The sequence below is a fragment of the Diabrotica virgifera genome, chromosome 3 (genome assembly GCF_917563875.1).
Source record: "Diabrotica virgifera virgifera chromosome 3, PGI_DIABVI_V3a".
In the NCBI taxonomy this organism is placed as follows: Eukaryota; Metazoa; Arthropoda; class Insecta; order Coleoptera; family Chrysomelidae; genus Diabrotica; species Diabrotica virgifera.
In genome coordinates, this window is record NC_065445.1 from 254,474,001 (window position 1) to 255,627,433 (window position 1,153,433).

The following is a 1,153,433-nucleotide window of genomic DNA, read 5'->3' on the forward strand; positions in this document are numbered from 1 at the left end:
CATTTGAGAAATATGGATACGTCTCTTTAAGTATTGTATATTATATTTTCTTAAAATTCTGTTTAAAAATCAATTCTATTAGTTATTTTTAACAAGATCTGCTTTTAAGGGAGTAGGCGCAAAATTTCACGCCAATGTGTTTTAAATGCATTCATTGTATTTCGAATCCTGAGAAAACTAATAAGTATTTCTGAAAAATTTAAACGCAGAATGAAAGCTTGCATTATTACCGAGGGTCGAAAGTTCCTTAGAATGACGAAAAAGTTTCTTTTGAATGAAATAATTTTCTTTTTTTTTCACCCCTGTAATTTATTAAAATAAACATTATTGAAGTTTTCAGGGACTTTCGGACCTTGGTAATAATGCAATATTTCATTCTGCGGTTAAATTTTTCAAAAATAATTATTAGTTTTCTCAGGATTCGAAAAAAATGAATACATTTAAAACGCATTGGCGCGAAATTTTGAGCCTACGTCCTTAAGACGAACATCTAATAAGAAATGATAAAGGAGAATTTGATATAGTAACATTTTGAAAAGCCACATACGAGTTCATTCGAGCCACATTCATTATACAAAGATAACTAACTATAACTAACATGTAGGGATTGTCACAAGCTCGAGCCTAGCTCGGCTTGGCTCGTTTGAACATTCCAGCTTCGAGTTAAAGCCGGTTTGTTTCTTGCAAGCCGCGCTTCGAGCCGAATCAAATTTTTTTCGAGCCGAGTCGAGCAAACTTCCAAACGAGCCGAGCTTTCCTTAACGAGCTTGTCAATATTTTAGCTAATACCCTAATACTTTTTTTAATTCATTTATATCTGCTATGACTGATACTTTTGTTTAAGAATAAGTAGTTCAGACTAAAAATACACACACCCAAACTTATACGGAATCATCTGATATTTCTTACTATTTCGTGAGAATTAAAAAAAAAAACAAACACACAAAGTCAAACAATATTTATTTTAAAGCAATTTAATAACAAATACATAACAATTAAATAAAACAATAAAGTATTTAACAACAAATTGAAAGTAGTTGTTTTAAAGTCAATAGCATACAAAATTTCAATGTAAAACAAATAATGTTTAAATTGTTTTTATTTATTTTTTTTGTATTTTGTGGTAGTCAGTGTTATCACATCTAATCCTTATGCAAGCTTGAGTTTGCGTGGGCACGCTTCTAATCAAATTATCAACATTTTGTTATGGTAGGTTGCTCCATCCTTTAAGATCAGCTTGTATTAGCCGTGCGGTGTTTTGTGGATTATCCCGGCGAGCTCTAATTTTTCTTTTTATTATACCCCACAAATACTCTATAGGATTAAGCTCGGGTGAGCAAGCAGGCCACTCCAAACAAGGGATACCTTCTGCTTCAATGATGACTGTAGTCACTCTAATGGTATGTAGAGGTCCATTATCATGCAATTAAATTCAATTTTCTCCTGTTGCACCTCTCCAGAGCCTGACTTCAGGTTATCAACATACCTGTGAGCAGTTAAAGTTAATTGGATGAACATTAAAGGAGTTTTTTTACGGATCACAATTCCTCTCCAGAACATTACACTTCCCCTTGTATATTTGTGAACAGATCTGACAGTTTTTGTTCTTGCTTGTCTTCCTCGACATCTAAGTATACGATTTCATGGGTCATCTGATTTTACACAAATCCTGACTTTTTTAAAAATGTGGGTCAAAACGGCAAAAAGGTGTATGTTTTCAGAAAACTTTTGATAGTGTGTAAAAAATATTTTATTATCAGCTAAGTACTTTCGACACATAACGTGTCATCATCAGAGCTTCCTAAAAGGACATATTTAAGATAAGATTTTTTTATATAAAAAATAAGTGAAAAAGTTACGTCCTCTTATAAAACCTTCATAGAAGAGCAATTGCTAAACGACACAATAAAAAACATGTATACTGGGCAAAAGCCACAGATATAGGGTATAATAACCCTTTAAAGTGAATAAAATCACATCTAAATTCTTTAATTAATTAATAAGACAACATGGCTGAGTCAAACCATTTTGAGCCCACGTGAACAGCAGATCAGCTGAGGAAGACTGTCATTTATTAAAATGATCAAGAAGGAATTACAATCTTATGCGACCTCTATGTTCATAAATATTAATTAAAAATTGAAAATGACTAAAAAGCCATGTATAGGTTAAATGAAATTAAAGTTAAGATACTAAATTTTAAAGTTAAATTTTCAAAAAATTTCTATTATTACTATTGAAGTGAAATGTTAAAGTGTATATTAAAAGTTATCAAAATTCTTCCAAAAAACAAAACTGTTATAGTTTGACCAAGTGTAGAAGAAGTTAGATGAAATCATACCTATAGTCCGTCCCACCTTGACTTTACAGTATAGGGAAGATAGGCAATGCAGTCCTAATGAGAGTTTTTAGAGCGGTGATGCCGATTTTATCAAAAAGGATTTGTAATCGAACATTAGAGAGATTAAATTAAAACTGTTTTAGAAAGGCAGTCTACAATTTTAGGATTCATATGAGTAATAACTATAGTATATCAAATAAACTTAAACGCATACGAAACCTAAAATTGTAGATTATCTTTCTAAAACAGTTTTAATTTAATCTTTCTAATGTTCGATTACAAATTCTTTTTGATAAAATCGGCATCACCGCGCTAAAAACTCTCATAAGGACTGCATTGCCTATGTTCCCTATACTGTAAAGTCAAGGTGGGACGGACTATAGGATAAATATCATTTGACAAGCGCAGAGTTCGAAAGCTGTTATTAAAAATTAAAAATCTTATTGATTAATTCAGACAAATAACCAATATTTACTTGTTTACAAATATGTAAACAATGAACGAAAACTCAAGAATACCTAAAAGTAATGTTCAAAAAATTTTCATAAATTGTTGGGTATACTGTATACTAAACCAAAATTACTAAAGAAATTTCTTAAAAATAGGATCAAATTTACAATTTAATTGAATCTGGGTGTTAACACAGTTTTGAGGGTTTCTTTTCATTTCTCTACTTATTTCTAGATCTCCTAGTAGATTCATTTTGATATAGTTATTATTAGGTATATTGTGTAAGATCCTACTATCTCTTTGTGGACTAAAGCTATGTTTCGATGCATGTAAATGATGACCAAAGCTAGATTTATCGATCTTTGACATATGCTCTTTGATACGAGTATCCAAAGGTCGCATCGTTCTACCCACGTAGGTCACAGGGCATTCACCACATGACAATTTGTAAATGCCACTTTTTGAAGTTTTTTAATTTTGTCTTTAGTATGAGAAAAATTGACTTGATGTTATCTTTGCATTTAAATGAAAGTTTTAAGTTAGGAAGGTTATTTAAGATTTTTGCTGTATTGTCTGAAGGATAACCTATGTATGATATAGATCATACATAACTGCTGAGTTTGAGTTGTCCGGGGTCGCAATATAAGCTAGAGATCTGTTTCTTTTATTCCTTAATTTGTTGAGAATATTATCAACCAAAGTAGGGGAGTAACCGTTACTATGTGCAAGTTGTAATTTCTTCTACACTTGGTGGAACTATAACAGTTTTGTTTTTGGGAGAATTTTGATAACTTATAATATACACGTTAACATTTCACTTCAATAGTAATAATAGTAATCTTTTGAAAATTTAACTTTAAAATTTAGTATCTTAACTTTAAATTCATTTAACCTATACATGGCTTTTTAGTCATTTTCAATTTTTAATTAATATTTATGAACATAGAGGTCGCATAAGATTGTAGTTCCTTCTTGATCATTTTAATAAATGACAGTCTTCCTCAGCTGATCTGCTGTTCACGTGGGCTCAAAATGGTTTGACTCAGCCATGTTGTCTTATTAATTAATTAAAGAATTTATATGTGATTTTATTCACTTTAAAGGGTTATTATACCCTATATCTGTGGCTTTTGCCCAGTATACATGTTTTTTATTGTGTCGTTTAGCAATTGCTCTTCTATGAAGGTTTTATAAGAGGACGTAAGTTTTTCACTTATTTTTTATATAAAAAAATCTTATCTTAAATATGTCCTTTTAGGAAGCTCTTACTTAGCTGATAATAAAATATTTTTTACACACTATCAAAAGTTTTTTGAAAACATACACCTGTTTGCCGTTTTGACCTATTTAGAAGTGTGTACAAGTCTTGCAGTCTTTTCCAAGTCTTTTCCAATTCTTTAAAAATAGCATAGTTTGTCAATTCTAAATGTTCCAGTTTTGGTGGTGGAGACACCAATTTAGGCATCAATCTTGTGCTGCCTGGATAACTCGGGAACCCGTAACTGTCTCCTGCTGTATACTTCTTGGTACGAACTCTTCTTCTTATCGTTTCAACTGAAACAGGTACACCTGTAGCTTCCAAAAGCTGCCTTTGGAGCTGCAGGTGAGAAATGGTTGGGTGTCTTCCAGCTGACTGGACAATTAAACTATCTTGGAGAGCCGTTATTACTTTTGGCGACTTTCCCTTGCTTTATTTTTAAGCTTTCCTAGTTCCTGTTACCTAGCACAGGTTTTGGACAGAACGCCCTGTATTACGCCTAGCTTTACAGCTATGTCCCTCTGAGAACATTACTATCTCCACAAGACCAATAATCTTTCCTCCTTGTAAGTTCTATAACCCCACATCAGGCATATTTTCGTTTTTGGACGCAAAATATAGTTTATTTATTTTCGTTCAATTTGCAACTCAATAAAATAACCTATACCGTACCGAGCTGTACTATCCGATTGTCTTATATATTTGTTTACTTATTTTCAATAAAAACCTTTATTCTTTGCAACAATAGCAAGTTTTTTCAAAAGAAATAAATATTACTTTGAAATAAATGGTGATTCCATATACGTTTGGGTGTGCTTATATATTTTTAATACACAGTCTGCCCGAATAATACATTTTACAATCAATATTATGTTTCCAAGCTCGGCTCAGTTCGGCTCGAACTATTCGAGCCGACCTGACATGAGCCACGAGCTCAACCTGTAGCTCGAAATTCAACCTCGCTTCTATCTCGAGCTCAGCTCGAAATTTCGAGCCGAGCTCAAGCTTGTGAAAAACTCGGCTCGAGTCTATCCCTAATAACACTCCCACTCAAATCGTGAAAAATTACAAATACCTGTGAGCTATGATAAACAAGAAAAGTGATTAAAATATTGGGTTGTAATAAATAATCACTGGATGTAGACTGTACACCTCAATCCATTAACTTCAGAAGGCTGTATTCAGACTAATATAATCGATTATTGTTGAAAGGGTGTAAGCGCCATTTTCTACTTTTCAAGTTACAGTAAAAAACCCTTCTCTCTTTCTTTATCCGCGTCATTTGGTGTTGAAAAGAGACAAGCACTGATTCACTGCATGGATATACACTCACCGGCACAAAATTCCGCCACCCAAAATTTTAGATTAAGTTTGACAATTTATAACTTTGTTATTTGTGCTCCGATTTTCAATATTCTTGCACTAGTTTGTAGGTACATGTATTGATATCGTTTGGTATTATTCCAGTAAAAAAATTTTGCTTGCATGGTATTATACAGGGTTGAATGGAAGCGTTGCATTTTCTCCTAACTTTAAAAAAATTCTGTGGAAGAATGGAAGAGCCATGGGCGTCCACAGGGAGGGGCAGAGGGGGGCAGCTGTCCCATCCTGCCCTTAGAGAGGACGAGGCGAGTGTAAAATTGGTGAACAAGCAATATAGAAAAATACAAAGTTGTAACTTAATCTTGATTTTGAATGCAAACACTCTGTTTCTACATTCTAGCTGGGACGAAAAAACCACATAAACATAACAAAACTTTAATGAAAATGTGAAATCTGCTATTCGAATCTTTTTTTCCACTGTGCGTCACACAGATTAAATTTAGTTGTGAACGATTTGAATAGTTTAAATGAAGTGCGAAATACTATTGCAACTATTAAAGATACAGCCAATTTCTTCCGTGAATCAGTATTAAGAAGGAATATAATAGCAAATATCCCTAGCCTCTGCGAAACACGGTGGTTCGAGAAATACAAGGTAATTAGGGTTTTTTTGACAAAATTTCATTGAAATTGTACAGGCCTTGCAAACCCTATCCGTTGAAGGAAATTTGGTCACTAGATAAACATCTTATCAGTTGCATTCTGTGGCATGCAAGTCAGGATTTATCGTCGCTGTCATTTTGCAAAAAATTCTGAATACCTAGAGCCTGTAGTCAACCGCGTACAATCTGCGCAGACTAATGTTTTAAAAGTAGCGGAAAATATTCGTTAAATCATGTATATTTAAAAAAAAAACACAGACAGAACGCAGAGAACGTAACAAACACTTTATTGCATGAAATCAATAAGAGAGCGCCGAAGAATGCGGTTTTGAATTATCTACCCCTAGAACTGTAGACAAGCAATCAACCAGCTGATACCCTTAGTAAATACTGGAGGCGATCCAAGATTCTTTCATATCTTCTCTAGAGACACGGTTTTCCGAAGAAAATACGCCAGCCTTCGCTCTGAGCCTCCTGCATCCCAAGCATTTTTCAAAAATTGATTTAAATAGCCTTAAATTAGAACAACTGAGACAATCCTTAAACCACTATGAAATAAATGGAATAGATGCAGAGCTAGAAGTATGGGTAGAACATTAAAATAAAAAACGCCTTATGAGTTAGACTGCTTCAACACTCTTGAAATTTTTGAACTGGTTCGAGCGTCCACTACTTTTTATCCGTTAACAAAAAAATTGCTGGAAATTCTCGTAACATTGCCTTGCACTACGTGTACAGTTGAGAGGTCGTTCAGCAGTCTTCAAAGAATAAACACATGGTTGCGGAGTACAATGGTCGAAGATCGCCTTAATGGGTTAGCTCTAATGAGCATTCATCGAAAACAAATATTATCAAAAAAGAAAGAGTTTGTAGAGAAAGTTTTACAAGAATTTACCATAATAATTAATCCGCGTAAATTGTTGTTTAAATAATAGTGTTTAGGAACAGACAATTTATCTTGCTTCACAAATCGAAGGCTTATCCAGGCGGAAATAAACTTGTTAAATTTGCATCACGTTTTTGTAAAAAGCATTCAAAAAGTTTTTAAATATTTAAATTATATTTAGTTTGCTTCATTTTTATATGAAGTCATTGAGTTATAATTTTGGCTTCAAAAACGTTATTTTCAAAACTTTTCTGAGAAAAACCCCTTCACCCTCTCCCCTCTCTGAAGACTCTCAATTTACGTCCATATTTATTATTGCTTATTTAAGCAATTTTTTAATTCTCAAATCTGCCCTCCCCTAGTTTTGATCCTGCGGACGGCCATGGGAAGAGCTGATTTTGTTTCATAGTCCTGTCATATTATCACGGATGCATAACTAAAATTTTGTTTTTTGAATTATCCGAATATCCCTTTTCTTGTAAAAGCTCTTCCATATTTTATAAGTAAAAACACTGATTGACTCATAAAATAGAGGTTGGATTGATAAGATTAGAACGGCCCGCATGCAGACCAGATGCTATTGAGCATTTATGAGATGAATAAAAAAGCTATTCGCCGTCATCCTATGCCTCCAGAAAATTTGGTACAGTTATGATGGCCCTGTTAGAGGAATATCGGGCTGTACCCCAAGCAAGGATAACACATCTTTATTCGATGCTAAACAGATTGCGAGCAGTCGTTGCTGCAAGAGATGGACATACCTGTTATTGAGTTGTTTTGTTTTGTTGTTAATTTTGTTTTGTTTCGATAATTTTAGTGAGCTTGATAATTTTAATTAAATAAACCTTCAAAGTAAGTTGTTATTTACAGCTTTTACAATAAAAGAGATATTCAGATAATTCAAGAAACAAAACCTTAGTGATACCTCCAGAATAACAGAAAAGGAGTATGAAACAAAATCAGATCTTCAATTTTTCCGCAGAATTTTTTAAAGTTAGTAGAAAATACAACGCTTCCATTCACCCCCGTATAATGCCATCTAAGCAAACATTTTTTATTACCGGAATAATAACAAACGACATCAATACATGTACCTACAAACTGATGCAATAATCTTGATTATTTCATTCATAGGAGATTCTGACCAATAGAAAGCTACAGAAATCTGAATTAAATCGATAATTTTTGATAATCTCCCGTCGTTAAGTATATTACGTCAGATGCCCTTCGTTGCTACGAAAAAATACATTCAGTGACATTAATGACAGTTAATGTTTTAAAAATTATAAAAGTGGTGACTTTCAATCGTCAAATATATATAAAAACTGTGTTTAATGGTACTTACATAAATAAATTACAATAAAATTTTAGTTTTGAACAGTTTTATTCATGAAATAATCGCAACAAATTGCACTCGACCTCTGAAATTAATATAGAATTTTTGCTCTCGTAACACTTTGACATAATTTCACTCGCCTTCGGCTTGTGAAATTAAAACTGTCAAAGTGTCACTCGGGAAAAATTCAATAATTTCAGAGCTCTTGTGCAATTACTACTGAAAATCTGAGTACAAATAATAAAGTTATAGATTGTCAAACTTAGAAAAACTTAGTTATAGAAAATCAAAAATTTTGGGTGGCGGAATTTTTTGCCGGTGAGTGTAGTTTATACTGCGAAACTGCATTTAACACCAAATGACGTGCACATAGAAAGAGAGAAAGGTTTTTTACTATAACTCGAAAAGTTGAAAATGATGCTTACCCCCTTTCAACGATAAACGATTCAATAAATTTTCAGACCTAGGTCCTATGAACTTTTTTAATCTACAACTTTCATTGACCCAACTTTCGTTAAATTAGAGCGGAGCTACTTTTTCATAAGGAGTGTTGCGTGGTCCTTTATTTGTGAGGGGGACATTTTGTAAACCAGTTTTCAACTATGTAAATTACATCAACCCTCTAGCGGGGGCGGACACAACCCTCAAAATCTTGTTTGTAAAACACTAAAGATATTAAGTGTCTAGTTCAGAATTTCATAATTTTTTGGAGTATCGAGTCCAAGATTTTCAAAAGGTACTGAAAAGAAATATAATGTATGTGGTATTTTTAAAAAGGCAGTTGAACGGCCTTTAAAATGAGGCATCACTCAACCCCCCTTTCCATTAAAGAGTTTGTGTGTTGTGTCCGACCCGCTAGAGGGTTGATGTAATTTAGTTGAAATCTGGTCTACAAAATGCCCCCCAGAAATAAATTTGACGCATTTTTGCATATTTTTAGATTTTCTATATTAACCAAATTATAAAGGGTGGTACCCTTTCAAATTGACACACTCTATAAGCGAAAAGTTTTAGATTTGAAATGGTAATTTGTACATAAACTTCTAAAATGCCTATAACTCCATCAATTTTACTCTGATCACTCTGAAATTTTAACTGGATACTCCTGAAGAGTTATACTATCCAATAAATAAATGCAAAACACCCTACCCTCTACCCTTAATGCGTTATATTCTAGCTTCTTATATACATACTATGAAATGTAACTGCTTAATAAATTTTAATTTTTGTGTAGGTAGTTACTTATTAATAAAAACGAGGAATAACTTATTCATCAAAAAATATTAAATCAAAATTTATTAAGAAACACAGGGAACGCTTTTGTAAGGTTCCTTGCTCGTTTTACCTGCTTCCCGAAGTCCTTGTTTAAAGACTAACCGCCGGTGCTTGCCTACACGTGCTAACTCAAACGCTTGTATTTTTTATATTAACACGATCCATGAATAAGTTGTAGGTACACTACAAAGTTGCAGAAATTCTTAAACTGGGATAATCAATGTAAGTTTTATACGGTGGGTCATAAAAATAATCCCAATACAATAGGCTAGATGCTCGATACTCGTGTTATACAATCTGAGATTTTATTGGGCGGATGGACCAGCATCCCAGCTGGAACCGGGGCCCGCTGATCTATCGGTACGCCACTGTGAACAGGGCCGGCGGTAACGGGCCTGCAAGGGATGAAATGCAGGCGAGGGCCCCTGTCTGGGGGCGCCAAAATGAGTTTTTTGTCTGCTAGTATTATACAAAATACTAATTAACAAATAACGAAGGGCGCATATCCTACTTTTACAGGCGGGCACCTTATCCCCTAGCACCGGGACTGATAGTGAATAGTGTGTTAGTAGTATTATTCGCATATCCCCTGTGTAAATGATTTTATATACATATAAGTAAATGCATCAATTGTTTATGGTTTAATGCAGGGGTCACCAATTAGTTTCTCTGAGGATCCGTTTCGAAAACCTATCACACTTCCGGGGTCCGGATTTATGCTGCGTGTGTCTGACTGCTCTTATTCGGTTTCTTTGTGGATTCTTGTTAAAAAATATCCCCTATAAACAAATCAGAAGGGTGCTGGGCGAAATTTTTGGGCAGAAAATGTTTAATATTTTTTTTAACAAATTCAAAACATCATTTTTTTTTCCCGCGAAAATATGTTTTTAGCATTTTTGGGTCGTCTTAAATAAAAAAGATCTGTCATTTTATTAAAATTTAAACGTTTTCAAGCATCTCAAATGCATATTTTCGCATTTTTCAGATTTTAAATCGCTTATAACTCGAAAACTATTAACTTTTCAGAAATATGACAAGAGACCTTTATTGTTTATAATTACCCAAGAAACCTAAAAATACTTTTTTCGAGGCAAAAAAATAATTCTGAATTTGCTTAAAAAATTGTTTCACCCGGCACCCTTCTGATTTGTTTAAAGGGGACATTTTTGAACAGGAATCCGCAAAGAAATCGAGTCAGAAACATTTTTCAAACGAAAATACTCTCACACATGGACTAATATGGAAAGGAAAACTAATAATATCTTATTGTTTTTTGGTTACTGTATACTTTTCTACAAGTTTTCCTGGTACAATAAATAAAATATAAATTCATTTTGTATTGTTTTGATGTTATTGTCATGTTATTATCATCAGTATATTTTGAAAACAGCAGTATTGTAAATTGTTACTGATAATATTTTAAAAATTAGGAATTTATATTTTGAATGCTAATGAAGTTTTTAGACATCTTCAATTTTGTAGAAAGGAAACTGAGGAATTTAAAATAATTAATCATAGTACAAAATGCTAATTAACATGTTATCTTTTCTACATTAGTGTCAATGCTAGGTGTTTGTTGCAAACTTATTAAATCTGAAAATTATTTTAATTAAATGCCCATCTGAAAAGTACTCCTACTTAAATAGTAGAGAAGATATTAATATAAAAAATGCGCATGACAATTTTATATTACAGCTTACTTAATTTCAAAATTAATGATTAGTAAGTATAACAATAAGGGGGAAAACTCTTTACAAAATTAAATTATCAGAGAGAAAAATGACATTTTTTTATGTACAACCTGTCTGAAGCTTGGAGTGAGTTTAGTGCAACTCAGTCTCATTAGGGAGTTGAGATATTCATCTGTTAAGTGAGATCTCTACCGATTTTTAATGAAGTTCATTCTTGATAAAGCGGCTTCGCACACATAAGTTGAGCCAAACATAGTACACAATTTCATGGCCAAACATTTTCAAAATTGCCAAACAGCAATATTCTGAATTTATTGACGGTCCGCATTGGTGACCCCTGGTTTAATGTATCAACTGGTTTGTAATTAGCAAATCAATCACATAATGTATCTAAATTCTCTTAACAAAGATCGATTTGTCGTCGTCGTGTCAAACTTTTTAGTACGTAAGACGATGTATTTTATGCTGTCATTCGGAATTCGCAGAAGTACCTATTTAAATGTCTGATTAAGCTGATTAAGCATCCTCGTGTCGTGTCTGACCAGAACTAGACGAATCACAATTAATAAAGTCTAGACGTGTGCTCCCGTTTCCCCCACCACTCTCCTTTTATCCCAATTCAATGATGCACTTAAATCTCACCTACTTACTCGAAATACCTCATTCGAAATTTGCATTAAAATTATCAATATCAATACTAAATCTCTTGTTATAAAAAAGACTTGTTTATAAGCGTTTCGTTTCGGTCAGCTGCAGTATTTTGATTTGGTTTTCGGTGAAGTGAAGATGTTGTGTAGTTCGTACGCGTTTGTGTTGGTTTCGCTACTTGCGGGTTATTGTTGTTATAACGTAAGTTTTTTTTGGAGTTTTTATTAATTAGGTAATGTGAAATGAAAACACGTGGTGTTACGTAAATGCGTAATTTTAGTGGATTACGTTAAAAAATTATGTGAAGGTTTAGGGGTCTACTTTGGGTTTATTTTTTATAATTTGTGTTCCAAAATCCAATCAAAACTTAAAATTTTAATTATTTAAAGTTAAAAGGGTAGTGTTGCATATTACTTTTTATTGCATGTTTATGTAAACTCGGATACTATTAACTGATGACTTAAAGTAAGTAAAAAAAATTCATACAAATAATTTACTAGTAAAAGTTTCATCCATGAGTTATAAAAAACATACTTTCAATAATTTTGGATATGCTTATACACATCAATTTATACTCGTATAGTCTTTTTCACGGTCTCCAATTTCTTGTTGCCATTCTTTTCTGTACTCATCGCCTTCTTTATATTTGTCATCCAACTTACGACGATCTTTCTCTCTTACTTTCTACTTATTCTACTTAAGATTCTTTTAACATAAATAAAAGACCCTTATTTTAATTTATTGTTTACCATAATAATTTTTAATTATTATGTTTATATGGATTGAAGCCACAATCGGTTGTACTGAAAATTAAATTTTATATTAGTTTTTGACCTTTCGATTTCCACTTAGGAAATCGTTTTTAAAAAAGTTTATATTGAAAAATATAAAAAAATACTTAAAAAGACACTCTGCCGAAACAGCTGTAGTCACATAGTTTAACAATAAATTTTGTGAAAGTAACGAAAACAAAAGTGTTTTATTGTTAGATAAAAAAATTATTAAGCGGGTTATGTTTTTCAAAACTGTAGACTTACTGTCTTACATTCTTTTAGTTTAAAAAATCTGCAACCTTCGGATGATCAAGCGGGGGAAATTGTGACCCCAGCGTATGTTTTTCTTTAATAAATTCAAAAGTATTTTCAATTTTTAACTCATTATTTTTTTATTTGATTTTAATATCATTTTAGATATCCTCATATTTTGAAATAAAAAAAAATTCCTATATTTTACAAATAAAAAATATATTCTGAAGTTTATGTTTAGTAAAATACCGTCTATTATGTGTAATTCCAAGTAGTTTTACGCTAATCACGTCGACTTTGCAAAGTAACAAGACACTTACTCAACATACACACTACACATGACACTAATACTCATGTTGTGACTGGCTGAATGACAAAAAGTCCATGCCGTAAAAAAAATTAAAAAAAAAACTTCATTTTTTTGTTAATTGTCATTTTTGGCATTTTTGACCTGGGGTCATTTTCCCCCCCTTGGTCATCCGTGTAACAAAAAAAGGTTGGTCATCGGAAGATTAAAAGAGAAAAATAAAAATGTGTCTCAGACTTTCTATTAATCTGCTAATGTTAGTACATATTATTATATTCTTTTTCTTGACTTCTTCTTTTCGTATTTTTAACCCGAGCCTGCTACATTCTGCTGATGTATATGTTACCGGCCAAACCCGATTTCAGGACAAACTAGTTTGGCCTAGGCCAAACTAGTTTGTCCTACGCGCGTTAGGATAAACTAGTATGGCCTAGGCCAAACTAGTTTATCCTGATATAAATACACACACTTCGGGACAAACTAGTTTGGCCTAGGACAAACTAGTTTATCCTGATATAATAAAGAGTCACACTTCAGGGTAAACTAGTACGTCCTAGTCTAAACCAATTTAGCCGAGTCGAAAATAATTTAGCGAACATGTAACGACTTTTACATGCAGGGAATTCCCAAATCACGTCCCAACAGCGATGGCAAAAAAAATTATACAATGATATATTATTGTATCATATTATGATACATCGAATGAATATATTGATACATGCTATAAATCAATATATTCTTGTATAATAAAATAGTATAAAAAATAATAAAAGGATTGAGGTTTTCTCCAAAATTTAAAAGAAAAGATACACTTACGAATAAAATCGAGTACCAAGTAATATTGTTTTTCTACGAGCGTGCAAAAATGTCTACTTTCGCGCACGCATTTTAGTTTAGAAAGTTTCACTTTTCCGCACGCGTGTTACTTTTCCGCACGCGTGTTACTTTTCCGCACGCGGTTTTTACTTTTCCGCACGCGTGTTAATTTAGATATGTTAATATGGCCTTAAAGTAATTATAATACATGCAATAAACTAATATTTAGATATTATTTACTAATTTATTTCAAATATATCTTATTGTGTTCCTGTTTTAATGAAATTAACGCGACAATTCGATGAAATAAAATTATTTTGACATAATATTCGAAAGTCAAGTCGGTAGACAATAACAGTCGTTTTGCTAACTAATTATATTGAAAGTTTGGTTTTGACAACCTTGTCAAAGAATTAATTTGTGTATGTATTTTCATATTAATTAAATTAATTGATTAAGATTTGGTAATTTTTTAAAGACTCTTAGAAAAAATATTGTTCTTAACTCTTGCAGAAAGTCTCTTTTCCGCACTCGACTGCTTGCCGAAGTCCCGCTTCGCGTAGTTCGGCAAACTGCAGTCGCGTGCGGAAAAGAATGACTTTCTGCACTTGTTAGGAAAATAACTATTTCACCAATTTTGAAAAAATGTGAAAACGTTGAAATGTCCACGTCCGTCTGTCGGTCCGTCTGTCCGTGAACTCAACTCCTCCGTCATTATACCAGGTAGAATGACAAATGAGGTGTCAAATGAAAGATTATAATCCAAGGATGGTACAAAGTTGAGAAATTTGACCTATACTGTCTGTCCATCCGACCGCCATTATAACTCAATATTAATGTTTGTTTGTTACAAATAATTATAATTTTAATAAAAATGATTATTTTTTCAAGAACAAAGTATTTTATTCAATTTATTATTTATATTAAACCGTACTAGTTCGCTGAATCACTTTCCTCTTCTTGACTTTTTCCCATTATGAGTTTGCCGTTTTCGTCTTCCATAGCACTCTATGACTCTCCCAGTCGCCATCTCTGAGGTCTCTATCTATCATAGTGAGTTTTCCATGTCACAGCAGGTTTTCCTCTCCGTCTTCCTCCCCGCGGGTCCCATTCCAGTAATCTTTTCGGCCACCTGTGCTCCGACATTCTTTGTACATGCCCGTACCATTTCAGGGCTCTACTTTTACTACCACAACTTTTTTGTAATTGAGCATTCTACTTCTATTCTGTTTCATATTTCCTCTGTTCTTATTCTATCCTACCTGGTGATTTTTAGACACCTTCTCATAAACTCCAATTCAACTGTTCGTATTTTATTTCGTATTATTGCTGTCACTGGCCATTCTTCCGCTCTTTTAGGGTAATATTCAGCACTATGCCCTGAAACATCCTTTTTTACTTTATCGTACTACATACGAAGTATGAGTATAATAGATAAAGTTATAGGATCGTGCAAAAAAATTTTTTTTCATATTTCACTTTTTTTCGACGTTTTGAGTCCCCCTGAGTCTAAAAAGCAAATAAAAAAAAACATGTCGGAAGTATGTACGTACGTACGTACGTATGTCGCCACCGCCCAGCAAAAACTACTGGACCGATTTCTATGAAATTCGGTATGAGTAAGTTTAAGAGAATTTTGTCGAGAAACTAAGCTTTTGAAAAAAATCTCTCAAAGGGGGGCCGAAATAGGGGGGTTATTTGGGGCCCATTTTTGCAAATTTTGACCGAAACGAATGAAATTTAACGTAAAGTTAGCTCATCGATAGATAAATAGAAATACGGAATTTGACATTTCCAAATCCAAAATGGCGGCCAGCATGGCTGACCGCCCACCCGACACATTTCCCTACCAATCTAAAAATTTGTTTAAGATAAATTTAATTTGAAAAAATATTTATATAGCCTAAAGATGGGGATACAACAAGAATATTATCGTTTCTCAGAAAAAGTTATGAGTTGCATATATTTAAGGAGTCAAAATTTGACATTACTTTGAACTAGATTTTCTCAAAAATGGCTCCAAGGAATTTGTTTATTTTTGATATCCTATCGATAAATTGAATAACATTAGTCAGATTTCTTAACTCCTCATAGGAGGGGAGTTATGAATTTTTTATAAAAAAATATTCGAGTGCCCGTAACTTCCTCTGTAATAGAAACTAAAATTTGAAATTTGGCAGACGTATATAGAACTTTATTATCTATTATAACAATAAATTTTACCTACAATATGGCTTCCGGTTGAATCGGAAATGAAAACAAATCTTAATATTTTAGATACGCCCTGTATATTTTTACACATTTTGAAAGAATGCAAAATTACCTTTCCAATGACATAAAACTCGTTGCTGTAACTCAAAAACTCGAAAAGTTACAGAAAATAGAAATTTTGCTAGAATCTTATGTGTGTCCTCTCTCACACGATCTCTCAATCACAGATATTATAGGGCAGTCAATGAGGGTATTTGGCTCCGAATTCCATCCTACTACATCGATGTACTTGATATTTTCACAGTAAGTAGGGAATAGCTCAAGAAACAAAATCTACCCTATATACTATGGAGCTTTTATCTTGGGGCAATTCCCACCCCTTCAAGGGGGTAGAAAATTTGTTGGTCAAAATAAGCATGGAAGTGGCTAGAGAACCTATTTTTAAGTAAAAATTGATCTATACTTTTTTTGAGAACTCAATACTTTTTGAGTTATGCGTAGTTGAAAATTGGCCATTTTCATTTAAAAATGACACGTTTTCGGACGGTTTTTTGTGAATACCTTAAAAACTATGCATCAAACTAAAAACACTATATAATTTTCTTTTTAGATTATAAATAACAAAGAGATTCGTTCCTTCGTAAATTTTCTATTTACTTATAATACAAAAAGAGATATGGTAGGTAAAAAGAGTTTGTTTTTTGGTGCATGCTCAAAGTGCTCATGCTTTTGTAGTGTTTGAAAAGGCCTTTAAAACAAGCACCGTTAAATGTCGGTTACATTCAAACTAAGCGAGATATGGTGCAAAAAATTATATGACTAATGTACTTTAAGGAAAAATGAGAAGTACATACATTTAACCCCTCATCAACCAGAATTTAAATGCATTGTTTTTCTTTTGCAATACCTCTTAATATAGTGTTATTTGTACTTTCAAAAATTTGGACGGGTTTAAAATGAAAGGTTTTTGAAAAAAATAACAAATTATAGAGCGCGTTTTTAAATTTTCTTAAAATTCTTCCTTTTGCTCCATGCAATTCGAAAATAAAATATCCACGAGAAGTGGTGGGAACCGCCCCCATGATAAAAGCGCCATAGTATATAGTATAGACTTTGAATTAGGAGATTGGGCTACTCCCAAAATTTCATTAAAATCCATGCAGTAAAATGCAAATATTGTAAACTATTAATTTCTCAGAAAAATGAACTAATTTGAAATGCAAATATGACTAATATTCTATTGATTTATGCAATAATCTATACATCTATAGTGTATCCCCGAAATATGGCATCGAACATTTTCTCAAATGCAGGAATTAATGATGCGTAGAACCATAAAATATTTTCAGGTATACAAGGTGTCTCTAAAATATCAAAATAACGAGTAACTTTGTTATTTTTATAGAATGCCAGTATCTAGCACGATAACGATAATAGATCGGTACGATAAAGTTCTCGGGCGGCCCTTCCGTCCAGCGTTATGTTTTCTTTAGTTAGAGTGTTCTTCCATATCATTCCATGGAGTGCTTTCGTGCCTTGTTTTCCCCGTACTATTTTCATTTCTATATCTTTCATACAAGTGCCATCTCGATTTATCATTTACCTTAAATAGTTAAAAGTCTTAGGTACAACTCTTAATAGTGTCTTCTAAACTTACGTTTACATCAGCAACTAATCTGTAATCAATTACTTTCGACTAGATAAAATTGGTTTAGACTAGGCTAAACTAGTTTATCCTGATATAAAAACATACACTTCAGGATAAACTAGTTTGGCCTGAAGTGTATGTATTTATATCGGGATAAACTAATTTGGCCTAGGACAAACTAGTTTGGCCTACGCGCGATAGTACAAACTAGTTTGGTCTAGGCCATACTAGTTTATCCTAACGCGCTTTGGCCTAGGCCAAACTAGTTTGTCCTGAAATCGGGTTTGGCCGGTAACATTATACAGTGATGAGCCCGCTAATAACCGGCAAAATAACGCAAAAGATGGAAAACATATTAAGTTGTGAGATAACAAGAATGTGTGTGTACTTTGTACGCACGTAAGAAGTTATACTTCTACTACATATTATGTGATTTTTAAGACTATACCAAAAATTTAAAAAAATAAAAGAATAAAACGCACACAAACACATTGAAAAATGCCACAAAGAAAAAATGATTTCTGGACGATAATAATTGTTGGCAAAAATTTTAAATACGCATTTGCTGAAAAAAAAAATTATATAACAAATATACTTACAATCATAATATGCATAAAAAAATAAAAAAATAAAACTTGCATCGGGAATTGAACCCTTGAATTTCGTGCCGCTTTGACTCGTAATCGAAGCGTAGACTCACTCGTCCAATTGCACATTATTTATCATGTGGAAAAATACGGTAACTGAACGTTTTACTGTTTGACAATTGTTTTGAAAATTATGTAGTTTAAATTTTGTGGAAGAAAATATAAAAATATAACAAAACAGTAAGAAAACAATATATTAGATGAAGATTGGTAGAACTTTTGTTGGTAATCAAATTAAGTATGTAAATCAAAGCATTACATACCTACTAGATAAATAAATCTACGCCAAAAAATCATAATTTAAAAATAAAAATCGAACCTAATTTGGGATTTCTCTCTAAAATCCGCATTCTTGAGAAAATAAATGTATGTATTTCAACCTAATCCAAATGTATAATTACAATATGATTATAATAAAAACTAGGTACTTACCAAATTAGAATGAGTTTTCCTTGTCCAAAATAGTCCAAAAATCCAAAAATATAGGTATATGAAAACTATTTAAAAAGGCAGTATAACTATTAACTAACTTTTGTTTGTTGTTTCTTTTCACACAAATTTTAAAACGCAACAACCATAAATAATCTAACTACAGCTGTGCCACAGCCACCATATTGAATAATTTTTGACATGTCATTTGAACATCCAATCAGAACAAAGTTATAATGCGCATGCGCCCGGTCGCTAGGTTTTCCCATATAAAAATTTACCCTCTATCGCCGGTAAAGAAGTATAACTTTAAAAAGGAATGAAACTTGTGGAGTTGGAAAATTTAGGGATAAAAACGTATAAATTTACAGAGGAGTATGTCAACTAAAACTGTCACTGTCACAGTAGCAGTTGCCAAACTCGTCCTATACGTCTAAAGGTGGGAAGCAATAAATATAATGTAAATTTATAGGTTTTTATCGCACCTCTACTAGTTTCATTCCTTTTTATCTCCCAGCTTAATATTTTTTCCTTTACATCACTGTACATTTCTATTATATAATTTAGATCAGCGCTTCTCAATCTTTTTGAGTCAGGTACCACCAAATACTTTTTATTATTTTTGGTACCACCTAACTAAAATACCTATCTAGCTAGGTGATCTAATTAACTATAATTGTGCCAATAGTTGTGCTGATTTTGGCTTTTTTGAGTTTTGTGTACCACCTCAAATAATGAAATGTACCACCAGTGGTACATGTACCACAGATTGAGAACCGCTGATTTAGATGAAACATTCAAAATAAACTTATCTTAAGTTGCAATGTCTAATTAAAAATATCACGTCCCTTTAAGCATTTAATGCAACACATAAAAATGACTTCTATACATCAAAAACACATGACCGTTGTTTATATCTAAAGTACATAATATATTAATTAATACTTGAAAAAATTTTAATCTTGCTTCAATCTATTAAATTAAAATTATAAGGTATGAGTTTATTAAAACTGATTTTTTAAACGTTAGTCCAGGAACCGAAGCTTTTCACCTCGCAATTTTTACAGGATAATCCAAGGATCTAAATCTATAAAAATTGGTATAAATCTTTTGTAAAAGGTATAAAATTTATTAAAATCCCTAAAGGGCTACATCAGAACAAAACGTTTTCGATTTTATTACAAAATCATCATCAGTGTAAGACCTAAAAGTAAGTATAACCTATTTTATTAATGTAAAATTGATATTTATATTCTGACTAAGGTTTAAAACAAGTGGTTATACTCACAGTCTGGATGCTAGCTGAGCCACCAAAGAAATATAGGGGTCATAACCCTTCAAATATAAAATGTATGCTTTACAGATGCATATTTACTTAAAATGCCTTGTGATGGGCAAAAGGCAACAGGAATAATGCCCTAAGGTAAGGTATTTAAATCCCCAACATGTGGGATGCAAAAAATTGAGTTTACATTTCGATGACTTTATGGAAACTGAATGAAAGTTGAGTGATGTTTCTGAAAGGTGTCAAAGATCAAACCGAACAATGTGACAATGTGACATAATAGTTACCATGTGTTACCTCAGCCAACTGATTGTGATATGATATTTTTTTAAAAAATTTTCCAACAGTAATAACTAACGTCAACAAAGATGTGGCTATAATAAAGTTTACCCCAATTTTGTAGGTTGTATTAAATGATTTTTATAATGTGGATGGAGCAGTAGCCAGATTGTATGCAACCAACTATACATAATAATAATGAAAATAAATTAATTAGCGGAAATGTATCCATTTATGTATAGGAACATCTGGGACCCAGTAATTAAGTGGGAAAATTTTTTTGCTAGGATGTTTTATTGATGTGTAAAGGTTGATGATTGTGGTTCGAATTTAAAATGGAAGCGAGTCCAACTGTGTTGATGAAAGTTGAGTTTACTATGAATGAAAAATGGTTTAAATGTACTAATTGTAAGAGTAAATTAGATAGTCTATTGTGTGTGGAGGTCTGATATCAAAGTAGTGTTGAAATTATGATAAGTAGTATAATTTACAGGAGGAGGCTGATATGATATAAAGATATGTAGGTTGGTTGGCTAAAGATAGGTGTGTGTATTAAATTGAAGTGAAAACAAGGTATCAATTGAACTCGTAACTTGGGTAGAAATGAGAGGTCCTTTTATGTAACATAAACATCTAGGACTAAAAATGTTCCAAGAATTAGGGTATATTTTTTAACAAGTTACTGAGTTAAATTGAAAAGGTTTAAAATTGGATGGATGTATGAGGGTGTTTTGGAATAAAGCTGGCATTGTTGGTAAATATCAGTTAATAACTAATGAAAAATATATGGTTTGATATCAAAATCTATATGATGCCGAAAGGCGCTTTTACCATGGGGGTGGTTGCCACCCCATCTCGGGGGTGGAAATATTTTATTATATTTTGACTGCAAAAGTTGATAAAAACAATAATTCTAAGCAAAAAATGTTCTATAAATTTTTTTGAAACAATTAATAATTTTCGATTTATTCGCTATCGAAAGTGTTAGTTTTATATCGAAAAAATCAATGTTTTTCGATATACTCATTTAAGATTCACTCAATTTTTGACGTAGAAAAAATTTTTCAAACCCAGTTCTTGGGAATTAAATATACTACAATTTCATATTTTAACCTTTTTTCATATCTCTGATGCTAATCTTTCTATTCTGAAGAAAATTTTTACCAAACGACAAAAATTCGTTATTCGCTTTTAACTCCTGTTTTTTAAAAACTAATCATTCTAAGCCGGTAAAACTTCTAGAACCTATTAATAATACATAAATAAAGAAGAATAAATAAGACCAATGACTAAAAAACACCGATAACTTACATTATTATGCTTCCAATTGGATTTTTCCTTTTTTTTTTCAAAAAATATATTGATTTTTTAACCGTAACTTTTTTATTTTTTATCTCAGAAAGTTTGGTAAAAAATAATTTTGTAGGTTTTTACGAGATCTATAAGCCTATTAATATTAAATCTTTTTAAAATCCTCAATCGCAAAAAGAGGTGACTTTGAAAGGGTTGGTAAAGGTGGTTTTTGCATGTTATTACAAGTTTTAATTGTCAATAACTCACTCAATTTTTGACGTAGAAAAAATGTTTGCAAACCAGTTCTTGGGAATTAAATGAGCTACAATTTCATATTGTAACATTTTTTCATATCTCTGATGCTAATCTCTCTATTCTGAAAAGGTCATTTTTTCGAAACTACAAAAATTCGTTATTCGCTTTTAACTCCAGTTTTTTAAAAACTAATCATTCTAAGCCGGTAAAACTTCTAGAACCTATTAATATTACATAATTAAAGAAGACCAAATAAGGTTAATGACTAATTTTAATTAGGGTGGTTATTAGGGGGTTGATCCCGATCACTTTTTCGCTGAAAAAAAAAATAGGAACTGACATTCTTTTCATTATAAGTCACTTAATTTTTGAGCTAGAGACTTTTTTTTATTTCTGGAGATAGATATTTTTAAATACTTTAAATTAATTTCAACAAGTTATCCTCGAAGAATGCATAGTTTTCTTGTTTTTTGACTTTGAAATTACAATATTTAGCATTTGACGAAGAAGAGCTAACATATAATAAAGTATAGCTCGATTACTATTGGTCTTAAAGAAAACCAAAGAGAACGGTTTTGTTTAATTTTTAAAAGGTAAATTTTTGTTAAGAAACGTTGTTTTGATAAAACAGAAGTTATTAGCAGGAAACTTATTAAAAACATTGATTTTCAACGAAAACTTTTCGTTTATAAATTCGCAAAAGTGTATGTGTTATTGCGTTGCCGCTCCTGAAATATCTAGAGGCCACCTAGTGATGGATTCCTATGTAGTTTTGTCTTCTGAATCCAAATCTGAAAACGGCATTTCGCTATCTCTAACCATCTTCGAGATATCCGACCTCAAAGTCGTCATTGTGACGTCACAAGCCTGCTTTAAATTGTCATTTTCTTCCGACATAGAAACGTCAACTCTACTTTGTTTTCGTTTGACGCAACTAAACGTCAACATAAAATTGAAATGTCAGATAAACAAATTTTATTTATTTATGTTAATGTAATGTTAAATTACAGTTCACTATTTTCAAGGAAAACTGTTTATTTTGTATTTATTTACTTTTATTAGATATCACATCTATATTATACGAGGTATGTCAAAAAATATGAAGTTCGATCAAGATTAAAGTATCTTTATTTTTCACAATATTGAAAAGTGTTATTATAAAAAGTTGTTTGGAGTTAAAAACTATGTTCTAATATGCAGTAAATTACTTGTACATCCTTCTAAAGATAAAAAAAATATTTGAAAATTTTTCTCAAATTACCGATACCAATATCATTTTCATTCATAACTCTTTTATTATTAATTTTACGAAGAAAAGTTATTCTTCATAAAAAGATCTGCATGGTCTAAAATCCAAGATGCAATCATCATATATCAAATTTTATCAATTTTATTCGAGGTATGTCAAAAAATATGAATTTCGTTCGAGAGTAGAGTACCTTTATAGTTCACAATATTTAAATTGGGATATAATTGCATATTAAAACATAGCATTTAATACTAAACAACTTTTCATAATAGAAATTTTCCATATTCTGAATTTAAATACGTAAATAAACAAAGTTTTCGTTATGATAATTCTCGCATTTTCAGCTTGTTTCGATATAAAACTAACACTTTCGATAGCGAATAAGTCGAATACTATTAATTTTATCAAAAAATTAATAGAACGTTTTTTGCTTAGAATGGACGTTTTTACAAAATTTTGTGGTCAAAATATAATAAAAAATTTCCACCCTCGAGATGGGGTGGCAACCACCCCCATGGTAAAAGCGCTTTTCGGCATCATATAGATTTTGATACTTGGACTAATCACTACTTATTCTCAAATTTTCAAGCAAATCGATCCATTCTGTAAAAATTGCGAGGTTTTGTCCCATTTTAAGCTTCATTACTTGAACTACGTGTATTAGTATAGTATAGGTAGTTGATCCAAAAGATGGCATAACCCAGACATCCAAAGTGAAAGTTATCCTTCAACACCAAATTGTTCTATATGGTCCACACAATGTCCATAAAAAAGTCACACCATTTTGAGCGAGGGGTTTGGGGGGGGAGAGGGAGGAGAAATCGGTAAATTCGTAGTTTTTTAAGTTTTTCGCCAATATTTCTAAAACTATGCGGTTTAGCATGAACAACCCTCTATACAAAATTGTTCTACATTAAATTTGAAATAAAAAAGGCCTTATGCATAATCTCTCTAAAATGCACGTTTCCAAAGTTACGGAGGTAGTATAGTATAAACTGGTCACAAAAAAGGCCTAACCCAAACATCCAATGTAAAAGTTTTCCTTCAACACCAAACTGTTCTGTATGGTCCACATATTGTTCAGTAAAAAGTTACATCATTTTGACCGTCCGGTTTGGGAGGCAGATGGGGGAGAAGTCGGTAAATTAGTAGTTTTTTTAGGTTTTTCGTCAATATTTCTAAAACTATGCTTTAGCGTAAACAATTTTATATACAAAAATGTTCTACATGAAATTTAAAACAAAAAATCTTGTATACATAATTGTTATAACATCCACGGTTCCAGAGTTACAGAGGGTGAAAAGTCGAGGTTTTCGATACTTTTTATATTTTTTGGGCAATGTATGGTATAGCTATACCAAAAACCCAGGCATCCAAAGTGAAAGTTATCCTCCAACACCAAATTGTTCTATACGGTCCACATAATGTTCAAAAAAAGTCACACCATTTTGAGCGTCGGGTTTGGGGAGAAGAGGGGGGAGAAATCGGTAAATATAAAAAGTATCGAAAACCTTAACTTTTCACCCTCCGTAACTCTGGAACCGTTGATTTTATAACAATTATGTATAGAACCTTTTTTGTTTTAAATTTTATGTAGAACATCTTTCTATAGAACATTTTTTATGCTAAAGCATATTTTCAGAAATATTGACGAAAAACGTAAAAAAACTACTAATTTACCGACTTCTCCCCCATCTCCCCCCCAAACCGGATGCTCAAAATGGTGTAACTTTTTACTAAACAATATGTGGACCATATAGAACAATTTGGTGTTGAAGGAAAACTTTTACTTTGGATGTCTGGGTTAGGCCTTTTTTGGACCAATTATACTACCTCCGTAACTTTGGAACCGTTCATTTTAGAAGGGTTATGCATAGGGCTTATTTTATTTCAAATTTAATGTAGAACAATTTTGTATAGAAGGTTGTTCATGCTAAACCGCATAGTTTTAGAAATATTGACGAAAAACGTAAAAAACTACGAATTTACAGATTTCTCCCACCTCTCCCCCCAAACCCGACGCTCAAAAGGTGTGACTTTTTTCTGAACATTATATGGACCATATAGAACAATTTGGTGTTGAAGGATAACTTTCACTTTGGATGTCTGGGTTTGGGTCTAACTATACCACACTATATTTAAGTAGTTTTTTCCTGTTAGTATTAATAATTAATAATGCAATGATTACTTCCAACTTCTAATGAACTTCCAACGTTTCTAATAATTATGTCCATTCTCAATTTTAGCTTTTACCAATTTACTCATCCATCTCAGTATTCTCATTTACTCCACCTTCAACTGGATGGGGGACTTCTCCAAGGCCCACTCTCTCTTGGTATAAAAGTAAGAATGCTGAGATTCTACTCTTCTCCATCCTTTTTCATGATGTCGAATCGTGGACCTTGAATCAAGATATGTGCAAAAAATTGGAAGCCTTTGAGATATGTTTATATTGGGAAATACTTAAAATCACGTGGACTGACCAAGTCACAAATGAGGAAGTCCTCAGAAAAATAAAGAAGAACTGAGAGGTACTAACCACCATCAAATATTGAAAGCTACAATACTTCGGACATATTATGCGAAATTACTCTAGATATGCCCTCCTACACGTCATCCTGCAAGGAAAAATATTTGGAAAGCAAGGCCCATAAAGAAAAAGAACATCCTGAACCTCAGAACCTGCTTCAACAAAGCATTTGTGTAACTTGTCCGATTTGCTACAGACAAGAGACAGATTGCCACGATGATCGCCAACATTCGTCACGGATAGTCATCAATAAGATAGTTTTCCATTTGTTTTCATTCATATCCATTATTAATGTATACAGGTTATTATTTAACGTATTTTCTATCTCTTTGTGTATTTCACCATTTTTAAGTAATAAGCTTTATTTGTTACTTAGTTTGCATTTTCTATTCTTCTTCTGCTTCTTTTTGTGTAGATGTTGTAGTCAAAGTCCGAATTTCAGGCACTCCTAGGTTTGACTAGGCAATCCTCAGGTCTGACTGACGGTCTTAGTCAAAACCCGAAATAAATTCCATTTTCGGCCTTTGACTAGTATAGTCAAACCTAGGAGAGACTAAGTTCAGGTCAGGCAAAGGTCGAAATTTAATTTTATTAAATTGGGGTTTGACTAGTCAAACCCCGATCAGCTATTAAAATGTCGTAATTTGTTAGATTAGATTTAAATATAACGTCATTTTTAAATGGTAATGTTTATTATTTTTATATTGTCGTAATTGAAATACCTGTAAAAAATTAGTGTTTATTCTCGCATGTTGAGGCATTATTGCATTTAGAGTTGCACAATACGTTAGACCTTTTACACTTACATGGTTTTGAAGAGCACTTCTTATTGAAGTGGTATTTTATAAATCGTTGTCCTCCACATTTAGAATCTTTTGTACTAATTTCTCTTAGAGACAGCTTAACGTCTGGAACATCTTCGAAATTAGGAACATTCTCTTTGCATTCTCTTATTTCATTTCTTGAAAAAAGTGTGTTTATTGTTCCGTATTTCGTACCAACTCTATATTATAAACCGTAAATTATTGTTTTATCTTGTATGATACCCAAAATATTTCGAGCATCGCCTTGGCACGCGTTCGAGCATGCGTTGTGCACAGACAGAAAAGATTAAAATAAATAAAGGAAATGCGATTGAAGGTCTTCATGCCCAGCCCAGGCTAATCCTATGAAACAATTAAGTAAAAAAAATTCCTCCAATTTCGATCGGAAAAACTGTAACAATACCTATCCCCAGCTTTGATAGAGCCAAATAGGATGCTCAAAATAATTTAAGTAGCAATTGACGGTTTATATAGAGTTGGTACGAAATACGGAACAATAAACACACTTTTTTCAAGAAATGAAATAAGAGAATGCAAAGAGAAATTTCCTAATTTCTAAGATGTTCCAGACGTTAAGCTGTCTCTGTCTCTAAGAGAAATTAGTACAAAAGATTCTAAATTTGGAGGACAAGGATTTATAAAATGCTACTGCAATAAGAAATGCTCTTTCAAATTACGTAAGTGTAAAAGGTCTAACGTATTGTGCAACTCTAAATGCCATAATGCCTCAACATGTGAGAATAAACACTAATTTTTTTATTTTAATTACGACAATATAAAAATAATAAACAATAAAATTAAAAACTGGTGTTTTGTTAAACCTAATCTAACAAATAACGACATTTTAATACCTGATCGGGGTTTGACTAGTCAAACTTAAAGACTTAAATTATAATGGAAAAAAGTATGAAAAAAAGTTCTGAAACACTCAATTAATATTAGTACTAATTAAGTTAATTATGAACAATTATGAAGTTACTTATGAAACAGTTATTTATTAACTATTTATGTTTTAATTATTATGATCTTTGTTGCAATTTTATTTTTTAAACTCCGACGTAATTTATCTGAAGTACTAGCTGACCCGACACATTTCGTACTGCCTCAATAGATAAAAACAAACTTTTGTATACAATAAACTTGAAATAAAGAAAAGGAATTCGTAATTAATAAACAATAAATGCTCGATGTGAATGAGGTTTTATTATTATTTTTAATTAATTACACATAATATGATGTTTGAAGTAATAAAGTTTAGTTAGAAGTAACAAAATAAAGTTTCTAGTGCAACAGTTACAATCTTAAATTTGTTTATCTTATAATGAATATAACATCTTTATTTTATCTACATTCAAAACAACCCTGTATTTATGATTGGGTTAAGGGTAGTTCCAACCGTATAGTGTTGATTAAATAAAATGAAATAAAATTAAAATTAAATAACATTAAATAAAATGAAATAAAGTTAAATTAATTAAATAAAATTTCATAAAATAAAATAAAACTAAACAAACTTAAATAAAAAACTAAATGAAGTAAGTTACAATTAAATGAAATTGAATAAAAGTAAATAAAAATAAATAAAACTGAATAAAATTAAATAAAATTAATGAAATTAGATAAAAATAAATAAAATTAAATACAAATAAATAAAATCATATTAATTTAAATACAATTAAATTAAGCTAAAAAAAATTAAATAAAAATATGTAATTAAATTAAAAAAATAATAATAAAATTAACTGAAAGTAAATAGAATCTAATAAAAATAAACAAAATTTAATAAAATGAAATAATTAATAAAATTAAATAATAAAATAAATTTTTTTTCATATAATAAAATATAATTTAATAAAATAAATAAAATAAAATAAAATAAAATAAAATAAAATAAAATAAAATAAAATAAAATAAATGAAAATAAATGAAATACGTAAATTACATAAAATTAAATAAAATTAAACAAAATTAACTAAAATTAAATAAAATTTTATAATTTGCTGCTTGTTCTTTTCGTGTGCTCAGAATTGTTCTCCTGCTTACGGTTCGTCAGAAAAGTTCCGTTTAGAGATATTTTGTGAAAATTTCGCAAAATTAAAAAATTCGTATTTTGCCCAATTTGAGTCCCAACCACTTCTCTTCTATAAAATTTGTCGCTCGTTTTTCTTCTGTCCTCAGAATATTTCTACGGCTTGAGATATTGTATTTCGGACCCCGATTGCGCTAGAGAAAAAAATTTAGTACGGTTCTGTTCAGAATTCAGCAAGGAGTCTACCTATTTAATTTCGTATTTTTCACGTCATTATTATGAGACTTATGGCGTCATCGGCAACCCCCCTTGTGACGTACGGGTATGAAAAATAGATAACAACCCATTCTCAGTCCTGCCGAATACACTTAAAAAATCTCATAAAAATGGGCCAAACCGTTTCGGAGGAATACGGCAACTAACACTGTGAAAAGAGAATTTTATACATACAGGGTGATTGATTAGTAGGGTAAAGCTCAATACCTCCGCTATAGTAATAGATAGCAATAGAAGTTAATAACAAAAATTTTAGCTACCTTTGAGCTTCACATTACAAAATTAGTTAGAATGTTACAGGGTGTTCGATAACACAGTGGTAGACCTAACTTATGTTTTTTTTTTAATGGAACACCCTATATTTTATTTTATATTCGAAATCCTGTTAACTTCTCCATCACAAAAATATAAAGGTTTGTAATGTTATACAAGGTATTTACAGAGTTATAACCAATTTTTTATGAAAATCGTAACAAGTTCAACTCCCTGTATAAAAAAAAAATAAGCACAACAGCAATGGTTTATTAATGCCATATTTTTTATTTATTGTCAACATTTTTAAGAATTATTGATATTGCTAATTTTCTTTATATCAAATACAGGGTGAGTCAAAACGCAAGTACATTATTTTCTCAGTAATGTTAAATGGAACACCCTGTATTTTATATCAATATTGAAAAGTAACATTAACGTACTTTAATTTTTATATAACATTCCCTATGCCCAAATTTATTAGTTTTCGAGATATTTTCATTTTTCAGAGCAAATTATTTTAGGTGTTTAAATTTATCTAAATTTTAAGTAAGCCATGACTGAATTGACAATTGAAGATTACCGATTATCAATCCGGTAATCAATGTAACACTGTAGCAAATAAAGAAATAAAAATAATTTATTAGTACATAATACATTTTACAAACAAAAACAACCACTACATGCAACATTTTTGAAACAATTAAAAACTATCTTTTTATGTAAATGCAACAAATAAACAAAGAAAATTAGTAATAAATTTTACAAAAAAACACACACACACACACAAAATACAGTATTTTGTGAAGACAATTAAACACTACTTTTGAATGTAAATGTAACAATGTAACAAATAAAGAACAAACCATAATTTATGAGTAATACATTTTGCAAAAAAACATGTTTGAAAAAATTAGAAGCTACTTTTAATAAAATATTTTTAATATTTAATTACATAAGGTGTTCAAAATTATCTCCTAACACATTTATGTACGCCTAAAAACGATCATTGAATGAGCTACTTACTCTACGGAGCATTTGTAAATTAACACATCGAAATACACTTTGTATTCTATTTTTCATCTCATCCCTTGTTGTTGGAGGTATTTTATAAACTTCATCATTAACGTAACCCCAAAAAAATCAGTCCAGTTTATTAAATTTTGGTGATTTGGGTGACCACGCTACTGGTCCATTGAAAAATGAAAATATCTCGAAAACTAATAAATTTAGACATAGGGAATGTTATCTAAAAATTAAAGTACGGTAATGGTACTTTTCAATAGTGATATAAAATACAGGGTGTTCCGTTTAAAATTACTGAGAAAATAATGGACTTGCGTTTTGACTCACCCTGTATTTGATATAAAGAAAATTAGCAATATCAATAATTCTTAAAAATTTTTACAATAAATAAAAATATATGGCATTAATAAACCATTGCTATTGTGCTTATTTTTATTTATACAGGAAGTTGAACTTGTTACGATTTTCATAAAAAATTGGTTATAACTTTGTAAATACCCTGTATAAAAATACAAACCTTTATATTTTTGTGATGGAGAAGTTAACAGGATCTCGAATTTAAAATAAAATATAGGGTGTTCTATTTAAAAAATCAAAAGTTTGGTCTGCCACTGTGTTATCGAACACCCTATGTTTTATATTTTGTAATGTTTTTTAATTTAATTTTTTAACCCTATTCTAACTAATTTTGTAATGTGAAGCTCAAAGGTGGCTAAAATTTTTGTTATTAACTTTTATTGCTATCTATTACTATAGCGGAGCTATTGAGCTTTACCCTACTAATCAATCACCCTGTATAGATGTAAATATTTTGGTGGCTACTAAAATGACTATGGCTCATTCCATTTCAAATCACTCAATTTTGGAGCAAAAAAAATTTTGGACCTCCGATTTGTCTGAAAATTGGTATATAGCTTCTGTGGGACGTAAAAATAAGATATTTAAGGTCAAAAAATCTTCTTCTTCTTTTTTTCTCAAAATGTTATTTTATGCGATTTTACAGTGATTTGGTGTTTATTTATACAAATTTGCATTTTCTATCGTAAAGTATCAATGGAAAACATAATATTTAATAGAAGGGACTCAAAAATGTCATTATATGGCATTATAACAAGTTACTTTGATTCAAAAGAAGCTTTTGATCAAATTTTATAGTGTAGAAAACGTTAAAATACTGTTTTTTACATTTTTCTCCATTCCCAAAATACATCATAATCGATTTGGCTGTAAATTTGCCCACAGATAGACAAAACATAGGACTTTAAGTGGTGAGAAGAATTTGAATTATATTAGAATACCAAAAAAGTTACATGCAATATTATAGTCAAAAATATAGGCGTCTACTGTAAGTACAATTAACTCGAAAATATCGACCTCACGACAAAAATTGTCAAAAGAAATTGTAATAAATGTAAATACTATTTATTTGGATCAATTTCAGTTCCTGCCATTTTTGTCGAAAAGTTAAAAATGACGGAGATATTAAGCAAAACAGGTTCTCCTTTAAAATCAAGATGGCGGCTAACGTAACGGAGGAATTCATTCGTGATTTTAAATTTAGGCTACTATTGACTCCCCTAAAGATCAGAAAAATAAAATTTTGGGCAGCTCGGCATTCAAGGTCAAATGCTATCCCGACTGGACTAATATATACTTTTGAGGCTGATATTACTGCATGTAACTTTTTTGGTATTGTAATATAATTCAAATCCTTCTAACCACTTAAAGTTTTATCTTTTGGCTATCTGTTATGTGGGCAAATTTTCAGCCAAATCGATGATGATGTATTTTGGGAATGGAGGAAAATGTAAAAACGGTATTTTAAAGTTTTTTACACTATAAAATTTGACCAAAAACTTGTTTTGATTCAAAATAACTTGTTATAATGCCATATAATGACATTTTTGAGTCCTTTCTATTAAAATATTATGTTTTTCATTGATACTTTACGACAGAAAATGCAAATTTGTTTAAATAAATACCAAATCACTGTAAAATCGCATAAAATAACATTTTGAGAAAAAATGAAGAAGAAGATTTTTTGACTTAAAATATCTTATTTTTACGTCCCGCAGAAGCTATATACCAATTTTCAGACAAATCGGAGATCCAAAATTTTTTGCCTGAGTGATTTGACATGGAATGTACCCTATATAAAACCGTATAAACCTTCTCTGAACTTTCACAAATAATTCAACATTAAAATTAGCCAAATCGGTCCAGCCATTCCTGAGTTTTAGCGAGACTAACGAACAGCAATTGATTTTTATATATAAGATTACCTTAACATTTACTAATGTCAATGTCAATGTCCACATAGACATCAGTAAATGTTAAGGTAATACTGCATATATAATGTACATCGGAATAACAAATTAAATAATAAAGCAGTTTATTATTTATTATAATAATTATTAATAAATAATTAATTTATTACAATAATAAATAATAAATACTGATTATTTCTATCCTATTCTAATAAGCCTTCTTCGGTCCATCTTTGGGCATATTTAAGGCCTCCCCAATCCTATTCCATTCTTCTCTGTCTGTCGCTACAGTCATCCACCTAGAGCCCACGTGCTTCTTGACATGATCTGCCCATCTTATTTGTGGCCTTCCTCTGCTTCGTTTATATTCCCACGGTCTCCAATTTATAAGAATTTTGTTCCATCGGTCTTATTGTTGTCTTATATTGCGTCCGGTAAATCTCCATTTCAATTCTGCACCTTCTTGTCTAAGAACCCTAACTTTTGTTTTCTCTCTTATCAACTCGTTTCTCTTTTTATCCATTAGTCTTATGTACAACATTTGTCTTTTCGTTGCTCTTTGCGTTTTTATGATTTTGTCCACGTTTGCTTTTGTAAACGTCCACGTTTGGGAACCCTAGGTGAGAACAGGGAGTACGCATTCCTTGTATACCTTGGTCTTACGATGGTGTGGATATTTCTTGTTTTTAAGGATGTAGCTTTTTTTTTTTTTTTTTGGACTGAGGTGGAACGCTCTTAGCTGACTAGGGAAGATGTCCCTAGTACTGTTGGACTCGGACAGGAGAGGAGAACACGCCAAGGCACAGAGACCAGAGTATGACCCATGTGTCCCGCGTGCCCCCCATAACCAGCCGCCTACCAACTAAAACCACCCCCTCTTCCGACCCGGAATATCCCTGAACGTGTTCAGTGGATGAACGAAACATGGGGATATTCCGCGCAGTCTAAAAAGGATGTCTGGAGATATCTTACGTGTTAAGAAATCCTATTATGCTTGCCTAGAAGCGGCAGGCACATAGCAGGAAGTCTGTATCTTAAGTTTGAATAACTGGACCCAAAGCACCTGCCTAAAAGCGGCAAACGCTTGTGGACTAGGTCCTGGCTCAAAAAGTTTCACCAGAGCAGCGGAGAAACTTAGCTAGAGGCATTATCGTATCTATGGTCCTGGATCAAGGATTCCTCTCAAGAGGAAAAGAAAATTGTCTTTAGTAAAGAGAATGTTTGAAATTTAGTTTGCCAAATACCGCCCATGCCAGATGCCAGTCTAACTCGTCTTTTGATTTCTGCTGTTTGGTTTTCCCTGTTCAGTGGCGTAACAAACTCCGTCGGCCCCCCCCCCCCCGCCGAATAGGAAATGGGGACCCCTTTAAAAAATTACTAAATGCGACTTGTGTAACAAAAACGTATCTGTGTTAGTGAATTTATGCACTGTTTATAAAAACTTATATTTTTGATCTTTATTGGTATAGAATAAAATAGAACAAAACCTGAGAGCGTAGGCGCAAAATTTCGTGCCAATGCTTTTTAAATTTTTTTCGTGCCAATGCATTTTTTTCGAATCATGAGAAAACTAGTAAGTAATTTTTGAAAAATTTAAACGCAGAATGAAAGATTACATATGAACCCTGAAAAATTCTATAATATTTAATTTAATAAGTTACAGGGGTGAAAAAAAGAGAATGTCTAGTATGATTTTTAATTTCAAATATCACATTCAAAAGAAACTTTTTGTTTATTCTAAGTAACTTTCAGCCCTCGGTAATAATGTAATCTTTCTTTCTGCGTTAAAACTTTTCAAAAATTTTATTAGTTTTCTCAGGATTAAAAAAAATGAATGCATTTAAAAAGCATTAGTCCGAAATTTTGCGCCTACACTCTTTAAATTATTACATTATTACATAGTATTATTCTATGAGATGAACAACTTTCTTTGTGCACTACTATCAGCGAATATATCTACAATTATTTTATTAAGGTGATACAGTAGCGATCAACAGGTAGCCAAAACGCGTTCCAAGAAACGCGTTCCAAGATTGCGGCTGTAATTTTGAATATTTTTTCGAGATATTTGGCACACGTATTCGTAATATAATTTGAAGCTCAATTTGAGCCCAATTTGAAAAATATATTAATATGTGGAAATTACTCTGTAATTAAATACAATATTAAGGAAACGAGCCTGTACCGCCATTAAGAAGAACAAAAAATACACTTTCTTCAAATAAACTTTTCTATCCGATGCCTAGATTTTGTGTCATTTTGGAACTACTAATGAAATAAAAAATTTTAGTAGTTCCAAAATGACACAAAATCTAGGCATCGTATAAAGAAATGTATTTGAAGAAAGTTTATTTTTTTGTTCTTCTTAATGGCGGTTTTTTTAATATTGTATTTATTTACAGAGTAATTTCCACATATTAATATATTTTTCAAATTGGGCTCTGTACCGCCATTCTTTATTATATTACGAATACGTGTGCCAAATATCTCGAAAAAATATTCAAAATTACAGCCGCAATCTTGGAACGCGTTTTCGCTACCTGTTGATCGCTACTGTTTCCTCTTAATACTATCTGATGGGCAACTTCGTTTTCAATACTTATAAGCGCTAGAGAATATAACCGTGCTTCTGACATTGTACTACGAAGGTACTGTTTTATTAATTTAAGATTAGAAATATATCTCTCTGAACTAGCGGTCATAACAAGTAAAGTTGAAAACAAGGTGTACGCATGACACACTTCTGATACGCAAGATTCAAGCACTAGTGCAATGAAAATCTATAAGAATAATTTTGGCTGCATCATAAATTGAGTTCGCTGATTCTAACTGTGTCCTTAATGATTTTCTAACAAATTGCAGTTGCTCCAAAAACTCTTACTTAAATCTGACGGGTACGCAGCAACTAATTTATTGGCTCCTGCAAAAACTTCTGAATCCGATTTGAAAAGATATCCACTTCTAAGATGTAAGACTTTAAAATCGTTGTTCACTGTGTACATACTTATATATCCAGCTTTTGTTCAATGACTACATCGAGATTTCCGAAAAACACGCCTACTCTATAATATTATAATATTATATTTCTTCAGGGTTTGAGATGCATTGATTATGTAATAATTCATCAAAATATTTCTTAACTCTACCAAACCTTTTGATTTTAAAAGTACAGGGAAAGTCACAATTAGTAGCAAAATCTTTGGATTCTTGCAAAATGACGTATCGTTTTGCCTAAAGATTTGACAAAAACTCTTTAGAGTTATGTAAAAGTGCTACTATTTTGTAAAATAGATGCGAAGACATATTCAAACTGTTAAATTTTACTTTTTTAATTATTAGTTGTCATTCTCTACTCACGATCTGTGTTAGTTAATATTATTTTAGACAGTGATTTTAAAATTTTCATGTAGTTCTGCTTTACACCAAGCAGAGTTTGAAATCTGGATGCCCACCTTATCACCGATAACGTTTTTAGAGTAAGCGATTTTGGTTGGGCATTTTTCTGCATTCTTTGGTAAATCGAATCGAGGGAAGTTTTTGAAGATTTCCAGGCACTGCACTGCTTAAAAACGTTGCGTATGCATGCGTAAAATAATATATCAATAACACATTTTTACATATATTAGACGACAAGATGGGGCCCCTGATTTATTGGGGCCCCCCGCAAGCTTCATGCTGCTGGAGCCTCTGTTACGCCCCTGTCCCTGTTAATTTTATAATTTGACCCAGATATAATTATACAGGGTGTCCAGAAACTCTACCGACAAACGAAGAAAGGAGATTCTTCAGATAATTTTAAGACAATTTAGCTCAATTCGCCTAGTCCGAAAATGCTTCCTAAAGGAGCTAGAGCTCTTTGAAGATGGCTTCTTGTAATTAGTTTCTCTTAAATACCTCCAGAACGCTTCAATTTAGAAAAACGAAAATCGGTACGTATATTTATCTTCCAGAGATAAATCGACTCCATCCATTGCCAATTTCTAGTACCGATCATAGGCGCCCGTTTTGGGTAGGGCAACAGTTATTTTATCACATAACTTTTTTGTCTTTAACTTCTAAGCATTTTTGACACTGGATTATTAAATTATGGGGTATTCTAGTACTAAAAGGTACTCTTGGTTTAAGTCCGTAGGACACACGGTTTTCTAGAAAAATCGAATTAAAAATTTTTCGTTTTTTGAATTTGAATAAAAATTGAAAAAAATTTCCAAAAAAAAACGGTGTGTTTTATCAACTTCAAGCAAGAGTAACTTTTAGTACTAGAATACCTCATAACTTAATAATCTAGAGTCAAAAATGCTTAAAAATGAAAGACAAAAATGTTATGCGATAAAATAACCGTTGACCTCCCCAAAACGGATGCATATGACCCGTACTAGAAATTCGCAGTTAATGAAATCGATTCATCTCTGAAATATAAAGAAACGTACCAGTTTTCAGATTTCTAAATAGTTTTTTTTTAAATTTTTTTTTTTGGAAATTCAAAAAAAGAAAAATTTTTAAATCGATTTTTCTAGAAAACGGTGTATCCTATCGACCTAAAACAAGAATACCTTTTAGTTGTAGAATATCTCACAATTTAATAATCCAGCCTCAAAAATGCTTAAAAATTAAAGATAAAAAAAGTTATGCGATAAAATAATTGTTGCCCTACCCAAAACGGACGCCTATGACCGGTACTAGAAATTCTCAATGCATGGAGTCGATTTATGTGTGGAAGATAAATATGTGTACCAATTTTAGTTTTTCTCAATAGAAGCGTTCTGGAGTTATTTAAGAAAAACTACTTACAAGACGCCATCTTCAAAGAGCTCTAGCTCCTTTAGGAAGCATTTTCGGACTAGGTGAATTGGGTTAAAATATCTTAAAATTATCTGAGGAATCTCCTGTCTTCGTTTGTCGGTAGAGTTTCTGGACACCCTGTATAATCGTGAACTTGTTCTATTTCATCTTGTCCGATCGTCATTGTGATGTCCTCATTTGTATTTGTTATGATTTTGGTCTTGCTGTAATTTATATTAAGGCCTATATTTCCAGCTTTTATGTCTAGTTTCTTCATCACTTCAAACAATTCTTCTTTTTTATCGGTTATCAATACGATGTCATGAGCGTACCTTAGATGGTTCAAGCGTTGTCCACAAATGTTTATATCTTTTTCTTTCCATTCTAATCTTTCATGCCACTGAATATTTACTTAATTTTAATTAAAAGTAATAAATAAATAATAAATACTGAATATTTACTTTTTGTTTTCCAGCCTCTTTGTGACCTGCTACTCGTTCAATTACCAGAAGGAAAAATAAGAGGTCACGTTTTAGAAAGCCAAGATGGCAAGGACTTTTTCGCGTTCCAAGAAATTCCGTACGCAGCGCCTCCCGTGGGCAAAAATAGATTTAAGGTAAGTTTATTTTGTATTATTATATTCATGAAATTTTACAGTAACGTACCTAATTGTTTGACAGCTATTTGAAACAATTATTATAACTTTCTTGTTTTTTTTGTGTGTGTTTTGTGTTTTATTTGGCACTGGTTTTCACAACCAACTGGCCAGTCAATTTCATAATGATCTTTTAGACTATAACTTATCACTAACTCAGGGGAGTAATGTGTAGTGTGTGTGTTGAGTAAGTGTCTTGCCACTTTGCAAAGTCAACGTCATTGTCTTTGCAAAGAGACGCTAATTGTATCCGAACGTCTGTTTTTTTATTAAATTTCATACATAGACACCTAGATTTTTAAAGACACCTCAAAAAACAATGAGTTTTGCGGTGGACATCAGAATTTATCATTGGATCAAGGTAGACAGATCACTAAAAAAGATTTTATTAACTTATGAGTTTCTCGAGGTAACGCTGTCAAGTTTCTTTTAGTTTTAATATTCTTTGACTTATTAGTATCATTCAGAAGTCAAAACAACGAAATTTTTTACAGAAAAAAGGGTGAAAATCAACATAATTATTGTAGTCTAGGCGCCAGAGGGGTCACCGTGTCCTTTTTAATTCTGATGGACAAACTCAACGGTTTCTTATAGATTTTTGGCTGCTGATTACGGATTTCGATCCGAGTGGTCAAAAAATTGTTATAAACAATTTAATTGTTTATAAATTGTTTATAAGGCTCTGGCTCATAAACTAAAAGAAATAAGAAAGAATGTTTCAAATAAAATTTGTTCGTTAATAAAAACGAAGAAAAAATTGTTTACTAAACTTAAATCTAACAGTTAGAACTCAAGATATTGTAAAATTAGTGCACAATGCCAATTGCAAATTGCAAAATAAGTATTTTTCGAAACTTTATCGATCGTAACTCAGCGTCTGCGCATGCAAATGAGCCTTAGAAGGTCTCATTTTAAAGCTTTATTAATAGGCTTCCAAACATAGTTTGTTAAATTATTTTATCTTCATTTGTTTTAAAGTTATACCCGTTTGAAGTTATAATTTTCTTAAAAAACTTGTACATTAATTTGTTTATAATTGTTTCAAGTAAATTTAAGCTGTAAACATTTATACTTTAATTACCAATAATGATAGAAAAATTCAAAAGGAACATTTTCAGCTTTTTAAAATGTTCGTAAGTTTATTTTTGGTCAAGATATCGATATTTTAATGGCGCGCCATGAGGCGCAAAATCGGCTCACAGTCAAGTATGTAAGTATTTTTCGACGCTTTATCGATCATAACTCGGCTTCTACGCATGCAAATGAGCAAATATGTGATATCCATATAAAAATGGATCGAGTTCTTTTACAGCATTATCATTGCATATAAAACGAGCATTTATGTTGTGGCGGCATACACACAATTGACGTGCCTTGATGATGTTGCAAAAGAACTAGATCCACTTTATGTAGTTAGTCCACATCATATAGATAATTAGACTGAAGCCCCAGAAAGTTTTACTTTTACTGCCTACAAGAACAGACTTAGTACCACCATGTAACTGTAAAAATTGCTTTAAGAACTTATGCAGATGTAAAAAAGCTGAGATTCTCTGTATATCTCGATGCAGATGCATGAAAGATAATGTTTGTAAAAATAGAAGGTGATAGAATAGAAGGTGAAAACCCAACTATAGCGTCAGGTTTTCTTAACATTCTGTTTTTTGATTCATTCGTTTATGTTAGATAATAAAAAAGTTAGGTACTTTAACAACTAGACATGTTTTTCATCACGGTGTTTCTAAAAAAAATGCGACAACCTTAAAGGGGTAATTCTGTATGAAAAAAAAAATGACAGTTAGCTTTATAAACGTATGTCCGCAAATGTTTCGTTTCTGAGATACGGGATGTTGAATTTTTTTTTTACAAACTGACGATTTATTTACTGCTTTAAAACCAGTTAAGATATTCAAATGAAATTTGGTAAGTTTTAAGGGATAGATATTGCCGATTTTTTTTTGACATAAAATTAAGAATTTAATATTCACCATTGGCGTACATACGGGTAATATGATCGGTCATATTACCTATATGCGCGCCAATGGTGAATATTAAATTCTTGATTTTATGTCAAAAAATCCGCAATAACTATCTCTTAAAACCTACCAAATTTCATTTTTATATCTCAACTGGTTTTAAAGCAATACATTAATTGTCAGTTGGTAAGAAAAAATTTAACATCCCTTATCTCGGAAACGAAACATTTGCGGACAAACGTCTATCAAGCCAACTGTCATTATTTTTTCATGCAGAATTACCCCTTAAAGTTTGTTGCACTTATTTAAAAACACGTCTAGTTGTTAAAGTACCTAACTTTTTATTATCCAACATAAGAGAATGAATAAAAAACAGAATGTTAAGCAAACCTGGGGCTATAGTTGGGTTTTAATTTCAGTATTTTATAAATCAGATAGACTTCATAACAATTAACAAACGATTCCGTAACGCAATAATATCAGCCAAAACATATCCTGGAGCTGATGTAAACTCTGATCATAATCCTCTTGTAGCCCAATTACGAGTCAGACTAAAAATCTTAATCTAGAAACAGAATAACAAAAGATTAGATATGGATCAACTTAGAAATCCCGAGATAAAAGTCAAGCTTACAAATAGCATTAATAGTAATGTTGCTTTAACAACCAATACTGATGATATTGAAAGAGACTGGATCAACTTAAGCGACGCTATATGCAACGGTGCGAAAGAAATAATTGGTGACTATGAGCGGAAGAAGAAGAACGAATGGATGACAGATGAAATATTACAGCTCATGGACAGAAGGAGGGAAAATAAGAATAATTCCGAACAATATAAAGAACTGGATAGAACTGTCAGCAGAAAGATAAAAGAATCCAAAGAGAAATGGTTACAAGAAAAATGTCAAGAGATAGAAGAGCTACAACGAAGATACGATAGTTTTAACATGCATAAAAAAATCAAGGAGTTTACTTATACTTACAAGAAAAAACAGTTTGGTAAGTTAATAGACGAGAACAACAAACTTATTGTAGATAAAGAAGAACAGTTACAGACTTGGGCAATTTACATAAAAGATTTGTTTACGGATTATCGTCATATTTCTACGAACACTCTTGATCTGAATGGACCAAAAATATTGAAAAGTGAGGTGATAAAAGCTATAGATCAAACGAAAGATGGGAAAGCAACAGGATGCGGCGATGAAATACCAGTCGAATTTTTAAAAGTTTTTAACGAGAACAACATGAATGTAGTATTGGAACTGTTTAATAAGATATACGATACTGGTCAAATTCCATCGGACTGGTTGAAATCTACATTTGTGCCCCTTCCCAAGAAATCCAATTCTAAGACGTGTAGCGAATATCGCCTTATAAGTTTAATAAGTCACACCCTTAAAGTATTATTGCCCATTATCCATTCCAGAATACGAACAAAGTTAGAACACAGCATAAGTAAAACACAGTTCGGTTTTACATGCGGTTTTGGAACTCGAGAGCCCCTATTTGCAATGCAAGCATTGATTTAAAAATGCCTGGATCAACAGAAATATATTTACGCCTGTTTCATCGACTATGAGAAAGCATTCGATACTATCAAACATGACAAACTCATAGAACTATTACATCTTTCAGGACTTGACACTAAGGACATCCAGATTATAAAAAAGAATGTGTATGTACTTTGTACGCACGTAAGGAATTATACTTCTATTATATGATTTCAATGAAATTAATATACTTTAAACAGTTTATTTAAATATTAAACTTATACTTACTATTTTTCAAACATTTTTATTAAAACAGTGCCAAAAATTAAAATAATAAAAGAATAAAACACACACAAACAAACACATTGAAAAATGCCACAAATGATTTCTGAACAATAATTGTCGGAAAAAATTTTAACTAAATACATATTCTCTGAAACAAAAATTATATAATAAATATAGTTACAATCATACAATGTATAAAAAAAAATAAAAAAAGTAAAAGTTTCTATTGGGGTTCGAACCCGCTTATCAGCGCAGTAAGTATTGAAATTCATTCACCTTAAACAATTACCCAGGGAGACCATGCGTCATCATGTCCGAAGATCTAACTAACTAAACGGATTAAACTTTTGACAGTTCTGAATTAAATCAAATTATTTTGATTTTTAATTGAAAAACATAGAATAAGAAAACAATATATTAGGTGAATATTGATAGAAATTTTGATGGTAACCAAATTTAATTATGTAAATCAAAGCATTACATACTATTTTGGTAGGTTCTACCAAATAGGTAGGTACGTAGGTACCTATGAAATTTTTTATTAGGATACTGAAACATTTACAATTATTACGTACCTGTCGCTTTTAAAAACTATTTAAAAAGTCACTACAATCATAAACTTTTTTCTCTGCCATCACAACAATAAAAAGTAATATGAATATACAAAACATTAATTTGTTTATCCAAAATCTCCATATTGAACAATTATTGACAGATGATTTTAACACCCAATCAGATCCCGTATAACGTTTATACCATACTGTCGGTGTGCGCATGTGCCCAGTAAAATCAAAATTTTCATCCTCGTGCCTAAAGAAGTGTAACTTCAAAAATCTATATTGGAATCAAACAGCCCACATAAAGAATGGACATATAGTGAGTGAAAACATAACCATTTCTAGAGGGGTTAGACAGGGCTGTATTCTTTCGCCACTGCTTTTCAACCTGTACACGGAACAACTATTTCTAGAGGCACTGGAAGAGTACAATGAGGGCATCAAGATTAATGGCGTACCAATAAGTAATTTTCGATATGCAGATGATACTGTTATACTGGCCGATAACATCGAAGATTTACAGATGATGCTAAATGGAGTAAATACAACTGGCAACCGATTTGGACCGAAGATCAATAGAAAGAAAACTAAATTTATGGTGATCAGTAAAAAGAACATTCAACATATCGACCTGAATATTGAAGCCGAACGTATTGAAAGAGTACACCGATTTAAATATCTGGGATATACAGTAAATGATAAGTAGGACCCAGACGCAGAGATTAGGATCCGAATTGAAATAGCAAGATCCAAATTCATAAAAATGAGAAAGCTCTTAAGCAACCGCAACCTAAGCGTTAACCTCCGATGGCGCGCCACGAAATGCTACGTACTCTCTACGCTACTTTACGGAGTAGAAGAGTGGATGTTAACAGCAGCAACTATAAAGAAGTTAGCGGCTGTAGAAATGTGGCTGTATCGACGCATACTGAGAATACCTTGGACAGACGAGAGTGGCCAACACAGAGGTATTGAAACGAATGGGTAAAGAGGTGGAATTGTTAACAACTGTTAAAAGGAGGAAAGCGTCATACCTGGGCCATGTGTTCCGTAATGATAAGTACAGTCTGCTACAGCTTATCGTTTACGGCAAGATTGAAGGTAGAAGAGGTTTGGGCAGAAAGAAGAAATCCTGGCTGAGAAACTTGAGAGAATGGTTTCAAATACCAGAAGCTGCGAACATAATACATGCGGCACAAAACAGAGAAACCTATCGTTTGATGGTCGTCAACCTTCGGTAGAAGACGGCACATAAAGAAGAAGATTTTATAAATACTAGAATATTCCACAGGGTGATGCGAACTTTGAGAAAAAACACAGTTTGATTGGTACACCCGGTATACAATGAAAATTTACTGTTTAACAACAATATTATCACAGTGGTATTGTTAAAGAATCAGGCTATAACATGTTCAAGAAATCTCTTAAATCGGCCAACAGGTTTAGGAAATACGAGTCATCAAAAATGACCAAATTTTTAAGTGGGCCGAATTCTATGCACGTAAGTTTAGGTATGTATTTTTGGTGGCTCAGCATGTAGAACCTGTAACAGCACTGATGATGCTCTTTTTAGAGATCAAAAACGTTCTGTGATAATTGTAGCTCTTTTAGGGGTTTTTAAATAAATATACGTTTTATAAAGGAATTTTTTCATTAAGTTTATTTATTTTTTTTTTATTTAGGATCCGTTACCACCAATTCCATGGACAGACATCCTGAACGCAACACAAAACAAGAGAGTATGCATGCAAAATAACGCATCAGCATTAACCGCAGTACCTGAGGATATGGAAATATCAGAAGATTGTCTTTACATCAATGTTTATACTCCAAGGGTAAATATAAATTTATTTTATTTTTAATAGACATAATAATTAGTGGAGTCACTGAAGGTTTTCACCTCCGATTTCGTTGAACCTCCATCGATTTTCATGAAAATTGGTGAGTAGTTAGAGGATACCTCAAGCAACAAAGGTGGCCTGATGCAAACTTGCGCTTTTACCTTGGGGGTGGAAGCCACCCTTTCTCGGGGGTGAAAATTATTTTACCAAAAATAATACCATAAATCGATATTGAAGCACGACAAATTAGATAAACATAATGATATACATAGACTTGACAAAATTCGTGCTACATAATTTATTAATGCTTCGGTAGCTCTAGTCTCAGAGAATTTAGGGAATGAGTTCTTACAATCATATTTAAGATAAAGAAAAGAAATTATTAATTTTTGGGCGCCATTAATAGATCAAAATCTATTACTATATATTTATATAAGATTTACAAAAAATTACTTAAAATGGTATCCCTTTGAATAACAAACGGTACTTACCCTTGGTGTCTGAGATAGCCTGCATGTCCTATTACAATAAGGATCAGAGATGGATTGCGCAAAGATAATAATAAGAAATAAGTTTAAAACATAATTATCATTATTTATTCAGGTAGAAAATTGTAAAAAAAACTGATCTGATTAGAAAAATAAAGAAATTAAGTCTTTCGCGTTTCGTTAAAAGTTCGAAAAAGAAAAACAGGAATTATAAAGTTTATCACAAATACCTGGTGAACAATCTGTTGTTGCTGTAGTGCTGGATCTGGTTACGATCTGTTGATGCTGTAGTGCTGGATCGGTTAGCTCTTTAGAGCTCTGGTTGTTGCGACGAACTCACTTTCACTTTACATTTTTAGATTTAAAGTACCATTACATAACTGTTATTTATATGAAAAATAAAAATTCCATAGTCTTGTTTTATGAAAAGAAAGTAACTGCGTATTTAATTATTAGTGATACATTACACTGACTCGATGATAAAACATACTTTGTTTAGACTATTGTCTTTAGTCAAAAGACCGGGAACCACGTTCCGGTAAGATTGAATTAAGTTAATTTGCAGAAGGCATGCTAAACGGGAGCTACGTCCGCGAAGGTTGAATTAAGTAGTTATTTTTGCAAGAGACATACTAATGGCCGTACTAGGAACACTATTCCATTATTGTACCGGACACAACACAAAGAATATACCGGTATAGTATTTACGACAACATATCGCACTTGTGACTTTTCACTACAGAATCCTCAAGATTCCATTCTGAGCCTAACTCGGCACAGCCAAAAAAAATGCACGTCTTTACTGCATGTCTTCTGAAACTTAATTGATTCTTCTTGTCCTAATTTCGGACAAGATTTCTTTCTCTCGCCTAAATTCACCTCCCTTTCTGACAGCCATCACCTACTTTGACCAATAGTCATCATCCCGAACATTTCCCTACCAATCGGGTAGCTGGAAAGTTCAATCAAAATTGCTGTCCTTTTAGTAACCATTTAAGGGTTTCCACGAAATTTACTGCGTTGCAATTTCTGTTGGGTTCCTAGATTTCTATAATTGAGACACTTAGCAATATTAAAACGGGATAATACCCGAAGGTTGGCTGTATACCATCTAGTTAAATAAAATTAACATGAAGTAAAACTCCCTAGTGTAGTTGGTATATTTAATAAAAATTCTAAAAATTTTTAAAAATCCAAACGGATTACGTTCAAAACGTTTTCGGACTTATCAGTCCATCATCAGTGAACCTAAAAGTAAGTAATCTCACTTAGTAAAATTGAAAAGGGTGAAATTTTGAATGTTTAAAATTGAAAAGTGTGGTTACGATTACTTACTCTCTGTCCTTGCTAAATAGCCACAATGCCAAACACTGGTCAAGATGTATGTTCTAACTACATGGTAAAATTTGTTAAACAATTTGGCTTACATTGGATGCCAACGGATTAGTACTAGGTACATGATGCTCTACTCCATTAATTAAGAGATTTTTTATTATGAATAGGTCTACATTGAACTACGTTTAGTCTGTCAATGATTTAGAAGGAAGTTGAAATACTTCAAATGTCAGTAAAATTGACATCCAGGAAATAAGTATTAACCAAGGTCAAGATCCAATGTGGTTACGAAAATTTAAGTTTAAGATTGTGTTGGAATTTTAATTTTTAATATTAGAATTTAAATTTACTATTTTTTAAAAAATATTACAACCATTACTACCCACATAACAATGATGTTCGCATCATGTTCTAAGCATATACTACCAACATTCGTCGGAGTATATTCTTTTTAGTATATGTGTAGTACAAGCATAGCATCTACCTTAAAAAACATTCTAAATTTCATGTTCTTTGCATATACTTCAGAGTATATTCTCGTACCGAATATACTAAGTATATTCGTGTACGTAGGATCTCGGAATATTCGTAAAAGTTTATTCTTAGAATATACCTTTATCGAATATTCTTAACACATACTTATAAGTACATTCTTAACACATACTTATAAGTAGATACTTTTAAAATATCTTAAAAATAATTTGTATGTATATGTATAGGAAGTATAATATTAGCCTTATAGATTATCAACTTCGTTATTTTTTAGAATACATAATTAATAAAATTTATGTATGTAGGTAGTATTGGACGAATTTCATTTCAAAATTGTTGTAGGGTAAAAAAGTTTAAACATTAATTGTATTAACGTTTACATAGATACTATTAAAAATTCGTTTTCATAATTGAAATGACTTTACCATTTCGAGTTTATCATGAATCATTAGTATTTTTACATCCTTGGAATTTGAATTTAGGTACATTCAATTCAATAGGCCATTTCGCAGAACCGAAACGTGCCAAACTGCACAACCAAAGCAACCAAAGGCTTTGGCGTTGCCAACCGTCGAGTAAGCTTTTTCCGTCAACTTACCTTAAAAATTCCCACTTTTATAAAAAAAAACTTCCCTCCTGTTTACAAAATCTGAGAAGATATGTTGAATTATTTTCAAATATTTTGATTTTTTCTTAATATTTTAAAATTTGGACTGGAACAATAATTCCCTTTTGAGTTAACTTTTTCCCTTTATCACCTTTTATGTTGAAAATTCCCGCAAAAAGGGAAATTTCTCTCCGTTTGGCAACACCGATTTTGTTATTCCACAATACATTCATAACCCCCCCCCTCCCCCATCATATTCTGACCATTTCTATTCTTACCTGAATGGATCAGGGATAGGAAAAAACCGTAAAATATGAAAAAGAAAACAGGCATTATTTCATTATTTGTATCATCTATGGATCTCGATCTATGCAGTGTTAAGGATGAAGGCGAATGATGTAGTAGTAGGACTAGGACTGAAGAACATACATAATCTGTTTATTTTGTTTGCGGTGCTTCAAAATACATATAATCTATTTTGATAACTCAATATTACTTAAATAGGTAAGTACATATAAGTATTATATAAATTTTAGTTACTTATTATGCATAGTTTAGTTTAGCTAAATATTATATAATGATTTATATAAATAACTAAAATTTATAAATATGTACTTACTTTTTAAGTAATATTGTAGAATGTAGGTACTAACTACATTCTCATTTGCAATTAAAATATGTAAATAGATATTTGGTAGAACCAGTAGAACCTAAGATGAGATTAGGTGATGCTGAAAACATACTTCTAAGCAATATAGCACTTGATAGCACTTTCTTAGAATATTCTTAAAAATATAATATTCTTCCCATACAAAGATGTGCGGTAGTACGTTCTTAGTATATAAATAGAAGGTTTATAGCACTTCCTTGGAATATTCTAAAAAGTACCTTCTTGGTATAAACTAAAAAGATGTGCGGTGGTATGTTCTAAGTATACACATAGAAGGTTTATAGCACGTCCTTGGAATGTTCTAAAAAGAACATTCTTGGTATATACTGAAAAGAAGTGCGGTAGTACATTCTAAGTATATACATAGAACGTTTAAGTACTGTAATGTAGTATATACTCAGTATCTGCTCTGCACATTCGCAATGGTAATTACGCACATTCTCAGTATATACTTTTTCTGAAAAGTATGTTCTATGAATCTACTAAGAACATGAAATTGTTATGTGGGTATAAACTTGACTATAAAATTAAATTTGATCGAAATTATTGTCATAATAAAATATGGTAATGAAAACAAAATGTAAGATTGAATTATTGGTTAATGAAAGTTAAAAATTTTTGTATATAGCCTTGGGGGTGAAAGTTAAAACGTTGAAGAGATACAGAAGTTGTTTAGTGTGTATAGAAATGTAAATTTGTTAACTGTAATGTTGGTTGTATAAGTCTAGTATGGTATTGATTCTGTATGAAATTAACTATTTAAAAAATTGGTGAGAATTGAGGTAACTGATATAAGATTGTTAGGTGAAAATATAAATAATTGACGGAATGTGAAAATGTGTTAGTTTAAAAATTAAAAGTTAAAAATTTTTGTATATAGCCTTGGGGGTGAAAGTTAAAACGTTGAAGAGATACAGAAGTTGTTTAGTGTGTATAGAAATGTAAATTTGTTAACTGTAATGTTGGTTGTATAAGTCTAGTATGGTATTGATTCTGTATGAAATTAACTATTTAAAAAATTGGTGAGAATTGAGGTAACTGATATAAGATTGTTAGGTGAAAATATAAATAATTGACGGAATGTGAAAATGTGTTAGTTATAGTCAAAAATATAGGAAATATTATAACATTATGCATAGAAAAGAAAATGGAATTATTTGAATTGTTAAATTAAATCGAAGTTGATAAATATGTAAATGAACAAAAGATTCAAAAGAAGTGTGTCAGCAGGATGCACAAGACACAAACTGTGTTTGGAAAAAATTAAAAGTTAAACATAGTAAAATGAGAATAAAGTTGTAAAGTTAAATATTAGAGTGGCTAGAAAGTTAAATGTAGCAGATTAAAATTTTGAATTTGTAAGAAAAAATAAAATGAAAATAAAAAGAAAAAGAAAAATAAAAAGGAAAGAGGACCTGTATGAATAAGAAGAATTAAATGAATAGCGAAGTAAAACATTTTGGAAAAGACCAACTTAGCAATATCTCCTATTCTTATTTTATGAGACACATCCTGTTGCAAAGTAAATAAGTCCTCAGAAACACGTCTCCGAAACCATAAAAGTTCTTTGTCACTCAACCTACAACAACAGCCATGTGGCCTATTTAGGCATTTAGAATTTCGAAGAATATTAATCTATCGCTTTGCGTGAGGTCTATGAGAAGCGTCCTGGGGTTCTACAATAACGTCTTATTTCTACCCATAACGACAGGGCCGGACTTAGCGAGATTTAGACTATGATTTTGAGCATGTTTCAATATAAGGACAAACTCTAAGCAAAATTTGTTATTTGTATATAGTTATTAATATAAATCAATGCTTTTTGAGTTATTGAGGATCAAAGATTTTATTTTTTAATTAACTATTTAGATGGGAAATAAGCCACAATTAAATTGAAAAAAATAAAAAATATATAAACATTTTCAATTTCTTTGCAACACGAAAATGCAGCAGCTGCATAATACTCTGGTTAAATCGGAGAGTGCATAAAGAGTCTATACCGGTTTCGGAGGTTTTTTCCTCCTCATCAGTAGTCCTATATCCTCTTCTCTCCGATTTCCCCAGGTACCCTGCTTTGGGCCTTTCCGAATTGCAAAGAACGAGATGCCGCGGATGAACTAGAGCCATCTACCGAAAAACAAAGTAAGTTATCAATCGAAGTAGCACAGAAAACGACAATAAATATCGTCTCCATACCACCAGATTGACAACAAGTGTAATACTTTCTTTGGTTACAACCTCACGATATTTAATAAAATTATAAATCATACAGGAAATTTACAAAAGCTTTTACAAAAAAGTTATTATTACCAAAATTGAAGATAATAAAAAATTGAATACACTGCTCACTTAAAGAACTAAACGAATGTCAAGTCAAAGTGAGTTATGGGTAATTGAATGTAAATTTTTTTCGACGAGTACTCACATCTAGGTATTCAAGCTCAAATAACGGAAAAACGATGCATTTTATAAAATATACCTGTTTTACACTTGTTAAAGCACTTCGGATTACTACCTATCTACTGAGCTTCAGAAGAAGTTAATAGTATTAAAAATAAGCAAACTATGATGAAAATAAGAGAACCCTTTCGAATTTTTTAGGAAAAAGTGAAAATAAAACATACGTTGTTTCCACAAAAATTAAAAGGTATAGTAATCCTAACAAGAATTTCTTTATATTAGCATAAGTAATAATTTCAAAAATTTTGACCAGTTTAGAATGCATATTTTTGAAAAAAAGATGTGATTTAAAAAAATCAGAATTTTTAAAATTATCGTAAATTTCATTTTCTTTTGATAATAGCTCCAAAAATACTTAATATACGTAAAAATGATATATAGATAACCAAGTTTTAGTTTTTTCTGTATCAAATATTTTACTTTTTTATTATTTCTGTAGGGTAAAAAATACCCGAGATAGAAACGTTTAAAGCTTAAATTTTGTTGCGAGAACCATGGAACCGGGGCCATTTAACCTTTTATTTTTTAAAAAGTAAGGGGTTTAAAAAATTAAGTTCAACGTCGTTTAATTGCCATTGGAATTAATTTTCAAATGGTTTTTAGGTGAACCTGATATCCTATAAATAAACGTAGTTATTTAAAAAAAAACAATAACATTTTTTTGAAAAAAATTTTAAAAGATAAATTTTGAAAAAATTTTGAAGCATAAATTTTAATGCTATCAACTTGTTCCAGGATTCATTTGATAGATATTTCTAAGTACTTTGACAAATGTTAATAAGTTTATGTTATAAAATGCATCATGTTCCCGTTATTTAAGCTTGAATACTTAGATTTGGGTACTCGCCGAAAAAATATATATTCAATTACCTATAACTCACTTTAGTTAGCATTAAAAGGTTTTTTTAGTAAGGGGTTAATTTCATTTTTTATTATCTTCAATTTTGGTAATAATAACTCTTTTGTAAAAACTTACAGTTTTTGAGTTATTTATGAAAAATCCAATTCTAGTTTTCGCCCCTGGAGATTTTGCTTAGTTACGTCATGATCTACTTACCCCCAAATTTTGGTTCACTATCTAGATCACGAAAGTCACAAAAAATCACTTATAATTTTTTTATTCACCTCTACCCGCACCCCTTTGTCGGCCACTCAGCGTTCCGCCCCTAGAGATTTTGCTTAGTTACGTCATGACCTACTTATTCTTAAATTATGGTGCACTATCTCGATCATGAGCGTCACAAAAAAAATAATAAAAACCGCGACTTTGACCCCTTATAACTACCATCGTCCCCCACTTTGGTTTCCGGCTCTGGGGATTTTACTTAGTTATGTCATGGTCTACTTATTCCCAAATTTTGGTGCACTATCCCGATCATGAGTGTCACAAAAAAAATAATAAAAACCGCGACTTTGGCCCCTTATAACTACTCTCGTCCCCCCACTATGGTTTACGACCGTTGGGGAAAGTCATGTACACAACTAATTCAACATATCCCCGTATAGTTTTTCCATATTACTTATCACGCAAAAAATCAGCTTCTATCTCTCCGAATATAAATTTTCTGGCGGTTATAATAATTTAATGCAGCATACGTTGTAAATCGTCTTCCTTTGAAAGATTAGTATTGTGTCGTCTGCATAACAGATTATTTTAAGTTGGTTTTCTTCCACTGAGTATCCTTTTTTTAACTTTTCTTATTATTTCATCCATAATTAGGTTGAACAATAGAGGATCAGGAAATCCCCATGTCTTATACCATTGCCAGCTTCAGTTGAGTCAGTTAGTTCTTTTATTTTTCCTTGTGTTGTTTTGATATTTTCAATCGTTTTGATTATTCGTGGAGCTATCCCCTCTTGTGTACAATAAGTAGATAACGTTTTTAATTTGACTTTGTTAAATGACTTCTTAAGGTTCACGAAACATAAATATGTAACCAGTTTGTTGTATTCTAATGATCTCTCTTGCACTTGCCTTATTATAAATATAGCGTTGGTGCATGACCTTCCCGACCTAAGCCCTTGTTGTTCGTTTGTTATTAGTTTTCATTCAGTTTATTTGTTATCACTAGAGAGCGGAATATATGCAACACAACATTACCAAAATATTCGCATATATATGCATTATTTTACTACAAATATGCAGGTATTTTTTCTAAATTTGTCTAAATATGCAAATGCATATTAAAAATACTCAAAAATAAAACAATATATTAAGTCGTAAGATCTTCAGAAAAGTTGCCTTCAAAAATACGTACAACTTTCCTCAAACAATCGAAGCCCTCATTTTTTTCTAAAACATTTTTTAATTTATTTCTAATTGTAATCCCTGTATTTCCGGGAATTTTTTGACAATGAGCAGAAAAAGTATTAACAAGATTAATCGAATCACTTAATTGTAAATTCCTTTGTTCTAATAACTTTATTAGATCTGGTAAAAAACTAAAATTAACTTTTATGAACAAAAGTTCTTAAGCAATTTGTATGTTACTTAAAGAACAAAGTACGTTACTTAAGCTGAAGAACAAAAGTGGAATTGTCTACAATTTGATGGATTTTTGTATTTTGATGCTTCTCTCTATGTCCCTCTTTATAGAAGTAAAAGCGAATTTGTCGAATAAAAACACTCTTTCCAGAAAAATTTCTTTTGTGGGACATGATGCTTTTGTTTGTCAGTTCCTCATTTAAAAAATGAAATGTGAAAATGAATGTAACTTACGATTTTGGAACAGGCCTTGCAAAATACTTTGTCTCCACTTAGCTTTAACTCGGGAAAACACTTTATCCAAGCACTTTTTTGAATGGTAGACATATTTAAATTTAATATATACCAATCACTTCAAAAACACTAAATACGATACAACGTTTACTTTAAACAAATGTTGGCCGGAAACTGACAAAATAATTATTAGACACTTAAAAGCAGGTAGGTACCTACGACTTGCTACGCTAATAAAATAATATTTTTCTGGGAACACCCATATTTGTTAAATTCAGGTAGTAATGGGAAAGTCCAGATGAGCGATAGATAGATAAATAACGAGCTCGTTCATATCGAAGTTATAAAATTCCAACTAAGAGAGGAAAATTTTAAACTTTTATATAATTTATTTTTAAAATATGCAAAATAAATCGTGTTTAGCTTAAATATGCAATGTTGTGTTTGTTGTCTGAAAATATGCAATATATGCATCTATTTGCATTTTGCATATATTCCGCTCTCTAGTTATCACTACTTCAAGAAAATTAAGAATTATAACTTACTCCTAAAATGAAATTATTTTATTTTTGTTTTCTTGTATTAGGTACCAGGAACGTCACAAGAGCTTCTGCCCGTATTATTCTGGGTCCATGCTGGTGGATACTTTTATGGATCTGGTGCGCTGCAATATTACGACCCTAAGTATTTCATGGATTATGATATTATAGTTGTAACAATGAATTATCGCTTGGGACCATTAGGTAAGTAATATAATAAAGTTTTACATACATTGCTTTTTTTGTCATCACTGCTTCATTAATTTCTTCGCAGCATTGCTCTATTTACTCGACTTCGAGATCTGATGTCGGGGCATAGGTCTGAATAATTTAATATGTATAATGTTGGTTGGTTAATTTGAATGCCTATTGATATTACTTTGTTCGATATAACCTTATAAACTTAACGTTAAATTAACGTTATCTGATCATCTTTTCCTTGGTTAGAATAAATACACTGCAAAAGCTTCTGAAAATATTCGATTCTTGATTATCCAATCAAATTTCTTTTACTGAACTCGCAGGATCATTCTTACGAACTTCTTTGTTGTTTTGTATTAAAGTAGTGTTATTGAAGAACGATCAGGGTGTTCCAGATCACCAATTTATTTAGTGTTTCACAGTGTTTAATAAATCTCTTGTTTAATAAAATTTCCAACTGAAAATTTCAAAAGATCTATTACTGTTCAAAATTATTGAACAACGAAGACGCATTGTTTGTTCTCATGGCACTCATAGTTAATAACTTTGAACTACGAGTAACAATTTTCCCAACTCATTCTGTCCTTTTATTTATTAACTAATTTTCCTATTCTCCTATTTTCTAATAACTTTAATAACTTTGAACTACGAGTAACAATTTTCCCAACTCATTCTGTCCTTTTATTTATTATCTAACTAATTTTCCTATTCTCCTATTTTCAGGTTTTTTAACAACAGAAGACAACGTTATCCCCGGCAATCTAGGACTGAAAGATACAGTCCAAGCTCTAAAATGGACATACGATAATATTAATACATTTGGAGGAGACAAACATAAAATTACAGTAATGGGCGAAAGTGCAGGCTCAACAACAGCAGGATTTATGCATCTTAGTAAAAGAACTCAAGGTACAGTCGGAAAAATGAAAGAATACCCATGAACGAACATATAAAACACGCTGTATTTTCCTGTCACAGTGTCACACAAAAAATTGGCCAGCGCAAGTATATGTAATAATTATTGTTACATGTACTTGCACTGGACAAGTTTCTTTGTGACACGGTGACAGGAAAATACAGCTTGTTTTATATGTTCTTTCATGGGTATTCTTTCATTTTTCCGACTGTACGTTATATTTTTAATTATTATTAAAGTCTAAAATATAGTACTATAGTCTATATAAATATAGTCTAAAATACGTTATTATAGTCTAAAAGTTTGGGAGGGGGGATAATTTAAGTACGCCTTTTTTGTTTCCTAGATATCTTGGTGCGTAGATAAGGTTTCTCCACGAAAAAACACAAAACAACAACTAAACAACACTATAACCCAAGAAAAAAAAAAGATCTTTTATAGAGTGGAAGTATGGCCAATGACAACATCAATAGGAAATAAATAAGAATAATTGAGCTGGACTAAAAGATGGACTATAAGATATCTGCAACTCACTAAAGAGGATAAAATATGAACAGAAGAAATATGGAACAACATGGAAGTAGAGTGCTCAATTACAAAAAGGATGGAAAAGAGAGCCCTGCAGTGGTAAGGGCATGTACAAGGAAGGCCAGAGCACAGGTGGGCGAAAAGAATATTGTACTGGTACCCGCGGGGAAGAAGATGGGGAGAAAGACCTGCGACCTGGAAAACGTACGGAAATGATATGATAAATAGACATCTCAGAGAAGGTGACTGGAATAATAGAGTGTTATGGAAGACCAAAACGGAGAACTCATTGGGAGAGAACCGAAAAATAAAAATAAGGAAATTCTTAATTAATCTTTATTGATCTTCATGATTATTTCAGGTATGGTAGCTGGATACATTTTGGAAAGTGGTACACCAATTTCCCCCTATGCTTACCAACCAAATGCCAGACAATACGCTTTTAAATTGGCAAAATTGCTCGACAATACCTTTACATCTGAAGATTCCAATCAACTTCTGGAGTCGCTTTTAAGCAAGACCGCGGAAGAAATTACAGATACAATGGTAATTATTTTTTTAAATATTAAAGTGTTTTTTATTAAGTAGTGTTTTTTAATTGTACCGCATATTGCGTATAGGTACAACTTCATTTTTTCTGCTTATTTAAAATATGTCTTTTCTACATTCTCATTGTAGCCAATTGACTTGTACATTTTCCTTAATTCACCTTGAGTCACCGCGTGTAACCTTGTCTGACTCCGCTTTGTATTGGTATGAACTGTGTTAGTTTCCCATTTATCTTTGACTGTATTTGATTATGGAAGTAGATGTTTTCAATGGTTTGTATAATATTGATTGGTATGTTTCTCCTATACAGAAGGTGTAAGACGTCTTCGACTTGGATGCGATCGAAAGCCTTTGTCAGGTCTATAAAACATAGATATGCTGGTTTATTGTACTCAATGGCATTTTCTGTGACTTGTCTTAGAACAAATACGGCGTCTACGCAGGATCTTCCGAATCTGAATCCCTGCTGTTCGTCTGCTGATAAAGTTGTTAGTTTATTGATTTTGTTGGTTAGGACTTTTGTGGTAAGCTTAAGTGCTCTGTGCCTACCTCTAAGTGCGGTGTTCAGTAGATTTATACCTCTATAATTGTTGGGGTCTTCTTTGTCTCCTGTCTTGAACATTGGTACCATTATGCTGTTTCTCCATGCGTCTGGTATCTTGCAGCTCAATATACCACCGGCTCTCAGCAGGTCCCAAACCCGGATAAAAGAGGAGGGTTAATGGGCCAGGTTAGCATCCTACCCATTGTAAAAGAAAATAAGGCTCAAAGAACCGCTATAAAGCCTCGGAACTATAAGATCCCTATATATAGGGTGAGGCAGATTAGACATTAGAGACAGACTAGACATGTGGCCTATTAGAAATATTTAGAGAACTAAAGGCAACAGAATCATGAAAATTGGAATGAAGGGGTTTTGAAGGGTGATCTATTTAATGAAAAAATTTTCATCAATTTGCCACTTCCGGTTATACCGGAAGTTGCTTAAACCTTCGTTTTTTTTAGATTTTTAGATTCTACTCGATGTCTTCTTTCTCAAAATATGCGGTTTTGTAATGTTATACAGGGTAGTTTAAAAGCTAATTACGTTTTTTTATTAATTTCGTACCAAATTTCACACCCTGTAGAATTGTAGTATTTGGATATCAAAAACTATATTTATGTTTAAATGATTTTTAATATAGTCTACTATTATTAAAAATTATTAGTATAGCTAAATGTTAATTTTAGTATACAGGGTTGGTCGAAACTCGGAATGAGGATTTTCTGAATTTTCTTAAATGGAACACCCTGTATTTTAGTATTGCAGTGAAAAGACATTTTATGGTACTTTTTTATTTCTTAAGCATTCCCTATACCTAAATGCTTTAATTTGTGCTTAATTGTTAATGGCGCCAAAAATGTTAACTACGTAGGTATTTTGATAGCTCAACCATTATTGGCAATTTTAAAGATCAGTCTAGATTAATATGTATTTATTTCCGAAAAATTATTTGTGATTGAATATTTTCACGGCCAACCTAATAAAATTTCACGTATTTTTTTTTAAATTAATGTTTCACCAATAACTCACAAATTAAAGCAGTTAGGTATAGGGAATACTTAAGAAATAAAAAAGTAGCATAAAATATCATTTCATTACAATAATAAAATATAGGGTGTTCCATTTAAGAAAACTCAGAAAATACTCTTTCCGAGTTTCGACCAACCCTGTATAGTACAATTCAACATTTAGCTATACTAACAATTTTTAACAATAGTAGACTATATTAAAAATCATTTGAACATAAATAGAGTTTTTGATGTTAAACTACTACAATTCTACAGGGTGTGAATGTTGCTAGGAAATTAAAAAAAAACGTAATTATCTTTTAAACTATTCTATATAACATTACAAAACCTCATATTTTAAGAAAGCAGACATCCAGGAGAATCTAAAAATGTAAAAATATACAGGATATTCCATTAAAAAAAAACGAAGTTATAAGCCACTTCCGGTATAGCCGGAAGTAGCAAATCGATGAAAATATTTTCATTAAAGAGATCACTCTTCAAAACACCTTCATTTCAATTTTAATGATTCTGTTTCCTTTAGTTCTCGAGATATTTCTAATAGGACTTTTATCTGCCTCACCCTGTATACTATCGGTTTAAAACGTTCTCCGTCTTCAGATAACCGTTCGCCATTCCTCTCTGTCCGCACATTGATCTACTTGCAGACCTCTTTCATCCATGGCTTTGTTTATTCCTTCCTGCCAACTTTTCCTCGGTCTACCTGTTCTTCTTCTACCTTGCAGTTTGCAGTTTTGTACTTGTTTTGGGATTCTGTCCTCATGCATTCTTTGTACGTGACCAAACCATCTTAGTTGTATTTAGTTGATTTCTTAATTTATTGTATGTGTGACCTTCATTATTTCTGGTATCCGTTCATTGGTAACATGTCCTTTTCTTGATCTTCTTGTAGCTCTTCTCCAGAAATTCATTTCGGTTACCTCTAGCATTTGTTTTGATTTTTCCTTCATAGGCCATACTTCGCAGCTGTATGTTATAATGATTTTCACTACGGCATTATAGATCTTTTTCTTATTTTGATTATTTATCTGCTAGTCCCAGAGTACTGAGTTTAGAAGTGCAATTGCTTTTCTGTCCTGAATATTTCGATCTTTAATGGCTCCGTCCAACGTTCCATCATTCGTGATTTTCATACCTAGGTATTTATATTCGTTACATTTGGTGATTGTTTCTCCTCCGTCTAGTATTAAGTCCTGCTGCGTTCCAGCGATTATCATATATTTGGTTTTTCCTATGTTGATCTCTAGTCCTCATTTCCTGTATTCCTCTATTAGCTTTCTTGTCGTGTAACAGATATCATCGGTCGTGTGTTATTAGTATTTGCTCGTCTGCGAAACAAAGAGTACCCAACCACAAGAACCCAATAGTTGTAAATAAATTAACAAAATTGAAAAAATTATAAAACTAACTTTAACTTTCGTTTTTAACCAAAGTTACCTGAAACCTGAAAAAGATAACTATGTAAAAGATTTTGTAACTCCATAAAACCAAAGATCTGTGTACCTTACTCATGTGATAAATGCTTGTATTGTAGGTCTCTAATGACGGATTTACTGCCAATCCAGTTGGAGCTTTGGTTATTTGGTTGCCAGTAGTTGAGAAGAAAGGAACACCAAACGCTATCATTACGGAGCCAATGTACGAAATTCTAAACAACGGCGACTATAATGCAGTGCCCTTTATGACAGGATTCACTTCGGAGGAGTCACTTTTCTTCCTAAGATGTAAGTACAGAGCGAAAAGTTTTATTATTATATTTTTAATATTGTCCAAGAAAATCCATAGCTTTCCATAATTTTGATATTATACCTTTTTTTCAAGAATTTTTCCTCACAAAATGATATGACTGATGTTTTTGGCGTCTTCCAGGAACTGTTTATTTATGGAATCGAATGACTCATTAGCTAGTAACATAATCGAGAGTGAAACATCACCGAAATTCACTAATATACCGTTCGATATTCCTGTAATATCCTTTATTTCCTCCATAAAATGTATAATGACCATATGCATGCATGGACTGACTACCTGAGACTATATTTCCACTTTCGTCTTTCTTCCTCTTTTTAGCTTACTATGGTCAATTTTTGGTCATAGGCCTTTTCCAACTCCTTCCATCCTAGCAACTTACTTTAAATTTCTTCTTCTTCTTCCTTTTTATAAGCAATTCTGCTTGTTCATTGGCGGATTGATACCTCTATGGAAGGCTGTCACTCCATATCTTTTGCGCAATCGGCCGATACTTCTTCTACCGATTGGTGATTTATCTCGTGCTATTTTGACCACACGTGTCTCCCCCATTCTGGTTATGTGGTTGTTCCATTCTTTTTTTCTATTTATTGTCCATTCGTTTATACACTGTGCGTTACATTGTCTTCTAATATCTTCGCTCCTCTTTCGATATCCCAGTGTATTTCCTGTAATTCTTTTCAGTACTCTCATCTCTGCCGTTTCCAGTAGTCTTTGTGTTGTGGCTGTATCGGGTCTTATTTCTGATGCATATGTCATTATTGGTCTTACACTGGCTTTATAAATTCTTGACTTCATCTCAGTGTTAATATGTCGGTTTCGCCTTATAGTGTTCAATACTGATACCATTAATTTCTATTTTGCATCTGATTGGTTCTTGACTGATTATTATTGTTTTGGTTTTCTGAGATGAAATTGTCATATTGAATTCTTTTGCTCTTATGTTAAATCTGTGGACTAATCTTTGCAGACTATTTTCATCTTGGGCTATCAATATTGCGTCGTCTGTGTAGCAGAGTATTTTTACTTCTTTGTTTCCCATTCTATATCCTCTTCCTTTGTTGACGTTTTTGATGATTTCATCCATGGTTAAATTGAAAAGCATAGGACTCAATGAGTCTCCCTGTCTTATTCCGCTGCCTATATCTATAGGTTCTGTAAGTTGTCCATCTATTCTGACTTCCATTTTGATGTTTTGGTAGATGTTCTCAATAGTTTTTATGATATCTAGAGGGACTTCTCTATTATATATAAAATACTTTCTTTAAGTCAATCAGACATAGAAATGCTGGTCTATTATACTCTAGTGATTTCTCAGTAATTTGCTTTATGACGAATATTGCATCTGTACACGATCTTCCAGTACGAAAACCCTGTTGTTCATCTGCTAAACTTATCCTCTGATTCATTACGTCTTGTAAGATTTTAGTTGTAAGTTTTAGGGTAGTATTTAATAAGTTGATACCTCTGTAGTTTTCTGGCTGCTTTTTATCTCCTTTTTTGAATAGTAGAATTAGTTCGCTCGTTCTCCATTCTTCCGGTATTTTACTGTGTTTGTTTTATGATTTTGTTAATTACTTGGTAATTTTGTTAATTACTTGTTACTTTAAATTTGTTCCGACTATTTTTTTGATATCATCGTCTTATCTCATCTGTAGTCCTCCTCTTGTTAGTCTATATAATATGTAAGGTGGTCGATGTTGTATTGTGACGTTCCAACATTGGTATTTTTGTCTAGCAGTGTGGCCTGGAAACTTCCAGTTGAGTTTGTCAATTTTGTTGTAATATCCTCGCCTTTTATTTTTGATCTTGTTAATATTTGCCTTGGTTAGGGTCCAGGTTTGGCATCCATATGTCATATTAGGAAGGTTGCACTGATTGAATGGTTGAACACTTTGCTCCTCAAGTTTTCAGATATTTTGAGGTTCTTAAGTATCGAACTGAGTTTTATAAGTTCTACCCATTATAGTCTTGTTCTTCTAGTGATTTCCGCACTTTGGTTCTCTTTGTCAAACTTCAGAATTTGACCTAGATACCTAGATATAATAGTCTGCAACTTGTTCTATTTCAATTATACACTGTGTCCGTAAAGTATGGAACATATTCTTTTTTAGCTAAACAGAGCATTTTAAGAAATAATCCTGAAACACGTCGATTTTTGATTTTAATTTACCGTATTTTAAAATAATATTCTAATATACAGGGTGAATTACTTTCGAGTAATGACGTCACCGTCATTTTTTTTTAAATGGAACACCCCCCATTTTGTCTCAATTTTCGGATTACTCTAGCTGAGCTGATTCCAAAAATGTATCACACGTTGATTCAAATTGGTACAGGGTGGACAAAAATACAATAGTTTTGTGTGTGCTCATAAAGTAACGCGTTACTTAAACTAACAATATTAAAAATACTTATTGTCTAGCGGACACAATATGAAAGAAATTATTTTTTATCAATTTAAAAGAAACATAGTAGGCTATGTTTTTGTTAAATGTCATTATTTGTTTAGTAATGATTTAATAATAAGAGGTCACCAGATTTCAATCCTTTGGATTATTTTATGTGGGGCCATCTGAAGAATGTTGTGTATCAAACGAAACCAGCAAATATTCAAGAATTAAAACAGAGACTTCGGACAGCAGTAAACAATATTTCTCAAGACACAATAAACAAGGTTCAACAAGAATTTGTACAACGTTTGGGTTATTGTCAAATACAGCAAGGGCTGCAGTTCAAACATTTATAAAGTCATGTATTTCATCATATTCTGTCCGCTAGTCAATAAGTATTTTTGATAATATTGTTAATTTAACTAACGCGTTACTTTATGAACACACACAAAACTATTGTATTTTTGTCCACCCTGTACCAATTTGAATCAATATGTGATACTTTTTGGAATCAGCTCAGCTAGAGTAATCCGAAAATTGAGACAAAATGGGGGTGTTCCATTTAAAAAAAATGACGGTGACGTCATTACTCGAAAGTAATTCACCCTGTATATTAGAATATTATTTTAAAATACGGTAAATTAAAATCAAAAATCAACGTGTTTCAGGATTATTTCTTAAAATGCTCTGTTAAGCTAAAAAAGAATTTGTTCCATACTTTACGGACACAGTGTATATAGTGGCAAAACACCCCTTTAAGGGTTACGCCGCTTAAGCTCTCTAGATCTATGTTTTGAGGTAGATCAGTCCTCATGTATCAGTCCACATCTCTCAAATATGCAGAGAGATAGAGGAACATGGCTGTCGAAATGAACCGAGGGATTTATTCCAGAAGATCAAACTCCTTACCAGAGAATTTAAACCTCAAACGTGGTCTGTAATAGATAAGGAAGGTAATCTAAAGACCGATACTGACGAAATATTGGAAACATGGCGAAACTACTGTGACGAGCTATATAAAAATAACAAGGTATCAGCAGAACATCAGTGGCCCTCTGACTACCCTAGAGAACCTACTGTCTTATTCGCTGAAGTCAAAGATGTAATTAAATACTAGTTACTAGGTGACAAAGGAATACATATCATCCATTCTATCTGTGTCGCTGTTTGGAATTCAGGAAAATGGCCATCTGATTGGTGCATCTCAATTTATATCCCGCTACACAAAAAAGGAACTACTACCAGATGTGAAAACTACCGCACACTCACTAATAACACATGCTAGTAAAATATTGTTGCATATCATCAAAAACAGATTAAAAACCTATCTACATTACCAAATACCTCAGGAATAAGCGGGATTTGTAAAGGGTAAAGGTACAAGGGAACAAATCCTGAACCTGAGACAACTTATTGAAAAGTCTAGAGAATTTCAAGTACCTATGATTATATGCTTCGTTGACTACCAAAAGGCATTTGATTGTGTAAGCTGGATAAATCTGTGGTCAATTTTAATAGAAATGGGCGCACCAATGCACCTGGTGACACTTATTAAAAATCTGTACCAGTCTAATATAGCGACAGTACGACTAGATCAGAAGTTCTCAAACCAATTCAAGACCGAGAGAGGTGTTAGACAAGGATGCGTGTTGTCACCTGACTTACTTAACATTTATGGTGAACATGTCATGAGGATGGTTTTAGAAGGATGGGCCGGTGGAGTGACAGTAGCCGGTAGGAAAATCTCCAATTTGAGATTTGCTGATGACACTACACTTATAGCAGCAAATGAGCCAGACATGTTTGATCTCCTGCGAAGAGTTGAGCACGAAAGCAATAAAGTTGGTCTGGAAATCAATAAAGCTAAGACAAAAATAATGGTGGTCGACAGATTCGACACTATTCAACTGACTAACATGTTACAGAAATACCAGATAGTAAACACCTTTGTCTATCTCGGGTCTAGTATAACTAACGATGGCAACTGTGAAGCAGAAGTTCGGAGACGTATTGGTATGGCAAAAAATGCGATGAGTCGCCTAACTAAAGTTTGGAAAGACAGATCTCTTTCTCAAAATATCAAGATGAGACTGGTGAATGCCCTTGTATTCTCAATATTTCTATACGGAGCAGAGACTTGGACTCTTCGCGCATGCGAGCGCCAAAAAATTGATGCCTTTGAGATGTGGTGCTGGAGAAGAATGCTGCGCATACCATGGACAGCTCATAGGATAAACGTTTCCATTCTAAACCAACTCAATATTAAAAAAAGGCTGTCCACAATATGTCTGCAACGAATTCTGCAATTCTTTGGTCACGTGGTTCTCAGAGGTGACTACAGTTTGGAGAGATTAATCGTTTTTGGAAACGTTCCGGGGAGAAGATCAAGAGGACGATCATCAACTAGATGGTCCGACCAAATAAAGAATTCAGCTGGAAACTCATTCTGCGAAGCTCTTAGAGCAGCTGAAGATAGAGACCAATGGAGAAACATTGTTAGGAATATTGGAAGAAGTCACGATCCTCAGTAATGGGGAAACGACAAGAGAGAGAGAGAGAGAGAGTCCTCATGTTATTTATTTAATTTTCTCGGTTATTTTTCTCCACTCTTTCCTATCTCTGGGTTTTTCTTTCCATTGTCGTATACCCGAATTGTACCATTGTAACCATTGTATTCTTTCAAGTCTTCGTTTGCCAGCTGGTGTCCATTCCAATATTGAGAATATAGTCGTAGTTGATCCTGATCTCCAAACGTGTGCTAGTCATTTTGCTCTTTGCTGTTTTATTTTACACACTATATCTTCCTTAATTTCTTCTAGTAGCTCAAAGGTCGTTCTTTGTCCAAATTCATTGTCATTTATTTTTATTGGTCCTAATATTACTCTTAGTATTTTTCTTTCTTGTATTCTAAGGTTTTCCTCATGTTTTTTTTGTCATGTTAAGGGTTTCGGCTGCATACATCATCGTCGGTCGAATTATTGTTTTGTATACCTTCATTTTCGATTTCTTGCTTAATGTCTTATTTTTTAGTAATTTTTTATTTGCATGAAAGCTCTTATTTGCTGTAATAATCCTTTCTTTGATTTCTGTTTCTCTTTCTTCATTGTTTGTTATTAATATTCCCAAATACTTAAATTTTTCGACTTTTTCAAAAATGTATTCTCCTACTCCAACCTTTTTGTTTTCAAAGGTTCTGTCAAATCTCATTATTTTTATTTTTTCGTGGTTTATTTTTAATCCAATTACCTTTCCTTCTGTTACCATTTCGTTTAACATTCGTTCCATTGCTTTTCTATTTTTTGTTATTAGCACAATATCGCCAGCGTATACTATTATTTGTCCTTATCTCATTCTGAGGGTGCCTTTGTTGATCTTCCTGACGATGTATTCCAGGACAAGATTAAACAGAGTTGCTGATAATGAATCTCCTTGTCTAACCCCTTTATTTATGATAAAATTTTCTGTCTCTCCTACTTGAGTTTCTATACTTACTACAGTTCTACTCATTGTCATTTTTATTAATCTTCTTAATTTGTTCTGTATTCCCATTTCTTTCAGAGCTACCATTGATTTATATCTTTTTATTGTATCAAATGTTTGCTGAAAATCTATAAAAAGCAGTTCAATATCTATCTTGTATCCATGAGCTTTTTCCACAATTTGTTTAACCGTATGTATGCATAGGCGCCCATAACCATGGGCAGGGGGGCCGTGCCCCCCCTAGCTTTTCGGGTGCTGTAAACTATATATTGTTATCCATAGTGTACAAAATGTAATTTGCAAAATCTTCAAGTCTGCCCCCCCCTGAAAATTTTTATATGGGCGCCCATGTATGTATGGCATCTGTTGTTGACTTTCCCTTAATAAATCTGCCTTGATACTGTCCTATTTTATTTGTCGTAGCTTCGGTCAGTCTTCGTTGTATTAAGATGGATATGATTTTATATGCTGTGTTTAATAGCGTCAGTCCTCTGTAGTTATTACACATGTTGGTCTCCTTTTTTATGAATCGTGATAATTTGTCCTTTGTACCATTCTTCCGGCATTTTTCTTCGTCCCATATAGCTTTTATAAAATTGTATAGTTTATCTTTTAATTCTTCACCACCATATTTTATAAGCTCCATATTGATACAGTCCGATCCTGAGGCTCTACCATTACGGCTACAACTTATAATTTCCTCAACTTCCTCATTTGTTGGTCGTTCTAGCTGGTTTCCTAACATCATTGTCTCTTCTTCTACGTTTTCATCTAGGTCTTAATCTTCTTCTGTTAATAATTCTTTAAAGTAGTTAGTCCAAATTTCTTTATACTCTTCATCGATTTCTAATACTTTTCTACTGTTATCTTTTATGCTTTTATTTTTCCTTTAAAGGTTTTGTTCTGCTCGCTAATTTTCTTATAGAATGCTTTTGTGTTTATTTTCTTACTTTCTTTTTCTGTTTATTTTATCTTATCATCCAACCAGGCACGCCTAATTTTTCTTATTTTTTACTTTATCATACTATATATTTGGTTCGAGACAAAACATTGTTGGAAAACGTCCAAAGAAAAGCAACTCGAATTCCATTGGGACTGAGAAGACCCTCCTATGCCGAGAGACTTAGTATGGCCAATCTAACTTCCTTCGAACTTCGTCGACAACGTGGAGACCTAATAACCACTTTTAAAATATTAAAATTCAGTTTCGGAAATCTCGACGAAATGTTTACTATAAACCAAGATGAACGCCTCAGAGGTCACCAGTTCAAACTTAAAAAAGAGAACTTTTCTACGAGATCAAGGCAGAACTTCCTACCAAATAGAGTGTTCGAGAGTTGGAATAACCTTAGTGATAACATTGTCACGGCCCCCTCTACTAACACGTTTAAAAACAGACTTGACCGTTTCTTATTATAGCTGAACTATTTTATTTTTTTTTATGTAAACAAAAATTATATCTTTTTTCTTTTGTTTTATATTGTATCTACTAGTAGGTTAGTTATGTAATTTCTTTGTTTTTGGGCATAATAGGGACTTGTCCCTCTGCCCTTGCTTATGTATAATAATAATAATAATAATAATAATACGTAGTATAGTATAATAGATAAAGTTATAGGATCGTGCAAAAAATTTTTTTTCAGATTTCACTTTTTTTCGACGTTTTGAGTCCCCCTGAGTCTAAAAAGCAAATAAAAAAAAACATGTCGGAAGTATGTACGTACGTACGTACGTATGTACGTACGTATGTACGTACGTATGTCGCCACCGCCCAGCAAAAACTACTGGACCGATTTTGATGAAATTCGGTATGAGTAAGTTTAAGAGAATTTTGTCGAGAAACTAAGCTTTTAAAAAAAATCTCTCAAAGGGGGGCCGAAATAGGGGGGTTATTTAGGGCCCATTTTTGCAAATTTTGACAGAAATAAATGAAATTCAACTCAAAGTAAGCTCATCGATAGATAAATAAAAGTACGGAATTTGACATTTCCAAATTCAAAATGGCGGCCAACATGGCCGACCGCCCCCCCGACACATTTCCCTATCTATCTAAAAAGTTTTTGAAGATAAGTTTAATTTGAAAAAGTCGTTATATAGCCTAAAGATGGGGCTATAAGAAAGATGTTATCGTTTTTCAGAAAAAGTTACGGGTTGTCTATATTTAAGGGGTCAAATTTTGACATAAATTTGAACTAGATTTTCTCAAAAATGGCTCCAAGGAATTTTTTTATTTTTTGATATATTTTTGATATCCTATCAGTAAATTGAATGACATTAGTCATATATATTAACTCCCCATAGGAGGGGAGTTATGAATTTTTTATAAAAAAATATTCGAGTGCCCGTAACTTCCTTCTTAATAGAAACTAAAATTTGAAATTTTGCAGACATATATGGTATTTTATTATCTATTATCACAATAAATTTTACCAAAAACATGGCTTCCGGTTGAACCGGAAATGAATAAAAAATCTTAATTTTTTTGATACGCCCTGCATATTTTAACACATTTTGAAAGAATGCAAAATTACCTTTCCAATGACATAAAATTTATTGCTGTAGCTCAAAAACTCGAAAAGTTACGGTAAATAGAAATTTTGCTATAATCTTATGTGTGTCCTCTCCCACGCGTTCATAGCAGAGCATTATTGTAGAGCAGTCAATGAGGGTATTTGGCTCCGAATTCCATCCTACTACATTGATGTACTTGATATTTTCACAGTAAGTAGGGAATAGCTCAAGAAACAAAATCTACCCTATATACTATGGCGCTTTTATCTTGGGGCGGTTCCCACTTCTTCAAGGGGGTGGAAAATTTGTTGGTCAAAATAAGCACGGAAGTGGCTGAAGAACCTATTTCTAAGCAAAAACTGGTCTATACTTTTTTTTGAGAACTCAATACTTTTTGAGTTATGCGTAGTTGAAAATTGGCCATTTTCATTGAAAAATGACACCTTTTCGGACGGATTTTTTGTGAATACCTTAAAAACTATGCATCGAACTAAAAACTCTATATAAAACATTTTTTAGATTATAAATAATAAAGAGATTCGTTCCTTCGTAAATGTTCTATTTATAATACAAAAAGAGATATGGTAGGTGAAAATAGTTTGTTTTTTGGTGCATGCTCAAATTGGTGTATTCAACTTGAAATAACAGAGGAACGGTAGGTTTTAGGTGTATAATGCTACCAACACCTTTTGTAGTGTTTGAAAAGGCCTTTAAAACGAGCACCGTTAAATGTCGGTTACTTACAAACTAAGCGAGATATGGTGCAAAAAATATAATGACTAATGTACTTTAAGGAAAAATGAAAAGTATATACATTTAACTCCCCATCCACCATAATTTAAATGCATTGTTTTTCTTCTCAATACCTTTTAATATAGTGTTATTTCTACTTTCAAAAAGTTAAACGGGTTTAAAATGAATGGTTTTTTTAAAAAATGTGATCAAATTATAGAATGAATTTTTAAATTTTCTTAAAAATCTTCCTTTTTCTCCATGTAATTCGAAAATAAAAATATTTCACCCCTGAGAAGTGGTGGGAACTTCCCCCATGATAAAAGCGCCATAGTATATAGGATAGACTTTGAATTAGGAGATTGGGCTACTCCCAAAATTTCATTAAAATCCATGCAGTAGGATAGAATTTGGAGATAATATCTTGTTCTTAATCTCGCGCATTGACTGGCGTAATCGAAATCGAATGAAATGCAAATATTGTAAACTATTAATTTCTCAGAAAAATGAACTAATTTGAAATGAAAGTATGACTATAATATTCTATTGATTTATGCAATAATCTACACATCTATAGTGTGTCCCCGAAATATGGCATCGAACATTTTCTCAAATGCAGGAATTAATGATGCGTAGAACCATATAATACTTTTAAGTACAGTAGGTGTTTCTAAAATATCAAAATAACGAGTAACTTTGTTATTTTTATAGAATGCCAATATCTAGTACCATAATGATAATAGATCGGCACGATAAAGTTCTCGGGCGGCCCTTCCGTCCAGCGTTTTTTGTGTTATATCCGATATTTGTTGTTTTATCAGTTTTTTGGCGCTTATTGGTACCTTAATTAATAGTTACTAAATGTTTGACATTTTTTTAGACTTATCGTCAGCGAATTTACAGTTTTTCAAGGAATTGCTAGACAATAATACACAACTAGTACTACATCCACATCTTAATATTGATCCGGCTGCATTACCAGAAGCGGCTAAAGAATATAAAGAAATTTTCACATCCAAAACATTCGCCGAGGATAATGGAGCATATGTCAGGGTAATAAATTATTATTATTATTATCCCGGTTATTTATAGCGTTCTTCGCATTCCGGTTCAAAGTTACCAGCTTCGTCGGTCGTTCCCTTCGCCAGGGTAAAGATTCCTTTCCTTTTCCAGCCCTATGCTGTAACTTCTAACAAATCGAATAGAAATGATCAAGTCGAATCGTAATTACCCAAAATCGGAATGTTTGATATCTATCGCGTCATTTTTGTGTTTGGATCGGTATTCTGTAACTCATATCGTAATCGAAATCTCTGACTTCTATTTCACGCGGTTCTGAGAAGGTGGCATTAACCAGCGAAATTAGTGTTCTGTGACCTATTTGTTACTTGAAATATGACACCGTTGCCATATCCTCAATGTTTTCATACTTTCTTCATACTATCCTCAAAGTTTTGAAAAGTAAATAGAATATTAGTGTAAATACTGGATGCAAAAAGCTCAAAAGAGGATAAATGGTTTTAAATTAGAGTTAATTAAAATTGATATAAAAAAGAAGATAAACTGATAAATAAAAAAGACAAGTGAAGATAAGAAGTATAAATGTTTTTAAATCAAAGATATTTAAATTGATGTTATTAATTCATTATTATTAATAACTTATTTAAAATTAATATTACTAATAATATGCAATCTTTAAGATTCGATTCCAGTTGAAATAACTGCTAAACAACTTTTCCCAAAAATGGCATCTTTTCTATAATTTGTTCAGACTATGAGCGTTGACTGATAAATATACAAGTATACTGGTATAATATATTTATCAATTAACGCATAAGAAGTCTATCGTATGCTATTCTTGTGCATTATACCATTGATTGAAATTGTACAAGAAATATTCGAACAAAATATGGCAACACTGTGAATGGGAAACATTCAGACGCCAAGTAGCAAATAAATAAGGTTAGGTCCAATTCATACTCCTACATGTCTAAATGAAATATATATAGTTCTCTAAACAAATAACACCACAGACTAAAAATTAAGCAGCTAAAAAAAAGGTACAAATACTATAAATAATTATAAATAAGTAGTAATTAATTATTTTTATATATAAAATATAAACGTCAAAACAAAACAAAATGCGCTTGCGTCAACCACAATTCCGATAATCGAAATCTCACCTCGACAGGGTAAATGCTGTCGAAGTGATTTCTATTCACACTATGATTGTAGAGATTCCGAAGTAGTTATGGAATACAAATTTGGACTATTTCTATTCGACTTGGCCACTTCTATTTGATTTTACTGACTTCTATCATCGAAATGAGTTACAGAATAGGCATTTGCCCGGTAATACTATATAGTCCTGTCGCCAGGGGGGTACAACGGCCTCCTGTATTCAGATGGACTTACCCAAGTTTTTTTATGTATTTTGACCTGTAGAACACGAATTTTTTGGGTAACAGTTGATCCGGATGTCGATAAGATTGTTATAAACCAAGAAGTTGAGGAATCACATAACAGCTATTTCTCGCAAAACAAAACATTTTTTTGTATTTTTTGGGCCATTCTAACCAAAAAATGTTCCTACAAATTTTTTCGTAAGATGCATAGTTTTCGAGATAAACGCGGTTGAACTTGCAAAAAATCGAAAAATTGCAATTTTTGAACCCGAATAACTTTTGATTAAAAAATAAAATAGCAATTCTTTATACCGCATTTGAAAGTTCAAGTCAAATTATACCGGTCTTAATTATTTGTATTGCTAAGAAATTATTATTTTATTGTCCAACAAAGCTATAAACACCTAGTGCTTGATTGATGTTTTCAATGATTTCTCATTTAAAATCGAACGAGTAGGTAGAGAAGGTAAAAGTGCAAGCGGGGCTATTTCTACGTAACATTCATTAAAACGCATGTATTAAGCACGGGAAACACTATGTGTTTATAGCTTTTTTTAACAATCAAAAAATAAATTTTTAGCAATGCAAATATTCAAAACAGATATAATTTGACTCAAACTTTTAAAGGCGGTAAGCAGAATTGCTATTTTATTTTTTATGCAAAGGTTATTTGGGTTCAAAAATTGCAATTTTTTGATTTTTTGAAAGTTCAACCGCGTTTATCTCGAAAACTATGCATCTTACGAAAAAATTTGTAGGAACATTTTTTGGTTAGAATGGCCCAAAAAATACAAAAAAATGTTTTGTTTTGCGAGAAATAGCTGTTATGTAATTCCTCAAGTTCTTTGTTTATAACAATCTTATCGACATCCGGATCAACTGTTACCCAAAAAATTATTCGTGTTCTACGGGCCAAAATACATAAAAAAACTTGGGTAAGTTCATCTGAATTAAGAAGGCCGTTGTACCCCCCCTGGCGACAGGACTAATATATTATTTATCTATACATTTGCCTTCTGAATGCCGTCTAGCCACCATATTCGGCCTTCCTTTATTCCTTCTTAACTTTGGCGTCCATTTTAAAATTTGTTTTGGCAGCCTGTCGTCGTCCATTCTTTCTACATGACCATACCAGATCAGTTGTCTCCTTTGAATTTCGTCTATTATGGTTGACTTGACTTCTATTATTTCTACAATATTTCTAATTTTTTCTAATTCCAATTGTTTTTCTATTCTATCCAATGCATTTCCATGTCCATTTCCAATGCAAGTAGCCGTCGTTCCAGGGATTTAGTAAGTTGCCACGTTTCGCATCCAATAAGAAATTAATTTTACTTAAATGCCTGATCGCTTCTTTCTTCTGTCATGTCTTATACTTCGCTCGCATTGCAGAAATCGGATTATTTATAGTCCAGGGCGCATCTGTTTAGAGATGGACGTTGAGAGGTGACTCATATTTTATTGCAGAAATTGCTTGGAATTAACTCATATAATAATAATTGAGTTATCCTCCCACTCAAAAAGGTCCGGAACATTGTTTAAATAATCAAAATGTCAAAAATGAAGGAAAAATTCGATTTTTTTCTTCGTTTTTTGATTATAACTTTAAAAGTATTCGCTTCTGAGAAAAGTTGTAGTGACGAAAAAGTTGCGCAATTAAATTTTCTACAATATAGGATTGGTAAAGTATTTTAAAAATTGTCACCGTTGTTACAAAATAGCAATAATTGCGAAAAAACCATAAAAAAACAAGTATTCGCATTTTACGTTTTTCAACCATTTGTCCTACACTTAGGACCTTCATATTTTATTCAGAAAAACTTTATGATACAATAAAACAATACTGTAAATTTTGTTAAGATCGGTTTAATAAATTTTGCAAAATAAATTTTGCAATCGAGCTTTGGCAAAAGAAATTCATTTTTTCAAAATGTTGCAGAACTGAAAATAAAGCAGGTAGCAAGTTGAATTTTTTATATACAGTGGAACCCCGATAAGTCGGCCCCCGATAACTCGGAAGTCCGGCTGACCCGGACCGATTTTCATCAGATAAACATTTTCATTTTACTTCTGTCAGAAAACAAAAAAAAAATGTTAATTTGAAAAATAGACATTGCTTTTCGCTTAAACTAAATGTTCAATCTGCTAAGATGCAGGTGGGTGGCAGCTTTAATATTGAATTTAAGCGAAAAACAATAATTATTTATCAAATAAACATTTTCTCCTGTTTTCAGACAACAGTAAAATGTATTTCGAATTAAATAAATTATAAACGTTCTTCTTTTTGTCTCAATTAATTTAATTCAAAATCATTTTTTGGGCACCCTGTATAAATAATTATATTAATGTTTACATTATTGAATATAGAATTGAATAAGCTTTCAAATGAGCTATCACACGACCCCTATTCTTATTAAAAAAATCATCGATTGTGTCATCACGCCCAGATGGATGACGTCACTAGTATGAAATATGTGCCAAAAAATTATAATATAAAAGTAAAAATCGACCTGATTCGTAATTTATCTCCAGAGTCGCCCATTCTCGAGAAAATGAATTTATTCCAACTCAAACGTCTTCACTGTACCTATAACTTCAGAGGCTTATACCATGATTTTTTGGAGCTATGCGCCCATTGAGTTTTTTGTTCTACACATCAAGGACTACCAGAACCCAAAGTTTCAGAGCATTTGACAGAGAGCCATTTCCCATAAGGTTTCTACGGGGTCCTTTGTGTCAAATACAACGTACAACATAAATTTTTATGTTGTTCTGAAGCTATTTCCTTGTGGCATTTTTATAATTAAATATTTTCTATGGGAAATAAGCCACAATTTTACTAAAAAATGAATTTATTAACGTTTCGAAGCCCAAATCGGGTTTCGTTGTTAAAATACAAAATACTATTAAAATAAACAAAAATGTTGTTGCTAAGTAAAAAAAATTCTTCTAATAATTTATTTAATCTGACTCATTTATATTGGCAATTCAGACGTATATTATACATTTTAAAGTAGAAGACTTTAAAATGATATCGCCAATATTTATGAGTTGCGTTCCTGGGACGACTTTACTAAAAGATAGTTCATTCGATTACATGAAATCAATCCCAACTCAAGAATGTCCGTCGCAAAAAAAATCATAGCATGTGATCTGTCTTTAAAAAGACAACCAAATGCAACGATGACAGTAAAATTCTCGCGTTAGAGATTCCATAGTAAATCACGAGGGAAAACCAGGAAAAAACCTCGTGATACTATCCCGACATCGTAAGTATTTGGTCTTACATTTAATTTACCTTCAAAAAACTAATACCAAATTCTGACTTTAATATGTTTAAATTATAAATAATATTAATAATACATAGATATACAATAAGTAATACTAAAATATAAAATTTGTACTAACTCGATTTCATAATAATCGAGTTAGTACAAATTTTATATTTTAGTATTACTTATTGTATATCTATGTATTATTAATATTATTTATAATTTAAACATATTAAAGTCAGAATTTGGTATTAGTTTTTTGAAGGTAAATTAAATGTAAGACCAAATACTTACGATGTCGGGATAGTATCACGAGGTTTTTTCCTGATTTTTCCCTCGTGATTTACTATGGAATCTCTAACGCGAGAATTTTGCTGTCATCGTTGCATTTGGTTGTCTTTTTAAAGACAGATTACATGCTATGATTTTTTTGCGACGGATATTCTTGAGTTGGGATTGATTTCATATAATCGAATGAACTATCTTTTAGTAAAGTCGTCCCAGGAACGCAACTCATAAATATTGGCGATATCATTTTAAAGTCTTCTACTTTAAAATGTATAATATACGTCTGAATTTCCAATATAAATGAGTCAGATTAAATAAATTATTAGAAGATTTTTTTTACTTAGCAACAACATTTTTGTTTATTTTAATAGTATTTTGTATTTTGACAACGAAACCCGATTTGGGCTTCGAAACGTTAATAAATTAATTTTTTAGTAAAATTGTGGCTTATTTCTCATAGAATATACTTACTTATAAATTTATATTGATATGGATCCGCCTTTACACACTATATTGTGTGACGAGAAATGCTTTCAAAAAGACATCATTATAATAGGTGGAATTTGTAGTAGAAATTATGTAGTCTCGAAAAACATACTTACGCAAACGAAAAGAAGCAGTTTTATAGCATCGATTGTATTGTGAAAATTTAAATTCAGCGTTTTTTAGACATTCAAAAGCCTCATATTCGTTTCAAAGGGGAAATTGAAGATTAGGCTCTAATACTGGAAATTCCATAGCGACTGATCAATGGAAGTAATAAATTTTATTTATCTCATGAGAATCCTATCGTAAAAATGGCAAAAATCGCGCAATGTTTATTTATTTAAAAACTTTATAGAAACTGAAAAGGATGGATTTTTATTTTTGTCTATATCTAGGACATTCTGATCATAAGATATCGATTTTTTACCGTTGAGTTGATACAAAATTTATTTACAAAATTGATTTCGCGCGCAGATAAACATTTTTGTTCACAATTATGACATTTCCTATTTAAACTAGTTTTTTCTACGTCGTATAGATTCTTGCTAAAGCAATGTTCCCCTCTCCGTAAAATTTCCTTACCATGGGGGTTTTAGAAAGTTTTTGCAGTAGTACAAAATGTGTTTAACTATATTTCAGGTTCTAATCCATAGGATCTGCGGTATAGATCTACATGAAATCGTCATCGTCTCCAATGGCGTTAGAACTTTTTTGGAGTCTTTGCCGTGTTTACTACTGCCTTCCATGTTTGTCGGTCCTGTGCCACTATTTCCCATTGTCTCACTCTCATTTTCTCCAAATGAGATACTGACTACATATTTCCAGCTTTTTCTAGGCCGTCCTACATACCTTTTCCCACCTGGCCTTTCCCAAAACACTAACATTATCGTTACTGCGTATCGCATGCCCCGCCCATCTGAGCCTATTAGCTTATATTATATATCTGACTAGATTTTCCTGTCCGAAGAGAGACTCATAACTCGTTATTGTATCTGCGCCTCCATTCGTTTCTTACTCTGCGAGGTGATAATATCATTCGAAGGATTTTACGTTTCCACAGTAGTAATGTATTTATCTCTTTTTGTTAGCGTCCATGTTTCGCATCCATACGCGAGTGCTGGTCGTATTATGGTCTTATATGTCTGGATTTTTGGACCTCGTTAGACAACTTTTTACTTAATAATTATAAATGTTACATTGCAAAGAAAGATCTCTGCTTCCTGACATTATTCGCGTTTTAACTCCTCCATCTATTTTGTGGTCATTAGTGATTGTTACTCCTAGATATTTAAATTCTTTAACCACTTCGAAGTTATGATCGTTTGTAGTAATATTTTGCCTTTTTCGCCGTCGTTCTTGTTTTGGGACGACCATCTATTTTGTTTTGTCTTCATTTATTTTTAGATTGATATTTAATGCAGCTTAAATGCAGCTTCATTATGTCATTATTATCTTTCACGAAGTTATCTACATGAAATAGCTCTATTAGTGCGGCAGATTCGTGCAAATATTATAAGAATTGCACATTTAATGATACAAGCATACACTGAACCAAAAAAGTACGTAAATATAATGAAAAAAAAACATTGATTCAAAAACGGGGAGCATTAATTTTCGTTCAAAGATCAGTATCATTGGTCCAATGTAAGTAGATACATTCACTAATGCCCAAAAACATTAATTTTTATGAATTAGTACGTTCATTCAATGTACTTTCTAGTTAAGAATCAATGTATCGGTACATTGAATCAATAGATCGGTACATTAATTCTTAACTAGAAAGTACATTGAACCAACGTACTAATTCATAAAAATTAATGTTTTTGAGCATTAGTTAATGTATCTACTTACATTGGACCAACGATACTGATCATTGGACGAAAATTAATGCTCCCCGTTTTTGAATCAATGTTTTTTTCATTATATTTACGTACTTTTTTGGTTCAGTGAATGGCATCTTCATGTATATTTGTATATAACATACAAATAGTTAATACGTAAAAAATGACGACTTAATATCTACATAAATATTCCAAATATAGGTTGAAGCAACGATTTTTTGCCGATTCTCAAACTAATGTTAAGTATTATTTATAAGTTTAAAGAAAAAAAACATATATTTTTAATTAACACAAACAACTTTTTATAATGTAATTTGGAAAAAACTGAATAACTAAATATAACAGAAATTGATTCTTCTTATAAAATATATAAAAATATATATATTATATATATTTATATTGTATAAAAAATGTATAGGTACCCGATATCGTGAAAATAAATACATCTACAATAACATCTCCATAAATACAACATATCTCTGGGATTAATTTCACCACCCATACAAGAAGCAAATGGTTGAATGGCATTTTTCTTTGATTTCAAAAATCTAATATGATCTACTGAAAATCTCTGATGGTATATTTTATTAGTTCGTACAAAATATCGATGTAGAACCCAAAGAATAACTGCATGTTAGCCATCTACAATTTATTATAATAATTATTATAAAAAAAATAAATCTAAATAGTGAACATAGTTGTATTTTTGGGTATCATTTTTTTTTATAGAAATATTTTAATTTATCCTAAAAAAAATTGCTAGATGTTGAGATGTTTATTTTTACTTTGATAGATACTACCGACTGCAAGAGTTAGTAATATTTTTCAATTATTTACGGTTTAATCACCTAAAGATTCAATTTACTAATCTTTTATGAGATTACACCATTTAGAAATATTTTCAAATGGTTCCTATTTTCTTTTACCTATGTGTCGAATTAGCTTTTGAAAAAATTTACAGAGAACAAAAATTAATTAATACTGGATATGCAGGATTGAATATTGAATAATGAAATAGGTACTTACATTCCGTAATATCTTTAAGGGTAATCTATTCAAATAAAAATTTATTTGTTTTATCCTTGATATGATTTTCACACTGAAGAAAGGAGATAATTCTTTCGAAATTGCTGTCCCATCCATCAATAAGTCCATTTCCATTTCCAAATGGCACTCCGAAGTCCATATCAATCTGCAAAAGTGGAAATAGAAGTACAACTTTTTTTTTATAGAAATCCAACAAAATAATTTATAAACATAGTTAAAAATATATGTAAATACATACCTTAGAAAAATCAACCAAATCACTAGTGCCAAACACCGCTCCTTAGAGTCTGCAAGGTGACTGTCTGCTAGGAGGCTGCAACTGTTGTCACGTGATATTTTTACACCAATAAAAACACTTATAGAGTTTTAAGAAATGTATCAGTTTATGTACAAGATCATTCCTACAATGAACTGATCATTGATTCAGGTATATTACATTAATACAATGATTGAGTTACATCAAAACAACCTATCGACTTATTAATCAAAGTCGAAAACATTGATTTAATGTTACGAAAACATTGATTCAATAAACGAGTTCGTAATTTAAAGAACACTGTACGTTAGTGCAACGTTTTATATTTATTAATTTAACCGCATAATCCTGATGTGTAATTTCATATATACAATGAACAAATTATTAGTATTATGAAAAAAGTCATTGGATAGATAAAAATATTCATTGGATTAATGATTCTAGTTATTATTTTTTAATTAATAGAATTGCATTGTAATAATGAATATGGTCATTACTTAATGACTACGTGTTTATAGTATTAACGAAATTTTCATTGAATCAATGTAAAAAAAGTCAATGATTGGCGTTCATTGGTACTATGTACAATATTTTTTTCAGTGTATAAATTGGGCCACATATACTGCACATATAAAGGTTCAAACTTAGAAATGAGGCCATCTCAGATTTTGCCTTTTACAAAAATGGCGGTCATTCAAAATGGGCGACTATACATATGTGACTAATAGCACGATATCTTTTGAGTGAAAAGTCCCATTTCAACCAAATTTGGTACATAGGTTCTTTTTGTGATTTATAAGATCTATGTTGTTAACTGGAAGAATCGGTTTACCAAAAGTTGTGTTTTTCCTGGTTTTTTATGTAAGACTATTTTATATTATGTAAATAATTTATTTTCAATTTTTTCACCCTGTAGATATTAATTTTTCAAAATGGTAATACCACCATTAAAAAGAGCGTAAGAATATGTTTTAGAAAATATTTTGAACTTTTTAGTTAAGTTAATTACCATTTAATAAATGCATAACGTATCTTCACATGTATCTATGTGTGGCATTTTCGTGCAAATATTATAAGAATTATTGTGAATTTAACGGTAGAAGCATATAATTTGGACCACATATACTACTACAGATACAAAAGTTCAAACTTAGATATGAGGCCATCTCAGATTTTGCCTTTTACAAAAATGGCGAGCATTCAAAATGGCGGCTATACATATGTGAGTAATAGCCACGATAGCTTTTGAACGAAAAGTCCGATTTCAGCCAAATTTGGCATCAAGGTTCTTTTTTTGATGAATAAGATCGAGGTCTTGAACCGGAAGAATCGGTTCACCAAAAGTTGTGTTTTTACTGTGTTTTGTGTAAAACTCTGTTGTTTTTTTTTTCAATTCTTTCACCCTGTATATAATAATTTTTCAAAAAGGTAATACCGCCATTAAAAAGAGTGTAAATATAATTTTTACGAAAGATTTTAAACTTTTTGTTTATGTCAATTACAATTTAATAAATGCATAACGTATCTTCACATGTACCTGTGTGCGTCAGATTCATTTTGAATGCCCGCCATTTTTGTAAAAGACAAAATCTGAGATGGCCTCATATCTAAATTTGAATCTTTGTATGTGTAGTGTGTGTGGTCCAAATTATATGCTTTTACCATTAAATGCACAATAATTCTTATATTATTTGCACGAATCTGCCGCACATAGGTTCATAGGTATATGTGAAGATACGTTATGCATTTAATAATTGGTAATTAACATAACTAAAGAGTTTAAAATATTGCCTAAAAATATTTTTACGCTCTTTTCAACGCCGGTATTAACTTTTTGAAAAATTAATATATACAGGGTGTTTTGGCCTCATTAAATTTATTTCATTCGAAGTACCTGGCCTATTTTCTTGCCCAGATATTGTACTAAATTTTTTGTTTTCTCTTTAATTACCTTTCGTTAGTACTAACTAGTCGTGGTTGTCAGTAAGTAAGAACAAATTGAATTGTTAAGTCGTTTCCTGTAGTTATCAAGTGTCGCCAAAAAACGCCGGTTTCAGTTATAGTAAAAAATAAATTAACCCTTTCTCCCTCCTTCCTTCACCTTACTAATAACTGAAGACTTCTCGACCTACCAGTTAAAATAAGGTAAGAATTTTTTTGTTATTATTTCCATACAGTCCGCTTTAAATTCGATTGCGTAATAGACCAGCATAGCCCAATCGCCACCCCATAAGTTTGGTCCTTCGAGCCGGATCGTCTTGAATCAATTTCGTTGTTGCTTTGCCGGTTCAAGATCTGATCTATCGTATTTTTCGCATTGGATAAATTTATTTAAAATTATAATTGTAATCGGTATAGTATATTTGTCGTGTTAAAATCTAATTAAATCGTAGTGTACCCTTTTTTTGTCGTGTATCGAAAAACCTTGTTCTTCGGTCGACTATAGTTGGAACATTGAATTCGTGTTTTTGCTTCTGAACCCATCGCTTAGTGAAATCGATTTTGATTAAGTAAATATATTTGATTTGGATATTTTGCAAACCTAAAAACAATTTGTTTGGATTTAGTTTAATAAAATTTTAGTAATTGTTGAAAAAATATATACACCTAACTACTATTCTTGACATATTTTGGGTTTTGTTCCATTTTATTTCTTCATCATTGATAATTTTTTGAAAGAATTTCAATATTTATTATTAAACATGCCTAAAAGTCAAAACGAACTAAAATTGGAGCGATTATGCTCTAAACGTGAAACTATCTTTCGTAGGGCTCAATTATGTTACGATGCCGGGTCGGCCTTAGAAAAAGATCCAGAAAATGCCTCAAAAATGCGTAACTTTGCAGTTAGATATAGTACTTTCGAAAAAACTCTATCAGAATATGAGGAAATTGTTCAAGATATCGTTATATTAAAACAAGAGATGGAGCCAGATGCTGGCGTTGCATACCATACGCATTTAGATGCATTTTATGATCTCTACTCCAATATTGAATATTTAGCTTCATTATTAATAAATAAACCTGCTGTTTTGAGTAATAATCCCAATAGTACTAATAATTCTACTATTAAAATGCCCAAATTTGAATTAGTTAAGTTTGATGGTGAAGATATATCTCTGTGGCCTGTTTTCTATGAAAATTTCAAACAATTTGTTCATAACAAAATAGAATATCCCAAGTCCGATAAGCTACAGTATTTGTTGAGTTGTATTTCCGGGAAAGCCTTGAAAAGCTGTAGCTCAATAGAACCCATTCCTAATAATTATGACATTATTTGGAATATGCTTGTTGAAAGATATAATGATAAAAAATATTTGTTTAATCTCTATATGGATCGAATTGTTAATTTTCACGGTTTGCAATCTAATAATCCATCATATTTGGAAATATTTTTGGAAAAGTTTGATACTAATGTTTCTGCACTAAAACGATTAAATCTCGATAATTTAGATGATCATATTTTAACTTATTTAGCTATGTTAAAATTACCACAAGATACCATAGATTCATTTGATTTAATAAGAAATAATAATGATTTACCCGCTTATGATGATTTATTGAAATTTTTACGCCAACGTAGTAAATCTCTTATTAAAAATGATAGATCAAGGAATTTCAAAAATAATTTTTCGTTTCAAAAACCGAACAAATCGTTTCATTTGCAAGAACAGAATACGTATTCCTCCATAGATTGTGTTGTTTGTAAAAAAGGCCCACATTTAATTAAAGACTGTAAGCACTTTTTAGGGCTACCATTTGAATCCAGATTTAAATTAGTGAAGGAAAATAATTTATGTTTAAATTGTTTTTCTTCAAAGCATCGAGTATCCAATTGTCCGTCAAAATTTTCTTGTGTTGTGTGCAAAGCTAGGCACCATTCCAAGTTGCATAAGCCAAATACTACTCGGCCTAATGAGAATGTTCCATTTCCCTCCACTAGTACTGAGCCTACCTCTGGTTCTTCTGATAATCCTTCTAGTTTACATGTCCGCCATTCTAAAAATATCCCAAATGAATCAGAATCGAGTTCTGTTAGTCTGTTTGGGACAATAATGGTTAAAGTTGTTGATAAATGGGGTAGTGCTCACAAGGTTAGATTTTTGTTAGATAGTGGTTCTTCTGCTAATTTTCTTACTTTTGATTGTTCCCGAAAATTAGGCCTAAGTTATTCGAAATTAAATTTGACAGTTTCTGGTATAGGAGGATCAACCACCCCGATAGTAGGTAAAACCAACATTGTTATCTTTTCCCATTTTGATAAAAAAATACAATATCCTATAGAAGTGTTGCTTATAGACACAATCTCTAATAAGTTGCCAGATCAACCAGTTGACAAAGACTGTATTAACAGTATAGAACACTTGAAATTAGCTGACCCGAATTTCTTTTTTCCTGGCAAGATAGATGGTATTTTAGGCTTATCTGTCTTTTCAAATATCATTGGTTGTAATAGAGTGTCATGCGAAGATTCTCTATCAGCTATTGAGACTAGTTTAGGTTATGTAGTCATGGGCTCAGCTGCACCAAATTTTGAAAAAATCCACACATATTTGTCTTTCGTCTGTAACCCTTTGTTGAATTTAGATTCCTTGGTCGAAAGAATGTATGAATTAGAGGATTTGCCCACTGTTACTAATAGTTCATCAGAAGATGAAATTTGTGAAAATTTATTTTTAGAAAATGTATGTAGAGATGCAGATGGTAGATACACAGTTTCATTGCCGTTCCAAAATGATCCTAATGTACTGGGTGATTCTTTTGTTCTTGCTAAAAATAGATTGTTGTCCTTAGAAAATCGCCTAGCACCAAACACAGAACTTAGAAAACTTTACTGTGATATCTTTCAAGACTATTTAGACCAAAAGCACATGAGTTTAGTTCCCATTCAAACCATTGATTCGTTGTCGTATTATATTCCCCATCATTGTGTTTTTAAATCAGATAGCCCTTCCACTCCTTGTAGAATAGTCTTTGATGCCTCTATGAAAACTAGTAAAGGACCGTCATTAAATGAAATTCTTTATAAAGGTCCAAAATTACAAAATAATCCTACCACAATATTGTTGAATTTTCGTCTTTTTCCAATCGCAATTGTCGCTGATTTGAAACAAATGTATAGGCAGGTTAAAGTGGTTGAATCTCATTGTTCGTTTCAAAGAGTTTTGTGGAGATTTGATACCAATGATCCTATTTCTATTTTCCAATTAAATACTTTAACTTTTGGAGTAAAAGCCTCACCATATCTTAGTCTCAGGGTAATAAAACAATTATGTAATGACGAATCTAAAAGTTTTCCTGATGCTATCATCCCAATTTTAAGAGATATGTATGTAGACGATTTTATTAGCAGTTTTCCAAATGTTTCTGAAGCTATAGTTACACACACTCAGTTAGTGAATTTGTTTCAAAAAGGTGGTTTTAAATTAACCAAATGGATGTCGAACTCGAACGATCTACTATCGACAATCCCCGAACCCCTTCAATTGGTCAAAACCAAACAATTTGATAAGTCAGTCTCCAAAGTGTTAGGATTGCAATGGGAAGAAAAATGTGACAATTTTAGTTTTGGGTTAGAAATACCCTCATCGACCCGTTGTACAAAAAGAAACATGCTCTCACTTGTTGCTCGTATGTTTGATCCCTTGGGATTCCTATCTCCTATAACCCTCTTGCTTAAAATTTGGATAAAGAAACTTTGGACTCTAAAGGTAGATTGGGATAGTACCGTACCAAAAGAAATCGAAATAGCATGGGAAAAGTTTCAAAATGAATTTCATGTCCTATACAAAATACAAATTCCACGCCATATAGCAGTTACACCTAATTCGTCGTTGTCTTTTGTAGGATTTTCAGACGCAAGTGCTGCTGGATACGCAGCCATTGTTTATTCCAGGGTTGTTAATTGTACAGGTCAAGTTAAAGTTACTTTACTGTACTCTCAATCTAAAGTATCTCCAATGTCTAAAATAACTCTTCCTCGATTAGAGCTTTGTGGAGCGCTTCTTCTCTCAAAGCTTCTTTCACATGCTATTGAAACTTATTCTCCTAGACATAATATTGATAAAATTTTTGCCTTAAGTGATTCCATGATTGTATTAAATTGGATAAAGTCCTCAGAGAAAAATCTCAAAATATTTGTTCAAAATAGAGTTGTTACAATTCATAAGATGGTTCCATCAGAGTATTGGTTTTTTGTTCCTGGAAAGGAAAATGTTGTTGATTGCGCCTCTCGAGGTTTGTTTCCTTCTTCGTTAGTCAACCATTCCACATGGTTTACTGGTCCAAATTGGTTACTGTTGGAGCCAGAATATTGGCCTATTCAGTCTGTCAACGGACAGGAAATTATGATTTGTGATTCTGAATATAGATCACAAACCTTCTTTGGTAATGTCACTCGTGTAATTTCTCCGCTGTATACTCTTATTGAATATTTTTCCAGTTGGTCGAAACTTTTAAATTCCACAGTATACGTATTGAGATTTCTTAGAAAATTGTCTTTAAATAAACGGATATCTCTATTTGATTTAAAAATTGCAGAAATTGAATTAATTCGAGCTGTCCAGCAAAAGCATTTTTCTGAAGAATATAAAGCCCTTTCTCAAAATCTCGTTGTAAAATCTTCCATACGTCGTTTGAATCCATTTATTGAAAATGGAATAATTAGAGTAGGTGGACGTTTGTCCAACTCCCAATGTAGTTTTGAACAAAAACATCCGATTTTGTTGCCCAAAGCCGATCCTTTAACCATTTTGTTAATAGATTATTTCCATAAATTGCATTTACATGCTGGAGCGTATTTGTTGCAAAATCTTCTGAGAACAAATTATTGGATACTATCTAGTCGTCAGGCCATCAGAAATAGAATTTGGAGATGTAATCGTTGTTTTCGTCTTAATCCTAAACCTACCTATCCTATGATGGCTGACTTACCCGCCGTAAGAGTCAATCAGGCAAAAGCCTTTTTACACACTGGTGTAGATTATACTGGTGCGTTTTCCATTACTATAGGAAAATATCGTGGCGTAAAAACTCAAAAGGCTTACGTATGTTTGTTTGTTTGTCTAAGTACGAAAGCCATACATCTTGAATTAGCCTCCTCGCTCTCTACAGATTGTTTCTTAGCCACTTTCAAAAGATTTTTATCTCGTCGTGGAAATTGTAAGGTTTTATATTCAGATAATGGCACAAATTTTGTGGGTGCCAAGAGAGTCCTCGATGAAATATATCAATTAACTACTTCAAAAACTTATAAAGATGCATTCCAACAGGAACTTAATAATACCAAAATTTCTTGGAAAATGAACGTACCTTATGGCAGTCACTTCGGTGGTATTTGGGAAAGCAATATAAAAAGTGTAAAACTTCATTTAAATAGAGTTGTGGGGAATCAAATCCTTACTTACGAAGAATTTTTAACTGTTCTGACACAAATCGAGTGTCTTTTGAATTCGCGTCCTCTTTGTGTTCAAAGTAACGACCCTGAAAATCCAGTCGCGCTGACTCCATCGCATTTTTTATGTACAGAACCTTTAGTGTCATTACCCTCGATGGATATTGATCTTGATAAAAATATGAGTACTTTGAAAAGATATAAATTATTAGATTGCATTGTTCAACATTATTGGAAAAGATGGCATTCAGAATATTTGTCTTCTATGCAGTCTCGTTTAAAATGGAACACTAACTAGAACCCTCCCAAAGAGGGAATGGTAGTTATAATAAAAAATGAAACTATCCCACCTTTACAGTGGCCTCTGGCAGTCATAGAGACTTTGTATCCTGGAAAAGATGGGATTGTTCGAATCGTAAAAGTGCGAACCAAGCACGGTAGTTACATGCGCCCAGTCGTTAAACTGTGTCCTCTACCCAGTCAATAAACTGGAGAGGATTTTTTTATTTTATTTGATAGTTAAAATTTTAGTTTAGGGTGATGGGTTCATGTGCAGACTTAGCATATTAAAATTAAATTAGTTTTCGTTGATTTTTCGTTTATTTTAAAAATAAACTCGGGGGGGCAGGATGTTTTGGCCTCATTAAATTTATTTCATTCGAAGTACCTGGCCTATTTTCTTGCCCAGATATTGTACTAAATTTTTTGTTTTCTCTTTAATTACCTTTCGTTAGTACTAACTAGTCGTGGTTGTCAGTAAGTAAGAACAAATTGAATTGTTAAGTCGTTTCCTGTAGTTATCAAGTGTCGCCAAAAAACGCCGGTTTCAGTTATAGTAAAAAATAAATTAACCCTTTCTCCCTCCTTCCTTCACCTTACTAATAACTGAAGACTTCTCGACCTACCAGTTAAAATAAGGTAAGAATTTTTTTGTTATTATTTCCATACAGTCCGCTTTAAATTCGATTGCGTAATAGACCAGCATAGCCCAATCGCCACCCCACAGGGTGAAAGAATTATTAAAAAACATGTTTTTACATAAAAATCAGGAAAAACACAACTTCTGGTAAATCGATTCTGCCGGTTCAAGATTTTGGTCTTACACATCAAAAGAAGAACCTATATACCAAATTTGGTTGAAATCGGACTTTTCGTTCAAAATTTATCGTGCTATTAGTCACATATGTATAGTCACCATTTTGATTGCACGCCATTTTTGTAAAAAGTAAAATCTGAGATGGTCTTATATCTAAATTTGAACCTTGATGTGTGTAGTATATGTGGTCCAAATTATATGCTTCTACGATTAAATGCATAATAATTCTTATAATATTTGCACGAATCTGCCACACATAGGTACACGTGAAGATAAGTTATGCATTTATTAAATGGTAATTAACATAACTAAAATGTTGAATATATTTTCTACAAAATATTTTTACGCTGTTTTCAATTGCGGTATTACCTTTTTGAAAAATGAATATATACAGAGGGAAAAAATTGAAAAAAAAACACATATTTTTACATAAACAACCAATAAAAACACAACTTATGGTAAACCGATTCTTCTGGTTCACCACATCCATCTTGTAATTTAAAAAAATAACCTATATAACAAATTTGGTTGAAATCGGACTTTTCGTTCAAAAGTTATGGTACTATTAAACACACATGTACAGTCGCCATTTTGAATGCCCGCCATTTTTGTAAAAGGCAAAATCTGAGATGGCCTCATATCTAAATTTGAACCTTTATATGTGTAGTATATGTGGTCCAAATTATATGCTTGTATCATTAAATGTGCAATTGTTTCACATATCGGCCGCACTATATATTATGTAAATATTTCTTGACAGGCGATTGTCCATTATAATTCAGAGCTGATTCCTACCTTTTTTATATAGTATGTAGGCATTCCTCCAAAATACTTTCAAATTTTTTTACATGTAAATTTCAAAAATATAAAGATAATTTGTTTATATATTTTTCTTTTTAGTACTTAACTGAAGATGTATTTAGCACACCTAATATTAAACATGCGGAACTTGCATCCCATAAGGCCGTAAGTTATGTGTACGAGTTCGCTTACAAAGGAAAAATGGGAGGATTCACGGATAATCTTAAATACACTGAAGGTATGTATTCTTGTTAATAGGTTGTAAGACTCTTAAGACGTAAAATATACTCATTCACTTTGTATTGGTGAAATAAAGAGGGATGGTATGTTTACCTATCGAGCTTTATTTTGTCCAATTTTTTCACTTACCTCTTCTACTTTTTTCTTTTATGTGCAAATATGGTCCATCTGGTTTCAGCATGTTTCTTTACACCGTGACTATATCCCATTTAAGTTTTTCCACTTGTTCATCATCATCATAATCATTCCTCAACCTATTGCATCCAGTCTTGTGTATAGGTCTCCTCCATATCCCAGCAAACAGACCGACGTGTTAATTACGTGAATTTTGGGTACATTTGTCACCAATATACGTAAATTGCTTACGTGAATTTCACGTGAAAATTTGGTTGGAATGTCACATTGAAAATACGTCTTTAAATTACGTGAATAACTCGTCTTCAATAGACGTGTTATTTACCTTAAATAGCAATAAAATGTTTCGGGAAATTCACGTTGCAAATACGTGTTGATTAACGTATCTTTTAGGGAATGTATATATTAGTATTCACGTGAAAGATACGTCCTCGGTTCACGTAAATAATTTGACCTTAATTAACTTATGAATCACGTAATTATTATCCTCATATGATATAAATAAAACAAGCATAATATAAAGTATTAACAATGTATTTATTTTGTAGAATTTAGAGACTTTAAAACATTTGTCTGGTATAATTATTATACAATATAATGAACCAAAAATGGTACCGACCTAAAGACACATTAAAAAATTTGCCAACACAAAACACAACAAAGGTCACTTTTTATTTCTAGGAGGACACTTCGGCACTTTCTTGTTTTTTTTTTAATTGCATCATCGGCACTTCAACCCTCGAGCAGTGAGGTAAACGTTAATACGAAAGACATTATTGTAAATAAACCCGCCTAAAATAAAACGAAGGAAATAAAGCTCTTCACGTTTCACTTTCACTTTTTGTTGTGTGAAATGTGTATGTGAGAAGCTGATATTAGAGGTTATGATCATCGATTTTAAAAATCGATTATTTTTAAATTACAGTTAAACTATTCTTTTTACTTTAAATTAGTATTACGTATTTTCTTTTTGTTTTTAAATTTCTTCTACTATTAACTAATTGGTCTTACAAAAAATCTATTTCAATACCAGCCTAATATAAAAAATAATCCTATCGAAATGTATCTATTATTCGATAAATCGATTAATTTAGTTTTCGAACCTACTATGTTAATCATGTACCGTGGTCACGCGATAGTATTTAAAGGAGGAGAAAGGCTTGGTAGTACGTCATCACCGCGTGCGATTTGAAAATTAGACTCAACATCATTTTAGCTCCTGTGATATTTTTAAAGAAAAAAATAGCGTCAAATCAAGGTTGGATTGAAATAGTTATGCTAAATGATTTTAAAAGCGAAATCATAAACTTTTTGTTTAAATATTGGTATTATTTACATTACTTTTACGTGAAATACATCTAATTTTTCGACTTCCATAAAATACAGTGAGTACAATTCAAGCGATACGTATTTAACCAACACCGTTGTAAAATTTTGTTTTCCAAAATATTTCTCAAAATTTAACCAAAGGAAGTTATTTCTGTTTCGTGATTATTACGTGAAATAAACGTACCTTTGCGATGTAACCGACATTCACACCTATTATAAAAAACATGTACTATATTCGTCATTATGAGTTTATATTATTCTAATGTCAAACATGTATAAAGGAAGCTCTAATATATAGGTGAATGATTTGGCACTGAAATACGTTTTTTTCCCGTCATAAATGACCGAGTTACGTATTCGTTGAAATTTGCCGTAAATTTAACGTAATCATCACCTAACTGGGCTCAAACCTGTTTGCTGGGATTCTTTCATTGTTCCTTGTGCCGTCTGTATCCAATTTTCCACTGTTTTTCTCAAGTCATCCATCCATTTTTTTGGTGGTCTACTTCGGTGTCTTTATCTTCTCTAGGTCTCCATTATATGAGTCTTTTGGTCCAAATATTATCATTTAAATGTGCTACATGTCCAGACCATCTCTGGTCTTGGTGATCTCTCTCACTATCCTATTTGGTACCATATCTCTTCTTGTTATTCCCAACATTGCTCTTTCCATTTTTCTTTGGGTTATTATAATCTCGGTCAGGCAGGAATGCTATAAATGCGACCAATGCAAATTACCTCACCACAAGGGAACCAACTTACTGGCCTACCGACAATGCAAAAATACCTGATCTACTCGACTTTTATATTGTTAAAGGAATTAATGTTAAATTGGCAAAAGTAGAATCTTGTTACGATCTACCCTCTGACCACTCTAGCGTAATCGCGACATGGTATGCACAAATAACAAACAGTACTAAACAACCATCACTATACAGTAACAAAACAGACTGGAGCATTTTCAAGACTAAACTAGATGAACTAATTGACATAAACATCCCATTGAAAACAGAAAGTGACATCTACGCAGCAGTAGAAAATCTTCAGAAATCTATACAAGAAGCTGCTTGGTATGCTACCCCTGACTGCTACCAAACAGAATTGAAAGAGAATTGCCCAACTGTAATAAAGGAAATGATTGCTAGAAAGAGAAAAATAAAGGAAGAGTGGCGAAGAACAAGAACACATGAGAACAAGGCGAAATTAAATAAAATCACCAAGGAAATTAAACTACAATTGCATAATATCAAAAATAACAAAATACAAGAATATCTTACAGGTTTATCAGCAAACGCAGATAGTTAATATACCCTTTGGAAGGCCACGAGAAAAATCAAACACCCGAAACAACAAATACCACCAATACGAAACCAAGAGGGAAACTGGTGTAGAAATAATAAGGAAAAAGCCGAAGCATTTGCAAATCACCTCACTAATGTATTCCAGCCACATCCCATGGAAGATGGTGACACAGAGGAAGAAATAAATGACTTCCTGGAATCGCCCTACCAGATGGATATACCTATACAAAAAATCACCACTAAAGAAGTTAGAAATATGATCCAGCATGACATCAGTCCAAAAAAAGCTCCAGGGTATGACCTGATCAACGGGAAAGTACTGCAGCAATTGACATGCAAAGGTCTGAAAATGATAACGCAAGTATTTAATGCAATATTTAGGCTAGGTTACTACCCAGAACAATGGAAAGTTGCTCAAATTATTCTCATACCTAAGCCAGGGAAAAATAAAACTCAGGTGACTTCATACAGACCAATAAGCCTGCTACCTGTTCTATCAAAAATTTTGGAAAAACTTCTCCTTAAACAATTATCCCCAGTTATAGAAGAAAGGAAACTAATTCCCCAACACCAATTTGGGTTCAGAACACAACACGGAACGATAGAACAGGTACATAGACTGGTAAAACACATCAGAAGTGATCTAGAAAATAAAAGGTATTGTTCTGCTGCATTCCTGGACATTGGTCAGGCCTTCGACAAGGTATGGCATGCTGGTATGCTCTTTAAACTAAAGAAAAACCTTCCTCATCCTTTTTATCAAATCCTAAAAAGCTATATTTCCAACCGACATTTCCTAGTCAAGCAGGATAATGAATACACAAGCCTAAGACCAATAAAAGCCGGAGTACCACAAGGAAGTGTCTTGGGACCGATATTGTACTTGCTCTACACTGCTGACCTACCCACAAGTAACAAAACAACGTGTGCAACTTTTGCTGATGACACTGCTCTACTAGCCTCTCACCATGATCCAAATACAGCATCCAGAACCCTTCAGAAAGACCTTAATAATATACAAATATGGCTTAAAAAATGGAAGATAAAGGCGAATGAGAGTAAATCCATCCATGTAACCTTCACCATGAGAAGACAAACATGTCCATCTGTAACACTAAATGAAACTCAACTCCCACAAACCGATACTGTCAAGTACCTAGGAATCCATCTTGATAGGAGATTAACTTGGCAAAAACACATTTTTACAAAAAGAAAACAACTAGGAATAAAATTTCGAGAAATGTACTGGATCATCGGTCGTAAATCTCAACTATCACTTGAAAACAAACTGCTGATATATAAAACTATATTAAAACCAGTGTGGACCTATGGTATCCAACTTTGGGGGACAGCCAGTCAAACTAACCTAGAAATATTGCAGAGATTCCAGAACAAAGTCCTTAGAACAATGCTGAATGCCCCTTGGTACGTGCCAAACTATGTGATAGAGCAAGACCTTAATGTGCCATCCATAAAAACAGTAATAACGGAATATTACAAAAAATATTCCAAGAGACTAGAATCTCATCCAAATGAGTTAGCCAGCAACCTTACTGATGACCACAATGATGTACGACGCCTGAAGAGATTCAAAGTAGTGGATCTAGCAAGAAGATTCGAATAATCTGTGATAACTAAACTTATTTTAATTTGTTTTAATTTAATTTATGTAAAGAGGGTGATCACTGGATCTCCCTCTACAGGTCAAAATTTTCAATTTTTGTCAAATAATTTACCTATTGTTCTCAGTTGTGGACAGATTGTAAATATTACAACATAAAAAAAAAAGTCAGGCAGGAAGTTACTAGCACTAATAATCTTCTTTCTTGTTCTTCTTTTCGTGTAGACATGACTCACTGTTTTTCAATGTGCCTCCTCTAAGCTGTCATTCCATCCTTTTCGTGGTCTTCCCACTGATCGTTTTACTGTTGGAGAACCGTCTGTAGCCGTCCTTACTACTGTTTATGCCCTCTTCTAGTTTATTTATGTCTTTTCTTATGACGTGGCAACGTGGTATTTTTATACCGATATATGCACATATTCTCATATGATAAAGCGGATAAAGGCAGTCGCCAAGAAAGAGTCGTCAGCACAATATCGCCGAGTTTAGTCAGAGCGTGAAACATTCGCTCACGCAATCATTTAAGTGCTTCTCGGTGTCACCGTTTATCAAACTTTAGACAGTTCAAAGTGTAACGGACTTATCCTATATTTTACTGTTTTATTTAGTGTTTTAGAGCCAATAAAGTCATATCTTTCACACGTTGCGTTGTATCACTTTCAGCCAGTATCTTATCGAAGGTTAATGTCGCGTCAAAATCAACTACTCTATTTGTTGTCATTCGGCTTATGTGGTCGTTCTATTCTACTCTTCTGTTTTTTACCCAGTTATTAATGTTGTCCACCTTGCATCTCCGTCCTAAATCTTCACTTCTAGCTCTCTCCCATAGTGTCTTACCATCGATTTTTCGAAGGGTTTCCATTTCTGCTGTTTCTAGCATTCTTTTGTCCTTTTTTATCAGGTCGTGTTTTTGCCGCGTACGTCATTATTGGTCTGATGATTATTTGGTAAATTCTGCCTTTTACTTCTTTCCCGATATTTTTATTTCTCCATATTTTTTCATGCAGGCAACCTGCGGCTCTGTTCCCTTGATCTTTCACTTGAACACTAATAACGATTGACATATTTTAAAGGATTACAAATAAACATTTACGCTGTTACTAATAAACCAAGTATAAAAGTTATACTGAGAATAAATCAGGAATAGAGTCCAAGTTTATACTGACCCACATCCTTGTTTAAGTCTGGTATAACCTATTTTATGAATGTCAATGTCATCAGAGGCAAAAATATATTATAATATTTTGATTTGTTTTGTGAGTAAAAAAATGTGTTTAAGAGGTGTTGCGGCTGTCAAAGAAGTTGATGATTTAATTAACATGATAGAAAATCCCCGAAAAGGAAACTTTTCAAAGATAGAATAAATCCCCTTTCACAATTCACCGATAAGGAATTCAGAATTAAGTAATATCAGTTTTTCTAAAGATGGTGTAATGTTTTTAGAAAATTTAATAGGTGATTCACTTATTTGAATTTGATATTGCATGAAAAGTTGAGTCAAACAGTCCATATAATGCACAAAAAATTTCAAAATGATTCGTCAGTTTAAGTTTTATTCAATTTTTTTTATCCCAAAGTGCTTTTTTGCAATGTTATTGTTCAGAAAATAATAATGATTACAGCAATTCTGTGGAAACCATATGCCATAAGAATACTGTTATTTTAAACATATTTAAAAAAATCAACAAAAACTTATTTTTATCATTCCAAAAACATTTTACAAAAGTAGAGTCAATTTTGGCTTTTAAACAATTTGAGTAAACAATTTGAGTTAATATTGACTGTGGACTAAATCTACTTTGGGATTTAAAAAGCTGGTATTTTTACACGAATTTTCAAAAAAAAACTTTGTGCCTAGGTTAATTTGGTTTGTCAGTTACAGAGAAAAATCAGAATTTACATATTTGACACAATATCTCATTGTTCTATGTATTTGTGCAGAAGATTGCGACGTTGCCAAACTATTATTTCGGAATAAAGTTGGAATACTTATATCTAACTTATACCGAGTTTATTAGTAACAAATTATTTTCGTACTATATCTACCTTATACGTAGAATAACTATTCTAGATATAAATACGGAATAACCTTAGAATACGAATGTTTTATTAGTAACAGTGTAAAGCCTTTTAATGTATTGCTTTTAAAAATTGTAAATAGGAATTTTTCTGAGGCACCATTATAGGGTCTAGTAGAGCACACTGCAATAATCTTAACGGTTTGGTTTTCTAGGAATTCGCTGTTCCTTACTCTTTTACGATATTCATTTCTGACTATCGCGTCTTCTTCATTTAAACCTTTCTCTATTCCTCTGCCACACGGTCCTTCCATGTTTTCCTTGGTTTTCCTCCATCTCTTTTTCCCTCAACTTTTAACAGCTCTATCCTTTGTCCCACTTAGTTTCCATTTCTGTATCTAGCGTGACCAAACCATTGCAGTATACCAACGAAGGCTCGATATATTTTATAAAAATATAAGCCCGCAGGCCTTACATTTTTCCTTTCAGCCCTTTCCCAATATTTCAACCACAGAGTACTAGCTCATTCATTTCCAGTTAAACCAACCAGCCTCTATCCTGTGGGCAATTCCTTGATCTGGTGTTCCATTTTCGTTATGTAGGATCCAAGGTATTTAAAGTCTCCTACTCTTTTTAGTCCCCCCCTGAAATTCAATGTATTCAACCATTCCTGAACTTTCAAGCACATATACTCCATTGTTGACCTGATAACCGTAAGTCGTCCTTGTTCAACAGTCTCTCTCCAACCCTCCAACATTTATTTGCTCTACTCCAGGAACACAATATCATCCTCAAAGAACATTGACCAAGGAGTCCCCTTCCTTGCCTTCTTTGTTATTACATCCATAAAAAGATTAAAGAGGTAGAGACTCAGTAAAGAACCTTGATGCAAACCAACTGTCACTAGAAAACTTTCGGTCAATTCGACACAGGTCCTTACTTCGTCCTTACGCACTTCTCAGGAACCCATTCCTCTCTAATGCATTTCCATAGCTTTTGTTTAGAAACTGAGTCATACGCCTTTTCAAGATCTATAAATACCTCATATAGCTCTATATTATTCTCGCCCTATTTCTCTATCAAGTATCTCCAAGCAAACACGGCATCTGTTGTTTCTTTCTGGCAAAAACCCAAACTATACTTATCCCATCGATGTCCCCTTCCTTAACATTTATTCTATAGTTATTCCCAAATAATCATTGTGTGATCTGCATCTCCTATAAGAATCACTAAAAAGGAAGGAAAGGATATCTGTACCACAGAAGAAATAACCACACAGAAGCGAAACTCCTGCCGAAAACGGTAACACAATTTTCATGCTCATATTATGTCAACGTAACTGGTGCAACCTCACTTTTGCGACTGACGTGACAGTTGTTTATAGTTAAATTTTATATTTATATATGTTTTATTTTATATTTTATTTATATTTTATAGTTAAATTTTATATATCATATTTAATTAATAACTACTTGTCAAAAATATTACCTAATTTGGAATGATCTATTCCTTAGAACATCAAGTTCTATTCTGTAACTGGTGCATAAGGTCAAATATTTCGGTCCCTACAAAATCAATGGAAACGACAGTCAGATTCGCTTCTGGTATCTGTACTTCACTCAAAAACAAAAAAGCACCTGGACCTGGCAATATATACCCTCAGAACTAATAAAATATGGAACTGAAAAACTACATGAGCACCTGACAATACTCTTTCAAAACTGCATAAACAAAGTAGAGGTTCCAGCCGAATTTAAAACCTCTACCATTTCAACTTTACATAAAAAAGGAAACAAACAAAATTGCGACAATTACCGTGGAATAGCATTTACTAGTATCATTAGTAAAATCTATGGGAAAATGATCAAAAATAGAATAGAAAGAGAATACACTGATATGGAGGCAGAAGAACAGGCGAGTTTTAGAGCTGGTAGATCGACCATAGACCACCTTTTTTGTATCACTCAACTTATGGAAAAAAAGGTTGCTGTAAATCAAGAAGTCCACTTTTTGTTTGTTGATCTAAAAAAGGCCTACGATAGCATCTCCCAAAATAAGTTATGGAACACTCTAAGACAAACGAACATCAACTCAAATCTCATAACAGCAGTGGAAAAACTATATGATAACGCCAACGCCAAAGTTAAAATAGGAACGAATGTTTCCAAAGGTTTCGTAGTAGACAAAGGACTGAAGCAGGGATGCTGCCTATCGCCGACACTTTTCAAAATATATCTGGAACAAGCATTGAAACTTTGGAAGCGGAAGTGCAGCAGCATGGGTATACAATTAAATAATAACAACCTGTACACTCTATGTTTTGCTGATGATCAAATTGTGATTGCTAACGAATATGACGATCTGGAATACATGACTCGAAAATTAATCGAAGAATACAAAAAATGGGGATTAGAAGTTAACATAGATAAAACAATGTACATGAACATCGGTGACAACGAGCAGAATCTAGTTTTAAACGACGGACAACACATTAAGTACAACAATAAATATTCTTATTTAGGAGTAGAAATCACGGACGACGGCAAATCAGATCAGGCTATAAAAAAACGAAACATTCAAGGTAGAAGGGCCATATCGCAACTAAATAGTATTATTTGGGATCAACATATATCAAAAAAAAAAAAAAAATAATAAACATCGAATATACAACACTATTATAAAGAGCATAGTAATGTATGTAAGTGACGTGTGGCAGTTAAAGACAACTACTGAAAGAACACTACAAGCCACGGAGATGGATTACTGGAGACGTGCCGCAGGAAAATCAAAACTCGAAAGAATCAATAACCAACGTATACGAGAGATTATGGGAGTCACACATACGATTGTCGAAGATATAAGAGTACAACAATTAAAGTGGTATGGACATGTGCAGAGAATGCCAGAACACCGTCTGCCCAAACAGATTCTAGATTGGTCACCACATGGAAAAAGAAAGAGGCCGACCCAGAAAGAGCTGGAGAGAAGGAATAGACAGAGAGATCCGAGAGAGAGGTTTAGACGTAGACCTTTGGGAAGATAGAGATGCATGGAGATTGGGCATCGGAAGACGTCGGAGGACGTTTTAAACCGATTATATGTATGTATCATTGTGTGCGATATCAACATTCCTCTATAGTTCTTAAATTTTTTAATTGACCGTTAATGGCTTGACCCTAGCTTTAGCTATGCTATACCAATCCTATTATACTAACATTATTTTAAGCTCTAATTTTTAAAACAAAATAACCTCTTTTTATCTATTTCTAGGAGCTAATGATGTTGCCCATACTGAAGAACTACATTACTTGTTTGGAGGACGAGAAGGAGTGAGAGATGACATTAAATCATACCCCAAAGAGGATCAATTGACAATGAAAAGAATGTTGACTTTATGGACAAACTTTATTAAATACCAGTAAGTAAAATACGTTAATAATATCAATAATCATTCAATCATACATTTGTAAGTAGGTTATTGAAAATTTAAATTATTATTTAAAAAATTTAAAAAATTATTTTGATTAATAAAAATTATTCATTGAAAAGTTTTTAAACATTTCACTTTGTAGACAAAGAAAAAATTCTCTATAGGTCGGAATGCAGAATCCTTGGTGACTATCTGTTGCTAGAGCTTTTTACAAACTTATAAAGCATACAGGCCGATAAATAGCGGACAATGGGCGTCTACAATACAACTGGGAATCTACAATATAATGCCATCCTAATGGCTTGATTACACGTAACGAGTACAGTGGCGAGACAGCAAACTGTTATGATTCAATAAAATTGTGTTTTGACTAGGAAAGTTGTGGGGTAGTTCTGATTTCTTTCGTTATATATAGATTTTGGGTTGCTGAATCCAAATAATGAGGTTTGTGGACAAAATTTCTTGCCGGAACATTGAAAAAATCGCGAAAAAAGCGAAAAATTTCAGCTTTTTCCGCTTTTTTGCTCAAATCTCGAAAACTATTAACTTTTAGTAAATGTTCTGTTTATAATAAACATGGCAATAATGAAAAGTCACATTCTAATGTTTTGACAGTTCTCTTACGTCAAAAATTTTGACCTACGTAATATCGCTTTTGTAGTAAAAATACTATAGATAAATATATAATTTGCTAACAAATTATCATTAATATCCTGTCACCATCGTATATATAATCGAATTAACAAAAACACCATTTCATAATATATTTGCATTAATACAAAACTTAAAAGATTTAAGAATTTTATTAATTTTAGACGAAATAAAAATTTCCTATGAAGTAATGACGATGACAGAATGCTTTTGCATGGTGGCCGACTTCGATGTTTAATCGATAGTTGTTTCAAGTAATCAATATTGCATAAGTACCTAATTACGAAATCTGTAAAGTTTCGATTTATGTTTTATGAATATAATTGTAAACTACTACATAATTTCAGTTTCTGACATAAATTTAATTAATAATAACGTAAATTTTGTAAAATATTTTTAATAATTAACGTAAATAAATTTTAAGTTCACTCAAATAAATAATCGATTACTGCCATCGACCGCTTACATTCAATCTCAGTTAATTTGATTATCGCGGCAAGTAAAGTAAAATTCTAAATGAATTAACATTATTTTATTACATGTTGCATATGCGGTAAACTTAACCACACAACTGAAATACAAATTACTTTGTAATAAGCTTCAGATTAAGGTTCTGCAAAAACTTGGTGGCAACTGTAATGGTATACATTTTGCTGACATATTTTTCGGTTTATCTTCATACTTTCAATTTATTTCAGGAATCCCACGCCCACCAAAGAAGAAATTTTAGATAACACGATTTGGCCTAGTCTAGCATGCAATGGTAATGGTAAAATCAAATACCTTAGTATTAATAAGACTTTAGAATCAAGGGTGGATCCGAAGTCTTACCAAAAAGCAAACAAATTATTGGAAAAATATCATAAACCACCCTATTATGTATATTGAGTATCTGTGATGTATATTTGTACTTAATAATTTTATTATTTCATATATAACAACAAATATTTTTTAATAAAATACGAAAAATATCTAGTGTTTTAATTTTACCTTAAGAGGCAACATCAGTGCGGAAAACGCATTCCAAGATTGCAGCTTTAATTTTGAATATTTTGTCGAGATATTTAGCACACATATTCGTAATATAGTAAAGAATGGCGGCACAGAATCCAATTTGAGAAATATGTTAGTATGTGGAAATTATACTATAATTAAACAAAATATTACAAAAACGAGTATGTACCACCATTAAGAAGAACAAAAAATACACTTTCTTCAAATAAACTTTTTTATCCCATGCCTAGATTTTGTGTCACATTGGAATTAATAAAAATCGATTATCTATAATAACAAGAAATCGAACTTGACTGACTTGGCACCGTTTAGCGCGCCTATGAGTATAATAATTATTATTGTTATTATAACTTTTTGCCTTCGTTTTTAATATTATAGTGTCACTGTCACTGTCGTACTGCCGATGTACTGTTGCCGCACTGTTGAAAGTTCGCAGAACTCTCGAAAAAAAAATATTGATGACGTGCTGATGTAGCCTCTTAAATTTAGTCTTAGACCCGGTCATACTAGAAGTCAGTGCAAGAGCAGAGCAAGGTATGATTATTTTAGTGAATCGATTCTTCTTCTTAAGGTTTCATCTTCTATCGAAGGGTAGATATCAACATGGCAAATGCCACAAAGAAATGATTTCTGAACAATAATTGTTGCCAAAAATTTTAACTAAATACGTATTTTCTGAAAAAATTATATAATATAGTTATTTTCCTAACAATAGCAAGAGTGCAGAAAGTCATACTTTTCTGCACGCGACTGCAGTTTGCCGAACGACGCGAAGCGGGAGTTCGACAAGCAGTCGAGTGCGGAAAAGAGACTTTCTGCAAGAGTTAGGAACAATATTTTTTCTACGAGTCTTTAAAAAATGACCAAATCTTAATCAATTAATTTAATTAATATGAAAATACATACACAAATTAATTCTTTGACAAGGTTGTCAAAACCAAACCATGCCCCGAGCACTCTAATAAAAAACATGTAATCGTATTTATTTTCCTTCCATTTTGTCAGATGCGCTGATGTCGGCATTGTGATTGGTGGAATATGACTTTTGACAAATCCTGCGCTATCTGTGAATCTGTGTTCAGTGTTCGTGTTCGTTCGTTCGTTGTCGTTCAGTTATTTTATATGGTCGGTTATGTGATGTGTTTGTGTCACCATAAAAAGCTAATATTCAGTCGTGTTTTTTGATATTTTTGATATTTTGTAATCGAGTACCTTTTTAAAGGTAAGTTTTTCTGATTGTAAGGTAGAGATTTGCTGATTGTAGGTACTGTTTATCCAACAGTTTTAAAATACACACTTTATTTCGCGTTTTGTTGTTAGGTCTAGTGCCTCCGTTCAGCTGTCGTGTGCAGACGGTGAAAAAATTCAACAAGTAAACATTTATTTAATCCAAATTAAATACTCATATTTCTATGTAAAATGTCACATTATTGTATAAATAAATAATTAAGAAACAAAAGTTGTTTGTGTTTTACCTTTATTGTCCACTTGAATAAAATAATATTAAATATTGGAAGTACCGTATGGAGGCTATGATGTACCTAGCATGGAGGCTAGATTACGCCACCCTTCCTATCCAATCAACAACAATAACGTTTAAAATTTCACACCTGTCATGTCGAAGCTACAGACCACTTATGTGGAGGCCAGATTTGTAATATCCTTCCAATTATCCAGGTGCTGAAATACGTGACATATTTTTGGAAGGGTAAGATCGCATTCTACCCAATCACACAACACTTTTTTCTATGAACCAAACTTTCAGTATAATTGACGACGATCTTGGTTTCCATGACGATGATTCAAAACGACTGTTATTGTCTACCGATTTGACTTTCGAATATTATGTCAAAATAATTTTACTTCATCGAATTGTCGCGTTAATTTCATTAAAACAGGAACACAATAAGATACATTTGAAATAAAATAGTAAATAATATCTAAATATTAGTTTATTGCATGTATTATAATCATTTTAAGGCCATATTAAAATATCTAAATGCTTGCGGAAACGTAAAACGCGTGCGGAAAAGTAAAACTTTCTAAACTAAAACGCGTGCGCGAAAGTAGACATTTTTGCACGCTCGTAGAAAAATACACTTACAATCATAAAATGTATAAAAAAAAATAAAAAAAAAAATAGTAACTTGCATTGGGATTCGAACCCGCTGTCCGTCGATCCTGCCGATTGAAATTCGAAGTGCTTTCCGATTGCGCCACCTTCGCGTATCTGTTATGTGGGAATATACACCAACTGAACGTTTACACCATAAACTTTTTGACAGTTGTTTATTACTTATATGAATTTAATCAAATAAGTTTGATTTTTGTGGAATTAAAGGAATATTTTGTGGAATAACAATATATTAGTTGAATATCGGTAGAAATTTTGATGGTAATCAAATTATGTAAATCAAAGCATTACAAACTATTTTGGTAGATTCATTTTAAATTTTCCGAATAGGTAGGTACCTATGTAATTTTTTATTAGGATACTGAAACATTTACAATTATTACGTACCTGTCGCTTTTAAAACCTATTTAAAAAGTCACTACAATTATAAACTTGCTTTTTTCTCTGCCATCACAACAATAAAAACTAATATACACAACATTTTTTTATCCATAATCTCCATATTGAACAATTATTGACAGATGATTTTAACACCCAATCAGATCCCGTATAACGTTTGAGCGACTAATACCATACTATCGGTGTGCACATGCGCCAGGGAATGTAAACATTCAGCCTGGTGCTTAAAGAAGTATAACTTCAAAAACTGAATTTACTCCAAAATACCTTAATTAAAAGCACTCTACAAGAATAACAAAGTAGCTATAAAAACGAGCAATAGAATATGCAGTCCATTTAAGACGACAAAGAGACTTCCACATGACTGCTCCAGGAATGCTCCACATCCCTTACCCTGTTTAAAATATTCCTGGAAAAAACCCTGAAATCATGGAAACGAAAGTGTAAAGGAATGGGCATACCAGAATGAAATGATTGCTTATATGTTTTTATATGATATGTAAGGTTTTGCTGTCGACCAAACAAAGGAAAAACATAGACTAGGAAAGATATAAAGGATATAATATGACAAACAACATACTGCATACGAAAATTGAACCCAGTACTGTGGGATAAGAACAGTATAAAAACAAGAAGAAAAATATGTAACACCATGACAAGAAGAATCTTGACTTATGGGTAAGACACTATGGGACAGAGCTAGACGCACGACGAAGATGCAAGGTGGAGAACTTCAATAACTGGGTAAGAAACAGAAGAGTAGAATGGAATGACCACATAAGCCGAATGACTACAAATAGAGTAGTAAGGACAGCGAGAGACGGTTCCCCAATAGAGAGACGATTAGTAGGAAGACCTCGAAAACGATGGAACGACAACTTACTGGAAGCACATTGAAAAAAACAGTCATGTCTATACAAAAAGAAGAAGAAGAAGTCTTTAATATCTGCTCACGCGTTCCTTTTAGTGGTAAGAATTCGCATTGTTCTTCGACTATCTCTGGAAATTATATTATGTAGCAGGATTTTTCTCCAATGAGGGCAATGGTTTTGTAATTTCTCATTATTACGTCTTACGTTTATTACATCTACTCACATATATATGTCAATTTTGTCCATTTCTTTTAGAGCGTCTGCTGGTATGCCATCTATGGATAAAATTAAAATAAAACTGAATGTATTCCTTTCCTTTGTGCCAGTGAATGTATAAATATAATCAATAAAGATAAACGTGAGAAAAATACTTCGCTAGTATTTATTAATCAGAGAGAGTCTGTAATTTGGAATAAATTCAATATCTCAAATACTAATTGTTTTTTTGAAAAATGCTCAGACCCGTCGATTAGTATTTCAAATTGTCCTTTTTGACATACAATAATAATGTATACAGGTTGTCCCATTTTTAAAGATATGACGTCATCATTGATTTTCTTAAATGGCAACACGATCATTTTGATAGCTATTTTGATAGGGTGTATAAAGTTATACACAACTGCAAAATATCAAATTTTTATTCTCTACCATTTACAAGATAATAGAAAATATCAAAGTTATGTCTGTAATTTGGTATAATTCAATAATTAAAATACTAATTGTTTTTTTGAAAAATGCTCAGATCCGTCGATTAGTATTTCAAGTTGTCATTTTTGACATACAATAATAATGTATACAGGTTGTCCCATTTTAAATATATGACGTCATCATTGATTTTCTTAAATGGCAACACTGTCATTTTGATAGCTATTTTGATAGGGTGTATAAAGTTATACATTTTTAAATTTTTATTCTCTACCATTTACAAGATAATAGAAAATATCAAAGTTATGTCTGTAATTTGGTATAATTCAATAATTAAAATACTAATTGTTTTTTTGAAAAATGCTCAGACCCGTAGATTAGTATTTCAAATTGTCATTTTTGACATACAATAATAATGTATACAGGGTGTCCCATTTTAAAGATATGACGTCATCATTGATTTTCTTAAATGGCAACATGTCATTTTGATAGCTATTTTGATAGGGTGTATAAAGTTATACACCACTGCAAAATTTCAAATTTTTATTCCCTACCATTTACAATATAATAAAAAATAACAAAGTTATGAAAAACAAGTAATCAAATAATAATTGAATTTAATTATTTCAATTAAGCAAAAACTCATAATATTGCCCTCAATTATTGTCAAATTGTCAATGGGCAACTTTATGAGCATTTTCTTATTTGAAATATTTAAATTCAATTATTATTTGATTACTTGTTTTTCATAACTTTGTTATTTTTTATTATCTTGTAAATGGTAGGGAATAAAAATTTGAAATTTTGCAGTTGTGTCTAACTTTACACACCCTATCAAAATAGCTGTCAAAATGACAGTGTTGCCATTTAAGAAAATCAAAGATGATGTCATATCTCTAAATTGGAACACCCTGTATACATTATTATTGTATGCCAAAAATGACAATTTGAAATACTAATCGACGGGTCTGAGCATTTTTCAAAAAAAAACAATTAGTATTTTAATTATTGAATTTATTCCAAATTAAAGATATAACTTTGTTATTTTCTATTATCTTGTAAATGGTAGAAAATAAAAATTTTATATTCTGCACTTGTGTATAACTTTACACACCCTATCAAAATGACAGTGTTGCCATTTAAGAAAATCAACGATGACGTCATATATCTCGAAATTGGGACACCCTGTATACATTATTATTGTATGTCAAAAAGGACAATTTGAAATACTAATCGACGGGTCTGAGAATTTTTCAAAAAAACAATCAGTATTTGAGATATTGAATTTATTCCAAATTACAGACTCTCTCTGTATAAAAATCAATTGCTGTTTGTTAGTTTCGCTAAAACTTTGATGTTAAAGTATTTGTGAAAATTCTGGGAAGGTTTATACGGTTTTTATTAAGGTATTATACAGTCATTTTAGTAGCCACCAAAATATTTACAGCTATATGTATAAAATGCTCTGGTCACAGTGTTAGTTGCCATATTCCCCCGAAACGGTTTGACCGATTTTTATGAAATTTTACACGTGTGTTCGGCAGGCCTAAGAATAGGTTAATGTCTATTTTTCATACCCGTACGTCATAAATGGGATTGACCCCTGATAATTTTTTTATTTCTTCGGACAAACTCTTTTTTTTTTAATTTTATATTATGTGAACGCAAAGATCCATACAACCCTATCTTTTCACTTTTCTATCGCCAACCATTATTTTTTAATAGCCATTTAAATAATTTACATCTCTATAAACAAAAGAAAGTCGTGTTAGTTACCAACACTTATAACTCGAGAACGAATGAATAGATTTTTATGAAATTTTACACGTAGGTACATATATTCGACCGGACTGAGAATAGGTTGTTATTTATTTTTTACGTACGGTTATGAGTACGTCATGACGGGGCCCTTATATATTTTTTTATTTTTTTTTTTTGGACAAACTGTTTTTTCTAAACTTTGTATGATGTGGAAGGCAAAGGTTAATACAACCCTAAATATTCACTTTTCTATTTCCAACCGTTATTTTTTAATAGCCATCTAAATTTTTACATCTTATACAGGGTGATCAACTTCTGTGACAAAGTCCAATATATCTGTTATTACACAGTATATGCAAAAAAGTTGTTAATAAAAGTTATAGACACCTTTAATGTAGGTACACATTTTAAAATTAGTGAGAAATATAGGTACAGGGTCTTCCATAACACGGTGCCAAACCAAAGTTATGTTTTTTTAAATGGAACACCCTGTATTTTATTCAAAATCTGGTTTCTATTCATTTTTCTGATTCAAAAGATATAAGGCTTGTATATAAATTAAGGCAACACAAATGTAATTACACCATGTCATAATTTATACGCTCTTAATTTTTCTACATGCCCGATATCAATATCATTAATTTTATTCATGTAGACGCTTTTACTGATCAAAAAACCTTCAAAATCCAAGCATACGTAAATACTAGTAGGTATATAAATATATTTTTAGATAAAGGGTACCCCCCATTAAGAAAGATAGGCAAAATTCCCTCACTCCCAGAGTTAATCTTTTTCATTTTTCTGCGTTCTATGTGACTAAAAAATAAGCCTGAGTTCAATTTTAACTCTCCAACCCCCCTTTCCCTTCCTCCAAAAATGTAATTTTTCCGTTTTTATTTTTTTTAGGTGGGATGCAATCAATTTAAAAATTTTAAAAAATTTAGACGCATAGTTGACGCTTTTACGAAACATATATATTTTTTATAGACCTGTAGGTTGACTATACATAATCTCAAAATGATTTTTGTTCTTAAAAAGCGGATAACTTTTGGCTGCAGACCTGATTTTTTTTTATTTTGAGTACTTTATCAAAAAAATATTTTATTGATTTTTTCCCAAAAAATTAAAAAAAAAATGATATGGAAAAATTTGAAAAAAAAACAGAAATATAGCTTTTGAAAAAATAAACAAAAAGAATAGAACTGTGGCCACCTCCAAAAAAAGGTTATACACATTTTCCGAAAAAAAGAGATGCATTTTATGTATGGTATAGTAAGTTTTGTGTAACAGAGAAACATCTTTTGTAAAATCTAGTCAGTGGCGTACTGAGTATGGTTCCGCGGGCCCCGCTGAGGCCCGCTCTAACCCGATTTTTGCTCTTTTTTTCAAATCTGATGGGGCCATTTTGAACTACACAAGTACATACTAGAAAATGTAACTGCTTAATAAATTTTTATTTTTGTGTAGTTACAATACTTATAAATAAAAACGAAGAATCAGGGCCTATTTTACCACTAGGCCCTTAAGGCCCCTTCCTCGGGCCCGCATTTTAATGTGGGCCCGAAAAGATCATCAAAAGAAAAATTTTATTACAAAAACAATATAAATTTTTTAAATTATTTCATTTTACGAACAGGAAATGATAATGATAATAGGAAATGATACATAAAATAAACAATAAGAACAATAATAAACCATAAAACGTTCTTATCATAAAACTGCAATAAGGGTAGGTAGATTGCCTTGTCGGCAATATCGGCATCAATATCAATAAACAAATTTGTTAGATACCACTCCGAAGGATTAAGAAGAGGTAAGATTAATAATAGGTGTTGTCTGGTTTTGTTATAATATTGATTCAAAATGAACTTTTAAATTTAATAGTTAGTTAGATTTTGATGCCGTTTTCTGCGAAGAGAAAGTATTGCTTGCTCGTGTTATTTTTCAGTCCTGTGACTTTTAAGTTAATCAAGTATATTCAAATGGGAAATAAGCCACAATTTTACCTAAAAATGATTTTATTAACGTTTCGACGCCCAAGTCGGGTGTCGTTGTCAAAATACAAAATAATACTAAATAAACAAAAATGTTGTTGCTTAGTAAAAAATTCTTCTATAATTTATTTAATCTGACTCATTTATATCGGCAATTCAGACATGTATTATACATTTTAAAGTAGACGACTTTAAAATGATATTGCCAATATTAATGAGTTGCGTTCCTGGGACGACTTTACTAAAAGATAGTTCATTCGATTACATGAAATCAATCCCAACTCAAGAATATCCGCCACAAAAAATCATAGCATGTGATCTGTCTTTAAAAAGACAACCAAATGCAACAACCATATTAAAGGAGGAAGTCAATAGAAAGAAAATACCAGATAGTAACATATCGAGTTAGTACATATTTAGTATTTTAGTATTATTTAAAATTTAAAATATCAAGTCAGAATTTGGTATTAGTTTTGAGAGTAAACTAAATGTAAACCCAAATACTTACGATGTCGGGATAGTATCACGAGGTTTTTCCTGGTTTTCCCTCGTGATTTACTATGGAATCTCTAACGCGAGAATTTCAGTGCCACCGTTGCATTTGGTTGTCTTTTTAAAGACAGATCACATGCTATGATTTTTTGTGGCGGATATTCTTGAGTTGGGATTGATTTCATGTAATCGAATGAACTATCTTTTAGTAAAGTCGTCCCAGGAACGCAACTCATCAATATTGGCAATATCATTTTAAAGTCGTCTACTTTAAAATGTATAATACATGTCTGAATTGCCGATATAAATGAGTCAGATTAAATAAATTATAGAAGAATTTTTTACTAAGCAACAACATTTTGTTTATTTAGTATTATTTTGTATTTTGACAACGACACCCGACTTGGGCGTCGAAACGTTAATAAAATCATTTTTAGGTAAAATTGTGGCTTATTTCCCATTTGAATATACTTGATTATAAAAATGCCACAAGAAAATAGCTTCAGAACAACTTTTAAGTTAGTTCAATAATTAATCTATCCATTAATCATTTAGTCATTTTATTAAATTTCTTAAAACACTTATGTTTCTTTACTAAGTAATCGTTTCGTTATTATCATGAGTTACAAACATTTAAGTGGCAGTGAAAAACGAAAAAAGCAAAAATTAAGAGAACAAGAACGGCATGCACAGAAAGATACAATATTATCATATTTTACATCCCACAACAGTGCTCAAAAAGGAAGTTCGTCCTCCCCTCCTGTTGCTGATCAATTTTTGGTGAATAGTGAAAGTGATATTGAAAATAAATTATGTGATGAAGGGCGAGTTGCAATCAAAGAAAATGATGACTCCACTGTTGATTTTCAAGCGACTTCACCTGGCACAAGTACATCTCCGTCATCTGCTATAGAAAAAAAAATGTAAGTAACTCTTTTCCTATCGATATAGGGCATTGGACAAAACATTTAAATCTTGAATTTCAATAATATTTTATAAATAATCAACCGAATTGCTTTGACTCACAAATGTGAACATGTGTGTCCCTTTCTTTTTTCGATATCCTGAAAATACTAGTTATTATTTTTGAAAAATTTTAACGCAGAATGAACGACTACATTATTACCGAGGGCCGAAAGTGCCTTAGAATAAATAAAAAATATCTTTTGAATGAGACATTTGAAATTAAAAATCACACTAAAATTTCTCTTTTTTTACCCCTGTAACTGTAAATAAACATTAAAGAAGTTCTTAGGGACTTATAATAACGGCAATAACCTAATCTTTCATTCTTCGTTTAAATCTTTTAAAAATACTTATTAGTTTTCTCAGGAGTTGAAAAAAAATTAATACATTTAAAATGCGTTGCAGCCGAAATTTGCGCCTATTCCGTTAAATGTTGGCGAACGTTGCTTTATTAATTTTTTTTAAGAAAGTCTCGTCGTTTGATTAAATATATCAACCCCACCGTTATCAGTGGTTTTATTTTTGCTATTTATTTCTATTAAGCTTTTTATCTCCCTAGGGGTTTGTATGTACCTTACCTAACATATTTATAAATGTATAATATATGCAATTTGAGAATCTATTTTGTTCATTTCTTAAAAGCTGTTTTAGTTTAGACTGGAAATTTAGATGTAGAAAATTTTTGAGTTTCATTATTTATAAAAACAGCTGGAGTAAAGTGATCAGTCATGTCAGTATGAGAAACGATAGGATTAATATTAATTTACTGTTTTAAATTAGTCTGAGTTTTATAAATATATGATGATTTATATTTAATGTTTACTAAAAATTTTTGACATACCTACAATGTGTGTTTTTATTGGGCGGGGGGCCCGCATCTCAACTGGAGCCAGGGCCCGCGGATCTATCGGTAAGCTACTGAGTATTGTGTTTACAGTTGAGTCCCTGAATCTTTACCCGTGCGTCATCATTTAAAGCATACGAAATAAGTCGACGATAAGTCGGAAATTGAAATTTACTAAACGCAACAGCAAGTCCCTTACTGTCACCTGCTGTTGCTTTTAGTAAATTTCAGTTTCCGACTCATCATCGACTTATTCCGTATGCTTTAAATGATGACGCACGGGTAAAGATTCAGGGACTCAACTGTATATGGGATTGTGCCACAGTTATTAGTGTAATAAAAATTACATTTCTTAATTAACTACTAGACGTTTCGATGTCCACTCCGGAAATCATTCTCAAAATTAAAAAGAAATTACATAAGTAGTTTTAACATTCGAGAAATTTCATAAGCTGATTCATTACACCAACAATTGTGGCTCGATCCCATATTAACACAATAATACTAAATTAAACATGCCACAAGAAAACAGTTGCAGAACCTTGCAGATTTTTTGGTAAAAATCTGAACTATGCTTGTGATTTTTTTGAAATTTTTTTGAATTTTTTTTGAACCTAAAAAATAAAAACGAAAAAATTACGTTTTTGGGGAGGGAGAAAGGGTGAAGGGATAAAATTGAGCTGTCCCATTTTTTAATCCCATAAAATACTTAAAAAAATCAAAAAATCTATTCAGGTTGAGTTAAGCTCAAAAACCTTATTAACTCCGCCAAAAATTCACAAAAACCCCTTAATACCCTTGAAAAAATGGACTTTGCGGAGTTTGAATACGTTCTGTTCATTTTTTGAATGTTTCAAATTATTCTCCATCTTTTTGCTATATAAATATGATCGATCTGATTTTGTGTCTTTCCGTCAGGGGATGTCCATGTTGTTTTGTGTATTCTCTTATGGGAGAAAAGGCTTCCGCCTATAACAAACCCGTTCTGGGCACAGAAATCTATTAATAATTCTCCATTTTCATTTCTTGTACCTATTCCATCTGTGCCCATTACTGTTTCTCTATCTTTATTTGCTTCACCAATTTTAGCGTTCCAGTCTCCCATAAATATGAAGATGTCTCTCTTATGTTTGTTCAGTAATTTGTCATATTGTGATTGTAGTTGTTCATAGAAAAGTTCTTTCATTGGTAGTTCTTTCTCATTGGTGGGGCATAAACATTTATTATAGTTGTGTTCTGAAATTTTGTATTGAATCTTGCATAGATTATTCTATCTGATATTCCTTCCCATTCTAGTAACGCGTCAGTAGCTTCTCTATCTAGCATAAATCCTACACCACTCTCATAGTTTGATTCGTTTCCTTCTTTGCCAGAGTACAAAATCGTTTCTCCAGAGTTTAATTTATATTTACCTTTTTCCTTTCATCTTATTTCACTTAGCCCTAGGATCTGGATTTTGTATCTCTTAACTTCACTTGCTATTTGCAATGCTCTTGTTATATCTGTCATCGTGCGGACATTCCAACATCCTATATATTTTATTTTCCACGTAGGTATCTATCCGGAACAGGTACAAAGGGTACACTTTGTACCCTTTGTGTAGTTCATTTTTAGACCTATCTCATTTGCTTCCTTGTCCAATTGTGTCATTATTTCGTTAAAATCTTTCATATTGTCTGATATCACCGCTATGTCATCCGCATATTTTAGGTTATTCAGAATTTGTCCAATTGTTGTCCAATGTTGTCCATTCAACCGTCAAAACTATAAAACTCGTAATTAAACAGAAACAAAATACTTAAAAATTATTCTCAATATAATAATGTAAGTAGATTATTTCCAGTATAATAATAACCTGAATGGACAGAATTAAACACGTGATGTTCCTTCCAAACAAAACACTAGGTGTTTTAAAATTGACTTGATATTAGGAAAGTTAAAGGAACATTATCATTATTAGTTCTTATAAATATACATAACATGATAAGTGTGGTTAGCAGAAACAAAATACTTAAAAATTATTCTCAGTATAATAATGTAGGTAAGTACAGAGGCGGCTCTAGCCCATGTAGCGCCTGTGTGCAGTCGATGTTCTGGCGCCCTTTGGTTGACGCGCAGGCGCAGTCAAAATGGAATAGTCGAATAGGTACCTATAATGCCTAGTACCTGTACTAATAGTACATAGAGTATTAGAGGGTATTAGGTACGCTTATAATGTAAACAAAAATCCAGATGCAAATATAGGTCTGGATCCCGTGTATGAAAAAAAAGTTGATTAATAGCAAGCTGAAAATTTGTTAATAGCTTAAAGGTGTCGGAGAAACTTTGATATATGGGAACACTGGAACAGGGGAAGTTTTAATTGTGGAACAGGTTAAAAATTTGGAACGGTCAAACCAAGAAAACGACACATGTATTTTGTCCGACAGAACAGACTTAAACTCTTCGAACAGAGATTAAACTCTCATGCAAAAATCAGACTGCTATTTATCACCAAATGGGCGTTTTAATGAGTGGAACATGTAGAATATGTCAAATGACAGGAATTATGACAGGTGATAAATAGCAGTCTGATTTTTGCATGAGAGTTTAATCTCTGTTCGGAGAGATTAAGTCTGTTCTGTCGGACAAAATAAATATGCCGTTTTCGTGGTGTGACCGTTCCAAATTTTTAACCTGTTCCACAATTAAAACTGCCCCTGTTCTAGTGTTCCCAGATATCAAAGTTTATCCGACTAGACACCCTTAAGCTATTAACAAATTTTCAACTTGCTATTAATCAACTTTTTTTTTCATACGCGGGATCCAGACCTAATAGTGCAATATTAAATTATGTCGGGAGCCAATAGGTATTCACGGCGTCAGAACAACCTACCCAAGTCTGTTAAACATTTTTAATTAAAAATGAATTTTTTATCTATGAGGTATAAAGGAAAATTGGTTGAGGAAATTTGACAGGTTTGAGTACACGAGTAAATAGTACTTTTATGAAGGAATTGGTTAGATGAATAAAAAAGATCAACTTTGTGATTATTTAAAAAATAATAATATATTAATTATTAAAGGACGCACATAGGCACTTACTACAACATATAATAATTATAATTATAAAAAAGATACTTTTCGTGCTTTTGAATTATTCTAGCAAAATCTTGAAATAATATCACTTACTTTAATTTTTATTTCATGTTCAATACTTACTAGTGATAAATATGTCAATCGACTTTGCGACAATGTTGAACTTAGATAATTTTGAATTATTTTTAAATTAGAAAAAAATGATCATTCAATGTGCTCAACTGTCACTGGCAATGTGACGTAAATTCTAAGAGCAGTGAACAAAGTTGGGAACACTGAATTGAATTTATTGGTATACAAGTAATTTAAAATGAAGCTGGACCTTGAATGCTGCATCAATGAAAAACTCACTGGCGAAGCGTCCATGTAACCATTGTTACCATTGGTAACAGTTAAAATTTGCAAATAAATATTTTATGACTACTATGAAATAATTCCATTTATATTTTTTAAAAATAGAAATATTTGTTAATAGTTTCTACCTAATTCAGTAAAATAGCCAACTAGAAGCACTAAAATATCAGCGAGTTTATGTAAAATCGGTTGCACGTTATTATTGGCTCCGTGCGTCTCCCCTCTACGTACAGTCACGTGATACGCTGTCAGATTTTGTAAGGACGTTTTAACATTGAGTCTTATGGGATTATTTTGTTAAACTTGAATATTTTATTTTGTAGTGATAATATCCGAATACAATTGTTAGAATTCATTAAGTTATTAATTTATACTGTAATTTATAGTGCAACAAAATATTTTCTTTTTCGTTAATAAATATTTATTGACATAAACTGCGATAGTGAGGTTATGCATACAAAATCAAACTGATAATCAATATTGGAAAGTGAAGAATTTATAGTGCGTTTTTATTTTCTGTTTATATTAATACATAATATCACTAGCGTGACACGACATTTTTTTAAATGTCTCATTTAAACATACACAAAGCGTCCTTATAAAATTTCAAAAAACCGCCACCATGAGCAGGTCGGTCGATTTTGCTTTGACACTTTGTTAACGCTCGGTGCGAATAATACGCCCTTACCACAGTATATAGAGGTTTATACTGTGCCCTTACTTACCGTGCGCCGCGCCGTTATTTACCACTTCTGTGAGTGGCAACGATGGTAGGATCTTTGTATCGGTCAGAGGACTGGATCGTCTGAAAATTTTGCGGGCACGATGGCTCTTAAGCCGCTGTGGATTAGTATTCGTGTTACCAAATTTTAATTTGGTGACACGGCTAGGTAAGGGCCGGTAGGTACTTTATGTCCCGGTTAGCTAATCGGGACAGAAAATACCGACCGTAAGAATATCAGACTTAATAAATGCAATTTTAGTTATTATTATAATTATAGGTAATAATTATAATTCCATTTATGAAGTCTGTTATTCTTAGGGCCGGTATTGTCTCGATTAAACTCCGGTTAGTTAACCGTACCGGCGGTTTGGATACGATTATTGCATAATATGCATTATTAATTATTAGTTTATAACTTGTAACTGTACTTGCTTACTATACAGATAACATATCTATACCTTTTTATCCTATATAAATCATATTAATCGATTTTAATTACTTGTCGAAATATATTAATTAACAACAACATTATTATATGACATATAATAATATTGATTATACAGTACATTGTAGTGTATAATCAATAAAATAAAAATTATTTAATATTTTAGGCTAAAAATGACAAATGAATTTACTGATTAGTATACCTACTAATTATACAATTTGGATTTTTTAATAAAGTATAAAGGTGATATAATACATATTTTACCTAAAAAAAACAAATACGTTTTTAGTTTGTAGATACTTAGTATCTACAATGTTAGAAGTTTCTTAAATTTTTAATTTTTTAATTTTATTTCTGTATTTCATCTATTTTTATAACAGACCTGGATCGCGCGTACCAAAAAAAAGTTGATTAATAGCAAGCTGAAAATTCACGGTGTCTAGTCGGACAAACTTTGATGTATGGGAACACTGTATATATAAAAATATTTATAAAATACTTCTGGTTTTGGTAACACTCTAGAAAAAGTCACGCATCGCCACTGGATAAACTAGAATCATTCGAGCTGTGAGTGTACAGAAGAATTCTGAAAATATCTTGGACAAAACACGTCACAAACAAAGAGGTTCTGAGAAAGATGAATAAAGAAATGGAAATCTTACATTCCATCAAAACAAGAAAATTGGAATATCTCGGACATATTACACTTGGAGAGAAATACAACTTGTTTCAATTGATTATGCAAGGAAAGATTCAAGGAAAAAGAAGCATAGGGAGACGCATAATATCGTGGCTGCGCAACCCGAGAGAATGGTGCGGATGTACATCAAATGAACTTTTCAGATCAGCCGTCTCTAAAATCCGAAAAGCTATGATGGTTGCCGACCTCCGTCGCGGAGATGGCACTTAAAGAAGAAGAATTTAAAATATCCAAAGGTGTAGTAGAATAATAGATAAAGTAGTATAGAATAGTAGATAAAGATTGGTAATAATTGTATTTCATTAAAGAGCTCAAACCTATCTACGTCTGAAAAGCCAACATGACAAAATTTATTTTCTAAATTAGAACAATATGCTCTTTTTGTATCTAAATCTAAATCCTTCCAGTGTTTTAATTTTTGAAGGAACGAAAAAGTGTCACTATTTTGCTTTAAAAGTTCGAAGCGTTCGTCAAACTTAGTAATTGCGGTATCTAATAGATAATAGTAAAAGTTTATTAATGTATTTTGGCGTCAGTTACTGATTCATCTTCCGCCTCATAATTAAAAAAATTAATATTTTAGTTGAAACAAAATAAAGGACCCAGGACCCGCTCTTTGGCGCTTGGCGCCCCCCCAACATCCCGGCGCCTGTGTGCACCGCACACCCTGCACAATAGGTAAAGCCGCCTCTGGGTAAGTAGATTATTCCCGGTATAATAATAATTTCAATGGACAGAAATAAACACGTGATGTTTCTTTAAAAAAAAACACGATGTTTTAAAATTGACTTGGTATTAAGAAAGTTAAAGGAACATTCAAATAGTATCAATAGTAATACCATTAGTGATTCAATTTTCGCGATAAGTCTGTCGATTTACTTCTAAACGAAACTGAGTTGCTTGAAAATACCACGAGTCCGTAGGACGATTGGTGTTTTCTTTAAGCAACTCAGTTGAGCTTAGAAATAAAAGACAGACTTATAAGATAAATTAAATCACCAGTGGTATTTTATTAGACTATTTCACGAACAAAGTGATATGTCAAAAATTCAGTAGAATGAGAGGAAGGAATTTAATAATAATACATTTGATCTAGGTAACCCAAATCTACCCATTTTTTGAATAATTCACAATTAGTCATAATCATGAAATATTTATTATAACTATAAATAATTTGTTATAATTATTTTTTAACTATAACAATAAATAGTTGAAGGCCCAGTCTTTTAGAATGAATGCTAGTCTTTCGTTGTTATTTTCTGCATCTAATTTGTAGTTGCGATCCACACAGAACATCATAAATTGTCTCCATATATAAGATTTAGATTTTCTTGTGTTACTCGGTATATTTTCTTCAATGTTTTGGTTTATAACTTCGTTTGAAGTACCACCGAAACGACTCATTTTGACGTATACAGCTACAATAATTTTTTTGGCAAACGTCAAACTTTGCTTTGCGATCGGTATCCATGGTTACGTCGTTGAAAACACGAAGCTGATAGACCAATCAGAATTGAAAGACAGTTGGTGTTTTCGCGATAACACAAGCTGTCTTTGGTTTGTGATTGGTCAGATTATGTGAAAATTTTAAGATGAGTGAAATAGTCATCATCATCATCAATGGTGCTACAGCCATATGAGAAAGCCTCGACATTCCCAAGTCTATTACGCCAGTCAGTCCTATCCATTGCCAACCGTTGCCAGTTTGCTGCGCCTATTTTTCTTCCATCCTCATCTACACCATCCTTCCATCTGAGTTTTGGCCTACCCCTATTTCTACTTCCTACAGGTTGTGACATAGGATTTTTCTATGAGGTTTGTTATGGGCAAACGATTCCAATACACCACTTCCGGCATTTATTCCTCATTCCAGGCCCTCAGTACTATTTTATACAGGGTGTCCCGAAAAGATTGGTCATACATTATACCACAGATTCTGGGGTCAAGAATAGGTTGATTGAACCTGACTTACCTATATACAATAGTGCACACAAAAAAAAGTTACAGCCCTTTGAAGTTGCAACATGAAAATCGTTTAATTTTCATATATCGAAAACTCTTAGAGATTTTTTATTAAAAATGGGCATGTGGCATTCTTATGGCAGCAACATCTTAAAAAAATTAAAGTGAAATTTGTGCACCCCATAAAAATTTTATGGGGGTTTTGTTCCCTTAAATCCCCCCAAACTTTTGTGTACGTTCCAATTAAGTTATTATTGTGGCACCATTAATTAAACACAATGTTTTTAAAACTTTTTTGCCTCTTAATACTTTTTCGATAAGCCAGTGTTTATCGAGATATTTTGAATATTTGTGGAATCCACCACATATATTTGTATATGGTTAAAGTACGATTATAGAAACCTGTTAATAATCTGGAAATTTATTTATAATTTATGTTTTTAGGTATATTTTGAAAAAGAAGCCACATCTCGATAAAAGATGACTTAACAAAAAAAGACTAAGAGGCAAAAAAGTTTTAAAAACACTGTGCTTAACTAATGGTACCGCAATAATAGTTTAATTGGAACGTACACAAACATTTGGGGGGTTTAAAGGAACACAACCCCCTTAAATTTTTATGTAAACATATTAAAAAAGAAGGTGCATTGTATCCCGAATAAAGTACGTGCCTCCTAGTGGCGGGATACGGACAACAATACATTGGCTTATAGGGCAGTCCTTACAGTAGGGATCCTGGCCTATACAGAAAAATGCAGGCGGGTGTGGGGTAATACTGCACTTTTGTTGCATTGGTGGTATATTGGCTAAACGTGCAGGGCAGGGTATGGTGCTGATAGAAAAGGCATTCAGGCATCAAATATCCAAAAATCTTTTCAGGCCATAATAATGAAAAGACCTTCTCCAAACGCAATAAAAACTTATACTGAAATGATGGCATCTCCTGAGGAAAATGTTCCGGAAGTAAAATGAGCCTCCGTTCGGATCTCCGGGTGAGGAGTATCTCAGGGGGAACACCATTGCAGGTTAGAAAAATCAGGATAGAGTCTTGGAATTTTGGTAGTCTTACAGGTAAGAGTCTGGAGTTAGTGGATGCGCTCAAACGAAGAAGAGTTCAAATTGCTTGTATTCAAGAAACTAGGTGGAAAGGACAAAGGGCGAAAGAACTAGGTGATGGATATAAACTGTGGTATGTAGGGAGTAGTAATACTAGAAATGGAGTTGGTATAATTGCTGATAGTGAAATGAAAGATAACGTAGTAGAAGTTGTAAGAACGAGTGATAGAATGATGTCAGTGAAATATGTAATTGATAAAGAGGTATTGAATGTTGTGTGTCTGTATGCTCCTCAAACAGGTCTGGGTGAGAATGAAAGAAGAGCTTTCTTTGACCAATTAGGAGACGTACTGAGTGATATTCCAGCAGAGGAGAAAGTTATAATAGGAGGGGATTTCAATGCACATGTGGGCCAAGCCAAGACAGGATATGAAACAATACATGGGGGATTAGGCTTTGGAACTAGAAATGAAGCTGGAGATGATATGCTAGAATTAGCAACAGCATTGGATATGGCTATTGTTAACACATTCTTTAAAAAGAGAGAAACTCAACGTATTACCTACAAAAGTGGACAACATCAATCCCAAATAGACTACTTCATGATAAGGAAAGAAGACATACGTGAATGCAAGGACTGCAAGGTAATAGTTAGTGAGACAGTAAGCCAACAACATAAGCTGCTTGTTCTGGACATCGAAGTAAATGCGAAACTAAACAAAAATATCGGAGAGGACCACAAAAAATCATGTGGTGGATGCTAAAAGATGAGAAGGAAGGTCTATTCAGGGAAAGAATAGAACAAATATGTTGGAACATGAAAAGAAGCCCTAACACAATTTGGAGAAAAATGGCCAATATTATTAGAGAGACGGCTATTGAAATACTTGGGAAAACGTCAGGAAAGAAGCTTGAGGATAAAGAGACTTGGTGGTGGTCAAATGAAGTACAAGGAAAAATAAAAGAGAAGAGAAAATTATATAAAAAGTGGCAAGAAACCAGATCGGACATAGATCTTCAAAATCATATGGTCGCCAAAAAGGAAGCGAAAGTAGAAGTAGCAAAAGCTAAAACGGAAGCGTATTCAAACCTATACGATCAACTTGATACCAGGGAAGGCGAAGCAAAAATATATAAAATAGCCAAACAGAGAGCAAAAAAAGCAAGAGATTTTAATCAGATTAGATGTATCCGAGATGAAAATAATAAAATACTAATTTACGAAAAGGATGTCAAAAAGAGATGGAGAAAGTATTTTGACAGTTTATTAAATGAAGAATTTGACAGACAGCCTGTAGAGTTAACGGAGACAGTAACAGCAATGGTTACCAGAATAACAAACGTGGAAGTGGCTCAAGCGCTTCAAAAAATAAAGAAAGAAAAAGCAGTCGGACCAGATGATATTCCTGGGGAAGTATGGAGAGCATTGGGAGAGACAGGAATAAGTTGACTAGCAGGTCTATTTAATAGAATTATGGGAGATGGACAAATGCCAGACGAATGGAGAAGCAGTATATTAGTACCTGTCTACAAAAACAAGGGAGACATATAACAATGCACAAACTACAGGGCTATAAAACTACTTATCCACACCATGAAAATATGGGAGAGAGTAATTGATAGACGGATACGTGAAGAAACCGATATATCCGATAATCAATTTGGCTTTATACAGGGCAGATCAACAACAGATGCAATTTTCATTGTAAGGCAACTGATGGAAAAATACAGTAATAAAAAGACCAACGCTCATATGGTCTTAATTGATCTTGAGAAAGCATATGATAAGAGTTCCTCGAGAGATTCTGTGGTGGGCACTCAATAAGAAAGGAGTCCCTGGCGAATATGTAAAGATTGTGAGAGATATGTATGAGGGAGTAACGACTAGTGTTAGAACAGGTGTGGGAGAGACTGATAAATTTCAGGTGAAAGTAGGATTGCACCAAGCCTCGGTGCTTAGTCCTTATTTATTCTCATTAGTTTTGGACCAGATAACAGCGAAACTACAGGGTAGCATTCCATGGTGCCTAATGTATGCTGATGATGTAGTGTTAATAGGAAATAGTGAAAGAGACTTAGAACAAAAACTGGAACAGTGAAGACAAGCTCTGGAGGAAAAAGGTTTAAAACCTAGTAGGACAAAAACAGAGTATTTGGAATGTTCATTTAAAGATGAAGTTACTACAAATAAAATGGTATCTTTGGATGGTGAAATGATTGTGAAAAGCAATAGTTTTAAGTACCTAGGATCGGTATTACAGAGTAATGGAGAAATAGATGGAGATGCATGCAGTAGAATTAGGGCTGGATGGATGAAGTGGAAAGAAGCGAGTAGTGTGTTGTGTGACAGAAAAATTCCAATGAAGCTGAAGGGAAAATTCTATAAAACAGCCATAAGACGGCTATGATGCACGGAACTGAATATTGGGAAGCGAAAGAGGAACAACGAATTCATGTGGCGAAAATGAGAATGCTTAGATGGATGAGTGGAGTGACAAAGAAGGATAAAATTAGAAATGAGTATATTAGGGGAAGTCTAGGTATGGCACCAATTGATGCCAAAATGAGAGAGCATAGGTTAAGATGGTTTGGTCATGTTCAACGTCAAGACGTTAATCACACAATACGAAGAATAGCTGAAGTGCAGATTCCTGGAAGAGAGGAAGACCAAAGAAGACCTGGGGGGAGACGATAAGGCAGGACATGTTGGTAAAGGGGATTAACATTGATATGACCCAAGATAGAATTGTGTGGAGAAATGCAATTAGGGAAGCCTACCCCGCATAGGGATAAGGCAAAGAGAATGATGATGATGATTAAAAAAGAAGGTGCATCTCGATAAAAACTGGCTTACCGAAAAAATACTAAGAGGCAAAAAAGTTTTAAAAACGTTGTGTTTAACTAATGGTACCACAATAATAAATTAATTGCAACGTACACAAAAGTTTGGGGGGGAGGGGGTTTAATGGAACAAAACCTCCATAAAATTTTTATAGGGTTGACAAATTTTACTATAATTTTGTTAGCAGATGTTCCTGCCATAAGAATGAGACACGTCCATTTTCAATAAAATATCTCTAATAGTTTTCGATAGATTGAAAAAAATCGATTTTCATTTTGTAATTTCAAAGGGCTGTAACTTTTTTTATGAGCACATTTGTACTAAGGTAAGTTAGGTTCAATCGAACTATTTTTGGCCCCAGAGTGTGTGGTATAATAAATATATGACCAATCTTTTCGGGATATTATCCCTGTATATTTGATAAGTCAGAGTAGCACTTCCATATTTAATAAATTCCGCGGATATACCATCACTTCCAGGAGATTTATTATTTTTTAGGTGTTTTACATTCACATTATTAGTTCTCATAAATATATATAACATGGTAAGTGTGGTTACCACAGTACACGAGATACTACGAGATGTAAATTCCAAATGAAATGTATTTCTCCAGAAACCCGTTACATGTGCATTAATGAGATAATCCCATCGTATTAGGTATAAAGGTAGACTTGTTAGGTTACAGTCACAGTCACAGATTCATTAAATTTATTTCATTTAAAACTCAGTCAATAAGATGACAAATGTAAAACCTTGTAGTTTAATGTTAAAAATGTGGCCAATTTTGGTATTTTTATCGGCGATATTGGTGTCAATTCACGGAATTTCTGTAAGTGCATATTTTAAAAAGCTGTATTTTTATATTTGTCTATTTTTTTTAATTGAATTTCACGAATATTTGCTCGAATAGAACACTAGTTCTATTATTTGAATGTCTCGGGTATAAAATGTGGCATTTTTTTTAAATGTTAAACGAGACACTCTTGAAAGTTTTATTTATACTATTATTTACGCAAATTCGATGTCACTTAACTGTCTTAACTGCCATTTGCAACTTATTTACAGTGCCATATTTTAAACTACTTAATTAGTAACTAAATAGGTATCAACAGATTTCTGTTTAGAACTGCATATATTATACCATTGTTTTCATACAAAAAGTTAATTTCGACAATTATGTCAGATACCATTATTTACACCCGAGCCCTTTATTTAAGAGTGCGTCATCAGTGCGTCATCAATATTTTCTTTTCGAAAATTCTGCGAACTTTCAACAGTGCGGCAACAGTGTGTCGGCAGTAAGACAGGGACAGTGACATTATACTATCAAAAACTAAGGCACAGTATTGTGATAACAATAATTATTATACTCATATGCGCCCTAAATGGTGCCAAGTCAGTCAAGTTCGATTTCTTGTTATATATTTATTTTTAGTACCAACGTGGAACGAAGTAAACATTTCTGTTGTATGTAGGCATATGGATTTATTAAAAATTCTTAAAATTTATCCACAAGAGAGTAGAAGTTCAAAACGTTTTCGGTCAAACTGACCATCATCAGTGTAAACGTCCAGTGTACAAGTAATTGTAACTAGCCACTTCAATAGGTGTAAAAACCTCTAAATTACATTATTGTTACATTCTATATTAAAAAGTAGTCGACATAAAGTCGATTCCTTAAGATTTTAAAGATCACATGTGAATGTATTTCACCCTTGCTCGAAAATTGCACAAGGTGCTTGTGTTCTAGTGAGAGGTTAACGACCAACAGTTGGTCGGAATTCCATCTCTGTTGCTCTTATTTTGTTTTTGGTTTTCTTATTTATTATAAAATTTTTACACTCATAAGTCAGGATACTTGTCATGGTGTGATATATTCTTCTTTTTGTTTTTATACTGATGTTCTTGTCCAACAATACCGTATTAATTTTCAAAATTTTCATATGCAATCTTTTGTTTGTCCTAGTCTATGTTTTATATTATCTTCTTCAGTTGTTCCTTTGTTTAATAATTATGAAACCTAAATACTTGTACTTGTCTGTTTCTTTGATTTGTTTACCTTCGTCTATTTCCAGCCTATTCTTTTGTTACTGGTATACCCATTCCTTCGCACTTTCTTCTCCATAGGGTTTTCTCCAGGAATATTTAATATAGGATAGGGGATATGGAACAGCCCTGTAGCAGTCCATTTTTCATCTTAAAGGGACTGCATATTCTATTGCCCGTTTTGATAGCTACTTTGTTCTCCTTGCATAGTGCTTATACTGCTTTTATTAATATTCGTGGAACTTCGAGGTATTGTTATTGTTTCCCATAACCTTAGTTCTAGGTATGAAGGCATAGGCCTACTCATTATATAATAAAACAATGAATGATTTTCAATTTAATTTAGATGATTGTAGAGGCCAAGGATATGACAACGGCTCTAACATGAAGGGAAAAAATACTCGTAAAGGTGTACAAGCTCGTGTTTGAAAAGAATATCCTCCTTATTTTTTATGCTATGTGGATCCCACTCCCTCAATTTAGTCATTGGGGATGCAGATTGTGCGCTTGCAGTGCGCACAATCAACATCTTTGTTTAGTATTGTAAAAGCACAACGTTATACATTTTTTCTGTTTTTTGGAAATGTGCATTTATCTTATCTTTTGTCTCGCGCCTTCGTTGCTTGAATTTCAATTACGCTCGTTATGCTACGCATCAGCTATAAATAATAGCTGACTATTAATTGTACTATTTTTTGATTAAATACATTGTTACATAGTTCTTTATAATGAAATTTTGATTTTTTGCCTTTTTTACTATTTTTTTATATTCCAGTATATATTTCGTATGAAAGGTCGCCAAATTTTGTTTTGCCCGGGGCGCACAAAAATCCTAGAACCGGCCCTGGGAACGAATGTATTATTTATCCAAAATAAGCAGACCTTATTTTGGTAAAACGAATCATATTCACCTAAAACATGTGTCTTAACCTCTTTTGTGTTGTGTGGGTGATCCTAGCATTATATGTATACAAGGATAAGGTTAGTGTAAGTATGTAAAAGAATCTAGTAAATACACTCCGGACACCTTAAAAATGAATCATTTTTGGTGTCTCGAATTTCCTAAACCTGTTTAAGTAATTTTTTTAATATATTATAGCCGTATTATTTAACAATATCGCTGTAATTATATTGTTGCTACACAGGTAAATTGTCATTGTATACCGGGTGTACCAATCAAACTGTGTTTTTGAAGTTATACTTCTTTAGGCGCGATTGAGACTAAAATTTCATAATACTGCGCGCATGCGCACACAGACAGTATGGCGTTTAGTTGCTAAATATTTCTAGTTATGTATAAATATATCAGTACAAGAAAAGGTGTGAAAAGAATATATTAGTGTTTTTAGTAAATATATTTATTATAATTTTTGTGTCTTTGGATTTGTCTTCCTCAGGAGTAAGATGAGTATTATTAAAACATTTTATTGTATATTTATTATACTTGTCTGTTTGTTACCGTGAATTGTCATTACGTACGTCCGAACCGATACAGACACAGTCCTCGTAGCGTATTTGGTATAGCATTCGGCCAGAGATCGAGAGGTCTTGAGTTCGAGTCCGGAGCAATCCTATACTTTTTTTTTATTTTTTTTAAAGCGGTAAGCACAAAATTAGTTTGGTGTTTAAAAAAAATTAAAACAAACTGTTTAAAGTATATTTATTTTTAAGAAATCATATAATAGAAGTATAACTTCTTACGTGAGTACAAAGTACACACACATTCTTTTTTTCTCAAAGTTCGCCACATCCTGTGGAATATTCTAACATTTATAAAATACTGAAATTAAAACACAACTATAGCCCCCGGTTTTTTAACATTCTGTTATTTTATTCATTCGCTTACGTTGGATAATAAAAAAGTTAGGTACTTTAACAACTAGCCATGTTTTTTCATCAATATAGGGTGTTTTTAAATAAGCATGACAAACTTAAACAGCTAATTCTGCATGAAAAAATAATTACAGTTTGATTTAAAACGTATGTTCGCAAATGCTTCGTTTCCGAGATACGGGGTGTTGAAATTTTTCTTACAAACTCACAATTTATGTATTGCTCTAAAACCGGTTGAGATATGCAAATGAAATATGATGGGTTTTAAGAGGTAGTTATTGCGCATTTTTTGACATACAGCTAAGAATCTTATATTCACCATTGGCGCTCACGCTCATACGGGTAGTATGACCCGTACGGGTAATATTCTGAATTTTTTATAGAAAAAATTAGTACGCCATTGAGGTATTTCAAATTAAAAATCATTCTTGAATTCCTCGTTCAATTTACAACAACTTCAATATACATTAACAAAAACTCTTTCTTGCCTTTTTTTCATATGAGGCGCCGTTTTCATGCAAAAAAATAAAACATATTAACGTTTATTTGACATATTATGTAAGTTTCTATGCATTACCAGAGAGCGGCAGTTCTCGCCAGATGCTCACACCTATACCCCCTACAAGTGACACTATACAGGGTGTAACAAAAATACAGGTCATAAATTTAATCACATATTCTGGGACCAAAAATAGTTCGATTGAACCTAACTTACCTTAGTACAAATGTGTACATAAAAAAAGTTACAGCCCTTTGAAGTTACAAAATGAAAATCGATTTTTTCCAATATGTCGAAAACTATTAGAGATCTTTTATTGAAAATAGACATGTGGCATTCTTATGGTAGTAGTATCTTAAGAAAAAGTTATAGTGAAATTTGGACGCCGCATAAAAATTTTATGGGGGTTTTGTTATTTTAAACCCCCCCAAACTTTTGTGTACGTTCCAATTTAATTATTGTTGTAGTACCATTAGTTAAACACAATATTTTAAAAACTTTTTTGCCTCTTAGTACTTTTTCGAAAAGTCAGTTTTTATCGAGATATTTTGAATACTTTTGTCAAATCCACCACATATTTGTATATGGCTAAGTACGATTATAATTTATTTATGATTTACATTTTTAGGTATATTTTGAACCATATTACAAAAGAAGTAATATCTCGATAAAAAGTGCCTTCTCAAAAAAATACGAAGAGGCAAAAAAGTTTTAAAAACACTGTGTTTAACTAATGGTGCCGCAGTAAAAGTTTAGTTAGAACATACACAAATATTTGGGGGGTTTAAAGGAACAAAATCCCCACAAAATTTTTATGTAAACATATTAAAAAAGAAGCCGTAACTCGATAAAAACTACCTTATCGAAAAAATACTAAGAGGCAAAAAAGTTTTATAAATATTGAATTTAACTAATGGTACCACAATAATAATTTAATTGGAACGTACACAAAAGTTTGGGGCGGTTTAAGGGAACAAAACCCCCATAAAATTTTTATGGGGTGCACAAATTTCACTATAATTCTTTTTTTAAGATGTTCCTCTCATAAGAATGCCACATGTCCATTTTCAATAAAAAATCTCTAATAGTTTACGATATGTTCGAAAAAATCAATTTTCATTTTGTAACTTCAAAGGGCTGTAACTTTTTTTATGTGAACATTAGTACTAAGGTAAATTAGGTCCATTCGAACTATTTTTAGTCTCAGAATATGTGATTTAATTTATGACCTGTATTGTATATACACGAAATTTTCGATTTTCTAAATCTGACTGAATTGAAAATTGGGCCAACTCCCATCTTAAAGCTCAGGAAAAAACTCACCCATTCATATGTCAACCATCCATTTTGGTCCAAGGGTGTGGATTTTACGGTCCTTCTTATTTAGGGTCTGTTTTTCGTTCTCGTCCCCAAAACTCCCAAAAACTTCGAAAATTTAACTCCGACCTTTACGGCTTCTAATAGAAGCGACCATTACTTTTCCAACGCATGTCTAATTTTGAAAATCGGTTATACCGTTCAAAAGTTACCGAGCTCAGAGGTACGAGTCAATTTTTATTTAAAAAAGGGAAAATGTTTGTGGATAATAATATGTATGTATGTATGTATGTAATAATAATATGTATGTATGTATTGTTGTGATCTGCTTCTTATTTATTTTATATTGATTATTATTTATTTAATTAATCATTTAATTCTCGCAAATCATATATCAAAATTGAATAAAAAATCTCAGGGTGCCTTTTAATATATAAAAAAAAACCAAATTATCTTACGTTATATTTTTCTTCTCTCGTGGGTTCAGTATCTCTGAATTGATCCTAATCGGGATAAAATAGGGAAAAGAAATAAAGCAAACTATTAAAATAAAAATACAGAATTGTCTTTTATTTATCAAATTAATACTCTGAAAACTATCGAATCTAAAAAACCTGTGGACACAGATGTCCGAATGAAATTTATACCACTTAAAATTATTATCTTTACAAAAAAACAATTTATCGGTTTGTTCCCGATGACTTTGGTAAAACAAATTAAACCAAACAAATTTATGTCTTCGCAAGGTTACCTATATTTACTATTTATATTTTGAAATATTGGAACTTTAATTCATATGCTTTTTACTCAAAAATTTATTTCCCGAACATAAAAATCTCTTTCACATAAATTGACTGACCTTTTGCTTCCCTCACTCGGATGTCTTCTCGTGACCCCAAACAGCTCTCCCTCGTTGATTATGTTAAAGGCTACTCATCAAAGCCTCTCTCCGTTGTCCAGCTTCAAAACTGTCAGCATACCAGCACTAATTCTCCAACAAACCGTGTTTCTTTGACACGTTCTCGACTCAAACAACTCCAAAAATTCTCTGCTCTCCTTCTCACAATACTACAGAATCAAAGAGGTATTTCGTCTCGATTTGATCTGTCGCTCGTTCCACTTTTCAACACTATTCTCCACTATCAACCAACCACTGATATATGCTAACTATCTGCTCCACTTAACACGTCGAAAACCGCTTCTTCTCGCTGCCAACAACATAATAATAATTTTTCAATCTCTCTCAATCATCCAATCCATCTTTTCCCCTTCCACATTCCAAGAATCAGAACATTGACTTTTCCATTTGACAAACAAACGTCACCCTCAAATTTGTTCCGACAATCCTAATTACTTTCGGAGAAAACTCTCCCACATATACTCGTATTGAAATGAAGATATTAAAATTCCAACTTTTTTTTCAATTATCAGTTTCGAGAAATTATACAGTAAACAATTTTTTTCCATTTTAATTCTAAATACATAGTTCTTTTCACTTTAATTATTCACAAAAGTCTTTAATGGTTCCTCGGACAGCTCGTTAAAAGAGAAATCTATTTACATTCACTAAATTCTAATAAATTTTAAAACAGCTCAATATACAGGGTGTATCAAATTTATGTGCCCGCGTTATTTACAAAAAAAAAATTTAATTTAATTTTCATTTTGCTTTTGATTGATAAATTTAAAACACAATAGTATGTGTGTGGAAAAGTTAAACCAATCTGAATTTTTTTTCTGTCTTTGAAGAGGGGCTCAGGGCCGATTCAGAACCGGTGTAGTTTGTGACTTTTGACTTCCCATATTTATTTATTTTTATTTATTTATTTATTTAACCTCCTTTAATACACAAAATAATTGTTATTACATTAAAAGAGTGCTTACTACTGCTAAAAACTCATTCCTATATTAAGTACTAAACCTAAATAGAACAGAACAAGTAAAAAAAACACTACAAATACATCTAGACAAATAATTACATCTAAATACAAATAAATACATCTAAATACAAATAAATACATCTAAATAAAATTTTACGACAACTTTTGTATACTAGAAATTTGTTTCAGAAGCAACTTTTATTTGTTTCACAGAAGAATTTAAAAAGTCTATATCACAGTTAATTATCATATGGTTACATTCTTCTAACATCTTATTTATGGGTGAACAATCAGTCTTATTAGTTGAGAACAGTCGTTTGTTATTAATTCTTAAATGTGTTTTTGGAACATGAAATTTAATACTATTTATAAAAAAGCAGTCTTTATATTTAATGTGATTTACAACATAGTATATAAAAAGGGCTGAATGAAAATGTCTTCTATTATCCAGTCGCTGAACTTTAAAACAAGTTAGCATAGCATTATAGGAAATCATGTAGGGATAGATACCAAACTTTCTGACCATATGCCAGCTATAGGACTTGGTAAGTACAAAACGGCATATTTCTTGGCGGTATATATCTTCGGTTCAAGAAGAGACAGGAGAGCAGTAAATACACCAAATCAATAGTGTTAAGTTAAGCTTTCAAATGGTGTCTAAGCTGTCAGGATCAGACATACATGGCTCAGTATAGCCAAAAAACTGAAAAATAAATTTTGAAAATTTTGGTTTTTCAACAATTACTCAAAATTTCAACCTACGAATTACACCAATAACTGAGCGTTTGTAGAAGGACTCTAGACGAATCTATCGGTGTATACTTTATATACTTTATAGGCTTCATAAGTATGATCAAATCTATATCTTATGGGAAAAACGGTTTTTCAAGCTCAATAATTCCTATAATAGCTTCAGTTATCATACTTGACCTTAGATGCATAAGATACTACTTGTCAATACGTTTCAAACTCATGTTTAGTGAACAAAATCGGTTAAGCCGTTTAGAAGTTACTAAGCTACAATACCTTTAGTCAAGAAGTACATGCATGTTTTATCGATTTTGAAAAAGCGTTTGACAGAGTACGCCACGATAGGCTAAGAGACATTCTTGAAAGAAAAGACATAGATAATAAAGATCTGCGAATAATTCTCAACTTATATTGGAATCAGAAAGCTAACATCAAAATAGAAAACGAGATATCAAAAGCAATAGAAATACGTAGAGGAGTAAGACAGGGATGCATTTTGTCACCACTGCTATTTAATGTATATAGTGAAAGCATCTGTCAGGAAGCCCTTTTGCAAGCAAATGAAGGAATCGTAATCAATGGAGAGGTTGTAAATAATATTCGATACGCAGACGACACTGTACTAGTTACAAGAACAGTAGAAGAATTACAACGATTACTTACAAACATAAATATTGCTTGCAACAATTATGGCATAAACATTAATATCAAAAAAACCAAGTATATGGTCTTCAGTAAAATCATGACACAACCAGCACATATTAGTATAAACGGCATTCAAATTGAAAAAGTATCAAGTTATAAATACTTGGGAACTTTAATAAACGAAACTGGAGACCAAAACAATGAAATAAAAAGACGTATCGAAATTGCCAGGGCCACCTTCATAAAGATGAGAAAATTCTTCTGCAACAGAGATATAAGCATCCCTCTACGATTAAGAATGCTAAGTGGCTACGTATTTAACACGCTATTATACGGTGTAGAGGCCTGGACTCTCAAACAGAACAACATAAAAAATATTGAAAGTTTCGAGATGTGGTGCTACCATCGAATGCTGAAGATAAGTTGGGTTGAAAGAATCACAAATCTTGAAGTAATACGAAGGATAGGAAGAGACCCAGAAATTTTATTAACGATAAAACGAAGAAAACTCGAGTATTTGGGTCACCTGATGAGAGGTCATAAATACGCATTACTTCAAAATATAATGCAAGGAAAAATAGAAGGAAAACGGAATCCAGGCCGTAGAAGAATGTCGTGGATGCGGAATTTGAGAGAGTGGTTTGGCTGCACCACTAATGAACTTTTTAGGTCAGCTGTAAACAAAGTCAGGGTAACCTTGATGATTTCCAATCTCCGATAGGAGTGGCACAAGAAGAAGAAGAAGCTACAAAAGTATAATCCAATTAACGATTATTCCCTAAATGGTTTATGTAGTTGTAGTGGTTACGACGCTAATTTGATCTGGCAACGGGCAATCCGAGTTCATTTACCGGCCCTCCCAATATTTTTTTCAATCTATTCCGAATAGAAAAAAAATCTAGTGTACATTCGATGGACACTAGATCATTTGGGAGATAATGCGACCAAGGCGACCATTTATAAAGCTTAACGTGTAATCGAGAAACATTGCATTTAACTTTATACATTTAATTTATAAATAACTTTGAAAAACTCCTGATACAAGAATAAAAAACCGCTAAACGCCGTAAAAATGAGTGGCGCATACAATATTCCAGCTACAAAAGATCTGATATTAATATTACGTGGCGAGAAAATGTATTTTCATTTTGATGCAAAACAAAATTCTAGTTTTATTTTAAAATATTTTTTCATATTTGCTAAATTTGAAGTAAACGCGCCACAAAAGAGTTTCAAAATTCAAACTGTATCAAACTTACTCTTTTGTGGCGCGTTTTACTTCAAATTGGGCAAATATTATGAAAAATCTTTTAAAATAAAACTAGAATTTTGTTTTGCATCAAAATGAAAATACATTTTCGCGCTACGTAATATTTATATCAGATCTTTTGTAGCTGGAATATTGTATGCGCCATTCATTTTTACGGCGTTTAGCGGTTTTTTATTCTTGTATTGAAACTACCTCGAATACTTTGTAAGCGTTAAGATGTTTTATTTCTTTTGCATAAAAACGTCGCCTCATATGAAAAAAAGGCAAGAAAGATTTTTCGTTGTAAATTGAACGAGGAATTCAAGAATGATTTTTAATTTTAAATATCTCAGTGGCGTACTAATTTTTTCTTTAAAAAAATTCAGACCATTACCGGTACCCGGTATATATTACCCGTATGCGAGCCAGTGGTGTATATAAAATTCTTAATTGTATGTCAAAAAATGCGCAATAACTACCTCTTAAAACCCACCAAACTTCATTTGCATATCTCAACCAGTTTTAGAGCAATACATAAATCGTCGGTTTGTAAGAAAAAATTTCACCCCGTATCTCGGAAACAAAGCATTTGCGAACATACGTTGATGAAGTAAATTGTCATTATTTTTCATGCAGAATTACCCCTTAAAGTTTGTCATACTTATTTAAAAAAAAACACCCTGTATTGATGAAAAACATGGCTAGTTGTTAAAGTACCTAACTTTTTTATTATCCAACATAAGCGAATGAATCAAAAAACAGAATGTTAAAAGAACCTGGGGCTACAGTTGGATTTAATTTCAGTATTTTATAATTGCTACAATATTCCACACGGTGTGGCGAACTTTGAGAAAAAACACAGTTTGATTGGTTCACCCGGTATAAAATGACAATTTACCTACCTAGCAACAATATTATTACAGCAATATTGTCAAAGAATAAGGCTATAATATGTTTAAAAAAATCACTTAAATTGGACAACAGGTTTAGGAAATTCGAGATGTCAAATATGACCCATTTTTAAGGTGTCCGGATTTTTTTGATCAGGGGTGTACCTATACCCCTAGTTTTCGGCTTTTTATGTATGGCCGCTTTTTAATTTTTTGATGCCGTCCTTGGAAAACGATCAATTTTTGTCTTCAAAATATGCTTTAGTTTCAGCGATTACGTCCTCGTCGGAGCGATATCTCTTGTCACGGAGCATCTTTTTAATATCGGAATAAAGGAGGGAATCGCTGGGAGCCAGATCTGGACTATACGGTGGATGTGGAAGCAATTCAAAACACAACTCGTGCATTTTTGCCATTGTTTTCATCAACTTGTGACACGATGTACTGTCTTGCTGAAATAACAATTTTTTCTTGAAAAAAATGAGGTATTTTGTGTGCGATTCTGCTTTTCAAATGCTCCAGTCGCTGTTTTTTGATTCTCCATGTTTTAAATAGTCAATGAAAACAATTCCTTGCGAGTCCCAAAATAGAGAGGCCATAACCTTGCCGGCGGTTTATTACGTCTTTGGTCTCTTTGGACGACTTTCTCCGGGTACTATCCACTCAGATAACTACCGATTTGATTCCGGAGTGAAGTGATGAAATATTTCATCCAATGTAATATACCGATGCAAAAACTCCGACTTGTTTCAATTAAACATGTCCAAACAGCATCGAGATTCATCATTCGTTTTCCTTTATTGTAATGTTCCATTTTCTTGCACACGTTGCTATATTGTTGAGACTGGTTTGTAGTATTGCCGCTACTATTTCGGGATTTCTGTTTACTGCTAAAAAGTCAAGCGTCCACAGACCCGCATCGTACGCATCGTACGCAACGGATTTTAGTTTGACAATAGATAATGCGATCCGTACGATGCGGATCAGTGGACGCGGTTACATAAGTTTCTGTACAAGGCAAACTAAAATCCGTTGCGTACGATGCGTCCGATGCGTACGATGCGGGTCTGTGGACGCTTGCCTTAATGTGTCATCCGCAAACGTGGAGGTGACTTTTCATCAGTATATGCAGGCGCGGATCCAAGGGAGGGTCAATGGGGTCAATTTCCCCCTCCTTGAGACTTCGCCTGGTGTCGCCTTTTTTTAAGAAAATGATAATTACGATTGAAAATAAATAGTGAGTTTGGTGTTCTATTCACAATTGAATAACGGAATGAAACATAAAACATAATTCCTTCTCCAAAGTACGTGTTCTCGGTCTTACTGTATGGTGTCGAGTCTTGGCCTGTGAATAAAATCGATCTACTTACCAAAATCGCCTTGAGGCTTTGGAAATGTGGTTCTATAAAAGAATTTAAAAGTATCTTGTAGGAAGAAGATTCGAAACTCCACAATACTAGAAAGTATCAGTAAGACTACTGAGATTATAGAAGGCATCAAGAAGAGAAAAGTGGAGTATTTTGGACATGTAATGAGAAGTTTCAAATATAGGTTGCTACAAAATATTATGCAAGTGAGAATAGAAGGCAAACACAGTCCAGGACGAAAAAACGCTTTGTGTTTGATTTAGGGTGGCAGTGAATAAAATTAAGATGGCTATGATAGTAACCAACGTTCTGAGAGGACATGGTACATGAAGAAAAATAAAGTAACAGCCCATGCCGAAAAAGAATCCTACGTACGCGAGTGACGAGAAAATTGTTATTTCATTGCCCCCTCCTTGCAAGGTTGCTGGATCTGCCGTTGAGTACATGGCAGATCAGCCGTGAAGAGTAGGTATAAGATTAGGCCTAAGAATCTCCCTTATGGGACTCCTGATTTGATGATGCGTAGATTAGTTACTTCATTTTTATATCTGACTCTGAAGTATCGTTCTTCTAAACAGGATTTTAGAATCAAATATATTGTTGTTATTAGCTGCTTTTTTAATTTGTAAAGGAGTGTCTCATGCCACAACTTGTCAAATGATTTGTTCACATCCAAGAAAGCTGATTCACAGTAACTTTTATCTTCTAATGCTTTATTAATTGTGTTAACAACACGATGCACCTGTTCTACTGTTGATTGTTGACGAAACCCAAATTGATAGTCTGTGATTAAGTTTTTTACTGCGACAGTTTCCATCAGTCTCTTCATCAGTAACTTTTCCATTATTTTTGACAAGGCTGGTGGTAAGCTGATTGGTCGATAGCAGCTAGGTTCATTTGGCTATTTTCGAATATCTTAATATTAATGAAACCATCCCCCGCCGTTTTAACTACTTTATTTGTTGTCATTCGGCTTCTAGTATTATTTTTACTCTCTTTGTATCGTGTAGCGTTTCTGCCGCGTATGCCATTATTGGTAACTTAAGGGTATTTAAAGTCAACTTGTCTATCTAAAGACAAGTCTTGAAATTGTTTATCCATTTTTATTTATTAGAATGCTAAGTCTTTACGGTTTGTTTTGGTACAACTTTTTAGGCCAGGAACCGAAGCTTTTCACCTCGCAATTTTTACGGAATGGATCGATTTACTTGAAAATTTGAGAATAGGTAGTGGCTAGTCCAAGGATCAAAATATATATGATTCCGAAAGGCGCTTTTACCATGGGGGTAGTTGCCACCCCATCTCGGGGGTGAAATTTTTTTATTATATTCCGCAAAAGTTGATGAAAACGTTCATTCTAGGCAAAAAATGTTCTATACATTCTTTCGATAAAATTAATAGTTTCCGATTTATTCGCTATCGAGAGTGTTAGTTTTGTATAGAAAAAATCAATGTATTTCGATATACTCATTTACGATTCACTTAATTTTTGGCGTAGAAAAATTTCTTTCAAACCAAGTTCTTGAGAATTAAATAACCTACAATTTTATAAGGAAACATTTTTTCTTATCCCTGATGCTAATCTTTCTACTCTGAAGAAAGTGGCATTTTTTACCAAACTACAAAAATTCCTTATTCGCTTTTAACTCCAGTTTCTTTTAAAACTAATCATTCTAAGCCAGTTAAACTTCTAGAATCTATCATTAATACATAAATAAATAAGAATAAATAAGCCCAATGACTAAAAATACCGCTAACTTACATTATTATGCTTCCAATTGGATTTCTCCTTTTTTTTCAAAAGGATATATTAATTTTTTGCAATATTTTACCGTCAGTGAATAGACTAAAACAAAAATAAATAACATAGAACCCAAATAACAATAATTTTCTAATTTACTAGAGGTATTTGATAAATAATACTGAGACTGGGACATGCACGAAGAGATTTAAATATACCAGTAATGTTGCAACTAAATTTCAGAAATGCGTGAGATATCATGATTTTGACTAATTTGCGTATTTAACCCATTAATTCCAAAGTTATGCTGTTTGCCAAATTTTGATATTATACTTAGGTATACATATTTATCAGTAATATTGTTCTTAATAAGGAATTATTATTCATGAAATTAATTTAAATCTTTGTATTTTTGAATTATGACCCAATCTATAAATAATACATTGGGCGTTACGGATATCATAATTAATTGCAAGTATGTATAAATGAGGTTAAAACAGTTATGATATGAGAATTCAAATTTTTCTTATACCTACTGTCATAGCCACCTTTACTTAACGTAAAGTTTACTTACGTAGGGTAAAGGTGGCTATGCTACTGTATAAAAAATACTGTATTTTTATATATGTGTTACGGTTGATGTGATAAATCCGGTCTGTATTAATAATTACCGGTAAATATTAATAGTAACCGTAGCAGCTGGTCAATGTGAATAATAATGCATTTATAATCAGATTTACCGGCTGTTATCTAACAATTCTGGTTAATGTAATAAAAAAGCATTTTGGGCTTCACTATTGCTTATTTATGAAATTTGATAATAAAGTTATACCTGGTTGCACCAACAGATCTTAAGCTTAAGCCGTGCCTTAAGCTCAGCTTACGAAACATACGCGTTGCACCATTGACTCTTAGATCAATTTTAAGCTTGCCACAATGATTGTCACGAGGATTGCATAGATAAGAATAGAAAATTATAGTGCAACGTAAGGCAGCGTTTAGACACAGCGATAAATCGCAGCAATTTATCGATATCAATCGAGTTGCTTTAATTTATCGTTGTGTGTAAACGGTACATCGCAGCGATTTATCGGAATTGGATTGGAGTTGGTATCTAATTGCATCAATTTATTGTAACGATCGAGTTGTTTCAGTTTAGAATCAATCGCAACAATTTATCTCAGTGTCTGCTCTAAAAGAATCAATAAATCGCCATTAAACATTTATCGTCACAATAAATTGCTGCGACTTATCGGGGCGTCATTTAAGTGAAACTTAAAGCGGCCATATCTATAAACTGAGCTGTGAATTCCTTTCGTAATTATTATTGTTTGCGGTGTGGAGTCAAATTCTGTAAAACTTTACAGCAGTCAGTCAAATCTTTTTTCGAATAATTTAAGTACTGACGTTTTGCCCCTTCTGTACATTGCTGACGTAGTGTCGCTGTCGGTTATCGCATGTAAAAATAAAATGTACTTTTGGCATTTGGGATAAGCCGATAAACTTTTCGAAGAATATATCTCTGTTCGCTGTTGAGCCCTTCCAGGTTTCAGAAAATAAATAACTTTATTTACTGGAGTCCTTGCAGTAAGCAGTACTAACAAATCAACATCTTCACCAACTACAATTGTTGTGTTTGTTGCCTTACATTTTTCAATTGCTGTCTCAATTATAAGGACATCTGCGTCATTTTTAGCTTGTTTCACTTCAATATTCGCAACTGTTAATTTGTCAGTTAACATGGAAATGAAACGAGATTTATTATTAATGTTAGCGAAAAATTTTTGTTGATTCGCTGGAGCTGTTAAATTTTCATCAAAGATAATCTCGGAACCCGATGATGTTTTTGTAGTTCGACGACGTTGTTCTGCAGCTTTAATAATATATTCTTTGTCGAGTCACTGTAGCCGTCAAATACCACTGTCACTGTAAGCTCGTATAGTTTAAGTAACCAATACAGTGAAACGGGTCAGATTTGTAAGTCCTGCTAATAGTTCCCCTTTAATATAGTTCGGAGGCTGGTTGTTTTTTCTGGTGATTAAATATGTAATTAAAAATATTTATTTTTACTTAGATATACCGTTAAAGCAGGACATATCGTAGGTGCTAAAATTAATTATTAATTAATTAATTAATCTTAAATTAAACAACATTTTACACTCCATTATCGAGCTTTAAATCACACACCTATACTCCAGTAAGACATACTACTGAACTAAAAGTTTTGTAAAACTTGTAAATGTCTGAGGGGACCGATTATGCGGGTGTGAAAAACAGATGTCATCAAACGAACCGCCTCTTAAAACATCTTTGACAAAGAATACCAAATTTTGCCGACCTTAAAGCTGTTTCACAATATAAATTTCTCGAACTATAATATGTCTGCTAAATGGTAGACGCTTGTAATAAGTAGGTACTTATATTTACTTAAACTGAACCTTTAGCACTAAAAGAAACAGATAATATATGAACAAGACCTACGGACAATACTGCAGCCATTGTTTACAATAGACAATCTGTTCTTTTTTAAACAATGGTATAGCCAAATGTTTTTCAAAGCCACGTGGATAGAGGAAATTCAGTTTGGGACTGATTATCTTTTGAAGAAATATTTTCAGAATAGTATAATATATTATATTATAAAAGAGACACAGATAGGAATTTATACTTGTCTTAAGTGCCACATTATGTATATACGTGGCTTATACAAAGTGCATATAATGTATAAAGTAACTTTTAAAATCGCGATATCTCAGGATTGGTAACTCTTAGGAAAAAAATTGTAAGGACAATGTTTGTAGAGAATGTTAAGATCTACAACTTTGGTTTGATGGTTTTTTTTTGATAAAACTTCCCGTTTTCGAGAAAAATCCAAAAAATCTAAAATTTTGACCTTTGACCCCGAATAACTTTTGTTGCACACATGGGATCGATGGGGACTTTCAAAACTTTATTTGTTATGGTAAACTCTAGCTCTCCATCAAAATTTGGCTCTCCGGCAATTTTTGTTATTTGCCAACTATTTTGATGCCTAAGTTGACCGGATTATTAGTGTTAGTTGTATATTCTTGAAATAAATTCTTATATTTTGGTTCACTTTTTAATTATACAGGGTGTCCCCGAAAATAGTGTGTTCCTTAAAAGTATAGGTAAAAGGCACAATGTAAAGCAAAAAAGTCTTATACCATTTTTTTTCTCAATTCAGCCGTTTGACCAAAAAACGAAAATACATTTTGATATACAGGGTTAGTCATGAGGAACTGTACATACTCCTACCTCGTATAGAGGCTCCTATGGAGATTAACAAATGACCATTAAAAAGTGTCTGCTCCCCTTGTTTAATAATATACAGGGCGAGTTTCGCATTTTGACAGAAATTTATATTTGTCATAATTTTTGAACGGTCAGATCGATGTGTCTCTTATTTTGGTAAATCGTTACACTATTACCACCTAATCAACTGATTTATTCAAACTAGAAAAAAATCAGGTCGGGCTTTAAAAAATTAGTTCGTTTGTGTCTTAGAAAAAAAATTCACCCTGTATACGTTTTTTGAAAACTCTAGTATGAATTTTACAAATTAGACAAATAGGCAATTAAAATGGCATATTTATTTTTTCACCACACGATTACTTAATTTTTTATAAAAAAAAATCAAATTTGACTATGAATTAAAAGTTTGGTAAAGTAAACCATAGATTTAAAAAAATTAACTGTTATTACAAAAATTAATTTTTTTTAACAAATATTTAATTTATGTTACCACCAAATCAACTGATTTATTCAAACTAGAAAAAAAGCAGGTCCGGCTTTACAAAATTAGTTCGTTTGGGTCTTAGAAAAAATTTCATCCTGTATACGCTTTTTGAAAACTCTAATATGAGTTTTCCAAATTAGACAAAGAGGCAATTAAAATTACATATTTATTTTTTCCCCACATGATTATTTAATTTTTTATAAAAAAATCAAATTTGACTATGAATAATAATTAAAAGTTTGGTAAAGTGAACCATAGATTTAAAAAAATTTACTTTTATTACAAAAATTAATTTTTTTGAAAAAATATTTAATTTATGTTACCACCCAATCAACTGATTTATTCAAACTATTAAAAATCAGGCCCGGATTTAAAAAATTATTTCGTTTTGGTCTTAGAAAAAATTTCACCCTGTATACGCTTTTTGAAAACTCTAATATAAATTTTACAAATTAGACAAATAGGCAATTAAAATGGCATATGTATTTTTCCCCACACGATTACTTAATTTTTTATTAAAAAATCAAATTTGTCAAAATCGGAATTTTAACCTAAAAATGAAAAAAAAAAAGATGAAATCACGGTTTAACTCGCTACAACGCCATTTAAAATTTTTTTTTCTGAAATTTTTACAGCACATATCTCTTACCATTGTGAAGACTATGACAATTGTTGTAGACTTTCAGTCTTCTTCTCGTAAAAGTTATGAGTTTTTAAAAATAAAAGGTGCAGATTCGTGAATTGCAAAGTTAAGTCGCAAAAATTAAGTGAAAAAATTTAAAATTTATCTATAGTCCGTCCGCTATAACTTTTCCCATGCGGTACGATTCATTTTCAATCAAATTAAGTCAAAACATAAATTGAAACGAACGTCGATGTGTATGTACATTTTGTATACTGTATACTATATACTACACACATCGGCGTACGTTTCACTTTCTGTTTTGACTTAATTTGATTGAAAATTAATCGTACCGCATGGGAAAAGTTATAGCGGACGGACTATATTTGATCACGTCTATGTTAAACTATAGAGTCCAAAGAGAAGTGTTATGGAGAGTTTTAGATCTAGACGTGTTATAGAAAAAAAAACTGGTGAAACTTTGAATTTTAAGGAAAACGTTGTTTAATTTTTTTTATGGTAAAATTGCGATTTTGACAAAATTGATTTTTTAATAAAAAAATAAGTAAACGTGCGGGGAAAAAAATAAATATGCCATTTTAATTGCCTATTTGTCTAATTTGTAAAATTCACATTAGAGCTTTCAAAAAGCGTATACAGGGTGAAATTTTTTCTAAGACCCAAACGAACTAATTTTTTAAAGCCGGACCTGATTTTTTTCTAGTTTGAATAAATCAGTTGATTGGGTGGTAACATATATCAAATATTTGTTTAAAAAAATTAATTTTTGTAATAAAAGTTAATTTTTTTTAATCTTTTTTTTTTAATCACTTTACCAAATTTTTAATTCATAGTGAAATTTGATTTTTTTTTATAAAAAAATAAGTAATCATGTGGGGAAAAAATAAATATGTCAAAATATGTCATTTTAATTGCCTATTTGTCTAATTTGTAAAATTAATATTAGAGTTTTCAAAAAAACTATACGGGGTGAAATTTTTTCTAAGACCCAAACGAACTAATTTTTTAAAGCCGGACTTAATTTTTTTCTAGTTTGAATAAATCAGTTGATAAGGTGGTAATAGTGTAACGATTGACCAAAATAATAGACACATCGATCTGACCGTTCAAAAATTATGACGAATATAAATTTCTGTCAAAATGTGAAACTCGCCCTGTATAGTATTAAACAATGGGAGCAGACACTTTTTAATGGTCATTTGTTATTCCCCATAGGGGCCTCTATACGAGGTAGGAGTATGTACAGTTCCTCATGACTCACCCTGTACAAATTGAAGACTGGCAACAACGTTTACAATTCAAAAATTTAAAAATAACAGGGATATTTAACAGGGGTAAAAACGTTTTGGGACCTCAGATTTTTATTTTTTAAACCGGGATATTCGTTTAACCGGTATTCTAATAAGCGGGTTCGACTCTAGTAGGTTTGTAGGTCAATTGTACCTGGTAGGTAAAGTAATGTAAATATCAACCAAACCTGTAGGGGTCTAGTGTTTACATCTTTTCACCCTATCGTGGTCGCCCCCTAACATCAAACAAACCAAGAATTTGGTTTGTTCGATGTCATTGACATTGGATATTTTGCATAATTCTTTATCTAGTTTTATTCTGTACCAAAAGAACGGGTATTTCTTATTTCTTAACAAGTAGGTATTTTGGGTATTAAACAAATATTATATCAGTTTTATCATTATCAAGGGTGCAATATTTTATGAATTACCCAGAATACTAAATGGAGAGGCCTATAAATTTCTTGTAATATTTTGCCGGTACTTCTTGAAGTGCCTTTGCAAACACGGCGTGAAATGTTGTTTTTCCCCACGGAGCCCCAGAGCTGTGATAAATCTTCTGGATATCACTTATCCTCATCGTTGAATTGATAGGAATTGATTCATTCTGTGGCCACCAACGAAGTCCCGAATTCAATGTACTGGATTTTTATTTTTGGGGACATCTGAAATCGTTAGTGTATGATAACCGACATGAAATGCAAACAGAAGCTGAATTACAGGAACGCATTTTTGATGCTGTAGAAACTATCCGACATAATTTAGTTAATTATGGCATTACTAACAACTAGATTCGTCGTATCAATGCATGTGTTCGCGCAGGTGGAGCTCACTTTGAACATTTATTATAAAAATTATTATCAGTTAAGTGCAAACAGCTAATTTAATTTTAGATCACAAGCAAACAAACTACTGATAGTCCAAACATAATGTAAAAAACTAAATTAGAAATATTAAACGTTGTCTGGTGTATTCAATTTCCACTGTAAACTATGTAATTTATCAGTAATATTGTTCTTAAGAGGATCGGTACGTATTTTCGGCTGCAATGCTATTCAAATGGGGATTCATTTTTTTCGAATCCTCAGAAAACTAATAAGTATTTTTCAAAAATTTAAACGCAGAATGAAAGATTACGTTATTATCGAGGGCCGAAAGTCCCTGAGAACTTCTATAATGTTTATTTTAATAAGTTACAGGGGTGAAAAACTAAGAGAAAATGTAGTATGATTTTTAATTTCAAATATCTCATTAGAAAGAAACTTCTTATATATTCTAAGGGACTTTCGGCCCTCGATAATAATTTAGTCTTTCATTTTGTGTTTAAATTTTTTTTTAAATATTTATTATTTTTTTCAGGATTCGAAAAAAATGGACACTATGTCCGTGGAAATCGAATATTCGCTATCTTTGTCATACAATGCATTCATTCGAATATAATGTTATGACAAGACTCAAGACAGTGACTCAAGACTCAAGTAGAGATGTGTCCGACCTATTTTTTTGATATTTTGATATAGCAGTTCATTCTGCTACTGCTTTTTAACGCTTTTACGATGATAATAAAATCAATTAAAGAGTTGTTTATTAAATAGTATTGATAGTGTATTTGAAAAATAATAATTGATTTAAGGCGTACAATTAATAAAAAGTTATTTATTGTTTATATATTATTTATAGAAAATCCAAGTATTTCAAGTCATTAAAGTTCAAATAAGAGTATTATTTTATAAGAGTTTGTTCCGATAACCGTAAATAGGTACGAGTTTAGCTATAAAGTAAAGTGCCCATGGTGGCATAAAATGTAGTAAATGCTAATGCTTCAAGTACGTACTACATTTTTGAAGATTTCACTACACTTAAAAAGTATTTGCTTTTCTCCGTAGTATTTGCTACTATTTACCAGCCTACATAGAAGAATGTACTACGCTTTTGAAGTATGTGCTTGTTTAGTAGTATTTTGCTTCCGTTTAAGTGAAGTTGGTGGGTGGACGTCTTCGGCGTAGGTATTGTTTTGTTACAATATGACAGCATTTAGGAATGTGTGTCATAGAAAAATTTACAAACTAAGAAGAAGATTCTTAATTTTTGGGTGATTCTTTTATTAAATAAAATTTAATAATTGTGAAGAAGATTAACAAATAACAATTGTTCATTTTTATCCTCGCGTAACTCTTTTGTCACTTGGGATCTGAGTCACTCATTTTTACTCGTGTACAATTCTAATAATTTGGTACGTAAAAATGTGAATTCACAAATCACAAGCACATGGAAAACTAATTCCATCACGATTGGTGTAATGCAGACACGGCTGGCGCTACGCTTTTTAGTAGATGCTTCTGGTCAGTAGTAGGTACTTCTGTTGTGTAGTAAGTTCTTCTCAACAAACGCACCTACTTTTATGTAAAAGAAAATACTACAAAGTAGTGACTATTTGCTGAAGCAATAGCATCGACTACGTTTTATGCATTCCGCCCATTTTCTTGAGTGAATTATTAAATGTTGGCTTCATATTTTAATTAAGATGATTTTAAGATTTTATAATTAAAGCCTTCGCTTTTTATGGAGAGTTTTAACGCTTTTTTTTCTCGAAGAAAATAATAAAATGATATTTTCGGCTCCTTTTCCTAAGTGACTTCTCTATTGAGGTTGGCGGTCAATTTGGCAAATTTCTCTCTATTCTGGGCTTGATGAATTAAGTAATTTCCTGTTGTGTGGGTCCAATCTCTGATGTTTCAGAGCCAAGATTTTTTCTTTCTTCTTTAACCCCTTTTACCTTCGACTTCGTGTCCTACATATGACGTCTATCTAATTTTGATAGTATTGACCAGATAAGGACGTGTGTTTATTATTTTCAATAATTTTTCATTCGTGGTTCTGCTGGCCCAGCTTATTCTTAACATTCGGCGGTTCATCCACATTTCGAATAAATTCAATTTGTTAACGTCATACTGTTTTAATGTTCAGGTCTCGCAACAATATAGTAATAGAGACCACACATTCACACATAACACTTTAGTGTTCTCAATCTTATTGTGACTGATAGCTTGGGGTTACAGAGCATTTTACGCATGTTCATGAAATCAGACCTTGCTATTTCAATGCGTCTTATGATTTCTTTTCAGTGGTCTAGTTGAGTATTTAGCTCTCTGCCCAGGTATATGAAGCTTTGGGAACTCTGAAGAATGACTTTAACAGCCTGTGACTTTCTTCTGATAATATGTTCCTCCATATCTTAAGTTGGTCTTCTGTTTCCGCTAATAAACTTTTTTTCTTTTTCGACTATTTGTATAGTATATAAATAATGGTAACCACTGAATACATAATTAGTGAAAAAATAATCCTATCATTTATACAAGTAAAGGTTATCCAAGAACATTCAAAAACTGAACGAAACTGAAATAGCCATCTCTACCTTTCTAATGACAATGTCACTGTCAACCTAATGTTTACATCTGCAGTTTCCATACCAGTGTGAATTTTACTACACGTAATTTGCCGTGTAAAGACAGAAAAAGTAGGGATAGCCGTAAAATATTTGTGAATTATGTACCCATAGCCTTAATAAGGAATTATTGTTCATGAAATTAATTTAAATTTTTGTGTTTTTGAATTATGACCCAATCTATAAATAGAACAGGATATTGTCTGGTGTTTTTAATTTCCACTGTATACTATGTAATTCAGTTAAAATCCCTTGTATTTAACACCTTGTATTCAATACCTTTAAAGCTTAATAAATACATAATACTAATTTAGTAAAAAGATAAAGTGTTTCTTATTGTAAATAATTGACATTTTATCAATTCGTTTAAAATTTTTCCATATTTCAATAGATTTCAGCAAAACATTAGTTGCAAATAATTTTTACTAGGGATTTAAAATTTAAGCCATGGTTACTTAAGGGGAACGGAGCAAAATCTAAAACTTTGACGGCTGTCAAAATTTTTAATGTGTTTTAAATGTATTCATTTTTTCGAATCCTGAGAAAACTAATAGTATTTTAGTAAGTATTTTTGAAAAATTTAAACGGAAAATGAAAGATTACTTTATTACTAAGGGCAGAAAGTCCCTTAGAATGAAGAAAAAATTTCTCCTGAATGAAATATTTGCAATTAAAAATGACACTAAATTTTCTCTTTTATTTTTACCCCTGTAACTTATTAAAATAAACATTATAGAAGTTTTCAGGGACCTTCGACCCTCGGTAATAATGTAATCTTTCTTTCTGCGTTTAAATTTTTCAAAAGTATTTATTAGTTTTCTCAGGATTCGAAAAAAATGGATACATTTAAAAAAAACACATTGAAAATTTCTACATGCGTCAAAATTTTGCATTTTGCTCCGTTCCCCCTAAGTAAAAGTTATAATTTATGTAAAATTTCGAGCCTTATAAAACCTTAATTAATTCAGAAAATAGTAAAAATGGCACATTTTTAAAGAAAGAAATAATTATTTTGCAAGTAGGTACCTACTGATGTCAACAACCTCAAAATCACACCTCAAATAGTAAATAAACAAGGCGTTGGATTAGGTTAAATTTCCAGTCACAACAAGTTCTCACAATTTCCCACAAGAGGGATAAATTTACTGAGCACTATACTGAAACTCACAACAAAAATACTTATGGAGAAAATAATGGCGTGCATAAATATATCGGATGAACAACAAGGATTTAGAAGTGGAAGATACTGTAACGATGCAGTTTTTGTCATAAGGCAAATAGCGGAGAGATCATTAGTATATAACAAACGAGCCATTTTCTGTTTCATAGACCTAGAGAAAGCGTTTGCTAGAATCCAATTAAAATATGTAATACACCTACTATATGACAAAAATTTACCAATGGATATCTTAATACTGATAGAAAACATATATGTAAGAAATAAAATAGAAATGAAAGTCAATGAAATAATAACAGAACCCATAGAAACAAACACAGGAATCAGGCAAGGAGATTCACTAAGCCCTCTACTGTTTAACATAATGTTGGTAATGTTGGATGCAATAATAAAACAAGTGAAGAAAAAAAGAGTGTACAAAATGGGCAATAGAGAGATAAAAATACTCTGTTACGTTGATGACACCGTGTTAGTAGCAGAGTGCGAAGACGACCTACAAAGATTATTGCACGAGTTCAACATTAACGCAAAAGAAATGAATATGAAAATATCAGCCCAAAAAACAAAGCTTAGTAATTGCCAAAGAACGAATAAAATGCAAATTGGAGTTAGACAATCAAATTATACAACAAGTAATGACTGTCAAATATATGGGAATTAATCTATCAGCCGACAAAAATATCGAAGAAGAGGTAAAAGACCAAATAATTAAAGCCAATAGAACGGCCGGATGCCTAAACGACACAATTTGGAAAAACAAACACCTAAGATTGGAAGCAAAGGCCCGAATATATAAGTCAGTTATTAGGCCAGTTATGACTTACACGGCCGAAACAAGACCAGATACAAGCAAAACACGAAGACATCTGGAAACCAATGAAATGAAGATCTTAAGAAGGATTGCTGGAAAAGGACTACAGGATAGGGTAAGAAGTGAGGAAATCAGACTCATATGTGGGGTAGACAATATAAATACCTGGGTAAAGAACAGAAAAGAAGATGGAATGAGCACATAAGCAAGACGTCTGAATAAAAGATAGTAAGAATAGCCAGGGACAAGTCACCGTTAGGCAGGACAAGTATAGGACGCCCAAGGCAAATTGGAATGACAAATTAGGGGCAGAATGAAAGGCATCGTTGAAGAAAAACAGGCAGTACTGCCTATATAAAAGAAGAAAAAGAGGAAGAACAATAACAAGTTCTTCTACAACAGGTTGCCATGTCATTTAAATTTATGAAAATAAAAATTCACTTATATGGAGAACAATGTAATTTTTTTCTTGGAAACGTTTAACTTTAGAAAAAAATGTTATAGGAATTTTTTGTTATAAATTGTGTATTACATCATACCTTAAAGGAACGCCCTATTTTCGGGGACACCCTGTATACATAACCTATTGCGCCTATTAAGTTATTCCGTCCCAACGGAAGGCGACGCAATCAGAAATACCAAAGGATTAAGGATCATCTGAGTTAGTCCGGCGCAATCGTAACCACAGCGGCCACAGCTGATCACACATCAGGTAAAATCGGCGCAATCTTCCCATACTGAGTCCAAATCGACTTATTTTCATCCCTAAAAATCATGGTATAATTTATAACCTTTTGTGGCAGTTGCACCCTGCAAAGTTGCTAAATCGTTAAAATATTTTTGTAGTTAATGACAATATTTATCATACTTATATTTACATAATGTCATTATTTATGCAGGAAAATATAGACTGTATCGTCCAACTACCACACGGAAAAATTCAAGGTCACATTCTTCGCAGTGAAAATGGTAAGAATTACTATGCTTTCCAGGAAATTCCCTATGCAGCCCCACCTATTGGGGAGAACAGATTTCAGGTAATAAGTTTATTATTATTACTGTTAATAAAGAAGAATTTTGCAGACAGAAAATTACTTTTGAATAAAATATGAAGGTTCGTAAATATACAGAAAGCTTCAAAATTACGGAATAAATTCATTTTTTCGAGAGTAGGCCACTTTGGTGACAAATCCCGAGACAGGTCAGGTCAATTTTTATTTTTAAATTATGATTTTTTGGCATTTACAGGGTGTCCCAGACTAATTTATCCAGGCTATATCTCTTAAACGAATATAGATTTTTGAACAGGACAAAAACTGGTATATTCCATTTGTAATACACTTTAATATGGCGTAGAAAAAATCCTTAGTTACAACCCCTAACTTTAATTTTTTTAATAGATTTTTAAAAATAAAATCGGTTTTTAAATAATCAAGAAAATATCAGTTTATTTTTTTATTTTTGTTATGTGTCCCAGACTAATTTATCCAGGCTATATTTCTTAAACGAATAGATATTTTCGAATGGAACAAAAACTGATATATTCCATTTGTAATACACTTTAATATGACGTAGAAAAAATTATCCCTTAAATATTCATCCCTTAGTTACAATCCATAACTTTAATTTTTATTAACTATACCATAATTAACAAAAAAAAAACTGATATTTTGTGGATTATTTACAAACCGATTTTATTTTAAAAAATCTGTTGAATAGACGATAGGAGACCACATTGAAAACGATAAAAAAATATATATGGTGCTATTAAAAAAATTAAAGTTAGTGGTTGTAACTAACGGATGAATATTTAGGAGATGATTTTTTTTTCTACGTCATATTAAAGTGTATTACAAATGGAATATATCAATTTTTATCCCATTGGAAAACCTCTATTCGTTTAAGAGATATAGCCTGGATAAATTAGTCTGGGACACCCTGAATATCATACTAGTGACGTGATCCATCTGGTCGTGATGACCTAATCAATGATTTTTGAAATGGGAATAGGGGTCGTGTGCTGACTCATTTGAAATATTATTCAATTCTCTATTCAGTGATATGAAAATTAACATAATTTTTAATAGAGGGTGTCCAAAAAAATATTTTTAAAATTAAAATATTTTTTTATTTAGCTTAATGCCTCAACAACTAATGGCCATTGGCATGGTACAGTGGATTTTGCCAATCAGATAGTTACCTAGTGTAACGTGTGTGTTTGTTAAGCAAATGTCTCGTTACTTAACAAAGTCGACATTTTTTTTGAAAAGAGACGCTAATTGAGGCCATGAAAGCCAGAGTGGTCTAACTGATTTTAACATTACATACTTTACATAATCAAAGAAAATGATCAGAAGCTATCAATGTCCGATTGTTTTAGTAATTGTATGTTGACCAATAATGATTCTTGGTCAACATAAAACTACTTAAACAATCGGGCATTGTAAGCTTCTGATCATTTTCTTTGAATATGTAAAGTATGTACTGTTAAAATCAGTTAGGCAACTCTGGCTCTCATGGCCTCAATTGTGTCCGAACATCTGCGGTTCCTCTGGTGAGTACCGATCCCATTAAAATAATTGACACGAAAAGAAGAATGTATTTAATTTATTTAATTCAAAATACATTTTACTATTGCCAGAAGACAAAAAAATGTTTATTTGATAAATAGACATTCCTTTTTTCTTGACTTAAATGTTTAAACTGCCAAGTGGCAAGGAGTGACAGCTTAAACATTGAATTTAAGCGAAAAACAAAGTTTATTTGTCAAATAAACATTTTTTCTGTTTCTGTTTTCTGACAGGGTTAAAATAAATTTTTGAAAATAAATAAATTATTTTTGTGTAAATTAGTTTAATCCAAAACAAATTATTTTGGATACCCTGTATAAATAATTAGATTAATGTTTATATTACTGAATAAAGAATTAAATAACCTATCAAATGAGCTAGCACACGACCTCTATTCTCATTAAAAAAAATCATCGATTATGTCATCAGGCCGAGATGGATGACGTCACTGGTATGATATATATTCAAAAAAAGTCATAATTAAAAAATAAAAATCGACCTGTCCCGGGATTTTTCTCCAAAAAGTTATATTGTCGAAAAAATTAATTTATTCCATAATTTTGAACCTCTATATATATTTACGAACTTATTTTACAATACACAAACTATTTTTTATTAGGAACCTAAAGAACCTGAGCCATGGGATGGTATTAGAAGTGCTACTAGAAATGAAGTAGTGTGTTTGCAAGAGATGCCCATACCGAGTTCTCTAAGAATGTCAGAGGATTGTTTATATTTAAACGTTTACTCTCCTGTATCGGTAAGACAGTTAGTATTAATAATTTCTGAATCCTAGTTCATACATCATCATCATCATCACCATCATCATCATCATCATCATCATCATCATCATCATCATCACGTAGCGCTACAACACTGGGTGGGTCTAGGCTTGGCTGACTGTACAACTTGTTTCCAATTTATTCGGTCTTCCATCAACCAAGGGTCAAATGGAATGTGCATTTTCCGGAGATCTGCTTGGATGTTATCTCTCCATCGCATTCTGGGACGTCCGAGTGATCTTTTGACTGTAGAAATATCCTCCCATACGAGTCTTACAAGTCTCTCGTTATGAAGTCTGTGCACGTAGCCTGCCCATCTTAGTCGCCGTGATTTAATTTCTTCTTCTTCTTCTTTTTGTATAGACATGACTCTGTCTGTTTTTTCAATGTGCCTCTAGTAAGCTGTCGTTCCATCGTTTTCGTGGTCTTCCCACTGATCGTCTTCCTATTGGGGAACCGTCTCTCGCTCTCCTGAGTACCCTATTTGTTGTCATTCGGCTTATGTGGTCATTCCATTCTATTCTTCTGTTTCTTACCCAGTTATTAATTTTATCCACCTTGCATCTTAATCTCTTGAACAATATCAGCGTCATTGCAGAGAGCTTTTAATTCGATATTGGTTCTGATCCCATACTGGTTTGTGGTGATGTCGTGGTGAGGTCCGAAGTATTTTTCATTCACAACGTCTGAGCTTTTCTTAGTTTGCTTTGGTCATGGTCCATGTTTGGCATCCATATATGTTAGAACAGGTCTGACGATGAATTTATAGATTTTGGTCTTTGAATTTTTGTAAGATTTTTTGATTTTATAAGCGTATCCAGTGCGAATAGAAAGCGATTTGCCGATTGGATTCTGTCTCTTATTTCTTCAGTAACATCGTTTTTACTGTCTCTTTCGAAATCCGGCCTAGGGCCGCAAGCAAAAGGGGGCCGCAGCGTTTCGTAAAAAAACTTTTTTGGTAAAAAAAATGTGTAAAAAAAGCCGTGTCCGAATATGGACACGGCTTTGCGCATTCTACTATGCATGATGACATCTAATGCATCTGGAGAAAGCGTGTTGAAAAGAATAAAAAATTGACGAAGATTCTAGATTGTCTAGTTTGGTTAGTTTTGTTTCAAATGCTAAGAGCTTTTTCAAGCCTTAACGATTTGATTAGATTTTGCAGCAAAAAAAAAAGGTAGAAAAGTGAGTGTTTATAGTTTAGATATGAGATTTATTATGAGTATGGAGTGGAGTGAGTGTCAATAGTTATAGGCGAGCGGCAGCAACCACTAAAATTACGTTATACCGACCACGAAAATCAACTTTAAAGTGAATGACCAATTTTGGTGATTCTTTATGTTTTCGTGGTCGCTGAATTGGAATATGAGGTTTATTTTTATCTAGAATTGGTGGAATATGTTCGAAAATCAAATTTTATACAATAATGCGAAAAATCAATTTTGATGATTTTTCAAATTTACTTCGCTGTATCTTTGGTCGCTGTAAACATTTCCTTTTGAAAATTTTACTGTGTTATCTTTGAAGTATTTAGATAACAACGAGCTTCACTCAAAATGTTTAAACAATATAAAAGAAGAGTTGTTAATTTTTGAACATTTTGTCGTCAGATTTCGTTAGTTTCATGTTTACTTAAAAAAGTTGAGTGACAAACTTTCTAGCTTATAATTTTAACCAACACGACATTAAAATATAATTCATGAAGAAGTTTTCTGGAAAATTTTAAGTCAAATTATGCAACAGGAAGAAAGTTATGTGACTTTATAAACGAGCGACACACCCCAAAAAAAGCTTATTCCTCGAGATACTGTGTGGTGTGATGACCACGGTGTGGTGAATGGCTAATTTTGGTCATACTGTATATTTTTGATGGTGCTGAATACGAAAATAGGTTTATTTTCAATTTTACGTGGGGGAGCATTGGCAAAATCGCAATTTTGCCCTAAAAATAAAAAAAAATGAAATCACGTTTTTCTACTTTTAACTCGCTAAAACTCTGTTCCATTTTAATATATTTTTCTGAAATTTTTACAGTATATATCTCTTACTTATCTGAAGATAATGGTATCTGTTTAAATCTTTGTGTTTTTGTTATAAAAGTAATGAACTGTTTAAAGTAAAAGGTGCAGATTCCTGAATTGCAAAGTTTAATTGCAGAAGTTGAGTGACAAAATTTGAAATTTAGCTTTTTAATTAAGTTTTGTTAAAATTTAAGGTACAAAGAATAAAATATTTTATAGAAAAAAAAATGGAGCAACTTTTAATTTTAAGAAAAACGTCATTTCATTCTTTTGTATTTTTAAGGTAAAATTGGGATTTTGACAATGTTCCCCCATCTAAAATTCAAAATAAACCTCATTTTCGTTTTCCGTACCATCAAAAACATAGTGTAAGACCAAAATTAGCTATTCACCACACCGTGGTCAGTATCGCGAGAAATAAGCGTTTTTTGTAAGCCTATAAAGTCACATAACTTTTTTTTATTGTATATTTTTACTTGAAATTTTGCGTGAAACATCTTCATGAATTATATTATATTGCTGTGTTGAATAAAATTATAAATTAAAAAGTTTGTCACTCAACTTTTTTAAGTAGGTAAACATGAAACTAACGAAATCTGACGACAAAATGTTTAAAAATTAACAACTCCTCGTTTAATTTGTTCCAACATTTTGGACCAAGCTCGTTGTTATCTAAATACTTCAAAGATGACACAGTAAAATTTTCAAAAGGAAATATTGATCGCGACCGCATTTTTGCATAAAATTTAATTTTTGAACATGTTCCACCAATTCTGGATAAAAATAAACTTCGTATTCGGATTCAGCGACCTCGAAAATATGAAGAATGACTAAAATTTGCCATTCACCTATCATGGTCGCTTTTTCTATTTCTAAGCCTCAAATTAGGGGTGTGCCGCTCGCCTATTAATCACTAATCCAACTTTATTAAAACTAAGAAACTAAGAACATGACATTGACGTTTTTCAGTATAAGAGAATTGTGTGATAATTTAACGATTTAAAAGTTTATTTGTGGTATTCTTAATATTTTCATTTTTCAGTACCGTAGCCTATTACTGTTATACAGTTCATATTATTTTGCTTGTTCTTTTACTTATAATGTCTTTTCAACTCGGCTTTTTTAGTCTTTTGCTGTCACATGTATCTACTTTTCCCAGGATGAAACAAATGCTATTTAATTTTAACAATTAAGGACAGAGGCGCAAAATGTCGCCTGTCAAAATGTTCAATGTGATTTACCAATGTACTTTTTGTAGTACCAAATGTTGTACCAATTTTAAAAAGTAAAATTAAAATAAACGTTTTGTATTAATATTATGTGCTTTATGCTTTAATTACATAATCGTGAAGTTATCGGGGGCCGCTCGGGGTAATTTGGCCTAGGGCTGCAAGTACCCTAAATCCGGCACTGCACCTTGTTGAAAATGTCTTTTATCGATAGGATGGAGTCTCCAACAGAATGTCAACAAATGCATATACAAGGACAGAGTCTCAGATACAAAGTTAACAACTCAGTGTAAATTTGTCAAAAATTAGGGATATTGTGAGACAATAAGCCGTTCCAACACAAGGTTAATAGATTGGGCGTCTTGGAAGAAGGAGAAGAAGGTTTAATCCCATACAAAATAATATGTATTAATACTATCTATAGGTACTTATATTTTTAGAACTTAAATTTCACAAACCCTTCTTTACCCGTTCTGATGTATATACACGGAGGTATTTATAAATTTGAGAGCGGAGCTTTTGAATATTACAATCCAAGATTCTTGATGGACCATGACATTATTATAGTCACAATCAACTACAGATTAGGACCGTTTGGTAGGTAAATCTAATGCCTTTATTTTAGTCATTTTTACTAATAGGTAACTATTTTTTACTTTAAAAGGATTTCTAGCGACATCAGATGGTGTGATTCCAGGCAACTTAGGCATAAAAGACATGCTTCTAGCTCTAAAATGGGTACATAAAAACATCAATCTTTTTGGAGGCGATAAAGACCAAGTTACCCTTATGGGACACAGTGCCGGAGCAATGTGTATTGGTAATCTTCAGATGAGTCCACTTACAAAAGGTTGGTACTGTTTTCTTATTTTTTTTTTCATTATACAGGGTGTTTCATTAAGAATTGTCCATATAGTAACTGGAGAAACATTAGCACAAAATACGAAGATTTAACCTAAAACACTTAAATAAAATATGCCTCCTTACAGAGCTGGCAATACCCGGGTACAAGTACCCGAATTTTGTACTCTAAGTGCATTTTGGGTACTCAGTACCCAGTACCCGTATAGCGTATGGGTAAAATACCCGGTACCCAAGAGTTTATTATACCAGTATTTTTCCGAGTACATTTTCCGAGTACTTTTTGCAAGTCTAAACTTGTCGCTGCATGTGGGACAGCAAATTATTAGCAACATGCAAAACGCCGTTTTCAGTATCAGTCCATTCGCAAAGCCAAGCAAACGCCTATTCTCTTATGCCATAATAATTAATAGCCCTCGAAGAAATGCTCTGAAGAACTGATGAAACTTTGAAAAATTAGTTATATTAAAAGCCAATTAAATTAATCAATGAGTGTGTGTGGTGTTATACTGATTACAGTAAAACCTGTGTTACCGGCCACCTGTACTTACGGCCGGTTTCAAAGTTCCCCAAACCAATTATATGTATTGTTGTGGAATTGTTTTTATAAGGAAATTCAAAAGAAAATTAAATTTATATCAACGACCATGAAATGATAGTTTTTTCATCACCCTGTATATGGCCAAATTTGTTTAGAATTTAATTTTACTAGTAAACAAGTGTTTCTGAAAAATTAAAACGATTAGTGATAATTATTCGACGAAATGAACGGTGGCATTAACAAAACATTTCGGTGATTAGAAAGTGTAGAGAGCGATGACGGGACAATAACGTTTTTCAGATCCTTCCAGGAAGGTATTTTAATGTGGTATACAAACTGTATTTTTAGTTGTAAAAGTAGAGAGTAGAAAATAACTAATTATGATTTTCCTTGAAATTTGACAAATTGGAAAAAGTTATGTGGAAGAATATTGGGTTTCTTAAGAAATAAATGGTTTGAGAGAGGTTGTTGTTGATTGGACGAAAAATATTGGGAGAAGGGATAATGGATGTGAGAGTATGGATTTGAGAGAAAAATAAGGTCACTGTGTAAATGAGATCGGAAGAAGGCAGTCGAGTTTTAAAAGTGTGTAATGAACATCGAGAGAAGGCAGCCGAGTTTTTTAAAAGTGTAGAATCAGTGTAGAGTTGGTGTGATCAGCCTTTGCGAGCAGAATCAAGTTGAAACCAAATCGTCGACCGGTTGAAGAGCTAATTTCCTGGTCCGAGGGAGATTCCTTTGTTTTGTTTGTGCACTAGATATTCGAGCAAGTCCTGTGTGTTTTTCTTGGAAGCAGTTTTGACGAGGGGGATTTTTTTGCAACAACCAGAGAGTACGTGTTGAGAGAATCAAGGACAGCGCAATCCAGAAAACGAGGGAGTGAAGAATAAAAGGTTAGTCAAATCATTTCTCTGAATGGAGAAAAGTTATTTATATCAAGACCATATTTATTTACTTGTTTATTGAACAATATTTTTGTAACACAGTTAGTCATTTCAAATTTGAGAAATCAATTCAAAAGAAGAAAAGTAAAATTCATTCAATTTAGTATGAGTAAATAAGTAACTAATTAAATAAATAATTTTGTCAAAACAAGGAGATATCAGAGTTAGAGTTTTAATTTACTAAGTTAGAGATTGTTGCAACAAAGTTAAATTTTAATATTTTTGAATCATATGTACACGGCATTTAATAAAAACAATAGATTACATTTATATGAATTTGAGTGTTGTCAATTTCCCTGTTTCTACCCTGGAAGAAGTAAGCAACTAGAAATACTAGAACCCACAGATTACAGGTATTGTATCAAATACAAAATTAGCCCTGATAATAAAATTGATTGGAAAATTTAATTGGAATTTAGTTATAGTGTAGGAAATAAAGGTTGAACCTTGCAAAATGGACACAAGTCCGGTTTTATTTTTTTTCTGGTATATCAAGGGGTGCTTATTATAAGACTAACTTTTTCTGAAAAAATTTCGCCCCGGAACCTCCCTTTTCACCCCTTTAAAGGGGGTAATTTGTGGTTTTTGCGGAACGTAGCCCTTCCTGTAACTTTTACAAAAAATTTCTTTTATAGAAATATGAAGAGGACTATATTTTCTACGATTTATTTCCAACACCATCTCTCTATCATCCACCGTTTAGCGGGGGTGGCGCCCTAAAGTTGACAAGTTTTTAAAAAAGATATTTTTAAAAAAAATACGTTTTTCCCTAACTGTAATGGAAATTAAGAAGAAATACTGTGGCAATTATTCACAAATAATTGACTGATTTTTTGGTATAGGTTTCACTTAAGGGTAATTGCCCTTTTTTTAATTACAGGGTGTTACATTTTAAAAAACCTCTTTTTATACCATCTGAACCGTTTATGCTAGAGTAAAAAGACTTTCAGCGATTACCCATGTGCTGGTGCTATTTACAAATTTGTATAATGCACCTCCATTTTTTCCCCGGAACCACTCAAAAAAAAAGAAGAATTAATAAATAAATTGATTTTCTTGGAATCCTTCACACACAATGCCCTTTATTAATATGCTTCATATATCATTTTGTGCACGTTATTATTACCCATGCATGGACACCAAAAGCAATTTCCTAGTGCAACCTTTGTAGCAAAAAAAAAATAAATAAAATGGGGGGTTGAAAATTTTTTTTTGTTTTTTGCTTTTTGATCCATATGGGCATATGCTTCATCAATAGTGCTTTTCAAAAATATATATGGTTATTGCAACATCTCTGCGAAAACCACCCCTATCCTTGAAAATATACTGCAGAAACTACCCCTATCCCTTGGCGAGCATGTTTTTACGATTTTCTCATTACCTATGTATTCTTTTTAAACAAAACTTATACAAGGTTAAAGACCACTATTTACTCTAAAAATTATGTCCTATTCATTTTTTCGTATAAGCAACCGTTACGGCACAGTGGCGCCGTAAACCTCATATATGCTTTGATGGGCTCCAGTTTTTGTTTTTTTTTTCGTCATCTGTTGGTTTTATTGATAAAGTACTTATGCAAAATAAAACAACACAGTGTAACCTACAAATTATGACTTATGCACATTTTACATTCTTTGCTCCCCAAAGCCACAGTGGTGGCCCAAAATAAATTTTTGCATATTTTCGCCACCTACATGCATTTTATTGCATTAATGCTACCTTAACAGCACAATATTTACCCTTAGGTGGTCGCTACGCAGTGGCGGATCCAGTGAGGGGTGATGGGGGTGATCACCTCCCCCCCCTCTCAAACCAAGTGATATTATATTCAAAGATTATAAAAATATTCATTTATTTTTATAGAGATTTAACCAATTGGCACTCCCCTCTTAACGATTCTGGATCCGCCACTGTCGCTAAAGCATAAAAAGTCATTCTTATAAAAATAATATTAATATAATATAAATATTTCTATAAAAATAAATGAATATTTTTATAATCTTCAAATATAATATCACTTGGTTTGAGAGGGGTGGGGGTGATCGCCCCCATCACCCCTCCCTGGATCCGCCCCTGCTTAGCGACCACTTAAGGGTGAATATTGTGCTATTAAGGTAGCATTAACGCAATAAAATGTGTGTAGGTGGCAAAATATGAAAAAATTTATTTTGGGTCACCACTGTAGCTTTGGGGAGCAAAGAATGTAAAATGTGCATAGGTCATGATTTGTAGGTTACACTGTGTTGTTTTATTTTACATAAGTACTTTATCAATAAAACAAACAGATGACGAAAAAATAAACAAAAACTGGAGCCCGTCAAAGCATATATGAGGTTTACGGCGCCACTGTGCCGTAACGGTTGCTTAAACGAAAAAAATGAATAGGACCTAATTTTTAGAGTAAATAGTGGTCTTTAACCTTGTGTAAGTTTTGTTTAAAAAAAATGAATAGGTAATGAGAAAATCGTAAAAACATGCTGGATAAGGTATAGGGGTAGTTTCTGCAGTATATTTTCAAGGATAGGGGTGGTTTGCGCAGGGATGTTGCAATAACCATATATATTTTTGAAAAGCACTATTGATGAAGCATATGCCCATATGGATCAAAAAGCAAAAAACAAAAAAAAAATTTCAACCCCCCATTTTATTTATTGTTTTTGGCTACAGGGGTTGTACTAGGAAATCGCTTTTAGTGTCCAGGCATGGGTAATAATAACTTGCACAAAATGATATATGAAGCATATTAATGAAGGGCATTGTGTGTGAAGGATTCCAAGAAAATCACTTTATTTATTAATTCTTCTTTTTTTTTTGGGTGGTTCTGGGAAAAAATGGGGGTGCATTATACAAATTTGTAAATAACACCAGTACATGGGTAATCACTGAAAGTCTTTTTACTCTAGCATAAACGGTTCAGATGGTATAAAAAGGGGTTTTTTAAAATGTAACACCCTGTAATTAAAAAAAGGGCAATTACCCTAAAGTGAAACCTATACCAAAAAATCAATCATCTATTTGTGAATAATTTCCGCAGCATTCCTTTTTAATTTCCGTTACAGTTAGGGAAAAATATATTTTTTTTAAAAACATATTTTTTAAAAACTTGTCAACTTTGGGGCGCCACCCTTGCTAAACGGTGGATGATAGAGAGATGCTGTTGGAAATAAATCGTAGAAAATATAGTCCTCTTCATATTTCTATAAAAGAAATTTTTTGTAAAATGTACAGGAAGGGCTACGTTCTGCAAAAACCATAAATTACCCCCTTTAAAGGGGTGAAAAGGGGGGTTCCGGGGCGAAATTTTTTCAGAAAAAGTTAGTCTTATAATAAGCACCCCTTGATATGCCAGAAAAAAAATAAAACCGGACTTGTGTCCATTTTGCAAGGTTCAACCTCTGTTTCCTACACTATTATGTCTTTACATGGGCAATAAATAAAATAATTGGATAATCAATCAACTTAAGAATTTGCTAATTAATCTAAATAAATAGAAAAGGTAGAGCATAACAGTATATTCCCTTATTTATGACCTGTTATTTACGGCCATATTTATAATACGGCAGCGGCCAAATAATCACATATTTTTAAAGCTCACATATTTTATAGAAATTAAATTATAAGGTTGGCCAAATTAATTTTGTCAAAATAATTTTGTCTATTTGTTGATGTACATTCCCCGTACTATTTATTAGGACCTATTGTATCTGCCTAAACAGGAGATTAAAATAACCTGCATCGGGTCGGCGGTCCCAAAGTTCTTAAAATCCTATAATAAAATGTCGTAAAAGCGTTGTAAAAGAGAAACGTTTGTCACTATTTATAAGTATGATTTAAATTCACAAAAAGCTGGCCGAAAAATATGGTGTAAAAACTCAAATTATCAAAGGATATTATAAAAAAATAAAAGTGAATAAAACATCAATCTGTTATTTCCGTAGTATAGTAAGTACCTACCTAGTTTTGTTTTGTATTAGGATATTAAAGTAGTTTCCGTATACAGGGTGTCCCGGAAAATAGTGCGTTCCTTTAAGGTATGGAGAGAATACACAATTTGGAACAAAAAAGTCCTATACCATTTTTTTCTAAAATTAACCGTTTCCAAAAAAAAGTTAACATTGTTTTCCATATACCTGTATTTTAATGTTTGGAAATTTTAATAAACTGGCAACATCGTACGCACTACGGAATAATAACAGATAATAAAAACTCGTTTGTGATTGTGATTAACAGTATTTAAAATAATCCAACTTAATAGTAGGTAATACTTATGTATTTACGATTTGGTTACTAAAAATATTTTCTTTTGAAATGTATTGAAATACCTATTGCATAATTTTAAACGAATTACACATCTTTTAACATAAAAACACATCTTTTAACTGAACTAGTATTATGTATTTAGTAAGGTTTAAATGGGTTGAATGCTGAGTATTGCTGAGGGCTTTAACTGAATTACATAGTTTTAATAGTTTACAGTGGAACTTAAATACACTAGATAATGTCTCAGTAATTTGTTTACTTGTGAACTGAAATAACTAAGTTGTACTTACTTGAAAATAATTATTATACCGAATAGATGTTTCAAGTAACCTTTCACAAACACCATTCATAGGTAATAACATAATAGGTATAGGTAATACACTCACTATTCGAAAACATTTTCGGCATTGACACTAAACAGGATTCTTTAAAACTATCTGTTTACTATCTATTTTCTATCTATTTACATGGGACTGTCTATGCTTAAATTTGCGTACCGCACATAGTTGTCAGATTTAAATTTACATACCAAAATACATTTTAATTTTTTGGTCAAACGGTTGCATTTAGAAAAAAATGTTATAAAAGTTTTTTGTTCTACATGGTGCCTTCTACCTATACCTTTAAGGAACGCACTATTTTCCGGGACACCCTGTATGTATAGAATTATATTTGCTTTTATGAACAAAATAAACAAATTTACAATTCTTCTTTATGTATTTGTGGACTACAAAAACTGGAAATACCGCCCACCTTTCTATATCGGCCAATAGTTCCTTCATTTGTAGTGGCCGGTACTGACAGGTTTTACTGTATTAATCAATGATCAATTTTGAAAATTCTTATTTTTTTATTTAAGTTGGAATTGTACGTTAATTTATGTTTTCATGACTCATAAATAAATATGTTTAGAGTGGCAGAGATAATTAATACTATAACCTTCTTACCTTCTTTCGGGTTCTATATTCAAATGTACTCGAAATAAGTACCTGAGAAATTCGGGTAATTGTATTTAGAGTATTGTACTCTGAGTACTTTTTTGAGCAGTGTACTCGGTACTCTGTACTCGTTCCTCAAATATGAAAAGTACCCGGTACTTTGTACCCGAGTACAATTAATCAGTACTCGGCCCAGCTCTGCCTGCTTATCAAGACTATATATATAGTGTTTTATTACAAATATTCTAAAAAGATTTTATCTCTTTGTTTTAACACCTTTCAATATTTTTTGTTCAAACTTGACAAACAGTTTACACATGTTAGGATACTTTTACTAGTGTTAAAAGATAGTTTTCCGGTGTTACCATAGGCGTGATTTAGTAAACTAAGGCTAAGCCTGAAGATGCTGTAGAATTTATAAACAGCGAAATCGGTCGCCCAACTCTTTTGAATTCAATTAAATAAAACCCAGTAAGGATTGTGAGGGCACAATGGGCACGATGAGCAAAGTCTAAACGGCGTAGGATTTCTGGTTTCTAAGAAATATGTTAGTAGAATAGAACAATATGTGGGAATCTCGGAAAGAATTGCAATGATTATGATGAATATACACGAAAAAATCACCCTAAAAATTATTCAAGTGTACGCCCCAACTTCAACACATCCCGATGAAGAGATAGATGAGTTCTACGAGAAAATAATAGAAACCAACACGTGCTATTACAGCACCTATACACTAATAATAGGAGATTTCAACGCTAAGATCGGACAACGACTAGAAGAAACTGAAAGCTATATTGGTGAATTCGGCTATGGTGTTAGAAATGATAGAGGAGAAACCCTTGTGAACTTCCTACATAGCAACACATATTTTGCAATGAACACATTTTATAAGAAAAAACCGCAAAGGAAGTGGACGTGGTTATCACCAAACGGAAAAACACGGAACGAAATTGATTACATCATGTGTAACAAGAAAGATATCGTAGAAGATGTAACAGTAATAAATTCGGTCTCTCTGGGAAGCGATCATAGAATGGTTAGAGCTAAACTAAGAATTGGGTATAGCAAACGTAGAACTAACTTTAAGAACACGACACAAATAGATACAGAAAAGCTAAAAGCCGATAAAGAAAAATATGCTAGTAAATTAAAAACCGCCCAAGCACTGAATCTAGAACAATTCAGCATAAATAAAATTAACTCAGTTATAACAAAAGAACTATTGAATACCAGCTCTGAAATAGCGACCCGTCATAAAAATAAAAAATCCAAAATAAGTGCAGAATCGCAGAATATGCTGAAACAACGAAGAGAGCTCTTGTCACGAAACAAAAGAAATACCACAGAATACAAGGAACTTAACCGAGCCATACGAAAACAGATAAAAGACGACATTAGAAAACAGCAAGAAGACCATATAGAAGAAGTCATAGAGAAAAATCGAAGTCTGAAATATACCAAACCGAAATTAGGCAAGAAAAATATTATAGCTATAAAAAATCAACAAGGCCAACTAGAAACAAGCAAAGCTCAGATATCGAAGATAATTGAAAACTTCTATACTGAATTATACCATTCAAAAAACGATCCCCCCGACTGTTCAAAGCAAAATCTGAAAAGGCAAATAACAAACGTAAACTCTGAATTAATGCCCGAAATAAGCGAAGCAGAAATAGAAAATGCACTTAAAGAAATGAAAAGAAATAAAGCACCGGGTAACGATGGAATTTTGGCAGAAATGCTGAAAGACGGCGGTGAAGAAGTTATCAGATACCTAAAAATACTTTTCAATAAATGCCTATTTGAAGGAAACATACCAAAGGAATGGAATACTGCTAACATAATCTTAATACACAAAAAAGGTGACAATACAGATCTGAAAAATTATCGTCCAATATCACTACTATCACAAATTTATAAAACATTCACAAAAATAATTACAAATAGATTGACAACAAAGTTCGATGTATATCAACCAGCAGAACAAGCCGGTTTTAGAAAAGGCTTCAGTACATGCGACCATCTTCACACACTAAAGATCCTAATGGAAAAATTTAACGAGTACAACTTACCAATCTGCTTAGCATTTATAGATTACGAAAAAGCTTTTGACAGCATAGAATTATGGGCTATTGAGGAAGCACTGGTCAATAGCAGAATCGATTCTAGATATAGGATATTAATACATAATATATACAAACATGCTGAAATGGTAGTCACGATGGATAACGACATGAAAACTAGGCCAATCAAAATCAACCGAGGAGTAAGACAGGGAGACACCATATCTCCAAAACTATTTACTGCCGCACTTGAAGACATCTTTAAATCATTAAATTGGGAAACAAAGGGACTCTCGATAAATGGAAAGTATTTAAACCACCTAAGATATGCAGATGACGTGGTACTAATAGCCAACAGCTGGAAAGAACTGAAGGTGATGATCGATGAGCTTCACAGAGAATCCTTAAAAAAAGGACTAAAAATGAACTTGAGCAAAACTAAGCTAATGTCGAACAAAGATGATCAACCAACGATAACCATCCAAGGAACAAAAGTGGAACATGTAAAAGAATATATATATCTAGGTCAGAATATCAAGGTAAACAAAGAAAATCAAACTACCGAAATAAGCAGACGAGTAAGAATGGGATGGGCTGCATTCGGAAAACTCTCATATATACTAAAAGACAAAAAGATACCACAATACCTTCGAACCAAAGTGTTCGATTCTTGTATCCTTCCCGTTCTCACTTACGGAGCTTAAACCTGGACATTCACAAAAATGAACATGGACAAGATTAGAAAAACTCAAAGAGCCATGGAACGACAGATGCTTGGTATCTCACTAATAGATCGGCAAACAAACGAAGCAACCCGAAACAAAACAAAAGTAAGGGATGCCGTGGAACAAGCGGCTAAATTAAAATGGAAATGGGCTGGACACAACGAACGTCTCGAAAATGGTAGATGGAGCAAGGAAGTTGGAAACTGGCGACCGTACGAAGCGAAGAGACCAAGAGGAAGACCTCAAATGCGCTGGAGCGATGACATCAGAAGAGTCGCAGGACCAATGTGGAAACGCCTCACACACAACAGAGATGAATGGCGAGAAATGGGAGAGGCCTTTATTCGACATTTCGAATAGAAAAAAAAGGCTATAAAAAAAAGAAAGGATTGTGAGTAGTGGACTTATTTCCCTAAAGGTACGTATCCATACGTTGGTGTTCCGTGCTCCATGTAGCTGCTCAAATGGATACGACATGCGCTCCCCTACATATAAACCGCAAACCGGTTGAATCGAAGAAGGTGGGCGTCGAGCGGCGAGCGGCGAGCACTAAAGTGTCTACTATGTGGAGCTGCTACACGGAGCACGGAGCACCAACGCTGGATACGTACCTTAACATACATGAATATGTGCTCACAAGTCACACCAGCAACTTTTTCATCATTAGATTTAACAATTATTTCAGGTTTAGTAAAAGGTTATATAATGGCAAGTGGGTCACCGCTGAATCCACCTGTTTACCAAGATGACCCTGATATTTACGCTTTTGATATGGGTAAAGCTGTAGATAAATATTTTAATTCAACAAATACACAAGAATTGTTATATTTACTTCAAGGGGCCCCAGCTGAAATTATACTTCAGAAGCCGGTAAGTAATGATTTTTAGTCGAATTAGAAATTTTTATATATGTAGGTATCGTAAAAAGACGATCTTTCAAAAAAACGTAACTTGACATTTACGCCAGTCAATGGGAGCAAGAATAGGATATTACCTCCGAATTCTATCCTACCGCATGGATTTTAATGAAATTACCTACCCTATCCCGATGTGTGCTTTTATCTTGGGGGTGGTTCCCACCCCTTCTCCTGGGTGGAAAATTTTTTGGTTAAAATAACCATGGAATTCGCTAGAGAACCAAATTCTAAGCAAAAACTGTTCTATAATTTTTTTTTAAAACTCAATACTTTTTGAGTTATTCGTGGTTGAAAATTGGCCATTTTCATTGAAACAATAGCTTTTCGAACACTTTTTTGCGAATACCGAATATAGTAAAAACTATAGATCTAACTAAAAAAATTATATTAAACATTTTTGTAGGTTATAAAAAAAACAAAGAGACACGTATCTTCATAAATCGTCTACTTATAATACAAAAACAGATATGGTAGGTGAAGATATGTAGTTTGTTTTTTGGTACATTCTCAAATTAGTGTATTCAACTTGAAATAACAGAGAAACAGTCGATTTTATGTGTATAATGCCACTAATACCTTTTGTAGTGCTTGAAAAGACCTTTGAAATGAGCTATATTAATGGTCCATTACATTAAAACTAAGCGCGATATGCTGCAAATAAAATTGATAACTAATGTATTTTAAGAAAAAATGAGAAGTAATTTTAACCCCCATCCACCAAAATGTAAATGCATCATTTTCCTTCCACAATACCTTATATTATAGTGTTATTTCTATGGTCAAAAAGTTGGACGGGTTTAAAATGAATGGTTTTTGAGAAAGAAAATATCAAATTATGCAGCGCAATTTTCAATTTTCTTAAAAATCTTCCTTTTTCTCCGTGTAACTTGAAAATGATAAGAGATACAGTAGTGAAAAATAGAAAGGAAATTTTTATCTGAAAAAGCCCTACATTTTTGTGTGGTATCTTTTTTCGTATCTCTTATATTTTTCGAGTTACATGGAGGAAAAGAAGATTTTTTAAAAAAATTTAAAAATACGATCTATATTTTGATCTTATTTTTTTCAAAAACCATTCATTTTAATCCAGTTCAACTTTTTGAACATAGAAATAACACTATAATAAAAAGTATTGTAAAAAGAAAACGATGTATTTAAATTTTGATGGATGACAGGTTAAACATATTATGTACTTCTCATTTCTTCTTAAAATACATTAGTCATCAATTTTTTTGCAGAATATCTCGCTTAGTTTGAATGTAATGGACATTTAGTATTGCTTATTTTAAAGGTCTTTTCAAGCACTACAAAAGTTATTAGTATAGTTATACACCTAAAATCGACAGAGTTTCTCTGTTATTTCAAGTTGAATACACCGATTTGAGCATGCAGCAAAAAAAAACAAACTCTTCTTACCTACCATATCATTTTTTGTGTTTTAACTAGAAGATTTATGAAGGAACGAATGTCTTTGTTTTTTTATAAGCTACAGAAATGTTTTATATAGTTTTCTTTTGTTAGATGCATAGTTTTTAAGGTATTCGCAAAAATCCGTCCGAAAAGGTGTAATTTTTCAATGAAAATGGCCAATTTTCAATCACGAATAACTCAAAAAGTATCGAGTTTTCAAAAAATAATTATAGAACAGTTTTTGCTTAAAATTAGGTTCTCTAGCCACTTCCGTGGTTATTTTAACCAAAAAATTGTCCACCCCCGAGAAGGGGTGGGAACCACCCCTAAGATAATAGCGCACATCGGCATAGGGTAGACTTTGTTTCTTGAGCTATTCACTACTTACTGTGAAAATATCAAGTAAATCGATGTAGTAGGATGGAATTCGGAGCCAAATATCCTCATTGAGTGCCCTAATATTATGATCCTATTTTAAATTAAATTACAACATGGCGCCTGTAAGACTTTTCAATAATTACGTCAATGAAACATCACAAAATTTATGAAAAGATGCCTTAGTTAAGTTCCCAAAAATGTATTAATATAACTTTTGTGGATCATTATATTATATCATGTATATTATTAAACCAACATGCAATGATGGCTATTACACATGATGATGAAGTTTGCTATACGAGGCGAAGGCGAGTGTCGTAATTCATGAGGTGAGTAATAGCCATTACCTACAAGTAGAATACTATACTTTTTCTACGATTTTTTCTTTTTTCTTTATTAGTAGAAAAAGTGTTGTACTTTAAAATGCATCGTCCGTTTATTGATAAATGTAACAAAACTAAATTAAAATAAGTTTTTATTACTGTTTTATTTACTAGCCGAACTATTAACATCACTTTACTTATCTATCATTTTGTTTATTACATGGTTTAAGTGACGTAAGTTACACCATACATTTTATAAGTAATCTAAATATCTTTATACTAAGAACATTGCCATTATATTTGAACAATTTGTGAAGTGAACTATAATTAATTAAATGAATAATTATTAACATTTAATATTATTGGTATAAAAATCAACAATAATTATCAATTATCCTTGATTAAAATTATTAAAATTTACAAAGACAGTTGTAGTTCACCAATAGTACGCGACTTAATAATTGGTTGCCTACTATTAAAAGGCGTATAATATTGTTACAATACTGAATTGTAAATGTCCCGACCGTTAGGATTAACTGTATCGCAGCCTTCTAAAGCCTCCGTAAGCTTTAGGACTTTAGGAGGCTGTGACCGTATAAATAAAACACTATTTTGGTGTATTTCTGTCATAGAGAATCAAATTTAAAGATTGCAACGTAATAGCACGCAAGCTCGTGTGATTTATGACAGTCTTCTTTTTCTTTAAGTTCCATCTTCTATCGAAGTTTGGAAATCATCATGGCAAAGCGGACCCTGTTGACTATCGCACTAAATAGCTCTGCACTACTGCATTCGAACCATTCTCGTAAGCCAGGATGTTCTTCGTTTTCCCACATTTCGCTTTCCTCTGATTTTGCCTTGCATAATAAATTGTAATAATGAGTATTTTTGCCCTCTCATCACATGTCCCAAGTACTCAAGTCTCCGTCTTTTGACAGTCAGTATTTTTTCAGGTTGATTTCCTATCCTTCTAGTTACTTCCACGTTCGACATTCTTTGAATCCATGATATTCGTAGGATTCTTCTGTAACACCAAAATTCAAAGGCGGCCAACTTATTCAAATGGACTTGTTTCAATGTCCACGCTTCCAAGCCATAAAGAAGAGTAGATAACACGTAACATCGAAGCATCCTTAGGCGTAGTTCTAACCTTATATCCCGACAACAAAGAAACTTTTTAAGTTTAATGAATGATGCACGTGCTACTCCAATATGTGTCTTAATTTCTTTGGTTTGGTCTACATTTGATGTTATCCATGTTCCTAAGTATTTGTAGTTATCCACACTCTCAATTACAGTATCTTCATTAGTTAATTGGATATTTGCGTGTGCTGATTTAGCTACGATCCTGCATTTAGTTTTCTTTACATTCATCTTCAGTCCGTACTCATAACAGCGTTCATTAAGGCGTTGCATTACGTTCTGTAAATAATTGTTGTTATCCGTTATTATTACTGTATCGTTAGCAAAACGAAGTTGTTCAAAACTTCTCCATTGATAGATATACCTTCTATTGAATCTGAGAGCGCTTCTTGAAATACCGCTTCACTGTAGACATTGAAAAGTAGTCAGCAGAAAAGTAGTAGAGACAGCACGCAACCCTGACGGACTTCTCTTTGTCTTTTTTTATTTTAATATCTTGAGTGTCCTGGTTGTCAACTCTTACCTTGGCAGTTTGATTCCAATATATATTGGATATAATTTTCATATCACGACTGTCAATATTTTTGCTTTTTAATATATCTACAAGCTGTTTATCTTGAACTTTATCAAATGCCTTTTCAAAGTCTACAAAACATAAGTACATATCCTGATTCGTGTCCATGCATCTCTGGGCCAGCACATTCAAGCCGAAAAAAGCATCTCGTGTGCTCATACCATTTCTAAAGTCAAATTATGTGTCACTGATTTCATATTCGAGAGTCTTAACAATTCTGCTGTGTATTATTTTCAAAAATGTTTTAAGTGTGTGACTCATTAAAGATATTGTTCTGTGATCCGAGCAGGTTGTTGCACTTGGCTTTTTGGGAATTGCTACAAAGGTCGATTGCAGCAATTGTCTGGGGATTGTGGCAGTCTCATATATTAGATTAAGGAGTTCAACCATTACATCAATACCATCTTCATCAATAAGTTTTAATAATTCGATGGGCACACCATCTGGTCCTGTAGCTTTTCCCTCTTTCGTATTTTCAATGGCATAGATGACTTCTTCTCTTAATATTGGTGGTCCGGTATCATCTGTGATTTCTAATGACAGTTCTCCTCTTTCATCCTTAAATAGTTGTTGGATGTAATTGGTCCAGTGACACAATCTCTCCTTCACGTCAGTAATAATATCCCCTTTATCATTTTTAAGGGTATTCGTTCTTGTGCTTTTTCTACAACCTGTCTATTTCGACCTTAATATCTGACACATATGTCACAGGCATTCATCACTTGTTTAGTTAAACCCGTGAGTAATGACCCGTGAGTAATGAACTATTACTCACGGGTAAAGTGATGGATGTTATTATCAATTTAAAAGTAGTGAATAATGAGCATGTTATCAAACAGTCGTAGAAAAAATTGTTTTTTTTTTATATTTTGCAGCTGTTCGAGCATAAATACAATCACAGTTTGGCAAAAAATCTTATTTGGACACCAAGTATTGAACCAGAACATAAAAATGCAGTAATAACAGGGTACATGTTGGAAAAATTATCAAGTGGGCATTTTGAAAAAACACCTATGTTGATAAGTACTGCACTAGAAGAAGCTGTTGGACTAGTACGTGGTAAGCAATTTAATTACACTAAAAAACAGCATAAAAAGTACAAGGTTAGGGGAGAACGGGGAATTCCGCGCGGCTAAGAACAAATTGTAGCGATGGTCTATCAACTGATTTTTTTTCCTGGAAGCCGTCCGTACATGCACCCCGGTGGCACTGCAGCCTTCCAGCTTATTGTGTGTGCTTTCTTCCATTTGTTCTCATGACACCCAATCCAATATATAAGTGCCTTTCACTAGCCTGTAAAGCTCCATTGGGTTAGTGCCATACACTGTCGGACTTGGTTTGCAGTCTCCATATATTGCTTGTCTCTTACGATCCAGCGCCTCGCAGTCGCACAATAAATGTCTGACTGTATCGGTCTCTCTATTGGATAGTCTGCAGCTGAGATCTCCGTTATACATATAGTCCTATCGTGTGTAGGTGTCCTTTTACTGGAAAGTTTCCAGTTAAGAAACCTGTAGTGATTTTGAGCTGATTCATGTTCATTTTGAACAGTTCTTCAGCCCTTTTTGCGGCATGTTTGAGGTATACAGTGCGTCCATAAAGTAACGCATAAATTCGTTATTTCGTAAACCGGCGACTTTAAGGAAAAATCCTTAAGGAGGTCGATTTTTATTTTTAAATTACGATTTTTTGGCATATATATCATACTAGTGACGTCATCCATCTGGGCGTGATGACGTAATCGATGATTTTTTAAATAGGAATAGGGGTCATGTGATAGCTCATTTGAAATGTTATTCAATTATCTATCGAAAAATATAAACATTAACATAATTATTTATACAGGGTGTTCAAAAAACATTGTTTAAATTAAAATAAGTGAGAGAAAAGGAAGAATATATTATGTAATTTATTTAATTCAAAATACATTTTACTACTGTCAGTAAACAGAAAAAAATTTTATTTGACAAATAAACATTGTATTTCGCTTAAACGAAATGTTCAAACTGCCAAGAGACAGGTGGGTGGCGGCTTTAACTTTGAATTTAAGCGAAAAACAATATTTATTTGTCAAATAAACATTTTTTTCCTGTTTTTTGACAACAGTAAAATGCATTTTGAATTAAAAAAAATTACATACATTCTTCTTTTTGTTTCAATTATTTTAATTAAAAAAATGTTTTTTTGAACACCTTGTATAAATAATTATGTTAATGTTTATATTATTGGATAGAGAATTGAATACCCTTTCAAATGAGCTATCACATGACCCCTATTCTTCTTTTAAAAAAATCATCGATTACGTCACCACGCCCAGATGGATTACGTCACTAGTATGATATATATGCCAAAAAATCGGAATTGAAAAATAAAAATCGACCTGTTTCGGGATTTTTCCCTAATGTCACCGGTTTACGAGATAATGAATTTATGCGTTACTTTATGGACGCACTATATATCCCTTCGCATGCTTTTGCGTGGGAATTTCTTCCCAGTATTCTTTGTGCTGTCTTCGTATCTAGCCTCTTAATCGGTCTCTGATTGTGCTTTTGGGCACTCCCAGTGACGGTTCTGGACCGAAGTATCTTGTTGCTTATCCTCATCTAGCAAGTTCGTCAGCTTTTTCATTACCAGCGATCCCTTGATGTGCAGGCACCCAAATGAGTTTTACCTCATTATGTTCCGCCAGGGTGTCAAATTCTTCGCGGCATTTCCATACAAGCCTTGAGGTTATCCTTGGGTTCTTTAAAGCCCTCAAGGTGGCTTGGCTGTCTGAACAGATATTGATTCTCTTATTAGTAGAAGTCCTCAATCTGTTTATCCGTGCACAGTGCAGGATCGCATATACCTCCGCCTGAAATACAGAGGTATATTCTTCTAGTGGGATGGAACCGTTATAGTTCCTATCCTCACTATATACTTCTGATCCCGAACCATCTTCTATCTTGGACCCATCTGTATACCAGGTGTGGCCCTCATACTTCAGATGTCTGCCAGGATCTTCCCATACCTCTCTGGAGTGTATTTCCACCTGGAAAGGTATTTCCATTTTAAATTTTCTGGATAGAAAGTTCTGTTATCATCTCCCATATCGGATCCCCGCATATATCTTTGATGCTGCAGTGTCCTTTGCCCACTGCAATTTTGCTTTGATTTCCCTGCAGTCTATGTAACCTCATCCTTGCCTCGCCCTTCACTGTGATGTGTAAGGGAGGAAGGTCTAGTAAGGCTTCCATTGCTGCAGTTGGTATGCCTTTCATTGCTCCTGTTATGCTGAGACAGACAAGCCTTTGTATCTTGCCTAACTTCTCTATAGCATTTCTCTGCTGCACCTTTGACCACCAGACCAATGCTGCATACGTTATTGTGGGCTTTACCATCATGTTGTATATCCAATACATCATGTCCGGTTTAAGTCCCCATGTTCTGCCATGTGTGCGTCTGGTCACCATTAAAGTGGCCATCGCTCTTTTGGTTAATCGTTCCAGGTAAGCCTTGAATCTATTATGACTCCGAGATATTTTACCTCCCTCTCCACCTTTAGGGAAATCCCCATGAGATTCACAGGTCCTATTCCCTCTAATTTTTTCCTTCTGGTGAAGGCTACTATTTTGGATTTGTGAGGGCTTACGGACAATCCTACCTCACTTGTCCATTTTGATACTACGTTCAGGGCCTGTTGCATGTTATCCCTGACAGATGTATTGAACTATCCCTGTGCCAGAATGACAAAATCATCTGCATAGCCCAGGACATTATATTTTTTCCTGTTGAGCGTTCCAATCAGTCCGTCCATAACCAGATTCCACACTAACGGAGATAATACACCTCCCTGTGGGCATCCTTTGGCAACCCGTGCTGACTATCAACTGATTAGATAGACCATCGCTGCACTAACATGATCAAATATATCCAAAAGGCAACGGCTAGCGTAAGACTATCTGAGCAACAATCAAATAAATTCTGTATACAGCGAGGAGTACGGCAAGGAGACACCATCTCACCATAGCTATTCACAACCCTTTTAGAACACACTTTTAAGAAGGTAGATCTAAACGAATATAATATGTATCAATATAAATGAAGAGAGGCTCAGTCATTTGAGATTCCCAGATGACATCGTCCTTATAGCCGATAGTATGGATGATGCAATAATAATGTTAAACAAATTATATCACGCTTCCTTATGCTGGAGCCACACTAACGTCTAATGCCGTTAATTATCGCATTATTTGACGTTAAAGAGAGGTGTAGCCACGACTTAGCGCGCTAATTTTTTATTGCCATTATTAATCACGTTAAACGTTAGGCGATAGCTCGAGTGGCGGTTTCTTTCGACACATAAAAGGAGTTACTCTGTCACTTATCGCGTTGTTTTGGCTACACTAGCGCTGTTTTAGTTATACGCAACAAATTCTAGCTTGCAGTGTAATTTGTTTTGTAAAACACATACTATTCTACGAAAATGGAGTGGTGTAATGAAAAAATAGGAATTTTTAACAGTGTTTGAAACAGAACCTTGTTTATGCGATCCCCGACAAAAATCACACAAAAATTATTGTGGTGTTCATGGTGATGCTTGGCATCGAATTGTGCAGTCATTTTCTCTTCCGCGACGGTAGAAGATTTAAAAAAGAAAAAAGACACTCTTAAAGGATACTATTATAAGACTCATTTAAATAAATACAAAAAATCGTTTTCTTTGCATTTTTATCATCCACCATCTTTTTCTGAGTCTTGGGGTTTTGCTTGATCTATTTATAAAATAATAAATTCATAAAATAATAATTGGCACTCATAAAATATAACAGCATAGCAGCTTCGACTTCCATATTGAAATTATTTTATTAAAAAACGTGTTTTCTACTGACTACGCGTTAAAATAAGTGTGGCCAGCCACTTTAATGCGCAGTTTAATCCATCACTTTTGGTGTATAAGTTAATACGATAATGGACGTTAAACGATAACGTTAGTGTGGCCCCACCATTAGAGGTCGGACTAAAGATTAACATAAACAAGATGCAAATAATGACTAATCTGGTGCTAAATCGTAATATTATTGTTGATGGAATGGATATTGAGCAGAGTAGACTGCATCTTAGAAGTACTTGGTACATGAAATTCGGTTGGAAAGAGATAACTAGACGTGCGAGCTCCCACGTCGCATAGGGTTAGCCTGGGCAGCGTTTGGTAAACTGAACTATGTATTTAAAACGGACTTACCTACATTCTTCAAAAGGAAAATCTTTGGCCAGTGTGTGTTGCCTGTAAACACTTATAGAGCCGAAACATTAACACTCACAAAAAAGGTAGTGAACAAGATTCGCGTAACTCAGAGGGCTATGGAGCACCAGATGTTGGTTGTCTCCCTAGGAGACCGAATCCCAAACGAAGAAATACGCAGTAGAACAAAAACAACATACGCTGTCGAAAAAATCGCGTCGCTAAAGTGGAATTGGACAGGACACGTCGCCCGATTGTCGGACAAAACGTATTATTGTCGGACTAAACGTATTATCGAGTGGAGGCCACGAGAAGAAGCACCAAGGAGCAGAGGACGCCCACTAACCAGATGAGCCGATGATCTGAAGCATGTTATCGGTAACTGGATGCAAGCCGCACAAAACAGAGACAGATGGAAAAAGCCGCGGGAGACCTATGTCCAGTAGTAGACGTGTACGGGTTGATGATGATGAAGAACAAATTAAAACAACCACAAGGAAGAATTTCCTGTAGCTGGCTGTATACCATCAATCACCAATAAATTTAATCAAAAATTCCTTTATAAAAAATATATTTATTTAAAAAAAAACCTAAAGGGCTACATTTATCACAGAACGTTTTCGCTCTAAGTAGAGCATCATCAGTGCTGTTACAAGGATGACATGCTGAGCCACCAAAAATATGGGTCTGCCCCAAAATCCCTTCAGCCAAAATCCCGACACGCCAAAATTTCGACAGGCCAGAATCCCGACAGGTTTGATAAGTTTGTTTTTAATATAATTACATTTATTTCTTGTTTTTTGTTTATGGCCATCTGTTTTTTATTTTTTGTTACCAAACAAAAGTATTTACCATGTAATATGAACTAATTTTCTAAATAAAATTTCTAACATGGGTATATGAATTAAATTATTTTTTTTGTCAATATATAGTCCAATAATTATAATCAAATCCTGAATTCAAGTTTACTTTAATATAATAGATATTATCATGTCACTTACAACCTTCCATTTCAGTAAGTGTAGCTTTTATAGTATAAAATGAAGTGTTTAAAATTTTTTCTTTTAAAATACATAATAATTAGTACCCGTACTTATTAGTAAGTAATTAATTTTTTAATTTCAATACTCTATAATATGATTTGATATTGCATTTGAAAAGGAAACAATAAATATTCAAATTGTAGTTGTCGGGATTTTTACTTATGCGAGAATTGTTGCATGTCGGTGTTTTGGCCGTCGGGATTTTGGCTGTCGGGATTTTGGCTGTCGGGATTTTGGCTGTCGGGATTTTGGGCGGCACCGCAAAAATATATAGGTAAAAACCCTTTAATTACTCACAAAATGTGTTGCTTTGACATAATTAATGCAAAATCCAATTAATGGATAGAATCCCTAAGGATATGGCCTTTGGCATTATACAGGGTGAGGCAGATAACTGGCCTATTAGAAATATCTCGAGAACTAAAGGCAACAGAATCATGAAAATTGGAATACAGAGGTTTTGAAGGATGATCTATTAAATGAAAATATTTTCATCTCTTTGCAACTTCCGGTTATAACTTCGTTTTTTTAAATGGGACACCCTGTATATTTTTACATTTTTGGATTCTCTTCGATGTCTTCTTTCTTAAAATATAAGGATTTGTAATGTTATACAGGGTATTTTAAAAGATAATTACGTTTTTTTATTAATTTCGTAGCAATATTCACACCCTGTAGAATTGTAGTAGTTTGACAACTAAAACTCTACTTACGTTCAAATGATTTTTAATATAGTCTACTATTGTTAAGAATCATTGGTATAGCTAAATTTTTAATTTTAGTATACAGGGTTGGTCGAAACTCGGAATGAGTATTTTCTGAGTTTTCTTAAATAGAACACCCTGTATTTTAGTATTGTAATGAAATGATATTTTATGGTACTTTTTTATTTCCTAAGCATTGTCTATACCTAACTGCTTTAATTTGTGCTTAATTGTTAGTCGCACCAACAATCTTATCTACGTAGGTATTTTGATAGCTAAACCATTATTGGTAATTTTAAGGATCAGTCTGGATTAATATGTATTTATTTCTGAAAAATTATTTGTGATTGAATATTTTCACGGCCAACCTAATAAAATTTTACGTATTTTTTGTTGCACTTAATGTTTAGCTTGAATCACCAATAACTCACAAATTAAAGCAGTTAGGTATAGGGAATACTTATAAAATAAAAAAGTACTATGAAATATCATTTCATTACAATACTAAAATACAGGGTGTTCTATTTCAGAAAACTCAGAAAATATTCATTCCGAGTTTCGACCAACCCTGTATACTAAAATTTCAAAATTAGCTATACTAATGATTCTTAACAATAATAGACTATATTAAAAATCACTTGAACGTAAACAGAGTTTTTAATGTCAAACTATTACAATTCTACAGGGTGTGAATGTTGCTACGAAATTAATAAAAAAACGTAAGTATCTTTTAAAATACCATGTATAATATTACAAAAACTCATATTTTAAAAAAGAAGATATTGAGGAAAATCCAAAAATGTAAAAATATACAGGGTGTCCCATTTAAAAAAACCAAGTTATAAGCAACTTCCGGTATAACCGGAAGTTGCAAAGAGATGAAAATATTTTCATTTAATAGATCATCCCTCAAAACCCCTGTATTCCAATGTTCATGATTCTGTTGCCTTTAGTTCTCGAGATATTTCTAATAGGCCAGTTATCTGCCTCACCCTATATATGATCCCCACAAAGTACGCGGGTTGTCTAATAGATAATACATGTCTTCACATTGAGAACGGTGACAGGCAACAGTTGTTGGGAAGTAAGAAGGAAGTGAATTGTTGTTTTCTTTTTCCATGATGAATGTGATTGATTCTTCTTTATTGTTGGTGTCAAACAGAAATTTATTCAATGCTTCTGGTCCGTTAGGCTCAATGGAAAACACATCATCTACATATCTCCACCATATTGCTTGCTTGTCTTGTTTATGTACACTGTTTTATTCTAAATATGCCATATTTCGCCGTATTCTGGAAATTAAATTGCGTAACATCAAGGAATGGCAGAACTATACCTCCAAACTTTAATAAGAGAAACCCAAAATAGAGATGAATTTCTAGAAGGCATTGCCAACTTCCATTAGATACTGCACCTTAAGAAGTTTTAGTTGAAGAAAAAGTGTTGGGTTTTTAAGAGAAAATAGTAAAAGAATACAGAAATTTTTAAAAACAAAGAAGAACGTTGCTTATTTTGTTGAAATTTTGTTTTTTTTTTCTTTAAGATATTAATGAGCAGATTCAGGATGCTCCCTACTATGATAGAGATGTTCGTAGGGTCATAAATCCAAGGTTAAATGTACCTCCCGAAAAATTAGCACAGGCTGGCAGAGAGTATAGAAGTGTTTATACTTCTTCCAATTTTTCGAATGATATACCAGCGTTTCTTAAGGTAAGTGTTCTTAAAAAATAATAATTGCTAACAAAATATTGTATGTCCTTCCACTTTGTTGTAAGTAGTATAGTTAGTTACAGCATAAGAAAACCATTGGTTGGTTTCTCATGCAATGGTATAGTGATCGTGAATATTTGGGTCGAGCCAGTCAGAAATTGCATAGTAGGTAGTAGTATGGAACCAGTCACCATAGTATAAAATTTAAATTCAATCTGTTAGAACAAGTTCAAGTCGGCCCCTGGCCTCCCCCAGAATCCGCCTCCAAGTATCTCTGTCCAAGGCTGCTCTCCTCCAGTTGTCCACTCTCAATATATCTTTAGCATCGGTTCTCACTTCGTCTTTTCCCCTCTTCTTTAGTCTTCCTACTGGCCGACGTCCCACCATAGTTCCGCTAAGCTTTCTACTAGGTGTTCTGCCATTGTCCATTCTTATGAGGTGACCTGCCCAGCGCAATCTTTGTATTTTTGCATAATTTGCTATAGAGGGTTCTTTGTAATATTGGTATAACTCATGGTTGAACCTTATTCTCCATATACCATTGTCACAAATGGGTCCTAATATCCTCCTTAATGTCTTTCTTTTATTTTTTTTATTTATTTTTGCTCAACAGGCCATGTAGGCCTTGGGCGTGAAAAACACAATTACATTTTTTCTTACTATACATATCTATATCTACAATACAGAATATTAATTTGTCTATTAAAAAATACATCATATAAATATATACATATATATATATATATATATATATATATATATATATATATATATATATATATATATATATATATATATATACATCTTTATATCATACCTGAACCATCTGGAAAACCGTACAATCCTGAACCTCAATTATCTAGAGTATTTATAGTTGCCCACGGCACGATTATATTCATTAATTCTAGCGGGGATTTCAAAAATGTATATATACAAAAGACATTTTTAATATTTTTAAAGATATATAAATAGGGATTTTACATATTATTGACATAATCCTGATCCCCTTGTTATTTCAGTCAATTCTGAACCCAAACATATGTGTATATATACAAACCTGAGCCTAATAGATGTTGCCAGTTTTAAGTGAAATGGGATTCTTAGGGAAATTTTCGTATGGCTTCAGTAAGTAGTCAAAATAAAAATTAACAAAAGAAATGCAAGAATTATCTTTTACATATGCATAAGTTTACACCTTTTTGGATAGTTACAATTTATCTAGTAAATTATTTGTATTGTTCATGAAGTGAACAAATAGACAAACCCCTCTGTTTATTTATTTTCCGGAGAATAATAAATTGAATAAAACTTAGTGTCTTATAATGGTGGTCCCTGGGATTGGGATCTCAGATTACAAGAACACTCGCCTGTGGAGTAATGACAGCAGTAATTTATTTAGTTATTTAGTTAGTTAGTTTATTTTTCAAAATAATAAACATACAGGCTTTAAAAAATTACAAATTATAAATATCTCAAAAAAACAAACTATTAAACTGATTGTAATAAAATATTATATATAAGAAATTAAAGCAACCTCTTTTATCAAACAAAATGATAAACTCGTTGGCGTAAGTTTTGATTGTATCTCAACAACAACAAATGTTTAAAAATGCAAAAAAATGAAATAAATAGTGGATTGCACAGTAACGTTATATAGTATTTAAAAATAATACCTAATATAAAACTCATTAGTTAAAAAACGGTTTTAAACAGTAACAAACTTGTCGGCGAAGGTATCACATTACTGCAAAAGATCCGTCCCACATAATGAATATCATAAAGAAGGCGAACCCATCATAATATTGCAAAACGATATTATGTCCCACCGAATTAACAGCAATGGCAGCATCATATTACTATAAACTATAGGTTCCAGGTTCCAGTTCTTATAAAGAAATGAATGTCAAAAATATGACGTACCTATGTTGACAGCAATTTATGCAGATTAACAAAAAAGGAATAAATCAGGAAAGTTTTCGGTACAATAATTTATTATCAAAAGTAGGTACATTTGTACATTACTTGATTTTATTATTGATTATAGCTTAAGTAATGGCAATTTCAATTGCCTGCAAGCGTAAGAATAATGTGATACAGATCAAAAATAAAACAATAATGTCTTTCAAAATAGTGAAAAAAAAATTAAACATCAACTAAAAAATATTTGAAAAATAGTGTTTAATATTTAATGTTTTCCTTTATACATATATTATAAACGACAGCTTTGATACTTGTGCATTTTCTTTCTTTAAATACCTCGAGACTCCAATAAGTTGATGTACTTCTACCTCAACGGGAGGCTTTCTGTTTTTAATATGGTCGGAAAAATATTCTGCGATAATGCTTTTTTGTTGCTTTCTCCATGGTTGTCTCCTATCAATAAAGATTTTCTTTTTTAAATGGCCCTTTTTTTTGGTGGTTCTTTATTATTATCTAAGTTAGCTGAAGTAGATGGAATCTGGTAATCGGCGTTTAGATTATCATCCAATATATATTTTCCATTTCTTCACCTTGCGCGTCAGAGAGAGGAGGTAAGTTAATGTCAATTTCGTCTAAAGTTTTACCTTTGTATTTTTCAGCTCCTTCCATCATTAAAAGTAAAAGTTTAGAAATTTTAGCAGTTTGATATACTTTTTCAGACAAACGATAATAATTGCAATGCGTTTGTAATGTGTGTCCCATGAATTTGCTTAATTGCTCCATATCATTATTGTAAAATTGGAGAAGTTGAGTAATGGTGGCCAAATGCTTTCAAAGTATTGTTGCTGTTATACTCGCACTGACATTTCTTGGCATATTTATGAATAATTTTAGTTCCATCAACAAATCCTCTTCCAGTGGTGTGAAATACAAAGTCACTTTCAATTACAAAGCTATTTCTACAGTGTAAAATATAATCGAAATGCATTTTCATTGATAGTGATAACAACATGGTTACTCCTCTTCCACGCTTACCTCCTATAACTAAACGACTGTAAGTTTTTAATAAACATTTTTCAGCTTGAGTTAAACATTTTTCGAATTCGGAGCATTTTCACCCCCTAAATTAATACATTTAAACGTTTGGATCTTTAGCTGAGCCATCTCTGCTGGTCTTCGTCTGTTAAGAAGAATGACTTGCGCATACAGTGTGTCTTTTAATGAATTATAGGTGTTAAAATCATACTCATCTGATTTCAATTTGTCAAATAATTCTTCTGCAGTTGTTTGCAAAAAAATGTTAAGTTTCTTGAGGTCGTTAGTAAGCGGCAGAAGTTCTTCCTTGTTTCATTTATTCTGATTGAAGTTGGTACATGCTTGTGCAGAAACTTCATTGCACCATTGGGATTCTATAAGATTTTTCAATATTTTAAGGTCTTTTCTCTCATCGCTTGTGTCCTCAATCTGAACAAGATTAATATATGCTAAGTCGCAAGATTTTTTTTATAAGTGTCCCAAAATTTATGGCCAACGTTGGTGACTCATAATTTTCTGTTTCTGGATTATATTTTGCCAGTTTATTAACTCCAAAAATTATTAGTTGAAAATGCTTTAGGCGAAGAATACCTATAAGTTTCTTAATCTCTGGATTTTGTAGTCTTGCAAAGTGTAAGAGTTTTTCAAGTCTTCGCATATTCTTTCTTACCAAATCCATATTGCCTTTACTTTGACGGCCTTTTATGTACAAATATGTATACTGACAAATTAAGGGATCTTTTTTGGCAATAATATTTATGTCATCTGCGTGCATCCTGAATTTTTTTTTTGATTTTAATAAATCGTCATGTTTAAGAAAATGGTGTAGAAACAAAGTAGTTTGTCCGTCGCTTTGGGACGTTTGTCTTCTATTATTATCCTTATCATAATTATTAGACGGACAAATTTTGGTATGCTTAAGTAAACATTTTTTATTATAGTATCCCAAACAATACTTGCACGGTAGATATATATCTGCACTTGACGACTTATCAGTAAGGTTTGTCCTTTAACAGGTCTTAATGCGGCGTCTGCCCGATTTCTGATAAAATTTCCCTTCTTAAGTTTGATAAAGCCAATCGTCTCTCTTTCAAATTAACTTTATGACATAATATTTTAACTACCTCAATTTCTTCTGAGTGCCATTTAGAAATATGTCTAGCAAAATGAGATTGTACATCCTTTTCGCAATAGAAGCAAAAATCCCTTGGATCTTTGTAATTCTTCCTCAACGTTTTTTCAACAAGTGGCTAAAAAAATGTACAATGAATCGAACACGTTAAAAGAAATAGGAAAGATTTAAGTAAAGTAACATTAAAAAAATAATCATAATTGATTTTAACTTATTAGACACAGAATCTTGTGACCAAGTTATTTCGTCATTTACGACTTGTCATATAGGCTTTTTATACATGCAGCTGAGTTTGGTTTGTTTTGTTGGACACAAAAAACCGTCTTACGAGCCGTAAACGACAAAACAATCTTACCAGGGTATGTCATGTCTAATGGATTAAAATCAATTCTGCTTCTTTCCTTACGTTATAGGCTTTCTCACAGATTATTAGTTTGACAATTATTGGAGTTTAGGAAAACGTAAAGTACCAAATTGTTTTGGATGCCATATTATACTGCTTATATCGTAATTTAAAGCCATGGAATGGAGCCTCAATGTTAGGCATTTCTCGTAGGAATCGAATTACGAACAGGGAGATAAGACGGAGAAGAGGAGTGACGGATGCCATACTAAAGTGGAACTGGGCTGGACACATAGCTAGAATGTCGGATAACAGATGGACACAGCAAATAATACACTGGAGACCAATACAAGAAGCATATCGAAGTAAAGGTCGTCCGCCAACCAACTGGTCTGAAGAAATAAAACGGATCGACAAAAATTTGATGCAAACAGCACAAAACAGAAATGCATGGAAAATACTGAGGGAGACCTATATCCAGCAGTGGATAGATCCGGGTTGAATGATGATGATGATCGTAATTTAATTGAGTTATTACCTTCTCTTCTAAAACAAGAGATGATATCCTTTTAGCTACAGAACTGCTGCTTGTCTGTTCACTTTTTTGTTTACTATCAAAATTTAAGAGTTTCTTTATTATTAGGGATTCGTCCTTCTCGCGCTTCTCTCTTTCAACCGGTTTTTCAAATGATATTGAAGAAACGTTATTCCCGTGATCCGCTCTATCAACCACTTCTTCAAATATTAACGAATCGTTCTCACGCTGCTTGCTGTCAACCAATTCTTCACATATATTATGTGGATGGCTCTTTCTTAGTAGAATATTTAAATTTGAGAACTGCAAGAATAGTCTGGGCAGATTATCGGAGAATAAGCAATTTTTGGGAAAAGTTATTTACCAGCAATTTTATTGCTGGAATAGAATCTTATGATCCTATATATTAATAATATAGGTAGGCAAAGTCCACAGACAGTGTGCTACTTTTCTATAAACAAAATGGCGCCCGAAAATCGTGTTTTTCAATCTTTGCACTACAATTCCAAAGATTTTAACTTTACACCAAAAACACCCAAATAAAAATTCACCGTAATGAAATTCTGCATAGAGACAGATTTTTCTCGATTTACTTCGACGAAATTTTTTTTCGGAAAATGCTGGTTTTTTTCAACAAAATTTTTAATTTCAACTAAAATTTTAGGTTAGTAATTATTTATCAATAAATAGATCTATCTACCAAAAGAGCTTTTACAGTTTAGCAACAATTAAATTGTTAATTAAAAATTTAGGGTCGCCATAATAACCACAGTAATTATGATGCATAAGAATAACTATGGTTTTTGTATAAAATGGCACTATACCTATCTAATGTACTTTACAGAATTGAAATTGGACTATTTGAGCGGCCTTAGGAATATTTTAAAATTATAAACAATTTTTTGCCTTATAAACAAATATAATATCTCGGAAAATATTAAATTAAATTAAATTATGAAAACGGTCTTGGGAAGAAAGCGGCAGGACGCTTCTTTTAAAAGAAAAACTATTTAATTGCGATGAGTGGTTCCTGAGATACAACCGTTCAAAGTTGACCGGCATGTACGGCGAAGATATACATAATAGGATGGTAATTTTCGAATCATCACCTTTCTATTTCGGTTCTCTTTCTCCGCACAAATTTTTATATCGTCAAAAGACTCATAACATATATTATAATAATAAAAACTATCGGTATTACGAGTGAAAAATACCAAAAATACCAAAATTTCAATAAAACATCAGGTTGGAGAAAATGGAATGTCAACGTTCAAAATCGGTATACGTTAAAAAAAATTGCATTTTCTCGGCTTCGCATGGAGCAATTTTCTTCAATTTTTTTGTTCCCAATTTTGTTCCTTTGACATTAATAAATGTCAAAGTTGTTTTTGTTTTGTTAAATAAGATTTAAATTTTCTGTTATGTTTTGTCTAGAAATAAATTTAATATACATTTAATCCTTAAACCATTATTCTCAAAGTGAGAATTTATTTTAATCCCTTCTGTATAACTAAACTTTACCTAACTTACAAACACATATCAACCATCAATTTACAACGTCCTTTATTATTCATATTCACTTTTACATCGAGCGCACACAGCGACGTTCCTGAACCAAAACAAACGAATCTTGCAAAGTTGCAAAACTAAAGTATATAATATATACCTATTAACAAATCTGTCTGGCTAAAAATAGAATTCGCCGAATCTTTACACAAAATAACGACAAAGCAATGTTGCCACATGGTATGGATCAGGATGGTATTAATTGTGATATATACATAAAGATCATGTATATTCGAGAAATTGTTTCCAGCGCCAAAGTGGCAAATGTCTGAACTAAAAGATACAATGCTGAACCATACTACAAACAGGTTTCTCTCGGATTCCAAGTGACATATTGAATTGAAAGTTAATCAGTTTTGTCCGCTGATGACACCACTAGTTTAAAAAAATTATTTATATTGTAAGTTCAAAAATATATGTCAGTTATAAAAGGAAAACAATCCTGAACCAATATACAGGTTCAGGATGGTTAACGTGGTTCAGGTTTGTGTTTAAGTTTTACTATCGAAGGCTCAGGATTGTACTATAAATGAATGTATATATATATATATATATATAAAATAGATGAAATAGAGAATGTGGAAAAATCCCCTTACGAAATAATATATATATATTTATATATATATATATATATATATATATATATATATATATATATATATATATATATATATATATAGCTCTCATTTTACAATTCATGGCACATTCTTCTGTTACAATTTCTCTTGCGCTCTTCTTACCACTCCTCTCCATTCTCTTCTGTCTAATACCTTGTTTCTCAAGTTATCTATTTTTAATTCTCGTAAATCTGCTTGGACGCTGTCAAACCATCTTTTACGGGGTCTTCCTTTCCTTTCTTTACCTACTGGTTTCCTGTTCAATATCATCCTGGTCATTCTATGGTTTTCCAATCTTTGCATATGTTCCAGCCATCTTATTCTATGCGACTTTATTATTGCAGTGATTTTTGGTTCCGTATACAGCTCTTCCAACTCTTTATTTGTCCTTCTTCTCCATCCCATTTGTGTATTTATGCCTCCGTAAATTGATCGGAGAATTTTCCTCTCCCATCTTTCTAATCTTTCTTCATCTGCCTTTCTTAAAACCCATAATTCAGCTCCATATACAACCGTAGCTCTAATCACTGTCTTGTAAATTCTTTCTTTTGTTTTTCTTGAAACAAACTTAGACTTCATTAAGGATCTCAGCATTCCGTATTTCTGGTTGCCTTTTGTAATTCTGGATTCTATTTCTTTATCTTCATGTCCATTTTCCTTTACTTTCACACCAAGGTAAGTAAACTCTTCCACTCTGTCAAAACTGTATATGTAATCTTTCTCCCCTTGTATTTTTATAAACTCTTCATTGTCTTGCTGTGTATCACCCATTATCATGTATTTAGTTTTCTTTTCATTTATCTTTAGACCAAACCTATTTGCTTCTTTTTCTATCTTTTTCACAATTCTTTTCAATTCTTTCTTTGATTTTGCTAATATTGTTAGATCATCCGCAAAAGCAATACATTGATGTTCATTTTTAAATATGGTTTCTTCCATTTTTATGCTACAATTCCTCATTATTACTTCAAGAACAAGATTGAACATTGAACAACGTGGTTGACATCGGGTCACCCTACCTGAGTCCTTGTTTGATTTCGAAGTCCCCTGAGATGTCTTTCCACACTACTTCGCTTTTCGTTTTTGCCAACGTCATTTCAATCAAGCTAATCAATTTTTTGGTGATTTGTAATTGTTTCAGAGCACGGTACATTTCTTTTCTATTTATACGATCATATGCCTGCTTGAAATCTACGAACAGCGCATACAGGGTCGTTTTGTACTCATAGCAATTTGCTTGTAATTCTTTTAGCGTGAAAATCTGGTCTGTTACCGAACGGTTGGATCGAAAGTCTGCCTGGTACTCTCCCACAGTATCCTCCATGTATTCGTTCAGTCTTCCACGTATGCATTGTGCTATTATCTTATACCCTGTCTCCCTGTTTCTTTTAAAAGTACTAATTATCACTATCCATTTTTCTATGCCATATGTTGTTATTGGTCGTAAGATGACGTAACTTTATGGTCAAAAACTGCATAACTACATAGTTTCAAAGCAGCCAAATCTGGCTTTAAAACAATGGACTGATGCCTACAAAGACAAAAACAAAAGATGCCTACAAAGACAAATCCCGTTTTAGAATTCCGAGTGGGGATGATGAAGATAAAGTATTTAGTTAATAGGAAGTGTCTTTGTCGAAGAAAAAAGATGACTGGCTGCAAGGTACTTGTAATTGTCTAATGCTCATGAAAGATGAAGGAATATGTGCAAACATGTTCTTAGAATGACTATTCGGCTTAAATACGATATATTACCTCTTTAAGCAAAAAACCTTCCTATAGGAATGAAAAGAAAGTGAGGACGAGAAACTCGAGAAAAAGCTTATAGTTCAATAATATAATTATGCTGGTGTTTTCTGTATTATTTTGTATCGATAGAGGTCAGAACAGATTTTTAATTTTACATTTGTTAGTTCTTGTTGGTTTATACCGTTTTATACGTATTATTTTGGAGGAAGGTTATACCTACTGGTGTTTTTAATTTAAGTGCTCGAATGTATAATTGTGTATGCCTGTGTAGTTGGTAAAAACTTTAAGCATTTGAGATGTGCCTTTATAGAAGAATGCTGAGAATATCCTGAACAGCAAGGATCACGAACAAGGAAGTCCTAGGAAGAATGAAGAAGAAACCGAAGATTGTGTTTACCATCAAACGCATAAAATTTTAGTATTTGGGACACGTTATGAGAAATCAGCACCGTTACTCCCTGCTGCAGTCCATATTGCAAGGTAAAGTCAAAGGTAAGTGAGGACCCGGTAGAAGGAGAATCTCATGGCTGCGGAATTTGAGAAAATGGTTTAAGAAAACCTCAACGGAACTGTTTCGAGCCGTAGCGAGCAAGGTTTTGATTGCCAATATGATTTCCATCATCCGAAACGGATAGGAACCAAAAGAAGAAAGAATGTATTTAAGATTAAATATAATATTATTTTGTTGCCGATTCTTGGTTATTTTGGTGTTCAAATATTTAGTGTTCAAGTAAAATTAGTGGTGCCAACAATAATAAGCTGATGCTAAAATAGATAAATAAACTTCACAACTCAATACTTTGGCGCTCAAAAATAAATAATTTGGTATTTCATTTTGGTCCTCAACTATGATATTTGGTGCCAAAAGACAAACGTTTGGAGATAATAATATTATCGATTTTACATTGCTGTTCGTGTTCGGCCAAATACAAACCTCTTGCAATATTTAGTTTATTATTTTCTATTCTAAAATTGTTTCATCTATTTTAGTATTTAGGCGAAGAACTATTTTCAACACCAGTTATTCACCACGCAGTAGTTGCATCTACGTATATTCCAGTTTATTTCTATCAGTTCTCTCATAAAGGACCTATGGGACATATACAACCTTTAGCCGTTCCAGGTATGATAAAAATAATATTCCGTAGTACTAAAATAGGCAAATGATAGAATAAGTATAACTATAAGATGAGATATCTCTCTCTAGCTCCATTCCTCCTTGTGTAGTATTGGGCGCTTATGAGTTTGTTGACCAAAAGTGTAAGATTACTGACTGGCCGAGTTAGTGCATCTTCTTTTTTATTTTTCTCTGGATAAACTGTGTACTAGTTTCTTCAATTGTGTTCTATTTATTGCAGTGTTTTTGACTTCACCCTATCTTGAGTAGTAGTAGGTAGTAGGTATGTTTAAAAAAATCTTAATAACAAATTAAATTTCGCAAAAACTACTCAACCGATCTGGCCCATCTTTTACAAACAATTAAAACACAATAAGACCCTCAAGTCCAGGAACATTTAAACAATTTAGTAAATAACAAAAAAATCAGGAATCAGTTCAAAGACAACTGAACGAAAATTTAATTTGGGAAAATATTGGTGAAAATGTCGACGAGGGCTTAAATAAAATCGTAACAACAGTAAAAGAAATATGTGTGAGAAATTTACAAGGCAGGTCAAAGCGAAAAAAGCAGGCTTGGATGACAGATGACATATTGGATTTGATGGAACAACGGCGACTAGCGAAAAACAACGAAACACTTTATAACAGCATACAAAAAGAAATTCGACGTAAAATACGAGAAGCAAAGAGTCAACATCTAGCCAAACAGTGTCATGATATTGAAGAACTTGGAAACATACGACACGTTTAACATGACAAAAAAGTGAAAGAAACGGCTGGTATCTTCAATAAGAAACAAACTGCATTGCTACAGAATGAACATGGTAAAGTAATATTTTAAGTAGAGGACAAACTTAAAGAATGAGAAAATTACGTTACGAACCTATTCGAAGATGATAGGAGTAGTTCACCTCCCGATATTACTAACTGCGACGGACCCCTAATAACACGCTCTGAGGTTATAAAAGCTATACAATCATCAAAAGATGGCAGAGCGACTGGTCCTGAGGAAATTCCAACTGAAATATACAAGCTTATAAATGATAGCAATGTTTTAGAGGTTATAACTTCGTTTTTCAATACCATTTATACCAGCGGACAACTACCTAATGTTTGGTCTAATTCACTGTTTATAGCTCTACCTAAGAAGACAACAGCAAAAGCCTGTGCTGATTATAGAACCATCAGTTTGTTAAACCACTTATTTGAAAATTTTTCAGAAGGTAATAAAAGGGCGTATCTACAATAAATGCGAGGAATACCTGGATGGCGCACAGTTTGGTTTCCGTAACGGGTTTGGAACGAGAGAGGCACTGTTTGGAATGAACGTACTTACTCAAAGATGTCGAGATATATCTGTAGACATATGCTGTTGTTTTATTGACTTCCAGAAGGCATTTGATCGTGTTAAGCACTCTATATTGATCGAAGCTCTAAAATACATTGGCTTGGACGGCAGAGATGTTCGAATAATTGTAAATTTATAAATTTATATTGGAATCAAACAACATCAGTTTTAGTAGATGGTGTGGAATCACAGGCTCTTAATATTAAAAGAGGAGTACGGCAGTGATGCCTCTTGTCACCCCTGCTTTTCAACGTTTACTCCGAAAGAATTTTTAGAAAAGCACTTTCTGAAAAACAAGAAGGAATACTTGTGAACGGTGAAGTTATCAATAATTTGCGATATGCGGACGATACAGTACTCCTAGCTTCTAGTCAAGAAGATCTGCAAACACTACTTGATACTGTCGGTGAGAGTTGTAGGGAGGCAGGTCTGGATCTGAACATACGGAAAACCAAAATACTCGTAATAAGTAAACAACAGCATATAAAACCGTCTATATATGTAAATAATATCAAACTTGAGCAAGTTGATAAAATCGTTTACCTTGGACAGCAATTAAATCGTAACGCAGAAAGTCACGGCAAAATTAGATCTAGGATAGAGCAAGCTAGAGCCACTTTTAGAAGGATTTCCAAGGTGTTATGTAACAGAGACCTAAAATTGGCATTGAGGATCCGCCTACTTCGCTGCTACGTGTTCTCGGTCTTACTTTATGGTGTCGAGTCCTGGACTGTGAATAAAATCGATCTAAATCGCCTTGAGGCTTCCGAAATGTGGTTCTATAGAAGAATTTTAAAAGTTCCCTGGTTGGAGAAGATTCGAAACTCCACAATACTAGAACGTCTCAGCAAGACTACTGAGATCATAAAAAGCATCAAGCAGAGAAAGCTGGAGTATTTCGGACATGTAATGAGAAGTCCCAAATATAGGTTACTACAAAATATAATGCAAGGAAAAATAGCAGGCAAACGCAGTCCAGGACGAAGAAGAACCTCATGGTTGAAGGACTTGCGAGATTGGTATGGTGTTGATACAAGCATGCTATTTAGGGTGGCAGTGAATAAGATTAAGATAGCTATGATGGTAACCAACGTTCTGAAAGGACATGGTACATGAAGAAAAAGAAATAACAAAAAAGTTGTTAACCATTTTCAAAAACAGCCATTTTGTAGTTTATTTTGCAATAACTTTTTTGTTCATTAACCGATTTTAATAGGTATAGCCTAGTGTCTCTTTTGTTCTGAAAAAGTTGTCTGTTTAGGTCAAATCTCTTAATATACAAGTTTTAAGTTATTAGCAAAATAATGAGTTTGACGTTTTGATTTAAAAATAGTTCCATTAAATAATTTATGAATCCTTAAATAAGACTTTTTATAATAGGTACACATACACATTTCAACTGTCAAACCCTTCTATACAATAGGGAACTTGCACTAAAAAATTTTTTTGCATAAAATTGTTAATTTATGTTTTAAAATGTTATATTCAAAATATTACGTCTTAACAATGAATACTGTACGTACAACATCTGATCAAAGTTCCGCGCCTAAAATTTCCGTTTCAAACAACTTCAAAAGCGAGAGCTGGGCTCTGACGTCACAGGCCACTCTTATCGTTTGCCCGTTCGGTGGGCTATTGCATTTAATGCAGTTTGCCCATAGATAAATAATATAGTTGAAATATCTTGTTTTACTCTGTGGCAAAAATGATTTTTTTTTGTGACAGGCAAAATATTAACATTTTATCTCTGTTGACATGTATCAAAAAGTTCTTTTTTATGAAATTACTTTTGTCGTTTCTTGTGTTGAAGATCAAAGAAGAAACAAGTAACTTAAAAATAAACAAAACTTTTAGTAATAAAAGTAAAAGTAACTAAAAAGTATTGGTGCTACTATAGTATGTGGTCTACAGTCGGGTTTCTACTATAGCTTGCGGTCTACCGAGGGATACGGTGTAAGTATAAGCTGAGATGATAAAGATATTAACTTGTAAAATTACAATAATGTTTCTTCTTATTTATGCATATTATTAACTTTGTAAAGAAGGATTTTGTTGGCTATGTACACGTTCTATCGGTACGTCTGCTAATCACCATAATCTTTCCTCAGAAGGCTTTGAACACAATAATGAAAGGCTCCAGCAGGTACTAATAAACATTACAATAAAATATAATCTTTATTATAATGCAAATTACACCGTAATCTTTTCCAGGATATACGAAATCCTTCGATTAGAGGTAGGTAGATCAAACCCACGGGGTAAACCGTATACTATAATATAATGGTACCAAACTATTGTTATAAACGGTTTAAACATGTTTATTAAAAACTCTTACTTATTTGCCTTGACACCTCGCATTTCTCCAATAGAATAGATTTCACTACTTTTTATAAAAGTTGCCACCATGAAGACATCAATGGTAGGTAAGTTAGTCAGATTGACCTTTTGAAAAACCCTCGCCCGTCATATTATGCGTTTTAAACTCTTTACAAAGTAGCACTCAACTTTATCAATTTCAGTTTAAAACTAAGCTGATTGGGGAACTACTTATTACAATATATAAGATGAACATAAATAATACCTAGGAATTTTCCATTAAAGACGATTAAAATGTAATATACCCGTGATACCTACCCTAATCGCGTTGTTTCCGACTGCTAGGCCCGGTTGACCGTGGCCCGTGACGTCGAACCAATAGAAGGACGTTCAAGAGCCTCCTAAGATATTTGAATTTTATAGCATTTCCAAAGCGTCGTAATTAGCGTACGGCTTAAAAATATTTGTTTTTTCGCATACAAGCGTTTTAAGATCATGTTACCTTATGTTTTTTAATATAATTTTAATATTTAAAATTGTATGCAAGTTCCCTATTGTGTCGAGTAAAAACCTAACTTGATTGGCCTACTCGCAATTATTTACTTTTATGAATTGGATTATTTTTACAGGCATAGGAAATGTTGGCCATGGTGAAGAATTAGCCTACATATTTGGTGGACAGAAAAAAATTATGGATGATCTCAATATTTACCCTGAACCTGACATACTAACAATGAAACGCATGCTCAAAATAATTACAAATTTTGTTAAGTATCAGTAAGTATTTAGTTTCATTTGGTACTAGAGAAATAATAGTAGTTTGAGTAGAGGAAACTGGGCAAAAATTAAAGACAGAGGGATTCACTATAGTCCAGGGCGGATCTGTTTTGAGATGGACGTTGAGAGGTGACTCTAATTTTTTTGCAGAAATTGCTTGGAATTAACACATACATATAATAATAATTGAATTATCCTCTCACTCAAAAAGGTCCGGAACATTTTTTAAATAATCAAAATGTCAAAAGATGAAAAAATTAGATCTTTTCTTTGTTTTTTTATTACAACTTTAAAAGTATTTACTTCCGAGAAAAGTTGCACTAAAATAAAAGTTGCGTAATTAAATTTTCTACAAAATAAAATTCGTTAAAAATTTTTAAAATTGTTACCCTTTTTGCAAAATAGCAATAATTGCGAAAAAAAACTTAAAAAAAAACAAGTATTCGCATTTTACGTTTTCTAACCATTTTTGCTAAACTTAGGACCTATATATTTCACATTTCACTCAGAAAAACTTTATGATGTGATAAAACAACACTGTAAATTTAGTTAAGATCGGTTCAATAGATTTCGCAAAATAAATTTTGAAATCCAGCTTTCGCAAAAAAAATTTATTTTTTCAAAATGTTGCAGGACTGAAAATAAAGCAGATAGCAAGTTAATTTTTTTAAATAGAAGAATACTTTACATTTCATTTGCAATTTGTATAATTAAAATCGGTTAACTACCACCGCGTCAGGAATTTTTTTAAATAAACATTAATTTTTGGTGCTACGCGCAGGACAGCGGTGTTCGATTCACACAAGTTGATTTCCACCAAAATTTCTTCCAATTTTTATCTAATATATTATTTTCTTACTCTATATTTTGTTGTATTTGTTGTATTTTGTTATTGTATATTTTAATTCCACAAAAATCAAACTAATTTGATTATTGTTTATGAAAAATTGTTTAAGCAATTGCATATGTTTAAAAATAATACACTTTAATTTTCTAAGTTAAAATATATGAACAAAGAAAGTTTTTTCTAAAAAAAGTGTTATTTCAAAGGGCAGAGTATGTGTTATTTTGCAATAAACACTTTTAGTTATTTATTTCGAAATGTACTAAAAATTAAAATATATCAATCATTATCAATTATATTTGTTGTATTTTGTTGTTGTATATTTAATTCCACAAAAATCAAACTAATTTGATTATTGTTTGTGAAAAATTGTTTAAACAATTGCATATGTTTAAAAATAATACACTTTTATTTTCTAAGTTAAAATATGTGAACAAAGAAAGTTTTTGCTAAAAAAGTGTTATTTCAAAGGACAGAGTATGTGTTATTTTGCAATAAACCATTTTAGTTATTTATTTCGAAATGTACTAAAAATTAAAATTTATCAATGATTATCAAAGGTCATTGGAATGCCCAATCAGAGCGAACGTATCCGTTGTCCTGCGCGTAGCAAAAAAAATTAATGTTTATTTAAAAAATTCCTGACGCCGTGGTAGTTAACCGATTTTAATTTTGCAAATTGCAAATGAAAGGTACATAATTCTTTTATATGTAAAAAAACTCAACTTGCTGTCTGCTTTATTTTCAGTGCTGCAACATTTTGAAAAAATTTGGGAAAACTGGATTGCAAAATTTATTTTTGCAAAATCTGTTAATCCGATCTTAATGGAATATACAGTATTGTTTTATCATATCATAAAGTTTTTCTGGGTGAAATATGAAGGCCCTAAGTGTAGCATAAATGGTTGAAAAACGTAAAATGCAAATACTTGTTTTTTATGGTTTTTTCAAAATTATTGCTATTTTGCAACAAGGGTGACAATTTTTAAAATTTTCAGTTAGCCTATATTGTAGAAAATTTAATTACACAACTTTTATGTCGTTACAACTTTTCTCGAAAATGAATACTTTTAAAGTTATAATCAAAAAACCAAGAAAAAAATCGAATTTTTCCTTCATTTTTTGACATTTTGATTATTTAAACAATGTTCCGGACCTTTTTGAGTGGGAGGATAACTCAAATATTATTATATGAATTATTTTTAAGCAATTTCCTCAAAAAAATATGATTCACCTCTCAACATCCAAATTTACTAATATTTTTACAGATGCGCCCTATCTACTAAGCCTTAAACTATTCAATTGAATCATGGATGAAGGCGTAAAGAGCGTCAATAAAGAAAGAGAACACTTAATGGGGAACAACGAAATTAAAATTTTCTGCTACGCAGACAATTCAATATTGATAGCCCAAAATAAAGCTAGCCTTCAAACATTAGTTGACAGATTTAATAGAAGAGCAAAATAATTTACCAAGTCAGTAAGACCAATACATATAGGGCTTACATTACCGGGATTCCGGGATCCCGAATACCGGAATCCCGGACGATTTTTGTCCGGTATTAAAAACCGGTATTAATGTAAAAATACCGGTATTTTGGTATTACATTAGTTGTTAAAAATTTAATTTATGCATAATATAAATCTAATTTAAAATACTATTAATTAATTACAAGAAATGTTTTTGAAGATAAACAAATAATTTCGTTGTATTAAAATCATCAGGCATATTTATTACAGATACCGAGCAGAGTTTGGAACTGTGATGGCACCATATGTGAGAAATTCGGAAAGTAGTGAAAAAATTTAAAAGTTCACCTTCTACAAATGATAAATATTTACAAAATTACGTGAGAGAACAACTAGGTAAAGAAACAGCGCTAAAATTAGATTGTCAAACAAGATTTATTGGATTTCATATACAGTGTGTTTCAACGAAAATATGACCCCACCCCCCCCCCCCCCCCCAGCAACTCATAAACTAATAGATTCTTCACAATTTAAAAGATATGTCGATTTGTATTGGAAGTGGGACGAATTTTCATGCAAAATTCATACCCTCAAATGTAACCCCCTACTGCCCTGCATCAACCCAGTTTTTTAACAGCAAATGTAGTCGAGTCGCACATCATTTGAAAGGTATTTTTTTTTACACGACCCTCTTACTTTTTTTTTAATTTGCGGAATAACTTTAAAGATAATTTTGGATTTAACTAGTTTATAATAAATTTGTTAAGTACAAAATTATCTTGAAACTTATTACGTAAATTAAAAAAAAATAGTCTCGCTTAGAGAAAAAAATTACCTTTCAAATGATGTGCCGCTCGACCATACTTGCTATTAAAAAAAAAGTGAGGGTTGATGCGGGGCAGTAGGGGATTACACTTGAGGGCATGAATTTTGCACGAAAATTCGTCCCCATCTAATATAAACTGACGTGTTTTCTTAAATTTTGAAGAAGCTCTTGGTTGCTGAGTTTCTGGGGGGTCAAATTTTCGTTTGAACAGACTGTATTATTTGTAAACAAGTCTATATAACAACTGAGGTATATAACTAGTAAAAATATAACTAGTAAATTTTTTATTAATAATACCGGTTTTAATACCGGTATCCCGATATTTCAAATTTCAAATATCAAATACCGGTATTCAGATTTTAGTTCGGTATTGTAATACCTAAATACATACGTACAAATCAGAAATAAGACCCGGCACAGGCAAAACACCGAGAGTACTGCTAGTACTGGAAACAGCAAATCAGCAAATAGAAGAATTACAGGAAACAGCGAGAGATAGAGTAAGGAGTGACGCAAGCAGAACAAAATGTAATGTAGGTACTGTACAGAATGTAAACGAGTTGACACTAAAGAGAAAACAGAGCGAAACAATCACGTTATTAGAATGGCAGGCACAATAGCCGTTAAAACAGTTAACAGACACAAGAGAAGAAGTGATAATCTTCCATTCAGGCAAGATTCCGCCAATGAACAAGACAAATTGCTTATCTAGCAAAGAGGAAGGAGAAGAATTCTTTTCCTGTTTTTATTTTCTTTTTCAGGTAATCTCAATGTACTTCGTAATGTACACTCCTGGCCAAAAAAATCGGGACACCTTACAAATGAGTCATTTTTGATCTCTCGAATCTCCTAAACCTGTTGTCCGATTTTAGTGATTTTTTTAATATGTTATAGCCTTATTCTGTAAGAATATCGATGTAGTAATAATGTTGCTGAACAGGTAAATGTCATTGTATACAATAATACTGTGTTTTTTCCTGAAAGTTCGTAACACCCTGTGGAATATTCTAGCATTTAAAAAATATTGAATTTAAAACTCAATTGTAGCCTTAGCCTTTCTTAACATTCCGCTTTTTGACTCATTCACTTATGTTGGATAATGAAAAAGTTAGGTACTTTGACAAACAGCCATGTTCTTCATCAATACAGGGTGCCTCTAAATAAGTGCGACAAACTTTAAGGGTTAATTCTGCATGATAAAATAATGGCAGTTTGCTTTATAAACATTATGTCCGCAAATGCTTCGTTTCCGAGATACGGGATGTTGAATTTTTTCTTACAAACTGACGCTTTATTTATTGCTCTAAAACCGGTTGAGATATGCAAATGAAATTTGGTAGGTTTTAAGAGGTAGTTATTTCACATTTTTTGACATACAACTAAAAATTTTATATTTACCATTAGCGTGCATACACGTAATATGACCGGGTAATATGACCCGTATGCACGCCAATGGTGAATATAAAATACATAGTTGTATGTCAAAAAATGCGCAATAACTGCCTCTTAAAACCCACCAAATTTGATTTCAATATCTCAACCGGTTTTATATATATATGTATATATATATATATATATATATATATATATATATATATATATATATATATATATATATATATATATATATATATACAGGGTGTCCCGAAAAGAATGGTCATAAATTATACCACAGATTATGGGGTCAAAAATAGGTTGATTGACCCTCACTTACCTATATACAATAGTGCACACAAAAAAAGTTACAGCCCTTTGAAGTTACAAAATGAAAATCGATTTTTTTTCATATATCAAAAACCCTTCGAGATTTTTCATTCAAAATGGACATGTGGAATTCTTATGGCAGCACCATCTTAAAAAAAATTAAAGTGAAATTTGTGCACCCCTTAAAATTTTTAAGGGGGTTTTGTTCCTTTAAACCCCCCCAAACTTTTGTGTACGTTCCAATTAAATTATTATTGTGACACCATTAGTTAAACAAAATATTTTTAAAACTTTTTTGTCTCTTAGTACTTTTTTGATAAGCCAGTGATTATCGAGCTATTTTGAATATTTGTCGAATCCACCATATATTTGTATATGGTTAATTACGATTATAGAGACCTGTTAATAATCTGAAAATGTATTTATAATTTACATTTTTAGGTATATTTTGAAAAAGAAGCAATATTTCGATAAAAGGTGATTTGTCAAAAAAAGACTAAGAAGCAAAAAAGTTTTAAAAACACTGTGTTTAACTAATGGTATCACAATAATAGTGTAACTGGAACGTACACAAACATTTGGGGGGTTTAAAGGAACAAAACCCCCATAAAATTTTTATGTAAATATATTTAAAAAGAAGCCGCATCTCGATAAAAACTTGCTTATTGAAAAAATACTAAGAGGCAAAAAAGTTTTAAAAACGTTGTGTTTAACTAACGATACCACAATAATGAATTAATTGGAACGTATACAAAAGTACGGGGGGGTTTAAGGGAACAAAACCCCCATAAAATTTTTATGGGGTGGACAAACTTCACTATAATTTTGTTTTAAGATGTTACTGCCATAAGAATGATACATGTCAATTTTCAATAAAAAATCTCTAATAGTTTTCGATATATTGAAAAAAATCGGTTTTCATTTTGTAACTTCAAAGGGCTGTAACTTTTTTTATGAGCACATTTGTACTAAGGTAAGTTAGGTTCAATCGAACTATTTTTGACCGTAGAATGTGTGGTATAATTTATGACCAATCTTTTTGGGACACCCTGTATATATATATATATGTCTAGGTCTCGAATGTTGTTTTTTTTTTTTTTTATTAGAATGTGTCTAAAGATATTCAACCTCTTGTCTTTACCGACGAGCCCAGAGAGGTTGAAGAGGGCGAAACACATTTCTAAGAACTGGTGTTTGGATCTTTGATTCTATTCGAAAAATTTTTCCCAGCCCGAATTGGTGGATGTGTGAATTGTTCGTAAGGGGATTTTTCCACATTCTCTATTTCATCTATTTGATTTCGTACGAGTGGTCGTTAAACCAATAACCTTGGATCTTTGGTTCACTGAGTGTGTTTCAAAGATCTACATCTTATGTTTTTAAACATATATTTTACTTACTTTAAGTAATTAGGGAATTAAAACTTGAGACTGTCATTGTCGGATTTGCCGTAGACTTACGCACCTTCTATGTCTAGGTCTCGAATGTTGTTTTTTTTTATTAGAATGTGTCTAAAGATATTCAACCTCTTGTCTTTACCGACGAGCCCAGAGAGGTTGAAGAGGGCGAAACACATTTCTAAGAACTGGTGTTTGGATCTTTGATTCTATTCGAAAAATTTTTCCCAGCCCGAAATGGTGGATGTGTGAATTGTTCGTAAGGGGATTTTTCCACATTCTCTATTTCATCTATTTGATTTCGTACGAGTGGTCGTTAAACCAATAACCTTGGATCTTTGGTTCACTGAGTGTGTTTCAAAGATCTACATCTTATGTTTTTAAACATATATTTTACTTACTTTAAGTAATTAGGGAATTAAAACTTGAGACTGTCATTGTCGGATTTGCCGTAGACTTACGCACCTTCTATGTCTAGGTCTCGAATGTTGTTTTTTTATTAGAATGTGTCTAAAGATATTCAACCTCTTGTCTTTACCGACGAGCCCAGAGAGGTTGAAGAGGGCGAAACACATTTCTAAGAACTGGTGTTTGGATCTTTGATTCTATTCGAAAAATTTTTCCCAGCCCGAAATGGTGGATGTGTGAATTGTTCGTAAGGGGATTTTTCCACATTCTCTATTTCATCTATTTGATATATATATATATATATATATATATATATATATATATATATATATATATATATAGTGACTGTACACCCCGATATGGGGCTAAGTCGCGAAAGCTTTCTAGATCCTATTTCTTAGGAGGATCAGTCCCTTTTGCTTATGTTATCGTAACGATTTCTCTCCATTTTTTCCTGTCTCTAGTTTCCCCCCGCCATTCTCTGACTCCTGCGTTTTTTAAGTCTTCTTCAACTTCTTGCAACCACTTTGATCTTGGTCTTCCTCTTTTCTTTCTTCCTCCTGGATTCCATTCTATCATATCATATGTCACTGCTTCATCTCCTGCCCGCCAGATGTGACCTAACCATCTAACTCTGCATTGCTTTATTTTGGTCACGATATCTTCTTTTATTACTTTTTTAATCTCTACATTTGTTCGGCTTCGATATTCATTTTGCTCTGTTCTGATTGGTCCCAGTATGATTCTCATGATCTTTCTCTCCACTATTCTTAAGTTTTCTTCATCTTTTTTAGTCATCGTCATTGTTTCTGCTGCGTATAATAATATTGGTCTAATTATGGTGTTATACATTCTCATCTTGGTTTTAATAGACAGTATTTTGCTTTTAAGTAGTGTTTTATTTGCAAAATAAGCTTTATTCGCTGCCACAACTGGTTTTAGAGAAATAAATAAATCGTCATTTTGTAATAAAAATTTCAACACCCCCTATCTCGGAAACGAAGCATTTGCGGACATATGTTTATAAATCAAACGGTCATATTTCTTCATGCACTTAAAGTTTGTCGCACTTATTTAGTAACACCCTGTATTGATGAAGAACATGGCTGTTTGTCAAAGTACCTAACTTTTTCATTATCCAACATAAGTGAATGAGTCAAAAAGCAGAATGTTAAGAAAGGCCATGGCTACAATTGAGTTTGAATTTCAATATTTTTTAAATGCTAGAATATTCCAGAGGGTGTTACGAAATTCCAGGAAAAACACAGTATTATTGTTACACCCGGTATACAATGACATTTATCTGTTCAGCAACACTATTACCACATCCATATTCTTACAAAATAATGCTATAATATATTAAAAAAATCACTAAAATCGGACAACAGGTTTAGGAGATTCGAGACATCAAAAATGACCCATTTTTAAGGTGTCCCAATTTTTTTTGGCCAGGAGTGTATTTAGTCTTAGGTACTCATATGTCAACGCCTCAATACCCATTTCACGTTAATGAGTAATAATTTTTTACTAATTTTTTCAGGAACCCTACTCCCGAACCTGATGATCTATTTGATGGTGTTATTTGGCCACAATTTTGCAAAGACACGCTGCTATATATGAATATAAACAACACTTTGGAAATAAAACAAAGTCCTAAGCATTACATTAAAGTGAGAAAAGTCCTCGATAAGTACCGACAGAGACCGTTTATTGTTTTTTAAGTATTATGTTACGTTGAAAATATATTTTGTATGTTTTATAATTTTTTTACGCTATTATAATTAAATTTTCCTGTGACGAAATAAAAATTTTGATAGGAATATTTTTTTATTAACTGATGCAATAACCAGCATAGACCTACATCAGGTACGCCCAGGCCCGGCCCCAGGGGTGGGCGAACTGGGCGGCTGCCCAGGGCGGCAAATTCAGGGGCGGCAAATTTTAGAGGACAGCCAATTTTTGAAACTGAAGAAATAATAACATGTTTTTAATATTATAAAAAATCAATATTATGAACAAGAGCGGCAAAATGCAACTGTAAAAACGAGAAATAAGTAAGTCAAACAATACCAATTGCAAGGTTCGGAATTGCAATTCGACGGAAAATCGACAACACCGCCTTCTTCTTCATCGCACAAGAATAGTAGGATCAGAACTAAACTAAATTCACTGAAATTCACTTAAAATTATCTTTACTGAAAGTGGATATAATAATTATTATAGAAACATATGGCTGAAGCTTTGTCCAGCCACGCTAAGTCTCCAGCTCATCTACAGTCACAGCGACAGTGGGTAGAACTAGAGCAATTAGACTAGAATCGGGCAAAATCATAGATGAAGAAACACAAAAAGTTCTAAATTCAGAAGCTGGTCATTGGAAAAATGTAATACAACGACATATATCAATAATACAGTTCTTAGCACATCAGTGTCATCCGATGAGGGGCGATTCTGATAAAAATTTTCATAAAAACAATGGTAATTTTTTTTAAGCTTGTTGAGCTCTTTAGAAATTTTGATTCTCTGTTACAAGAGCACATTAGGAGAATAACTAATGGGAGTAACAAGCAGCATCACTACTTGGGAAAACGTATTCAAAACGAAATTATTCAGCTCCTCCATGACCAAATCAGAAATAAAATTTTAAATTTTTGAAATCAGCAAAGTATTATAGCATAATTTTAGATTGTATATCTGATATTGCTGAGGTGGAACAGATGACTATTGTTGTACATTTTGTCGATTTAGGTCCTTGTTCACAAAGTGTTAAAATTGAAGAACATTTTCTTGGATTTGTGCCTAGTGCCTGTAGTGGAAACCACTGGCTTAAGAGTTACAGAGTCCCAGAATGAACTGGGAATACCTTTGGAAGATAAGATATGAGAGGACAAGGGTATGATAATGGGGCAAGCATGGAAGAGAAGAACTTGGGAGTTCAAAACAGAATTTTGAAAATGAATCCTAGAGAATTTTTTGTCCCATGTTCTAGACATTCACTTAGCTTAGTCGTGCACGATGCTGCTAAAGCCTCACAGTTTGCAGTTTCTTTCTTTTCCTTAGTGACAAAATTTACAACTTTTTCTCAGCATCTATTTTTCGTTGGATTATGCTGAAAAATCATATTTCTAGCCTAACGTTGAAACCTTTGTCCGAAACTATATGGGAAAGTAGAATAATTGATGCAATTACTCCCAATAGAGACCAAATTGAAGAAATTTACGATGCTTTTGTAGAAATCACTGTGAATAAAAACAACGATAAAATGGTTGCTCATGAGGCAAGCTGTTTGGCAAATCAAATCAGTATGATTTTACTTTTCTTTGCTCTGTGGTAATAAGGCATGACATTTTACTTTACATCAACGTAGTCGCATATGCAGAGTATTGATATGGGAGCGTATCAAGCTATCAGTTTGTTGGAAAAATCGGAAATCCATTTTAAGTATCTCGGAAGTGATTTAAAATTCCAGGGCTATTTGACAGACGCAAAAGGGCTCATCAAAGTTAGAAATTGAGAATCCGAAAAGGAGGCTGAAGATGAAAGTATGGACCTAGATCCAGAGACACGATATAAAGTTGACTTATATTTAAAAATTATAGACACAACCGTTAATGCATTGATAGATTTCAGAAAATTAAGAGCCATGGTGAAATTTTTGAGTTTTTGGGTATACCAAGGGGGAGGGGCGGCGGTCGCCTATCTTGCCCAGGGCGGCAAAATCCCTAGTGCCGGGCCTGGGTACGCCGATGATACCGTCCTAATAGTAAACAACGCAAAAGAACTACAAAATATAATAAATGCGGTAGTTCGTCATAGTGAAATGTTTAGTTTACACTTGAACGTTTCCAAAACTAAAATAATAGTATTCTCAAAGTCACCAATAAACATACATTTGTATACCAAGGGACAAAGACATACATATGTCTTAAAAAGACAACCACATGCAATGGTGACAGTAAAATTCTCGTGTTAGAGATTCCATAGTAAATCACGAGGGAAAACATTAGGTCTTACATTTAGTTTACTCTCAAAACTAATACCAAATTCTGACCTTAATATACATATGTTATTTTAAACTATAAATAATGTTAATAATAATACTAAAATATAAAATATGTAGGTACTAGCTCGATATTATTGACTTACTAATCGTGGTATTTTCTTTCTATTGACTTCTTCTTTTAGTATGGGTAACCAAATCCTACTGCATTCTACCGAGGAATTTGCGACACAATTGGTTTCGTTTAGCATAATTAGAGCCGCTTCTTTGATTTTTCTCTTTTTACTATATGTTTCTTTCAGGACTATACTTGAATCTCTCCACTGAACTCTATGTTCATTATCCCATGCGTGTTGGCATATTTGAGATCTAGCAAATTCTCTATTTTTAATATAAGATTGATTTTTTATGATGCAAACCATTTTATTTACGTAAAACATCAATACCATCAAACGTTAGAATAAGTGAACATCAGTCTTATACTAAAAATAGAGAATTTGCTAAATATCAAATATATCAACACGCATGGGATAATGAACATAAAGTTCAGTGGAGAGATTCAAGTATAGTCCTGAAAGAAACAGATAGTAAAAAGAAAAAAATCAAAGAAGCGGCTCTAATTATGCTAAATCAAACCAATTGTGTCACAAATTTCTCGGTAGAATGTAGTAGGATGTGGTTACCCATACTAAAAGGGAAAGTCAATAGAAAGAAAGTACCACGATTAGTAGGCCAATAACATATCGAGTTAGTACATATTTTATATTTTAGTATTATTATTATTTTTATGTATTATTAATACTACATATTTATAATTTAAAATAACATAATATGTATATTAAGGTCAGAATTTGGTATTAGTTTTGAGAGTAAGACCTAATACTTACGATTTCGGGAAAGTATCTCGAAGTTTTTTCCTGGTTTTCCCACGTGTTTTACTATGGAATCTCTAACACGAGAATTTTACTGTCACCATTGCATGTGGTTGTCTTTTTGAAGACAGATCAAATGCTATGATTTTTTTTGTGACGGACATTCTTAAGTTGGGGTTGATTTAATGTAATCGAATGAACTACCTTTCATAGCGCAAAGCTACCCAATTTATGCTATAGCGCAAAGCTACCAAAAATAAGACTGAAAGTACTCAGTGTTAAGCCTACTTCAATTTACTAGATTTTCAGAAGACAACACAGCTGTTTCAGTTAATAAATTGTTTAAAAAATATTACTCTCATTATTTATTATTTAACATGTAAATATTCAATAGCAGATAATTTTTTCAAGGCAAAACAGGATAACTTGTTAATATACTCACGGGCAAAAATATTGCATATGCACGTGGAATGAATTTTTTGTGCTGCTATCCTTAACCCCCCTGTATCATAGGAATAGGATTTCTTTTCCGAATGCGATGTTATAAAGGAGCATATAAATGCTATAATCGGATTTAAATCTGATCTGGGCTATATGCTGGCCAGTATAATTTTTAAATTGAATCTCATCAAGGTAAGTATTCACTATGGTAACGAGATGTGAAGACGTGCATTAGCACCAATATGCCATATCCAATATGACTTTCAAATGGCAAAACATGATCTTCTAAAATGTTTTCAATATACATATCAGTTGGCATTCGCCCAATCACCTCCACGTGTTCGGTATGTCCTTTCAAAGCAATACCGCTTTGTAGCACTATGCCGCCACCGCCAAAACTAACGCTCTGTATGAGGTTACAACTAACATACTGTTCGCCAACTCTTCTGTAGACGAAGCTTTGTAAATCTTGCTTTCATATGGTGAACAGTATGCGAGATACAGCCTCATACAGAGTATTAATTTTGGTGGTGGCGGTATAGTGCTATGGAGTGGTATTTCTTGGAAAGGAGAGACCGAATTTGTGGAGGTGATTGTGTGAATGACAGATGATAGGTACAATAAAATCATTTTAGAAGATCATGCTTTGCCATTTGTTAGTCATAATGGATAAGAAATTCGTGTTAATGCACCATGATGCAGGTCTTCATGTCGGTAGAATAGTGAATACTTACGTTGATGAGATTAAATTTAAAAATTATATTGGCCACCAAATAGCCCATATCAAATTTAAATCAGATTATACCCTTTATATCAGAGGTTCTCAATCTGTGGTACATGTACCACTGGTGGTACATATCATTATTGGCGGTGGTACACAAAACACAGAAAAAATTAAAATAGTAGTACTTAGTAAGTATTGATACTACAATTTAAAAATATAGGTGGTACCAAAAATAATAAAAATAACTGTAGGTGGTACATCACTCAAAAAGGTTGAGAACCGCTGCTTTATATAATACAATAAAACATCGCATTCGGAAAAGAAATCCTATTTCTATGACAATAGGACAGCACAAAAATTTTTATTTCACACGTTACTTTCAAAATATGCAATATTTTTGTCCGTGAATGTATAATAGCTAATATTATTTAACTGTAGTCAAAATGGTGGCGGCGTATCTACAGCGGAACGGATTTATCGTTTATTCAAAATAAGTAGACCTTATTTTGGAAAAAGAAATTCATATTGAGGTGAAACATGTGGCTTAAACTCTTTTGTGTTTTGTGGGTGATCGTAGGATTATACGTATATAAGGATAAGGTTAGTATAAGCATGTAAAAGAACCTACTAACTATAACCCTAGTTTTCGGCTTTTTATGTTACGACACTTTTTCTAATTTTTTAATGCCATCCTTGGAAAACGATGAATCTTTGTCTTCAAAATAGGCTTTAGTTTCGGCGATTACGTGCTCATCGGAGCGATATCTCTTGCCACGGAGCATCTTTTTAAGATTGAAAAGAAGCCGGTAATCGTTGGGAGCCAGATCTGGACTATACGGTGAATGTGGAAGCAATTCAAATCCCAATTCGTGCATTTTGGCATCGTTTTCATCGCCTCGTGACACAATACATTACCTTGCTGAAACAACAATTTCTTCTTCAACAAAAAAATGAGGTCATTTGTGTGCGATTTTTTGCTCTTAAAATGCTCCAATAAACCAATATAGTAGTCGCTGTGGAGGCAACATCTATAAACTACGTCGTAAAAATTTTGGAGTTTTTAATACCCTCCTCCCCACCTTCCGTCGTAAAGCGTCGTTTACAGTTGCCCCCTCATACCGACGTCGCAATTGCAACTCATGACCCCCTTTTTAGTGATTTTTTTTTAATTCTATGTTATTTCTAGATTTTGTAAAGTTAGCTCTTAAAAATGAATAACCATTTTCAATTTCGTTGCAACACGAGACTACAGCCGCATGATTATTCCAGTTCAATTATAGAGTGCAGAAAGCACCTCTACCGGTTTCGAAACTTATTAGTCTCTCATCAGGAGGCACATATGCTGCTCTCCCTGATCCAACCAAAACAAACCCCAGCGTGCAGTCCCGAATTGCAACGAACGAAATGGCAGGGATGCCCTAGCGGCAACTGCTAGCAAAAGACTAAGTTTTCAATCTAATAGCACATAAAACAACACCAAAAATTGTTACTCTACATCCTACCAGATAATCAGTATTACTATGTAGCTCATTAATATCCGCGTACTTTTTTCTCTCAATTCATTGTACAACTAATTAGCTTTATTGGGACAAAAGACAACACTTTTATCGGAGTTCCTATGATTTTTTAACTGCATCATATAAATCAGGGGTGTCCAACTTGCAATGCCTCAAGGGCCAAAACTAAAACCTTTGATATTGTCGCGGGCCATATAATAATTTTGTTACAAGTAATAACAAAATAAAGTGAGGTATAAAAATAATTAAAACAAAAAAGAGTATTATTTCTTTTATTGCTCAACAACTACATTTTTTTATAAACGGAAAATTTATTGATAACACTTTTCAATAATCAAGACAAACATTGCAAAAGCAACGAAAAAGATGTATCCAATTAGTGTGAGGACTGTGGTCGATCGGCTTCATCCACCAATGAAGAAATGTCCACCTCCAGTTCAGTTGTAGACAGTCTCATAAGATGACGTAAGGAAGAATCGGTAAGGTTGCTTCTGTTTTTGTTTTTTATGTATTTCATGGAGGAAAAGGCACTTTCTCATGTATATGTGCTTCCGAACATTGACGTCATTTTCAGTCCAAAATCTCGCAGGTTTGGGAATTTCTCCTTTGACAGTAATTTGAAAAATTCAGGTCCCTTTTCTTGTCTGGTTATTAGGAACATGTCTGCTTGAAGATCACATAACTCAAGCTGTAAGTTGGGTGGTTGATCATCAATGGTTGCTCCAAGAGGGTTATTATAAAGTAGTACACTGATTTTGAGACTTTCAATTTCTTCAAATCTTGTATTGAATTCATCAATAACTTGTTCAATTTGTGAAATGCAGGATGAAAACTTAATATTTTCCTCACCGTTGAATTCTTCTGCTATTTGCAGACAGCTAGGGAAGTGTGTCAGGTTGTTCTTTTCCAAAGCACGTTTAAACACGTTCAGCTTATTCCGGAATCCGTTTATCATTCCGATCAAATCTGCAACCGTCTGGTTTCTTCCTTGAAGACTCAAGTTTAACATGTTAAGATGTTTAGTCAGATCTGTTATAAAAGCTAACTGTCGTAAGAATTCTGGATCCTTAAACTTCTCTTCCAGTTCAGTTGTGTCAGATGAAACGTATTTGTTGAGGAATGCAGGGATTTCCTTTCTTATGGCAAAAAATCGTTCCATGCACTTTCCTGCACTCAGCCACCTTACATGGTTGTACATTAGCAAGTCTCCATACTCAGCCTCTGTTTCCACTAAAAACTGCTTAAGTTGTCAGTGTAAAAGAGATCGATTTCCACCTCTAATCATATTTATAATCTTAATCACGGTTTGGAAAACTTGATCTTCCTTGACTGATTTTCCACATAAAGCTCCCTGATGTATAATACAATGAATTATTGGGCAAGTGACACCATTCTCTCGAAGCAGACCCACTAATCCAATTTTTTTACCTGTCATTGATGGGGCCCCGTCTGTTGCTATGGCTGAACATTTATCAAAGCCTCCAATTCTGTCAACTGTTTTCTTCACAGCCTCATAGATGTCTTTTCCTTTTGTTGTTCCATAAAGAGGACAAATATCAAATAACTCCTCTTTACTGGTAAAATCAGTGCGCACAAATATTAACAGCTGATTAACATCGGTTTGATCAGTGCTTTCATCCAAACAAAGTGAGAAATATGAACTTTTCTTAACCAGGCTAAGCATAGATTTTTCTACTTGCTCACCCATAGCAACAATCCTTCTTTGTATGGTTTGATGTGAAAGTGGCACTGATTCAAATTTCTCCGTCATTTTAGAATCACCGAAAGCTTTGGCCATTTCAACAGCACATTTTTTTATCAAATTGCCATCAGTGAAAGGTTTTTTTGCCTTTGCCAGCTCAAGCGACACGGCATAAGATGCATGCAAAGAATGCGTTTGAGAGTGTAATATTTTACTGAACATACCAGTTTGCTGTTTAAGCTTTTTCTTCAAATCTGCAACTAGGGCACGCCGACTTTCATTTGTGTACGTAGCATACTTATTTTCATGCACTGTTGTGTAATGTCTTCTCACATTATATTCTTTAGGCACTGAAACGACATTCATGCACACTAAGCACTGCAACTTTCCATTATTGTTAGCAATCAAGTAATCACTCTCCCAACTTTCTTTGTAAATTCTGTTCTCACTATCAATTTTCCGTTTTACTGGTTTTACACTCATTATTGTATAAGAGGAATCAAGACAAAGAATTAATCAAGTTCACTGTTCACTACCAACGTAATAGATTAGCCGACTAGCCTACGTGTCAGTAGCACACTGGCACGATGGCGGCTGGCGACGGATGGTAAGCAGTGGGAGGTGTGGCCTGCGTGAACTGTGATGCGCAGTAATCAGTGCAGTTCTCATAGTGGTGGAGGACGATTGTGTTCGTTACACGCCCGCGAAGCGGCACGCGGTACAGTACTTGTGATGTAAAAACACTGCTAAACCATAAAATATAAATTAAAAAATCTTTTTTCACAGTGGCAGCATTTAAAGAAAATATATGCTTTTCGAAAATCTTACGTGGGCCACAACAAATAGCCTCGCGGGCCGGATGCGGCCCGCGGGTCGCCAGTTGGACAACCCTGATATAAATCTTGATATTTCTTTGATTTCAATGCCATTTCTTTAATTAAGTATAACTACAATGTACTAACTAAATAGAATAGAGTAAAATGCTGTATAAAAGGTATATTTAAAAAAAAACCTCAAAAGGGCCACATCAATCACATAACTAGTTTTCGACTGGTTTACCAGTCATCATCAGTGCTTACGTGCAATGTACATGCTAACCACCAAGATAGTATCATACAAAAATATGTGGGTCAAAGCCCAGTAAAAATAGTCAGTCAAGGAAACATTGGTGTAAAATGCTACCTTAAGCCTGGATGTTTAAAATATTTCCTAATTTGCCCTAGGTAACATCTGAGATGTAAATATGACTTGTTCACATGTTGGAAGTGAGACGGAAACTGAGTTGTGACTTGCCGTCTTTGAGTAACTAGGTCCATTTTCCGTTGGAATTTACCAGCTGAACAGACGGGGTCGTGAATTGTAAGTTTTTTGAATTCACTCTTGTGTTCTTCGCTTCAGCATCCATCTGGCTTGCAATATTTAGAAGCCATGGAGGTGTTACCAGGAAAATGGTCCAATAAGTTTTCAATTAAATATCTTTTAGGAATATTTTTAATATTTTTAAATATTTTTAATATTTCTATTAGGTTAAAAACTTTAAAACTTTGACTTAAATATGGTAAATTTAAAACGGTCAAAATGCTGCCCTTTGATAACTTTAGTGTGTCAGCTATCTCTTGCAACTTTCGTATATCTTCAGTGCCGGATTAACCAATAGGCAAAGTAGGCAGTTGTCTAGGGGCCTCGGCCCAAAGAGGGCACAGTACCAAAAACGAAAAAATAATAATTAGAATTAAATAAAATCTATAAATCATATTATTTCAAAAAATTGAAATATCGCACAATATTATAAACGTGATGGTAGACGAATAAAACTACATTCCAATGCATACTTTGGTTCACATAGAAAGTCTATCTTCTGAGAATAAGTTGCTAATGAGTGCCGTTTGGTAGAAGGAACAGTGTACTGCCTGTCAGGCTGCACGATTTCTTAGAAAAGTAGTAAGAGCAAGAGGAACTCTTTGGAAAATCAATTTAAATCAAGAACGAGACTACTAGATGCAACGGCGGATCCAGCAACATTGCAAGGAGGGGGCAATGAAATAAAAATTTTCTAGTCACTCATGTACACAGGATTCTTTTTCGGTATGGGCTGTTACTTTATTTTTATTCATGTCCTTTCAGAACGTTGGTTACTATCATAGCTATCTTAATTTTATTCACTGCCACTCTAAATCAACCACGAAGTGCTTTTCCGTCCTAGATTGAGTTTGCCTTCTAATTTCACTTGCATAATATGTTGTAGCAACCTATATTTGAAACTTCTCATTACATGTCCAAAATACTCCACTTTTCTCTTCTTGACGCCTTCTATAATCTCAGCAGTCTTGCTTAGACGTTCTAGTATTGTGGAGTTTCGAATCTTCTTTACCCAAGATACTTTTAAAATTCTTCTACAGAGCCACCTTTCGAAAGCCTCAAGGCGATTTAGGTAAGTAGTTCGATTTCATTCACAGTCCAAGACTCGACACCATATAGTAAGACCGAGAACACGTACTTTGGAGAAGGAATTCTGTTTTATGTTCCATTCCGTTATTCAGTTGTCAACAGGACACAAAACCCACTATTTATTTTCAATTGTAATTACCTCCTTCCTAAAAAAAGGCGACACCAGGCGAAGTCTCAAGGAGGGGACAATTGACCCCATTGACCACCCCTTGGATCCGCGCCTGACTAGATGCAAGTTTTGAAAAGAGTAGTCTCTGTGGTCAAGTTTCTATCTCTCTGTGGATTAGCCTTTAGAGGTGCTCTAGAGATCCTTAGTTCAAAAAATAATGGGAACTCCTTAGGCATTCATTTTAGAGCTACTTACAGAGTACGATCCTTTTTAAGCTCTCATTTAGCTAAGTATGGCAATAAGGGCACTGAAAAACCTTCTTACTTATCTTCAGAGATCTATGAAGAAGTAATAAAAGTAATAGGAAAACACGTTGTGAATACAATTGTTAAAGAAATTAAGGAAACCAAAAACTGCTCCTTAAGTGTTGATTAAACTTCAGATTTGTCTCATATTAACCAGTTGACTTAGTTGGCTATTATATTCTGTTCTGACTGAGATATTGTGATAGTTCATCGTTCATCTGATCTGATGGTAAAGTGTATGAGCGTTTTCTCACACTCATACCCATAAATAGCCATACTGGAGAAAATCTTTCTTCTGCTGTTTTAACCGTTTTAAACGACTGTGCAGCAAACATGTCAGGCAAATAAAATGGTCTCCAGACTCATTTATCTAAGATTTACAAACTTGCAGTTTACATTCCTTGTGCCGCACACTCACTTAATTTAGTTGAAGTAAGTGCTGCTTAAAGTTGCGTTGAAGCAATTTCGTATTTTGGATTTGTTCATTTCGTGTAAAACTTTTTTTCATTCTCTACTCTAAATGATTAAATGAAACTCCACTAAGCGATCTCATTCACCACAATCTAGTCCTTAACCCGGCACCTGCCACGTGGCTTTGCAAGGCGCCAACACCACGTGGGGTGCTCACAGCACCCCTTAAAAATTTTCTGTGATCTACTTGTTGAAAAAACAAAATAATGTATTGAGTAACACAAGAATATAAAAAAACATGTTTTATTAACTTATTAGCCACTAATATGTTATAAAAGTTAAAAAATAAAATGAAAAAGGTGTTATAAGCAAATTAGCAAGTACCAAGCCATAATAAATGAAGTCAAGTAAAATATCTAAAAAAAAATAGATTTAGTGAGTATAGAGTCTGTATTAATAATTTAAATCAGTTATTTCAATAAAAAATGTAAATTTGACCTGTTTATCAAAAATAAAAAAAAAATTAAAACTTAAAGTGCTAGATGATGGCACCCCAATGCGATTTTAGAGCTATAAGTTCAGAATGAACCCGTGTTGAGCTGGCCCCCCCCACTTGCAAAAATTAAAAAACAAATAGCCCTGATTTATGAGCTATTTATGAGCTCTCATATTCCGCAAACTAAAAATTTTGAGCTCGTTCCATTGAGCAGGAATTTAATACCCTAGTGGGGGGGGCTGAGTCAGCCCCCCCCACTACTTAAAAATAGGAATATTGAATCGGTTTTTGCGGCAGAATTACGAGCTATTTATGAGCTCTTGAAATTATATAGTTTCGATTTTTGAGCTCATCCCCTTCACCCCCAAACAACCCTTTAATTGATTTAACTTAAGAGAAAGATGCTGAGAAAACTTAAAATATATCGTATTGCGAATATAATTCCTATAGCTTATATACTCTAAGAATAAACTATTATATCAAGAGCATTTCGATTATTGAGCTACAACCCCTTCGCCAGAAAACCACCTTATCTTCCCGGCTTAAGAGAAAGTTGTACTTAAAATGCGTTAAACTAATTATTTGGCGACTACATATCATTTAATAATTTATAAGCTTCCAAATTACGCGCATTTAGATCAGTAAATTGCAATTTATTTTGTATAGTGCAGTCACTGAAGGTAAAAATAAACGATTACCTTCAATTCCGGTGAACCTTCATCGATTTTCACGAAAATTGGTCAGTGGTTAGAGGATACGTCAAGAAACAAAGGTGACATGGTACCACCTTGCGCCTTTACCCTGAGGGTGGATACCGCCCCTTCTCGGGGGTGAAAATTATTTTATAAAAAATAACTGCACAAATCAATAAAAGAACAAATTAAAAGCAAAATTTATTATATAAAGTTAATAAAATAAGTAAATACTTTTTAAGTTATTAAAGATCAAAGATTTTAATTATTTGTGAAAAAAATGCATGTTTTGAAGAGGTTTTTTGTAAATCACTAAAAAACTGTAAGTTTTTACAAAAAAGTTAATAGTAGTTTAATTCGTATAGCTTATATTCTAAAAATAAACTCTAAAATCACGCGCCTTTCGATTATTGAACTACAACCCCTTCGCAAGAAAATCATCCCATATTCCCGGCTTAAGAGAGGGTTGTACTTAAAATAATTTAAATTAATTATTTGTCGACTATATATTGTTTAATAATTTATGAGTTCGCAAAATATAGGCATCTCAATTATTGAATTGCCATTTTCTTTCTATAGTGCAGTCGCTGAAGGTAAAAATCAACTATGACCTTCGATTTCGGTAAATCTCCATTCATTTTCACGAAAATTGGTGAGCGGATTTTGATACTATCAACTTTTTCTGGATCTTATTTTTCATAGGTATTTCTTAGTACTTTGACAAGTATTTAGTACCTAAGTGTTATAAAATGCATCTCTTTCCCGTTATTTAAGCTTGAACCCTTAGATTTGAACAGTCGCGGAAAAAAATATACATTTAATTACCAATAACTTACTTTAAATTAACATTAAAGGGTTTTTCAAGTAAGCAATTTATTATATTTCTTATTAGCTTCAATTTTAGTGATGAAAACTTTTTTGTAAAAACTTACAGTTTTTGAGTCATTTATGAAAAATCGCTCTAAAGCATGCATTTTCTTTCCAAAAATCAAAATATTTGATCTTTAATAACTCAAAAAGTATTGATTTATTTTAATCACATTATATAACAAATTTTGCTTACAATTTGTCCCTCTCTCGATTTGTGGGGTTATTTTTAATAAAGTAATTTTCACTTCCGAGAAGGGGTGACATATACCCCAGGCTAAAACCCCAAGTTGTTATTGTCAATTCGTGAAAATAAATGGCGATTTGCCGAAATCGAAGGTAATAGTTGATTTTTACCTTCAGTGACTGCACTATAGAAAGAAAATGGCAATTCAATAATTGAGATGCGTATATTTTGCAAGCTCATAAATTATTAAACGATATGTAGTCGAAAAATAATTAATTTAAATTATTTTAAGAACAACTCTCTCTTAAGCCGGGAATATGGGGTCGTTTTCTTGCGAAGGGGTTGTAGCTCTATAATCGAAAGACGCGTGATTTAAGAGTTTATTCTTAGAATATAAGCTATACGAATTAAACTATTATTAACTTTTTTGTAAAAACTTAAAGTTTTTCAGTGATTTACAAAAAACCTCTCCAAAACATGCATTTTTTTCACAAATAATTAAAATCTTTGATCTTTAATAACTTAAAAAGTATTGACTTATTTTATTAACTTTATATAATGAATTTTGCTTTTAATTTGTTCTTTTATTGATTTGTGCATTTATTTTTTATAAAATAATTTTCCCCCCGAGAAGGGGCGGTATCCACCCTCAGGGTAAAGGCGCAAGGTGGTACCATGTCACCTTTGTTTCTTGACGTATCCTCTAACTACTGACCAATTTTCGTGAAAATCGATGAAGGTTCACCGAAATTGAAGGTAATCGTTGATTTTTACCTTCAGTGACTGCACTATACAAAATAAATTGCAATTTACTGTTCTAAATGCGCGTAATTTGGAAGGTTATAAATTATTAAATGATATGTAGTCGCCAAATAATTAGTTGAATGCATTTTAAGTACAACTTTCTCTTAAGCCGGGAAGATAGGGTGGTTTTCTTGCGAAGGGGTTGTAGCTCAATAATCGAAATGCTCTTGATTTAATAGTTTATTCTTAGAGTATATAAGCTATATGAATTATATCCGCAATACGATATATTTTAAGTTTTCTCAGCATCTTTCTCTTAAGTTAAATCAATTAAAGGGTTGTTTGGGGGTGAAGGGGATGAGCTCAAAAATCGAAAGTATATAATTTCAAGAGCTCATAAATAGCTCGTAATTCTGCCGCAAAAACCGATTCAATATTCCTATTTTACAGTAGTGGGGGGGGCTGACTCAGCCCCCCCCCACTAGGGTATTAAATTCCTGCTCAGTGGAACGAGCTCAAAATTTTTAGTTTGCGGAATATGAGAGCTCATAAATAGCTCATAAATCAGGGCTATTTGTTTTTTAATTTTTGCAAGTGGGGGGGGCCAGCTCAACACGGGTTCAGAATGACACTAAGTAACCACTTCAAACATTACCACATCTATGCTATACGCTCTGAGCTTCGCTGGTGTCGCTCCTGGCGGATTACTAATTCAACTTTCACTGGTAATTTTTAAATTTATTATTTAATTGTTATCGCTTAATATTTGCAACGCTGAAAAGTAATTAAATTATAACAGATTTTTTTAAGATTTTGTTAATCCTTTTGACGTTCTATTGATGAAATATTAATTTCTTAATTCGGATACTTTTACAATTATCGTGTAGATGGCGCTAGATTAATTTATAATTACATATTACGGAACATTAAAAAACGGAAATTCAGTATTTAAAACGTAAGTATATTTAAGGTAAAAATATATACCACAGCTTTGGCCAACTAATATTTTTTATAATTAATGTTTTTAATTTTAATTTTAAATTAATCACTTTGACATTTATGTCAAATTTCCAGTAAACGTTTGCAGATTTTGCCACTACTGGCGCTCGCGAATTTATAAATATCCCCTCTACGTACGAGCTCACAGCGTATATAATATTATTGAAAGCTACTATGACGCACAGCTCCGTTACCAAACTTGAAATACCAAATATTTGATAAAAATATGTTATGGGGTGCTGGTAGCACCCCACGTCGCAGGTGGCTGGTTAAAAGAACAATCAGGACTAGATGGATTACAAGGTCTGATACAACAAGAGCTTTGTCTAAGCGAAAGTCCACACTGGCGATTTTTTACGGCGCCGTAAGAACAGTAAACCTGACGAAGCATTGGTTGACTAAACAATTGTAGATAAAATAATGAAAGAGGAGTTGTTAGTCAACCAATGCCTCGTCAGGTTTACTGCTGTTACGGTGCCGTAAATTATTAACGATAGTTAATAATTTACGCGTTAATAATAGGCGCCGAGTTAAGGTTAAGGTTAACAAGGAGTTAATTTGGCTTGCTACAAGCAGAAGGCCTGCGATCTAGAATAGATACTCGTAATATTCCGATGAGAGTAAACGAAAGCGAGAAAAAAAAAATACATTTTGATGATGCTAATTTCAAAGAAGTTTTTCTAAAGGGTGGAGATAAGTTATAGGTTGAAAGGTATCTAATATTATGGGATAAGCCAATTACTGAACTGTCGTCGGTTGACAGAGTAAGAGTCAGTGAACTCAGTATTCGGTGTTTTGTGTGTTTTTCCAAAACTGAGTTTATTTGATTTATTATTAGATTAGTTTATTAGATTTTATTTGGTTTATTAGACTTTAAATTCGGTTGTGGTTGATTTAAAATATCTTGGAAGACCTTCTTGACTATTTCTTTGTTTTATTTTTTCAAGCAACACGTTTTACAAAATAAAACAAAAATTTAGGTTTAGGTCTATAAAATGTCCACTAATATATCTAATCTATACCGATCGGTGATGGATTGGTTATCCTAGGTTTTGGAGGTAGAATTCGGAGGTTTCTTAAGGGCCTTCATAGCTTGGGTTGCCTAGGGGTCTCAAGATTCTTAATCCGGGACTGTATATCTTCCTATTGGGAGACCGTCCTCTGCCATCTTAACTACTCTATTTGTTGTCATTCAAATTAGATGATCATTCTATTCTTCTCTTCTCTTTCTTACCCAACCTTTGATGTTCTTAACTTCGCATCTCTGTCGTATATCTGTACTTCTAGTTCCATCCTATAGTATCTTATCATTGATTTTTTTTACTGGTTTTCATCTCAGTTGTTTCTAGCATCCTTTTTGCTCTCTTTGTGTCGGGTGGTGTTTCTTCTGCGTATACCATTACTAGTCTGATGACTTTTTTGTGAATTTTGTTGATAACATAGCAGGCACGTAGCCAAAGGGGGTCCATGGGGTCCGGACCCGTCCCAAAACTGTCTCGGCTTTGGTACCAAGGCATCCAGTTTATCCTCAAGTTATTATTATTATTTTTGAAAAAGTGCATCAGCATTTCAAATTCCTTTACCTGGATTTGCCGTTACAGTGAAAGCAAAATTGCTAGAAAACTTGTCTGTCTATTACTCCCTCCACGCTTTCCTCGGTGTCGGAAAGTTGGTCGAGAACACTTCGTCGACGGAAAATTAGTCGACAACATTTGGTCGACAAACAGTTGGTCGAATGCACAATTCATCGAATGTACAATTCGTCGACTAGCTAGGAGCGATCTAAACAAATGACACAGAACAATTCTAACCTGGAGACCGTACCAACACAAAAGACCCAGAGGCAGACCTCCTATGAGATGGACAGATAATCTGAAACGAACTGCCGGGAAAAATTGGTTACAAGTAGCGTACAACAAAAAACAATGGAAAGGAAGACTTGAAGAGGCTTATCTTCAGATGTGGACGTGAATGGCTAGACGAAGAAGAAGAAGACAATTCGTCGACGATCATTTGATCGAATGGATTTTTCGTCGACAAAAACCCAAAGGGAATGGCGGAAACACGCCAATATATAAAGTTAGTTTCTTTGTACCATATCAAAAAAAAATATTTTATAGATTGCCAGTCCTAAGCCTTGGATATAGTGTGAAGAGAAGTTTATTTTCACGATTTCTTTACTTTTTTATTGATATATATATTGACTGGCTATTGCAGTCAAAAACATTGTACGGAAATGCCTCGATTCCCTAGCAATTTATTTACCTCAACATCTCGTATATTTCGTCTTGTCCGCAAGTGCCCTCAAATTTGACTTGTCCGGAAAAGCTCCGTTCGCAAGTGCGCCGACACCAAAATGAAGAACGGTACAACATCACTAATTAAAATATCGGTTTATATTTGCTGTTTACTCTCCCACCGCAGCCAATTTTTTCATTAAATTTAAAAATAATTAACATTTAGAAAAACAATTAACAAAACTCCAAAAAATATAAATTCAGGTATGTATAATACAATATTTCAGTTAACAAAATAAAAACCAATAATATGTCGTTTGTCACCATTAATCCCTTTATCCTAAAGATAAATAACAGTTTGTCGACGAAAAATCCATTCGAACAAATGTTCGTCGACGAATTATTGTACATTCGATGAATTGTGCATTCGACCAACTGTTTGTCGACCAAATGTTGTCGACTAATTTTCCGTCGACGAAGTGTTCTCGGCCAACTTTCCTAGATCCCGCTTTCCTTACAGCAATCAAAGCTGAATATAAATGTTAAAGTGTAACTGTAATACAATATCATCTTTGGAACCAAATACCGAAGTTCTCCGCATAATGGAACATTGTGTTCTTTCCAAATACTTACAAATGGATTACTCAGGTGGTTTAGCGGTTGCTGAACACGAATACGCCATCAGAACCGACCTCCGAAAACCCTCGAAATCCCAGAAGATTACGTGCTATCAGTCACCCTTGGCACTAGGCGCTCCGAGGATCCGTTTTGATGTCCTATTCGTGTTTGGCAACCCCAAAAACCCCCTGAGTAATCTGTTTGTATCAATTTAGTGCCGAAACCCTCGAAACTTCCAGATGACATACTTTAGCAGCAACTCTGGGACAATGTTCATCGGGGGGTCGGTTTTGATTGCGTATTCGTGTTCAGTGACCCCAAAAACCCACTGAATAACAAAATCTGGTCCTTAATACACTTATTTTGACATGTATATGCATTTTTGGATGCATTTTATGCACTTTAAAGTGCAATTATGCATTTCCACCATTTTTGTATAGTAGACTTTTTTCCTGGCGTCATCCTGCACACAATGCAAAAACTTGCAAGTCTCTAGGTGCTTTATTTAAAAATCGATTTATTATCCTCTTTGTAGTGCTAAATGCCCTGGTCTATTAGTAAAGTAGTAAACATTTTCTTATAAACTTTTAAAAATATGTTTTTACGTGGTTAAAATGTTTGATCCAATTTAAAAAATATTTTTTATTTACATAAGAAAATAACAACAAATTGCAATTTTTAAGATATTAAAATAGTTTTTTTTTAATTTTCACATTTGGATATAAAAATTTTTCTGAATATTTTTTCAATACCTTACCGTCTAATCTAACAAAATTTGAGTTGTGTTTGGACCCCCCTCAAGTATATTTCCTGGCTACGTACCTGTAACATAGGGGTATTTCTGTTCTGTTAAGTTTAGTATTGATTTTGAACTTTCTGACTTACTTGGCTTTTTTGTACCTTACCGGATCTTTATTTATTGTTAAAATATTCTGGTGTTCTTTAATTCTATTGTTTTATTATTAATATTTTATTTTATCTATAGCAATAGTATATAAGTTTTAACTTTGTCTGCCACTGTAAACACTATGTTGTTTCTGTTGGTTTATTTTTAATTGAAGGGTTTATTTCAAAACAACCAATGTCAATTTTATGAAATTTTTAACTATTGGCACTACTTGATAGCAAATTTACATTTACATTTGTCAGAAACTTATCGTGACAAAAACCGCCATAGTCCTAAAATTATAACGATTTGTAAACACACTGTTTTTGACTTAAACATTGACTTAAATACTATTATTTTATTCAGTTTTTATTATCTCGATTGCCATTTTGTCGATGTCTCTATATTATTTGTTTCATATTTTGGTTCATAATTAGCAACATTTGACCCAGCAGTTTTAAGTATAATTTCGACGGAAGACATTTAACATTTTATCCTATTACCAGAATTAGAAAAAAACGTTATTAATGAATTTAAAAATATATTATTGCTTAAATTGTGCCATTACATAATTGCAAAATAAAACACTAAAGAAATCAAAAATTAATTGACAAAGTCAAAGTTCACATACTAATGTTTTCAAATATTAAGAATTGTTTTGACATATTGTTTAAAAATGGGCTTTGTAAGCCGACATGAAACGGTACCATAAGATTACAATTATTATAATATATAAAATTAAACTGATAAATAGGAGAAAAATAACGAATGAAATTATTTTTATAGCATATATTTCTTAAATATAAACAATCAAAATATTCAATTTATGTGAACAAGTATGTTTTGTATTTGCCCTGTTCATATATACATAGTTGTTCCATTATATCTTTACATCATATCAAACAAGTTAAATCATGTGAAACGTACGTCGATACGTAATACTAGTGGTAGGTACTATATATACCTATGTACTGTCAATGTACGAATTAGTAAATGGCTATTATCGTTGGACGTATTTTATAAAATTATATTGTTCATTTTATATTTAACAATATTATAATATATTTAACATAATATAACTTTATAAAATAGACGCAATATAAGATATAAATTCAATAAACACAACAAATGCTCTAATGTCACAGGGACTGAAAATGATAATCGTCAAAATTCATAGTAAGCAGAATATCAAAGACATGCCGTATTATTTATCCTTGTTTAACTAATTGTGGATTCTATGGAACATCGGTTTAATTTGGCTATTCTAGTTTCTATGAGTTTAAAAGAGACCTCGTATAAAAAGCAATTCGTGAATAATTTCATGCATGTATAAAGATATAATGGAAGAACTATATTAATAATCTCTGCATCTTCTACATTTTCTTCTTTATTGACTTTACACAAATTGCATGTTTTATTTTCATACAACTCTTCCATGATACGTCATCTCTTTTCGAGATAGCTAGCGATTCCTTCAATTCCATTCCTTCTTCCATTCTATTAAGGTATTTTTTATTTATATTTCTTTTGAATAGCTAGTTAATTATATTTTCGACTTATGATTTTTCTTCCTAATCTGAGCGTATTTTCGTGTTTCTATGAAGTATCTCCATTTCTGTTTTTTCAGTAGTTAATTTAGATGTTTCTGGTCTAATTTTTGAAATATGTCTTACTAATTATTATACTATACTATAATTCTTATACTTATATATAATAATGATGCCTTTGAGATGTGTTGCTGGAGAAGAATGCTGCGCATACCTCGGACAGCTCATAGGACAAACGTTTCCATTCTAAACCAACTCGAGATTAAAAAGAGGCTGTCCACAATATGTCCACAGTGTGATTATCGTGTGATCATCGACAGAATCAGAAATAACCAAACAGAGATAAGAAACATGGCAGGTTACGCAGTGAGCAAACAATTTAAGTACTTAGTCTCCGTCATCACTAGGGAACGGATTTTATGCTAAATGCATATTGCATGCATATTTCGCATATTTGAGAACTTTACTAAATTTTGCATATTTTTAAAAAAACATGCATATTTTGTGCTTATTTAAAAAAATTTAAGTCCAAAAAAAAATTCGACACAAACACAAAATATTTCCCCGCACAGACTGTCCTATCTATTAATGGGAGAACTACCTGAAGGGAGACGGTTCATTCACTGCCTTTTCATTTTTTCTTAGAAAATACCCGATCTTTACACAAAGTACTTATAGTGCTTATAGTACACCGTTATAAAATGATTGTAGGATGTTAAAATGATGAAGGATGGTTTACCGGGAAATCCGAATTTTATATACTTTTATTATATTTAGTACAATTTGTATCCCAATTTAGTAGGTACCTATAATTCTGGTGATTCTTTTAAATCCCCTATTGGTAAGAGAATTTACACCTTTAACCATAGTTTTACGATTTTCTAACGGAAATTGAAATATTCATGCTTTAGATCAGATCCCGTCTTTAAACGGCTTTAAAACTTTGGAGGACGTATACGAAATTTTTAAATGGAAATTTTGAAATTGATTTCGGTGCAGAATTTTCGGCTTTAACAAGTTATTTTAAATACGCCCCAATTACTTCTCTTGATGTTGAAAGGAATTTTTCAAGTTATAAAAATATTTTATCTGATCAAAGAAAAGATTTCCTCGTAAAAAATTTGGAAAAACACATTGTAGTGAATTATAATCGAAGATATATATATAGTGATATTGTTGTTTTTATTTTAAATAGGTAACTATTGGTATCAGTTTTTGTAAAAAATGTTAATAAATTGCATATATAAAAAATAATGATTTTATTTGAAAGTTAATAAATAAGATTACCACCCCCCCCCCTATAAAAGAACCCACTAGAATAGAATAGAACAGAAAATTTGTGGTTTCTGGAAATGCGCATTTTTTGAATTTTTGTGCATATCTTGCGCATATTTCGTAATTTTTTACTGCATATATATGCGCATATTTCATCAAAATTGATCGCATATAAATCCGCTCCCTAGTCATCACCAACAGTGGAGGATGAAAGGACGAGATCCGTCGACGTATTACAATGGTCAAATCAGCAAAAGTGAAACAAAAATATGGAAGAATACCGAAAAAACACAAAATACGACTTGTTCGAGCATTAATATTTTTTCCTATCACCACCTACGCTTCAGAAACATGAGCCATCAAAAAAGTCAGTTCAAAATATAATGGTATTTGAAATGTGGGTCTACCGTAGAATGTTGCACATACCATGGACCGCACATCGCGCAAATATGTAATTCAATACTTAGAAGAACTTAACATAAAAAATAGACTCACCACAAAAATCAACCAAAACCTTCTGAGATATTTTGGACATATAACTAGAAGAAGAAAAGGCATGGAACGAATGATAGTTGAAGGCAACGTAGAGGGCAGAAGATCCAGAGGAAGATCTCCATTACGATGGTCGGACCAAATAAAGAACATGACTGGTTACTTATTTTCCGAAGCAAAACAACACGCACAGGAGGGAGATAATGGATAAAGCAGGAAGAGTGATTATCTTTATTTCTGTACTCTTCTATGGTTTGTTTTTTAACCAAGAGGAGTGATTCAAATTTACCGCGCTGTATTGCTTGTTTGTAATTGGCTCAACTGCAGGCAAGTTTACTCCACTGTTACAAAATTTTGACACTAATGACATTTATCAAATTTTGACACTAGTGACATTTCATAGGTTAATTAAGTTATATCGGCGATTTTTGTGTTTTCTGTGTTATTCCTTTAATTTTTAGATTATTTGTCTACTTTTATATAAAAAGCAGTTGTTTTTGGAACTCTTTAGCGACGTATTGATTTAAAATAATATTTATGGATTACCGTTGAGGGCCGACTAGATCAACCAAAAAAGAAGATGTACATATTTGGTTATTATTCTAGTGTCTTTCTTGGGTCTGAATCTGTCTTTTTAGTTTATTCCTCCTGGTTAAAAAATAAACTATAGTATTGTGTGGAATTATAGTACTGTGTATAAATTATAGTATGTGTGTGGAAAAGTTAAACCGATCTGAATTTTTTTTCTGCGTTTGAAGAGGGGGTCAGGGCCGATTCAGAATCGGTGTAGTTTGTGACTTTTGATCACCCATAAGCCAGCTATGGGACTTGGTAGGTACTAAACGGCACATTTTTTGGGGGTATATATCTTCGGTTCCAGAAGAGACAGGAGAACAGCAAATACACCAAATCAATATTGTTGAGTTAAGCTTTCAAATGGTGTTTAAGCTGTCAGGATCGGACAAACACACGGCTCAGTATAGCCGAAAAACTGAAAAACTAAACTTTAAAAATTTTGGTTTTTCGACAATTACTCAAAATTTCAACCTACGAATTACGCCAATAACTGAGCGTTTGTAGAAGGACTCTAGACGAATCTAACAGTGTATACCTCATATCCGGAAAAATTCGATTTTTTAAGTTATAGGCTTCATAAATATGATCAAATCTATTTGCTATGGGAAAAAACGGTTTTTTAAGCTCAATAATTCCTGTAATAGCTTCAGTTATCATACTTGACCTTAGATGCATCAGATACTACTTGTCAATATGTTTCAAATTCATGTTTAATGATCAAAATCGTTTCAGCCGTTTAGACGTTATTAAGCTACAAAAGTATAATCCAAATAACGATTATTCCCGAAATGGTTTATGTAGTTGTAGTGGTTACGACGCTAAATTTGATCTGGCAACGGGCAATTCGAGTTCATTTACAGACCATCCCAATATTTTTTTTGAATCTATTTTAAATAGAAAAAAAAATCTAGTGTACTTTCAATGGACACTAGATCATTTGGGAGATAATGCGACAAAGGCGACCATTTATAAAGCTTAACGTGTAATCGAGAAACATTGCATTCAAATTCATACATATATATATATATATATATATATATATATATATATATATATATATATATATATATATATATATATATATATATATATATATATCGGTTTTAAAACGTTCTCCTACGTCTTCCGATGCCTAGTCGCCATTCACTTCGGTCCATCCAAAGGTCTTCATCCAATTCTCTTTCTCTCATTTCTCGATTTATGCCTTCTCTCCAACTCAGGCGGGGTCTTCCTCTTTTTCGTCTACCATGAGGGGTCCACGTTAGGATTTGTTTCGGGAGTCGTTCTTCGGACATTCTTTGTACGTGTCCATACCATCTAAGCTGTTTGGTACTAATGTCATCTACTATTGTGTGTTTCACATTCATTATTTCCCTAATTCTGTTGTTGGTTACCCTTTCTAATCTTGATTTTCCTGCTGAGCGCCTCCAGAAATCCATTTCTGTTGCTTCAAGTTTTCTCTTGTATCTTTCTTTTATTTGCCATACTTCACTGCTGTAAGTGATTATACTCTTAACAATTGTATTGTATATTCTATGTTTGTTGTTGTTTGATATTGACTGGTCCCAGAGGATGCTATTGAGAAGGGTAATTGCTTTTCTTCCCTGGTTGTTTCTTTCTTCTATCGTCCGGTCTACGCTTCCTTCTTGTGTGATGGTCATACCAAGGTATTTATATGCGTCGCAATGTTTAATAATTTCGCCATTCCCCAGTGTAAGGTCCTGCTGTGTCCCACCGATACACATATATTCGGTCTTCTTTATGTTTATTTCCAAACCACCTTTTTTGTACTCCTCTATTAATTTCCTTGTCATATATTCTATATCATCGTAGTCTTGCGCTAGTACAAGTTGGTCGTCTGCAAATGACAAAGTGTATATTGTATTGTTGCTGATCGGTAATCCCATGTTTTTGCATTTGCGTTTCCAAAGTTTTAGAGTTTGTTCGAGGTAGATCTTAAATAATGTCGGTGAAAGGCAGCACCCTTGTTTTAGGCCTTTGCTAATTTGGAATCCTCTCGATAGCCTGCTTCCAACTTTCACCCTTGATGCAGTTTTGGTATACAATTGTTTCGTCGCTGTTATTAAATTTGCGCTTATATTGGTTTTCTCTAATGCTTCCCATAATTTGTTTTGTGGGATGCTATCATACGCTTTTCTTAAGTCCACATATAACAGATGCACCTCCTGGTTGACGGCCAGTTTCTTCTCAATAATCTGTGTAATACAAAACAGATGGTCAACCGTTGATCTCCCTGCCCTGAATCCTGCCTGTTCTTCAGCTTCTATATCTTTATATTCGTTTTCGATTTTATTTTTAATCAGTTTTCCGTATATTCGGCTGATCGAGTTCGTTACAGCGATGCCTCTGTAGTTGTCACATTGATCCCGTCTGCCTTTTTTATGTATGGTGGATATCCATGATGTCTTCCATTCTTCTGGGATTTCCGCTCCGTTGATGCATCTTTGAAAGAGTTTAGCCAGGTTTTCATATAATTTTGTTGTGCCATATTTTATTAGTTCAGCTGGTATGTTCCCTGGTCCTGGTGCTTTGTTATTTTTTAAAAACTTACATACTTCTTCTACTTCTTTTGTTGTTACCCGTAATGGTGAGGCTAAGATATTTACATTGCTGGTATCACTGTTATTTAAAAATTCCGCTCTGTCCTCATTTAGGAGTTTTTCAAAATATTCGTCCCATTGATCCGGTGTGATTGCTGATATTATATCTCTTTTCTTTTCCTGTCGTAGCGATTTTAATACTTTCCAACTTTCTGTACTTCTCCGTCCTCCTAAATGTGTGTTAATCATGTTACACTTTTGCTCCCAAGCCTCATTCTTCTTTTGGCATATCATTTTTCGCACTTTAGCTTGGACCCTCTTGTATTCTACCTTATCGGCGTCGGTCCTTGTGTTCAGAAATTTTTTATACTTCTCTCTTTTATTTTTAATCTCTTGTTCTATTTCTTCGTCCCACCAATACGGAGTTTTTCTGTGGTTTTTTATTTGGAGTCCGAGGGCCTCTGTTGCTGCTTCCTGAAGACATGTTTTTATATAATGATAATGCTCTTCATTGCTGGTAAATTGCATGGTTTCTAACTTTTTATCTAATCTACTCCTGTATAAATCCCTCACGCTTTCTTGTTCTAAGCTGTTTAGGTTGTATTTCTTTTCTGTTAATTTTTCTATTTCCGCTGCAGCTTCTTTTAAATCTCTTGCTCTATCTATTCCTATTGTGAGCTTTGTTTTTAATAGATGGTGGTCACTGCCGCAAGTGGCTCCTCTATATACCCGCACATCCTGTACAATCAATTTAGTCTTTTGTCTTATGATTGTATAGTCTATGATTGATTTCAGCCCTCGGGTATTTTGTGTCCATGTATATTTATGGATATCTCGGTGTTGGAAGAATCCGTTTGTGATTTTCATATCATTTTGTTCGCATAAGGCTATTAGCCTAGTACCATTGTCATTTATAGCTTCTTCACCATATTGGCCTATGACTTTATTGTGCTGTTTCTTGCCTGTTCTACTGTTTAGGTCCCCCAAGATTATAATTTCTCGTGATCTGCCGATATTTGCAATTTCTGAATGTAGCTTTTCAAAAAAGTCGTCCTTAATATTCACCAGTGCATCATCGTTTACTGCATATACTCCAATAATCGTAATCTTTTTTCCTTTGATAGTTAGATTCATTTTTATAATTCATACATTTAATTTATAAATAACTTTGAAAAACTTCTGATACAAGAATAAAAAAACCGCTAAACGCCGTAAAAATGAGTGGCGCATACAATATTCCAGCTGCAAAAGATCTGATATGAATATTACGTGACGCAAAAATGTATTTTCATTTTGATGCAAAACAAAATTCTAGTTTTATGTTAGAAGATTTTTCTATAATATTTGCTAAATTTGAAATAAACGCGCCACAAAAGGGTTTCAAAATTCAAACTGTATCAAAGTTACTCTTATGTGGCGCGTTTTACTTCAAATTAAGCAAATATTATAAAAAAATCTTTAAAAGAAAACTAGAATTTTGTTTTGCATCAAACTGAAAATACATTTTCGCGCCACGTAATATTCATATCAGATCTTTTGTAGCTGGAATATTGTATGCGCCACTCATTTTTACGGCGTTTAGCGGTTTTTTATTCTTGTTTTTATATACAGTTAAAAAAATTTTTACACAATGTTACAGTAAATTTTACACAATATATTTCTGGTGTGGTTTTAGAATTTTTTCCTTAAGATCATATCTGCCTTTCACGTTTTTCCATGAAGTGTCCCATCTCGGTCTTCCTAATTTATAACCAATCTTTTTGTGACAACCTCTATAAGTTGCTAAATCGTTAAAATATTTTGTAGTTAATGGAACAGGCGCAAAATGTTGCCTGTCAAAATTTTCAATGTGTTTGAAAAGGTATTCATTTTTCATATTTAATAGGTATTCATTTTTTTCGAATTCTAAGAAAACTAATAAGTACTTTTGAAAAATTTAAATGCAGAATGAACGATTACGTTATTACTGAAGGTCGAAAGTCCCTTAGAATAAACAAAAAGTTTCTATTGAATGAAATATTTGCAAATTAAAAATCACAATAACTTTTCTCTTTTATTTTCACCCCTGCAATTGATTAATATAAACATTATAGAAGTTTTCAGGAACTTTCGGCCCTCAGTAATAATGTAATCTTTCATTCTGCGTTTAAATTTTTCAAAAATACTTATTAGTTTTCTCAGGATTCGGAAAAAAAATCGAATACATTTAAAACACATTGAAAATTTTGACAGGCGACATTTTGCGCCTTTCCCCTTAAGGGTATAGGTTCAAAACGTCGCCTGTCAAGATGTTCAATTTGTTTTAAATGTATTAATTTTCTCGAATCCTGAGAAAACAAACTAATATTTTTGAAAAATTTAAACACAGAATGATAGCTTCCTTCCACTCCATCCATCCAGCCCTAATTCTACTAGATGGAGATGCATGCAGTAGAATTAGGGCTGGATAAATGAAGTGGAAGGAAGCGACTGGTGTGTTGTGTGACCGAAAAATTCCAATGAAGCTGAAGGGAAAATTCTATAAAACAGCCATAAGACCGGCTATGATGTACGGAACTGAATGTTGAGCAGTGAAAAAGAAAGAGGAACAACGAATGAATGTGGCGGAAATAAAAATGCTTAGATGGATGAGTGAAGTGACCAAAAAGGATAAAATTGAAAATGAGTATATTAGGGGAAGTCTAGGTGTGGCACCAATTGATGCCAAAATGAGAGAGCATAGGTTGTGATGGTTTGGTGATGTTCAACGTCGAGACGCTAATCACCCAATACGAAGAATTGCTGAAGTTCAGATTCCTGGAAGGAGTAGGAGAGGTAGACCAAAGAAGACGTGGGGAGAGACGGTTAGGCAGGACATGTTGGTAAAAGGGATTAATATTGATATGACCCAAGATAGAATTGTATGGAGAAATGCAATTAGGGAAGCCGACCCCGCACAGGGATAAGGCAAAGAGAATGATGATGAATGATAGATTACATTCTTACCGAGAGCCGAAAATCCCTTAGAATAAATAGAAAGTTTCTTTTGAATGAAATATTTGAAATTAAAAATCACACTAAATGTTCTCTTTTTATTCACCCCTGTAACTTATTAAACTAAACACTATAGAAGTTTTCAGGGACTTTCGGCCCTCGGTAACAACGTAGTCTTTTATTCTGCGTTTAAATTTTTCAAAAACACTAAATTTTTCAAAAACACTTAGTTTTCTCAAGATTCGAAAAAAATGAATACATTTAAAACACATTGAACGTTTTGACAGGCGACATTTTGCGCCCTTTTCCTTAATTACAGTATATCATATATTTACATAATATTGATATTAATGCAGGAAAATATTGACTTCATCGTTCAACTACCAGACGGGAAAATTCAAGGTCATATTCTTCGCAGTGAAAATGGCAGACATTACTATGCTTTCCAGGAAATTCCCTATGCAGCCCCACCTATTGGGGAGAACAGATTTCAGGTAATAAGTTTATTATTATTACTGTTAATAAAGAAGAATTTTACACAAACAATTATTTTTGAATAAGAGGTTCGTAAATATTATATTTACGAACTTTTTAAAAGACTTACAAACGGTTTTTTTATTAGGAACCTAAAGAACCTGAGCCATGGGATGGTATTAGAAGTGCTACCAGAAATGAAAAAGTATGTTTGCAACTAATGCCCATACCGAGTTCTCTAAGAATGTCAGAAGATTGTTTATATTTAAACGTTTACTCTCCTGTATCGGTAAGATAGTTAATTAGTATTTTTAATTTCTGAATTCTTATTCAAATACCCCGATAGAAAATTAACAATGCAGTCAAAAAATTGTGGTTGCAGTATTTTTTTCCTCAAGACTATGTGATATTTTATTTTTATCATTCGATGAACTTAAAAACCGAAAACCAAACTGATGGTTTGGTAGTAATGTAAGGAATTCATGATCTGCGTATATCCCTTGTAGCAGCAATATTTCAAAAACTTTGTTTACGATTGGTAGTGATTGATAAGGTGACAAGATGTTACTCAATTGAGCTCTTTTCTTGGCTTAAGAATCATAGTGATTTCAGGGAATTTTCATATATTTGGAAAGTATGATAAGCTTATCATTTGAGTAAATATAACTGTTAGCATCCTAATGGTCTTTATAATAGTCTTAATATGAAAATGCAACTATGATAGTACAAATAGATGAAAATACAAATCCAATCCCCATTAAGAGAGGCGTGGGACAAGGAGACGTATTATTGCCAAAGCTTTTCAACCTAGTCCTAGAAGACGTCTTCAAAACTGCAAATTGGTCAACCTATGGCATTAACGTTAATGGCAACAAGGTAAACCATCTCAGATTAGCTGACGACATTGTGCTTATAGCGAGCTTACTCGATAAACTGCAAATTATGATAAAGGAACTCGCAGGCAGCTCCCAATACAACAAGACAACAAGAAAACTGGAATATTTGGGTCACATATCCAGAGGAGAAACATGTGAGTTGCTGAGAATTATTATGGAAGGAAGGATCCAAGGAAGAAGAAATATAGGAAGAAGACGCATCTCCTGGCGGAGGAACCTTAGAGAATGGTTTAACTCTAGTTCATTACAACTATTCAGAGCAGCAGTCAGCAAAGTGACCATAGCCATTGTGATATCCAACCTCGGATAGGAGATGGAACTTTAAGAAGAAGAAGAAGGTTTAATCTCATACAAAACAATATGTATACTATCTATAGGTACTTATATTTTTAGAACTTAAATTTCACAAACCCTACTTTACCCGTTCTGATGTATATACATGGAGGTATTTATAAATTTGAGAGTGGAGCTTTTGAATATTACAATCCAAGATTCTTGATGGACCATGACATTATTATAGTCACAATCAACTACAGATTAGGACCGTTTGGTAGGTAAATCTAATGCCTTTATTTCTAGTCATTTTCACTAATATTTTACTATTTTTTACTTTAAAAGGATTTCTAGCGACATCGGATGGTGTGATTCCTGGCAACTTAGGCATAAAAGATACGCTTCTGGCTCTAAAATGGGTACATAAAAACATCAATCTTTTTGGAGGCGATAAAGATCAAATTACCCTTATGGGACACAGCGTCGGAGCAATGTGTCTTGGTAATCTTCAGATGAGTCCTCTTACAAAAGGTTGGTACTGTTTTCTCATTTATTTCTTTTCCTATTATACAGGGTGTCCCCGAAAATAGTGCGTTCCTTTAAAGTATAGGTAGAAGGTACCATGTAGAGCAAAAAAGTCGTGTAATATTTTTTTCTAAACTCAACCGTTTGGCCAAAAAACGAAAATACGTTTTGGTATTCAAATTGAAATCTGACAACTATGTATACAAAATCTAAAGATAGACACAGTCGCTATTCAAAAATAGTTGCCCCATGGGCATTTAGTAGGGGAAGGGAGGGCAAGACGGAAGGCTTAACTTTATAATGTGTAAAAAAATAAAACAACGTAATACAAAACTTTCATTTTAATCATTCTTGAAAGAGACCTTATACAGTTACAAAAGTCAGCCATTAAAAATTATTAATAATAAGTAGAATTTTTTTATGAGTAATTAAAAAATAGTGTTAAAAATTCCATCTTGCCCTTACCCTGAGGGCAGGATGGAAAGCTTGTTCGGGCAAGATGGAATGTAGAGGAAAGCACTACATTTTACAGTTTACACACATAAAACTGCCATCTTCTGTGTCGGCACACAATTCATGTGCCCAACCATTACATACAGGACATTGTACCCAGTCCTCTGTGGGCGGTTCCACATAACGTTCACCACATACACAGAACACATCATTTTGTGAAGACTGTTCTAAATGTTGTACAATATTTTTAACTTTTTCTGTTTTTGTCCCTTTTCCTTTACTTTTTCTTTAATTCTCGCAGGTTCCTCTTTCCTTGCTTTTATTTTTGCCTAAGTTCCTATCTTCCAACTTGCCCTAAGTTGGAATTTTTCATCTTGCCCATATGCGCTTTCCAATAAAAATATCAATATTTTAAAAATGCTTTATTATTTCTCTTATTTAAATATCAATTCAGATAACCTGTACCTAATAGATACTGTGTATAAATGCATAATAATAATATTATACACCTTATTTAAATAATCGTATCACAAAAATTCAATAATTGCGTAATATTTAACTGCGAAAATAAGAAGGAAGCGTGTACACTCATTAGCTGACCGGAACTGATTGAGCCGTCGTTTGTAAATGGAAGAGGTTCGCCTGCATCTGTGTGAGTGTGGATCCGGACGCTTCATTGCGCAGTTCGGGTTTTATAGGTAATTTCCATCTTGCCCTATCCTTCCATCTTAACCTCCTTTCCCCTATTTACATTAAATCCTGTCTTTCTCCTCAACAAACAAACAAATTCTTGTTTGTTTGATTTTCACACATAGGGTGGTATAACTATTTTGTAGGTGTCTACTGTCTGACCTACATTGCTGGTGTCAATAACCTAAGTCACAAACAGTTCTTGTACAGTGATGTCAGATTAGTTAATTTTATGAAAATAAAAGTTCGCTTATATGTAAAACAATGTAATTTTTTTTTTGAAAACGGTTAACTTTAGAAAAAAAAGTAATAGGACTTTTTTGTTCTACATTGTGTATTATATCCATACCTTAAAGGAACGCACTATTTTTGGGGACACCCTGTATAGGGTGTTTCATTAAGAATTGTCCATATAGCAAATGGAGAAACATTAGCACAAAATACGAAGATTTAACCTAAAACATCATCATTATCAATGGTGCTACAGCCCTATAAAAGAGCCTCGACCTTCACAAGTATATTACGCCAGTCAGTTCTATCCATTGCCAACTGTTGCCAGTTTGCTGCGCCTATTTTTCTTCCATCCTCATCTACACCATCCCTCCATCTGAGTTTTGGCCTACCCCTATTTCTACTTTCCACAGGTTGTGACATAAAGATTCTTCTAGGAGGGTTGTTCTCGTGGCAAGCAATATCGCTTGCCACGAGACGCATTGCGTGTATAACTCAAGCTCTTGTTAAAGAATGGACCAAATTTTAACCAATAGATATCTGAAGAAATGCCCTTTCGCAATACAAAAAATATAGGAAATATGGTCCATCAGTTCTAACCCCCTCACTATGTTGCATAGAGATGCATAAATGGGTATAGGCCACAGGCTTGAAGATCCAATTCGTTCTTACGCTGAGTCAAAAAAATCTGAAAGTCTTAAAGAATCGGAGTTTCATTTGCCTAACCAGTCGTATTTTAAATTTATTCCTATAACTGATGAAAAATATAAAGATGTAGTACTTTTATCTAAGTTCTTCGAGTCTCGAGATGCAAAAGAGATGTATGTTTCAATTCATCATGCAAAGAAGCCATGTAAACTAAAAATTAGTGAAAAAAATAAGGCCTTGAAGCGAAAGAGGGTAAATACTTTTTTATAAAATATGTTTTACGATATCAAAAAGATATTAATTTTCAGAAGAACAAAACGGGGACCAACCAACACTAGGCCAGTCAGTAGATACTTAAGTCTGTAAGAAGATATAACACAACTAAAGAAAGCAGAAAATCAAGTAAAAGCTGATTCTCACTTTTATTACTAAGACCAATTTTTTAACCAAAAAGGTTTTATACCCTATTCCACGAACATACGCCTGTTTTGGATTACTTCGACAACGAATATTTTACTGTGCAAAATAAGAAGAACGAAAGTAAATTGCAAATTACATTGTTGTTTATTGGAATAATTATTAGCGCCATTTACTTTCGTACTTCTTATATTGCACAGTAAAATATTCGTTGTCGAAGTAATCCAAAACAGGCGTATGTTCATGGAATGGCCCATATTCTTTATTAAATGAAAGCAGACAACAACAAAAATTTAAAACAAAGCAGAAATAATATTGGGACTAAATGGACTATAACTTTAAAATTGGTATTTCTCAAAATCAGTTCTTGATGACATCCATGATTTTCTCCCGACACCCTTAAAATATTCCTCCTTACCAAGACTACAGAGTGTTTTATTACAAATATTCTAAATTATTTTAGTCCATTGTTTTAACACCTTCCAATATTTTTGGTTCAAACTTGACAAAAACAGTTTACACATGTTAGGAAACTTTAACTAATGTTAAAAGATAGTTTGCCGCTGTTACCCTGTTACCAGAGGCGTGCTGTAGGAAACTAAGGCTAACGTTAGCCTTAGTTTCTTGTGAGCCTGAAGATGCTGCCGAATTTGTAAACAGCGAAACCGGTGGCCTAACTTTTTAAATTCAATTAAATAAAACCTGGTAAGGATTGTGAGTAGTGGACTTATTTCTCTAACATATATGAATATGTGCTCACAGCAGTAAGCTTTTCATCGTTTGATTTAACAATTATTTCAGGTTTAGTAAAAGGTTATATAATGGCAAGTGGGTCACCGCTGAATCCACTTGTTTACCAAGATGACCCTGATATTTACGCTTTTGATATGGGTAAAGCTGTAGATAAATATTTTAATTCAACAAATACACAAGAATTGTTACATTTACTTCAAGCGGCCCCAGCTGAAATTATACTTCAGAAGCCGGTAAGTAATGATTTTTTGTCGAATTAGAAATTTTTATATATGTAGGTATCGTAAAAAGACGAACTTTCAAAAAAAACGTAACTTGATATATTTTAAATTAAATTCAATATGGCGCCTGCAAGACTTTTTAATAATTACGTCAATGAAACATCACAAAATTTATGAAAAGAAGCCTTAGTAAAGTTCAAAAAAAGTATTAATTTAACTTTTGTGGATCAATAATAATAGTACCAATATTATTCAACGAGCATGTAATGAGGGCTATTACTCACGATGATGAAGTTTACTACACGAGCCGAAAACGAGTGTCCATAATTCATCAGAGTGAGTAATAGCCATTACCTACGAGTAGAATACTATACTTTTCCTACCTTTCTTTCTTCTTTCTCTATTAGTAGAAAAATTATTATACTTAAAAAGGCATCGTCCGTTTATTGATAAAGTTAAACAAATTAAATTGAAATAAGTTTTTATTGTTTTTTTATTTACTAGCCGAACTATTAATAAAAACATCACTTTACTTATCTATCATTTTGTTTATTACATGGTTTAAGTGACGTAAGTTACACCATACATTTTTTAAGTTATCTCAATATCTTAATACTTAGTTCATACACTGTTAGCATTTTCTTTATAAATATTTATTTGTTATATTTGAACCGTTTGTGAAATGAACAATAATTAAATAAATAAATAATTATCAATATTTAATATAATTATTATTATAAAAAATCAGCAAAAATCATCACCAAATCTATTATTCTCGATTAGAATTAATGAAATTTACAAAGACAAGTGCAGTTCACCAATAATAAGCGACTGAATAATTGGTTGCCTATTATTAAAAGGCGTATAATATTGTTACAATAATACTGAAGTGTCAACGTCCCAACCGTTAGGATTAATCGTAAAAAACACTATTTTGGTGTATTTCTGTTAGAAAATCAAATTTAAAGATTGTACCGCAATAGCACACAAGCTCGTGGGCGTTATGACAGTCTATTTCGACCTTAATATATGTCACATATGTCACTAGGTATGCATCACTTGTTTAGTTAAACCCGTGAGTAATGAACTATCACTCACGGACAGGGCCGCCGACAGGGAAGCTCCGCGGACCCCCCCCCCCCCCAGGTAATTACAGCTTAAGATAAAACAAGGTTATTGATAAATTTGGTCAAGATCGAAGGAGATTACAGTTCTTTTATGTATGATAATCTTTTTTTGTATTATGTATGATTATTAAAATTGTTTAAATTTTTCTTGTTCTTTCATTCATTTCTAGAATAAAAAAAACCACTTAAAGATTTTGACCCTCCCTATATATTTTTCTGGCGGCGGCCCTGCTCACGGATAAAGTAATGGGTGTTATTATCAATTTAAAAATAGTGAATAATGAACATGTTATCAAACAGCCGTAGAAAAATGGTTTTTTTTTTTCTACGACCGTTTAATAATACGCTCATTAATCGCTTATTAAATGGTTCATTACTCACGGGCTGAAGTTACTCACGGGTCATTACTCACGGGTTGAAGTTAGATTCAAGTGGTGCATGGCACTTTTAATATACCTATTAGCAAATAAAATTACTTAAACTTGTCTATTTAATAAAATAGTCGTAGTAATTTATATCAACAATTAAATTCGAAAAATGTTTAAAGGATTTTTATCTGTAACAATGGGTTAGTATATTTTTTACGTTTAAATTTGAACATTTGACATTTTAAGATTGACGTTATTCAAAGGTAAATATAATCAATCGCTATTAATTCCGTAAAAGGGCTTACGGATATGAAATTTATATCAATAAATTCTGTTTTACTTACTGTTGATTGTACAATAAATTTTTATTGAGAGCACACGTTCCTTTTCGTGTAATTGCCTTAAAATATGTCTTATTTTTAAAAGCCACCTCCATTCCATGACACTAATGTCAACTGTCTGTTTCATTGTTTCGTAAGCTCAAAGAGGACAATTCTAACAGTGTTGCCATAGTTATATAAAATGTGTTTTCTTATGAAAAATTAAATCTTTCGATTTTGAATAATGTTAGTAGTTGATAATTATATTTTCTACTCACCCAAATAAAAAAAGGTCGTAGAAAATGTATAGTATTCTACTTGCATGTAATGGCTACTTCATCATCGTGAGTAATAGCCATTATTACATGCTCGTTGAGTAATATACTATTTTTTTTTTATATTTTGCAGCTGTTCGAGCATAAATACAATCACAGTTTGACAAAAAACCTTATTTGGGCACCAAGTATCGAACCAGAACATGAAAATGCAGTAATAACAGGTTACATGTTGGAACAATTATCAAGTGGGGATTTTGAAAAAGCACCTATGTTGATAAGTACTGCACTAGAAGAAGCTGTTGGAACAGTAAGTGGTAAGCATTCTAATTACTCTAAAAAACATCATAAAAAACACAAGATTAGGGGAGAACGGAAGAATTCCGCGCGGCTAAGAACAAATTAAAACATCCACAAGGAAGAATTTCCTGTAGATGGCTGTATATCATTAATCGCAAATAAATTTAATGAAAAATTCCTTTATTAAAGGGATTTATTAAAAAACCCTAAAGGGCTACATTTATCACAGAACGTTTTCGCTCTAACTAGAGCGTCATCAGTGCTGTTGTAACGTTTAAGTTTTATTAGTGTAGATTTTAATTCAGTTTTCATCGCTTCACGGTTTTTGACTTAACTGCCTGTAATTAGAGTCTCTATCGGCGTGTTTTTCTCGGAAACACATGTGCCCTATCGATAGACGCGTTCTCACGCAAGATGTGAGGATTTAATAGCTTTTAGGTAAACTAAGTCGTTAATGCTTCACCCATGAGCCATAACTCATTTATAAATTAGGGTTTTAAGGTCCCTTTTTGCATATCTTTTACGGCGGTTGATCAAGCGGCTTGGGTAAGCTAGCGTCCCTATTTAAGCAGAAATCCGTGCGATTTTGTCATCTTGTGAGTTGAGTTTTGATAGAGTGCAGTAATGTAGTGAACTATAGTATTTTGTGATCTTAAGACCAGCCTGGTTTCGTCTGGTAAGTCTTTAAAAAACTATTTTCTTCATAGAACACTCTCTATGAATAATTAATTTTGTTCATAGGGCTGGTCCCTGTCCCAATTTATCACCTACCGCTAATATCTGGGTCCACGTTACGCTGTGGTACAAAGCTATTCTTTGTCGCTCCTTTTATTTCGACTTTGCCGCTGGGTATATTGGTGTATGACCTAGCCGACAGGAACGCTTGTGACAAGGGCTACCCTCTGACAGCTGTTTTAAGTAAGTTACTCATCCTTTACTACTGAAGAAGGTAGTAGATATTCCTTTGGCATGTCCAGGGCAAATACCTTTTTGTGTTATTCGTGGAATAAGTTCAATGACCTAAAGTTTTCGCTCATGTTGTGATAGTGACATTCTGAAAAGTAGGTCATACTTTTAGTATGGAGTTTATGTCATTATTGACTATTTTTTTTTATTTTTAAATGGGTGATCATTTAAACTATAGACATTTACGTAAATAGTTTTTGGGTATTTATTAGAGGATTATTGAGTATTATTAGATTTATATATGTATAAACAAAGAGCTCTTTCTTTTTTTATTGTTTGTAAGTGAACGTTAAGATTTTACGATTTTATTTAGAGTATCGACTTTTTATTTTTTTGATTCTTTGATTAATTATTCAGTTCTTTTTTTTTAGTTAATAAGAGTTATATTCGTTCACTTACATTTTGTATTTTTTTAGTTTTACTGTGTTGGTGAATACACCCAGCTATATACAGTAATAATTACATATGTATTCAAGGATTGTTTTTTCGCCAACATTTATTTTACAGATTACTTGTTTAATTTTTTTGTATGCTTAATTTTGTGGTTCTTAATGGCGATCTTACACTGCATATTATGTACGTATTGTGTAAATATTGAGATTTCGTTAAGAATTTTAATAAACGTTTTATTAAAGTGTACGATGTTGCATTTTATTTAATTATTATTTACAGCTCAAGACTAGAATATTGGTGTTTTGTCGTCGTAGTGTTGCTAATTTTTCTATTGTTGTGTTATGTTTCGTTAATTTTTCCTTTGAGAGTTTAGCGGTCAAAACTCCTGGTGCCTGACTTTTAGTTTGATGTATTCAGTATTTCCGTTTTCTTAGAGTCCAAGTGTCAAACTATCAGTTAGTGTTATCTATCCATCTTTTATCTATTGTCGTTTCATTAGCCCTAGACGCATGTCATTCTTTATTCATCTAACATCTCTTACTGCAACAGAAGTCCAACTCAAAGAACCACGCCCACATCTCTTCAGACTGAGCAACGTGGCCTTTGTTTCGTCAATGTAGGCGATTGGACCTTTCCATCTTCGGTCATTCCTTATTCCATCTAAGGATAATATTGTCCTGATCCTTCTGGTTCAGCTACCATGAGCTCTCGTCCTTCCGATCGTTATAGTGTTACAGGCATGACATGATAAGCCACCAAAAATACATAGATAAAACCCTTTAATTAATCACAAAATGTGTTGCTTTGACATCTCTTACTACAACAGAAGCCCAACCCAAAGAACCACGCCCACATCTCTTCCGACTGAGCAACGTGGCCTTTGTTTCGTCAATGTAGGCGATTGGACCTTTCCATCTTAGGTCATTCCTTATTCCATCTAAGGATAATATTGTCCTGATCCTTCTGGTTCAGCTCCCATGACCTCTCGTCCATCCGATCGTTATAGTGTTACAGGCATGACATGCTAAGCCACCAAAAATACATAGATAAAAACCCTTTAATTAATCACAAAATGTGTTGCTTTGACATAATTGATGAAAAATCCAATTAATGGATAGAATCCCTAAGGACTAATGACCCCACAGGGCACGTAGGTTGCTTAATAGATAATGTTATGTCTTCACATTGAGGACGGTGAGAGGCAACAGTTGTTGGGAAGGTAAAAGGAAGTGAATTGCTGTTTTCTTTTTCCATGATAAATGTGATTTACTCTACTTTATTGTTTGTGTCAAACAGAAATTTATTCAATGCTTCTGGTCCGTTAGGCTAAATGGAAAACACATAATATACATATCTCCACCATAGTGTGGCTTGCTTGTCTTGTTTATGTACACTGTTTTATTAAAAATATTCCATATTTCGCCGTATTCTGAAGACTAATGTTGGTTCTGAAGCTATTTCCTTGTGGCATTTTTTAATCAATTATTCTAAATGGGATATAAGCCACAATTTAACTAAAAAAATGATTTTATTAACGTTTCGACGCCCAAATAGGATATCGTTGTCAAAATACAAAATATTACTAAATTAAACAAAAATGTTGTTGCTTAGTAAAAAAATTCTTCTAATAATTTATTTAATCTGACTAACTCATTTATATCGGCAATTGAGACAAGTAGAAGAATATCTACTTTAAACAATTTTTAAATATTTGAAGACTAAATTTTGTAACATCAAGGAATGGCACAACTATACCTTCAAACTTTAATAAAAATAACCCAAAATAGAGATGAATTTGTAGAAGTCATTGCCAGCTTCCATTAGATACATTAAGAAGTTTTAGTTGTAAACAAAGTGTTGGGAGCTATTTTTAAGAGAATATAGTAAAAAAAATAGAAACTTTTAATAACAAAGTAGAACTTTGCTTATTCTGTTGAAATGTTGTTTTTTTTTTCTTTTAGATATAAATGAGCAGATTCAGGATGCTTCGTACTATGATAAAGATGTTCGTAGGGTCATAAATCCAAGGTTAAATGTACCTCCCGAAAATCTGGCACAGGCTGGCAGAGAGTATAGAAGGGTTTATACCTCTTCCAATTTTTCGAATGATCTACCAGCGTTTCTTAAAGTAAGTATTTTTAACAAATAATAATTGATAACGTAATATTGTATATTATTGATCATCATAGCTGGCCACAAATGGATGCAAACAACAGCAAACAGATATGAATGGACACACCTAAAGGAGACTTATATCTGACGATGGATGGAATAGCTGTTGATGATGATGCTAGATCATCATCAATCAGCCCTAGGCTTCCTCCCTATATTTCCATCTTCGGTTCTGCGCCTCTTCTATCCAATTTGTCTGCACTCAAGCAATTTTTTTGTGCATTCGTCGTCTTTCATTCTTGCAACAGGTCCCGTCCATCTCCATTTTTCCTTGTAATATGTTCCATCCTAAATGTAGGATCTGAAACACTATCAGAAATTACCAACGAGTAAGTTGTAAAGGCCTTGAAACAAATGAAAAATTGGAAATCTCCTGGAGACGATGAAATAACAAAAAAGATAATTACAGCTGGATGTCAAATTACTTTAGAGGCAGTTAAAATACTGATGAACAAGTGCCTTTTTGGAGGTACCTCTTGGCAAAATGCACAGGTACTTTTACTGCACAAGAAAGGAGACAAACACAAACTCGAAACTTACAGACCAATAAGTCTATTACCACATCCATACAAACTGCTTATCAAGATAGTTACCAACAGACTATCAAATAAATTCCATAGTTACCAACCTGTTGAACAAGCGGGATTCCGCAAAAGTTATTGTAGGTACCATAGAACACCTACAGACAATAAGGACACTTATCGAAAAGTGTAACGAATGCAATGAACCTCTTCATTTGGCGTTTGTGGATTACAATAAGGCATTCGATTCCATAGAACTCTGGGCTGTATTAGACGGAATGAATAACGCAAAGATTGATTTCAGATATAGAATACTCCTAAAATACATATGCGACAATACGACTACGCAAATAAATGTAGCAGAAGGCTTAACAACAAGCAAAATAAGAACGGAAACAGGTGTTAGACAGGGAGACACCATATCTCTAAAGTTATTTACTCTTGCATTAGAAGATGTGTTCAAGAAGTTAAATTGGGAACAACGTGGAATTAAAATCGATGGCAGATTTTTAAGTCACCTGAGATTTGCCGATGACATAGTACTCATAAGCAACAATACTAGGGATTGCAATCCAGCAGCATTTTCAATCCATCTGGATTTTTGCAAGATTGGCCTGAATCCAGCTGGATCCAGCGCGAATCCAGCAAAATATGGAATCAAAATATAAACACGATTTTAATGTTTTTTTTTTGTCTGTATGCTAAATTCCTAAACAACAGAAACACGAACTATTTAGTTTTATGAAAGTGATAACTTAAAAACATGGCCTTACCTACTTTGCACAGAACTGCACATATAGCCGGTTGCGGAGAAAGCCCTTCCGGCCTCTGTGCTGGTCGGTTTTAAGGTCATCAAATAGTCATAGACCATTGACAAACGATCGCCTTTCACTCCTTCGGGCTCAAAAACCGCCATAGTTTTTCCAAAATATTTTCGTAATCTTTGTGAGAATCAGTTTTTTGGCTAGAAATGTTTTCTCTTTCTCGTTTCAATTCAATCTCAAGTTCTTGTTCCAAAGTAAAATTCACGGGCTCCGGATTAGTTCTTATCTTCTTAGGGCCCATCTTCTTCCATTATCTCTTGCAGTGGTTCCACAGTTATTTGTTTATTTATATGAATCATAAAATTTTTCATCTTTTGTCGCATCGCATTCTTTTTCGGCATGGGGAAGTAACCAGGATTGTTTAGCCCTTCGTCATACTTTTTTTGATTTTGTAAATACACTAATGTACCTATAATCTCATAGAGACGCCGTTCCGTGATTCTGTTGCGTAGTGCTTCCGATAGATCAGCATTAAGGCTGAAGTCCTGGCTATTTAGTTTGTCTATGACAAATTTCATGGTTGTGTCGGCCGTTATCAAAGTGGACTCTGTTCTGTAAAGAGCTTCTACAGCCGGTTAAAAGTGGCGATTAACTCATTGATTATTGACCACTCGCCAGCAGAGAATTTTATCGCAGATTCAATGTATATCAACGCTTTATCGATGCAAACTTTTAAGCTATAGAAACTTTCCATTATACTGAGCTACTGCCAGCGCGATAGAATGGCAAGTTGTCGACTCACGGCTTTGAATAAAGAGGCTAATGAAGGCATTGAGTAATTTATTTCGAATTTGACACGTTTGCGGATCCGCCCTGCTGGATCCAGCATGTGAAAAAAGCGCTGGATCCAGCTGGATTGCTGGATGCTGGATCCAGCAATTGCAATCTCTAAACAATACAGAGGAACTGATCTGCATGCTGAAAGAACTTAAACGAGAATCTGAGAAAATCGGTTTAAAGATGAATTTAAATAAAACAAAAGTGATGACAAATCAAAATATCAGAATCGACTTAGATGGAAGTGAAATCGAAAGTGTCAAAGAGTATATATCAGTGGCGACGCGTGACTGTTTCTAAAGTGTTACCAAAACCAGATATTAAATATATATATATATATATATATATATATATATATATATATATATATATATATATATATATATATATATATATATATATATATAACAGGTATATAATATTTGCTGAACAGTTAGGAAACAAGGCTGAAATATTGGGGTAGCAGCAATCTCAAAGAAAACTCTTTATAATAGTTCCAAGCTTTCGAAAATGTTTATTTTCATCATCAGGGAAACTACAATCATAAATAGACAGTATTTAACAAATAGGCTAACTGAAATCAATAATAATTGCTATCTTTGTGTTACCAAAAATCCAGAACACCATAGTTTCCTCTCACTAAACCAGGTGTCGAGGATCCCCAAAAACACAAAAACAACAAAAAATTGTTTTGAGAAATGCAGAGTCAATACTTTCACTAAAAACACTGCACATCACAAAACAATCTTACTAAAGAGTTACTTATATGTTTGTACTTACATTATTTGAGGATGTTGAGCCTAGTTGTTAAACACTGACATATAAAACGAAATTTTGTCCTGGTACAAATCGTATATAAAAATTAAAATTAAAAACTATATATAAAAAATTGTTCTAAAAATCGAGTATAAATTGAAAAATGGTAAAATATTTTAAAAAATGATGTATGTCAAATGGCATTTTTGAAAATGTCTAACAAATGTTATATCGATTTTTATTAAATTTTGTTTGAATTCATACGGAAACGTCACTACCACTGAACCAATTATAATTATTTAATAAATGTTTTTTAAATTTTGAAATAGGAAAATTCCGAAATGAGAATAAAACAGTTTTAATCAATGCAAAGTTTTTTTTTATATTTTTTTTTTTAAAGTAGATGTCTTTTTTATTATGTGATTTATATTGAAAAAATCTATAAATTATATATTAAATGAAAGAAGAATTTGAATTATTAAATTTAAATTGGTTATTTTTATCTAAGGTGAGTAAATAAGAATAAATATAATTAAAATATGTAAGACTTCTCAGTGAAATTTATTCTTATTTACTCACCTTAGATAAAAATAACCAATTTAAATTTAATAATTCAAATTCTTCTTTTATTTAATATATAATTTATAGATTTTTTCAATATAAATCACATAATAAAAAAGACATCTACTTTAAAAAAAAAAAAATAAAAAAAAAACTTTGCATTGATTAAAACTGTTTTATTCTCATTTCGGAATTTTCCTATTTCAAAATTTAAAAAACATTTATTAAATAATTATAATTGGTTCAGTGGTAGTGACGTTTCCGTATGAATTCAAACAAAATTTAATAAAAATCGATATAACATTTGTTAGACATTTTCAAAAATGCCATTTGACATACATCATTTTTTAAAATATTTTACCATTTTTCAATTTATACTCGATTTTTAGAACAATTTTTTATATATAGTTTTTAATTTTAATTTTTATATACGATTTGTACCAGGACAAAATTTCGTTTTATATGTCAGTGTTTAACAACTAGGCTCAACATCCTCAAATAATGTAAGTACAAACATATAAGTAACTCTTTAGTAAGATTGTTTTGTGATGTGCAGTGTTTTTAGTGAAAGTATTGACTCTGCATTTCTCAAAACAATTTTTTGTTGTTTTTTTTGTGTTTTTGGGGATCCTCGACACCTGGTTTAGTGAGAGGAAACTATGGTGTTCTGGATTTTTGGTAACACAAAGATAGCAATTATTATTGATTTCAGTTAGCCTATTTGTTAAATACTGTCTATTTATGATTGTAGTTTCCCTGATGATGAAAATAAACATTTTCGAAAGCTTGGAACTATTATAAAGAGTTTTCTTTGAGATTGCTGCTACCCCAATATTTCAGCCTTGTTATATATATATATATATATATATATATATATATATATATATATATTGTTGTATATATATATATATATATATATATATATATATATATATATATATATATTTGATGGAATGTGTCTAAAGATATTCAACCTCTCATCTTTACCGATGAGCCCACGGAGGTTGAAGAGGGCGAAACACATTTCTAAGAACTGGTGTTTGGATCTTTGATTCTATTCGAAAAATTTTTCCCAGCCAGAAATGGTGGATGTGTGAGTTATTCGTAAGGGGATTTTTCCACATTCTCTATTTCATTTGTTATATATATATATATATATATATATATATATATATATATATATATATATATATATATATATAGATATATATATATAATGTATTTTATAAATATTTTTATATATACAGTGTTCCCATACATCAAAGTTTGTTCGACTAGACACCGTGAATTTTCAGCTTCCTATTAATTAATTTTTTTTGGTACGCGCGATCCAGGTCTATTATAAAAATAGATGAAATAAAATTAAAAAATTAAAAATTTAAGAAATTATATAAAGTATCTACAAACTAAAAACATATTTGTTGTTTTTAGGTAAAATATGTATTATATCACCTTTATACTTTATTAAAAAATCCAAATTGTATAATTAGTATACTAATCAGTACATTCATTTGTCATTTTTAGCCTAAAATATTAAATAATTTTTATTTTATTGATTATACACTACAATGTACTGTATAATCAATATTATTATATGTCATATTATAATAATGTTGTTGTTAATTAATATATTTCGACAAGTAATTAAAATCGATTAATATGATTTATATAGGATAAAAAGGTATAGATATATTATCTGTATAATAAGCAAGTACAGTTACAAGTTATAAACTAATAATTAATAATGCATATTATGCAATAATCGAATCCAAAGGGCTGGTACGTTTAACTAACGGAGTTTAATCGAGAAAATACCGGCCCTAAGAATAACAGACTTCATAAATGGAATTATAATTATTACCTATAATTATAATAATAATTAAAATTGCATTTATTAAGTCTGATATTCTTACGGTCGGTATTTTCTGTCCCGATAGACACCGGCCCTACCTAGCGTCACCAAATTAAAATTTGGTAACACCAATACGCGGTTTCAGAGCCATCGTCTCCGCAAAATTTTCAGAGACGATCCAGTCAAAGATCCTACTATCGTTGCCACTCACAGAAGTGGTAAACGGCGCGGCGCACGGTAAGGGCACAGTATAATAAATATGGAACCTCTTTATACTGTGGTAAGGGCGTATTATAATAACGTGCAACCGATTTTACATAAACTCGCTGATATTTTCGTGCGTCTAGTTGGTTATTTTACTGAATTAGGTAGATACTATTAACAAATATTTCTATTTTTAAAAAATATAAATGGAATTATTTCATAGTAGTCATAAAATATTTATTTACAAATTTTAACTGTTACCAATGGTAACAATGGTTACATGGACGCTTCTCCAGTGGTATATATGCCTAGGTCACACGATCAAACTAGAACTAGGCAAACAGAATCAAACGGCAGAGATAACTAGAAGAATCCGAATGACTTGGGCAGCAGTAGCAAGACTCAGTGATGTGTTAAAAACAAAAAGTTACCAATAAATCTAAAGAAAAGGGTATTTAACAGTTGTATTCTACCAGTTATATCTTATGGAATGGAGACCATGACACTTACAGAGGTATCAGCCAATAGACTGAGAACGACACAGAGGGCGATCGAACGAGCCATGTTGGGAATATATCTGAGGGAATATATACAAAATGATGATGTGCGAAGCAGGACGAAGGTGGAAGATGTAATTGGAAGAATTGCGCAAATAAAATAGAACTGGGTAGAACACGTGGCACGGCAAAGCAACGAGAGGGGACTGGACGAGAAACATTGTACATTGGAGACCACGCGAACACAGTCGTAGTAGAGGAAGACCACAAAAACGATGACTAGAAAACATCAAAGCAAAAATGGGGAGAAACTGGCACAAAATAGTACAAAACAGAGAAGAGTGGAGAGCTCATGGGAAGGCCTTTGTCCAGGAGTGGATGCAAACAGGCTAAAGAGAAAGAAGAATATGTTCCATAATATCATCCACTCTGGTTCGTCTACGAACTTCGTTTCTTACTCTATTTCTTTAGCTTATTCCAAGCATTCATTTCTCCATCTTTCGTTGTGTCATCAATTTTTCTGCTGATGATTTTATGAGAGTTAAGGTTTCTGCTCCATATGGGAGGACTGGTAGAAAGCACTGGTTAAAATAGTATGGTATAACTAGACCCAAACCCAGACATCCAAAGTGAAAGTTATCCTCCAACACCAAATTGTTCTATATGGTCCATATAATATTCAGAAAAAAGTCACACCATTTTGAGCGTCGGGTTTGGGTGGGAGAGGGGGGAGAAATCGGTAAATTCGTAGTTTTTTATGTTTTTCGTCAATATTTCTAAAACTATGCGGTTTAGCATGAACAACCTTCTATACGATAATGTTCTACATTAAATTTGAAATAAAAAAGGCCCGATGCATAATCTTTCTAAAATGAACGTTACCAAAGTTACGGAGGTAGTATAGTATAATTGATCCAAAAAAGGCCTAACCCAAACATCCAAAGTAAAAGTTTTCCTCCAACACCAACTTGTTCTATATGGTCCACATAATGTTAAAAAAAAAGTCACACCATTTTGAGCGTCGGGTTTGGGGGGAGAAGGGGGAGAAATCGGTAAATTAGTAGTTTTTTTACGTTTTTTTGTCAATATTTCTAAAACTATGCTTTAGCGTAAACAACGTTCCATACAGAAATGCTCTACATACAATTTAAAACAAAAAAGGTCCAATACATAATTATTATAAAATCAACGGTTCCAGGGTTACAAAGGTAAAAAGTGGACGTTTTCAATACTTTTTATATTCTTTTGGGCAATTTATAATATTATTACTGATGAAAGAAATTTCTTTAACAGGATTGTGTTTTGTAAATAAAATTTGCTATTTCAGTGGTCGATGGTATTTTAGTGATAAACCCTTGAAGAAACGTCAACCTCACCACCCAAAATCATCAATTGCCCAAAAAATATAAAAAGTATCGAAAACCTCCACTTTTCACTCACCGTAACTCTGGAACCGTTGATTTTATAACAATTATGTATAGGACTTTTTGTGTTTAAAATTTTATGTAAAACATTTTTATATAGAACATTGTTTATATTACGCTAAAGCATAGTTTTAGAAATATCGACGAAACGTAAAAAAACTACTAATTTACCAACTTCTCCCCCATCTCCCCCCAAACTGGACTCTCAAAATGGTGTAATTTTGTACTGAACAATAAGTGGACCATATAGAACAATTTGATGTTGGAGGAAAACTTTTACTTTAGATGTCTGGGTTAGGCTTTTTTTGGATCAATTATACTAGACTACCTCCGTAAATTTGGAACCGTTCATTTTAGAAGAATTATGCATAGAACCTTTTTTTATTTCAAATTTAATGTAGAATATTTTTGTATACAAGGTTGTTTATGCTCAACCGCATAGTTTTAGAAATCTTGACGAAAAACGTAAAAAACTACAAATTTACCGATTTCTCTCCCCTCTCCCCCCAAACCCGACGCTCAAAATGGTGTGACTTTTCTGAACATTATGCAGATCCTATAGAACAACTTGGTGTTGGAGGATAACTTTCACTTTGGATGTCTGGGTTATGCCATCTTTTGGATAAATTGTATCATACTAGGTAAATAAAAGCTTTCCTTTTTAAATGAATAAAAAAATATAGATATCGGCAAAGTTAAATGCCGTCGTTCTATGTAGACCAGGCGAAAACGGCGGGTTCTTTGGAGAAAATATTCCCATGAGATTTTTTAGTATAATCACATTCGTGAGACATTCCAGAATAAGATTCAAGAAATCGCCCACGCGAAAAGTGGTCCAAATTTTTTTTATTCAAATTGTAAAAATCCATATTTTTAGCCGAAACAATTTTTTTAGGTTTTTTGGACCATTCTGGATAAAAAAGGTCTCTTATAATTTTTCTCTAAAGTTAATCGTTTTCGAGCTAAAAGCATTTTAAAATTGAAAAAAACGAAAAATGGCGATTTTTAAGGCTTAATAACTCGGTTAAAAGTTATTACTATGAAAGTCAGAAAATAACTAAATCAAAGTTTAAAGACCCCCCCCCCCCCACCCCCGCTACAAGATCCTGAAGAAATTTTTGTCATTATTTGATTACTAAGCTGTTATTTTTAAGTAAAAGTAATGAGCGACATGCACGTATTAGGCGGCCGTCCATGATGAGTGCGAAAGAGATGCCTTTCAGGTAGTCCAATGGCGCATCTCACTCGCACTCACATTTACAGCCGCGTCAATACGATCTTACCATTCATTATTAATAATTAAAAATACCAGCTTAGTAATAAATGAATGACACAAATTTCTTCAGGATCATGAAGGGGGGCTTTAAATTTGATTTAGTCACTTTCTGCCTTTCATAATAATCATTTTTAACCGAGTTATTAAGTCTTAAAAATGGCCATTTTCGAGATTTTCAAATTTTAAATTGCTTATAACTCGAACACGATCAACTTTAGCGAACAATTATAAGAGACATTTTCTGTCCGGAATGGTCCGAAAAATTTTAAAAAAAATTCTCTGGGCCGAAAATATTGATTTCTGCAATTTGATTCAAAAAAGTTATTTAAAAAATTTGGACCACTTTTTGCGTGGGCGACTTCTTGAACCTTATTCTGGGGTGTCTCACGAATGTGATTATGCAAAAAAATCTCATGGGAATATTTTTTCCAACGAACCCGCCGTTTTTGCCTTGTCTAATGATAAAAAAACCTACTTTCCAATGCAGTAACTAAACAAGAATTTGTAGCAGGAACAAAATCGAAACTACGAGAATATTTACTGTAGTATACAAAAATATAATTTTTTTGTCTCTTGTTAAAGCTTTGTCAAATATTCGTTATCATTTTTACCATTTTGTTTTACTCACAAAAATCAATAGGATGTGCAACTGTACAAATTCAGTTGAAATTAAACGACCCCATGAATTTATTTTTATTAATTTTAATATGTTAGAAAATTATAGATTCATAGACTTTTCCGATGTGTCTAGCTAAATTGGAAGCATATTTAAGGCGGCTCAATTATGCTAGACTGTTGTCTGATGATCATCAACTTTATTGTACTTACATTGAAAAATGTGAAGATATGCAGACAAAAAGACTTTAAAACTGTTATTTTTTATACAAAATCTTCTAGAGGTAAAATTAACAATGTCATGTTCTTCTTTCTATTGGCTCATATTCAATTTTAGGGTTACTTCCATGAGCCTAAGATTGTATGTCATACTTTATTGTATTCAATACACTATAAAATATACTCACGGACAAAAATATTGCATATGCATGTGGAATGAAATTTTTTGTGCTCTTATTCTTAGCTCCCCTGTATCATAGGAATAGGATCTCTTTTCCGAATGCGATGTTTTAAATAAAGTATCATATAAATGCTATAATCGGATTTAGATCTGATCTGGGCTATATTCTGGCCAGTATAATTTTTAAATTGAATCTCATCAAGGTAAGTATTCACTATGCTAACGAGATGTGAAGACGTGCATTAGCACCAATATATCATATCCAATATGGCTTTCAAATGGCAAATCATGATCTTTTAAAATGTTTTCAATGTACTGTTGTGTTTCAATTTATCAATCAAAGATAGAATAAAAATTTTAATTTTTTTAATATAACGCGGGCACATAAATTTGATACACCCTGTATATTGATTTGTAAATATTTATTAGAAGTTAGCTTTCAACGCAAAGTGGTTTCTCCTTAATGAATTTTTCCATGAAGAATATTAAAAACATTTTTGTAAATAAAAGTGAAGTGAAAGTTATTTAGGATTAGTATTTTAAACCGATTGTTTATTACGGGAAATATAGAAGCCATAGGTAATTAGTTCTTAGAAAATTAAGGTAAAGAAAGTTTGGAATTTAATCTTTTTGTTTAACCCCGAGTAAATTTTGTAGAATTTCCCGAAAGTAATTAGTATGATGGTAGAAATATTTTTGAAAGTATGAGTGGGTGTTTCGAATGAAAAAGAATGGGGAAGAAGAAATCTCTCTGATTGGTTTAGGCAATTTGGAATGGGAAGGAGAGAAGTTTGAATTTTCAGATAGTTTTGGAAAGAGGGATTATTGTGTTACCGGCATCCAAAAGGGGCAGTCAAAAGTTTTCGTGAGTAGTTCAGCAGCAAGTACTAGTGTTTTGTTTTGATAGGGGGAGTAGCCGAAAAGTGGTACGAGAGACAAATCAAATCGAGAAGAAATATCTCTTTGATTATGTACAGTCCAAGAGTAAGTTACAAGAATTATCATTATAAAAATTATTTGTGACACCAAGTATAAAAGATACTTGGGTCTCAGGAGATTATTGTTGAGAGAAAGAAAGGAGAGAGTTTTGGAGTTTATTGAACGAGTCCTGGTCAAAGGAAGCCTGGCTTGTGTTTTGGAGAAATAGTTGCTGGTATCCTACTGGATTGTTTGCTGAGAACGGAGAGGGCTTTGATTGGTAGCCTAACATAATCAACAAGGAGGAGCTGTTTGGGTCAAGGGGAGACATCATTGTGTGTGAATCAAAAGGTCAGTCAATAACCTATGTGATAGATTTTATTATAAAAAGAAGTTAATTTTTTTACGTAAAAGCATATGAATTTAAGATTCCAACATTTCAAAAATTTAATAGGAAGTATAAGTAATGTTGCGAATACCAAATTTGTTTGTTTAGCTGGGTTTATTAATGGTATCAAGAACAAAGCGATAAATATTTGTTTGAATTAGATTAATTTATATGGTAAAAGTTTCTTTTGGACAGTTATGCCCACATAATTTAATTGATAAATTTACAGAACATTGCTTTTGATAATAAAGGTAATTGTATGTTTTTATTTATGATTTTTCTATTTATTTCCTTTTCCTATTTTATCCCGATAAGGATCAACTAAGAGATACTGAAACCACGAGAGAAAATAAGTATAACATAAGATAATTTAGACATTTTTTTATATTATAAAAAGGCACCCTGAGATTATTTCTTAATTTTTATGTATGATTTGCGTTAATTAAATAATTGATCAAGTAAATAATAATTAATATAAAAGTAATAAGAAGCAGATCATAACAGTACATATCAGTTGGCATTCGCCTAATCACCTTCACGTGTTCGGTATGTCCTTTCAAAGCAATACCGCTCCGTAGTGTCACAGTATATAGAGGTTCCACAATAAAACCACTCCTCTGTCGGCGCTTTGATCTCAACAAGTAATACCGGCAGTACGCAATTGGTAATTCACTAGTGGTGGATGCGGGTTTTCCCTGTTAAAATTCGTACGTTTCTATGCGACTGTCAATGCGAGAGTGGGGCAAAAGCGACTAAGAACATTGCGCTGGCCCCATGCGCGTCTACAGATTTTAGTTACAATTTTTCGGAGAGTGGTTTTACTGTCCCTATTTATACTGTGGTATTACTATGCCGCCACCACCAAAACTAACGCTCTGTATGAGATTACAGGTATACAAACTGCTCGCCTTCGCCAACTCTTCTTTAGACGAAGTTTTGTAAATCTTATCAATCTTTCATATTGGTGAACGGTATGCCAGATCCAGATGTAACTTCATACAGGTGTTAATGTTGGTGGTGGCGGCATAGTCCGTCGCCTTCCTCTAGCTTTTCGGGTGCTATATTGTTATCCAAAGTAGGTATACAAAATGTAATGTGCAACATCTTCACACGTCTGCCGCCCCCCCTCAAAATTTTTTTATATGGGCACCCGTGCGTGATGTACTTTATAAATATGTATATCATTTTTTTTTCAATTAACCCATTTAACTAAGAAGCAACACATTAACAAACATGCTCGAAAATTTACTTCATTATTTTCTATTCTAATCAATTGTTTCATCCATTTTAGTATTTAGGCGAAGAACTATTTTCAACACCAATTATTCACCATGCAGTAGTTGCATCAGCTTATGTTCCAGTTTACTTCTATCAGTTCTCTTATAAAGGACCTATGGGACATACAAAACCTTTAGACGTTCCAGGTATGATAGAAATAATATTCAGTAGTACTAAAATAGGCAAATAATAGAATAAGTATAATTGAGGGGTTCAGAGCCAAAGTGGATAAAGTCCAAAATTTACGAAAAGGCCGCTTGGTGCCAAGGTTAATAGATTAGGGCATAGGTTGTCTCGTAACTGTAGACCAATCAAATGCTCGCTTTTTAAAGGCGGGAATACGTCATCCGTAAGACAATTTTAAAATTGTCATAAGTTTCAATGCTAATAAAAATTTTTCAATGCTAATAAAATAATTTGTCTTTGGATTATGTCCCAAAAGAATGCAAGCAAGACTATTGAAAACCAGGAATTTAGACTTGGACGAAGCAGTGGAGATTGCCAGTAGTTTGGAAGCTTCTGAAAAGGACAGTAATCAATCAAGTTACTAATTCAATTCATTTTTAGAATCTAATAAATCTAGATCAAATTGTATCTAAATTTGTAAATAATCACAATAAATATTTTAAATTTTTAATTATTATAGGTACTACTATAATATACATATTAAATAATATGTATATATACGTACTAAAAACCCAACTTGATTGGCCTACTCGTAATTATGAATGGAGCTTATCAACGCTCCTTATTTGTTTCGAGCTTCTGTCATAATGTCGTATAATCCGTGTATAATATTAATATAAGATATATGACAGAAGCTCGAAACAAATGAGAAGCGTTGAAAAGTCCTATTGAATTATTTTTACAGGCATAGGAAATGTTGGCCATGGTGAAGAATTAGCCTACATATTTGGTGGACAGAAAAGAATTATGGATGATCTCAATAATTACCCTGAATCTGACATATTAACAATGCAACGCATGCTCAAAATAATTACAAATTTTGTTAAGTATCAGTGAGTATTTAGTTTCATTTATTAAATTAGAATAATGGTAGTAGTGAAATGGTAGTAAATGGAGTAGAGGAAAACTTGGCAAAAATTATAATACTCAGAAGAATTACAGGAAACACATTGAGAGACAGATAAAGGAGTTTTACGGAAAAGACAGATATCGAACACTGAGTTTTATTAAATCTCGCCCAAGTATACTTGAGGTCTTTCTTCAGCTAAATATAGTTTCTTTGAATATGCAGTTCACTCTGCAAAGATTGTACATAACATTAGTCAAAGTCTTATCAGTTGTCATATGTCAGTTATCACTTGAATACTTCCCTTAAATTCTTCATTGTACCTCCATCTTCAAGATGTAGTAGTACCCAAGCACCGGCACTCAAATTTTCTGTTTGTTCTTCGTCTAGTGTATCTTAAGTATTTGTTATATGTTAATTTAAGTTGCCACCATTCAGGCAAATGTTAATGACGTTCGAGGATACCTTACTTTTTTGACGAAGTAAGTCTAAAACGTTATTGAAATTTTTTATACACATCATCATCAAGTTTTTCTCGAAGTTTTCCAACTTTTTCTCGTTTTACAATGGCGTTTTTCCTTGACTTATTGTAAAGGAATGGATACTTACTACCGTCTTCCTTACTATGGGAATGTAGCTAGTTTAAAGTAACGGGAGTCTTATTTAAATATTTATTATAATTTTCAAATACGTACAAATTTTTCATTCGATTCGTGGTTCTGTTAGTTGGAAGATATGTATCGAATTAGTACACCAATATTTATATTCTTTTTTAGTCTTGAACAAGCGCTAAATTATATTTTTATCGAGAGAGTAAATTTTTGATGTTTTTAGTGAAATTAAATTTTAGAATTGTCAGACTGATTTTTAAAATAAAATAACATAGGGCGCGTTCACCAGATGCAAACGTTGGCAATCAGTTTGCGCTTTATGCTTCTGAACGACTTGCTAACGTCAAACATGTTTAGAAAGCGGTCGCCATTTTTGCAAGCATAAAATATTTATGTTGAACTTTGCAAACGTGTTGACAATTGAAAAAATATGGCGGGAATTTAAATTGTAAATATTAAAGAATATATTTATAATGGTTTTATATATATAAAATAACGGCTACTGAAGACATTCAGCTACGTTATTATCTATTAAATCCATTTTCTTCTTTCTCTTAATAAAAAGAATAATTTCAAAAACTTATTTATTGATAAAATTATTTTAGGTTACGTTCAAACCAAACAAGCAAAATGTCAAATTTTAACCTAAACAATAAACCGTTCAGCTCACTGTCAACAAGTTTAAGAATCAAAACGCAAACTGTTGTGAACGTGTTTGCATCTGGTGAACGCAGTCATTGTAACGTGCAAAGATGCGTGTTTTAAAAACGTTGCTATAATTAATAACCAGTAACGAATATTGTAACAGAAAAAGGAAATATGTGTTGGAGTATTCCAACACTTATTTCAGAGGCCCCTGAAGATGCCCTAGCAGCGAAAGTATACTTTCTAGGGCAAGCTTAATAAAACCCAGTATTATATCTGCCTTTTATTTCCTTAAAATTCATATATTCGCGCATTCAACCACTTCCTATTTTACAGAATAAGGAGTGACGACATCAGAACAAAATATAGAAAAAATAAAGAAAAGAAAAAGAACGCGACAATCACGTAATTAGAATGGCGGACTCAGGAGCCATTAAAATAGCAAAGGACAAAATCACCAAATAGTAGAAGAGGTAACGGCCGACTGCACAAGCACAAGAGATGAAGTGATAATCTTGCATAGAGGCAACAATCCTCCAATGAACAATTGCAATCTAGCAAAATCAAAAATCAAAAGCAAAAATCTAGAGGAAGAAGAATTATTTTCCAGTTTTTATTTTTTTCTCAACTAATGTCAATATCATTTGTAATGTATTTGAAAGTTTTGTCTTAGTCGTACGCCAACAACGCCTCAATAACTATTTCACGTTAAGCCCCGGCGCAAATTGATCCTAAGCGAGACACAACCTGCACCAGCGAACTGCGTGGACAGTTTTGTGAAGCACGCTTATAAGCGAGAGACCGCAAATTGAACCCATCCTACGATCAGTGCATGCGTTCGCAGGTCTCGCTGGGGAACGTTTGTCATCGGTATACAGTTTTCTTGGGTCGTGGGGCGCGTGACTCACTGCCAGTTGTTAATTTTTACTTGTTTTTGTTTGCGAGATGGACGTATTCCGGTGGTGATGTTGACGGAATTAATAAAAAAATAAGTATAACAACGAACAGTAATTATTTATTTGGGTAACAAACAGTGTTTTGCTTATACATCGCATAAGAGGGTTTGTTATTGTTAAAGGCCCAGCGAGCGGCCGATGTCTCTCGGGTGTTGTGACCGACTGACCGAGTGGCTGAAAAGAAACCACAGACGCTAATTTGTTTGTGTTTTACCATCTTACCAGATGGGCAATAAATCACTTAGGCCTAGCGTATACTTTTGCAGTTTTAAGAAAACAATTTCGAATGCATTAAGTGAGTTGTTGACATAATTGTCTGATATGGTAATTAATTTATGGGGGTGCAGTTTGTTAAACCGCACAAACGAAAAACAGATGGTGAAGGATACATTCAGTTTCGTAAAACCATGTCTCTCTTAACATCTGGTTTGTATTTACATGTGAATTTTGAATGACTAATGTTGTTTCGTTTTTAAGAAAAAAGAATTAAAATTTAAGAAAATAAAATTAGCAAAAATAGTAATTAAAGCGTACCGCTATACACCCCCGTTCGAGATGTATAAGACGATAGATAAAACATCATATACATATGATGAAAATTGAAAATAACAGGAAATAAAACCACGCAATGTTTTTTTATACGAGGAGAAAGAAAAATCACTGAATTCACTGTTAATCGACACTTTCTTGATAACTTCCGCTAAATCTTGCTTTTCACTTCGGTCTGCTGTTTGTTTCGCTGAATACTGTCATTTTTTCTGGTTCGTGATGGGTACTTTCGTGAAGCTCGTACGCTGGCTTCAATATGTCTATGAAAATTGTTGTTTCTTTTCCATTTACACGGACGACAGAAGTTTTGTCACCTAGTTTGACTACAGGAAAAGGACCGTGATATGGGTTTTCTAAGCTGCTTTTGATTGTATCACGTCGGGGTCACCAATATTCCGTTGGTGATGTTGACGGAATTAATAAAAAATAAGTATAACAACGAACAGTAAACTATTTATTTATTTGGGTAACAAACAGTGTTTTGCTTATACATCGCGTAAGAGGGTTTGTTATTGTTAAAGGCCCAGCGAGCGGCCGATGTCTCTCGGGTGTTGTGACCGACTGACCGAGTGGCTGAAAAGAAACCACAGACGCTAATCTGCTTGTGTTTTACCATCTGACCAGATGGTCAATAAATCACTTAGGTCTGGCGTATACTTTTGCAGTTTTGAGAAAACAATTTCGAATGCATTAAGTGAGTTGTTGACATAATTGTCTGATATGGTAATTAATTTATGGGGGTACAGGTTGTTAAACCGCACAAACGAAAAACAGATGGTGAAGGATACATTCAGTTTAGTAAAACCATGTCTCTCTTAACATCTGGTTTGTATTTACATGTGAATTTTGAATGACTAATGTTGTTTCGTTTTTGAGAAAAAATAATTAAAATTTAAGAAAATAAAATTAGCAAAAATAGTAATTAAAGCGTACTGCTGTAGACGTATCTGAAATGAATACGGATGGTACCTAAGTACAATTTATTATGATAAATAAAAATATTAGCATAGTAAAAACTCAGAGTGAAAACTGCTTTGACTTTGTCATTAAATTCTAATAACTTTTGTTAGACTAAATAAGCGACGATACGAAATTAATAATCAAAGTTATGCCTTTACAATAACACATTATTAGAAAAATAAGGTGAAAAATGATTCATGTGACTTAAAACCGTGATCGATAAATATATCGTATTACCCTCAAATTCAACTTGTCGGCATATTACATTTTTGTTTATGCTTAAAAATTAAAAAACGAAATATGTAGATAGTGTTATTTTTTATGACCAATCAGTAGCGGAGGGATTATTAAATAACTCTGAGATTATTTTAAATATGTCGGTATTATGTGCAGAAATAAAATACTCAGTGTAAGATATCTTTTTATGTACCCGCTTATGATCAAATTCGATGTTTTAGAAAGTCATACCGCTATTGCTACGACTACTAGGGACGTGTAAGATATTTTTAAAACGTTAAGAGTTATGAGTTAAAGTACGGAAATACCGATTTAAAGTTGCCTACTCAATTCAGTACAAGGATCAGATACATCAGTATTTTGTAATCAGTATTTGTACTCAATCCCACTGAGAACCGGTATCAAAAGTAACCGTTACACGTCCGCACTGATTCTGCCTGTCTCTATTCGCCACAGCGACAGCCAACGGTTGGGTCGGGTTGTGTTTAATATGCGGTGCGCTCAAAATATAACTGCACGGGTCACCCGTCCCGCCGGCGCAGGTTGTGTCTCGCTTAGGTTCAATTTGCGCCGGGCCTTAGGAGTAATAATTTTTTACTATTTTTTCAGAAATCCTACTCCCGCACCTGATGATTTATTGGATGGTGTTGTTTGGCCACAATTCCGCAAAGACACGCTGCTATATATTAACATAAACAACAGTTTGGAAATAAAACAAAGTCCAAAGCATTACATTAAAGTGAGAAGAGTCCTCGATAAGTACCGACAGAGACCGTTTATTGTTTTTTAAGTATTTATATTTTATATTGAAGATACATTTTGTATAGGCATTTTACAATTTGTTTACATTATTATGACTAAATTTTCGTGTAATGGAATAAAAATTTAAATAGAAATACTTTTTTCAACAACAAAAAAAATAGAGAGGTCAGTAAAGTGATTTAGAAGGATCTAACATTATGTGATTATTATTTTCCACTCCGATCGTAACCATATTATATGCCTCCTTGAACCTTTCCTTTCAGACCATTTTTGAGCTCGATTTCTCAGCATATTTCCTGTAATTCTTCTCAGTACTCTCATCTCTACCGTTTCCAGTAGTATTTGTGTTGTGGCTGTATCGGGTCTTGTTTCTGATGCATGTCATTATTGGTCGTACCCTGGCTATATAAATTCTTGACTTCATCTCAGTGCTAATATGTCGGTTTCGCCATATAGTATTAAGATACCCTGCCAGTCTATTTGTTTTGTACTTGATTTCTCACTTCTTTGTCCAGGTGTCCGTAGCTTGACAATGTGATTCCAAGGTATTTTATTTCCATTCACATCATCCAGCCTCAAAAGTCCACTGCTGAACATAGGCCTCCTCCCTTCGTTTCCAACCCCGTCTATCATGCGCCGCTCTCATTCAGTTTTTATTTAGCTTTCTTAAGTCGCCAGTCCATCTTGTAGGCGAGCGACCGACCGCTTCTCTTGTCTTCTCTTGGCCTCCATTCCAATAACCTCTTTGTCCATCGCCCATCTGCCATTCTGACTATATGTCCTGCCCATCTCCACTTCAACCTGGCTATCCTTTCGATGACGTCAATCACCTCTGTTCTTCTCCTGATTTCTTCGTTTTTTATTTTGTCTCAATCTTGAGTTATTCCTAACATTGACCGCTCCATTCTTCTCTGCGTGACTCTTAGTTTGGTCCGAGGCTTTAGTTAAGGTAATTGTTTCTGATCCGCACGTCAAGACTGGGAGGACGCACTGATCAAATACTTTTCTCTTTAGGCATGTGGGTTTAGGTTCTAAATTTATAGGAAAAACCAAAAAAACAAAAAAAATAAAAATCTAAAAAAACAAAACCAAAAATCTCCTATGAAATTGAAGCCTTTTAATTAGATGACATACCTATCTGAGGAGACAAAACCTTGCCGACCCTGTCCCTAAAGCCACGAGCAGCCACTGCGGTAGCCTGCATTCTTTAAGCGCCTGTAATATTTTGCTTAAGTTTAAGTTTTACTGTGTCAAAGGCTTTGTGAAAATCGATAAAAACCAGAACTAGAGGTTTATTGTGTTCCACTACTTTCTCTATTGGGGTTTTTATACTTTGTAGATGGTCATTTGTTCCGTAACTTTTTCGGAATCCTGTTTTCTTGGTTGATAAGTATCTAACTTTCTTTCCATTCTCTTAACTATTATTCGCGTAAATAACTTATATATATGGCTGAGGAGGCTAATTGGTCTGTAATTCTCTAAATTTGCTTTGTTTCTTTATTGTGTAATAGAATCATAGTAGCGTTGTTCCAGTCTGTTGGAATATTGGCGTTGTGAAGGCAGATATTGAAAAGTAGTTTATTTCCATTACTTGTTCAATACTGATACCATCAGTGTCTATTTTACGTCTGATTGGTTCTTTACTGATTACTATTGTTCCAGTCTTTTGAGATGAAATTTGTCATATTGAATTCTTTTGCTCTTATGTTAAATCTGTGGACTAATCTTTGCAGACTCGTCTGCGTAACAGAGTATTTTAAAAAATGAATAACCATTTTCAATTTCGTTGCAAAACGAAAATACAGCCGAACCATATTCTAGTCCAATCAGAGAGTGCAGCAAGCACCCCTACCGGTTTCGAAACTTGTTAGTCTCTCATCAGGAGGCACATATGCTGCTCTCCCTGATCCAACCAAAACAAACCCAGCGTGCAGTCCCGGATCGCAACGAACGAAATGGCATAGACTGCTAGCAAAAAGCCTAAGTTTTCACTATAATGGCATATAGAATAGCATTATGTTGTTTTATATGCCATTATAGTGAAAACTTAGTCTTTTTGCTAGCAGTTGCCGCTAGGGCATCTATGCCATTTCGTTCGTTGCGATTCGGGACTGCATGCTAGGGTTTGTTTTGGTTGGATCAGAGAGGGCAGCATATGTGCCTCCTGATGAGAGACTAATAAGTTTCGAAACCGGTAGAGGTGCTTGCTGCACTCTCTGATTGGACTAGAATATGGTTCGGCTGTATTTTCGTTTTGCAACGAAATTGAAAATAGTTATTCATTTTTGATTTACATTTACTCTGATTTGAGTATGAAGGGAACCATTCTCATTGGAACTTTACCGCGCTGAGCAGATGGGACGTGAATTGTAAATTGTAGAATTCCCTCATCTTCCTTAGTCTCAGCATCCGTATGGCTTGCAAATTGTAAAAGCCTCGGGAGGTGTAACCAGAGAAGGTTCCCATTGTTTTCATTCTGGTGGGATGTAGAATAGCATTATGTTGTTTTATATATTATAATGAAAACTTAGTCTTAGAGTATTTTTACTTCTTTGTTTCCAGTTCTACATCCTCTTCCTTTGTTGGCGCTTTTGATGGCATTGAAGAGCATAGTCTCCCTGGAAATGAGTCTCCCTGTCTTATTCCGCTGCCTATTAGGTCTGGATCCCGCGTATGAAAAAAAAGTTGATTAATAGCAAGCTGAAAATTTGTTAATAGCTTAAGGGTGTCTAGTCGGACAAACTTTGATATATGGGAACACTGTAACAGGGGAAGTTTTAATTGTGGAACAGGTTAAAAATTTGGAACGGTCAGACCACGAAAACGGCACATGTATTTTGTCCGACAGAACAGACTTAAACTCTTCCAACAGAGATTAAACTCTCATGCAAAGATCAGACTGCTATTTATCACCAAATGGGCGTTTTAATGAGTGGAACATGTAGAATATGTCAAATGACAGGAATTATGACAGGTGATAAATAGCATTTTGATTTTTGCATGAGAGTTTAATCTCTGTTCGGAGAGTTTAAGTCTGTCCTGTCGGACAAAATAAATGTGCCGTTTTCGTGGTCTGACCGTTCAAAATTTTTAACCTGTTCCACAATTAAAACTGCCCCTGTTCCAGTGTTCCCATATATCAAAGTTTATCCGACTAGACACCTTTAAACTATTAACAAATTTTCAGCTTGCTATTAATCAACTTTTTTTTCATACGCGGGATCCAGACCTATATGTCTATAGGTTCTGTCAGTCGCCGATATATTCTGTTGTTTCTTCCATTTTGTTGTTTTGGCAGATGTTTTTAATAGTTTTTATGATATCTAGGGGTAGATACTTTTCTATCATACATATGGATTACGTCTTCGAGTCTTACTCTATCAAATGCTTTCTTCAAGTCAATCAGACATAGAAATACTGGTCTATTATACTCTAATGGTTTCTCTAGTGAAGCTTGTGACATAGGTAACATAAAAAGAAACGAAATTGAGTAGAATCTATTTATTTTTAAATATTAATTGATTACATAGTATAGGTTGTGTGCTTGTCAGAATAAAGTATGATATTTACAATGTAATAGTGAAACGTAAATTGTACTTAAAAAAATTTTAAAGCTCGTATTAAGAGATAATCAAATATATTTTCGATATCTTTCAAATACTTTATAAAGATTAAGCGTTTGGACATCACCAAACGCCACATACAAAAAACATAAAAGTACTTAAAAACAATTTTAAACAATAAAATAAAAAATAAACAAATTTTCGTAAGTAATTCACATGTATTTATCTAAAATTCAATCTATACATTTCTTACAGATCGAACTGGTTCAAACAGTTGACTAACTCAAATGTCAGTTAGAGGCTCACAGATCAAATATATTTTTGCTTAAACTACTCTTAAAGGAGTACTATATTGTTATATTAAAATTGCATCATTCTGGCAACTTCTCAGAGCAACTCGAAAAAATCTTTACTTTAAACACAAGTTTTGCCAGAATACCCGTCAATGATGTGGTCAAAAGCAAACAAATATGGAAATATCATGGTGAGTAGCACAAAAGACAGGACATTGTCATTAAAATTAAATAAATTATTATCTATGTCTTAGATGCAGACAAGAAAAAACTCCACTAACGTGTCTTGAAAGTAACATACAGGGAAAAATTAAAGATTGGCTACAAAAAGTTTGAAACACGTGAATTTAGAAGCAAGTTGCTAAACAACAGTTAAACATGTAGGTTTTCGACATAAATACTTGTCAAATACATGTTCTAAGTTAGAGAGGTTCGAGATATTGAGATGTGGGTATTTCGTCGTATGCTGAAAATTCCATGGACCGACCGCGTTAGAAATGAAGAAGTTTTAAGGCGTATGAATAGAGAACGTGAACTCACACACATTGCCAAGAAACGTAAGGGTAAGAACAGAACAAGTGGGTCGAGGTGGAGGTGTAGGTCGCGGTGGATGCTACTAGTTAAGTCGCGGTCAATGTCGATAGCACATAGCAAGGAGGTCACCTGCGCTGTCAGTCGAGCTAGAACCACTATCAAGTGAAGTAGTTTAATGAAATTTTAATGGCAAAAAGACTGTGCTTTTTGCGATGTTGTGTCAGTCAAGTGATGATAGTGATCAAATGTCAGCTGTAAATAATCAGATCCTCTTTCATCTTTTAAAAATTTACTGAATTTAATTACTTTAGAAATTCAAAAATAAACTGAATATAAAAAAAGGGATTATATAAAAAGTATTAACTCAGATAGTGCAGGTAATGACAACTTGGCTTCGAACGGGGAAGCATCCTTGTAGGCCGCGCAGTAGACATCCATGTAAAACAAACTCATTTTATTTTCAAAAGCATCGATGTAAACCTCCTGGATGGCATCGCGCTAAACCTCCACCGCGACTTACCTGCTCTGTTCTCTTCCATTCACTACAATGTGTTTGTTTTACATGTATATCGACATCGACCGCGACCTCCACCTCCACCGCGACCCACTTGTTATGTTCTTAGCGTTAAACATCTTATCTTGGAGACATATTTAGACAGGACAGGTATAACTTCCTTCAACTTATTATAGAAGGAAAAATAGAAGGAAGACGCGGCCCGGGTTGACGACAAATGACCTGGCTGCGCAACATCGAAGAATGGACAGGATTAGACTTTCAAAGTCTAATAAGAAAAGTCCAATATAGAGAAGATCCTCTCGGTAGACAAGGATTCTGAAAAAGGATTGACCAGGCTGAACTGGAAATTTTCAGATTCAAAACCTGAGAAAATTGTACATGTCTAAAACCGGGCTATTTCGAATAGCTACAAGCAAAGCATAGTCATGTTAATAGCCAAGATAGGCACTGATTAAGATCAGAAACGTATAGGCACCGTAACAAGAAGAGCAAGCATTATTAGTAGCTCCATCGTGCTAGTTTTATGCAGTGGGAAGAAAAGAAATATACGCAGACTGGAGAAACTCATGAGCTTCATTGTGATTTTGTTCAAAGACCGAAAGGAATTTCATGCAAACGGAAGAAACATCACAGGCAATACGCCATATATCCAAAAGATCAAGGGACCAAATTTCACGGGATGGGAATACCAGAAACTAAAATTGAAACCTGAATCTAGGAGAAATCCCTAAATTCCTTATAACAAAGTTGATAACTTTTTTCTAGAGCATGGAACATCTTGGTGGGGTTTAGTGAAAGGGTAAGGTCTGGTACAATGGTATCAAAGGTCAAGTCCCAGAGACAATTAGTGTTTTTCCTAGAACAAGAGGAAGGTGGAATCAATAATCTCAGCGAAGCTTCTTTTTACGTAATTCTATTTCTTTCTTAAACGAATAACGTGTTTTAAAGGCATCTTTCAAGAACTTGGTCGACAATTTGGCAACATAATGTATAACCTTCTTTCGCCTTTATATATTTGATGCCTAGGTACAGTATCAAACAATATGGATTTGCGGACAATTAAGTGTCTAATAGAGAAAGAAATTTAATAGAGAGAATTTCAAAGTAAGGTTACTGCTATCTATATGATAGTGGCTATTAGGAGATATAGTCCGTCCGCTATTCCCATGCGGTATGATTCATTTTCAATCAAATTAAGTCAAAACATAAATTGAAACGAACGTCTATGTGTATATACATTTTGTATACTGTATACTACACACATCGGCGTACGTTTTACTTTGTTTTGACTTAATTTGATCGAAAATGAATCGTACCGCATGGGAAAAGTTATAGCGGACGGACTATATATTGATCTCTTGATACAGTTTTCGTGTTCATTGGACAATTTGAAGAGGTTCGTGTGAAAATATTGATTTTTGAATTTTTAACAATTTTGAAGGCCATGAACATCCCATATAGCACACAACGTCCGATGTACGTCCATATAACGTACATTTAAAGTCCAAACGTCCATGGACCAAAACTGAACGTACTATGTACGTACATTACGGTACGTCCATTGGACGTTTGATTTCAACGTACATTGGACATCCATTTGTGGTCCATGGATATTTTACACAAAACGCGACCGTTATATTAAGTCCCAATACAAACTAAATGAGAATCTCTTGGCAACGTTCTCGCTCTTCGCGCTATCGGTCGTGAAAAGTAGTTTATTAGGCAGGTACTTTTAGGGGATTATCGCTGTTAATTGTTGTGGAATACTGAAGGAGGGTTTATTTATGATAATTCACAGAATGGCAAACACGCTTGTAATATACAACAACCGTACTGACTCTAAAAATAGTTTGGAACAGAAACAGAACAGAGATTAACCTCTTTTAATGTGCATGCTTCCTAGGGCTTCATTATCTGAATCTCGTCTTTATGAAAATACATCCTGTAATATATTTGTGTTTTCTGTTTATCGTGCAAGTGCAGTCGTGCATTAATGAAGTTCCTAGTTCCTATAATAAAGTATATACTATAATGAAGTTATAGTAAAGAGAAATAAAAAAGGTCTTTGTGTAATATTTTTAAGTATAAGTTTAGTATTATAAGGAACTATTTCCTATAAAGGCTTTTTGCTATGTATTCAAAAAATTATGGATACTAGATTGCTTTCTGAAAAGTGCCCTACAAATGTTCATAAGACGTACATTGAATGTACATAAGGTGTACACTGAAAGCTCCAATACAACGTACAATGTACGTTTGTAGCGGACGTTCTATGGACGTCCAATTTTGTGAACTCTGGACATTCGTTGGACGTCCATCGGATGTCCATTGTACCTTAGCGGGACGTCCATTGGACGTTCCAATGTACACAGATGTACGTCCATTGGATGTCCATAAAACGTACTTGTGCTATCTGGGATGAGGGTCACTATGACTTCGATAGATTGGTTTATATCTGTATACAGTCCGTCTGCATTTTGTACAACTGTAAAGATCTTGATGTAACTCTTAACTGAAAGTTTAGTTCTTGAGTAGTAGAGTTAAGCTCCATTTAATACTGAGAAGAGTTTGCTGAGAAAAATGAATGTATTTTGAGTATTTTTATCATAAGCTTGTTTACAAGAATCCGCAAATTTAGTTATTTTGGACTACAAAGTCAAATATATTCATGTGGCCCCTTCACCAACAACTGAACCGAACAAAATAGTATAACAATAGTCTTACTGCTCAAAACAGTTCAAGCTCAACAACGCGCTCAACATATTCACAAATATACATCCTTCACCATGGTATTTAATACTAGGGATGTTCATGCAAAAAAGAAATTTGCCTATATCGATATATATAACAATAAAGTAACAACTGCTAAGTTTATATACATCGACAAAAAGCGTAAGTTTGATTGGTCAATGATATAAAAATAATCGTATGCTATAAACGACGAATGTCATTACAGATTCTGAACACAACAATATAGATCTTAAATAGGTATAAGTCTTACCAGTATTTTTAGAGTAATATATCCATGGGTGCCCCGTCTAGCTTTTCGGGTGCTTTAAACTGTGTGATATGGTTATCCAAAGTATACAAAATGTAATGTGCAACATCTTCACGTCTGCCCCCAAATTATTATATGGGCGCCCGTAAATATATTATCTATATTGCCCTAGGTTATTATTATGTATTGATCGTTTTTGTTCAATTTTTATTAAACCCTCAAACAATTTTAACGTCTCAAAAAACAGTCTCAGTTAGTTTAGTTTTACTAATTTATAATGTTATACCCAACCCAGCGTAACAAAAGTAACTAAAACTCAAAGATCGTTCCATGAAAGCAGCTAACACCCTTTTAAGCTATAAATACTATAAACAAATTTTTAAAAGCTTCATTTACACCAACGAAAAGTTAATAAAATGTCAACATATTTATTTCGCTAATCACTAGAGACCTCAATAGTTTTTGAGACCTTTAAGTTTTTAACGTAAGTGTTCTATTTTTAACAGATCTTTGCAGTGACATTTGACAACGTTGTAATCTCTGACTCAGTTGTCTGACTGAAAAAAGACAAACATAACCTAAAAAACTGTTTTAATTATTAGTAATTAAGTTGTAATATTAAAATTAGATAAAGTAATTAAGTTGTAATAAGACCAAGGAACAAGTTCCAAGCAAGAAAACAACGGAACTTGCAGAATTTGACAATAGGCGACGCTCACATACCTGGGTGTACAGATAACTGAAGACGGCAGCTAGGAGGAAGATAAAACGGAAACGGATAATGCTTGTTAACAAAACTTACTTCTCTGTATCGCAGGTGTTTGAATCCAAAAACATCCACAAGGAAGTTAAGTCCACAGAGAATAATATAAAACCAGCATACGACCAATAGCAACATATGACTTAGAAACATTGATTATGACAGAAAAGACAATAAACCTTTTCACTTTTGAAAGAAAGATATTGGAACCCATTTGCGATAATGGTACATGGAGAATAAGGTTCAACCACGAATTATAACAATATTACAAACAACCCTCTACAGTAAATTATGCAAAAATACAAAGATTGCGCTAGGCAGGTCACTTTATAAGAATGGATAATGACAGAACACCTAGTAACACACTTATCGGAACTATTATGAGACGTCGGCCAGTATGAAGGCCAAGGAAGAGGTGAATATACGTAGTGAGAACCTACTAAAGAGATATTGAGGGTGGACAACTAGCGAAGAGCAGCTAGGGACAGAGATACTTGGAAGTGGATACTGGGGGTGGCCAAGGTCCGATTTGGGTTGTAACACCATAGGAGGAGAGAAAAAAACTTGCTTTTGTACATACAGTGGTGTTAAAAAGTCCTGCATCACCTTACCAAATACGCGGTCTGTCGTCGATTTTTCCTTGTTCAGCATACTTCTTAATGACTCTAATTACTGTAGATTGATTACAGTTTACTGCGGATGCTATTTCGCAACTAGATTTGTCGTTTTTATGGTGAAAAATAATTTCAAAACGCTTTTCGTTCGTTAATTTAGTTTGTTTGGTCTGGGATGACATTTTGACCTTTTTATCAAAAATCAAAGAGCGAATAAATGTTTTAGGGTAACTACAGTGTTTATATAGTCCAAATATGTGGCAAATTTGTCATTAAGATTCAATTTAATAGTACTTTAACGACTTAATAATCACCTCATAATTTTCTCGGATTATGCGAAATCCCTTCAATCAGATTATTTTAATCTTTTCTGTAGAATTTCGAGCTAGTAATTAAAAAAACATTAGTAAGTATACCGATAATGCTAATTACAAGCACAAACTTAAAATGAATTAGCGAAAATATACAAAAAACTAGTGTTAAACCTCAAAAACTATAAGGCGCTTAGGTGATGCAGGACTTTTTAACACCACTGTATATCCAAAGTGAAAATACAAACCAAAATATAACAAAGAGAATACTTACTTGTAATTAAGATTTCATTATTTTGAAAATCTTAACATAGTTACTTTTATAATTTGCCCTTGCGGTAATAGTCTAGCTATACGGGGACCTCCGATTTAAGCAGAAATCGAAAATGTGTACTTTCTACTCAGTTTATAATGCATTTAAACAATCAGATTCTGTATTTTAATGAAAATTTTTTCTGTGATTCTCATTTAAAAATGTTTCCGTTTAGACACAATTTTCAAATATGTCCTCCATCTTGATTGTGATGTCACTTTTCAACCAAGGTTGCCATATTTTCAAAAAAATATTTTTTCCTGGAAAATTTGTAATTTACTGGTTGGGGAACATCCATAAACTACGTCGTTGAAAAGGGGGAGGGAAGACTTTGCTTATTACGACGGTATACGACAGGGTGGAGGGGGCCATAAGTGCACATCCGACGTCGTTTGAAGTTCACGAATATAAAAAATATATCCTATTTTAGAATTAAAAAAAAATTAGTATATTTATCGCATACTTTTCATTTTGTTTTTATCACTCATAGCCTTAATAATATTGCTAGCAGTTTTATACAGACTAACAAACAATAAAACATTGTTCCATGTCTTTACACAAACGCCTCCTTTCAGAACAACGTCTGGAAGCAATAAATATTAAACTGTTCACTTATTTACTGAATACTCTGTGTGAAAGAATTCTACAAGAATGAATAGAAATAAAATATTCTATTCTATTTAGTTAGTACATTGTATCTATTTATACTTAATAAAAGAAATGGCATTGGAATCAAAACAAAATAAATATTAAGATTTATATGATGCAGTTAAGAAAGCATAGGAACTCCGATAAAAGTGTTGTCTTTTGTCCCAATAAAGCTAATTATTAGTTATAGTATAAAGTCAATTGAGAGAAAAAAGTACGCGGATATTAATGAGCTACATAGTAATACTGATTTGGATACATTCGTAAATAAACTTGGAAAGCTAACTAAAGAAAACCAAGAAATAACATGTTGCAATTGCGACGTCAACTGTAAACGACGCTTTACGACGGTTTAGATTACATTGGGTTCGATTTGGTCAGGTTATGATTTAGTCGTTAAGGAATATTTACGCAATAACATTAGAGATTTGAGATGATTTTGTAAACAATTTTATATTTCTAAGAACTTTGTTGTAAATTCCGATCTGTTTCTTATTTTTTCCCACTTTTTAAAGGTTTTTTTGTACTTTCATCGTTTCCGAAACAAGAATATTAAAAAAGTCCTTTTTTCACTTTTTTAGACTGAGCTAAAGAATATAAATTACATTTTTGGCGATCCCTGGGTAGTTAAACTTTTACCAATCTGGCAATGTTCATAAATTTTGTAGATTAACGCATAAAGATTCTGTTTGTATCTCTTAAATAATAGTCTATTCTACCTACAAAGCGTCTTTATTAACGAAAAAATACATAATACAAAATTATAAATATGCACAATACGTTCCTAAATTTGAATATATCTTTTCAAATTTCGGTTGTGTTCAGATTCTATATAAAACAGAGTATTTTAAAAAGTCCGCACCATGTTTTATTATTTCCGTAATAAATCCCTAAAAATCCAGCACAAGAAACGTACAGTTTAAACTACTCTGTGGAGATAATATAAAAAAAAACATATGTAAAAATAACAAAATAGAATGAGTCAATCATACTAACAGTCACATTTTAACAAGAATACTAACATATTTTTGATAAAATGGTTTCTTGCGCAAATGGTACCTTGTCGGTTAAAAAAATCAGTCGATATCGTTCAGCTGAACACATTTTTTTATTAGTTTAAGTTATGTATATGCTGCAGAATATATCTTAATTCGTTTACATAAAAAAACTCGATAGTTGCATGGTATTTGCTTCAATTTTTTGTTTGTGTTATCCATATCTATAAATGGGCAAAGTATCAGAGACTAACAAACTTTGAAGAATGTTTGGAAGAGTTACTTAGTTTTTTTTACGGGATGCGTCACAGCCAACCTTACGCCATTCCTTCTTGACCTGAATTTCTCAGATGCCGTGAGTCGATGCCATGATATCTCCTGATACTTTTCATCATTTACTTTCTTTGCCCCGCTTAGCTTTCATATAGCTTGTTTAACAGTACGACTAACCTCTTCTTACCCTTCTGCAACTCTTCTGCTCATATTCGACCCATTTAATTCTACGACAATCATTCTCCATTCATTGTAAATGCTGTAACACTACTAGACTGCCTTAATGTGTCAAATATACATATATCTAATACACTGGCAGCGATAGATCTTTCAGAAAAGTAAGGTTGTTATCGTAATATCATTTGATATCTTGCGTGTTACTCTTTAGATACTTCTCTTTATAGGTATGAGTAAAGTCATCTATAGTGCAATTCAAAATACAGTGTTTCATTTGAAATCTGTTGTTTTATTTTTCCTGGTTTGTATTTTAAATCAATTTAACCGTCAAAGTACACATTTGCTCCTCATCCTGGATGACAGATCTGGATACTTTTTCTCGCAATAGAGACCTAAATATAAGAACTAAAGTATTTGTCTCAATATTATGTACTTTGGACATATCTAACTACAAATTTTATCAAGGAGTACATGCATTTACAGAGCATGAAATAACAATGTATTTTTTTATTAATAAGGCAGACAAAAACTTTTTCTTCGAGAACTAGTAAGCGTAGTAGCGGAGTAAATAGACGGTCCGTTTATGATTCGATATCCAAAAAATACCTACTCGTTAAGATTCTTTTATATGCTAGATTACTATCTCCTTGTTAACGAGGGCGTAGGTCTCGTAAGCCCATCCGTTATGTTTTTAATGAAAGTAGAAATATTTGAGTTGAATTTATTTTTTAGTTGCCCCACGTTGGGCGCCCAAAATGTTACCCCCACCCTTCCAGCAGCTGGCAAGATTTCTTTTTAAAATCATATACTTTTGCAAACTTTGGATTCAAAAATTGTTCATAAAAACAGCAACAAAACATATGTATGGAATATTGCGCTGTAAGAGTGGTTTTGACAAAAAGACGTTAATTCCTATTTAAATCCCTAAAAAGAAACTTTGACTGATAAGAGTATTTAAAAGAAAATGTCTTCGGTACTTTAACCTATTGTTAATTACCATAGAAGGCCAACACTGAACAAAGAACTGTTCCTTGATTCAGTTTGAAAAGTTTAAACTCCGTTCATCTTACCTGCCGTCATGACTTTCCAACACCATTGATGATCTGTTAACACTGAGTAAGTGTCATTTTTAGCTCTTTACATGCACTTGTAACAGTACTGTAGCGGCTCCAGATCTTTTTTTTTTCTACTTTCAAGAATTCGAAATATTTAAACTCCCTAGAAAACCCATATTTCTAAAGTACTAGTTAAAAATACTTGCAACTTATTTCTTAGGTTTTTTTTTAATTTCTAATAATAGTGAAAATTTTGATTTTCATTATCGGAATCATTTTTGTCTACCTTACGAGGAATATACAACGTATAATACTAGTATTACAATATTATTTAGTATTGTATACCTATTAAAATGAAATCGTATTGCGTCTATTGCTTCAATACAACCTCACATGCTAAATGATTATCATTTTATTTACAATTCTTATACTATCCTCTCACTATTACACATTATCGAAACCTGATTTCAACTTTCAATCCTGCCTAGCATAAAATATTGTAGATTCAGTTGGTATTGCTACTAATTTTTTAACTTTTTATAATTTTGCAACTGCCCCTAATCTAGAATTTATTTAACTGTGGAGAAATTCTGTGATTGGTTCTTGTTGGCCGACACCCAGTCTGTGAAAACATCCCTGAAAAAAAAAAGAAACACTTTTAGCAACGGTTAAGGCTATGGGTACATAATTCACAAATATTTTACGGCTATCCCTACTTTTTCTGTCTTTACACGGCAAATTACGTGTAGTAAAATTTTCACTGGTATGGAAACTGCAGATGTAAACATTAGGTTGACAGTGACATTGTCATTAGAAAGTTAGAGATGGCTATTTCGGTTTCGTTCAGTTTTTGAATGTTCTTGGATAACCTTTACTTGTATAAATGATAGGATTATTTTTTCACTAATTATGTATTCAGTGGTTACCATTATTTATATACTATACAAATAGTCGAAAAAGAAAAAAAGTTTATTAGCGGAAACAGAAGACCAACTTAAGATATGGAGGAACATATTATCAGAAGAAAGTCACAGGCTGTTAAAGTCATTCTTCAGAGTTCCCAAAGCTTCATATACCTGGGTAGAGAGCTAAATACTCAACTAGGCCAATGAAAAGAAATCATAAGGCGCATTGAAATAGCAAGGTCTGGTTTCATGAACATGCGTAAAATGCTCTGTAACCCCAAGCTATCAGCCACAATAAGATTGAGAACACTAAAGTGTTATGTGTGGTCTCTATTACTATATGGCTGTGAGACCTGGACATTAAAACAGTATGACGTTAACAAATTGAATTTATTCGAAATGTGGATGAACCGCCGAATGTCAAGAATAAGCTGGGTCAGTAGAACCACGAATGAAAAATTACTGAAAATAATAAACACACGTTCTCATCTGGTCAATACTATCAAAATTAGATAGACGTCACATCTAGGGACGCATAATGCGCCATAGGGAATTTGAGCAGCTCCAGGTAATATTAAATGGCAAGATCGAACGTAAAAGGGGTTAAAGAATAAAGAAAAAATCTTGGCTCCGAAACATCAGAGATTGGACCCACACAACAGGAAATGACTTAATTCATCAAGCCCAGAATAGAGAGAAATTTGCCATATTGACCGCCAACCTCAATAGAGAAGTCACTTAGGAAAAGGAGCCAAAAATATCATTTTATTATTTTTCTTTGAGAAAAAAAAAGCGTTAAAAATCTCCGTAAAAAGCGAAGCCTTTAATTATAAAATCTTAAAACCATCTTTATTAAAATATGAAGCCAACATTTAATAATTCACCCAAGAAAATGGGCGGAATGCATAAAACGTAGTAGCTGCTATTGCTTCAGCAAATAGTCACTACTTTGTAGCATTTTCTTTTACATAAAAGTAGGTGCGTTTGTTGAGAAGAAGTTACTACACAACAGAAGTACCTACTACTGACCAGAAGTATCTACTACAAAGCGTTACGCCAGCCGTGTCTGCATTACACCAATCGTGATGGAATTAGTTTTCCATGTGCTTGTGATTTGTGAATTCACATTTTTACGTACCAAATTATTAGAATTGTATTAGTGACTCAGATCCGAAGCGACAAAAGAGTTACGCGAGGATAAAAATGAACAATAATTGTTATTTGTTAATCTTCTTCAGAATTATTAAATTTTATTTGATAAAAGAATTACCCAAAAATTAAGAATCTTCTTCTTAGATTGTAAATTTTTCTATGACAGACATTCATAAATGCTGTCATATTGTAACAAAACAATACCTACGCCGAAGACGTCCACCCACCAACTTCACTTAAACTGAAGCAAAATACTACTAAACAAGCACATACTTCAAAAGCGTAGTACATTCTTCTATGTAGGCTGGTAAATAGTAGCAAATACTACGGAGAAAAGCAAATGCTTTTTAAGTGTAGTGAAATTTTCAAAAATTTAATATGTACTTGAAGCATTAGCATTTACTACATTTTATGCCACCATGGGCACTTTACTTTATAGCTAAACTCGTACCTCTTTACGGTTATCGGAAAAAACTCTTATAAAATATTACTTTTATTTGAACTTTAATGATTTGAAATACTTGGATTTTCCATAAACAATATATAAACAATAAATAACTTTTTATTAATTGTACGCCTTATATCAATTATTATTTTTCAAATACACTATCAATATTTAATAAACAACTCTTTGATTGATTTTATTATCATCGTAAAAGCGTTAAAAAGCAGTAGCAGAATGAACTGCTATATCAAAATAGCGGGTCGGATACATCTCTACTTGTCACTGTCTTGAGTCTTGTCATAACATTATATTCGAATGAGTGCGTTGTATGACAAAGATTGCGAATGTTCGATTTCCACGGACATGGTGTCCATTTTTTTTTCGAATCCTGAAAAAACTAATAAATATTTTAAAAAAATTTAAACACAAAATGAAGGACTAAATTATTGTCGAGGGCCGAAAGTCCCTTAGAATATATAAGAAGTCTCTTACGAATGAGATATTGGAAATTAAAAATCACACTACATTTTCTCTGAGTTTTTCACCCCTGTAACTTTTTAAAATAAAAATTATAGAAGTTCTCAGGGACTTTCGGCCCTCGCTAATAACGTAGTCTTTCATTCTGCGTTTAAATTTTTGAAAAATACTTATTAGTTTTCTCAGGATTCGAAAAAAATGAATCCCCATTTGAATAGCATTGCAGCCGAAAATACGTACCGATCCTCTTAAAAACAATATAACAGGTGGGATGAAAAGTTCGTAGGCTGACACATAGATGGCACTACTGGTATTAAATCCATCTGATTTATGGTTAGCCCCAACCTTCAAAAGATGCGTTTATAAATTTGACAGCTGTCGAACTATGAGTTTATGAGATATAGCATTTTGAGTGAAGCATTTCGTGTCATAACAAAGCATTGCTTTTTAGCAAAAAAAAATACTGTTGAAGCTAAAGTTTGACTTGATAAATATTATTTGGACTCTGCACCAGGAAAATCAACCGTTGAGAAATTGTTCGCAAGTTTAAACGAGTCGAAATGAGCACCGAGGACAATGCACGTAGTGGACGCTCCAAAGAGGCTGTTACCTCCAAAGAAAACATAAAAAAAGTCCACAAAATAATTTTGGATGACCGTAAAGTGAAGTTGTTCGAGATAGCTGAGACTTTAAATATATCAAAGGCAAATTGGATATATTGTGCATGAATATTTGGGTATGCGAAAGCCCTGTGCAAAGTGGGTGATGCGAGAGCTCACAATCGATCAAAAACAACAACGAATTGACGATTCTGAGAAGTGTTTGAAGTACTCAATCGTAATAAAACAGAATTTTTGGGTCGATATATTACAATGGATGAAATATGGCTCCATCATTTCACACCGGAGTCCAATCGACAGTCTGCCGAGTGGACTGCACGTGATGAACCGACTCCAAAGCGTGGAAAGACGCAACAGTCGGCTGGCAAGGTTATGGCATCAGCTTTTTGGGATGCGCATGGTATTCATCGACTATCTTGAAACGGGAAAAACCATTAACAGCGACTATTACGTTGCGGTATTTGAGCGTTTAAAGGAAGAAATCGCGAAAAAACAGCCCCATTTGAAGAAAAATAAAGTGCTATTTCATCAAGACAACACACCGTGTCACAAATCGATAAAAATGATGGCAAAATTTCATGAATTGGGCTTCAAATTTCTTCCGCAGTCACCGTATTCACCAGATATGCTCCCACCGACTACCATCTGTTCGCTAACCTCAAGAGAATACTAGCTGGAAAGAAATTTAGCATGAATGAAGAGGTAATCGCAGAAACTGAGGCTTATTTTGAGGCTAGAGACAAATTGTATTAAAAAAATGGCATTGAAAAGTTGTATGATCGCTATAATCGTTGTATCGTTCTCTATGTAACTATACTGAATAATAAAATCAAACTTTACCAAAATTTTTTTTCTATGTTAGCCTACGAACTTTTCTGCTCAACGATTATGAGTTCTGTTTACTAAATAGTTTAAGTTTTGAATTTTGTCGCTGCAAAGCTGCAGTCGCTGTCCTGTGCAAGCACACGTGGAAGAAGCTTCCAAGAGAACTGCAGAATAGCAGACATTATGTACGGCCTTCCCCAGAAACATCTACTAGTAGACTTCCAACATTGGAACAAACCAAATCAGATGGCAAACATTAAGCCATAACGGTTCTTCTCAGAACCAACACTGACAGTAGCGAGTATAAATATTAACGGCATCACTACAGCCAAAGTTGAAATTCTGCAAGAACACGAAACGTGAGGTATTGTGCATCCAGGAAACCCACAGACCTAACTGCAGCGAGACCAAAAACCTCAGGTATGAAACTGATTGCGGAAATAGCACACAACCTTGGGGTGCGGTATTTGTGAAAAGTCAAAACTCAGCCTCCTCTGTGGGAAAAACGAGCATAAACGATATAGAGATTGTAACCATTGAGACTGAAAAATGCACTATAACCTCGGTATCTAAACCACCAAACCAACCCTTTATATTTTGACCCATATAACTTCCAATCACAATCCAAACAGCTTATACTGGGCGACTTTAACAGTCACAGTTTACTTTGGAGGTACACAGATTAGTCTCACATTAATCCATGATCCTAAACTTCCAATATCCTTTCAGAGCAGAGTTTGGAAAAGAGGATGTAACTCGAACATCTGTTTTCAAGCACTAACCACGATGAACCAATATCGAATGATACCAATATGAACGAATATCGATGAACCAAAGTAGGATATGATCCCATACCAAAAACCCAGGATAAACCAATTGGTATAAACATCTTTCCAATTGTCAGACCACAGGCTATGCCATTCAGGAGGTTTAACTTCAAGTTCAAAAATAGATTCTGCTACGTCAGAACTTCAGACATAATAGATTCTGCCACGTCTTAAATAGTCCAGAAAGCCACTGCGCATCCGCTAGGAAAAATATTCTGATTCGGATTTTTTGCACAATCTTACTCAAAAAGGACTCCTTTTAACAAATTTCCATGTTGCCAGGACCAAAAGATGGTCAAACATTTTTTAAACGTTTTTTTTTGTTTTTTTTTCCAAAATGATTTTTTTTGCATGGAAAAAAGTTTTTTTAGGGTTTTTGGATCATTCCAAACAGAAAAGGTCTTTAGTGGCTTTTCTCTAAAAATGATAGTTTTTGACATATAAGCGATTAAAAATTGAAAAATTGCGAAATCAGCCATTTTGAACCCTCAAAAACTATGTGAAAAACTTAAAAGTTGAATGTTGCCAAGGTAGACAGATATTCTTTAAATATCGATTGATGAAATCCCGAAGAGTTTTTTGCAATACAATATTCAAAACTCCTTTGTTTTTTAATTGCTAATCAAGCGTGCGCGACACTATTTTCCACCGACAGTATGGTGCAAATGAAAGGAATAAATTCGTTATTTCGTAAACCGGCGACTTTAAGGAAAAATCACGAAACAGGTCAATTTTTATTTTTAAGTTATGATATTATGGCATATATGGTATACTAGTGACGTCATCCAACTGGACGTGATGACGTAATCGATGATTTTTTTAAATGAGAATAGGGGTCGTGTGCTAGCTCATTTGAAAGGTTCTTTAATTCTCTATTCATTAATATAAACATTTACATAATTATTTATACAGGGTGTCCTAAAATTTTTTATGAAATTAAATTATTTGACAAAAAAAGAAGTAGGAGTATAAATAATTATGTAAATGTTTACATTAGTGAATAGAGAATTGAAGAACCTTTCAAATGAGCTACCACACAACCCCGATTCTCATTTAAAGAAATCATCGATTACGTCATCACGCCCAGACGGATGACGTCACTAGTATACCATATATGCCACAATAAAAAATAAAAATCGACCTGTTTCGGGATTTTTCCTTAATGTCGCCGGTTTACGAAATAACGAATTTATTCCTTTCATTTGCACCATACTGTCGGTGGAAAATAGTGTCGCGCACGCTTGATTAGCAATTAAAAAACAAAGAAGTTTTGAATATTGTGTTGCAAAAAACTCTTCGGGATTTCATCAATCGATGTTTAAAGAATATCTGTCTACCTTGGCAACATTCAAATTTTCAGTTTTTCATATAGTTTCTGAGGGTTAAAAATGGCCGATTTCGCAATTTTTCAATTTTTAATCGCTTATAATATGTCAAAAACTGTCATTTTTAGAGAAAAGTCACTAAAGACCTTTTCTGTTTGGAATGATCCAAAAAACCTAAAAAAACTTTTTTCCATGCAAAAAAATAATTTTAGGAAAAAAACAAAAAAAAAGTTCAAAAAATTTTTGACCACCTTTTGGTCCTGGCAACATGCAAATTTGTTAAAAGGAGCCCTTTTTGAGTAAGATTGTGCAAAAAATCCGAATTAGAATATTTTTCCTAGCGGATGCGCAGTGGCTTTCTGGACTAAAACCAAATCCAGGAAATTACAAAAAAATTGTTAATAAAAATGTGTCCCAGTGTGTTTTCCAAAGGACTAATCATAGCATAAGAAACGATCTATGCAGCCGGCCATTTTAGCCAAGAAACGGTTGACTGTGGAACAGCCCTACTCCAACAGCTGAGTCAAGCTACTCAGTACCAAGTCGCTACTCAACTTCTTGTGAAGGGGAAAACTAAGAACTAAAACCGTTGATTGAATACACGAATACATTCGTGTATTCGTATTCAATCAACGCTAAAACTAAAGGAAGACAAACTACCTAGCACCTCCATTTACACTGAAAGAACTCCACGACGGTGTGAACAGGCTAAGACACAGGAAAGTGTGGATGATCAAACATTGCAGTGAACAAATAAAGCATCTAGCCCAAGTAGTAAAAAAATGGATCATGCCGCTCAACAGGTCCTGTAAATTCTTTCTTATAGGATCTCTAATTCAATTTCATCTTTACTTTTGGTTCAACTCTTGTATAAATCATGTAATTTTAACGTTGGTAGAATTGTTGAAAACTGTCAAAGCTTTCCTGTCAAAAATAACATAGAGATGCGAAGGAAAGGCTATGAATGGAAGAAGGGATGTACTGTAGCATTTGAATTTTACATCTGTCAGCTCCAACTACCTTTGAAATTGATGACGCATTGGAGAGATTTAGAACAATGGACCAATAAAGTTTTTACATTAAATCCGTAAATAAAATGAAAACCAATGTTTCCATGATCATCTGAGCTGAATCGAGGATCAAAAGTATTGTCTGCGTTTGCTGATGAGCTAGATGCAGTCGCTCATTCTACAAGAGAGATGTGAGACATGCTTTCACAACTCAAGGACGACAAGTAGTCTGGGTCTTCCAATAAATGAAGAGAAGAGGAAATACATGCTAGTAACCAAAAATCCAAGACCAAGAGTTAGGCAGAACATAACTAGTAATGGCCACAACTTCGAAAGTGGTAAAAGAGTTTCAATATCTGGGGACCGTAATCACAGATGGCAACCACATAGAAAAAGAACAACGACAGCTGCGGAATAGAGTATTATACTCCCTATCATCATTATTACGATCTAAGCTGCTAAAAAGACAATATAAATTAAGACTGCATGTCAATTATTCGCCCAGTTGTTACATATTATGGAAGTGAAACATGGACTCTACATCAGCGGCCAATAAATAAGCTGCTGGTACTTGAAAGAAAGGTTCTCAAAATTACATTTGGTTCTCAAAGAGATGAATTGACAGGAGAGTGGAGAATAAGCCGTAATGCTGAATTGGTGACTATATGGTACTGAAAACGTCGTCATAGATATACAAGCTAACTAGATAAGATGAGCAGGTCATGTGGTAATATAAGAGGAAGGCTGAGTATTAAATAATCGACAGATCAGACAGAAAAAGATCAATAAGCTACCCCAGAAAAAGATGGAATGATGATGTTGAAGTCGATTTATCTAGGATTGGGGTATACCAATGGGTAATGGAAGCACAATATTGTAAAAGCTGGGGCTATAGTGGATGTGGCGAAGACTCAACCCGAGTTGTAAAGCCAATCAAGTAGAATAGTAGATAATCAAGAAGAAGAGCATTTCCAAGCGTTCCTATTTAAGCAGATCTTGCTATGTGGATTAAGCAATATGGTGTATTGTAAATGCAAGGATAAAAGTAATGACTGATGAAAATTCATAAACGTGAGTGTAACTAATTATCTTTAAAGAATGATATAGTTACTTACCGGCAGTGGCTGACGACGCATTCATTACTACAGTATTCGTCTTCCCATTCAGGATTAGTTATGGCAGGGTTGGGGCATCCGTGACGTATACAAGCATTTTGTGGTCTCATTCCGGGACCTTGTCCAACATTAGGTTGGGATACTGATGTAGGGATGGAAGGGGCAGGGGCTGAAACGGGAGGGGAACTGGATACCATCGGTGGGGGACTCATGTGTTGTTGCATGTGGGGGGATTGCTGTTGCATATGACTATGGGGTGATACTGAAACGTGTGGTTGCTGTTGCTGTGGTGACATTGGTACGTGTTGCTGCTGAGGAACCTGGGTAGAAAAACGAATAAACTACATTAAATTAAAACCATCAAAGCTTTTGATAGCGAAATTTATATGGATATTTATGGGGATTTGTATCCGTGTACTTAATAGGTTAAAATTGGTAGATGAAATCATATTCTCTACTGTTCTACCTTGTGTTGACTGTGATGGTGGATATTTGTTACAAACTGTCCCATTGCGGTCAGTATATTGTACATCTTCTTATTCAAGATCTTGTATTTCATTTTCCGAATTTTCGTTTCGTCTTCATAATCATCAACCTCAGATACGTGATCTTCTCTTCAAAAAATTCTTCATCGACTAAAAGCTCTTCATGACGGTTACTAAATTGGTTGATTGATCTTCGTTTTCTGAGTCTTTTTATTGTGCTAAGTGCTTATTATTCTGTTTTTCAAAATTTTCACAAATTACTGTACACCACCTTGTCAACTCTAAACTTAAAGCGATCAAGACCAGAACATTAAAGACACATGACAAACGCTTCAGAATAATTAAAGGATCCATAAAATCCAATAAAAACAGCCTTCTCAGAAAAATAAACAAAAAAAAAACAGAAAAAATTTGAAAACATTTCTGGGTACCGATGGACCCATAAACAATGGATGTGTTTTCTCAATTCAAATAATAAAAAATGATATTTTAAAATGAAAATACGTTAAACTGGGTACAAACATTATTTTGATGATCTCATGAAACATCAGGTCGCAAATTTGCAATACAATAAAGATATAAAAATTTGAATTTTACTAGTGGGTCCAGGCATACCCTTAGACAATGGAAAGGTTAAACCGTGGGAAATTTATTTCCAGCGTTCTTATTGGATCCACTTATTATTGATACCTACCATTAGATTTGATTAAATACTCCCTTAGAAGCAATACTTACCAAATTCAAACTGTGGCAAAAAAAGTAACTGCATGGATCTCCTAACAAACTGGCATAACAGGGAGTCTTGTCTTGCCAAAGCGACGCGTGAGAGAAATTTTTGCGGAACCAGAGCTAAGCTCACTAAAGATACTGCAAAACGTGAGGTTCAAAAGTGACTAGAAAGGAGTCATACTAAAATAGATGACGAGCCACATTCGGGCACATATATTCGGGCAAATAAATGCAGAGCCTACTTGGATGCAGTTGAAAACTCTACCATAACACTGAATACAAAGTCCATTGAAAGAGTGAGCAAATTTAAATACCTGGGAACGTGGCTTTTTGAGGACTGGACATCGGACAGGGAAGTAAAATGTTGCATTGAGCAAGCTCGACAAGTTTTCGTGAAATTCTGGAAGGTACTGACCTGATCACAGTTCGATCTTCAACCGAGACTAAGGTTTACTAAGTGCTACGTATGGTTGGTGCTGCTATATAGCGTAGAGGGCTGGACACTCAAAACGAGTGATATAAACAGATTAGAAGCCTTCGAAATGTGGCTTTATTGCCGTATCCTAAAGATACCACGGACGCCGAAAATCACAAATGTAGATGCCCTTAAGAGAATCAACCAAGAACGCCAACTTTTCGAATCCACTAAGAAAAGGAAAACGGCATATCTGGGTCACATCATGCGAAACGAAAAATACCAGTTCCTTCAACTTATAATCGAGGGTAAAATTGAAGGCAAGAGAGGAATAGGACGCAAGAAAATGCCCTGGCTCCAAAACATAAGGCAATGGGCAGTGATTAACGACATAATACAATCTCTGATACACATTGCAAGAAACAGAGAGTTAATGGAAAATGTGATCGCTAACATCTATTAGTGGATTTGCATCTAAAGAAGAAGATTCGGGCACATAACTACCAAGAAACTAGTAAACAGTATCAACAGAAGACTCTTCAGTGCTCTGAAAAATCTCAATAATCCAAAAGTTAAAAACGGACTGACAAAGCATCTAACAACAAAGTTACGGTGAATTAATGTGACTTGCTTACTGATCAGGAGCAGAAATAAAACCACTAAAAATTTTACCGGAAAAGATCTTAAAACTCCGAGTAAAGAAGCTGCTGGCTTCGCTAAAAGCACACGACTGCATAAAAGAGTTAAATGGAAAGCCAGAGTGCAGTACAACAGTCCTACGATCAAGTGCCTAAGACTTTTGTGTCTTGCTTGAAAATAAAACATTTCTTTCAACAAACTTTCAACAGACATTAAACATCGTATGTATTATTGTATCTCCTCTCTACAGGTAACGCCAGAGTGATCCACGTTGGTGTGTAAAGATGGATACTTCAATCTCTTTGTCCAAATCTATCCAGAATATGGAGAGGGCATTAGAGGCTGATTTTGTTTATGCTTTTTTTCACTGAACTGCATTAAGGAATAAACAGGGAGAAACATGTCAAATTTATTACTTACCTGTTGCATATAACTATTGTGTTGCTGGGACTGTTGCATGTGTTGTTGCATATTCATGTGGTTTGGCACAGGCCCCATTCCTGGCTGCATCATTCCCTGATGTCCCTGTTGTGGCGACTGTGGCATGCCGCCCATCATGGGAGGTTTCTTTCCAATTGGCGATTGGGCGGGAGGGGTAGCAGACGGCGGGGCAGACATGGGCGGTGACGGTATGGTACCCTGTGGTTGGTATGACGAATATTGTTGTGGTGCGCCGCCTTGGTAGTTCGGATAATTACTGTACATTCCCTCGTTTTCTCCAGCACCTTTAGATACTAAGCTCGCTCTGTAAGCGGCCAGAGCTTTTAAGTATTCCTTCTTGGCAGCCTCGGTTTTCTTCTTGTATACCTACGATTAAATATTTATGTCAACAATAAGGAAAATTCTTTTCACGTTTAATTTTGATTCGAGAGAACATAAGATAAAGCGGACGTATATCAAGAAAAATTGGTAACTAAGCTTACGTAAGTCACCATGACAAATGTAGAAGAATAAATAAGATGTAAGTAGTGGGGAAGATCTGTATCTCTAAAAATGGTCACACTTTTTTGGCGGCTCAGAAGCTATACTAGCTGTGAACATCAAAGGTACCGTAAAATATTTTTACATACACACACAGTTAACTAATTGATAAATTTTGCTTATAAACTTAAAATATCCAATACAAACTTTTAGAAAAAAAAGTTATTTGAACTTTCACACAATTTTGAAAACATCAAAAAAATTTTAGAGAGATTATTTCAGATATATTGCACCCTGAGTGCAGGACTGCAGTAAGTCAAAATAAGTAAGTTTCGAGATAAAGACGATTTTGTTTATTTTCGTGCTAATATCGGTGAAATAAGACACAAGTTGTAAGAAAAATTAACATTTAATTATGATTTTGCATGCTTTTCAGCCTATATTACATTAACCAAAAATAGAAATTTAAATAAAATAATATTAATGCAAAAAAAATTACGAATTTAAAAGTTACAACACTTTTGCACGGAAAAAATTGTAAAAAGTGTAGACACATTTACTTTTACAGTAAAACCTGTGTTACCGGCCACCTGTACCAACGGCCAGTTTAAAAATTCCCCAAACCAATTATGTATATCTACAAAAACTGGCAATACCGGCCACCTTTCTATATCGGCCAATAGTTCTTTCATTTTTAGTGGCCGTTGCTGACAGGTTTTACCGTAGTTGTTGTCCTCTTCTCGTACATCATCTTGTGCCAAAATATTTTTATAAAAACTATGGTGGGCTTCTGGTATCATACCAGAATGGCATAAGTATACCAAATCTTTCTTTTTGACCATTTAAATTTTTGGCTGTTCTTTGGCAAGTTTTCTGAGAATAGATATTTTTGACCTCTCAGTATTGTCAATACACAAGTTTTAAGATAACTGTTTTTCCTTTCATGAGAAAAAATACTTTTTGGTCGTAAATAATTAGTCTTAATTGATGTAGTTTTAATCCAATCTAACAAATAAATGTGTAAGTATGTATAAGTAAGCAATGGTTGATAAAACTATAAGAAAACATGACTGGCCTTTTGGCTACGCCAGTGCCATTAACTTAGTTAAAAAAAAACAAATAAATGGTCAAACGACATCGGACACATCTTATGGAAAATAAATATAATATCACACAAAGGACATAAAATTTACATGAATATATTGGTCTCGAAAATCTTTGTTTATTGTCTCAGCCGTTAATGCATTACGTAGACGCGCTGTATATTAAAATTAAACACCACAGATATAGATATTAAAATAACAAATATCTTACTTTTTTCATTGCTTGTTATTGCTTGTTATCGAATCCGTTGCAATGTTCCGTGCAAAACTGTTGTAACTCTGTTACATTAGAGTTACAACAGTTTTGCACTTGCACGGAACTTATGTTCAAAAACGCAAAATAGTTAAACTGTTGTTGTTCTAATATTTAGCCCATTAAGCATTTGAAAGTTACTAAAGCTTTACAGGGGATAGATATGCATGTTTACAATCGAATTCCATGATTACTTCATTTTCATAAAATTTTGAGTTACTGCAGTCTTGCACTGAGGGTGCGATATCTACTAATACAAAATTTTTCTTGGGTATTGATACAAGCGAGTTTTTTTTTGGAAATAGAGTTCGTCCGCCATACGTTAGAGAATGGAATAACAACGGTGCAAACTGCGTAAAAATAATTGTTCTTTTATACTTTGTGTTTTCTTTCTCACAACTATACCGATAAGAAGGATAAAGGGGACAATGTTGTTTCGAAATACGTGATATGAGAGCACTTTAAACTGTTAAACCTGTGTATGAAGGTATAAACATTGTGTATCCTGTACAATATCAAGTTTTTTCTAAAAAAATAGTGTCCGTTAAGTTAGGTTCTCACAATAGGGCATTCCAACACTTTGACGTTTATAACACCGCTGAGAGTCAAACTGTCAAACATTGTATTTGTTTATATTTGTACCACTTGGTTTCTTAAGTTTTTTACCGTTAACAGTTTTTTAGTTGTATTTTCCGAACATTTTGTTGTAGATGTTGTGTAGTTTTTATTTGTAGAAGTACTTGAACGACTTGATTTAGTTTTAAGCAGTGAATAAATAAACACAAGTGAATATTTTCGAAAGCTTTTGGTACATTTACTAGTAGGTACAAGCTGCTCATGCTCAAGTTTGGCAAAATAAATAATATAGGTTCATTTTCCCTCAAAGTGTCTAAGTTAATCTACGTGTAGACAGTTTCCCAAGCGTAAGTAACATGGACACACATAGTTAGTTATTTAGCATTTTTATAGGACGTTTTATAGCATTAACCATTGTCTTTGTCTCTCAGATGATAACTTATTCAGTTGTTTTATGCTTAAAATGTAGCACTGATTGTAACTGATAAAACTGAACTTGTTCATGATTACTTGGCTTTCCACACTTCAAAACACAACAGAAATGAAGCATATAATCGTTTTAAATTAATCCTTGTACAAAACAAAATTACAAAGAAACGAAACTAAAATGATTTAAAACATATTAAGAACTGATAGAATAACATTTATGTTTGCCCCCCAGCCGCCATATTGATTTAAGTTTGACAGCATATTGGAATGCCCTATGGTATTGCATATGGTATTATTCTATTGTTTTCGTAAATCTTTTAGAGATGTTTTAAATTTTCTTCCGCCTATTTTAAGATATCCATTTTTCTTAGATTAATTTTGAACTTGTAATTAATTTAAAAATAGACCAAATCACGATCCCAACTACATCCGTTCTAAGACGTACTTAATGCAAAAGTGATTTCTTCGGAATAGTTCTTCTTCTCTCGAGGTCAATGCACAGAAAGTAATCAAATAAAACATAATTAAGTTTAATAAAAAGCATCCTTTTAAAATGTGTGTGTGGTCACTTAATTAATATGAACATCTGGAAACAATTAAAATATAAATAAACTCATTAAAAAAGTAATTTTAGTGCCGTTAATTGAAAGTCCTGGGATGAAAGAGCTCGAACTGGTACATCTTTGTTGGTCATACAGGATGATTTATGTAGATTTGGGCTATGTTTGTGATTTAAATTGGATTTGAAAATTAGTGAGATTACAAACGTAACCAACTTTTTAGATAATTCCAATATCGCTTTTTCCTTTTATACAGAGTTTACTGGAAAGCCATCCAAACTGGTAAAAAAATTTAAGTAAATCATTAATTCAAAAAACAGTAAAAGAGCTCTAATATTGTTGCCCAAGCATGAGGCTCTAGACTTTTTCTGTGGGATCACGAAAGATGTCATAAGTAATGAAAAGGTGCCTACAGGTACGTCACAACAACAAATAGAATGCTACAGGACAAAAATAATCCCGGACAAAAAATCCCCACAAATTATCCCTGGACAAAAAATCCCCACAAATAATCCCCTGACAAATAATTCCCGGACAAAAAAGCCCCGACAAATAATCCCCACAAATTGTTTTGAACAAAATATCCCCACAAAATATTCTGGACAAAAAATCCGTACGAAATATTTGCTGCCGAATAGTTCTTTAAAAATTTATTTTCTCTCTCTAACTTATGTACACTCCAATTTGATTTTAGATTTATTTATATCAATTTACTCCGTTATTATAAAAATTTCAGACTTGTCGCAATGATATGAAATGATCGTAATTTAGAGACGAATCTATTCATGTAAATTTTATTGCATTTGAGTGACATTCTATTTTCCATAAGATGTGTGTGGTGTCCTTTACAAAAAGAAACAGGTTTTTTTGCATTACAATCAAGATTATCGTTTTCAGGACCAGCAGTTATCATCACGAATAGGTAATGTTTTGAACACAGTTAGTCAAAGTAGAGTAAGTTAACGATTTAAGCGAATAATTACAATATGATTCCCACAGCCTTAGCTAGTTCCCCGTATCTTCCACGATTTTTGAAAAAACTCACTCTATTGTCATGTAAAATTTATAGCTTTCAGCATGGAATCGGAATTTGAAATTTGGTAATCGAAATTGGAATTCATGGTTAATCTTAATTGATAATCATTATTTTCGTGCCGAAAAGCGGATTCATGGCGATTGCTATAACTCTCATGCACTGAGGCTGAAAAACATTTGAGTCGATTGCATTCACGGGAAAACTTTTAGAGAACTATTCGGCAGTAAATATTTCTATTTTTTGTGGAGATATTTGGTGCAAATAGATTTGTGGGGATTATTTGTGGGGATTTCTTGTCCGGGGATTATTTGTAATAGCTTCAGGACAAATCAATAAAAACAAAATCATGAACAACAATAAAAAGAAGCTTTACGACATCGAATGTCCTTACATTTACATTAAACAGAAAAATATACTTACATTTTTGTGTTCGGAATCTAGAGCGTCCCACATGGAAGCCACAATTTTAGAAACTTCACCAAAGCTAGCGTTTGGATTCTGTCCTTTGATAGCTGCTTGAGTGTCACGAAAGAACAGCGCGTACGCTGAAACTGGTCTGCAAAAAATTAAAGATTACATTAGTCATGGAAAATATCAGCTATGAATAGTTAAAAAAAATGATATTTGTTTTAATAACTAGTTAATATACAGTGAGGACGTTTAAGTTGGAATAATTCATTTTCTCGAGAATAGGCGATTTTGGAGATAAATCTTGAGACAGGTGGATTTTTATTTTTAAATTCCGGTTCTTTGGCATATATATATATATATATATATATATATATATATATATATATATATATCATACTAGTGACGTCATCCATCTGAGCGTGATGACGTAGTCGATATTTTTTTTTAAATGGGAGTAGGGGTCGTGTGATAGCTCATTTGAGGTTGTTTAATTCTCTATTCAGTAACATAAACAATAACAGTTATTTATACAGGGTGTCTAAAACATTTTTTTTAATTAAAACAATTGATATAAAAAAAAGAATGTATGTAATTTATTAAATTCAAAATACATTTTACTGCTGTCAGAAAATAGAAAAAAATGTTTATTTCAGAAATAAATATTGTTTTTCGCTTAAACTCAAGTTACAACTGCTACCCACCTGCCTCTTGGCAGTTTGACATTTAATTTAAGCGAAAAGCAACGTTTATTTTTCAAATAAACATTTTTTTTCTGTTTTTTGACAGCAGTAAAATGTATTTTGAATTAAATAAATTAGATACATTCTTCTTTTTGTATCAATTAAATTAATTAAATTTTTTTTTTGAACCCCCTATCTAAAGAATTATGTTAATGTTTATATTACTAATTACAGAAGTGCATAACCTTTCAAATGAGCTATCACACGATCCCTATTCTCTCCCAATATATTATATTGGAGGATGGCTAAGTACGGAATGTTAAAAAAAAATGAGATCTATGCGTCAAGATGGTAAAAAAATATAATCTCACAAAAAACACAACAAAAATGGTAAATTTATTTTAATACAATACTTCCTGAGAAAAGACCAGAATTCCCAGAAACAGACACCAATTATTTTATCCAAAAATCTTTTTCGTCTATCGGAAAAGAAGTCTCAGAAATTAAAAATATACCCAAGACATTAAAAAACGTTAAAGCAGCAGGTCCAGGAAACATCCCAGCAGAATTGATTAAAAACGGAACAAATAACTTTACTAAAATCTATAAAAACTGTTCCAAAATTGTGTTAATGGGAACAAAATTTCGAAAAGAGTGGAAATTGTCACATCACATCAACCATTGCAGATGGAGTGCCCTTCAGTACTGGTCGAGGTAGTCTCAATAAGCTGCCTTTGCGGAGATTTCAGAACTCTTGGACTAGTGATGAAGGTATGAGATAGACTGGGTTCCACATAGCAGTCCATCCAAAAGTCTTACAGCTTACAGCCCATTGTAGGATCGTGGTTGAAACAATAAAAGACAGAAATATACCAGAATGATGTAAGTGATTCTGTGGGACAAAAATATTTCGAATATCTTCTAGCCACGGGAATGGACTTTTGGAGGACGTCAGGTGAAAGATCACGTCCAGAAAGAGTTACCAAATCCTCAGATTTAACGCTGAAAATACAATGATTGACCACATAAAACAGAAGCAACTGCAGTGGTAAATACGGTCACTTTGAGAATGGGAAAAGATTGATTACCAAAGATACTAGACTGGACAACACAGGAAAGGAAGCTAGGACAAACAATCCCCGGACAAATAATCCCAGACAATAATCCCCACAAATTAGCCCTGGACAAAAAATCCCCATACAAATAATCCCCGGACAAATAATTCCCGGACAAAAAATCCCCACAATCCCCTTATCTAATTTTTTGTGAGGATATTTTGTCCAAAAAATTTTGTGGGGATTATTTTGTCCGGGATTTTTTGTGGGGATATTTTGTCCGGGAAATATTTGTCCGGGGATTATTTGTAGAAATTTTTTGTCCGGGGATTATTTGTCCGAACCCCCAGGAAAGCCGTGGAAGAGGTAAACCACGAACAAGTTGGAGAAAGTGTATGAATGGTGAAATGTGGTCAAGTACCAAAACACAACGTAGTGGAGACTAGGAATCGGAAGTCGACGTAAAACGTTATATGTTACCGATACAATATCAATAAACATTATAAATATTGAAAGAGCTTTCAATTCACTATTACCTGGATGAACACACCTCAAAACATGAAATCAATAAAAGATCTATGCGTAAAAACAATTAAAGGGCTCATTTTAAAGACTTTACAGTTAAATTTATTTATAAATGATCCACAGACAGTACAAGCAAAATAAAAATTTCTAAAACATACTTTTGAAAATATGTTTGCGTAAGACAGGTTACAGCTGATCCCCTCCTCCGCTCTCTGCAAGTCTCATTTCTAACACGACGTCTATTGATTTTTCCGATGTGCTATTAAATCCTATTAAAATGTTGAAATGCCATTTTCCCCAACTGCACTTCGGCTTGGGGTGCGTCGACGCCACTTTGGAGAGGGGTGGAGACAGAGACGAACTCACATTAACAAATGTTTGTTCGATGTTAATTGATGTATTGTGTGTTTATGTATACAAATACAACTGTATTTACTCTAATATTAATATGATACATTGTTTAACATTCATTTTAAGGTTAATAAAAAGGGTTAAATAGGTAAAAAAAGTCTAAGGAACTAAATAAAAACAAAAGTGTAAATCTCAGGATTCAGGCCTGTATAGCCATATCTCGAAGGCTTCAAGTTTTTCTCCATCGCTTCAGTAAGTGTCCAGGATTCAACTCCGTAATATAATATTGAGAAGATATAACATCGTAGGAGTTTTATTTTTTTCTCCAGAGTAAAGTTGTGGTTTTTAAAGAGTTTGACCATGTTGTTGAATGCACTCCTATAGCCTTCTCTATTTTTACTTCATTGTTCGTTTACTATTGTTCCAAGATAGGTATATTGTTTTAATCGGTCCACTGGTGTATTCTTGATAAGCAGTTATGCTGAGGCCACAGTAACGTCTAATGCCGTTAATTAACGCATTATTTCCATTACAGCAGTGATATCCTAAGTGGTCCAGGTGGACCCCTAGGGGTCCACGAGGGACTTAACGGGGGTCTACGTTGGCGTGAAATAAAAATAGGGGTTCACAAGTTGTATCCACGAAAATTTTGTAGTGATTTGGTGTTTATTTAAACAAATTTGCATTTTTTTATCGTAAAATATCAATGGAAAAAATAATGTTTTATTCGTCGGGACTCAAAAATGTCATTATAACGCATTATAACAAGTTATTTTGATTAAAAACAAGTTTTTGATCAAATTTTAGTGTGGAAAACATTAAAATACCGTTTTTTACATTTTCCTCCATTACCAAAATACATGTATTTCCATTTGACTGAAAATTTGCGCAGAGATAGCCAAAATACAGGACTTTAAGTGGGTAAAAGAATTTGTATAGTTTTACAATACAGAAAGAAATACGTGGAATAATATCAGAGTTAAAAATATAGGCGTCTACTGTAAGTACAATTAACTCGGAAAATATCGACAGTAAGAAAAAAATGATTAAAACAAAATTGTAATAATTATTGTAAACACGATTTATTTAGAACAATTTCAGTTACCTACTCGACTATATAATTTTGACTCTGAAATTATTGCATGTAACTTTTCTTGTATTGTACAACTACATCTACAAATTCTTTTAACCATTTAAAGTCCTGTGTTTTGGCTATCTGTGGGCAAATTTTCAGCCAAATAGAAGAACATATGTATTTTGGGAATGGATCTTCACATTTGGGACGAGTTTTCAGAATATGGTAAAAATGTAGCAGCTAATGTAGCAGTAGTAGTCTACCGAAACCAGTAAATTTTTTAAAGTGGTCCTCGAGAAAAAATAGTTTGGGGACCTCTGCATTACAGAGAATGCAAATAATTAGATAATTAACGGCTTTAGACGTTACTTTGGCCCCAGCATTAAACGTCTCTAATTTTATTTTTGCTGACGACCATGAATTTAGTTTTTGATATGTTTACTTGTAGTCAAAATCTTTGACTTACTTTATTTATTAGTTTCTGTAAAGTTCAAACTGTCTGCAAAAATAACCGTGACGTCTGCATAGCGGATGTTGTTTAGGAGTTCTCCATTTATGAGTATTCCATGTTCGCAATTTTCCAAGGCTTCACTAAATATTTCCCCTGAATATAAGTTAAATAATATAGGTGAAAGTAAACATCCTTGTCTAACGCCTCGCAGAATCTGGATCGCTTCCGTCAGTTCATCTCCAAGATTTGTTCTTATTCTGGCTGATTGGTTTCAGTATAAATTTTTGTATTATACGCCGCGCGCCGATCTGTATCATCCATTTGGGCTTTTGTTAGAACATCCATCATTTTTTGGTGTTGAACTATATCAAATGCTTTTTGGTAGTCCACAAGCAGGTGTAAAAGTCAAATCCCTGCATCTTTGGAACAATACCAGTAAAATAAAAATTTATACCATTTTTATTCAGTTGCAATGCGAAGGCAAAACAATCCCACTTTTCAATTAGAATACGGAGTGCAGTCCAGTCCCTTGAATCGAGATTTTCGGCTCTTATTGGAGCCTTCATCGGAAAGAACGTAGGCACTGTTCTTCATATTTTAACTGATTCGTATCGAGAGGTTTTCCCACCCATTGCAACTGAAGTGATGATAGTAGGTGGCTAGCGCCATCTGGCATTGAAAGACGAAGTAGTTTTCAATCCTAATAGTAAATTATTAATATTGAAAATATTAAAAATATTACTAAAAGATTTTTAAATTGAAAACTTATTGGTACACTTTCTTGGTGACACCTCCAAGACTTCTAAAATTTGCAAGTCAAATGGATGCTGCAGTGAAGACGAGAGGGAAGGAATTCTACACTATGCAATTCACATCCCCCGTCTGCAGCTGGTAAAGTTCCAACGGAAAAATGCACGTAGTTACTCTACGGAGTAATAAGACTATAAAATAAAAATGTATACCATTTTTATTCAGTTGCAATGCGAAGGCAAAACAATCCCACTTTTCAATTAGAATACGGAGTCCAGTCAATCAGAATACCAGTAAACTAAACAGAGCATCTCTTGTACCTACGCCTTTCATGAATCCAAACTATGTGTCTTGTATTCTCTCTTCGCATAGCTTATATATTCTGCGATGTATGAGTTTAAGAAAAAGTTTTAATGTATGGTTCATTAGACTTATTAGCCTATATTCTCCGCACTTTTTCGCTCCCTTTTGCTTTGGTAGCGTAATAAATTCTGAAACTAGCCAATCTTTTGGAATATTGCCTGTGTGTCATAGATATTATTGAAGATTTTACATAAGTAGTATTCTTAAAGATTCATCAAGAAGTTTAAGAAATTCAGACTATACCCCGTCTGGTCCTGGAGCTCTCCCTTTTTTTAGTAATATTATGGCTGCTCTTATTTTTGCCACTAGTATAAGTGGTCCTGTTTCCGTAGGTATTGGGGACTGGTCCTCCCTCTCATCAAAAAATAAATTTCGTATATAATTTTTCCAGGTATTATCAAATTTTAATAAGTCCGACACGTAGAACATGCCAATTGACAGGAATTATGACAGATGATAAACAGCAGTCCGATTTTTTCATGAGAGTTTAATGAAAGGGTAACAAATCAATTGGAAGTTCTGTCCGACAAAATACATGGGAAGTTTTCGTAGTCTGATGTTGCAAATTTTTAACCTGTTCCACAATTAAAATTTCCCTTGTTCCAGTGTTCCCGTACATCAAACTTTGTCTGACTAGACACTTCTGTTTATGGCTTAGAGCAACTATCTAAATCCTTATGATATACAGAGTCGCATACAAGTTGCGTTCTGAACCAAATGTTTTTTTTGCAAACAAACCAAAGTTGGCTTATGAAATCTGCTTGAAATAGACCTGTATATAGATGCTCTCTTTGTTAAGGAATTGTGGCTGGTTGGATAGATAGACTTAAAATTTAATGCCACTTAAACTCTAAACTTACATTCACAAACTGATACTTTTAAAATTACCTCCAAAAAGAACCTCAAGATCATAATTAACCATTGGTAAGAGCCGTCTCTGTTGGAAAGAAAGTTTTTAGGGAGCGAAGGGAGAAAGGAGACGGGAGGAGGAGTGAGTAGCAGAACATTAGGTGGACCATAAAACAAACATTCCGACAGAGTAAGTTGAAACTTCAGATTTATTGTTGCAATTTCACGTACTATGTAATATGTTCCTTTCTTTTCGTTATTTCTTTTTCGGGAATGTATTCTTCTAGCAAGTATTTAAGTATTTATGATTTCAATATCGCGAGGATTTTTATTTTCGAATAAAAGAGGGATCGGGTGAATTTTAAACGAGTACTTTTAAAGGTGGATTGATTTATAGCGGTGGGATTCTGTTGCTAATAAATAATGAATAGAACATTTTGAGATCCTCTTAAGCGAGTGATACACACGCAAACTTTAAGTACGCGGGTTTAAAGATCGCGGTCGCCATCGGTTGCAAAAAATTTAGAAACTGTTCTCGTGGTTAAATTTTTTATTTTTTATGAAATCTTAATTTTGCTGAAATCTTATGTTTTTTAGTAGAGTTTGATTATTTTGATCAGGTTTTGTTAAATAGAAGAATAATTTGATTTTTTATAAGTGTGGTAAGCTGTCAAAATCATGATGTGAAGGATAGCACTTGTTTTTGATCTATTTTAATTTAATACAAGGTACGCATAAACAAACAAAATATCATAGATAAGATGGTAATATTTTCATCAGGAGGATAAAACAGGCTATAAATAATTAGGTTTACTCAAAAACAAATAATCAAAAATAATTTAGTATAGCTTAAAATAGTGTTTTACGGTTTTCTCCAAACTTATAAAATGTAACTTTTCTCCTTTCAACAATAAACGATTGAATTATTTCTAGGCAATTTGCTTAATTAGTGAAAATATAAGTGTAACTTTAAACGCAAAAACATGATGGCTCGAGGCTCGCGGCTCGTGGGAGTGATACACGTACGGGTTACGAGTAAGATTTCAAACTTGTTGGATCGACGGCGTACTTACTCGGCGGACTTAAAGTATGCGGTGACTTGCGGTGATACACGCGCGAAAAAGGTCGCGAGCCATAAGTTCGCGTACTTACTCGCGTGTGTATCACCCCTTTTTAGTTCTTAGCGTTTTAAAAGAAAACTTCTAAAACGGTCAGAACTGCTCATTGTTTTAAAAGAGAATTTGTAGAGTAAATTGCAATGATTTAACAGTTAATTTATTTAGTTTTTAATTTAATTTATTTAAACTTATCTTTAATTTATTTATACTAAACTATTTACACGGAAACATTTTGTGCAGTAAATTGTTGATACAAAAAACTGTTTGACAACTGACGTTTACGGTTAGTAAACATAGAGTGTTACGCGACAGAACAACGCGTTTTCAGTGTTAAACAAAATTTTAAAAATAATGAAAGTTATTATGAATACATATACCTAACCAAAAACAAAGGTTTAAACTTGGCCAATGAATTTATTTTTAGATATTTGTCGTCACCTTTTGTGTACTTTTCATAATGGCTGCAATAAATATTTTTTTGACCTTGACAAAAGCTAAAGAAATCGGAATATGTGACACATTTTTAAATATTAACTTTTATTAAAATAACCTTGCAAACTAATTATGCTCTGGTATGAATTGACATAGATTCCACTATATTTTAACAACATAATACACTCTATATCGTATATTCATGCATACGCATATGACCACAGCAAGAAATTTATGTGTTATGATTTATAACAATTTACGACGAAAGTTTTTCTTATTTGGTATTTCTTATTTGAATCATGCAAAAAAATTGTTATCATAGTCAGGTTCTCAGAGTCTCTGAGCGATGCAGTTCGGTCGTAAGGGCATTTGAACAGAGAATGGCACCAAATATAAATGCCCAATATACCAAATACACTCGGGTGCAAAAAATCGATCCACTTAAAAATTTGGTCACTTTTTATGATCGAATTTCCTAAACCTGTTGTCCGATTTAAGTGATTTTTTACCATGTTATAGCATTATTCATTATTAACAATAATATCTCTGTAGTAATATTACTGTTAGACGGGTAATCTGTCATTGTATACTGGGTGTACAAATCAAACTGTGTTTTTTTCTCAAAGTTCGCATCACCCTGTGGACTATTATAGTACAGTAGAGCGTCGATTATCCGAACTAATTGGGGGGACATGGGTGTTCGGAAAACCGATTTGTTCGGATAATCGAACTATATTGATATATTCATACATATTTATCCACAAGTGAATAAAAGCCATATTTATATACCTACATATTTATTTATATCTTGATAATGACAAATAGCAATTAAACAAAAAAATGCAGTCTTTGCAACAACATATTTTTGGATACAATATTGAAGAAAATTGAAGATATTTTAAGCGTTAATTACTAACGCTTGCTGGGTACTCGAGTGCGGGGCGCGGGAGTCGGGAGTTCGGATAACCGGTGGTTCGGTTGACCGACGTTCGGATAATCGACGCTCTACTGTATTTATAAAATACTGAAATTAAAACCCAACTATAGCCTTAGGTCTCCTTAACATTCTGTTTTTTTATTCATTCGCTTATGTTGGGTAATAAAAAAAGTTAGGTACTTTAACAACTGGCCATGTTCGTCATCAGTAGAGGGTGTTTCTAAATAAATGCGAGAAACTTTGAGGGGTAATTTTACATGAGAAAATAAGGACAGTTTTCTTTTATAATCATATGTCCGCAAACGCTTCGTTTCCGAGATAAGGGATGTTCAATTTTTTTTTTACAAACTGACGATTTATTTATTGCTTTAAAACCAGTTGAGATATGCAAATCAAATTTGGTGGGTTTTAAGACTTAGTTATTGCACATTTTTTGACATACAATTAAGAATTTTATATTCACCATTGGTGTGCATACGGTCATAATAGTATGTAAAGTATGTAAAGTTTCATTTATATCGACGTATTACAGTATTTTTTTACGATTTTAATGCAAAAAAATTAAGTATTGTACAGTGATTGAATTTTTATTTTTAAAAGTTTAAAAGCAAATGAAAATGAACGAATTTTGATAGGGTATAAGTGTTCAAACGTGGTCGTACAAGCTTTGAACACGATCCTACATTTAGTATCGACGTGTTACAGTATTTCTTACGATCTTTTTACGGTTACTACAGTTTTCTTATATTCTTTTGGGATGCGAAAGGAACTGTGCTTGTGGATTACTAGCAAACTGGTAAAAAAATAAATTTTGAATAATATTGAAACCTTTTGGACTTAGACCAACTGAAGAAAAAAATTCGTGAAGACCAGGTTTGCAGAAAAAAAATCATTTTTCATCAGGATAATGCACCGTATCATATGAGCCGGAATGATTCCGTATCATCTGCGCTGATACACAGATTAACTTGGAATTAAAGTTCGGATTATTGGAGCATCCACCGTATTCACCAGATTTGGCTCCTAGAGACTTCCATCTGTTTCAGTACAACCAGTAGACGTTTCTAAACGGTAGAGATCCCTCTACCATCTGGCACGGATCGTAATAGTATATGCAATGGAAATTAAAAAAAAATGTAAATAAAAACCGACATAAAATCTAATAAGTAAAAAACCAAAATAGTTATTTATGAAACAGTTCGTGAAGTATGCTTTTTGCGAACGCACGCGATGTTTAGAGCACGAGCGACAGCGAAGCGAGTGCTATACATCGCGTAAGTTCGCAAAAAGTACTTCACGCACAGTTTCATACAATATTTTATCTACGAAAAACAAATAAAAAAAACTGTAACTCTTTGTCCCTGGAATTAATTTCTATTCTACAATTTTTAGAATTTTGAACATTTAAAAATTCTAACTTCTTTCAAACTAGATAAATATATTTTGAATTTATTTCTTTCGTATAATTCATTTCCGTGGACCAAAGATCTCAGTATTTCTATAATTTTAACACTTTATTTATATAGTATTTTCCATTTTCTAAGGTGCCTAAACAGCTTGCTTAACACGTTACCTCATTAAGTCTTCGTAATTTAGACAAACCGTTTAACGAGCCCCTTTAACTGGGACGTTGTTTGGTTTTTTTACGAGGAAAGGCTTGTTTACATTAACGACTTTTCTTACCCCGTTAGTAATAGGGTGTGTTTGCACGAAGATTATAATTGCGTTTCCACTAATGACCTTTCCGCTTAGAAAAATACCTAAATGAATTGAGGGTAGTTTTGAAATTAAGATTTCGGAGGGTAAATAAGGAAGTGGAATTCTTAAAGAAATAAACTATGCATAATGTGTGGCAAGGATAAAACCTGCGGAATAAATTGACAAGGTTTAGTTTGTTATTAATGTTTTCTATAAATTCTATTTTCTATAAATAAATAAATAAAGATGTGAAGTAAAGTAAATAAAGATTTGAAAGTGGCAAGAAACCAAATCGGACATAAATCTTCAAAAATATGGTCGCCAGGAAGCAGTAGCAAAAGCTAAAGCAGAAGCGTATTCAAACCTATACGATCAACTTGATACCAGGGAAGGCGAAGCAAAGATATATAAAATAGCCAAAAAGAGAGCAAAGAAAGCAAGAGATTTTAATCAGATTAGATGTATCCGAGATGAAAATAATAAAATAATAATTCACGAAAAGGATGCCAAAAAGAGATGGAGAAAGTATTTTGACAGTTTATTAAATGAAGAATTTGACAGACAGCCTGTGGAGTTAACGGAGACAGTAACAGCAATGGTGACCAGAATAACAAACGAGGAAGTGGCTCAAGCGCTTCAAAAAATAAAGAAAGGAAAATCAGTCGGACCAGATGATATTCCTGGGGAAGTATGGAGAGCATTGGAAGAGACAGGAATAAGTTGGCTAGCAGGTCTATTTAATAGAATTATAGAAGTTGGACAAATGCCAAACGAATGGAGAAGCAGTATATTAGTACCTGTCTACAAAAACAAGGGAGACATACAACAATGTACAAACTACAGGGCTATAAAACTACCTAGCCACACCATAAAAATATGGGAGAGAGTAATTGATAGACGGATACGTGAAGAAACCAAAATATCCGATAATCAATTTGGCTTTATGCAAGACAGATCAACAACAGAGGCAGTTTTCATTGTAAAGCAACTGATCGAAAAATACAGGAATAAAGATACCAACGAGAGACCAGTTCCTCGAGAGATTCTGTGATGGGCACTCAATAAGAAAGGAGTCCCTGGTGAATATGTAAAGATTGTGAGAGATATGTATGAGGGAGTAACGACTAGTGTTAGGACAGGTGCGGGAGAGACTGATAAATTTCAGGTGAAAGTAGGATTGCACCAAGGCTCGGTGCTTAGTCCTTATTTATTATCGTTAGTTTTGGACCAGATAACAGCGAAACTACAGGGTAGCATTCCATGGAGCCTAATGTATGCTGATGATGTAGTGTTAATAGGAAATAGTGAAAGAGACTTAGAACAAAAACTGGAACAGTGGAGACAAGCTCTGAAGGAAAAAGGTTTAAAACTTAGTAGGACAAAAACAGAGTATTTGGAATGTTCATTTAAAGATTGAGTTAATACAAATAAAATGGTATCTTTGGATGGTGAAATGATTGTGAAAAGCAATAGTTTTAAGTACCTAGGATCGGTATTACAGAATAATGGAGAAATAGATGGAAATGCATGCAGTAGAATTAGGGCTGGATGGATGAAGTGGAAAGAAGCGAGTGGTGTGTTGTGTGACAGAAAAATTCCAATGAAGCTGAAGGAAAAATTCTATAAAACAGCCATAAGACCGGCTATGATGTACGGAACTGAATGTTGGGCAGTGAAAAAGAAAGAGGAACAACGAATGCATGTGGCGGAAATGAGAATGCTTAGATGGATGAGTGGAGTGACAAAGAAGGATAAAATTAGAAATGAGTATTTTAGGTGAAGTCTAGGTGTGGCACCAATTGATGCCAAAATGAGAGAGCATAGGTTAAGATGGTTTGGTCATGTTCAACGTCGAGACGTTAACCACCCAATACGAAGAATAGCTGAAGTGCAGATTCCTGGAAGGAGTAGGAGAGGAAGACCAAAGAAGACCTGGGGGGAGACGATAAGGCAGGACATGTTGGTAAAGGGGATTAACATTGATATGGCCCAAGATAGAATTGTGTGGAGAAATGCAATTAGGGAAGCCGACCCCACATAGGGATAAGGCAAAGAGAATGATGATGAAATAAATAAAGATGTGACGAGGTCACCGGTCAAGAACAATTTGGCTTCAAGCAACACGAGAAGCAATATTCTGTCTTCAAACTCTGCCACAAAGACGGTGCAAATACCAACAAGCAGACCTTTTTGTCTGTTTTATAGATTTTGAAAAAGCGTTCGACCGGGTGCCGCAGAGGACCTTGATAGAAAAATTTAACGTTATCGAAGTCGACAAAAGATTCTAAAATTATGGAAGTAATTTACTGGAATCAGACAGCAATCATAAAGACCAATGGTAACACGTCAATGCCAATTGAAATAGAACGAGGTGTCAGACAGGGTTGCGTGCTATCACCGATACTGTTTAACGTCTACTCTGAGGTAATATTTGCGAACGCTTTATCGCACTCTTCAGAAGGAATCAGGATAAACGGTCAAAGAGTAAATAGGATCCGCTATGCAGATCCTTTTAATAAAAAAGCAAGATATGCTGCAAAAAAAATTGATGATTAATGTATTTTAAGAAAAAATGAGAAGTATATTTAACCTCTCATCCACCAGAATTTTATTGCATCATTTTACTTCTACAATACCTTTTATTATAGTATTATGAACGGGATTAAAATGAATAGTTTAAAAAAAAATAAAATCAATTTATAGAGCGCATTTTTAGATTTCCTTAAAAATCTTCTTTTTCTGCTATGTAACTTGAAAATAATAAGAGATACAATAATGAAACACAAAACAAAATTTTTATTCAACAAAATCCTACATTCTTGTGTGGTACCTTTTTTCGTATCTCTTATCATTTTCGAGTTACATGGAGAAAAAGGAAGATTCTTAAGAAAAATTAAAAATGCGCTCTATAATTTGATCTTATTTTTTTTTTTCAAAAACTATTCATTTTAAACCCGTCCAACTTTTTGAACACATAAATAACACTATAATAAAAAGTATTGTAGCAGTACAACGATGCATTTAAATTCTGATGGATGAGGGCTTAAATCTGCGCTGTTATGGCAGAAGTTGATATGTCCAAAAATCGTGTTTTTGGTTTTCAATTGATATGTACTCTAAAAAGGATGTTTAACAACGTGGCATAAGAAGATATGTGCCTATGTGAAAAATGAAGGTGTTATATGCAGTGGCATAAGTTGATATGTCAAAATTAAGAAAAGTTTAAGTAGCCAGAACATGCTATGTTACATATCAAGTGATAGTAAAATGAATAATTTGTAAATATTGATACTAATTAGTGTTATCTTTTATACTATTTACTTCCTATGTACCAATACAATACATATTTGTTTTCTTAAGTTTGCAAATAATTTTGTAATTGTTATTAATCTCCTTATTTTGATATGTCCTACCAAGATTTAAAAAAAGATGGCAAAAGTTGATTCAAATGGGGATTCATTTTTTTCGAATCCTGAGAAAACTAATAAGTATTTTTGAAAATTTTAAACGCAGAATGAAAGATTACGTTATTGGCGAGGGCCGAAAGTCCCTGAGAACTTCTATAATGTTTATTTTAATAAGTTACAGGGGTGAAAAACTAAGAGAAAATTTAGTGTGATATTTAATTTAAAATATTTCATTCAAAATAAATTTTTTATTTATTCTAAGGGACTTTCGGCCCTCGGTAATAATATAGTCTTTCATTCTGCGTTTAAATTTTTCAAAAATATTTATTGGTTTTTTCAGGATTCGAAAAAATTGAACACAATGTCCGTAGTAATATTTCCAAATCTATCTTTGTCATACAACGTACTCAGTCGAATAGAATATTGTCAGCATACTGTCAGTCAGACAGTGACAATTTTAAATATTTGACATGGCATCGGGAATATTTTGAGTTTTTGATTAAATAATATTGATATATAGTGTATTTGATAAATAATTGATTTAAGACGTGAACTTAATAAAAAGTTATTTATTGTGTATTATTTGTGGAAGATCCAAGCAGAAAATACATCAGGATAATAAATTCTGTGATCCAAGTATTTTGTTGTTAACGGTGTTCAAAACTGTAAGCGTTCCGTAGTAACAATATATTATTAAAAAATCACTTTAACACTTTTCCTCTTTTCTCGATTGAGTATTAGTTTTTGTTGTACATATAAATTATTACAATCACTGAATACATAGTTAGTGAAAAAATTATCACATTTATTAACTGAATTAATAATAATTTGCAATTATAAAAATAACAGTTATCCAAGAACATTCAAAAGCCATATCTTTAAATTAATGATGACATTTTCAAGTAGAATGACATTCTAGTAATGTTTACATATCCATACCAGTGTGAATTTTACTCCACGTAATTTGCCGTGTAAAGACAGAAAAAGTAGGGATACCCGTAAAATATTTGCGAATTATGTACCGATGGCCTTAACAGGAAACTTGTTTTTTCAAATTAAAAAGAAAAGATGGCAAAAGTTGATATGTTTTTCCACCTCCGATTTTTCCCCTCCTATGTAATAATTTTTTTTGAAAGTATAAACTTTATATAATGCTGTCCATATATTTTTGTCTAATACCATTTGGTTCACATATTAACGGTGCAACGATTTAATATTAACAGAACAAGTTGTTTTTATCATTTGCCAACAAATAGCAATTTGGACATATCAACTTTTGCCATAACGCCACAGAAATGTACTTCACATTTTTTTTTTTAATTCCATTAGTCATCAATTTTTTTGCAGCATATCTCGCTTACTTTGAATGTAATCGACATTTAATGTTGCTCATTCTAAAGGCCTTTTCAATCACTATAAAAGATATTGGTAGCATTATACAACTAAAATCGACCGTTTCTCTTTTATTTCAAATTGAATACACCAATTTCAGCCTGCACCAAAAAACAAACTCTTCTCACCTACCATATCTCTTTTTGTATTATAACTAGAAGATATATGAAAAAACGAATCTCTTTGTTTTTTTATAAGCTACAAAAATGTTTGTATAGTTTGTTTCGTTAGATGCATAGATTTTAAGGTATTCGCAAAAAACCGCCCAAAAAGGTGTCATTTTTCAATGAAAACTGCCAATTTTCAACCACGAATAACTCAAAAATTATTGAGTTTTCAAAAAAATATATAACAGTTCTTGCTCAGAATTAGGTTCTTTTGCCACTTCCGTGGTTATTTTAACCAAAAAATTTTACACCCCCAAGAAGGGGTGGGAACCACCCCTAAGATAAAAGCGCATATCGACATAGGATAGTCGTTGTTTCTTGAGCTATTCTCTACTTATTGTGAAAATATCAAGTAAATCGATGTAGTAGGATGGAATTCGGAGCCAAATAACCTCATTGACTGCCCTACAGGGCCGAAAAATTTTTAGTAGAATTTATAAAAAAGTCATTTTTTAATTATTAATTAAATAATTATAATTTGGACAAAATTATATCGGGCACCCTTGTTTTTTATAACTATTAACGTACTAAATTACATATCAAATAATTTTTATACATTAAACATATCGATGAAGATCGTTCTTATATCGGATCCTCTACTATTTAAAAATCCAGTTGATCAAATTCAAGACATCTTACATTACGAATCTCCCCCTTTTATCTTCTCCAAACTCAAACATCCCCAATTAAAAATTAAATATAGAACAAACCGAAACACAATAAACAAAAAAGAGAGGAGACAGTTACTTACTTTTGTGGTTCATTAGGGTCCCTCTTCTTCTTCTTTTTTTGTACTTTCGGTTTCTTTTGTGCCTTCGTTAACGTCTGATCGGCCGGTTCTGGAGACGGCCTTTTCATCGCTGTTATCTGTAAATAAAAAAAAGACGCTTCAACAAAAAGTCTCGGTTTCGGCGAAAAGAATACACAGAAAATAGCTTTAAATTGGTTGTTGTTTCAAATGCTGGCTTTGGGATAGGATTTACATTATGCGGGTGGTTAAAAGGAGATACTTTCGTATTTTACATAGGAACATTCACAATGGTCATTGAAAATATCAATTTTAGATTTCAAATTGAATGAGGTATCTTATTTTTTAACGAGTATAATTTTCTATGGATTAAGCGAATTATAAGATAGTTCGGTGTTGTCAGATCTATTAAACTTACAAAAATTGGCAATTATGATCAAAATTTAGACGGTTCGCGTTATTTTTTTTGTTTTGTTTTTTCGCCTTGGTTTGGAATTCTTAGCCACGTAATTACATATAAATATTAGTACTGACTAAATAAAAGAGTAATGTGTAGTGTGTGTTGAGTAAATGTCTTGGGTCTTAGTAAAGTCGATTTCATTGTCTTTACAAAGAGATACTTATTGAATCCGAACGTCCGTGGTCCCTCAGATGAGTAGCGATCCCACAAGGATAGAAATTATTTTCATTTGGGTAAGATTACCTACATTTTTTAATAAAGAAAAATTTCCCAAAGAATCTCTGAAGAGTTGACTCTGGTTGGTTGGATTTTCTGCGATCAAAAACCAGCCAAAATATAGTTAAAATTCCCTAAGAATGAGCAATATGGATAGTATTGAATATACTTATTTATACCCAACACAATGTAAATATGAAACACATAAATGAATAATTACATTCTATGAATTTGGAAATGAAATAGAGGAAGCAAATATTAAATCGACAGAACAGGTGACAAAAGACAAGACAGAAATCATAGATTAAAAAAACAGGACAAAGAATATTATAATTAAAGCAATTAACGAAAAATGAGGGAAAAATGTTCTTTGTTGATGATATCGTGTTAGTAAAGGAAAGGAAACAAATAATGCTGAAGGAGAAGTTGGAGGTTTCGAAAAGGGCTTTTGAAGGGGATTAACCTTAAGGGGATGGGTACGTATTTTCGGCTGCAATGCTATTCAAATGGAGATTCATTTTTTTCGAATCCTGAGAAAACTAATAAGTATTTTTGAAAAATTTAAACACAGAATGAAAGATTACGTTATTAGCGAGAGCCGAAAGTCCCTGAGAACTTCTCTAATGTTTATTTTAATAAGTTACAGGGGTGAAAAACTAGGAGAGAATTTAGTGTGATTTTTAATTTCAAATATCTCATTCAAAATAAACTTTTTATTTATTCTAAGGGACTTTCGGCCCTCGGTAATAATTTAGTCTTTCATTCTGCGTTTAAATTATTCAAAAATATTTATTGGTTTTTTCGAGATTCGAAAAAAATGATCACAATATCCGTGGTAATATTTTCCAAATCTATCTTTGTCTTACAACGCACTCAGTCGAATAGAATATTGTCAGCATATTGTCAGTCAGTGACAATCAGTGACAATTTTAAATATTTGACATGGCATCAGTAATATTTTGAGTTGTTGATTAAATAATATTGATATATAGTGTATTTGATAAATAATTGATTTAAGACGTGAACTTAATAAAAAGTTATTTATTGTGTATTATTTGTGGAAGGTCCAAGCAGAGAATACATCAGGATAATATATTCTGTGGTCCAAGTATTTTGTTGTTAAAGATGTTCAAAATTGTAAGCGTTCCAAAGTAACAATATATTATTAAAAAATCACAACAATTTTCCTCTTTTCTCTATTGAGTATTAGTTTTTTTGTACATATAAATTATTACAATCACTGAATACATAGTGAAAAAATTATCACATTTATTAACTGAATTAATAATTTGCAATTATACAAATAACAGTTATCCAAGAACATTCAAAAGCCATCTCTTTAAGTAAATGATGCCATTTTCAAGTAGAACGACATTCTAGTAATGTTAACATATCCATACCAGTCTGAATTTTACTACACGTAATTTGCTGTGTAAAGACAGAAAAAGTAGGAATAGCGAATAGCCGTAAAATATTTGCGAATTATGTACCGATGGCCTTAAATCAAGTGATCCTAAGGTTAGCAGCTGTCGAAAGTCGCGGATACATGTTTGGGAGAAACAGGAATAGTTGGGGACATCGAATTGTTGGGAAAAAAACTAGTACAAGTAAGAGAATTTAGATACCTTGCCTGCTACATAATGAAAAATGGTACACTATATTGAGAAATTGCCTAGAGCTAGAGGATACAGGCTGATTGGTTTAACTGGAAGCAAATGAGTGCGGCAGTGATGTTGAAAAAATAACTATTCGTTACAAAGTACTCGTTACTTACAAATACCGAAAGTAACAATTACTATACAGAGAGGTAAATCATTACTTTGATTACTTCGTACCAATCGTATCAGAGCGAGTACCTATTTTGAGTATTGTATCTACAATCGGTTGATATCGGAGTCAGACCGGTATTCCACGAGTGTTCGGTATCAGTACAGTAACTAAAATTTTTTCTATGAAGGGCGAAGGCTATGAAGAGTTTTACAGGATTACAGGTCACTGAGAAGTAGCTGAAACAGAGGGAGGTATATCATTTAACAAAGCTTGCACCTAGAAACAGATGTCTATACGATTTGTCGAGGTAGATAATTCACAGAATTTTACAGATGTTAGTTCCGTTGAAAATGAAAATGCAACACATTAGATTTTAATAATAAATAGACACTAAACTTATCAGGCCTAGAAAAAAAAAATAGCTTAGATTGACCGGAAAATATGTAGAAATGATAATATTTCAAGACTATGATCAACTGTAATTTTCCATGAGGTATGGCATTGTTTTTATTAGACCAGGGCATTTAACACTAAAAACACACGAATAAGTATATTTTTAAATACAGTAAGTACATAGAGACTTGCAACTTTTTGCATTGTATTTAGGATTAGGAAAAGTCTACAATAGAAAAATAGGTGGAAATGCATTATTACATTTTAAAGAGTATAAAATGCATCGAAAAATGCATAAACATGTTAAAATCAGTATATTAAGGGCCAGATTTTCTTATTTCGGGGTATTTGGGGCCACTGAACACGAATATGCAGTCAGAACTGACCTCCTAAGCACCTGGCTGTCCAGGCTTACTGCTAAGGTACATAATCTAAAGTTTCGAGGGTTTGATTTTGGCATTTAATTGATGCTAACAAATTACTCGAGATTACTGATATTGTGGAGCAGCAATGACGAACAATGACATATCATTTAATTTCTATCCATTAAATAGACCGGTTATATACTTATACGAAATACTGAGAAATGCGATTCTCAATATGATTACCGGTCGTCAAATACAAAAGTAACAAAAGTAATCAAAGTAACGAATACTGTTTAAATGATTACTTTATAGAAAAGTAAAGATTTGTAACGAATACTCGAAAGTAGCTATAATCAACATCACTAGAATGGGGTATTCTGTGATCTAAAAATCGGTGAAGGGCTGAAGGGAAAGAGATACAAGAGTGTGGTATTGTTAAAGCAATCTATATAGTGTAATGGGTAAGATTATTGTAACTTTGGGTTGTTCTTCTTTAATATTAGGCTGGCAGCTGGTGTTTTCTGGTAATTAAATATGTAGTTAAAAATATTTATTTATACTTAGGTAAATACCGTTAAAGCAGGACATAATATTGTGTTAAAATTAATTTTATCAATTTTTTAATAACATTTAACCTCACAGGGACCTCCCTCTTACCGCATGCTTGCATTAATAACTGATGTAGAATAGCTTTTATAATTAATCTTGTTATTGTTAGAATTACTGATACTTAAAAGAACTTTATAAAAACACAGTTAGATCTAAAATTACTTTAGGTATACAGTTCAAAACTTTTAAAATTCAGCACAAAATGCAAGCATGTCCCCGCTCTTTTTTTATTAAAAATACAAAATCTAAAAATATTTTTTTAACCGAGTCTTTTCATTAGTACACTTATGCTTGGAAAATGAATTGCACAACACAACAATTAAAATACTGATACACTTAACTCATTTTCTCCTTCTTCCGTATTTTCTTCGTCACTATCATCGCCCAATTCAATAATAAATTTATTTCCACCATTAATGTGGAAGTGCCCAATCTTCTTATAATATTCTTGTACTTTGATCACTTTGGCGATTCTTTTCTGCCAGTCTACTTTGGTAATATTGGCTACTTCTTTTTTAATTATCTCAATTACCTTTTTGTCAAATTTAGGAAATGTATTTGAACGCCTTATACTTGGTTTTAATTGTCCCCAAATTAACTCAATAGGATTGAAAACACAAAAGTAGGGGGGAAGTCTCAATATAGTGTGTCCATGCTTTTCGGAAATACTCTCTAGAGCGTATAATTTTCTAAATTGATTCGTGTGTAGAACTTCAATAAGTTGTTTTTTTGTGTAAAAATCTTCGAAATACAAATAATTTTCCATTAAAAAATTTTGCAGGTCAGCTTTGAAGATGTATTTGGTATTTTAGTGAGCTGTCGGGAATGATAGGAACCGTTGTCAAGCACTATTAGTTTTTCTCCAAGTTTGGGATCAGCGAGTTTTCAAACCAATCTTCAAAAATGTCAGCTTCCATATTCTTGTGGTAGTCAACGTTACAATCTTCCATTTTCTTCCCACATAATTTTAAAGCATTCGGAACTCATCCCTCACTTCCTCTGCAATGTACAATAATTAGCTGCGAGCCTTTATTTGCAGGCATTTCTGGTATGCACATGCTTGAACCATCTGTCCATCCTTTCTTAACTGTATCGTGGGTATCATACCAAGTTTCATCTAAATAATAAATTCTCCTATTTTCTTGCCTATATTTAGTAATTTCTTCTAGGTACATATTACGTCTGTTGACTATTCTTTGGCTTTCCATAATTGCTTGACGTTTATTTATTTTTTTTTTAACTTAAAGCCCTTTTTTTTATTAAATTTTGAAGAGTTTTCTCACAGCAGTTCATATTTCGACCGTTTGTTTCCAATTTCTTTCTATTATTTCTATTGTAGGTATTTCATTGCTTTTGTAGCAGTCGTATATTGTGGTTTTGAATAGTTTTACGAGTGAAGGATATAAAGGTCTTGAAAATTTGTAGTCACATCGTTCCTTGCGATGATAGGGTTCATTTTTAACTATTTTATATACATTAGAAAGTGGAATTTCTGTTAAATCAGAGGTGGCTTGTGCCAATAGTGTTTCATCGAAGCCGAATTTCGTACGTAGATTTTTGTATACATTCAAACATACTTGCTGTGTTTCTGCATTTAAATGCATTCGAATCTTCTTTACGAGCTCTTTTTTTTTTAGTAATTACATTCACACTAGCACTGGCAATTTTTACAATATCAGCGTTATCGTATGCGATATTTACATTATCCCACGAACGCCACATCACTATTCACATTAATTAAATTACAATAATTAACACTTGACACTCTCCAAACGAAATACTAAACCAATATTCAAAATAATTACAGCAACAAAACACTCGTATCACTTAACACACATACACTCCAGTACTAACACACTGCTAGCTACCGAACTAAAACTAAGATTTTGCACGAAACTTGTGAATAGATATGCGGGAGGTCTGACCGTAAAAACACAGATGCTTCAAAGGGCCGCGCTTCTTAAACGTTTGACCTAATATCTATATTTGAAGAATATCATATTTCACCGGCTTAAAGCTATTCCACAGTATTTTTTACTTGGACAATATTAAGAGAGTATATAGGTGTTCGCGGGTACAGTTGACAAATTGTCGCCGACAATTTCTAACCTCACTTAATATAAATTATACCGTTAATAGATAAATATACAAGGTATATTTACTTTTAATTAATATTCATAACCAATTATTAAATTATACTAGGTAAATATACCTTGTATATTTATCTATTAACGATATTATTTATATCATTTTAAAGTGCGCATGCGTTTTGCTGCTAATTTGTCGCCGACTAGTCGCCGCCAGGCGCCCGCGAACACACTTTATACATAATCATATCCCTTCTACCATACAATGGTGTAGGGTCTACAATTAAGAGAGTATGGTCTTCATTCGTGTATGATAGTGAAGTGTGGCTGTGTAAAGAGGGATCAGGATAAAAAGTTGGAGATCATTGAAATGAAAATGTTACAGTAGATGTTGGATAAGACTAGACTTCTGGATGATAATTTATTGTCTGAAAATTATGAGAGATGGTAATATACTTGCAGATACAATTGGAGTGGAAGAAGATATAAAGTCATTGCTTAGCACTGCTTAGTCACTGGCATAGCCACCCATGCCAGTCTAATTCGTATTTTGATCTCTGCTGTTGGGTTTTCCTTGTTAAGTTTTATAATTGGACCCAGATATATATAATTATAAACTTGTTCTATTTCATCTTGTCCGATCCTCATTGTGATGTCCTCATCTGTATTTGTTATGATTTTGGTCTTGCTGTAATTCATATTAAGGCCTATCTTTCTGGCTTCTATGTCCAGTTCTTTATTCATTTCAAACAATTCTTCTTTTTTATCGGTACCTTAGGTGGTTCAAGCGTTGTCCACAAATTTTTATACCTTTTTCTTCCCATTCTAATCTTTTAAAGATATCTTCCAGAGCCTGATTGAAAAGTTTGGGTGATATTGTGTCACCCTGTTATCACAGCATTATGTTATCACTGTGAGATTGTGTCACACCACCATTAAGGGCCGGTTGTTCGAACGCTAATCAAAAATGATCATTATCAAATATTTAATTACTGTCACCAACTGTCAATGTCAACTTTGTTTGGGTTGCTGAAAACATAATTATGGATTACAGTTATGAAATTAGTTAATCAATTATGTTAATAATTGTTATGTTAATTGATTAACTAATCTCATAATTATAATCAATTATGTTTTCAGCAACCCAATCAAAGTTGACATTGACAGTTGGTGACATTAATTAAGTATTTGATAGTGATCATTGTTGATTAGCGTTCTAACAACCGGCCCTAAGTGTTATCATTACTTAATTGGTAAAATTCGCAGGGTTTAGTTATCGGCCAAATGCGAATGGTTATCAGGTATTTCTTGAAAAGTGAGGTCATCGACTATTGAACGCTGAAAAGGGATCGCTATATTGGGAGAATGAAGTATAGAGAAATAATTAATACACTGTCCTTATGACAAACCAAACAACGTTTAGTGTTTTCATCGTATAAAGTATAGAGGAATTCTACTATTCTCAAATAAAACAATGTACTTATGTGCAGCCAACTTAAAACCGAGAAATCGACTCTCAAAGTTTTTTCTCGGGACTGTATATTATATGCACATGCACATATGGCATATTCCAATTTGTTTTATTTTGGTAGTAAATAAAATGATACGGCTTTCAGACATTGCAGAAGCATAAATAAGGCCACAAGGAAACCACATATAGCAAAAACTCGATTTTTAATTTTTTTGCAGATACCGCGTTTTAATTGATGACGGCAGAATTATCGGTATAAAGAGAGACTACCTATCGAATCGACCTAAATCTCAAATTAAGTCTATCCATACATTATCTAATTTAGATCCTCATATTGCTCTCTCAATAATTATATGTATTGTTATTCAACCTTTAACTGTATAACTATTACTCAATATGTATTTCTACTCAAAATATTTGAAAAAATGTGAGATTACTTACATCATTTTCATCGCAACCACTTGTTGAGCCGTTGGATTCATCCCCATTCTCAAAATCGGGAAGTTCCAACTCTGAATTGTCAGACATGTTTACCGTATTCTATGAACTTAACCTCACTTTTCAAAACTATTCCTTTCCCGAAATAATTTACTCAGTAATTAAAAAACCGACAACATTCAAAATGTGAAATCCACGAAACTTTTAGCAAGAGTTATTCAACCGATTTAAGCACTTCCGTTGCCTTTGTAAATTTGTATTCTTTTTAGTTCTTTGTGTCTAGCAGCATCAGTATTTTCGATAAATTGCAGTTTACACACAGGCAACACAAACAGAAATTTCCTTTGTCTTTAGAAGCTTTAATTAAAATCTTGGGACAAAATCAGATGAAGAAGCAGAGAATTTCGATGAGAGAACACTATTTATTTTGTAATTGAATCAACGAAATTATTATGACTTGAGGAATTTCCCAAGAATGCACGCAGACGGTGATGGGTGACAGATAGTAGGCCACCTCTGTATTGGCTAAACAGTTTTAAAAATCGTGTAGACAAGATGGTTGTGCCGCTAGACGTTACATAAAACTAAAACCGGCGAATCGTGTGCTAAATTCTATGAAAGCTGTCTGGAACTCAGTCTGAGTCGTCGTATTACAATCGACCGGTTGCGTTTTGCGCTAAACTGTGGCCAAGGTTATTCAGAGTTTGCTTGAACCGCCGTAATGGAACTAGGAATCGGCGGCTGCGTACCAGACCGCGGGAGGCTCATAGGAGAATGAACCGACGCGACGCGATGTATTTTTAATGGAACTTTACCATGGGCGGTGCTAATGCGTGGGCCCATTATCAATTATTTATTTTATAATAGGTATTTTCAACGATTCTCATTTGTTTCGAGCTTCTGTCATATGTCGTGTATTAATTATAAACAGATTACACAACATATGACTGAAGCTCGAAACAAATGAGAATCGCTGAAAGCCCTATTCGGACTTCTGGGATTAATAGATATAGAGTTTTCATGAGAAATTAAGACAACTACCTACTGAATTTCATTATTATCTTCTTCTTCTTAGTCGTTAATCTGATCGTGATATATCACGTTCCTCCAGTTCTCTTTATCTTTGGCCATTCTAGCACATTATGCTAGTGGAGCGCCAATAGTAGCAATAATATGGTTCGTGGTTCGTGTATCATGAGGAGATCTACCTCAACTTCTTTTGTCTTCTACCTTTCCCTAGATACCTACTAAGCTTTTCAAAACCCTTTCTTCGAAGCGCGTACCAAAATAGCCTATTATTTGTTATGATATTTGTGTTCTAAGTCTTTTCTTTTATTCTTTTTGATTCATTTGTTCTTCCGGTCACCCCTGGTGTTCTCTTTTTCTAGACTTCTTGACTTTTCCACATTTTTGTTAATCTTGCCATAGAGTTTTTTGCAATTACTAACTGTTTATTTCTTCAGTAGCCTTGTTAGTTATTAAAGAGCACAGATACACAAAATCTACAACAGCGATATTGTTTTTCGCGTTAGATGATTTCTGTTAGCTCTGTCAAATATCATGATCATCGTTCTATCTCTGTTTATTAAGACCCGTCGTTAAGCTTAGTTCTTCAATCAACCTGTTGTAGCACGGGGAGTGCTACAACAGGATGATACTAGGATGGTCCTCTCATTGCATAGCTCAAATTGTAAATCTTTTTCACGCCGATATTGACGCCACAGTTCCAGTCCTCAGTAGCTTTCCACATTATCTATGCATCATTTTCTTGAGCCTTGCTTGTCAAGCCTTGTATGCAGCCTTGTTTTACGCCCTTAGTGACCCAGAAACTCACACTCTGACATAATTGTTATTATACAGGCATTTAATTAGTAGTTCAGATGATTCGGTACTCCTATTTCAGACAAAACCTTCCACATATTACTCCACCTGACTAGGTCAAAAGCTTTACTATAATCTATGAAGCATAGATATGTTGTGATGTTGAATTCTCTGGATTCTTCTATAATCTGTCGTACCTTTAAAACTTTTTCCCTAGTACCAAGTATGGGGACGAAATCTGCTTGTTTCTCCGCAATTTCAAGAAGTAAAAAGGACTTTATTCTTTTTAAAATTATGTGTAAAATTATCTTACTGTAGTGCACAATTAGATCAATTGTACAATAGTTGCTACATAAATCTTTCGCTCACATTTTATGTATGGAGATACTTACCTAGTGATTTTGTCCAACCTTCAGGCCATTTGCCTATCTCCTCATTCACCTCACTCAAACACATTTGATATATTATAGTCACTCTAAAGTCATCTAAGGTCCAAATCATTTGAATAAGTATGTTATCTCAACCAACAGTTTTATGATTTTTTTCATAATTGCTTCAAAATTTCTACTTCAAAATTTCTGCGTCTGTACTTTCCTCCATCATCAATCGTCCACAATATTCTTTTCACCTTTGTAAAATATCGTTTTGGGAGTGAATAGAGTTTCGGTATTATTTTTACTAGAAAAGTGGTTTGGTGTAAAGGAACGTTATCTGCTTTATGGTCTCATTTTTGGTTTTATGCCCTTCTATTTCCATGCAGATTTTGTTCAAGTGTGTGTTCTTATTCCTCTTGCATAGTCCATTGTTCAGTCCTGCGGCTTTTAACCACTTCCCATCCTGTGTTTTAGTCCTGCAGTTTATTATTCCTTGTTTCCTTCTTTCTTATCTATCACTCTTAATGTTTGAGGACTCTTATAATTTTAATGATTGTTTGAGGTCACGTAAGTTCTGCATTGCAACTTATTTGTATGGATCGTTGTATCTTAGATGTCGTTTAGTTGAGATATTTCTTGTTATTGGACTGTTTCTTAGCTTCATGCGGAATTAACTTAACAACACTCCTCCAACAGGTTTTTATCAGGATAAAATCTATCTGATTCATATATAACAGTAACAATAATTCCTCCTTGAAGATGATAAGTGTAGACTATGATATGAATAAAGAAAAATTATCTTTCGATACACATTAATACAACAATTTCTCGTAAGTTTATACATCAATGTAAATATGTCATGTATAATAATTGTATAATAGAAAACATAATAACTTACGATGGCAGGATGTGGAGTGCTATCATCGCTATCATCGCTGGTAGTCGGCTCCTGTCCTGGAGCTGGAGGACTGTTACCTCTTCCTTGAGGATGTTGCGGGGAAGCCCCGTACTGCCCCATAGCTGAGGGAGGCGGTTGTCCATGACTCATCATCATTTGCTGATGGTGTTGCTGCTGCTGTTGCTGATGATGTTGCTGCTGCTGCTGCTGCTGTTGAATCATCAGCAACTGATTGTTGTGTTGCTGTTGCTGCTGGGGCGATGGATAATTCGGCTGAGGACTGTGATACGAATTATTGACCATGCTGTGATCGGGCCCCGATAAATACAGGGGTTGTTGAAACCCTCCTGTCGGATCGTGCATGCCTAGAGCATCCTGCTGCTGGTTTATTTGTTGATTCATCTGTTGCATGCCCTGTAACAAAGAAAATCATTTATAAAATACGGAAAATATAAAATATATTCGAAAAATATTCAGGGACATAATATAGAGATCTTATTAACTCAAACACAAGCAAAAAAGTCTGAAAAAGTCATGAGATACTATTTATAAAGGAATTAAATCTGTATTGAAAACCAATGTTAAAATTGTTCTACGAATTAAATACATTCCAAAATTTTCCAAAAATTAATACTCCATCCAAATGCCTTTCTAATGATGTGCCGCACATGGTATATTCCCTTTTTAAAAATAAGGCTTTGGGGAAGTGGAAGGGAGGGGGTTGACAAATGACAGAGGTATGCATCGCAAAAATATGTCCCCTTAGAACAAAAATCGGCCTGTTTCGTCATTTCCTTAAAATCTAATAAATACTGCCAAATATCGAGGTGTACTGTTTTCTTTGGTGCACCCTATACATTAAAAGCTGTTATTAATTTAAAGATTTTTTTATTCTAATTTAATTCATTGCACGCGTTTAGCCCACGGGTTAAAAAGAATTTAAGAAGAAATAACAAGAAATCCTGAATATTTAAAACTGTGAAACTGCAATACCCGCCAAGAAAAAAATGGATTTGGAAGATCTTTTGGCATTTATATCGCCCATTAATCATGACTTTTTCAAAAATTTAATCGTAAATGGATTCAAAACAGCAGAAGGTTCACTGGAAGACATTTTGGTGGATGAAACTTTAGACGACGACGTTTTTATGAATAAGAATTTAATTTGTATACCATACACAGAAATGGACTGTCGTTTGTAATATTATATTTTTTTGCTGTACTCCAAAATATTGAACATATTGAAAACCAGAGTGGTCTACGTCAAAATATTAATAGAAAATATATAAATTTCGAGTGCTAGCTTAATGCTCCACTGGAATTGTTTGACCGGGGCGTCAATATAGATTTTGACTTAGGAAAAAATCAAAGAAGATATAACTTTTTGTAATTTGATTAAGAAATGTTCAATAAACAACATATATCAAAAAGTTCTAGTCCAGAAGTGGGTGCTTCATTTTTTATTAAACAAATGAACTGCGAAATTAGTTGTTTTTTTTTAAATAACTCCGAAAATATAAATCTTGGAAAAAAACTGACTTAACCATTGAAAAATTCAGAAAATTTTACAAAAAAAACCTTACATAAAGATTTTTCTAAAATTAAATCTAGAGCTTAGGATGTAATCTTTAAAATGCACTAAATTATTTTACTTTAGAAATGAAATAAACCATTTCTTTTTGAGAAAATTAAGGAAGATAAAAGAGTCATACAAAAACCAACAATTACCTGCTAAAAAAATGTTTATACAAGGTGATCAAAATTTTTTTCTGTAAAAGTTACCTAAAATACATTTAATAATAATCTTCAACAATAATAAATGTTCAACAAAAATATTTTTTGTGTGCTCTTATACAGTATGTCGGCGTAAATTGGAACCTATTGATAACTTTTTTATTATCACTTTTATGAAAAAAGTTATTCTTTATTAAAATACTCTGCATCATATATAATCTAAGATGCACCCATGAGATATCAAATTTTATTAATTTTGTACGAGGTATATCAAAAAATATGAACTTCACTCAAGAGTAAAGTACCTTTAAATTTCACAATATCGAAAATTGTTATTAAGAAAAGTTGTTTGGAATTAAAACTAAGTTTCAATGTTCAATTACATCCTTCTAATTGAAATATTGTGCACAATAAGGGCACTTAACTGTTAAGCGAAATTCATATTTTTTTACATACCTCGTATAAAATTAAAAAGTTTGATATCTGATGGTTGTATCTTAGGTTTTAGACCACATAGAGCATTTTATGAATAATAACTTTTTTTAGTAAAAATAAAATAGTTATAATAATTGTAATAAAAGGATGATGGGTATCTCGTAATTTGAGAAAAAATTGAAAACATTTTTTTGTAATTGTATATTAAAACATAGTTTTTAATTCCAAATAACTTTTCATAATAATAATTTTTAATATTCTGGAATATAAAGGTACTTTACTCTTTAATGAAATTCATATTTTTAATATCCCTCGTATAAAATTGATAAAATTTGATATCTGATGGTTGAGTTTTAGATTTTAGACCAAGTAGAGCATTTTATGGAGAATATCTTTTTTTCGTAAAATTGATAATAAAAAAGTTTCCCATATGGTTTCACATATTGGTCTTGCCACGCAGACATACTGTATAAGAGCTTCTGTACAAGAATTTTCAAATTGTAATGCCATAGCCGGATTCAGCATAATCAAAAACAAAATAAAAACATATTTGATCAAAGTAAAATGATGAATTCAACGATATTTTTAAAATTATTTATACAAAACAATTGTTATTGTTTAAACAATTAATAAACAATTAGCGGCAAAATCTGTGAGTAGAACTTTTTACTTTATCATGCATATAAACTAACACAAAAAGTTTTAGAAAAATATAAGATTGTTTGAATTATTCCGAAACAATGCATGTTTTCGTTCTATCTTGACTTCCCTATAAGTTTAAGATTTCTTAATTAAAAATCATTCTGACCACAGTCAGTCTCTATATTTCCATTTAACGCCAACATTGTTATCTTTAAGTGGTCATTTCTAGAATACCATTATTTCTGACTTAGACCACTCTGGTTTTCAACGGCTCATATATTAAAAAGAAGAGGCGAAATAACTGAACCCTGTGGGGTAATGGTTTGCACTTAAATATAGGACTTGTGCTAATAACTAGGAAACTAGGTATAAACTAATGAAAAGAGCTTGAAAGAGTCTGAAAGATTTACCTGCATAGGAGGCTGATAGTGTTGCTGATCGGAATGGCCCTGTTGCTGTTGCTGTTGTGGATTGATGGCCGGTATGTCGAATTCCTCATCACCGAAACTGGGAGTATGAAAAGTCTGCAACAATGATAAAAGGAAAAGAGAATTAAAAAGTTACTTTACTTTCAAACATGGTCTTAGAAAATGGAAAAGAAGTTTTAAAACTAAATAAAACTTTATAAAACAAAGTTAGCAGTAACTGTCGAAGAAATTAAATCTTTTCAAGCTGCCGGTATAAAATTTTCTTCGTTTCCAACTCGACACACATTACAACTAATAGAAGAAAGAAAGAAACTCAAACAAGAAATGTAACGAACGGAAGCAACCGAAGAAGGAAAAACCCAGAAAGAAAACACAAAGAAAAATATAGGACGTAAAAAGCAAGACAGAAAAGATAAAAGGAATTATGTAAATGATATGTTGAAAAGGTCATCAAAGTACACAAAACACCATCATCCGAAATTTAACAGGGAAAACACTAAAAAGTAATAAACAAATCAAAGATAAACAAGGAAATATATATGGCAAAGCGCCATAAGTGACAACTTACCAATAGATTTAATAAAAGCTAACGCAAACGAATCAGTAGAAATGTAACACAAACTCTTTAACAAGATATGGGCCGACGAGGAGCTCCCAAAGGAATGAAATGAGGGTGTAATCATTAAAATACAAATAAATATGTTTATTGACTTTGAAAAGGCCTTCGATATGGACTACCGATGAAATACATTAATAGTTCTGGATCCCGCGTACCAAAAAAAAGTTTATTATTAGCAAGCTGAAAATTTGTTAATAGCTTATAGGTGTTTAGTCGGACAAACTTTGATGTAGGGGAACACTGGAACAGGGGAAGTTTTAATAATTGTAGAACAGATTACAGGTATCGAATGTCAGACTACGGAAACGTCTTATGTATTTTGTCGGACAGAACTTCCAATTGATATGTTACCCTTTCATTAAACTCTCATGCAAAAATCAGACTGCTATTTACCACCAATATAATTCCTGTCATTTGACATGTTCTACCTGTCGGACAAACATTTTTTCATATATTATATAAAGTTTGCTATTGAATAAACTTAAAAACAACCTGCTAGTTTTCACAATCATAAACTTGTCAGGATGACACGTTCCACACCCCTGTTCCAGTGTTCCCATACATCAAAGTTTATCCGACCAGACACCGTTAAGCTATTAACAAATTTTCAGGCGTATAACCTGATCAGACTATTCTACAAGGAATATAAAGCCAGACTGGAACATTTTTTTTGCTGATTATAGGTTAATATTACTGATATTGATATCTTAGGATCCACCTCTTTTCTCTTAGCTCCACATGCCCATTACAGACACGAATAAGATTTAAACTCTATTGTTATTTTTCATAAATTTCTTTCCCCCGGTTCCTTACAGCTCCTAGGGAAGAACCGACAACTTCTATGACCAATCTAGGATGCGTAAGGCACTCCGAAGTTTCGTTCGCTAACTGAACACGTAATACGGGTGTGCCTTGACGAAGAAAGGTGGTTTTAGTTTGTAGGCAGGGTAACAGAGAGGCATCCGTCTGCAGGACCTCTCTACGCAGGGGGAAAATGGACTCGGATGTTTTTCTCTACTTCTGAATCCAACACAGGCCGAGTTGGACATGCGGGAGAAATGGTAGAAGATACAGCTATACAAAGCGGAGTTAAACAAGGATGTGTACACTGTCCCCAACATTATTCCTAATAATAACGGACTGGAAACAGGTATTAGGTGGAATTTGCATAGTTGGAGGACTTGGGAGTTTACAGACAACGTTTGTCTTCTAACCGAACATAGCAACCACATCCATAAGAAGATCGGCAAGCTTGCAAAATACTTTAACGTAATGGACCTAATAGTCCATTCTCTCACGGTTTTTGCTCGAAATTTTAAAGAACCGCTTGGATTGACATGAAATTTGGCATACCTATAGCTTACATTTCAAAGAAAAAAGTGATATTGTGCCGATGTGTGCATTTGCCCTGGGGATGACTTTCACCCCCTCTTGGGGGTGAAAAATATATGTTCAAAATAACTTCGGAAATGGGTAAACTGACTAATTTTAAGTAACTTTTGTTCTATAGAGCTTTTTCGCCAAGTCAACACTTTTCGAGTTATTTGCGAGTGAATATGTTTATTTTTCAACAAAATAACCACATTTTAGACGGTTTTTCGCAAATAACTCAAAAAGTAAGTATTTTGTCGAAAAAAACGTTTTTAGCGAAAATATAGCCTATAAAAAAGTAAAAAAAAATGGTGTACATGTTTGGTCTCTGGATCTCGTAGAACCAGAGTTATAGCCAATGAAAAATATTCATATTCACCAAATTTCAAATAGAATATTTCGACGTAAAATATCCAAAAAATTAAGCACTTTTTGGGAAAAACCCATTATAACTTTTTTAAATTGTTTAAAAAAGCTTTATTTCTGTTTTTACAAAAAGTTTCTAGCATTAAATTTAAGCAAGTTACGCTCAAAATAAAGTTGGTCCCTTTTGATTTTGCAAAAAAAAAATCGGGAAGACCACCCCCTAATTAGCAACTTAAAATGAAATTAATCGTTACCGCTCCACAAATTCTTTTACTTATGTTGTGTTTATATGATCTGTATGTTTCAGCGATTTAAAGTGCTTATTTTTGAAAAAATTTGGTTTCAAAGTAAAATTTTTAAAAATTAAAATTTTGAAAAATATGCTTTTTTTCAAAATAACTTAAACATTGTTAGAGATACCAAAAATCTCAAAAAACAAAAAAAGTCAGATTTGCTTTTCTGAATATCACGTATTATTTTGTTTTTCTGTTAGACAAAAATTGATTGAGATTTGGTGTTTCTAAATTTGCATACATTTGTGATCAGTGACTCGTTCAACCCCTTTTAACTACAGCCCTTTCAATAATAAGGACTTTGAACCGATGAAATTTACAGATCATATAAACAATATACACGAGTCAAGAAACATGTGAAATCGTAACGATTAAGTTCATTTAAGATACTAATTAGGGGGTGATTTTCTCGATTTTTTTATCAAAACCAAAAGGGACTAACTTTATTTTGAGCGTAACTTGTTTAATTTTGATGCTAGAATTTTTTTTATAAAACAAAAATAAAGCTTTTTTTATACACTTTAAATAAGTTGTAATGAGTTTCCCCGAAATGTGCTTCATCTTTGGTTATTTCACGTTAAAGTATTCCATTTGGAATTTGACGAATATGAACCTATTTTTCATTAGCTATAACTCTGCTTCTACTAGGTGTAGAGGCGTGACATATACACCATTTTTAAAAAATTTTACGGGCTATATTTTTGCTAAGAATGTTTTTTCGACAAAATACTTAGTATTTGAGTTATTTGCGAAAAACTGTCTAAAAGCGTGGTTATTTTGTTGAAAAAATGAACATATTCACTGCCAAATAACTCGAAAAGTATTGAATTAGTGAAAAAACTCTATAGAACAAAAGTTACTTAAAATTAGCCAGTTTATCCATTTCCTGACTTTCTTTGGACGAATATTTTTTCACCCACAAGAGGGGGTGAAAACAACCCCCGGGGCAAAAGCACATATAGGCACAATATCACTTTTTTTCTTTGACTTGTTAGCTATGTGTATGCCAAATTTCATGTCAATCCAAGCGGTTCTTTAAAATTTAGAGGTTTTGCAATATTTTACCGTTAAAGAACGGACTATAAAGATAAATACAGAAAAACCGAAACTCTTAAAAAACAACAACCAAGAAACTAAAATTGAAATAAATGGAAGACAATTAAAGGAGGTAAATAACTTTACATATCTGGGATCCATCATGGAAAGAGGCGGTATTAAATCAGATGTAGAAAAAATAATATTAAAGGTACAACATGCATACAACTCCTTAAAGATAATCTGGAACACACGCGATATATCAGAATTAAGAGTATATTACTGTACGGAGCATAATATTGGAGACAAGAAGAAACAACTACCAAAAAATTACAAACCTTTATAAATAAACGATTGAGGAAAATCCTATAAATATGCTGGCCGGATAAAATAACAAACGTAGAACTATAGAGAAGAACAAAACAAGAGAAACTAACAGTCACAATTAAAAGAAGGAAATGGAAATATATTGGACATACTCCCAGGAAAGGCCAAAATATTATAACCAGACAGGTACTTGAACACCAACCAGACGAAAGAAGAAGAGGAAGACCCGATAATAGCTGTATAACAACTGTAACAAGAGATCATGAAATAATTGGCCTGAGGTGGAGAACAATTACACAGACAGCGAGAAATAGAGAGGAATGCAAAATGCTTGTAGAGAGGAAATTTCGAAAGACTAAAACAGAAGCTGATGCTCTAATCCAGCCAATCAGCCATCTTTCACTTTTGGTTAAGAAACGCAAGAGCGCCCAATACTCCTTAAGGAGGGAAGGCGATAGAGAGAGATGTTGAATTCCTCATCACCGAAACTGGAAGTATGAAAAGTCTGCAACAATGATAAAAAGGAAAAGAGAATTAAAAAGTTACTTTACTTTCAAACATGGTCTTAGAAAATGGAAAAAAGTTTTAAAACTAAATAAAACTTTATAGAAACTAGTTTGTTTCCGCAATTCATTTCAGATTTAGAGAAACAAAGTTAGCAGTAACTGTCGAAGAAATTAAAACTTTTTAAGTTGCCGGTATAAAATTTTCTTTCGTTCTCCAACTCCCGGCGACGTTGATTCGTTTTCTGGGAGATGTTAGTTTTAACTAGAAACAAATATTTTGGTTTCAAATAAACAGTTCGAAAAGTTGGAACTTGGAACTAGGTTCTTCTCTACAAATTACGTTTTAAAAGTTGGAGTTTATGGCTGCGATGCTCGGGATGATTAAAGAACAGACTAAGTCTCGTACAACACAAGAATTATGAGTTTTAATGTCTTTTTAAATTTTTCTTTATTAATGTTTAATTCAACTTTGGGATAAAAGCAAAATTTAGAAAGACAAAAGTTTAATCAGAAAGAAAAATTAGTACACAAGTTTCCGTATCTAATATTGTTTCAGTAACTAATGTCGAATATGAACAAACAACCTGATCATCTTACATAGTTAAACCATGCACAATTAGAACTAGCAAAATTTTAAAACCATCCCCCTTTGATGGTCAAATGGGAAACTTATCGTTTTCAATTTGAAGCTGCAACTAGAGCAAATAGCTGGACTGAGAAATAAATGGCAGCTTCCTTGGTAATGTCGCTTCGAAAACTGACAGCAACTGTCTTGAAATCTCTTCCTCAGGATGTTATACCATTTTTATTCAAGCTTTAGAGACAAGATATGGCCAGCAGGATCTAAAGCAGGTTTTCCAAAGTCAGCTGAGTTCCCAAAGTTCTTTATCAAAAATATAACAAAAGCCATGAAGAATTTGAAGCCGATATTAAAATATTATTACATTTACTGTATCCCCAGTTATTTAGAGATCTGCTGAAACAAATTGGTGTACTGGCATTCATAGATGGACTACAGGATGTTGAAATGCAACAAGCTCTCTTATTGTCACAAAACGCTAAATGGGGCACTAATCTCAGCCCAGGTGTATGAAGCGACGAAAATTATTTGCAGATATCGCCCACAGTTAAAGGATACAAGATTTCGAGAAAAAATGAGAAAGTAACTACCGTAGATAACCAACAACCTATTGTATCCCAAATTTTAAGCATGCTGCAAAATTTTCAACAAAAATCTCAAAAGAAACCAAAAGATGTTCTAATTTTAGAAGAATGGGACATTTGCAAAACAACTGCAGAAGCCTATTGCAGACAAGGAAATAAGAATCAAAGAATAAGGTAAGAAGATCGCCTAGATCGACACCCAGAACCCTTCACATAGTCCTACTCGTTTCCTACTAGATAGACAACAGAAGCCGGGGAACATTCACAACAAGATTGGCCAACGACCTTAAAAGAACGGCGGCCAACTGGACAGTAGGGGCGCAGTACAAATAATTACCCTTTTATAAAAAGGAACTTTTTATAATACCAGGTTTTTATTATTTATAGGACACAATATAAAAAAAGTATTATAAAAACAATTATTTTTCAAATCAAAATAACAATTTTAAAAACAAAATGGATTTCCGACACCAGGAATCGAACCCGAGCCTCCTGGGTGAAAGCCAGGAATCCTAGCCACTAGTCCATATTGGAGGTTAGGTATGGGGATAAATATGTTGACATATAAGTTCTAGTGCAACAATATTAAAATAACCCATGATTTTTTGAAATAATAAAACTCAATGCATCCATGTAAAAGATGTTGAATATTGCATCTGGGAACCTGGGTTGATGACAAAAATGACCAGAGCAAAGAAATTAAAGTCCAAATTGAAACTGCAAGGCAAGCATTTATAAAAATGAAGACACTGCTTACAAACAAAGACCTTCAGTTGCCTCTCAGATTGAGGGCTCTAAGATGCTACATCTTTTCTATATTACTATACAGAATGGAAGCTTGGACATTGAAGAGACAACGCATAAGAAAAATAGAAGCGTTCGAAATGTGGTGTTATAGAAGAATATTGAAATTTCAGTGGGTTCAAAGGATTACCAATGTTGAAGTGCTACGACGTTTAAATAAGGAGTTAGAAATTATGAACAGTATAAAAACTAGAAAACTGTAATATTTGAGTCACATTACCAGAGGAGAAAAATATGAGTTGCTGAGAATTATTATACAAGAAAGGATCCAAGGAAGAAGAAGCATAGGAAGAAGACGCATCTCCTGGCTGAGGAACCTTAGAGAATGGTTTAACTGTAGTTCATTACAACTGTTCAGAGCAGCAGACAACAAAGTGACCATAGCCATTATGATATCCAACCTCCGATAGGAGAGGGAACTTTAAGAAGAAGATTGCATTGTCATCGAGATCTGAGCTATTCTGAAAATTTTAGTTTCCTAGCTAGTCGGGAAGTATGTTTAAAACCGATTACAAGATTTTTCGGACAAAGTGACAAAGAGACAGACAAAGAACAAGTGAAGTATATAAAAACGATTTAATAAAAGAAACTAAAAACAAATATTTTGATTTCAAATAAACAGTTCGAAAAGTTGGAACTTGGAACGACCTAGGTTCTTCTCTACAAATTATGTTTTAAAAGTTGGAGTTTATGGCTGCGATGCTCGGGATGATTAACGAACAGATCAAGTCTGGTAAATACAACACAAGAATTATGAGCGTTAATGCCTTTTTCAATTTTTCTTTATTAATATTTATTTTCCACATAAACCACGCCTCAGTGGCATTATGTAAACGTTTCGTAAGATGATAAACTTTGGGATAAAAAATTAATGCACAAATTATTTTTAATAACCGAAAAGAACAAACTAGAGGACAAAAGTATGGAGAATCTTCTTTTGTGACTGAAAATTATGCATTTTCACAAAATTCCAATATGCAACAACAATATACGTAATAGTAGGGGAGGAAAGTATGCTAAATTTGGAGTTACTCGAGCGTTATGGGGATCTATATGGATAGTGAAGATTAGGTCCTAAAACCAAAAAAAGTTAAGTAAAATTTTCCATTTTTAAATATCACATTTCGACTTCATTTTTGGTTTCTTCTTGTCTTTCTCCAACCATAAAAAAATTGCAACCTATTTGCATTTAACGTTCTTCAATGTAAAGTCTTGATGAAGATGAAAAAAAAAAGTATTAATTTCATTGTTGTTTCAAAATGAAATACGGCGAAATGAGAATATGATTCTTTAATACTTTGATAATCATAATAGTAGGGGAGGAAAATATGCTAAATTTGCAGTTACTCGAGTGTTATGGGGATCTATTGGGTTGTGAAGAGTAGGTCCTAAAACCAAAAAAGTGTAGTTAAATTTTTCATAAAGTGGGTGACATTTCATTTTTTAATTTAATTTTTCATTTCCAACAATCGTTTTTTCCGATTATAGCGCCATCTATCCATAACTAGAAAAATGTCTCGAATAAAAGTAGCTTATTTTTACGCAAGGAATTCAAATCTGCAATAAAAATGGGGACTTATATTTATGATTTTAAAGTAACCCCCACCTCACCTCCGTGGGGGGTCATGTCTGGTGTCATTCGATAGATTTTTCAAAAATATTGAATACGTAATACGTGTACTTTTCAGTCTTTCGATCTGATGTTCATTTCGCGAAATATCGCGAAGTGCGTATTTAAAATTATAATTTACCCCCCACCGAAAAGGGTATCATTCGATAGATTTTTGAAAAATATTAAACAAGTATTTTTTAGTTTTTCGATCATTTCATCAGTTTTAGTTCATTTCACGAAATATTCGCTTTTTTTGTGAAACTTTGTGACTCACCCATTTCCTTACGCTCAAATCGTCAGATTTTTGAAATATACACTGTTTTGCATGTACTTCACCTTATCTTAATATGACGATTTGGAGTTTTTCTAAGGATACATTTTTTTCGGACCCCCTTAACGAACTCCCTGTATTAAGAGCCAATATATGGTAGAGGCACATTTACAAGTACAAGGTTTCTCCCCATGTGATAATCTGACGCGCTCGAGTAACTGCAAAAATCCCCGCTTGTGCTCCCTTACCATAATGTAAAATAATGACACATTGAATATTGGTATAAAATGCTTTTTAGGTATCTGTGCTTTAAATGTAATGTTCATCTACTTGTATCTTGCTTCAAACAATTTTTTTAACTGTAGTTATTTATTTAAAATCATATATTTGCCAGTGGTGCATTTTCGGACCAGTAGAAAAATCAATAAAATTAAATAATATTGTAATATGTATTGTTATAAATTTTTCGACTTCCACAATATTTGTGACAGTAGTTAACAAAAATAACCCACTTAAGGCTCCATATAATTAATTAAAAAAGTTTTGAATTGAAAAGAAAAAAAAATAGTGGTAGTTATCAGTGGTGGATAAACGCACCAGTCGTTTTTCTATATGCAGAAATTAAAAAATTCCATTTTTTTATTGTTTTAATAACATTAATTTATTGCAAAAAAAATGTTTTTCACAATATTTTTCTCAATGTTAGAGTCACTGGTCAAATATGGGAGTGAAAATTTATGTAATGGCAAAGTATTCAAATAAATTTGTTTAGCAAATGAAACGTAATTAACGTAAAATAAAGTTTGCAAATGAGCACTAACATAGAAATTCCAATCGCGCATTTGGTCCATAATCGGTGTTTAATTGAACAGGCCTGCAATAATTACAGACTAAATAGTGTCGATAGCATTTTAATAGATATGTTTTTCTATTAAATTAATCACTTTATTTACCAATTATACCATTTTCAAATTAGGCATGGTTGTTATTATATGTACATGTGTTGTTATAATGAGTTATGCAAATGGCATTGAGATTATTAGGGTTTATCGTGAGATTCAGAAAAGAGTAAATTCGTGAAATCGCAAAAACCCACACATGTGATTTTAGGGATTTTATAGGCAGTTCATTGAAATGCCAAACAGAGAAGCCGCGATAGTTCTTTGCCCTCTTTCAATTAAATACAATATAATTTTTTACATATTTAAAGAGAAGAAGGAAAAACTACTTACAGATACCTGTGGCCCATGGTGTATTGGGTTGCTAATACAATACCGAACTTGTGCCAGGGCGAGATGCCCGAGAGGTCTCAAGTTTCTGGTGTAGCCAAGTTATATTTTTTCCAGAACAATTTTTATTTAACACTTTCAGCTCCTGGCCAATATCAGATATTTGTCTCATGTGCCACTTTTATACAGTCATTTGAAAATATATTAAATATGTAAACACGGTAGCACCTGATTGATAACAGTGTGAACACGGGAGCCGTGTCGGCGGACTTTGTTAAAAGAAAAATAATTAGACCACACGTTTTTAGATTTAGAAAAATGTATATCATCTCATATTTAAACAATAACTTTATTGTTACGTTTTCGAAATGTTTTTGTTAAAACAAATTCAACAAATACATATTGATTTTTCCTACAAAATACGTACTTTGGAAAATTGTTTCCATTTAAAAAGTTCCTTTACAAATTAAGCTCACATCCTCTAAACTTTTTGTAAATAGTGTACCAACTGGGCGTGGAGATATAGCGCATTATGCATCTCTTCCGAAAACATTCCAAATAAACATAGGAGTGACAGATGACGTTACAGAGTCACTTTGGCCGATAATTTTAAATGGGACCGTCTGGCAAGGGATATCTCGTTTGAAAGGTACCTACATATTGAAAATACCTATTTAATCATACTAATTTTGTTTGATTTGAAGTTGATTTTGATGAATAAATTAAATAAAAAAACTAAAATTGGACATGCGCATTTAATTAATAAAGATTCAAACGTCCGCCTATGGTTCTTTGTCAAAAAAGTTGACGTTGAGGTAAAAACAACTACAGATTGAAAAACGTAAACGTTGTTGCCAAATAACCATAGGCGGACGTTTGAATTTTTATTAATTAAACTACAATTTTATTTTTTTTACAATTTTAGTATTTATTTAATTTATTCATCAAAATGAACTTAAACCCAAACAAAATTGGTATGATGTTACTTGCCCTAAAGTCCCATTTAAAATTATCGGTCGAAGTGGCTCTGTAACATCTGCCACTATTACGTCACCTGTTATGACTATTTGAGAAGCCTACGTCTGTTTATTTCCTCCCTACAAATTTTATTATTAAAACTATAACCACGGTTTAATGCTAAATAATCAGTTAATTCACTCTCGATTTTGACGGCTCCAATTTTGCAATAAACTCCTGAGACAAAATTTTGAATGCGCGACTATAATAATGACCGATCACGGCAAACGTAGGATGCCGTTAAATGTTAAATGGCATTCATCTGCGCTAAGTAGTGATGTTGAAAAATAACTATTCGTTACAAAGTACTCGTTACTTACGAATACCGAAAGTAACGATTACTATACAGAGAGGTAAATCGTTACTTTGATTACTTTGATTACGCTGATTACTTCATTACTTCGTACCAATCGTATCAGAGCGAGTACCTATTTTGATTTTGAGTATTGTATCTAGTCGGTTGATATCGGTTGATAAAAGAAGTCGGACCAATATTCCACGGGTGTTCGGTATCAGTACAGTTAACTAAAATTTTATCTATAAAGGGCGAAGGCTATGAAGAGTTTTACTTTACAGGATTACAGGGCGCTGAGAAGTAGCTGAAATAGAGGGAGGTATATCATTTAACAAAGCATGCACCGAGAAACAGATGTCTATACGATTTGTCGAGGTAGATAATTCACAGAATTTCACAGATGTTAGTTCTTTTGAAAATAAAAATGTAACACATTAGATTTTAATAATAAATACACACTATTCTTATCAGGCCTAGAAAAAAATAGCTTAGATTGACCGGAAAATATGTAGAAATGATAAATTTCTAGACTATGATCATCAACTTAAATTTTACATGTAGGTATGGCATTGTTTTTATCAGACCAGGGCATTTAACACTAAAAACACAGGAATAAATCTATTTTTAAATACAGTAGGTACATAGAGACTTGCAACGTTTTGCATTGTATTTAGAATTTAGGATTAGGATGACGTCTGAAAAAAAGTCTACAAGACAAAAATAGGTGGAAATGCATTATTACATTTTAAAGTGTATAAAACGCATCGAAAAATGCATAAACATGTAAAAATCAGTATATTAAGGGCCAGATTTTTTTATTTCGGGGTATTTGGGGTCAGTGAACACGAATTTGCAATCAGACCCGACCTCCGAAGCACCTGGATACCCAGGGTTACTGCTAAGGTACGTCATCTAGAGTTTCGAGGGTTTGTTTATGGCACTTAATTGATGCAAATACAGTAAAACCTCCGGTAACCGAAATAATAGGGGGGGAGGCCGTTTCGGATAACAAGAATTTTGGTTAAAAATAACATTGTTTTTTTGTATTCTTCTTGTATCAAGTTACATGGTATTATTGGTCAAAGTTGGTATTAAAAATACTATGAGGTGTTTTCGTAATGATTTCTTTAATATGTAAATACAGAATAAAGCAATAAAATTGAGGAAAATGAACATGTTTAAAGTGTTTTTTGAAAGAAATCTATTTTCTGTTTTTTCCTTTGACAACAATATTTTGTCGCTATATCTCTCCATAGTTTCATTTGCAGAATGTCATGAGGTTTTGCCTCATTTGATTCGGTTCTTTAGCTGTATGAAAGCAATATTGACGATGTTGACAAATTAACATCGAATTGTTTCCGTTTTGCTATAAAAATTTACTTTTATTGAAACTCACCCGTTTCGGTTAAACGATGTTTCGGTTAAAAAGGTTTCGGTTAACGGAGGTTTTACTGTAGATTACTCGAGATTACTGATATTGTGGAGCAGCAATGACAGAACAGTTACATATCATTTAATTTCTATCCAATGAATAGATCGGTGAAGGTCGTTATATCGGATCTTATCCTTTACGAAATACCGAGAAATGCGATTCTCGATATGATTACCAGTACTCAAATACAAAAGTAACAAAAGTAATCAAAATAACGAATACTTTAAATGATTACTTTATACAAAAGTAACGATTTGTAACGAATACTCGAAAGTAACTATAATCAACATCACTAGCGCGAAGGACTAAAATTTTTGTTGAATTTGGTAATATTGCTACCAAAATTGAACATAGGGAACAAAACATCCTTTAAGGATGTTTCGAGGAGTGATTCTTCAATTCTTTAGCGTTATACTGTGGTACTTATAACCGTTCAAAAGATACGATCGACGGGGGCAAGGGACTTTTGGCTAGCACTGTACTATTTTACTAACTATTGTGTGTTATGAACATGAGCTTTAAGAAGTGGACTTTATAGCGTTGTTGAAAGTTTTCAATGATTCATACCTTGGAACAAAAAATAAACTTAAGTCAATTGTGTAAATATCTAGAAACGTGACTGTAATGAGATACCTACTACATAATAAAATTAAAGCCCATACGAAGTAGTAGGTAGGTACTCAGACAAAATATTGTTGTGTCTATGTAATTTAATACTTATATGCCGTCCTTTATATTCTGTAAAAAGAAGCAAAAAATCAACTTTTTAAGAGACGCGGATAAGGTCAAATCCATACTGATAAATCTTCGAAAGAAGAAACAAGACAAGAAGATATACGAGAGATAGCTAAGACACCAATTACTCTTAACGCTTTTAAAAACGATAGAAACTATTTAAAAAATTACATTAAAGTGTTATCTAACTAAAACGCGTTTAAAAAAACAATTTTTTACATGAGTCAATTTAAAATCACTGAATATTTTACGTACAAAACTAGTTCTTTTGCAGAATTCTCAAACCAAAACTACGATATTTCTTCAGTTGTAACTCGAACTTGATATTCATCATCATCATCATCATCATCATCATCATCATGGCATCTACACTCCTAGCGGAGTGATTGCCGCCCTCTTTGGGCTCTTCGATTCGTTTGTCGCGGTGAATCAATCCGAATTAACATTTTGGTTTTACAATTGGCATGTGACTTGGCATCTTCTACAATTTTTCTCCATTCGTTCCTGTTTTTACTTATGGTTAACCATTATCTAACTTCCATCTTCTTAAGGTCCTCACCTATCTGGTTCACCCATCTGGTTTTGGGTCTTTCTCGTGGTCTGCCTGATACAGGTCTCCATTTGGAAATTTTCTTGATAACGGGGCTTCTGGATTTCTGCTCTCTATATGTCCCATCCATCTGAGTCTCGGTGGCTTCATAAATTTGACAATGTCTTCTCCTTTTAAAAATTCTCTTACTTCGTAGTTCATCAGTTTTCTAAATGCATTATTACTTAAGTTTAGTGGGCCTGCTGTCCTCCGAATTATTTTTCTTTTTAGGATCCATAATTTTTCTTCATCTTTCTGTGTCAGACGCATTACTCTAGTACCATATGCGATTACTGGTGTAATTGTTGCTCTGTAAATGTGCAGTTTAGAATTCTGAGTCAGCTTATTGTCTTTGAGGAAGTTGGTGTATTTCCAGTAGGTTATGTTTCCTGCCTGGATTCTTTCACTGATTACTATGCTTCTATCATTAGTTAGTTTCATTAACTGAGACCCCAAAACCTTTTCAAACTCATATTCACCAATATTATTTAAACTTGTCACATTAACTCTATTTTTTCTTGAGCATTAGGTATTTTGTTTTTTGATTTATTGCTGAACCCCTTTTATATTCTTCCTTGCACAACTTTGCAAATTGTTCCTTTAACTTTAAACTGTTTAGGTTTCTGCTGATCAATATTATGTCGTCAGCATACGCCACAAGTTGCGACGTCGATGTTATAATTGAACAGGATATTTCTGTAGATCAATGTAGATCTTATTGTTCCTTATACATCGACATTAAAAATAGTGACGTTGATAGCGAGTCGTCATGTCTATTGCACCTACTCCAGTTGCCATATCTATATTTTTGGTGATTCCGTCATTTGTTATTATTGCTGCCGTCGATCCTTTCTGTAAATAGAAGCAAAAAAAAACAACTTTTTAGAGACGCCTTCTTCTTCTTCTTAAAGTTCCGCTCCTATCGGAGATTGGAAATCATTCTGGCAATTATAATTTTGTTGGTTACGCGCCGGAACAGTTCAATTGAGCTGCATCCAAACCATTCACGGAGATTGCGTAGCCACGAGATTTTACGTCTTCCTACGCTTCTTCTGCCTTTGATTTTGCCCTGCATTATATTCCTTAATAGTTCGTATTTTTCACCTCTCATGATGTGCCCTAAGTACTCCAACTTCCTGATTTTTATGGAATTTAAAACTTCGCATTGTTTTCCTAGTTGTTCGAGCACTTGTGCGTTTGTTTTACGATCTGTCCGTGATATTTTCAGAATACGTCTATAACACCACATTTCGAATCTTCCAGGTTTTTAATGTGGGATTGTTTTAGAGTCCATGCCTCAACCCCATACAAAAGGGTGGAGAAAATATAACAACGAAGCATTCTTATCCGGAGCGTTATATTGATATTGCGATTACAGAAAAGTTTCCTCATTCTGTTAAAAATGGATCGTGCAATTTCAATGCGGCATCTTATTTCTTTTGTCTGATCAGTATTTTCTGTGATCCATCCTCCAAGGTATTTGTACGAAAATATTTGCCCAATTTCTGTATTATCCAGTACTAGTCTAACTCTAGGGCTTACAATACCGGGATTCCGGGATCCCGATTACCGGAATCCCGGACGATTTTTGTCCAGCATTCGATACCGGTATTTAAAATAAAAATACCGGTATTTCGGTATTAGCTTAATTTATAAAAAGTGAATTGATGCACAATAAACTTTCTTCTAAAATATTTATTAAAAATAAAATTATTTTTGAAGATTAACAAACAATATCATTGTAAAAAATATTTATTAAACACGTTTATTACACATACAAGTCAAGTATAGCGCTTTCTAAAAGCGTTAATGTCGTTAATTTAAGGCGAAGGGATATATCAGTTTTACAACCAAATTATTAAATCTCGTCAACAAATGAGTTATATAAAAATTCTTAAATATTTAAAATTAGACTACTTTATTTATAAATAAGCTGTAAGATTTATTAATCAGAATTGTTTTTAACATTTTCAGATCTACTTTTCATTTATTTTTTGTGTATTGTGGTGTATAAATTAGGCTCATTTATTTTCTGAAGTATTTATAATAATTGAAAATATATAGCGGTCTAAATAGTAATCTATATTAAATATACACATACTGTATGTCACAGTAAGTTAATCTTTGTAATTAATATATTTTAAAGTTAAATTAATTTACAAATAGCAAATTTTATTAGTAAAAGTACTATCCTATTATATGCTAAATTCATCCTAGAATCAAATATATAGTTTTTCTATTTGCACATTTTTTTGTATCTATCTATTCCTATTCTCTATGTAACCTTATAAACAACATTTACTCATTTCAAAACAAAATTTAATAGGTTTCATAAATATTATTTATATTATGTATATTTTTTATTCATAATACCGGTTTTAATATCGGGATCCCGGTATTTGAAATTTTAAATACCAAATACCGGTATTGACATTTTGGCTCGGTATTGTAAGCCCTATCTAACTCTGATGTTTTGTGCTTTTGTATATGTGCGTTGCAATGTATATTTAGTTGTTGAGCAAGGTGTTGCAATTCTTCTAGTGTTCCCGCTAAAAGTACGGTATCGTCAGCATATCTTATATTATTAAGTGGCTCACCGTTTATTATTAGGCCCTCATTGACTTCGGCCAACGCTAATTCTGAGATGGCTTCACTATATAAATTAAATAACAATGGTGATAAAATACACCCTTGGCGCACCCCACGACGAATCTGGATATCCTCAGTCAGTTCATTTTCAACTTTCACTTTTGCTGTCTGATTCCAATAGAGGTTACATATTTATAATTCTAATAATGTCTCTACTGTCTATGTTTTTATTTAACAACATTTCTTTAAGACGATTATGCTGCACTTTGTCAAAAGCCTTCTCAAAATCAATGAAACAGGCATATAGTTTAGAGACGCCAGATAAGGTTAAATCAATTTTGAGAAATCTTTGAAAGAAGAAACAAGACAAGAAGAGATACGAGATAGCTAAGAAACCAATTACTCTTAACGCTTTTAAAAACCATAGAAACTATTTTAAAAATTACATAAAAGTGTCAGCGCGTTTCGAAAAAAAACAATTTTTTAAATGAGTCAATTTAAAATCACTTTATAAGGCACAAAGCTTTTGAACATCCAGTAGGCATTGAAGATGTCAGCCGATATTTTACGTACAAAACTAGTTCCTTTGCAGAATTCTCAAACCAAAACTACGATATTTCTTCAGTTGTAACTCGAACTTGGTATTAACTCTGCTTTATTTACGATACACCATTTATAAAATACATTTTCCACAAGAAATAATAATAAAGCACCTTCTGGAAGTGAAACATAACTTCAAGTCCAAGTCGTGTTCGGGACCAGACTTGGCATCAATGCATCAGGGTCGGCGTTCACTTTTTTTTATTTTTTATTAATCTGTAACTTTGTAAGGAATCTTACTGGAGGATAAATCCCTTTGTGATTTACTAGTAACCAAAATTTATAGGTTTTTAATAAACTTCGCTTGTTTATAAAATATTTTTCTTTTGCTGTCTTTATTAGTAGATAGTTGCAATAGTTGAAAAAGGATATTGAAGAGAATAAAAAATAGGTATATACGGTGAAAATTCATGAAGAAAATTAGATGTACCTATACAAGGAAAAACTAAAATTAGGAGTCTTAACCAAACTTCTTCTTGGTCTCTAACCTGATGCAGGTATCATGATATCATGAAACTTAAGCTGGTTTTTCTAATGCTCCAAGTTTTTACATATAATAGATAGCAACAATACGGTTCGTGTATCGATTTCTTTTGCCTCTTTTACCTTTCCCTTGATAGTAAATTTTTAAGATTATTTCATTCATAGGAGATTCTGACCAATAGAAAGCTACAGAAATCTAAATTAAATTGATAATTTTTGATAATTTCCCGTCGTCAAGTATATTACGTCATATACCCTTCGTTGCTATGAAAAAATACATTCAGTGACATTAATGACAATTAATGTTTTAAAAATTATAAAAGTGATGACTTTCAACCGTAAAATATTTATAACAACTGTGTGTTTAATTGTACTAATTTGAACTTACATAAATAAATTACAATAAAATTTTGGTTTTTAACAGATTCCTTGTGGGATCGGTATTCACCGGAGGGACCGCAGACGTTCGGATACAATTAGCGTCTCTTTGCAAAGACAACGACGTCGACTTTGCAAAGTAACAAGACGCTTACTCGACACACACACTACACATTACTCCCCTGAGTTAGTGATAAGTTATAGTCTAAAAAACAATTGTGAAATTGATAGGCTAGTTGATTGTGAAAACCAGTACCAATAAAACACAAAACACACACACACACATTCATGAAATAATCGCAACAAATTGCACTCGATCTCTAAAATTAACATGGAATTTTTGCCCTCGTGACACTTTGACATAATTTCACTCGCCTTTGGCTCGTGAAATGAAAGCTGTCAAAGTGTCACTCGGGAAAAATTCAATAATTTTAGAGCTCTTGTGCAATTACTACTGATTATTTCATTCATAGAAGATTCTGACCAATAGAAAGCTACAGAAATCTAAATTAAATCGATAATTTTTGATAATTTCCCGTCGTCATGTATATTACGTCAGATGCCCTTCGTTGCTACGAAAAAATACATTCAGTGACATTAATGACAATTAATGTTTTAAAAATTATAAAAGTAATGACTTTCAACTGTCAAATTAATATTTATAACAACTGTTTGTTTAATTGTACTAATTTGTACTTACATAAATAAATTACAATAAAATTTTGGTTTTGAACAGTTTTATTAATGAAATAATCGCAACAAATTGCACTCGATCTCTAAAATTAATATAGAATTTTAGAGCTCTTGTGCAATTACTACTGATAATTTCCTTGAAACACGTATCCAAAATAGCCTAATATTTTTGCTTATTTTTAAATTCTTAACCTTTTCTTTATGTTTAGTTATTTCAGTACAGATTCAAAGTTTTGTTTTTGTGTCGATATTTATTTCATGGCTTTTCCAAATATTCTTAATTTTGCCATAGAACTCTTTGCAGTTCCTGAACGACGCTTTACTTTTTAACCCCCATGGTAGTTATTAAAGAGCCCAGATACATAAATTTATCTACCTACAACAGCGATATTATTTATTAATATTAGCTAGAGCTTTTTATACATTATATCAATTTGTCAGCTACATATTCTTGTAAGCTTTTTTGTTGATATTTTGATCTAAAATACATTTTGTTGATGTATTTTAGATTAAACTCATGATTTGTATGAATTCATAAAGGAAAAGTTTTCATTACGTAAAGGATAAAGTAACCAAATTCCTTGTTTTCTTTTCCACTTTTGTGACCGATGACCCTTTCTTTAAAGCAGTTGCATTCTGCTGATGTTCATTGTACGACCGATTTTATTTGCTATTTTTATTACTATTTATGTTATTTACATCAAACTTATGCTATTTTTGTTAGCAATACATTACTTGCAAATTCTAAATCACTTTCCATCATAATGATTTTTTGTCGTCTTCTTCTTTTGGCATTATAACCCTGGATGGGTCTTTGCTTGTCTAGCTATGTCCCTCCATTCAGATCTCTCTAGTGCTCTTTTCCTCCATTGTTTCATATTCATGGTTTTTAGGTCGTCTTCAGTGCCGTTTTATCCATTGGGCGCCCAGGGGCCCGTAGCAACCCTTCCTTTTATCAATAACAAATTAAAGTCCGCTAAATAATCGAGAACCAATTTTTAAATAGAGAAAAAGACTACTAAATACCTGCGATTTCGATATGGTCTGATTTTAAGACTAATAAATAAGACCTGTGACAACTTTTAAACCAAAGAGCGATTCCTTAGAAAATTGTAAAAAAATGTATGAAACTGGAGACAAAGCTTATTATAGAAGATTAAATGAAAGCAACTCTTATAGAGTAAAACCCAATGGAGGCAAAGAGAAGTGTTAAAGCTGTTTATTGTAACCTGTGCAAATTATTTTCAATTGAAAAAAATAGTTTAACTGATTTTAGATATATTTTACCCACTGGAAATATTTGAATAGTTTACTCAAATCTCACGAAGAAAGTAAATTTTATCTGAACTCTATGGTTACATTAATAACAAGATCATCAGTTGGAGTTAGATGGATCATCAGTTAAATTAGAGTTATAGACGCTACAGACTATTGAGTAAAGGTCCTAAGAAGAGTTGTTGTCACAATTAAATTACTTGCTTCTCAAGGACTAGCTTTTCATTGATCCCATGAGAATTTAACGAGTCGTCATAAGGGAAATTACTTAAGTTGTCTTGTATACTTTGCTTTTGACAACTTCTTAGCTCAGCATTTACAGCGGAATGCGAGTAAAGAAAAAGGTTCAGTTAGCTATCTGTCTGACCAAACTTGCAATGAATTCTTGGAAGCGATGAAAACAAAACATGTAGAAACTTTTGACGCTGTAAATGCTTTACTTAAAAACTACGGATCCATCAAACATATTTTTCCAGTTAATCAATAATAGAGACAAAAAATCAGCAGTTAGAAGTGAAGCCAAGGCCCTCCATAATAAAATGGATATATTTGAGACAGGTTAACTTAGATACTCTATTGACACTGATTTGGGCAAGGATTTTAAAACGAGTGAATGCAACAAGCAAAACGTTAGAAACTGTGGACTTGAATGTGTCAATTGGAGTAGAATTAATGACATTTGAGATTTGTTGGAGACGTAAGAAATAAACTAAGCGAAATTGAACTAGAAGCCAAAAATATTTTTTTGTGAAGGCAATAATCTCAAACACATTCTATAGAATTGGCCTTCAAAAAACAAAGAAAAAACATTTTTCGATGAAGCAGTTGAAAGTGAAACAATTTTAAAGGGACAAGAGATATTCAGAATTGATGTACCTATTTAATGTTATATGCCACAATATTTCTCAAGATCTTTTAAAGAGACTATAATGCTACAAAGATGCTACATCAGCTGTTAGATGTTTCTTTACGATAAATAAAGAAGAATTACCTTTACTTCAAGTTTATTTGACGATACCAATTTCTAATGCGTCAGGCGAGCGGTCTTTTTGGGCTTTAAAAAGAATAAAGATACATATATTGAAGGTCAAAGGGCCAAGAAAAGCTAGACGCATTATCACTATTGTATTATAAAAAATGAAGAAGTGGAGCAACTGAATTTTGATAGTATTAATATGGCAGTTTGCTAATGCCTAGTCAAGAAAAAAAGTTAGCTAATATTTGTCTTATATATTTTTTAGAATAAGTTTTTTTGTTTGTCATGTGTTGTTCTGTAGAACTTTCTGATTTTTTTTATATTTTTAAATATATTTTTTGGAATATTTTTTACGTTTGATATTCTTCTCGTTTGTTTTAAAAACCTTTTTTTAAATTTTTAAAAATGTATGGGTTTTACGTAAAATGTATGGGTAATAAACGTTTATAGTTAATGCAGGTTAATGCATGTGTTTTTTTGTTAAAAAAATTGACAACGAATAGCAATGAAGGGGGCCCCTAAATCTGTAGTGCCCAGGGCCCGTAGTTAGGTTAAACCGGCACTGGTCGTCTTCCATGTCATCTAACCATCTCGTTCGGAGCCTTCCTTTTCTAGTCTTCCTACCGACTTCCATTGTAATATTTTCTTTGCTGTTGTTCCATCTTCTTGTCTCTGGATATGTCCCAGTCATGACAGTTTTTGACTTTTCACAAATCTTACAGTATCATACCCTTCAATTAATTCACTAACCTCGTCGTTTCTCCTGATTCTCCATGTGCCATCTTCCTGTTGCACCGGGCCATATACTTTTCTCAGTATGTTTCTATTGAATGTCCTGACTTGGGCTTTATCTTTCTTCATCATTACCCAGGTCAGCATTACCCGGTAGGCGTGAGCGGCCATGGAGTAACGGCATAATCGCTGGCCTCATACGCCAGTGCACGTGTGTTCGAGCCCTGCCAATGACAAACCATTTTCATTTCCAATAATGACACGAGCCGTCTCACCGTGCGTCGGAGAGCACGTAAAGCCGTCGGTCCTCCCGTAAAGCCGTACATCGGCACTAGTTACTTAAAACAGGGTTAAAGATGTAAATGGCGCCGGAACTGTCCGAAAGGATCTCTCCGGCAAAAATGCCATACGATATTATTATTATTACCCAGGTTTCACAACCCTAGGGTACTGTGCGGGTTTAATCAATGTTTTGTATATAGGCATATTGGTTCTTTTGTCTACTAATTTATATGTCATCATCTAATAATTTCATCATAATAATATGTGTACTTAATAAATTGCGTATGATCATGCAGTCCAGGAAATAATTTTCCACGAAACGATTATGATAATATTGATTGATAAATTTGTTATTGGATCACCACATAAGAAGAATAGTCCATATTATACTCCGAATAATGTAAGAAAAGTCAAACTTTTAGGACACTTACGAGTATCGTGAAGGGAGGATAGCTGTATCTAAATGTAACTCAAAAATAATTAGAAACTTTTACTGGAATTATACCGCAAATCTAAGAATTGAAGGCGAACACACCGAATACGTAAAAATTATGAGTGCACTGAGGTAAGGCAAGTTTATCTCTACTCTGAAAGAATATTTTGCGAAGCTTTGCACGAAATTGAAAAAGGCATTCTACTAAACGAGTACTGTTTAAACAACATCATATATACAGATGACACTAAAGTATTTGCTTACAACATTGAAGACCTACAAGTCCTTATGAATACTATCATGTATTACAGTTTACAACATGGACTTAATATAAAAGTCAAGAAGACAAAGCTCATGATAATTAGCAAGAAAACGATACTAGAGGGTCAACTCTACGTCAACCAATCTCCAGTAGAAAGATTGACGCACTCTAACTAACGCACTCGGCACCACAATAAATGAAGAATGCTAAAATGAAAAGACTGCAACTTAAAAAGAAATGCAACTTCAAGAGCTACAACCTCTGTCTTGTCAAAGTAAGAAAGCTTTGATGTTACGTCTTCTCTGTCCATTTTGAGTGACTTCAACGGATAAGATATGGTCTGATCAAAACAGCTCTCTGATCATACTGGTAAATTATAGCGATTTAGCCTCATTTTATCCCATATTAAGTAAACTAACTATTAAAACTGTCTTTTTTAGTTTTAAAATTGCTCTCCATTTTTTAATAAGAAAATGCCGGCCCTGGGCACACTATTGAAATATGAAAGTCACCTTGAGATTGGCCGTTGAACCATGCACCTCTTGTCATATCAATCATCGGCCGTTGTAGACCTGCACTTACTCCCGTATGATGATGTACTTTTAAATTGACTCTAGATTGGTTCTACATTCTACAATCTATAGTTTAATAAACATTGCGGGGCAAAGGGGAGCACTTTTCTTTTTTTTATATTTATATACGACGACCATTAGTCAAATTATATCTCGAGGACGTCACTAAATGGATGGCTTTTTGATTGAAATGACAGCTTTATACTGGTATTATTTCGTAAAAAACCATTATGGCTCGTGGATAATTGCGAAGTTAGTCAATAAGCTGAAGTAATTTAATTTATCTTCCAGGCAAATACGAGTTTTATTTTATAATGTCTTTTTTCATTAAATTATTTATCTGTATATGTATTAACTTTTTACCCTTATAAAAGTTTATGGACGTTGTTGCCTAAAACGTCTATTCAAGATGATAAACTCTAACTAGATGCATGTGGTCTATAATGAGAATTCAAGGCAAGTGCCATGAAACCCTCAAGGTCACTTGCACGGTCGAAATCTCCTATCTTGGACATACAGGGTGTTTGGTAGATCGATGGAAATTTTTTAAGGGATAATAGGGCATTTTAATCAACATTTTTTGCTAATAATGTATCGCTCAAACTGTTAGGTTTCTGAAATAAAGTTAAATTTGTCAATATTCGACAACCGTCTATTTCACGTTTAAAAATTATCTAGGCGTACTACCTCCCTGTTTTACGAATGGAATAAAAATGTAAACCTACAACATTGACTCTTCGCATACAATTTCCATCAGCTATCGCCATTCTCCTAACGCATAACAAACAAAAAACAATATACCTGCTATGCTAACAAACAATCTACCTGCTATGAAGTGGTTTATTTTGGTTTATAAACATGGTTATTGTATGCGTATGAAATAGGTCTAGATCCAGCGTATGAAAAAAAAGTTGATTAATAGCAACCTGAAAATTTGTTAATAGCTTAAGGGTGTCTAGTCGGACAAACTTTGATATATGGGAACACTAGAACAGGGGAAGTTTTAATTGTGGAACAGGTTAAAAATTTGGAACGGTCAGACCACGAAAACGTCACATGTATTTTGTCCGACAGAACTTCTAATTGATTTGTTACCCTTTCATTAAACTCTCATGCAAAAAATCAGACTGCTATTTATCACCTGTCATAATTCCTGTCATTTGACATTTTCTACGTGTTCCACTAATTATAATGCCCATTTGGTGATAAATAGCAGCCTGATTTTTGCATGAGAGTTTAATGAAAGGGTAACAAATCAATTGAAAGTTCTCTCGGACAAAATACATGTGACTTTTTCGTGGTCTGACCGTTCCAAATTTTTAACCTGTTCCACAATTAAAACTTCCCCTGTTCCAGTGTTACCATATATCAAAGTGTGTCCGACTAGACACCCTTAAGCTATTAACAAATTTTCAGCTTGCTACTAATCAACTTTTTTTTCATACGCGGGATCCAGACCTAAAAGGTGCGTTTTACTGTTTTGACATCCGAATTGTGTTTGGAGTTGCATTAACAACGAAGGGTTTTTGCAATTTGAGCAAGTAATACGTAACGCATTTTGTATGTCAGGGAAGTATCTCGCTTAGATAATTATTTTTAAAAATAAAATAGACGAGCAGCCTTATTTTCGAATATTGACAAAACTTTATTTCGTAAACCTTAAACAGTTTGAGCGATACATTATTAGCAAAAAATGTTGCAAATGACGTCCCCTATTATCCTTTAAAAAATTTCCATCTACCTACCAAACACCCTATATTCAGACACGAGAAATTTAACTTCCTCAACTAAAAATGAGAGGCAAAATAGAAAGACGTGGTCGTGGAAGACGACTAATGAGCTAGCTATATAACTGAGCTGTATAACATCAAAGACTGGACAGGACTAGACCTTCAAATACTAATAACACAGGATAGGGCATAGGGACAGGATAAATCTTCAGAAGTCATAGTCAATCTCTAACGAAGAAGTTAATATTAAATTATATCAGTCCTGGTTACTGGATAATTATTAAGGTCATAGCCCAAAAAAATAATAAAAAGAAAAAGTAAGACTGAGGTTATGTAAAAGGTAAACATTGTACTTATGTAGTAAATAAAATTAATTATTAAAATGCAGTACTGCAAGCAAAATACAAAGTAAATTCACTTTAATAATTGCATATCATATCAATATTGTGGAGCACCATATAATTTACAATAGGTAGGAAATATACGTCAATTTGACAATTTCAATTGAAAATATGAATTATTAAGAAATATGTTAAGACAGTTGCAAAATTTCTCGTATCGCGACAGTCGCACGATCGTTTCTCGTATCCCCTCCAAGTACTTGCACACAGCGAATAGGCGAGCGACAGCACCCCTAAAATTACGTTATACCGACTACGAAAATCAACTTTAAGGTGAATGACCAATTTTGATCATTCTTTATGTTTTCGAGGTCGCTGAATCCGAATATGAAGTTTATTTTTATCTAGAATTGGTGGAACATGTCCAAAAATCAAATTTTATGCAAAAATTCAAAAAAATCAATGTTGATGATTTTTCAACTTTACCTCACTGTATCTTTGGTTTCTGTAAATATTTCCTTTTGAAAATTTTACTGTGTTATCCTTGACAGTATTTCGATAACAATGAGATTTGTCAAAAATTTTTGAACAAATTAAAAGAGGAGTTGATAATTTTTAAACATATTGTTGTCAGATTTCGTTAGTTTCATGTTTACTTAAAAAAGTTGAGTGACAAACTTTTTAGTTTATAATTTTAACCAACACAGCAATACAACATAATTCATTTTAGGGATTTTCCCCGAATCTAGGGATTTTTGGAGCTTCAGTGAAGAAAGGAATTTTTCTCGATTTATCTTTGAAATGTAGGGATTTTTAAAGTGTGACATAATTTTTATATTAATTGCTAGCGCCACCTAGTATGCAGTGATTAAACATGTAGAATTCAAATTTAACAATACAGTTCTTCCTTTTGAATGTTCGGTAAAACTGTGACAACTTTGTTGGCGTTTAAGTGTTACAAATTGACATTGACAGCTGACAATGACAATTTCTTTTTTTTTTGTTTTACCATACACGGAATAATAAACAATTATATGTGCTGTGCTTGCGAATCCGTCTTGTTAAATAAATTAACATTGACAGCTGACAAATGACAATGACAATTTCTTCTTTTTTTGTTCTAACATACACGGAATAGTAAACAATTATATGTTCTGTGCTTGTGAACTGAGTTAGGGATTTCTAGGGGAAATTGAACCTTCCGTCTAGGGAGATTCAGAAATTTCATATGGCAACCCCGACCCAGAGTTGTAAAGCCAGTAAATAAAGAAAGAATACAGTCAGTATAAGACCAAATAAGAACGTATCAGAAACAAAACTCGACACAGCCAAAATAAAGAATATTTGAAATAGCAAAAATATGAATACCCAAAAGAATCAAAGGAAACATGGTAAGACGAATAAGGGGTGACAAAATCAAACAAAAATGTAATGTAGAGGGATTAAACGAGTGAACACTAAATAGCACATTGAAATAATATATAAAATTGTTCAAAAATATTGTATAATTGCATCTAATTTATTTGATGTTTCGACCTACATACTGGAAGACGTTTTCAAAATGTTTTTTTTTTCGGAAAACCAATTAAATGGATCAACTCCAGTAAGTATGTATTAGCTAACATAATGTTATCTAAACATATGCCTTAATAATCACACGAAAAACAAGTGTTTTCACGCACCAGTCTAGCAAATGGATTACAGTGCCAAGAGAACTGACGATAATCAATTATTGCATTATAATTCAGCCTCATGGAATAATGGAGTGGCCACTATTAATGTACGAAGGCAAAATCCAAAGACTACTCTATCAAATTATCAAAGCAACCTTATAGATTATAGATACATTGCGATAAAGCTATATCAAGCACTTAAACTAGTTTACAGCTTTCTGGGCTAATACATTTATTATTTATTTTATTGACTTTTTTTTGCACTTTTAAGGATTATATACCCATTACCTTATTTAAATAGACATTTTATAAACTAATACATTCAGTTCAAAAGAAAGAATGACCTCTTTGTTTACAGAAAGTATTTATATGCTTAAACAGAGATTTTCGTGTAATATTCCGCAGTATCCTTTCGAAGGTTGACGATCCAAATGGAAAATGTAGGTTAGGAAACTGTTGCACCAAAAATTTCTGCAGATGAACGGTCAAACCATCTACTTAGGTTTTTCAGCCACGAGTTCTGGCGTCTTTCTACTGAACTTTTACCCTGTACTTTACCTTCCAGTATGATCTAAATTTAAAGTAATCCAGATCTTTCAATATCAACACCTGACACAAGCAGGCGCGGATACAGGGGGTGGTCAACTGGTCCATGGACCCCCTATTGTATTTTGTCTATATTATTTATTATTTTTTTTTCTGTTAACTTTAAACTTTAAGCCATCAGCCAACACTAAATTACACGATAACCGCTTCCAAAGAATTGAAAGAAGCCATAAATTCTAATAAAACACCATTCTCTGAAAAATAATCTGCAGGCACATTTGTTTGGGTACCGGTGGAACCATAAACAACGGAAATATTTTTCTCAATTCAAAGAATAACAAAAATGATATTTTAAAATGCAAATACCTACATTACACTGGGTATAAACTTTATCTCATGAAAAGTCACGTTTCAAATTTGCGATACAATAAAGATCCAGTGAGATTAATAGTCGTGAATTCTATCCGCTAAAAAAAAAAAAATTCTAATAATTTTGATTTTTCGGTAGAAAAAAAATCGGCAGATGAATTTGAAAATTAAGAATTTTGATTTTTCGGTAGAAAAAAAGGAGAATTAGGTAGATCGGCAGATTTGGCAGGTATTCGGTATATCTACCGAAAATTCGGTAGCTGTGGCATCACTGTCTGGACCCTAGTATTATTACTTATTAGTATACCAATAGTACTTATTTCGTGTAATAGGATTTCTGACTAAGCTAAGTCTTCTTAACAATGAGCCACTGCTGCTTAATCGTTTCTCTTCTTCTTATTTTAGTTCCATGACCCTTATTTATTGTTGGATATCAGGTTGGCTACCGTATTCGCTATCATGACTTTATTGACAGCAGCCGTAAATAATGATGGAGTCGATTTTCCGTACCATTATCCTTTAGTTTTTAAGCCATGATGTTCTTCTAACAGTACCACGTCTACATCTTTCCCTGTATAATGAATTGAAAAAGTTTATATTTGTCGGGGTACCCCATATTGTGACAAAAGTATTCTAGCTTGGTTGTTTTTATTATAGTGACTAGTTGTATTGCTTGGTTCAGATGTCTAAGAACGACTCAAATGGAGGGACAACATTCTAAAAGATTTGATAATATGATATGATTGACCGAAGTAGGTTGAGGCTTTCAAAATGTGGCTTTATTGTCGAATCCTGAAGATATCTTATACGGACTACGTTGTTAGTCAGAGTCTTTTGTTAAGAATACAAAAAGAAAATACATAATAAAAGCAGCCAAAATCGAATACCTACCTACCTCGGTCACATCATGAGCAACAGCGAGAGATATGGACTGCTGCAACTAATTTTACAGGGAAAGGTAGAAGGAAAACGATGACCAGAAAAGCAAAGGATTTCTTGTTTGAAACATCTACGTAGATACGTGGTTCAACGCAAGAACGCAAAAAGTAGCAAGAAACCAGATCGGACATAGATCTTCAAAACTATAATATGGTCGCCAAAAAGGAAGCGAAAGTAGCAGTAGCAAAAGCTAAAGAAGAAGCGTATTCAAAAGTATACGATCAACTTGATACCAGGGAAGGCGAAGCAAAGAAAGCAAGATATTTTAATCGGATTAAATGTATCCGAGATGAAAATAATAAAATACTAATTCACGAAAAGGATGTTAAAAAGAGATGGAGAAAGTATTTTGACAGTTTATTAAATGAAGAATTTGACAGACAGCCTGTGGAATTAACGGAGACAGTAACAGCAATGGTTACCAGAATAACAAACGAGGAAGTGGCTTAAGTGCTTCAAAAAATAAATAAAGGAAAAGCAGTCGGACCAGATGATATTCTTGGGAAAGTATGGAAAGCATTGGGAGAGACAGGAATAAGTTGGCTAGCAGGTCTATTTAATAGAATTATAGAAGTTGGACAAATGTCAGACGAATGGAGAAGCAGTATATTAATTATTACCTGTCTACAAAAACAAGGGAGACATACAACAATGTACAAACAACAGGGCTATAAAAATACTTAGCCACACCATGAAAATATGGGAGAGAGTAATTGATAGACGGATACGTGAAGAAACCGAAATAACCGATAATCAGTTTGGCTTTATGCAGGGCAGATCAACAACAGATGCAATTTTCATTGTAACGCAACTGATGGAAAAATACAGGAATAAAGAGACCAACGCTCATATGGTATTCATTGATCTTGAGAAAGCATATAATAGAGTTCCTCGAGATATTCTGTGGTGGGCACTCAATAAGAAAGGAGTCCCTGGCGAATATGCAAAGATTGGTGTGGGAGAGACTGATAAATTTCAGGTGAAAGTAGGATTGCACCAAGGCTCGGTGCTTAGTCCTTATTTATTCTTATTAGTTTTGGACCAGATAACAGCGAAACTACAGGGTAGAATTCCATGGTAATGTATGCTGATGATGTAGTGTTAATAGGAAATAGTGAACGAGACTTAGAACAAAAACTGGAACAGTGGAGACAAGCTCTGGAGGAAAAAGGTTCAAAACTTAGTAGGACAGAGTATTTGGAATGTTCATTTAAAGATGGAGTTACTACAAATAAAACGGTTTCTTTGGATGGTGAAATGATTGTGAAAATTAATAGTTTTAAGTACCTAAGATCGGTATTACAGAGTAATGGAGAAATAGATGAAGATGCACGCAGTATAATTAGGGCTGGATGGATGAAGTCGAAAGAAGCGAGTGGTGTGTTGTGTGACAGAAAAATTCAAATGAAGCTGAAGGAAAAATTCTATAAAACAGCCATAAGACCGGCTATGATGTACGGAACAAAATGTTGGGCAGTGAAAAAGAAAGAGGAACAACGAATGCATGTGGCGGAAATGAGAATGCTTAGATGGATGAGTGGAGTGACAACGAAGGATAAAATTAGAAATGAGTAATTTAGGGGAAGTCTTGGTGTGGCACCAATTGATGCCAATATGAGAAAGGATAGGTTAAGATGGTTTGGTCATGTTCAACGTCGAGACGTTAATCTCCCAATACGAAGAATAGCTAAAGTGCAGATCCCTGGAAGGAGAGGAAACCCAAAGAAGGCCTGGGGGGAGACGATAAGGCAGGACATGTTGGTAAAGGGGATTAACATTGATAATGACACAAGATAGAATTGTGTGGAGAAATGCAATTATTGAAGCCGACCCCGCATAGGGATAAGGCAAAGAGAATGATGATGACGTGGTTCAACTCAACGACCTCATATCTTTTCAGAGCAGCAGTGTGCAAAGCACAGATTGCCATGATGGGCACGAAAAGAAAAAGAAGCTTGAGGCATGTCGTATAGGCAGCGGAAATCCACGGATCGTTGTGAAGCTACAGAAAGAGACAGAGGAAAGAGAAAGAGAAAGAGAGAGAGAGAGAGAAAAGTGAGTGAGATAGAGCGAGAGCCAGAGAGATTGAGAGAGAATTGATAGCAATAGATTTAGTAGATAAATCACCTTCCTTGTATAGAAAACGGCAGTACAAGAATAAAACATGTTTTAAAGAAATTTTGGATTACGTATTTTGACCCCTGACCCAGTGTCTATTATTTTAAGGAATGTTGTGTGTTAAAGCATGTCATTAATTCTATCAGCTTAAGCATTTTATTTCATTAATCGTTTTTAGGCACCACAATTACACTATTTCAACGCTATTCCCATATCTATTTGCAAGTAATTACACCAACACCAATTACTTTACTCAAGTTGCAAATTATAATAATAAAACTATTGAAAAATGACAAAATGATACTTATTCTATCTCAATAAGAGCATGAATATGTGAACAATGTGATAAACAGAATTAAGTATGACAGAAATGTGTGTCTCGAGACCACACAAGTTGCTGCGGGGTTAATTTTCTTAACGCTATTACCATAGTTGGAGTTACGGATGATAGGGGAGATAGGGGGAGGGGCATTTTATCACCTCACATGTTATTACCGTCTATGTTTGAAGTATTTATTGACATGGTTTATTAGTTGGGAATTGTAATTATAGGGAAGCACAGGTTTGATTACAATTTTTTAATCGAAAACAAGTTTGTGGAACGTGATATTAAAGTATAGGCTTCATTTCAATGTAAAAATTAACAGATTTTATCAAAAAAGTATCCACTGATTTTCTAATGGCTTCGATATTGGATGTTTGATGAAATTTATAAAATTAATTACTTTAGGTATTTACTTTTTGCATCTGCATGTTCTAAATCAACTCTTCTTCTAGCTTTTGTTTCACGTTTACTCACTTGATGTTGCCGACTACTAATTTTCCTGATACTAACTTTATTCTACTTCTTGAAGTGTCCTCCCTTCAATGGAAGTTGAATTTTACAATTGCAAACTCTTCTGTTGAACATTTAGCCCTGTACATTATCGGATGTTTCTAAGCCACGATAGTATTTTCCTACCTAGTCCTCTCTTTCACTCGATAATTCCTTTGTATCTTAGACAGCAATTTTCGTGTGATGTTTCTATGTCAAAACTCCAAGATCTGAAACTAGAGGAGTTCGTAAAAAAATCGGTATCCCTGTTTGATTGCAAGTTTCTCAAGTTCTGTATGTTGAAACATTGACATGTAGTCCGTTTTTTAGCGGTAAAATATTGCAAAACCTCTAAATTTTAAAGAACCGCTTTGATTGACATTAAATTTGGCACACACATAGCTAACAATTCAAAGAAAAAACGTGATATTGTGCCGATATGTGCTTTTGCCCTGGGGGTAGTTTTCACCCCCTTTTGTGGGTGAAAAATTATTCGTCCAAAGTAAGTCAGGAAATGGATAAACTGACTAATTTTAAGTAACTTTTGCTTTATAGAGTATTTTCACTAAGTCAATACTTTTCGAGTTATTTGCCAGTGAATATGTTCATTTTTTCAACAAAATAACCACGCTTTTAGACGGTTTTTCGCAAATAACTCAAATGGTAAGTATTTTGTCGAAAAAACACTCTTAGCAAAAATATAGCCTGTAAAAAATTTAAAAAAATGGTGTATATATCACGTCTCTATACCTAGTAGAAGCAGAGTTATAGCTAATGAAAAATAGGTTCATATGAGGTCAAATTCCAAATGGAATACTTTAACGTGAAATAACCAAAAATGAAGCACATTTCGGGGAAAACTCATTAAAACTTATTTAAAGTGTTTAAAAAAAGCTTCATTTTTGTTTTATAAAAAAAATTTCTAGCGTCAAAAGTAAACAAGTTACACTCAAAATAAAGTTGGTCCGTTTTTGTATTAGTAAAAAAATCGAGAAAATCACCGCTAATTAGTATCTTAAATGAACTTAATCGTTACGACTTCACAAGTTTCTTGACTCGTGTATGTATTGTTTATATGATCTGTAAGTTTCATCGGTTCAAAGTCCTTATTATTGAAAGGGCTGTAGTTAAAAGTGGTTGAACGAGTCACTGATCACGAATGTGTGCAAATTTAGAAACACCAAATCTTAATCAATTTTTGTCTAACAGAAAAACAAAAAAATACATGATATTCAGAAAAGCCATGCTGATTTTTTTTGATTTTCGAGATTTTTGGTATCTCTAACAATTTTTAAGTTATTTTGAAAAAAAGCATATTTTTCAAAATTGAAATTTTTAAAAATTTTACTTTGAAACCAAATTTTTTCAAAAATAAGCACTTTGAATCAATGAAACTTACAAATCATATAAACAGAACATAAGTAAAATAATTTGTGAGCGGTAACGATTAATTTCAATTAAGTTGCTAATTAGGGGGTGGTCTTCCCGATTTTTTTTGCTAAAACAAAAGGGACCAACTTTATTTTGAGCGTAACTTGCTTAAATTCAATGCTAGAAACCTTTTGTAAAAACCGAAATAAAAATTTTTTTAAACACTTTAAAAAAGTTATAATGAGTTTTCCCCAAAAAGTTCTTAATTTTTTGGATATTTCACGTCGAAATATTCTATTTGAAATTTGGTGAATATGAATCTATTTTTCATTGGCTATAACTCTGGTTCTACGACATCCAGAGACCTAACGCAAACAACATTTTTTTTTACTTTTTTATAGGCTATATTTTTGCTAAGAACGTTTTTTTTTCGACAAAATACTTGCTTTTGGAGTTAATTGCGAAAAACCGTCTAAAAATGTGGTTATTTTGTTGAAAAATGAACATATTCACTCGCAAATAACTCGAAAAGTGTTGACTTGGCGAAAAAGCTCTATAGAACAAAAGTTACTTAAAATTAGTCAGTTTACCCATTTCTGGACTTATTCTGGACATATATTTTTTCACCCCCAGCAGGGGATGAAAGTCACCCCCTAGGGCAAAATTACATATCGGCACAATATCACTTTTTTTCTTTGACATGTAAGCTATACGTATGCCAAATTTAATGTCAATCCAAGCGGTTCTTTAAAATTTAGAGCAAAAACCGTGAAAGAATGTACTAATGTTTACTATGCTGCTATTGCTGCTATATTTTGTTTTCTGGTGGAGGCGCGACGACTCGTCTGTGTGACGTATGAGAACTTTTCTAGATCTGTTCAAAGATGATTAGGACCTATTCTAGACCTGTTCTTAAGCTGATTGGGACCTGCTTTGAGCAGGTCTAGAATAAATCCTTCGCGTCGCACCTCCACCAGAAATATCGTCAAAAATGCTCAGAATAAACATTAGCGATTTCTTATATGGGATTTTACATGGAGCAATAGCTTGTTCTGTTGTTTACTCTTGACTGCTATATTTGTGCAAATCGTTGAAGTACCTTGTTGAAAGATTTAGTATCCGATTTGAATATTAGCCACATTAGATTTCCACGTCGAATTTTATAGTAGCATTAGAAAATATCAATAATCCCAAGTTCCCATTCTAAAATAATTCCAAAAGTGCTTCTCTCTCGCACTTCGCAAACAAAATTTAATTTGCAAATGGTGTTTATCTCGCCGGAAAGTTCAACATAATAAGTTTTTCCCATTTTGCCTGGGATATCGGACCAGATAAAGAAATACTTTTTAAATTTATCGAGCGGCTTGGAAAAAGTTTGGCGTTTTCACTTACTCCAAAAATTTATGTAAAGGCGAATCTCTCTCTCTTAAAAAGTTTTTAGAGTGCTTGTGTAAATTTTTATATAAAACGATCCTTTCGGAATGATAAAAGCTAAGAAGTGCCTTTCGTTTATGGATTTATGAAATAAGTAAAAACGGGGGCTCTTTATTGGGTAAATACAATGTTGCTTTAGGCTATGCGATACTCTGCAAATGCTTAGAATTACTAGTTTTGTTTTTTACTACAGCAATTTTTGGGGATAAAATATTTGTCCAAGATATATGTACACCTGGTTCCAAAAAAAACTGATACGACTCTTGAAGCGTATTTTGTAGAAAATTGAGCAGTGTATTTTGAAGGATAAATACTAAATATTTACATACTGTCAATGTCACTGCCAAATCTTAAAATTTGTCAGATAGCTTATTCTGTTCCACGGTTATTAGACTTTATTATAAATCTTTATTATTAGGAATACTTTCTCCGCAGCTGAGGGTATCTTATCAACTGTATTGTTTTTAAACAATAGATGATAAAATAAAAATATTGACAGTTCAAAAATGTGAACATTATTGCATTGTGTGTGGCCTAAGTTTGGGCTGAAAACTGAAATGTATTACATTTTTACAAAATTTTGGAATATGTTTAATTATGTAGACCAATTTTAACAGTTGTTTTCAATACTCTACAAATAGTTTCTAATGTCTTTTGATGTCAAATAATTAGGGAACCTGGAATTCAACAGTTTAGAATTTTACATTGAGTTAATGCAAAATTGTGACGCATGTCAAAATTCTCAATGTATTTTAATTGTAGGTATTCATTTTTTCGAATCCTGAGAAAACTAATAAATATTTATGAAAAATTTAAGCTCCGAATGAAAGACTATATTATTACCGAGGGCTGAAAGTCCCTGAAAACTTCTATAATATTTATTTTAATAAGTTACAGGGCTGAAAATAAAAGAGAAGTGTGATATTTAATTTCAAATATTTCATTCAATAGAAACTGATTGTTTATTCTAAGGGGCTTTCCGCCCTCGGTAATAATGTAATCTTTCATCCTGCGTTTAAATTTTTCTAAAATACTTATTAGTTTTTTCATGATTCGAAAAAAATCATATTACGATTCAAATGACAGTACTCTCGTAACGTAATCCACGTTTGTTGTGTATTTGTTGTATAATTTGTTGTATAATCCACGTTTACAATAATTATGTGATCTATTTGATGTAAAAACTATCATTTATAATATACTCTTTATAAAATACAGGAATTCAAAATAATATAAACATTTAGACCTTAATAATTAGTACAATTTATGAATTAACATAATATGTAATCAGTTGCTTATTGTTTGTTTATTTTATTATTTGTCTGTCATAATAAATATAATGTCAGATCAATCAAATACACTGCTCAACATGATCAAATCTTACTAAGAGTCGTATCAGTTTTTTTAGGAACCGGCTGTACATGGTGTTCCGAAAAGATTGGTCATAAATTATACCACAGATTTTGGGGTTAAAAATAGGTTGATTGAACCTCACTTACCTATATACAATAGTGCACACAAAAAAAGTTACAGCCCTTTGAAGTTACAAAATGAAAAGCAATTTTTTTCCTATATCGAAAACTCTTAGAGATTTTTCATTGAAAATGGACATGTGGCATTCTTATGGCAGCAGCATCTTAAATAAAAATTAAAGTGAAATCTGTGTACCCCATAAAAAATGTATGGGGGTTTTGTTCCCTTAACCCCCCCAACTTTTGTGTACGTTCCAATTTAATTATTAGTGTAGCACCATTAGTTAAACACACTGTTTTTAAAACATTTTTGCCTCTTAGGACTTTTTCAATAAGCCAGTGTTTATCGAGATATTTTGAATATTTATCGAATCCACCACATATTTGTATACATATTATGGTAAGTACGATTATAGAGACCTGTTAATAATCTGAAAATGTATTTATAATTTACATTTTTAGGTATATTTTGAAAAAGAAGCCACACGATAAAAGGTGACTTATCAAAAAAGACTAACAGGCAAAAAATTTTAAAAACACTGCGTTTAACTAATAGTACCACAATAATAGTTTAATTGGAACGTACACAAACATTTGGGGGTTTAAAGAACAAAACTCTCATAAAATTTTTATGTAAATATATTAAAAAAGAAGCCGCATCTCGATAAAAACTCGCTTATCGAAAAAATACTAAGAGGCAAAAAAGTTTTAAAAACGTCGTGTTCAAATAATGGTACCACAATAATGAACTAATTAGAACGTATACAAAAGTTTGGGGGGGTTTAAGGGATCAAAACCCCCATAAAATTATTATGGAGTGGACAAATCTCACTATAATTTTGTTTTAAGATGATCCTACCCTAAGAATGATACATGTCCATTTTCAATAAAAAAAATCTTTAATAGTTTTCGATATATTGAAAAAAATCGATTGTCATTTTGTAACTTCAAAGGGCTGTTACTTTGTTTATGAGCACATTTGTACTAAGGCAAGTTAGGTTCAATCGAACTATTTTTGACTCCAAAATGTGTGGTATAATTTATGACCAATCTTTTCGGGACACCCTGTATAATCCATTTTATCATGTATATTACAAATTACTCTGATAATAATGTGGACTATGATATGATTCTCCAATGACAATAACTCCAATTTTAACACATCAGTATGATGTATCATCTATATAAAGAGTGGGTGTTTCTCAAAGGGATGAATATCTTACAGATATGGAATAAGTTTCTACAGACAAATTCGATACAGAATAGAGCTCGCTCTGGTAGATCCGGAGTTACCCATGAGATATATCATAATTTTCATTCGAAGACATTCTTCTACGTCTGTACCAGCCCTCCAAAGAGATTTCAGGCATGCTACAGGAGTGAGAGTATTCTTGGCTACAATAAGAAGAATTTTGGAGTCGGGTTTGAGGAGTCGTCGACCAAAAAGAGTTGGTCAACTACAACCTAGACATGTTTTGCACCGCCTCCAGTAAGGTCAAGAATACATACAGCTCCCTAAAGAGTTTTGGAATTTTGTGCTTTTTTCAGACGAGACCAGAATCTGTTTAAATAGTGATAGTCGGCGAATTCATGTTTAGCGAGAGTCAATAAGAGCTGCATAACTAGCACATGTCCATTCCATACTTCCTCATGCTGGTGACAGTGTTATGTTTTGGGCAGGTATTATGGCAAGTGGACGTACGGAATTGGTTATTCGCCATTTGGAATGGCCTGTGATATCTCCAGACATGAATCCCATTGAACTTGCATGGGATGTGCCCTCCAGAGCTGCTCATGTCCGAAGGAATCCTCCTAGAACCCCTCATGAACTTACAATAATTGCCTTTATTGAAGAATGTTCCACCGTAAATGGTTGATCGACTTGTAAGCAGTATTAGACCTCGAATCCAGGCTTGCATCGATGCACGTGATGAAAGTACACGATATTAAAATTGTTAAGTACATTTTAATTAGAAATAAATTCGTAAGTTTTAAATTTTTTATTTATTAAAAAACGGTATCTCTCTTAAAACAAAAAATATCTGTCAAATTATGACAACTTTTTTTTAAACGATCTATAACAGTATTTTCTGTAAATAGGTAATACCTACATAATAGCAAAAATTTTTAGGTTGTGCATAACTTTGGATCATTACAACATTGAATCTAATATTTTTTAAACTTCACTTCCATGTTTTCAAAGAATATAAATTTGTAATTTGTAGCATTGTTCCCAATAATCCGGAGATACCATAAATTAAGTTTATCCTTTTAAGCCCAATAGAAAAACAGAGAATTCATTTTAAAATCGAGTATTAATTAGCCGCGACTATAATAAATCCCCAAGGGAAGAAGAAAAGCAATAAAAATGAGTAAGAGCTGATTTATAATGTCCAAATAATTCTTCTTTATTTTCATACGAAGTTATGGGCCATATTTCTTGGCTGCCAAATAAATTACGGGAACGAGTATTCAGCGCAACTCTATTATAGTTAGTTGTCGAGGTCACCGAAGGGTGGCGTTGGGGACGCGATTCGACTACGTTTCGGGGAACTGGAGTCTTTCCTCTTCCTCCCAGCGGTCCCGAGAGGAAGTCGGGGATAAGCAAAAAGCAATTATTATTGTTCATAAGGCAATTCTGTATCGCTTTCTTAATAGTAAATGGATTTTTGTATACCAAATAAATACTCACATGATCACCACCCCAAGACAGATTTCTTTTGTAATATTTTTCAATGATTGGAGTTTATTGGTTTTAGTTTTTAGGAAAACTGCATATCATTTATTTTGTGAATATGTGTTTTCGTCGTTTTGCTATATTTGTTGTAGACCTCGAAAGTCCTAAATAATTAGTTTTCAAAATATTAAGATTGAACCCAAATCACTTAATTAAAATGTGGCACCTCAGGATGTTTTATTTAAAAATTTAAAAAATATTTGTACCTAGTACTTTAAAACCATTCAAACACACTTCAAAACAAACCTTGTCACATTATGATAAATAAACGTTTCTGGCCACTACCAGAGGCCTACGACAGGGGACAGTGAATGGTTGATCCTTCCCAAATTCCACGCTACTGGCGGAATTGCTATTGTAGCGCAATTTTACGATTCTCTAATACCCTCTAAGTAAATAATATACTCTTTTCTCGTAACGATAAAGCCTTCGAAATACAGTTGAGTCCGCGAGTCTTTACCCGTGCGTCATTAATACCTGACGAGATAAAGCACATACTTTTTATCTAGCATCATTGTCCACGCATGAAACTAATGACAAACCAGCTGCTGCCTGTTATTAAGTAAAATACATGTTATTTTTATGAACGATCTAGAGTCAGTACATTGAAAAGAGATAGGTACAAAGAAAGACGATTGGGGATGCTTTCACATATTTTAAGTACAATTTCTGACGTTTTGGTTTGTTTATTTTTGTGGCTGTCAGTTTGTTCAATTTTTTGCTGTTATTTTGTTTTTTAAAGTTTTTTTTCTACAACCGTGTTAAAAATGCAATTTTTAGCACTCCATACGAGCGTTAAAAATGCTACTTTAAGGCACTAGTGCTTTAAAATATTTTTAAGGCACTGCAGTTCGTATTGACCGTATAGACAATTTTGATGTAATGTCAAAAAAATATAAAAATGGAATGTCAGTCACGTTCAAGTAAAAGTTTTTGTAGATATTGTCCTGTAATTACGTTTGTAGAAAAAATATTGTATGATATGCGTGTTAAAAAGTACATTTTTAAGGCACTCATGTGAATTGCAAAACTCGCTATCGCTTATTCTGCAAACTTTCACACGCGTGCCTTAAACGTGTACTTTTATCACTTATATCATAAATAACTATTATAGTATACAAACAGTTGTTTTCACAACTAATTTTATATTACAGTTAGAAATTTTATGATACGTTTATGTTATTTTACGATAAATTTTGACAACGTACAAATAACCTCATTGTTGACACATTTAAGGAATGCTTGTGTCAAAATGTTCTGCCAAAGTGAATAAAATAACAAAAAGAAAATATGTTGTCGATTTTTTTTTCAATTGTTTATTTATTTATTAATCAATGATAATAAAATAATTTATTAAGCCACTTCAAATGTAACTGTAATTATGCACCAAAATTTTAAAGCAAAACTTAAATTTGACATTCTATTTATTTGATAACGTCAAATTTTATACTATAACCCGTGCTCGGGATAATACCCACTTTCTGTCACTTACTGTTGCGTTTAGTAAATTTCCGACTTATTTCGTATGCTTTAAATGATGACGCACGGGTAAAGACTCGGGGACTCAACTGTATTTGAAGTTACACCTGTAATGGCACAGTTATTTTGATTAATATACTGTGCCGTTTATTTTTTAACTTCAAATATCTCGAAAACTAATAATTTTATTGTTATAGATGAAGAGTATATTATTTACATAGAAAGTATTGGAGAATCTAAAAATGAGACTAAAATATTAATTCCGTCAGTTGCGCAGAATTTACCATGGGGAATGGGAGGGGTCGCCCATTCCCTTAGACCGGGCAGTATCGTCGCCCCGGCTAACGAAATTATTCCGATTCGATATTTTTAAATAAACTTACTCAAAAAGAAGTCCTTATAACATATCCACAGGGTGCCGGGCGGTACCGTGGTAGAAAAATTGTTTAAACATTTTTTTTTTTAAACAAATTCACAAAAATATTTTTTTCATTTCGAGCAATATTTTTTTAGATAAACTGGGTAATTCTGGGTAAAAAAGGTCTCTTGTCATTTTTCTCTAAAATTGATTGTTGTCGAGTTACATGCGATTAAAAATTTGAAAAATGCGAAAAGGCCATTTTCAAGGCTTATAAACTCGATTAAAAGTATTATTATGAATTTCAATAAGTGACCAAATCAAGTTTCAAACCCCTCTTCAAGGTTCCAAAGAGATTGTTGTCATTATTTTACTACAAAGCTGTTATTTTTAGTTATTAACAATTAGCGCTATAGTCCAATTGTATCGTCGCCCCCGTTAGCGAAACTATTTCGATTAGATTTTTTTGCACAAACTTACTCAAAAAGAGTCCTTATAACAAACACATCCACAGGGTGCCGGGCGGTGCCCTTGTCAAAAAATTGTTTTAACAATTCTTATTAACAAATTCACAAAAATAATTTTTTCATTACGAACGATTTTTTTTAGATAATTTGGGTTATTCTTAGCAAAAAACGTATCTTGCAAAAATGCGGAAATGGCCATATAACTCGACAACAATCAATTTTAGAGAAAAATCACAAGAGACCTTTTTTGCCAAGAATAACTCAAATTATTATTAATTTGGGTTTAATTAAATTATTAATAAAAAATTATTTTTGTGAATTTGTTTAACAAAAATTGTTTAAACAATTTTTAGACCACGGCACCGCCCGGAACCCTGTTGATGTGTTATAAGGACCTCTTTTTGAGTAAGTTTGTGCAAAAAAATCTAATTTCGCTAACGAGGGCGACGATACAGTTGGACTATAGCGGTAATTGTTAATAGTTAAAAATAATAGCTTTGTAATAAAATAATGACAAAAATCTCTTCAGGACCTTGAAGAAGTTGTTTGAAACTTGATTTGGTCACTTATTGAAATTCATAATAATAATTTTTAATCAAGTTATTAAGCCTTGAAAATAGCCATTTTCGCAATTTTAGAGAAAAATGACAAGAAACCTTTTTTGCTCAGAATTACCCAAATTATCTAAAAAAAATATTGCTCGAATGAAAAAATATTTTTGTGAATTTGTTTAAAAAAGATTGTTTAAACAATTTTTCGACCACGGCACCGTCTGGCACCCTGTGGATATGTTATAAGAACCTCTCTTTGAGTAAATTTGTGCAAAAAATCGAATAGGAATAATTTCGCTAGCGAGGGCGACGATACTGACCGGTCTAAATACTCTGTATCAAATTCAAAGAAATACCTAAATTAACAACGAGGGGAAAACGACCCGTAGCTGTCAACATCCGAAAAATATTGTTTTCGAATGAACCGAACGCAGACGGAACGTGTCTTATACGCTACGTTACGTGTCTTATACGCACAATATGAATGGTTCAATTTAAAAACCATTAAATTATATTTTTCGCAAACGAAACGCTACGTGCCGAAAACGCGACGTGCATTATAATATGAGGCGACCGTAACTCTGTCGTACACTTCTGGTAGTAGCCAAAAACAATTATTTAATATAATTTAGTAGGGTGTACAGTACTCACACTTTTTGCAAAGTATGACAAGGATACATCAAATAGTTTTAAAGTACTGGGTAGAAATAGTTTTTAAATTTTTAATTAGAACACCCTCTAATTAAGTAACGAGCTACATTTTAATTAAGTGATTTGGATTGAACATTAATATTTTGAGGTCTAGAATCTACAACTCAGAGATTGGACATTCTGAATAAAACACCCTGTATATCGTACAGGACGATTCATTAAGAATGTCCAATCTCGGAGTTTAGACTCTAGATTAGTAGATTCTAGACCTCAAAATATTAATGTTCAACCCAAATCACTTAAGGGGAAAGGAACAAAATGCAAAATTTTGACGCCTGTCAAAATTTTCAATGTATTTTAAATGTAATAATCATTTTTTTCAAATCCTGAGGAAACTAATAAGTATTTTTGAAAAATTTAAACGCATAATGAAAGATTACTTTATTACCGAGGGCGGAAAGTCCCTTAGAATGAATAAAAAGTTTCTTTTGAATGAGCTATTTGAAATTAAAAATCACACTACATTTTCTCACTCCTGTAACTTATTATTAAAATAAACATTATAGAAGTTTTCAGGGACTTTCGGCCCTCGGTAATAACGTAATCTTTCATTCTGCGTTTAAATTTAAAAAAATACCTACTTATTAGTTTTCTCAGAATTCGAAACAAATGAATCCCATTTAAATAGCATTGAAGCCGAAAGTTCGTACCCATCCCCTTAAATAAATTGTGGCTCCTTACTGAGTTGCAGGGATTTCCTTACTATTTTATTTAAAAATTTAAAAACTATTTCTACCCAGTACTTTAAAACAACTATTTGATGTATCATACCTTGCAGAAAGTATGAGTACTGTACACCCTACCAAATTATGTTAAATAATTGTTTCTGGCTAATACCGGAGGTGTACGACAGGGGAAAGTGAATGAGTGACCCTTCTCAAATTCTATGCCACTGACGAAATTGTTATTTTAGCGCAATTTTTTAATTCTCCAATATTCTATATAAGGAAATATAACACTAATAAACAGTTTTCAACGATTGTCAAGGAAAATAGATGTTTAGAGAGGATGTTTGCTGAAGGGAATCAAGCTACAGGTGAGAAGAATATTGTTAAGCTAATAGACCAAAATGGACAAATAATAGCAGATAAAGAGAAGATAATTGTGATATTTGAAAAAATGTACACGTAACTAGAGATAAAGATAAAAAACACTGCATCAAGTTGAGAAAAGTGGAAAATGTGGGTTTAGAGTAAATTCCAGAAATAAAAAAATTATTGAAAAAGTCTCAAAGTCACTAAATGAAATGCAAATCTTTAAATCGAACATCGAAGTAAATACATTTTTTTTTGTTGAAAAGAGATATTCAAAAAACTATAATTACCACTTTTAAATTTATTTTCTTTATTTAGTTATTTGGCATTTGCGGGTGATGTGGTGTTGCCTGCAAGATGAAAAAAGAGCTACAGGAGATAGTACAGAGAATAGCAAAAGCAGCGACGAAAAGTACATAAATAAAACTAAAACAAAATGTATGGAATTGACAGATGGTCATTTCAAAAATGGACAAAAGTTTAAAGTAGACGTAGAAGAAGGAACATTATACGAATTCGAAATGGTAGAAAGATTTACATACCTAGGAGCAATAATATCACGAACATTAAAGAAGAAATACAAGCTAGAATAATGGCAGGCAATAGAAGTGTACATGCGCTTAATGGAAAGTTGAAAAGTGTTTATCATGAAAGATAAAAAAACAGTTATACAAAAGAACTATACAACCAACAGTAACATACTGCAGTGAGACATGGACAATGACAAAAAATGAACAAAGTTTACTGGAGATCTGGGAAAGGAAAATCCTGAGGAAGGTAAATGGAGGAATAATAAGGGGCGGTTTATGGATAAAAAGATCACATGACGAGTTAAAGGAATTATACAATCAACCTAATATAATAGGAGTGATAAAGGTACAGAAACTTATATGGCGATGTCACCTAGAAAGGATGCCGAACACGAGGACTTAAAAAAGATACTAAACTATAATATATCTTCAGAAAATAGAAAAAGAAATCCGAAAAATGGATGGAAGCAAGAGGTCGAAAAAGATATGGAAAGAATGGGGCTAGAAGCCAGAAAAGAAAAATGAATAATATGAAGGAATGGAGACAAATCACATATCGAGCCAGAGAAGGTCTCAATACATAAAGAAAAGTGAGAATGAAGAAAGAACAAACTTTTCAAGCCAAGGGCCTTTAGGGTATATACAGAGTGGGCCAAACAAAAGAGTCCACCTCGATATTTTGCAGTATTTATTAGATTTTAAGGAAATAAAAAAACAAGTCAATTTTTTATCTAAGGGGGGCACACTTTTACGATACATACATCTGTCATTTGTCAACCCCGTCCCTTCCACTTCCCCCAACCCTTATTTTTAAATAGGGAATAGGGGTCGTGTGCTAGCTCATTTGAAAGGTTATTCAGTTATCTATTCAGTAATATCAGTATTAACATATTTATTTATATAGGGTGTCCAAGAAAAAATATTTTAAATAAATTAATTGCCACAAAAAGAAGAATGTATGTAATTAATTTAATTTAAAATACATTCTACTGCTGTCACAAAACAGAAAATATGTTTTTTGATAAATAGACATTGCTTTTCGCTTAATTTCAATGTTCAAGCTGCCACCCATCTGTCTCTTGGTAGGTTGAATATTGAATTTAAGCAACAAACAATGTTTATTTATGAAATAAACATTTTTTTCTGTTTTCTGTCAGCAGTAGAATGTATTCTAAGTTAAATAAATTACATACATTCTTCTTTTTTGTCAATTAATTTAATTCAAAATAATTTTTCTTGGACACCCTGTGTAAATGATTATGTCAATGTTAATTAATATGACTGAATAGATAATTGAATAACAAAATCCAAAATCAAAAAAGAAAAAGTTTTCCTGTAGTTGAATAACCTTTCAAATGAGCTAGCACACGACCACTGTTCCCTATTTAAAAATAAGGGGTGGGGGAAGTGGAAGGGAGGGGTTGACAAATGACAGATGTATGTATCGCAAAAATGTGTCCTCCTTAGATAAAAAATTGACCTGTTTTTGAAGTTATACTTCTTTACGGGCGTAATGACGGTGAAATTTTATATGGGAAAACCTAGCGACCGGGCGCATGCGCATTATAACTTTGTTCTGATTGGATGTTCAAATGACATGACAAAAATTATCCAATATGGCAGCTGTGGCACAGCCGTGGGACTGTGGTTTGGTTATAATGTATGCTTGTTGCGTTTTAAAATTTGTAGGAAGAGAAACAACAAACAAAAAGTTAGTTAATGGTTATAATGCCTTTTTAAATAGTTTTCATATTATATTTTTGGACTTATTTACATAGAAGAGATGATTGTTGCATGCCAATGTGAAAGCTCATCAAACTGTGACTAGTAGGTATGAGTGCCGCAGATCTCGCTTATTCAAAGCTAAAGAATCTTTCACTGGTAAGTGTTTTATAAATAGTTGATCAAATTTTGTTATGATATTTGAACATAGCCACTTTGCACGACGCAAGTGATTGCGAAATTTATTAGTCGTTATACGGGCTCCGATACCTACCTTGAACCTACCAAAATACATAAGTAGTATGTAATACTTTTATTTAAATAATATTCACCTAATATATTGTTTTCTTACTCTATGTTTTGTTGTATTTTTTCAATTCTAAATCATTTCAATTCAAAATCAAAATAATTTGATTTACATAAGTTAAAAATGTCAAAAGGTTAATCTGTTTAGTTAGACGATCTTCGCACATAATGACAAGCTGTCTCTATGGCGAAGTTTTAATGCGAGTGAATCCGAATACAACGCAAATACCAGCCGCTTGGTAAGTTGGTTCGAATCCCAATAGAAACTTTTATTTTTTTTATTTTTTTTTTATACATTTTATGATTGTAAGTATATTTATTATATAATTTTATTTTCAGAAAATACGTATTTAGTTAAAAAAATTTCCGACAATTAATGTTCAGAAATCATTTGTGGCATTTTTAATGTACTTGTGTGTGTTTTATTTTTTTATTATTTTAATTTTTGGCACTGTTTTAATAAAAATGTTTGAGAAGTAGTAAGTATAAATTAATTTAATATTTAAATAAAATATAAATAAAAAGTATATTAATTTCGTTTATAATCATATAATCATATAATAGAAGTATAACTTCTTACGTGCGTACAAAGTACACACACATTCTTTTTTATTTCCTTAAAATCTAATAAATACTGCCAAATATCGAGGTGGACTCTTTTGTTTGGCCCACTCTGTATATATAATAATATACTCGTATTATAGGTACAGTGTAGCCCAAAGAAAACAGTCCACCTCGATATTTAGCACTATTTATTAGATTTTAAGGAAATGGAGAAACAGGTCGATTTTTGATTTAAGGGGGACACATTTTTACGGTACATACATCTGTCATTTGTCAACCCCCTCCCTTCCACCTCCCCCACCTCTTATTTTTAAATAGGGCATAGGGGTCGTGTGCTAGCTCATTTTAAAGGTTATTTAATTCTCTATTCAGTAATATAAACAATGAAATAATTATTTATACAGGGTGTCGAAGAAAAAAATATTTTAATTAAATTAATTGACAAAAAAAGAAGAATGTATGTAATTTATTTAATTCAAAATACATTCTACTGCTGTTACAAAACAGAAAATAAATGTTTTTTGATAAATAAACATTGCTTTTCGCTTAATTTCAATATTGAAGCTGCCACCCATCTGCTTCTTGGAAGGTTGAATATTGAATTTAAGCAACAAACAATGTTTATTTACCAAATAAACATTTTTTTCTGTTTTCTGTCAGCAGCAGAATGTATTTTGAATTAAATAAATTACATACATTCTTCTTTTTGTGTCAAATAATTTTTCTTGGACACCCTGTATAAATAATTATATCAATGTTAATATTACTGAATAGAGAATTGAATAACTTTTCAAATGGGCTAGCACACGACCCCTATTCCCTATTTAAAAATAAGTGCTGGGGGAAGTGTAAGGGAGGAGGTTGACAAATGACAGATGTACCGTAAAAATGTATCCCCCAGGGGGATACATTTCATGTCATACAAATTTCATGTCAATCCAAGCGGTTCTTTAAAATTTACAGCAAAAACCGTGAAAGAATGTACTATATGTGAATTTCGTACTTTTACACTAGGATAGCCCCTTAATTTTACTTTCAATTAATTTTTGAATAATAATGTTTTTTAATAATTAACTTTAAAATTACTGTTATAATTCTTTGAATAATTTTTCTCTGATTGGATATGGCTTGTACAATGTCGTGTGTAATGAAATTTAAATAGTATCCCCTGGAAGTACGGAGAAATGTCGTTGTTAGTTTCGTTGGTGGAGGTGGGGGGGGAGTCTGTGAATAGGGGCGCACGAGGAATACTTGCATTGGGGCGCAGGTCAGACTAGTTACGCCACTGATCCCCAATCCCCCTTAGATCAAAAATCGACCTGTTTCTTCAGTTCCTTAAAATCTAATAAGTACTGCCAAGTATCCATGCCAAATATCGGGGTGGACTGTTTTCTTTGGCCCGCACTGTATATTATGTATTTCTCATAACTTATAACACTCACCTGATCGCCCATGTCGTATCCGTTCGATTGGAAATTTGATTGCGGTATGCTTAAGGACAAATCAACGTTTTCTGATCTCTGAAAACAAAAAAAGACATCTATTATTACACGTCATTAGTATTTATTTATTACAATATTAAAATAATAGTTAAATATATGAATAAGCAATAAACATCAAATTTAATTGAATAATTTCCTCTTTATAAAAAATAGAAAGATCAACGAACCATTATTTTCAAGAGGTTGTTGCACTAATTATTAAGGTCAAACAATTTAAAACATCATAATATGAATAATTCTAAAAGTGATGTCATTGAAATTGCTCAATTTTTTAAAACCCCAATGACTCAGATACTATTATAATTAAGTCTTCAACTGAGTTTTAAGACAAATATTATAAGATTTTTATAATTATCAACATAAATATAACAATAATTGCCATAAGTCAACTCTCCATTAAATTAGAATTTATATTGACACTTATTGAAAGTCAGATAAATTGTGGTGCCAATGGTATCTTCCTGAGACGTCGTCTTCTCAATGAAAGACAGCAATGACTACTAGGACTTCTTTCCTATTTTAAAACTTTTCTTCTAAGCTTTTGGAGCTATTATCTTGTCCACTCTGTCGATGTTACAGTATGTGGTCATATATTGTTTACCAGAATCACTGTAAGAAGTTATAACTTTTTCTTCCTGTTGTGGATGAATATCAAACAATTTCATATCTTCGTATGTTTCATTGTATGTATAAGTTTTAGACAGGAATATCATGATCCACATATGAGGTATGCCGTATGCCCCAAATAAGAAACCTTTCATTATTTCACCACACTCAACAGGTCTTGGTCCATTTATAAGATATTTCTTCTATTTATTCTTTTTCTCTAGGTGCTGCCTCAGCTTAGAAGGATGGCCATCCAAACCAATCCTCAAGGTTCTTCAGCCATGGGTTACGTGTCCTTCCTATGGATCTGTTTCCATGGATTTTTGAAGTTATACGTGTTTAGGCGCGATAGGGAGTGAATTTTTATTTTTCTGCGCGCATGCGCACAGAGACAGTACTTACGTTGTTCGTTGCTGAATCTTGTAAGTTATATGTATCAGTCCAAAAAAGGCGTAGAAAAAATATATTAGTGTTTTTAATAAATATATTTATTATAATCTTTTTGTCTTTGGATTTGTCTTCCTCGGGAGTAAGGTAATACGTAATATTAAAACATTTTTATTTAAAACTTCACTTCGTCTATTTGTTACCGTGGTTTGTCATAATGTCCGAGAAACAGTCAAAACAATGCCTTCGTAGCCTCATTGGTACAGCATTCTACTAAGGATCGAGAGGTCCCGGGTTCAAACGCGGGCAATTGCTGTCCATTTTTTTAATTTTTTTAATTTTTGGATTTTTGGAAAGTGGTAAGTAACTATTAAAATCAGTTTAATATTTAATAAAATAAACTGTGTATTTTATTCCGCTGAAATCATAATATAATAGAAGTATAACTTCTTACGTGCGTACAAAGTACACACACATTCTTTTTTCTTGTACAATGACCTGGAGAATTAGATATTTATCTCCTCTCATCACATGTCCCATATATCTTAGTTTTCTTCTCTTAATTGTTAGAAGTACTCTTCTTTCCTTATGAGTACGTCTCATTACCTCTACGTTGGTTATTCTATCTACCCATGAGATCTTCAGTACTCTTCGGCTCGAATGACTCCAGTCTCCTGACGTCAATTTTCTACAGTGTCCAGGCTTCCCTTTCGTAGTATAATACCTACGGATAGTACATAGTACCTCAGCAGGCATATTTTTAACTCAAGGTGTAAATCTCGACAGCAGAGAAGCCTCTTCATTCTTTTAAATGTGCTTCTGGCCTGTTAGATTCTGATTCCTATTTCTTGAGAGCTGCCATTGCTTTAATTAATGGTTGTACTTAGGTATTTGAATTCTCTTACTCTTTCAATAGGCTGATTCTGTACATATGTATATCTCACGAATGTCCAGAGACATTCTTCCTATAGGTATTACACTCAACGAAAAAGGTACGTAATATTAATAAAAATGTTAATTCAAACAACAAAAGCAATACTTAAAATTTGTCCAATTCTTGGTTTTATTGGAACAACAAAGCGATGTTCATCAATTCATTATTTCCGTTAGTTGATCCAATGTATTACGTTTATTGAATGGATCAACATCCATTTATTAATATATAATACTTTCATGATGTATACCATAATATCATTTTATTGATATTACGAACACTGTTCACTGAGTCAACGACGAACACAATTCATTGAAACAACAACGTCGTTAATAATTGACCGACGAAGACTATTCGTTGTATCAATAACAGTGTTATTTTTCGTAACGTATACTGCTTCATGCATTCAATCAATTTCGTTTATATCTACAATTATTTCCGTTTATTCTTACAATTAATTCCGTTCATTCTCACAGTACATACGGTTATTCTTACAAGCAATTCTATTCATTCGTACAATCAGTTTCGTTCATTCCTACTATGAACGTATTTTATATTAATAAGTACTGAATGCTTTAGCTCAATGTATGATATTAATTGATTAATAATAATTTTGCAAATCCCCCTTTTTTGTCCTAAACCTAATGGACTTTACACTCTGTGTGATTTCTCATATTATGATTTCATTTATATAGTGCGCTGGAATTATAAGTGTTACCCTTATTAACTTGTTTATTTTTAGCACATAAGCAAAACGTTCGGAAAGGTCGATTTTTAAAATAATCAAAGTATATTATAGCATCAATGTTTCTAACTTTACGCGATCCCTCTTCAGGTGACAGGCACAACTTTGATTTTTTTAAATGAGAAAGTACATCATGTGACACCTCATTTAAAAGCGCTTGAAATAGTGATTCCAAAAATGTATAAAACCTTAATCCTTTTTAAGAACGCAGGTGCAAAATTTTGATCGAATTCTTTTTAAACGCATTCATTCTTTTTGGAATCCTGAGAAAACTAATAAGTATTTTTGAAAAATGTAAACGCAGAATAAAAGATTACATTATTACCGAGGTCTGAAGGTCCCTTAGAATAAACAAAAAGTTTCTTTTGAATGGTATATGTATTTGAAATTAAAAATCATACTAAATTTTCTCTTGTTCACCCCTGTGACTTATTAAAATAATCATATTAATCATTATAGAAGTTCTCTTAGCCCGGCCGCACATCAAAGAAACATGAAACGTAAATTACGTTTCATGGAAATAAACCACTGCTAAACAAATATATATCCGGCCATTTATGAGACTCTCCGAAAATAAAAATGTGTCATGAGCATGAATCACACTCGTTTCATTAGTAGGCGGACTTTGAGATGTTTTTAGCAGTGTTTTCTTTTCATGAAACATGTTTTTCGTTTCATGTTTCATGTTTTTCGTTTCATGTTTCTTTGGTGTGCGGCTTGGCTTAGGGACTCAGACCCTCGATAATACTGTAATATTTTGTTCTGCGTTTAAATTCGAAAAAAAGGATTCGAACTCAGGATTCGAAAAAAATGAATACGATAATAGATACACTATATAATAGACCGATATTATTCGGCACTACGGCAGAGGTAACAGCATTGTTTAACAAAGAATTATTTTTTAAACAATGGTAACACAGAGAAGCTCGGGGTATAACGATAAGGAAAAGCCGTTACATTTCAAATGGTCAAACAAAACATTTATTGTTTCAACAACTACGTTTATTGTTACCATGAACGCATTGATTGTGGTTATTAAACGCAGTAGTAGATTGATTAATGCATTCGTTGTCATAACAATCAGTTTACATCTATGGAATAATCAAATATTACTCTATATTAACAACATTTGTACCTTGTTTTAATGAAATCTGTACGTTGTAAAGATAAACCAACGTAATTGCTTATCATCTACGAAATCAAGAAAGTGTTTTGCTGCCAGAATTACGATTATTTATTAAATATACGAAACTAACTTATTGGCTGAATAAATTGAGTGTTATTGATTAATGTACTCTAGTTATTTTCACAATTATTATTCAATCATTGTGACAATAACCAAATACATTCATCAATGTCTAAAAGTTCTTTGAAACAAAAAATTAAATTGTTGTTACAACGAAATACTATTTAATAATCACTGTTAATCAATATTACGAACTAAATTTTTACTTTATCGTACTATATACGTAGTATAGTATAATAGATAAAGTTATAGGATCGTGCAAAAAAATTTTTTTCAGATTTCACTTTTTTTCGACGTTTTGAGTCCCCCTGAGTCTAAAAAGCAAATAAAAAAAACATGTCGGAAGTATGTACGTACGTACGTACGTACGTACGTATGTACGTACGTATGTCGCCACCGCCCAGCAAAAACTACTGGACCGATTTTGATGAAATTCGGTATGAGTAAGTTTAAGAGAATTTTGTCGAGAAACTAAGCTTTTAAAAAAAATCTCTCAAAGGGGGGCCGAAATAGGGGGGTTATTTAGGGCCCATTTTTGCAAATTTTGACAGAAATAAATGAAATTCAACTCAAAGTAAGCTCATCGATAGGTAAATAAAAGTACGGAATTTGACATTTCCAAATTCAAAATGGCGGCCAACATGGCCGACCGCCCCCCCGACACATTTCCCTATCTATCTAAAAAGTATTTGAAGATAAGTTTAATTTGAAAAAGTCGTTATATAGCCTAAAGATGGGGCTATAAGAAAGATGTTATCGTTTTTCAGAAAAAGTTACGGGTTGCCTATATTTAAGGGGTCAAATTTTGACATAAATTTGAACTAGATTTTCTCAAAAATGGCTCCAAGGAATTTTTTTATTTTTTGATATATTTTTGATATCCTATCAGTAAATTGAATGACATTAGTCATATATCTTAACTCCCCATAGGAGGGGAGTTATGAATTTTTTATAAAAAAATATTCGAGTGCCCGTAACTTCCTTCTTAATAGAAACTAAAATTTGAAATTTTGCAGACCTATATGGTATTTTATTATCTATTATCACAATCAATTTTACCAAAAACATGGCTTCCGGTTGAACCGGAAATGAATAAAAAATCTTAATTTTTTTGATACGCCCTGTATATTTTAACACATTTTGAAAGAATGCAAAATTACCTTTCCAATGACATAAAATTTATTGCTGTAGCTCAAAAACTCGAAAAGTTACGGTAAATAGAAATTTTGCTATAATCTTATGTGTGTCCTCTCTCACGCGTTCATAGCAGAGCATTATTGTAGAGCAGTCAATGAGGGTATTTGGCTCCGAATTCCATCCTACTACATTGATGTACTTGATATTTTCACAGTAAGTAGGGAATAGCTCAAGAAACAAAATCTACCCTATATACTATGGCGCTTTTATCTTGGGGCGGTTCCCAGTTCTTCAAGGGGGTGGAAAATTTGTTGGTCAAAATAAGCACGGAAGTGGCTGAAGAACCTATTTCTAAGCAAAAACTGGTCTATACTTTTTTTTGAGAACTCAATACTTTTTGAGTTATGCGTAGTTGAAAATTGGCCATTTTCATTGAAAAATGACACCTTTTCGGACGGATTTTTTGTGAATACCTTAAAAACTATGCATCGAACTAAAAACTCTATATAAAACATTTTTTAGATTATAAATAATAAAGAGATTCGTTCCTTCGTAAATGTTCTATATATAATACAAAAAGAGATATGGTAGGTGAAAATAGTTTGTTTTTTGGTGCATGCTCAAATTGGTGTATTCAACTTGAAATAACAGAGGAACGGTAGGTTTTAGGTGTATAATGCTACCAACACCTTTTGTAGTGTTTGAAAAGGCCTTTAAAACGAACACCGTTAAATGTCGGTTACTTACAAACTAAGCGAGATATGGTGCAAAAAATATAATGACTAATGTACTTTAAGGAAAAATGAAAAGTATATACATTTAACTCCCCATCCACCATAATTTAAATGCATTGTTTTTCTTCTCAATACCTTTTAATATAGTGTTATTTCTACTTTCAAAAAGTTAAACGGGTTTAAAATGAATGTTTTTTTTTTAAAATGTGATCAAATTATAGAATGAATTTTTAAATTTTCTTAAAAATCTTCCTTTTTCTCCATGTAATTCGAAAATAAAAATATTTCACCCCTGAGAAGTGGTGGGAACTTCCCCCATGATAAAAGCGCCATAGTATATAGGATAGACTTTGAATTAGGAGATTGGGCTACTCCCAAAATTTCATTAAAATCCATGCAGTAGGATAGAATTTGGAGATAATATCTTGTTCTTAATCTCGCGCATTGACTGGCGTAATCGAAATAGAATGAAATGCAAATATTGTAAACTATTAATTTCTCAGAAAAATGAACTAATTTGAAATGAAAGTATGACTATAATATTCTATTGATTTATGCAATAATCTACACATCTATAGTGTGTCCCCGAAATATGGCATCGAACATTTTCTCAAATGCAGGAATTAATGATGCGTAGAACCATAAAATACTTTTAAGTACAGTAGGTGTTTCTAAAATATCAAAATAACGAGTAACTTTGTTATTTTTATAGAATGCCAATATCTAGTACCATAACGATAATAGATCGGCACGATAAAGTTCTCGGGCGGCCCTTCCGTCCAGCGTTTTTTGAGTGTATATTAACCAAAAAACTTGTATTCATATTTAGATTTTTTTAAAGTCCGAGATTTTTTTAAATTCCGAGATTTTTTTAAATTCTTCGCTAAAGTGTAAGTTTTATTTGTAACACTTTGAAAGATTTCCTGAGTTCGTAGTTCTGCTCGTCATTGTAGAATAAAATCGTATTATTCTCAAATAAGAGCGATTCTTCATCGAGTTAAAATATCGTAATGGAACATCTAAATCGTGCTTGTAGCTTTTCTTGTTTTATAGGCAACACTGAGAGAGTTATACTACTAATTTACAACCTGTTATTACAAGATATCTTTTTGCCGTCACAGAGTCCATTTTTCTTAAGTGAAATATGCTACTATTAAGGTAATGAAATTGATAATAAATTTTGAATCTATGATCGTAAATTCACTGGTCGATTATTATTTCTCTTTCTAATGGTCGCTTCAATTTTTAATGCGTTTTGAACTCGTAGGCAGAAACGCAAGAAGAGCTTTATGTAGGAAGGTTTAGCGAAATTTATAGCTACAAATAACAGGAAAACATAAATTTGTAGAGTATGAATAAAATATGCATACTCGAAAAAAAAATGAAAAATTATACTTTTTTTAATCAGTGAGCAAAAAGAACCAAAAAAATATTTCTTCACCAATATTAGTCGTCACGATTGAAGTAAAAATGTATCTTGTATCTAGAAAAGTAGATAGAATAGTTATTTGAAATAGTTTTTCGTAATTATTTTGGATATAGGTACTGAAAAAATTGTACAAAATAAAAAAAAAAAGATATTACAGGCTACTTTTCAATTTGTTATTTTGAGTGTCTTAGCTAATTAGACTCATTAAGCCACAATGGATGAAGCGTAGGCATCTGTACGAATACAAAACCACCGGATAGACCTTTTCAAAATCTCACAGGGATTGAAGCAGGGAGATGGGCTGGCCCCAACATTGTTTAACCTAGCACTGGAGTACTGGAGTATGTGGTTAGGCAAATGCAAACTGGACGAGGAAACCTACTGACCAACAGAACGGTTCAGCTGGCCGCTTATGTCGATGATATTAATATATTATGAGCAGAACATCAACAGGAGCACAGGACACATACGCAGAGTTAAAAACGCAAACGAAAAGGCTAGGTCTGGAACACAACACAGAAAAAACAAAAATAATGATACTTACAGACGAGAAGAAATATAGTCCACAAAACATTATACCTGAAGATTACATTAAAACGGTTGGAAAGTTTACATACCAGGGAGTAGAAATATATGCTGACGGATCAGAAGCTAGAGAATAACGCAGGCAAACGGAGCTTGTTTTGACTTCTCCCATATATTCGGTGTAAAAGTGTCCACCGAAATACAAAGATGAGAATCTATAAAACCTCAATTCGACCAAAGGCACGCTATGGCAGTGATGCATGGGTCCTGAAAGAAACATCCAAAAACAACCTCGACACATTCGAAAGGAAAGTACTGAGGAGAATACTAGGACCTGTGAGTGAAAACGGAATCTTTAGAATTCGATACAACAACGAGCTTTATCAACTTTATAAGGAAATCTCCCCGGCAGACTTCATTAAAATACAAAGGTTGCAATAGGCCGGACATGTGATAAGAATGAGAGAGAATAGGCTACCAAAAAGAACAAAGAACGCTAGAATACAGGAAAAGAGACCGGTTGGAAAGCTAAAAAGCACTTTTAGGAGTCCGCTTATGGAGAAGAGCAGCCACAGACAAACAAGGGTGGAGGCAAAAAATAAAGGAGGCCAAGGCTCAATTTGGGCTCTAGTGGCGTAAAAGAAGAAGTCTTATAAATTTAATATAGTAAACTACTTGTAGCCAGGTTGATAATTTTTTAGGCAAAAATAAATAGTAACAGGAAGGAACCCACTGTAAAATAAAGAAAATATACCAAAAAATAAAGAAAAAATAATTTACAGGCGATCTGTGGTCAGGAAGTGAAAGGGTTGAGATTTTAAGGGAAAAAAGTGTTTATCGCGGTTTTCGGCAAAACTAAAAGGCCAAATGGAAAAAAGGTAAATGGTAAAGATGTAGCAAATACAAAGATCTACAACTTTTGTATTCACACCTTGTCCACATACCGTCGAAATTTATGAAAAATATTTAAATAGCTAAGTTTTTGGGTATTTTATCTTCTACAAAAAAAATTTTTCACAAAACTTAGTGAAAACCTAACGTTTGATGTCACAAATTGGCGTTATTTTGCATTTGCTACGAAAATTCGCCATTTATGGCTGGTTTCACCAACGACAATAATGGTTTATTTTATGAATAAAGTTATTCGACCAATAAATTGACATTTCTCCATTTTACTAACGTCAAATAAGACTCATTTTGTTATTTATCAAATAAATATTTATTTTCCGAATAAATTGGCAAGTTATTGTCGCTGTATATATTTATTAGAAAGTAAATTCGTCAGTTTAACTTTAAATTGTCAAAATTACATTGAAATAAAATAAAAATATAAACGTCTAATAAATTTTATTCGACGAATAACTATTCATTGATTTATTTGTTGTTGGTGAAACCGGACCAGTAATGTATATTTTATATGCCACCAGAAAATAGAAATTTCAACGAACAAATTGTGCACCGATTTAAAAAGAAGCAGATATTTTGACATAGGATTTTTCGATAGAAAATTAGGGTGATTTTTCGATATTAAATCAAAACAAATGGAATCAACAAATATTTTAATAAAAAAAAATGAGAGTGTGTTTGGGACATAAAAAAGTAAGTTTTTACCAAATTTCGTGACAAAAAATTTATGCGAAAGATAAAAATAAAAACCAAAGACTTGTTTATTTAAAATATTCGCATACATTTTGAAGTTATGTGAAAAAAGTGCAAAGACAAAAGTTTAGCCCTGGTCTACATTTGTTTCCTATTCTTTTAAGTTTCCCTAACAAACCTTTAATATACGATATTGTTATATTTTTGAATAATTTATTTTGGTAGGGAAGTCCGAGCGGGAATTTTTGCAGTTACTCGAGCGCTTCAGATTATTACATAGGGTGAAACCTTGTACCCTGAAAATGTACCTCTACCATATATTGACACTTACTGCAGGGAAGTTGGTTAAGGAGGGGCCGAAAAAAAAATCTATCCTTAGAACTCAAAATCGTCAGATTAAGATAAGGTAAGTTAAGTATTACATGCAAAACAGTGTGTATGTTTCAAAAATTTGACGATTTGGGCGGGGCGTAAGGATATGGGTGAGTCCCAAAGATTCACAAGAAAAAGCGAATATTTCGCGAAATGAATGACAGATCGAAAAACTAAAAAATACTTGCTCAATATTTTTCAAAACTATATCGAATGATACCAAACACGACTTTCCACGAAGAGGGATGGGGGTAAATAAAGGGGCAAGAAATCTTTGGAATTTGTTTGTTTTATTATTAAGTATTTTAGAATCTTATTAATTCTTCAGTTGTTCTTTTTTCTTTATTCTATTATATTAGATTTTCTAAGATGTCCCTAAAAACATGCAGTTGAATACGTTCGACTAAAGACAACATTTGAAAATATTTAAAATATTTCTATTTTTTCTATACAGGAAAATAGCTTTACCCTTTTCACATAATCCTGACAAAACGAAAAAAAAAAACGACTTTATTTTCGACAATCGAACAAACTCGGACCATGTAAATGTGTAATAAAAAGAGAAAAACTGCCTCGTTAACACGCGATATATAAAAATACTGTCGAATGGATCTTAATTTAATTGTTCTGCCAATTAGTATAGAACAAACTGTAGAATTTTAATTGTATTGTGCTGTTTTATTAATTGCAACTTCGTAATTTGTTAGCAGCGCTTCGTACAGGACTAATGAAGCCGTAATAGTTTTACAGAGTTCGAAACGCATCAAAAAGTCCCATTGCTGTAGAAAATTTTCCAATTAGGCTCACTTATAAATTACTGTCCTATGCGGGGAATCATTTATCTAAGGATGGAACTTCATTTACTAATGAGAAGATATTTGATTCACGTAAATATTATTTGGACTTAATTTTTTGCAGAATTGTATGATGAGGCCATTTGTAGAAGACACAGAAACAAGCGAAGAGTTGAGCATAAATTAAAATTTATTTTATCTGCAAAAATAACTTTTTAATACACTCAGGTACCTACAAACGTCTGCTTTAAAACTGAACAAATTTTTATGCTAAATACCTTTTTTATTTATTGCCTTATTTTGAGGTCTAAGGAAAATACTAGGGAACTAAGGACTAAGGAAATAAATCCTCATCCAGTAATAGTGCAGGTAAGCTAATTTATCAGGAATCTAACGATAATGAAGCTTGAATGTGAGTTTCTAGGAATAAACATGACTCCCCACATAGCCTTCCCAGTAAAATGCAAGGCTTGAGTAACATGAGCTCTCAAATCTATAACAATAAAATTAGTCGCGTTCCATGATACAGTCCTTTTTGAAGTTATACTTCTTTAGGTACGAGGGTGAATTTTTATTTCTACGGGCGCATGCGCACACCGACAGTATGGTATTAGTTGCTCAAACGTTATACGGGATCTGATTGGGTGTTAAAATCATCTGTCAATAATTGTTCAATATGGAGATTACGGATAAACAAATGTTGTGTTTATTAGTTTTTATTGTTGTGATGGCAGAGAAAAAAGCAAGTTTATAATTGTAGTGACTTTTTAAATAGTTTTTAGAAGCGACAGGTACGTAATCATTGTAAATGTTTCAGTATCCTAATAAAAAAATTACACAGGTACCTACCTATTTTGAAAATTTAAAATGAACCTACCAAAATAGTATGTAATGCTTTAATTTACATAATTTGATTACCATCAAAATTTCTACCAATATTCACCTAATACATTGTTATTCCACAAAATATTTATTTAATTCCATAAAAATCAGACTAATTTGATTAAATTCATATAAGCAATAAACAATTGTCAAAAGTTTATGGTGTAAACGTTCAGTTGGTGTATATTCCCACATGACAGATACTCGAAGGTGGCGCAATGGAAAATCACTTAGATTTTCGATCGGCGGGATCGACGGGAAGCGGGTTCGATCCCCAATGCAAGTTACTATTTTTTTTTATTTTTTTTTATACATTTTATGATTGTAAGTACATACATATATTATTATATAATTTTTTCAGGAAATACGTATTTAGTTAAAATTTTTGGGAACAATAATTATTGTTTAGAAATAATTTCTCTGTGGAATTTTTCAATGTGTTTGTTGTGGAATTTTATTCTTTTATCTTTTTAATTTTTGGTATTGTTTTATTAAAAATTTTTGTAAAATAGTAAGAATTAAAATTAGTTTAATATTTAAATTAAATATAAATAAACTGTTTAAAGTATATTGACCCAAATAGCAATTTTACGATCTGCAACCAATTTTGTCCTAATGGGACGTTAAATTTAAGGACAAAATTGGTTCACAATAAGCCTTAACCAAGGACAACGTCTGTTTTTCCTATGCACCAACGTTGCTGCTAATAAGTAATATAATCTGATGACCAACCGACATCGGGAATAACGACGTCAATTATTAGGATAAGGTTTGACGTTAAGCTGACGTCGGTATTAACCTATCTGTAGTATAAGTGCAATTAAGTGGCATACATCAACGACTACTCAACGTCGGGAATTACAACGTATTTTTTAGGATAGATTCCAACGTTCAGAGGACGTTGGTGTTTTATCGAGTATGGTAGACGTATTTTTCGGGAAGACGACAACGACAATCCAACGTTGAGAATACCAACGTTAATTATTAGGGTAAGGTTTAACGTTAAGCTGACGTCGGGTATAACCTCTATACTACAATGTAATTTACTGGAAGACATTTAACGACTGCTCAACGTCGGGGATTACAGAGTATTTATTAGTATCGAACCCAACGTTCAGGAGACGTCGGGTGTTTTCTCAGTAGGTATATGGTAGATTGCTGCGTGTACTTGCGGGAAGGTGAGAACGACAATACACGTAGGTAATAACAACGTAGTACTTAAGTAAAGTTGTATACGTTAACCTGACGTCAAAGTATTTTTTATAAGATACCTGTAATTTACTAAAAAACGTCGACGACTATCCAACGTCGTAAAGTAAATCTGTCCACCAGATTAAGGCGTGTTCATGACGACGACCGGTCGTCGGGAGTCTGTCGTCAAGACCAGGTTGTTTGCGCTTACTTCAGGACGTATTAGGTATACCAATAGGTAAATTCGAGGTGTGCAAGGTAAACATAGGTTATACTAAAGGTCGACAGGGGGTGTCCTTGTCCAAATCAGTTAAAATGTAGTGCAATTTAGGTCGCGAGTCAAATCCGCCATTAATGAAAGATCGCCATGGTTCAGCCATTTTTTGAAACATAATGTTTGGCAATTTTTTTGCTAGATTTTAATGAATATTTGATTTTAATTAACGAATTTTGTTTATATATAAATCAAGGATAATTTTGTATGGGTCTAGACATAATATGTTTTTTTAATTACGATGGTTATTTCTATTTTTACCGTTTTGTTTGATTTAACCTGTAAATTTCTGAGGCGCTTTCACTTTTTAGCAATTTTTATACCTAGTTTAACAGTACACTTCCTTGCGTTTGTAAATTTTCGACCGCATTATGCAATGAGGCAGATGATTAATAAAATAATTATACAAGTCACTTAGGTTATATTCTGTATAGAGTAGGAACCTACTTAAATAAGTATCAACAGGTCGTCATGCATCTTAGTTTCTGATGATTTAATATGCTCCAAGATTATTAACTTATTTGGTAAAAATGAAGTGTGTCGGCCGTACTTCTGTGGTAGAGAATTTTATACTATTACTTTACAAGACCAAAGTCCTAAAAACTAACGTAATTTGACGATAAAATATCTATAGCTGAGAAGTCGAGAGGGGGACGTCGAGGCAACCCGTATTTCTATTCCCCACTTAGGTGCAAATAACGGTTTTCTGACCCTCGTCGCAACGTCGCGTATTAACGTTGGGGCATTTAATCCAACGTTAAGACGTCGTAATATTACGTCCAATTGTTTCTTGGGGATTTCGTTGAAATCATATAATAGAAGTATAACTTCTTACGTGCGTTCAAAGTACACACATTCTTTTTTTATAATACCGGGTGTCCACTTATATTTTCCCCCATTTTAACTGCCTATAACTTCTAAACGACTCAAGATAGAAATATGCGGTTTTCGCTGAAATGTTTTATTTTAGTAAAAGTTTTATCTAAATGTATTAAATTTTTATATCGCTTCAAATACAAAAAAATGGCGGATTTTTGAAAAAAACATTGTTGACTTTTTTTTAATGGAACACCCAGTATATTTTTTTTGTAAATTGAAAGAAAGGTCCTTCACCTATCCAGCGATATAAAGTTTTTCAAAATCGTTCGTCAAATCACTGAGTAATTAATTTTTAAAATGAGACGTGCAACGTGAATATCACATACCTAAATAACATAACTAAGCAAATTGATATTATGTTATGTGATTTCCACATTGCATCTCTCATTTTAAAAATTAATTGCTCACTCATTTGACAACCGATTTTTAAAAAAATTATATCGCTGGATAGGTAAATGACCGTGTTTTCAAGTTTTTAGGTAAATAACCATTTTTTACATCGCTTTTAAATAAAAAATGGCGGATTTTTGAAAAAGAAAGGTTGTTGACTTTTTTTATTAAAACACCCAGTATATTTTTTTGTAACTCGAGAAAACGGTCATTTACCTATCCAGCGATCTAAAAAATTTTAAAATCGGTTGTCAAATGAGTGAGTAATTAATTTTTAAAATGAGAGATGCAATGTGGAAATCACATATCATATTATCAGTTTGCTTAGTTAAGGGCCGGTTATTCGAACGCTAATCAACAATGATCATTATCAAATATTCAATTACTGTCACCAAAACTGTCAATGTCAACTTTGTTTGGGTTGCTGAAAACATAATTAATTACAATTTTGAGATTTATTATTAATTATGTTAATAATTATTGTTATATTAATTGATTATAGTCTCAGAATTGTAATTAATTATGTTTTTAAAGTTGACATTGACAGTAATTAATTATTTGATAATGATCATTGTTGATTAGCGTTCGAACAACCGGCCCTTAGTATGTTATTTAGGTATGCGATATCCACGTTGCACCTCTCATTTTAAAAATTAATTACTCAGTGATTTGAAAACCGATTTTGAAAAACTTTATATCGCTGGATAGGTAAATGACCTTTCTTTTAAATTACAAAAAAATATACTGGGTGTTCCATTAAAAAAAAGTCTTTCAAAAATCCGCCATTTCTTTTCGTATTTGAAAGCGATATAAAAAATTCAATCCATTCAGACAAAACTTTTACTAAAATAAAACATTTCAGCGAAAACCGCATATTTTTATCTTGAGCCGTTTAGAAGTCATAGGCAGTTAAAATGGGGGAAAATATAAGTCGACACCCGGTAAAATAATCTCCAGTAATACAGCAACCAACGACCAAGGAAAGCGTTCAAGGGAATTGATCCTGAGGCACGAAAAAGGGGACTTAAAATAAACGAAACAAAAACGAATTACATGGCCATCAAAAGAACACCTGACAATGAAAATAATATCGCAATAGGCAACTAGACCGTCGAACGTATGGCATCGGAATTATTAGATAAAAGAACCAAACTGACTATCTACAGAACATTAATTAGACCCATATCCACCTATTGATGTGAAACCTTGGTAATGACAAAAAGAGATGAAGCCCAATTCGACATTCGAGAGAAAGATACTGAGAAAAGTATACGGACCGGTGGAAGAGGAAGACGGCACATGGAGAATCAACAGGAACGATGATATTAATGAAGTAAATACAGAGTGCGGTATTGTAAGATTTGTGAAAAGTCAAAGACTGTCATGGCTGGGACATGTCTAGAGAAAAGAAGACACACAAACAACAAAGAAAATATTACAATGGAAGCCGACAGGAAGACGAAAAAAGAAAGGCTCAGAAAGAGATGGTTAGATGACGTGGAAGACGACCTGAAAACTATGAATGGAAGTCAATGGACGAAAAGGTCACAAAGCAGTTTAAAAGAAAGGATATAGTCAGACAGGCAAATTCCCATCCAAGGTTATGATGTTAAAAGAAAACGAACAATTTCCGGACATTCCAAAGGAGCATTTTCATCCAATCTGTAAGAAAAAAACTTCAGAATTTAAAATTTTCTTTTCTGAAAAATCGTTTTTACACACCCCGTACAAGCAATATAGAAATAAATTTACATAAAAATGTTTTCTGTAATAAATATTATATCTATCGATGTGTTCGAGCTAGTTCCAATTGGTTGCTTCCTACAATCGATATATCTATACTTTCTTCTGCTCGTGCAGTTTCCGTCATACTAACTGCTACACCCTCTATCACGACAATTATAATTTAAAACAAATTCCAATGATGTAACTTTCACTCTGTAGCACTGCAGTTGTTCTTTTTTGCGTTATATAACGACACTTTATTATTTCCATATTAACGACACTGCTAATGAGACATGTAAAACTTTCGCTAGGTATTTTCTATCTAGGAATTTATGTTTTTCAGGAAAATATTAAAGCAAACTCAAAAAGTATTATCTAAGCTAAGCAGGTTGTTCATGTCCAATTAGTGAGTATTGTTTTTGTATGGAGTTGATAATTTATGATGACAGTTGGTTCTTGATCGTAATTTCATTAAAGACACTTCCCCAAGTTTATTTATTACAGGAAATATTAATTGCTACCAATTAGTTCTTGATACAGATATAGAGAAATATATAGACAAATAAGATACGAAGTTAGGCGAGCAAAAGAAACCTGGATAGAACAAATATGTCGTGAAATGGAAGAACTACCTAGAAAACACGATGAGTTTAATATACACAAAAAACTTGAAAGACACTTCCAGCATTTTACCTACACTCGGAGAAATGAAAGAATACCCATGAATGATCACATTAATCACTTATTTTGTATTTGCTGTCTTTTTCTATACCAAACGTTTGCTGTTTATAGAAAAAGACAGCAAATACAAAATAAGTGATTGATGTGATCGTTCATGGTCTTTCATTTTTCCGACTGTACACTCGGAGAAAAAGAACTCATCATTTCATGACAAACTCCAAAGGTATAATAATTCTATGCGGCTTCTTCCCCGACTCGTTCTACTCTGTATTCTTCCTTGTATTATTAATGGCAACAACTTTCGCCCCTCATGACATGTCCCAAATATTGCAGTTTTCTAACTTAAATTGTATTCAAAACCTGTCTTTCTTTTCCCATTCTTCTCAACACCTCGAAATTCGTGACTCTATCCACCCAACTTATTCTTAACATCCTTCTGTAGGCCCATAACTCGAAGGCTTCTAATCTATACGAAACATCTTTCGTTAATGTCCAAACTTTCAACCCATAAAATAATACGGAGGCTACTTGGACACGTGGCCACCATTTAATACCGCAAAAATATACGAATTCTGGTCCTAGTATTTTAAAAACGAAAGTAGAGAAAGCCATCAAACAAAGCAAAAAATGGGAAATCTCTAGACCCTGAGAAATACCATCAGACTGGCTGAAACTTCTAGATAACGACATATACGAAACTGGAATAATGCCACAAATATGGTTGGAGTCTACATAATTTGTCCCAGTCCCATCTCTCAAATTGCTTCTCAAGATAATTCTCAATAGAATTAAACAAAAATGTGAAGCAAACATGGGAAACAGATAATTCAGTTTCAGAGGATTGGGAACAAGGGAAGCTTTGTTCTCCATGTGTTCTTTGTTCTCCATGCTAATATTACTTCAAAGATCATATGTGAAGTACAGAAATCAACTTACATCTGCTTTATAGATTTTGAAAAAGCGTTTGATAGTATCCATGTTAGGATGTTTAAGTACCTATAAATTATTGAAATGTATGATAAAGATCTGAGACTTTTATAACATCTATATTGGAATCAAGAAGCTTCTATTATGGTAGAATAGAAGCGTTTATCTGGTAGGTGTCAGACAAGGTTGTGTGTTATCCCCAATTGTGTTTAACGTGTATTAGGAAATAATATTTAACGAAGTCCTGGAAGGGTAATGTGGAGTTCGAATTTGAGGAGAAACTATTAACATCAGATATGCGACACAGCGATCATGGCTGAAAGTATCGAAGATCGTTGATTCCGTATAGATCGAGTCACTAGAGAATGCTTCAATAACGAACTTGGCATAAATATACATCAAAGACAAAGTTACTTGTGGTTAGTAAACAAGACGTTGGCCTTATGCAACTAATTGTCAACAATGAGCCTATTACAAAAGTTAACCATTTTAAATACTTACGATGTTGGATAAACGAGACACTAATCTTGATAAAGAAATTAACACTCTTATAAAAATTGCAAGAGGAGCATTTATGAAACTTAGATCTATACTGTGTAATTCTCAGCTGAACTTACAACTAAGAATCAAGTTCCCAAAATGTTATGTGTATCCTCTATTATTATAGGGATGTGAAACCTAGATCATGAAGGTTAATATGATGAACAAATTAGAAGCCTTCGAGGTGTGGTTATATCGCAGAATACTCAAAATATCATGGATTCAACGTATAAGTCTTAAACAGTGTAGGTCAAGGCGATGGTGACTTAATGAAGATGATAAAAAAGAGAAAACTTAAATAGCTGGGGCATATTTATAATGAGTGGTAGCAGATACTGAATACTGCAGTTAATATTTAACGGAAAGAACGAGAGAAAAAGAGGAATTAGTAAGAAGAAATATTCATGGCTCCGAAACCTTCGTCAATGCTTATCAGCAGATGAATTGATACATTCCGCTCAAGTTCAAGAAGAGTGTCGGCAAATTGTCATGAAGCTACTCACGCCTAAAATTTTGGACGATACTCAAAAAAGAAGAAGAAGATTTTATTTGATTTTACAAATTCCGAAATGTTTTATATGTGGTGGATATAATGTATATTTATGTAATCTCATAGGAGAAAAAAATAATTATAACATTGCCCTCGTAACACAATTTTTTGATTACTCCTCTCGATAGCCTAACCCGACATTAGGTTAATTTCCCAAACATGTTATTTAAATTCCATCTTCTATTGTACACAGGTACATGAGGCTATTACTACGAATAATCATAGTAGTTAGACGAAGACAAGAAGAAAAAGGTAAAAAACAACCTCACCTGCAGGGGTTCATTGTAACATGAATAATGTGAGAGTTTTGTTTGTTTTTGGTATTAAAATAAGAACCTGTTATGGAGAATGGACGAGGCTGAACTCAAGAGCCGTTTGAGGTCTTTTCGTTTGAAGGTTTTGTTAATACATAATTTCTTTATTTGTAAGACAAGTTCATGTTTTAAGATTTTATTTATATAATATGTAGATATTTATATTTTTACAAGAGTAAGCACAAATTGATATTCTTCTTGAAACCTCACAGACAAGTAAGAACGATTTTTATAAAAATCAATGATGTTAAATTGATAAGATGGGCAGATCTGTAACATAATATGACTATTAGTTTACAGTACTAAAACCGCTAAAACGTTATTTAAGCAAAAGCTCACTTTCCTTAAGGCCATCGGTACATAATTAGCAAATATTTTACGGCTATCCCTACTTTTTCTGTCTTTACACGGCAAATGTGTAGTAAAATTCACACTGGTTTGGATATGTAAACATTACTAGAATGTCATTCTACTTGACAATGTCGTCATTAGCTTTAAAGAGATGGCTTTTGAATGTTCTTGAATAACTGTTATTTGTATAATTGCAAATTATTAATTCAGTTAATAAAATATGATATTGTTTTCACTAATTATGTATTCAGTGATTGTAATAATTTATATGTACAACAAAAACTAATACTCAATCGAGAAAAGAGGAAAAGTGTTAAAGTGATTTTTAAATAATATATTGTTACTATGGAGCGCTTACAATTTTGAACATCTTTAACAACAAAATACTTGGATCACAGAATACATCCTTATGCATTCTCTGCTTGGATCTTCCAAAAATAATACACAATAAATAACTTTTTATTAAGTTCACATCTTAAATCAATTATTTATTAAATACACTATCGATATTATTTAATCAACAACTCAAAATATTCCCAATGCCATGTCAAATATTTAAAATTGTCACTGATTGTCACTGTCTGATTGACAATATGCTGACAATATTCTATTCGACAGAGTGCGTTGTATGACAAAGATAGATTTGTAAAATATTACCACGGACATTGTATTCATTTTTTTAGAATCCTGAAAAAACCAATAAATATTTTTGAAAAATTTAAAAGCAGAATGAAGGAATAAATTATTACAGAGGGTCGAAAGTTCCTTAGAATAAATAAAAAGTTTATTTTGAATGAGATATTTAAATTTAAAAATCACACTAAACTTTCTCTTAGTTTTTCACCCCTGTAACTTATTAAAATAAACATTATTGAAGTTCTCAGGGACTTTCGGCCCTCGCTAATAATGTAATTTTTCATTCTGCGTTTAAATTTTTCAAAAATATTTATTAGTTTTCTCAGGATTCGAAAAAAATGAATCCCCATTTGAATAGCGTTGCAGCCGAAAATACGTACCCATCCCTTTAAGCTAAAAAGAATTTTCTTGAATAAAATTCTTACAATAAAGCTGAAATTCTCCATATCTCGACATATTAGTCTAGGACTTAGACGAATATTGCAAATATATTGTCCAAATCGGATAAGTAACAAGGAACGCAAATAAATAGACGCAAATGGAAGTTTATTGGACACACATTAAGGAAAAATGAAGATGATATAACCAAACAAGCCCTGGATTACCAACCAATTGGAAAAAGAAAACAAGGCAGACCAATGACATCCTGGAAAAGAAATATTACCAGAGAGCTAGAAGACAATGGGTTAACATGGACAGAGGTGAAAGCCCTTGCCAGAAACAGATGAATGGAAGGGAACTGTAGAGGCCCTATGTTCCAAATGGAAAGCGCCATACCTCCTTGTTCTTAAATACATATTTCAAAGCTATTAATGCAAATGTTAAAAGGAGAGAATTTCAACTCGGTTATCGAAGCATTAAGAGAAATTTTGACAAATGCTAAAGTTTGTAAGTTTGATAAAAGGTAATTTATCAGAATAAGATGTAGGTAATGTTTTTCCTACCAAGTTTTTTTAAATGAAAATATTGCACTTTCGGTGGATATTTATGCCAGAGCCGCACCTAAGGAGCCAAAGAGCCACATGCGGCTCCGAAGCCGCACTTTGCCGACCACTGGTCTAGGAGCAACGGGGAGTTTCATGGCTGATTGAGTTCCATGAGATTTTATAACTGATTTTTATGTATTTTGACCCGCTGAATCCGAATCTGCGACATGATAATCCGAATTTTAGGGAAGGGATTTGTTATTCACAATTTAATTATTTAAATTCTTTTAACATAACTAATGAACTAATAAAGGTAGGGATACCATTTTTCCAAATCATGTTATGATTTTTTTAACAATCCAAGCCAACTTTGAAAAATTAAAATCGGTCCATTAGAAGCCGACATATTATTGTAAATTTATTATTAACAAATGATCGACTATATCGGACATTTTTGTCTTTAAATTCAATTCAAAGCTACGACACTACTCATATATTTTTTTATTTCATCGATACTAAAATCGTTGTCAACAAATTGGATTGTTTTTTACAACTAAATTATATACTTTAATATGTAACTTCGTCAAAAATTTATAAAACATAATTTTTCAAATTTATTTTAAAGCTAATAATCATAGCTTTAAAATGAGGTGATTTAAATCTTTTTACATTGAGCAAAAGGAAAAGTTATAAGCAAAAATGTGCGATGTTTCTTATTTTCAACGAAAACTTTTCGTTTATAAAGGACATCGCACACATCTTACGGAAAATATAATGTCACTCAAATTCAATAAAATTTATACCAGTAGATTCGTTTTAAATTAACGATCAAATCTTATCATTGCGCCAACTCTCTATTTTCAAAAATAAGAGCAGAAATTGATATAAATAAATCTGAAATCAAATGGGTAGGTACATAAGTTAGAGAGAGAAAAAATATTTTAAAATACCCAGATTTTCGGTACTCCATAAATCAGCGGATTAGTTTCACTAATCCGCTTAGGCCCAGCGGGATTTAAGCTGTTATGAATAGCACTCAGAGCAATAATGATTGTAAACTAACATTTTATGGACTCCAAGAATGTGATTTCGATAAACTTTAATTGCAATTTGCGCCGTAATTAATCATAATTAAGAGTTGGCGCAATGATAAGAATTGATCGTTATATTAAAACGAATCTAATCGTATAAATTTTATTGAATTTGAGTGACATTATATTTTCCATAAGATGTGTGCGATGTCCTTTGCAAAAGTCTGTGTGTTATTGCGTTGCCGCTCCTGCAATACTTAGAGCAGGTGCATCGATGGATTCTTATGTAGTTTTGCCTTCTGAATCCAAATCTGAAAACGGCATTTCGATATCTCTAACCGTCTTCGAGATACTCGACCTCAAAGTCTAAAATGTGACGTCACAATCATTTTATTTTCTTCCGACACACTACACGTCCAGCTGAAATCGTTGCTATTATGTAGGCTAGTTTTTTAATGTCGATTTGTTAAGCAAATCATAGGTTATTTACATTTGATATTGACACTTCGTGAATGTCATACTAAATTTTAAATTAAGTATTAATAAATCATCAATGACATTTGATAGTGAATTTAATTATTAAATAAAATAAATAAGATGTTCAAAAATACAATTTGAGTAAATTTTAAAAGCAATAATTTATTAACAGCTTTAAAAGGGTTTATACGAGTATACGGCCTCCCCTTTATGATAAATGGACTGTTCCATTTGCTATGAAATTAAAATATAGTCGGTTCGCTAAACTCGACACAACTGGCTAGTGATTTTAGTAGGTAATTTTTTTGTTTTTTGCGAATTTGGCCAAAATTGGCAAAACTACTAATTATTTAATAATTATTAACTAATCAGTAATCATTTTTTTGCCAAATTCGCAAAATTATTGACTAAAATCGTTAGCCAGTTGTGTCTGAGTTTAGCGAACCGACAGTATATGAAATAATATTGTTTGGTATAAAAAATTATGGTCTGATATGTGCAATTACAACCTTCTAATAATAATGGAAAAAATATTTGAAGATTTTTCTCAAATTATGGGTACCAACAACATTTTAATTTATAACCCTTTTATTTTTAATTTGGCGAAGAAAAGTTATTCTTCATAAAAAGCTCTTCATGTTCTAAGATTTATGATGCATCAAATATAAAATTTTATTAATTTTATACGAGGTATTAAAAAAATTTGAATTTCGATCAAGAGTAAACTACCTTTATAGTACATAACATTTAAATTAGAATGATATAATTGCACATTAAAACATAATTATTAATTCTAAACTACTTTTCATAATAGAGCAATTTTCCATATTATGAATTAAAATACGTAAATAAACAAAGTTTTCGTTATGATAATGCTCGCATTTTCAGCTTCTTTAATAACTAATTTGCAATATCTCGGCTTCTAATGGACCGATTTTAATTTTTCAAAGTTTGTTGATTTCAAATTAAATTGTTAATAACAAATTCCTGTACAAAAATTCGGATTATCATGTTGAAGATTCGGACCGAACTGGTGAAAATACATAAAAATCAGTTGTAAAATCTCGGTGACCTCAATCGGCCCCGAAACCCCACTCTAGACTATATGGAGTAAAAAACTTTTTGCAACTTTGTTAGAGGAACTTTGTTCGGCGATTCCGCCAAAATTTAGAACAAAAGTAAACAAATGATAAAAACCACCAGTTTTTGGTAGTAATTTGTAGCATCACCACAATTTGAACAAATTTTAAAGAACAAGAACAAGCATAATATCGGTGGCCTGCCTATATTTTGTTAGTGATCTCTCATCTGATTATAAAATAAACACAAACAGTGATGTACGTAGCATGAAGTATATTGAAAACCTACAAAAATCAAACTACGCTACAGTCGAAAAAATTAAAGAATACCCATGAACGATCACATCAATCACTTTTTTTGCATTTGCTGTCTTTTTCTATAAATAACAAACGTTTGTTGTAGAAAAAGACAGAAAATACAGAATAAGTGATTGATGTGATCGTTCATGGGTATTCTTTCATTTTTCCGACTATATGTAAAGTCCGGTTGATCTTTTACTAAAAAAAAACTGTTATTTTTGACTATTTGTGTTATCCGAACTCTATCAGACATGCGAATAACTCTCTGATTCGGACTCTATGACAGAAAAGACGATTTTTTTCACTATTGCGTCCCCTCTAAGTAATAATGACTAACTCAACAAAAACCGTATCGTGATAAGTACCGCAAAGCTCTATCGGCCTCTATTCCGCCTCTCTTAATAAAAAAACGCGTTTTCTCCTTGTGAACTAGTTTAAAACGCAAACAGTGATGTGCACACGTGTATCCGCAAAAGACAGGCAGATAAACCACCGTGTGTGAAACCTGCATATGTGACGATTATCGATTCGAGAGGGAAATAACAGGTATATTAGTAAGCCTTTTTATACACTTAATTTAGATATTTTCTGTGTAACATAACCTCTCCTAATTCATTTGAACCATACCTATAATACAGTCCAAATAACTCTGAAATGCCTTAATTGTACAATTACCTTGAATTAATTATGTTTAAACGGTATTTTAATAGTATAATAACATAGTTCAGAATATGTTAGGGATGTAATTAAATTTACAGCAGCAAACAAACAAAATCAAAATATTTATCTACGAAATCAACTTTGTTTATCATCCGCTAACTCGGAAAACAAAATTTTGATAATCCTTCAAGTTATTGTACATTAGCATTTCGCAGAGCCATTCGCTAAGTATTCAAGAATTATTCTTATCGTAACATTAATCACTCGGATCTGACACTCTGTCAGCCCGACTATTCCGAGGGGGATGGAATTAATATTAATGCCGTAAATAGAATGAATAATGTATGTGTCAATATAAATAGCTCTTCGTCTCTCTCTAACTTTGTTTTTCCGGGGGCTTAACGACATCCCCGAATGGAAATTTATTTAAGAATTAAACTAAGGCTGGATGTATAATCGAGTCAGTTTTTTGATGTACTGTGTGTCCTTCTGTATATTTTATATTATAGATTAGATGAAGTTAGTTTTTCCTCTTTTCATTCTTATATCTAGCATGACCAAGAACTGCTTAAGAGATTCGAGCAAAAAAATTATAGAGAATACGTAGAGAAATGAAAGATCAACGATTTTTTTTATTTAGCTCCTTTTAATTTACAATCTGTTATCACTCATAACAATAAGTAAATTTTATGACGATTATTAGAAGAAAAAATGACATGTAGGAATTCTCTCCAGTGGGAGGCTTCCTTTAACATATAATTAACAAACAAAGTTAAGGTGATACAGTAGCGATCAACAGTTAGCCAAAACGCGTTCCAAGATTGCGGCTGTAATTTTAAATATTTTTTTTGAGATATTTGGCACACGTATTTGTAATATAATAAAGAATGGCGGTACAGAGCACAATTTGAAAAATATGTTAATGTATGGAAATTACTCTGTAATTAAATACGGTATTAAAATAACGAGCCTGTACCCCATTAAGAAGAACAAAAAAATACACTTTCTTCAAATAAACTTTTTTATCCGATGCCTAGATTTTGTGTCATTTTGGAACTACTAATGAAATAAAAAATTTTAGTAGTTCCAAAATGACACAAAATCTAGGCATCGGATAAAAAAGTTTATTTGAAGAAAGTGTATTTTTTTGTTCTTCTTAATCGCGGTACAGGCTCGTTTTTTTAATATTTTATTTAATTACAGAGTAATTTCCACATATTAATATATTTTTCAAATTGGGCTCTGTACCGCCATTCTTTATTATATTACGAATACGTGTGCCAAATATCTCGAAATAATATTTAAAATTACAGCCGCAATCTTGGAACGCGTTTTGGCTACCTGTTGATCGCTACTGTATCACCTTAATAATGTAGTGGTAAATGTTAATTAATTTTATTTAAATTTGTTTATCAAGTCTGTAGGCTTAAAACGCTTTAGTCGACGCACTTCATCGTTGACATTAAACAGTTCGCGCATCAAGTCATTAGAGTGAGCACTAGTTTTGTTTTTGTATTTTTCACTGTACTTTGTGACTTCAGTTTTTATGGACTGAACTTGGAGGTCTTTTTCTATTATTTTGTTAGAAACATACCACGGAGCATTGGTTATAATTCGAAGAACTTTGTTCTGGAATCTTTGTATGATTTCTAGGTTTGAATAGCTAGCAGAACCCCATAATTAAATTCCATACGTCCATATTGGCTTCAGTACGGCTTTATATATTAAGATCTAATTTGTGAGATTTAATTGTGATTTCCTGCCAATAAGCCAGTAAAGTTGTCTTAGTTTGAGACCCAATTGTTTTCGTTTTGTAAATATATGTGTTCTCCATGTTAATCTTCTGTCAAGATGCAAACCTAAATATTTGACTTCATTTCTCTGAGTAATAATTTGATTATTTAATAACACTGCTGGACATATACCTCTTCTTAGTGTAAAGGTAGCATAGATTGATTTGGTCTCATTAACTCGAATTTTCCATTTTTTTTAACCAAATCAACGATTGTGACACAAGAGTTAAGTTAAAACTTTGAGTTACATATATCGAAGTTTTTGGCAGCCTTATGAGATACCACGTTTCGAACGCTCCAATACGGTTTAGCGATCTTTACGTGGTCATACGTAGCGTATTAGATCAATCCTTTGACATAGATGCCATAAGCAGAATCAAGAGGAGGATATCCATATGTAGGAACAGATTGATGGTGGCTATCTTCCTCAATATTGCTTTTAATAGTGCTAGTTGGAAAAGTATCCTCAGACTACTGGGACCATTGCTTTGGAATTGGAATATTTTGTACAATGAGATTTTGGAGACCCTCATTGTCATTGGTGTGCAAGCAATAGTATATGCGGATGACCTGGTCATGCTGGTGGAACACAACGAAAACTCGCCAATCATCCACAGACGGAACCCAGCCCGCAATAAACTGAAGACGGGATCGGAATCAGGGATCCCATGCTGGTGTCCGAGAACATTGAGCTATAATCCTCAGAGGTCAGGGGGCAAGAGACCATTATAGTTTTTGTTCTGAAGGGAGGATCTTGCCTGCCAAAAAGTAAAGTACTTGGGCGTAATCCTAGAAGAATTTTAATGGAATTGGTTTACTCTACTGTACTCTACATGGTACCAGTATGGCAACAAGTGCTTATAGGATGCTAGAGAAAGACTAAAGAAAAGTACTAAAGGGTACCACATGTGTACAGAATAACATCAACGGTGCGGTGGTTAGACATGTGATTGCGAGTGTTTACCCATACACCTGATGGTGAAAGGAAGTACGGAAACCTATGAGAGTCATTAGTAGGAGAGAATATTAGCTACAAAAATGGGCATGGGGCGGCTTGTAGGTACTTGTAGATGAATTAACTCCAAATATCGCAGAATGGATGAAGTGAAGTGATAGAGACCCTAATTACTTTTTCATCCAGTTCCTAACCATTGAACGACTCCTTTAGGACCTTCTTGGAAAGAATAGGGAAGATTGGAGATGGAAACTGCACAGATGGTAGAGTAGCTGTCACGGCCGAGCACAGTGTATTCGTGTGCAGAATGTTCATCGAAGATAGAAATGAATTAAAATTGGAAGGTAGGTAGGGTAAGAGCAAATACCATAATGCAGCTAGCAATGAGGGAAAAGTAACCATAATTGTCAGAAAGAAGGAAATATAAGAAGACAATCTGTAGCAAACATCAGAAAAATGGAATGAAAGAGAGAGAGAGAGAGAGAGAGAGAGAGAGAGAGAGAGAGAGAGAGAGAGAGAGAGAGAGAGAGAGAGATATTTATCTGTGAGCACGACCCTCTGAGGCCACTACGTGTGGATGGAACCTTCCATCCTGAATCACCCCAGGGCCGTAACTACCATTAGGGCAACCGGGGCTATGCCCCGGGACCCCCTGCCAAGAGGGCCCCCGCAGGAGTCCCCGTTTGGTTGGCCGTGCATAGATTGTAACGAGATCAAATAAACTTTTTTAAAGTACTTTCAGTCATGTTCTACTTCGAGTTGTTCGATTGTAATAAGTACACGGCATATTAATTCTAACGACTTCAATGATTGCTTTTAACCTGTTTCACCTGCACCAATATAAAAAAAATTTGTGTCTCAAAATCTCTCCATGAAGTCACCTCATTTTCTCTGCTTTCAAACCACAAAGCAGTTCCGTCTTTTAGATGGCTTCTTATAATTTATTTGCAGTTTTCGAAGTTCTGCATATGTTGGAATTTGTTTTTTAAGATTTTAATGAAAGGTACCGGATGTCGTTTTCTAATATCTCCGCCAAATTGGATTCTGCTCTCATTAGAATACAATTACTTCCCGACGGTCTCCTCCTTTTTGAAATTTTCCTATCTCCTTCAATTTTTCTTCCACTTTTTCCATATCGAATTTTAACGCATTCTCGAATTTTTCTTCCATCTTTTCAATTTTCTGTATCATTTCAGCAATCTGGTTTACCTCTTTGTGCATTTTCCCTCAATAAACCTTTATATCTCCATATTTTCCAACTCCCAACAAACAGTATCGTTCGTTGGGAGGCACTGAGCTAAAATATGTTCCTCGAAAGTGACTCTAAAACCGGAAACTGAAAGATTTGATGCAGTCCATGCATTGAAACGCAGATTTTGCGATGTTTTGAAGTGCCCCTTTAAGTCTAGTTATGACAAGTAACAAAAGAAATGAAAGAGACGAAGCAGCACAACTGAAAAAGAAACTAGAATCATTCAAATTGGTTTTGTTACTGGTTGTGCAAAATAAAATCCTTGAAATCCTTAACATAGTCTCGAAAATACTGCAAGCAGAATTTTTGGACCTTTTAACAACTTGCAGTTTACTTTAAGAAAGCCTCTTAAGACTAAACAAGATGAGAGGACAATTTGAAACCTTCTTTGAAGAGGCTTTAAATATGTGTCAACGTTGGGTAATACCAGTAGGCTTCGCTCCAAAAATAATGCAGAAGACGAAAAAACATATCGATGAACTGTGCGAAGATGAAAGACTTCAAGATCCCAAGTCATGCTTTAGAGTAACCGTGTTTTACTCAATGATCCACATATTATGCCATCAGCTAGTCACTCGCTTTTAAGGAATGAAAGCAGTAGATACGTACCGAATCGTTCAACGTGATTTTATTTTGAATCCAAACGAACAAGACCTTCAAAACGAAGCAATTAACTTCGTAAGACGTTTTCCAGATAAGAGATGGGGGTTTTACCCTCTTCCGCTGAGGGTAAACCCCCGAGACCCCCCGGTAGGGGGCCTCAGATCACGTTTGTCCCGGGGCCCCGAACATCGTACATATGGCTCTGAATCACGCATGAGAAAATAGGCAGAAGAGACTCAGACTCAGGTCCCTAAAACAGGAGGTTGCGAATAGGATAACAATAAAGACAAAAGGAATGTGAGTGAAACGGAATGACTATGATACGGAAAAATGAAAGCAACACATAACTTAACAGAATACACCAAGCAGCAGTTCATAATTATCACAAAATTAAACAGTAAATTAAAAATGTATCACAGTATCACGTATCACACAATAAAGTACCTCATTTTGTCATTAGGAATATGATTCTGAAGTAACTGTTACTGATGACTGAATATCTCAAATTTTTTATCTTCCCATCATCGATATCGTTCAGTTTAGATCATCAATTCAAGTTACATACTTTAATACATTATAATATATGTTTACGAAACATTTTCGGCTTTACAACGATCCTAAATGCTCTTTTTGGAGTAAAATGTTAAATACTCTCGGGAACAACCCCCTCCCTCTACAAAATGAATCATTGTCTACGAATTGTAAGCCCACCTCAGCCCATTCTGACTTTATAGCAACGAAAACACTCATATAAAAAGATTTACTGCTCGAAAATAACCCAACGTAATGTCTTTTAATTTAACATGTCGTCGTTATTCTTGCCGGGAAAAGTTATTGCCTTCGTGGCCCTTTTATAATATGCCCAAACTATTTGTTACTTTCTCGTTTTTATTTTCTTCTCATTTCACCTTCGGCGAAGTCTCCCGTAATGATATCGTTTAGTTTGGATGGAAATATTACATCAAAAAATTCCTTCGAGCATTTTTGAGATTGTTATTTTATTAGATCTATGTAACTATATTTTAGTCAACGTGTAATAAGAATTTTAATGTTATCTATTATCAATTTAAAAAAAACGTTCACGCTTTATCTAAACTAAAAAGGTAAAGTTCAAAGACTAGACTTTTTAAGGCTTGAGAGAGAAATATGTGAACAACAAATAAATGAAATTAATGTACCAATATTGCTAGAAGCTACAGAAAAGATACACAGATATGAAGATCCTTCTTGAGAATTGTTTTAACATTTCGGTACACAAAGGAAAGCTTCTACCAACAGCTGGAGGTAGTACCTATATGATAATGCGTCAAAAAATGACATCAAGATTATAATGGGTGATATGAATGCTAAAATAGGCAAGGAACCACAGTTCTATGGCACAATAAGAAAACACTTACTTCACAATGAAACAAGCGAGACTAGGGAGTTTTTGATGAATTTTGCCACCAGTAAAAACATGGTTATAAGTTCCACATGCTTCCCACATAAAACCATACATAAAATGACATGGATTTCACCAGATGGAACCACAACCAATCAAATTGACCATGTGCTGATAGACAAAAGGGCAGCCAGTAGTATCTCCGATGTGAGAACACGACGAGGAGCATGCTGTGGGTCAGACCATTTTTTATTACAAACCAAATTTAGATGCAGTTAACATGGTGCAGTGAGTTAACAGGGAAAGAAACGAAAGATAACAAAGAACAACCAAACTGGACCTGGAAAAACTGAAGATCCAGGAATGTAAAGAGAAGTTCGAAGAAGAAGTCGCAAATAAGTTAAGGACGCTAGAACTGCACTTTATAGATAGGTCTGGATCCCGCGTATGAAAAAAAAGTTGATTAATAGCAAGCTGAAAATTTGTTAATAGCTTAAGGGTGTCTAGTCGGATAAACTTTGATATATGGGAACACTGCAACAGGGGCAGTTTTAATTGTGGAACAGGTTAAAAATTGGAACGGTCAGACCACGAAAACGGCACATTTATTTTGTCCGACAGAACAGACTTAAACTCTCCGAACAGAGATTAAACTCTCATGCAAAAATCAGACTGCTATTTATCACCTGTCATAATTCCTGTCATTTGACATATTCTACATGTTCCACTCATTAAAACGCCCATTTGGTGACAAATAGCAGTCTGATTTTTGCATGAGAGTTTAATCTCTGTTCGGAGAGTTTAAGTCTGTTCTGTCGGACAAAATACATGTGCCGTTTTCGTGGTCTGGCCGTTCCAAATTTTAAACCTGTTCCACAATTAAAACTTCCCTTGTTCCAGTGTTCCCATATATCAAAGTTTGTCCGACTATACACCCTTAAGCTATTAACAAATTTTCAGCTTGCTATTAATCAACTTTTTTTTCATACGCGGGATTCAGACCTAAGAGGGCAAATGGAGTAATATCAAAACAGCAGTACTGACAGCAGCAGCGTCCACCCTGGGAAACAAGAAAAAGGATAGAAGAGGAGCATGGTTTGATGACGAGTGCAGACAAGCAATAGAGGAAAGAAATGAAGCACACAAAATGTACATAACAAGAAGAACACGGGAAAGACGAACATTATTTGAAGTCGCAAGACGGAAAGCAGACAAGATATGTAGAAAGAGAAAGAGAGCCTATGAAAAAAGACAAATAGAAAAAATGGAAGACAATTTCAAAAACAACGAACTTAGAGGGGCTTACGAATACCTAAAAAAGATAAGAAGTGGGTATAAACCTCAAACAAGTCTGTGTAAAGATGAAAGTGGGCAAATAATCAGTGACCAACAGAAAGTCACAGAAACCTGGAAGCATTATTTTCAGACCCTACTTGTAACACAAGTAGACATGGAAGATGAAATGGGTATGAACTACGTAGAAGAGAATGAAGTAGATAATGGAGTAGAAGCTCCAACTATAGAGGAAGTTCTCGAAGCTATTAAGGCCCAGAAAAACAATAAAGCTCCGGGAGTTTGGTCTGGCGACCACCTAGCAAGTCACATCCACGCGCCCATCAAAGACACATGACAAGAAGAGAAAATACCCGACGACTAGAAGAAAGTATAGTATGCCCGATCTATAAAAAAGGAGACAAACTCCAGTGCAAAATCTACCGTGGAATCTCTCTACTATGTACAGCATATAAAGTCCTCACATATATTATAAACTAGCGGCTCCAACCACTAGCAGAAGATACTATTGGAAAGTATCAGACGGGCTTCCGACGAGGAAGATCGACACTAGATCAAATATTTACAGTCAAACAGATCTTGAGCAAATCATGGGAATACGATATTGATGTTCACAACGTGTTTGTAGACTTCAAACAGTCAAAACAAGGACTAACGACTCAGTCAAAAGGAACAAACTATACTATATATTGGCTGAATTGGCAATACCACACAAGCTAATAAGACTCATTAAAGCCACAATGGATGAAACTCAGGCACACTCAGGCACATAAAAAACCACCGGACAGACTTTTTCAAAATTTCGCAGGAACTAAAACAGGGAGATGGGCTGGCTCCAACATTGTTTAACCTGGCACTGGAGTATGCGGTTAGGCAAATGCAAACTGGACCAGGAAACCTACTGACCAACCGAACGGTTCAACTGGCCGCTTATGCCGATGATATTAACATTATGAGTAGAACATCAACAGGAGCACAGGAAACATACGCAGAGTTAAAAACACAAACAAAAATGCTAGGTCTGGAAATCAACACAGAAAAGACAAAAATAATGACTCAGACGAGAAGAAATATAGTCCCACAAAACATTATATATGAAGATGACATTGAAACGGTTGGAAAGTTTACATACCTGGGAGTAGAAATATATGCAGACGGATCAGAAGATGGAGAAATACGGAAGAGAATAACGCAGGCAAACAGAGCTTATTTTGCCCTCTCCCATATATTTCGGTCTAAAAGTGCCCACCGAAATACAAAGATGAGAATCTATATCTGGGTCCTGAAAGAAACATCCAAAAACAAACTCGACACATTCGAAAGGAAAGTACTGAGGAGAATACTATAGGACCTGTGAGGGAAAACGGAATCTTCAGAAGTCGATACAACAACGAACTTTATCAACTTTATAAGGAAGCACCCCTGTCAGACTTCATTAGAATACAAAGATTGTAATGGGCCAGACATGTGATAAGAATGAGAGAGGATAGGCTACCAAAAAGAGTACTGAATGCTAGAATGCAGGGAAATAGACCGGTTGGAAAGCCAAAAAAGCGCTGGGAAGACAAAGTAAACAGCGAGGCACAAGCCCTTTTAGGAGTCCGTGTATGGAGAAGAGCAGCCACAGACAAGCAAGGGTGGAGGCAAAAAATAAAGGAGGCCAAGGCTCAATTTGGGCTGTAGTGCCCTAGTAGAAGAAGACACGTTTAGTGTTACTAGGAGCACTCCCGAATCATGATTTATAATGTATAAACTTCGTAAATCATGATTTGGGATTTACAATGCATATACACTGTAAGTCATGATTCGGGAATGCTCCTAGTAACATTAAACGTGTCTTGGTTTGTTTACTTCTAGTGCATCTTTATTGTGATTTTAATATAAGTTTTTAGTTTGTGAAAACTGTCATTATAGATAGCAGTGCGTGAAGGATTTAAAGTGTGCGTGAAGTAACAATGTATTTTAAATGTGATTTACTTTTTCGCACTGTTTTTAACTTTCGCGTTGTCATGGTGACAATCCTTAACTTTCGCGTTGTCATGGTGATGACAATATGAGCAATGAATTACAACAAAAGTTTTGACAGTTTTGTGGTTTGAAAGTAGTTAGAATTTTTAAATGTCAAAGTTCTAAAAATTGTAGAAGAGAAATGAATTCCATTGACGAAGAGTTACAGCTTTTTCTATTTGTTTATCGTAGATAAAATATTGCATGAAACTGTGCGTGAAGTACTTTTTGCGAACTTACGCGATTTATAGCACTCACTCCGTTGTCGCTCGTGCTCTAAAAATCGCGTGCGTTCGCAAAAAGTATACTTCATGAACTGTTTCATAAATAACTATTTTAACACGGTTGTAGAAAAACTAAATTAAATTAAAAAGCTGCAATATATTCTAACATTTTTCTATTTTTCTAGTTTCCTATTATGCCGTATTTCGTTTTTCTACTTTTCTGGCTTAATCAGCTGCAGCTTCAAATTATGTACACCAAAATGAATACACACACATACATTGAAGCTTAACTAAAAAACTTTCGGAATATTCAATCGTGGAGAAATGCCGATATAGCTATCAGTAAGTAATTTCTTGTTTTGCATATTATGAATGTAATCACTTTGTAATATTATGAGAGACGATAATGAAATGCAACAGTAACAGAATGGAGCCTCGCTATATTAAATAAGTTACTTAATTTACAACACAACTGTTCACTCTGCCAGACTGAAATTTAATTAAAAAGTTAAAATTAGTTTTTGTTGTAATTCAACAATTTTAAATACTTCTTCTTCTTTTTTTCTCCCTGCTTGCAGGGCTGCTGCTGGTGGGCGCTACATAATCAAACTTTTCAGAGAATAATTAGAAGCAATAAGATGTCTTTTAAATTAAACTCTAATAATGGCACTAATTACATGTTTTATTAATGGGACTTTTGAACGGAATTTGTTTCTGCTTTGGTATTAACGAAATTCTTGGATTAGGCACATTTGGACTATCAATAAGGATTGTAGGTTGAACGTATTATCAGAGGATACAACTTGTGAAAAATAAATATAAAATGGGTACTTTTGCTGCATTTCCTTAAAATTATTAAATTTTTTGCATTTCTCCACACAATTCTATCTTGGGTTATCAATATTAATTCCCTTTACCAACATGTACTGCCTAATAGCCTCCCCCAGGTCTTATTTGGTCTTCCTCTCCTACTGAATCTTCTTCTTCTTCTTTAGGTGCCGTGTCTGTATTCAGACGTTGGCCGTCATCATGTTTACAATTTCCTGAAATCTCTCTCTATCGGCTGCTGCGCGAAATAATTCTTCTACTGTGCAGCCACACCATTGTCTAATATTACGCAGCCATGAAAGTTTCTTTCGACCAATCCATCTCTTTCCCTCCACTTTTCCTTGTATTATAAGGCGAAGCAGATGGTATTTAGGTCCTCTAATTATATGACCGAAGTATTCTGTTTTTCTCCTCTTTATGATGCTTATGAGCAGACGTTCCGAATTCATCATTTGAAGAACATCTTCATTGGAAGTGTGCGAAACCCACGATATCTTTAGGATTCGTCGATAGCACCACAATTCGAATGCTTCTATTTTGTTTAGCATTGTGGTTTTTAACGTCCATGTCTCACAACCATACAATAGGATAGACCACACATAACATTTCAGCACCTTCTTTCGAATATTCATTGACAGGTTTCTATTACATAAAACTGGTTTCCAGGTCATAAAAGCCTTCCGTGATATTTCGATCCTAGTTATTATCTCTTCATCAGAGTCACAATTTACATTTAACCAGCTGCCAAGGTACTTGAAATGATTTACCCGTTCTAACTCCTCTCCATCAAGAGAAAGCTGACCTTGATCTATATTAATATTTCCAACTGCCATCCACTTTGTTTTTGAAATGTTGATTTTAAGGCCTCTCCGATAGCTTGCTTCACTGACTAGATTTAGTAGTGTCTGAAGATCTTGTAAATTTTCAGCAAGAATGGCTGTATCGTCAGCGTATCTAATATTGTTGATTACTTCTCCGCCTAGCCTTACTCCCTCTTGTCTGTCATCCAAAGCCTCCCTAAAGATTTCTTCAGAGTACAGATTAAAAAGGGTGGGTGATAAAACACAACCTTGTCGTACTCCACGTTTTATCGGCAGTTTTTCAGTACGACTGTCTCCAATTTGGATAGAGGCTACTTGATTGTAATATAAGTATTTCAGCAGTCTTATATCGTAGTGGTCAAGTCCTGCTGCCTGCAGGCAATCGAAAAGTGTATCATGTTTTACTCGGTCGAATGCCTTCTCGAAGTCGATGAAACAAACATAAACGTTCTTTCGGAATTCACAACTTTTTTGTAATAGAACGCGCATACAAAATAGTGCTTCTCTAGTTCCTAGACCATTTCTAAATCCAAATTGCTTATTACCCATTCTAGTTTCGCACAGAAGGATTAGTCTAAAATCGCTGCATTTGGTGGGCCTCCTTTCTTTGGTAATGTTATAAACAGTGACTCCAACCAATCATCTGGTATTTTTCCTTCGTTGTAAATTTTGTTAAAGAAAGTAGTCAAGTAGGTAATGTTTTCCTCATCCAAAAGTTTAAGTAGCTCAACAGGGATTTGATCTGGTCCAGGTGCTTTATTGTTTTTGGCTACTGAATCTGCACTTCAGCAATTCTTCGTATTGGGGGATTAGCGTCTCGACGTTGAACATGACAAAACCATCTTAACCTATGCTCTCTCATTTTGGCAACAATTGGTGTCACACCTAGACCCTACTAATATACTTATTTTTAATTTTTTACTTTTTTGTCACTCCACTCATCCATCTAAACATTCTCATTTCCGCCACCTGCATTCGTTGTTCCTCTTTCTTTTTCACTGCCCAACATTCAGTTCCGTACATCATAGCCAGTCTTATGGATGTTTTATAGAATTTTCCCTTCAGATTCATTGGAATTTTTCTGTCACACAACACATAACTCGCTTCCTTTCACTTCATCTATCCAGCCCTAATTTTACTGCATGCATCTCCATCTATTTCTCTATTACTCTGTAATACCATTACTATGTAAATTTTTCTCTCAAAGTTAAAGGAAAAATAAAAGACTTCGATAAGAGAAAGCAACTCATCTAGTAGATGAACACACTGCCTTCTAAGTTGAATCTGCCTTCAAGATGAACACGATGCTCGAAAAAAAACTCGCGAAAACATAAATCTCGACTTCGGTTTTTTAGTTTCGCTCAGCGACATTTGCTAAGATAAATAAACTATTAGATTATGTTTATTCTCTTCGGCGATTTTGAGACGCGATGCTAAAAGTAATTCTCTTCGAATATCTTAAAACGCAATTCGAAATGTTTATTAAAAATATTTCTTAGGAAATTTTTATGATATACAGAGTGGAAAAAATGCTGCATGGTAAAAGTGATAAACGGAATAAAGGATATTATCGTAGATATATAGCATTCGTACGAAAAACAAAGAGAACAGGACGAGACATTCACTTGTGTTATTTGGCTATTCAACAATTGTGCCAATGTAATAAAATATTAGCCTACAAGTCTATAACAGTTTTATATGTCGATGGCATAGGGCACAATTGTGGTAAGTGCAAAAACTAACATTTTACAGTACAGCCATTTGAAAGTTATAGGTATGTACTTACCACTTTGTACCACTATGTACTTTTCTTATATTGTACATACCCCATTTGACAGGTATATACTACAAGCTTCTAAAAGAAATTAAATAACAGGTATCAAGGAAAAATTGTTTAATTCGCAAAAAGAATGAATACAAATATTTATTCGTTATCAGAAGTATCATAATATTAGAACAGTGAAGAGAAACCATTTGTGGTAAGGGCACATACAACATTTGGCTTATTTGATTTTTCTTATATTTAGCAGTTACCACATTATGTCAACTTGTATTTCTTACACGTTTCATTATTTGCTTACCACATTTGTGCACAATAAACTTTGGGTCAAAATGTGTATTTGGGTCAATACTATGTGTACTTATCCATTTTCTAAAAAAGTTGTACTTACCACATTTGTGCACGATACCATCGATGTAAATTAATTAGGTAGAGAACTTTATAAATCGTTCTTATAAGTTACTATGAAAATGCACGAAGAGAATGTAGGTGTTAAAATAATATCCCAAAAATAGTAACCAGAAAAATAATATATGATCTCTTCGACATCAATGTACTTATGACACTCTTTTGTTTGTACCTCAACAAAAACTAAAGAAATACTCTGATATATAGATAAAAGGAATAAGATACCATTTACAAAAAACAAGTTTCATATTCAAAATTGTGTTGCAACATTGTTGAGTATATACATCTTTGATCTACAGTGAAGGATATTTCCTGCAAAACTAGTGTTAGATATTGGCAAATCAATATAATACTATGTCTGGAGCAAATGTGTTTGAAATAAATAAAAGAAAAAGTTTTGATAACATATTTTGCTTCACACAAAAAAGTGTATATATCATATATGATATAAGGGGCATCGTTTGTCAATCATTTTCAAAGTGATCCATTTAAGGAACTTTACCTTAGAACAATTTCTATAGTCACGAAAGTTTGCATTTAATTCAAATATTTTTGTTTATACTCTGGGCTAATCAGCAAAATACAAGGAAAAGTTATTTACCAGCAATTTTATTGCTGGAATCGAATGTTATTATTGTATGTGTTAATAATATAGATATCCAAAGTCCGCAGATAGTGTGCTACTTTTTTTATAAACAAAATGGCGCCCGAAAATCGTGTTTTTTTCAATTTTTGCTCTATAACTCCAAAGATTTTAACTTTAGACCAAAAACACCCAAATAAAAATTCACCGCAATTAAATTATGCATAGAGACGTGTTTTTTCCGATTTACTTCGACGAAAACTTTCCCCGGAAAAAGCGGGTTTTTCCAACAAAATCTTTAATTTTCAACTAAACTTTTAGATAAGTAGTTGTTAATCCATAATTAAATAACTTGGTAACGTAAAAGCCCTTTTCGTATATATTATAATTCCAGAAGTCTATGAAAATTGAATGAACAGTTTAGCAACAATTAAAATATTAATTAAAAATTTACGGTCGTTATAATAACGACAATAATTATGATGCATAAGGATAACTATGATTTTTTCATAAAAAGACACTATACCTATCTAATGTACTGTACAGAATTGAAATTGGACTATTTAAGCGGGCTCAGGAATATTTTAAAATTATAAACAATTTTTTGGTTTATAAACAAATAGAATATCTCGGGAAATATTAAACTAAATTAAATTGTGAAAACGGTATTCGAAAGACAGCGGCAGGACGCTTCTTTTAAAAGAAAAAACGTTTAATTATGACGAGTGGTTCCTGAGACACAACCGGTCAAATTTGACCGGAATTTACGGCAAAGATATAAACAGTAGGATCATAATTTTCAATGTTGTTCTGAAGCTATTTCCTTGTGGCATTTTTATGATTAATTATTTATATGGGAAATAAGCCACAATTAAAACGAAAAAATAATTTTTATTAACGTTTCGACGCCCAAATCGGGTGCCGTTGTCAAAATATTTTGTATTTTGACAACGGCACCCGATTTGGGCGTCGAAACGTTAATAAAATTATTTTTTCGTTTTAATTGTGGCTTATTTCCCATATAAATAATTTTCAAACCATCACCTTTTTATTTTTGTCCTCTTTCTCCACAGCAATTTTCATATCTTTAAAATCCTCATAACATATATTATTATAATAAAAACTATCGATAATACGTGTGAAAATTGCCAAAAATAGCAAAATTCCAATCAAAAATTAGGTTGGAGAAAATGTAACCCTCAAAGTTCAAAATCGGTATACGTTAACAAAATGCATTTTCTCGGCTTACCATGGAGCAATTTCCTTCATTCTTTTTTTGTTCCCTAATAACTCGAGTAGAGCCATCGAACTAACGCATTATTAAATGTTAAACTTGCTTTTCTTTTGTTATAATAGATTAATTTATTTATAAGAACAGAAAATTACATATTTTTTCCAGTTGTAGGCTTTTTTTTAGATAAACTTACTACAAGTGTACCTTTTAAAGTTAAAAACATAAATATTCTCATTTGAAAGCTGTATAATTATTTAAACAATTTTTATTTAAACAAATTAAAATATTGTGTTATAATAAATAAATTAATTTATTATAACAAAACAAAAGCAAGTTTGACATTTATTAATGCGTTAGTTCGATAGCTCTACTCGAGTTACTTGGGAAAAAAAAAGAATGAAGGAAATTGCTCCATGGGAAGCCGAGAAAATGCATTTTTTTAAACGTATACCGATTTTGAACTTTGAGGGTTACATTTTCACCAACCTAATTTTTTATTGGAATTTTGCTATTTTTGGCAATTTTCACACGTATTATGGATAGTTTTTATTATAATAATATATGTTATGAGGACTTTAAAGATATGAAAATTGGTATGGAGAAAGAGGACAAAAATAAAAAGGTGATGGTTTGAAAATTATGATCCTATTGTTTATATCTTTGCCGTAAATTTCGGTCAAATTTAACCGGTTGTATCTCAGGAACCACTCGTCACAATTAAACGTTTTTTCTTTTAAAAGAAGCGTCCTGCCGCTGTATTTTGAATACCGTTTTCATAATTGAATTTAGTTTAATATTTCCCGAGATATTCTATTTGTTTATAAGCCAAAAAATTGTTTATAATTTTAAAATATTCCTGAGGCGGCATAAATAGTCCAATTTCAATTCTGTAAAGTACATTAGATAGGTATAGTGTTTTTTTATGAAAAAATCATAGTTTTTCTTATGCATCATAATTATTGACGTTATTATAGCGACCGTAAATTTTTAATTAACATTTCAATTGTTGCTAAACTGTTCATTAAATTTCCATCGGCTTCTGGAATTATAATGTATATAGAAAGGGCTTTTATGTTACCAAGTTATTTAATTATTGATTAACAACTACTTATCTTAAAGTTTAGTTGAAAATTAAAGATTTTGTTGGAAAAACCCGCTTTTTCCGGGGAAAGTTTTCGTCGAAGTAAATCGGAAAAAACACGTCTCTATGCAGAATTTAATTGCGGTGAATTTTTATTTGGGTGTTTTTGGTCTAAAGTTAAAATCTTTGGAGTTATAGAGCAAAAATTGAAAAAAACACGATTTTCGGGTGCCATTTTGTTTATCAAAAAAGTAGCACACTATCTGCGGACTTTGCATATCTATATTATTAATATATACAATCATAAGATTCGATTCCAGCAATAAAATTGCTGGTAAAAAACTTTTCCCAAAAATGGCCTATTCTCCGATAATCAGCCCAGATTATTAATACGAGCTAAAATTACAGCCCACAGCAAGAAATTACACAAATGTAGTGTAAAATTCTAGGTGAATCTTCGACTTTGAATTGGATTTCGCGAGTGACTTTAGTCGGCCCATTGTTAAGTACGAGTAGTACAATGAGATAATATCTCATTGCGGTGTCTTCATCATGGTGTCTTGCGGGTCGGTGAGGCTCAATAATAATTATTTGGCCCTCGGTAATACTGTAATCTTTCATTTTGCGAATAAATTTTTCAAAAAAAATTATTAGTTTTCTTAGGACTTGAAAAGAACGAATGCATAAAAAATCTGTCACGAAATTTTGCGCCTACGCTCTTAAATTATGAAATAGATACATTTTGTCTTAATTTAAAATGTAAATCATGTAGGAAGGACACAATAAAATTGAGTTTTAATTTCTTATTTATTCTCACTGCCGCCATTTGCGCAAAAATAATACTTTCAATTTTCGTTTAATTGATTTTGTTTTTTAGTGCATTTTTATATTATTTTTTATTACGTCGTATTGACTGGCGATTTTATTTATATATAGTTATTAATTTAAATTACTTTAGAATGTAATTTTACAACTTGGCACATAATAAAATTTTTTTATTAGATGAAACATTTCAAATGTGTATTTAATTTGTTAAAAAAAATAAGAGATAGAAACTGATAAATAATAACGGGGCTGAGGTAGTTAATATTATTAAACAATATAAGACTATTCTTAGTAATTTTTTCCGTACAATCAAATAGGGTAATATTTTTGAAAATTTTGCTATTAATGTAAACAAATTATTAAAAAAAAATAAAAAAAATCAAATTTCACCATGCAGTTTTTCTATGAAAAAATACAAATATCTCGAAAACTTTTGAATCAATGTTCGTAAAAAATTAGATAAGTTTGTAAATATATTAAAGTATATTTTGACTAAGTTTCATCACAATTGAATAAATTTTACAGGAATAAAAAAAAATGAAAACAGAGAAAAAAGACGATTGTATTAATCTTCGTGAGTAATTTTGAGGTTATAAATATTAAAAATATATAACAATAGTTGTCGATTTTTAATTACTCCCGGAAGATTTCAGCTGTTTAATTTATTTTTATTTTGTGTACCTACTATATCTCCACTTAGCACTTTACATAATAAAACTTTAGATAACATTTTTATCACCTTTTTTGCTAATTTGCCTGCTGTATTTATCAAAAGACAAATCATTTTAGTATAAACTATCATCTAAGGGGGGTTCTTATCAACGAAGTGCTGTATAAATCGAGATAAAAACAATATCTTACAGCGGACCAACAACTTTACTAAATTTTATTGAAAAACAAACTATTCCCACCATTTCTGTCATGCACACATCAACAAAAAGGTCGTCGGCCCCAATGAATGTTAATATTATATTCCACTTTCGAGAAATAAATAATAACTAGGCACTTATTAGCCTATCGCAAACAATAGCAACTAAAAAATATACCTGTTATCTTCATTGTAAACAATATACATTATCTATTTTTTTCGTCGTAGTATCATTTTATTTCCGCAGCGGAATATTAATGAGCCATTAAATGTATTTTCTTATCGGAAATGTTAAAAGGCGGCCTACTTTCGAGGATATAGCGTTTTTTTGAACTTTTATGTCACCTAAATATCACTGAACAAGCCGAATCTGTCAATATAAATTCGTAAAGGTCGGGTCAGGTCACATCACAATGCAACCGAGACAAGGCGGATCGTCAATTTCCAAAGGTAAATAAAAATGTTGCGAAGACCGTTAAACAATGTGTTATATAAGGCTTAAATACCAACGAAATGAACGGAAAACCTAAATCTGAAGAGGAAAGACGGATTGTTATACAAGGTACATTTGACGTAAATCACCTTCGAAGGTTTCGAAAAATTTTCACTTTCAGGTTCGAAAATTTTTTCGAACATGTAAAAACTATTTAAAATATTTTTAATTCGTAATATATTTAACTCCATGTTTGCCTCCAACATTGTCAACATTGTAAATACAAAGGACATAAGTGTTTAGTTTTAATGTGTATCTAAAAAGACATGTGTTTCAAACATACTCTCTCTTCAAGTAGATGAGACCGAAGCAACACCTTGTTGCCCCAAGGATAAAAATAGTGAGTTTAGACGTGGTACACGCAACATCCCTGTTGTAGTGTACTGCACTCAACAGTGTAAGGTAAGAAGAAGCCGACGCAACCTCCCTGTTGCGTGGCAATAAAATCTGTACCGGATTTTACTTCACTTAAAAGAGCAAATCAAGACGTTGGACAAACAACAGCTCTGTTCGGCAGTTTTGTCACCAGTTCATCAATAATTCTCGGTACCCACTGTACCTGGACCACACATGCTATCTCTACAATCTGGCAAATATTGTGCATTGTTGCTATTGCTGTTGCTGACATTTCGGTCTGTGTCAGTCAACCTGATAGATACCACTTCTGTTTTGTTCGAGCAGGGAAGCCATGTTGGAAGCCATGTTACCTTTAGGTATAAAAATCTATTAACATCAACCTAGTGTCGCTTCACACATTTAAATTTTAATTAAATACTATGTATTATTGATGTCATAATATCAACTAGTGAGATAGTTTCAATTACTACACAAAATGTCACTGAATGATGATCTGATTCAATCGAAAACGTTTTTTGATGTTTTTTACTCCATTTGGATGACTTTTTCCATTTTGATAAGTTTTTACTTCTATGTAAGTTTTGTAAAACTTAATTAAATAGTTCTTAAATGGATTCTTCTTATTGTATTATTTAAAATTTTTGTTGTGTTTACCCCAAAAACTGACACGATTCTCAACATACACACCGTTTGAACTGCACGATTTTGTAGAATACCAATGCTCATGATCACACCTCTGTCGTCGCTATAGCCAAATCAGTCAAATTGGGCTACAAACGGATGCCCCATCCACCGTATTCTCCAGATTTGACCCCATGCGATTTATTTTTGTGTTCAAGCTTGAAAAAATCACCCGCCGGGCAGAAATTTAAGTCGAATGAGGACACCGTCGCCGCCACGGGAGCCTACTTTGCATGCCTTGAGAAAACTTATTTTTGAGACGGGTTAGAGAAGTTGTAGCATCGCTGGGTCAAGTGTATCGAGGTAAAAGGAGACTATGTTGTGAAATAGTAGTCACTTTTCCAAAATTTTCGATTCTATTTTGTAGGCTAAGTACTTATCAGACCGCTTAGAGACAGACTTATAGTTAAGTGATAACATTCTGATATTTATTTAGGAGAATGTACCCAATTGTTTGGCGTGAATACGGATGTTTAATTACAGTCATAAGCGGTTCGTTTAGGAGGGATATTGGATATTTTTATTCATAACGCTTTTGTTTTCATTCTAAAAAACGTAACATTCCAATGATTGGAATCAGTACGAATTAAATAGTAATACATTAAATAAATACCTTAATACTTCAAAAGTCAATGAACTCTACTATAATACATTATGTTACGAAACAAATTATGTTACGAAATACGAGTAGGCGATGAGAGGTTGACAAAAAATAAAGGCACGGTAACCCTCACGTATTTCCTTATCGGCAAAAAAGGCGACAGTGCAGAGACGGTACATCTGTAAAGAAGGAGAATTCTTTCTTCTTGCTTGAACGAACTAGAAGAAATAATAATTGAAACTTACCACAAACTGCGGGTTTTTTCACTGATAAGACTATAAATTAACGTCGTACGCCATCTCGGCGAGAACTCACAATGGGATAAACTGGATGGATGTTTGATTATTTATACCTTTAGCCAGGCTCATTAAAAATTAAGTGCTACATTAACATTTTTAGTTGTGTTCAACTTAAGAAAGCGGCTACAGGGCATAAATATTACGCATTTTTCTAACCAGACTAAACACACGCAAGTTAGTGATATAAAAATCGAGAAACAATCTTGCTGAGTACAGCTCTAATCAAAAGTTTTGAGGGCTAGAAAATTATAATGCCACAATTTCACAAAAAAAAAGAAATAGAACACTTTTCCAATTTTTATAATTTTAAATACTGATCAAAAAGTTTGTAAATCGTATTATTTCAAATTTGATTCCTCTTTTGGAGTAAATTTTTGTTGTGTTTACCCCAAAAACTGACACGATTCTCAACACACACAAACCGTTTGAGCTGCACGATTTTGTAGAATACCAATGCTCCAAATCGAATATCCCCTGCACATCCACTTCCGGAAAATCGAATTAGAGGGAAGGCATTCAAAGTTGTGTGTATCGGTGGGAAGTGATGACTCTTCTTTTTTTTATTAAATCAACTCCGATTGGAGCCGTATAAAACAAGTAGCAAACGTCACGTCAAGTCTGTTTTAAGGATCTAAAACAGTAATCAGGTTATAGTGTATGAAGTATACGGGTATAAATCGGCTCACTGAATGTTACGTGAAACTGGAACTGAAGTACTAACTATGAAAGTTTATAGACTATAAAAATGTATTATCAGAATGCTCATACTTTAAACCACGTAAAAAAGTTTAGGTATTTAGTGATACTAGTTAAAGAGAAAATAAAATAGTAGATTTTAGATTAAGTCAACAACGATACAGCAAGGAAGAGAGATCAACTAAAAATATACAAAAAGAAACAGATACAAATAATAGTATTAACGAAGATATAAAACACATATGACCTATGAAATACAGGAAGAATAACTGAAAAATTAAATATATAATAAAAAAATTTTCTATATTAGGTATATAATGAGGTAAGGTTTTGAAAAATCATAATAATATGCGTATTCTGAATAAATGACTTTCGAAATATCTGCCCTTCGGCGCTGAGAGCAGGAGAGAAAGTATTCGGAGAGAAAGAGATAATGAATGCGGGGACTCGACTCCGTGGTTTTTAATCGTAGTACACAGATCAAGTTTATATTTGCCGAGATCGTGAACACAGATGGCCTCAAAACTACAGGTAGTACGCTTTAGATGGATAGGGCAACGAGCCAGAGCAAGACTGAGACTAAGGAGTGGAAGACAGGGGTGAATGGAGAATTATTGTACTGAAGAAACTGGCTCTTAACGAGCTGAGTTGGTAATACGTCTGGTGGCTGAGATATACCGCCCTTAGTCTTGGATTAATTGGATGTATAATAAAACACCTTCATTCTCACTATATTGTGAGGAATTACCGACCGCAAATAACAGGTTCCGTCTCGACAGCCCGTCACGTAAGGAGATATCTGGAACAATGACTCACCGAACGAGTGAGGAAACGATTTCTCGTGAGTAATTATAAGTTATTACAGTAAAAAAACCGCTACAATATAATATTTTAACTTCAACAGTGTTCCAACATAACAACGGTCTAATGTAAATAATAATTAAGTAAACAATATCACGACCTAGCGTATTTTCTTCATTGCGTGACTAACGATTGATCTGAATGAATCGTCGCCTCTTCTTGTTGGTGTATAAATACATTACTAAATCACAACATATAGTCGGTTCGCTAAACTCAGATGCAACTGGCTAGATATTTTAGTCGATAATTTTTTTGTTTTTTGCCAATTTTGCAAAAATTGGCAAAATTACTAACTAGTTAGTGATTATTAACTATTTAGTAATTATTTTTTGCCAATTTTACTAAAAGGCAAAATTACCGACTAAAATAACTAGAAAGTTGCGTCTGAGTTTAGCGAACAGACTTTACATGAGTTCATTAGCGGTAAATGCCAATCATATGTACACTAATATAAACTATATTATATTTTATTTCGTAGAAGTTCTGGTCAATGCTAAGGGTTAACGTACTCCGTTACAGAGCTGTGATGCCACTGATGTATTGATTGGTAATGATAATACAGTTTCAGTTTACTTATACAATACTCATATATACTAATATGATTTCCGGTATTTTTTCTGCGCATCAAGTAAGCATACCGATTGTAGAATTTTCAAATTCACTTCTAGTTTTGACACGCTATAAGAGCAATAAGGGATTAGCTAGAAAAACATGTAAACAAAAACCGACGTAAGAAAGTTGGTAGTGTGAAATGATTTTTTATGTAGAATTTACAAATCTACGAACAATGTTCATCGAAAACCAAGTTTTCAAATCTAAGATTACTCATTTTCTTTCATTTTTTTCTTCTTTAAGTGTCGTATAAGTATCCAGACGCTGGCCGTCATCATGTTTACAATTTTCTGAAATCTTTCTCTGTCGGCTGCAGCGCGAAATAATTTTTCTACTGTGAAACCATACCATTGTCCCTTTCCCTCCATTTTTCTTGGTATTATAAGGCGAAGTAGATGTTATATCGGTCCTCTAATTATATAGCCAAAGTATTTTGTTTTTCTCCTCCTTATGATGTTCATGAGCAGACGTTCTGAATTCATCATTTGAAGAACATCTTCATTGACAGTGTGCGAAACCCACGATATCTTTAGGATTCGTCGATAGCACCAAATTCGAATGCTTCTAATTTGTTTAGCATTGTGATACGTCCATGTCTCACAACCATATATCTAATAGGAAAGACCGTACATAACATTTCAGGACCTTTTGCGAATTTGCATCGACTAGGTTTCTATTACATAAAATTGGTTTCCAGGTCATAAAAACCTTACGTGATACTTCGATCCTGGTTATTATTTCTTGAACAGAGTCACAATTTACATTTAACTAGTCGCCAAAGGATTTCAAATGGTTTACATGTTCTATATCCTCTCCATTTCGAGAAAGCAGACCTTAACCTTGCGATGGCCAACCTTTTTTTGTTACACGGGTGACCAACGTGGATAAAAAATAACCCAGTCAAAAATGACAATTGACAAAAAAGAGAATTAAGTTGTTTTAAGAAATAAAATAATGTATTCGTAATTTTAATGTTAGTATTGTATCAATAAAATGATAAATATACATTAGTAAAACATATTTTAAGTACAACTGAACAAAAATAGGAATCATTCGGAACATAAGTAGAACTAAAGAAATTTTAAAATATACACTAATTTACGTCACCACAGGCTTAACAAACAATTTTTTTCAAGATTGGCATGTTTCTTATAAACAATTCCACGTTATAGAATTGGAACATAGAAGGCCAAGGGAGTTCGTCTTTGACCCCAAATCCAGAAGATATTTTTTTTGTTCATAAAATATAGGGAATTTTTTTTATTACAAAATGTCAGGGTAATTATCTAGAATGATATTAAAGTCAAATAAAAAATAATGAGTTTAAAATTGAAAATATTTCTGAATTTATTGAATAAAAACATACATTGGGGTCAAAATTTACCTCCCTTGGTCATCCGTTAATATATATTAAAGCGGTGGCGCCCAAAATCCCGACAGGCCAAAAACCCGACATGCAACAATCCTCGCAAAGTAAAAATTCCGACCACTACATTTTGAATATTTATTGTTTCCTTTTCAAATGCAATACCAAATCATATTATAGAGTATTGAAACTGAAAAATTATTACTTACTAATAAGTACGGGTACTAATTCTTATGTATTTTAAAAGAAAAAATTATTTAAACACTTCATTTTATAATATAAAAGCTATACTTACTGAAGTGGAAGGTTGTAAGTGACATGATAATATCTATTATATGTAAACTTAAATGGAGGATTTGATTATACATATATATTATTGGACTATATCTACATATATATTGGCAAAAAAAATAATTTAATTCATATACCCATGTTAGAGATTTTGTTTAGAAAATTAGTTCATATTAAATGGTAAATACTTTTGTTTAGTAACAAAAAATAAAAAACAGATGGCCATAAACAAAAAACAAGAAATAAATGTAATTATATGTTAAAAAGAAACTTATCAAACCTGTCGGGATTCTGGCCTGTCGGGATTTTGGCCTGTCGGGATTCTGGCGTGTCGGGATTTTGGGGTAGACCCATATTAAAGGTTAATATATATTAATCTTTTCAACTGCAATCCACTTTGTCTTTAAAATGTTGATTTTAAGGTCTCTCCGATAACTTGCTTCACTGACTAGATTTACTAATGTCTGGAGATCTTTTAAATTTTCTGCAAGAATGAGTGTATCGTCAGCGTATTTGATATTATTGACTCTTCTCCGCTTAGTCTTTTTAGAAATAGCAGATAATAAAAGGTACAAATAAACGTAAACAAACTATTTATTTTATAACCGAACCGTATTATAACAATATACAAACAGAGAAATTAAGATGTGTCTTATACAACGTATACTTCTAGACTGAAAAATCAAACTCAAAACTCTACTAACATCGTTTTCACATTCATAATGTAACTCGACACTTTTTCGCAATTTTACGTAAGAGTGTTCGATCTAAAAGGTTCGGGGAATCAGCCCGCCCACTTAGACTGCATATGTCCATTTTAACACTAATAAAAATACCATAATTTATAGTTGAATATATTCTAACAAGTCTTATCCCCTCTTGTCTGTCATCTAAAGCCTCCCTAAAGATTTTTTCAGAATACAGATGATAAAATCACTGGGTGACAAAACACAACCCTGTCCTACTCCACGTTTGATGGGTAGTTTTCTCCTATCGCTATTCTCTATCTTTAGTTTGGATATAGGCTTCTTTCATAATATTAATTATTATTAACTCATTAATTATTTTGTTTTAATTTTAAACAACACCGAAATAACGACGTGATGTTTAAAAATAAAGTTTTTATCGTAACTTTTGTTGGTTTTAATTTATTCCATCATGATATGCTAATGTGTTTATTGTTAAAACTACAATGTATTTGTGAATACGTAAAAAAAACTTGAACAAGACCCGTTATGCTAACGTTTACTTTCTTTTATCAAACACGATCACGATTTGAACATGAGTTACAATTTATATTATCGTTTACAATAACCACATGAATTTGCAAATAAGATTCGGCTTGGAAACCACTTATAAAAGTTTTTAATAACAATTGACATACTTAAATATAGAGGTAAAAAATGTATATATCCATAATCAAAAACCGGAACTAAGAGGTGGTCCTTTAACATATTTTTAAGGTCTAAAAATCATGTAATATACAGGGTGTCAATTTGAAAACGTAAGCCCTCTATATGGAGAATCTAAAAATATGCAAAAATACGTCAAACTTGTTTTTAAGGGGGAAATTTTGTACCTTAGTTTTCAATTCAATTGTTGTTAATTAATTTATTCAATTGATTTTATAAATAGTGTTTACAATTTAACAAATAATTTCAATTATTGAAATTATTTTTACCTATGGGGAATGTCAAAAGTGTGCAAGAAGAACGCCAACGTTGGTTAAAATGCAAGATATCCCAATAGTAATTTAACTCTGGTTGGACTTAGTTAACTCTGGATGAAGGATTTTTCTTAATGGGCACGTTAATAAGTAAAATTGTCGCCACTGGAGCGATGAACATTGAATTCTTGGGAATACTACCTATTATTGGACCTTCATTCGTTATTACATCTGCGCAAATATAATAGATGTATATATTACCGGCGAAACCCGATTTCAGGATAAACTAGTTTGGCCTAGGCCAAACTGATATTAATACGGATACTGCAGGTCCCAGCAATAGTACTTACGGGCTAGTATAAACATTATAGTATACATACAGAGCCAAAATAAATGGATAAACTGAATAAAATGCTCTGTAATTGGAAAATAATCATTTTTATTAAGACGACCACGAATGGTCCTTAAGAGGAAACAGTAGCGATCAACAGGTAGCGAAAACGCGTTCCAAGATTGCGGCTGTAATTTTGAATATTTTTTTGAGATATTTGTTACACGTATTCGTAATATAATAAAGAATGGCGGTACAGAGCCCAATTTGAAAAATATATTAATATGTGGAAATTACTCTGTAATTAAACACAATATTAAAAAAACGAGCCTATACCGCCATTAAGAATAACAAAAAAATACACTTTCTTCAAATAAACTTTTTTATCAGATGCCTAGATTTTGTGTCATTTTGGAACTACTAATGAAATAAAAAATTTTAGTAGTTCCAAAATGACACAAAATCTAGGCATCGGATAAAAAAGTTTATTTGAAGAAAGTGTATTTTTTTGTTATTCTTAATGGCGGTACAGGCTCGTTTTTTTAATATTGAATTTAATTACAGAGTAATTTCCACATATTAATATATTTTTCAAATTGGGCTCTGTACCGCCATTCTTTATTATATTACGAATACGTGTGCCAAATACCTCGAAAAAATATTCAAAATTACAGCCGCAATCTTGGAACGCGTTTTTGCTACCTGTTGATCGCTACTGTATCACCTTAAATCTAATGGAAAATTGGTTATACAATCAGATTAAAAAAAAAATAATAAGTGTAAATTTTTTTATAAAATTAATAACTATACCTCAATTATAAAAATTATTATTTATTTTTCCATAGAGTGTTTTGGTGACACTTAGAATTACGGAGTATAATTGCCTTTTTGCACTAGCATCTGTTTGTGAAACAGTTTTTGTTTCAGCTGGATTTGACAAAACCTTGTCCGATCCAACTGATCTCTCGTAGCTGCAACCTTTAGCGATATTTTAGAGATTATTTCATTCATAGGAGATTCTGACCAATAGAAAGCTACAGTAATGCAAATTAAGGTGACAATTTTTGATAATATCCCGTCGTCAAGTATATTACGTCAGATGCCCTTCGTTGCTACGAAAAAATACACTTAGTGACATTAATGACAATTAATGTTTTAAAAGTTACAAAAGTGATGACTTTCAACCGTAAAATATTTTATATCAATTGTGTGTTTAACAGTACTAATTTGTACTTACATAAATAAATTACAATAAAATTTTGGTTTTGAACAGTTTTATTCATGAAATAATCGCAACAAATTGCACTCGATCTCTAAAATTAATATAGAATTTTAGAGCTCTTGTGCAATTACTACTGATAATTTATCTAACTTTTTGGGGTATTAATTTCTCTAAAAGGTTTTTAATTGTTTTTAGATCAGAATTCGACATTTGTCATCAAACTTTTTTTAGGGGTAGTAGATATAAACTAAGACCTTGAAATATCGTTAAGGGTTGCAGCTACGAGAGGTTCAGTTTTATCAGGACAAGGTTTTGTCAAATGCAGCTTCAACAAAAACTGTTCCACAAGCAGATGCAAGAGCAAGAAGGCAATGATAATCCGCAATTCTCAGTGTCACCAAAACACTCCATGGAAAAATAAATAATGTTTATAATTGAAGTATAATTATTATTGCTTTCATAAAAAGCACTTATTATTTTTTATAATATGATTGTTTGTATTACCAATAATTATTGTCCCTTAATTTTAACGAGTCTTTAACAACGATATTTTACTAAAAATGAATATTTTCCAATTACGGAGTATTTTATTCAGTTTATCTATTTTGATATTGTAGGTATATTATGAAGGGCTTACTAGTTTATCCTGCAGTGTCCGTATTATTATCAGAATAAACCAGTTTGGCCTAGGCTTAACTAGTTTATCCTCAGTTTATACTCAGTTTGTCCTGAAATCGGGTTTGGCCGGTTTCTTCCAGACAGTTGCTTCTCCTTATTCTTCTTGCTCTTCCTATCCGTGACGAATGTTGGCAATCATCATGGCATCATGGCAAACCAGGTTCTGAGGTTCTATAACCAGGATGTTATTCTTCTTCCTGGACCTAGCTTTTCACTTATTTTTCCTTGCAGGATGGTATATATCTGGATTAATTTCGCATAATGTGTCCGAAGTATTTTAACTTCTGAGATTTGATGGTGGTCAGTAGATTCCTCTCGGTTCTTGTTCCTTTCCCTTAGGATCTCCTCGTTTGTAACCCAGTCCGTCCACGGAATATTAAGTAGGTATCCTCCGATATCATAGTTTCATAGTTTCTATGAACCAAGCAACAGCTACATACTACTTAAATGAAAATGAACACACGAACCCTGTACCATTAAACAGTGGAGTCAAACAGGGAGACACTCTATCACCCAAACTGTTCACCTTAGTTTTGGAGGACGTGTTTAAAAATCTAAATTGGAAATATAAGGGAATACACATCAATGGCCGCTACCTCAGTAATCTACGATTTGCGGATGACATAATCCTGATAGCTACTGACCTACAAGAACTGCAAACCATGCTTTCAGAACTACACACAAAATCTTCTAAAATAGGACTAAAAATGAATTTAAACAAAACAAAAGTCATGCACTCCGAAGAAACCGTGACAATAATAAACGACAAAGTTATAGAAAAAGTTGGAGAATATATATAGACATATATATTCATGACATTTTGCCATGAAATCTGGAGGAAATTCTAGGCCAATAGTTTATAAGGTTTTTGCAATTTTTGGTACAATTTCATATGTCAGTAAATTTAAATAGTTTTTTGGGTTTAGTGTCTCTTTTTTTATTTAAACAGTGGAATAAATTTCAAAACAATGACATCCACCCTTTTGCTCTCACTTTTATTTTGCAATATTTTCTGATTTATCTCATTTACCAAAAAGATCTTGGCCTTGGTCTTATAATATTAGTCCCGAAAGCCACTACGCATCCGCTAGGAAAAATATTCCGATTCGGATTTTTTGCACAATCTTACTCAAAAAGGACCCCTTTTAACAAATTTGCATGTTGCCAAGTCCAAAAGTGGGTAAAAAATTTATTAAACGTTTTTTTTTTGTTTTTTTCCTAAAATTATTTTTTTTGCATCGAACAAATTTTTTTTAGGTTTTTTTGGGTCATTCCAAACAGAAAAGGTCTTTAGTGACTACTTTTCTCTAAAGTTGATAGTTTTTGACATATAACCGATTAAAAATTAAAAAACTGCGAAATCGGCCATTTTTAACCCTCAAAAACTACGTGAAAAACTAAAAATTTCAATGTTGACAAGGTAGGTAGATATTCTTTAAACATCGATTGATGAAATCCAGAAGAGTTTTTTGCAATACCATATCGAGAACCCCTTTGTTTTTTAATGCTAGTCAAGCGGTTGCGACACTATTTTCAACCATTGCATGTATATGTAATATGCGTAAATAGATGCGCAGAAAAATATTCTGATTCAATTTTTTTTCACCCTCTTGCTTAAAAAGGTCCCCTTTTAACAAATTTGCATGTTGTCAGGATTAAAAAGAAGTCAAAAATTTTTTTAAACGTTTTTTTTTGTTTTTTCCTAAAACTAATTTTTGCATCGGACAATTTTTTTTGTGTTTTTTGGATCATTCCAAATAGAAAAGATCTTAAGTGACTTTTCTCTAGATGTGACAGTTTTCGAGATATAAACGATTGAAAATTTAAAAATTACAAAATCGGTCATATTTAACCCTCAAAAACTATGTGAAAAACCAAAAATTTCAATGTTACCAAGGTACGCAGATGAATCTGCGTACCTTGATGTATGAACAAAGTATGAACATCGATTGATGAAATCCCGAAGAGATTTTTGCAATACAATATAGAAAACCCCTTTGTTTTTTAATTGCTAATCAAGCGGGCGCGACACTATTTTCAACCGTTGCATGTACCGGGTGTCCCAATAAGAATGACGCTCGGCCATATCTCAGGAACCGTTTATAGTACAGTTTTGGGAAAAAAAAATTTATAACAAAAGTTGCCTCGAGAAAAGTCTGGAAATTATTTTCATAATTGTAAGTCCACAGCTAGAGGGCGTAATTGAATATCAAAAATTAAAAAATCGAAATTTTACAAAATTTGTCTAATGAAAGGGCACAGGAAATCCGATTATCGTATTTTTCATAAAATTCTGTGCATATTTTATTTCACAAGTTTAAGTCTACCTCTGCAAATAAGAGGTGGGGGTGAGTGGGAACCTTGTTATGAAAAAATCGCTGTAAGTCCGGTTCTGCTTAATCGATTTTTGCAAACTTGGTCTTGTTGAAAACAGCTCTTTTTCCTTAATGTAATAGTTATAATTTGGAAACAACCTATTACGTAATATGCCGGCTAGGAGGCGCTATTTATTTTCTTTTTAGAAATCTAGTTTTCTTTGGAAAATATTAAATACAAGTATGTATTTTTTTCCTGTATTACAAAATTAGACCAAATTAGCAATAGAATACCGAAAACCGTATGTCTATACCTTTTTTCTATCTCGAGATATCTTAGAAACGTGTAAATTTTAAACATAACTGTTGCCCTTTTTAAGGGCAACAGTTATGTTTAAGGGTAAAATGTTATGTTAAAGGGTAAAAAGGTTAAAAATGCAAATTTTTGAGTAAGATTGTGTAAAAAATCTGAATTAGAATATTTTTCCTAGCGGATGCGCAGTGGCTTTCTGGACTATATTATTATAATAGATCGTAGCGGAATGGGACGTTTCGATGCCGCCGGTTCATCGCCGGCCGTTTTGATGCCGCCGGTTCATCGCCAGTCCATTTCATCGCCGTCATATCTCGCATTTCCTAGAATTCCTAATTAATACTAAAAATAACTAATAATTGTAGCTGTCGGAAATTCGGAAATATATCAGATAGCGATTAATTGACTGGCGATGAATCGGCCGGCATCGGCATCGAACTGGCGGCATCGAAACGGCGGCGATGAAACGTCCTAGACCCGATCGTAGTATTAAAATACACATATTTCTACTTTTGTCACAATATTTTCTCCCTAAAATTTCGTGAGTTCTTTAAACAAAAACATTAATTGTTAACATTATTTCTAGTTTGTAAGCATGTACAAAAACTAAACTAATAAAACAACCTTCTAACACCTTCATTCCACGATATTCAGTTCCTGTTGCTCATCGTCGTGTAAAACCATTCGTAAATTAATGAAAATCTTTGAAGAATGCCTGTAGCGAGTTTGTCCTAATAGCATTAATTGCATGTTTTATTAATGAACTTTTTTTCCAGTCGGATTGTGTTTGATCCCGACATCAGAGGAAGAGACAATTTCTTTGGTTACTTTAGAGATAGACATGCCGTGAGTTTAGCATAGAACGTAAAGCTGGATAAATTGTTTACATTTGTTAAATCGTGGTTTTGTATAAAGACGTAGGAGGGCTTTGACGGTGGATTATTTATTATACAGAATTTTGTTATTGTCGTTATTTGTGACCTCCCAAGAAGCTCGTAGAGTCATTAAATATTAATATGTTACAATAAAAATGCGCCATTATCTATTACAATTAATGTGGGAATATTATTGGTTTGTACTAGTCCATGTGGTGAGACCGCTCCCGTCTGGAAAAATGTCTGATTAGGTTTCTTTGTAGATTCCTATTCAAAAATGTCCCCTTTAACCTTTTCACTGCGGCTAGTTATAAGAGTAGTATGGCCTCTGGTACGGCTGTTTCATGCATGTGCTGATCAATCCGGTTGCCGCAGTCAGTCGATGTAGTACATATTATGTTCTGCAATTTTCGGCCCTCATTTGCGATCATTTTGGTGCTAAATAAAATGAAATAACCTGATAAGCACTATCCTACAGAAATACGGCGAAGGGGGCTCCTAAGATTGTACAACTAAATCCTCCAGAGTGCGTACCTGTATAAAAAAGTGCGGATTAGTACTGCTCCCGCAGTAAAGTATAACATTTTTAAATGTATTGTAAATTTTGATATAATATGCCTAAGTCTCTTCTATAGGCAACAAACAATACGCAAACAATATCTGGGCCCGGATTACGTACACTCGATACGCATCGTATCCGCCATGTTTTACTGTAGCGCCTTATGGGAAAACATGGCGGATACGATGCGTATCGAGTGTACGTAATCCGGGCCCTGATTCACAGGGTTGCCGCAGCGAATGCCGAAAAAGGTTAGCGCTCTTTCACATTATAAGAATTTTGACCGTACGATGGTTGAAATTTACATAGTAGCTCGAGCAATCATATGGAATCTTTCTCCCTTCGCCGAACGTTTCAAGCGGTGAAGGGAGAAAGATTCCGAGCCACTATGTAGATTTTAACCATCGCACGGTCGAAATTCTTATAATGTGAAACAGCGGTTATTACGCGTATTTATCCGGTTCCCGTTGTACGGGCACGAAATTATTTTACGTATATATCCGGTACCCGCAGTGAAAAGGTTAAACAAATCTGAAGGGTGCTGGGCGGAATTTTTGGGCAGAAATTGTTTAAACAATTTTTTTAAACAAATACAAAAGATCACGTTTTTTTGCTCCGGAACATATATTTTTAAGTTTTGTGGGTCATTCTAAACAAGAAAGGTATCTTCTCAAAAATTGATAGTTTTCGAGTTATAGGCGATTTAAAATCTGAAAAATGCGAAAATACGCATTTTCGAGGCCTAAAAACTCATATTTAGATTAGTATTTTTGAGGTTGTCAGATACCTAAATCGAAGTTTAAACATTCAGCTTCAAGATTCTGAAGAGTGATTGCGTTTAACCTTAATTTAAACCGTTGTTTTTTAATTGTTAAATATGTATGTCCTCCCAAATTTTCCTCCGAAAAATATTTTTTGTAGATTCTTTGGGACATTCTAAATAAAATAAGTTTCTTGATATTTTTCTCAGAAGTTAACAGTTTTAAAGTTATAAGCGATTTAAAATCCAAAAATGCGCTTTTTAGGCAAATTTCGGACTTTAAATCGCTTATAACTTTAACACTATTAACTTTTGAGAAAAATGTCAAGAAACTTATTTTATTTAGAATATCTCAAAGAATTTAGAAAAAATATTTTTCGGAGGGAAATAGGAGATTTTTAAAATAGAGCGCGCCGCACCGGCAAAAAAATCGGATAAACATGCATATTTAACAATTAAAAACAACGGTAAAAATTAAGGTTACACGCAATCACTCCTCAGAATCTTGAAGCGGAATAATTAATCTTCAATTTAAGTATCTGGCAACCTCAAAAATACTAATTTAAATATGAGTTTTTAAGCCTCGAAAATGCGTATTTTCGCATTTTTCAGATTTTAAATCGCCTATTACTCGAAAACTATCAATTTTTAAGAAAAATTACAAGATACCTTTCTTATTTAAAATGACCTAAAAATATATGTTCCAGAGCAAAAAACGTGAGCTTTTGTATTTGTTTAAAAATATTGTTTAAAAAATTTCTGACCAAAAATTCCGCCCGGCACCCTTCAGATTTATTTAAAGGGGACATTTTTAAATAGGAATTTACAAATAAACCGAATCAGAAATTATTTCAGACGGGAGCGGTCTCACCACATGGACTATACTGTAGAAGATATCATTACGTATAGAAGACCAAAGGTCAAAAAAGGAGTACAAAATAAGATAAAACGACTTGGATATAACTGAAAGACAAAATAATCGAGACTGCAAAAGACTATACGAAACCGGTTTTCACAAACCATAAGCCATGGATAACTGATGATACTTGGACTTTAATTCAACCGTGACATAACTATGGCCCTCCGACTAGCCTAGAGAACCTTCTGTCTTGCTCTTTTTTTCCTCTTTTATGGCATTTTGGAGCTGTGTCCATTTAGCCAGCAACATTTCTTAAAATTGACAGCTAAATAAACCTACCATAAACCAAGACTATTGCGTACCTAATCGAACAATCAAGAAAAGGGAAGTAAAAAAAAACCTTTTCACATCCAAGGGTCGTTCAGGGTGACGAACCACAGAAGTAAACCGCGGGATAAGGGGTAATATTACCAGGAAAAAAATAACAAAGGTGACTTAATGCTAGGCTTTAGCTAAACTTCTAATTTAAAAGACTTAACAAAACCTAGAAGAATTCCAAAAATTGACGGTTTGTTCAGAGCTTTAAGTTCATATCATTATTCGAGGGAGCGGTTAAACGTTTTTTGTCTGGCTGTCTGAAGTAAAAGATGCAATTACATCGCTAAAAAGAAATAAATCGACAGGAAGGATTACATATTATCTATTCTATCTTTGTCGCTGTTTGGAATTCGGGAAAATTCACAAAAAAGGAGCCACTACTAGATATGAAATCTACCGTACATCATCACAAAGAGATTAAAAAGTTACCTTTATTAAAAAATACTGCAGAAACAAGTGAGGCTTGTAAAGGGTAAAGGTGCACGTTAGCAAATTATGAATCTGAGTTCATTAATTGAAAACTCAAGAGAATTTCAAGAACTTATGATGTGTTTTGTTGACTATTTGAATAGACTTGGGTGCCAACTCGGAGCAGAGAGAAGGGTTAGACAAGGAAACATTTTGTCCCCTCATTTATTCAAAATGCTGAATAGATGGTATCTTCATTATTTTCTGATTTATTGCAAAAAAAGTCTTTGTGATAAAAAATAGAATACCTTTTAAACTAGTCGATGGATCGATTTGAAATTTTAAGTGTTTTTTAGGGACCACAATACCCAACTTTGTGCGCAATATCAAATATCTATGTTAATTTTTCTAATAGGTATAAGCAATTAACGGTTTTAATTTATTTTGGAGTTTTCGAAGCAAAAAATTAATTTTACAACTTTTAGCAACCGCTACTTTAAAGCTTATTTTATATTTTAAACGACAAAGTTTTGTAATTTTACCTCAAATATTAAACTTTTTAATGGTAAACCAAAAATCTAAAAATTGCATTTTTTACACTAAATGGTTAATAATTAAAAAAAATGTATAAATCTTCGCAGATAGCATATAAGTTTTTTTTTATATATGCCTATAATTGAAAAAAAAATAGATAACTGGATTTTTTACAGTCCCGAACAGGGTCTTTTTTGCCCTGGTGAATTATAAGAGTTACAATGTAAAAGCAATTTACCAAAAACTGTGAACAGGTGTTAAAATCTTTTAAATAAACCGTAACCCTTTATTCGTCGCATAAATTATACTCCCTTTGTATTAAAATAATAATAAATAATAATCACCGCATTCGTCATTCCGATTTAAATAAACAACGAGTGCCAGGTGCAGTTGCATTCGAAATATTCCGTCGTCTAATATTAATAAAGACAGCTTATTAGTTCAGTTCTGTGTTTGCGATCAAATCGTCAAATGTCAAATCAAATGGATTTGTGTTTTATTTAAAACCAAGCTTATGCTTTTTGCTAGTAGGAAATTGTATTAAAAGGTTTTCTTTAGTCCATCAATCATTGATATTTTTTTAACGAAGAGTTTTCTTAATATGAGTTGATTTGATAGACGTTTATATAAATTAAACAACTGTTATTTAGATGTTAATTTTTAAATTATTGTGTTTTGTTGTTAATGCTTCTATTTTAGATTCTTTAGCTTGTCTATTAAGCAGCCCAACAGCCACGTTGGTGCCGGAGAAAGTAGGAACTCAAAACCCAATTAAATATTTTTGGAGATTCGATTTCAACTTCTAACTGACCCAATTAAAGCTGGCAATGGGATAAGACAAGGAGAATCCCTGAGTCCTCTGTCGTTCAACCTGATCATGGATAAAATAATAAAAAAAGTAAGAACAAAAAATGGATACCAAATGGGAGAAAAACAATATGCTATGCAGATGACGTAATACTATTCTCTCAAAGTGAAGATGATTTGCAACGTATGCTGCACCAATTTAGTACAATCGCTAGAAAATTTAACATATTAATTTCCCAAAAAAAAGACCAAATGCTTGGTTATAACAGCAAATCCAATAAGATGGCTGGAGGGTCAGATAATAGAACAAGTCATGGAGTTTAAATATCTAGACATCACACTATCTAGCTACGGAAAGCTCGAAACAGAAGTGGAAGATCAAGCGAATGTAGCAAATAGAGCCGCAGGATTCCCAAATGAAACAATATGGAGAAATAAAAATATCGGAAAAGAAGTGAAAGGTAGAATTTACAAAACAGTCATCAGACCAATAATAACATCGACCTGATAAAGAAATGACAAAAAGAATGCTAGAAACAGCAGAGATGAAAACCCTTCGAAAAATCGATGGTAAGACACTGGGATAAAGTTAGAAGTGCAGATATATGACGGAGATGCAAGATAGACAACATTAATAACTGGGTAAAAAACATATATATAAATTCGGGTTCAAAACGTCCTCCGACGTTGTCCGATGCCTTGTTGCCAATATCTTCTATCATTGCAGTTTTCATCTTCTAATCCTCGTACACTCATTGATCGTCTTACTCCTTGTATCCATGTCGTTCTTGGCCTTCCTCTTTTCCTGTTTTCCGTAGGTATCCATTTCATAATTTTCTTTGGCAGTCTTTCCTCCCCCATTCTCTGAACATGTCTGTACCACGCTAATTGTTTCTTCTCAATGCATTCTACAACCGTTTCCTGTAAATTCATTCTTCGCTTTACTTCCTCATTTCTAACCCGATCCAATCTCGATGTTCTACTTGCTCTTCTTAGGGCGTCCAACTCAGTAGCTTCTATTTTTCTTTTTTGGTGTTCCTTTATTCTCCATGTTTCGGATCCGTATACCAATGTGCTCTTAATCATGGTGTTGTATATTCTCATTTTTCTTTGTTTCCCTATCTCGGTACTCCACAAAACTCCGTTCAATGATTTAATTATCGTTCTTGCTTTATTTATTCTGCTCTTTATTTCTGCATCGTCAGTACATTCCTTGTTGAAATAAATTCCCAAATACTTATATTTATCACAGCTAGTTGATTATTGTCCAATATCATATCAGTTGAATCCTCATCTAGGCATAATAATTGTGTTTTTTCTACATTCATCTGCAGTCCCCATTTTTCGTATTCTTCCTTCAATTTGCGAGTCATATATTCCAAATTTTCTTTACCGTTTGCACATATTATCTGATCGTCTGCAAACTGAAGGGTGTACAGGCAGGTGTTGTCGTCGATTTGGATGCCCATTCCACTGCATTTTCTTTTCCATATTGTAAGGGCTTTGGCGACATAAATCTTAAACAGACTCGGTGGTATGCAACATCCTTGTCGTAGACCTGTGTTGACTGCAAACAAATCTGTTATTTTGTTTCCTAATATTGCTGCAGATTTCATGTCACTGATAGTTTCGGTATCGGTATATTGTCATATTGTCATATGTTCATTTGCTAAAAATGATAAAATGGTAAAAAACAGAAGAGTAGAATGGAACTACCACATGAGCTGAATGACAACAAATATAGTAGTAAGGACGGCGAGGGACGGTTTCCCAATAGGAAGACGATGAGTGGGAAGACCAAGAAAATGATAGAACGACAACTTATTGGAGTCGCATTGAATGAATAGACGGAGTCATGTCTATATAAAAAGAAGAAAAAGAAGAAGAACAAGAAGAAGATTTGAGGACCATCAAATGTTTCAGCTTTCCAATAACAACCGATGAATTCATACGTAAAGTGATGAATTAATACTAGATACTACTAACGACCACCTGGGCAAAAAATCCCAACAAAAAATATTTTTTATCCAAGACATAATATACTAAAACGGTGTTCTTGGTTAACGTCAGCTTTTATTGTAAGTCCTTGTGAGTCTCTTTTCTCACGACTTCTCTCTCCTAATTGTATTTGTCAAATACCCTTTTTAATTTGTCCCGGCTTCCACTTGAGTTAATTGAAACTTTTATAGATAATAGACCTTAGCAATTAAGATAATAAATAATACGACAGTTCCAGAGATTCTTTATAATACAATTTTAATTAATAATTTCAATATAAGTAGCCAGCTACTTTGTCATGATTAACTGACTTTAATTCTTGATCCTAGTTTAAATTCCTTTCTATAAAAATACTACTTAAAAAACTCTAAACTACTTTCTTGTGGTAAACATTTTAAATGATTATGGTCCATTTATAATACTCGTTAGATCTAATTTTATATTTTATTTAGCCGTATTTTACGTCAAATTTTTCTGAGGATTTTTCAAAAGATATATGAACGTTATAAAATTTAAAGAATAAGGTTGAAGATGATTTTGGAAAATGGATAGCAAACTCTCCTTATCTAAGACTTCGTTAAGTAACTATATTTGGTATCTTGTTCGATTAATAGTTCTCTTAAGAACTTGACTTAAATCGGTTTACAAAAGAAGGGATCTTACATTACCTCAGATTGAGCTGTAAAACCAATCCACTGAACATTGATCTTCTGTGTAGTCAACTTTCTTATGATGAAGTCTGAAGTCCAAAGAATATTCTGGAGCAGCGAGGAGTACGGGTCTTAATTTTAGAAGAAATTTACTTGTTACACCCGTCAAATATTGAACTCTAGAATACAGTAACAATGAGATTTGGAACCACGAAGAAATAAAGAATAAAGTAAAAGTGAGAAACAAGTGGAAAAGTGTTTACTTACCAAATTAAATTGGGTAATTTAACTAAAACGTGACTAGCATGTGATACGCACTAGCGACAATCGCCTTAACAATATGTTTAAGTTCTAGGAAAGGCCAGATGAAATAAGGTCTGTAGGACGGCCTAGAAAAAGGTGGAGAGATGCAGTCAAAGAAGATCTGGAGAAAATAGGAGTGAGACAATGGGAATTAGTGGTACAGGAGCGACAAACATGGACGGCAATAATAAACGCGGCAAAGACAACAGAGGTGGTGACACAAATGATGCAACAGATCTTCACAACCCAATTTCTAATGGGAAATGAACAAAACAGCCAGAGTAGGCCTATGTATAAAACTTAAGATAAAAGACTTTTGTGATTCTTAGTTGAGTCATCTATGCTATCCAATAAGTTTCAAACACAGTGAGTAAAATAATAAGGAAATTGCGTGATGATAAAAATAAAACGTTTTTTCGATTTCTGTCCCCAATTATTGTAAAAATCACATGATTAACTACTCGTATTTGCTAATTATTGTTCATACCTCATGCTTTACCAAAAATATAAACACAAGTTTAACAATTCTCTGTTATTTTAAATAAAATGTGTACCGCAATTTTCGGTTTTTGGCTTTGCATTCCTATAAATACCTACAAATACCGGCTTTAAACACTTATTTCGACGCTGTTTTCATTTAATAAAAACGAAAATAAAAGCACTTTTCAAATGGTGTTTTTATTAAAAAAAAAGGTGAGTTAATGCCGCATTTAAAAAAAACCACCACCATTTTCTGTTGTAAACATTTCGAAATTGTTATTCCAGCGTCGCCTTTGTGTAACCACCAACCATTTCGTAAAGTAAATATTTACGAACGAGGAATAATTTGTTGTCGAGAAAACAATATCAATTTTCCGAACAAAAAATCTAGCTATAAAGGCATTTTTTGTCGGAGAGTTGTAGCAATAAATCCAAAAACAATGGCCGCTCGAGATCTACGTCATAATAAAAACAAAGGAACGCTCGTTATGTTTTATTTAGATTTTTAATTTTTGCCGAACAAGAGAACTGGATTGGTGTTCTGAATTCTGCAGACCACGTCCAATATTTAACAAAGTTATTAATTGTGTCGTGTCCGGAAATGATGTACGATTTTTATTTGAATAGAAAAACCGCCGAGCAAATGAAATTGGGGATGAATAGCTCTTTCTTTCTCTGCAATTACATCAAAAGAAGACAAATATTTGAACCTACTGTTCATTCCCACTAAGAGGAATACATTTGTCTCTTTATATTACTGTTTTTAATAATACTTGTACAATATGCATTTGTAGTAATATGCACAGGTTCAACAAGCTTCTAAACATAACACACCTTTCTTTTCATTTCCTGTGGATTTATTTGTCATTTGTCTTCATATATAAAGTTTATTTTTAAAAAATTGTTTAAATATTAATATATTTTCAAGTTTCTTTGGTTAAGTTAAATAAATAAAATACATAAAATAAACAAAATAATATAAAGAAAGCTTCAAAATTTCCCCAAAAATATGAACATTAAAAAAAGGTCTGAAATAAAACCCATAAGGAAAAATTTCCTGTAGCTGGCTGTATACCATTAATTACAAAAATTGAAGAAAAATATCTTCTGTGTAAGAGGTATATTTATTTGAAGACCCCAATAAATGGCCACATTAAAAAACAGAAGGTTTTCGCTCTAAAGAGAGCACCATCAGTGTTCTAAGCAAGCTCTACAACATGCTTAGCCACCAAAAATACATGGGTTAAAACCCTTAAAATGTCGACTAAATGCCTTACATTGGCGTGTTATATATTAAACCCTGGCGATGGGTGAAATTTAAAAAGATAGACATACCTCAAAGCATCATATGACTATACCACGAGCATGTGGGCGGTTGAGTTGATTTCTCTGTTTTCAAAAAGAGAAAGGTGAAAGCCAACTGCCAAAGCCAACCAGTTGTCTTTCACCTTTCTCTTTGTGAAGACAGAGAAATCAATCAACCACTTACATGTTCGTAATATACTCATATGATGCTTTGAGGTAAATTTAACCCATCGCCAGGGTTTAATATATAACACGCCAATGTAAGGCTTTTAGTCGGCATTTTTAAGGATTTTAACCCATGTATTTTTGGTGGCTTAGCATGTAGAGCTTGCTCAGAACACTAATGATGCTCTCTTTAGAGCGAAAACGTTCTGTTTTAATGTGGCCCTTTATTGGGGTTTTCAAATAAATATACCTCTTACACAGAAGATCTTTTTCTTCAATTTTTGAAATAAAACGCCTAAAAAAATATTAAAAATAAATTGTATCTTGTAATAAGTTATAAACTTTACGAAGTGATAAGCATGTTTTCGGTAGTAATTACACGAGAGCTCTAAAATTATCAATTTGTATCCCGAGTGACACTTTGACAAATAAGTGTCACGAGGGCAAAACAAATCGACAATTCGAGCTCGAGAGTAATTCGGTAAGGTTATTTCATGAATAAAACTGTCTTTTTAAATCATTTTATCTAATATTTTATTGATACCTTCTCCTGAATATTTGCTAAACCTGTTTCTTGTTGTTCTCTGTGGAAAGTTGTAAACATTAATTGTCATTGATGTCACTGAATGTATTTTTGCCTAGCAACGAAAGGCATCTGACGTAAAATACTTGACGACGGGAAATTATCAAAAATTATCGGGAAAAATCACACAAGTGCATCAAAATTATCGATAATTTTCCTTGAAAGCGTATTGCCTAAAAACTACTAATCTAAATTTACAATCAAGATGCAGTCGAAATAAACAAACTAAGACACGGTAAATGCTACTAGGAGCACTCCCGAATCATAATTTACAATGTATTATTATGTATCACTTTATCAATCAAAGATAGAGTAAAAATTTAAATTTTTAATTATAACGCGGGCACATAAATTTGATACACCCTGTATATTGATTTGTAACTATTTAGTAGAAGGTATCTTTTACGCAGTGGGTTTCTCCTTAATGAGTTTTTCCCTGAAGACTTAAAGACATTTGTAAATACAGTGAAGTGAAATGACAATTTATTTCGGATTATAATTTAAAAGGATTGTTTGTTACGAGAAGGTAAAATCCACAGGTAGTTGTAAATATTAGTTTTTAGAAAAATAAAGGTAGAGAGATTTGTAATTTTAAGTCTGTTTGTTTAAACATAAGAATTTTTGTATAATTTCCGAAAAGTGATTAGTTTGAGTAGAAGTATTGTTTGAAAGAATGGTTGGGTTTTTCGAATGGAAAAGAGAAATGTTTCTGATTGGCTTGGCAATTTGGAAGGGGGAAAGAGAGGTTTGGAATGTTCAGACAGTTTGGAAAGGAAAGAGGATTGTGTTGCGGGCATCCGAGAAGGGCAGTCGAAAGTTTTCGCGTAGAGTTCAGAAGCAAGTACTAGTGGTTTTGTTTGTTAGTGGAGAGTAGCTGAAAAGTGGAACGAGAGACAAATCAAATCGAGAAGAAATACCTCTTTGATTCTGTAAAGTCCAAAAAAGCAAGTTACAAGATTTATCGTTATTAAAATTATTGGTGACACCAAGTAAAAAAGATACTTGGTCTCAGGAGATTATTATTGAGAGAAAGAGAGGAGAGAGTTTTGGAGTTTATTGAACGAGTACTGGTCAAAAGCGGCCTGGCTTGTGTTTTGGAGAAATAGTTGCTGGTATGCTGCTGGATTGATGCTGAGAACGGAGAGGGCTTTGATTGGTAGCCTAACATAATCAACAAGGAGGAGCTGTTTGGGTCAAGAGGAGACATCATTGTGTGTGAATCAAAAAGGTCAGTCAATAACTTATGTGATAGATGTTTTTTATAATCGGAAGTTAAAATATTTGCGTAAAAGCATATGAATTAAGATTCCAACATTTCAATAATTTAATAGGAAGTATAAGTAGTTTTGCAAATACCTAAATTTGTTTATTTAGTTTATTTTATAAATGGTATCAGGAACAAATCGATAAATATTTGTTTAAATTAGATTAATTATATGGTAAAAGTTTCATTTGGACAATTATGCCCACAGTATTTAATTGATAGATTTTCAGAACATTGCTTTTGATGATAAAGGTATTTGTATGTGCTTATTTATGATTTTTCTATTTATTTCCTTTTCCTATTTTATCCCGATAAGGATCAACTAAGAGTGAAGCCACGAGAAAGGATAAGTATAACCTAAGATAGTTTTAGTTAATTTTTATGACAAAAAGGCACCCTGAGATTTTTTATTAATTGTTTATGTATGATTTGCGTCAATTCAATAATTAATTAAATAAATACTCAATTAAAATAAAAGTAATAGAAAGCAGATGATAACAGTAAATACATTGTAAATCCCAAATCATGATTTTCAAAGTTCATACATTGTAAATTATGATTCGGGAGTGCTCCTAGTAGCATTTAACGTGTCTTTGTTTGTTTATTTCTACTGCATCTTGAATGTAAATTTAGTATAGAGTTCATTTTCATATTTTGGCGAAAGAGCCCGACTCCGAAGAAGGAAGGCTCTTTCGCCAAAATGTGAAAATAAACAAGAGTAGTTTTTAAAAGGCACGACAATTGAAAGCTAAATTAGCTGATTATTTTGATGTGCGAGTGTAATTTAGGGAAAAAATTACTCGAAGAAAGTCAAACTATCTTATGAAGAAATAATAATGTTCTAAACAATTTATTTAACAATACAACAAAACTCAATCTTAAAAAACTAATAATTATTAAAGACAGTTATAATAATTGTTTACCTTATTTCCCGATTCCTTTGAATGTGGATTTAAATTTTTGGAACAAATAGGTTAGGGCTCCGTTGTATTAGTTCCTGCGTAAATTGACGCCAAACGTACTGTTTGTTATTGATTGTATTTTTTGGCTGTTTTATTAATAGCTTCTTTAATTGACTCTGCAGATTCAGTGCCAAAACGAGACATTTTTGTGAGAGCATGGACCAATTGCACACCTAAAAGCAACCCATGAAGTCCTGACTGATTAGTTGCATTGCATTTCTTGCAGCAACTGTTGGTTAAAGATTTCTTCTTATTATCTAGCCTCAAAAGTTCACTGCTGAACATAGGCTTCTTCCTCTGTGTCAAACTCTGTCTATCTGGCACCGCTCTCATCGTTTTCTTCTAATTGCTAATGTATGAAGAGTTTTGTAAATGGGGTAAGTATTGATGTTCTACTTGGCCAGTACAATCTCCAGATCTGAACACATTGGAGCATTTAAGGGATGTGCTTCAAAGGCAGGTTATGTGTTACATCTTCTTCAATTGCAGATGGGAAATAGGCAACATTTGAAAATTTTGGTATATACATATTGGCAAAAAACTACCTAGCTTGAAATAATGGTTTTGAAAATTGCATTTAGCAGGCAAATCAAGAAGAGATCGGATACCAAATGAGAGAATACGAGAAATGATGGGGGTCGCGCATACAATAATTGATGACATAAAAAGAAAACAACCAATATGGTACGGCCATGTACAGAGAATGCCAGATGACAGGATCCCTAAACAGATTTTGGCGTGGACATCCAATGGAGAAGGAAAAGAGAAACGCCGAGAAGAAGCTGGAGGGAGGGAATTGAAAAAGAACTAGAGGAAAGAGAAATCCATTCAGGTCTATGGTTAAACAGAGAAGAATGGCGGTTAGGAGTCTGAAGGAGTCGGAGAACGCTGTAAACCGATAGTATAAGTAGTAGTAGAATTGCATTCACCAAAGATTGGAATAAGACCGGAGTAGTAGGAAGATAACGGTGCTTTTTGCGGCAGAGGCGGTAAGTCGGCAGGCAAGGGCCAGGAAGACAATTTGAAAAGATGTATGAAACTACGATGATGGCGTACCTCCAAAACAAATAAGAACTAAGACGAGAAAGACAATGTCTTGCAGTTTGTAATGCCTTTCTTTGAATTGTATAATATAGGGTGGGGTATTAGTGTGACAAAGTCCAATTACTCGTTTGTCGTAAGAAATACGAAAAAAAGTTATTAACATAAAATTTGGGGCGCAGATAGGACCATAATTTAGAAATATCTTCAGATATACAGGGTCACCCGTATTGACAGGGTGACACAAACTTATGTCTTTTTAAATGGAAAACCCAGTATATTTTTACATTTCTGAATTCTCCTCGATGTCTTCTTTCTTAAAATATATTGTTGAAAGACTGATAGGTTTTGTACACACTTGAAATGAATGAAAGAAGTGAAAGAAGTATATTAAAGTGTGTAAATGTTTTTTAATTTCCTTAGCTAAGCGCTTTCGACATAAAAGTCATCTTCAGAGCTAATGGTCAATATATAAAAAGTACCGGCTACTTAGGAATGTATTTTCTTGCATCTCATTAAGAAATTTGTAATTCAGGTCCACCGTACAACTCCGGCTGATGAAAGCTAGTTTTAATTTTTAGTTTTTTTATGGTAAAACAACGAAAACAACCACTGGGACGATACATACATCGGTACTTTTTATATATTGACCATTAGCTCTGAAGATGACTTTTATGTCGAAAGCGCTTAGCTAAGGAAATTAAAAAACATTTACACACTTTAATATACTTCTTTCACTTCTTTCATTTAAAATATATTGTTTTGTAATGTTATACGAGGTAGTTTAAAAGATAATTACTTTTTATTGTTAATTTCGTAGTAACATTCACACCCTGTAGAATTGTAGTGATTTGACATCAAAGTTTCTATTAATGGTCAAACGCTTTTTAATATAGTCTACTATTGTTAAACATTAATAATATAGCGAAAAGATGATATTTTATGGTACATACTTTTTTATTTCTTAAGCATCCCTATACCTAAGTGCTTTAATTTTTAAGTTATTCGTGATTTTTTATTCCAATCATTAATTGCAACAAAAATTACGTGAAATTTTATTAGGTGGCTGTGCAAATATTCAATCAAAAATAATTTTTCCAAAAAAAAAATATTATTCTAGACTGATCCTTTATTACTGATTTATTAATTTTGGATGAGATATTCAAATACCTACGTAGTTAAGATTGTTGGTGAGTAAAATATTAATAAAAACATACAAGATTCTACCTAGTTGGCTATGACAATAAATAGCTAAAACATTTGACATTATACTATTATTATAGTTCAAGTTGCTTTGTTATCATTACTAATATGAATTTTTCTAATGAGTAACTGATAAGTAATTGATCAAAATGGTTTTTGTGCCAGGAGAGTATAACAAAAATGTGCTACTAGCAATAAGAATTTTTCATCAGCAATTCCCTAATAGACGAAAACCAACAAGAGAAACTTTTGAAAGTACACTAAAACGATTTCAACAGTCTAGGTCTAGATAGTTAGATTATAAGAACGTTCTTCCTAATATGCGCATCCTCAGTTACACTAAGGATTACATTTAATTCATTTTATTCATTTACAATAGTTTTTTTTCGATCCGGTTTCTCGTAATTTAAGTATCCAGTCCGTTGAAACCGTTTTAGTATACTTTCAAAAGTTTCTCTTCTTGGTTTTCGTTTATCAGGGAATTGCTGATGAAAAATTCTGCACATTTTTTATACTCTCCTAGCACAAAAACCATTTTAATCAGTTACTTATCAGTTACTTATTAAAAAATTTATATTAATAATGGCAACAAAGCAACTGGAACCATAAAAATAGTATAATGTCAAATGTTTTAGCAAAATTGTCATAGCCAACTATGTAGGATCTTATATGTTTTTATTCATATTTTACGCACCAACAATCTTAACTACGTAGGTGTTAGGATATCTCATCTAATATTAATAAATTAAGGATTAGTCTAGATTAATATCTACTTTTTTTTTGAAAAAATATTTTTGATTGAATATTGTTTGCACAGCCACCTAATAAAATTTCACGTAATTTTTGTTGCAATTAATGTTTGGGTTAAAGAATCAGGAATAACTAAAAAATTAAAGCATTTAAGTATAGGGAATGCTTAAGAAATAAAAAAGTACCACAAAATATCACTTCATTAGAATATCAAAATACAGGGTGTTCCATTTAAGAAAACTCAGAAAATACTCATTCCGAGTTTTGACCAACCCTGTATATTAATATTAAACTTTTTGCTATATTATTAATGTATAACAATAGTAGACTATATTAAAAACCGTTTGACCATAAATAGAAACTTTAATGTCAAATCACTACAATTCTACAGGGTGTGAATATTGCTACGAAATTAACAATAAAACGTAATTATTTTTTAAACTACCTCGTATAATATTACAAAACCTATATTTTGTGAAAGAAGACATCGAGGAGAATCCAAAAATGTAAAAATATACAGGGTGTTCCATTTAAAAAAACATAAGTTTGTGTCACCCTGTCAATACGGGTGACCCTGTATATCTGAAAATATTTTTAAATTATAGTCCTATCCGTGCCCTAACTTTTACCTAGATAACTTTTTTGTATCTCTTACGACAAACGAGTAATTGGATTTTGTCACACTAATGCCCCACCCTGTATAGATTAATTAGGTATTACCAACTGTTTAGCAAGGGAAACAGCTTCAATTGAGAAATTAGAAAACTAAGAAAAATCTGTCGCCTATCGAGGAAGTCTAAGATGAGTACAGAGTACACAAAATTAAGTTTATAGCACTATCGAAGAGACAAAAGCAAGGCTACAGGCAGACTCATTAAAGAAAAGCATCTTCCCTAAACATACGTTAATGAATAGGAATTCGCAGAACTATACGCTTGACACAGAAAACTATGCCGGCGTCATTGCTCAGGTACCTTATTCGAAATCATTACCAAAATAATCAATTTTCATAGAATATCAAAGAGCAACGTAATATATTCACCTTTAAATAATCAAACTCAGGCTCAGGCGCGCGACATAGTTTTAATGAGAGAATTTCCAAAGTGTAGGGTTATTTCGAGCGAGAGCAAGTGTTTTAATGAAACCTCTCGCGATTATAAATAATGTAAGAGACTATTAATCAACTAAAATGTTCCTCTCGGCCACACCTCTATAAATAATTCGATTGAATACGAAAATGGAACCCCAAGTCGCTAAAAGTAATTTAATCTTAGGCCAGTCGTGATATCTTTCTTTCAGGACGAATACAAACCTGTCAATACCATCAACATTATTGCTGATAGGTCACAAGATGGTAGTAATGAATGTTACCAATGATTTCTATTCAAAGTATCTAGCTCATTCTATTTTCAGAAATTTTCCAATAATTTCAAAAGTCGAATACTGTTGTGTAATGCACAGAACTAAAAGTTGTAGGCAAAGTTTTCCCCTGACACTGCACAAACAGTGTTAAGCCGCGAGCCAACGGCGCGTGAAGTGCCACTCTTCGCTCCAATCTTGGCATTTAATACGGTAGAATTAGCCAAGGGTAGAATGCCCTCGTAAGAGTTGCCTGTACCTGGAGTCTATTCTGATGTTATTTAGAGCTTTTTCTATCGCCCATACCTCGACACTATCGACATAAGTAACGCTTTTTCATAGTCTACAAAGGCTAAACATAAATCTAGGTTATATTCGTTTGCCTTCTCTATCAATATTTTTATAGTGAGGAGATGATCTATGGCACTAAACCCTTTTCTGAAACCTGCCTGTCACATATGTTTTGAAATGAAAGGCAATCAAGGATCAAGGAAATCAAGGATCAAACTTATCAAGGAAACGTATCGTAACCATCGTAAAACAAACTGGGAAGCTTATCAAGCAGACCTGGAATATTGTTTGGGCAGGGCAAAAGGGACAATAAGGCATACACTGGACCTAGCCATGGCCACCGAATAATTGCAAGAGGGTGTTCAACATTGTTCAACAACAATAGGAAAGTGCCCTGGTAGAATGATAACCTTGAGGACAAAAGACAGTCAAAGGACAGAAGTTAGACGAAAATATAATTTCGCCAAAAAATTAGGTGAGCGATTCTCTCAAAGAATCCTTAGTTAAGTATTTCATCGATCTAAAAAGAGTCAGGTGAATATATTCAGAATGGTAAACACACCTTGAAGAACTTTTAAGATCCTCTTTTCTGAGGTAAACAAAACTAATATTACTAGACACATGGCAGTCTGGACTGGAAACCATGTCTTATGGTTTTAGCGAAAAGTGGCTTGTGGCAAAAGAAGTGGTAAACCAGAACAAAATAAAATGGGCTAGCTTTGGACTGTGGTACATACCAAAAGCATGAATGCTAATAAGGCAAACCTGTGAAAATCGTACAGGAAAAACGTGTCCTACAGCCGATGAGTATGATATCATTAATGATGAAGACTGCACATATTAGGCAGGGTGTATTGGTTGAGAGACACTATGCATATCGAGCAGGAGTCTCCACAAAAACGGCACAACACCATCTTGTACAGAGTATAAAGTACATTCTAGAAAAACAAGAGGTAATGTTGGATGGATTTATCAATATAGAGGGAGCATTCGACATCTCCTACGAAGCAGTCACAAGGCGATACTTGATATAAACAAGCGCACTTGGAATGGACTCATACTTTCATCGATAAAACTACTTTATCAGGAGTAAGCAAAACGAAAAAAGTATCATTACATTTACTGACCAATCTTCGTATTTTGTGAAGGTGATCACGAAACAAGGTGGACTCATTGTCATCAAAATGAATAATTTCTAAAGTTTATTAAACATGTTTATCTCAAAGTTTCCAATCCAGATACTCACATTGTAAAAAGTTCATTAATATAGAAAGTCGTATATAGATTCAAGTGTTTAAATGAAACTTTTTGGCCACATATAAATCCAATAATCACGAAATCAACGTTGATTTAACCGGCCTAGTATCAGCTCAAAGTAATTTGGTTCCGTGCCTAAACTTTCCGCAAAATACAGCCGGGAAATAAATCCAGTTATTAGAGGAAAGAGGTCGAAATTGAAAATGTTTCGACACCTGATGTTATAGTTGGGTAACTTTTCCAATTTGTGTTTTAGTTACTAAAGTTCGGTTGCTAGTTGTGGTACGACTGAGCTCTGAAGAAATAACGGACGTTTATTAATTATTGGTAAAATTGCCTGGAGGTAGCAATCTACCTTAATGGAATCAGGGAGCATTGCAGATACGATAGTTTTTATATGCGTATTTTGTACTCGAATGTGTATATCTCAAGGGAATAACAACTATTTTTTGATAAAAAACTGTTTGGTTTCTATTTCAATTGCGAAAATATGATGGAAAACATCGGAAGCTATTTTTTAAACACATCAAATGTTTGAAATATATCTGTGAAAAAACACAATAATTTCAAATTAAAAGTTATTGTCAAATAGCTATTTTGTTGACATCGAAATAGCAAACAGGGGAAACAAAGCAACTAAAATATCTTATTCACCAAACAAAACAAGACTAAGAGACAAGTAAATTGAAGTAGAAGTATAAAAGATAATTCACAATACTATAACTATACCAATAATTATAACACAAGTTAGTGAAAACTAGCTAGTTAATACTTAATGAGAAACAGGAAACAAAGATAAAATGCAATAGAAATGAAGCATATTAGGAAAACAGTAGGCAAGACTATGAAATTCCTTTTTGAGTTAGTTCTTCTTCTAATTTTTGTATAGACATGACTGTCTGTTTTTTCAATGTGTCTCTAGTAAGTTGTCGTTCCATCGTTTTCGTGGTCTTCCCGCTGATCGTCTTCCTATTGGGGAATCGTCTCTCGCTGTCCTGACTACCCTATTTGTTGTCATTCGGCTTATGTGGTCATTCCATTCTATTCTTCTGTTTCTTACCCAGTTATTAATGTTATCCACCTTGCATCTCCGTCGTATATCTGTACTTCTAGCTCTGTCCCATAGAGTCTTACCATCGATTTTTCGAAGGGTTTTCATCTCCGCTGTTTCGAGCAATCTCTTTGTCCTCTCTGTGTCGGGTCGTGTTTCTGTCGCTTATGTCATTATTGGTCTGATGACTGTTTTATAAATTCTGCCTTTCATTTCTTTTCCGATATTTTTATTTCTCCATATTGTGTCATTCAGGCAACCTGCGGCTTTGTTTGCTCTATTCACTTGATCTTCTACTTCTGTTTCGAGCCTTCCGTAGCTAGATGGTGTGATGCCTAGGTATTTAAACTCCATCACTTGTTCTATTATCTGACCTTCCAGCTCCAATTTACATCTTATAGGATCTGCTGTTATAACCATGCATTTTGTCTTTTTTGAGAAAATTAACATGTTAAATTTTCTGGCGATTATGTTGAATTGGTGCAGTATACGTTGTAAATCATCTTCACTTTGAGAGATTAGTATTGCATTGTCCGCATAGCAGATTATTTTAAGTTGTTTTTCTCCCATTTGGTATCCTTTTTTAGTTCTTACTTTTTTTATTATTTCGTCCATGATCAGGTTGAACAATAAAGGACTCAAGGAATCCCCCTGTCTTATCTCATTGCCGGCTTCAATTGGGTCAGTTAGTTCATCTTCCACTTTTACTTTGATTGTGGTATTCTGGTAGATGTTTTCTATCGTTTTAATTATTCCCAGAGGTACCTCTCTCGAGTATAACAAGTGGATAACGTACTTTAATGTGACCCTGTCAAATGCTTTCTTAAGGTCCACGAAGCATAAATATGCCGGTTTGTTGTATTCCAACGATTTCTCTTTAACTTGCCTCATTATAAATATAGCGTCAATGCATGACCTTCCCGACCTAAAACCTTGGTGTTCTTCTGCTAATGTTATAATTTCATTCAATTTGTTTGTTATCACTTTTGTTTTTGTTGTTAATTTTAATGTTGTTTTTTTTGAGTTAGTTGAAAGACAAAATAAAAACATACTAAATTACAAAATGGCAGAAAGTAGAAGTAAAGGACGGCCCCTGAAAAGAAACAGGCAAGAAATGCTTAAACATTGAAAAGAACAAGAATAAGAAGACAGGAAGATTGAGAACTATATAAAACATTATGAACTTGTGTTTGATTTCTCAAAATGTTAAATATTCTATTTGCATAGGATTAAATCGCAACTCCATTATGGTTAAATAACCTCAGAACCTGGTTCAACACAATATCTGTGCAGCTTTCCGCGCTGTGATAAGATAAATATTCCCATGATGATCGCCAATATTCGTCACGGATAGGCACACCAAGAAGAACTAGGAAGAAGAAGAAATTAAAATTGATTGTAATGAAAATTACATTTTATATTGAGGACATGCGGAAATCGTTTTCAAAAAATATTATAAATAAGAAATTCTTAACTTGTGATGTTTTTACCCATTGACGCTTTGTAACAGCCGATTTGACAGATAACTTATTTGGCCTTGATTTTGTAGGCATTTCCATTATAAATATAATATTCTTAACATTCTTAAAATATATTAACAATAATACTTAGAATAATGTGTTGCACAATAATTGAAACAGTGGTATATTAGAATGCTTCAAAATTAAGAGCTACGAGGTCTGGCTATTAAAAATAACGAGACTGCTTATGGAAAAGAGTTTTATTTTAAAAATTATTCTACAATCGAATGTTCTCCTTCAATATATTCCCCTTTTCTCGCCACACACCGTTCCATTCGTTTTTTCCATTGGTCAGAGCAATGCTGGAAGTCTTCTTTTGTTAGAGCTTTTAGGAGCTTCGCCGTTTTTCGCTTCACCTCTTCCATCGACTCGAACCGGATTTCTTTTAAGGCAGACTTAATCTTCGGAAAGAGGAAAAGTCACAGGGTGCTATATCAGGCGAGTACGGCGGGTGTTCGAGCACTGGAATGCCTCTAGCGGCTAGATAACGCTTCACAGACAGCGATCTGTTGACGGACGAGCTTTTGATCAGGGGTCAAATTTTTTGGAGCCAACTTCGCACAGACTTTCTTCATGTTCAATTCGTTATGTAAAATTTTACTGACAGGGTCTTTATCGGCGTTTACAGTCTCAGCAATCATCCGAATGCTCATACGACGATCTCCGCGCACAATTTCATTTATTTTGGTCACTGTTTGCGGAGTTGAAACAGACAGGTCGACCTGGACGTTGGTCATCTTCGGCGCTCTCTCGGCCTTCAAAAAGCCGTTTATACACGCGCACGAGATAGTTTCACATTAATCCGTTGCTCATGTTTTTCGTCACACATTGTTATCGGCACGAGAAAAAAACACGTTCTTTTCTAACCTCTACAGAAAAAATGCTACTACAGCGACCAAAATGTGTTTTCGTACTGGAGGAGTAGACAAGACACTTCCAGCTATCCAATGCTGCATCCGTTTCCCACTCTTCCCCTCTAGGGCGCCTTCTGCGCGCGCAGTCTCGTTATTTAATAGCCAGACCTCCACCAGTTTGGATTTAGACAGCAACACGCTACCACTGAGCAAATTCACCGAATCTCCAATTCCATAAACAAACACTTAGAAGAGAAGAATTGCTGTTCTGTAACTTTTTTGGATGTCTCGCAGGATTTTGATAGAGTCTGGCACATTCTCCTGCTGCACAAAAAATACCTTTCTTTCAACTATTTTCCAATCATGAAGTTCTATCTTTACGACTGCAATTTTCTTGTAAAAGTAAAGGATCAGTGCACTAGGTTATATCCAATTAAAACTGGAGTACCTCAGGTTAGTGTCCTTGGACACTACCCTGAGGTCCTCTACAGAGCAGATATTCCTACAAGGCAAAACATCATCACAGCCACTTAGGGCGAAACCAGACGCGCCACTCTGCTGCGCTACTCTGTGGATCCACGGAATGGCTGAAACAGGCGATTTTCTAGTGCCGGCGACTACGCTGCGAAGTGGATCATTTGGAAGGGTGCGGCGTTTAATGTAATGAGTGAGAAAAAAAGTAAGTTTGTTGAAATGATTAAAAACTTGCCGGTTAATAATCGTTTAAAAAAGTGAAGTAAACAAGATTGTGAGTATTTGTTTTGTTCAGTCCAAAAATGGATTCAGACGAGGAAAGTCTTCTTTCTCGTCAGAATGTATAATAAAATGTAAATATAAATAGAGAAAATATTGCTTACCGGATTTATTCTTTTCGATAGGGCTACTTTCTTTAAAATCAGGAACAAATACATAACTCAAAGATCTCGTCCCACGCTTTCCTTTCAATGCCTATAACTATACCCTCGGGTTCTTGTATCCCTTATAGCCGGTCTGTTTTGGAATTCAATTAAAAATCTTTCGGAATCAAAATTCATGTTTACTTGCTCACCGTGTAAACTCTCGTCAATATCTGTGGCAGCTACAAAAGTGGTCCGTCTGGATAGGTTTTGCCACTAGTGGACGCCACTAGCAGTGAGCCTCGGCGACTGTGGCTGTCCACAGTCGCTCGTTTGGGGTGCAACGTCCACTTCACATAAGAACCCACGGTAAATCATCGGAAGCTGCTTTGTGGATCCACAGAGTAGCGCTGCAGAGTGGCCCGTCTGGTTTGGCCCTTATACAGACGACACAGCAATCCTTGCGGCTCACTCAAATTTGTACATCGCCTCGTAACTGCTCTAGCCCATCTCGATAAAATAATGATTTGATAACAAATTAAAGCAAACGACAGCAAGTCAGTACATATATAATGTTCACAACCTACCCAACGAGTTCGAAAAGGTACTTGACGAACCGTCTCATTAAATAACCAAGGTCTACAACAAAAGGATGATATAAATACCTAGGTATGCACTTAGACCGCAGATTAACGTGGAAGAAACACAATATCCACGAAAAGAAACAGTTATGTCTGAAAGTCAGTAAAATGTACTGGTTTATAGGAAAAAGATCACAACTGAATTTGTACAATAAAATTCTAGTTTGCAAGTCATTTCGATATCCTGGAGAGCTTTAAATTGAAGATCTTCCGCATTGTCACGAGTGCACCGTGGTACATGTCCTGTCTTCGAATGAAGACTGTCCAAGAAGAAATTGCCAGCTACTTCAAAAAATATGAGAGACGACTGCAAAACTACCCCAACAGGCTAGAGAACACCCTTATGATGCTCTAGGCCAGGGGTCACGGATTATGTTCCATGGGGGTCCGTTTCGAAAACCTTTGATACTTCCGCGGTCCGGACCTAATGCTACCTACGTCCGGTTGTTCTGATTCGGTTTCTTTACGGATACTTACTAAAAAATATCATATCCATCATAATAACAATTCAGAAGGGCGCCGGGCGAAATTTTTAAGCAGAAATTGTTAAACACTTTTTTTAACAAATTCAAAACATCACGTTTTTTGCCCCCGAAAATATGTTTTTAGCATTTTTGGGCCATCTTAAACAAAAAAGATCTCAAAAGTGGATAGATTTCTAGTTTTAAGTGATTTAAAATCTGAAAAATGCGAAAATATGCATTTTAGAAGCTTGAAAACTCATGTGTAAATTATTATTCTTGAGGTTGTAAAGTGTCTAAATTGAAGTTTAAGCATTTAATTTTAAGATTCTGCTGAGTAATCGGGGCATATTTCAATTTCGACCGTTCTTTTAATTGTTAACTATACGCGTCCTCTCGACCCTTAATCCGCCGCGGTGGCGCGTCGCACTATGTGGGGCATATCGCACTATATGATTGGCGTATTTAATTAACACATTGGCAATAATTAACTGAATAAATACATAAATTATCTAAAAAAAAAACTATGTTAATAATATATTATACAATCTTAATAAATATCCAGTATTTGTTGGGAATTTTTCGCATAAGTACGTATAATATGTATACCTGCGACAGAGACGCATCATAAAGTGCGACGCCCGGCGATTAACAATTAAAAAATCAACGGTCTATATTGAAATAAGCCCCAATTACTAGTTAGAATCTTGAAACTGAATGTATAAGCTTCAATATAGGCACTAGTCAACCAGAAACCTAATTATTTACATATGAGTTTTTAAAGCTCGAGAATGTGTGTGCGTATTTTCGTATTTTTTATATTTTAAATCGCAGATAAGTAACTCGAAAACTGTCAACTTTTGAGAAAAAGGTCAAGAAACCTTTTTTATTTAAAATCAGCTTATATATATATATATATATATATATATATATATCAATCGGTTTTAAAACGTCTTGCGACGTTGTCCGATGCCTAATTTCCATGACACTCTATCATCCCATTGGCCCTCTCTAAGATCTCTTGCGCTCATCGCCTTCGTTATTCCCTCTCTCCAAGATTTCTTGGGTCTTCCTCTCTTTCTGCGGTTTGGTGGTACCCATTGCATAATTATTTTAGGGAGTCTTGAGTTATCCATCCTCTGGACGTGTCCGTACCATATTAGCTGTTTTCTTTCTATGTCTGTTGTTAGAGAGCCGTCAACCCCCATTCGCTGTCTTATCTCATCATTACGTATTCTCTCTCTGCGTGACACTCCTACTGATCTTCTAAAAGCGTCCATTTCTACTGCCTCCAGTTTTCTTCTGTTGTTTTCGGTTATCCGCCAAGTTTCTGCTCCGTACAATAGACTGCTTTTAATAAGAGATTCGTAGATATTGTGTTTTCTTCTTTTTCCTATTTCATGACTCCATAGTACGCTGTTTAGACAACCTATTGTTTTTCTGGATTGTGTTATTCTTCTCTTTATTTCTTCATCATCTTTCCCCGTTGTGTCAAAAAAAAGTCACCTAAAAAATCACCTTAAAATTACCTAAAAACCTAAATGTACATTTTTGGGGCAAACAGATAATTTTGAAGTTATTTTTAAGATTTTTTTTATGTAAAAAAATGTTACAACCTGTCTGAAGTCTGGAATGCATTTAGTGCAACTGATTTTCATTGGGTAGGGAGTTGAGATTCATCTGTTAGCTGAGATCTGTACCGATTTTTAATAAAGTGCATTCTTGAAAAAGTGGCTTCGCACATATAAGTTAAGCCAAACATAGTACACAATTTCATGCCCAAACATTTTCAAAATTGCAAAACACTCAGTATATTCTGAATTTAATCGCGGTCCACACAAAACTAACCTACGGTACGGATGCGGACCTCGGTCCGCTAATTGGTGACCCCTGCTCTAGGCCCTAGGCAAACAGAAGGCTAAACCGCCACACTCCAAGCGACCTACCAACAAGATTTTTAATTTTCAAAAATGATTAATTTATTATACACATTCACTCCAAAGTCACAAATAATTTGGTTACTAAAATTATGATTTAGTAGGTTATTGTCACTGGACAATCTCCTGCAAGTCTCTTGTAATTTAGTTAAACAATTTACTTAGAGTAATCATTATTACAGATTGTAAATAAACGGGATGTTAAAAAAATGATATAGAAACACTAAGTAGATTGAAAAATGTAATTAACAAAACATCCTCAGCTGTTCGAATAACGGTAAAAATTTCCATTTCGGTTATAAAAGTTTTCGGTTTTGTCCATATGGCATGTCCTCAAAAAACAACACGCGCACATGTCACTGCTTCGAGAAACAAAAGATAAAAATCTGCCAGGGCTCTCTAGATTTTACGCTCGAAAACAACAACAGAAGCCGTAAAACAATGGAAGAGAGAATATAGTAAAACACACTAGATGTCAATCAACGTTTGATGGGTTTCTTATTGACAGATGACAGCTTTTGTAAAACAGTAATAAATATTGTGCAAATAATCACTTCAGATTTGAATAGACTATTATTTGCGTACGCATTACATCTTTGTTCTAGTGGCAATCTATAGATTTATGGAGTTTAAGAGATTTATGAGTTGACAAGATATGATATGTCTATACTGCGAAGATTACAATGATTTTTATTAAAAAGGTATATTTAAATTAGTTATTGAAAGTGCATACCACTTATATTTATAGTAATCTATACCAGCTGGCGTTATTCAAGAATATATTATTGTCTTCCGTTTTGTGTCGATATTTACTTACACAAAAGTGATTATGCGAGAAGTAATAGAATATTGGAAATAAGCAGTATTCGTAGATCGAAAATAATGCATCACTAAGTTAAGATATATTGACGATATGCTAATTATCTCATTCAGTCATCAAGAACTGGAGCTCATAAATACTTTTTATACACTCATCAAATATTTATGTTATGTTATGAGATTATGAATAATCAACGCACTATGAAAATATGAGTGCGAAATGAGAGAAAACAACAAAAATTATAGAAATATTACATTCTTTAACGGTAAAATATTGCAAAAACCTCTAAATTTTAAAGAACCACTTGGATTGACATGAAATTTTGCATACACATAGCTAATAAGTCAAAGAAAAAAAGTGATATTGCGCCGATGTGTGCTTTTGCCCTAGGGGTGAGTTTCACCCCCTCTCGTGGGTGAAAAAATATATGTCCAAAATAATTCCGGAAATGGATAAACTGACTAATTCTAAGCAACTTTTGTTCTATGCATTCAAGTGTCAAGTCTAAACTAACAAGTTCATTTTTCAACAAAATAACCACGTTTTTAGACGGTTTTTCGCAAATAACTCAAAAAGTAAGTATTTTGTCGAAAAAAACGTTCTTAGCAAAAATATAACCTGTAAAAAAGTGAAAAAGATGGTGCATATGTTACCGGCCAAACCCGATTTCAGGACAAACTTGTTTGGCCTAGGCCAAACTAGTTTGTCCTAAGCGCGTTAGGATAAACTAGTATGGCCTAGGCCAAACTAGTTTATCCTGATATAAATACACACACTTCAGGCCAAACCAGTTTATCCTGATATAATAAAGACTCACACTTCAGGATAAACTAGTACGGCGTAGTCTAAACCCATTTAGCCGAGTTGAAAGTAATTTAGCTAACATGTAAAGACTTTTACATGCGGGGAATTCCCAAGTCACGTCCCAACAGGGATGGCAAAAAAAATTATACATCAGTATATTGTATCATATGATACATCTAATGAAGATATTGATACATGCTATAAATTAATAGATTCTTGTATAATTGAATAATATAAAAAATAATAAATAAAAAGATGATGTTTTATCCAAAAATTAAAAAAAAAGATACACTTACGGCAGTGTCGCCAAATAAGGCCAGTGTCTTAATTAGGCCAATTGCAAATATTTTCTTAAATATAGATATTATATATTAGAGGTCACCGTAAATCTCTTTCTCAGTCAAAATCGTCTACGCCATTCAGTCGGTAGTATCACATAGCAGCGCTAAGTAGACTAGACACGTGTTTGTTACCGTGCGGAAGTTCGTTTATAAATTTTAGGTAAGTTATAAAATTACTAAAATGGTACTTAATGAATATAAGCCAATTATTTTTTCTTTGTAAAGCGATAGTAAATTAATACTTTTTAAGGAACTGGAACTGTTTTTTCTCTATATTGCTTTTTATTATTTTTTTTTTATGTTAAATATTAAAAAAGCAGACAGTGTCCTAATAAAGCCAATTGTCCTAGATGTGTGTAAATGTGCTATATGTGTGCTTAATGTATTGACACATTTTTGTTTTTAATATGAATAAAAGTTTCTTTCACTAAATTTTGTATTTGTTCTTTAATTCTTAGGTTTAAAATTTATTATCCACCTCAATTTGCGTAAAAAATGGAAACTGGCCTTATTAAGCTACCAGTTCCTAATAAGGCCAAATATTCCAGATTTATTCAATGTTAAAATTTTAAATTTCTTTATTTATTTAGTAAGTATTTTATCCTGAAATTCGATAGCTAAAATGTTAGGCAATACGTATACAAGAGTTTTCCCCCATATTGTTCCTGAATAAAATATTACAGATATTTAAACCTTAAGGTGGCCTTAATTGGCGACCTTACCTTACGAATAAAATCCCGTACCATTTCAGGGCTCTATTTTTACTACCACAACTTTTTTGTAATTGAGCATTCAACTTCTATTCTGTTTCATATTTATTCTGTTTTTATTCTATCCTACCATGTAATTTGTAGACACTTTCTCATAAACTCTAATTCAACTGTTCGTATTTTATTTCGTATTATTGTTGTCACTGGCCATTCTTCTGCTCTTGTAGGGTAATATTCAGCACTATGCTCCGAAAAATCCTTTTTTGTTTTCTTTAGTTAGAGTGTTATTCCATATTACTCCATGGAGTGCGTTCGTGGCTTGTTTTCCCCGTACTATTTTCATTTCTATATCTTTCATACAAGTACCATCTCGGTTTATCATTTACCCTAAATACTTAAAAGTTTTACAACTCTTAATAGTGTCTTCTAAACTTACGGTTAACCAATCTCTAATCAATTATTTTAGACTAGATTAAATTGGTTTAGACTAGGCCTAGGCTAAACTAGTTTATCCCGATATAAAAACATACACTTCAGGATAAACTAGTTTGGCCTGCAGTATGCGTCTTTATATCAGAATAAACTAAACTAGTTTGGCCTGAAGTGTGTGTATGTAGGTATATCAGGATAAACTAGTTTGGCCTAGGACAAACTAGTTTGGCCTACGCGCGATATGACAAACTAGTTTGGCCTAGGACAAACTAGTTTGGCCTACGCGCGATAGGACAAACTAGTTTGGCCTAGGCCATACTAGTTTATCCTAACGCGCTTAGGACAAACCAGTTTGGACTAGGCCAAACTAGTTTGTCCTGAAATCGGGTTTGGCCGGTAACACATATATTAGGTCTATATACGTAGGAGAAGCACAGCTACTAGCTAATGAAAATATGTTCATATTCGTCAAATTCCAAATCGAATATTTTAACGTGATATAACCAAAAAATGAAGCACTTTTTGGGGAAAACTAATTACAACGAGTGTTTAAAAAAAGCTTTATTTTTGTTTTATAAAAAAAATTATAGCATCAAAAGTAAACAAGTTACGCTCAAAATAAAGTTGGTCCCTTTATTTGGTAAAAAAAATTAGGAAAATCCCACCCTAATTAGCATCTCAAATGAACTTAATCGTTCCCATTTCATAAGTTTCTTTACTCGTGTATGTATTTTTTATATGATCTGTAAGTTTCATCGTTTCAAAGTCCTTATTTTTGAAAGGGCTGTAGTTAAAAGGATTAAACGATTCACCAATCACGAGTGTATGCAAATTTAGAAACACCAAATCTTGACCAATTTTTGTCTTACAAAAAAACAAAAAATACAAAAAATTTAAAAAAGCTAAGCCGACTTTTTTTATTGTTTAAGATTTTTATTATTTCCAACAATCTAAGTTATTTAAAAAAAAGCATTTTTTTCAAAATAAAATTTTTTAAAAAGTTTACTTTAAAACCAATTGTTGTCAAAAATAAGCACTTTGAATTATTAACACTTACAGATCATATAAACGCAACATAAGTAAAGGAACTTGTGAAGCGGTAACGATTAATTTCATTTAAGTTGCTAATTAAGGGGTGACCTTTACGTTTTTTTTTTGCCAAAACAAAAGGGACCAACTTTATTTTGAGTGTAACTTGCTTACATTTGATGTTAGAAACTTTTTTTATAAAAACAGAAATAAAGCTTTTTTTAAACACTTTAAAAAAGTTGTAATGAGTTTTCCCCAAAAAGTGCTTCATTTTTTGTATATTTCACGGTGAAATACTTTATTTGGAATTTGGTGAACATAAACCTATTTTTCATTAGCTATAACTCTGGTTCTGCTAGTTGTAGAGACCTCGTGCATACACCATTTTTTTTACTTTTTTACAGGCTATACTTTTACTCAGGACATTTTTTTCGACAAAAATACTTACTTTTTGAATTATTTGCGAAAAACCGTCTAAAACGTGGTTATTTTGTTGAAAAATAAACATTTTCACTCGCAAATAATTCGAAACGTATTGACCTTGTGCAAAAAGTTTATTAAACATAAGTTCCTTAGAATTAGTCAGTTTATCCATTTCCGGACTTATTTTGGACATATATTTTTTCACCCCCGAGACGGGGGTGAAAATAACCCCCAGGGCAAAAGCACACATCGGCACAATATCACTTTCTTTCTTTGACCTGTTAGCCATGCGTTTGCCAAATTTCTTGTTAATCCAAGCGGTTCTTTATAATTTACAGCAAAAACCGTGAAATAATGTACTAAAAAAATACAGGATATCATATTGAAAAATTGTCTAGTCACTGAAATAGATTTAGTAAAAGTCATAGGACATATGACTCATTGGACACGAAAGCATTATTTTGACTGAAGTATTGGATTTTCAGAAAGCTATGTTCAGATTGGGTACCGCATTCGCTAACAATGGAACAAAAACACATTCGAATACGACTTTCTCAGCAACATTTAGAGCGTTTTCGAAAGAATAAAGTGAGTTTTGTGCCTAGATTCATCACTGAGACTGCGGTCTACTACCATGATCCTAAATAAAAACAAAGGGCAAACAAAGAGTGGTGTAAACCTGGTTCTTTGGCTCCGAAACGAATTCGTGTCCAGCAATCGGTTAAGAAGGTTTTAGAATCGGTTTATTGGTATGGGGGCGTTCAAGTATGACGTAACGCGATTTTTGACCCCCCCCCCCATACTGCGTTACGTAATACTTGAACGACCCCTATGTGAAATGAATTTTGTTTGTGAATTACTTGCAAACTGGTAAAACAATAAATTCTGAATATTATTTTTTAACATGTTAGACCAGCCAAAGGAAAAAAATCGTGAAATAAGATCCGGTCTACAGATAATGTAGGAAAAATAAGATAGTGTAGGAAACAGAGGTTGAACCTTGCAAAATGGACACAAGTCCGGTTTATTTTTTTTCTGGTATATCAATGGGTGCTTATTATAAGACTAGCTTTTTTTAAAAAAATTCGCCCCGGAACCCCCTTTTCACCCCTTTAAATGGGGAAATCTGTTTTTTTTTGCGAAATGTAGCCCTTCCTGTACGTTTTGCAAAAAATTTATTTAATAGTAAAATGAAGAGGACTATATTTCTTACTATTTATTTCCCGACAGCATATGTCTATTACCCACCGTTTAGCGGGGGTGGCGCCCCAAAGTTGACAAATTTTTAAAAAAGATGTTTTTAAAAAAATTATTTTTCCCTTACTGTAATGAAAATCCCCTAACTGTAAAGAAGAAACTCTGCGGTAATTAATCACAAATAAATGGCTGATTTTTTTATATAGGTTTCATTTAAGGGCAATTGCAAATTTTTTAATTACAGGGTGTTACATTTTAAAAAACCCCTTTTTATACCACCTGAACCGCCTATGCTAGAGTAAAAAAACTTTCAGCGATTATCCATGTACTGGTGTTATTTACAAATTTGTATAATTCACCCCCAGTTTTTTCCGGAACCACCCCAAAAAAAGGAGAATTAATAAAGAAAGTGATTTTCTTGGAATCTTTCACACACCATGCCCTTTATTAAAATGCTTCACATATCATTTTGTGGACGTTCTCATTACCCATGCATGGATACCAAAAGCGATTTCTTGATGCAACCCCTGTAGCCAAAAAAAAAATAAATAAAGGGAGGGTTGAAAAATTTTTTTTTTGCTTTTTGACCCATATGGACATATGCTCCATCAATAGGGTTTTTCATAAATATATATGATTATTGCAACATTCCTGCGGAAACTATCCCTATCCTTGAAAATAAACTGCAGAAACTACCCCTATCTCTTGGAGAGCATGTTTTTACAATTTTCTCATTACCTATGCATTATTTTAAAACAAAACTAATACAGAATTAAATACCACTATTTTCTCTACAAATAATGTCCTATGCATTTTTTTCGTATAAGCAACCGTTACGGCACAGTGGCGCCGTAAACCTAAGAATTGCTTTGGCTGGCTCCAGTTTTTGTTTTTTTTTTCGTCACCGATTAATTTTATCGATAACGTACTTATGGAAAATAAAAGAACATACTGTCTGATACACATTATTACCTATGCATATTTTATTTTCTTTGCGCCCTAAAGCCACAGTGGTGGCCCAAAATCAATTTTTGATTATTTTCTTTATTAATTCTCCTTTTTTTGGGGTGGTTCCGGGAAAAATATGGGAGTGCATTATACAAATTTGTAAATAACACCAGTATGGGTATAAATAATCGCTGAAAGTTTTTTACTCTAGCATAGGCGGTTCAAATAGTATAAAAAGGGGTTTTTTAAAATGTAACACCCTGTAATTAAAAAATTTAAAATTACCCTTAAATGAAACCTATACCAAAAAATCAGCCACTTATTTGTAATTAATTGCCGCAGTGTTTATTCTTAATTTTCATTACAGTTAGGGAAAAATAATTTTTTTTAGAATTATCTTTTTTAAAAATTTGTCAACTTTGGGGCGCCATCCCCGCTAAACGGTGGGTGATAGACATATGCTGTCGGGAAATAAATAGTAGGAAATAAATAGTAGTCCTCTTCATTTTACTATAAAGTGAATTTTTTGCAAAACATACAGGAAGGGCTACGTTTCGCAAAAACCACAAATTACCCCCTTTAAAGGGATGAAAAGGGGGGTACCGGGGCGAAATTTTTTAAGAAAAAGTTAGTCTCATAATAAGCACCCCTTGATATACCAGAAAAAAAATAAAACCGGAATTGTGTTCATTTTGCGAGGTTCAACCTCTGTTTCCTACATTAAGAAGAAAAAAATCCATTTTCATCAGGACAATGCACCGTGTCATATGAGGATTTTGGCAATGGCTAAAATCCATAAATTAAAGTTCGAATTAAGGGAGCATCCACCATATTCACCAGATTTGGCCCCTAGTGACTTACATATATTTCAATAACTATGAAACAAAAAATTATGAAAATGATCTGAAACCTATAAATGTTTATGATCAATTAATGTAGATACAAAGTTTTTATAAAGATAGGAAATTACATACTATTTGTATGTAAACTAGAATGAGAAATCTCCATGGCATAGTAAAATATTTCTAGTGACTAGAAAGGTAGCATTTATTTGTATGCGCGGACCAATTTGGCCTGTTCATTATATTATAATTTATAGCGAGTATTTAGCAATGAAATTAATGTTGTGGAATGAGCTATAGGCTGAAATTTATGGATCCGGGAAAATCTCATTAAGAATGAAGTTGTTGGGTTTGTTTGGGGGTCGAGGGTGAGTTATTAGGGAATAAGGGAGCCGGGTGAGGGTGGAAGACCCCACGAAGCCCGCGACTTTGGAGAAAGCGCAGGGGCGGCCTCAGACCGCCTTTGGGACTTCTTTATTAATTTTCTGGATAAAATATAACAAGCTGGTGTGAATGGATAATCTTTTATATGTGTGGTCCAAGAATATGTATTTAGTTCAGAGGAATAAACAATCCTGTTTATGACTCTGACCCTCCATGCAAACGACAGTTATTTTGAGTAGTAGGGACCTCTATAACGAGAACCTATGTATTACCTATATGTTTCCAGATTTTTTGGACTTGTGTGTGTTTTGTTTTATGGCGCTGGAACTAAGCCAATTAGTCAGTTTTCTGGACTAATTAGTTATTAACAAATTAAGGTCAAAAGACGGTCTACTTTTGTCTATCAGCAAAAAGTGAAGCATTTGAAACAAAGAAAGAAAGTAACTTATGTCATTCAAACCTTCAAAATGGCGTTTCCTAAATGTTTCTATCATAATTTGTTTCGTAGAAAACTGCAAAAGTGATAATTTTTTTTAAAGGTTAGTAACTTTTGTAAAAACGACCTTACAAATTTCAAACTGATTTGAACTGGTGCGATTCTGTATTCATATGTTCTCGTTTCGTTCTTTCTCTTTTGGTCGTCCTATATTATTTTCCTTGTTGCCTCTTATAGATATAATTTTATTACAGAATATATTGTTTTTACTATAATATTACTTAAGTTCTTTTCCAAAGTTTTTCCCAGTATTTTCATCTCAATTCTATTTCCATCTCAATCCATCACTCTTTATCATTGCTTTTTGAATAAAATCTTCTTTTTTAGTATATCTATTCGAAGTTCCAACTTTGTTCTTTTTTCTTTTATGCTTTTAAATTCTTCATCATATTCTAGTCAGCATGTTGTCCTATTTGTAGTTCTTCTAATTTTCTTATTATTATCTTGGACACTTAATTTTATTGATGATTTTCGTTAATGTGTTTGGTTCCACTGCTACTAGTTTATGCTGTATATCTATTTCTGTATATTCTTCAGTGTTAATGTTATTAATTCTTTAAGTTTTATCTTCTGCTTTTACTATGAAACATTTAATGTTATAGCGCTTCTACTTTCTGATACATACGTATACCTAATTATCATCTAAATTTTGCTCCCAGAAAGTATTTCAAATTTTTAAATTGTTTGTCATGTATCGATGTTAGATAAGATAAACACAATTTCATGGTTTAAGTACACTTTATTATTCAGTATAATTTACCTCAACCTGAATATACTTGGTCCAACAAGATTCCATCCTTGACCTGAGAATCTGGAAAGGCTACAAAATACGTTTTCACTGCTGTTATGACCTTATCATTTGATAAGAAGCGCTTTCTAGCCACGAATTGGTATTGAAATAGAATTGAATTCCAGCTTTTTTGGTATTGAAACAGATGGAAGTTGCTAGGTGCCAAATCTGGTAAATATGGTAGATGCTTCAACAATTCGAACTTTAACCTATGGATTTCATTTTAATCAAAAATTTTCTTCTTCTGCAAATCGGGTTATTTTCATGAACTTTTTTCTTCAGCTGGTATAAAAGGTATCATTAACCTGCAGAATTTATTGTTTTACCAGTTTGTAAGTAATCTCCAAAGAAAATTCCTTTCGCATCCCAAAAAACTGATGATATGTTCTTGGCCGATTTCTGGACAAGAACAGGAATTCAAGAACCAACGCAAATACCATTTGTTGCTTGGAGTCATAAGGAAATGGTATGGTATGAGAGATGTCGAAAGTATCATTAACAAAACAAATAAAGGCCCTTACTCAATAACGAACCGAAACAGATGACTGGCTAGAAGCGCAAGACAACAGAAAATATAACTAGTGTATCATCTTATGTTTAGTGGTTTAATCAATTCTACACATAGAAAAAGAAATGAATCTAAGAACCGCAACTGAAACCGGTCCTGTGTTGTTGGTTCCAAGCCCCGCAACTTGAGGAAACTTGCGCCCTAGAATGTTCCCCGCGGACTGTAAAGTTATGCAATCGATATGGGGAAATTTGAATACTTCGAATTGTACTAAGCAAAGAATTTTATTCACTATTTTCAGGTCATCTGTTTATCAGGTTTTTAGTTGGCAAAAGTTTAAATGGAATTCCCAAGTTTGCCCGGAAACTTCCATTTCAGCGCGAGAAATTCATTTCTAGTTTAATTATTTTTTTTCGGGTGCGACAAAACAATTTCGCTTCCGGCATTGTCGATGTTTGATTTTATTCTATTTCGTAATAAATTTCTTTGGAACTGTAGTCTGTAGTTCAGATTCCACGACGGGTTTATCTATGACGCACCCTTAAAGTATTTTCGATCGTAGTAGGCCAGGAAGAAAAAGAAAAAACTGAAAAAATCTTATACGGTTTCTGAAGATCTTAGAAAGTTTTTTAGTTTGGTAGTTTCTAAATTAAAATACATACAAGAATTAACCGAGATAACTGCAAGAACCCTTATTTTCTCGAGCTACTTACCCCAGTTAAAAAAATGTATGTTCTGCGAGCCACAGCAGCCGAGATATTGCAATTTTTTTCAGCGCACCTCAATTTGAAGTTCTATTCCAAAAAACAGGGCTCGGAAAGTTCTCTCCTCCTTTAGAGTGGCGGTATTTTGCGAGTACGATGACTTGGCGGGTTATAACTTTTTACAAATTTTTCTCTGTATATGATACAATAATTAAAAACCGCTAAACGCCGTAAAAATGAGTGGAACATACAATATTCCAGCTACAAAAGATCTGATATGAATATTACGTGGCGCGAAAATGTATTTTCATTTTGATGCAAAACAAAATTCTAGTTTTATTTTTAAAGATTTTTCCATAATGTTTGCTAAATTTGAAGTAAACGCGCCGTGTGTATGTATGCCTGGCGGCTTAGACACCATTTGAAAGCTTAACTAAATACAATTGATTTGGTGAACTGGCTGTCCTGTCTCTTTTTGAACCGAATATATATACCCCCAAAAAATATGCCATTTTGTACCTACCAAGTCCTATAGCTGGCTTATGGGTGGTCAAAAGTCACGAACTACATCGGTTCTGAATCGGCCCTGACACCCTCTTCAAACAAAGAAAAAAAATTCAGATAGGTTTAACTTTTCCACATATATACATACATATCGACAAACATTTTCCCTTTTTAAATAAAAATTGAGTCATATTTCTGAGCTCGGTAACTTTTGAATGGTATAACCGATTTTCAAAATTAGACATGCGTTAGAAAGGTAATGATCAGTACTATCAGAAGCCGCAAAGGTCGGAGTTAAATTTTCAAAGTTTTTGGGAGTTTTGGGGACAAGAACGAAAAACAGACCCTAAATAGGAAGCGCCGTAAAATCAACACCCGTGGACCAAAATGGATGGTTGACATATTAATGGGTGAGTCTTTTCCTGAACATTAAGATGGGAGTTTGCCCAATTTTCAATTCAGTCAGATTTAGAAAATCGAAAATTTCGTGTATATATAGTGTCGCGTGTAGGGGAGTGTGGATGTGCGCCACTGGCGAGAACTGCCGTTCTCTGGTAATTTATAAATTGGATCATAAAATCTAGAAGTAGAAGCTACTTCTTACTAAGTAGTAGAAGTAGTCTTGTAAGTAGTAGAAGCCTACTTACAAATGCGTGACATAAAAAAAGAATGTGTGTGTACTACTATGTACGCACATAAGAAGATATTCTTCTATTATATAATAGATAATTTAAACGAAGTAAATATACTTAAAAGGTTATTTGTATTTTATTTAAAAATCAAACTAACTTTCTTATCTATCACTTTCAAAAAATTTTTATTAAAACAACCAAAAATAAAAAAAAAATATGAATCGGCCCGGGAATTGAACCCGCAACCTTCCAATCTCAGTGCTAACGCATTTCTAACTACTCCATCGAGGCACTAGAAATGAACATGTAAGTTCGGATATAATTACACAACACGGCGACATATAGTGTAAAAATGTGCTTACATAATATTTTATTAATCCAAAAACACAAGAATTATAATAAATAATACAATTCCTAAAACCACTAATATATTCTTTTAATGACTTATTTGCACAGTTACAGATACATACATACCTATCTTGAAAGATTAGCAATGAACTACATATCTACTGTCAGTGTGCGCAGGCGCGCGGTAAATGCACAATTTTACCCTAATCGATTCGCCGCTAAAGAAGAATATCTTCAAAAATATAAAATGTATTATAAATGAAAAAATGTCGCATCTTGTTCTGGTTTCACGACGACATTTTTTTGTATTAGTTTTACTTCTATCTGAGTATCGAGACCTATTTTTCGTTGAAATTTTGCCACATTGGATAGACGGGTAGTAAAATGCAAATTTTAGATCTTCCCTTTAGTCCTTTTAGTTCAACATTCGTATGGTTGGCAAGTAATAGAAACCACGAAGGCGTAACCTACCAGAAAATATGTCTCATTAAAAGTTTATTTCTTTGGAAATAAAACTTTGAATTGTTATTATAAATGTTTATAAACTAAAAGTCAGCACTTTTCCAAAGGGTCAAGATGTACTACAAACGTATTTAAATCTTACAGGAAGTTTTATGTCAGGGCCTGACTGTATCCGTTTCCATAAAAAAACTACTGACAACTTGTTTTTGAGAAAACGGTAATTTCTAAAGTGTTTTTCTTATGGCAGTAAAACAAGAACTTTGTTTTGTTTACTTATTGTTTAAATAAATCTAGGTAAACGATCTTATCTTAGTACAGACCATTAATTTAATGGTCAGATCGTACTTTCAGATGAAGAAAATCTTATGTAAAGGTAACTGGAACGTGCGGCACTCTAATAAACAAACAAAATTGCACCAGTTTTATTTAGAATAACAGTTTTCTCTTTTTTACGATGCAGAAAGAAAGAGTACATACTCGTTGAAAACGACGTTAGCATAAGTGAAGATTTAATAAAAATGATCAGATAAAATTGACTTACAGTTGTTAACGAGATGACTCAATAAGAAGCAGGTTCCATATCTATTAAAATAGGAGAAAACCTATTAAGAAAAATAAAACCACAAATGCATAAGGAACAGAAGGAACCCGTAAATTTTTAGTCAACAGTCAATATTTTTCATAGTGACTTACACACCATCAGATCTTAAGCTAAGAATATGAAACGAATAGAGAAAAACTATACTAAATTTACAATTAAGATGCAGCAGAAATAAACAAACCAATACACGTTAAATGCTACTAAGAGAACTCCCAAATCATAATTTATAATGTATACATATACACTGTAAATCCCAAAATCATGATTTCCAAAGTTTATACATTGTAAATTATGATTCGGGAGTTCACCTAGTAGCATTTAACGTGTCTTGGTTTGTTTATTTCTACTGCATCTTGAATTAGTCCAGGAACCGAAGCTTTTCACCTCGCAATTTTTACAGAATGGATCGATTTGCTTGAAAATTTGAGAATAAGTAGTGGATAGTCGAATGATCAAAATCTATATGATGCCGAAAGGCGCTTTTACCATGGGTATGGTTGCCACCTCATCTCGGGGGTGGAAATTTTGAATTATATTTTGACCGAGTTGATAATTTCATTATAAGCAAAAAACGTTCTATACCCTTTTTTGGTAAAATTAATAGTTTTCGATGTTTTTCAATGGTAGACTCATTTCGAAGTCAATGTTTTTCAATAAAGAAGAATGAATAAGGTCAATGACTAAAAACACCGCTAACGTACATTATTATGCTTCTAATTGGATTTCTCCATTTTTTTCCAAAAAAATATATTGATTTTTGAACCATAACTTTTTTATTTTTTTTTTCTTAGAAAGTTTGTTAATAAAGAATTGTGTAGGTTTTTACAAGATCTATACGGCTATTAATATCCTTTTAAAAGCCTCAGTCGCAAAAAGAGGTGACTTTGAAAGGGTTGGTAAAGGTGGTTTTTGCATGTTATTACAAGTTTTAATTGTCAATAGCTCACTCAATTTTTGCCATAGAAAAAATTTTCTTGGGATTTAACACTAGAATGTCTGGGTTAGCATACCTACCTAGAAAGCCGGAAGGGATCATTTTGGCCCCACGTTCTTTAATCAATTAAAACTCAGTTTAAAGAAATTAAATCAACTCTAGACGGTAGAATCTAATTTTATTTTTTACTTTTATTGTTTAAAACATTCACTGCCCATCAAAAACATTCGGAACACCATACAATTTGCAGTTTTTGATATTTGCCACACATTACCTTGTTACAACCGTGGCAATGATTTGAAGTATGATTTCCTTTACAAAATATTTTCAACTGATATTTTTTTCATTTTTGGATAGTAACAGTGACAGTTGTTGGTAGACCTGGTGTTGCTAGACGTAGTTCCAGATTTCGGGAGACAAGGCCCATAATTCTTCACACAGCCGAAGAATAAACTTACGGAAACTGAGTCTACTTCCAGTTATTTCTTTATAAATAATCCATGCATTTATTGCTTCCAAGTCAAGAGTATGATAAAACACGTACATAGGCCATCGTCTTGAAGTTGCTTTTGTAGTATATAAAGACACGTCATTTGGTCCTCTACGCCAAAAATTGCATCTTTGTGTTCACTTGTGTTCGTATACAATTGTATCTTTATTACGTAGATGATCAGTACCAGTATAACCATTTACAATAAACATACATAAATATAATTTTACCCATTCGACAGGAATTTGAAAGAAAAGATCGTCGAATTTACCAGAAAATGATAATAACTTACATGGGGCCAATTTGGCCCCTTTAGACTTCTATGGTAGATCTGTTAAAAAAATCATTAAATAAATTTAGTAAACAATATTTTTACTAATATTTTACAATATTTTTTTGTTTTAAATAAGGCTTTGTATCAAAATATTAAAAGTCATAAAATATGAAAATATTATTGCCTCAAATAAAAAAACTACAATAACTTTAAATCGCAACAGGGGCCAAATTGGCCCCTCCGGCTTTCTAGTGTTAAATAAGCTACAATTTCATATTTAAATATTTTTTCGTACCTCTGATGCTAATCTTTCTATTCTGAACAAAATTGCATTGTTTACCAAACTACAAAAACTCGTTATTCGCTTTTAACTCCATTTTTTTTAAAACTAATCATTCTAAGCCGATCAAACTTCTCGAACCTATTAATAATACATAAATAAAGAAGACTAAATCAGGTCAATAACTAATTTTAATTAAGGTGGTGATTAGGGGGTTGTTTCTGATCACTTTTTGCTGAAAAAAATAGGGACTGACATTCTTTTCATTATAAGTCACTTAATTTTTTAGCTAGAGACTTTTTTTATTTCTGGAGATATTTTTAAATACCTACCTTAAATTAGTTTGAACAAAAGGTATCCTCCAAAAATGCTTAGTTTTCCCATCTTTTGACTTTGAAAGTACAATATTTAGTATTTGACAAAGAAGAACTAACATTTAATAAAGTATAGCTCGATTACTATTGGTCTTAAAGAAAATTAAAAAAAAAACGGTTTTGTTTATTTTTTCAAAATATACATTTTTGCTAAATAAAGTTGTTTTGATAAAACGAAAACTTTTTGAGTTATTAGCAGAAAACTGACTGAAAACAATGATTTTTTCGATATAAAACTAACACTTTCGATAGCGAATAAAACGAAAACTATTAATTTTATCAAAAAAATGTACAGAGCATTTTTTGCTTATAATGAATGTTTTTACCAACTTTTGCAGTCAAAATATATTAAAAAATTTACACCCCCGTGATGGGGTGTCAACCACCCCCATGGTAAAAGCGCCTTATTGCATCATATAGATTTTGATCTTTGGACTATCCACTACTTATTCTAAAATTTTCAAGCATATCGATCCATTCTGTAAAAATTGCGAGGTTTTATCCTATTTTAAGCTTCATTATTTGCACTAAATAAAAATTTAGTATAATAGTTCCTAATAAATTCAACAATATCACTACAGTACAGTACTGGTTCACATAATATATATTTCTAAAACTTCGATGCGTTTTTAGCGCAAAAACCGACGAACCACTCTGACTGCAGCACTACTATGTGGCGCCACAATGTGGCTTAAACAGGCGATGTTGTAGCCCAATGATTTTATAATGGACGCCACAGTGGCTGGCGACAGTCGCTGGCCACTGCAGAGTGGTTCGTCTGTTTTGCGCTTATGGTTGATTCATCATTTGCAGTAATCACTTATCAAATCACTAAAATAAAGTTATTTTTTGTAACTTTCGCTGTGTTGAAAAGTTCTAGTTCCTTGCCTATTCTGTGCAGCACTTCTTCTTTTGAGGTATGCGATATCCACGAAATTTTGAAGATTCTCCGGTTGATTCACATTTGATGGATAACAAGGGCATACCACGGGTTGTTCTGAGGAGTCCAAGAGAACGAAATGTGCATAAACTAATAATTAAAACTGTCTTTCATTAAGATCTCTACATTTCTGGTCTGAACCAAATTGTATGTTTCTGTATAAAATTGTTAGTCTTTATACAGGATGTCCAGAAACTCTACCGACAGACGAAGACAGAAGATTCCTCAGATAAGTTTAAGACAATTTAACCCAATTCGCTTAGTCCGAAAATGCTTCCTAAAGAGAGCTAGAGCTCTTTGAAGGTGGCGTCTTGTAATTAGTTTTTCTTAAATACCTCCAGAACGCTTCTATTTCGAAAAACAAAAATTGGTACGCATATTCAACTTCCAGAGATAAATATATTCCATCCATTGCAAATTTCTAGGTCCGGTCATATGCGTTCATTTTGGGTAGGACAACGGTTATTTTATCGCATTTTTTGTCTTTAATTTTTAAGCATTTTTGACTCTGAATTATTAAATTGTGGGTTATTATAGTAGTACTAAAAGATACTCTTGCTGTAAGTCGATAGGATACACCGTTTTCTAAAAAAATCAATTTGAAAATGTTTCGTTTTTTGAATTTAAAAAAAAATAAACAAAAAAACTATTTAGAAGGACGAAAACTGATACATTTATTTATATTCCAGAGATGGGCCGATTTCATTAATTGCGAATTTCTAGTACCGGTCATATGCATCTGTTTTGGGTAGGTCAATGGTTATTTTATCGCATAGCTTTTTTGTCTTTAATTTTTAAGCATTTTTGACACTTGATGATTAAATTATGAGGTATTCGAGTACTTAGACTTACTCTTGCTTTACGTCAGTAAAATACATCGTTTTTTTTTTAATTTTTTCATTTTTTTTTCAAATTCAAATAACGAAAAATTTTCAAATCAATTTTTCTAGAAAACGCTGTGTCCTACCGACTTAAAGAAGAAGTACCTTTTAGTACTAGAATATCTCACAATTTAATAATCCAGTGTCAAAAATGCTTAAAAGTTGAAGACAAAAAAGTTATGCGATAAAATAACCGTTGCCCTACCCAAAACGGACGCCTATGACCGGTACTAGAAATTCGCAATGGATGAAATCAATTCTTCTCTAGAAAATAAATACATGTACCAATTTTAGTTTTTCTAAACAGAAGCGTTCTGGAGGTATTTCAGAAAAACTAATTACATGACGTCATCTTCAAAGAGCTCCAGCTCCCATAGGAAGCATTTTCGGACTAGGTGAATTGGGTTAAATTGTCTTAAAATTATCTGAGGAATCTCCTGTCTTCGTTTGTCGGTAGAGTTTCTGGACACCCTGTATAAACAAAGTTCGGTTGACCAGGTCCTATTTTGAATAGCATTATTAGAATATATTAAATTGTCTAATTGTCATGGTCAGTTTAAAAACAATAAAAATATTCTCATTGACCCCAGTCAAATGGTAATAAAGAGACCAATAAAATTAAAAAAAGAGAACAACTCACGATTAAAATAAGCATTTAATGAATTTAGTCGTATGTGGTGAACGAACTAAGCTATGTTCTTTCTAGAGGTATCTATGAACTTGTGGCTTGTGCGAGTGGACGGTTAGAATGTGAGGTAATAGAGGTCTTTAGTCGAGATGCCCGCTAATAGTTGATCATGACTATTATATTAAACGTTAAACAACAGGAAGGACTAATATAAATTTGCATTTTTTTCTCTTGGTTTAAATTGGAGATAAATTATGTAATTTTAAACATGTGTTAGAGCAACTACCTACTATTTAAATTTGTTATTCTCACACGTTTTAAGTTTGTTTTTATTATGAAATAACAAATAAGTATAATTATAAATTGTTTGACAGTTAATAAAATTAAAGATAATAATACAACGGCAACAAGGATAACTAGAGTTCGTTTAGATTATTTGATTAGACCAGTGGTTCTCAACCTATTTGAGTCAAGAAGCACAAAATTCTTTTAATTATTTTTGGTACCACCTATCTGAAATACATATCAAGTTAGATAATATAATTAACTACAAATATGCTGGATTTTGGCTGTTTTTCTGTTTTGTATACCACCGCAAATAATGATATAACCAGTGGTATATGTACCACAGATTGAGAACCCCTGGATTAGACCGTTTTCGGTCACAGATTAGTGTAATGTCGGTTGCCACATACGGTGCCACACCAATGTAAACAGCCCAATTCAGTTGAACGTTCAGATTAATCCGAATCCAAACTGATCACTTCCTATTTATTCTTCCTATCTTTTATACAGCCTATTGTAAAGCATCTTCGTAATAGGCTGTAAGATGGCAATTGAATAAAATTTAAAGGTCCTGTCTTAAAACATTAGTTGATATTCACTACATTTTGTTAATTTTGGTTATAAATTTAGTTGTATTCTTTAGTTGTATTTAGTATTTAGTTGTTTATTCTTTTTCTTCTTTTGGTACCGCCTCTAATGGAGGTTGGCCATGAATTTTGCAAATTCATCTTTATCCCATAATAAGATTAAACCTATTACAGACTGTCCTATCTGTCATATATTCTTAATGTCTCTATTCACAATGTTCTGTCTGATCCTTCCAGATACGCATTTAATATTAATTCAAATAATTAAGGCTATGGGTACATAATTCGCAAATATTTTACGTGTATCCCTACTTTTTCTGTCTTTACACGGCAAATTACGTGTAGTAAAATTCACACTGGTGTGGATATGTAAACATTACTAGAATGTCATTCTACTTGAAAATGTCATAATTAATTTAAAGAGATGGCTTTTGAATGTTCTTGGATAACTGTTATTTTTATAATTGCAAATTATTAATTCAGTTAATAAATGTGATAATTTTTTCACTAACTATGTTTTCAGTGATTGTAATAATTTATTTGTACAACAAAAACTAATAATCAATCGAGAAAAGAGGAAAAGTGTTAAAGTGATTTTTTAATAATATGTTGTTATTTTGGAACGCTTACAATTTTGAACATCTCTAACAACAAAATACTTGGATCACAGGATATATCTGATGTATTCTCTGCTTGGATCTTTCACAAATAATACACAATAAATAACTTTTTATTAAGTTCACGTCTTAAATCAATTATTTATCAAATACACTATATATCAATAATATTTAATCAATTTCTCAAAATATTCCCGATGCAATGTCAAATATTTAAAATTGTCACTGATTGTCAGTGTCTGACTGACAATATATGCTGACAATATTATATTCGGTTGAGTGCGTTGTAAGACAAAGACAGATTTGGAAAATATTACCACGGCATTGTGTTCATTTTTTTCAAATCCTGAAAAAACCAATAAATATTTTTGAAAAATTTAAACGCAGAATGAAAGACTAAATTATTACCGAGGGCCGAAAGTCCCTTAGAATAAATAAAAAGTTTATTTTGAATGAGATATTTGAATTTAAAAATTACAATAAATTTTCTCTTAGTTTTTTCACCCCTGTAACTTATTAAAATAAACATTGTAGAAGTTCTCAGGGACTTTCGGCCCTCGCTAATAACGTAATCTTTCATTCTGCGTTTAAATTTTTCCAAAATACTTATTAGTTTTCTCAGGATTTGAAAAAAATGAATCCCCATTTGAATAGCATTGCAGCCGAAAATACGTTCCGATCCTCTTAATAAAAAAGCAGAAAAACAGCAAGTAACAATTTAATTATTTAATTTATTTTAATACCTCTGGATTAGAAGTATGCCATTAGTCTAATACAGTTAATGAGAAGGGTTAATACAATGGTTTACCTTGGGTTATATTTGATGACTTAAATTGCTCTGGAACATGAACTGACCTAAAACAAAAAAAAAAACGCAAATTAGTCTTAATAAAATATTTAGGTTTTTTACATTCTTAAATCATAAGCCCTTTTTTGGCATGTTTTTCACTAAATATTGTATATAATAAAAATTACATTTTATTGTTTTGCGGTTGTTTCCAAAAAATTTCTGGTATTAAACAGTAAATAATTGAGTATCCCTTGCAAATAATATTATTTTTAATTGTTATGTTTCAGATAATGAATAGATACACGAAGAGATTGACATTCTCAAACTCAGATGCAGAATAAGTAGAGAATAACCATATATAAGATGGATTGATGATGTGGAAGAAGACCTTTGGATTCTAAGGGTCTAATGATGGAGGGAATTTGCTAGGAATCGGCAGGAGCAGACCAAGATACACAAAGGAATGTCAAGTCAATTTTTCTTATTCATGTGCCTCGTCCTTTAAGGACATTAACGATCATCATGGCCCATTTTATACTGTCTGCAGCGGTTCTGAAAAGTTCTATTATTGTTTTTCCACTTCACTGCTTTAAAATTTTCGACCAGGACGTACGTCGTCTCTCTGCCGCTCCTCTTTTTCCTTCCACTTTCCCTTTAGTCATCATACCTGGGTCACATACATCGAAATGATAAATTCATTGAAGGAAAAATAGATGGAAGAAAAAGCGTAGAAAGAAAAAGGAAATCTTGACTGCGTACTATCAGAAATTGGACTAACCTTAGGATAGAACAAGTATTACACGTTGCAAACGATAGGGATACGTTTAAAGAAATGGTCACCAACCTTCGTTAGAAGACGACACGAGGAACAACTGATGGTTGAATATCGCGTAATGATCTTAATTCTCTTACAAACATGATTTGAAAGTAAACGTATAAAATTTTCCTTTAGCTTGTAAACAAATAAAGAAGAAAAAACGTTTTTATTATCGCCAATTAGAGACGTGCTTCATAAAAATCATTAAAATCGTTGACGTTCTCCTAATCAATATCTAATATATTATGAAATACATCTTGCTACATTTTGACTGACTTTCAATTACATCGGTTTTTTCTAACTTAAAAACACAACCTTTCATTAGAACTGGTTTATATTTAGAAACCTAATTAATGATTTCATAACAACCGTTAGTATCTGGTCAGATTCTTAAAGGCGTATTAAAATTCTTCCAGTAATTGGTTTATTATAGTTAATGTATATTTTAGAAAAAAAACTTGACTGAAAGGTGTTTATTAAATATGTTTTAAAAAGATAAAACTAGAGAATACGCTTACTCAGTGAAAAAAACGAATAAATCCAGACACTGAAATTACAGATTTATAAGTACAAAGGTAGGATGAAACATTATTTTTCTATCTAACAATAAAACACTGAAAACGTTTGTTTTCTATCCTTCCACAAAATTTATTATAACTATGTGACGACAGCTGTTTCGCCAGAGTGAATTTCTCAAGTGATTTAGTTTAGTATGTGTTTGCCTTTTTAAAGTCTTTAACTGAAAGAGGTTGAGGAAGAGGTTGAGGAGTGGGGAACTGTTTGTCTCGAGTTGGTCATTCAGAATTATATCTGTATTTTTTAATTTATTAAGTTCCATAAATTCTAATAAAGATAGCTTAAGGCCTTTATTTTAAATATGCAGAATTTGAAACTCTTCATTAAAAGAATGATTATGATCCAGAAGGTGAAGTATGTATAAGTGTCTGTTTTTTTTATTGTTGAAAGCCCTTTTGTGTTCTGCTACCCGTTTGTCAAAGGTTCTGCCAATTTGACCGATGTAAGTTTTCGGACAGTCACCACAAGTTAGTTTGTAAACACCACTCTGTAGTTGCTTTCTCTTTCGGCTCTTATTGTTCTTAAAGATTTGTCCCGAAAAAGTCTATCGGGACGCCTAAATGTCCCGTATTTATGTTGAGTTGATTTTATGTATCTGACTATATTTTCTCTCTTTAATTCTTCTTCAATCTCGGCATTTGTTTTCATTCTTATGTCTCCCTCTCTTGTTACATTGTGGCCCAGTATTGTTCTCATTATTTTTCTTTCACATAAGGTTATCTTACTATTTCTTGTTAATCGGCGTTGTTTCCGTCCCATATGTAACAACAGGCCAGGTTCATCTTTGTTCTCTTACTTAGAGTCTTGCTCCTCAGCAGATTTCTATTCATTCCATATTATGTTTTTTTGCCTTTCAGAATTCTTTCCTCTGTTCTCTCTTTTCCGGTTTTTCCGCTTGTTAGTCACAAGTAGCTTCTGTGGTATTGTTATTAGATATTTCTGAGTTGTAGTGTCGTCCTTCCCTATTGTCATGTATTTTGTTTTGTGGTGGTTTATCTCTAGTACTATTCTATTCGAATCCTTATCTTCCTACTGCTTTTATAAGTGTCATCTTCGTCTTCGCTATAATGACTAGATCATCTGCATATGCTACTATTTGAAATTGATCTCTAATAATGTTTTTGTTTGCAAAGTTTGTCCTCCTTATTATTACTTCCAATGTAAGGTTAAATAGTGACGGGGAGATGGAGCCACTTTGTTTCACGCCTTTGTTTGCATTGATCTCCTTAGAAGTTGTTCCGTTGAAACTGATCCTTGCTGTGGTGTTCTTTAGGCTCACTATTGCATATAACTTCATTTTTCTGGGATTCCAACATTCTCTAGCTCCGACTGATTGTATAAAAAGCGCTTTTGAAGTCTGTGAATATTAGGTGCATTTTTCTGTTGTGTTCTCTCTTGCTGCTTTTCCATTTCATTCTGGCGGAGTTCTTTAGTGTTCTGTCTGTTTCGTAGTCTTGATCGTACCTACGTAAATTACATATTCATGTAATTTACGTAAGACCTCCTTGGCAGTGGCACACCTAGGGTTGGTTTTGAGGGTACCCCCCCCTCCAGGGTATATGAAAAATATATAAAAGATAGTAGGAAAATTTACATATTTACAACTTGTCTTTCACAAGCAATACAAAAAAAAATTTGGTGCCCAAGGTTTTTTTTGGTACGCGGGATCCAGGCCTTAGATGTAGAAAATTTTTGAGTTTCATTATTTAGGTATAAAAACGACTGGAGTAAAGTGATCAGTCATGTCAGTATGAAAAACGATAGGATTAATATTAATTTAATTTTTAAATTAGCTTAAGTTTTTATATGATGATTTATATTTAATGTTTATTAAAAACTTTTGATCTACAATGTGTGTTTTTATTGGGCGGGGTCCCGCATTCTAACTGGAACCAGGGCCCGCGGATCTATCAGTACGCTACTGCGTCGGGTGATTACTTTGGCCCCACCTTGTCGATAACATGATTTCTTATATAGGATAGGGAGAAGATCGCCCTATCTTATTGACGATTTTTGTTGATAAAATACATCCCGGTCTTTTTTTACGTCCGTACAATATTATATTAAACCAAACCATATTAGAAGTACACGAAAAAGTTGCTCTAGAATATTTTAAATACCAAAAAATATCCAGAACACATTTTTTATGGTCTGGGATTCAGCATGTGTTCCTTAAAGGAAAGAATTATTTATCAATCGATTGAAAGCTTTGGGATTTCTAAAAGTGGCATTTTAGGAACGATTTTATTTTTAGAGCCGAGGTTGCTCTTGTTGTGATAAAAACTATCGAACTTGAGCGGGCTTTAGTTTGTTTCAGAACAAAACAAATTTGTAGCTCTACGGGATGCAGTTTAAAAAATAAAAATAGAAGGAGTTGTTCCTAATACTTGGTATATTTTTTATACGTAAAAAAACTTAAACGATGGAAATAGAAATTAACAATTAATTTTAGGAAGTATACTATTAGATTTTGCTTTTAATGTATTACCATGCATTAATGTCAGAACATAAGAAGTATACGAAAATAATATAAAAAGGTGCTTGGATAAAAAAATTTAAATATCACTTCTCACCCCACCACTTTCGCCTCGCTGGAGTACTCAGTGTCGTCCTAGCAGCTTTCGAAGATGGAGGTCACGATTGCTGTTACCGCCAATGTGAAATTCATGCTGTGATGCGTTTTTTAAATACAAAATGGATTTCACCTATTGACGTTCATTGTCTTTTAATTTAAGTGTATGGGCAAAAGTGCACATCTGTTCTACAAGTTCGCAACGAACGGAAATTTACGATGAAGATGAGAGCCGAAGGCCTTCAGATTCATTCTGAATTTTCGTTTAGCCTTCACTGAATTCAGCGACCATAACCTCCATCTTCAAAGGCTGCTAGGCCGACACTGAGCAATGCAACGAGGCGAACGTGGTAGGGTGAGAGAAAGGGAGAGTTTATGTGTAAGGCAGTGTTCATGATTTCTTCCAGCACGTCGCACTTCTTTGTCAGCAGCATAGGGAACTTGTTCGTGGACTAATGTAAAGAACCGCACATTTTGGCAAATTGGATCCTTGAATAGGAAAGTTAACTTTCCCATTCAAAAAAGGTTGACATTTCGAGTTACTGGAGCTCTTCTCGAGATTCAGAATCGATTGAGAAGGTCCATGAAAGCCGTTGTCTAAAGGTTTGCTACCCAGGCTGTCCATACACCATGTGTGTTCTGAGCCCATGGTTAGTTAACCATAGTCTATTAAGGATTCTTTTGTACTCGAGACGTTCTCCATCTTCATCCTGTACGGAGACAGTGTATGCGTGTGTCTTCGGTATATCTTCCCCTCCAAAGCTCTGAGAGATGCCCTCTCCCAAGGCTGTAGGATTGGAATCACTTCCTTTAACTACGTCGCACTTATGTCATCAGCACAGTTAAGTTGTAGAAAATCTGGCCTATGGACACTCTTCAGGAAGCGAACCTGAGTTCCTGCTTCGGGAATTTCTTCATAAGCCACCAAGATTGCTTTTTGGACTGCCTTCAACTTATCCACATCCATGTTGGTTTCTGGAAATCCTTTTAGTGCTGTTGCAACCTTAACAGAAGCTGCACCTTCGGTTAAGGTCACACTCTCGGTTTTTAGCCTTTTTCCTTTGCTTTGGATTTCCGATGGGGAGCTTCCGTATGCTTTGACCTTTTTGGACCTGTGGCTTCTCAGTTTGTTTCTGTTTTGTCATGGCCTCTAATCACAATACGTTGCAAAATTTCAGTCGACTTAAACTACTATTTTATTCATACTCTATTATCGAAAAATATGACACCTGTTGTTGAAAACCAAAAAACAATAAATGTCACAGCACAATCATGGACGACACGCCGAAATGTACAAATATTTTCCTCATTAATGTCTTAAAACAAAAAAAAACAACGTGATAAATAACCAACACATGCTAGACCAATATATTTTCTAATAGGTGAAATTCCTCTGTCACAAAATAACATAAATATTACCAACGGAATTGTTTTTTCTTCGGATTAACGTGTTAGTTGTGACCCTAATAGCTTGATTAATAGCGCATCATTTCAATGAAATAATGTCGATTTTGGCTCCTAAGCCGGATTTACTTATCAAAATATTATTAATAACAGTGGAAGAGTGTCGGCATCATTTAATGGTGTAATATTTCATTTCCCGTTATAAATAAATTGGTTCAAATTTGGTTAAATAATTTTCTTTTTTGATTACGACGAAATGGAGATTCGGATTTCTAATGAGTTGTAGAGCAATCTGATGTTTTGCTATTTTGAATTAATCTTTATTCATTATTATCTACAAACTCATTAAATATAATCGACAAGTTCAAATTACACCTGCACCTGTAACACATAGAACTTACTTCAAAAGAAGAAATAGAACCAGATAAATTATTACAAAAGAAGAAATATTCTTCTGTCCCTTGATTAGTTTCGTTAATATTACATCACTAGTTATATACACACCCAAACTTATATGGAATCACCATCTATTTCAAAGTAATATTTATTTCTTTTGAAAAAACTTGTTATTTTTGCGAAGAATAAAGGTTTTTTTGCAAATAAACAAATCAATAAGACAATCAGATAGTACGGTATAGGTTATTTGCTTGTGTTGCAAATTGAACGAAAATAAATAAACTAACTTTTGCGTCCAAAAACGAAAACATGCGTCATAGGGGGTTATAGAACTTACAACGGGGAAAGATTATTGGTCTTGTGGAGCAAGTAATGTTCTCAGATGGACATAGCTGTAGAGCTAGGTGTAACACAGGGCGTTCTGTTCAAAACCTATGCTAGGTAACAGGACTAGGGAAGCTCAAAAATAAAGCAAGGCAAAGTCGCCAAAAAGTAATAACGGCTCGCCACGATCGTTTAATTGTCCATTCAGCTTGAAGACACCCAACCATTTCTCACCTGCAGCTCCAAAGGCAGCTTTTGGAAGCTACAGGTGTAACTCTTTCAGTTGAAACGATAAGAGGAAGAGTTCTTGCCAAGAAGTATAAAGCAGGAGACAGTTATGGGTTCCCGAGTTATCCAGGCAGCACAAGATTGACCGCCTAAATTGGTGTCTTCACCACCAAAACTGGAACATTGGGAATTGACAAAATGGGCTATTTCCAGAAAAAGTCAGGATTTGTGTAAAATCAGATGACCCACGAAATCGTGTACTTAGAGGTCGAGGAAGACAAGCAAGAACGAAAACTGTCAGATCTGTTCACAAATATACAAGAGGAAGTGTAATGTTCTGTAGAGGAATTGTGATCCGTAAAAAAATCCTTTAATTTTCATCCAATCAACTTTAACTGCTCACAGGTATGTTGATAACATTTAGTTGGGCTCTGGAGAGGTGCAACAGGAGAAAATTTAATCTTGCATGATAATGGACCTCCACATACCATTAGAGTGATCAGAGACATCATTGAAGCAGAAGGTATCTCTTGTTTGGAGTGGCCTGCTTGCTCACCCGAGATTAATCCTATAGAGTATTTGTGGGATATGCTTAAAAGAAAAATTAGAGCTCGCCGGGATAATCCACAAAACACCGTACGGCTAAACTGAAGCTTGCATACTGACTAGAAGTGATAACACTGACTACAAAAAAAAACAAAAAAAAAATAAAAACAATTTAAACATTATTCGTGTTACATTAAAATTGTTTATGCTATTGACTTTAAAACAACTAATTTCAATTTGTTTGTTAAATACTTTATTGTTTTATTAAATTACTTTATTATTAAATGATAAGAAATATCAGGTGATTCCAGTTTTCCAGTTTGGATCAAGTTTGGGTGTGTGTACACACAGCGCCAAAATTAACGGAACACTTTAAAAATGGAACATGTTAGATGTCTCGAATTTCCTAAACCGGTCGTCCGATTTGAGTGATTTTTTTAGTATGTTATAGCCTTATTATTTAAGAAAATCGATGTAATGATATTGTTGCTAGGTAATATTTTTCGTTTTATTCGTTCAAGAGGAATATGTAAATCATCGTGCATTCATAGCATTTTTGGAAGAGTTATAGAAACAGAACATACTGATGTCTTATACCACAATCATATTTCATGGTTAAGTTTAGAAAAGGTTCTTAAAATATGCTGTGAATTAGGGGAGGAAATTGCTTTATTTTTAGAAATGAAAAACAGCGACAAATTTGCTAAATTTTGAACGCAAAATGAAACTTTTAAAATCAAACTCAAACTAATCATTGATCGTACAAAAAAGCAAGAATTCATCCAACTATTTCGCTCATTAAAATCATTAAATAATACCATAAAATAAGTTTAAAATTTATGAAGAAAAACTTTGTAATTTTCTGACGGAATTTGAAAATAGTTTCAAAGATTTTGAAGATAAATTTTTCATTAACACTTCTAAGAAATCATTTTTCAGTTCAAATTGATTCGGTACCAGTCTACATTCAACCAGAAAATAAACCACAATTTAAGTTTGAAATTAAATTTATTTGACGTTTCAATTTCCACTTCGGAAATCGTTATAAAAATAAAAACATACAAAACGATTCAAAAACATATTTAGGTGTTCATCACTTTACGATTTGACAGACAAAAAAGAAAAATGAAAATAAAAGTTGTCAAAACTTTAAACGCGTTTTTCTCAAAACTGATTTTTTCAAAGGCGTTGGACATTGCAACTCAAAAGCTACTTGATAAATCCACCTGACATTTTTTATATATTTTTTTAGACATTTCGTGAGGTAATGCTGTCGAGATATTTTTTCTTAAACAATAATAAATAAGTTTGTTTTGCACCCACCTTTTACAAAAAATTTTCTTATTTTGACTTCTGAGTGATATCAAAAACTCAAAAATAATTAAAACTTGACAGCTTGATAAATTCATAAGCTAATAAAATATTTTTGAATTCTTTGTTGATGTCTACTGCAAAATCTTTTTTTTTTCGAGGTTTCTGTAAAAATTTGCCACCGTTAACTTATTTTTCAATATTTAGTGTTGAATTTTTTTGAATATTCTTTAAATTATACCGAATATGTTTATTTAATTTAAAAATAAAATAATTCTACCATAATTTCAAACAAAATTCACAAAAATGTGCTTGAAATAAGGTAACAAATATTGCGGCCCTCGGTAATAGACCAAAAACATTTTGTGGCCCTTACGAAAAAAAGTTTGCCCACCCCTGTATTCTAGAGCATAATCATTCTTGAGACACAACCTCTTTCACCTCCTCAACTTATTCAGTTTAACAACATCACTTGAGAAAAGCACTCTGCCGAAACATCTCTAGTGAAAATAAACAATTGTAATCAAGTGTAGAACACAAACGTTTTGAGTGCTTTATTTTTCGATCAATTCCTGATATGAATGTTATACCTATTTTTATCTGTATAAATAAAAACATATACCACTGTGTCAGTTTATGAGTTTTTTTAAATAATGTATAGATGGCATCGAGCTTGGATTCTCCTCACCTACAATGACACAGAATAGAGCTGTGTCTCGCCTTGATACTCCTCAAAAAGTGCACGACCACGAAGTCTCATTTTGAAATATCGTGTGACACAAACACTTTTGTAGAATAAACGTTTTGCTAGCTGGAATTTCATAAAGCCAGAGGGTTTCTTTTGGCTCTAGTTATTCTTAAGAACACCTACACAGTGGTGTATACAAACTTACATGGTGACTATCTAAAAAGTTACTTAGGTCACACTGGTACAACACTTAGCAAACATATAGCAGAACCCAAAAGGGCTTCCAATAACAGAAATACAGATTCTGCGCACGCACATCATCTTCTAGATCACAATAATTCTTCTAATAACCAATTTCAAATTCTTAGCGTTAACTTGCGTGTGTTTAGTCTAGTTGGAAAATGTGTAATATTTATATCCGCTAGCCACTTTTCCTTATAGTACATAGATAGTCTTATTGCCTAGGCGACGCACTATTTCCAGTCTCTCCCTATAATTAAATATTTCGGGGTGTAATTATGTTAAAAGTGCATGAAATCATTAGCGTTATATGAAATTAACTGCACACTTTAAGAATGTTCATTAGACTCTTCGAATTGAAATTAAAGCTATAAATATCAAACACCCCCATTTTATCACATTCCAAGTTCAACACGCCAAGATAGCTCGCGACGTATATTTGTAGAGTTTTAGTTATTAGTGAAAAAACCCGCAGTCTGTGGTAGGTTTAATTATTTTTCTCATAAAACTATACATTTGCGTCGGGAGCTTGGAAATAGAAATAAATAGAAAGAAAAGTGGTTATCGGGCATAAGTATCACATATTTTCCAAGTAGACTGTACTAAAATATTTTAAATTTAACAACAAAAAAATATATAACTTGTCGAAACCAAAAGACTCCATTTTCAAACAAATAAATGTTTAAAAATAATAAAATCTTTGGATTTCTTAGTTCGGAAACAGATTCTCTCTTATACCTATTCCCCATCCTTCTAAAATTTGCAAGGAATAAAGGGTGATGAATGCAGATACGTGGGGGTCTATATAGTTGCACTCCACAACACATCTTTTCATCGAGGCAAAGATCAACGAAACTGTCTCCTTGTACTCAATACGTGAGTAAGAACGTAGGTAGATAAAGGCATTATTTTTATTTTCAATTCAGAGATCATTACCCTCTTTCTATGGCCATTTCGAACCCCTTAGTTCTCATCAGGAAAGCTACCGTAATGATGCTCTGAAAAGAAAATAAAAATCTTTGCCATTTCTGTCAATTATAAAATATAATTAACATTCAGACGCTATAGCGACATCTATTAACAACTTGTCGAAACCAAAAGACTCCATTTTCAAACAAATAAATGTTTAAAAATAATAAAATCTTTGGATTTCTTAGTTCGGAAAATTTTTATACATATTTTTAAACATTTATTTGTTTGAAAATGGAGTCTTTTGGTCTCGACAAGTTGTTAATAGATGTTGCTATAGCGTCTGAATGTTAATTATATTTTATAATTGACAGAAATGGCAAAGATTTTTATTTTCTTTTCAGAGCATCATTACGGTAGCTTTCCTGATGAGAACTAAGGGGTTCGAAATGGCCATAGAAAGAGGGTAATGATCTCTGAATTGAAAATAAAAATAATGCCTTTATCTAAAAAAATATATTTTTATCTGTATAAATAAAAACATATACCACTGTGTCAGTTTATGAGTTTTTTTAAATAATGTATAAATGGCATCTCACTTGGATTCTCCTCACGTACAATAACACAGAATAGAGCTGTGTCTCGCCTTGATACTCCTCAAAAAGTGCACGACCACGAAGTCTCATTTTGAAATATCGTGTGACACAAACACTTTTGTAGAATAAACGTTTTGCTAGCTGGAATTTCATAAAGCCAGAGAGTTTCCGATGTAAAATTCCGGGCCCGGGTTGCCTCCATAGCAGCATCGCCATCGGGGCGTAAATCACATTTCCTCAAATAAATTATTTGCACAGCGTTGCAATATTATTCCAGCCTCAATTTTGAGTTATAATATACATTACGTAAACTCTATTAAATAACTAGAAGTTACAGCCCTGAAGTTATATAACAGGACGGCAAGTTTGTTCATTGCAAACGCCGTGAGAACAACGTACAGACGTCATCTATATTCAAGAACTGGTATTTAACTATGAAGTTGGCAAACAGGAGAGATAAAGAAAATTAAGGAACTTTGGAAGTTGTTTTCTTGGTACTTAGATCATAAGTTATTAGACTTTTGATTTGTATCTTGATAGAGTTTATTTGTTTCTACGCTATAAAAGAAAAGTGAGTTAGAATTTTTCCTTTGGTGATTCATCGACCCTCTCTCTTAACTTGTTTTATCTTCTATTTTTTGTTTACTTTTTATACTATCAGATATGAAATTTTTAGTTTATATAATATTTACTTTATTTACTTAAGCCTCTCCTTGATCACCAAGGAGAACGTCATGACGGAAGAAATCAAGCGAATGATAATAGCCCGATCAAAGAACAATCTGACCCAAAAAAAATAAAGGAAGGATGAAAATTTGGGAATAGGTAGTTGAAATTGTCTATTATTATATAAGAAAAAGTTTACAATTCTACATCCCTTCCATTTTACAAAAATGGAGGGGAATACCCCCCTCTCGAAGATGAAAAAAATACATTCAAAATAAGACCAGAATTGGAGAAAATGACTAATTCTAAATAACTTTTCTTCTATAGAATTTTTTCACTAAGTCAATACTTTTCGAGTTATTTGCGAGTGAATATGTTCATGTTTAACAAAATAAAACATGTTTTTGGACGGTTTTTCGGAGATAACTCAAAAAGTAAGTATTTTATTTTAGCGAAAAAAATATTCTTAGCAAAAATATAGCCCATCAAAAATTAAAAAAAGTGGTGTATACATGAGATCTGTAGACCCAGTAGAAGCAGAGTTGCAGCTAATGAAAACTAGGTTCTTCGTCGTCAAATTCCAAATCGAATATTTAAATCTGAAATAACCCAAAAACGGAGCACTTTTAGGGGAAAATTCATTTTAACTTTTTTAAAGTGTTTAAAAAAAGGTTTATTTTTGTTAAAAAAAAAAACTTGTAATATTAAAAGTAAGTGAATTACGCTCCAAATATTGTTGGTCCCTTTTATTTTTTGGTAAAAAAATCGCGAAAATCACCCCCTAATTAGCATCACATATACGTTTTAACATTACCACTTCACAAGTTACTTTGTCTATGTATTATTTATATGATCTGTAAGTTTCATCGGTTCAAAGTGCTTCGTTTTGAAAAAGCTGTAGCTAAAATGGCTTGAATGAGTAACTAATGACAAGTTTAGGCAAATTTTGAACAGCCATAGCATAACCAATTTTTGTCTAACAAGAAAACAAAAATTCAAAAATATTCAGAAAAGCAAAACGTACATTTTATTACTCTTTGAGATATTTGGTATTCCTAATTGTTTTTAATTTAATTCCATAAACAATTACGATTTTTTCAAAATAAAAAAAAATGTTTTATTTTAAACCCAATTTTTTTTTCAAAACTAAGCACTTTGAACCAATGAAACTTATAGATAATATAAACAATACATAAGAAAAGTAACTTGTAAAGCGGTAACGATTAATTTTAATTGAGAAGCTAATTAAGGGGTGATTTCACCATTTTTTACCAAAAAATAAAAGAGACCAACAATATTTTGAGCGTACCTAACTCACTTACTTTTAATGTCAGAAGTTTTTTTAAAAAAACAAAAATAAACCTTTTTTTAAACACTTTAAAAAAGTTGTAATGAATTTTCCACGAAAAGTGCTCCGTCTTCTGGTTATTTCACATTGAAATATTCGATTTGGAATTTGACGAAGAAGAACCTACATTTCATTAGCTGCAACTCTGCTTCTACTGGATCTGCAGACCTCACGCATACACCATTTTTTTAAATTTTTTTATAAGGTATATTTTTACTAAGAATATTTTTTTCGCTAAAATACTTTCTTTTCGAGTTATCTCCGAAAAACCGTCCAAAAACATTTTTTTTTTGGTTAAAATGAACACATTCACTCGCAAATAACTCGAAAAGTATTGACTTAGTAAAAAAACTCTATAGAACAAAAGTTACTTAGAATTAGTCATTTTATTCAATTCCGGACTTATTTTGAACGTATATTTGTTCACCCCCGAGAAAAAATTTTTCACCCCGTATTTTCCCCCGTAATTTTTGTAAAATGGAGGGGATGGAGAATTGTAAACTTTTTCTTATATAATAATAGACAATTTAAACTACCTATTCCCAAATTTTCATCCTTCCTTTATTTTTTTGGAGGTTTTCGTAAAATTTCGCGTTCCCTGATCGGGCTATAATCCTAGCGAACAAATGCTATTTTGGACTGAGTAGACATATGAGAAGCAGAAACTTAAGCCAAAAAACAAAAATAACCATATACAAAACCCTTATGTGTACAACCAGTGTTGACATATGGATCGGCGACATGGACCATCTCCAAGGCAGATGAAAACCTTCTGCTTATATTTCAACGAAGGAATCCTGAGAGGAATATTCGGTGGCATCTGTGAAAACGGTATTTGGAGGAGGAGGTACAACTACGAGGTATACCATAGATATAAACATATATTTGGTGGTAATATCTTTTATAAGAATAGGAAGAATAAGATGGGCAGGACCTACCCTCCTAGAAGAATCCTTATGTCACAACCTGTGGGAAGTAGAAATAGGGGTAGGCCAAAACTTAGATGGAAGGATGGTGTAGATGAGGATGGGAGAAAAATAGGCGCAGCAAACTGGCAACGGTTGGCAATGGATAGGACTGACTGGTGTTATAGACTTGGGAAGGTCGAGGCTCTTTCATAGGGCTGTAGCACCATTGATGATGATGATAGATAGCATCTGGAACAGTCCAATAATATGTTTGAATATCACTTGAGAGACCAGATTTATCTCCTGGTAGGTATATGAGAAAACATCGAGATGTTTTCAGATGTTGGCAAAAGCAGTTGTACTTGAGATCATAATTTATTGATCATTGATATAAAACTCCGATTTAGAGATATATACTAAGGATTTCCACAGTTCTCACTGTATTCCTTTACTCAACCGTTCTCTCCAGTTGTTTGTTTTGTCAGTTCCCTTCCTCCAGATTTCTTCTATCCATTGCTTCGTCCACTTTATCTCTGAAACATCTTCGGGGTCTGCCTCCCTTACTTCTTCCTATCGGGCTCCTCGGGTTATTCTGTTTATCAACGTTTTTTGTCTGCTCTTGATACATGCCCGGTTCAGATTAACTTCTTCTGTATTCTGAACTCTATTATATCTGAGTTCATTCGCATTCTCTTCTTAATTTCTATGTTATTTATTCTATTTTGATTACTCTGCAGCTTTTCTCTGTTGCTCTTATTTTGTTTTTGGTTGTCGTATTTATTATCCAATTTTCACACCCATACGTCAGGATACTTCTTGTCATGGTATTATATATTCTTCTTTTAGTTTTTATACTGTGTTATACAGTCTCTCATTTGTCCTAGTCTTATTATTATATTTTATTATTCTATTTTATATTTTATTGTTATATTTTATATTTTATTATTATATTTTATTATTATTATATCTTCTTCAGTTGTTCCTTTGTTTGATATTATGAAACCTAAATACTTGTACTTGTCTCTTCCTTTGATTTGTTTACATTTGTCTATTCCCAGCTGTTTTATTTCCGTTTATTTCCATTCTATTCTTTTTATATCCCTGTTCCAGTTTTCTAATCATAAAGCCGACGTCATCTTCGTCTTGTGCGATCACTATTTGGTCGTCAGCAAAATTTTGGGTATACAGGTTGTCCCAGACTAATTTAGCCACGCTATATCTCTTAAACGAATAGATTTTCGAATGGGAGAAAAAGTGGTCTATTCTACTTGTAATACACTTTAATATGGCGTAAAAAAATCATCCCCTAAATATTCATCCCTTAGTTACAACCCCCAACTTTAATTTTTTTAATAGCACCCTGTATATTTTTTTATAGTTTTGGATGTGGTCTTTTATCGTCTATTCAACACATTTTTTGAAAATAAAATCGGTTCGTAAATAACCAAGAAACTATCAGTTTATTTTTGTTAATTGTGTGTCCCAGACTAATTTATCCAGGCTATATTTCTTAAACGAATAGAGATTTTCGAATGGGACAAACACTGATCTATTACATTTGTAATACACTTTAATATGGCGTAGAAAAAACAATTATCCCCTAAATATTCATCCCTTAGTTACAACCCCTAACTTAATTTTTTTTAATAGCACCCTGTAAGTTAGGGATGAATATTTAGGGGATGAATTTTTTCTAAGCCATATGAAAGTGTATTACAAATGGAATAGATCAGTGTTTGTCCCATTCGAAAATCTCTATTCGTTTAAGAAATACAGCCTGGATAAATTAGTCTGGGACACACAATTAACAAAAATAAACTGATAGTTTCTTGGTTATTTACGAACCGATTTTATTTTCAAAAAATGTGTTGAATAGACGATAAAAGGCCACATCCAAAACTATAAAAAAATATACAGGGTGCTATTAAAAAAATTAAAGTTGGGGTTGTAACTAAGGGATGAATATTTAGGGGATGATTTTTGTAAGCCATATTAAAGTGTATTACAAGTAGAATATATCACTTTTTGTCCCATTTGAAAATCTCTATTCGTTTAAGAGATATAGCGTGGCTAATTTAGTCTGGGACACCCTGTATAGGTATTCGTTTCTTACTAGTATAACCATTCCTTCGCACTTGCTTTTCCATGGTTTCAGGGTATTTTCCAGAATTTTGAACAGGGTAGGGGATGTGGAGTAATCCTGTAGCAGTTCCCCAACTCAAATCCGATTCCAAAATGGTGCATAAAAAGAAAACAGTCTTGAAAATAATAGAAAATGTCTTCGAACGCAAACAACAATTACTTGCAGTGCGAATTGTTTCAATTGTTTGTGAATTGTAATTTTGAACCCCTCTTTTGATTTATTTATTATTTATACAGTAGAATTTCATCCGTATTGATAGAGACTGCCTGACAGAATGTTTTATTGGCATTATATGGGTTCTGTGTTTATGTCTAGTACTTCATCAATTATCTATTAATGTGCTGCTAAATACGGCGTGAAAAATCTTCTAGCATTTAGTAACACTTTATAGGTTATATTATTACAGTACGAAGTCACGGTAAATGGTAAGTATCTGATGGTTTATTACAAACAACCGTTGAAACAAGGCTTTTGTTACAAATAACAGATTTTATTAAACTCTCACTCAAATTACGATACATACTTGTCCTGTCCTTGACTTTTAATTACAATGAATTAAACCATTTACTAGTGTGATAAACCATAATAATAACTGCAGCGGTGGCGCCACTTAGTTTTCCAAAGGTTAATAGACACTAATCAATTGAAGTGTGCAAACACAATAAAATAATACGGAAGAAAAATATGTCAAGGTAACAAACATGATGTACTAAAGTCTTCTTCCCACTTCCCCATGGTGTTCTCACTGATCGTCTTTATCGTTCATGGGAACCATCTATCATCGCCTTTACTACTCTATTTGTTATTATTCGGCTTATATTAATCGTTCCATTCTGCTCATATCTGTCTTACCAATTCCTTGATATTCTCCATTTTGTATCTCGATCTTATATCGATAGTACAACTGAAACGACAAATATTTGAGCCTTAAATTAGTAGAGTTTAAGATAAATCATAATATGAATCTAAAGAGCTCATGACTTTGATCTAGTTACCGGTGAAATCTTAACCCTTATATAACTACACGTGGATGTTTCAGGACGTAGACACTGACCTGCGGTATGTCATATCGTTGCCTATTCTCCTTTGTCTTTAATATGAGTTTCTCTTATATCACTGTATTTGTTTTTTTACATCAACTACGGAACGATTCTTTACACTGCTGTAGAATAAAATACTGCTCCAAATAAAATAAACTTTATTTCTTTCAAGAAAATTATGAACGCATGCACAATATTAAAAAAATGGTGGAGGTTCAGTATGGCGTTTGTTTTTTGACAACGATGGCTTTTATTTTCGACGATATTGGTTCGCATTTCATTATATTAATTAAATCGCCCCATTTTCAATTCTATCTACAGTTGCGTCATTATGCATCTAAAACAACGACGCAACTACCCTATAGTCACGTGGCTCAGCACCTTTTTACAGTTCGGCCGTTTTTCTATCATCTGTTGTAAACATAATTGTGAAAAGTATTTTGAGTTTTATAGATAATACTATTGAGAGTCTTGTGGGTAAAATTTATATTTTTGTGATTAGATAAGCATTTTGTGTTTTTTGTAAGCGCGCATCATGAGTGGTGGATATTTTATTTGTAAGAAACCTCTGGGGAAAATTATTTGTCAGTGGAAAAGTCGAGCCATCTTTACTCACTATTGTCGGCGAACGTTTTTCGTCTCTTTATATGGCGGAAATAAAGACGATTCTCTGGAAACCCTGAGGTATGAACGATTCGCTAAAACAGTGACAAAAAATGCATTTAATCTCTTCTCACTTCCTCCAACTCAAAATGCAGCTCGTTTCCACAGACTCCGAGTGTATCACCAGATTCAGTCATGGCTCGGTAAACATTGCGATCCAAAGATTGGGGCTGGAAAAAACATGGAAAATTTTGAATAGCAATCCAAAATTCCAAGCCTCCAGTACCCCTGAGCTTATTAATAAATTCATCTTTTGTAGATGCAATCGTAACTGGAAGTGCTTGTGGTTGCCGAATGGTGTGCTTCCATTGTGGTGGTGAAAGTTGCAGCAACATCGTGGACATATCAACATTAATTATTGAAGAAAATTAATTGGAAGATGAATTATTGACAATGACACTAACTCTAACTCTCATTATACCACAAAAATTCACCTCGGATACTGATTCAGATCTTGACTCGCAGCCTGGACCATCGAAACAAATAAAAAAATAATAGCTATGATAGATCTTTTTCAACATATGTATAATCATAAATAATATTATTTTGTCTAGAAATTGTCCGTGGATTAGGCCTATTGTGGATACCACACAAAAAACGCGCCTCCAGACTCTACCTCATAGGTGGCGGGGAAAAGGGTCAAAAATAGCTTAATAATAGCAAAGGAATGTTAAAATCATAATAAATAAATATATAGATAGAAAATTAATCCTAAGGTTTTGTTTTTATTGTATTCCTATGAGAATTCGAGAATCTGGTCAAGATTGGAGCGCTGTAAAACCTAGATAAATAAATAAAATTAAAAAAATTTATAGTGAAAATTGTTCGTTGAAAAATTCTCTCCAAAATCGCTATGAAATTATTTTATTGTGAAATAAACGGAAAAAAAGTTATAACCTCCAAAAAAAAATTTCCTCTTATTTTTGTTTATAACTTTTTTGTTGGTCAATTGACGATAAAAAGTATATATATATATATATATATATATATATATATATATATATATATATATATAATATTCTTGAACTCCTAAGTGGAGCATAGAGCTTCAGTGAAAACGCGCCATCGGGTTCTATTTTGCGCTAGGGCCTTCACCTCATTCCAAGACTTTCCTTGACTTCTTATCTCGTCCATGATGGATCTTCTCCAAGTTTGTGCTGGGCGACCTCTTTTTCTCTTTCCTTGGGGATTCCACTCTAGGGCATTTTTTGCAATACTGGAACTGTCTTTTCGGAGTGTGTGACCTATCCACCCCCACTTTCTGTATTTTATTTCATTTTCTACCCTCTTTTGTTGGGTCAGGTGTAGCAGATCTTCGTTTCTGATGGTGTTTGGCCAGAAAATACGAACAATTCTTCGTAGACATTTGTTAACAAAGACCTGCAATTTGTCTGTAAGGTATTTTGTCACTTTCCAGGTTTCACATCCATAGAGTAGAACAGACATAACATTTGACTGGAATATTCGGATCTTTGTCCTTGTAGTATATTCTCCAGACCTCCAAACAGGGTTAAGCATGCTGAAAGCTTGTTGAGCTTTTCGTATCCTCATACGAATATCGTCTTCTGTACCTCCGCTTTCTGTTATGACACTTCCAAGGTACGTGAAGTTCTCCACATTTTCAATCTGCTTGTTGTCGATATTAAATAGCGTGTTGCTCCTTGCATTTATTCTCATCGACTTGGTTTTACCGATATTGATTTTTAAACCTATTTTATTGGCCTCAGTGGATAGTGTTTCCAATTGGTCGGCCACATCCTGGAACCTTTGTCCTAACAGGCAGATATCGTCGGCGTATTCCAGATCACTTAGGCGTGTGGTTAACGTCCATTGTATCCCTTTTGTGTCGAAGTCTAGTTTGGAGAGAACATAGTCCAGAGCTATGTTAAACAGAAACGGAGAAAGCACACATCCCTGTCTGACTCCAGTAAGTACGTCAAATTGTAAGTACGTTGACGATAAAAAGTAATAGATATAAAATTGTAGAAAATTTAATTTTCTACATTTTATGTGTCATTAAATTTTCTGTAGAGTAGCTAGTTCTGGAGATACAGCGCGAAAGCCGTTTGCACCCCTTTTTCCAAGATGGTGGGCGGGGGACAAGGGTCGCGACCCCAAAAACTTGAACTTAAGCTTCTACTGATCCCTCTCTACACATTAAAAAAATAAAAATAACTCCTCTAAAAAATGCAACCCTAAATGTAACATTTCAATGGACTAAAAATCTGTCTATACATGATGTTCTGCACAAGCTGGTATTTTGTTCCTCTTATCACAAGGCCAAGATATTGTAGTTTTCATATCTTTATTTTATTATTCAGGTCGGTTTCATTTAAAAGGCTTCTTCATTCGTGATTCTATTTACGTAAGATATTCTCAGGATTCTTCTGTAGAGCCACATCTCCAAAGCTTCCACTTTTCTTATTACAGGTAAGTCCCTTGACGAAAAAGAAAAAGTAGTCAAGTACGAGAATATTCGAGATATAATCGAATATCCATAAATATCCAGTGAAGTCTAGAACGCCAGAAAATGTATTTAAAAATACGAACTTGATATTTATAGAACAGTTGTATTTGAAGCAGTTGTACTATGACCTATGACGCAAATAATGACTAATCTGGTGCTAAATCGTAATATTGTTGTTGATGGAATGGATATTGAGCAGACTGCATCTTATAAGTACTTGGGATATGAAATTCGGTTGGGAAGAGATCCAGAGACCAGAGAACCAGACGTACGAGCTCCCACGTCGCATAGGATTAGCCTGAGCAGCGTTTGGTAAACTGAGCTATGTATTTAAATCGGATTTACCCATACCTATGCCTGAATAGAAAAATCTTTGACCAGTGTATATTGCCTGTACTCATTTATGGAGCGGAAGCTTTAACACTCACAAAAAAGGTAGTGAACAAGATTCGCATAACTCAGAGGGCTATGGAGCGCCAGATGTTGGGTGTCTCTCTGAGGAACCGAATCCCAAACGAAGAAAAACAACGGACGACGTCGAAAGAATCGCGTCGCTCAAGTGGAATTGGGCAGGACACGTCGCCAGATTGTCAGACAACCGATGGACAAAACGTATTGTCGAGTGGAGGCCACGAGAACAAGCACTACGGAGCAGAGGACGACCACCAACCAGATGGGCTGACGATCTGAAGCGTATTTTCGGCAACTTGATGCAAGCCGCACAAAACAGAGAAAGATGGAAAGAGCTGAGAGAGACCTATGTCCAGCAGTGGATGAGTACGGGTTGATGACGATGATGATGATGATGTATTTGAAGTTTATTGTTGTCACTGAGTTAAAAGTTTTGTAAACGAGTTTCTGTTAAATAAATTGATTTTAAAACTGAGTAACAATATAATTTTGGGGTTGTGCTATTGAAAGACACATTCCGTTATTACAAAGATTTCAATTCCATGGAATCCAAGGTCTTAGAGTTGGTGTAATGAAGTGAGAGTAGTTCTTTCAGAATCTAAAGAGTTAACTTTAACTCTTGGCTTTATTCTTGTGCATTCTTTAGATTGATTGAAATATCATCTTGCACTCTTATAATACTCTATAATACGAAAGAAACTGTCACGAGCCCCTGTTGAATTTCTACGTCTATGCGGAGCAGTAATTTAGCAAGCCATAAATTGGAACATCTAATTTATTTTTTTATTTACATGTACTTGTTAACAGGCTGCGAGCTGAATACTTGAAAAATGTTGTTCAGAAAATAATAAATTTTACGGTGTTTGTGCTTAAACGGTAATAAATAAAAGAATGGTTTAAACCAGCTGGTTCTCATATCTCATTAGTATCCTTTGTTCCCTTTTATTACCTTTTACAGATGATTATTTCTTGTTAAAACGAACTGCATAAATCGATAAATGAATACATTAGGATGAACTTGGATTGTTATACAAGCAGAGTTTGGGCTTTGGCCAAAACTGTTAACGACAGGTCTGGATTCTTTGGGCCTGTTTCCTGCATCATTTAATTGCGTTTAAAGCTTTTCCCATTGAAAAAGATTGTTATTTAAAATCCGTTACACAAATTAGAGAAAATTTGAGTGCTGCAAACTTTCCAACGCATCAGTATACATTTTGCTTAATATTATATTAAGGTGTTTATAGTTCTTATTATGGACTTGACAATGGCAAGTGACCTTGACGAAACATAGTCAAAATAATGGTTTTTGTAAAACCCAAAGTTATTGAACACGCAGAGTCCAACCACAGAAGCATTTGTATGTAACATAACAAGTATGTACAGAATGTAACACTTGTTGCATAGGGCAGATTGGGCGTTCACTATTGATGATATTAAAGTTATCCAGGGATTGTGCGCCTTAGCACAATATGCTATTTCATCTAAAAACAAGATCAAATTTGGAGACGTTAATATTTTTTGTAATCAAAGGAATTACACTAAAAGACAGTTGTCGGAAATGTGTTATATGCTTAAACATCCAACTGGAATGTGTAAGTTGAGTCAAACTTAATGTCACTCATGATGGTGTGAATTCAGGATCAAGAAACGTTACTCATTTTAAAGCAACGATTAGTTGACTTTTCTATCGTTGGTACCATTCAAGAGTTGGTGAATTCGCTGGTAACGATTTTACTTTCTTTAGTTTGAAACAACGTCCAGATAATGATGACTAAAGTTAAATATTATAAATAACTTGCATAATCAGTTGCCTTACCGTCTTTGTCTCTCAGCTTGAATGTTTCTTTTTTACTATGTGTGAGTTCTCATTTCATTATCTTTGAATCTTTGTTATCTTCTGCTATTTGAGTAATTACATTAGTATTATATCGTATTGTCTAATTTCTGCTTAAGTTCTTTTATTTGGTTTTCCATATTCTTCTTTGTTTCCTTTTTCTTTCTCGCTTAGGAGCTTTTGTGTCTTTGCTAATCTTTTCGTTTTTGGTGTCAATTTTCTTGTAAAAATAACCACATATAGAAATTTATTTACATTTTAGATTATCTAAAAATTAAAAATAAAAAATTTATAAATATTGTAAGTATTTCACCTTCTGGATACTAAGGTGCAGCGCCCACGAAGCCACTATTTTAAAACTATGGTCTGAAACCGATTGTACTCGCAACCTGCAAATGGTTTCCAACTAGTTTTCAGCCGTTGTTTTAAAACAGTTGCGTCATGGGCGATGGACTTCTAGACTGGACAAGTATATAATTCATGTGTAATCATTCAATTTTCTGGATATACATACGTTTGAGTTATATTAAACCGACATTTCTTTTAAATATTATTTCCATTGCACAATTTTTCTCAGTGTACTATCGTTTATTCAAGTATGGTTAATCCGATGTGGCATTTCTCGTATCTGACCACACGCTTTGTGGTCGAATTTACTAAAAAAAGCACAAAACCACATAATGCGATCACAATACTAAGCCGATTACGTTCATGGTTCTTGTGCTTTCTTGTACGATCAAAAAAAGTCTTTAATCTAACACGATGAAGTTTATATTTAACTTTTTGTAGAGAACGCTGTTGCGTAATTTATCAAGATATGTTGATAAAATTCTCCGGGGAGCGGCTCTTAAAATTATTAAAGGTTAATGCATCAGACATCGACCCCTACGAAGACTACCGTCATCTTTTTTATTTGAAGCATATTTCTCTTTTATTTGGCCCTAACTGTCCGATAAGATAGTTGTAATTATGTTTATAGAGTAAATTTTAATCACTTAATTGTCTTTCTAAATTAGAACAAAATTATGAATGTATATCCATCCACAAAGAGATAATGTACAGTCTATAGATCAATCACAGCTAATCCAGGTAAAATAGTATACGTAAATTTGTTATACTGTTTCGATTGTTTATGTACTTCCATTCAAACCTCTCTTGTGCCCTTATCCTCCATCAGTGGCGTACTGATAGATAAGCGGGCCCTGGTTCCAGTTGGTATGCGGGCCCGCCCACCCAATATAATAATAATATAATAATAATGGAGTTTATTTGTAGCAAATAAATTGTACATATAAAATAAACTCAGTTCCTCACTGAAGTTGTATGTACAACTTGTGCGTGAGGGTTAAATTTTGATTATAAAACAACACTAAATAATTTTAAAATTTACAAAAAGGAATCAGAAATAGTCTTTTTGCTCATCTGTCTTCAAATTTGGGCTCCTCTTCTAACTGATTCAGTTACTGTTAAATTTTGCTTATCGGACATACGAAAATCTCATAGAATTTTAAAAAAGGATTGCGATTAATTTGTGGTGGGACTCCTCTGGCGGGACTTCGTTTTCTATGAGAATTACCATTACTTTTGATTGTGTTTTATCCATTTTTACAATAAATTTTACGATTTAAACACTTAGAAGTGACGTTTCAAATAAATCATTTTTGACATTTTTTTTTTATATATAAAGGTACACATTAAATACACATTATAAAATACACATGATATACAATAACGACACACATTGTATATCAAAAGTTTTTAATAAATATTAAATATAAGTAGAAAAAGTGAAAGAATACCCATGAACGAACATATAAAACACGCTGTATTTTCCTGTCACCGTGTCATACAAAAAATTGGCCAGCGCAAGTACATGTAATAATTATTATTACATGAACTTGCGCTGGGCAATTTTCTTTGTGACACGGTGACAGGAAAATACAGCGTGTTTTATATGTTCGTTCATGGGTATTCTTTCATTTTTCCGACTGTATAAATCATCATAATATATCATAAAATATATCATATATACCCCATTCCATGAATGTACGTCTATTTTGGATTATCGCGACAACGAATATTTTACTGTGCAAAATATGAAGAACGAAAGTAAATTGCAAATTATATTGTTGTTTATTGGAGTATGTAATTATTAGAGCAAAATACTTTCGTACTTCTTATGTTGCACACTAAAATATTCGTTGTCGCGATAATCCAAAACAGACGTATATTCGTGGAATACACCATACATATTTATCAAAGCTGAAGCTAATATTTTTATAGTCCATTTACTCACGGATTTTGCTGTAAATTTTAAAGAACCGCTCGGATTGAGACGGTCATACACATAGCAAACATTTAAAACGAAAAAGTGATATTGTGCCGATGTGTACTTTTGCCCTGGGGGTGAGTTTCACCCCTTCTTAGGGGCGAAAAACATACATTGAAGATAAGTCCAGAATTGGATTATCTGACTAATTCTATGAAACTTTAGTTCTATAGATTTTTTTCACTAAGTCAATACTTTTCGAGTTATTTGTGAGTATTTTCAACAAACACAAAACAAGCTTTGGGACGGTTTTTCGCATATAACTCAAAAAGTAAGTTTATTATCGAAAAAATATTCTTAATAAAAGTATACCTTATAAAAAATGAAAAAAATGGTGTAATATTCAAAGTCTGTATATCCAGTAGGAGCTGGATCATAGTATATTCTTATTCGTCAAATTCCAAATTGAATATTTCAACGTGAAATTACATGAAATTAGCATTTTTCGGGAAAAACTCATCACAACTTTCTTAAAGGTTTTAAAAAAGCTTTATTTTTGTTTTTTTTTTTAGCTACTACCATGAATATTAAGTATTATGTAGCACTCAAAATAAAGTTGGTTACTTTTTTGGTTAAAAAATCTTGAAAATCACCCCCTAATTAGCATCCCAAATGAAATTAATTGTTACCGCTCCACAAGTTACTTGACTTTGTATTTTTTATATGATCTGTAAGTTTTATCGGTTCAAAGTGCACATTAAAAAAATGGTTTTAAATTAAAAAAAATTTAAAATAAAAATGTATACCATTTTTATTAATTCAGTTGCGGTGCGAAACCAAAACTGTCTTAATTTTTACTCAGATCAGAGAGTGCAGCCAGCACTCTTATCGACGATTTCACCTCTTGTTAGAGGTTCATCAGAGACTGCATAGGCTGCATTTCTCTGGCCCAGGTAAAAATCTTCGACATATCCATCTCCCACCGCAACTGACGAGATGGTAGTAGGTGCCTAGCGGCATCTGCTAAATAAAAGACTAAGTTTTTCAACCTAATAAAAATATTTGTAAATTAAATATTTTTAAAAGATTTTTAATTGAAAAACTTTATTGGCCCATTTCCTGGTGACAACCTCCAAGGCTTCTACAATATGCAAGCCAAATGGATGCTGCAGTGAAGACTAAAGGGAAGGAATTCTACACTATGCAATTCACAACCCCCGTCTGCAGCGTGGTAAAGTTCCAACGGAAAATGGACCTAGTTACTCTATAGGAGTAATACTAATATAAAATAAAAATGTATACCATTTTTATTAATTCAGTTGCGGTGCGAAACCAAAACTGTCTTAATTTTTACTCAGATCAGAGAGTGCAGCCAGCACTCTTATCGACGATTTCACCTCTTGTTAGAGGTTCATCAGAGACTGCATAGGCTGCATTTCTCTGGCCCAGGTAAAAATCTTCGACATATCCATCTCCCACCGCAACTGACGAGATGGTAGTAGGTGCCTAGCGGCATCTGCTAAATAAAAGACTAAGTTTTTCAACCTAATAAAAATATTTGTAAATTAAATATTTTTAAAAGATTTTTAATTGAAAAACTTTATTGGCCCATTTCCTGGTGACAACCTCCAAGGCTTCTACAATATGCAAGCCAAATGGATGCTGCAGTGAAGACTAAAGGGAAGGAATTCTACACTATGCAATTCACAACCCCCGTCTGCAGCGTGGTAAAGTTCCAACGGAAAATGGACCTAGTTACTCTATAGGAGTAATACTAATATAAAATAAAAATGTATACCATTTTTATTAATTCAGTTGCGGTGCGAAACCAAAACTGTCTTAATTTTTACTCAGATCAGAGAGTGCAGCCAGCACTCTTATCGACGATTTCACCTCTTGTTAGAGGTTCATCAGAGACTGCATAGGCTGGGTTCCCTTTAGTCTTCACTGCAGCATCCATTTGGCTTGCATATTGTAGAAGCCTTGGAGGTTGTCACCAGGAAATGGGCCAATAAAGTTTTTCAATTAAAAATCTTTTAAAAATATTTAATTTACAAATATTTTTATTAGGTTGAAAAACTTAGTCTTTTATTTAGCAGATGCCGCTAGGCACCTACTACCATCTCGTCAGTTGCGGTGGGAGATGGATATGTCGAAGATTTTTACCTGGGCCAGAGAAATGCAGCCTATGCAGTCTCTGATGAACCTCTAACAAGAGGTGAAATCGTCGATAAGAGTGCTGGCTGCACTCTCTGATCTGAGTAAAAATTAAGACAGTTTTGGTTTCGCACCGCAACTGAATTAATAAAAATGGTATACATTTTTATTTTATATTAGTATTACTCCTATAGAGTAACTAGGTCCATTTTCCGTTGGAACTTTACCACGCTGCAGACGGGGGTTGTGAATTGCATAGTGTAGAATTCCTTCCCTTTAGTCTTCACTGCAGCATCCATTTGGCTTGCATATTGTAGAAGCCTTGGAGGTTGTCACCAGGAAATGGGCCAATAAAGTTTTTCAATTAAAAATCTTTTAAAAATATTTAATTTACAAATATTTTTATTAGGTTGAAAAACTTAGTCTTTTATTTAGCAGATGCCGCTAGGCACCTACTACCATCTCGTCAGTTGCGGTGGGAGATGGATATGTCGAAGATTTTTACCTGGGCCAGAGAAATGCAGCCTATGCAGTCTCTGATGAACCTCTAACAAGAGGTGAAATCGTCGATAAGAGTGCTGGCTGCACTCTCTGATCTGAGTAAAAATTAAGACAGTTTTGGTTTCGCACCGCAACTGAATTAATAAAAATGGTATACATTTTTATTTTATATTAGTATTACTCCTATAGAGTAACTAGGTCCATTTTCCGTTGGAACTTTACCACGCTGCAGACGGGGGTTGTGAATTGCATAGTGTAGAATTCCTTCCCTTTAGTCTTCACTGCAGCATCCATTTGGCTTGCATATTGTAGAAGCCTTGGAGGTTGTCACCAGGAAATGGGCCAATAAAGTTTTTCAATTAAAAATCTTTTAAAAATATTTAATTTACAAATATTTTTATTAGGTTGAAAAACTTAGTCTTTTAAAAAAAATTTATTTTAAAAATTGTTTTTTCAAAATAACTTAAAAATTATTGGTGATGCCAAAAAACTCAACTAGTAAAAAAAATAAATTTTGTTATTGTGAATATTTTGGACTTTTTGTTTTAATTTAATTCAAAAATTATTTTTTTGGTCACCGTGTATAAATATTGATATTATCGTTTATATTACTAAATAGAGAATTGAACACCATTTCAAATGAGGTGCCACACGACCCCTATTCCCATTTAAAAAAATCATTGATTACGTCATCACGCTCAGATGGATGACGTCAATAGTATGAAATATATGCCAAACAATTATAATTTAAAAATAAAAATCGACCTGTTTCATGATTTTTCTCCAAAGTCGTCCACTTTAGAGAAAATGAATTTATTCCATAATTTAGATCCTCTCTGTATGTATTAGAAGTGATGCGATTCTTACCGTAGATACCGATGATAGATCTTTACCGATGGATTCAGGACCCCTACTTAATGAAAGTTCATTTTATTTGAGAATAAAACACTGAAAACTATTGTTTTATAAACAAATTTGTTTTATTATGCATCACTTTTCTACAAATACACAAAATACATATATCGAAAGAATCACTTTAAATCAAACTGTAAACAATTTCCAGAAATTCACTTTCTATTGACATGGCTTTTATCCGATTAAATTCGAAATTCATCAATGATCACCAAGTTCATTCACCAAAATTTTACCACAATTTTACCATTCAACAATTTGAACAAATTCACTGAAATGAAATGAAAATGGAAAAGCCGTACGCGTACATACGAGTACGTGGATTTTATTGTTGCTTATAAATAGTTCAACTCGTATCAGTGATCCTACATCACTGCAACGTGAGGAATTGATTATTGTTTTAAAATTAGTGCGACGGATTGTTTAGATATTTTAAATTTTTACAAGCATATACTTTACGAAGAGAGAATAATTTGTTTACTGAAAGATTTATCTTGAAAAATCTGATTATGTATATCTTTAAACTTTACAAACCAAAATTTCTGATAACTGTGGTTAGAATTCTCAAGATCTAAAAATCAATAAAAATATTATTGATAATACAATACAAGCTCCTTCTCTGAAAGCCGAGGTGATAAGGACTCTTAAGAGGGAGTTTATACCAAGGCGAAGACATATACTTTATCGAAGAAGTCGAAGAAACTGAGCTAGAAACGCCCGAAGTATAAAAAGAAATAATAAATCCCATATGACCAAGAGAATAAGCGAACTGATCAGAAAAAGTTTAACAAAAAAGCACCTGGTCCAGACGAAATCACTAGCAGAGCTCTGAAGTATCTTATATCTAACGCCATACTAACATACAGGCTCTTCCCAAACCGATGGAAGGAATACCATGTAATCATGATATCATAGCCAGGAGAGAACGACATATTCCCGCAAAATTAGACCGATTAGCTTACTTCCAGCAGTCAGAACGATAGTAAAGCGAGTCATCCAAGCCAGACTCTAATCAGAGACTGACAAACCAGGACTACTTCCAGAAGTACAATTCGGATTCAGAGCTCGACATTCCAGCAAACTATAAATACTTAGACTTACAGAATACATAGTAGTTGCATTCAACGACAAGCAATATATAGGAGTAGCCTTCCTGGATGCAAGCAAAGCATTCGACAGAGTGTGACATGAAGGACTGTCATTTTTATTCAAATAATTATTTCATTCCAATTTATGTTGATTTAATTAATTTGTTTACTTCTGTTTTACTATTTTCCTTCTAAATATAATTAGTACTCAACTCTTCTGTTAACTAAATATTCTTTTTAAGCTTTCACTTATTTTGATTCTTTTCCCTGAATTCAAATAAAAAAACTAGCTTAACCATAGACATACAGATGTATTTGATGAGCTTAACTAGTAACAGAGTTTATATGTCACTTGGCAACTCCGTTCTGTCATGTCAGTTTTCGTTTTAGAATGAAATGGTAATGTTTTTTACACCTCCTCAATTTAAAACGGAATTTGAGTATATTAATTTAAAAAAATAAAAACCTTATCTTGTAAAAGGTATATTTAAAATCCCTAAAAAGGGCTGTATCACAACAAAACGTTTTCGGAATCAATATTCCATCATCAGTGTTATCACCTAAAATAAGTATAATTCTATAAGTAAAACAAACGTGAGGTTAAATTTTGACAAAGGTAAAAAGTGAATAGATAGTTATACTAACAGGTTTACATGCTTTAAGCCACCAACATTTACGGGTAAAAACCCTTAAATTGATATTAAACAGTTGGGGTTACATTATATTATCTGATTTTAAAGGATGTTAAAAATATTTCCAGATTAACCCCTGGCATCACATGACATCAACCATATTGGCTGGGAAATTGTAGGTAGAACCTTACATGACAGAGTTTAGGTGACAACTGACCGAAATGGCACTTTGAAGTATGTCAGCACTAGACTGACACCGTACCTTGACAGAATGTAATAATATGTGTAGTTACTTCAGCCAAAAGAATTTAAATTTTATGTTAATATTTAAAATTATAACAGTAGTGAAAAAATTTGTTGGGATTAAAATTAATCTACCCTGAACAAGTATGATGGATAAAAGTTAAAAATTATAGAATCAAACAGAAGTGAATTAATACTTTCTTTAGGGTAGGCAATTATCATTACATAGTATAGAAAATTATAGATTGTAAATACAGAGTTGTACTTTTCTAAGATGTTAGTTAAGCTGATGTTATAAGCTTAATATTTGGTGTAATTTATTAATAGAAGGATCCAACAAAATAGATAAAAGATGATATATATTCAGTTTGGCTGAAGAAAAATGTATTACTAGATGTGAATGTAAATAAGAAAAGTAGTAATGAGGAGACCGAGAAATTAAGAGACCCGACATCAAAGTATCTGGAGATGAAAAACTAGCAATGATGGGACAGGAAGGATATAAGGTTATTAGTGTGTAAGAAAGGAAAAAGAAGTAGTGATGAAAGAAGGGATGTAAGTTGATGTATTCGTTTAATCCTTGCCAATTTGCCTTTTTATTTCATATTTGTGTTTAAGTTGTAATTACTTGTAATATTGGTTAAATATGGCAAGGAAATCTTTAAAACGTATGCTGTCCCTAACATAAGTTTTCTCATGTTAGTTTTTTTGCTAAATAATACATTGTTGTCCCTTTGAGACTTCCTGAAGCACAAGGTCGACCATTGGATAACAACACCACACATGGGATATTAACTGCACCAGTATAGCAGCCTCCATGCAAGACTTACTATCTACCTGAAACTACAATGGGTTTAATCACCGACTATCTACTCATTCAGCTACAATATATTCAACCAACATCTGAAGCCATTAACAAGTTATCATGTACACTACATGAAGCTATATGGATAAATTTCAAATTTTTGTCAAACTTCCAACTTATTTGCCCCTCCAAGACTCATTTTTGGTAAAACCCGGAATTAATTAAGCAAAAACACAATGATAATGTTAAAAACGAAAATGGAGAACTTATGATAAACTTCTGCACGAATAACGAACTTAGAATAAACAACACATTTTTTGACCACAAAGACCAACACAAATAGACATTCAATAACACCCGTGGACAAAGATCTATGATAGATTATGTTGTAAGCAACAGAGGTATACATCCATTAAAAATAATCGACGTAAGATGCCTAAACTCAGCAGATGTAGGTAGCGACCATAGCTTAGTATTATCGGTATTATGTAAAATAGGAATCATTATGAAATATTTCACACCCAAGAGGGCAGCACCAACAAAAACAAAAATCAAAGTCGAAGGACTACACACGGAATCCACGGAATACTTATACAGGAAAAGAATATCAGAGAAGATTGCTGAGAATGGAATACTAGAAAACGATAACATCGATGAAAGCTGGCAAAAACTCAAAGATAACATAATCAACGCTGCAACAGAATTACTTGGAGAGAGAAAAGTAACGAATACTCACATATTAAAGAAGAAAACCCCGTGGTTTAGAGAGGAAGTTAAGATAAAATGTGAAGAAAAGAAGAAAGCATTTTTACAATACATAACGAAACAAACACAACAGGCATACAACCACTACAACCGAATCAGAAACGAAACGAATACTTTAGTGAGACAAATAAAAAGGGAGCACTGGCAGAGTTTCTCAAAACAGATGGAACACGACTACTACGGAACACAAAAAGAAGTATGGAGAATGATCAGAGGGCAAAGAAAGGAGATTAACGAATTAATAAAAGCGAAACACATTCAGAAGGAAATATGGACAGACTACTTCCGATTTCTATTTGCTAAAGGCGACGATAATGAACCACCAACACCTGAAGTTACAACAAACGAAGAAATAAACATCGAGGAGGGAGAGGTAAAGGAAGCATTAAGAAAATTAAAAAATAGAAAATCTCCAGGAGAGGACAGAAAATCGAACGAACTCCTAAAGTACGGAGGACAAAATCTAACTACACAACTATTAAAACTAATACAAAAAATAATAGAACAAAACAGAATATCACAAGAATGGAGATCAAGCATCCTAATACCTCTCTTCAAAAAAGGAGATAAATCGGACCCGGAGAATTACAGAGGAATTAACTTATTAAACACAACATTAAAATTAACAACCAAAGTGATAACAAACAAACTGAATGAAATTATAACATTAGCAGAAGAACAACAAGGATTTAGGTCGGGAAGGTCATGCACTGACGCTATATTTATAATGAGGCAAGTTCAAGAGAAATCGTTGTAATACAACAAACCGGCATATTTATGTTTCGTGGACCTTAAGAAAGCATTTGACAGGGTCACATTAAAGGACGTTATCCATTTGTTATACTCGAGAGAGGTACCTCTAGGAATAATTAAAACGATCGAAAACATCCACCAGAACAACACAATAAAAGTAAAAGTGGAAGATGAACTAACTGACCCAATTGAAGCCGGCAATGGGCTGAGACAGGGGGATTCCTTGAGTCCTTTATTGTTCAACCTGATCATGGACGAAATAATAAAAAAAGTAAGAACTAAAAAAGGATACCAAATGGGAGAAAAACAACTTAAAATAATCTGCTATGTCACTATGGCACTTTCAAAGTGAAGATGATTTACAACGTATGCTGCACCAATTCAACATAATCGCCAGAAAATTTAACATGTTAATTTCCTCACAAAAGACAAAATGCATGGTTATAACAGCAGATCCAATAAGATGTAAATTGGAGCTGGAAGGTCAGATAATAGAACAAGTGATGGAGTTTAAATACCTAGGCATCACACTACCTAGCTACGGAAGGCTCGAAACAGAAGTGGAAGATCAAGTGAATAGAGCAAACAGAGCCGCAGGTTGCCTGAATGACACAATATGGAGAAATAAAAATATCGGAAAAGAAATGAAAGGCAGAATTTACAAAACAATCATCAGACCAATAATGACATACGCGGCAGAAACACGACCCGACACAGAAAAGACAAAGAGATTGCTGGAAACAGCGGAGATGAAAACCCTTCGAAAAATCAATGGTAAGACTCTATGGGACAGAGCTAGAAGTACAGATATACGATAGAGATGCAAGGTGTATAACATTAATAATTGGGTAAGAAACAGAAGACTAGAATGGAATAACCACATAATCCGAATGACAACAAATAGGATAGTCAGGACAGAGAGAGACGGTTCCCCAATAGGAAGACGGTCAGTGGGAAGACCACGAAAACGATGGAAAGACAACTTATTAGAGGCACATTGAAAAAACAGACAGTCATGTCTATAAGAAAGAAGAAGAAGAAGACTCATTTTTGACTTTTGTAATTAAGATAAGAGGTACCTACACCTGAGAGACTGAGCTAGGCGAAGTTGAAACAATTGGCTCCCAACGTCATGTCAGTTGGAGTTTTGTTGTTACATATTGGTTCCCATTTTTCTGTCCGTATTTATATCATGACACGATGAAAATCCTCTCTGAATATTTGTTTTGTTATTTTGTCTGTCTCAATCGTTCTTCTTGATATATGATACGGACAAAGAAGTTTAAGCAACAAGAATAAATATAAATTCATGTAAGTTCCATTTAAGTGTATGGTGCCTTGCTATAAATTAAGCTCAACTATAACTGTGCAGACGTCTTTACCACCTTTTAACCATGTATCTACATATCTAAACCGTAGTACAGCCAGATACTGTTAGTTAACTCGGTGTAGCATTAAATCCGCTCCACTATACAAAGTTCATACATCATTGTATGCATTTCATTATTATGAAACGGCGTGCAATTGACATTTTCGAGTGCTCTCTCTCGCTCTCGTGGTATTGAGAATGAGATAGTAGTATCGAAAGTGAAAGTGGGCCTGTTTTAATATAGAAAGCACTTCCACGAGCTACTTTCGAGATTATATGAACTGATGGTTATCTAATTTTTTCTAGCCGTTGTTCGATCGCAAAATGTGCATGTTATTCGTGTAATGGTATGCTAATGCCGTATGCGACTAAGAACACAACGGAAGTATTTTATGCAGGTCTAGTGATTTATTAATGTGTTTACCACAACAAACGAATTGCATTGGAGCAGTAAGCAATGAGTGCAGAGGGAACATTGTAGCCCGAAGATAAAAATCTTGTGTTGAATTAATGGATTTAATTTTAAGAAGACAAAAAAGATCAAGGCAGGTTTTGTTTATATTTGATTCAGAGTTGGACCACCATCTCCATATAGCTATTTCAGCATCCTTATGCCTCATCAGTGAAGCTCAGAAGTCTCAACTCTGAAGGAAGTACAAACAATTCTGCCAATTTAAGGCAAACCATCGCAATGCAATGAACCCACCTCTGAGACGCAATTTAGCGACATCTCTCGTATTACGAGGAAAACAACGAAAAGCCCCAGATACAAAGTTTACTACCTTTTAAACAATTAGAATAATTGAAATAAAAATATAATAAACAATATTTTAAATCTAAGACTTTTCGTTAATAAACTGCTTTCTGGCTGCATCCCGTATCTCCGGATTTTACAATATATAATCACAAGAGACGACGAAAGTCGGAGAAAGCAAATAGAGGACGCTTAGGCCACGCATTTACCTTCCCTTCGTCAAGGAAAAGGACCGAAAGACAGTTTCTAAATACTCAAACTGAGTAAAAATGAAAAAGATAAAAAAGATCAAGGCAGGTTTTGTTTATATTTGATTCAGAGTTGGACCACCATCTCCATATAGCTATTTCAGCATCCTTATGCCTCATCAGTGAAGCTCAGAAGTCTCAACTCTGAAGGAAATTTAAACAATTCTGCCAATTTAAGGCAAACCATCGCAATGCAATGAGCCCACCTCTGAGACGCAATTTAGCGACATCTCTCGTATTACGAGGAAAACAACGAAAAGCCCCAGATACAAAGTTTACTACCTTTTAAACAATTAGAATAATTGAAATAAAAATATAATAAACAATATTTTAAATCTAAGACTTTTCGTTAATAAACTGCTTTCAAGGCAGGATTTAATTTTAATTATAGTTTTTTCATACCAGATAAAAACAGATAAAAAAATATCAACACAAAAATGTAACAAGCTTTTCTCCTGAAGTATATTCCACGAGAAGAAAAATGAGATGTCCCAAATCTAAACAATAAATTTGAAAATTCTCTTCGAACCACTTTCTGGTAACATCCTTAATCTCTGCCTTTCACAATTTATAAGGCAAGGAGATGACGAATAAAGGACACAAAAAGCTCTCTACAATATGCAGTCACACTCCGTCTATTCGTCTAGGAAAAATTCCAACGAAAGTTGATTCCCTTGTAGATTGTAGATTGTAGAGTCCCTTTTGTCTCCTTTATTCGTCGTCTCCTTACCATAATACTAAAGACCACACCCTAATACTAAAGATCTTCCTTAGGGTTCTAAGTTTGAAATTCGAGACATTATAATATAATATAAAATGCCTAAAAAGAAAGAACACGTTTCTGTAAAGACGGTGTTAAAGAAATTAAAAGACTGAAATACATTCAAAATTTCCAACGTAAGCCTCTGTTTTCAAACAGCTGGGTCTAGGTTCCAAATGGAGGATAATAGAAAAGCCTTGTGTAAAAGAGCTTTTAGTGTAGTTCGCAGAAAAATCGAGTAATTTTGACGAAACTTCCATATGATGAAAGTACAAAATCCATAAAATACAGCGATATTGAGGAAAAGGGACATATTTGTCTGTCTGTCGAATTCTGTAAACGGTGATTCTGTAAACGGTGAACCTTCGATGAAGACCGTCAAAAATTGGTGTCACTCCCAGGTGCCCCGAAAACGGCTACCACTGAGGATAACGTGAAAGAAATCCACGATCTCGTATTGGTAGATCGACCACTGAAGGTGCGTGAAATAGCTGAGACAGTAGAGTTCTCAAAAGATCTCGTTGGTTATATCCTGGATGAAATTTTGGGCATAAAAAGCTGTCGGCGCGATAGCTGCCGCATTTTCTAACTCCGAACAATAAACGCAACCATGAGACCACTTCAGAGCAGTGTCTGATTCCGTTTAAGCGTAATCCAAATGAGTTTCTACGTTGTTTCATAACCGTCGACGAAACATGGTTCCACTGGTATACACCAGAGACCAAGGAACAGTCAATACAGTGGACGTCACCCAGAGAACGTGCTCCGAGGAGGGCAAAGATTGTCTAATCGGCCGGAAAGGTGATGGCTACCCTTTTCTAAGAATCAGAAGGTGTGATCTGTATCCACTTGCTCGAAAGGGGCAAAACGATCACAGGGCTTTGCTATGCCGCATTATTAGCCCGATTCGACGCCAAATTTCAGAAAAAACAGCCCCGATTGGGAAAGGAAAATACTCTTCCACCATGACAACGGTCGAGCTCACACCTCCACTATCGCTATGGCCAAGTTGGTCGAATTCGACTGCAACTGATGTTTAATCCAACGCATTCTCCAGATTTGGGCCTGTACGACTTCTTTTAATTTCCAAACCTGAAAAAGTCACTCGCCGGCCAGAAATTTAAGACGAATATAAAGAGTTCATCACCGCCCCGGAAGCCTACTTTGCAGACCTCGGGAAAAGGTAATTTTCAGACGGCTCAAAGAAGGTGGAGAATCATCGGGTCAAGTATATCGAGCCAAAAGAAGACTACGTTCAAAAATAAATCGGCACTTTTCCAAAATTTTTGAAGTTATACTTCTTTACGCGCGATATGAGGGTGAATTTTTATATGTTAAAACCTACGATCCCGGCGCATGCGCATTATAACTTTGTTCTGATTGGATGTTCAAATGACATGTCAAAAATTATCCAATATGGCATCTGTAGCGCAGCTGTGGTTTGGACGGTTGACCATTTGGTTATGTATGGTTGTTGCGTTTTAAAATTTGTGGGAAGAGAAACAACAAAGGTTAGTTAATAGTTATACTGCCTTTTTAAATAGTTTTCATATTATATTTTTGAAGTTATACTTCAAAATGTTTTAATTTATGTATGTATCAGTCCAGAAAAGGTGTGGAAAGAATATATTAGTGTTTTTAAATATATTTTTCTACAAACGTGTAAAAAATGCAATTTTTAGGACTCCATAGGAGCGTTAAAAATGCTACTTTAAGGCACTAGTGCTTTAAAATTTTTAAGCCACTGCTGTTAAAAGTGAATTGTCAAATTGTGAAACGTCAAAATATTTATATTTCATTTATTAACATTAATATTAATAATACAACTTGCGCAATTTGAAAAAAGTGGTTTAAAAGGTTTTTTTATTATAATTTTGTGTCTTTGGATTTGTCTTCCTTGGGCGTAAAATAATAAAACATCTATTTTTATATTTCACTTGTCACCGTGATGTATAATTATGTATATCTGAAAGGTAAGTTGCATGCGGCTTGGTGGCCTTGTTGGTAGAGCATTGGACCAGAGATCAAAAAATCGTGAGATTGCGGGTTCAAATCCCGGACGATTCATATTTTTTTCTTTTTTTTTTTAATATTTGGCATTGTTAAGTTTTGGTTCATTTTTGGTAATTATTGTTAATTTTTTGTATTGTAACTGTTAAATAGGAATACTTATTTCGTTGAAATTATATTATAATAGAAGTATAACTTCTTACGTGCGTACAAAGTACACACACATTCTTTTTTTTTATATTTCCAAGGCTAACGTCTTATCGAACCGCCCTAGTATAGTAGTAAACTTTATTTCCGATTGGCAAGATTTTCGTGGATGAAACACTGTTTATCCTACAATAATGTTTAAATTTTAGAGTTTATTAACCAAAGACATAATCTTTATCGTTTTATTCCCCTCTCAACTCCCGAGACTTCCTAAACATTAATTTAAATGCAATAGGGGATATAAATATAAAATGTAACATCCATAAAACGATATATGAATCATAAAAAGTGTGCGGTACGTGTGCTCTTCCTGGCAAAATGTTTATAATTTAACTCCCGACGATTCAAGTAATAAAATCTACGTAAAATATGTTATGTTTAGTATATCTAATATATTTTACAGTGTTGCCATCTTGCGAGCATCATAGGTGAGAGCGGGGGGAGGGGGAGAGAGTATTGGTGTTTTTACTGCTCTCTCTCGTTCGTCCTTTATCATGCAAATGGCACATTTTAGGTCCTATTTTTATTTCCATTTTATTTGCATGTCTTTTCCGAAGCAATTTCGCCATAATACATCTTGTATAAGGTGATGACAGGACCGTAATAAGCGAAATTAACTAATATTTTGTTAGTCAAATTTCATATTTCTCCCTTTTAGTGTTGTCGCCAGGGGGGTACAACGGCCTCCTTTATTCAGATGGACTTACTTAAGTTTTTTTATGTATTTTGACCCGTAGAACACGAATTTTTTGGGTAACAGTTGATCCGGATGTCAATAAGTTTGTTAAGCGTTGGTTTACTCGAAAGCGGCACCGACCAACTGCGACCGTAACACTGCGATGAATGACGTCATAAAAAACTGTACCACGCAAAATAATAGCGTTGGTTTCCAAGAATGCGTTGGAAGCCACCGCTTGCTGAGTTTGCACATTGCCGCTGTAAAGAACCTTGAATGTTTGTGGTACGGTCGCAGTTGGTCGGTGCCGCTTTCGAGGAAACCAACGCTTTATAAACAAAGAACTTGAGGAATTACATAACAGCAATTTTTCGCAAAACAAAACATTTTTTGTATTTTTTGGATTTTTGGATCATTATAAGCAAAAAATGTTCTTTCAAGGTTTTTCGTAAGATGCATAGTTTTCGAGATAAGCGCGGTTGAACTTTCAAAAAATCAAAAAATTGCAATTTTTAAACCCGAATAACTTTTGAGTAAAAAATGAAATAGCATTTCTTCTATTGCTTTCTTTCTTCTATTTTTCAAATGCTTACCGTATTTGAAAGTTCAAGCCAAATTATATCGGTTTTAGTTACGTACCTACTTGCATATCTAAAAATTAATTTTTTTATTGTCAAACAAAGCTATAAACAAATAGTGTTTTAATGCGTTTTAATGCATACTACGTACAAATTGCCTGTTTGTAGTCGCGCCTACTCGTTCATTTTTATATGGGATATGCTTTGAAAACATTACTCAAGCACTATGTGTTTATAGCTTTGTTTAACAATAAAAAAAATAATTTTTAGGAATGCAAATAATCAAAACCGGTATAATTTGACTTGAACTTTCAAAGGCGGTAAGCAGAACTGCTATTTTATTTGTTAATCAAAAGTTATTCGGGTTCAAAAATTGCAATTTTTCGATTTTTTGAAAGTTCAAGCGCGTTTATCTCGAAAACTATGCATCCTACGAAAAAACTTGCAAGAACATTTTTTGCTTAGAATGACCCAAAAAATACAAAAAATGTTTTGTTTTGCGAAAAATCGCTGTTATATAATTCCTCAAGTTCTTTGTTAATAACAATCTTATCGACATCCGGATCAACTGTTACCCAAAAAATTCGTATTCTACGGGTCAAAATATATAAAAAAAACTTGGGTAAGCCCATCTGAATAAAGGAGGCCGTTGTACCCCCCCTGGCGACAGGACTATTTAGTTTAACGGTATTAACTTCATATTTCCAATATTAATATCCAAATTTTAGTATATTATTGCATCTTAAAAAAGTAAACCCACAAATACGTGTTAGAGGATGGCAAGAGACTCGAATTGAATCAAAACGTAATCGTCTATTTTCATTTTGTTAATAAAGTAAGCCTACATCTATTTTTTAGTTCTCTTGGTGTTCATTACTGATCAAGTCTTTCAAATGGACAAATAAATACTCACTTTTTTGGAACGTTCTCAGAACGTTATCAACTTCCAATATTTGTTCAATTGTTTGGTTTTAGAAGGCTTACCTGGAAAAGAAAAAATAATAATAAAAGTAATGATATATTTTTTAATTTTGGGCGTTTAATAAATAAATATGGATATTTGTAGATCATATTTGTACTATAGAAATCATTAATATAGTAGGCATATTATATCAGAATGATTAAACCAGTTATATAAATTATTTATATATACAGGATGATTCATCAAGAATGTCCAATCTCTGAATTTCAAATTCTAGACCTCAAAATATTATAGTCCTGTCGCCAGGGGGGGTACAACGGCCTCGTTAATTCAGATGGACTTACTCAAGTTTTTTTTATGTATTTTGACCCGTAGAACACGAATTTTTTGGGTAACAGTTGATCCGAATGTCGATAAGATTGTTATAGACCAAGAACTTGAGGAATCAAATAACAGCGATTTTTGGCAAAACAAAACAATATTTTGTATTTTTTGGGCCATTTTAAGTAAAAAATATTTCTACAAGTTTTTTCGTAGGATGCACAGTTTTCGAGATAAACGCGGTTGAACTTTAAAAAAATCGAAAAATTGCAATTTTTGAACCCGAATAACTTTTGATTAAAAAATAAAATAGCAAGTCTGCTTACCGCATTTGAAAGTTTAAGTCAAATTATATCGGTTTTGATTATTTGCATTGGTAAAAATTTATTTTTTTATTGTTTAACAAAGCTATAAACACGTAGGGTTTCCCGTGCTTTTACATGCGTTTTAACGCATGTAACGTAGAAATAGTCTTGATTGCACTAGTACCTATTCTACCTACTCGTTCGATTTTAAATGAGAAATCATAGAAACATCACTCACGCACTAGTTGTTTGTAGCTTTGTTTAACAATAACACAATAAATTTTTAGCAATGCAAATAATCAAAACCGACATAATTTGACTTGAACTTTCAAAGGCGCTAAGCAGAATTGCTATTTTATTTTTTAATCAAAAGTTATTCGGGTTTAAAAATTGCAGTTTTTCGATTTTTTCAAAGTTCAACCGCGTTTATCTCGAAAACTGTGCATCCTACTAAAAAACTTGTAGAAATATTTTTTGCTTAAAATGACCCAAAAAATACAAAATATTGTTTTGTTTTGCCAAAAATCGCTGTTATTTGATTCCTCAAGTTCTTGGTCTATAACAATCTTATCGACATCCGGATCAACTGTTACCCAAAAAATTCGTGTTCTACGGGTCAAAATACATAAAAAAAACTTGGGTAAGTCCATCTGAATTAACGAGGCCGTTGTACCCCCCCTGGCGACAGGACTATTAAGAGTTAGCCCAAATCACTTAAATAAATTGTGGCTCCTTACTAGTATAGTTATCTCTCGACACCTCACGGTAAAAGAGAACCGGATTATATATACTAGTATAGTTTGATCCAAAAGATGGCATAACCCAGACATCCAAAGTGAAAGTTATCCTTCAACACCAAATTGTTCTATATGGTCCACACAATGTCCAGAAAAAAGTCACACCATTTTGAGCGTTGGGTTTGGGGGGGAGAGGGGGGAGAAATCGGTAAATTCGTAGTTTTTTACGTTTTTCGTCAATATTTCTAAAACTATGCGGTTTAGCATGAACAACCCTCCATACAAAATTGTTCCACAATAAATTTGAAATAAAAAGGCCCTATGCATAATCTTTCTAAAATGCATGGTTCCAAAGTTACGGAGGTATAGTATAACTGGTCCAAAAAAAGGCCTAACCCAAACATCCAAAGTAAAAGTTTTCCTCCAACAACGAATTGTTCTGTATGGTCCACATATTGTTCAGTAAAAAGTTACACCATTTTGAGCGTCCGGTTTGGGGGGCAGATGGGGGAGAAGTCGGTAAATTAGTAGTTTTTTACGCTTTTCGTCAATATTTCTAAAACTATGCTTTAGCGTAAACAATGTTATATACAAAAATGTTCTACATGGAATTTAAAACAAAAAATCTTGTATACATAATTGTTATAACATCAACGGTTCCAGAGTTACGGAGGGTGAAAAGTCGAGGTTTTCGATACTTTTTATATTTTTTGGGCAATGTATGGTATAACTATACCAAAAACCCAGACATCCAAAGTGAAAGTTATCCTCCAACACCAAATTATTCTATATGGTCCACATAATGTTCAGAAAAAAGTAACAGTTCAGAAATCGGTAAATATAAAAAGTATCGAAAACCTCCACTTTTCAGCCTCCGTAACTCTGGAACCGTTGATTTTATAACAATTATGTATAGAACCTTTTTTGTTTTAAATTTCATGTAGAACATTTTTCTATAGAACATTCTTTACGCTAAAGCATAGTTTTAGAAATATGTACGAAAAACTTTAAAAAAACTACTAATTTACCGACTTCTACCCCATCTCCCCCCCCCCAAACCGGACGCTCAAAATGGTGTAACTTTTTACTAAACATTATGTGGACAATATAAAACAATTTGGTGTTGAAGGAAAACTTTTATTTTGGATGTCTGGGTTAGGCCTTTTTTTGGACCAATTATACTATACTACCTCCGTAACTTTGGAACCGTTCATTTTAGAAGGGTTATGCATAGAGCCTTTTTTACTTAAAATTTAATGTAGAACAATTTTGTATAGAGGGTTGTTCATGCTAAACCGCACAGTTTTAGAAATATTGACGAAAACATAAATAACTACGAATTTACAGATTTCTCCCCCCTCTCCCCCCAAACCCGACGGTCAAAATGGTGTGACTTTTTTCTGAACATTATATGGACCATATAGAACAATTTGGTGTTGGAGGATAACTTTCACTTTGGATGTCTGGGTTTGGGTCTAACAATACCGTACTATACTGAGTTACAGGGTGGTTTATTTAAAAATTTAATAATAGTTTGACCCAGTACTTTAAAACTAATTGACATATCCTTATCATACGTATTTGTCAGAAAGTGTAGGTACATACTGTACAACCTAGTAAATTATGTGAAATAAACGTTTCTGCCTACTACCATAGGCGTACGACAGGGGAAAGTGAATGGTTGACCCTTTCCAAGTTCTACGCTACTGACGGAACTGCTATTTTAGCGTAATTTTTAGATTCGCCAATATTTTCTATGTAAATAATATACTCTTCATTCGTAACAATTAAATCATTAGTTTTCGAGATATTTGAAGCTAAAAACGAAAGGGCACAATACATTAATCAAAATAATTGTGTCGTTTCATTTTTAATTTCAAATATCTCGAAAATTAATGACTGTATATTTACGAATGAGAAGTATATTAGCAACATAGAAAGTATTGGAGAATCGAAAAATTGCACTAAAATAGCAATTCCACCAGTGGCGTAGAATTTGGGAAGAGCCAACCATATACTATCCCCTGTCGTACGCCTCTGGTAGTTTATGTATCATATTTAGTAGGGTGTACTGTACCTACACTTGCTGCCAAGTATTACAAGGATATGTCAAATAGTTTTAAAGTAATGGGTACAAATAGTTTTTAAATTTAAATAATAAATAAAACATATAAATCGGTAAGTAACCACATTTTATTTAAGTGATTTGTATTAAATCTTATTATTTTGAGGTTTAGAATCTACAACTCAGAGATTGGACATTCTTAACTAATCACCCTGTATATATTTTTATTTCTTTTAACAATATTTTTACTTTTCGACCACTTTGTGCAAGACCTTGTGCTCTAAAATAGGTACTCTGGGGCCTGGGCTCAGAGAACTCTCTTGAAATCTAGGATAAAAGGGCCTGTTTTTGTCTATTCTCGAGTACTCTGAGTTAAAGCCAATAAATGCAGGGATTCCACAAGATAACGTTTTTGGACAAGTATTATATCTTTTGCAAAAGCGAAATACCTGTTTAAATCTGGACGTCAAATTCAAATGGAATGAACATGGTAAACAGTAAACAGAACAGTTAAAGTTAAAGGTAAAGTACAAAAATATGTATTGGATGATAGGTAGGTACTCCCAACTTTTCATCCAGAACAAAATATTGATTTAAAAACAGATATTAAAACCTGTGTGGACCTATGGCCTACAATTATGGGGCTGTACCAAAAAAGGTAATTATAGAAATGTAGGAACGCTCCAGAACTGAATACTAAGGAATATTGTAGGTGCTCCTTGGTTTGTTCGAAATGAAGATTTACGTAGAAACCTGAAAGTCGAATTTATTCCAAATAAAATTAAGAAAGTCGCCAGCAGACATGAAGAGAAGCTCCATAAACATCCCGACCATGAAGTACTTCAGCTTCTTGTCAACCAACCCCAGATGCAAAGGCTCAAGAGGACTAAACCGTTCAAGCTTGTGTAATATAAGAAGTTGCGCAAGGCTTAGTTAGTGTTGTGCATTGTAGCCACAAGGGTGTGAGCAGTTAGTGAAAAGCAGAGTCAGGGCTGTGTTGTGTAGCCACAACAAAGAAGTGGGCATTTCATGTCAAAACAAAGCAAGGTGGAACAGGTGACACCTAGATTAGAAATGATTTTAGGAAAATTAGATTAAAGAAACAATGCTGGTTAATCTTGTAGAATTCGCTGTGAGCCGATGAGTAGAGGGGATTTGACAGTTTTCGCCAGCGCTGTTAGTGGCAGTTTTGTGCATTGAATTTGAACAATTTTATCAGAAAAGTACAAGTTCCAAACCGCGAGAGAGCGCTACCAACGAAACTCACAGCCAATAAAAACAGAGATAACCTCTAAATTTCACATAAACTTCTTCTTTTTCTCAATGGCCTCTTGCGTAAGCAGTCATCCAGTCGCAAGAATTTATATAATAAATATTAAAATTATAATGAATAAAATAAAAAAACATAATTACTTTTACTATTAATTCTGTGTATTCATTCAGTAATCAGGTTACAATAATATTTAAGTTCAGAATTTGTGTTTTTCTAGATAAATATCTATTTTTCTCGTTTTGTATATTTGACTCCCCTCTGTATATCCCCTCTACTCGTTTTGTATATTTGAGTAGAGGGGATTTGACAGTTTTCGCCAGCGCTGTTAGTGGCAGTTTTGTGCATTGAATTTGAACAATTTTATCAGAAAAGTATAAGTTTCAAACCGCGAGAGAGCGCTACCGTCGAAACTCACAGCCAATAGGTGTATTTTTATTGTTTAAAATAAAATAGAATAGAATATAAAAAAAAGATCATAAGCTATTAAAGAAAAGAAAGTCGAATGATGCGGCTCTGTACACACCTTTCTAAAAGTATTTTATATTTTCGAATTTTTATCTCAACCAACGTCCCTTTTTATACACAAAATATACGGAACAGAACGAGTTTTGCACTTCCCTTTTACAGTCAAAGTTAGTTCGTAACAACTTTTATAATGTACATAGAATTCATAAAACTTCGTTTGGTTTACGTTGTTCAATTTAAAGTTTGAAAACTTTCAGTAAAAATGTAGAATTATTTTGAAACAAATTCAATTTGAGAGAAGGAGAGCGGCGGTGCGTGCGAGAGAGATGAACTGATACAAATTTACAATTGAGATGTAATCAAGTTTCAGTACAAAGTGGTCTGTATCCATCAGGCTTTTATAAAATTCTCTGTTGTCTGTGTGTTGATAAGCATTTCACTTTTTTATTCTGCGAGGTATTCTTTTATATAGAATAAAGTAAATTAGATTGGATAGGATGATGCTCAGAATGACTTCATTTTAAAAGTGAATTTCTTTATTTTTCTAAATTAGGAAAACAAATATTTGCACTTATCTGTTTAAACGTTGCATTTAATAAATTGAATTTTAAATTTTCGTTAAATTCTTTATTTTCTTTGTGTCATTTATAAATCAACTTATCTGACTCGAAGGACCATTTGGTTAATGATTGTAATCAAGAACGCGATTCATTAAAGAATACCAATTAAATATCAGAATTGCATGATCCCGAGAAATTAGAAATTTTTCTCCATTTTCCATTAAGCGGGTAATATTCAGTACTGGTCTCAAACGACTACTGGCTTGCAGTCCCAAAAGATTGCCCCACGCAAAACGATTTGGATCAAATGAGGAGATTTTCATTTAAAACCATTTAAAGCAAAGGTGACTTTGTTGATAATCAACAATAGGTTTGAATTTTGCCAAAAGTTCTTTGAGATCATATGTATCGTCCAATAAGATTCTTGATCATTTCAGCACATATGTAGTTCTTCTTCCAGTGCCTTTGCCTTTTATGCCAGGTTGGTATTAATCGTTATTTTAAAAACTGTCTCTCAAACTTGGCTATTATTTAATATTCTTAACACACGCTATTTTTCTAAGCTGTACTCTAATATTAGTTGCAATAACTTGCAATATTTCTATAGCGGTACGCTTTAATTATTATTTTTGCTAATTTTAATTTTAATATTTTTTCTCAAAACGAAATAATATGTGGTCATATAAAGTCGCCGTTAATATACAAACCAGACGCTAAGAAAGACATGGTTTTAAAAAACGAATGCATGTCCCAAAGTGAGTTGTTGCCATAATGGTCTGATATGGTAATAGCTGCATTTTCATTTCAGCTAATTCGGCTGTGAATTTATCGATGGTACTTTCGCGCGAGTTGGAAGCTTCTGAAATATAGACGCTAGGAGCTATAGCTTCGGAGATTGTGTCAGCTAGCTCGGCAACTGCGTCAAACCTAGCTTTAGCTTCAGTAGCTAGGATAGCCTGTGTAGACGGTGGCAGTCTACCTAACCACAGAGATCTTACAATATTATCTGGTACTGTTGTGCCTGCTAAAGACTGTAAATGTTGTAAAAATTGAGAAGGTCGTCGATCGCCTAGTTCTTCATGCTCAAGTAGTCTTTTAATTTTTTGTTGTTGAGATGCACTAAGTCTCTTAATTAACTCTGACTTTAATTTTACGTATTTCTCTGTTACTGGTGGTGACACAATGATGTCCCTAACTTCTGATATGTACACTGTTTCGAAATTAGTAACTATGTAGTTAAATTTTGTTGAGTCACTTGTTATGTTTGCAAGTGTATATAGGTTTTCCACTTGCAGGAACCAAATTTCAAGATCGTTGGGCCAAAACGGTGGGATTTTAACTGAAATTCGATCAACTGAAGCACTGTTATCCTGAAGTACTGAAGCACTGTTGTTGGCACTGGTACTGTCCGTCATTTTCGATGCTCACTGTATTTAAAAACCGGCAAAAGTATATTATTAACACTAATTTGTTAAATTTTCGCGGCGTTTTAAATGTTCTCGGGGTCACCAATATTCCGCTAGGTGTGAGTTGACGGAATTAATTAAAAATAATAAAAATAAGTTAACGACGAACAGTAAAATATTTATTTATTTTGGTAACAAAAAGGTGTTTTGCTTAGGTCTCGAAAAAGGTTCGGTTGTTAGCGAGAGTCGGGTGTGACCGCGTTGTTCACATGCTGTGAAGAGACTGTTAAGAAAACCACAGACGCTAATCTTTTTGTGTTTCTACCCTCTGACCAGATGGGCCATAAATTATTTAGATCTGGCATATAAAAAGAGAAACACTTCTGCAGTTTTAAAAAACGAATGCATGTCCCAAAGTGAGTTGTTGACATAATGGTCTGATATGGTAATTAATTTATGGGGACTTCAGTTTGTTAAACTGAACACTCCAAAAACATATGCTTAGGGGATGCATTTCGTTTCGTAAAACCATGTCTTTCTTAGAGTCTGGTTTGTATATTAACGGTGATTTTATATGAACCATATTATTTCGTTTTGAGAAAAAATATTAAAATTAAAATTAGCAAAAATAGTAATTAAAGCGGATCGCTATATTTCTGTTTGATGCTTTTATACCCTGACATCCATTCCACTTTCTTTGACTATATGGAACACACAATGGTTTTCGGTACCAATTCTCCTGAAAAGTGAGTCGAAGCACCTGCCAGATTCGACTTCAGTCTTGTATTCGTCTGCAATTCTTCTCGCCTACGATCGTTTGTCTTGAAGTTTCTTTTAATTAGAATTATTGCAGAGTATAGAGGGTTGCTTCTTGAGCGAAGCCTTCTTATGTCTCTACCGATGATACTAACGTGGGAACGGAGCATAGGATCGGCGTTCATTTTTGTATACATCCTGACAAGGGGCTCCAAGGGGCTGACATCCAAACTTAGTTTGGTTTACGTTGTTCAATTTAAAGTTTGAAAACTTTCAGTAAAAATGTAGAATTATTTTGAAACAAATTCAATTTGAGAGAAGGAGAGCGGCGGTGCATGCGAGAGAGATGAACTGATACAAATTTACAATTGAGATGTAATCAAGTTTCAGTACAAAGTGTTGTTCTGAAGCTATTTTCTTGTGGCATTTTTTTATTATCAAGTATATTCAAATGGGAAATAAGCCACAATTTTACCTAAAAATGATTTTATTAACGTTTCGACGCCCAAGTCGGGTGTCGTTGTCAAAATACAAAATAATACTAAATAAACAAAAATGGTGTTGCTTAGTAAAAAATTCTTCTAATAATTTATTTAATCTGACTCATTTATATCGGCAATTCAGACACGTATTATACATTTTAAAGTAGATGACTTTAAAATAATATTGCCAATATTGATGAGTTGCGTTCCTGGGACGACTTTACTAAAAGATAGTTCATTCGATTACATGAAATCAATCCCAACTCAAGAATATCCGCCACAAAAAATCATAGCATGTGATCTGTCTTTAAAAAGACAACCAAATGCAACGGTGGCACTGAAATTCTCGCGTTAGAGATTCCATAGTAAATCACGAGGGAAAACCAGGAAAAACCTGGTGATACTATCCCGACATCGTAAGTATTTGGGTTTACATTTAGTTTATTCTCAAAAATAATACCAAATTCTGACTTGATATTTTAAATTTGAAATAATACTAAAATACTAAATACAGTACAAAGTGGTCTGTATCCATCAGGATTTTATAAAATTCTCTGTTGTCTGTGTGTTGATAAGCATTTCACTTTTTTATTCTGCGAGGTATTCTTTTATAGAATAAAGCAGCGGTTCTCAACCTTTTTGAGGGATGTACCACCTACAGTTATTTTTATTATTTTTGGTACCATCTATATTTTTAAATTGTATTATCAATACTTACTAAGTACTACTATTTCAATTTTTTCTGTGTTTTGTGTACCACCGCCAATAATGATATGTACCACCAGTGGTACATGTACCACAGATTGAGAACCTCTGGAATAAAGTAAATTAGATTAGATAGGATCATGCTCAGAATGACTTCATTTTAAAAGTGAATTTCTTTATTTTTCTAAATTAGGAAAACAAACATTTGCACTTATCTGCTTAAAAGTTGCATTTAATAAATTGAATTTTAAATTCTCGTTAAATTCTTTATTTTCTTTGTGTCATTTATAAATGCTTTTATTGTATATTGTTCGTACAAATCCACGATTTAGATATCAATTTATTCGACTCGAAGGACCATTTGGTTAACGATAGTGATCTAGGATGCGATTCGTTAAAGAACACCAACTAATTATCAATAGTAATTGCACAAGAGCACTAAAATTCTATATTCATTTTAGAGATCGAGTGCACTTTGTTGCGATTATTTCATGAATAAAACTGTTCAAAACCAAAATTTTATTGTAATTTATTTTGTAAGTACAAATTAGTACAATTAAACACACAGGTGTTATAAATATTTGACGGTTGAAAGTCATCACTTTTATAATTTTTAAAACAATAATTGTCATTAATGTCGCTGAATGTATTTTTTCATAGCAACGAAGGGCATCTGACGTAATATACTTGACGACGGGCAATTATCAAAAACTATCGGGTATAATATCACAAGAGAGTGAGAATAAATTGAAAATAATGCGACAGTTTTTCGAAAATTTGTTGTCTGGCAATAGACACGAGAGCCCGCAGGGCTCGAGTGACTATTGCCCAATGACAACAAATTTGAGTAAAAATGAAGCATTATTTTCTTATTTATTCTTGCTGTCGCGTCGTGTGATATTCGTAAGATTATTTTTTAATACGAAAATTATGGATATTTTCATAAATGTGACATTGTCAAAACTAGGAAACTGGTTGCCATTAAACAGAAACAATCTACTTAAAAAAATTCTATCGGTAATTTTCTACAGTAGATAATTCCCAGTATAATTTTAATCTGATTGGACAGAATTAAACACGTGGTCAAATATCTTACTGTAAGATTGGAAGTTAAAATCATCAAAAAATAATCAGTTTAATTTTTTATTTCTGTACATTTCTATTGATCAGAATCTCCTATGAATGAAATAATCAGAACTGCACAATCCCGAGAAATAAGATATTTTTTTCTAAATTTTCCAATAATCCAGTAACCTTCAGAACTGGCCCTAACTGAGGACTGACTGCATTATTCAAAAAACACTACACGTACAAAGATTTGGATCCATTGATGAGGTTATAATTTAAAACAACGGTAACTTTGTTGCTGAAGTTCGGTGATTATTTGGGCAAAACTATTTTTATTATCCGTTATTTAAAAACTGTTCATCTAAAGCAGTCCATTGTTTAATATTCTTAAGACACTGTTAAATATTTCTGTTTGGTCTTTATATGCCTAACAGCTCGTCCACATGAGGGCGGTGTGCCAACGACGACATCGCGGTTTACCTGTTTTACCTGGTCACACCCTAACGCCGCCTTTCAAGTTACCAAGGAAAACAGGTAAAACGCGAAGTAACCGCTGGCAAACCGCCCTTATATGTACAAAGCGTTAGACATACACTGTACTTTCTTTGTAACAAATACAATGTTTGCAGTACCAATAATCCTGAAGGTTTATAGATCGGCCATACAAGAACAGCCTCAAGCAGTTGAAATAGACTGCTTAAAGCTGCGACCGCGCGGTGAACTATAATCTTATATTCGCTGCCATAAATATGCCAGCTCGAGCAATCGCGACTGATCCAAGCTGTCAACAGCACGATGAAATTCCATGACAGCTCGAGAGCGGTTGCAAGGCATACACTGACTACTCGAGCTGTTAACTGCGCTAGGAGCAATCGACAGCTCTTCTACAAGAGCATCCTCGTCAGAGTTCATGATTCGACTGAGACAGAATGTCAACTGCTGCAGCAGTTACGGACGACAACTTGAGCGGTCAATAATCGACGACCGCTCAAGTTGACGCAATGTTGACGACGACCGCTCAAGCTATCCGTTTATATCGCTCAGCAGTTCGTGTACGGCCACACTATTTTGCTGAGGTGTTCAGTTTAGTATATTTTAAACTTTTCAACATTCTACACGAAATATCCATTTCCGTATTTAGAATACTTTTAACTTATTTAACAGTGAAACAATGAGCGTCCATGTATTTATTTAGAGTATGGCTCTACAGTCTACATCACAGACAATCTACCAACACTGTATTCTCAATACTAAGACTACATTTTAGTGCAACAGTTTTTTTTTATAAATGCCAGTATAATATAAATCATTAACATACATATTATTTAAGTTGTAATTCATTCTAAAATAATTTACAGCTCATCAGTATGAATAACCTAACATTACTTAATAATACAACATTTTAAACAATAAAACAATAATTTTCCAATTCATTTTCATGAACCATGATTTATTGGCAGCAACAGGCAACTATGATGCCAGGCGTGAAATGTTAATGTATTCTTATAATGTTAGCAATTATTAGGTATATCATGAAATGCTAGATAAAATTTACAACCGTTTGTTATGTCACATTATTTGTCACAATCGCGCGGCATTATTCTACAGTGTGAAGATAATGACAATCATAATGAAGTTGTGAAGTCTTGACTGGTTGGAATGACTTTATTTTGATCGTTGTATGTATCGTAATTTATTAGTTTACATGATTTTTAAAAAGTACACACCAGCGTGTTTGGAATTTATTTATTAAAGGACATAAAATAAGAAACTAGTATACGTAATATGTTACAGATTAGCAATTTGGATTCAGTAGAGGCGTGTGAACTAAAGAAACTATTTTCTACCTTCAAATACTAGTACAAAAATGTTTAGAACATCAAGACAACAGATTTATATGTTTTGTCTATCTCGAAAGATATTTTTTCTCATAGAGCTCTTTTGAAAATATTTATTAAACAACAGAAACTTGCATACAAATCATATGAGAATTATAGAAACTCATGCTGTAAAATTATAAAATAATTAAGTATCAAATGTGGTTTGTACGAAGGTACTGCAATACAAAAAAACGTGAAAAGTTGCTTTTACACTTAAAATACTATTACTTTCGAATTTTTAGAAGCATTTCTTAAAAGGTCGTTTTAACTATTTACTTTACAAATTCATGGTGTTCGAATTATTACATATTTAATTGATTTTTACATTTATTTTACACTTTTCTGCTATTGAATAATTACTATATTATTAACAATTCTTCATTAAATTACATTGCCATGTCTTTACAAGCAGATAAGAAAAAACGCACAAGTAATCTTACGCGACGCGATTTAGCATTACGATTAGCACAATGCAAATAAAGCACAAGATAAACCTAATTTAACGGAATTAAATGGGGGACTTTTAAGGGCTGAAAAATTGCTTGATGCGTTTGAAGAAGCTCAACAAATTATTGAAAATTTAGAAGGGTATCTTCTAAACCCGACCAAAATTATAGTAGGTATCATTCATGAACCAAAACGAAACAGGTTTGAAAATATGTTTCATAAGCTAATTGCCGAAGTAACGGAATTTTTAAACGTTAAAGCTTTTAATGCCTCAGTCGTGGACCAAGAGGTTGCTAGTGTTGTGAGCACTCATACAAAAAATCTTTGAAACTTTGTAAAACTACCTATATTAAACGCACCTACTTACGACGGAGATTTAGAACATTGATTGTTCTTCCCGGATAAATTCACATCAATTATACACGAGAACAATGCGATAGCAAACGTGCAAAAATTTCGTTACCTACACCCCCTTTGCGCAAACAATTAACATATATCCTATGCAAATTACGAAGTTGCATGGTCACTTATTAAAGAACAAGGTTTCAAAACAAGCAACTTCTAATAAATTTCCACATCTAATCGTTATTTAACCTTCCGCCACTACAACGCGAATCATACACTGGGTGTAGTTTATTTTTAAATGGATTATAAAACGAAATTCGCACCCTCTCTCATTTAACTGAATTTTTGAAAGATAACTGTCGAATGCTACAATCTTGTATGAACACACGTATATTATAATCTTTTAATGTTTCAACGCGGTTCTAAGTGTAATTTGATAGTAGTCAATAATAAATTACGTTTAATTTCAAAAATATTTACAAGTGAGAAGTGATTTATACAACTCCTATTTACCATCTACACCTTCAAACTTCACGAAAATAAAATATTTCTTTATTTATATTTACTTATGTTTATTAAGTATTTACATTACCTACTTTTTATATTATTTCCAATAAACTATGTATCTCATTTATATAAAATGCATTGGACTATAATTTTCGTTCCAGTAATTTGTAAATTCCCAGTGTCACATGTAGTGTAAAAAGTTTTTAAGTGTAAACATTCATCAAGACCATAATATCGATTTTCAATCGACAAAACTACCATATAATTTCGAAATAATTGCTTAGTATAACTTTTATGGTCTTCGTTTTTAGTAATAACCTCATATATCGTACTATAAAAATATTTATGAACATCAGTTTTCATAGCAAAGCCTTCCGAAAAAAACCCATTGGTGGTATTGCAAAAACCTCAACCATAAACATTAGAGCTCCACGTTAATAATTGAGTTTATTCCTAGACATTATAACGAATTCCCAACGCATAAAACCCCGAAAAATTTTTTGCAACAAAAGTGGAAGTACACATTAACAAAAAAGACATATATTTTCGTTCTTGTCGCTCGGAAAGAGAGATAGAGAGACGAGGCCATTAATATTCATTATACTTTTAATTATGTTGACTTTTCTGTCCCAGGGTTTAATCCATTTATTTATATTTATGTTCCCATGAATTTTAATTATCTTCTATTTATGTGTATCAGACGAAAAAGTTTTATCCGAACACAGAATGGTTTTAGACACATACTGGAAGAATAAGGCGATTATATGGATCATTAGTTATATTTCACAAAAAACAGTTTGATGTTAAATTTAAAGTAAATATCTCTAAGTAATACAGTACGTCTTTAATATACGGGGAACTTATCTCGTTATTATTTGAACTTGTTGAGAATGGGAAGAAAATCACAAGAAACTACAGTGAAAATCAAAAACTAGAAACACTATGGAAGGGAATAGTTAAGCTGGGCGTACCCAAGAAACTAACTACGGTAACGCAAATGTGTGTGACTCCTTTGTACAAGTTAGAATAGGGAAAAATATCAAATGCTTTCTGAGTAAATTCTGGACTGATACAGGGAGATCCGTTGTCCTCATTGTTGTTTAACCTAGCCTTAGAACATGTCCGATGAAAAATATATCCAAAAATCAAACCAGACATAGCTGCTCGGGGAGTTATGGAAGAGAAACATGGACGCTAACAAAAAGAGAAGTAAATAAATTGCTGGTTTAAGCACGTAAAATCCTTCGAATAATACATGGCTCTTGCAGAGAAAGCGTGACAAACGAATGGAGGCGCAAATACAATAACGAGTTAAGGGTATCTTTTCGGAAAGGGAAACCTAGTCAGATATATAAAGGCCAATAGACTCAGAAATACATGGAAAAAACTGAGGGAGATCTATATGATGATGAGACTTAGATGGACAGAGCATGTGATACGCAGTAACGACAATCACCTTATAAACAATGTGTTTTGTGGTAGGCCAGCTGGCAGAAAATCTGTAGGATGACCTAGAAAAAGGTGAAAAGATGTAGTCATAGAAGACCTGGAGAAAATAGGAGTGAGACAATGGAAATAGTGGCACAGGACCGACAAACATGGAAGGCAATAGTGAACGCGGCAAAGACTCACTCATCAAGAGTTGTAACGCCATTGATGATGATGATGGTACTTTAAAACATCATCATCATCATCAACTTATATGCGTCCACTAATGGACATAGTTCTCCCTCAGCTTTTTCCATCTGTCTCTGTCTTGTGTGACTTGCATCCAAGTCGCTTTAGGTCGTTTGTCCATCTGGTTGGTGGGTGTCCTCTGATCCGTAATGCTTTTTGTCGTGGCCTCCACTCGGCAATATGTTTTATCCATCGGGTGTCTGATAAACTGGCGACGTGTCCTACCCAATTCCACTTTAGTGATGCGATTCTTTCGATAGCGTCTGTTGTTTTTGTTCATAAATTGGTCTTCTCTTAACTCTAAAACAACTAAGACAAAAGAGGGTACACAGAACGACGAATATAAAAAATAAAGCCGGAAATGTAATAAGATGAAAAAAATAATGGGAGATACCGAGAATGTTTTGCTTAGTTAACATACGCCAATACGGAAAGCCTAGATGAAGAAAGAGACATAAAGGAAGTGCAAAAGATAGAACTCTTGAAAAGAGAAGAATTGAAGAAGACAATAGAGACAATTAAATAGGTAAAGCAGCGGGCAAGGATAACATCACCCCACAAATGATAAGATACACAGGAAGATAAGGAATGGATTGTTTACAACAATTAACGAACGACTTAATAAACAAAGCGAAAATACTACAGGACTGAAAAACAGACATTTTACTACCAATACATAAGAAGGGAGACAGAAACTACCAGACACCGAGGAATAAATATATCAGGTAATCAGCAAAAAAAGACCAACCAATCCAATCCAAGGAATAAAATAGATTCAACATTAGAACAATGTGGATTTAGAAAGACCAGACACCAGCAAGACCTAATATTCAAAATAAGACAAATAAGTGAGGAGACAATAAATAGGAACAAAGAGATGCACAGATGTTACATAGACCTAAAGAAGGCGTTTGGCAGAATTCGTAGAAAAGAGGTATGGAAAACATTACGAGAAAGAGGAATGCATAGTAACACAATAGGAATTATACAAGTTATGTATAGAAATAATATAGACATAGTAATAACAAACGATAATGAACCCAAGCAATTCACAGCACACCAAGGTGTCAAACAAGGATGCGTGCTAGTCCACTACTCTTCTCCGTATATGTCCAGCAGTGGACGTGATTGATGATGATGATGTTATTACGTAAATATAATCACTTGTTCCTGAGAGTCATGAAACTGTAGATTATTATACAATAAATAATTCAGTGTTGTTAATGATGTATTTATGTCTCAAATAGAAACAAATATATTTTAAGAAATCAAGTAGTATGTAACAAAAAAACCGTCGAAAGACGAAGGAGCTCTAAGGGTAGAGCGCTAAAAAGTGGCGCACGATTATTGGGTTTTCCAGTAAAATGACTCTATAATTTATACGGGCGGCATTAAAGTTTTAATGGAACTTCAAAGTTTGTAGATAAATGCTGGAGTTACAACTTATAATGGATTATTAATATTACTGCGAATGAAAAATGATTCCATGGTAATTTGGAAATGAAAATCCGGCAGTAATCGAATCAACTTGAATATACAGGGGGATGATCTTAATACTCGCAGCTAAATATTTTTATCATCATCTAACAATAGATAGTGCTGTCGCCACGGTGGGGGGGGGGGGTCACAACGGCCTCCTTTATTTAGTTGGACTTATCCATTAGAACACGAATTATTTGGTAACAGTTGATCCGGATGTCGATAATATTGTTATAAACAAAGAACTTGCAGAATTAATTACATAACAGCAAAATTTCGCAAAACAAAACATTTTTTTGTATTTTTTGGGTCATTCTAAGCAAAAGTGTTACGAGTTATTTCGTGGGATGCATAGTTTTCGTGATAAAAGCGGTTGAACTTTCAAAAGATCGAAAAATTGCAATTTTTGAACTCGCATAACTTTTGATTAATGAATAAAATAGCAATTCTGCTCAGCGCATTTGAACGTTCAAGTCAAATTATACCGCTTTTGATTATTGCATTCCTATATATTAATTTTTTTATTGTTAATTAAACAAAGCTATAAGCAAATAGTGTTTGAGAGTTGTGATGCGTGCCCAATGGATGCGTTTTAACGCATGCTAAGTAGAAATTACCTGTTTGCTGGCACTTGCACTTCTACCTACTCGTTCGATTTTAAATGAGAGATGCATTGAAAACATCACTCAAGCACTATGTGTTTATAGCTTTGTTTAACAATAAAAAAAATTAATTTTTAGTAATACAAATAATAAAAATCGGTATAATTTGACTTGAACTTTCAAATGCTGCAAGCAGAATTGCTGTTTTATTTTTTAGTCAAAAGTTATTCGGGTTAAAAAATTGCAATTTATGGATTTTTTGAAAGTTCAATTGCGTTTATCTCGAAAACTAGGCATCCTACGAAAATACTTGTAAGAACATTTTTTGCTTAGAAAGTCCCAAAAAATACAAGAAAATGTGTTGTTTTGCGAAAAATCGCTGTTATGTAATTCTGCAAGTTTTTTGATTATATCAATCTTATCGACATCCGGATCAACTGTTACCCAAAAAAATCGTGTTCTACGGGTCAAAATACGTAAAAAAAAAGAATGTGTGTGTACTTTGTACGCACGTAAGAAGTTATATTTCTATTATATAATTTCAACGAAATAAATATATTTAACCGTTTATTTGTATTTTATTTAAATATTAAACTAATTTTAATACTTACCTACCACTTTCAAAAAATGTTCATTCAAACAATACCAAAAATTGAAAAAAAAATTATGAATTTGAACCCGGGACCTCTCAATCTGTGGTCGAATGCTCTACCAACGAAGCTATCATCGCTCTGTTTACGTGACATCTCGGATATAATTACAAATCACTGTGAAAAATAGATCAAGTGAAGTATAAAGATGGTTTAATAGATACTTATTATCTTACTCCCGAGGAAGACAAATCCAAAAACACAAAAATTATAATAAATAATATATTTACTAAAAATACTAATATATTCTTTTCATACCTTATTCGCGCTGATACATACATGGGGGCGTTCAAGTATTACGTAACGCGGTTTTTGAAAATTTTTGACCCCCCCCCCCTATGCAACGCACCTTAATGGGGCGTTCACGTATAACGTAACGCAATTTTGTGAAGATTTTTAACCCCCCCCCCCCAAACTTGCGTTACGTAATACTTGAACGGCCCCCATGATTTGAAAGATTAGCAACGAACTCCATACTGTCTGTGCGCATGCGCACACAATAATTAAAATTATCTCTCAATCGCGCCTAAAGAAGTATAATTTCAAAAATTTGGGTAAGTCCATCTAAATAAAGGAGGCCGTTGAAACCCCTTGGCGACAGCACTACGAGACAAAAATACAAATTAATTACAATTTTGGTGGAAAATACGTTTACATTGACGTTTCGATTTTATCATCATTATCACGTAGCGCTACAACCCTGGGTGGGTCCTGGCTGACTGTACAACTTTCTTCCAATTTGTTCAGTCTTCCATCAACCTAGGGTCAAATGGAATGTTCATTTTCCGGAGATCTGCTGGGATGTTATCTCTCCATCGCATTCTGGGACGTCCAAGTGGTCTTTTGCCTGTAGGAATCTCCTACAGACTGTTTCGATTTGTACTTCAAAAATTCGAATTTAAATGGAAACGTCAAAATAAACGCATTTTCATTGAATTTGAGGTTAATTCAGTGAAACACAGGTCTTCATTCGTGATCGTGGTGTCTGTCTGTCCTTTGCGGGTACACGAGTACAAGTCACTGTTTTCGTTTTATACTATTTCACGAGGAGAGTAAACGTTTGTTAACCACGAGATTAACGAGAGAGGCGCAATCAAAGCGATTAGCGGTAACTTAGCAAGTGGTACTATGACGGAACTGGTATCTTAAAGAGGTTCGCGATATTTTCGTGTGTTAACTAGGGGTTATTACTGAGAGAGTAGAGAACAACACATGTATTCTCTTCGGGGATTAAAACCAGAGAGAGTTATCTTTGCACGTCTGTCGCCTGCGGCGGTCGACAGTCAAGAGAGCGAGTCTTCTGTTTACTTTTCAAAAATGTATGTATTTGGATAAGGATAAAACTAAGTAGGGATAAAACTAGGTACTCGGGACTATTATTTAGGGTTGGCTTAAATAATAATTTAAAATTTGAGGGTGAAAGATATCGAAATACTACAGCAAAAAATATAATTAGTTTCACATGTGAAAAATTAAGCAAGCTTCACGTAATAAATTTTCAAAATCTCTTTTTTAAATAGGTTTTGTTTCCTTTCATTTCATTTTAATTGAATATAAACAAAAATAAAATCAGAGCTGTAATTTCGCAAATTGGCATTTAAAATTGTCAATCCAATAGAAATATTTGCCGGTTCTTACTTAACGTCAACGTAGCGTCCCAGGTCCCAGACCGCACCCGAGAGAGGATTTGAAAATAATGAAGCGGGAAGGAAAAGAAGGAAGGGACGGTCGATAAAGGAGGGATTTCTATAATTGAAATAAACATGACAGCCGCTCAAAGCAGTTTCAATACAATTAAAAATTCTAGATTATTTCTCGAAAATAAATTGTATTCTTGATATTCAGACAAATCCATTAAATTAAATGTTCTTTCAGTTTTTCTCCATTTAATTCGTCTGGGAAGTTTTCTTTTCAAGATTTAATTAGTATGATTAAAAATGTTCAAACTTTTAGTTCCACTGACTAAAAGTTTTTCTCCGTTCGTTCTTTTTTATGGAAAGAGATATGAGGATTATTCGCAGAAAAAGAAAGGACGAGTCAATCTAAGTTTCAGAGACTTGCAATTATAAAATAAAGATATTTTTTGCTGTTGGTAAAATAAGTTTATTTGAGTGTAGATAATAAACGAAAAAACTGGAGTATCTAGGCCACATAATGAGAGGAGAAAAGTACTCTCTGCGAAGACTCATAATCCAAGGAAAAATCTCGGGAAAGAGAAATGTGGGACGTAGGAGGATTTCCTGGTTGCGAAATTTAAGGGAGTGGTATGGGGGCAGTTCAATACAGTTGTTCAGAGCTGCAGCCAACAAAGTTAAGATTGCTGTGATGGTAGCCAACCTCCGATAGGAGGCGGTACTGCAAGAAGAAAAATAAATGGGAAAACTAATCCATTTATTTAATAATTATGTGTACTTATTTTATGACATACAATGCTAAACAATTTATGGTCGAAGCGAAGATCGGTGGGATATGCGCATTTTATCAATGAAATTCGATATTTTTAAGACATTCCAGAAGCCACTACCGGTAATATGTTTTAACAACCCATTAATCATTCAGAATTAGTCGACGGATATTAGTACAGTTAAAATAATTAAGACGATAACTGGACGATAATGATTTAATGAGTGAAATTTAAAGTTTTTTCTACTTCAATAACAAAAAAACAAAAAAGCAAGCTCATTAGCAGAACCCAATTAAAAATAATTTTGCACATCATATTTGAAACAGTATTTGGTTGAAAAATCTCATTTTTGTTAAAAAAAAATATATTAATTTGTCTGGACTAAATTACAGTTCTCTTTATGTTAAAAGGGATATGTTACTATCAACATTCACACAGTGTTGCCAAACTGAATTTTGTTATTTTGAGTGGAAATTTTCCCAGCGATCTCCGAGAGCACAATACACAATTATTCACAGATTTACTTTATAATACAGCACCCATTTATGACCAGCTGTTAAGGGAATAAACGCAAAATGTCGCCTGTCAAAATTTTTAATGTGTTTTAAATGTATTCATATTTTTTTCGAATTCTGAGAAGACGAATAAGTATTTTTTAAAAAATTAAACGCAGAATGAAAGATTACGTTATTACCGAGGGCTGAAAGTCCCTTAGAATAAATAAAAAGGTTCATTTGAATGAAATATTTTCCATTAAAATCACACTTAATTTTCTCTTTTATTTTTACCCCTGTAACTTACTAAAAAAAACATTATAGAAGTTTTCAGGGACTTTCGACCCTCGGTAATAACGTAATCTTAAATTCTGCGTTTAAATTTTTCAAAATACCTACTTAGTTTTCTCAGGATTCGAAAAATATGAACACATTTAAAACACATTGAAAATTTTGACAGGCGATATTTTTTTGCGCTTTTCCCCTTAGCGAATTTTCCAAAAAACAAAACGTTATTGAACGATATTTAGTGAAAAAGCTGGTTCTTTGTGGCTTTAATTCACTAAATTTTTTATTGTACTGATCCGTCATTCAACTACAGTGTTTTGTGATCATGACAAACATAAAAATTCAAAACGACCCCATATTTAGTCCATTTTTGTGAGATTGTATTATGTTTAAAACGATTACATATTTTACACTATTTTCAAGTTGGCATTTCTGGAGTTTGTCGAAATCTCTGTTGTTAATGTATGATTTATGCTCGTTTATCCTGACAGTTAGTGGTCTTGCTGTTTCTCCTACCTAGAAATTGTTGCATTCACAGGGTATTTTATAGACACAGTTAGTGATAGTGATGTTGATTATAGTTACTTTCGAGTATTCGTTACAAATCGTTACTTTTGTTTTACTTTTGATCACAATTTTATATTATGTACTTCCAGATTATGTACTTTATATTTATTATTATTGTATTATGTACTTTTATTATTATATTATGTACTTTTGTTAATTTTGTATTTGAGTGCCGGTAATCATATCGAGAATCGTATTTCTCAGTAGGTAGGTAGCTTTTTGAATATGTATAGATATAGATCTAGATAAAAATATAGGGTTCTCGCATTCGATCTTTGTTAGTGACATACATTACATATTTTACGTATACCATTATACCTCCCTCTGTTTCATCTTCTATCTTCTCCTCACCCTCGCACCCTTAAAACGCTTCAAACCGATACCGATAGTCAATAACACTCGTAAAATACCGGTCCAGTCCGTTACTCGCTGGGATACGATTGGTAGAAAGTAATCAAGTGTACAAGTTGTAGATACAATAGTCGTTACTCGCTCTGATACGATTGGTACGAAGTAATCAGAGTAATCAAATTAGATACAATAGTCTTTACTCGCTCTGATACGATTGGTACGAAGTAACGAAGTAGGTAATCAAAGTAATCAAAGTAGATACAATAGTCGTTACTCGATCTGATACGATTGGTACGAAGTATTCAGAGTAATCAAAGTAACGATTTGCCTCTTCTTATAGTAATCGTTACTTTCGGTATTCCTAAGTAACGAGTACTTTGTAACGAATAGCTACTTATTGATCTTTCTTATGTGTTGTTGGGTTTATTTTTGGATAGGATACATCTCAGTGTGTTGGTTGTTTTGAATGTTGTTGTAATGTTGTACTTGTTTCTTATCCTTATCAATAATTTTTCTGATAAGCTCTTTCTATAATGGTATTGTTGTCATCTTTGAATCCCTTCTTGTGAGTGTCTCTGGATTGCTTGTGGTATTTTGTGGTTTCCTTTCTTCAACTTTTGCAATTTCTTGTTTATAAATGACAATGGGTATGGATATTCCATAAGAGATCTTATAAAACAAAGACAGCAAGCAACACGAGATAACTGTTCAGATACGTAAATTATGTTATAAAATTACCAGTTTTTATCTGTTAGCCATTAACAATGTTGAAAGTAGATTTGAAAAAATCTTAACAATCAACCAATATAAACTGGTTTATCTGCAAACTTATTAGTTTTCATAACGTTTGCAGCTGCAGAAGAAAAAATTAATAAGTGACTCAGCGTTAATTGACCCCCTCCATTCTTTAACGTATAATAGCAACTTCTCAGGGAATTAAAATCTTGAATTATTGAATAAACTGTCTGTTAGTAAGCCAGTAAATTTAAATAACAATTAATAACAATAATAAATGTACACTCATGTTATAAGTTGTGTAGAAATATTATTTTATATCTTTGTCTGATATAAGTGAACTAAATATCCGAAGGTACTACATCTTTATACATAAAGTTATTAACGTATTCCATTGTTCTGAACATCTGTTATGTTTAGACTTTAAAAAAATCTAGATGAATACAAATTATTAGCTTTGAGTCTCGACCAAAACTCGTTATTCAAAACGCGCAACGTTGCCAGATCGACAATTCTTGAGATATATCTGTAAATTCTTTCAGACAAGAACCCTATAAATCGAATATTCTTTGTACACAATGTCGAAATATTGCCTTAGAAAACTGAAGTCTGATGAAGTAGGTGTAAAAACTCCTTCAGTGCTTAAAACTTATAAACAAAGAGGAGTCATTTTGGTTCACACATAGGTTCTGAAGATGTGCAATGGGGGGAAATTTCAAATTTTCATGCATGACGATGCACCTCCACATACCAGTAGAGTGGGTACAGACTTTCATGAAGCAGAACTAGAGATTTAAAATTTCCGGAAAAATTGGGTGCAGGAAAAAAACCTGTTTTTTCCGAAAAAAAAAAAACAGGAAAAAATGGAAAAATACGGAAAAATTGACATTTGTTACAATATACTAAACAAATTATGCATCCCGTATCAAAATCGATAAATTTAGTAGAATTCGATAGATCTATATTATCAGAAGTGCCTTTTGTCTTTGTAGGTATATAAAAGACATTATATTAAAAAATATTCCCCAACAAGTTAACCAGACTAGTTCTCTTATCGAGAGCTTGCTAAAATATGTATGTTGAAAAACGATACGAATTTTGTTCTAAGCTGATTCACTTTGCAGCCTCTTGTTGCTCGCTTTAAAGAAGAATAATTGAATGAAGACCAACTAATGGAAGCCATAGACTTCATTTCTGAAATGGCTTGTTCACTAAGGCCCGGTCTTTTCACCTCCGAATAACTAGTTATCGGGAAGTTAATTTGACAGATTTACATGTAATCTGCCAGATAAACTTACCAATAACTATTTATTCGGATGTGAAAAGACTGGGCCTAAACCTAGATGTAGGGAAGGTGGTGGTAAATCTAGCCCAATTTAGAACAAAAACTGGATTTTTTAGTCGAAATTATTTATGGGATAGTGCAAATAGGATGGGCAAATGTGCAAATAGAATGGGATAAGCCCGTTATATGGTAGCAAGGCTTATGTACATCGCAGTGACGTACGCCAATTGCCTCCCGAATTTTAAATCGACCTCTATCTGGTCGATCTGGTCGATCCCAAGAAACTGGTCTTTACACGGCCTCATATATACAAGCAAAAACATATGTTATCATAGGATAAAATTTATACCTAAGTTGTTGCTATTCATTTAAATTTGGTTATAAACGAAAAACAGATATTTATTTACGATACTAGACCAGATCCATCTTTAAAAGAGACTAACAAAAATCATGTTGTGTTATCCGTTCAGGATGGTGAAGCGGAGATCGAGTCTGAATCAGATGCTTGGTCTGAAGATTCAGATTCAGACTCAGATAAAACTATACCACTGAGCTATTTGGTTAAATAATGTGCTTTCTACCTGTAAAGTTTCTGTTTTGACACTTACAATTAAAGTCTCTTAGTTTAAGTACACTTAAGTTTCAATTAAAAAATATTTTCAAATTTTCCCATTTTTACAATTTTTCCAATGGTCTGGAAAATAACGGAAAAAAACTTGTTTTTTCCCCATTTTTTCCCATATGTTAATTCTCTAAGCAGAACATATCACTGTTCTGGAGTGGCCTGCCTGCTCACCAGACCTTAACCCTATAGAACATTTTTGCTACATTTGAACAACCTGACACAACAAAATGTTAACAATTGATAAAATAAAACATAAATAAATATAAACAACATTATTCGTTTTATATTGAATTTTTTTAAGCTGTTGATTATAAAACGAATAATTTCAATTTGTTATTTCAAGACTTTCATTATCATTCTTTTTGCCTTATCCATATGCGGGGTCGACTTTCCTAATTGCATTTCTCCATAAAATTCTATCTTGTATCCTATTAATATTAATCCCTTTACCAACATTTCCTGCCTAATCGTCTCCCCTAGGTCTTCTTTGGTCTTCCGCTCCTACTCTTTCCAGGAATCTGCACTTCGACGTTGAATATGACCAAACCATCTTTACCTATGCTCTCTCATTTTGGCATCAATTGGTGCCACACCTAGATTCCCCTAATATACTCATTTTTAATTTTATTAATTTTTTGTTACTCCACTCATCTAGCTAAGCAATCTCATTTCCGCCATATGCATTCGTTGGTCCTCTTTGTTTTTAACTGCCCAACATTCAGTTCCGTACATCATAGCCAGTCTTATAGCTGTTATATAGAATTTTCCCCTTCAGCATTATTGGAATTTTTATGTCACACAACACACCACCCGATTCCTTCCACTTTATCCACACAGCCCTAATTGTACTGCATATATCTCCATATATTTCTCCATTACTCTGTAATACCGATACGAGGTAGTTAAAACTATTACTTTTCACATTGGTTTCACCATCCAAGGATATCATTTTATTTGTGGTAACCCCTTATCTAAATGAACATTCCAAATATTCTTTCTTTGTCCTACCAAGTTTTAAATATTTTTCCTCGAGAGCTTCTCTCCACTGTTCCAGTTTTTGTTCTAAGTCTCTTTCACTATTTCCTACTAACACTACATCATCAATATTATATTATAGGTACTATTTCTAAACTTTATTTTCTATATTTTTTGAAGTTATCCTTCTTTAGGCACGAGGGTGAACTTTTACATTCGCATTAGCGCAAATAAGGTGTGCGTGAAAAGAATATATTGTTAGAGTTTTTAGTAAATATATTTATTATAATTTTTATGTCTGTGGATTTGTCTTCTTCCTAATAAGTATTATTGAAAATATTTATTTTCAATTAATGTATCTGTCACCGTGATTGTAATTATGTCCTAGAAACGATCGACTGAATACAAAAGCGGTGGTAGCTGATCGGTAGAGCATCCGCCTAGGGATCGAGAGGTACCCTGTTCGAATCCGGACAAAGTCATATTCTTTTTCTTTTTTTGTAATTTTTGGTATTCTTTTTGTTCTTTTTAAAATCAGTTTAATATTTAAATACAATACAAAAACTGTTTAGTAGATAGGTATATTGATTTCGTTGAAATCATAATATGAAGTTAGATTATATTATAATAGAAGTATCATTTCTTACGTGCGCACAAAGTACACACACGTTCTTTTTTATGTATTTGTTATTAAATTGCTTTAAAATACATATTGTTTGACTTCGTATGTTGGTTCTTTAATTTCGCTTGAAATAATAAGAAATATCAGATGATTCCATATAAGATTGGTTGTGTGTACTAGTATAATATCGATATCTTAATTCTATAACTAGGTAACTCCATATTAACTTATTTTTCAGAATCAACAAAAATGATGCGCTAACCTTTTTAGAAATACTGAAACTCACACAACAGTTAAATAAAAATGTCAAATATTGTAATCATACATTTTATTATCAAATTAATAGTAATATTGACAATTATTACAAATAGTAGTTACATTTTGTTAAAAAATAAAATTAGATTATGTAACATATCTACTTTTGGTTTTAAAGAGATATCTACTTTTTGGTTCTATATAAGAGATATCTATAATTGACACAGTTAAGTTATCCATTTATAGAACTATTAAGTCGATAAGAAAAATTAAATAAAAACAAACAAAGGAACATGAAAACCCTAAATAAAACAAGAAACACATAAAAATTGGATTTTTGACAGAAACTAAAAGACTACCTATATCTATTCATCATCGTTACCACTTGCATAATCTTCATCTATACAATTTCCATGTGGCAAATTTTCATAAAAAAATTTATAGTTTACGCTAATTTCTGGTGGGTTTGATGTAAATAATGACATTAAGTCATTGTATTCTGCATTGGAAATTGGTCTTCTCGAAGGGTATAACTTTTCTACATATTTGATTAAATATTATTATACCTGGTTCGTTTGTTGCAGTCTAATATTTTAAAATTTTCATTAAATTTTTCTTTACATAAAATTACATTGTGCCTATCTTTTTTAAATCGTAGCCAACTAATTTTTTGCCAGTTAATATTATTTTCATCATTTTTTTGCTTAATTAAAAAGGATTTTTGAGTTCTTTTCTCGTTTGACGAGTTGTCAACCTCAAATTTCTTTCGCATTACTAATGTTTCTTTAGTAAACTGTTTCCAGTTGAAGAAACTATTATGGTCCATGTCATGAACCACATATGGTTTATCACCTGTTCGTCTAGCATTTCTTGCTATAGTTTTGTAGTCTTCTGGCCATGAAATTTTTCTCACTCTTTTAATTTCGTGACTTATTGCAGCGTGAATGGAATCACATTCCATTTCTGAATGTCCTACCACTAGGTATTTTATATCAATGATCTTAATGTGTTCAATATCTTGAACTGCTTTTAAACACATTGCTGCAATAAATCTATTAAGATTTTTACCTCCACACCGGTCGCCATAGAGAATTACCTTTTCGATGTGTTCTGGAAGCAGGGTAAAATATTTGTATAAACAACTGGCTACTTTGCAACTTCCCCTAGCACCTTCAGCTTGATGCCACAAGAAACAGTCACCCTGTTTGGACACCACATTGTAGCTGGTAAAGTTGTATGTGGTCAGTCTGCGTTTATAAAACAAAGCATTGTTTTTGCAATACCTGTTGTAAATCAAAATTACAATTTATAATATTGTTCGACGTTGTAGCCAGCTCTTTGTCTTTTTATTTTCTCATCCCTAGCACTATTTTTGGCTTCAATGTGCACATCATATTTTTTTTTAATTGTACGTTGTCTACATCCGATGCATTTGTAAAGTGCATACATATGGAGCACTGGTCTTTTTTAGGTGTGTGAAATCCTAAATTATACTTTTCACTGAATATCTTTCGATACATGCATTCCTTAGCAGGAGTTTTTCCTTGTACCCTACATTGTTCTATGTACATTTTAAACATTATAGCGATGTTCAGCTGTGGTTCTAAATATTTTCTAGCTGTTTGTTCCCGACAATAGTGGGATGGCACAACTGGAAAACTTTCTATGTGTTTTCTGATATCATCAACTATATGTTGCGGTGTACATTGTTTAGTACGGTTTCCTCGAAAATCCTCGACCTTATATTCATTTTACTTCTCTTTGTAACAGCAATGTCGACTACTCCCTTCTTTATAGCAAGTGTATTAATAAAAAATGTCTTACAAACCTTTGTTCTCATATTATTAACTGGCAAATAAAATGTGATAGACATGTGTCTAGTCTAGTTAATGTTTTTTTTTATTCTCACTAGTTACTTATCTAGTTTTGGTTCAACAACCAGAAATATTTTTACACCAATATATTTTCTAAAAGTAGATAACTAGAGTTATCTATAAATATTTTCGTTTGGCGTTAGTGCTGAATAGTAGATATCTGTACATATCAAGTTGTAGTTTTCAAAGAATGGCTCATATAACAGATACCTACTTTCAAACAAAATGCCATACCTAATGAACTAGGGACAATATCATATATCTACTTATAGCATTCGATACATTATTGTAAGGCCGATGTCTTAAAATGGATATCTCAGAATCGCAAAAAAGTCGAGTTACCTAGTTATAGAATTAATGTATCGATATACTATTCACTATTGTATATTATTATAAACTGATATTAATTTTTTGTATAGATAGAGTATAGGAACGATAAATTTCTGAAGATCTACTGCCAGACATCGAGCGACTGACAACGGTGCGATTACGCACCTCAATTTCAAAGCCTTAACGGCGACCTTGAAGAATACCTGAATCCGGTTCTACTGGAAGAGAAGAAGAAGAGAAGAGAAGAAGTAGAAGAAGAAGCTGTTCCAACACAAAAGATGGCAGCTTATGGTCGCTGGCAGGTGTGGTGTTGTTGTTTTAACGATCAGGGGCGGACTGGGGATACAGAAAGGGTAAAAAATTGATAGGGAGATTATTCTACAAAGAATCTATGAAATATTTTCATATTGTTTCATAACAATATTTTATACAAGTCACTTGGTTTATGAGTTTCAAATATGTCATTCATAGTATATCATTGTTGTTTTCTGTTTTAATTTATCGCAATTAGTAATACACTGTCTATTGGTTGCATCCTTTTATCTTTCTTATAATCTATCATATTAACCAAAACAAACAACAACAAATCTTATAATCGTTTTGTTTTTTATGACTGTTGTTATTTCCTGATCATATTGACAATTATCTTAATATTGTCAGTTTTAAGATGAGCAGTACAAACTGAAGAATATTTTTTTTCATTAGGATTTTTGACATCAAACTGTCAACGATCCAGAAAAGATAAAATATATTTAAGAAATAATAAACTCCTTGTGCATTGTGTCTGTTTCATTAATTTAATGTGTCTGCCAACTAATACGTCTGTCAAAAGATGTCAAGAGATGGCGTATCTAATAAATTTTACATATGACATTGCGGTAGTTCTAACCTTAGAAAGGATCACTATGTACCAGAATTTAATCCCATTCGTGATTTTTCCTTTATTCCGTTACGACTAGTTGGCCAAATACCCAATTAGGTGGAGATCAATGAACTAAAGAAGAAAAAGAAGATTATTACTTTTAGGATTTTGATAAACAATGGATTTAAAGCAATTTCGTGTGTTGATTTATCACTATTATTTTGTGGAAGAAATACCGTAAAAAACTGAGCAATTGCTCAAAAAGTATTATCGGGACTCTGCTCCATCGATTAGAACCATTTAGCGAGTGCTCCGGAAGGCCAAATGATGCAGTTGTTCCCGAAAACATCAAAAAACGGCGAAAATTAGTAAGGAAAACCGCAAAGTGAAGTTGCAAGAGATAGCTGACTGTCTTAAGTTATCAATGAGACAACTGTTTTCCAAATATGTGAAGTGTTTTCTCACACCAGAGCAGAAACAACAACGAATTGATAAATCGAGGTGCTGCGCTTTTGCATTAATAGTATGGTATAGTTAGACCCAAACCCAGACATCCAAAGTGAAAGTTATCCTCCAACACTAAATTTTTCTATATGGTCCATATAATGTTCAGAAAAAAGTCACACCATTTTGAGCGTCGGGTTTGGGGGGGTGAGGGGGGAGAAATCTGTAAATTCGTAGTTTTTTTAGGTTTTTCGTCAATATTTCTAAAACTATGCGGTTTGGCATGAACAACCCTCTATACAAAATTGTTCTACATTAAATTTTAAATAAAAAAGGCCCTATGCATAACCCTTCTAAAATGAACGGTTCCAAAGTTAAGGAGGTAGTATTGTATAATTGGTCCAAAAAAATGCCTAACCCAGACATCCAAAGTAAAAGATTTCCTTCAACACCAAATTGTTCTATATGGTCCACATATTGTTTAGTAAAAAGTTACACCATTTTGAGCGTCCGGTTTGGGGGGGAGATGGGGGAGAAGTCGGTAAATTAGTAGTTTTTTTAAGTTTTTCGTCAATATTTCTAAAACTATGTTTTAGCGTAAAGAATGTTCTATAGAAAAATGTTCTACATAAAATTTAAAACAAAAAAGGTTCTATACATAATTGTTATAAAATCAACGGTTCCAGAGTTACGGACGGTGAAAAGTGGAGGTTTTCGATACTTTTTATATTTACCGACTTCTCCTCCCTCTCCCCCCCAAACCCGACGCTCAAAATGGTGTGACTTTTTTCTGAACATTATGTGGACCATATACAACAATTTGGTGTTGGAGGATAACTTTCACTTTGGATGTCTGGGTTTTTGGTATAGTTATACCATACATTGCACAAAAAATATAAAAAGTATCGAAAACCTCGACTTTTCACCGTCCGTAACTCTGGAACCGTTGATGTTATAACAATTATTTATACAAGATTTTTTGTTTAAAATTTCATGTAGAACAGTTTTGTACATAACATTATTTATGCTAAAGCATAGTTTTAGAAATATTGACGAAAAACGTAAAAAAACTACTAATTTACCGACTTCTCCCCCATCTGCCCCCAAACCGGACGCTTAAAATGGTGTAACTTTTTGCTGAACAATATGTGGACCATACAGAACAATTTGGTGTTGGAGGAAAACTTTTACTTTGGATGTTTGGGTTAGGCCTTTTTTTAGACCAGTTATACTATACTACCTCCGTAACTTTGGAACCATGCATTTTAGAAAGATTATGCATAGGACCTTTTTTATTTCAAATTTATTGTAGAACAATTTTGTATAGAAGGTTGTTCATGCTAAACCCCATAGTTTTAGAAATATTTACGAAAAACGTAAAAAACTACGAATTTACCGATTTCTCCCCCCTCTCCTCCCCAAACCCGACGCTGAAAATGGTGTGACTTTTTTCTGGACATTGCGTGGACCATGTAGAACAATTTGGTGTTGAAGGATAACTTTCACTTTGGATGTCTGGGTTATGCCATCTTTTGGATCAACTATACTATACTATAATCGGAATATCAAATCAGCCAAACCATTTTCTTAATTTTCCAATCCGTATCAAAACATTCTTCAAGGCGTTGATACCTCTTATGGAGTAGTATTTACTTTCTTTTCTTTATAAGTTGGATTCAATATTTGACCTATTTTCTTTTGGTAGTCAAGTTATAATAAAAAATATAAAAAATTTATTGTTATAATACATATAATACTCTATCGTGTTGGAATTAAATAGGACAAACATGTTTTTCCGAACCTTCAAAACGCTTAGTATGCGCCAAAAAATACTGAAAGGCCTGTTGACGACTGTAAAAAGGTGATTTTCAGTGGTGAATCACATTTATTTATGGAGGGATATCAATAAAGTTTTGCTACAGGAAGTGAAGATGAACTTCTGCAACGATAGTATATCCAACAGACCGTAATATATCTTCGAAACAGAAGTATTGAAGTTTTTTCATAACCAACGACACTGTAAACTAGTTCCTGTTAAAGACATAAAGCATTCTGAGAAATGCATTAAAATATTACTCAGAAGGATTATTCCATTCATGGAACAATTATCCCGGAAGATTTTAACATGACTTGGTCCCTTGTCACAATTCGACATTGGTTCAGACTTTTATGCGGGAAAATAAAGTAAAAGTTCTTGATTGGCCTGATAATTTACCCGACCTAAACCCCATTGAGATCTTATGGCATATTTTCTAGAAGCGTTTAGCTGAGATAAATTATTGTACTACGAAAAAAAAATATGACAAGCGCTATACAAGCGTGGTTCCACGATGATGAGGTCAAGCAGAAATGCGTTAAACTAGTTGAGTCAATGTTAGGACGTATTGGAGAGGTCATTTCTGCTAAGGAAGGATATACTTATATCTTATATCTACTATAACAAGGGTGGCTAAGCTCCTTGATAGTCAGAGCCACTTTTTACAAGTTAAAATTTTTCGCGAGCCGCATATAAAAACGTATTCAAAAAGTATGTAAACAAAGGTATGGACAATGTTTTTTAACAGAACTCTTATTTATTATTGAAAGCAGAAATAAAATTACGAAATACATATTAAAACTTAATTACATTTGTTTTCGTAATTCTTATGCTCGTTGTCCTTATGCCCAATAAGAGAGTCGAACTTGCTATCACCTATCAACTATCCATCTTTTACCCATTTCGTCCACGCCTTCCGGTCTCCTGCCATGTCCTTCACCTGTTGCGCTGTTTTCCGTCTCTTGGTCCCGATTTCCTGGATTTGTTCCATCCGCCCCTTTCTAGGTCTGCTCCTTCTTCTTTTCTCATGTCTCTTGGCATCTGTCACCTTCTTTACTAGTCTGTTCTCGTTCATTCTAGTTATATATCCAAACCAATTCAGGCTTCTTTTTTCAATTTTTTTCTCTATTGGTCCCTGTCTGAGCACATTTGTAATGTTTTCGTTCATTTCCCTGTCCAACATTTGTTTTCTTCTTTTGGTAATTCTTTAAAATTTGGTGAATAATTTGTGGTAGCACTTCTCAGTAATTCTTTCAGATGCTGGTTAGTTAATACTGATATGTGTTAGGATGTCACGAATTTTAAAATGGAATTTAATACAAGTACGTTGTTCCTAATATGGAAATAATTCAACAAGCATTTTTTTTTAATTTAGGGTATGAGCTTTGATTTTGGTACAAATTTTCAAAATTCGGTTATCGACGTCTACTTATAGTTTTATTTTCGAGCTTAATCTTCTTGCTTCTCTATTAATTTTATTTCTCCAAATGTTCTTTGGGTCATATATTGGTAATAAAAAAGTCACCTTATGGACTATGTTTATTTCAAATGAATTCAGAAAAAAATGAAGAGACGATTTAAAATATTTTAAGTCTTGAAATCAATTTTGGAGTTCGGTCAATATTCCTTCTGGCTTTCTTATTTACTCGTACTCGTTAAGTGTTTCTAGTTTAATGTTGTAACAAATTTTTTTAATTCGAGTAAAATGATTAAATATGTATAAAAATCGGTCTGGAGTGAGTTGATTACTGACTTTTATGTCGCGCCACTCTTTATGTTCTTTCGCGTAGTTTTCGATGTGTCGTATCACTCTTAGTTTGGAGCATTTGCATTTGGTCTTTCATATTTGTTGTCAGTAATTTAAAAGACATTCTGAAACACATATGGAACGATAATATATATATTTTTCTGAATCATAACACGGAATTACAAAGGATCTCGAGTACATTTATCGAGAGCCACAAGTAATTCTTCAAAGAGCCACATGCGGCTCGCGAGCCGCAATTTGGCCAACCCTGTACTATAATATGTAGATTTTTCAGTCTATTTATGGTAGACATTATTTTTGAAGTTATACTTCTTTAGGCACGAGGGTAAATTTTTACATTCCCCGGCGCATGCGCACACGGACAGCATGGTATTAAATAGTCTCTACAGCTTTTAAGTTATGTAGCGCAAATAAGGGGTGCGTGAAACGAATATATTATTAGTGTTTTTAGTAAATATATTTATTATAATGTTTATGTCTGTGGATTTGTCTGCCTCCTAATAAGTATTATTGAAAATGTTTATTTTCATTTAAAGTATCTGTCACCGAGATTGTAATTATGTCCGAGAAATGATCCACTGAATACAAAAGCCGTGGTAGCTGATCGGTAGAGCATTCGCCTAGGGATCGAGAGGTCCCATGTTCAAATCCTGACAAAGTCATATCCTTTTTTTTTTAATTTTTGGTATTCTTTTTGTTCTTTCTAAAATTAGTTTAATATTTAAATACAATACAAAAAACTGTTTAAAGTAGATAGGTACATTGATTTCGTTGAAATCATAATATGAAGTTAGATTATATTATAATAGAAGTATAACTTCTTACGTGCGTACAAAGTACACACACACATTCTTTTTATCATTTTTCCCAGTTAATTCGAACTGTATAGTAGTTTAAAACACATTTTAAGTCAATTTTAAGAATCAAATTCAGCTGTGAGCTACTCCTACACTGGCTGCTGCATAATCTTGTGTGGAGGGGTCGCGGACTGAATTTCTGGGTCCAGTTCAAAAGAGTGAATGTCATTAACACCAAAATCTAAAACGGGCTAGCAATAGCGGCCGACCCCGACCGACCAAACAACACTACTAACTACCGGAAACATACATTTATTAATTCCGTAATGGTTGCTGGTAGATCAAGTGCGATCAACAATACATTATTACCAGCCTTGAACTTTTCCTTATGTCACGATATTAACATTATTTTTCGTTTTGCTTGAAAATAAGTGAGGAACTTATGAAAGATTTGTCCGAAAATTCCTTAAAATAAGAAATCAACGTTTTTACATATACACATTCTGGTTAAAAAATCCTTTGTAAAAGGTATATTTATTTAAAAGAACCATTTCGGCTACATCACATCAAAGAATGCTTTTGTATTGAAAATTCCACAGCTTTCCGGGCCCTCCGAGTCAGCAACCCCCTAGTCGGGAGTTTTACTTTGCCATGAATCACCTTAAAATTTAAACATCTTATAAAATTACCACTAGAAAATATAATTAGAGGAGCCAATATCCAGACAAGCGGCACGATTCTTAACAGAAGACAACAGTGTATAGGTTTTGCAGATGACTTGGTGTTTCTGACGCGTTCAAGAATAGAACTTCAAAAAATGTTCAAGCAATTTGAAGAAGAAGCAAAAAAATATGGCCTGACTATAAACCAAGGAAAAACCAAGTATATGGAAATGAGAGGAGAAAATGCTGAAGAAAATAAGTGGATTACTCTAAGGACAAATGGCAAAGATTATAAATTTGAGAAGGTAACTGAATTTGAGTACCTTGGAGTCACAGTTACAAATAGAGGAGACGAAGAGAGAGAGATAGATAAACGGTTGTTAAAAGGTAGCAAAGCAGTAGGTTCATTAAACGCACTGTTGAAGGCAAAAAACGTGTCCAGGGCAGCCAAGATCCGAGCGTATGAAGCAATAGTGAGACCAACGGTGCTGTATGCATGTGAAACTTGGACAATGAACCAGAAAGTAGAAAAGAAGCTAGAGATTTAGGAGAGAAAAATATTGAGAAAAGTTTTTGGTGGTATAAAGGAGGATAACGGGGAATGGCGCAGAAGAACAAACCAGGAGCTAATGGAGATGTATAAGAAACCTAAAATAACTCAGAAAATCAAGGCACAGAGAGTTAGATGGTTGGGCCATGTTTTACGAATGCCACAAGAAAGAAACGTCCTAAGAGTTTTATCAGCAGGAGAACAAGGGAAGAAAAGAAGAGGGAGACCACGAAGGAAGTGGTTTGATGCCGTCCGGACTGACCTAGAAGAAATGGGTACAAGAGACTGGAGAGGACAAGTACAGGACCGCAAACCAGCAACAATGTAATATCATACAAATTTAATAACTTTTAAGGGGTTTTCATCCATGTACCTTTGAAAAATGTTTGATTTGCAATTTCGAACAACTGAAATAGCGTAGGTTAGGTACTTATGTTAAACAGGTAAACAGACAGATTTGACAGTAAGACTGTTACAATATTAGCAGCTCTAAATAAAAATTTTTGAGCTTGCAAACCTAACGATTATCGACAGAGCTACCAACTAAAGAATGAACTACGAGTATTGCTACTACATTGCTTTAGACAGATATATGAAGCGAGAGATATGGGAAGAAAGAAGAGAGGAAGACCAAGAAAGACAGAAGAAGTGAGGGAAGCGGCCGACAAAAGAGGAATAAAATGGGAGGAAACAAAAGCATTGGCCGTGGATAGAAGAAAATGGAAGGAAATGTGGAAGAAAACGACGGAGAACCTAACTCCTTAATAACTCACACCGAAAGGTAGATGAGTTCTGGATTAAGTAAGTAAGTAATGTTAGTTCTTCTGAGGGATAACGACTCTAAGTAGAGATGCATCAAGTCAAACTAGTTTGATTTTATTTAACAAACTTGACTTGACTTGAAAACCAAACTTTTTTTATAAAATAGTTTGACTTGACTTGATTTCAATATCTTTAGGTTTGACTTGAAATCAAACTTCTTCAAACAGTTTGAAGTTTGAATATCATATATTGCGCAACGTGTTTATTTCCAATTCTAATTGAGAGCGTACACTTTTGTTTTGACTTATTGACTTATTTGGATAGGTCTAAATCGTCTTCTTCTTCAAGTGCCATCTTCGTTCCGAAGGTTGGCGATCATCAGGGCTATACGTATTTTCGAAACTGCTGACCGAAACAATTCGTTGTTACTACAGCTATACCATTCCCGTAGATTCTTTAGCCCGGAGTTTCGTCTTCTTCCTATGGACCTTTTTCCTGCTATCTCCCCCTGCATAATTATTCGAAGCAGTTCATAAGCAGTCTAAATCTGCTACTCCGCAAATTAGTTTGTAGTTCATATTATTAAGGTGTATATGCTTGGCTTGTTTATTACGTTCGTTTTGAAGTGTGTGCTTTGTGAAATAATATCTGAACCTGAATATTTTTGGCTCAAAATAAGTACCAGAGCAAATTGAGTCTGATTTTGAAGGTATTCCCAGTGCAAAAATTAAGAGAAAAAAATCTGCATACTTATATTATGTAAATATAAAGAACAGCGTTATTAAATGACAAATAGTGAACTAATTCTTTAAGACGACATTGCAAAGTCGCAAAAAATTCATTAAACCTATTCTATCAAAAATATAATATTTTGTTGTTCCTTCATAAATTTTTGTTAAAGGCGGCGTTCAAGTATTACGAAACGCAATTTTTGAAGTTCTTACAACCTCTTTATCCCATCTGTATCTTTTCATCTTTTGTTGTGAAGAAAGGTCCATCTATTTATTGCAAACACGTGTTACTGTGCTTGATCTTGTTAATACAAATTTAACTCTGTAGTGTTTAATTTGTTGGTATGTACACTATATTTGTGTGCAACAAGCGTTCGATGTAGATATTGGTGTGTTTGCCCAATATGTGTTAAATTGCAGTATTTACAATTTATTTTATAAATAGCATCCACAGATGATATTTAGTAACATTGGGTTGGAATTCTGAAAAATATTTTCCGGACGTTTAAGACGTTTTATATGATTTATTCCAACATAAGATAAATGAAAATGGATAAATGAAATTATAAAAGCAGGTAAAGCCAGTGGGATGATCTACAAATAAATTAAAATAATCAAGATCAAAAAATGATCAAGAATCAAAACCGAATGGAAAAATAGAATCGATACCAACACAACAAAAAATCCGACAGCCTATCGGATAAAAGGAGTTTAGAGAAGAAGAAGAAGTTATGTACAAAGCTGTACAACAATCAATTGTGAGGTGGATAATCAAGAACAATAGGGTCAAGAGATTTTTCGGAAGATTATCTATCATTTAAATATTATTTTTCAAATAAATCTAATTTCAGCAAGTTGTCCTGCTGGATTGGTGTAAAATTTCTCAAACATTTCTAGACGTACCATACGCTTTACGCCGTTTACGCAATACCTTACCATATTATAAATTACTACAAAATTTCCTTCATTTAAACCTCTAATTTGGCTCTAATCTTAACGGTCCGTACAAAATGTACATTTTGACTTTTATATACACTTAATTTGTTCCCTCTAATCATTAAAAAGAGTACCAAACCGGCTAATTATCAAGGCAGTACGTCAATGTATCAAAGTACCTTATTAAACTAACCGGAACTAATTCTGATTAACTACACGCCACTCTCGGACTCTTTTAAATTTATTTCATGTAATTAAAATTTATATTTGATCTACAATATACTTAATAATTTTCTAATTTGATCTAGATCTCCCTAACGACTCTTGGTCGTAAATCAAATTTTATTACTCTGCCTGGTATATATATTATATACTCCCACTAATAGAATATTTTAGAAATTAAAATCAGGGTGATATTTATTCATGTAGTCGTGGCGTGTTTCATTGTAATAAAACATGGTTTATATATTAATAGTTATATTTTAGGTCAAATGATTGTCATGTATGTGAAATACGGTTGGTTTTATTAATAGAAAATTTATATACTTTTTGAGCCAATTGTAGACAAATCAATGACTTCCAATGAAATATTTCTCCTTCTGCATTACACCATATCAAGGTTCTAAACTGTTTTATTGCTAAAAAATGTCGCGATTTAAGACTTTTTCCTGTGTTCACCGGAATTCAGGAGATAAAACACTATCACTAGCTGATACCTACTTATTAACAATCCCTGTTAAAATTCTTATGGGCGTGGGCAATTTGTCTGCTTTTGATTTAAGCTTTATGTCAGCTAATCTTTATGTTTCAACAATTTTTTTTTAATTTTGGACCTTTTTGGGGGAAGTTTCCCCATTTTTTCCATCTATGCGCCACTGGGTCGGCCCGTATTGCTATTGACAAAAAATTAATGAGGTAGCTAGTTCGTGTTGTAGAAGAAATTGCGGAATATATTTTTAAAATAAAAATCTTCTACTCCTCTGTCATTATTCCCTTATAGGGATGTGGTGACACCATCAAATTTTTATAATTTCGTCCATCGTTCTTTATTCTGGGCTAGTTGTGCGGCCTCTTAAATTCCTCGGTTGATCAGTGTTTTTGTTTGATCCACCAACCAACTTGGAGATCTATCCCTTGGTCTTTTCTTTCAAACATCTCAAAAGCCTCTATTTTGTTCCTATCCTTGTCTTTATTCTTCAGGATTCACGTTTCCGATGGGCACGTCGCTATGAAAAAAATGGGTGCTCTTACCAATCTTAATTGTGTGTGCACTGTAATGGTTAAGTTTTCCCAAATTGTTATAAGCTTCATAAAAGCTGATCCTGCGATAGTAAGCCTTCTACGTATATCTCTGTCATATCCTCCTTCATTTGTTATAAAAGACAACAGGTATATGACTATGACACTATTTACTACTTCAAAACCCCGATCTCTTTAATATGCTGAAGATTTTCTGTGCTCGGTCTATTATCATGATTTTTGCCTTCTTCCTATAGCAATAGCCCATACTCTTTGCTTTTATTATCTAGCCGTCTCATTATGTTTTCCATTTCTTCTTGTTTTGAAGCGATTATTAATATATCGTCAGCATATCTGAGGTTCTCCTCCATTTGATATTCCCCAACTCCATCCGTTTAGGACCTTAGGTGGCTACATCAGCGTGCGGAAAACGCGTTCCAAGATTGCAGCTTTTTTTTGAATATTTTGTCATGTTATTTGGTACACATATTCGTAATACAGTAAAGAATAGCGGTACAGAGCCCAATTTGAGAAATATGTTAATACATATGTGGAAATTACTCTATAATTAAATAAAGTAATACAAAAACGAGTCTGTACCAACATACATAAGAAGAACAAAAACATACACTTTCTTCAAAAAAAACTTTTTTATCCCATGATTAGATTTTGTGTCATATTGGAATTACTAACATCGATTATCTATAACAAGAAAACGAACTGACTGATTTGGCAACATTTACCGCGCCTATGAGTATAATAATTATTATTATTATCATTAACGTGCCTTCGTTTTTAATTTAAGTGACGTTTATGGTGTCACGTACTGTCGACGCACTGTTGTCACACTGTTGAAAAGTTCGCAGAGCTTTCGAAAAAAAGAATCGATAACGCGCCGATGTAGCCTCGTAACTAGAATGTATTCACTATATTATATTATTATTAAACAGAGTTGGATAGATTATGCAGCCCTGTCTTACACAGGCTTCTGTTCTACAATAGTCTAAATGTGTGTTGTTTGTTATTACAGGGCACTTATTATTTTCTATAATAATAATAATAATAAAAATTTGTAATAAAAATCTACTGTATCAGACATAGAAATCGAAATTTTCGAGGATTTTTCCGAATATAATGTGTTTAAGAGAGAAACAGTATTATGATTCATAATTTATGAATAAACTTCTAAACCCGGAAAAACGTTAGTTTGTTGTATTTTCACACATTTTTCAAACTCAATTGCATTTTTCTTTCCTTATGTTTACTTAGTCTTTTTTAAGACCATTATCGCCCAATATAATTTTTTGAAAACATACAGATAAGATCCACCTATTTACTTTACTCGACGGTAAATATATCGTAATTATTTACTTGTTCAAGGATTTGTTTGAATAGTTCGTTTGAACATGGCCATATATTTATTCGTACCTACCTATTTATCCATGGCTAATAAATAATTTTTAGTTTTATTTACGAGAAGTAAATTTTTTTATATGGCCGTAACGGAGTCTAATTATGGAGGATAAATAGATAATAAAACCAGTGGAGGGTTACATTTATTGGTCATAATAGTTTTATAGTTACAGTAAACATGTCTCGCGAGTTAAAAAGTAAATTCCGGTTATATGATGTTATTAAACTCATAATACTTTTGTCACTTTTAGCTAGTGTTATGTGCTTGATTTGAATAGTTTTTTGTACCTTTAACCACGATAGAAAAATCCACGATACACTTATATACTACAAGAAGGACCGGGTTGATATTGAGTATGTCCTTAGTCCGACTATCAGTGAAAAATAGAGTAGTATCAAGTAAGCTACCTGACCTATCAGTATAATACCTTATACGGTCGGTTTCGAGTACTACAATTTTGTACTCATCATTAGGTCCCTGATAACGTCACTTAACTAGGAAAAGAGGAATTACAGCTGTTAAAACCTATGAATTATGCCAATATTGTAGGGGAGCCCAAGCGGGGATTTTTGCAGTTACTCGAGCGCGTCAGATTAGCATATGGGGAGAAACCTGGTACCCTGCAAATGTACCTCTACCATATATTGGAACTGAATACAGGGGAGTTCGTTAAGGGGGGCCCGAAAAAAAATCTATCCTTAAAAACTCAGATTAAGATAAAGAAACTGTCAGATTAAGATAAGGTAAGTTAAGTACATGCAAAAGAGTGTATATTTCAAAAATCTGACTATTTGAGCCGGGCGTAAGGAAATGGGTGAGTCCCAAAGTTTCACAACAAAAAAGAGAATATTTCGCGAAATGACTGACAGATCGAAAAACTAAAAAATATGTGCCCAATATTTTTTAGAAATCTATCGAATGATACCAAACACGACTTCCCAAATTTAATATTTTAAATACGAATCCCGCGATATTTCGCGAAATGAACATCAGATCGAAAAACTGTAAAATACACTTATTTAATATTTTTGAAAAATCTATCGAGTGTCACCAAACACGACCCCCCATGGATGTGGGGTGGGGGGTTACTTTAAAATCTTAAATAGGAGCCCTCATTTTTTTATTGCAGATTTGGATTCCTTACGTAAAAATAAGTATAACTTTTATTCGAAACATTTTTTCGAATTATGGATAGATGGCGTTATAATCGGCAAAACGATTGTTGGAAATGGAAAATTAAATTAAAAAATAGCAAGCGCCCACTAAAATGGAAAACTGTACTTAACTTTTTTTGGTTTTAAGACCTACTCTTCACAACCCAATAGGTCCCCAAAGCTCTCGAGTGACTGCACATTTAGCATACTTTGCTCCGCTACCACTAAGTATATTTAAATGTTATGAATATATTGCAATTATGCTGACATAGTGGTACAAGGAATGTGGTTACCACGGATTAAGGCGCTTAATTACGCCAAGACAGTGTTTATAAGAATATACTTTTTCCCTAATCAGTGATGGGATTAGTTGTTAAGGAAAAATGTGGATGATATAAGTTAAAGTGTATCAACGCCCGTCATGTAGCTTGTGACTTTCTACTTTAAACAAAGTATAAAAATAATGTTGAAAATTCCACACCTGTAATTTTGAACCAATCAAAATACGTTATTTTGACAGATCACCATGGCAACGGAGGTATTTTATCGGAAATTTTTTGCTCGTGGGGTACCCAACAGCGAATTATAGTGGAAATTTTTTGACGTTTACAATAACAGAACATTTTTGACAGACTGGTTTTTATTTGTTTACATAATTTAGTTTTGATTCATTTTCTAACACTTGTAGTTACTCAAAACTTATGTAAAATTGAAGAATATACTATTTTCTATCTTGAAATGGTATTCCCATGCAACTACAATGAGTAGAAATTACGAATTTGAAAGCCCAAATTATTGCTGACAAAGCTATGGCGCGCTATTAATCTGTTCATGCAGCTTTGGATTTTCAAATGCAAATTTGGTGTGGAATTTTCTTACCGAATACCACGCGAAGTCAAATTAATATCCGGAAATTTTTTTTTGATCATGAATATTTTTAGAAAATTTCCCTCGTCTGCGACTCGGGAAATTTTCAAAATATTCATGATCTCAAAAAATTTCCGGAAATAATTTGACCTCTAGTGGTATTACTAGTGAAAATTTATGTGAGAATTCAAAAAGAAAAAGAGCTGTTAGCCATAATAAAAACCGCCAAAATCGAATATTCAAAACTAAGAAACGATTCACCATTTTGGAGTTTTTTAATAACAGAATAATAAGCAGAAACGCCAAAATCCCATCCTCTGCTTAAATATATTCAATACTATTTATGGTACTATATAAAAAGTTTCATTTATTAGATACTTAACAGAAATTCACAACACGGAATAACTTAGAAAGAGTGAAGATGATAACAACTCAATAAAACCATTACGCATTGTTTTATTTGTTGCAGAGATTTTTGTGTGTATTTAGACCTATATATTTAGACTAATTTTATTTATATTCTAAATCTAATTTGCTGTCAGAGAAGCATAAAGTGACCTAGAAAGAAATGGAACGACAATATTCCAATAGAAAAAGAGACAACGTTGGACGAAAACAGGCAACATGCCTAGGTTAACGTAAAAGAAGAATACTTTAAAATCAGTCTAAAGTCTTTATATTTTGGCAGCGCTTTCATACTAATACATAGAAGCTAATAAAACTGTTCAAGTTTAAAGTATTTTCCACATATAAAGATTATCATAAAAAATTCTAAAATTGAAGATTTTTATCAATACAATTCACAATTCTGTAACATTAAAAAAACATCTATAAGGTTAATGAGAGTGTAAAATTATAGATTTCAGTTTGATTGTCGAGACTTTGCCTTTCAAAAGAAATCTTTAACAATATAGTGGAAAAGAAAAAATGTTATTGTATTGAGTTAACCAAAGTTATAAATATACAAACAAAATCTTCTGAAACTGCTAGCCATATATCAAAACTACATAAATATATGCTGCAATCAGAATCAGAACGTTGTACCAAAGAATATTACACATACAGGCACAATCTGTGTCTCAATTACACCCAGTGAATGGCTGCTTAAAATAAATTTCAATATTCAAGGAGCATGTGTTCTCAATCTGAATACGTTCTCTGCTGTATTAATGAAACTTGGTAGTGTGGTGGTCTAAAAATACTGTCGAGGGAACAGATGTTGTTGCACCTCACAAGCAGAGAATGATCACAGGTGTGAGAGACCCAATCGGAGCAAAGTGGAGACCGCGAGAATGAAGCTTTGTGTGTTTTGTTTTTCAATTCCGGACTTGTTTTACTGCTTCTATAAATCTAATAACGCGATGTTGATTTTGTACAGCGTATTTTGCCCTTTTTTTAATTGACGGGAAAATTATTTGTATCAGATGAACTTAAAACAACTTTCAAATATTTATGTGTAGAAATAGAAGTCAGAATACTAAAAAATGACTAAATATACATACTAAATAAAATATTTAGAGACATTTAGATGAAATGTTGCAATAATCATATATATTTATGAAAAACCCAATTGATGGAGCATATGTCCATATGGGTCGAAAAGCAAACAAAAGGTTTTTTCAACCCCCTTTTATTTATTTTTTTTTTAATACAGGGGTTGCATCCTGTCTATTGGAAAGTAATAGGGCAACAATATTTGATACAGTCTACTAATAATAATTATTGTGTCTGTCATATGACGACCTTTAGAGCTCTCAATAATTTCCAAACGGAGTGTAACAAACAACTAAAAATCTTAAATTATTTAAGATTTTTAGTTGTTACACTCGGTTTGGAAACTATTGAGAGCTCTAAAGGTCGTCGTTTGACCATAACTCGTATTAGACGAGCTAAAGGATTTGGTGATCAAGATTTGTTAGAACTTGTTTCACACACAAATAAAGACTCTTGACCATTAAGAAGGTTCTTATTTTTCGAAGATTCATCATCATCATTCTCTTTGCCTTATCCCTATGCGGAGTCGGCTTCCCTAATTGCATTTCTCCACACAATTCTATCTTGGGTCATATCAATGTCAATCCCCTTTACCAACAGGTCCTGCCTTATCGTCTCCCCCAGGTCTTCTTTGGTCTTCCTGTCCTACTCCTTCCAGGAATCTGCACTTCAGCTATTCTTCGTATTGGGTGATTAACGTCTCGACGTTGAACATGACAAAACCATCTTAACCTATGCTCTCTCATTTTGGCATCAATTGGTGCCAAACCTAGACTTCCCCTAATATACTCTTTTCTAATTTTATCCTTCTTTGTCACTCCACTCATCCATCTAAGCATTCTCTTTTCCGCCACATGCATTCGTTGTTCCTCTTTCTTCTTCACTGCCCAACATTCAGTTCCGTACATCATAGCCGGTCTTATGGCTGTTTTGTAGAATTTTCCCTTCAGCTTCATTGAAATTTTTCTGTCACATAACACACCACTCGCTTCTTTCCACTTCATCCATCCAGCCCTAATTCTACTGCACGCATCTCCATCTATTTTTCCATTACTCTGTAATACCGATCCCAGGTACTTAAAACTATTGCTTTTTACAATCAGTTCACCATCCAAATGTAGTAACTCCATCTTTAAATGAACATTCCAAATACTCTGTTTTTGTCCTACTAAGTTTTAAACCTTTTTCCTCCAGAGCTTGCCTTCCAGTTTTTGTTCTAAGTCTCTTTCACTATTTCCTACTAACACGACATCATCAGCATACATTAAGCACCATGGAATGTTACCCTGTAGTTTAGTTGTTATCTGGTCCAAAAATAATGAGAATAAATACGGACTAAGCACAGAGCCTTGGTGCAATCCTACTTTCACATGAAATTTATCAGTCTCTCCCACACTTGTCCTAACACTAGTCGTTACTCCCTCATACATATCCCTCACAATCTTTACATATTCACCAGGGACTCCTTTCTTATTGAGTGCCCACCACAGAATCTCTCGAGGAACTCTATTACTCTATCATATGCTTTCTCAAGATCAATGAATACCATATCAGCGTTTGTTTCTTTACTCCTGTATTTTTCCATCAACTGCCTTAAAATGAAACTTACATCTGCTGTTGATCTGCCCTGCATAAAGCCAAATTGATTCTCGGATATTTCGGTCTCTTCACGTATCCGTCTATCAATTACTCTTTCCCATATTTTCATGGTGTGGCTAAGCAGTTGTATAGTTTAAACTATACAGTTTAAACATTGTTGTATATCTCCCTTGTTTTTGTAAACAGGTACCAGTATACTGCTTCTCCATTCGTCTGGCATTTTTTGATTTTTCATGTCTGATTTTTCGAATCATGTCTGATTTTCAAATCATGTCTGATTTTTCGAAGATTGCTTTGGTCAAATTATACATTTCCTATGGATCAGTAAACCTGAAACAAATCTGGGTCTTATTTAATTCCACTCATACTTCCGTTCTCTCGACGAAGTATAGAGCGGTTAAACGTTGAGGGAAAGAGAGGTAGAGGAAAATCAAGGAAAAGATGGAAGGACTGTGTGGTAGAGCACTTGAGAGAGAAAAGTTTAAATGAAGGACAGATATGAGTTGCGAAGAAGGATAAGGAAAAGGTACCCCTGAAAAGGGGAAAGCTGAGACAGAAGCATAATGCTTCTATTCTCTCTTGGATGAATATTTCTTTGTTGTAGATGTCATATTAACTTGCTTGTATCCCATTTAGGCATACTCGATATCTCTAGGGCGTGAATTTTGATAGTGGTGGTATGGACCTTTTAGTTGGATGGAATGGTGCTCCATTGGTGGTTGGATGAAATGGTGTCGATTAAATCGAGGGGGAAGGGCATAGTAGAGAAGATGTCATATTGTTGGTAGATGGTTCTTTTCAGATTTTTTTTATATGATATTATTTGGTACTTTCTATGGAGAAAGGAATTGTGAAACCACAAAAAATTGGTTCTTGTCTATTCGCATGCAAAGCACCAAGTGCGCTACTAGTGTAGGAAACAGAGGTTGAACCTCGCAAAATGGACACAAGTCCGGTTTTGTTTTTTTTTTCTGGTATATCAAGGGGTGATTATTATGAGAGTAACTTTTTCTTGAAAAATTTCGCCCCGGAACCCCCCTTTTCATTCCTTTAAAGGGGATAATTTGTGGTTTTTGCGAAACGTAGACCTTCCTGTACGTTTTGCAAAAAAAATACTTAATAGTAAAATGAAGAGGACTATAATTCCTACTATTTATTTACCGACAGCATATGTCTATCACCCACCGTTTAGCGGGGGTGGCGCCCCAAAGTTGACAAATTTTTAAAAAAGATCCACGAGGAAAAATTTTCCTGTAGTTGGCTGTATACCTTTTACAAAGGATTTTATGTTTTTGTAATGGTATACAGCCAACTACAGGAAATTTTTCCTCGTGGATTTGTAAATTGACGGTATGGTCAACTTGGCTAATCAATACATGCGTCTAGCCACCAAAAGATGTCTCCCAGTGTATTAACAACAATGTATTTCCTAAATTTTGCATTGTCAAAACTCCGAAAAATGTTCCAGTCAACTTAAAGAACACCTTCCAACGCAAAATATTAAAAAAGGAGATTTGTTACAAATATACCTTTTATAAAGGATTTTATGTTTAAAAAAGATGTTTTTAAAAAATTATTTTTCCCTAACTGTAATGAAAATTGCTACGCTAGAGTAAAAAAACTTTCAGCGATTATCCATGTAGTGGTGTTATTACAAATTTGTATAATGCACCCCCATATTTTCCCCGGAACCACACAAAAAAAAAGGAGAATGAATAAAGAAAATAATCAAAAATTGATTTTGGGCCACCACTGTGGCTTTAGGGTGCAAAGAAAATAAAATATGCATAGACTAAAATGAATAGGGGACGAAAAAAAACCAAAACTGGAGCCCGCCAAAGCATTTCTCAGGTTTACGGCGCCACTGTGCCGTAACGGTTGCTTATACAAAAAAAGTGCATACGACCTTATTTGTAGAGAAAATAATGGTCTTTAATTCTTTATAAGTTTTGTTTTAAAAAATGCATAGGTAATGAGAAAATCGTAAAAACATGCTCTCCAAGGGATAGGGGTAGTTTCTGCAGTTTATTTTCAAGGATAGGGGTAGTTTCCTACTAGGGGTAGATATTTATGAAAAACCCCATTGATGGAACATATGTCCATCTGGGTCAAAAAGCAAAAATATTTTTTTTCAACCCCCAATTTATTTATTTTTTTGGCTACAGGGGTTGCATCAAGAAATCGCTTTTGGTATCCATGCATGGGTAATAATAACGTGCACAAAATGGTATATAAAGCATTTTAATAAAGGGCATGGTGTGTGAAGCATTCCAAGAAAATCACTTTCTTTATTAATTCTCCTTTTTTTGGGGGTGGTTCCGGAAAAAAATGGGGGTGCATTATAGAAATTTGTAAATAACACCAGTACCTGGAAAATCACTGAAAGTTTTTTTACTCTAGCATAGGCGGTTCAGATGGATAAAAAGGTTTTTTTTTTAAATGTAACACCCTGTAATTTAAAAATTTGCAATTGCCCTTAAATGATACCTATACCAAAAAATCAGCCACTTATTTGTGATTAATTGCCGCAGGGTTTCTCCTTAATTTTCATTACAGTTAGGGAAAAATAATGTTTTTAGAAACATATTTTTTAAAAATTTGTCAACTTTGGGGCGCCGCCCCCGCTAAACGGTGGGTGATAGACATATGCTGTCGGGAAATAAATAGTAGGAAATATGGTCCTCTTCATTTTACTATTAAGCAATTTTTTGTCTCATAAGAAGCATCCCTTGATATACTAGAAAAAAAAAATAAAACCGGACTTGTGTCTATTTTGCGAGATTCAACCTCTGTTTCCTACACTGTACATAATTAATGACAAAATAGCGGAGTTTCCTTCATAGACCAGTGCAAATAGCAAAACAACAATAAAAAATTAATAGCAGGATGAGACCAATTCCAAATGAAAGTACACATATTAGATAACATGTGGAACATTTTTCACCAAATCTGGATGAGGGGAACATGGGTTGGGGGAGCGCTTTTAGGGGGTGAAAACCGTTAATTACGATTTGCGGCAAAAGGGCACACCCTATCGAAAAAAGTTAAATCGCAAAGTTGTAGGCTATAAGAAGATCTACAACTTTTGTAAATAAGCATTTTTCACATAACCTCAAAATATCCGAAAAAATTGGAAAATTCGATGTTTTTGATTTTATTTTTTATTCTCACTGAAAAAAATTTTTTTTTACCAAATATGGTGGAAACTTACCTCTTTATGTCCCAAACACGCTGTAATTTTTTTGTATAAAAATATTTTTTAAAACTCTTGTTTTTTATGTTTAAGGGAAAATGTAAGCATTTTTTCAATTGAAAAATCTCCTTAAATTTTTTTAGCTTTTTTAAAGAAGTTGGCATTTTATTTGTTTATTGAAACCTCTATTTTCTGATGGTGTAAAAAAATATATACGTTACTGTGGAAAATTTTGTCACAAAAGGCAAAAATCGGAAATTTATTTTCAACCCCTCACCATTTTCAGATTCTCAGACGTAATGTAAGTTGCATAGCGAGTAGGTGCAGCCCAGCCAGACGCCGCGCCGCGCCTGCTCGCTATGCAACTTATATTACGTCTGAGAATCTGAAAATGGTGAATGGCTGAAAATAAATTTCCGATTTTTGGCTTTTGTGACAAAATTTTCCACAGTAACGTATATATTTTTTTACACCATCAGAAAATAGAGGTTTCAATAAACAAAAAAAATGCCAACTTCTTTAAAAAAGCTAAAAAAATTTCGGGAGATTTTTCAATTGAAAAAATACTTACATTTTACCTTAAACATAAAAAAACAAGAGTTTTAAAAAATATTTTTATACAGAAAAATTACAGCGTGTTTGAGACAGAAAGAGGTAAGTTTCCACCATATTTGGTAAAAGAAAATTTTTATTTTCAGTGAGAAAAAAAATAAAATCAAAAACATCGAATTTTCCGATTTTCTCGGATATTTTGAGGTTATGTGAAAAATGTTTATTTATAAAAGTTGTAGATTTTTTCATTGCCTACAACTTTGCAATTTAACATTTTTCGATAGGATGTGCCGTTTTGCCGCAAATCGTAATTAACCGTTTTCACCCCTAAAAACGCTCCCCAACCCAAGTTCCCCTCATCCAGATTTGGTGAAAAATGTTCCATATGTTATCTAATATGTGTACTTTCATTTGGAATTGGTCTCATCCTGCTATTAATTTTTTATTTTTTTGGTACATTTTAGAGCTATCTGCACTGGTCTATCATATCAATATATCAGTGTAATCGTCAGCGACATCGTTGCTGACGGACATCAAGAACTCGTAAAGAATTGAGGAAGTTCATTTTTGGTTCGTCTGACTAATACATTGTCAATATCTGACCAGGGAGTATTTATGATATCTTAGATTCTGACTTTTTGACCACGACTAGTATCTAACGTGTAACTCATCAGATAGTAGATTCTCTCATGTATGGTATGGATAACTACGTTTACAGTTTACTTTCTATAGAATTCTTTTTTTCAAAGGTAGCAATCTAGTGTATTAGATCATGACTAAGCAGAGAGCAAATGTTTGCTTCGCAGTCAATCAGCTGACGTAAGTACGTTTTGTAAGTTAGGAGTATCATGTTTATTCATGTGTACCCGAATTTGTCATATAGAGAACCTTGCCCTTTCCTCTTTTCCGTATCTGGTTTCTTTCAGATCAAGGCCCCAATTCAGTGTTCTGCTGAAGCTGAACACTATTCTACAGTATCTGCTCGGTTTACTGAAATGAAGTCAGTGAGATTATAGTCTATTTCCTGTAAGATAAACTTTAATATGCCCAATTTTTGTCGATTTGGTTCTGAAATCCATTGTAAAACTTTGGGGTGTGCTTTTAGCCATGGTTTTTTATTTATACATGATAGAAAATATACCTTTACCTTTATTGTATCTTCTTAGCCTTCTATCGTCCACGTTTGGACATAGGCCTCTCCCAACTCCTTCCATCGGTCTCTATCCTGAGCAACATATTTCCAATTCCAATTAGACCCTTTCAATTCCAACCTTTATTGTATAGAGAACTTTTATTGCATGGAGAACTTATGGACTATCGTAAATATCAGTATCCTCCGGTTTTCTAATAATGACTGATTCCATATTGTAAGTTTGAACATGTATATTCTGATTTGTTCATATTTACAACTGATCCATCCATCTTGTTAATAGTGTTACACAACTTGACTTTTTTATGATCTTTTAGGCACTAATGTTTAATTTTAGTCGACTTTATTTATTTTTAATAACTTACTTCCAAACAAATGAATAACGCTGAATTTATATATCCTTTCTTTTACAAACTACGATATCTAATTTATTTATTACACCAAATCTACTAATTTATCTAATTACAAATTTAAAAATATACCGCGCACGTTATATACCAAAGTACACCGATGTTTCTAAATTCACAACTGCCCTGCTAATTACAAAAACCTACTACACTCACCGGCAGAAAAAACCGCCACCCCAAAAAATGGGTCATTTTTAATGTCTTGTATTTCCTAAACCTGATGTCCGATTTAAGTAATTTTTTTAATATGTTATAGCCTTATTCTTTAACAATATCGCTGTAATAATATTGTTGCTAGACAGGTACATTGTCATTGTATACAGGGTGCACGAATCAAACTGTGTTTTTTTTCTCAAACTTTGGAACACCTTGTGGAATGTTCTAGCTTTTATAAAATACTGAAATTAAAACCCAACTATAGCTTCAGGTTTTCTTAACATTTTGTTTTTGATTCATTCGCTTATGTTGGATAATAAAAAAGTTAGGCACTTTAACAACTACCCCTGTTTTTCGTCAATATAGGGTGTTTTTAAATAAGTACGGCAAACTTTAAGGGGTAATTCTGCATGATAAAATAATGACAGTTTGCTTTATAAACGTATGCCCGCAAATGCTTTGTTTCCGAGATAGGAGGGTGTTGAAATTGTTCTTACAAACTGACGATTTATTTATTGCTCTAAAACGGTTTGTGATATGCAAATGAAATTTGGTAGATTTTAAGAGGCAGTTGTTGCGCATTTTTGGTATACATTTAAGAATTTTATATTCACCACTGACGTGCATACGGGATTTATCTAAAATGTTTATACCCGTATGCACGCCAATGGTGAATATAAAATTCTTATTGTATGCCAAAAAATGCGCAATACCTACCTCTTAAAACCTACCAAATTTCATTTTCATACCACAAACCGTTTTAGAGCAATAAATAAATCGTCAGTTTGTAAGAACAATTTCAACACCCCCTATCTCGGAAACGAAGCATTTACGGGCATACGTTTATGAAGCAAACTGTCATTATTTTATCATACAGCATTACCCCTTAAAGTTTGAAGTACTTATTTAAAAACACCCTGTATTGACGAAAAACAGGGGTAGTTGTTAAAGTGCCTAACTTTTTTATTATCCAACATAAGCGAATGAAACAAAAAACATAATATTAAGAAAACCTGAGGCTATAGTTGGGTTTTAATTTCAGTATTTAATAAAAGCTAGAACATTCCACAGGGTGTTCCTAAGTTTGAGAAAAAAACACCTTTTGATTCGTACACCCTGTATACAATGACAATGTACCTGTCTAGCAACAATATTATTACAGCGATAATGCTAAAGAAAAAGGCTATAACATATTAAAAGAATTACTTAAATCGGACATCAGGTTTAGGAAATACAAGACATTAAAAATGACCCATTTTTTGGGGTGGCGGTTTTTTTGTGCCGGTGAGTGTATTTTACAACATTCAATGTTCTAGAAATAAATAACATCTCGAATAGTATTTACAAGAAACAAGAAATAATTTACTCCAAAAGTCAAGAAGGAATAGAACATCATAAATCATAAAAAACGGTTACTTGGTAAACAACTCGGGTCTGTTAGGCCGGGAGCTGAAACAGTATGTGACATGATTATGTCACAATAGTAGTGCTTATTTATATTTTTTATCACATAATTCAATCTTTATAGATCAATGGAATTAAAAATGTCCGATTTCCCAACTGTTTCCCACACATCCTCTAATAATGAATCAGAATTCATCACCAGTCAATGTATATATTGCAATTTTGGGTTGTGATAATCATCAGAGGAACAAGAAAAATACAAAAGTGAAGCATCAGTTTCTTTTTGTTATTTGTATTTCAATCCATTAATGCTTGGTAAAAAAGAACCAAATAAAACCAAAATACAAAACACCTTTGCTAGTAAGTCCGTATACAACATCATCGTCGTAAAAATCTAGAACTATTGGCTAACAAATAATAACAGCCATATATCAATCAAGCTAGCCACGAATCATTTATTACATTTTCTTTTAATACATTATGTACATACCGACACATAATAATCCATTTACGTTCACCAAATAGTAAACAAGCGTTTCCAATTCTATTGCATACAATTAAAACTAACGTTAATTAATCTTATCTTAGGCGAAACGGTTATGTTTATATCGTTGTCTTGATACATACACAACTTTCTTCGAATTTGGAACGGCATTTTTAAAACTTATTAACGGGTTAAATATGCTATAAACCAGTTTGTGCAATTACTACAGTGTGAGCTTTAGTTGTATACTTAAATAAACAAGGACATGAAATTAATATGACATGTAGAAGAAATAGCAGCAATATAAAATATATTGAAGACACAAATAGTCTCTCAAGAAGTGAGAAAAAGCTGGAAAACTACAATAAACTACTTAGGAAAATAATTTTAATTGAATCGAACGTGCCACGCCCATATTTTGTTAGAAGGTTTAAATATTGTTGCTATCTTACTTCTTATTCTACACATTAATTAACTACGAACGAAAAAACAATTACTCTATTTTTCGAACAATATATACAAAACCTGCACCGGGGCCAAACAATATAACACATGAAAAATAATAAATAAATAAGCAAAATGCACTCAGCCTCAGAATTTTATTTTTTTTCATTTTTTTACGTTCTATGTGATTCAAAAATAAGACCGCAACCTTAAATAATCCAAAAAAACTGGCTTTTAATGGTTTTAGATTTTAGGGGATTTTCTCCATTATATATAGATAGACTTCAAAAGAGATCAAATCAAGGGTTTTTTTAGCTTATTTATAATTTGAAGTTTATCCACCAAAACTCTCAAAAACCCTTAAAAATCTTTAAAAAAACATGGTTTTGGGAGGTTTAAAGAAGTTACTTCAAATTATAAATAAGCTATAAAATTCCTTGATTTATCTATTTTAAAGTCTATAAAATGGTGAAAATCACCCAAAACCCACAAAAACAGTTTTTCCTCCGATTTTTGAAAGAGGCACGTAACGAAAAAATTTGAAAAAATCAGACATATATTTTCTGATAAAATACACATAATAAAAAAAAGACATGCAGCCATCACCAAAACAAAACTATTTTTCGCAAAAAATGCATTTTTAGGTTTTGTACACTCCACCTTCGGGTCTATAAAAAATAGACAAGTTTTGTAAAAGCCTCAACTAGGCGTTTGAATTTTTTGACATTTTTAAATTTATTGCAACCCACCGAAAAAAATATAAAATTGAAAAAATAATTTTTAGGGGTTAGGGGACCTGGGGTGGCATGGCAGACTAAAATTGTTTAATTTTTTAATAGCATAGTACGTAATAAAATGAAAAAAATTGAATTCTAAAAGTGAGGGGCATTTTGCCTATCTTAATGGGTTGTACCCTAAGATTGTTAGCTTGTTCATAGCTAACAACCTACAGATTATTTAACTAGAGATTATTGATTTACATTTTAAAAAGAAAATTCAAAGAGGATCTAATTTACCGAAAAGGGAAAGACCCAATATTTCGATACAAAAAAAAAGATAAGCCTGGTACAACCCGCTCAAGATAAAATTGATGTTTCTAATCGAAAGCCAAATATTTATAATAGCCGTTTTAAAGTATTACAAATAGCGTAAAGTCAGAAAATCACAGTCGCATTCCACAAATGGTGTAAAATACCGAAAAAGAAGAAAGTATTTGAAATGTATGCAGGCTTTGAAGTGACGGAATTTTATGAGCAATGTTATCGTTATAATAGATAAGAAATATTTTACGTTCTCACATTATAAAATGAAAAGTAATAATGTGTTTATAAACTTACATCACGCCGGTATGCCAATAGGACTGACAGTGATGTAAAACTTATAGCTTTCGTATAAAAATAATAAACACAATCCTTAGAGAGACAATGAGTCAGCACACAGTAACAAAAATAAAGAATTTATAAGATACATATACAGTAAAAACTCGGTTAACCGAAATAATGGGGGGGGGGAGGCGGTTTCGGATAACAAGAATTTCGGTTAAAAATAACATTGTTTTCTTGGTCAAAGTTGGTATTAAAAAAAGACTAAGGGGTGATTTCGTAGTGTGTTGTATATTTAGTTCCTATTAGTTGTATAGAAGTTGACAAATGTTGACAAAAGTCAATGTTGACAAATTAACATTAAATTGTTTCCATTTTGCTATAAAAATTTACTTTTTATTGACAAAATTATTGAAACTGCCAGCCGTTTTGGTTAAACGATGTTTCGGTTAACGGAGGTTTTACTGTACCGGGTGTCCCAATAAGAATGGATCTCGGCCATATCTCAGGAACCGTTTATAGTAGAGCTTTGAAATAAAAAATTTTATAACAAAAGTTGCCTCAGGAAAAGCCTGGAAATTATTTTCATAATTATGGGACCACCGCTAGAGGGCGTAATTGAATATCAAAAATTAAAAAATCTAAATTTTACAAAATTTTCCTGATGAAGGGGCACAAGAAATCCGATCTTCGTATTCTTCATAAAATTCTACGCATATTTGATTTGACAAGTTTAGGTCTACCTTTGGAAATAAGAGGTGGGGGTGAGTGGGAACCTTGTTATGAAAAACTGGCTGTGAGTCCGGTTCTGCCTAATCAAATTTTGCAAACTTGGTCTTGTTGAAGACAGATCTTTTTCGTCAATGTAAAAGTTATGATTTCGAACCAACTTACTGAGTAATATGCCAGCTAGAAGGCGTTATTTAATTTTTTTCAGAAATCTAGTGTTCCTTGGAAAATATTAAATACAAACATGCATTTTTAATACCATATTACAAAATTAGACAAAATTAGCAACAGAATAGCGAAAACCGCATGTTAATACCTTTTTTCTATCTCGAGATATCTTACAAAACGTGTAAATTTAAAAACATAACTGTTACTGTCACCGGTAAACAAAATAATTCATTAAAAGAAGTGTGCTATGGAAACAACAAAGAAACATTTTCCAGCTGTCAACGTATATTAGGTCTTTTCAACGCTTCTCATTTGTTTCGAGCCGCGTTCATATCTCGTATATTAATATTATACACGGATTATACGGCATATGACAGAGGCTCGAAACAAATGAGAAGCGTTGAAAAGCCCTATTACAAAGAAATAAAAACAACTATTTAGTGATGACATAAACGTTCAAATTTTTGCCCATCATTTTCGTTGAAAACATTTACTCTTTCAAGAGTAGATTGAACAGCAGTCTCAATTTCTGCTCTCGATATGCTTTGAATGGCGTTTAGTATTCTCTGGATAATGTATTCTAGAGTAGTATATGATGGGCAACAATTTGAATATTTAGGTCGTCACTAAGTAGTTCTTTTTGTTCTGTGTTATATTTAATTTTAATAGTATTGTTTCTCTTTATATTGTTGTCTTAATTAATTATATTTTTATACGTTGACATCTGGAAAATGTTATTTTGTTTTTTTCCACAGCACACTACTTTTCATTAACTTAGTTTACCGGTGATAGTAACAGTTATGTATAAAATTTACACGTTTCTCGAGATATCTTGAGATAGACAAAAGGTATCGACATGCGGTTTTCGCTATTCTATTGCTAATTTAATCTAATTTTATAAAGTATGATTAAAAATGCATACTTGTATTTAATATTTTCCAAAGAAAACTAGATATCTGAAAAAAATTAAATAACGCCTCCCAGCTGGCTTATTACTTATTAGGATGGTTCAAAATTATCACGCTTACATTGAAGAAAAAGATCTGTCTTCAACAAGACCCAGTTTTCAAAATTTGATTTAGCAGAACCGGACTTACAGCCATTTTTTCATAACAAGGTTCCCACTCACCCCCACCTCTTATTTGCAAAGGTAGAGTTAAACTTGTTAAATCAAACATGCGCAAAATTTGATGAAGAATAAAACAATCGGATTTCCAGTGCCCCTTCATTAGGAAAATTTTGTAAAATTTAGATTTTTTTATATTCAATTACGCCCTCTAGCGGTGGACCCACAATTATGAAAATAATTTCCAGGCTTTTCCTGAGGCAACTTTTGTTATAAAAATTTTTATTTCAAAGCTCTACTATAAACCGTTCCTGAGATATGGCCGAGAGCCATTCTTATTGGGACACCCGGTACATATACTCATATAGATATTATACAAAAAATTATATAGAAATGTAACAGCAAGACTAGTAAACACCATAAAAGTTAGGCGCTCATGTCACTACATAGTACTGACAATAGAAAGCTAATACAGGAGCTAAAAGCAGATATTGCAATGGGACAACCCATCGATGCAACAGCTATGAGATATAGCTTTGACACGAAATTCAAAATTAATTTCAGGCAGTGAAGGCTGGAAGGAAGGTATACTCATACAAGTGGAAGCTACCTGGTACACTGATGACTCAAAAACATCAGTGGGTGTAGGAGCCAGTATAGTAGGGACAAAGCAAGGGATACATTTCCCGATTAGTCTATCTAAGTATATCACAGTTTTCCAGATGGAAATAACGGCCATCCATTATTGTGGACAGATTACGGACCCTCAACGCCATGGACCTGCGACTTCAAAAGAATTGTGATCAACTGGATAGTAGAGGCGCAGAACAGAAGAAGATGGAAGGAGGAGGCCTATATTCAACATTGGACAAATCAGGGCTGATCGATGATTGATGATTACTGAGTGGAAGAAATAGAGAGGCAGGAAAGAACGTTCCATTCAATTGTCATCTTCACAGATAGCCAGGCAGCGCTCAAGGCACTCAATTCTGTAGAGGTCAATTCTAAGCTAGTTTGGTATTGTGTGGGTGATCCAAAATAAACTAGGAAACTGTGCAAGCTACGGTAGCCTGCGCATGAGGGTCATAAAGACAATGAAATGTCCAAACAAGGTTCATCAATGCCATTCGTTTGACCGAAACCCTTCTGCGGAATTGCAAAGGCAGTAACAAAAACAACTACAAGAAAGCGGGTAGATTACAAATCTCTGGAACGGTGGAGGCATTTACCAGAAGAGACAAGAGAAACAGTTCATTCTAGTGCATCCGCCAAAATTTACGGTAGACCTAATAAGCAAAGAATGGAAAACAGTCAAAAACCATAGTAGGTTCTCTAGGTCAGTAGGGCACTGTGAGATGAATAGGCAGTTAAAGCTGATGGGATGGGCAGATGATGACCTATATAGAGTTTGTCAACTAGAAGAAGAAACAACACAGGAGATTTATTGTCAGTGACTGCCGGGCAAATGTGCGGTCCTCTGCATTAACGAAGAAAAGCTCCTTAGCGAAGAAAAGTTACCGGCAAAGAACTACAAGACAGGAAAACAGTCAAAACCATAGTAGGTTCGCTAACCGCTTGTCCACATGAGGGCGGTTTGCCAACGTCGACGTCGCGGTTTACCTGAAAAACCCAACCGCCGCGGTTTAAGTTGCCAAGGAACAAATGGAATCGTACACATGCAACCGCTCCGTTGTCAAACTGTGGCAGTTGTAAGTTAACTAGGGGAGGAATGGAATGGGACCGCCAGTCAACTGCTCTCATGTGTACGAAACCGCCCTCATATGGACAAGGGCTAAGTCATTAGGGCACAAAAGAGCTACATAGAAGTCTCGAAGTTATTATAACTTTATAAAGGGCCAGGCTAAAGAATGTAATCTAGGGCTAGAAGACTACAATAGATCTGAAAAGGTCTCAGTGTCTAATGGTAGCCGAGAAATATACTTATGATTATGTGAAAAAATCATTGATTTTTTTTTCAGAAAAACTGAATAACTAATTTGAAAGCTAATTTTTTAAAGTTATCTTTATGTGACCACCATTTTGCAACATTTAACATTGTATTAATGTTGTTCTGAAGCTATTTCCTTGTGGCATTTTTATAATCAACTATTTATAATGGGAAATAAGCCACAATTTCACAAAAAAAAAGATTTTATTAATGTTTCGAAGCCCAAATCGGGTTTCGTTGTCAAAATACAAAATACTACTAAAATAAACAAAAATGTTGTTGCTTAGTACAAAATTCTTCTAATAATTTATTTAATCTGACTAATTTATATCGGAAATTCAGACATATATTAGTATATGTGATTCAAGAGAGATTCAAGTATAGTCCTGAAAGAATCAGATAGTAAAAAGAGAAAAATCAAAGAAGCGGATCTAATTATGCTAAATGAAACCAATTTTGTCGCAAATTCCTCGGTAGAATGCATTAGGATGTGGTTACCCATATTGAAAGAGAAAGTCAATAGAAAGAAAATACCATGATTAGTAAGTCAATAACATATCGAGTTAGTACAAATTTTATATTTTAGTATTACTTATTGTATATCTACGTATTATTAATATTATTTATAATTTAAACATATTAAAGTCAGAATTTGGTATTAGTTTTTGGAAAGTAAATTAAATGTAAGACCAAATAATTACGATGTCGGGATAGTATCACGAGGTTTTTTCCTGGTTTTCCCTCGTGATTTACTATGGAATCTCTAACACGAGAATTTTACTGTCATCGTTGCATTTGGTTGTCTTTTTAAAGACAGATCACATGCTATGATATTCTTTGTGACAGATATTCTTTTAAACGATATCATTTTAAAGTCTTCTACTTTAAAATGTATAATGTACGTCTGAATTGCCAATATAAATGAGTCAGATTAAATAAATTATTAGAAGAATTTTTTTACTTAGCAACAACATTTTTGTTTATTTTAGTAGTATTTTGAATTTTGACAACGAAACCCGATTTGGGCTTCGAAACGTTAATAAAATCGTTTTTTGGTAAAATTGTGGCTTATTTCCCATTATAAATAGTTGATTATAACATTGTATTATAACCCAACTGATACAAAACCAGTCACCCCGTGGGTAGAGAAGTGTTTTATTTAAGTTCTAAAGTGGTTGAAAACCGATTGAAGGTGAAACTATTTTTTAACTGTTGTTTTAAAACAATTGTGCCGTGAGCGCTGGACCTAACTGTCCAGTAATAAACAAATATGATAATAATACCGGAAATTGATAATTTCGATTAAGAATTGACATCCCTGTATAAACATATTTATTACCAACGAAGTGTTAATGCAGGTAGGTATGTGAAAGCAGTTGTTTTGCTTTCTCTATAAGTATATTTTAAAGTTTTAATAATAAATTTTGTTATTTATAGTTTCACCAGTTGTTTAATTAGTTTAAGTTTGTTAGTTCCGTTTTGTTTCATTTTCAACGTTAAATCGCTAATTGATGTTTAAATTAAATACATTCTATAATTTATGTTTCGAACTTTTAATAGTTCAAGAACCTGCAATTTAAATTAGTTTATTAGCATATTTCGTTTAAAACAAAAATAAAACAGTTTATATTAAACAAAAACAGAGAATATATAAACTACATTCTAAAATGAAGTGTTTGGTATGTTTTCTGACATTTTGCTTGTTTCCCTTAATAATAAAACCTATTCTTCCGTATAGAAAACAAGACATTCCGGGAAACTGAACATTTTCTGGTTTCCATCTGTTTTATATTAAAAAAAATGTTTTAAATAGTGTTTTAAAGTAGCTAAAATAGTACAAGCGATATATTATTCGACGCACCTTATCAAGACGAGCACACAGTATACTTCCAGATTTTACATTACTTCGGTTAAAAATTTATGACCGGAAGTTTTGAAAAAAGGACTCAAAATTAGTGAAATTGTATATCAATCGATGCAAAGTTACATGAAGAGTTCAAATATTGACTTTCGGTTTTGCTTTCGGTCACATTTTATGAAAAACTAAGACTTAAAGTCCAATTGCTTGCAGTTCATGGGAATAAACCCGAATTATTATTTGCAGTATGCAAGGCAGATCAATAACATATTCAATTTTCGTTATAACGCAGCCAATTAAAAATACAGGTATGGAATATCCACACACAGATTTTTGAAGTTCTACTTCTTTAGGCACGAGGGTGAATTTTTACATTCCCTGGCGCATGCGCACACCGACAGTATGGTATTAGTCGCTACATCTTTATGTAGCGCAAATAAGGTGTGCGTGAAAAGAATATATTATTAGTGTTTTTAGTAAATATATTTATTATAATTTTTGTGTCTTTGGATTTGTCTTCCTCGGAAATAAGATATTTTATAATAATAGTAAGTATATTTAGGTATTTTTGTATACTTCACTTGGTCTATTAAATTTGTCAGTATGTATGAGAAATCTTGTAACCTGTCAAAGCAGAGGGAGTATAGCTCAGTGGTAGAGCGTGTGACCGGAGATCGAGTGGTCCCCGATTCGAATCCGTGTTTTTTTTTATTTTTGGTATTGTTTTAATAAAAATTTTTGGAAAGAAGTAAGTAAAAATTGGTTTAATCTTTAAATAAAATACAAATAACCTGTTAAAAGTATATTCATTTCGTTGAAATCATATAATATAAGTCTTGCCTGCCAAGGTAAAACAGTATATGTGAAAAAAATCGATTTTTGAATTTGCCGCCGAAACTGGGTTATTTTTTCCGCTCTTTCTTATGCAATTTTTAGTTTATTTCTATCTCATTTAGTTTTCAAAATGTGACACTGGTAAAACAGTATATGAGTACGTGTACTTGCGTCTTTGCTATGGTAAAACAGTATATTCGACAAACTCTACAAAGGCAGAATAGTATACATCGTCATACACTGCTTATCCCTGGTATTATGTTATATCTATTTTTTTAAACTCTACTGGTAAAACAGGATATATGTGGTATATGCTGTTTTACGGTAACATATTTCATAAAAACGGTGTCCCAATTCCAACGGTAAAATAGTATAAACATTTCATATACTCTTCCAATGGGAATTTTTATCTCCCCCGACAGTATATACGTATAAAGTCTTTTATATACTCTTTGGGTATATTGGAAAAATGGTAAAACAGTATATGTCATTTTACAAGCACATTTAAAAACACTATACCTATTTGCTGTTGTAATAATTATTATAATAACATACTTTTTTTATATTCCAAATTTCACTTGTCTAACTTTATAAATGACAAAACGGCACAATAAAAGAACAAAAAGTCATTTATCTCAAACCTCACTTTTTTCACATATACCTACTCTTTTACCTTTGCAGGCAAGAAGTATAACTTCTTACGTGCGTACAAAGTACACACACATTCTTTTTTTATTTAGTTCATTAGATTTAGTTCGATGCCAAGACGGGATATTATAAAAAATGTTGATAAACGAAGTGAACAAATCTTAAGCTCCAGCTTAGCCCAGCTGGCTCAGCTTATAGGTAGGGCCGCTTTAAGTCTCACTTACGTTGCACCATAATTTTCGATTTTGATCTAAGCACGTCTTAACTGAGAAGAAGTTTAAGATGCAATCCATGTGACAATTCATCGTGGCAAGCTGAAAATTGATCTAAGACTCAATGGTGCAACGCATATATTTCGTCAGCTGAACTTATGCCAGGTTTTAAGCTAAGCTTAAGGTCTATTGATGCAACCAGGCATAACCGACTTATGCCTGCTTGCACCAACATATCTTAAGCTTAAGACGTGTTTTAAGCTCAGCTTACGAAACATAAGCGTTGCACCATTGAGTCTTAGATCAATTTTCAGCTTGTCACAATGGATTGCCACGTGAATTGCTTAGATAAGAATCTAAAATTATGGTGCAACGTAAAACTGGCTTAAGTGAGACTTAAGGCGGCTCTATCTATAAGCTGAGCTGGGCTAAGCTAGCGCTTAAGATTTGTTGGTGCAACCAGGCATGAATATATAAATAGATAGGACAATTTTTGAGTATATGCTGACATTGGTAAAGTGTAAAAATTTACTTTTGTTTACAATGTTTCAACCCGACCTGTATTAAATTATAATTGTGAAGTTATTAAATGAAGAACGAAAAAGCGGGAAACAAACACCACAAAGGAATAAGGAAACAACCGCTCATATGATGTTTATTGATATTAAGAAATAATCTGTTTCTATGGTGGATGATGAACAAATGAGTTACCGGCAAATATGTGAAGATTGTGAGAAGCATGTTTGAGAGAATAACAACTAGTGTTAGAACAGGTATGGGATAGACTGATAAATTATATATGAAAGTAGGATTACAACAGAGCTTGGAGCTTAGTCTTTATTTATTATCACTATCAATAGTGTTGGACAAGAAAACAGAGAAACACCAGTATTAGAACATGCATGGGACAGACTAAATCTGTAAAAACGTAGGATTGCACCAAAGCACGGTGTTTAGTCTTTATTTATTATCATAATCCTTAGTTTTGGATTAAATAACAGGAAAACACTAACACCACAATGTAGTGTTGGTAGAAAATACTGAAAGGGATTTAGGTCAAAAAAATTTAGAGCTTGTGGAGACAGTTTGTACTGAAATATAACATCATTTTGATGTTATTTTTCCTTCAAATGGACAGTTTACAAAAAAATATATTTCTCCTAAACCATTATTCATTAATAAAAGCAATTTTTTGTGTTTCCTGAAATATTCTTCTTTTGGCAGTTGCTAAATTCTTAAAAGTAGCTAAATTCTTAAAACAATTTTTGTTGCTAGAAACATTTTCCTGCCATTGAACATAACTTTTGTAAATTTCACTTACTTCAAAGACTTAGGACTTGCTAACACTTCCTAATTCGGTATATTATTCACAAACAGCCCTTATAGCGAACACAAAACTCACTACTTTATGCTGCACTCGCGCCAAGTTGTAGCAAATGACTGGCAATACTAAACATTAGGGTCCTTGGTCTCATCATGAAAGGAAACCACCCTTTATAAATGGAATCAGGGGCGCGCTCGCGGCGAGTAATGAGACGGGGATTAATGCGACGGCAGAGCTGAGAGTCTTGACATGTATCGATGATAATAATACCGAGCGAACTGAAGATTATGGTGATAATTCTGGCATTATATAAATATTGATTGTATATCTCTCAAGTGTTTGGATTGATAAGGAAGGATTTAGTGTTTTAAAAATAAATATTTATATCTATCACACTCAAATAAGTTAATACGTTACGTAGACTAGTTATATGATGAAAAAAAAAAAGAATACATCTACAATAATATCAGAAATACAGTTTATGAAAACGTGCATGAACAGAGAAATGGTATAAGCATAGAATATAGCAGCTCATATGCCATCTTGTAAATCATAGATGTAAAATAATAATTTAGATTAGGACCTCATAGATTGTATGTATTATTGTGTATGATTTACCAAAAATTACAGTGTGGAGACCAAGAGAAGACACAAGAAGTAGAGGTAGACCACCTACACGATGGACGTACGACGTCAAAAGGATTGCTGGTAATTGGTTGCAGAAAACCCAAGATCGACAAAACTGGAAGAAATTAGGGAAGGCCTATGTTCAACTTTGGATGCAGAAGGCTGGATGATTGTGTATGACTGTAGGTATTATTAAATTTAAATTGTGACTATACTGGGTTGGGATAAAGTATGGAACCAAGCAAATATCTTTGAAACGAAAAAAGCAATATATATGAAACTTTGCCTGCAAGTACAGTGACGCGAAAGGCATCTGTTGCCATATTCTTTGTTACTACTCCACTTCCGGTTTCACCGGAAATACATTTAACTTATTTCATTTAAATGGGACACCCTGGATATTTTTGCGTATTTTAAAAAAACTTGTTATTTTTAATTCATACCTACCAAATTTGGTAGAAAAAATTTGTTAAAAAGTGTCTGTAGATAATTTTTTGTATTAATACAACGTAGTAGGAAATAAACGAGTATCATCTATACTGTAGACTAAACTCGTTGTTTACATGCACTGCATGACTTATTTGAATTTAGTATAGTAGGTAGAACTGTTACTGAACTAGTTGACAGAAATAAGTTGTATTAAAAGTGGTTCATTTAAGTGAAAAATATCATATTGAAATATTAATGATAATCGGTTATGGTGAATTTTCATTTTTTGGAAGTGAGTTGTCCAAATCGATGGATTGGACGTAGAGGATTCATAGAGTGGCCCGCTCGTTCTCCGGACCTCAACCCGTTAGATTTTTTTCTTTGGGGTTATCTAAAATCACGTGTTTACATTAGGCGACCAAAATTCTTGCAGGATTTGAGACAAAGAATAATTGATGAATGTGAATACGTGGAGAAATCTTGCAAAAAGTGAGTCACTAATTTATTTATAGGCTCTTACGGTGTCAGGAGGTGAACAGCAAACATTTTCAACATTTGAAATTATGATTTTTTTTTCTTTGGGGTTATCTAAAATCACGTGTTTACGTTAGGCGACCAACATGTTTGCAGGATTTGAGACAAAGAATAATTGATGAATGTGAATACGTGGAGAAATCTTGCAAAAAGTGAGTCACTAATTTATTTATAAGCTTTCACGTTGTCAGGAGGTGAACAGCAAACATTTTCAACATTTGAAATTATTTTTTTTTTATTTTTAATATCATTGGTCTAACGTAAATAAATTAACCTATTTTTTAACTGTAAAGAGATTTATTTCTTGTTTTAAAAGTTTTTTCTTCCAAACTTGGTATGTATGAATTAAAAATAACAAGTTATTTTAAAACCTGCAAAAATATACAGGGTGTCACATTTAAAGTAAATAAGTTAAGGGTATTTCCGGTGAAACCGGAAGTGGAGTAGTAACAAAAAATATGGCATCAGATGCCTTTTGCGTCACTGTGTACAGTAAGGGAAAACTTCTTACTGTATAATATAATATGTATCAAAAGATGTATACAATTTTAAATAATTTCAGTTGTTACAAAAGATATTGTTTCTAAATATGCAAACAAAACGAAGGTTGATTAAGGCAGTTTTGTTTGTACAACCTCGTAGACGCTCACGTATAGTTTTGCTTTTCAAATTTCAAATTATAAGGAGATATAAATAGCCCTCGGAGGTATTGAGATAATGATTGTAGTATTGTTATTATTCAGATCGTTACTATGCTAGTGAGCCTTCCTGCGAGAAGGGTGTCCTAAAGGACCCCCCGCGAAACAACATCTTAGTAACCTTATGTTGATTGATGTTGTAAATCGTAAATAAAGTTATAAAGTTAGAGTCAGTGTTTCAACTCGACATTTCAACCCCGCAAGATTATCATGGCAATCTACCATACTATTGTATTTACATGCAAAGTTTCATAAATATTGTTCTTTCCATTTCAAAGATATTTGCTTGGTTCCATACTTTATCCCAACTCTGTATGTGAAGAGATAATAGCCAGGATCTAAATATCACGTAAGGCTTTTATGACCTTTATGTAACAGAAATCTGTCGATGAATATTCGCAAGAAGGTCCTGAAATGTTATGTGTGGTCAATCCTATTGTAGGCTGTGAGACATGGTTGTTAAAAACCACAATGCTAAACAAATTAGAAGCATTCGAATTGTGATGTTATCGACGAATCCTAAAGATATCGTGAGTTTCGCACACTTCCAATGAAGATGTTCTTCAAATTATGAATCCAGAAAGTTTTCTAATAAGCACCATAAAGAGGAGAAAAACAGAATACTTCGGCTATATAATTCGAGGACCTAAATACCATCTGATTTGACTTATAGTACAAGAAAAAGTGGAGGGAAAGAGATGGATTGGTCGAAAGAAACTTTCATGGCTGCGTAATATTAGACAATGGTGTAGCTTCACAGTAGAAGAATTATTTAGGGTTTCAGGAAATTGTAAACATGATGATGGTCAACGTCTGAATATGAACACTTCACCTAAAGAAGAATATGTATTATCAAATTAGATTGTAAATGGAAAATTATAACCACACAAAGCTAAATAAAAACAATAAACAAAAAAAGAACTAGATCCAGACAAACTACCAGGATAATTCTAAAAATGTCCTAAAAAGAAAAGATTCAAAATCTAGAAATATTTTTCAAGAGTATTTACTTCTTCTTTCCCTTCTATTTTAAACATATCGCTTCTTTTTCTTGAAAGTGTTTAATTTTTCATTTCTGATGTCAGTTGTTTTCTTGCATGTATTTTTGATCTCATTACTCCTTGGTGTGCTAAACAATGTCGCTTGATATTCTTCTTAGAATTTGTAATTAAGATATAATATGTGTAAGTATATTTTTCTTATCTTAGATTAAGTGCTACAGATTTGAATTGGTGTATCTTTGTTTACATTTTGGAGAATTTGTTCATCCATATTGTATCGTTAAGGCATTTAGCTATTCTTATTGGTTTTGTCACACTTTTTCTTCAATGTAGTCCCTTAATAAAATGAGTCAAAGATCTTTAATAATCTAACTCTCTGTGCCCTCATTTTGTGTGTTATTCTGGGTTTCTTATACATATCCATTACCTCCTGGTTTGTTCTTCTGCGCCATTCCCCGTTAACCTCCCATATACCAACAGAAATTTTTCTCAAAACTTTCTTTTACCAAATTTTTACCAACACTGTTGGTCTATCGTGGACACGTTGTTTGCCTTTGATATTGCGTTTAATGATCCTACTGTTTTGCTACATTTCAACAACCGTTTATTTATTTCTCTCTCATTCTCTTCACCTTCTCTATTTGTAACTGTTATTCCAAGATACTCAAGTTCTGATACCTTTTCAAATTTATACTTTCTCATATGTCCTTAGAGTCATCCATTTATTTTGTTCTATATTTTCCCCTCTCATTTACATATTATGCTTGATTCTGTTCTTGATTTATAGTCCATACTATAGGCCATACTTTCTAGGTTCTTTAAATTTTGAGAATATTTTGTAAAGTTCTATTCTTGAACGTGTCATAAACACCAAGTCTTCTGCGAAACCTATGCACTGTTGTTTTTTGAACATAATCGTGCCGTTTGTCTGCATTTTTGTATTCGTTGTTGTATATATACATTTTACATTTATTAGGAGAATAATCAAAAGCATTAAAAAACCTACAAAATGCAAAAAAGAGTTTTGCTATCGTAAACTAGGTATTCATTTTCAACTTTGAATACTAAAATAAGATGTGTTAGTACAGTGTCGTACGGTATTAAGACGTGGATGACGACAGAAATGATATAAATGAAAATACAAACGTTTGAATTGAGCAGGTATCGAAAAATATCAGTCATAATCAAATAACCTCAGTCAGTTACAGAGAGACCATTGAGGGTATTCATAGAATGAAAAAAAGGAAGAAACAATCAACCTAGTTAAAGAAAAAAAGTATTTCGGCCATATTACAAGAATTCAAAATAAAATATTCTAAAGATTATAATTAACGAAATCTCCGAGAGTACAGAGTACTGGATATATCACAAAATGCCTGACTCCAGCAAATACCGTTTAAGGTGGTAATGTTGGGTTGGCTTAAGTGATAATGTAGATGCCAACGATCTAATGGATACCGAGCCCTAAGCCTAAGAAGTGGTGGACTATGTTAATATAAAACATTGTATCTATCTATTTGTTTTTATCCTTATTCTCTTTCGAACGTTCTACACGCGTTAGCAGCGTCTCGGTATTGTCGTATTGTGTTCACCCATTTTACAACATTTAAAAAAATGGTGAAAACCTTAAATTATTATTCGTGTCTATATGTTCGTCAGCCGGTCCGTGGACACAACTCTTTCATTATTAAAACTGATAGAGTGACAAATGTGGTGTCGAATATTATAGCCGATACCTTATAACCCAAAGATGATATTAAAGATGAAAAATTTGACCTCGGATTTCCAATTTGGAAGTTGCAATCGGAAGTACTGTTTTATGTTAGCCGAAATAGTGCAAGCGACATATTATTCGACGCGCCTTAGCAAAATGAGGACAAATATATACTTTCGATTTTAATATCACTTCCAGTTAAAAAGTTATCACCGGAATTTTAGCAAAAATGGCTAAAAAGTAGTGAAATCGTATATCGATCGACGCAAAGTTACACGAAGAGTTTAAATATCGACTTCCGGTTCTACTTTCAATCACGTTGCGTCACCTAAGATTTACGTCTTGGACTTAAGTCCTATTGCTTGTTGTACTTTCGAAAAACCAAAAATGGGAAACTATAAATCTAACTGGATAATTTACGAAATTTAAAGATATTCGGATTAATAATGTTATTTAAGTAATTATACCACTAAGAAAATTTTCTGTCTACTTCCTAGAGAATAATAATTTAATCATATTTAAAATAATCTAATGGTAATTCCCATATTATGGATAAATATGTAGTTTAATTAAAATATATTAATTATTCCCTTACAATTTCCTTTGTACGCCTATGGACGCAAGTTAGGTAGCCGATAATATCACCCCCCGAGGCGAAGTAGCATTTAGACCAGTAGGAGAGTAGAGCAGTCTTTTTTGATGGTATAATGGTGAAAAATAAAAGAAATTATGACATACCACAACAAGTTTGAAGATAGATATTATTACGGGCAGGCGATCCTATTATCAGCGGCTTACCTGAAACAGAATAGAACGATATAATTAGTATTAGAACTCTGCTGCTGATGCTATTATACTCTCAAAATTGGGGATGATATTATGCCAATTTTGAGTTGGGTTCACATTACCAAATTACTAACGATAATAATTGCCTATTTAAATAGGGTAATAATGTTCTATGGTTTTATTGGTACGTTGTATTTTAGATTTCAGGAGACAAGTATTCATACAAGTCTGGGATACAGATATTCCAGGATATGCACCAAAACGTCTTCATATTATACTGTGATAATCTTGAGCAAACAGCTAACTAAAATAAATTCCGCAAAATTTATTTCAGAGTAAACGAAGATAGATGGCATAAGGCCAGTGACAGTTTAAGGCATCATGGGGCCCTAGGCGGCCTCTTTATATCGACTATTTAATTAAAACAAATTTACAGATATTTATGTTGTTTTGGGAAGTAGTTACACCAAAAATAAATTACGACAATGTAAAAAGATCATTTTTCCTTTTTTACATTTCGCAACAACTTCTCAATAATATTCCGTAGCTACTAATATGCCAAAGAAAAAAAGGGATATTGTGTCGATATGTGATTTTGCCCTGGGTATGAGTTCCACCCCTTCGGAGGTGAAAAAACATACATTCAAAATAATGGATAACTGATTAATTTTAAGTAACTTTTGTTCTATCGAGTTTTTTCACTAAATCAATACTTTTTGAGTTATTTGCGAGTGAATATGTTCATTTTTCAACAAAAAAAAAACAGCTTTTTAGACGAATTTTCGCAAATAACTCTAAAATTAAGTATTTTATCGAAAAAATATTCTTAGAAAAAATATAGCGTATACAAAATTTAAAAAAATGGTGTATGTATGAAGTATGTAGATCCAATATAAACAGAACTGGTGCTAATGAAAAGTAGATTCTTATTCGACAAATTCCAAATCAAATATTTCAACGTAAATTACCAAAAAATGAAGCACTTTACGGTGAAAAATCATCACAACTTTTTTAGACGTTCGGATACAATTAGCGCCTCTTTGCAAAAACAACGACGACTTTTGTAAGTAACAAGACATTTACTCAACACACACACTACCATTACAGTAGGTAGGTACCTGATTGGAAAAATCCACTGTACCATGCCAATGGCCATTAGTTGTCGAGGCATTAAGCCAAATAAAAAAAATGCATACAGTCGTGATTAGTGACTTGTTCAAGCCCTTTCTACTACAGCCCTTTTATAAATAAGCACTTTATACCAATAAAACTTACAGAGCATATAAACAATACATAAGTAAAGTAGCTTGTGAAACGGTAAGGATTAATTTCATTTCGGATGCTAATTAGGGAGTTATTTTCACCAGTTTTTTTTACCCAAAAAATGGGATCAACTTTATTCTGAGAATATCTTGCTTACCTTTTATGATAGAAATTTTTTTTAATCAAGAATAATGCTTTTTTAAAACATTTAAACAAGTCATGATGAGTTTTTCATGAAAAGTGCTTCATTTTTTGATTATTTCACGTTGAAATATTCGATTTGGAATTTGACGAATAAGAACCTACTTTTCATTAGCTACAACTCTGCTTCTACTGGGTCTACAGACTGCACACGTACACACCATTTTTTCAATTTTTTAAAAGCTAAATTTTTGCTAAGAATATTTTTTCGACAAAATACTTACTTTTTGAGTTTTTGCGAAAAACCGTCTAAAAACGTGTTATTTTTTGTTGAAAAATGAAGATATTCATTTGGAAATAACTCAAAATGTATTGCCTTGATGAAAAAACTCTATTGAACAAAAGTTGCTTAGAATTAGTCAGTTTATCTACTTCCGGACGTATTTTGATGGTATATTTTTTCACCCCCGAGATGGGGTGGACTCAACCGTAGAGCAAAAACAAACATTGACACAACATCACTTTTTTATTTGACATGTTAGCTATGCTTATACCAAATTTAATGTCAATCCAAGCTCTTGTTTCAGATCCAAAGGTTCTTTAAAATCCGGAGGTTTTGCAATATTTTACCATGAGTGAATGGACTATAAGGCTCATCGGCAGCGGTGGGTAGAAATTGAAAAAAAAAACGTACCATACCAAAATAATTACCAGCTCTTATCAAAATTTGCTTGCAAAATTGATTACCAAATTGAGGGAATGATTAGAACATGGAATATAAAAATGCCTTTAAAGATAACTGCCTAATGTGTCTTGAAGTTGGTTGTATTTTTCTGATATTTGACAAAAGACAAAGCAAAAAACTGAGATTGATTGGAAATCATAAATTAACCATTTTCTTTTTTTTTTTTTTGTCTAAGTTAGCCCTATTTGATTTTTTTAACATTTTAATTTTTTTTAAATAACTGCTTAAATAATTAAATATTAATTAATGCATTTGTGTGGGATGCGGGCCCCATAAAGTGTCCGGGCCCTAGGCGGCCGCCTAGTCCGCCTAATGGTTAATCCGGCACTGCATAAGGCAGAGGATATATTTCCTCATTTATATTAAGCTCTTTCAAATGTATTACGAAAAAAGAAACATGAAGGACGCAGAAGAGTCAGCTGGAATTTCAGTCAATCTGTTAGAAATAACTTGAGGTACGCTGACGAGGCAGTTTTAATCAGAGGTTATTAACAAAAATCAGTAAGAAGAAGTACGAACTAAGATGCCAGAAAAATGTATATATGTAACAAAATATTAAAAAGAAGAAATCATAATAATATACTTATAGATACATTTTTCGGCATTATTATAATAACACGATTATAATAAAACTTTTATATGGCATATTTATTGAAGTTATACTTCTTTAGGCGCGTTGGAAGTAAATTTATATGTGCGCGAATTCATCAAAAGTCTTGGTCCTGGGCGCAGCTGAAATGTTATACGTGCTCGGATTGGGTAATTACAATGACATGTCAACAATTGTTCAATATGTCGATTATTTTGTTAATACGTCAATGGTTATGGGTAAACAAATGTTGTGTATATTAGGTTTTATTGTTGTGAGGACACAGACAAAAGCAAGTTTATAATTGTAGTGACTTTTTAAATAGTTTTTAAAAGCAACAGGTACGTAATTGTAAATGTTTCAGTATTGTAATAAAAAATTACATAGGTAGGTACTTACCTATTTGGAAAATGGAAAATGTACCTACCTAGTAGGTAATGCTTTGATTTACATAATTTGATTACCAACAAAATTTCTACCAATTTTCATCTAATATGTTGTTTTCTTGCTTCTTGTTTTGTTGTATTTTAATATTTGAATTCCACAAAAATCAAACTAATTTGATTAAATTCAGAACTGTCAAACAGTAAAACGTTCAGTAGGCATATCTTCCCATATGACGGATATGTATAAGTGGGTAAATGAGTAGAGGCTTCGATTACAAATTTAAACACCCTAACATGCGCGGGTTCGATCCCCAATGCAAGTTTTTATTTTTTTATTTTTTTTATACATTTTATGATTGTAAGTATATTTGTTATATAATTTTTTTGTCAGAAAATGCGTATTTAGTTAAAATTTTTGACAACAATTTTATTGTTCAGAAATCATATCTTTGTGGCATTCTCTCTCTCTTTCTCTCTCTCTCTCTTGCATTTTTAATTTGACGAAGAAAAGTTATTCTCCATAAAAAGCTCCGCATGGTCTAAGATTTATGATGTAACCATCACATTATGATGTACCTAACCATAAAATTTTATTAATTTTATACGAGGTATATAAAAAATATGAATTTTGAGTAAAGTATCTTTATAGTTCACAACATTTAAATTAAAATGATATAAAATAATAAATGATGGTTTTGCTTGTTTTCGATTCAGAGGGTTGCACACCAGCTAGACAGGCTGTTTCTACCATTTCAGGCGTCTTCAGTAGCTTTTGTTAGCGTGCACACCTCTGAATCGAAAAATAGCTCCACCATCATTTTAAAGGGAATCTGAAAAATAATTCAAATTTCCCATTAGACGCGATACAGCGACATCTCATAACAAATTGAAGAGTCTCAGATGCAGAATCCACCAATTTAATAAAAATTAAAATGGTAAATAGTATTTTAAACCTGAGACTTTTCGCGTTGAAAGTTCTTACTGGTAAATCCTTAATCTGCGACTTTTTCAATTAATAAGACAGCAGACGACGAATATAGAAAACGAAAGGGAAACGATCACATTCCGCCTTCATTCGTCTAGGAAAAGGACAGCAGAGGAACTTTCAGTACTCAAACCGAGTAAAGGAAATAAAATAATAAATGATTGTTTTGCTTGTTTTCGATTCAGAGGGTTTTCGATTCAGAGGGTAGAAACAGCCTGTCTAGCGGGTGTGCAACCCTCTGAATCGAAAACAAGCAAAACCATCATTTATTATTTTATTTCCTTTACTTGGTTTGAGTACTGAAAGTTCCTCTGCTGTCCTTTTCCTAGACGAATGTAGGCGGAATGTGATCGTTTCCCTTTCGTTTTCTATATTCGTCGTCTGCTGTCTTATTAATTGAAAAAGTCGCAGATTAAGGATGTACCAGTAAGAACTTTCAACGCGAAAAGTCTCAGGTTTAAAATACTATTTACCATTTTAATTTTTATTAAATTGGTGGATTCTGCATCTGAGACTCTTCAATTTGTTATGAGATGTCGCTGTATCGAGTCTAATGGGAAATTTGAATTATTTTTCAGTTTCCTTTTAAAATGATGGTGGAGCTATTTTTCGATTCAGAGGTGTGCACGCTAACAAAAGCTACTGAAGACGCCTGAAATGGTAGAAACAGCCTGTCTAGCGGGTGTGCAACCCTCTGAATCGAAAACAAGCAAAACCATCATTTATTTATTATTTTATTTCCTTTACTCGGTTTGAGTACTGAAAGTTCCTCTGCTGTCCTTTTCCTAGACGAATGAAGGCGGAATGTGATCGTTTCCCTTTCGTTTTCTATATTTGTCGTCTGCTGTCTTATTAATTGAAAAAGTCGCAGATTAAGGATGTACCAGTAAGAACTTTCAACGCGAAAAGTCTCAGGTTTAAAATACTATTTACCATTTTAATTTTTATTAATTTGGTGGATTCTGCATCTGAGACTCTTCAAATAGAATGATATAGTTGCAAATTGAAACATAATTTTTAATTCTAAACAACTTTTCGTAATAGTAATTTTTCATATTATGAATTTAAATACGTAAATAAACAAAGTTTTCGTTATGATAATGCTCGCATTTTCAGATTGTTTGGACTAAAACCGCCACTGATACGAGGATATTCCAATAGAATGCGATTTTATTTGGATGAATTCTACTTTAAAGTGGGTAAAATAGAACATTTTGACGGTAATCATCTATTTACTAATTTGAGTGTCTGTGAAAGTTGTGAAAGACAGTTTTTAAAAGTAAATTTAATAAATAAGAAATGTATGAACTGCCTGCTATCAGATACGATTATGGATTCATCCCAATCAGTTTATCTTCAAAAGGGTTGTGTTAATTTTACACTATCAGAAATAATGGTTACAACTATGAATACAACAAATTTATAAAATAAACAAGATAATGAGGAACTGCAAGAAGTTGTGATCACAGTACTTAATTGAATAGTGAATCAAAAATGAATAACCATTTTCAATTTCGTTGCAACACGAAGCTACAGCCGCATCATTATTCCAGTTCAATCAGAGAGTGCAGCAAGCACTAATAAGTACCGAAACTTATTAGTCTCTCATCAGGAGGCACATATGCTGCTCTCTCTGACCCAACTACGACAAACCCCGGCGTGCAGTCACGGATTGCAACGAACGAAATGGCAGGGATGCTCTAGCGGCAACTGCTAGCAAAAAACTAAATTTTCACTCTAATAGCACGTAAAACAACATCCAAAAATGTTACTCTATATCCTACCAGATTGAAAACAATGGGAACCTTCTCTGGTAACACCTCCGAGGCTTCTACAATTTGCCAGCCATAACGGATGCTGAGACTAAGGAAGATGAGGGAATTTTACAATTTATAATTATTTGGAATTTTATAATTGTTAATCTTCTACTTAAGCAACGCCGTTCTTACAGAAATATTCCTACGAATAAACAGTTCGGTGGTCCTGCCTTCTTATATCTTCTATATCGTTTTAAATAGCTTCTCTCTGTTGCTCCCATTGAAAGGGCATACCTATCGTACGTTAAATTTTTTCCTATACTGTATATTTATCTGACTGTTGGTTCCCAATAAACATAAAGTAAAATCAAATAATTTGGTCGTTGGTGTATGAAAGTAGTAAATTTTAATTTCGGAAAATAACGATTTCCCGGAGTTATTGTTCCGATACAAATTGCGGTTAGTCCCGAGTAATTATTTCCTATTTAAAAACAAATTTCAAAAATTGTTATATTTGAGTTAAATGCCGATCTCGATTCGGCCTATTACATAACGCACATGCATATTTCCATGCGGAACATTTCAAAATGGCACCTGTTAAATGGTGATTTGCCAATAACCAAACGGCTTCTGGCTTTATTTATGGCAAAACGCGCAAAAAACATTTTCGATAAATTCGATATGTATCGAATGAGTTTCATTGCTAATTGGCTTTTAAAACCGGAGGATTTTTCAAACGATAATTGATGGATCGAATTTTCTGTGTGTCAAGAGGAGAGTGTGCCTGCGTCGCTCTAAAACAATAACAATTCACAAAACAATCCCAACTCACCGACGGGGTATTTTTGTTTTATGTTTTCATGTGTGAAAACAACATAGAGGTATTGAAGTAAACAGATTTATTGATGAACAGCTCGTAATATCTGTGAAATTTTCATGTTCAAGTCGATTATGGAGTTGTGTTTAAAACAATAACTGAACACCCGTGTTTAATAAAACATTTATCTGTTAAATATGATTAAAAACTTTTTAGGTTCGATCCTTGTTTCATTATCACCTAAAAAAAAAGGAAAAAAAAGAAAACAACAAGGAGAACAGAGTGACCTGGAATATGGATTTCCAAAAATTTAAACAAATAATTATTTGGTTAATTAAAAATTACATTTTACATGTGTTTACACCTTCATAATTTACACTTAATAGAATTAAACTATTTCTTTTATATCAAAAATTAATATACATCTTATAATAAAGTGTAAAAAGGTAAGCTAATAAAGCTACTGGGTTCATACCCCATTTATAAAGGTTTTAATCCTTTTCTTTTTAATGAATTAAACGACGTAATCGCTTCGGCGAAATTAATTTTTTTTTAAGTGAAAACTTCTTTAGGAACGTTGTGCACTTTTTAGATGGAGAAAAAGTATTGAATTATCTGCCGTTATCGCTACCTTCACTGCTTCCCCGAAATAAATTTTTGAAGTGAAAACTTCTTTAGGGACGTTGTGTACTTTTTGGATGGGAAAAAGTACTAAATTAGCGACCGTCATCGCTTCGACGAAATAAATATTTGAAGTAAAAATTTCTGAGGGACGTTGTGCACTTTTTGGATGGGGAAAAATATTAAATTAGCTACTGTCATCGCTTCACGAAATAAATTTTTTAAGTGAAAATTTCTTTAGCGACGTCGTGCACTTTTTAGATGGGGAAAAAGTATTGAATTAGCGACCATCATCGCTGCGACGAAATAAATATTTAAAGTGAAAACTTCTTGAGGGACGTTGTGCACTTTTTGGATGGGGAAAAAGTGTTAAATTAGCGATCGTCATCGCCACGACGAAATAAATTTTTGAATTGAAAATATCTTTAGGGACGCTGTACACTTTTTGGATGGGAAAATGTATTAAATTAACGACCGTCACGGCTTCGACGAAATAAATATTTGAAGTAAAAACTTCTTGAGGGACGTTGTTAACTTTTTGGATGGAGAAAAGTATTGAATTAGCGACCGTCATCGCTTCGACGAAATAAAGTTTTAAAGTGAAAATTTCTTTTGGATGTTGTACACTTTTTGGATGAAAAAAGTATTAAATTAGCGACCGTCATCGCGACCATCATCGCTTCGACGAAATAAATATTTGAAGTGAACACTTCTTGAGGGACGTTGTGAACTTTTTGGATGAGGAAAAAGTATTTAATTTGCGACCGTCATCACTTCGCTGAAATAAATTTTGTACGTATATAAATTATGTGTATGTATACATATATAGCATAGGGCATACGCATCGCGTGTATGATATAGGTATAGCACTTCTTTTTAGATGGGGAAAAAGCATTGAGCTCGTAATTTATTTACTATAAGAAGTTTTCACTTCTGTCGGCACTCCCACGAGTGCCTTCAATTTTTTTTAGATACACGAATATCATATGTGTTTATAGGTTTCTGGCTGTTCTTTTTTTTAAAAGCTGGGTAGCTTTTTTGAGTAAGTACAAGACCTTCCTGCACGGAATTCACTTTGCTCCCCATCTACTGTAACTTCGTTCTTTATTATTTACAAGCAACTCAGAACAGAAGAGAATTGGATCTTTTAAAGGAGTTCTATGTTCAGAGGTAAACGCAACATGTTAAAAATATTGAAGAGATGATGGTTACAATTAAACAGTAGGGCTTTTCTATCTACCTTGCTTTTATCGATTTTTTTTTCCATAACAAATCATCAGAGTTGATCTTTGTAAATGTGGTTGTCTATCTCTATAAATTCCCTATAGATTTCTGAACAAGGTATATAAAAATTTGATGAATCTCTTTTTTTTGCTCAGTTAATGTTTTTGTGAATAAATATGATAAGTGACAAACCAACTATAAAACGTTAGTTTAATTTAATAAATAATGTAATAAAAGTTGCTTTGTTTAACAAAAAAAAAAACGAGCACTGATAAAAATTGTATCTAGCCCTTTCAGCTGCATTTCGTATATTTCATATTGCAATTACCTATCCCCCAAATTACCTTTACACCGGCAAAAAAAGAACAACATCAAAAAAATTCCTCTGCAAATTCGACAACAAATGAAATTTTGTAGGGGCGGATGTCACCCCTTTCTAGTTAGGGCAAAAGAGCGGCCCTTAAAATGGAGAGCACGTTCCGTATTGACGAACCTTGAGCATGCGGAATGAGCAATTTCTAAAAAATACAACTATGTATAGAAGTGGCGCAGTCAGTAGGATAACCGAAGGGTTGGGTCACACTTGAATAGTTAATATTGTGGGGAATTGTTGGGAATTTGTGTGGCTGGTTTATTAAATATGCAAATTTAAGTTCACTAATTTGTTCAATATGTTACGTGTCTAATTAAAGTTACCAGAATGAAATTTTTTAAGTAGATTGGCACATTTTTTGGTGCGAAAAATTTTTAGTTTTGTGTGGGATAATCTTCTTTTAATCTAATGATACATAACTAAGTTAAAGTTAAATGATTTTTCATTATTTATTAGTACTAAGATTTATACAAAATTAGTTAGTAAAAAATAGTTTTCCAAATTATTTTGAAATCGATGAAAGTCCAATAGGCCAAAATCTGACGAACAAAAAGAATATTTCAGCAAATCATATTCAAACCCATAATTTTTCACATTCCTCTTGGTGTTTTTGAGAGAAAAATTCTTAGAAATATTTTTGGGGCTGTAAATGAAAATGGGCTATGGCGTCGAAGATACAACTTTGAACTATATCAGTTAGGGACTAAGAGTATAGAGACTTAAATGGACTGGACACATTGTTAGGATGTCAGATCACGAAGACACGAAGAGATTAACATTTTCAAAACCCGAGGGCACAAGAAGTAGAGAACGACCACGAAGAAGATGGATTGATGATGTGGAAGAAGACCTAAATATTTTAAGGGTCAGAAGATGGAGGGAAGTTGCCAGGAATCGACAGGAGTGGCGACTTCTTTGCGAGCAGGCCAATATCCACAACGGATTGTCGAGCCACTCATGATGATGATGAATTTTTCCCATTACAGAAACACTGTATTAGTAAAAGAAGTTTTCTTCATTTCCAACAGGATCTCTTATCTCTATTTTTTTAAGTTGTTCAGTAAAGCTCTGTCTCCACCAAAGCAACATACCTCAAGTTACTGTAACAACAACATAAAAGTTAGCTGTTGTTACAGTATGTTATACTGTGTTGCAGTATGTCTACTCATGTCGCAGTTGGAGTGTGTTGTGTGTTTTTATCTTCGGCGGTGAAGATAAAAGGAAATCTTGCAACATTGTGCAACAACTACAAAAATGTTAACATCAGTGTGGACGGCTTGTAGTTAGTCGTAGTCTCTAATTGTTAACTGGTTCAAACTGTTTGTTTTGTTTTCTGAATTTGGTTATTAAAATGGAATTTAAATGGACTGTAGAAGCCTGCATTAATTTAGTAGACAATTATAAACAATATACATGTATTTGGAATGCAACTGACAAAAATTATAAATGCAGAGAAGCTGAACATGATGTTTGGTCCAAGATTTGTAGCAGTATAAATTGTGAAAATATAGAAGATACAAAACTAAAAATAAGAGATTTGTAAGACCAGTTCTACAGAGAGAGGAAGAAATACAAGGCTATGGAGAAATCCGGAGCAGGTGCCTCTTTAGTCACACATAATAAACAACTGTTGCTTCAGTGAATACACGATGATGCATCTAGTAGCAAATACGTGCAACAGTCTCCAACATTGGTACAACAAAGTTGCTTGCGTGGAGACACTTTGTTACAAAAATGTGAAACTTAATTCAACCTACTTCAGCATTGTAAAACACAAAAGTGGAAGTATGTTGCTTTCGTGGAGACACACCTTAAGATTTGTATACCAATTTGTATGCCAATAACCGTTTATTAACTGTTGATGGTTTAATGATGAACTCTGCCTCTGGTAGAAGCTTGATGGATTGAGTAGGTCAGTAACTATGAGTGCCGGTCCCAAGCCCGGATAAAGGGTAAGGGTTGCGTCAGGAAGGGAATCCAGCAGTAAAAACCTTGCCAAAACCATGGAAGGAAGGAATACAGAAAGCTACATTTGGTATTTATAGATGATGAGAAGGTGTACGACACAGTTCTTAGGCAAGAGCTATGAAGATGTATGAGAGAGAAATAGGTTTCTGAGAAGTGCCTAAGGGTAAGAACAGAACAAGTGGGTCAGGGTGGAGGTGGAGGTCGCGGTCGATGTCGATATCCATGTATAACAAACACATTGTGGTGAATGGAAGAGAACAGAGCAGGTAAGTCGCGGTGGAGGTTTAGCGCGATGCCATCCAGGAGGTTTACATCGATGCTTTTGAAAATAAAATGAGTTTGTTTTACACGGATGTCTACTGCGCGGCCTACAAGGATGCTTCCCTGTGATTGGTCCGTTTGAAGCCAAGTTGTCATTACCTGCGCTATTTGAGTTGATACTTTTTATATAATCCTTTTTTTGTATTCAGTTTATTTTTGAATTTCTAAAGTAATTAAATACAGTAAATTTTTGAAATATGAAGGAGGATCTGATTATTTACAGCTGACATTTCATCACTATCATCACTTGACTGGCACAAGTGAGCAAAAGCACAGTCTTTTTATCATTCAAACAGCGCAGGTGACCTCCTTGCTATGTGCTGTCGACATCGACCGCGACTTACCTAGTAGCAGTAGTATCATCCACCGTGACCTACACCTCCACCTCGACCCACTTGTTCTGTTCTTACCCTAGGGCTCGTGAAGGCTATGTTTGAGAGAGCGTACACCAAAATAAAGACTTGTGTCGGATTGACTTAAAGTTTTCCAGTGACGGTTGTTTTGCATTAAGGTTCTTAACTGAGTCCCTACCTGTTTAATTTTGTTATGGATGCACTGAAAGAGAAGGTAAGGGCTCTTTGGTCTTTGCTTGCTCTTGGCGCCTTACTGATGATATCGTGTTAGTAGAGGAGAATAAAGAAAATGTTGAGAAAGTTGTAGGGTTGAAGAAGGGCTACTGAAGAGGCAGGACTTTAGGTACGCAAGTTAAAAACGGATTATACATGGTTGGAAGGATTAGGAATGGTTCAGGACACAGAATGGCTTGGAGAAAAACTAGGACGACTAGGAGAATTTAAATAAACGATAAATGGAACACTAAATTGAGAATTTGCCCACAGGATACAGGATGGTTGGTTTAACTGCAAGCGAATGAGAAAGGTACTCTGTGATCTAAAAATCGGGAAAGAGCTGAAAGAAAAGATGTACAAGAGTATGGTGAGACTCAGGAAAAGAATATGGAGACAGCTGAAATGAAAATGTTATGGTAGATACTGGGTAAGATTAGAAGGCACATGATTAGGAACAAATTTATTAAGGAGAGAGCCGAGGTGACTACAGTCTCAAAAAAAGATTCCAGAACAAAGACTGCAATGGTTTGGTCACGTTAGACGTAGAAGTAAAGACTGTGTGGGACGATGGATGGAGGTTTTAGATGTTGGTGAAAAGGAGAGGTAGTGGAAAACCGATAAGATGAAAGGACTGTGTGGCAAAGGACTTTAGGTAGAAAGGTTTAGGTGGACAGGCCATCATGGACAGAAATGAGCAGTGACGCGTCCCCTGAAAAGGAAAAAGCTGAAGAAGAAGAAGAGTTGTTAATGGTTTGATATCGTGTTAAGAACCAATGCAGCAACCAAATGCTCTTCTCTTCCTCCCAAAAATCTAGTACAACAAATTTGCTAATATTATTATATTATTTAAAGGATCCCTCCTTTAAAACTGCCATCCACCTCTCTGAGCTGCAATATATATGGAATAAAAAAAATTCCTGCGTTTTTGTTTTCGAACGAAGGTTTCTTTTGTTCGAACGATCCCCGTTGTTTGCTAGTTTTTTTGGGAGAGATATATGTTGTGTATGTACATTTTTTTCTTTGTTTTATTTGATTGTTTCATTTGAAATGCGGTATGGTATGATATTCTGAATCGCAATCACTGACACCGCAAAATATTCGGCTTATAAAAAAGTTTCTAAAATTTCTCTATTGTTATTAAGCCCGCCAACATTTAGAGGTAAATCAGTTTGTAATGTCATACAATATGACACTCGTTACAGATTGTGATGGAAACCAAAAATATACTACTAAAATGCGGTGGCAGAATCACAATACAAGTAGTGTTCTATATAGAGCATCAAGTCATTCTGCATCAAATTATCGTCATAAACATTTTGTTTAAATAATTTGGTAGTATGGTTTGATGGAGTAAAAACTGAGTAAAATAAGAAGTATTCACTTCAAAAACAAGTAAGGAGATTAAAAGCAGACTTGAAGTAACTAGCTGTTGCTGTAAAATAGTTCTACTCGTTATTTTCATTTCTTTAAATTAAAGAAAGAACAATCAAGCAACTGAAAACATTACAAAGCATCCAGAGAAAATTAGAGAGTGGCAGAAATGCTGAGAAAAAAATCTACAACAAAGCCTATTGCAACTCCTAATGATCAAAAGCCCTGCTGTGACCAATGTATAAGTAGTATGTTTGAAAATTCTAAAGAAAGTTAACATAAGTTATATACTATAATTTTTTTCCGGAAAAACTTGGGATAATAGCAGGATTCAGGAAGAGAAAAGATTGGTCGATTAAACATATGCCCTGAAAGAGTTGCAAACATATGATGTCACCAATAAAGCAGTCTTGCAAAGGATAGGTCAAGAACAACTACTTTTAGCGACGAAACAAAGAAAATTGTTATACTTTGGCCACATAATACGAAACGACAAATACCATATCCTTCAACGTATTGTGCAGTGCAAAATAAAAGGAAAAAAGGGGACTAGGCAGAATCTAGGCCAATCTACAACAAAGCCTATTGCAACTCCTAATGGTCAAAAGCCCTGCTGTGACCAATGTATAAGTAGGTAGGATGTTTGAAAATTCTAAAGACAAGTTAACAAAAGTTACTTAATGTTGTTCTGAAGCTATTTCCTTGTGGCATTTTTATAATCAACTATTTCTAATGGGAATAAGCCACAATTTTACCAAAAAAATGATTTTATTAACGTTTCGAAGCCCAAATCGGGTTTCGTTTTCAAAATACAAAATACTACTAGAATAAACAAAAATGTTGTTGCTAAGTAAAAAAATTCTTCTAATAATTTATTTAATATGACTCATTTATATTGGCAATTCCGACGTATATTATACATTTTAAAGTAGAAGACTTTAAAATTATATCGCCAATATTTATGATTTGCGTTCCTGGGACGACTTTACTAAAATATAGTTCATTCGATTACATGAAATCAATCCCAACTCAAGAATATCCGTCACAAAAAAATCATAGCATGTGATCTGTCTTTAAAAAGACAACCAAATGCAACGATGACGGTAAAATTCTCGCGTTAGAGATTCCATAGTAAATCACGAGGACGAGGGAAAAACCAGGAAAAAACCTCGTGATACTATCCCGACATCGTAAGTATTTGGTCTTACATTTAATTTACCTTTAAAAAACTAATACCAAATTCTGACTTTAATATGTTTAAATTATAAATAATATTAATGCTGAACAGGAATGCTGCTGAATGAACAGGAAGTATTGCGAGAAATGGGCAAAGAACACTCTACGAAAAAGGTACGTAATATTAATAAAAATGTTAATTCAGACAACAAAAAGCAATACTTAAAATTTGTCCAATTCTTGGTTTTATTGGAACAACAAAGCAATGTTCATCAATTCATTATTTTCGTTAGTTAATCCAATATACTTATTACGTTTTTTGATATTACGAAAACTGTTCACTGAGTCAACGAACACTATTCATTGAAACAACAACGTCGTTAATTGACCGACAAAGACTATTCGTTGTCTCAATAACAGTGTTATTTCTCCTAACGTATACTGCTTCATGCATCCAATAAATTTGGTTTATTTCTACAATTAGTTCCGTTTATTCTTACAATTATTTCCGTTCATTCCCACAACAAATACGGTTATTTTTACAAGCAATTCTATTCATTCCTACAATCAGTTTCGTTCATTCCTACTATGAACGTATTTTATATTAATAATTACTGAATGCATTAGCTCAATGTATGATATTAATTGATTAATAATAGGTTTGTTCTAGCATCAGTTTCAAACGATTTGAAACCATCAGCGAATAGTCGACCAGCGCGAGTAGAGGGGATAGCACTGGTGACTGTATTATGTTCTCTCACTGACCAACTGTTTGCGGACGGTTTGTGACTAGTTTGACTGTTTGCTAGAACAAACCTATTAATTTTGCAAATCCCCCTTTTTTGTTCTAAACCTAATGGACTTTACACTGTGTGATTTTTCATATGATTTCACTTACATAGTGCGCTGAAATAAGTGTTACCCCCATAAGTGTTACAACATAAGCAAAACTCTCGGACAGGTCGATTTTTAAAATAATCAAAGTATATTATAACATCAATGTTTCGAACTTTACGCGATCCATCTTCAGGTGACAGCTCATTTAAAAGCGTTTGAAATAGTGATTCCAAAATTGTATAACACTTTAATCCTTTTTGAGAGCGCAGGTGCAAAATTTCGATCGAATTCTTTTTAAAGGCATTCATTTTTTTTGGAATCCTGAGAAAACTAATAAGTATTATTGGAAAATTTAGATGCAGAATAAAATATTTCATTATTACCGAGAGCTGAAGGTCCCTTAAAATTAACAAAAAGTTTCTTTCGAATGGTATATGTATTTCAAATTAAAAATCATACCAAATTTTCTATTTTTCACCCCTGCGACTTATTAAAATAATCATTATAGAAGTTCTCAGGGACTTCAAACCCTCGATATTACTGTAATATTTTATTGTGTGTTTAAAATTTTCAAAAATACTAATTAGTTTTCTCAGTATACGAAAAAAATTAATACGATAATAGTCACACGAAAACTTCCTTCCAGTACGGACTACACTTGGAAACGAAATGAAATTATTCGACACTTCGGCAGAGGTAACAGCATTGTTTAACAAATAATTCTTTTTTAAACAATGGTAACACAGAGAAGCTCGAGGTATCACGATAAGGAAAAGCCTTGGTCAAGCAAAACATTTATTGTTTCAACAACTGCGTTTATTGTTACCATGAACGCATTGATTGTGGTTATTACACGCAGTAGTAGATTGATTAATGCATTTTTTGTCACAAAAGTCAGTTTACATCTATGAAATAATCAAATATTACTCTAGATTAACAACATTTGTAGATTGTTTTAATGAAATCTGTATGTTGTCACGATAAATCAAGGTAATTGATTATCATCTACGAAATCAAGAAAGTGAGTTCCTGCCAGAATTAACACTATTTATTAAATATACGAAACTAACTTATTGGCTGAATAAATTGAATGTTATTGATTAATGTACTCTAGTTATTTTCACAATTATTGTTCAATCATTGTGACAATAACCAAATACATTCATCAATGTCTAAAAGTTCGTTGAAACAAAAAAATAAATTGTTGTTACAACGAAATACTATTCAATAATCACTGTTAGTCAATATTACGAACTAAATTTTTTTGAGTTAATACGAAATAATAAACACAATAAAAATAGAACGTTCCAATATCTGGGACACGTAATGAGCGGACAGCATTATGAAATACAAATACAGGGAAAGATAAGAGGCGTAAGGAGTATAGGAAGGAGAGTGTCATGGTTGAAGAATTTAAGGGACTGGTTTAAATGCAGTTCTATGGAACTCTTCAGAGCAGCGGTAGATAGAGTAAAGATAGTGATGATGATATCCAACCTCTGATTGGGAGACGGTACTTAAAGAAAAAGAAGACTAGTGGCCAAGAAATGCACAAAATTGGATATAATGCAATAGAGAGTAGGTACATTAAAATATTTCATAGAGAAACTAATTTTTTTTATAGTATAACATTCTTGTCAATCACAGTACATATTACTTATTTTCTTGAAAAAAACACTCACCATGTAGGTATTGTAGAACATTACATAAAAACTGGTACATAATAATTGCATTCAATTTCATGCATAAGTTACCGGAATCTGCATAAAAAATACTTCTTATAATAAAAGCAGTTACATAAACAACAACATATTGTATAGTTTATGGCGTAGATTGTTCATTAATAATTTCCTTTGTTATTAATTGTTTATTAAAGTAAGAGCATGAACATGCTATATCCAACAAAGTAAATTGTCTTTTCTATAATAACGTAATAAAAAGAGTACTCAGCGTGAAATTGTAATTATAAAAACCAACAGAGCGAGAAGAACTGGGTACTTTGAGTAAATTCTGATAATGACTCAAAATTTTATTTACTCCCAGATTTTAGATTATTTTAATGCGCAGAGGAAATTATTATCCTTTTTTTGTCAAAATGTTAGTTAACTGTCTTGATTTTAAATATCATTTAATACACAGTTGCAATATAATTTTGAATCCACCTTTAATGGCAGCTATGTACGCCGTTGCTCTCGCTTGGCGGCGCAAGTATATAGTTGGGGGTCAACGTTTTGACAATTGGTGAAGTTTGTATATGGTGTTTTTGTTTACGATTTAATAAATAATCAATTATGGCAAAAAATACGGATCTTGAACTGTTTGTACATTGAAAAACGAATTGAGGAGAAGGAATGCGAGAGTTACTGGAAAAAAGGAAGCCCTTTAACAGCCTCCCCTGTTTATATAGCCATCTATTTCCTAACTGCCCTGTCCCAGTTGCTTAGTCTCCTGTTGCTACAAGATCAAATTTATATTTTTTGTCTTCGTTTACTAGATGCTTCAGTTTTCTTTCCTTGGATGATCCTCTTATATTCCACGTCGCTATTTTAACTAGTTCTTCTTTATTGCCATTATCTCGTTTATTATTTTCCGATTCTCGTTTTCGTTTTCTTTGCCGGGTCATCTTTGTTGGGTCTCCTAATACTGCATTCGATTCTAGTATTTTGCAATGTCTTCCTCTATTCTTTCCAGCTGCTCCTTTTCTTTCTTCCATTTCCATAAGTCATTGTTTATTGTCAGTCTTTGGTACCCTGTTTTTGTGCTATTTCCTTTGATTTTCTCTTCCTTAGCAATTCTTCTTATTTTGGCCATTATTTCCCTTTCCGCCCTTCGTCAGATTATCATTTATATATATTCCTTCTCTCAGTTGTTTGAGTTTCATCTTATTTTGCATTACTTTGGTCTTTTCTGTCTTGCTATCCATCTCTACCAAATTTATTTTGTCTCCCAGCTTTCTTGCTTCATTAACGTTTACTTTTACTCGCATTTCCTTTTATATGTTCTTTTCTACCTCATTCCCTAGCAAGAGTGGTTGATCAGTGTCAATCTTCAGTCCTTGAATCACAATATTTTTCCTTTTTCCTTTCTAATTTTTGAACTCTTTCGTTTAAGATCTTTAATTCATTTCGTAATTGATTAATATCTTAAAGCGCCTTTTCATTAATAGGATTCAGTTCTTCCATTTTCTTTCGATATTCTTTTTGCTGGAATGCGAGAGTTACTGGAAAAAAGGCAGCCCGTATCGAAGGGTAAACTATATTAATCATCATCTTAATATTTTATTTCTTTAGTTCAGACCAAAATAAAAATATTTATGTTGATCTGAGTTTTATAGTGAAGTATTCGATTTTTACAGTCGAATCCAGGGGCAATACGTATTCTGTTTCAACAAAATGTTTATTGCAGATAGGTGCATTTATTGTCGGCAGATATTTATCCCTTCTTCTTGCTGCAATCCACTTTTTTCTCATCAAAATATCTTTGGGAAACCTGTGTCCTGATGTTCTCGATAAGCACAAAGACACAGCACAACATTGAGGCATTTTATTTTCTCAAATTAAATTCAAAGACTCAAATTAAATGATTGATTTGCATTGTTTGACGTGACCTCCAACTACATAAGCACCACCTACGTTGACCTTTCCAGATTAGCAGCCATTTCAACGTTCAATGTAACATAGTCTAGCAGCTATGTCCAATAGTGTTTTTGGTAGAACGATATCACGATAAAAATCTCCAACAAGATGGATCGACAAAATTACAGGAATGTGCAAAAGACATATATACAAGAGTTAAACTAAATGACCAGAGATAGAGATATATCTTGGAACGAGAATCCAATAAAGTGGAAGGACAGAATTCGAAATAGAGGAAAGAATTATGAAAGGAAAAAAACTAATAAGAGTTTTTAACTCACTACTTTGGTCAAAAACTATATCAAAAGAAAAAAACATAGCTATATATAATAGCATCTTTAAAAGCGTGGTACTGTATGGAGGTGAAACCTGGCAACTGAATAAGCGAACAGAACAGAAGTTGCTCACACTGGAAATGGACTTCTGGCGAAGATCGGCTTGCATCTCCAGAGTCTCACATAAATATAACGAATAAATGATTACGAGATATTATGAATAGGAAAATAAACATAATAGAAGAAGTCCAACAAAAGTCCTTTGTTGGTGTACAGTTTTCTTTTAGCCCACCTTAATTTGAAAGAAGAAGATATGGAAGAAGAATTGAAATTGTTGACATAGCTACTTAATGTTTTTTAATGTAGATCAATTTTGTTTTTTATACTGGTTTTGTAAATTGCATTTTCTTAATACATACATGTTTAATTAATACATTTAAATCAGTATAAAATTGTTTCACCCACTGGAAACACACAAAAGAGAATCACCCTGATATACAATCCAGCTCCAGCCCCAAGTTTATTCAGTTGGTATGGCCATGTACAAAAAATGTAGAAACATCGACTTCCAAAGCTGTTAATAGAATGGCAACCCCCGGAAAGAAGGAAAAGGGGCAGATCGAAAACTACCTGGATAAGTGGAATCCAGAAAGCAATGTCTGAAAGAGATCTACGACCAGGAGATTGGACACATCTACGCGGCTGGAAAATAGGAACCGGAAGACGCAGGACGCTGTAAACCAGTGGTATTTATTATTCAGTGATGAGCGCGCTAATAATTAGCAAAATAGCGCAAATGATGGAGAACATAATACATTGCGAAACAAAAAGAGATGAATAAAACACTGAAAACGTTTGTTTTCTATACTTCCACAAAATTTATTATAACTATGTGACTACAGCTGTTTCGGCAGAGTGTCTTATATTGGTGGAGATACGTGGATGATATACTAGTATGCTTTACAGGAACTAACAGGCAACTTGACCAATTTCTATCATACATTAATTCACTTCATAGTAATATTGAGTTTACAATAGAAACAGAACAGAATAAGTCCATAAACTTTCTAGATGTAACAATTACCAGACTACACAACAAACATGAGTTCTCTGTATATCATAAACCTACCCATACTGACACAACTATACACAATTCATCATCCCATCCTACACAACACAAATTAGCAGCCTACCATAGCATGATACATAGACTGACAGAAATTCCCAAGTCAAAAAATAACTTCGAAATAGAACTGAACATCATTAAACAAATAGTAGTAAACAATGGCTATAACGAGCAAACGATTAATAAAATTTTAAACCAAAAACTCCATAAGAAAGCCCTGAAATTAGTCTATCCACCACCACAGAAAGAACCCAGTACCTTCTGCTCTATCACATATACTGGCAAGATAACAACAAAAATAGCCAGATACATAAAAAAGAACGGAATAACACCAGCTTTCAGAACTAATAACAACTTAAGCAAATATATTAAGAACAATAAGAGCCGAAAGAGAAAACAACTACAGAGTGGTGTCTACAAACTAACTTGTGTGGTGACTGTCCGAAAACTTACATCGGTCAAACTGGCAGAACCTTTGACAAACGGATAGCAGAACACAAAAGGGCTTTCAACAATAGAAAAACAGGCACTTCTACATACGCACTTCACCTTCTAGATCATAATCATTCTTTTAATGACGAGTTTCAAATTCTGCATATTCAAAATAAAGGCCTTAAGCTATCTTTATTAGAATCGATGGAAATTAATAAATTAAAAAATACAGATATAATTCTGAATGACCAACTCGAGACAAGCAGCTCCCCACTCCTCAACCTCTTCAGTTAAAGATCTTAAAAAGGCAAACACATTGTAAACTAAATCACTGAAGAAAGGCGCTCTGCCGAAAAGCTGTAGTCACATAGTTATAATAAATGTTGTGGAAGTATAGAAAACAAACCTTTTCAGTGTTTTATTGTTATATAAAATGAACTTCCATCAAGTAACGGTGGAATCCATCAATTGTATAAAATAACATTACATTACATAGTTTACCACCTTTAGACGTCTGTGACAGGAGTATTTTATAAAATTCAACTGTCACAGTGACAGTTGTCATACTCCTCTGATACGTCTAAAGGTGGGAAACTATGTAATATAATGTTAATTTATACGTTTATAACGATCATTTCCATATCCACTAGTTTCATCTCTTTTTGTTTCGCAATGTATTATGTTTTCCATCTTTTGCGCTATTTTGCCAGTTATTAGCGCGCTCATCACTGTATAGATAGATATATTTGAAGACGGTCAATGGACGATATCACGATGAGACTACACACCCTCCAGGAGGTCAGGACTGAACAGAGAGACAGTCTTTTTTTCAGTAAACATCCCAGCTTTCCTTTGTCTATTCTTCTTATTTGCGTTTGCCCTTTTCTGCTTTTTTGTCTTTCTCACTTGACTACTACTTATTCTTCTAGCTATACAAACCTTCTTCTTCTTCTTCTTGTGCCACTCCTATCGGAGATTGGAAATCATCAAGGCTACCCTGACTTTGTTTACAGCTGACCTAAAAAGTTCATTAGTGGTGCAGCCAAACCACTCTCTCAAATTCCGCATCCACGACATTCTTCTACGGCCTGGATTCCGTTTTCCTTCTATTTTTCCTTGCATTATATTTTGAAGTAATGCGTATTTATGACCTGCGTCATTTATGCGTATTTATACAAACCTCTATGAGTATTAATATTGTACTTCAATATTTTCTGTCGTGCTCTTGAACTTGCTTTATTTATCCTTGCTCAGTTTATAGACCAGTAAGGATCTGTGAAAAAACGTCTATTTTTGGATGTGAGAGGTGGCATTCGGATTTTTGGAGATAAAGTTAGGTGACACCTTCAGTAATAATAATTGACTTATGCTCCTTCTCAAATATGCCCGGAACATTAATAAAAAAATTAAAATATTTGAAAATTTCGAAAAACGTCGATTTTTTCTGCTTTCTTTGCTTATAACTTTAAAACTATTCGTTTTGGAACAAAGTCGTACAGAAATAAAATAAAGATAATTGAATTTTGTATGATATACGACTGGTCAAAAATGTCTTAACGTATTACCTTTTCTGCAATATAGCAATAAATACAAAATAAGGGGGCAAAATACGCCTGTTGTTATTCAATGTTTTTAACCACTTTGGTGGCACTTAAAACCTTAGTAAGTCGCTTAAGAAATTTTTTGTAATATACTTAAACCGTGTACCAAATTTCATTAAAATCGACCTAATAGATTTTTCATAATAAATTTGCAATCTAAATGTTTTTAAAAAAGTTCAAATTTTTTAAAATCTTTCTGAACAAAAAGTAGACTATTTAGAAGTTGGCTAATTTTTTTACATATGAAGAGGTGCTCTACCTATCTAATACACTTTACAGAATTAAAATCGGATTATTTAAGGGGCCTCAGCAATGTTTTAAACTTATAAACAATTTTTTGGCTTATAAACAAATAGCTTTGTTTAATAATAAAAAAAATTTATTTTTAGCAATGCAAATAATTAAAACCGGTATAATTTGACTTAAACTTTCAAATGCTGTCAGCAGAATTGCTATTTTATTTTTTAATCAAAAGTTATTCTCGTTCAAAAATTGCAATTTTTCGATTTTCTTGAAAGTTCCACTGCGTTTATCTCGAAAATTATGCATCCTACGAAAAAACTTGTAAGAACATTTTTTGCTTAGAATTACCCAAGAAATACAAAAAAAAAATGTTTTATTTTGCGAAAAATCGATGTTATGTAATTCCTCAAGTTCTTTGTTTATAACAATCTTATCGACATCCGGATCAACTGTTACCCAAAAAAATCGTGTTCTACGGGTCAAAAAATATATAAAAATCTTGGGTAAGTCAATCTAAATAAAGGAGCCCGTAGCACCCCCTCCTGGCCACAGCACTAATTTGTTTATAAGTCAATAAATTGTTTATAACTTTAAAACATTGCTGAAGCTGCTTAAGTAATCCGATTTCAATTATGTAAAGTGAATTAGATAGGTAACGTGCTTCTTTATATGCAAAAAAATTGACAAATCTTTGTATGTTCTAGTTTTTTGTTGTGCAAGATTTTAAAAATGTTTAATTTTTTAAAAAAAGTTTAGATTGCAAAATTATTATTCAAAATCTAGTGAGTCAATTTTAATGAAATTTGGTGTAAGATTTTAGCACATTACAAAAATTTTCTAAGCGAATTAGGAAGGTTCCAAGTGTAACCTAAGTGATGGAAAATCATTGAATAAGGACAGGCTTGATTTGCCCCCTTATTTTATATTTATTGCTATTTTGCATCAAGGGTGATACATAAGGACATTTTTAACCAATCGCATCTGATAGAAAATTTAATTATCTTTGTTTTATTCCTATACGACTTTGTCCCAAAATGAATCGTTTTAAAGTTATAAGCAAAAAAAGTAGAAAAAAAAACGAAATTTTTTGAATTTTTTAAATGTTTTATTTTTTTTATTAATGTTCCGGGCATATTTGAGAAGGAGCATAAATCAATTATTATTAACGAAGTTATCACCTAACTTTATCCGCAAAAATCTGAATGCCACCTCTCACATCCACCTAAAAACGGATCCTTACTGGTCTATTATGTACTTATATATTTAAGAAAGCAACTAATTTTACAGGGAAAAGTGGAAGTAAAACGCGTAAAGGAGAAGGATTTCCTGGTTGGAAAATCTACGTAAGTGGTTCAATAAAACAACCATACATCTTTTCAGAGCAGCAGTGTTCAAAGTACTGATTGCCATGATGGTCACCAACATCCAAAACAGATAGGGCACTACAAAAAGAAGACGAATAAGATGACATCATCAGCATCCACTAAGCACCAATGAATATCACCTTGAAATTGCCGTTATGTGTTCTAATCTTTAAAGGTCGGTACACATATGCCAGCCGAACTATTTGCGAACGCTATATTCGTATAATTTGTACGGTGGGACGAACCGGTTGCGTGCTGTTCGTTCGTCGCTCGTCAGGAACCACGGCCTGTCGTTTTTTGGGACGAACACAACGGATATTCGCAGTTCAATTTGGACGGCCGAACTGTTCGCGAACAGTTCGGCTCAACTGTTCGCGAACAGTTCGGCTCGCATATGTGTACCCGGCTTAAGATTTAATTTTTGAAAAATATCGAACTCGAAACTTCGAAAAAAATATATGACTCGAAATTTGTAATATAAAATTTCTCATGAGAAAATGTTGTTCAATTGAAATTCAAACTAAATTATAGCTGATTTCATAAAATCTATCATTAACTTAATTATTGTATAGTTTAGTATAAGAAATGACTGAGATTAACTTACATAACCTTGGACAGAGTTGCTCAAAGGAAAGCAACTTGTTGAAAATATAGAAAAAAATGTTTGGTAGTAAGCCTCGGGCCATCACGCATTCATCTGGTAATAATGGTTTTAATAATTTATTCTTCTTTTTTAAAGCTTTCTCTAGCTTATTGTTTCGTAGTATGTATTATGTTCTTTAAGAAATATATACAAGATTTAAGATATGCAATTGAATCAGCCCATAGCTGTGTTTGGTTGTTTTCTTATTGTGTATTTTACTTTTTATGTTAAACAAAATTGTTAATCAAGTCGATAGGCATACTACTGCAGATTTTTTTGGAACTGGCCAGTTATACATTGTTAAAGAAAATATAGGCATTTATCTATTATTAAGACAAAGGACGCCTTTGTTACCTCCAGTGATATAGATATATCCTGTGTTATTGCTGTTTATCGACAAATTTATTTGAAAAATTTATACGAAAATCCAACCAGACATATAAATCCATACATAAATATAGGCCTAAAAGTAAATAAAGAAAAAACAAAATACATCTCTCTCTTGTCGATACCCCATTACTGAGGATCGTGAGATCTTCCAATATTCCTAACCATTTTTTTCCATTGGTCTCTATCTTCAGCTGCTCTAAGAGCTTCGCAGAATGAGCTTCCAGCTGAATTCTTAATTTGGTCGGACATCTAGTTGGTGATCGTTCTCTTGATCTTCTCCCCGGACCGGTTCCAGAAACAATTATTAATCTAAAAGTCAAAGTTTTCATCCTAATAAATCTTAAATATTTTTAAAAGATATTTAATTGAAAACTTATTGGACTATTTTCCTGGTAACACCTCCATGGCTTTTAAAAATTGCAAGCAAGATGGATGCTGAAGCGAAGAAGACAAAAGGGAATTCTAAAATTTGCAATTCACGACTCCGTCTGTTCAGTGTGGTAAATTCCAACGGAAAACAGACCTATGTTACTCAAAGGAGTAATACTACCTAATATAAAATAAATATAAAAAAATGGTATACAAAACCACGTGACCGAAGCATTGCAGAATTCGTTGCAGACATGTTGTGGGCAGCCTTTTTTAATCTCGAGTTGGTTTAGAATGGAAACGTTTGTCCTATGAGTTGTCCAAAGGTATGTGCAGCATTCTTCTCCAGCACATCTCAAAAGCATCAATTTTTTGGCGCTCGCGTGCCCAAAAAGTCCAAGTCTCTGCCCCGTATAGAAATATTGAGAATACAAGGGCATTCGCCAGTCTCATCTTGATATTTTGAGAGATAGATCTGTCTTTTCAAACTTTAGTTAGGCGACTCATCGCATTTTTTGCTATAGCAATACGTATCCGAACTTCCGCTTCACAGTTACCATCGTTAGTTATACTAGACCCGAGATAGACAAAACTGTTTACTATCTGGTATTCCTGTAACATGTTATTCAGTTGAATAGTGTGGAATCTGTCGACCACCATTATTTTTGTCTTAGCTTTATTGATTTTCAGACCAACTTTATTGCTTTCGTATTCAACTCTTCGCAGGAGATCAAACATTTCTTGCTCATTTGCTGCTATAAGTGTAGTGTCATCAGCAAATCCTAAATTGGAGATTTTCCTACCAACTACTGTTACTGCACCGGCCCATCCTTCTTAAGCCATCCTCATGACATGTTTACCATAAATGTTGAATAAGTCAGGTGACAACACGCATCCTTGTCTTACACCTCTCTCAGTCTTGAATTGGTTTGAGAACTTCTGATCTAGTGTACAGTGGCTATATTGGACTGGTACAGATTTTTAATAAATGTCACCAGGAGTGCAATTAGAACGAAAAGATACAATGTTTCGGAAAAAATCAAACAAGGTTATATTTTTCTAAAAGTTTTTTTGTTAGTTTATAAATATGTTGAAGTAAAAAGGTCTACTCACAAATTTCGCCGCTAATTGTTTATTAATTGTTTAAACAATAACAATTGTTTTGTATAAATAATGTTAAGAGTATGGGTGAATTCAATATTTTATATTGATAAAAAATATTTTTATTTTAGTTTTGATTATGCTGAACCCTAATCTGACATTACAATTTACAAATTCAAAATGGCGGATTTTTTCCTAAAAAAGTAGTTGAAAAATACGAATTTTTTTATAAAACGTGTTTGTTTACATATATGTGGATATTTTTGAGAAGTTGCTGAACCTGAATCAAATTTTGATAATTTAAATTATAAAATGGCAGATCCAAAATGGCGGATAACTTAAGAAATAGTTGTAAAATCATAATTTCTTTACAAAATGTATTTATTTCTAGTGCACGAGATGCAAAACTCGCTTATATGAGAGCTTTGATAAACCTATATATATATATATATATATATATATATATATATATATATATATATATATATATATATATATATACATCCTACTATCAATTTGGCATCGATACATTATGCATTTACCATCGATTTGGCATCGTCTTGCAAAGTGGCATCTGTATATCGATGCCACTTTACACTACCTTAATAACTTTATTCCTGTACTTGCTACCAGAAGTCTAATCAGCTCGGTAGTTAGAGATTTGATTCCTTGATGTTACTTTAATATATCAGCTTTCCTTGTTTACCTCTTACTAAGTTATATAAGTTTATTCCATAAAATGTTTGAGTCCAAAATGATCGTACAGTGAAAATATTATATACATTTAGTTCAGTGTTTTACCGTTTTGTCGCTGCCGTTATATACATGAAAACGTATATCCCACTTTCATTATCAATCATTTTGGCATCAGAAATTTGGCATCACTGTTGAATACAATATTATTCACAACGAAAAATAGACAATTTGAGAATGTATATATTATTTTCATAAAGAAATCAGTCTGGCATCATGTTTTATTGTTTTCACCCAATTTTGAAAAAATGTGAAAACTTTGTATTATCCACGTCCGTCTGTCCGTCTGTCTGTAACCACAACTCCTCCGTCAATATACCAGCTAGAATGACAAATGAGGTATCAAATGAAAGCTGATAATCCAAGGATGGTACTAAAGGTGAGATATTTGACCTTGGCGGTCTGTCCGTCGGTCTTTACGACCGCGAATATAACTCCTCCATCATTATACCAGGTAGAATGACAAATGAGGTGTCAAATGAAAGCATATAATCCAAGGATGGTACTAACGGTGAGATATTTGACCTAGGCTGTCTTTCCGTCGGTCCCTCCGACCGCAAATATAACTCCTCCGTCATTATACCAGGTAGAATGACAAATGAGGTGTCAAAAGAAAGCTTATAATACAAGGATGGTACTAAAGGTGAGATATTTGACTTAGGCGGTCTGTGACTCGGTCCCTCCGACCGCGAATATAACTTATCCGTCATTATACCAGGTAGAATGACAAATGAGGTGTCAAATGAAAGCTGATAATCCTAGGATGGTACTAAAGGTGAGATATTTGACCTAGGCTGTCTTTCCGTCGGTCCCTCCGACCGCGAATATAACTCCTCCGTCATGACCGTAGAATGACAAATGAGGTGTCAAAAGAAAGCTTATAATACAAGGATGGTACTAAAGGTGAGATATTTAACTTGGGCGATCTGTGCGCCGGTCCCTCCGACCGCCAATATAACTCCTCCATCATTATACCAGGTAGAATGACAAATGAGGTGTCAAATGAAAGCTTATATTCCAAGGATGGTAATAAAGGTGAGATATTTGACCTAGGCTGTCTTTCCGACGGTCCGTACGACCGGGAATATAACTCCTCCGTCATTATACCATGTAGAATGAGAAATGAGGTGTCAAATGAAGGCTGATATTCCAAGGATGGTACTAAAGGTGAGATATTTGACCTACATGGTCTGTCCGTCGGTCCGTCCGACCGCGAGTATAACTCCTCAATCATTATACCAGGTAGAATGATAAATGAGGTGTCAAATGAAAGCTTATAATCCAAGGATGGTACTAAAGGTGAGATATTTGGCCTAGGCAATCTTTCTGTCGGTCCGTACGACCGCGAATATAACTTCTCCGTCATTATACCAGGTAGAATGACAAATGAGGTGTCAAATGAAAGCGTATATACCAAGGATGGTACTAAAGGTGAAATATTTGACCCAGGCTGTCTTTCCGTCGGTCCGTACGACCGCGCATATAACCCCTCCGTCGTTATACCAGGTAGAATGACAAATGAGGTGTCAAATGAAAGCTGATAATCCAATGATAGTACTACAGGTGAGCGATTTGACCTAGGCTGTCTTTCCGCCGGTCCGTACGACCGCGACTATAACTTCTGCGTCTTTATACCAAGTAGAATGACAAATGAGGTGTCAAATGAAAGCTGATAATCCAATGATGGTACTACAGGTGAGCGATTTGACCTAAGCTGTCTTTCCGCCGGTCCGTACGACCGCGACTATAACTTCTGCGTCTTTATACCAAGTAGAATGATAAATAAGGTGTCAAATGAAAGCTTATAATCCAAGGATGGTACTAAAAGTGAGATATTTGGCCTAGACAATCTTTCTGTCGGTCCGTACGACCGCGAATATAACTTCTCCGTCATTATACCAGGTAGAACGACAAATAAGGTGTCAAATGTAAGCTGGTAATACAAGGATGGTACTAAAGGTGAGATATTTGACCTAGACGGTCTGTCGGTGGGTCCATCCGACCGCGAATGTAACTCTTCTATCATTATACCAGCTATAATAATAAATGAGGTGTCAAATGAAAGCTTATAATCCAAGGATGGTACTAAAGGTGAGATATTTGAGCTGGGTACTCTTTCTGTCGGTCCGTACGACCGCCAATATAACTCCTCCGCCATTATACCGGGTAGAATGACAAATGAGGTGTCAAATAAAAGCTTGTGGGTGAAAACCTAGGACTTACGAAGTCCAATTTAAAAATAGGGCATATCAGAGATATACCTTAGACATCATAGAAGACAATGACACAGAAAAATCAAACAAGCAATATGTCAAAAGGGCCTTAGTTATGTATCTTCGGTCCTGTTGGTCCAATCGTGATGTATAGCACCTCAAATGATAGGATTTGACAAACAGAATACAATGAGAGAAAAATCAAATACAACCTCATGTCAAAAGGGCCTTAGTCGCGTATCTTCGGTCCTATAAGACCAATCGTGACGTACGGCATCTCAAATAATAGGACTTGACAAATAAAATACAATGACACAGAAAAATCAAATACAGCAACAAGTCAAAAGGGCCCTAGTTATGTATATCTAGTCCTATTGGTCCAATTGTGACGTACAGCAGCTCAAATGGTAGGGTTTAATGAACAGAATACAATGACACAGAAAAATCAAATACAGCAATATGTCAAAAGGGCCTTATTTACGTATCTTCGCTCCTATTGGTCCAATCGTGGCGTACAGCACCTAAAATAACTGGATTTGACTAATATAATACAATGACGTATGAAAATCAATTACAGCATCATGTCAAAAGGGCCTTAGTCTTGTATCTACGGTTCTATTGGTTCAATCGTGACGTACAGCGTCTGAAATGATGGGATTTAACTGGCAGAATAAGATGGTGTAGACAAATGAAAATGACGGCATGTAATAACACTTTAAAATTGTAGAAATAAAATGGATTAACACACATGGTATGACATATTAGGTGAGAGTATTTAACAAATAGAATACGATTACATACGTCCAGATTTTGACAAGCGACTTCTCTACATATGATAAACGCGAAAGGGCCCCAACGTTCACTGCTCGACATAGGCCTCCCGTTCACTGCATATACCCACTGCTTTCTGACGCTGTGACTTGAGAGGATAGGATTTAACGAATAGAACGACAAAGAAGACTAAACAAGGCAGCTCACGGGAAAAACACAACTGTCCGTTTTATACTCTACAGGGAAGCATCAAATATTCAACGTAAGAATATATTAGAGTATAACGGTATGATAAATCTTTTTCTTCTTTTTTTCATTTAGTGCATTCCGTACGTTTTTTAAACATAATCAGGAGAAGGTGTTGAATTTCTGAAGTCTATAAAAGAATTTCTTAACAAACCTTTTTTTAATTGTGTTATGGATTATTTTTAAGAATGTGTTTAAAAGGCAGTTCGCAGGCTTATTGTTCAATGGTCTTATCACTTTCAAGCGCCTGTCTTTTTTGTAGGACTATTAATTGTTACTTGTGATTTCAACCATTCTAGCGGGGCAATGCCTTTTCTATAACTGAAATGAATATTGTTATCCATTTAATTTTTTTCCTCAATTAATTGAATGCCTCCTACTGGTGTTTGGTCTAAGCTTACCGCTTTTCCCCATTTAAGCTAAACTGCTCGTCAAAAGTTAGGGATATAGAAAATTATGCTCATTTTCATAGCTAATTTTTTCGAGAACAGATTAACGGATTCCACTATTTTTTTTTAATATTTTAGATTTTTCTTTAGTATTTACACAGTTGTGCAAAGGTTTACACAAACTTCTTTTTTGTACTTATACCGAGTGGTAGGTATAAGTACAGAAAAGAAGTTTGAGTAAACCTCTTGATAGGTATTAGTTACGTATCTTCACTCCCATTGGTCCCAACGTGTCGTACGGCGGCTCAAATCATTGGAATCAGCCAACAGAATACAATGACTAGGGAGCGGATTTATATGCGATCAATTTTGATGAAATATTCGCATATATATGCGGTAAAAAATTACGAAATATGCGCAAGATATGCACAAAAATTCAAAAAATGCGCATTTCGGGAAACCACAAATTTTCTGTCTTATTTAGTAATCTTATTTATTATTTTTCAAATAAAATCATTTTTTATATATGCAATTTATTCACAGTTTTTACAAAAACTGCTACCAATAGTTACCTATTTAAAGTAAAACAACAATATCACTATAAATATATCTTCGATTATAATTCACTACAATGTGTTTTTCCAAATTCTTTACGAGGAAACATATTCTTTGATCAGACAAAATATTTTTATAACTTGAAAAACTCCTTTCAACATCGATAATTGGTGCGTATTTAAAATAACTTGTTAATTTCCGTTAGAAAATCGTAAAACTTTGGCTAAAGGTGTAAATTCTCTTAACAATAGAGGATTTAAAAAATCACCAGAATTATAGGTAGGTACCTACCCTAATAGCACAAGGACGTCCAATGGACGTCCTTCACGGACTTTAGGGACGTCCATTGGACGTCCGTTTTCGTCCGAGGAACGTCCTTTATACGTCCTATTTTGGTCCAAATGTCGCGCTACCGAACGTCCATTGGACGTCCATCTAATGTCCGAGGGGACATATATTGGATCTTAATCGGACGTAAATTGGACCTTAATCGGACGTAAATTGAACCTTAATCGGACGTAAATTGGACTTTAATCGGACGTAAATTGGACCTTAATCGGACGTAAATGGGACCTTAATTGGACGTAAATTGGACCTTAATCGGAGTAAATTGGATCTTAATCGGACGTCTTAGGGGACGTGAATTGGAGCTTAACAGGACGTCCAATTTTGGTCCAAATTCCACGTTGCCAAACGCCCAATGGAGGTCCACCTAACGTCCGAAGGGACGTACGGTGGACGTCAATTGGGCCTTCATAGGACGTCCCAGTTTGGTCCAATGTATTGCTGCCGATCATCCATCTAACGTCCTGGGAGGACGTTCGGTGGACGTCTAGAGACGATGTTTATACCTGTGGAGAATGTATTGTGGGAAATAAAAAATATATTTTTTAAGGAACTTATATTACATCTTATATTAATTTACAATTATTGGATATTAGATTATTTACATTAAATTATAATTACATTTCTCCAAGAAATTAACGCACCACCTTAAAAATGGGCCATTTTTGATGTCTCGAATTTCCTAAAGCCATTGTCCCATCTAAGTGATTTTTTTAATAATATTATAGCCTAGGCTATATGGGCTACCTCCATAAGCTTGTCATGCACGGGGAGCTATACTGTAATAATATTATATCACATCGCTGAGGGAACTCTACATTACATATACTTTTCGAATCAAAACTTTTATTCTCTTAATATTATTACTTAAAAAATATATACTACATTCGTCTCGCTAAACTCGAAAAATAACTTATAAACCATAAAAATCTCCAAAAATATAAATGACATAAATGAGAATTGGCACAATTATTATTATGGTTTTAAGTTGATTTTTCGGATTTAACTACAATATTATGCAAAAAATTATGTTATATCGCAGATTTAAAATGGGTTTATCTCGAAAACAGTTATATTAAGTTTAGCGAGATGATTGTAGTACACTTTTTTTAAGTAAAAATATTAAGAGAATAAAAGTAGACTGGTACGCAGTCTGATTTTTGCATAAGAGTTTAATGAAATGGTAACAAATCAATTGGAAGTTCTGTCCGACAAAATACATTGAACGTTTTCGGTAGTCTGATGTTCCAAGTTTTTAACCTGTTCCACAATTAAAACTTCCCCGGTTCCAGTATTCCCGTACATCAAAGTTTGTCCGACTAGACACCGTGAAGCTATTAACAAATTTTCAGCTTGCTGTTAATCAACTTTTTTTATTACGCGGGATCCAGGTCTATAAATGAATACAATAAATAAGTAGGTAGGTACATATTATACACTTATTTATACGAGTACAATTAATAGTAGAGCTGGTTTTTGGGATGTTACAAGCAGCATTTGCATTTCCACAGAGATACTTATGACAGAAATAATAAAATACCGAGACGGACTATTATTATAATAATTTACAATAGGACCCGACGGCCGACGCTATAGGGACAGGTAAAATTTATGAAATTTGGCATACGCATAGCTAACATGCCAAAGAAAAAAAGTGATATTGTGCCAATGTGTGCTATTGCCCTGGGGTGAGTTTCACTCTTTGTCTGGGGTGAAAAACGTTCAAAATAAGTCCGGACTTCGATAAACTGATTAATATTAAGCAACCTTTATTCCATACTTACAAAGTATGTGTACTTACAAATTAGTATGTGAATTTGGGGGGTGAGTTTCACCCCGAGGAGGGGTGATATACAAAATATAGATAGATACACAAAAGATATACAAAAATGTTTCAAAACATCGAAAAAATGTGGTAAAATGCAAGTATACATATCATATTATGATAAAATTGCGATTTTGGCGATTTGCCTTTTTGGATAGAATGATGATGATGTTGATTAGGATAAAACTGCGAAGAATTTTTTTATCGAAATATAGTAAAAAATATGAAAAATATACCAAAAAGCTTGAAAAAATATGTAAGTATGTAAGGAAAAACATAAATAATTAAATAAACTTTTGACAACACAACACAAAAGTTTGAAACACTCACTATTTGGATTGGTTGTCCTGGATTGTGATTTTCTTCTTTGCAGATGACGCTCACGGATCGATGTCAATGTCCAACGGACGTCCGAGCACGGACGTCCAATGGACGTCCAAAGGACGTTCATATTTATTCAACACGTAAGTACGTCCAACGTCGGACGTCCGAAGGACGTTCATTTATAGTCCATCCGCATTAGGACTAAAACTGGACCTATTTTGGGCACACGTACGCTCAACTTCAAAAAGATGCTCTCAATATTCATCTGTAGTAAGGATACATTGATAAAAATTATATTTTTGCTTATTAGAATTAACCACCAAACTTCTATCATCTTGGTAACGGGAATAATAAAACATTATAAAGTCCACTTTACATCAACAATAATTGAACAAGAAATTGACGACAAGTTATTCAAGGTCAAATTTGGCTTATACAAAACACAATTCTACTTCCAATTTTGCCGTGAATAAACAGAAAATAAAGAAATTTGACAAAATAAAACATATCCAATTGTTCTATTTCATCAAATTCCTTCATTTTCTTTTACAAATCATACATTTTGTACTCGTCAAATTTGGCCTTGAATAACTTAGTCAATTTCTTGTTCAATTTATTGTTGATGTAGAGTGGACATAACGAATAATTTACCGATCAGATTTTCACACTTTACATAAAAACAAAAACATGTATTAGATATTAAACTACATATACAGTTTTGAATTAAATATGATTTATAATCTTTTCCATTTAAACTATTTTATTAACATAATTAAGTTAATATTTTATTAAATAATTTTGCTGTTTAATCCCCTTATTGGTAGAATATGTCCAATATGGACGATTGGAAAAGGTCCGTATTTCGTCCGAGTACGGACGTCCAAAGGACGTTCATATTTATTCCACCCGAAGGACGTCCAACACCGGACGTCCGAAGGACGTACATATTTAGTCCACCCGAAGGACGTCCAACGCCGGACGTCCAAAGGACGTACATATTTAGTCCACCTGAAGGACGTCCAACGCCGGACGTCCAACGCCGGACGTCCAAAGGATGTACATATTTAGTACACCCGAAGTACGTCCAGCGTCGGACGTCCAAAGGACGTCCGTTTATGGTCCATGGACGTTAGGACCAAAAATTGACCTATTTTGGACGTCCAAAGGACGTCGTGTGCTATTAGGGTATTAAATATAACAAAAGTATATAAAATTCGGATTTCCGGGTAAAACATCCTTCGTCATTTTAACATCCTACAATCATTTCATAACGGCGGCGTATTATCCTATAAGTACTTTGTGTAGAGATCGTTTATTTTCTAAGAAAAAATGAAAGGCGGTTAATGAGCTGTCTCTCTTGGTTCTCGAATTAATACAGACCACAGCCTGTGCGTGGAAATATTTTGTCGAATTAAAAAATTTAAATTTTGTTTTGGACTAATGAAATAAAACATTTTAGTAGTTCCAAAATGACACAAAATCTAGGCATCTGATAAAAAAGTTTATTTGAAGAAAGTGTATTTTTTTGTTCTTCTTAATGGCGGTACAGGCTCGTTTTTTTAATATTGTATTTAATTACAGAATAATTTTCAAATATTACCTAATATATTTTTCAAATTGGGCTCTGTACCGCCATTCTTTATTATATTACGGATACGTGTGCCAAATATCTTGAAAAAATATTCAAAATTACAGCCGCAATCTTGGAACGCGTTTTGGCTACCTGTTGATCGCTACTGTATCACCTTAAACAATTTTTTAAACAAATTCACAAAAATAATTTTTTCATTACGAACGATTTTTTAGATAAGTTGGGTTATTCTGAGCAAAAAAGGTATCTTGAGATTTTTCTCTAAAATTGATTTTTGTCGAGTTATATGGCCATTTTCGCATTTTTCAGGTTTTAAATCGCGTATAACTCGACAACAATCAATTTTAGAGAAAATTGACAAGAGACCTTTTTTGTTCAGAATGTCCAAAATTATCTAAAAAAAAATTGTTCAAAGTGAAAAAATTATTTTTGTGGATTTGTTTAAAAAATTGTTTAAACAATTTTTCGACCACGGCACCTTGTGAATAGGTTATAAGGACCTCTTTTTGAGTAAGTTTGTGCAAAAAAATCGAATCGGAATAATTTCACTAACAGGGGCGACGATAAATCCGGGACTATAGCGCTAATTATTAATAATTAAAAATAACAGCTTTGTAATAAAATAATGACAAAAATCTCTTAAGGACCTTGAAGCAAGGGTTTGAAACTTGATCTGCTCACTTTTTAATTTCATAATAATAACTTTTAATCGAGTTATTAAGACTTAAAAATGGCCATTTTCGCATTTTTCAAATTTTTAATCGCATATAACTCGACAACAATCAATTTTAAACAAAAATGGCAAGACACCTTTTTTGCCCAGAATGACACAAGTTATCTAAAAAAAATTGTTCGAAATGAAAAAATTGTTTTTGTGAATTTGTTTCAAAAAAATTTTTTAAACAATTTTTCGACCAATGCACCGCCCGGCACCCTTTGGATATGTTATAAGGACCTCTTTTTGAGTAAGTTTGTGCAAAAAAATCGAATCGGAATAATTTCGCTAGCGGGGGCGACGATACTGCCCGGTCTACTTTTGATGCTGATGGTGATAGAATAGATACTTTTTATATAACAAAAATAAAACTTTTTTTAAACTCTTTAAAAAATTTGTGGCGGGTTTTCCCCGAAAAGTGCGTTATTTTTTGGACATTTTACGTTGAACTAGTCGATTTGGAATTTGACGAATAAGAACCAACTTTTGATTAGCTCCAACTCTGTTTTTATTGTGTGTCCAGACTTCATACATACATCATTTTTTTTACTGTTTTATAAGCTTTATATTTGCTAGGAATAGTTTTTCGATCAAATACTTACTTTTTGATTTATTTGCGAAAAACCATCTAAAAACAAAAGTTACAAGGAATTTAATTAGTTTATCCACTTACGGACTTATTTGGACCTATATTTTTTCACACTCGAGAAGGGGGTGGTACTCATCCCCAGAAAAAAAGCACACACTGGCACTCTGATGTTCATTTCGCGAAATATCGCAGGGTTCGTATTTAAAATTTTTAATTTACTCCTCACCCCTTTCCGTGGGGGTTCGTTTTTGGTATCATTCGATAGACTTTTGAAAAATATTGAACACGCATTTTTTAGTTTTTCGATCTGACGTTCATTTCGCGAAATATTCGCTTTTTTGTGAAACTTTGTGACTCGCCCATCATTTCTTCAGATTTGGGAACACTTAATAATCGGAGGGGGCCAAGTCAGGAGAGTAAGCCGCATGAGAAAGTAATTAGAACCCCAACTCGAATTTTTGCTACTGTCACAACGCTCTTGTGAGTCGATGTATTGTCTTAGGTCTTGAGAACACTTTTTTCTTCTGCTTATGGAGTCGTTTTTCATTCATCACATACCGGAACTCACCACATAAATTTTGAAGACCCTGACATCAAAACTGTATTAAATTATATGTGATCTAAGTAAGTTAATGAAAAGTCAGAATAGATAGAGTAGAACACTTATAAAAAAAAATTGTAACAAGCAATTGGACATCGTAAGTTCTAATTTTTCACAAAAAGTGACCGGAAGTTGAACCGGCAGTCGATATTTGAACCCTTCGTGTAACTTTTTGTCAGCTGATATGACGGATGAATTTTGTTCACCTACAGATATGGACGAACAGACAGGCATGAAACCGGAAGTATGTATTTGTTCTGGTCTTTCTTAGTCGTGTTGACCAATAGTTTGTACTATTTCGACGAATTTAAAACAGTACTTTCGGTTGCAACTCTGGAACAGGCAGTCCGAGGTCAAACTTCTCACATGTAATATCATATTTTGGTTATAGGCTTTCATTTGACACCTTATTTGTCATTCTTTCTGTCCTACTAATAGACGAGTTGTGTTTATTGACGGACAGACATGGATAATTCTAGGTTTTCACATTTAATGATAAAAGCAATAATTATACAATTCAGTTAACCTGACTATATCATTGTGAAAATGACTTCTTATCTAAAAGTGACAACGGCAATAATTGCCGTTGTAATAATTATTATTCCATTCACTCACGATAAAATATCGCAAAACCTCCAGATTTTAAAGAACCGCTTGGATTGACATAAAATTTGGCACACACGTAGCTAAAATGCCAAAGAAAAAAGTGAGATTATGCCGATATGTTCTCTTGTCCTGGATGTGACTTTCACCCCTTCTTGGAGGTGAAAAAACATACGTGCAAAATAAGTCCGGAAGTGGATAAACTGACTAATTCTAATTCTAAGCAAATTTTGTTCTATAAAAGTTTTAGGTCAATACTTTTCGAGGTATGTGCGAGTGAATATGTTTATTTTTCATAGAAAAACACGCTTTGGACGGATTTTCGCAAATAACTCAAAAAGTAAGTATGTACATATTTTATCGAAGAAAATATTCCTAGCAATAATATAGCTTATGAAAAAGAGGTGTCAGTATAAGGTCTGTAGACCCAGTAGAAGCAGGGTTGCAGCTAATGAAAAATAGGTTCTTATTCGTCAAATACCAAATCGAATATTTCAACGTAAAATAACCAAAAAATAAAGCACTTTTCGGGAAACACTCATCATAACTCTTTTAAAGTGTTTAAAAAAAATTTTTTTTGGTGTTTTTAAAACAGTTTCTAGCGTGAAAAGTAAGCAAGTTACGCTGAAAATAAAATCGTTCCCTTTTTTTTGGCAAAAGAAAGTCATGAAAATTAATTGTTACCGCTTCACACGTTACTTTAGATAAATGTATTGTTTATACAGGGTGTCTCCGAAAATAGTGCGTTCCTTTAAGGTGTGGATATAATACACAATTTAGAACAAAAAGGTGTTGTAACATTTTTTCCTAAAGTTAACCGTTTCAACAAAAATTACGTTGTTCTCCATAAGAGTAAATTTTTATTTTCATAAATTTATATGACCTGGCAACATGGCGTAGAAGAACCTGTGACTGTGAAATTTAATCTAATGGGACCCCTTGTTTATTTACTAATTGAGTATCAATTTGCATATCAAAATGTATTTTCGTTTTTTGGTCAAACGGCTGAATTTAGAATAAAATGTTATAAGACTTTTTTGCTCTACATTGTGCTTTCTATCTATACCTTTAAGGAACGCACTATTTTCGGGGAAACCCTGTATATGATCTGTAAGTTGCATTGGTTCAAAATGCTTATTTTTGAAAGGGGTTTTGTTGAAAGGCCTCGAACGAATCACTAGTCACGAGTATGTATATGCAAATTTTGAACAGCCATATCTTAACCAATTTTTGTCTTCCAGAAAATCAAAAAATTCCAAATATTTAAAAAAGCAACACCTACATTTTTTACTCTTTAAGATATTTGGTATCACTAATAATTTTTAAGTTATTTTGACAAAAGTCTTTTTTTCAAAATTAAAGATTTAAAAAAATTTACTTTAAAACCAAATTTTTCCACAAATAAGCACTTTGAACTAATGAAACTTACAAACACAAACAATACATAAAGTTACTTGTGAAGTGGTAACGATTAATTCCATTTGGGCTGTTAATTAGAGGGAGTTTTTAGAATATTTTTAACCAAAAAAAAAGGAACAACTGTATTTTGAGCGTAACCTGCTTACTCTTGCTGCTGGAAACTTAAAAAAAATAAAAATAAACGTTTTCTTAAACACTTTAAGAAAGTTGTAATAAGTTTTCCCAGAAAAGTGTTTCATTTTTTTTATTTCACGTTAAAATATTCGATTTGGAATTTGAGATATAAGAGCTTATTTTTCACTATAGTCTGTTTTTAAACAAGAGGAGTCATTCAAATTTCCCGCGCCCTACACCTTGTTTGTAATTGGTACAACCTCAGGCAATTTTACTCATATCAAATTTTGACACTATTGGCATTTCATAGGTCAGTTTATTTATTTTATCAGCAATTTTTGTATTTTCTGCGTTCTTCCTTTTATTTTTAGATTTTTAGTCAAGATTACCGTCAAAGGCCGATATGATCAACCAAAAAAGAAGATTTATCTGATGATATTTCTAGTGACTTTCTTGGGTGTGAATCTGCCATTTAGTTTACCTACTCCTCTTGGTTTTAAAACAAAGCTTAGCAATAACTCTGCTTCTACTGGGTCTACAGACCTGACACATATACCATTTTTTCACTTTTTTATAAGCTATATTTACTATTTGCTAATTTTTTTTCAATAAAGTATCTACTTTTTGAGTTATTTGCGAAAAACCGTATAAAAACGTTTTTTTTTTTTTGTTGAAAAATGAACATATTCACTCGCAAATATCTCCAAAAGTATTGACTTAGTGAAAAACGCTATAAAATAGAAGTTGCTTAGAATTAGTCAGTTTATCCAATTCCGGACTTATTTGAACGTATTTGTTTTCATACCCTATAACCGACAAAACTCACCTCCAGATCAAAAGCACATATCGGCACAATATCACTTTTTTTCTTTAACATATTAGCTATAGGTACGTGTCCCAAATTTTATGTCAAACCAAGCGTTTCTTCAAAATTCTGACCAAAAACCCTAAGTAAATTAAACGAAAATATAAAATGAATTTTTCAAACAAATATTTTAAGTCGGTATGAGAAATTTTAATTTAACAGATGAAATCAAATAAACACAATTCAACTCGTAAAATATTTAGACCCTTGCTTGGTAATCCAGCTGAACAGGTAAAGAACCTACCTTTTATGTAGTTTATAATCTGAGAGGATGGAATATTTTACCAAAATATTCCATCCTCTAAGTTTACAATAGACCTTTTCTACCTGTCCTCAAAAGATCGGTATTTTTAACTCGTGGCAACGTCGAAAAGCGGCAAAATGATGGGAAATACACATTTTTATGTGGTGGAAGTCAAAATGGTTATGAAGTGTAAAAATTTTTGTATATAATTTAAATTTTTAAAATTAAAATTTTAGAAAACTGAGAACGATACAGGGCGTTAAAAAATGCGCTCAACAAACATACACGAATTAAAATTCGAAAATGATAGTATTTCTTGGTGATGCCAAATGACTGCAACATGAAAAGATGACATAATGATAGCGGGATTTATATATATATATATATATATATATATATATATATATAAAATAGATGAAATAGAGAATGTGGAAAAATCCCCTTACGTTAAACCAATAACCTTGGATCTTTGGTTCACTGAGTGTGTTTCAAAGATCTACATCTTATGTTTTTATATATATATATATATTATAGTTTTGTTTTGGGGTTGCAGTCATTTATTTTTTAGGGGCAGGATAAGTAAAACTCTGTGTTATTACCTAGCTTTCGCAAAATATATTTGCTTCTTCAGGGTAAGCTGAAATGAGTATATTATAAATACAATGAAATTAAGTTAAAATACATTGTATAAAAAATAACAAAAAAGACTTACAACTTGAGGTTATTCCTAAACATTTTCACAAAACATAGTATATATATAATTCTTATTCTAATGTTATCCAAATAGCAATGTTTTAATTTTCAAAAATTCGATTTAATAATTTAGTTTTTAATTTTGATTAATGCCAGAAAGACACTCGAATAATGTCAAAAAGACACAAAAATCTGTTTATTTTATTTTAAGTTGAAAAGTTAGTATTAGATTATTTAATTAGTAATCAAAATATCAAAAACTACTACATATTTTAAATTATAGAGGATATAACTAGATATTTATATGCATTAGTAGTTTATTTTATTTTAAGTTGAAAAGTTATTATTAGATTATTTAGTGAGTAATTAAAAACTATTATATATTTTAAATTATAGAGGATATAACATATATTTAGTTTGCCAATTATGGTTTTGTTAATAAATTAAAGTGTTGCCAAATTTGAAGATTAAATTTATAAAATTTAGTCGAGGAATTTAATGTTCTTGATTTAAAACATCATTTATCATAAGATAAAATATAATTATAGATGTTGCTTAGTTTATTTATATCAGTTCTTTTATTCACACATTGATATTTATTTATGCATACCATTTCTAGGAATTCCCTTTTATTTAGTTGGTTTTCATGTTTTAATACCGTTGTTTCATTGAAATTGAAAGAATGATTTTTACTTATGGCATGATCCACTAATGCACATGTATTTTTGTTGTTTCTGAGATCGCTTTTATGTGATGTTAGTCTACCTATTAAATTCCTGGATGTGTGTCCGATGTATGATTTATCACAATTTTGGCATGGTATCTTGTATACTACATTTGAGTTTTCCATGATACCAATAGGTGTTTTAGTTTTTGTATATAATGTTGCTAATGATTTTATATTTTTAGTTGCAACTTTAATTTGTGGGTAGTTAGCAAATACTTTAGTTAATTTGGGTGTTAATATTGGTATGTATGGTAGTGATGTGTAAGTAAATTGGGATTGTGAAATTTGGTGATTAGGTTCTGTTGTTTTATTCATATCAATTATTCTATTATTAGGGTTGTTAAATAAAAATTTGTTTATTAGTTTAATTGGGTAAGAATTCTCCAATAAAATTTCTTTGAGTTCCATTAATCCTTTATTGATGTTGCTAGTGTGAGATAATCTGTTGATTCTGTTTTTTAGACCCAATATTAAATTTATTTTCATATGAGGTGGATGCTGTGAATGGTAGTTGATAAATTTGTTACTATCTATAGGTTTTCTATACCATTCGGTATAGAAAATTATATATTATATATTATAAAAATACTTATCCTGCCCCTAAAAAATAAATGACTGCAACCCCAAAACAAAACTATAATCTACATAGTATCAGTCAATATTACCTAATTACTTTATATATATATATATTCAAAAACGACCGCTTTAAAAAGTTAACAAATTGTTATCTTAATAATTTTTCTATTGATGAACAAAATATGTATTTTTTTGCTCTTAATATGAATCGTTTCGTTCGCACTTAATTAAATTCGGCCTTACTCGTAATCATGTGAAAATTGTGCTTTTACCTTTTCAAAAAATTGTTACAATGGAATCATAAATAAAAAAGTTATGCTTAGTAAAAAGCTCTACATATTCTAAAACTTTAAATGCAATCATAAAATATCAACTGTCATCAATTTTGTACAAGATATATCAATAAATAAAAATTTCAGTTAGGAGTAAAATACCTACATTTTTCATAATACTGAAAATTGTTATTATGGAAAGTTGTTCAGAATTAAAAACGATGTGTCAATATGCAATTACACTCTTCTAATCGAAATATTGTGAACTATAAAATGTACATATTTATTGCGCGAAATATAATTTTTTTACATACCTCGTATAATATTGATAAAATATAATATTTCGTATTTGCATATTAAGTGTTAGACCATGCACAGCTATTTATGACGAATAATTTTCTTATTCATAAAATTAATAATAAAACAGTTATCATAAATAATAAGTGAAAATTTAATGGTGTTTGGTATAATTAATTTTAAATAATATTAAAAAAAATTACAAATTTTTGATTAGAAGGATATAGTTACATATTGGAACATAGTTATTAATTCCAAACAACTTTTCTTTATAAAATTTTTCGATATTGTGAAATATAAAGGTACTTTACTCTTGAGTGAAATTCATATTTTTTGACATACCTCGTACAAAATTAACAAAATTTGATATTTGATGGTTGCATCTTATGTTATATACGATGCAGAGTATTTTATAAAAAATAACCTTTTTTCGTAAAACTGATATTAAAAAAGTTATCAATAGGTTCCAAGTTACGCAGACATACTGTATAAAGTATAAGAGGTAAAAAAAATTTTTTTGTTGAACATTTATTATTGTTGGAGTTTATTATTAAATGTATTTTAGGTAAGTTTTACAGAAAAAAGTTTTGATCACTCTGTATATACATTTTTTCAACTGGTAATTTTCGGTTTTTGTATTACATTTTTGTTATTTTTCTTAGTTTCCTCAAAAAGGAATTGTTTATTTCATTTTTAAACCAAAAGAATTCAGTGTTTTTTAAAGATTGCATCTTAAGCTTTAAAAAAATATCAAAAAAATTGTATAAGATTTGTTGAAACTTGAGTAATACCGTCTTAAAATGGTGGGAATTCTGTAAAACTACGAAGTTTTCAAAAATTACATTTTTTGAGACATCGTATTATTTGAATTAAATTTTTGAGATTTTTTTTTGAATGAAACATCGTTTAGTAAGATAATTGAGAGGTAAGTTGTGCAAATTTGAGAGTTTTATAAGTAAAATTGTATTAGTTACACATTTTTAAATCATTTTTAAACAAAATTCATGTAAGGCTCATTTTCCGCCCACACCGTACTTATGTCCATACATTTTATTTATTTTTATTACAACCATAAGATAGCTTATTTCATCTTCCTTCATGTCCAATTTGTAAAATTTCTTTTGATCCATTCTTCCAACGCTAGTTTACAGTGCGCCAATGTGTGTGAGAAGGGTGACTTTAGCGTTATAAATAAAAAATTACAGAAGCTAGAGATTTAATTTTAGAAAAATTTTTATATAAGGTTTTTTTTGTAAAATTTTCTGAATTTTTCAATGGTCAAGTTAGTTTTTTTCTAAAAATTATATTTTCGGAGTTAGTTAAAAAAGCATCTAACTTCGCTGTTCATTTGTTTAATAAAAAATGAAGCACCCACTTCTCGAGTAGAACTTTTTGATATGTTGTTTATTAAACATTTCGTAATGAAATTACAAAAAGTTTTATCTTGTTTGATTTTTTCCGAAGTGAAAATCTAAATGCACTCCCCTACAGGTGCATTGGTGTGCCCATTTGTATTAAAATGAACCATAGATTTATCCAGCTTACACAATCAAATGCCTTTTGGTAGTCAAAACAAGAACGATGGCGAATAAGGCAAAATATTACTATGAACAATCATAACTTTGAAGTGGTTAAAGAATTTAAATATCTAGGAACAACAATCACCAATGGCAACAAAGTAGAATGAGAAGTTGAGACGGGAATAATGGCGGGAAACAGATCTTGATTTGCAAAGCAAGATCTAATGAGATCCAAACTTCTCTCACGAGATGTGAAAATCCAAATATACAAAACCATAATACGATTAGCAATCGCATATGGAAGCGAAACATGGACGCTAAGAAAAAAAAGAAATAAATAAATTGCTGATATGGAAAGAAACAGTGATTGAACAGGTTTAAACTCTTAGAGGGTGTATTTAAACAGGAATCAGGTTTAAACCAAACAACAACACACATGGAGATCAAAGAACTGCATTTATAAAATACTTTATGTGGGAGAAACCTCAAGTGTTAGGACAAATGAGCAGCAAACATGCCCGGGAAAAGAGCACAGACTACAATGGAAAGATGTATTAATAGTCATGAACGAAACAGACAGTAAAAAGACAAAAATTCTCGATTAGTCCTTGTCTACAACACATTAGTGTCTTCTTTTTATAATCTCAGTAGTCTGGCTGAGATGTTCTAGTATTGTGGAGTTTTATTCTCCACCCAAGAACCTTTCAAAATTCTTATATAGAACCAAATTTCGAAAGCCATAAGGTGATTTAGATCACTTTTATTCATGCACTGTCCAAGACTCCACACCATAAAATAAGACCGATAATACATACCAGCGAGGTAGATGGATCGGCAGTACCAATATTTTAGGTCTCCGTTACATAATACCTTGGACATCCTTCTAAAGGCGGCTCTGGCCTACTCAATTCTGGATCTAATTTCACCGTGACTCTACACTGACTTCTTACAGTGGCTTACTGAGCAGGGTTCCGCGGGTTCCATGCGTAACCAGGGCCCGGGTCTCACAGGGGCCCGCTCTAAAGCGCTTTTTGCTTCATTTGTTTCTAATTTGATCGGTATATTTTGAACTACACAAGTACACATTACGAAATGTAACTGCTTAATAAATTTTAGTTTTTGTGTAGGTACTTATTAATAAAAAGAATAACTATTCATCAAAATATTTGAAATCAAAATTTATGAAACACAGTGAACGCTTTTGTAAGGTTCCTTGCTCGTTTTACCTGCTTGCCGAAGTCCTGGTTTAAAGACTAACCGCCGGTGTCTGCCGACACGTGCTAACTCAAACACTTGTATTCTTTATATTAGCACGATCCATGAATAAGTTGTAGGTAAACTACAAAGTTGCAGAAATTCGGAAACTGAGATATCCAGTGCAAGTTTTATACGGTGGGTCATAAAAATAATCCCAATACAATAGGCTAGATGCTCGATACTCGTGTTATACAATGTGAGTTTTTATTGGGCGGGTGGGCCCGCATCCCAACTTGCCATTTTTTTTTGTAAACTCGTATATTTATATTTGGTCGACATTGTCTAGTTAAATTGGTTAAAATTTAAGCAATTACAATACACAATGCTCTATCGATCCAATTATCATTTAAAAATGTCTTTTCTTTTAATTTTCATGATAAACTACTGAATAGTGTATGAATTTTAAACCCAAATCATGTTACCAGTCTGTTCGGGGTATCCTTTGTGTTCTCAGCAACATGTAAATCAAGAAGGCAAGAGAATGCACTCACTACCCGTAACAGCAAGCAGCCAACATTCGTCCAGCACGGCCGATAGGATTGGATCCCAGAAAACAGGTATATATGTTTAGGTTAGAGATGGGCGATCTTCGGTATTTCTTAAACTGGAACGTCGCGATATTTGAATTGAGTTACCTGCAACACCTGTGGTGATGAGCACTTCTAAATGGTGATGTAACGCTAGCATATTATTATGTTCATTCAGTTTGTTGAATATATTGTGCGATGTCTATACTATTACCACATCGTTTCATTCTTTTTAAAATAACTAAAGAAATAAACAATTTTGCAAATTTGAAAATTAGAAATGTGGATTATTGTTTCTCATTTTGTCCATTTATTTCAACCAAATACCTGGGCTTAACCCTAGACACGAAGCTTCGCTGGAAAGCCCATGTAAAGAAAAAGAAGGAAGAATTGAATATCAAATATAAAAAATTGTACTGCCTACTGGGAAGATACTCAGGGTTGTCAACGTATATCAAGATGCTAATCTACAAACAAGTTATAAAACCAGTATGGACGTATGGTATCCAACTATGGGGATGTACAAAAAAGACAAACTTAAAAATAATACAAACTTTTCAAAACAAAGTATTAAGGGGCATAGTTAATGCACCCTGGTACATCCGTAATGACGACCTCCACAAGGATCTACGAATGGAGCCCGTCGACAAAGAAATCCGAAAACACGCAGAAAGTCATGAAAAAAGACTTCTTCTCCACGAAAATATTGAGGCCATCCAGCTCCTGGACAACTCAAACCAGAAAAGAAGACTGAAGAGGACCAAACCTCACGAATTGGTGTAGTGTGCGAAAAAGCTAATAGCGGAGCATTGCGCGACTAGTGTGCAAGCAACGTGTTGGTGTAGTGCGTGATAAAGTGAAAAGCAGCGCTTTGTGCGATAGTGCGCAAGCAAAAAGTGCGCCAGTAATAATAAAGACAACTAAGAAGACATCAAAGGGTGACTCTTAGATATTAAGTAGTTAGTAAGATATGATAGATAAAAAGTTACTCATTGGTCAAAGACCAGATTGTAGCACTTAGCAAATAAGAAAAATGTTTGTCCAATAATAAAAATTAATCATCATCCGGCCTCAAAAATTAACTGCTGAACATATGCATCTTTCTAGTGTTTTCAATCCTGTCTATTCTGCACCAGTTTTTATCTAGCCTTTTTAAATCGTCAATACATTGTGTCGGTGGTCGACCTACACTTCTCTTGTCTTCCTTTTGCCTTCATTCAAATAACCTCTTTTTTCATCACCCATGTGTCGTTCTAGTTATGTGACCTTCGTCATCTGTCTGGATATCATTTCCACGACGTCAATCACCTTGATTCTTCTCCTGATATCTTCGTCTTTTATTTTGTTTCGCAGAGTTATCCCTAACTTGAATCGTCCCATTCTTCTCTGTATGACTCAGAGTTTAGTATCCGAGGTTAAGGTAAGTGTTTTTGCTCTATATTTCAACACCGGGATGACGGATTGATCAAATACCTTCCTCTTGAAGCATCTGGGCAGCTCACTTTTAGTTTCTCTCGGTATTGCATATTCTGCCCACCAAATACCGATTTTTATCTTGAGTTCATGGTTAACTATATAAAAAGTATAAAGTAATATAAAAAAGTACCGCAATTATTAATATGGTATAAGTAAACTTATGTGAAATAAGTAAACTGTTGTGAAAATAAAATAACTAAAAAACTTGTACGTAACCTGAAAAAATACTGGGATCACACCAAAATCTATCTTCATAGAAAAATCTTGTATAATCTTTTTACCTCGAAAATAAACGTCTCACAAGACGTTTATTTTCTATCCCTTTCAAGAACAATCATTTTGCGATTCTTTGTATCAGGTGATTATCAATTTAGCGAGGAATATGCATTATCTATATTCGCTTGTACTCTTTTATTTTAATATCAATTGGGATCATACCTTTGCTTCTTCTAAGACATTAATTTTAAACTTTAACCTCTTTTTCTCCACTTGCCGTTTTAAGCTTTCTCATTTAAGAACATCCATTTATTCATCACGCGCTTCTTTACAGTCTAAAACCTCTTAAAATATTTTAAAAACTTCTTAAAACTGTTTTAGTATCCATATTTGCCACCATAAGTAAATCTATGTTCTTCAAAAGACCCCTTCCACTGCTCCAGACTTTGCTTCAATACCCTTTCAATATTTCTTCCAAAAACCACTTTATCATTAAGAATTAATGTTGTTCTGAAGCTATTTTCTTGTGGCATTTTTATAATCAAGTATATTCAAATGGGAAATAAGCCACAATTTTACCTAAAAATGATTTTATTAACGTTTCGACGCCCAAGTCGGGTGTCGTTGTCAAAATACAAAATAATACTAAATAAACAAAAATGTTGTTGCTTACTAAAAAATTCTTCTAATAATTTATTTAATCTGACTCATTTATATCGGCAATTCAGACACGTATTATACATTTTAAAGCAGACGACTTTAAAATGATATTGCCAATATTGATGAGTTGCGTTCCTGGGACGACTTTACTAAAAGATAGTTCATTCGATTACATGAAATCAATCCCAACTCAAGAATATCCGCCACAAAAAATCATAGCATGTGATCTGTCTTTAAAAAGACAACCAAATGCAACGGTGGCACTGAAATTATAATACGTGTCTGAATTGCCGATATAAATGAGTCAGATTAAATAAATTATTAGAAGAATTTTTTACTAAGCAACAACATTTTTGTTTATTTAGTATTATTTTGTATTTTGACAAAGACACCCGACTTGGGCGTCGAAACGTTAATAAAATCATTTTTAGGTAAAATTGTGGCTTATTTCCCATTTGAATATACTTGATTAAGAATTAACTTCCACAGTAAGTTGCTTTGGAATTTTTCTATAACTGTCTAACAGAAGTGAGGATAAATAAGATCTACACATTGGGCATCGATGCAATGCTGCTCTCATGTGAAATTGGCTGGAGGATGATGATGATATATGTTATATGTTTCTCTCATGGTCATATTTCTTCCATAGCGTTTAAGAACCGATCTTATTTAGCCCCCATAGGTTCAGGCCCAATGACGTATAATAAGTATGTAGACTCCGCAACTGCTGTAAAAGGTGGGAGCAACATGATTACCTCGCCGAGGTAATTTTGTGTATTATTTTGGTACGTAGTTAATACGAACTTGACACGATCGAATATCGTTCTGTTTGTGTATGCGTCATTGGTCGTGTTTGTGTTGTGTTTTGTCATTGTTTACGTGAAAATCAAATTTTATTTTAAATTTTTGGGAGTTATTTACTTAATATATTAGTAAAACGACGCCTTTTAATGGTCTCATTTGTATGACGAACAAATTAGAAGCCTACGAGATGTGGTCATATCGTAGAATGCTCATAATATCTTGGGTTCAACGCATTTCAAACAGAGAGGTCTTAAACAGAGTAGGTCAAGGCGAAGGTGACCTAATCAAGATGATAAAAAAGAGAAAACTTGAATATCTCGGGCATATAATGAGAGGTAGCAGGTACAGGATGCTGCAGTTAATACTCAATGGAAAAATCGACGGAAAAAGAGGAATTGGTAGGAAGAAATATTCATGGCTCCGAAACCTTCGTCAATGGACTGGCTTATCAGCAGATCAACTATTACATACCGCACAAGATCGAGAACGATATCGGCAAATTGTCATGGAAGCTACCCACGCCTAAAATTTGAACACGGTACTTAAAGAAGAAGAAGGTCTCATTTGTGGTCACAGAAGTTTAAAAACTCTTTTTAAGTAAGTTATTCTTGAAATGTAGATTGTTAGGCTATATCAATGTCAACATATTATTAGTAAACACCAGTCGATAGATCTTGCGGACATCCGATTATGCATATGATATAGCCCAGTTTTATGTTCATGTGTTTAATGTCGCTGTTCAGGCCCCATGGCCGACTTTGCAATTATTTAATATAAAGTGAACTTACTCTATTATAACTTACTTAATTGGAAACACAGCTTACCTGAAACAATAAAATGAAAATTATAAATAAATGTTAAAATGTATGTTCATATAATAATATAATGTATAAATATAATCAACTATTTTCAATGGGAAATAAGCCACAATTTTACCAAAAAAATGATTTTATTAAAGTTTCGACGCCCAAGTCGGGTATCGTTGTCAAAATACAAAATAATACTAAATTAAACAAAAATGTTGTTGCTTAGTAAAAAATTCTTCTAATAATTTATTTAATCTGACTCATTTATATCGGCAATTCAGACATGTTTAAATTGTTTTAATTAATTTAATGAGCCAGATTAAATAAAGTATTAGAAGAATTTTTTACTAAGCAACAACATTTTTGTTTAATTTAGTATTATTTCAATATTTCAATTTTAGTATATATTATTTCAATTTTAGTATTAAATCATTTTTTTTTGGTAAAATTGTGGCTTATTTCCCATTGAAAATAGTTGATTATAAAAATGCCACAAGGAAATCGCTTCAGAACAACATGTATAAACATGATCAAACACTTTTTCTACATGTTTTAATTTTTGACTCCGATAGTCAGGTTCATATCTTTGAAGAGTAACATTCTGTTTTTTCACTAACTTTTGAAGTGACGGTCCGTATGAATTGGCTTTTGACAAAACATCTAAAAATGCAATCTGTTGATTGCCTTCATCGTACGTGAAAACAGCCACCGTTTGATATGACTCATCGTCATAAAAAAATTCATTACGTCCGTTTATTTGTGTCCTTTAACGGGACACAAATCCCTTAACAGTATCTTGTATCGATATATTGTTGTCTCACTCATTTCTTAAGTAACAGTCCATATGCTTTGTATTTTGGTATACTCCGTGCCCAAGATTTCCTTCGAGAAATTATCTAAAATGCAATCTGTTGATTGCAATCAGCTTGATATGACTCATCGTTATAAAAAATTTCATTACTTTCGTTTATTTGTGTCCCTTAGGACATAAAGGGACATAAATTCCTTAACAGGACACCCCTGTATCGTTATACAAGATTTGCATTACTTTCGTTTTTTATATGAGTCCCTTAAGGCACATTTCCATTTCCACATCCAATACAGTGATACCCCAATCCCAAAAACGTTCACACTTTACGAAGATAAAACCGACCACCTCTAAGTCGGTTAGAGGTATGTCGAGGTCAGAGGTGGCTATGCTACGATGTACGGCCCCAGGCTACGGGGTCTACGACCCACAATTCAATACAGGGACTAAAAAATATGCCTCGTTTTGTTCCTTGGATCGACAAGAGTCACAACAGTTAGTTAAATACTTACATAAATAATTCTGGTCTGAACAAATTGATTTTGACTCGTGCGTGATTTGACACGATCACGTGTCGGCAACTATTTAGATTCGATTTGGTCACTTAGTAACCGACGTCGGCTACTAAGAAGTATGTACCGATATACAGGAAAAATCTAAAGTATAGTCAAAACCATAAGATGACCGCTTTGCCATTTAATTCTGATAATTTTATTACGAGTGAACCAAGTAAGCGAAGACACCTATTACAACATCTTTATATGTAACATTTTACTGCTCTGTTGTGTCAATCAGCGCTGAGCGCTGCTCAAATTCTCAGTAGTAATTGCACGAGAGCTCTAAAATTATCGATTTGTTTCCCTAGTGACACTTTGACCATTTTAATTTCACGATCCGAAGGGTTTGTAACTATATCACTACATCTGCAAATTTTGTAATTCATTTTAAAAATAGTTCTATACTGTATCTATGCACCTGAAATTTTGAGAATAGCTTAGAACTAGCTAACAATGCAATATTAAACTGCTATTTTATGGATAAATCGATTTTTTTTTATTTCAAACTAATATTTTAAAAAATGTGACTAATGCAATGATATTTAATCATTTAAATTCCATTTTAAACTACGTTAGTATATCGATAGGTGGTGGCTCAGTGGTAGAGCATTAGACTGCAGATCGAGAGGTCCCGAGTTCGAACTCGGCTTTACGTATCTTTTTTAAATTTTTTTAATAAATAATTAAAATAAAATCAATGGGAAAACTCAATAGTTGGCTGTATACCATAGTTTAAAAAACTTATAAAAAAATAAAAACTTCAACTTGTACTCTGGTATAAAATCGTTTATTAAAAAACTATCTAAAAAGTCATCCAAATGAATTGCAAAACATTTTCGTTCTAATAATTCAGAACATCTTTAGTGCCTAGAATAAAGTATTTCCACGTTAGATTAAAGCAAAAAGGTTAAAATTGTGACTGTTAGAAAGAAAAAATATGTGGGAATACTTACATTCTGCTGAGTAGTTTGAAACTAGCACACTATTTAAAGTGGTAACCCCATAATATATGGTTTAAATATCTTATTTCATATGAAAATTTAATTTTACTTTAACTTTATTTTTATATGAAAAGAAACTAGGAAAAAATTCCTAATTTCTCAGTTGGTCTGTGCAAATTGAACTGGCAAGTACCTAGCATTTTCGAGCAGGGAAGCATGTTGCCCTTTGAGCATGTGTTCTATTATATCTAACAACATCGACTTGTAGCCACCATGTTCTATTAAAATAAGATATTTAAACCATATATTATGGGGTTACCACTTTAAATAGTGTGCTAGTTTCAAACTACTCAGCAGAATGTAAGTATTCCCACATGTTTTCTTTCTAACAGTCACAATTTTAACGTTTTTGCTTTAATCTAACGTGGAAATACTTCATTCTAGGCACTGAAGATGTTCTGAATTAGAACGAAAACGTTTTGCAATCCATTTGGATGACTTTTTAGATAGTTTTTTAATAAACGATTTTATACCAGAATACAAGTTGAAGTTTTTACTTCTGTATGAGTTTTTTAAATAATTAAAAGTTAATATACTAAAAATTCATATTTTATAAGTTAATTATTATATTACCGTAAAAACCCAATTTCAGTTAAAACCCGAATTTACTAGGAAAAACTAGTTTTAACTGTGGGCTTTAGACAATTATTCTAGTTCTAACTAGTGAAAACTAGAACTATCAAATATTTTCAGTTAATTCTAGTTGAAACTATACATATTTTAGTCAAAACTAGTTTTTACTAAACTTTTCAATAATTTCCAGATTCAACTAAAACTCGGTAAATAATTTGCTACCCCGGTTGTTTACAAACAATTTTTCTAAAACATAAAATACTGGACAAGATCGTAAACGTAAAAAATGCAAGTCCTTTTGACCACGTTGTTGTGTTATTGTCTTGCATCCAGGCTGCTAACATTTTCTTGATGTGTTGGTTAACTCGCCCGACTGAACCTTGACTCTGGCTGTACCTTGGTTTTCCATGAACTAATTTTGCCTTAGACCAGTATGACATTACCTCATTTAAAATTACCTCGGCCAAATGCATGGTGCGCCAAAAGTTAAGAATATATCCGTTAAGAATAATGCAATATCGGTTTCGACACAAGACCCCTCTTCGATTTTCTCTTCTTCCGTTGGCAGGCTTCACACATTGATATAAAATTATTGAACGTGTCAATTGTTATATTTGCGTATTTTCTGGCGGATTAGTGTTCAACCCAACCTCCATAACCAATAGCAACGTTGGCTGCCTCAATGATGTCAAAAATGTCAGCAGCGGGTACATCATATTAAAGTTTGTTCGGGATTTCTAGTTTTAACTGAATTTAGCAGTCAAATGTAGTTTTGACTAGTTAAAACTAGAATTGTCTAAAGCTCATAGTTAAAGCTAGTTTTTCCTAGTAAATTCGGGTGTTAACTGAAATCGGGTTTAACGGTAACATATATAAATATTATATGGGTATACCATTTTTAATCTTTTCTCTGATTTATATAAGTTTATAATTTTATATTGGGTCCTATAAATAATGAAAACGTTTTATAATAAAAAGTTCCTTTTTATAAAAGTGTAATTATTATAATCCACAAAAAAAGTTTTCTTTTTGGCAAGGTGAATACAAGGTGTTAATTCAAGAAAACGTTACGTATCCAGGATATATAAGAACTAATTTAGTCTAATTTACTTATGCTTTTATGTTGTTCTGAAGCTATTTTCGTGTGGCATTTTTACAATTAACTATTGCTTTTATTTATGATGAACAAATTGCTGCAGATTCTGAAGAATTATGATAGAATGAAAGTAACACCAACTAAGTCTGCAATAGAAAAGAGTTTATATATCAATAAACATTAAATTGGGTATTAAAATTCTTCGTATGTCATTACTATGATAAGTAGCAATTATATTAAAGCTTAAACATATTTATGTTAATGAAACATTTAAAATAATTCCTGTCCATATAAGCAACAAGAAAAATAAATTCACAATAAATTGTGTTTTCTCGCAGATAATGAAGTTAATAAAAGGGTAATAAAACGAACTAGCAGTTTTTCATTAACGATTTATCAAACGATCATTATACTAAACTTTAGAAAGTAACTTGATCCATAAATCATGTTCATGGTTATTGTGAACTGAGTCATTATCTTTTTTTTTCTTTTAAAACTTGAGAGTAGCATTTCATAACCAGTTCTTAAGATACGACTAATTGAATGGTAACTGTACAAATCTCACGTTATTAATTTTCTAGAGATAAAGTCGCATTCCTCTAACGATTTAATGATCCGAAACTTAATGCTCAGATTGTTTTCTAAAACAACTTATGCAAATTCACAGCTATGATTTAAATTTAAAGTATAATATGTCGCTGCTTGTCTTTCCATCTTGTTCATGCTGTTAAGTCATTATTTAAACAAGTACACTTTCTTTGATAAAGCAGATTAAGATTATACGAAAGTTCGATTCAAAAACATTTCAGCAAACACAAAAAATAGCAAACAAAATGGGCAAATCCTCATAAACTTTTTCTGTCATTAAGTCATCACTATTGAATATATTGGTGTACACAATGTATCTGTACAAATGCAACGAAGAAAAAAAGCCTCAAAGTTATTTGATTAAAAAAATCCAAAGTTTTTTCTACCTACATGAGACCATATTATTTTATATCACTTACAGTGGTGTTAAAAAGTCCTGCATCACCTAAGCGCCTTATAGTTTTTGAGGTTTAACACAAGGTTTTTGTATATTTTCGCTAATTCATTTTGAGTTTGTGCTTGTAATTAGCATTATCGGTATACTTAGTAATGTTTTTTAATTACTAGCTTAAAATTCTACAGAAAAGATTAAAATAATCCGATTGAAGGGATTTCCCATAATCCGAGAAAATTATGAGGTGATTATTAATTCGTTAAAGTACTAATTAATTTAATCTTAATGACAAATTTGCCACACATTTTGACTATATAAACACTGTAGTTACCCTAACACATTTATTCGCTCTTTGATTTTTGATAAAAAGGTCAAAATGTCATCCCAGACCAAACAAACTAAATTATCGAACGAAAAGCGTTTCAAAATTATTTTTCACCATAAAAAACAACAAATCTAGTCGCGAAATAGCATCCGCAGTAAACTGTAATCAATCTAGAGTAATTAGAGTCATTAAGAAGTATGCTGAACAAGGAAAAATCGACGACAGACCGCGTATTTGGTAAGGTGATGCAGGAATTTTTAACACCACTGTAGGTATGATAAAGTGAGCGCCTTAGAAACAAAAAGACTATACCAGAAGACAAGAAAAACATGATAATGTCGAATAAGTACGAAGATGAGAAGACAAAAGGAATATTGAAGGAACAATCAGACTAGAAAAGATAATAAACCTTTGAAGTTTGTAAATTTTTTTCAAATTAAGAACAAAGTTCGAGAAGGACAAAAAACTTCATAAACAAGAAAAATAAATTTAATATAGAATTTAACTTTCAAAAAAGACGTACCTTAAGTGAAAATAATTGCAGGTCAAATTAAATACCTCTAGCAGCATGATTCACTGCACTGTCTCTACACAAGGAATTACTGACAACTTCTTCTCTCATAGACAAAATAATGTTCTATCGTCAGTTTAGTAAGAGAACATAATATGCATCGAGACAGAAAAAAACCAAGACGTTTCAAAGTGACTAGCACATGGCAGAGTTATTAGTCTTTATTAAACTATTAATCAAAGTAACGTATCTTTCTTTGTCACATCGCTACAACGTCTGCCTTGTGATGATATTTTTATGGAAAACCTGATCGGCCTGCAGTAATAGTTATGCCGCTTAAGGTGTAGGTATTCCTCGTGTCTGCGGGAAAAGGTCGAAGCTCAACTGATTCGAACACGGAGATAAGGGGGTAATAATAATATATTTAGTGTCCACACACTGTTGTCTATAGTGTCGTAAAATAAAAACGTAAAACAGATAATATCGGTGAAATTGAGAGACGAAAGAAACTGTCCAGTTCAATATGTTTTGCACAATGTCGACCAATGCAGAAATAACAATCAGTAGAGTTAATGACAACCTTACGGTATTCTCATACTCATATTATAGTATTCTCATATTATGGTATACTCATATTATGGTATTCATTGATTTTGAGAAAGCGCGTGACAAATTTGCTCGAGAGATTCTGTGATGGATACTAAATAAGAAAGCAGTTCCCGGTAAATATATAAAGATTGTTAGAGACAGGTGTAGTATGGTATAACTAGACCCAAACCCAGACATCCAAAGTGAAAGTTATCCTCCAACACCAAGCTGTTCTATATGGTCCACATAATGTTCAGAAAAAAGTCACACCATTTTGAGTGTCGGGTTTGGGGGGGGGGGGGGGAGAGGGTGAAGAAATCGGTGAATTCGTAGTTTTTTAAGTTTTCGCCAATATTTCTAAAACTATGCGGTATAGCATGAACAACCCTCTATACAAAATTGTTCTACATTAAATTTGAAATAAAAAAGGCTCTGTGCATAATCCTTCTAAAATGAACGGTTCCAAAGTTACGCAGGTAGTATAGTATAATTGGTAAAAAAAGGCCTAATCCAAACATCCAAAGTAAAAGTTTTCCACCAACACCAAATTGGTCCATATATTGTTTAGTAAAAAGTTACAAAGTTACACCATTTTGAGAGTCCTGTTTGGGGGCGGGGGGGGGGGGGGGGGTGTAGATGGGGAGAAGTTGGTAAATTAGTAGTTTTTTTTACTTTTTCGTCAATATTTCTAAAACTGTGCTTTAGCGTAAACAATATTCTATACAAAAATATTCTACTAAAATCTAAAACAAAAACGGTTCTATACATAGTTGTTATAAAATCAACGATTCCAGCGTTACGGAGGGTGAAAAGTGGAGGTTTTCGATACTTTTTTTATTTTTTGGGCAATTTATAATATTATTACTGATTAAAGAAATTTTCTTTAACAGGATTGTGTTTTGTAATCAAAATTTGCTATTTCAGTGGCCGATGGTATTTTAGTGATAAGCCCTTGAAGAAACGTCAACCTAACCACCCAAAATCATCATCAATTGCCCAAAAAATACAAAAAGTATCGAAAACATCCACTTTTCACCCTCCGTAACGCTGGAATCGTTGATTTTATAACAATTATGGATAGAACCTCTTTTGTTTTAAATTTTATGTAGAATATTTTTGTATATAATATTGTTTACGCTAAAGCATAGTTTTAGAAATATTGGCAAAAAACGTAAAAAAACTACCAATTTACCGACTTCTACCCCATCTCCCCCCCAAACCGGACGCTCAAAATGGTGTAACTTTTTACTGAACAATATGTGGATCATATAGAACAATTTGGTGTTGGAGGAAAACTTTTACTTTGGATGTCTGGGTTAGGCCTTTTTTGGACCAATTATACTATACTACATCCGTAACTTTGAAACCGTTCATTTTAGAAGGAGTATGCATAGCAACTTTTTTATTTCAAATTTAATGCAAAACATTTTATGTATAGAAAATTGTTCATTCTAAACCGCATAGTTTTATAAATATTGGCGAAAAACGTAAAAAACTACGAATTTACCGATTTATCCCCCTCATCCCCCAAACCCGACGCTCAAAATGGTGTGACTTTTTTCTGAACATTATGTGGACCATATAGAACAATTTGGTGTTGGAGGATAACTTTCACTTTGGATGTCTGGGTTATGCCATCTTTTGGATCGAGTGTATCATACTAGTGTGGGAGATACTGATAAATGTCATTTGAAAATAGGAAGTATAGAAGAAGAAGTAAGAAGTATGATTTGGTATTGCTTTCTTCGAATTTTTACTGACAATTATCTCATGAAGATACAAATAGAATTAAGAAAAACATGAAAGACGTTTTAAAAATTTCGACCAAAAAGAAGATGAAACAACTGATACTTTTATTCTTTAATTCGAAATTAAAGATAGAAAATGAATAACTCATCCTGAAACATAAACAATAAGAAAATAAGATTCAAATATAGGTACCGAGAATAACTCAAGAAACATGTAAACTAGACTAAGTGTCAAATTTCATAAATAAATCTAGGACAGGAAATAAAAGGAAGAATAAATCTAGCATGATCGACGTTCTAATAAACTGAGCTCTTGATGTCGGGTTTCTAGAGAAAAATGGCAACGGACGCTGAGATAAGAGAGAATAGTACATGTACATACCAAAATGATGGAAACGGACTTTTCGAGAAGAGCAACAGAAAAATCTAGAAGATAAAGGGTTCCAACGAACGCATTAGAGAAATAATGGGAATCAATCGAACAATCACACATGATTGATGGATTCGACAGTTACTTGATGGAAGTTCATTTTATCTAACAATAAAACACCGAAAACGTTTGTTTTCGATACTTCCACAACATTTATTATAACTATGTGACTACAGCTGTTTCGGCAGAGTGCCTTTCTCAAGTGATTTAGTTTACTATGGGTTTGCCTTTTAAAAGTCTTTAACTGAAGAGGTTGAGGAGTGGGGAGTTGTTTGTCTCGAGTTGGTCATTCAGAATTATATCTGTACTTTTTAATTTATTAATTTCCATAGATTCTAATAAAGATAGCTTGAGGCCTTTATTTTGAATAATATGCAGAATTTGAAACTCTTCATTAAAATAATGATTATGATCTAGAAGGTGAACTGCGTATGTAAGAGTGTCTGTTTTTCTATTGTTGAAAGCCCTTTTGTGTTCTGCTATCCGTTTGTCAAAGGTTCTGCCAGTTTGACTGATGTAAGTTTTCGGGCAGTCACAAGTTAGTTTGTAGACACCACTCTAGTGGTGTAGTTGTAGTTGTAGTTGTTTTCTCTTTCGACTCTTATTGTTCTTAATATATTTGCTTTAGTTGTTGTTAGTTCTGAAAGCTGGTGTTATTCCTTTCTTTTTTATGTATCTGGCTATTTTTGTTGTTATCTTGCCAGTATATGTGATAGAGCAGAAGGTACTGGGTTCTTTCTGTGGTGGTGGATAGACTAATTTCAGGGCTTTCTTATGGAGTTTCTGGTTTAAAATTTTATTAATTGTTTGTTCGTTATAGCCATTGTTTACTGCTATTTGTTTAATGATGTTTAGTTCTATTTCGAAGTTATTTTTTGATATGGGAATTTCTGTCAGTCTATATATCATGCTATGGTAGGCGGCTAATTTGTGTTGTGTAGGATGGGATGATGAATTGTGTATAGTTGTGTCAGTATGGGTAGGTTTATGATATACGGAGAACTCATGTTTGTTGTGTAGTCTGGTAATTCTTACATCTAGAAAGTTTATGGACTTATTCTGTTCTGTTTCTATTGTAAACTCAATATTACTATGAGGTGAGTTAATGTATGATAGAAATTGGTCAAGTTGCCTGTTAGTTCCTGTAAAGCATACTAGTATATCATCCACGTATCTCCACCAATTTAAGAACTGTTTAAATACGGAATGTTTAGCAATTGTTCTATCCACCACCACAGAAAGAACCCAGTACCTTTTGCTCTAGCACATATACTGGCAAGATAACAACAAAAATAGCCAGATACATAAAAAAGAAAGGATTAACACCAGCTTTCAGAACTAACAACTTAGCAAATATATTAAGAAAAATACGAGCCGAAAGAGAAAACAACTACAGAGTGGTGTCTACAAACTAACTTGTTACTGCCCGAAAACTTACATCGGTCAAACTGGCAGAACCTTTGACAAACGGATAGCAGAACACAAAAGGGCTTTTAACAATGGAAAAACAGACACTTCTACATACGCACTTCACCTTCTAGATCATAATCATTCTTTAAATGAAGAGTTTCAAATTCTGCATATTCAAAATAAAGGCCTTAAGCTATCTTTATTAGAATCTATGGAAATTAAGAAATTAAAAAATACAGATATAATTCTGAATGACCAACTCGAGACAAACAACTCCCCACTCCTCAACCTCTTCAGTTAAAGACTTTAAAAAGGCAAACCCATAGTAAACTAAATCACTTGAGAAAGGCACTCTGCCGAAACAGCTGTAGTCACATAGTTATAATAAATTTTGTGGAAGTATAGAAAACAAACATTTTCAGTGTTTTATTGTTAGATAATCACAGATTGATGAATTATGAACAAAATAATTTATTTGGATTAGATACATACAAAAGAATGGATACACAATGAGGGCCAAACGAAATACTGAAATGGCAACCAGAAAGAAAGAGAAAACGAGGTAGACCTCCTTTTACCGAGGTAAATAAACAAATAACTGAGAGAAAGAAACATAGAAGAAGACCTATGGAACAACGGGGGAAGTGACCACTGGAAGTCGGAAAATGGCGGAGAGCGTTATAAACCGACATGTAGTAGCACTATATACCAAAATGAATTATTAATAATGATGTTAACACATAACACACATTACGACAAAATGCTTAAAATAATTTGCACGTGGAATATTATTTTTAATTTTCGGTTGGAATTTCACTGAAAAATTAAAAGCATTTCAACAAGAGAGATAAGATAGTGCATGGTATAAAATATGGATACACTAAAGGTAATTACCCGTTGCTTTATCTGCATTTCAGGTTATTTATAAAAGCTTTTTAATTTATAGACTTTGGTAGCGTAAAACACAAATAATATAATGTACACAAGAATAATTAATGACTGCGCTGCAAATGGTTTTTAACTTTACGCTGCTATTAAATGTGGTTACATTTTCAGATCATTTACAACAAAAAAATATTTGCTGTTAACTATTTTACTAGTCCAAAATAGCGAACAGCTGTGAGGTGCGCAGTTTGGGAGAAGAAAATTGGAAAATAAAAAAAATTGTGTCTTTCATTCCAATATTTTCTTTAACTTAGGTACTGCTTTTCTTATGTAAATATTCTTAAAATTCACCTTTAAAGGCACGCATCCACTATGTTCGCGCTCCTGTAATTGCTCCACATAGTTATGTTCGCGCTCCCCTTGCTTCCGCGCTCCTGCAATTGTTCCACATAGTGGATACGTGGTGCTCCCGGACCGAACAACAGTGTGCGCTCTGCAAAAGCGCTACAATCGGTGGCGGTTTATATGTAGAGGAGCGCACGCCACGCCGTATCGATTGGAGCAGTTGCAGGGAGCGCAAGGGGTTTGCGAAAATAGTGGATATATGCCTCTATGGACAGATACATGCCTGTCTGTACGCGTACAATGTCATAGACACGTCGCTACACGCTCGCTCTTGTTGAGTCAAGCTCAATCAGTGCTGTGTGATCTGCCAAACAGTTAGCTTGATTCACAGTGCTTTTAAATTGTGTTGTGTGCAACTAAAGCATACCTCGTAAATGTCTGAAATAATGGTGTGGAGAGAACCAACGGATCATACTTTCAACTGTTACTTTTTCTTACCAAATACAACTTGGATGACAAGTAAATCAAAATATACTTCAAATTATCCCGTCAAACTTGACTTCAGCGATTTCATCTGTCACGTATAGTACCAATACTGCCTCCACCAACATCCATAGAAATTAGTAACAGTACGAATCCTGAACGAGATCAAGAAGATGATATACGAGATCCTAGTTTTGAGGTAGCCACTGAGCCTGATTTATTAACTCAAGATAATCTTAATGATATGGTTCATGATTTGAATTTATCTAAAGAACAAGCGGAACTGTTGGAATCGCGGCTTAAAGATTGAAACTTGCTTGGCAAAAGTACTAAAGTATGTTACTTTAGAAACAGGCAAGAGGATTTTTATATTTTTCTCAAGAAAAAGGTGGCGTAACGTAACCAATTCACTTCAGTCCCTTTGGCCCATTCTTCGAACATGAAAGAGACATATATATGGCGATATGAAACTTCTTCTTCTTCTTCTTTTATATAGGCAGTACTGCCTGTTTTTCTTCAATGGTGCCTTTCATTCTGCCCCTAAGTTGTCATTCCATCTTTTCCTTGGGCGTCCTATACTTCTCCTGCCTAACGGTGACTTGTCCCTGGCTATTCTTACTATCCTTGATTCAGACATCCTGCTTATCTGCTCATTCCACTCTTCTTTTCTGTTCTTTACCCAGGTATTTATATTGTCTACCCCACATATGAAACTGATTTTAGAAAATAGAAAATACGATAGATACAGATGGAACTTATGTGGAGATTTTAAAGTAATTTCTATGTTACTTGGCTTGCAGGCTGGGAATAGAAAGTTTTGCTGCTTCATTTGTGAACGGAACCGCCGAGATTGCAAAGGCCATTTCAAAAGGAAACCATGGTCTAAGCCTTAGCGAAAATCCCTTGAAGCTGGTATGAGAGAAATGTTAAAAACACTTCTTCGGTTGATCTTCAAAAAGTATACCAGTCTCTACTGCATAGTAAGTTATGATTGACGAGAAACAAGGTATTTTGTATTTAAAAGAAGAATTTCCTAGACTAAGTGATACGAAAATCAAAGAGAGCATTTTTCCCCTCCTCAACCTATTCAGTTAAAGATTATAAAGTTTAGACTGTAGACGCACACAATAAAATAGGTACATCACTTAAGATAAGCAGCTCTCCCACTCTACAGAAAAAGCTGTAGTGACATTAATTTGTAATAAATGTTGTGGATGTATTGAAAACTAAAGTTTTCAGTGTTTATTGTTTTATAATACTAATAATTTAACATAATCCTCCCGACTAATAGGTAAACATTTTTTTATCGAAACTTGCTCGTCTAGTGCGGAGTCTAATAAAAAAAAGGATAATAACATTCCATACATTGTTTGTAATATCTCATAATTGTTATGTATGAAGATAGAGAGAGATATTATGGGAAAATAATAATTTGTTGTGTGACCGTTGACCTCCAATCTGGTCGTGAGTGGTGGGAGGGTACCAGTTCTTATTCACTTTTTCAAGTTTTATTTTGTATAATTATACGGTTCTCGTTTTTCATCATCCATCATCTAGATAACGCTGATTTGTTGGCTGTTTGCTGGCTTTTATCTTCTTCCCATCGATTTATCGCTACATAATTGCCAACCTTGTATTTTATTAGAAACATCAATAGTGGTAATTTTGTTTGTTTTGTGGTTCGATTAGTTTTCTTTGTAATTAGCGCAATGGCCCCAAAGATCGATGTAATAAACGTTTAGAACAAGCTCTGAGATGCATTGTCGTGAATAAAACTCATCACAGCGAATTCAATTCAACATTCTTTACGATGATTAATTAATTTTGTATTTGAAAGTATTCCAGTCATTGCTATAGTTCAAGAACATAGAAAATATTGTATAAAAATTTGTCTTTACATTAAAGAATAAAAGCAAGTATCGTAACAGGAAATGAATTCCAACTTTTAATTTTATTTTCATTATTTTGGAAAACTGACTTAGAGGCAAATTTTTATAAAAATACTCACACATAATTTCAATTTAGAATTACAGAAAAATGGGAAAAGAAGGAAGCTTGTTTTTGATGTCGTTGTGTGGAACAATGAATAACCATTATTTTTCTAATCTCTGTCTCTCTCTCTCTCTCTCTCTCTCTCTCTCTCTCTCTCTCTCTCTCTCTCTCTCTCTCTTTCCTTCCCTCTCTCTCTCTCCCTCTCTCTCCCCCCCTCTCTCTCTGTCTCTCTCTAAGGTTCTTCTAACATTAAGAAAAATATTGGCATCAAATTTCGATGGCCAAACTCCGGAAAAGGAATCATGGCTGAGCATCACATCTATTATATTTGGGAAATGACATTACAAAATAAAACTGATAAAGCTGGATCACTAGAAAGAGCAGTATCTAATACAGTGATGCAAGTTAGCCCAAAGCTCAATTCATATTTAGAGCCACACACTCAAGTGAAAATCAGGTATTCGGGCTCACAAAATACATTGCAGCAGGCTGAAACGATAGATAGAGTCTGGCACAAAGGACTGATCTACAAAATAAAGAACTATGGATACAATAATAACATAAAAGAGATACTCGCCTCGTACCTCGCCAATCAAGTCATATCCAAAGTCGGAATTTCAGAGGCAGGAGTACCACATGGAGCTGTTCTATTTGCGCTTCTGTATAACATATACACTGATGACGCGACCAAAACACACAATCATGAAGAGCCTATGTGGACGACACGTCAATAGTGGCCAAGCACAGAAACCAAGACATTGCAACCAGAAACCTTCAGACAGCACTAGATACTCTAGAAGAAGGTGCATACAGTGGAAAATTGCAGTTAATCTGGAGAAGTCCCCAGCAGTGATTGTTTAAGAAGAGACAAGGCGTACCAGCCGAACAACTAGACATGTTGAACACCCATCATATGGTCAAATGAAGATAAATACTTCAAGGCCATCATGGACAAGAAACTCACGTTCATATCCCATATAGGAACAGTGCAGAAGGCAAACATGGTACAAGCCAATATCAGAAGCGTAACTGGGAGAAGCAAATTAACATTTAGAACAAAGAGAAGGCTTAACAACAGCATCATACTACTGATCCTGACATATTATGCATTTCTCGCATGGGGATGTTAAATAAGACATAAAGAAAAATAAGAGAATATTCTTGAAAAGGCTGATTCTGGAAATACGTTGGCAAAAGTCAAGCGGGCAAAACTTTAATAAAAAAACAGAAGACAATGTAGTTAAGCTATGCTAAAGAAACCAGAATGCACGAGATATGGGAAGCAGAAAGATGGATACAGAAAGACAGGCTTCCAATCGAAAGCTTCAAGTACAAGTTCGAAAAAATAAAATGAGAAATTATTATTTTGGTAGGGGAGCCCAAGCGGGGATTTTTGCAGTTACTCGAGCGCGTCAGATTATCATATGGGGAGAAACCTGGTATCCTACAGATGTACCTCTACCATATATTGGCTCTTAACACAGGGGTGTTAGTTAAGGGGGGCCCGAAAAAAAATCTATCCTTAAAAAAACTCGAAATTGTCAGATTAAGATAAGGTAAGTTAAGTACATGCAAAAGAGTGTATATTTCAAAAATCTGACGATTTGAGCCGGGCGTAAGGAAATGGGTGAGTCCAAAAGTTTCATAAGAAAAAAGCGAATATTTCGCGAAATGAATGACAGATCGAAAAAATAAGAAATATGTGCTCAATTAAAAATCTGTCGAATGATACCAAACATGACTTCCCACGGAGAGGGGTGGGGGGTAAATTTAATATTTTAAATACAAATCCCGCGATATTTCGCGAAATGAACATCAGATCGAAAAAACTGTAAAATACACTTATTCAATATTTTTGAAAAATCTATCGAATGGCACCAAACACGACTCTCCACGGAGGTGGGATGGGGGGTTACTTTACAATCTTAAATAGGGGCCCCCATTTTTTATCGCAGATTTGGATTACTTACGTAAAAATAAGTAACTTTTATTCGTGACATTTTTTCGACTTATGGATATATGGCGCTATAATCTAAAAGAACGATTGTTGGCAATGGAAAATTAAATTAAAAATGGAAAGTCCCCACTAAAATGGAAAACTTTACTTAACTTTTTTTGGTTTTAGGACCTACTCTTCACAACCCAATAGGTGCCCATAACGCTCGAGTGACTGCACATTTAGCATACTTTGCTCCCCTACTATTTGTCTTTGCATTTTATCTGGCGTATACATTTTCCAAGATATTTTTGCAACTTACTAGATTATTAGTTTGTTCTAAAGTTTCTTGACTTCCTGTTGTACATAATTTTACTTTTTTTAAGTTGTCTTGATTTAATTAAAGTATTTAAATACGAAATTAATAAAATTTTACTTTGCAAAAGTATTTTATTAACCAAGTGTCTTGTGAATTGTGAACTATTTAGTTCTTGAATAAAGGATAATTTATTGGTTTTGTGAAATTGGATCTCGTAGTTTTCAGAATGTCAAGTTTTATTTATAACCGTAGTAAATTTCGTTCTTTTTAAAACATGAACCAATAATTTAGCCTGTCGATATCAAGCCTAAATATCGAGAACAATGCGACCACCAGTAAATAAGACAAATATATCTCGCAAGCAATGTCAAATCATAAATACGCCAACAAAGGCTTTCCCGCACAGGCATCCAATAAATCTCGAAATAATCTTTACTCCCGGTCTTGTAATGTAAGGAGACAGTACAATAGGCGAACAAAGTAGTATAAAACAAGAAGGTATAAATAATTCATAGTTAGACGTCATTTAAATGCATTATAATATTCCAGAACAAATGCTCGAAAAGTCCCAACATTCACAAAAGGTACAATTCGTTACAAACAACGCAAGGCGAAACGTCCCGAAATAAAAAAATCTAACTCTGAGTTTGTGCCTTAAAAGGGAAACTGCTTGAGCAAAGGAATTCTTGTTATTTATTGATAAGGATCTAAAATGTTTTGTTATACAAAAGAGCTCCGGTTAATTTCAAAGCAAGAACAATAAAAGCAGACATCATTGTGTTTTACCTCGTTTTAAAAAATGAGAAATGAAAAACTTGATTAAAGGAATGTTGGTTTTAGTAATTTTCGTAATACCTTTCGTTAGTCATAGCGCAGAGGCGTCCGATCAGGATAATCGTATTGATACTCTATTCTTAAATGCTAGATATAGTGCAGTCACTGAAGGTGGATATGAGCTATTACCTCCGATTTCGTTGAACCTCCATCGATTTGCATGAAAATTGGTGAGTGGTTAGGGGATATCTCAAGGAACAAAGATGACATGGTGCCAACTTGCGCTTTTACCCTGGGGGTGGATGCTACCCCTCCTCGGGGCTGAAAATTATTTTATTAAAAATAACCCCACAATTCGATAGAGGGACAAATTATAAGCAAAATTTGTTATATAAAGTTATTAAAATAAATCAAAACTTTTTAAGTTATTAAAGATCAAAAATTTTAATTTTTCGTGAGAAAAATGCATGTTTTTAACTGATTTTTCATAAATAACTCAAAAACTATAAGTTTTTACAAATAAGTTATTATTATAAAAATTGAGGCTAATAAAAAATCAAATAAACTTCTTACTTGAAAAACCTTTCTATATTAACTAAAAGTAAGTTATAGGTAATTGAATGTATATTTATTTCGTCAAGTACCCAAATCTAAGTATTCAAGCTTAAATACCGGCCAAATGATGCATTTTATAACATAAACTTATTAAATATTTGTCAACGTTCATAGAAATATCTATCAAATAAGCCTTCGAACAAGTTGATAGCATTAAAATTTATGCACCAAAAATGTTTCAAAATGTATCTTTTAAAAATTTTTCCAAAAAATGTTATTGTTTTTTTGTAAATAACTCCGTTAATTTTTAAGATATCAGATTTACCTAAAAACTACTTAAAATTTAATTGCAAGAGCTATTAAAAAATGTCAAAATTAGTCTTTTAAACCTCTCACTTTTTTAACAATAAAAGGTTAAATGGCTCCGGTTACATGGTTCTCGCAACAAAATTGAAATTTTAAACGTTTCTATCTCGGTTATTTTTTACTCTACGGAAATAGTAAAATCTGTAAAGTATTTGTCATAAAAAAACTAAAATTTAGTTAACTATAATTTTTTACGTATATTGAGTATTTTTTGAGTTATTATCAAACGAAAATGAAAATTACGATAATTTTAGAAATTCTGATTTTTTTAAATTGTATCTTTTTTTCAAAAATATGCATTCTAAACTGGTGAAAATTGTTGAAATCATTAACTATGTTAACCTAAAGAAATTCTTGTGAGGATTACTACAAATTTTAATTTTTGTGGAAATGGCGTATGTTTTATTTTTCACTTTTTCCTAAAAAAATCGAAAGGGTTCTCTTATTTTCATCATAACTTTTAATAACAGCATTTTGATGCTATTACTTCTACTGGAGCTCATTTGATAGGTACTTCGAAGTACTTTGACAAGTGCTTAACAAGTATATTCTATAAAATGCATCGTTTTCCCGTTATGTAAGCTTAAATACTTAGATTTGAGTACTCGTCGAAAAAAATATATATTCAATTACCCATAACTCACTTTGAAATAACAGTAGTTTAGTTCTTTAAGTAAGGAGTGCATTAAATTTTTTGTTATCTTTAATTTCGGTAATAATAGTTTTTTACCAAAGCTTATAGTTTTTGAGTAATACGTGAAAAACGGCTTTAAAACATGCATTTTTTTAAGAAAAAATAAAATTTTTGATATACCTAATAACTCAAAAAGCTTTGATTTATGTTAATAACTTTATATAGCAAATTTTGCTTAGAAGTTGTCCCTCAACCGATTTCTGGTATTTTTTTATTAAAAAAAATTTCACCCCCGAGAAGGGGTGGCATCCACCCCCAGGGTAAAAGCGCAAGTTGGCATCATGTCACCTTTGTTCCTTGAAGTATCTTCTAACTACTCACCAATTTCCATGAAAATCCATGAAGGTTCAACGAAATCGGAGGTGAAAACCTTCAGTGACTCCACTAATAGCATAGTTTTATGGCAGAAAATTAGTCTTCATACAAAAGGAAACCGAAAGTGACTCGTTTTATAACCAGTAGTATGAGACCATAATGCTAAGCTGGGGAAAGAAGAAACTTTCGTAAACATGAAACCAGTCAAAATGGACTTAGGGTTGCACAATTTGCAACAGCAAATAATTATGTAATTGTCAGCACTAACTTCCAGAGAAAAGATATCCATAAAGGAAAATGGAAAATACCAGGAACCAATGAAGCCAATCAAATTGACCACATCCTCATCTCAAAAAGATGGGCAACAGACATAACTAATGCCAGAACGTATCGCGGGGCGAACTCTGACTCAGATCACTATCTTGTGGGAGCAAAATTGCGGCAGAAAATCGCGACAGTGGCAAAAGGGAAAAATAGCCAAATTAAAAAATGGAATGTTGAAGGGTTCAAAAGTCCAATAAAGATACAAGAGTATCAAAATAATCTCCAAATAAAACTCAACGGCATCAGAGGGGAAGATACTGCAGAGAAAGAATGGAGACAATTAAATACAATAATAACTGAATCTGCAGAGGAAACTGTCGGAATAGCCTAAAGGCAAAGAAATGCGGAATGGTATGATGATGAATGCAGAACTGCGGTAGAGGAAAAAAGGCAAGCTAGGCTTAACCAACTTCAAAGAAACACAAGAAATAACAGAGAAATTTATAACGAAAAGAGAATACAAGCGACCAGAATATGCAGAAGAAAAGAAAGAGAGGCTTTGAAAAAACAAGTACAAGAAATCCTAGAACATAATAACATACACGAAGCAGAAAATTCTATAAAATAATAAAAGAAAGCACACAGTCATTTAGACCAAAATTGACAATTTGCAAAGACAAGGACGGAGAACTACTAACAGAGAAACAAAAAATTATAATGAGATGGAAAGAATACTTTGAGGAAAACATAAATGCAGACAATGGAAATGATCAAAACGAGACAATATATTTTACGGCGGAGCAGCACATTGAAAATCCGAGTTTTGAAAAAGTAGTTCAAATAATAAAGAAACTAAAAAACAGTAAAGCGCCAGGAACGGATGGAGTTTCGGCAGAATTGTTGAAATATGGAAGACCCGAACTCTGGAGAAGAATCCATTACCTGATAAAGTTGGTATGGACCAAGGAGCAAATGCCGGATGAATGGGCAGTTGGTCTTATACAGCCAATACATAAAAAAGGAGATAAGAGGAAATGCCAGAATTACTTACAGACCAATTACAGTGCTAAATGTAATATACAAAATCCTTTCTGGCATTATCTACACTAGATTGTCAGAATACTCCGAAAATATAATTGGTGATTATCAAAATAGATTCAGACCAAATAGAGCCATTACAGACAACATATTTATTCATACTTAGAACAATACAAGAGAAAGCTTATGAATACGACACAGAACTATACAGGGTGTAACAAAAATACAGGTCATAAATTAAACCACATTTGAAGTTACAAAATGAAAATCGATTTTTTCGAATATGTCGAAAACTATTAGAGATTTTTTGTTGAAAATGGACGTGTGGCATTCTTATGGCAAGAATATCTTAAAGAAAAATTATAGTGAAATTTGTGCACCCCATAAAAATTTTATGGGGGTTTTGTTCCCTTAAACCCCCCCAAACTTTTGTGTCCGTTTCAAATAAATTATTATTCTGGTGCCATTAGTTAAATTAAATATTTCTAAAACTTTTTTGCCTCTTAGTATTTTTTCCAAAAGGCAGTTTTTATCGAGATGTGGCTTCTTTTTTAATATGGTTCAAAATATACCTAAAAATGTAAATCATAAATAAATTTTCATATTATTACCAAGTCTAATTAGTCCTGTCGCCAGGGGGGGTACAACGGCCTCGTTAATTCAGATGGACTTACCCAAATTTTTTTTATGTATTTTGACCCGTAGAACACGAATTTTTTGGGTAACAGTTGATCCGGATGTCGATAAGATTGTTATAGACCAAGAACTTGAGGAATCAAATAACAGCGATTTTTGGCAAAACAAAACAATATTTTGTATTTTTTGGGTCATTTTAAGCAAAAAATATTTCAACAAGTTTTTTAGTAGGATGCAGAGTTTTCGAGATAAACGCGGTTGAACTTTCAAAAAATCGAAAAACTGCAATTTTTAAACCCGAATAACTTTTGATTAAAAAATAAAATAGCAATTCTGCTTAGCGCCTTTGAAAGTTCAAGTCAAATTATGTCGGTTTTGATTATTTGCATTGCTAAAAATTTATTGTGTTATTGCTAAACAAAGCTACAAACAACTAGTGCGTGAGTGATGTTTCTATGATTTCTCATTTAAAATCGAACGAGTAGGTAGAATAGGTACTAGTGCAATCAAGACTATTTCTACGTTACATGCGTTAAAACGCATGTAAAAGCACGGGAAACCCTACGTGTTTATAGCTTTGTTAAACAATAAAAAAATAAATTTTTACCAATGCAAATAATCAAAACCGATATAATTTGACTTAAACTTTCAAATGCGGTAAGCAGACTTGCTATTTTATTTTTTAATCAAAAGTTATTCGGGTTCAAAAATTGCAATTTTTCGATTTTTTTAAAGTTCAACTGCGTTTATCTCGAAAACTGTGCATCCTACGAAAAAACTTGTAGAAATATTTTTTACTTAAAATGGCCCAAAAAATACAAAATATTGTTTTGTTTTGCCAAAAATCGCTGTTATTTGATTCCTCAAGTTCTTGGTCTATAACAATCTTATCGACATCCGGATCAACTGTTACCCAAAAAATTCGTGTTCTACGGGTCAAAATACATAAAAAAAACTTGAGTAAGTCCATCTGAATTAACGAGGCCGTTGTACCCCCCCTGGCGACAGGACTAAATAATCGTACTTACCATATACAAATATGTGGTGGATTTGACAAATATTGAAATATCTCGATAAAAACTGACTTTTGGAAAAAGTACAAAGAGACAAAAAAGTTTTTAAAAACTTGTGTTTAACTAATGGCGCTACAATAATAATTAAATTGAAACGTACACAAAAGTTTGGGGGGGTTTAAAGGAAACAAACCCCCATAAAATTTTTATGGTGTGCCCAAATTTCATTATAATTATTTCTTAAAATAATACTGCCATAACAATACCACATGTCCATTTTTAATAAAAAGTCTCTAATAGTTTTCGATATATTGGAAAAAATCGATTTTCATTTTGTAACTTCAAAGGGCTGTAACTTTTTTTCCGTGCACATTTGTACTAAGGTAAGTTAGGTTCAATCGAACTATTTTTGGTCCCAGAATACGCGATTAAATTTATGACCTGTATTTTTGTTACACCCTGTATAATATGTATGTATATAGACTTTAAACAAGCTTTTGATAGTGTGAAAAGAGACTAAATGCTGGAAGACCTCCGAAATCTAGGTATACCAAAAAAATATATCAGCCTCATAAAAATGACGTTGCAGGGTTCAAAAGCCGCAGTTAGAGTAGATGGAGAACATTCTCCCCTGTTTGACATCAACATGGGGGTGAGACAGGGAGACGTACTTTCAACCATGCTGTTCAACCTAGTTCTTGAAGCAGTCATCAGAAAAACCAACGTAACCGGACATATAACTACCAAAACAGTACAAATTACTGCATACGTAGACGATGTCGCCATTATTAGTAGAAGCAAGACACGACTAACGTTCAAGGAAATTGATCCTGAAACGCAAAAAGAGGGCTTAAAATAAACGAAACAAAAACATGACTATCAAAAGAACACCTGAGATTGAAAATAATTTAACAATAGACAACTATCCTATTGAACGTGTGGATGCCTTCACATATCTGGGCACAAAAATCAGTCAGAAGAATTCCGTAAGTAGCGAAATTAATGCACATATTTCCAGTGGAAATCGTACATACTATGCTAATAAGAGATTGATAACATCGAAATTATTAGACAAAAGAACCAAAATGACTATCTACAGAACTTTGATTAGACCCGTAGTAACCTATGGTTGTGAAACCTGGGCAATGACGAAAAAATATGAAGCCCAACTCAGGACATTTGAGAGAAAGATACTGAGAAAAGTATATGGCCCGGTGCAAGAGGAAGACGACACATGGAGAATCAGGAGAAACGACGAGGTTAATGAACTGAATGAAGGGTATGACATTGTAAGATTTGTGAAAAGTCAAAGACTGTCATGGCTGGGACATGTTCAGCGACAAGAAGACATGAAAACGACAAAGAAGATGTTACAGTGGAAGCCGGTAGGAAGGCGGAAAAAAGGAAGGCTCAGGACGAGATGGTTGGATGACGTGGAAGACGACCTGAAACCCATGAATATAAGACAATAGAGGAGAAGGGCCCAAGAGAGATCTGAATGGAAGGACATAGCCAGAGAGGCAAAGACCCATGGTTATGATGTCAAAAGAAGCAGAAGAAGAAGTGTGAGATCATCATCATCATTCCTTAACCCCTTGCGTCCACTGTTTGATATAGGTCTCCTCCATATTCTTCCATTGTTCTCTATCTTGTGCCTTCTGGATCCAATTTCCTACTTTTTTTCTCAAGTCATCCATCCATCTTTTTGGTAGTCTACATCGGTGTCTTTTATCTTCTCTAGGTCTCCATTCTATGAGTCTTTTGGTCCACCTATTATCATTTAGCCGTGCTACATGTCCAGCCATCTCCATTTGGCTTGTGCAACTTTTTCTATGACATCTGTCATTTTGGTCTTCTCTCACTATCCTATTTGGTACCATATTTCTTCTTGTTATTTCCAACATTCCTCTTTCTTTGGGTTATTCTCAATGTATTTGCAGAATGTTTAGTTAAAGTTATGGTTTCGGAACCATGTTATTACCGGCTGGTATGCATTGGTTGCAATCTTTTTTCTTCAAGAAAAACGGTAGCGTTCCTTTTAGAATATGTCGCATCTTGCCAAAAGCTGCTCATCTCAAGCCTATACGACGTTGGATCTCACAAGTTTGATTTCTTTTCCTATTCTACTTTCATGCCCTAAATAGTAATTATATAGCCCTAAGTATATAGCAATTTAGTTACAAGTTAGTTTAGTTCTTGATTTATGCAAGTTGACGGAACATCTGTTGCCATTATTTAGAGTTCTGTGAGACCCTTCTTCTTCACATACCATATCAGAATTATCCAACGTTGGCGATTACCATTGCGAAGGCTTCTCCGCAATATGAAACAATAATTGTCCTGAATTTGATATCTGAGTCCATTCACGAATGCTTTTTAACCAAGAAACTTGTTTTCTTCCTACGCATCTCTACGACCCTCTATTTTGTCTTTAAGGATCAGTTGTAATATTTTTCATCAATTTCCCCTCCCTATATGTCATAGATAAGACATTTTCCGGTGTTTAACAGTCTTTAGCAGTTCTCTATCTTTGTTGACACTCCTTAGTACTTCTTCATGAGTTTCTCTTGCTGTCCGTCCATGAATCCACATTTCGTATGTAGTCGTACCCGAGAATATTAAAGAAATCATGGGCATAAGGAGGATGACATACTAGAAAAAGAGATATATTTTATCTTTTGCTTCTGATATCTTAGACAAAAAGGAATATAGTATTATCTTATAGAGGCTACGTTGACTGTCCATCCAATTACGAATTATTAACTTGTACAAGAGCTGGTGGACTTATAGACGGATCCTGAAGACACCTTGAACAGCAATAAAAACTAATCAGGAAGTACCAAACAGGATCAACAAAGCTAGAGAACCCCTAAAGACTGTTAAACACCGGGAAATGTCTCATCTGGGGACATATAGTGTAAAGAAATCAATATGCAATACTAAAACTGATACTTAACGGCAAAATAAGAGGGCCGTAGAAGTTTAGGAAGGAAACAAATTGTTTGGTTAAAAAATATTCGTGAATGGACTCAGATATCAAATCTACCCCTCTCTTGTCGTCTCTATCTTCAGCTGCTCTAAGAGCTTCGCAGAATGAGTTTCCAGCTGAATGTTTATTTGGTCGGACCATCTAGTTGGTGATCGTCCTCTTGATCTTCTCCCCGGAACGTTTCCAGAAACAATTAATATCTCTAAACTGTCGTCACCTCTGCGAAGCACGTGACCAAAGAATTGCAGAATTCGTTGCAGACATATTGTGCAATCGAGTTGTTGCAACATATTGTGCACAGTCCATGTTGCAAAAGATCGAGAGGCCAGAGGCCTTTGGCAATGCTGATATTCAAGTCGGATAATTTCTGATATTGCACGTGAAGAAGAAGACAAGAACTGCCATTTGAAGTGAAAATCCATCTTTCCTCAAAAAGAAAGCACTAAAAACAGTAAATAAATAACTTTTCCTATTTACAAATTGTATAAATTTATGTGTCCAATGCTTTAAAAATGTAAAGGTCTAATAATTACATAAAATATAAAATGTTACATTGACTATAATCTGCACCTTTTAGTTTTATAGAGGCACTTTACTACGTTGTCCTCGTCTAGTTTTAGTGAAACGTTCTCTAAAATTGCTCACATTATGATTCCTTTAGTAATGGAGGAGAAGCCGTAAAGCCACTTTTTACGACTGCATAAACTTTTAAGAGAGCACTAAATAAAATAAAGTGCATTATTATGATAGTAGTTGAAAATTGAAACTTCTTTCCTTTACTGTTATCTTTCAACAAAATATTTTCATCTGGTTTTAGCGTTATTTAATAAATACCTGGGGGCATCCTTTAAGCAGCTGAGATCCAGAGAATTATGTAAATAGGTGGAGATTTTCAAAATTGTACTTTTGTTTGCAAAATAACAAGAAACTGGATTATATAAAAAGAATAAATTTATGCCACACATTTTTTATAAAAAATTTGTGGTATTGTAGACCCCATAACTTTCATTCAATATGTTGTTATTAAGACCTTATAATTTATAATATGCATTATTTTTTAAGCATTCCTAACGCAATCTAGTAATAACAAAGACCAAAATTGCATCATTGCATTCTCAGCTCTCAAATCAAGTTTCGACGAACCCATTAATTGTGTTGCTATGATTCATCATTTTAATAATTATTCTCCAATTGTTTGTTATTGTTGTATTGTACCCTCGGAGAGCGGTGGAAAAAATTTACACCCAAAATAACAAAATTCAGTTTGGCAACACTGTGTGAACGTTGATAGTAACATATCCCATTTAAGATAAACAGAACTGTAATTTGTTCCAGACAGATTAATATATTTTTGTGCCAACAAAAATGAGATTTTTCAACCAAATAATGTTTCACATCTGATATATGATAGTGTGCAAAATAATTTTGAATTGGTTTCTGCTAATGAGCTTGCTTTTTTTGTCATTAAAATAGAAAAAACTTTTAAATTTATTCTTTATAATCATTATCGTCCAGTTCTCGTCTTATTATTTTCACTGTACTAAATGTCGTCGACTAATTTACAATGATTTATGCGATGTTAAAACATTTTATCGTTAGCGGCTTCTGGAGTGTCTGAGACATATCTAATTTCATTGATAAAATGCACAGTCCCACCGATTTGCACTTGAACTCTACCTATTGTTTAATGTTTTGGTTTTCTTTGATACGACAGGTTTTTTTCAATTCAATATTCTTGCAAAGCCTCTTTGATAACGGATAAACATAGAAACACGTGTCACAGGATGGCCAGAGACTCGAATTGAATCAAAACGAAACCGTCTATTTTTATTTGGTTTCACGCTATACTCGGCGCAGAGTACAAATGATAGCGGTTTATATGAGCAAACTGCTGATGTTTTTTGGAATAGATTCCTAGCATCGCCCGATGGCATGGATATGACTCAGGTTCACAGTTTACTTCAATCCATATCGACACTCACTTCATTCTTTCTTCTTAGAGGTCGCTAAAGGCATACGTTGGTATAATGTTTAAATATATTTTTCTATTATCAAACTACAATATATCAATTATTATTTCACTATCTGTATCATAAAGAACTTCATTATGATACAGATTTTCATTACGATACAGATTTTTAACCAATATAATCGCGATATAGCATTCGCGATGAAGGTGGCACACACGCGCAGTGACCAACGGCGAGTCAAATACATACGCTTTGACAGTTCTCAATATGTAAACAAACTGACAAACTACTTAATTGATTGCGTTACAAAATTTATAAATTTGAATATATTTTTTGTTGTGAATGATCATAGAAAATCATGTATACAACTTGCATTTAATTATCATTATGAAACTCGTACTCTATAGAAAACTCGCCGCTAGGCGGCTCGTTTCGTATCCCTCATACTCGCTTCATAATGACCATCATTAAATGCTCGTTGCATAATATACTATTAACAAACAGTCGAGTCTTTGATAACGGGTAAACCAAGAAACACGTGACAGAGGATGGCAAGAGACTCGAATTGAATCAAAACGAAACCGTCTATTTTTATTTTTATAATGCATCTATAAATTGCACAAAATAAGACAGTTACTCAGAAAATGGTTAAGTATTTCATGGTGTGTTGGTCTTCTGCATACTTTGGTTTTATATTTAATAGCCTTTTTACATACTAACCAATCTGAGACAGGTAATAAGATATTACACTCCTTCTCATGATAAATCTTGTCGATTCTTCATGATCGATATCCATTAGGAATATATGCACAGATTCCCATCCACGAAGCCACATATAAAGAACAAATAAATCATTTAAATACCTTCACCATGCAGAGATTCCAAATACTCCATAAACATATTTGCTAATAATAGAGACAAAAAAACAACCCATTGCTAGACCATTACTCGTCTACATAAAGAGAGAAGTACGCTACGAAGATGGTGATAATAACAATAATTATAACAATGTTTAGTACCTACATAATAACCGGTAGGAAAACAAACACTTGCAATCAGCTTGCAGATATAATGAGCATTCTAAAAGGAATGTGAAAGTAATCACTATAAGAAACGAACAGGAAGTTAGCACTAAAATTTTAGTAGACTATTTACTTTATTACATAAAAACTTACATGCCTTTCTTTTTATAATTTTATGATTAATGTGAATTTTGATTTTAAAACCTTTTCATTTTCATAAAATAATCACCTATTGAAGAGAGAGGAATTAAAAAAATATTACAAGAAAATGTCATCTCACTTAGAGAACTCATTTAAGAGGAACAGTATTAATGTATTAATGTTTAATAGGTTTAACAGAATTGATTCAAGTAAGAAAAGGAGGTTGATCAGTAATGGAGTCACTGAAGGTTTTCACCTCCGATTTCGTTGAACCTCCATCGATTTTCATGAAAATTTGTGAGTAGTTAGAAGATACCTCAAGCAACAAAGGTGACATGATGCGAACTTGCGCTCTTACCTTGGGGTGGAAGCCACCCCTTCTCGGGGGTGAAAATTAGTTTATCAATAATAGTACCATAGATCGATATATAAGGACAAATTCTAAGCAAAATTTGTTATATAAAGTTATTAATATAAATCAATGTTTTTTGGGTTATTGAGGCTCAAAGATTTTATTTTTTCGTAAAAAAATGCATGCTTTAAAGCTGTTTTTCACGTATAACTCAAAAACTATAAGCTTTTAGAAAAAAGTTATTAGTACCAAAATTGAAGATAATAAAAAATTGAATACATTCCTCACTTAAAGAACTAAATTAATGTTAAGTCAAAGTCAGTTATGGGTAATTGAATGTAAATTTTTTTTGACGAGTACTCAAATCTAAGTATTAAAGCTTAAGTAAAGGGAAAACGATGCATTTTATAAAATATACCTGTTAAGCACTTGTCAAAGCACTTCGGATTACCTATCAATTGAGCTTCAGAAGAAGTCAATAGCATGAAAATTAAGCAAGTTATGATGAAAATAAAAGAACCCTTTCGAATTTTTTAGGAAAAAGTGAAAAATAAAACATACGCCATTTCCACAAAAATTAAAATTCATAGTAATGCTTACAATAATTTCTTTATATTAGCATAAGTAATGATTTCAACAATTTTGACCGGTTTAGCATGAAATTTTTTGAAAAAAGGTATAATTTAAAAAAATTGGAATTTTTAAAATGATCGTAATTTTCATTTTCTTTTGATAATAACTCGAAAAATATTTAATATACGTAAAAAATGATATATAACCAAATTTTACTTTTTCCTGTATCAAATATTTTGCCTTTTCTATTATTTCTGTAGGGTAAAAAATAACCGAGATAGAAACGTTTAAAGCTTAAATTTTGCAGCGAGAACCATGTAACCGGGGCCATTTAACCTTTTATTTTTAAAAAATTAAGGGGTTTAAAGGCTAAATTCAACGTCGTTTAATTGCCCCTGGAATTAACTGTAAAATGGTTTTTAGGTGAATCTGATATCCGAAAAATTAACGGAGTTATTTAAAAAAAACAGTAACATTTTTTGGAAAAAATTTTAAAAGATAAATTTTGAAAAATTTTCAGAGCATAAATTTTAATGCTATCAACTTGTTCGAGGACTTATTTGATAGATATTTCTAGGTACTTTGCCAAATATTTAATAAGTTTATGTTATAAAATGCATAATTTTCCCGTTATTTAGCTTGAATTCTTAGATTTGGGTACTCGCCGAAAAAAAAATATACATTCAATTACCTATAACTCACTTTCAGTTAACATTAAAAGGTTTTTTTTTAAGAGGTTTACTTCATTTTTTTATTAGCTTCAATTTTGGTAATTATAACTTTTTTATAAAAACTTATAGTTTTTGAGTTATTTATGAAAAATCGGTTAAAACAGGCATTTTTCTCATACATTTATAATACAATGTCATCAGCAAATTCACAGTCATCAATTTTTATTTGCTGCAAATTTCTATACCCTATAGCGCATTTTTTAGTTTTTTTCCAACACTTTTTAATAACTTCATTCATAACAGAAATAAATAACAGTGGGCTCAGCACTCCACCTTGACTAACCCTGTGGTCTAACCCCTGACGTGGTTTCTTGAGTTGACATACAAATTCTTTATTAGACTTACAAGTTCTTCATTTACTTCCTTGTTTATCAGGATTTGCCATATTCCTTCTCTATTGACCATGTCAAACGCCTTTTTCATATCTAAAAACGCCAGGTACAGTGTATCGTTTTTTAACAGTGTTTTTTCAGTAATTTGCTGTAGTGTGAATATATGATCTTGTACGCTGTGTGATGGTCTAAATTATATGGTGAATAGTTTACACTTTAAAGTGTTTCAAAAGTTTTCGGTTTTATTTAACATTTCCACACACTATATCCTACAATACCAAAGCTAGAAAGTAACAAAATACTGAAGGTCTAACCAACTCAGAACTCAGATCGTCATCTGGGGATAAAGATTTGGTTATCACATAAAGTTGGTAATTGCATTGATAAAATGAATTATGAAAGTAATATGCCAGATAGTTAAGGAACCTAAAAGTACATATGCTATAAAAATAAAAAGCTCAAATATGTCAATTACTTTATCGAAAGTCGAACATATTATACACTACTTGATTACATATTGCCATTATTTAATGAAACGTAACGTAATGAAAGAGAAGGAAAGAAATTCGGTCCTTAGGAAAAGTCATGGATACGAAATTTTAGGAAACACTGTCTGCATTACAAATATTGAGCTCTTTCAATCAGCAACTGATAAGCTCAAGGTAGCCTTGACCATTTGCAATTTCCAACAGAAGCAACTGAATACAACGGCAAGAAGATATTATTTACAAACTATAGTAATTAAATTGAAACAATCAAAGGAATTTTGACCTTAAGGGTCATTCATCATGTGTCAATTTCGAAAAAACTATTTTGTTTTGGTGTTTTGGTATTTAAAACTATGTACATTTATTACGTCAAAAAAAGTAGAACCTCATGTTCCATAAAAGTCACACAATAAATTCCAATATAAATAGTCTTTTTTCGAAATTGACACATGATCAAGGCCCCTTTTAGATCAGTTTTATTCATATAAAAGAGAAAAAAATGTTTAGTATATCATTCACGCCACATGTCTCCCGCTAATAAAACACTTCAGACACTATTATCGCCATTCAATTATGATCGATAGCGTTCCCACAACAATTTAAAACCTCCTTTTGATTAACATATGGCTTTGGCTTTTACGGAAAATAATTGTTATCTTATTATTGCAAGTAGTTACTGCAATTATAATTATTTATAAATTGGGAGGGACTCGTAACGGTATTTAGTTGATTATCGTGTTTTATAAGCAGTTACCTAGATATTTTGCAAGCACTTTGTTCCCGGCAATTATTTGCAGATTTTGTACACAACTTGTTGGTTGGTGGCCGAAAGTAGTGACAGTTATAAACAGTGATCTAACAATAAAAAACTGAAAACGTTTGTTTTCTATACTTCCACAAAATTTATTATATCTAAGTGACTACAGCTGTTTCGGCGGAGTGCCTTTCTCAAGTAATATAGTTTACAATGTGTTTGCCTTTTTAATCTTCAACTGAAGAGGTTGAGGAGTGGGGAGCTGTTTGTCTCGAGTTGGTCATTCAGAATTATATCTGTATTTTTCAGTTTATTAATTTCCATAGATTCTAAAAAAGATAGCTTAAGGCCTTTATTTTGAATATGTAGAATTTTAAACTCTTCATTGAAAGAATGATTATGATCTAGAAGGTGAAGTGCGTATGTAGAAGTGTCTGTTTTTCTATTGTTGAATGCCCTTTTGTGTTCTGCTATCCGTTTGTCAAAAGTTCTGCCAGTTTGACCGATGTACGTTTTCGGACAGTCACCACAAGTTAGTTTGTACACACCACTCTGTAGTTGCTTTCTCTTTCGGCTTTTATTGTTCTTAATATATTTGCTTAAGTTGTTGTTAGTTCTGAAAGCTGGTGTTATTCCTTTCTTTTTTATGTATCTGGCTATTGTTGTTGTTATCTTGCCAGTATATGTGAGAGAGCAGAAGGTACTGGGTTCTTTCTGTGGTGGTGGATACACTAATTTCAGGGCTTTCTTATGGAGTTTTTGGTTTAAAATTTTGTTAACTGTTTGTTCGTTATAGCCGTTGTTTACTGCTATTTGTTTAATTATGTTTAGTTCTATTTCGAAGTTATTTTTTGTCATGGGAATTTCTGTCAGTCTATGTATCATGCTATGGTAGGCTGCTATGTATCATGCTACCATAGCATGATACATAGACTGACAGAAATTCCCATGACAAAAAATAACTTCGAAATAGAACTAAACATAATTAAACAAATAGCAGTAAACAACGGCTATAACGAACAAACAGTTAACAAAATTTTAAACCAAAAACTCCATAAGAAAGCCCTGAAATTAGTGTATCCACCACCACAGAAAGAACCCAGTACCTTCTGCTCTCTCACATATACTGGCAAGATAACAACAACAATAGCCAGATACATAAAAAAGAAAGGAATAACACCAGCTTTCAGAACTAACAACAACTTAAGCAAATATATTAAGAACAATAAAAGCCGAAAGAGAAAACAACTACAGAGTGGTGTGTACAAACTAACTTGTGGTGACTGTCCGAAAACGTACATCGGTCAAACTGGCAGAACTTTTGACAAACGGATAGCAGAACACAAAAGGGCATTCAACAATAGAAAAACAGACACTTCTACATACGCACTTCACCTTCTAGATCATAATCATTCTTTCAATGAAGAGTTTAAAATTCTACATATTCAAAATAAAGGCCTTAAGCTATCTTTTTTAGAATCTATGGAAATTAATAAACTGAAAAATACAGATATAATTCTGAATGACCAACTCGAGACAAACAGCTCCCCACTCCTCAACCTCTTCAGTTGAAGATTAAAAAGGCAAACACATTGTAAACTATATTACTTGAGAAAGGCTCTCCGCCGAAACAGCTGTAGTCACTTAGATATAATAAATTTTGTGGAAGTATAGAAAACAAACGTTTTCAGTTTTTTATTGTTAGATAAAATGAACTTCCATCAAGTAACGGTCGAATCCATCAATTATAAACAGTGATATTACAAACACGATTTGTACGCTGATTTAGCATGGCTAAAATTCATTCGTCCCCAATTTACATATTTTTCTGTATTCCTGTTCCTTCAAATTGTTGCATCTTCCTTCAAATTGTTGTATCTTCCTTCAATATTATTGCGCAACCTATCTTTTTTTTCATAACGAATATACTTCAATGTTTCCCGGAGTTATTCCTCTTCTGTCGTTCTCTTTACAGGTCTAAGCCACGTGAACCGTTTTTTTTTTCTAGCTACTCACTATTATGTAAAAGAGCCCTTGAAGGATGGGAAATGGGCCTCCCAAAAAATGGCCAAAAAATAAATAACGTACGTTTAGCAGATGACACAGCCCTTCTTGCAGATAGTCAAGAAGAGTTAATTGATCTCATACTACTAGTTGAAAACGAAAGTCACATTATATTTGGTCTGCAGTTAAACATCAAAGACAAAGATCATGATAGTGAATAGACTACATTATTTTATAACAATCATTCACAAATAACCACTGTTGGCCGGTTTCAGGTTGTGAGCTCCTGTTTATATCTGGGTTCATTGATCACAAACACAAGGTCCCTACTGTGATCTAGTAAAAGTCCCCGTAGGAAAGCTGGCCAAAATATGATAGGACTCTCCTATTTCACGTACTCTAATGAGTATATTTCACGTACTCTAAAATAAGTGGAAAGAAGAACGATAGATACCACTGAGATGTTCTGTTGACGAAGAATGTTACGAATTCCATGAACCGACCGCAGGACAAAATAATCCAATTTTAAATCAGCAAACGTCTATTCACCAAAATCTATATCCATACTTTGGACCTGTTATGTGAGCAGACACAAAAAACATGGAAATACTTATTATCTAAGATCTCGAGATAGAAGGGGATGCAAAATACCTATGCATGAGTTAAACAAAATGATCAGATAGGCCTGGATCCCGCGTACCAAAAAAAGTTGATTAATTGCAAGCTGAAAATTTGTTAATAGCTTAACGGTGTCTAGTCGGACAAACTTTGATGTATGGGAACACTGGAACAGGGGAAGTTTTAATTGTGGAACAGGTTAAAAATAATTTTGAACGTCAGACTACAAAAACGTCCCATGCATTTTGTCGGACAGAACGTCCAATTGATTTGTTACCCTTTCATTAAACTCTGATCCAAGAATCAGACTGGTATTTATCACAAACTGGGCATTTTAATAAGTCCGACACGTAGAACATGTCAGATGACAGGAATTATGACAGTTGATAAATAGCAGTCTGATTTTTGCATGCGAGTTTAATGAAAGGGCAACAAATCAATTGGAAGTTCTGTTCGACAAATTGCATGTTTACGTTTTCGTAGTCTGACGTTCCAAATTTTTAACCTGTTCCACAATTAAAACTTCCCCTGTTCCAGTGTTCCCGTACATTAAAGTTTGTCCGACTAGACACCGTTAAGCTATTAACAAATTTTCAGCTTGCTATTAATCAACTTTTTTTTGTACGCGGGATCCAGGCCTAAGAGGCAGAGATCTTTCAAGACGGACAATGCATGACATCATGATGACCACTAAACTTTCTCCAGGACTAAAGAGAGCGAGCGAGAGAGAGAGAGAGAGAGAGAGAGAGAGAGAGAGAGAGAGAGAGAGAGAGGAGAGAGAGAGAGAGAGAGAGAGAGAGAGAGAGAGAGAGAGAGAGAGAGAGAGAGAGAGAGAGAGAGAGAGAGACTTTCAGAGAGTCCCATTTCTATTTAGTGCCCTATGTCTTCGTTCCTAACCATTTTAAGACAGATTCAAATCGTCCTTATCATAGAGGATCACAGAATTGTTCCTACTGGATTTGGTGACGTATCAAACACCTGCGTTGTAAAATGTAACGTTCGTTATTTAAGTTGATTTACTCTAGAGGGGAGTACACCCCTACCAGAAATCCTTGTTACAGGTTTTTGGCTCTTCAAGAAATGGAATCCTGTGATCGATTTGGGTGGGTACTGATTTACCGGGAATGACTGACGGAAAACATGCCAAAGGCCAACGAGAAGGTTGTTCGTCAACTCCTGGTGGTGGGATTCTTCTTGGTGGATTGGTTGTCTTCTTCTTCTTCTTCCTTCTTGTATGTAGGCTTTAAAGCATGTTTCTTCTTCAATGTTAGCCTCCTAAATTGTTTAAGTTATCGCACCATCTTTTTCTTGGTCTGCCAATACTTCTTCGTCCATTTGGTCTCTGCAATTCTACTAATGTGTTCGTTCCACTCCTGTTTCCGTTTTGTCACCCATCCATTTATGTCTTCTACATTGCATAATCTTCTTATGTTTTCGCTTCTCTCCCTATCCAACAGACTTTTCCCTGAAATTGGTCGAAGTATTTTCATCTCTGTTGTTTCTAGTAGTCGTCTCGTTTTAGATGTGTCACGTCTTGTCTTGGCCATGTATGTCAATATAGGTCTAATTGCATCTTTATAGATTCTTGCTTTTGTGTCTTGTCTTAGGTGTTTGTTCTTTCAAATTGTGTCATTAAGAGATCCCGCCGCTTTACTTGCTTGTAAGCTTTGTTGTCGTACTTGCTCTTCAACATCTCCGTAACTGGTTATATGGGTTGTCAGTCTACAGAAATACCGAGGCATATTACACAATAAGCGATTCCTTTCAGAGTTGTTTTGGTTTTCCTTAGTAAACGCGTAGAGATTAGCTCTGGCTAGGTTCCTACCTAAGGCAGCTATTTTTATGTAATGATATTAGGAAACCACAGAAAACAGAAAAACCAAAACGACTTTATCTTATTTTGCAGCTTACGAAGCAACAAATTGACTTTTAAACTTTTAAAAATTGCCTTTTTGAAGCATTTTCATTGTTCTAAAAAATTTTGTAATTTTATGTCGACTATTTAGCTTTTTAATGAAGTGCAAAAAATTAGGTCTACAATAACCAAAAATGTTAACAGATATTTGGATTATTTAAAGTCCCGAACAGGATCCTTTTTGGTTTATTTCCCTGGAGTAGCAATAATTTTGTTACTTTCTTGCGATTCTTATACTAATAGCTAGGAAGCTATACACTGGAAGCATAATGATAGTCATTTAATTTTGAAAATTTCACACAAACCCCGAAATCATCGCCTGCAATAATGAAAGAGGGACTCGCAACTGTAACGGTAGGCTTAATGTTAATGTAACAACCTTTATGATGATGGTTTTGGAGCAAATGCGGTTACCGAAAGGGCACAATCCTTGGGTTGAGTTGGTGTGGAGGATTAGCCGAAGTTTCATTGCGTTAAATTAAATTTACCTTTGTCTGAATACACACACGCTAGCAACACACTCAAGTCTGTTCGAAATAGAAATTCATTTAGAAACATATTAATGAGCCATAATTCTACGGAGCAGACTTAATTGACTTCCTTTCGATCGTAAGCCGTTGTTAGAATTATGGTGATCGTATCAACTTAGCTATTTTAATTCCATGAATTTGTATTATAAACATGTTTATTAATTATTTAACAGTAATTCTGTTAGGCTGACAAGAAGAGAGATATGATCACACAAAGCGATGCTCAAGATAAGAAGAAAATTTATTAACGAAAAAGTCTTTAAAAAATTACCAAATGGAATGAATAAATAGATAAAATGATTTTATGCATTATCGAATATGAAACCACTATCTAAAATACTATAGGTGGCAAAATGTTGGTAATAAAGGCAGTATGGGTTGCCCATGGTCACTCGGCAACAAAACTCCAAGTAATGTCCACTGATCCCGACGAATGAATCAGAGGCTCTGGAAATATGTTATTCCCGCGTTCCTGAAGGGTTAATTCCGCGTCATCACTGCATGTATTGCGCACAATGGATTTAAGTTAGACAACTGAAGTGAAAGGTTGAAAGGCGACATTTCATTGTGCCAATACAGGTGGAGGCAAAAAGGAAGAACAATAGATCTGTATACATCCCTTCAAGAAATACTTCTTGGAGTGTGATGCCCCTACAGAACGTCGTCGATTGCCATGCTTATAACATTACCACCTAGTGTGTTGCCAAACCTGTCCACTGTTGCAAATTCCCCAACCAGGAGAGTTTGTTTACTTCTTTCCATTCATTTTCTTCGATTTTACCGTTCAGAACCTAAGGAACTCATATCTTGGACCTCCTATGTTTCTGCGGTTTCCAAATCTCATTGCACATGAATATCTGACTGCCCTGAGGAAATAGCCGCAACTAATCCTCATCATCCACTACAAAAACAAATCACTACTAATACGAGGTTTTGTAGTATATATTCTCCATCTCATACACAACCTGCTAAACAATCAGCTCATTTTTCCTGTGACTCTAAGAATCATCTCAGGCAGCCTTCCAACTATGCTGCAACTCCGGCACACTCAAAAACCACCAGAAGAGGAATTAAAACTTCAAAACAGGAATACGGCAGGGATGCATTTTGTTACCCCTGCTTTTCAACGTTTACTCCAAAAGAATTTTCAGAAATGCGCTTCCTGAAAAACAAGAAGGAATAATTGTGAACGGAGAAGTCATCAATAATTTGGGATATGCGGACGAGACAAAACTCCTAGCTTCTACTCCAGACTCCAGAACATTACTTGACTGTGTCGTTAAGAGCTACTGTCGTTGGATGTTGGATATCAGTTAGAGTTAGATCGTAGCGCAGAGAGTCACGATGAAATTAGATACATAATTTAGCAGGTCAGAGCTGCTTCTAGAATTACGTCCAAGGTAACAGAGACCTAAAACTGTCATTGGAGATTCGCCTACTTTGCTGCTAACTGTTCTCGGTCTTACTTTATCGTGTCGAGTCTTGGAATATGAATAAAAGTGATCTAAATAACTCGCCTTGAGGTTCTCGGAGTGTGGTGCTATAGAAGAATTTTAAAAGTTGTTTGGGTAGAGAAAATTCGACCCCGACAAGAAACTCCACAATACTAGAATGGCTCAGCAAGACTACTGAGATTATGAAAAGTATCAAAAAGAGAAAGCTGGAGTACTTCGGACATGTAATGAGAGGTCCCAAATATAGGCGGTTACAAAATATTATACAAGGAAAAATAACAGGCAAACGCAGTCCAGGACGAAGAAGAACCTCATGGTTGAAGAACTTACGAGATTGGTATGGCCTTGTTAGAAGCATTCAGGGTGGCGGTAAATAAAATTAAGATAGCTATGATGGTAACCAATGTGCTTAAAGACATGGTACATGAAGAAGAAACAGGGACAACATGATATCGTTGATTCTGTTTAAATTTGACCATTGCACACGGGATAGATACCAATACCAACCGGTAGATCAAAACAATTCATTTTTTTATATTAAATTCCCAATTAGAGCACTTCACAATAAAGTTTATATTAAATGTGGTGGACAAGAGTTAAAAATTGAACAAAATGGTGTTAAAAACTTGAAAACTTCGACTGATAATGTAGTACGTAACTTACACTGTACTACAGTTCGAAATTTTATATCTCTGCTGTGCTATTTCAAGTATTTATCAGTGAAAAGGTGCCAAGTCACATTTATAAACTAACAACACTCAAAACATCGAACGTACTATAAACTAGGAATGTTCAATAAACCGACCTGCCACAACCGAACCGAACAGCAACAACACAAACCCCAACCTTACCCAATAACGCAACGTGTCCCAAAAACAAGTGAAGCATCATCATCAAGCAACGTCCCGACGTCGTTCTCACATGACTGCTTCACTTGCCGCCGCCGACAGGGTTGCCACCATTTTAAGAATCGGATCGGGAAAGTTGCACTAACAGAAAAATTTTAATTTCTTTAAATGTTTATGATAAAACAAAAACCAATTTGTTTTAGACACGTTTTAAAAAATATCTAACACAAGTTTGAAATCGAAAAATAATACACACTAATTTATTTTTTCAATGCTGAATTTATTGTTAACCTCCTTTAATATGATGAGGATTTGGAAGTTTTTAATGCACACCTTAGGTTATAACACTTAACTATGTTGCTACAATTCAAAATGAAATAATGCTACATTTGCGCCCAGAACTACCAACGTCCAATGAATTAGAAACAAAAAACAAACTAGTGGCACGATTTTTGTAGAATTCAAGGCATGGAGACCAATAAAGTATTGAAATTTATCTTTGGCCCCAGATTATGATTTCATCTCAACACAAGTACTAAAACAACTTCCTCGCAAGACCATTGCTATGCTAACAGTTTTAACAGCATGTTAAGTTTATCATATTTTCCAATAATATGGAAATTCGCTGAAAACTTTATGATTCTTAAACCAGGAAAAGAGCCCTATGGAGTAACATCTAATCGACTTATCAGCGCCTACTCCCAACCGTAATCAGTTTTTAAAAGATTGCTGCTGCAAATGACTTAAATAGATCACATCGAGACAGATCATCTTCTTCTTCTTCTTTAGCCAATTTCTATCCAACTTTGGACATAGACCTTCCCCAAATCTTTCCATATCTGTCTGTCCTTGGCTGCGCTTTTCCACTGAGTTCCTGCAGCTTTTACAATATCGTCTTCCTCTTCGTCCTGTCTACAGTCTCCAGTTTTGTATTTCAGCATTCCATCTTTTATCTTCCTGTCTCGCATTGTGGCCCGCAAATCTCCACTTTAACCCTTTTATATGTTCAGTTACATTTTTTACTTTTGTTTCCTCTCTTATCCATTTGTTTGATTTTGTTTGTTTGACAGATCATGAATTCCTGATATTACTACCAAAAAATCAGTTTGGTTATTGGGAAAATCACTCCACTACACAAGTCCATTGAATAATAAATGAAATATAAAAAATCTTGAAGAAAAAAAATATTGCAACCCTACATTCCTAGACATCTCAAAAGCTTTGGAGAATATCTGACACAGAGGCCTTCTTTACAAAGTAAAAATAACATTATCTAGTAACTATTTTCTTTCACTCAAATCCTACACATTAAATAGATATTTATTTGTAAAATTCGATGACCAACAGAAACCAAACTCTGTCCTATTAACTCAAGATCCTGCAGGGTAGTGTTTTCGGACGGTTGCTTTTCTCACTCTACACAGCTGATATCCCAGAGGCTAATATTATTACCATAGCTTTCTTTACTGTCGACGTAGCAATACTAGCTGTAAACGAAGACCCCATAAGCCTCAAAAGACCTTCAACATCATCTGAACATACTCAGTGATTGGTACACAAAACAAAATTAACTCAAATAACATCTACCAAGAGCCACAACATATGCTTACTGTAAGAATGGACAATGTAAGAATACTAAGGGTAACAGACGCTAGATACCCTTTCCTTCATCTTGACTAACGTCTCACTTGGAAGAAACATATCCAGACCGCAAGAAGACTGCTCGACTTAAAATTCTGGCAAATCTATTGGCTCCTTGGACATAAATCAAAACTCAACATCCAAAACAAAATTCTTCTGTACACAGCCACACTCAAACCTATCTGGTACTACAGACTACACCTATGGGGCTGTACAAAGCCAACGTTGCTAAATACCATCCAAAGATTTCAGTCTAAAGTGCTAAGATCGATAGTGAAAACTGCTTGGTACGTAAGTAATCAAACACTTCACTACGACCTAAAGATTCCTTTTATCAAAGAAGAAATACATCAAGCAACTAAGTCACAAAATGAACGTACTATTCATCATAAAAATGAGCTAGCAAGGGTAATTATTCAACAATGGTCCTGCCACAAGGAGACTAGATAGAACGTGGCTTCAAGACCTACTTCAAAATTGGACCAAAATAGAATAAGGTCATCATTGGATGTCTCTCATTCACGCCCAAAATCTTAATACTCTGTAATGATATAGATTATAAATAAACATAGTTAAAAAATAACTTTGCCAAAGCTTAAGTAACAGGTTATACCACTTGTTTAGTCTTAAATATTACCTACTATATTTCATAGCATATGTCAAAGTTCAATTTATAGTGTTTTGGAACAAGGTACTACTTTTAATGCCATGATGTATTTATTATCTGGTAATGTAATTAATGACTTTTCAAGACATCTTAAAGTTTATTTATACTATGAATGTTCTGGCTTTAAGAATTTGTTAATAATGATGCATGTGCATTTATACAGAGAGAGTCTGTAAAGTGGAATAAATTCAATATCTCAAATACTAATTGTTTTTTTGGAAAATGCTCAGACCCGTCGATTAGTATTTCAAATTGTCCTTTTTGACATTCAATAATAATGTATACAGGGTGTCCCAATTTAGAGATATGACGTCATCGTCGATTTTCTTAAATGGCAACACTGTCATTTTGATAGCTACTTTGATAGGGTTTGTAAAGTTATACATAACTGCAAAATATCAAATTTTTATTCTCTACCATTTACAAGATAATAGAAAATAACAAAGTTATATCTGTAATTTGGAATATATTCAATAATTAAAATACTAACTGTTTTTTTGAAAAATGCTCAGACCCGTCGATTAGTATATCAAATTGTCCTTTTTGACATATAATAATAATGTATACAGGGTGTCCCAATTTAGAGATATGACGTCATCGTTGATTTTCTTAAATGGCAACACTGTCATTTTGATAGCTATTTTGATAGGGTGTGTAAAGTTATACACAACTGCAAAATTTCAAATTTGTATTCTCTACCATTTAGATGATAATAAAAAATAACAAAGTTATGAAAAAGAAGTAATCAACTAATAATTGAATTTAATTATTTCAATAAATTAAGCAAAAACTCATAATGTTGCCCTCAATTATTGTCAAATTGTCAATGGGCAACGTTATGAGCATTTGCTTAATTGAAATAAATAAATTCAATTATTATTTGATTACTTCTTGTTCTTCATAACTTTGTTATTTTTTATTATCTTGTAAATGGTAGGGAATAAAATTTTGAAATTTTTCAGATGTGTATAACTTTACACACGCTATCAAAATAGCTATCAAAATGATAGTGTTGCCATTTAAGAAAATCAACGATGACGTCATATCTCTAAATTGGGACACCCTGTATACATTATTATTATATGTCAAAAATGACCATTTGATATACAAATCGACTGGTCTGAGCATTTTTCAAAAAAACAGTTAGTATTTTAATTATTGAATATATTCCAAATTACAGATATAACTTTGTTATTTTCTATTATCTTGTAAATGGTAGAGAATAAAAATTTGATATTTTGCAGTTATGTATAACTTTACAAACCCTATCAAATTAGCTATCAAAATGACAGTGTTGCCATTTAAGAAAATCGACGATGACGTCATATCTCTAAATTGGGACACCCTGTATACATTATTATTGAATGTCAAAAAGGGCAATTTGAAATACTAATCGACGGGTCTGAGCATTTTCCAAAAAAACAATTAGTATTTGAGATATTGAATTTATTCCACTTTACAGACTCTCTCTGTATTTCTAGTAGCTATTCCAACTAGCTAGGAAGGCGGCAGTAGTAAGACTTTTACCCGTTATCTTTTTGGTTGGTCAACTACAACAATCGCGGAAATTGCCAAATTTAACTCCCATACGCAAACCGTGAAAAGATGGGAAAAAAGGCAAGAAACCTTCAAAAGTAATCATCAAAGAAGTACTTGGGAATGACCACGAAAAACCTAATCATAACGATTGTTTTTTTACAGGTAAACAGGATGAAGTGTACTTTTTAAGTGTGTAAAATAAATCATTCCTAACTGAGCGCTTTCGGCTTATAAAGCCATCTTCAGAGCTATGGTCAAAAAGTTCAAAATACCACTATGAAAAGAGATGGATCCCATGTACGATATAAAAATACTTAAAATTGGAAAGAAATCCTTTGTAAAAGGTATAAAATTTTTTTATTAAAAATCCCTTAAAAGGGCTATATCACAACAAAACGTTTTCGATTTTTATAAAAAATCATCATCAGTGTTCGATCTAAAAATAAATATAACCGATTTAATGAATATAAAGTTAAAATTTAATAAAAAATTTTGGTCTTGGTAAAAGGTATATTATTTTAAAAAGCCCTATAGGGCTACAAACATCGAACAGAACGTTTTCGCTCTAAAAAAAGCATCATCAGTGTTGCAAGAACATGGTGAGCCAACCAAAAAATACGAAGGTCAAAGCCTTTCTAGAACTAAAATGAACTAAAAGTCACATCAAAATGCTAACATAGCAAATTCCAAAGGATGGATATAATCCCTAAGGATATGGCCCTAGGATTATATCCATCCTTTGGAATTTGCTATGTTAGCATTTTGATGTGACTTTTAGTCCATTTTTGAAAGGCTTTGACCTTCGTATTTTTTGGTTGGCTCACCATGTTCTTGCAACACTGATGATGCTCTTTTTAGAGCGAAAACGTTCTGTTCGATGTTTGTAGCCCTATAGGGCTTTTTAAAATAATATACCTTTTACCAAGACCAAAATTTTTTATTAAATTTTACTTGTAATTAATGGTATACAGCCAGCTACAGGAAATTCTTCCTAGTGGATTTTTGAATATAAAGTTATTATTTAAATTTTGACAAAGGTTAGAGCAAGTTGGTTATACTTACAAACTGGATGCTAGCTGAGCCACAAAAGAAAAATATCTGGGTAAAAACCCTTTACATAAAATATAGATGCCTTAAAAGTGCATACTTCAATAAAAAGGCTTGTGATGGTCACATGGCAAACAGGATAATGCCCTAAGGTAAAGTATACAGGTTTCCCAACACGTGGGATCCAAATTGAGTTGATCACATTTCAATGACTTAATGGCAACTGAATGCGAAATGAGTGATGTTTCTGAAAGGTGTCATACCTTTTACAAAGGATTTCTTTCCAATTTTGTGATTGATGGTATACAGCCAACTACAGGAAAACTTTTTCTTTTCCTTGTGGATTTTATAAAAATACTTCTCTTTCTTATGCAGTTTTTTTTTAATGATGGAAAAAAACCTTGTCTGTCTGTTGAAAAAATTGCTCAATTTTGCTGTTGGTTTTTGTAGCCGGAAAAGTAAAAGACATCAAATAGGTACGAGCACAAAGGACTTTCACACAAAAATTACATTACATACATATAACGAATATTTGATCATGGTAAGGTCAAGAAACCCTACCATCTGAAGTGTACGGTATCAGCATGCAGAATGGTATTGTTTTTTTTATTGGAATTGTTTTTTTAACTGGTCATTATTAACTAAACAAAGATCTCCACGCACAGGGACTACTAGACACACCTCTATACAGGAAGTGCCGAAATGTCCGGAGTTATCGTCAATACGAGAGAACGCGTTAGGTGAGCCCTGACTTACACCTGCCCACCCACATCGGGGAGATGTACCCTGGTGACTTGTCCACCATTCTGCAAATGACAGGACGGGCAATTAGGACGACGCTCTCTGGAAGGAACACAATGGGCCAGTGTGGCCTCAGTGCTGTGGGATTTTCCCGCCGTCTTTAATTCTTTAAAACTATCAATATTTTTCATATGACAATAAGGTAGTTTTGAACTCTTTTTGTCATTTTTTGTTGTTATTTAGTTTACTAAACGTTATTTTTTCTACAACCACTATTCAAAATACACTTTTCTGCACAGTTTTATGTTAACAAAGTTGATATTTTCTCACAGTATTATATATATGACATTATTGTGCAGAAAAGTGACGTTTCTGTGCGGGAAAGTTCTTTTCTGCACAGTGACTACCTCATTCCGAGTAACGTTATATATTCTGTTTACATCGGTGGTTAAAGTGTAGACAAATATATAACCTGTACGACAGTTATTATATTTAATAATCCAATAGAAATTAAATTATGGCTGTAACAACTGTTTTATTTTACAATTTGATTCTTAATAAACATTTTAAAATTATCAAATAACCAATAAGGATTTAGAAACCTCAGCAAGATACGTCGAATGAAGTAGGTTTGGTGGAAATCCGTGACTGCATAAATATAACGTCAAATGTGACATTATTTTGTAACAATTATTTAAAATTGTTTAAATTCAAACAAATTAAGGCAGTACATTAATTTTTTAACTGATTTCTGTGTAATTTGTTTATGTATAAGGAATTTAAATTGTTTAGTACTAATTAAATACAGTTTAAAATTTATAATTTATTATTATAACAAATCTTCGTTTTTAAATGGTGATTTTAATTTTTAGCAAAAACTGTGGTTGTAGAAAAATTACAGTGTGTAACACGCGCAGAAAGGTAATTTCTCACTCGTTTGACTTTTCAAACTCTTGAAAAATTAGTACCTTTCTGCACTTGTTGCACAATATACTAACTACCAATTACATCCTGTTAAGTGCTCTGAGATATAATATAGAATATACATTGCCAAAATCTATGTTTAAAGGCTCTATGAGTTTTGGTTTTTAAAAAGGCGGTTTACGAAACAGATACATAGCCATCTCAATTTATATTTACCTTAAGACATTATACATACGTGATAAAATTTGGTCATTCGCGGGAAAACCCCAGATTGTAAAAAAATCGGCAACCGTGTCCGCCTTTACACCGGCGACCGGCGTTTAAGGTTGACGTTAACGGACAACGCGAAAGCCTGAGGAGAAACGCGAAATGCGGGGGCGGGCGGGCCACGAGAGACACCAGGGGCGGACAGCGGTCGCGTGCCGCCGTCTCAGCGATCGTGCTTTAACCGCCCGCGGGACGGTCGGCTTGCTTGGAAGCCTCGATTCCCGCTTCGACACTAACACACCGGCTAATTCTTGTGGTTTTGCTTTTGGCCTCAGTCGAGACCGATCGCATGAGACATTTTTCCAAAGACGGTTCGATGGAAGCCGAGATATAGACCAGGAAATGGGAGAGTAAGAATTATGCAATTTTCACACTGGAAAATTTTAAGAATATATAGTATGTAGTATTAATAGGACAATGGAAGATTCTATACTAAATTATTGTTGGAAATAGATGAATTCTAAGAACGACTAACACACCGAGAGAATAAATAAGAGGTATGACAGATGTGAAAATTCAGGTTTATACGAGCCTGATGTCGCATGTGGAGACATGGCAGTAGAATGAGACCCCCCTCTTTAAAGATGAAAAAAAAAGTAGAATGGATCTTGAAATAGCAAAAAGAATCTAAGACGAAAAGACACACAACAGCTACGACGACAGAAGAAATTAGGCCATATTATCAAAGAGAGCAGGAAAATTTACAATAAATCTTATTTTTGCACTTTGCACTTTCTCTAGCTTAGGTTACATTTAATATAAGTGGGTTCTTAACGACCAAACTCTATTATGGCCTTATAGGTTACTCTTCTACTAAGTCATAAGTATCGAATTTATAATGCTCAAATGTATTGAGCCCTACCCTATCCAACAATGGGCAGTTTCGCAGTGTTTCACCATGTTTCGCCAGAAACACAGAATGTGTTTCGCCATCTCGTCAGCCTTACAGAATCTGCAATTGACACTTTCTGTGATAAATGTCCTGTTAGACTACCTACGACGATTCACAGACCATTCCTATTCATATCTAGTAGATCTTTGGATCCCTTCTTCCAAGGTTCGAATGTTTGGTCGAAGAACGTTCTACCCAGTCCGATATTGTTCTTTTGGCAGTGCTTCTTGCGAAGCCAACGATAGGTTTTGGTTTTACACCAATAATGTTTCTTTTGCTCCTCCTCTGGCAAGTAGGTCCGTTTTTAGGCAGATTTTTGTTTTTCATTATTTTTGTTCCAAATTTTAACTAATTAATAACCCCGTATTGGAATACTGCTAAACTATTCATTTCTTTGTTTCTACAAAAGCTATTACTATTATTTTGGTTTTTTAATAATTTCTTCAACTTGAAGTAGTGTTCATTACTGATTAAATAATTTAAATGGACAAGTAAGTTCATACTTACTTTTTGTATAGTTCTCTGAATATAATAATTAAGTTCCAATATCTGTTGAGTTGATTGCTTTTAAAAGAAGGCTTACCTGGAAAAGAAACAAAATATTAGTATGTAATAATATTTATATTTTTTAATTTTGGGGTTTTAGAAAAAAAAATCGAATTGTAGGTCGTTGGCACTAAAAAAATATTAATTTAATATAGCAGGCATACTATATCAGCTATATTATACAAGTTATATAAATGCCAAGATATGTATGACAAGGTATAATAACTACCATGGACTATCATAACAAAGAGATCCAATTAGTTTGTTTTATAGAACACGTTGCTCGTATTTGAGACTAAAGAGATGAGTTTTAAAGATTTGCAGAGATATAACAAAAAAAAAGAACAACCACAAAATCGACATGGCATGTTACAGACAAGAGACAAAGTTAAAATAACTTAATATATACAACCAGGTATAGCACGGTCTAAATGAAAACAAAACATACTTTATAGCAAATATTTAGTATGTGCTAATTATATAACTTAAAAAATTAGACCTTAGACATGGGAGAAAAGGCTTCAAAGCCTTTTTTCTAACAAAAAATACATTGATTTTAACGTAAACTGGTTTTTGTACACATGCGAATGCTTAACGCCGCGCAGGGGCGTCATTTGATAGGGGGCAGGGGGGGGGCATTTGCCCCTCCCCCTGACCCTGAAAATTACTGAAATTTACAAAAAATAGATCAATTTTGTATTATGTTTGCATATAAATGTATTGTATATATAATGCTTGCCCCCCCCTATCAAAATTTCAAATGACGCTCCTGACGCCGCGGTTTACCTGTTAAACGCGCGCTTGTATCTACATATGTGTACGATACCATTTGTTCCTTAGTAACTTAAAACGCGGTTTTAAGCGCTCGCATGTGTACAGGCCGTAAGATGAGAATAATCTGCAAATCATCAGAAAATAGTTAAATCGGCAGAAAGACAATCGGAGATATACGACAGGCACATAGCATGGATGGAATTGCGACTGAAATGGGATCACTACATCAGTCAACTAAGAGAAAATAGAATACCAGTTACTAAACAGCAAAAAATTTGCTATTAGATTTAAGTAACCATGTATCAATGATAGTACAGCTAATAACCCAAAGTGGTTGATGCTGTCAACAATAAAAAAAAAAACAGCAAAAAAATCCATAAAAACCGAGGAAGATTGTACACAATAGAGTGTTATGCTTTGACAAAACACCTGATTATCAATAATTGTACCACTTAGGAGAGTGTTACCAGGAAGTATCCTGAAACCTTAGAATCATTGTAGCATATCTGTGAAAACTATAGATTAAAAAAAACTCAAGAGAGTTAAGACAACCGTTTGGGTGCAGGCAAATCTTTACTACAAAAACTAAAAGCCAGTCTTAATTCTCTTACTAGATTCATAAAAAACAAACTAGTATTATATTAACTTTATACGTAATTTGCTGATTCAGTAAAAAATTATACTGGTACACTCCCATCCAATTAAGATTCTTATCGGTTAACAACTAAACATTTAAAACGTGTTATAATCGTTATTTTTGCACACTATTTTCCGTACTTTTAAATTTTTCTGTTTTTCAGTTAGTTCAAATCCCAGCATTAGTATTCTACTAGCGTTTTAATTTGTAGGTAAATTAATTCACATGAAGGTATTAATATCTTGTTTAGACACCGCACAATGCATATCATCTCAGTGTTTATCGGATGATATAGCAGCAAAACCTTTACAGCTCGTGTGTTTATGTACTAATATCTTTATTATAGTTATCATCATGAATTACACACCATTTAGCACTCTATTTACATCGAAGAAGGTGAACCGAACCCACAGAGTTGCGGTGTGGCGGTGTGCTGCCGTTGACATAAGACAGACGTAATTCGCACGATGGCTGGCGTGAGACCCGTGGGTCATAACAGAGATCACTCTCTACCTTCACGGTATTGCCGTAATAAATCACATAATTCTACACGTTAGATCTTAAATAATAAACTCAAAATTACTATTTTCTAGGGATTTTTGGACAAAAGACAAAGAAAAATTATAAAAACTGATTGAAACTGATACAACTGATGGAAATACCATTCGAAAATAATACTTCAATCATCCAAGATAGCTATCGTTCACCCTAGCTCAGCTCAGTCTCTCAAGGAGTGTGTTCGTCTTGTCCTAATCTTAAATATGAACTATGAAAATTCAGAATGGAAACAAACAAAATAGCCAGGGAGGTAGTGTCAAATTTGACCGGAGCATTTTAGCATGGCTGTTTTCTTTTTTATTTAGGTATTAGACGGAGAGCTAGAGGCGAGAAATCATCGTCATAAGTAATATGGAGTTTGGCATGTGAAATGTGTCTATTGTATATTGATAACTATGACCCCTTTCAGGCTGACACCTCAGTGGATACAGGAAGTAGCAATAAGGGATGAAAGGGGAAAGTTGGTGCAGTCATTAAATGCTTTCACCTTCTATTATGTTAAACCTCCATCGATTTGCATGAAAATTGGTGAGTAGTTAGAGCATAACTCAAGAAACAAAACTGATATGGTGCCAACGTGCGCTTTTACCCTGGGGGTGGATGCCACCCCTTCTCGGGGGTGAAAACTATTTTATTAAAAATAACCCCACTAATCGATAGAGGGACAAATTTTAAGCAAAATTTGTTACTTCTAATTATTAAAATAAATCAATACTTTTTGAGTTATTAAAGATCAAAGATTTGAATTTTTCGTGAAATAAATCGCGGTTTTTCGTGAATAATTCAAAAACTTTAAGTTTTATCAAAATAGTTATGATTACCAAAATTGAAGATAATAAAAAATAAAAGAGATTTATTATTCGAAAAACCTTTGAGAATTAATAAAAAGTGAGTTATAGGTGATGGAATGTATATTTTTTTCGGCTAGTACCCAAATCCAAGTATTCAAGCTCAAATAACGGGAAAACGGTGCATTCTATAAAATATATTTACTGAACACTTGTCAAAGTACTCAAGAATACCTATCAAGTGAGCTCCAGATGAAGTTTATAACATCAAAGCTAAGCAAGTGATGATGAAAATAAGAGAACCCTTTCGAGTTTTTAGGAAAAAGTGAAAATTAAAACATACGCTATTTATACAGGGTGTCCCGAAAAGATTGGTCATAAATTATACCACACATTCTTGGGTCAAAAATAGTTCGATTTAACCTAACTTACCTTAGTACAAATGTGCTCATAAAAAAAGTTACAGCCCTTTGAAGTTACAAAATGAAAATCGATTTTTTTCAATATATCGAAAACTATTAGATATTTTTTATTGAAAATGGACATGTATCATTCTTATCGCAGGAACATCTTAAAACAAAATTATAGTGAAATTTGTCCACCCCATAAAAAATTTATGGGGATTTTGTTCCCTTAAACCCCCCCAAACTTTTGTGTATGTTCTAATTAGTTCATTATTGTGGTACCATTAGTTAAAAACAACGTTTTTAAAACTTTTTTGCCTCCTAGTATTTTTTCGATAAGCCAGTTTTTATTAGATGCGGCTTCTTTTTCAATATATGTACGTAAAAATTTTATGGGGGTTGTGTTCCTTTAAACCCCCCAAATGTTTGTGGACGTTTCAATTAAACTATTATTGTGGTACCATTAGTTAAACACAGTGTTTTTAAAACTTTTGCTTCTTAGTCTTTTTTTCATAAGTCACCTTTTATCGAGATGTAGCTTCTTTTTCAAAATATACCTAAAAATATAAATTATAAATAAATTTTCAGACTATTAACAGGTCTATACAGGGTGTCCCGAAAAGATTGGTCATAAATTATACCACACATTCTGCGGTCAAAAATAGTTCGATTGAACCTAACTTACCTTAGTACAAATGTGCTCATAAAAAAAGTTACAGCCCTTTGAAGTTACAAAATGAAAATCGATTTTTTTCAATATATCGAAAACTATTAGAGATTTTTTATTGAAAATTGACATGTATCATTCTGATGGCAGTAACATCTTAAAACAAAATTATAGTGAAGTTTGTCCACCCCATAAAAATTTTATGGGGGTTTTGTTCCCTTAAACCCCCCCATACTTTTGTATACGTTCCAATTAATTCATTATTGTGGTATCATTAGTTAAACACAACGTTTTTAAAACTTTTTTGACTCTTAGTATTTTTTCAATAAACCAGTTTTTATCGAGATGCGGCTTCTTTTTTAATATATTTACATAAAAATTTTATGGGGGTTTTGTTCCTTTAAACCCCCCAAATGTTTGTGTACGTTCCAATTACACTATTATTGTGGTATCATTAGTTAAACACAGTGTTTTTAAAACTTTTTTGACTCTTAGTCTTTTTTTGAGAAATCACCTTTTATCGAGATATGGCTTCTTTTTCAAAATATACCTAAAAATGTAAATTATAAATACATTTTCAGATTATTAACAGGTCTCTATAATCGTATTTAACTATATACAAATATGTGGTGGATTCGACAAATATTCAAAATAGGTCGATAAACACTGACTTATCAAAAAAGTACTAAGAGGCAAAAAAGTTTTAAAAACATTTTGTTTAACTAATGGTGTCACAATATTAATTTAATTGGAACGTACACAAAAGTTTGGGGGGGTTTAAAGGAACAAAACCCCCTTAAAATTTTTATGGGGTGCACAAATTTCACTTTAATTTTTTTTTAAGATGTTGCTGCCATAATAATGCCACATGTCCATTTTCAATGAAAAATCTCGAAGGGTTTTCGATATATGAAAAACAATCGATTTTCATTTTGTAACTTCAAAGGGCTGTAACTTTTTTTGTGTGCACTATTGTATATAGGTAAGTGCGGTTCAATCAACATATTTTTGACCCCAGAATCTGTGGTATAATTTATGACCATTCTTTTCGGGACACCCTGTATATTTATTTTGAAATTTGTTTGAAACAGAATAATTTTTAAAGGAATTTCGGGAATGAAGTTAGGATTATAATTTATTATCAAGTTCGTTTTATTACAAGTTAAATATAACAAGTTAAAAATGCGAGCATTATTATAACGAAAACTTTGGTTTTTATGTATTTAAATTCCTAATATGAAAAATTGCTATTGTGAGAAGTTGTTTACAATTAAAAATTATGTTTAATGTGCAATCATATCCTACTCTTTAAATATTGTGAGCTATAAAGGCAGTTTACTGAGCGAATTTCTTGAGCAAAATTCATATTTTTTACACATCGACTAAAATCGATACAATTTTATATAATCTTATGTTTATGATTGCATCTTGGATTTTAGACCGCGCAGATCTTTTTATGAAGAATAACTTTTGTTCGTAAAATTAATAATAAAAGAGTTATAAATGAAAATGATGATTGGTAGGTATCTCTAATTTGAGATAAAAAAATTAAATATTTTCTTTTTATTAGAAGAATGTAGATAATAGTTACATTATTATAATAATTATTAATTATTTAATTATAATAATAACAACTATTGCATATATTAGAACACAGTTTTTAATTCCAAACAATTTTTCGTAGTAACAATAATTTACAAAAGTGTGAAAAAAAGGTACTTTAATCTTGAGCGAAATTCATATTTTTTTAAAATACCTCCTATAATATAGATAAAATTTGCTATCTGATGATTGAATCGTAGGTTTTAGACGATGCAGAAATTTTTATGAATTATAACTTTATTTCGTAAAATTAAAAATAAAAAAGTGTCCCGTAATATATGTGTCCAACTTAAGTAGACACACTGTATATTATACAATATAATATACATAATATGGTTCATTCCACCAACATACGACTGTTTTGGATTATCGCGACAACGAATATTTCAGTGTGCAACATAAGAAGTACGAAAGTAAATGGCTCTAATAATTATTCCAATAAACAGCAATGTAATTTACAATTTATTTTCGTTCATCATATTTTGCACAATAAAATATTCGTTGTCGAAATAATCCATCACAGTCGGATATTCGTGGAATAGGGTATACATAAATCATTGGGTAGACAGCACCAAAAATTTGTAACCTGCCATTTAACATTACTTACATTAAAATTAATAAGTAATATTTATTTATTTGATATTTCAGTTCTTTTACAGTTTATATAAAGTAATATATTTTTGAAATAATATGAAATTTTCATTAACATTTTTACGTACAGTGTCTCCATTGTAGAATTATCTCGCTATCTAAAATTGCTAAAAAATCATAAATTGCTGTCCCGAGATGCAATTTGTCTTTGAGGTCGGTTATCTCGAAGATGGTTTGAGATATCGAAATGCCGTTTTCAGATTTGGATTCAGGAGACAAAACTACATTGACATCGGTACATAAGCTCCAGATATTGCAAGGGTGGCAACGCAGGAACGAACGAACGGACTTTGCAAATTTATAAACGAAATCAAAATTTTTGTTGAAAATACTATTTATTTTTCACTTTCGCTGTCACATTCACTAAAATCGCTATCATAATTATTTTCATCACTTTCGCTATTATGAATGTCATCATCAGCTTGCTCATCATCCATCTCATCGTCTGTTTCATTCTCAAAAATAATATCTCTAACAATCTCTGGCATTTGAAGCCCTTCAAACCATTTGAATTTATATGTGTTATCTTCAGCAAGTTCCCAACCATTTTGTTCAATAACCAGATCTGTTGGATTTTTTTATAGGCGTTCAACCAAATACTTGTAATGTATCGTGCTCGTAAAAGATGTTGATATAGCTCAGATTGAGATGGTGGTAAAGTTGATGCATCAAAATTTTTCAGATATTTTTTAAAAAATGGTTCATTTACGTCTTTTAGTTTATATCGACGATTAAATATTGTAAGCCGTATGTCATTGACTTTTCTTTGGAGAATTCTTTTTGTAATCCCTGTACCGTATATGTGAAAAATATATGTTTCTAGAATTTCAAAAACCGTCTCTTCGTCAAAATCGATATCTCCAAGAGCATAAAATGCTTCCTTATATTGCTCAAATGATTTCATAATATTGAATGGTCTCTCTTTCCCTTTCTATGAAAACATGGATTATAGTCACAGCCAGTTAGAGCGTGGAAACCAGCTAAAGCTTTGCATATTGAATCTCCAAAATGTTCATAAATTTTACAGATATCAATATAATGTTTTTTCCTGCGGTTCCAGACTGTATCCAAATGTGTAAATTACTGTTCAAGTGATGCATATTACTTAACATAATAACCAGAATATCTGTATCTGAGCACTTTATGATTACATTGGCATCTTTCTGTAGTTGACATACGTGGTATATTATTTTAGTGTCTGCCTCCTCATGAGCTGGACAACTAAAATATGGAGCTTCGTCTTTCTGCACTTTTCCATTTTTACTAACGAAAAACTTGTGACACTCAACAAAATTAACATTATTTTACCTTGCAGAAAAGGTGCTATTTCGTTATCAGCCCAATAAGTCAAAAAAAAATCGAACCAAAGCCTCTTTGAATTTGTTATTTCTTAACTCTTTAATAAAACTGTTATTTCTTAACTCTGGTCTCTTTTGATTGGGTCCTGATATACAGAAAACGCGATCGGCTTCTTTGTTACCTCTTGTAGATCTTTCATAGTCTTTAATTGACGGTTGGAAATATTGATCAAATATCAAATGTATTTCAGTTGCGTTGGTATTTTTATAGTATTTATATAGTACTTTTGTACTATAATTTTCGTTAAAAAGGCACGTTATCTTGTTTTTTCACCGGTTGTGTTCCCTTGCCCCCCACTTTTTTTGGTCCAGAACCGCCCCTGTATAAACTGAATATGTACAGAAACAGAGGGTGTCCAATAATGGGCACATTTGACATAATATTCAAATACATTTTTGCTATATTTTATATAAATGTCTTAAAACAATTATAAAAACTTATATAAATAATACAATAATTAAGCTCCAAATTTCTGGAGCATAAACTTTGAAAAATGTTTGTAGCATAATGTTTAATGGTATCAACTTTTCCGGGAGCTCATTTGATACATATTTCTAAGTACTTTGACAAGTGTTCAGTAAATATATTTTATAAAATGCACCGTTTTCCCATTATTTTAGCTTGAATACATAGATTTGGGTACTAGCCGAAAAAAAATATACATTCCATCACCTATAACTCACTTTTTATTAATTCTCAAAGGTTTTTCGAATAAGAAATCTCTTTTATTTTTTATTATCTTCAATTTTGGTAATCATAACCATTTTGATAAAACTTACAGTTTTTGAATTATTTACGAAAAACCGTTTTACATCATGCATTTATTTCATGAAAAATTCAAATCTTTGATCTTTAATAACTCAAAAAGTATTGATTTATTTTAGTAATTAGAGGTAATAAATTTTGCTTAAAATTTGTCCCTCTATCCATTAGTGGAGTTATTTTTAATAAAATAGTTTTCACCTCTGAGAAGGGGTGGCATCCACCCCCAGGGTAAAAGCGCACGTTGGCACCATATCAGTTTTATTTCTTGAGGTATGCTATAACTACTCACCAATTTTCATGTAAATCGATGGAGGTTTAACAAAATAGGAGGTGAAAACCTTTAATGACTGCGTTAACTTTCCCCTTTCATCCCTTATTGCTACTCCCTGTATCCACTGAGGTGTCAGCCTGAAAGGGGTCATAATTATCAACATACAATAGACACATTTCACATGCCAAACTCCATATTACTTATGACGATGATTTCTCGCCTCTAGCTCTTAGACTATATGTGTTCCAAAGCTTATTAACAAATGATGTGTAAGCTGGCCCAAAACCGGGGATTTTAGACAAGAAAAGGTAAAATATGAAAGTTGATGGACAAACGCTATAACTTAAATGTCAAATATTTATATACGTTACTCAGAACATTTGATAGACTTGCTTACTTGGCTCCTACCTTTCACTCAGGAGATCCGGCTTCAAATCCTGGCGCGAAAAATTCTTTTTGTTTTTTAAATTGACATTTTATTTTGAAAAATAGTTATTTTTATAATACCACGACCTGTCCACTTGGCCAGCTAACATTTTTTGCAACGTACATGATGCAGCTGACGCTTTTTTATTACAATCTAAAATTCATAAATTATTGATTTATACTTTTTAATCTTTGCCACACTAGTCAAGAATATTTTTTTATTATTAACTAGCTCACCCAGCAAACTTCGTACCGCCTTAAAACTAAATAATGTTTGAAAGTTTAATACCTAAAAATTACCAGAAAGCCAAAAAAATACTAAAAAATATTGCGTACCTATACTTTTTTCTACCAAATGCATAGTTTACGATTCTATAAGGGACATAGGTACAGACAAACATTAATTTTTATGTATTATAGAGAATAGGGAAATATTTAGATTGCTATTAAAAAATGGGGGTTGGTGAGAGAAAAGTGAAAATTTAGGGTTGTATCTTTCGGTTCTACAACATATAAAATTAAGAAAAAACAGTTTGTCCAAAAAAATAACAAATAATGTCTCCCTTTCCACTTAGATTGTTGGTCTTACCAACTCAGGAACCTTTACAGGTCCATGTACAACAAATTTGCTTATTAAGTTCAATCATAATATTGTGACCAAAAATGCATAGTTTGCGATTCTATAAAAGACAAACAGATTTTTTATATTGTCTCGTATAAATAATAAAAACGTGGTATTATAAAAATAATTATTTCTCGAAATAAAATGTCAATTTAAAAAACAAAAAGAATTTTCCGCGCCAGGATTTGAACCTGGATCTCCTGAGTGAAAGGTAGGAGCCAAGTAAGCAAGGCTATCAAATGTTCTGAATAACGTGTATAAATATTTGACATTTAAGTTGTAGCGTTTGTCCATCAACTTTCATATTTTACCTTTTCTTGTCTAAAATCCCCGGTTTTGGGCCAGCTGACACATCATTTGTTAATAAGCTTTGAAACACCTATCTAAAGAAAAAGAAACCAGCCATGCTAAAATGCTCCGGTCAAATTTGACACTACCTCCCGGGCTAAAACCATATTTTAACCAATCATGTTTATTGTTCAATAAAGATATAATAAAAATGTGACTTATTAAATGCATTAACAAATATATTCAAAGTCTTGTCAAAAACTAACAATTCTTGGATTATACTTATGCATGACTTGTGGTGTTGGTTCGATGGTAACTTCTTGATGTCGAATGGTACAGCTGTTGACTTTTCTCGACCTGGGCTAGATATACGGCCTCAGGTCAATGCAGCTACAATCTTGGTGATGTTAATCGCTGCAGTGTAGTAGAGATGCATCTTGTTTGTAGTTGTCAATCTTGTAGTGGTACATCGCCGGCGATGGGCTTTATGATGGAGGCTCCCGAAGGGAGAAAGGTTTGATTCCTTTTCAAAAACTATAAGATGAAACACATATCAAACATCAAGAAGTAAAAACCAAAAACAAGCTCTTGCCAAGTAATCGTAAAATGTAGCAATTGGCAAAGAATAAAATAAAATAAATACTGACGGGGCTAGTTAAATAATTTGATTACTAAAAGCATATAAATAGAGAGAATGTAAAATATGAAACATGTGCTTTTCGACATCGAAGGTTAGGTATAAAAAAATCATTATAAAAAATTAATAGACTTAGAAAATTTTGTACAGTGATGTTACAAAGTACTCACCCCAAGAGAATAAGTGTTGATGAATAAATAAAGCTAATATTTAAATTTCATGCCTTTTTAAGAAATAAGTCTTTCCTACCATTTTCAGTTTGTCAGCGAGCGAGGATGAAGTGTCACTGTCATGAGAGTGCAACGTAGGAGGTGGCAGGCATGTTCCGTATTAAGACAGATATCTACAGAGTAAGAATATATGAAGTACGTTCAGTATTGTGACTGAATGATTAGATGAAAAGAGATATAGTAGATAGAGGATAACAAAAGAGGGCGCCAACGAGTTTTTAACGAAGAAAACAGGTAAAACAAATAGACGTTACAAATTTAATTTAAACTGCCACTTTTTTGGATTTAGACCTCCTAACTAGACAACAGCAGGAAACTATAGTGACACAAAAAGCTGTAAAAACGTTAATGGGAATGTAATTTTACGGTCACCTCTCATCCTAGCTTCTACCGTCTTCTATACAAAAAATGTTGTGTTGGGCCTCTTTTTCAGTTTACATATTCAGTTTTTGAAGTGTTCATAGTGAGGCCCCATTTGGTATATTCCTTATTTACTTTTTACATAAAAGTGACAAAAATAAAATGGTGCTGGACCAAGCACATGGCCAGACAATATGAAAATGGACGCGCAGAGGAACATAATGGAGACTAAGATGAACGAAAAGAAATAGATGTCTACTGTAGAAAAACAATGTATACGTAAAGCACAGAATCAGTGGAGAAACTTGAGTGAGACATATGTCCAAAAGTGACGAATAAAGATTAAAAAGAGGAAGAAGGAAGATACTTTTTTATAGTCGGCGGTTCTTCCCAATAATTCATTAATTATTTTTAGTTTAGTAAAGGTAAATCTTCTGCCAATCTCTGTACACGTCTATACCATCAGAGTTAATTAATTTTAATAACTCCAAAATTAAAGGCAAATTTTTTTATCTAGAAATCGTCTGCTATACAATGGTCGTACAAGCAAATTGGCTATCTTCTATTAATATTGCATAATTCCCCAAGACTTCCACAGAGATGCTATATGTGCTCTCGACCAATACCCAATAGACCTTTTATTTAGCTCTGCGACACCCAGGACTCTTGAATCAATTGAACGTTGTAGTAGAAGCAGTAAGTTCTACCTCATTTACCTTAATATTCTAAAGTTCGCCCGTCAGACTCTGCTTGGAGTGATCGAGACGTATTTGGTACAAAAACAAATTTGTATGCGATTGAGGATGTTCCTCTTGTTTCCTTTGCATTTTTATTTGTTTCTAATTTCTGAGTCTTTTCCGGTATAGCTCCTTTTATCACCTTGCCCATTTTATTCCCACGAGTTAGGATCAAATGCTGCCAGGCAGGGAAATGCGCCCAAATCCTACCAGGTTTATACTCCACTGTGATAGCCGGCTATCTAGGGTATTGCTTAGGCAACATTATTTTTCCTTCTACCATGAATCCCCTGGGCAGGATGGTATTTGAGATGGACAATTATTATAAGATACTAGTTTTTTAAACTGAAAAATGGAACAATGATAGTGATGTGTTTATATCTGTTGTAACAGAGTCCAAAAATGGACTAAAAATGCTATTTAACAAATAATAAAGGACAAGGTGATGTCGAAAAATTATATGATATTAATGAGTTGAGAAAAACTAGCTGACTTTATGCTAAAAGCAACACATGTCTTACTTAACAAGACTCAAAAAATTGGTCATAGTCCGAATGAAAATGATGAAAAATGTTGAATGAATGAAAATATGTTGAACTGGATATCCTTAATTTGTTACGAAAACGTTTAAATCATAATTAAACCAAAAAAAGAACAAAGCAATTCTTAGTACCGTACAAAGGTTTAGTACCTACCTACTTATAATGTAAATATTTATTACAAAATATATGAAAACATTTGAAGAGTACAGGAAAAAAACAAGGAATGTCACTTTTTCATGAATTTTGGCTTTTCTCGCCATGTAGCAAAAACTGAGTACTAACGACTAGACTATCGATTCAGAACAATAACCAGAAAGATCGTTGTTGTTTGTTTGGGTTTATATGACTGCGGACACTAAATCCATTCGCCAATTTTACTATTTTTTATTTTATTAGTCATTTTTTCGTATCTTATCCTAAAACTAATACTAATATAATAAACAATTCTACTAATAAATAATTATTTTTGTATTTTTTTTTAATAATTTTTTATATATACATACATATACATATATATATATATATATATACATATATATACATATATACACATATATATATTTTTATTAATTTTTTTCCAAATGATGTTCTCAGAGTTCCACAGCAAAAACTGCAACATTCTTCTTTAGCCCTCTACTTCATTCGAAAGCTATTTTACTATGGACTGTCCAAGTTCGTCATTCATTTTTATCTACATATTTTTTTTTATATTTTTTTAATTATTATATTTTTTTTTTCTATTTTTTTTTATATATCTTTTTTTATATTTTTTCTTTCTTTTTTTTTATTATTTTTTTATTTTTTTTTATTTTTTTTTTATTTTTATTTTATTATTTTTTTTTATATTCCTTTTCTTTTTTTTTCTTTTATTTTCTTTTCTTTTTCTTTTAACATATAACAATTTACAAGAAATACTTACTCTATATTTTACAATTACAATTTAAGCTTAATATCTAAAATATGTTTATACAATAGTCGGTATACCAACTCATTATTTTCTAATGTTAATAAATAATTTAAATTAATGGGATGGTGGACATCAGTCAAAGAATACAGTGAATTTAAAAACATATTAACTTTATTAGAGATAAGAGAACAGGTCAAAATTTTGTGTTGTAGATTGCCCAACTGTCCACAAATACATTGTGGACTATCAGCTATATTAATTTTAAATAAATATGATGGAGTAAGACAGTGGTCAAATCTCATTCTGCATATGGTTCTTATCATATCTTTTGTCGACTCCATTTTAGAAAACCAAGGTTTATCCGTTATATAGTTTCTGATTGATCTGTAGTGGTTTCCTGTATTTACGTTTTCATCAATATACCTTTCTTTCCATTCTTTCTTAATCTCTTTGAATAAATTTGATTCAATATCTTTTGGCGTACAAAGATAATGGGTTAATACTCCTTGTGTCACCGCGTTTTTAGCCAATTCATCTACCATTTCATTTCCAGTTATTCCACAGTGGCTTTTAACCCATGCCAACTTAACAGACTTTCCTTGTTGCTGAAGTTCTTTAATTTTATTTATGATATATAATTCAATGTAGTTCACTTTTGATTTAGGATTTATAGCACTAATTTTACTAAGAGAACTTTTACTGTCACTAAAAATTATAAACTTTGAATGATTTATATTAGATAAATATTTTAGTGCTTCCATTATCGCTATTAATTCAGCTGTGTATATACTCATAATAGAATTTAGTTTAAACATTTTACTAATTTTATTACTGCTATCCCAATAGGCACATCCCACACCTTCAATATTTTTTGATGCATCTGTATATAGCATACAATAATCTTTGAACATTTGTGAACTGTCGGAGATAAACACTAATTTTCTTAAAGATATAGGCAACTTGCTATAGTCCCTTAAAAAGTATACCTGAACTTGTTCCATACTATTAAAGTCAATATTATAATTTGGGTTTATGTCATATTTATAAAGTTGTTTATCATATATTGTCATTTTTGAATATAAATCTACCATATTTAGAGTTTTCTTTTTTATCCAATATTTTTCTGTCAAGTCTGCTAAAAACAGTTGATGTATTTTGGAAATTAAACTTGCCTTTTTTTCATACAATCTAACTAAAAGGTTGATGCCAAGTTTTTTTTCGTCTTATATCCATCGGCATTTCACAGCATTCAACTTGTAGATTATTTATCGGTGTACTTCTTAGGGCTCCTATACACAATCTAAGGGATTTATTAATGATTTTGTCTATTTTATTTAAATGACACTGTGATGCGTCACTGTATAATATTGATCCGTAGTCGAATATAGCTCTTATATTATTTTTAAATAACAACAAAGAAATATTTGGATCTGCTCCCCAACGTAAGTGTGATACGAATCGAAGAAGGTTTATTCCTTTTTCTGTTTTTTTAACTATATGGTCTATATGTTCTTTCCAGAGAAGCTGTCTATCCAGAGTAATACCCAAATATTTAACATAACTTTGTACAGGATAGGATATATTGTTTATTAAGATGTGATTGGGTATTTCTTTTCGTTTTCTTGTAAAAATACATAATTTGGTTTTGGAATCAGATATATTTAGTCCATGTAATTCACTCCATATTTTAATATGTTTGTCTCCTTCTTCAATGGATTTGACTGCATTTTCTATTTTAATGTTTTCTTGATAAATAACTATATCATCTGCAAATTGTAAAATTTTTGTTGAGTTTAAATTTTTTTCTATATCAGAAGTGTAAATTAAATATAACAAAGGGCTTAATATTCCTCCTTGAGGTAAACCACCCATCGCTAGTCTTGGACCAAATGTGTTATTATTTACCGATATATAAATTTTTCTACAGTCATACAATTTTATTATTTTTTGACAGAAGCATTCTGGCAGACCTATTTGTATCATTTTGTTATATAGTATATTTAAATTAACGTTGTCGTATGCTGCTTCAACATCTAATAAAAGAGCGATTACTGAAGAATTTTTCGTAAACGCTAAATTTATATCTGTTACCAAATGACTCACAGCTTCCACAGTAGAATGATTTTTTCGAAATCCAAATTGTGTTTGTGATAATTTATTGTTTTTTTCTAGCCAACTTTCGAGCCTAAGTTTTATCATTCTTTCCAGTGTTTTTGTTATGCAGGAGCTCAATGAAATACCTCTATAAGATTCTGCTGAATCAGGATTCCGATTTGTTTTGAGAATAGGAATCACCCTGTACTCTCTCCAGTTATCTGGAATATCTTCTGATAACCATATTTGATTAAAAAAATTTAATAGTGTTTCTTTCCCTTTTTGATGTAAATTGGCCAACATAATATAATGTACATTATCTATACCTGGAGAAGTATTTTTCTTATTCTTAAGGCTTATTTCTAATTCACAGAAACTAAATGGAATTGAAAGTGGATGCATAGAGTTTTTTCTTTCCATTACATTAATTTTTGAAAATATATTATCTGGACATAATTTTCTTAAAAACTCCTCAACCCATTCTCCTTCAGTCACTGGATTTACTTGTGGTTTAAAAATGTTTTGTAATCGTTTGGCTTGATTCCACATATCTTTAATTGGTGTATTTTTGTTTAAAGTTTTACAAAAATTTCTCCATGCATTACGCTTACTCTCTAATACAACTTTTTTGGTTTTCGCTACACATTTATTATAATTTATATAATTTTGTATATTAGACTGTAGTTTAAACTTGCGTAAAGCTAGTTTTTGTTCTTCTATTACCTTTTTACAATTGTCATTCCACCAAGTTTTTCTAAATCGTGGATTAGTCCCTGTTCTCTTCTCCGGTATACATATCTTACAATATTCGTTTAATTTATTTAAAAATTGTTGGTAATTTAAATTATTATCTATTTCCATGAAATTATCAGTGATAGAAGAGAAAAGAGACCAATCCGCTTTATTTATGTTCCATTGGAATTTTGTATTTACACATTCCGCTTTATTAACATTAATATTTGACTTAATAATAATAGCAAAATGATTTGATCCTAATGTCTCGTCCACAACATCCCAATCGAAAAAATGACTAATATTTGCTGAGCATATTGTAAGATCTATTGCAGATTTATTATTGCTATTCGGTCTACGCATCAAAGTTTCTTTACCATTATTTAAAATTACAAGATTACAGTCCTCAATAGCTTCTAACAGATTTTTTCCTATAGTATCTACAGTACTACAACCCCAAACATAATTGTGGCTATTAAAATCACCACCAATTATAAAAGGCTTCTCTAGACTATTAAAAAACTTTTTCCATTCATTTAGAGTGATTTTAAGATTTGGTTTTACGTATATTGAATAAATGTTTAACTTTTTTCCGGATTGAATTTTAATTGATATGCTATTGCACATTATGTCATTAATTTGGTGAAAAGTAGGACTGTTGTAAAATTTTATTAATTTTTTCAAAAGGATGGCTACTCCACCATATCCATCATCTCTATCATTCCTAAAGACATTATAACCAGTAAAGTTAATAAAATTACTTTTTTTTAACCAAGTTTCTGATATTAATCCTATATCTATTTTATTGTCATACAAGAATTTTTCTAAATAACCCTTATTTGTTTTAATTGATCTCGCATTCCATTGAAGAAATGAAACGTTAGCCATCACGAGGTAATAATAATTGTGAAATATTGTTTTTTAATAATTCCAACGTTTTTTGATCTAAATTGTGATTAATTTGATTTAATGTTGCTGAAATAAAGTTTACTATTATTTCTCCTATATTATTTTGATTATCGTTTTGTGTTTGTGTTGTGTTAGAATAAATGGGATTATTAAAATTATAACAAGGCTGACTTTGTATTCTTGGTGTTTGCAAAATTTTTCTGCGTGCTTCCATTGTTTCTTTATCTACACTACTAGAATCAATACTACTTGATCTTTTTCGTTTAGATATTGTATATTTATTTGAAGTATTTTCTTGGTCTTTACTTACTGTTGAATAACATTTTTTATATTTATTATTAGCTTCATAATATGTTATATTTTCATTATTCATAACTTTTTTAATATATTCCTGTTTTTGTCTTTCTGTACAATCTGCTCCCTTGTCAGTAGCGCTGTGTTTTCCTTTGCACAATACACAAAGTAAATTATTCGGATTGGAACAATTAGATTTGTTGTGTTCTTCGCCACATCTTTCACACCTATCTTTTCCTCTACATTGGGCACTTATATGCCCAAATCTCAAACACTTTAAACATTGGATTATTCTGGGTGTATAATTTTCCACCTCGTATATCATTTTTTCTATTATTACATTTTTTGGTATAGACTGACCTTTAAAAGTGACAATTACGGTTCCTGTGTTTACATAATTAGTATTACCATTATCTTGAATCACTTTCCGCATAATTCTTTTTACATGTAATACTTCGAATTTAATTCCAAATCTAGGTTTAATTAATGATAATAAATCATTATCTTCTATCTCTTTATCTACCAATTTTATAACACCTTTCTTTTGAGTAAAAAACGTTGGAATATATGCCTCATACTCTTTGCTTTTAAGAATTTGAGAATCAATTAATTTATTAGCACTAGCAAAATTATTTAGTTCTACCTTGATTTTATTTCTACCAACTACTGTAATTTGTGTGATATTATTTTCAATTTCAGGTACTGCACTTAAAATCAAACGGGCCGTGCCGATCCTGTGTAATCGACCAATGTTACCGTTTTTATTTTCTATGTGTACTATATAAGGTGCATTATCTCCAAATTGATATCTATGTTTTAATCTTAAATTTATTACTTTATTTAAATTTTGCTTACCTGACTTATCTGTTTGATTTAAATTTGTCAAAGTTTCATCGTTATTGCAACTAAATTTGTTACTTACCTCAATAGTACTACTTGTTTGGTTTTGTTTGTTTGTTACCTTATTATTTACTCTATTGTTATTTTTATTTAATTCCTCATATTCCATCATCCCATCTCCTTCCATTTCTACATAAAATTTACCTTTATCTGGAGGTTCGGGTGGTATACCTTCCATATTATTTGTTTTCTGAAATTTAACTTCTAGGCGCTAAATTTCACACTTTCTTACAGATCACTGGTTTAGTACTTCTTTATACTACTCGTAATACTCAAAAAGTTAAGAAAAAACCTTAAAAATTAATAATTTTTAGGAGAACTTCTAAATAAACTGCCTTTCAATTTGACGTTTAAAACTTCGAATGAACCAGAAAGATCAGTATATAGGTTTGTTCGTAGAACGATCAGCAACCGTTGCCAACCGTCAGACGCAAGCGCGTTCGTAGTCTACGAACTCGAACTGTTAATTGCGCAACGCTAGCTGTTAACTGCGCATGCGTCTGATGGTTGGCAACGGTTGCTGATCGTTTGAATCGTACTACGAACAAATCTATACTCTTCATTTGGTTTCGTCTTCGTCATTATATGACCAGAAATAATTTTTTAGAATAAAACTAATCATGGTTTCTTATTAATAATTTCCTCATTATTTTTAAATAAAAAAACATATCGTGATGTTATTGTTTGCCCAAATAAATGCATATTCATCGAACAAAATGGCTGAAAGTCACACGTTTTTCTCGACATCAGCTCGAATCGAAAACGAACCATTCCGTGAGTCAGCGACATAACTGTAAATCAACGACATACGGCATTACAATCAAATCAACTCTTACGTCTTAATAACCATCAATCAAACAATCAGCACACAACTAATGGCGAAGTCACGAAGATCGCAAAATAAGAATAACAAAAAAAATCAGACAGAGGTAACATAACTGTAATCGGATAAAATTGAAGTAAATGATGATATTGTCTGGGAATATACACTGTGTCCCAATAGGACTTTTCATCACAAAGTAGTGTCAGCCATTTTTTTCATACTGTTCTTCTTTTTTTATTGAGTAGAATTCGTACTGATTATTGTAAACAAGCGTGTTAGACTAGTAATATAAATATGTATCAATAAAGTACCTGTGAACACATAATTAATATCAAAAATTACTAAAGAAAGTATAGTTATCGAATCTACTAGAGAGCTTAGCTTCTATGGCAAAGCACTATCTATTTCCAAGTCAGTGAAGTACCTAGGAGTGATCCTGGATTATAAACTGACATGGAAGGAACATCTGGACGTCAAGCTGAAGAAGGCCGTTGCAGCTTACTGGGCGTGCAGAAGAGCTTTCTAAGCCAAATAGGGTCTGCAGCCGAAAATTCTACATTGGATATGCCAATTCATGATAAAGCCTATACTGACGTATGCGGCCATCGTGTGGTGGCCTCGGGCTAGACTGTCTTCAGTCAAGGTCCAGTTGGCTCACCTACAGCGGCTGACATCTTATGAACCATGAGGACCATTTTCACAGCAGCTCTTGAAGTTCTGCTGGATTTACCTCCTCTACATCTCATTGTAGAGTACGAAGTCATGATGGCAGCCTACAGTCTCAACTGCTCTGGATACTAGTTGGGAATGAATGGGCGGATGGGTCATTGTGACATTTGGAGATAGGCTATCGACTGTTGTAATGTACTTTCTATGGTACATGACAGTATGTCCCCTCAATTTCTCATCCTCCTTGTTGGTTCAATTTCCTGACCGGGATGAGTGGATAGAGCGACAACCCACACTTATATGTCGGAATGTGCTCACCTGGTTCACAGATGGGTCCAGAATGGACGAGCGGGCAGGTGCTGGAGTGTATGGTGGTGGAGTTGGATTTGAGTCTAGCCAGGTTCTCGGCTCTCACGCATCAGTCTTTCAGGCCGAGATCTTTGCGATCCTGGTATGTGCTCAAGGCATCTAGGCAGCCGAGCCAGGTGAGGGAGCAGGTGTGACTTTCTGTGAGGCCATAAGGTTTCTGGGGGATTAGACGCACGGAGTTTGCAGACCCTGCTGGTTCTGACAGACATGGGAGCCCGGTGCAGCCTGGCCTCCAGAAACGCCGAAGACCAGGTTCTTATGGACCTGGTCCGTAAGATAGGGGTGATACAATGGACCCGCCGTAGGAGGTCTAAGTGTCTGAAGGACTCACAAGTGAATCGCTTATTTATGAAAGGATATAAGTCACAATATTGAAGTTTTGAGATAATTTAAAAAAAGTGTTTATATTTGAAACAAATAAAAAATTTGTGATTTTTCCTGGAATATGTATTTGTTTATTATAAGTTTGATAACAATATTGTATGTATATTGATTTTTTTAATTAACAGATATTTTATTCAATATTTTAATCGTCTGACATATCTTTTCACGAATTAATTAAAAAAAAAAATCTCTAAACTATTATTTTTGGCTGAATTTGTCGAAGTTAACAAAAAGAAAACGTTTATTGGTCAACTTTATTACCAGTTATTAACAAACGAAATATTTTAAACTAAAAAAATAAAAATTAAAAGCAGTTTTTTATAAGATACTCATACGTTCAGTACTTTCCACTTCAGTGGTTGGCCAACCAATTATTTCCTCATAAAATTCTTGATAATATTCTGGAAGACACCTAGTAATCTTTTAAATATCAATGATTTTTATGTTAATTGGAATTTTTTCCATAGGATAAGCTCGTTCCTTTGGAAGTTGAACATTTTCGTTGTTATGACTTTTTAGAACAAAGGAACTGGTTAGTGCTCTATCGATAAACTTCAATGCTTCAACAAGTCCTTTCTTGCATTGTGATTGTAGCGGAACTCCATAAAGCTGGAAACGGCGAATGACTCCTTTTGTGAACGTTGAATAGATGTAGCAGAAGTTTCAACAAAATGGCACGTTTTTTTGTAATATTTGGACCACCAATTTTTAAAATTCAAAATGTCATTAGTTCTGACCATTCGTACAGTAAATTTCTGCCTCTTTGCAGAACTACAGATTGCTTCAAAAACTTCCACTGGTGTATGCAGCCTATCCATGCGATTGAGTTTGCGTTTGGCAAATTTATGAAACGATATAAGTCAATGACACTTATATCTTTTCATAAATAAATGGAACGTTCTGTTTACTATTTACCTATCAACAGTAATTACTGAAGACTAGACTTATATTCTTTATGACTAAACGCTAGATATAAGTATTGAAAACTAATTTTTGTCATAATCTAAATTTACCTAAAATAGTGACTTATATCCTTTCATAAATAAGCGCTTCAAGTGGCCCCTGCCCCGAGGTAGGCCCCTGCCCCGAGGTACCATACCAAATATAGTTATTGAAAAAAAAAAACGAAAATAAAGAATAATGTGTCTCAACTAGCAAATAAATTTTTTTATCGATTATTATTATCATACATGTACGGAAAGGAACAACGAAGCCGTGTCTTTTCTGTGACAAGTAATGATGCCTAACTTCTTACAGTATAATATACATGGCGGCTGAGCATGCGCTCGTCTCTCTTTCTCTTTTTTGAAAACTTTTGCTACTCCGGAAATCTAAACGTCAAAAAACAAATATAAAATGTAATTTTTATTACAATCAATTGTGTCCACAATAAAAGAGTTTTCGAACCTCTTCCAGGTTCAGGTTTCAGAATTCTGGAATGACAGACGGCTTTCAAAAAAAAAACGGGTTACTATACTCTTACTACTAAATTCTTTTCAAAATGAATTTCGTGTTAAAAAAGGCTGAAAACGAACAATCTTGTTTAGCTTCATTTTAAAGTAGAAACACTCACTTTAAAGTAAAAATAATTCGAATTGATTCGACTTTTATTGATGTTGCCGTGGGGATAAGAAGCTAAATAAAAGTTCAATTGAGAACTTTTATGTACCAATTTATCCACCAGCCGATTGTTTTTACGAGTTTTAAAAAGTATATTCAACACGGAAGTGGAATAATTTTCATTCGTTTTTATCAGTGTATTTAAGATTATTATAGGTCTGGATCCCACGCACCAAAAAAAGGTTTATTAACAGAAAGCTGAAAATTTGTTAATATCTTAACTGTGTCTAGTTGGACAAATTTTGATGTACAGGAACACTGGAACAGGAGAAGTTTTAATTGTGCTTTGTCATCAAATTTTCAGCTTGCTGAAAAAATAACCCTTTTTTGGTACGTGGGATCCAGGTTTATTAGATCATTGATCATTTTTACACTCCAAAATCATTCTTACTTCGCTCATTCAGTTTTGAAATTTCGCAAAAAAGACGATTACCCTCGTTCCGAATGGCAGCACCATTTTTCCCTCAAATTTCAATATCAATGTTTTTAGCACCAAAAATTGGATATTTTCTATGGAATTCGACATAGTTTATGTACAGTCGAACCCGCTTATACGCTCTGAGCTTCGCTGGTGTCGCTCCTAGCGGATTACTAATGCAACTTTTACCGGTAATTTTTAAATTTATTATTTAATTGTTATCGCTTAATATTTACAACGCAAAAAACTAATTAAATTGTAATCGATTTTTTAAAGATTTTGCTAATCATTTTAACGTTCTATTAATGAAATATTAATTTCTTACTTCGGATATTTTCACAAATATCGTGTAGATGGCGCTTAGATTAATTTATAATTACATATTACGAAGTATTAAAAAAACTTAAATTCAGTATTTAAAACGTAAGTATATCTATTTAAGGTAAAAATATACACCACAGCTTTGACCAACTAATATTATTTCCTATTAATGTTTTTAATTTCAATGTTTTAAATTAATCACTTTGACATTTATGTCAAATTTCCAGTAAAAGCTTACAGACTTGTCACTACTGGCGCTCGCGAATTTTTAATTATCCCCTCTACCTACAAGCTCATAGCGTACAGGAACCTTATATACAGTCGGAAAAATGAAAGAATACCTATAAACCATCACATCAATCACTTATTTTGTATTTGCTATCTTTTTCTATAACAAACGTTTGTTATTTATAGAAAAAGACAGCAAATACAAAATAAGTGATTGATGTGATTGATTGAACAAACGTTTGTTATTTATAGAAAAAGACAGCAAATACAAAATAAGTGATTGATGTGATCGTTCATGGGCATTCTTTCATTTTTCCGACTGTACCTGTTATAAGAATATCCCGGTTTAAGGAATAGAAATTTGAGGTTTCGAAAGGTTGCTACTGCCACCAAGGATCGTCTATTAGAATATCCCGGTAATGTGAATACTTTTGCTTGATACCAAGGCCATTCCAATAAGCAGGTTCGACTGTACTTGAAAATACATATAGTGCTGGCATAAGTTTACATGGACATCCCAATTTGAGCTTATACCTTCTCGGTGGTTGACGAGTAATAAAAATTGAGGACATCCTGTATTGGCACGAAATTAATTAAAGTAGAGAAGATACGGCATCTGTCGTTGTAGCTGGTCGGGAATATCGTTAGTGTCATTACATGGTGATATTTTGAGAAATAACATTATCGTACTGATGTAATTTTCAGATATGAAGAGACATGACGTGTAAGCTGTATTAATATTACAAGCAGCACCGGTAGAGTTGTTTTTGATACAAGTTTCTACATTGTAACAGCGATGAATTAGGCTTTTCGAATGTTATTCCTTCAAAGATTTGATCGAACGTTATCACAATACAAACAGCAAATGAGATAGTATAAAAATAATTTTTAGTATAGACACGTCAATCTTCTTTCGTCTTTTAGTCGTTTTAAATTATGCTCATTTTTAGTTTTAAGCTGTTTTTCAGCCCATTCATAAACTCACGTATGTATTCTGAATGCTGCCAAATTAATCATTGATTTTATTTTGTTTTAAATGTTTAATATTCTTTTAACTTTATTCTTTAACCAGTTAGTCTAATGGTAATCTTACAAATATGACACTAAAACTTAAACTTACTTATTTTACACTCAGCTGTCACTGTCACTATACCAAATGCTTTTCCATTTATTGAAAAGTAGTTAATTTTTTCAAGTAATCTCTCCTCCAATGTTTACTGCTTCTGACACTATTCCATCTTCGTCTGGGGTTGGATTATTTTTCATTTTCTGCAGGGCCTCTTTGATTTTTGATTTTGTTATATATTAAATCTGACCCTTCTGATCCTTGAGTTTTCGTATGCGTATTTTTATCTTTTTCGCTTTATCTATATAGATCTGTCTAAAGCCTTTCTTCTATTGTTAATATTTCATCTATGTTCGTAGTTTCTTCTCCAGTTCTGTTTCTTAGTTTGTTAATTTCTATTTTTCTCTTTTGCACGTTCCTTCTCACAACTTTTATGTACTTAGTGTGCTCTATTGTTTAGTTTGTTCTATTGTTTAAATTCTTTTATCTTGTCTTATTGCTCTTTTGATCGTATTGTTTTTATTTGGCGCCTCTTTGCTTATACTGTTATCTGTTATCTTCTTTCGTCTGTCGCCTTAGTTCTATAAGGGTTTTCGTAGGTTGACTTAGTTTTTCATCTTTTGTGTTTGTTGGATAATATTTAGTTTGAGACTGTTACATTGTGTTGAATATGTTTTGTTTGTTCAATATCAATATGTTCAATGTATTTTTCGAACTCCTGAAAATTAGTTAGTTTTGTCCATTTCTTTGGTTGTTTCTTATTTATCATTTTGCGTCTTTCTTCTTTGGTCGATATGGTTATTTTCGCTCCTAATAACCTATGATCACTGCTTATACTATTCTGCGTTCCGCAGTCACTTTGCACTGTGGGCAGCATATCCCAATATAAAACTTATGAAACCTTGCAGCTAAGTGTTGCCGGTTTTAAGCAGACGAACTTAAAGTCCGTCTAAATAAAATATTTCAGAAGTCCAAAACATCTTGATTTGATGATCTGTGGGTTTTATTATTTTTAAATAATTCATAGATAGGTACTATGAAAGATATTTATACGATATTAAAGATATATCATTTGAATATTAATTATAATTAGCCTGTGATTAATATTATATTTAATAGTTATTTATGATATAAGTGTTAAAAGTACAATTTTAAGGCACGCATGAATACTAAAAATAAAAAAAAAGTTAGATAACACACGGATTCGAACCAGGGACCTCTCGATCTCCTGTCGAATGCGCTACCACCGAGCTAAACTCCCTTTGCTTTGACAGCTTACAAGATTTCTCATAGATATTGACAAATTTAAAAGACCAAGTGAGGTATAAAAATACTTTAAAATTTATTTCATATAAATATTAATATCTCTTGGCAACACTGTTTTTCATAACAGTCTGTACTGAAAGGTGACCGTGGAACGCAGTATAGACAGGTTTAACACATTTACGGCTTCAAATAATTATTTTTCGTCTGTCAAAAAATAATCGATTTCGTTCCTCCATGTTTCCCTCAAGACTTTCCCATGTCCATCTTCTGTTTTTTTTTTCTTTTTAAAGAAGCTGTTCATTTGATAGAGATTGTTTTCCAAAAGGAAAGTTAACATTTGTTTGCCTCTATCATTTCTGCCTTCGCTTCCAAAATGTTCCAGGATTATGCACAGGACGGTTGATCGTAGAATATTTGGACTACTTCGTCTGGATGTCCTGTAATTGCAGCGACACTTGAATGATCTCTAGGGTATAATTTGCGATTATTTTGATATTTAAGTAGACCAGCTTTGTTGAGATTTGGTTTATTGACACAGTTCTTCTTCTTCTTCTTCTTCTTCTTCTTCTTCTTCTGAATATCTTTTCTAGCAATTTTTTTGTCCTCTCTTTGCCAGGTCGTGTTTCTTCCGCGTATGTCTTTATTGGTCTGATGACTGCTTTGTAAATTTTGTCTTTCATTTATTATCCGATATTTTTATTTTACCATATTGTGCCATTCAGGCACCCTGCGCCTCTGTGTGCTCTATTCATTTGATCTTCCATGCGTATATATTTAATTGTGCTGGCAATAATTTTGTTAATTGTATGTATTGTACGTAAAAGGTATATTTATTTTAAAACCCCAAAAAGGGTTACAAACACAAAACAGAACGTTTTCGCTCTAAATAGAGCAGTGTTCCTTGCAAACTCTACATGCTAAGCCACCAAAAATACATGGGTTAAGACCCTTATTAAAATGCCGACTAAAAGCCTTACATTGAAATAATATATGCTAAATCCTGACGACGGATGCAATTAATAAAGATACCCTAAGGCATTATATAACTATTCCACGAAGCACGTGGGTATCTTTATTAATTACATCCATCGTCAGGATTTAGCATATTATATCATTTCAAATGATGAAAGTGTTGCCAATGCGAGTCCATTATACAATTGGAAACAGTAATTGAGTCAATACTCGCAATCTTAAGTTTGTATTTTATTATTTGTCATAAAATCATGGGGCAACCGGTTTCGAGTCTTACAATATATGACTCATCATCAGGCCCAGTACAAAAAGTCTTCACAATACAAACTACAAGCTAAAATCACAAAACGAGAGACATGTACATACACATATTATATAAAACATAAAAAACATAAAAATACAAAAAACATAAAAACACAAAAAGATATAAAAAACAACTTTGTCTTGGTTTTAATCACAAACAATAAGGGTCTTTGTTGTATGTGATTAAATCCAAGACAAAGTTGTTTTTTATGTTTTATATATGTATATGTACGTCTCTCGTTTTGTGATTTTAGCTTGTAGTTTGTATTGTGAAGACTTTTTGTACTGGGCCTGATGATGAGTCATATATTGTAAGACTCGAAACCGGTTGCCCCATGATTATATAACAACTAATAAAATACAAACTTAAGATTGCGAGTATTGACTCAATTACTACATATATCCAATTGTATATCATTTCAATGTAAGACTTCTAGTCGACATTCTAAGGGTTTTATCCCATGTATTTTTGGTGGCTTAGCATGTAGAGCTTGCAAAGAACACTGATGATGCTCTCTTTAGAGCGAAAACGTTCCGTTTTGTATTTGTAGCCCTTTTTGGGGTTTTTAAAATAAATATACATTTTACGCAAAAATTTTTCTTCAATTTTATGTATTGTATGTATCATGTATTTATTAATTGCTTTTATTGATGTTCTTTGTATTGATGTATTTCTATGTTTTCGTTTAACTTTTTAACCGTGTACGTTCCAATTTGAGTTTCTTCCATTAGTGTACTCCAGTGGTACAAACGACTCCATCACGGCATATCTCCCCTTAATTAAAAAAATATCTCGTCTTAATTAAAGTGAGAATGTTTCGATTATAAATAAAAAGCATGCTCGAATGACTATAATCAAACGCTGCAAGAATACTAAACGTAATACTGTATCCCAGGTATGCATATCCCGTGCATTTTAAAATTATTCACACAATTAAATAGGAAAAAATGCACTTTATGCCAATGGTTGAACTTTTATTCTTCGACTTTCGGCGTTAATAACATCGTTAAAATTCATGTCTGTTACGATCGGCTATATGAAGTGAAAATATATCTTTGCGACGTGGAAGGAATGAGAAGAATAGATTCATGGAGTGGAATTTCTTCTCGGGAGAGAAAATTTTCATAGGAATGGCCAACTGACGAATTAGGCTTTAACCGCTTAACACTAGAAAGCCGGAGGGGCCAATCTGGCCCCTGTTGCGATTTAAAGTTATTGTAGTTTTTTATTTGAGGCAAAATATTTTCATATTGAATAGAAAATAAATGGAAGCAATTTAAGGAAATCATATTGAAAACAGCAAAAGAAGTATGCGGAACAACTAAAATCACAAAACATATATTCGAAGAAAAGTAATAGTCTGGGCTGATTATCGGAGAATGGGCCATTTTTGGGAAAAGTTATTTACCAGCAATTTTATTGCTGAAATCGAAGCTTGTGATTATATATATTACTAATATAGGTATGCAAAGTCCGCAGATAGTGTGCTACTTTTTTTATAAACAAAATGGCGCCCGAAAATCGTGTTTTTTTCAATTATTGCTCTATAACTCCGAAGATTTTAACTTTACAAAAAAACACTCAAATAAAAATTCACCGCAATTAAATTCTGCATAGAGATATGTTTTTTCCGATCTGCTCCGACGAAAATTTTCCTCGGAAAATCCGGGTTTTCCCAACAAAATCTTTCATTTTCAAATAAAGTTTTAGATAAGTAATTATCTACCAATAATTAAATAATTTGGTGACTTAAAAGCCTTCTTAGTTTGGATTATAGTTCCAGAAGCTGGTGAAAATTGAACGAATATTTTAGTAACAATTTAATTGTAAATTAATAATTTACGGTCGCAATAATAACCAAAATAATTATGATACACTGATCAAACTTTGAAATCTTATAAAGATGATATGCCTTTTTAACATTTTGTCGGCAAAATATAAATTTTCTATTTTTTTGCATAATCTGTAAATGTTTCAAAAAAATATTATAAACAAATTAACGTTTATCAGAAAGTTTTTATTATATTCTAATTTTAAAAAATAGTTAAAATGCGTATTTCAAATATCTTGAAAATGAATGTTTTAAAACTATTTTACAACCATTTGCAAAAAAATTATGAAACAGCAAAGTAAACATACGATTCTGCGTTGTTTATCATTTTTTTTAATTCTTTCAAAGCGTAAAAGTGAGTTTAAAGTACAAGCTACAAAAATAACTGTAAGCTTACTTACAAAAAATAATGATAATTAGTTTAATGGTTATATTTTAATTAAAGATTATAAATATATTTTTTTGTAATTTACACGCGCGAAAGTAAACTAATACAGTACCGTATTATGTATTATACCCGTCCACATACACAACTCGCGCGAGTTTAAAGCGTGTCAGTCGCTTCGAGTGAATATCTCCGGCTCTGTATCAAGCCTAATTTCGCGCTAAAAATTACAAAAAAAGGAATTTTAATCTTTGATTAAAATAGAACCATTGAACTAATATTTGATATTTTTTGTGAGTAATTAGATTGTACCACAGACTTACTTTTAAGCTTTAAAACAATTAAAACAAATTATAAACAACGGAACAATCGTATATTTACTTTGCTGTTTCATAACTTTTTTGCAAATGGTTGAAACATTTTTTTGAAGCATTCATTTTCAAGACCTTTGAAATACGCATTTTAAGTATTTTTTAAAATTAGAATATAATAAACAATTTCTGAGAAATGTTAATTTGTTTATAACTATTTTTTTTAAACATTTAAAGATTATGCAAAAAAAATAAAAAATAATATTTTGTCGACAAAATATTAAATAGACATCACATCTTTATAATCTTTGTAAGTTTGATCAATGTCTCATGATTATTTTGGTGTTTATTGCGTCTGTAAATTGTTAATTAACAATTGAATTGTTGCTAAAATATTCGTTTAATTTTCACCGACTTCTGCAGTTGTAATTTATACCAAGAAGTCTTTTATTTCATCAATTTATTTAATTATTGATAAATAATTACTTGCCCAAAAAATTTATTTGAAAATTCGAGATTTTGTTGGGAAAACCCACAGTTTCCAAGGAAAATTTTCGTCGGAGCAAATCGGGAAAAACATGCCTATATGTAGAATTAAATTGGGGTAAATTTTTATTTGAGTGTTTTTGGTGTAAAATTAAAATCTTCGGAGTTATAGACCAATAATTGAAAAAAACACGATTTGTGGGCGCCATTTTGTTAATAAAAAAAGTAGCACACTATCTGCGGACTTTGCATACCTATATTATTAATATATAGGATCATAATATTCGATTCCAGCAATTAAATTGCTGGTAAATAACCTTTCTTTGTAGTTTACTAATTATACCAGCGTATTATAACTATTTTTTTTTTAATTTAATAATTATGCAAAAAACGAAAAATTTATATTTTGTCGATAAAATATTAAATAAGCATCTCATCTTTATAATCTTTATAAGTTTGATCAATGTATCATGATTATTTTGGTTATTATTACGATCGTAAATTGTTAATTAACAATTGAATTGTTGCTAGAATATTCGTTTAATTTTCACCGGCTTCTGGAATTACAATCTATACCAAGAAAGCTTTGATGTCACTAAGTTATTTAATTATTGATTAATATTTACTTACCTACAACTTTATTTAAAAATTCGAGTTTTTGTTGGGAAAACCCGCATTTTTCGAGGAAAACTTTCGTCGGATCAAATCGGGAAAAACATATCTCTATGCAGAATTTAATTGCGGTCAATTTTTATTTGAGTGTTTTTGTTGTAATGTTAAAATCTTTGGAGTTATAGAGCAATTATTGAAAAAAATACGATTTGTCGGCGCCATTTTGTTTATAAAAAAAGTAGCACACTATCTGCGGACTTCGCATCCCTATATTATTAATATATAGGATCTTATAATTCGATTCCAGCAATAACATTGCTGGTAAATAACTTTTCCATGAATTTTGCTAATTAGCCAAGAGTATAAATGGTGGACAGCAGAAATACAACGTAAAGTGAAAGAAAAGAAAAAAGTATGGAAAAAGTATCTAAAAACCAAATCGGAGAACGATAACGAAAAATACAAAAAGGCCAGAAACGACATTAAACAAGAAATTAAAACGGCAAAAAAGAAGTCTTGGGAAGATTTTGGACACAAAATGAATGAAAACTATTTTAATAACCAGAAATTGTTCTATGGTACATTGAAACAGCTAAGACAAAAGAAATCACATAGATTAAGAAATATAAGAGATAAAGAAGGAAATATATTAACTAGAGAAAGAGAAATAATGCAAAGATGGAAGCAGTATTTTGAAGAACTAACAGAATGGAAAAAATATCAACAAGAAAGAGAGGAAGACATGATCGAAAATACAAAGGAAATGCAACAAATAACAAAAGATGAAATTGCAGAAGCCATTGACAAATTAAAATTGGGAAAATCTCCAGGCCAAGATGAAATCACAGCTGAAATGTTAAAGTACATGAGTGAAAATTCAAAAGAAAAATTCCGAGAACTACTAAATGAAATAATCACAGCAAAGGAAATACCATCTGATTGGAAAACAGATATAATAATACCACTGTTTAAGAAGGGAGACGCAAGAAATTGCGAAAATTATAGGGGTATTACATTGACAAGCGTTCCTGCCAAAATATTTTGAAAATAAGGGGGCAAAATAGGCCTGTGTTTATTCAATTTTTTTCAACCACTTTGGTTGCACTTAGAACCTTCGTAATTATTCGCTTAGAAAATTCTTACAACTTACTTAATCCGTCCACCAAATTTCATTAAAATTGACATAATAGATTTTGCATAATAATTTTGCGATCTAAATTTTTTTAAAAAAGTTCAAATTTTTTAAAAACTTTCTGAACAAAAAGTAGACCATTTTAGAAGTTTGCTATTTTTTTACATATCAAGAGGCGCTGTACCTATCTAATACACTTTACAGAATTAAAATCGGATTATTTAAGCGACCTCAGCACTGTTTTAAAGTTATAAACAATTTTTTGGCTTATAAACAAATATAGTGAGGACGTTTGAGTTGGAATAAATTCATTTTCTCGAGAATGTGCGACTCTGGAGATAAATCCCGAAACAGGTCGATTATAATTTTTTGGCATATATATCATACTAGTGACGTCATCCATCTGGGTGTGATGACGTAATCGATGATTTATTTAAATGAGAATAGGGGTCGTGTGCTAGATTATTCGAAAGGATATTCAATTCTCTATTCATTAATATAGACATTAACATAATTATTTATACAGGGTGCCCAAAAATTTTTTTTAAGTTAGTTGAGACAAAAGGAAGAAAGTATATAATTTATTTAATTCGATATACATTTTACTGCTGTCCTAAAACAGAGAAAAATGTTTATTTGATAAATAACTGAAAAATGAATTTATTCATTATTCATTAAATAAGTTTATAATTTTAAAACAGTGCTGAGGCCGCTTAAATAATCCAATTTAAGTTCTGTAAAGTGTATTAGATAAGTAGAGCGCCTCTTCATTTGTAAAAAAATTAGCAAACTTCTAAATGGTCTACTTTTTGTTCATAAAGTTTTTAAAAAATTTTAATTTAAAAAAAATTTAGATTGCAAAATTATTATGCAAAATCTATTAAGTCGATTTTAATGAAATTTCGGGGACGATTTAAGTATGTTGTAAGAATTTTCTAAGCGAATTACGAAGGTTCTAAGTGCAACCAAAGTGGTTGACTAACATTGAATAAAACAGGCTTATTTTGCGCCCTTATTTTTTATTAATTGCTATTTTGCAGAAAGGGTAATAATTTAAGACATTTTTAACCGGACGAATATGATACAAAATTTAATAATTATCTTTATTTTATTCCCCACGACTTTTTCCATAATGAATCGTTTTAAGTTATAAGCAAAGAAAGTAGAAACAAATCGATGTTTTTCAAAATTTTTATATATTTTAATTTGTTCCGAGGATATTTGAGAAGGAGCATAAGTCAATTATTATTATTGAAGCTGTCACCTAACTTTATATGCAAAAATCCGATAGCCACCTCGCACATCCAATAATAGACGTTTTTTCACAGATCCGCCCTGGTCTATAACAATAATAGTTTCCTTACAAATATATTACTCCAGAAGGGATCTGTCGAAAAGTAGACAATAATGGATATTTTCCATTGGGGTCTACTTTTTTGCTGGAATCAGTTCATGATGTACAGTCGGAAAAATGAAAGAATACCCATGAACGAACATATAAAACACTCTGTATTTTCCTGTCACCGTGTCACAAAGAAAATTGTCCAGTGCAAGTACATGTAACAATAATTATTACATGTACTTGCGCTGGCCAATTTTTTGTGTGACACGGTGACAGGAAAATACAGCGTGTTTTATATGCTCGTTCATGGGTATTCTTTCATTTTTTCTACTGTAGCTTGTATCAATAATTAAGTTATGCGCAAATCGCAAACCTTGTGTTTAATTTTTTATGTAACATTTGAAAAAAAATTTCTCCATATTTTTGTCTACGAGGATACTACTCCTACAAAAAAGTTATACAAGGAAAAAGTTTCGTTTTGCATTTTTACCGAATATAATATGAATAGCTAGAAATTAAAAATTTAATATTGATTGGTTAAAAAACAGCCATAGCTGGGAAGAAAATTGCAAAATATGACGTTTTTCCTTTAAATTTTCTCTACCCCTTAAACATAACTTACAGTCTTTACATTCTGGTTACAAAAACTTTTAACTTTTTCTTCTTATTTCTCTTTATAAGCAATTCTGCTTGTTCATTGGAGGATTGATATCTATATGGAAGGTTATCATTCCACCCTTTGCGCAGTCGGCCGATACTTCTTCTGCCGATTGGTGATTTATCTCGTGCTATTTTGACCACACGTGTCTCCCCCATTCTGCTGATGTGGTTATTCCATTCTTTTTTTTCTATTTAGTGTCCATTCGTTTATACGAATCATATAGATGGTGTAGTTATAGACAGGAAAAATGAATTTAGGGACCTGGGGGTCAATTTTGAGTCAAACATGAGCTTTCATAAACATCTTTATAGTATTGTAAATAAGGCATATAAAATATTAGGTTTTATTATACGTAATTCTAGGGACTTTGATATTGACACAATTATAAGGCTCTGCAATGCCATTGTAAGACCAAATCTAGAATATGCGTCAGTCATATGGTCCCCAACAACAGCTTTTAAAACGGATTTAATTGAAAAGGTTCAAAAGCGTTTTTTAAGATATCTTTATTTCAGAAAATATAGAGTGTACCCTTATATGATCTCATATTATTCAATGCTAAGGTATTTCAAAGTCGAAAGACTCTCTGCTAGAAGGGATAGAAATAATTTTAAGTATAAAAGCTGTGGAATGGTGAATTTTGTACATTTTAAGATACCAAAGATTAGGCTGAGAATTATAAATAGGAAACCTTTTTTTGTATGGAACAGTTTATCTCCTATCAATAATATGCTCAGAGTTTGTAATGAATTTTTAGACCAGCATCCAGAACTGGATTTTTTCGATGCAAGTTGTAAAGATATTCAGAAACTTCTGGCGGGCTGGGATAATTTTCCGATGCAATTAGAAGTTATATAACATATAGATCTATATCATATATGTGTATATATATATATATATATATATATATATATATATATATATATATGTTTTCTTTTGTTATTGTTAGTCTGTTGTTTTGTTTGTTAGTTTGTAAGTTGCCATCACCTGTGATTACCATTGTAACATTTTTTTTTGTTTATTACTGGTGTTTGTGATGTGTACCAATAAATAAATAAATAAATAAATACACTGTACATTATATTGTCTTCTAATGTCTTCACTCCCCTGTCGATCTTTCAGCGTATTTCTTGTAATTCTTCTCAGTACTCTTAGCTCTGCCGTTTCTAGTAGTCTTTGTATTGTGGCTGTATCAGGCCTTGTTTTTGACGCATATGTCGTTATTGGTCATATACTGGCTTTATAAATTCTTAACTTCATCTCAGTGTTAATATGCCGGTTTCGCCATAATATAGTGTTATTAAGTCATCCTGCCTATTTGCTTTTTGTACTTGATTTCTCACTTCTTTGTCCAGGTCTCCGTAGCTTGACAATATAATTCCAAGATATTTTATTTCCATTACTTGTTCAATACTGATATCATCAATTTCTATATTACATCTGATTGGTTCTTTACTGATTATTATTGTTTTAGTTTTCTGAGATGAAATTGTCATATTGAATTCTCTTGCTTATTACATTGAAGTGAATTTTCACCGTTTTGCAATTAAAATAGATCTTTGAAAATATCACATTTTTGAAATCTTTGTCAAGTAGTTTTTTTACTAGAGAAATCACTAGAGTATAATAGACCAGCATTTATATGTCTGATTGACTTGAAGAAAGTATTTGACAGAGTAAGACTCAAAGATGTAATCCATATGCTGTGTAATAGAGAAGTTCCCTTAGATAACATAAAAAATATTGAAAATATCTACTAAAACAACAAAATGAAAATCAAAAAAGATGCGCAACTTACAGAACCTATAGACGTAAGCAACGAAATAAGACAGGGGGACTCATTGAGCCCCATGCTCTTCAATTTAATCATGGATGAAATCATCAAAAGCGTCAACAAAAGAAGATGATACGGAATGGGAAACAAATATGTAAAAATACTCTGTAACGGAGACGACTCAATATTGATAGCCCAAGATAAAGATTAGTCTACATTAGGCCTCTTCTAGAAGAAGCTGCAAAAATTAGTCCACATATTTATTATTAGAGTCCGATACAGAAAAACAAAATTCTGGAAGAAAATACGTAGGTACTATATATTGTCAGTAGAATCAAAAAAGTAACGAGAAGTCATACAACGCATTTAAAAACTGGTGTCGAGAAAAAAAATTAAAAAATTTTAAATGAAGACATCCTGTAGGCGTGGCCGCCTACACGATGGACAGATGATATCAGGCGGATTAGTAAAAATTGGCAAAAATCAGCACAAAACCGTGAAGTGTGGAAACAATTGGGGGAGACCTATGTCCAGCAGTGGACGTGAATTGGTTGGATGATGATGATGATGATGATGATCCTGTTGGTATATTTTGCTCAAAAATGCTGAAAAATTCGCTTTGTCATCATCAAAAGTATAATTTTATCGATCGTATTTTTTAGGTACAGATTTTTGCAATGTATTAATATATGCATCTTCGAAGTTAACACAGTCATAAAAGAGTATAGGTAATATTATTTGTAATATAACAATGTTGAAGGATAACAGCAGTAAATGGGTATATATCTTCGTATGGTCGATCCGTATGTCTATTGTGCGTGTGGGAGTCGTACAGTCTCGATAAGGACACACAATGCACCAACTCCATCAATAAAGATTAATTTCTCAGATTATCTTACAATGCCTTTCCATTATCGTCTGGGTTATTACTCGAGAATTTCAATCTACGGCAGGACGAATTAATTTTCCTTAATTACAAACTTCGATAGTTTTCGACACTGAGTCAATGTTTAGCTGGATTACGCTTAAATCAGGGTTCATCCATAAATTATGGATTACTTATAAGAAACCAAACTTAATTGCTTGGTTTTTCTTCATATCTACAGCCATTGCAATAGTTGAAGAAAAATAATACAATCCTGATAGGTACTGGAAACAAATATACAGCATTATTTACATGAAGGTGAATTTTGTAACGATCCAAAAATTTGTTATTTTTTTAATTCCATTAAATTCAGAAATCATTAACTTTTATGTAATCATGTATAATGTTTATATGTTACGGACAATGATGTAAATTGGCCATTGACATTAAAGACCGGACATTGTCGTGAATGTCCATTTCCCCTGGTTATTAACGACAATGCCCGGCCATTAACGACAATAACATTAGCTATTGGTCAATGTTGTAAAAAAATAACCTAAAATTAGAGTTTTCATCAATAACCGGTCAATAACGACAGTGGCCAAAAGCAAATGACCAATGTTGATAAATAAATAAATTAGATGTGATGTCCTATTATTTTTAAAAATTTTGAATGCTAATCATTTTTATTTTGGCGAGATAGTGAACCATGGCATTTTGCAACACTTTTTACATAAAAATTTACTACAAGCAATTTCAGCACAAGAACAGAAATGAATCAAATAATAAACATAACCTATCTTTTAGTCTAAATTTCAACATTAACCGATTAACAACGGGCATTGTTCATATTGACTGGACAATGATGGAAATGTTATCAAGCATTTAACATTATCGTCAATGTCCAGTTTCTATGGACAATAACGTTAATATCCAGCCATTGTCGACAATGACTAATTCAACAGGCCATTGTCGATATTGACCGGTTATTAACGTTATTGGCCGGATTTACGTTATTGCCCGTAACATATATACTAAATTTACTATCAAGATGCAGTAGAAATAAACAAACCAAGACACGTTAAATGCTACTAGTTACTAGGAGAACTCCCGAATCATAATTTACAATGTATATACATTGTAAATCCCAAATCATGATTTCCAAAGTTTCTACATTGTAAATTATGATTCGGGAGTGCTCCTAGTTCTAGTAGCATTTAACATGTCTTGGTTTGTTTATTTCTACTGCATCTTTATTGTAAATTTAGTACTGCATCTAAAATTTATAAAGGGTGTCCCGAAAAGATTGGTCATAAATTATACCACACATTCTGGGGTCAAAAATAGTTCGATTGAACCTAACTTACCTTAGTACAAATGTGCTCATAAAAAAAGTTACAGTCCTTTGAAGTTACAAAATGAAACTCGATTTTTTTCAATATATCGAAAACTATTAGAGATTTTTTATTAAAAATGGACATGTATCATTCTTTTGGCAGGAACATCTTAAAACAAAATTATAGTGAAATTTGTCCACCCCATAAAAAATTTATAGGGATTTTGTTCCCTTAAACCCCCCCAACTTTTGTGTACGTTCCAATTAATTCATTATTGTGGTACCATTAGTTAAACACAACGTTTCTAAAACTTTTTTGCCTCTTAGTATTTTTTCGATAAGCCAGTTTTTATTGAGATGCGGCTTCTTTTTCAATATATGTACATAAAAATTTTATGGGGGTTTTGTTCCTTTAAACCCCCTAAATGTTTGTGTACGTTCCAATTAAACTATTATTGTGGTACCATTAGTTAAACACAATGTTTTTAAAACTTTTGCCTCTTAGTTTTTTGTTTATAAGTCACCTTTTATCGAGATGTAGCTTCTTTTTCAAAATATACCTAAAAATGTAAATTATAAATAAATTTTCAGATTATTAACAGGTCTCTATAATCGTACTTAACCATATACAAATATGTGGTTGATTCGACAAATATTCAAAATATCTCGATAAACACTGGCTTATCGAAAAAGTAGTAAGAGGCAAAAACGTTTTAAAAATAATGTGTTTAACTAATGGTGCCACAATAATAATTTAATTGGAACGTACACAAAAGTTTGGGGGGGGTTTAAGGGAACAAAACCCCCATAAAATTTGTATGGGGTGCACAAATTTTACTTAAATTTTTTTTTAAGATGTTGCTGCCATAAAAATGCGACATGTCCATTTTCAATAAAAAATCTCTGAGAGTTTTCAATATATGAAAAAAAAATCGATTTTCATTTTGTAAAAAAAATCGATTTTCATTTTGTAAATTGAAAGGGCTGTAACTTTTTTTGTGTGCACTATTGTATATAAGTAAGTGAGGTTCAATCAACCTATTTTTGACCCCAGAATCTGTGGTATAATTTATGACCAATCTTTTCGGGACACCCTGTATATTCGAGCGGTAGTTTAATATCAACATCCAAACAACTTCGTAAAAAAATACTTCCGTGTTTCTAGAATCAACAAAGGTCACTCATTTGTTTCTATTGGAAGTCTCTCGAAGAGGATTAAACTTATTTATAAGCATTTGACAGATCCCTCTGCAAGATGCTTCAAGTCCACAAATCGCTCGCTATATAAGAATTACGAGTGCGTGGTGCAAGGTTGTGTGAATTAGATCGCGGAGAGGAATATTCTTTTGAATTCAATTTCTAATAATTAAATCTCGAAAGAGTTAGTTAGTCAAATTCTAGACAAGCCATACCGGCTTTTTAAGCCCTTATCAACAAACCCACAAATTTTTTAGCCGAAATCAGCCAATAAGAGTCAACCAGTATCTTTAGATTCAAAAAATAACCCTTAATAACCCTTGGCCAGCGGAAAATAATTTACTACTTCCAATTATTTTTAAATATTAATAAGAGAAAACTATTATACCCAACATTATTAATAACACATTTGCCCAAGATGGTGTGAAAAGCAGAACATGTAAATTTTTGTTCGGAATTTAAAATATGCAAGACGATAGTTCAAAATATGGTAAAGATTATGTAAATTATACAAAGTTGGCTTCTATATTCTAAAATTAACCAAGTGGGTTAATTAAAAACAAATAGTTGACTATTTTGGCTTTTTTACATAGGATGAAACCGTTAATTTTAGTTAGCGTGTGGTAGAAGTTGTTTTTAGAATAATTGGTCATTAACAAGCTGTCTGAAATAACAGTAGGTATATAGTAAAATCCCAAAAGAAATCCTATGCAAAGATTACTTTTAATTTTCTTTCATCCTATCTCTCTCATATACAGGGTGTCCCCGAAAATAGTGCGTACCTTAAAGGTATAGGTAGAAGGCACCATGTAGAGCAAAAAAGTCTTATAACATTTTTCTCTAAACTCAACCGTTTGGCCAAAAAACGAAAATACATTTTGGTATGCAAATTGAAATCTGACAACTATGTATACAAAATCTAAAGATATACACAGTCACAATTCAAAAATAGTTATCACATGGGCCTTGAGTATTTACATTAAACCCTGTCTTCCTCCTCAACAAACAAACAAATTCTTGTTTTGTTTGATTTTCACACATAGGGTGGTATAACTATTTTTCAGTTGTCTACTGTCTGACCTACATTGCTGGTGTCAATAACCTAAGTCATAAACAGTTCTTGTACAGTGATGTCACATTAGTTAATTTTATGAAAATAAAAGTTCGCTTATATGGAGAACAATGTAATTTTTTTTTGGAAACGGTTTACTTTAGAAAAAAATGTTATAGGACTTTTTTGTTCTACATTGTGTGTTATATCCACACCTTAAAGGAACGCACTATTTTCGGGTACACCCTGTATAATTTGATCCCAGTTGTTTTGCATACACCATGGTCTTTCATCTTTAGAGTTTTCTTCATGTTGCGCTTTTTCCATTGGCTGTGATCCTGTGCCATTGATCTGTTCGTCATGTTGGAGATCTTCCTTTTGGTCTTTGGGCTTCTGCTACCAATAGTTCCGTGGTCAGCGTTCTTTTGGCTATATTTTTTAATATACTGCCATATTTTATATATCTGCCTTTATCTATCTCTTATAGTTTCGTTATTAGACCAGTAAGGATCTGCGAAAAAACGTCTATTTTTCGATGTGAGAGGTGGCATTCGGATTTTTGCAGATAAAGTTAGGTGACACCTTCAGTAATAATAATTGACTTATGCTCCTTCTCAAATATGCCCGGAACATTAATAAAAAAATTAAAATTCTTAAAAATTTCGATAAACATCGATTTTTTTCTGCTTTCTTTGCTTATAACTTTAAAACGATTCGCTTTGGAACAAAGTCGTAGAGAAATAAAATAAAGATAATTGAATTTTGTATGATATACGACTGGTAAAAAATGTTCAAAAATTGCAATTTCTCGATTTTTTTAAAGTTCCACCGCGTTTATCTCGAAAACTATGCATCCTACGAAAAAACTTGTAAGAACATTTTTTGCTTAGAATTACCCAAGAAACAGAAAAAAATGTTTTATTTTGCGAAAAATCGATTTTATGTAATTCCTCAAGTTCTTTGTTTATAACAATCTTATCGACATCCGGATCAACTGTTACCCAAAAAATTCGTGTTCTACGGGTCAAAATACATAAAAAAAACTTGGGTAAGTCCATCTAAATAAAGGAGCCCGTAGCACCCCCTCCTGGCCACAGCACTAATTTGTTTATAAGCCACAAAATTGCTTATAACTTTAAAACATTGCTGAGGCTGCTTAAATAATCCGATTTCAATTCTGTAAAGTGCATTAGATAGGTGGAATACTTCTTTATATGTAAAAAATGACAAATCTTTGTATGTTCTAGTAAATTTTAATATTTTAAAAAAAGTTTAGATTGCAAAATTATTATGCAAAATCTAGTAAGTCAATTTTAATGAAATGTGGTGTACGGTTTTAGCACATTACAAAAATTTTCTAAGCGAATTAGGAAGGTTCCAAGTGTAACCTAAGTGATGGAAAATCATTGAATAAGGACAGGCTTGTTTTGCCCCCTTATTTTATATTTATTGTTATTTTGAAGCAAGGGTGATAAATTAAGACATTTTTAACCAATCGCATCTGATAGAAAATTTAATTATCTTTGTTTTATTCCTATAGGACTTTGTTCTAAAATGAATAGTTTTTAAGTTATAAGCAAAAAAAGTAGAAAAAAAAAACGAAATTTTTTGAAATTCTTAAATATTTTATTTTTTTATTAATGTTCCGGGCATATTTGAGAAGCAGCATAAATCAATTATTATTAACGAAGTTATCACCTAACTTTATTCGCAAAAATCTGAACGCCACCTTTCACATCCACCTAAAAACAGATCCTTACTGGTCTATATATGATTTTTGCTAGAAACAGCTCTTGTGGCATCAGTTTAATATAATCTACACTTTTGACCAATGTCACTATCGTCAGTATCATCATTTGAGAACATGTCCCTTGCTATCCGCTAGATCGTGCAATACACGTCATGCAGAAAATATGCCTTTAAACAGAATTGTTTCTAGTGTAAATGAGTTTCCAAATATAGACTTTATGGGAGTCACACTAAATGCTTTTAAAAGGACTATTTCACTTGAATTGTTTTAATTTGATTTTAATTTTTTGATGTCGTTAGTTTAATTGTAAGTAATGTAAGTTAACTTGTGTTCAATGTTTAATTTTGACTTTTAATTTTAATTGTAAAATGGAGTTTTCCGTCAATAAATATTAATTTATAACTAGCTCGACAATCTTGGCCTCCTCGCGGATAAGTAGCCACTTCCGTCGATTCGTAGTAACTTCTCTCTATCTTATGGCCCTTAGAATCTCAAGGTCTTCTTCCAAATCATCAATTCCTCTTCTACATTCTACACGGTCGTCCTCAACGTCTTCTGACCTCTGGGTTTGAGAATGTAAATCTCTCCGTGTACTTATTATCTGAGATTTTAGCAATATGTCCTACTCATCTTAGTCTTTGTACCTTAACAAATTTCACAATACATATTTGGATCCATAAAATTTATTAGAACTGGTCTTACTAAGGTCTTGTAGATGTTAAGTGTACATTTCAGTTTCTGCTGAGTTCTCTGTGCCGTGAGTTAATAGATATGCATGTAATTTTATTCTTATGTTGCTTATCCCTGTGTTACAATAAATAGTATTGAGATGACGAGAAAATAGCATTGTTTTAATTCCAGTTCGACAAAACCTGGTACATAAAAAGATTATTTATATGTTTACATATTTATACATATTGTACATTCGTTGTGTATTAGGGAATATTTCTCAACAATATTCCCATGAATCCACATGTTTCCCATGAGTCCCATGAATTTAACTATCTCTAGAGACAGGCGAGATACCTTGTTTAGCGTCGGCTGTTGGAAAACTTTAAAAGTTTGTATATACCGTTTATGTGCTTGTATTTATCATTGCAGTGCTAAATTTTTGTAGTAAAATGCCATCGAAGCTCTTAGGAGTATTGTAAAGTGTATTTTTAATAAAAAATGAATAACTATTTTTAATTTCGTTGCAACACGAATCTACAGCCGCATTATATTTTAGTTCAATCAGAGAGTACAGCAAGCACCTCTACCGGTTTCGAAACTTATTAGTCTCTCATCAGGAGGCACATATGCTGCTCTCTCTGACCCAACCAGGACAAACCCCGGCGTGCAATTACGGATTGCAACGAGCGAAATGGCAGGGATGCCCTAGCGGCAACTGCTAGCAAAAGACTGAGTTTTCAATCTAATAACACATAAAATAATATTAAAAATATTACTCTACATCCCACCAGATTTAAAAACATGGGAACCTTCTCTGGTTACACCTCCGAGGCTTCTAAAATTTGCAAGTCATAACGGATGCTGAGAGTAAAGAAGATCAGGGAATTTTACAATTCACGTCCCATCTGCTCAGCGCGGTAAAGTTCCAACGAGAATGGTTCCCTTCGTACTCCAATCAGAGTAAACATGTAAATCAAAAATGAATAACCATTTTCAATTTCGTTTTTAATATTATTTTATGTGTTATTAGATTGAAAACTTAGTCTTTTGCTAGCAGTTGCCACTAGGGGCATCCCTGCCATTTCGTTCGTTGGAATCCGTAACTGCATGCCGGGGTTTGTCGTGGTTGGGTCAGAGAGAGCAGCATATGTGCCTCCTGATGAGAGACTAATAAGTTTCGAAACCGGTAGAGATGCTTGCTGTACTCTCTGATTGAACTAGAATATAATGCGGCTGTAGTTTCGTGTTGCAACGAAATTGAAAATGGTTATTCATTTTTGATTTACATGTTTACTCTGATTGGAGTACGAAGGGAACCATTCTCGTTGGAACTTTACCGAGCGGAGCAGATGGAACGTGAATTATAAATTGTAAAATTCCCTCATCTTCTTTAGTCTCAACATACGTTATGGCTTGCAAATTTTAGAAGCGTCGGAGGTGTAACCAGAGAAGGTTCCCATTGTTTTTAATTTGGTGGCATGTAGAGTAATATTTTTAATATTATTTTATGTGCTATTAGATTGAAAACTTTTGTATCTTTTGTATTTTTAATATTCTAAAAAATGTGGAGATTCGTTCATTTCGCTGATTATTTGTCTGTAAGAAACGTTAATACAAATGTTTTGCCTACGAATTTTAATCGAAATTCACTTTTGTTATGTTTGCAATTCAATGTTTGTAACTTTTTTTTTATATATTCTGCTCTCTACAGCTTTTGATAGTATTTCAATAAATAAAAGACTGCTAATACTTAAAAAATTCTTTACAAATTGGAGTCTATATAAATATGAAGCTTTCAAATTAGTTGCTTCTTTCCCGTTTTTGTAGTCATAAATTATATATAACTTTACTGTGAACTTTCTGGTAAAATGTTTAATTTACCTGATATTATTATTTAAATCACAATCATAAAGTTTATTTATCTACTCTATGTCATATTATGTATAAGTTTTTAGTTTGTGAAAACTGTCATTATAGATAGCAGTGCGTGAAGGGTTTAAAGTGTGCGTGAAGTAACAATGTATTTTAAATGGGATTTACTTTTTCGCACACTTTCAATTGGTTTTTTGGCACACTTTCATATAATCAAATATCCTTAACTGTCGCGTTGTCATGGTGATGACAATATGGGCAATGACTTACAACAAAATTTTTGACAGTTTTGTGGTTTGAAAGTAGTTAGGATTTTTAAATGTCAAAGTTCTAAAAATTGTAGAATAGAAATGAATTCCAGTGACGAAGAGTTACAGTTTTTTTATTTGTTTATCGTAGATAAAATATTGTATGAAACTGTGCGTGAAGTACTTTTTGCGAACTTACGCGATGTATAGCACTCGCTCCGTTGTCGCGCGTGCTCTAAAAATCGCGTGCGTTCGCAAAAAGCATACTTCACGAACTGTTTCATAAATAACTATTTTATACAGTGATGAGTGCGCTAAGAACCGGCAAAATAACGCAAAAGATGGAAACATTATACGTTGTAAAATAAAAAGAGATGAAACTAGTAGAGACAATCTCGAAATTGGGTAAGTTTTCAGGTGTCAGAGGAGTATCATTACAAAAAATATGAGAAATTAAAAACACTTTATTACCAAAATGTTTTCAGAGAAATAGTAAATAACCCTCGAGTCTTAAATTTCGGGAATAACCCAAACCATCGGGTGAGAACAATCCGTAAAAATATAATATGAATTCTTCAAAACTGTGATTTCCAATTGCTAGTGAACTCAACGGCAATGAACTAGTTCATTGACGTTGAGAGAAATTATATAAAAATTCGTTGCACATATTTACATTACCAAGATTTAGTGTAATACATAAATTAGACATCGTAGTTTGTAAAATAAAAGATATACATTCAATGTCTTTCATTTGTCAACTATATAAATAAATAAAGTCAACTAAAATTAAACTTAGTGCTTAAAAACATAGATAATAAAATAGTAAAGTCAACCGCGTAAAGTCAGTTTTGTAACACTATTAGTCAACTTTTTTTTGCTACGCGGGATCCAGAACTAATAGAGTTGCTATGTAGAGTCCAAATAGTGAGGTTTTTCCTCAGGGCCACTAACAAACATGTTTAAGAGTTCTGCCTTTCTGTAATAGGTCTGGATCCCGCGTATGAAAAAAAAGTTGATTAATAGCAAGCTGAAAATTACTGAATAGCTTAAGAGTGTCTAGTCGGACAAACTTTGATATATGGGAACACTGGAACAGGGGAAGTTTTAATTGTGGAACAGGTTAAAAATTTGGAACGGTCAGACCACGAAAACGGCACATGTATTTTGTCCGACTGAACAGACTTAAACTCTTCGAACAGAGATTAACTCTCATTCAAAAATCAGACTGCTATTTATCACCAAATGGGCGTTTTAATGAGTGGAACATGTAGAATATGTCAAATGACAGGAATTATGACAGGTGATAAATAGCAGTCTGATTTTTGCATGAGAGTTTAATCTCTGTTCGGAGAGTTTAAGTCTGTTCTATCGGACAAAATAAATGTGCCGTTTTCGTGGTGTGACCGTTCCAAAATTTTAACCTGTTCCACAATTAAAACTGCCCCTGTTATAGTGTTCCCAGATATCAAAGTTTATCCGACTATACACCCTTAAGCTATTAACAAATTTTCAGCTTGCTATTAATCAACTTTTTTTTCAAACGCGGGATCTAGACCTATAATATAAAATCAAGGAAAAGTTCAAACATCACACAATATTTTATACAAAAATGTAACTATAAAATTTTATACCATTTAATGGGGCTTCACCCAGTTATTTTTAGTAGCTCAACCATGTATACCTTGTAATACCATGTATACCTTGTAAGCAGCACTGATGATGAAATTGATGTTCCGAAAACGTTCTGGTGTATAGCCCGAAAGGGTATTTTTTAATATAAATATACATTTTATAAAGGATTTTTAAATAAAATAAAAAATATAGTATAATGTAAAGAGTTATTTCGAATTTAATCGGATATTTTTTGTTAGTTTATCGTAGCAGAAAATAAGGAGAGTACATAGTGTTTAAATTGCTTTTTGCTAAAATATTACCTCTCTAAGTTAGAGATAGACTGCAACCGATAGCATAAATTTTGACCACGACAACCGTTTAATCTTTAATCAAACCTCGAAACCGAAATTCATAGAATTTGTAATTTAGGATATGATCGGTGGAGGTTTATTTCACAGCACATATCCGGCATTAGGTGGCGATAAAATCTATCTATAAATTATGAGGACCGTCCTATCCGATCGATGGTAAAATTTGCAAACATCGAATTGTCGACGAGTCAATTACACATTGTTGTAGCGGACAAGTGGTCATGAGATAGCTAATTGATAGAACATAATCCCTAAATCTGTATTCGACCGTCCGGCTACGCGGCGCTGGCCGACGCGGAGCGACGCGACGGCGACGGTGTGAGTTTTGTTAACGCTTTGTTAACAAATCCAATCAACAATTTGGTTTTGATGTTGATAGCGGTATTTATTACACCTTACATGATCGGAAAATTACTTGCAGTGTACATTTTAAGATTTTACTATCACATAGTACGATAATATCTACTAGCTGAAATTGATATAAATTTTAGAGATAATTACAGATAAAACTTTTATTTGTTCCTTTTGAGGATTCTTTATATACATACTTTATTTTTTCTGTTGATTTTATTTAAAGTTAAGGTTGTTCTAAAATGCTTTGTATAATACATTTATAAATAAGAAATTTATTCGAAGCAACCTATTTATCTTGACTTTATCTGTCCCTATTCTTTAAGGCGACTAGATGACGCCTGATATTTAGTATAAAACATCCAAGAACTTCATTCAAGCAGAAATAATTGCGACTTCTTCTTTAAAAAAAGTATAAAAATATTGTGTAAATAACATACGAAAAGAAATATTCACACCTCGTCATCCCGCCATTTCGAGACCGGTTTCGCCATTTATTGCTCGTCAGTCGAACTTTGCCGGACAGACGAAAGCAGATAATATATTCTTGGTATACAGCCATGCGGTTATTCATAGACTGGTGCACTCTGGATTGTTTAGAAGCTTTCTTGTTTTGGTAAGAAACCTATCGGTCCCTCTACTTTGAGGACACTAGATGGCGCCTGGTATTTATTACACAATACCTAGGACGTATCGTCCACGACGATATCATGGACGGACAAGATAACCAACGAGACCGTATTACGAAGAGTGGGCAAAGAAAGAGAGGTGATGTATACCATTAAAAGTAGAAAGTTAGAATATCTCGGACAAATAATAAAAAACGGCACCAAATACAGATTAATGAAGGTAATCCTTCAAGGTAAAGTATTCGGGAAGCGAGGAATTGGGAGAAGAAGAATATCATGGTTAAAGAATCTGAGGAAATGGTTCTCCACAACAACAACTAATCTATTTATAGCATCAGTTAATAAAATAATTATAGCCAGAATGATCGCCAATATTGGAAACGAATATTCACTAAAAAAAGAAGAACCTAGGACGTCAAACAAGAGGAAGTAATTGCAACTTTCTACTTTAAACAAAGTATGAAAAAATTTGTAGATAACATACGAAAATGAATATTCACACCTCGTCTAACTTGTTATTCTGTGACACGTGTTTCGCTATTTTTAGCTCCTCAGGCAGAACTTGCTAACAAAGCCAAAGTAAAGAGTCCTTTCGTATATCGGTGGTTAATACCCAATTATGCAGTTATTTACTTACTAGTATAATATGGATTCTATCGAAGCAACTTACTATGTGTATGAATAAAAAAAGATTAATGATGTACATCAAAAAAATTACAATTTCAAAATCAAAATTAACTTTTTATTTCAAAATATATCAAGAACAAAATTATGAATCTTATGCGTTAATTTTGGGACAGACTATATTTTTTTATTTACTAATTCTTTAGTAGCGATGAATTAAATTTTATTTATTATTAGTCTTAACCCGCCAGTGGTCGCTATATGAGATTTTCTCTCACGGGTTCAGAAAATTGCACAGATTTTTTTTTCTGGGAAATTATACGCTCTTTAGTTCCTTCTAGTCTCCTAACTATCCTCCCTCGACAATCTAATAGACTCGTCCGCTTAGATAGTGACTCAGTTGACCTAATATCACCCAATTGTTGAGTCAGCGCGCTTCAAGTGAGACATTCTCTCATCAAGTGACCACCCGCGTTACGAACTCTACATAAAAATTAATTTTATTTTGGCACATAAAACCTGAAATAGTGTAAAAAAAATTGTAATTATTGTCATCAATCAATTTTTCCAGAGCATTCTTGTTATATTTGTGTGCTGTGCCGTAAATTATCAAGATACGGAGATTGATTAATATTTGTTTAATTCCGATTATTTGTTTTTATTTTATTATATTATTATCTATATTATGTTATATTATTTTTTCTTATTATTATTTAATAAAAAAAGTTTAAAAGCGATTTTAAAAATTTTATTTTGTAAAAAAAGGCAAAATTTGGATATGTGAGAGAAAATCTCACGCGCGACCACTCGCGTAACAATCTACCTAGCGACCAATGCCGGGTTAAAATCAATCATGTTATCAATTAATTTATTTCATTGATTAGTACAAACATCTAAGGTACATTTCCTTATCAATTTAATTTTTTTTAAATTGTTAATTTTTCTTTCAAAAATGTTAAAAATATTCAGAATTTAATGTCAGCTGTCATACGTCAACGCAGAACAGATAAAAGCAGATTTGAATATCCGACTTTGTCAGTCAGCTGTTTCTACTAGGCCAACAATGGATGGGTGATACCTATACCATGGAAAAAAAATTTTTGTGTTTGTGTAACGTGTAATGTGGCCGTTTTTCTGTTTTTACTGTTTGGGGTTGCACGGAGGACATAGCATATCCAACCAAAATTTATTTTCACAAGATGCAAATGTTAACACCTCAATTTTGTAGCGGTACTTTTTTTAACAATTGACGTAAGTAAAAAAAAAAGAGTTTTGTACTTCTTTTTCTTACAAGACCTATTTTTTTTTTATTTTAGCATTAGCTCCGATGATGACGTTTATGTCGAAAGCGCTCAGCTAAAGAAATAAATTATTTACACACTTTGATATATGTACTACATTTTTTATTTCCTCTATTCATTCAAGTGTGTACAAACTTATCAGTCTTTCAACTAAATTTTATTTGTTTTTCCTTATAACAGTAATAATTATTACCAAGTAATATTCAGGTAATGTGTTATATTCATAAATATATTATTAGTAATTTTCATATACAGTATAAATATTTATATACCACTACATAAAATTCAGAGGTTTATTTATGTTTAAGAAATACTATATTCTATTTTTGAATGTTTATCTAGTAATTTCTTTAATAAACAAATATTTAAAAATAAAATGGTAAAAGTAGGCCGTGTTCTAATATTTCAAGTTTGTAGAAATTAACGTTTGTACTCTAAACGATATGCAAACAGATATGACCCCCAAAAATGTCCCACAAACCTTTATTGTTCAATTAATTTCATTTTAATCAATGAAAACATAGCTCAAAGGTACAGTTTAAAAAAAACGCTAATAAATATTAAACAAGATTCAAAAATATTACGTAGATGTTTATACTAGGTGAGAAATGCTGTAAACATACACTGTATTTTCTTTAAGGTGGTAAGGTTTATTAAGGTTGTTAACACTCAAGCAAACTCTTCTCACATGCTCTGTTAAGAGTAATAGGTAGTTCTATTATTCTATGGACTTACGTATTTTTGAAGTGAAAACTTCTTTAGGGACGTTGTGCGATTTTTGGATAGGGGAAAAAACATTGAATTCTCGACCGTCATTGCGACCGTCATCGCGACCGTCATCGCTTATGCTATATATTATTTGGATGTATATATAAATTGTATAGAAGTATTTAAATTTAAAATAAACGTAAAACCTATTTTAGGATGGGGCAAAAAGATTTATTTCGCGACCGCCATAGCGACCGTCATCTCTTCGACGAAATAAATTTTGTACGTATCTTTATTATGTGTATCCATACATAAATTGTATAGAAGTATTTAAATTTAAAATAAATGTAAAACCTATTTTTCGATAGGGAAAAAGGATTTATTTCGTGACCGTCATCTCTTCGGCGAAATATATTTTGTACGTATATGTATTGAAGTGAAAACTTCTTTAGGGACGTTGTGCACTTTTTGGATGGGAAAACGTATTAAAATGGCAACCGTCATTGCGACCGTCATCTCTTTGAAGAAATAAATTTTTGAAGTGAATACTTTTTGATGGTCGTTGTGCACTTTTTGGATAGGGAAAAAGTATTAAATTAGCGACCGTCATCGTTTCAACGAAATAAATTTTTGAAGTGAAAATTTCTTTAGGGACGTTGTGCACTTTTTAGATAGGGAAAAAGTATTGAATTAGCGAATGTCATCGCGACCGTCATCGCTTCGGCAAAATAAATTTTTAAAGTGAAAACTTCTTTTGGGGACGTTGTGCACTTTTTAGATGGGCAAGAAGTATTGAATTAGCGACCGTCATCGCTTCGGCGAAATAAATTTTTGATGTGAAAACTTCTTTAGGGACGTTGTGCACTTTTGGATGGGGAAAATTATTAAATTTGGATGGGGAGAAAGTAATAAATAAGCGACCGTCATCGCTTCGACGAAATAAACATGTGAAGTAAAAACTTCTTTAGGGACGTTGTGCTTGGACGTTTTTGGATGGAAAAAGTATTAAAATATCGACCGTCATCGCGACCGTCATCGCTTCGATGAAATAAATTCGTGAAGTGAAAACTTCTTGAGGGACGTTGTGCACTTTTTGGATGGGGGAAAAGTATTGAATTATGGACCGTCATCGCTTCGACGAAATAAATATTTGAAGTGAAACTTCTTTAAGGACGTTGTGCACTTTTTCGATGGAACAAAGCATTAAATTAGCGACTGTCATTGCTTCGATGAAATCAATTTTTGAAGTGGAAACTTCTTGAGGGACGTTGTGCACTTTTTTTATGGCGAAAAATATAAATTAGCGACCTTTATCGCTTCGACGAAATCAATTTTTGAAGTGGAAACTTCTTGAGGGACGTTGTGCACTTTTTTAAGGCGAAAAATATAAATTAGCGACCTTTATCGCTTCGACGAAATAAATTTTTGAAGTGAAAACTTCTTTAGGGACGTTGTGCACTTTTTGGATGGGGAAAAATTATTAAATTAGCGACCGTCATCGCTTCGACGAAATACATTTTTGAAGAGGAACGTTGTGCACTTTTTGGATGGGGGAAAAGTATTGAATTAGGGACCGTCATCGCTTCAACAAAATAAATATTTGAAGTGAAACTTATTTATGGACGTTGTGCACTTTTTCGATGTAAAAAGTATTAAATTAGCGACCGTCATCGCTTCGATGAAATCAATTTTTGAAGTGGAAACTTCTAGAGGGACGTTGTGCACTTTTTGGATGGGGAAAATATTAAATTAATGAACCTTCATCGCTTCGACGAAATAAATTTTTGAAGTAAAAACTTCTTTGGGGACGTTGTGCGCTTTTTGGATAAGGAAAAATTATTAAATTAGCGACCGTCATCGCTTCGACGAAATAAATTTTTTAAGTGAAACTTTTATAGGGACGTTGTGTACTTTTTTTATGGAAGAAAAGTATTGAATTAGGGCCGTAATCGATTCGACGAAATAAATATTTGAAGTGAAACTTATTTAGGGACGTTGTGCACTTTTGCGATGTAAAAAAGTATTAAATTAGCGACCATCATCGCTTCGACGAAATAAATATTTGAAATGAAAACTTCTTGAGGGACGTTGTGAACTTTTTGGATGGGGAAAAAGTATTGAATTTGCGACCGTCATCACTTCGCTGAAATAAATTTTGTACATATATAAATTATGTGTATGTATACATAAATAGCATAGGGCTAAACTGTGCATTAGGGCAACTGTGCAACTGGGCATTACTGTGCAAAATAAGAAGAACGAAAGTAAATTGCAAATTACATTGTTGTTTATTGGAATAATTATTAGCGCCATTTACTTTCGTATTTCTTATGTTGCACAGTAAAATATTCGTTGTCGAAGTAATCCAAAACAGGCGTATGTTCGTGGAATGGCCCATATAGCACTTCTTTTAGGATCGGGTAAAAGCATTGAGCTCGTAAGTTATATATTATAAGAAGTTTTCACTTCTGTCGGCACTCCCACGAGTGCCTTGAATTTTTTATGAAGATTTTATATTTATAAAACGCAAAATTTATCAAAAGGGAGACACGTTTTGTGAGATTCATAGTTTTTTAACTTAGTTAATTTATGTAAGAATCTAAGATTGTACAACTGCTACTCCTCCCTAACGACTTGAATGAGTATGACAGGTCGGGTAAGTTGACTAATTCTACAGGAAACACATATTATGTATCTCTGAAAAGCTGGGATCCCGCGGCACCTGAAGCGGCTCTCTTCGCCAGTTCACGTTGGCAAAGCAAAATAGAAAGTAGATACAATAGTAAAAAGAAAAGAGAGCACGGTTGAAGCGTCACGTTACTATTATGTTATGTTATTGGGATAATGATGGAATAGCCCGCGCCGACCATAACTCGAAAGTTCTGTCCTATCTCAAAGGTCGTAACCACAAATATTAAGGGAAAGAACGCTATTTTACGTTACACTGATATCCGTCTTTAGTTTTTTCTCTTTTTCTATCACCTATTTTCTATTTTTTTTTTCGCCAACTGTAAACCGGTGAAGAAGGCCGCGCCACGTTCCGTGCAATCCCGGCTATACAATCGCCAATTTCTATCCCATCACATGTATTGTGTATAAATTGTAGGTGATATGCCTCTGACTTGCTATTATTTCGCTATTGTTGGTACATTCTTGATATCTAGATCTTTTAGTATTGGCAACCAAAGCCTGCTACATTTCGCTGATGGGTTTGCTACACATTTTTCTTCATTGAGTAGGATGAGGGCTATTTATTTGACTGCTCTTTTCCATGTCTCAGTTTCTGCTAGTTGTCCCAGGTATGTTTACAAATCTAGGATTTGTCGAAGTCTCTGTTCTTGATCTATATGTTTCATGCTCCTTTATCCTAACACTTAGTGGTCTTGCGGTTGCTCCCACGTAGAAATTGTTGCATTTCTAGAGTATTTTATACATGCAGTTTTTATCTTTCTTGTGTGTTGTTGGGTTTGGTTTTGGACAAGATAGATCTGTGTGTTGGTAGCTTTGAATATTGTAATGTGGTACTTATTTCCTATCATTTTTAATTTTTACATATCGATGGCTTAGTGTGAAAACCTCGTATCTCATTTTTTTTCGAAAATGACATTTTGTTGGTTTTAGTTTGAAAACCTTGTATCTCACGATTTACAACTGTTAGAAAAATTCCAAATACACTACGCTATTTTCTACAGCCGAAAAAAGAAACCACGTATATCAATTGCTCTCTTGATTTAGTGTGAATTCCATGTATATTTATAACCAAGAATTTGGTACTTAATTTGGAGTGTTTGTTTGAGGGATTCGACTTGCAGAAATGTTTTTTGTGAACAACAAAAGGTAGTCCGGCATATAGGAACATTTTATGAACCTTAAATCAAAAGATTTGTATTGTATCGACCTAGTATTTGGAGGTGTGCAATAAGCTATGAAAAATGAAAACCTCGTAAATAATAATAAACACAACCTCATTTGAGATGAAAAACACGTATATCAAGATATACGAGGTTATCATAGTTACTTGGGCAAAGGCTCTATATACTGCAAGGATATTTACGTGTTTTTCATAGTTAATATTTGTATTTCCAATTTAATAGCAATATTTAACACTTTTAGCTCTGTGCCAATATCAGATATTTGTCTCAATCTGCTCGAATTAAAAATACGTAACGTAATTTTTGTTTTTAGGTTATATTATGCAGAAAATCAGTTTTTTGCCTCTCCTGTAAAATTGCCATTTAATGAGATACGAGGTTTTCACACTAAGCCATCGATATGCAAATGTATGGAAATAATGCATGTCTTATAATTCCGCTTAATATATCATTAATCAATATTTTCCACGAAATTCTTGGTTTGGAGGAGAACTACAGAAACTAGTACTTATTTGTTTACAAAAAGAAGAAAGTCTTAAAAAGTGTACCTAAGAAAGTGGTGAAAAGATATTTTAAAAAATTGATTGTTACTGTTTTGTTTTCTTGACATTTTATAAGCTTTGTCGATAAAATTGTACAATTTTTCATGACAATAAAGCATATTTCTATTCTATTCTAAAAGCAGAAAATCCAAAGAACAAAGTAGGCAACAGATTAAGACTCAAATAAATAAGTAAGTAATCCCACTTGTCCCACTAGTATCTTCGATTCTGAAGTTCCAATGATTAAATTAAGAATAACAAACTGTATATTTGTGTATCTGATTATTCAGTGATCATTTAAAAGAACAGTTACTCGCTGACATTAAATTATTCACAAATTAAACACATTGTTATACAAAATAAGAAGAAATACCGAACTTAATCCTAGGTCAATATAATTCCGTTGAGAGTTAACGAGTTCCTGAAACTTTAGTAGACCGCTAAATACCCAACTACCGCACAACTACCATATAAAACAGATTGCAATAATATATGGCCGTTCTCGTTCTAACCTACTTCTCGATAGCTACGCCGACCGCCATTTTGTGTGCCATTTTGCATAATCATCATTATCTCTGCATCAGTCTAATTGATCGTCTCATTACGTACCAACATTTGGCTATTCTAATAATGTGGAATTATCTTTTACCATAAAAGATATACCTGTTTGCAGGTTTGCTGTAATAGCCCAGTCGTTTATAGCTGCTTCTCACCTTTACTAAAATGCTATTTTATTTTCTTTACATTGTTAAAGAATTTTGACTATTTCGAAATAATACTTTTTCATTTACTGACTTTAATTCTTCCATTCTACTTTTTTATTATTATACATGTTATTACATGCCTCGTCTTTCAAGCAAGGTACGTTTGAAAAGATAAAAACAGCGAAACACGTGTCACGGAATGGTGAGTTAGACGTGATATGAATATTCCTTTTCGTATATTAGGTTTGTTCTAGTAAACAGTCAAACTAGTCAGAAACCGTCAGCAAACAGTTGGTCGGTGAGAAAACATAATACAGTCACCAGTGCTATCCCCTCTACTCGCACTGGTCCACTATTCGCTGATGGTTTCAAACCGTTTGAAACTGATGCTAGAACAAACCTGTTATTTATTCGTCGGGAAAAATGATAATAGACGAACACGAAATTCGAACAACCTGGTGTAATTATATGTATCAATTAACTGTATAATGATGATATACCCGAAGAACTGAATACTTTAGTTAGATGAAGGTGAAGGATCAGAAATACTAAAATCGGAAATACTGCATGCTAAAAAATTGGCAAAAAAACACGAAAGCTGTTGGCCCTGACAACATACCGACAGAGATATTAAAGCTTATAAATGATTAAAACATTGGAATACTGGTCAAACTTTTCAATCATGTTTATTCGACTGGTGATATCCCTGAAGATTGGTTAAAGTCCGAATTAATAACCCTACCAAAAAAAAAACGCCCAAAAACTGTAGCGATCATAGAATGATAAGCCTTATGAGCCACACTTTAAAAATATTTCTACGTATCATCCACAGTAGAATCAGAGATAACTGTGAAGAAGACCAGGATGAAACACAATTTGGCTTCAGAAATGGACTGGCAACCTGGGACGCACTCTTTGCACTAAATGTGTTATTGCAGAAATGCCGAGATCAAAGGAAAGACATATTTGCTGTATTTATTTACTATGAAAAGGCCGTTGATCGAGTACAGCATCACAAATTAATTACAATAGTAAAGGATAAAAGAGTTGGATAGCCAAACATACGAATCATAGAAAAATTATACTAGCATCAATCAGTGACATAAATGGAAAATCAACAGAAATATGTAAAATACAAAGAGGTGTCAGACAGGGTTGTATACTTCCATTGTTGTTCAATTTATATTCAGATAGAATATTTAAAGGAGCACTACATAATTTGGAATAGGGCGTGAAAGTTAATGGAATTCTGATAAATACAATCAGCTATGCAGACAATACAGTTATTTTAAGTGATGACATGAATGGATTACAATGCCTTTTAAATCCCATTGACACATTGGGAAGAGAGTTCGGCCTAAACATAAACCGTTCAAAAACAAAATACATGGTGTCTCACGTAGCTTAATCAACTATATGGAACAAATTATAGACTAGCCCTATTCCTCTGTCATTTCCTTTTGTTTACTAATCTTTTAGCAAGGTATATATCCTACTGGCTAATATATCTCTTCATTTTATTATTTTACCTGACTATCGTTAGCACTTTTGATAATCTCTGTGTATTTGCTTTGACTTGTTATATTCCGTCATCACTTAAAACGTAAAATGTTGTATTTTGGTCAAAAATTTCTCTGTCAAAAAACTCTTCCGCAACTCTGCAACTTGTTTTCATTTTGCCCATCTCGCTCTATCCATACCACACATTGCTCTATGCATTTCCCTAATTATTTTATAAGACCGATCCTACATATTATAGTAAACCAATATTTTTAAAATTATTTTGAACACTCAAAAAATTCACTAATTTGATTCAATTGAATATAAAGTATATTCATTGGTGAAAATGAAAGAAATTATGACTTACTTATTTGGAAAAACAGCTTACCTGAAATAAAAAAATAAAAATAATAAAACAATAAAAAAATCATGTCTGTATACAAATATACAATGCGTCAATACCTCAACAGTGCCTTACATCAAAGGTGTCACTAACAAAATCGACAAAATCAACAACACGGAGTTTATGAAATTCCTTGTGCAGACTGCCCCCGATCTTACATAGGCTAAACCGATCGTAGAATTCAAAATAGGATTGATGAACATTCCACTTCTGTTCGCAATTTCGTAGAAAAGATGAACAGAAAAAACGCTGATTAAAAGGTATGCAAGAACGGTTGAAAGTCACCAATAAGCACCTAGTTAAATCAATGTTGTCACAAATAAGCATGCACTTCATAACCACAGTATATCCCTCTTTATACTGTGTTATAACTATCAACTTTCACAACGAAGATGTCACTCGAATAAGAAAAATCGAAAACCATACAAGAGAAAAATTAAAAATAGACTGCAGATATATTTTAAACTGCAATACAAATTTTCCTGCACTATATATTTCCCCATACATTTAATGAAGTTATGTTTATCAAATAATGATCAAACTCTGATCATCATTTCAAGTGGCATTCGTTGTTTACAGATTTCTGATCTGACTCTTTACATAAATCGCCCATAAAATGGTTATTTTCTTCCTACAAACTGTTACAATTACTTCATTCTTACTGCCACATGTTTAGCAGGATCACCAGTTGCGTGCTGCTGATGTTATTATCAAGCCTTATGTTGTGCTGAAAGCAGTTTGATCTCTAGATTGTTTATTACAGTTTTAAAACAATTTGCATGAAATTAGTTTCAACTTAATTATAAATATTAATAAAAAAATGTTGCGGGTCGTGAGTTAATAACGTGTTGACATTTTTAAAAACCTGAAGCGAATAAAAACGAAGTTAATTAGTATACATCTGCAAAGAGGTCCTGCAACATAATTATATTTTATTAATGGGCGGCTTATTATACGCTTAGAAGGTAAAGGTCGGCTTAGAATGTAAAGTATCTTCCAAGATTATTGATTCGCTATCGAGACTTTATTGACAGCAGCTCTGAATAACAATGTAGTCGATTTTCCACACCATTGCCTTAGATTTTTCAGCCATGATGTTGTTCTTCGACCAGGACCACGTTTACCTTGGATCTTTCCCTAAATGATCAAATGTAAAATATCGTCGGCATGTCTAACATTGTTCACCGTTTCGGGTTACTCCATTCAAAATAATACCTTCGTTTGTCTCTATTCAGACTTCCTTCACAACATATTGATGTTTCGATGTTTGATACTGTTAGGTATACTTAGCTTCAATACAACTAATTATTCACATTGTTTACTAGAGAAACAATACACACATACTTCCGGTTGCATTGATGGTCTGGTTATGGCTACGCAAATTATTATTCTACGTTATGGCTTGCAAATTGTTGGAACTTTATCGCGCTGAGCAGATGGGACGTGAATTATAAATTGTAAAATTCCCTTATCTTCATTAGTCTCAGCATCCGTTATGGCTTGCAAATTGTAGAAGCCTCGGAGGTGTTACCAGAGAAGGTTCCCATTGTTTTCAATCTGGTAGGATGTAGAGTAACATCTTTTGATGTTGTTTTATGTGCTATTAGATTGATTATTTCATTCATACGAGATTATGACCAATATAAAGCTACATAAATCTAAATTAAATCGATAATTTTTGATAATTTCCCGTCGTCAAGTATATTACGTCAGATGCCCTTCGTTGCTACGAAAAAATACATTCAGTGACATTAATGACAATTAATGTTTTAAAAATTATAAAAGTGATGACTTTCAATCGTCAAATTAATATTTATAACAACTGTGTGTTTAACTGTACTAATCTGTACTTACATAAATAAATTACAATAAAATTTTGGTGTTGGAACAGTTTTATTCATGAAATAATCGCAACAAATTGCACTCGATCTCTAAAATTAATATAGAATTTTAGAGCTCTTGTGCAATTACTACTGAAAACATAGTTTTTAGGTATTATTTTTTCATTTTTTTCGATGGTTCAAGACTGCGAGTCAAGATCTGAATCAGTATCCGAGGTGAATTTTCGTGGTGTAATGAGAGTTAGAGTTGGCGTCATTGTCGGTAATTCATCTATGGTGTATTCCACGAATATACGAATGTTTTGGATTATCGCGAAAACGAATATTTTAGTGTGCAACATAAGAAGTACGAAAGTATTTTGCTCTAATAGTTACTCCAATTAACAACAATATAATTTGCAATTTACTTTCGTTCTTCATATTTTGCACAGTAAAATATTTGTTGTCGCGATAATCCAAGAGGGTCGTATATTCGTGGAATGGGGTATACCAATTCATTTTCGTCAATAATTAATGTTGATATGTCCACGACGTTGCTGAAAATTTCACCACCACAATAGAGGCACACTGCTGAACATTTGAGGTCTGCTTTTCGGCAACCACATGCACTTCCAGTTTCCATTGCATCTGATAAAGATGAATTTCATAAGCTCGGGGGTACTAGAGGCTTGAAAGTTTGGATTGGTATCCAAAATTTTCCATGCTTTTTCCAACCCCAATTTTCTGGATAACAATATTTACCGAGCCATGACTGAATCTGGTGATACACTCGGAGTTTGTGGAAATGGGCTGCCTCTTGTGTTGGAGGAAGTGAGAAGAGATTACATGCATTTTTTGTCACTGTTCTAGCGAATCGTTTGTATCTCAGGCTTTCCAGAGAATCGTCTTTATTTCCGCCATATAAAGAGACGAAAAACGTTCGTCGACAACAGTGAATAAAGATGGCTCGACTTTCCCACTGAGAAATAATTTTCCCTAGAGGTTTCTTACAAATAAAATAACCAACACTCATGATGCGCTCCTACAAAAAACACAAAATGCTTATCTAATCAAATTTTACCCACAAGGCTTTTGTCAATTCCTGTTTATTCCGCAGTTAACTTCTAAAATACTATGTAAAGATGATACAAAAATACCGAACTGTAAAAATGTGCTGAGCCACTATAGGGTAGTTGCGTCGTTACTAAAATACGCGCTATGTTAGACCTTGTTTCAGATGCATAATACCGCAACTGTAGATAGAGTTGACGATGGAGGATTAAATTAATATAATGAAATTCGAACCAATATCGATGAAAATAAAAGCCATCGTTGTCAAAAAACAAACGCCATACCGATGCTCCTGGACGATTACTCTTCATTTAATCCCTATTTTAAATATTTAAAAATTGTTATTTGGCTCTTCTGAAGAATTTTGCTTTTTGCAGTTGCGTCATTCTTCATCCGGACCGGCGAATTTGTCCTCAAACAACTTCTTTTGCCTTTTCTATATATGCTTAGGGTTTTAAGTTTTATAGTGGGGAGAAAGGTGAAAAATAGATTAATAGTAGCATAGTAATGTTAAAATCATAATCATAATAAATTGCATGAATAAAAATATTGAGATAGAAAGATAGAAAAGTAAGCCTAACGTTTTGTTTTTATTTTATCCCTATGAGCATTCGAGAATCTGGTCAAGTTTGGAGCGCTGTAAAACCTAAATAAATAAATAGAATTAAACACCTTTATAGTGGAAATTGTTCACTGAAAAACCTTTACAAAATTGCTATAATGTTATTTTATTTAACCCTTAAATGCCCGTGATATGAAAATAACCATAAATGCCCATGTGGGGTCTCCTAGGGACCCCACTAAAATTTTCAATTTAGTAACGTCATTTAGCACTGACTAAAAGGAAAACACGGTTAAAAATAATTTTAAGCATATTTGAATAATTTTTATTTATTTTTCATACAAAATTAACGGCTTTTCTAGAAACAAATTATTTTCAATTCGAACAAAATTAAAATTAAATAATAATATAAGCATATAACTTTTAGTTGCAATTTTTACATACAATAGTTTTTTCTTCTTTTCTGTGCACCTGGCATATAAATTTTTTGCAAAAAGAGCAAACGGTATTCACTTTTCTGTCACAGTTTCGCGGACACTGGTAACAACGAGCACGTTTCTTAGCTGAATGGACGGATTGAGTTGCAACTTCGGTAGTTGGGTTTACCATTGGTATGCCACAATCTTTTAGAGCAGATTTTACATAGGCTTTATGTTTTATATATTTAGCTCTTTTTTCCATGTTGTTTCGAGCAAGCTCAGCCCCTAATTGTAACAGGAAAATACGTCTTCGTGAAAAATTATTTTTCTTCCAATCAGGATTTTTTTCAATGTATAAAATATAGGCATTTAGTGCACATATGTCTATAATATTCATAAAGAGCCTGAATGGCCAACGAGCAGTTCTTCTTTTACAGGAATATTCCCTAATCAGTTTGTCGGCATTATCAACACCACCCTTGGTATTATTATAGTCTAAAATCATCAAGGGTTTGTTTTGAGAGTCTTGACAAATTATATCACTATCGTGTTGACTTGAAAGAAGATGTACCATCCTGTGTATTTTAGGTATGTACGAAACCATAGCTAATTCTTTAGTAAAAGCAAATATTGACGACTCCGCAGGTCTTTTTGTCAAACTTAGTTGTGGTGGTGTATCAGGTTTATTTTTGCGGACGGTCCCAAGTAAAGTAAGGTTTTTAGATAAAAGATATTGAGCAAGAGGAACACTGGTAAAAAAGTTGTCAGTTGTAATTCCTCTCCAACTGCCATGATATGGTTCCACCAGATCTTTCACAACACGAAATCCCTGATTTTTCTCTATTGTACCACCTGGTAGTTTTCCAAGGTACACCTGAAGTTTTGATAAATAAGATGTTTTAACATCCGCGGCAGCCCAAATTTTTATCCCATAGCGGCAAGGTTTTGATTTTATATATTGTCTAAAAGGCCACTTTCCTCTAAAACTCACTAACTGTTCGTCAACGGTTATATGTTCGTATGGTTCAAAGGCTTTGTCACAGTTAGAGACGAACATGTCCCAAATTACTTGTATCGCCGCTAACTTATCCTGTTCCTTCCGCTCCACCCTGGTCACTTTGTCATCAAACCTCAAGAAACTCGATAATTCTTCAAATCGGTTCCTAGCTAATGCGGCTGTAAAAAATGACCGGCGTATTCAGGTGTCTGTAGACCATATCTCTCGTGTCGATTCTTTCCCACACCTTAAAGCACCAGCTTTGATAAGTGCTCCTAAAAAGCTATCCAGTTCATTGTTGGTAAGTACCGTCCACTCTTTTTTGTTATTCGGATGTTTTTCGTTCCACTCTTGATAACGCCTAACAGCTTCTTCATTAGTATGAAGGCATATGACATTCTTCATCTCTTCGGTCAAAAATAAATTGAAATAGTCTAAAAACGTGTTGGAATTTTTACTATAGTTTGTTAAGCCTGTATGTACATTTATAATATTTTTTTGTTGCCTCTTGGATCTCACGAAAGGTAGGCTATTCCACTGCATTCCAGATTTGGATGTATATGTTGGACCACTAACCTCACTAATATTATCGTCCACTTCGGTAGGTTCTGCATCTGATTCCTCGTCACTGTTGACTTCTAAATTGTCCTCAGTTTCCGAAACATTTTCCTCAAAAACATCTTGCTCTTCGCTATCTGATTCGTCGGTAATCTCATAGTCGAAATCGGAGTCTGATATCCCTTCTTCTATATTTCGGATAATTTTTTCATGTTCTTGGTCGCTTATTGTCATTTTCATTCTCTTACGGTCCATTTTTCAATGTAAACTGACGAAAAATGTTAAAAATAATAAAAATATTCTGGTGCCTCTAAATGCCCAATCGGGGTCACAGCGAGACCCCACTTATCTAAATCTCTCTTACAGACCACTGCACCTCACGAATGTTCGTGGTATACTAACAGAAAACGTAGGAGACACGTCCACACAAATACCTGATTGCGCGGTTGCCAAATGTTTCAAATAAAGATATTATAGCCAAAAATGTATGTCTGGGGTCCCATAGTGACCCCGATTGGGCATTTAAGGGTTAAAATGAACTGAAAAAAAGTTATAACCTCCAAAGGAAACTTTAAAAAAAAAAATTAGTTATTTTTGTTTATATCTTTTTTGTTGGTCACTTGACGATAAAAAGTAACAGAAACAAAATTGTAGAAAATTTAATTTACTACATTTTATGTTTTATTAGATTTTCCTTAGGGTTGGTAGTTTACGAGATATAACGCGAAACCCCTTTGCACCTCTTTTCCAAGATGGCGGCCGGGGGACAAGGGTGGCGACCCCAAAAACTTTAACTTAAGCTTCTACTGATCCCCCTACACATTAAAAAAATAAAATTAACTCCTTTAACAAATGAAAGGTATGGCCTAAAAAATGTAACATTTCAATGGACTATTTATTGTGTTTCAATACAATAATTTTGATAATTTAAAGTTAAACTGATGAATTTTCTTTGTTATAGATTTTTAAAGCGATATTATCTTGTCAATTTATTCAAAGAGGAAGTATTTATTTGATAAATAAATAAAAAAGTCCCTCTTGACGTTAGTGAAACGTAGATGTGTCAGTTTTATTGGTCGAATAACTTTATTCATCGAATAAACTACTATTCGTTGTTGGTGAAACCGTCCATAAGACATTAACAATCTTATAAGAACTGCTCTTTTCTGACATTAGTCAAGGGTCTATTTGTTACTTACAGTTTTCATATATTTTGTAAAAATATGTGTACACATTCATTACCTCAGTACCGTAATTACCTGTGGTGGCTTATTGAATGTCAGATTTTATTAGTCGCATAAATTCTCCCAGTGGAGTAGAGTAACATCTATTATTTTCAAGCAGTTTATTTATAGAGGCAAAGTATGATTTATTTATTTAAATTGCATCTCTCCATATTGCTATTATGATTTATGATCCAGTTAGAGCGAGGTACTGGGCTGGATGATATAAATTCGTTCTTGGTTATAATGAAAATCGTATTAACGGGGGGAACGCAGAGTAGAACAAGAGCAAAACACAGAAATTACGTGTTGGGTTTCTATGTGGCTTCTATAAATAACTATATATAAGTAGAAACAACGGAAGATCGCAAAAATAAATTGATATTTTCATTATTGTCTTTATATGTTAAGCATTACGTTCGAATAAATTCATCAGAACATATAAAACTATTTTTCTATTCTCATACTTTAATATATACGCCAGTCAATGAGAGCAAGAATAGGATATTACCTCCGAATTCTATCCTACTGCATGGATTTTAATGAAATTTTGGGAATAGCCTCTACTTATCTCCTAATTCAAAGGTTACCTTATGGCGATGTGTGCTTTTATCTTGAGGGTGGTTCCCACCCCTTCTCAGGGGTGGAAAATTGTTTGGTAAGATAACCACTGAATTCGCTAGAGAACCCAATTCTAAACAAAAACTGTTCTATATTTTTTTTTGAATACTCAATACTTTTTGAGTTTTTCGTAGTTGAAAATGGGCCATTTTCATTGAAACATAACACCTTTAAAAAAAACTATATAAAACATTTTTGTAGGTTATAAAAAAACAAAGACACACTTGCCTCCATAAATCTTCTAGTTATAATAGAAAAAGAGATATGGTAGGTGAAAAAGTTTTTTTTTTGTTACATGCTCGAATTGGTGTATTCAACTTGAAATAACAGAGAAACGGTCGATTTTATGTGTATAATGCTACCAATACTTTTTGTAGTGCTTGAAAATACCTTCAAAATGAGCAATATTAAAGGTAAATTACATTCAAACTAAGCGAGATATATTGTACACAAAATTGATAACTAATGTATTTTAAGAAAAAATGAAAAGTAATTTTAACGCCCATCCACCAGAATGTAAATGCATCATTTTTCGTCTACAATACCTTTTATTATAGTGTTATTTCTATGTTCAAAAAGTTGGACTAGTTTAAAATGAATGGTTTTTGAAAAAAAAAAAAAAGATAAGATCAAATTATAAAGCGCATTTTTACATTTTCTTAAAAATCTTCCTTTTTCTCCATGTAACTTGAAAATGATAACAGATACAGTAATGAAAAATTAAAACGAAATTTTTATCCAAAAAAACTCTACATTTTGTATTATATCTTTTTTCGTATCTTATCGTTTTCGAGTTAAATGGAGAAAAAGGAAGATTTTTAAGGAAATTTAAAAATGCGCTCTATAATTTGATCTTACTTTTTTCAAAAATCCTTCATTTTAAACCAGTCCAGCTTTTTGAACATAGAAATAACACTATAATAAAAAGTATTTTTGGAAGGAACACGATGTATTTAATTCTGACGGATGAGGGGTTAAATATACTTCTCATTTCTTCTTAAAATACATTCGTCATAATTTTTTTTGCAGCATATCTCGCTTAGTTTGAATGTAATCGACATTTAATACTGCTCATTTTAAAGGCCTTTTCAAGCACAAATGTGCACAAATGTGCTAAGCCTAAAATGTGAAAATTAAGATTTTATTTCTATGTATTGATTGATTAATTGTAAAGGGTTTTTACACACATATTTTTTACTTTGGTGGTTAGCATGTTAGATTCACGTGAGTATAACCTATAACTTTTAAAATCGTAGTCAAAATTTTAAATACTTTGTATTATCTTATCAGGTTATACACATTATTGGTAAACACTGATAATGATCAGTCATCCGGTCGAAAACTAGTTGTGTTCTGTGATGTAGCCCTGTATAGGGATTTTAACAAATATACCTTTTATAAAGGATTTTATGGTTGTTTGAATATTGCTTAATATCAATAATTGTCAAACAAAAGCAAGTTTATGTAAACGATAATAATATATTCGTACGTCCCATTATTACAATGTCGCCCTTTCTAAGGCAATACCCGCCACTGCTATGATACCTTTCATCCACTTGATCGAAACCCATAACTATCAAATTATCTATCCTTGGGTCAACCTCCCGGACACCGAGCCATATGTCACCCTGCCAACCTCAATCGGTACAGAATTCGGAGGATTCGGTTACAGAAAATCAACGCATACATCTCCCAGGATCAATCCTGTTTTTATTAAGGATTACTTTGTTGAACTAGTTACGTTAACATCGGATTTCTAGGGTAAACACCGTGTTCCTCCTCCCCCAACTACAACAGACTGAATGTCTGACTTGGTTCCGTTTGGTTTGGCAATGGTGAAATATGCGCGTTGGGGGAGGATAGGGTTTGGTTTAATTACGGGATTTAAACTAATTTATTGGGGTTAATGATATACAGTCTTGAATGTTTCTTCGGCTTTTTGCCTTAATTGGGAAAGATTTAGAGGTGGAGGAAGTGAAATTATTGACTTAGCAATAAATTTGGATAATGCTCATTGATTTATTTGATAAAATTCAACAATTTCTATAACTATGTACTTTATAAAGAATATGTATTTCAACGTGGAATGAAGTAAACACTTCTGTTGTATGTAGTCATATGAATTTATTAAAAAATCCTTAAAATTAATCCACTAAGGAGTGGAACTACAAAACGTTTCGGTCAGACTGACCATCATCAGTGTAAACGTCCAGTGTACAAGTAATTGTAACTAGCCACTTCAATAGGTATAAAAACCTCTAAAATACATTATTGTTACATTCTATATTAAAAAGTGGTCGACATTAAGTCGATGTCTTAAGATTTAAAGATCACATGTGAATGTATTTCATGCTTGCTCGAACCAACTCAGTTGGTTCGTAACCTCTCACCTGAACACAAGTACATACCTTGTGCAATTTTCTAGCAAGGATGAAATACATTCACATGTGATCTTTAAATCTTAAGACATCGGCTTAATGTCGACCACTTTTTAATATAGAATGTAACAATAATGTATTTTAGAGGTTTTTATACCTATTGAAGTGGCTAGTTACAATTACTTCTACACTGGACGTTTACACTGATGATGGTCAATCTGACCGAAAACGTTTTGTACTTCTACTCTTTAGTGGATAAATTTTAAGAATTTTTAAATTCATATGTCTACATACAACAGAAGTGTGTACTTCATTCCACGTTGTTATATTGAAGGTATACAGCCAACTACAGGGTATACAGCTCCTTTTTAAAGTTTGAATATGTATTTATTTTTTTATAACATACTGGTTCTTAGTATTAGCCTACTCTAGATTTATCAGAATAACTATAAATCCAAATAATTTTAGGGTCGCCCCCAAAATCAATACACGCCTAACTTCACGCGCAACTTTGATACGAGAATTATAAAAAAAAATATGTATTTCTTTTGTAATTCCATCTTCAATTTACCCTGCAACTTCTCGTAGATATATTGTCTATAAGGTAGAGCTGCAACTATTTTAATCCGCGCCCGTAATTTTATAAGAAACAAAAGATACAGCGTTTTCTTGTCTCACAAAAGAGAGCCATTTTTCAGCGAAGCTAATAAACTAAAAAAGGGTAGATCATTTAACGCTGTATCAACAGTTCCTTAAGGGAGGACATGGATTAAAATCAACATTTCAAGCACATTTTTGTGAATTTTTTTAAAACTATGGTAGAATTATTTTATTTTTAAATTAAATAAACACATTCAGTACAATTCAGAGAATATTAAAAAAAATCAAGGCAAAATATTGAAAAATAAGTCAATGGTGGCAAATTTTTAAAGACGCCTCAAAAAACAATGGATTTTACTGTGGAGATCAGAACTCATCATTGGATTATGTTAAACAGAAAATTCAAAAAGATTTTATTAGCTTATGAGTTTCTCGATGTAATGCTTTTGAGTGTTTTAGTTTTAACGATATTTGACATTTTGGTATCACTCAGAAATCAAAATAACCATTTTTTTTGTAAAAAATGGTGAAAATGAATATATCTATTATTGTGAAACAAAAAATAAAGTTGAATATATAAATAAATTGAAAAAATCAGTTTTGGGAAAAACCTGTTTAAAGTTTTCACAATTTTTATTTTCAATTTCTTCCAATTTTTCTTCCAATTTCAAGTGATGCACACCGGAATATGTTTTTGAATCTCGGAATATTTTACAAAAGAGAAGAACAGCAGTTAAACGTTTTTCAGAGCGTATTCTTGATGCATTTTTATTTAAAATAATAAAAAAATCGAAAATTCCAAAATTTTCAAACCGTTCCAACAAACTTACAAAAATAATAAAGCTGAATAGATTTTTGCGTTTTTACCATGAAAAATATTTGAATAAAAAAATTTACAAATGATTTTCAAAACTTGAACCTTAATATCAAAGCATTGGTAAGCTACATTCTAGATTATTTTTAGTGGAATGAAATCATCATTTATATTATTCTGATTATCAGGTACATTTTTTCACTATCACACCAGTTATTACAGTTACTCGAAAGTTATGACATCACTGCCAAACAAGTTTTTTGACCCAAATGCTTTTGTTGACCTAACATTGTTCTTGCTCATAACATTATAATAAAAAATAATGTTTGGATGGCATTGCTCCTAACCAACTTGTTAAAAAGACAGATTTTATTATAATTTGTATTTGTATATATTTTGCATGTAGTGGAAGTATTAAATGACGAGATTAAAAACAGTTTTTAACTGATTTTTAAAATTGTTGTAATCCTTTCATTGTATAACATCACAAAGAAATAATATACAGGTTGTCCCGAAAAGATTGGTCATAAATTATACCACAGATTATCAGGTCAAAAATAGGTTGATTGAACCCGACTTACCTATACACAATAGTTCACACAAAAAAAGTTACAGCCCTTTGAAGTTACAAAATGAAAATCGAATTTTTTTCATATATCGAAAACTCTTAGAGATTTTTTATTGAAAATGGACATGTGGAATTTTTATGGCAGTAACATTTAAAAAAAAATTAAAGTGAAATTTGTGCACCCCATAAAAATTTTATGGGGGTTTTGTTCCCTTAATCCCCTAAAACCTTTGTGTATGTTCCAATTAAATTATTATTGTGGTACCATTAGTTAAACACAATGTTTTTAAAACTTTTTTACCTCTTAGTACATTTTTGATAAGCCAGTGTTTATCGAGATATTTTGAATATTTGTCGAATCCACCACATATTTGTATATGGTTAAGTATGATTATTGTTAAAAATCTGAAAATTTATTTATAACTTACATTTTTAGTTATATGTTGAAAAAGAAGCTACATCTCGATAAAAGGTGACCTATCAAAAAAAGACTAAGGGCCAAAAAAGTTTTAAAAACACTATGTTTAACTAATGGTACCACAATAATAGTTTAATTGGAACGTACACAAACATTTGGGGGGTTTAAAGGAACAAAACCCCCATAAAATTTTTATGTAAATATATTAAAAAAGAAGCCGCATCTCGATAAAAACTAGCTTATCGAAAAAATATTAGGAGGCAAAAAAGTATTAGAAACGTTGTGTCTAACTAATGGTGCCACAATAATGAATTAATTGGAAGGTACACAAAAGTTTGGGGGGGTTTAAGAGAAGAAAACCCCCATAAAATTTTATGGGGTGGGTGGAGAGATTTTACTATAATTTTGTTTTAAGATGTTCTTGCCATAAGAATGATACATGTCCATTTTCAATAGAAAATCTTTAATAGTTTTCGATATATTGAAAAAAATCGATTTTCATTTTGTAACTTTTTTTATGAGCACATTTGTACTAAGGTAAGTAGGTTCAACCAAACTATTTTTGAACCCAGAATGGGTGGTATAATTTATGACCAATCTTTTCGGGACACCCTGCATATACATAGTTCCACTAGAGAATTCAATCTTGTCAAGATTCTATACTATCTCTTCTTCCCTTATCTCTCTATCTCTGTCTTTCTCTCTCTCTCTCTTTCTTTTTGAAGTTATACTTTTTTACCGGCGATACGAGGGTGAATTTTTATATGTTAAAACCTATGATCCCGGCGCATGCGCATTATAACTTTGTTCTGATTGGATGTTCAAATGACATGTCAAAAATTATTCAATATGGCGGCTGTGGCACAGCTGCAGTTAGATTATTTATGGTTGTTGCGTTTTAAAATTTGTGTGAAAAGAAACAACAAACAAAAGTTAGTTAATAGTTATACTGCCTTTTTAAATAGTTTTTATATACCTATATTTTTGGACTTTTGGACTATTTTGGACAAGGAAAACTCATTCTAATTTGGTAAGTAGTTTTTATTATAATCATATTGTAATTATACATTTGGATTAGGTTGAAATACAGTAGAGCGTCGATTATCCGAACTAATTGGGGGACATAGGTGTTCGGAGAACCGATTTGTTCGGATAATCGAACTACAATATATTGATACATATTTATAGTCATACATATTTATCCACAAGTGAATAAAAGCCATATTTATATACCTACATAGTTATTTATATCCTGATAATGACAACTAGCAACTAAACAAAAAAGTGCAGTCTTTGCAACAACATAATTATTTTTGGATACAAGATTGAAGAAAATTGAAGATATTTTAAGCGTCAATTACTAACGCTTGCTCGGTATTCGAGTGCGAGACGCGGGAGTCGATAGTTCGAATAAGCGGTCGTTCGGTTGATCGACGTTCGGATAATCGACGCTCTACTGTACATTTATTTTCTCAAGAATGGGGATTTTAGAGAGAAATCCCAAATTAGGTCCGATTTTTATTTTTAAATTATGATTTTTTGGCGTAGATTTATTTATCTAGTAGGTATGTAATGCTTTGATTTACATACTTAATTTGATTACCAACAAAAGTTCTACCAATCTTCATCTAATATATTGTTTTCTTACTGTTTTGTTATATTTTAATATTGTCTTCCACAAAATTTAAACTACATAATTTAATTATATTCAAAACAACTGTCAAACAGTAAAACGTTCAGTTACCCTATTTTTCCACATGACAAATAATGTGGAATTGGACGAGTGAGTCTAGGCTTTGATTACGAATCAAAGCGCCGCGAAATTCACGGGTTCGATTCCGATGCAAGTTTTTATTTTTTTATTTTTTTATGCATTTTATGATTGTAAGTATATTTGTTATATAATTTTTTTTTTCAGAAAATGCGTATTTAAAATTTTTGCCAACAATTATTATCGTTCAGAAATCATTTTTTCTTTGTTGCATTTTTCAATGTGTTTGTGTGCGTTTTATTCTTTTATTTTTTTAAATTTTTGGCATTGTCTTAAAAATCACATAATATGTAGTAGAAGTATAACTTCTTACGTGCGTACAAAGTACACACACATTCTTTTTTTCTCTCTTTCTCTCTCTCTTTCTCTCTCTCTCTCTCTTTCTTTTTTTCTCTCTTTCTCTCTCTCCCTCCTCCTATTTAATGTTTAATTAGAGGAAAAATATTTACTGACGCATTGAAAAATGCTCAGGAAGATATCGTAATTAATGGTAAAGAACATTGAAAATGCAGATGGTACTTAATTATGGAAGACACTAACGAAGATCTCCAAAGATTAATGCAAAGGTTTACCAGTCGGGTGAAAATGTGGTCTAAAATTTAGTATTGCGAAAACCATGCCGTTTTCAGATTGCGCGGAGAAAAGCAATAAATTGAGTAGTAGTACTTCGCGAAGAATAGACCGGATGGAGGACTTCCTATATCTCAATGAATAATATGGAACGTTCTATGGATATGCAAATGATGCACTCGATGTCGCCTTAACACAAGAGCTCTGGATATACTATGGTCAAACAGAAGGTCTATCGGGTGTTATTACAATAATCCAATTAACTGCAGTACGACTGCGAGGACTGTTACTCCTCCTCCTTCTACGGCACTACAGCCCAAATTGAGCCTTGGCCTCCTTTATTTTTTGCCTCCACCCTTGCTTGTCTATGGCTGCTCTTCTCCATACACGGACTCCTAAAAGGGCTTGTGCGTCGCTGCGGACTGTTTACTGTTGTTACTAAGGACTGTTAATCACCGGAAAATGTCGTATAATGAGGGGAAATTAATATAGAATACAACTGATCCTTAAAAGCAAAATAGAGGGCCGTGGAGGTGTAGGAAGAAAACAAATTTCTTGGTTAAAAACATTCGTGAATGGACTCAGATATCAAATGTAGTGCAATTATTCCATGTTATAGAAGATCGGGAAGCCTTCGCATTGGTGATCGCTAATCTCGGATAATTCTGAGGTGGCATGCGAAGAAGAAGATGACTACGATCTTCAACCACAAATTACTACCGAAAAATTTTACGTTTTTCGAACGTTGTATATGGTGCAGACGCAGGCTCCAGACACTTTTTGAGGCAACTCTCAAATGATTAGAATAATCTAATCAAGTATATTCAAATGGGAAATAAGCCACAATTTTACCTAAAAATGATTTTATTAACGTTTCGACGCCCAAGTCGGGTGTCGTTGTCAAAATACAAAATAATACTAAATAAATAAAAATGTTGTTGCTTAGTAAAAAATTCTTCTAATAATTTATTTAATTTGACTCATTTATATCGGCAATTCAGACACGTATTATACATTTTAAAGTAGACGACTTTAAAATGATATTGTCAATATTGATGAGTTGCGTTTCTGGGACGACTTTACTAAAAGATAGTTCATTCGATTACATGAAATCAATCACAACTCAAGAATATCCGCCATAAAAAATCATAGCATGTGATCTGTCTTTAAAAAGACAACCAAATGCAACGGTGGCAATGAAATTCTCGCGTTAGAGATTCCATAGTAAATCACGAGAGAAAACCAGGAAAAACCTCGTGATACTATCCCGACATCGTAAGTATTTGGGTTTACATTTAGTTTACTCTCAAAACCAATACCAAATTCTGACTTGATATTTTAAATTTTAAATAATACTAAATATGTACTAACTCGATATGTTACTGATTTACTAATTGTGGTATTTTCTTTCTATTGACTTCCTCCTTTAATATGGGTAACCACATCCTACTGCATTCTACCGAGGAATTTGCGACACAATTGGTTTCATTTAGCATAATTAGAGCCGCTTCTTTGATTTTTCTCTTTTTACTATCTGCTTCTCTTAGGACTATACTTGAATCTCTCCACTGAACTCTATGTTCATTATCCCATGCGTGTTGACATATTTGAGATCTATGAAATTCTCTATTTTTTATATAAGACTGATGTTCATTTACTCTAACGTCTAATGGTCTTGACGTTTCACCTATATAAAACTGTTCGCATTCACAAGGTATTTTATAAATACAATTCTTTGTTCTTTCTTGTTCACTGTTAGGTTTAGTTTTAGATAGAATAGATCTCAATGTGTTTGTTGTTTTGAATGTTGTTGATATGTTGAATTTATTTCCTATTGTTTTAAGTTTCTCGGATAGTCCTTTTACATATGGTATTGATATTTTCCTCGTATTATTTCTTGTGAATGTTGTAGGATCCCGTTCTAAGTTGTTCTGTTCCATTCGATCCAATCTTGACAATTCCTTATTTATAAACGATATGGGATAATCATTTTTTAATAAAACAGATGTTAACAATTGTTTTTCTTCTAAAAATGAATTTTCGTTAGAACAAGTAATTTTGGCTCTATCATATAAGGATTTAATGATTCCCTTTTTAACGTTGATGTTATGATTTGATTTGTAATTGAGATATCTGTTGGTGTGTGTTGGTTTTCTATACACTTGAGTCTCATATCCAGTATCCTTCTTTGAGACCAAAACATCGAGGAAAGGTAGGGTGTTATTGTATTCTTTTTTCATTGTAAACTTTATTGTCTCTTCTTGATCGTTTATAATATTCAGGAACGTATCCAACAATTCCGATCTATGAGGCCATATGGAAAACACATCATCTACATATCTCCACCATACTGCGGGTTTTAAATTTTGTTTAGAAATGATATTAGTTTCGAAATCCTCCATAAATATATTAGCCAATACTGGAGATAAAGAAGAGCCCATTGCGAGACCAAAATTTTGTTTATAGAATTCATTATTTAGTTGAAAATAGGTATTATTAGTACACAATGTCAATAACTCCATTATAGCTGATACATTTAGTCTTGTCCTAGTTGTTAATGTATTATCATTTTCTAATTTCGTTTTGATTATGTTTAAAGTTTTATCTAATGGCACATTTGTAAATAAACTGTTTATGTCAAAACTTACTAAAATATTATTTGGATTAAATTCAATTGATAATTTGTTTAAAAAATGTTGTGTATTTTTTATAAATGTGTCATTATTATTTGCAAATGGTTTTATAATATTTAATAAAAATTTTGATAGTTCACTACAAGGAGAATTGATGGTACTACAAATAGGTCTAAGTGGAATATTTGCTTTGTGAATTTTCGGTACTCCATAAAAATGTGGTGTCTTACTGTAATGAGGTGTCATTAATTTTCTTTGATAGTATGTTAGGTCATTTTTAAATTTGAATAAAGATCAATGATCCGGGAGCAGTTGAAAACTGAAACTGACCTTATTTTCCTTATATTAAATATTAAGTATTTTCATTGGTGAAAAGGGAAGAAATTGTAACTTACTAATTTGGAAACACAGCTTACCTGAAACAAAAAATAAAAATCATAAGTGAATGAAAAATACATGCTTCATTTAGTTATTGAATAATCCATAATTAATTGACAGAAGCAATAGAAAACTGCACTTCTGCAGGGATTACAGTGAAGAGCAAGGGGAACGCTTGCATTAGGAGTAATGGAAAATATTTACCATGGCCGCTGTGAGGTGAATATGCTTGTAGATTAGTGCTAGTGTCTTAAGAGGGACGATACAGATGAAAATACGCCAGAAAGTCGTTGAAACGATCATTTATTAACGAATAGATGTTGTAAAAAAGTGACTTTGCCATGAATTGCTAAACTTGTGTGTCATCATCATCAATGGTGCTACAGCGCTATGAAAGAGCCTCGACCTTCCCAAGTCTATTACGCCAGTCAGTCCTATCCATTGCCAAGCGTTGCCAGTTTGCTGCGCCTATTTTTCTCCCATCGTCATCTACACCATCCTTCCATCTGAGTTTTGGCCTACCCCTATTTGTACTTCCCACAGATTGTGACATAAGGATTCTTCTAGGAGGGTTGTCTGCTGTGATCTTGCTAGATGTTCTGCCGATCTTAGTCTTTCTATTTTTATAAGAGATACTACATCTTTACCACCAAATTTTTGTTTATATCTGTGGTTTACCTCGTAGTTGCACCTTCTCCTCCAAACACCATTTTCACAGATACCACCGAATATTCCTCTCAGGATCCTTCGTTCAAATATAAGCAGGTTTTCATCTACCTTGTAGATTTATTTCTTAGAACACTATCATAGGCAAATACACATACATGGTATGTGTATTTGCCTTAGCACAAAGATCTAGTCTGTTGTTAATCCACCAGGCCTAAAACCACTTTGATATTCTCCAAGAAGCTTATCTGAATGTGCACTTATACGACTATATAAGATACTCGAAAATATTTTGTAGGCTGTATTAAGTAGGGTTATTCCCCTATAGTTTCTACATTCCAATTGATCACCCTTTTTGTGTAGTGGGCAAACGATTCCAATACACCACTCTTCTGGGATTTGTTCCTCATTCCAGGCTCTCAGTATTATTTTATATATTTGATTAGCCAGAGTAGCACCTCGATATCTAATAAGTTCCGCAGGTATACCATCAATTGCTGGAGATTTATTATTTTTTACGTGTTTTATTGCATCCCATACTTCTTGAATTGATGGAGGCTCTAATGGTGTATTGTTGCTTGCTCCTGGGGGTGGTTGATTTGGATCTTCTACTTCGATAGTAAGTAGTTTTTTATAGTGTTTCACCCACCTTTTCAATATTTCTTCTTTTGTATTGAGTATGTGCCCCTCCTTATGCTTACATAGTCTTAGCCTTGGTTTGAATTCCTTTCTTGCATTATTCAGAGTTTTATAGAATTTTCTTGTTTGATTTTCCTGTTTTAATGTCTCAAGTTCTTCCAGTATTCTATTTTCATAGATTCGCTTTTTTCTTCTATGAATGCCCTTTTCTTCTCTTCTAAGGTCTTTATATTTATGTTATTTTTCTCAAGTTCTTCTTTGCTGCATCAGTTTATATGCATCGTTCTTTCTTGTTGTAATGTCTTCACACTCAGCATCGAACCAGTCATTGCGTGATGAAGGTTTTTCTGGCCCTAGAATATTATTTGCTGCGTCTTTAATATTAGTTGTGTATATTATATTATTTTAAAATGTTAGTATGTTTTCAAATGATAAACATAATATAATTATTGTGCTGTGAAATTTATTTCCATAATATTTGGCTTTCCGAATATGACACCTCAGACATCTTATATAATAAAATAAAATTGATGAATGATAAATGATACATAAAATTATATTGATTACATCAAATAGGTATGTAAATGAGTTAAAGAGAGACAAGAGATTTTGTGATTCGCTAATTCATAAATCTTTCTGCAGGCATTAAGGCAGATGCTCACTCTTATCTTATAGATAACAAAGTAGGTATAATTTGGTCAGTCGTACTAAAGTATATAATTCCTCTAATCAGCTTAGCTCACGCTATGTTAAGCTGTTTTCAATAGCCGCTACACTAATAGTATTTATAAACGACAGTTTTATGGACTTCAGGCATGTGATTTCCATAAACTTTAATTACAATTTATGCCATTATTCATCAAAATTCTGAGGTGGCGTAATGATATGAAATGATTGTAATTTTGAGACAAATCGATTCATGTATATTTAATTGTATTTGAGTGACATTATATTTTCCAAAAGATGTGTGCGGTGTCCTTTTATTTGAAATTGTAATTAAACTTCATCTGATTGAGAAAAAATTAGTTTTTTTAAATTCGGCATGCATGAAATATAAAAGATCATCTGTAAAAGGTCACTGTAATTGGTTCAATGTAGCCTCTTTTGTTACTAATATAATAGCTAATTATAGTTGTTTCCCCGAAATGCCGATTAACTGTATTTTTCTCTTATTTTGAGTATCACTCTAACAAGCAACCCATCTGCGGCCCAACGGGTGGTCCACAGTTACCAGATATTTGCCACGTCGCGTTTTGTTACGTCGCTGGCCACGAGATCTCGCGGCTTCGTTTCATATTACAGGTTACAGGACCACCTTTACCTTTACCTTACTTACATGTTACACACTGTTTGCCGGGTACATAGCATGCGACAGGAGATCTGCATAATTTGATTTATACGAGCCTGGACTTTTGATGGCTTGGGAACAAAATTGAAAATAAAACTTGAGAAGTTGGTAATTTTAACTATTTTACGATTTCTACAGTGTTAGTACAATATGTAGTATATCCAGAAAGTAAATTGAATAATCTTCTTGGTTATTTTATCACGTTGAAATTAGTATGGAGAATTTTTAATCAGTTATTTACATTTAAATTTAAATCTCTTCTAACTTTACTTAGTCTTACACAGAATAATTGAAATCACTGGAAAACAATATGACCAGGGGCGTGCGGTCCATGGAAGCAAGGGAAAGATTGCTTCCCTAGGTTTCCATAGTATGTAATACCGTACCAACTTTGTAACTGAGATTATTAAAAAAATGTAAAAATACATAAGCAGGATACGACAAAATAATTATATAGTAGGAGCAGCAAGCAACCAGAAAAGACAAACGTATTTTACTCTATTTTTGTCATACAGTGAATAACAAAGCGACGAAAAACTCGTATGTAAGCAGCGCTGCATGCTGCTTCTAGCTTTCCTCTTGTAATACGTGGACCGGCGGACTCATGATCGTCTTTTTGCGGTGGTACTCGAAGTTACGTCGGCATAATCATCTGATTTCAAATTTGCTTCTCCCCAGCCTATGTAAAAAGCACCGGGGTTACACGCTGAGTAGGGAGGTTAAATTTCGGGCATATCTATCCTATATAAGCAATTCTGTCCATTGCATACATGAAGATATTTTAGTGAATTAAAATGGGATTTACTAGCACTTGACGATGGTGGGTTCGTCGACTGATTTTGTGGAATTATGAAGATTGATTTTATTTAATTATTTACATAAATATTAAATATTTATATAACTATATAAATATTAGTGTTTTGGAGAATGGTGAAACTGGGATACAGAAAGCATAATAAATAGCTCGAGAGGATTTTTGGATAGTTTAAAAAATGATTTTAATTTCGATTTTCTAATCTTGCTTTTTTCTGAAATATGTCCATTCTCAGATAATTTATTTAATGTATTGCAAAGCAAGATAAACGAGATTAGTTTCTGTGTAAAAAAATCAGTAAAGTAAAACAATAAAATGCATCTGGGTCAACACTAATACCGTGTAGGCCCTCCTCTACTTCTTATGACTGCATTTATGCGTCGAGGCATGCTTGATATCAAATGTTCAACAAAAGCTTGCGGAATATTCTTCCATTCTTCAATAACGGTATCAATGAGTTGGTTGTGATTGGCAATAGGGGGTCTACGGCTTCGAAACTTTTTTTTTGAGATAGTCCTATAGATGCTCTCTATAGGATTCATAGCCGCACTGTTAGGTAGCCACTCTAATAATGGAATATCAACATCATTTAGGTAGCCAATAACCTGTCGAGCCACACGAGGACGAGGGTTGTCTTGCATGAATAAAAAATTAGGTCGAAGAAACGGAGCAAAAGGCATTACATGTTCGACAATAATGTTGTCTAAGTAATAATGGGCATTCATAGACCTCGTACGTATGGGTACCAACTCCGTACGAGCTTCAAAACAAATTCCCCCCAAAAACATTTTAGAGCCACCACCAAAAGGTACTTTAGGAGAGATATTGCAGCTGGCAAACCTTTCTTCTCGCCTTCGCCAGACAAGCTCACGACCATCTGGAGCTTTTACGCTTACTATAGTCTCATCGGAGAAAAGAACTCGTTTCCAATCATTGATGGTCCAATTTTGATGCAATCTTGCAAAATTCAGTCTCTGAACCCTGTGTTCTCTGGTCAGCAAGGGTTTTTTGGCCGGTTTCCTGTTGCTCAATTCTGCTTCATGTAAACGTCTTCTAACTGTTCGAGACGATATCGCGACATTTCAAACATCTGCTAGTTCATTTTTTTAGCAAATTGCTGGTGACTCTCCTATCTCTGAGAGCACGTTGTCTCAAAAAACGATCATCAATTTGATTAGTGCAACGTTTTCGCCCTTGCCCTGATCTTCGATGGTACGACCCTGTTTCATTATATCGCCTCACCTTGCGACTGATGCTGGAATGATGTCTTCCTAACAAACCTGCAACGTATCGCACTGAATATCCTTCATCTAGGAGAGTCGATGCTCGCACTGCCTCCTCCATTGACAAATTTCTTTGGCAGTTCATTTGTTTATTTGAGTTTTATGCAAATGAACTTCCAAACATGCATGTGATGAAAAATAGCACAAGAAAAAGCTAGTTTCTCACAAGCACTTTGCTTTAATCGGCACTTTTTATGAAAAGTTTAACTCACTTTTAGTCTAACACGAAGTTTAATACAAATTATTGTTAAAACAAGACTATTATTATACAAATTATTGTTAAAACAAGACTATTATTAGCTTACATAACAACTGTCACTGTCAAACAAGGTCCATAGACAACTTGTCGTACAGTAAATTATCAATAATTAAAGATTATTGAGAAAAATATGAGTGGTGCGTCAATTTTGTCCAGGAGTTTATGTATTAGGTACGCGCGCGAAATAAATTTTTAAATAAACTTTGTATTAATTCGATGGGGAAAATCGATATCTTTTGATCACATGGTCCTATCGACAAAAATCAAATTAAAATTTAAAAGTGAAGAGTGGAACTTTCGTATAGTTTTTGCATTTTGCCTCAAATGAAGTCAATTTCTATAATGCTTTTAAACCTTAACAACTGACATGCGGTAGGCGGTACTGTATGTCATACCTTGACGGAAATAAATTTTGTTGTAAAACGTAAATGATTCCTAGAACATCATCTGTGTACTGTAGTGGTGTGTAATTGTACCTGCTCCCAACTGCTGCAGTTTTAGTATGGTTTAGTCTTTGAACTACGTTGACAGTTTAGTCGTTGAGCTACGTAGTTTTCTTGCGGTATGACGTACCGCATGTCAGTGTTTACGTTTCTATTTTTACAAACAGCCCAGCGTATTCTTTCGCTATTGTTATGGCAGCAAGTTCATCCAGTTGTTCTACCTTCAAGTGGAAAGCACTATTTTACTATTTTTGAGTTACCAATATGTACTCAAGTTTTTTGTAATTCAGTTTATAAAGGATTTTGTAAGAACCTCCATCATTTTAAAACGTTTTTATATACATACTTGGCTTGGTCTGTGTCACGGTCTCCGCAAATTTTGCAATCCATTTTAAAAATAGTTCTAGGCTACCTAGGTACCTGAAATTTTCAGAATAGCTTAGAACTAGTTAACAATGCAATATTTACCTGCTAGTATACAGGGTAATTGATAAGTGGAGTAAAGCTCCGTATATCCGTTATAGTAATGGATAGCGATAAAAGTTAATAACAAAAATTGTAGGCAATTTTGAGCTTCACATTACAAAATTAGTTAGAATGTTACAGGGTGTTCGATAACATAGTAGGAGATCAAAGTTATGTTTTTTAAATAGAACACCCTGTATTTTATTTTATATTCAAAATCTTCTTAACTTCTCCATTACAAAAATATAAACGTATGGTATGTTATACAGGGTATTTACAAAGTTATAACCAATTTTATATGAAAATCGTAACAAGTTTAATTCCCTGTATAAATAAAAATAAGCACAAAGGCAATCGTTTATTGATGCCATACTTTTTTATTCTATCTATCTATCTATCAGCGAGGTTCCTACAGCCTCTGCCGCTTCTCGCATTTCGACCGCCATCGTTTTCTGTCCATCCATTCGTCTTCTTTGATGGCTCTATCTTTCATGATGTGCCGTACATTTTCTTCCCAGGCAACTGAAGGTCTTCCCCTTCTTCTTCTTTGGTGTGGTATGTAATTTAAAGCTTTCTTTGGCCATCTATCTTCATTCATTCGTTTCACGTGACCATACCACACTAGTTGTCTAGTTTCAATTTTATCTACACTGGAATATACAGTATGTGTCCTCCTTCTAATATCTTCATTCCTGATGTGATCTTTTTTAGATATACCACACGCTCTCCTTAGATAATCCATTTCTACTACTTCTATTCTTTTCCTATCTTTTTTTGTCATCTGCCAAACTTCTGCCCCATAAGTCATAATAGGCTCTACCAAGGTACGATAGATTGTCAATTTCGTTTCTTGCCTTATATCTTTAGACCACAGTAGAGAGCTCAGAATGTTTACCGCTTTTTTGCCCTGCTGCGTTCTCTTTTCGATGTCTCTTTTGGTAGTGCCTTCTTTAGATATTATAGATCCGAGATATTTATATTCATTACATCTTTTCGTGGTTCTAATTTCTAACTCTGGATCTTCTTCATCATCCCCTATTTTAAGATACTCTGTCTTTGACATATTCATATTAAGGCCCCATTTTTCATATTCTTTCTTTAGTTTTCTAAACATGTAGTATATGTCTTCCTACGACTACCTGATCATCTGCAAAAAACAAAGTTGTTAGACATTTACCACTGCCTATGTCTATTCCCATTCCGGATACTTGTTTCCTCCACTGCTCTAGCGATGATTGAATATATATTTTAAATAAAGCTTTTAAATAAACTTTTTTATTTATTGTCAAAATTTTCATAACTGATCGATATTGATAATTTTCTTTATATTGAATACAGGGTGAGTCAAAACGTAAGTACATTATTTTCTCAGTAATTTTAAATGAAACACCCTGTATTTTATATCACTATCGAAAAGTACTATTACCGTACTTTAATTTTTATATAACATTCCCTATGTCTAAATTTATTAGTTTTCGAGATATTTTCATTTCTCAGAGCAAATTATTAGTTACGGGTCTAAATCTTTCCAAATTTTAGGTAAGCCATGATTGAATTGTCTAAAACTGACAATTTACGATTACTGATTATCAATCTGTAATCAAAGTTGGCTAAAATTTTTGTTATTAACTTTTATTGCTATCTATTACGATAACGGATCTACGGCGCTTTACCCCACTAATCATTCACCCTGATTTTGTATTTACCTGAACAGGTGTGCTGCGCAGTAATGAACGCAACCTGTATCAGGAGCCAGATGGCCGGTACGATGTTCACCCTGTATGGATAAATCGATTTTTTTTTATTTCAAACTATTTTAAAAATGTGACTAATGAAATGATGTTTTAAAGTACGCTGATAAATCGATATATACAAATTGATGGTGGGTCAGTGGCATTAGACTCCAGATCGAGAGTTCCCTAGTCCGAACACGGCTGTTGCGTATCTTTTTTTAATTTTTTTTAATAAATAATTAAAAGTTTCTATGAGAACATTCTTCTGAACAAAGTCATATATTAAAATTTAATTATTAAACAATTTTATGAAAAATCCAAAACCTTTTATGGTAGTAAAATAAGAGAATATCAGATTTCTACGCCATTAACCAACTACCCATAATAATTAGCATTTTATAGTCCTCCATAATCTTATCTTGCATCTGTCAAGTTAAGTATCAAGTCCACAATTTGACCTCGAACTACGTTTATTAACCGATTTAAAGATACATATATCTGATCAATGAGGATTTGCATGTGCCACGTTATTTTTAATTAACAATAAATTGACAGCTGGTTCTGCTACTTATTTTACATCCACATTCGATGAAGTAAAGCGGTAAATAAATTTTTTACCAGAATTGATTTAAATAGGATTATTGTCCCAGTTCCTTGACAGTTTAGGTTTTTGTGTTTCATCAAATGTCATCGGTAGTGATGGCGATCGTATTAAGATTTTCCTACTTTGTCAGGTCGCACTTTTATACTCTTATACTTACAATGGTGTACGCGCACCATTAACTTCCGAGTGATACCTAGAACCTTAAAAATCGTTAAAAATAAAAAAGTAGACAGCGTTACTTTGAGAAACTCATAAGCTATATAATAAAATATTTTTAAATTTCCTTTTCACATGATCCAGTGACAAGTTCTGATGTCCACCGCAAAATTTTTTTGGAGGTGCCTGTAAAAATGTATCACCGTTCATTTTTTTTCAATATTATTTTTCCATGAAAATTGCTTTGAATATTTTTTGAATTGTACTGACTTAATGAGCTTATTTAATTTAAAAATTGATTTAAAAAAAATCACAAAAATGTTTTTTTCTACAAACGTGTTAAAAATGCAATTTTTTGCACTACATACGTGCGTTAAAAATGTTACTTTAAGGCAATAGTGCTTTAAAATTTTTATGGCACTGCAATTCATATTGACCGTATAGGAAATTTTGATGTAATGTCAAAAAAATATAAAAATGGAATGTCAGTCAAGTTCAAGTAAAAGTTTTTGTAGATATTGTCCTGTAATTACGTTTGTAGAAAAAATATTGTATGATATGCGTATTAAAAAGTACATTTTTAAGGCACTCATGTGAATTGCAGAACTCGCTATCGTTCATTCTGCAAACTTTCACATGCGTGCCTTAAACGTGTACTTTTATACTCCCTCTTACAGAATTATGATATTTAACTCAAAACAATACAGTATCTACTACTACAGTCGAACCCGCTTAATGGAATATCGGTTATAGGAATATGCCGGTTTAAGGAATAGAAATTTGAGGTCCCGAAACGTTGTTACTAGCTATCAATATCGGTTATTGGAATAACCCGGTTATAGGAATACTTTTGCTTGGGTCGAAGGATATTCCAATAAGCGGGTTTGACTGTACTACTGTTGAAATTTGGTTGGGATTATAGAAGAAACGTAGTTTATTGGTGTTATTTGAAATTGTAATCGATTTTCGGGACGACTAACGGCTTCAGTCAGAACTAGGGCTCAAGTAATGTAATACTACTCTTTCCTCCTAATCAATTTATTTAAAAGGGTACGGTTCTCGTCATCTACTTAAACTCATAGATCGTCTAGACGCAATAAAATCATTTTAGCCATGGTTACAGTAATTGATACTTTATGAGCTTTAAAGTGCTTGGCCTAAAGGGTAGTTTTTGCTAAAGGAAAGAATCTTTCTGTAAATTGATTCTGATGTTGATTGTTGTGATAATTTATTTTTCTTTTTTACGTACTTAAGAAATTTTTCTTATTCATTGGAGATTCGTTGCTCTGTATGGCAGATTGTCACAGCATTTCTTGCGTGCTTGGCCGATACTTCTGCCACTTGGTGATTTGTCCTTTGCTATTTTATTGACGCTTGTGTCCGTCAGTCTACGGATGTGATTGTTCCATTCTTCTTTTCTTTTTAGTTTGCGCCCCTTTATACCTTGTACATTAAATTTTGCTCTAATCTCGAAAGTCCTGATTCAGTCTCTCAGTGTGTTTACTGTGATTATTCTGGTATTCTCATGCTCTTTCCAGCATTTTGGCCGTGTCAGGTCTTGCTTCTGATGCGTATGGTTATTTTCATGAGGATGTTTCAGTGTGTCACAAATGATAGAAAAAAAGGTAAGTCCGTGATAATATACATTTATAACATTTATTCTAACATGACATTTTACTTAAATCTGACAGTTGTCAAATTTTGTTAGCAATTAGGCATAAAAACAAATCAATTGTTTTTATTGCATTTATAAAATGGTATTTTCTTTGATTTGTATAGTCTTATAAATTGTACAGATTATATTCGTAGATATATTATATAATTAGTAAATAAATTTTTTTCTATTATATCGCCATCTATCGACAACTAGAATAATCACCGAACTAGAATAATTTACCAAAGTAATCACCGACGTGCCTTTTTTGTGTCATATACAATTTAATGCGTTAGAAATAAATCGAAAAACTGTGACGCACTGAAAAATGCTCATGAGAAAAACCATACGTCATTACTGGTCTCAGTTAATGTGCGTTACGTCATATATAGTTATATTAAAACATCCTGCTAAATTATTTGCTCTTTGTACTTGATCTCTTACTTCCTTTTTGTCTCCATAGCTGGACAGTATAATCCCTAGGTACCTTATTTTCATTATATATTTAATGCTAACTCTCAGTTTACATTTCATTGGTTCTTCACTGAGTATTATTGTTCTAGTTTTATGAGTTGAAATCGTTATGTTAGATAACTTACGACATACGTGCGTTAACTAATCATTTGACGTCGGCTGCCATTATGACGACGAACTAAGAATGACAAATTGGGTTCGGTTATTTTATATCCTATCGTCAGACTAACTAAGAATTGAGTGACAATATAGACATTCAATGCAAGCATAGGGCTAAAAGGAAGGAGCCTAATGATAATCTGTTCTTTTGTAGCATGTCAGTTTTCCCAACACCTTATTGGAAATGAACCACAAATTATAAAATAAATTCTTATTTTGACGTTTACGATCCGTTTAAGTACAATAGTGGTGCATGTTACCCTGAAATTGCCTTTCTACAATGTTTGCATAGGTTTCAACAACATTTTAGCATGAAATATCTCTCTTCCACCCACTTTTCTAAAATTAACACAACTTAACATATTATCGCGTTTTTATTAAAAGAAGGAGTAAGGCTGTTTTGTTTTATTATGGCAATAAAATTAACGTTCCTTACCGCACAGGGACTAGGAAAGGAAAATCGATAACACAGAAAATTTTATTACCGACTAGCACGAAACGGTACTTTTTAACTATTTCTTTGCTTAATTTAACTTTATACCGAATGATTAATGGCTTATTTAATAATTATTATTACTGTGGAATATGGTGTATGTGGTTTGTGTGGTATAATTACGGATAAACAGTTCGGTAATGCTGAATTTTAAGTGCAATTGTAAATAATGGGTTGATTATTGGCTAATCGACGACGGAAATTTAATAGAAAATACAATTTATATTTTAATAGCATCAAATGATCAAATAACCGCAAGTAAAAATACAATTGTTGCGAGACTAAAATTCCAACGTTATTATTATGCTGTTACACTATTTTCTTAAAATTAGAGATAATCAGATAGTTTTGTCTTTTTTGAAGATAAAAAATTACTAAAATCTTTTATAAAAGGTATATTTTTTCAAATTCCTTAAAAAGGGCTATATCACAGAACGTTTTCGCAATAACAATTCCATCATCAGTGCTTTTTACAGGTTAAGGACAAGCTTGAGCCACCAAGATATGTGGGTGAAAACACCTTATATCTGATATAATTATAAAATTTTCCATAACTGTATTAAAATTAGCGTGATGTTTAAAGTATTCCTGGATTTAACATCAGGCACCAAAGGACGCTTTTTCCAGGTCCAGAGGATGGATCCTCACATCGCGGATATCAAGTAGCAACTGAATTGAATGGCATTTTGAAGGATGTCAGAACTAAGCTGAGTTTAGTTGTGACAAGAAATCAAGCTGAGAGTTACCGTAGCTTTTGAGAAAGCGTAGCACCTATCCAACCCAATTCTTAGCTCCAACTTCAAATCTCTTGCACTGAGCAATCTTTCGATTTTGTTAAAATTTGCTCTAGCCTTTTCTATTCTGATTTTGATTTCCTGTAAGTAATCTCCTGTGGAGTTGATCATTGATTGGAAGATTCTCGTTATTTCTTTGAGTTTTCGATATTCTCATAAATTTTTTTCTTGACGTTCATTGTTAGACCGTATTCTTGTTCATACTTCGCTAGTCTGGTTACAAGCTTCTGAAGATCTTCAATATTTTCGGTTAAGATGACAGTGTCATCTGCATATCTAATGTTGTTAATGGGAACTCCATTTACCGTTATTCCAGCTGTTTCACCCTCAACAGTCTCTTCCTAGTAGGAGGCATTAAAAATAATTGGCGCCAATACTCATCCCTGTCTCACCCCAAGTCTAATTTCAATTGTTTCTGAAAGTTGTCCGTTAACACGTACTTTTGCTCGCTGCTTATAGTATAAATTAGATATAATCCTGAGATCATTGTAGACTATCTCATTTGATTTCAGGACATCATTATCGAATGCCTTATTACAGTCAATAAATCACGCACGTATATCTTGATTGACGTCCAGGACCTTTGTACTAGTATATTAAGTGAAAAAAGAGCTTCACGCTTTCCTAGGCCTTGCAATATCTGCATCTGCATTCTCTTGCGTTTTTATTCTTGGGGAGACAAATAAAGATCGACGTTATCCATTTTTTTTTAAATACGCCTGAGCTATATATTTGGTTCCAGAGTATCACTAATATAACGCTAAAACATCAATATGCTGCTCACCTGTAATGTTTAGTACATATTTTGATTAGAAGCATGTCAGGTCCAGGGCTTTTCCCGCAGTTCATTGTTTTTAATGCGTGTATAATTTCTTCTTTTGTAATATCTAGAATCTAGACCTATTTCTTCTGAAGTAAGTTCTTTGTGTTCTAAGTCCCCTCTTTCATCATCGAACAGTTCGTCGATGTGTTCTGCAGAGCGTTGTACTTTCTCATACGTCTGTGTTATAGTAATCCCGTGTCTATCCAGAAGTGTACCAATGAGATTTTGCTGTTTTAGTCCTGCCATTTCTTTGACTTTTTTGTGAAGAATAAATAGATCGTATCTTTTTTGAAGGTCCTCGATCTCTTTGCATTGCTCATCAAGGTGTTTTTCTTTTGTCTGCTCTATTATTTCCCTTATATCGTGGTTAATCTCCATATATTTATTTGATTTATTGTCTTCGTTGTTCCATCATATTGAGCATCTCGGCGTTTATCTGTTTCTCTTTTCTTCTTGCGGAAGTCTTTACTCTTTTTTACACGGTTCTAGTAGACAATGTTTTAGTCGATCCCAGTGCTTGTCAATATCATTAGTGTCTATGTTCAGTTTGCTACAGTTCATATGCAGTTCGTGTTGGAGGCATTCTTGTACGTTGGATTCTTTAAGCTTCCTAGTGTCTATTGCAGGAATTCTACTTTTAAGGGTAAGTGTAATCCTGGCAATAAGTGGGTTGTGATCTGACGTCACGTCTGCTTTGGGATATGCCTTCACAGTTTTAACAGCAATTGTCTATCTGGTTCCTACTTTCTCCTTCTCCGATGCTTGACTACGGTGAGATCATGAAAAATCAATATAATTTCCACCCATAAAGGCAAAAAAGGAAGTATATCAACAAGGTGGCAGTAAGCCGCTATAAAAAATACCTACTAATAAAAACATAACATCTGGAAAATTCTCACATAACTATTCATAACCGCCTAAAAACTCCTAGGCCTATCTATATACATACAGTATTCTTTTTGAAAAAGAATCACCCTGTTTTATCAAAAATATGTAATTCTAAGACCTAATGTATGTAGAGCTCGAATTCTATAATATTTTTCTGTGTATCTCAAAGAGCACAACGATCTCCCTGTATATATAATTATTATACCATTTAGTATACCTAGTTGGTAATTTATATTATCGCTCCATCTTCCATTATCATATTTCACTCAAGAAAGGCAATATCTGGAGATAAACTTTTTTGTATGTCGATAATAAAAGGAATACAGTAGAGAATTTATGGCGTTTCCTTCCTTCTAGTTTTATTTACTATAAATTTTCCCGTATCCGTTGTTGGATTCCCTTTATATCTACTCAGATCTGCTGTGTTTGCATATAAAACAATTTTATTTCAAATATTGAATGGGTTGCATATGTGAGTCCATATTAAATATAGTAATGAAACACAGACTTACTCACAATCATTTAATTATACTTTGACGACCGGTTTCGATCTCTACAATATACAGATCATCTTCAGGTCGGCGTTACAAGTAGTTAAATGCTACAATAAGAGAAAACTTGTGTTAGACCAGTGTCTGATTGAAGAGATGTTAATAGAAAGCCAAATTTAAAAAATTTTTATAAAATTTTTTGACATAAAGGTTTGCAACTGTTGACATTTCAGAATATTGGTATATACAAAGTCAAACCTATGAGTAAAAATGCTCATAGTCATGTATGTGCAAATGGGTGCATACAGTTTGAATTTGTTGAAATTAAAATTTTTTTAACCATTAAAAAACAAAATAAACATAAACTGACTTAAATATGCTTCCAAATTCAAAGTAGTAATAATAAAAGAGATAGTAATATTGTTCTAATCTACTTACATGCCGTTACAAGGATTGCGTTGCAACTTAGTTGTTGTCATATTAGTACGTCCAAATTATGCTAATTGGTTTGTTGGGATAGTGATAGGGTAAACAGACATGTTACGTAGGTTAAAACACAGTAAGATTTCGAATTTGGAATGGATCCTGAAGGAAGATGCGTATGTGAAACGGGTGATGTTTTGTTAGAATGGAGAAAGACAATGCTCCAGGAGTTGCGTATTAATTGTAGCAAAGTATGAAATGTTATTCTAGGCTCTTGTACAAATGTGATGGTCTTAGCTCGTAGATGTTATACGATGCGGGCAGAGGTCAAAGCATAGGAAATGACAAATAGGAAAATGTTGTCATAAATTAATCTAATTTAAGATATGTTGTTCTCAGTAAGTTAACTGAGGGATGTCATAAGTATAATAATATCATAATATTATGAAGTAGTAAGTGCCATACACTGTGAAACTATGAAGTGTATAGAAATTAAAGGAAAGCTAGTTAGTTAAATGAAAAAATATTAATATCAAAACATCGGTTAAGAAACTTTAAATTGAAAAATTGAAAAAGGTAAGAAATTGATAAAATTAAAGATTATTTTGTTTGAGCTATTGTATAATGGGATATGTACAAAGAAAAAGAAAAAGAAAGAAACGAAATATTAATGGAAGGGTGTAGGCACTTACTTGAGAATAGTTTTTAACTAAATAAATAAATTAACACATAACACATAGGGTTTAAAAGCACAAAGACATAACAATTATTGGTAAAAGGTTTTTTTAAGGGAGGTAGCACTACATTTCCCCAATTACTATTTAACTTAGTTTTTACTTCCTAAATTGAAGTCTAGTTTTTGTGTTTTCAAGAGGGAATATTGACAGTGTAGGCAGATGTAGGTTATCTGAAATGTCAAAACACTTCTTCTCAAATGTTGTACAGTAGTTGCCTATTTTAATTAAATCTCTTAGTAACATAAAGTATACAGCATTTTCAAATTTTACAAAAAAGATAGTTGTTAATTTATAGCATTAATAACAAAATCTAAACTATATGTGTAACCACTATTGTGAAAAAACTGTTGTAACAATAATAAAAATACATGATTAATTATTCTACATTAGTATTCAAGTAGAGAAGAATTAAAGTAGAGAAGAAGTGTTGAGTTTAAGTTTAAGTAGGCAGTGCATAATCTAACGTACAAGCATATCACCTGTTGCATAATTGTAGATGAGTAAGATAAATTGATTAGCCTAGTCTATTTAAATTTAGTAAATGAAAACAGATATAAAACTTGAAAGTTATAACGAAGAAAAAGAAAAGAAAGTTGGTTGGTAGTATTGTTAATATTGTAGTCGTGGCAATGCCACGTCAACGAGGTCAAAGGAAGCGGAATGTTTAATGACAGGTGTGTGGAGGGAGGTAGGGGGGGTGTTAATTTAAAAGAGAACCTAAAGTTTGTTTAAATCCTATTTGTATTTAAGTATTGGTGCCAACCAACTTCCTCATGCGCCATAAATGGTAAGTTATAAATTTAAAGTATTTAATAGATTAAAAGGTTTTGATAACTTGTACAAAATAATCATGCACTTCCATAGCGGAACCTATTAAATTTATAAAGCTATAATATAAAATGTGTAGTCTTAGTGAATTCAAAATAATTTAGGGTGACATTTTTAAATTGAGAAACACGTGTTTAATGTTTAAGAATATTGCACTGATCAAACTCCGTATTAAATGTTCAAACGGTCAGGCACCTATGGGATATTAACAGAATGAGCTCAAATGCCATACCAGCAAATTTTCTGACATTTTAAAAAAGTTGTAGGTTACCATTTTTATATCACCACGTGGAAAAGTGCAGATGGTAATTGCCATCAATTACCATCTGCACTTTTCCACGTGGTGATATAAAAATGGTAACCTACAACTTTTTTAAAATGTCAGAAAATTTGCTGGTATGGCATTTGAGCTCATTCTGTTAATATCCCATAGGTGCCTGACCGTTTGAACATTTAATACGGAGTTTGATCAGTGCAATATTCTTAAACATTAAACACGTGTTTCTCAATTTAAAAATGTCACCCTAAATTATTTTGAATTCACTAAGACTACACATTTTATATTATAGCTTTATAAATTTAATAGGTTCCGCTATGGAAGTGCATGATTATTTTGTACAAGTTATCAAAACCTTTTAATCTATTAAATACTTTAAATTTATAACTTACCATTTATGGCGCATGAGGAAGTTGGTTGGCACCAATACTTAAATACAAATAGGATTTAAACAAACTTTAGGTTCTCTTTTAAATTAACACCCCCCCTACCTCCCTCCACACACCTGTCATTAAACATTCCGCTTCCTTTGACCTCGTTGACGTGGCATTGCCACGACTACAATATTAACAATACTACCAACCAACTTTCTTTTCTTTTTCTTCGTTATAACTTTCAAGTTTTATATCTGTTTTCATTTACTAAATTTAAATAGACTAGGCTAATCAATTTATCTTACTCATCTACAATTATGCAACAGGTGATATGCTTGTACGTTAGATTATGCACTGCCTACTTAAACTTAAACTCAACACTTCTTCTCTACTTTAATTCTTCTCTACTTGAATACTAATGTAGAATAATTAATCATGTATTTTTATTATTGTTACAACAGTTTTTTCACAATAGTGGTTACACATATAGTTTAGATTTTGTTATTAATGCTATAAATTAACAACTATCTTTTTTGTAAAATTTGAAAATGCTGTATACTTTATGTTACTAAGAGATTTAATTAAAATAGGCAACTACTGTACAACATTTGAGAAGAAGTGTTTTGACATTTCAGATAACCTACATCTGCCTACACTGTCAATATTCCCTCTTGAAAACACAAAAACTAGACTTCAATTTAGGAAGTAAAAACTAAGTTAAATAGTAATTGGGGAAATGTAGTGCTACCTCCCTTAAAAAAACCTTTTACCAATAATTGTTATGTCTTTGTGCTTTTAAACCCTATGTGTTATGTGTTAATTTATTTATTTAGTTAAAAACTATTCTCAAGTAAGTGCCTACACCCTTCCATTAATATTTCGTTTCTTTCTTTTTCTTTTTCTTTGTACATATCCCATTATACAATAGCTCAAACAAAATAATCTTTAATTTTATCAATTTCTTACCTTTTTCAATTTTTCAATTTAAAGTTTCTTAACCGATGTTTTGATATTAATATTTTTTCATTTAACTAACTAGCTTTCCTTTAATTTCTATACACTTCATAGTTTCACAGTGTATGGCACTTACTACTTCATAATATTATGATATTATTATACTTATGACATCCCTCAGTTAACTTACTGAGAACAACATATCTTAAATTAGATTAATTTATGACAACATTTTCCTATTTGTCATTTCCTATGCTTTGACCTCTGCCCGCATCGTATAACATCTACGAGCTAAGACCATCACATTTGTACAAGAGCCTAGAATAACATTTCATACTTTGCTACAATTAATACGCAACTCCTGGAGCATTGTCTTTCTCCATTCTAACAAAACATCACCCGTTTCACATACGCATCTTCCTTCAGGATCCATTCCAAATTCGAAATCTTACTGTGTTTTAACCTACGTAACATGTCTGTTTACCCTATCACTATCCCAACAAACCAATTAGCATAATTTGGACGTACTAATATGACAACAACTAAGTTGCAACGCAATCCTTGTAACGGCATGTAAGTAGATTAGAACAATATTACTATCTCTTTTATTATTACTACTTTGAATTTGGAAGCATATTTAAGTCAGTTTATGTTTATTTTGTTTTTTAATGGTTAAAAAAATTTTAATTTCAACAAATTCAAACTGTATGCACCCATTTGCACATACATGACTATGAGCATTTTTACTCATAGGTTTGACTTTGTATATACCAATATTCTGAAATGTCAACAGTTGCAAACCTTTATGTCAAAAAATTTTATAAAAATTTTTTAAATTTGGCTTTCTATTAACATCTCTTCAATCAGACACTGGTCTAACACAAGTTTTCTCTTATTGTAGCATTTAACTACTTGTAACGCCGACCTGAAGATGATCTGTATATTGTAGAGATCGAAACCGGTCGTCAAAGTATAATTAAATGATTGTGAGTAAGTCTGTGTTTCATTACTATATTCAATTTTATTTCCTTCAACATTGTATCAAAATTTTTCCCTTCAATCTTTTTATTTATAGAGGTTGGTGGATTTCTCTAATATATATTATTGGGGTTGGGGTGTCCGGAATTTTTTACCTGCGATACCGGTGGTGAGCGATTTTTTGTATTCATTGTACTGCAAACATATGGAGAATAAATGGTTTTCAGTATCTTCTCTTTGTATGATTATTTCGTAATGTACATTAATAAATCAACAAATTTAGTTCCGACAATTTCTGTTTGCAAACTCAAATAGCTCAAAGAAGTTAACGAAAAATAATAATATATTCTTTTCACGCACACCTTATTTGCGCTACATTACTTAAAAAATGTAGCTACTAATACTATACTGTCGATGTGCGCATGCGCCCGGGATTGTAAAAATTTACAATCAGGCCTAAAGAAGTATAACTTCAATAAATACAAAAGCAAAAAAACTGGATTGAAAAAATTATTTTTTTAACAATTTTATTACATACAAACATTTAGAATGAACATTTCACTACCAAAAGTTTTTTTTTATTTAATGGCATAGACGTTAGTCATTCAGCCAGTTGCAATAAAGACTATACAATCCTATCCCTAATACAAAAATAAACACAATCAATATACATACTAATACAATGTATAACACAATACAATAATAATACAATAAAAACAATGATGGATTTCTGATAAACTGATATAACATTTATGATAAAAGGATGCAAATCTGAACATAAATCATAAAAAATTTCACTCCCGCGTACATACAAATCTTATAGGACTGTGTGTGATCTGACAAGAAATCTATAATGATATTATATATTTGTTGTGAGCCTGTAGCCAACAGAGACTGGATATTGAATGGTGCATGCATATTAAGTTTAATTAAATTTTCATAGAGAGAGTTTGAATGCTGTTGAAACTTAGTACATTCAAAAAAGATATGATCAAGATCACCCTGTTTTCCGCAATGTTTACAATTATCATCTTCAATCACATTTATTTTATATACATGACTTGGATAGCATGCATGCCCAAAACGTAGTCGATTTATAGTTGTTATATATTTACGTGGAGCTTTAAAACTCTTAAACCAAGAACTTTGTGGAATCACTGGTTGTAAAGTGGTGTATCTTGAGGGGTTTGTTAAGCAGTAAAGATTCCATTGATCTTTCCATATCAATAGTTGGTTTCTTTTAAAAATAGTAATATCTGATACACATAAAGAATATGACAATAAAGTGCCTGATGTTATACTGGATTTAGCTAAGTAGTCTACATATTCATTATCTTTGAGTCCAATATGTGCCTTAACCCAAATAAATTTTATATTGAAGTCAGAATCTTCTAAACGCTTTAACATATCCTTTATTAAAAATATGTAAGGATTACTAAATGTTTTGGGCAAAAAAGTATTTTTAATATTCTGTAAAACTGATAGGCAGTCTGACAGAATTAACGTTTTTTTAGTATAAGAGTTTTTAATATATTTCAACGCTACCAAAATTTTAACAATAATAATTCAAAATCACTTTTGAACGCTTGAATAATTATTGTTAAAATTTTTGAATAATTATTACATTTTTGGTAGTGAAATTTTCACTCTAAATGTTATAAAATTGTTAAAAAAAAATAATTTTTATTCAATCCAGTTTTCTTGCTGTTGTATTTATTTTTCTGATAAACTAATCACTTTATGCATCAAGTGTTATACATTTTTGAAATCAGTACAAAGAGGAGAATCCAAATCTGAAATAGAAAAGGGGGTAGTAATTAAAAAAAAGGGATGATACGGGGATGATACGAGGTGCACTGGCGAAGCGTCCATGTAACCACTGTTACCATCTACTGTGAAATAATTCCATTTTATTTTTTTTTTTCAATAGAAATATGAGTGTTGACAGTAATTCACTAAAAAGCGCACTAGACGCACGAACATATTGGAGAATTTATGCGACTCGGTTGCAGGTTAATGTTACCACTTTTAAATCTGGATACAAATGAAGGTCCATCGGCTCTCGGTCGGACGGTCGAAGACGGTTCGTGTCTGAAAATTTTGAAAGGCGAAGGCGTAAGCGCGCTGTGGATATTAGTAGGCTTGTCACCCCACTCTTTAAAATGGTTACAATGGTTACTTACCTATTACAGTGCAATTAAACATGGATGAGTGTCGTTGACGACTTTTTTTTTGAAATATCTGACACTATGATTATCCAACTTAAAAATAGGTTTTCTAATTTAAAGCAAAACATTTTCAGATAGGGCCTTTCAGCAATTTGTACAGCTATATGGACAAAAATTTGACACAGTGAGGTTAAAAAACAGAATTGACAGTTCTTTATAATGATCCAGATGTACAAGAATAAAAAAAATGTACAAGAATTGTATCAATATTTAACGTCTTCAAAACTTGATATTGCATTTCAGGAACCCTTTAAATTGGCAAACCTATTTTTAATAATTCCGGCTACAAGTGCATCCGTTGAAAGAAATTTTTTAGCAATGAAGCGAATTAAAACATGCCAAAGATATATAAAATCGAATGTCGTCATATTCTTTAATTTTCATTGAGTAACGCTTTCTAAATGGATTAATGAGAGAACCCTCTTTCTTCGATGATGTTACTAACATTTTTCCAGATGAAATAAACAAAAACTTATATTAGCGAGGTTCTTTTAAACAAGATTTTTTACATCTGGGTTTGGTAACACTTTAGAAAAAGTCACGCGTCGCCACTGATGGGGTGTGAGAGGGTGCCTTTCCCGGCAAGTGTAAATATGGCATAATGTCTCCCCCTTCAAGTATTATTTGACGTGTTTTTGCGTTTTTTTTAAAATCAGTGGTTCAAAAGTTATTTATGGTGGATAGTTTTATCTGAAGAGCACTGTATATTCGTACAGAATCTGTAGGTAAAACAGTTTTTATTGAATCACCCTATATACACTGAATGCAGGTTTGGTGTATAATGTACGTCTTTCAGTAGCTTTCAGTATTTCCGTGCACAGTTAAAAACTGTTTTATTTTAAAATCTAATAAAAGGAAACAAACATGAAACGACCTAAAAATAACAAATAGAAAAACAACCTAAACCAGACAGTTCAGCCGTAAGCAAGTAATTAAAAAGCTATCACCTTTCCAGAATCGTTTAAAACCCAAGTCGCCCTACCGTGAACACTTTTTAAGATGCCATAAAGTGTTAATAACGCCATATTAAAAATCCAGTTTGACGTCTTTATGGGTAAAAGACACTATTTCATTTCATCCCAGATAATCTCAGAAAAAGAAGAAGAAAGAACACGTCCTAATTTATGATAATTGCTTATATGCTGCAGTCGAGGCAAGAAGAAGGGTTTGAACTTATTGGTCAGCTTACTATTTTTGTTATACAGGGGGTTCTCAAAGCAGAGTAAAAAATTGTTTTGGGTCAACGATCCTTAATTTTATACTATATAATAATATATACAGATATCTTCATTCTCTGCAGATAGTGAAGATGACCTTCAGAGACTTTTATATCAATTTAATATAATAGCAAGAATTCAACATGATAATATCAGCAAATAAAACAAAAAGTCTGGTAATCTCCAAAGATCCAATGAGATGCCAGCTGGAAGTGGACAGCAAAATAATCCAGCAAGAAAGAAGTATCAGCTACCTGGGAGTGCTAATGTACAGTTATGGAGATACAGAAGCGGAAGTTTCCCAACAAATAAACAAAACCAACAGAATAGCAGGATGCCTTAAACACACTATCTGGCGCAACACACATCTACGGATAGAAACAAAGCTCAAGATCTCTAGGACAATAGTTAGGCCAATTATGACTTACACTGCGGAAACAAGACCTGACACCAAAAGGACAAAAATACTGATGGAAACGTGTGAAATGAAAATAGTCCGAGATATCACAGGAAAATCATTATGGGATAAAAAATAACGTAGCACAGACCCCAGGCAAAGCTGTAATAAAGAGAATATAAATGACTGGACACTGAACAGAAAAAAGAATGGTATAGGCATATAAGCAGAATGGGAGAAGGAAGACTGGTAGAGATAGCACGAGACAGATCACCAAACGGCCGAAGGAGTAAAGGAAGGCCAAGGAAGAGATGGAGTGACAACCTGGATATCTGATGAGGCATCCGAAGATGGAACAGGCGTTAGCCTATTAAGGAAGCAGGAAGAAGAAGAAGAAAATATACCGATATCCTAGGCGAGATTTGCTTAAATTTTCTTGTAGTGTAGATTGTGTGAGTGGTAGCATACAGCATGAATCTACTTAAGATGAAACATTTGCGGAAAATTTAGGAAAATCAAAAAATTTACATTACGTACCTCGATTCATGCAGTGAATAATAATGGCTGTCTGATAATGATGAACCTTAAATAACTTTGCCTGGCTTTGGCTTTGAATGACAAATAACTCTTCTGCATTGGTAATAAATATACTGTATTGTCTACTTAAACACAGCATTCCCTCACCCAATGCCCAGACCTGGGTTTGTCTAATTTCTCGTTCTTGACAAATTTTCTTTTTACGGTCTGATGGGCAGCAATTTTTATGTCTGCCATTAGTACAACCAAATTTTTAAATTGAATAATAATAAAGCTGTAATAAATAAATAAATTGTTTCTTGTATAAAATGGCCTCCACAGTACCATTTTATTATTTGTACTCTTTCTGCAGTGGCAGTGGTGTAAACAGTCCGCATGTTCAATTTTGATTGTCACACCTAGTAGCTACTTTCTCAACGCTTCATTGAAGACGTTGATGCACAATGTGGAGGGGAGACTAAGGAAAATATGATTTTTATGTCTGTCTATTAAGTGGAAACATAATGTTAGTATCTCTGGTAGGTATCTCGCTAATTTTGTAACACTGAAGATATAGCTATTTGTATAACAAGGGAGGAAAGTGCTGCTTTTCCTCCCGAGAATGAAGTTTATTGCCCGACGCGTAGCGGAGGGCAGTAATCATTCAAGGGAGGAAAAGACACTTTACTCCCATGTTATACATATGGTTTTGCCACCTTCCTCAAATTAATAACAAGTCATTTTTCATTTTTACTTAATTTATTTATGTAACTAACCAACAAAATTTATTAAAACTAAATCAACAAGTAGGTACAATATAACTGTCAACTGTCAAATATAAGTCAAATTATTAATGTAAACATTGTTAAATCAAAATAACAATTTAATCAAATAACCGACCGTTGGCAAGAAGATTGGGAGAAGAATGCTCCACCTGACATCCGAAATATGCCATGTATTACAAGCAAACCAGAGGGTTTGCTTTAAATTTAAAATTTACTGTTTTTTACCATTCTACAAAATAGAGGGTGTTTTATAAATAAACGTTTTTATAAATAAACGTTTTTGTTACTTTTCCTCCCTAGGGAGGAAAAGTAAAAGTGACGTCATGGTATTTCATTCATGAAATATAACTTATTGACGCCCTGTACAATATCTATTTTCTATTGCGTAAGTATCTATACATTTTAACGTTTATTTATAAAACACCCTGTATTTTGCAGAATGGTAAAAAACAGTTAATTGTAATTTTTATTTAACACTGTTTACATTAATAATTTGACTTATATTTGACAGGTGACAGTTGTATTGTACCTACTTGTTAGTTTTAGTCATAGATATATAATACTCTAGATTGCGCCTTACGATCTTAAAATGGGTGACGGTTGCGACAGAGATAAATGAGCCTATTTGGTCGGTAGTCTCTTTCTAATTCAAGGGGAGTATCGACGACGTCACTACCCTACTCTGTCGTCGAGTATTTTAGATGGTTTGACAGTTCGAGCGGATGGCGACGAGAACTGGTCGTTTGTCTTCGGACGTGGATAATCCTGGTTCGAGTCCCATAGCAATCTTTACTTTTTTTATTTTTTATTTAATCAATATTGCGTTTATTAGATATCTAAAGTAAATCTATGCAAAGATATATATAACAAATAAGAAAAACTGTGTAGGTACCTATTGATTTTTAAAAATATAAAAGCCAATGTTATTTTTTTAATAAGTTAATTGTAGATTAGTATAAAGTAATTGTTAAAAATATTCGTAAAAAATTACCAATAATTAATATCAACATAATGTACCATCGATTTATTAATTGAATCGGTCATTTCAAAAACAACATGAGTCACATATTCCTAATTTTACAGAAGAGCAAAGAAAACTAACTATATAGTCGCAAGATGGATGAAATGGATGACATCAAAATTCAGAGTTATATTGTAGTTTTGCTCCTAATGTTTTTACTGGACTGGTGTCGTTTTTGCACACAACGTTTATCTTAAAGGAGTCTAGGTATTCCTCTCAAAAAGTTAGTTTCTGAAAATTGTGGACTTTGCTGTTTTTGAAATGACCGATTCAATTATAAGTAATTAGACATTATTTTTATTTATGAAACTATTGTTAGGTACAATTTTTTAAAAAAGTAGAAGCAAAACAAACATTCACATCATTCGAATAAGGACGAATTTATATTAATAACGAATGACTTTTATTTTACTATGCAGTTCACAAATTATGTATTCCAATATTAACTTACTATACATACATTTATTATCTGCTAGATTTACTTAGGTCCATTTTTCAGATGTAAAAATATCTAATAAAGGCAATATTAATTAAATAAAAATAAAAAAAGTAAAGTTGGTATGGGATTCGAACCACGAACCATTTCCCGTCACCACCCGCTCCAACTGTCAACACATATTACTCGATAAAGTGGGATTTTCACGTCGTCGATATTCCCCTTAAATTAAAAAGAGACTACCGACCAAATAGGCTCATTTATCTCTGTCGCAACCGTCACCCATTTTAAGATCGCAGGGCGCAATCTAGAGTATTATATATCTATGGTTTTAGTTCTAATAAATTTTGTTGGTTAGTTACATAAATAAATTAAGTAAAAATGAAAAAATGACTTGGTATTTGAGGAAGGCGGAAAAACCATATGTATAACATGGGAGTAAAGTGCCTTTTCCTCCCTTGAATGATTACTGCCCTCCGCTACGCGTCGGGCAGTAAACTTCATTCTCGGGAGGAAAAGTAGCACTTTCCTCCCTTGTTATACAAATAGCTATTCCGCATCTGTATTTAAAAGAATCTGTATATAAAAGAATCTTATATAAAAGAATCTGTATATAAAAGAATCTGTATATAAAAGAAAATAAAGAAATCTGTTTTAGGTTTCCACATTTCTTTGGAAGTTCTACTTTATATTCGGTACTAAAAATTGTACAACAATAGTGTATAAAAAAACTATTAAAATTCACATCTTTTTAAAATTTTAATCAATAAAAGGATGTTTTACTAGGCAAGTTTCAGACCTTTTTAGATTATTTTAAGCCTTAAGATTTGTATTTTTGCATACTTTATCAAACACCTATTTATATACTTAGCAACATACTGGACTTAACGGTAAGTAAATACACCGATCAATCCGAATCTTCCAGTAATTTCAATCGAACGACGAGACGTAACACAATCATTATCTCGTGAGCACACATATATGTCCACGGACAAATAAGGACGTAACTAACAACAACAGTTTACTCTAACCACAGTTTTCTCTTTTCTAAAAATCCGTGGAATCTGAAATTGGCCGAGATGGCAATTTACTACGAGCAACAGCTGCTCGTAAATCATTTCCAATTGCGCAGCACATGACGACAAATGAGCTTATTGTTGACGTTAATTAATTATTGTACTTTTTGTGGCCCTTTAATTAGATAATATTATATATTAGTTGAATGCGGATGCTTAACCGTGTTTGTAATGTCACAAATATGTGAGTTATCAAGGTGGCATTATTTTAATTGTTTATTTATCAACAAATGCATAATAAAAATGGCAAATGCAAGCAGGCAAATTAAATAAGCTTTATCTCGTTTATATCAGACTACAGATCGTTTATGTCACTAGGTGGTGTTGACAAAAAACCGAGAGCTTGTTTTCTACGTAATTTTCATAACTAAAAATATGTACAAAGTTAACTTACAGATTCCACTTCAGCAGTTGTAGAGGAATATAAACGCATTGTTCAATTACCTAATTTACCTTAAAATCTTTTATACGTAAGCTTAAATCTTCTTGTCGAGGACACAAAAAACTTCAAACACAAAATTTGACTCTTTGTGAATCAGTTGATTTGATTTATCATGTTAAGGAATCTTTTCGTATGGTTTCGTATGGCACTAAATTGTTTTGGAACAAGTAACTCAAGATTTTCTATTTTAGACAAAGTTTTGAAAGTTCATTAAGGTGGTCCTTGTACCAGATCTTGAACTACTGCCTTCCAACATAAAGAAATTTAAAAATTAACCAATAAATTATATTGATGTCGAAAAAGTACTTCATTTGTGTATTAACATTTATACACAAATAGAAAATATTACATTTTATGATGTAGAGCAGCGGTTCTCAATCTGTGGTACATCTACCACTGGTGGCACATATTGTCACGGTTCCAGGCCGGCCCTGTCAATTCCGGAAGCTTCTGGCGGCGAACTGTCTGAGACCATTTCTGTGGGCGAGACAAAAGAAACTTGTTTAAAATCGGCGTATCTAGAAAGCCATCGATAAACCTTTTTTTATTGTTCTGTAAATAATATTTACCTTTCGATTTTTCTGGAAATCAGTAGACTAATTGTACATAACTATATAAAAAGACATGTTTGGAATTAGAGTTTAGTTGTGAATTTGAATACGTCGGTGTACTTTAATATGTATCGGGCGCGGTATATTTTTGAATTTGTAATTATGTAGATAAATTATTAGATTTAGTGTAATAAATAAATTAGATATCGTAGTTTGTAAAATAAAGGATATAAATTCAGTGTTTTTCATTTGTTTAGAAATAAGTTATTAAAAATAGATAAAGTCAACTAAAACTAAACATAAGTGCCTAAAAGATCATAGAAAAGTCAGTTTTGTAACAATATCATTATTTGCGGTCGTACACAAAACGCAAAAACAGCCAAAATCAGCACCACTATTACAGTTAATTAGATTACCTAGCTAGATAGGAAGGTATTTCAGTTGGTGGTACCAAAAATAATAAGAAGTATTTTGTGATACATGACTTAAAAAAGAATGTGTGTGTACTTTGTACGCACGTAAGAAGTTATACTTCTATTATATGATTTAAACGAAATGAATATACTTTTATTTGTATTTTATTTAAATATTAAACTAATTTATACTTACTATTTCTCAAACATTTTTATTAAAACAGTGTCAAAAATTAAAATAATACAAGAATAAAACACACAGAAACACATTAAAACTGCCACAAATGATTTCTGAACATTGTCGGAAATTTTTTTGACTAAAACGTATTTTCTGAAAATAAAATTATATAATAAATATACTTACAATCATAAAATGTATAAAAAAAAAATAAAAAAAATAAAAGTTTCCATTGGGATTCGAACCAGCTTTTATCAGTGCGGTTGGTATTGGGGTTCATTCGCCTTGAACGCTTCGCCACGGAGGCAATGCGTCATTATTTGCGAAGATCGCCTAACTAAACGGATTAAACTTTTGACATTTTGAATTAGGTGAATAAAATTATTTTGATTTTGAATTGAAATGATTTAGAATTGAAAAAATACAACAAAATATAGAGTAAGAAAACAATATATTAGGTGAATATTGATAGAATTTTTGATGGTAATCAAATTATGTAAATAAAAGTATTACATACTAATCATATATACTATGTATTTTGGTAGGTTCAAATAGGTATAGGTACCTACCTATGGAATTTTTTATTAGGAGACTGATACATTTAACAATTATTATTACGTACCTGTTGCTTTTAAAAACTATTTAAAAGTCACTACAGTTATAAAACTTTTTTGTTTCTGTCCTCACAACAATAAAACTAATATATTATACAACATTTGTTTACCTCCATATTGAACAATTATTTATTATTGACAGATCATTTCAACATCCAATCAGAGCCCGTATAACGACTAATACAATACCATACTGTCAGTGTGCGCATGCGCGCGGATCAACAATAAATTCACCCTCAATCTCAATCGCGCCTAAAGAAGTATAACTTCAAAAATATTGAGAACCACTGATGTAGAGCATTTCTTGGTGTGCCTTGCGGGTAAGAACGACTCATCTGTAGTGACACATGATCTCTTAGAATTGCTTACTTCCATGTGAGTGTGTACAGTGCTTAACTAACGTCCAATATAGCACATATGAAAATAAAGAACATAACAATAAAAAAAAACTAAAATTGAACGAGATGTGAGACAAAGATGCATTCTCTTCCTTTTACTTTTTAATTTGTATTCGGAAATTATAAGCATGAGCTACTGTAAAGAGAAATATCTCTTGTGTTGCTAAATGGGAGGCTGATTAAGAATTTATAATAGCTGACAATATTATTGGCAGAAACCAGTAACAATCTAGGACAAAAAGTGCTTTTGTATCTTGCTTAGACTATAGTCTTCATATTAATTTGAACAAAACCAAAATTTATCAACATTCACTAAAATGCCAATCAATGACGTGCCAAAATCATAGTCACCGATAACATAAAGGCAGTATTGTCACCCCTACTTTACAGCACCGAAACCTACAAACAGTGATTTATACAATAGAAGATTGGTGTATCCAATGGAAAATAGCAATAATTCCAGAGAAGACCTAAGCGATTATCTTCAAAAGGTGAACAGATAACCCAAAAGTAGAAAACAATAATAGTACATCGAAACAGACCCATCGAATGAAAAAACGAAGCCAAATACTTAGGAGATTTACTGGATAAAGGCCTAGCTAAAGCGGCCAGCAGAGCACTCACAGGAAGAAAAAGCACATTAACAACAAAAATACATATCAGACTGATAAATAATAACATCATACTATGATCACCTAATCATCGCTTGCAAGGGGACACACGTGCGAAACAAATAGAAAGACGATTACACGCAGCCCACAACAAATTCTTAAGAGAAATAGCGACAGTGCCCTATACGTAGCTAAACGCTGCCTATTCAGAGACCTGAAGCAAGTAAGAGTACTGGAGATGGAAGAAAAATTCAGGGAAAAATCACTGAGTTTGGAATTTATCCAAACCCCAAACCAGATCCTACGAGAAACAATAGGTTATGATATTTTCCAAATAGAATGCAGAATACAGAAGACCAAATCAACCAATAACAAGTGCTTAAACAAATAATAAAATGACAAAATGATACGAAGTCCATGAAGTTCAAATCGCATGAAGATAAACACTTTAACCAGAGCCAGGCACCAGAAAGATAAATAGATTAAAAATGAATAACCATTTTCATTCTGGTGGGATGTAGAATAGCATTATGTTGTTTTATTTGCCATTAGAGTGAAAGCTTAGTCTTTTTATAAATAGATTAGTTAATCTCATCAAAAAAAAAATTAAAAAATTCAAAAGTACAATGATGAAATATGTCAATTAAGATGATAGCAGGATTATAGCAGCTCATGCTCTCCAGCCTAGGGTAAAAACATGCCGATGATACATGGATGAGCGCGGTGTAGGTCGCGATCGCGGTCGAGGTTTACATCGATGACGGGCAGAGCATACCGAAGATACTTTCCGTATCCTGTTTTGGCATCGACATCGCTGTAAACCTCGATGCAAGGTCGCGAGGGTGAACGGGTTGGTGACACATTCTTGGTATGTGCGATCTCATAAGAAAATGAAGGTTTGTTTTGATATCGATGTAGCGACCGCGATCGCGACCTACACCGCGCTCATCCATGTATCTTCGGCATGTTTTTACCCTTAGGCCGCGTCCATAGTGCACGCTGGTTTCTGAGTCAGAAAGCCGAGTCCGTGTGCGAATAATCTTAATAACAGCGCGCAGGTGTACTTCGGAGAGGCCCGTTTAAATACGAAGGATCTTGCAGACGGACTAGGCGCTGACTTCGGAAACCAGCGTGCACTATTGTACAGTAAGGGAAAAAACCCTTACTGTATAATATAATATGTATCCAAAATATGTATATAATTTAAGCATAATTAGGTCGATACAGAAGATGTTGAAGAAAGCGAAGGTTGATTGATAAAGTTTGTTTAGGTAACGTCGCTAGTAAGTAACGATACTCACGTACCGTTTACTTTTAAAGTGCAAAATAAAGATTGATATAAAAGCCCGAAGAGGGGTAAAATAGAGGCCTTAAATTTTTTATTATTAAGAGTACTATTATAGTTAGCATTTGTGCGAGATGGGTGTCTGAATGACTACCCCGCGAAACAACATCTTCCTAACCTTAGGAATATGGATGATGTAAACCTTTAAATAAAAGTATAGTTTAGAGTCAGTGTTTCCCTAGTTCCGATAGTTATCTCCCTTTCCGTCCCTTAAGGACCCAACGCGACATGGCGACCCTAAGCCCTTTGAACCTGGACAGCTGAGACTACAGGACAGCTGAGGAGGAAGATAAGATAAAGAAATAGTTATGGGCGCGTACACTATGGACGCGCCCTAAGGAGTCGCCGGTCGCCAAACTGGACTCAGTTCGGGGCGGAGAATCGGCTCCCGGGCAAGCAAAAGCACAATGATATCTCAATTAAGATGAGAGCAGGATTATAGCACTTCACGCTCTCCAGCCTAACTAGGATGTAGTTCATGCGGAATTCTTGTACCCAGGACTCTCATGTGGTGACAAGCATTTTGGTGACTTGTAAACTATATAGCGCATCAGAGTGCTATATATGGGTGGAAGATGGTTTGGAGCATTGGGATTATTATGTGGAGTGGCTCCTGAACTACTAAGATCAAGGAGTGCGCATGTATTACAAGGTGGGTTCAAATCTACTGTTTGCTTGATTGAACGAGGTTTTCAAAATAGGTACTGTTGCAAGTGATGAGACACAGATAGATCCAAAGAAGAATTGATTTAAAATTTGAGCCATATTATGATTGTGATTAAATTTCTAAAATGACAACAGCAAATGAACATTTTATTACATTCAATGCCTTTTTAAATACAACGTTGTATATTTTTGTTGATATAACGAATACCAAATGTGCCTCCCGTCATTATAGAATTTTATGTGCTGTTAATATACTTTTCTAGGCTATCTAACCAATTATTTACTATAACAACAAACCAAATACGTCTAGCCACATCAACCATCCATTTACTTTGACTGTTCGGATTATCTGATCGAAAAAAAACTTCTGTTTAGCAAAAACTGCCAGATCTTTATCAGCCCATAATTTATCGAAAAGCAGAATTTAGCATTCAACAGAAGAAGGCCATTTTCTGTTTTAGTATTTCCTCAATACGAGATTAAATCGTTTAATAAATTAACTTTTCGAGACTTTTTATTTCCTTTTTCTCTCTTTTAAAGATTCCACTCAGCCGGTTTGGTCGGCATCGCAGACCGATCAGGTAGAAAAAATTTAAAACGGTGCAGCTGTTATAAAACTTGTTATTTGAAGACGTAGGTTAATAGGGAGTGAAAGGGCCGATGCCCACTGGTTCCTTCCACAAGAACTGTTTTCAATTAATCAACTGGTTTGGTATATCAAATGTAAATCAAAAGGGTTTCGAATTACAAAGTTTGTAATCGTTTTCATACATGTTTGTAAGTAGATACGTGTACCTACACAGTATTGGTTTATGGCAGTTTTTATTTTTACTTTATTAATCAACTGACCAACATATTCCCAATTTGTTTTGGCTATTTTTTTAATGTCAACTACCCATCTCATATTCATATGTGATCTTCGTTTTGGTCGTCTACTTTGTAATGTGTCCAATGTTGTATGGTGGCGTTCCAACGTTGGTCTTTTTGTCTAGCAGTGTGGCCAGCGAAGCCCCATTTGAGTTTGGTCATTTTTGTTGTGATACCTTCGACTTTTGTTTTTGATCTTGCCCAGTCATTCCTCTTCCTATCTGACAGTCATATACGTATCATCGCCCTTTCTGTTGTGGCTAGTTTATTCATATTTGCCTTGGTTAGGGTCCAGAATTGACATCCATATATTATCATGATAGGAAGGATCTACTGATTGAACACTTTGCTTCTTAAGTATCCAACTTAGTTTTCCAAGTATCCAACTTAGGTTTTGGCACTTTACATATAGAGCTTCGCTCTATCTATACACAATAATTTTGTAAGCAAATATCATGACCTTAACTGATAAGGAAGTACACTTTGGTCATGTACGAAGAGAATCAATATAGTATTAATTCAGAATTTAGATCAAAGTGAGAAGAAACATTATAGCTGTTCTCAGGTAGGTGAGGCACTATGATTTCCATATGGTAAACTGTGGTTTTAATCATTAAGAATATTGCAGAAAATCATGAATAACGACTTCATAATCACGTGAATATTGAGACAATTCATCTTTTCAATATTATTGGGGCATTGGTTAGAAGGCAGATAAGGGCTAGATGTTGGGAATTAGTATAAGTTTTATTTTATCGAGCATAATGTTTACTTGCCCAGAAGAGGGTGAGGCTTTCTGAATTAGTTAAGTTAGTGAGTGTAACAATTGAAGATAGTGCTTGCGCCTGTGTGCATGGGATACTATTATTTGGTTAGTTAAGATAATAGATCTCTTAGTCTTTTCTTTTTTCTTATAATTTTGTCTAGGCATATTGACTCTGATTATGTTGGAATTTTGTAATCTCTCTGTTGCAATGTCTCTGTTTTGTTGTGTGCATGGTATAGTATTATTTGGTTAGTTTAGATAAGAGATCTCTTAGTCTCTTCCTTTTTCTTACACGTTTGTCTAAGCATATTGTCTCTGATTATGTTGGTATTTTGTAATTCCATCTCTTCTAGGTCGACCTTTGCTGCTTTTCCAAATAGGTGACTTTTCTTGGCTTTTCGAGCTATTATATTGTCTACAATTCTATTAATGTAGCTATTCCATAATTTTTTTTAAATTTCATCCATTAATTCATGTTGTCTATCCTGTACAAGATTCTGATGTGGCTACTTTTTGATATGCCCATCAGTGTCTTTCCTATTGTTCTTTTTAGGATGCTTATTTCACTTGTTTTCAGGTATGCTCACATTTTGCTAGTTTCTGGTATCGTTTCAGCATTATATGTTATGCTAGGTATCATTGTCATTCTGCTGTTCTACTTACTTCTGCCAGTAGTTATTCCATGACCTTCCTTTTTCTTTTTGTTTAATTATTAGTTTGCACCTTACTGGTTTCTTTATTATTATTCGAAAGCCTATATAGGCGATATATTAGACTAGGCGATATACGTCTGCTCCCATATGGATTTAATATGGTTCACTGAGGAATCACAAAATATCCAGTTATCCACATCATGGGTGTTAATATAGACACCAAAAATCATGGTTCGAAGGAAAGTTTTGTGGATCCAGAACCGTTCTGTGGTTTGCCTAAGGATGCCTCAAAATACCAGGTTAAAATAAATGTAACTGAAATCGATATCGAAAACAAAATAAGGAATTAAACAGTATCGATAGCAAATAATATCGATAGAAAACTCTCCAGAAATCTGGAAAAGCTTAATAAGTGGGACTTAAAACGGCCACAAATATTTGCGAATTGATTCGCTTGGTATAGTCGGTTCGCTAAACTCAGACACACATTTCTAATGATTTTAGTAGGAAATTTTTTTGTTTTTTGCCAATTTTGGCAAAATTGGCAAAATTACTGACTATTTAGCAATTATTAACTATTTAGTATTTATTTTTTTTGCCAATTTCACGAAATTGGCAAAATTACTTGCTAAAATCACTAGCCAGTTGTGTCTGAGTTTAGCGAACCGACTATAGTCTGGAGTGGACTATAAATAGGTCAATAAGTCCGTTAACCAAAAATTGAATTAGAAAAGATCCTAAAACTTCCCGCAATGATGCCGCTGGCTTTCATTGAAAGCACAAGACTTTTTGGCAAAGTTTAACGGAAGGACAGGCAGAAGAACATTCTTACGGCCAAGTGCCGGTGACTTTTGTCTTGTCTAAGAAGATCCTTGAAAACGTTTAAATTATTCTTTAATCAGCACTGATTGATGAGAAATGACACATTTCTGGACGGTTATGAGATTAATTAACAAGAGTTATAAGACAAGGTGGTAATACAATTATTTTCATTTTTTAAGAGGCAACGCAACATCAGCGCGAGGAAAACGCGTTCCAAGATTGCAGCTTTAATTTTAAATATTTTGTCGAGATATTTGGCACACATATTCGTTATATAGTAAAGAATGGCGGTACAGAGCCCAATTTGAGAAATATGTTAGTATTTGGAAATTACTCTATCATTACCTGAATAAAATATTACAAAAACGAGCCTGTACCGCCATTAAGAAGAACAAAAAAATACACTTTCTTCAAATACATTTTTTATTCCATACCTAGATTTTGTGTCACATTGGAACTACTAAAAATCGATTATCTATAACAAGAAATCGAACTTGACTAACTTGGCAACATTTAGCGCGCCTATGAGTATAATAATTATTGTTATTACAATATTGTGCCTTCGTTTGGATAGTATAGTGTCACTGTCACTGTCATTTTGCAAAGTTCGCAAAACTTTCGAAAAAAAAATATTGATGACGCGCTGATGTAGCCTCTTAACCCATTAATAAATAATGACTCATTAATAATAAGTATTTTTTATACTTACATACACTTCAAGACAGGCTTACCTGAAACAAAAAATATACTTAGTTTTCATATATTACAAAAAAATGAATAATATCTTACAATGCAATTAAGAAAGCCTAATATGTAAATGATTAATGAATATAAAATACTGAATCATACATAAGAGAAGCTAAAGAGAATTGGATTCACCTCCTTGAGAGATAAATATGTACGGTAGATATTGGATACAGAGAAACTGAAAGTTACTTGGTAGAATTAAGAGGAAAACTGTTTTAATGCCTAACTTGTAAATAGTTATATAGTTATATGAACAACAAATGAATGAGTGGTCCAAAAATCCATGAATGTGAATGTAAATACTTACATTAAAATTAGAAATTATACATCATCGTAAATCAATAGCTACGGAAAACTCGAAACAGAAGTGGAAGATCAATTGAATAAAGCAAACAGAGCCGCAGGTTGCCTGAATGAAATAATATGGAGAAATAAAGTTATCGGAAAAAAAGTGAAAGGCAGAATTTACAAAACAGTCATCAGACCAATTATGACATACGCAGCAGAATCACGACCTGATACAGCAAGGACAAAATAAAACCCTTCGAAAAATCGATGGTAAGACACTATGGGATAGAACTAGAATTGCAGATATACGACGGAGATGCAAGGTGGACAACATTAATAACTGGGTAAAAAACAGAAGATGACAACAGGTAATGATAACTAATCGAGTAGTAAGGATGGCGAGATACGGTTCCCTAATACGAAGGCGATCAGTGGGAAGACTATGAAAACGATGGAATCACAAATTACTGGAGGCACATTGAAAAATAAACAGAGTCATGTCTACACAAGAAGAAGAAGAAGAAGAAGAAGAAGAAGAAGAAGAAGAAGAAGAAGAAGAAGAAGAAGAAAAAGAAGAAGAAGAAGAAGAAGAAGAAGAAGAAGAAGAAGAAGAGGAAGTAGAAGAAAAAGAAGAAGAAGAAGAAGAAGAAGAAGAAGAAGAAGAAGAAGAAGAAGACGAAGAGTAAATCAATTGATTCAAAAAGGTAAAACTCCAGGTCATGATGGAGTTTATGGAGAAATTTTAAAGCAGGTCAATAATCTGGACAAATTCAAATGGAGTGGTTAAAAATTTGCCGGCATACCAAAAAGCAAACAACTACAGTTTGTGAAGTCTACAGACTACTCAGATTGATGTGACACTCTCTCAAGGTATATATGAAGGTAATCCCTCCGAAGATATACAAAAATTGCGAAAATTTGAATGAGAAAGAAAAAACTGCAATACTGATGTCAATCTTTTTTTATCCTGATGAAGTAGCACACGAAGAAAAATTTTTGTTGTTGTTTAGTGGCAGAAGTTAGTTTAAAAAATTCGTATAAAATCTCAGTACGAGATTGGTTTTTAAATTTTGGAGTTCTCAGTTTGTTTATAATAAACCTGTATATCCACCTATTACCTTTTTCGGCAAGTTGAACGTGCATAGTAGAATTTGGAATATGCATGTCTTTTACAATACCTAAAGTATTATTGGTACAGGTAATGGATTTTCACAAGAGCTATGAGTCATGCCAATGCAGTGCACAAGTTTACGTGCTATTTACAATGTTATAGCTCTATATGTATAGTGATAAATCTTTCATAAATCTAGTTATTTTGTCACATATACTTCCTTTCTAATCCTTTTTTTATTCTAGCAATCTCACTCAAGAATGCACATTCATTTTTCCAAATTAAATCGTGAAAGTCCACTAGAAAAAACTACTTCGGCGTCTATGATTTTAATGCTTGACTAGGACCAGATAAAAGAAGATTTGGTTGATGAAAATACGAGAGACCTTAGACATTAACATAAAAATGTAGACGGCCTGAATAAATTTTAAAATGTTTATATAACTGTTGTTTTTTGGTGATACAATGCTCTAAACTGGCATAGTTTTGTATCATTAACATATAAAGAAGCTACCAAACAATATTTTTTCTTTTATTGTCCACCTACCAGTGATTTTGTAAAGAATTTTCGAACAGATTGAACTTTATAATTCTATATTGAATTTTGGAAGATACGGTACCTTTGTAAAGACATTTTCCTTTGCTATTTTCAACTTAAAATGGACCTTCGATTATTTTGAAAGAACAATGAATGCTAAATACTTTTAACTGGAAGTTGACAGCTTATAAAATTTTTGTCACTTAAAATTCCATTGTATAGGTTTAATTACGTTTATTTATTTAAAATGGTGGAAAATTTCTACCAAAACAACAAAATAAAAGTAAAGGTACAAGAAGAACTAACTGATCCCAATAACGATGATGAAAATCGAACTAATGAAAATGAATATCGAGAGAAGAAAAAAGATATACGGAGTTGAAGAAGAAAACAAAGCAGGTTAGGTGGTATAAATATTTGGCTTATCTGCTCTAAACAATACTTGGGACCCTGAGATTAAAATAAAAGGCAGAGTAGAACAAGCCAGAAATTCTGGTTTGAAACTTCACAAATTTTAGGTCTGGATCCCGCATAAGAAAAAAAAGTTGATTAATAGCAAGCGGAAAATTTGTTAATAGCTAAACGGTGTCTAGTCGCACAAACTTTGATGTATGGGAACACTGGAACAAGAAAAGTTTTAATGGTGGAACAGGTTAAAAATTTGGAACGTCAGACTACGAAAACGTCAGATGTATTTTGTCGGACAGAACTTCCAATTGATTTGTTGCCGTCTCATTAAACTCTCACGCAAAAATCAGACTGGTGTGTTTCACCAACTGGGCATTTTAATGAGTGGAACACGAAGAACATGTCAAATGACAGAAATCATGTTGGTTAATAATAGCAGTCTGATTTTTGCATGAGAGTAATCAAAGGGTAACAAATCAGTTGGAAGTTCTGTCGGACAAAATACATCTGACGTTCTCGTAGTCTGACGTTCCAAATTTTTAACCTGTTTCACAATTAAAACTTCCCCTGTCCCAGTGTTCCAATATATCAAAGTTTGTTCGACTAGACACCGTTAAGTTATTAACAAATTTTCAGCTTGCTCTTAGTCAACTTTTTTTTGGTAGGCGGGATCCAGACCTATTTCTTACTAATGGCAAGATGGATTTCAATCTGAAATACAATATGCTAAGGTGTTAAGTTTGGCCTATTCTCTTGCACAGAGTGGAAGCAGAGACCTTAAAGACCAGATACATAACAAACAAAGTTTTTCAAATGTGGTTCCTGCGCCGAATGCAGAGAAGAGACTCGGAAATGAAGAAAGGTTCTCCAGCACGGGCAACTTTTATGAGGAAACTATATCATGTAAAAAGTAACAGGACTATATTTACGGCATATATTACGAAGAGAACGTAAGGGCAGATCAACAGATGCAATTTTCATTGTAAGGCAACTGATGGAAAAATACAGGAATAAAGAGACCAACGCTCATATGGTATTCATTGATCTTGAGAAAGCATATGATAGAGTTCCTCGAGAGATTCTGTGGTGGGCACTCAATAAGAAAGGAGTCCCTGGCGAATATGTAAAGATTGTGAGAGATATGTATGAGGGAGTAACGACTAGTGTTAGAACAGGTGTGGGAGAGACTGATAAATTTCAGGTGAAAGTAGGATTGCACCAAGGCTCGGTGCTTAGTCCTTATTTATTCTCATTAGTTTTGGACCAGATAACAGCGAAACTACAGGGTAGTATTCCATGGTGCCTAATGTATGCTGATGATGTAGTGTCAATAGGAAATAGTGAAAGAGACTTAGAACAAAAACTGGAACAGTGGAGACAAGCTCTGGAGGAAAAAGGTTTAAAACTTAGTAGGACAAAAACAGAGTATTTGGAATGTTCATTTAAAGATGGAGTTACTACAAATAAAATGGTATCTTTGGATGGTGAAATGATTGTGAAAAGTAATAGTTTTAAGTACCTAGGATCGGTATTACAGAGTAATGGAGATGCATGCAGTAGAATTGGGGCTGGATGGATGAAGTGGAAAGAAGCGAGTGGTGTGTTGTGTGACAGAAAAATTCCAATGAAGCTGAAGGGAAAATTCTGTAAAACAGCCATAAGACCGGCTATGATGCACGGAACTGAATGTTGGGCAGTGAAAAAGAAAGAGAAACAACGAATGCATGTGGCGGAAATGAGAATGCTTAGATGGATGAGTGGAGTGACAAGGAAGGATAAAATTAGAAATGAGTATATTAGGGGACTAACTATATAAAAGAGCTCTTCCTGGATACGAGGCCACCACTTAACACCACAAAGTATACGAATACTGGTCCTAGTATTTTAAAAGCGGAAATAGAGAAAGCCATCAAACAGAGCAAAAATGGGAAATCTCCAGGCCCTGACCAAATACCATCAGACTGGCTCAAACTTCTGGATGACGATAATGTCTCACAATTAACAAACATTTATAACCATATATACGAGACTGGAATGATGCCACAGATATGGTTGGAGTCTACATTTATTCCACTCCCAAAAAAACCTAATACATAATCATGTAAAGACTTTAGACTAATTAGTCTCATGAGCCACTCTCTCAAGCTACTTCTTAAGATAATTCTTAATATAATCAAGCAGAAATGTGAAGAGACAATGGGAAACAAACAATTCGGTTTCAGAGAAGGATTGGAAACAAGGGAAGCTTTGTTCTCAATGTTAACATTACTTCAACGATCATGGGAAGTACAGAAACCAATTTACGTCTGCTTTATAGATTTTGAGAAGGCGTTTGATAGAGTTCAACATGATAGGTTGTTTGAATATCTAGAAATGATTGGAATAGATGATAAAGATCTGAGACTTTTACAACATCTATATTGGAATCAAGAAGCTTCTATTCTGGTAGACGGCAAAGAAACAGACAAAATTTGCATTCAAAGAGGTGTCAGACAGGGTTGTGTGTTATCCCCAACTTTGTTTAACGTATACTCAGAAATAATTTTTAATGAAGCCTTGGAAGGACAATGTGGAGTTCGAACCGGGGGAGAAACTATTAACAACATCAGATATGCAGACGACACCGCGATCATGGCTGAAAATATCGAAGATATTCAATTCCTTATTGATCGAGTCACTAGAGAATGCTCCAATAACGGACTTAACATAAATGCAACAAAGACAAAGTTACTTGTGGTTAGTAAACAAGACGTCGGCCCTATGCAACTAATTGTCAGTGATGAATCAACAACAAAAGTTAACCATTTTAAATACCTAGGATGTTGGATAAACGAGACACTAAATCCGGATGAAGAAATTAAAACTCGTAGAGAAATTGCAAGAGGAGCATTTATGAAACTTAGATCTATTCTGAGCAACTCTCAGCCGAATTTACAACTAATCAAGTTCCTAAAATGTTATGTGTATCCTGTATTACTATATGGATGTGAAACCTGGATCATGAAGGTTAACATGATGAACAAATTAGAAGCCTTTGAGATGTGGTCGTATCGTAGAATGCTCAGAATATCTTGGGTTCAACGCATTTCAAACAGAAAAGTCTTAAACAGAGTAGGTCAAGGCGAAGGTGACTTAATGAAGATGATAAAAAAGAGATTACTTGAATATCTGGGGCATATAATGAGAGGTAGCAGATACAGGATGCTGCAGTTAATACTCAATGGAAAGATCGACGGAAAAAGAGGAATTGGTCGAAAGAAATATTCATGGCTCCGAAACCTTCGTCAATGGACTGGCTTATCAGCAATCAATTGTTACATGCCGCACAAGATCGAGAACGATATCGGCAAATTGTTATGGAAGCTACCCACGCCTAAAAATTTGGGCACGGTACTTAAAGAAGAAGAAGATATTGGGGGAAGTCTAGGTGTGGCACCAATTAATGCCAAAATGAGAGAGCATAGGTTAAGATGGTTTGGTCATGTTCAACGTCAAGACGTTAATCACCCAATACGAAGAATAGCTGAAGTGCAGATTCCTGGAAGTAGTAGGAGAGGTAGACCAAAGAAGACGTGGGGAGAGACGGTTAGGCAGGACATGTTGGTAAAGGGGATTAACATTGATATGACCCAAGATAGAATTGTGTGGAGAAATGCAATTAGGGAAGCCGACCCCGCATAGGGATAAGGCAAAGAGAATGATGATGATTACGAGGAGAACGATACACTTTTAAGCAACTAGTCCTCGTAGGAAAGATCGTAGGTAAGAGAGGTTTAAGACGAAAAAGTTGTCATGCCAATGGACAGCAATTGACAGTAGTAATGAAATGCTTCGCAATGCTGCTAAAAATAGAATATGTCATTTAAATAGTCACACAATCACCCATATGAAATTCTTAAAATTCGTCTGTAACACATACCGAAATACTGTGGGTATAAGAAAATTAAAAGTAAATTAAACAGCAGGGTTTTATCTATTAAATAGACTCTTTGTCTTTTGAGAATAATTAAAACTAACAAAAATACACTAAGGAAAGAAAAATTATCAATTTCCACCTCCACCTCAACCTCCCTGGATGTAATTAACTGATAAGCCCCACCAGAGGGCCCTGCCTCATTACCGAAGTCCGCCAAAGTGTTCACCGTACCACTTAATGTAAATTGCCAACCAAATAACTAAAAAGTCACTCTCAACTTTTCTCATAACATCAATCTAAAACTTGAGAGAAACGAAAACTTTCAACACGAAGGCTGTGGGGCCAAAGGGTGCCGGAGGAGAGGGGAAGGGAAGACGAGAAAATTGTGGAAGAGCTTCCAGAGTCATAGCGTGAGTGTACTACGTCGCAGCCACTTATTTCTTGGAAAAGTGATTTAATTTCCCATGGGTTTTTCTTTATAATAGATTTTCACCATTTGGGTGTAAGGTTTTGTCAATACTTCGTTAAATCATGCTATCGAAAGGGAGGACACTGGCGAAATCATCGAAAAAGAGTTACCCATGGGGCTCTAACACGTCTATCAATGAACAAAGGAAAAAATGAACTAAATAATTGTCTAAAACTCATTTTCTGTTTAATATTGAACCTTCTTCAACAATGACTGTGATCAGAAATACTTTTGTAGTTGACGCATTGAATTTTTATGAATTCAGTAAAAGGTATAATTGACAAAAAAATATGTTTGATGCAGTCTTTTCTTAGCTATTGCACAGAGAATAATTCAAAATTTTATTCGTATCTCTCTTACTCGTATCTACCATCCTCTCCCGACACTTTTTTTTAAACTTTTACCCTGCTTGTTCTTGATAAATTCAACAAATGGCACAGTTTTCCTTTTAAGGACCATTATTGCTGTATCTCACAGGGTAATGCTTGGAACCGTACGATATATTTTTATCTAAATGGACGCAGATGTGACAAAATTGTGCACAGACGTTTAAGTAGTATACATTTTCAAAAAATATATCTCTAAAAAGTTATTCGCTAAATTTTTTAAGAATGCTGTCTATGTAGTACAAAATGTATTATTTGCCTATTCTAGGCGTTTTTTGGACAAATTTCTGCGTCCGTGGCCGTACCATTTTTATCTTCTTTCGTCTATATTCTATATACTGCAGGGCATCTTTTCCACTTTTATTCTTCTCTTTATCTCTTACCCCAGGCTGTGGGTGAAAAATAGGTCGATTTCAGGATATAACTCAGGAATTTTTAAAACCTATCAGGTGTTGTAAAGGACGATGCCAGGAATAACTTCTACTAAAATGTAACCAAAAATATTGTGCGATTTTTTCTATTGCGATTTTCATTTGTTAAATTTGCAATTTTTAATGATTTTTAATTTTGCAGCTTAAGATATTGATTTTAGAGAAAAACTTTTTAATAGAAAGTTGTAGGAAATTAAAAAAGCTACAATTTGAGGTATGGTAAGTTTAATTTCGTTAATTGGTTATTGCAAAACAGCCTGCGAAAGGTCCAAAATGGCCGTTTTTTACAATTGCATTATTTATTGTACAAATAATTTATTTTTTAAAGCTTTAAAATGAATATCTTTCAATTCCAAACATAAAAAAATTGTAAAGCCAGATTAACGAATTTGTTGCTTAGATATTTTAAATTGTTTATCCCAAGAGGTCAAATGTCGAAGGCTATAACTTTTTGAAAAAAAAAATCGTAGAGTTGGTGAAACATCCAATCTCCTTCTAAAGAGTTATATTTTCATATTTTGATGTAAATAAATGCGTAAAACATTTTTAAACCTCTAATTTTTGGGTTTGAAAATAAGGGGGCTAATTTCGTTATAAACATTTAGAGCTGAAGCGGCCCTGTACATCCTATGAGTTTTTAACTTACATATTATTGTTGCTGAAGATTAAACGAACATTTATAAAAAAATAAAAAATTTCTACGACCAACTGAAGCCGAGATAATTTTTGGGTTTGCAAATAAGGGGGCAAATTTCGTTATAAACATTTAGAGCTGAAGCGGCCCTGTACATCCTATGAGTTTTTAACTTACAGATTATTGTTGCTGAAGAAAAAACGAAGATTAAAAAAAAATATTTTCTACAACCAACTGAAGCCGAGATAATTGTTTTTTTTCTTAAATCGTGGTGCCTTTACTTATAACAATTAAGAAATTATTTTACAGTCATTGACTAAAGAAAGACTTATATTATCTTAAAATAAAAATTATTATAAAATATAAATACATTTAATTATTAAAACCTATTTTTAAAGTCGGTGCTTTTCGCGCAAATCTGCGCGCTCTGAAAATTTTTACGTAACTTGCATTAAATTTTGACAGAAAACAATTTAATAATATTATCATTATAATATAAGGTCTATTTACCACTGTATTTGTTTTTCTTGATAAACTTTTATATGTGAAATTTCATTTCTGAAGAAATAATATTACAAAAATGATACATATATATGAAATATATAACTATATTTTTAATTTTTTCATTGTTATATAATTATAATAATAATAATGTTACTTCTTACTATAATATACAATATAAAACTTTTTCTTCTTGTAGTGACTATTCGTTTTCGATTTCACATATTTATAAAAGTTTATCAAGTTACGTAAAAATTTTCCGAGCGCGCGGATTTGAAGCGAGCCGGGCGATTTGCAAAATTCGGCCGCTTGCAAAAGCACCGATTTTGAAAATAATTTTTAATAATTAAATATCATTATATTTTATGATAATATTTATTTTAAAATAACATAAGTCTTTCTTTAGCCAATGACTGTAAAATAATTTCTTAATTGTTATAAATAAAGTCACTACGATTTAAGAAAAAAAAAACAATTATCTCGGCTTCAGTTGGTTGTAGAAAATTTTTATTTTTTTATAAATCTTCGTTTTGTCTTCATCAACAATAATCTGTAAGTTAGAAACTCATAGGATGTACAGGGCCTCTTCAGCTCTAAATGTTTATAACGAAATTTGTCCCCTTATTTTCAAACCCAAAAATTAGAGGTTTAAAAATGTTTTACGCATTTATTTACATCAGAATATGAAAACATAACTCTTTAGAAGCAGAATGGATGTTTCACCAACTCTCTATGATTTTTTTTCAAAAAGTTATAGCCTTCGATATTTGACCTCTTGGGATCAACAATTTATAATGTCTAAGCAACAAATTCGTTAATCTGGCTTTACAATTTTTTTTATGTTTGGAATTGAAAGGTCTTCATTTTAAAGCTTTAATAAAAAAAAATTATTTTGGACCATTTTGGACCTTTCGCAGGCTGTTTTGCAATAACCAATTACCGAAATTAAACTTACCATACCTCAAATTGTAGGTTTTTTTTTTTAATTTACTACAACTTCCTATTAAAAAGTTTTTCTCTAAAATCAATATCCTAAGCCGCAAAATTAAAAATAATTAAAAATTGCAAATTTAACAAATGGAAATCGCAATAAAAAAAAGCGCACAATATTTTTGGTTACATTTTAGTAGAAGTTATTCCTGGCATCGTCCTTTACAATACCTGATAGGTTTCAAAAATTCCTGAATTATATCACGTTTTTTCACCCACAGCCTGAGGTATCTGTCCTGTCTCTTCTGGTCAGACCACAGCGTCTTCTCCAGTATTCGTTTCAGTCGCAGAAATCTCCTTTGCGAAATGAACTTTAGATCAAAAGGGGCCGTCCATTAATCACGTGGTGTTTTTTGGCATTTTTTAACCCCCCCTCCCCCTTGTTGATACATTGTGAGGCTTAAGACCCTTTATATCACGTGTATTGTAACATTTCGTGATTTTTTCTAGACCCCTCCCCCACCTTTCAAGCTTGACGTGATTAATGGACGGCCCCAAAAATTAAAAATACGTGTTCAATATTTTTCAAAAATCTATTGGGGGGTAAATTTAAAATTTTAAATACGAACCCCGCGATATTTCGCGAAATGAACATATCTATTCAATATTTTTGAAAAATCTATCGAATGGCGCCAAACACGACCCCTCACGGAGGTGGGGTGGGGGTTACTTTAAAATCTTAAATAGGAGTCCCCAATTTTTATTGCAGATTTGGATTCTTTACGTAAAAATAAGCAACTTTTATTCAAGACATTTTTATGGATAGATGGCGCTATAGTCGGAAAACACCATTGTCGGAAATGGAAAATAAATTAAAAAATGGAAAGTACCCCACTTTATGGAAAACTTGACTTAACTATCTTGAGTATTAGGACCTACTCTTCACAACCCAAGAGGTCCCCATAACGCTCGAGTAACTGCAAATTTAGCATACTTTCCTCCCCTACTATTATTTCAGATTATATTATGGAGTGGTCTTATACACGATCTTGTTTTTTTGTTTGTTTCAATTAATATATAAATCTCATTTATTTCAGAGTATTTTTTGTTGATATTTAAATTAAATTAAAGATACATTTTTTTTGTGTACGAGTTTGTTCATTTTATTGCAATTACATCCTCCTTCCTGAGCAAACCTCAACTCACGGTCACAGTTAATTGTTTACTCTGACTAGTTCACGTGTTGCTAGCATCAAGGATACCAAAATTGTGATTAAAATATGTTCTGGACCGCAGTAACAAACAGAATTATTAGGTCAATTTAATACAATTTAATACATCATTAATAAAGGAATTAGAATAGACCTAGTTGTAATTACAAACAGTTGATTTTTGATTGATTAAATTAGTTTTTATAGGGGCCTGTTTGGGTTTATTAATCAGAAGTTTAAATGGGTACAGCAAGAAATTAAATAGGTTTTGTAATAGTATATAAATCAATTATTATATAATAGAAATTACGGAAGAATAAGCTTTAAGTCTAACGAGGAATTCATAGTTGATGGAACCGAAATATGAATAATATAATTAGTCTATTGGCTATCTTAAGGAGTTTGAACTATCCGAATCTTTATTTGTATTGGAATTATATCCTACTCTATTGGAATAAATCAACATCATTTTTGGTTGAAGGTTTGGAATCACAGGCTCTTAATATTAAAAGAGAAGTACGGCAGGGATGCCTCTGGTGGCCCCTGCTTTTCAACGTTTACTCCCAAATAATTTTGACACAGCATATACTTTTATTCTGGTTAACTTGGTAGTTAGAACCTTGCCGGGTACGGTAAATAAAAAGAAACTCTCATGTTTGTCAGGCCGGTACTATGTAGTCCAAGACGTAGTAGTTCGGATGTGATCAGCGACTGTACAAAGACACAAAGTTGTGATACGAGTGGGAGATGAAAGTGCTACGGAAAACATTTGGTAAAGGTCCTACTACAGGGAGGCCTACAAGGACAAAGAAACTGGGTGGTAGAATGTATAATGATGAATGATGAAATGCAACAGAAGGTTAGAGAGCAGAAAGAGACTACAAAAAAAGAATGTGTGTGTACTTTGTACGCACGTAAGAAGATATTCTTCTATTATATAATAGGTAATTTAAACGAAGTAAATATACTTAAAAGGTTATTTGTATTTTATTTAAAAATCAAACTAACTTTCTTATCTACCACTTTCAAAAATTTTTTATTAAAACAACCAAAAATAAAAAAAAATATGAATCGCCCAAGAATTGAACCCGCAACCTTCCAATCTCAGTGCTAACGCATTTCCCACTACTCCAGCGAGGCCCTAGAAATAGACATGTAAGTTTCGGATATAATTACACATCACGGCGACATATAGTGTAAAAATGTTATGCTTACATAATATTTTATTATTTTACTACAAGGAAACACAAATCCAAAAACACAAGAATTATAATAAATAATATATTTCCTAAAACCACTAATATATTCTTTTAATGACTTATTTGCACGGTTACAGATACATACATACCTATCTTTAAAGATTAACAATGAACTACATACTGTCAGAACTACATACTGTCAGTGTGCGCAGGCGCGCGGATCATGTACAATTTTACCCTCAATCGATTCGCCGCTAAAGAAGAATATCTTCAAAAAGTATAATAGCTCTAAAACAGAGGAAGATGAGGAGATATACAAGGTAGCAAAGAAGGAAACAAAGGGCGCTGTAGTACTGCTAAGGAAAGATCGTCTACAAAACTACATGATGAGTTGAAAACACCCGAGAGAATGATAAGATTATACAGCACTGTCAAAGCAAAAGTTATAATATATGTCTGGATTAACAATATGAATATGAATGAGTTAATTCGCTATTATTCATAATAATTTCAATGATTAGTTGCAACTTTAGTAGATCGGTAGACGACATCAAAGCAAAAATGGGGAGAAACTGGCACCAAATAGCACAAAACAGAGAAAAATGGAGAACTCACGAGGAGGCCTTTGTCCAGGAGTAGATGCAAACAGGCTTAAGAAGAAGAAGAAGAAGTTGTAACTTTAAAACTGCTGATTCAGTGATTAACATATTTACTTAATATTGTATTATGCAGTATATATTCATAAACTAAAGAATGGAGACATTACCCAACCCGGACGCATTCATTTTGCATTTCGATATCTCGGTTACGGTTGTCAACTCACAGATTTAATCCAATATAATGGGGAATTCTTTTTATACCACAACTGTCAGCATTTTTGCACTTTTGAAACTTTACAAACTTTTTTCGGCATATAACTATTGTAAATGTCAGATTATCAATGTATCACGTCTAGCATATCCGGCTTTCACCAAAGTTAAACTACAGTGTATACATTATTATGTTAATCTGGCAAACTGTTGTTTCAGCTTCACTTCTTTCGCATATCTGTTCAAATCCTGTTTTTATGTGAGCTTCTTCTTGAACTTTTTATAGATATAATACAAAAAATTATCATAGGGGTGGGGCATTAGTGTGACAAAGTCCAATTACTAGTTTGTCGTAAGAGATACGAAAAAAAGTTATTTAGGTAAACGTTGGGCCACACATAGTACCATAATTTAAAAATATTTTCAAATATACAGGGTCGTCCGTATTGACAGGGTGACACAAACTTATGTTTTTTTTAATGGAACACCCTGCATATTTTTACATTTTTGGATTCTCCTCGATGTTTCCTTTCTTAAAATATATGGTTTTGTAATATTATACGAGGTAGTTTAAAAGTTAATTACGTTTTTTTGTTAATTTCGTAGCAAAATCTACACCCTGTAGAATTTTAGTGATTTGACATCAAATTTTTATTTTATGTTCAAACGATTTTTAATATAGTCTACTACTGTTAATCATTAATAGTATAGCGAAATGTTTAATTTTAGTATACAGGGTGGGTCGAAACTCGGAATGAGTATTTTCTGAGTTTTCTTAAATGGAACACCCGGTATTTTAGTATTGTAATGAAATTATATTTTATGGTACTTTTTTATTTCTTAAGCATTCCCTATACCTAAGAGCTTTAATTTGTAAGTTATTCGTCATTCTTTAAGCAAACATTAATTGCAACAAAAATTACGTAAAATTTCATTAGGTAGCCGTGAAAATATCCAAACAAAAGTAATTTTTCGAAAAAAAAAAATACATAATAATCTAGCCTGATTCTTAATTTATTAAGATTGGATGAGATATCCAAATACATTCGTAGTTAAGGTTGTTGGTGCTTAAAATATGAATCAAACATACAAAATTCTGCCTAGTTGGCTATGACACAAAATTTGCTTAAACATTTGACATTATACTATTTATATAGTTTCAGTTGATTTGATACCATTACTAATATTAATTTTTCTAATGAGGAACGGATTAAAATGGCTTTGTGCTAGGAGAGTATAACAAAAATGAGCTACTAGCAATAAAAATTTATCATCAGCAGTTCCCTGATAGACGACAACAAAAAAGAGAAACTTTTGAAAGTATACTAAAACGGTTTTAACAGACTAGATACTTAGATTGTAAGAACGATTGTACTAATATGCAGATCCTCAGTGACACTAAGGATTACATATAATTGCTGTTTTCTTCACTTACAATAGTTTTTATTCGAGCAGATTTATCATAATCTAAGTGATCAGTCCGTTGAAACCGTTCTAGTATATTTTTAAACGTTTCTCTTCTTAGTTGTCGTCTATCAGGGAATTTCTAATGAAAAATTTCTTATTGCTAGTAGCACATTTTTGTTATATTCCACTAGCACCAAAATCTTATTAGTCAGTTTCTCATAAGAAAAATACATATTAGTAATGGTAACAAAGCAACTGGATCTATAAAAATAGTATAATGTCAAATTTTTAAGGAAATTGATTGTGTCATAGCCGACGAGGTAGGATATTGTATGTTTTTATTAATATTTTGCGCACCAACAAACTTAACCACGAATTTATTTGGATATTTCATTCAATAGTAATAAATTAAGGATCAGACTAGATTATGATGTATTTTCTTTTCCAAAAATTATTTCTGATTAAATATTTTCACAGCCACCTAATAAAATTTCACGTACTTTTTCTTACAATTAATGTTTGGCTTAAAGAATCACGAATAACTTACAAATTAAAGCACTTAGGTATAGGGAATGCTTAAGAAATAAAAAAGTACCATAAAATATCATTTTATTACAATACTTAAATACAGGGTGTTCCATTTAAGAAAACTCAGAAAATACTTATTCCGAGTTTCGACCCACCCTGTATACTACAATTAAACATTTCGCTATACTGTTAATGTTTAACAATAGTGGACTATATTAAAAATCGTTTGAACATAAAATAAAAATTTGATGTCAAATCACTAAAATTCTACAGGGTGTAGATTTTGCTACGAAATTAACAAAACAATGTAATTAACTTTTAAATTACCTCGTATAATATTACAAAACCATATATTTTAAGAAAGGAAACATCGAGGAGAATCCAAAAATGTAAAAATATACAGGGTGTTCCATTAAAAAAAACATAAGTTTGTGTCACCCTGTCAATACGGACGACCCTGTATATTTGAAAATATTTTTAAATTATGGTACTATGTGTGCCCCAACTTTTACCTAAATAACTTTTTTTCGTATCTCTTACGACAAACGAGTAATTAGACTTTGTCACACTAATGCCCCACCCTGTATGTTATATTCTACTACGAAAATTTTATGTATTTGTAATGTGTTCTCGCTAGTCGTTTATCCTCATATCGTTTTCTAAACCAATTGACATAGGTATGCGTAAGAAAGCATCTGGTGTATTAAATATTGAAAATTTTTATTAATCGTGAGATTGAGAGGTGTTAAGACAATTTTAAGCACTAGGCCACCGCCCAAAAAGTATTCTGTAGATTTTATATCGATATATTTGAGAAAGCGTATTATGACAGGTTATGGATACTTCCATAACGCGTATTATGACCATAGATATATAATACTCTAGATTGCGCCTTACGATCTTAAAATGGGTGACGGTTGCGACAGAGATAAATGAGCCTATTTGGTCGGTAGTCTCTTTCTAATTCAATGACGTATCGACGACGTCACTATCCTACTCTGTCGTCGAGTATTTTAGATGCTTTGACAGTTCGAGCGGATGGCGACGAGAACTGGTCGTTTGTCTTCGGACGTGGATAATCCTGGTTCGAATCCCATACCAATCTTTACTTTTTTTATTTTTTATTTGATCAATATTGCGTTTATTAGATATTATTACATCTCTAAAGTAAATCTATGCAAAGAAATATATAACAAATAAGAAAAACTGTGTAGGTATATATAGATTTTTAAAAATATAAAAGCCAATGTTATTTTTTTAATAAGTTAATTGTAGAATAGTATAAAGTAATTGTTAAAAATATTCGTAAAAAATTAACAATAATTAATATCAACATAATGTACCATCGATTTATTAATTGAATCGGTCATTTCAAATGAGTCACATATTCCTAATTTTACAGAAGAGCAAAGAAAACTAACTATATAGTCGAAAGATGGATGAAATGGATGACATCAAAATTCAGAGTTATATTGTAGTTTTGTTCCTAATGTTTTTACTGGACTGGTGTCGTTTTTGCACACAACGTTTATCTTAAAGGAGTCTAGGTATTCCTCTCAAAAAGTTAGTTTCTGAAAATTGTGGGCTTTGCTGTTTTTGAAATGACCGATTCAATTATAAGTAATTAGACATTATTTTTATTTATGAAACTATTGTTATAATTTTTTAAAAAAGTAGAAGCAAAACAAACATTCACATCATGAATGACTTTTATTTTACTATGCAGTTCACAAATTATGTATTCCAATATTAACTTACTATACATACATTTATTATCTGCTAGATTTACTTAGGTCCATTTTTCAGATGTAAAAATATCTAATAAACGCAATATTGATTAAATAAAAATAAAAAAAGTAAAGTTGGTATGGGATTCGAACCACGATTATCCAAGTCCGAAGACCAAATACCATTTCCCGTCACCACCCGCTCCAACTGTCAACGCATATTACTCGATAAAGTCGGATATTCACGTCGTCCATATTCCCCTTAAATTAAAAAGAGACTACCGACCAAATAGGCTCATTTATCTCTGTCGCAACCGTCACCCATTTTAAGATCGCAGGGCGCAATCTAGAGTATTATATATCTATGATTATGACAGGTTATGGATACATGAGCTATAACCTTCTACACCTCATAATACATGGCAAGATCGCGGAAAAGAGAGGCTCAGGCCGAAGAAGAACGTGCTGGCTCCGAAATCTACAACAGTGGTATCAAGAGACCTGCGGTAAATAAAGTTATGATTGCCAATATGATCGCCAAAGTTCCATAATCAGACAGGGTGCTGAAAAAAGAAGATGGATACTTGCATTAAGACTAAAATTAAACAGCAGATTAGTCGTCCACGGCAACTAAACCAAAGATGATATGCTTGACATTGACAAGATTTGTGCCGAATTGTGTAGTAACTGGAAAATCCCCCAAAGTTCGTTAAAGTCGACTTTTACAACCATAGCAACAAATTAAATGCAAAAATATACAAAGAATAATAATTAGCCTAACGAATCACTTGCAAACATTTTTTACAAGTGATACACAGCAGAATATAATAAAAAATATGCGACGCAGAAGTGTAATGGACATCATTTGGATTATGCCCATAATATAAGTGCTTCTGTCGAGGTACAAGGATGCCAACTGTGACGTATTAATTTGTTTTATTGACTTCAAAAAGGAATTTGATAGATTAAAAAAATAAGCTGAGAACCATCTTGAAACAAATGGACTTACATGATAGAGACTTCAAAATCATATACAGGGTGTAACAAAAATACAGGTCATAAATTTAATCACATATTCTGGGACCAAAAATAGTTCGATTGAACCTAACTTACCTTAGTACAAATATGCACATAAAAAAAGTTATAGCCCTTTGAAGTTACAAAATGAAAATCGATTTTTTCCAATATATCGAAAACTATTAGAGATCTTTTATTGAAAATATACATGTGGCACTCTTATGGTAGTAGTATCTTAAGAAAAAATTATAGTGAAATTTGGACAACCCATAAAAATTTTATGGGGGTTTTGTTCCTTTAAACCCCCCAAACTTTTGTGTACGTTCCAATTTAACTATTATTGTAGTACCATTAGTTAAACACAATATTTTCAAAACTTTTTTGCCTCTTAGTACTTTTTCGAAAAGTCAGTTTTTATCGAGATATTTTGAATATTTGTCAAATCCACCACATATTTGTATATGGCTAAGTACGATTATCGAGACTTCGTAATAATATGAAAATTTATTTATGAGTTACATTTTTAGGTCTATTTTGAACCATATTAAAAAAGAAGTAATATCTCGATAAAAAATGCCTTCTCGAAAAAATACAAAGAGGCAAAAAAGTTTTAAATTCATTGTGTTTAACTAATGGTACCGCAGTAAAAGTTTAATTGGAACATATAAAAACATTTGGGGGGTTTTAAGGAACAAAACCCCCATAAAATTTTTATGTAAACATATTAAAAAAGAAGCCGCAACTCGATAAAAACTGCCTTATCGAAAAAATACTAAGAGGCAAAAAAGTTTTAGAAATATTAAATTTAACTAATGGTACCGCAATAATAATTTAATTGGAACGTACACAAAAGTTTGGGGGGGTTTAAGGGAACAAAACCCCCATCAAATTTTTATGGGGTGCACCAATTTCACTATAATTATTTTTTAAAATGTTCCTGCCATAAGAATGCCACATGTCCATTTTCAATAAAAAATCTCTAATAGTTTTCGATATATTCGAAAAAATCGATTTTCATTTTGTAACTTCAAAGGGCTGTAACTTTTTTTATGTGCATATTTGTACTAAGGTAAATTAGGTTCATTCGAACTATTTTTGGTCTCAGAATATGTGATTTAATTTATGACCTGTATTTTCGTTACACCCTGTATAATTTGTATTATAACCAGACTGCCAACATTAACGTGGACGACCAGTTGACAGCGGAAATCTCCGTAGATAGGGAGTAAGAGAAGGATGCATTCTGTCCCCGGTGGCATTTAACATATACCCTGAACATAACTTCAAAAAAGTACTGGGAGAACTACAGAAAGGCATATTAGTCAACAGAGTGCGTCTAAGTAAGCAGTAGTTTTTGCAGATAGCTTGGAATGGCTTACAAACAATAATAGGTAAGAAGCGCGAAATATTAAATACACGGTTTTGGTTAAAGGCGTAGGCGCAAAATTTCCTGCCATGAGTTTTAAATGCATTCATTTTTTCGAATCGTAAAAAAACTAATAAATATTTTTGAAAAATTTAAACGCAGAATGAAAGATTACGTTATTACCGAGGGCCGAAAGTCCCTTAGAATAACCAAAAAGTTTTCTTCGAACGAGATATTTGAAATTAAAAATCACACTAAATTTTCTCTTTTTTTCACCCCTGTAACTCATTAAAATAAACATAACAGAACTTTTCAGGGACTTTTCGGCCATCGGTAATAATGCAATCTTTCATTCTGCCTTTAAATTTTTCAAAAATACCTCTCACCTTTCTCAGGATTCGAAAAAATGAATGCATTTAAAACACATTGACGCGAAATTTTGCGCCGACGCCCTTAAGCAACACTAATTGAAAGGGTAAAGAGCTACACATACCTTGTTACCACCATAAACAGCCAATGGGACAACTTTATGAAATAAAACAATGCGTAAGGAAAGACATATGAAGTAAGGATGAAGTCTCTGTTCAAAATTCACGATTTACCACTTGGTAGTCTTGGTATTACCAATCTCTATTATCAAATGCTGTGTGTTTTCTACATTATTATACGAAGCAGAGGTTTGGACACTTTGAAGCACTCTGAAGCTTGCTTAGGTTAGGAGAACTCGAGGCCATCGAGAGGTGATGTTATAGACGCATCTTAAAAATTTCGTGGATGATTAATGTTGAGGACCTACATATAAAATTGGCAAGGAATGTGAGGTTATTAACACAATCAAAGAGCGCTAATTAGAATATCTTGGCCATGTTATGAAAAATGAACAGAGCTATGGCTTGTTGCAACTCATTCTTCAGGGCAAGATATTTGGAAAGGGAGGTCCAGATAGAACAAGAATAACTCAGCTAAAAAACCTGAGAAAGTGGTTCAATTCTTCTTTAACTAGACTATTCCGAATAACTGCAAGCAAAGTTAGCCTAGCCATGCTGATCTCCAACATCAGGTACGAATAGGCATCGTAAGAAGAAGAAGACGAGTTAAACCAAATAAACTTTTTTTGCGAAATAGTTTATAATTATCAATTACAACAGAACTATTCAGCAAAATTGACGAAATCAATAGTCAGAGTCTGGTTGGTTATTCCTCGATAAAACAATTCTAGCTCTCACAAAACTGTGATTGTGGATGTGATTTTAGGAGCACACAAAACATCAACATGATGGATCATTCACTATTCAGTCTAGATTTGGTAGCAATTGACTTCTTTATTCACATGCACGAAAAGCAAAACTAAAGAAAAATAAAACAAAAGTAATACAAAGTACAAAAAAAAAGTGAGATAAGAAAAAACTCAAAGAGTCAAGCAAGCATGGAATACGAAAAATATTAGATCATAAAAAGTAGCTTAGTAGACATAATTTTCGATTCACAATAATATTCGAAAAGACAATTAAATATTTTAAATCTAATAAAGCATGCTTAAGAATATATCGAACAACGAATCTTGACAAAAAAATGGAATTACCAAAATTAAACGAGTTACTTTTGCTTCGGCTGATGAATCCGATTTGGCAATGAACCAAGATCCGAGTTCATTTAACTAAATCCTCGATAACCAATTTATAAATTAATTAAAAAGGGCCGATCTCTTTCTCGATATAACCTAATTAAATATCCACACAGCTAAATCAACACGCCCTATAATTACGTGTCATAAATATTGATGAACATCAAAAAGTTTTTTAATTATATTTTCATGATGCTCGTGGACAGGTCCGGAATGCGGTACATCGAGAAGATCAATTGAAGTTTACGTTGAATGATTGAAATGGAAGGAAGGAAGTGGTGTGCAAAAATAATATGACAAAAAATCCCAATACAACTAAAAGGAAAATTTTCTAAGATCCGTGTAAGACCAACTACAATTTAAAACAAACTATTGGGAAGTTAAAGAAAAGCAAAACCAATACATGCTTGAAAAATGAAAATTTTTAGACATGTGCTGGTGTGACAAAAAAAAATTAAAGATGAAGATTTTCGGTATGTCGTCTTTGGTAAAGATCTTGTATATACTTTTTTCTGGTAGCCTATCCTTCTGCGTTCGAGTATTAAAGTTCGACTATTAAATTTTTGTCATCTTTGAACGACTCAGCATCTGAACTGCTACAATTACTAGATAGTGATCGGAATATATGTCACTGAACGCATTGAACATCTCATTCAAAAGAAACTTTTTGTTTATTCTAAGGAACTTTCGGCCCTCGCTTATAATGTAATCTTTCATACTGCGTTTAAATTTAAAAAAAAAATATTTATTAGTTTTTTCAGGATTTGACAAAAAATAAATGCATTTAAAAAGCATTAGCCTGGAATTCTGCGCCTAAGCTCTTCGAATTCCAGTGAAAAGTGTGAAAATTCAGTTGTAGATTAAAAGAAACTAATAATCATACAAATGTGTCTCCAATTATCTTCGTAAAAGTTTTTGTTTCATATTATGTACTACAGAATACATACAGTCGGAAAAATGAAAGAATACCCATGAACGAACATATAAAACACGCTCTATTTTCCTGTCATCGTGTCACAAAGAAAATTACCCAGCGCAAATACATGTAATAATAATTATTATTTAGCAACTGACCAATTTTTTGTATGACACGGTGACAGGAAAATACAGCGTGATTTATAGTTCGTTCATGGATATTCTTTCATTTTTCCTACTGTAACGAATATATGAATTATGTTCTACATTCAGTAATTCGCATTAAAAAATGAGGTCGAATTTTGACCTATGAGCGATTTAAGCCAATTGAAGCAATTTTATTTGCAATAAGGATATATCATAATAAATTAAAATTTTGCTTAGATTTAGGTCAAACAAATAAGAATAGATGATCTTGATGAATTTAAAAATTGGCACAAGAATGGCGACCATAGCCCGAAATTGATTTAAAAAAGTATTGAGTATTGTCCTAGAAAGAGGACGAAGGATTGTAGAAACTATCGGAAGAACGATCTTTTAGAATATAAATTATTTAGAATAATTTGTTTCTCTTTAATTTTCTAAACCCTGTTTCATTTGGCAGAATATTCCTACTTAATTTTCCTATTTTAAAAGGTCACGAAATCCAAATCTGAAAGATTAATTAACTTACAGAGGGTACGTAAGTGAATATTTTTTATCATTTTTACAGTTCGTTTTATTTCTGTGATACTGTACCAATATAGTCCTTTCCATTCTTGTTGTATGGTAAATTCTAAACTATCGCCGGTTTCTCTCTCGTCTAATTTAGTTATCTACTCTACATATAAAATTTTGGGATTTATTTATTCTTCTTGAGTACCAGGAGTTTTATTTGGCATGATTTTCAGTCTTTTCTCGAAATGTAGCTATATTATATGGTATATATACTCTTCATCTTGTAGTGGCTATTCGGATGTTATTCAAAGAGTATATATTCTCACGTCTATATTCTTTGCTAAATTGTCCCACATAAACCACGCTGGGAAGACAATTTTATATAATATTATGTTTTATTTTGTTTACAGTATATAATCATTATCCCAACAACAAACGTCTTATAATATAGTACAATTAGAAAGAAAAATTGCAGAAAAATTTAGGCTTGTTTTTCTTTTCAGTCATGTTTTTCCAAGGGTTGATCATTGATGTATCCTTTCCAAGGATTCCCAGAAAGGGTTGACAAATATCTGGAAACCAGACAATAAGAAGATCCTTTCCAAAACTAAAATATTCCCTATCATCGCGCATCGTTATCACTTCACTTTTGGGGTGCTGCATACAGCCGATAGGTTAATGATTTCTAATAGATTGTTGTTAAACCATCAAGATTTATTACTTTTTCTAGGGCAATTTTTAGCTGATATCTCAACTCGACCACTTAAAAATAGTTATTATTGTAGATATAAAACGATATCCTCCATTGCATTTCAAAAGTAAACATATTAACACATATTTATTACAGCTATATTGGTATTTTACGATCTTTAAAGTGCTATGCCTTAAGTTGGTTTTTATGTAAATTAAAGATTGTTTATGTAACAATCACCAACGATAATGTGCATATTTGTAGTTCTTTACGATACATGAAAAAGTACTATAGCCATCAGTGAAAAATATACCGTAATCCAGATAAAATAGACAAAAAAGTGTTGATTTTTCATTAATTCTCAATAAACTGAATTTTTGGTCAGGTCTTGAATACGTCATTACAAAAGCTACGTCAAGAGTTCCAATTGTTCCCGTTTGTGCGTTGTTTTTTATCGGAGGTAAATGGTTTACGTTTTTTTACGTATATCTTTAAAGCTATGAAAAAGCTGGAAAATGGACGAGAGAAAATTTGTACATCGTGAAATACTCTACAAAATAGTTGTAAATACTTATCGTAATCCCTATAAAGTATCGTTCTCGAATGAGCCCGATGTCTTCATTCCTCTTTCTATCTCTCAGCGCATTTTCTATAATTTCTTATGAGTACTCTCGTCAGTCTCATCTCTGCCATTCCCAGAAGTCTGTGTGTTGTGACTGTGTCGGGTCTTGTTTTGATGCATATATACACGGCGTTTATAAATTGTTGACTTCATCTCAGTGTTAATATGTTAGTTTCGTAATATAGTGTTATTAAGGCATGCTGTCAGTCTATCTACATACTGTTTGTACTGAATTTCTCACTTTTTTCGCCAAGTTTGCATAGCTAGACAGTGTTATTCCAAGGTATTTTACTTTCAATACTGTTGTACTGTTGTGTAACAATAATTACTATTGTTTTAGTTGTCTGAGATGAGATTGTATTAAATTATTTTGCTCTTTTGTTAAAATGTGTGGACTAGTCTTTGCAGACTTGGGCTATCAATATTGCGTCGTCTTCGTAGAGTATTTTTACTTCTTTGATTCCCATTCTGTGTCCTCTTCAGGGCGCGAGGATATATATCCACTGATATATATCACGATATATATCGTGATATATATCATGATATTTATACTATATAATATATCGTGATATATATCAGTATTTTATTTCGTACTAATTTTTACATAATAAGGTTAAAAAGCGCAACTGCGTTGACTTGCCTTCTAACAAGAATTCAAATCAATCAAGATCAACCAATTCAAATTAAGAACTTTTATTACGAAAGGAGGAATATGGCTCTAGGTTCGCCTCATTTTTTGGCAAACTTACTGGACCATCGCTTTTTGGGAGAAAGACCTACTGCCGAACAAAAAGAATAGGCTTATGAATATTTAAATTCAATCAACACAGATTTTGTTCTGTTTGTAATGACCCTAACTTCGAAGTCTAAACCTTTTCCGTGTTTCATGTATCGTCCAAATTTCAACAAAACATCTCCATTATTATCGTGGAAGTCTGTTCCAATCGCTGAATCTGCTTGGCCTGAAAAAAACATATTTCTCGAACGAATTAACCAATTACTTACAGCAGTAGCCTCAACGGCAAGCATTGAAAGGTGCTTTTCAAGCTTTGGACTTGTGCATTCCAAATTACGAAATAATTTAGGAACCGAAAAGGCTGCTAAACTTGTATTCATGTTTAAATATTTAAACAGTTCTTCATACCAAAAACATGACAATTTGGAATGGATTTGGCGTGAACAAGAAACTGAAAAAAGAGAAAATGAAGAGGCAGAATTACGTCTTGGGTGCTTTACTGGTTTTGATTCAGACACTTCCGATGTTGAACCACCATCTTAATTAATTTTCTAAATTTTGATTTTGTTTTTTAAATGTTCGGAATTTTAAGTTATTTTGGAAAATATAAATACCTATATGTTTAAGTTAATGTTTTCAATATTTTTAGTTAATTTAGTTGTTACTTGGATGCTCGTAGCATTTTGTTTTCTGTTTATGTAACATACTACCATACGTACGTTTATATTTTTTTTTATTTAAGTAAAAATATATCTTTTACATTGTTAAATTCTACATTTAGAGTCTTATTTTGGTAAATTTAGATTCTCTATTGAAATGTTTTCCAAAATATCATAAATATCATATAAATATCACATTTTGGATATATATCATATATATACGATATTTTGATATTTATATAAATATCATGGATATTTTGTGCCCTGGTCCTCTTCCCTTTTAGACACTTTTGATTTTTTCATCCATAATTTTAAATTGAAGAGAACAGAGCTCAATGAGTTCCCCTAACGGCTGTTTCACATTATAAGAATTTTGACCGTATGATGGTTGAACTTTACATAGTGGCTCAAGGAATCTTTCTCCCTTCACCGAAGGTTTCAAGCGGTAAAAGGAGAAAGATTCCATATGATTTCTCGAGCCACTATGTAGATTTTAACCATCGCACGATCAAAATTCTTATAATGTGGAACAGCGCTATCTTATTCCGCTACCTACGTCTACAGGTTCTGTAAGTTGTCCATTTATTCTGACTTCCATTTTATATTTTCCATAATCTTCTTGACTTGTTATTTCTGAGGATATATTTTTGTAAATTGCCTAATAGTTTATTCAACATTAAGAATACCAAAGTGATGTCAAACCGAAAAAACCAAAATATACCTCAACCTTGCAAAATAATCGGAAACATTTTAGAACAGGTCAATATATTTAAATACATACCTTGTTTTTTGTATCGTTTGATCTAGAAATAAAATCGAGAACAAAGACGTGGAAAGCTCATAAAAAAAGCTGGAGACAGAGAAGAGTTTGCAAAAATTGTAGTACCCAACCTCCATTGAGGAGAGGACACTTTAAGAAGAAGTTTATTCAATGTTCTTGTGCAAATTAAGAGGATCACAATTTTCTTCTACAGCTTCAATCTGAACGAATCTGTCAAGCAATTGATACCCTTGCAAGTGAAGCTGGGGGTTTGAAAATAAATATCAAGAAGACAAAAACAATGATTATAAGTAGAAATAATTACCCCAATGCACAGATATATGTCTCTGGAGAAGAAATCGAACAAGTCAGGCAATTTAAATAATTGAGTTGTTCGCTGAACGAGGGTTTAGATCCTGAGAATGAAATAAAGAACAGAGTAGAACAAGCCAGAAACTCTTTTTTGAGGCTTCGTAAATTTCCGACTGATCGCAAGTTCGATTTTAATCTCCGATACAAGATGCTAAAGTTTTACGTTTAGCCTGTGCTCTTGTACGGAATGGAAGCATGGACGTTAAAGGCCAGTTTCATTAACAAACTTGAAGTGTTTGAAACGTGGTGCCTGCGTCGAATGCTTAGAACATCATGGACGGACAGAGTCAGAAATGAGGAAGTATTATGACGAGCGGGATTAAAGGACAGGGAACTTTTTCATTATGCTAAAAGTAATAAGACTGTATACCTGGGGCATATATTACGAGGAGAACGAAACACTTTTCAGCAACTGATACTCGAAGGAAAGATAGAGGGTCAGAGCGTTCTGGGACGTAAAAAGATGTCATGGCTGCTTAATATTCGCCAATGGACAGGAATCCATAGCTATGAGATGCTTAGAAATGCTGCTAAAAACAGACTTACTTGATTCTGAATATCTAATATCTCATCTGACAAGACAATGTACGGTGGACGCTAACGCAGAGAGTGTTATTGTTGTAAATGCAATTATTGTTCAGAAATCATTTCTTTGTGGCATTTTTCAATGTGTTTGTGTGTGTTTTATTCTTTTATTTTTTTAATGTTTGGTATTGTTTTAATAAAAGTTTTTGGAAAGTAGTAAGTATTAAAATTAGTTTAATATTTAAATAAAATATAAATAAAATGTTTAAAGTACATATATAAATTTCATTGAAATCATATTATAGAAGTATAACTTCTTACGTGCGTACAAAGTACACACACATTCTTTTTTTTAATATATAATTAACTCATAATAATTTCTAATGATTTTCTCCTTCCCCATTTTTATAGCATCCGCGCCTGTCGAACGCCGATCGATCATATTTTCTCCCTTAAATAAACAGCCAACACGTATTACAAATGTTTGACTTTCATTAGTGTGTGAACTATACTAAACTCTCCACAGTTTCAGTCAGCTCTTCGGGAGTGTTATTAAAAAATCAATACGTCAGATTTTAGAAATGAGAAAGAAAGAGATGGGAGAAACAAGGACGTGCATGCAGGGAAAAGTAGTGGATAATGTATTAAAAATATTCAGTTTCAAGATGTACATATGTACATATTTTGTTATTATAAACGACCAGAAAAAAAATTATAGCACACTAGAAATTATTAAAAAAAATTTGTAGTAGGTAGGCCATTTTACCAAAATGTACCACGTAAAAATATCATCATCGCAGTACATATTTCTATTTTCAATATTATGTAAGTCATTATTAAAAAGATCCTCTAGTTTTTAGCTGATACTGCACAAGAAGCCATTTTCTTGTAATGAGTCTTAAACAAAACTAAATTGTAGAAACATTTTTTTCTGGAAAGTCCATTTTTTTCCGAAAACTTTTGTGTATGGATATAAAGAGACGTCTAAGGTCTACAAGGACGTGCAAGGATGGCAGTAGATATATCCAAATATTGGGAGACATTCAGGTTTCACTAGCTTTCTTTTGGCATGTGGGGCAATGCAGAAAGCTTCATTTATCACTTATTAACTTTTTAAAATGTTGGTTAATCCATCCAACGAATTATCTATTGTCATCCAATGAATTGTGTACTGATTTATTCGCTTTTTATGTAGAAATTTTAAATGACTATTATTAGAAACTAAATACCGTTTGTTTCTTTTCAGTGGCCGACGGTAAAAGAAGAAGTCAAGAGGTTCGCAAAGAAGAATGAAGAGAGACCACCTCCACGTCAACAATGAAGTGCAGCAGCTTTTTGATAATTTGTCAACCAACAGAAGGCTTAAGATAACTATTCTTCTTCTTTTTCTTCTAAGCCCGATACCCAACGCAACTTCTTCCATCGATCTTTATCTTGAGCAACAGACTTCCAGTTTATCCCAACTATTTTTTGATATCATCTACTCATCTCATATGTTGTCTCCCTCTTGGTCGTTTACCTATGTAAGGTCTTCAATGTTGTATGACGTTCCGACTTTGGTTTTTTTGTCTAGCAGTGTTGCATGCGAAAAGCTCCATTTGAGTTTGACAATTTTTGTTGTCCCCATTCTATCTGACAGTCGTAGACCTAATATTGCCCTTTATGTTGTGGATTGTTTATATGTGCCTGGGTTAGGGTCCCGGTATGACATCCATATATCATGATAGGAAGGATGGTTGAAGGAAGACTTTGCTCCGCAAGTATTGGGCTACTTTACGGCTCTTAACTATCCAACTAAGTTTTCTAAATACTACCCATTATCTTGCTCTTTCAATGATTTCCGCACTTTGGTTGTCTTTCTCCAGTTTCACGATTTGGTCTAGGTAGATATATTCATAGACTTGTATCTCATATCCATTTATAGGTATAAATAATATTGGGTCACCTGTGTTTGTCATTGCTTTTGTTTTTGTCATTTTTATGTTTAAGCTGACTTATTGAGAACTATCTGGGAGTTCGTCAAAAGAAGTGTTAGGGAGAATCTAATGTAGAAAAATGTCACGCCCATCTATAAAGCTATTGTTTTTGAGATAATTAAGTTTTTAAATATTAAAAATTTTAAAAAAATTTAAAATATGGATTTTTTACATAAAACCCTAGTTTGTGTTTGTAGGATATTTACTTTCCAAGAAATATCAGATAAAAACTAAAGATTGATTGGTCGATGTAATGAAATGGCTTCAATGTCTGAATAGAGTAACACCTAAGTTAAAATTAAGAATAAATTTATTAGGAAAAATTGAGGTGTGTGGCACAAATTGATGCAAGATGAGAGATCACAGAATAAGACAAGCATGTTTGAATAAGAACGGTTAGATAATATACATTTCTTCAGCAGATTAATGTTAGTACTATTCAAAATAAAAACTTATCCAATTAGAGTCATATCCAATAGAACTCCACGTTTGTCGCCAATTGTAACATAAGCTTCGGCTTGCGTTCTAGCGGCAAACAGTGACAGATCAGGGTGTCTTTGATTTAAAAGAAAACCGACTGATAAATTATCGTTGATCGATGTAAGTCACAAGCGTTGAGAATAAAGGAACTAAGGGAATAAGGTTTGACAATATAGAGATAAGATAAGTTCCCAGTTATCAGATCAATGGTTTAAGGCTACGAAGACCAAAACGAATGGGTAATTGAGAGAAATGTGTTGTAAACAGGTGGGAAGTTGAAAAAAAAAGCGTCACAATGGAGAGGAAAAATGATAAAAATAATTTTAAAACTTGGCTTTGTACTGATGTTCTGAACTAGCCATTATACAAAACTTTTACGTATTAAAAATCTTCTTCTTTCGGTGTCGTATTAGGTCGTTCTAATGTTGGCAATTCTGTACCGGTCTTCTCAAGAATATACCCTAGGTATGATTTTATTTTAATAGTTTTCAGTAACTCACGAACGACATTTGCTCTATTTAACACAGCTTCGTCAGTCTCTTAGGTATAAAGCCAAACTAACATATTTTTTTCATATTTGAATTTTATTATTCTAATAAATGTGTTACAAAATACATAATAATATGTATTTAGACTTAAAGATAGGATATATTTATAGAGAAATATATTATAAGAAAATATATAACAGAATATAATGTTTATGACATTGAATATTGAAATTCCGAAATGGGGAAGAATGGAAGTATAAGTACTATTGTGGCGTTATACCTAAGAAACTGCAATTTCAGTTAATACAGATGTTTTCCAATTCTTCTATAAAACTGCCCCGGTTTCAGTTTTATAGAGAAGAGACGGGGCAATTATATGACGCTAGTCTAAGTGACTGAAGATTTTATCTTTTTAGACTAAAATGTTCGAAAATTGTCTATAAAGCTTGATTTTTCAGCTTTTTAGAAAAGAGGGCGAATACATTGAATTTCATTAGTCTAAGAAGCGCTTCTTAGCTAAGTGACTGGTTTTTTTTTAGCTAAAAGGCTGATTCTCTAAGAAACTACGACATATCTATATATTACAAAATTATTAAATTTGGTATTATTGCTTTAAACATAAATAATTATAATTATTGTATTAATATACTGTTTTAACTTTAATGTTCACAAAACTGTGTATATTTATACTGGAGGGATAAAATCCAACCCCGTAAAAATTCATTTCGGGCCCGACCTTGGGGGAGAACGGGAAGAGAGATTTTGAGGAATGAGAAAGAGAGAGAGGGCGAAGAGGAACGGGAGTCTGCCGTGGGGAAACATTTTCAGACGGGTCATTGACACCGGTCTGTTCTGGAAAAAAATGATTTATTTAAGTAACCTGAAGCGGGATGGTGGAGCGATGTAATTAGATTGAAAAGATGGATGTTATTTTTTGATGTGATGCATTAATATTAATTGGATTATATGAATTTGATGGCTGGCGGAAGGATCTGTAGAGGGATTTACGGAAGATTGTGCAACAAAAAAAGGTAATAAATATTTTATTCATGTAGTATTTATTTAGAAGAATATTACTGTCATGTGGATACAAAGAAGAAAAATGAGCTTCTCTTATGAGAATGAGATTTATAAAAATCGTTATTTTGGATAAATTAAACAACATAACTAAAAATTATTAAAATGTATAAACATTTTCAATTTCTTTGCAACACGAAAATGCAGCAGATTCATAATACTCTGGTTAAATCGGAGAGTGCAGGAAGAGTCTATACCGGCTTCGGAGGTTTTCCTCCTCATCAGTAGTCCGACATGAACAAATGATGGAAGTGCTGAAGAGGACAGGGATTGACGGAAGAGACCTGAAAATAATAGCTAACCTGTAATGGAATCAATCAGCAGTGCTCCGAATAGATGGAGAATATACAGATCAGATCAAAATCTTAAGGGGAGTGAGACAGGGATGCTTAATTTCACCGCTGATATTCAATCTGTACTCAGAGCACATTTTTGAAGAGGCTCTAAAAGATATTGATGAAGGCATCTCAATAAATGGAGTCAAGCTCAGTAACCTGCGATATGCAGATGATACAATAGTGTTTTCCAATACCATAGAAGGGCTGCAAAACTTAATGAATAAAATAACTGAAACCAGTAGAACATATGGACTAGATATAAACACCAGCAAAACCAAGCTAATGATCATCAGCTAGCAAAACATAACTGGAGTAAATCTGTATGTGAACCAAATGAGAATTGAACGTGTCTCACAATACAACTATTTGGGCACTATAATCAATGAGTCGTGGGACAATACTCAAGAGATTAAATGTCGCATCGGAAAGGCAAAAAGTGCATTCTTGACTATGAGCTCTGTGTTCAAGAGCCATGACATCACTCTAAAAACAAAGATAAGGCTCCTTAAATGTTACGTGTACTCAGTGCTTTTATACGGAGTAGAAACGTGGACCTTGAAGGCGGAAACTCTATCGAAACTTCAAGCTTTTGAGCTATGGCTGTACAGAAGAATCCTGAAAATACCATGGACAGACAAAGTCACCAATGAAGAAGTACTACGGAGGATGAACACAACCGCAGATTTAGTCAACATCGTGAAGGGCCGTAAGCTGCAGTACTTAGGGCATATAATGAGAAATCAAGGCAGATACCAGCTACTCCAGTGTATTTTACAAGGTAAAATTGAAGGAAAAAGGACCCCAGGACGAAGAAGAATATCCTGGCTTGCTAACCTGAGAGCATGGTATAGAAAGACCTCAACTCAACTATTCCGTATAGCAACTAACAAAGTCATCATAGCCAGAATGATCGCCAACGTTCGGAACGGACAGGCACCCTAAGAAGAAGATCAGTAGTCCCATATCCTCTTCTCTCAAATTTCCCCAGGCATCACATTTTGGGCCCTTCCCAATTGAAAAGAACGAAATGTCACGGAAACCGGTAACTTCAAAGAACTTTTGTAACTTCAAAGAAAGTATTCCACCTGTTGTCAATCTGGTGGTATGGGAACGATATTTATTGTCGTTTTCTGTGTTACTTCGATTAATAACTTACTTTGTCTTTCGGTATATGGCTCTAGTACATCCATGGCATTTTGTTCTTTGCAATTCGGAAGGGCCCAAAGTGTGATGCCTGGGGAAATCGGAGAGAAGAGGATATGGGACTACTGATGAGGAGGAAAAAACCTCTGAAACCGGTATAGACTCTTCCTGCACTCTCCGATTTAACCAGAGTATTATGCAGCTGCTGCATTTTCGTGTTGCAAAGAAATTGAAAATGTTTATACATTTTAATTCATTTACTCTTTTGTTGAATACTAAGGAATCTTTCTTGTTGGAACTTTTACCACGCTGATCAGATGGGTTGTGAATTATTTAAAATTATCTCATCGTAATTTCCTCGGCATCCTGTATGATTTATAATTTTTGAAACCTCGGGAGGTTGTAACCAAAGAAAGTATTCCACCTGTTGTCAATCTGGTGGTATGGGAACGATTTTTAGACACCCACATCGAAGGTTGTAACTCAGTTTTAGCGATTTTACAGGAGAGGCAAAAAACGAAAACATGACTTTTAAAAAATTTGTAGCGAAATGATTAGACTCTTTTACACTAATGTGATATGATATTTACATATATCATAATAAGGGATTACTGTGAGATGTATGTTTTGTAATATTAATAACTATTGAAAATCTTGAGTTTGATTGAGATACAACCTTGAGATTAAACATGAGTATTCGTAGAAAAAGGTTGTAAGTCGTCTAACAACCATTTATACTGTCTGTGTTAATTATTTTTCCCGTTTAACTATTAAAAGGTTGTATGTTTTGAGTTATTTGCAGTATAGCTAGGAGAAAATGAGTTTTTAAGGGATATTTAAACAAAATATCAACTAACAGTTTTTACAATTTTAATTGGAAATTATAAATTTTACAATAACAATAATATTCTATCACTATGAAAAAATCATGGTATAAAATATCTCAAATTTTTCGAATTTTTATTGCGTATCTGTAAATATTTAATCTAGACCATTTTACTTGATTATTTTAGTCTTTTACTATTAATATCTCGTTCAAAATTAACACGTGTGTCCTTAAATAGGTTAAAATTTAGAATTTGGTTCTGATTTAATTCAGTTACGGATTTAGGCTTGCCTGATGCTTTGGCATAACGTATCATGGTTATCCATTGCTCTGGAGCATATACGACTTAATGTTTTTTCCGTTTTTCTATAAGGGCATGCATTGAATCACCCTCGTTTTGTGAATGTGCTATTTTGAAAAATACATGTGTTATGTTAATATATAGAAGTTTCACTATATAGAACTATGTAGCAAAAACTATTCTATATTTATTTTGTCCACCGCACCTATCAAAATGGAAAAAAGTCTTTAAATCCTTTTTTTTTATTTTCATTTCGATAAATTGACTTATAAGATACACCATATGTTTAAATACTTAATAAATTAAACATACGTGCAACAAAGTTGTAACTCATTTAACATCGCCAAGTATAAAGAAAGTAAATATTTAACATAGGGAGTATCCAGTGTTACTGCCTTTTTCACGCTAAAATGTCACACATAAGTTAAAATACAACTTTTTCCAATGGAGTATTAGCCAAACTATTGAGAATTAAACTATGTCGTTTATATTAACGTGTGCGCAATTTTTTGCTGAATTCGCCTGTGTTGAAATCTGAAAATAGATGTAACTTGAGTTACAACCTTGTTCGATGGGGGGTGTCGATTTATTGTCGTTTTCTGTGCTACTTCGATTGATAACTTACTTTAAAAATTCTTAGTTTATTCAATCGTTGTGCTATGTTTTACTTATAAAATGGTACTTTTTAGAGGTACTTTTTTTGTGGAGATTTTTCATTGTTTTTCATTTTTAAAAAAGTACCTCTAAATGACTTTATTAAAGTTTGTTTTTTCATTTTTAAAAAAGTACCTCTAAATGACTTTATTAAAATTTGTTTTTCATTTTTAAAAAAGTACCTCTAAATGACTTTATTAAAGTTAATAAATATGAGATAACAATATACTGCAAGAAAAGGTAGTATTGAGGCCGAATTATGTATTTAATAGCCACCACACAAACCCTACTGGGACCATACTTGAGGAATCCATCTTTATGATGAACTCAGATATGATGACACCAGACCTAATCTTCAATGAGACGATTAACACGATTATACCATATAGAAAACAAAAATAATAATTCCAAATTATTAGTCCCAAATATTAATAAAGAATTAATATGGTTCACTCGTGAATCTAAAACTACCCATGGTACTGGATCAGGAGTCTTTTTATTAAGGTTGTGTTCTAGGCTGATGTTTTTACTTTGGAGGCATGCATTGATGAAATCCTATATGGAGACTCCAACGCAAAGAGAAACAACATTTGCACAGATTGCCAAGCGGCTATCCTGGCAGTTAAGGATCCACTCACGAAATCAAAACTGGAGAGGAACTGCAAAAATCTCCTCAACAACCTGGCAAAAGACAATAATTATTCTTTAATATGGGTGACGGGTCACAAAGGGGTACATTGGAATGAACGATCAGATCTGTTGGCAAAACAAGGCTCGATAGAAGCCTTTGTAGGCCCAGAACCTTTCTGTGGCATCACTAGAGATGCTACGAAACATGAGGTTCAGAAGTGGCTGATAAAGAATCATGAAAAGAGATGGAGAGCCACTCAAGACCAAGACAAAGAAGCATTTAAAGTATATTTGATACATGAAATCAAAGATCTTTATCAAAAGCATTGAATGAAAAATGCAGTAAGACATTAACAATTAAATGATATCACTTTATATCTAGCAGATTAATGACTAATAAATAGATAAAATGGACATAAATCAAATAGACGCACACAATAAAAAAACTGGAGCTTCGAAGTGACTTTCTGTAACGCTGTGATTTTTCTACTTATATTTATATAAAAAGTATTGTGGTATTTTATTAAAAATAAGGTAATAACCAAGAAAAATTAAATGATATGTAATCACTTTTTTACTACAGTTTTCACATTTATTTATACCATAAAAATCGTTAAATCTGTAATTATAAAAAGTAGAACAATAAAAAATTGATATTTTTCCTTTCTTCGTACCGACATGAAACACTAATAACTAATTATTAGTTATTATCAGCGTAACAAAAACAACTAGTAATGATTTTTCCAGTCGAGCGGATTTAAACAAATGATTTTTCCGTGGTATTGATGACTCATGTATTATTCATTGCAGCCATGGGAGTCCGTTCTCAAACTCTTTATCATTTGCCTTCCGTTAAGATTGGTCTTTGGCTAGTATTAGGAAGAAGAGCAGCCAGTATGTAATTATGGAATAATCCTTGAATGCAACTGATTATTTATTATATTTTTGCTTATTACATATTTAGAAGTTTAACCCATTATTGGATAACGTCCTATTTATAGGACACTGAAAATTTTATTTTGTTTTTCAACCCTTAAAATTTGTTTATATTTAAAGAAAAAGTTAATTCTAATAATCTAGACCAAATTATAATTTTTATTATAAAAGAAAACAAGTAAAATCCTTTATAAAAGATATATATAGGTACATATTATTTATTAAAATTCTCTAAAAAGGGGCTACATCACAAGCAGAACTAGTTTCCAAACTGATAACAGACATCATCAGTGCTGACTTAAAAGCTACAGGAAAACGTTTTCCTCGTGGATTTTTAATTTTTATTATGTTATATTACCAATATCTTTTCAATAAAAAATTAGAATTATTGGACAAAGCTGACTTTGTTTAGATTTACCCATTTCATAAAAAATGTTTCATATCGCATCTCTTTCATCTCATTTTATCTTTTTTACTGTATTATTCCTGTTGAGTAATATATATTATAAACTACACTCCTGGCCAAAAAAATCGGAACACCTTAAAAATGGATCATTTTTTATGTCTCGAATCTCCGAAACCTGTTGTCCGATTTTAGTGATTTTTTAATATGTCGTAGCCTTTTTCTCTAAGAATATGGATGTAGTAATAGTGTTGCTGAACAGGCAAATGTCATTGTATACCGGGTGTAACAATAATACTGTGTTTTTCCTGAAAGTTCGTAACACCCTGCGGAATATTCTAGAATTTAAAAACTATTGAAATTAAAACTCAATGTAGCCTTAGCCTTTCTTAACATTTTGGATTTGACTCATTCACTTATGTTGGATAATGAAAAAGTTAGGTACTTTGACAACTAGCCATGTTCTTCATCAATACAGGGTGTCTCTAAATAAGTGCGCCAAACTTTAAGGGTTAATCTGCATGAAGAAATAATGACAGTTTGCTTTATAAACATATGTCCGCAAATGCTTCGTTTCCGAGATACGGGATGTTGAATTTTTTCTTACACACTGACGATTTATTTATTGGTCTAAAACCGGTTGAGATATGCAAATGAAATTTGGTAGGTTTTAATAGGTAGTTATTTCACATTTTTTGGCATACAACTAAAAATTTTATATTCGCCATTGGCGTGCATACAGGTAATATGACCGGGTAATATGACCCGTATGCACACCAATGGTAAATATAAAATACATAATTGTATGTCAAAAACTGCGCAATAACTACTTCGTAAAACCCACCAAATTTCATTTGCATATCTCAACCAGTTTTAGAGCAATAAATAAATCGTCAGTGAGTAAGAAAAAATTATGTTTATAAATCAAAAGGTCATTATTTTTTTATGCAGAATAATTACCCCTTAAAGTTTGTTGCACTTATTTAGAAACACCCTGTATTGATGAAGAACATGGCTAGTTGTCAAAGTACCTATCTTTTCATTATCCAACATAAGTGAATGAGTCAAAAAGCAAAATGTTAAGAAAGGCTAAGGCTACAATTGAGTTTTAATTTCAATATTTTTAAATGCTAGAATATTCCACAGGGTGTTACGAACTTTCAGGAAAAACACAGTATTATTGTTACACCCGGTATACAATGACATTTACTTGTTCAGCAACACTATTACTACATCCATATCCTTAGAGAATAAGGCTATAACATAAAATCACTAAAATCGGACAACAGTTTTAGGAGATTCGAGACATCAAAAATGACCCATTTTTAAGGTGTCCCGATTTTTTTGGTCAGGAGTGTATATTCCTTAATAAATTTCGGAAATATACCTTGTTGAATAGTCATTATAATTTTTATTATATTGTCCTATAAATAGGACAATAAGGACTTTCATCCTGCCAGGTATCTGGAAATTTATTTTAAATCTTATGGACCTCAGTAATCAAAACCTCTATGTTTCCTGCAGTGGACTGAAATGGACTTTTGAAATTAACAATTTAATGCCAAAAATGCATCCTTTTAAACATCCTATCAGTAAAAAGTAAAGCATTTTGAACAGATTTTGAGGTACTCCCACACGCTGGGTAGATTAGGCCAGAGGAATTCTTGGCTGTGGTCTACCCTACATGAAACTTCACTAGTAGTCCAAGACAAAAATAGTGAAGATTCGCGATCCTAGCAATCGATATAAATGAGAAGTCCTATGTCCCATCTCTGTGACGATTGACATAGGAATATTATCTATGCTTAAGGGTGAACAAGGGTACCTTCTCTCTAAGGGGGAAACCATTCTTCCTTTTTTTCCTTTCTTCGCCATTTTTGCAGGTTGAGATGATTTTTGATGTAGTTTTTGAGTCACTTTTGCGTCATAATCTCAGAATATAATTGCTGTACCAGCCACATGTTAATATAAATGCATTATGAGTTAATAATAAATCAGCAGTATATTAAAAATCACCAAATAGGCTCAGGAAGATGTCGTTTAATACTACTGCTTGTATCTTTGTGTAATATAGACTCTATTATCAAAGACTTGAAATTAACGTTTTTAGGACCAAATCGTAGTATACTGAACTGAACAAAAAACAGTAAAAGTGAAAGCAAAACTGAACATTGAAAATTGGAAACCATTGTTCAATTTATAATGTACTGTTAGCTATTTTAGTTTGACTATTTATAAACACAACAAAAAAAGAGGCGATAACTGCGCGATAACAAATTTATGCTAGTTTTTTCAACCTTGGCAATTAAATAATTGGAAAATGTAATGGCTTTTCTAATATTTATTAATATATTGGCAATAAATACTAGAGTTCCTGCTGCGATTTAATCTAGATGAATGTTATGCAATAAATCACAAACGTTATTCAAAACAGATAAACGTTTTATAGGATAAAATATAATGGTTTTTAAATTCATTATTATATATTACGAGACAATATTATATACACTATTTTTCATGTAATGAAATAGGTTTTATTCGCTTTATGTCTCAGTAAACAATAAAAGAGTAAAAGGGCAGATAGAAGTGACTTTCTCGATGAAGTAATTAAATAGGTACTGAAAAGTAAAAAATTTGACTTCCGAATGAAAATTGTAACGATAAAAAGTCTTTTATTTTTTTTAATTATATTTAATTCGGAAAGTAGTAACTTTTATCCGACCCTGTATATCATAAAATTTTATGAGGGTCCGCTAGTCACGGGGTATCCGCCTTTTTCTCCATTTAGGCAATGTTTGATATTGTTTTTTGATATCTTTGGCAGTAAGTAATGGTTTGTGATAGTAAGCAGTTAATGAAGTTATAAAAGGAAATCAAATATTGGCAGGATATTTTTGAGAGATCTAGTTCCAGTATGCAGCAAAAGTTGTTGTTTGTAGTCTATGGAGTTTATGATGAAAGCAGGACAAACTGCAAGTTATAATAATTTTTGTTCCATTTTTCCTTTTGACTTTTGGTGAAACAAATTAATAAAAGCTGAATATTTCCTTCTCTCTGTTAATAATTTGCAACGAAAACAAAAGTTAACAATCAGGGGATTATGTTATGAGCATATATCTGTAATAGGAGTATATAAACATCTACTGATGTCCTCGGAAACAGATCGGAAAAAATGACGAGAAAAATGGATAGAGAAAAACAAAATATATAGGATGTTGGAATGTCCGCACGATGAAAGATATAACAAGAGCATTGCAAATAGCAAGTAAAGTTAATAGATACATAATCCAGATCCTAGGACTAAGTGAAATAAGATGGAAGGAGAAAGGAAAGTATAAATTAACATTGGAATTCCAACCTCCAGGAAAACGGAAACAGGGGAGGCCGATAAATACATTAAAGAAAACAATTATTAGAGAAGCAAATAACGTCGGCTTAGCCTGAAAAGAAATCAGAGAAAAAGTACAAGATCGGCAAAAAATGGAGAGTGACAGTAGACGTCCTATATTCCAGTGGGAATTGGAAGAGAATAAGTAAGTACTATATCTGTTCCCAGATATGCTGAAACATGTGTTTATACGAAGTTTTTTCAATCGTCCATAGCTGAAAACTGTTGGTATTCAAATTCGAATTTTGTACTTTTAGATAACTGCCTCCATTTTCTTGTTCGTTGCCAATATTGTATTTTACTCTGTCACATCTTTTGTTCTGTTCTTAGTTCTAGGTTCATATTTTCGTTCCATGTCCTATCATCTTATTGTTTTTTTCAGTTTTTCGATATACGTTATTATTGACAGATTGTATGTATAAAGTGTAACGTTACAAACGTCACATCTTTGATATTTTCTTTTTTAACAATTATTTTATTTTATTTTCTTTAATATTTCATTAGTAATTATTTTCTTCTATTCGTTTTAACTTGCTTTTTGGTTAAAAACTAGTTTGGCGCCCGTTCTATTATAACGTTTAAGTTTTCCCAGTGTAGATTTTGGTCTAGCCCCCCTCATTTCACGCTTTTATCTTAACTGATTAGATCTTAGAGTCCCTATCGGCGTTGTTTTTCTTAGAAACACATATGTGCTATCGATAGAGTCGACTGTTAGACTTTAATAGCTTTCTGGTGAATGATATGGGCCTTGCATCCCATAAGTCATCTTAAGTATTAGATTTGCTAAGCCCTTTTACGAGTGGTAAGGAAATCTGTTCTTGAATATCTCTCACAGTTTCCCATAATTTTCATTGGTTAAAACCCCACCACAAACAAAGGACGCCAAAGGTTCATAAAAACCACAAATTCTCAAAATTCTGCATCATTTGTGAGTTGAGTTAATATAGTCATTATGTGAGATCAAGTTTGTTCGTGTATTGTGGGCCCCGCCGATTAGGCAGGTAAGAGTATTAATGATTGTTTATTGGTATGTACAATAATTGTACAATTGCGTTTTCTATTTTTTTAAAGGGTCCACCTTTCACCTTCCACCTTCCACCTAAGCATTATGTTGTCCAGCTGCTATTTTATGAACACTGTTAAATACTATTATTCTTTCGACTGTGTCGTAAAGTTGAATTTCTTCATGACCATCTTCCACACCTTGAGAGCCTGCCGGCTTACAAAGGGCCATCCTACCCTCTGTTTTAAGTAAGTCACTCATCTTTTACTTATTGAAGAAATTAGTAGAGACGCCTTTGTTATGTCCAGGGCAAGGACAATTTTGTGTGCTTTCGTGAAATAAGTTCAATAACCTAAAGTTTTCGCCCAGTTTGTGATAGTGACATTCTGAAAAGTAGGTCATACTTTTAGTATGAAGTTGATGATTATCTTTTTATTTTTAAATGGGTGATCATTTAAACTATAAACATTTACATTATGTAGATATTTTTCTGAGTATTATTAGAGTGTTATTAAGTATTGTTAGATAGGTATAAATATAAACAAAGAGCTCTTTCTTTTTTTGTTGTAAGTGAACGGTAAAATTTCTAGTTTTTATTTAGAGTATGGATTTTTCATTTTTTCGAGTAACTACAGTTAATTTTTTTTTGAGTTAATAATTAATAGTTATATTCGTTCACTTACATTCCATTTTTTTTTAGTATTACTGTGTTGGTGAATACACCAATTTATATGCAGTGATTGTTATTATGTCGCCAACTTTTGTCTTATAGATTAACGGTTTAGGTATTTTTTGGTTTCTTAATTTTGTTGTTGGCGATCTTATACTGCGTATACACTGTACGTATTGTGTAAATATTGAGATTTGGTAGAGTATTTTAATAAATGTTACATTGAAACTTACGATGTCGTATTTTATTTAATTTTTTTACAGCTCAAGATTAGTACATTGATGTCTTGTCGTAGCATTCTTGCTAATTTGTTATTGTTGTGTTATGTTTCGTTAATTATTGTTCCTTTGAGTATTTTTTGGTCAAAATACCTGGCGCCCTATATTTTCGTTTGAGTATTAAGTATTTCCGTTTTCTTAGAGCCCATGAGTCAAATCATCAGTTAATATTATCTATTTATCTTTTGTTTATCGTCGTTTCATTAGCTCTATTCGCATACCATTATTTATTCATTTACCATCTATCATTGTAACAGAAGCCCAACCCAAAGAACCATGCCCACATCTCTTCCGACTGAGCAACGTGGCCTTTGTTTCGTCAATGTAAACGATTGGACCTTTCCATCTTCGGTCATTCCTTATTCCATCCAAGGATAATATCGTCCTGATCCTTCTGGTTCAGCCTTCATGACCTCGTGTCCATCTGATCGTTATACTATAGGCAACTCTATTTACATTGTATCATCTCTTGTGTTCCATGTTCGTTATTTCAAATTTCGTCCAAGGTTCGTTGTCATGTCGTTTTAATGACAGTGACAACCTCCATATTTCATTCTCAAAATGGTTGGTGGAAATGTCATAAAAGGCAAAGAAGCTTCAAAATTAAATCATTTTTATTCCAAATCAAATCTTCCTCTTGGGGTGAGTTTTTCATAAAGTTTTTTTAATAATTTCTTAGTCATTATACTCCATCCATACCTAGCTTCTTATAACATTTTTTCTAATATTTTTTATATCTAACCTCCAATGTCAAACCATGTGTTCTGATATTTTAGTTTTAAATATTTCTTTCTAATTTACATGTATGCACGTTTAGTAATCAAATTTTAACTATTCTCCTCACCTAAATTTCATTTAATTTATTCTTGTCATCTGCTACTCTTTCTGACGATTAGAATGGCAGAGGACACACATTGGTTTTTCTTCTTGATTGTTAATATGTGTTTTACTGTTACAGTTTTTGGATAAGATCACCGTCCTCCCTCTGGGAGCTTCAAAAAGCCTATCGCCGGCGAGGACAGTAAGGCTGACAACAATGGGACCATGAAATCTAGGTTGCAACACTCAACATCTTTCGCTGCACTGACCTAGGGCCTCAACATCTGCCCAGGTCAAGATAAGTCCACAGCAGTACCATTCAACATCAAGAAGTTACCATCAGCTACCAAAATCCATTAGTATAATCCAGAATTGTTAGTTTTTGTCAAGAATTTGAATATATTCGTTAATGCAATTTACTAAGTCATATTTTTATTATATCTTTATGAACAATAAACATGATTAGTTAAAAATACTGTTTTGTTTGCTTTCATTCCAAACTTTCATAGTTCATTTCTAAGATTAGGACAAGACGAACACACACCTGAGTGACTGAGCTAAGCTGAGGGTGTAACGATGGCTATCTTGGATGATTGAGGTAACATTTTCGAATGTTATTTCAATTAGCTGGGGTAGTCCATCGCTTATTTCGTTTCAAAAGGAATACTTGAACTGGGCCTTTTTTCCCGCTAAAGAAATAAATACATACATCGGTGTCTATAGACCGCTTGTCGTCTTTTTTATTAATAAAATTGGCACATCTGCTTTGGGAAATGATTACAAGTTTGAGACATTATTGTAAGGTTGCTCATTGTACGGTTGCAGATTGAACTTGAGCATATAAGAAAAAAATATGAGATCCAATAGAATCAGGCGAAAACACAAGGCACACATGCAGAGCAGAATATATTAATAACTGAATATTAAAAAGAAAAAAGACCGGAATAAACATATTTAGAAAATGGCAGAATGGAAAGCTGGAAATTGCTCGAGATAAATTACTACCAGGACATCGTAGCGTTGATCGTCATTAAAACAACTATAGCAATGACATAAGTATGGGGGAGCAGTTGTATGAAGATCTTATTTTTCCTTCTAAGCCTTTATAGGCTTATGCCTGTTTTACTTCGGTTTTTAGCCTCAATTGACATTGTCTGACCATCTTTTCCTCGGTCGTCCCAATGATCTTCTTCCATTTGGCGATTTGTCTCTTGCTATTCGTACTATTCTTTGTAATATGACTCTATGCTCTATTGTATGAAGATGATAGAAAGAAATAGCTATTTGTATAACAAGGGAGGAAAGTGCTACTTTTCCTCCCGAGAATGAAGTTTACTGCCCGACGCGTAGCGGAGGGCAGTAATCATTCAAGGGAGGAAAAGGCACTTTACTCCCATGTTATACATATGGTTTTTCCACCTTCCTCAAATTAATAACAAATCATTTTTTCATTTTTACTTAATTTATTTATGTAACTAACCAACAAAATTAATCAAAGCTAAAACTTACAAGTAGGTACAATATAACTGTCAACTGTCAAATATAAGTCAAATTATTAATGTAAACATTGTTAAATCAAAATAACAATTTACTGTTTTTTATCATTCTGCAAAATACACGGTGTTTTATAAATAAACGTTAAAATGCATAGATACTTACCTAATAGAAAATAGATATTATACATGGCGTCAATAAGTTATATTTCATGAATGAAATACCATGACGTCACTTTTACTTTTCCTCCCTATGGAGGAAAAGTACAACTTTGCTCCCTACAATCAGGTCCGGAAAAGTATACTTTCGGTAGAGGTAGGTGAAAAAATATATTTCCTACCTTTATAGTTGGTACTTTATACAACTTATTTCGACTGCTGAGTAGGAAATACTTCACACATGCATTTTCTTCCTATCTTCTATATTTCAAAGATGCGTCTAATGAGTTTTTCCAAATAATTTCCTCATTATAATTTTCTCCTATATTACTGTTAATGCTGAATTTGGAACCATCATTTTGTAAGATTTTTATTTGATCCGATTTCCAGTGATTCAAGTTAATCGCTTATGACAGCCACCCTGTAGGTTTTTCTATGTATCAGCTGTTCTTTTGCTCATTTGAGAAATATGTATTTAATTTTTCTCTTATACATGCATTAAGTAATAACTTAAGTAGAAAGTTATAATAATTTATGGTTAATTGCACAGTACGAGTATTATGATACCGGTAAATATACACCTCTAAGTGGCGGTTGTGAAATCTAATCCCGATTTTTTATACAACGGCCATAAATTGATTATGACAAGCAGTAGAAAAATCTATCAAGTGAACTATTACGAAATATAGTTTTATTTTAATGATGTTGATGTTGCAAAGGTGAGGTAAGTGATATAGGTATAGTTTGCGGAAAGAACGAATCAGACGTATAAGAATAATTTGATGTTCGAAATTTTCGAATTAAACTTTTCATTTGCAACAGTTCAACGACAAAAAGTGTTCATCGAAAATTTTGTGGACAAATATATTTTATACTTGTCGTTGTTATAGTATAATATTATGTATATGCAACATAGATGAACATTAGCATTAGTTCCAGGGCACAAAGGCTACGTAGGCAAGGGAAGGCTAACAAACTGGCCCGAAAAGGCCCTTGTGCGCTATTAATTGGCTAGGAGCCCTACTTTGGGGTTGTGATCACAACAAAGCAGCAGCCATTGATAAATGAGTACATGGAATGTCTTAGGATTGGTTAATAAACTCCAGAATAAGCATAATGATAAGCGTTCGAGGAATATAGGCTTGACGGAAGAGGACAATTGTTGGTTTTGTCTTTATAAGAAAATGAAACCGCTTTATCCGTCTAATAACAGTGTGAACGGGCTACGGTATCTAGAACTTGAAGAGGAAAAATCAAAAGCATCATTGTATATTATGAAAGGACACCTCTCAAGATTAGGAAAGCTCATTAAGAAAATAGGGCTGGATGAGGACCTTTAAATGACAAAGGAAAGCATATTAGACATGTCGCAGTGTGGTACGTCGAGAGCCTGATGCATCTATAAAGACGCTATTGTTGGTTGAGATTTTTTTTAATAGAAAAAAAAAAGAATTTCCAAATTCTGTTGTAAATGCTGAAATAATCATTTTTCTACGGCCATGCTAAAAGAGCCACTTTCACGCACGCATTTCGTTTCTGAAAGTTGCACTTTACCGCACGGCGTGCGTGAAAGTAAAGTAAAATACCTTGTAATATATTATAATACATGCAATAAACTAATATTTAAATATTATTTACTAATTTATTTCAAATTTATCTTATTGTGTTCATGTTTTAATGAAATTAGCGCGATTATTTCATTCATAGGAGATTCTGACCAATAGAAAGCTACAGAAATCTGAATTAAATCGATAATTTTTTATAATCTCCCGTCGTTAAGTATATTACGTTAGATGCCCTTCGTTGCTACGAAAAAATACATTCAGTGACATTAATGACAATTAATGTTTTAAAAATTATAAAAGTGATGACTTTCAACCGTCAAATATTTATAAAAACTGTGTGTTTTGAACAGTTTGAACAGAAAAATTTTGGTTTTGAACAGTTTTATTCATGAAATAATCGCAACAAATTGCACTCGACCTCTGAAATTAATATAGAATTTTTGCTCTCGTGACACTTTGACATAATTTCACTCGCCTTCGGCTCGTGAAATTAAAACTGTGTCACTCGGGAAAAATTCAATAATGTCAGAGCTCTTGTGCAATTACTACTGATAATTCGATTAAATAAAATTATTTTGATATAATATTTAAAAGTCAGATCAGTAGACAATTACAATGGTCTTGAATCGTCGTCATGGAAACCAATATCGTCGTCGTGGTAAACCATTATATTGAAAGTTTGGTTTTGACAACCTTGTCAAAGAATTAATTTGTGTATTTTCACTTCTAAATAAAACTTGATATAGGTAACTCTATTTTTTGTGGCTTTTTTCCAAACGTACGACTCTAGAAAAAATATTGTTCCTAAATCATGCGAAAAGTGTCTTCCCGCACTCGACTGCTTGCCCGAACCCCGCTATCGCATCGTTCGGGTCAGGAAATTTTCTAACTAGTGCGGAAAGTGATACTTTCACGCACGAGACTGCCGTTGACCCGAACGACGCGATAGCGGAGTTAGTTATTTTCCTAACTAGTGCGGAAAGTTATACTTTCACGCACGAGACTGCCGTTAGCGGAGTTCGGGCAAGCAGTCGAGTGCGGGGAAGACACTTTCTGCATGAGTTAGGAACAATATTTTTTCTAGGGCCGTACGTTTGGAAAAAGCCACAAAAAATAGAGTTATATCAATTTATATTTAGAAGTGAAAATACACAAACTAATTCTTTGGCAAGGTTGTCAAAACCAAACTTTCAATATAATGGGTTACTACGACGACGATATTGGTTTCCATGACGATGATTCAAAACCATTGTAATTTTCTACTAATCTGACTTTGAAATATTATGTCAAAATAATTTTATTTCATCGAATTATCAGTAGTAATTGCACAAGAGCTCTGAAATTATTGAATTTTTCCCGAGTGACACTTTGAAAGTTTTAATTTCACGAGCCGAAGACGAGTGAAATTATGTCAAAGTGTCACGAGAGCAAAAATTCTATATTAATTTCAAAGTTCGAGTGCAATTTGTTGCGATTATTTCATGAATAAAACTGTTCAAAACCAAAATTTTATTGCAATTTATTTATGTAAGTACCATTAAACACACAGTTTTTATAAATATTTGACGATTGAAAGTCATCACTTTTATAATTTTTAAAACATTAATTGTCATTAATGTCACTGAATGTATTTTTCGTAGCAACGAAGGGCATCTGACGTAATATACTTAACGACGAGAGATTATCAAAAATTATCGATTTAATTCAGATTTCTGTAGCTTTCTATTGGTCAGAATCTCCTATGAATGAAATAATCGCTCTAATTTCAATAAAACATGAACACAATAAGATAAATTTGAAATAAATTAGTAAATAATTTTTAAATATTAGTTTATTGCATGTATTATAATATATTATAATGCCATATTACAAGGTATTTTATTTTCCCGCACGCCGTGCGGGAAAATTTTCTTTCACGCGCGCTGTGCGGGAAAGTGCAGCTTTCGGAAACGAAATGCGTGCGTGAAAGTGGCTCTTTTAGCGCGGCCGCAGGAAAAAAGTATTTTTCATATTATTTCATTATTATTACATTAACGTTAAGAAATTAGTTTAGGATTACAAGAAAAAAATATATACAAAAAACAGCAACATATGGTTGATAATAATATTATATTCATAATTAATAACTCACGGAACATATAAAACACTTTTTAACATAAAAACAATTTTTCAATATTTGAATATTGGAGGTAGGTGTAACTTTTCAAGATGATAATGATTTATCTCGGGTGTAGTATATCCAATTTCAAGACAAAATTAATTCATCACCTGACAGAACCGCAGATTTATGAGATATACGATGATGATAAGGTACCCACCGTAAATACGAATATTAGAAAACCGTTATGCATATACTAGAAGAAATAATCAAGTATTTGACCACGACCACAAGCATTATTACTGCCTTCATTATCTAAACATCATCAGAAATTACCGTATATGAAAATGAATTCCTGATAAACTCATTATTGATTATCTGTTACTTCAGCTTTATTATTTTTTGTGTAAACATATACATATTTTGGAGCCCGGGGGGCTAAAAAGCTGTCGGTAGCCACTTGTCAACCGATCGAAAGATTACAAATTGCGTTAAAACTATACGAAAGTTAATCATCATATTAAATTATACCTAACTGGTATTCGAATAAGGCCAAGAATTTATATGCTATTTTTAAAATATGTAAGTTTTGTATAAACTTTATCAAAATAGAAACCAAAAAGAATGACGTTCGTTAAAAACGGTCTGCTTGATATACCTAGATTTTGAATAATGGAAAAAGTTTTGGACTGGACGAATAATACAGTTTAAATATGTGCGATAGACTTCTGTAACAATTCCGATCCTATAAACCATGTCTATTAAGCCAGATCATCCATTTCATAAGTCCATATTTGGAATAGTTTCATATTTTTTTGCCAATTTTTGCTAATTTATTACCACAAAAACAAATTTTTTGCTCCACCCCTAATCGATAAACAATGGTTGATGTAGCTTAATATTATGTCACATCATCGATAGCCATATCTCGCGAACCTAAAGAGCTAGAAAATCGTACGACGCGGCATATTTTTTTGCTAATTTATTGCTGTCGATCTGCATATGCAACATACCCCAAAACCACCCCTGCTTCCCTTACAGCTAAACAACACCCCCAAAAAACAACGAAAAATCTTGAAAAATGATTTTTGTGATATAGTTGACGGTTGATATTTAATTGCTAATTTTTTGCTGTCATTAGCCGTAAAAAACAAATTTTTTGCTCCACCCCTAACCGAGAAACAATGGTTGATGTAGCTTAATATTATGTCACATCATCGATAGCCATATCTCGCGAACCTAAAGAGCTAGAAAATCGTACGACGCGGCATATTTTTTTGCATAATATTAAGCTACATCAACCATTGTTTATCGGTTAGGGGTGGAGCAAAAAATTTGTTTTTTACGGCTAATGACAGCAAAAAATTAGCAATTAAATATCAACCGTCAACTATATCACAAAAATCATTTTTCAAGATTTTTCGTTATTTTTTGGGGGTGTTGTTTAGCTGTAAGGGAAGCAGGGGTGGTTTTGGGGTATGTTGCATATGCAGATCGACAGCAATAAATTAGCAAAAAAATATGCCACGTCGTACGATTTTCTAGCTCTTTAGGTTCGCGAGATATGGCTATCGATGATGTTACATAATATTAAGCTACATCAACCATTGTTTCTCGGTTAGGGGTGGAGCAAAAAATTTGTTTTTGTGGTAATAAATTAGCAAGTAATTAGCAAAAAAATATGAAACTATTCCAAATATGGACTTATGAAATGGATGATCTGGCTTAATAGACATCTCTAAACCAGTGATTCCTAAAATGGTCTATATCGACCCCCGACGGTCGATGAAAACCTGCAAGTGGTCTACGTGACCGAAAAAAATTGGGGGCTTATGAAATGAAAATTGGAGCTAATGGCACTAAATTTAAAAAATCGCAAAAAACACTAAACAATTGATATAATTTTGACATTGAAAAAGAAATTAAAAAAATATATTATTAATTAAGTAGATCACGTCAGTGTCTTATGTCAGAATTAAACTAATGAAGCAAAACATTGCATCGTACGAAGTTCCGTTCAGTGTCCCAGTTCTCCAGTTTGTGCCAGGTAATCTGCCTAGTTTAGATTCTGCCTACATTCAATCTTCAATCTATATTTCAATCTATGTCCCAACATTTTAATGCCATTCAAGCCAAATGGATTATCAATCCATTTGGTGACATTGAAGAAACGTACGTTACATTACAAGAGGAATTGATTGGAATAAACACTAACGAAGAACTTAAGGTACAGTTTAGAAACAGATATCAACATTTCTGGCTTCAAAAATTCATATCTGTTACTTACACCGTATATGGAAAAAACGTGCTTTTGGTTTGATCCAGTTTACAACCTCGCAACATCTTTTGCATTTTGTAAAACAAATTTCTTTCTTTCTTAACCTGTGGTTCTAACATTTATGCCTGGTAGCACCAACAAATTTTAAGCTCCAGCTTAGCCCAGCTCAGCTTATAGATAGGGCCGCATTGAGTCTCACTTACGTTGTTTGAGACGAAGTTTAAGATGCAATCCAATTATTGATATAAGGCTCAATGGTGCAACGAGTTGCACCATTGTATTGTGTTACGAAACACTAATGTTTCATAAGTTAAGCTTAAGACAGGACTTAAGCTAAAGATCTGTTGGTGCAACTAGACATCAGAGAACGTTGTTTAGCTTGGATCCTAGATATGTTATTGTTGCTACTAATTCTAATTTATTTCTGTTAATGTTTATTTCATTCCGAATTTCACTCCATAAATTCTTACTATTCCGTTCATAAATCTTTGTAGGTAGTGATTTTTCTAATTCTAGCATTTTTGTTGCCTTATTCAGAGCCTTCTTGAAAAATTTCTTCCGAAGAATTAGGCAGACAAATGGTAACCTTACCGTGCCTTGCTTCATTTATATCATATTTCCTTTTTTTTGTAGATCAGGTCTTTAAAAGTTATAATAAATCTTCTTTTGTATAACTATACAAAATGAATATTTTTGTATTCTTCAAAATGAATATCGTTATCGAATGTGTAATTTTGTATAGTGTTTGATTTAATTTGTTTTAGTATTTTAAGAATAATTTCCCAAGTGAAAATCGAAACTTCAAAATGAATGTATTAAAATTGTGGTAAATTCCCACTAAAAATAGTAGGGTAGGTACCTAAATAAACCGCATTATTTCGTTTTTTAACAACTGTCTTTACGCTTACTACAAAATAATATCCGCAACTTTTACTACATTAGACAGTTTCTTATAAAAACTGTTGAAAAAAAAAAGATTAAAAAGTTATCCCATAAAATGTATCAAGTTCTCATGGTTTATGTATTTCTAACGGTACTAATTCAAGGTATTTTATTAATAATTTTAAGTACGTGACGGCGGCAATGTATTAAAATCGAGTAATTTGTATTCAAAGAAGGTGTGCTATTGTGAGAAATGAAGAAGGTATTAAATAATTTTGACGGCCGTATAGAAAGTGGTCTAGTGTTATATCGAGAATAGGTATCACTATTTATCAAGTTATTACGGCAGTCCGGAAAGTAAGTAAAAAAATGTTCAAGGTAGGGGCATCAACATTTGCAAAAGTCACCTTTGCTTCGTATATTTTGAGAATGCCATTGACAAACAAAATTGCAAGAGTCTAACCAATACCATCCTAAAATCATATAAAACCAATGAGAAAGACCTTATACTTAATTATCTCAAGCGAAAATATATGTGATAACTATACAGAAAGTAATCCTTTATTTAATCTTTAAGAATACATGATAGGTCTGGATCCCGCGTATGAAAAAAAAGTTGATTAATAGCAAGCTGAAAATTTGTTAATAGCTTAAGGGTGTCTAGTCGGACAAACTTTGATATATGGGAACACTGAAACATGGGGAAGTTTTAATTGTGGAACACGTTAAAAATTTGAAACGGTCAGACCACGAAAACGGCACATGCATTTTGTCCGACAGAACAGACTTAAACTCTCCGAACAGAGGTTAAACTCTCACGCAAAAATCAGACTGCTGTTTATCGCCAAATGGGCGTTTTAATGAGTGGAACGTGTAGAATATGTCAAATGACAGGAATTATGACAGGTGATAAATAGCAGTCTGATTTTTGCATGAGAGTTTAATCTCTGTTCGGAGAGTTTAAGTCTGTTCTGTCGGACAAAATAAATGTGCCGTTTTCGTGGTCTGACCAATCCAAATTTTTAACCTGTTCCACAATTAAAACTGCCCCTGTTACAGTGTTCCCATATATCAAAGTTTATCCGACTAGACACCCTTAAGCTATTAACAAATTTTCAGCTTGCTATTAATCAATTTTTTTTTCATACGCGGGATCCAGACCTATGAGGCATGAACTAAAATCTGATTTTATTTTATAACTTTATGTAAATCGGTATATCTGGTATAAACTTCGTACGTTCTCGGATTTTGCATAGCCCTTTTAAAAGTTCAAAGCTAGAGCCAACTCTTTCTTAAATCCTCGATGTATTTATTGCTTGGTTTACGCTTACTAAAATAATGGTTAAGTCAAGGCACTATATTTGTGAATAAACCTTACCTCCTATAATAAAAAATATAATATTAGTGTGGTAAAAAAATATAGGAACAACCCTAAAACCTTATATTTTAGTTTGTTATAATAAGAGTTTTATATTATTTGCCAACATTAATGCTATATACCTTAATAATATCTAATAACTGTTTTTATCCACTTATTAACTAGATTGATGGTTTAAAAATTTGAATAAAAATATTGATTGATACATTGTACCAGTCCATACACAAATTGCTATCATGTTTTTGCAAAAAAAGTGTTTTTATTTTCTGAATACAATAATTGTATAAATATAAATAAATAATATAATCCATAAATGTCTTTTTGATGGATATCCTATTACAAAATTTAATACTACAAAAATTAGAATTTGATGTCAATATTGAGAGTAAATTAAGTACTAAATCAAAAAATCAATGTGCCGGGATACTATTAGGAGTTTATTTCGTGATTTACAATGGAATTACTAACAAGAGAATTTTACTGACATGACTAGCTATGATGGGTTTTGTGATGGACAAACAGTACCATTAGTTTTCCGACAGATATTCGTTAGTCAAAGTTGCTTGCTAGTAATGAAATAAAATAATACGTACTCAGAAACAATAAGTACCAATATGCTCAACTAATAGTGAAAGGAAAGATCGAGGTAAAGATAGGACTAGGAAGGAAAAGGCTATCGTGGCTAAGAAACATCCGACAATGGACAAGACTAAATTTTGAAGAGCTAATAAGAACAGCTGAATACAGACAAGAATTTGTAATTGTAGTAGCCAAACTTCATTGAGAAGAGGACACTTTAAGAAGAAGAAGAATCAAATAAAATATCTTTCAATAAAGTCACCCAGAAAAATACCTCAAAAATACGAACGAAAATAACATTTCTGAATTGTGCATACAATATAAGTTAGGCTGATTTTCGTTTTTTTAGTCTGTATAGGAAGGTTGCTTATAGTCTTGGTCCTCACATTGTGAATTTGTAACTGTAGTAGCCAACCTTCATTGAGAAGAGGACACTTTAAGAAGAAGAAGAATCAAATAAAATATCTTCCAATAAAGTCACCCAGAAAAATACCTCAAAAATACGAACGAAAATATATGCATTTCTGAATTGTGCATACAATATAAGTGAGGCTGATTTTCGTTTTTTTTTTAGTCTGTATAGGAAGGTTGCTTATAGTCTTGGTCCTCACAGATGGTCAGGTGGACACCCTAGTCAGATCTAAAAATTCCTCGTTATGTTGTGAAAGAAAAATGCATTATATCAGGGAGTGGTTTGTGAAAACTGAAGTCCGATAAAACTTTTAGCCATATACAGTGGAACCCCGATAACCCGGAAGTCCGGCTAATCCGGACCGATTTTCATCAGATAAACATTTTGATTTTCAATATTTTGTATTTTTCAATTTAATTGTGGCTTATTTCCCATCAAAATAGTTAATTATCAGACAAACCTTTCAACAATAAAAATGTATGTAATAAAATATTTGAGAGATAATGTGTATGTGTGTAATTTGAACTATACGATATTAAAAATGACTCATAGCACACGCCGCAGAAACAACAGCCACCTGTCTGTAGTACATATTCCTTTTTATTTCAAACTGTCTTAGCATTGTTTAGGAAAGACTATTTAAAAAATTCTTTTATAAACAATGGTCTTTAGTTTTCACTGTTCTTAAATAACATTACATCGTTGAGACTGTATTGTGTGTCTTGTATTGTTCGCTGCCGTTTGCTTACGTTTGTGTTTGGTGTTTTTTTTAGTAATTTTAATGAGTAGGTACTGTGCAGATTTATAAATATATTTCATGTTATTTCAATTCTAACGGAGTTTATCTGTAAGTATACCGTATTTTATTAATTTTTACCATATTCTCCGGCTATCTCGGATTTTCGATAACCCGGATCGGCTGCGGTCCCGATTAATCCGAGTTATCGAGGTTCCACTGTACAAGAATATACAAGGCCAAGTTCAATGATGTAGAAGTATACAGTATACATACCTACTACAACCAAACAAATGCGTTTTCAAAGGACGAACGTCATCAATTAAATGTGATATACATAATTACAGCCTTGCAATAATTCTTAGATTAATTAAATATTATTTATATTGTTAGCCAATTGAATAAATTATAATGTAGATAACTTCAGTCATAGGACGAAAAAAATAATAAAGAGCTGAATCAGCAATGTCTAATTTAAACATACCAAATGAAAATCTAAATTGTAGATGGAGGACGTGAACATTATTTGTATTATATCCGCTACGGAATAAATAAGTTCAAATCCGGCGGTCCAGTATGAAGAAGAGAGACATATTTCCCTCATAACTAAAGATAAATGATTGTAAGACTGATATCGAATAAGCACACATGCTTTTTGATCGATCCTGACAAATAGTAAATTTAACTTACAAAAACCAATCATAGTATTCTTACACTACGTTAACATCAAGTATAATAGTGTTAGTTAAGTGTGTATAGAAAAACATTTTCTGTGAGTACATATTTTTCTATTAATAAGTATTTCATAACCAAAGAATTTTATAAAACCGTCAATAAACAACACCAGTCATTGATCGACACCAATTTTTTGTCTTTAAAGACAATTACCAAAATCCGAAGCGGAACAGGTCCGTACTTAGGAAAATCAAATGGTGTTGAGAAATGGAATTCGACGTCACTAATAATAGCGATGAATCATTATCGCAATCCACATCACAAAAACCTTTATCTTACTCTGCTGCAGCTAGTAGACAAAAAGAAACAATCTATCCATCCAAGCTACAAGCAGTAGTTTTTAATTGTCTCAACGATGTTAAATTAGAAGAATACTTGTTAGCGGTAGGAGCTTTAGTTAGTCCAAAACACATTATTTTTTCATCAAGAATCACCAACAATCGTATCTGTATCTATTTCTCAACCAAACAAGTCGTAGATGAATTTTTTTCAAACTGTAGAGGTTTCATCACTGTAAACAATACACAAATTCAAGTCCGTAGACTAATTACTCCAAGTGAAAGACTCCTAATATCCAATGTTTCTCCCACTATCCCGCATAAGGTAATAGAAAACGAACTACTGCTCTTAGGGCTAAAACCAACTTCATCAATGTCATTTTTGCGAATAGGAACCAACAATCCTGAATACAAACATGTACTCAGTTTCCGTCGACATATTTACGTATCTCCACCCACAGGTCCAATTCCCGATACCATTTTAATAACTCATGAAGATACTACAAATCGAATTTTTTTGACATTAGACAACTTATGTTTCATTTGCAAACAACATGGCCATACTTCCAGTAGTTGCTCAGTAAATGTAAATCACTCAGAAACAGCTGTCCCAACTGCTACACTTTCAAACAGAAACGAACCTAGTACAGTAACTTCAACAGAAACGACTGCTATTACACCTTCAACAACATGCACTTCTACAAACATATCAAATAATTCAACGCCACTAACAAAAATATTATCTACAACCAACCTAACACCTCTTGATACATCAACTACAGATACTACAATGCCAGTGATATCTAAACCAAATATATCCACCTCATCAGCCCCCTCACCTCACATAGTCATAACTAACCAGCCTTCATCTTCCAGTCTAAGCAATAATTCTTGCTCGGTTAATGAAAATAAAGAGAATCCAGCACCAAAAGAATTTAGCGTATCCAACGAAGAAAATACATCTAAATCATCCTCCAAACGAACTGTATCTGAAGCAATATCACCCCCGATTGAGACATCAGCTAGTGACGATGTATTTTCAAAGCCAACTCAGAAACAAAAAAGAATAAAAACAAAGATATCAACAATACCATTAGAAACGCTAATGCAACCAATTAAAGAATTATTCAATTCCGAAAAGCAAATATTAACTTTTGAGGAAACAATTGATTTATTTGAAAACGCTCATGGAACAAAAGATGTTATCAGCGTTGTAAATAAATATACAGTAGACATTCTAGGATTTAAAAAACTCATAACCAAAATTCATTCATATACATCCGAACGCTCATTAAAATTGAAATGTACAAAGCTTAACAAAAAAATTACGAGACAGCTCACAAAAGACAACTACGAGGATGAAGAACCTGACACGGATACATCGACTGAATTATCCCAGGAGCTGAACATTCAATAATTATAACTATAACATTCAACAAACTAACAAAATTTTCTAAATCCTATCATATATATACAGACGCTTCTAAAACATCTACTGGAGTTGGGGCAGCTGTCATTACTCCAAATAGTACACTTGAGTATAAACTACCATCCTTAAGCTGTATACATACTGGCGAGCTATACGCCATCTATCAATCTCTCGTTCATATTGACTCCAGTAATATATCCAATGCTCTTATAATTACCGATTCCCTCAGTTCCATCCATACCATTAACCAACTGTACACGAAGCATCCAATTGCTCTCCTAATTAAAAAAGAACTAGCTACCATTCAAAACAACAACCATATTGTACAATTCCTATGGGTTCCTTCACACATTGGCCTCCAAGGAAATGAAGCGGCGGATCGGACAGCCCAACAAGCCAGGGACAGTGAAACCGCGAGTGAAGTGAGAGATGTAGTTCTTAATGATTTAAAATCATTTATTAAAGTGAAAGTCAAAAATCTGTGGCAAAACCAGTGGGACAGTTCAACTTCAAAACTTCGCGAAGTGAAAACGTTTGTAAAACCGTGGAAATCTCAAATTCACAACAGAACTCACCATGACATTGTTACTCGCCTTCGTCTAGGACATACCCGACTTACCCACGGACACATAATTGGTCACACTAATCCCACTTTATGTGAAAACTGTAATATCCCACTAAGTGTTAAGCATGTACTTGCAGAGTGTCCAAAATACCAGTTGCAGAGACAGAACAACCACATCATCGGATCAACAAGTGAAATCTTAGGAGAAAATTGTAAAATTGAACACTTGGTAAAATTCCTTAAAGATATCAATGTATTTAACAAAATCTAACATCTGTAAATAAATTACCTTATGTATATTATGTATATGTCGCTAATAACCTCCGAGGTTGATGCGACTATTTTGTAAAATAAAAAAAAAAAAATGATTGTAAATTTGACATTTTCTAAATTACTAATAAAATTTTGTTTTATATCCTCATAAAATTTCAATGCTGAACGAAAAGAATAGCTGGCAAAAGTGGAAAGCGATTACAGAGCAGTGGGATGACTATTAGAAACGAAAAGAGTTGCTCTCATATTTGGAGACAAATGGTTGCTCAGTAGATTTTTTAAATAAATGAATTTTTGTTGTAGATCATCGTCAAATGTCAATGATGCTAAAAGAAGAGAATTGCTGGCAAAATTGGGAAGGGATTACATTAGTATTGTGATAAAGGAAGGAGTTGAAATTAGCTACAAAATATCAACAATATAATATGCAAAAATGCGAATAAATAAGTAAGTAGCTTTCATTTTACAAGTTTATAAATTATAGTTGTAACCAAACTCTAGAATTGTTCTAGTAATTTTCATAAGTAAAACAAAAACAGGACCTTCTGTCCATAAACAATTTTATAGTTTTCTCACAATTTAATTTGTTAATCGGTATTGAATACGTAATTTTGCGTTGTCGTCTCCATCTTTAAAGAAATTATAAGATTGCTGATTTAGTATTTGAATTGTAACGAATGCACTTTTGTACATATTCTTCAGTAGATTTTAACATCAGGAAAACTAAGGATGATTTCCTGTTGAAATTTTAAAACAGCTGCTGCTAACAGTATGGTGACAGTATATTAAACAGTATGGTGGATTATTTTGAAGATAATTTCGGAATAAAAATAAAGACAAATTAAGCAAAACATCTACATAAAGAGGAGTACTTAGTGCAAGTGGAAATCGGTGCGACTGTGCATTTTATCAATGAAGTTAGATATGTCTCAGACACTCCAGAAGCCGCTAACGATAAAATGTTCTAACATCGCATTAATCATTGTAAATTAGTCGACGGATATTAGTACAGTGAAAATAATAAGACGAGAACTGGACAATAATGATTATAAAGAATAAATTTTAAAGTTTGTACTACTTTAATGACAAAAAAACCAAGCTAATTAGCAGAAATCAATTCAAAATTATTTTGCACATCATAATGTGAAACATTATTTGGTTGAAAAATCTCATTTTTGTTGGCACAAAAATATATTAATTTGTCTGGACTAAATTACATTTCTGTTTATCTTAAAAAGGATATGTTACTATCAACTTTCAGACGGTGTTGCCTAACTGAATTATGTTATTTTGGGTGTAAATTTTTTCCACCGATCTCCGAGGGTACTATACTAGGAATTTTTCAATATTTTGTTATCCAAACACCAAAAGCTTCACAAGGAATGCCACTCTTCATAATTCAATTTGTGGAATTTGCCTTTCTTTTTCTTTGTGTGCCATACACTAGCCGGCGCGGCGTGTAGACATTCTTCTGCCATTTTTTACCACCTTTAAAAATATCACCTGCATTTTGAATTCCGCACCAAACTATATCCCGCATCCACCAATGCTATTTTCTACATTTGCCCATACTTTCTCATATTCTACCCATTAAAATCAAACTTAATTCTCAGATCTCCTATTTATCATCTCCCATTATGTGATGTCCCAAATTGGTAGTGATGAGCGAGACTGGTCTTGGTCTTGCGGTCTTGGCAAGACCAAGACCAAGACCGCCTTTTGGTTTGCAAGACCAAGACCAGGTATTCAAGACCAAGACCGAACCTTGCAAGACTACGCAAGACCAACCTGCAAGATCTTGCACTTTTTTGCGAAATTGGTTTTTTATTATTTAACTTTATTTTTTTAGTTCAATAATATATACTGACATTGTAATAAACCTTAAACAATATCGAATTTTTAAAATACATAATATTTTGGTTATATTTTTAAGTCGTTTGCCGTCTGGACACAAAGTGTCCAGAAGGCAAGTTTTCAAACGGCGACAGTTCAACGACAATTGAAATTACTTGTAAGACAAAAAAATGTAAGTATAGATGGGTTAATCCATTAAAAACGGTTTTTATGTACCAGTAGTTTTCGCTTTTTTGTCTAATAAAAATACTGACACTTATCTCAATTCTTTTCGCATAATCGAGGAAAAATGTAGATCGTTAAATTTAAAATTAATACCAAAAAATATCATAATACATTTTGAAAAGGGATTCACAATGCTGTGAAAGCATTGTGGAAGGAATAAAAAATAACTAGTTGTCGATTGTTATTTGTCAAGTTGGTATCGCAAAATCCAAAGCTTAGATTCAGTTTCTGAATAAAATGACAAAAATTCCGATACTTGGAAATTTTTAAAATTATTTTTTGGATTAATTTTTTACAATCGACGACAGTTGAAAGTTGAATTATACAACTTTTATTTTAATGTGTTTTTATAAAAGCTTCCATTTCGAAATTTGTTCAGCCCCCTTTTTAAAAATATGCAAGGAGTCCTACAAACAAATACCGCAGTGAAATTCTCTATTTTTAAATTGTGTATTAATTTAACTTGCATTTTGAATTAAAAATCAACAATTTTGATATATACTTAGATCGGTAGTAAAATAGATTAAGGGGAATTGGTTTTAACTTTCCTCCTCTAACTTTTCTAGCGTTATCTTATAATTTTACAACAGTAAGTACAGGGTATTTAACGTAAGCAGGCCACTCAAATAACAAAAAAGCAATCAAACGTTAAAAAAAAGGGGAGCACAATCGAATTTAAAAAAAATGCTCCGTATTAGACTGTCGTATAAGAACACATTTTATGAAAAGAATACTGATGACGTCGGTTCTGTAGTACCCAAAAATGACATTTAAAAAACCGTAGGTATTGGGACCGTGCAAGTTCGGCAAAGCGACCCCTATTTCTACGCTCTGTACTAAAATTCGCACTTTTAATTATATTGGCCAATTATATTAGTCCTGGTTACTGGATAATTGTCAAGGCCATAGTCCAAAAAAAATAATAAGAAGAAAAAATAAGCTTCAGGTTATGTTATGAAAACGTCAACAATTGTATGTAGTAAATAAAATTAGTTATTAAAATGCAGTACTGCAAGCAAAATAAAATTAATTAAATTTACCTTTATATAATAATTGCATATCATATCAATATTGTGGAGCAATATATAATTTTTCTGCTTCATTGACAGAAGGTATGAAATATACGTCAATTTGACAATTTCAATTGACGATATGAATTAATTAAGATAGTTGCAATATTTCTCCGCGACTCGCGCAGGGTCGTTTCTCGTTTCCCCTTCCAAGTACTTGCACACCGCGAATATGTAGAAACCGAAATAAAATTATTCCTATGTCAGTTCAACAGTTTCCAGTATAATAGATTTTCCGCCATATTTGTTTTTAATTGGAACTTAAAAGCTAAAAATAATGAAATTTTTTTGAGCGATACTGGATTCTTCGGAAAATGATTCTCTTTAATTTTTCTATTTTCAGTTATTCTCTATTATGAACAGTTTCCTCCAATTTTTTTTAATGAGAAATCAGTGTTCACGTTCGATACATCATTTCAATAGGAATTTTACATCTGGTTAAAATTGAAGGTTTTTTAAATTTTTTCTCCACATAAAAAACACAGTTTTGCTTTTGCCTTGTATATAAGTACATATGTATAATTAAATAAAGCGCGTATTTCCTCCAAATAAAATAAAATGTAATTAATAACTTTTTCTTTTTTCTTCTTTTTTTTTCTTTTATATCATATGGTATTGAATGTATAAAAAGCGGGTTGTGTCTCAATTCAACTTAAAATTGAAATTTGAAAATAAACCTTTATATTTGAAACATATTTTTTAATGAAATCATTAGGTGAATGTATAATGTTAAAATTGGTATCCCTTTGAAATTACATTCTACATTATTTTAAAATCTTAAAGCAAAGAATACAGTTTCATTCTTCACATCTTTATTTATTTCAATGTACATTTTATTCGAAATTGTTTGGTTCAAATTATTACTACCAAAAAAGCAAGACCAGTAAGACTCTTGCAGCAAGACTAAGAAAAAGACCGGCTAGTGCAAGACCAAGACTGCCTTACAGCTGCAAGACCAATCTTGCAAGAACAAGACAAAGACCAAGACTAGCCTGGTCTTGTTCTGCTCATCACTACAAATTGGAAACTGGTCATCATTTCATGGTTTGTAACGTTCATGTTCAGTTCCAGTTCTTCGCAACACTTCCTATTTTCAAATTGTTTCATAATCAATCCATGAGAATCACCGATGTAGTTTACACAATGTCCTTCGAATGCTTTTATGCAATTCATTGGTTTCAATTTGAGACACCATGTTTCAGCCCAGTATGTTATTATGGCCCACGTACAACATTTTACCATACAGAATCTTAAGCTTAGATAAATCTCCCTCCAACATACGGAATCTTTGCTGATGTCTACATCACTATCTATTGCATCATTTATAGTATAGTGCATCCAAGGTGTTTGAACTTGTCACTTCTTTCCCAAGCTTGATCTACTGAAGTTTTTAAACCTGTTTATGTCTGCTAAGGATCATAAAATTTGTTTGCTTAAGAGATTTTTATGCAAATACTTTTTATATTCTGTCGAGATTATTCAGAAATTCTTGTAAATTTATCCACGAGTAGGGCAGTGTCATCGGCATTGTTTATGTATTCCGTGTATTTTTTCCCTTTTGCTTGGTTATATGGTTACTTGCTGGGAAATCCTGTCCAATAATATAACCTAAAATATAATTATAAGAAAATAAACGACATATCCATGACACAAATGTTTGTAGATAGTCCCCAATCTAATAAAGTACATAATACATATGGATTAGCATTACATTTGATAAACCATTAGATACAGATCAACCATTTAAACATAAAATTGGCGAAAATAAACACATCAACATTTCTGGGACCATATCCTGAGAGATAATTACAATATTTATATGAGTCGTATTACCCAAGTATCACTAAGGAATGAATATGAACTAAAACAAATAAAAAAAATGTACAGATCTATGCCTTATTCACAAGAAAAAAAGAATATCACAGTTAATTAACTTTTTGAATAAAATACTAATACTTGCGATACATGTATAAAAGTATACATAGGATAGACAGGAAAAAGTTTCAAAAAACGGATAACTGAACATAGATAATATTTTGTCAACACAAATTCCACGTATTATGCCAATTACTTCATTCAAAAAGACTCAATGTAAGAATAAGTACGCAATTTTATATTAACAAAAAAAAATAGCATGTCTGTCTTTGACGGTTATTTAGTAACATAAAAAAAGGCAATTAAACCTTTTTAAGTGGATAAATTGTTGGCATACAAAAATAGTTACTAAATCTATCATGTTTCTAATGAAGCTGATGTTTCACCACAACATGTCAAATTGATTATATCCTGTCGAAAATTAAAAGCAGGGTTGCATTCTAGTTTATATTATTGAACATGCAGTCATCTATTCAACTAACTTTCTTTCACTTTTTTGACATTTGACAAGGTTTTTAAGTACATATTGTTGAACAACTTACGGACCAGACTTTTCTTTATTGATGTTAATATTTTACAAACAAGATTTTCAAAAATCAAGATTACAATTGCTTGCCGGTTATTAATAGCTCAACTAAAAATGTTTTCCATCCCTAGCTTATACTATTAACCTTGTTGTAGGGTAGGGTCCTCATAGGCCTAGATCTCGCATACCACAAAAAGTTTATTAAAGCAAGCTGAAAATTTGTTAATAGCTTAACTGTGTCTAGTCGGGCAAACTGTGAAGTACGGGAACACTGGAACAAGGAAAGTTTTAATTGTGGAACAGGTTACAGGTTTCGAATGCCAGACTACGAAAACGTCCCATGTATTTTGTCGGATAGAACTTCCAATAACTGATTTGTTACCCTTTCATGCAAAAATCAGACTGTTATTTACCACCAATATAATTCCTGTCATTTGACATGTTTTACGTGTCGGACTTATTAAAATGCCCAACGTATTTGTCAAACAAACATTTTTTCATATATTATATAAAGTTTGCTATTGAATAAACTCTTAAAAACAACCTGCTAGTTTTCAAAATCATAAACCTGTCAGGATGACACAATTCCACAATTAAAACTGCCCCTGTTCCAGTGTTCCCATACCCATACATCAAAGTTTGTCCGACTAGACACCGTTAAGCTCTTAACAAATTTTTACCTTGGTATTAATCAACTTTTTTTGGGGCATACACTATTTGAAGTTGCTCATTAAACTTCAATATGAAGATAGAAACAAAAAGACTACACCTGGTATAATACCACCTAATCCTGGAAACTAGCTCTAGCAAAAAACAAGACGATATACATGAAATAAGCTGAAAACATGTTCAGACCACAAATAAAAAAATGTATCAAAATTCTGAAATATTTGTTGACAAAAACTTTCAAAGGACAAATTTATCCAGTAGTAAAAACTTCAAGTTGTATACTGGTTACTGATATAAAATCGTTTATTAAAAAACTTCATAAAATATCGTGCAAAACGTTTTCGTTCCAATTCAGAACATCTTCAGTGCATTCTACTAAGTAGTTGAAACTAGCACACTAATTAAAGTGGTGACATCACCTTAAAAAATTATTTATTTGAGATAATTTCTATAGAATTTTTAACTTTTAACTGAAAATTTTTAAATTATCAGGCGGATCCTTCTGATGACGTTTATGTCAAAATAAAAATTTTGTTTAAGGACAAAAATGAAAATAGGCTTGCGTCAGTAGAATTAAAAGATCTAATGCCCCGTCTAGAATATAACCGATAATTAGTTCTATATCATATTATTATTTAGCATTAGTGTCAAAGATATAAGGCGCAATTAGACTTTAAATAATATTTTTGAAATAACGACATTTTAGGAATATGTAAAAAAAATTGTTTTATCTATTTCTAACCCTATAATACTAAATGATGTTGACTACAACTGTTAATATTGTTCTGAAGCTATTTTCTTGTAACATCTTACTCCAATTTAGAATTTTTTGGGGGAATAAGCCACAATTTTCCTTAAAAAAAATAAGCTTATTTAACGTTTCAATTTTCACTTTGGAAATCGTTCTCAAAATACAAAATTCTCACTCAAACGATTTCCGAAGTAGAAATGGAAACAAACTAATTTTTTAAGGAAAAATTGTGGCCTATTCCCGTTAAAGAAAAACTAAATTATAGTAATTGTTTTCATTATATGTTTACGACTCTATAAATAATGTATTTTAACTTAAACAAAAAAGTTCTATAAAGTTATCACAAGCTAAATGTTTTCTAACCCTAATATTAAAAATAATGTTGACTATTTCAGTTTTTAAATAACTTGTAAAGTTAAAAGTTTTGTAAAGTTACAACAAACTAAAATAGAGGTTTTGAGGTTGTGGAAATGGTTAGTATTTAGGGTTGTTTTGAAGGGCAAGTACCTTATACAAGTACTGATCAAACATTCGGCAAACGTCTACATCAGTACCAACGCAGTAAGTGGCCTCCATATTCTCACAGTTCCCAATCAAGGTGGTGATAGAAGCCACAATCGGCCTTAAATGTTCCAGCGTTGTGAAAACGATTAGTCCCACTAGTCAAGAAAAAAATCCAAATCTCCTCTTTAGAGTACAAAAAGCACAGTGTATCACAAAAGAAATCAAAAATAAAAATATACTCAGAGCACAGTCACTGGTGGTAAAAACTCCGGTTGAAAACGCGCGTGGATTGAACTCACGAATGCATAACTCCGGTCGAAAACAGAAGACTATCGTCGTGTCATACGAACAGCGTCAAGTCTCGCAGTAGAATAGCGCGCTTTGGGATGGCGACCCCTCCCCGAACTCTGCCCCCACCTCTCGGGAAAAGTTGCGCGAACAAGTTGAGTTTCTGGACGGTCCCGCGTCGATTCGAATCTCAAAAATCCATGTAAAAGGAATAAATAATAACATATATCCCCTCTGGAGGTCTGTACGGAGAGATGTGTGTCACATTCGTTTAGGGTTGAATTTAGAACTTTTTCGAAATGCTTTAGATTTAGATTGTAGAAGAGTGCTTTTGGATGAATATAGTTTTGATTTCTTTTTTATTTTAGTACTATCGCGATGTTTTAAGAAGATTTATACTTACCTTAAAAATATTTTATAATCATGAGAGAAAGAACTGAAAATTAATGATGGGCTCCTATTTATTATTAACCTATAAATGATTATGAATTATGATTGACGGTAGGGGAGAATGAAGATTTAGTAGTTGATTTACTTGGCCACGGTCTTATGGGCATCAGCCATGTTTATGCTTTTGGGACTGAAAGAGAGATGTGCTTTTTATTGTTAATTATAACTAATTATAGATAAAAGATATTTTTATCTTATAAACAAACATTCTCACAGATACAAAACAACAACTAAACAGAATACGCAAAAGAACTGTTTTGACAGACAACAAACATAGCTGAGCTGAAGAATCGGAACCAAAAATTTTAAAACAGGAAGTTGAATACGCATTACCACAGACAAAGGGGGAAAAAGGCTACAGGTCCGGACAGTGGCGTAACAAACTCCGTCGCCCCCCCACCGCAGAATTGGAAATGGGGCTTCCTTTAAAAATTACTAAATGCGACATGTGTAACAAATACCTATACCTATGTGTTACAGCCCAGTAAATCAACGTAAAATATGGCGATATGTACCGTGTAATTTTCAATGTCAAAGGTCACCGCCGAATTGGTCAACTCAAGATTTCTCGAGCTTTTTATGAGTAAAAATGTTTATTGTTCAACAAAAAAACCATGTTTTTAGGCGATTTTTCGCAAATAGTTCAAAGAGTAAGTATTCGATCGAAAAGAGTATCGTTAGCAAAAGCTTATCTGGCTTATAAAAAAATTAAAAAAAAAAAAATGAAGTCTGTCGACTCAGTGAAAGAAGAGTTGTAGCTAATGAAAGGTTTTCTTTATTCGTCAAATTCCGAATCGAATATTTTAACGTCAAATAACCAAAAAATGAAATGCTTTTCGGCGAAACTCATTAGAACTTTTTTAAAGTGTTTAAAAGAAGCTTTATTTTTTACAAAAGTTTCTAGCATCAAAACTAGCCAGTTACGCTCAAAATACAGTTAATCCCATTTTTTGGTAAAAAAAAATTGTGAAAATCTCCCCCTATTTAGCACCTCAAATGAAACTAATCATTATCACCTTACAAATTACTAACTTTTTTATATGACCTGTAAGTTTCACCGGTTCAAAGTGCTTATTTTTAAAAGGGTCCTAGTTGAAAGGGCTTGAACGAGTCCCTAATCACGAGTATATGCAAATTTTAAACAGCCATATCTTAACCAATGTTTGTTTTACAGAAAAACAAATATTTATAAAAGCAAGACCTACATTTCTTTACTCTTTGAGATTTTTCGTATCACTAATACTTTTTAAGTTATTTTGAAAAAAAGGCATTTTCCAAAATAAAAAAACTTTTTTACTATGAAACCAACTTTTTTCAAAAATAAGAACTTTGAACCGGTCAAGCTTACAGATCATATAAACAATAAATATTTAAAGTAAATAGTAAAGCGCTAATGATCAATTTTATTTGGGGTTTGAAATAGGGGCAGATTTTCACGATTCTCTTTACCAAAAAAGGGGCCAACTTTATTTTGAGCGTAACTCGTATAGTTTTGGTGCTAGAAATTTTTATAAAAAATAACAATAAAGCTTTTTTTTGAAACGTTTAAAAAATATTTAATGAGTTTTTCCTGAAAATTGCTTCATTTTTTGGTTATTTCAAGTTGAAATATTCGATTTGGAATTGGAAGAAAAAGAATAATTTTTCATGAGCTTCAACTGTGCTTTTACTGTGAGACTTCATGAATAAGTACACCATTTTTTACTTTATCGTACTACATACGCAGTATGAGTATAATAGATAAAGTTATAGGATCGTGCAAAAAAATTTTTTTCAGATTTCACTTTTTTTCGACGTTTTGAGTCCCCCTGAGTCTAAAAAGCAAATAAAAAAAACATGTCGGAAGTATGTACGTACGTATGTACGTACGTATATACGTACGTATGTCGCCACCGCCCAGCAAAAACTACTGGACCGATTTCGATGAAATTCGGTATGAGTAAGTTTAAGAGAATTTTGTCGACAAACTAAGCTTTTGAAAAAAACCTCTCAAAGGGGGGCCGAAATAGGGGGGTTATTTGGGGCCCATTTTTGCAAATTTTGACCGAAACGAATGAAATTTAACTTAAAGTTAGATCATCGATAGATAAATAGAAATACGGAATTTGACATTTCCAAATCCAAAATGGCGGCCAGCATGGCCGACCGCCCACCCGACACATTTCCCTACCAATCTAAAAATTTGTTTAAGATAAATTTAATTTGAAAAAACATTTATATAGCCTAAAGATGGGGCTATAACAAGAATATTATCGTTTTTCAGAAAAAGTTATGGGTTGCCTATATTTAAGGGGTCAAAATTTGACATAAATTTGAACTAAATTTTCTCAAAAATGACTCCAAGGAATTTGTTTATTTTTTGATATATTTTTGATATCCTGTCGGTAAATTGAATAACATTAGTCAGGTTTCTTAACTCCTCATAGGAGGGGAGTTATGAATTTTTTATAAAAAAATATTCGAGTGCCCGTAACTACCTCTGTAATAGAAACAAAAATTTGAAATTTGGCAGACATATATAGTACTTTATTATCTATTAGCACAATAAATTTTACCCACAATATGGCTTCCGGTTTAACCGGAAATGAAAAATAAATCTTAATTCTTTACATACGCCCTGTATATTTTTACATATTTTGAAAGAATGTAAAATTATCTTTCCAATGACATAAAACTCGTTGCTGTAACTCAAAAACTCGAAAAGTTACAGAAAATTGAAATTTTGCTAGAATCTTGTGTGTGTCCTCTCACGCGATCATAGCAGAGCATTATTATAGGGCAGTCAATGAGGGTATTTGGCTCCGAATTCCATCCTACTACATCGATGTACTTGATATTTTCACAGTAAGTAGGGAATAGCTCAAGAAACAAAATCTACCCTATATACTATGGCGCTTTTATCTTGGGGCAATTCCCACCCCTTCAAGGGGGTGGAAAATTTATTGGTCAAAATAAGCATGGAAGTGGCTAGAGAACCTATTTTTAAGCAAAAACTGATCTATACTTTTTTTTGAGAACTCAATACTTTTTGAGTTATGCGCAGTTGAAAATTGGCCATTTTCATTTAAAAATGACACGTTTTAGGACGGTTTTTTGTGAATACCTTAAAAACTATGCATCAAACTAAAAACACTATATAAATTTTTTTTAATTATAAATAACAAAGAGATTCGTTCCTTCGTAAATTTTCTATATATAATACAAAAAGAGATATGGTAGGTAAAAAGAGTTTGGTTTTTGGTGCATGCTCAAAATGCTCATGCTTTTGTAGTGTTTGAAAAGGCCTTTAAAACGAGCACTGTTAAATGTCGGTTACATTCAAACTAAGCGAGATATGGTGCAAAAAAATATATGACTAATGTTCTTTAAGGAAAAATGAGAAGTACATACATTTAACCCCTCATTCACCAGAATTTAAATGCATTGTTTTTCTTTTGCAATACCTCTTAATATAGTGTTATTTCTACTTTCAAAAAGTTGGACGGGTGAAAAAAATAAGATCAAATTATAGGGCGCATTTTTAAATTTTCTTAAAATTCTTCCTTTTGCTCCATGCAATTCGCAAATAAAAATGTTCTATCCCCGAGAAGTGGTGAGAACCGCCCCCACGATAAAAGCGCCATAGTATATAGGATAGACTTTGAATTAGGTGATTGGGCTTTGTGCTACTCCCAAAATTTCATTACAATCCATGCAGTAAAATGCAAATATTGTAAACTATTAATTTCTCAGAAAAATGGACTAATTTGAAATGAAAGTATGACTAATATTCTATTGATTTATGCAATAATCTATAGTGTGTCCCCGAACATTTTCTCAAATGCGGGAATTAATGATGCGTAGAACCATAAAATATTTTCAAGTATACAAGGTGTTTCTAAAATATCAAAATAACGAGTAACTTTGTTATTTTTATAGAATGGCAGTATCTAGTACGATAACGATAATAGATCGGTACGATAAAGTTCTCGGGCGGCCCTTCCGTCCAGCGTTTTTGTATCTTATAAGCTACATTTTTGCTACAAATATTTTTTCAATATCTAATATTTATTTCGATAAATACTTATTTTTGAGTTATTTGCGAAAAACCCGTCTGAAAATGTTGTTTTTTTTTGTTGAAAAATAAATATTTACTCGCAAAAGATTTGAAAAGTATTAACATAGATAATAGTCTAAGAGCTAGTGAACCCTCCGACTAACGGTCGTCCTGTAAGGCTAGAAATTTTTCTAGTGATAATTCATAGCACACCAAGGCTAAAAACCATGACCTGGCAGGCCTCAGTGGTGCACGTGTATCTACCAGGTGAATCGAAAAGTGCAAATTTAGGGGGTAAAATAAACTTTCTCCTGTAAGGTTTAAATTTAGCTATGTGTTTGAGTAAGTCATTCAGAAGAAATGTGTACAATGACAGGCGATTATGAAGAGCATAAGACCTTGCCAGGCGAGGGGAAAGATTAGGGGTTTTTCCAAAAATTATTTTTTTGCATCGAACAATTTTTTTAGGTTTTTTGAATCATTCCAAACAGAAAACGCCTTTAGTAATTTTTCTCTTAAGTTAATAGTTTTTGTTATATAAGCGATTGAAAATTTTGAAAATTGCGAAATCGGCCATTTTTAACCCTAAATCGGACATTTATCTAAAAATTTCAATGTTGCCAAGATACGTAGATATTCTTTAAACATTGATTGAAGAAATCACGAAGAGTTTTTTGCAATAAAATATCGAAAACCCCTTTGTTTTTTTAATTGCTAATCAAGCAGGTGCGACACTGTAGTATAAGTGAGGACCTTTGAGTTTGCATAAATTCATTATCTCGAGAATGGGCAAATTTCAAGAGAAATCCTCAGACGTCATCCATCTGAACGTGATGACGTAATCGATGATTATTTAAATGAGAGTAGATGTGAGTGAGTATACCTTGTGTGATAGCTCATTTGAAAGGTTATTAAATTTTCTATTTACTAATATAAACATTAACATAATTATTTATACAGGGTGTACAAAAATTTTTTTTTATTAAATTAACTTTGATTAAATTTGACAAATAGAAAAAAAAATTTTTGTACACCCTGTGTAAATAATTATGTTAAGGTTTATATTTCTGAATAGAGAATTAAATAACCTTTCAAATGAGCTATCACACAACCCCTACTCTTATTTAAAAAAATCATCGATTACGTCATCACGCCCAGATGGATGACGTCACTAGTATTATATATATGCCAAAAAGTCCTAATTCAAAAATAAAAATCGACCTGTCTGAGGATTTTTCTTGAAATTTGCCCATCTCGAGATAATGAATTTTTGCAAACTCAAACGTCCTCATTTATACTACAGTGTCGCACACGCTTGATTAGCAATTAAAAAAACAAAGGGGTTTTCGATATTTTATTGCAAAAAACTCTTCTGGATTTCTTCAATCAATGTTTAAAGAATATCTACGTATCTTGGCAACATTGAAATTTTTAGATAAATGTCCGATTTAAGGTTAAAAATGGCCGACTTCGCAATTTTCAAAATTTTCAATCGCTTATATAACAAAAACTATTAACTTAAGAGAAAAATCACTAAAGACGTTTTCTGTCTGAAATGATTCAAAAAACCTAAAAAAAATTTGTTCGATGCAAAAAGAATAATTTTAGGAAAAACCCCTAATCTTTCCCCTCGCCTGGCAAGGTCTTATGCTCTTCAGAATCGCCTGTCATTATACACATTTCTTCTAAATTACTTACTCAAACACATACTTAAATTTAAACCTTACAGGAGAAAGATTATTTTACCCCCTAAATTTGCGCTTTTCGATTCACCTGGTAGATACACGTGCACCGCTGAGGCCTGCCAGGTCATGGTTTTTAGCCTTGGTGTGCTATGAATTATCACTAGAAAAATTTTTAGCTTTACAGGACGACCGTTAGTCGGAGAGTTCACTAGCTCTTAGACTATAAAGAAACTCTATAGAAGAAAAGTTGCTTATAATTAGTCAATGGATACATTTACGTACTTATTTTGAACGTATGCTTTTCACCTCAACGAGGTGTGGCACCCCCGAAGTAAAAACAACCAACGGCATAAATCCAACTTTAAAATAGAGTGTAACTAGAACCTAAATCCAAATTGTCAAGCAAATACGTCCGTCGTGACGCTGATAATTTCACTCCAAAACTGTTATTTACTGAGCTATTGGTGTATTCATGCATTGTTTATGACGACTTATATTTTTCATCTTTATTGGTATAGAATAAAATAGAACAAAAATTACTAAATGATTACATTAGTATTATTCTATGAGATGAACAACTTTCTTGCACTATCTACTATCAGCGAATATATCTACAATTTTATTAATTCGTATGGACAATTTCATTTTCAATACTGCACTGCTTAAAAAACGTATGTATGCAAATAATATAACAACATATTTTTACATATATTAGACAACAAGATGGGGCGCTTGACATATTGGGGCCCCCGTAAGCTTCATGTTGCGAGGACCTCTGTTACGCCTCTGGATAATTGTACATATCGAAATACTAAACGTAGGTAAAGATTAAAGAGAAAACCCTTTTCTAGAATTAGAAATATTGTTCTAAAATTCGGCAAATCACAATTCTCAAATCTTTCAATAATCACGTACAAAGCACTATAGTTTATTGTCGTCACACATAAAAGTTCGTGAGACCGGAAAGGATTAAGTTTCTAGATAATGATATGATTCACTTGCCAGATATGCCTATTTAGAAATTTACGTTTTTAAATTTAAACACACAAAGTAAAATCATATACCTGTAACAGATTTTTACATAATATCAGACGACAAGATGGGGCCCTTGCTTGATTGGGGCCCCCGCAAGCTTCACGCTGCGGGGACCTCTGTTACGCCTCTGGGTCTGAATGAAATACCGATTGAGTTTCTTAACTGATCGATAAAGAAATAATGTAATCCACAACAGAATTTACAGAAAGCTGGATAATGAAATTAGTGAGAACCAATTAGGGAAGCATTATTCGGTACAAATCTGCTCATGCACAGAAATCTAGATATGAACCAAGACATGTAAGTATGATTTATTGATTTCGAAAAAGCATTTGACAAGTTTCAACATTATAAACTAATTAACATTTAAAAACTGAAAAAAATTGACAGCCACAACACCAGAGTAATTGCAAACCTCTACTGGTACCAGAAAGTCGAAATAAGAATTGAGGATCAAATGTCGGAAGAAATAGAAATCTTTCGGGTGTAAAACAGGCTGTATATTTTCATCACTGTCATATTTACTTCAACTTCACAAAGTCTGACAAACATACTGGAACGGCTGAACGAAAAGTGTACCATATAATATTATGGTATTACAATAAACTTAAAGAAACCAAAATTCATGGTCATTACACAACATCCTAAAGACAACGAGGTACTCAAAATTAATAATATCCAGATAGAAAGGATAGACAGATACAAATATCTAGGAACATTGGTCAAAACGCAGGACAAACACAAGAGATTAAAAGCGTTGTAAAATTAGCAAGGGCAAAATTTGTGAAAATGAGACATCTATTATATAGTAGACACCTAAGAATGGATCTAAGGATAAGACTTCACAACAATAACAAAGAATAGTTAGGCCGAAAATAAATATTAACACGGACGAAGAGAGAATATAAGGATTAAAAAACAACCCGAATAGATGCCTTCCAAATTTAAAGTAAAATGTAGAAGAAACCCGAAAGATCTTAGAGAGTAAGTTCAACTCAGATCCTCCACATAATCAGGATGATAAACTTTGACGACGTTAAAAAGACATAAATAAAAACCTCTTGAAGTCGGACTACAGGTCGCGAAGAAAACAAGAAGTAAAGTAGACAAAATAAGCAACTAATGAAGGAAAGAAGATAACTATTAGGGGGAAACAAACACCATATTCAAGAATAAATAGAAAAGTAAGTCTCGCAGTAGAATAGCGCGCCTTGGGAAGGCGACCCCTCACCTCTGCCCCCACCACTCGGAAAAAGTTGCGCGAACAAGTTGAGTTTCTGAACAGTCCCGCGTCGATTCGAACCTCAAAAATCCATGTAAAAGGAATAAATAATATAACATATATCCCCCTCTGGAGGTCTGTACGGAGAGATGTGTGTCACATTGGTTTATGGTTAAATTTAGAACTTTTTCGAAACGTTTTAGATTGTAGAAAGAGTGCTTTTGGATGAATATAGTTTTGATTTCTTTTTTAGTTTATTACTATCTCTATCATTTAAGATAATTTTTATATGTAATTGTAGGAGAAAGAACTGAAAATTAACAGATTCACTGTCCACAGACCACATAATGGTCTGTGGACTAAAAGCACTACCAGTTCACAGACCATATGTGGTCTGTGGACTAAAAGCACTACCAGTTCACAGACCATATGTGGTCTGTTCGTAGATACAATTTTCAGGTTGGTTATAAAAGTGGACGTGAGGAGAATGGCCTTTATTAGACGTGAACTTGACAGAACATATCCCATATATTATAAATAGTGTTGGGACCAAGAGAAAAAATGTGTAATTTTATCGTAATTGCGATAAATGTAATATCGAAACTAAACACCTATATTTTATTGCGTTTTCACTTTTAGCGAACTAAAAAATGGATATGTAAGATAAAATAATAATATACATAATGAAAAGTAAATATTTATTGAAAAAGGAAAAGTATTGAAAACAAGTTATATGTTCAGTTTACTTTTTGGAAACAGTGCAGACAATACGGCTTGGTACAGATGTTGCATATTTGTGAAATTTTTGGCTTTATTAGTGGCAGCTGCTGATGTTTCTCCTTCTTGACGAAATTCATTATAGCATCCGGCACACCTACATCTAGTAATTTTTCCATCTTTTCTATCGAGCAGCGGTTTAAGAAAATGCTGTACTTGTGACGAGGTATTGCAGGTGTCTGAACAACGTTTATACCCAAAAGATTTTTCACAATACTCATTTGCGCCTGCAATATTGTTCATTTATTCTGCTGGTTCAATTTATTGAACAAATAAACTGTTTTTATGATACCCACTCCAAACAGAACATCGACAGCAAGTTTTTTTTACAAGGTCAAGGTTGTAACCTTAAAGTCGTCTTAGAACATAAAGACGACCTAAGTTTATCGTAATAATTGATGAGTTGTCTATGCCATTTCTTATTTGATACAGGTAAAAAATGGATAAAATGAGGAAAGTACGAACATACCACATATGGTCTGTGGACTCACGAGACAACTTTTGGTCATTTTTGTTCTATAGAGTCCACAGTCCATATGAGGTATGCTGTAAAACAAATATTTTTTAATTACATATTTATATATTTTACAACATTATTTGTTTAATTAAAGCCAGAAGATATCAATTTTTACAAAAACATAACTGGACTTATGAGCAATTTCCAATCTAAAACCTGGACAGTGAACCTGTTAATGGGCAATGGGCTTCTTTTTATTATTAAGCTATAAACGTTTTTGATAGGCAGTAGGAGAGAATGCAAATTAATTTAATAGTTGATTTACTTGGTAAGGGCCTTATAGGCATCAGTCATGTTTACGTTTTTGAAACTGGGAGAGATGTGCTTCTTATTGTTAATTATAGATTTAAGATTAAAGGAACGAAACGTAGAAAAATCACAGAAAGATCAGAATTTGATATCAATCCGAGAGTACAACAACACTTTTCTTGTGTGTCAGTTCATGGTGACACAGTTGGTTTCAGGATGTCAGTTGTTTAAAATGAAATATCTCTGTGGTCACAGTGGCGCACCCAGAGGGTGTTTTGTTCACAAACAATATAATAAAATTTCGGTGCCCAAGCCAACACCCCCCCCCAGAGGAAAAATTTTAAGTACACCACTGTGTGGTCAAGACATTATTGAGACATTTATTACTCCGAGAACTAATTAAACTTTTTTGTGGATGGGCGAACTGTTTCTTAAAATTTTTATAACAGGCAAGACGGTAGCAATGTGTATAGTTTGTAGACAAACGAAATTATTTTACGACTGAATGTGTCGGTAAACGATTACTCATAACAACGCAATAAAATATTTATTACCTATCTGACAAACCCAAATAATATAAATAAAACAGCACTGCAGGCCTTCGAAGCCCTTGGCGAGAAACCATATTACATAATATGACATAATTTTAATTTTTAGAAAATTCGAAATTGTAGGTAAAAATTTATTCGTTGACCTGAATAATATTCTATTAAGCGGTATTGTTTTGTTAATACGTATTCCAATAAACGGATAAATTTAGTAAGGACTAAAGGAAAACGTTTCGGGACCTCGAATTTGTATTCCATAAACCGGGGTATTTCTATAACCGGTACTCTAATAAGTGGGTTCGACTGTGTTGGTAACTAAAAAATAATAAAATAATGTTGAAAGCACTTGAATGTAGAACAACCGAATGGATTGCTTGTAACTACAGAAACTTTACGTCAACGTAGCTTAAAGACTAAACCATACTAGAATTGCAGCAAATGTAGCGAATTTCGAGGGGAAGGAAGGCTGTCGGAGCCCAACAGAAACTACTAAGAGCAAACAATATCGTCGCCTTAATACTATAACTTGATAACTCGAAATTAGTAGTTTTGAGATAAACGGGTTGCATCTAAACATTCCGTATATGTATTTGAAACCTAGGAGTTTTCTATTGGTTCTTTGCAGCACGCATTCATATTTTAACCAATAGGCGGCGAGGTTCCAAACGCATATACGGAATGTTATTCGGTGCCAAATTCATATATGGAATGTTAAATATTCGTACACTGAAAATATAAGTTTTTATTAGAGTCTGTTAAAAGGAGATTGATTTTAAAATATGTACTTTTTATTGTATTATTAAATAAAAATAAAACGATTATAGTATTTGGAATGTTATTTGGTGCGAAATTCATATACGGTATGTTAAATATTCGTAGAACAAAAAGACGATTTTTATTAAATTCAGTTAAAATGACATTGGTTTTTAATAGTATATTATGCAACCAGCATTTAATGATGGTGATTATGAAGCTAGTATAAGGGATACTAAACGAGCCGCCCAGCGGCGAGTTTTGTATAGAGTACGAGCTTCATAATGATAATTAAATGCAAGTTGTATACACGATTCTTTCTATGATCATTCACAAAAAAATATATTCGAATTTATTAATTTTGTAACGCAAACGAATTAAGTAGTTTGTCAGTCTGACAGTTTGTTTACATATTGAGAACTGTCAAAGCGTATGTATTTGACTCGCCATTGGTTACTGCGCGTGTGCCACCTTTTTTCGCGAATGTCATATCGCGATTCTATTGGTTAAAAATATGTCTCTTAATGAAAATCTGTATCATAATGAAGTTCATTATGATACAGGTAGTGACATCATAATTGATATATTATAGTATAAGAATAGAAAGATTATTGTTAATGTATTATTAAAGATCCACAAAAAAGGTTTTCCTGTAGTTGGCTGTATACCATATACTCGTAATACAAAAAACGAATAAAGTCCTTTATAAAAGGTCTATATTTAAAATCCCTAAAAAGGGCTACATCACAGAACTGGTGTTCGATTGGTTGACAAATCATCATCAGTGCTTTCCTTAAATGAATATAACCATATAAAATGGTGCAAAGGTTTTAAAATTTTGACTACGGTTTTAAAAAAGTTGTAGGTTATACTCACGTGATCTTACATGCTAACCACCCACATATTTGTAATTATGTAATATATGTAAATAAAATTTGTAATATTATATTTTGGTGGTTAGCATGGTAATGTCACGTGAGTATAACCTACAACTTTTTCTAACCGTAGTCAAAATTTTAAAACTTTTGCATCATTTTATCAGGTTATATTCATTTTAGGAATGCACTGATGATGATTGGTCAACCAATCGAAAACTGGTTCTGTGATGTAGCCCTTTTTAGGGATTTTAAATATATTCTTTTTATAAAGGACTTTATTCGTTTTTACGAATTAAACATACTAAACAACACGTGCAAGTAATTAAAAATTCTGAGAATTTCAACTAGTCAAATAAAGAAATATATCTCTCAAATCTATACCATCCCATTTATGAATTTCGCACCAAATAACATTCCTTATAGGTAATGATTGTATTATTTGTCTTTAATACTACATTACCAAAATAGGTATTTTAAAATCAGTCTTCTTTAACTGATTAATAAAAAGTCCTATTTCTTGGTCTACGAATATTTAACATTCCGCATATGAATTTACACCAAATAACATTCCAAATACTATAATTGTTTTATTTTTATTTAATAATACAGTAACAAGTATTTTAAAATTAATCTCCTTTTAACAACTCTAATAAAAGCTTATCTTTTTCGGTGTACGAATATTTAACATTCCGTATATGAATTTGGCACCGAATAACATTCCGTATATGCGTTTGGAACCTCGCCGCCTATTGGTTAAAATATGACCGCGTGCTGCGAAGAACCAATAGAAAACTCCTAGGTTCCAAATACATATACGGAATGTTTAGATGCAAACGGGTTTAAAGATTTTAAAGATATTTGTGCTGCTACCATGATGTTGGTAAATACGGAATTCACTCTGCAGCTCTAAAATGCTGTTCCTTAACTTTTTGGCTACTGATCTGTTTAGGAATACGGTGCAAATTTGTTTTCCAATATGGAAAATAACATGAAAAATTAATGTTATCAACTTTTAGCACTACCATAATGTTAACATTTGGTAATGTCGCATGTCATGCCAAGTTGCATCTAGGTGAACTTTTTAACAAAACTTATATTTTAAGCATTATTTTGGTGAAAATTGGCCCTCTGCCATGGGAGTTGCCAGATCTGTTAACAATTCTCGAATTTTTGCATTAACATGAACCGAATAAACAGATAGCAATTACGTGGTAAGCTCAATGGTTTCAGAAAAATCGTGCTACAACTAGATAACTAGAGTTAGCTAGTTATTTCATTCAGTGTATGTCATATTTACGATTATTTCGATTAAACAATAGTTTGATAACTTATCTTGTCAAGTTTTAGCACTGAATATTAGGGGCATTTGAGTTTTATCAACTTTCGTCAATCATAAATAAATACTCAACCCGTTTGGAGAGAGTTACCAAGTGTTTACACAACATGGAGGTAAATAAAATACATCTTGTGAATTATACATCAAAAACGTCAATTTTGGAGTTATAAAGTTATAGTACTAAGGCGACAATATTTTCAGAGAGGCAAAATTGTACCGAACAGTGATTCAGTCCACAGTCTGAGATATGCTGAACATCTGGGAGCGTAGTGTTTTAAGGAAGATATTCGGGAAAGTTAAAGACGATGAATAGGTTTGGATGAAACGAACAAATACGGACATTAGAGAGCTGTACCGGAAACAAGAAATTAGCGAGATCATCAAAATAAAGAGACTTAGATGGTTAGGACATCTTGCGAGAATGGCTGACGGAAAGTGGGAAAAGGACTCACTACTGAGAGGGGAAGGAAAGAAGAGAAGAGGACGACCATGGAAAAAGTGACTAAATACAAGAGTTTAAGGAAGACTTTCGAACAGACGGGATAACACATTGGAGACCTGCGATCATGGACAGAAAAAAGGTATATTCCAATACATCTTAGAATATCAAAGAGAAAATTAAAAGAAAAAATATAATAAAAGAGTGTTCACAAAAAATTTAAGAATTTAATATATTAAGGTCTATTCTGTATAACCCTGTATGTAGCAATTAAATATGTCCCTGTACAATGTCAACAAGTAGATATGTTCGAAACCTCTTCTGGGGAATCAAACAATATTGTCTTACTCGAGTAAGTACAACATCCGGACCTATAACATATTCATTTTGGAAATTGAATTTTCATAGACAATAAACTGTACCTCGACGTTGAGACATAAAAAGAAACTTTTGCGATACCCCGTAGGTTTTATTTATTGGTATAAATTCCGTAAGTGGATACTTTGAGGAGGATTTAATGGAAAATACGGAGATAAAGCTCCGAGTTATGGCTCATTAAATATTCGCATAAAATAACCTTTTTTACGACTCGGTTAATTAACCTTCATACTTGAGGCTGCTTTTTTGGATTCGGATTTCAAAAATACGACTTTGGCAAAACGTTTAAATACTTTGATAATATTTTATTAACTATTTTAAAAGAGATACTCGAATACTTTGTAATTAAAAATTATTGAGGTGAATTAAATTAAACTCATCCAATAAGCTTTGACGTTCGTATTAATACCGAAAATTGGATAAATAGGATAGGATTCTTTTTTGTTTTCACCCATTTTGCAAACCGAAAGTATTGTTTTAGAGTCGCAAAAAAAGTACAAGCGATGTATTATTCGGCGCGCCTTAGGAAGATGAGAACAAAATATACAGGGTGAGGCAGATACAGGACCTATTAGAAATATTTCGAGAACTAAAGATTAGAGAATCACGAAAATTGGAATACAGTGGTTTTGAGGTATGAACTATTTAATAAAAATATTTTGGTATCTTTGCTACTTCCGGTTATACCGGAAGTTGATTGTAACTTCGTTTTTTTAAATAGGACACCCTGTATATTTTAACATTTTTGGATTTTGCTCGATGTCTTCTTTCTTAAAATGTGAGGTTTTGTAATATTATACAGGGTAGTTTAAAAGATAATTACGGTTTTTTATAATTTTTGTAGCAAACTTAACACCATGTAGAATTGCACTGATTTGATATCAAAAACTCAATTAATGTTTATGTGATTTTTAATATAGTCTATTATTATTAAAAATAATAATATAGCGAAATGTTTAATTTTAGTATACACGGTTGGTCGAAACTCGGAATGAGTATTTTCTGAGTTTTCGTAAATGGAACACCTTGTATTTTAGTATTGTAACGAAATGATATTTTATAATACTTTTTTATTTCTTAAGCATTCCCTATACCTAACTGCTTTAATTTGTAAGGTGTTCGTAGTTCTCTAAGCCAAACATTAATTTGCAACAAAAATTACGTGAAATTTTATTAGGTTTACCGGAAAATATTCAATCATAAATAATTTTTCGAAAATAAACACATTAATCTCGACTGACCCTTAATTTAGTTAATAATACTGGTTGATATATCAAAATACCTACGTAGTTAAGAGAGCTGGTGTGTTTAATATTAATAAAAACATACAATATTCTATCTAGTTGGCTATGACTTTGACACTAAATATGCTTAAACATTTGCTATGCTTAAACATTCTACTATTTTTGAAGTTGTAGTTGTTTTGTTACCATTACCACACTATAGGAGGAATTCCTCCTATACTGTGCCATTACTAATATGAGTTTTTCTAATAAGGAACTGATTCAGATGTTTTTTTGTTCTGGGAGAGTATAAAAAATAAAAATGTGCTACTAGCAATAGGAATTTATCATCAGCAATTCCATGATAGATGACAACTAAAAAGAAAAAGTTTTCAAAATTTACTAAAGCGGATTCAACGAGCTGGACATTTAGATTACGAGAAATCTGATCGAACAAAAACTATTGTAAATGATTAAAATGAATTAAATGTTAGAGTCACTGAGAATCTGCTAATTAGTATTAACGTTCTCGTAATCTAAGTGTCTAGTATGTCGAAACTATTCTAATAAACTTTTAAAAGTTTCTCTTCTTAGTTGTCGTCTATCACGGAGTTGCAGATGATAAATTCTTATTGCTAGTAGTACATTTTTGTTATACTCTCCTAGAACGAAAACTTTACTAATCAGTTCCCCATTACAAAAATTGATATTATTAATGGTAACAAAGCAACTGGAACTATAATAACAATATAATGTCTAACGTTTAATCAAGTTTAGTGTCAAAGCCATAGCCAGCTAGGTAGAATATGGTTTGTTTTTATTAATATTTTATACATCAACAATCTTAACAACGTAGGCATTTTGGTATCTCATCTAATATTAATAAATTAAGGATCATTCTAGATTAACATGTATTTATTTTCACGGCAAACCTAATAAAATTTCACGTAATTTTTGTTGCAATTAATGTTTGGCTTAAAGAACTACGAATACCTTACAAATTAAAGCAGTTAGGTATAAGGAATGCTTAAGAAATAAAAAAAGTACTATAAAATATAATTTCACTACAATATTAAAATACAGGGTGTTCTATTTAAGAAAACTCAGAAAACACTCATTCAGAGTTTCGACTAACCCTGTATACTAAAGTTAAACATTTTGCTATATTATTAATTGTTAATAATAATAGACTGTTTTAAAAATTACTTGAACATAAATAGAGTTTTTGATATCAAATCAGTACAATTCTACAGGGTGTGAAGTTTGCTACAAAATTTATAAAAAACCGTAAACCATCCTGTATAATATTACAAAACCTTATATTTTAAGAAAGAAGACATCGAGTAGAATCCAAAAAAGTAAAAATATACAGGGTATCCTATTAAAAAAACGAAGTTACAATTAACTTCCGGTATAACCGGAAGTAGCAAAGAGACAGAAATATTTTCATTAAATAGTTCATACCTCAAAACCCCAGTATTCCAATTTTCATTATTCTATTACCTTTATTTCCCGAGATATTTCTAATAGGCCCTTTATCTGCCTCACCCTATATACTTCCGGCTTTTATATTATTTCCGGTTAAAAATTTGAAATAAGAAGTTAGCTGCCATATAATAATCGAAAAATACGAGCTCGAATATTTAGTTTCGTTTTTAATGTATTATCGGTTAAAAAGTTATGACTGGAAGTTTGACTCAAAATTAGTGAACTTAGTCCAGAAAGCCACTGCGCATCCGCTAGGAAAAATATTCTAATTCGGAATTTTTGCACAATCTTACTCAAAAAGAACTCCTTTTAACAAATTTGCATGTTGCCAAGACCAAAAGGTGGTCAAAAATTTTTTAAACGTTTTTTTTTGTTTTGTTCCTAAAATTATTTTTTTTTGCATGGAAAAAGGTTTTTTTAGGTTTTTTGGATCATTCCAAACAGAAAAGGTTTTTAGTGACTTTTCTATGAAAATGATAGTTTTTGACATATAAGCGATTAAAAATTGAAAAATTGCGAAATCGGCCATTTTTAACCCTCAAAAACTATGTGAAAAACTGAAAATTTGAATGTTCCCAAGGAAGGCAGATATTCTATAAACATCGATTGATGAAATCCCGAAGAGTTTTTTGCAATACTATATTTAAAACTCCGTTGTTTTTTAATTGCTAATCAAGCGTGCGCGACACTATTTTTCACCGACAGTATGGTGCAAATGAAAGGAATAAATTCGTTATTTCGTAAACCGGCGCCTTTAAGGAAAAATCCCGAAACAGGTCGATTTTTATTTTTAAGTTATAATATTGTGGCATATATGGTATACTAGTGACGTCATCCATCTGGACGTGATGACGTAATCGATGATTTTTTTAAACGAGAATAGGGGTCGTGTGCTAGCTCATTTGAAAGGTTCTTCAATTCTCTATTTAGTAATATAAACATTTACATAATTATTTACACAGGGTGTCCAAAAAATTTTTATTAAATTAAATTATTTGACAAAAAAAGAAGTAGAAGGACACCCTGTATAAATAATTATGTAAATGTTTACATTACTGAATAGAGAATTGAAGAACCTTTCAAATGAGCTACCACACGACCCCTATTCTCATTTAAAAAAATCATCGATTACGTCATCACGCCCAGACGGATGACGTCACTAGTATACCATATATGCCACAATATCATGACTTAAAAATAAAAATCGACCTGTTTCGGGATTTTTCCTTAAAGTCGCCGGTTTACGAAATAACGAATTTATTCCTTTCATTTACACCATACTGTCGGTGGAAAATAGTGTCGCGCACGCTTGATTAGCAATTAATAAACAAAGGAGTTTTGAATATTGTATTGCAAAAAACTCTTCGGGATTTCATCAATCGATGTTTAAAGAATGTCTGTCTACCTTGGCAACATTAAAATTTTCAGTTTTTCACATAGTTTTTGAGGGTTAAAAATGGCCGATTTCGCAATTTTTTAATTTTTAATCGCTTATATGTCAAAAACTATCATTTTTAGAGAAAAGTCACTAAAGACCTTTTCTGTTTGGAATCATCCAAAAAACCTACAAAAACTTTTTTCCATGCAAAAAAAATAATTTTAGGAAAAAAAAAAAAAAAAATTCGTTTAAAAAATTTTTGACCATTTTTTGGTCCTGGCAACATGCAAATTTGTTAAAAGGAGTTCTTTTTGAGTAAGATTGTGCAAAAAATCCGAATTAGAATATTTTTCCTAGTGGATGCGCAGTGGCTTTCTGGACTAACTCGTATATCGACTTCCGGTCACCTTGGGTGAAAACGTAGGACTTACGAAGGCTAATTGCTTGTTCACTATACTTGTGGTGGATATATTCCAGGTTTTGATAATGTTCATATGGTATTATGATTTACACCTGTTTGATGTATCTTCCCAGTTTATCGTTACGGCTGGTTGAGGTCTTCAACGTTTTGAAGTGTCCTGTTATGTATCTTATTTTTCTAAACAGTCATATCTTGTAGCACGATAAATTAAACAAACATACAAATATATTTAAACAGTGTGATTAGGTCATAGGCATGATATTCTTTGTGCTACGTAACTTTTCGGAATGCACCGGTAAGCTACTGTCTCAGAGATTGAAAGGGGTGATAGTCTAAGAACTAGGGAACCCTCCGAGTAACGGTCTTCCTGTAAGGCTAGAAATTTGTATGGTGATAATTCATAGCACACCAATAGTCCAGGGCGCATCTGTTTTGAGATGGACGTTGAGAGGTGACTCAAATTTTTTTGCAGAAATTGCTTGAAAATAAATCAAATAATAGTATTTAAGTTATCCTCCCACTCAAAATGGTCCGGAACATTGTTTAAATAATCCAAATGTCAAAATATAAAGGAAAAATTCGATTTTTTTTATTGGCTTTTTGATTATAACTTTAAAACTATTCATTTCTGAGAAAAGTTGTACTGACATAAAAGTTGCATAATTAAATTTCCTACAATATAGAATTGGTCAAAAATTTAAAAAACAGTCACTTTTGTTGCAAAATAGCAATAATAGCGAAAAAAACCATACAAAAACAAGTATTCGCATTTTACGTTTTTCAACCATTTATGCTACACTTAGGACCTTCATATTTTATCCAGAAAAACTTTATGATATAGTAATACAAGACTGTTAATTTTATTAAGATCGGTTTAAAAGATTTTGCAAAATAAATTTTGCAATCCAGCTTTCGCAAATAAAATTAATTTTTTTTAATATTGCAGGACTGAAAATAAAGCAGATAGCAGGTTGAATTTTTTTTGCTTATAGAAGTGTACTGTACCTTTCATTTTCAATTTGCAAAATTAAAATCGATTAATTACCACGGCGTCAGGAAATTTTTTAAATAAACATTAATTTTTGGTGCTACGCGCAGGACAGCGGTGTTCGATTCACACAAGCTGATTTCCACCAAAATTTCTTTCAATCTTTATCTATTATATTATTTTCTTACTCTATATTTTGTTGTATTTTAATATTTTAATTTCACAAAAAATAAACTAATTTTATTATTCTTTGTGAAATATTGTTTAAACAATTGCATATGTTTAAAAATAATAAACTTTTATTCTCTAAGTTAAAATATATGAACAAGGAAAGTTTTTGCTAAAAAAAGTGTTATTTTAAAGAATAGAGTATGTGTTTTTATTTTGCAATAAACTTTTTTTTTATTTATATCGAAATATAATAAAAATTAAAATGTATCAATCATTATCAAAGGTCATTGGTATGCCCAATCAGAGCAAACCATCCGCTGTCCTGCGCGTAGCACCAATAATTTAATGTTTACTTAAAAAAATTCCTGACACCGTGGTAGTTAATCGATTTTAACATTGCTAATTGCAAATGAAAGATACAGTACACTTCTATATGAAAAAAAATTTCAACTTGTTATCTGCTTTATTTTCAGTCCTGTAACATTTTGAAAAAATGAATTATTTTTGCGAAAGCTGGATTGCAAAATTTATTTTGCAAAATCTGTTGAACCGATCTCAATGAAATTTACAGTATTGTTTAACTGTATCATAAAGTTTTTCTGGGTGAAATATGAAGGTCCTAAGTGTAGCAAAAATGGTTGAAAAACGTAAAATGCGAATACTTGTTTTTGTATGTTTTTTTTGCAATTATTGCTATTTTGCAACAAGGTTGACTATTTTTTAAATTATTAACCAATTCTATATTGTAGGAAATTTAATTATGCAACTTTTATGTCAGTACAACTTTTCCCGGAACTAAATAGTTTTAAAGTTATAATCAAAAATGAAGAAAAAAATCAAATTTTTCCTTCATGTTTTGACATTTTGATTATTTAAACAATGTTCCGGACCTTTTTGAGAGGGAGGATAACTCAAATATGATTATTTGAGTTATTTTTAAGCATTTTTTGCAAAAAAAATTGAGTCACCTGTCAAGGTCCAAATGTACTAATATTTTTACAGATGCGCCCTGGTGTACAAGGTCAAAAACTATGACTTGGCAGGCATCAGCCCTACACGTGTATCTACCAGGTGAATCTAAAAGTGCATGGTTTAGGGGGGAAATAAACTTTCTCCTGTAAAGTTTAAATTTAAGTATGTGTTTGAGTAAGTCATTTAGAAAAAATATGTACAATGACAGGCGATTCTAAACAGCATAAGACCTTGCCAGGCGGGGAGAAAGATTAGGGTTTTTTCCTAAAATTATTTTTTTTGCATCACACAAAGTTGTTTTAGGTTTTTTGAATCATTCCAAAAAGAAAAGGTCTTTAGTGACTTTTCTCTTAGGTTAATAGTTTTTGACATATAATCGATTAAAAATTTAAAAATTGCAAAATCAGCCATTTTTAACTATGAATCGGACATTCAACTGAAAATTTCAATGTTGCCAAGGTAGGTATATAGATATTCTTTAAACGTTGATTGATGAAATCTCCAAGAGTATTTTGCAATACAATATCGAAAACCCTTTGTTTTTTAATTGCTAATCAAGTGGGCCAGACACTCTAGTATAAGTGAGGACGTTTGAGTTTTCATAAATTTATTATCTCGAGAATGGGCAAATTTGAAGAGAAATCCTCAGACAGGTCGATTTTTATTTTTAAATTAGGACATTTTGGCATATACACTCTGGGCCAAAATTAACCGGCTACCTTAAAAATGGGTCATTTTTGATGTCCTATATCCCCTAAACCTGTTGTCCGATTTAGGTGATTTTTTTAATATGTTATAGCCTTATTCCTTGACAATATCGTTATAATAATATTGTTGCTAAAGAGGTAAATTTTCATTGTATACCGGGTGTACGAATCAAACTGTGTTTTTTTTCTTAAAGTTTGCATCACCCTGTGGAATATTCTAGCATTTATAAAATATTGAAATTAAAACCTAACTATAGCCTCATGTTGGATAATAAAAAAGTTAGGTGCTTTAACAACTAGTCATGTTTTCTACCAATACAGTGTGTTTTTAAAAAATTTTGACAAAGTTTAATGCTGGCCACTCACTTACGGATATCGAAGAGGCCGAGCGACTGACAGGCGGTTAATTAAGGCCAAAATCACCACATACACGCAGTTTTCGTAAAGGCGTTGGCACGCTCGATCACAAAACTGCATGTGTGTGGCGTCTCAACTACAGTTCATTAACTTAACTACTCAAATAACGGCCTTCAGTCCTGGCCTGCATGCCATGGCCTCTTCGATATCCGTAAGTGAGTGGCCAGCTTAAGGGGTAATTCTGCATGAAAAAATAATGATAGTTTGCTGTATAAACTTATGTCCGCAAATGCTTCGTTTCCGAGATAGGGGGTGTTGAAATTTTTCTGACAAACTGACGATTTATTTATTATTTTAAAACCGTTTGAGATATGCACATGAAATTTGGTGGGTTTTAAGACATAGTTATTGCACATTTTTTTGGCATACAATTAAGCATTTTATATTCACCATTGGCGCACATACGGGTAATATGATTGCTCAAAGTACCCGTATGCGCGCCAATGGTGAATATTAAATTCTTAATCGTATGTCAAAAAATATGCAATAACTACGTCATTAAACCCACGAAATTGCATTTGTATATCTCAACCGGTTTTAAAGTAATAAATAAATCGCCAGTTTGTCAGAAAAATTTCAACACCCCCTATCTCGGAAACGAAGCATTTGCGGACATAAGTTTATAAAGCAAATTGTCATTGTTTTTTCATGCAGAATTACCCCTTAAACTTTGCAAACATTTTTTAAAAACACCCTGTATTGATAAAAAACATGTATAGTTGTTAAAGCACCTAACTTTGTTATTATCCAACATCAGCGAATGAATCAAAAAACAGAATGTTGACAAAATATGAGGCTACAGTTAGGTTTTAATTTCCATATTTTATAAATGCTAGAATATTACACAGGGTGATGCAAACTTTAAGAAAAAAACAGAGTTGGATTCGTACACCCGGTATACAATGAAAATTTACCTGTTTAGCAACAATATTATTACAACAATATTGTCAAGGAGTAAGGCTATAACATATTATAAAAATCACTTAAATCGGACATCAGGTTTAGGAGATATAAGACATCAAAAATGACCAATTTTTAAGGTGGCCGATTAATTTTGGCCCAGAGTGTATATTGTAACGTTACAAACGTCACATCTTTGCTATTTTATTCGTAAATAATTATTTTACTTTATTTTCTTTAATATTTCATACATAATAATCTTCTGTATTCGTTTTAACTTGCTTTTTCGTTAACAACTTGTTTGGCGCCCTCTTTTATTATCTTCTATTTACTATATCTCTTTTTATTAAATCATCAACTGAACATGAACATACTGAACGTACCCCGTATATCCTTACTCTGTAGATATCTGTCTTTTAATATGGAACATGCCTGCCACCTCCTACGTCCCATTGTCGTGGCAGTGACACTTCGCCTCTCAATTCTCAGTATGGTGGTGGAAAATTAATTTCGGTATAAAAGCTGAAGAAGCTTCAAAATTAAAACATTTTTCCATCAACACTTCGGGAGCCTCAAGCCGTCAACATCACCGGTGATGCTACTTATAAGGCGAAGACAACATGACATCTAGATAGACTGCAACGACTACCATCTCCAGCTGCAGGGGCCTAGGGCCGAACATCTACCCAGGTCTACAAGAAGTCTACAGCAGTAAAATTCGACATCAAGAAGTTACCATCGAACCAGATAAAAAATAGCCACAAGTATAATCCATAAATTGTTAGTTTTTGGCAAGAATTTAAATATATTTGATTAGTTAAAAATACTGTTTTGTTTGCTTTCATTCTAAATTTTCAGAGTTCATAACTAAGATTTGGACAAGACGAACACACACCCTGAGAGACTGAGCTAAGCTAGGGTAGACGATATATATCTTAGTTGGTTGAGATATTATTTTCGAATAGTATTTCAATTAGCTGGGGTAGTCTATTGTCGATTTCGTTTCACTGGCGCCCAACGTGGGGCTTGAAGTGAACGAAATGTTTTAGTCTTACGATGTTTGCTTTAATTTTTGCCCAGCTTTCCTTGACTCTATCGCTTTGGATGATATAAGTGTTTCTGCATTTTTCTATTATTTTTTGTTAATATAAAAGTGTAATATTATATTTTTTAGAAAGTTAAATATTAAATAAATACACTTTTTTAAAAAGAACTTTTTATAATAAAACGTTTTCGTTATATATAGGACCCAATATAACATTATAAACTATTTTGTTCTTCCAATTTCTGCCATAAAAGAATTTTGTAATTGACTATTTTACAGGCATATTTTCTCTAGCTGATTTATACTCAAATAAACCAAAGAAAATATTTAAAATGGTATATATAATATTTATATATTATAATAAGTAACTCATAAAATATGAACTTTAAGTATATTAACTTTAAATTATTTATTTAAAAAATTAAAGAAAGATACGCAACAGCCGGGTTTCGAACTCGGGACCTCTCGATCTGCAGTCTAATGCTTTACCACTGAGCCACCATCAATTTGTAATTATCGATTTGTTGACGTACTTTAAAATGAAATCTAAATGTCATTGCATTAGTCACATTTTTAAAATATTTTGAAATTTAAAAAATCGATTTATCCATAATGAAAAACTGGAACGAACATGTAAACCGAATGGAACCAGATAGATTAGCGAACATCTGTAAAAACAACAAGCTTATAGCAGAAGACTCGTTGGAAGGCCACCGAAAAGGTGGAAAGACAATGTACAGTTAATAACAACTGAAACAGAATAAGAGGTAAACAGGAGTAATCCTAGTCGCACGAAGAAGAAGATTTCTCCATATAATAGCAGTTAAATATTGCATTGTTAGCAGTTCTGAGCTATTCTGAAAATTTCAGGTGCCTACGTGGCCTAGAGGTATGTTTAAAATGGATTAAAAAATTTGCGGAAACAGTGACAAAGACGAAGTCAAGTATATAAAAACGTTTTAAAATTAAATAAAAGGTGTTTTATTTTAAAAAACACATATCTTCATTTGCGTTACATATTCGCCTCCTTCGTAGCAATCAAATAACTTTTAAAGAGTTCTCAGGTAAGCATTATCGCATTAAAGAAATGAGTTAATTCGGGCATTAAAGAGTGAGTGAGTTTTCATTGTTTTGTTGAAAAATACTCTTTTAAGTATATTATGAATGAGAAAAGCGGCTTACCTTCGGAAGTGGAACGGCGCGCTGTGGAAGGCGTAAACTTCTGACAAGGACACACCAGGCGGCGCGCGTCGAGTCGACGTCGAGGCAGCTTAAAACACATGGCGCGGTGTAACAGCGGCAGCTATGCTACGATTTAAAGTATTTGTATTTCGTTGTTGCCAAATTTAGTCGCGTGTTGGCTGCTGTACGATACGATGTCTGAAAGTTATGACGATTTGTCTTTTTAAATAATTGCAAGTTTACTTTGCCTTAGATTAAAGAAAAAAAACGCAGATATTGGATACATTCTATCATAAAGGAACGAAAGTATAAGGAATTTTTTACACATTATATAACGAAATTAATATAATAAAGGCCAGAGAAGTTTTTAATTTTACAAGAATTACTAAAAAATCTTTTCAGGAGTTGTTAGTAAGTATTAAAGAGCCATGTTCAAGAAATAACACCGTTATGAAGGAAAGCATATCACTTAAGAAAAATTTATATCGTGAGAAAAACTATTTATAACGCTAAGAGGCTATCCATTCTCTGGTACGCCACTGAGCAAATACAGGTGTTAAATTGATACCCCTCTATTATAACTCATTAATTGGGAAATAGTGATGTTTCACAAATTAATATTAACAAAAAAATTATTCAAATTAAAGTCAAAGTACGTATCGAGAACAACGAAAACCAGAATATCCAAAACCGTAATAAGAGCAACAGGCACCTATTGATGTGAGACATGGGTGATAAATAAAACAGAAGAAAAAATTATAGAGAGTTGAGAACGGATCGTACTGAGAGCTATTTTCAGGGGAAAGAATACAGATGCAGAAGACGGCTGGCATAGAAGCACCAATCAAGAATTAAGGATGCTTTACAAGGAACCAAGTATACCAAGATACACAAAGTCATAAAGAGCACATGAAGCGAATACGTTTGATAACGAAGCGAAGGGTCAAAAATCGAGGCCGTGCGCAGGCCATGTCGAGGGGATGGGTAAGGAAAGAATACCAAAGATGGTGCTGCTAAGAAGACCAGTTGGGACTAGGAGACGAGGTAGACCAAGAAAAAGACTGCAAGAAAGTTTCAGGAATAGTTATCGAAAGACACACTGGACAGAGAAGGCGAAAAATAGGATATAGTGGAGAACCATAGTTCAGCAATGTTTACATAGACATCAAATAAAATTATATATAAGTTATTAGTATACACTGTATTATGTAAAATTGTAAATACAAGGCCTATAGAGCATAGTAAATAAAATAATAAATAAGGTAAGATAACTGTTTATTATCTTTATTTTTATTGAGTCAATAATTTTATTTTTATTAAAGTCAATCCTTCTGACAAATAACTCAAGTCAAGTCAAACTGGTCAATGGTTACAGATTTGAAAATTCTGTTTGACTGTTTGTGAAATTAGTTTCAAACAGTTTGAAAAATAATTTTTTCTACGAGCGTGCAAAAATGTCTACTTTCGCGCACGCGTTTTAGTTTAGAAAATTCTACTTTTCCGCACGCGTTTTACTTTTCCGCACGCGTTTAGATCTTTTAATATGGCCTTAAAATAATTAAAATACATGCAAGAAACTAATATTTAGATATTATTTATTATTTTATTCAAACGTATCTTGTTGTGTTCCTGTTTTAATGAAATTAACGGGACAATTCGATGAAATAAAATTATTTTGACATAATATTCGAAAGTCAAATCGGTAGACAATAACAGTCGTATTGAATCATCGTCATGGAAACCAAGATCGTCGTTATGCTAACTAATTATATTGAAAGTTTGGTTTTTGACAACCTTATCAAAGAATTAATTTTTGTATATATTTTCATATTAATTAAATTAATTGATTAAGATTTGGTCATTTTTTAAAGACTCGTAGAAAAAATATGGTTCCTAGCCCTTGCAGAAAGTCTCTTTTCCGCACTCGACTGCTGTATTTTCATATTAATTAAATTAATTGATTAAGATTTGGTCATTTTTTAAAGACTCGTAGAAAATATATGGTTCCTAACCCTTGCAGAAAGTTTCTTTTCCGCACTCGACTGCTTGCCGAACTCCGCTTCGCGTCGTTCCGCAAACTGCAGTCGCGTGCGGAAAAGTATGACTTTCTGCACTTGTTGGGAAAATAACTATATTTAGTAGATTAATTTTTTTTTCAGTTAGAAATATACCTAATTAAGTTGCCCTTGCTATAAGATAAAAAAATTAAAAACACAATTAGTCCCATATATAAAAAATATTTTGATATGGGAGTAAACAATTCAAGTCAAAATATAGTTCGCCTCTGTAATTTCCATCATTAAACAAGATTCGGCAACACTCACAACAAAATTCGTTAGAAAACAGCTCAAACGTCTGTGTTGTACCTCGATACACGCATAATATGATATGTCATCGAAGTCGCAAAACCGAATGGCGGCGGATGGATTCTAGGATGGGTCGCGGGAGCGCCGCTTCAACGAAAATTTTAAGAGCGCCTGGTGTGTGTCACTGCATCAAAGTATAGTAAGGGATGCGTCGCTTTCGACATCTCAGCGGGGGTTCAGTCGACGTACGCCGCCCCGTCTATGTTAGCTCTAAAAGTTCTGAGCTATTCTGAAAATTTCAGATGTCTAGCTGGCCTAGAACTCTGTTTAAAATGGATTACAAAATTTGCAGAGACAGTGACAAAGACGAAGTCAAGTATATAAAGACGTTTTAAAATAAAATAAAACGTGTTTTATTAAAAAAAACTCATATCTTCATTTGCGTTACATATTCGCCTCCTTCGTAGCAATCAAATAACTTTTAAAGAGTTCTCAGGTAAGCATTATCGCATTAAAGAAATGAGTTAATTCGGGCATTAAAGAGTGAGTGAGTTTTCATTGTTTTGTTGAAAAATACTCTTTTAAGTATATTATGAATGAGAAAAGCGGCTTACCTTCGGAAGTGGAACGGCATGGCGTGGCGGGCGTAAACTTCTGGCTAAGGTTAGGGTCTGCCTGAAGCCTGAAGCTCTCGAGTTCGACTCACGGTGTACACGCTGGGCTGGAGTAGAATCTGAAACGTAAAGCGTTTGTGTTCAAATGCGATTTTGCCAATTATTTATATAAGATTCTATTGTTAGTCAGTTGAGGTATATTTTAAAATAATAAGGTTGTAAATTGATTTTTGGTTTTATTTACTTGCATTATAATGTAATGTAAAATAAGTAAAATTATAATTGAAATGGAAAGATTCATTATGTGAATATTATAATTAAAATTGTGATTTTCTGCAGTTTTATTTTTTTTTATTAGAGATCTTCAATCTGCCTAGAAGACAATAAACGTTTTTCCTGACAATGAAGCTGAAGACATATAGACTATCATTCCAATAAATAAGCTCTTTTAAAATTATCTAAACTTTGTTTAGACAATTGTAAAAAGTTAAACATTGTTTTGAGTTTTGATCTGCAACAGATGAGCCAATATGTTTCTTAGTTTGAGGTCAAGTTGCTTGCGCTTAATGAGTATGTGTTTTGTCCAAGTCTGTCGTCGATTCAGTTGCATGTCGATGTCGAGTTATTTGGCGCTATGAGATTGGTGAAGTTGAGAGTTAATAAACTTAACAGGAGGGCACGTTTCTCTGAGGAGGGTAACAGTCACGTGTGTTGATTTCAATCCATTTGCCATCTTTTTAGCTGGTTTTGAACCTTGTTTAGACTAGTTGGTAGGTTCCTAGAGGCTGATGTTGGATCAGTGTGAGACACCAAAAGGCTGTATCATCAGCAAATGTCGCAACAGTGGTAAGTCGTGTTGATGGCACGTCTGCAGTATACAATAGGAACAGGATCGGTCCAGGCAGGCTACCTGGTGAAACTCCTAAATTTATTATATACAACTCTGTATATTCATTTCCATGTTTTAATTGGAAGTGCGTATCTGTCATACTATGAATGCATGAACTATACGAACACACTACTGGATCAGTTAAAGTGCTTGACACACTTTCAAACGAATTTCGTCCAGAACGGGGCGTCAGACAGGGATGTATATGTTCAGTGGTGTGGTTGGATGCGTGTAATAACCTTATTGTCCACGGAAACAAATAAAATAATATTAAATAAAACGTAAACTGTCAACAATATATTTATTTATTTCGTTAAAAAGGCGAGCTTTGTTTATCGAAGAGAAGAGGGTATGTGACCGGACTGCAAGCTGTGACTGACTAAATAACAATTATGTGACACATGTGGTTTTAAGAAGTTGACGGTTCGAATGCATTTAAAAAGTGATTTATTGACATAAAGAGGCTAGCTGGTCTGATACGGTAATTTATTAAATGTGGAATTTTTGTTTCCCATACATAAACTGAACAGGCCATTAATATCTGGTTTCGTATAGATATTATAAGCAGAAAAAATGTGAATTTCAAATGGGACGTATTATCTCGTTTTGAGAGAAAAGTTAGTCAAAATTAAAAATTAAAATTAGCAAAATAGTAATTGAAGCGTGTCGCCACATATACCTACTATCTCCACAATTATTCAATATACAGGGTGTAACCAAAATGCAGGTCAAAAATTAAACCACATATTCTGGGACCAAAAATAGCTCGATTGAACCTAACTTACCTTAGTACAAATGTGCACATAAAAAGAGTTACCGCCCTTTGAAGTTACAAAATAAAAATCAATTTTTTCCAATATATCGAAAACTATTAGAGATTTTTTATTGAAAATGGGCATGTGCTATCCTTAAGGTAGGGACATCTCATAAAAATAATTAGAGTGAAATTTGTACACCTCATAAAAATTTTATGGGGGTTTTGTTCAATTAAACCCCCTCAAACTTTAGTGTACGTTCCAATTAAATTCTTACTGCGGTAACGTTAGTTAAACACAATGTTTTTAAAACTTATTTGCCTCTTAGTATTTTTTTTATAAAGCAGTTTTTATCGAGATGCGGCTTCTTTTTTAATATCTTTACATAAAAATTTTATGGGAGATTTGTTCCCTTAAACGCCCCAAATGTTTGTGTACGTTCCAATTAAATCATTATTGTGGTACCATTAGTTAAACACAAGGTTTTTAAAACTTTTTTGCCTCTTAGTACTTTTTCGATAAACGACTTTTTATCGAGATATTAATATGTTTCAACATATAGCTAAAAAATGTACATTCACAATCAATTGTCCTTCACATAACATTTCGAACATTTGTACTTATGGTAGTGGTCTTTTCGGGCCGCTGATCGGTAGTGGTCTTTTCGGGCCGCTGATCACAGTTTAAAGAAGCAGAAGCAGAAAAAGAAGATTATTAAGCTTCTTGACAAGTGACGTCCGCGCATCACTGTTTTTTTTTATTTTTATTTTATTTTTATCGCACAAGACATGGGTGGGTTTAAAAGAATCAATGGGGGGGGGGGGGGGGAGCGTACAAATGTTCGAAATGTAAGATAGGACAATTATGATTGTCCCTCCTTAACAGGTAAGTCAACCAATCAATTAATTGTCCTTCACATAACATTTCGAACATTTGTACTTATGGTAGGCTGTTGAAAGATTAAACAATATTGTGCGATAAATAAACAAAAGTACATTGCAATCCAAAAATGAATAGTACTTAGCAATTTTTTTTTTTTTAGAAACTTTACACAAAATATATACATATGTAAACCTAACTAACATATTAGAGCAATTATTAATTAAGATTCATGTTTATATTTTAATTATATGAGATGTGTACCTTCAACCAGGTACAAATAAATATAATAAGAAAATTAATGTTCTTACTAATATTAGTAACCTACACATGTAATATAATTACAATTATATACAATTACATGGACTCACCAGACAATACGGTTTTGCAAAGAGTCCGTAATCTTTTGCTAGAGGTTTATTATAAAAAATATTGAATACTTGAGAATTTTCTGTCCATCTCGCCGTCTCTCTAATATCTTCTATAATCCAGTTCTAACTCCCGCTGAGGTAGATGCATGTCTGACACTATACACTTTAAAAATATTAGTGTCTATATTTTTAATTTAAAAAAATGTTATATCCATCTACTCAACGCCTGGGTAGATGTTGCTTTATACGTTTCTTTTTTTTTGTTTTTAGTTATAAACAAATTGTCTTCCGATTGAGGACGAATGTTTTAGAAATCTCTAAACACCCTCAACTGTGTTTTTTGTTTTAAATAGGTTGATATTTGTTTATTATTATTATTATTTTTTGGGGAAGTCTTTATCCTATGTTATATCAAAATGTCAATTTTATCTTGATCCATGAAAATATTCTGAATTTTTATTAGGTACAGGGTTTGCAACCTCTGAACTGAAGTGAGTGCAATCAACATTACAAGTTTGTAAGTAAGATCTTTCAGGGAAAGGCTTGTGAGACGAAATAATGTTTCTAAATAAAGTAATACTGGTAGAGGGTCCCAAGTTAATTAATATTTGGGCAATTAAGGTTTGAGGTTATATATACATTTGTAAAAAAAATTTAAAAATATTTTTATAATATTCTAGGATATCTTCTATCAACGCCAATGCAGCACTGTGAATATTTATACGAGCTATAATTATAATCCTGTTCTACGATAGATTTAATAAAATTAAAATTTGATAATTTATAAGCAAAATGGTTATTATTTTATACTAATCCGTCACCATCTCTTGAAAACTGTATCAACAGATTTAGTGATTTGTTGTAAAAGATGGGATGGAATCCTCAGGAATGCCTTTTCTTAAAAAGCTTGCCTGACAAGAATATGGAAACCCAAAGGATGTCCTGGATATAAAAGCCCAAAAAAAATTCTAGATTAAATTTTTATCAGGTCCATAATTATTTTTTGGTTGTGTAAGGTGTGGTGGTCAAAGGTTGTGTACCAAGGCTGAAAAACATAAAATTTAAATCCATGCCAATCTAGAGTTAAGGCATTGGCTTTCTCTGATCCGGGATCAGGGTTCAAAATTACATAGCTTGTACATTTTTTTTTTAGGATATGTGGCAAACATATCGATTTCTGGAATAAGAAGCTGCTCAAAAATTATAGTAACACAAATATCACTTAAAGAATACCTACTCTGTTTCTATTTTTAAAGATCTTGATTCCGAGTCAGGCAAAAGCATTTTTTTTTACTGTTATAGATGCAAAAATAATTTTTAAATTCCTATTTTCACAGAATTATTAAACTTATCTGCAAATGTTGAGTACTGTACACTACCCATCTTGTTAATGCAAGACACAGCTGTTGCGTTATTTATTCCTAGCAAAATGTTACAATTCCTATATTCGTTGAAAAAGGATTTCAAGCCACTATATGCTGCTAGTAACTGAAGTACATTTATATGTAGTTGTTGTTCATCACTCCAAAAACCATGAGTTTTGTTATCAATGCAGCATACCCGCCATGCTAAAAGATATATGCATCGCAAAATATTTCAAGTATATAATTGGATTATTTTATATGTTGCTCACTAATTGGTATGTTATTTAACCACATTGTAATCGTTTTTAAGTATTTAGGTATGGTCATTTTAGTGTTATAACTATTAGTTTAAGAAAGAGGCTACTTTTCTTTTTTATTTATTTATATATATATATTTTTTAGTATAATTTTCCATATTGAACTTCCATAAATGGACGAACTGTTACAAACTGACCGATTAAGGCTGCAAATGATCTTATTTTACATGTACTTTTATTTTTGATGTTCTGAATACTATTAGATTTTTTTTGTCAGCAGGTGCAAAATATATCAGGTTCGAATCAAACGTAAAACCAAGAAAAGTTATATTTTGTGTGGGTGAAAGTATACTTTTCTTTTTTTTTTATTTATAGTAAATCCCAAGCAGAAAAAACATAGAAAATGTTTAAACAATATTTTCTTTACATTTTAAATACGATTTTGAAATTGGTAAATGGTCCTCTAAAAAATTGACAAAAGTAAAGCCTCCTGTTATTAGATTATTTAGGGGGAGCGTACAAATGTTCGAAATGTAAGATAGGACAATTATGATTGTCCCTCCTTAACAGGTAAGTCAACCAATCAATTAATTTTCATATTTATATTGCCAGGTCTCTATAATCTTACTTACCATGTAAAAATTAGTGATGGATTTTACAAATGTTCAAAATATCTCGATAAAAACTGACATCGAAAAATTATAAAGAGACAAAAAAGTTTCAAAAACGTTTTCTTTAACTAATGGTACCACAATAGTAATTTAATTGGAACGTACCCAAATATTTGGGGGGTTTAAGGAAACAAAACCCCCCTAAAATTTTAATGGGGTGCACAAATTTCACTTTTATTTTTTTAAGATGTTCCTGCCATAAGAAAACCACATGTCCATTTTCAATAAAAAATCTTTAATAGTTTTCAATATATTGGAAAAAATCGATTTTTATTTTGTAACTTCAAGGGGCTATAACTTTTTTATGTGCAGATTTGTACTAAGGTAAGTTAGGTTCAATCGAACTATTTTTTGTCCCAGAATATGTGATTTAATTTATGACCTCTATTTTTGTTGCACCCTGTATACGGAGAGCATATTATAAGAAGAGCACTTGAAGGATGAGAAAAAGGCATCTCAATATATGGTCATAAAATAAACAACCTACGTTTCGTAGATGACACAGCCCTTCTTACAAATAGTCAAGCAGAGCTAATTGATCTTATACGACTGGTTAAAAACGAAAGTCAAATATTTGGTCTGCAATTAAACATATCAAAGGTTATAGTGGATAGACTACATAAAAATCATCCACACATAACCACAATTGATCGGTTTGAGGTTGTGAGCTCATACTTATATCTGGGATCATTATTCACAAATACAGGGTCACTACAGGAATAAATCAAACGTAGATGTGATCTAGCAAAAGTCACCACAGCAAAAATGACTACAATATGGAAGGATTGTCAAATTTCAAGAGCGTTAAAGATGAGGTTGATCAACTGCTTAATATTCCCAATACTGACCTACGGATGTGAATCTTGGATCCTGAGAAATTCGGAAAGAAGGAAGATAGACGCCGCTGAAATGTTCTGTTGGAGATGAATGCTGCGAATTCCTTGGATCGACCATAGGACAAATAATTCAATTTTAAGACTCTCCAGTAAAGTCAATTTCCAACAATTAAAATACTTTAGACATGTTATGAGAGCAAACACAGAAAACATGGAAAGACTCATTATACAAGGAAAGGTGGACGGCCAAAAATCACGAGGAAGATTCTCAACAAGATGGATCGATTAAGTTACAGGAATATGCAAAAGACCTATGCATGAGTTAAAAGAACTGACCAGAGATAGAGATCTTTGGAGACGGACAATACACGACATCACGTTGAACACTACACTCCCTCCGGGGGGTCAGGATTAAAGAGAGAGATCTATCAGATATGATTTTAGAAGTTGAATGTGGAGATGGGAGAGTGGCTTCTTTAGTTTAACTTATAATGCTTCATGCCACCGTTGTCGAATGCCTGAAATATATCGAAGAAAGCTGCTGAATAATATCTTCAATTATTAAGGTCCTTATTGCTTTGATTTACCATGAATGGGTAACTGCGAGACTTGCAAGACTCTTCCTGCAAGACCAAGACCAAGACCGAGAGCGCAATAACAAGACCAAGACCAGGACCAGGTATATTGGCGCAAGACCAAGACCAAGACTGTCCAACTCTCGTATTGGTCTTGCACTTGGGCAACACTAATTATGATTGAACTCAAAATATTCATTATGTGAATATTATAATAATAAAAAGACTAAGTTTTCACTCTAATGGCATATAAAACAACATAATGCTATTCTACACCCCACCAGAATGAAAACAATGGGAACCTTCTCTGGTTACACCTCCGAGGCTTCTACAATTTGCAAGCCATACGGATGCTGAGACTAAGGAAGATGAGGGAATTCTACAATTTACAATTCACGTCCCATCTGCTCAGCGCGGTAAAGTTCCAACAAGAATGGTTCCCTTCATACTCCACACAGAGTAAATGTAAATCAAAAATGAATAACCATTTTCAATTTCGTTGCAAAACGAAAACACAGCCGAACCATATTCTAGTCCAATCAGAGAGTGCTGCAAGCACCCCTACCGGTTTCGAAACTTATTAGTCTCTCATCAGGAGGGACATATGCTGCTCTCCCTGATCCAACCAAAACAAACCCCAGCGCGTAGTCCCGGATTGCAACGAACGAAATGGCATAGATGCCCTAGCGGCAACTGCTAGCAAAAAGACTAAGTTTTCACTCTAATGCCATAGTTTTATATGCCATTAGAGTGAAAACTTAGGCTTTTTGCTAGCAGTTGCCGCTAGGGCATCTATGCCATTTCGTTCGTTGCAATCCGGGACTACGCGCTGGGGTTTGTTTTGGTTGGATCAGGGAGAGCAGCATATGTGCCTCCTGATGAGAGACTAATAAGTTTCGAAACCGGTAGGGGTGCTAGCAGCACTCTCTGATTGGACTAGAATATGGTTCGGCTGTGTTTTCTCTGATTGGACTAGAATATGTTCGGCTGTGTGGAGTATGAAGGGAACCATTCTCGTTGGAACTTTACCGCGCTGAGCAGATGGGACGTGAATTGTAAATTGTAGAATTCCCTCATCTTCCTTAGTCTCAGCATCCGTATTGCTTGCAAATTGTAGAAGCATCGGAGGTGTAACCAGAGAAGGTTCCCATTGTTTTCATTCTGGTGGGGTGTAGAATAGCATTATGTTGTTTTATATGCCATTAGAGTGAAAACTTAGTCTTTTTGCTAGCAGTTGCCGCTATGGCATCTATGCCATTTCGTTCGTTGCAATCCGGGACTACGCGCTGGGGTTTGTTTTGGTTGGATCAGGGAGAGCAGCATATGTGCCTCCTGATGAGAAACTAATAAGTTTCGAAACCGGTAGGGGTGCTTGCAGCACTCTCTGATTGGACTAGAATATGGTTCGACTGTGTTTTCGTTTTGCAACGAAATTGAAAATGGTTATTCATTTTTGATTTACATTTACTCTGTGTGGAGTATGAAGGGAACCATTCTCGTTGGAACTTTGCCGCGCTGAGCAGATGGGACGTGAATTGTAAATTGTAGAATTCCCTCATCTTCCTTAGTCTCAGCATCCGTATGGCTTGCAAATTGTAGAAGCATCGGAGGTGTAACCAGAGAAGGTTCCCATTGTTTTCATTCTGGTGGGGTGTAGAATAGCATTATGTTGTTTTATATGCCATTAGAGTGAAAACTTAGTCTTTTTGCTAGCAGTTGCCGCTAGGGCATCTATGCCATTTCGGTCGTTCCATTCCGGGACTACGCGCTGGGGTTTGTTTTGGTTGGATCAGGGAGAGCAGCATATGTGCCTCCTGATGAGAGACTAATAAGTTTCGAAACCGGTAGGGGTGCTAGCAGCACTCTCTGATTGGACTAGAATATGGTTCGGCTGTGTTTTCTCTGACTGGACTAGAATATGTTCGGCTGTGTGGAGTATGAAGGGAACCATTCTCGTTGGAACTTTACCGCGCTGAGCAGATGGGACGTGAATTGTAAATTGTAGAATTCCCTCATCTTCCTTAGTCTCAGCATCCGTATGGCTTGCAAATTGTAGAAGCATCGGAGGTGTAACCAGAGAAGGTTCCCATTGTTTTCATTCTGGTGGGGTGTAGAATAGCATTATGTTGTTTTATATGCCATTAGAGTGAAAACTTAGTCTTTTTGCTAGCAGTTGCCGCTATGGCATCTATGCCATTTCGTTCGTTGCAATCCGGGACTACGCGCTGGGGTTTGTTTTGGTTGGATCAGGGAGAGCAGCATATGTGCCTCCTGATGAGAAACTAATAAGTTTCGAAACCGGTAGGGGTGCTTGCAGCACTCTCTGATTGGACTAGAATATGGTTCGACTGTGTTTTCGTTTTGCAACGAAATTGAAAATGGTTATTCATTTTTGATTTACATTTACTCTGTGTGGAGTATGAAGGGAACCATTCTCGTTGGAACTTTGCCGCGCTGAGCAGATGGGACGTGAATTGTAAATTGTAGAATTCCCTCATCTTCCTTAGTCTCAGCATCCGTATGGCTTGCAAATTGTAGAAGCATCGGAGGTGTAACCAGAGAAGGTTCCCATTGTTTTCATTCTGGTGGGGTGTAGAATAGCATTATGTTGTTTTATATGCCATTAGAGTGAAAACTTAGTCTTTTTGCTAGCAGTTGCCGCTAGGGCATCTATGCCATTTCGGTCGTTCAATTCCGGGACTACGCTCTGGGGTTTGTTTTGGTTGGATCAGGGAGAGCAGCATATGTGCCTCCTGATGAGAGACTAATAAGTTTCGAAACCGGTAGGGGTGCTTGCAGCACTCTCTGATTGGACTAGAATATGGTTCGGCTGTGTTTTCGTTTTGCAACGAAATTGAAAATGGTTATTAATTTTTTTATTATAATAATAATTAAAAATGTGATCTTATGTAATTTTTTTCATTATCTCCTAAGCCTAAGTTAAACATTGTCTATGTGAATTTAACATTTTCCTTAATTTCTAAAGGCGTTTTAGCCTAGGGACTTCATTTGCATCGCGCACGTTTAGTTGGGCAGCTAACCGATTTGAGTGCACTGGCACTCTTTCACCATAGTTGAAACTAAAACGATCTTTGATGGATTCTAAAGGAATATCATGTTGAAATATTTCGTTATTGACGCAGCAGGGATCATTAACAACTGCTCGCAGTATTTTATTTTGGAACCTCTGCAAGATGGATATGTTGAAGTTGCTAGCAGGTCACTACAGTTGAATGCCGTAGGTCCATACAGGTTTCAAGATTGTTTTGTATAATAGTATTTTGTTGTTTAATGAGAATTTTGATCTGAGACCGTTGAGCCAATATAAGTATGTTTCTTAGTATGGCTAAGTTGCTTGCGCTTAGTAAATATGTATTTTGTTCAAGTCAGCAGTTGATCCACGTGCATGCCGAAGTATTTGAGTATCAGATTGTGAAAGTTGACAATAATTAATAAACTAAACAGGAGGGCACCTTTCTCTGCGGAGGGTAAATATTACGTGTGTGGATTTCAATCTATTTGCTTTAATACGCCATCTTTGTAGTAAGATTTGGACCTTGTTTAGACTAGTTTGCAGGTTCTTAGAGGCTGAAGTTGGATCAGTGAGGGACCCCGAAATGACTGTATCATCAGCAAACGTCGCAACAGTGCTAAGTCGTGTTGATGACACGTCTGCAGTATACAATAGGTACATGATAGGTCCAAACACTCTACCTTGTAGGACTCATAAATTTATTGGGTAACTCTGTATATTCACTTCCCCGTTTTATTTGTCACAAAGTTGTGCAGTATGTACTAGAAACAAATCTAGAGTACTAGGAAAATTTAAATGTCACATTTGAGCCCAGCCACAAAGAACTTAGTTATTTCCACAGACAAAATCGGAGGTTTTGGAGGTTCTCGATGCACAAAAAAAATATTTACATCTTCTAGTTAATTCTAGTAGATCACTTCACATTACATGCGTATATCTGAACATCGAAATCGCAAACTTCAAATGATTTTATGAAACTTGTGTGATGCAATATATTTCTAGCCCGATCTTTGTTGCAACTGTTTTTAATTGTGAATATATTTCTGAGGCCCCTTCAGTTCTGCTGACATAATGCTGATGTCATCGGCATATAGGCGGCAATCTGTTGTCTCGTTTAAAGAGACAGGTTGTCTATCGAACAGGTTGTTTAAGTATAGCCTTACTTAGAGTCCACGCTTTAACTCCATACAGTAGCACTGGAAAGATATAGGAACATGTCATTCGATCGCGAAGGTCAACACTAAGATCGGGGCTGCAAGGTACGTTTCTAATTTTTACAAAATTAGCTCGGACTTGTTCTATTCAGCTTTTAATTTCTGTAGCTGGATGCCAGCCCTAATTTATATCACTGCCGACCTGCCGAGATAAACTAGTTTCTCTACTCTGTCCAGGACTAGTATGGCATATGGCATCTCCGACTTTTATACCGTCATCTTGTACACGATTTTCGTTATTAACTATCATATATTTAGTTTTCTTAACGATAAGTTTTATTCCGTACTGATCACATCATGTTATATATAAAGAAAGACCTGTGTCCCTGTGTCACCTAAACCAGTAGTTACAAGGTGGTGAACATTTTTCAAGTGGGGATCAATTTTTTACTTTAAATACTACAATGAACTACTTAATAGTAATGTCATAATTTGATGATGATATTTACTATTTACTAAGCCATTCGAGAAGCAAAAAATCCGAAATTAAAGAGATACAAAAAATATTTGGTATTAACAGTTTAACATGCTTTAAGATACATAATCAAAAAAACTTTTAATGGCAATTCACGCAAAAAAGTAACCACATAAAATCTTTAAATATACAGTAAACAATGTACAAAAGCGGTAAATATAAGTCTATATGTCAGTAGTGAAACGTTATGCTATACAGTCAACATGTTGATCACAGTAGATAAAAAAGGACGCGTAATGGTGAGTTCAAATACACATCCGGATTGGATTCAAAGTCCACGATCAGTCCAGCGGCAAAAAACCCTCCGTTCTACTAAACTCTTTCAACAGGCGTGAAAAGGGAAAAAAGCCAAAATCCTACAAGAACGCCATCGATGCTTGGCGTCGGAACAAATCACCCTTTAAGTAGCTGATCTTTCTTGCCTGAATGGCGGGTTGCCGGCTACTCGACAAATACAGTGGCGGGTTTTCATAGTTTTCACCTTATTTGAACATACATGTTATAAAATGTTTTATTATACTTATTATACATGATTTCGGCAACATGGTTGTATTGGATTAGAAGTTTTCGCGGGTGCTGTATGTGATTTCTGTGGTTTTCCGAGTTGGACTACGTGTTGAGTAGTTTTGGCGTTTAGAAAAACCATTGTTTTGAAGACGTTTCGGCAAGGTCACATTTTCCATTGTCAGTGGCGGATCTATAAATTTGCGAAATTTGCGAAATTTGCCTAAGGGAGGGGGGACTTTCAATGAAACACCGACCAAAAGACATAAAAAACATATATCCAAACTACATAAAACACATAAATAGTAACTTATATGCATTAAGTTCCCTTAATTTTCCTAACTAGCGTGTTTATTGGATTGAATTTGTCTGTCTGTGGTTTAAGTTTCATGTCAGCTAATTTATATTTAAGTAATTGATGGATACCTGCTATGGCAGAACTTTTGACAAACGGTTAGCAGAACACAAAAGGGCTTTCAACAATAGAAAAACAGACACTTCTACATACGCACTTCACCTTCTAGATCATAATCATTCTTTCAATGAAGAGTTTCAAATTCTGCATATCCAAAATAAAGGCCTTAAGCTATCTTTTTTAGAATCTATGGAAATTATTAAACTGAAAAATACAGATATAATTCTGAATGACCAACTTGAGACAAACAGCTCCCCACTCCTCAACCTCTTCAGTTAGAGACTTAAAAAGGCAAACACATTTTAAATTATATCACTTGAGAAAGGCACTCTGTCGAAACAGCTGTAGTCACATAGTTGTAAATAATAAATTTTGTGGAAGTATAGAAAACAAAAGTTTTCAGTGTTTTATTGTGAGATTATGTTTAAGTTTCAACAATTTTTTTCTTTAATTTTGGACTTTGTTTGGGGGGAAAATTTCCTCTTTTTGCCTCCCTGTAGATACGCCACTGGCCATTGTCAGGTCATATGAGATCTGCTTCTTCCTGATGTTTAAGAGAACTGATTTTTAGGTCGCTGTATGGTCTACTTAAATATCTTGCAACGCTTCTTAAAGAATTGAACTGAGATAGCGAGACAATCGTTTGTCAAAATGAAAAAGTTCCTATTAGTCCAGGGTAATAAGGTTTTTTCCATGACACTCGAGCAGCCAGGGTACTGAAGCGTTTTTTTGACAGGTAATACCTATAAGAGCAAATTGTAACTATTTCCTGCGTATGATCTGGCGGCCATTTTTATTTATAAACAATTAAGTGTCAAAAAATGGCATTTTTCCCTTTTTTCAAATCAATGGCAAACGGTGAAACTTATGGTTTTTTTAGTACAAATATATTTGAGATTATGGAAAAAGCTTTAAAATGACGTATTACAAAGTTTGATACACTCATTTATTGTTAATATAATATCTATTGTAAAAATTAGTGTATAGCTCTGAAATTTTTGTCATAAGGGTTCTTTGGTGCTTAATATGTGATAAAAATTTCAAAGCGATTCATTCAATTGTTTAAATTTTATTCAAATTGTTTATCCCAGAGAGAATTTTTTTTGCAATAACATAAGGCAGAAAAAAATGACGTTAGAACTATTCCACAGATGTCAAATGAAAGAGCATGAGCTATATTTTCAACTTAGTTTAAAAAAAGCGAATAAAAAATGCATTTATTAGTAAAAAATAATTATGCAAAAGTATCGTAAATCTTTTCTTATAAACTTTTTATTTTGTTATATAAGAAATTATTTATATTTATTACAATTTTTTATCAACTATGATATAAATAACATTACTTGGTAGTTGTGCACTTAAAACAGAGTAAAAAAGTTAATTTTTTTGGAAAAAGTTATTCAAAAAGTTTATAAGGAAATATTTACGATACTTTTGAGTTGAAAATATAGCTCATGCTCTTCCATCTGACACCTGTGGACTGGTTCTAATGTCATTTATTTCTGACTTATGTTATTGCAAAAAACTGCTCTCTGACAAAAACAATTCGAATAAAATTTAAACAATTGAATAAATAGCTTTGAAATTTTTATCACATATGTATTAAGCACCAAAGACCCCTCAATTGACAAAAATTTCAAACCCGTACACTAATTTTTACAACAGTTATTGCAAAAATAATTTTTTTGCACTTCCGAATTTTTTCGCAATTATATTAACAATAAATGAGTATATCAACCTTTGTAATATGTCATTTTAAAGCTTTTTCCATAATCTCAAAGATATTTGTACTAATAAAATCATAAGTTTCAGTATTTCCCATTGATTTGAAAAAAAGGGAAAAATGCCAGTTATTGACAGTTAATTGTTTATAAATAAAAATGGCTGCCAGATCCTACGCAGGAAATAGTTACAATTTGTTCCTATAGGTATTATTTGTCGAAAAAACGCTTCAGTACCCTAGCTGCTGAAGTGTCACGAACAGGGTATATTTTTGTCTTATTACCCTGGCCTATATGCAGCCGGGACATAAATATAAACTTAAGAACAAGAATGTTAAGGTGCTATGTTTTCTTCGTTCTACTGTACGGCATGGAAGCTTGGACACTGAAAAAGATAAACATCAAAAACATTGAGGCATTCGAGATGTGGTGTTACAGGAGAATGTGGAAAATACCATGGACAGAAAGAGTAACAAATCAAGATGTTTTGCTGAAGATGGGGAAGAAATGCGAAGTCATAAAAGCCATACAGACAAAAAAACTGGAGTATCTAGGCCACATAATGAGAGGAGAAAAATACTCTCTGCTAAGACTCATAATCCAAGGAAAAATCTCGGGAAAGAGAAATGTGGGACGGAGGGGGATTTCCTGGTTGCGAAATTTAAGGGAGTGGCATGGGTGCAGTTCAATACAGTTGTTCAGAGCTGCAGCCAACAAAGTTAAGATTGCTGTGATGGTAGCCAACCTCCGATAGGAGACGGTAATGCAAGAAGAAGAAGAACGCTTCTTACAGGCCGTTCCTACTTGTCGTGTGTCGGAATCGTATTTTAACCGGAGGTTCTAGTGGCAATATATTTTATATGGAGCTATTCACACTTAATAAATGTGAATAGCTCATTATAAAATATTGCCACTAGAACCTCCGATTAAAATACGGATACGACACACGATAAGTGATTCAATAAAATTGTGTTTTGATTAGGAAACTTTTGGGGTAAAATTTGAAATGACTAACTGTGTTACAAAAGTATTGTTCAATAAACAAGTAAACAAATATGGTCTTGATATAAATAACTTTTCTCCATTCAGACAAATGATTTGACTAACCTTTTATTCTTCACTCCCTCGTTTTCTGGATTGCGCTGTCCTTGATTCTCTCAGCGCGTACTCTCTGGTTGTTGCGAAAAAATCCCCCTCGTCAAAACTGCTTCCAAAAAAAAAACACACAGGACTTGCTCGAATATCTAGTGCAGAAACGGATAATAATCAGCTACTCGTTCTAGACAAAACAAAGGAATCTCCCTCGGACCAGGAAAATTAACTCTTCAACCGGTTGACGATTTGGTTTCAACTTGACTCTGCTCGCTAAGGCTGATCACACCACTCTACACTGATTATACACGTTTAAAACTCGACTGCCTTCTTCTGATGTCAATTGCACAGTGACTTTATTTTTCTCTCCAATCCATACTCTCACATCCATTATCCCTTCTCCCGATATTTTTCGTCCACTCAACAACAACCTCTCTCCAACCATTTATTTCTTAAGAAACCCAATATTCTTCCACATAACTTTTCCAATTTGTCAAATTCAAGGAAAATCATAATTAGTTATTTTCTACTTTCTACACTTACAACTAAAATAATACCGTTTTTATACCACATTAAAATACCTTCCCGGAAGGATCTTTAAAACGTTATTGTCCCGTCAACGCTCTCTCCACTTTCTAATCACCGAAATGTTTTGTTAATGTCCCGACCATTTCGTCGAATAATTATCACTAATCGTTTTAATTTTTCCGAAACACTTGTTTAAAAGCAAAATTAAATTCTAAACAAATTTGGCCATATACAGGGTGATGAAAAACTATCATTTCATGGTCGTTGATATAATTTTAATTTTTTTGAATTTCCTTAAAAAACAATTCCACAACAATATATTAATAATATAGACATGCAAAGTCCGCAGATAGTGTGCTACTTTTTTTATAAACAAAATGGCACCCGAAAATGTTTTTTTTTCAATTTTTGCTCTATAACTCCAAAGATTTTTAACTTTACAAAAAAAAAATTTAATAAAAATTAACCGTAATTAAATTCTGCATAGAGACGTGTTTGTCCTGATTTACTATGACGAAAATTTTCCCCGGAAAATGCGAGTGTGTCCAACAAAATCTTTAATTTTTATCTAAAATTTTAGATAAGTCATTGTTTATCAATAATTAAATAACTTGGTAATGTAAAAGCTGTTTTCGTATAGATTATAATTCCAAAAGCCGATGGAAATTGAATGAACAGTTTAGCAACAATTGTAATGTTAATTAAATATTTACGGTCGCTATAATAACCACAATAATTAAGATACGTAAGAAGAACTATGATTGTTGTATAAAAAGACACTGTACCTATCTAATGTACTTTGAAGAATTGAAATTGTACTATTTAGGCGGCCTCGCGAATATTTTAAAGTTATAAACAATTTTTTGGCTTATAAACAAATAAAATATCTCGGTAAATATTAAACTAAATTAAATTTTGAAAACGGCGTTAGAAAAAAACTGGCAGCATGTTTCTTTCAAAAGAAAAAAAGTTTAATTCTGATGAGTAGTTCCTGAGATACAACCGGGCAAAATTAACCTTCAATTACGGTAAAGATATACACAATAGGATCATAATTTTCAAATAATCACCTTTTTGTTTTTGTCCTCTTTCTCCACACTAATTTTTGTATCTTTAAAATACTTATAACATATATTATTATAATAAAAACTATCGATATTACGAGTGAAAATTGTCAAAAATAGCAAAATTCCCATCAAAAATTAGATTAGAGAAAATGTTATCTCAAAGCTCAAAATCGGTATACGTTAAAAAAAAATGCATTTTCTCGGCTTCCCATGAAGCAATTTTCTTCATTATATTTTTGTTCCCAAGTAACTCGAGTAGAGCCATTTAACTAACGCATTATTAAATGTCAAACTTGCTTATGTTTTGTTATAGTAGATTAATTTATTTATAAGAAAAGAAAGCTACATATTTTTTCCAGTTGTAGACATTTCTTAGATAAACTTACAACAAGTGTACATTTTAACGTTAGAAACACAAATATTATCATTTGAAAGCTGTATAATTATTTAAACAATCTTTATTTAAACAAATTAAAAATTTTTGTTTTAATAAATAAATTAATTTATTATACCAAAACAAAAGCAAGTTTGACATTTAATAATGCGTTAGTCAGATGGCTCTACTCAAGTTACTTGTGAACAAAAAAAGAATGAAGAAAATTGCTCCATGTGCAGCCGAGAAAATGCATTTTTTTAACGTAATCCAATTTTGAACTTTGAGATTCCATTTTCTCCAAACCTAATTATTAATTGGAATTTTGTTATTTTTGGCAATTTTCACTCGTAATATCGATAGGTTTTATTATAATAATATATGTTATGAGTATTTTAAAGATACGAAAATTGATATGGAGAAAGAGGAGAAAAGCAAAAAGGTGATGGGTCAAAAACTATGATCCTACTGTTTATATCTTAGGCGTAAATTCCGGTCAACTTTGACCGGTTGTATCTCAGGAACGTTGTATCAGAATTAAACGTTTTTTCTTTTAAAAGAAACGTCCTGCCGTTTTCTTCCAGTACCGTTTTCATGATTTAATTTAATTTAACATTTTTCGAGATGTTCTATTTGTTTTTAAGCCAAAAAATTGTTTATAATTTTAAAATATTTCTGAGGCCGCTTAAATAGTCCAATTTCAATTCTGTAATGTACATTAGATAGGTACTGTATCTTTTTATACAAAAATCATAGTTATTCTTATATATCATAATTATTGTGGTTATTATAGCGACAGTAAATTTTTAATTAACATTTGAATTGTTGCTAAACTGTTCATTCAATTTCCATCGTCTACTGGAATTATAATCTATACGAAAAGAGCTTTTTTACTACCAAGTTATTTAATTATTGATAAACAATTACTTATCTACCTACCTATATTATTAATAATATACAATCATAAGATTCGATTCCAGCAATAAAATTGCTGGTAAATAATTTTTCCCAAAAACGGCCTATTATCCGATAATCTGCCCAGACTAAATGCCGTTATAAAATATTAAAGTAAAATTTTTTAAAATCAAATCTACGAGCCACTGGAAGGGGATGAAGACTAAAAGGCAAGAGAAATCGTAGCAAACTAAACCATCATGATTCGTCGTCGTGGTAAACAAGCCGTAAGGGATCGCGGACACCGACAAGTGGCAGACATGGGGCACACGATGTCACAACGAAAATACCACAGTTTTCCTGCAGGATCGTCTTCAAACACATTAAGATATTGGCAAAAAGGAAAATTTCAAATCAGTACATAAATCACCAAAAGCTACTGTTGTCACCAAAATTTATTATCCTTTTGATTAATGTCGATAAGTTCATAAACTCTGGTTTGTTTTTCCAGCTTTTTGTTTTTGTTTTGTTACTATAACCTAATTTAACAAAAAAAAATGAGTAGGTAATAAAACTTGTTCATTTTACTTTATATTTGACTACTGAATTCTGACTACAGTTTTTTTTTTGTCCATCTTTTTTAATAATTATATTTATGAATCAGTAAGACATTCGAGATATTCGTACTCAAAGTGAAGGGGTTTTATTTTAATACTTTAAAATTTTGGTTTCTGCACGACAATCCAAATACTCTGGGCGAATTGTCAAAATTCATGGAAAAGTTATTTATCAGCAATTTTATTGCTGGAATCGAATTATAAGATCCTATATATTAATAATATAGGTATGCAAAGTCCGCAGATAGTGTGCTACTTTTTTTATAAAGAAAATGGCGCCGAAAAATTGTATTTTTTTCAATTATTGCTCTATAACTCCAAAGATTTTAACTTTACAACAAAAACACCCAAATAAAAATTCACCGCAATTAAATTCTGCATAGAAATACGTTTTTCACGATTTGCTTCGACGAAAATTTTCCTCGGAAAATGCGGGTTTTCGCAACATAAACTCTAATTTTCAAATAAAGTTTTATGTAAGTAATTATTAATCAATAATTAAATAAATTAGTGACATCAAAGCTTTCTTGGTATAGATTGTAATTCCAGAAGCCGGTGAAAATTAAACGAATATTTTAGCAACTTAATTAACAATTTTACGATCGCAATAATAACCAAAATAATCATGATACATTGATCAAACTTATAAAGATTATAAAGATGAGATGCTTATTTAATATTTTATCGACAAAATATAAATTTTTCGTTTTTTGCATAATCTTTAGATTTTGAAAAAAAAAATCGTTATAATACGCTGGTCTAATTAGTAAAGTACAAAGAAAGGCTATTTACCAGCAATTTTATTGCTGGAATCGAATATTATGACCCTATATATTAATAACATAGGTACGCAAAGTCCGCAGATGGTGTGCTACTTTTTTATTAACAAAATGACGCCCCCAAATCGTGTTTTTTCAATTATTGGTCTATAACTCCGAAGATTTTAACTTTACACCAAAAACACTCAAATAAAAATTCACCCCAATTTAATTCTACATAGAGGCATGTTTTTCCCGATTTGCTCCGACGAAAATCTACCTCGTAAAATGTGGGTTTTCCCAACAAAATCTCGAATTTTCAAATAAATTTTTTGGACAAGTAACTATTTATCAATAATTAAATAACTGGATGAAATAAAAGCTTTCTTGGTAAAGATTATAACTGCAGAAGCCGGTGAAAATTAAACGAATATTTTAGCAACAATTCAATTGTTAATTAACAATTTACAGTCGCAATAACAACCAAAATAATCATGAGACATTGATCAAACTTAGAAAGATTATAAAGATGTGATGCCTATTTAACATTTTTTCGACAAAATATAAATTTTTCATTTTTTGCATAATTTTTAAATGTTAAAAAAATAGTTATAAACAAATTAACATTTCTCGGAAATTTTTTATTATATTCTAATTTTAAAAAATACTTAAAATGCGTATTTCAAATGTCTTGAAAATGAATGTTTTAAAAAATTTTTCCAACCATTTGCAAAAAAGTTATGAAACAGCAAAGTAAATATACGATTGTTCCGTCGTTTATAATTTGTTTTAATTGTTTCAAAGCTTAAAAGTGAGTATGTGGTACAATCTAATTACTCACAAAAAATATTAAATATTAGTTCAATGGTTATATTTTAATTAAAGATTAAAAATACTTTTTTTTGTAATTTTTAGCGCGAAAGTAGGCTTGATACAGAGCCGGAGCTAAAATGTTCACTCGAAGCGACTGACACGCAGCATACATAATATAGTGCGGCAGATTCGTGCAAATATTATTAAGAATTGCACATTTAATGATACAAGCATATAATTTGGTCCACATATACTGCACATATAAAGGTACAAATTTAGATATGAGGCCATCTCAGATTTTGCCTTTTACAAAAATGGCGGTCATTCAAAATGGGCGACTATACATATGTGACTAATAGCACGATATCTTTTGAATGAAAAGCAGATCTCAACCAAATTTGCTACATAGGTTCTTTTTGTGATTTACAAGATCGATATCGTGAACTGGAAGAATCGGTTTACCAGAAGTTATGTTTTATCTGGTTTCTTATGTAAAACTATTTTATATTATGTAAATAATTTATTTTCAATTTTTTCACCCTGTATATATTAATTTTTCAAAATGGTAATACCGCCGTTGAAAAGAGCATAAGAATGTGTTTTAGGAAATATTTTGAACTTTTTAGTTATGTTAATTACCATTTAATAAATGCATAACATATCATCACATGTACCTATGTGTGGTAGATTCGTGCAAATATTATAAGAATTATTGTGCATTTAATGGTAGAAGCATATAATTCGGACCACATATACTACACATATAAAAGTTCAAATTTAGATATGAGGCCATCTCAGATTTTGCCTTTTACAAAAATGACGAGCATTCAAAATGGCGGCTGTAGATATGTGACTAATAGCACGATAACTTTTGAACGAAAAGTCCGATTTTAGCCAAATTTGGCACCAAGGTTCTTTTTTTGATGAATAAGATCTAGGTTTACCGGAAGAATCGGTTTACCAAAAGTTGTGTTTCTACTGTTTTTTTATGTAAAAATATGTTGTTTTTTTTTCAATTCTTCAACCCTGTATATATTAATTTTTCAAAAAGGTAATACCGCCATTGAAAACAGTGTAAAAATATTTTTTAGGAAAGATTTTGAACTTTTAGTTATGTTAATTACCTTTTAATAAATGCATAACGTATCTTCACATGTAGCCATGTGCGGCAGATTCATTTTGAATGCCCGCCATTTTTGTAAAAGACAAAATCTGAGATGGCCTCATATCTAAATTTTAATATTTGTATGTGTAGTGTATGTGGTAGAAATTATATGCTTTTAGCATTAAGTGCACAATAATTCTTATATTATTTGCACGAATCTGCCGCACAAGGTTCATAGGTACATGTGAAGATACGTTATGCATTTATTAATTGGTAATTAACATAACTAAAAAGTTCAAAATATTTGCTAAAAAATATTTTTACGCTCTTTACAACGCCGGTATTACCTTTTTGAAAATACAAGGTGTTTACTTTTAATATATACAGGGTGAAATAATTGGTAAAAAACAACATGTTTTTATATAAAAATTAGAAAAAACACAACTTCTGGTAAATCGACTCTTTCAGTTCAAGACCTTAGTCTTATAAATCAAAAGAAAAACCTATATGCCAAATTTGGTTGAAATCAGACTTTTCGTTCAAAAGTTATCGTGCTATTAGTCACATATGTATAGTCGCCATTTTGAATGCCCGCCATATTTGTAAAAGGTAAAATCTGAGATGGCCTTATATCTAAATTTGAACCTTGATGTGTTCATTATATGTGGTCCATATTATATCATTCTACCATTAAATTCACAATAATTTTTATAATATTTGCACGAATCTGTCACACATGGCACATGTGAAGATAAGTTATGCATTTATTAAATGCTAATTAACATAACTAAAAAGTTCAAAATATTTTCTACAAAAATTAATATATACAGAGGGAAAAAATTGAAAAAAAAACATATTTTTACATAAACAACCAGTAAAAACACAACTTCTGGTAAACCGATTCTTCTGGTTCACCACATCCATCTTGTAAATCAAAGAAAGAACCTATATACCAAATTTGGTTGTAATCGGACTTTTCGTTTAAGAGTTATCGTACTATTAAACACTTATGTATAGTCGCCACTTTGAATGCCCGCCATTTTTGTAAAAGGCAAAATCTGAGATGGCCTCATATCTAAATTTGAACCTCTATATGTGTCGTATATGTGTTCCAAATTTTATGCTTGTATCATTAAATGTGCAATTGTTTCACATATCGGCCGCACTAATACTATAATTTTATTTATTAAGTGTACGTCGCGCGGCGGTCGAGTGAAAATTTTAGCTACAGTACTGTATTAGTCTACTTTCGCGCGTGCAAATTACAAAAAAAATATTTATAATCTTTAATTAAAATAAAACCATTAAACTAATAATCGATATTTTTTGTAAATAATTAGCTTGTACTTTAAACTAACTTTTACGCTTTGAAAGAATTAAAAAAAATTATAAACAACGTAATAATCGAATGTTTATTTTGCTGTTTCATAACTTTTTTGCAAATGGCTGCAAAAAAGTTTTAAAGCATTAATTTTCAAGATATTTGAAATACGCATTTTAACTATTTTTTAAAATTAAAATATAATAAAAGCTTTCTGAGAAACGTTAACTTTTTTATAACTATTTTTTTAACATTTAAAGATTATGCAAAAAAATAAAAAATTTTAATTTTATCAACAAAATGTTAAATAGGCATCTCAGCTTTATAAGATTTCAAAGTTTGATCAGTGTATCATAATTATTTTGGATATTATTGCGACCGTAAATTATTATTTAACAATTGAATTATTGCTAAAATATTCGTTCAATTTTCACCAGCTTCTGGAACTATAATCTAAACCAAGAAGGCTTTAAGTCACCAAATTATTTAATTATTGGTTGATAATTACTTATCTAAAACTTTATTTGAAAATTAAAGATTTTGTTGGGAAACCCGCATTTTCCGAGGAAAATTTTAGTCGGAGCAGATCGGGAAAAACATATCTCTATGCAGAATTTAATTGCGGTGCATTTTTATTTGAGTATTTTTGTTGTAAACTTAAAATCTTCGGAGTTATAGAGCAATAACTGCAAAAAACACGATTTTCGGGCGCCATTTTGTTTATAAAAAAAGTAGCACACTATCTGCGGACTTTGCATACCTATATTATTAATATATATAATCATAAGCTTCGATTTCAGCAATAAAATTGCTGGTAATTGCTGGTAAATAACTTTTCCCAAAAATGGCCTATTCTCCGATAATCAGCCCAGACTACAAAGGAGAATCTTGGAAAAACTGAGATGCCATTAATACTAGCATTGAAGCACGAACAACGAACATGCTTCGTTTCATTCTTTTTCGACACCTTTGCCAGACTTATGAGCGTTGCCGGACTAATCTCGATTTTTCAAGGGCGTTGCCTGACTTATGCCGACCCCCGTATTTTATCATTTTATAGTGAAAATTTTTATTTTATATTTATTTATTTTTTATGACATAAAAATTTTACGTAAATTACAAAAAGACAATATTACTAAGTAAAACGTTTAGCGGAATTCCAACAAATTATCCTTGGAAAGTTGTAAAGCGCCAGCCAACGATGATCGACACCATCAAAAGCAGATTTAGCATCAGGAGAGCACAGGGACACTGCCAAGCTGAGCTGAAAACCGTTTGGGGCCCGGTGTCGGCGGTACGGTATCGGCAAAACGGCAACTCAACTCAACTCAAAGCGATGGAGGCAGAGAACAAGTGTATCAACACGTAGCGGGCGCGTGGCTTACCGAGACCTAACCGATGTCTGCCCATTTCCGGCTGATCCCCACGGCGTCGTTTCCGCTGAGCCACGCGAACGACGCGACAGGGACAGGGACGTCACGCTTTTCTCAACGCAACGCCATCCGAGATCTTATAGATCAGGCCTCAGAGGTAAAAAGGTTATTTAGAATTCCAAGCAGACGATTATGATTTATTAGGTATACGAGGACTATCTGAAAAATAAGGACAACGTTATCTAACATTGAGTGAAACTATTTGAACATTCTTATTTATTAGATCTTATCATCTTTTGTGAAACGCTACACAAAAAAAGGAACTACTACCAGATGTGAAAACTACCGCACACTGTCACTAATAACAAATGCCAGTAAAATCTTGTTACACCTCATCAAAAACAGATTAAAAACCTATATACATTATCAAATACCTCAGGAACAAGCGGGGTTTGTAAAGGGTAAGGGACCGTTCAAGTATTACGTAACGCAGGTTGGGGGTGGGGGTCAAAAATCTTCAAAAATTGTGTTACGTTATAGTTAAACGCCCATTACAGTGCGTTACGTAGAGGGGGGTCAAAAATCTTCAAAAATCGCGTTACGTAATACTTGAACGCTCCCTAAAGGTACAAGGGAACAAATCCAGAACTTGAGACAACTCATTGAAAAGTCTAGAGAATTTCAAGTACCTATGATTATATGCTTCGTTGACTACCAAAAGGCATTTGATTGTGTAAGCTGGATAAATCTGTGGTCAATTTTAATAGAAATGGGCTCACCAATGCACCTGGCGACACTTATTAAAAATCTGTACCAGTCCAATATAGCGACAGTACGACTAGATCATAAGTTCTCAAACCAATTCAAGACCGAGAGAGGTGTTACACAAGGATGCGTGTTGTCACCTGACATTTATGGTGAACATGTCATGAGGATGGTTTTAGAAGGATGGGCCGGTGGAGTAACAGTAGCTGGTAGGAAAATCTCCAATTTAAGATTTGCTAATGACACTACACTTATAGCAGCAAATGAGAAAGAAATGTTTGATCTCCTGCAAAGAGTTGAGTATGAAAGCAATAAAGTTGGTCTAAAAATCAATAAAGCTAAAACAAAAATAATGGTGGTCGACAGATTCGACTCTATTCAACTGACTAACATGTTACAAGAATACCAGATAGTAAACAGCTTTGTCTATCTCGGGTCTAGTATAACTAAAGATGGTAACTGTGAAGCAGAAGTCCGGAGACGTATTGGTGTGGCAAAAATGCGACGAGTCGCCTAACTAAAGTTTGGAAAGACAGATCTATCCCTCAAAATATCAAGATGAGACTGGTGAATGCCCTTGTATCCTCCATATTTCTATACGGAGCAGAGACTTGGACACTTCGCGCATGCGAGCGCCAAAAAAATTGATGTCTTTGAGATGTGGTGCTGGAGAAGAATGCTGTGCATACCTTGGACAGCTCATAGGACAAACGACTCCATTATAAACCAACTTAAGATTAAAAAAAAAAGGCTGTCCACAATATGTCTGCAACGAATACTGCAATTCTTTGGTCACGTTGTTCGCAGAGGTGACGACAGTTTGGAGAGATTCATTGTTTCTGGAAACGTTCCGGGAAGAAGATCAAGAGGACGATCACCAACTAGATGGTCCGACCAAATAAAGAATTCAGCTGGAAACTCATTCTGCGAAGCTCTTAGAGCAGCTGAAGATATAGACCAATGGAGAAACATTGTTAGGAATATTGGAAGAAATTACGATCCTCAGTAATGATGAAACGACAAGAGATAGATCATCTTTTGTGCTTCATGCTTTATCGATTTTGAAAAAGCGTTTGACAAAGTACCCCACAGGCTAGGAGACATTCTTGAAAGAAAAGACATAGATAATAAAGATCTGCGAATAATTCTAACTTGTATTGGAATCAGAAAGCTAACATCAAAATAGAAAATGAGATATCAAAAGAAATAGAAATACGCAGAGGAGAACGACGGGGATGCATTTTGTCACCACTGCTATTTAATGTATATAGTGAAAGCATCTGCAAAGAAGCCCTTTTGCAAGCAAGTTCAGGAATCGTAATCAATGGAGAGGTTGTAAATAATATTCGATACGCGGACGACACTGTACTAGTTGCAAGAACAGTAGAAGAATTACAACGATTACTTACAAACATAAATATTGCTTGCAAAAATTATGCCATAAACATTAATATCAAAAAAAACCAAGTATATGGCATTCAGTAAAATCATGACCCAACCAGCACATATTAGTGTAAACGGCATTCCAATTGAAAAAGTATCAAGTTACAAATACTTGAGAACTTTAATAAACGAAACTGGAGACCAAAACAATGCAAAAAAAGACGTATCGAAATTGCCAGGGCCACCTTCATAAAGATGATAAAATTCTTCTGCAACAGAGATATACGCATTACTCTACGATTAAGAATGCTAAGAGGCTACGTATTTAACACGCTATTATACAGTGTAGAGGCCTGGACTCTCAAACAGAACAACAAGTGAAAGAAAGTGGCTACTACTCTGATCACGGATTATATTAAAAATTTGACGTTATCAAATGAATAAAATGTAAAATATTAGTTTTGCTTTAAAATTTTGGTGCAGAATTACAGTTACACTTGAAGTCGCTTAATAAATCCTTTGAATATCATTAGTGTAATGAAATATTTGTTGTAAATATTTGACAATAAAACATTTTCTTTTTGTTATTTATTTCACTTTTACATAAATTTAACCATTCCTTAACTAGGAAAGGCGGAGATTATATGTAAGGCGGAGAGTATATGTAAGGCGGATATTATAGGAATCTATGAGGCAATTAAATTAGCACTTAGGAAAAACTTATTCAGAATAATTATTTTTTAGGATTCCAGCAGTGCAATTGAAAAAACTAGCAGTTGTGCAGTCAAAAATATATCAAAATCCATAAGAAAAAATTTCCTACTGGCTGTATACCATTAATTACAAAAATTGAAGAAAATCTTCTGTGTAAAAGGTATATTTATTTAAAACCCCAATAAAGGGCTACATTAAAAGACAGAACGTTTTCGCTCTAAAGAGAGCATCATCAGTGTTCTAAGCAAGCTCTACATGCTAAGCCACCAAAAATACATAGGTTAAAACCCTTAAAAGGCCGACCAAAAGTCTTACATTGGCGTGTTATATATTATACCCTGGCGATGGGTGAAATTTAAACAAGATATACCTCAAAGCATGATATGTCTATACTACGGGTATCTGGGTGGTTGAGTTGATTTCTCTGTCTTCACAAAGAGAAAGGTAAAAGCCAACTAATTACAGGTGACAGGTGAGAAAGCGTTTCTGACTGATGACAGCACGAGACGATTACCATCTGTCTGAAAACGTTCTGTCTTTTAATGTAGCCCTTTATTGGGGTTTTAAATAAATATACCTTTTACACAGACTTTCTTCAATTTTTTTTAAAATATATCAGAGTTTTGGCCTATTGAAACAAAAAGACTTATAGTTCATGCAACTGGAAATGGCTTTGACATCAGATTAGCATAGATACCAGGACATTCAAATATCCCGGGTAACGAAGAAGTTGACACTCTAGGTAATATAGGAAGAAATTTGAACATACCAATGGCCATGCCCCTCGATGTCGAAGACATATATACTGATATTAAATCTAAAGTGTATGATGATTTTAGAAATAAATGGAACAACCTAATCAGAATCAAAGACCGAAAAGTACAACCTACCTTTCCTAAAAATAAATGGTTTGCTATTCTTCCATTCATAGATCGAAGACACATCACTACAATTATTAGATTACGTACAGGGCACTGTCTAACAAAAGAAAACTTGCATAGGATGAACTTAAATCTGAATATCTTAATACTGAAAATCTTAATCACATATTGTTTGAATGCCCTATTAACTCCATTCCAAACTGGGATATCTACAATTTTTTCGCCAATAAAGGACTTCCAACCCCGATAACAATATATTCAATTTTACATAACATAGATGAAGAATCAATCAGGGCAATTATGAAGTATCTTAGCATAAACAGAATAAAATTATAATACTCAACTATCTACAACTTATTTCTAATTCATGCTTATTACTAATATATTATGTTTGTTATTTGTACCTACCTTGTACAAAAAGTAAATATTTAGTCAAAGTTATCACTAGGGAGCGGATTTTTATGCGATCAATTTTGATGAAATATGCGCATATATATGCAGTAAAAAATTACGAAATATGCGCAAGATATGCACAAAAATTCAAAAAATGCGCATTTCGAGAAACCACAAATTTTCTGTTCTATTCTATTCTAGGGGGTTCTTTTACAGGGGGGCGGCAATCTTATTTATTATCTTTCAAATAAAATCGTTATTTTTTATACAATGCAATTTATTCACAATTTTTACAAAAACTGATACCAATAGTTACCTATTTAAAATAAAACAACAATATCACTATATATATCTTCGAGTATAATTCACTACGATGTGTTTTTCCAAATTTTTCACGAGGAAACATTTTCTTTGATCAGATAAAATATTTTTATAACTTGAAAAACTCCTTTCAATATCAACAGAAGTAATTGGGGCGCATTAAAATAACTTGTTAAAGACGAAAATTCTGCACTAAAATCAATTTCAAAATTTCCATTAAAAATTTCGCATATATGTCCTCCAAAGTTTTAAAGCCGTTTAAAGACGGGATCTGATCTAATGCATGAATATTTCAATTTCCGTTAGAAAATCGTAAATCTATGTAGTCGAGGAAATGAAGCTGAAAAAATGGCAAAACCTCGCAATTTTTTCGTCCAGCATCTATTTGTACAAAAATTTGGGATTAGGCTCATTACACCCTCTAGTTCATTTTCTATATTGAGCCGTTGTACGCTTTTGGTTTTGGAAGGGTGAAAACTATCCCTAGTTTTAAAAAATTATAAAATAACATTTTTAACTTTAATATTATCAACATTTGGTTCTTATTAGTTACATAATAAATATTTTATGCTTTAAGATATACTATCATAATATTTCAACCCTTAAAACCACCCTTGTTTGAGCTATATATAAAAAATTTACTTATCCTAAAAGAATAATTTCGGCTTGCATCGATTTACATAACAATTTGGGATTAGGATCATCTCACCCTGTACTTCATATTCTATATCATGCTTAAGGCGTTGATTATTTTTAGGGGTGTAAACTACCCCTTATTGTCAAAAATTATATAAAAACATTGTAAACTTTAATATGGGTAAAATTTGGTTTTGATTGGTTAGATAATGATTGTTTTATACTTTAGGGTATAATATCATAATATTTCAACCCTTAAAAACCACCCTTAATAACATTACAGTTTTTATAAGTAGATATTTTAATAGGTCGATACAGAAAAAAAAAAGTAGAATTAAAGAATTAGAAAACCATTTATTTACACCAAAATACGAATTTACAATTATGTACAAATACAAATATAAATAGTTTTTTAGTCATCTTCCAGTATACGAACCGGTTCTGTGGTATTATACATACATTGAAAATTATCCATAAGCGGACTATCCGAATTTTTCGAAAAAAAAAAATTCGTTTTATAAACATAGCTCCTTTATTTTTGGCGGTGAAAAGTTTTTTCAAAAATGACTTTGTAGGATTTTTGAAGAGTTATAAGAGTGTGTAAGCTAAATTCCGTAAGATCCCTCAGTTTTTAATTAGGGTGGGTTTAAATGGCTCGAATAAGGGGGTGTTTGCTCGTAAATAGCGGATTTAAACAGCTATATGTCGCTAACTGTTCACTATAATGAAAATTTATACACAAGAAGATTTTAGCTATTAAAGAAGCTACAATTTAGTAGTCAATCATTTTTTTCGTATCTCCAGTATTTTCGGAGATATTTTGAAGTAAAAGGTGAAAAATGGGAAATTCCAAAAAATTAATTTTCCTTTAAACTCAAATTTTTCTAAAATTAGCCCTTTTAAATAGGTCAAACTTCTTGGATGTATTGTTAATACTAATTTAAAAGGAATTACAGAAAGCAGAAGACCAACTTTTAATCAGGGGGGTAGTTAAGGGGTTGTTTTCACTGATTTTTTCATAAAGAATAGCAGGTACCGACCTTTTCTTGATCATAAGTCGCTTTCTTTTCAGACTAGAAACTTTTTGTTATTTTTTTTTGAAAGACCTAACTGTATACTTGAAAAAAGACTATTTAAGTTTTCCTCGAAAAATGCAAAGTTTTTCCGTTATTTTACTTTGAATATTTCAAATTATGCAATTGACGAAAAAAGCTAACATTTAACATGCCGTATCTCAGTTTGTGTTGGTCTTAGCGATATTACAGAAAAACAATTTGGTTTGTGTTACTAAAGGATACAATTTTGATATCTACAGTTTTTTTGATTAAATGCATATTTTTCGAGGTATTCTCAAAAAATCCTCTAAAAAAGTCGATTTTTTCATCGAAAACTATTACTTTCAAGCGCGAATAACTCGAAAAATATTAGTTTTACGAAGAAAATGTAAAAAACATTTTTTTCTTAGAATTACTTTTTACATCGATTTACATAGGTAGTTAAAATGCAATAAAAAATTCCCGCCCCCGAGATGGGGTGGCAACCACCCCCAAGGTTTTAGCGTACAGCGGCATGATATAGAAAATGATCCTTGGACTATTTCCTACCTTCTGTGAAAATTTCAAGTAAATCCATGCTGGACGAAAAAATTGCGAGCCAAAATGCTTCATTTCCTCGACTAATGGTTAAATGTGTAAATTCTCTTAACAATAGGGGATTTAAAAGAATCACCAGAATTATAGGTACCTACTAAATTGGGATACAAATTGTACTAAATATAATAAAAGTAAATAAAATTCGGATTTCCCGGTAAACCATCCTTCATCATTTTAACATCCTACAATCATTTTATAACGGCGTTCTATAGGCACTGTAAGTACTTTGTGTAAAGATCGGGTATTTTCTAAGAAAAAATGAGAAGAAGGCAATGAATGAACCGTCTCTCTTCAGGTAGTTCTCGAATTAATAGATACGACAGCCTGTGCGGGGAAATATTTTGTGTCGAATTAAAAAATTATATTTTTTTTGACTTAAATGTTTTTAAATATGCACAAAATATGCATGTTTCTTTAAAAATATGCAAAATTTAGTAAAGTGTTCAAATATGCGAAATATGCATGCAATATGCATTTAGCATAAAATCCGCTCCCTAGTTATCACCATAGCCAATTTACTTCAAAAGAGATCAAGAAGTAGACATATTCGGTGGGCCCGACATGGTCATGAGCCAGTCAACGTCGAGACCGCCAACCTGATCGAGCTGGCCAAATTGCATAAAGCAAGGCCAATAACCAAGCAAGCAAGCAACTATGAATGAGGTTAACTTTGTATGAAAATACCGGAAAAATAGAATACATTTACCTTAAAATTTCAATCTCCAATATAAAATTATGTAGTAGTGAAAAGAACTGTTTGTGTAATATAAATAACTAAATGCAAGAACAGGGAAAAAACAACACAAAATCCAACAAACTGACGTCCAGAGCGTTCATAAAAATAACATGTGTCTTTACTTAATAACAGGCGGTAGCTGGTTTGTCTTTAGTTTCATTCATGGAAGACAATGATGCTAGATAAAAAGTATGTGTTTTATCTCGCCAGGTAGTAATGACGCACGGGTAAAGAACCCTGGACTCAAGTGTACAATCAGACCGCTTGTATAGGGCTTTTCATCGATTGTCATTTGTTTCGAGCTATTGTCAAATATCGTATAATCCGTGTATAATATTAATATACACGGATTATACAACATATGACAGAAGCTCGAAACAAATGACTGTGAATGAAAAGCCCTATTAAGTTGGATCAAGAAGTTTCAGCTAAAGTTTATATTAAGCGTGGTGTCAGATAGGGATGTGTTATGTCACCGATATTGTTCAATGATTCACCAAACCAATTTTTGAGGAAACGTTAAATAATCGTCGCGAAAGTGTTAAAATCGGTGGCGAAATTATTACTAACACCAGATATGACATATCTGTATTGGTCTATATTGGTAAGCCCTTTGCAGTACACTGTACTGCAAAGGATTTACCAATCAACGCAAATTAAACAAAATGGATGATGGTCAGAAAAATTAATATCGAAAACTCCGTACTAAAATTAGATAACGAAACCCTAGAAAGGGTGGAACACTTTAGATATTTGGGTAGCTGGATTGACTGCAGTATCTACATATTGTGTAGTAAAAGTCTGTCATTGACCACACGTCCAAGAGTATTGATGTGTTACGTTTGGTCCGGTTTGTTCTATGGATGTGAAACCTGGATAACAAAAATAAAGAGTCTTAACAAATTAGAAGCGTTCGTTAAATAAAGAATCTTAACAAATTCCACTCATTTCGATATGTGCATAGTTCCCTCCAGTTTCTCACTTCCAGAATTTTGATATCTCTCGTGACCTGGTCCTCCCATCTCTCTCTGGGTCTTCCCCTTGGTCTTTCAGTTGCTGGTTTTCATCTGGTTATCTTCTTAATCAGTAGGTCGTTTTTCCTTCTCTCTATGTGTCCCAGCTATCTCAGCTTCTGTGCTTTAATAAATCTATATCTTCTCCCTTCATTATGTCTCCTAGTTCATGGTTCATTCTTCTTCTCATTTCTCCGTTGTCCATTCTTATCGGGCCCATAATCCCTCTGAGGATTTTCCTTTCGAATATTCTCAATTTTTCTTCATCTTTTTACGTGAGGCATATTGTCTCAGCTGCGTACGTAACTACTGGTCTGATTGCAACTCTGTATATTTTCAGTTTTGTATTTCTGGATAACTTCTTGTCCTTCATAAACCTATGATATCTCCAGTATGTTTTGTTGCTTGCTAGTATTCGTTCCGTTACTTCTTCACTTCTCTTGTTTTGGCCATTCACTCTTACTCCCCAATATTTAAATTGTTGGCTCTTTCAAAAGTGTAGTTTTCTATTTTGATTTCTCTCGTCCTGTTATCTTCTCTTCTGCCCGTATATGGAGGCTCTAAATCTTTTGTTACAGAAGTTAATCTGGCAGTCAGGTAATGTTTTTGTGGATTATTTAAACGACTTTTATGATTCCGGAAATCCAATAATAAAGTCTAAACGTGTAACAAACAATGTAAACATCTTTTTATTTTAAAAACTGATAATCATTGTTGGAATGCAATAATATTGTTAAGTAGGTACCTATACATACATATTTTGAAATAAATAATGCATCTACCGTTTGATATCAGTCGTTTGATATCGATGTTAGTGTCGACAACTAAGCTCCTAAAATTATATGGAATTACAATGAAATTATATAGTGCAAATAAAATGTCCCGAAAACTAATCTATGGTTTGTTTATTTTAATTGTTTTTTTGTTCCCTAATACTTAATAATAATTTAATTTGTCATATCAATTTGCTATTCCAGTTGGAAATAAGCTAATCTTGTGACTTAGTCCTAACTAAAATAGTAAATTGATATGACAAAGTATTAACTTGTAAAAGTAAAATAATAATATTCTTCTGACTTATGCGTTTTATTCATTTTGTAAATATTGTTTTTGTCGGTACTTTATACATGAGCTGCTAATTACCATAATCTATTCTCAGAAGGGTTTTCACACAAAAATGAAAGGCAACAACACCGTAATCTTTTTCCACGGTATGCGTAAACATCAACCCCTCTTTTTAAACAAAATGGCCTGGTAGATTTACAAAAGTTTTTATTTATTTATTAACTAAGTCTTTATTTGGCTCCAAATGTTTATTAATTGTGAATAAATATTTTTTCTACAAAAGTTTTCTTGCATTTCATTATTTTGTGCAAATCCTTCAGGTAGATGGCACCCTCGAGGTAGACCGCATACTATAGTAGAACCTTTTTTCTTAATCTAGGCAATTTAACTTTAATAAAAAGTCAAAAACAAAATGTTAGGTCTACAGTGTACTATATTATGGAGTGGAATCATGGACGTTAAATGTAAAGACAATGAGACGACTTAACGCCTTTGAAATGGGGACCTATAGAAGAATTATGAGGGTTTCCTGGGTAGATAAAGTTACGAACAATGAAATACTGAGAATAATAGGTAAAGAGAAGGAAGTTGAACTTACAATTAAAGAAAGAAAGCTACAGTATCTCGGACATATGATGCGGGGCGAGAAGTATGGCATCCTAGGACTCATAATGCAAGGAAAGATAGATGGCAGAAGAAGCATCGGAAGAAGACGAATTTCATGGCTGAAAACATGAGAGAATGGTTTGGATGTAGCTCAAAACAACTATTTAGAGCTACTGCCTCAAAGATTAAAATAGCTATGATGATTGCCCACCTCCGTAGCGGAGATGGCACCTGAAGAAGAAGAAGAAAAAAGTCAAAAAAGAATATTAGAAATATATGGGTAAATATGAATAGTACATTCAAGAACAGTGGTGGGCCCAACGGACCCGAGTTGCCCGGTTACGTAAGTAAAATGTGTTGCCCCGATAAGGGTTAATGCCTATACGACGACTACTTAATATAAAGAAGTACTGAATTTTGTCTATGTATAAACTTATCAAACAGGTTTAAACAAACATTATTTCAAACAGACATAAATATGTACTTATACAGTCGTGCAGGAAAACGGATTATGGCGAAGGCGCTATAATTTTGAGCTTTATCGCCTTTATCTGGTATTGGTAGGTCCATCAAAATAAACAGGGTACGGTAGCTAGGCCACTCAGAGAGAAAGTTAACGAAATGGATCCGTCACATTTATAACCAAAGACCGGATGCAGTAACGAGAAGAGGCAGGTCCAGAACACAATTATTAAGGACAAGATGGAGGACAACATATGAGTGCTAAGAGTACGAAATTTGAAAACCAAGACTAAGGATAGGATGGAATGGAAGGTTATCCTAGAACAGGCCAAGACCCACTGTGGAAATTCCTTACTTCTAACAACTTTATTGTTAGAGGTTATAGAAATTAGAACCTTGAATTCAGTTGCTAAAAGACCATAATTGAGGCCCCTAAAACACAACGGGTGTAAGTGACAATTTTTAGTAAATTGGATTAAATAGAAAAATGGACTCCCAAACACATAGAAAATATGGTGGCTTCAAACTTTCTACATAAACTAGCAATTACATGATCAAAAATAACAAGTTATTGAAAACATGCTAAGTAGTACCTACCTTGATTTTTTTAAATTTGTCTAGAACTTTGAACAAAGTTTTCTTAAAACATGGCATTTACACTTACACCCCTTGTGTTCTAAAGGCTTAAATTGGTCTTGATAATCTTAAAACACCGACCGATAGTAAGCTATGGATTTGAAACTTAGATATTGACTCAAAAATGCTCTATGGTGTATATGCTCGCTATCTTTTTCTTCATGTGCCATCTCCGCAACGGAGGTCGGCAATCATCATAGATCTTCGGACTTTAGACACGGGTGGCTCCAACAAGTGGCGAAACAGATACAATTATAAAATATATAATATATCAAAAATCACTTTTATTTCATATAATCTATCTTTCTATAATCTATCTATCTTTCTATAATCTAATCTATAATCTATCTATCTTTCATATAAATAATTTCAAAATCACTTTTAGACCAATCTCTTTAATCAACACTCTGGGTAAGGTTCTTGAGCTAATCCTAAAAGAGAGGCTCAATGACTTTCTCGAAAACCACAATATCATACCAAAATTCCAATACGGATTCCAGTCAGGTAGATCTACTAAACATGCATTAATAGATTTCACTACTAAAGTTACTCAAACCATCAACGATGGTTCATTCGCCATAGCCACATTCCTGGATGTGCAGAAGGCTTTCGATCAGGTCTGCCATGACGGGCTTGTTCGGAAACTTCTGGACATCGGGCTACCATTACAATTTACCAAAATTGTACACTCATACCTCCACAACCGAACTGTCAGAGTGAAAATAGGCGATCAAAAGTCCACCCCCTTCACTCCACAAGCTGGAGTTCCCCAGGGTTCAGTCCTAGCACCGCTGTTGTACATCATCTACAACAGCGACATCACTAACCAAAATATCCCAGGTACTCGGCTGTTTCTCTATGCAGACGACACGACTCTGCTCACAACAACCTCTCGATACAACCCAAGACTCCTCTTCAGAAGAGCCCAGGCTCTGTTGGACGGGGTCGGCGAATGGTGTTGTAAGTGGAGAGTCACGCTGAACGCGAACAAAACAACAACAATTGTGTTTCGCGCCCCTTCTGTGTCATATAGAATCATAATTAATGAAGACGACCAATATCCACTGAGACTGTTGGGAGAAAGGCTTATTGTTAGCCCGACTGCGAACTATTTGGGAGTACTGTTCACCAGGACTCTCAACTGGGACGCAGATCTAAAGGCAACTTTAGATAGGGTAAGGAACAGGGCCAGACTTCTCAACCCTCTCTCGGGAAAAATTGGCAAGACACACAAGAAGACTCTCATTCACACTTACAAGACCTTTATTCGACCCGCCATGGAGTACAAATCATGCATCTACTCTCTTTGTGCTAGATCAAAACAAGAGAGGTTGTTGGGGGCAGAGCGTAGAATCTTACGTAGATGCAACTATGAGCACTGGCGATACCCCTCAAACGAAATCCATAATATCTCAAACATCCCCAAAATCACCGAGAGAATAAACTCTCTGAACAGGAACTTCACAATCAAAGTAATCAACGGCCCCCCCTCCGACACACAAGAATCTCTCAAATGTTCCTGTTCATCTTCCGGCCACGTACTCTGCCGAACGCCCAAACACAAAAAGATTCATTTACCGTCTGCTCTAATGCAAACATGCATTGACGAACTCCCGGCAGAGTACGAAAACATCCTTGAGGCTACTCCGTTAGCCTTCCGTACCCACCTATAACATATCCTCTTCCCTACCCCGAACAGGGAGAAGTTGGTTTTTTGCGGTTTTCCAACTTCATTGCACAATTATACCTGTTCGTCCCAAGAAAATAGCCGCAACTATTTTCTCCACTCGAACGCTCAATGTCCACGCTACGCTCAAAAGCCACCTCCTGACCGCCCACGAGGGACGCAGGTTCGCCTGTCGTTGTACAATGGTTTCTAGGGAGACTGGTCGAGAGCAAAGCACGGACAGTACACGTAAATGTCTATGGAACCAACAACAATCCATCAAAACTTTCTTCTCTGTTGACTTTTAGCCTTCTGGACACCACCGTCCGGCATAACCAAGGAAAAACACCAGGATACGACACTTGCCCCAGTGTGTTTTTCGGACTGTTTGCTTTTACTGCCACACAATACATTCACGACAAACCCTGAAGAGGACAAAATCCTAAACGGGGACGCACATTGAACGCATTTCTTCTTAGCAATTATCTAGACAAGCAAATCAAACAATGTTGGACTGGATTGGACTGGACTTTTATTTCCGTATGTCGGTCTATAGCGTTTTTAATGGGCAAGCCATGCATTTAGGATGGAAGAGAACAGGCTTCCAAAAAACTGTTGAATGCAAGAATGTAGGGAAGAAACCTATTGGACGACCGAAAAAGGGATGGGAGGTAGCTGTAGATGAGGATGCAAGAAATCTTCTTGGCAGTCGATCTTGGAGGAGAATGACTACAGCCGCAACGAATGGAGAGGTCTGATAAGCGAGGTCAGGTCTCGAATTGGGCTTTAGAACCATAGGATGGATGGAGACCAATTGCTGTAAAAATATTAAGAGACAGAATATTAAATATTGAAGTAACGGAGAAGATGGTAGTGGATACTGTATGTTACAGGAGTGAATAGTAAGACACTAGTCCGAATGTTGTGCTGAAGCTTTGTGACATTTTTATAATCAACTATTTTCAATGAGAAGTAAGCCACAATTTTATCAAAAAAATGATTTTATTAACGTTTCGACCCCCAAGTCGGGTGTCGTTGTCAAATTGCCGATATAAATGACTCAGATTAAATAAATTATTAGAAGAATTTTTTACTAAGCAACAACATTTTTGTTTGATTTAGTATTATTTTCTATTTTGACAACGACACCCGACTTGGGCGTCGAAACGTTAATAAAATCATTTTTTTGATAAAATTGTGGCTTATTTCTCATTGAAAATAGTTCATTACTAGTCCGAATAGCAAGATCTTTAATACCAAGGGGTACCAGACCACCAGTATGATCCTTTAATTTTTGTCTAAGTTCATATCTGGACCTCGGAGGTAAACTACACTATGTCATTTTAACCAATTTTTCAGTAGAGCAGTTTGAATATTTTAAAAATCTTATATATCCCATAATTAGGTATTTTTCGCTCTGAAAGACAGTACGATCGTATTTTAATTATAACATATAACTAGTTTGTAGAATCCAACTAATGAAACGTTAAAATTTGCCCTAATTACTGTAATTAATGGTAATTTACAGTGACATAGTGCAGTTTACCTCTGATAGGTTTGATCTATACTTATAAAATATTTATTGAATTTAAAGGTATTTAAGCCCAAAAAAATTAGCTAGGTACTTCTCATATAACAAATTTTTATTTTAGTTAAATGTTATTACAGTAAAACCTGTGTTAACGGCCAACTGTCAAAATCGGCAACCTGCACTAACGGCCATATGTATAATACGGACGCGGCCAAATAATCTCATTATTTTTAAAACCCATTAAATAAAAATTTACCAGTTAATATCGGCCAAAATATTTTTGTATGGGTACTTGTTGATAATACCCAGTATGTATTGCGAAATACCCAATACTATTTTATTACTTATCGTATTTATCTAAAATGAGATTAAAAATAATCTGCATAATAATTTATTAGGGTCGGTATCGGCGAACACGAAGGAAGGATGTCGTAAAATAAGAAACCTTTGTCGCTAAGAAACATAATAAAAATATAATAGCTGAGAAAGTGAAAAGTCTGGTTTAAATTTACAAAAGTTTGCCGAAAAATATATAGGTCTGGATCCCGCTTATGAAAAAAAGTTGATTAATAGCAAGCTGAAAATTTGTTAATAGCTTAAGGGTGTCTAGTCGGATAAAATTTGATATATGGGAACACTGTAACAGGGGCAGATTTAATTTTGGAACAGGTTAAAAATTTGGAACGGTCAGACCACGAAAACGGCACATTATTTTGTCCGACAGAAGAGACTTAAACTCTCCGAACAGAGATTAAACTCTCATGCAAAATTCAGACTGCTACTTATCACCAAATGGGCGTTTTAATGAGTGGAACATGTCGAATATGTCAAATGACAGGAATTATGACAGGTGATAAATAGCATTCTGATTTTTGCATGAGAGTTTAATCTCTGTTCGGAGAGTTTAAGTCTGTTCTGTTGGACAAAATAAATGTGCCGTTTTCGTGTTCTGACTGTTCCAAATTTTTAACCTGTTCCACAATTAAAACTGCCCTTGTTCCAGTGTTCCCATATATCAAAGTTTATCCAACTAGACACCCTTAAGCTATTAACAAATTTTCAGCTTGCTATTAATCAACTTTGTTTTCATACGCGGGATCCAGACCTAATAGTGTTGTAAAATTATGAAGCTGTATTATATAAAAAAAAATAAAAGTAAGTCGAAGAATTCTTTAAAACGCTTCACTAAACGCTAACATCAACATCTGATAACAATCTGAACATATTCTGTTTTTTCCGTAGTATACAGTCTCTGGCCAAATTTTTAGACCCACTATAAAAGATTAAAAAAAAAATGGTTATTATGAGGTAATACCATTGTAATACTAAATAGGTTTTATGTGTGTACCAGACACAAGGTATGTTGTTTGGTTGTCCATTTAATTGTCTATATTTTATCACAAATAGAACATTATTATTAATGAACCAATATGTATTTATTTACTCTTGAAAGAAAACAGAAATAACAACAATGTTGGCAATTTGTTGCTGACATATTGTGGCTCAACAAAATAATAATATTTAATAATACTTGTTGTTATTTCTGTTTCTTTTATAATTTTTTTTTAATTTAGCTTAATTTTAAGTGATGCATAACTTTTGAAACTACAGCATAACACCATTCGAAATAGAAACACCCATTTTTAAGAGAAGGTACACAATATTTGTTGATTGTTCATTACAATGTATTAATAACCACGATTTAAAAAAAAACAACTAGGTAACTATAAAAAAAGAATAGATAAAAACAAAGAGATTTATTTCTGTTTTTTTTTTGGGTGTTAAAAACACCCAAGTTTACATGGCGCTTTTTACCTCTCAAATTATTTGAACGTAGTGTTCTATTTTTATGGTAATTTCGTTTTCGTGGTCATTAGTACCAAGTGTAGCATACCTCTAGAAAGCTATTGGAGAGCGGAGTGAGTTAAAAGAATAAAAACAAAACAACGCCATGTCGATATAGTGTAGTTTACCTCCGAGGTCCAGATATATCCAATGGCATACATGCGAGCCGTACGCACATTGATGAAGGCACTATGTGGCTCACATGTATGTCATCTGCACGTAAAGTGTTAAAAGATGGCCAGATAACAGACAGACAACGTTACAGTTACTAGTCTTAAAATCGAACAAAAACAGGTCTAATACATGAAGACAATACATTGCCGTCAAAATATCGAAAAGGTGGTATGAATTGTAAAACAAAAAGTTTTACTTTAACTCGTGTACGAGTAATATACTGACCGTTGCACGTCATTATCTAAGTCAGAGATCTAAGTTGACATTGTTGCCCAATTACAAAAAATTCTTGAACTCATTATTTAAATCTAATATTACGAGCGATCCACAATTATTGGGATCAAAGCTATCAGTGCAAAAAATTACGTATGTCTTGTTTTAGTCTGAAAGGCCGCCGGAGTGTGACGCCACGGCCAACTGCGGCTATATTCAGTGTTGTTTTGATCACTTTTCCAAACAAAGAATAAAGACTGAAAACACGTTGAAAAGATACCCAATCTCAAGTTCAAGTTTTAATTCGTATAAAGTTCAAATTTTGCTTCTTCTGCTACTTTTTATGTTCAATTATAGTGTTTTTCAAGTTGACGTATACGTACACTGACAAGTATCTGTCAAAGTTGACGTAAACTGGAAAGTATATCTGAATTAATAATAGACATGCACTGTATAGTTATCTCTGTCGTTCACAGCCACCTATAGTGACAATAATTTTGGATCACACGTTATCACATAATTTTTGCGGAAGTGGATTATACAACAAATCAAATTAATATTCAATGTAAATAAATAAAAACTTTAGAAATAGAAAAAAAGTTATAATCTTACGTTAAAGTAAATAATAAAAACAGCAAATATAATAAAACAAATACTTATAGTAAAGAATAAAAACAAATATGAATTGTCATCACCGCAATTGTCAAATAAATGTTACCAATTTATGCCAAAATGTCACCTTCGTTCGATTACAGACAGTTAGTGTGTTTCGAACAAATGTGCTTCATAAAAACGCTTTATAATCCATGTCTATTTACACAAATTAGATTAAATATATTATTGTGTATTTCTTTAAATCTACATTAATAGAAATCTTCAAATATTATTTCTACGCGTACATAAGAAAATATGTATAGTGGCTGTAATTCCAGTGTACTCGGCAAAAATATTCTAAAAAAGAACACACCTACCAACGAAATATTTCGTGTTGGTATCATGTGACATGACAGGCTATGACGCGGATGACGTGCAACGTGAAGTATATTAGACGAAGTATACAAGATTCAAACAATTTTTATGGATTATGTCCATTTAACGTACACCTTATATATCACGACATACAATTCAACCCACTATTCCAATTTAAACAATACTATTTGTATGAGAACTGAAAATCTTTAACACTCACTCAGTTAATTTTTATAGTAATGTTTATGGTATTTAAAGTGCATATTTCTATTTTATCGCCATCGGATTGTCCGCCTCAAAACGATTTTGTTTCTCGTGTTCCTCGCTCATACGTGATTCGAAAGAGTAGATGAGAAGTGTCGAGAAGTGGCTAAATCGGCGGTTAATTGTATCAGGTGTGAATTGAAATATCCCATGAAGAAAGACCAATGTAGCCGGCCATATAAATACCAAAAGAGTGAAAATTACTGAATATGCAGAAGATGTAGCTATGATTAGTAGGAACAAGCAACGACTAATGGAAGCGTTTAAGAAAGTTGATCCTGAAGCACAAAAAAGAGGGCCTAAAATAAAAGACATGAAGTTTATCTCCCCCAAAAGAACATCTGACAATGAAAATAATATCGCAATAGACATACCATTGAACTTGTGGATGCTTTCACATATCTAAGCACAAAAATCAATCCGAAGAATTCCGTAAGTAGCGAAATTAATGCACGCATTTTCAGTGGGAATCGTACAAACCATGCTAATAAAAGATTGATGACATCGAAATTGACTGGGCAGATGTTGTTGAGTTGTAGCCTCAGGTCCCTGCAGTTCTAGTAGCCCCTGCAGTGGTTGTCTAGCTGCGGCAACTACGAATGGTGGATGGCTGCTGAATTCATCCTGTTGTCGGTCCTGTAGTGGCATCACCGGTGATGAAGGCTTAGGTTCCTGAAGAGGGAAAGGTTTGATTTATTTCCAAAAAACTAGAAGACAAGCCATATATTAGTTTGACATCAAGAAGAAAATTACCTTGCCAAAAAGTATTGAAAAACTAGCAGATAGCAAGGGTTAAATTAAATGGAATTATTATTGAATATTACTAGTTAAAATTATCTGATTTCTACATACATACTAATAAAGAAAATACTGAAAATGTAAAATATGAGAACATGTGCTTTTGGGCAAGGAAGGTTAGAAACGAAAATATGATTATAAATACTAGGTATGTATGTAGGAATATAATGAATGCAATAAGATTCTTACCCCAAGAGAAGATGGTCCGATGAATAAAAATGGGGCCTTATTTAAAATCCATGGCATTTATAAAGTATTATTATACCACCTCCCTACGGTAAATAATTTGTGTATGGGGAGATTGTTACTGTCGTCGAAATTTGAAATGACAACGAAGTATAGAAAGATGGGTAAGCATGTTCAGTATTGTGACTGAATGATTAGATGAAAAAAGAGTTGCCTATAACAGGAGAGGGCGCCAAACAATTTTTTAACGGGAAAACAAATTAAAACAAATACAGAAGGTAATTATTAATGAAATATTAAAGAAAATAAAATAATTATTTAAAAATAAAATAGCAAAGATGTGACGTTTGTAACATAACAATGTTCATGTAACGTACATCTATTATACATGACATAAAATTCAAAAAGCTAAACTTACTATTTAAATTCAAATGGTAGGGTACCATTTGTACAAGAATTGAAAATCTTTAAAATCTTTAGCACTCACTCAGTTCATTTTTATAGTAATGTTAGGTATTTAAAGTGCATATTACCATTTTATCGTCATCGGATTGTACGCCTCAAAACGATTTTGTTTCTCGTGTTCCTCGCTCATACGTGATTCGGAAGAGTAGAGGAGAAGTGTCGAGAAGTGGCTAAATCGGCGGTTAATTGTATCTGGTGTGAATTGAGATGTCCCATGGCGTGTCGGCAGGACATAACGAGAATAGCGGCGTGTACTCGAGGTCGAGACAGACGAGGAGATACAAGCCGAGGAGAAAGTTACTGTCTCTATTTCTCTTAATAGCCCGGTTTTAAGGAAGATATTTATTAATTATCAAAATGTAAAATACAAGTAAAGAAAATGTTCAGTGCTCAACAATTCAACTGGAATTAAAAAAAATTATGTTACGCTTATCAAAGTTCAAAATAAATAAAAGACAAATAAATATGTTAAACACAAGCGTCATTCATAGACCATGTTTGACAGTCAAAAGAAGCATTGGAAAAACAACAACATTTTTCAAAAAATTTTTTAATAAAATATCCCAACGTGGTATATTTTACTATAACTGCAATCTGCTCTGTAAAAATCAATAAACAGTTTTTGTCTAGAAGAAAACATAAAAAGAGTCTAGTGCGATCGCCAGTGAGTAGGTCTTCACATTACACACATTTTGTCATGTACAACAGCCGCACTGTGCTCGATACTATCACTTCACCAACTCGAAAGGTTTCTTCTTCTTGAGTATTCTGACCAAATATATATTATCGACAAGCTGTACGGCTTCGGGGTTACTGTGATTGAAAAGCGGTTTTTCGTGGATTCCGGCAAAATACCCCGCACAAACGTTATGGAAATTAGGTCCCAGTGGATTTCGTTCATACTTTAAGAAAATACTCTTTGAAGCATCCTAATAAAAAGTTTTCATCGGCTCAACTCAATCGTATGATGGATTTTCAAGATATAGAGGCACAAACTCGGAAAATTATAAGATTTGCTAGGTATTCAAATTCCCTGAGTTACTGGTTATCTGGCAACATGTAGAAGTTTGGATCAAGGAAAAATACTAGCAATCTAGAGTTTTTTCCTGGCTATCCAATTGCGACCTTTACTTTGACCTTGACCTTCAACGGACGTCATCTTCTAGAGTTTCGAGGGTTTTCGGCATTAAATTGATATAAACAGATTAATCATGAGTTTTTGGGATCGCTACACCTTGGTGGAATTAACCTCGGAGGACGTGGTGGCCAGGGCCACTGCAAGAGACGTCATCTTCTAGAGTTTCGATGGTTTTCGGCATTTAATTGATGCAAATGAATTACTTCAGGGTTTTTTGAGGTCGCTAAACACGAATATGCCACCAGAACCGACTCCCGGAGCACCTGGTTTCCAAGATCAATGGAAGGCGGTCCTGGAGTTTCGAGGGTCTTTGGTACTACATTAATGCAAACGGATTAGTTGTAGGTTTTTGGGGTTGCTGCACACGAATACGTGATCAGCACAGACACAGGAGCACCTGGTGCATAAGACAGGTTACCTTCTGGAGTTAAAAACCTAAGAGTAATCTATTTGATTCCTCCATTTGATTCCTCCGAAACTCCAGAAGATAACCTGTCTTAGGCACCAGGTGCTCTTGTGTCTGTGCTGATCACGTATTCGTGTTCAGCAACCCCAAAAACCTATAACTAATCCGTTTGCATTAATGTAGTACCAAAGACCCTCGAAACTCCAGCAGCGCCTTTCATTGACCTTGGAAACCAGGTGCTCCAGGAGTCGGTTCTGGTGGCATATTCGTGTTTAGCGACCTCAAAAAACCCTCCAGTAATTCATTTGCATCAATTAAATGCCGAAAACCATCGAAACTCTAGAAGATGACGTCCCTTGAAGTGGCCCTGGCCACCACGTCCTCCGGAGGTTAAATCTGATGGCATATTCGTGTTTAGCGATCCCAAAAACTCATGAGTAATCTGTTTATATCAATTGAATGCCGAAAACCCTCGAAACTCTAGAAGATGACGTCCGTTGAAGGTCAAGGTCAAAGTAAAGGTCGCCATTGGATAGCCAGGAAAAAAATCCTAGACTACTAAAACATTTCCTTGATCCTAACTTCTACATGTTGCCAGATAACCAGTAACTCAGGGAATTGGAATACCCAGTAAATCTTATAATTTTCCGAGTTTGTGTCTCTATATCTTGAAAATCCTTCATACCATTGAGTTGTGCTAATGAGAACTTTTTATCAGGATGCTTCAAAGGGTATTTTCCCAAAATATGAACGAAATCCACTGGAAACTAATTTCCATAAGGTTTGTGCGGGGTATTTTATCGACAGTATTATTATAATTACTAACCAGAAAACATAAACTCTCATAAACCTCCTCACTAGCGTATCTTTCTAACTTAATTACACACATTTTGACGTGTATCAATATCGCGCTATCCCCTGCTTGATACTATCACTTCACCAACTCGAAAGGCTTCTTCCTCTTGAGTCTTCTGACAAAATCCACATTGTCGAGGAGCTGGATGAGCTCTGGGTTTGATTAACAGTTTCTATCTCTGTCCCTATGGAGATCACTATTTCTGAAATACCAAAGAGCATTAATGTTCTTCAGCACTTTATTCTGAAAACGCTGGATTATGTCTATATTGCTTTTGCTGGCAAAACCCCACAGATGAATTCAATATGATCATACGAGCTTAAGAATTTATTTGTATAGAAGAATTTTATTGCACATTGACATGGTGGAATGTTTTCCCAATAAACAACACAATTTCTTGTACGTTATGCCGAGCTCTTCTCCTTTCTTCTTTTCGTGAGCCTTCCAGATTCCAGCGTAGCCTTGCGTCTAAAGTCTACCCCAAAATCCCGACAGCCAAAATCCCGACAGCCACAATCCCAACGGCGAAAATCCCGACACGCCAGAATCCCGGCAGGCCAAAATCCCGACAGGTCAGAATCCCGACAGCTTTGATAAGTTTATTTTTAACATATAATTACATTTATGTCTTGTTTTTTGTTTATGGCCATCTGTTATTTTTTGTTACTAAACCAAAATATTTACCATTTAATATGAACTAATTTTCTCAATAAAATTTCTAACATGGGTATATGAATTAAATTATTTTTTTTTGCCAATATATAGTCCAATAATATATTATGTACATATAATCAAATCCTGAATTCAAGTTTACTTTGTCACTTACAACCTTCGATTCCAGTAAGTATAGCATTTATATTCTTCTTCTTTATGTGCCGTCTTCTACCGAAGGTTGGCGACCATCAAACGATAGGTTTCTCTAGCATTTATATATAATAGCATTTATATTATAAAATGAAATGTTTAATAATTTTTTCTTTTAAAATACATAATAATTAGTACCCTTACTTATTAGTATAAGTAATTAATTTTTCAATTTCAATACTGTATAAGATGATTTGGTATTTCATTTGAAAAGGAAACAATAAATATTCAAAATGTAGTGGTCGGGATTTTTGCTTATGCGAGGATTGTTGCATATCAGGATTCTGGCCTGTCGGTATTTTGGCCGTCGGGATTTTGGCTGTCGGGATTTTGGGCGCCACCGGATACGGGTGTGATACAGATATATGGCTGTGCTATATATGGCTGTATGCTAACAGGAATGTGCCTTTTATTTTTATTTGTAAAGTTGATATTGACGGACTTTATTTCATTCAACTTAATTCGCCACAGTTTAATCTATTCATTATTTTGATTAGGATTTATAGCTGTGTCTTTACCTACGGCTAAGAGGACAGTGTTTGCTGTGAAGGTAGTTAGAATTCTTTTTTCTTCTTTCTGTGCAGTGTTTGTTTTCAAGCATTGGCAATCGTCGTATTAACAAGCTGATAAAATGTTTTTCGGTCGGCAGTTATATGAAACAATTCCTCGACCGTTAGACCTGTCCATAGTTAAGTTGTCTGATGTTACGCAGCCAGGACAATTGTTTTCTTCCAACCCAGCGTTTTCCTTCGATTTTGCCCTGAATGATCAACCGCAGTAAGCGATATTTATGTCATCTCATTATACAGTGTGCTGGAATAAGTGTTACCCCCCCCCTTATTAACTTATTTATTTCTAATACATAAGCAAAATGGTTGGACAGGTCGATTTTTAAAATAATCATAATATATTATAGCATCAATGTTTCGAACTTTACGCGACCCCAAGCTTCTGAAATACTGATTACAAAAATGTATAACACTTTAAACCTTTTTGAGAGCGTAGGAGCAAAATTTCGGTCGAATTATTTTTAAACGCTGTCATTTTTTTTAATTGATTCATTTAAACGCAAAATGAAAGATTATATTATTACCAAGGACAGAAGATCATTTAGAATAAACAAAATCGTCCTTTTGAATGATATATTTGAAACTAAAAAGCAGACTAAATTTTCTCTTTTTCTTTACCCCTGTGACTCAAGATCCGAAGTTTCCTCAGGATTCGAAAAAATGAATGCATTTTAAAAAAATCGACCGAAATTTTGCGCCTACGCTCTTAAAAGAGATTAAAGTGTTATACATTGTTGTAATCAGCATTTCAAAAAGTTTTAAATGAAGTGTCACATGATGTACTTTCCCATTTAAAAATATACCACAGTTGCCAGGTATGATCGTCCAAGTTCGGCTCATGGAGGCACTCTAATTCTCTCTAGAAATAATGATTTTTCTCTGGTAACAAAATATGACTTTTTGTTAAGTGAATCCGTCTTTGAGTTTTCCTTAGTTTATAATAAAAATCTTAATCTTTACATTATTTGCATTTATAGATCACCTGACTCTACCGTGGAACTATTTTTTCAGAACCTGCTAAATTTGTTAGATGACCTGCCTCATAAAAGCAAAAAAATTCTATGCGGTGACTTTAACATTAATTATGCTGCTCCTTGTGCTACCCAAGTGTCCCTGGTCAACATATTTGAATCGTATGGTCTCTCAATGCACATTAATTCTCCCACAAGGATTACAAAAACTACATCTACCATAATCGATTATATTGTCTCAGATTTCTCACCCCTTGATGTCTGCTCTACAGTTATTAATGCGGGACTATCTGATCATGAAGCAGTGTATACAAAGTTTAACATCTTCAGCAAACCCTCCTCAAAAACCCGACGTTTAGGTAGAATTTTTTCCGCCCAGAATTTTTGTAAATTCCAAAATTTATGCTTAACTCCTGAGTGGTAGTTTCCTTCTATAGACGTGGACTATAATTTCAGTGTTTTTCTAGATAAGCTTCTCCGCATCTTCAATAAGGCATTTCCTTTAATTCCTATTAAGCCAAAACATCGGAAACCTTGGGTTACGAAAGGTATCCGCATATCAGCCAAGAATATGCGTTCACTTCTATACATCAAGAAATTTACTACCAATGTTTCTGTCACTGAATATATCACGAAATACAGGACAACATATCTAAAACTTGTCAAATCAGCTAAAAAATCCTATTATCAAAATCGTCTGGGAAGCTCTAAAAGTGTTGCAAAAGAAACCTGGTCTATAATAAACGATCTTCGAAATAAAACTCACACAGCTCATTCATTTTCCCTTCCAAATCCTGAAAGTCTAAACAATTACTTCGTTAATGTGAGTAAAAATATAACGTCAACTATTTTGCCGCAACAAGATCCCATTTCCTATCTCCCTAATTCAAGAAAGGTCTCGAATTCATTCTTTTTAAAACCGGTCAATAACTCTGAACTGACCCAAACAATCAATAGTATCAAAAGCAAATCATCCTGTAGTACTGATGGACTATCTATAAAAATTTTCTCTAATCTCACAGAAAATGTAATCGAAATCCTCATCTCACTAATTAATAACTCCTTCGAAAAAGGTAAATTTCCAGAGTGCCTAAAGACAGCCATTATTGTTCCTCTTCATAAGGGTGGTGAAAAATCTAATGCCTGCAACTATAGACCTATTGCATTACTACCGGCACTCTCCAAAATTATTGAGAGACTCATTAAAACTCGACTTATGTCCTTTATCGTTGATAACAACATTTTATCTCAAAATCAGTTCGGCTTTTTAACTAATAAATGTACCACTGATGCCATGCTTTCTGTACTACATGAGGTTTATCAAGCACTAAACAATAATCTTTATACTGCCACTGTTTTCTGTGACTATGCCAAAGCTTTTGATTGTGTAAATCACGACAACTTGATTAAAAAACTAAATTTCTATGGAATTAGAGGTATTTCTTTGAATTGGTTCCAATCCTACTTGAATAATAGGAAACAACTAGTTAGAGCAAATTATACTGACTCTAGTCTCAAAAACATTGTATGTGGAGTACCGCAAGGTTCAGTATTGGGACTTCTTCTGTTTCTTATATCTATAAATGACATCAATAATTTAAAAATCGATGGGAAAATTTTCCTTTTTGCTGATGATACCAGTATTACTTGGAGCAACTCAACTATTGCATCTCTTCATGAAACTATAACTTCGGATCTACTGACGATAAATTTACTCTCTTTTAATATAGATAAAACAGTAGCATTATCCTATAAAGGAGCTCTTCAAGCTTTGCCTCTTAATAACAGTCAGATCAGTACCGTTAATTCTGTAAAATTTCTTGGTATTTTTTTAGACAGCAACCTCAAATGGTCCCTTCATATCGATTCGTTAAGTAGGAAACTCGCCTCAGCTTGCTATGCAATAAGATTTGTCTCAAGGTAACTCAATTTAGCATCTTCTAAAATAACATATTTCTCGTTGTTCGAGTCTGATCTTCGATATGGTCTTCTTTTTGGGGTTCTAGTACAGCTGCTCAATTTGATGTTATTTTTAAATTGCAAAAAAGAGCAATAAGATATCTGTTTGGCCTCAGAAGATCTACACATTGCAGAAGTTACTTCAGAAATCACGGAATTTTAACACTTCCATCTTTATATATTTTAGAAACGGTTTGTTTAATTCGTAAACACCTTCATGTCTTTGCAGCAAGGCCCAATCATATTTACCCCACCAGAAATTCAATATTTGATATTTATTTACCGATCCCATCCACTGAGTTAGTAAAGAAATCTATATTCTATTCCGCAAAAAAACTTTACAATCATCTCCCTTTACAACTTAAATCTGCAACATCTTGCCCAAAGTTCCGTAAAATGACAAAAGCCTATCTATCTAAAAGACCATATTATTCAATAGAAGAATTTCTTAATGAATAACTAAGAAAATTTGGTTTCATACGCAGTAGCTTAAACTGTCAATTCCTAATGTTGTACTTTATTTGTTGTAAGTATGTTCAATTTGCAATTTATATAAATTTTGCAATTATGTAATTGTTTTTGTCTTTGGTTTTATATCATATTTACTGTATATTGACGATTTATCTAATTTTAGTAAATTGTAGTTGTTATTTGTTATTTGTTGTTGATATTATTTTTCTTTTGACTGTATGTAAGCTTTGCCCATAAAATTGTAAAAATTTTCAGTGACAATAAAGCATATTTCTATTCTATTCTATAAAAAAATCAAAGTTTTGCCTGTCACCTCAAGAGGGATCGCGTAAAGTTTGAAACATTGATGCTATAATATACTATGATTATTTTAAAAATCGACCTATCCGAGCGTTTTGCTTATGTGCTAAAAATAAATAAGTTTAATAAGGGCTCTTATTCCAGCGCACTGTATGACCGAAGTATTGAACCTTTCTCATTTTTATGACGTTGATCAATTCTCGCATTTTGTGCATGGTCTCCAGCAGACGTTCGTTGGATATGTGTGCTGTCCACGGGATTCTGAGCATGCGACGGTAACTCCACAACTCGAACGTTTCTAATTTGGTCCAGGGGTCGCCAACTTCTTGAAAATTTCAAGATCTTGTCTTGATCTTGTCTTGATTTCAAGACAAGATCAAGACAAGAAGTAATTTTAGATTTCAAGACAAGACAAGAAATTTTATGTCAATACCAAGATTTCTTGTCAAGAAAACAAGAAATCTTGAAATATCTTGACTAATAATGAAAGCTCTAAAACGTATTTATTTGTGAAAAAGATAACATTATTTTAACATAACATAATATATTTTAATTTATTGAACAATTTTTTTGCTAAAACAATTTACAAAAATGTAAGTTAAAATAATAATTAATGATACTTACCTAACCCTGTTGAAAATAAAATTGAAAACTAGATTATATTTTAAATAACAATTTAGCACATTTTTAAATCGGAATTGATAAGCCATGAATTAAGGCAGATAACACTCCTCATGGAGTCAACGCCTAGCTGATGTCTTGGCTTTGTTATTGTTAAAGCTGCGCTTGAAAATAGCTTTTCCGCAGGTACAGATGTTGCTATCGTCCCGAGAAAATTCTTAGCCATTTTCGATAATGAAGGGTAGATATTTTCGTGTCTTTTCCACCAATCAAGTATATTCTCAGAATCTTCTGACCTAGGCTCAATTATGTATTCTTCAATTTCATATGTACAGCTGGTTCCTAAAAAAACTGATACGACTCTTAGTAAGATTTGATCATTTTGAGCAGTGTATGATTGGTCTCACATTATATTATATTTATTATGACAGACAAATAATAAAATTAACAAACAGCCGTTTTTTGAGGTTGAAGTTATCTGACAAATTTTAAGATTTGGCAGTGACAGTGACAGTATGTAAATAATAAGTATTTATCCTTCAAAATATAATAAATATAATTAAACTCATATTCATTATATCACACCTCATCAAAAGCTTTTTACAAGAACATAGTCAGCAATTTTGATATGGCTTAGAGCCAGACTACATCAAGATCGCCTATAAATCGTGCTGGTAATTGCCTTGCAGCGAGACCAAAAAGAAAAGGAAGAAGAAGAAGAAAGTACACTGCTCAATTTTCTACAAAATACGCTTTAAGAGTCGTATCAGTTTTTTTTTGGAACCAGCTGTACTTCCAAGATTGTAAGTTATCATTTTATATTTATCAGTTTTCTTAAATAGGTAAGTAGTATCTAAATCAAATTCGTTATCTTTTTTTTCAGACTAATTGCTGGCTCTGGTATTGGATTCTTCGAGTATTGAAGAAAGTGTTTTAAAGCTTCTCAGATACTGAAAAAATTTACTGATCAGAATCCATTCTTTATCTAATATTTTGCAATTATTTAGATTTTCGATGTCGCAAATATAGTTAAACCATTTTTTACACTTAAACCCCATGCTACCATCTCGAAAGTTGAATGCCATTTTGTAGGCACATCTAATTTTGTTATAGTCATCTTACAATTTATGGCCTCGCAAGCACTGTTCAGTTTAAGTTGCATTTGCCCTGAGTTTTTGATCTTTTTTGACAATTTCACTTACAGGAGAGTTGAAATCTAAAGCAGTATCATCTATATCATTTTTTACTTCGATCTCATCCTCCAAATAATCAAAATCCTTTTCGATGTCTAAACTGTTTGTCGATTTGGTTCAATAATTTTTATGAAATCCGGGACAGCTATGTTTACAATACGCGCTAAACATACGAAATGTTTAATTTAAGCATGCAACTATTACACATCAATTTTGCGTTCGTCAGAAAACAAATTCAGATCGTGGATTCCACCCAGTAGCAGTGGAGGCTGTGTTAGCACGTAACGCAATAAAAAGGTCGCCGGGGAATCACCGGACAGGGTAATCAAGAAATTTCAATATCTTGAAATTTCTTGAGTCACGACAAGATATAAGATTTCAAAAAAAACGTCAAGACAAGATTTTTTAAAATTTCTTGATTTTTTCTCAAGACGAGACAAGAAGTTGTTGTCAAGACAAGAATTCTTGTCTTGTCGACCCCTACTTGACACTGTTTATGTCTTGTTTCTTCTTACCTAGAGGACTATGAAACGATCTTAGGAATAAGTTGTTGCCCTATCCCGACTGCCCCATGGCCATATGTATATACTGCATATATATTGTCTCCAAATAGCGATTCCTTGCGCGGCTTACAACACTTTAAGACACATTTAGTCGCATAGCGATATCCACTTGAGACGAATCTTCCTGTCCCTAACGCAACTATTCAAGTTGCAAAGTATGTAATCGTGCTAAAGCCATATTACATTGGAACAATAGTAATAAAGCTCAAAATTTGTTGCCGTAGTCAACGTGTTAAAAGAAGAAAATCATTTTATTCAGATGGAGATTCATAAAACGATCCCCAAAATTGTAAAAATTTGATTATGTCTAAATATTATATAACAATAACACCCAACCTAACTTTCGAAGAAGTTCACAAATTATTATGCGACCTTGATTTTAACGGCTGTTAAAGAGAATCACACAAGACTAACAGTAGCAGAAAACAGGGGATTCATTCATTCTAATTAAAGATATAAGGCCTTTATGTCCGTTCCAGAATCAGAATGAACATAACCGTAAATTTTAGCGCTGAAATAAAGATAAATTGTACGGGATTGCAACTATTACAATGACAAGTCTGTTTACGTTCAATTGACGAAGAGATAGCGTGATATTAAACGTTTATTAGTTAACCGAGAATGCTTAAAACTGTTTTACCACTCTGGAAGGGATATAATTTATAAGAATTTAAATAAGGACGTAAAAACAGTTTAAGTCCATATTCAACCGTTGTCAAAATGGAGATATTACCAAAAATTACTAGTAACAACTTGTATTTAAAAAAGTTATATTGGAGATGTTAAGTCACAATGACGACCTCTCGTGGAGTTCGGCGGAACTAAAATTGAGGCATTTTTTATTGCCCTGCTATAATGGGAGTTTTTAATGTCAAATCGTTATTAAAATCGTTGTCAGTATTTTCGAAAATCAATATAATTAATAAATTTTACTTTATATTACAAAAGATTTACATCATTAAAAGCTTACAAACCTTTTATCAAAAGTGTTCTTATTTGTATGTTGTATTGCAGAATATCTGTAGTAAATTAAAAACGAACAGGTTCTTTTTGATTTCACTGATGCTGGTAGATTAATCGATGGGACTACTAAATTTTTCACTTTATTGCTTTTAGAAAATACTGACAACGATATTAACAACGATTTAACATTAAAAACCCCCATTATAGCAGGGCAATACAAAGAAAAAAGGCCTCAATTTTAGTTCCGGCGAAATCCACGAGAGGTCGTCATTGTGAGTTAACATCTTCAATGGACATCCTAAGTCTTGACGTCACAAAATTGGGAGGAGCTTATATTTGGCTCCAAACAATTTTGTTTATAATGTTAAACACTCATAAGGAATTTTTAATTTATTGTTTACGTGGTTTGTGTGACAAAATAAGACTTTTGATTTATGTATTTAGTTAAAGAAACGTGCCAATCAGGAGATTTTTATTCGTTTTTGCCCAGGTGAGTTAATAAAATGCAATGATTAAAACGTAAAGAGTTTTGAGGTTATGTTTATTTTCAATTACTAAGGAATAAAAACCACCTGAATAAAAATGAATAAAAATCTCTTAATTAACACGTTTCTTTAACGAAATACCTAAATGAAGTCTTATTTTGCCACACAAAGCACATAAATGAAAAATTCCTTATGACCATTTAACGTTACAAACAAAATTGTTTGGAGCCAATATAAGCTCCTCCCAATTTTGTGACATTTGTGACGTCAGACTCAGGCTGTCCATTGTTTTCCTCGTTTATTCAACCAAATGTGTTATTTGGTGTAGCACGCTTTTTGGAACCTTAGTCATTATATTTTTTTATTTTTTTTTAGAAGGTGGTAAATCATCTAAAGGTACGGACATACCGAAGATACATGGATGTGCGCGGTGGAGGTCGCGGTCGCGGTCGCTACATCAATGTCAAAACAAACCTTCATTTTCTTATGAGATCGCACATACCAAGGATGTTTCACCCATTCACCCTCGCGACCTATCAACGCGGTTTACAGCGATGTCGATGCCAGAGCAAAATAGTTTGTTTTACATTGCGATCGAGCTGTTCTTCCCGTAGTTCCCGTGATAAATTACAAGTTTATTAATGGTTTTTAAACCACGTGACATTTGCCGGAAATTAGCAAAATAATGGTGAAATGTATCTAGACTCATTCTCATACTTAAGCATAAAATCTGTCTGAGTCGTAGGGATGGCGATTGATGACAAAATACCGGTTATTGGTTATACATACCTGTTTTTTGAAGTTATACTTCTTTACCGGCGATAGAGGGTGATTTTTTTATATGTTAAAACCTATCAGCCCGGCGCATGCGCATTATAACTTTGTTCTGATTGGATGTTCAAATGACATGTCAAAAATTATCCGATATGGCAGCTGTGGTTTGGAGGTAAAGATAAAGGTAAACAAATGTATAATATATTAGTTTTATTGTTGTGAGGACAGAAACAAAAAAGTTTATAATATTGTAGTGACTTTTAAATAGTTTTTAAAAGCAACAGGTACGTAATAATTGTTAATGTATCATGGGTATAAACCTACCTATTTGATCTGCCAAAATACATAGTATGTAATACTTTTATTTATCAAAAATGAATAACCATTTTCAATTTCGTTGCAAAACGAAAATACAGCCGAACCATATTCCAGTCCAATCAGAGAGTGCTGCAAGCACCTCTACCGGTTTCGAAACTTATTAGTCTCTCATCAGGAGGCACATATGCTGCTCTCTCTGATCCAACCAAAACAAACCCCAGCGTGCAGTCCCGAATTGCAACGAACGAAATGGCATAGATGCCCTAGCGGCAACTGCTAACAAAAGACTAAGTTTTCACTCTAATGGCATATAACATATCCCACCAGAATGAAAACCAGAGAAGGTTCCCATTGTTTTCATTCTGGTGGGATATGTTATATGCCATTAGAGTGAAAACTTAGACTTTTATTTATATAATTTGATTACCATCAAAATTTCTATCAATATTCACCTAATATATTGTTTTCTAACTCTATGTTTTGTTGTATTTTTTCAATTCTAAATCATTTCAATTCAAAATTAAAATAATTTTATCAATTTTCAAAATATCAAAATATCACAAGTTTAATCCGTTTAGTTAGTCTATCTTCGTAAATAATGACACATAGTGTCCGTGGCTAAGCGGAAAAGGCGAATGAATTCCAATACCAACCGCTCTTATCAGCGCTGGTTCGAGTCCCAATAGAAACTTTCTTTTTTGTTTTTTTTTAATACATTTTATGATTGTAAGTATATTTATTATATAATTGTTTTTCAGAAAATACGTATTTAGTTAAAAAAATTTTCGACAATTAATGTTCAGACATCATTTGTGGCTTGTTTAATGTGTTTGTGTGTGTTTTATTCTTTTATTATTTTAATTTTTGGCACTGTTCTAATAAAAATGTTTGAGAAGTAGTAAGTATAAATTAGTTTAATATTTAAACAAAATATAAATAAAAAGTATATTAATTTCGTTTAAATCATATAATAGAAGTATAACTTCTTACGTGCGTACAAAGTACACACACATTCTTTTTTTTTTACTTACGGTTTAACCTTGCGGTTATAACCGTCAAAAAACCGGTTATTCTATAAACTGGTTTTTTTATCAATAGCGAATACCCATTAGGTTACAATGTTACATTTACATTGCACTTTAGTTTGCAATTGGCATTAATACTATCGATATCGATAATATTAAAAGAAGAAGTATATCGATACCATGATAATCAATAGATATATAAACGGTTCAGGATGACTGGTAGCAGGGCATTTCTGGATACATTTCTCATAATGTGTTCGAAATATTGTAGCTTTAGAGATTTGATGATGATCTCGGTTATTCTTTATTCTTCTGAGGACTTTTCATTTACGACTTGTCAGTCCACGAGTTCAAACAAGTATTTTCCGATATAGCAACATCTTAAACTCTAACGCTTCGTATGTTGCACACATCTTCGTTCAAAATCTACGATTCAACACGTAAAAAAGGACAGAAAAGACGTCGTATTCTTTCTTTTACACCCAGATTAGGTTATGATTCTTTGCGTAGCCACTCATCCGGTTGAAGGTGGGTCTATCTTTTCCGATAAGCCCTATTCTGTCCAGGTTGTTGGTCCATTCTTCATTCGTTATGATTCGAGGTAGCTGTAATTCATTACCCTTTCTACTGAGATTTGATTGACGTATATTTGACCTTCTGTTATCTTTTTCTTGCTAATTATCACGAGCTTTGTGCTCTATATTTACAGTAATCCACAATTTTGGCACACTGATGAAAAGACAGTCGATATATACACTATGTTTGTTATGTACTGCACGTCATCGATGTAAATCACGACCGAGACTTCCACCACTCACATTAAGGTATCATCGGTATATCATCATCATTCTCTTTGCCTTATCCCTATGCGGGGTCGGCTTCCCTAATTGCATTTCTCCACACAATTCTGTCTTGGGTCATATCAATGTTAATCCCCTTTACCAACATGGCCTCCCCCCAGGTCTTCTTTGGTCTTCCTCTCCTACTCCTTCCAGGAATCTGCACTTCAGCTATTCTTCGTATTGGGTGATTAACGTCTCGACGTTGAACATGACCGAACCATCTTAACCTATGCTCTCTCATTTTGGCATCAATTGGTGCCACACCTAGACTTCCCCTAATATACTCATTTCTAATTTTATCCTTCTTTGTCACTCCACTCATCCATCTAAGCATTCTCATTTCCGCCACATGCATTCGTTGTTCCTCTTTCTTTTTCACTGCCCAACATTCAGTTCCGTACATCATAGCCGGTCTTATGGCTGTTTTATAGAATTTTCCCTTCAGCTTCATTGGAATTTTTCTGTCACACAACACACCACTCGCTTCTTTCCACTTCATCCATCCAGCCCTAATTCTACTGCATGCATCTCCATCTATTTCTCCATTACTCTGTAATACCGATCCTAGGTACTTAAAACTATTGCTTTTCACAATCATTTCACCATCCAAAGATACCATTTTATTTGTAGTAGCTCCATCTTTAAATGAACATTCCAAATACTCTGTTTTTGTCCTACTAAGTTTTAAACCTTTTTCCTCCAGAGCTTGTCTCCACTGTTCCAGTTTTTGTTCTAAGTCTCTTTCACTATTTCCTACTAACACGACATCATCAGCATACATTAAGCACCATGGAATGTTACCCTGTAGTTTCGCTGTTATCTGGTCCAAAACTAATGAGAATAAATACGGACTAAGCACAGAGCCTTGGTGCAATCCTACTTTCACATGAAATTTATCAGTCTCTCCCACACCTGTCCTAACACTAGTCGTTACTCCCTCATACATATCCCTCACAATCTTTACATATTCACCAGGGACTCCTTTCTTATTGAGTGCCCACCACAGAATCTCTCGAGGAACTCTATCATATGCTTTCTCAAGATCAATGAATACCATATGAGCGTTTGTTTCTTTACTCCTGTATTTTTCCATCAACTGCCTTATAATGAAAATTGCATCTGTTGTTGATCTACCCTGCATAAAGCCAAATTGATTCTCGGATATTTCGGTCTCTTCACGTATCCGTCTGTCAACTACTCTTTCCCATATTTTCATGGTGTGGTTAAGCAGTTTTATAGCCCTGTAGTTTGTACATTGTTGTATATCTCCCTTGTTTTTGTAAACAGGTACGAGTATACTGCTTCTCCATTCGTCTGGCATTTGTCCGACTTCCATAATTCTATTAAATAGACCTGCTAGCCACCTTGTTCCTGTCTCTCCCAATGCTCTCCATACTTCCCCAGGAATATCATCTGGTCCTACCGCTTTTCCTTTCTTTATTTTTTGAAGCGCTTGAGCCACTTCCTCGTTGGTTATTTTGGTGACCATTGCTGCTACTGTCTCCGTTGACTCTACAGGCTGTCTGTCAAATTCTTCATTTAATAAGCTGTCAAAGTACTTTCTCCATCTCTTTTTGACTTCCCTTTCGTGAACTAGTATTTTATTATTTTCATCTCGGATACATCTAATCTGATTAAAATCTTTTGCTTTCCTTGCTCTCTGTTTGGCTATTTTATATATCTTCGTTTCGCCTTCCCTGGTATCAAGTTGATCATATAGGTTTGAATACGCTTCTGCTTTGGCTTTTGCTACTGCTACTTTCGCTTCCTTTTTCGCCACCATATAGTTTTGAAGATCTGTGTCGGATCTGGTTTCTTGCCACTTTTTATATAATTTTCTCTTCTCTTTTATTTTTCCTTGTACTTCGTTTGACCACCACCAAGTCTCTTTATCCTCAAACTTTTTTCCTGACGTTTTCCCAAGTATTTCAATAGCAGTCTCTCTAATACTACTGGCCATTTTTCTCCAAATTGTATTAGGGCTTCCTTTCATGTTCCAACATATTTTTTCTACTATTCTTCTCCTGAATAGACCTTCTTTCTCATCTTTCAGCAGCCACCATTTGATTTTTTGTGGTCCTCTACGATATTTTTGTTTAGTTTCGCTTTTTACTTCGATGTCCAGAACAAGCAGCTTATGTTGTTGGCTTACTGTCTCACTCACTATTACCTTGCAGTCCTTGCATTCACGTATGTCTTCTTTTCTTATCATGAAGTAGTCTATTTGGGATTGATGTTGTCCACTTTTGTAGGTAATAAGTTGAGTTTCTCTCTTTTTAAAGAATGTGTTAACAATCGCCATATCCAATGCTGTTGCTAATTCAAGCATGTCATCTCCAGCTTCATTTCTAGTTCCAAAGCCTAATCCCCCATATATTGTTTCATATCCTGTCTTGGTTTGGCCCACATGTGCATTGAAATCACCTCCTATTATAACTTTCTCCTCTGCTGGAATATCACTCAGTACGTCTCCTAATTGATCATAGAAAGCTCTTCTTTCATTCTCACCCAGACCTGTTTGGGGAGCATACACACAAACAACATTCAATACCTCTTTATCAATTACAAATTTCACTGACATCATTCTATCACTCGTTCTTACAACTTCTACTACGTTACCTTTCATTTCACTATCAGCAATTATACCAACTCCATTTCTAGTGTTACTACTCCCTACATACCACAATTTGTATCCTTCACCTAGTTCTTTCGCCCTTTGTCCTTTCCACCTAGTTTCTTGAATACAAGCAATTTGAACTCTTCTTCGTTTGAGCGCATCCACTAACTCCAGACTCTTACCTGTAAGACTACTAAGATTCCAAGACCCTATCCTGATTTTTCTAACCTGCAATGGTGTTCCCCCTGAGATAGTCCTCACCCGGAGATCCGAACGGAGGCTCATTTTACTTCCGGAACATTTTACCTCAGGAGATGCCATCATTTCAGTATAAGTTTTTACTGCGTTTGGAGAAGGTCTTTTCATTATTATGGCCTGAAAAGATTTTTGGATATTTGATGCCTGAATGCCTTTTCTATCAGCACCATACCCTGCCCTGCACGTTTAGCCAATACACCACCAATGCAACCAAAGTGCAGTATTACCCCACACCCGCCTGCATTTTTCTGTATAGGCCAGGATCCCTACTGTAAGGACTGCCCTATAAGCCAATGTATTGTTGCCCGTATCCCGCCGCTAGGAGGCACGTACTTTGGTTATTTCGGGATTAAGGTATCATCGGTATATCCGTACCCTAAAGACCGTTACCAGGCAGTATCCCGTTAGGAATGACTTGGAATGTTGAATTAAATGTTAGATTCAAGGTGGAAGGGCTCATCCGCACGGAATTACCCCAGAGGAGTCGTGTTCATAGATACATCCATAGCTCCATGCCTACCAACTAAAGTCCAACCCCTTATCTGGACTACACATGCGGTTAATCTATCATCCTAATATTTATATTTCTTGATGTTAAGCACTGGTGCCACGTAAGTACAGTAGAGTAGACCACCTCCATTCAAACTCTTCTTTGGGTTGTCCCTGGTCCTCCCACCTTAGGCATAACTCTTGTTACCACCGCAGTCTTCCCTCTGCCCTGCTAACGAGAACGTATTTAACCTGCTGACCAAAAGTTCTCATTGTATCTAGGACTACTCCCAAGTATTTCTCTTTTTTGGCAGGTAATATCCTTTCTCTCTCCAGGATAAAAACTTTATGGTATATCGAATTACGGGTCATTTAGGATCAGAGCTTCAGTTTTTTGTGGCCACCAGCATGAAATCCCAGCTTTATATAAACGTCGTCATTTTGTTGAAGGTTCGGTTTCCTCTAGAAATAATTAACCAGTTTTCGTTATGCTCCACTAGCACCATCAAGTGATCCGCATAGCTATTGACTATATCCCAAGGCCCAGCTAGATTTCCAAAATCTCATTGTACAAAACTTTCTAAAGCAATGCCAACAAGAATGATGTATTGCTGCACTTAGTCTCTGGCCAAGTTCTGCAGATAGAGAGATATATCCAAGTCACCCAGTAGTTTAACGATAATTGTACACATTAACAAGGTGAGAGAGAGAGAGAGAGAGAGAGAGAGAGAGAGAGAAAGAGAGAGAGAGATCCATAATTAAATACCAACGGGGCACTAAGGAATGTATTTAGATACGCCGACGACACAATAATTCTGTCAGAAAATATTAAAAGTCTCCAAATCCTGCTTGGTCATATTCACGAAGTAATATAGAAAATGGGCATTAAAATAAACTCAACCAATACTAAATTTTTAGTACCACACATCCAGATGCCGAGCTTCAATTTAATGGCGTCCAAGTTGAAAAAGTTAACATTACATATTTGAGAACTGTTATAATGGCCCAAGTAGATCCAGACATATTCGGTCTGTACTTTTATATAGTGTAGATAGTGTAGAAGTTTCGACACTAAAAATACTAAGCATTAACAGAATTTAAGCATAGGAAATGTTTATTCATGGACAGGTGCTGAAGATCCTTTGGACAGCAAGAAAAACTAATGAGGAAGTACTAAGCAGGGTCAACGAAGATAAAGAATTGCTAAAGACGGTTAAATACCGGAAAATGTATTATATGGAATATTACAACTGATCCTTAAAGGTAAATTAGAGCCGTAGAAGCAAGTGAGGAAGAAAACAAGTTTCTTGGATAAAAACATTCATGAGTGGACTCAGACATTAAATTCAGGACAACTATTCCATACTGCAGAAGATCGAGAAGCCTTCGCAATGGTGATCGCTTTCGTCGGATATTTCATTCCAGTACAAATTTTTATTTATCCTATATTCTCTATTTTAGTATCTACATTTATCTTAAATGTTGTACAAAGTACAACAAAAGAAGTACAAAAACAAGTGAACATGGCGAACAGAGCAGCAGGATGTCTCAACAGCACAATCTGGAGAAACAAATACCTCACAATGGAAACGAAAACCAGGATATATAAGTCAACAATAAGACCGATAATGACGTACACAGCGGAAACAAGAGCAGATACGGCGAAAACACAAAGACTGCTGGAAACAGCAGAAATGAAAGTCTTACGGAAAATAACAAACCAAACTCTAAGAGACAGAGTAAGAAGTGAGGAAATACGAGCGAGATGTGGAATAGAAGAAATAAACATGTGGACCAAAAGAAGAAAGGCTCATAAGAATGTCAATTGAGGCTAAAGCCCGAAGTAAAACAAGCATTGAGCCTATTTATAAAGTAGGAAGATCTTAAATGATGAGCTGTATTAAATACTTTTTCGAAATCCACACAGCATATTAAAACATCTCTCGTCTGATAACTCCACTTCAGCAATGTTAAATGCATTAAACGGAATCAAAATGTCTGTCGAGTAAGTGTCTGTGAAACGTTGTTTTTCTGCATCTACCTGTTATAATGGCATGTCTCGCCGGAGAGCGACGGGGCGCGTGCACCCTCGTGATTCCGTAACAGGGTGGCAGAAGGTCCGAAGAGTGCGTCCCTGTGTCCCGCCAACGGCGGTCGGCCGCAGCAAGAGCCATTGGCTCCTTCACTCTGCGACGGCGGTGGCGGTAACACGGACGGCGGCGCCCGGCGATCGCACGCGACTTTTCAACACCCTCATCATTAGAATCAGAAGAAACATTCTCAGTGGCATCGGAATGAAATTTGAAATCTAAATCTCATTTTCTCGGCCTGGTGCAAAATCCATTTCATTTCGACTTGACGTTCAAATTGAATGTTTTGTAGTGGGATCGGGGGATGGCGAAAGGGGAAGAGGTGGTCTGAGGCTTAGGAAGGGAACCAGGGGAAGTGCTCTTGATAAGCGTGATTTAGCAGCCCCGGGGATATTGATTTTTGCATCCCCTGAGCCCCTAACCCTCTCTCAGTTTTATATGTCTGTTTTCTTACAGTAATAGCTCGACGTGTTGCGCGCGCCCTCACGGAATGAAGAGAAAACACGAGGACGAGGGGTGCGCAGAGGGAAAGACGGTTTTCATTGGTGTTGTGTTTCCGCGGGCCGGAGTGGGAGAATCGGCCCGTACGCAAATACAGCCATTATGCCCGGTGACATCACATTGCTGCCAATTTCTGTCTGAAGGAGATCACCGCAAACCGCTCGAGCTCGGCGACAATACTTGGCGCGGGCACGGACGCTCCGGCTCGCACTCGCACGCGCGAATTTCTTGTTCGCTGCGTTTACTCCACATGCCACACGCCAATCTCTACCTGCCTGTCCGCTTTTCCGAACCGAACGCCAGCCACTTTTCCTTTTTCTCCTCTTGCTACTACTTGCTCCTTTCGCACTCTCCGGGGTCCACTTCGCACCAAATGCTACAGATTACTTTTCTTCCCTTGATGATTTCTTCTTTAATACTGACACGCTCTGCTATTGGATAACTTTCTAAATACTTTTATGTTTTTGATACGGAAAATTAAATTTCTATTCTTTAGAGATATAGTAGAATTAAATGTTAAAAACAATTTAATTCGACTATACCCTATTTCAAATATAATAAAAAGTACACTGTAAAATGTTTTTAAATTTTGTGTTAAAATAAATCGAAAATGTTAAAGATAAAAAAATTAATGAAAAGCGAGTATTGCCTCCTCTGGCGTTTATTATTGCTTGACAACGATGTCTTATACTAAGTATGGTATGTCACTTGTGAATCCTTCGGACACTTAGACCTCCTGTGGCGGGTCCATTTTATGACCCCTATCTTACTGACCAGGTCCATAAGAACCTGGTCTTCGGCGTTTCTGGGGCTCAGGCTTCACCGGGCTCTCATGTCTGGGGAGCATTTAAGTATTACGTAACGCGATTTTTGAAGATTTTTAACCCCTCCCCCCTACGTAACGCACTCTTATGGGAGTTTAACTATTGCGTAACGCAATTTTTGAATTTACATGTCTGCTCAGATGGGATCAGGGATATGACTAACTACAAGATTACTGGGGGTCGAAATGGGCTAAAGTAGAAGGAGCAGGAACATAAAGCTTCTTTGCAAGACAGCAGCTCAGGTTTTGTTGGTGGCGGGTCGTGGAATCGTTAGGGGGTGAGAGGGTTTAAAGATGACTAACTACCATAACTAAATAAACAAAGGATACTTACACAGACTAGAGGACTTTTTTACTATTTAAAAATGGACGCCCTTTGAAATAAATCCTCTGGTTCATTACTGAGTACTTATTGGACATATTCTGTACTTACGGGTACCAATTGGGGGACATTCGTCTTAGATTCCTCTGTTGGGCTTAATAGGGCTATCTTTAACATCAATATTCTATGGCTTCTATGCCATTTCTTTTTCCGTTACTCTAAAACTTATTTCACTTGCATTAATATCTGGTTAATAATTTTCCAAAAAAAGGTTACAGAAATAAAAAAAACAGGTATCTACAATGTTTATTTAAACCTTTAGACTTTATTTTTATTAAAAAAATATCCAGTAGACAGGAAATGAATAATAAAAACAACTATAACTTTTACATGACTTTACCAAGGACAATAAAAAATTTACAATCTTTTCTGACCTTAAAAAATACACAAAATTTATTATTTCACATGATTTTTACATACATATATAAAATTTCTATTTTATCGGGCAGTGTATCCAAAACAAGATTTGACTTATGCTGTCAAACGTCACTGTCATTTTATTTATTTTACATAAAACGTTTCATGTTGAAAACAAACTATTAAAATATTTAAAATCTTTACCAACTTTAATATCCACTTGAAATTTAATCAAAACAAATATATCTCATACCTTTTTAAATGTCACACTTCGCACTTAACCAAAAATTTTTCCATCTGAGACGGGGGGAAGGCATTCCATAATACAAAAGCGCTCTGGAAAACTGGAAACTTGAACATAGACATAGAGCTTCTAAAATGGGACAGGACAAAACAAGAACGAAACTATTGAGACCAAATCAGGCATCTCATCGGTATTTCACAACACGGGAACAGGAACAGAACATCACCACACAAGGCCGGCCATTAGCTACGCAATTCATTTGTACTACGTATTTACATTTTCACTTCAAAAACCCAAAATTAGGGAGTGAAACTTTCTACGAATACTCTTCATTAGTCACAGAACAAACTACAAACCCTTCACTTGATCTCACATAGCGACAATAACTAATTGATGCCGGCAAAGTGGTGATTTTGTGAGCTCCACCGCTGGTTGACATATTCCCAGCAGATATTCGTGTGGAACTAACTCTCTTCGGCAGGGTACCTAACCTTCTGAAAATTCTCCTCGCGCGTCGAGCCGAATACTCTTCTCGGCTGAAGATATTGACCAATCGGCCGAGACAAACTAAAGGATCTTTAAAATCCAATCCAATAGTAACATGGGATTTTTCGCGCTTAAAGCTTTTTAAGGAATGGCAACAAATTTCACAAGAATTATTTACGTAGTTAATAAATGCTTACATGATAAACAGGAAATTTCCTAAATTTTTCAATGCTGTGAAATAATCCGTAATACTCAGAAGAAGGGGCGGTTCAGAATATTTATGGTAAACTACTTCATAAAATAAATTAGAAAAATAGATATTTTTCTTGAGATAGGATATAAAATTATTGAATGCTATTAACAAAACATTGTAGCGGAAATTTGTAATGCTACAAGAATGCTGAAAATCTGCCGATGCCACCCCGAACATCTAATCCCCCAGAAACCTTATGGCCTCACAGAAAGTCACAAGTCTCTTAAACGGCAACGGTCTACAGTGGCCGGTGAGCATACTGACCACCAGGGAGCATCTGCTACAATCTAGATGAAGCAGTTGGGCTGTGAGAGTTTTGGATGGCCCCACTATGTGGAGCATATCTTATCTCAAACCTCCACAACTGCCCCAGGAGTCCTGGAACCTCCGCAGAAGAAGGTCCCTGAGACTACCTCGACCAGTACTGATGGGCACCCCAATCACAGGTTCGGGTCCCACAGGCCGAGTGGATGAGCCCCGTCTTACCAGGGCGTCAGCCCGTTCGTTGCCTTCCACACCTGTGTGTCCCGGTACTTATACCAACCTAACCCTGCTGGTCAGAGCAACATCATCCAGTGCTCTCTTGCACTCAAAAACCAGCTCGTCTTATACTTAGAGTCACTGCTATTATTTCTTTTGTATCAATTTGATCCCAAATTTCGATCAATCGCAAAAACGTTGTCACCGTAGTAGGCTCTCTACAATATCCCAAACATGTTGTATTGGGCTAAGGTCGGGGCTTCTCGCAGGCCAAACCATGGCAGAAGTTGTAACCTTCTGACGATATCGCTACATAATTCTTGTAATGTGTTATCATGCAAAGGCATGATATTCTGCCAGTGCCGGTTTAACCTAACTTCGGGCCCTGGGTACAAAAGATGTAGGGGTCCCCTTCATTGCTATTCGTTGTCAATTTAAAAAAAAACACATGCACTAACCTGCATTAACTATTAACGTTTATTGTAAAAGCCATACGTTTTTAAAAATAAAAAAAAAGATTTTTAAAACAAACGAGAAAAATAGCAAACCTAAAAAATATTCCAAAAAATACATTTAAAATTATAAAAAAAAAACACAAAGTTCTACAGAACAACACATGACAAACAAAAAGCATATTCTAAAAAATATACAAGACGAAAATTAGCTTACTTTTTGTCTTGACTAGGCATTAGCAAACTGCCATATTAATACTATCAAAATTCAGTTGCTCCACTTCTTCATTTGTTATAATACGATAGTGATAATGCGTCTAGGTTTTCTTGACCCTTTGACCTTCCATATATATGTAACTTTATTCTGTTTAAAGCAGTGGCGGCTGGTCAGAGGAGGCAAGGGAGGCTTAGCCTCCCCATAAATTTTTTACACACGCTACACTGTTTTGTTTACTTTGCTTCGCGTTAGAGATATCGCAAAAAGTTATTTGAACAAGTAGTTCCAAATAATATTCTAACCCCACATACCAAATTTCAGCACAAAATTCGCACTTTTAGTTTTTGATTATTTGTAGTCGGGATCCTAAAATCGCAGAGGAGGCTGCTGGCCGAAAAATCTCACTTGCTAATGCTCCGCGTAGCCCAGCAGCGTTTAAGGATGGTTTAAGGAGACCCGGTCTCCTTAGAGCTGCACATCGCTTAACGCACACGCTTCCCGGAGATCGGGCAAGTGAGATTTTTCGGCCAGCAGCCTCCTCTGCGGATTTTAGGATCCTGACTACAAATAATGAAAAAACTAAAAGTGCGAATTTTGTGATGAAATTTGGTATGTGGGATTAGAATAATATTTGGAACAACTTGTTTAAATAACTTTTTCCGATATCTGTAATGCAAAGCAAAATATCGGTAGTTTACCGTGTTTTTGCATTCGCAGAGTAAGCCGCTTTTAGAATTAAAAAAATTCAGTTGATTATCTTAAACAATGTAAACATTCAACCTGTATGGACTGCAAAACTTCAAATCTGTATTTATTTTGATATGCATATCTACTTACAGAGATAGAATTGTTAACAAATAAACGACACAAACTTTGGTAATACACTTTTACAATTATACTATTTTTAAAATGATATGATGTTATGAAATAATTATGAATTATGATGATATTATAAAATGTAAATAAAAAATGGTAAAAAAAATGGGGCCTTAAATTAGATTTTTTTGGCGGATTTTTTTTTGCTAGTACAAATTTGTCTAGATAATTTACAGTTAGGTATAGCCTCCCCTATTGAAAAAATCACGAGCCGCCACTGGTTTAAAGCCAAAAAAGACCGCTCGTCTGACGCATTAGAAATTGGTATCGTCAAATAAACTTGCAGTAAAGTTAAAAATTGGCAAAAGTTGCCTTTACATCCTGGATGACACCAAATTTTCAAATGTTTATTCAAATTTTGGCATAACTTTATAAAATGAATACTTTCATTATGCAAGTTCTCTTTGGTTTCATCAACATCTTTTTTATATTCCTCGCATAAAATATTAATTCACTTTTTGACTTCTTCTTTATTTACCGTAAAAAACATCTAACAGCTGATCTGAACATCTTTGTAGCATTATATTCTCTTTGACAGATCTTGAGAAATATTGTGGCATATAACATTAAATAGGTACTTCGACGATAAAGAACTAACAGAAGAATGGAAAGGGTATTTCAGGGACTTTCTAAACATCATACAGGAAGAACAGCACAAAGAAGAGATCTATATAACAGCAGACATGCCCGTCGAAAATCCCTCTTTTGAAGAAACCCGAAAGGCCTTAAATAAGCTGAAAAATAACAAAGCGCCGGGTACGGACGAGATACCAACAGAATTTCTGAAATATGGTGGAGAAACACTACATCGCCAAATCCACCAATTAATAACAGAGATATGGTTAGAAGAAAGGATACCAGCAAGATGGAGGGAAAACATCATAGTGCCCATCCACAAAAAAGGGGAAGAGGAAAGAGGAAAAGAGGAATTTCACTCTTAAACACGGCATATAAAATCTTCTCAAACACCTTTCATAGTAGACTAACCCCTTATGCTGAAAATATCCTAGGAGAATATCAAGCCGGTTTTAGGGCAAACAGATCCACAATAGATCAACTATTCACGCTTAGACAGCATCTACAAAAGGGATGGAAGTATAACAGACCCATACACAATCTCTTCATAGACTTTCGACAGGTATATGACAGCGTAGAAAGAAGCCAAGTATGGAATGCCATGGCGGAGTTCTCAATACCAAAGAAACTCATTCGGATGACTAAAGTCTGTATGGAGGGTGGAATATCAAAAGTACGTGTAAATAATAAACTGTCTGGCAGCTTTGAAATCAACAGTGGACTTACCACGGTGATGCGTTATCTCCACTACTTTTTAACCTTGTATTAGAGAAAGCCATGAGGTCGGCCGAAATAAAAACAGAACTGCTATCGGTTTAAGGTCCCAAGTTAATACTAGCATACGCAGATGACATTGATCACATTGGAGACTCCATCCTATCCACAAAAGCCATTTTCAACAAGGTGGAAGGAGCAACAAGCGAAGTAGGGCTGAGTAGGGCTGAGTAGGGCTTAATGAAGAGAAGACGAAATATATATGTGTATAAATAGAACGACACGAAGAGACAGAATTGGACAAAATATGACGGTCAACACCTTCAATTTCGAAAGAGTACAACGTTTTAAGTATCTGGGTTCCGCAATCACAGCTGACAACGATGTTACTGAAGAAATAAAAGACAGAATCCAATCAGCAAATCGCTGTCTATTCGCACTGGATAAGCTTATAAAATCAAAAAATCTTACAAGAAGTTCCAAGATCAAAATCTATAAATCCATCGTCAGACCTGTACTAACATATTGTTGCGAAACGTGGACCATAACCAAATCAAACGAAGAAAAGCTCAGACGTTTTGAACGAAAAATACTTAGAAAAATTTTCGGACCTCACCACGATATTAACACAAACCAGTATAAGATCAGAACCAACTTCGAATTAAAAGAACTCTACAATGACACCGATTTTGTCCAAGAAATTAAATCACAGCGACTAAGAGGGCAGGCCACGTGCACATACTTCATAACGAGAGACTTGTAAGACTGGTATGGGAGGAGATTCCTACAGGCAAAAGACCACTCGGACGTCCCGGAATGCGATGGAGAGATAGCATCCAAGCAGATCTCCGAAAAATGAACATCCCATTTGACCCTAGTTGATGGAAGACCGAACAAATTGGAAGAAAATTGTACAGTCAGCCAGGACCCACCCAGGGTTGTAACGCTACGTGATGATGATGAACTAGATTAGACTAATAACGTAACGAGCTTACTTTCAAAATTCTTGTTCAATTCACACAAAATAACTCACTTTATTTACACTCTGCAATAATTTGCTGATTTATCTGCTCGTAACTCCCTAGTTTTTCGGAGTTGATTACGAAGCATATCTACTTAGTTTTTAATTCTACTTAGGTTTTATATGTGTTATGCTTACATAAATTGAGACAATTTCTTTGAATACACAAATTAGACAATTTAAAAGATTGCCAAAGAAAGTGGAATATCTCTATAAGATTTATTGAGATTTCTCGATAAGAAATAATATAATGAATAGATCTATCATAATGTTATAAAGCCGGTATATCAGTCCTTGTATCTATGTCTTGCGTCCAATAATGCTCGTAATTAAAAAGACAAGTCTTGATCCGGTGGACAATATCTCGTGACATTATCTGAATATGTTTAGTAACCCAATAATGAAATCAAAAGCTTTCCCGTTCGTTCTACATAATTTTTGTGTACACGCCTACAAAACATTTAGTGTTAGTTAAAACATTAAGCTAGTAATAACTTTCGATCGACTAGAAATGAAATTAAAGCAAAGCAAAAGAAAACTTCTTAATGTGGCAATATCGAATAATGTATCTCTTCGCTCCCGGCTACCGGTTTAGAACCAACCAAATGCATTATTATTGTTATGAAACGTTTATAACAAATAATTAAGGCGTGATAAATTTAGATTATTTATAATTTATTTATTGAGCGAGAAATAGGGATTTGTTGCCTAACAACGAGTAAGTTATGTCGTGGGTGTGTGTAAAAACTGTGATGACTATCACTACGCTGCAAGTTTCTTAAGTGGTCCCAATATTTTATTGCATCAGAGCAGTGGCGGACGAATTTGTAGTAGGTGGATGATAAAATGGGAATACATTCTTCTTCTTCTTTAAGTATAAATAGGCACAGCAGAGACGATCATTACGGCTATCTTCACCTTTGATACTATTGCTCTAAACAGCTCAATATAGTTGTAGTTGTACCATTGTCTCAAGTCTCAAATTATTTAGCCAGGATATATACGTCGTCCGCCTGTCTACAAAAACAAGGGAGACATACAACAACGTACAAACTACAGGGCTATAAAACTACTTAGCCACACCATGAAAATATGGGAGAGAGTAATTGGTAGACGGATACATGAAGAAACCGAAATATCCGATAATCAATTTGGCTTTATGCAGGGCAGATCAACAACAGATGTAATTTTCATTGTAAGGCAACTGATAGATAAGATAGGGCAATAGATAAGAGTATAGAGACCAACGCTCATATGGTATTCATTGATCTTGAGAAAGCATATGATAGAGTTCCTATACGCCGTGCGGGAGAATTTACTTTCACGCACGCTGCGCGGGAAAGTGCAACTTTCGGAAACGAAATGCGTGCGGGAAAGTGGCTCTTTTAGCACGGCCGTAGAAAACAGGTTTATCGTAGAAGCTGTCGAAAACAGAACAGGCGGTATAAGTGCCAACGAACAAAACAGCGGTGAAGACAAAACTTTGCTAGCCGAATAAAGATGATTTTTAGATACATACTTATATTAGCGCTAACAAATAATAGAAAGAAAATGGGTTTCAAAGTTAATATAAAGAAAACCATCAGCCATGTTCATCAGCCAAAACAAAAATATAGCTAGCAATCTAACTGATATCAAGATAGATATAGAAATAGTGGAGAGAGTACTATCATACAAATATTTGGGCTGTTGGGAAAATAAAATGTGAGATTTATCTGAGTAAATAAAAAGCAGCAAGCTACATCATCATTTAAGAAGATGTAAAAGGTATTAACCAACAAAGTGCAACGAATTTTCATTATAATGCGGTTATTAAACCTCTATTGATGAAAAAATGTGTAAAATAATTGAGACTCTCGAGATCTGGGTTTGAATAAAACAGTTTTACAGCGTCTAAACAAAGAAAGATAGGTTCCGTCTGCATATGAAAAAAAGAAGAAAAATGGAGTTCTTTACCCAAGTGATAAGAAATTTTAAATATGAATTACTGCATGTAACTATTTAGGGAAAACAGAAGGGAAACGTGATGCTGAACGATGAAGACTATCCTGGCTCAAGAACCTCCGCCAGAGGTATAGAGTCAGCACCATGACACTATTTTTAGGTCCGCTGCGGGCAAAGCAAACATCAAGCGACTGGTTACCAATGTTCTTCGAGGACAAAGCACTTAAAGAAAAAGAAAAGTGTAGTAAAGAAAAGAGAGACGTTCTCACAAACAATTTATTTTACCACTGACGACCGGTTTCGCTGTTTACAATTTGTACAGCATCATCAGGTCCGGTTAAGGTAAAATCAAATGCTACAAAACACAAAAAACCAGAGTTAGTTAGTCTGGTTTGAGTAAAATTTAATGATACAGCCAATATCAAAGTACATCTGTTAAAGCATGCACATGAATACCCACATGCACGTGCGCATGGTGTACAATCCTCTTACTCACAAACATGCACGCATTCATGTGCAGTGGCAAACAAAAGTATGTCAAGTATAAGATATATACTTACTTTCCGGTATAAGGGAAAAATGTAGTAGTATTCAATATCATACTTTTAATGCACTTTGCTAGAGGGATGGTTGGTGAATAGTCCAGAGAAATAAGATTTTTCTCGTGACACATCCCCCTCCAGGCCGAATCCAAATTTTTTGAGTAGTATGGACATCTATATTATTAACCTATATGTTTCCTGCAGCCGATTTTGATGATATACATAGTTATAAACAAATGAAGATCGAAAAACGGTAAATTATCGCTTTTTTCGTCTATTACCAAAAAGTTAAGCACTTTAAACAAATTTGAGAGTAAGAAACTCATAAATCGTATAAAAAACTTCAATATGGCATTCGCTGAATATGTCCATCCTTATTGGTTGCTCAGAAAATTGCAAAATAAATCATAAATTTTGAGTTTTTATAAATATTCATAACTTAGGTAAAAATTAACTTAGAATCTTCTTATTACACGGAATGCCGATACTTCTTGTACTTAAATTATATTTTAAATTTCAAGGCAATTGGTCAAATAGTTTAAAAGTTATTTAATTTATTTATCCCAAATTCATTTTTTTTGCAACACTGTAAGTCAGAAAATTACGAGGTTACAATAATACTTCAGACAGTTTATGAAAGAAGAACATTTATACTATTACGTTAATTAAAAATAAATAACAAAAAATAATTTTAAACAGTGTAAAATTATTTTGCAAAAACATGTCGATTTTTTGCTTACTTATAAACAATTAGAATAACTTTTTAACCGTTACCCGTAGAAAAATTATTTTTTCACATTTAGAAAGACTGAATTTTTATACACATTTAGAAAGAAAAACAACTGTTCTAGGACATTTAGGGACAAAGTTAGCCCCCCATTTTTTTAATTCACATGTTTTTGCAAAATTATTTTGCAATATTTATAATTATTTTTTGTCATTTTTTTTAAATTAAATAAATACTGTAAATTTTCTTCTTTCATAAACTATCCAAAATATTACTGTAACTTCATCATTTTCTGATTTACAGTGTTGCAAAAAAATTAATTTTGAATAAACAAATTAAATAACTTTTAAACTATTTGACCAAGTGCTTTGAAATTTAGGGTATGATTTAAGCACCATAAGTCTCAGCATTCCGTGTAATAAGAAGGTTCTAAGTTAATTTTTACATAAGTTATGAATATTTATAAAAACTCAAAATTTATGATTTATTTGGCAATTTTCTAAGCAACCAATAAGGATAGACATATTCAGCGAACGCCATATTGAAGTTTTTTATACGGTTTATGAGTTTATTACTCTCAAATTTGTTTAAAATGCCCAATTTTTTAGTAATAGACGAAAAAAGCGAAAATTTACCGTTTTTTGATCTTCATTTGTTTATAACTATGTATATCATCAAAATCGGCTGCAGGAAACATATAGGTTATTATTATAGATGACCATATTACTCGAAAAATTTGGTTTCAGCCTGGAGGGGGTTGTGTCACCAACACGATATTTTTTTTCCTTATTTCTCTGAACTAGAAGGGAAAGATTTCAAGGTAATATATTAACTAAACATCGATAGGGTCTTGAAGGGTTTAGTAGGAAAATACGACATTAAACCGATAATCTAATTTGTTAGTTATATATAGTAATGTTATTTTAATTATATATATGGTGATGTTATTTTAATTATTAATGTAGCTTTTATTTATAGTTAGATGTTGTGTTGGGTGTGCGACTTTAAGAAAAGATTGGTCGTTTATGTAATAGATGTGATCTGTTTGTGAATATTTATTTGCTATGTTTAAAATTGTAATTGAAGATGAAATTGAGCAATAGTAATTTGTTAAAACTTTTTCATTTAAAAAATATTAAAATTGTCAAAAATTAGTCAAAATTTAAAATCATTCATAACTGACTCAGAGTTGAAGCTAAGTGTTAAGGTAATGTAGTAAGTAAATTAAACTTATTGTAATGTGAAGTTATAATTATCTATAGTACAATGAAAAACTATGGAATGTCACTAAGAAGTTTAAAAAAGTTAAAGTGTAGAAAAATTATTAATGATAAATGAAAGATGAAAAAAGCTATGTAAAAACTTTTTCCACCTACCTCTACCGAAAGTATACTTTTCCGGACCTGATTGTAGGGAGCAAAGTTGTACTTTTCCTCCCTAGGGAGGAAAATATTTTTCCTCCCTAGGGAGGAAAAGTAAAAGTGACGTCATGGTATTTCATTCATGTAATATAACTTATTGACGCCCTCTACAATATCTATTTTCTGTTACGTAAGTATCTATACATTTTAACGTTTATTTAAAAACACTCTGTATTTTGTAGAATGGTAAAAAACACTAAATTGTTATTCTGATTTAACAATGTTTACATTAATAATTTGACTTATATTTGACAGTTGACAGTTATATTGTACCTACTTGCTAGTTTTAGTTCTAATAAATTTTGTTGGTTAGTTACATAAATAAATTAAGTAAAAATGATAAAATGACTTGTTATTTGAGGAAGGTGGAAAAACCATATGTATAACATGGGAGTAAAGTGCCTTTTCCTCCCTTGAATGATTACTGCCCTCCGCTACGCGTCGGGCAGTAAACTTCATTCTCGGGAGGAAAAGAAGCACTTTCCTCCCTTGTTATACAAATAGCTATTTTTCCATTGTATAGTAATATTTGTTGAGGTTAATAAATAGTTGTGTAGATCAAAATTAATTTTAATTTAAAATTTATGGTGAAACATTACCTGTATTGTTGCATTGATGGTTTCTTTTAATGATAAAAAATTCTTTTGTTTTTTAAGTTGATAAATAACACATAACAAAATTCTTGAACAAACACATAGGAGATAGACAAACAGGAGTTTGGAATTTTTTGAATAGGAAACCAATTTTTAAGCACTACATCTTATTTTATTCCTTTTGGATTTTAAGAATTATCAAAAATTCCTCTGAATTCTTTATGAGGTGCCAATGTCACTGTCATTAAGAGTGACCGTAAGTCAATGTCATAATTCTACTTCTCTTAGGATGTAGTGAGAGTTGCCTGCTTAGTTATTTTAAACTAAAGTAATTCTCGAAAATATTTCTATGAAATATGAAAATATAAAAAATATTGTTAATATGATATTGGCCGGATCTAATACAATTTTGTACAACAATGATGAACTACAATTCAAGCCTTATTAAAATTACATTAACGAAACTTAACTACGATTAAGGCAGAAATTACAAATGTTTAACAATAATGAGATTAATATTCAAATGAGGAACTGGTTGTGGAAATAATGTTATGGTTGAAATATTCAAAAAATTCAAAAAATCAGATTGGTTTATTTGAATATGAATTGCTAATATATAACTGAGACTTACTCGAAATAAATTTAAATTTTTTTCAAACTCCAACACACAACTTTGGTTGGTATCCTCTATCTGTCAAATTATTTAATTTTATATGATAAAGTTGGCAAAATTTTGTAACACCTGTATTGAAGCGGAAATGAAGGGGGGGGGCAATAGTGGGGAACAAAAGTTATTTAAAAATCGGTTTCAAAAGGGGTTGTTCCTCATTTGATAAACCCCGGCAATTGAGTTCATATTACAAACAAAATTGGTAAGTTGAAATATTAACAGTATTTAAATTAACAAAATTGTAGTAGATTTTAGAAAATTTTGAATTTTGATTAAGCACGTGTTTAGTTGTAAAATTGTGTTCATACAGCCTGAATGAGGGTATTTTATGCTTAAAAAGAAATTCCCGTAACCTATTTGGTTTTATTTCATCTAATTACGTCTTATACCTATATAAGTCTGGTCAAGCTCTGCCTCAAAATTTTTTGTTAATTCAACCATCTGGCTCGCAATAAGGTCATTATAGATTAAGCTACCATACAAAGGCTTTTTGTCTAATTTAATATTAGTTTGTAGATATCTATGGATAATTTAGTTAAATGTCCAATGCTCAGCACGTGTGTCTCATCCGGTTGATGTTAGGAAATTATTGGATGTACAAACTTCAAAGAAATTTGGAAACTTCAGATAGATCAAATAGCCACGTGGTCATTTGTATAATGCATAGAGTACAATTGCACTTACCAAGTCGGGTTCCAGTATTAAATTTATGCTATTTGGTGGACTATGCTATGCAATAATGGGTAAGTAAAAATTTTGTTGATAGAAATTGATTAAATTGAAGTAAAATATACAGATATTCTTGGTTCAACTAACCTCAGTTCTTAAAATTTACTTATCAAGACAAAATAAACTTTCAAGAAAAATATTTTTGAACAGCGTTGAAGTAGTAAAGTCAAAAGCTATTGTGAAAGTTTATATCTGAACCGGGTATGCTTAGATGTAATGTAATTACAGCTTGGTTGTATTTAAAGTTTATTTTTGAGGATTATTATTTGATCCTAAATCTCCAATTGTTCACAAAGTTTATAGTAGAACTGAGTATGCTGGGATGTAATCTAATTCCAACTGTGCATTTAAAGTTTGTACTTGAGGGTTATTTTTTGATCTTAAAATTTCCAAATGTTCTAGATTGTTCAATATGAAGCCTTTATTGCAAGTATGAAGAATGGAGAGACCTGTCTGTGGATCGAATGTATGGTTAGAACGAAGGATATGCTGGGAAAAATGTGATTGGCCAATCACATTTTGGCACCATGGATTGTACACCATGCGCATGTGCATGTGGGTATTCATGTGCATGCTTTAACAGATGTACTTTGATATTGGCTGTATCATTAAATTTTACTCAAACCATACTAACTAACTCTGGTTTTTTGTGTTTTGTAGCATTTGATTTTACCTTAACCGGACCTGCTGATGCTGTACAAATTGTAAACAGCGAAACCGGTCGTCAGTGGTAAAATAAATTGTTTGTGAGAACGTCTCTCTTTTCTTTACTACACCAGTATGGACTCACACATGCAACCCATTCATTATAAAAATAAAAGTGTTTATTATTATTTTTCCTGTACTTACATTCTTCCTCGAGCTTCAGATAGATCCCATAACTACCCGCCGCTGGGTCGAATTAAATCTCATAATATTTAAATATTGCTTTTGTTAAAGTAGTCTTAATTAAATGTTAGTGTATTATTTTTCCCTCTCTTGACAGTTCCGTTAATAAGCAATGAAATACGGATAATTTTTCATTGGATACGTTGTAGTTTTTGTGTAGAAACGGCAAGAAGTAGTTGACTTTGCTTTCTCTTTTTAAATCAACTTGTCTATTACTAATGCGAACGATTACTTTTGTTTTATCTTTATGGAATATTTTTTACAATTGAATTAAAAACAATTAATTAATATCTGATCCAATATACAGATATGCATTTCATTATTGCGATTGCGCAACTAAAGAATGTACAGAATTGATTCCATATAGCCAGAACATTACGAGGGTTAAGGGAACGTTTTCGTTTGTTTAACATTTATATCTTCTTCTTCTTGACTTGCTTTACATAGATCTATAGCTATAGCCGAGATCTCCTACGATTTTGCGCTTCCATTTACCATTGTTGTACCCCAATAGTAGATAAATCGGCTTCTATATCATCCTTCCATATTTTTCTGGAACGGCCTACTGGTCTTCTACTGTGTGGTCTCTTAAAAATACCGTTTTTAACACTCTGTCTTCCTCTGATCTTCTCATTTTTTACGGTTAGCTTTTATATGTCTGACGATGTTTTCAGTACCATACAGAGTCACCAATTCAGCATTTCGGCGCCTTCTCCACTTTCCTGTCAATTCATATCTTTGAGGGCTAAATATCATTTTGAGAACTTTCTTTTCCTGCAGCTTATTTATTTCCTGCAGATGTAGAGTAAAATACATATCAACTAAAACACAAGAGGCATAAGATAATTATAAGACTATAAGAAACGAAACACATTCAGTACCTAGTAAGAAGAATAAAAAATGATCACTGGGAACGTTGTTCGAAAGAAATGGAACATGATTTTTATGGTCTTCAAAAGGAAAAATGGCGCTTTATAAGAGGTCAAAGAACGGAGGTAAAGGAACTAATAGAACTAAAACACATAGAAAAGGATACATGGATTGACTATCTAAAAAAGCTCTATGCAGAGGAAGAACAAATTATGCTAGAACCGGAAACATCAGAAATTACCACAAATGAAGATGTTAATAGAAGTGCACAGGAAGTACGAAAAACACTCGAAAAGCTGAAGAACAGAAAAGCTGCAGGTAGGGATGGAATACCAAACGAATTACTGAAATATTGTGAAGCAGCAATGACAGAACAATTAACAACATTAATTAACAAAATCATAAAACACAATAAAATACCGGAAGAATGGAGAACGAGCGAACTAATTCTACTATTCAAAAAAGGAGATAAAAAGCAGCCAGAAAACTACAGAGGTATCAACTTGTTAAATATTACCCTAAAACCTACAACTTAAATCTTAAAAGACGTAATGAATCAGAGGATAAGTTTAGCAGATGAATAACAGGGTTTTCGTACTGGAAGATCGTGTACAGATGCAATTTTCGTCATAAAGCAAATTACTGAGAAATCACTAGAGTATAATAGACCAGCATTTCTATGTCTGATTTATTTAAAAAAAGCATTTGACAGAATAAGACTCAAATATGTAATCCATCTTCTGTATAATAGTGCCTCTAGATATCCCTAACAGAAGTCCCTTAGTCCAAGTAATGAAGCTTAAAATAGGACAAAACCTCGCAATTTTTACAGAATGGATCGATTTGCTTGAAAATTTGAGAGTAAGTAGTGGATAGTCAAAGGATCAAAATCTATATGATGCCGAAAGGCGCTTTTACCATGGGGGTGGTTGCCACCCTATGTCGGGGGTGAACATTTTTGATTATATTTTGACCGCAAAAGTTGGTAAAAACATTCATTCTAAGCAAAAAATGTTCTATACGCATTTTTGATAAAATTAATAGTTTTCGATTTATTCGCTATCGAAAGTGTTAGTTTTATATTAAAAGAATGAATGTTTTTAATCAGTTTTCTGCAAATAACTCAAAAAGTTTTCGTTTTATCAAAACAACTTTGCTTAACAAAAATGTACCTTTTGAAAAAATAAACAAAACCGTTTTTTAAATTTTCTTTAAGACCAACAGTAATCGAGCTATACTTTATTATATGTTAGCTCTTCTTCGTCAAATGCTAAATATTGTAGTTTCAAAGTTAAAAGACGGGAAAACTATGCATGTTTCGAGGATAACTTGTTTAAACTAATTTGAAGTATTTAAAAATATTTATCTCCAGAAATAAAACAAAGTCTTTAGCTCAAAAATTAAGTGGCTTATAATGAAAAGAATGTCAGACCCTATATTTTTCAGCGAAAAAGTGATTGAAAGCAAACCCCTAATCACCACCCTGAATAAAATTAGTCATTGACCTTATTTCGTCTTCTTTACTTATGTATTATTAATAGGTTTTAGAAGTTTAACTGGTTTAGAATGATTAGTTTTTAAAAAAATGGAGTCAAAAGCAAATATCGAATTTTTGAAGTGTGGTAAAAAATTTCCTTTTCTTCAGAATAGAAAGATTATCATCATAGATACGAAAAAATATTTAAATATGAAATTGTAGCCTATTTACTTGCCAAGAACTTGGTTTGCAAAAATATTTTCTACGGTAAAAATTGAGTGAGCTATCGACAATTAAATCTTGTAATAACATGCAAAAATCACCTTTACCAACCCTTTCAAAGTCACCACTTTTTGCGACTGAGGATTTTAAAGGAATTTAATATTAATAGTCTTATAGATCTTGTAAAAACCTACAAAACTATTTTTTACCAAACTTTCTAAGATAAAAATTAAAAAGGTTCCGGTTAAAAAATCAATATATTTTTTTGAGAAAAAAAAAAGAAATCCAATTGGAAGCATAATAATGTAAGTTAGCCTTGCTTTTAGTCATTGGCCTTATTCATTCTTCTTTATTTATGTATTATTAATAGATTCTAGAAGTTTGACTGGCTTAGAATGATTAGTTTTAAAAAACTGGAGTTAAAAGCGAATAACGACTTTTTGTAGTTTGGCAAAAAATGCCATTTTCTTCAGAATAGAAACAGCATCAGATATACGAAAAAATGTTTTTATATGAAATTGTAGGTTATTTAATTCCCAAGAACTTGGTTTGAAAAACTTTTCTCTACGGCAAAAATTGAGTGAATGGTAAATGAGTATAATATCAAAAAACATTGATTTTTTCTGTATAAAACTAACACTTTCGATAGCGAATAAATCGAAAAGTATTAATTTTATCAAAAAAATGTATAGAACATTTTTTGCTTAGAATGAATATTTTTATCAACTTTTGCAGTCAAAATATAATAAAAATTTTCCACCCCTAAGATGGGGTGGCAACCGCCCCCATGGTAAAAGCGCCTTTCGGCATCATATAGATTTTGATCCTTGAACTATCCACTACTTATTTTCAAATTTTCAAGCAAATCGATCCATTCTGTAAAAATTGCGAGGTGAAATGCTTCGGTTCATGGACTACCTCTAGATATTATAAAAACTATTGAGAACATCTCCCAAAACAACAAAATGAAAGTCAGAATAGATGGACAACTTAGAGAACCTATAGATATAGGCAGCGGAATAAGACAGGGAGTCCTATGCTTTTCAATTTAATCATGGATGCAATCATCAAAAACTTCAACTAAGGAAGAGGATATAGAGTGGGAAACAAAGAAGTAAAAATACTCTGCTACGCAGACGACGCAATATTGATAGTCTAAGATGAAGATAGTCTGCAAAGATTAGTCCACAGATTTAACATAAGAGCAAAAGAATTCAATATGACAATTTCATCTCAGAAAACCTAAACAATAATAATCAGTAAAGAACCAATCAGATGCAAAATAGAAATTGATGGTATTAGTATTGAACAAGTAATGGAAGTAAAATACCTTGGAATTACATTGTCAAGTTACGGACACCTAGAAAAAGAAGTGAGAAATCAAGTACAAAAAGCAAATAGATTGGCAGGTTGCCGTAATAACATTATATGGCGAAACCGACATATTAACACTGAGATGAAGTCAAGAATTTATAAGGCCAGTGTAAGACCAATAATGTCATATGCATCAGAAACAAGACCCGATACAGCCACAACACAAAGACTACTGAAAACGGCAGAGATGAGAGTACCGAGAAGAATTACAGGAAATACACTGAGATATCGAAAGGGGAGCGAAGATATTAGAAGACAATGTAACGTACAGTGTATAAACGAATGGACACTAAAAAGAATAAAAAAATATGAAAAAAAATTTTTAAGAAACGCTTTTCTTTAGTTACGAGTGACTAAAATAAAAAATATTATAAAAAAATCAACTAAAAAGCAAAAAATAAAAAAAAAATTGAAAAAATCTAACACATTCGTCAAAGAAAAGCGTGGCGCGTGTTCATAGAATAAACGGTTTTCGCCCCACGCGTTTCTTTAACGAATGTGTTAGATTTTTTCATTTTTTTTTATTTTTTGCTTTTTAGTTAATTTTTTTATAATATTTTTAATTTTAGTCACTCGTAACTAAAGAAAAGCGTTTCTGAAAAAATTTTTTTTTCATATTTTATTATTTTTTGCCTTACACTTTTCAAACATTAAAATATATCGTCATGTTTATTAAAATATGTATAAAACATATGATGTAGGTACAAACATGAAAAGCAGTCGGAATCGGCAAAAAATTTGAAACTTTATTATTTATTAATGAAGCATAACGTAAACAATTAACGTAAAAAGTGAAAATATGTATTGTTCATATCATTAGCTATACAATCCGTAAAAGTTTCAAGTTTTTACATTGTAAAAAACAAGAGAATTTAAGCGTTTTCCATTAAAATCGTTTTTTTTTTATTTAAACAATTAATAAACATGAAAAATTTTTTTTATTGACTATTCGTGTATTGTACCCGCGAATGCACATCTCTGCAAATTTTCATTCATTTGCATTGAAGAAAAGGCAGTAAAATTAACGTCTAAAAATTTGACGCAAACTATTGAACTAAATAAAAGCGTTTAAAAAAAGAATGGAACAACCACATAACCAGAATGGGGGAGACACGTGTTCTCAAAATAGGATGAGATAAATCACCAATCGGTAGAAGAAGTATCGGCCGAACGCGCAAAAGATGGAATGACAACCTTCCATAGAGGTATCAATCCGCCAATGAACAAGCAGAATTGCTGATAAAGAGGAAGAAGAAGAAGAAGAAGAAGAAGAAGAAGAAGCAGAAGAAGAAAAGATGTAGAGTCCATGCACGTACAGTCTTAATTTAGATTTTATTTTTAGCAGCTTAGATGTTAATATTGATAATAGGGAGTATATTGCTCCATTTCTTGCAGCTATCCTTGCTGAGACTTCTTTTTAAAGATAATTAAACTATTTTACTACTTCGAAGTTGTGGTCATTACTAGTTAATATGCTGCCTATCTCTTGGTCTTGGATTTTGGGCAACGAGCATGTATTTTGCATTCTCTTCACTTATTCGAAGGCCCAGAGTACCTTTTTCTTCCTCGAGTTATGAAAACATCTCTCTCACGTCTCTTGAAGAACGAGTGACTGCATCTAGACATCAAAGGCCAACACTTATTAGCTTTGTGTTATCTTGTACGTGTTTTGTACATGCCGGTCACATGGTTAAGGTTCCTTTCCATATATTTTAAGAATTCCTTTCCTTAAACAATTCCAGTCTTTGCTATTCAGTGCTAGTCTTCTCCATACTCATGTGGATCTGCTCAAACCTTGTCTAAAAAGCGATTTTTTTAGTCTTCCTCTCTATCTCTATCCCATGGGTTCTTAAAACATCGATTTTCTGACTGGACCTTTATCTTCCATTATTAATATATGATCCAACCATCTCAATCTGTTAAGTTTAATTATTTCTATGCCATGTTGTTCTCTGTACTGTTATTTATGGCTCCATATATTGTTCTTGGGATTTCCTTTTAAAATTTTCCAGTAAATTCTTATCTTCATTCAAATTCAAATCTCCAATGTAGGACTAGTTTAGTGAGTCATTTGGTTAAAGTATTTCTTCGTATACTCCACACAAGATTGTTCAGAAAGCTAGAAGAGCTAAGCGGCGAGACCAAATTTGGTTTCATGAACGGACGTGGGACAAGCGAAGCATTATTCTGCTTGAATACGCTTTTACAAAAGTGCATGGACCAACGAAAAGATATAATCATCACATTCCTCGATTATAAAAAAGCGTTTGACACCATTAAACACGATGCAATGATAAAAATGTTACACAATGCTAATATTGATGAGCTCTATCTGGCTCTATTGGAATCAAAAAGCACGAGTGAGGCTGAACAAATTAACGAACACAGAAGAATATGAAATTTTAAGAAAGGTTCGATAGGGGTGTATTTTGTCTCCTGTGTTGTTCAACCTCTATATGAAGAGTGTTTTTCTGCAAGTTAGTTGAAGATTTGATTTATGAGGTTATTTCCCTTTCGGTAAAACTAGATCAATTTGTAATATTGAGAATTTTCATAATTTACTGTTAACAATGTCTTCGATTTAAATCTATAAATATAAGAAGAGTTCTTTTATATTATTATTATTGTGGTATAATGTTCATAAGAGATCAAAAATTCTTCCTACCTGTTAAGGATTTTAAAAGAATTCTCTTGGCCTTCTCCATATTAGATCAATAAAAGCAAAAACATGTAACACTTACATAAGAAATCCTGTGTCAATTAATGACCCATAAAGAGCCTAACCCTCCACTAATGTATTCGTGAACGTCCCTTTTATGAGAGAATTATTCAGAATGCTCCCTTCTATCTTCCATAAATATTCCAATACTTCAGATAAATTCATAATTAAGAGGCAGAATATATTAATGTACATTATTAGTAATTACGAAGGGACAACCTCACATTAGTCTGGCTGCAAAAAATCGTCTACATATTCAGGTTATTCCATTAGGTTAACAAATGCACTCCTGTTCAAGGGATATTTGACCCTTTTTTCTTAGTTTAAAACGTAAAATAAAATAGTTCACAATATAATAATCTAATGATTGGTAGTTAGTAGTGTCAAAAAACCTGCACAAATGTAGAAACTTTCCAATTATTTTCTATGTACTAAGACGCTCCTAGGCACGTTGAAATATAGGAGCGGTGTATTATTCCATACCAGTTCCTTATATTTTTACCAGGAATATTGTTTTTTTTTCTACAAGGTCGTTGTATTCCCCTCAATTTTTCCTTTAGTTTCCGTCCCCCGTGTCTCAATTTTAGACAATATTTTAGTTTTAGTATCAAGGAGTTCTCTTAACACTTGCCCAGGTAAGATCGTTTTCGATTTCGAATTCGATTTCGTATTCAACAATCGTCTTTAAGGTGGACATTCACGGTCATGCCATCGTGTCAAATGGCGTGACATACAGCCAAATATTGATCGTGAGTGTTGAATCATGATCGCTTTTTTGGCGTGATGCCAAAATCCGGATTTCCATTCGCTGCGTAATACATCGCGTCATGCCGTTGCTTGACGCCAAGCCATCATGCCTTCTGCTCGTAAGTGGCGACACACCGCGTCATGCCATCTCTCCACCCTCCCGTCAATGTCCAAACTCACGTCCATTTTTCGTTAATTCTAGGCTGAGTTTTTCGTCTGAAATCTTCGGAATCCGACATTGTGCTTCTTCACTTAATCACGTCAAATACGAAATGATAACCAATTTGGAGTGATCGTGAATGGGCTATGATTTTGGAGTCAATCCATTTGACTGAAGCCATTTGATGTGGCTCCAAATGGATTGACCGTGAATTCCTAGCTATAAGCTGCATATTTTTCTCAAATCTTCATTATCTTTATTATTAGTTTCAATCTGCTATTGTAACTTTAACACAAATGTATCAAATGCCTAAAATTAACAGTTTATAAGTTATTTTTCAGCCTTTTACAAATAAAATTTAATAAAAAAATTTGTCTTGGTAAAAGGTATATTAGTTTAAAAAGCCCCTATAGGGCTACAAACATAGAAACAAAACGTTTTCGCTCTGTAACAAGAGCATCATCAGTGTTACAAGAACATGGTGAGCCAACCAAAAAATACAAAGGTTACCGTCAAAATTAGACTAAAAGTCTCATATAAATGCAAACATGGCAAAATCCAAAGGATGGATATAATTCCTACGGATACGGCCCTAGGGCAACATATGACTCACACACGTAATAAGTGGGTCAATAGGTAACCATTAGGTCATTATATTACAAGAGGTGACAGGCAAAGGCAAAGGCAGAGTTGCCTGTCACCACTTTTAACATAATGACCTAATTGTTACCTATTGACCCACTTACTACGTGCGAGAGTCATATGTTGCCCTAGGGCCGTATCCATATAGTCCAGGGCGCATCTGTTTTGAGATGGACGTTGAGAGGTAACTCAAATTTTTTTGCAGAAATTGCTTGAAAATAAATCAAATAATAATATTTGAGATATCCTCCCTCTCGAAAAGGTCCGGAACATTGTTTAAATAATCAAAATGTAGGAAAAATTCGATTTTTTTCTTCGTTTCTTGATTATAACTTTAAAAGTATTCATTTCCGAGAAAAGTTGTACTGACATAAAAGTTGCGTAATTAAATTTCCTACAATATAGAATTGGTTAAAAATTTAAAAAATAGTCACCCTTGTTGCAAAATAGCAATAATTGCGAAAAAACCATACAAAAACAAGTATTCGCATTTTACGTTTTTCAACAATTTATGCTACACTTAGGACCTTCATATTTTACCCAGAAAAACTTTATGATACAGTTAAACAATACTGTAAATTTCATTCAGATCGGTTTAATAGATTTTGCAAAATAAATTTTGCAATCCAGCTTTCGCAAAAAAAATTCATTTTTTCAAAATGTTACAGGACTGAAAATAAAGCAGAGGGCAAGTTGAAAATTTTTTTGCTTATAGAAGTGTACCGTACCTTTCATTTGCAAATTTCAAAATTAAAATCGATTAATTACGACGGCGTCAGGAAATTTTTTAAATAAACATTAATTTTTGGAGCTACGCGCAGGACAGCGGTGTTCGATTCACACAAGTTTATTTCCACCAAAATTTCTTCCAATCTTTATCTAATATATTATTTTCTTACTCTATATTTTGTTTTATTTTAGTATTTTAATTCCACAAAAATCAAACTAATTTTATTATTGTTTGTGAAATATTGTTTAAACAATTGCATATGTTTAAAAATAATAAACTTTTATTCTCTTAGTCAAAATATATGAACAAAGAAAGTTTTTGCTAATAAAAGTGTTATTTCAAAGGATAAAGTATGTGTTTTTATTTTGCAATAAACAAATTTATTTATTTATATCGAAATGTAATAAAAATTAAAATGTATCAATCATTATCAAAGGTCATTGGAATGCCCAACCAGAGCAAACTATCCGCTGTCCTGCGCGTAGCACCAATAATTAATGTTTATTTAAAAAAAATTCCTGACGCTGTGGTGTTATTCGATTTTAATTTTGCAGAATTGCAAATAAAAGGTACAGTACACTTCTATAAGCAAAACAAATTTAAACTTGCTATCTGCTTTACTTTCAGTTCTGTAACATTCTGACAAAATGAATTTTTTTTGTGAAAGCTGGATTTCAAAATTTATTTTGCAAAATCTATTGAACCTATCTTAATGAAATTTACAGTATTGTTTTACTGTATCATGAAGTTTTTCTGGTTGAAATATGAAGGTCCCTAAGTGTAGCATAAATGGTTGAAAAACGTAAAATGCTAATACTTGTTTTTGTATGGTTGTTTCGTAATTATTGCTATTTTACAACAAGGGTGACTAAGTTTTAAATTTTTTAACTAATTCTATATTGTAGGAAATTTAATTACGCAACTTTTATGTCAGTACAAGTTTTCTCGGAAATGAATACTTTTAAAGTTATTATCAAAAAACGAAGAAATAAATCGAAGTTTTCCTTAATTTTTTGACATTTTGATTATTTAAACAATGTTCCGGACCTTTTTGCGAGGGAGGATAACTCAAATATTATTATTTGATTTATTTTCAAGCAATTTCTGCAAAAAAATTTGAGTCACCTCTTTACGTCCAAATGTACTAATATTTTTACAGATCCGCCCTGGTCTAATAGGAATTATATCCATCCTTTGGATTTTGCCATATTTGCATTTATATGAGACTTTTAGTCTCTTTTTGAAAGGTTTTGACCTTTGTATTTTTTGGTTGGCTCACCATGTTCTTGTAACACTGATGATGCTCTTGTTACAGAGCGAAAACGTTTTGTTTCTATGTTTGTAGTCCTATAAGGGCTTTTTAAACTAATATACCTGTTACCAAGACAAAAATTTTTTATTAAATTTTACTTGTAATTAATGGTATACAGCCAGCTACAGGAAATTCTTCTTTGTGGACCTTCTACAAATAGTTTCCAATACCTAAATTTTGATGTAAAATAATTACACAAGCAGGAATTAATTGGATTGGGGTTCTTTTATCGAGCTTTCTCGTTAAATTCATCATACTGTATATCTAGAATAAAGACCTCACATAATCTAGTGAGGTATATTCCACAATATATTCTAAGTTTAGATTTTTTTATAAATATATCTTTATACGTAGTTACCTTTCTCCTCTAATGTTAAAGTTGGAAAATTGGCTTCCCGACTATACCTAAAGGCCATCCTCAAAAAGGGTTTACAATTTAATTAAACTTAGAGATGTGTATAAAACTTGGTAGAAAGTACACTTACACATCCTCTAATAAATATATCATTTTCGTAAGCTCTCCTTCGGCGAAGTTGTTGAACAAAGTGAGAAAGTTTTAACCTGGACTTGCCGGAGTATTTTGGACACTTCTAAGATGTGTACATGCAGGAACTCCGGAAGGGATTATCAATTTTGAGTTATCTGCGTCAAACTTGATTAAGTTGGTAATCATGTTAAGTTAGCAGGACTTGCCTTGGCTGGCATCGAAGAGTGACAGCTACGGGCTAGTTAGTATGCATAGTAGATTATGTGCAATAAAATAACGTTTAGTCCTGCGAAGCAGTTTTTGCAAGGGAGTAAGTTGAAGGACTAATTAGGTGTATAAAATATACTCCCTCAAAGAAAAAGTTATTTAAATAGGGAACTTGCATAAAATTTTAAATTCGAAAAAAATGTTATAAATCAAACAGACCATAATTTAAAACATGTATCAAAGATCAAAAAGGTTCTTTTTGTGTTCCTTTTGGCCCCTAAAGACGATTCTAGTAGTAAAGAAAATTGTATATAATTTTAAATTAAACATTATAAACGTCAGTAGAAAATACAGTTATGTGACGTTTAAGTGTTTTTGATCGTTTGAACCATTCATAGAAAACTTGTACTTTTACAAAATGGTTTTATTTTCTATAGTAAACCTTCTTTCCTTTCCTTCAGAAACTGTATCAAACTCCAATCTCAACAAACTGGTATATATTATTACAATGACATGCGATAAATGTTATTAGAATATAAATAATTTTCCCTTGTTCAGCGACGATGAGCTGGCCAAATACCCAAGTAAGTGGAGGCCAATAAATTAAAGAAGGAGAAGAAGAATATACCTAAATATAACCTTAAACATAACTATATAATAAAACTATGTGACGTCACGGTCGTTTGAACTATTTTATTTTACAGAAGAGTTTAAATTTGTACTTCTAAGTTATTATGAGTTTTGAAGCGTGAACTTTTGGAAATTTTATTTTTAAACAAAACTGAACATTATTATGTAATAAAAAAAAAACTGTTCAAGTTCCCTATTAGTTACGAAGGCATCTAAAATACTCCTGAAACATATAAAAAATCTGTGTATATATGTATACACCGTTCTTAGGCGTCAACGCCCTTCGGCAGGGATCTATGGAGGAGTATCACCAAGCCGCAAGCCCTTATCCCTTGCCGTACTGCTCCTCCATAGGCCGATCCGACGCCAGTTTATCCGGACCAAGCCGTAGACTCTATTGAGTTTTATACTACGGCGTTGACCTTTTATAAATTTCATGACCTAGCTGAGGCTCGAACCAGCGACCGCAAATCGCAAATCCACTAAACTTGTCGATAGACTGAGCCCCAGCCAACTGGACCGTCAAGACCGTCAAAAATCTGTGTATACATATATTAAATGGTCACAAGATTTGCCCACATTTTGGATACAGGGTAAAACGACTTTTTGTAGGCAATATTGATCATTATCTATAGGCAGAAAAAACACTTCTTCTTTTTATTGCACCATATTCGAAACTGCTGCACGAAAGGTTTTTGCGGATGATCGGTCAAATCATCTCGTCAGGTCAGTGGCGGTTCTAGCCTGGGGCAGAGGGGGGGGGGCTGCCCCCTCTAGTTTTTATAGGACTTTTGTACTATAATATTCGTTAAAAAGGAACGTTATCGTGTTTATTCACCGGTTGTGTTCCCTTGCCCCCCAGTCTTTTTGGTCTACAACCGCCACTGCGTCAGGTCATTCAACCACAAGTTTTCACGTCTTCCTACTGATCTTGTAACCGCTCCATATTGCTATTCGCGGTGTGCAAGTACTTGGAAGGGAAACGAGAAACGACCGTGCGCGAGTCGTGGAGAAATATTGCAACTATCTTAAATAATTCATATTGTCAATTGAAATTGTCAAATTGACGTATATTTCATACCTACTGTCATTGAAGCAGAAAAATTATATATTGCTCCACAATATTGATATGATATGCAATTATTATATAAAGGTAAATTTAATTAATTGTATTTTGCTTGCAGTACTGCATTTTAATAACTAATTTTATTTACTACATACAATTGTTTACGTTTTAATAACATAACCTGAATCTAATTTTTTCTTCTTATTATTTTTTTGGACTATGGCCTTGACAATTATCCAGTAACCAGGACTAATATACTTGGCCAAGATAATTAAAAGTGCGAATAAAAGTACAGAGCGTAGAAATAGGGGTCGCTTTGCCGAACTTGCACGGTCCCAATACTGAGTAGGTTCCTCCTGACTAATAGATGTATCCATCACTTCTTTTATTTTCCTGAACCAGGCCATCTCACCTCACTCATCCCCAAGATGTCTATTTTCATTCTTGACATCCAGGTCTCAGTGTTTGCCTTTTTCCCGTAAATGAATAAGCTGCGTACGTTCACTAGCTTTGGATTTGCACCACTTTTCCATAGTATCTCTCAGGGCCGGCGATAACGGGCCTGCAAGGGATGCACTACAGGTGGGTGCCTCTGTTTGAGGAACACCAAAATGAGCTATTTTTCTGCTGATGGTATCTTCTTCTTCTTCTTGTGCCACTCCTATCGGAGATTGGAAATCATCAAGGCTACTCTGACCTTGTTTACAGCTGACCTAAAAAGTTCATTAGTGGTGCAGCCAAAGCACTCTCTCAAATTCCGCAACCATGACATTCTTCTACGGCCTGGATTCCGTTTTCCTTCTATTTTTCCTTGCATTATATTTTGAAGTAATGCGTATTTCTGACCTCTCATTAGGTGACCCAAATATTCGAGTTTTCTTCGTTTTATCGTTAACAAAATTTCTGGGTCTCTTCCTATCCTTCGGATTACTTCAAGGCTTGTGATTCTTTCAACCCAACTTATCTTCAGCATTCGACGGTAGCACGACATCTCGAAACTTTCAATATTTTTTATGTTGTTCTGTTTGAGAGTCCAGGCCTCTACACCGTATAAAATAGCGTATTAAATACGTAGCCTCTTAGCATTCTTAATCGTAGAGGAATGCTTATATATCTGTTGTAGAAGAATTTTCTCATCTTTATGAAGGTGGCCCTGGCAATTTCGATACGTCTTTTATTTCATTGTTTTGGTCTCCAGTTTCGTTTATTAAAGTTCCCAAGTATTTGTATACAATGTATGCTGATGGTATACAAAATGCTAATTTAAAAAACCGAAAAGCGCCTAGGCTAGTTCTGCAGGCAGGCGCCTTACACCCTAGCGCCCTGACTGGTATCTCTCAATGATATCATGTTTTTCGGAAAGTTTTTTATATAACAGAAAGTAACCATGTTAATTTTGTATGTTAGGATTAGCGTCATGCTCCATGAGCTGTTTTAGAACAATATCACATCCCCAAGAAAACGCCCTATACAGTGGAAATTCACCCTGCTCATCTTGTATATCAGGACTGGCACTGCGCCTCAAAAGTAGTGTTGAAATACTATAATGTTTTAGAAAACGCGCTGCATTTAAGGTGTAGCCTGGACTGAGGGCAATTTTCTTATTTTCGTCTGACGAAAAGTCTATATCTAGATTTTTGGGAAATATAATGAGGTGGTTTTCCCAGCTGCAGTCATGCTTGTGGTAGGCCAATTTCAAGCCCGTTCCAGGACTATTTTCTCTGCGCTTTAGTGGGTACTGATGATCGCTGCTGTCCTTCATCAGGGAGGGATAGGAAATAGGTAATTAGATTTTGAAAGGATAAAGGGATGGGACATGATTTCCTTCAGTAAGGAATTAAGAGCAAAACATGGCTCACGTGGGCATGGTAGCTTCCCGGAAGAGGACCTTAGCTCTACAGGGATTGCAGAAAAGGGTATTTCCGCTAAAGACTTAAGATGAAGTATTACCAGAACACTGTAAACTACAATTATATATGCTTTTTATTTCTTCTTTTTCTTCAGCGTTACCAGTTATGAGTTCACCGATATATCCTTCCGCAGTGTTCTATTTGTTCAGTCACCTTCTCTGATTCCTCCTCTATCCTTGCAATTCCTATATATGTTTTCTATCTGACAGCTGGTGTTCCTCTCCATATTCTTCCTGGAGGTTCCCATTTCTTTACTATTTTTAGCCACCTATGACCTGAAATACTTTAAACATGACGGTACCGTTATGGTACACTCTGGTTTCCATTTTTTAATGGACATTCTACTTTCACCCGATTCCATATTTACTCAATCCTTTTCGCTCCTTAAGATAATTTGAAGATATCTCAAAAAGTCCAGTTCGACTATCATTATTTTAGGCTAAGCAATAAAGCACTAAAATCGGCCTTACCTCCAAAAAAAAAACGACAAAACGGATCTTAATAATTCTTTTTGCATTCGATTCGTGAATGCGCCAGGAAACTTTGTGATCCCAAGCCATGATACAATATTAAAAAACTGCATACAAAAAATGTACTCTTAAAGTGCATCTCAAACAGACAATAAAAAAATTCAGAACTCGTGAATTATCGGCGGAAATGAGTTCAATTTTGTTACTCTGGGGTTTTTGGGGTCGCTGAAAACGAAAATGATGTCATAAGTGATCTTTAGAGAACCTGGTGCCCAGGGTGCCTACTATTTACCTCGTCATTAAAATTCATTAAAAAATTAGTCAAAATTCATTACTCGGGGGGTTTTTGGGGTCTCTGACGACGAATATGACATCGGAAGTGATCTACGGAGTACCTGGTGCCCAGGGTGCCTACTGTTTACCTCGTCATTAAAATTCATTAAAAATTAGTCAAAATTCATTACTCGGGGGGTCTTTGGGGTCTCTGACGACGAATATGACATCGAAAGTAATCTACGGAGTACCTGGTGCCCAGGGTACCTACTGTTTACCCCATCTTGTAGATATTTGGGCAAATTCATCAAAAAATTAGTCAAAATTCATTACTCGGGGGTTTTTGTGGTCTCTCACGACGAATATGACATCGGAAGTGATCTCCGGAGTAACTGATGCCCAGGGTACCTACTATTTACCTCGTCTTCCGAAATTTTCAGCAAATTCATTAATAGATTAGTCAAAAATCATTAGTCACGAGATAAACAGTAGGTACCCTGGGCATCAGGTATTCCTGAGATCATTTCCGATGTCATATTCGTCGTTAGCGACCCCAAAAACACCCCAAGTATTGATTTTTGACTAGTTTTTTAATAAATTTTTTGCCGAAAACTCCAGAAGACGAGATAAACAGTAGGTACCCTTGTCACCAAGTACTCCGGAGATCACTCACGACGTCATATTCGTTTTCAACGACCCCAAAAACCCCAGAGTAACAAAATTGAACTCATTTCCGCCGAAAATTGACGAGTTCTGAATTTTTTTTATTGTCTGTTTGAGATGAACTTTAAGAATGCTTTTTTATGCAGTTTTTCAATATTATCTCATGGCTAGGGGTCACAAAGTTTCCTGGCGAATTCACGAATCGGATGCAAGAATAATTATTAAGATCCGTTTTGTCGTTTTTTTTTTGGAGGTCCAGTGCTTTATTGCTTCGACTATTTACTGTACCTATAACTTCGAATAATATAGTAGCATTTAAATTTTAATCAGTTTGTCCTTTGTCCAGTGTGTGTTATCTGTTGGTTTTATCGTTAATTTTAAGCACATGTCTTTAAGCAAATGTGACATTCCGTGACATCTTTCTTTCTTATGAAGTAAGAAAGTTTTTCTAATTTTTTTTTATCTCCACAATGGAGTTTTTTGGCTTATTTCAAATGCCCCTGATACTGCTCTGACAGCGAAAGTGTACTTGGGCAAGATTTAATAAATTACAGTGCTAAATATCTGCCTTTTATTTCTTAAAAAAATTGATTCTTATGGTATTTCGTATTGTTGTCACTAGTCATAATTCTAAATAGGAATTGTATTTCTTCTACCACGACAAAACAACGTATTCTACTCTAAAGATTTGCCACTTTAAATATGTCACACTGTATAAATTGAAATTTCACCACGTATCAGCAAAATCCATCAAATATTAATAAACTCTTTTGGAAAAGGTACAAAGTATAATTTATTCATGGAAGTGTCCTATCTAATAAGGTAATATTTCAAATAAAACGGATCAACCGGATGCTATAAAATTTTTGATAGATTTAACCTAATATTTTCGCCATTACTTAACTGTCACAAAAAGACATAAAACGAAAAGGACCGCGTGAAAAATGGACGGTATTAGTCATATTGAAATATATTTATATGAACGTCTGAGAAAAATAAGAGGCATCCGTCTCGTTTCAAACATCTTATTACAGAGAAAAGAAGTGATGTAAAGGAAATAATATTTTTCCATCTTGTGCAGGCTCCATCCAGAATACAAAGTGTATATTATGGAACGAAATAGAACTCCGGTGTTCTTACCCCTTCGCTATTTCACTTATATTTCAATTTTCATACTTTATACGACAATGCGTCCTTGTAATATTCAAAATTACTTTTCAAACGTTTATGTTATGTCATAAATTATGCGCGCATTACACTTTAATGGTAATGGCGGAAAAATGAGTAATGTTTTCGAGAATGTTCGCACGTACGAACATTAGTTTAAGATATAACAAGACGTTTTTTATGTTATCAATTAAAATAATATGCTTGAGAGTTAAAGGATTGTTTCGCTGAACTGTGTACTAATTCGTCCTGTCGCTCAGACTTTAGCGAGTCGGCTAATGGTGCTCGTCGGGCAATTCTGCGCATTAATATTTCTAATCTCCTATTTAATAAAGTTGTAAAATCTATAACCAGTTACGGAGATGTTGAAGAGGAAGTACGACAACAAAGCTTAAAAGCAAGTAAAGCGGCGGGATCTCTTTATGACACAATCTGGAAGAACAAACACCTAAAACAGGACACAAAAGCAAGAATCTATAAAGCAGCAATTAGACCTATATTGACATACACGGCGGAAACATGGAAATGGCGGAAAAATGTGTAATGTTTTCGAGAATGTTCGCACGTACGAACATTAGTTTAAGATATAACAAGACCTTTTTTATGTTATCATCAATTAAAATAATATGCTTGAGAGTTATTTACATTAAAGTATTGTTTCGCTGGGATGTGTACTAATTCGCTCTATCGCTCAGAGTTAAGAGAAAGTCGACTAATAGTGCGCGTCGGGTAATTGTGCGCAATGTTTATCTTTCCAAAGATTAGAATGACAGACGCATTAACAAAAAAATACAATAAATTTCATTTCCGAAGGTCATTTTTCAGTTCTATTATTGCGCACAGTTATCCGACATATGCGTATGTCGGATATTCTGAATAGGTCGGATAATTGTGTGCATTACACTAATTGGAAATTTCGCCGTTCACTGTTCTACTGCTCTACACTTTCCGTGGTGTACCCTTTCTGTATGACATAATAATATGTAACAAACAAAATATGCAATATGTTTAGATTAAGGTAATGTTAGCTGAAGAAGTAGATATCACTCTTGACGATAGGAAGATTGTAAATGTAGACGAATATTTGTCGGACATAAAACAAAAAAGGCAAAGAAAATCAAACTTCAAAAATAGCCAGAAGAAAAAGAATGACTTGGATAGCAGTAGTAGGCTATTGATTACGTATTTTAGAAAGGAACTACAACGTTAACGGGGTTTTATTGTTTCATATAGCCAATAGACCTCTAAATATAAAAAACCGCGGAGTGGTACCATTTAAAGGGGTGCGTTTTTGAGAAAGGGGTGAATTAGTCCCTAGGCACAGGGCGAATTAGGGTGAGTTCATTGCACATTTGCTACAAACATGTCTACAGGAATTTTTTTTTTTAATATATTCAAAAGAAAAGCAGGAAAAAATCACAAAAAGTAGCCTTTTTGTTTCTTGCCCCATAACTTTTTTTCATGGCGATATAGGTATAGGCATTGCTTTACAGAAAAAAAAACTTCCATCCTTCGTCTTTAAAATGACGTTTGGTATAAGTCTGTATGATTTATAGTAGTTGTGCTCAGACTTATACTGCCTGGGATCTACCACATAAACTGCAACCGTCCAGCGATCGACTACTAGTACAAAAACAATTTTGAAAATAAAAAACTTTATTGCACATTGTTTAATGTTGTAACTACAGAGAGTTGTAATTAAAGTCATATTTCTCATCTAATTTTAGTTGGATGTTGACGCAGACACACACAAGTAAGTTGATCCAAAGAGTGATGTGAGCTGCAGAGCCACTTACCTCAAATACGGATATCAGTCAGACGATGTGAAAGACCAAAATTCCGTGTCGGTCACTTTGAGTTTAAGGTGTATAACCGAAATTATTTTCAGTACCTCATTTTGGGCGGAAATGATCTCCAAATTTAAAGTAATGGAAATTTCAGTGGCAATCTTTTGAATCTCTTCACAAGAAAATGCATTAGACGTGAATGTTACAATATCAGACAGTTTTTTAAAATCAGCGAAGCGTCTTTCAACCTCGCTATGAACTGCTTGCAGCTCCGTCTTGTAACAAACATACTTAATTCAAATGAGCGATTACCCTTTTTTCAACAATGGAAAGTTGTTTAAATCCTTTCTAAAAATAAAATAAAAATTTTATTTTTAATTCAGTTGCAATGCGAAGGCAAAACAATCCATATGGAGAACAATCCAACGTTCTTTCCGATGAGGCTCCAATAAGAGCCGAAAATCGCGATTCAAGGGACTGGACTGCGCTCCGTATTCTGATTGAAAAGTAAGATTGTTTTGCCTTCGCATTGCAACTGAATTAAAAATAAAATTTTTATTTTATTTTTATATTGGACTTTACTCCTTCGAGTAACTAGGTCTATTTTCTGTTGGAATTTACCAGCTGAACAGACGGGGTCGTGAATTGTAAGTTTTTTGAATTCCCTCTTGTCTTCTTCGCTTCAGCATCCATTTGGCTTGCAAATTTTAGAAGCCTTGGAGGTGTTACTAAGGAAATGGACCAATAAGTTTTCGATTTAAAAATCTTTTAGTAATATTTTAATATTTTCTAAATATTATTAGTAATGCTATTAGGATCGAAAACTTCATCTTTTAAATCCTTTCTGTTCATTTGATTAATCAATAATTTCAATTTGTTGACAAAAAATGTACTGCGCTCGTAATATCGATAATTGTTTTATTTTTACCCTATAGTTCCAAATTAAGGAGGTTCAAATGATTTGCTAAATTTGATACGAAAGCCAGATCACTGAGCCATTTTTCATTTTGAAGTAGATGAGTGTCGTCCCCTTGTTTTTCGAGAAAAGAAATTATTTCGGGAAGTAATTCCTGGAACCTCTCTAAATAACCTCCACGCCTCAACCACCTCACATCTGTATGCAGAAGTACATTAGTGTGTTCCGCAGAGTTTTAAAAAGAAGTCGTTCCAAGCCTTGTGCTCTAATTGAAGTCACAATTTTTGTTGTCATCTTCATGACGTCGTCCATATTTAAAATTTTGGATGACAAAACTTGTTGATGAATGGTGCAATGAAATGAAAAAAAACTGTGGAAAGTCATCGTTAGCTCGACATAATGCAACGCATCTACTGTTAATGCCAGTCATGGATGGTGCACCATATATTGCAATACATACTAAGGTCCGATCAGATTCACTTTGTGTTTTAGATTTGGATGCGCACTGGTGTTGACGTTCGGTTTTTCCAAATTTTCTAAATTTTATTTTGGTAACGTCTCGCCAAGTAAAATACCTGCCCGATACCAAAATAATATTCAGAAAACGTGGAAAAACCGAACGCCAATAAGAGTGCGCATCCAAATCTCAAATACAAAGTGAATAAGGTCGAACTGTCGTTTGTAAATCGATATATTTCGGTTGTGTATATCTTCTTCGCAAGTTTTTTCTTTCCGAAGCAGCATTGACAACAATTATTCTTCTTCAGCTAACATATCTGAAAAAACCATCCGAATGAAAATACGTAACTGTGAGGTATTATATCAATCATATCGGTTGACTCGTCAAATTGCAAAGAAAAGTACCTTCACTTCATAATATCACTTTTAACTTTGCTTTCCAAGTTTTTGCTCATGATTCCAATATGTCTAGTAACTGTTGGACGTGACAACTGGACTTTGAAAGCCGACATAATATATATCTTTTCCATTTTTATTTTTTTCCATTAATCGCGATCGACTTCAAAATCTTCGGCGATCGACCGTTTGAGCACCGCTGATTTATAGTTTTTTAAATATGATTTTTCAAATTTCGCCACTTACAGCGATTTTGGGCCATTTTCCTTGTTACTTCGCAAACATTGTTCTGTAACTTTTTTTTACGCAGCTTTAGGTATATGCAATGCAATCTAGTAGGAAGAAAAGTCAACTACCTTTAAAATGGTCCGCAGTAGAAGCCTGTATGACTATTTTTAAGCAAGATATGGTTTTTCAAAATTTTATATTTTTAATGAGTTTTGATATATTTTACGATTATTTTTGAATTTCTCATTATAACTTTTTTTATTATATATTTAGGTATGTACATTATCCAATAAAAAAGAAAGCTTATTTTCTTTACTTTAAAATAGTATATTATAAAAAATTCTAGGTCTATTTTTAAATAAGATATGCTTTTTCAAAGTTTGACATACACATCCAATAGGTCCCACCATATGGAAAACTTTTTATTATTAACTTTATGAAAAAAAAAATATTATTTACAAAATGCTCTGCATAGTCTAAAACCTAAGATGTAATCATCAGATATAAAATTTTATCAATAGTGTACCAGGTATGTTAAACATACGAATTTCGCTCAAGAGTAAATTACCTTTATATTTCACAATATCGAAAAGTGTTATTAAGAAAAGTTATTTGGAATTAAAAATTATGTTAGAATATGCAATTATATTCTTCTAATTAAAAAAAATAAAAATTTTTAACTTTTTTTTTCAAATTACGGATACCCTTGGATATCCTACGAATATCTTGTTTAAAAATAGTCCTAGAAGTGTTTGCAATACACCATTTTAAAGTAAAGAAAATGAGCTTTTTTTATTCTACAATGTATATACCTAAATTTACAAGAAAAAAGTTATAATGAGAAATTTAAAAAATAATCATAAAAGATATCAAAAAGCATTAAAAGTATAAAACCTTGAAAAAGCATAACTTGTTTAAAAATAGTCGTACAACCTTATACAATAGACCATTTTAAAGGTAGTTGACTTTTTTTTCTACTAAATGTACCACTGCATTTATCTAGAAAAAAGTTACAGAACAATGTTTGCGAAATAATGGGGGAAATGGCTCAAAAATTCTGTGAGCAACAAATTTTGAAAAATCCTATTTCGGAAACTATAACTCCTAGAGACTTCTACCAAACGTCATTTTAAAGAGCAAGTATGGAGGTTATTTTTCGCTGAAGCTATGCCTATACCTATATCCCTGTGGAATAAAGTTATGGGGCAAAAAACAAAATTGCTTTCTTTCGTGTTTTTTTCTTGCTTTTCTTTTGAATATATATTTGTAAAAAAAATACTTTTGACTTTAAGATATGATATTTCGATAGTAAATTTAACCTGAAACAATTTTCCTGTAGAAGTGTTTGTACCAAAAGTGAATAGAACTCACCCTAATTCACCCTGTGCCTAGGAACTAATTCACCCCTTTCTCAAAAACGCACCCATCTAAATGGTAGCACTCCACGGTTTTTTCAAATTTAGAGGTCCATTGACCATGTGAGACAATAAAATCCCGTTAATGTTGTAATTCCTTTTAGCTCTCTTATTTTGAACATAATCAATAGCCTATAGGTAAATTACGTTTTATTATAAAAAATCCAAAAATTTCAGTTAATTTAAATCGAAAGGTTTTTGACACGTGAATTTTTCCTGTCATGACTTATGGAATATCAAGACTATGGCACTTATTAACCAGTCTCTCAATAGACTTAGAACAACTCAAAGAGAGACTAGAGACTTATGATAAAGGTAAGTTTAAGAGATCATATGAAAACCAAAAGTCTAAGAAAAACCAAAGTAGAAGATGCTATCAAAGCTATCATAGAATCTAAATAGAAATGGGCACGACATTTGCCAAGAGAAAGCGAAGAGAAGTGGGCAAACAGAATAATACAATGGCGAGCAAGAGCACATAAGCGGAGCAAAGAAAGACCGCAAAAAAGACGGTTTGACGACATTAAAGAAAAGGCAAGAAGAAACTGGTACCACATAGCTCAAGACAGGCGAATATGGAAAACGCAAGGGAATGACTATGTCCAGGACTAGGACTGGACCAGAAGAAGCTGCTACAGAAGAAGATATTTTGTTTTGTGTTAAGAGCAAATAAAAATAGGGGTAGAGGTAGATCATTACTATAGGGGAATGACAAGGACGCCAGAAAGATGGACTCAGCAAATTGTGAACGGATGGCGATGGACAGAAACGACTGGCAAATAGCTCTCATTAGAGCTGTACAGAATTACTTTCCGACGGTCTCCTCCTTTTTGACATTTTCCTATCTCCTTCAATTTTTCTTCCACTTTTTCCATATCGAATTTTAACGTATTCTCGAATTTTTCTTCCACGAATTCATTTTTCTGTATCTTCTAAGCAATTCTAATTTACCTCTTCCTGCATTGTCTCTAAATAAATGTTCATATCTTCATATTTTTCCAACTTCCGACGAATAGTATCATTCGTTGGGAGGCACTGAAGTCCAATGTAAAAGATGTTCCTCGAAAGTTACTCTAAAACCTCTCAATCCAACACGCTGGGCTGGAAGATTTGACGCAATCAATGCATGAAACATATATTTTGCGATGTTTTGAAGTGCTTTTCAAGTCTAGTTCTGACAAGTAACAAAAGAAATGAAAGAGACGAAGCAGCACAACTAAAAAAGAAACAAGAATCATTCAAATTTGTTTTGTTACTAGTTGTGCAAAATAAAATCCTTGGAATGTTCAACATTGTCTTGAAAACATTGCAATCAGAATCCTTGGACCTTTTAATAGCTTACAGTTTACTTGAAGGGTCAGGTCTAGGGTCAACTAGGGCTGTAGCACCACTAGCGATGATGAGTTGAGTCGAGAATTAAGTTGTAAATAAAGAAAAAAACTACTTTTGATTCCTTAAAAGTTTTCTATTACTGATGTATACTGCTGATCTCTTTTCCATTGTCTGCCATTAACATCTTCGACGATATACGTTTGATCCTTGCTTCAGTTCCTTGTGATTATTCATTTCAAAAACATTTTTTTCGTTCTGCTTTTCATTTTTCTAGGTCCGTAAGCGATGAGCAGACTCTTTGTTTACATATTAGGTATATTTAATTTCAGCTATCGTTATTCTTTTTTATATAGCTTCCCATTCCCGAAAGAATTTTCTTTTATTGGCGTGTATTATACAACCTAGATCACCTGTTGCTCTTTCGTTTTCATCAACTCCACTGTATAAGTTCTATTCTATTCTAAAGCTAGGAGTTTTAGGTTTACCTTTTCAAACTCTAGTTCTGGTTATTATTATTTATTGTGTAATGTTTTGTTATTCCAGGTCCCTAACTTAGTAACAACTTTTATTGTATTATTTTCTAATTTTATTTCTGTATTTGTTACTTTCCAATCTATGTTTCCGTCGTTAGTAATTATATTTTCCAGGCATTCGTACGTTGTAACTATTTCCATTTCTGAGTTTTTACATTTTATCTTTATTTCATTATCTTCCCTATCTTCTTTGGCGTTGATTATAATTACCTTACTTTTTTCCTCGTTATTTTCATTTTTACTTCTATTTGCCCTACCCATATAACCATTAGTTTCTGCATTTTATTCTCGGAATCTGTTGTGAGTACTATGTCTTCCGCATACATTAAGGACTCTATTGTTACCGGTTGTAATCGATGGTATCCTTTTATTGTCTTTAGTTGACTGGTTTTTACTCTAATATTTCTTATCAATTCGTTCATAACTACTATAAATAGCAAAGAGCTGAGACTATCTCCTTGTTTAATACCTCTCTTCCAATTAAATTCTTCCGATCTTTCCCGTATTATTTGTAGTTTTCCTTTTACCTCTTTGTAAGTACTTTATATAATCATCTTCTCTCCGTCCAGGTAACTTTGTTCCCAGTAATAAAACCAAAATAATTTGTTTACTGTTTAAAAAATTCGTATTTTGTAAAAGATTCCACAACTAGAAGTCATAAACCAAATAAAGAATTTTCGGGGATAATTACACAAGTGCATCAAAATTATCGATAATTTTGCTTGAAAGCGTAATACAAACTACTAGAGTTCATTTTTATCTTTTGGCGAAAGAGCCCAACTCAGAACGAGGAGGGCTCTTTTGCCAAAATGTGAAAATGAACGAGAGTAATTTTTAGAAGGCAATACACTTGAAAGCTAAATTATCTAATTATTTTGATACACGAGTGTAAATTAGGGAGAAAATTACTCAAAGAAAGTAAAAATATCAAATGAAGAAATAATAATTTTCTAAACAATTTATTTAACAATACAACAAAATCCAATCTGAAAAAAAACTAATAATTATTAAAGACAAAGTTATAACAATTATTTACATTATTATTCAGTGCCAAAACGAGACATTTTTATAGAAAAATCTTAGCAAATATATGAAATGCCAAATTGACATATTAAATAAACAAAGCTTTTGTTAGTATGTGGTTGTCAAATTCAACAATTAAAAACATGACAGTGCAATTTTCGATTTCTACTATGCAATTATCAGTAGTAATTGCATAAGAGCTCTAAAATTATCGAATTTGTCCCGAGTGACACTTTGACAGTTTTAATTTTTGAGGTGATTTGAGTGAAATTATGTCAAAGTGTCACGAGGGCAAAAAATCGATAATGATTTTAGAGATCGAGTGCAATTTGCTGCGATTATTTCACGAATAAAACTGTTCAAAACCAAAATTTTATTGTAATTTATTTATGTAAGTACAAATTAGTACAATTAACAAACAGTTGTTATAAATATTTGACGGTTGAAAGTCATTACTTTTATAATTTTTAAAACATTAATTATCATTAATGTCACTGAATGTATTTTTTCGTAGCAACGAAGGCCATCTGACTTAGTATACTTGACGACGGGATATCAAAAATTATCGGGTATAATATCACAAGAGAGTGAAAATAAATTGAAAATAATGCGACAGTTTTCGTGGCTCGAGTGGCTATTGCCCATTGACAACAAATTTGAGTAAAAATGAAGCATTATATTCTTATTTATTCTTACTGTCGTGTGATATTCGTAAGATTATTTTTTAATACGTATATTATGGATATTTTCTTAAATGTGACAGTTGTCAAAACTAGGAAACTGGTTGCCATTAAACAGAAACAATCTACTTAAAAGCTTAAAAAAATTCTATCGGTAATTTTCTACAGTAGATAATTCTCAGTATAATTTTAATCTGATTGGACAGAATTAAACACGTGATCAAATATCTTACTATACGATTGGAAGTTAAAATCATCAAAAAATAATCAGTTTAATTTTTATTTCTGTAGCTTTCTATTGGTCAGAATCTCCTATGAATGAAATAATCGCTATAATCAAGCGATAATTGGAGAGTAGACAAATAGGTAAATGTAATTTTTAGTAGTAATTACAAGAGAGCTGTAGAATTATCGATTTATTTCCCGAGTGACACTTTGACCTGTCAAAGTCTCACGAGGGCAACAAGTCAATAATATTTTTAGAGATCGAGTGTAATTTGCTGAGATTATTTCATGAATAAAACTGTCTTTTTAAATCATTTTAACTAATATTTTATTGATAACTTCACCTGAATATTTGCTAAACCTGTTTCTTGGTATTCTCTGTGACCAGTTGTAAAACATCAATTGTCATTATTGTCACTGAATGTTCATGTTTGCGTAGTAACGAAGGACATCTGACGTAATGCTTGACGACGGGATATTATCAAAAATTATCAGTAGTAATTGCACAAGAGCTCTAAAATTATCGAATTTTTCCCGAGTGACACTGACAGTTTTAATTTCACGACCCGAAGGGGAGTGAAATTATGTCAAAGTGGCACGAGGGAAACAATTCGATAATAATTTTAGATATCGAGTGCAATTTGCTGCGATTATTTCATGAATAAAACTGTTCAAAACCAAAATTTTATTGTAATTTATTTATGTAAGTACAACTTACTAAAGTTAAACACACAGTTGTTATAAATATTTGACAGTTGAAAGTCATCACTTTTATAACTTTTAAAAGAGTAATTGTCATTAATGCCACTGAATGTATTTTTTCGTAGCAACGAAGGGCATCTGACGTAATATACTTGACGACGGGATATTATCAAAAATTATCAGTTTAATTTTTATTTTTGTAGCTTTCTATTGGTCAGAATCTCCTATGAATGAAATAATCAGTAGTAATTGCACAAGAGATCTAAAATTATCGAATTTTTCCCGAGTGACACTTTGACAGTTTTATGACAGTTCACTTTGCGAGTGAAATTATGTCAAACTGTCACGAGCGCAAAAATTCTATATTAATTTTAGAGATTGAGTGCAATTTGTTGCGATTATTTCATGAATAAAACTGTTCAAAACCAACATTTTATTGTACATAATTTATTTATGTAAGTACAAATTAGTACAATTAAACATACAGTTGTTATAAATATGTATTTATCAATTATCAAAAAAGTTATCAGTAGTAATAACCCAAGGACATTGATAATTGTTCGAAAAAATTTTATAACAGATTTCGAAAGCTTGTTGCTTGGAAACAGACCGACGCCGTAGGCGGAGGTCTGTTGCCTGTAAGCAACAAGCTTGAGAAAGTTGTTAAAAAATTTTTGAGCATTTATCAATGTTCGAGGGTTATTCGGATAGAAAATTTTTTGCTGGTTATGAAAAAAAATACAGAGCAGAAACAATTTATTTAAATCTGCAGTTAACAAAGGAACAATGTTTAAACAATTTTGTTTCCTTTTACAGGGATCCGATTGTAGTTTTCGTCGTATAGAATCGCGGGCAGCTCGCGCTTGTTGAAATACAACGCTTTTGAATGGGTCAATAATAACTTTCATTTCCTTATAATACTTTTCTTGTAAAAGCTTACTTGTTAGGTTCCACATGGTTTTGACAGTAGCTTCTTTAAACTCTGTACCATCTTTTCTTCTCATGTTCACAGCCCAATCCTTTAAAATCGACGCCAATTCTTCCACCGTCCGATTTCCATCTAATTCATATTTTCTATCATTGCAAAAGTCCATAAACGCTTTCCATACAAATTTTTTACTGTAAACAGTATTCTTTGGTATATTTGATTCGATAATTTCATTAATATTCTCATCAGTATTACAACCAAATCGTGACATTTTGAAATATTGAATATTTGAAATGTCAAAATCGAAATGAAACGAAATGTAGGTATCCACAGCTACATGATTGAGTGAAAACAGCCCATGGGATCTGTTTTCAGTATAATGTTGGTTTTATTGGTTGTATTCAATCAGATGACCACAAATTAATTGATTTCATTGGATTTCTAATTGAGCAAAAAATTTTCAGTTTAATTTAGATTTCTGTAGCTTTCTATGGGTCAGAATCTCCTATGAATGAAATAATCGCTGTAATTTTTATTTCTGTAGCTTTCTATTGGTCGGAATCCCCTATGAATGAAATAAAAGTTGTAATTTTTATTCTTGTAGGTTTCTATTGGTCAGAATCTCTATGGATGAAGTAATCAATTATATTTCTGATAAATTCACAAAAAAATTGTTAACAAAAAATATATATTTGAATAGATATAAGTTTTTAATTGAATCGCCTTTGGAGTTAGATGGAGTAAGAGAGAAGGAAGATAGAATGTACGTTCTCTCAATTAATTCACTTGAAATCATAGAGTTGGTAATAGTCGCTCGGCTAATATTGATCAGATGATAATGGTAAACTCGAGGGTAGAATTTCTAGAATTTGCATTTTAACAATGTCTGTTAACATGAATAAATATTTATTTACCTTGTTTATGCATTCCTAAGTAAATTACATTAGCATTCAATTTGGCTCATCTAATTAACTTTGTACCAACCGAATAGAGAAATGTCAATAATTTCTGTTTCAAATTAATTTCCGACATCGCAAATGGTTGCCAACGAAGCGTATTTCAATTATTGGAGTGTTCTATCTTTTTTTCAAGAATTTTAGGAAGCTCTTGCTATCGTACTTCTGCTGGAAGAAATAAATTCTCCAGCCATTGAACTTTTTTACGGTATCTACATCCAATTTTATATTAATCAGTTAATCCTTGTGGCGTAATTCGATTTCATGCCCTCATTTTTATCTTTTCTAAAATCCGACTTTGTAGACACTATTTTATACAATTTATTCTGATTCACAAAAACTCCATATACTTGCTGAGCCTAACGAAAATTATTATTTTTTATCAAAAATGAATAACCATTTTCAATTTCGTTGCAACACGAAACTACAGCCAAATAATTATTCCAGTCTTTTTAGAGACTAATAAGTTTCGAAACCGGTAGAGGTGCTTGATGCACTCTCTGGTTGAACTGGAATAATGATGCAGCTGTAGTTTCGTGTTGCAACGAAATTGAAAATGGTTATTCATTTTTGATTTACATGTTTACTCAAGTCAATTATAGATTTTGTTATCACCAAACAAGAAACACACAAACAAGTTGAAGACGTAAGAGTATTAAGGGGACCGGAGTGTGGAACTGACCACTATATGGTAAGATCAAAATGTTTTCTACAGTATCGACCGCGACTACTACATCAAAATGACAACCAACCAGCTCAATCAAAATCACTCGAGACGGATCTACGTAAATACAATATTGATGCACTGCAAAACGACTCAACATCATTTTTATATAAGCTGCGGCTTAGCCAAAAATTGTCGAACCTGACCTACTCCTCAGCCCAGAATACCTATAACGAGATATTAAATATAATCAATGAAGCAGCTTATGAAGCGCTCGGCACAGTGGAAAGGAACAAAAAGAATACTCCATTGTGGTGGACAGATGACATTGCTAATGCAGTAAATAACAAGAAACAAGCGTATCAAAAATGGCTGCAAACAAATGACCCAGATGATAGACGAACGTATGCAAGATCAAAGAGAGAAGTAAAAAATCTAGTAACGAAAGCAAAAAATAATTCCTGGGAAAGTAAATGCGAAGAGCTCAACAAACATATAGGGTCAACAAGATCAAGAGAAGCATGGAAAACGATAAAAAATCTGAGAACAAACAGAAAAGAGACTAGTAGAATAGATTTAATAGAAGAAAGATCTTGGATCGAACATTACTCGCAACTTTTGACTGAAACAAGACCGCAATTCACGAACATCAGTACAACAACATATGAAGTAGAATACGATGAAGACGATGAAATAACAGTACAGGAAGTCGAGAATGCAATACGAACTCTAAAAAATCGAAAGTCATGCAGACCACAAGGAATACCGAACGAATTACTAAAACACAGCCCACAAGTATTACGAGAATTACTTGCGTATGTTTTCACCTTATTCTATAAAGGTCATGATTTTCCACATGAGTGGACAAAAGCACATATTAACAATATATACAAAAAAGGAGATAGAAAAAATTGTTCAAACTACAGGGGGCTTAGTGTCATAAACTCACTCTCAAGACTCTATGGAAAAATAATAAAAAATAAAATTGAAAAAGAGATGACAGATGTAGAAGAACAAAATGGCTTTCTTGCAGGCAGATCCTGTATGGACAGCATATTTTCTCTAAAGCAAGTTATTGATAAAAGATTAGCCCACAACCTTTCCACCCATATAGTTTTTATTGATCTGACAAAGGCATACGATAGTGTACCACTTTCAATGCTCTGGATAGCAATGGAAAAACAAGGAATAAGCAAAAAAAATATACAAGCAGTACAACAGCTTTACAAAAATATGACGGTAAACATTAAAACTGGAAACAAATTAACGAGAGAAATTCCTATTAGTAAGGGCCTAAAGCAAGGCTGCTGCATAGCACCTACACTCTTTAAAATATATTTAAATGAGGCACTCTCACTGTGGAGAAGAAAGTGCTGCAATATGGGCATCTCAATCGATGACGATAGATTGTACACAATACACTTCGCTGACGACCAAGCCATTCTAGCTGAAGACGAGAGTGATATAGACTATATGCTCAGAAAACTGGAAGAGGAGTACACTAAGTGGGGCCTTTCAATTAATATACAAAAAACCGAGTACTTAGTTGTAGGAGAAATACCAGAACGCCTACAAATTGAAATGGGAACTATAAACTCAACAGAAGTCTTCAAATACTTAGGAGTCCAAATAACTTCAAAAGCAGGGAGTAACGATCAAATACATTCCAGGATTGGCCAAGAAAAATCAGTCACCAGACAGCTACACGGACTATTGTGGAGTAATAAAATAACAAAAGAAAATAAAAGAAGAATGTATAAAACAATAATAGAAAGTATTGGGTTGTACGGCGTTGAACTCTGGGAAACTCAACCAAAGAAACAAGTCAAAAATCAAGGCGATGGAAATGAACTATTGGAGACGATGTTGCCGACTCACTAGACTTGATAGGGTGAGAAACGAAGATATTAGGAGACAAATGGAAATCGATCTAGGTATAATAGACACAATCGAAGCCAAAAGACTTAACTGGTATGGACACCTTCAGAGAATGCCTGAAAATAGATGGCCGAAAAAATAGAAAAATAGACTCCACCCACAAGAAGAAAACGAGGTAGACCAAGACGATCCTGGAGAGAAGATGTCGAAGATGCAATGACCGCCAGAGACTTAAAAACTGAAGATTGCTTTGACAGAAATAACTGGAAATTAGGATGCGAGAAGCGGCGACAGCTGTAGAAGACTCGCTTATTATTATTATTATTATTATATGTTTACTCTGATTGGAGTATTAAGAGAACCATTCTCGTTAGAATTTTACCGGGCTTAGCAGATGGGACGTGAATTATAAATTGTAAAATTCCCTCATCTTCCTTAGTCTCAGCATCCGTTATGGCTTGCAAATTGTAGAAGCTTCGCAGGTGTTATCAGAGAAGGTTCCCATTGTTTTCAGTCTGGTAGGATGTAGAATGACATTTTTGGATGTTGTTTTATGTGCTGTTAGATTGAAAACTTAGTTTATTATTATTTTTTTAATTGAAACAGGTATATTTACACATTTCCTCTTCTGATTTTTACACATTTACTCTTCTCTTCACTGTCTTTTGTTAATACGATATTTTTATTAAACAAAATTAACTAATCTACAATTTCAACCTTTTAACCGCAAGGTTGATTCTTCTTCTTAAAGTTAAGTCTTCTATCGAAGGTTGGATGTCAACATAGCAATTTTCTTCTTCTTGCTCTTTATAAGCAATTCTGCTTGTTCATAAATTGGCGGCTGAAGATGGGGAAGGAATGCGAAGTCATAAAAAACATACAAACGAGAAAGCTGGAATATCTAGGCCACATAATGAGAGGGGAAAAGTACTCCCTGCTAAGGCTCATAATCCAAAAAAAAATCTCGGCAAAGAGAAATCTGGGACGTAGGAGGATTTCCTGGCGGCGAAATTTAAAGGAGTGGCACGTGTGCAGTTCAATCAGAGTCAAAGTTCAATCAATAGTAAGCCAACCTCCGATAGGAGACGGTACTGCAAGAAGAAGAAGAATTGGCGGATTTATACCTCTACGGGTTTCCACTTCATCTTTTGCGCAGTCATCCGTTATTTTTTCAGCTAATTAACAGCTGATATTTTGACCGCATTAGACCTATTAACATTAATAAAAAAAACCACAGCATAGAGATGAATTTGCAGAAGTCATCGCCAATCCCTATTAACCACATAATATCTGTCTTTATTCGTGCTTAAAATTGCTTTCTTTATTTCGTTTTCAATATTTTTGCAATCGATCCAAGTTTCTGACAAACCAAAACGAAACAAATTACGGAAAAAATGATAGGTCCGGATCCCGCATATGAAAAAAAGTTGATTAATAGCAAGCTGAAAATTTGTTAATAGCTTAAGGGTGTCTAGTCGGACAATCTTTGATATATGGGAACACTGGAACAGGGGAAGTTGTAATTGTGGAACAGTTTAAAAATTTGGAACGGTCAGGCCACGAAAACGTCACATATATTTTGTCCGACAAAACTTCCAATTGATTTGTTACACTTTCATTAAACTCTCATGAAAAACTAAGACTGATATTTATCACCTGTCATAATTCCTGTCATTTGATATTTTCTACGTGTTCCACTCATTATAATGCCCATTTGGTGATAAATAATAGCCTGATTTTTGCATGAGAGTTTAATGAAAGGGTAACAAATCAATTGGAAGTTCTGTCGGACACAATACATGTGAAGTTTTTGTGGTCTGACCGTTCCAAATTTTTAAGCTGTTCCACAGTTAAAACTTCCCCTGTTCCAGTATTCCCATATATCAAAGATTTTCCGACTAGACACCCTTAAGCTATTAACAAATTTTCAGCTTGCTATTAATCAACTTTTTATTTCATACGCGGGATCCAGACCTATGACCATCTACAAAGTATAAAAATTCTAATAGAGAAAGTAGTGAAATACAATAAACCTCTAGTTCTGGTTTTTATCGGTTTTCACAAAGCCTTTGACACAGTTGAGCTTAGCAACATATTACAGGAGCTTAAAGAATGCAGGCTAGATTATAGGTATACAAAATTATTATACAAAATATACTTACAGACAACAACCACCGTCAAATTACATAGTAACAGTACTTAGACAAGGAGGCCCAATGTCACCTAAACTTTTTAATACGGTCTTAGAACATGCTTTTAAGAGTTTGGATTGGATGACAAAGGGAATAAAAATAGATAGAGAATATCTAAACAACTTACGTTTCGCCGATGATGTAGTCATAGTAGCTGAAGATCTAGGTATGGCAAGAGAGATGGTACATGAACTCGTTGTGGCTACAGAAAATGTAGGTTTAAATATAAACATCTAGAAAACAAAAATAATGACAGATTTGGTACCCAACCAGAACATCAGTATTGGTGGGAAAGAAATAAAACTCGTAGATAGATATAAATACCTGGGACATGAAATTACGATTGACAGGGATAACCAGACTCATGAACTGAAGAGAAGAATCGGCCTTGTGTGGGTAGCATTTGGAAAATTGAGAGAAACTTTTAAAAGTGAGTTGCCCACATCCCTAAAGAGAAAGGTATTTGATCAGTGCGTCCTCCCAGTCTTGACGTACGGATCAGAAACTCTTACCATAACTAAAGCCTCAGCTACCAAACTAAGAGTCACGCAGAGAAGAATGGAGCGGTCAATGTTAGGGATGACTCTGCGAGACAAAATCAGAAACGAAGAAGTCAGGAGAAGAATAAAGGTGACTGACGGTATCGAAAGGATAGCCAGGTTGAAGTGGAGATGAGCAGGACACATAGCCCGAATGACATATGGGCGATGGACAAAAAAGGTTATTAGAATGGAGGCCAAAAGAAGACAAGAGAAGCGTCGGTCGACCGCCTACAAGATGGCCCGACGACTTTTATTTAGAAAGCTAAATAAAAACTGGATGAGAGCGGCGCAGGATAGATGGGATTGGAAACGAGGGGAGGAGGCCTATGTTCATCAGTGGACTTTTGAGGCTGGATGAAAAAAAAAACGAAACAATATTCTATAAAAATATAAAACTATGAAAAAAATTTAATCTAATTTCTTCCGGTGTTGGATATTTTAAATATATTACATCAAATAAATTATATATCACAATACTGATATCGATCTATCGCAAGAAACAATGCGTATGACATTGCAATACATAAAATCCCTCAAATAAAACAAAAAAGAATTTATGGGAAAATGTCCAAAATGATAGGATATATTGGTCATTATATTATAGATAATATCCCGCTGTCCTTTCCAGGACAATTTCCATTGAAATATTTGTAATTCTGTTTAAATTTATGTGGAGGATTTATAAAAATAAGTGAGTGATCTACACGTCGCCGTGACAAAAAATGTTTTCTTTTTAAGAGACGAAACGTTGTTTGGAACTTATTAAAGAAAAATACACTTCATAACAATCTTATCAGCGTATTATGTCTATATGAGATTTAGCCACAATTATTGGTGTAATGAAAATTACAATTTTAATTAACTACCGGTTTACGTTTCGATTTCCACTCTGGAAATCGATCTCAAAAGAAAACAGAAAATTATTCTGAAAGAACTCTGAGAAGACTTTATAACCTGATTTTTTAGGTTATGTTATGTATTTCTATTCAAACAATAAAATTTTGGTCTCGATCTAATGAACTATCTATAACAATCTGTGGTTGAAGATATTTGAATAAGATGATTGAAAATTATCTTATTACCCTAGAAGTACCAAATTCTTACTGTTTTGTGTGTGTGTAATTTTGAATATGTAATCTGTATCGTAAATGTGATTGTTGAACAAATTCAATTTTTAATTTTGTTCATGGTTGTGTTGTTTATTGTATATAATATGTATTGTGTGTGAGATGTTCAAAGGTTTGTTCTTTAACTTCATTTATTCCTCTATTGGTGATATTTTTATGTTCTTGTTATTGAGTTCTTCTTCTAGTAATGCTAGGTTGCTACACATTTTTCTTTAACTTTCGTAAGCGTTCTTAAACTAGCAATATATAAATATCTGTGTAATAATATTATTGCTAAAGAGTTAAGTGCCATTGTATACCGGGTGTAACAATGATAGTGTGTTTTTTCCTTAAAGTTTGGAACACCCTGTGGAGTATTCTAGCACATTAAAATACTGAAATTAAAACTCAACTGTAGCCTTAGTCTTTCTTAACATTTTGCTATTTAATTTATTCTCTTATGTTGGATAATAAAAAAGTTAGGTACTTTAACAACTAGCAATATTATTCATCAATACAGGGTGTTTCTAAATAAGTGCGACAAACTTTAAAGGGTAATTCTGCATGAAAATATAATGACCGTTTGCTTTATAAATATATGTCCGCAAATGCTTTGTTTCCGAGATACGGGATGTTAATTTTTTTCTTACAAACTGACGATTTATTTATTGCTCTAAAACTGGTTGAGATATGCAAATGAAATTTGGTAGGTTTTAAGAGGTAGTTATTGCGCATTTTTTACATACAATTAAGAATTTTATATTCACCATTGGCGTGCATACGGGTATAAACATTTTAGATACATCTCGTATACGCGCCAATGATGAATATAAAATTCTTATTTGTATGTCAAAAAAACGCGCAATAACCACCTCTTAAAACCTATCAAATTTCATTAGCATATCTCAACCGGTTTTAGAGCAATAAAAAAATCCCGTATCTCGGAAACGAAACATTTGTGGACATATGTTTATAAAGCAAACAGTCATTATTTTTTCATGCAGAATTACCCTATAAAGTTTGTCACACTTATTTAGAAACATCCTGTATTGATGAATAACATGTCCAGTTGTTAAAGTACCTAACTTTTTTATTATACCACGTAAGCGAATGCATCCATAAAGCAAAATGTTAAAAAAGCAAGGCTACAGTTGAGTTTTAATTTCAATATTTTATATAGGCTAGAATATTGCACAGGGTGTTCCAAACTTTAAGGAAAAACACACTAGCATTGTTACACCCGGTATACAATGACACTTACCTGTTTAGCAATAATATTATTACATCGATATTCTTGAAGAATAGATCTATAATACACTAAAAAAATCACTAAAATCGGACAACAGGTTTAGAAAATACGAGGCATCAAAAATGTCCCATTTTGAAGATGGTGCGTTAATTTTGATGTTTAGTGTATTTCTTGTACCATTTATGTATTATTAAAACAAGACAAGCGTTAAATAAAATTCACATTACAATATAACGTACTTACTATTTCCTTGGTACAAAACTACACCAGTTATCTACGTTTTCTGACTGCACAACATATGTAAACTCCGTACAAATAGGAAAAAGCAAAATAGTAAACTTTTACGCGGCCATTCCAATAAAAATCGAAAGAAACAAAGTGAAAAGATACGAGCAGTAACACACAAAAGATGGAAACATAATATATATTACGATGTAGCTACAACGCTGGCGGTGTTCAGTGTTCACGTTTGTTACTCATAAAATAGCTTTATGTCCTATAACAGGTTTACTACCCCCATTTAATTCCCATATTTACCCGAACTTTGTGCAATAATATAACTAAAACATAGTAAATTTCATGCTAAATCATTTTGTATTCAATGGAATCATTTTAACATCAAATTAAATACAGCGAAAAGCAGCCAAATGGACCGTACAATTTACAATATATAGATAGATATTATGCATATACGGGGAGGCGGCAATAAGGCTTTTGGCAGATAACTCTTCAAAACATATGACTATAAATATCAGTTTAATATTGTTTATGTGTTAATATAACACCAATGGATTGGAAATGTTGCCTGTTGATTTATACCACTATCATTAAACGGGCATTAAATATCTTTCTTAATTTGTAAATATTAATTAATGTGAGTTCCCTAATACAAAATAATTGTTTTTTTTTATTAAAGAAAATTTACCGCATCCACCAACAGGTTATTAGCGGCATTACTTGATAAACAAAGGTTAACAATGATTTTTAACAAATATCAAATAGCTAGATTTGGTACAAAAATATTGATTTAGATTAGATAGTAAGTCTTTTACTGGACAGTTTTCTCCTGATAAAGCTGGTAGAGTGTTCTATACGTAGGCGCGTTAGAACCGTTTGAATAAACCGTGAACTAGCACTTGTTTTCCACTGTCGTGTGTCTGGTTTTACTGATCTTAGATTAGATTTCGACAGAAACCATTCGCGTTGCCACTGACCAATCACTTTTTGTTAAAGAAAAACATTTTGAGATCATTACATACACACTCGCACACTAATTCAGAATTCCGCACTTAATGCTGCATTACGAGAAACTTCTGTCTGCCTCTTCCTTGCCGATAATTCCTATAATATGTGATGGGATCCATATAAATTTCGGACTCGTGTTGTTTTCTTGTGCAATTTTTAGTTCAGTTTTTATTAGTTTCTCTAAAGGACTTTTAGGATACAGGTGCTGCATTACAAGGAGAGAGTTAAGTGAGTCGGTGAGAAACAGAAATATTTGACAGGTTTGCATGTTTCAGGGAGCGATACAGAGCAAATAGTTCGTTGCAAGTAAAAAAGGAGAATATAAGCTGCTAATCTATGACGACTGTGATGTATCACTTTCTAATCCGGAGCTCACCTCTCCAAGATGAGCAAGTATTTTTTGAAGTGAAAACTTCTTTAGGGACGTTGTGCGATTTTTGGATAGGAGAAAAAGCATTGAATTCGCGACCGTCATTGCGACCGTCATTGCGACCGTCATCGCGACCGTCATCGCGACCGTCATCGCGACCGTCATCGCTTATGCTATATATTATTTGTATGAATATATAAATTGTATAGAAGTATTTAAATTTAAAATAAATGTAAACTCATTTTAGGATGGGGAAAAAAGATTTATTTCGCGACCGTCATAGCGACCGTCATCTCATCGACGAAATAAATTTTGTACGTATCTACATTATGGTTATCTATACATAAATTGTATAGAAGTATAAAAATTTAAAATAAATGTAAAACCTATTTTTCGATAGGGAAAAAGGATTTATTTCGCGACCGTCATCTTTTCGGCGAAAGAAATTTTGTACGTATATGTATTGAAGTGAAAACTTCTTTAGGGACGTTGTGCACTTTTTGGATCAGAAAAAGTATTAAATTGGCGACCGTCATTGCGACCGTCATCGCTTCGAAGAAATAAATTTTTGAAGTGGAAACTTCTTGAGGGTCGTTGTGCACTTTTTGGATGGGGAAAAATTATTAAATTAGCGACCGTCATCGTTTCGACGAAATAAATTTTTGAAGTGAAAATTTCTTTAGCGACGTTGTGCACTTTTTAGATAGGGAAAAAGTATTGAATTATCGAACGTCATCGCGACCGTCATCGCTTCGGAAAGATAAATTTTTAAAGTAAAAACTTCTTTTGGGAACGTTGTGCACTTTTTAGACGGGGAAGAAGTATTGAATTAGCGACCGTCATCGCTTCGGCGAAATAAATTTTTGAAGTGAAAACTTCTTTAGGGACGTTGTGCACTTTTTGGATGGGGAAAAATTATTAAATTTGGATGGGGAGAAAGTAATAAATAAGCAACCGTCATCGCTTCGACGAAATAAACATTTGAAGTAAAAACTTTTTTAGGGACGTTGTGCTCTTTTTGGATGGAAAAAAGTATTACATTATCGACCGTCATCCCGTCCGTCATCGCTTCGATGAAATAAATTCGTGTAGTGAAAACTTCTTGAGGGACGTTGTGCACTTTTTGGATTGGGGAAAAGTATTGAATTATGAACCGTCATCGCTTCGACGAAATAAATATTTGAAGTGAAACTTCTTTAGGGACGTAGTGCACTTTTTCGATGGAAAAAAGCATTAAATTAGCGACCGTCATCGCTTCGATGAAATCAATTTTTGAAGTGGAAACTTCTTGAGGGACGTTGTGCACTTTTTGGATGGGGAAAAATATAAGTAAGCGACCTTTATCGCTTCGACGAAATACATTTTTGAAGTGAAAACTTCTTTAGGGAACTTTTGCACTTTTTGGATGGGGAAAAATTATTAAATTAGCAACCGTCATCACTTCGACGTAATACATTTTTGAAGTGAAAACTTCTTTAGGAACGTTGTGCACTTTTTGGATGGGGAAAATATTATATTAGCGAACCTTCATCGCTTCGACGAAATAAATTTTTAAAGTGAAAACTTCTTGAGGGACGTTGCGCACTTTTTGGATGGCGAAAAATTATTAAATTAGCGACCGTCATCACTTCGACGAAATAAATATTTGAATTGAAACTTATTTAGGGACGTTGTGCACTTTTTCGATGTAAAAAAGTATTAAATTATCGACCGTCATCGCTTCGATGAAATCAATTTTTGAAGTGGAAACTTCTTGAGGGACGTTGTGCACTATTTGGATAAGGAAAAATTATTAAATTAGCGACCGTCATCGCTTGGACGAAATAAATTTTTTAAGTGAAAACTTTTATAGGGACGTTGTGCACTTTTTGAATGGAAGAAAAGTATTGAATTAGGGCCGTAATCGCTTCGACGAAATAAATATTTGAAGTGAAACTTATTTAGGGACGTTGTGCACTTTTTCGATGTAAAAAAGTATTAAATTAGCGACCATCATCGCTTCGACGAAATAAATATTTGAAGTAAAAACTTCTTGAGGGACGTTGTGCACCTTTTGGATGGGGAAAAAGTAGTAAATTAGCGACCGTTATCGCTTCGACGAAATACATTTTTGAATTGAAAATTTCTTTAGGGACGTTGTGCACTTCTTGGATGGGAAAAAGTATTGAATTTTCGACCGTCATCACTTCTCTGAAATAAGTTTTGTACATATATAAATTATGTGTATGTATACATAAATAGCATAGGGCATACGCATCGCGTATATCGTATATGATATAGCACTTCTTTTAGGATGGGGTAAAAGCATTGAGCTCGTAATTTATATACTATAAGAAGTTTTCACTTCTGTCGGCACTCCCACGAGTGCCTTTAATTTTTTTTTATTCAAGGTGGTCAGCCTTGTTTTTATTGATATTTCTTTTAAGTAGGGACGGATCTTCTTTAACATGTCACTGAGACCTCTCAAATCAGAAGTGTAGTCATTGATTGAGATTATGGGGTTCGATAAGCCAGCTATGCTCTCTAGGAGGAGGACTAATTGATCGCAGTTCAACGGAAATGGTGGTTCGTGATTATTGATGAAGGTTTTGGCAGGATATATCATGCCAAAAATGGATAGATTGGAATGCGTTGTTTCTTCAAGTTTAGATGTCTTTGGCTTCTTTCGAGTTGCTGTAGGTTTTGGTACTACAAATGGGTTTTCTTGAAGTGTAATGTCGGTTTCTGGAGAGGCGACTTCACTTATAGAGCGTTTTAAATGAGTTTCTTTGTTTCGGTCACTTCTGTATTTAGATTTGGTAATTTTGACTCAGTATGTTGTGAAAAGGTGCTTTGGTGTGATAATGTGGTTGGAGTTTGATTAAATTGGGACGTTTCAGGTTGATTAGTCGTACTGGTAAGGGTTTGCGTAGGAATTGATGCTGTTGCTGTTTCTGCAGCCGAATCGGCTACAGTTGTAGTATTTGAAGTTATAGAGCTTAGTGGAGTTTGTTGTGTCGCAGATATATTTGTAGGTTCGGTGCAGGCTGCTGCCACGTGTCCTGGTTTTTTGCATTTGAAGCAAACGTTTCCATCTTGAGAAAAGAATATTGTGTAGTTTGTGTTTTCGAATGCTATTGTTATGGCGCTTGGGATGGTTAAATTGTGAGGGCTAACATATACTTGCCGTCGAAAGCTTAGGATATGGCTGTACTCGGGAAGATTTGCGCCGATTTTTAGAAATGTTATGGGAGATAGGTACAAGATGTAGACCGATTTTTTGCAGTTCTTTTTCAAGAACATGGTGTGGAATGGACGGGCATACCTGTGACATAACAATTCTTTCGGCAGGTGTTATAAGTCGTCTGGCCTTTAAAAGTTCTCCTCGGATAGTGATTTGGCCATGGTTATCTAAAAACTCATCTAGGATATTTTTGTTCGCAAGGTACATGCAAACTCGGTTGTTGGAAAGGCGGGAGGCAAAAATGATATTTTTAGGTTGAACAATGTTACCGAGAGGGATTAGGTAGTCATGAAGTGGAGTATTTTCGATGGCACTGAAGACTAGTGCTAGCTGTCTTGAAAGGAATTTAAATTGATTTGTCACTGCTGAGTAGCTTTTCGGTGAAATTTGGTTTTGTTGAGATTGTTGATCCATGCTTGCTTTGGTGGAGATCATTTTAGAAGAACTGGTATCACCCGCAAGAGTGAGTGGGGCCCTGTCCCCTATTGGGAACGGAATCCAGTTTTGTCAGTATAAATCGCAATAAAATTGAAAATGTGTTTAAAATGTTACTGGTATACATATACGGTCATTGTACATTATAATACAATAAAACATTTACTATTTCAAAAATTTACGTGTATATAATATACCGTATATCACTTACTGCTTTTTTGTATGTACCACTTTCACAAAAACTTAACTTAGGTATATATAAATAAACTTTTATTTATATTGACTTGTTGAAACGACAAATTTTCTGCTAATTGCTTTTTGATAACTAGGTACTTAGCTCGTCTTCGATACGATGTTAACGGTACAAAGGTTCAAACTCGAATACACAAAATAATTGTTCTTTTACACTAATCCATTAAGTTATTTGATTGTTCTTTTTTAGTGATCAAGTGAGTGGTGAGAAAAATATGTGTAAATGAAGAAATAACTTATCTAAATAATGATATGTATAACTGACGTAGAGAGAAAGGTAAGGAGCAGGATCTAGGCAAACTTCTCTATATTAGACGACAGAGGAGCCTAAAACAAAGAAAGGAACGGTTGTGGAAAAAACTAAAGAAATAGAATTAAAAAATGTTTTGACAGTAAATAAAATAAACTTAATTTTCTTATAGCGATATAATCTTCCATTATTCTGCATAAGCTAGTATATTCCATTTTGAATAAGCTATGTTATAAGGTATTCTTGTGCTAAAGAAAGCCAGAGGTTGGTAATTATTTACTAAGTTGGTTATTAATTTAAATAAATTCATAGTAAACGTCTTCAGTTTATTAATATTATATTTATAATATAAAAGGACAGCGAATCACAACTATAAACAAAAATAACAATATGATCTGCCTAACACTTGCTACTTTGACATGCTCTCGTCTATTAATAAATATGTACTAATAATTATTATTATACTAAATAATTATTAGTACATAATAATAAATCAAATTTATATTTCTTAATCACTCCTAATTTCATTCTCTGGCTTGCATTGTGCTACTGTTTCGTTGTACTTGGCTTCGGTGTTCAATTTGCATTAAATTCTTGTAATACATATACAGTTTACTATGCAGTGACTGTATACAATATTTGTCAAAGTCACATCAGTTGTCATTTGTCACTTATCACTTACTTGAACACTACCGCCAAAATAAGGAACTGTCATTCATTGTTCTTATATTTCTCTTGCCAAGAGTATCCGGCAAATTTTAATTAATTTTTGATCTGTTTGTCCTTCGTCCAGTGTGTGTTTAATGTTATTTATCAGTTGCAAAATTTTTTGAATTACGTTCTTGCATTACAAATGTTATCTACATTTTGCTGGGATATCTTCCTGTTTTGACGAAGTAAGTCTACGTTATTGTAATTGTTTGTCTAACATCAAATTTGATTTCTTGTCAAAGTTTTGTCCACTTTTTTTTTTTGTTACAATGGCGTTCTTTTCGCTTATTTCAGATACCCCTGATGATGCTAAGTTAGCGAAAGTATACTTGGACAAGATTTGATTAAACTATATGCTCGAAATCTGTCTTTTATACCTATAAATTCCATATCTTATATTATTAATTTAATATTAATTTTTACATTAATTGTCTTGCTTTTGATTATGATTCCTACGCTATTAGATATTGAGCAGTTTAGAGAGACGCTGGGACAATATACAGGGTGTCCAGAAACTCTACCGACAAACGAAGACAGGAGATTCCTCAGATAATTTTAAGACAATTTAACCCAATTCACCTAGTTCGAAAATGCTTCTCAAGGGAGCTACAGCTCTTTGAAGATGGCGTCATGAAATTAGTTTTTCTTAAATACCTCCAGAAGGCTTCTATTTAGAAAAACGAAAATTGGTATGCATATTTACCTTTCAGAGATGAATCGATTCCATCGATTGCAAATTTCTAGTACCGGTCATAGGCGTCCGTTTTGGGTAGAGCAACGGGTATTTTATCGTATAACTTTTTTGTCCTTAACTTTTATGCATTTTTGACACCGGATTATTAAATTGTGAGGTATTCTAATACTAAAAGGTACTCTTGCTTTAAGTCGGTAGGATGCACCGTTTTCTAGAAAAATCGATTTGAAAGTTTTTCGTTTTTGGAATTTGAAAAAAAAAATTGAAAGAACTTTTCAACAAAAACGAAGTATTTTACCAACATAAAGTAAGAGTAACTTTTAGTACTCGAATACCTCATAATTTAATAATCTAGTGTCAAAAATGCTCGAAAATTCAAGACAAAAATATTATGCTATAAAATAACTGTTGACCTACCCAAAACGGACGCCTATGACCAGTACTAGAAATTCGCAATTAATGAAATCGATTTATCTCTGGAATATAAATAAATGTACCAGTTTTCGTCTTTCTAAACAGTTTTTTTTTGAAATTATTTTTTGTAATTCAGAAAGTGAAAAATTTTCAAATCGATTTTTCTAGAAAACGGTGTGTCCTACCGATTTAAAACAAGAGTATCTTTTAGTACTAGAATACTTCACAATTTAATAATCCAGTGTCAGAAATGCATAAAAGTTAAAGATAAAAAAGTTATGCGATAAAATAACCGTTGCCCTACCCAAAACGGACGCCTATGATCGGTACTAGAAATTTGCAATGTATGGATTAGATTTATATCTTAAAGATAAATACGCGTACCAATTTTTGTTTTTCTAAATAGAAGCGTTCTGGAGGTATTTAAGAATAACTAATTACAAGACGCCATCTTCAAAGAGCTCTAGCTCCCTTAAGAAGCATTTTCCGACTAAGTGAATTGGGTTAAATTATCTTAAATTTACCTGAGGAATTTCCTGTCTTCGTTTGTCGGTAGAGTTTCTGGACACCCTGTATATCCCTGTCGTATACCTTTTCTTATGCTTATGACTATCTGCTCCAATATGTTGCTCTCCACCCTACTTGAGCTATCTGTTTTACCAACACCAACATACAGACATAAAACATAAATCTAAAATAGCAGACTATATTTTTAGTCAGTATAATTTTCGGAAAACTTTTATAATTCGAAATAATAGAATTCTTTAATTAGATTCCTATAAAAATACTGGAATAGTCCCCGAACAATCTCGGATTCTTCCATAATTAATTTCCGTTATATTACACAAAAACTCATTTCTGGAGATAATGTTCTGTGTTCTGAACAGAATTAAATAACACAATTCTGATGAATTTCCAACCAGTATTCTCCAAAGAATCAGTTAAATTACTTTGTTAAATTATCGCAAACCCATTTAGATTAGAAGGGTAGCCGCACAGGGCCGGACATTCGACTTTGAGCCCGTTGAAAATGTTTTGACTTGACAGGATCATCAAACATAATCACGAGAAAATTGATACACTCTGGGCCAAAATTAACCGTCCACCTTAAAAATGGGTCATTTTTGATGTCTCATGTTTCCTAAACCTGTTGCTGGATTTAAGTGATTCTTTAATATGTTATAGCCTTATTCTTTAACAATATCACTGTAATAATATTGTTGCCAAACAGGTGAATTTTCCTTATATACCGGGTGTATGAATCAAACTGTGTTTTTTCTCAAAGTTTGCATCACCCTGTGGAATATTCTAGCATGTGTAAAATACTGAAATTAAAACCCAACTATAGCCGCATGTTTTCTCAACATTCTGTTTTTTGATTCATTCACTTATGTTGGATAATAAAAAAGTTAGGCACTTTAACAACTAGCAATGTTTTTCATGAATACAGGGTGTTTTAAATAAGTATGGCAAACTTTAACGGGTAATTCTGCATGAAAAAATAATGCCAGTTTGCTTTATAAATGTATGTCCGCAAATGCCTCGTTGCCGATATAGAGGATGTTATAAGTATAGAGGATATAGAGGAAGTATCCGAGAAATTCGGGTAAGTGTACTTTGAGTATTGTACTCTGAGTACTTTTCTTGAGCAATGTACTCGGTACTCTGTACTCGTTCCTCAAATATGAAAAGTACCCGGACCCGAGTACAATTTATCAGTACGCGGCCCAGCTCTGGATATACTGCAAGAGTTCAGAATTTCACATCTCTGGGCTGCAACCTGAGGGAAGATTGGAATCACTTCATTCATACTGTTTTAAAGTCGCTGAAATAGTATAAGCGATATATTATTCGACGCTCCTTAGCAAGACGAAAAAATATATACTTCTGGTTTCATGCCTCTTTGTCCCTCGGTCTGCCTGTCCACGAATATAACTCCTACGTGATTAGAAATGATAGAATAACAAAATTTGTTAATTTTTTGTTAACCCCCATTTAATGGGGTGTCAAGTGAGAGCTTTTCACTTAAGGATGATATTAAAAATACGAAATTGAACCTAAAACTTCCGGTTGCAAAGTTGCAAGTACTGTTTTAAACTCGCCGAAAAGTACAAGCGACATATTACTCGACGTGCCTTAGTAAGACGAGAATAAAATATATACCTCCAGTTTTTAAATCACTTTCGGTTAAAAAGGTGTAATCCTGTAGCCATGTAGCCACATTATAGTCGAAGAAATAGTACGTGTGATATATCAATAATCGCGTATTGAAAAGTCGAGCTCGAATATTTAGTTCCGGTTTTGATGTCATTTTCGGTTAAAAAGATGTCATGACCAAAAGTTTGGCAAAAGTGACTCAAAATTAGTGAAATCGTATATCAATCGATGCTAAGTTACACAAAGACCTCAAATGTCGACTTCCAGTTCTCCTTCCGGTCACGTTGGGTGAAAGCCTAGGAGTTATAGTCGGGGAGCCCAAGCGGGAATTTTTGCAATTACTCATTATTACAGATTATGACATGGGGAGAAAACTTGTACCCTGTAAATGTACAACTACCATTTATTGGATCTTAATACAGAGAAGTTAGTTAAGGGGGTCCGAAAAAAAATATATCCTTAGAAAAACTCGAAATTGTTAGATTAAGATAAAGTAAGTTAAGTCCATGCAGAACAGTGTATGTTTCAAAAATCTGACGGTTTGAGCGGGGCGGAAGGAAATGGGTGAGACAAAATTTCACAAGAAAAAAGCGAATATTTCGAGAAATAAACGTCAGATCGAAAAACTAAAAAATACGTGTTCTATACATAGATATAATAATACGTAGATTAGACAAGGTACGAAAAATAGCGTAACGCAGAGCAGTTCGGGTCGGTGGTCTCTCTACCGGCGCTTAGCTTTCTCTCTCTAGCGGCCGCTGCCCCTGTGTCTGTGCCGTTCCATTACTCCCACCTCTTGGTAGATACGCTCACACTCGTACGACAGACAAAGATAGCTAGACCACTGTACTTTATATTGGCATTACACCTCGAAGCATTGAGCGGCCTATAACAAGCCTGATCTATTGTTAATACATATATCTATGGTTCTATATCTTTTAAAAATATATCGAATGATACCAAACACGACCCCCAGGGAGAGGAGTGGGGGGTAAGTTTAACATTATAAATAGAAACCCCGCGATATTTCGCGAAAAAAACATCAGATCGAAAAACTGCAAAATGCAATTATTCACTATTTTTAAAAAAATCTATCGATTGACACCAAACACGATTCCCCACTGCGGTGGGGTAGGGGGTTACTTTAAAATATTAAATAGGAGCCCGTAGGTTTTATTGCAGATTTGGATTCCTTACGTAAAAATAAGTAACTTTTATTCAAGACATTTTTTCGAATTATGGATAGATGGCGATATAATCGGAAAAAACGACTGTTGGAAATTAAAAATGGAAAGTCTCCACTTAAATGGAAAACTGTACTTAACTTTTTTTGGTTTTAGGGCCTATTCTTCACAACCCAATAGGTCCCCATCGCGCTGGAGTAACTGCAAATTTAGCATACTTTCCTACTATTACGATGTCCAATTGCTTGTTCCTTCGTTTTTTTCTCCAACGTACAAGTTTTTTTTAAGTTCAGAAGAGAATATAAATAAGTCGAATCTTATTCATTGACCCATAAAAATGAAAGTATAATTCGAATGAAATAGTTGACTCAGTATAAACGTGGTTAATTAAAAAAGGTTGGCTAAAAGAAACTTTGAATGATTCCGAAACGATTTACTTCCATAGCAATTTAGATTACACCGGTTTTACCACTACTACTCGGCGGCTTACGATTTATGAGCTGATTCGACCCTGATAGCAAGTTGCAACCCTCTTGCAGACCCCCGACCCTCAAGTCAATTTATATTAGAAGAGATTTTCCCTTTCTGTCATTTCATATTTCTTTAGAAAACGACTTAATCTAAAAAGAACAGCTGAACATGGCCTTATACACGACGAAGAAAAATTTTAAAAACTTGATGAAAAATTGGGTCGTTTAAAATATGCAGTAAGTTGCTTACGTTATTTATAATAAAAGAGGGCACTCAAATCACTCAAAAATATATTTAGAACATGCTAATGTGATCTTATCTATATAACACGTGGTGACAGATATGAACTCCTAAAATTAATTATGCAGGGAAAGATTCAAGGAAGGCGCAGCATAGGTAGGAGAAAAATGTCCTGGCTGAGAAATCTCAGAGAATGGTTTAGATGCAGCTCAACTGAACTCTTTCGGGCTGTAGTGTCAAAAGTGAGAATAGCAATGATGATTGCTAACCTTCGTCACGGAGATGGCACGTAAAGAAGAAGAATGTGATCTTAAATCAATAGCAGAAGTTATACAAAATACATCCATCTCTTAACCGAACTAGAACTAATTATATGGCCAAGAATGTAGATACCTAGAAAATTCGTATAAAGATAACAAGAATAAAAAACCGTTAAACGCCGTAAAAATGAGTGGCGCATACAATATTCCAGCTACAAAAGATCTGATATGAATATTACGTGGCGCTAAAATGTATTTTCATTTTGATGCAAAACAAAATTCTAGTTTTATTTTAAAAGATTTTTTCATAATATTTGCTCAATTTGAAGTAAAACGCGCCGCAAAAGTGTAACTCTGATACAGTTTGAATTTTGAAACTCTTTTGTGGCGCGTTTTACTTCAAATTTATCAAATATTATGGAAAATCTTTTAAAACAAAATTAGAATTTTGTTTTGCATCAAAATGAAAATACATTTTCGCGCCACGTAATATTCATATCAGATCTTTTGTAGGTGGAATATTGTATGCGCCACTCATTTTTACGGCGTTTAGCGGTTTTTTATTCTTGTATCAGGAGTTTTTCAAAGTTTTTTTTATAAATTAAATGTATGAAGTTGAATGCATTTTTTCTCGATTACACGGAAAGCTTCATAAATGGTCGCCTTTGTCTCATTATCTCCCAAATGATCTAGTGTCCATCGAATGTACACTAGATTTTTTTCTATTCGGAATAGATTAAAAGAAAATATTGGGATGGCCGATTAATGAACTCTGATTGCCCATTGCCAGATCAAATTTAGCGTCGTAACCACTACAACTACATAAACCATTTCGGGAATAATCGTTAATTCTATTATACTTTTGTAGCTTAATAACTTCTAAACGGCTCAACCGATTTTGATAACTAAACATGAATTTGAAACGTATTGACAAGAAGTATCTGGTGCATCTAAGGTCAAGTATGATAACTGAAGCTATTACAGGATTTATTGACATTGAAAAACCGTTTTTCCCCATAAGTAATAGATTTGATCATACTTATGAAGCCTATAACTTAAAAATTCGAATTTTTCCGGATATGAGATATACACCGTCAGATTCGTCCGAGTCCTTCTAAAAACGCTCAGTTATTAGTATAGTATCGTTGATCCAAAAGATGGCATAACCCAGACATCCAAAGTGAAAGTTATCCTTTAACACCAAATTGTTCTATATGGTCCACACAATGTCCAGAAAAAAGTCACACTATTTTGAGCGTCGGGTTTGGTGGGGAAGATGGGGGAGAAATCGGTAAATTCGTAGTTTTTTAAGTTTTTCGATAATATTTCTAAAACTATGCGGTTTAGCATGAACAACCCTCTATACAAAATTGTTCTACATTAAATTTGAAATAAAAAAGGCCCTATGCATAATCTTTCTAAAATGAATGGTTCCAAAGTTACGGAGGTAGTATAGTATAACTGGTTCAAAAAAAGGCCTAACCCAAACATTAAAAGTAAAAGTTTTCCTCCAACACCAAAATGTTCTATATGGTCCACATATTGTTCAGTAAAAAGTTACACCATTTTGAGCGTCCGGTTTGGGAGGGAGATGGGAGAGAAGACGGTAAATTAGTAGTTTTTTTACGTTTTTCGTCAATATTTCTAAAACTATGCTTTAGCTTAAACAATGTTATATACAAAAATGTTCTACATAAAATTTAAAACAAAAAATGTTCTATACATAATTGTTATAAAATCAACGGTTCCAGAGTTACGGAGGGTGAAAAGTCGAGGTTTTCGATACTTTTTATATTTTTTGGGCAATATTTATGATATAACTATACCAAAAACCAAGACATCCAAAGTGAAAGTTATCCTCCATCACCAAATTATTCTATATGGTCCACATAATGTTCAGAAAAAAGTCACACCATTTTGAGCATCGGGTTAATGGGGGAGAAGGGGGAGAAATCGGTAAATATAAAAAGTATCGAAAACCTCCAATTTTCACCCTCCGTAACTCTGGAACCGTTGATTTTATAACAATTATGTGTAGAACCTTTTTTGTTTTAAATTTTATGTAGAACATTTTTCTATAGAACATTACTTACGCTAAAGCGTAGTTTTAGAAATATTGACGAAAAAGTTAAAAAAATTACTAATTTACCGACTTCTCCCCCATCTCCCCCCCAAACCAAAATGGTGTAACTCAAACCAAACCAAACCAAACCAAACCAAACCAAAATGGTGTAAACCAAAATGGCTCAAAATGGTGTAACTTTTTACTGAACAATATGTGGACCACATAGAACAATTTGGTGTTGAAGGAAAACTTTTACTTTGGATGTCTGGGTTAGGCATTTTTTTGGACCAATTATACTATACTACCTCCGTAACTTTTTAACCGTTAATTTTAGAAGGGTTATGCATAGGGCCTTTTTTATTTCAAATTTAATGTAGACCAATTTTGTGTAAAGGGTTGTTCATGCTAAACCGCTTAGTTTTAGAAATATTGACGAAAAGCGTAAAAAACTACGAATTTGCAGATTTCTCCCCCCTCTCCCCCCAAACCCGACGCTCAAAATGGTGTGACTTTTTTCTGAACATTATGTGGACCATATAGAACGATTTGGTGTTGGAGGATAACTTTCACTTTGGATGTCTGGGATTGGGTCTAACTATACCATACTATATTGGCGCAATTCGTAGGTTGAAATTTTGAGTAATTGTCGAAAAACCAAAATTTTCAAAGTTTAGTTTTTCAGTTTTTCGGCGATACTGAGCCGTATGTATGTCTGATCCTGACGGCTTAGACACCGTTTGAAAGCTTAACTCAACACTATTGATTTGGTGTATTTGCGGTTCTCCTGTCTCTTCTTGTACCAAACATATATGCCGTTTTGTACCTACCAAGTCCTATAGCTGGCTTATGGGTGGTCAAAAGTCACAAACTACACCGGTTCCGAATCGGCCCTGACCCCCTTTTCAAACACAGAAAAAAAAATTAGATCGGATTAACTTTTCCAGTCACATACATACATATCCATAAACATTTTCCCCTTTTTAAATAAAAATTGAGTCATATTTCTGAGCGCGGTAACTTTTGAATGGTATAACCGATTTTCCCGACGGTATAACCGCAAAGGCGGGACTTAAATTTTTGAAGTTTTTGGGAGTTTTGGGGACGAGAACGAAAAACAGGCCCTAAATAGGAAGGGCCGTAAAATCCACACCCTTGGACCAAAATGGATGGTTGACATATGTGTGGGTGAGTCTTTTCCTGAACTTTAAGATGGGAGTTGGCACAATTTTCAATACCGTCAGATTTAGAAAATAGAAAATTTCGTGTATATAAAATATAGTGTCGCGTGTAGGGGGGTGTGGGTGTGCGCCACTGGCGAGAACTACCGTTCTCTGGTAATAAGGAATGTGTTAAAGATTTATGTATTTTAAACTTTTGGCATCAAATTGACAAAAATGAGCAAATATTGATATTACAGTTGAATTACGAGAGCGCGTTTGATCGAGTAAAGTACTCCAAGATGATGCAAATACTAAAAGAAGCAAGAATTAACAACCAAGGTCTGAAAATAATTAGAAACCTTTACAAGAATGAATTAAAAATCTCAGAATTGAAGCTGAGCCCAACAAATATGTGAAAATCGTGCGTGGAGTGAGGAGACGATGCATTTTGTCTCCTCCAATCTTCAACCTCTACCTTGAAAGAATATTTAGCGAAGCTTTATTCAAAACTGAAAAAGGTCTTCTACTACACGGTTGCCTGTTAAACAACATCATATATGCAGATGACACTATAGTATTTGCGGGCAACCTAGAGTACCAACAGGTCCTTATTATCAAGAATGAACCAACAATCAGAAGATAAGAACGCGCATCGAGAAATGCGCTAGATCCATCTCAACCGGAGGGGGCCTTGTTCAAGAGCCACAACCTCTTTCTTTGTATAAAAATCATAACTGCGATGCTCTGTCTTTTTTTATGGTGTTGAATCGTCGACCTTAAATAAAAAGATATGTTCAGATGATTGAAAGTATTTGAGATGTGGCTATATCGGAGACTATTTAAGATTCCGTGGACTGACCGAGTAACAAATGAGGAGGTTTTCAGTAAAATGCAGAGGAACCGAGAGGCACTAACGACCATAAATCCTCGTGTCCTCCTACAAGCTATCCTACATGGAAAAATATTTGGAGGTCAAAGGAGGAGAAGAACATCCTGGTTACATAATCTCAGAATCTCAGAACCTGGTTCAACCTGCAGACAAGATAACGAATGTCGCTGAAGAATTTGGTCTTGTTTTTTATGATTTTGGAGATATTGCCCAATTTTCAAAGAATTAATAGGCTCGTCACGGAAAATTAAATGAAAGCCTGTATTGGACTTTTTAGTGTAGTTGGAATCATAATGGATTCATTATTCCTAGCCATAGTAAATGAAAGTCTCTGGATGCAGACAAAAAAAATTTAAAAGAGCTAAAAAAGGAGCTGGTAGCAGAGCATCAAGAAAATCATTTGGAAGGTCACAAGCTTCCAAGAAAAATCAAAAGACTAATTTCTCAACGGTGCGAGATAGAGCTGGAAGTAGACGAACTGCCCACCACAGAATTCTCCATAATTTATCAGAAATCTTCTGACCTCTATATTATTTGTATTTATAGAACTCCCGATGCGGATGTGCAGATTTTCTTACAACAACTACTTAGCTTGCTAGAATCTATTCCTTCAAAAAGTAAATTAATTCTATGTGGCGATCTAAATATTGACTACTCCAGTGTGTGTGCTGCTCAAGAATCTCTTCATTCTATCTTTGATTCCTTTGGTATAGGTATGCATGTAAATTCTCCAACCAGAATAACTAAAACTAGCTCTAGTATCATTGACTATGTCGTATCGTCTTTAGCTCCAAATTCTACTGACTGTACTGTTTTCAACTCAGGTTTCTCTGATCATGAAGCAGTATTGACTACATTTTGGTTAAAATCAAAAAATAATAGTGAAAACACGCAACGAAAATTGTTCCGTGTCTTTGGAGAACAAAATTTTCTAACATTTAAACACCTATGTCAAACAACTGACTGGGACTTCCGCTCTGTTGATGTCGACATCGAGTTTTCTAGATTCATAAAGTTATTGTCTGGTCTGGCATACGAATCCTTTCCTCTTAGGCCCATCAAAACTAAACATCGTAAACCCTGGTCAACTAGAGGTCTACGTATATCTGCAAAGAACATGCGCTCATTATCGTACCTAAAAAAATTCTCGGACAACATATCCTTCCATGATTACGTTAGGCTTTACAAGAAAATTTACCATAAAGCCATAAAAGCCGCCAAGGAAATTTATTACAATGCGAGGCTGGCTAAATCAGGTAATGCTGCTAAGGAAACGTGGTCTATCGTAAATGAACTGAGAGATAAGACTTCTTCTCCCACCATAATCCCGACTTCTACTGAGACCCTGAACAATTACTTTGTAAATGTGGCAAAAAATTTAACAAATACTATACCTCCTTCTCAGGATCCGATTTCATATCTTTCTCATAGGAATGTAAATAGTTTCTTTTTTACACCCATAGTATTAGGTGAACTACGCTCTACAATAAATGCCATTAAAAATAAATCGTCATCTGGGACTGATGGCCTCACTCTTAAAATGTTTTCTGCTCTACCTGATTGCACTTTAAACCATCTTACTACCTTAATAAACAGGTCATTCGAAACTGGAGTTTTTCCAAGCTGCCTTAAGACAGCGATAATTATTCCTATACATAAAGGAGGCGATAAAGATCTTGCTTCGAATTATCGCCCTATTGCACTCCTGCCCACGTTGTCGAAGATAATTGAAAGTCTGGTAAAAAAAAAGAATCTTATCTTTTCTGTTGAAATACAAATTGCTTACTCCACATCAATTTGGATTCCTGAGTGACAAATGCACGAATGATGCTATGTTCTTCCTTTTCGATCATGTTTACTCCAGTCTAAACAACCATCACTCTACAGCAACAATTTTCTGTGATTTCTCTAAAGCATTCGATTGTGTAAACCATAACATCTTGACTGACAAATTACAGCACTATGGATTTAGGGGAAATGCTCTTAAATGGCTTAAATCATATCTTAATAAAAGAAGTCAGTTTGTAAGGGTTGACACGAAGACGTCTTCTTGCATGCCATTAGAATGTGGGGTACCTCAGGGTTCAGTTCTAGGCCCTATATTGTTTCTGATATACATAAATGACATCTCTAGTCTGAACATTAAAGGTAAAATATGTCTCTTTGCAGATGATATTAGTATTACTTGGAGTAACACGGATATTATGGATCTTCGCAATACCATAGCTACAGACCTAGTCACCATTAAATCGTGGTGCGATTCGAATCTCCTGTTATTTAACGTTTCTAAAACCAAAGTCCTACCTTACAACAGTATGATGCAACCTTTAGTACTTAATAACAACAGTCTAGAGGTAGTTGAATCGGTGAAGTTCTTAGGGCTTATTGTGGATAAGTCTCTAAACTGGAACTTGCACATTGATGCCTTACACAAAAAATTAAGTTCTGCTTGTTTTGCGCTAAGATCAGTTGCTACGGAAATGAATTTGTCAACATCTAGGACCGTTTATTATGCCCTTTTTGAGTCTCATCTTCGGTACGCGCTTCCATTCTGGGGTACGTGTTGTGCGACTCAATTTGAGCGTATTTTTAAACTACAAAAGAGAGCTCTTCGTTACTCCCTGAGACTCAATAGCAGAGATCATTGCCAAGAATTCTTTAAAAAATTTAAGATATTAACTCTTCCTTCTTTGTTTGTTTTTGAATCCGTTTGTTTAATCCGCAAACATGCATCAGAAGGTCCAGAGAGACCCACTCATAACTATCCCCTTAGAAACGTGGATCATAATCTTTATCTGCCAACCCCACGGTCTGAGCTGGTTAAGTGCTCTATACTATACAATTCGAGAAAAATGTACAATCACCTGCCATCTAACATCAAATCTATTGCAGCATTTCCCGCTTTTCGCAAGGCCTTGAAAGCTTATTTGCTGGAGAAAGCTTTTTATACAGTGAATGACTTTTTTATAAACGATTTGAATTCAGCAAATTGACTTGTAGGATTATTACTTTCGAGTACTTGTGTACATATTTGCAGCGGCATAGAACTTTTGATTTACTTTCCCTTTCCCCTTTCCTCGTTTGCCTTCTTTTTGCTCTGACGTTGTATACATATTGTTTGCAAAATTTTTAATTTTTTAATGTGTACTTAATAACTGTAAAATTATATTAAGTAGTATAACTCACGCCATTTACTTGGTGTCTGTTTCTGTTTTTGTTTTGTTTGTAGTTTTTTACTACTTTTTGTTTTTTATTGTATTTTTTATTTTGTATAAGCTTTGTCCACAAATTGTTAAAATTTTTTGACAATAAAGCATACCTTACTTACTTACAGGTCAAAGAAAGAGATGCTACATAATATATCCGAGATCAAAAAAATCGGCATTCCAAACAAATACAGAGTGTCCTAACGAAAATTTGCCCCCTCCCCAGAAACTCAGAAACCAAGAGTTTCTTCAGAATATAAAAAACATGTCAATTTGTATTAAAAGGGGGACGAATTTTCATGCAAAATTCGTCTCCCTTTCCCTACCCCGCAACAACCGCCAGTTTTTTTAATATCAAGTGTAGTAGAGTGGCACATCATTTGAAAGGTATTTTTTTTTCTACAGGACCCTCTATTTTTTTTAATTTGCGGAATAACTTTAAAGATAATTTTGGTTTTAAATAATTTATAATAAATTTGTTAAGTCCAAAATTATCTTCAAACTTAATACGCAAAATTAAAAAAAGAGCGTCGTTTAGAGAAAAATATTACCTTTCAAATGATATGCCACTCGACCACACTTGCTATTTAAAAAAAAGTGGGGGTTGATGCGGGGCTGTAGGGGGTTACATTTGAGTTCATGAATTTTGCATAAAAATTCGTCCCACTCCCATTAAAAATTGACTTGTTTTTTAAATTTTGAAGAAGCTCTTGGTTTCTGAGTTTCTGGGGGGGGTCAAATTTTCGTTGGAACAGACTGTATGTCCAAACTCCAGATAAAACGTCTGCTCTAAACATGCAAAAATATCTGTATTAAATGTTTATGATGTACAAATAAAACATTTTTTACAGTATAAAAGCAAGATAAAACAAAACTATGCTGAAATATCAATACTAAACATTGGTGGCTGTGAGGAGCATGCGAGCACGTGTGTACGTATAAAATCCATGTGAGAATCCAAGAGAATAGTAGTTTATTAGTCATGTATGAACAGATATATTTTTAGAAAACATATTGGAAATGCTTCTAAATAAATGTTGGTTTTATTATAAAATTTGTAGAAATTACTCTTCTGAATAATACACCGAAGACAAACAACACGATAAATCCCGTGTAGTTACTGTCTTGTCCTCAATATCTTACAAATTGTTTGGCCTTCCTTCTCTCTCTTTCTTGGCTTTCCCTTCACCCGCGCCCCTCTCCCACGTAACCTAACAAGGAAACATTCGAAATGCTTGATCTAAATTGAAAATCTACACGAAACTAGTCCCTCAACAATTTCTGGAATTGCGGCATGTGAAACTGAATTAAGTCGATGTGTATTCCTGATTATAAATTAAACGTTTATAATCCGCATTTTAAATGAATCACAATGTCCTAGACCAGTCGACGAAACTTCATCACGAAATTAGCAAATTCAGCACAAAATTTATTTGATATCAATAATTTATATTATACAAAATACAAAATTTAATGCTTGATATTTTATTACAAGTAATTGAGTACATATTTTAGTTCAATGTTCAAATCATGTATTTAAAGTAACTGGCTCCGAATATCGTAGATATGGTAAATTAATGAAATAAAAAGAAATTATAACCTCGTTGTTACTTTCTTATAATTAATAAACATCAAAATATAAATCAACTAACTTTTTCTTTCTCCTCCTCAACTTTCCCTGTTCAGAGGTTGCTGTTCCTTTCTATATTTCTACGTCTCACGTGGCTAAACCATTGCAATATTTGTTCTTAAACTTGTTTAAGACTGTAGTCATCCCGGTTTTGTCCCCAATCAAGTCTTTCTTGGTCCTGTCCCTTCTAGACTTACCCAAAATACACCATAACATTTTTATTTCAGCTATCTCCATTTTCTTTTCCTGAATCTTCTTTCCGAACACCGCCGTACACCAACGCAAGGATCAACACGATGTTTCATATATTTCAAAAGTTATAACAATAAAAGGAAGATTCAAAAGGCACACGACAACTGTTTTAGAAAAGCTGCAAACGTGCTCAGATACGTCGCTGAACGGTTCTTGTTAAGAGACCTAAAACTAATCACTGTACTGGATATGATGCAGGAAAATGATAGAACAAAATTTGCTTGGCTAGAACCTACACCGGATCCTGCGAAAAATGTTAAGGTATGATGTGTATCATAAACGAAAGCACAGAAGAAGACACAAACAGCAAATATTAGCAAACATGCGAGTATAATAATGCTTAGATAATCGTAGCTCTATCAAAAGGAGACAACGCGCTCACTTTTGGCATCGCAGTGAATTTACTAACGTTGATTTTATGTTTCAGAAAGCCCTAAAAGATTTAAAAAACAACAAAACAACACAAAAACGGCTTTGGCCACCAAAAAAATTACCAAAATACTAAGAAAATGCGCAATCCACAAAAATACGAACAAACCCCAAAAAAACGGGAAAGAGAGGCCCACATCCTCGAGCGCTGTGACCAAAATGGAACTAGCCCATAGTGGAGACTAGGAAAGCAATACAGAGCGATGATAAGTCAATAGAGCATCTCACGCTGGCCTACATTGTTCGGAGTAGAATTTCGTGTGGTAGGCCTTGTACCCAGGACTTCCACGTGACAAACACTTTGCTGATAGAGAGCTATTGAGAGGGCAGTGGATAGTCTGAACCATTGAGACTAGAAGTTGATGAATAAGGTCTAATTTTTCAATAAAAAATATATCTTATGAATTTTATAATCAGATATAACTTTTTAAATTTTCTTTTCATCTCTCACAAGTCTCATAAAATTTATACCGATCTAAAAGTCAAATTGTTTTAAATCTTTTGACTTTTCCTAATCCTAATTCAAGAATTTCTTGCTAGTAATTATTCCTAGGAACTGACTTCTTAGTCTATATTTCGCGTTTTAAACAAATCACAGCCTTTCTAGTTCATTTCGTGACCGATGATATTCAGTTAGTTCAGTTCCTTCATGAATTTTATAATTTCACTTTTATAGTCCATAGATATGTACAGCATTTACTACAGGCCTTTCTCTTAACGCCCACGATTCAAAATGGCGTTATTAATAGCTGCGCTTTCATAATTAACTAATTAGGTAATAATATAGAGCATATACCGGGTGAAAGACTAAACGTTGTTTAATATAATATATGCAAACAGATGATACGATATTATTAGACCTTTATCAAAAAATTTTTCCATTTTTTTATTATACCCATTATCTCCTCAGTGCAATAAAGGATACTTCTTTCTTTGCTCGGTGCCATATTAGGTCCCTCTAACATTGGAAATTACATTGGCGAATTGTTCACGGTCTTCCGCCAATTGGAATAGTTGTTCGGCACTGCACATTCCTGTCCAATCTCGAATCTTGTTCTTGAGTCATGATATCTGCTTTCTTCCATCCAATTGTGAAGTTGAGGGTTGCTAGACGAAGACACTACCCCGAACAAACAAACTTAAACGTTTTACAGAAACTTTATTCTTATATAATTAAATGTACAATTACATTACGTTGACCTTGATATAGGTCGGGGATAACCCATTTCTTGGTAACTATATCCCCCGACTACGCGCTAGTGAGTGCAACGACAACACCGATGTCTCAGGTACTCGACCTTCCTATTTATATCTGTTATAGTTAAAAACAGTGCCAATATGTATGACCATATTATGGTGAGGTACTATACGTATATTAAGAATGACGTGTGCTTTCTTTGCAGTCTTTCAAATGAGTTCAATACTTTGGACTTTGCTACTATCGTAATAAATTATACAAATTGCAATTATAATATTATGACCTTTTTATAACAAATAAATTAGGAAAATTCCGTGAGGGTTGTCATGTACCATCACACATTTCTTCTTCGGCCTTCGATTTTACGTTTCATGATAAGCTTTTGAATTCTGTATAATCTCACGAAAGGTATTTACTCTATTTAACACACCTTCCTTCTACCACACCTAGTTGTTTGGCAGATAACCAGGGCAAACCACTGTTAAGTGTGGAAGAAAAACTAGACACGTGGAAGAAATATGTGGAAGTAACTTTTGCAGATGAAAGGCAGAATACCATTGAAGACACTGAATGCCAAACAGGACCCCCGATTACCATTGAAGAAGTCACGTCAGCTATTAAAACAACTAAAGATGGTAAAGCTGTAGGACCTGACCAGATCGACCTTCGTAACTTTACCCAAAAAAGTAAATGCCAAAACATGTGAAGACTACAGAACAATTAGCCTAATGAGCCACTTACTCAAAACGTTTCTGAAAGTGATACACGGCAGAATATATAAAAAAAATGCGAAGAACAGGTATCATGGACGCAGTTTGGATTCCGCGATGCCTTAGGCACCCGATAGGCTCTATTCGCTGCCCAAGTGCTTATGCAAAGATACAGGGGTGTTGACTGTGACTTGTATATTTGTTTTATCGACTACAAAAAGGCGTTTAATAGAGTAAAACATGATAAACTCATAAACATCTTGAAAGAAGCGGGAGTAGATGATGGAGACTTGAGAATCATATATAATTTGTATTACAACCAAACTGCCAATATTAAAGTGGATGACCAATTGACAGAGGCCGTCTCCATAGATAGAGGAGTGAGGCAAGGATGCATCCTGTCCCTGGTGCTGCTTAATATATACTCTGAATGTATCTTCGAGCAAGCGCTGGGAGAACTACAGGGAGGCATATTAGTCAATGGAGTGCGTCTGAACAACATTAGATATGCCGACGACGCTGTAGTTTTTGCAGACAGTCTAGATGGTTTGCAAAGAATAATGTCGCGCATATCAGATAGAAGTAGAGAATACGGACTTGATCTCAATACGAAAAAAACAAAGTACATGGAAGTCAGTAAGCGCGAAATATTAAATACACACCTTTTGACGAAGACGAACAGTGGAGAACAGTGCCTACGTTCCTTCCGATGAAGGCTCCAATAAGAGCCGAAAATCGCGATTCAAGGGACTGGACTGCACTCCGTATTTTAATTGAAAAGTAAGATTGTTTTGCCTTCGCATTGCAACTGAATAAAAATGGTATACATTTTTATTTTACACAGCTTTTGGTTAACCAACAACTAATTGACAGGGTCGACAGCTACACATACCTTGGTACCAACATAAACAGCCAGTGGTACCACTCAAGTGAAATAAAACAACGCATAGGAAAAGCGAGATCAGCGTTCATAATGATGAAGTCTCTTTTCAGAAGCCACGATTTACCTCTTGCTACCAAAATCTCTATCATCAGATGCTATGTATTTTCTACGTTATTATACGGAGTAGAGGCCTGGACACTTTCCGAGGCTTCTTTTAGAAAACTTGAGGCATTCGAGATGTGGTGTTACAGGCGCATTTTGAGAATTTCGTGGGTGGATCGTGTGACTAATGTTGAGGTTCTACGTAGAATAGGCAAGGAATGCGAGATTATTAACACAATCAAAGAGCGCAAACTAGAATATCTTGGCCATGTTATGAGGAATGAACAGAGATATGGCTTGTTGCAACTCATTCTTTACGGCAAGGTATTTGGAAAGAGAGGACCAGGGAGAAGAAGAATATCTTGGCTTCAAAACCTGAGAAAGTGGTTTAATACATCGACAACCGGACTATTCAGAATAGCAGCAAGCAAAGTTAGGATAGCCATGCTGATCGCCAACATCCGGAACGGATAGGCACCTTAAGAAGAAGAAGAACACACCTTCGTTGGTCTGCATTGCTGTCAAGGGTATCCGGAGCATTCTTCTATGTAGCCTATATCAAACGCTTCTAAGGGCTTGATCATATCAACTTTCAGAGTCCAGGTGTCGGTGTCGTGTAAGAACACCGACCGAATATAGTATTTGATCATTCTTTGACGTAATTTTAGATTTAAACCGTGGTTATGAAAGAGTTAGAAACGTTGTGCGAGCTGTTTCAAATCTGTATTTGATCTCATTACTTGAGTCTAGTTTTCTCTCAATATTTTGTTGTTCTATCTATAGAGAAGTAGTATCCTGAGGTTGGCGACTAAATATCATAAATTTTTTCTAAGAAGCATTCATTTTTAGACTCATTTCTCTTTCTGTCTAACACTTTTTTGACTATAATCTCGCATCAACTGGTACAACTGCTTTCTGCTCCCAATGTAAGTTTTATATGGTACGTAGGTCTCTGCCATCAATATCTTTGATTCTTAATATGTTCAAAAGAATTCCATGCTGTACCCAATCGAAAGCCTTTTCGCAATCGATGAAAATCACATAAATATCTTTATGTTGATTGTGGCATTTTTGGAGAACTTCAATTAAGCCAAAAAGTGTCTCATAGGTACCCAGCGCATTCCTAAATCCAAACTGGGTTTCATAAAGGTATCTTATCATAATTTCTTTTTTTTTTTCACGAATAAAGCAAAGAACAATTTTCAATATGTGCTTCATCAGATTAATTAAACTGTATCAGTCGCATGTTTTTGCCCGCTGCTTCTTCAGAATTGCTATAAAAACAGACTTAAGCCATTTCTCGAGGATTTCACCAGTAGTATACACGTAAAGCTTAAATATATGGTGTTCTTGCATGATTTTTAAAAGTTCAGCTGAGGTGTTGTCTGGCCCAGTTACTTTCTTGATTTTGCCTGAATTTGTTTCATAAAGAACTTATTTATTTAAAATTTCAGGCCATCCTTGATTTACATTGCTCTGCACGTTTGGTCTGTGATCTTGAAACAATTCAGTGATATAGTAACTTCACGTTTCAACTATTTCTCGTTCATCAATGAGAACTTTTTCTGTATTATCTTCACGAAATTTCTTATCATATTTGCATATTTAACATGTCACTTTTGTGTTCTAATTCTTTCATTTTTGAATATTGATTCGCCATATACTTTTCTTGAGCTGATCGTGTGCTTTTTATTTTAATTTCTGCTTGTTTTCTTCTGTATTCGTCTGTTTTGTCTTTTTTGTCCCATAAGGTTTAGTTTTTCTTCTGTCATCCATTATTGTTTCTTGAATCTATTAGTTACACTATGTTCTTCTAGTATCTTGTTCATATATTAACGAAATAATTTCCATGTTTTCTTAACATATTCGGTTGTTCTTATTTCTTTCATGTAATTGTTTACATCATTTTCCATTTTACTTTTGTTCCTATTTGCAATAGTAAAATTCTTGTAGGATGTTTATACTATTGTAATCGCAAAAAAATGATACCGAGGTTGCTAGCTATAAAGTCCAGGCTGATCTTTTTTCCTCAGCTTTCTCCATTCTTTTCTGTTAACTGCTGTCCTTTCTTTTGTTTCATTACCAGAGTTATGTAATTCACAGTCTATCTTGCAACAATTGATGTAAATTTACTTAATGTATAACCAATTGATCCTGATCCTGATTCCTGTGAGACTTCTTTCAATATATGGAATGAACGTTATTTATGCGGATTTCTGTTGATTGGATACAATGCTCAACTATTATCTTTACCGATTTACCGATTTTCTCTAAGCTCTCTAATAGTAACTGGCTCATATTTTCAAAGGATTTTTGATATTTAATGAAGCCGATAAAACATCAAGTCTTTAGTCTTTTTTATTCTTCTTTTGGTGACTATTTGTTTCGAATATTGGCGATAATTCTGGCTATATTTATTTTATTAACTGATGCCTTAATAGATCAGTTGTTGTTGTAGATAACCATTCCCTCAGGTTTTTTAACCATGATATTCATCTTCTCTCAATAGCTCGCTTTCGGAATACTTTATGTTGATCTTAAGCTATTTCCTTGTGGCATTTTTATAATCAACTATTTTCAATGGGAAATAAGCCACAATTTTACCAAAAAATTATTTTATTAACTTTTCGACGCCCAAGTCGAGTGTCGTTGTCAAAATACCAAATAATACTAAATTAAACAAAAATGTTGTTTCTTGTTGTTTCTATTTCATTACATGAAATCAACCCAACTCAGAAATATCCGCCACAAAAAATCATAGCATGTAAAGACAGATCACATGCTATGATTTTTTGTGGCGAATATTCTTGAGTTGGGTTGATTTCATGTAATCAAATGAACTATCTTTTAGTAAAGTCGTCACAGGAACGCAACTCATCAATATTGGCAATACCACTTTAAAGTCTTCTACTTTAAAATGTATAATACATGTCTGAATTACCGATATAAATGAGTCAGATTAAATAAATTATTAGAAGAATTTTTTACTAAGCAACAACATTTTTGTTTAATTTAGTATTATTTTGTATTTTGACAACGACACCCGACTTGGGCGTCGAAACGTTAATCAAATCATTTTTTGGTAAAATTGTGGATTACTTCCCATTGAAAATAGTTGATTCGGAATACTTTGCCTTGAAGGATTATTTTTAATAATCTGTTATACTGTCTTATACAAAGCAAAATTAAGGAAAGTAGTTCTTCTGTAGTTCCAAGCCTTATGATAAATCCCAACTGAGTATCTCCACTTAGCCACGCATTTTTTTGTAAATGGATTATCCTCAGAAATGCCTTCAGCAGTTTTCAGAAACTTTGTGACTTCTTGTTTTCTCTGGTATGACGACAAAAGTTGGCTTTAACTAATCAAATGGAATTTGTCCAAAGTTGTGTATTGCATTAAAAAGATACGTAAGTAGTTTAATATCGACCTGTTGTAAAATTTCTGCGTAAACTTCATTACGATCTGGACATTTACCGCTTTCATATGATTTACTGGTCAACTAGTTAGACATAATTGACCATATTGATCGCTGTATATCAGAAGTAATCAATACAACATATTGTAACTCGTCGCGATAAACTTCAATAGATTATGATTCTTGGATGATCCTCCTTGTACACTGCCTAATGATTCCTAAATGGAAATCCGACGTTTCACCGATAACCGCGATAAGCAACTTCTTTTGAGCCTTCAGCTAAATACTAAGTGTGGAAATAGTTGTAGATGGTAATTAATTTGTTGATAGATAACCAGATTAAAAAGTGATTGATCGTTTGGTCGAGAAAAAGAATATTAAGGTGCGGTGAGTGATCTGCTATGAGCAAAACAATATATTATTCTATTAATCGATACTTGATTTTCTCTAAGCAATATTCTTAATTACAGTTTATAAAATTTATAACCCGTTAATGATTAGTTTTTGAGTATAACGGTATTGCAGTTTGATTTAAAAATGGAACAAAAATAAAAGAAGTAGTAGTAGTAGAGCGACGAACATTTAATCAAAAAATAGTCTCACAATAAAACACTGAAAAACGTTTGTTTTCTATACTTCCACAAAATTTATTACAACTGTGTTATTACTACAGCTGTTTCGGTAAAGTGCCTTTCTCAAGTGATATATTTTACAATGTGTTTGCCTTTTTAAGTCTTTAACTGAAGAGGTTGAGGAGTGGGGAGCTGTTTGTCTCGAGTTGGTCATTCAGAATTATATCTGTATTTTTCAATTTATTAATTTCCATTGATTCTAAAAGTGATAGTTTAAGGCCTTTATTTTGAATATGTAGAATTTGAAACTCTTCATTGAAAGAATGATTATGATCTAGAAGGTGAAGTGCGTATGTAGAAGTGTCTGTTTTTCTATTGTTGAAAGCCCTTTTGTGCTCTGCTATCCGTTTGTCAAAAGTTCTGCCAGTTTGACCGATGTAAGTTTTCGGACAGTCACCACAAGTTAGTTTGTACACACCACTCTGTAGTTGCTTTCTCTTTCGGCTTTTATTGTTTTTAATATGTTTGCTTAAGTTGTTGTTAGTTCTGAAAGCTGGTGTTATTCCTTTCTTTTTTATGTATCTGGCTATTTTTGTTGTTATTTTGCCAGTATATATGAGAGAGCAGAAGGTACTGGGTTCTTTCTGTGGTGGTGGATATACTAATTTCAAGGCTTTCTTATGGAGTTTTTGGTTTAAAATGTTGTTAACTGTTTGTTCGTTATAGCCATTGTTTACTGCTATTTGTCTAATGACATTTAGTTCTGTCTCGAAGTTATTTTTTGTCATAGGAATTTCTGTCATTCTATATATCATGCTATGGTAGGCTGCTAATTTGTGTTGTGTAGGATGGGATGATGAATTGTGTATAGTTGTGTCAGTAGGGGTAAGTTTATGATATACGGAGAACTCATGTTTTTTGTGTAGTCTGGTAATCGTTACATCTAGAAAGTTTATGGAATTATTCTGTTCTGTTTCTATTGTGAACTCAATATTACTATGAAGTGAATTAATGTATGATAGAAATTGGTCAAGTTGTCTGTTAGTTCCTGTAAAGCAGACTAGTATGTCATCCACGTATCTCCACCAATATAAGAACTGTTTAAATACGGGGTGTTTAGAAATTGTTGTTTCAAGTTTGTTCATAAATATATCTGATAGTAATGGGCTTAGAGGATTACCCATAATAAGTCCTGCACTGTTGTTTGTGTAAATTTGATTATTGAATTCAAAATAGTCATGATTTATGCAAATTTCAAGAAGGTGTAAAATTTCAGATGCAAAGATCGGATTTGTACTATTATGTTCTAAAAGGTTTTTAACTAAAACAAAAGTTTCTGTAGGAGGATCACTAGGAAAAAGATTTTTTACGTCAAATGAAATTAGTCTGGAGTTGTTGGGCAATTGAAAATGTTGTATTTTATTAACTATTTCTAGTGAATTTTTTACGGTGAATTTAGGTGAAAATTTAGTGTATTCTGTAATAATATCTGACAGCTTTTTTGAAAATTTATATGACGGAGCTGTATAAAAAGAAACTACAGGTCTTATTGGGTGGTCAGGTTTGTGTAGTTTAATAAAAGAGTATAATTTAGGGGGTTGTGGGTTCATAATATTAAGGTATTTCTGTTCTGTTGGATTTAGTATTGATTTTGAATTTTCAATGGCTAGTTTAATCTGCTTTCGGTATTTTTCTGTGGGGTCTTTGTTTAGTGTTATACTATTTTGGTTATTTAAAAATTCTATTGTTTTGTTATTATAGTCACTTTTATCGATAGCAATAGTAGTGTTACCTTTGCCTGCTTTTGTAAATATTATGGCATGTTTTATTGATTTATTTTTAATTGAAACGGCTATTTGGTTTTCTTTGTAACAGGAATTATTAGTTACACTACCTACCTAATTTTGTTTTCTGGAGGTAAAGTACATGATATTTTGATGTTTTTTTGAGATGTACTCTAATTGTTATTTTTGTTAAAATGCAAATTCCAACAGCACTTCTGATCACACGAGGAAGAGAAATTCGCTGTTCACAATTTGCTTTCAAAGACGATATAACGACTGTGTCATATGTTTCTGTTTTGAACAAATCAAAAAATGTAATCCTCTTTTTTGCTTTGCATCACGATGATACTATAATTGAAGAAACTGGTAAAACGAAATTGCCGGAAATTATCGGCTTTTAAAATTCAACCAAAGGCTGTGTAGACACATTGGATAAGTTATCTATCTGCTAATTACAGCGTATCAAGAAACAGTCGCAGCCGTCGTAGGACTTTGATATTATTTTATTTCGTTTTTGAATACAGCTGGAATGAATGTTAAAATCCTACAAAAAACTTTAATCTGAAAAGACGAATGTTTTTAAATGCAGCTGATTTCTGAGTTTCGAAACCAACGAAGACAAAATCCTTCCTTGCGTTGACCACTATGTGATAATCAGTAACCAGAGGTACACCAATTGGAACCTATGCGATGTAGGACAAGAAGTAGATGTTCTGATTGTCCAAGAAATAAAGATAGGAAGACTTTTATATTTGTATGCGATGTCATACTCCAATTATTTTGGAACAAGCAATAATAGCATGTTCGAATCTGGCCCATTTGAAGGAGTTCTAACTTTTTTATTTTTCGATGTATTTCGGCAAACATTTTTTTCTTTACTTTGTATAATATTAGGCTATAAATTTCTTTAGAGCTGTATGTTCAATAAGATGTTTCATAATATCTGAGTGTATTATTGTTCACCCATGTTTTTTGAGTGGCATAATTGCAATATGTAGCATAATGATGTTTAACTTTTAAATATAAAACTTTTACAGTACAATGTTTAATTTATTTGACTCATAAATAAGCACAAACCCAAGATGACTGTTAAATGATCAATAGTTTAAAAATTTTTAAATTCCTGCGTTAGTTAATTTGGGGTATGACATACCCCTGAACGCTTCTCGTGCTAATTTATCTGTGCACACTAACGCAGTGTTAATACTTTCTTGCCATCAGGAACCATTAATGCAGTTACTGACGAAAAGAAGCAATGCACATCACAATCAGTCATTTAAGCTCTTAGAAACAACAATAGATATCTAAGCTACAGTGCAACCTGTTAATACCCCATCTAGCTCCATTTCCCATCATCAGACTACCTCTTTTAAAAAGCCTGAATGTGCCACTTCAACATCTAATGGTAGAAACCTCTAAAACAAACAATCTGTACAGAATAAGTACTATATTCTGATGAAAATAATTTACTCTTTACCTCCAAGCAATATATCCATGGAACCTCGAATGAAAAAGAGAATTACTTATTTTGGCTGCCGTTCTAACTACAATACCTTATAGGTCTGGATCCCATCTATGAAAAAAAAGTTGATTAATAGCAAACTGAAAATTTGTTAATAGCTTAAGGGTGTCTAGTCAGATAAACTTTGATATATGGGAACACTGGAACAGGGGCAGTTTTAATTGGGGAACAGGTTAAAAATTTGGAACGTTCAGACCACGAAAAGGGCACATTTATTTTGTCCGACAGAACAGACTTAAACTCTCCGAACAGAGATTAAACTCTCTTGCAAAAACCAGACTGCTATTTATCACCTGTCGTAATTCCTGTCATTTGACATATTCTACATGTTCCAATCATTAAAACGCCCATTTGGTGATAAATAGCAGTCTGATTTTTGCATGAGAGTTTAATCTCTGTTCGGAGAGTTTAAGTCTGTTCTGTCGGACAAAATACATGTGCCGTTTTCGTGGTCTGACCGTTCCAAATTTTTTACCTGTTCCACAATTAAAACTTCCCCTGTTCCAGTGTTCCCATATATCAAAGTTTGTTCGACTAGACACCCTTAAGATATTAACAAATTTTCAGCTTGCTATTAATCAACTTTTTTTCATACGCGGGATCCAGACCTATTATAAAAACGGTTAGAAATTCAACACCCAAAAAAAATACATACAGGGTGATTGATTAGTAGGGTAAAGCTCAATAGCTTCGCTATAGTAATAGATAGCAATAAAAGTTAATAACAAAAATTTTAGTCACCTTTGAGCTTCACATTACAAAATTAGTTAGAATGTTACACGGTGTTCGATAACACAGTGGCAGACCTAACTTATGTTTTTTTAAATGGAACACAATGGTTATTTTATATTCGAAATCCTGCTAACTTCTTCATCACAAAAATATAAAGGTTTGTAATGTTATACAGGGTATTTACAAAGTTATAAACAATTTTGTATGAAAATCGTAACAAGTTCAACTCCCTGTATAAATAAAAATAAGCACAACAGCAATGGTTTATTAATGCCATATTTTTTATTTATTGTCAAAATTTTAAGAATTATTGATGTTGCTAATTTTCTTTATATCAAATACAGGGCGAGTCAAAACGCAAGTACATTATTTTCTCAGTAATGTTACATGGAACACCCTGTATTTTATATCATTATTGAAAAGTAACATTAACGTACTTTAATTTTTATATAACATTCCCTATGCCCAAATTTATTAGTTTTCGAGATATTTTCATTTTTCAGAGCAAATTATTTTAGGTGTTTAAATTTAACTAAATTTTAAGTAAGCCATGACTGAATTGACAATTGAAGATTACCGATTATCATTCTGGTAATCAATGTAACACTGTAGCAAATAAAGAAATAAAAATAATTTATTAGTAAAATATTTTACAAACAAAAACACAACCACTATATGCAACATTTTTGAAATTAACAACATTAAAAACTATATTTTTATGTAAACGCAACAATAAACAAAGAAAATTAGTAATAAATTTTACAAAAAAACACACGAACACAAAATACAATATTTTGTGAAGACAATTAAACACTACAACAATGTACTACGTATGTAAATGTAACAATGTAACAAATAAAGAACGAAACATAATTTATCAGTAATAAATTTTGCAAAAAAACATGTTTGAAAAAATTAGAAGCTACTTTTCATAAATTATTTTTAATATTTAATTACATAAGATGTTCAAAATTATCTCCTAACACATTTATGTACGCCTAAAAACGATCATTGAATGAGCTACTTACTCTACGGAGCATTTGTAAATCAACACATCGAAATACACTTTGTAATCTATTTTTCATCTCATACCTTGTTGTTGGAGGTATTTTATAAACTTCGTTATTAACGTAATCCCAAAACAATCAGTCCAGTTTATTAAATTCTGGTGATTTGGGTGGCCACGCTACTGGTCCATTGAAAATATCTCGAAAACTAATAAATTTAGACATGGGGAATGTTATCTAAAATTAAAGTACGGTAATGGTACTTTTCAATAGTAATATAAAATACAGGGTGTTCCATTTAAAATTACTGAGAAAATAATGTACTTGCGTTTTGACTCACCCTGTATTTGATACAAAGAAAATTAGCAATATCGACCATTCTTGAAAATTTTGACAATACGTTAAAAAATATGGCATTAATAAACCATTGTTGTTTTGCTTATTTTTTTTTATACAGGGAGTTGAACTTGTTACGATTTTCATATAAAATTGGTTATAACTTTGTAAATACCCTGTATAACATAAGAAACCTTTATATTTTTGTGATGGAGAAGTTAACAGAATTTTTAATTTAAAATAAACTATAGGGTGTTCTATTTAAAAAAACAAAAGTTTGGTCTGCCACTGTGTTATCGAACACCCTGTAACATTCTAACTAATTTTTGTAATGTGAATCTCAAAGGTGACTAAAATTTTTGTTATTAACTTTTATTGCTATCTATTACTATAGCGGAGCTATTGAGCTTTATCCTACTAATCAATCACCCTGTATAGATAAATATCCACAAGGAAAAAGTTTTCCTGTAGTTGGCTGTACACCATGTAATACAAAAAACAATAAAATCCTTTATAAAAGGTATATATTTAAAATCCCTAAAAAGGGCTACATCACAGAACTAGTTTTCGATTGGTTGATCAATCATCATCAGTGCTTACGTGAAATTTACATGCTAACCACCAAGATATATTTTTACAAAAATATGTGGGTCAAAGCCCTTTACAAGTGATCCGTCAAGGAAACATCGGTTAACAATGCTAACTTAAACATGGATGTTAGAAATATTTCGTTAATACGCCCCAGGAGGTAGTACAGCTCAGATGTTACCTGGAGTGTATTAACGAAATAATTCTAACATCCATGTTTAAGTTAGCATTTTTAACCGATGTTTCCTTGACGGATCACTTGTAAAGGGCTTTGACCCACAAATTTTTGTAAAAATATATATTGGTGGTTAGCATGTAAATTTCACGTAAGCACTGATGATGATTGGTCAACCAATCGAAAACTGTTCTGTGATGTAGCACTTTTTAGGGATTTTAACCCGCGAGTAGTCGCGCCGTTAGATGGAATCTCACATTTTATCCTTTTTCGCGATAACTTGATAAAAAATTTTGCAATTTTAAAAAAATTTTGTAAGTGCCTCGAGTAAGAGTGTAGTAATGCGTAGGATTTTTTTCATGTTTTTTATTTTTTTTTCTTCCTCTTTTTGTGGAATTTATGGCTTTGGGGAGAGCCAATTAGCTTTAATAATAATTGTTAGAAATAATATTTCTAACATAACAAGTAAATAAGAATACTATAAAATAAAAATTTGTTGTAAATCCGTATTTAAATTCGTATTGTGAGATAGAATCTACCGTGCGACTACTCCAGAGTTAAATATATACCTTTTATAAAGGATTTTATTGTTTTCTTATATAGATAAATGAAAATTATTAGCGACAAAGGAGAATAGCGACGAGGAAATGAAAGAAAAAAAGGAAAGTAAAAAGAAGAAAAGAAACAAATGAAAATTAAACAAAAAACAAACTACAAATGTGACACTGGCATCCTTTGTTAAACTCACATTATAAGTTACAATTATTCTTTTTATTACTCTTTCAATTATTTTTTTATTTGCTCCAATTTGTTTCTAAAAAAATAATATAATCATGTTTTAATGAAGCGTACAAAAACAGTCCCGAATCCACCATTTTATTTTAGATTAGAATCGACACCGAATTATAATGCAAGAAAATCTCGTTATTGGAATTACCGTTATATACGAAAGGAAATTTACATTGTTTGAACCAGTGACTAGTGTGTAATCATATTTGCCAGGCAAAGGACGAACCTTTATAGTTCATTTTCCGTCGAAAAAGGTTTGTTTCCGCGCCGCTTACTCCCTTTTGCCTCTCAAAGGTTAATGCGTGGCAAAAGGAAACTTCCCATGCCCTTCCGCTGGATTAGCCATATTAGAGACGCTCCATTGGCAATGCCCTTAATCTATCGGCAAAGTCATTCGATGGTTTTTTGTTTATTATTTATTTACTGGAAAGATTCTATTGCTTTTTTTAACACCTAGACGTATTTTTTGGAAAAAAAAATCTCGTACCTTTTTTTCTGTTTAGAAAATATGTTTCCAATTAAGTTATTCTATCTCTTAGTAAAAAGTGGCAAAAACAGTGCGAAAAGTTATTCCGTTTTTGGATATCTAGACTTTTTAACACTGTTAAATTATTTTATTAATTATAGACGGAGATGCGCTGAAAAATCTCTTTGAATTTACTAAAGCTAAATTGTTCACAGTTGATTACTGTGAGTGTGTAGAGAAACATACTGCGGTCGGTCAAGCGAAACGTAGAACAGGAGTTACTGAGAGGGTATCAAAGTTGCTTTCCTACGAAGGTAATTAAATCCATTTACTAAGGCTGAAAATCAGTACACACATTCTAAATTAAATATAAATAAAAGTTATTATAGTCGGTCAGCTGTATGACGGGACAGAACCGGTCGTTCGGCCCCAATAGTCGATTCAGGAAATGAAGCATTTTGTCTCGCAATTTTTTAGTCCAGCATGGACTTACTTGAAATTTTCACAGAAGGTAGGGAATAGTCCAAGGATCATTTTTTATATCATGCCGCTATCATACGCTAAAACCTTGGGGTGGTTGTCGTCCATCTCGGGGGTGGGAATTTTTTATTACATTTTAACCATGTAATTCGATGGAAAAAGTGATTCTAAGAAAAAAATGTTTTTTACATTTTCTTCGTAATACTAATATTTTTCGAGTTATTCGCGCTTAAAAATAACAGTTTTTTGACGAAAAAATCGACTTTTTTATAGGTTTTTTGAGAATACCTCAAAAAATATGCATTTAATCAAAAAAACTTTAAATATCAAAATTGTATCTTTTAGTAACACAAACCAAAATCTTTTCTAATATTATCTTTAAGACCAATACAAACCGAGATACGGCATGTTAAAGGTTAGATTTTTTCGTCAAATGCATAATTTGAAATATTCAAAGCCAAATAATGGGAAAATTTGCATTTTCCAGGAAAACTTAAATAATCTTTTTTCAAGTATACAATTAGAACTTTCAAAAAAATAATAAAAACTTTCTAGCGTGAAAATTAAGCGACTTATTATTAAAAAAATGTCGGTACCTGCTTTTCTCCACGAAAAAATCAGTGAGAACAACCCCCTAACTACCTTCCTAATTTAAAATTGGTCTTCACCTTCCTGTAGTTCCTTTTATACTTATATTGTCAATACACTCAAGGAGTTTGACTTATTTAAAATGCCTAATTTTGAAAAAATTGGAGTTTAAAGAAAAAATGGATTTTTTGCAATTTGGTATTTTTCACCATTTACTTCAAAATATCTCCGAAAATACGAAGATACGAAAAAAATTATAAACTACTAAATTGTAGAGATTTTAATTAATAAAATTACCCTGTGCATAGATTTTCATTAGAATGAATAGTTAGCCACATATAGCTGTCTAAAACCTCTATTTACTAGCAAACACCCCCTTATTCGAGCCATTTAAACCCGCCCCAAATAAAAACTAAGGGATCTTACGGAAATTAATTTACAGTCTTATAGATCTTTAAAAATCCTACAAAATCATTTTTGAAGAAACTTTTTATAGCCAAAAATGTATAGAATATTTTTCGAGGTATTCTCAAAAAACCCTCTAAAAAAGTCGATTTTTTCGTCGCAAATCGTTATTTTCAAGCGCGAATAACTCGAAAAATATTAGTTTTACGAAGAAAATGTAAAATACATTTTTTTCTTAGAATCACTTTTTCCATCGAATTACATGGTTAAAATGTAATAAAAAATCCCCACCCCCGAGATGGAGTGGCAACCACCCCCAAGGTTTTAGCGTATGACAGCGGCATGATATAGAAAATGATCCTTGGACTATTTCCTACCTTCTGTGAAAATTTCAAGTAAATCCATGCTGGACGAAAAAATTGCGAGCCAAAGTGCTTCATTTCCTCAATCGAATATTGGGGCCGACCGACCGGCTCTGTCCCGTCATACAGCTGACCGACTATAATAACTTTTATTTATATTTAATTTAGAATGTTTGTACTGATTTTCAGCCTTAGTAAATGGATTTAATTAGCCTCGTAGGAAAGCAACTTTGATACCCTCTCAGTAACCCCTGTTCTACGTTTCGCTTGACCGACCGCAGTATGTTTCTGTACACACTCACAGTAATCGACTGTGAAAAATCTAGCTTTAGTAAATTCAAAGAGATTTTTCAGCGCTGCCTCTTGGTCTATTAGGTATATGAAGATGTCATACAAACTTTTGGAGCTATTGAAATATTTGCAAATATTTCTCCGTTTAATCCTCCATTTAATCTATTTCTCCATCATCATCACGGTGCTACAGCATTTAAAAGACCTCGACTTTCTGAAGATTTCTGCTCTGTCTTTGCTTGTATTTTCCAGTTGGCAGCACCGATCTTACTAGCATCCTATGTTACTCCATCTACCCACATTCTCTTTGCACTATTCGTCAAACACGTCATTTTTCTTTGGCTTTCGTGTATTCCTAATGTGCTTCCGACTGCTAATTTCAAAACCTCCTTGCAGTTGTTCCACATTTCCGTGCTTAAGTGGGCGACTACCCAGGTTTATTGTAGGGTTTCTTTTGTGTGTGACTGGAACAGTTTCTCTATATTTTCATTATTTAGCACAATATGTAAATTGTATTTTATTTTTCTAGTGCTCCTATTATTTCTTGGCGTTAAAACTTATTTAACGAAACTTGACTCCTACCATGAAGTAGTTGGAGTCAATATTTGTGCCGCTGTAACTTCTGACATTAATTAGGTTTGTAAAGTACTTTCGGACAGTTATAACGTGGTCAATTTGGGTTGTGGTGTTTCCGCTTGGTGATATCCAAGTTGCTTTATTGTTATTATTGTGATTAAAACATGTGCTTCCCAGAATCAAGCCTTTGGCAGCTGTCATACTAGTGAGTCTTAACGCAACGGTACTAATAACATCGTAAATATTGTGTTTAGCAATATAATCTTGGTAGAATATCTCTTTTCCTATATGGGAATTCATGTTCCTAATGATTATTTTAATATCGTTTTTGGCTCAGTTACCCTCCTTCAAGTTCTTCGTAAAAATTGATCTTAGGTTTCTACGTCGTTTTTCTCGGTTGGCGTATGCACTTCTTTCTTTCATGATGATGGGCATCTTCCTGTGTTTCATCTTTCTCTTGGAATATACTTCATTACTATCTTTGACTATAGCATAATATGATATTATCATTTAGTAATATCATACTTCCAACCCATTTTGTCAAATTCTCTGTATTTGTAGTCAAGTATTCTACGCATAGGATTATTTTCATGGAAACATAGAAAATTGTTTGCCTAAATATTTAGGGACTAAAAAAGAACAAGCAGGATAGTCTTACCGAACTACTGCAATTTTTGCGAGACCGGATATGATGCCGATATCGGCAGAGAAAACAACAAAAACTGCCATTGAAGTGCTAATCATCGAACGTGGCGATAATTACAGTAATATCAGTATACAAACCACCAGAAGAAATTTTTAGTTTCTCGCACAGCCATAATTTCGACTAAAGGTGAGGTTATAACCAAGATAATCGCTACATAAGTTCCAAAATCTAGGACTGCTGCATCAAAAGGGTATACATACCTCAATCCCAAAGAGCCAACTGAAACCTATAGGAATACAGGTTTACGTAGTAATAAGTACAGTAAAAATTCTCATCCGTAAAGACTCAGAAAACGCAGACAATTTTAAAAAGATCAAATAGATAAACTTCGACAGAGAACTACGACATCTTTGTAGAGACAATCAGGAGAATATCAGAGCGATACATACCCATAGGCTTCAGCCAGTAGTTTATACCGGCCATTTCTGAGCAATGAAGCTTAAGGGAAAATCCTATAAAACATCCACAATATCAGCTATGATTAGGGGACTGAATGTTAAGCAGTAAAAAAAAGAGGAACAACAAATACATGTGTAGGAAATGAGAATCCTTAGATAGACGAGTGGAGTGACAAAAAGGAATAAAATTGAGAAAGAGTATATTAGAGGAAGTCTAGCGGTGGCACCAATTGATGCCAAAATGAGAGAGAATAGGTTAAGATGGTTTGGTCATGTTCAACGTCGAGATATTAATTAGCTAATACTGCTGATCTGCGGGTTCCTAAAAATGTAGGAGTGAAAGACCAAATAAGACCAGGGCGCACGCTTATGCAATACATTTCGGTAAAGAGGATTGATATTGGTATGACCCAATATAGAAACTTATGGAGAAATGTAAGACCAATATAATATGTTTCATAAATGTATAAAGTATACCGTTGAAGAAAACAGGCAGTACTGCCTATATAAAAGAAGAAGAAGAAGATAAAGTATGTCAAAGGCTTGGTGGTAATAATGCCTAAAACACTTATTATTATTTTAAGGGCCTACTACCATGGATATTTTTTCTATGAGGTGTGGAAATATATCAAAATGCCGATCCAGACAAGTAGTTAAGTTTGGAGACACAAGTTTTGAGTAAATAATTATGAAGTTGCAATTGAAGAACGACGATTTTTCTGATGAGAACGAGTAAGCTGTCAACTCGGAAATAGATCCAAACTATGTGCAAAAAAAAGGCAGTATGTGACACCGTAAGAAGTCGAGATAACTGAGGAAAGTGACAGAAGTGTAGGAGCAGAAGACCTTTTAGACGCTGAGCAACTTACTTATTGGTTAAAAGCTAAAGGAAATAAATTTTGAGGATATTAGCACCAGTATTTTCTTTTATCATTAAGGTCAGTGAGACTGGATGTTTCCCATTATGTACAATACACACCTATTTCAGATTTCGAATAATCCACTTATTTCACATTCCAATCTAATACTATTAAATTCACTGTTCGGAATACTATAAAGAAATTACTTTTATTAATACATATTAGTAATAATATCGAGACTCCAAGGGAAATACTGTTATTATTAATAAATGCAACATTACATAAGTACAACATTAATAATATAAAAACAATAAATCCCTATACCGTTACACTGCGATTGTAAAAAACCTGTAAATCCCGCTAAGAAATTGTAAATCAGATTTTGATTGATGTTCCCAACGTAGCTGACCTGCTAATAAACCAAAATGTTGATGATTGCTCTTTAATAATCCCCCATTAAAAGTAGATTACTGCCGATATTATAAACTTCTCCGGCCCAAGTAAATACTTCGTTACAACACGAGTCAATGAATTCGTTTCTGTACGAAAGCCATTATTTTATTTATAAAATATATTGATCATTTTATAATTGGAAAATGTGCATGTACTTCAGTTTTTATTCTGGTAGTTGATAGAATTAACTGAATATTAAAAATGTATTATTCAATAATTAATAAATCAACATCTTTATTAAATTCTTTTAAACAAAAATTAGGATACCTACTCATATTGTTTGCATAGCCTCTTGCTTATTATTTAACTTACTCATTGCTCTCCTTAATAGTTTTTAGATATCTAGTTATAGAAAATGGACAAAGACGACATGTCATTTTTTATTCTGACAACCATACACATCTCCACGGTATCCAATTCTAGTCCCGAAATACCAGCAGAATTGCTAAAATGCAGTGAAGAAGCACTATATCGCCAAATACACCAAATAACGCTTATCGCCTAACGTGGAAAGACTAATAAAAACAAATACTAATTGCATCTTTGTGCCAAGAACATAAATGCAACCTCCTCTGCTTTTAACAGACACAAAAGGGGACCTAATCGCCCTATACCAAAAATTGAAATCATTGAATTCCTTTTAGTCCAGAAAGCCACTGCGCATCCGCTAGGAAAAATATTCTAATTCGGATTTTTTGCACAATCTTACTCAAAAAGGACTCCTTTTAACAAATTTGCATTTTGCCAGAACCAAAAGGTGGTCAAAAATTTTTTAATCGTTTTTTTTTTTGTTTTTTTTCCTAAAATTATTTTTTTTGCATGGAAAAAAGTTTTTTTTAGGTTTTTTGGATCATTCCAAACAGAAAAGGTCTTTAGTGACTTTTCTCTAAAAATGATAGTTTTTGACATATAAGCGATTAAAAATTGAAAAAATGCGAAATCGGTCATTTTTAACCCTCAAGAACTATGTGAAAAACTGAAAATTTGAATGTTGCCAAGGTAGGTGGATATTCTTTAAACATCGATTGATGAAATCCCGAACAGTTTTTTGCAATATAATATGTATTTAAAACTCCTTTGTTTTTAATTTCTAATCACGCGTGCGCGACACTATTTTCCACCGTTGCATGTGTATACAGTATGGTGCAAATGAAAGGAATAAATTCGTTATTTCGTAAACCGGCTACTTTAAGAAAAAAACACGAAACAGGTCGATTTGTATTTTTAAGTTATCATATTGTGGCATGTATAGTATACTAGTGACGTCATCCGTCTGGGCGTGATGACGTAATCGACTATTTTTTAAATGAGAATAGGGGTCGTGTGGCAGCTCATTTGAAAGGATCTTCAATTCTCTATTCAGTAATGTAAACATTTACATAATTATTTATACAGGGTGTCCAAAAAATTTTTATAAAATTAAATTATTTGACAAAAAAAGAAGTAGAAGGACACCCTGTATAAATAATTATATAAATGTTTATAACATAAGATGTAGATCTTTGAAACACACTCAGTGATCAAAAGATCCAAGGTTAATGGTTTAACGACCACTCGTACGAAATCAAACAGATGAAATAGAGAATGTGGAAAAATCCCCTTACGAACAATTCACACATCCACCATTTCGGGCTGGGAAAATTTTTTTGAATAGAATCAAAGATCCAAACACCAGTTCTTAGAAATGTGTTTCTTATGTTCTTATAAATGTTTATATTAATGAATAGAGAATTGAAGAACCTTTCAAATGAGCTAGCAAACGACCCCTATTCTCATTTAAAAAAATCATCGATTACGTCATCACGCCCAGATGGATGACGTCACTAGTATACCATATATGCCAATATATGCCAATATATATGTGTGTGTGTGTGTGTGTGTGTGTGTGTGTGTGTGTGTGTGTGTGTGTGTGTGTGTGTGTGTGTGTGTGTGTGTGTGTGTGTGTGTGTGTGTGTGTGTGTGTGTGTGTGTGTGTGTGTGTGTGTGTGTGTGTGTGTGTGTGTGTGTGTGTGTGTGTGTGTGTGTGTGTGTGTGTGTGTGTGTGTGTGTGTGTGTGTGTGTGTGTGTGTGTGTGTGTGTGTGTGTGTGTGTGTGTGTGTGTGTGTGTGTGTGTGTGTGTGTGTGTGTGTGTGTGTGTGTGTGTGTGTGTGTGTGTGTGTGTGTGTGTGTGTGTGTGTGTGTGTGTGTGTGTGTGTGTGTGTGTGTGTGTGTGTGTGTGTGTGTGTGTGTGTGTGTGTGTGTGTGTGTGTGTGTGTGTGTGTGTGTGTGTGTGTGTGTGTGTGTGTGTGTGTGTGTGTGTGTGTGTGTGTGTGTGTGTGTGTGTGTGTGTGTGTGTGTGTGTGTGTGTGTGTGTGTGTGTGTGTGTGTGTGTGTGTGTGTGTGTGTGTGTGTGTGTGTGTGTGTGTGTGTGTGTGTGTGTGTGTGTGTGTGTGTGTGTGTGTGTGTGTGTGTGTGTGTGTGTGTGTGTGTGTGTGTGTGTGTGTGTGTGTGTGTGTGTGTGTGTGTGTGTGTGTGTGTGTGTGTGTGTGTGTGTGTGTGTGTGTGTGTGTGTGTGTGTGTGTGTGTGTGTGTGTGTGTGTGTGTGTGTGTGTGTGTGTGTGTGTGTGTGTGTGTGTGTGTGTGTGTGTGTGTGTGTGTGTGTGTGTGTGTGTGTGTGTGTGTGTGTGTGTGTGTGTGTGTGTGTGTGTGTGTGTGTGTGTGTGTGTGTGTGTGTGTGTGTGTGTGTGTGTGTGTGTGTGTGCTTGTGTGTGTGTGTGTGTGTGTGTGTGTGTGTGTGTGTGTGTGTGTGTGTGTGTGTGTGTGTGTGTGTGTGTGTGTGTGTGTGTGTGTGTGTGTGTGTGAAAAAATGGCTTGGATGCGAGTCCGTTAGCCACAGATTTTTATTTTATTTTTCCTCAATTTATTAGTATTGTTATAATTATACGTATTTCACTTAAATGATTATATTTGTTTCTTTCAAGTAGTTTATGAGTAATTTAAATATTTCCATTTTATGACAACTTAGTAGATATTCTATACTAATTGGAAAATGAACTTGTGTTTGTCGTAAATTGTAATATAATTGATTTATATATCTCTCGTTAATTTTGCATTCCAAGAAAATATGGTTTAAATCTCTAATCGAAACATTATCACAAAAACAGACTGATGAATTAATTATTCCTAATTTGTGCAGATGTGCCTCATATTTTCCGTGTCGAGTTTTTAATCTGACGATAGTAGAAATATCTTGCTTTGGCAGGTTATATTTAAATATGTATTCAGGTGGCGGAGGAAGTTCTTGATGTAAAGAAAAATATAAATTTTTTGACATGCTTGTAATATTTTTCCATTCTTTTTTCCATATTTTATTTATTCTAACTTTGACGTCATTTATTGCATCTGTCGATAAGATGTGAGTTAGTATCTCACCTTTTTTTATTGCATCTTTGGCCAACTCATCCACTTTCTCATTACCCAGTATACCGGCATGCCCTTTTGCCCATATAAATACTACTTCCACTTTAGACAAATTATTTTTTATATTACATAAAATTTTTGATTTGTATAATATATATAATAAATAACGAATTTATTCCTTTCATTTGCACCATACTGTCGGTGGAAAATAGTGTTGCGCACGCTTGATTATCAATTAAAAAGCAAAGGAGTTTTGAATATTGTATTGCAAAAAACTCTTCGGGATTTCATGAATCGATGTTTAAAGAATATCTACCTACCTTGGCAACATTCAAATTTTAAGTTTTTCACATTTAGAGAAAAGTCACTAAAGACCTTTTCTGTTGGGAATGATCCAAAAAACCTAAAAAAACTTTTTTCCATGCAAAAAAATAATTGTAGGAAAAAAACAAAAAAAAAACGTTTAAAAATTTTTTGACCACCTTTTGGTCCTGGCAACATGCAAATTTGTTAAAAGGAGTCCTTTTTGAGTAAGATTGTGCAAAAAATCCGAATTATAATATTTTTACTAGCGGATGCGCAGTGGCTTTCTGGACTATTTGTACCAGATTAGAAAACATCAATATATTCTCCTTATAAAAACTACCAAACCAAGAGTTTTCTATTAAGACTCTACTTGATGATCAACTTCCAATTATTATTGGTGACTTTAATAGGCAGAGCACATCTTTAGGTTATAGAGAAACCAATAGAGCTGGGATAAAAAAAAAGCGCTGAAAATTACGAACCTACTCTCATCCATGACCCGAAACAATCATCATCCTTTAATAGTGAAAAATGAAAAAGAGGATACAATCTAGATCTAATATTTAATAGTAATGATATTATTAACTTGTGCATAAAAAGCGTCCTTAACTCAATACCAAATTTTTAACGCCAATTTTTTTTAACCAGCGTGATTCAAATTAAAGTAGCTGTTTAACCAAAAAGCATATCATTCAGGAGACGTATCAATTTTAAAAAAGCCAACTGGAAGACATTTTTAGAGAAACTAGATGGAGACCTAACATCTATGTAGCTAGACCCTACAAACTACGATGTATTTGTGAATGCCATCAAACTGCCGAGGGGATATAAAACCAACTATGTAGCTGGAATGACTGAAAACAAATGCAAACTGTGTCAAAACTACTGACAATTATATGCTGAGAACCCCTTCCTCCAACGGCAACTGAAGCAGGCGAAGACTTAGTCGCAGTAATATCAGAAACTAGACGCCAGGCATGGAAACAGATACCTAATTGACAACAATACTATGGCTCACAGTAGCAGGAGAGTCTGGAAATTAATAAATAGTCTGGGTGAAGATAAGCCAGTATAATCTACTCACGTGAATGTACCTCCAAACCAGGTAGCTAAACAACCTGTACAGAACGGTATCCTTCGTAAACGACAAAAGCCCCCCAAATAGTTTACAGAGGTCAGTACCGGATAAACCTGATAAATTCAATCGGGAATTTACAATGGATAAATTGGACATCGCCACTGCAGAACTTAAGATAGCTACCTAAAACAGGGTTCATCTAGATGCCATCAGGAATAAAATCTGTAAAGATATGAGCAATTTTTCGAAAGCATGGCTCTTAAATCTCCTAAACTAAGTGGGCACTGGTTAAGATCCCAAAAATATGGCGAAAATCTAAAGTCAAGCAAGTATCCAGAGAACCCAAAGTTGTCTTTTTATCCACAGGAAATCCACGTTCTTTTTTATATAATCTTTTTTCTGCGTATTTGTGCGCTTCTTATTACCATTGTTATCTTTCTGACGCAAAGCCATTATTGCTTTGATCATTGCTTACTATATTTTTTCAACTTTAAAATAAATAAGAAAATCTACGGTTTCGTTTTGATTAAAATCTGTCTTTCTCCATCCCACGATAGTACTATTTCTAGGTCTATCTGTTGTCAAGGAGGCTCTGAAAAAGACAGATTTTTACCATTACGACCGTAGTTCTCGATATAAATTAAAACAATTTATATCGCACTATAGTTAGAACGCCCTCTAACGGGAAATAAGTGAAAATAATTTCGACTCGATTCAAGTTATCTGTTTAACCTGGTATAACCATAACAACAGGCACTGCTAGGAAAACATTCCACTTTGCAGTTCAGAGAACCCGTACGAAACGAGTCTGTGTACTCTATACAGAGTACGGCATTAGTAAAATAAATAAGAAAATCTACGGTTTCGTTTTGATTAAAATCTGTCTTCCTCCATCCCTCGATAGTATTTACTATTTCTAGATCTATCTGTTGTCAAGGAGGCTCTGAAGAAGACAGATTTTTACCATTACGACCGAATCAAAACGAAACCGAATATTTTCTTATTTATTTTACTAATACCATACTCTGTATAGAGCACACAGACTCGTTTCGTACAGGTTCTCTGAACTGCAAAGTGGAATGCTTTCCTAGTGGTACCTGTTGGTATGGTTATGCCTGGGTAAACAGAGAACTTGAATCGAGACGAAATTCATTTCACTTATTCCCCGTTAGAGGGCGTTCTAACTATAGTGCGATATAAATTGTTTTAATTTATATCGAGAACTACGGTCGTAATGGTAAAAATCTGTCTTCTTCAGAGCCTCCTTGACAACAGGTAGACCTAGAAATAGTACTATGGGGGGATGGAGGAAGACAGATTTTAATCAAAACGAAACCGTAGATTTTCTTATTTATTTTACTAATGCCATACTCTTAGTCTAAGAGCTAGTGAACCTTTTGACTAACGGTCGTCCTGTAAGGCTAGAAATTTGTAGAGTGATAATTCATAGCACACCAAAGCTAAAAACCATGACCTGGCAGGCCTCAGCGGTGCACTTGTATCTACCAGGTGAATCGAAAAGTGCAAATTTAGAGGGTAAAATAAACTTTCTCCTGTAAGGTTTAAATTTAAGTATGTGTTTGAGTAAGTCATTTAGAAGAAATGTGTACAATGACAGGCGATTCTGAAGAGCATAAGACCTTGCCAGGCGAGGGGAAAGATTAGGGGTTTTTCCTAAAATTATTCTTTTTGCATCGAACAAATTTTTTTTAGGCTTTTTGAATCATTCCAAACAGAAAAGGTCCTTAGTTATTTTTCTCTTAAGTTAATAGTTTTTGTTATATAAGCGATTGAACATTTTGAAAATTGCGAAATCGGCCATTTTTAACCCTAAATCGGGCATTTATCTAAAAATTTCAATATTGGCAAGGTACGCAGATATTCCTTAAACATTGATTGATGAAATCCCGAAGAGTTTTTTGCAATAAAATATCGAAAACCGCTTTGTTTTTTTAATTGCTAATCAAGCGGGCGCTACACTGTAGTATAATTGAGGACGTTTGAGCTTGCATAAATTCATTATCTCGAGAATGGGCAAATTTGAAGAGAAATCCTCAGACAGGTCGATTTTTATTTTTGAATTAGGACTTTTTGGTATATATATAATACTAGTGACGTCATCAATCTGGGCGTGATGACGTAATCGATTATTTTTTTAAATAAGATTAGGGGTTGTGTGATAGCTCATTTGAAAGGTTATTTAATTCTCTATTCAGTAATATAAACATTAACATAATTATTTATACAGGGTGTACAAAAAAATTTTTTTCTTCTATTTGTCAAATTTAATCAAAGTTAATTTAATAAAAAAATTTTTTTTGTACACCCTGTATAAATAATTATGTTATTGTTTATATTAGTGAATAGAGAATTAAATAACCTTTCAAATGAGCTATCACACAACCCCTACTCTCATTTAAAAAAATTATCGATTTCGTCATCACGCTCAGATGGATGACGTCACTAGTATTATATATATGCCAAAAAGTCCTAATTTAAAAATAAAAATCGACCTGTCTGAGGATTGCTCTTGAAATTTGCCCATTCTCGAGATAATGAATTTATGCCAACTCAAACGTCCTCACTTATACTACAGTGAAGCGTCCGCTTGATTAGCAATTAAAAAACAAAGGGGTTTCCGATATTGTATTGCAAAAAACTCTTTGGGATTTCATCAATCAATGTTTAAAGAATATCTACCTACCTTGGGAACTTTGAAATTTTTAGATAAATATCCGATTTGGGGTTAAAAATGGTCGATTTCGCAATTTTCAAAATTTTCAATCGCTTATATAACAAAAACTATTAACTTAAGAGAAAAATCACCAAAGACCTTTTCTGTTTGGAATGATCCAAAAAACTTAAAAAAAATTTGTTCGATGCAAAAAAAATAAATTTAGGAAAAACCCCTAATCTTTCCCCTCGCCTGGCAAGGTCTTATGCTCTTCAGAATCGCCTGTCATTGTACACATTTCTTTTAAATGACTTACTTAAACACATACTTAAATTTAAACCTTACAGGAGAAAGTTTATTTTACCCCCTAAATTTGCACTTTTCGATTCACCTGGTAGATACACGTGCACCGCTGAGGCCTGCCAGGTCATGGTTTTTAGCTTTGGTGTGCTATGAATTATCACTCTACAAATTTCTAGCCTTACAGGACGACCGTTAGTCAAAAGGTTCACTAGCTCTTAGACCAGTCATGTCAAAGATACGGCCCGCGGGCCGCATCCGGCCCCCGGGCCATACCAATACGGCCCGCGATCGCAATGTGTCACAGAAAGAAGAATCATGTTTTTTAGAGCTTTTAGACTTCACTCGATTGCTCTACGGAAGTTTTAAAATGCGTACACTACACTACATTTATAAGTCATTTCAAAGGCAGCGCGTGCCTAGACAAGCGAGAGAGATAGACAGTAACACCATCTCTTAGCGGAAACACCCTATTATTTTTGTTGAGAACAATAGAATCTTCCATGCGCTTCGAGTCTAGACTAGAACCTTCCTTATCGATATAAAAGAAGTGCGTCGACGTGTCACGTGAGTCAGTTGCGAAGTAGTGGTTGAGAAGGTATTGTACATTTGTTTGTGTCGTGCGTGTGCGATATCCATAATTGTGTCGAGTTCCATATTTGTTACGATTTCGGCATAATGTCACAAAAACGTAAAGTTGATAGTGAACGTAGAGTTTTTCAGTCTAAATGGGAAAATGCATATTTTTTCATAGAATGGAAAGGTAAACCACTGTGTTTGATTTGCAATCAAACAGTTGCTGTTTGTAAGGAGTTTAACTTGAAGAGACACTATGATACGAATCATAAATCAAAATTCGATTGTTACACTGAAAAAATAAGAATGGACAGATTGTCATCTTTAAAATCTAAACTTCAAGGTCAACAATCGATGTTTACTAAAGCTAATACTGAGAGCGAAGATGCCCTGAAATCAAGTTTTATTATTGCATTAGAAATCGCGAAGAGATCAAAACGTTTCACTGATGGTGATTTTATTAAAGACTGTATGTTGAAAGTTGCCGATGTTTCATTTCCATTTCAAAAGTCAATAATTCAAAATATTTCGCTGTCAAGAAACACTTTTGCTTCAAGAATAAATGATTTATCTCAAAATTTGATTCTTCAACTGAAGGAGAAAATTAAGGAATTTACAAACTTTTCACTGGCTGTTGATGAGAGCACTGATACTGTTGATACAGCTCAACTTGCTGTTTTTATACGAGGTATTAACAGTAACTTTGAAATAACTGAAGAACTATTAAAGTGCGTTCCATTGACAGGTACTACAACAGCAAATGATATTTATTCTGCATTGGAGCATTTGATGGCAGAATATGGACTCGATTGGAATATACTTAGCAGCACAACTACGGATGGCGCTCCTGCCATGGTTGGCCAACATTCGGGCGTTGTAACTAAATTAAAACAGAAAACATCAGGAAATTTTGTGGGATTTCACTGTATAATTCACCAGGAATCATTGGCATCCAAACATTTAAAAATGGACCATATCATGCAACCTATAATTAAAATAGTAAATTTTATAAGGAGCAGAGGACTAAATCACCGACAGTTCAGGCAGTTTTTACAAGATTTGGACGAAAAGTTTTCTGATGTCCCTTATTTCACCGAAGTCCGTTGGCTCAGTCGAGGAGTAGTTTCAGAAAGATTTTTTGCATTACGTGACCCTATTCAAGCTTTCATGTTAGAAAAAGGCAACCCAATTGATTATGACAATGACTGGTGGGTTGATTGTGCCTTTTTGGTAGATATGAATAAACACTTGACTGATCTGAATGTAAAGTTACAGGGTAAAAATCTGATTGTCACTCAAATGTACTCATGTATTCAAGCCTTTGAAACAAAGTTGAGGCTGTGGGAAAATCAGGTAAAAAATCAAACTTTGGATCATTTCCCTCATTTAAAATCATTTGGCACAGTGGATCAAAAAAAATTGGATCAATATTCTCAACTTCTGCAAAATCTTATCACGGAATTCAACAATCGTTTTGAAGACTTCCACAAAATGAATGAAATGGAATTCCCAATTTTCAACAATCCATTCAATTTTGAAGCTTCACAGGCACCAGTTCATTTGCAAATGGAGTTGATAGATCTTCAATCGGACAGTATTTTGAAAGAAAAATTTAAAGAGGTTAACGCACTTACATTTTATACACAATATTTCAAGAGTTTGGATAACTACCCGGAATTAAAAAAGCATGCAGCACGCATTCTGTGCATGTTTGGTAGCACCTATTTATGTGAGCAGATGTTTTCCGTCATGAAAATAAATAAGAACAAACATCGCACAAGACTTACAAATGAACATCTCCAATCAATTCTTAAAATAAATACAACGAATATGATACCTGACATCAATGAGCTTGTCAAAAACAAGAGAAGTCAGGTATCTGGATCCTCGAGCTCAAAATAATTACCCTCTTTTATAACTTTGATATGATTTTTAACAACCGTATATTATAAGTATACTATTAAATAAAATGTTATAATAATTCAGTACATTTTTTTTTTATTTGAATCTGGCCCGCCGACACATTCTGAATTTAATATATGGCCCTCTGCAAAATTGAGTTTGACACCCCTGTCTTAGACTATCTGTATAGAGTACACAGACTCGTTTCGTACGGGTTCTCTGAACTGCAAAGTGGAATGTTTTCCTAGTGGTGCCTGTTGGTATGGTTTTTTTTTTAACTTTAGCATTGCAGTCTTCCATTACTATTTTGATATCAAAGCCTGGTAGTTTTTCTCTTTCTAGTTCTTCATAGAAGTCCATCTTTCAGTCTGTTCTGTAGCCATCCTCTATTTCTATTATTTCTGTATCAGATTGTTTGGGTTCTTGCAAAGATATTATGTCCATTTCATATTTTTTATTTTTGAAGTTATACTTCTTTACGCGCGATGAGGGTGAATTTTTATATGTTAAAACCAGGCGCATACGCATCACCCAGGCGCACACGCGCATTATAACTTTGTTCTGATTGGATGTTCAAATGACATGTCAAAAATGATCCAATATGGCAGCTGTAGGACAGCTGTGGTTTGGAGGAAAAGGTAAAGGTAAACAAATGTATAATATATTAGTTTTATTGTTGTGAGGACAGAAACAAAAAAGTTTATAATATTGTAGTGACTTTTAAATAGTTTTTAAAAGCAACAGGTACGTAATAATTGTTAATGTATCATGGGTATAAACCTACCTATTTGATCTGCCAAAATACATAGTATGTAATAATGTAATACTTTTATTTATGTAATTTGATTACCATCAATATTCACCTAATATATTGTTTTCTTACTATATGTTTTGTTGTATTTTTTTTCAATTCTAAAGTCCACTTTACATCAACAATAATTGAATAAGAAATTGACAACAAGTTATTCAAGGTAAAATTTGGCATATACAAAACACAATTCTACATCCAATTTTGCCGTGAATAAAAAGAAAATAAAGAAATTTGACAAAATAAAACATATCCAATTGTTCTATTTCATCAAATTCCTTCATTTTCTTTTACAAACCATACATTTTGTACTCGTCAAATTTGGCCTTGAATAACTTTGTCAATTTCTTGTTCAATTTATTGTTGATGTAAAGTGCACTTAAATCATTTCAATTCAAAATTAAAATAATTTGATCAATTTTCAAAATATCACAATACAAGTTTAATGATGTTCTACACCTTCGGCAAAGAATTAAGGATTTGCATGAAATTTTAGTATGTTATAGTTTACTTCAAAAAACTAAGACTTGATTTTTTAAAAAATGTTTTACCGTGCCGTTTAATTACTATTAAGGGTCAAAGTTAAGTTTTAACATGGGCTCTTATGGGAATTCTTAAAAAGTTAATAACTTTTGACCCAAATTTACGATTTTTAATTATTTGTGCTTAAATTAAAGGTATTTTTGTAAAGAATAACATATTAAAAAATGAGGATTATTTACCTTACCATTATTAAATAAAAGTGAAATTACTGTTTCGAAATTTAACAAAGTTGGTAGTAGTGAAATCAGCTGCACTCATAATTATATCCGAAACGTACATGTCAATCACATGACCTCGGTGGTCTAGCTGTTGAGCGTTCGGTCAGAGTTCGAAACGTCCCGGGTTCCAATCCTCTACGATTCATTTTTTTTTTAGTTGTTTTAATAAAAAATTTTTGAGTGGTAGATAAGAAAGTTAGTTTAATATTTAAATAGAATACAATTACTTCGTTAAAATTATATAATAGAAGTATAACTTCTTACGTGCGTACAAAGTACACACACATTCTTTTTTATAATAAATTATTTATTCCCTCTTCCTCCACATTTTACATTCCATGTTCCCAAGTTAATTTTAATTTTCTATTTCCCTTTTATCCAAATCATTACCTTATCCATTGCCTCTGTTAATTCCATATGCCAACTTCTTTAGCCTTCATTCTAATCTCAGATTGAGTGCATAGTGCTCTATAATACTCCACATTATCACGTTCCTCCTCCTAAGTGCCTTCTTTATTGAGGTGTGCGATCAATATGGCAAATTTCTCTCTGTTCTGGCCTTAAAGAATTAAGTCATTTCCTGTTGTGTGGGTCTAATCTGGCAACGTCGTCTATTTTTCAGGCCCAGATAACAAAAGTACAAATGGAGTCGCAATCATTGTACCCTCTAAACTTAACGACTGCGTAATTGGATATAATACTATTGATGACAGGATAATATCCCTTAAAATGAGAATATCCACCAATACCCTACACCTTGTCCAGGTATACTCTCCTACAACAGCTGCACAAGAAGAAGACATCAACAGGTTCTATGGCCGTCTAGAAGAAACTGTTCGCGCTATTCCGAATCATGAACTAATCATAATTTTAGGAGATTTTAACGCCAAAGTGGGGTCATCTAATGAAAATATTGAAGGAGTGCTGGGCAAAAATGGACTGGGACAGAGAAATGAGAATGGCGACCGTCTAGTGGAGTTCTGTGTAGAACAACATCTTACAATTACAAACACATTATATCAACATCACCCACGGAGATTATACACATGGCACAGCCCAGATGGGCGAACAAGGAATCAAATAGACTACATCCTAATAAGATCAAGATGGAAGTCGTTGGCCATCAACTGTAAAACGTATTCTGGCGCAGACTGTGGAACCGATCATCAACTCCTGGTATTGAACGTTCGACTTCGTTTTAAAGTCCCCAAAAGTAGACCCCAGAGAAAGTCATGTCTCTAAATCCATCAAAAATCAGTGACTTCCAACAAAACCTATCTTTAGACCAAGTAGATAGTGACCCTGAGAGCACTTGGATCTAACTCAAAGATAAGGTAATCGAGGCTGCAAAAGACTGTGAGGCAGCGGTTTCCACTGGCCGTAAGCCATGGATATCCTATAATACGTGAACTGTGATTCAACGCAGAAAAGAACATAAAACTAGATACGGAACAAACGATGAATACAGAGCGTTATCGAAAAAAATCAGAAAACAGTGCCGCAAAGACAAAGCTGATTACATCTCTCAAATATGCAGAGAGATAGAGGAACATGGCTGTCGAAATGAACCGAGGGATTTATTTCAGAAGATCAAACTTCTTACCAGAGAATTTAAACCTCAAATGTGGTCTGTAATAGATAAGGAAGGTAATCTAAAGACCGATACTGACGAAATATTGGAAACTTGGCAAAAATACTGTGACGAGCTATACTGACGAAATATTGGAAACTTGGCGAAAATACTGTGACGAGCTATATAAACATAACGAGATATCAGCAGAAAATCAGTGGCCCTCTGACTACCCTAGAGAACCTACTGTCTTACTGGCTGAAGTCAAAGATGCAATTAAATCACTAAAGAGAAATTAATCCCCAGGCACTGATTCAATACCATGTGAAATACTACAGTTACTAGGTGACAAAGGATTATATATCACGCATTCTATCTGTGTCGCTCTTTCGAATTCAGGAAAATGGCCATCTGATTGGTGTACCTCAATTTATATCCCGCTACACAAAAAAGGAACTACTACCAGATGTGAAAACTACCGCACACTGTCACTAATAACACATGCTAGTAAAATCTTGTTACACATCATCAAAAACAGATTAAAAACCTATCTACATTACCAAATACCTCAGGAACAAGCGGGGTTTGTAAAGGGTAAAGGTACAAGGGAACAAATCCTGAACCTGAGACAACTCATTGAAAAGTCTAGAGAATTTCAAGTACCTATGATTATATGCTTCGTTGACTACCAAAAAGCCAAAAATTTGATTGTGTAAGCTGGATAAATCTGTGGTCAATTTTAATAGAAATGGGCGCACCAATGCACCTGGTGACACTTATTAAAAATCTGTATCAGTCCAACATAGCGACTGTACGACTAGATCATAAGTTCTCAAACCAAGTCAAGAACCAAAGAGATGTTAGACAAGGATGCTTGTTGTCACCTGACTTATTTAACATTTATGGTGAACATGTCATGAGGATGGATTTAGAAGGATGGGCCGGTGGAGTAACAGTAGCTGGTAGCAAAATTTCCAATTTAAGATTTGCCGATGACACTACACTTATATCAGCAAATGAGCAAGAAATGTTTGATCTCCTGTGAAGAGTTGAGTACGAAATTAGTAAAGTTGGTCTAGAAATCAATAAAGCTAAGACAAAAATAATGATGGTCGACAGATTCGACACTATTCAACTGACTAACATGTTACAAGAATACCAGATAGTAAACACCTTTGTCTATCTCGGGTCTAGTATAACTAAAGATGGTAACTGTGAAGCAGAAGTTCGGAGACGTATTGGTATGGCAAAAAATGCAATGAGTCGCCTAACTAAAGTTTGGAAAGACAGATCTATCTCTCAAAATATCAAGATGAGACTGGTGAATGCCCTTGTATTCTCAATATTTCTATATGGAGCAGAGACTTGGACTCTTCGCGCATGCGAGCGCCAAAAAATTGATGCCTTTGAGATGAGGTGCTGGAGAAGAATGCTGCGCATACCTTGGACAGCTCATAAGACAAACATTTCCATTCTAAACCAACTCAAGATTAAAAAAAAGGGTGTCCACAATATGTCTGCAACGAATACTGCAATTCTTTGGTCACGTAGTTCGCGGAGGTGATGACAGTTTGGAGAGATTAATTGTTTCTGAAAACGTTCCGGGGAGAAGATCAAGAGGACGATCACCAACTAGATGGTCCGACCAAATAAAGAATTTAGCTGAAAACTCATTCTGCGAAGCTCTTAGAGCAGCTGAAGATAGAGACCAATAGAGAAACATTGTTAGGAATATTGGAAGGACTCGCGATCCTCAGTAATGGGAAAACGACAAGAGAGAGAGGGTCTAATCTCTGATGTTTCGTAGTCAAGATTTTTTCTTTCTTCCTATACCCATTTTAGCTTCGACCTTGTCTTCTAATTTCAACTGCAGCTGCTCAAATTCTCTGTGACGCATTATATGTCCTAGATATGACATCTTTTTAATTTTGATAGTATTAACTAGTCGAAGACGTGTGTTTATTCTTCACGTTAACCTGATTTAAATAATGTGAATATCCAGAAAACTTATATTCGAAACATCGGGAAATCAGGAAACATGTTAGTCACTACAAGAAGAAAGATATATCAAATATATATTATAAGATGTACTGCTAAGGTATATCTGCATTTTTTTTATCGTACAAAATGAAAAGGACCTCAAGTTTTCGATTTAAATTTGTTGACTTTAAAATATGTCGGTCTTTTACATTCAATCTAACATTCTTTGGTCCTGAGATTAACTTAAAATCGATAAAGGAGATATACGTAGTACAAACGACCCACAGCACAGTGAAAGCATATTCATCCATTTATCTCAATTTTCATTAACGAAATTCTCGGCCTGTCAATACAGGAAAATTGGATTCCATTACAAGAGAATCTCATTATTTTAATAAATTATGGTAAAAGTTCGCCACGAAAATATTTTAAGCAATAATTTATGCTTTGAACGAGAAAAGTTTCCGAAACTTTTTTAATAAATTTCATCCGATTTCCTCCGTGAAGCTCTCTCTCCATTTCGTTGCCGATGTTAGTACAGAGATAGTCACTATAGATATGAAACAATAATTTTAGATTTGCCTAAGGTTACAATTAATTTATTCGGTTACATAACTTCGTGTTAAATTAACAGCTCGAGACTCGAGGAGAGGATAAAGTTGAAAGCGTTTCTATTTTCACAAATTTTGTAGCTAAAAGTATTCTATTTTACTGAAAAACTCTTTATATAATACCTATAGGTATAATCATTATGTCAAATCATACATCAAAGTAATACAAATATTATTATATTAGCAATAATTGTTAATGAGTCTTATAGTATAGTATAGTTGATCCAAAAGATGGCATAACTCAGACATCCAAAGTGAAAGTTATCCTTCAACACCAAATTGTTCTATATGGTCCACACAATGCCCAGAAAAAAGTCACACAATTTTGAGCGTCGGGTTTGGGGGGGGGGGGGGGAGAGGGGGGGAGAAATCGGTAAATTCGTAGTTTTTTAAGTTTTTCGCCAATATTTCTAAAACTCTGCGGTTTAGCATGAACAACCCTCTATACAAATAAATTTGAAATAAAAAAGGCTCTATGCATAATCTTTCTAAAAGGAATGGTTCGAAAGTTACGGAGGTAGTATAGTATAACTGGTCCAAAAAAAGGCCTAACCCAAACATCCAAAGTAAAAGTTTTCCTCCAACACCAAAATGTTCTATATAGTCCACATATTGTTCAGTAAAAAGTTACACCATTTTGAGCGTCCGGTTTGGGAGGGAGATGGGAGAAAAGCCGGTAAATTAGTAGTTTTTTTAAGTTTTTCGTCAATATCTCTAAAACTATGCTTTAACGTAAACAATGTTATATACAAAAATATTCTACATGAAATTTAAAACAAAAAATGTTCTATACATAATTGTTATAAAATTAACGGTTCCAGAGTTACGGAGGGTGAAAAGTCGAGGTTTTCGATACTTTTTATATTTTTTGGGCAATATTTAGGATATAATTATACCAAAAACCCGGACATCCAAAGTGAAAGTTATCCTCTAACACCAAATTGTTCTATATAGCACATAATGTTCAGAAAAAAGTCACACCATTTTGAGCGTCGGGTTTGGGGGGGGGGAGAGGGGGGAGAAATCGGTAAATATAAAAAGTATCGAAAACCTCCACTTTTCACCCTCCGTAACTCTGGAACCGTTGATTTTATAACAATTATGTGTAGAACCTTTTTTGTTTTAAATTTTATGTAGAACATTTTTCTATAGAACATTCCTTACGCTAAAGCATAGTTTTAGAAATATTGACGAAAAACGTAAAAAAACTACTAATTTGCCGACTTCTCCCCCATCTCCTCCCAAATTGGACGCTCAAAATGGTGTGCGTCAAACTTTTTACTGTACAATATGTGGACCATATAGAAAAATTTGGTGTTGAAGGAAAAATTTTATTTTGGATGTCTGGGTTAGGCCTTTTTTTGGACCAATTATACTATACTACCTCCGTAACTTTGGAACCGTTCATTTTAGAAGGGTTATGCATAGTGCCTTTTTTATTTCAAATTTAATTTAGAACAATTTTATGTAGAATGTTGTTCATACTAAACCGCTTAGTTTTAGAAATATTGACGAAAAACCTAAAAAACTACGAATTTGCAAATTTCTCCCCCCTCGCCCCCCAAACCCGACGCTCAAAATGGTGTGACTTTTTTCTGAACATTATGTGGACCATATAGAACAATTTGGTGTTGGAGGATAACTTTCACTTTGGATGTCTGAGTTTGGGTCTAACTATACCTTACTATTACCAATTTTCTGAATAAATATAGGTCAAATGTAGCCTCCTGTATTCAAAGTTGAACATTGACCTCTCCTATAATTTCCTTCAGTTCTGTTGGTCTTGAGTTTCCTACAGGAAGTTCCCAGAAATTCTTTTAACGCCGTTTATCCACCGTTTAGGTAGTCAACCTCCGCCACCATTGTTTAAAAAAGGACTTTTATCTACTCTATGTCATATTATGTATAAGTTTTTAGTTTGTGAAAACTGTCATTATAGATAGCAGTGCGTGATGGATTTAAAGTGTGCGTGAAGCAACAATGTATTTTAAATGGGATTTACTTTTTCGCACTGTTTTAACCTTCGCGTTGTCAGGGTGACAATCCTTACAGTGTCGGCTCGTGATTTTTACAATAGGGGAGGCTATACCTAACTGTAAAATATCTAGACAAATTTGCACTAGCAAAAAAATGCGCCAAAAAATGTAATATAAGTCCCCATCTTTTGACCATTTTTTATTTACATTTCATAATATCATCCTAATTCATAATTTCATGATATCATCATTTTAAAAATAGTTAGTCTAATAGTAAAAGTTTAATACCAAAGTTTGTGTCGTTTATTTGTTAACAATTCCATCTATTTGTAAATAGATACCTATGCATATCAAAATAAATACAGATTTGAAGTTTTGCAGTCCATACATAATGAAGCTTCAAATTTTTTAAGATACTCAACTGAATTTTTTTAATTCTAAACGCGGCCTACTGCGAATTCAAAAACACGATAAATTACCGATATTTTGCTTTGAGTTAGAGATATCGGAAAAAGTTATTTGAGCAAGTTGTTCCAAATATTATTATAACCCCACATACCAAATTTCATAACAAAATTCGCACTTTTAGATTTTTTGTCCCGAGACGCACCCAACCACCCAACGGAGCTGAGAAGCTACACTGCCTACCTTGGTATATCTCCGGGTAGCGTGTGATGGCGCCGTAGATGCCACTGTTAGGAGACCGGGTCTCCTTAAACGCCTGCTGCGCTGCACGGAGCATTAGCAACGGAGAAAGCTGGGCTTCTCGGCTCCGTTCGTGCATCTCGGGATAACCCAGGGGCTGCCTACAATAATATGTAATAAAACTGAGACGCGATCATGCGTTCTAATGCTAATGCTCCGTACGTATGGATAATTAGTGATAATATGGAGTTTACACGTTGTATAATAGTGAAAGTAATTGTTGTTTTCGCGATTCATGATAAACAAAACAGTATAGAGTGTGTAAAAAATTTATGGGGAGGCTGAGCCTCCCTTGCCTCCTCTGACGAGCCGCCACTGAATCCTTAACTTAACAACGCGATTGTTATGGTGATGACAATATGAGCAATGAATTACAACAAAAGTTTTGGCAGTTTTGTGGTTTGAAAGTAGTTAGAATTTTTAAATGTCAAAGTTCTAAAAATTGTAGAATAGAAATGAATTCCAGTGACGAAGAGTTACAGCTTTTTTTATTTGTTTATCGTAGATAAAATATTATATGAAACTGTGCGTGAAGTACTTTTTGCGAACTTACGCGATTTATAGCACTCGCTCCGTTTTCGCTCGTGCTCTAAAAATCGCGTGCGTTCGCAAAAAGCATACTTCACGAACTGTTTCATAATAGTTATTTATGTTAAACAGTTTAAGTTAAACAGTATAAGTTAAACAGTATCTTAATGTTCTATAAAAATCTTTCTCCACCCTAGAGGCTTTGCTGCTTTTATAATGATATTATCTTCTCCCGGACCTTTGAGAACATAGAATCTGCTTCAACAGAACATCTGTCCAGCTTTTCCGCGCTGGTACAGACAAGATAAATATTGTGATGTTGTTGACCAACATGCAGTGCCGGATTAACCATTAGGCAAAGTAGGCAGTTGCCTATGGGCGTCGGCTCCAAAGGGGGCCTCGCAGGGCCCAAAACGAGAAAATAATAAGTAGCTTTAAATAAAAATTATAAATATCCAGTGGCGCAATACCATAAAAGTGGTGGTGGACGTAAAAAAATTACATAACAAATTACGATGCAATTTCTTGTTCACATAGAAAGCTTATGTTGTGAGAATAAGTCGCTAATAGGGCTTTTCATCGATTGTCATTTGTTTCGAGCTTCTGTCATGTGTCACATAATATTAATATATCTACGTCATACGTCTTTGGTTTGTATCATTGTTATATACCAATAACGTACGACGTAGATATATTAATATTATGTGACACTTGACAGAAGCTCGAAACAAATGACTGTGAATGAAAAGCCCTATTAATGCCGTTTGGTGGAAGGAACAGGTTCATTTATCTAAGATTAACAAACTCTTGCAATTTACATTTCTTGTGCCGCACACTCGCTTTGGTTGGAGTAAGTGCTGCTAAAAGTTGCATTGGACCCGTTGGAGCAATATCGTGTTTTGGAGTTGTTCAGTCCGTGTACAACTTTTTTTCAGCCGCTTCCCACCGTTGAGAAGCTACGATCAAATTCTTAAATGAAACTCAACTTAGCTATCCCATTCGCCACGATCTAAACCTTGTCCTTAAAACAACAAGCAGCACAAGGTCTGATGCAACAAAAGCTTTGTCCAAAGGTTACAACGCGTTCAAATCTGCTCTCATACTCTTGCTAAAGATCCTAATTAGAAATCTGAAACAGTTCATGAGGCGTGTTTGTTAAAAGAAATGTCAAAACATAAACATTCATAATGAATAAATTTTTGGCAACAATTTTAGAACTTATCAACACTGTCAGTAAATCATTACAGATAGAACAGATTGAACTTGAAACTGTAGTTTAGCTTCTAAATTCACTTTTGGAGTTCTAAAAATCCTAAAGAGATAATTTTGCTTACTACGAGCAGAAGTCCTGCTATCTAGAATGCTCTGAATATTCCGACGAGAGTAAACAAACTCGAGCAAGAAAACTACATTTTGATTATGCTAATTTCAATGAAATTTTTCTACAGGGTGGAGAAAAGATAAAGGTTGAAACGAATCTATGAATGTTGGATAAGCTAATTAATGAGCTGAGTCGGCAGTTGACAGCGTACGAGTCAGTGAACTCAGTATTTGGCGTTTTGTGTATTTTTACAAGACTAAGTGATACTCAAATAAAGGAGTGTGCTTCAAAACTACATAAACATTATACTGATGATATTGAACCTAACTAAGATGAACTACTACAGTTCAAATTTTTTTAGTCTATCTTCAGGACTTGTAGCGAAAACAGTTTAATCTTGCTTCATAGTCTTTTTGGGTTATTTATGAGAACAAATTCGAATCGAAGTTTCAAAATTTGTCAGTAGCTTTTGAGATTTATCTTACGCTGATGATTACAAATGTCACGGCCCACAGTCATTTTCAAAAATGAAAATTATTAAAAACTATCACCGTTCAACAATGGCACAAAACAGACTAGCATTTCCCTCAATTACGGCTGTTGAGAATGATGTGCTCGAAAATTTGGAATTTGAAGATATTTTAAGTAGTTTTGTTTCTATGAAGCTCAGTTGCTTTAGCTGCAGAAAATTGCTTTATAATTATTATTATAAGGCTTTGAAAACTAAAACTAAATTTAATACATAATTATTTGTTATTACATAATTACGTAATAAGTAATAGTATATTATTCAACGAGCATGTAATGATGGGTAATCCTCACGATGATGAAGTTTGCGACACGAGCCTTCGGCTGTGTCGATATTCTTCAGAGTGAGTAATAGCCATTACATGCGAGTAGAAAACTATACTTTTCTGCGACCTTCTTTCTTTCATTAGTAGAAAATTATTGTACTTTAAAATTAATCGTTCTTTTATTGATAATTATAACAAAAAAAACTACACTCCTGTCCAAAAAAAATGGGACACCTTAAAAATGGGTTATTTTTGATTTCTCGAATCTCCTAAACCTGTTGTCCGATTTTAGTGATTTTTTAATATGTTATAGCCTTATTCTCTGAGAATATCGATGCAGTAATAGTGTTGCTGAACAGGTACATGTCATTGTATACCGGGTGTAACAATAATACTGTGTTTTTTCCTGAAAGTTCGTAACACCCTGTGGAATATTATAGCATTTAAAAAATATTGAAATTAAAGCTAAACTATAGCCTTAGCCTTTCTTAACATTCTGCTTTTTGACTCATTCACTTATGTATGTTGGATAATGAATAAGTTAGGTACTTTGACAACTAGTCATGTTCTTCATCAATACAGGATGTTTCTAAATAAGTGCAACAAACTTTAAGGGTTAATTCTACATGAAAAAATAATGACAGTTTGCTTTATAAACATATGTCCGCGAATGCTTCGTTTCCGAGATGCGGGATGTTGAATTTTTTCTTACAAACTGAGCAAGGAGCAAGGAGAATACCTTGAAGAAAATACTGTACGGCTACGTAGCATTATAATAAAAAATCGGTCAACTACAAAAGTGAAAACTGTAACTATAAGACAATAGGTAATAAATGTGAAGCTTTTATAATAACGAAAAAAATATTGAAGACAAAGTTCTGAGTTTTAATCAAAAAAAATTTACGTTATCGTGGGACGGATGAGAACGAATGGATGAGAAATAATTTTTAAAATTTTCAACCAGAAACCCTAATTGCAAATACTTATCTGTTAAAAGTACATCTGTTCATGCACATACATGTCCATGACAAAGTAATACCAGACTAAGTAGTAACAAAACCGATGGGAGAAAAATTTAAGTTGTCATTTTATGGGCAGTGTCAGGCATAAAGCGTTCACTTCATGTAAGATATCTTTGAAATGTATCCGAAGTCATAAAAATGTTGAGAAAAATAACGTTCCCTTTATATAAGAAAATCCAATAGCAATGTGATCGTAAAATTGGAAACCTATGATAGAAATGAAAAGGAAAACACATCGGTCGTGTATCAATTTTTTTTCTTACGGCTCCACCTATAATTCTGTCAAAATAAACCAATATTTCAAATTCATAGATGCACATAATATATTTATTTTTGATTTATTGTTATAAATTATTATATCGTAATGATGAATTGTTTGCACATGTGACTCCATTTTCAATAGATAATTTGGATTTGGATTTTATTTACACTTAATGGAGTAAATAATTTTTTTAAATATATAAAAAGTTTTTTATTTATTGTAGAATATTTGTCACATTAGGGCTGCTTTTTAGAAATGTATTTATTATAATAAGATCAAAAAAGGTTAAATAGATAACTGTCTGTTTAGTCTGGGCTGATTATCGGAGAATAGGCCATTTTTGGGAAAAGTTATTTACCAGCAATTTTATTGCTGGAATCGAAGCTTATGACTATATACAGGGTGTCCAGAAAAGATCGGTCATAAATTATTCCACAAATTCTGGAGTCAAAAATAGGTTGACTAAACCTAACTTCCCTTAGTACAAATGTGCACATAAAAAAAGTTACAGCTCTTTGAAGTTACAAAATGAAAATGGTTTTATTTTCATATATCGAAAACTCTTCGAGATTTTTTATTGAAAATGGACGTGTGGTATTTTTAGGGCAGCAACATCTTAAAAAAAAAATTTAAGTGAAATTTGTGCACCCCATAAAAATTTTATGGGGGTTTTGTTCACTTAAACCCCCCCAAACTTTTGTGTACGTTCCAAATAAATTATTATTGTGGTAATGTTAGTTAAACACACTGTTTTTAAAACTTTTTTGCCTCTTAGTACTTTTTCGGTAAGCCAGTGTTTATCGAGATATTTTGAATATTTGTAGAATCCACCACATATTTGTATATGGTTAAGTACGATTATAGAAACCTGTTAATAATCTGAAAATTTATTTATAATTTATATTATTAGGTATGTTTTGAAAAAGAAGCCACATCTCGATAAAAGGTGACTTTTCAAAAAAAAGACTAAGAGGCAAAAAAGTTTTAAAAACACTGTGTTTAACTAATGGTACCGACATAATAGTTTAATTGGAACGAACACAAACATTTGGGGGGTTTAAAGGAGCAAAACCCCCATAAAATTTTTATGTAAACATATTGAAAACTAAGGCGCATCTCGATAAAAACTGGCTTATCGAAAAAATACTAAGAGGCAAAAAAGTTTTAAAAACGTTGTGTTTAACTAATGGTACCACAAAAATGAATTAATTGGAACGTACACAAAAGTTTGGGGGGTTTAAGGGAACAAAACCCCCATAAAATTTTTATGGGGTGGACAAATTTTACTATAATTTTGTTTTAAGATGTTCCTGCCATAAAAAGGGTACATGTCCATTTTCAATAAAATATCTCTAGTTTTCGATATATTGAAAAAAATCGATTTTCATTTTGTAACTTGAAAGGGCTGTAACTTTTTTTATGAGCACATTTGTACTAAGGTAAGTTAGGTTCAATCGAACTATTTTTGACCCCAGAATATGTGGTATAATTTATGACCAATATTTTCGGGACACCCTGTATATTAATAATATAGGTATGCAAAGTCCGCAGATAGTGTGCTACTTTTTTTATTAACAAAATGGCGCCCCCAAATCGTGTTTTTTTCAATTTTTGCTCCATAACTCCGAACATTTGAACTTTACACCAAAAACACCCTTATAAAAATTCACCGAAATTAAATTCTGCATAAATATATGTTTTTCCCGATCTGCTCGGATGAAAATAAAGTTTTAGATAAGTAATTATCTACCAATAATTAAATAACTCGGTGACATAAAAGCTTTCTTGATTTAGATTATAGTTCCAGAAGCCGGTGAAAATTAAACGAATATTTTAGCAACAATTCAATTGTTAATTAATAATTTACGGTCGCAATAATAACCAAAATAATTATGATACACTGATCAAACTTTATAATCTTATAAAGATGAGATGCCTATTTAATATTTTGTCGACAAAATATAAATTTTTAATTTTTTTGAATAATCTTTAAATGTTAAAAAAATAGTTATAAACAAATTAACGTTTCTCAGAAAGTTTTTATTATATTCTAATTTTAAAAAATAGGTAGAATGCGTATTTCAAATATCTTGAAAATGAATGCTCTAAAACTTTTTTGCAACTATTTGCAAAAAAGTTATGAAACAGCAAAATAAACATACGATTGCTACGTTGTTTATAATGTTTTTAATTCTTTCAAAGCGTAGAAGTGAGCTTAACGTACAAGCTAATTACTTACAAAAAATATCGATTATTAGTTTAATATTTATATTTTATTAAAGATAATAAATATTTTTTTTTGTAATTTACACGCGCGAAAGTAGACTAATACAGTACCGTAGCTAAAATTTTCACTCGAAACGACGACCACCGCGCGACGTGAACTAGTTAATAAATAAAATTATGTATTATAACCCGTCCACGGCTCTGTATCAAGCCTACTTTCGCGCTAAAAGTTACAAATAAAAACATTTTTAATCTTTGATTAAAATGTAACCATTGAACTAATGTTTGGTTTGTTTGGTATGTTTATTTTGCTGTTTCATAACTTTTTGCAAATGGTTGGAAAACAATTTTAAAGCATTCATTTTCAAGACCTCTGAAATACGCATATTAAGTATTTTTTAAAATTATAATATAATAAACAATTTCTGATAAATGTTAATTTGTTTATAACTATTTCTTTAAACATTTAAAGATTATGCAAAAAAATGAAAAATTTATATTTTGTCGACAAAATATTAAATAGGCATTACATCTTTATAATCTTTCTAAGTTTGATCAATGTCTCATGATTATTTTGGTTGTTATTGGGACTCTAAATTGTTAATTAACAATTGAATTGTTGCTAAAATATTCGTTTAATTTTCACCGGCTTCTGCAGTTATAATCTATACCAAGAAAGCTTTTATTTCACCAATTTATTTAATTATTGATAAATAATTACTTGCCCAAAAAATTTATTCGAAATTTCGAGATTTTGTTGGGAAAACCCACATTTTCCGAGAAAAATTTTCATCGGAGCAAATCGAGAAAAACATGCCTCTATGTAGAATTAACTTGGGGTTAATTTTTATTTGAGTGTTTTTGGTGTAAAGTTAAAAATCTTCGGAGTTATAATAATTAAAAAAAAACACGATTTGGGGCCGCCATTTTGTTAATAAAAAAAGTAGCACACTATCTGCGGACTTTGCATACCCATATTATTAATCTATAGGATCTTAATATGCGATTCCAGCTATAAAATTGCTGGTAAATAACCTTTCTTTATACTTTACTAATTAGACTAGCGTATTATAATTTTTTTTTTCAAAATTTAAAGATAATGCAAAAAACGAACAATTTATATTTTGTCGATAAAATATTAAATAAACATCTCATATTTATAACCTTAATAAGTTTGATCAATGTATCATGATTATTTTGGTTATTATTGCGATCGTAAATTGTTAATTAACAATTGAATTGTTGCTAAAATATTCGTTTAATTTTCACCGGCTTCTGGAATTACAATCTATACTAAGAAAGCTTTGATGTCACTAAGTTATTTAATTATTGATTAATAATTACTTACCTAAAACTTTATTTGTAAATTAGAGATTTTGTTGGGAAAACCCGCATTTTTCGAGGAAAATTTTCGTCGAAGCAAATCGGGAAATACAAATCTCTATGCAGAATTTAATTGTGGTGAATTTTTATTTGAGTGTTTTTGTTGTAAAGTTAAATTCTTCGGAGTTATAGAGCAATAATTGAAGAAAATACGATTTGTCGACGCCATTTTGTTTATAAAGAAGTAGCACACTATCTGCGGACTTTGCATACCTATATTATTATTGTATAGGATCTTATAATTCGATTCCAGCAATAAAATTGCTGGTAAATAACTTTTCCATGAATTTTGCTAATTACCCCAGAGTAGTTATATCAAACAAGGTTACTCTTGACGGTTGTTCTTGATTTTAAGCCAGGTGATTGTGAGAAAATGTATTTATTTAAAAATATTATTTTTTAGAATATTTTTTCCTACTAATTATGCAATAAAAACCACTGCAACTATTTGTAATATAACAAGCAATTGGACTACGTATGTCCTGAGTTTTCACCCATCGTCACCGGAATTAGAACCAGAAGTAGGTATTTCAACTCATCATGTAACTTTGCGTCGATTGATAAACGATTTCACTAATTTTAAGGCATTTTTGCCAAACTTCCGGTCATAACTTTTTAACCGGAAATCAAAACCGGAACTAAATTTTCGAGCTTTACAATACGTGATGATTGATATATCACATGTACACTTCTGGTTACATCTTTTTAACCGTAAGTGATATAAAAACCAGAAGTATATAGTTGTTCTCGTCGTGTTAAGGCGAGTGGAGTAATATATCGCTTGTTCTATTTCGGCGACTTTGAAACTGTACTTCTGGTAGCAACTCTTGAACCAGAAGTCCGAGGTTAAACTTCTCCACTGTAGTACCATCCTTGAATTAAAGGCTCTCACTCGACGCCTTATGTCTCATTCTACCAGTTGTTAAAATGTAGGAGTTATATTCGCGAACAGACAGAAGGACGAAAATAGATACATGAAACTGGAGGTATATGTTCGTTTTTGTCTTGCTAAGGCGCGTGTAATAATATATCGCTTGTACTATTTCGGCGACTTTAAAACAGCACTTCAAGTTGCAACTCTAAAACCGGAAATCCGAGGTCAAATTTCTCACCTCTAATACCATCTTTAGGTTATAGGTTCTCATTAGAAACTTTACTTGTCATTCTGTCTGTTTTAATATCGGAGGAGTGATATTTGCGGAAAGACAGACGGACCAACAGTCCGTCAAAGAGGTGGCGCTGATGACGATGATGAGATTACGCTCAGCGGGTGCAAACCTTGATGTAGGAATGGGACAATTGAAATGACGTTTCTGGTGGGGTAAGGCACTGCCCCAGCTACATGCGGGCCATGGATGCGACTCAATTAAACCTACATTTGTCTTCGACAATCCCTACAAAATCGAACCAAGACAACATAGGGAGTAAAACGTGGCAAATGCATATTGCATCTACACCGGTGGCTCCAAAAACGGAAGAAGACTCAGGATGCGGAATATACTCCAGATCACTGAACCTTAGTATAAAATGGGGTATGCGCAAAAATTCCAGCGTAGTTCAAACTGAACTAGCTGGTATCTCCATAGCCACAAAAGAGATAATCCGGAAAGGTATAGCTGGGAAAATTATAATAATCTGCACAGACAGCAGACAAGCGCTACCAACCCTGAACAGACCACGTGTCATATCAGGGCTAGTAATGGAGTGTCATGAATCACTAGCCTAAGCTTCGGATGGTAACAACATCATCCTGAGGTGGGTTAAAGGACACAACGGAAATAAAGGCAAACGCATTGCTGACCAGCTAGCTAGGAAGGCGGCAGGCCTAAGACTCTTAGGACCTGGTGATCTTTTTGGCTGGTCAACTGCAACAATCGCGGAAATTGTCAAATGTCACTCCCATACGCAAACCGTGAAAAGATGGGAAGAAGGGCCAGGATGTAGACTTGTCGAGGTAACACTAAGGAACCTTGGGAAGTCAGCATCACAAAAGTACTTGAGAATGACCAGGAAAAACCTACGCTGGACAGTTAGTTTTTTAACTGGCCATTGTCAACTAAGAAAACACCTCCACACACTGGGGCTAGTAGACACAACTCTATGCAGGAGGTGTGAACGAGATGACGAATCTCTCGAGCATGTCCTATGTGAATGTCCGGAGTTATCGTCAATACGAGTGTGCGTTCGGCGAGCCTTGGCCTACACCTGCCGATATAGGGTATATGTCACCAGGTGATTTGTCCGCCTTCGTGGAAATGGCAGAATGGATAATGAACTAAGGACGACAACCCCCTGGGAGGATGTACAATGGGTCAATTGTGGCCTAAGTGCTATGGGACTTGACTCACACTCCCTACTCTACAGATACAGATACGGACGAACAGACAAGCATGAAAATCGCTTGTATCATTTGTCGACTTAAAACAGTACTTATCCTTGGGTTATTATTCTAACTGATCTAATGACGGAGGAGTTGTATTTACAAATGGACAGACATGGACAGAAAGGTTTTCACATTTTTTCAAAATGGATGAAAGCAATCTATGATTACTAAATCCGAAAGTAAAATCGATTAGATACAAAAATAAAAATGTAGAATCCGGTCTAAGACTTGCATTGGAGCTCCATACTGAGTAGTCTACGTAGAACAGACTGGGTTGGAAATTTCTCACCCTATAAATGGCGCGTACAAACGAAGAATACGAAACGGTATTTAGATATTATATAGGAAAACAGGACAGGTGAGAATATTCTTAATCAAGAAAAGGGTGGTACCACCGATTCAATAATGATCCCAGAAAAGTAACGTATTCAAGGATGTTTAGAACATTGTTTAGAACGTTTAGACAGTGGTTCGACACTGAAGATTTTCTAAAATCCGGGGTATGGTCTCAAACACCGCAATATACAGGGTGTCCCGAAAAGATTGGTCATAAATTATACCACAGATTCTGGGGTCAAAAATAGGTTGATTGAACCTCACTTACCTATATACAATAGTGCACACAAAAAAAGTTACAGCCCTTTGAAGTTACAAAATGAAAATCGATTTTTTTTCATATATCGAAAACTCCTAGAGGTTTTTTATTGAAAATGGACATGAGGAATTTTTATCGCAGCAACATCTTAAAAAAAAATTATAGTGAAATTTATGCACCCCATAAAAATTTTATGGGGGTTTTGTTCCCTTAAACCCCCCGAAACTTTTATGTACGTTCCAATTAAATTATTATTGTGGCACCATTAGTTAAACACAATATTTTTAAAACTTTCTTGCCTCTTAGTACTTTTTTGATAAGCCAGTGTTTATCGAGATATTTTGAATATTTGTCGTATCTATCACATATTTGTATATGGTTAAGTATGATTATAGACATCTGTTAATAATCTGAAAATTTATTTATAACTTAAATTTTTTGGTATATTTTGAAAAAGAAGCCATATCTCGATAAAACTTGACTTATCAAAAAAAGACTAAGAGGCAAAAAAGTTTTAAAAACACTGTGTTTAACTAATGGTACCACAATAATAGCTTAATTGGAACGTACACAAACATTTGGGGGGTTTAAAGGAACAAAACCCCCATAAATTTTTTATGTAAATATAGTAAAAAAGAAGCCGCATCTCGATAAAAACTGGCTTATTGAAAAAATACTAGGAGGCAAAAAAGTTTTAAAAACGTTGTGTTCAACTAATGGTACCACAATAATGAATTAATTGGAACGTACACAAAAGTTTGGGGGGGTTTAAGGGAACAAAGTCCCCATAAATTTTTTATGGGGTGGACAAATTTCATCATAATTTTGTTTTAAGTTGGTCCTGCCATAAGAATGATACATGCCCGTTTTCAATAAAAAATCTCTGAGAGTTTTCGATATATTGAAAAAAATCGATTTTCATTTTGTAACTTCGGAGGGCTGTAACTTTTTTTATAAGCACATTTGTACTAAGGTAAGTTAGGTTCAACCGAACTATTTTTGACCCCAAAATGTGTGGTATAATTTATGACCATTCTTTTCGGGACACCCTGTATAATGTAGTATTGTCGATTCGCTAATCTGAGACACAACTGTCTACACTACAATCACAATAAAGATGCACTCTATAGAAATAAACATACCAAGACGCGTTGAATCTTCGAGTGATTGTTTATTTCTAGTGCATGTTTATTGTGATTGTAGTGTAGACAGTTGTGTCTCAGATTAGCGAATCGACTACATATATCAGTAGTTCCTATCAGGAGTAGAAGATTCTTCCGTGGGCGGTTGTTAATCTCATATGACGTCGAAAGATTTCTGCTGTCGTGCTGTCGATGGAATGTTGGAATCATGATTTGGGAGTGCTCCTCGTGCTTGTTTATTTCTAGTGCATGTTAGTTGTGATTGTAGTGTAGACAGTTGTGTCTCTGATTAGCGAATCGACTATATCAGTAGTACCTATTAGGAGTAGAAGATGGTTCCGTGGACGGTTGCTAATCTCATATGGCGTCGAAAGATTTCTGCTGTCGTGCTGTCGATGGAATGTTGGAATCATGATTTGGGAGTGCTCCTCGTGCTTGTTTATTTCTAGTGCATGTTAGTTGTGATTGTAGTGTAGACAGTTGTGTCTCTGATTAGCGAATCGACTATATCAGTAGTACCTATTAGGAGTAGAAGATGGTTCCGTGGACGGTTGCTAATCTCATATGGCGTCGAAAGATTTCTGCTGTCGTGCTGTCGATGGAATGTTGGAATCATGATTTGGGAGTGCTCCTCGTGCTTGTTTATTTCTAGTGCATGTTAGTTGTAATTGTAGTGTAGACAGTTGTGTCTCTGATTAGCGAATCGACTATATCAGTAGTACCTATTAGGAGTAGAAGATGGTTCCGTGGGCGGTTGCTAATCTCATATGGCGTCGAAAGATTTCTGCTGTCGTGCTGTCGATGAAATGATCACCGCTTGGTACGATCACCGCTTCAGGCTGGCCAGAAATTGGTGATCCTTAGAGATTTTGTAATCTGAAAGATGCTGTATAGCTTGCAGATGTCCATGCTTCGATTAGCCGTTCGTTTCATAAAACTCTGTATTAAAATGTCGTACTTATACTCTTCAAGGGTGCAGCAAACCACGCGAAAGCACGGGATGTTGGCTTGTGGATTATGGAGCTGACTAATTTGATACCGTTCCTATAAACTGCTTGGAGGCAAGAACTTAGGTTTAGTCTCTCTTTTGCATTTATGGAGAAGCGGAGTGAAAGGCTCTTCTTTTCTAGCTTAATTTAAGACTATGCTAGAAAGTTCAGCCAGTAATGTTCTGTTTGTTTCGAAAACGGAACGGATGGACTGACCAAAATTTTATGAAGATCGACTCCCGACAATCAGTCTTCTTCTTTAAGTGCCATCTTCCAACCAGAGGTTGGATATCATCATCACCATCTCTACTCTATCCACCACTGCTCTGAAAAGTTCTATGGAACTGCATTGAAACCAGTCTCCCAAATTTTACAACCGTGACACTCTTCTTCTTCTTATCCTCCTTCCTCCTCTTGCCTTTCCCTGTATTATCAGCCTTAGTATTTCATATTTATGCCTCTCATTACGGGTCCCAGATATCCCAGAAACTTTCCTATTTTTATTGTGTTTATTATTTCTTTATATTTTATATTTTTTGCAATACGTTCATTTATTTGTATAGCGTTGTATGATGATTTTCTGGAGTGTTGTAATATTGCAAAATTGTCATAGGATTCACTATGAGATTGTATTATTGGTCCGCATTGTCCATCTATCTCGAAGATTTATTATATTGGGTCTATACGTTTAAACATATTTGGGGGCCATGGGAAGGTTCTTGTTCTTAGGTCTAATGGTACATAAGGTAGGTAATAAAAGTGATTCTTTCGCCAACCCTTGCAGCCAAGTTTATTACTCATTTAGTTTAGGCTTTGTTGCTACTTATAAGGTTTGTGCAATTTATATTCATGATCCAACCTAAATAAAATTTAAGGCAATATCAACTGTAATCATCAATAATGAAAATAAACAGCTGGTGTTTTTGACTTCAATTTTCGATTTATCTTTAAAAAAAGTATAATATTCAATTAAATCGAACAAATAATTTGTTGATTAAAATTTTACCAAATACTTTTTAAGAAAGCATGTTCTTTCTGCTAAGAAAAGATGTCAACGATGTTTTTAAATGTTTCTTTTACATTCTATAAAGTTTGAATTCTCCGATTTGCTACAAAAACCCGTCTTATACCTCAACATCGAGGAGCATCGTCTGGAAAGCTCCTATCTGCTTTTGATGACACTCGACCTTGACAATGAATGCTTGATATCGAGAAAACAGGGTCAGTGGGTAAAGTAAGCCGGGTAAGAGGTCAGGGCTCTGATCGTTGACCTGAGGATTCACGGGTTTATCCCGATATATATACCATTCTCGCCCTACGCTTACTCTCCACGCTCTCTCCATTTTCCACGGGATCTCTACGGTCGCCGGCCGCCGTTTCCTTGATGGTGGATAGCGTTCGGAATTTCTCTAGTCCGGTTAAATGGACCTATAGAAACTTTCCATTGAGCCTCAACTTTGTAACGGTGTATTTTATGGGTCACAGTAACCGGAGTTAAGTGTCGTTGAAGTTCCTTATAGTTTTTTCATGCCCACTAAAAGAACATTTAAACGGAATACGTGAAAACTTTTGATTTTAAAAGTACTAATAAAAGCTCTTTGGTTGGATATTTTTATATTTCAGTATATTATATAGAAAATTGAGTGAAACTTTGTTTTCAGTAAGATATAGGTTTCATATTGAAATCTATTAGTGGAGTCACTGAAGGTGGATATTAGTCACAGTAGAAGAATTACAACGATTACTTACAAACATAAATATTGCTTGCAACAATTATGGCATAAACTCCAATATCAAAAGAAACTAAGTATATGGTCTTTAGTAAAAAATGACATAACCAGCACATATTATAAACGGCATTCAAATTGAAAAAGTATCAAATTACAAATACTTAAGAACTTAAATAAACGAAACTGGAAACCAAAACAATGAAATAAAAAGACATATTGAAATTGACAGGGTCACCTTCATAAAGATGAGAAAATTCTACTGCAACAGAGATATAGGCATCCCTCTGCGATTAAGAATGCTGAGGGGCTACTTATTTAACATGCTATTATACGGTGTAGTGGCCTGGACACTCAAACAGAATAACATAAAAATATTGAAAGTTTCGAGATGTGGTGCTACCGTCAAATGCTGAAGATAAGTTGGGTTGAAGGAATCACAAACCTTGAAGTAATACTTCTTCTTTTTAAGTACCGTGCCCAAATTTTTAGGCGTGGGTAGCTTCCATAACAATTTGCTGATATCGTTCTCGATCTTGTGCGGCATGTAACAATTGATCTGCTAATAAGCCAGTTCATTGCCATGAATATTTCTTCCGACCAATTCCTCTTTTTTCGTCGATCTTTCCATTGAGTATTAACTGCAGCATCCTGTATCTGCTACCTCTCATTATATGCCCCAGATATTTAAATTTTCTATTTTTTATCATCTTGGTTAAATCACCTTCGCCTTGACCTACTCTGTTTAAAACTTCTCTGTTTGAAATGCGTTGAACCCAAGATATTCTGAGCATTCTACGATACGACCACATCTCAAAGGCTTCTAATTTGTTCATCATGTTAACCTTCATCATCCAGGTTTCACATCCATATAGTAATACAGGATACACATAACATTTTAGGAACTTGATTCTTAGTTGTCTTAGTCTTAGCTGAGCGTTGCTGAGAATAGATCTAAGTTTCATAAATGCTCCTCTTGAAATTCCTATACGAGTTTTAATTTCTTCATCCGGATTTAGTGTCTCGTTTATCCAACATCCTAGGTATTTAAAATGGTTAACTTTTGTTATTGGTTCATCACTGACAATTAGTTGCATAGGACCGACGTCTTGTGTACTAACCACAGTCTTATTTACTACTAATACCTTAGTTATAATGACATTTTACTTTTATACCAATTAAGTATATAATATACAGGGTGAGTCACGAGGAACTGTACATACTCCTACCTCATGTAGAGGCTCCTATGGGGAATAACAAATGACCATTAAAAAGTGTCTGCTCCCATTGTTTAATAATATACAGGGCGAGTTTCGCATTTTGACAGAAAATTTTATTCGTCATAATTTTTGAACGGTCAGATCGATGTGTCTCTTATTTTGGTCAATCGTTACACTATTACCTCCTAATCAACTGATTTATTCAAACTAGAAAAAAATCAGGTCCGGCTTCAAAAAAATTAGTTCGTTTGGGTCTTAGAAAAAATTTCACCCTGTATACGCTTTTTGAAAACTATAATATGAATTTTACAAATTAGACAAATAGGCAATTAAAATGACATATTTATTTTTTTCCCCACACGATTACTTAATTTTTTATAAAAAAATCAAATTTGACACTGAATAATTAAAAGTTTGGTAAAGTGAACCATAGATTTTAAAAAATTAACTTTTATTACAAAAATTAATTTTTTTTGAACAAATATATAACTTATGTTACCACCCAATCAACTGATTTATGCAAACTAGAAAAAAATCAGGCCCGGATTTAAAAAATTAGTTCGTTTTGGTCTTAGAAAAAATTTCACCCTGTATACTCTTTCTGAAAACTCTAATATGAATTTTACAAATTAGATAAATAGGCAATTAAAATGGCATATTTATTTTTTTCTCCACACGATAATTTTTTATTAAAAAATCAAATTTATCGCAATCGGAATTTTAACCTAAAACTGAAAAAAAAAATGAAATCACGGTTTAACTCGCTACAACTCTGTTCCATTTTAATATTTTTTTTCTGAAATTTTACAGCACATATCTCTTACCATTGTGAATATGAAAATTGTTGTAGACTTTCCGTCTTATTCTCATAAAAGTTATGAATTATTAAAAATAAAAGGTGCAGATTCGTGAATTGCAAAGTTAAATCGCAAAAATTAAGTGAAAAAATTTAAGATTTATCTATTTGATTAGGTCTATGTTAAACTATAGATACAAAGAGAAGTGTTATGGGTTTTAGATCTAGACGTGGTATAGAAAAAAAAATGGTGGAGCTTTTAATTTTGAGAAAAACTTTGTTTAATTTTTTTATTTTTATGGCAAAATTCCGATTTTGACAAATTTGATTTTTTAATCAAAAATTAAGTAATCGTGTGGGGAAAAATAAGTATGCCATTTTAATTGCCTATTTGTCTAATTTGTAAAATTCATACTAGAGTTTTCAAAAAGCGTATACAGGGTGAAATTTTTTCTAAGACCAAAACGAACTAATTTTTTAAATCCGGGCCTGATTTTTTTCTAGTTTGAATAAATCAGTTGATTGGGTGGTAACATAAATTAAATATTTGTTCCAAAAAAAAATAGTTTTTGTAATAAAAGTTAATTTTTTTAAACCTGGTTTCTAGTAAATATTGTTCACTTTACCAAACTTTTAATTATTCATAGTCAAATTTGATTTTTTTATAAAAAATTAAGTAATTGTGTGGGGAAAAAAATAAATATGCCATTTAATTGCCTATTTGTCTAATTTGTAAAATTCATATTAGAGTTTTCAACAAGCGTATACAAGATGAAAGTTTTTTTAAGACCGAAACGAACAAATTTTTTAAATCCGAGCCTGATTTTTTTCTAGTTTGTATAAATCAGTTGATTGGGTGGTAACATAAGTTAAATATTTGTTCAAAAAAAATTAATTTGTGTAATAAAAGTTATTTTTTTTAAATTTATGGTTCACTTTACCAAACTTTTAATTTATACTCAAATTTGATTTTTTTATAAGAAATTAAGTAATCGTGTGGGGAAAAAAATGAATATGTCATTTTAATTGCCTATTTGTGTAATTTGTAAAATTCATATTATAGTTTTCCAAAAGCGTATACAGGGTGAAATTTTTTGTAAGACCCAAACGAACTAATTTTTTTGAAGCCGGACCTGATTTTTTTCTAGTTTGAATAAATCAGTTGATTAGGTGGTAATAGTGTAAACGATTGACCAAAATAAGAGACACATGGATCTGACCGTTCAAAAATTATGACGAATACAAATTTCTGTCAAAATGCGAAACTCGCCCTGAATATTAATAAACAATGGGAGCAGACACTTTTTAATGGTCATTTGTTATTACCCATAGGGGCCTCTATACGAGGTAGGAGTATGTACAGTTCCTCATGACTCACCCTGTATAATAATAAGCGAGTCTTCTACAGCTGCCGCCGCTTCTCGCATCCTAATTAAAGCTCCATTCCCGGGATACTCCCGGGACAAATTTCCCGGAAAATCAGTAAAAAATGTAAATCTCGATTCCCGGGAATTCTTAAAGATTGCCCGGGATTTTTTAAAATATTTTCTTTTAAATTATGAGCGGAGATATTATTAACTCACAATGAATAAATGATTCTGATACAATTATCTCTGTCTATCATTTTAAATTATTCCATTTAAAATATTTCTTTTTCAATTACATTTCAAATATTCCAATTTTGGCGTTAAAACAGATGTATCATTATGTCATATCGGTCAGCATAAACATTCTCTTGTTTATGCGACCGTTCTGATTCATTTTGAAGAATTCAGAATTATAACATAAATATTCGTTTTGAATTAAAATTATGTTTATAAAGAATTACTACATAGGAAATTTAAGACGTTATTATTATATTGGTGCAAATCAGCTGACCAAACATTTAAAAAAATTACTCACTCTCACTGCACTAAAAAGCATCCCACCTACATCAACAGAAGGCGCGTTTTCAACTTTTTAAAGCAAATTTCTGTACAAGAAAAAGACCTGAAAGATCAAAAATACTGAACAATGCTTTTTTTTAAAAACATAAAGTACCCCGCACAAACCTTATGGAAATTAGGTCCCAGTGGATTTCGTTCATACTTTGGGAAAATACTCTTTGAAGCATCCTGATAAAAAGTTCTCATGGGCACAACTCAATCGTATGAAGGATTTTCAAGATATAGAAGCACAAACTCGGAAAATTACAAGATTTACTGTGTATTCCAATTCCCTGAGTTACTGGTTATCTGGCAACATGTAGAAGTTTGGATCAAGGAAAAGTACTAGTAGTCTAGGATTTTTTCCTGGCTATCCAATGGCGACCTTTACTTTGACCTTGACCTTCAACGGACGTCATCTTCTAGAGTTTCGAGGGTTTTCGGTATTAAATTGATATAATCAAATTACTCATGGGTTTTTGGGATCGCTAGACACGAATATGCCATCAGAATTGACCTCCGGAGGACGTGGTGGCCAGGGCCACTGCAATGGACGTCATCTTCTAGAGTTTCGACGGTTTTCGGCATTTAATTTATGCAAATGAATTACTGGAGGGTTTTTTGAGGTCGCTTAACACGAATATGCCACCAGAACAGACTCCCGGAGCACCTGGTTTCCAAGGTCAATGAAAGGGGCTCCTGGAGTTTCGAGGGTCTTTGGTACTACATTAATGCAAACGGATTAGTTATAGGTTTTAGGGGTTGCTGAACATGAATACGCGATTAGCACAGACACAGGAGCACCTGGTGCCTAAGACAGGTTATCTTCTGGAGTTTCGGAGGAATCAAATGGATTACTCTTAGGTTTTTAACTCCAAAAGATAACCTGTTTTGGGTGGGCAGTAGGTGCTCCTGTGTCTTTGCTGATCACGTATTCGTATTCAACAACCCCGAAAACCTATGACTAATCCGTTTGCATTAATGTAGTACCAAAGACCCTCGAAACTCCAGGAGCCCCTTTCATTGACCTTGGAAACCAGGTGCTCCGGGAGTCGGTTCTGGTGGCATATTCGTGTTTAGCGACCTCAAAAAACGCTCCAATAATTCATTTGCATAAATTAAATGCCGAAAACCATCGAAACTCTAGAAGATGACATCCATTGCAGTGGCCCTAGCCACCATGTCCTTCGGAGGTCAATTCTGATGGCATATTCGTGTTTAGCGATCCCAAAAACCCATGAGTAATTTGATTATATCAATTTAATGCCGAAAACCCTCGAAACTCTAGAAGATGACGTCCGTTGAAGGTCAAGGTCAAGGTAAAGGTCGCCATTGGATAGCCAGGAAAAAATCCTAGACTACTAGTATTTTTCCTTGGTCCAAACTTCTACATGTTGCCAGATAACCAGTAACTCAGGGAATTGGAATACCCAGTAAATCTTATAATTTTCCGAGTTTGTGCCTCTATATCTTGAAAATCTTTCATACGATTAAGTTGAGCCCATGAGAACTTTTTATCAGGATGATTCAAAGAGTATTTTCCCAAAGTATGAACGAAATCCACTGGGACCTAATTTCCATAAGGTTTGTGCGTGGTATTTTCAATAAATTTCAATAATAAAAACGAGAATTCAGATTAAAAACAAATTTATAATTTTTCTATTATTTCCTTTAAAATTTTGAACTTTCCTGTCAACGCAATCTTCAGTTTTTAGGTATCTTGCGGTCATTGCATCTTCAACATTTTCTCTCCAGGATCGTCTTGGCCTACCTCGTTTTCTTCTAGTGGGTGGAGTACATTTTCCTATTTTTTTCGGCCACCTATTTTCAGGCATTCTCTGAAGGTGTCTATACCAGTTGAGTTTTTTGGCTTCGATTGTATCTATTATATCTGAGATCAATTTCCATTTGTCTCCTAATATTAATAGTCCGTTCATTAACGGTAAAATATTGCAAAACCTCTAAATTTTAAAGAACCGCTTGGATTGACATGAAATTTGGCATACACATAGCTAACAAGTCAAAGAAAAAAAGTGATATTGTGCCGATATGTGCTTTTGCCCTGGGGGTGGTTTTCACCCCCTCTTGGGGGTGAAAAAATATTCGTCCAAAGAAAGTCAGGAAATGGATAAACTGGCTAATTTTAAGTAACTTTTGTTCTATAGAGTTTTTCACTAACACAATACTTCTCGAGTTATTTGGCAGTGAATATGTTCATTTTTGCAACAAAATAACCACGGTTTTAGACGGTTTTTCGCAAATAACTCAAATAGTAAATATTTTGTCGAAAAATCTTTCTTAACAAAAATATAGTCTGTAAAAATTTTTAAAAAATGGTGTATATATCAGGTCTCTACACCTAGTAGAAGCAGAGTTATAGCTAATGAAATATAGGTTCATATTTATTCGTCAAATTCCAAATGGAATATTTTAACGTGAAATAACCAAAAATGAAGCACATTTCGGGGAAAACTCATTAAAACTTATTTAAAGTGTTTAAAAAAGCTTTATTTTTGTTTTATAAAAAAAATTTCTAGCATCAAAATTAAACAAGTTACGCTCAAAATAAAGTTAGTCCCTTTTGGTTTTGGTAAAAAAATCGAGAAAATCACCCCTTAATTAGTATCTTAAATGAACTTAATCGTTACGGCTTCGCAAGTTTCTTGACTCATGTATATATTGTTTATATGATCTGTAAGTTTCATCGGTTCAAAGTCCTTATTATTGAAAGGGCTGTAGTTAAAATGGGTTGAACGAGTCACTGATCACGAATGTATGCAAATTTAGAAACACCAAATCTTAATCAATTTTTGTCTAACAGAAAAACAAAAAATACGTGATATTCAGAAAAGAAAATCTGACTTTTTTTGTTTTTCGAGATTTTTGGTATCTCTAACAATTTTTAAGTTATTTTGAAAAAACACATATTTTTCAAAATTTAAATTTTTAAAAATTTTACTTTGAAACCAAATTTTTTCAGAAATAAGCACTTTTAATCGATGAAAGTTACAGATCATATGAACACAACATAAGTAAAATAATTTGTGGAGCGGTAACGATTAATTTAATTTAAGTTGCTAATTAGGTGGTGGTCTTCCCGATTTTTTTTTTTTGCAAAAACAAAAGGGACCAACTTTATTTTGAGTGTAACTTGCTTAAATTTAATGCTAGAAACTTTTTGTAAACACAGAAATAAAGCATTTTTAAAACACTTTAAAAAGTTATAATAGATTTTCCTCAAAAAGTGCTTAATTTTTTGGATATTTCACGTCGAAATATTCTATTTGAAATTTGGTGAATATGAATCTATTTTTCATTGGCTATAACTCTGGTTTTACGAGATCCAGAGACCCAGCGTGTACACCATTTTTTTACTTTTGTATAGGCCATATTTTTGATAAGAACGTTTTTTCGACAAAATACTTACTTTTTGAGTAATTTGCGAAAAACCGTCTAAAAATGTGGTTATTTTGTTGAAAAATGAACATATTTACTTGCAAATAACTCGAAAAGTGTTCACTTGGCGAAAAAGCTCTATAGAACAAAAGTTACTTAAAATTAGTCACTTAGTTACCCCCCGGGCAAAAGCACACATCGGCACAATATTACTTTTTTTCTTTGACATGTAGGCTATACGTATGCCAAATTTCATGTCAATCCAAGCGGTTCTTTAAAATTTAGAGCAAAAGCCGTTAAAGAATGGACTATTAACTATTTTTAATGGGAAATAAGCCACAGTTTTACTAAAAAAAATGATTTTATTAACGTTTCGACGTCCAAATCAGATGCCGTTGTCAAAATACAAAAATTATCAATGAATTATTCTATAATTAATGCTGACTCATTTATATCGGCAATTCAGACATATATTTTATATACATTTTAAAGTAGAAGACTTTAAAATGATATTGCCAATATTTATAAGTTGCGTTCCTGGGACGACTTTGCTGAAATATGATATTATGACTCTCCTAATATCTTCGTTTCTCACCCTATCGCCCTATAGTTCATTTCCATGGGCTTAATTTTTGATCTGTTTCTTTGGCTTATTTCTCAGAGTTCGGCGCCGTACAAGGCGATACTTTCAATTATTGTTTTACACATTCTTCTTTTATTTTCTTTTGTTATTTTATTATTCCACAATAGTCCGTGTAGCTGTCTGGTGACTGATCTTGCTTGGCCAATCCTGGAATGTATTACGTCGTTACTCTCTGCTTTTGAAAATATTTGGACTCCTAAGTATTTGAAGGTTGGTGTTGTGTTTATAGTTCTTATTTAAATTTTTAGGCTTTCTGGTGTTTCTCCTACAACTAAGTACTCGGTTTTTTGTATATTAATTGGAAGGCCCCACTTAGTGTACTTCTCTTCCGGTTTTCTGAGCATATAGTCTATATCACTCTCATCTTCAGCTTGAATGGCTTGGTCGTCAGCGAAGTGTATTGTGTACAATCTATCGTCATCGATTGGGATGCCCATATTGCAGCACTTTCTTCTCCACAGTGAGAGCGCCTCATTTAAATATAATTTAAAGAATGTAGGTGCTATGCAGCAGCCTTGCTTTAGACCCTTACTAATAGGAATTTCTCTCGTTAATTTGTATCCAGTTTTATTATTTACAGTCATATTTTTGTAAAGTTTTTGCACTGCTTGTATATTTTTTTTGGTTATTCCTTGTTTTTCCATTGCTACCCAGAGCATTGAAAGTGGTACACTATCGTATGCCTTTGTCAGATCTAAAAAATATTTTTTACCTGAAATATAAAACTTATAATCTCAAATAATTATTTTTGTCAAAATCGGTCAAAGACCCTTCGAATTTGTTTGAGTAAATACCTTAGAACCGGACTACTCCAACGCACTTCTAGATTTCGGATAAAAAGAAGGAAGATGAGGGTTGGCATTGAAAGGCGATGTCGGTAACGGCGGCGGTTTCGTTAGAGGCGGCATCCCATCCGTGTTGGCGGCAAGCCGTACACTTTGGCTTCGCTTCGGTTCGATGCAAGTGTTGACAAATACTATGAGCTCCATTCAATGGCCCCGCTCGGCGACGTCTGCCACACTGCCACCGCCACGCACTACTTCGTGTTTAATGTTCTAACAAGTTGAAGAGATTCTATTACGACGGACCTTTTTTTACCGACTTAAAGGATGGACACCGCTATTAGGAGAATGAAAAGTTTGTTTTAAAATAAAACAAAAAACAGATAACAGAGACAAATAACAAAAAAAGTTATTATTTTTAAAAGAGTTGTAGTTATTAGTATTATTGTTGCGCTTAAATAATGTATATGTTACCGGCCAAACCCGATTTCAGGACAAACTAGTTTGGCCTAGGCCAAACTAGTTTGTCCTGAACGCGTTAGGATAAACTAGTTTTGCCTAGGTAAAACTAGTTTACCTTGATATTAATACGGACAATATAGGATAAACTAGTAAGCCATTTATAATTTACTGTTATGCTCTGTATTTTCTCTCTGTTATGAGATGTTAATTAATTATTTTAATTACTACTTATGGAAAATAAAACCAAAATTAAATAAAACTTTGCAATAAAATTTTCTGGCTTCTAGTATCTCCAGTTGCTTACTTCATCCAGGACAAAACAGGGAAAATAAATATACTCAATGTCAAATAAATTCTATAAATATTATTTATTTATCCAATATACCATAAATATAAGATTTAAATGTATGCTAAAACTCAATTTTGTTGCAACTATTTCAGTATTTCTTATCTAATAAATTAATCTTTAATTCTGCTATCTCCTTTTTTAACAAAATTTTCATTTAAATAATTCGTTAGACTGTTCTTACTATTATGTATAAAAAACAAAATTTACTTTTCACCTTTTGAATAGATTGCTTATTTCTTCTTTGAATTTATGAATGACTAAATTTTGCTGTAGAATGTTCAATAAAAAATTAAACAAATATGGTATGTGATATAAAACAACTCTCTCCGTTTCACAACTAATCTGACTAACCTTTTTTTCTCTTCTTTACTTCTTCTCATGGATTGTGTAGTCCTCGATTCTCTAACACGTGCTCCTTGGATGCTGCGAACGATCCTTCTCGTCCAAGCTGCTTCACAAACAAACAACAGCACTCGCTCGAAATCTCTCCTCAGTTTTCTCTCTGCTCGATATCTTGTGCAAATTGATACCAACCGGCTACTCGTTCCAGAGAGAAACAGGAATCTATTCAGACACAAGGAGATTTAACTTCTCAACTCAATCAACGATTTCGTTTCAACACGATTCTCCTTACACCGCCGCCAACTTCACCACTTTACACAGACTTCTTACTTTTCAAACACTGGACTGCTCTCCTCAGATCTTCATTACACAGTGAAACTTTTTTTCTTCTCAAAACCAGACTCAAACACTCTATGCTCCCTCTAACCGTCTCTCTCGCCAATTACAAAACATCCTCTCTACACATTACATCCATACTTTCATTTCTTAAGAACAAATTAATTTTGTATACAACTTTTCCATTTTGTCAAATTCCAGGAGATACCAAAATTACTTTTGTGTTTCTACATGCTATAAAAAAAACCGATATTCTAAAACTCAACAATTGTGTTTACCGTCTTTCCTTTTAAGAAGCATTTATAAACGTCCTATTGTTCACTTCAAAGTGAATACATGTAATTTATAATCCGACCGTATTAATTGTATATTCATAGAATCATTAACCCTTAAACGCCCAAGGGTGGGTAAAAAATGTCCACCTAATGCGTATTCGCCTGTAACATATTTATTACGTATTTAAAAATTTTTCAAAAATTATTTATTGTTAAAAAGACAGCCCTTTATCGAATGTTAATTTGGTTCTACCGATATTTTTGAAAATAAAAGTAATATCTTGAGTTAAATATGGGTGGGCATAAAAAGTACACTCTTGATAAAACTTGTTACTAAAGATTTCTATATAATTTCTCGTTAGTAGAAACATAATCCATATAATTATTGACGTTTAATTACATAATCGACATAATTTTCCTCCAATGAGGAGGCTGAAAGGAAGAATGTGGAGAAATCGACAAATCTATGAATTACTGGCTTTTACTGGTATGTTAATTTTGATGTACATTGTAATTTTGTTGTAAGGTTTGTAAATTGTTTATATTAATATTTTAGAAGATGCTGTGTTTAGTAAGCATAAGATTCTTAAGTTTAATCCATTTACAGCAACTCTTAATAAATGTATTATCTATTTTCGAGGTGGACATTTTTTACCCACCCTTGGGCGTAAATGGAACCTAAAAAAGGTTGGGCGTTTAAGGGTTAATACTGAACGATTTTCACTTTCAACGAAACACTGCTTATGACTAACTAATAATACTATTTACAATTTTCGGCCATATACAGGGCGATGAAAATCTAAGATCTCGTGGTCTTTGACATAAATTAATTTTCAAAATTTTTCCCATAAAAATTATATAACAATACCTAGGATATCAAGGCAAGAGAGATGGTACAAGAACTCGTTGTAGCTACAGAAAATGTAGGTTTAAATATAAACATCTCAAAAACAAAAATTATGACAAATTTGGTACCCAACCAGAACATCAATATTGGTGGGAAGGAAATAGAACTCGTAGATAGATATAAATACATGGGACATGAAATTACGATTGGCAGGGATAACCAGACTCACGAGCTGAAGAGAAGAATCGGTCTTGGGTGGGCAGCATTTGGAAAACTGAGAGAAACTTTTAAAAGTGAGTTACCCACATGTCTAAAGAAAAAGGTACTCGATCAGTGCGTCCTCCCAGTCTTGACGTACGGATCAGAAACACTTACCTTAACTAAAGCCTCGGCTACCAAACTAAGAGTCACGCAGAGAAGAATGGAGCGGTCAATGTTAGGAATAACTCTGCGAGACAAAATCAGATACGAAGAAATCAGGAGAAGAACAAAGGTGACTGACGTCATCGAGAGGATAGCCAGGTTGAAGTGGAGATGGGCAGGACACGTAGCCAGAATGACAGATGAGCGATGGATGAAGAGGTTATTGGAATGGAGGCCAAGAGAAGACAAGAGAAGCGTCGGTCGACCGCCTACAAGATGGACTGACGACTTAAGAAAGGTAAATAAAAACTGGATGAGAGCGGCGCAGGATAGATGGGGTTGGAAACGAGGGGAGGAGGCCTATGTTCAGCAGTGGACTTTTGAGGCTGGATGATGACCTAGGATATCAAAATAAATATATAAACTAAATAAAATTGTCTGTAATTGAAACATAGTCAATTTTAGTAGAAGGTAATTACTCGCCATTAAAATTAATGGACAATTATTGGTAATACAAACAATCATATTATAAAAAATTGTGTTTTTTATAAAAGCAATAATAATTATACCTCAATTATAACCATTATTTATTTTATTTTTCCATGGAGTGTTTTGGTGACACTTAGAATTGCGGATTATCATTGCCTTCTTGCTCTTGCATCTGTTTGTGAAACAGTTTTCGTTGCAGTTACATTTGACAATACCTTGTCCTGATCCAACTGAACCTCTCGTAGCTACAACCCTTAACGATATTTCTTTGCCTTAGTTTATATCTACCACTTCTAAAAAATTTTAATGACAAATGTCGAATTCTGATCTGAAAACAAAAACCTTTTATAGACGTTAATACCCACAAAAGTTAGATAAATTATCTTTTAAATATCGCTAAGGGTTGCAGCTACGAGAGATTTAGTTGGATCGGACAAAGTTTTGTCAAATGCAGCTGGAACAAAAACTATTCCAAAACAAATGCAAGAAAAGCAAAAGAAAATGCACAAAAATAGATGCAAGATCAAAAAGGCAATTATACTCAGCAATTCCAAGTGTAACCAAAACACTCCATGGAAAAATAAATAATATTTTTTATAATTGAGTTATAATTATTGCTTTTTAAAAAATACTTATTATTTTTTTATAGTATGATTGTTTGTATTACCAATTGTCCATTAGTTTTAACGACGATTCGTTATCGTCTTATAAAAATGATATTTTCCAATTACAAAGTATTCTATTTAGTTCATCTATTTATTTTGGCTTTGTAGCTATACTATAATGTTTATACTAGTCCGTACTATTAGTGAGTCCTGCAATATCCGTATTAATATCAGGATAAACTAGTTCGGCCTAGGCCAAACTAGTTTATCCTATCGCGTTTAGGCCAAACTAGTTTGTCCTGAAATCAGGTTTGGCCGGTAACATATACATATTGCTATTTTGATAATTCAGAATTGGTAATTGAGAATTGTAATTGAAATTATGACATTAGCAGAAGAACAACAAGATTTTAGTTCGGGAAGATCATTCACCGACGCTATATTTATAATATAGCAAGTTAAAGAAAAATCATTAGAATACAACAAACCGGTATATTTATGTTTCATGTACCTTAAGGAGGCATTTGACAGGGTCAAACTAAAAGACGTTTGCATAAAACAATCATGGATGAAATAATAAACAGTAAGAACTAAAAAACGATACCAAATGTAAGAAAAACAACTTAAAATAATCTGCTATGCGGACGATGCAATACTAATGTCTCAAAGTAATGATAATTTATAACGTATCATCCATTTAATATAGTCGGTTCGCTAAACTCAGACGCAACTGGCTAGATATTTTAGTCGATAATTTTTTTGTTTTTTGCCAATTTTGCAAAAATTTGCAAAATTACTAACTATTTAGTGATTATTAACTACTTAGTAATTATTTTTTGCCAATTTTACTAAAATTGGCAAAATTACCGACTAAAATATCTAGAAAGTTGCGTCTGAGTTTAGCGAACAGACTTATATATAACCGCCAGAAAATTTAACATGTTAATTTCCCCAAAAAAGACAAAATGCATGGTTGTAACAAAACATCTACTAAGATGTAAATTAAAGTGGAGGGTAAGATAATAGAACAAGTGATGGGAGTTTAAATATCCAGTCATCACACAATCTAGCTACGGAAAGCTCGAAACAGAAGTGGAAGATGTACAGGGGTGATTCCATTTCAAATTAGTCAATTTTGGAGCAAAAAAACTTTTGGATCTCCGATTTGTCTGAAAATTGGTATATAGCTTCTGCGGGACGTAAAAATAAAATATTTAAGGTCAAAAAATCTTCTTCTTCTTTTTTCTCAAAATGTTATTTTATGCGATTTTACAGTGATTTGGTGTTTATTTAAACAAATTTGCATTTTCTATCGTAAAGTATCAATGGAAAACATAATATTTTAATAGAAGGGATTCAAAAATGTCATTATATGGCATTATAATAAGTTAATTTGATTCAAAGCAACTTTTTGATCAAATTTTATAGTGTAGAAAACGTTAAAATACCGTTTTTTTACATTTTTCTCCATTCCCAAAATAAATCATAATCGATTTGGCTGAAAATTTTTTCACAGTTAGCCAAAACATAGGACTTTAAAAAAGTCCTATGAAGTCCTTTAAATTATATTACAATACCAAAAAAGTTACAGGCAATATCATAGTCAAAAATATAGGTGTCTACTGTAAGTACAATTATATAAATATCGACCTCACGACAAAAACTGTCTAAAAGAAATTGTAATAATTATAAATACGATTTATTTGGAACAATTTCAGTTTCTAACGTTTCTGTCGAAAAATTAAAAATGGCGGATATATTGAGCAAAACAGGTTCTCCTTTAAAATCAAGATGGCGGCTAACGTAACGGAGGAATTTATTCGTGATTTTAAATTTAGACTACTATTAATTTGCCTAAAGATTAGAAAAATAAAATTTTGGGCAGCTCGGCCTGCAAGGTCAAATGCTATCCCGATTGGACTAATATACTTTTGAGTCTGATATTACTGCATGTAACTTTTTTGGTATTGTAATATAATTAAAATCCTTCTAAAAACTTAAAGTCCTATATTTTGGCTATCTGTGGGCAAATTTTCAGCCAAATCGATGATGATATATTTTGGCAATTGGAGGAAAATGTAAAAAACGGTATTTTAAAGTTTTATACACTATAAAATTTGATCAAAAACTTGTTTTGAATCAAAATAACTTGTTTTAATGCCACATAATGACATTTTTGAGTCCCTTATATTAAAATATTATGCTTTTCATTGATACTTTACGTTAGAAAATGCAAATTTGTTTAAATCAACACCAAATCACTATAAAATCGCATAAAATAGCATTTTGAGAAAAAAAGAATAAAAATATTTTTTGGCCTTAAATATCTTATTCTTACGTCCCGCAGAAGCTATATACCAATTTTCAGACAAATCGGAAATCCAAATTTTTTTGCCAGAGTGATTTGACATGGAATGTACCATAGAGCAAATAGAGCCGCAAGTTGCCTGAATGACACAATATGGAGAAGTAAAATATCGTAGAAGAAGTGAAAGGCAGAATTTACAAAATAGTCATCAGACCAATAATGACGTATGCGGCAGAAACCCGACCTGACACAGAGAGGACAAAAAGAATGCTAGAAACATCAGAGATGAAAACCCGTGGAAAAATCGATGGAAAGACACTATGAAGCTCTATGCACTTCTAGCCCTATGGATAGAGCTAGAAGTACAGATATACGAGGTGGAAGATACAAGGTGGAGAACATTAATAACTGGCTAAAAAACAGAAAAGTAGAATGGAACGTTTACCTCAGCAGTATGACAACAAATAATAGAGTAGTTAGGTCAGCGAGAGACGGTTCCCTCGTAGGAAGAGGATCAATGGGAAGACCACGAAGACGAAGACGAGACAGGTGGAATGACAACCTACTGGAGGCACATTGAAAAAACAGACAGATTCTGGAGAAGTCTGTCTACAGGAAAAGAAGAAGAATAAATGAAGAAATAAATAAAAATATTTTTAATTTAAAATTGGGTATGATGTATAACTTAATGTTTGTTTGCGCTTGTTACTTTTATTATCTCATCAAATATAAGAGCTTTTATAAATATTCCCTTCATTGATCTTTATATTTTAATATAAGCTCCTCGAAACAACAACAGCCGTTCTTGGAAAATAAAAGAAAAAAGTAATTGCTAAATATTACGAAATCTCCAACTTTTCCAAAAGTATCACCAGTTCTCGTTCGTTATCTAAAATAAATTCAAATTACCAGAAATTATGTCTCATTGTTGGATGAAATAAATTTTCAAGAAGTAATTTAAAGTTGAGTTTCGGTGAATAAGCGTGGAGAATAAGGATTGATGTAAATTGAAGTGGTAGAATGAGGGATTAAAAGGGAACCGAATAATGTGAATATTAAAATTCAAGAAACAAATTTTTCATTTCCCCGGAATTCGATAAATTCTTTCATACAATTTAATCGGACCAGGAATGTGTGGAATTTCATCAGTTTTATAAGGCTGCAGCCATAAATATTTTCCCTTTTTGTGCTAAGTGTTAATCAGAGGAGAGTAGAGAAATTGATATCTTCCAAGGTGGCATCCAATTACGATCCAACTTTTTTATGCACTAGATCAAATAAATCTCTGGCAAACAGCCGATTTAATTTTATCTCTCATTTTAACACAAATTTGGTGACCGCAATTTTCTAAAAAATAGGGTATTTATTTTAATAAAGAAATTAGTGAGTCTATGGTTTATCAGTAAAAAAGCGACTCAGACGTGAAAAAGCGACTCAGACAAACCTTGGTAAATGTGCTAAAACGTTTAGATATACAGGATTCATCACCCAATGCTAAAACAGGTCGATTTTACAAAATTCACAGTTACCTCAGCCTGCGAACATCCCTGAACGTGATCACTTTTACTTGATTTTTACTCTAACTACTTATGAAAGAGTCTCCTGGACCCATGTACGTAGTTGACCATATTTACAATGTTATTTTTACTGTAAACAAATTCTTAATATTTTTAACCAGGTTTGCTGTATAGTCGGAGAGATAGAAGCGGATCTTGTGCGTGATAAGTAATATGGAAAAACTATACGGGGATATGTTGAATTAATTGTGTACATGACTTTCACCAACGGCCGGAAACCAGAGTGGGGGCCGAGGGTAGTTATAAGGGGTCGAAGTCGCGGTTTTTATTATTTTTTTTTTGTGACGCTCATGATCGAGATAGTGCACCAAAATTTGGGAATAAGTAGGTCATGACGTAACTAAGTAAAATATCCAGGTGTGATACGCTGTGTGGCCGACAAAGGGGTGGGGCAGGGGTGAATACAAAAAATATGTGGGGGTTTTTTTGCCGTTCGTGATTGAGAGAGTACACAAAAATTTGGGAATAAGTAGACCATGACATAACTAAGTAAAATCCTCAGAGCCGGAAACCCGAGGTGGGGGACGAGGGTAACTATAAGGGGTCAAAGTCGCCGTTTTTATTGTTTTTTTGTGACGCTCATGATCAAGATAGTGCACCAAAATTTGGGAATATGTAGGTCATGAGGTAACTAAGTACAATCTCCAGGGGTGGAACGCTGCGTGGCCGATAAAAGGGTGGGGGTAAATGTGAATATAAAAAATATAAGGGGTTTTTTGCGACGTGCTAGATTGAGGTAGTGCATCAAAATTTGGGAATAAGTAGACCATGACTTAGCTAAGTAAAATCCCCAGAGCCGGAAACCAGAGTTGGGGATGAGGGTAGTTTTAAGGGGTAAATGTCGCAGAGTGTATTATTTTTTTTGTGACCCGGCACAACATTTGTCCCCCAGGCAGCGTTTCGCCCTTGGAGATTTTACTTAGCAATGTTATGATCTACTTATTCCCAAATTTTGGTGCACTATATCGATCACGAACGGCAAAAAACCCCCATATATTTTTATACTCACCCCTGCCTACCACCCCTTTGTACCCCAAGCAGCGTTCCGCCCCTGGAGATTTTACTTAGTTACCTCATGACCTACTTACTCCCAAATTTTGGTGCACTATCTCCATCATGAGCGCCACAAAAAATAAAAACCGCGACTTTTACCCCTTATAACTACCCTCGTCCGCCACTCTGGTTTCCGCCCCTGGGGATAATACTTAGTTATGTCATGGTCTACTTATTCCCAAATTTTGGTGCACTATCTCAATTACGAACGTCGCAAAAAACCTCTTACATTTTTTTAAATTCACCCCTGCCCCAACCCTTTGTCGGCCACGCAGCGTTCCACTCCTCGAGATTTTATTTAGTTATGTCATGACCTACTTATTCTCAAATTTTGGTGCACTATCTCGATCGTCAGCGTCACAAAAAAAAAAAATAATAAAAAACGGGATTTTGACCCCTTATAACTACCTTCCTCCCCAACTCTGGTTTCCAGCTCTGGGGATATTACTTAGTTATGTCGTGGTCTACTTATTCCCAAATTTTGGTGCACTATCTCAATCACGAACGTCGCAAAAAAACCCTTATATTTTTTATATTCACCCCTACCCCCACCCCTTTGTCGGCCACGCAGCGTTGCGCCCCTAGAGATTTTACTTAGGTACATCATGACCTACTTATTCCCAAATTTTGGTGCACTATCTCTATCATGAGCGTCATAAAAAAATAATAAAAATCGCGACTTTGACTCCTTATAACTACCCTCGGCCCCCACTCTGGTTTCCGGCCGTTGGTGAAAGTCATGTACACAACTAATTTAACATATCCCATATCCCCGTATAGTGTTTCCATATTACTTATCACGCACAAAATCCGCTCCCATCTCTTAGACTAGTACCCTCTTCATTTTTCAGTTTCGTTACCATCAATAATGTAATTAGTTTTGCATATTTTGTTGAAATATAGCCAAAAATAATTCATAAATAGTACTTTCATCAAAACTACTACACAATCTATTGAGAAAAAACAATTTTTAGAAAGTTACGAATTTGGTTAACTTGTGCAATCAGTAAGTCAAAGTTACAGTTGAAATTTCCATTTGGTTAAATTTTCTAATGAAGAAATATAATTGGATTAGTTTTAGATTATTAAATATTACGAATTCGAACTATGATTATAAAACAAATACACTAATAGGAAACTACATATAAATTGATTATATAGTTGCTTTTAGCGTTGTTGAAATATTGTATGAAAAATTGATTTATAGTCTACGTTTTTTTTAATTAAGTATCTGATATTTGATTTAGATTTCCAAATCTAAGTCTAATTACAATACGATTTGTGATACGGCGTAATTCCAATGGTGTGATGTACTTTTTAGACTTAGTCTAGTTTTATTCTATATCTAGTTATAGCTGGAGCATGGAGAAGAGTTGCCAGAGACAGGGGCGAATGGAGGATTGTTCTGAAGAAGGCTTTGGCTCATAAAGAGCTGTAACGCCACTGATGATGATGATGATGAGTTATAGCTAGAATAAGAAACAAACAAACAGAGATAAGAAACATGACAGGTTACGAAGTTGTCAGACAATTTAATTACTTAGGCTCCGTCAATACTAACAGTTGTGGATGTTTAGACGAGATCCGTCGACTCATCACAATGGCCAGATTCGCAACAGTCAAACTCACAAAATATGGAAAAATACCGAAATTACAACAAAACATAAAATTACGACTTCTTCGAGCATTAATATTTCCTATTGCCACCTACGCTTCAGAAACATGGACCATCAAAAGAGCCGATTCAAAGCATAGCTATATTCATGCCTATTCTGTAACTCATTTCGATGATAGAAGTCAGGAAAATCGAATAGAAGTGGTCAAGTCGAATAGAAATAGTCAAGATCGGTATTCCATAACTCCCTCGGAATCTCTACAATCGGAAAAGTGAATAGAAATGACTTCGACACCATTTACCCTGTCGAAATTAGATTTCGATAATCGGAATTGTACTAAAAATAATTTGTCACTACTTTATTTATCATTACATATTTTTATAGTATTTTTACCTTTTGTGTCCGCTTAATTTTAAGTATGTGGTGGTCATTAGTTAGGGAATTGTATATTTAATTTAGACATGTACAAGTATGCATCAAACCTAACCTTAAAATTGATTTGGCATCAGAAATTCAGATTCTGAATGCTATTTGTTTGCCAGTCACAGTGTTGCCAAACTTTTTTGTTCATTTCTTGTACAATTTCAATCAATGGCATAATGTACAAGAATAGATTGTAGAAGAATGTTTAAAAATAAAGAGAGACTTATAGCGTTGATTGATAAATATATTATACCAGTTTACTTGTATTTGTATCAATCAACGCTTATAGAAAAGAAAATAATTATAGAAAAGAGGCTGTTTTTGGGAAAAGTTGTTTATAAGTTATTTCAGCTTGAATAAAATTTAAGATGGTATAATTATTAGTAATATCTTACATCATACATTTTATCCTCATTTATCTTTTTTATTTATCAGTTTATCTTCTTTTTTATAACAATTTTAATTAACTTTGATTTAAAACCATTTATCATCTTTTGAGGTTTTTGTGTCCAATATTTACACTAATATTTTATTATTTACTTTTCAAAACGTTTCTTTTTTGTTATTTCAAAAATATTGTAACGAAAGAGCACTATTGGCCGGCGCCCGTAATAGTAAACAACAAGCGAATGACGTAATAGAATCTTCGCGGCGTTCTGGAACGTGGACTTGCCGACAGACGACAATGGATCGACTGGTATAGAGATGGGAGATATCGAGATGGGCGCGGATATTTCTGGAATGTTCCATTATAACTTTATCGCATATATAAATACGGCAGATTTGTAAATAGGTTTAGTGTATAATATAAATTCGTCTGTACAGTTATATAAATAAAGTCGTATATAAATATGAACCGCTAGTTTTATTGTAATTATAAGTAATTACAGTAGTCACGTTACAGTTGGTGTCGGTGTTCGGTTAACTTAGTGCGATATAAATAAGTGAATTACAGAGAGACTTTAAAAGACTTTTGAACTTTATTCGTCGGGAATAACCGGAGTGCGTTAGTTGTTCGGTATTCGGAAAGACTTTAAAATACTTTTGGACTTTATTCGTCGGGAATAGTTAAAGTGCGTTGATTGTTCGGTATTCGGAAAGACTGTTAAAAGACATTTTGGAAAGTACGTGTGTGCCGACCAAAGATGTTGCTACAAGAACTTACAGTAAAACAGCTCCGTGAACAGCTAGAGGAACGGGATCTGGACAGCAGTGGGCTCAAGATAGTCCTACAAGCACGACTCGAGGATGTCCTCACGAAGAACGGAGAAGACCCAAAGACGTTCCACTTCCAGTCAGCAGAACAGGCAATCTTATCGAAATTAAAAACTGTTTCTGAAACGATCGATGATACTTCTAAGATAAATAATGAGAAATTCGAAACCATTTCTCAAAAGATCGATGAAACTTCTAGAAAGAACAACGAAAAACTTGAAGAAGTTAGTAGACAGAACAACGAGAAACTTGAGGAAGTTAGTAGACAGAACAACGAGAAACTTGAGGAAGTTAGTAGACAGAACAACGAGAAATTTGAAAGTGTTTCTCAAAAATCGATGAAACTTCTAGAAAAAGCGATGAGAAATTTGAAAGTGTTTCTCAAGTAATTAAAGACGTTTGTAGACAGAATGACGAGAAATTTGAAGAAGTTTCTAGAACATTCGATAAGATGCAGAAAAGTGTAGAGACCGTAGAAGAAAAGATCAAACAACTAGAGAGCATGATAACCGATACAAAAGTACAACCATCAGTTAATGCAGCAGCGTTAGATCCTGTAGTGAAAGATGAACTACCGAGAGACGAAACGTCGCATAATATGAGATTCAAATTACCACCATTCGATGGAAAGTCCTCTTGGTCCATATATCTTAGACAATTTGAAGCTATTGCGACCGCCAATCATTGGACCGAACAGGAAAAGGCTGTTTCCTTGACTGCTGCTTTGCGAGGTGATGCTGCAGATATATTAAGATCCATTCCTAAGGGTCAAGAAAATTGTTACCAGACCTTGTTCACTCGTCTAGAAAAACGCTATGGAGATGCCCATCTACAACAAGTATACAAAGCACAACTGCGAAGTAGAAGTCAACGAGCAAGTGAGAATCTGCAAGAATTTGAAGCAGATGTGGCTCGTGTGGTGCGGTTGGCTTATCCAGAGGTGCCAGACAGCGTTTTAGAAGAAATTGCAGTAGATACCTTCGTCAATGGGCTGAAAGATAATGAACTACAGAAAGCTTTACGACTAGCAAGACCGAAAGTTTTAGATGAAGCACTTGCTATTGCCTTGGAACACGAAGCAGCTAGCCAAGCTTCACGAAACAATCGAGTAATAACCGTGGAAAAAGGCGATAAGAGAAAAGATGAACGTTTGGTGGAAATGGTACGGAGGGTGATTCGTGACACGATGCCGAAGAGACGCATGAAGAGGGCTGGAAGAGTTGGTTCAAATACAGATGCTTCCTCGATACGGCCATGCAATGAAAGTTGTAATCACCGGCTTAAACTAGATGAACAGCTTTGCCCTGTGAGACGAACTACCGTCGTTAATGAGCAATGGCAGCCACAACAGTTACAAGAAGCCCAAGAAGACGATCCATGTATAAAAAGAGTATTGGATTGGATGCGTCGAGGTGAGAGACCTAGTTGGCAAAACATTAGTGCATGTAGTCCGGAAGTCAAGGCCTACTGGAGCCAATGGAATTGCCTGATACTAAAAGATGATCTTCTGTACAGAACCTTTGAGAACGATGATGGTACAGAATCTAAGCTTCAGTTGATTGTACCTAAAAGTAAAGTGTCAGAAGTATTGCGTCAGTTGCATGACGGTACATCAGGTGGACACTTTGGTATTACGAAGACTCTGCAAAAGGTTCGAGAACGGTTCTATTGGGTGAACTGTAAAGATGATGTAAGAAGATGGTGCCAGAAATGTGAACTGTGTGCATCCGGTAATGGTCCAGTTGGTAAAAAGAGAGCACCCATGAGACAGTACAATGTTGGAAGTCCTATGGAAAGAGTAGCAATCGACATTGCAGGTCCATTTCCAGAAACCGATGCTGGAAATAAATACATTCTGGTAGCCATGGACTATTTTACGAAATGGACCGAGGCCTATGCATTACCGAATCAAGAAGCTGCTACCGTTGCAGAGGTACTTGTTAAAGAATTCTTCAGCCGATTTGGTGTTCCCTTGGAGATCCACTCCGACCAAGGGCGAAACTTTGAGTCAGCTCTTTTCCAAAACGTTTGTAAATTGATTGGTGCCAATAAGACCAGAACAACACCCCTGCATCCTCAATCAGATGGAATGGTCGAGAGGTTGAACCGAACGATGGGTAAACACTTGTCCAAAGTTGTATCTGAACATCAACGAGATTGGGACCAACACATTCATTTATTCCTGATGGCCTACCGCTCGGCCGTAAATGAAACTACAGGTCAAACTCCAACCTGCCTGATGTTGGGTCGTGAAGTTCGTTTGCCCTGCGACCTAGAGTTTGGCTGCAGACCTTCCGAGGAACATGTTGCAGGCGAAGAATACGTCGACCGCCTGAAGTTACGAATGAACAACATTCATGAACTTGCCCGACAACACATCCAGATAGCCAGTGGCAGGATGAAAGATCAATATGATTCTCGCTGCAAGAATGAAAGCTTCGAAGTAGGTGATCTTGTCTGGCTTTATAATCCACAACGTCGTCGAGGCCTGTGTCCTAAACTGCAAAGACAATGGGAAGGTCCGTATGAAGTTAAGAAGAAAATAAATGACGTAATATACAGAATTAAGAAGTTACCAAACGGTAAACCAAAAGTTATTCACATAAATCGTCTTGCACCATATGCTGGCTCAAATGAAACAGAGGAAGCCCGAGTCCTCCAACAGGAGATGAAAGATGCACCACAGCCAAGTTTTAAGGAATTTATGTCAAATTACGCAGAAAGAAAGAGTGCTAGATTCGGCGTGACCACAGAAGTTCAGCAAGATCTGTTTGGTGTTCCAGAAAACGTCTCTCTAGCCCACTGTGTTGCCCAAGACCTCGAGATGACTAAAGGAATCTCGTCCGTATTCAATAGAAAGTTCGGCCGCCTGGACGAGTTAAGGAATCAACAACCTAAAATTGGAAGAGTATTGCGATTGGAAGATGGTCCTCGATCTTTGCTGTATATAGTGACCAGGAAGTCTTATACGGACACGCCAAGCTACGAGAACATATGGCGTGCTCTAACTAATTTGAAGAAAATCGTGTGTAATTATGACATCAAAAATTTGGCTTTACCAAAAATAGGCCATGCAGTAGAAAATCTGGATTGGAAGATTGTGAGAAGCATGCTTGAAGTGATCTTCAGAGAAACTGGTGTACAAATCACTGTGTGTTGCATGAACCCGAAGATGTCGTACCCTTCAAAGACAGTAGACTATTATTTCTTCTTGAAGGGTGTATGCAGAGCTGGAGAGTCGTGTAGATTCCGCCATCCTGGGCCTTCATATAGAGTTGCTGATCGGGACGCTCAGATCTTAAGAGGGGAGCAGTGTAACGAAAGAGCACTATTGGCCGGCGCCCGTAATAGTAAACAACAAGCGAATGACGTAATAGAATCTTCGCGGCGTTCTGGAACGTGGACTTGCCGACAGACGACAATGGATCGACTGGTATAGAGATGGGAGATATCGAGATGGGCGCGGATATTTCTGGAATGTTCCATTATAACTTTATCGCATATATAAATACGGCAGATTTATAAATAGGTTTAGTGTATAATATAAATTCGTCTGTACAGTTATATAAATAAAGTCGTATATAAATATGAACCGCTAGTTTTATTGTAATTATAAGTAATTACAGTAGTCACGTTATATTCAGTAGTCACGTTATAATATTTTTAAAAATGTAACTGTATGTGATGTGATAGTATGAAAAATTGAAAATATGGCAACGGTGTCGTATTTTAAATTTATAACCAGCAACAAGTAGGTCACAGAACACTAATTTCGCTTGACAATGCGGGGTTGCCACCCCCTCTTGACCGTTGAAATAGAAATTGCCGATTTCGATTTAACCTGCGTACGACGTGAGTTACAGAATGCCAATCCAAACACAAAAATGACGTGATAGATATCCAATATTCCGATTTCGGGTAATTACGATTCGACTTGGTCATTTCTATTCGATTTGTTAAAAGTTACAGAATAGGGCTCAATGGCATTTGAAATGTGGGTCTATCGTAGAATGATGCGCATACCATGGACCACACATCGCATAAATAAATCAATACTAGAAGAGCTTAATGTAAAAACTAGATTCATTACAACTATCAACCAAAATATTCTGAGATATTTTGGATATAAAACTAGAAGAAGAGAAGGCATGGAACGAATGATAGTTGAAGGAAATGTAGCAGGTAAAAGGTCCAGAGGAAGATCTCCAGCACGATGGTCGGACCAAATAAATAACATGACTGGTTACTCATTCTCCGAAGGAAAACAACACGCGCAGGAGAGAAAGAATTGGACAGAAATAGTCAACCAAATTACATGACGCTACTACATCATTACGAAGGACAAACAATAGAGGAGGAGGAGTAAGGAGGCCCCTCGTCGGTTCGTTTGCCACGGAGGACAATCTGAATTCTGGAAAGCAAGATTATGTCTGGACAATATATTTATCGTGAGTCTACTCATAAAAAAAAGAATGTGGGTACTTTGTACGCGCGTAAGAAGTTATACTTCTATTATATGATTTCAATGAAATCAATATACTTTAAACAGTTTATTTATATTTAGTTTAACTATTAAACTAATTTTAATACTTACTACTTTCCAAAAATTTTTATTAAAACAATACCAAAAATTAAAAAAATTAAAGAATAAAACACACACAAACACATTGAAAAGTGCCACAAAGAAATGATTTCTGAACAATAATTGTTGCCAAAAATTTTAACTAAATACGTATTTTCTGAAAAATTTTTATAATAATATACTTACAATCATAAAATGTATAAAAAAAATAGTAACTTGCATTGGGGATCGAACCCGCTTCCCGTCGATCCCGCCGATCGAAAATCGAAGTGCTTTCCCATTGCGCCAACTTCGCGTGTCTGTCTTGTGGGAATATACACCAACTGAACGTTTACACTATAAACTTTTTGACAGTAGTTGTTTATTACTTATATGAATTTAATCAAATCAGTTTGATTTTTGTGGAATTAAAGGAATATTTTGTGGAATAACAATATATTGCATAAAGCATTACATACTATTTTGGTAGATTCATTTTAAATTTTCCAAATAGGTAGGTACCTATGTAATTTTTTATTAGGATACTGAAACATTTACAATTATTACGTACCTGTCGCTTTTAAAAAACTATTTAAAAAGTTACTACAAATATAAACTTGCTTTTTTCTCTGCCATCACAACAATAAAAACTAATATACCCGAGTTGACTCGACAACCCTTTTTGGGTCCTGGCTTGTTCTAGGATTTTCCGCCATTCTGTTCTGTTCCTTGCTTTGTTCTTCCAGTGGGTAATCTCAAGTGTTTTCAGATCTTGTTCCACTTGTTCCATGTATCTAAGTTTGGGTCTTCCCTTTGACCTTCTCCCTACTGGTGTTTGCTTCATTATGTGTTTTGATGTTTCGGTCTCCAACATTTGTTCAACATGGCCCATCCAGCGCAGACGTCCGATCTTTATGGATGTTATGACGTCGGGTTCGTTGTATGCTGCGTATAGTTCAAAATTATATCTTCTGCGCCATACGTCATTTTCTTTCACCCCCTTATATATGTGTCTAAGGATTTTTCGTTCAAACGTACCTAATAAGTTCTCATCGCTTTTCGTCAGTGTCCATGTCTCTGATCCATATATAAGGACCGGTTTTATCAGGTTTTTGTATATTTTGCATTTGGTTTTTCTCGTGATGTTGTTAGATCTTAGATGTTTAATGAGTCCATTATATGTTTTATTAGCAATATGTATTCTTCTCTTAACTTCTTCGCTGACATTGTTATCTGCGGTAACTAGTGAACCTAGATATGTAAAAATTTTTACGCTTTCGATGTTATAGTCTCCTATTGTCAGATTCTGCAGGTTTCTTTGGCTTTTCGATTTGCTGGCCTTCATGTATTTGGTTTTCATTTCATTAATATTTAGGCCACTGTTTTGTGCCGCTCTTTCTATAGCATTAAATGCTTCTATCATTTCTCTTTTACTTCTAGCTATGATATCAACATCATCTTCAAATGCCAATATTTGTACACTTTTTGTTATTATTGTTCCTCTGGTGTTGACTTTTGACTCTCTAATTATGTTCTCTAATGTGATGTTGAATATAATACAGGATAAGGCATCTCCCTGTCGTAGGCCCGTTTTAACATGGATTGCATCTGTTAGTGCGTTTTGAATTCGAACCCTGCTTTGTACTTTAAGTGTTTCTTTTACTATTTCAATGAGATGAGTTGGAATATTAAACTCTTTCAGGGCGTTGATCAGAAATTCTCGATGGATACTATCATAGGCACTCTCAAATAAGTCAATGAAGAGATGATGTGTTTCTATATTAAATTCACTAGTCTTTTCCAAGATTTGTCTCAAAACGAAGATCTGATCTATTGTGGACTTCTGCCTGCAGAAACCACATTGGAAACCATAATCTCCGTATTGAACAATTATTGACAGATGATTTTAACACCCAATCAGACCCCGTATAACGTTTGAGCGACTAATACCATACTGTCGGTGTGCGCATGCGCCAGGGAATTTAAAAATTCACCCTCGTGTCTAAATAAGTATAACTTCAAAAAACAAAGAAAAATATTGAAAAGCAGATGACCTTCATAGATTTGAAACAAACGTATGGCAGTATACCTAGGAAATAACTTTCGGAAAGATACTGAGAAAAGTATACAGCCCCGTGCAAGAAGAAGACGGCACCTGGAAAATCAGACGAAATGATGAGGTTGCAGAATTTAATGAAAGGAATTGTATTGTAAGATTTATTAAAAGTCAGAGAGCGTGTCATGGCTGGAACATATCCAGAGACAAGAAGATAGAAAATCAACAAAGAAAATTTTACCTACAATGGGAGCAGATACGAAGATGAAGAAAAGGATGATCCAGAACGAGATGGCTGAATTACGTTGAAAACTGTGAATGTAAGACAATGGAGGAGAAGGCCAAACTGGTCTGAATGGAAGGCAATAGCTAGACAGGCAAATACCTATCTAGGGTCATTATGCCATAAGAAGAAGAAAAGTTAGCTGTTGTCCGGGTATTTTTGTCTTAATTTGCTTTTTATTGAGTTTGGGAGTCCTTATTTTAAGTCTCCTTCATTACAGTTTAATTCTCTATTCTCCCTTTTCAGGATTTTGAGTTGGTGTATAGTCAATATTGTTAGGTTATTTATTGTCGACCAATTCTCCTGAATAAATGTTATATTTCTTTTCTAGTCATATTCTTTTCATATCTTGAAGAATTTCTAAGAAATTTTGATAAATTTTGTATTTGAAAATATTCTTTAAATGCTGAAAAGAACTATATTTATCATTTCACATTGACTATACAAAGTCGAATCGAATTTTAAATATAAATTATCTTACTTACTTAACCATCTAGTAATGTACATAAAATGTAAATTACAAAACATTTTTCAAATTCTTAATGATGTAAGTCAAAGTAATAGGGTAAGTAATCAACATTTTATTGCGGTATAATTTATATTTTACCGTTTAACACTTTGGTAGTAACAAACTGGTTTGGAAAAATGTAACACGTGCTAGGAAATGAAAAAGTGCCACGTAACTAACCGTAAAACTTCATTTAGGAAAGCGAAAATAAAAAGTATACATGGAAAGTTTGATGCTACAATTTGGTAATTGACTCTGATAATAATTAATATTGAAACTTCTTGCGAAAAAGAATAGTATGTAGAATAGTATTATCGTATAAATTTTACATTATAATATCCTTCTTGTTCTCGCGAAAGCAAGCAGGCAAGCAATAGCCTATCAGAATTGCACACCCCTAAAATGGCATTCGGACAAATCTTATGGTCATTAGTAAGAAAAAGATAACACAAGGTTAACTCTATATCAACCAAACTCCTGTAGAAAGACACTACAACTACCTCGGTACCATAATAAATGAAGAATGGACCAACAACTAAGTGATAAGAGCGCGCATCGGAAAAGCTTAATCCACCTTCAACCGCATGGGACCTTTTTCAAAAGCCACAACGTCTACTTTGGTATAATAGTAAGAAGGCTGCGATGCTACGTCTTCTCTGTTCTTTTTAATGGTGTTGAATAGCGGACCTTGAACGAAGATATCACAAAGGGGAAAGTCCTCAGAAAAATGAAGAATAGCAGAGAGCTACTGACCATTATCAAATCTCAAAAGTTAAAATACTTCGGAAACTATGCGAAATTAGTCCAGATATGCCCTTCTACGAGTCTATGAGCAAGGAAAAATATTTGGAAAGCGAGGTCCAGGAAGAACAAGAATATTATAGTTGAAGAATCTCAGAACCTGGTTTAACGCAACATCTGTGCCACTTTCCGCGCTCCTGCATGCAGATATTTTCTCGGCTGGCATATCAAGAAGACGAATAGAGATTTATCCGTGATCCAGGGACAACTCCACTCCTCCCCACTGTTCCAGACTATACTCCAAACCTCCATAGTACGTTGATGCGCTATAAAGGCCTCAATCCTCAAAATGCTTGCCATGTAGGAGTCTTGGGTACAGGGACCTCCACATGATATCTTTTCCCGAGTTTTGCGAGACAGTGTGTGGCGATATAGCCCCGGTATCGTCTGTACTGACGATAGATATCATTGAAATGCATTTTTTTAGGGATGTCCGAAAGACAAATAATGTTATGATCAGAACGATGCCTCAAGGTGAGTGACGTCTTCTTTTGATAGAGCTACAATCTTATTTAGACTTTGTTGATATCTAACGTTTGTAGTTCTGGTCTTCTGTGCTTCCATCTATGGAACACATCATACTCAAATATCTCTCGCATGATCCAGCTTAGGTAATCTTAAGCTCATTTAATTTTATTCTTCTATCATCGCTTCTTTTTACTTGCTTCAGATTCAGTTAACAATCAGTTACGTATCTGGACACATTTACAGCTTCTCTTCAGCATTGGCTCTATGATGCTTGTATCTTCTTTTTGTTAGGATTACATGTACATCTCCATGAAAGGCACGTGTGTGTTATTATGGGTATTATGGAGCTGTTTATTTGTCTTAATTTAGTTTTCACTGCTAATTTGCTTCTTTTTCATGTGATTCATTTTACTGTAGCTCTGACCCTCGCTGTTGGACTATCACTTTTACGTGTGGTGTGAACATTAAAGCTGTGTCCATTATTACTCCTAGGTATTTAGCTTTATGTTGCTATTCGATAGGTCTTTATTAGTCTATCTCTTTTCATCTTGAAGATAACCGCCTGAGTATCTAGTTGAGTATAAAGTGCCTTCTGCAAATTTCTTATAACTATATTCGGGTTCCTATATTTTGCGGCGATTGCAGTGCAGTCTGCATACAGTCTAGGGAGTAAGCAGCCTGCTGCATATATGCTATGCAGAAGGGGTGATGATAAGACATCTCTCTGTGGTACTAGAGCTACCGGGGCTCTATATTCAGCTTGTACTGTTTCTATCTGGACCCTGAACGTTCGATCGCTCAGGTACGAGGAGAGTTTCGTGATGGCTCCGCTCTATCCATAATGTCTCATTTTGTATATGCATCCTTCATGTCATATAATCTTCCAATTTGAATTCTATATTCTTCTTCAGAAACTCGAAAGAGAGGACGCGGAAGGAAAATTCTAATTGGCTAAGAAACATCCGACAATGGACAAGGCTAAATTCTAAACAGCTAATAAGAATAGCTGAAGACAGAGAAGAGTTACTATTGTAGGCTAATCGCTAATCTCCATTGAGGAGAGGACACTTTAAGAAGAAGACGGTGACATTTCTTATTGCTTTTTATGATAATTTTTTTATGATAAGCTCTAGGATTTTTTCCTCCACTTCTTGGAAATTGTCGATTGTAGGATCGTTTCCAATTCCTACGCTCACTAGAAGTTTGATCACTTTGTTTTCTTATTTTTCCTTGATATTATGTTATCTGCTAACTGCCATATGTCTCGCATGGGTATGAGTGTTAGTCTTAATATTGTTTTCTTTTCTTTTCTTGGAAAAAACTTTGACCTTAATGGATTATTAGTCTTATGCTTATCTCTTTGTGCTCATAGCCGCTCTCGTATAAAATTACAGAAGATGATATACTTTATCATCTTCTGTTTCTATTTCCAATTTTTTTTCTTTATATTAGTTTTCTTTATCACAAGTTTACTAAAAAAATGATTTTATTAACGTTTCGACGTCCAAATCGGATGCCGTTGTCAAATACAAAAAATATTAATGAATTAAAAAAAAAGTTGTTACTTAATAAAAAATTCTTCTAATAATTTATTTAATCTGACTAATACCAAATTCTGACCTTAATATCTACATATGTCGTTATTTTAAATTATTTAAATTTTTGGGAGAAAACAAAAGTAAGACCTAATACTCACGATGTCGGGATAGTATCACGAGGGTTTTCCTGGTTTCCCTCGTGATATACTATGGAATGTCTAACGAGAGAATTTTACTGTCACCGTTGCATGTGGTTGTCTTTTAAAGACAGATCACATGTTATGATTTTTTGTGACGGATATTCTTGGGTTGGGGTTGATTTCATGTAATCGAATGAACTATCTTTCAGTAAAGTCGCCCCAGGAACGCAACTCATAAATAATGGCAATATCATTTTAAAGTCTTCTACTTTAAAATCTATAATATATGTCTGAATTTCCGATATAAATGAGTCAGATTAAATAAATTATTAGAAGAATTTTTTACTAGGCAACAACATTTTTCTTTAATTCATTAATATTTTTTGTATTTTGACAACGGCATCCGATTTGGACGTCCAAACGTTAATAAAATCATTTTTTAGTAAAATTGTGGCTTATTTCCCATCAAAACTAGTTAATTACAAAAATTCCACAAGAAAATAGCTTCAGAACAACATCTTAGTTCTTTTCCAGAATTATATATTTCGATTTTTTAATATTAATTTACATCCAATACTTTCTTGATTCTTTTTCTGTTTTTCAAATTTCCTCTGTCCAGAACCGTTAAATAATCCGTAAAAGCTAGGAATGATTGCTGCTTGGCGAAAATTGTTCCATTGCTTTCTAAATCACTATTTCTTATTTTGGTTAATATTAATTAAGAGCTCTTTAATTTTCGCCCATTAACACTGTACTGTCATAAATTTACAAATCAAGTATAGCAGTACAAAGTACAAGTATATATACAAGTACAAGTATAATATTATATTAACAACAAACGAAACATTAAATTGAAGTAACATTAATAACTGAATTAAATGAATTACCAAATTCGATGTACCTACATTTTTCATATTCATTTTTCGTCTTTCTAGTTTGAATGGTTTCTGTGATAAAAATGCCACATTCAAATGAATACACAAAAAGCTCTAAATAGCAATCAGCAAAATACAGACATCACGGTGTCGATGTTCGTGAATTGTCCGTAGCTTTTTCATAATAGCCATCGCGTGTTCTGTGTTTGGGTGTGTTGATGGTATTATGGAAGTGTGTGGCCACCTGCGGCGACCGATCCGATGGCAATGTGCGTGTTCCGCACTCTCTGCTTTTGATCCGCAGAGTTGATGGCACTCGGCTAGGCTGCTATAATAGTAGCCACTCGTCCTTGACATTCGACTTACTGTCTTTGATTCTAGAATAGAAATCGCGGAAATATACCGAACGTATGAAGGTGAGAGGTCAGGGTTTCAAAAATTCGGAATAAAAGAATTGACGCATATTGTTTTTAACGTTGTACTAGGTCAAGATCGTTAGATTGTTCTTATATTGTCAACAATTCAACGTGACATTCTTTTGTGAAATTGGTGAAATTTAACTGCCATTGTTACGGAATGAGTAAAGAAGATAAGATTTTACGACTTATATTGAGCCCTCTTAGGTTGACTGTGCACGAACAGTTTGAAATCGTCTGCTTGAAACTGCGACCGCACGGTGAACTATAATCTTATATTTGCTGCTATACAATCGATCGCTTGAACAGTCGCGACCTCTTCAAGGTCTCAACAGCTCGATGATATTTAATTGTACTATCGACAGCTTGCGAGCGGTTGCAAGGCGTACTGCTCGAGCTATTGACTGGGCTAGGAGCACTGGACAGTTATTCGATCTTTTTCTCTTCCTCGTCAGAATCCATGACTCGACTGCGACAGAAAGTCAACTGCTGCAACAGTTGCAAGCGAGAGCTTGAACAGTCAACAATCTAAACCTCCAGCTGTCGACGACGACCGCTCGAGTTGTCCTTCTATATCGCTCAGTGGTAAACTGACCCAGCAGTCCGTGTACGGCCGTCCTTAATCTCCAAGGGGAGTATTCTGTTAGGGAAATTGCTTCTTCCTTAAGAGGTTCAAAATGAATCTACTAACCAATAAATAGTTGGTATGTGCGCCAACTATTCCATTATTAACCTGTGTTCCGCACTCTCTGCTTTTGAACCGCAGAATTGATGGCATTCGGCTAGGCTGATTGTAGCCACTCGTCCTTGACATTCGAATCACTGCTCACTGTCTTTGATTCTAGAATAGAAATCGCGGAAATAGACCGAACGGCGGAAGGTGAGAGGTCAGGGTTTCAAAATTTCGTAATGGGGGAATGGATGCATATAGGCATAACGTTGTACTAGGTCAAGATCGTTAGATTGTTCTTATATTGCCAACAATCCAACGTAAAATTCTTTTGTGAAGTTGGTGAAATTTAACTGGCATTGTTACGGAATAAATACTAAAGAAAAGATTTTACGGCTTGTAAAACACTCCGGCTATTAAAAATTGACTTTATTGAGAAGCCTTAATCTCCAAGGGGAGTATTCTTTAAGGGCGGCAGTACACGGACTGCTGGAACAGTTTACCACTAAGCGACATACATGGATAGGTCGAGGGGTCGTCGTCGGCAGCTGGCACGGTCGATTGTTGACTGCTCTAGTTCCCTAACAACACAAAACATTCCAGGAATATACTATCAAAGTTCTATTAATGTTTGAATGTACTGGGCATTCAAGGAACATTCGGTGAATATCTGATTAAGTTATTCGTGGAATGTTACCACAAGCCATTCTATGAACATACTACCAATGTCCTATATTTTAAGAGAGGCCGTTTACTATTCAATTTGCATTCATTTTCAAATTTGCTGCGCGTGTATATGTATTTAGGCAATCCAAACCACGTGACTTCTGGTTCTGGTTGGCATGGCATACAGGTTACAGAGGTTATGTTTGTAATATCATTTCATTTCATCATTTCACTGTTTATCGTCATATTTTGGATTCATTTGGATTTCGTTTGCTGTATTTTGTGAACTTTATAAACTTTACCACACTGCAAAGTGATTATTTAAGAAAATGATTATTGGAGACACCAGATGTTTGGAGAAAGGTAGGGCAAACAATTTTTATCAATGTTCATTTTTCTCTGATATTTATCAATATTGATGAATTTTGCAAGCAATAACATTATTTCTTTTATTGTTTTAGATATTTATTGAAGCTGAAAATAATTGGGGATTTAGATCCATATATACAATTCAGTCAGAATTGGATTTTACCATAAGGTGTATTCCACCAAATTACTATTATAGATATTATAGATGAAAGCATAAAAAAGCCTTCAGGCACATAAATATTTTGCAGCTGGATTTGTTTTTAAAGTTGGAGTAAAGTTGGAAGTCACAAGCAACAACTTCGTAAGTACCTACAAGAATATTGAGGAAATCCAGCTCCTGGATACTACTGGGAAAACTAGAAGATTGAAGAGGACAAAGCCTTTTGAACTAGTTTGAGTGATAGTGAAAAGCAGAGCATAATGCTTGTGTGCATGTGTATTTTAGAATAGTGCGATTAGAAAAGCAGATCATAGTGCTTGTGTGCCTGTTAGATTAGATAAGAGACGCTATGGGTAAGCTCTTCATTTTAAGGAACAGTAGTAATTTAGGTTAAATTAAAATTGCTCATTGGTCAGAGTTATGACCAGATTGTAATTCTAATGAACAATTCAATACAATGAATCGTCATCCTAGTAATGATTATGAAAAAAAATATATGACAAGATTTTGTGCAATAAAAATGTTTATATTTATCAAGGATGTATTATTTGGTATGGCTACATATACAGTCGGAAAAATGAAAGAAATGAACATATAAAACACGCTGTATTTTCCTGTCACCGTGTCACAAAGAAAATTGTCCAGTGCAAGTAACAATAATTATTACATGTACTTGTGCTGACCAGTTTTTTGTGTGACACGGTGACAGGAAAATACAGCGTGTTTTATATGTTCGTTCATGGGTATTCTTTCATTTTTCCTACTGTACTTCTGGTATATCGTCGGTGATGTGACAATACCTCCTATCTGCTTTTTCATGAATTTTGTAGGAGATGAAAAACTTGTTTAGGCCACCTCGTGTTTTCATATATTTTTTGATTTGTGTTGTAGTAAATTCAACTATCTATTTACTACAAAACAAGTCAAAACTTACGTATGAAAACAGGAGGTGACCATAAAAAATGTTTTTCGTCTCCTGCAAAACTCATGAAAAAACATATAGGAGGTATTGTCACATCACTGACGATATATTTCAGAAAATGTCTAAAAAATATACTTTGAATGTCCTAAGAACATTCATGGAATATTTTAACAAGACATTCAGTCTAAACAATATACTGTGAATGTTCAAAGAACATTCGTAGACATTCATGGAATGTTCCAACAAGACATTCAAGGAATGTTTAAAATGCTGACACAGCACTTTCCTGGGACTTTCCAGGGACGTTCGTGTGCTTTTGGGGACATTCCAGGAATGTTTTCAATGTCCTGTGTGTACCTTCTAGGAACATTCCTGGAATGTTTTGTGTTATTAGGGTTGTCACTGGAAACTGCTCGAGCAATTGTCTGAGCTGAGCAGTCTACAGTCAAATGATGAATTCTGATAAGGAAGTACTAGTAGAAGAGCTGGCGACTGCTCCAAGCGCAGTCAAAAGATCGTACAGTCAGTGCATGCCTTGCAACCGCTCGCGGGCTGTCAACAGAACAATGGAATTTCATTGTGCTGTTGACAGCTTGAAGCTACCTAGACTGCTTAATCTGTCGTGTGTGTGGCAGCGAATATAAGATTATAATTCACCGCGGGGTCGCAGCTTCAAGTAGTCGATCTAAACTGCTTGAAGCTGTCCGTGTACCGTGTACGGCCAACCTTGGGGAAGTTGCTTCTTCCTTCAGAGGTTCAAACTGAATCCACTGACCAATACATACTGTGTATGGAAGCCAGGTATTCAATTATTAAAATGTGTTCAGCACTCTCTGCTTTTGATGCAGCGTTGATTGATGGCACTCGTCTGGGCTGGTAGCCACTCGTCCTTAACATTCGACTCACTGTCTTTGATTCTAGAATAGAAATCGCTAAAGTAGACCGAACGGCGGAAGGTGAGAGGTAAGGGTTTCAATAATTCGTAATGGTGGAACGGATGCATACAGTTTTGGTTGAATTGTGTAACGTTGTACTAATAGGTCAAGATCGTTAGATTGTTCTTATAGAATTGCAAACAATTCAATTTGCTATTAACGTAAAAATGATAATATTTACGGAATTTGGTGGTAGGTAGGCCAAAACGAAGAATGGTATTAGATGGAAGAATAGTATATATGAAAATGCTAGCAAAAGAGATATAGCATACTTGGAACGGTTGGCCCTTGATAGGGATGATTGTCGAAATGGATTTAAGAACGTTGAGGCCCTAGTATAGAGCTGTAGCACCAGTAATCATCGCCCATCAAAAACTAAAAATCGCTTCTACGAGTCCGAGAACAACCCCCAGTAAATAAGCTGGATCCGACCAGTAACGAATAAAGTAATCCCGATAATGAAGAACACCCGATTGCAGCTTATCAACAAAACATAAATAATTTAAGACAAAGTAAGGTAAGTATTGTTCACAAGCTAAACTTGTATTCTTTTAATCATGTCCTGTTTAATATTTAATAGTGTATGGTAAAAGTAATCCAGAATGTAATAAACCCAATGTTTAATGTACAATATAATGCAACTCTGTATATCTGCGATCTACCTCAGAATAGTAGCCTGCTGTATCCTGTTCTCTGCAATAATCTTGCTTGATATTTATTAGAAAGATAGAAAGATAACATAATCGACGCTGCAACAGAATCACTTGGAGAGAGAAAAGTAACGAATACTCACATATTAAAGAAGAAAACCCCGTGGTTTAGAGAGGAAGTTAAGATAAAATGCGAAGAAAAGAAGAAAGCCTTTTTGCCTTTTTACAATACAGAACAAAACAAACACAACAGCATACAACCACTACAAACGAATCAGAAACGAAACGAATACTTTAGTGAGGCAAATAAAAAGGGAGCACTGGCAGAGTTTCTCAAAACAGATGGAACACGACTTCTACGGAACACAAAAATAAGTATGGAGAATGATCAAAGGGCAAAGAAAGGAGATGAACGAATTAATAAAAGCAAAACACATTCAGAAGGAAACATGGGCAGACTACTTCCGATCTCTATTTGCTAAAGGCGACGATAATGAACCACTAACACCTGAAGTTACGACAAGTGAAGAAATAAACATCGAGGAGGGAGAGGTAAAGCCAGCATTAAGAAAATTAAAAAATAGAAAATCTCCAGGAAAGGACGGAATATCGAATGAACTCCTAAAGTACGGAGGACAAGATCTAACTAAACAACTATTAAAACTAATACAAAAAATAATAGAACAAAACAGAATACCACAAAAATGGAGATCAAGCATTCTAATACATCTCTTCAAAAAAGGAGACAAATCAGACCCGGAGAATTACAGAGAGATGTACTTATTAAACACAACATTAAAATTAACAAGAAAAGTGATAACAAACAAATTGAATGAAATTATAACATTAGCAGAAGAACAACAAGGTTTTAGGTCGGGAAGGTCATGCACTGACGCTATATTTATAATGAGGCAAGTTCAAGAGAAATCGTTGGAATACAACAACGGTATATTTATGTTTCGTTTAAGAAAGCATTTGACAGGGTCACATTAAAGGACGTTATCCACTTGCTATACTCGAGAGAGGTACCTCTGGGAATAATTAAAACGATAGAAAACATCTACCAAAACAACACAATAAAAGTAAAAGTGAAAGATGAACTAACTGACCCAATTGAAGCCGGCAATGGGATAATACAAGGGGATTCCTTGAGTCCTTTATTGTTCAACCTGATCATGGACGAAATAATAAAAAAAGTAAGAACTAAAAAAGGATACCAAATGGGAGAAAAACAACTTAAAATAATCTGCTATGCGGAACTTGCAATACTAATCTCTCAAAGTGAAGATGATTTACAACGTATGTTGCACCAATTCAACATAATCGCCAGAAAATTTAACATGTTAATTTCCTCAAACAAGACAAAATGCATGGTTATAACAGCAGATCCTAAAATGGAGCTGGAAGATCAGATAATAGAACAAGTGATGGAGTTTAAATACCTAGGCATCACACTATATAGCTACGGAAGGCTCGAAACAGAAGTGGAAGATCAAGTGAATAGAGCAAACAGAGCCGCAGGTTGTCTGAATGACACAATATGGGGAAATAAAAATATCAGAAAAGAAATGAAAGGCAGAATTTACAAAACAGTCATCCGACCAATAATGACATACGCGGCAGAAACACGACCCGACACAGAGAGGACAAAAAGATGGCTCGAAACAGCGGTGATGAAAACCCTTCGAAAAATCGATGGTAGGACTATATGGGACAGAGCTAGAAGTACAGATATACGACGGAGATGCAAGGTGGATAACATTGATAACTGGGTAAGAAACAGAAGAATAGAATGGAATGACCACATAAGCCGAATGACAACAAATAGGGTAGTCAGGACAGCGAGAGACGGTTCCCCAATAGGAAGACGATCAGTGGAAAGACCACGAAAACACCACGACAACTTACTAGAGGCACATTGAAAAAACAGACAGAGTCATGTCTATACAAAAAGAAGAAGAAGAAGATATTTATTAGACGTTATAATAGTTTTGCACAAAAAGCCATTTAACGTGGAGTTTATCAAACCTTTTTTAAGCAAGATATTGTAAGTATCTTTCAAATAATTAATTTTATTCATCCAACAAGAAGTGTAATACTAAAATGCGCAAAAGATCGTTTCACTTGGTTAAAAAAGCTTGAAGGTTTTATTTTTCTCGATTTTCTTTATCAATCAGTAGATGTAATTACCTTCAGCATTGAAGTTGGCTTTCAAAAAGCCGTTGACAGCATGACGACAACACGACAGACATAACAATACACCAACGTACAAATCTTGTCTGAAGCACATATTCCGGGTCAACGGATTTCCCACGCGACGTACTTGAAAGGTCGAGGTGTGAATTCCGAAAGAAAGTATTACAAATAAGAATCATCAGCTAGCCAGGCTGACCACTGTTTACTTTATTTCACTTTCGATTCGAACATTTTTAGGGAATATTTCGATTGAAATGTTACAAATAATTTATAAAATATATAATAGACCAGGACAGAACAAAAAAAACCGAAATAAATCGATTTTTAAATACAATACCTATGAATACATATATCGTGGGCGAACTAGGAAAATCCACTGACTCACAAAAGTAAAGTTTTGAGAAAAACGCATTTAAACAATCGTGGGCGTACTGGGAAAATCCACTAACTCACAAAAGTAAAGTTTCGAGAAAAACGCATTTAAACATTATTAAACCTTATGGCTTACCTCATAAAAATCGGGTATACTGGCTGTTCCAGTTTTGGTACCTGGATATGATTTTAAGGGATGTTATCCACAGGTGTTGTGTACATACTTATACAAAAAAATATTTGGAAAAACATTATTTTATTCATAAAAACTTATAAAAAGGTTGGGTTAGTTGATTTTCTTTGTCATTGAATGTACCGATTTAAGCACGGTGCATGACGAATTTGGAGAAGTAGGGTTTTCCTGTTAACAAATGGATGTTTGTGGATTTAATGGTATTAAAATGTCAAAATTGAAAAAAATGGAGTTAGTAGATTTTCCCAGTACGCCCACGCAATATTATACCTTATGGATTACCTCTAAAAAATCGGGTATACTGGCTGTTCAACTTTTGGTACCTGGATATGATTTTGAAGGATGTTAACCACAGGTGTTGTGCACATACATGTACAGTACAGGGTTATTCACTATATTTTGACCCCTGTGTAGACTGCTTTATTTACAGAATTAGAAAAAAATTTGAAATACAAAAGTTATTCGATTTTTAAAATATGATTTTTTGACATATATAACATATTAGTGACGTCATCTATCTGGGCGTGATGACGTAATCGACTATTTTTTTAAATGAGAATAGGGGTCGTGTGCTAGCTCATTTGAAAGGTAATTCAATTCTCTATTCAGTAATATAAACATTAAGATAATTATTTATACAGGGTGCCCAAAAAAATTTATTTGAATTAAATTAATTGACACAAAAAGAAGAATGTATGTAATTTATTTAATTTAAAATACATTTTACTGCTGTTAGAAAACAGAAATAAAAATTTATTGCACAAATAAACATTGATTTTTGTTAAAATTTAATGTTCAAACTGCCAAGAGGCAGATGGGCAGCTTGAACATTTAATTTAAGTGAAGAGTAATGTTTGTTTATCAAATAAACATTTTTTATGTTTTCTGTCAGCGGTAGAATGTATGTTGAATTAAATAAATTACATTTGAAGGATGTTAACCACAGGTGTTGTGCACATACATGTACAGTACAGGGTTATTCACTATATTTTGACCCCTGTGTAAACTGCTTTATTTACAGAATTAGAAAAAATTTAAAATACAAAAGTTATTCGATTTTAAATTATGATTTTTTGACATATATAACATATTAGCGACGTCATCCATCTGGGCGTGATGACGTAATCGACTATTTTTTTTTAAATGAGAATAGGGGTCGTGTGCTAGCTCATTTGAAAGGTAATTCAATTCTCTATTCAGTAATATAAACATTAAGATAATTATTTATACAGGGTGTCCAAAAAAATTTATTTGAATTAAATTAACTGACACAAAAAGAAGAATGTATGTAATTTATTTAATTTAAAATACATTTTACTGCTGTTAGAAAACAGAAATAAAAGTTTATTGCACAAATAAAAATTGATTTTTGCTAAAATTTAATGTTCAAACTGCCAAGAGCCAGATGGGTGGCAGCTTGAACATTGAATTTAAGTGAAGGGTAATGCTTATTTGTTAAATAAACATTTATTTTTGTTTTCTGACAGCAGTAGAATGTATTTTGAATTAAATAAATTACATACATTCTTATTTTTGTGTCAATTAATTTAAATAAAAAAATTCTTTTGGACACCCTGTATAATTAATCATGTTAATGTTTATATTACTGAATAGGGAATTGAATAACCTTTCAAATGAGCTTGCACTCGACACCTATTCCCATTTAAAAAAATAGTCGATTGTCATCACGCCCAAATAGATGACGTCACTAGTACGATATATATGTCAAAAAATCATAATTTAAAAATCGAATAACTTTTGTATTTTACATTTTTTTTTTAATTCTGTAAATAAAGCAAATTAGAGGGGGGTCAAAATATAGTGAATAACTCTGTACATAAAAATATTTGGAAAAATATTATTTTGTTCATGAAAACTTAAATATGGAGTTAGTTGATTTTCTTTGTCATTGAATGTGCCGATTTAAGCACGGTGGATGACGAATTTGGAGATATAGGATTTTTCCTGTTAACATATTGATGTTTGTGGATTTAATGGTGGTAAAATGTCAAAATTGAAAAAAATGGAGTTAGTGGATTTTCCCAGTACGCCCACGAAATATACTTGCAACTTTTTAAATTGAGTTAGGAAGGTCGTCAGGAAAAAAGTCTACAATCGAAAAATGGGTGAAAATCCATAATTACATTTACATTGCACAAAATGCACCCAAAAGTGTATAAACATATCAAAATAAATATATTAGTGGGCAGATTTTGTTACTCGAGAGTTTTTGAGGTCGCTGAACATAAATACGGCATTAGAACCGACTCCCAGAACACCTGGTGTCCAGGGTTAGTGTTAAGGCACGTCACCTCTAGTTTGGACGGTTTTCGGGAATACATTGGTGCAAACAGATTAACCAGGGGGTTTTGGGGCCCCTTCAAACGAATATGCTATCAGAACCTACCCCCGGATTACCTGGTCAACAGGGTTAAAGCTAAGGCACTTTGGTGTTTTTGGGGTCACTGAAAACGAAGATGACATCAGAACCGACCCTCGAGCACCTAGCGCCCAGGGCGACCGCAACGCACGTCATCTTCTGGAATTTTGAGGATTTAGGACACTAAATTGATGCAGACAGAGTACTTCGGAGTTTATATGGTTGCTGAAAATGAACAAGCTGAAATGACATAGGCGAAGCCCTCTGGATAATCTGGTGTCCAGGAAAATGAATATAACAATGTCAGTGCCTAATAAAACACGATCAAAGTAGAATGTAGTAAATCCTTCTTAAAATAAAGAACATAATTTTCAATCATACATTAAATTTAAATTTATAAATACAAAAAATAATAACATACCTAATTATTTTAATATTCAAATTTTTTATTTGAAAAATAACAAAGAGTTGGTTTTTAAGAAAAAACTTTATTAATTATTACATTCTTTTTAACTGTCTCCACCCTAAAGACCAGATACTTCAGAAGCCTTCACTTACGTCATAATGGTACTCAACAACTCCGAAAACCCCCGAGTAATCTGTTTACATTAAATTAGTGCCGAAAGCCCCCGAAACTTCAGAGGACTGACGTACCTTAGCTGTAACCCTAGGAACCAGATGAACCGGGGGTTGGTTTTAATACCGTAAAAACCACCGATTAATTTGTTTGCATCAATTTGGTGCAAAAAAACCCTGTAAACTCCAGATGACGTGCCATAACAATAACCCTGGGCACCAGGTCCGGTTCTGATGGCATATTCGTGTTCAGTTCAGAGACGAATAGACACATTTTAAGAAAACAATTAAAGGGGAAGAATGTCCTGGTTAAAGAACCTTAGAACCTAGTTTAACAAAACATAATGTGCACTGTACAGCTATTCCACGCTGCTGCAGATAAGATAAAGATAATCATCATAATCGCCAACATTCGTCACTAATAGGCATAGCAAAAAGAAGGGAAAGGCACGATATACGCAAGTTAAGGTGATACAGTAGCGATCAACAGGTAGCCAAAACGCGTTCCAAGATTGCGGCTGTAATTTTGAATATTTTTTCGAGATATTTGGCAAACGTATTCGTAATATAATAAAGAATGGCGGTACAGAGCCCAATTTGAAAAATATATTAATATGTGGAAATTACTCTGTAATTAAATACAATATTAAAAAAACGAGCCTGTACCGCCATTAAGAAGAACAAAAAAATACACTTTCTTCAAATAACCTTTTTTATCCGATGCCTAGATTTTGTGTCATTTTGGAACTACTAATGAAATAAAAAATTTTAGTAGTTCCAAAATGACACAAAATCTAGGCATCGGATAAAAAATTTATTTGAAGAAAGTGTATTTTTTTGTTCTTCTTAATGGCGGTACAGGCTCGTTTTTTTAATATTGTATTTAATTACAGAGTAATTTCCACATATTAATATATTTTCAAATTGGGCTCTGTACCGCCATTCTTTATCATATTACGAATACATGTGCCAAATATCTCGAAAAAATATTCAAAACTACAGCCGCAATCTTGGAACGCGTTTTCGCTACCTGTTGATCGCTACTGTTTCCTCTTAAGAAGATTATCTCTACAAAATTAAACAATTTAGTTGGAAAACCGAACGAGATATATGTGCATTCGAATGGTGTAAAAGTATAAAGGAATACCTATAATTGGAGTAATAAGAGTTGCAGCGGTCTGAGGAAGCCAGTTTTCAGTGAACAAAGGGCAACTCCAGTGTCTTCTTCTTCTTCTTCTTCTTCTTCTTTTTATATAGACATTACTCTGTCTGTTTTTCAATGTGCCTCCAGTAAGTTGTCATTCCATCTTTTTCGTGGTCTTCCCACTGATCGTCTTCCTATTGGGGAACAGTCTCTCGCCGTCCTTACTACTCTATTTGTTGTCATTCGGCTTATGTGGTCGTTCCATTCTACTCTTCTGCTTTTCACCCAGTTATTAATGTTGTCCACCTTGCACCTCCTTCGTATATCTGCACTTCTAGCTCTATCCCACAGCGTCTTACCATCGATTTTTCGCAATGTTTTCATCTCTGCTGTTTCTAGCATTATTTTTGTCCTTTCTGTATCAGGTCGTGTTTCTGCCGCGTATGTCATTATTGGTCTGATGACTGTTTTGTAAATTCTGCCTTTCACTTCTTTTCCGATGTATTTATTTCTCCATATTGTTTCATTAAGGCAACCTGCGGCTCTGTTTGCTTTATTCACCTGATCTTCCACTTCCATTTCGAGCTTTCCGTAGCTGCATAGTGTGATGCCTAGATATTTAAACCCCATGACTTGTTCTATTATTTGACCCTCCAGCTCTAATTTACACCTTATTAGATCTGCTGTTATAACCATGCATTTAGTCTTTTTTGGGGAAATTAACATATTAAATTCTCTAGCGGTTACATTAAATTCGTGCAGTATACGTTGTAAATCATCTTCACTTTGAGAGATTAGTATTGCGTCGTCTGCATAGCAGATTATTTTTTAAGTTGTTTTTCTCCCATTTGGTATCCTTTTTTTGTTCTTACTATTTTTATTATTTCGTCCATGATCAGGTTGAACAACAGAGGACTCAGGGAATCTCGCTGTCTTATCCCATTGCCAGCTTCAATTGGGTCAGTTAGTTCTTCATCTACTTTTACTTTTATTTTGTCGTTCTGGTAGATATTTTCGATCGTTTTAATTATTCTTAGATGTACCTCTCTTGCGTACAATAAATGGATAACGTCCTTTAATTCAACCCTGTCAAATGCCTTCTTAAGGTCCACGAAACATAAGTATGCCGGTTTGTTGTATTCTAACGATTTTTCTTGAATCTGCCTCATTATAAATATAGCGTCGGTGCATGATCTTCCCGACCTAAAACCTTGTTGTTCTTCTGCTAATGTTATAATTTTATTCAGTTTGTTTGTTATCACTTTGGTCGTTAATTTTAGTGTTGTGTTTAATAAATTAATTCCTCTGTAATTCTCCGTGTCCGAATTTTTTCCCTTTTTGAAGAGAGGTATTAGAATGCTTGATCTCCATTCTTGTGTGGTATTCTGTTTTGTTCTATTATTTTTTGGATTAGTTTTAATAATTGTTTGGTTAGGTCTTGTCCTCCATACTTTAGGAGTTCATTCGATATTCGGTCCTCTCCTGGTGATTTTCTATTTTTTAATTTCCTTAATGCTTCGGTTACCTCTGCTTCTTCAATATTTATTTCTTCGTTTGTTGTCACTTCAGGTGTTGGTGGTTCGTTATCGTTATCTTTAGCAAACAGAGATCGCAAATAGTCTGCCCAAGTTTCCTTCTGAATGTGTTTTTCATTTTTATTAGTTCGTTCATCTCTTTTCTTTGTCTTCTGATCATTCTCCATATTTCCTTTTGTGTTCCGTAGAAGTCGTGTTCCATCTGTTTTGAGAAACTCTCCCAGTGTTCTCTCTTTATATGTCTGACTAAAGTGTTTGTTTCGTTTCCAATTCTTTTATAGTGGTTGTATGCCTATTGTGTTTGTTGTATTCTGTATTGTAAAAGGCTTTCTTCTTTTCTTCACATTTTATCTTCACTTCCTCTTGAAACCATGGGGTTTTCTTTTTTGATATATTGGTATTCGTTACTTTCCTAACTCCAGTGTCAATAAATTAATACAATATTTAAAGAAGATCCTCAAAATGATAAAATTTCATATGGAGGTGAATACTACATAGACATCGTTTCAAAAACAGTGTGTAAGCATGTAGTATATAGGCAAAATCACTTGTTAGTAAAATAGACCTGATAACTATGTCTAAAATTTATGGTCTGTGTATGCACAGAAATAAATAAAAACATCTGTATCTTTCCTCTAGCGAACCTTATCTTCGTACTCGTTTAAAAAAATCATTAATCAGGATTTACGTTACACTTTGAGAGATACATATTAACGAATAATAAACGATTTGTTTCATATATTCTGAAAGGTATTGACAGGTCGCAAGTGTGAACAGCAAATGCTTGAATATTCCAAAGAATGTTGTTCCAACGTTGCTTGTCATGAAATTTATCACTTACAGATTACAAGAGTCCAATTATGGTATAAACGGAACGTAACTAAACGAATAAACGTACACTATAAAGTCTATATTTGAAAGCAATAACTCAAAAATAACGAGAATCCTTATAAATTCAGTTGGAACAACGAACCGAGTAAATTAAAGCTTTTTTATAAGGGAATTATAATTACCGGTATGAAAACGACAGGGTACTAGAACATAAACTGTTGTTTCTGTCATTCGTTAACATTTAATTACCTGTAAACATTTTATCAAATTACAAAAATGCTGTCCAGACGTTATTAAACAATTTAAACACGATTAGCATTCTTGCTTTGTTTGGTAACAGTTGCCAATAAAAAAATAAAAATTCCATACATAAATGACTATACGATAATCTAAGACACTTAATGTATAGTACGTTCTTTAAAGGTAAAATATTACAAAACCTCTAAATTTTAAAAAACCGTTTGGAATGACATGAAATTTGGCAAACACATATAGTCTAGGGCGCATCTGTTTTGAGATGGACGTTGAGAGGTGACTCAAATTTTTTTGCAGAAATTGCTTGAAAATAAATCAAATAATAATATTTGAGTTATCCTCCCTCTCAAAAAGGTCCGGAACATTGTTTAAATAATCAAAATGTCAAAAATTGAAGGAAAAATTCGATTTTTTTCTTCGTTGTTTGATTATAACTTTAAAAGTATTCATTTTCGAGAAAAGTTGTACTGACATTAAAGTTGCATAATTAAATTTCCTACAACATAGAATTGGTTAAACATTTAAAAAATAGTTACCCTAGTTGCAAAATAGCAATAATTGCGAAAAAACCATACAAAAACAAGTATTTGCATTTTACGTTTTTCAACCATTTATTCCACACTTAGGAGCTTAATATTTCACCCAGAAAAACTTCATGATACAGTAAAACAATACTGTAAATTTCATTAAGATCGCTTCAATAAATTTTGCAAAATAAATTTTGCAATCCAGCTTTCGCAAAAAAAATTCATTTCTTCAAAATGTTACAGGACTGAAAATAAAGCAGATAGCAAATTGAAATTTTTTTTGCTTATAGAAGTGTACTGTACCTTTCATTTGCAATTTTCAAAATTAAAATCGATTAATTACCACGGCGTCAGAAAATTTTTGAAATAAACAATAATTTTTGGTGCTACGCGCAGGACAGCGGTGTTCGATTCACACAAGTTGATTTCCACCAAAATTTCTTCCAATCATTATCTAATATATTATTATCTTACTCTATATTTTGATGTATTTTAATATTTTAATTCCACAAAAATCAAACTAATTTTATTATTGTTTGTGAAATATTGTTTAAACAATTGCATATGTTTAAAAATAATAAACTTTTATTATTTAAGTTAAAATATATGAACAAAGAGAGTTTTTGCTAATAAAAGTGTTATTTTAAAAGATAGAGTATGTGTTTTTATTTTGCAATAAACAAATTTATTTATTTATATCGAAATGTAATAAAAATTCAAATGTATTAATCATTGTCAAAGGTCATTGGAATGCCCAATCAGAGCAAACTCTCCGCTGTCCTGCGCGTAGCACCAATAATTAATGTTTATTTAAAAAAATTCCTGAGGCCGTGGTGTTAATCGATTTTAATTTTGCAAAATTGCAAATGAAAGGTACAGTACACTTCTATACGCAAAAAATTTGCAACTTGCTATCTGCTTTATTTTCAGTCCTGTAACATTTTGAAAAAATGAATTTTTTTTACGAAAGCTGGATTGCAAAATTTATTTTGCAAAATTTGTTGAACCGATCTTAATGAAATTTAAACTATTGTTTTACTGTATCATAAAGTTTTTCAGGGTGAAATATAAAGGTCCTAAGTGTAGCACAAATGGTTGAAAAACGTAAAATGCGAATACTTGTTTTTGTATGGTTTTTTCACAATTATTGCTATTTTGCAACAAGGATGACTATTTTTTAAATTTTTAACCAATTCTGTATTGTAGGAAATTTAATTACGCAACTTTTATGTCAGTACAACTTTTCTCGGAAATAAATACTTTTAAAGTTATTATCAAAAAACCAAGAAAAAAATCGAATTTTTCCTTAATTTTTTGACATTTTGATTATTTAAACAATGTTCCGGACCTTTTTCAGAGGGAGGATAATTCAAATATTATTATTTGATTTATTTTCAAGCAATTTCTGCAAAAAAATTTGAGTAACCTCTCAACGTCCAAATGTACTAATATTTTTACAGATGCGCCCTGGTCTAATAGCTAACAAGTCAAAGAAAAAAAGTGATATTGTGCCGATGTGTGCTTTTGCCCTAGGGGTGAGTTTCACCCCCTTTTGAAAGTAAAAAATATATGTTCGAAATAAGTCTGCAAATGGATAGAATGACTAATTATAAGCAACTTTTGTTCTATAAAGTTTTTCACCAAGTTAAAATTTTTTTCTACTGAATAACCACGTTTTCAGACGCTTTTTCGCAAATAACTCAAAAAGTAAGTATTTGGTCGAAAAAAAATTCTTATCAAAAATATAGCACGTAAAAAAGTGAAAAACATGGTGTATATATTAGGTCACTATACCTAGTAGAAGCAGAGTTATAGCTAATGAACAATAGGTTCATATTCGTCAAATTCCAAATCGAATATTTTAACGTGCCATAATCAAAAAACGAAGCAATTTTTTGGGGAAAACTCATTTAAACTTTTTTAAAGTGTTTAAAGAATGCCTATTTTTGTTTTTTAAGGAAAAGTTTTAGCATCAAAACTAAACAAGTTACACTCAAAATAAAGTTGGTACTTTTTTTGGTAAGAAATCGGGAAAATCACCCCCTAATTAGCATTTCAAATGAACTTAACTGTTACCACTTCACAAGTTTATTACTCGCGTATGTATTGATCTTATGATCTGTAAGTTTCATAGGCTCAAATCCCTTATTTTTGAAAGAGCTGTAGTTAAAAGGGCTTAAACTAGTCACTTATCACCAGTGTATGAAAATTTAGAAACACCGAATCTTAACCAATTTTTGTCTTATTGCGGTGTGCAAGTACTTGGAAGGGAAATGAGAAACGATCGTGCGCGAATAGCGGAGAAATATTGCAACTTTCTTAAGGGGGGAAATAGGTTTAGAGGTTTCAAAATTTCAAATATTTGGAACTAGCATGAATCGATAATATTACTATTCAAGAATGTGTTCTGAAAATTTCAAAGCAAAATTCGAAGTCCTTCCCAAGTTATGAGAATTATTATATATAGATTTTTTTCAAACGCGTTTTTCTCGAAACGACTTTTTTTCGGCTTGCGTGACGTCGAGCTCAAAAAATAATAAACCAATTTAAAAAAAAAACAAAGTGATTATTGTTCGTTATTAAATTGTCTTCGATATGAACCTCCAATCGTAATAAAAGATGGGTTTTAAGTGTATTTTAAGGGCAAATAACTGAAAAAAAAAAGGTTAAAAATTGATGGTTTTTTTTTTCGAACTTGCGTAATTTTTCAAATTTTTGATTTTTTTAGCCGATTTGAGGTTCATATCGAAGAGAAACTTGTAATGAACGTAAAAATTTGGATTTTTGATTTTAGGCGTAAATTACGACTTCTACATGTCACGCAAGCGACATGTTCGTGCAGCGAACGTCCATGGGTGGCGGCCTAAAACTGCTCTATTTTTAAATATAATAACTTTAAATATAAAAAATTTGGACATATACTTGAGAATATGTATAAAATGATCCCAAAGTTGCAAAAACAAAAAAAAAATTCTACCTAAAAAAATTCTTAAAAAACATGAAAAATCGGGCTCCTAAACCTATTTCCGCCCTTAAATAATTCATATTGTCAATTGAAATTGTCAAATTGACGTACTTTTCATATCTACTGTCATTGAATAAGAAAAATTATATGTTGCTCCACAGTATTGATATGATATACAATTATTATATAAAGGTAAATTTAATTAATTGCATTTTGCTTGCAGTACTGCATTTTAATAACTAATTTTATTTATTACATGCAATTGTTTACGTTTTAATAACATAACCTGAATCTTATTTTTTCTTCTTATTATTTTTTGACTATGACCTTGACAATTACCCAGTAACCAGGACTAATATAATTGGCCAATATAATTAAAAGTGCGAATAAAGTTGCAGAGCGTAGAAATAGGTGTCGCTTTGCCGAACTTGCACGGTCCTAATAGAAAAACAAGAAAATACAAAATATTCAGAAAAGTAAAGTCGACTTTTTATTGTTTAAGATTTTTGGTATCTCTAACAATTTTTAAGTTATTTTGAAATAAAGCATTTTTTTCAAAATTAAAATTTTTAAAAATTTTACTTTAAAACCAATTTTTTTTAAGTGAGAACATTGAATCGATGAAACTTACAGATCAGATAAGCACAACATAAGGAAAGTAAGTTGTGAAGCGGTAACGATTAATTTTCATTTAAGTTGCTAATTGGGAGGTGCTTTTCCTGATTTTTTTTTGCCAAAACAAAAGGGACCAACTTTATTTTGAGCGTAACTGGCTTACATTTGATGAAATAATTTTTTTTATAAAAATAGAAATAAATCTTTTTTAAAACACTTTAAAAAAGTTGTAACGTGTTTTCCCTAATGATGCTTCAATTATTTGAATATTTCACATTGAATTATTCTATTTGGAATTTTTCGAATAAGAACCTATTTTTCATTAGCTATAACTCTGCTTTTACTAGGTATAGAGACCTAATATATACACCGTTTTTTTAACATTTTTATAGGCTATAGTTTTGCTAAGAATATTTTTTTCAAAAAAATGCTTACGTTTTGAGTTATTTGCGAAAAGCCGTCTAAAAACGTGGATATTTTGTTGAAAAATGAACATATTCACTTGCAAATAACTCGAAAAGTATTGATTTGGTGAAAAAACTCTATAGAACAAAAGTTGGTTAAAATTAGTCAGATTATCTATTTCGGGACTTATCTTGGACATATATTTTTTCACCCCCGAGATGGGGTGCAACTCACCCCCAGGGCAAAAGCACACATCGGCACCATATCATTTTTTTTTCTTTGACATGTTAGTTTCATGTCAATCCAAGCGATTCTTTAAAATTTACAGCAAAAACCGTGAAAGAATGTACTACTAAATAATGTTATGTATCAAATATAGTAATTAAATATTACACATAACTAACTAATACAAAGGATCTCACACCAACCCCTTGAAGAAGAGCGATCCCTCTGAAGAGTTGAACCAGCGTGAAACTTTTATCGCTGATATAAAAGTAATGAAATACTACAATGTCTAAAATAAATACGAAGAAAAAAATATTAGAATTGAAGACAAAACAAAATATTGAGGAAAATAACAGACAATAGTAGGAAAGACAGAATCAGAAATGCTTATAATTATAAGAAAATAACTAGACAAAGATTCGAAATATTCTTCTGCTTTTGCCTTTAGCATCGTACCCCTGGATGGATCTTTGCCTGTCTTCCATTCAGATCTCGCGTATGCCCTTCTTCTCTATTGTCTTATGTTTATGGTTTTCAAATCGTCTTCCACGTAATTCAACCATCTCTTTCTGGACCTTCCTTTTTTTTTCGCCTTCCTATGGAGCTGATGACACACATCCAGAAGGAGGGTCAAAAATTGATCAATTAATAATAATGATGAGCCTCCTCACCGATGACATTAAGGAAATAAAAAGAAATCAAAAAGAAAGTAAGGAAACAATAGAAAAGCTCATTATGGAAAACAGAGAGCTGAGAAAAGAAAATGCAGAACTGAAAGAAGAAAATAAAGAGATCAAGGAGGGACTCAGAGAAATAACAAAAAACATGGAAGTTATGGAAAAACACCGACGAATAAACAACGTAGTTATAAGCGGCCTAACAATAGACACATATGAGCAAGCACGGTTAAAAGGAAAAATCAACAATTTCATCAAACACCACTTAGGAATAGAGGTGAAAATAAGAAATGCTCACAAGCTAGGCGAAAAAACATGTCTAAATGAATTAGAAAACCAAGAGGAAAAAAGAAAAATAATGGAAAAAAAGTACAAGCTAAAAGAAATTAAAGAGCACAAGGTATATATCAACGAAGATACAACCATAAAAGAACGAGATATACAGAAAACAATTAGAAACATTGCCCAGGAAGAAAGAAATAAAGGAAATGAAGTCAAAATTGAAGTAAAAAAAATATGGGTAAATAACATCGAATGGAAGTGGAACGACAAAGAGGGCACAATGATCAAAACAGCATCAAAAAACTAACAAATAACTGTACCATAGGAATAACGTTGACGAAACAAGCACAGAAAAAGGATAGTAATAATACAAAAAAAGGAAACAAGAGGAAAAAAACAAAAACCGGACCAAAAAACAAGAAAACATGTCGAAAAGAATACTTACTTTTAGGAACATGGAATGTAACAGGCACATATGGCGAAGGTAAACTTAAACATCTTGCGAGAGAAATCGAAAAGTTCCAATTTGACATAGTAGCCTTGCAGGAGACGAAACAGCTGGGAAATGATATATTAGAAATAGAAGATACATTGTTTTTTAACAGCGGTGGAAAGAATCGAATATTAGGCACAGGTTTTATGATAAGAAAAGAACTAAAAGAAGCAATAGTAGAGTTTAAACCGATATCAGACCGCATATGTACTATCAGGATCAAAGGAAAATACCAAAAAATCACCCTCATAAATATTCACGCTCCATCCGAAGAAAAAGATAATGATGTTAAAGAATGTTTCTACAGTGAACTAAACAGAACAATCGAAAGTATACCCAGATATGATATGAAAATTATTTTAGGCGACGCTAATGGCAAAATAGGGAAGGAAGAAGTGTTTAGACCGACAATAGGAAAGCATAGCAAACACAATGAAACTAATGAGAACGGACAATTTCTCATAGATTTCGCAAGAGAAAAAAATATGATCATAATAAGCACATATTTTGAAAGAAAAGAAATACATAAGGAAACATGGATATCGCCAGATAGAAAGACTAAAAACCAAATAGATCACGTGCTGATTGAAAAAGAAGAACAGCAATGTATAAAGAAGATAAGAACATACAGAGGACCAGATGCCGACTCTGATCATTACATGGTGGGCATCAAAATGAAACAACTGATACCAGAAAACAAAAACAAAATAAAGGTAAAGAAATATATAAATAAACCAATTCGATTAGCAACAAAGAAAGAGCAAGAAACGTATGGGGAAACAATGGAAAGAGAACTAAAAAAGATACAAACAGAAGAACGAACAGAAAACAACTGGGACATCATAAAGCAAGTAATGAACAAAGCAGCAAAAGAGTGTAATAAACAGGAGAATAAAAAGAGAAAGGAGTGGTTCGACATAGAATGCCAAAACGAAATAGAACTAAGAAAATCATTAAGGATGGAAATGATAATGAAAGAAACGACAGAGACGAAGAATAAATATATAGAGCAAAGAAATAAAGTAAAGAGATTGCTGAGAGAAAAGAAGAGAAAACACGTAGAAAATAAGCTAAAAGAAATAGAAGAGAACTACAGAAATAAAGAAATAAGAAACCTGTATCAAGGTGCCAGAAATGAGAAAAGAGGATACCAACAAAAACCAATATTCGTTAAAAACAAAGCGGGGAATAATATAAGCGGTGAAGCAGAAATAGTAGAGAGATGGAAAGAGTATTTTGACGAGTTACTAAATGGCAAGAATAAGTCAAACCAAAGAGAATACATGGAAGCAGAAGAAGGAAATGAAAACTTAGAAGACATAGAAGATAATTCACCCAGCAAAGAACAAATCGAGGAAATCATAAAAGATTTGAAGAATAACAAATGTCCTGGAAGCGATAATATAACAGCAGAGATGATGAAATATGGTGGAAAATTGCTACATGAGTGGATATACAAGATCATAAAAGAGATATGGAGAATAGAACGGATACCAAAAGATTGGAAGGAAGCAATTATTTGCCCATTACACAAAAAAGGAGACAAAACAGAATGTAGTAATTACAGAGGAGTAGCATTACTAAATACCATATATAAAATCTTATCAAAATCCATAAAAGATAAACTTGAAAAAGAAGCGGAAAATATAATAGGTGAATATCAGTGCGGATTTAGACGGGAAGAAGCACAACGGACCAAATATTCGTAATCAGAGAATTACAAGCAGAAAGCTATGAACACAACCTACCAACGATAGCGCTATTCATCGATTTACAGCAAGCGTACGATAGAATAAAGAGGAAGAATTTAAAGCAGGCGCTTGAGGAATTGGGAGTTAGCAGAAAGTTACGCAGCATGATACATATTACGTTAGAAAATACAGAAAATAGAGTCAAAATAAACAACCAATCATCAGACACATTTATAGTAAATGAAGGAGTAAGGCAGGGCGATCCTTTGTCATCATTACTCTTTAACTTATGCCTAGAAAAAATAATGCGAGAAGCAAAAATCAATAGAGAAGCACTCCTATATCAAAGCGACACCAAGTTTTGGCATTTGCGGATGATGTGGTGTTGCTTGCAAGAGGAACAAAAGAGCTACAGGAAATAGTACAGAGAATAGTAAAAGCAGCGAAGAAAATGGGACTCCACATAAATGAAACTAAAACAAAATGTATGGAATGGACAGATGGTCAGTTCAGGAATGGACAAAAGCTTAAAGTAGAAGTAGAAGAAGGAACATCATACGAATTCGAAATGGTAGAAAGATTTACATACCTAGGAGCAATAATATCACGTAAACCGAATATTAAAGAAGAAATACAAGCTCGAATAATGGCAGGCAACAAAAGTGTACATGCGCTTAATGGAATGCTGAAAAGCAAGTTTTTATCAAGAAAGGCAAAAATACAGTTATACAAAACAACTATCCAACCAATAGTAACATACTGCAGTGAGACATGGACAATGACAAAAAATGAACAAAGTTTACTGGAGATCTGGGAACGGAAAATCCTGAGGAAGATATATGGAGGAATAATAAGGGACGGTTTATGGTTAAGAAGATCAAATAATGAGTTAAAGGAATTATACAATCAACCTAATATAATAGGAGTGATAAAGGCACAGAGACTTAGATGGCGAGGTCACATAGAAAGGATGCCGAACGCGAGGACTCCAAAAAGGGTACTAAACTACAACATAGCCTCAAAAAAGAGAAAAGGAAGACCGAAAAATAGATGGAAGCAAGAGGTCGAAAAAGATATGGAAAAAATGGGGTTAGAAGGTCAGAGAAGAAAAATGAATAACAGGAAGGAATGGAGAAAAATCACATACCAAGCCAGAGAAGATCTAGGTACCTAAAGAAAAGTAAAAATGAAGAACGAACAAACTTTTCAAGCCATGGGCCTCTAAGGCCTTTAGTGCTATTATATATATATATATATATATATATATATATATATATATATATATATATATATATATATACGATCAACTTGATACCAGGGAAGGCGAAACGAAGATATATAAAATAGCCAAACAGAGAGCAAAGAAAGCAAAAGATTTTAATCAGATTAGATGTATCCGAGATGAAAATAATAAAATACTAGTTCACGAAAGGGATGTCAAAAAGAGATGGAGAAAGTACTTTGACAGCTTATTAAATGAAGAATTTGACAGACAGCCTGTAGAGTCAACGGAGACAGTAGCAGCAATGGTCACCAAAATAACCAACGAGGAAGTGGCTCAAGCGCTTCAAAAAATAAAGAAAGGAAAAGCGGTAGGACCAGATGATATTCCTGGGGAAGTATGGAGAGCATTGGGAGAGACAGGAACAAGGTGGCTAGCAGGTCTATTTAATAGAATTATGGAAGTTGGACAAATGCCAGACGAATGGAGAAGCAGTATACTGGTACCTGTTTACAAAAACAAGGGAGATATACAACAATGTACAAACTACAGGGCTATAAAACTGCTTAGCCACACCATGAAAATATGGGAAAGAGTAATTGATAGACGGATACGTGAAGAAACCGAAATATCCGAGAATCAATTTGGCTTTATGCAGGGTAGATCAACAACAGATGCAATTTTCATTATAAGGCAGTTGATGGAAAAATACAGGAGTAAAGAAACAAACGCTCATATGGTATTCATTGATCTTGAGAAAGCATATGATAGAGTTCCTCGAGAGATTCTGTGGTGGGCACTCAATAAGAAAGGAGTCCCTGGTGAATATGTAAAGATTGTGAGGGATATGTATGAGGGAGTAACGACTAGTGTTAGGACAGGTGTGGGAGAGACTGATAAATTTCATTTGAAAGTAGGATTGCATCAAGGTTCTGTGCTTAGTCCGTATTTATTCTCATTAGTTTTGGACCAGATAACAGCGAAAATACAGGGGAACATTCCATGGTGCTTAATGTATGCTGATGATGTCGTGTTAGTAGGAAATAGTAAAAGAGACTTAGAACAAAAACTGGAACAGTGGAGACAAGCTCTGGAGGAAAAAGGTTTAAAACTTAGTAGGACAAAAACAGAGTATTTGGAATGTTCATTTAAAGATGGAGCTACTACAAATAAAATGGTATCTTTGGATGGTGAAATGATTGTAAAAAGCAATAGTTTTAAGTACCTAGGATCGGTATTACAGAGTAATGGAGAAATAGATGGAGATGCATGCAGTAGAATTAGGGCTGGATGGATGAAGTGGAAAGAAGCGAGTGGTGTGTTGTGTGACAGAAAAATTCCAATGAAGCTGAAGGGAAAATTCTATAAAACAGCCATAAGACCAGCTATGATGTACGGAACTGAATGTTGGGCAGTGAAAAAGAAAGAGGAACAGCGAATGCATGTGGCGGAAATGAGAATGCTTAGATGGATGAGTGGAGTGACAAAGAAGGATAAAATTAGAAATGAGTATATTAGGGGAAGTCTAGGTGTGGCACCAATTGATGCCAAAATGAGAGAGCATAGGTTAAGATGGTTTGGTCATGTTCAACGTCGAGACGTTAACCACCCAATACGAAGAATAGCTGAAGTGCAGATTCCTGGAAGGAGTAGGAGAGGAAGACCAAAGAAGAGCTGGGGGGAGACGATAAGGCAGGACATGTTGGTAAAGGGGATTAACATTGATATGGCCCAAGATAGAATTGTGTGGAGAAATGCAATTAGGGAAGCCGACCCCGCATAGGGATAAGGCAAAGAGAATGATGATGATATATATATATATATATATATATATATATATATATGTTATATGAGAAAATATTAACCTTGAACTAGCTTAAGTTCGCCGACTTCATATTTCATCATCCCATTCCCATAGAAACCGCTGAGCACGCAGTAGATGAACTTTGTACGAACCGTTGGTCAATTCTCATGGGAACAGCGATTCAGCACTTCATACCAAACCTATAAATTGCCATTTTCAGATGCCAGGACACTCTTAGCTGCAACTTCGACCAGTCCAGTTATTGTAGTCATTTTAAATTAATTTAACTTTGTACTATTATGTAAACTTATTGTGTAACAAATAAAATTCTTTTTTTAAAAGTCAAATACGTGATCAGTGATCTAACATATATATATATATATATATATATCATTTTCCATTGTAACATTTTCTTTGTTGTTTTTACATCGTCTTGTCTCTGGATAACATGTCCGAGTCATGACAGTCTTTGACTTTTAAAAAATCTTACAATATCATTGTATCATTTTAATGTCTCGAATTTTCTAAACCTGTTGTCCGATTTAAGTGATTTTTCAATAAAATGTAACTATTCTTATCCTTATATCTTTAATAATATTGCTGTAATAATATTGATCCAGACAGATAAATTGTCATTGTATACCGGGCATACCAATCAAAGTATGTTTTTTTCCAAAGTTCGCAATAACTTGTGGAATATTGTAGCATTTATAAAATACTCAAATTAAAACCCAACTATATGCTCTGGTTTTTTTAACCTTTTGTTTTTTTGATTCATTCGCTTATGTTTCATAATCAATTGATATATAATTTTCTGCTTAGTTTAATAAACAAGCCTAAAGTAGGCTATGAGAAATTAACAAATTAATAAAGGTTAAGTTGTTTCCAGTCAGAAAGGGTCTGGTTTGTTGTGAAAATTAAGGGATTTATTATGTAAAGACTCAATTAAGTCCGTAATTTTTGTTGTTGTTTGGTGGAAATGGAACGCGCTACAAGGAATTTGACCCGCGATGAGTGTGTTCATAGCAGTGACCTTACATAGCGAAGGACTTAGCTACCATGCTATCGGCTCTTTATATCGGTAACAGTTTTTGTTTGAATTTCGAACGAGACAGTCGATATTACCAGTTTGCTTATCTATAGTTAAATATAAATACAAAAATAAAAATCCAGTTTTTGTGGTGAAACAAATTAAACGATTGTTAATGGGACCCAAAAAGCGAAAATGGATTCCGCTTCGACGGCGATAAATCGGAATATTCTGCAATCTAACGAACCTATGCAATGCGACGCAATGGGTACTAGTCAGCAGCCAGTGGCGTACGCTCCAAAATACCAAATGTGCACTGATCAACAATTACAAGGTAATATGCAAATTTCTCAACCATTAAACACATCTTACTCTCAACCCTTAAAGCAACCCCAATATACTAACCCACCTTCCACCTCATTAAATCAAACCGAATGGAAAACAGTCGAAAACTCCAACAAAAGATATCGAACTAGTCCAGACAAAAGAATTGTAAAGCAAACAAAAATAAACGATTACTGGCTGAACTCGCCGACTACCACTTCTAACAGATTCGAGGCACTAAATAGCGAGTCAAAAGATGATGAAATAAATGACAATGAAAGCACAAGTGAAAAAGAGAAAATAACCAAACCGCCTCCAATATTTATTAAGGGGGTTAAACACATACCCCCACTTATCGAATTACTAAACCAAATTGCTGAAAATAATTACGAATTAAAAGTTCTTAGCTCCGATCAAGTTAAACTTCAGCCAAAATCTGCTGACTACTATAGTACAATAACAAAAGCCCTATCGGAAAAAAAGACAGAGTTTCATACTTATCAAATAAAAAACGAGCGCAGTGTCAGGGTTGTTCTTAAGAACATGCATTACTCGATGGACAAAAATCTTATAAAAAAGGAAATAGAAGAGAAAGGCCACACTGTTAGAAACATTTGGAACATCAAACACCCTAAAACTAAAGATCAGCTATCACTATTTTTCGTCGACTTGGAACCTTCTGATAATAATAGAAATATATATGACATTGAGTTCCTATTAAACCATAAGATTAAAATTGAACCACCGTACCAGAAAAGAGAGATACCACAATGTTCTAGATGTCAACGATACGGACATACCAAATCATACTGCCACCTTAGACCACGATGTGTAAAGTGCACAGGGGATCATGCAACAGAGCAATGCACTAATAAAGAAAGAAGTGCCAACGTCAAGTGTGTACTCTGCGAGGGAGACCACCCAGCAAACTACAAAGGTTGCAGGGTATACAAGGAGCTACAAACGAAAAAATTCTTAACGATTAGACCCAGGCCTAGCATGCCAATTAATCATGCACAACATGTCCAAGCAGGAGTTACCTACGCCCAAATCGTTAATAACTCACAACAAATTACGAATAGTAATACAAACCAAACAGAAGTAATTACTACCAATACTCCCGCCTCAAATGACATGGCTGAACTAAAGAATATGTTAAAAGTCCTGATGGAACAAATGGGTACACTGTTAAACCTTCTCACCACCGTCGTCACTAAATTAACAAAATGATCAAATTCTTAAAAATAGCTATTTGGAATGCCAACGGGCTAACAAATCATGCTCAAGAAGTTAAAGCTTTTATACTAATACACAACATCGACATAATGTTAATATCTGAAACACACTTTACAAATAGAAGCTATCTGAGAATTCCCAACTATGCAATATATAACACCAAATATCCAGATGGCACTGCACATGGAGGAACTGCAATCATAATTAAGTCATCTATAAAACACCACGAGTTAAATAAGTTTAAAAGAGACTATATACAAGCAACAAGTATTAGCATAGAAGACTGGAACGGTCCTTTAACAGTAACTGCAATATATAGTCCACCACGACATACTATAGCCAAAAATCAATACCAAGAATTCTTCAACACACTTGGAAACAGGTTTCTAGCAGGCGGCAATTATAACGCAAAACACACTCACTGGGGATCCAGGCTAATAACTCCGAAAGGTAGGCAATTATACATGGCAATGGAAACCAACAACCTTAAATACATATCTACTGGCGCACCCACCTACTGGCCCACAGACACAAACAAAATTCCAGATTTGGTTGATTTCTGTGTGACTAAAGGAATACCACTTGAATCCCAGACAGCACAATCTTGTTTCGATCTTTCATCCGACCACTCTCCTGTCTTGGTCATGATATCTACGAATATCCTCGAAACACAACCTCCATCATATCTAAGTAGTAAATATACCAATTGGATTAAATTCCGGGCTATCCTTTATGAGAGACTGGACCTAAACATCCCACTAAAATCGGATGGCGAAATTGACGAAGCAGTAAATCAATTAAATATGATAATTCAGGAAGCTGGCTGGCAGTCAACACCTAAACAACCAAGAACAATCATACACAAAGATTTACCCAACGAAATAAAAGAAAAAATCGCAGAAAAAAGAAGACTAAGGAAAGTATGGCAAAGAACCCGTGCACCCCAGGATAAAAATAGATTAAACCAAGCTACAGCGCGACTAAAAACTTTGTTAAACAACAATAAAAACAACGACATAAAACGATATCTACAAAATCTATCTGCTACGGAAACCTCCGAATACTCGCTATGGAAGGCAACACGAAATATTAACAGACCACAACTCTCTAATCCGCCTATCCGGGCCAGTAACGGACGATGGGCTAAAAGTAACAACGAAAAAGCTACAGTCTTTGCCAAATACCTGGAGGAAGTGTTCCAACCACATGCCCAAAACAACAACTCTGATGCAGAAGATAATATTCAATTGTATTTAGAATATCCATACCAACTAGAAGCACCGTTGGAGAAATTCACAGCCAAACAAGTTTTCAACAAAATTCAAACAGATATGAATCCGAAAAAGTCCCCAGGGTTCGACTTAATCACTGCAAGAATTTTAAAAGAACTTCCCAAGAAAGGCGTGCAATATTTGACACAGATTTTTAACGCAATCTTAAGAACTGGTTACTATCCCCTTTTGTGGAAAGTGGCACAAATCATCTTAATACCCAAACCAGGCAAGCCTGTAGAAGAAGTTAAGTCCTATAGACCTATCAGTCTACTTTCAGTGATGTCAAAGGTTTTTGAAAAACTCTTACTAGACAGATTACAGCCAATCCTCGTGGAAAAGCAGCTAATACCCAACCACCAGTTTGGATTTAGACAACAACATGCTACCACCGAGCAAATTCATCGAGTCTGCAATTCCATAAACAAAGCCTTAGAAGAGAAGCAATACTGCTCTGCAGCCTTTTTGGATGTCTCGCAGGCTTTTGATAAAATCTGGCACACTGGCTTGCTATACAAAATAAGAAAAGTCCTTCCTCTCAACTACTTTCTAATCCTCAAGTCCTATCTCTCCGACCGCCATTTCCTTGTAAAATTTAAAGATCAGTGCACTAACTTATATCCAATCAACGCTGGAGTACCTCAGGGTAGTGTCCTTGGACCAGTTCTCTATCTACTCTACACAGCAGATCTTCCTACAAGCCAAAACATCATCACAGCCACATATGCAGATGACACAGCAATCATTGCAGCTCACTCAAACCCGTACATCGCCTCGCAACTGCTCCAGACAAATCTCGACAGTATAAATATCTGGTTACAAACATGGCGAATTAAAGTAAACGAAAGCAAGTCAATACATATAACGTTCACTAATCGAAAAGATACGTGCCCAACCGTCTCAATAAATAATCAAGTCCTACAACAAAAGGATGACGTAAAATACCTAGGTATGCACTTGGACCGCAGATTAACGTGGAAGAAACACATATTCACGAAAAGAAAACAGTTGGGTCTGAAACTCAATAAAATGTACTGGCTGATAGGAAAAAGGTCACAACTGAGTTTGCACAATAAAATTTTAGTATACAAGGCAGTGATTAAGCCAATATGGAGCTATGGTATCCAACTGTGGGGATCTGCGTCGAGATCCAATATCGACATCCTGGAGAGATTCCAATCGAAAACCTTGCGCATTATCACAAATGCACCGTGGTACATGCCCAATGAACACATCAATCGTGATCTCCAAATGAAGACTGTCAAAGAAGAAATTGCCAGTTACGCCCAAAAATACGACATCCAATGGATCTTAATCTTAATGGACATAATTGACAGAACACTACGACAGCGCTTGTCACCACCTGGAACCTTACAAGAGGTAGAAACAATAGCTCTCGAGATTTGGAATGATATTGATCAAGACCAAATAGCAAACCTCATTTGTAATATAAAAGTACATAATAGGGGAGTGCATACAGATTTTCACTTCGGAAAAAATCAAACAAGATAGGAGTTTTTGTAATTTCATTAAAAAATGTTTAATAAACAACATATCAAAAAGTTCTACTCGAGAAGTGGGTGCTTCATTTTTTATTAAACAAATCAACTACGAAGTTTGATGTTTTTTTTTAAATAACTCCGAAAATATAAATTTTAGAACAAAATTGACTTGACCATTGAAAAATTCAGAAAATTTTACAAAAAAAAACCTTATATAAATAATTTTCTAGAATTAAATCTGTATCTTCGATAATTTTTTATTTTTAACGCTAAAGTCACCATTCTCACAAACATTGGCGCACTGTAAACTAGCGTACGACGAAGTGCACGGTTGAGTTATTTTAATGTAATTCTTTAACTAATGGATCAAATGAAATTTTACAAATTGAACCTAAAAGAAGAATAATAATTAAGCTATCTTATGGTTATAATAAAAAGAAATAAAATGTATGGGCATAAGTACGGTGGGGGCGGAAAATAAGCCTTCCATGAATTTTGTTTAAAAATTATTTAAAAATGTGTAACTAATACAATTTTTCTTATAAAACCATCAATTTTGCACAACTTACCTTTCAAACATCGTACTAAATGATGTTTCATTAAAAAAAATCTCAAAAATTTAATTCAAATGATATGACGTCTTAAAAAATGTAATTTTTGAAATCTTCGTAGTTTTATAGAATTACCACCAATTTAAGATGGTATTACTCAAGTTTGAACAGATCTATTAGAGTTTTATAAGTGCTTTTTTAAAGCTTGGGATGTAATCATAATAAATGTTCAGCAAAAAAAAATTTTTTAGCTCTTATACAGTATGTCTGCGTAACTTGGAACCTATTGATAACTTTTTTATTATCAGTTTTAAAAAAAGTTATTCTTTATAAAATACTCTGCATAGTATATAATCTAAGATGAAATCATCAAATATCAAATTTAATGAATTTTATACGAAGTATGTCAAAAAATATGAATTTCACTCAGGAGTAAAGTATCGTTAAATTTCACAATATCGAAAATTGTTATTAAGAAAAGTTGTTCGGAATTAAAAAATTTGTTTTAGTGTTCAATTACATCCTTCTAATTAAAATATTATGAATAATAAAGGTACTTAACTCTTAAGAAAAATTCATATTTTTACATACCTCGTATAAAATTTAAAAAGTTTAATACCTGATGATTATATCTTAGATTTTAGACCAGGGAGAGCATTTTATGAAGAATAACTTTTTTTCGCAAAAGTGATAATAAAATAGTTATAAAATGGTGATGAGTATCCGTAATTTGAGAAAAAATTGAAAAGAAATTTTCGATTAGAGTAATTGTATATTTAAACATAGTTTTTAATTTGAAACAACTTTTCATAATAGCGTTTTTTGATATTCTGAAATATAAAGGTACTTTACTCTTTAATGAAATTCATATTTTTGACATAACTCGTATAAAATTGATAAAATTTGATATCTGATGGTTGAGTTTTAGATTTTTTACTATCCAGAGCATTTTATGAAGAATAACTTTTTTTCGTAAAATTGATAATAAAAAAGTTTTCTATGTGGTTCCTAGCTACGCAGACATACTGTATAAGAGTTTCCGTATAAGAATTTTCAAATTGCAATGCCATATTCGGATTCAATATAATCAAAAACAAAATAGAAACATATTTGATCAAAGTTAAATGATGAATTTAACGATATTTTTAAAATTATTAATACAAAAATTGTTATTGTTTAAACAATTAATAAATAATTAGCGGCCAAATCCGCGAGTAGAACTTTTTACTTTAACATGTATATAAACTAACAAAAAATTTTTTAGAAAAATATAAGCTTGTTTGAATTTTTCGGAAACAATGCATGTTTTCGTTCTAATTGCACTCCCCTATAATGTGTCTTTTATTATCGAACATAAGCGAATGAATCAAAAAACAAAATATTAAGAAAGCCTAAGAATTTCAATATCTTGTAAGTGCTAGAATATTCCACAGGGTGTTCCTAACTTTGAGAAGAAAAACACAGTAGGTATGGTTGTTACACCTGCTGTACAATGAGATTTATCTGTCTACATATTAACAACATTACTACAGCGATATTCTTAAAGAATAAGGCTATAACATATTAAACAAAAATTCAAATCAGACAACAGGTTTAGAAAAGTCGAAACATCAAAAATGTCCCAATTTTAAGATGGTGCGTTAATAAATTGGAGAAGTATATGTTTTACTACTTAAAACTTTAAAAATTACAATCAATAGTAAAACTGATGCTTTAATTTTCTCAAGGGGATTATAATAGACGGGCTTTTGGTGGAACGATCTAACCAATACACAGAATAGAATTTTTTTTTCTAGTGTCGACTGTTACCAGACTCAAGTCAATTTGAAGATTATGATTGGCTTCACCACCCACGGAGTTGGAAACTTCATGAATGTTAACTTGACATTTCATTATCGTCATTTTACTGTTGTTGAGATATAATTAAATGATGTCTCACGCTGAGAAAAAATAAATTAGTCATCCTTCGACATTGTTCTTCTTGAAAATGTTTGATACATAATTTTGAATTGTATTTTACTGAAACATTATCTTTTGTATAATAAAAATATTGAATGTATTAACGGTTTTGAAATTTAGAGAGAAATCTATTGACTATACTTTAAATAAATAGAAAAAGGTAATCTTAGTTTTAAATGAAAAATGTGGTAAAAGCATGTATATTGGTGATGGGGGATGGGTTTTGGTCTATTAACCGAAACCAAAAATTATGTAAAAGCTCCCAATTTGTTTTCAATTTTCCAAATGCTTTAAAGTTATATTACGACGATGTATGTTTTTTGCTATTTGGGGGTTAAAACTACCCTTGTACAAGGGCGGATCCAGGACCGATTTTCGGGAGGGGCCATAAACTTTTTTTGGGAAGGAGTACCAGAAGTACGGGGGGTAATTTTTAAAAATTAGGGTTACAATGGTGAGTTTTAAGTCACTTTTCACACACCTTGAGAAGTGCCTTAAAACTCACCATTCCTGCCATAGTACCGATTCCTACACATTTCTTCGGATCCAAGTGCAGTGCTTTCAACAAATTTAATACTATTTTTGCAATGCTTCTCCTGCCAGGCCTTGTTCTTTCCCTGTTTCTTGATTTTTACTAATTATTTTTAGGTTCTCATAAGCGTCAATGAATTTGACAAAGTCTTCACGAATGTTGTTATTGTGTATGTATCCCAAATTTAGAGAAAGCTGTTCCACGTGGGATACGTCAGTCGTTTCGTCAAATATTATTTGTTAAATTTTCACCACAACATGTTATTAATTGGTTTTGACTGCTGCTACTAATGCATGTTGCTCAGGAAGATGCTGTGGATAGGTGTTATTTAAGAGTCTTATCTCCTGATGCGATTTTAAACTTTAACACTGTAGTGCTAAGGCAAAACCCGATATGTCAAAAAACGTGATTTTGCAGCAGATGAGTTTAAAAGTTCGCGTTGTTGTTGTAATAGTGGACATATCAGAAACAATTTTATTATCTACTGGTTACATGGATGCGTTTAGCCATGTAGGGTTTTGTCATCACATTCTTCATCCCTCAATGGACATATTTGGCATTAAAAACGAAAAATCGATAATTTTTGACATATCGGCTTTTGCCTTAGTACCACAGCAATTTCCCTCATTCCTAGGTCCAGCATCTTCGTCCAGAAGCATAAGGCCATCATCACGATGGTCTCTTAGAGGAATATTTTGTCGACCTAAGAACACTATAGACTATAGATCCTACTATTGGTCGTAGTCTTATTTTATTTTTTGTTTCTGTTTAGACCTCTGAGAATCTATCTGGTTAATGACTGACTTTTGAGGGTTGCGATAACTTTTTAGAAAATCCAGCTCAACCTGAACGCACTCCTAGTGGTATAATGTTTTTTCATGGGTTTATATGACTCCGTCTTTGCTCATGAGTTTGGCGAAAGATGTTAAAGGTTTCGTGACAAGGCTTTGGACTGTCATCCCTTCATTGTGACCATATTTTTCATTAGAAAAATGAAACGCAATATTTGTAAAACAATTCCTTTTGACTGTGCGAAAATACCAACCAACTCCTTTGTTCTAAGTGCTAGTGACCCAAGTAACGCTTCACTTCTTTTTTATTCTTTGTGTGTATAGAATTTGATGGCTGTCAAGATCGTTCTAACAATTGGCACTCTGTAAAATTATCAACATTTTGATTTATAAAAAAACCAAGAGTCATTCTTGAAGCTTCTCCGTTACTTCTTTTTTTCAATTCTAGTCCAGAAAACGTATTTATCCCCTGTTTTGTACATATATATGGGTTTGAAATTAAAAACATTTGAACTGCAAATATTTAAATTTATATTATTCTAAATTCTCGGAGGGGGCCATGGGCCCCATGGCCTCCTCCCTGGATCCGCCCTTGCCCTTGCATGAAACAAATGTATGCAACGATGTATGTTGCCTTCGTTGTTATTTAGTAGTTACTCTGAACATATCTTCGCACAAGCATTAGATGAATGGGGGTAGGCATATTAGTCAACTGACTGCATTCATATAATATTATAGGGGAGTCAATATAGAACGAAAACAGGCATTGTTTCGGAAAAATTCAAACAAGCTTAAAAATTTTCTAAAACTTTTCTTGTTAGTTTATATATAAAGTAAAAAGTTCTACTCACAGATTTAGCCGATAATTGTTTATTAATCGTCTAAACAATAATAATAATTAAAATAAAAATGTATACCATTTTTATTCAGTTGCAATGCGAAGGCAAAACAATCTTACTTTTCAATTAGAATACGGAGTGCAGTCCAGTCCCTTGAATCGCGATTTTCGGCTCTTATTGGAGCCTTCATCGGAAGGAACGTAGGCACTGTTCTCCATATTTTAACTGATTCGTATCGAGAGGTTTTTCCACCCATTGCAACTGAAGTGATGATAGTAGGTGGCTAGCGCCATCTGGCATTGAAAGACGAAGTAGTTTTCAATCCTAATAGTAAATTATTAATATTGAAAATATTAAAAATATTACTAAAAGATTTTTAAATTGTAAACTTATTGGTACACTTTCCTGGTGACACCTCCAAGACTTCTACAATTTGCAAGTCAAATGGATGCTGCAGTGAAGACGAGAGGGAAGGAATTCTACACTATGCAATTCACATCCCCCGTCTGCAGCTGGTAAAGTTCCAACGGAAAAATGCACCTAGTTACTCTACGGAGTAATACGACTATAAAATAAAAATGTATACCATTTTTATTCAGTTGCAATGCGAAGGCAAAACAATCTTACTTTTCAATTAGAATACGGAGTGCAGTCCAGTCCCTTGAATCGCGATTTTCGGCTCTTATTGGAGCCTTCATCGGAAGGAACGTAGGCACTGTTCTCCATATTTTAACTGATTCGTATCGAGAGGTTTTCCCACCCATTGCAACTGAAGTGATGATAGTAGGTGGCTAGCGCCATCTGGCATTGAAAGACGAAGTAGTTTTCAATCCTAGTAGTAAATTATTAATATTGAAAATATTAAAAATATTACTAAAAGATTTTTAAATTGAAAACTTATTGGTACACTTTCCTGGTGACCCCTCCAAGACTTCTACAATTTGCAAGTCAAATGGATGCTGCAGTGAAGAATAATAATAATTGTTTTGTATAAGTAATTTTAAAAATATCGTTGAATTCATCATTTTACTTTGATCAAAAATATTATGTTTCTATTTTGTTTTTAATTATGCTGAATCCGAATATGGTGTTACAATTGGAAAATAAAAAATAAATTTTTTTGAGCTCTTGTAGAGTACTTTTGTCTGCGTAACTAGGAACCATATGGGAAACTTTTTATTATCAATTTTACGAAAAAAGTTTAATTCAAGTACAATAATTCTTCATAAAATGCTCTGTATAGTCTAAAATCTAAAATTCAACCATCAGATATCAAACTTTATCAATTTTATACAAGGTATGCCAAAATATGAATTTCGTTAAAGAGTAAACTACCTCTATATTTCAGAATGTCAAAAACTGTTATTCAAAGAATAGCAGATAAGATTACTCAAAGAATAACAAAGAATTGTTATTCAATTCAGAATATCAAAAATTGTTATGAAAAATTGTTTGGAATTAAAAACTATGTTCTAAGGTGCAATTACTACATCCTTCCAATTGAAAAAAAATTGCAAATTTTTCTCAAATTAGGGATACCCAACATCATTTTATTACAATTAGCATAACTATATGTTATTATCAATTTTACGAAAAAAAAAATTTATCTTCATTAAATGCTTTATCTGGCTTAAACCCTATGTGATCTATAAAATGCATTACCTCGAATTGCAACTATACTCTGGGCTAATTAGCAAAATTCATGGAAAAGTTATTTACCAGCAATTTTATTGCTGGAATCGAATTATAAGATCCTATATATTAATAATATAGGTATGCAAAGTCCGCAGATAGTGTGCTACTTTTTTTATAAACAAAATGGCGTCGACAAATCGTATTTTTTTCAATTATTGCTCTATAACTTCGAAGATTTTAACTTTACAACAAAAACACTCAAATAAAAATTCACCGCAATTAAATTCTGCATAGAGATATGTTTCTCACGATTTGCTCCAACGAAAATTTTCCTCGGAAAATGCGGGTTTTCCTAACAAAAACTCTAATTTTCAAATAAAGTTTTAGGTAAGTAATTATTAATCAATAATTAAATAAATTAGTGACATCAAATCGTTCTTGGTATAGATTGTAATTCCAGAAGCCGGTGAAAAGTAAACGAATATTTTAGCAACAATTCAATTGTTAATTAACAATTTACGATCGCAATAATAACCAAAATAATCATGAGACATTGATCAAACTTTTCAAGATTATAAAGTTGAGATGCTTATTTAATATTTTATCGACAAAATATAAATTTTTCTTTTTTTTTGCATAATCTTTAAATTTTGAAAAAAAAATAGTTATAATACGCTGGTCTAATTAGTAAAGTACAAAGAAAGGTTATTTACCAGCAATTTTATTGCTGGAATCAAATTATAAGATCCCATTTATTATTAATATAGGTATGCAAAGTCCGCAGATAGTGTGCTACTTTTTTTATAAACAAAATGGCGCCGACAAATCGTACTTTTTCTAATTATTGCTCTGTAACTTCGAAGATTTTAACTTTACACCAAAAACACTCAAATAAAAATTCACCCCAATTTAATTCTACATAGAGGCATGTTTTTCCCGATTTACTCCGACGAAAATTTTCCTCGGAAAATGTGGGTTTTCCCAACAAAATCTCGAATTCTCAAATAATTTTTTTGGGCCAGTAATTATTTATCCATAATTATATAGCTTGGTGAAATAAAAGCTTTCTTGGTGTAGATTATAAATTCAGAAGCCGGTGAAAATGAAACGAATATTTTAGCAACAATGCAATTGTTAATTAACAATTTAAAGTCGCAATAACAACAAAAATAATCATGAGACATTGATCAAACTTAGAAAGATTATAAAGGTGTGATGCCTATTTAATATTTTGTCGACAAAATATAATTTTTTCATTTTTTTGCATAATCTTTAAATGTTTAAAAAAATTGTTATAAACAAATTAACATTTCTCAGAAATTGTTTATTATATTCTAATTTTAAGAAATACTTAAAATGCGTAATTCATAGGTCTTGAAAATGAATCCTTTAAAAATTATTTCCAACCATTTGCAAAAAAGTTATGAAACAGCAAAATAAATATAAATTTACTCCGTTGTTTATAATTTGTTTTAATTGTTTCAAAGCTTAAAAGTGAGTCTATGGTACAATCTAATTACTCACAAAGAATGTCAAAAATTAGTGCAGTGGTTATATTTTAATTAAAGATTAAAAATACTTTTTTTGTAATTTTTAGCGCAAAAGTAGGCCTGATACAGAGTCGGAGCTAAAATGTTCACTCGAAGCGACTGACAGACACCATACATTATTTATTAAAAGTGTACGTCGCGCGGTCGATCGTCGCTCAGAGTGAAAATTTTAGCTACAGTAATGTATTACTCTACTTTCGCGCGTGTAAATTACAAAAAAATATATTTATAATCTTTAATTAAAATATAACCAATAAACTGATAATCGTTATTTTTTTGTAAGTAATTAGCTTGTACTTTAAACTCACTTCTACGCTTTGAAATAATTAAAAATAATAATAAACACCGTAGTAATCGTATGTTTACTTTGCTGTTTCATAACTTTTTTGCAAATGGTTGCAAAAAAGTTTTAAGGCATTCATTTTCAAGATATTTAAAATGCGCATTTTAGCTATTTTTTAAAATTATAATAAAATAAAAACTTTCTGAGAAACGTTAATTTGTTTATAACTATTTTTTTAAACATTTAAAGATTATGCAAAAAACTAAAAAAATTATATTTTGTCGAAAAAATATTAAATAGGCATCTCATCTTTATAAGATTTCAAAGTTTGATCAGTGTATCATAATTGATTTGGTTATTATTGCGACCGTAAATTATTAATTTACAATTGAATTGTTGCTAAAATATTCGTTTTTTTTGCATCAGCTTCTGGAACTATAATCTAAACCAAAAAGGGTTTTAAGTCACCAAATTATTTATTTATCGGTAGATAATTACTTATCTAAAACTTTATTTGAAAATTAAAGATTTTGTTGGGAAAACCCGCATTTTCCGAGGAAAATTTTCGTCAGAGCAGATCGGAAAAAACACGTCTCTATGCAGAATTTAATCACGGTGAATTTTTATTTGAGTGTTTTTGTTGTAAAGGTAAAATCTTCGGAGTTATAGAGCAATAATTGAAAAAAACACGATTTTCGGGCGCCATTTTGTTTATAAAAAAAGTAGCACACTATCTGAGGACTTTGCATACCTATATTATTAATATACAGGATCTTATATTTCGATTCCAGCAATAAAATTGCTGGTAAATAACTTTTCCCAAAAATGGCCTATTCTCCGATAATCAGACCAGACTACTAACGAAATGACATGTGTAACTTAGCGACATCTGCTAGAAACAAGTCAAAGTTTTCAATTTAATGAAATATAAAATAATATTAAATTATAAACCTTATTGGGACCATTTTTCTGGTTACACCTTCATGGTTTCTGTAAATGCAAGCCAAACGGATGCTCGAGCAAAAAGAAGAAAGAAGATGAGGGAATTTTTTAGAAGCCACGGAGGTGTAACCAGAGAAATGGTCCCAATAAGGTTTTTAATTTAATATTATTTTATATTTTATTAAATTGAAAATTTGACTTGTTTTGAAGCTAGTGTTCCGATTTATTTTAGTTTGTTCGGAGATAGTCATATACAACACTTTTTGATGATAAACTAACGAGTTTTGAAACCGGTCAGAGTGATTGTAGCGCTCTCTTACCGAACTGAAATATAAGACGGCTTTGGTTTCGTTTTGCAACGAAATGAAAATGCTTATTCTTTTTTATTTTTATTAGTTTACTCCTATCTGAGTATATGGTGGTCCTTTTTTCGTTGGAATTTTTCCGCGCTGGACAGGTGAGATGTGAATTGCAAATTGTAGAATTCCCTTATCTTTTTTTTGCTCCAGCATCCGTTTGGCTTGCATTTTTAGAAGCCACGGAGGCGTAACCAAAAAATGGTCCGAATAATGTTTGTAATTTAATATTATTTTATATTTTATTAGATTGAAAACTTTGACTTGGACGATATTTAGTTTTGTGCAACTACCAATCAAAAAACAAACAATAATTATGACTCAATTATCAAAGAGAAGCGGAACAAATGAAGACCACAATTTTATATTAATAAAGGTAGAATACAAAAACAAGATTAATTCACTACGGTTTGCAATGAAAATGCTTATTCTTTTTAATTTTTATTAGTTTACTCCTATCTGAGTATATGGTGGTCCTTTTTTCGTTGGAATTTTTCTGCGCTGGACAGGTGAGATGCGAATTGCAAATTGTAGAATTCCCTTATCTTTTTTTTGCTCCAGCATCCGTTTGGCTTGCATTTTTAGAAGCCACGGAGGTGTAAACAAAAAAATGGTCCCAATAAGTTTTGTAATTTAATATTATTTTATATTTTATTAGATTGAAAACTTTGACTTGGACGATATTTAGTTTTGTGCAACTACCAATAAAAAACAAACAATAATTATGACTCAATTATTATCAAAGAGAGCAGAACAAATGAAGACCACAATTTTATATTAATAAAGATAGAATACAAAAACAAGATTAATTCACTACGGTTTTAGTCGATCATTAAACTAAAGCAAATAGTGCAAACCATTAACTGGGTCCAAAAAGAAAAATTTGAGCACTGATTTGAACCCTTCGAGCTGAAATAATATTCTGGCCCATTTTTCGATTGAAGTTATGCTATTTACATTACATTATATTCGTTCCACCAACAGCTCTTACCGAACTTTTCCAGTATTTCTCAATTCCAGGGCGCAGTTTTCAGACTCACGTGTATTTTTCAATATTCTACATACCTTTAGATATTAAACAGTCTATCTTATTTTCTCCTCCCCGAGAAATTTCATTATTCTGTATGATGATATATTTCCATAGCTCTATTTCTTTCATTTCTACTTTCTTTTCGACTTTCTACCATTGGAATTTTAGAACTCACTTCAAATTTTATACAAAGAATATATAAAAAAGTTTATATTAAAAAGGTATTATTTGATTTTCAGTACAATGTTCTGCATTTTTAAAATTTTATTGAAATATACGATATTGTAGTTCATATAAATTTTAAGATACAAGGTTAAGGGCCGGTTGTTCAAACGCTAATCAACAATTATCATTATCAAATATTTAATTACTGTCACCAAACTGTCAATGTCAACTTTGTTTGTGTTGCTGAAAACATAATTAATTAAAATTATGAGATTTATTATCAATTATGTTAATAGTTATTGTTATATTAATTGATTATAGTCTCAGAATTGTAATCAATTATGTTTTTAGCAACCCAACCAAAGTTGACATTGACAGTTTTGACAGTAATTAAATATTTGATAGTGATCATTGTTGATTAGCGTTCGAACAACCGGCCCGAAGACACTTAGCAACAAATACCTTTTATGAACTTTTGAGATAGAATTTATTTTAATCTAACCACTCTAAAACACACATATTAATTGTTTTTCTTCTTCGCTGTTCGAATAAATCGATTATTTAAATCTATTAAAAAATTATTTTAATTTATCAGTATAAAAACTCTATCTTTGACTGAAACACTGTTAACAGTGTAAATATATGAAAAACAACCAACCATATAATGTGTACCTAATAGACATGTGTTTTGAAAAGACTTTCTAATACAGAGCGCCCGTTATCCTCACTGTGATTTCAAACTAGGCCGATTCAACACCCTGTTGCGCCTCAAAAATTACGTCACGGGATTTTACGCTACTCAACAGTGTGAGCTAAGAAGAAGTCGACGCAACCTCCCTGTTGAGCTTCCATAGAATCCACTAAAAAAAACTAACCAAGACGTTGGCCAAACACGTTGGACAGTTCTCACTAGCTCGTCAAGAATTTACTTTACACGGTACATTCACCATACGTGCTATCCAATTTCTCCAAGTGTTCAAGAAACTTGGATCGCTTTTGGTAGCCTGGACCCAGGCGCGGATCTAGAAATTCATAATAGGGGGCCAGACGTATCTCAAATAAAATATTATATTTTCCAGATTTAGCCATACGTCTCAACTTACTCTAAGGATAAAATACACTATATAATCCCAGATACCTACGGTATCAAAAGGATTGATAGACAATTCACGACTATTAATCTCAGTGGTCGTTCTTTACCATAAAGATTAACCTTTCTACGATCAATGGGTACGTATGCATGGATTATCTAGTAAAATACAAATTTTTATATCTTTATTGTATCGTAAATTTGAAACGTGACTTTTCATGAGATAAGGTTGTATTTGCATTTTAAAATATCATTTTTGTTATTCTTTGAATTGAGAAAAATATTTCCGTTGTTTATGGTTCCACCGGTACCCAAACAAATGCGCCTGCAGATTATTTTTCAGAGAAGGGTGTTTTATTAGATTCTATGGCTTCTTTCAATTCTTTGGAGCGGTTGTCGTGTAATTTAGTGTTGTACTGATGGCTCAAAGTTTAGAGTTAACAGAAAAAAATAATAAATAATAAAAAAAATACTTATAGACTAAATACAATAGGGGGTCCATGGACCGGTTGACCCCCCCCCCTGTATCCGCGCCTGCCTGGACCCAACCAACGTTGCCAGACCTTCACAGCCTGGATCTGCGTGTCAGTGATTTTTGATAAACAAGAGTGCTCACAGACAATTAAAAAACTTTTAGTCGTAAATACTTATTGTAGTATATTGACAATGGAGAATGAATCATCATTTCTAATATAAAAAAAACTTATAAGCTCAACGATCACAGAACATAAAAGCCACCACAATTATTGAAAGATCATTTAAGTGGTTTAGACCCAAGTAGTTTGAAAGCTGAGGTTATACACGCTATCAAACTAGTTAAAAGTAACAAAGCCTCAGGACCACATGATATGTACGCAGAAATAATCAAGTTACTGAATAAAAAAGACCTCTATTATGGAGAGCTCTCTGAGCTTTTAATCTATGATAGGGGCCAGATTCCAAAAGTTTTTCACTCTGAATTTATTGCACTTACAGTGTAAAACATCAAACTTTTTGATTATGTAAAAAGTAAGAAGACTGCATACTTAGGCGACATATTACGAGGGGAACGATACACTTTTCCGCAACTGGTACTCGAAGGAAAGATAGAGGGTAACAGGGGACTAGGACGTACATGGCTGCCTATATATGGTCGGGCAATATTCGCAAATGGACCAGAATCCATAGTTATAAAATACTTCCCACTATTGATAAAAACACAGTGATTTAAATGATTTAATCCTAAAATTGGACAAGATTATCAATATTTTTAACAATTTCTTTGATCCGCACCAGATTTTCGTACAATTTATTTAATCCTACCTTTTTGGTACCTACTTTGGTATTGAGATCCTTCACTGTAATATAAGAAATATTACCATTGTAACGTTACAAACGTCACATGTTTGATATTTTATTTTTAATTAATTATTTTACTTTAATTTCTTTAATATTTCATTAACAATAATTTTCTTCTATTTAACATATCTCTTTTCATCTAAAATCTACATCATCATACTGAACGTACCCCGTATATTCTTACTCTGTGAGTATCTGTCTTAATACGGAATATGCCTAACTTCCTACAGTTCACGCTGTCACTTCAATTTTCAAAATAGTGGTGGTAAACTCATAAAAGGCAAAGGAGATTAAAAATAAATCATTTTTATTCAAATCATCTCTCTCTTCGGGTAAGAATTCTAAATATTACAATCATTATATTCCTACATACTGTTATGCTCTACCTTTTCTATTTATTTAGATTAATTAGCAAATTCTTAATTTGATTGATTATCCAATTATTTTATTTATTGCCTATGTAAAGACATAACTAAATTCCAATTAAATTTTCCAATCAATTTTATTATCAGGGCTAATTTTGTATTTGATACAATACCTGTAATCTGTGGATTCTTGTATTTCTAGTTGCTTACTTCTTCCAGGGTAGAAACAGGGAAATTGACAACACTCAAATTCATATAAATGTAATCTATTGTTTTTGTCAAATGCCATGTACATATGATTCAAAAATATTAAAATTTAACTTTATTGCAACAATTCCTAACTTAATAAATTAAAACTCTAACTCTGATATCTCCTTGTTTTGACAAAATTATTTATTTAATTAATTTCTTATTTCCTCATTCTAAATTGAATGAATTTTACTTTTCTTCTTTTGAATTGATTTCTCAAATTTGAAATGACTAACTGCGTTACAAAAAAAATTGTTCAATAAACAAGTAAACAAATATGGTCTTGATATAAATAACTTTTCTCCATTAAGACAAATGATTTGACTAACCTTTTATTCTTCACTCCCTCGTTTTCTGGATTGCGCTGTCCTTGATTCTCTCACCACGTACTCTCTGGTTGTTGCGAAAAAGTCCCCCTCGTCAAAACTGCTTCCAAGAAAAACACACAGAACTTGTTCGAATATCTCGTGCACAAACGGATAATAATCAGCTACTCGTTCTAGACAAAACAAAGGAATCTCCCTCGGACTAGGAAAATTAACTCTTCAACCGGTCGACGATTTGGTTTCAACTTGACTCTGCTCGCAAATGCTGATCACACCACTCTACACTGATTATATACTTTTAAAACTCGACTGCTTTCTTCCGATGTCAATTACACAGTGTCCGTATTTTTCTCTCAAATCCATACTCTCACATCCATTATCCCTGCTCCCCATATTTTTCGTCCACTCAACAACAACTTCTCTCAAACCATTTATTTCTTAAGAAACCCAATATTCTTCCACATAACTTTTCCAATTAGTCAAATTCAAGGAAAATCATAATTAGTTATTTTCTACTTTCTACTCTTACGACTAAAATAATACCGTTTGTATACCACATTAAAATACCTTCCCGGAAGGATCTTAAAAACGTTATTGTCCCGTCAACGCTCTCTCCACTTTCTAATCACCAAAATGTTTTGTTAATGTCCCGTCAATTTCGTCGAATAATTATCACTAATCGTTTTAATTTTTCCGAAACACTTGTTTACTAGTAAAATTAAATTCTAAACAAATTTGGCCATATACAGGGTGATGAAAAACTATCATTTCATGGTCGTTGATATAAATTTAATTTTTTTGAATTTCCTTAAAAAAAAACAATGACACAACAATACATACCTAGTTTCCTATTACAGTTTTCTCTAATATTTTTTTATATCTAACCTAACCTCCAATGTAAAAGCATGTATTCTGATATTTTAGTTTAAAATATATCTTTTTAATTTACATATATGCACGTTTAATAATCAAAAGTTTAACTATTCTCTTCATCTTAATTCCATTTAATTTACCCTTGCCATCTACTAGCTTTTGAATACTATTTGGCAAAGGTACAATTTGGTTTTCTTCTTAATGGTTGATATGTGTTTTACCCTTCTAGTTTCTGGATAGAAATCACCTTTCTCCCTTCGGGAGCTTCAAGCCATCCACACCGGTGATGGAACATAAGGCGAAGACAACAGGATGCATCTAGATAAAAAGCAGCACCCAACATCTACAATACCACCAACACCGTAGCTGCAGCGACCTAGGGCCACAACATCTGCCCAGGTCTAAAAGTCTACAGCTGTGCCATTCGACATCAAGAAGTTACCATTAGACCAGATACCAAAGCCATAAGTATAATCTACAAATTGTTAGTTTTTGGCAAGAATTTGAATATATTTGTTAATGCACTTAATAAGTCACATTTTTATTATATCTTTTTTGAACAGTAAACATGATTAGTTAAAAATACTGTTTTGTTTGCTTCCATTCCGAATTTTTATAGTTCATTTTTCTAAGATTAGGACAAGACGAACACACACCTTGAGAGACTGAGCTAAAGCTAAGGGTGTAGCGATGGCTATCTTGGATGATTGAGGTAATATTTTCGAGTATTATTTCAATTAGCTGGGGTAGTCCATCGCCTTTTTTCGTTTCACCATAACGTGAAATAAATAAATGAAAATAAATCAACTAAATATATTATTTTTTATTATCATTAACCTTTGTAGATTTTGCTGAAATCAAATACAAAAATAAAAACCTCTTAGTATCAACACAAACATATGTATTTCTTTTGTTTCAACTCGTAACAAAAAAAGATCTCATCGTTCTACAATAAAGATTTTCAATCATTGTCAACCTATAATTGATCGTTTTCGTTATTGTGTTAGGAAATATATCGAAAAGCGGAAAATAATAATTGTCAGTGAAGTGATTTATAGAATGTATTAATATAGTTGTCAATAAAGGTCGTTAATCAGATATTTTCTAATGTTATATATTTTACTAATAGCGCGGGTGAGACAACGCGACGAGAAAGTGTGCAAATATGTAGCAAAAGTTCGCTTACTGGCGTGACTTTGGTCGATAAACAAACACAATATCATAAATTACATATAAATAACATAATATGAAAGTAACAAGAAGAAAAATACCATAACTCCCGAGAGACGGTAAGTTGTTAAATATAGGGCGGTCAATGAGAGTATTTGGCTCCGAATTCCATCCTACTACATCTACTTACTTGATATTTTCACAGCAAGTATGCAAGTTATGCCAATCTGTGCTATTATCTTGGGGGTGGTTCCCACCCCTTCTCGGGGGTGAAATTTTTTTGGTTAAAATAGCCAAGGAAGAGGCTAGAGAACCGAATTCTAAGCAAAAACTGTTCTATAATTATTTTTCGAAAACTCAATACTTTTTGAGTTATTCGTAGTTGAAATAGGGCAATTTTCATTGAAAAATGGCACCTTTTCGGACGGATTTTTGCGAATACCTTAAAAAATATGCATCTAACAGAAAAACTACATAAAATATTTTTGTAGCTAATAAAAAAACAAAGAGATTCGTTACTTCATAAATCTTCTAGTTATAATACAAAAGGGGACATGATAGGTGAGAAGAGTTTGTTTTTTTGGTGCATGCTCAAATCTGTGTATTCAACAGAATGAAATAACAGAGAAACAGTGGATTTTAGGTGTATAATGATACTAATAAATTTTGTAGTTCTTGAGAAGACTTTTATAATGAGCAATATTAAATGTCGATTACATTCAAACTAAGCGAGATATGCTGCAACAAAATTTATGACTAATATATTTTCAAAAAGAAATGAGAAGTATATTTAAGCCCTCATCCATCAGAATTTAAAAACGTCGTTTTCCTTTTGAAATACTTTTTATTATAGTGTTATTTTTGTGTTCAAAAAGTAAGACTGGTTTAAAATGAATAGTTTTAGAAAAAAATAAGATCAAATTATAGAGCGCATTTTTAAATTTCTTTAAAGATTTTCCTTTTTTTCCATCTAACTCGAAAATGTTAACAGATACGAAAAAAGATACCCAACAAAAATGTAGGGTTTTTTAGATAAAAATTTTGTTTTCATTTTAAATTGTTACATGGAGAAAAAGGAAGATTTTAAAAAAAATTTAAAAATGCGCTCTATAATTTGATCTTTTTTTTTCAGTAACCATTTGCGAGTAAAATCATTTTTCAACAAGAAAACCAAGCTTTTAGACGGTTTATCGCAAATAACTCAAAAAGTAAGTATTTTCCAAAAAAACATTTCTATGAAAAAAGATAGACTATAAAAAAGGGAAAAAAATGGTGTATATGTGAGGTCGCTAGGCCCATTAGGAGCGGAGTTTTAGCTAATGAACAACAGGTTCATATTCGTCAAATTCCAAATCAAATATCTTAACATAAAATAACCAAAAAGTGAAGCACGTTTTGAGGAAAACTTATTATAGTCTGTTCGCTAAACTCAGACGCAACTTTCTAGATATTTTAGTCAGTAATTTTGCCAATTTTAGTAAAATTGGCAAAAAATAATTTTGCCAATTTTTGCAAAATTGGCAAAAAACAAAAAAATTATCGACTAAAATATCTAGCCAGTTGCATCTGACTTTAGGGAACTGACTATACATTTTTTTTAAGTTTTTGAAAACAGCTTTATTTCTGATTTTTAAAGAAGTCTCTATTAATAAAAATAAGCAAGTTGCGCTCAAAATAAAGTTTGTCTCTTTTTTTGGTAAACCAAAAATATTGGAAAAATCACCCCATAATTATAATTAGCATCTCAAATGAAATTAATCGTTACCGCTTCACAAGTTGCCTTACTTATGTTTATATGATCTGTAAGTTTCATCGAAAGTTATTATTTTTTAAAAAATTTGGTTTTAGGTAAAATTACATGTTTAAATTTTTAATTTTGAAAAAAGTGAATTCACTCATGAATAGTGGCTCGTTCAAGCCCTTTGTACTACAGCACTTTCAAATATAAGCACTTAGAACCGACGAAACTTACAGATAATTTAAACAATACATACATGAGTAAAGCAACTCGTAAAGCGGTAATGATTAATTTCACTTGAGATGTTTATTGGGGAGTGATTTTCCCGATTTTTGTTTACTAAAAAAGGGCCATCTTTATTTTAAGCGTAACTTGCTTACTTTTGTTCCTAGAAACTTATTTAAAAAACAAAAATAAACCTTTTTTTAATTTTAAAAAAGTTCAAATGAGTTTTCCCCAAAAATTGCTTCGATTTTTGGTTATTTGACGTTGAGATATTCGATTTGGAATTTTACGAATATGAAACTATTTTTATTAGCTATAACTCTGCTTTTATTGGCTCTAAAGACCTCATACCAATACCATTTTTTTCATTTATTTATATGCCATATTTTTACTATGAATATTTTTTCGATAAATACTTACTCTTTGAGTTATTTGCGAAAAACCGTCTAAAAACGTGGTTTTTATGTTGAAAAATTAACATATTCACTCGAAAATAACTTGAAAAGTATTGTAGTATGGTATAACTAGACCCAAACCCAGACATCTAAAGTGAAAGTTATCCTCCAACACCAAATTGTTCTATATGGTCCACATATTGTTCACACCATTTTGAGCCTCGGGTCAAACCATTTTCACACCATTTTGAGCGTCGGGTTTGGGGGGAGAGGGGGGAGAAATCGGTAAATTCGTAGTTTTTTACGTTTTTCTTAAATATTTCTAAAACTATACGATTTAGCATAAACAACCCTCTATACAAAAATGTTCTACATTAAATTTGAAATAAAAAAGGCCCTATCCATAATCCTTTCTAAAATGAACGGTTTCAAAGTTACGGAGGTAGTATAGTATAATTGGTCCAAAAAAAGGCCTAACCTAAACATCCAAAGTAGAAGTTTTCCTCCAACACCAAATTGTTCTGTATGGTCTACATATGGTTCAGTAAAAAGTTACACCATTTTGAGCGTCCGATTTGGGGGGAGATGGAGGAGAAGTCGGCAAATTAGTAGTTTTTTTAAGTTTTTCGTCAATATTTCTAAAACTATGCTTTACCGAGTAAATGAAGATAAAGTAATTTAACAAACTTTGTTTTGAAGTCTATTAATTAAGCTTTAAAATGAGACTTCTAAGGCTCATTTGCATGCGCAGAAGCCGAGTTACTATCGAGTTACGAGTTACATCGCGTAAATTCGTAAAAAGTACTTCACGCACAGTTTCATACAATATTTTATATACGATAAACAAATAAAAAAACTCTAACTCTTCGTCACCGGAATCCATTTCTATTGTAAAATTTTTAGAACTTTGACATTTAAAAATTCTAACTTCTTTCAAACCAGAAAACTGTCAAAACTTTTGTTGTAATTTATTGCTCATTATGTCATCACCATGACAACGCGCAAGTTAAGGATGTTTGATTATCTGAAAGTGTGCCAAAAAACAGTGCGAAAATGTAAATCCCATATAAAATACATTGTTACTTCATGCACGCTTTAAACCCTTCACGCACTGCTATCTGTAATGACATTTTTCACAAACTAAAAGCTTATACATAATATGACATATAGTAGATAAACTACTTATTTTGCAATTTGCCATTTACATTGTGTACTAATTTTACAATATCGTTAGTTCTAATTGTTGGATTTAAGTTTAGTAAACGTTTTTTTCTTATTTTTTTTTATTAAGGAACAAATTGTATTTGAAACATTTTTTTATCTCTTTTAGTTTATGAGCCAAAGCCTTATAAAGAATTAAATTGTTTATAACAATTTTTTGACCACTCGGATCGAAATTCACCCTCGAAATTCGTAATCAGCAACCAAAAATCCATAAGAAACCGTTGAGTTTGTCCATCAGTATTGAAAAGGACACGATGACCCCTCTGGCGCCTAGACTATAATATTTTTAATAAAAATCATCGAAATCCAATGAACAGTTCAGAAGAAAAATAGCTCACTAAAAAAATAACCAAAAATAACTAAAATAACTTATAGTAAATTTTTTTAAGGTGGTGCTGTAATGTCTATTATACATGAGTTATATTATAACTAAAAAATACATTTCGCACATACAAAAAGCAATATTTAAACTCTACGGAAATATTTATTATTGCTCTATATTTCACAAGATAAGGTATATTGGATTTTGTTGAGTGGGCGTTCGCGGGGAACGGCAAGACGCAGAAGGCGAAGGGAATCCAATAAGTAAATACCAGAGAGTCGTTCTTTCTAAATGAAATGTGTAATTCGGTTGAGTTGGGACTAAATTTGAATCTTCTTCTCTTCCTTCGTTCAATTAAACGTAATGAATTACTCGAAAGTGGGTCAATGGTATTTTCTCCCGAACAGATTAAAAAAAAGTTGGAGATTAAAGTTATTATGAACGGCGATTTAACAAATTTTAGTTAAAGATAAATAAAATAAATATGCGATGTTGTTCAGTTTCATTGTTACGTATTTTTTATGGGAAATAAGCCACAATTTTACTAAAAAATGAATTTATTAACGTTTCGAAGCCCAAATCGGGTTTCGTTGTCAAAATACAAAATACTATTAAAATAAAACAAACATGTTGTTGCTAAGTAAAAAAATTCTTCTAATAATTCATTCAATCTGACTCATTTATATTGGCAATTCAGACGTATATTATACATTTTAAAGTAGATGACTTTAAAATGATATCGCCAATATTTATGAGTTGCGTTCCTGGGAATTTTATAATTTTATAATTTTATATTTTATAATTCCCAAATAATATTTTAGTAAGTTTTGACATAAACAGTTTATTTACAAATGTGCCATTAGATAAAACTTTAAACATAATTAAAACGAAGTTAGAAAATGATAATACATTGACAACTAGGACAAAACTAAATGTATCAGCTATAATGGAGTTATTGACATTATGTTTACTCCAACATATATTTTTGACTTATACCAGCTACACACAAATCCAGGTAGTATGAAATTTATTAAGGTGTAGAGACTAAGATCACATTGACTAGTAGGCTGGGCACATTGCTAGGATATCAGATAATGAGTACACAAAAAAATTAACATTCTTCAAACCCAGATGCCAGTAAAAGTAGATAACGACCACGGAAAAGATGGATTGATAGTGTGAAAGAGGACCCTAGGATTGTAAGGGTTAGAAGATGAAGAGAAGTTGTTAAGAATCGACGGGAGCGGTAACATCTCTGCGAGCAGGCCAAGGGTCACAAAGCCCTTGTCCACCAAAATGGTCTAGCCAATTATGATGAATATCATGAAATAAGGATTAATGCAAGAAGATAAACTCTACACTTCTTCTTCTTCACGTGCCATATCAGAATTATCTGACGTTGGCGATCACCACTGCGAAGGCTTCTCGATCTTCGAAACATGGAATAATCTGCTGCATTTGATATCTTGATTCTTGAGTCCATTCACGAATGTTTTTGACTAAGAAACTTTGCTTTCTTCCTACACTTCTACAGCCCTCTATTTTGCCTTTAAGGATCAGTGATAGTATTTTATATTACAACTCTAAAACGATTATCCCTCATTATATATCTCAGAAAAGACATTTTTTGATCTATTTAACAAATTTAAATTATTTCTCAATTAACAACAAAGTTTTAATGTTAACAGAGATGTAAAAGTTTCACAATAAATTAGTTATGCCTTGTAACGTTACAAACGTCACATATTTGTTATTTTATTTTTAAATAATTATTTTACTTTATTTTCTTTAATATTTCATTAACAATAATTTTCTTCTATTTGCTTTACCAGCTTTCTTCGTTAAAAACTATTTGGCGCCCTCTTTTATTATCCTCTATTGACTATATCTCTTTTCATCTAACATCTAACTCATCATACTGAACGTACCCCGTATATTCTTACTCTGTAAGTATCTGTCTTTTAATACGGAACATGCCTGCTACTTCATACGTACTTGGTCGTCATTTCTAATGTCGATTTCAATGACAGTGTCATTTCATCCCTACCCGAAGACACAAAATGGAAGGGAAAAATTAATCTATTTATAGAGATGAGCCCATTAGGCCCCATCCATTTCCATATCAAATCTTCTCTTGGGGTGAGTTTTGTATTCTAAGCCTTTTATAGTCTACTTTTAATTTTTAATAATGATTTTTTTTTATCTAACCTCGACGTTACTCTCCACGTTTATTAGGATCTTAGTTTTGAATATTTCATTTCATCTATTGATATGCTTTTAGTTATCAAACTATTTAACTATTCCGTCACTATTAATTTTATTTTATTCCTTTGCCAATTACTACTTTTTACGATTTTTTGGCAAAGGCTCCTTTTTGGTTTTTCTTCTTGATGATTGATATGTGTATTTATCTTTATAGTTTTTGGAAAGAAATCAACCTTTCCGTCTTCGGGAACCTAAGCCTCACCCATCACCGGTGATGCAACTTTAAGGCGAAGAATGAGACCATGACATCCAGACTACAGCACCCAACATCTTCAGCTGCAGGGATCTGAGGCCGAACATCTGCCCAGGTCTACAAGAAGTATACAGCAGTACCATTCGACATCAAGAAGTTACCATCGAACCAGATACCAAAGCACTAGTATAATCTACAAATTGTTAGTTTTTGGCAAGAATTTGAATAAATTTGTTAATGCATCTGATAAGTCATGTTTTTATTTTATCTTTATTGAACAATAAACATGATTAGTTAAAAATACTGTTTTGTTTGCTTCCATTCTAAATTTTCACAGTTCATTTCTAAGATTAGGACAAGACGAACACACACCCTGAGAGACTGAGCTAATCTAGGGTGTAGGCTAATCTAGGGTGATAGCTGTCTTAGTTGGTTGAAATATTATTTTCGAATAGTATTTCAATTAACTGGGGTAGTCTATCGCCCCATTACGTTTCAGCCTGGCTGCACCAACAGATCTTAAGCGTAAGATGTGCCTTAAGCTCAGCTTACGAAAGATACGCGTTGTACCATTGAGTCTTAGATCAATTTCCAAATTGCCATATTGGATTGCCAACTGGATTCCATCTTAAACTTCGTCGCATTTAAGACAAGCTTAAACAAGAATCGAAAATTATGGTGCAACATAAGTGAGACTGAGCTGGGCTAAGCTGGAGTTTAAGATTTGTTGGTGCAACCAGGCATTAGTAAATTACCAAATTAAATGTAAATATTTAATTTGTTCTATAGTTTTTGTCTTTCTGTTTTTATTATTATATTTTGTTTTACTAATAATTGCTATTTCCATTTTTAATAATTTTTTTAATGTTAAGTTTAAGGGGTCATTCTGACGATATGGCATGTCTGCTATATTATAGAATTGTTTTTTTTTGTTAATTTTTTTTCGCACGTTTTTTATCCATTTTGTTTATTCTCGCAAGTTTTGGCAAAAATTTCTTTTTATCTTCATGGCTTTTATTTTGGATCTGTGTGTTTTTTGTCTAGTCCAATTTTCGTTTGCGTGTATATCGGTCGGTACAGTTACTCCAAAAATCGATATTTCAATTTAGCAAGGCTTTGTATATAGAGGTATTTAAAGTCTGAAATAATACGGATTCGAGATGTCAGAATTCGAAATCCATCAGATGAAAAATAGTTGCAGCAGAAAATTCAATTTTGAGGATTTGTCCCAAACTTATTTCCGACCAAAAGGTCTTTCTGCTCAAACATCCAAAAAATTTAATTAACGCTCTCCCACCAAAGAGTGCAAACCAAAAAACACGGCATTTTTCCACAATATATGGACACACGAGTGTGAGAGTGTATGTGATTGTGTATGGGAAATGAAATTATTAAGCAGACCCGTTATAAAAGTTATAAAATGAAATTTCCGGGCCACAAAGCATGTCTGGGGGAGATGATATATAGGAACGCATTTTTTGCGTACTATTTATAATGGAAAGAATCAATGTTTGTGGTCGGCGTTGCCGATTCGGCGGCTGTCGCGGAATGCGCCTCGAGCCGGCAACGTCGCAACGTCAGGATCGATGCGACTGGAGATATTCAATCCTTAGGGAACACTCGGGCGCAAAAAAGGTAACGTAACGAGACAGACTATTAAAATAAAAACAAATAGGGATGCAAAACTGCAACATTTTTTTTGACAAATTGAGTTCCAATATTTTTTTACAAAATTTAATAAAAGACAAACAATTTTCTTACAGATTCTATAGTTGTAAAAGTTGTTGATAGTAAAAGAATTAAAGTTTAACTGTAAAAAATTTGAAAGGCTATGCGATATACATCTCTAATTAGTAAAGCTGCAATGGTATGGAGATGTCTAATAGAAATGATTTGGAAAATTAAAAACATGATATTTAAATCTTCTTCTTCAAGTGCGATCTCCGCGACGGCAACGGAGGTCGGCAATTATCATAGCTATTCGGACTTTAGAGTTGGCTGGTCTGGAAAGTTCATTTAATGTACATACATCCGTACCACTCTCTCAGGTTTCGCAGCCACGATATCCTGCGTCTCCCTATGCTTGTTTTTCCTTGAATCTTTCCCTGTATAATCAGTTGTCTTTCTCAGAAACTCTTTCAAACAACAGTGAAAGAAAAAGGACAATCAAAATTAGATGAATATACCTGTATACGTACTAATCTACAGTGGAGCAGCAAAAAACAGAGCCAAAGAATGCGCAGCCAAAGACACCAAAATCACATCAAAGAGTGTCAATACTTGTCAGAAAGCATTGTAACGACAAAGATAAAAATGGAGAAGGAAGACCTGAATCTCGTCGGAGCATACGGCTGAGAAAATTACGCTTTAAACAACAAGGGAAACATTTTATGACGAATTACAGTAAGTACTAGAGAGCCAAGTCAGAGAGAAGATGATAAGAGGTTTGTTCCAACTCGATACAAAACCGTTCTTGAGCCGTTACGAGTATGCGCATGTGTTAGTGCGCATAAATTTTCGTTATTGCGCATGTGCGTAACGATTGAAGAACGGTTTTGTATCGAGTTGGAACAAAACCTAATACTGTGCGATTTTATAGCTCAAATAGGTAACCTAGTAATACCCGCAATTAAGCAAAATTATAACGAGAATGTTAAAAACTAAAATGAAGAATTGGTGATAAATTTCTGCACAAATAGCGAACTTAATAAAAAATAACACATTTTTTGACAACAAAGCCCACCACAAAAATATAAATTGAATAACCACTGTGGAAAAAGATCTATGATGGATTATTTTAAAATCTACAGATATATACAATCGAGCCTAAACTCACAAGATATAGGTAGCGACCATAATCCTAGTATTATTGTATTATGAATAAGAATCATCATGAAATATTTTATATCCTAGAGAGCGGCATCAACCCAAAGAAAATAGTGCAGTCACTTTGTAGGTATAAGCTATTACCTCCGATCTCGTTGAACCTCCATCGATTTTCATGAAAATTGGTGAGTGACTAGAGGATACCTTAAGGAACAAAAGTGACATGGTGCCAACTTGCGCATTTACGCTGCGGGCGGATGCCACCCCTTTCGTGGGTCAAAATTATTTTATTAAAAATAACCCCGCAAATCAATAGAGAGACAAATTCTAAGCAAAATGTGCTATATCATGTTATTTCATTTTTTAATTAATATATTTACTTTACGGCTTTTCATTAGTAACTCAAAAACCATAGCTTTTTAAAAAAAAGTTAATATTATCAAAATTGAAGATAATAAAAAATCGCATAAATTTATTACTTTATGCGAAAAACCATTTAGGCCTGGATCCCGGGTACCAAAAAAAGTATATTAATAGCAAAGGTAAAAATTTGTTAATAACTTAACGGTGTCTAGTCGTGGACTGATGTACGTGCGGGTGACTTTGATGTACGGGAGAAGTTATTATACTTTGAATTATGTATGAAAAACCGTTTTACACCATGCATTTTTTTCACGAAAAATTCTAATCTGTGATCTTTAATAACTCAAAAATATTGATTTATTTTAATAACTTGGTACAACAAATTTTGCTTAAAATTTGTCAGTCTATCGATTTGTGGGGTTATTTTTAATAAAATAATTTTCACACACGAGAAGGGGTGGCATCCACTCCCAGGGTAAAAGCGCAAGTTGGCATCATGTCACTTTTGTTTCTTGAGGTAACCTCTAACTACTCACAAATTTTCATGCAATTCGATGGAGGTTCAACCCAATCGGAGGTGAAAACGAGGTATCTGTCAGCTTACAGCAAACCGTTGCAGTTTTCTTACATAATATTTGCCGTTCATTCAGATTCAGAATTGTTGTACAACCTACGATTCGTGAGAAAAATTCTGTTTGGCCGGAAAAGAGGAAAAATTATAAAATGGGCCCATACCGATTTTTCCTTTTTCCCGTCAAACTGTGGGTTGAGGATAGGGACAAATATACATTTTTGGAATAAGCTGGACCAAGTGCATCTACCAACGTAAAAAGAACGCAAAAAAATTGACAGTTTGCCAGAAATTTGTCGAAAAGGGGGAAAACCCTTGGTTTCTTTTGTTTTCAAAATTCGTTAATCGGATATATTGGCTTCAATTTGAGCCCAAGACTCAAGCTGTTGCCCTATTCTTACATAAAATTTGCCGTTCGTTCTTCTGCTGTACTTCTCCGGTGCAATAACACTGAGACGCAAGCCCCCGAGCCTTGACTCATTGCTAATCTGTAGGCCGATCCGATATACAAGGGTATTCTAGTTTCTATTGGAATATATACAAAATTTCTGTTACATTTTTCTATACAATTTTTGTACGCATTTCTATTACAATATAAATGCTCTACCCTTATATTGCGCGGGACTCTCCATTCAATGCTGGACTCTCAGATGCGACCCCTCCGTGGAGGCAATGCTTCCTCCTCGGAGATGTTCGATGGACCTCGTGGTGCTCGGCGGGGACGGCGTCCCCCCGAGTGACGCTCGCGGCGCGCGACACACTACGAAAGTCCCTCTCAAGGGAGGGCCCTAATCCAGTGGCGTGCGCGCGAAATGAGATACAGCCACTTAACGGTTAGTTCCTGGTTAGGGAGACGCTGGAGAGGTAATCTGGCGGTGTAGTTGGGTTTTTGGGTTGAAGATGCGGATTTGATTCGATTATTAGATTGTGGCTGATAAAAAACTTGGAAATTATTTGTAACACGCACTAGAAAGAGACCGAATTATATTCATTAATGTTTTTGCAAGATATTTAATCAACATAAATATAAATAGATATACAATAAACACAGTATTTACAAAAATATGTATTTTAAAGTATGGCTGAGATAACATCGATTCATTAAAATTATATGTACTACAAAGTTATGTTATAGTACAGAAGAATACTATTATAATAATCCTAAAATGTATACAGTGTGCGTCTAAAATCTACCCTACCTTATTTACTAATCCATACCAATTTTTTTGTTGAAATTTACTATCTACTTAATAAATACACAAATTAATATATAATATAAAAGAAAGAAGTTCATTCAGCTACCATCTATGCATCTATCAATAATTCGCTGTACATATTTAAACTTTTCTGGCCAAAGGAAAAACTACTTATAGGTAAAATACTATATCCGGACCATGTACAGTGCTAGCAAAATGTTTTTCATATGTTCTCTGTCAGTTACGAAGAATGTCAAACCTCCTCCTGGCTTTCTGTCCCTAAGTTTTGACCATGCTTTCAATTTGTTTGGCCATAAAGGGTCTAAGACTGGCTGAGTTTCGTCAATTCTGGAGCACATGAATGCACTGCTGGAAGCCTAGAGCTTTCCTGAGACTTGGAGGCCATTAAACTTGGTACTGCTTCCCAAAGCTGGGAAAAATTATCGCTTCACCTGCCTTCTTCCGTGAATCGGTAAGCTGCATGAAAGGATCAGGAGACAATTTGGTTTTTATAGAGCAGATAAGTACGATTAATGCAATATTGAGTGTATTCGACGCGCTAGTTAGCAGAAAAGATGTACTGTTGGGCTGGCCATTCAATTTGCTGCAATGGAACGAAGTAATGAAGACAATGAAGGAGAAATAATGTCCTGGTTTCCTGATGAATGTGATGTCGAACTATCTGTGCTAGAGAAGTGCACGATTATGGTATAGAAGGGCACGAACCTGGCATATTACGGGGTTATGAACTATGAATACGGAGATAATACAACCCCTTTCGCATTCACAGATCATCTTGCTGTGCTGGTAGTGGCACAGGACGAGCCAGATCTCAAATACAGAGTTCGGAACGTAGGTGGCGTCGTGAAGAAATGGATGACGCAGCATGGACTGAAACTCGCGGTGAAGAAGACCGATGCCATCATCCTGAACGTAAACAAACAGACAAGGGGTGGTCTTAAAATGTGAGAAGTCATGTCTAATACCCAAGAAACACTTAATATATATGGAAGTGACATTGTATCAAAATGGACAGTGGATGGAGCACGTGCAAGAAGTGATGCGTAAAGCTGCAAATAGCGCGACCGCGCTGGGGAGCCTAGGTAATGCCCAACATTGGGAGCCCAAATGTGAAAGGAGAAAGGGCTTACAACAGAATCTTACAAGGTGTTGTCGATCGTCCTTTACGCGGCACCAATCTGCAGTGGTCGGTAGAGATACCGCATCATATAGCCTGAGATAAGTTCATAACATGAGTGTACAGAGCAAGTCTGCTGCAAGTGGCATGCGCCTTCACGACCATGTCTGCGACAGCCTCAGGTCTTATTATGGCCGAGAGAAGGCAGAAAAGAAGAGGTCAATTGAAAGATGACAAGAAGAATGGAACAACACGGAGGATATGGTATAGTAGACAAAGATGCTGATCCTGAACCTAAGAGATTGGGTATACTGTGGTCACAGGCGCCTTGATTATTTCATAACGGAGGTGCTCATAGGATACGGGTGTTCTACGGCCTACTCTCTAAGCTTAGAAAGGCTGACTCAGATGAATGCCTTTATTGCAGACACTGTGACACAAACGATGTTGGGTTGCAAAAAATTGGTAGGAGAAAGGAATAGAATGAAGAAAGAGATTGGTATGAATTTCGTGACAGTGAGATAATCATTGAGAGTATGATTAAAATGAAGCTAATCGGACTAGTGTTTATATCTAGGTCAGTACAGTGATTACTAATAAAGGAGAGGAAGAATGACAGCTGGACCAACGGCAAAGGTAAGAGGAACATATGTTCTAAGTTGACGGTATAGGGAATCCGTTTTAATAAGAGGTTGTAATGATACGCCGCGAGCACGCACCGACAGCTAGAACCGTACGAGTTCCACCATCCGCGCAGAACGAGACCCCACTCATTTCCACTTCTCCGAAACAGGCCAGGCAAAGAGATACTTAAGGAGGCCACGGAACGGAGATTCTCCAGTCTTGAAGCAGTTGAAGCGACAGCTCTGGGCTTCAATACCAGCCAAGCGAAGTGAGCCAGGCAGGCCGACCTCAGTAACGAGGTGCACCGTACTGACGTGATCTAGCAAACTGAGGCAGGCCGACTTGAGCAGCGAGGTGTACCGTGTTAAAGTAATTCGTAGGCTCATAATTAAACGGTAGCAAGTGAAGTGAACGAGCTCCCGATATAGACCAGGACGCATCTGTAAAAATATTAGTACATTTGGACGTTGAGAGGTGACTCAAATTTTTTTGCAGAAATTGCTTGAAAATAAATCAAATAATAATATTTGAGTTATCCTCCCTCTCAAAAACGTCCGGAACATTGTTTAAATAATCAAAATGTCAAAAAATTAAGGAAAAATTCGAATTTTTTCTTGGTTTTTTGATTATAACTTTAAAAGTATTCATTTCCGAGAAAAGTTGTACCAACATAAAAGTTGCGTAATTAAATTTACTACAATATAGAATTGACTAAAATTTTAAAAAATAGTCACCCTTGT

At 33.2% G+C, this 1,153,433-nt stretch overlaps 4 protein-coding genes and 1 long non-coding RNA gene across 15 annotated transcripts; 3 read left to right on the plus strand and 2 right to left on the minus strand.

Moving 5' to 3' along the window:
- The first annotated feature begins 11,880 nt into the window (after nt 1-11,880).
- Nucleotides 11,881-98,632, plus strand: LOC126882397 (juvenile hormone esterase-like). Its single transcript, XM_050647312.1, has 11 exons — nt 11,881-12,071; nt 37,776-37,916; nt 43,952-44,104; nt 53,468-53,624; nt 54,345-54,530; nt 55,427-55,611; nt 58,721-58,910; nt 68,932-69,104; nt 87,036-87,174; nt 96,851-96,998; nt 98,360-98,632. Exons 1-11 carry the CDS (start codon nt 12,009-12,011, stop codon nt 98,547-98,549), a joined length of 1,725 nt encoding a protein of 574 aa, XP_050503269.1. The 5' UTR covers nt 11,881-12,008; the 3' UTR covers nt 98,550-98,632.
- Nucleotides 12,350-20,457, minus strand: LOC126882398 (uncharacterized). The gene is made up of 2 exons (XR_007697321.1): nt 20,242-20,457; nt 12,350-12,673 (listed from the first exon to the last, which is right to left on the minus strand). It is a non-coding gene; the product is annotated as an uncharacterized LOC126882398 (long non-coding RNA).
- A 21,987-nt stretch (nt 98,633-120,619) lies between the features above and the next one.
- On the plus strand, nt 120,620-198,571 carry LOC126882399 (juvenile hormone esterase-like). Its single transcript, XM_050647313.1, has 11 exons — nt 120,620-120,772; nt 146,182-146,319; nt 148,472-148,612; nt 152,325-152,481; nt 152,549-152,734; nt 162,905-163,089; nt 167,840-168,023; nt 175,479-175,645; nt 185,533-185,665; nt 189,955-190,102; nt 198,292-198,571. Exons 1-11 carry the CDS (start codon nt 120,680-120,682, stop codon nt 198,470-198,472), a joined length of 1,713 nt encoding a protein of 570 aa, XP_050503270.1. The 5' UTR covers nt 120,620-120,679; the 3' UTR covers nt 198,473-198,571.
- Nucleotides 198,572-203,218: 4,647 nt separating this feature from the next.
- Nucleotides 203,219-256,110, plus strand: LOC114340087 (juvenile hormone esterase-like). Its single transcript, XM_050647314.1, has 11 exons — nt 203,219-203,388; nt 226,787-226,924; nt 227,053-227,193; nt 228,194-228,350; nt 228,419-228,604; nt 231,839-232,023; nt 234,235-234,418; nt 237,722-237,888; nt 250,237-250,369; nt 251,095-251,242; nt 255,824-256,110. Exons 1-11 carry the CDS (start codon nt 203,326-203,328, stop codon nt 256,002-256,004), a joined length of 1,683 nt encoding a protein of 560 aa, XP_050503271.1. The 5' UTR covers nt 203,219-203,325; the 3' UTR covers nt 256,005-256,110.
- An 11,130-nt stretch (nt 256,111-267,240) lies between these two features.
- Nucleotides 267,241-872,629, minus strand: LOC114340088 (TOX high mobility group box family member 4-A-like). Of its 11 annotated transcripts, XM_050647327.1 has the most exons (11): nt 567,580-567,862; nt 504,045-504,115; nt 464,336-464,382; nt 363,073-363,150; nt 315,407-315,520; nt 312,186-312,599; nt 301,287-301,402; nt 285,295-285,430; nt 280,417-280,803; nt 277,729-278,069; nt 267,241-269,663 (listed from the first exon to the last, which is right to left on the minus strand). In XM_050647327.1, the coding sequence occupies exons 4-11, from the start codon at nt 363,082-363,084 to the stop codon at nt 269,597-269,599; spliced, it is 1,587 nt and encodes a 528-aa protein (XP_050503284.1). In that variant the 5' UTR covers nt 363,085-363,150; nt 464,336-464,382; nt 504,045-504,115; nt 567,580-567,862; the 3' UTR covers nt 267,241-269,596. The 11 variants fall into 11 exon arrangements, with proteins under 11 accessions (XP_050503284.1, XP_050503285.1, XP_050503286.1 ...); XM_050647328.1 differs by lacking the exons at nt 504,045-504,115; nt 567,580-567,862 and adding an exon at nt 872,545-872,629; XM_050647329.1 differs by lacking the exons at nt 504,045-504,115; nt 567,580-567,862 and adding an exon at nt 844,145-844,345.
- Nucleotides 872,630-1,153,433: the final 280,804 nt, after the last annotated feature.

Excerpts from the sequence above, each read along its gene's own strand:
- LOC126882397 (XM_050647312.1), top strand. The coding sequence starts at position 12,009 with ATGTTGTGTAGTTCGTACGCGTTTGTGTTGGTTTCGCTACTTGCGGGT. Across the intron at positions 54,531-55,426 it reads TCTTAGTAAAAGAACTCAAG|GTATGGTAGCTGGATACATT; the intron begins GTACAGTCGGAA and ends TGATTATTTCAG. Across the intron at positions 96,999-98,359 it reads ACAAACTTTATTAAATACCA|GAATCCCACGCCCACCAAAG; the intron begins GTAAGTAAAATA and ends AATTTATTTCAG.
- LOC126882399 (XM_050647313.1), top strand. The coding sequence starts at position 120,680 with ATGACAAATGTAAAACCTTGTAGTTTAATGTTAAAAATGTGGCCAATT. Across the intron at positions 146,320-148,471 it reads TTGGGGAGAACAGATTTCAG|GAACCTAAAGAACCTGAGCC; the intron begins GTAATAAGTTTA and ends ATTTTTTATTAG. Across the intron at positions 152,482-152,548 it reads CTACAGATTAGGACCGTTTG|GATTTCTAGCGACATCAGAT; the intron begins GTAGGTAAATCT and ends TTACTTTAAAAG.
- LOC114340087 (XM_050647314.1), top strand. The coding sequence starts at position 203,326 with ATGTGGCTTAAACTCTTTTGTGTTTTGTGGGTGATCGTAGGATTATAC. Across the intron at positions 234,419-237,721 it reads AGCTGTTGGAACAGTAAGTG|ATATAAATGAGCAGATTCAG; the intron begins GTAAGCATTCTA and ends TTTTTCTTTTAG. Across the intron at positions 250,370-251,094 it reads AAAACCTTTAGACGTTCCAG|GCATAGGAAATGTTGGCCAT; the intron begins GTATGATAGAAA and ends TTATTTTTACAG.
- LOC114340088 (XM_050647322.1), bottom strand. The coding sequence starts at position 844,213 with ATGGAGGCCACTTACTGCGTTGGTACTGATGTAGACGTTTGCCGAATG. Across the intron at positions 285,431-301,286 it reads GACCCTAATGAACCACAAAA|ACCAGTTTCAGCGTACGCGC; the intron begins GTAAGTAACTGT and ends AATTTTTTGCAG. Across the intron at positions 278,070-280,416 it reads ACAATAGTTATATGCAACAG|TTTATTCGTTTTTCTACCCA; the intron begins GTAAGTAATAAA and ends AATTTAATGTAG.